Source organism: Acartia tonsa, chromosome 9, assembly GCF_053477335.1.
Source record: "Acartia tonsa isolate MP-2025a chromosome 9, ASM5347733v1, whole genome shotgun sequence".
In the NCBI taxonomy this organism is placed as follows: Eukaryota; Metazoa; Arthropoda; class Copepoda; order Calanoida; family Acartiidae; genus Acartia; species Acartia tonsa.
Window position 1 is genome coordinate 8347677 of NC_137268.1, and position 1068559 is coordinate 9416235.

At 32.7% G+C, this 1068559-nt stretch overlaps 28 protein-coding genes and 2 long non-coding RNA genes across 78 annotated transcripts; 19 read left to right on the forward strand and 11 right to left on the reverse strand.

Annotated features, from left to right (window-relative positions):
- Positions 1–6559: 6559 nt before the first annotated feature.
- LOC145328145 (ferritin heavy chain-like) lies at positions 6560–31238 on the reverse strand. Its single transcript, XM_080171724.1, has 8 exons — positions 31108–31238; positions 30214–30334; positions 28869–28959; positions 28266–28337; positions 27528–27635; positions 27049–27123; positions 22834–22946; positions 6560–6817 (listed from the first exon to the last, which is right to left on the reverse strand). Exons 2-8 carry the CDS (start codon positions 30324–30326, stop codon positions 6769–6771), a joined length of 621 nt encoding a protein of 206 aa, XP_080027850.1. The 5' UTR covers positions 30327–30334; positions 31108–31238; the 3' UTR covers positions 6560–6768.
- Positions 31239–36700: 5462 nt separating this feature from the next.
- On the forward strand, positions 36701–59139 carry LOC145328146 (uncharacterized). Of its 2 annotated transcripts, none has more exons than XM_080171726.1 (16): positions 36701–36909; positions 42471–42586; positions 43042–43142; positions 43801–43842; positions 44500–44552; positions 44777–44820; positions 45172–45237; positions 46068–46126; positions 46690–46771; positions 47484–47530; positions 54555–54634; positions 54936–54992; positions 56466–56511; positions 57382–57556; positions 58071–58132; positions 58730–59139. In XM_080171726.1, the coding sequence occupies exons 2-16, from the start codon at positions 42472–42474 to the stop codon at positions 58886–58888; spliced, it is 1188 nt and encodes a 395-aa protein (XP_080027852.1). In that variant the 5' UTR covers positions 36701–36909; position 42471; the 3' UTR covers positions 58889–59139. The 2 variants fall into 2 exon arrangements, with proteins under 2 accessions (XP_080027852.1, XP_080027851.1); XM_080171725.1 differs by lacking the exon at positions 36701–36909 and adding an exon at positions 41626–41741.
- A 7032-nt stretch (positions 59140–66171) lies between these two features.
- On the forward strand, positions 66172–86618 carry LOC145328133 (uncharacterized). 5 transcript variants are annotated; one of them, XM_080171710.1, is made up of 21 exons: positions 66172–66243; positions 67123–67201; positions 68567–68632; positions 69690–69753; positions 70339–70448; positions 71345–71412; positions 72055–72099; positions 72947–72982; positions 74552–74593; positions 77047–77081; positions 79297–79338; positions 79830–79887; positions 80640–80745; positions 81185–81240; positions 81665–81728; positions 82261–82314; positions 82689–82728; positions 83363–83422; positions 83618–83668; positions 85288–85342; positions 85864–86618. In XM_080171710.1, exons 1-21 carry the CDS (start codon positions 66194–66196, stop codon positions 85940–85942), a joined length of 1260 nt encoding a protein of 419 aa, XP_080027836.1. In that variant the 5' UTR covers positions 66172–66193; the 3' UTR covers positions 85943–86618. The 5 variants fall into 5 exon arrangements, with proteins under 5 accessions (XP_080027836.1, XP_080027835.1, XP_080027839.1 ...); XM_080171709.1 differs by lacking the exon at positions 68567–68632 and adding an exon at positions 69057–69122; XM_080171713.1 differs by lacking the exons at positions 68567–68632; positions 83618–83668; positions 85288–85342 and adding exons at positions 69057–69122; positions 84815–84869.
- Positions 86619–99671: 13053 nt separating this feature from the next.
- LOC145328147 (uncharacterized) lies at positions 99672–110480 on the forward strand. The gene is made up of 13 exons (XM_080171727.1): positions 99672–99804; positions 100380–100449; positions 101892–101977; positions 102738–102877; positions 103243–103331; positions 104378–104434; positions 105531–105587; positions 106089–106178; positions 107328–107397; positions 108098–108209; positions 108599–108650; positions 109450–109525; positions 110116–110480. The coding sequence occupies exons 2-13, from the start codon at positions 100380–100382 to the stop codon at positions 110180–110182; spliced, it is 966 nt and encodes a 321-aa protein (XP_080027853.1). The 5' UTR covers positions 99672–99804; the 3' UTR covers positions 110183–110480.
- Positions 110481–113388: 2908 nt separating this feature from the next.
- On the forward strand, positions 113389–119021 carry LOC145328153 (uncharacterized). The gene is made up of 8 exons (XM_080171736.1): positions 113389–113452; positions 113811–113910; positions 114163–114325; positions 114839–114911; positions 115438–115596; positions 115753–115858; positions 118104–118220; positions 118760–119021. The coding sequence occupies exons 4-8, from the start codon at positions 114888–114890 to the stop codon at positions 118924–118926; spliced, it is 573 nt and encodes a 190-aa protein (XP_080027862.1). The 5' UTR covers positions 113389–113452; positions 113811–113910; positions 114163–114325; positions 114839–114887; the 3' UTR covers positions 118927–119021.
- LOC145328151 (uncharacterized) lies at positions 119011–126273 on the forward strand. Of its 2 annotated transcripts, none has more exons than XM_080171732.1 (13): positions 119011–119102; positions 119413–119502; positions 119872–119948; positions 120446–120496; positions 120913–120991; positions 121792–121850; positions 122269–122366; positions 122833–122963; positions 123950–124050; positions 124375–124440; positions 124943–125044; positions 125349–125465; positions 126010–126273. In XM_080171732.1, exons 1-13 carry the CDS (start codon positions 119045–119047, stop codon positions 126103–126105), a joined length of 1125 nt encoding a protein of 374 aa, XP_080027858.1. In that variant the 5' UTR covers positions 119011–119044; the 3' UTR covers positions 126106–126273. The 2 variants fall into 2 exon arrangements, with proteins under 2 accessions (XP_080027858.1, XP_080027859.1); XM_080171733.1 differs by having other exon boundaries at positions 119413–119496.
- A 58-nt stretch (positions 126274–126331) lies between these two features.
- Sf3b6 (splicing factor 3b subunit 6) lies at positions 126332–128587 on the forward strand. Its single transcript, XM_080171735.1, has 4 exons — positions 126332–126524; positions 126819–126893; positions 127324–127431; positions 127956–128587. The coding sequence occupies exons 1-4, from the start codon at positions 126457–126459 to the stop codon at positions 128077–128079; spliced, it is 375 nt and encodes a 124-aa protein (XP_080027861.1). The 5' UTR covers positions 126332–126456; the 3' UTR covers positions 128080–128587.
- On the forward strand, positions 128555–138020 carry LOC145328150 (uncharacterized). Its single transcript, XM_080171731.1, has 10 exons — positions 128555–128622; positions 128939–129085; positions 129387–129456; positions 129709–129767; positions 135091–135210; positions 135583–135720; positions 136085–136141; positions 136807–136988; positions 137327–137453; positions 137742–138020. The coding sequence occupies exons 1-10, from the start codon at positions 128587–128589 to the stop codon at positions 138006–138008; spliced, it is 1203 nt and encodes a 400-aa protein (XP_080027857.1). The 5' UTR covers positions 128555–128586; the 3' UTR covers positions 138009–138020.
- A 2-nt stretch (positions 138021–138022) lies between these two features.
- BckdhA (Branched chain keto acid dehydrogenase E1 subunit alpha) lies at positions 138023–156576 on the forward strand. 3 transcript variants are annotated; one of them, XM_080171728.1, is made up of 17 exons: positions 138023–138079; positions 138354–138408; positions 138778–138867; positions 139321–139400; positions 142463–142550; positions 143101–143209; positions 144355–144419; positions 145744–145794; positions 146467–146512; positions 150426–150509; positions 153292–153352; positions 153763–153861; positions 154170–154274; positions 154745–154837; positions 155172–155250; positions 155615–155709; positions 156170–156576. In XM_080171728.1, exons 1-17 carry the CDS (start codon positions 138036–138038, stop codon positions 156243–156245), a joined length of 1320 nt encoding a protein of 439 aa, XP_080027854.1. In that variant the 5' UTR covers positions 138023–138035; the 3' UTR covers positions 156246–156576. The 3 variants fall into 3 exon arrangements, with proteins under 3 accessions (XP_080027854.1, XP_080027855.1, XP_080027856.1); XM_080171729.1 differs by lacking the exons at positions 144355–144419; positions 145744–145794; positions 146467–146512 and adding exons at positions 147926–147992; positions 148682–148776 and having other exon boundaries at positions 138024–138080; positions 138355–138408; XM_080171730.1 differs by lacking the exons at positions 144355–144419; positions 145744–145794; positions 146467–146512 and having other exon boundaries at positions 138024–138080; positions 138355–138408.
- Positions 156577–158015: 1439 nt separating this feature from the next.
- LOC145327716 (uncharacterized) lies at positions 158016–163115 on the reverse strand. The gene is made up of 6 exons (XM_080171272.1): positions 163039–163115; positions 162858–162925; positions 162429–162497; positions 159619–159755; positions 158999–159076; positions 158016–158238 (listed from the first exon to the last, which is right to left on the reverse strand). The coding sequence occupies exons 2-6, from the start codon at positions 162920–162922 to the stop codon at positions 158141–158143; spliced, it is 447 nt and encodes a 148-aa protein (XP_080027398.1). The 5' UTR covers positions 162923–162925; positions 163039–163115; the 3' UTR covers positions 158016–158140.
- Positions 163116–164663: 1548 nt separating this feature from the next.
- Positions 164664–302760, reverse strand: LOC145328154 (uncharacterized). The gene is made up of 15 exons (XM_080171737.1): positions 302647–302760; positions 252824–252874; positions 251789–251849; positions 239586–239662; positions 234568–234673; positions 191302–191420; positions 177744–177803; positions 172778–172839; positions 172021–172087; positions 170707–170838; positions 170083–170156; positions 169560–169675; positions 168823–168958; positions 168146–168209; positions 164664–167932 (listed from the first exon to the last, which is right to left on the reverse strand). The coding sequence occupies exons 5-15, from the start codon at positions 234636–234638 to the stop codon at positions 167919–167921; spliced, it is 915 nt and encodes a 304-aa protein (XP_080027863.1). The 5' UTR covers positions 234639–234673; positions 239586–239662; positions 251789–251849; positions 252824–252874; positions 302647–302760; the 3' UTR covers positions 164664–167918.
- Positions 258755–261229, reverse strand: LOC145328134 (uncharacterized). The gene is made up of 3 exons (XR_013882345.1): positions 260379–261229; positions 259598–259657; positions 258755–258837 (listed from the first exon to the last, which is right to left on the reverse strand). It is a non-coding gene; the product is annotated as an uncharacterized LOC145328134 (long non-coding RNA).
- Positions 302761–306284: 3524 nt separating the features above from the next.
- LOC145328155 (serine/threonine-protein kinase minibrain-like) lies at positions 306285–354603 on the reverse strand. Its single transcript, XM_080171738.1, has 10 exons — positions 353522–354603; positions 342118–342261; positions 340660–340880; positions 328464–328625; positions 313335–313463; positions 312129–312338; positions 310440–310552; positions 310025–310107; positions 309485–309660; positions 306285–309022 (listed from the first exon to the last, which is right to left on the reverse strand). Exons 1-10 carry the CDS (start codon positions 354134–354136, stop codon positions 308920–308922), a joined length of 1956 nt encoding a protein of 651 aa, XP_080027864.1. The 5' UTR covers positions 354137–354603; the 3' UTR covers positions 306285–308919.
- A 3636-nt stretch (positions 354604–358239) lies between these two features.
- On the forward strand, positions 358240–359700 carry LOC145328160 (ubiquinone biosynthesis O-methyltransferase-like). Its single transcript, XM_080171743.1, has 2 exons — positions 358240–358766; positions 359044–359700. The coding sequence occupies exons 1-2, from the start codon at positions 358317–358319 to the stop codon at positions 359533–359535; spliced, it is 942 nt and encodes a 313-aa protein (XP_080027869.1). The 5' UTR covers positions 358240–358316; the 3' UTR covers positions 359536–359700.
- Positions 359654–372236, forward strand: LOC145328159 (uncharacterized). Its single transcript, XM_080171742.1, has 14 exons — positions 359654–359793; positions 361339–361471; positions 362121–362269; positions 363155–363327; positions 363674–363774; positions 364561–364668; positions 365185–365279; positions 365611–365743; positions 366683–366762; positions 367020–367169; positions 367438–367493; positions 367846–367933; positions 368907–368980; positions 371706–372236. Exons 1-14 carry the CDS (start codon positions 359707–359709, stop codon positions 371815–371817), a joined length of 1539 nt encoding a protein of 512 aa, XP_080027868.1. The 5' UTR covers positions 359654–359706; the 3' UTR covers positions 371818–372236.
- On the reverse strand, positions 369291–370775 carry LOC145328162 (uncharacterized). 2 transcript variants are annotated; one of them, XR_013882356.1, is made up of 5 exons: positions 370295–370775; positions 370031–370155; positions 369860–369921; positions 369608–369719; positions 369291–369410 (listed from the first exon to the last, which is right to left on the reverse strand). It is a non-coding gene; the product is annotated as an uncharacterized LOC145328162 (long non-coding RNA). The 2 variants fall into 2 exon arrangements; XR_013882355.1 differs by having other exon boundaries at positions 369291–369719.
- A 68-nt stretch (positions 372237–372304) lies between the features above and the next one.
- LOC145328161 (epithelial splicing regulatory protein 2-like) lies at positions 372305–382497 on the forward strand. Of its 7 annotated transcripts, none has more exons than XR_013882349.1 (12): positions 372305–372367; positions 372769–372861; positions 373431–373508; positions 373640–373667; positions 373878–373981; positions 374733–374828; positions 375293–375341; positions 376436–376500; positions 380737–380828; positions 381053–381127; positions 381725–381970; positions 382077–382497. XR_013882349.1 is itself a non-coding variant. In XM_080171744.1 (11 exons), the coding sequence occupies exons 1-11, from the start codon at positions 372324–372326 to the stop codon at positions 381766–381768; spliced, it is 768 nt and encodes a 255-aa protein (XP_080027870.1). In that variant the 5' UTR covers positions 372305–372323; the 3' UTR covers positions 381769–382497. The 7 variants fall into 7 exon arrangements, 1 of the variants encoding a protein (XP_080027870.1); XR_013882350.1 differs by having other exon boundaries at positions 382144–382497; XR_013882351.1 differs by having other exon boundaries at positions 381725–381914.
- LOC145328520 (uncharacterized) lies at positions 382496–390014 on the forward strand. Its single transcript, XM_080172233.1, has 10 exons — positions 382496–382570; positions 384545–384631; positions 385187–385233; positions 385744–385818; positions 386476–386526; positions 387059–387121; positions 387646–387690; positions 388411–388458; positions 389349–389417; positions 389846–390014. Exons 1-10 carry the CDS (start codon positions 382517–382519, stop codon positions 390012–390014), a joined length of 708 nt encoding a protein of 235 aa, XP_080028359.1. The 5' UTR covers positions 382496–382516.
- Positions 390015–390330: 316 nt separating this feature from the next.
- LOC145328166 (pseudouridylate synthase RPUSD2-like) lies at positions 390331–420606 on the forward strand. Its single transcript, XM_080171754.1, has 12 exons — positions 390331–390431; positions 391846–391895; positions 392448–392503; positions 393134–393174; positions 395127–395219; positions 395727–395758; positions 396165–396219; positions 396715–396771; positions 397249–397328; positions 398300–398663; positions 399021–399139; positions 420287–420606. Exons 1-11 carry the CDS (start codon positions 390376–390378, stop codon positions 399133–399135), a joined length of 999 nt encoding a protein of 332 aa, XP_080027880.1. The 5' UTR covers positions 390331–390375; the 3' UTR covers positions 399136–399139; positions 420287–420606.
- Position 420607: 1 nt separating this feature from the next.
- Positions 420608–454022, forward strand: LOC145328163 (uncharacterized). Of its 32 annotated transcripts, none has more exons than XR_013882371.1 (29): positions 420608–421002; positions 425318–425399; positions 426820–426911; positions 428380–428785; positions 430295–430350; positions 431102–431174; positions 431811–431864; positions 434169–434255; positions 434792–434899; positions 435244–435372; positions 435650–435908; positions 437501–437598; positions 437933–438013; positions 438899–438961; positions 439402–439504; positions 439861–439964; positions 441642–441762; positions 442051–442209; positions 442683–442758; positions 443310–443451; positions 444975–445069; positions 445409–445453; positions 445789–445898; positions 450514–450646; positions 451287–451378; positions 451773–451865; positions 452552–452783; positions 453275–453358; positions 453747–454022. XR_013882371.1 is itself a non-coding variant. In XM_080171748.1 (28 exons), the coding sequence occupies exons 1-28, from the start codon at positions 420994–420996 to the stop codon at positions 452562–452564; spliced, it is 2883 nt and encodes a 960-aa protein (XP_080027874.1). In that variant the 5' UTR covers positions 420608–420993; the 3' UTR covers positions 452565–454022. The 32 variants fall into 32 exon arrangements, 8 of the variants coding, with proteins under 8 accessions (XP_080027874.1, XP_080027872.1, XP_080027871.1 ...); XR_013882368.1 differs by having other exon boundaries at positions 452552–452766; positions 453272–453388; XR_013882374.1 differs by having other exon boundaries at positions 452552–452766; positions 453272–453358.
- A 7094-nt stretch (positions 454023–461116) lies between these two features.
- LOC145328167 (uncharacterized) lies at positions 461117–504736 on the forward strand. Its single transcript, XM_080171755.1, has 71 exons — positions 461117–461181; positions 463810–463942; positions 464567–464592; positions 465343–465440; positions 466421–466507; positions 467120–467252; positions 467664–467804; positions 467995–468087; positions 468525–468667; positions 468828–468911; positions 469265–469322; positions 470793–470867; positions 471003–471093; positions 471370–471473; positions 471900–472088; positions 474788–474909; positions 475366–475533; positions 475616–475694; positions 475762–475892; positions 475964–476105; positions 476180–476265; positions 476451–476546; positions 476652–476720; positions 476924–477059; positions 477143–477189; positions 477388–477509; positions 481562–481658; positions 481726–481872; positions 482142–482278; positions 482506–482651; positions 483418–483582; positions 484215–484280; positions 484460–484615; positions 484880–485030; positions 485317–485387; positions 485511–485586; positions 485710–485792; positions 485889–486053; positions 486327–486520; positions 486596–486700; positions 487268–487363; positions 487484–487569; positions 487776–487863; positions 488036–488152; positions 489806–489873; positions 490121–490244; positions 490316–490421; positions 490533–490670; positions 492354–492527; positions 492600–492656; positions 492765–492819; positions 493392–493439; positions 493676–493742; positions 493831–493917; positions 494007–494117; positions 494269–494377; positions 494716–494773; positions 495008–495079; positions 495240–495286; positions 496099–496204; positions 496385–496456; positions 497334–497393; positions 497476–497559; positions 498445–498510; positions 498770–498829; positions 499245–499294; positions 499750–499814; positions 500602–500679; positions 503069–503174; positions 503701–503817; positions 504622–504736. The coding sequence occupies exons 1-70, from the start codon at positions 461121–461123 to the stop codon at positions 503775–503777; spliced, it is 7005 nt and encodes a 2334-aa protein (XP_080027881.1). The 5' UTR covers positions 461117–461120; the 3' UTR covers positions 503778–503817; positions 504622–504736.
- Positions 503980–687457, forward strand: LOC145328169 (uncharacterized). 2 transcript variants are annotated; one of them, XM_080171758.1, is made up of 5 exons: positions 503980–504012; positions 682747–682882; positions 683530–683612; positions 684348–684384; positions 687323–687457. In XM_080171758.1, exons 2-5 carry the CDS (start codon positions 682793–682795, stop codon positions 687449–687451), a joined length of 339 nt encoding a protein of 112 aa, XP_080027884.1. In that variant the 5' UTR covers positions 503980–504012; positions 682747–682792; the 3' UTR covers positions 687452–687457. The 2 variants fall into 2 exon arrangements, with proteins under 2 accessions (XP_080027884.1, XP_080027885.1); XM_080171759.1 differs by lacking the exon at positions 684348–684384 and having other exon boundaries at positions 687323–687434.
- On the reverse strand, positions 509102–525220 carry LOC145328168 (uncharacterized). Its single transcript, XM_080171756.1, has 14 exons — positions 525111–525220; positions 524609–524709; positions 524037–524195; positions 523721–523814; positions 523476–523534; positions 512299–512443; positions 512146–512237; positions 511495–511653; positions 510720–510821; positions 510577–510642; positions 510417–510501; positions 510072–510292; positions 509564–509632; positions 509102–509287 (listed from the first exon to the last, which is right to left on the reverse strand). The coding sequence occupies exons 1-14, from the start codon at positions 525165–525167 to the stop codon at positions 509221–509223; spliced, it is 1476 nt and encodes a 491-aa protein (XP_080027882.1). The 5' UTR covers positions 525168–525220; the 3' UTR covers positions 509102–509220.
- Positions 540224–564590, reverse strand: LOC145328156 (uncharacterized). The gene is made up of 7 exons (XM_080171739.1): positions 564518–564590; positions 564017–564091; positions 562538–562761; positions 559764–559830; positions 545059–545134; positions 542082–542145; positions 540224–541411 (listed from the first exon to the last, which is right to left on the reverse strand). Exons 4-7 carry the CDS (start codon positions 559814–559816, stop codon positions 541299–541301), a joined length of 306 nt encoding a protein of 101 aa, XP_080027865.1. The 5' UTR covers positions 559817–559830; positions 562538–562761; positions 564017–564091; positions 564518–564590; the 3' UTR covers positions 540224–541298.
- Positions 633260–649197, forward strand: LOC145328157 (uncharacterized). Of its 2 annotated transcripts, none has more exons than XM_080171740.1 (12): positions 633260–633639; positions 634809–634856; positions 635533–635600; positions 636056–636142; positions 636668–636745; positions 639405–639488; positions 640215–640285; positions 643374–643433; positions 646059–646185; positions 646572–646655; positions 647173–647871; positions 648560–649197. In XM_080171740.1, exons 1-12 carry the CDS (start codon positions 633569–633571, stop codon positions 648835–648837), a joined length of 1755 nt encoding a protein of 584 aa, XP_080027866.1. In that variant the 5' UTR covers positions 633260–633568; the 3' UTR covers positions 648838–649197. The 2 variants fall into 2 exon arrangements, with proteins under 2 accessions (XP_080027866.1, XP_080027867.1); XM_080171741.1 differs by having other exon boundaries at positions 633352–633632.
- On the reverse strand, positions 651318–672935 carry LOC145328529 (uncharacterized). The gene is made up of 14 exons (XM_080172241.1): positions 672848–672935; positions 671626–671814; positions 670890–671148; positions 670285–670348; positions 669940–669980; positions 667177–667278; positions 666795–666828; positions 666434–666505; positions 659053–659105; positions 658718–658765; positions 658262–658327; positions 656943–656991; positions 655997–656086; positions 651318–651427 (listed from the first exon to the last, which is right to left on the reverse strand). Exons 1-14 carry the CDS (start codon positions 672933–672935, stop codon positions 651407–651409), a joined length of 1176 nt encoding a protein of 391 aa, XP_080028367.1. The 3' UTR covers positions 651318–651406.
- A 27231-nt stretch (positions 687458–714688) lies between the features above and the next one.
- On the reverse strand, positions 714689–751695 carry LOC145328531 (uncharacterized). Its single transcript, XM_080172245.1, has 3 exons — positions 751243–751695; positions 746654–746799; positions 714689–714775 (listed from the first exon to the last, which is right to left on the reverse strand). The coding sequence occupies exons 1-3, from the start codon at positions 751682–751684 to the stop codon at positions 714689–714691; spliced, it is 675 nt and encodes a 224-aa protein (XP_080028371.1). The 5' UTR covers positions 751685–751695.
- A 92863-nt stretch (positions 751696–844558) lies between these two features.
- LOC145328532 (uncharacterized) lies at positions 844559–877785 on the forward strand. The gene is made up of 20 exons (XM_080172246.1): positions 844559–844878; positions 847385–847443; positions 848411–848599; positions 848795–849097; positions 853666–853749; positions 854071–854198; positions 854522–854588; positions 854865–854941; positions 855519–855630; positions 856073–856174; positions 859961–860002; positions 860531–860599; positions 862150–862249; positions 862841–862986; positions 868965–869085; positions 869586–869662; positions 870208–870296; positions 875576–875695; positions 876108–876172; positions 877463–877785. Exons 1-20 carry the CDS (start codon positions 844848–844850, stop codon positions 877783–877785), a joined length of 2304 nt encoding a protein of 767 aa, XP_080028372.1. The 5' UTR covers positions 844559–844847.
- A 40095-nt stretch (positions 877786–917880) lies between these two features.
- On the reverse strand, positions 917881–922320 carry LOC145327717 (uncharacterized). Its single transcript, XM_080171273.1, has 14 exons — positions 922161–922320; positions 921699–921742; positions 921461–921563; positions 921123–921183; positions 920980–921043; positions 920582–920632; positions 920411–920503; positions 920167–920234; positions 919938–920035; positions 919696–919771; positions 919459–919516; positions 919089–919173; positions 918589–918729; positions 917881–918127 (listed from the first exon to the last, which is right to left on the reverse strand). The coding sequence occupies exons 1-14, from the start codon at positions 922201–922203 to the stop codon at positions 918036–918038; spliced, it is 1077 nt and encodes a 358-aa protein (XP_080027399.1). The 5' UTR covers positions 922204–922320; the 3' UTR covers positions 917881–918035.
- A 108083-nt stretch (positions 922321–1030403) lies between these two features.
- On the forward strand, positions 1030404–1053001 carry LOC145328536 (uncharacterized). The gene is made up of 11 exons (XM_080172251.1): positions 1030404–1030482; positions 1042867–1042932; positions 1046643–1046742; positions 1047500–1047656; positions 1047894–1048055; positions 1048194–1048356; positions 1048801–1048949; positions 1049443–1049871; positions 1050092–1050293; positions 1050669–1050828; positions 1052604–1053001. Exons 1-11 carry the CDS (start codon positions 1030404–1030406, stop codon positions 1052896–1052898), a joined length of 1962 nt encoding a protein of 653 aa, XP_080028377.1. The 3' UTR covers positions 1052899–1053001.
- Positions 1053002–1068559: the final 15558 nt, after the last annotated feature.

Consider the following 1068559-nt stretch of genomic DNA (forward strand, 5'->3'; position numbering starts at 1 on the left):
AATCTGGTAATTTTCTATCTTCCTTCATAAAATGACCTTTATCTCCATGTTTCTTTTAAATGACAGAAAAAAACATAAAAGCAAATTTGTTTGTTGTTAAATTACCAACAAAAAAGTATAAAATGAAATTTTTGTGAGATGAATTTTAAGGGTACTAAATAATTAAATCCCCTTTTTGGTTGATTTGCCCCAATGTGCAATGTAATATAAATTTCAAGAAGGAGAGATGAAGGAGCGATGTAGGGGCCATGGAGGAGCGATGTAGGGGCGATGGAGGAGCGATGTAGGGGCCATCAAAGTACAATGTAATATAAATATCAAGAAGGAGAGATGAAGGAGCGATGTAAGGGGATGGAGGAGCGATGTAGGGGCCATGGAGGAGCGATGTAGGGGCGATGGAGGAGCGATGTAGGGGCGATGGAGGAGCGATGCAGGGGCGATGGAGGAGCGATGTAAGGGCCATCAAAGTAAGTACAATGTAATATAAATTTCAAGAAGGAGAGATGAAGGAGCGATGTAGGGGCCATGGAGGAGCGATGTAGGGGCGATGGAGGAGCGATGTAGGGGCCATCAAAGTACAATGTAATATAAATATCAAGAAGGAGAGATGAAGGAGCGATGTAGGGGCGATGTAGGAGCGATGAAGGGGCGATGGAGGAGCGATGTAGGGGCCATCAAAGTACAATGTAATATAAATTTCAAGAAGGAGAGATGAAGGAGCGATGTAGGGGCGATGTAGGAGCGATGAAGGGGCCATGGAGGAGCGATGTAGGGGCCATCAAAGTACAATGTAATATAAATTTCAAGAAGGAGAGATGAAGGAGCGATGTAGGGGCGATGGAGGAGCGATGAAGGGGCGATGGAGGAGCGATGTAGGGGCCATCAAAGTACAATGTAATATAAATTTCAAGAAGGAGAGATGAAGGAGCGATGTAGGGGCGATGTATGAGCGATGTAGGGGCGATGGAGGAGCGATGTAGGGGCCATCAAAGTACAATGTAATATAAAATTCAAGAATTAGAGATGAAGGAGCGATGTAGGGGCGATGTAGGGGCGATGTAGGGGCCATCAAAGTACAATTTAATATAAATTTCAAGAAGGAGAGATGAAGGAGCGATGTAGGGGCGATGAAGGAGCGATGAAGGGGCACTGGAGGTAAAGGACTATGGAGGGGCGATGGAGAGGCTATGAAGGAGCCATCATGGGGCTATAGTATAGCCTCTTATCATAAGAGGCGATATTAACGCCCCTTCAAAGGAGCTATTAAGAGGCCATGAAGGAGCTATAGCATAGCCTCTTATCATAAGAGGCGATATGAACGCTCCTTAAAAGGGGCTATCACATCGCTCCATATGATAAGAGGCTATGCTATAGCTCCTTGAAGGAGCTATAGAAAATCATCGCCCCATATGGAGCGATGTCATGGAAAGGACTATACCCAAAAATATTATTAACCATATTGAATCTTTTATTGTAAGTCCTTTTAAATACCTTAAGGTTTATGCATTCTATGAAATTCTACTCAACAATTAGTTTTTAAGCAAAACAGGATTGATACATATGCATTCGAGTGTGTCATCGTTTCTGCAAATATATCCTCATATAAAAAAGTAACAGGATGTTGTCTGTCTCGGTGTAATGAACAATCACGGTAACTGCTGGACCAATAATTTCTACAATTGATCTATGGTATAGATGTATAAACAGTTAACTACCTGCCCCACTTTTCCTAGGACCTTTTTCGTATGCTAGCAAATTTTTTTCTGCTACTTGGCTGTGTTAATATTCCGGACACTATTGGTTGATTTTCAAAGACCCAAATGAAAGTCGGCACAAGGTCCTTGGTATGGGACCATGTGTACATACCATATTTAACCACTCCCCCCTCTAGTGATTTACTCTAATTCTATTTCATTAATAGTAACCAAAAAGTGTTGATTTGAAACTTATTTCATAGATCGTTAATCTTTATTTTATATGAAGTCAAAATATTGTTCAATTTTGAACAATTAGGACTTCTTTAACACAATAATTTTAATCATAAAAGCACCAGCTTTCCAAACTGTATAAGTTTGTAATGGATGTTGTTATCCTTGTTTTGAATGTGATTATGTTGTTTGTAAATGTGTGTTTTGTCAGGACGGGAGGGGACATTGGACTGTTTATTACGCTAGTCCCCAAAGTTTTCTTATTCGTTGGCTTATCAACTTTGGTGACTTTTGTTTAATTTTGATTGGTTGGTTCATTAAATTGAGTGCCCAAAAGTTTTAAACACTAATGTGAAATTTTGTTTACCATCATTGGAGATGTACATCAATTTATTGGGCATTGTCTTATCCCTTTAGATCCCTGATTATTCGTTATCACATGTGGTTTATCCAATTTTATTTTTGTTGTCACATTTTTATTATTTGTTGTTATGTGATATATATAGATAAGCAACAATCCTATTATATAAAGTAGTAAGCGTTTTTTGTCTGTCCCAAAGGATCTCGCTAACCGCTGAACCGATCGGGTTCTCCATTACAGGTTAGCTTCTCATATGTCCCGGGGAGGTTTATAACTATTTTCTTGAGGAGTTTGACACCCTCAACCCTCCCCCCCAACTGAAAAATACCCCTCCCCCCCAAAAAAAAAATTCTTTTTAAATTTTTCTTTTAATTCTAAAATACGAAAATTTAGGTTGATCAAACCTCTTGGGGCAAAGCCCCTAAATGCTAGGGGCGAAGCCGCTAGTTTTATAGACTGAATTAACACTCGGGGCGTGCAGGATAGGAGATGTCACTTCAATTAAATGCTCGCAGCCCTTTTACAAACAGTTAAATACACTACTCATTTTTTGGAAGTGGAAATGGGGGGTGTTTTGTGATTTTAAACATGACACTTCCCCTTCAAGACGGATTTATCCGATTGTGCCCTTAAGATCTAAGGGATCTATATTCGACATAATAGGGAAGGACATAAAAGTAGCGCAAAACCTTAACCATCCTATTTAAATTTAAATAGAATTGCCTAACCTATTAGTACTGTGAAGATTCCCTAAAATGGAGAACTCAATGTGTTCGGTAGTTAAGCTACAGACATAAAAAAAGAAACACTTGTTTTGTTAGCCAGGGCCTTCGGCTCCTCGAATCTAACAAAAATGGATTAAATATATAATTTTTCATTGTAATATCCGCGGAAATCTTTCTATAATACGATGCGATACACTATCCTATATCATGACGTACTTACCTAACTTGTAGAAAGTATATTTGCCCTGAAAAACTATATAACAAAAGTATGAAATCTGTCGTCAAATGTTTCAACAATTTTTTAACATGTAATTGCTTTGCTTGTTGAAAGGATTTGAGGGATACATCAACTAAAGAAAAAATAGATCGATTCAAATTTTTCGGCAAATTAAAACAGTTGCTTTAATTTTTTTGGCCTTTAAAAAAAATGAAAGGACTTTCCGTCTGTCTGAATTAAGGTGAAGTTCTCAGCTGATATTTTATATAACCAAATAAATACTTTTTGGTAAGATTTAAAGTATTGATGAGCATCCAGTACATAATTTACTTGGCACGTCAGTCTGTTGGTAATGGTTTGACCTTTCAGACTTTCTAATATATTTCTAATATATTCACGTATATCCTACATCAATTGTTGTACAAAAGTGACAGAACAGTTTTTTGCCCAATGCAATATACCTTAGGGTCCCTGGTCCAAAAAGTGTAAAAGTACAACGTCAGAGAAAATAGCATTGCTTTGCTGCATTCAATTGCGTACCTTAGGGCATCATTGCAGGATTAATGTATGGATAAAAGGGCCTGCAGGGCTACCTTGTACCCAAATCTAACTAACCTAACCTTACCTGACACATGATAAACATACACCGTTCCTTACCTTCAATTTATTTTAAATAATGGAGAAGGGGTCTCTGTACTAAACTAGGCAAATGAAAGAAACATTTCATTAAGTTTTTGTTCAATTATCTTATTTTTTAAATATTAGCAGTTGAATTAAGTAACTTATGCCTTAATCCTAATCCAGGGGGAGTTGTACTACACCCCCTCCCCCCCTCCCACAAACACCTTCTCCCTCTAGTGTTTTACTCTAATATTTATGTTTTCTAAAAACCATAATTTCAATACATAACCCTAAATCCCTGACAAAAGAAGAATTCATTCAATTAAACTTTGACAAAATTTTTCCCGTTCTTCTACAAACAAAGTTATAACGTTGTTGCAAGTCAGGGATCTAAAGGGATAAGACAATAGTCGATAAATTGATGTACATCCTAATGATGGTACACAAAATTATACCTTCTGTAGGTTACAATAAGTGGTTGAGAACATTTTAAAACTCAACTTAAAAAAACAACCAATCATATTTTCATAAAAGTCCCCAATGTTTTAAGGCTAACGTTATTATAAAACTTTGGGGACTAGTGCAATAAACAGTCCTGCCCTCCCTGGTTGCAAGCACAATTATTCTGGAAAACGGGGATATTCTTCGATTTGTTAGTCCGTCTGACCCCTGTGCATAACATTGATTACGTCTTTGTGAACATTGTGAAATTTGATAGAGACTCTTTAAAGAGGTAAGATATGGACAGAAAAATATCCTAAAACCATCCCACGGCTTATATAACAAAAATAACAAAATCCTGAGACCATAAAAAGGTGCCCTAAAAGAAAGAACTATTTCCGTTACGTAGTTATTTAAATATTAAGCTTGAGACAAAAAAAACTTACTACTTTATATAATACGATAGAAAATTGGCATTTTTTTGTGGATGTTATCATCCTTGTCAAAAGACAAGACCAAGTTACCATGGTAAAACAAACCAAAAAGAATTTTATAATCCAACATCTTGGAAATTATTTTGAGTTATCAACTATACTCCCAAGTCCATAGCTTATTAGTAGAGACGATACTCTATAATTCCAAATGTCAGTGCCTCGGACATGAAGTAGTAGATTTTCTCGGCCGCTAATAAAGCAACACCTCTGATTTTTCTTGACAACATCCATGGCTGTCCTACTGCTTTTTAGCTGCTTTTAATATTTTCACTTTTTTTCCACATATCTTTGGTGTTTATTATGCTATTTTAAAATTTGAGACTATTAAAGTGGGATAAAATAGCTTTTGTTTCTCAAATATTTTTAATTTTCTCTACTACTATTTAAAAAAGATTGCTAATTTTTTTATGTTGTTGTTTTAGCCATCAGGAGCTAGACTCGTCATTCAATATACCAAGAAACTCCGCACATTTTTTAGTCTTCGTTAATAGATTTGTGGGGGTTAACCATGTAGGTTTTGTCGAGCAATTAAAAACATGTACAGTGGTGTGGTCCTCGAGTTTGCAATCTGTACATTTGTGGTCAATTCTTGAGTCAATTCTAGCTAAATAAGGTTGTAATTTTTTATAATACTTAACCCTGAAAAGCATCAAATTATGATACTTTGTATTTGTATGTCAATCACGCAACAAAAGACATATAATTATTTTTCAAGTGTTTTATTGTTTTAATATTCTATTTATCTTTAATTCTTATGTCCTCCATTCTCTTCAGTTTTCTTCTTTCTATGATGTAAACCTATTAGTCTACGCATTTTAGCGATGGCTTTATGTGGACTATCTATGAAACTTTATCTAAGCTATGTAGCTTTAATACTTTAAACATACATTTAGACGGTAAAGAATACAACATTTAATATTAAAAATATTTTGACACCTTTGAAAAAAAAATAACAAAAACATAAAAACAGGAATAAATGTAAGTTAATAAGTTGAAAAAAATGGAAATATGGTTTAACTATAATTCACTTTGTCTGTCTGTACGTTCGTCAGTCAATCTGTAACGCTAATGGGAAATTGTAATTTTCTCCGCTGCTATTTAAGATAGACAGGTGAAAAGTTTGGTGAAGATTCTCTGAATATAGTATGATTATTTACCTGGTCTGTAAGTCATGCTTGTACAAAGATTTCGAGATTATTCCTGCAACTGATTGTAAAGTTAAGAATCGTCCTATTGATTTAAATTCTTGTATGAAGCCTTATTTGGAGCGTTGCAACCTTATGATAAATAATCAGAGAATGTCCATTTTTTAAACATTTAATACTGATAAATTTTTTTACACTTTTACCTGTTTCAAAATTCTTGTACTAAACCAGGATGACAAAATCCTTAAAAGCAAAGCTCTAAAACGGTAGGACAAACGAAAATTAGATTAATACTTTCATTTTTATTACTTGATTGTAGAGATGCTTTGCTTATGATATTGTACTTTGTTGTCAGAGGAATCAGTATTCCAAAAATTAGATAAATAGGATAATTATATCATACAAAAGTTTTTTTTAAATTTAAAAACCAACATTTTTAAATGGGCGTATCGACTTTCTGGTAACGATTATAGAGTTGGTACGCTTTCTAAATCGTACCAAACTGTTTAAAATCGATAGGACAATTATAACATGATACGAACGGACTGGCCCTAATTCTAGAGTAGCTTCGCAGCTAGAAAAAAGTGCACGATATCGATTTTTTAATCAAACAATTATCTGTGCCGAAAAAAAATAATATTGTTTATTTCAATTTGAAGGGAAAATAATAAAAAACAACAATTTTGTAAAGAGCATAAAAATTAACTTTGTGCAGTTTTTTTTCCACATTTTTGCACCTTTTTTCAGTTGTTAACTGGCTTCAATGCATATTTTGTTTTAGATGTATTTATCAAATAATTAAAGCAGGTGGTGTTGCAGGCAGGTTTTAGTCCATCTTACAGTTCTTTGTCAAACAGCCACTCTCCGAGTTCCTTGTGGTCACGGCTGAAATTAGAAATATATTTAATCTGCAGATAAGATATCGATTGAATTCTCCACTTCAGGGAAGCTTCACATAGGCCCTGGCAGGATTTTGGGGCGCAGCTGCTAGTAAAAAGTATTATAAAGATAGTTTTTCGTTTGTTTTACTAAATAAGGTCAAGTAAGTTTAGGTCATATAGAGCAACAACCAAAGTTAAAGACAACCTGAAGGGGTTAGGCATAGGAAAAATTACCCACATTCCCCTTAAATTTCAATTTATTTTAAATTAATGTGGTCGGGAGGAGGGGGGAGGGGTGGAACTTATTTTTAAATAGTCTAGTTTTTATTAGTTGTTACTATGCTTTTTCCTATACCAAGAACATTCAAGTCCATAGGTGGCTAAGTAAAAACAGAAAAAAAAAAAGTTCCTCTATTTGGTATATCCTTCAACCAGTATGTAAATCCGTAACGCTATGTGGATTATTTGGAATTTCAGCTACTATTTAAGATAGTCTGCTTATTTTTTGTGAGGATATCCTTTACCACAGAGCATCCAACATAGAACTTAGTTGGTTTGTCGATTATGCTGTAAAAATATTTAGATGTTTCGGGATTTTAGCCTTCTCTCTCTTTCCTTTTTCTCCCCCACTTGTCCATAAATGATCTTCGCTACTTATAGATATTGTCATTCTCGTTTATAACTTGGATGTTGCACCAAATGTTCATGCTTACTAATAAAGTAATACTCAAAACTGGCTACCAATCCACCCCCTTTACCCCTCATCTCCTGCTGAATAAAAGAACTGACCAATAAATGAGATCCATAATAGCAAGCTAAATTTGCGACAAATTTTCACCTATCAAAATATCTATGCATATCCTATATACACATTTATGTATTGTAAAGCGTAAAATATGGCCAACCTAAAACTTTTCGACGATCCCTATCTGTAGAGAAGCTTCTCTACAAAAAAAAATATGTTTGTATTGCACCACTGTGACATGTTAATAGCTATGTTCCAACCAAATAAATGTGCATCCAAAATAAAGTTCTAAATTGTGTATATAAATAAATCTCATGATAGGGAAAATAATTCTAAACAATATTAATAATAAAATTATAGTTGTTATTTGAATGGATATATTATTACTTGGATCTTAAACTAGAATTTTATCTAATAAAGTGAATCTTTCAGGGGGTTGAAATAACGATTCTCCTCTTTTCTCTCTTTACCCCATTCCACCTCCCCTACTGGATGAACGAACTGACCAATAAATTTAGTTAGCAAGATAAGCTGACGACAGTTTTTGTATATTCTACCTACATTATAAGTTTAATGGGCCTAAAAGGATCTGTAAATGCCCTTTTATTTTTTTAACATTTGTTTTTATATTACTTTTCCATGTCCCTTCATGATGTCTTAATTTTTGCGTACTTTTATACAATTAGGAAAGAATAATTTCAACATTTTAGAACAATTAGTTGCATACATTTGGATAATTTTCTTAGGCATAAGTTGGCATAACAAAATTTATTTATGTGAAACAAGGAACATGGGGCTAGTGAAAACGCGTGTAAAAACTGTCTAATTGGCCTAACCTCTACTGGACTTATGAAGTGCTTGCCTGAAAATTAGAACCAAATCAGTGCAGCGGGTAGTGAGATTCTTTGCTATAGACATACATTTATCTTCTGGCAGATAATAATTTTAATGTTTATCAACTGTACGATACTTGTGTTTTCAACATGGTTCAGAAACTGTTTTTATCCAGATGAAATAAATCTAAGTCTATGTTATGTGTATGTACCTTTTGTAAACCCCCCCTGTCCCACTACCCTTCCTCCTTGGAAAAAAAAACAATTATGTATTGCATGCCCCCCCCCCCCCCTACCTCTCTTAAAAGACTGCATGAATGCCTTCAAATGTTTGTAGTAGCCAAGGCAAGTACTTTACACTTCTCTTGACTACAACCAAGGTTAATCTTTTAAATTTAGAAAATAAAGGTTACATAATGCGTAAATCTGAATATTTCAATCTATTATCTTCAATAGCAGCCAAGAGAATCACATTCCTCCTAAAAGCATTATAGACGGGTGGACAGAAAATATTTAGAGTAGATGCTCGTTGATCATGATAATCTTTATATAAAAATTAAATAAAAATGTTTCAAATAATTTATCTAGAAAAGAAAAATTAATTAATTGTCCCTAAATTGTTAAATACCTTTACTGAAAAAGTACAGTTATTACCAATAAACCTAATTTTTTACCTTAAATATATACACCTAGAGTCTAAAAACGAAGGCCCATAGGCCTAGCACTTCATATTTTTGGTGAAAAATTTGAAATGATAGAAACATGCAGGACTAACATTTTTTTCTATCAAAACAGTAGAAAAAAAGGAAATATTTTAGGGCAAATTACAAAACTACTTCATATATAGTTAATAATAAGGATGATAACATTCAAAAGTATAGATTAATTACGGACAAAAATAATTAATAAAGCAGTTGTTACGTGGTTATAAGTCAAGGAAAATTTTTGAAAAAAAATCACGTATTTTTATCTCGTCAAGAAAATCGTATGTGCTCTATAGCGTCATTGACTAACTGGCTGCGGACTGACGAACAGACAACGTGTATTTTAGAGTAGCTTCTCTAATAATAAGAGATTACTATACCAAATTTCATACATATAATTCAAGCTAATGTCTTAATAAAAATTAAATATTTTGGAAGGACCTCTCATAGTGATAGAGGGAAAGGTAGAAACATAAAAAACAACAAACAATGTTATTATAGAAGATGGGTGTTGTTAAAGTCCCTCCCCCCTCCCCACGAAGAATGCCACCCTAAAACTCCCGTTTTAAACCCTTTTCCTAACATTCATGGCATTTCAAATTAGGGTGATGAAGAAAAATTATTGCTGAAAAATAAAAATATAAGAAAAGGAAAAAATATTTGCTCTGAAGTTAACATATCAGGGAGGAAGAGGACATTTAGCTGTTTATTATTTTAGTACCCAAAGATTTATAATATCGTTTTCTTATTCGTAGGCTCAACAACTTTGGGGACTTTTATTTATTTTGATTGCTTAGTTCTTAAGGCTGGGTGTCCAAACGTTTCAACCTCTAAATGAAATCTACAGTGGGGATAATTTTGTGTATCATAATTGGAGATAAAAAACAATTTATCGGTCATTGTCTTATCCCTTTTCTGAGACTTAAATAAGATAGCAAACGATTATAATTACTTGGTTCTTACACCAGATATTATCATGTACTCTAATCGAGTGAAACTTGTAGCTGACTAAAAAAATGATACCCCCTTATCCACCTCCTTTATCCCTTCTCCTCCCCTGGCACTGGATGAATGAACTGACCAATAAATAAGGTTCATATTAGCAACCTAAGTTTTGTCCTGTCAATATATTCACGTATTCTACATCCATTAAGTTCTCAGATGTTAAACGAAACACCTAAAACCACCACATCCTAAATTTTGTTACTGCACATCAAATCCCATATCCAATTATTGCATTAGATGCGAAATGCATGTTACCCCCCCCCCCCCCTCCTCACCCTCCCAAGGAATGCAAAAAGGTGTGAAAAAAAGAGAAGCACAGCTTCTGCACAACAAGATATGACGTCTCAACCTTCCCATAACGCAACCCCCCCCCCCCCCAGGGGGTTTACTTTCCCATAACAACATATCAAATTAACCCCCTTCCTCCTCCCCCTCAGAAGCATGTTTGTATTTTGTAGAGAGTACGCAAAATTTTCGCACATTTTCATCATTATTATATATTTTTACTGCGCAATGTGCATCTCCTTCAGGATCTAAAAAATAAGACAAAATGGTCGATAAATTGATGTTAATCTCCAATGATGAAATACTAAATTACCCCTCTCTGTAGATTATAATTAGAGGTTGAAACGTTTGGACAATCAACTATAAAAACCTTCCAATCAAAATTCAAAAACAGTCCCCAAGGTTGTTAAGTCATTGAATAAGAAAACGTTATAATAAGACTTTGGGGACCAATATAAGAAACACCCCAATGTCCCCTCCCTCCCTGATCTCTTCCAGGGTTAGGAATATGGCACTTGAAGAACAACTAGGCGCCGCCAAGGTTTTATTATTAAGAACCTGAACTTGGTAGTCGCGCCCTTAATCACGTAACAGTGAATGAAAAAAATAAAGTGACTAGCGGTCGACATTTTTAGAGCTTAGTGGTTGAGTGCAGTTACGGCTGCCGAGCCCTGGATAAATACCATCCACTTTGACCAAAAAAGGCATGGAAATTGGTAAAAAAGGAGTTTTTATAGCAATTTTTGTTTTGTTTCTGGAGCCTTATCCCTATCCTTAAACTGTTTGTCTTCAAACTTAAATCAAAACAATGTTCCCAAGGGCCAAGGTAACGTACCACCAAAAAAGTTTTTTGGTGAAAAAAATTTAATGGTTATTCTAAGCCACATAAATGAAATACATTTTTAAATCCTATTTAATTATATAAATGAATATGCAGAAATTTTAAATATTTACCCTAATTAACACCTAGCCCCCACCTAATAGATGTTTTTATTTGTATTAAAGAGGAGTGATGTCTGCCTGTCTGTCTGTACAAATGTCTCTGTTTTTCCCTCCTCTCCGCACATTTCAGGTTTTGCTAGTAACTAGAAAAAAAATAACAAATCCTGGAGTCTATTTATTTGTCTTTTAATGTTTTGATTAAAAATTTTATTAGTTCTCAGTATGTTATTATATCTATGTTGCAATGCATTGTCTTTAATTAACCAAAGCCCTTGGTATAAAAAAAGATTTTTTAAACAAATTACCCAAGATGTGTTTTTCTGTGTTCCCAACTGTTTTTCATGAAAGCACAAATTTGAAAGGTGCAATCCCACTCTGCAACTCAAAATCTTTTTTTTTTTCGGATGTCATTGTTCAAAAACTTTGATTCTCGTTTCCGTTGCATGCATGCATGGTGAGGGGGTGGGGGGGAGGGGCAGGTGTTATGTGTCGAGGGATTAAATTCATGTTTTTGTGTATTTTGGGTTTGCCTTTTGTTGTTTGTTTTATAAGAAGCGTAGCTTTTTATAGATATTTGGTTCCATACGTCTTAGAAACAAAACATATGTTTCTAAAAAACTTTCCTTATATGATCACCATTAGTTTTTGTAATGCTTGGTGATAGTTTACAATAGTATGCTGAGATTGTTAAAAACAACATATTTACTATATTGAAGGATATTTCATATTAACTCGAAAGATATTTTTTGGTCCTTTTTTTCTTTTTTGTTTTTATATCAAATAATTAATAATCATGATCAACTTATTTTGTTTGTTTATAATTATTAATGTATGACATTTTTTTACTATGTGTTATTAAATAAATATTTCATTTCATATCATGGTCTTTGATTAAGAGTCATAATCATATGTCCCCTTATTCATTTTATTAAACAGCCAACAACAAGCTTACTAAAAAACTTAATTTTAAACATAAAATGCTGTGATTCTAATGAATACAAGTCAACCTTGTTTTTGATAAAATTATTAAAAGAAGGAAAGAAAAAATGAAGGGTATGAACTTGAAGAAATGTAAACGTATTGTCTGAAATGTGTACTTGTTTCTTATATTTCATACCTGGAATTGATAGTCATTTATAAAAACGTATTATTGATAGCTTTCCGCGGATATTAAAATCAAATACTGTAATATTAAAACTAGTTTTTTAAGCCACGAGCGGCCGAGGGCCCCGTTACACAAACTAGTATTTATTCTATGATTTTTCTATTATTTCTCGTGGAAAATTATCTGTATTATTATGCTATACATGGAATTTCAATATGGCTGGGAGCCGGTTCTAATCCAGCAGATATCAATCGGTTTGGAAGCCATACTGGAAAATGTTTTACTTTCTAAAGAGAATCAAATAAAATGATAGTTGTTATTTTAAAATTGAATTTTAGTTACATTAAGATATATTAGAAGAAATAAAAATAATTAAATGAAACATTAATTCTTATAATTGCAATTTTATTTTAAAAATAAGGTAAATGTATAATTTATCAACAAATGTTTACATTGACAAAATAATAAGATAAGAATATAACAAAGAAAATTTTTCATAATTACAAAAAAAATTTAACTTTCTCTATGATGAATTTTACATGTTAAAAGTATGTTAACTCGTTATCTCTAAAAGATTGATGCACTTTTGTTCAAGGACGTCCAAGCCTTTCATTTTGAAAGGGGTAAGAAGAAGGATTTCAAAGGTTTGAGAAAGCAATCTAATGTACTTTTTATAATTTTGAGGTTTGTAAAATGTTTTCAAAGTTTGAGGGGGATAAACACCCCATTACCCCCCACCTTGGACGCCTATGCCTCCGATTTACCTTGATTATTTACAGATAACAAATTAAACAAAGATATGTTAGAATTTTTTTTCATGTCGTGATAAGGGATTCATTGGCAATGTGAACCAAAATTTGACTTACTGTCCTATTTATCAATTGTCAGCTTTCTATTGCTTTGATACTTTTTGTTTCTTTTTAAAAGTACTGGCCGCTATGCACCTAGAAGCTTCCAGGGGAACTCTCCCATTTTCAATTTTAAGAAAAAATATATATATTAAAAATTGTGGATGGGGGCATTTTGGAGGAGGGAAGAGAAAGGCCTTCCCCAAAATAAATTTTTAGGACTTGATTATTTTAGCTTTTTGGAACTTTAACTAATCGTCAATATTATCTAAAAGAACATATAACTTTTTTTTCAATCAATTTAAGTCCCTTTTTAAAGGGTCTTGTGAAAGTTTCATTATGAAGGAGAACCTTATCGGTTTAGCGTTTAGCTACACACACAAAAAAGGCCTACTACTTAAAAATAGAATTGATTGAAAAAAAAAGTTTATAATAGTTATTTATCATATTTTCGTAATATTGTGAATGCTAGAAAGGATATTAAAATTATTTCAACAATTTTGGTCATGTGATCAAAATTTGAATTTTCCTTCTACTATTGCCCCCTCTGGGGGCGAAGTAGGTGGAAATTTAAATTTTTGTCACTTGACCTTAATATTGGTGAAATAATTTTGAATGACCTTTCTTGTATAAGCAATATTAATAAAATATGATACTTGGTTTTGTCTCATTCTCTATCTTTTTCTTAAATTCAAAAAAGTCTATCAAAAAATTTACATCACCTAAGGGTGAACAATAAATATCTCTGTCTATTTTTCTCTATATTTCTTCCCCCTCCCCCCTCCCTCACTTTTCTGTCTATTTCCTTCTCTCTCTCCTCCTCTTTTGTACGTTCATTTATACAATAGAGATAACCTAGAGACAGCACAAGGGAATTTTGTTTACATTATGTATCAGCTATAAATTGTTGAATATCTTAGGTTAAACTGTTTTTAACCTATTTTTTTATCATATATCAAAAATATACTATGACACCAGTAAAATCAGACTGCAGAGCCCAAATTTGAATTAAGTCCCCAATAAACTTTTTTTGGGGGATTTAAAAATCAATTTTATATGTTGCTGTGATCATTTTGACGGAAGCAAAAGCATTTTTTAGTTTGGGGTTAAATTGTTTCTTACAGAACAATTTGATGTGATTCAGATTATATCAATACAATAATAAAAACTCTACTCTGTTCGATGCAAATATTTTTTTTCTAAAACAATAATTTAGATAGAAGAAATTTAACATTAAAATAAAACATATTATTCTGAAGTCTGAACCAATTAGAAGACTTGTTTCATTTCAGTTTTTTACAATTCAAAAAAGAGTGTTTTCACAAAGTGACTTATTTCCAATGTAGTTAAATAATTTTTATTTAATTAAAATGAAAAGAATGAAAACCATACACATAAAAGATACATGCTTTTTAAAATTATTTTAAAAAATAAGTTTGAATAATCTTATATTTTATCATATTTGTATATGTGACAAAAAAAAAATTTGTTGTATTGCGTAAACGTTTGTTGTCATCTTACACTATTTAACCCTTTACAGCCAATTTTTTGTGTTTTAAATAAGTGATGGAAAACAAGCACGATAATGTTAATTCATTGATATATTGTAAAGAATTAAGTTTTTAATGAATTAATTTAGATGAAATCAAAAGGCCTAATTTTACTCTATACCAGAATACTATATATATGAAGCAAAACACTCTAAAAGCTACGAATTTTACCCAAATAAAAAAAGACCTTTTGCTCTGATCCAAAAGGACCACAGCAACAGTAAAAATTAATTTTTAAATCCCCTCAAAAAAGTTTATTGGGGACTTAATTCAAATTTAGGCTCTGCAGTTTAATTCTACTGGTGTCATAGTATATTTTTTATATATGTTTTAAAAATAGGTTAAAAACAGTTTAAAGCTTTCCTTGGGTGAAATATTTGAAGAAAATATTTCTTCCATCATATAATGTGAAGCGTATGACACAACATATAATAAGTTAGTTATAAATAATTTAATTTCTTATAATAAAGTTATCTTTCTAAAAATTATATCATTGCAAAATTTAGTTGCAAATAATGTTGCCTATAGGGCTGTATTTCATATACAACAAAAAGTGAACAAAGGTTTCTTTTTAAGAAAAAAATGGGGTCAGATTGACCATCTATGTCTAATGTTTATACCCACATCAAATATTAAATTATAACAATGTACAGTAGAGTGGATCAATTTTGGACATTGAATTTGTAATCAACATCTACAGTTTAAACGTCATATAAGAAACCTAAATATAAAAAATTTATTTTGTCCTTGAGGGGAAATGGGGGGAAGGTGTTTCCATGCATTAAAAATTTTAGAAGTTTATTCTGGAGGTGCAACTTTTTTTCTTTCAAAGTATTGCTTTATGCATCTTTTTGAATTTGTCTTGTTGATTAATATAAGAATATCAAATTGGTTTTAAAAAATATTCATCCAAGCATGAAAAATCTTAAATTAAATGTAAAATCTCTTGGTTTTTAAATTTATTTATGGATTTTTCTTGCTAGGATCAATAGTTTTAAAAACAGATTTTTTATTCTTATTCTACTCTTCAAGACAAAATTGGGAAGGTGCATAAAGCTATACTTTGAAAGAAAAATAATTGCCCCCCCCCCCAAAAAAAAAAAAAAAAATTCTCCCCACAAGTGTCTTTCTAAAAGTTTACATGCATAGGCGAGCCTCCCCATTATTCAAAATATTTTCTTTTCATTGTTTGGTCTCTTATATGATGTTCAGACAGAAAGTGTATGTAGCACATTTAAAATTAGAAAATCATTGAAAATCAAGCCACTCTAATGTACAGCATTTATTTCTTCAATTCCACAGTACAAAATTATTCCTGTATTTAAATTTAACATATCATATAGGAAAAAATATTCTTGTATTTAAAATTAAAAATCATGTTGGAATTTTTTTTACAATTTTTAAATTTTTTAATAATGTACAGCAAATTATTTCCTTTTTATCTCATGTTTTGAAATTTATAAGATAGTTAGAATAAATTACAGAAATAATGAAAGATTTAAAGAAGAGAGCGTCAGGGGGGGGTCGAGGGGGGTTTCCCCCCTCAGGAGAGGGGGGGTTGAGGGGGGTCTCCCCCCTCAGAAAAAGCTTGGGCTTAAATCTTCAACAAATAAAGAAAACAAAATTATTTTGTTGTTGTTGAAATGATTTATTCTTACAGAAAAAAATCATACATGATAAAATAAGTAAAATACGAACTAAAAAAAATAATAAATTAGATATGTGTTAGTAGGTTAGGGGTTAGCTGTTATACATATAAAATATTAATAACTAGCATAATAAACTAAATACACAATTAAATTGATAATGTTTAAATTGGTTTGGTGTTTGAGTTTAGTTTGTTAGAGTTGGTTGGTTTGATTGATAGCAAGAATTTTGGGCAGGAGTAGATTATGGAGGTGGAGGGTCCCAGTTTAAGTTTACTGGGCTCTTTTGGGGACTTACAAAATTGAGGAAAAGTCAAAATTGTAAGGTAGTCTTATAATAAAAAGACTACAAGAGTTCTTGCCAGGATTTGAAAGTATCACTGTAATAAGCGAACCCGCCCCTAGGCTTTTGCGGGTGAAAATACCCCATAAAATATGGGGGAATCTGCACAAGAATAAAGGAAAAATATTTTCCCTTTCACACACACTAAAATAGATAATAAAAGCACACAAAGGATTTCTAGCGGGTTTATAGATGTTCTAGGCACGTAGGTGTAGTTGAAGTTATGAGGAGGGGTTGTTGACAGAAGTTTGGAGGGGAGAGAGGTGGTGAGACTGTTGGTGAGGAGGAGGGGGGGGGGGGAGGTAGGTCATCTGGCGGGCGTCTAAGTTAAGCATCATGGGGTTAAGTTACCAAACAATGTTTCCAAGAAAGGAAACAAAGGAAATCTAAAGATTTGAATAAAAGCTTGAGATGATGTAGCAGGAAAAAAAGCAGGCAGTCAGAAAACTGTTTCTTCTTTTGGTGGCAGAAATCATCTGTGTCCGATTACCAACACTATCTTCAAAGCACCTATCAGGAATCCACGAAGATTTTGTTATCACACAAATAACAAATAATATTGACACAAATAATGTGTGCAGCGGTCAGAGAAGCACACATGTTGTGTGTTACTCCCACCGCGTCCCAGAGCAGACTGGAAACAAAATTATTTTAAAAATTTCTTTTTTTATGTTAAATATTATTATTTTTGTGACACTTGATTTTGAATGACAAAAAATGTTGAAATAAATATTACCCACTGTATGAAATGTTAAATTAGAAATCAATAATGATGTTGGAAAATTTATTCTCATTTTATACTCTGAAAAAAGGAATTGACAAAAAATAATAATTTTTATTCCAAACTTTTAAAACAGCATGTCTATTTCTTATTGGTTGACACTCGAATTAAAATAAAATAATGAATATTATTTCAAGACCAGAAATAAATTTGAAATAAATAATTTTCTTTCCCCTATATTTTTTATTCCAAAATGCCAAGAATTAATTTTGAAATAAAATAATTTTCTTTTCAATATTTTTATTCCTTTTTCTTATTGGACGTCATTTTGTGTCCAATGAGAGACTAGTGTTTAAATATTTTAAAGCTTATTACAGCATTTATTTTGAATATACTAATAGCAACATTCTCACATTAAATGTGATAAAAGATAATATTGACGATTAGTGAAAGTTCCAAAAATCAAGTCCTAAAAATTTAAGCCTGTCCTTAAACAGTATTCTGTAAGAATCTGTATTAAGGCAGTTTTGCAACAAATTTACTTACAATTTTGTTTAGACTTAAGTATTCTGCTTATCCAGTTCGGACACTCAACATGTGTTCGTTTGTCCTACCGTTGCAGAGCTTCGCTCTTATGGATGTTGTTATCCTTTTATAAGATAAAAACGATATCTTATATAATGATTCATTTATCAAATTGAGAAAAAAAGTTCTAAAGCTAAACAAATAAAATTACATGAGAAAACTAAACCTTTGTTATCTATGAGATAAAAGGTCATGTCTTCTTTTAAAAGTTTTTTGTTCTTCATGTTTTTAAAAGATAAGACATGTATAGATCATAAAAAATGTTTTTTTTGAACAAAATATGCCTTTTTACGTAAAACAAAATAATTAATTTCAAAAAGCTATTGAATTTTAAGAAAGTGTAGAGTCAAAGGCTTTTGACAGGTCTTAAAGTGTAAATCGATTTAATCTATTTGAATGAAGCATATTTGTCTATTAGGCTTAACTACAAAATGCAAAATGTTGTGTAAATGAATGATAATATCCATTACTTTCAATCAATGGTATGTTTCCATGGCTTGGTTTATCTTTCGTTGACCTAGCTATTTATCCATAATTTTGCTAAATTTTAAAAGGTTCTAATCAGTTCATAAAGTAGGACAAAGTAAATTATTGAGGTACTCTAAAAAAATTTAATAGACCATTTTTTGTACCTTTAGAAAATTAAAGTATTACAGAAATTTTCCACGAATATTAAAATAAAAATCATAAAGTTCAAACCAGTTTTGTTAGGTTTAAATCTTATAATTTTCATTATAATATCCGCGCAAAGCTGTCTTTAATACGATGCTATAAATAAATATTCTTTCTTTTCATATAAACTATTTTTCTTGTAATTGCTACGCTACTTCAGGACATAATTGTCCTTGTATAATGATGTTTAAGAGTGAAAATCTGGAGTCAATTTACAATAATTTTAAAAAGTAGAATAATTTGAGCTTTGGAAATTTTCATTAATAGGAAAAAAGGAAAAATAAGCTAGCTAAGAAAATAAAATGAATTAATTATGCAATGTTCTTTTTCTTACTTTTAGCTTTAGTTTCGAATAATTTCAGCTTTTATAATAGCTATTTCTCGCATCGTATTTTAGACGGCATTCCGCGGATATTAAAATGAAAAATATTAAGATTAAAAACAATTTAAAACTGGTATTCATTTTATGATTTTTGTTATGGCTGAGCACCGGTTCTAATCCAGCAGATATTAATCGGTTTAACTGTCTATAAAACATACCTTTTAGTCGAGAGCTGAAACAGTTAACTATTATATAAACCCAATTTTAAAATTATCCTTGCAGACTCAAACAGACTACAACCAAAAACTGCTCAACAGCTGAAATTGTCTTCTTTTTCTTTTATTTACCCGTGCTTAGATCCCTGTTATGATTATGTTTTTGGTAAATCTTTTGTCAAAGACATGAATTAGACGTGCAAACTAAATTGGAATTATCGCTGCATGTTTTCTTTGGTCTACAGTATCACCCCCCCCCCCCCCACCCCTCCTCTGACCCCAGTTATACTAGAGACGTTAAAAAGCATACATATTACTGCTATGGCTATAACGTGACAAAATTAAGGGAAAGGAAATGCCTTTATCTATAAACAGGCGAAAACTCAAAACAAAGACTTATCAGAACGTTTAGACAAAGGTCTTTTGGAAGAAGGAAAGGTCCAGCGGGTTTATTTGAGTCCCAGATCAACATTTGGAGACACTATCTCTAAATTTGATTTGCAGAGTTTGGATTTAAGTTGTTTTCTGCTTTTTTCATGGAGAAATATTTTAAGATTAGAAATTCTGACAAAAATGTACTTTGATTTAAGCCATTTCTATAATTGCGACTGAATTAATGGTTCATATCAGTTGGCCTTAAAAAGTTTCATCCAATTAGAAATGTGTTCAGCAAAAGATTATCTATAATACAAAGTAGAATGATGTTTGTCCGTCTGTCCGTCCGTCCGTCCGTCTGAAGCTTAAAATCTCGGTAACCACTGAACCGATCGGATTCTACTCTTCAGGGTATATACCTATTGGTCCTGTGGTGGTTTTAAGCTATTTTCTTGGGGGGTGGTACATCCCCAACCCCCCAAAAAACAAACCCCCCTCCATTTTTTTTTTTTTTTGCTGAAGATTTCCTCTATCCTTTATGTTTTGTAGAAGATTTCCTTGGTCCTTTAACGAATTTGTCTTAATTTTTTTTATCACCTCTTGGGGCAAAGCCCCTAGAGGCTAGGGGCGAAGCCGCTAGTTTCACTTAAAGTATCTGAAATACAATGCTTTAAACTTATTAACATGGAAATTACTAAAATCTAAAATTAACACATTGATATGTGTCATTTTGAGGAATTCAGAATCAACCCTGTACTTTCAATGAGGATATTTCTCTTTCATAATTCTCTTAGCTCTAAAACTGAAGGCTTTGAAATGCTTTTTTTTGTGTCGTCAAGCAATTATTATAATAAAATTATTATGGTTATAAAACTTTGCAAAAAATAACAAAATGTACTTTTTTCTTGTTTACATGAAACAAGATAATGTTGATAGTATTAAAGGCCCCCTTTATATCAAGCAATGGTTATTATGATTTCCAGTATGGCTTCGAAAATAATTAATATTCGCTTGATTAGAACCGTCCTAAGCCATGCTGAAAAATCAGTATAGCATCGCATTAGAGACAATTTCCCACGAATATAAAAAAAATCATGAAATCAATACCAGGTCTAACAAAACTGTTTTAATTTTATAATTCTTCATTTTAATAACCGCGGAAAGCTGTCTAAATACGATGCGATGAATAACTATTATCACACTAGATGTACTCAAAATATTAAAAATAATGTAGTTTATTTTTAATTTAAGATTTAAAATTTTATGCAATTTTATGAAAAATGAAACGGCTTATTTAAGAAATTTAAATCTTATACTACAAAGTAGTAAGTTTAATTTGTTTCTAGTATAAGATCTAATAAATAACAAAACAATCGTTCTTTAACTTTGAGCAAGTTTTATATCGGTCTAAGCAGGTATGTCTATTTAACAGGGGCTGTACAAAATCTATGAGGGGATATAGTCCAAAAATCTTTTTAAAAAGCAAAATTGATGATAAAACAAATGTATTCATCCTCTTTTTTTTAATCCTAGAGGTTAAGAACGAAGCCACTAATATACAACAATAAATATATATTCCAAGTACATTTGGACAACTTTAGCTGAATAGACCGCAAATACTTATTGGTTTAAAATCTACGGTGTATATCATACACAATTTATTTATCAAATTCAAAATTGAATAGATTTAGGCAAGGATGTTGCAAATTTAATAATGTTTTGATATCTTCAGTCTTTTGACCGTTTTTTTTTGTTTTTTTGTTTCGATACTAAATTCATATCTCATAGTATAATAATGGATGTTCCTTAGTCTCTAGGGGTGATTTATTTAGGAGGGTGCATATACCCTACTCCAAAATAGTTATAAACCTTCCCTGGACCTATAGGAAGCTTTACTGTGAAGAAGAACCATATAGGTACACTCTATAAGTTTAACAAATAATTTTTCTAGTCCATCCTAAATCTAAGTCGCTAAGTCGTCTGAATTTAAGAATAAAAAGAGATACATTTCATTAGAAAAATAAAAACATATACAGGCAAAAATATATCTTTTATTTGAAGCTATGCTTATAAAATTATAAAAGGGGATTGTAGATTAAGAAGAGAAAATATACTTATTCAATCAACCAATCAAAATTTAATAAAAATCTTAAAGTTCTTAAGCCTACAAATAAGAAAACTTTTATAAAACTTTGGGGACTAGTGTAATAAACAGCCCAATGACCCCTCCATCCCTGGGAAAAACAGCTTTTTTCCGCCATTTGATGAAAGTGAACAGCCCAATAAATCCTCTACAACCACTCTAACAATATTTTTCCAATGTCTCAAGTTTGATGGAAATATAATGTTTAATTGCTACTTTAATAGGCTCTAATAGTTCATTTAATAGACAGGTAAGATTGTCTCAATAATAAGGACAATAACCCAGGAAGGAAGAGGACAATGGGCTGTTTATCACACTAGTCCCCAAAGTTTTATAATAAAGTTTTTTTTATTCGTTGGCTTACCAACTTTGAGGATGTATATCAATATATTGGCAATTGTCTTATCCCTCAATATCTCTGACAAATACCTGTAAAAAAAGTTTTGGAAGATTTGTTACCAAGAGCTACAATTTATAATTTCTTGTTGTCTCAAAAATTTCTTTTCCTAATGACTTTGAAGCCGATTGATATCCGCTGGATTAAAACCGGACTTATAATGAAAATCATTTTATAAGTACTTCATTGATTATACATATTTTTAAAATTAGAAGAAAGATATTCAATTGATCTATCCCTGTATGAATGAAAGTGTTTCATCAAAATTAAGAAATCTTTGTAAGATTTGGTGATTTTTTTTTGTAGATTTTATTTTTTAATATTTTAAAATGATTATAATTGCCCATCAGACATGATTTCAGCTTTGCAACTGCGGCTGCAAAGATGTCTAAGCTTCTTTTTTAGATTGCAATTGCAAAGTACAAAATTATGTGAAATGTTAAAATAATAAATATTATATAGGTTTACTGAAGAGGATTTTTTTACCTGTTTCCATTATTTGTATTTGATTTTCAATGCCACCCACTTCCCCTTGTTGGAAACCTAAAACATATTTTGCCGCATAAAGTCAACCGAATACTTACTTGAATCTCTCAAGAGAGTTGATGAGACCAGCCAGATGTCTCTGTCCGTTCAGCTGTTCCTCCAGCCAGGTTGCGGTCAGCCAGTCAGCGGCGTGAGGGTCATCTTCTCCGTCCTAAAAATTGAATACTTTCTTTAAAGAAGCATTTAAGACTTTTGTTAACACAGAACCTTAAATACTTTCTAGATTTAAAAACTGTCCATTGAGCAGTTTTCTATGCCAGAATAGTTATTTCTCGTATCGTATTAAAAACAGCTTTTCGCGGATATAAAACGTATAATTATTAGATTGAAACCAGTTTTTTTAGCCCAGAGATACCATAATACTATATACAGGGTGTTTTATTAATGGAATAAAGAAATTGCTTAATTTAACCCACTTACCCTTGACAGAAATTAGTCGTTAATAAAGTTATAAGTGGGTTAAACAAGCTATACTTTTGTTCTATTAAGAAATACACCCATAGATATTCAGGGGGGGGGGGTGTTTACCCCATTTACCCTAATTTAAGAAATACACTAGATTAATTAGATTACCCACCAACCAAATTTTAAATCCATCATCCTATACCCCTCAAAAAAAAGCTTGGAAGTCATTGGAAACATCCTGTACTTGATGTAACCTGATGTAAACAAATATAAAAAAAAACCTTATCCATGACGTACTCTTTATGTGTCCAAGCCAATAAATCTATTATTTTAGTTATAAAATTTGATGCCTAGGCAACAAATTCAATTCAATAGGAATGTTGAGGCAAATTATAAATACAGGTATTCTGATACACAAAAGTACCCCTTTCCTATCTATAATACAAAGTAGCTTGATGTCTGTCCGTCTGTCTGTCCGTCCGTCCCTTAAGATCTAGGATCCACTGAACTGATCGGATTCTACTCCTCAGGGTATATACCTATTTGTCATGTAGTGGTTTTAAGCTATTTGTGGGACACCCCCAACCCCCCAAAAATGAAAATTTCATTCCCCCCCCCCCCCCTAACAAAAAAATAGTTTTCTGTGGAAACTACTTCACATAAAATAGCAGCACCAGAAATACTTGTTTCTTAAATTACCTCTTGGGGCAAAGCCCCTAGAGGCTAGGGGCGAAGTCGCTAGTAAATTATAAGATCTTGTTCAAATTTTGAGGGAGATGATATTATTAATAAAGATTTTTTAACTAATCTTTATTTAATTTTTAATATAAATTTGATGTTTTTAATTTAAAGTAAATAGCATGCTAAGCACTACTTTTAAAGCAAGGCTAAAACAATTGAGGACAAATTAATAAATGTACATTGTACATCCCCAATGAGGATAAACAAAAGATTCTGTAGATTATTGGTTGAAAAGTTTTGAGCCAACCAATCAATATTGATCAAAAGTTAATGGATCAACAAATAAGATAACGTGGCTAAATAAATTTGGTACCAGTGTAGCTTGCAGATCTTCAGATGATAATATCTTAATGTCAAAAGAATGGAGGGGTTAATTGAGCTGTAAATCATTAGGGATACACATCAATTTATTATCCATTGTCACTGGGATATTTAGCTGTAGATTATTATGGTACCCAAAATTTTATGAACAATTTATCTTAGATTGGGGACTTTTATTAAATCTTGAATAATTAGTTTAAAATTCAAAGCTAGTTTATCTACAGATGGGGTATTGTTTATCATCATTCGGGATTCACATCAATAGTCAAATGACTTATCCCTTGAGATCCCTGGAATGTCAGGACATTGAAACACACCTGATCATGTCAACCTGTACCTATAGCCTGTCCAGAACCTTGAAATTCCAGCAGTACTTTACCGCTTCCAGGAAAACTAGGACCCAATAAAAATATTTTAGCGTACCTATCTTGCAAGGTTATTATACAAATGGATGCAGAATACGTTGATATATTGACAGGGGGGAAAACTATTCGCAAATTTAGGTTGCTTATATGGACCTTATTTATTGGTCAGTTCGTTGATCCAGCAGGAGAAGAGGGGATGGGGTAAGGGGTTGTATCGATTATTATACATTTTTTGTCATAATTTGGTGTTGTTATTAAACAAAATAAGACTATAAGGCAGGGAGGGAAGAGACGTTAGGACCTTTATTACACTTGTTATTACACATTTATTATACTCGTCCTTAAAATTTTATAATAATGTTTTCTTATTCGTTGGCTTAACAAATTTTGGGACATTTATGAAGATGATTAAAGTCACTCCGCAGAGAGCACAGTTCACTCGAAGCGACAGTAAGAGAAAAAAATTTCCCAGACATAAGGCCAACTGTTTCGAAAATGTCCCAATGAACATATAAATTTAGTATAAAAGACTGAAAATCTTAAAATGAGGCCTTTTTGAGAAAATTAGATTTGAAAATTTCAAGTTCAATTTTAACCCACTAGGAGTTACTGCATAATCATGACAAGAAAAGCAAAGATTATTTATTTAAAATTTTTAACAACTTTGCTTTTATAAAGGGTTTCATAAGACCTCTCTATATATGATTTATTTAAGGCTGAATTTCCGTGACCTTAGCAAAGCAACTGATAAAAATGGCCATTAATTAACTCCCTTCAGAAGTGGTTTTATGAAGAACTTTATAAAAGCAAACTTATTCAAAATTTTAAATAAATAATCTTTGCTTTTCTTGGCATGATTTGGCAGTAACTCCTAGGGGATGAAAATTGAACTTGAAATTTTCAAATCTAATTTTCTCAAAAATGCCTCATTTTAAGATTTTCGTTTTTCAACTAAATTTCTATGTTCAATGGGACATTTTAGAAACAGTTGGCCTTATGTCTGGGAAATTTTATTTCTCTTACTTTCGCTTCGAGTGAACTGTGAGGCCAGTATACACTGTAATTGCTGTAATTTACCAATGGTAAAATTTATGCTGGCCTCTCATTGGTTATTCTATCGTATGACGTCATAATCTGTGGAGGGACTTTAATCATCTTCACATTTATTGAAAGTTGGTTGGTTCATTAAGCTGAGTGTCCAATCGTATTAACCACTAATTGTAATTTTGTGTATCCTCAATGGGGATGTACATAAATTTATCTGCTATTGTCTTATCCCTTTATATCCCTGAGCAAAACCTGGTAAATTCTAAACCTTAAAATCTATCAATCTTTGCAAGTCTGTGTATTTATAAAAAGAACAAGAAAAATTCGATAGCAATTAATCGAAAAATATGCAAATTTTATTGCAAGGGCCAGTTTTAAAAGTTATTTATTTAGCAAAGCTATTTACAAGTATGTCTATCTGTCTGTAGGTCACTCTCTTGACCGTTCATATGAGCTCAGCTAACCAGCAAACTATTTGAACCAGATATGCTGTAGCTACTGATGCTTTGCATGCAAGTAACTGGTCTTTTCTAAAAATAAAACAAAAAAAGATAAATTGTTAAAAGAACGGCATTTTACTGGTGAGAAAGGTACAGGATAAATATGAAATTGCATTCAGATAACTTGTTGGATCCCTTAACTTTTTTGGGAGGGGGAAGAGATAACTCATCCCTTCTCCCTCTCTCATCATTTATTCAACTCTCTTTTCAATACCATTACAAATTGAGAAACATTCATCTTTAAAATCTAATTTTCCAGTACCATAGAACCTAGTAATAGTGTCTAACTTTTTATCTTTGTGACGTAACAAAAATCCATCTCTTTTTTAGGGGTTTCCTTTCCCACCTCCCCTCTCATCCTTCGATTTTTGTTACGTCACAAAGATAAAAAGTTAGACACTATTACTAGGTTCAGTACCATAGGTGTTTAAAATTTAACCAATCCTAGCTATCCAAACAATCAATTGTGGACGAAAATCACGAAACCTTGTGGGTACGGTTGGAGTATAACTTGTTTTTTTTCTCGTGTAGCTGAAGAGGGGTGGGTAAGAAGGGGAGGAAAAGGGGAAGGGGGTTGTGGGGGAAATTTTCCTTTAGAATTGTTTGTCAGAATATCATTCCCTTGTTCCTGAGTTTAAGATAATTTTAGGCTGTCTGTTTGAACAAAAAAGGTACCCTTTCTCAAAGAGAGACCATCCAAAATACTATTTTACAATTAACATTTGCCTGGGTTGAAAGTTCTAAGAATAAGACTTTGCAGAGGTGTTATTGTTTTTTTTGTTTTCTACTAGTTTTGTTTCAAAAGGAATTGGCCTTTCGGGGCCAACAAAACTGGAACATATTTTTTTTTATTTTACTATCCGCGGAAACTGACCTTGCTGCAGACATCAATCATGTTCTTCATGCTAGCGGTCACTGCCTTCTCCATTTCCAGAGCATCTCTCAAAGCCTTAATGATTTGAGATTAGTGGCCTAGGGGTACTTAAGCTTGGCAGGGGGGCCGGGGGATGCAGTTGCCCCCCATATTTTCACATTTCGTTTTTAAAAATGTGTAAAAAAAATTTGAGGAGAGGTAATTTTTTCTAGTTGTGATTTCTCTTGGGAGGGTGCTGGTACCCTCCCCAAAAATTGCTATAAACTTCCAAGGACCTATGAAAACCTACTTTATTTTGAAAAATCTTCCCAAATCATATTAAAAATCTCCAAAAAAAATTGGATAATATCCTATTTTAAAAAGCATTTTTGATTTTAGAACTTTTTTCAATCAGAAGATTGATTAATACAAAATAAAATTTGGTGATATGGCTGCCATAGCCGATTCAGCAATACTTATTTTATAGAACCCAACTATACCTCAGATGCAGACTCCCATGAGTTCTTGTTGAGGATTGGCTTGATGGTTCCATCCTCGAAGAAGCTGTTCCCTTGGTAGCCACGCATTCTCAGATATTCAATGAATTGCTAGATAGATAGATAATTAGACATATAGATATATAAATAGATAGATAGATTCCAATGAGTTCTTGTTGAGGATTGGCTTAATGGTTCCATCCTCAAAGAAGCTGTTCCCTTGGTACCCACGCATCCTCAGGTATTCGATGAATTGCTAGATAAATAAATAATTAGACAGATAGGTAGATAAAAAGATAGATAGATTCCCATGAGTTCTTGTTGAGAATTGGCTTAATGTATCCTTTCTCAAAGAAGCTGTTCCCTTGGTAGCCACGCATTCTCAGGTATTCAATGAATTGCTAAATCAAAATATGATTAGTTTTATATGAAAACAGATGCCTTTTGGAACTGAAAAAAAGATAGACAGGGTAAAAATGTGGTTACAAACGGACGAACGGACAGGCCAACTTTTTGGAGACAATTATTTTAGATGTCCCAAGGAAAATACAAATGACGAGAAAGAATTATTGGAAGAATTGAAAACTAACAAGGATGACAACATCAATATAAGCAAAGGTGATTATGAAAAATGTTGTTGGTAGGCGAGGATGGTTGTACCCTACTATTAATACTAGTAACCGGTTCTAATACAACGTATATTAATCGGTTTCAAAGCCATACTGGAAAAAAATGATCTACCTTTCCATGGTCCCTCTCTTCATCAGCACTCTTCCAGAATTGTCCAGCAAGGCCAGGCAGATGGTAGGTATCCTATAAAAGTTTTTCATTATGAGTTGCAAGGAGCTATATTCATTTTAAATCGAAGCTTTTCTCTAATTAGGGTTCGTGTGTCTGTCACGGACAGTTACCTGTTTGCGTTAATGTAAACAGTTTAGAATTGACCTATATCTTGCAATCTTTGCATGATGATTCATATAACAATAAGGTATGATTTAGAAGCGTATCAAATCTTTATCGTTACCAGAAATTTGATTTTTCACTTTTTTGACAACAATATTTTTTGTGTTATAATTATCCTATTGTTCTGATTTCTGGAATACTGATTCCTATTACAACAAGGTACAGTGTTATAAGAGAAGCATTTCTATAATCAAGTCCCAAAATTGAAATTTTATCCTTTATACAGATCCTGTATTTAACAGTTTTGCAACAAATTTACGTACAATTTTGTCACAATATTCATATTTTGCTCATTTAGTTCTGACACTCTACAAGAGTTAGTTTGCCCTACCGTGTCAGAGCTTCGCTTTTATGGATGGTGTCATTCTTGTATAACTATACCTGAGAAAATTGAGCAGCCATCAGGAGGTATTGAAGGCTGGCCTCGAATTCCATCCTGACTTGCTTAGAGAGGACGTCAATACAATTGTCCCTAGGCACAGTAAAGAAAGGGAGAGGTCATTTTCTAGTAAATCCCGTAAAGGTGTGTGTTATAAGGCCTAAAAATAGTAGTAGAACGATAAGGTGCTCTAGATATATGTATTCCCTATTGAATAGAACAATAGGGAAATTTATTTTTTTTTTTTGATAACCGTACCTGGATTATCTAAAAAAAATACGAAATTTCTATCAAACGCTTTGTTTGGCTCAAACTGACAAAAATTTAAAAAAAATATAATTATAATAATAATGTTTTCTATAGGTACAAGGTAAAGGTTAAGAACAATCTATACCATTAAACAAAGGAAAAAGTCATTCTTTACAGGTTGATTTATTATAATTATATTTTTTTTTATTTGTGTCAGTTTGAGCCAAACAAAGCGTTTGATAGAAATTTCAGATATTCCAGGTACGGTTATCAAAAAAAAAAAAAAAATTTCTTCCCTATTGTTCTATTCAATAGGAAATACAAATATATAGAGCACCTTATCGTTCTACTACTATTTTTAGGCCTTATAACACACACCTTTACGGGATTTACTAGAAAATGACCTCTCCCTTTAATCACATACCGACAGATTTTGTTATTCAAAGATTTTTATGTTTTTGATATTGGATTAGTTTGAGATTTTTTGATAGATTTTTTTATACACATCTTTATTTTTTTATTGATCATAAATAGTTAAAAATCCTTTTTTTTAAACAGAAGAAAAATATTGTTTTGGTGAGCATTTTGCGAGATCTTATGCGAAATACAGACACCCTATCACTTTTATATTAGAATATCCCTGTCAGGGGGGAAGGGGACATTGGGGTGTTTATTACTCTAGTCCTCAAAGTTTTATAATAAAGTATTTTTATTCATTGGCATGGGAATTTTTTGAACTTTTATTAAAAATTTTGATAGGTTGGTTCATTAAATTCAGTGTAAAAACTTTCAGCCACTAATTGTAACCTACAGAAGGGGTTAATTTGTGCATCACCATTGAGGATGTACATCAACTTATCGGCTATTGTCTTATCCCTTTAGATCCCTGTATACCTGTAGTTGGTTGCCTCCCTGTCAGAGACTGGGTTAATGGCCTCCACGTCACAAGCTGCACGGGCCAGATGGACATCCTGCTACTTTTATATAAAGCTATACCTGTAGCTAGTAGCCTCTCTGGCAGATACTGGATTGATGGCCTCGACATCACAGGCTGCACGGGCCAGACGGACATCCTATTACTTTTATATAAGGCTATACCTGTAGTTGGTTGCCTCCCTGGCAGAGACTGGGTTGATGGCCTCCACATCACAGGCTGCACGGGCCAGACCGACCATACCGGCCATAACAATGATGTTCAATAGTTTGTTCATTTTCTTGGCTAAAAATAAAATGGAGCTTTCCTACAAAGTGCCGGATGAGCAGTGACACCTCCCCCCCCCCCCATTTCCGAAAATTTTAAAATAAATTGAAAATAAGGGGTGCGACAGTTTTTCTTTCCTATTCCTTTTCCCTGCAGTTCCCAAAATAACCTAACCTAAGAGAGTGCCATTAAGGAATAGTTATTCATCGCATTGTATTAAAGACAAATTTCCGTGGATATTTCGTTAGACCTTCGGGGCTGAAGACTGAGGCTTACAAAACTGGTATTAATTTTAAGATTTTAATTTTAATATTTGTGGAATATTGTCTTGAATAGATGATTTTTCTGTATGGCTGAGAACCGGTTCTAATACAGCGGATATTGAGCCATTAACTCTTTGTAAAATAAAAAAAAATCTTTTAATTTCTTATTTAAAGAAATAAATGAAATGAAAACACTTCATAAATGTCGTTTTACTTTGCCTAATATTTTAAAGATAAAATAATAAATGACAAAGAAAATAATATAATTTCAGTTTATGTTAGGTTTATCTAATGTACTTTAAAACATTGAGGGGAATTAATTCTCTTGTGAGGGTAAATTTGCCCTCCCCTTAAATAGTAAAAAACATTTCTGGGTCCTAAAAGAAGCTTCAGGAGAACCATATTGGTTCAGCCCAGCGGTTATCGAGATTCTTAATTACCAACACACAAAAAAACATCCTGTTACTTTTATATCAGACAAAATATTTATTTTAATAACTAATTTAAAAAAAAATTAAAATGACTTACTTTTCAGCTATACTAACACTGAGTATGAACTGAAATAACTGATTACAATTAAAATTAAGTTTAGCGATAACAACTAATCATAATTCACCATAGAGAACTAGTCTTTTAAAGTAAGGCAATGAAACTCAAAACATTTTTTAAAGAAAATAAGATGTGTCCATTTTGGTGCCAACCTAACCCTATTATTATATATGTTAACTTAATATGATAGAATTTTATTGGGGTATAGTCCCTTTCGATGCGTCGTATTTTAAAATAGTTTTTAATAGTTTTTTTTAGGTTAGGTTAGGTTATATTGGTCTAGGTAATTGCCCAGCAGGGTTAGACAATTAGTCCCGCAGGGTTAGAGCCCCCCGCATGGACTAGAAATAGGAGAAAAGCTGCTGTGAAAATACTAAGAAACGCCCCTAGAAACGCCCCTTAAGGGGCGTTGCCACGAAAGGGACTTTTCCCTTTTATTGAATTTTTACTCAGGGAAGAAGAGGAAATTGGGCTCGCCAAAGTTATATAACAACGTTTTTTTTTTGTTGGCTTAACAATTTTGGGGACTTTTATAGAATTTTTATTGGTTAAGTTGAGTGTCCAAACGTTTAACCACTTTCCGTAAACTACAGAATGAATAATATGAGTATCATCATTGGAGATGTGCATCAATTTATAGGCCATGTTTTTATCCCTGTAGTTCCCTGATTTTTATACTATTTGTTGGTTGTACTTAGGGACATTGGACATAAGCATGAAAAGTAATCTACCCCTCAATATCTATTATTGATAAACCTATGAGAATTAATAGAGATAAAGCTCTCACCTGAACAAAGCATCTGCCCAAACTTTTTAATACTTATACTGGAGATATCAATGATCTAAAGGGATAAGACTATTGCTCATTAATTTGTTTACATCCCCAATGATAATACGCGATACACAAGATTATCCCTTCTGTAGACTACAATTGGTGGTTGAAACATTTGGATACTCAACTTAATGAACCAACCAATCAAAATTCATGAATAAAAATATGTTCTTATAAAACTTTAGGCCTGGGGTTTAGTGTAATAAACAGCCCAATGTTTCCTCCCTATCTGATGTTTTGTTACTAACTAGCGGCTACGCCTCTAGAGGCCTCTACGGGCACTTGAGGAGGGGGGAATTGAAACTCAATTTCTTAATTTATATTTTAAAAGAAAAAGTAAAGAAAAATTTTTTTTTGGGGTGGGAATTTTTTTTTTGCCTTCCCCTCCCCCATTTTTGATTTTACTCAAAAAATTAAATTGAAAATTTCTTCTTTTTTTGGGAGGGGTGGGGGTAATTTTTTTGGGAGGGTGGTGGTACCCTCCCCCAAAATAGGTATAAACCTTCCTGGGACCTGTGAGAAGCTACCCTGTTAAGAATAACCCGATCGGTTCAGCGGTTAGCAAGATCCTTTGTTATAGCGAAATATTTGAGCCAGAACTTTGGGTTAAATTTTATTGATTTGATTTACTGTGTTACGTATATTAAAATTTGCCCTCTTTTTATTAAGCTTTTGGATCTTTTGTGTAATTTTTTGATTGAAATGAAGAATTAAAAAATAAAAGATTATATAAAAATTAAGAATTCTGGGCCTAACCTTATCTTTCAAGTATTAAATTTAAGTTCATCAAATCTGATTCTATAAAAATATAGAATAATTATCTATATATTATTACTTGGATGTTGCACCAGATTTTTATGTACTTTAATTATATTATACTTGCAGCTGGCTAATATAACAAATCCCCTCCATCCACCTCTTTTTCCCATCCCCTCCCCTCTACTGGATGATCAAACTTACCAATACATGAGTTCCATATAAGTAGCCTAAATTGTCGATAAATTTTCCCCTGGCAATATATCCACATATACTTACTCCATTAGAATGATTTGTAGTTCTTAAGGGATGGGACAATTGACAAAGTGAATTAATGTGTCTCCCAATTATGATAGACGAAATTAACCCATATATAAATTAAAATCATTATTTTTATCAAGGCTTAATATTCAGGCTTAACCCGGTGGGGGTTAAAAACCCGAATATATGTTATGCATTATGACCAGCTGCTACAATCATCCTTTTTTCTATACTTTTTATATCAACTAAGGGTTACAATAAAACTTTTTACAGACAGGTTGAGTGTTTTTTAAAGGTTGTCTAAAGCAATATTTTAGCAAAGATCCTGCATTGGGGCTGGTTCTAGGGTCCTGCTTAAACGGTTAATTACACAAGTTAGGATAGGTTAATCAGGATAACTTCCACATTTTTAACAAGAAATAGCGCAATAAGGGGAACGCAGCTAACCTATATTTCGGGTCTGGCTACAACATTTACACAAAATACAAAGATATGCATTGGCTTACTTAAAGCAAATGCTTAGTATATGATGTAATAATTCATCAACTTGAATTTTTGAATGTTGATTCCTAAGACTATAAGTCCTAAGAATTATTTTATAATCGAAGCATCTCTACAATTAAGTCTTAGATTGTAAGTATGTCCATATTTATCATACTATAGGTATATTTAAGTAATTTTTAGGACAATTGTAACATGTCTAAATTAACGATAAGAGCTAGGTGTTACGGACGTATGGACCCTTATTAAAGAAAAACTTTGCTTTAAATTAATTATCATAGGATACACAAATGTTTTAAATTCGTCCAATTTTTATTTTTTTGTTGGGGGGGGGGGGGTGGTGTTTAAAGTGGCTTCATTCTTATCATGTTTAAAAAAAACAAATTTTTTGGGAGGTTTTTTTTTGAGGGGGGAGGGAGATTTGGGAAGAAGGTAGTAGTTAAGAAACTTATATACTTTTTAAAAGCGATATTTTTTTATAATTAGGGTCGGTCCGTTCGTCCGGAACGGATAGCTTTTTCATTAAATTAGGGATGTTAGAATTGTCCTATCGATTTCAAACATTGCATGGTGATTCCTGTAGTAGTTAGGTACAATTTAGAAAGCTTAGCAACTCTATTATGGGTACATTGGGTGTTCCTACAACTGGCAGAAATACAGATAGATGTTTCTTTGCCAAAATTAAATTTCAAATTAAAATATTTATTGAGACAAAACAACATATACATAATTAATATCAACTATAATATATTTATAAACTATTTTTTTGTAAACAATATATACTATAGGTTAAGACAATATAATACAAGTATCCAAGGACTGAAAAACGCCTGGGGGAGGTATTGACAGAGCCTTTTATGTTTAAACTTTGATTTTAAATTTTTTAAAGAGGTCTTTAATATAAGTAATATATGTACACTATATACAGTAATATGCTAGGGAAGTTGTTTGAGGGGGAGGGGGGTGGAAAGGAGAGTAGGTGAAAAATGTGGCCTCTGTGCGATTATAAAAAATGTATATATTTTGAACGATCAAAAGATAAGTTACAGGTTGATACGAACAAGGTTAACAAATATGTAAAGAAACAGGGCATTTTTTTTATTAAGATTTGCCTCCCTCACAATATAACTTTGTAAGTAGATATGTAAAGAAACTTAGCATTTTCTATAAGTTTTAGTTTATGGCACTATTTTACTTTGTATGTAACCAACACCTTTACCCCTGGCATCTAGTTGCATACATAGAGTCCTTACTTAGTTAGTATTATTTTCCAGTTGAAAAAAATCACGAAACCTTACAACAATGTTCTGCAGCCAACTTTTTAATTCTAATAAAATGAAGGGAGGTATATTGAATTTAGGAAGGCCTGCCTTCCCCTTTCTTCACCCCTAATGGTTTTACACTGTGCACGCCACTGATAGAGGACCTCCAAATTAGGTAATGTTGAATTACATAAATCTGACCCAAAAAAATAAGAAAAAATTATGTACCAAAGCAAAATTAAAGACTCAAAGTTTATTATTTTGCATTGAAAAAAAATAATTGCTTCCATTTTAAATATAAACGAGCGGAAAGTCCGTAAGTACATTTAAATCATGTTGGTTTTTAACTCTTTTTACAACCCTTTTTTGTACGGTATAATTATCCTATTCATTTGATTTTTGCAACAATGATTCCTAGATTCAAATTTTGTTACCAAATCTTTAATCAAAAGAAAAATTACTTTTATGAGGTCATATGAAAGTTTTCCCTTTTTTATAGGCACTATAAAAAGCTTCACTTTATCGTGCAACGAAAATATACAAAATGTATATAATTATTGTGCTTAGTAGTGGTGATGGATTTTTAACACGTCTCGTTGCATAATACTTGAACCGTAAAAGTGTTCTAACGAAGCAGGGAAAGTTTCAGTGATATTTCTTTTTAGTAGCGAAGCAACTCTACCATTCACCTTGTCTGTCCGTCCATCAGTCTGTCTACGACGCCATGGGATAAATGAGATTTACTTAGCTACTATTACAGCTAAACTTCTGATTTAAAGATTCCGATAATTGGCCGTTTGTCAATCGATGTTTTTGTGCTTCGCTACTTATGGATGTTGTCGTCCTTTCTTTAGTATAGGGACTTCTCCTTAACTCGCTCTGTCTGTTCGTCCTAATGAGAAAAAGTGTTTAGTAACACAGCTTTAATGGTTTTAAGCTTATTTCCGACACCTCTTTTACAAATATTATATTATTTTATTTAAATGTTTGCATATTTCTAAAGTGTTTTATTTCTGATATTGTATTTATATTCAGGGATATAAAGGGACAAGACAATGGCCGATAACTTGATAACATCCCCAAGATAATAAACAAAATTTCCCTTTATGTATATTACATTTAGTGGTTGAAACGTTTGGACACTCAACTTAATGAGCCAACATGTCAAAATTTAATAAAAGTCCCTAAAGTTGTTGAGGCAAAGAATAAGAAAATGTTGTTACGGGACAAGTGTAATAAACAGCCCAATGTCCCCTCCTTCTCTGATCAATATATTATAAATCAATTCTATACAAAAAAAACTAATACTTTATACTTTGTGTTTATATGAGTTTTGTAGCTAGACCGACAGACCGACGGTCAAAGTAAGTTATTTACTGGATGCTCTTTGGCATTGGGTATCTTCACAAAAAATCCGCATTTTCTCTTAAATAACAACCGAAAAAAAATCATATTTCCCACTTGCGTTACGGAATGACAGACGGACAGATAATATATATTATATAATAGATTTATGACCAAGAATATTGGGATTATCAGTTTCGTGACATCGCCTCTTAAGGGGCGTTTCATTGTATTTTCACATTAGCTTTGATACGTTATTTTAGGTTAGGTAAATGTTAATTATTGCCATGCAGGTTTAGGCAATTTTAGAGGCAGATTTAGAGCGCCTGCAGGGGCTAGAAATAGGAGAAAACCTACTGTGAAAACGCGACAAAACGCCCCTTAAGAGGCGATGTCACGAAAGCGAAAATCCTCAGAATATTTAGTGTATATAAAATTAAAAATTTCCACTGATGAAAGTTTGGGTTCTAATTAATGTTTCCAAAATGTAATTTTTTATTGGAAAAGATTAAAAAATTTATACATATAATTAGATTACATAATTGTTCATCAATCAATCTGGCTTTATGCGAGTTTTAAAGTGTTTTTATAAAACTGTAACATAATAGTTATAAGGAAGATTTTATTGTGATTTGATGCTTTATAGAATCTTAGGAACTGTTTTTGTATTAGTATATTTTAGTATAGGCTAGACTTAACAATTGTTTTCTAAAATCAATATGCATAACAATTATATAGTGAACATGTGAAAATATATTTTATTTATTTATAATCAGTGAAAAAGTTACTTAAAATGTTACATTAAAAAAAGAAATTATAATTTAGGTTTGTTTTGATCTAAAAATTTTATCTTTGGTATGAAAATATAGTGAGACGAAAAAATATTTATCGCATCGTTTTATAGACAGCTTGCCGCAGATATTAAAATGGAAAATTATAAGATCCGAAGGCCCTGGCTAAGAAAACTGGTATTAATTATTATTTTTTTTTTATTTTGGTGGAAAATTTGTTGTAATACTATTCTATACATGATATATCAGTATGGCTGAAAAACGGTTATAATCCAGCTTATATTAAGCGGTTTCGAAAACATCAGCCTATGTTTATTTATATGTATTGCTTTCAAAAGATTTTTAGGCAACCATGTTTAACATCTAGTGTGCTCTATCCATGATTTGTTCTATTCCCTAATTAGCCAAAAACAAGGATAACAACATCCATAAAAGCAAAGATTGACAGCTTACAATGTACGGACCACAAAAGTAAAAGAATAGAGGGTTCATTCTGCCCACAAGGCGGGGTCCTTGTCCCTTTTTATATTGGGTCTTTGAAATAATTTAATATCATATACATTTATTTACGGACCAACCATAAAAAAAGAAAAGCTACCATTTTTAAAAGAATTGTTAAATCTTTGCTAATGATTATAATAGTTGGGTCTTATATTAGAAATTAAGGAAAAAGTAGTTGAACTAAGAAAAGAATAAGTATAGATGTATAATCCAGACAACACTTCGTTTGCTAGTAAATTAGTTTCTGTCTTCTGAAGCGACTAAGGCTGTGTTTGTATTTCCGACGCAGATATTTGGCAGATATTTAAAGACCCAATTGAAAGTCGGTACATGTTTCCCACTCTGTGGGTAGAGTTTCATATAGCTCGTGACATCTCTATTCTTTTTCTTTCTTGTAAGAGGTATTTTGTTTTAGTTTTTTGCCTAACAAGTATATGAGCTGTATAAGGAATAAATTACAGTTTTTTGGCTCCGGGGGAGGGGTGAAGGCCTTAGCTAACAAAACAGGAATTTATTTATGATTTTTATTTTATTATTCGTGGAAAATACATGATTTGTATGGCTCAGAATCGTTTCTAATCCAGCGGATATTAACAAAAAAAAATTTAGTCATTTATTTATCAATTTTTTTCTGCGTTAATACAGAAATGATTGGGAGTGGCGTCTCATATTACACATTTTTATAATTTACTAAATCCTTCACTAAGGGAGCTGGGTTTTATATGTAAAACAAGGATGACAACTTCTATAAAAGCGAAGCTTTGAAGGGGTAGGACAAACAAACATTAACACTTGTAGAGTGTCAGAACTAATAAGGTGAATATAAATGTGTTGTATAAGTCCCAACTAAATTTTACAAAATTGCTTAAATACAGGATACAGTATAAGGACATACTTTCACTTTTAGGATTTGATTAAAGAGATGCTGCGCTTATAATGTTGTACTCTCTTGTCCTAGGAATGATATTCCAAATATCAGATGAATGAAATAATCATAACATACAATAAGTTTAAAATCAACATGTTTCTAATCCACGTACGGACAATGGAACGATTCTGGAGTTGTTACGCTTTCTTAACCCTACCTAACTATTACAGGAATCACCATGCAAAGTTTGAAATCGACAGGACAATTCTAAAATGCTTATATTAACGAAAAAAGCTACCCGTTACGGACGGACGGACCGACCCTAATTATAGAAAAGCTTAGCTTTTAAAAAAGCTTCGCTAAAAAGAATAAGAAGAAATTATCTATGGTTGGACATCCTATTATATAAAGTAGTAAGCTTTTTTGTCTGTAGAGAATGATCTCGCTAAACGCTGAACCGATATGGTTCTCCTTTACAGCGAAGCTTCTTATAGGACCTGATCAAGGTGTTAGACTTAAAAGGTATAGGTATGGTTTAAAGCTATTTTTCTGCCATTCCATATCCCTTCAAATACAGAGCCCCTAGATGTTAGGCGCTCATCCCCTAGTTTAAAAGAAAGTAAATTTTAAAAAGATAGTTGAAAAGCATAAAAAGATAATATCTAGCCCCATATGGTTGTCATCTATATTGATAAATATGATAAAAAGGATATTTATTGGATAATTGGCCATGTAAAGTGAGGGGCGTGGTTTATACAGTAGACACGCAGGGCTATAAAGGGATAAGACAAATGCAGATAAATTAATGTACAACCTCAATCATGATGCACAAAATTATCCCTTCTGTAGATTACAATTAGTAATTGAAACGTTTGGACACTTAACTTAATGAGCCAACCAATCAAATTTAAAGTCCCCAACGTTGTTAAGCTAACGAATAAGAAAACAAACATTATTATAAAACTTTGGAGAATAGTGTAATAAAATTTAGTTCATTAAGTTGATTGTCAAAAACGTTGCATTCAACCATTAATTATATTATACTGCAGGGGTAATTATGGGTATGTACATCAATTTAACTGCCATTGTCTTATCTTTTTAGTTCCCTGGAGATTATTGGCACTGATAAAATATTACTTATATTTGATATTTCATTTTTTAAATATAATAAAACATTTAAAATACAAAGTCTGTCTGGACTTCACTGCGTCATACTAGAAACGTTAGAAATTGTACTTACTGCTGCTAGGCCAGTCATGTGACAGCAATTTTGATATATTTATGAAACATTTCATTATTGATTTTTAGTCTATGATAATTTTTGGGGGAATATAGCAGGTTAATAATTCTATACAAAATATGATTGGTTCAGTAATAACTTCTCTTTCAACATTGTTCCCTTTCAAACTGAAATTCTAGTTACATCTATCTTTCTTAAAAATAAATTTGTATACATTTTTAGCTAGGAACCAAGCGGCTAAATGAACAAAAATCTTTTTTTTTAATTATGATTTTTTTTACAATTTCATTTCGAGAGTCAATATTTTATTTTGGTTATAAGTTGGAATTTAAATCCTTTTAATCATATAATCAACATCATTTGAGAGTTGATACCCAGCCATCCAGCTGCTATCTGGAGTAAAAGGTCCATTTATATTGAAATCAATATTATTTAGATTTATTTTGAGAGTTGATACCCAGCAATCCAGCTGCTATCTGGAATAAAAGGTCCTTTTATCATAAAATAACATTATTTATATTATTTTGAGAGTTGATACCCAGCCATCCAGCTGCTATCTGGAGTAAAAGGTCCTTTTATTATGTTATCAACATTACTTATACTATTTCAAGAGTTGATAACCCACCAACCAGCTAGAGTAAAAGGTCCTTTTACTATGTAATCAATATTACTTATATTATTTTCAGAGTTAATACCCAGCCATCCAGCTACTCTCTGGCATTAAAGATTCTTTTACATTGAAATCAACATCAATTAGATTATTTTAAGAGTTGATACCCAGCCACCAGCTGAAGTAAAAGGTCCTTTTATTATGTAATCAACAGGATTTATTCAATTTGTCAACTTGCCCTTCTTCTCATCTTAGATGGAGGAATATGCAGGGAGGGAGGAGACATAGGGCTGTTTATTACAATAGTCCCCAAAGTTTTATATTAACTTTTTCTTATACGTTAGATTAACAACTTTAGGAACTTTTATTGAATTTTAATCGGTTAATTCATTAAGTTGAGTGTCCAAAAATTTAAACCACTAATGGTTATATACAAAAGGGGTAATTTTGTGTATCATCGTTAAGATCGTACATCAATTTATCGTCCATTGTCTTATCTCTTTAGATCCCTGAGGAATATGTGAATAAACAAATAACTCATTTTTACTAGCGAAGCTACTCTATAATTTGGAATGTCTTTTCTTTTGAATGCTCGTAACGGTATGTGGAAACTTAGTTTCTCGGCCGTTATTCAAGATAGACGGCTAGTGCTGCAGGCTAAAATAATTATTTACACCTACCACCCCCTTGATTACCCCATCACGGCCTCCCTTCCTACTGGATAAACGAACTGACCAATAAACAAGTTCCATGTTAGCAAGCTAATTTGACGACAATTTCTTCCTTATCATAATACCCACGTTTATTCTACATCCATTGACATAATATTTTGGTTTCACTTGAGAAGCAACTAGTAAATATTAGTAGCGGGATCGAACAATCAAGGGGGAAGTTATAAGAAGGGGGGAAGTTAGTGGGGATTGGGGAGGGGGGGAAATTACCACAGGGGAAAATCTATGAAATAACAAGATGAAAGTAATATGACTGGGAAATTATTGTTTTCTATCAATCTTTTTAAATTATCAGGGAAGAAGGGGAAGGTTGAACTGTAAATTACACAAGTACCCGCTGAATTATGATTTATTAAAACTTTGGGTACTTTGACTGAATTTTAATCCAAACTTTTCAACAAATAATATTGATCTACAGAAGGGTAAATTTTATTATTATCATTTGGTATGTACATCAATCTATAATCCATTTTCACATTTCACATTATTTTACATTATTATTGTCTTAAAAGATAAAATCAGCATATTTTAAATGAACGGACGGACTTTCAAGTAACGATTATAGAGTTGATACGCCTCTTAAATCTTACCTAACTGTTATAGGAATTATAATGCAAAGTTTGAAACCGACAGGTCAATTCTAACATGTCTAAATTAAGGAAAAGAGATAAACGTTACGCACAGACGGACCAATATATTATTATAGAAAAGCTTCGCTTTTAAAAATCACTCATGGGAACAAAATGTACATAAAAAAACGTCGATAAGTGTTTACCCTTACGAAGCTTTTTTTTCCTCTTAGTTCTCACTTTCATTTTTTCTAGTTAAAAATGTGACCACGTTTAATTTTTCATTGCTTGTGAAAAAAAACTTTTATGTTTATAATGGATTTTTATCAACTATTGAACCATTTAAGGTATGTTTAAAACTGTATATTCTAGTAATTTTCCACGAATATTAAAATAAAAATGATAAATCATTTAATACATAGCAGTTTTGATAGTCCAGGCATTCGGTCACTAGGAGCTAAAAAACTGGCTTTATTCTTATAACTTAAAGATTTTCAAATCAACCTTGTAAAAAATAGAAAGCGTAGCAACTCTATAGTCTATACAAAAACGTAATTATGTCAATTTATAAGATCTTTTGACATCTATTTTTATCTTATGTAGATGTCCTATTTTCATATATCTACATACATATAAATACAATACATACATTATAGTGCATACATCGAATTGTTGATTTCTAGGACGACGCTTAAGGCATCATGTATAATCAAATATAAAAGATTTAATATGCTTCGCTATTATGAAACTTGTTATCCTGGTGTCGAATAACTTACTCACATCAATACTCAAACCTTTATATATTTTAAAAAGCGAGGTTTTCTGTAATTAGGGTCTGTCCGTTCGTTCGTCTGTAACGGATAGTTCTTTAATTCAGGCCTGTTAGAATTGTCCCCACACTGTGGACCCTCTGCCGACTTTCAGCTGGGTCTTTGACAAATGACTATCAGCCAATAGTGTCGTATAAAATTGCAGAAAGCAATTTGCTTGCAGACGAAAAAGGTCCCCAAGAAAGGGGCAAGATAGTTGTCTGGGTTCTAAATCTATACTTAATACTTTTATTGTCTTAATTTTAGGATGTGGAAAAAACGGTTGCTTCACAAGGCCCGCTGGGATAACCCCATAGTTTTTGTCATCGGATTTTTTATTATTACATTAATTACAATTCATCAGTCAAGCAATCCGCATGAAGGTAATTAATTATTTGAATACTTGTTAGGTTATTAGGGACGCCCAAGCTTTTTACTTTGAAGGGGGTAAATTGATGGGGGATAAACACAATTTTGGGTTCTTGAATTTTGATTTGTTGGTTCATAAAGTTGAGTGTCCAAACGTGTCAACCAAAAATTGTAATCAAAGAAGGGGTAATTTTGGGGTGCTGCCACTTTTTCCACTAGCATAAATACAACCGCTGTGTTTTTGACAAAAAGTAGGTGTATTTTTTGTCATTTTCGTTTTTTGCTGTATTTTTGGCAATATTTTTTTATCTGCTGTCAAAATTACACCCTTACTGCTGTCATAAACACAGTTTTATAGTCATTTTCACACCCATGAAAAATGATAATGTACATCAATATATCGGTCATTGTCTTATCCCGTTAGATTCCTGACTATTTGACTTAATTGGCAATCGTTATTTGTTTTTAGGTTTAATAAAGGAGCAATTGAAAGAATTGAACATGATACAAGATTCTAATGATAATTCATTGCAAAAAGATTTCGACTGTTCTATTCTTAACAAGATTAAGGTATCTTAATTTTATTTTCTAGATTAAAACCGGTACTGAAAAATCATGTATATCATTGTATTACAGACAATTTTCCACGAATATTGAAATAAAAATCATAAAATTATTATTATTATTATTATTTGATTCTTTATTTGTCTTTATCATTTACTTACAAAAAAATATAACAATATTAATTTAAAACTCATTTAAAATATTCAAGTTGGATAAAAATTGTTTATGTACACATATATAAAAGAATATCATTTCAAAATTACATTGGTTAAATAAAAAAGATTTTTACAATCTGTGACATTCCCTTCGTTCAGTCATATTTTAATTCCTCAGATTATAATGGATCACATTTAAGGTGTGATTGGCAGAATAAAGAAAGTAGGGGCAGGGACAGTTTTATTAAGAGCAGAATGCTCTAATACTGTTAAGTACAAAGGTCGCCAAAGGATGAATTAAGGATAATTTTCAACTGGTCCCTATAAAATTGATACCAGTTTTTTAATCTTATACATTTTATTTTAATATCCGCGGAAAGCTGTTTATAATACGATGCGATAAATTTATTTACAATTTTTTTTTCTAAATCAACAAAAAATATTTTTTTAAATTTATAAATATAAATTTGATTAAAAAATGTTTGTTAATAATATCTTTTTACATTCAGGATTCCAATAGGAATAGAGAATTGTATAATTTAGATAGAAAGGTATTTAGTTTTTTTTCCTTTTATTGACATTGATGATAACATCTATAAAAGTGAATCTTTAAAACCAGAAGGAAGGACAAACGAACAATAACTCTTGTAGAGAACTTTAAAAGCAGAACATTAATTTGTAAGTCGAAACAAAACTGTACATAAATTTGTTGCAAAAATTGCCTTTGATTAAAGAGATGTCTCGCTATTAGTATTGTACCTCGTTGTTTCAAGAAATCGGTATTCCAAAAATGATATAAATAGGATAATTATACCATACAAAAATCGTTGTTAAAAAGTTGAAAATCAGCATGTTTTAGATGGGCGTACAGACTTTCTGGTAACGATTATAGAGTTTCTAAATCGTACCTGACTGTTATAGGAATCATCATGCAAAAAAATCAAAATTGAAAAAAAAAGTTTTGGGACTCCTGTGTTTGTCCACTCTGACGTTTGTCCCAAAATTCTGCGTTTGTCCACTCCGACGTTTGTCCCACTCCGACGTTTGGGACTCCTGCGTTTGTCCACTTCTATGTTTTTTCACTCCTACGTTTGGCGTGGAACCTTTTAGAGTATATATGTATATACGCTTTCTAAGCAGAATTACATCTAATAAAAAGAAATTCTCTGAAAAAAATTCGTAAAAACATGAAATCTTTTCATTTTCAGACAAAAATTAAGATAAAAGATGCAAAAGGAAAAGAACACTATATTGAGCAAAGGTAAATTTTTATTAGAAAAGCTGCTCTATAAATGTCAATGTTTGTCTGTCCGAAGGGACGTCCAAGGGGGGTGGGGGAGGGTGATTACCCCCAAAAATTAAAAAAGCTTGGACGTACTTGTCTGTCCGTCAGGCCGACCATGACGCTATGAGGTAAATGAGTTGATTTATACTTTAAAAATAAAGGACATTTTCCATTGAAATTAATTAATTTATATATTTTAGGCCACTTTTTAATTGTTTATCGGCAGATGATCCATATTTAACAGGTATTATCATATAACATAATATTACTTGAGATGGTTTTAGAAAAAAGTTTCTCGTATGACTTCGGAACAGATTAATATCCGTTGGTTTAAAACCGGTTATTAGCTATACTAGCAAATAATGTATAGCATCGTATAACAGACAATTTTCCACGAATATTGAAAATGAAAAATCATAGAAATGAATACCAGTTTTGATATCCACTGAACTCTGTCTATAATACAATGCAAAATAACTTTTAAAAGTGAGGGCAGGATGGGTTTTTAATGCAAAGAATAATTGTAATAAAAGACAGACACACAGACAGACATCCTGTCACTTTTATATAAGAATTAACAATTGAAATATTTTAGGAAAAATCAAAGAAGAATTGATGGTTTCACCTACAAAAAGAGATTTTTATGATAATGATGAAAAAGGTAAAAACATGCATTTTTTATTTGGTAGATTTTTTGCTCTTATAGCTGGGAAGTTTACAGACACAAAATGAAATGTGAAATTTCAACAGAAATTGTAAATGTATTGTGGAATTACCGACAGACAGACGGACAAAAAGACTTCAGGACTGGATTCTTATTTGTCCAAGCAATTTTAACATTAATATCCTTATGATTTGTTTTTCAATTTTGAAAATTTGAGTAGTCCCCCCCCCCCCCCCACCCCCAACAAATCTATGAAACCTGGCTGCCGCAGCGCTCGGCCCCCTAGCCTATAACATAACCTAACCTGTAAAAAAAGCGCAACGGCCAAGTATCATAGTTTTGTCGGAGGGGGGGGGGGGGGGGAGGTACCAAAATTTTCAAAATTGAAAAAAAATTCTAAGAGGATAACGCCTAAATTTTAAGCTGACTATTATATCGCAAATATTAGTCAAGTAAATTGTACCATAAAGAATAGTTAGTTTCTGGATGTTCATAGAATTTCAGACACCGGTGTTAATAATTAGTCAAGAAAGTCACGCTTTAGCCTTGCTGGCGGACGGACGGACACATATACACAATTGAATTGTAGAGTAGCTTCGAAAATACAATATAATACAAAATAGTTATTTAACGCATCGTATTATAGATAACTTTCGGCGGATAGTAAAACGATAATTCCAGTTTTGTCGGCCCTAATAGGTCGAAGGCCCGAACAAACAAAACTGGCATATGTATAAAATATTATGATTTTTATTTTACTATTCGTAGAAAATTGTCTCTATTACGATGCGATACGTGATTTTTCAGTATTGCTAAATTACTTTCAGTTGTATTTCATTCTCACCAAGAGTTGGATGTTTATGAAATGGTATTCTCTGATATGAAGGTAATAAGAAATATTTTTTTCTAGTTTGGATTCGAAACCAATTAATATCCGGTAAATCAGACGCGGTTCTGAGCCATAATGAAAATAATCGTGTATCTTACCATATAATTTGTATGAATAAAAATTTTTAGAGTATAATATTAATTCCAATTTTATAACTCGTCGCGCTAGAATTATGACAACTTTTATCTAAAGCTGTGTGTTCGCCATTAAACATGACTTTACACATTTGATTTCTTTATACGGGCAAGGGTGCAGTCCTTGCCACTTTATAACAAGGGTAACTAAGGGGAGGTAAATCTCTCCTTTTCTGTTTAAACACCTGAGGTATGAGTCAAGTAACACCCAACAGACAACCAACTCTATGATTGCAAGACATTTGTCTGAAAGTCCAAACTGTGCATGGTAATGAGTTGCGCATGTTTTAGATCAAGGCACTTCTCCTATTCTATCGCGCATCTGACATAGTAGCAGTAGGAACCTTCTTTAATTATGACGCGGTGTGATTCGAAATCATCATCTCCACGACGCCGAGCGGATGATATTATTCAATTCCTTTTCAGTCAGGTTTCTTTCTGGAGGCCGGGGCAGGTGACTGCACCCAGTCAGTGACGGCAACTCTGGAATCCAGGTTTAACTGGACAGGTATAAACAATTGATATATCATTTCTTGGATGATGCACCAGATCTTCATCTACTTTGATATAGGGATGGATAATTCAACGATACCCTCCATCCACCCTCTTTACCCCATCCCCTCCCCTATTACTGAATAAACCAACTGATCAATAAATAAGGTCCATATTAGCAAGCTTAATTGAAAACACATTTTCCCATGTCAATATATCCAAGAATATTCAATTATTAGTGAGTGTTTACATTAGCCATTTTTCTAAAAATGTCTTGTCGAACACATACCCCCCCCCCCCCACAATCCATCCTTTTATTAGAAAAGCTACTCTATAATTCCAAATTTGTGTCCGTCTGTCCGTATATGCTAGTAATCTACTGCTAGTAGTTAAAAGAGAAATATTGATATACAAAATAGTCGGATGGATCTTTTATACCTTAAAAATTTAAAGACTATTTTTTATTTTTCGAAAGACCTAAATGATTCTTTTAATCTTAAATTTCAAACATGTTTCCAGTATGGCTTCGAAACCGATTAATATCCGCTGGATTGAAACCGGTTTTCCGTCATACTGAAAAACCATATGTAGCATTGTATTACAGACACTTTTCCACGAATATTGAAATTAAAATCATAAAATTACAAAACTGTTAAAATCTTATAATTTTTCATTTATATATCCACGGAAAGCTGTCTATAATAAGATGCAATAATTAACTATTCTAGGTCTGTTAGTAGAAGCCGTTCCAGAATTCTTTCAAAGATGTAAAGAGGTATATTTATTACCTTGAAATAGATTCGCCAAGCAGGAACGTCCAAGGGGGGGGTGTAATGGGGTGATTACCCCCCTTTTCCTCCCCCACCCCAAAAAAATAGTTGATTTTTTATTTTTACCAAACCTCCCTCCCCTCCAAATAAAAAAGCTTGGACGTCCTTGCCTCTATGAAATAAAGATTACCCCTCCCCCCAAAATTTATATTTTCAACTTTCACACCCCCCCCCCCTTCAAAAAAACTTTGGACGCTCTTGTCTCAAAGGAAGAAAGTCAATGCGTGAATAAACAGTGTTTTAATCAATCCATATTTTATACAAGCCATCCATAAAAGCGAAGCTCTGGAACGGTAGGACAAACGAACATTAACACTTGTAAAGTGTCAGAACTCATCAATTAGACTATAGAAGTATAAATGTCGAAGAAATTGTAAGTAAAGAAGTTGTATCAACTTTTTTGCTTTTTATTTAAGATAGCTAGCCGGTCCTTTCAGTAAGTAGTAGATGTAAAATTTTTCATAGAATTCAGATATGCAATCGGTTTTTTTTGTAGACCTCTTATTTTTTAAGTAATTTAAGTTTTTTTAAAAAATAATTAAGTCGGTTTTAAGGTACTAAAACGCAACAAAATAAAAGAAGAAAATAGCCAGTATGAACAAAAATAGTAAGATCTTTAATTTGACACCTTACTTTTAAAATTCTGTTGAGTAATTATTGAGAAAATCTATTTTTTTAACCTCGGTTTAATAAAAACTTTAGACCTAAATATTTTCTCAAACAGACATAAAAAACATGGGTTCATATATACCTTTAGAATCAGAAAAATATTACGAATCTATTCTAAGCAAAATTGAAAAAGTTTTATAAAACTATAATAAAAAAAATAAGTTTATTTTAAGAATCATAATTTTCGGCTTTAAAGGGTTAGCTTAAACCAAACCTGAAAAAAACCTAAACAAAAGACAATGCAATGTAGCAGATATTTTTTAAACACAAGAAACAATAATGTATTTTTAACTGCATTGTTTTGAAGTTTATAAACAGACTGATGCATATTTGTTCATAATTTTTCATTCTTTACATGTTCTTCACTGCGACTCTGATAGGAAATTGACAACATATTCATATGTGCTGTACTAAATCAATCATTACTTGGACTAATTTAACCAAATTAGTTTTTTTTTAGGTTTTTGATAATTCATACAACCCCCTTAAGTTATTCATTACAATAAAATACAATTTTAAAATTTATTTACTGTGTAAATATGCATAAATATAACATTTTTACTGACAATTAGGTTGATTTTTACTCTAAGCATATTTCTTGTAGACAATAAAATGATTATAACTTTCATTCTATTTAAGATAAATTGATGAAATAAAAAGTATATTCAATTTTATTATGCTGAGAAGTCACTCATTGATTTTCAGAAATAATAAACCCCTTTGAGTGGGGGAGGGGGGGGGGCTTGAGTATCAAAAAAAAAGAAACTAATGTAAATTTCTTTTCTATTGTGGGTTTTAATGATACATTTAGCAGCCAAACTGTTTTTAGGCAATACCCATTTGTCTGTCTGTCTGTCTGTCTGTCCCTCTGTCTGTCTGTCCTTTTGTCTGTCTGTCCCACCACTTGTCTGTCTATCTGTCTAACTGCCTCTCTTTTGGATTTCAATGAATCATCTAGCATAGCCTAATTGTAATTTGTTAATGCCTCAAAGACTGTCTATTACTATTTACCTGTCCCTCTGTCTGTCCGTCTGTCTATCCCTCCGTCTGTCTGATCATTCACAGGTTCTCTATTGGATTTTATGTAATTAATTGTCTATTATAGTCAAACTTTGATAATTCTTCTTGCCTGTCTGTCTGTCTATCTGCTGAGTTTCTACCCTTGGTCTAACAGACTGATTCACTTAATTTATAAAAAATTAGATTTAACTAATAATATGGTGGTATCTTGCACCAAGAGATACACAAATAACCTTGTGTTGAAAAAAACAAATAAAAAATTATTCAATTTCTTCTATGAAAAAAAGTGTAATACATGTTCCTTAAATCTCTTTGTACATCAAAAATATGTTTCAAATTTATAATATCAGGTTATATTCCATTAATTTAATAACAACTAAATTTTTTGACACCCCACTTATGACTTTTAACAGCCCCCTTAAACTAAAATCAAGGGTTATTTTATTAAGATTTTACCAAAACTACTTTACATAAGAAATTTATTACATTTCAAAAAAATTTTATAAAAAGAGGATTGGGATATATCTCCCTCCCAACATTAACTTTGAGCACTATTGTAAAATATATTAAAAGTTATAAACATATATCTATCAAGATCATTAAAGGAATTAATTCAAGTTTAAGGGGGGGGGGGGGGTTAATGCAACCATCTCGTAATCAATGCGCAAATTGCACTTAGAATTCGAATTTCGTTACAAAACTTGGCATGAGTAATCCTTGGTATATCTATTTTCCCAAAATGAAACAAAAAGTTGGAAAAGTGATGGCTAACAGCTGGCGGCTTAGTCGTTTAGCCGTATTTGGGCTAAATTATTCAGGGCAAAACTATCATTAATTACATAGGAATCAACTTTTTAAAACATATTTTTGCTTTAAATATTCTTTTTTAAAATTTCTTGTACCAGCTGCTAAATGGCTAGAACTGGCTGAAAATGGCTGGGAGCGGCTAAGAGTATGAAGAGTAGATAGGGCTTGTGACATGTCTAGGGGTAGGTTTTTATTGGTACCAAGCTCAAAAATACTACTATAAATAGTGGGGGTCCATCCATTTGGCAGCTGGGGCTGTTACACAGACTGTTAAAAACCTACCTAGAGACATGTCACAAGCCCTATCTACTCATTCTACTCTTGGCCGCTCCCAGCTGAGCTGCGGCTGTTAGCAAGCTGCCATATGGATGTTGTGTGGTATTTTGAGCTCAGCACCCACAAAAACCTACCCTTAGACACATCAAAAGCCCTATCTACTCATCATACTCTTGACCACTCCCAGCTGTTTCCAGCCAGTTCTAGCTGTTAAGTGGGTGGTACTGAAAATTAAAATATGGTTATTGGTATAATTTAACATACATTAAAGCAAAAGTATGTTTTTAAAAAAAAACCTACCCTAGACATGTCACATCTTCCAAAGTCAAAATTGCATAAATATATATAAAACAATTTTTGAGGTCATAATTTACTATAAATACTAACACTATCTGTGTAAAAACTTTGAGGGAAACCCCAAATAAAATTTATGGTCTTCTTATCAATAAGGGGGGTTTAGTGTTGGAAGGTGAGCAAAATTGGTTGAATATTGAGCTAAAATTTTGAAACTGCCTGGTTACAGTAGTTACTGCATCTAAATGAAAACCAAATTAAAATTTTTATTTTTAAGTTATGTAAGAAAAACTCTGCAAAAATGGACTTTGCAGATTACTTGCTACACTTTCATATGTTATAATTGAGACTGCTCCATTTTTTTGGTAAATTTCAGGTTTATATTGACATACTAGAATTGAAATTTTGTAAAAATCTTTAGAATTGAGATCACACAAAAGAACTAGAAAAATTTTTTTTTTGCAGATTTCAAAAACTTTGCAGTGCTCATGAGGTCACAATTATTGCATCACAGAAAAATATTTAACATGGGTCATTTTTTTGCTTAAATCAACCAATTTTTACTGGGGGCAAAACTTTTATCAAAATTTTTCCAGGGCGGGATGATTTAATCTACAATATATACTTTTGGCTGTTCACAGCTGTTCTCAGCCATTTTTGGCAGTTTTTAGCTGTTATGACAGCGAAATCTAGAAATTAAAAAAAGTTCTTTTAGTAATATGTCCATGACATAAAGTTATAATGTTAATTAAGTTTAAAAAGTTTAATTCCATGGAAATATTCAATTTTTTTATATCCCTATAAGCCATTACCCAGCTGCCACTATTTTTGGTAGTATTTTTCAGCTCAGCACCCATTAAAACCTATCCCTAATGGATGATTCCTACATGATTATTGATGGATTTTCCCTGAAAATAGCCCAAAAACGGCTAAACAGCTGAGCAAACAGCCATTAGCCATTACTTTTCCAACTTTTTGTTCCATTTTGGGAAAATAGGATTACTCATGCCAAGTTTTGTAATGAAATTCGAATTCTAAGTGCCATTTGTGCATTGATTACGTGATGGTTGCCTTAACCCCCCCCCCCCCTTCAGCTTAACTTTTTGTTAAATTTTGAAAAACAGACCTACCAAGGATTACACATGCCAATTTTCATAACAAAATTTGGATTAATTGATTATGGGATGGTTGCATTAACTCCCCCCCCCCCCCCGGGCCCCCCCCTACATATGTATGAGAGCTTCCTCATGTCCCAATTTACTAATTAAAAGTTGTACAGTACAGTTGTACAGAATATTGCAAGATTATTTTAGTAAAGTCTGGTAATTAATTTATCTAAAAATAGATAGCATATAATTATCTGAATCTGTGACTTGCTTATATACACCCTCCTTAAACACCCCCAATCCCACTTTATTTTAAGGCGTGTAAATTTATTTCCTTTACACCCCCTTGATATTTATAAAGAGGTGTATCTGAGGGTGTAGGCTCTTGTCAAGAGGGTGGACATGGGTGGAAACCTAGGGAGGTGTATCCATCCCCCTTAGTTTTACAAGGGTGGTGTAAACAACCCCTATACCAACCTTTTGCACGCCTTTGATCTTAACTATACTTTAAGAGTCCATAACGTGGTAAATTCTGTAATTATTCTACAAAAATTATCTTCCTAAATTGATATATAATTTTCGGGGTGACGTGGGGTGGACTAAACATTAAAATTTTATGGAAAAAAAGATATCTTTAGAACATTCATGACTTGAAATTATCCCCCCTTTGTACTCAATACGCATTTTTTATTCTAAGTGCGTCAATTTTGCGTCTAAAGATACCCTTAGTTTAAGCATTAATTTCTCCAAAAAATGATGAAAAAAGATAAATTTTTTTTTGATAAAATGATAAAAGTATATGTAAAATAAAATAAACAGCAAAAAAAATTATAAAATTATGTTAAATAGAACAAAAATTAGAGCATTTTGTATGCCTTATAAAATGCGTATTTCTCATGAAAATTGTTACGATTTCGTGTGGTGAGTAAAACTTTTATAAGTTTCCCATTTCTATAAGTGAGCGAGCCGCCGTGTCTTTAATATCACTATATTTATTGTAGTATCTATCTATAATACAAAGTAGCTTGATGTCTGTCCGTCTGTCCGTCTGTCCGTCTGTCCGTCTGTCTGTCTGTCTGTCTGTCTGTCCCTTAAGATCTCGGTAACCGCTGAACCGATTGGATTCTACTCTTCAGGGTATATACCTATTGGTCCTGTGGTGGTTTTAAGCTATTTTCTTGGGGGGTGGGACACCCCCAACCCCCCCAAAAACAAAAAAAATTCCCCCCATTTTTTTTTTTTTTTTTTTTTTTTTTTTTTTGTAGAAGAAATCTTTTGTAGAAATATTCTTTTGTAGAAGAATTCTTTTGTAGAAGATTTCTTTTGTAGAAAATTTCTTTTGTAGAAGATTTCTTTAATTCTTCTAATTTTTTTTTTTGAATTTTTTGTTGTTGTCATCTCTTGGGGCAAAGCCCCTAGAGGCTAGGGGCGAAGCCGCTAGTTGTATATATTGTATGAACGTTCTCCTTTTTTTCTGGCAATTCTATTGGTTAATTTTATAGATTAAGCTTCCCGATTCGTCAATTTTTGCGATTTGTGATTGGCTAGTTTAGTAGTTACAATTCTTAAAATAACTTTTTTATTTTTTCTATTTTTTATTACAATTTTTTTAAACTTTTTCAATTTTGCTTACAATGGATTCATATTATTTTTCTCATTCTAATGGTATATATGAACCCATATTTTTTATGTCTGTATGAGAAAATATTTAGGTTTAATGTTTTGATTAAACCGAGGTTAAAAAATTAGATTTTTTCAACAATTACTCAACAGAATTTTAAAAGTAAGGTGTCAAATTAAAGATCTTACTATTTTTGTTTATACTGGCTATTTTCTTCTTTTATTTTGTTGCGTTTTAGTACCTTAAAACCGACTTAATTATTTTTTTAAAAAACTTAAATTACTTAAAAAATAAGAGGTCTACAAAAAAACCGATTGCATATCTGAATTCTATGAAAAATTTTACATCTACTACTTACTGAAAGGACCGGCTAGCTATCTTAAATAAAAAGCAAAAAAGTTGATACAACTTCTTTGTTAAAAACTGCTGAAATATACAGGATAATGTTTAAGGACATATTGACATTTTTAGGATTATATTATAGAGATGCTTCGCTTATAACATTGTACTTTGTTGTACTAGGAATTGGTATTCTAAAAATCAGATCAATCTGATAATAATATCACATACATATTTGTTGTTAAAAATGTTTAAAATGGATGTACGGACATTCTGGTAATGATATTAGAGTTGCTACGTTTTCTAAATTTTACCTATCCCCTACAGGGATCACCATGCAAATCGATGGGACAACTCTAACATGCCTAAATTAACTAACAGAGCTATCCGGACGGACGGACGGACCGAACCTAATTATAGAAGAGCTTCGTTTTTAATAACAAAAAAACAAGGATGACAACATAAACAAGTAACGAAACTTAAAAATTAGGAATGGACATCTAGAAATAATCAAGCATAAAGCAATGTCATAAAAAAAACATTAAACTTGAAAAAGTAAATTATGAAACCTTTTAAAATTTATAACATGTAAATCTAAGAATCTATCTTGCAGCCCAACCAATATGCAAATCTTAATAAAATATGTAGAATGCGAACTGATTTAATCCCTGAAAATTTCAGTCGTCTATCTTTAAAAGGAGCCGAGAAAATCATGTTTACCCCAAAACGTTTCAGACGGACATTTCAAATTATAGAGTAGCCTCGCTGTTTAAGCACATCCAAATATTGTAGTGAAAAAAATTTGAAACAAGCTTAAATTCTTTATATTAATTGTAGACAAAGCGAGATGCTTACTTGATAAACACCTGTTTGGCTGTTGAAAATACTCCACATTATAAGAATTTTGATCTTGAAAGGTTAGTTTATTGTAGCCACCGACGTTTTATTGCTTAAAAAATTAGATAGATGTTTCAAATCCTGTTATAAATATAGCCATTCGTCTGTTAATTTAAGTGTCCAAAGGGGTTTAATTGGTAGTTACATGTAGTCACCAAGCCTAATTAAATTTTAATCATCTAAATTATTTCAAATCATGTAAATTTATTTTCTTTGCACATTAAAAAGACAATTTACTAAAAACAAAAAATATATTTTACTAATGTATTAGAAAAATTAAATTTTACGAAATTTTTATGATCCTTATTCAAATTTTTTCAGTGTTGGACATATAAATTTGACGGATAGCAAAAATTCCAACATAATCTACAGCTTTGCGTAAGTATTTTTATTTGAAGCAGATCTTTGTCTGTCTGTTTGACTTACAAAACGAATGGAAATTTTCATTGGAAGGGGGAATCTACTTGTCTATTTTCAATTTGAATTTAAGAATGAAAAAATAATTTTTGTGGGGGTTAACTTTTTTCATAGTGACGATTTATGTTGGGAGGGTTGTGTTTTCTCCTAAAAAAATAGTTCTAAACCTTCACTGGACCTATGAGAAGCTACATTGTTAAGGAGAACCATATCGGTTCAGCGGATATCGTGATCCTTTGTTAGAAACAGTTAGACATCCTGTTACTTTTACTTAATTTTATATTTTTATACCTTTTAATATTTATTGTTTATGTTCTTAAGAATTAGATAATTATTAAATGGATATTTTCAGTCTTGATTTAAACAAAATAATTTCAAATTTACTCAAAGAAGGTGTATCAACTTTTTTTTATAGCTAGCCGGTTCTTTTAGTAAGTAGTAGATGTAAAATTTTTCATAGAATTCAGATATGCAATCGGTTTTTTTGTAGACCTCTTATTTTTTAAGTAATTTAAGTTTTTAAAAAAAATAATTAAGTCGGTTTTAAGGTACTAAAGCGCAACAAAATAAAAGAAGAAAATGGCCAGTAAGAACAAAAATATTAAGATCTTTAATTTGACACCTTACTTTTAAAATTCTGTTGAGTAATTATTGAAAAAATCTATTTTTTTAACCTCGGTTTAATAAAAACTTTAGACCTAAATATTTTCTCAAACAGACATAAAAAACATGGGTTCATAAATACCTTTAGAATCAGAAAAATATTACAAATCCATTGTAAGCAAAATTGAAAAAAAGTAAAAAAATAAAAAAATAAACAAATGGCCAATTATATTTTTTGTTCAGGCAACACTATCGTCTTCCCTTTTTTACCCCCTTTTTACCCCCTTCCCATTTTTATACTCAATTCAAGAATTAAAACGTTGCCTGTACAATATAATATGATATTTTCATATAATTCCTTTTATTGTAGTTTATATACTATATTGTAAACTTTTTTTTTCAATTTTGCTTACAATGGATTCGTAATATTTTTCTGATTCTAAAGGTATATATGAACCCATATTTTTTTACCTGTGAAATGATAAAATTAAGTTCAGAGTTTTTATTCTCGTGGGTTTTAAAAAATCGATTTTTTCAATAATTACCTGACAGAATTGAAAAAGTAAGGTGTCAAATTAAAGATCTTACTATTTTTGTTCATAATGGCTATTTTCTTTCTTTTTTTTGTTGCATTTTAGTACCTTAAAATCGACTTAATTTTTTTTTTTTAAACTTAAATTACTTAAAAAATAAGAGGTCTACAAAAAAAAACCGATTGCATATCTGAATTCTATGAAAAATTTTACATCTACTACTTACTAAAAGAACCGGCTAGCTATAAAAAAAAAAGTTGATACACCTTCTTTTCAAATTATATAATTATTTGTTTAGGGTGATGCAAGGGTTTAATGATGTTAAGACGGATAAGTCTGTACAGGTGGGAAAATTTTACACAATATGTTTAAATCAGGTTCTATCAATGATGACAGTATCCATAAAAGCCAAGCTCTAAAATCAAACGGTACACTGTGGGCTAGAATTGAATCAAGACAAAAGTAAGTGCCGAGCACTGAGACCTATGTATGGTGAAAACTACTTGTTATTCTAAACTCTAATCTTAAATTATTTCGTATTCGGACCAAAACTGTTTGCTTCAGGGTAAAATATATTTTTTTTCATGAAACTTTAAATTTACAGATTTTTTCAGTTTGATCTTGCGGATTATCTTAATTTTAATTAATATAAAAGCAAAGTTGTTCAAAATTTAAAATAAATAATATTTGCTTTTCTTGTCATGATTATGCGGCAACCCCTAGGGGGTGAAAATTGAACTTGAAATTTTCAAATCTAATTTTCTCAAAAAGCCCCCGCTGAAATATTTTGGTTTTACCTAGAATCATCATGGTTTTATGTCTATTTTCACCATACATAGGTCTCAGGGCTCGGCACTTACTTTTGTCTTGATTCAATTATAGCCCACAGTGGGTAGAAGAAACGAACTTGAACAGTTAATAAGTAGAATTTTATATAAACTTGTTGCAAAACTACGTACATACAGGATTCTGTATAAAGACATAATTACATTTTGGGACTTGATTATATAGGTTCTTCGCTTTCTTGCCACATGATGGAAAAATTGTAGCTTGCATAAAGATGTAACTACACCAAGGAAATAAAGAGCTTTTTTCGAAATAAATAAGCGTCACATGTAATGCGTTACCGACAGACAGACAGTGTGAGAGGTTCTATCTTTATAGAACATGCTTTTTGTGTTAAACTTTTTTCTTAACCTATAATATTTTTTCAGCTGCAATGTCTGCCACTCGTCAGCCTGTTGTATGCCCTGGGCAATCCCACTGTCAACTTTTTTGTTCTTGATATTGAGGGATTCGAACTCGCGGTCCTAAGGACTATTCCTTGGGATAAAGTGGATATTGAAGTTTTATCGGTGGAAACAGATTTAGCTGGCAAATTTCAAAAAGGTAATTTCTAATTCAGAAATTGTTTACTCTTTTCATATTTTTCCAATTAATGGTATTATATGGACGAACCAGTGGTACCCAATGAAAGTGTTTTTCCAGTTTGGCATCATATTATAGACAATTTTCCACAAATATTAAAATAAATTTTAAAAATTATTTCTTGACTTCTTAAGCCCGGGCCTTTGGCCCCACTGGGCTAACAAAACTGTTTGTTAGACAAGAAGGGGGTGGAATTTACCCCATAAGGCACTTTGAGGCGTTGAGTACATTCTATTGAATAACGTTCTTTGACCAATAATTTTTTTTTCAAAATCCTTCGCTAACAATGTTCGTAACTATACTTAGCTGGATCTTTAAATCATTTTAGTGGTGAGCTAGATCGGGGTGAGCCAACTTTCCACCAATGAGAGTACAGCATTTTAAGAAATGCCGCGCTGTGATTGGCTGAAATTCGGCTCACCCCGATCTGGCTCACCACTAAAATGATTTAAAGATCCAGCTCTTGTTTTTTCAGATTCATCTCGCCAAGCCATCATAGATCTGATAACTAGTAAGGGATATACAAGATTTAATCACAGGAAAAGATAATTTATTTATTTTCAAGTTGCGCCAGATTTTCATATACTGTAATAAATGCGGATCCGGATCCTTGGACTTAAATTGATAATCGCAGCTGGCAGCTGGCTAAAATGATAAGCCTCGAAATTGCATATTGATATAATGCTAACAATTTTGACAGGAAGGGGGGGGCTAAGATTTTATTACATACCTTGGGTAAGGAGTGAATAACAAAAAACGCCATTTAAAATGATATATTTTTGTGATATTAGTAAAGTGTTTGATGTAAATAAAAAAAAAACAGCAGTTGAAATTTTTCATCAATTTAGGTTGCTAATAAAGATTTCATTAACTTGTCAGCTGGTTCATCTAGTAGGAGGGGAGGGAAGGGGGGCTATCGTTAGTTTAGTCACTTTATTAGAGTACTTAGAAATCTGGTGCAACATCCAAGTAATAATTTATCAATTAGGAGAATCCAACCTTAAAAAGCATCTGTGAAACTTTTTTAATATTTATTTTTGAACCCAAAGTAACAAAGCCTACTTATTTTCTACATTTAAACATTATCAATTATGCTACCAAAAACAATTTAAATAATTATCTTTATTTTTGAATAGGCATGATTATAACGAGTTTACAGATACAAATCAAAATGATTTATTTGTACGGAATGATATTGTGAAACTTCGCAATGTAAAACAATTAGATGCTCCCCATAACTTTCTAGATGGAACTAAAGAGACTCCTGTTTTTAGAAAAGGAAGAACTAATTAAATTTGTTATATTAGTTATTTATCACATTGTATTATAGAAAGCTATATAGCCAATGCCTTTGGCATCTCGAGGATAAAAAAACTGGTTTAATCTTATAAAAGTACATTTTAAATCCGCGGAAAGTTGTTTATAATACGATGCGAGAAATAACTATGATTAATTAGAATACCTCACATTATCTAAATTATAAAATCTAAAAGTATTACAGTTTATTTCATGTTATTTATATTTCTGATAAAATAAATTATTTTCTCGTATTCATTCGAATCCGGTGGATAGGAACCGGTTCTCATCCATATGAAAAAACGGATCTACTGCAGTTCATGGTAAAATATTGCTGGTAACGAATGCTTCCTGGTTTCTGGCAATATTACAAGATTCCTGGATCCAGCAGCACGTATATTCCCCTAAATTCTAGGTTCCTGTTAGCTGGCAATCTGCAAATTTTCCAGGTTACCAGCAATGAGAGAAGATTACTGGCTTACAGGAGTTTTTACCCCATACCCCTTATCAGATTTTCTTAGGGGGTAAACAGCAATGATTAATAAGGGACAGTTGCTTCAATTATTTTATTAATAAAGGTGAGGGAAGGATATAGGAGAGTTGGGTCTTTACCTATAAATTTAACTGTTTCTATCTTAATATCCACTTTCGCGCCAAATTTTGGCGCGTCTTTTTATTTTTATAATTTATTGAATAGTGGGGGAGATAAATTCGTAATTTTCATCGTATTAATAAATAAATTTTTTTCTAAGTGAGGCTCAGAAATCAAACAATAAAACCAACGATTTTGAACGCCTATACAATGCAATACTTAATACCAGTCCCTGTAACATAAAATAACCTAATTATAAAAAAGTGCTGCGGCCAGGTTTGATGGTTTAGTTAGGGGGGAGGGGGGGACCAAAATTTTCAAAATTAAAAAAAATTTAAGAGGATAACACCAACAATTCTAGTGGCGTAACTGTGACATACAGACCATGATAAGAAAAGCTTCACTCTTAATAATTCATATATTGGTAGATATTGATTTAAGTCAAACCATGAAGGTAATTAGATTATGGCGGAAGATTTTTATTTCAAATAATTCTATTGCCTCCCCTTTTTAGACTTCCAAATCAACTAAAATAGTCAAAAACCTTCCCAGGACCTATTACCCTTAAAGTTTTTCCTAACTACTTTTATATTGTTACTTTTTATGCCTACGTAAACGTTGTATTATTAACTGTAGATAAAAATCAGAAATACGGAATATTTGTTTATCATATTTGTCTTGTCTCACCCCACACCTCTCTCTAATTCATTATTTGTATTTGATCAGTTTACGGTTTTTAATTTACTATAAATTGTTGTAGAACGGAGCAAAATTTATACCTTATCCTAACTCCCACAATTAGTACAGAGAAACACCACTACCCTCCCTCCCAAATCAGACAAACATGCCAAAAAGCCACTTCGAGTAGAGTGAATCTTATAAACCTCTAATTGTGGGGTAAGTGTATTTAAAGGGAAATGGGAATTAAAAAGGGAAATATTGCTTTTTAACAGGAATATTTCAAACATGCCAGTGGCCAGGAATATGCATAAATTGCCAGCAACCAGGAAAGTTAAACATTAGTAGCTCCAGCAATATTTCTTGTTATGCTAGATCCAGGAAGCTTCTAATATTGCCAGGAAACAGGAAGCACTCGTTACCAGCAATATTTTACCATGAACTGCAGTAGATCCGAAAAAACTATGTCTAGCATCGTATTATATCCAGTTTTCTACGAATATAGAAATGTACAATCATAAGAATAAAACCAGTTTTTTTAGCCGGTGCCTCCGGCACCTCGGGGCTAAAAAAACTAGTTTTAATCTTATAATTGTACACTCTATATCCGCGGAAAGCCGTTTATAATACGATGCGAGAAATAACTATTAAAATCATCAGACCTAATATGATTGCAATGGAATAATATCTCTAACAAGGATGACGACATCCATAAAAGCGAAGCTCTTAAATGGAAGGACAAACGAACATTAAGAGTGTCAGAACTGAATAAGCAGAATATTAATGTATGAGACTAAACAATATTGTAAGTAAATTTGTTGCAAAACAACTTAAATACATGATACATTTTTACAACATGATTTAGATTATAAAGATGCTTTGCTTACAAAACTGTACGTTGTTGTAATAGGAATCAGTGTTCAAAAAATCAGATGAATCGGATAATTCTAAGAAGAAAAAAATTATTGTCAAAAAAGAAAAAATCAGCATGTTTAAAATGGACGTACGGAGTTGCTACGCTTTCTAAATCGTACCTAACTACTACAGGAATCACAATGCAAAGTTTTAAACAAATAGGACCATAATTATAGAAAAGCTTCGCTTTTAAAAATTTGTCTTTCTATAAATGCTTTTACTAAACTCGTTTTAAAAACTATTTTCTCCAAAAATAAAGAGAGGGATAAGCGTACCGGGGAAAAAAAATAAATGTATAAGTGAATAAGAATTCTCATTTCAAAAAGTAAAATGATGTCTGTCTGTTATTTACAATTTATTTACTATAGGCCCAGAGGAGTTTTATAACTATTTTGGGGGAGGGTATCTCCACAATTCCCCTACTACTTTATTTCCTGGTCTAACTTTCCTCAAAATAATAGTGTCTAAACTTTTCAACCAATAATTCTAATTTATCGATGGGAATTTTGTTCATCATTATTGGGTATGTATTAACTATCATCCACTCTCATATCCCTTAAGATCCAAGACCTATTGTCTATTTTAATTTGTTTTTTAGAATACTCGTACGTACAATGTCGAATCTCTAGACACTGACTCTCTAGATGAGTTTTATGCGTTTGTGTGTTTGTACAATAAATGGATGGATAAATTAATCATTAAATGAAATTCAATATCAACAAGGATGACAACATCCATGAAAGCGAAGCACTGAAATGGTAGGACAAACGGACATTATCGCTTATATAGTGTAAGAACTGAATAAACAAAATAAAACATTATACTTTGTTGTCCCAGGAATCAATATACCAAAAATCAGATCAATCGGATGATTAGATCACATTAAAATTTGTTGTTAAAAAAGAAAAAAATCAACAAGTTTAAAATGGACGTACGGACATTTTGGTAATGATTATAGAGTTGCTACGCTTTCTAAATCGTACCTAACTATTAAAGGAATCACCATGCAAAATTTGAAATCGAAGGACAATTCTAACATGCCTAAATTAACGAAAAAAGCTATCCGTTACGGACGGACGGACCGACCCTAATTATAGAAAAGCTTCGCTTTTAACAAGGATAACATAAATAAAAGCGAAGCTCATCGAATTAGACATTAGTCGGGAAAAATGACGACAATCAACAAACATAAAATAACAGTCCGGCATCTAATTAGGGATACAATAATGGCTCTTAACTTGATATACATCCCCAATGATGATACACAACATTACCCCTTCTGTAGATAACAATTAGTGGTTGAAACATTTGAACACTCTATTTAAAGAACAAACAAATCAAAATTCAAGTCCCTAAAGTTGTTAAGCCAAACAATAAGCAAGCGTAATTTTAAAACTTTGGGGACTAGTGTAATAAACAGCTCAATGACCCCTCCCTCACTAATTAAAAACTACAATCACTAACAAAGTTTAAAATAGATAAAGCGTCCTTAACATGTATTATTAAACAATTTGTAATATCCTTTACGGACAAACGGACGGACCAAACAAAAATATAGATAACCTGAAATTTCCATATAAATATCCGTCTATTCCTGCATACGAGAGAGACTAGAGACTTTAAAATTCCGGCATTACAGGCTTTCTACAAAGGTGTTTATATAAAATTAAGAAAAATTGCATACTTTCTTAGCACAGCAATTAAAGTTAGTAATTTAACCAGCAACTCTGGTGTAACACATAACGCATCTACTCGTTGGTGTGATAGGTTCTAATCTTGGCCCAACTAAAGATGTTAAAATGGTTCAAATTTCTGCTATGTCAGGTGCGCTTTATAAATAGTTAGAGAGGGGGAATGCCATGACCAAATTACTGCAGAAGAGGTTAATTTTGTGTAACATCATTTAAGATACATCAATATATCGGCCATTGTCTTATCCCTTTAGATCACTGATGGATAGGTCTTTTGCTTCCTAATTGAAAAAAACATTTGCTGTATGAAATAAAGAACTCCTGTATAATAAACACAACACATATACGAGACTTGATTTTAGTAGTAAAGTTTGTTTCTAAGTGCTTAGACAAGGATGACAACATGCATAAAAGTGAAGCAACTAAAAGTGTAAATGATCATATTTGGCAGAAACAGGTGCAACTGGCTTTTATGTATAGTTAGTTAGGACTCTCAGACAAAGGTAAGTTTATTGATTGTATTGGTTGTCCGTTAAATGTAAGATTATCTTTGCTTTCCCTCTATTTTCCTAACGAGCACAATAATCCCCCTCTCTTAGTTTTTAAATAAATTTTTAAAACTTTCTTTATTCTTAATCCCTTCAGCAGGCGATAATCCCGCGGTGCTTATACCTGCGTTGCTATGTCAAATACAACCTAACCTAACCTTGGCCTAAAGTAAAAAGCACGAAAAACTAAGCCCCCCTCCCCCTTAATTTAAATTTGTTTAAAAATATTGGGAACAAAGTAGCAATTTGCGCAAACATTACATAATTCAATTCAAATATTTTTTTATTAGTCTGTTCTTTGTATAACAGCTGATTTTGTGGTAATTTTTATTTTGCAATGTTTGATTTAAATTTAAACTAGATTTCTTTAGTTATGTGTTTTGAGATAATCAAAAAAAAATATGGATCTACTGCAGTTCACGGTAAAATATTGCTTGTAACGAATATTGCTAAAAATCTATTAATATTAAAGGCTGCTAGCTGCCAAACGGCTGAACGTACAGATCATACCCGCTCACCATTTTAAGCGGTATAAGAAGGCCAACAAATAATCTGGAATAGCCAAGATCCAATGATGCACAGGGAAAGGTTCACTGAAGAAAAAACGCGTAAAATAGGCCTTTTTCGCGCATTTCTCGCGCATTTCTATGCACTGCGAGATAATTATGCATTATTCATTAATGGCTATTCCAGATTATTTGAAGGCCTTCTTATGCCGCTTAAAACAGTGAGCGGGCATGATCTGTACGTTCAGCCGTCTGGCAGCTAGCAGCCTTTAAAATTCATAGATTTTTGGCAATATTCCTTACCAGCAATATTTTACCGTGAACTGCAGTAGATCCGAAAATGTTAATAGTTATTTATCACACTGTATTATAGACAACTTTCTGTGGATTTTAAAGGAAAAAAATCTAGTAAGATTAAAACCAGTTTTGTTAGCCCCGAGTGACAAAAGTTATTTTGCGCCTAAAAAGTCTTAATAATTTGCCAAAATTTAGACGAAAAAAAAACGCATTGGTAATGGTTCTTGCACCTTAAGTCCAAAACAAACAAAAGAATAAATTTTAAAATTCATTGTTCCATCTCTTTATCCCTAGTATATTTCAGTATAAAAAAACAGGGGGGGAGGAAACAGTAGGCTTTTTATTACACTAGTCCCCAAAGTTTTATAATGAAAAATTTTTCTAATTCGTTGACTTAACAACTTTGTGGTCTTTTGTTTAATCTTGATTGGTTAGTTAATTAAGTTAAGTGTCTGAACGTTTCAACCACTAGTTGTAATCTACAGAATGGGTATTTTTTTGTATTATTCACGGTTGGACCCTCAGATGTCAAAACTTTATTTTAGTGTTTGGCCAAAATGACTTTGCAATTGTATCTGTAAGTACGTCTAATAACACCCTTTGCTATTTTTAAAATCCTAGAAAATTTTTTTTGCAAGAAAATTGCATAAATTCGCAACCTTTTTTAGAACTACTACATAACTCGAGTTTTTTTTGAGGAAAGTATAACTTCAACATTTTTGACAATAATTATATTTTTTTAACATTTCAAAGTAAAATATAATAAAACTTAAACGATTTTTCTTGAATTATCAGTTGAAAATTTCATCAAACATGCAATTTAAGTGATGAAAATTTAATAAAATCATTTTTTGAATGTTTAGAATTACCAATTTTCTACATTTAAAACAAAATGTTAACAAAATTTAAAAACATTTTAACATATAACTTCAAAAATCAATAACATTTTATAAAAAGATGTTTCAAAAAATAAATCATTAAAAGGTATTAAAATGCATTTCAAATTACTTAAAATTAAAACGAGAACATCTTTTTACACTGCATTCTGTGGAATAGAGTTTAAATGACATGATTAGTAAATGAAATATTTCCTAAACTCATTAAGCCTTTTTGTGACTATATTAAAAATAATTTATTTTGTTTCATATTGTTTTTTTATTCAAATATTTGACAAAATTTTCCCTACGTCAATAAAATAAAGTCAGTTTTTTACTGTTTCCAGGTTTTTCTTTATAATTATAACAATTAAATATAATATAAATCTTCATTATCTTTTATTTGAATTATCATACACATTAAAATGTAAAGTATAAGCTAGAATAGCACTTTTTTTAACGAATATTTTAATGACATTATATCAAAATAATTCCTCTTAAATATCACACAACATATGATTGGGAAGTATAGCCATTTCTTGGAGGTATAATATTTACAAAAATACCATTAATTCTGTTTTTATCAGAAGTTAAAAAAATTGAACAATTATAAAACAATGGTTGGCTGTCTAGATATTGAGTACACTAAGACTACGGCTCTGTTCTATTGAAATAACGTTGCAAAAAGAGGGGTTCTGAAAGTAATCTACCTAATTTTTTTTAAAGAACCAACAAGTTCTGTCAGTATCTTTTTTCTTGTAATCTAGCAGACAATCAAATCATAACACAATTTTCATGATAAAATATTCAGGTTTCTACTTCACATTTTAAAAAATATACTGATCAATAAAATGTTCAAAATTTTACTTTGTACTAATTGAAAAAATATGTTGTAATTCTTATTTTAAAGTTACATTTTTATCCCTGACAAAATCATAGACGACTTTTAAAGGCATCTTATCTAAACTTTTTGAAGAAAAACTTAAAAACGTTAATTAAGTATTAAAACTATTTTCTTCGATTTTTCTGAAGTTATTATCGCATTCTATGGTTTTTTTATTATCATTTACTTATATCGAAAGTGCCAAACATTGTACCCTAACTTATTCATTTAATAAAAAACCAAGCGTGTATTATAAGGGGTTTACATCAATTTATTAACCATTGTGTTATCCCTTAGATCCTTGACAAAAAAAAACAATGTCTGAATCAGAAAGTGAACCTAAATATAAGTTAGGAGAAGAAATAAGGTAACACAAGCTAAACATAAACGAGTATTAACTAGAAAAAAAAATAACAATTAACTTCAAAACAGTAGAAATATGAGAGAAATATATTATAGATATTAAAGGTGATATACAGTTATCCAGAAATGAGAAAATAGTTATTTCTCGCATCGTATTATAAACGGCTTTCCGCGGATATAGAATGTACAATTATAAGATTAAAACTAGTTTTTTTAGCCCGGAGGTGCCGAAGGCACCGGCTAAAAAAACTGGTTTTAATCTTATGATTGTATATTTTTATATTCGTAGAAAGTTGTATGTAATATGATGCTAGACATAGTTTTTTCGTATGGATGAGAACCGGTTCCTATCCACTGGATTCGAATGAATACGAGAAAAATATAAGATTATCATTATATTTCTTTTAGTATATTCTATATTTTGTCGTTAAAAAAAATATGGACATTCAAACGGACGTACAGACATTTATCAAAACAAGTAGCTGTGCAATTGAAAAGGGTGGTAACATTCATAAAAGCGAAGCTTATATATTTTAGACAAGCAAATGAAGAAGTAAACACCCTTAAAAAATATAAGGACAGCCTTGCAATAACTGCATTTTAAGACATAAGAGGTTTTAAATAACACGTACAAGCAACCTAACATAATTTTCTACAATCGATGTATAATTACTTGGATGTTGCACCAGATTTTCATGTATTCTAATAAAGTGACACTCACAGCTGGATAAAATAATAACCCCCATCCCCTCTCCTCCTACTAAATGAACGAACTAATCAACCAATAAATAAGGTCCAAATTAGCAACCTAAATTGACAAAAAAATCCCTGTCAATATTATACATATTTTATATCCATTTTTTCTACTTTATGTATTTTTAAGGAAAGAGTTTTATCTCGACGAGAATATTTTGTTTGTTAATCATGGCTCATATGGAGCTGTTCCGAAAAGAGTTTTTCAGGTAAAATAAGACAAGAACTTTTACGTTTATAAGTAGTTCATCAATACAAATCTAATAATGGTCGATAGATTGGTGTACATCCACAATGATGATACACAAAATTGGATTTAGTGGTTCAAACGCTCAACTTAATAAACAAACCTATCAAATTTAATAAACACACCAAAGTTGTTAAGCAAACGAAAAATAAAACGTTATTATAAACTTTAGGAACTATTGTAATTCAATTTCTCCTAATTCTCTGTATACCCTATCTATACCTATCTAATACAGTATATATAGAACTATACACGGCACTATTGTTGAAACAAGGATGACAACATCTATAAAAGCGAAGCACTGAAACGGTAGGACAAACGGACATTAACACTTGTATGGTATCTGAACTGAATAATCAGAATTTAAAAGTATTAGAGTCGAAGCAAAATTATAAGTAAATTTGTTGAAAAAACTGCTTGAAGCAGGATAATGTTTATGGACAAACTTACATTCTTGGACTTGATTATAGAGTTGCTTCGCTTATAATATTGTTCGTTGTTGTCCCAGGAATCAATAAACCAAAAATCAGATCAAACAGATAATTAGAACACTTGAAAATTTGTTGTTAAAAAAGTAGAAAAATCAACATTTTTAAAATGGACGTACGGACATTCTGGTAATGATTATAGAGTTGCTACGCTTTTTGAATCGTGCCCAACTACTACAGGAATCATCATGCAAAGTTTGAAATCGATAGGACAATTCTAACATGCCTAAATTAACGAATAAAAGCTATCTATCTCGGACGGACGGACGGACGGACGGACCGACCCTAATTATAGAAAAGCTTCGCTTTTAAAAAGACTATCTACAAAAAACACACACACACAACTCATAAGTAGGAATATATTTCGGAGAGTTACATCTAATCCTTATCAACCTTCTATAATTCTTACTTGTATAAAAGTTTGTTTGAAACTAATAATACTGATTACTGATAATAGAGTCTATTCAACAGATATTTAGTAAATAAACATAGAGCTGTACATAAGGACATACATACAGACAGAGTCAGTGAACCTGATATATAACTATGTATATAAAAGAAAAGACAAGAGCTGTTATGTCTTATGGATCAATCTAATACAGTCTATAAAACAGATATTTAGTTAATAAACATAAAGCTGTACAAAAGGACAGACATACAGACAGAGTGAGTGAACCTAATATTTCACTATATAATAGAAAAGACAAGAGCTGTTAAATATTATGGGTCAATCTAATACAGTCTATAAAACAGATATTTAGTAAATAAACATAAAGCTGTACATAAGGACAGACATACAGACAGAGTGAGTGAACCTAATAATTAGCATTATATAATAGAAAAGACAAGAGCTGTTATGTTGTATGGACCAATGTCCTGATAAATGGTTTCGTGGGGATTTAAAGGTAACAACTGCACAGGGACAGGGATAAATATTCTTGAAAACTTTATAATTACTCTTTTCTTACACTTATAAATAATTTTCTTTTTTGGAAGTGAAATCAAAGTCCCATTGAGCTTTCTCTCAAAATGCCTAGTTAACAACAGAACCCTACCCCATCAAACTTAAAATAAATTGAAAATAAGTGGGCAGGTTGTTACATTTTCGTTAATTAAGTTAGGTTAGGTTATACTGGGTAATGGGTAGCCCTGCAGGTATAAGGCCCTTCACAAACTTTCCCATACTTATTTTCAATTTATTTTAAAATAGTTGGGAGGGGTAGGGATAGTACTCGATAGGCGCTCATGAGGGAAAACAGTAAACTGTTTTCAAGAATATTTCCCCTGTCCCTGTCAACCTTTGTATATATTGTGTTGTCTGCTTATTAGAAACGACAGAGTTACCAGGGGCAAATAGAAAGGTGTCCAGATATTTGGTTTGCCTGGCAGCTCAAGGTAATCAATCATCCAAAATTTTTGTTGTTGTTCATGTTTGTGTTTAGAAATTCAGGTGCAGCACTCTGGCCCTTGCTGTTATCTTCTTACCCACTTACCCTGGATAATTGCTAATAGAAAAAAAATTGTATAATCATAGATATATAATTTTTAGTTTTAAAAAGGAGAAGATTTTTTTGTTACTTAAATATAAAGTAACTGAAACACAACAGGGTTGTCTCATATTAAAACGCCTAACGAAACAGCGTATAGTATCCAATAAAAAATTACGTCATACAATACAAATGACCAATGATAACCATTATACAATTTATCATTGGTCAATTACAATTTTTACCTGCCTTAAATTGGTCATTTGTATTGTTTGACGTCATTTTTTTTACACTTTTCATTGGATTGTCCTTTTCAGGTAGGCTTTTTTTGTTCTAGAGAATTAATTTTCTACGAGTAGAAGGTCTGTAAAAAACAATCTTTGTAAAAAATGAAATGAACATGAAAATTGTTTTTCTCTAAAAGGCCATGAAGTATGATTTTCTTTATTAAATGTCTACAATAACATTTTTTCAGGCCCTGTATGATGAAAATATTGAAGCGCTGGCTGAATTTGTGGGGGCTGATCCAAAAAATATTGGTAGGAATATTTTATTCAAAGTTTTACATTTGATTTATGACATAGAATTAGATATTTGGTCTAGATCTTTTGCTTTACTTTCAAGTAGTGGTTACTCCCAAAGAGGCCTCTAGGATCCCTTGAAGGAAGGGTTTGGATTTAAGTTTTTCAAAGGAAAAGTACAAACTTTTTTGGGGAGTAGGGGGCTAAGGTTTTTTTTAAAGGGAGGATAGTGCCATGGTGGTACCCTCCCCTGAAATAGTTATAAACCTCACTGGACTTATGAGAAGCTTTACTTTAAATGAAAACCATAATGAAGGAAGCAATTATCAAGATCATTTGTTACAAACACACAGACAGTCAGATAGACTTTAAAACAGAACTCCTGTTACTGTTAAACACTATAACATGTATTAAAAAGTGGGAGTTAAAGAATGATGGTAATGGTATTAGGCATAATACATCACCCTTACCCCCTCCTAAAAAGTGGTTGCTAGTCCCATGGCTTTTTTACCATCAAAAACAACGTTTATCTTAAAATTTGTAATCCAAAAAAAAAAGTATGGGCATCCCAATCCAGTAAAAACTATATCTCATTTTGTTTAGCATTTGTCTTGAATTCGACTACCGGGGTAAATACTGTCCTCAAAAATATTCTATTGGAACCAGAAGATATTCTACTCCTCAACTCCCACACCTATGGAGCCTGTGCTAAGGTAAATTTAGTTCTTAAAATCTTCTATTGGAACCTTCTGGGGGGTAAATACAGTTCTTCAAAATCTTCTATTTGAACCAAAAAATATTTCACTCCTTAACTCCCAAACCTCCTATTGGGACCTTCTGGGTGTAAATACAGTTTATAAAAATCTTCTATTGAAACCAGAAGATATTTTACTTCTGAACTCCCACACCTATGGGGCCTGTGCTAAGGTAAAATTTTCATTTTCTCATTTCTTTTGATTTTTGATTATTTTATTTCTTAAGTGGGATGTATTTTTATTTGCTGTGACTTTATCTTTGACTTTTTCGAGTTACTCTCTCGCTTAGTTTTAAATCTTCCCTGAACCCGTAATAAGCTTTAATGTAAAAGATAACCATTTTGGTCCATTAGTCAGCGAGTTTTAACTACAGATAGACAGACAAACATCCTGTTTCTTTTCTCATTTCTTTTGATTTTTGATTATTTTATTTCTTAAGTGGGATGTATTTTTATTTGCTGTGACTTTATCTTTGACTTTTTCGAGTTACTCTCTCGCTTAGTTTTAAATCTTCCCTGAACCCGTAATAAGCTTTAATGTAAAAGATAACCATTTTGGTCCATTAGTCAGCGAGTTTTAACTACAGATAGACAGACAAACATCCTGTTTCTTTAATATAAGGATAAGTGGCATTAGCGTAAATGGTAAAGTTCTTGCTTTCTGTTCAATAGAGGCGTAGCTCATTACCATGCACCGGAAGGACTTCCAGAAAGGTCATGCAATGAAAGAGCTTTTAAGTGATAGATAAAATTATACCTGGCTAGGTTGCATTTTCTAATGTCCATACCTTGGTGCGTGGGAGGCGAAAGCAGCCAAATCAGCCTCACCCTTGTAACGACATGTTTTTATTTTAGACTGTAGATTGTGCAGTAAAACGTGCCGGGGCTGATATTATGTCTCTAGATATCATCCTCCCAATCAGGTAAATTATTTACGAAAATGGATATAGAATATACGTGGATATTAAGACAGTGGAAAAATTGTTGTCAATTTTGGTTGCTAACATGAAATTTAATTATTGGTCATTTTTTTCATTAAGTAGGAGGGGAGGGAATGTGGTAAAGGCTGTAGATGGGGGGTATCGTTATTTTAGCCTGCTGTGAGTTTCACTTTATTAGAGAATATGAAAATCTGATGTAATATCCAAGTAATGATACATCCATTTAACAATTTTTAAGGAGCTTTAGGCAAAGGGGTGTAGATTTGAAAATTGGTAGGACTGCCTTTCTCTTTTGATTCATCCACTTACTGCTAACATCATAATCGCAAATTTCTGTGCACGCCACTGCAGAATATTAATAGTTATTTTATCGCATTGAATTATAGACAGCTTTCCGCGGATATTAATATAATTATTTACAAGATTAAGACCTATTTTGTTAACCTTGAGGGGCCGAAGGCCAGGTCTAAAAAAAACTGGTATTAATTTTACAATTTTTATTTCATAATTCATGGAAAATTGTCTATACTACTATGCTATACTTAATTTTCCAGTATGGCTGAGAACTGGTTCTAATCCAGTGGATATTAAAGCCATATTGGAATAATTTATTTTTCTATTTAGATCTGATGAGCAACTCGTAGATCAACTCGTAGAAGTATGTAAAAGGTAAAAAAAAATCAATAGTTAAAAAAATATGTTTTTATACTAGCGCCACTAGCATTTAGAGGCGCTGAATTTAAATTGGTAGGGTACAGGGACGTACCTCCACCCCCCCCCCCCTTCCCTTAAAAAAAATCTAGTACAATTTTTAAACAATCGAGAGTAAGGACTCAGAAATGAATGTTGTTTAATCAAAGGGGTGGTTATCTAAATAATTCTATGGAACGTTTGACACTTTGTAATTAGACTTGATTGTTATCCAGCCCCCCTAGGGGTTATCCATGTAAACTCTTAAAATTAAGAATCTTAAGGGATATGACAATGGACATTGTAAGTACACACACCAATTATGATTTACAAAATTACCACCTCTGCTAGTTCTCGTATAATTTACGGTCAATTCCCCAGCCCCCCCCCCCCCCTCCACCGGCTTCTCTAAAAAATGTATGGATGGCAGAGGAGCCTTTAAAATGTATCCATAAAATCGATTTTAATAAATGTATAATCCTTTTATAAAAAAAAATGAGAATATAATCCTTTCATATTAAATAACATTTATTAACAAATAATGATAATTTCTCTCGAAGCACCTATCGAAGCTGAACCCCCCCCCCTTTAATTAAAAAAAATAAGATAAGGGGGTCAGGTATTTCTTTGCATATGTCTCTAACCCAGCAGGGCCTATTCCCAAGATATCCTAACTTTGCGGGACTATTCAGTACCCAATTTAACCTATCTAATCTAACAAAAAAACCTATCTATTTCAAAATAAGGGGGGGGGGGTGGAGGGTTCTGTGTTCGACTAGGCACTTTGAGGGAAACAGCGCAATTAATTTATATGAATTTAATTAAGGCATGCTGGTATCCGGTTGGTTATCATTGATCACATCAGGAAATTTATTTTAATTCAATCTTTACATTTTTAAGACAAGGATATATCATTTTGTAAAAATGATACTTCTTATTAAATTTTCCCAAATTAAGGTTTTATACAGGATTTTACATATAAAAATGTAATATAAATCATATTTTTTTTATTATTTTTCTCTAACCCTTACAGACCTGGCCGCTATGACTAGAAAAAGTAATTTTCTCTAAAAATACACATGAACCACCAGAAAAAAATTTTACGTCTTTATCTGTAACAGAAGCCGAGATAGAGGGGGGGTCAATATGACCCACCCCCCCCCCCCCGGCCCCCCCCCCCCGATCTATTAAGGTGGGAATTGGGGCCCGATCTATAAGGGCTAAACTAGTCTTCATCCATTTTCATTAAAACAAGGATGACAACATCTATAAAAGCCAAGCTCTGAAACGGTAGGACAAACGAACATTAACACTTGTGGAGAGTCAGAACTGAAAAAAATCTATACAAAATTGTAAGTAAATTTGTTGAAAAACTGCTTACATTCAGGATAAGGATACACTTGTAATAAGCTGATTCGCTTATAATATTGTACATTGTTGTGCTAGGAATCAGTATTCCAAAAATCAGATCAATCGAATAATTAAAATGCACAAAAAATTGTTTTTAAAAGTTATTAATCAACATGTTTAAAATCACAAAGTTTTAAAAAGATAATACAATTCTAACATGCCTAAATTAACAAAAAAAGACCTAACCGTTAGAGACGTACGGACGGACCAATCCTAATTATAGAAAAGCTTAGCTTTTTTAAAATAAAGGATTGTCAATATCAAAAGCTTTTATTAAATCCAATTATTTATAATTAAAAGAATAATTTTGTTATATTTTATTTTTTTTCAAATAATTAGATAAAAAAATTACAAAGCAAGGAGCTTCTATATAACTTCTATTAATGATTAAATTCGAAACTGAGGTGGATTCTTAAAAAAACTTTTTGGCTCACTGCCTCACTAAAATTAGTGAGGCTCCCTAAAAAAATTTGAGAAAAATCCTCCAAAATCGAATTAAAAATCTACAAAAATTATACCAATTCTTAATTGTTAATTGTTAATAACCCCAGGGGCGCTCCAAGCTTTTTTTTGTGGGGGGGGGTGTAATCTTTTTTTCATAGAGGCATTTTCTTTATTGGGGGGGGGGGGTAACAATTAAAAATCCAAAAATTTGGGGGGGTAATCACCCTTTCCCCCCCCCCTTGGACGTCTATGAATAACCCTTTTATGATTTTATTTAATTTTCGTAGATTTTTTATTCCATTTTGGAGGTTTTTTTTCACAACGATTTTTAGTGAGCCAAAAATTTTTTTAAGATTCCACCTCTGGTCGATAATTTTGATATTTGTAAGCAAGATCGATAAATTATGAAATTTAAGTTTTATTTTTATTTTACTTTTAAAATTTGATTTATGTATATCTATTTTCTATTGAAATATGTTAAAATCTATACACTTATTAGCCGTATACAGTCGTGTTTGATATTTACTCCTTATTCTTTATATATTTTTGATTTAAAGAAAATAAAGAAATTAAAAACCAGTTCCCCGTCTGCTATTGTGTTCCCAGTTGAAAAAATCATCAGGAAAACAAAACTAACAAAAACAATTAACCAATGTTTTGGGTCCTTGGTAGTGTCTATAACTATGTGTTGCTTGGTTTTCATTGAAAATCTTTGTCTATCTGTCCGTCAGTATAAAAGATTTTCTTAACTGTCATTTAAGATAGACAACTGAATTTTTAGTAGCGAATGTCCGTCTGTATGTCTGTATGTATGTATATCTGAAACGTTTTGGGGGAAACGTGATTTTCTCAGCTCCTACAAAAGATAGAAGGCTAAAATTTTTGTCAACATTCCCATCAATAAGAAGCATAATTAAGTATAAAACATCATTAGCGGTCGGACTGCTTTTAAGCAGCTTTTTAGCCGCTTTTAATTTTAAAAACTAATTTTCTTGTCTCCTGTAAAGGAGAAGAGGCTGAAACTTCTTGTTAACATTTCCATCAATATGGAGCATAATTATGTATAAAACACCAATAGCGGTTGGACTGCTTTTAAGCAGATTTTTGGCCGCTTTTATTTTTCAAAACTGATTTGCTCGGCTCCTGTAAAAGAGAGAAGGCTGAAACTTCTTGTCAACCTTCCTATTAATATGGAGCATAATTAAGTATGAAACATCAATAGCGGTCGGACTGCTTTTAAACAGCTTAGAGCCGCTTTTATTTTTTAAAACTGTTTTTCTCGGCTCCTGTAAAAGATAGAAGGCTGAAACTTCTTGTCAACATTCCCAACAATATGAAGCATAATTAAGTATTCATCATCAATAGTGGCCAGACTGCTTCTAAACAGCTCTTTAACCGCTTTTACTTTTTGCAACAGGTTTTCCCGGTTCCTATCTTTAGTAGTCTGATTGCTTTTAGGCTGCTTTTCTTTTTAAAACTTTCAGAAACTTTAATTTTTCAAAGTTTCATGATTTTAAGTTTTTGCATATATTTATCTCTTTCTTTTCTTTGTTATTTTAACAGTTCATCAGCTCTATAAATTACTTTGTCTTTTTGTCTATTTTATTATAGATTTGGTGCTTCGCTACTTATGGATGTTGTCATCCTTGTTTCTTTGTAAAGATTACATATACCATTATACATTAGATAATCAACTTGGTCCGTTGGTCTGTCAGTCATGCAACTAAAATATAAACAATAAACATATAAAGAAAAGGTTTCGTGATTATCTAAAAAATATATGATTGCTGAACACCTTCTCTATAACTCACTTTGTCCGTTTGTTCATCCAAGATTTTAAAAATGCTGTTCATTTGCTACAAGATTCTTTAAAACTTTTTCTTTTCTCTTTGCCTTTCTGGAAAGAGGGGAAAATGTGCAGTTTATTGCACCAGTCCCCAATGTTTTATGATAAAGTTTTAATATTCGTTGTCTTAACAACTTTTTCGGGTATAGTCCCTTTCGTAACATCGCACTTTATGGGGCGATTCTTCGTGTTTTTCACAGTAGCTTTTCTCCTATTTCTAGCCCCTAGGGGAGGGGGCTCTAACCCTGCGGGGCCAACTACCTAACTCTGTGGGGCAATCACCTAACCCAATATAACCTAACCTAACCTAAAATTACCTATAAAAAGCCATTTAAAAATTACGACGAATCGCCACTTATGGGGCGATGTTATGAAAGAGACTATTCCCTTTTTTTTATTGGATTTTCATTGGATGGCTCACAAAGTGTCGAAACGTTTTAAGTAGATATTTCAATCTATATAAGGGATAATTTTGTTTATCATCATTGGGAATGTACACCAGTTTATTTGCCATTGTCTAATCCATTTAGATCCCTGGTTCTCTCATACGTCTTTTGACAAAATCATTCTATTTTATTTCCCCTATTCTATCCCTGTCTCCCTGGCAGCTACTAAATATGATGATAAGCCCTGTTGATGAAATAATTTACTCTCAATATAAGATAATTAATTAGATTCCAGAAGTTATGGAGACCTTAAATGAATCTTTTTCCGGGATAAATATTGGTTACACACAAATATTTTGGGGGAAAATAATAATATATACATTCTGTTATGGACTTAAAAACAAATATCTCGTACTACCATCTTATATTTAGTTATTATTGCTGTTATTACATCAACATGACAGGGTTGTTGTAACGTCATCATTTGTATAAATTGAATATAATGTCGACATAAATAAAAGACAAATTATAAATGTCTTATCAACAAATAATCTTAGGAATAAGACAATAAAATATAAATTGATACACATTACCAATGATACTAAACTTTGGAACCAATCAAAATACAATAAAAGTACCCAAAGTTTTAATCCAACATGGTTATAAACTTTGGGTACCAGTGTAATTTAGAGTCCAATATCAATATCAATAAATACTTCCAATTTCAATTTTTTAAAAATAACAAAAAGAGCCGAAAATGTATTTTGTTCGGGGAAAAAACCTATATATTCCCCTGCCCGTCCTTTTATGTTGTTAGCTTGCTTTGTTTACGTGAACCACCAGAGAGCTGCACAAATTAGGAGTACTCGTATTAGGTAAGTTATATTTCAGGGATAGGTTTATACAAGAATAATAACATTATTAAGTACCAAAATTCAGACATACAAACAAATAGACAGAAAAAAATGGGGTTTTAGGAGTATATGTTCATTGGTAATGTAATTTTCGACTTCTATTTCTTATAGCAGCTAAGAAATTAGACATACTTTAACAAAACATTAGTATGGACAAAAAAAAGAAGATGTCCCTCAACAGATTATGACGTCATACGATAGAATAGCCAATGAGAGGCCAGTATACACTGTTGACCATTGGTAAAATTTATGCTGGCCTCTCATTGGTTATTTTATCGTATGACGTCATAATCTGTTGAGAGACTTTAATCATCTTCCTAATAAAATTAGAAGTCTATCTTTAATAGCAGCCGCCAAAATCATATTCCCCTGAGATGGGTTCTTAAAAGATAATGCCGCGTTTTTTCGACATTTTTTACGCTATGAATAACAAGCGCGGCATTCGCGAAATCTTAAAGAGTATACAACGATTTATCTAATTATTTCGCTTTTGTTGGTACGGCCTTCATAGAAGAAAAACAAATTATCTTCAATCCATTTTTGCTGCATATTAATTAATGCATCTTTTTAGAGCTGTGTTAGACATCATAAAAATTGCTACAAAAATAATCTAAAATTCAGTATTCTTAAGTTATATACTCTGTTGAAATTCTATCGTCTTCGTTCAATCAATCAATGTCTAAAAAACGCCGAAAAAACGCGGCATTCATCTTTTAAAAACCCATCTCTGTTATAATATTATTTTTAAAAGAAAAGCAAATCTAAAGGCGAATCTTTTCACTTGCGATTTTAGAACTTCGAGATAAGAAACTGTATATCAAAGGGTTGGTTGTCTGTATCAGGATGCTTTTCTGTGTCCATGAATAATTTACATTAATATGTTCTAAAAACAGCAAGGAAAGGTCAATAGCAAATCATCTCCCTCCCTCTCCTAAAAAGAACAGATATTAAAGTATGATTATCTCTAGGGGACTTCGTGTCGTTTTGGGTTCTAGTAGACCTCTCCTCTCCACGCACCTTAAAAAATAATTATAATTGCGGTGTCAAGCGTCTGGAAGTCCTAACTGTGCATAGTTATGAAATGCGCCTGTTTATGGGCCAAGGCATTCACCCTTCTCTTACTAATGATGTCACATGTGACATGCCTTAAATAGCAGCATTGAGTACCATTTATAACGTCTTTAGCATGACACAGAGTAGTCCAGACTCCAAATATACTTGGATTAATTATATATTTATCTTCCATTTACCTATGATTCTTATTTATGATTGTAATATTAAGTTAGATTATACTCATACCATTTACATATGTAATCATCCATATACTAATCTAATAATACCCACGGATCTAGAGGGATAAGACAATGGACGATAAATTGATGTACATTCCTATGATGATGTACAAAATAAAACCTTTTGTAAATTACAATTAGTGGGTCAAACGTTTGGACACTCAACTTTATGAGCATACCAATCAAAATGCAATAAAAGTCCTAAAAGCCTTCAAATAAGGAAACGTTATCATTAAACTTTGGGACCATTAAAATAAACAGCTCAATGTCCCCTTCCTCCCTGAGTAATACCAATTAATTATTCTATTTATTTCTCTGTTTTATAATCTTACTTTACATTTCTTATGATATATATATTTTTTGTGTGTGAAAATTAATAAGAACAGAGCAAGATCTTTAAATGTGTAGCCGTTGCCGTAGCCGTAGCCATGGCCGTAGTCGTGGCAGTAATCATGGCCATAGTCGTGGATGTATTCGTAGCCGTACCCGTGGGCGTCAAAACTGCCAGTGCTGCCAATAAAACATGGATTTTTAAATGTTTGAAGTTTTTACGTAATATTATTATTTTTTTCTTCATATTTTTACTGAAAAGTCAAAAAGTAGTCGTGATTTAAAGATCGCATATAGCCGTGGCCACGCGTAGTTAATCCACTAAATCAGAAAGAAGAACAAAGGAACAATAACCCTCATAGAGTGTCTGAAATTATTAAGCAGAACATTAATTTGTAAATCTAAACAAAATTGTACATAAATAAAATTGTTGCAAAATTGCGGAAATACGGAATAATTAAAACATGTCTAAATTAATGAAAAGAGTTAACCTTTACGACCTTAATTATAAAAAAAGCTTAGCTTTTTTATAATTACCATGTTGTATATTTTAGTTGATGGTGCTCACGCCCCTGGACAGTTGGACCTCAATTTAGGTAAACACAAATACCAGGGCTTGGCAGCTGCAATCAAGCCTTAAACCTTAAATCTTTTTGAGCCTTTGATTTTTTTGAAAAGAGTGAATGTCATATTTTGGTCAGGTTTAGTCTTCCAGCTGATTTTTGAAATTGCTGATTTCCCTGGGCTTACAGGCGACTAACGCTCAGCTGCTGAGCCTTGATTTAATATGTGTTAACTTTACGCGTTTGAAACAGAAAGAAAATTGTATATCGCATTTCCTTACAGACAATTTTTCACGAATATTAAGATAAAAAATGATTAATGCTTGTTTTGTGAGCAGAAAATTCGGCCAACAAAAACTGAATTTTATTTTGTAATTCTTCATTTATTTAACAATCCGCGGATAAATCTCTATATTACAATACGATTTATAATTTTTCATTACGACTCACAAACAGTTCTAATTCAGAGGAAAACTAACTATAATAGATAAATAACTAATATTTAATTTTCAAAATATTTTTAGAAAAGCTTGGAGCAGATTTTTACACTGGAAATCTTCACAAATGGTGCTTTGCTCCAAGGTTGGTATAAAACAAGGATTGACATATGGACAAGGTGAGTTGTAGAGCAGAAGTTCATTATTCATAAAAGAACATGATAATAAATAGAAAATCACAAAACTACAATAGACTAGATAGAGATATATTTATCTTATGTGTATTATAAAAAGAGACCAATAGACAAATTGATTCTTGCAAGTAAGAAGCTTTGCAACAAATTTCAACCGTCAAGCTGAGAGATACATTTCATGAAAACTTAGATACAAAAGTTTGGACACTTGAGTGCAGTCTAATAATAATTCACCCTTAAGTTTTTAAGCTACCAAATGGCATAGTTAATTTTAAATAAAATATTGTCTACTTTGTCTTTTTTACCTAATATATTTGGTTGCCTGCATAGCTCATTTATAGAATGTTGGTTACTTGATCCGTATACTGTGGGTTTGATGATGTAAAAGTTGTCGCAAATATAGGTATGAAATAAGAAGAGAATATTACTGTGCCCTTTTTTGTAGTAAAGCATCTATATAATTCACTTTGTTTGTCTCTTCGTCACTCAGTCCGTATCGGGGAAGTGCTATTTTCTCAGCTGCTATTCAAGGTAGATGGCATAATTGTTTGTGAAGATACCATATACTTATGAGCTTCCAGTATGTAATTTACTTTGATTGTCAGTCTGTCAGTCAAATAGTGAAAATTTAAAGATACTTGAGAAAGGTTTGATTTTTTCTCTAATTTCTATAATATCTTTTAAATCTTTATTTTATTTGTAGAGGTTCCGCTTTCTTATGGGTGAATAAGAAACACAGAGATAGTATCCAGCCCTTGGTCACTAGCCACAACTATCAACAAGATTTTACACTTCAATTCTTTTTCCAGGTATTATAATTCAGTGATGAATACTTTTTCTTGATAAATATACGCTGAATTTTTTGCTTTCCATTTATCTTTCTTTTTTAACTACTAGCGGCTACGCCCCTAGAAGTCTACAGGGCACATAAGTTGGGAGGAGGAAAGTCGAGATTCATTTTCAATTTGAGTTTTAAACAAAAAAAGTTACTCTCCCCCAAAATATTTGTGAACCTTTACAGGACTAAAAGATGCTTCACTGTGAAGGACAACAATATCGGTTCAGCGATTAGCGAGATTCTTCGCTACAGACAAAAAAAACTTACTACTTTATATTAAAGTATTTGTTTTCTCTTTCTTTCTTAATGGTTGACTGAATTTGCTTATAATTTCAAAGAGCTTGGCTACTATTGTACGCAATCGTCAATGTATTTATGATATAGTTAAGATATTTATTTTTTCTTATTAGGGAACCATGGACCATTCTTCATATTTGTGTACAAAAGAATCCCTACAATTTATGAGGTAATATTTATTTCAAAATAATTTGCATTAATTAACATGTTTTTCCTATTTTTATTTGATTTTTTAATTATGCTTTTTCATATTTAAAATAAGACATATGTATTTTAAAAAATCAATATTTCTTCAGTTCAATATTACTTCCAGTCAAAAAACCATTAATTTTATTTAAAAGGCATAGATTGTTGAAATTATTAGAAATGAGTAATCGGTTTAAAGAGAAGAACATTTTTTTCGGAGAGGAGGCAATTTTTTCAGGGGTTATATCTATTGGGAAGGTAAAGATACCCTCCCCAAAATAGTTATAAACCTTACCTGGACTTATAAGAAGCTATACTGCGAAAGATAACCATATCAGTTCAGCGGCTAGAAAGACCTACAGGCCCACAGACATCCAGCTACTTTTACATCCTGATAATTTATTCAGGGATTGTGGCGGGATGAAGGGAATCAAGGATCATACAGAATCTTTATTGGATTGGGCACAACAGGTAACTTTACATTGGCCTTGTCCCACCATCCTATTTAATTGTTCTTGTTTGGAACTTTTTTTGAAAATAAGATTACGAAGAGGAATTATTCTTAAAATCTGAGAATCTTCTAGAGAAACCGTATCACCAAACTTTAAAAAATTTAAACTATAAATTTTTAAAGAGTGCTAAAAATTTAAAGGAGAATTATCAAAATAAAATTTAATACTTTAAAAAAAATATAATAATGCAATTTTTGCTTTCATTCTCTGATTCTTTTTATTGAATATGTTTTTTTACACAACATGGGGGTTGGGTAAGGAAACATATTCTTAATAAAAAGCAAATATTGAATATAAAATGCCATAAGGTCATGAGGTTGACACAAACTGTAAAAATGTATGTCAAAAAGTATTTTCATGCTTCTAGATTTATCATTGCCTTTAAAGAGAATTATTTAAAAAGTAGACAATTTTAGACATAAACAGAGCATTTGACAGAAGAATATATTGTTGAGCAAAAGCAAACCGAGGTGAAAAAAAAACTTTTTCAGATGCTTTGTCATGCGCTTGGAACTTCTATCCTTCCTATTCCTCCTTCTTTACAGGTCACATAATTATCGTTTCAATAGGACATTTATCTGCGAATAAGCCTCAAATTTAAACCCATTTAGCGGCTAACCTTCCTCAAAGCTTGACACTTTTTTTTATAAATAGTGTGTTTTATCCTATGATTTCACTAATACATTCATAGTATAGATGTATAACCAGACAACTACCTGGATCCCCCTGTTAAGAACCTATTTCGTCTGCTAGCAAATTTCTATCTGCCACCTGGCTGTTTTAAGATTCTCGACACTATTGGTTGATTGAGACCTAATTGAATGTCGGCACAAGGTCCTTGGTATGGGGAAATATCCATTATTTAACCCCTTCTCCCTCTATTGTATTATTCTATGATTTCACTCTGATCTACTTTCAGGCTCCGTATATGAGGGTACTTCGTCTGCCAGAACTAAAAGGTTAATCGATATATAATTACTTGGATGTTGCACCAGATTTTCATCTACTCTAATAAAGTAATACTTCCAGCTGCCTATGATAACAATAATTCCCTCCCCCCCCCCCCTTTACCCTATCCCCTTCCTTCCTACTAGATAAACGTAATGATCAATAAATAAGGTCAATAATAGCAAACTAAAATTACAAGAAAATTTCCCCTGTTAATATATATCCACATTAAGATATATAAGTTTTCCGGAATTTTAAAGTTAGGGGGAGATTTGAAATCTGCATAAAATTTTAAGGATTTTTTATAAAATTCGTTTTTTCTATAATTCTTTATCTAAAAGCGGAAATGCATTTTAAGTTAATTAATTTTAACATCTGTGATTGGTGGATTTAAAAAATCTGCGCTCTGATTGGATGTCGTACATCATTCAACCAATTAGAGCGTAGGTAGTTTAAAATCCACCTATCCTATTGGTCAAAATCAATTAACTTAAAATGCATTTCCGCTCTTAAATAAAGAATTATAGAAAAAACGAATTTTATAGAAAATCCATAAAATTTGACGCAGATTTCAAATCTCCCCCTAACTTTAAAATTCCGGAAAACTTATATATCTTAATCCACATATTATATATCCGTTAAAAGGTTATAATTGTACAACGGCCTCTGAAGAAACTGCTCATTCTGTTATGGATGTTATCAAAAGTAATCATAAGAAATCCACAATTTATTCCTAAATGATTTTAACTTATTGTGATTATCTTACTTTCAACGTTTACTCAACTTTAATGGAGGTTGAAAATCGAAATAATATTTTCATCACTTATTGATTTTTTTGGATAAAATTGTGGATTTCTAATTTTCTTTTTTTCTAGTATTAATTTGAAATTTTGTGTCTAGGTTATTCTGTAAAACAAGAGGATGCTGATAATCTAACTGATTACTTAATAAGTAATTGAGTGTGTGTGTGTGTTTAATGACAAATTATTTTTTGGTTTAATTGTAAAATGCAGAAATAGTTTTAAAAATCGTTTAGAGTTTGCAAAATAAAAGTAATAGGATGTCTGTATGTCGAATAAATTTGTGTAGCTAAGGATCTCGCTAACTGCTTAACCTATATGGTTCTCATTTACAGTTAAGCTTCCTATATAGTTCTATGGAGAGTTTATAACTATTTACGGAGATAATTTCTCCACACTCCCAAAAAATGAACACAGTAAAAGTGTCTGACTGATTATGACGTAACAATTACGTACGTCATAATCAGTCAGACACTTTTACTGTGTTCCCAAAAAATTAGCCCCTAGAAAAAAAAATAAACTCCATAAAATATTTTTTTTACTTATCCCTTTTCTTTCCTTATCATTGGCCAACTTTATCTTCCCTTACCTGAAGTGCCCCTAGAGGCGTCTAGGGCAGAGTCATTAGAGTTTAATCCTATTGTATAAAATGGTAAGGTTTTTTTGCTTGAAGCTTAAGATTTTTAATAACTTATTTTAGGGATACAATAACAAAGATCCATGAATGGTTTTTGGCTACTTTGTTTTTAGATTTGACTCTTGTGATGGTTTAAGTTTTTTCTGCCCCCTCCATACCCCTACGAATACAAGACTTCCGTATACTAGGGGCGCATCCGCTAGTTGTTCAATATAGTATATAGGGTTAAAGTGGTGTGATTATATGTGTGTTTTTTAAAACTATTTTTTGAACACATTTTTGTTGTTGTAAGTTTTTTAAAAGGTGTCAAATAGCTACTAAAATCCTTTACATTTTATGTGAGAAAGAAACTATTTTCCATTATGGCTTCGAAACCTATTATGAAACGGTGGATTAGAGCCAGTTCTAAGCCATACTAAAAATTCATGAATAGCATCGTATTTGAAACAATTTTCAACAAATATCAAAATAAAAATCATAAAATTAAAACCAGTTTTCCAAGTTCGGGACTCTAGTGACTAGTCTCATACTGTTTTAAATCTTATATTTTTTTACTTTAACATACGCGGAAAGCTGTCTATAATACGATGCGATAAATAGCTTTCAAATGCTTACACGCTCTACTAACCAAAATGCACTACACTAAATGTACAATTTTAGGACAGCATAAGTGTATTGCGCAAATTTCGTGTATATCCGGTCATCTTTGGTTAAGGTAACATGTTTGATAGGGTAGTTGGGGGTTGTCAGGTGCGTTTTTTTGCTTCCATTTTCCTACTTATGCATCCCCAAAACAAAGTGCTTTCACTAAAAGTGCCTAGAGAGCCAAAATACCCTCTCCCTCATTTTCTAAACTATCAAACAAATAAAAAATAAGAGGCACTTTCCTTGTGTATAACCCCTAAGGGAACTAAACCTAATCCTGCAGGGCCTATATGCCTGATACTAAACATAGCCTAACTTTACCTAGGGTAAAAAGATAACACATGGACCCCCCCCCCCCCATTTTTTTAATAATTTTAAAATAAGGGAAGGGGGTTATTTGCTCGCTAGGCACTTTGATGGAAACCGCCAGACACCCGACTACCCTACTCTAGTTTAAATCTATTATATTTATACATATCCTATTATAGGGGAGCATAACTGTATTGCAGCTATTACTTGTTTTTCTGGGCATCTTTGGCTGAGGTATTACAAAGAAAAGAAACTGAATAAACCACCCTTTGATCGCATTACCTTTGTCTAAAATGCATTGTTTATGCATGGATTTATTGTCTATAATAGCCTAGGAAGGAAGGGGACATTGGGCCTAGGAAGGAAGGGGACATTGGGCTGTTTATTACACTAGTCTCCAAAGTTTTATATAACGTTTTCTTTAGCTTTGGTGACTTTTATTGAATTTTTATTGGTTGGTTCCTTAAGTTCAGTGTCCAAACGTTTCAACCACTAATTGCAACTTACTGTAGGGGTAAATTTGTGCATTATCATTGGGGATATATATCAATTTGTCGGCCCTTTCAATCACTGATGATAATTCTTTGTGCTAAGCCCTGCGTCATCTAACCTTCAGCAAAAACTAAACCCCTTTCTTTATTTTAAATAGGGAGGTAGTGAGCTAGATTTTGCACTAAAGAGAAACCGCTTATAATATATCATAATACGATAAAAATGAATGGATAGTTTTGGACGTAATCATTCTTTTGTTTTAGAATTTCTGGAACAGTTTACAATACAAAGGAAAACTATCTGGCGCTGAAAGATATTCTTCTCAAGATGAAGGCAGAATAATTAGTAAATAATGGACCAAATCATATAACATTTTCTAGGCTTGTCCTATTATCTATATATCCTATTATATAAAGTAGTAAGGTTTTTCTGTCTGTAAACTAAGATTTTGATATCAACTAATTGAGTTATTCAATTTAGGGCAGCTTCAAATAGGTGTCGGGTTTGATTTTAGGCTGTTTTACTTTTAATTAGATTTAAGTTTTGTGTTTCTTTTTGCTATTTTTGCCCATTCAATATTCCTTCGAATATAGAGCCCGTAGTTCAATTATATATATAGTCTTTTGGAAGTTTTTTTGTCCTTTTTTCTGCTCTTCCCTACCCTTCAAATACATAACCCATAGATGCTAGGGGCACAGTCGCTAGTAAAATAGATAGAAATGAATATACAACTTCTTGGCTAGTCTACGAAATCTTATAGGATTTGACCCATTATAATTCCAAACATGTTAAGGTTAATGGAAGATGTTTTTATTTTTCACTGAATAAATTATTATTTTCCCATGGCCTTGTATAGAATTTTGCAAACATTTTGATTTATCTTCTATTTAACGTTCTCTTTATTTCTGATAATTCATGTAATGTGTAATTAAATTTTTTTATGATTCGAATTTTCTTCTATTTATCGTGATACAAAATAAATATAGCATATTAAAACGAAAATAAAAGTTAAGAAATATTTTCTTTTTTGTTTATCAGTCCACGGGGGCTGGCTAAAAATAAATTAAATATTATATTTTTTATATTTTTGCAATTGAACTTTCGCGAAATACCATCTAGAAAATCATGTTTACACAATGAACCCCACTCCGCCACTTTTTTTTAAATCTAAGTTTTAAAAAATAGGATTCAACTCCCCACTCCTCAAGTGCTCCTAGTTTCACTTTATTAAAACACTAGCAGCTGCACAAATAGCATCTAGGGGCTCTATATTCGAAGGGATATAAAAGGGCAGAAACAACAAAATTGCTTAAAACCATCCCCGGACCTAATGAAAGCTTCTCTGTAAAGGAGGATAATATCGTTTCAGTGGTTAACGAGATCCTTCGCTACAGACAAAAATAGCTTACTACTTTATATAATAGGATGAAAATCTAGCGTAAGATCAATCCAAGTAATAATTTATCCATTGAACCAAAATCTTATTCCCTCTGAATATACATATACTCTCATGTATAATCAAAATCTTTTAACATATTCATGTATTTCTGTTTTGCTAATTGCAATATTTTAAAAAAAAAAAACAAGTTTGATTCTTTTGAACATTAATTCTTTTAAACCCCCATCCCTTTTACCAAAACCAGCGGTTAAATTGCTCAGTTTCAAACAAACTTTTGTACAGCAAAGAACTATAGAAGGGAAAACCATATTCATTGTAATACATTTAACTTTTTCTTTGCATATTTGGACAATTTTCTACCATTTTTTTGTTTCTTTACTTTTAAATAATTTTTGTAAATTATGTATCTGATTCTATTTTAAATATATGAAATATTGTTATTTTTTTGTAGGTTGACAAGGATTAGATGTGACTAATAGAAATATATTCCTACTATTGAGCTGTGTGTTTTTCATTGGATAGTCTCTTTTCAACATCAGTGTCGTGTATTACATTAAGATATATAAGTTGGAAAGAATTTTAATGTTAAAGGGAGATTTGAAATCTGCATCAAATTTTAAGGATTTTTTATGATATTCGTTTTTTGTATAATTCTTTATCTAAAAGCGGAAATACAATTTAAGCTCATAAATTTTGACCAATAGGATAGGTGGATTGGAAACTACCTGCGCTCTAATTGGTTGAATGATGTGCGACACTTAAGCTTCTCCAATCAGAGCGCAGATAATTTTCAATCCACCAATCACGGATGTGAAAATTAATTAACTTAAATTGTATTTCCGCCTTTAGATAAAGAATTATACAAAAAACGAATTTTATAAAAAAATTCTTAAAATTTGATGCAGATTTCAAATCTCCCTCTAACATTAAAATTCCTTCCAACTTATATATTCTAATATACAACATACATATTATCTTCGAAATTATTGAAAATTGACAAAATTTCCAGTGACATAAACACTTAGGTTCATAAGTAGTGTAGCAGTAGAACAAGAAAACAACAATCTGGAGAAAATAATAATTGCAAAGTCCAATTTTACAGTAAAAAATAAATAAAAGATGAATAAGTAATTTGTCGTTTAATTACACCAAATTTTCTTTTTAATTTTGGAAATTTTAAGCACAAGCATATAGTCTATTTTTTATGACTTATAATAATTTTAGGTTTAAAGTAAGATTTCAAAAACTATAATTTAATCTCCTATTAACTTAGTCTGAAAATTTTGAAAATTGAAAGTATTTTCCAGTTTGGTAAAAAAATCAATTTTGTATCAAAACTCCATCTAAGAGCGAGTAAATCCAAAGACACGGATATGACACTTGGACAAAAAAAAGGGTATAGTCCCTTTAGTGGCAACGCTCCTTAAGGGGCGATTCTTCGTTATTTTCACAGTAGCTTTTCTCCTAGTACTAGCCCATGCGGGGGGCTCTGACCCTGCGGGGCCAATTGCCTAATTCTGTGTGGCAATCACCTAACCCAATATAACCTAACCTAACCTAAAATACGCCATCTTAAAAATACGACGAATCGCCCTTTAAGGGGCGTTGCAACGAAAGGAACTATTCCCAAAAAAATCTCCACCAATTGAAATTACAATTGTTTTTTTTTCTATTTTGCAATGTACCTAATTTTTTAGATATCTAAATGGATGTAAATGGATGTAGATATTTTGACTTTAATAGACCAATCAGTATCAATATATACCTTCAAAGTTTTTAAAGCAAACGAATTTTATTCTAATTTTTGGTCCACTGTCCCCTCCCTCCTCCCTGCTAGTTGTGCAACAAATAAATGGAAATTGGGTTGGCTATTATTGTTTCTTCAGGTTCAATATCTCTATCCCCTGTTGGTAAATCTAATAAATGTTTTCAATATGAGCTAATCAATTCAATTCTCAACTACTTTATACCACGGAGGGAGGGCAGATTGGGTTGTTTATTACACTAGTCTCCGAAGTTTTATAATAACGTTTTCTTTTTACTTGGCTTAACAACTTTGGGGACTTTTATTGAATTTTGATTGGTTGGTTTATTAAATTAACTGTCCAATCGTTTCAAGCACTAATTGTATTTTACAGAAGGGGTAATTTTGTTATCATCATTGGGTATGTACATCAATTTATCGACCATATCCCTTTATACTCAATTCTTACATCTTGTATAGAAAAATTTCTTTATATTCTAACATACTCAGGGATATAAGGGATAAGACAATGGACGATAAAATGATATACATCACCAGAGATAACCTTTTATATGATTAAAATTATTGGTTGAAAACAACCAATCAAAAATTCATAAAAGTTCCCAAGGTTTTGGAGCCCCGAATAAGTGTTTATAAAACTTTGGGTACCGATGTAATTTACAATCTAATGTCCCCTTTCTCCCTGAAAATATCATATCATCAAAATCCATATGAAACTTTTTATATTCACTGATTCTAAAAATTTAAACTTTATTTGGCTTTAAAAATTTCTTTGTTAAAAACCTTTTTGTGTAATATTATTATTAAACAAGAGAAAATGCCTAAGGATTTCAAAGAATAAAAGTTTGTCTCATTAATGATCAGATTTTTTCCTAAAAAACCTAAAAATAAAGTAAAACATAATTTGGATCATAAGAAGGAAATGAAGTCATTCCTAAAAAGGACAGAAATTCCCTTCCTTGGGTATAGGAAGGCTATTTCCTTTCCTTTTTCTTACAAATTCTCAGTAAGGAAGGTGATTTCTGTCCACTATCTTACAAATTCTCACTAAAGGAAGGGGACCTCTGTCCACCATCTTACAAATTCTTCCTAGTTCTTAGAAATTCTTTTCCTCACTATTACAACCATGTTTAATCAATCTACCTTATTTTACCAAATTCTTCCTTATTCTCAGAAATTCTACCTTAATTACACAAATTCTCGCTTATTCTCAGATAACTTACCTTATTCTCAGAAATTCTTCCTTATTCCAAGAAAACCTACCTTTTTCCCCCAAATTCTTCCTTATTCTAAGAAAATCTACCTTATTCCCTCAAATTCTTCCTTGTTCTAAGAAATTCTACCTTATTCTAAGAAATTCTTCTTTATTCTTAGAAATCCTACCTTATTCTAAGAAAATCTACCGTATTCTAAGAAATTCTTCCTTATTCTAAGAAAATCTACCTTATTCTAAGAAATTCTTCCTTATTCTAAGAAAATCTACCTTATTCTCCCATATTCTTCCTTATTCTGAGAAATTCTTCCTTATTCTAAGAAAATCTACCTAATTCTCCCAAATTCTTCCTTATTCTAAGAAAATCTACCTTATTCTAAGAAATTCTTCCTTATTCTAAGAAATTCTACCTTATTCTAAGAAATTCTACCTTATTCTAAGAAAATCTACCTTATTCTAAGAAATTCTTCCTTATTCTAAGAAAATCTACCTTATTCTAAGAAATTCTTCCTTATTCTAAGAAAATCTACCTTATCCCCCCAAATTCTTCCTTATTCTAAGAAATTCTTCCTTATTCTAACAAATTCTTCCTTATTCTAAGAAAATCTACCTAATTCTCCCAAATTCATGCAATATATAGGGGTCCCAAAGTCAAAAACAAAGTTTCAGCGCGATCCAACCACCTGTTCTTGAGATATGGTGACCTGGTGTCCTTGGTACCTACAGTAAGATTTGGGAAATGGTTCAAATCCTTAGTAAATTTGGTTGAAGTCCAAATATATTTTGACACTAAATAAATTTCAAAAAGTGCCAAAATATTTTATTAAGGATTCGAACCATTTCCCAAATCTCAACGTCAGTGCCAAGGACACCAGGTCACTGTATCTCAAGAACAGGTGGTTGGATTGCACTGAAACTTTGTTTTTGAGTTTGGGACCCCTATATATTGAAAGAATTTGGGAGAATTAAGTAGATTTTCTTAGAATAAGGAAGAATTTCTTAGAATAAGGTAGATTTTCTAAGAATAAGGAAGAATTTCTTAGAATAAGGTAGAATTTCTTAGAATAAGGTAGAATTTCTTAGTATAAGGAAGAATTTCTTAGAATAAGGAAGAATTTCTTAGAATAAGGTAGATTTCCTTAGAATAAAGAAGAATTTCTTAGAATAAGGTAGATTTTCTTAGAATAAGGTAGAATTTCTTAGAATAAGGAAGAATTTCTTAGAATAAGGTAGATTTTCTTAGAATAAGGAAGAATTTCTTAGAATAAGGTAGATTTTCTTAGATTAAAGTAGAATTTCTTAGAATAAGGAAGAATTTCTTAGAATAAGCAAGAATTTCTTAGAATAAGGTAGATTTTCTTAGAATAAGGAAGAATTTCTTAGAATAAGGTAGATTTTCTTAGAAAAAGGAAGAATTTGGGAGAATTAGGTAGATTTTCTTAGAATAAGGAAGAATTTTTCAGAATAAGGTAGATTTTCTAAGAATAAGGAAGAATTTCTTAGAATAAGGTAGAATTTCTTAGAATAAGGTAGAATTTCTTAGAATAAGGAAGAATTTCTTAGAATAAGGTAGATTATCTTAGAATAAGGAAGAATTTCTTAGAATAAGGAAGAATTTCTTAGAATAAGGTAGATTTTCTTAGAATAAGGAAGAATTTCTTAGAATAAGGTAGATTTTCTTAGAATAAGGAAGAATTTCTTAGAATAAGGTAGATTTTCTTAGAATAAGGAAGAATTTCTTAGAATAAGGTAGATTTTTTTAGAAAAAGGAAGAATTTGGGAGAATTAGGTAGATTTTCTTAGAATAAGGAAGAATTTCTCAGAATAAGGTAGATTTTCTAAGAATAAGGAAGAATTTCTTAGAATAAGGTAGAATTTCTTAGAATAAGGTAGAATTTCTTAGAATAAGGAAGAATTTCTTAGAATAAGGTAGATTATCTTAGAATAAGGAAGAATTTCTTAGAATAAGGAAGAATTTCTTAGAATAAGGAAGAATTTCTTAGAATAAGGTAGATTTTCTTAGAATAAGGAAGAATTTCTTAGAATAAGGTAGATTTTCTTAGAATAAGGTAGAATTTCTTAGAATAAGGAAGAATTTCTTAGAATAAGGTAGATTTTCTTAGAATAAGGAAGAATTTCTTAGAATAAGGTAGATTTTCTTAGAATAAGGTAGAATTTCTTAGAATAAGGGAGAATTTCTTAGAATAAGCAAGAATTTCTTAGAATAAGGTAGATTTTCTTAGAATAAGGAAGAATTTCTTAGAATAATGTAGATTTTCTTAGAAAAAGGAAGAATTTGGGAGAATTAGGTAGATTTTCTTAGAATAAGGAAGAATTTCTCAGAAAAGGTAGATTTTCTTAGAAAAAGGAAGAATTTCTTAGAATAAGGAAGAATTTCTTAGAATAAGGAAGAATTTCTTAAATAAGGTAGATTTTCTTAGAATAAGGAAGAATTTCTTAGAATAAGGTAGATTTTCTTAGAATAAGGTAGAATTTTTTAGAATAAGGAAGAATTTATTAGAATAAGGTAGATTTTCTTAGAATAAGGAAGAATTTCTTAGAATAAGGTAGATTTTCTTAGAGTAAGGTAGAATTTCTTAGAATAAGGAAGAATTTCTTAGAATAAGGTAGATTTTCTTAGAATAAGGAAGAATTTCTTAGAATAAGGTAGATTTTCTTAGAACAAGTAAGATTTTTTTAGAATAAGGTAGAATTTGGGAGAATAAGAAAGAATTAGGAAGAATAAGGTAGAATTTCTTAGAATAAGGTAGATTTTCTTAGAATAAGGAAGAATTTGTTAGAATAAGGTAGATTTTCTTAGAATAAGGAAAAATCTGGGAGAATAAGGAAGATTTTCTTAGAATAAGGAAGAATTTCTTAGAATAACATAGAATTTCCAAGAATAAGGAAGAATTTGGGGGAATAAGGTAGATATTCTTGGAATAAGGAAGAATTTCTTTGAATAAGGTAGAATTTCCTAGAATAAGGAAGAATTTGGAAAACCAAGGAAGAATTTGGGGGAGTAAGGTAGATTTTCTTAGATTTAGGAAGAATTTCTTAGAATAAGGTAGGTTATCTGAGAATAAGTGAGAATGTGTAAGGAAAAGGTAGACTTTGTTATGAAGAGGTAGAATTTGGAGGAACTAGGTTAATTTTCTTAGGATTAGGAAGATTAGGTGAGATTTAGGAAGGTGATTTTTATTCTCTTTTTCAGATATGTGAGAAAAAGGAGAGTGATTTTTGTCCATATTTCACTTATCTGAGAAAAAGGAAGATGATTTCTGTCCTTTTTGCAATGAAATTTCTGTCCTTTTAAGGAATGACTTCATTTCCTTCATATGATCCCATAATTTTTACGTTAAAACCCATCGGTTCAGTAGTTATTGATATCTTAAGATTCAGACAAAAAACCTTTACTACTTTATATAATACTAGCGGCTACGCCCCTTGCCTCTAGGAGCTGTGCTCCAAGAGGTGTGATCAACATAATTTTCGTATTTTAGATTTTAAAAAAAAAATTTTAAAAATTTTTGATGGAAGAATTTTTTTTTGGGGGGGGGTATTCCCCCCTTTTATAATTTTAATTTTAAAAAGAATTTTTTTGGGGGGAAGGTGTCCCACCCTCCAAGAAAATAGCTAAAACCATCACAGGACCAGTAGGCATATTCCCTGAAGAGTAGAGCCCAATCGGTCCAGTGGTTACTGAGATCTTAAGCTTCAGACAGACGGACGGACAGAGAGACATCGTTCTACTTTGTATTATAGATTTAAAGTTTGTCTCATTAATAATAAGACTTTATTTTCAACCCATTATGAAAAACAGACAATTATTGATTATTTCTCTTGTGAGATTTTAAATAAAGGAGCATTTTATTATAATAATTATGGGTTTATCTCAATAATAAGAACTAGAAATTTGATATTAAGTCAGGGGTAAATGTATAAGTTAATACACTAAATAATATAAGAGATCTAAGAGAGGGATAAGACAATGGTCGATAAATTAATGTACATCACTAATCATGATACACTTAATTACTCCTTCTGTAGATTACATAACAGATCTATAGTATAGATGTAACTACCTCCCTTCCTTTTTAATGACCTTATTCGTCTGCTACCAAATTATTTCCTGTTACTTGGCTGTGTTAATACACACCACACCATTGGTTGATTATAAATGACCCAATTGAAAGTGGGCACAAGGACAGTGCTATGGGGAGCTACTGTTATTTAACCTTTTTCCTCTCTAGTGTTTTGTTCTAATGATTACAATTAGTGGTTAAAACATTTAAACACTCAACCTAAGGAACCAAACAATCAAAATTCAATATAAGTTGTTAAGCCACGAATAAGAATGATATACTTATCTAAAATGTTCGTTTGTCTGTCGGTTTAAATGAAAAATAATATTACAGCTTGAAAAAATTGGTTCTCCGTTATATAAAAGATTTTTTAACTGTCTGTTTTTAGTTGTTTTGGGAGAAGGACTCTTGCCAGCCTTCCCCCCCCCCCCCTCCCCCACACCATTTTTAATTAAATACTTTTTTATCTTTATATTGTTCCTTTTTGCCTGAAGTGTGTACCATGGGGGAAATCAGATTTTTTATTTATTTGGCGGCACAGTGGAAAAAATATTTCTTGATTTTGAATAATTTAATCATACAAATAGATTCATAGAATGGATGGGGGTTTAAGAGCTCGATGGGCTTTTGAGGGAAATCACAATGGATTTATGATTACTTGGATGTTACACAAGATTCTCATGTTCTCTAATAAGGTGAAACTTGCTGCGGGCTAAAATAACGATACCCCCTTTACTTCATCCCCTCTTTTCCTACTAAATGAACGAACTTTCCAATCAATGAGTTCTAAGTTAGCAACCTACATTGACGACAATTATTCCCCTGTCATAATATCCACGTATATTCTATATCCAATGAAATCACCTTTTCACTTTTTTCCTATTTTCGCTTACATAAATATTTGCCAGTATGGCTAGGTAGGGAAATAAAATAAGTTCCCAGATTATAAAGCCTGTGTAAAAATGTTAATCCTAGGGTTTAAAACTTGTTCAGTATCTGCAGGGAGCGTAAGGGACAAGACAATGGTCGATAAATTGATTTACGTCCCCAATGATGATGCACAAAGCTACCCCTTCTGAAGATTACAATTAAAGGTGAACACGTTTTGACACTAAACTTAATAAACCAATCAAAAAAAAAAAATAAAAGTCACCAATTAAAAAAACGTCAATATAAAACTTTGGGGACTAGCGTAATGACAGCCCAATGTCCCCTTCCTCCCTGAGTATCTGGCAGGTTCAATCAAGGACATGGGGGCATGTTCTGAAAAGCATAGCTTTAGCTTTGTTCAGCATAGTTATTAAGTATTTTTTTTTTGTTTGTTTATTTCTTTAGGTTAGGTTATATTGGATACTAATATAGCCCCATCAAAAAAACTCCCCCCCCCCCCTTTATTAGGAACCTTAAATGCTTGGAAATTGTAGATATAAGTCTACGGATTTTATATCTTTTAAGCAACAAATATACTTACTTGGCTTAGATGGACCTCATTTATTGGTCAGTTCGTTCAGCCACTAGGAGGGAGGGGATTTCGTAAAGGGATTTATAGGGATAATGGAGGTATCGTTATTTTAGCCAGCATCACTTCATCAGAGTACATGGAAATCTGGTGCAAGATCCAAGTAATAATATATCCATTAGAATATGATTTATTAGAATATTTATCCCTATTTAGAATCAATAATTAAGAAGTTTACTCACAAAATTTGGAAATTTTCTTGATAAAATATCTAGAACACATTTTTTCCCCTCAAAATAATATTCTTCTTATCCTAAAGTATAACGATGTCAGTCTGTCTGTCTTAAGATCTTGGTAACCGCTGAACCGATTGGGCTCTACTCTTTAGGGAATATATATACCTACTGGTCCTGGGGTAGTTTTAAGCTATCTAATCTGGGGGGGGGGGGGGAAGAATAAAATAACCTCCTCTTAATCTTGTTTTCTGACAGACCAACGGATCAAGTAAGTCATATTCCAGTAAGACAAGTCTAACATGCCTAAATTAACGAAAAAAGTTATCTGTTCCGGACGGACGCACGGATGGACGGACCGACCCCAATTATAGAAAAACTTCGCCTTTAAAAACCAGTAACAAATAATCCTCATTAATTATAATTGATTTTAACAATTTTTTTTAAAAAGTTTGAAAAGAGTTATTTGTTAAATTAAAATCTTTTGATTAATAAATAGCCTGCAAGTTTGGGAAGCGAAGCTCTTATGGTTGTGTCTTAACGTCAATCAGTAAATGGTAGAAGTTTTTGTCAAATTTTTTTTTAAAAATATTCTTCTATAGTCTATCCTAAGGCTAACAAAATTGGTATTAATTTTAAGATTTTTGTTTAATATTCGTGGAATATTGTCTGTAATTCGATGCTATACAGGATTTTTCAGTGTGCCTGAGAACTGAATCTAATCCTCCGGATATTAATTGGTTTCGAAGCCATTCTGAAAAAAACCTTTTATTTCTTATATATCAAAAGCATTGTTACATACAATTCGCATATTCTGATAAAATTAGCTGAACTTTGCTTTTAAAGATGCTGTTAAACTTGTTCCTAATTAAATGTTTTAAATAAAGGATTTGATTAAAATAATATATTTATTTACCAAATATTGAATCAAAAGATTTTTTGTAATTATTTTTTTTTAAATAGACAAAAGGAAAAGGACAGAAATTAAAGTAAAAGAATAGAGGGAGCATGAGTCCCTACAAAAGAATAGAAAGGAAATTGTTAGCAGACGAAAAGGGTCTCTACAAATTAGACAAGGTAGCTGTCTAGATTTTACATCTGTACTTATATATTTACTGGACAGATAATGAATTAAAGCTCAGATATTTGACCAGCGAATATAAAGGATATTTCAATGATATAAACAAGATAATATTAGGGTCGGTCCGTCCGTCCGACTGTACGTCCGTACATCCGTTACCTATAGCTCTTTTCGTTAAATTATACATGTTAGAATTGTCCTATCGATTTCACTCTTCGCATGATAATTCCTATTACAATTTAGGAAGCGTAGCAACTATAATTGTTACCAGAAAGTCAGTATGTCCATCTAAAAATGCTGATTTAAAACTTTTTTGTATGATATAATAATCCTATTCATCTGATTTTTGGAATGATGATTCCTAGGATAGCAATGAATGTTGTCATCCTTGTTTACTCTTCAATTATTTCTTTTTGGCCTTTAATATTTAATAGAATTAAGCCACCGTGAATTCACCCAATTAAGCCATATTGAATGGAAATCACCTTTTCAAAATATTATTTTTTATAAAAACCTCTGAATTTTTTAAAATGGATATTCTACAAAAAAAAACTAGAAGGATTCAAAGAAAATGCAATTTTCTAACTTCAATTTACCCAGGAATAAGTGGATATAAAAAAAACACAACGGATCCTAAACTTTGAATAGCTTTAAACCAACCAAGTACCATTCCATTATAGAGCTCATGTCTTTTAACACGAAGAAGACAACCAACTGTTTGATATTTATTTTAATCAGAATTATATAGTAAGAGTGCTGATATTTTACTTTTAGTATATACAAAAAGTGGCTGCGCCCCTAGAGGCATATGAGATGGAGAATTACAAAGCCCAAATTTTAATTTTTAGAAAAAGTAACAGAAATATTGTGGAGGCTTTTTTTCTATGGGCGATTTCTCTTTGTAAGGTGGTGGTACCGTCCCACAAAATAGTTAAAAACCATCCAAGAACCTATGGGAAGCTACATTGTACAAGAAAACATACAGACATCCTGTAGCTTTGATAAAAGCTTAACAATAAATTTCTAGTGAAAAAAAAATTGAAAAAAATAAGGCGCTATAGGCAAATAGTTTTTCATCATATTCTACGTTTTTCCTTCTCCTTATAAAATTGGCAGAAATCTTTAGAGATAAGACAATAGGCGATGATTTGATATATATCACCAATTATGATAAACAAAATTACCCCTTCTATATATTATAATTAATTCTTGAAAAAGTTTGACACTTTTAGTTTGCAACTAACCTATCCAAATTTAACAGAAGTCCCTAAAGTTTTTTTTATCCAACATAATTATAAAACTATGGTTACCAGTGTAATTTACAGTCCAATGTCCCAGCCCTCCCTAAAGATTGGTGACAAGAAAACATTTTTCCATAATGGATTCGAAACCGATTAATATCCGGTGGATTAGAATCGGTTCTCAGCCATGCATAATGAAAAATCATGTATAGCATCGTATTACAGACAATTTTCAACGAATATTAAAATGAAAATCTGAAATAAATACAAATTTTGTAAACCCGGACCTGAGGCCCCACAGAGCTAACAAAACTGGTTTTAATCTTATAGTTTTATATTTTAATATCCATGGAAAGCTGTCTATAATACGATGCGATGAATAACTATCCTATTATTAATTTAGCAACAACAAAAAGTAACCACGAGCCTAAACCCCCCGCAAGATTAAGGTTTCACTTTTTTTTGTAAAAACTTGTTTTGTTCCCGTTGATTAAGTTTGTTAATATAATTTCACTACTTCTGATCACCTCGCCTTCTTGTCAAGAATTGGGGGGTCGATTCTTGAGTAATTTTAAATCGTAGATTTGTCAATTTTTGTATGAGTTTTATCCCGTATAAATCAAAGTGTAATGTCTGATAAATAGAATTGGCGGTTTCCCTAAAAGTTCCTAGAGAGCCAGAGAGGGAGAGGGAATTGGGCTGTTTATTACACAAATCCCCAATTTGTTTAATAACTTTTTCGTTGCCTCAACACAACTTTTAATGAACTTTAATTGTTTGGTTCGTAAAGTTGAGTGTCCGAACGTTTACACCATTAATTGTTAATCCTTAAGTTAGGTAAGATTAGGTTATATTGGGTAGCCTTGCAGGGTAAGGACCCAATGCAGGGGTTAGGCAAAATTAATATATAATAATTACCAAAGAATTAATATAAAATGAAGAAAGTTTGTATTGGCCCATAAACAGGTGCAACTTATAGTGCTACTTGATTTAAACCACACTATTTTCTTAAAAATATTTTATTGTATTTTTAAATCAAAATCAATTATGATTTTTTTAATATTCGAAAAAAAATGTCTGTAATACGATGATATACATGATTGTTTCAGTATGGCTGAGAACTGGTTCTAATCCAGAGAATATCAATCGTTTTCAAAGCCATACTGGAAAATATAGAAAAATATTAACATACAAATCATGATTTTAAGAAATTATTTAATTCTGTGTAAAATATTTCAAGAATTGCCTCCCAAACCTAAATCTCTAAAATCCTCTCCCCTAACTTTGATTAACGAGCCTTTTCCATCCCCGACCAATCACAGCGCAGCATTACATAAATCTCTGGGAGGCAGCCTCCTGATTGGCCAATTATTGGCGCCAAAGTTTTCAATTGGCTGGGGGGAATAGCACAGGTGCGGCTTGATTGGTTGATGGTTCGAGATTGGAAAATTATGACGTTAAATGGCCATATTAGAGGGCAAAGCTGGTCCAATTAAGTACTTCAAAGAGGCTCCGTTATAGGAATTGGATGGGGAGATTGGGGGTAGAGTTGGTAGGGGCTGCACAAATGATTCTCTTTAAGGTTAGTTAGTTAGTTAGGGCTCAGATGTGGTTCTAATGTGTAAATTACAGTAATATTAATAAATATCAATATTAAATAATATAGAAGCCAATATTTTAGGTTTAAATAAGAGAAAAGTCTCATTTCTGAGATAATAACTTATAAAGGTGAGTTTTTAAAAGTTTTTTTTATCATCAGTGAAATTAGTTTAATTACAATTCAGAAGAAAACAGCTAAATCTGTTATTTTTGAATCAATTGAACTGTCAATTCATATAGAAACTCCTGTGATGGTATTAAGCTATATTAAATCAATTTTACTAATTATCTTATTCGTATTATTTTTCTTGTAATAGTGAAACTTCTCAATAATTAGTAAGAGTATAGTTATTTCAAAAATACGATGCGATAAATAACTATTATGTAACCTTAGAGATTCAATTTCTTTCGCTTTGTATAAAAAATATTATAAACTTTATTAGACGTATGAAATCTTTGAAAGTTGGAAAATCTTTTTCAGAATGACACCAAAACCGATTATTATCCGCTATATTAGAACCAGTTATGAGCCATACTGAAGAATCATGTATCGTATGATCATATCGTACTATAGACAGGCTACAGCTTCTAACGAATTATAAAATATAGATGATACAATTTTTACATGTTTTGTTGGACTGGGCCTCGAAAAACTTTTCTATCCGCAGAAAGCTGTCTATAATACATTAAATAATTATTACTAGATGGATGAAAGAACGCAGAGATTACTAAAAGCCAGATCAGATTTAACTCGCTCCGGGAGCAAATCAGAAGGTGAGCAAAACATTTTTAATCAATGCACAGTTATATTTTTTATTGAATGAATATGTTAGGGTAACATGTTTAGGCACTTTAAATATAAGTATCTAGCCATACAAGATGCGTGGATTTCATATCTAAAACGACCAAGCTAATATTGCTTGATTCACTTCTACAACAGAAAAAATGAATTGAAAATGATTGCTATAATCGAAATATATCTTCATGTCTCAGAATAGTGTATTTTTTTAAATAGGTTGAAAAACATACTAACTTTTAAAAATTTCATATCTGTCAACCAGAAAATCTAATTTTTGAGAAAATTATATTTGAAAATTTTAAGTTCAATTTTCATCCCCTTGGAGTTACTGAACAATTATAACAAAAAAAGCAAAGATTATTAATTTAAAATTTTGATGAAGTTTGCTTTTATAAAGTTCTTCATGAAACCACTCCTGGAGGGAGTTAATCAATGGCCATTTTTATCAGTTGCTTTGCTAAGGTCACGGAAATTCATTTAAATAATTTAAATTAATTTAATAATTTAAATAAATCATTTATAGAGAGGTTTTATGAAAGACTTCATTAAAGTAAACCATTGATGAACTCCCTCCAGGAGTGGTTTCATGAAGAACTTTATAAACACAAACTTGTTCAAAATTTTAAATAAATAATCTTTGCTTTTCTTGTCATTATTATGCGGTAACTCCTAGGGGATGAAAATTAAATTTGAAATTTTCAAATCTAATTTTCTCAAAAAGACTCCGCTGAAATATTTTGGTCTTACCTGGAATCATCATGGTTTTATGTCTAATTTCACCATACATAGGTCCCAGAGCTCGGCACTTACTTTTGTCTTGATTCAATTGTAGCCTGGCGTGAAAGAGAAGATTTTTGTTTGTTTGATATAAGCAAAGCAGTCGATAAAATAAAAAATATAAGTTTAATCAAAAAACTATTTATAGCTTTATTTGCAAACACAAATAGTTTAGATGCCATAATTTTATGTAAGCTTAATATATATAATTTGAATTTACAAAAACAACACAAAAACTTATTTTAAAATTTACTTTAAAATATTCAGATCATAATCATAATCATAAAAATAACGTTGTAATATAAAAGATTAAAAAAACTCTAAAAAATCGACTATAAATTTAAATAAATCATGAACAAAGCTCAAAAATTAAATGAAGGAAATCTTTAGTGGTACACCCCTTAAGGGTCGTTTCTCGTATTTTCACAGTAGCTTTTCTCCTATTTCTAGCCCCTGCGGGGGGCTCTAACCCTGGGGGGCCAATTGCCTAACCCAGCAGGGCAATCACCAAACAAAATAAAACCTAACCTAACCTAAAATAACCTATCAAAAGCCTTTTTGAAAAGACGACGAATCGCCCCTTAAGGAGCGTTGCCACGAAAGGGACTATATCCCATCTTTTTAATCTCAACCTATTTAGATGAGGATGAACAAAAATTACTGACAAGCAGTTTTCATCCTGGGTCTTCATTTCTCATCAAGGACATTCTTTTCCAAAAGTCACGGGTAAGTTTTTAAAGCGAAGTTTTTCTATAATTAGGACAAAGACCAAACTGCATAACTTTTGTTTCACTTTTGATTCCTGTGACGTCATATAATGAGGAAGATAAGAGGAGAAGTGGGAAAGAACGCCTCTAAAAATGAGATGGAGAATATGACGTCAAAAGTGGTGCAAAAGTTATGCAGTTTGGTCTTCGTCATAATTAGGGTCGGTCTTTTCGTTAATTTTAATCATCTTACAGTTGGCCTATCCATTTCAAACTTTGACAACAATTTTTTGTAATCCTTTTCATTTAATTTTTAAATGATGATTCCTAGGACAACAAGATCCAATGTTATAAGCAAAACATCTCTTTAATTAAATTCTAAAAATGAAAGTATGCCCTTATACAGTATCCTGTATTTACGCAATTTTAGTTTAGTCTTTTAAAGTGATGTTCTGTTTATCAAGTTCTGACACTCTACAAGAATTATTGTTCGTTTGTCCTTCCATGTATTAGGGCTTCACGTTTGTGGATGTTGTCATCCTTGTTTTATTAGCAATGAATTTTGTACCTAAAATTCTTATAATAAAGTAACAGGATGTCTATCTGTTTGTCTGTTTTTGTGTACCGAAGGATCTCACTAACCGCTGATCCGATCGAGCTCTCTTTAACAGGTACAGACTTCCAGCTGATTTTTGAAATTGTTACAGGTTGATTTTCCTAAGGCTTACAGGCGGCTGACGTGCCGCTGCCGAGCAATTTCAAATCTTCAAACATTTAAGGAATCCAAGAATCTAGAAATCAAAGAGGAGCCGAATGGTGGTCCCCATGTAGAGGGGATTGGAAGGAGTGTGGGGGGAGGTGGTAGCCCGGCCTTTCCGGTCATTCCACAGGAGCCGGACAGTTCGGCCAGTCTTGTCAGGTAAATATGTTAAACTTTATAGTTGATGTTTCATCAACATAGAATTTTGCACATTTAAGAAGCTCTTTAAAAAGTGCCTATAAAAAATGGGTATAGATTTAAAACCTTTTTCCCAAAGTATCCCGAATGACGTCATTTTATAAATGAATAGTATATATGGTTATAATATTATTAGCTAAAATGTAAGAAATTTTTATAGCCATGTAGACTTGCTATATTAGGCCTCTAGTGGCACAGCCGCTTATATAAATCAAAGATTACTTAAATAAGAAATTGAGAACCAAACATAGATAATTATAAATGATCAATAAAACAAATTGAAATAGTTTTAATGTTATTTTTATTCGATAAAATTGTTTTCTTAGAAATATGCTTGAGCAGGAAAGTGGAGGTGTGCCACCCTTGGTCAGATCCCTGGCTGATTATCCTCTTTCTGCTTATTTTCCATTCTCAGGTAATTTATGTATATATAGCGGCTACACCCCTAGACGCCCTTTAGGGGGTGGAGGGCGAATCGACCACATGTTTTCAATTGTAGTTTTAAAAAGAAAAAGTGCAAAAGAAACTTTTTTTAGGTGGAGGGATTATTCTAGGGGCGATTTCTCCTGGGAGGGTAGTGATACCCTCCCCCTAGATAGTTATAAACCTTCCCGGGACCAAGCTATCCTGTTAGGGAGAACCATATCGGTTCAGTGGTTAGCGAGATCATTCGGTACACACAGACAGAATTTCCTTTCTTCGTATTCATTCGAATCCGGTGGATAGGAACCGGTTCTCATCCATACGAAAAAAACTATGTCTAGCATCGTATTATATCCAGCTTTCTACAAATATAGAAATGTACAATCATAAGATTAAAACCGTTTATAATACGATGCGAGAAATAACTATTACTTTAATATAATGGATATGGAATATATGTGTAATTGGATATTATGACAGGGGAAAAATTGTCGTCAATAACAGGTTGCTAACATTGAGCTCACTTATTAGTCAGTTTGATTTTCCATTAAGAGGGGATGAAGATTGGATAGGGGGGGGGTCGCTATTGAGCCAGCTACAAGTTTCATTTTATTAGAGTACATGATAATCTGGTGTAAGATCCAAGTAGTAATTAATCCATTGCATTGTATGTATTTTCTGACTGAATTTAGTGAGAGACAGAGAAGTGTAGAGGGTTTTGCCTAAAATTTTGTATTTTTTTAGCATGAATCACAGACCGTCTGACCAAGTAAAATATATATTGGTTACTCACTTGTAAAATGAATCCTAAAAAATCCGCTTCTATCTTTAAAAGCAACCGATAAAATTTCATTTTTCCCATAGGGTTACGGATTGACGGATGGACAGCCAAAAAGAATTATAGAGTAGCAAATAGGAATTGTATATAGTAGTTTACAAGAGTAATGGTAAATGAGCATAGAAGCTAAAGAAAAAAAATTCTGATAATTTGAATTTTGTAGAAACTTTTTTTTTTTTACAATTTCTTTCATTTTTTAGTGCATCATCACTTGTTACCCAAGCCAGATCCAACTAATCCCTTCATTTTTTCTCCTGGTTAGTACTTTTTAAATAGTGTAGCTTCTTTAAAGTAATGCATGTTTGTCAGTCTGTCGGTATGTCTGTAATGCTTTTTATATCAAAGCCAGATTCCAACTAATCCCTTCATTTTTTCTCCAGGTTATTACTTTTTAACTAGTGTACCTTCTTTAAAGTAATGCATGTTTGTCTGTCTGTCGGTATGTCTGAAATGCTTTTATATCAAAGCCTAATCTATCAAATGTGTTTTTTAAGCCCTTCACTTTTTCTAGAGTTACTTAATTTTAAAATATTGTAGCTTCCCTAAGAATAATACATACTTTTAATCTGTCTGTCAGTTAGTCTGTAATGCTAATTCTATGAAAACCAGATCTAAGTCTAACTAATCCCTTCATTTTTTCTCTGGGTAATTAATTTTTATTTAATCTGGCTTCCCTATAATAATTACTGTTTTCACATTTTCTCCAGAAACAGCTTATAGTGTCCAATAAAAATTAAAGTCATACTATACAAATGACCAATGATAAGCCAGTATACATTATTACCATTGGCCAATGAATACTGGCCTATCATTAGTCATTTGTATTGTATGACGTCATTTTTTATTGGACTCTATAGTTATACGATGTTTCTTTTCTCCAGATAATTTCTTTTTAAATAATACATGTTTGTCTGTCAATCTTTCTGTCTGTCGGTTTGTTTGTAATGCTCAAGTCAGGTCAACTTTTTAAAAAGTTAAAAAGTGCAGCTTTTCTACAAGTGACCTAGACTTTTTCCTGAAAAATTGTGAAGCTTTCGGTTGACACATACAAATCCAATTATAAAATACAAGAGGTTGGTTGTTGGCAGGGACGTCCAAGCTTTATATTTTGAGAGGGGTAAAATGAGGAGTTTCAAAGGTTTTAGGGGGGTATTCTAATGTATTTTAATAAAGAGGGGGGGGGGGGGGGGAGCTTAAAGACATCTTAATGTAAACAGTGAACAAAATGGTCTAAATATTTTCAAGGTTTCAAGGTTTGAGAGTGTTAAATACCCCATTACCCCAACCCTTGGACGTCTCTGGTTGTTATAAATGAAAGATTTACATGCAATGTTATATTTTTTTTATTTTCAGGTTTTCCCGGTGGCATGCCCTTCTCGTCCTTGTTTGCAGCAGACTTTGGTAAACCAGGTTGTTTTAGTACACAAGCAGGGACTAGGGAATGTTTTAGTACACAAGCAGGGACTAGGGAATGTTTTAGTACACAAGCAGGGACTAGGGAATGTTTTAGTACACAAGCAGGGACTAGGGAATGTTTTAGTACACAAGCAGGGACTAGGGAATGTTTTAGTACACAAGCAGGGACTAGGGAATGTTTTAGTACACATGCAGGGACTAGGGAATGTTTTAGTACACAAGCAGGGATTAGGGAATGTTTTAGTACACAAGCAGGGACTAGGGAATGTTTTAGTACACAAGCAGGGACTAGGGAATGTTTTAGTACACATGCAGGGACTAGGGAATGTTTTAGTACACAAGCAGGGACTAGGGAATGTGATTAAGACAAAAAAAACTCTAAGTACAAATTTTTTGTTCGTTACTTTAGGTCAGGTAAGGTTGGTTATACTGGTCTAGAGATTAATAGACAGACATATAAACATCCTACCTTTTTAACGTTAGAATATATATTAGGTCGACGAAGAAAAGCGCGGACAGTTTTCTCTGACGCACAGCTGGCTGGGCTAGAACAAAGATTTTCAAGTCAAAGATATCTTTCTACGCCAGGAATGGACATGTTTTAATTCAGGGATCTAAAGGGATAAGACAATGGCCGATAGATTATGTACTTATCCAATGATAATTCACAACACTACCCCTTCTTTAGATTACACAACCACTCCTTTTTTAGTTTACAATTAGTGGTAGAAATATTTGGACACTAAACTTAATGAACCAACCAATCAAACTTCTATTATAGTCAACAAGACCCGCGACCGTGGCTCAACACGTAGCGCATCCGCTCGTCGTCGGGAAGGTGTTAGGTTCGAATCTCGGTCCGACACCGCGTCATAACTAAAGACGTTAAAAATGGTTCCCACTGCTACTATGTCAGATGCGCGACGTAAATAGTTAGAGTGGGGGGAATGCCTTGGCCCAAAACATGCGCAACTCGTTACCATGCACAGTTAGGACTTCTCAGACAAAGGTCGTGCATCACAGAGAGTTGGTTGTCTGTAATGTACTGTACCACGGGTATGAGGTGAAGGACCAAGAGTCTGGCCTTGAGTTGACAAGTTGACTGTTCAGTCCGGGTGCAACTCACCCATACGACATTAGCATTATAGTCAACAAAGTTGTTGAGACAACGAATAAGAAAACGTTATTATAAAACTTTGGGGACTTGTGTAATAAACAGCCCAATGTTCCCTCTCTCCCTGTGTTTTAATAATACCCACTGCTGTTTTGTCAGACGTGTGATTGTCAACAAAAGGTAATGTCTTGACAAAAAAAAATATTTACACATATACTAAGGACGTCTAAGGGGGGTGTGTAAAGGGGTGATCACCCCCCCCCCCCCCCCCAAGAAAAAAATAAAAAGCTTGAACGCCCCTGACATATACATTGCTAATAATTATGGCTGAAATAAAGCTTAAACAAAATAAACATTCCTTAATTTTAATTATAGCGGTATAACAAATTTTCTAAAGCGCTTCGCGCAATACCATGGCAAAATCCTATGCACGCCACTGAATTCAAAGAAAGAAAATTTATTTAGGTTGTGTTGGCGTATATTCCCATATTAACAGGGATCTACAGGGGATAAGACAATGGACAATGAATTGATGTGCATACCCAATCATAATAAACAAAACTACCCTAACAGCTCCCTGGGTATTGTATCAGCTTCAGTAATTAAAACAAGTTTCCAAACAGAAAGAGTAGAATTGGCGAATTCCCTGCAGCTATCTGAAACACAAGTTAAAACATGGTTTCAAAATAGGTAAATATATTATCTACTAGTGGCTACGCCCCCTAGAGGCCTCTAGTGGCACTTTTAATGTTTTTTTTTGTTCAAGTCTCTACGATACCTCTTTATGTTGCGTTAAAGTCTCTACGATACCTCTTTATGCGTTGGATGTCTCTGGGTTCAAAAACATTGATTTTTTGTGATTTCTCTTGGGAGGGTGGTGGTACCCTCCCCCAAAATAGTTAAACACCTTTCCAGGACCTATGAGAAGCTACCCTGTAAAGGAGAATCATATCGGTTCAGCGGTAAGCGAGATCCTTCAGTACAAATATACAGACAAACAAACACATAGACAAACAGACAACTTGTTACTTTAGTATTAAAGATTTGTAGATTTATCTTTGTATCTATATTCAATTATCTAACTCTTTGATTGTGCGACATTTGTCTGATAGTCCCAACTTGGTGATGAGTTGCGCCTGTTTTTTGGCAAGGAATTCCCTTTACTCTTACTATTATCTGACATAGCAGCAGTAGGAACCATTTTTAACGTCTTTAGCAGTGCTGATCCGAGATTCAATTCCATTAACTCGCCAACTCTAGTCAGATGAATATTTTTTCTATTTTCTATCTATCTATCCTAATCAGGGACAATCCTAATTATCTACCTAGCTAACTATCTATCCTAATTATCTACCTAGCTATCTATCTATCCTATTTTTATATATCATAGGAGGATGAAACACAAGAAGTTTATGAGAAAGCAGGGTGATGGAGGAGAGGGAGGCGAGGGAGATGAGGGAGAGAATGAGAGAGAAGAAGACGATGAAATCGACCTTGGACAGGTATTACAATATTAATGGATATAGGATATAACTGGATATATTGATAGGTGAAAATGTGTCTTTGATTTAGCTTGCTAATATGGACCTCATTTATTGATAGGAATTTATTAATCCAGTAGGAGGGGAGGGATTAGGGAAATTAAGGTTGAAGATTTTGATGATTTTTTCCTTTAGACAAAACACCATACTACTTAATGTGACATATATCAAAAGAAAGTGAAATCATCAATGATATAAAGTATTTTTTTTATCTGAAGTTCAAGATCTAGGGAATGACTTAACATTGATTTAGGCTTTTTAGGGAGGCTTTAATAATGTCTTTGACTGGTATCAGCATGTTTTCGACCATTGAAACAAAGCTTTGTAAAATTAAATGAAAACTTATTTAGGAGGAAGTGATGTCAAAGTTAGGATCAAGTGAAAATGGTTCACTAGCTCCAGGTAAACATAGACGTCATGGTGAGGGTAGTGGTGTGTTTAACTTCTCTCATAATTTTTTTAAAAATTAGATTATTATTAATGAGGGGGACTCTAAACTTATGAGGGGGACTCATACTAACATCCATCAAAATAAAAAGCTTGGACGTCCCTGCAAACAAAATCTATTTCCATGCTATAATTAAATTCTTATTATGCTTTATTCTAAAGCGGCTGCAAATTTAGAGTTCGCCACTTCTTGAAAAATGTTTAATATTTTATTTATCGACTAAAAAGATAGGTTTCACCATGGTTTTATATGAAAAAAAAAATTTGAAATGTTGAGCGTTTTTTGGTGCAATATCATCAAATGTTTTGATGAGTTCAAACTGTTGTTAAAACGCCTTGACACAAAAGTATATTATTTTGATTAAAAATGTATATTTAGATTTACAGCATTTGATGCTTTTCTGTTGTGTTATTTTATTTTGTCCTTTGAACTCAACAAAGCATTTGATGATATTGCATCAAAAAATGCTTTACATTTCAAATTTTTTTTCATATAAAACTATGGTGAAACCTAACTTTTTGGTCGATAAACCAAATATTAAACATAAACCTAGTATATTACTAAAATAATACTATGGATCAATGCTGGAAGGTGCTTAGAATCACTTGCTCTTGTTCGTGGATAGTTCCCTTTTTAAAAAAAAAACATTAGGTCACCCCTCTCAAACATTTCAAACCCCCCATTTTACCCCCTTTACAGAAAAAGCTTGTATGTTCCTGGACTGATGCTATTGTTACTCTAAAATTTGTGCAGGTACACCCCTAGACTTTTCAAGGAGAATGGAGGAGCATCTCAAGAATGAAACTTCTGCTTCTTTGCTCCAACAAAGGTAGAAATAACAAGGATATAAAGGATAAATTGATGTACATCCCCAATAATGATTCACAAAATTACCCTTTCTGTAGATTAAAATTAGGGGTTTAAATACTCAACTTAATGAACTAATTAATCAAAATTTACTAAAGTCCCCAAAACTGTTAAGCAAACGAATAGGAAAACGTTATTATAACTTTGGGTACAAGTGTAATAATTAGCCCATTGTCTTTCCTTCTGTCTAAACTATCTCTTGTCTATCTGTATGCATATCTAATTAATATTCATTTTAACTATTTGTCCATCAAAGATCTCCCTACATTTTTAATTTTAGTTTTAAAAATAAAATGAATTTGTGAGGTTGAGATATTTATTTCTCTTTGGAGGGGAGTGATAACCTCACCCAAAATAGTTATAGGCCTTCAAAGGGCCTATGGCAAGCTACATTATAAAGAACCATTTCGGTTCAGCGCTAAGCGAGATCATTCACTACAGACAGACAAATACACACCTTATCTTGTTACTTTTATGTAAGGATAAATTTTAACGCCGCTTGATGAACCATTGAACAGAATCATTCTTGTTTAATTTTTTCTACTTTTTTAGGTTAGCTCTGTTTGCACCTAAAGCTGGAATTCCTGATTTTAGACAATTCAACAATATTTCTGGTTAATTGCACATATAATTTATTGCATCGTATTATAGACTAATTCCCCCGAGAAGCCAATCGCTCTTTCTAACAAAACTGGCATTAATTTTATGATTTTCATTTTAATATTCGTGGGAAAATGTCTGTAATACAGATATTAATCGGCTTCGAACCCATACTGCAGAAAATTTATTCCACATATTTATCCCTTTTAAAGAATTCATATTGATAATTATTGAAATTACTACTCTATAAATGGGAAAAGTCCGTATGTCCTAAGGGGTTGTTCAACCGTTATCATTGCATTTTATTTATTTTTTCAAATAATGGATATTTATATATTATATTTTTAAAATTTAGCAATTAATTAATGTTGCTGCGCTATTTATGGGCATAATTGTCATTGCAATTTTATGAATTATTTTAAATTTAAATAAATTTTAATTGATTTTGTTAAAATCCCTTTAAAATTTTTGGATCTAGTGCAGTTCACGGTGAAATGTACCTGGTAACGATTATTTTAAAAAATCTATGAACTTCATAGGCTGCCAAACGGTGTTGCGAATAGATTATGCCTTTAAAGTTCATAGATATTTGGAGATAATCGTTACCAGGAACATTTCGTGAACTTGCATGCACTAGATTCGATTTTTTTCTTCTGCATTTAAGAATATCTATTTGTAAATTAAAATATTAAAATACATGTTATAAAACAGATGTTGTTATTTATGTGTTTAAGCTTTATATATAAATGTGATATTAATAATTAAAGTTAGTGAATAAAACTTAATTAGTCAATTTTTAAATGATTTCTGTTAAATATATTAAATTTAACTTAGTTTAACTTTACTGTTTAACTAGTGACTTCGCCTTCTAGAGGCCTCTAGGGGCACTATAGGTAGTGGGGTTTGAATTCGATCCCACTGATACGCCCAAGATGTTTATAAAAAGACATTCTAAAAGCTCAAATAAAAGACGACATTTCATTCGTCCTATTCCGAGAAATGTAAAAGCCTTATACCTTATTTTCTCTACCGTCAATTTTCCCTAAATTGAAAGAATTTTTTTCTTCTTTTTGAAAATACAAAATAATTATAGGTATGGATTTAGAATGAAAGGAAAACTAAAATACATATTTGTAAAACTAAAATATTTGTAACACCTTTTTATTGGGATATTCCGCCAAAAAAATAAATTTTCATTGTGTTTCCTTCCCGATAACAGGGTAAAAATTTGTAGATTAGATTTTGTCCTTGTTTCCAGCCATTTTGTCATAATTAATTGCGGCATTCAGAGTAAACTGCGCAAACCATAACATTGCGATGGTTCCCAATAGAAAAAAAACATGTCTTATGAAATAAATTAAGAATCACACGTTAAATAAATTATTTTAAGATATGTTTTTACATCTCAAAATCTAGAAATTTTATCCCCAAAAAGTTATGTGACATTTTTATGGTAAAAACTATTTTCTAACAATATTAATTATCAATCGTTTATTTTTATTAAGGGTAGCATGCATTGACTTGACTGTCGATTTCAAACTTTGTTATTCCGCTATCAGTTAGGTTCAATATATTTAAAAAAGCGTAACAACTAAATAAATGTTACGTGAAAGTCTATAATCTATATATTATATAAACATGTTGAGTTTGCCATCTCCTGTTGTTAAGACCAAACAAACTTATATATGTTGATACATTCTCAAAAAGAAGTCGATCTTTAGTTTGTTATTAATGAGAACTAAAATTAGGGATTACAATCCGTCAAATTTTTGACCGTATTCGGTTTCTTACAAGAATCCGTCCAAAAAATGGCGGATTCCGGATTCTTATTTTTGCCGGATTCTAGCAATATTTTATAGCTATAGGGCTTTTTTTTAAATTAAATAATTAATAAAGTGCTAATTAGGTTCTAAAAATTAATGTTCCTGGTGTTCTCTATAATTCACTTCTGAGAATCGAATCAGATTTTTAAAGATATTATGTATAATGATGACAATCTTTGCCTTCAAAAAGGGGAGTTGAAAGAAAAACCCAAGACGCCAATTTTAGCCTACCAATTAAGAATCCGAATACGCTATTAACAAACGGATTCCGGATTCCAAAATTGGGCGGATTCGGATTGCCAATCCTAACTAAAATACAAGTTTTCATTTGCGTCTACTAAAGAAATGTTTTCTATCCTACAATTTATTACAATATTTTCAGAAACATGGAAACAAATCTTGACGAGCTAAACCTTGCTGTAAGTAGTTACACACAAGCAATTCACATGTTAAATACAGCAATAACAAAATATGAAGATGGTCTCTTAGCTCTGCAAAACCTGCCTGTTGTTGAATCTATGCAATTAGAACTTAATTCTGCAAAAGAGCATCTTTTCGAAGGACTAAAACTCTTAAATGTTGTATATCAATATCTTAAAGTATCAAAAATTGTTGAAGAGTGTGTTAAAGTTGAAATCCCAGAAGAAATTGATCATAAATTAATGATAGATAACAAAAATACAAAAGATGTCAAAAAGTATAATTGCGATATATGCAATAAAACTTTTAAGACAGAACGATTTTTTCAAACACACAAGCTTAGAGTTCATGGCGAAAATTTAGAAAAAGAAGAAACAAAATATTTTGATTCCAAAGGTATAGATTCTAGTTAATAATAATCAAATATTAAACGATTTATTATTACAAAATAAAGTCTTTAGGTAAAAATTTGGTAATGATTAAAATAATCAAGCTAGAATTTGTTTTAACAGATTGGCACGAAAATGGACAAATAGCAGATAATATTGAAAGTGAGAATTTAGGATTCTTGGGTATTGAATGCTTTGGTTCAGTAAATGAGATTGTTATAGACAAAGAGAAACAAACAACCAAAGAAAATACAAATTCCAATAACAAAATATCCGTAATAACGATTTATAAAAAAAATACGGGATTATCAAAAAATGTTCTTTCTGAACCAAAAATTGTGACTCAATTTCCATGTTCTAAATGTGACTCTGTGTTTGACAAACCTAGTCTACTCAACAAACATTTTGAAACTAAACATAGCCATTCTAAAAATCTAATTTGTCCTGTTTGTGATGAAGCATCAAAGTCGGGGGTTTTATTAAAAGCGCATATTCTTAAACATTTCATACTCAACCCATATGCATGTGATTTTTGTTCAGAAACATTTTCTTTAAAAAATCAGTTGATAAAACATAAAAAAGTGAAACACAGTAATCCAGAAGAAAGTAAGCTGTACACTAACCATTCATTTTCTTGTAATATTTGCAAAAAGGATAGTAAATATATTAGGTTTATTAAAGACAAGGGTGTCAACATTCTTAAAAGCGAATTGAATGATGATTTTCGTAAAATTCATATTGCTAAATATGAAGAAAAAAGTACATTTTAGGACGTAATAATGAAGACGCATTGTACATTTTGTGTCCAATTGTTCTGGTAATATTTTTATAACGGATTTTCTTGTAAAGATTGTATAATTGGAATGCATTTAAGAGTAAACCTTTTGGTTTAAAAGGAATGCAATTTATGCTAGCTTTTTATGGACACATCCCAAGTGAAGAAAAGCTTATTAAAAATTTTAATAATACACATGTTTACATATTGAATGTATATCTTTACCAAGTAATTGTACAGGACTATAGTTGTATAACAGAGTTCAAGAAACATATTAATAATTGTGCTATCACAAACTTTTCTATCAAATTGGATGAAGTTTTCAAAATATCTGACGAAGGTTAGAATATGATATTTTTATTTCAGTATGGACTCGAATCCGATTCATTTTCACTGGATTTGAACCAGTTCTCCTTTATAATGAAAGATCATATTTCGCATCGTATTATAGAGAATTTTGAACTAATAAAATATAAAATATAGGTAATTTTTTATACTACATGAAAAACTTTTCTAGATTGTTATTAATAATAAGGCCAAGAATAATTTTTTTCTTTTATTTTTTTTGTTAATTAAATTTTTTTTTATTTAGAGAATGGAAAGTGTATTTGTTATCGTTGTGGGAAGGAATTTCTGACTAAAGCGATTTTAGCCCAGCATGCTCTTATACACGGAGATTACAACTTCACTTGCAAGCAATGTGACAAAAAGTTTAAACTTAAAAGGTCGTATACAAGACACCTCAGAGTTCATAAAGGAAATTAGACAATAACCAATATTTTTAAATCTTTGATACTAAATTAGTTTAAAAGGGGAGAGGGGGGGGGGAGATACAATGCATACATTGGATTGTATACTTCTCAAGTTCTCGCTTATATTTGGAGATTATTGAGTGAATTTTTTTTTAATGAATCAGTTTTTACCCCAACTAGCCCTAGGTATCCTTTATAATAAACGGCAGCGGACCCGCCACTGTCCGCCGCCGCCACCAACAAAAGTTTTATCATTCTCATTAGGTAGACAATTTTGAATCATTTGAGACTATGCTATTTTGTTTTAAAAATTTTCTCTGCTGACAATTTCTTTCTTTTATAATAGATAAACTAAAATATATAATCTGGAATTAAAACTCTTTGTTTATCTTGTTTATTTTACAATCCGCCAAGTTTTTAGAAGCATTACAATATTTTTTAAAGTTTAAGTCCATCTTTGATGAAAATTAGTTCAATTAATGTTCTCTTTTAAAAGTTTGAAATTATTGTCTAAATAGGGGAGAGACCATATAAATGTGATCAATGTCCTAGAGAATATTTCGACATGGCCTCTTTAAAAGACCATCAGGTTGCTTTATATTAGGGTTGGGCCGGATGTCTGGCTAACGCCCGATATCAGGCAAATTACTGGATATCCGGCATTATAAATCAGCCAGACATCCTGTATCCGGATAGTTTCAATGTCATATCCGGTATCCAGCCGGATATTGAAAGTGGACGGATATCCGGCCCAACCCTATAATTTTATTTTAATGTTCTTTAAATCAAGGACATTAAATCTTTTTATTTTTTAGAGTGGGGGGGGGGGATGTACCTACCTATTAATTATCTCATACGGGCGATTTTGCTTTCCATGACACTTTCAAGTCGTTCCAACAACATTGGATAACCATGGGGAGCTAAATCTCTCCTTCTCTGTCCAAACACCCGATGAGCTGACGTCAAATGGCGGGGTAAAACAGTTCTTGGGTGGAAAAAGGGCTTAAAAACACCCCTTTTCTACTTGCAAAATTGCTAACTATTCGTGTACCTATCTGATTGTCAGTTAAGAAATACATTTCAATCTTAATCATTATCCTTTTTGATATTTTTAGGTGACACATGGTACAGAAAAATTCTTTAAATGTGAAGTTTGTGAGAAAGAATTTTTCTATGCTCAAAGTTACAAATATCATATGAGAACCCACAATGGAGAGAAGCCTTACTCATGTGAGACCTGTGGGAAATCATTCACGCAAAATAGTAACCTTAAGGTACTTCAGATTTACTTTATTTTTTTGTGTCTCATTTATTAATTTTAGTTTCTTATGTGTTATGCTAACATGATAATTTAACAAGCTTAGGTATAACATTATGGAGAAAAAAAAATTTATTATTTTTTTTAACTTTAAGATTATCTTATTCTTTAGGATCATATGAAAATTCATACGGGTCTTAAGCCATTTAAATGTGAAATGTGCGGTAAAGATTTTGCGAGAAAGACTGATCTTGGACATCACTATAAAACGCATACAGGTCATATAACTTTTATTTGTTCTGTGGTTCAACAAACCACACGTTTTACAAACAAATATTGTCTGAACAAAAATTCGATGATCTTTTGTAAAAATGACTTTAAAGACATAAGACTGGATATAGAGCTTGTGCAATTTCAAAATACTTTAGGTACAAAGTTGCCCTGCTGATTAAGGATAAGGAATCATGTCTCATAAATACTTTAATTCTATCACCTAAAAATTCTACCTCAAAATTGCACCATTAAAATAATCTCAATGCAAGGTTTGAAATTGTTAGGACAAATTTAAAATTTAAAAATTATATATGTTGAAAAGCATTGCCTTTGAAATTAATAACAAGGGGGGTGGAAGTTTGTACACTTAAAGGAAATAAAATTTGAGTATAAAATTTTACCCTGAACGTTTGGGCTTGTTTTTATCAGTCCAATTCTTTTTGTAAAATGTCTCATATGCAGTGTTGCGGATCCGCATTGATTGTATGCGGATCCGGATCCTCCAAATTTGGTCAGTGCGAATCTGGATCCAGATCCTTGACAATAAAAATAAAATCACCAAATTTTTCAAAAAATATTTATTCTTTAATCTCATTTAAGTCAAAAATACTTTTAATTTTCAAGTCTGAACCTAAACTTTAAAGATTGGCTCTCATCACGAGAATGTCTGAGATGATGTCCTCCTTTGTAAAATTTGTAAATTTGTAAGTGACTATTTTATAAAAATTTAGGTAGTTTTTTCCATAAATTTATACCCCAGGATCCTTGGACTCACAAAAATTCGGATCTTTCCGGATCCGGATCCGCAACACTGCTCATATGATATGCCAAAATCAAAGGGGGGGGGGGGAAATGTGGTGACTCGTGCCACGACATACCAGCAATTTTATTTTGGGTGCTACTCCCTTAGTTTTAGAGATAATTGGGTGAAATCTTTTGGGCTGGGTCACTAATTACCCCAACTAGAGGTATCTTTAAAAAAAAACGGCGGCGGGTCCGCCGCTCCCGCCGTTCGCCGCATTTCCGCCGCCGCCAAAAAAAAATTTTTATTGCATTTCTCGCCGAATTAGGCAATTTGGAATCATTTGAGACCATTTTTTTCAAATTCTCGTTTATTAAGGTATATCTTAAATTCAGTGCCTCTCCTAAGCTTTTAAAGATATTGAGACAAAACCTTTTGAGGTAGATCAGTAAAAAATATTTGAATAAAAAATGGCGGCGGTACCGCCGCTCCCGCCGTCCACCGCAATTTTCCGCCGCCGCCGCCAAAAATTTTTTTATTGCATTTCTCGCCGAATTAGGCAATTTGGAATCATTTGAGACCATGTTATTTTTTTCAAAAATTTTTCCCCTTATAACCAACCCTGCAGGGGGACTCCGTCATTTTTTTCAAATTCTCGTTTATTAAGGTATATCTTAAATTCAGTGCCTCTCCTAAGCTTTTAAAGATATTGAAACAAAATCTTTTGAGGTAGATCAGCAAAAAAATATTTGAATAAAAAATGGCGGCGATACCGCCGCTCCCGCCATCCACCGCCATTTTCCGCCGCCCACAGGACGGCTTGTAAGGGGAAAAATTTTTGAAAAAAATAATATGGTCTCAAATGATTCCAAATTGCCTAATTCGGCGAGAAATGCAATAAAAAAAATTTTGGCGGCGGCGGAAAATGGCGGTGGACGGCGGGAGCGGCGGTACCGCCACCATTTTTTATTCAAATATTTTTTACTGATCTACCTCAAAAGGTTTTGTCTCAATATCTTTAAAAGCTTAGGAGAGGCACTGAATTTAAGATATACCTTGATAAACGAGAATTTGAAAAAAAATGACTGTCCCCCCGCAGGGTTGGTTATAAGGGGAAAAATTTTTGAAAAAAATAACATGGTCTCAAATGATTCCAAATTGCCTAATTCGGCGAGAAATGCAATAAAATTCCGGCGGCGGAAAATGGCGGCGAACGGCGGGAGCGGCGGACCCGCCGCCGTTTTTTTTAAAGATACCTCTAGTTGGGGTAATTAGTGACCCAGCCCAAAAGATTTCACCCAATTATCTCTAAAACTAAGGGAGTAGCACCCAAAATAAAATTGCTGGTATGTCGTGGCACGAGTCACCACATTTCCCCCCCCCCCCCCCCCTTTTCTAAGTTTTATAGGTATCCAATCATATAAGAGATTTTATAAAAAAAAAAAAATAGGTTGATAACTATAACAACAAGACCAAACGTCCAGGGCAAACGCCCCCCTTAAATTTAGGTGAACGACCACACAAATGTGACCGCTGCGGGATGACATTTTCCCGGTCTGGACGCTTGAATGCACACATGCGGCTACACACAGGAGAAAGACCTTACAAATGTGATATCTGCTCAAAGGAATGAAAAGCTTAGTTGTGGTACATTATAACTCAGTTACTGTAGTAACCACTCGTCGTCGTCGTGGAGGTGATAGGTTCTAATCTCGGCTTAACCACGTGTCATAACTTGAAAACGTTAAAAATGGTTTCTGCTGCTGCTATTTCAGGTGCGCGACATAAATAGTTTATTAGATTGAGAAGAATGTCTTAGCCCAAAACAGGCGTAACTTATTACAATGCACAGCGAGCACTTCCAGACAGGCCGTGCAATCAAAGAGTCTGTTGTCTGATGGGTGATACTTAACCTAATACCCTGGATGTTTGGACAGAAAAGGATAGATTTGGCTCCCCTTAATTATTCTGGGTTGTTAGATCTGACGTTAGTGTCAGGTACAGCAGCCTCGCCCTATGAGGTAATTTATTGGTACTAAAATGTATACAACGAGGAGATAATTTAAGCTAAACATTAACTCAACTTTGAAGGCTCTCCTGTTGAAAATATAAATGTTTTTAAAAAGATTTATCTTTGATCAAACTAAGACTTTTCAAAACTACTAGGCTTTCAGAGAAAAATCTGGGCTAAATCGTCATTCAATGATCCACAGTGGGCAAAGACCACATAAATGTGACATCTGCGGCCAGGGATTTATCCAGAGTGGAGCTCTGAACTCTCACAAAAAGTCTCAACATATTAAAGAAACAGTTGTGACTGTTACTGCTTAGCATTCTTGAATATCACAAGTTGAAACATACAGTTCATATGTAATTTAAATACGAATTATATTTTAAAATTCTATTTTGTTGATTTTTTACATAGATTTCAGATTTCAAAACCATCAAAATGTCTGAACCAGTAAAAGATACTGAAGAAACACAACATGCAGACGATAATTCACAAGGTAAAAGAAATGCCAAAGGAGTAGATAATAGAAATAATAACTATTAAGATTTATTATTTAGTGATCAAAGATTCATCCAAGAAGTAAGTTTTTTTTTTGTCTGAAGCTTAAGATTCTTTCAGCTCCAGATATTATAGAGTTCACATAGGTCTCGGGACGGTTTTATACTTTTTATTTTTAGATCTAAGCCATGGGATGATTTTAGGCTATTTTTCTTCCATCTTTTTACCCTCTTGGAAGACAGAATCACTAGATGCCAGTGACGCAACAGCTTATTCCAAATATAATAATAAGAATGTAAAAATATCAGATAAAGCACCAGAAAGCGATACAGTAATGACTATGGAAAGTGAAGAAAATGCGCCCAAGGAATCCATCACTGGTCATCAAGATGGTAAAGGTCTAAAATTGGAATAATATTTTCTTTTTATTTGACCAAATATAAAAACTCTTCTTACGTTTAGCTACCTAGTTGTTTTCAAATTGATGTCATCTCTTTTTGGCCATTGAAAGGAAGATACAAAAGAGTAAAGGGTGGGGAGGGGGGAGGATTGGCTATTTTTTTCTTGTCAGACGTTACTTAAGCTCAAAGAAATTCAACCAAAATAATAGATTTTTTAGGCTTTTTCGCCAAATAAAACAATTTTTACTCATTTGTGAAAAACCCTTTAAAAAATCTCTTATATTTTTACCCGACACTTGAAACATGTCACTATTCAACAACAACAAAAAAAGATATGATTCCTGCAACATTTAATTCTTATTTTAGTTGATGATGGTAGTAATGAAGGAATGGGAGATGTAGATACACATGAACAAGAAGAATTAGATTATGAACCTGCCAAGGTTAGTAACAATCACGTTGTAGACATAGATTTACATGTGTATGCAGATCCCCTGCTAAGGGGGGGGGGGAGGGAAATAAAAAATAGTTGGTTGGAGGGAAAAAAAATGTAAAAATTAAGAAAACTGAAAACATTTCTTCCATTTCTCCCCCCCTCCTTGGTGGAAAAAATTTTAAAAATGTGTGGTAGGAGGGATAAAATAAATAAAATATACAGTTCTTTAAATATTTTTCCATTTTCCCCCTACTTGGTGAGAAAAAACTAGGGGGGGAAGAAAAATAAGAAATTTTTTAGCAGGGGAAAAAAAAATCTTGTGCAGAATATACACCCCTGTGTATATGTATATTTTCTTTTTTTTTGCACCAAATATGTGTATTAAATTTTCAAACTTTTCTTCAATTTTCTTAGTGCATTTGTGCACAGATTATGGTATGTTTAATTCCCACCCTCCAGTTTTGTTTTTGTTTTACATTGTTTGATTTTAATAATATCTTGTAGGAAGATAACAAGGATGAAGAGACCATGGAGGAGATAGAAACGGTTGAAGAGGTGAGTTTTCATGGTTGTCGAATTGAGATATCTACAAGCCTTATTTTCACATAAATGCATTGTATCAATGTATATTTTATTTTACATTACACCGATGGTTTTTCTAATTTCTTTTTAATTATATCATACTAGTTGCTTTGCACCTAGCCTCTAGTGGAGAGGTGGGGGATGTCAGGAAAATAGCCTAAAAACTACCTGAAGACATTTAAACTCTCCTAAAGAGCACAACAAATTAGGACCTGTATTTTCCGAGATTTTTGGCTTCACACAATAAAAACTTTTAAAACTTTTATAGGATTGCAATTTCCATCATTATCATTGAAATTTATTTTTTCTTAGAACAAAGGCCACGCACAATGGTTCTCCAAACCTCTGATCTTTGCAATTTAATGCATCTAATATTGTAAATATGTTAGGATGAAGGATATGAAATCGAAGGTGATTTAACACGGCTGAGATGCATAAATTGTGAATTTCTCAAGTTTAAAAATATAGGTGAGTCAAAATTTCTCCTTTTTTTGGGGGGGGGGGGGCAACATACTGTAAGTTAAAAAACATTCTATGTTTTGTGAACACGATCTTAGATTCCATGTAGGGTTGGCAATCCGGATCCGGAATCCGCCCAGTTTTTGGCCAATTTTGGAATCCGAATCCGGATCCGGAATCCGTTTTTTAATAGCGGATTCCGGATTCTTATTTGGTAGGCTAAAATTAGCGTCTTGAGTTTTTTCTTTCAACTCCTCCTCTTTGAAGGCAAAGATTTTCATCATTATATATGATATCTCTTAAAATCTGGTTCGATTCTCGAAAGTGAATTATAGAGAACACCAAGAACATTGCTTTTTAGGACATATGTAGCACTTAATTTTTAAAAAAATATTGCTAGAATCCGGAATCTGAAATCCGCCAAAAATAAGAATCCGGAATCCGCAATGAATTCGCCACTTTTTTTGACGGATTCTTTAAGAATCCGGAATCCGAATCCGGCCCAAAAATTCGACGGATTGCCATCACTAATTCCATGACTTATAAACTTTGGGTACTTTTTAAAAATCTATATTGGTTGTTTCAAATTAGCTGTAACCAACAACTGAATTAATTCGAAAACATATTTTGTAATTTCAGCTGATTTTTCGTGATTTTGGGGTCAACTTGTAAAGACAACCTTTTTCTCCCCCCCCCCCCCCCCATATACTTTGCTAATAGGCTATATATACATCAATTTATCGTCCACTATCTTATCCCTAATGACGATTTAAAATGATCATTAGGTTATTAATTTTGTTATATTTTAGATGAATGGAAGAATCATTTTATTGGACACTGGCGTCTCAGCGGTATGCAAGGTGATAAGGTACACACTTTTGATCTTTATCCATCTACGCAATCTCAAGCGCTTTTTACAAAATTGGATTCGGTTTCTAATTGTTAAAGATAATGGCGGATACATCCGAAAGGGATGTGGATTCCGGGAATAAACAGAGTTAATTTTCACGGATTTCATTGTTTTGGTCATAAAATTAGCAGATGAATCAAAACGGAAATTATTATTTCTGTATGTTTTTCCTCTCTTTATCATATTTGGGCCGGCTAAATGACCAAACATGGATTTTTTTCAGTATTCTATACATTGTGCTTTATAACTTTAAAAAGCTGTCTTAAAACTTGTATTATACCTGTATACAGAATACAGGTATAGAAATCTCTTATTTATCCGTCCTTGTATATACCCAAAAATGGTAACAAACTGTACATTTTTTTGTTTTTTTTAGACCCAGTGTTTTGTGAAAGGATGCATGTACAGTCAGTCAGAACCAAATATAAGTCAAAGATTAAGCAAGCTGGGGCAACATTTTATAGACGAACACAAGTAAGCAGTTGTAGTTTAAAATCTGGGAAGTTTACTTCCAACTGTAGCGAAGTTACTTTAAAGCAAGGACATTGTTTGTTGTTTAAAATTGAAAAAAAAATATTGTGCGTGGCCAACGCTCTACTTAGAGATGATGATTAATTTAATATGAGTGAAATATTTAATTTTAGTTATTATTAAATTGAAATGTTTCAAAAATAGAAAAAAATTTCCTTTACTGAAAATATGGTTATGTTTCAGGATTTATGTATCTACGATACTTCATTTAATCCCCCTAAGTAAATTTTATGCCAGATGGCGCTTTTTTCTGCCCCAAATACTTAGTATGTAACAATTTTTTAGCTCGTTATTGGTAAACTATTTATGGAAATCTTTGTTCTTGTTATAATTTAACTTATACATATAATATATATATATCGAAAGTATTCCTCTTGTCATTAATTTAATTTAAATTCTATGATTTAAGGTTTAAACAAGCTGCTTACCGTAAATGTGAGGTGTGCAAAATAGAGTTTTACGAGGAGAGAAAGTATAATACACACATGAAAAAACATGATCCTAGTTTCACCTGTGATTTATGCAAGAAGAATATTACAGGTTAGATAATTTTAGTACCAAGTCTTCTCTAAATCTCCCTACATATGAAAGTAACAGGATGTGTGTCCGTGCTAAAGATCTCATAAACCGATTTGTTTTTCCTTTACAATGAAGATTCTCAAAGGTCCAGAGAAGGTTTTTAACTATTCTCTATATATAAAAATAACAGGATGTATGTCTGTGCTTAAGATGACGTTTACCGATTTATTTCTCCTTTATGGTAAAGATTCTTATAGGTCCAGAGAAGGTTTTTAACTATTATCTCTATATAAAAGTAACATGATGTGTTTCAGTGCTTAAGATCTCGTTAACCGATATGGTTCTCCTTTATGGTAAAGATTCTTATAGGTCCAGAGAAGGTTTAAAACTATTTTTGTGGAAGATACCAACCTCCATCCACCATCCAGAGTGAAATCACCCCTAAATTTCAATTTATCCGGATTTTTATTCAGAACCCTCAAGCCAATCCTGTAATGTGGTTTTTTTTTTGAGGCAATAATAAATGGATTTTTTATGTCTTAATTAATATCTCGAAAACGGCTAAATTATGTATTTCAGAAAACTAAATACCCTTTAAGCCAATAAAGCTGAATATAGATTAGCAAAATTAAATGATGATACAAAAGGGAGGGAGCGAAAGTGACACTTTTTGAAACCAAAGCTAAAAGTTAAAGGAACTCAACTAAAAAAAGAGTTACAGGTCTGACATTTTGCATGGCAGTTGCTTTTTAGGGGTACAATATGGAACTGTAAAGAAACGGCGTCGCAACCGCCGAAAACCGCCGAGAAAAGGCAAAAAAAAAATTCGGCGGGAAACGGCGGTTTTTGGCGGTTGCGCCGCCGTTTCTTCGCAGTTCCATATTTTACCCCTATAAAGCAACTGCCATGCAAAATCTCAGACCTGTAACTCTTTTTTTAGTTGAGTTCCTTTGTTTACTTTTAGTTTTGGTTTCAAAAAGTGTCACTTTCGCCTCCCCCCTTTGTAGGAAAACTTTGGTTCCGAAAGCACATAGAGAAATGCTACGGGGATACTCGTCCATCCTGGGCTAGACAACCTGTTGAGGTAGAACCTGGAGAGGATAAGGAGGTAAGGTTCAGAAGTGCAGCTACGCTAATCTACAACTATGGTATGGCTGCAGGGAGGGAATGGGACTTTGGGTTGTTTATTACACTAGTCTCAAAAGTTTCAAAATAACGTTTTATTATTCGTTGGCTTAACAACTTTGAGGACTTTTTTTTATTGAATTTTGGTTGGTTGGTTCATTAAGTTGAGTGTCAAAATGTTTCAACCGCTAAATGTAATCTATAGAAGGAGTAATTTGTGTATCATCATTGGAGAAGTACATTAATTTATTGGCCATTGAATTATCCATTTAGATCCCTGGTATACCTGTACTTCCTTGATTTTTAGGTGCTTGAGATTTATGGGAAAGAGTATGATGTACGATGGGGAACTGTAACCAACACATTTACAAAGGTATTTATAGCTCCATTTTAACTAGTCTAGTAGTTTCCTTTCTATATGATTCAAAGTATGTTCGTATGAATGTTCGTCGGTCTGTCTTTCTATAGGTTCTCAATTGTGGAAAATTTGATTAATCTTTTCTATGAGCCATATATTTTACATGTTAAAATCTATAAGAAGATTTATTTTTAAGAATCTTCCTACAGGTCACAAGAAATTATCTACCAAAATAGCTTAAAAGCCATGTAACCTTTTAACCATACTCTTAAACATAATTTTTGTCTTATCTTTACTGGATGTTATCTAATCTAACAAAGCAAGTATGTCCTTTTACTGTTTCCTGTATTTATACGCATTTTTGAAACCAATTTATGTAACAATTTGTTTAGACTTACAACTTAATGGTCTGCTTATTAAGTTCGAACTCAGAGTTTCCTTAATCCTTTCTTTTGATTTGAGAGCATCGCTTTTATGGATGTTGACATCCTTGTTGATTTACAAATCATGTTTTCAGAAAACCCGCATTTGTGCCCGAGCTTGGATCGAAGGAAAAGGATGGGTGGGTAGAGGCGAAACAAGGGATGAAGCTAGAAATATGTTGATCAAAGCCTTAAAGGTAATTTTTTGTTTACTTATTCCAGTATAGCTTAGAAACCTATTGATAACCGCTGTTTTAGAACCGGTTCTGAGCCCGACTGAAAAATCATGTTTGTCGTATTATAGACAATTTTCCCTATGGTTGACCTATGTATTTTGTTTGTCTCATGGAGCCGAAAAGTTTGCCATGCTAGTGTTTAAAACCGGTTACGTCGGATGCTACATAAAAGCAAGGGATGAAAAGTTAATATTACACCTACCCACCCCACTCCAAGCCCCTCCTTAATCAAAAGTATACGTACCAAAGATGCAATTATTTTTAGAATCACATCAAAAGAACCATGGACAAAGGACTGTATACCCTCGAGGACGGGGAGATAGTACCTGAACCAACACTTTCAGAAACACCAGCCCCGCCCACTGCATCCAGCAACAAGAAGGTTGGTGCAATATTTTACCTTATCTTTCCTGCCAGTGTCTTCTCTCATCATGAAAGATAAAATCATGTTGGAGATTTGTTAGTAATTTTTATTGATTAATAAAAAATAGCGGCTACGACCTATCATTAGGGTTGGGCTGGATATCCGGCCATTTTCAATATCTGGCCGGATACCGGATATTGAAACTATCCGGATAACGGATATACGGCTGAATTTTAATGCCAGATGTCCGAAAATCCGCTAATTTGCCGGATATCGAACGTTGGCCAGATTTTCGGCACAACCCTACCTATCATATAGGATCTTTGTGATCGAAGGGGCAGAGAGAGGCTGGAAAAATACCTTAAAACCATCCAAAGACCTAATTCTGAAAATAGATTAGCATAAAACCATCACAGAACCTAGTAAAGCTTACCTAAATAGAGAACCCAATCGGTTAAGTAGAGATCCTATTATCTTAAAAGTTAAAACATGATGCGATAAATAAATATTGAAGCAAAAGTTTTATTTGTTCTTTTTTTTTAATTTCTAAATATTTGTTTAGTCAAGTTGTCCTCAATGTGGCACCCAGTTCTCCAAGCGCGCCAACCTCGAGCTTCACATGTTCATGCACAGAAACGATGGAAAGAAGTCGCATTGAAATTTGTTGCGCGGATTTTTTGTGGTTACCTTTCAATTCATGCTTTTTAAATACTAAGCGATATGGCATAATGCGCTTGCAAAAAAAATCACTGTTAATTTAAAATGCACATTGATATCATTTTTGGATTTTATTATTCAAAATCAAATATTTATTTATCTTCGAAAATTTGTTTTTTAATTTGTAAACTAAAATCATGCATTTATTTGATGTTTCATCATACAGCAGCCCATATTAAAATATTTTGTTTGTATTTTTGTCATTCTTATTTTACTGGTAAAGTGAAGTGAATACCTACCTAATGTTATTAATTTGTTACTTTCAGAAAAAAGGTTAAAAAAACTTTTCAAGATGGCTATGAACAAGAACAGATTGAATGTCAGGCTTCCCCCCGAGGTCAACAGAGTTCTATATGTCAGGTAATATCTCAGGAATGATGTATTCATTTCAGTGGAGTTTTTACTTAGTCTCTGCAGTTTTTTTTTTTGATATTTTTCAACAACTGTGCTAACGTGGTAATGAATGGACATACACAGGAGAATTTTTGCCGTCGATTTAGGTTTCTAATATTATAGTTCTCAGATATTGGTCAATAGACTCCAACATGGTCAAGGGAGGGGATGGGTAAAGTCATGAAGGATGGGGGGGGGGGGGGGATATTTTAGAGTCATAACAGTAAATTCTACTCTCTATTCTTTTATGTATTTGTTTAGAAATTTACCGTACAAGATTACAGCCGAAGAAATGTACGATATTTTTGGCAAGTACGGAGCCATTAGGCAAATCAGGTAGGTACCTAAATAAAAATAAATTGGTAGTTTGGAAGATTTTTAACATCATATTTTGCAATTATGAGAAGAAAAAGATTTAGTTCGTATTTATGTGGGCTAATAAAGCTAAGGGGCTAAAAACAAGTTTTCCAAATTATGAGATTTGCCTTATTAGCAGGGATTTTAAGGGATAAGACAATAGATAATCACTTGGAAGTAAATACCCAATAATGATAAACAAAATTACCCCTTTTGTGGATTAAAATTATTAGTTGAAAAGTTAGGTCACTGCTAGTTTTTAACTAAAAAATCAGATTTCAACAAAAGTACCCAAAGTTTTTAAGCCAACGAATGAGAGAGAGTTAAAACTTTAGGTACCTCTATATTTTACTGTCCTCTGTCCCCTTCCTCCTTCGGTTATTGATCTATTTGAAAAACTTCTTTCTAGGGTTGGGAACACAACAGAGACTAGAGGAACAGCATTTGTAATTTACGAGGATATTTTTGATGCTAAGAATGCTTGCGATCATTTGTCAGGTTTCAACGTGTGTAACAGGTATGCTTTCATTTATTGGTAGCGAAGGTACTCTATAAGTTTGGCGTGTTTGTTTTTGTGGGGATGGTGCTCCTGTAATGACATGAAAAATAAGTTAAAGATGTATTACTCATAACATGCCCATAATGCACTTGCATATCCTAACATTTTTTTAATTTTTATCCTGTAGTTTAAATGGATGTATAATATTATTATATACGTTAGATGTTATGACAGGGGAAAAACTTTCGCCAATTTAGCTTGCTAACATGGAACTCGTTTATTTGTCAGTTCCTTAAATAATCCAGTAGAAGGGGAAGGGATGGGTGGAAGGGGGTAATCGTTACTAGAGAACATGAAAATCTAATGTATGATCCAAGTAATAATATATCCATTGTAGTATACCTACCATAGGAGTAGTTTCTATTTCCTTTCTAAGTCAAATTACTCATATTAAACAAAAAAATACAAAAATGGTGTGAACCCTCTCTCTCCATTTTAAAAGTTTGAAACCAATAGGATGATTCTATCATGACTTACTTCAGGTATCTTGTGGTGCTGTACTACCAGGCTAACAAGGCATTTGAGAAGATCAACACAGCAAAGAAAGAGGACGACCTTATCAAACTCAAAGAGAAATATGATCTCAAAACTCCGGGCAGAAATTAGGATTGCTAGTTGTCTGTTATATGTCTTAGAGCACTAAACGCATTTATTTAAAACATTTAAAATCAAACATCATCTATAGATTTAGGGAATGGTTTAGCATCTTTTTAACACTATTTTCTATTATTTCCTATAGTTTTAATAATAGGCCAAACAATTTTTTGTAAGGATAAAAAACCTTGTTAGTATAAAATGTTCTTATGAATGACTTTTAGTTCTCTAAAGCATTGTATAAATATTGATATGAAATGTAATCATTAGTACATTGAGTTATGATTATTACATTTCTATTACACGTACCTTAATGTATTGTATAATGGATAAGTGGTATTACATAAAGTTTAGGTAAACCTATCTGTTATAGTATGTATATCTTATATATATTTGGCAGAAAGGCATATCTTAATATTTCATGGGATACTATTTATTTTTTTTCATATTTCTGTTGTGTGTGTTGCATTTTTTTGGTTAAATTAATTTCTAAACAATTTCAGAATAAATGAAATAAAAATGTTATCAGACAAAGCTGGTTTATTAAAGTTACAGGTAAAGTAATAAATAAGCACCAATTTATGTGTGTTGTTCATTGTTAAAAAAGTAGAAATGTAGCTTTCTTAACAATCACAGCTTAATATCCAGTATTAATATTTTATTGTATGTCAAAAACTAAATTAATACTACCCTTTATAATGGATAGATATATTTATTTGATTTTTAATAAAGATATAATCTGAACAATACATTCAATAATACAAAGTAGAACGATATCCGTCTGTCTGAAGCTTAAGATCTCAGCAGCCACTAGAAAGTCAGTAACCAAATCTCGTCTATTGTCTGTGAACAAAAGAATATTTTGTTGTAGGAAGGAGTAGAAAAGAAATTGGAGGAGAATCGAATACAAAATAAGAAAATCCTGGAGCACAAGAAAAGATATGAAACATTGGAGGAAAGATTATCCACTCTGCCTGACAAAATTTCATATCAAGTCATGATTCCTTTCACTACAAAAGTAAGTTTTCTTTATTTAAATTTCAGCTGTGCCCGCAATAAAGTGATTTCTCCCATATTTCGGCGAGGGTGCTTATCCAGTTTAGTACTTGCAATTATTTTGGTGAACCAAAAAAGTTTCTAGCAGGGGGTGACCCGCAATTGTCAATCTTTACTAAAATATGTCTCTTAACATTATGTTTATAATAAATGCCAATTTAAACCTTCAAAGCCTTTACTTAGTTACAAATGGTTACATATAGAAAAGAAATATTTAAAAAATGTATCAAAAATACTTCTGAATTCTTATTTAAATAATTTAGGCTTTTATGCCCGGAAAACTAATTCACACAAATGAAATTCAAGTTTTACTCGGAGAAAATTATTTCATAGGTACGTATAAAAATTAATCTAAGTTAAAAATTCAAATATAGCTTCCTATAAACAATATTATGAAGCTAAATTGGAATCCTTTTTGTTATCATTTTTATCTAGATATTTATTAAAATCAATGCTTGGCAAATTTTAAAAAATACACTTTTCCTTTAGTTATACCTAGTCAAATCAAATTAGAATACCTGTCATAGCTCTCTCTTTATGTTTAGTAGGTACCTATTTTTTAAAATATGAATTATTTTGCTTCAGAATGTAGTGCTAAGCATGCAAGAGATATTTGTGGCAGACGGAAAGCTGAATGTGATAAGGTATAGTTTTATTTATTGTGCCATTATTTGTTTAAAAGTTTATGCTTAAATTCTTCTTCATTCATTATAACTGTTAATTACACTAGTCCCCAAAGTTTTATAATTACGTTTTTTATTGGGTCAATAACTTTGGGGATTTTGAAAAAAATTATTTGTTAGTTCATTAAATTGAGCGTCCAACTGCAGAAGGGCTGGTAATTTTATGTATAATCATTGGGGATATACATCATTTTATCAGCGATTGTCTTATCCCTTTAGTTCCCTGGTAATAAAGAGGACTATCCACGAACAAGAGCACGTGATTCTAAGTACCTTCCAGCATTGATCTTAAGTATTTTCTTTCAGAATATAATAGGTCACCACTAATAATTAATATATTGACAAGAAAATTTATGTTTCACCACTTCAAGTTGAAGAAAAGTAAAAAAATGTTCAGGTTTTTTAGTCAAAATTCTATCAAACATTTTGTTGAGTTCGGGGTGTCTTTAATTGTCCATGTTGTTAAATGATAAAAAGGGAGAGGTCATTTTCTAGTAAATCCCGTAAAGGTGTGTGTTATAAGGCCTAAAAATAGTAGTAGAACGATAAGGTGCTCTAGATATATGTATTCCCTATTGAATAGAACAATAAGGAAATTTTTTTTTTTTTTTTGATAACCGTACCTGGATTATCTAAAAAAAATACGAAATTTCTATCAAACGCTTTGTTTGGCTCAAACTGACAAAAATTAAAAAAAAATATAATTATAATAATAATGTTTTCTATAGGTACAAGGTAAAGGTTAAGAACAATCTATACCATTAAACAAAGGAAGAAGTCATTCTTTACAGGTTGATTTATTATAATTATATTTTTTTTTATTTGTGTCAGTTTGAGCCAAACAAAGCGTTTGATAGAAATTTCAGATATTCCAGGTACGGTTATCAAAAAAAAAAAAAAAAAATTTCTTCCCTATTGTTCTATTCAATAGGAAATACAAAATACAAATATATAGAGCACCTTATCGTTCTACTACTATTTTTAGGCCTTATAACACACACCTTTACGGGATTTACTAGAAAATGACCTCTCCCTTTTAAAAAAGTTAAAAGCACATTTACTATATATCATATGTATGTTTAAATTAATGCTAGTATGGATTAATTTACAATCTATATAACACGAGTATTCGCATATGTATCATCAAACATCCATTTTATTAAAAGAATTAGCTTCATAAAAGTTTTCAAAATCAAGGGGGGGGGAAGTTCTGCCACTTTCGCGTAAACAGTGTGCAGTGGACTAGGTATTGATTTTATATTATAGGTTATTTAGGATAAAAGTTTACTTTTGGGTATTAGTTCACGTATATTTAATCATTTTTTGAATAGGTCTCCAGGTTCAGGTGCTGCAGGCTGGAAGGTCGTTTCTGGACAGGTAAAAAAATTTAAAAATTTTTGTTTGAAGAGTTAGAGAGCAACTTATAAAACAAAATATGCTTCTTTTTGAATGTTATTAACATATCTGCAGAAAAAATTAAATTCGGCCTCCAGGTTCAGGTGCTGCAGGCCTCCAGGTACACTCTGGACAGGTAAAAATTAAAAAAAATTATTTGAAGAGTTAGAGGTACACTTATTAAACCAAATATGCATCTTTTTGAATGTTATTACCATTTTAGAAGAAAAAATGACAATCGGCCTCCAGGTTCAGGTGCTGCAGGCCTCCAGGTACACTCTGGACAGGTAAAAATTAAGTTTTCTTATTTGAAGAGTTAGAGGTACACTTATTTAACCAAATATGCATCTTTATGGATGTTATCATCATATTTGCAGAAAAATTTAAAATCGGCCTCCAGGTTCAGGTGCTGCAGGCCTCCAGGTACACTCTGGACAGGTAAAAATTAAAAACATTTATTTGAAGAGTTAGAGGTACACTTATTTAACCAAATATGCATCTTTTTGGATGTTATTACCATATTAGAAGAAAAAATTAAAAAAAAATTATTTAAAGGGTTACAGGTACACTTATAAAACCAAATATGCATCTTTTTGGATGTTATTATCATATTTACAGAAAAAATTCAAATTGGACTCTAGTTTCAGGTGCTGCATGCCTCCAGGTACACTCTGGACAGGTAAAAATTAAAATTTCTTATTTGAAGAGTTAGAGGTACACTTATTAATCTATATTATAATTTATTATACTAAATTATTATAATTTAGCCATTTTCTTTTAAGAAACCATTCCTATAAATTCAAAAATAACCATTTAGGATTTTTTAACTGGCTACCAACAACCAGCAGTCAACAGGATCCAGGTAAGGTTTCCAAATTAAAAAGTATTAAAAAATATTTTATCTGCCTGTCCAGAGTTGACCTGGAGGCCTCCAGTACCTGAACCTGGAGGCTGATTGTCAATTTATCTTCAAATATGATAATAACATCCGAAAACACGCATATTTGGATTAATAAGTGTACCTCTAACTCTTCAAATAAGAAATTTTAATTTTTACCTGTCCAGATTGTACCTGGAGGCATGCAGCACCTGAAACTGGAGTCCAATTTGAATTTTTTCTGTAAATATGATAATAACATCCAAAAAGATGCATATTTGGTTTTATAAGTGTACCTGTAACCCTTTAAATAATTTTTTTTAATTTTTACCTGTCTAGAATGGATCTGGAGGCCTGCAGCACCTGTACCTGGAGGCCGAATATCAATTTACCTTCAAATATGATAATAACATCCAAAAATACGCATATTTGGTTTAATAAGTTTACCTCTAACTCTTTAAATAATTTTTTTAAAATTTTTACCTGTCCAGAATGTACCTGGAGGCCTGCAGCACCTGAACCTGAAGGCCGATTGTCAATTTACCTTCAAATATGGTAATAACATCCAAAAAGATGCATATTTTGTTTTATAAGTGTACCTCTAACTCTTCAAATAAGAAATTTTGATTTTTACCTGTCCAGAGTGTACCTGGAGGCCTGCAGCACCTGAACCTGGAGGCCGATTGTCATTTTTTCTTCAAATATGGTAATAACATCCAAAAAGATGCATATTTGGTTAAATAAGTGTACATCAAACTCTTCAAATAAGAAATTTTTATTTTTACCTGTCCAGAGTGTACCTGGAGGCCTGCAGCACCTGAACCTGGAGGCCGATTTTAAATTTTTCTGCAAATATGATGATAACATCCATAAAGATGCATATTTGGTTAAATAAGTGTACCTCTAACTCTTCAAATAAGAAAACTTAATTTTTACCTGTCCAGAGTGTACCTGGAGGCCTGCAGCACCTAAACCTGGAGGCCGATTGTCAATTTACCTTCAAATATGGTAATAACATCCAAAAAGATGCATATTTTGTTTTATAAGTGTACCTCTAACTCTTCAAATACGAAATTTTAATTTCTACCTGTCCAGAGTGTACCTGGAGGCCTGCAGCACCTGAACCTGGAGGCCGATTGTCATTTTTACTTCTAATATGGTAATAACATCCAAAAAGATGCATATTTGGTTAAATAAGTGTACCTCTAACTCTTCAAATAAATGTTTTTAATTTTTACCTGTCCAGAGTGTACCTGGAGGCCTGCAGCACCTGAACCTGGAGGCCGATTGTCATTTTTTCTTCAAATATGGTAATAACATCTAAAAAGATGCATATTTGGTTAAATAAGTGTACATCAAACTCTTCAAATAAGAAATTTTAATTTTTACCTGTCCAGAGTGTACCTGGAGGCCTGCAGCACCTGAACCTGGAGGCCGATTTTAAATTTTTCTGCAAATATGATGATAACATCCATAAAGATGCATATTTGGTTAAATAAGTGTACCTCTAACTCTTCAAATAAGAAAACTTAATTTTTACCTGTCCAGAGTGTACCTGGAGGCCTGCAGCACCTGAACCTGGAGGCCGATTTTAAATTTTTCTGCAAATATGATGATAACATCCATAAAGATGCATATTTGGTTAAATAAGTGTACCTCTAACTCTTCAAATAAGAAAACTTAATTTTTACCTGTCCAGAGTGTACCTGGAGGCCTGCAGCACCTAAACCTGGAGGCCGATTGTCAATTTACCTTCAAATATGGTAATAACATCCAAAAAGATGCATATTTTGTTTTATAAGTGTACCTCTAACTCTTCAAATACGAAATTTTAATTTCTACCTGTCCAGAGTGTACCTGGAGGCCTGCAGCACCTGAACCTGGAGGCCGATTGTCATTTTTACTTCTAATATGGTAATAACATCCAAAAAGATGCATATTTGGTTAAATAAGTGTACCTCTAACTCTTCAAATAAATGTTTTTAATTTTTACCTGTCCAGAGTGTACCTGGAGGCCTGCAGCACCTGAACCTGGAGGCCGATTGTCATTTTTTCTTCAAATATGGTAATAACATCTAAAAAGATGCATATTTGGTTAAATAAGTGTACATCAAACTCTTCAAATAAGAAATTTTAATTTTTACCTGTCCAGAGTGTACCTGGAGGCCTGCAGCACCTGAACCTGGAGGCCGATTTTAAATTTTTCTGCAAATATGATGATAACATCCATAAAGATGCATATTTGGTTAAATAAGTGTACCTCTAACTCTTCAAATAAGAAAACTTAATTTTTACCTGTCCAGAGTGTACCTGGAGGCCTGCAGCACCTGAACCTGGAGGCCGATTGTCATTTTTTCTTCTAATATGGTAATAACATTCAAAAAGATGCATATTTGGTTTAATAAGTGTACCTCTAACTCTTCAAATAATTTTTTTTAATTTTTACCTGTCCAGAGTGTACCTGGAGGCCTGCAGCACCTGAACCTGGAGGCCGAATTTAATTTTTTCTGCAGATATGTTAATAACATTCAAAAAGAAGCATATTTTGTTTTATAAGTTGCTCTCTAACTCTTCAAACAAAATTTTTTTTATTTTTTTACCTGTCCAGAAACGACCTTCAAGCCTGCAGCACCTGAACCTGGAGACCTATTCAAAAAATGATTAAATATACGTGAACTAATACCCAAAAGTAAACTTTTATCCTAAATAACCTATAATCTAAAACCAATACCTAGTCCACTGCACACTGTTTACGCGAAAGTGGCAGAACTTCCCCCCCCCTTAAAATACCTAAAAAAAAATATGGTGAAACATAAATTTTCTCGTCAATACATTAATGATATATGGTGACTAATTATATTCTGAAAGAAAATACTTAGGATCAATGCTGGAAGGTACTTAAAATCATGTGCTCTCGTTCGTGGATAGTCCTCTTTAGCCTGTTAAAATTAAAATGTAGTTTATGTATTATTGCTCTGCTACTAACAGACCATAATTGATCTTGTTTTGTAGATGATGAAAGAACTGGATAAAGAATTAGAACTAGTGGAGGGATGGAAGACTCAAGCAAATCAATTAAAATTGGACCAGGAAAATTGTCAAGAAATTACAGAACAATACAGTGAAGAACAGGTTTTTATTATCTATAATACAAAGTAGAACGATGTCTGTCTGTCTGTTTGTTTGTTTGTTTGTTTGTATCGAAGGATCTCGCTAACCGCTGAACCGATCGGGATCTCCTTAACAGGGTAGCTTCTCATAGGTCCCGGAAATGAAAAGCTACTGTGAAAATAAAATACAAAATAACGATAACTTAAACTACGCAATTTAATTTAACTTGAAATGCCAAACAACTTACCTATATAATTAGATAGTAAAAATGTTCATTGTGTGTAACCTTATTGCTTATGCTTATACTTCCCTAGTTTTATTTTTACAAAATATTGTCTTTTACGGAATTTATGGATCAAATTGTTTTTATTCTATGATTTTTTTTGTTTTTAGCTTGATGAATGGCGGCGAAAGCATAAAGAAAGTATGCTAAGAGAAAGACAGAAAGAAAAAGAGGAAGCAGAAAAGAGGAGAAAAAGTGAAGAAACGAAAACAGATGAAGAGTTATGGGCAAGACTTGAGGAATTAGAGGTCAGTATCAAAAGATCTTTTTATATCTAAAATTGAGCATTTTGCTTATGTAGTTTCTTTTCTTAATCTTTTGTTGTTTATATTTATGCGACTTATTGTGCTTAATAGAACATCACTGATTGGTTGAGTAATAATCTTTTCAGTATGGCTTCCAAACCGATTAATATCCACTGGATTAGAACTAGTTCTCAGCCATACTGAAAAATCATGTATCGTATTATATCCAGCTTTCTACGAATATAAAATGTACAATTATAATATTATATCTCCGGAAAGCTGTTTATAATACGATCATTACAATGCGATGAATAATTTTTCATGGCAAAGGAAATTCAATAAATATTCATATTTTTGCATTGTCTAGGTCAGAGAAGCTTTAGAAAAAGAATGGGAGAAAGATGAAGAAGATTCGTCCACAGAGGTACCTACCATATTATTTATTACTAAATTAGTTTTTCCCTCGTGTTTTTTTCGAATACTCATATATAGGGTTGGCAATCCGTATCTGAATCCGGAATCTGTTTTTTAATAGCGGATTCGGATTCTTAATTGGTAGGCTAAAATTAGCGTCTTGAGTTTTTTTTCTCTCAACTCCGCCTTTTGGAAGGCAAAGATTGTTATCATTATATTTAATGTCTTTTAAAATTTGGTTCTTTTCTCGGAAGTGAATTATAGAGAACACCAAGAACATTAAATTTTTAGGACATACGTAGCACTTAATTTTTTTAAATTTTAATAAAAAAGCCTTTAAAAATATTGCTAGAATCCGGAATCCGCCAAAAATTAAATAAGAATCCGGAATCTGCCTTTTTTTGGACGGATTCTTGGAAGAATCCGAATCCGGTCCAAAAATTTGACGGATTGCCATCCCTACTCATATACCTATACATTGGGTGGGAAGCAATTAAACAGATTTATCCTCTTTTGAAGTGAAGATACTCTTAGGTCATTGGGTAGTTTTTCTTAATATTGGGGCAGTTTATATTTTACTTTTCTGTAAGAAACCCCAACCGATCTAACAGATGTCTATGGCAAAGACAGAAAGATGCACAAATTTTAAAAGAAATCCTAGAAGAGTATTTTCAGGAGGAAAGTGAAAGTGATTCAGAAAATGATGAGACCAATCAAGATGAAGGTTATCAGGAGCCAGAGAAACCTGTTATTCTTGTTGATGATGATCCTAATACTTCAAATAAACAAGCTCTCAAAAGACGAGTTTCTTTTGCTGCTGATGTTAATTCCGAAAGTCAAAGTTCAAATGAAATAAGGTACCTATTTATTATTTTTAACAACTTAATTTTTTTTCTTAATTCATGATTTCGGTGAAGTCTGACACCCTTTAGTCAGAACCAATTGGGAAATATTTTACTTATTAAATATATAATATCCATTGAAAAATATTATTTAACATTTAAATCTTCATTTATTATATTATAGTCAATCAGTATGTTTTACACTTCAACCAAAAGATAAGAAAAAGCTCTTTTAAAAATACTATTTAAAACAATGTCTATCCAAACCTGTTTTGGTTAACTTATCATCTTTAAAGCTCAATATTTTGAAATTAATATGGTTGTTTGTATGATAACATTTTTGTATTCTCTAGGTTTACCTTTTCCACAAATGAATGTGAGAAAGAAACTGACTCTTTACACCCCGAACATCCTGGGGATATAAACAAACTTGGAGATCAATACACTGGCGATACAATTCTACCTAAATCTATTCTAAAGGTAAAAATATTCAAAAATCAACTTTTTCTATCAAACTTTACCGTATTTGTAGTACAGAGACACTAAAACAAAAATATGATCGTTGTAACCTGAGGGGCAAAAAAAAGATGGGCCTTTTCATTGCTATTTAACGTTTTTTTAAGTCTCTGAGAATATATTTAGCATGATGCACCTTTAATAATTGTCATGATTTTTTTAGTAAAAAATCTTAATCTTCCTCTAAACTCACAAAATAAATAGTTTTCCATTTTGTTTACCAATTTTATTAAATTCATTTTCATATTTCAGATTCCAAGTGATTATGAACCATCTAATCACATTATACCTGAACCAGAACCCGTTCCACCAAAACTTCCATCAGAACCATTTATAAATCCTGTGTGTGAACTTGTCCAAGAAAATCCATTAAAATCCGCCAATCAATTACCTGAAAAATCATCCAAACTAGAATCTGAACAAAGTATTAACCAATCTGTGATAGAAAATACTGATGATACACCCACGGAAAAGCGAGTTAGTCGGTTTAAGGCCATGAGGGCAAAACAAAAATTATGATTTTATTTTTTTTCCAGATATTAGACAATGGCTCTAAGTGTGTTAAGGCAAGTTGCTAGAAATGTTTGCTCTAGGAAATTATGTCTTCTTTTAGCTTGAATGGGTATAATATTATGACAGGAATAAGGTATAGCCAACACGCAAAATAGATATAAAATAATATTTTGGGGGCAGATGAAAAGGTCGTTAATTCTAATAACTGTTGCCCCCCAACGACAGCTGAAAATCACGTGTAGGTTTCTTGATTTTTTCTAATTTATTTCATATTGGTATAGGATGAAAGGCAAAGCTCTTTTAATGCATGTGCTTAATGTTTATATTGAAAGAAGAATAACTTTATGTAAACAGAACTATTGTAAGAGCAAATCAGCAGACTGCAACCACATTTTTTCAAACTAAAGTAAGTATTCATCTCAATCATTAAAATTCTATGTTTATATAATCATTAATCAATACCTAGTGTTTTAACTATAGGTATTAGATAAAGCCATAGAAAGGAAAGGTTTTTTTGCATGGGCTTCAACGTTCTGCTAAGAGAAAAATACATCTCTTTAAGTTTTGACAAAGAACCTCATTCCCCATTCATTTTTGTTGTTGTCGAGTTGTGACATGTTTTGAAAGTTAAAAGTGTAAAATACATAAAAGGAAATTGACCCAAATGATCTACTGTTACGACAAAATGCAAAAAAATCCCCTACGTTTCTTCAAAACTTCGCAACTCTATTTTTGCTCATTTTCCAAATGACTTTTAATTCCATTGGTATTCCAGAGACACCAACACTCTGAGGGTGAAAAAGAAACACTCGCCCAGTTCCCTGGAGCTAAAGCAGAATACACACAGAAATTAGAATTTCTACAGGTAATACAGATTCAGTTTCTGTTTATAAAAGGAAACAAGGATGACATCAATTATAATTATCGAAGCACCAAAAAATCAGATGGACAAAGTAAGTCAAAGAGCAGATGTTCAGTTATCTTAACAAAGAAAAGAAAGAGAGATGATAGGCAAAAACTAAAAGAAATCCACTTAACCTTAAAAAGAAAGGGCTTCTGTCTTTAATAACATGACCGACCGACATATACAGACAGACGAACAAATCAATGTATAGAATAAATGCGCAAATGTCGGGAGTTTTCACTGAAAATTTAAACTATTTGTTTTCAATAACAGACGAGAAAGTCACATTTCCCCCTTAGCGCTACAGACCGCCGGACAAAGGGAATTATAGAGTAGCAGTTTTTATGTGGCTAAGATGATTATCCTAAAAGTTAAAGGTTTTCATGTAATTGTAACTGTTTATTTTTATTACAGCCTGATGTTTACAATGGTATACCTATCTACAGAGTTATGGACAGGAGTGGAGTTGTATTTGATCAATCTCATGATCCAAAGTAAGCACTCAATAATATTATCCTTAATTAAAACATGTACTTAGTAAGTCTTTAAGATGAAATGAAACAAATCTTTGACCGCTTATACCAATTGGTTCATATTCAGGGCGACCACTGCATACTATATATACTATTTATACTATATAGGATGAATTTGGATACTATATCATACTATATGACCAAAATTTACTATATATACTATATAATATTACCTTTATTTGACCAAAATTTACTATATATTTACTATATATATACTATATAATATTTTATTTATAAAACAAACAAAAAGCTAATATTGTCAGTTTTGTGACATCGCCTCTTAAGGTGCGTTTTGTCTTATTTTCACAGATTTTCTCCTATTTCTAGCCCCTGCGGTGGCTCTAGCCCTGCGGGGCAACAATTAACCTTTAACTTACCTAACCTAACCTTCAATAACCTATCAAAAGATACTGTGATACGACAAAAATGCATAAAGCTCTACAGTAAGAAAGAGATGAAGAAAATCCCTTAAAATATTTTATTGTTTGTGATTATGATCTAAATATCTGTTATTTTTCATCATAGAATTAACTTAAGAGGGAGGGGGAAGTTTTGCCACTTTCACTTACTCCATGATTATTAGGCTAGGTGTTATTGTGAGACCATAGGTTATTTGGGATAAAGGTTTACTTTTGGGTAGTAGTTCACTTATATTAATTAATTTTTGGATAGGTCTCCAGGTTCAGGTGCTGCAGGCTGTAAGGTGGTTTCTGGACAGGTAAAAAAATTTAAAATTATGTTTAGAGAGTTAAAGATCAACTTATTAAACAAAATATGCACCTTTTTAGATTTTATTAACATATCTGAAGAAAAAATTAAAATAGGCCTCCAAGTTCTGGTCCTGCAGGCCTCCTGGTCCACTATGGACAGGTCAAAAAACAAATTTCTTATTTTAGCAGTTAAAGATCAAATTATTAAACAAAGTATGCACCTTTTTGGATGTTATTAACAATTTTGAAGAAAAGATTAAAATCGACCTCCAAGTTCAGGTCCTGCAGGCCTCCAGGTCCACTCTGGACAGGTAAACAATCAAATTTCTTATATGATGAGTTAGAGGTCAATTTATATAACAGAATATGCATTTATTTGGATAATATAAACATATCGGGCTCCAAGTTCAGGTTCACTCAGGACAGGTAAAAGATTCAAATTTCTTATTTGAAGAGTTAAGAGGTCAGAATTTGCATCTATTTGGATGTTATTAACATATCTGAATTAAAATCGGCCAGCAAGTTCAGGTCCTGTAGGCCTCCATGTCTTCTCTGGAGTCTAGGGTCTACATGGAGGCCTGCAGCACCTGAACCTGAACAGCAATTGTTTTTTTTCTTCAGATATGTAAATAACGTCTAAAAAGATGCTTATGGTGTTTTGAAAACTAACCTCTAACTCTATAAATAGAAAATTTTGATTTTTACCTGACTGGAGTCCACCTAGGGGCCTGCAGCACCTTAACCTGGAGGTCAATTGTTAGTTTTTCTTTAAACACATAAATAGCATCTAAAAAGATGCCTATGTTGTTTAATAAACTAACCTCTAACTAAAATAAAAAAAAATTGTTTTATACCTGTCCATAGTCCACCTGGAGGCCTGCAGCACCTAAACCTGGCGGCCAATTTTTTTTCCTTAAAATATATAAATAACATTCATATATAAGCTCATTTTGTCTAACAAATATACCATTAACTGTTCAAATAAGAAGTTTGATTTTTACCTGTCCAAAGTCCACCTGAGGGTCTGCAGCGCCTGAACCTGGAGGCTAAATGTCATTTTTTCCTCAAATATGTAAAAAATATCCAAAAAGATGCATACATTGTTTAAAAAGTTGACCTCTAACTCTTCAAACAAGAAATTTGAATTTTACCTGTCCAGAGTGGACCTGAAGCCTGCAGGACCAGAACTTGAAGGTCGATTTTAATTTTTTCTTCATTAGTGTTAATAACATCCAAAAAGATGCATATTCTGCTTTATAAGTTGACCTCTAACTCTTCAAATTAAAAAATTGATTTATAACCTGTCCAGAGTGGACCTGGAGGTCTTCAAGACCAGAACTTGGAGACCTATTTTAGTTTTTTCTTCAGATATGTTAATAAAATCTAAAAAGATGCATATTCTATTTAATAAGTTGATCTCTAACTCTTCAAACTAAATTTTTTTTTTACTTGTCCAGAAACCATCTTTCAGCTAGCCTGCAGCACCTGAACCTGGAGACCTATCCAAAAATGATTAAATATGCGTGAAATACTACCCAAAAGTAAACTCTTATCTCAAAAAACCTATAGTCTCACATTAATACCTAGCCTAATAATCACAGTGTAAGCGAAAGTAGCAACCCCCCCCCCCCCCTTATATGTTAATTTGCTTTGATAACAGCTTTGCTTTAAGTTTTTATTGATGATGTATATTGTATATACTATGTATTACTAAATAATTCAAAGTCCGATACTATATCATACTATATGAGTTGAAAAAAATATACTATATATACTATATGGATTAAAAAAATATACTATAAAAATACTATATTTTTTTTGTTTTGGAGTGGTCGCCCTGCATATTGAAACTTCCTGTAGGTCTGAAAAGAAGCTAAATACTCATTTCATTTTTAATAAGAAAAATTATCTTTACACATTTTTATATTTTAGATTTCTTCAACTGTAAATTTTTGGTTTATGTAAAATAAAAATAAGGGATCGAAAGGGATAAGACAATGGTCGATAAATCGATGTACACTCCAAATGATGATAAACAAAATTATCCCTTATGTAAATTACAATTTGTGTTTGAAACGTTTGAACACTCAACCTTATAAACCAACCAATCAAAATTCTATAAAAGTCCAAAAAAAGTTAAGCAAACGAAAAGGAAAACTTTAAGTACTAGTGTAATAAACAGCCCAATGTCCCCTCCCTTCCTGAATAAAAATACCTTTTCAGTAACTCTTATCATAGAATGTTAAACCTTGATGTTACTTGATCGAAGCCTAGCAATAATAAAGACATTGAATCTACAAACTATATATTTAGTTTATCTGAAGAAGAGTTGATAAAATGGTACAAATCTATGACACTGCTCAACACGATGGACAAAATTCTTTATGAATCTCAAAGACAGGTAATTTTCTCGTTGCTGCAGAGGTTACAGGTTCGATTATGTGCCACTAACCGAGCCATAACTAAAATCGTTAAAATTAAAAACCAGCTTAACTGCTTGCTAAGGATGGTGAGGAATGCCTTAGCCATAAAGGGTCACTACTAATTACCCTCCAGAGATTATGCAGTTCTATTAAGGGGGGGATGGGTAAATGTTGTAGTCTAACATCCTAAATGGAAATAATCTGTAATAAGTCAATTATGACAAAATATGAAAATTTATAAAGCTTACCAGGGTGGAAGGAAAGGGGACCGGACATTGAGCTGTTAATTGCACTAGTCCCCAAATTTATATGATGACGTTTTTTTATTCGTTGACTTTACAACTTTGGAGAATTTCATTGAATTTTGATTGGTTGGTTCATTAAGTTGTCTGTCCAAAAGTTTTAACCACTTATTTTATTCAACAGAAGGGTTAATTTTTTGTGTCATCAATGGGGATGTACATCAATTTATCGGCTATTGTCTTATCCCTTTTTAGATCCCTGCATCTTACTTATTTGTAATTTTAGGGCAGAATCTCTTTCTACATGACAAACTACGGAGAGGAGGCCACTCATATTGGGAGCGCAGCTGCTCTACAACCTAAAGATCTGGTCTATGGACAGTACAGAGAAGCTGGTAGGAATTTTGATTATTACAGTATTAATTGAATGAATGTAAAGCATATCATTTCCTTGAAGGGAAGGGAACAATATACTTTCCCCCCAAAGTTTACAAAGTCGGTCTACCATTCCCCAGTTAAAAATATTGGGGGAAAAAATTAAACCTTAATTGGATTATACAATGTAAAAATATGTCTGAACTTTAAATATACACCAGGGATAATTTTGTTAACTTTTATTTATCACCCATTGTCGCATCCCTAAACCCTAACCCCTGATTATTTCGAGTTATGTCTTCAATTACATTTTTATTTCATAAAACAATATGGCTTAGTAAACGAGTAGACAATCGATCTGTTCGAGAAAATGGAAGTTACATGATAATACTTTTATTTGAAACCTTGTAGGAACTATGTTTGTATGTATGTATAATTTATATTTACAGAAGCTCAAATTTTGATTAACAATTCTCGGTTAAACTTAAGACATTGAAATATAACAGCCTATGAAAATGTCTGTGTGTCACTTTATGCAGTGTATGGGAATACCCTGGTCCCGAAACAGGCACATATTAAGTTTTGATATTCAGAAATATGTCTTGCAAATAAAAGGTTGGTTGTCTGTAAGGTAATACGAAGATAAACTTACATCAATAACCAGTGTTGCGGAGCCGGGAGCCGTGGAGCCGCCATATTTTGCTGAAGCCGGAGCTCAAACCATAATTTTCGTTAAAAAACGGCTGCGGACTAGATAAATAAACAGATTTTTTAGAAATTATAATTTGGTAACTCTGTTTTGTCATGTGCAAATGCCCCTTTTAAGTTTTTCAAGTCCATTTTTATAAAAAATTTAACTTTTAAAACCTTCAAAAGTCAAAACTCTAGGGGCACTTGAGTTTGGGGGTAGGAGAGAAGCAATTCCTTCAGTTTTAGATTTTAAGAAGGAAAAAGAAAAAATATATGTGGAATTTGCTTTTTTAAGGGTCTATTTTTCTTGGGGGTAATGGTGCCCTCCCAAAACGTTATAAACCTTCTCTGAACATGTGAGAAGTACATTGTGAAGAAGAACCATATCGGCTGAGCGGTTAGCAATATAGTTCGGTACACAAAGACGGACAGACAGATATTGTTACTTTTATGTAAAGACTAATGTTATTATCAGGTGTGCTTATGCACAGAGGATTTTCTTTGGACCAGTTTATGAATCAGTGTTATGGAAACAGCCAGGCATATATTTCATGTTTTTTTTTATAGATTTAATTTATACAGTGTGAATCAAATAAAACTGAGTTTTCCGATTTTCAGAAACAACCAGAAGGAATACAGAAAAAAAAGTTATATGTCCTTGTTCTCTGTACAAAAGCACATCAAACTTGTAAAAGTGTTTTTCATTATCTCTAAAAATGCGGCCTCTATGATAGGTGTATGGTGTCAAAAAATGCCTTGTGTGAAAAATTTTGATCAAGAAAAATTTAAATAACTCATCTATTTTGTATAAAAAATTGTAGAATTTCAATATTAATTTAGAAAAAGGTCTAAGAAAAGTACCTAAATGAGTTTTAAAGGTGAAATGCTTTTTGGCTCCTCACAAAAGCATTTTTAGAATACTGCGATTTGTCATTTTTTCACATTTCTTGATTGTGATGCGTTTTCAGTAAAAGAATTTTCTTTAATAACGTAGCTTATAGTATAAAGAAAATAAAACCTTTTTGTTTGACAAAAAAATCTCTAAAAACAAAAAAGTTATTGAAGTTTGAATTTATTTAATAAAAATGCTTTTTTTAAATATTACCCTATTTTGATTATTAAGTTATTTTGACAGATTATAAATGAGCATAATTTGTCCAAAGGGGGCGGGGATTTTGAAGATTAAATCAGGTCATCATCTGATAATCTGATTTATACTGTGAAAATTTTATTTTAATAAATTGTATTTTTAAGATGTTAAATATTTAGAATCTGTTGAATAAAAACTTTAATGAATAAAGAATATGGTTGGTCATCTGTTTAGAATGGCAGAAATATTTTATTAGAAATAAATCTACTTAAAAAATACAAAATAATAGACGAAAAAGTCATCACACACACTTTTTGAAATCTTTATGCTCTAAAAAGCGCTGTTGTTTTCAGAGATATTCAAAAACACCTTTTCTAAGTTTAATGTATATTTTTATAGAGAACAAGAAGCTATAATTGTTTTTTCCATATCCCTATTGGTTGTATCAGAAAATCGGAAAACTCAGTTTTTTCTGACTCACCCTGTATTTTTTTATTTTAGTAATATCTTTTTAATTAACATGATGCAATTTTTAAAGAAAATATTCAAGTTTTGATACATTTTTCGTGCCTAAATATATTTGATATGAAAAAAGTATACATATAACCAGTTATCATAGATCATTCCACTTTTCCTTCCAGTTTTTATTTCAAACTTTTGTCTGCCCTATTCAAGTTTAGTTACAAAATAAGTACCTAACTTAATTTTGAAATAATTCCTGTAATTTTTTTATTAAGTTGAATATTGTGATTTTATATTTTAATATTTTGATAGGATGGAGGCAAAGGCAAACAAATGCCTGTACACTATGGTTCAGATGACTTGAGGAATTTTAATTTTCATATTATTTAACAACTTTCTCATTTAAATAGAATTGCATAAATCTTTTTCAATGGGTTCAAAATTTAGGAAGTTAAGTATTAATTTATTTTTTTGTCCAATGATTTCATGAAATAGATGTTGATAATTCATTAAAGTTAATATCTAAGTGTGCTCATTTGCAAAAACCAGCTACAGAAAAGTTCAATTTCAAGCATAATCTAAGCATTTTATAAAAACAATTGATACTTAAACTAGGGTTGGCAATCCAACCAATTTCTGGACCGGATTCGGATTTTTACAAAAATCCGCCCAAAAATTAAACGGATTAATCCTTGGATTCCGAATTTTTATTTTTTTGACGGATTTCGGATTTTCGGATTGCGGATTCTAGCAATAATATTTTAAAAGGCCTTTTTTAGAATAAATTAAGAGATTAAATTTTACTGGGTAATATAAAGAATCTAAAGCTGCTTTTTTTATATTTTCACAGTAGCTTTTCTCCTATTTCTAGACCCAACAGCGATCAAAATGACTTTCCGAATCCGCTATTATAATAACGGATTTCAGATTCGGATTCTGGATTCCAAAATTGTTCAAAAATGGACGGATTCGGATCGCCAACCCTAACTTAAACAGTAGAAAGTTCTTGAATAATATTAAAACCCAAATTCTCATAGTTTTGTCACAATTTCTTCTCCCTTAGCCACACAAATGCCCCAAGGTATTTCAGCTCTGCTTTGGTGGATTTTTTACTTCTTGTTGGCGGATTTTTTTTAGTAGCGAAGCTACTCTATAATTCACAATGTCCGTCCGTCTGTCCGTCCGTAATTAATGAATTGGAGGAAACGTGATTTTCTCGGCTCCTATAAAAGATAGAGAGCTGAAATTTTTTGACAACATTCCCATCATTAAGGAGCACAATTAACTATAAAACATCAATGGCGGTCGGACTGCTTTTTAGCAGGTTTTAGGCTATATTTTATATTTTCCAAATTTTCCCCATATCTTTGGTGTTTATGGTCCGATTTTCAAAATTTTTCAGTTAAAGATATCAAAATTAAATTTTCCGTCATTTGAAGAAAACAACAATGACGGTCAGACTGCCTTTTTGCAGGTTTTTTGCTATTTTTATATTTTTCACATTTTTCCCCATATCTTTGGTGTTTATGGTCCGATTTTTGAAATTTTTTCAGTTAAAGATATCAAAATTAAATTTCCTGTCATTTGAAGAAAACAACAATGACTGTCAGACTGCCTTTTTTCAGGTTTTTGGCTATTTTTGTATTTATCACATTTTTACCCACATCTTTGGTGTTTATAGTCCAATTTTCAAAAATTTTTCAGTTAAAGATATTAACATTAAAATTCTGGTGTTTTAAGAAAAGAAACAATGGCGGCCAAACTGCCTTTTAGCAGGTTTTTGGCTATTTTTATATGTTTGACATATTTCCCCATATCTTTGGTATTTTTGGTCCAATTTTAAAACTTTTTTGCATTAACAGTTTCAAATTTTTTTCCCCCATTGTTATGTGCATCTAGTATGTAATTTACTTTAACCGTCTTCATCATACAAAATAAAACAAGGTTTCGTGTTTATTTTCTCCAATAAATCTATTCTTGATTTTAATAAATACACTTTAAATCTACTTCTACGTATTCCCATCCACAATTTTTTGTGCTTCGCTACTTATGGATGTTGTCATCCTTGTTTGTATTTTACTGGTGGAATTCTTTTGCTTGTTTCTGTCATATTGTATTTCTTTGGGATATATTTTAAAGCCTTTGAACAAGCATTTTATTTGTTTAATTTTTTCATTAGTTGTCCTTGTTCAAAGGCTTTAAAATTCGGGGAGAATGCTCAATATAGTAACTGTTATTAATAAGTATTTACTAATAATTAATATATTTTATCAAGGAAAGGAGCATGATATTGTACATTAATATGATTTAGGTGCTGGAATAAATAAAATTCGGTTGAAAAATATTATTTATTTAGATCTATATTAATTTTTTAGGTTCCTTCATACTTTTAGTGGCTTTGGTCTGTAGGAACATTTTATTGGATTAAAAAGATTGTGTTTTGGTTGTAATTTAGCAAGGGACCTTAAATTAAACATGATTTGTGTATTTTTAGGGGTTTTGGTGTACCGAGGGTTTACCCTGGATGAATTTTGTGACCAGTGTTATGGAAATTCTGCAGACAGGAATTTCATCATATTTTCAATATATTTATATTTATTCCCATATAAATAAGCTTGCAAATGGATCAGTAATATCTCTTACCTATCTATTGTAATGTAATTATCCATTTTTTTATTATTTATATTCATCTGAACGATATACTTAGATTGGTTTTTGTCAAATATAATCCAAGCAAAAAAGATATTTTAATACTTAATGCTATTTTTCTTAAATTAAAAAAAAAAATCACAATTCACAGGAATTCACCGTTTACAGGTGTAAAAAGTTATCTTTTACAGAAATGCAAAGAAGTGAGTGAGTAGCTTCATCTGCTATCATTTATTTTTTTAAATGCTGTATAAATTATAATGAAAACAAATCAATTTTATCATTCTAAATATCCTTGTACCAAAAAGGTAGGACGTAAGTCTGTTGTTGAACCAAAATATCTCGAAACCCTGTGGATTTCAAATTGGAGTTTATTTATGTCCTTGGAAAACTTAAACCTTTTTTTTTGGGGGGGGGGGGAAAGGTAAGATTTGCACAACATAAAAATCTCCTAAAAAATCCCAAACGCCTACAAAATAATAAGATAGTTGGCCCACAACCCCTTTTTTCTACATTGTGCCTTTACTATAGGGTCTGAGCTGCTAGTATTATATAATTCTTTTAGATATTATATAAGTATTTGATTGATTGATTGAAATATCAGAGGAAAGGGCAAACAAATGCCAATTCATTACGGAAGTGTTGATCTTAACTTTGTCACTATTTCCAGTACTCTGGCCACGCAAATGCCACAAGGTTTAAAAACATTTGATTAGGGACAAGATTTAGGATTCTTAAAAACAACTTAAAATATTTAGTGCTAGAATTAAAGCTTAGATGTTTGCTGATTTTTTTATTCCAAAAAGTTTTTAAATGTTTTGAATAAAATTGTTTTTTAGAATCCAATTCCTGTCAATGCATTTCCCCCTTAGATTTTTTTTCAGACACTTTTTTTTAAATATTTGCATGAAGGTTTTTTTCCCCACCAAATTAGACAATAATTTTTTGTTATATTGTTTAGGTTACTACTAGAATTAGGTCAGATTTTGGCATTTTATGTTGTTGTTAAACCTTTTATTTATACAGGCTAATAAGAATTTTAGTTAGAATCTTACAATAGTTTTTATTTAATTTAAATGTAGTTAAAAACATATTTTGAGAATTTTTCTTGAAATTCCTTTAGAATTTCATATAGTACAATTAAATTTTTTTTAAAAGCATGATAATAAACAAATATGAATTATGATGAATTTCTGTCTGCACTGATTTCTATTTTATTTTTATAGCATGCTCCTTTCTTTGATTTATAGGTTTTGTTTATTTTTTTTGTATTAAAAATACTAACACACTAAACAGTAGAGGTTATGTTAATTTTCCTAGTTAATTAAGGATGATAAAAGTTGGTAGTGAAACACCAATAGCACCCTACTTTTCCCCTTTTAATTGAAATTTCTAAACTTAACTTAAACATACATAAACTGTTTTATTTTACTCTTTAGTTACTCAACAAATCAAAGGGGGTAAGGGTTATAGGTGTTTCACTATTAAAATAAAACAATTTTACTGTTTCCTTGTATTCCCCGAACCTTTTGTTATTAATTCTCATTTATAAAAATTTACCTTCTAATTTACAATCCTTAACTCTTAACGGTCGGGGAGGGGGGGGGGGCGTTGAACGTTTTTTTTATCTCATTTTCGGTGTGTGAAAGATAAAGAGCCCAAACTGCGTGACTTTTTAAGTATGGGTATGACACATAGCTGAGAGTTGGAATTTTTTGAATATCTCCATCCTGGCGGGCACAGGATGCCAGCAAACCTGGCAGGGTCATCCAGGTAAAGAGCAAAAATATTTTTTGACTTAAACAAAGCATTTTATCTTACCAAAATACTACAATATCCTCTACCTAGTAGTACATTTTCATATGAAATACAGGTGTTCAAGTCAATTTCACGTTTCAGGTATGATCCTGCAGGTCCTGATCCTCCAGGTCTCCAGAAATCTTTAAAAGGCTTCTGTGGCCGCAATTTTTTACTTAAAGACTTCAAATTTTAAACTTAAGCTTTTCTTACATGTCTACATATCGTACTAAAATTTCATAAAGATTCGCCGCCGTTTTCTCGCCGACCGCTGACTGCGGCGGCTGGCAGCTGCCAAGTACAGCTGCGGCCGCTGAAATTTATTTTCTGATATTTCTGATATAAAATTTACATAAAGATAAACATTTTCTGTAAAAAAATTGTTCTTCTAGCTTCAAAAATAAGAAAATTACAGCCCCCCCCGACCGATTAAGGTGCGGCAAGAAATCGGAACTAATGAATCCTATCTTAAAGTTATATTTTTTCTCAAATTAAAAGCAATTACCTAACATATTTAAAATTTTCAAGCTAATAGTTTTGTTTTGTAGCTGCTGGGTCAGCGTATGCGTTCAAGCGCGCCCAGAATGGTCTGGTCGTCATCTGCTACTTTGGAGAAGGTGCTGCTAGCGAAGGTAAGACGGTGATTGATCATCCTGAGGTTAATTCTTTAAAAAAAATTGCCCCACTAATCGCTTAGTGGGGCAAAATTGTTTTCGTGAAAAGTCCTCCAAAATCACATAAAAAATCTACAAAAATTAAATAAAATCTTATGTTTATAACCCTTCTATGATTTTGTTTAATTTTTGTAGATTTTTAATGTGATTTTGGTGGATTTTTCTCGAAAACAATTTTGCCCCACTAAGCGATTAGTGTGGCAAATTTTTTTAAGAATCCACCTCTGATGTAGATTTAGTTCATTGCTACAAAAATTAAATTTGAATATCCCAATCTTAAATAGATTACTACAATCTGGCTATGCGTAGATTTAAAATCTGGCAACCAGAAAATCATAAGAAATCTGATTTTGAAAAGGGGGAGGTAGGTTGTGCAAAAATTCCGTAAAGTTGTGAGTTTTAAAGGTTAAAACATTAGTAGAACAATAATATTCACTAAATATGTGTATTCCTTATTGAAAAGAACTATAGACAAAAAAAACTCACACCTTTACGTAATTTTAGCACAACCTACCTCTCCCTTTAAGTTTGAAATTTATACTTTATGAGGAGCTCACTCTTAACAATGATAAGAAAAACTAAGGGGGGGGGGGAAGTTTGTACAGTTATAGGAAATGAAATTCAGTATAAAAGTTTGGGAGGGCCGTGTGGGCTTGTTTTTGTAGTTATCAACCTAATTCTTTTTGTAGGCTTTCTTATATGACTGGATGTACACATAAAACTTTGAAAATTGAATTTCTGCACTTTCCTTCTTGGGGCTTGTGGAGCACAAAAACCCCCCAAACACAAAAAATATGAGTTCTGAGCTTATTTTTAAAGATAACAACCTGATTTTTTTTAAAATAATACTTTTTGAACATAACTGAATCAACGAACCATTACAGATTTCATTTTGGGACTTTCCTTCTAGGAGCTAGTGGAGCAAAAGACCCCCCCAAAAAACACTAAAAATATGCGTTCTTAGCTTATTTTTAAAGATATCAACCTGATTTTTTTTAAATAATACTTTTTTAACATAACTGAATCAACGAACCATTACAGATTTCATTTTGGGACTTTTCTTCTAGGGGCTTGTGGAGCAAAAGACCCCCCACACTAAAAATATGAGTTCTGAGCTTATTTTTAAAGATATCAACCTGATTTTTTAAAATAATACTTTTTTAACATAACTGAATAAACAAACCATTACAGATTTTATTTTGGGACTTTCCTTCTTGGGGCTTGTGGAGCACAAAACCCCCCCAAACACTAAAAATATGAGTTCGGAGCTTATTTTTAAAGATATCAACCTGATTTTTCAATATTGAAAAAAAAATTTCTAAGAGGATAATACCGAAATTTGTAATGGTTTGTTGATTCGGTTATGTTAAAAAAGTATTATTTAAAAAAAATCAGGTTGATATCTTTAAAAATAAGCTCAGAACGCATATTTTTAGTGTTTTTGGTGGTCTTTTGCTCCACAAGCCCCAAGAAGGAAAGTCACAAAATGAAATCTGTAATGGTTCGTTGATTCAGTTATGTTAAAAAAGTATTATTTTAAAAAATCTGGTTGATATCTTTAAAAATAAGCTCAGAACTCATATTTTTAGTGTTTTGGGGGGGATTTTGTGCTCCACAAGCCCCAAGAAGGAAAGTCTCAAAATGAAATCTGTAATGGTTCGTTGATTCAGTTATGTTAAAAAAGTATTATTTAAAAAAATCAGGTTGATATCTTCAAAAATAAGCTCAGAACTCGTATTTTTAGTGTTTGGGGGGGTTTTGTGCTCCACAAGCCCCAAGAAGGAAAGTCCCAAAATGAAATCTGTAATGGTTCGTTGATTCAGTTATGTTAAAAAAGTATTATTTAAAAAAAATCAGGTTGATATCTTTAAAAATAAGCTCAGAACTCGTATTTTTAGTGTTTGGGGGGTTTTTGTGCTCCACAAGCCCCAAGAAGGAAAGTCCCAAAATGAATTCTGTAATGGTTCGTTGATTCAGTTATGTTAAAAAAGTATTATTTAAAAAAAATCAGGTTGATATCTTTAAATATAAGCTCAGAACTCATTTTTTAGTGTGTTAGGGGTTTTTGTGCTCCACAAGCCCCAAGAAGGAAAGTCCCAAAATGAAATCTGTAATGGTTCGTTGATTCAGTTATGTTAAAAAAGTATTATTTAAAAAAATCAGGTTGATATCTTTAAAAATAAGCTCAGAACTCGTATTTTTAGTGTTTGGGGGGTTTTTGTGCTCCACAAGCCCCAAGAAGGAAAGTCCAAAAAGGAAATCTGTAATGGTTCGTTGATTCAGTTATGTTAAAAAAGTATTATTTAAAAAAATCAGGTTGATATCTTTAAAAATAAGCTCAGAACTCGTATTTTTAGTGTTTGGGGGGTTTTTGTGCTCCACAAGCCCCAAGAAGGAAAGTCCCAAAATGAAATCTGTAATGGTTCGTTGATTCAGTTATGTTAAAAAAGTATTATTTAAAAAAAATCAGGTTGATAACTTTAAAAATAAGCTAACAACTCATATTTTTTGTGTTTGGGGGGTTTTTGTGCTCCACAAGCCCCAAGAAGGAAAGTGCCGAAATTCAATTTTCAAAGTTTTATGTGTACATCCAGTCATATAAGAAAGCCTACAAAAAGAATTAGGTTGATAACTACAAAAACAAGCCCACACGGCCCTCCCAAACTTTTATACTGAATTTCATTTCCTATAACTGTACAAACTTCCCCCCCCCCCCCCCTTATTTTATATTTTTGTAAAGGTGATGCCCATGCAGCTTTCAACTTTGCAGCCACCCTGGAGTGTCCCATTCTTTTCTTCTGGTAAGTTTATAAGCTTTTTTTAGAAGGGTGAGTCTTTCTAAGCTTGGGGAAGAAGAGGGGGGGGGGGGGGGGTGTGTTGTAGACTTAGTCTCAAAAGCAAAATTTACCTCCTTGGCTGGTCCGTAAGATGTGGTACCCTTGGAGTCTTTTTTCGCGGATTTTCTGTAAAGTTAAATGTAACCATTTTGAAAAATGAACTTAAAAAACTGTTCTTAATTATGACCATTTTATATGTATACACAGTTAGTTATAATATAGAACAGTTTGACTTAATAAGAGCATTGCATTTGTCCACTTTACTTTACAGAAAACTTGCAAAAAACATGACCACCTTTTCATTACTTTAGGACTTAAATTGTGGGGTTTATGTTGAAATATATAAAGTCTATTTGAATACCATTTATTTCTAGTCGTAATAATGGATATGCTATATCTACTCCTGTCCAAGATCAGTATAGAGGAGATGGTATTGCTGTGAGAGGACCAGCTTATGGCATGGCTACTATTAGGTAAGAAAAAGTTATGATTATAGATGTTAATCTAGGCTATCCAAACTTTTATTTGTCCTTTGATAGATGTGAAATCCTTATAATAAAGTAACAGGATCTATGTGTGTCTGTACCGAAGGAACTCGCTAACTGCTGAACCGATATGGTTCTGCTTTACATAATATAACTTCTCATTTTTTCAGGGTAGGTTTAAAACCAACCCCCCAAGAGAAAGCGCCCGTAGAAAAAAAAATTAGCCATGTCCTAAAATTGGACGGTTCACCTCTCAAGTTATTTTTAGAGAATTAAACTCTATTATTTGTATTTAGAGTTGATGGTAACGACGCCCTTGCAGTGTATAATGCCACTAAAGCAGCCAGAGATATTGCCATCAAGGAGAACAGACCTGTGCTCATTGAGGCTATGACATACAGGTACATTGATATATTAAAAACAATAATACAATACCCTACCCTAGATAAAATAGTTTTCTTCGTTTTTCATTTTAAATTGAAAACCTATGTATAAACTTTCTCAAAACCTTTAATTGTAATTTGATCATGTTGGTAATTTGTACAATAATTGGAAGAAAAAAAAACACCCCTCCCTTACATAATTACAATTTAAAGCAAGATTCAACTCAACTTAATTACATAAAGTAGTTTTCGGTAATCACTGATCCGTTATGCCTGTAGCTGTTTTGCACAAGTTTTTTACAGTGCCTATATAAATGATGTTATAGAATACAAATTACCAATAATAGGCCAATACCCAAACTAAATTACCAGTAGCAGGCCAGTATACATTTAAAACTATCCTTGGTCAAATGATTTTAATTGACCAATGGTAGGCCAGTATGGCGAGCTTCTGTTTTTATGGACATAATAGTAATTTTTCTATGCAGGATTGGTCATCACAGCACATCAGATGACAGTTCAGCCTATAGATCTGTTGATGAGGTCAGATACTGGGACCAGAGAGATCATCCTATTACTAGGTAGAGTTCAGTATATACATACATATACACATCTTATAACTAGTTCAGAGAGATCATTCTATTACTAGGAGTTTTTAATCCAGTACATGTTCAGTACACGTATATAAAACAAATATTAATATTATTGTTTATAAAAGTAACAGGATATCTGTCTGCTTGTGTGTTTATACATAACTGACATGGTTCTTCTTTACAGTTATGGTCAAGGAAAGTTTTTTAACTGTTTTAGGGGAGCAACAAATAAGGATATTAGAGGACATACTAAAGTTTGTTGTACTTGATAACCAGATAGTTTTTTAATTAGAAAGGTATCATAATAATGTTTTTTTTTCAGATTCTACAATTACATCACCAGGAAAGGTTACTGGTCAGAGGCTATGGATAAAGAATGGAAGGATGACTCTAGAAAACAGGTATACAATACAATGGTGTTGCAATTTTCTCCCATTTATAGGCTGAGCTCGTTTTGTACATCCTTGTCTTTGTTTAACGAATATCAAAGATTTATGTTAAAAATGTTCGTAGATTTTTTTACAACTCTTTTTTTTCAAATTTAAAAATCTTTAGAATCATTAAGAGCTAAAAAGTATGTATGTACTAAAAGATCTCGCTAACTGATTGTACGATTTGAATTTACTTTTCAGTGAAGCTTTACATGGCCAGTGTTTAGTTTTTTATATATATTTGGGGCTAGGTTAAGTCAACCAACACTATTGAAAATAGAAATATTTTTTTTTATTTGATAACAGAAGTAATATTATATATGTTATTGTTTAGGTGCTACAAGCCTTTGCCCGCGCTGAGAAAAGACTGAAACCAAAATGGACGGAAATGTTCACAGAAGTTTATGATGAAATTCCAAAAGACCTCAAGTAATGTTTTTTTTTAAAGTAGTAGCGAAGATATTCTTTTGCTAGGCCCGTCCGTATATTCCTTTAAACTTCAAACACGATAGTAGTCATCTCCAATTTCCTAGAACTTAAATAAGAAGTTCTATATTATTACTTTATATATTTTACCCCAAATTATCCATAAATTAAAGTGACAGGATGTTTGTCTGTACCCAGTCACTTCCTAACCGCTGAACCGGTATGGATCTCCTTTACAAAATAGCTTCTTAAAGGTCTTGAGAAGGTTTATAACCATTTTTGAGGACAGTACCATCAACCTCCCAAAAGTAGTCGGTTCTTGAAAAAAATTAACCTTTGTTTTATTTTCTTTCCCCCCCCCCTTCTTCTCTAGTGCGCCTAGAGGCCTCTGGGGGGCAAGAGCGACTTATGTTTACATATTAAAATAAAACTTTTATCCTAATTAAATTATTAACTGTTTTAGGCGCCAGCAAGAGGAAATGGAAGCTCATGTCAAAATGTACAAGGACAAATATCCTCTTCAAAACTTTGAATCTTAATTTATTTAAGATAGAGGAGCTTCCATGAATAGGAACAGGTCTAGTCTAATTCCTGTCAAAAAAGGAACTGTCCACGAACTGTATCATGGGAGTCATGTTTAATCATAGTATTCATTTATATTCTAATTATTTGTTAATTTTTTTAAGAGCTTGTTACAAATTCATCTTAAGACATCAGATACTTTAAAAATATTTATCATTAAAATGTGCCAATGTTAAAAGTCTCAAATTTGATTTAATTATTGTGATATTTTGTTAGGTGCTATTAGTTGTATTGTATTATTTTTGTTATTATGTTATATTTTAACTTAAATACATAATCATGATCTGATTTTTATATTTACAGAGTATTCTATTATAAAAAGTTAAGTATTAAGGTTTTCTTTGTAAGTTAAGATCTCGTCTGACCACCGAACATATGGAGATTTCTATTATAGGTAAGTTTCATATTGCTCTTGGCAGGGTGTCGGAGCCGTATAATTTTGATGCGGCTCCGGCTCCAGCTTCGGCTCCGGCTCCTACCTTAAAATTAATATATTTTTAATTTTTTTTTCATTATTGAATTTGATAAAAGAAAATAAAATATTTTGCTTTTATTTGATTAAAGCTATATAAAAGTAGAAGGATGTGTGTCTTTTTGTTAAGTAACAATAGTTTTTCAGTTTATTATATGGAAATAGACCGTTGCCAAATTATAATATTACTTTAAAAAAATCATTTTTAGGTAATCCGGAGCCGGAGCCGTTTTTAACGAAAAATACGGCTCCGGCTCCACGAAAAATGTTGCTGCTCCCGGCTCCGAAACACTGGCTCTTGGGAATATTACATGCATATTTATTTTTAAGTCAAAATTATAAGGTCTTGCCTTTCCCATGCTAGGGGTGATGTCAAATTGAGTTATGGAGTACCTATTCTTTGGTATCTTCACATGGAATTTCAAAAATTCAAGATAATCACAGAAAATTGTCTTTTTAGTTTATTTGTAGTAACACATAATAGATTATAAAATTATAAAACAGGTACAATACATGTAACAATAACACTACATAGAAACAAAATATAGGACGATAAATTCAGACATCAAACACAGGACCACAAATAATAGTCTAGATTTTCGGAATTACCAGAAAGATTATGTAGGTAAAGGGATAGTTGCATGAAGAGCATTTCAAAAATTTATTGCAAGCATAAGTTACAAGAATATCATCAAACATACATAATCTTGTATTACAATAGATAACAAACAATTTGACGTTATTAAATTAGTCGTCATGCTGTTTTTGTGAAAATAAGCCACCTATATAATATAAATTGCATATATCACAAGAATGCTGATTTCAAAGTCTTGATATTTTTAAAATCTTAATGGTAGAAAATTTTTAATTCTTTCGAATGTATGCCCTGTAAATGTAGTTTAAACCAATTAACAGTAAAAAATATGCAGTTCACTACATTCAAGTTTAAATGCATTTCGTGCAACTACCTCTTTAGGACTTAGTAGAATCTCGTGTGTTTGGGGGAGGGGGGCATTAATAATCTCTAAAGTTTAAAATTTCTAAGTAATTAGATGGTACCTACTAAGAATTTAAAGAGTAACAAATGAGGTTCTAAACATAAAAAAAATATCAGGGCTCGGCAGCTGCGACAAAGCCTCAAATCTAAAAATGGGATTGGATGCTTTAAAATTTTATTTATTTTAAAAGAGAGATTGCCATTTTTGGGTTAAAATTGTCAAAGGTCAATTTCCCTGAGGCTGATGTGCGGCTGCCGAGCCCTGAAGAAAAGGTGAAACTTGCTCCCCCCCTCTTTCTTCTTGAAAAAAAGAATAACAAAGATTTTGATGAAGAATGTTATTTCTTGTTTTGATTTTAGTTTTTTTGTTCGTCTTGTGAGAACTATTCTGACGCAATGCCCGAGTCTGCTGAAACTTCTGACAAGGCTGACACTGAGGACGAGGCTGATGTTGAGGTTCCGTCTGAACTTTCAGAACTTCCTTTTCACCACCTTAATTACCTTTTCTCTTGACAACACTGCCTATATTTTTTAGTATCGCTTTTATAACTTTTCATGTACTATAATAAAAGTGATACTCGCAGCTTTCAAATTTAACTATTTCCCTCCTACATGATAAACGAATTGACAAATAAATATATCCATTTCTCTCACAAACTTCCTTTGTGTACAAAGTACACGACTCTTTTTAACTCACATATACGCACACAATAACAATACGCTTATAGTGACTGTTCTACCTTTTTAGTTGCTAGGAATTACGCCCCTAGAGATCTTTAGGTGTTCTTGAGGAGAGAGGGGGGAGTAGGCAAGTCGACCCACTAATTTCGATTTAAGTTTTAAAAAGAAAAAGTAAAGAAAGAATTTGAATGGTGATAATTTTGTTTAGGGGCGATTTCTCTTAGGAGAGTGAATTTAACATCCCAAAACATATAATAAGCTTCACGGTAAAAGAGAACCATATCGGTTTAGCAGTTAGCGAGATCGTTAGCTACACACAAACATCCTTTTTCTTTATTATAAGGATTAACTTGCTAAGATTTCAGTGTATATGTGGAAGATGATTAAAAGTCCCTCCACAGATTATGACGTCATACGATAGAAAAGCCAATAAGAGGCCAGTTTACACTGTAATTGACCAATGGTATAATTTATGCTGGCCTATCATTGGTTATATTATCGTATGACGTCATAATCTATGGAGGGACTTTAATCACCTTCATATAGGTGATTAAGTGTACCCTCAGAATTATCAGTGTGGCTATCAGATTCTTCAGAACTTGTCATGTCCATAACTTCTCCTTCTTCATCTGTCTCAGCTGAAACATTCATTATTATCATAACTTTTTTTTCAAATCAAGATATCAAATTAGGGACGGTACGTCCGTACGACCAGAACGGTTAGCTTTTTTCTTTAATTTAGACATGTTAGAACTGTCCTATCGATTTGAAATATTGCCGTTTCCTATTCATCTGATATTTGGAATACTGATTCCTATTACAACAAGGTACATTGTTATAAGCGAAGCATTTCTATAATAAAGTCCTAAAGATGTACAGTATCCTGTAATTAAGCAGTTTTGCAACAAATTAACTTACAATTTAGTTTATACTTATATTTCTTATTCTGCTTTTTTCAGAAGAGTTAATCGTTTATCCTACCCCGTGTCAGAGCGTTGCTTCAATACATTTTATCATTCTTGTTTTTTTTTGGCCTTTTTATGGACAATAATTAGGTATAATTTCTTTGATTTTTCACAAATTTTCATAATAAAGAAGCATCACTAATTATCAAAAAGGAAAGGACAAGAATTACTTTTACTTATTAATTAGTAACTTAAAAATTTATAATAATTTTCACCTGAATGATCTCCTACGCCCACTTCGTGACCATGTGGCTGAAATCCAAGATGGCCGCCATAATTGTAATTTGGCGGGAAATGGATGTCGCCTTCTGATTCGTTGTCACTACTCGAGCTGCTGCTTGAATCTGTATCACTAGGAATTAGATAATTTCATGATGCAAAGATACTCTACAAGTGCCATTATCAGTTGGTTGGTCTGTTAATTTATTTTGAGTCATCTAAACACTATGTACAGTACACACTGGTGTCCTGGATAGGAAACAGGTTTTTTTTGAGTTACGTATGACAAGACCTATATTTCTATGACCGGGCGTGTATGACAGTTCAGCACATAACTTTCATTAAATCACAGCTGATCATTTTTGTGGATTTTTTTGAAAATTACTTTTTTACCCAGATTTTTATAGTTTTTCCCCAAAAAAATCACAATGTTCTCATATTTACAGCTTAGTTAATTTAAATTTATTCAAAGAAAAGTATAATAGATGTCAGCTGAACCAAAGATCTTTCAGAATCTATTAACTAATCTAAGATTTGTAGTCTAGAAGTTGGGTAAAAGTTATTTGAAGTTGTTATTTGAATTAATGTCTAAACAGTTAAACAAAACTTAAGTTTGTTTTGGTAGTCAACACAAAAAAATACTCACTTTTTAAGTCCCGCATGCATGCCTCATGAATTGTTATAACATATTTCCTGGCTGTAATAAGATGTCCCTCTGAGGTTTAACCAATGAAGTTTAATGCTTCAGAATCAGCAATGATTCTGTATAAAGTTTTCCTCGTAATATTGACAAGTTATCTTGCTCAATACTGGTTCCTTGCTGACTTGATGTCTAAATAGTTCCTGTGTTATTGTTTGTTCCTGCTCATCATTATGGGAAACAGTCAGTTCAGTATTGTTGCTGATTTTAAAGGTTTTGATGGGTTGTGGTTGCAGTTCAAATGATGGTGGTTGTGTGAAATTCTTGCCAGTGTCAGACACAAACTGCACCAGATTCTTGTTTACTCTGGCCTTTAAGGTATTCAGGTAAACATTGTAACCTGAAAGTATTGGGACAGGGTGGTTTTAGCTATTCTGGGTAATAAGTTTGGATCTACTGCAGTTCATGGTAAAATATTGCTGGTAATGAATGCTTCCTGGTTCATGACGTGACTGTAGATGGCTGTTCTCAGAGCAGCTTTTCCAGCAAACAGTAGGCTGTCCCAGTTGGCATTACTAATTATGGAACTGCAGTAGAATATCAGGGACTGGCAAATTGCTTTTTATGAATTTTCTAAGACTTACTTTTCTTTCCCTCTGGTGGAGAGAGCTTGTTGTTAGGGTTTAGTTTGTTTCTAGGCTCCTTAACAAGATGGTCAATATAGAAAAGATTGTCACATGTAACAGCTGAGAACTAAGGATGTCTGACTTATGGTACTGTTTCAACAATGACTACAGTGCCTGCTTCATCCAAAAAGGTGGTAAATAATATTGTAGGTGATTTGGCTGGAGAAATTAATGGATTCTGGCTTTTTAACCAATCATTAAGAACTGCTAAGTAAGCTTTTATGTCCTTGACATAAGGATAAATAAGAGGACCTATGCTGTTGGAGTTGTCAACAGAGGAAACTAGATGTAATTAGAGTGAGGTGTTGGCATTTATGAAATTTATAGTTCGAATAGTATATGGTATAGGACCCCTCCTTGTAGGTCAGCCTGTTTGGCAGATTTGTATGCATATTTAGATCCTCTGATAACAACAAATTGTTGCCTACCTCTAAGGTATTCACATAAAAACGTTTCATGTACTCATTCAAATCTAGTGCATTAATATTATGCAGTAGAACCTCATTGTTTACAATGTCAAAAGCCTTAGAAAGATAAATGGCAACTGGCACTGTTCTTATAACTGGTTTCTTATTTTTTAGGCTGTTGTTGATTAAGGTTTTAATACTCTGTAAGGCAGTGGTAGTGAACCTGCCTGTGTGAAAGCCTTAATGTTGGTCTGCAAGTTTAACAGCATCATTCAGGTAGGGATGAATCATGCAGGCAGGATAAAGAAGTGAGACAGGGCAGTAGCTGGAACCCTAATTTTCAAGTTTCCCTGGTTTCAGTAATGAAATAATTTTACCAGTCCTCCATATGCCTGGTGTCTAGAAGTGATTTACTTGTCAATACTACAATGAAAAAATTTTACAAAATCATTGCTGATTCTGATTTGTTTAACCTTTTTTGTGGAACCTCAGAGGAACCTTGTATCACAACCAGGATCTATGTTTTACCAACAAATAGTCAATTGAGGTAATTGATCTTGTTATAGCTGTCATCTATTATACTTTTTTGCATGAAAATAGAATAACTAAGCTGGAAATGTGAGAATATTGTGATTTTTTTGGGGAAAAACTATGAAAATATGGGTAAAAAAGTAATTTTCAAAAAAATCCACAAAAATGATCAGCTGTGATTTAATGAAAGTTATGTGCTGAACCGTCATACACGCCCGGTCATAGAAATATAGGTCTTGTCATACGTAACTCAAAAAAAACCTGTTTCCTATCCAGGACACCGGTGTACATTCACCAGAAATAGAAACAGTTCTTTAAAATGTTGTTAACTTTGGTGCTAACCTAGCCTGTAAATATTTTCAGGGGTCTAAAAGATAAGAATGAGACTATTAGCTATAAATTGATGTACATTCCCAATTATTATACACTAAATTACCACTTCTGTAAAAACTTTGAACACTTTACTTAATGTACGAACTAATCAGAATAGATCAAAGTCCCCAAAGTTGTTAAGCCAACGAATAAGAAAAAAGTTGACCAACCTCTCATTATTATCTTCAGTTTCCAGTTTATCTTCCAGTGTTGACATAATTTCTAGTATCAAATTATCCCTGAATAAACATAAATTCAATCAGAAATCCACAAAAATCCCTTAAAGGATATTATTTTCTTAGCTGCTAAATAATTATAAATTTTGCAGCTAGCCTCAGAGCTGAGAGGTCTGCTCTTATTTGGAAAGGTCACAGGTGACCATAAGAAATCGACCCTAGTTATCTCGATTTTAGAATATTTTCTGATTTAAGCAATTTTCAAAATTGTCTTTTTTAGAAACTTTGTCAGTCGATATAATAGAAAATAAGACAAATGAAATGTTTAAATGAAATGTCAAAGTGTGGTCTTAATGAAATTATTTCTTTTTTTGATAGGATATAGAAGAGGAGTTAAAATCTTAATACTAAAAGAATATTTACCTTTTATTTTGAACATGAATTCTTTTTGCCAGTGAATACGCTTCACTCCAATTGTTCTCAACCATTTGCTAAAACAAATATTTTTTAAAAATATATTTTTATTTCTAAAAACCATTGTTAGATAATTTTTTAAGTTATAATACTTTAATTATTTTTTATTTTAATGTCTTTTGTGTTTTACCTTCGCTAACTCAATTCTGATAATTTTACAGCCAATTCGTTTCACTAATATTTTAGGAATAATGAAGTTATAAAAAAGTTATATATTAATTCTAATCAGAAAATTGATAAAAAAAAAAATACGTAGATATAATGACATGGGATTTTTTGTCGGCAATGTAGGTTGCTACAATGGTCCTCATTTATTGGTCAGTTCGATCCTCCAGTAGGAGGGAAAAGGGTGGATAGGGTTTATCGTTATATTAGCCAGCTGGAATAAACATCATATGATATTAGTGTATGAGAGAATCTTTTACAATATCCACGTATTCTATATCCATTATTATTCAGATTATCCTGAATGATGAACAAAAAACAGAAATATAATAAGCAAGACATATATAAAAGAAAATTTAAATTTTTCATTAAATTGACTGGTTTCCTTAATTCCATTTTGATCTGAAATAAAAGTTTATTTTTGGTAGTTTCTTCTCGCTTAGCCTGTTACCAGAAATGTTAACATATATTTAGTGCAATAAATGTATGAAAAAACGTCTTATACAAAATATCTATGGAAAGCAACTAAAATCTTTGGCAAAACTATTTACTAAGTTTTTTATTTGTGTGATCAATATTTATATATATTTTTCTGACTTTCTTTTATACCGTATTTGCAAAGTATACAGAATCAAACGCTTTTTGTAAGTCAAGGGAATAATAAAATATGATATCTTCTAAGTTTCAGGAGTATTGTTCATATTTACTATCAGGGATCTGAAGATATTAGACAGTTGCCGATAAATTGGTGTACATTCCCAATGATGATGTACAAAATTACCCTTTTGTAGATTACATTGACTGGTTGAAATGTTTGGACACCCAAAGTATTAAACCATTAATTAAAATTCAATTAAAGTTCCCAAAGTTGTTGATCCAACGAATAAAAAATTGTTATAATAAAACTTTGGGGACTTGTGTAATAAACACCACAATGTCCCCTCCCTTCCTAACTTGCTATTCTGCCTACTATTGAACTGTTTATACTCCCTTTTTAGTAGCAAAGCTACTCTTTATTTATAAATTTCCGTCAGTTATCTATCTTATTCGTCATATATTTTAAACAGTGATTCCTATGATAACAAGGCACAATATTCTAAGCAAAACATCCCTATAATTAAGTCCTAACATTGTAAGTATGTCCTTTCCTTAAACATTATCCTGGGACAAATTTCTGACACTCTACAAGTGTTAACATTCCTTTGTCCTTCCGTCTGATTTAGTGCTTCGCTTTTATGAATGTTGTCAGCCTTGTTAATTTTTTATAAAAAGTTCGATCTCGAGAACAGGATTTCTAAAAAAGATAAACATGCAATTGATTACCCATTTTTTCCCTAATTTCCGAAGTTGTACGAGAGATAACCCAACTATTGCAAAAGCTATTTTCAGCTACGGGAAACGTAAAAATAGCTTAATTTATGAAAACAAAGCAATTTAGAAATTATTCATTCAAAACTTAAATTTTTCAAATTTAAATTTTTTTGGAAGTTTGAAGCTTTTTTAGCTAGTAGTAAATATTGAGATAGGATGAGGGTGATACGTACAAAATCTAAGATTCAGTTGGTCTTTAAACAAAAAAGACTATTGTAATATTGTTAAATTTTTATTTTATTTCGTTACATCTTACATAATTTACTAACTTACTACATTTAATGATATATTTCTACAAACTATTACATTTTGTATAAAATAATTGAAAAAATTTCAAACTTAACAAATAAGAACTGCAGTTATTATCCTGTTTTATATTAATTAGGAAGCAAAATATATTCAGAACAAGGGTGACAGCTTTCATAGCCCAGCAAAGCATATAATAAAATAACATTAGTATTTAATTAAAATGAACATTAGTTTGAAATTGGTTATTAATGTATTTGGACGGACAATCATAAATTATTCCGTTTTCCAAGTATAGAAAATTTTATCAAAATTAAGAAAACTTAAGACGACCTTTGAGATTTGAACTAGTAGTATTTTTATTAATGAACTAATGAAACTAAAAGGTATTCTAAACCTATAAAAATGAAATCTACCTACCCTATGTGTTTGTTGCCTTAAATATGGCACATTTAAAGGATTCTTACCAGTGCAGTGGTATGCACAGGGTTTCGACATCGGGGGTGCGTAAAGTGCACTCGAAAATATTGACACCCCAACCCCCTTAAGCCGAAATTGAAGGGGGTGTACTACAGACAACATGGGGGGTGTTATTATATTGTCAATCCCCTACATAATCAACATCCCCAAATTTTTTTGGGTTTAGCTTTTTATCTTGTCACTTTCCTTGACTGGGTAACGGGGGGGGGGGGGGGGGGGTGTAGGCTCTTGTCAAGAGAAGTAGTCCCCTAGGGGGGTATATTCACCCCTCTTCAATTTTCGAAGGTAATACACCCCCATTATGCACGCCTTTAGTTATTTTTTCCTAATCTACTACTTAGTTAACTACTTAATTAGCCGAAGAATAAATTTTAAGATAATTTAAAACACATTTTAATAACACATCAAGAATGAAAATTGGACGGGGTTTATAGACTACAAGTTTTTAAACAACAATCAAATTATTTGCTTAGTTAAAACATTGATCCTAATATGTAGTAAAACTAATAAAATAGACAAAGATTCTAAAAATTATCATTTTACCTTTAATGACTTTTTTCTGAAATCATTCTTTTATAGGTATTAAAAATTTGTTGAAAGCATATTTATAGAAACTAAAAACTTACTACTTTAATTATGTTAATGTAAAATCTTTAATTCTTAACATACAAATTAAATTAGGCGAAGTTATTGATTATTAATTTGTGATAAATAACAAATATGTCAGACATTTTAAAATAATTTTAACATAAACAAATTAAATTAAAAATAGATTATCACATCAAGCAACATTAAATTAACATATTTACTTTTAAATTAAAATAGTTGCTTTGCATTAAGAATTAGAATATCTAAAGGGTGTGCAAAAAAATGCCGACTTTTAAAAAAAATTCTAATTGCGCAGCTTGTGTTAATAGTACAAAACTCTTATATTTCCCAAAACTAGAGTTCATAACGGTTCTAACGGTATGTGTAGTATTTTTCCACTATTAACACAAGCCGTGCAATTAGAATTTTAAAAAAGGTCCGCATTTTTTGCTGCACACCCTTTATGAAGGAAGAAGTACAATTATTTGTAAACATTTAGATTTTGATAACTGATGACTTTATTAAAGGCACAAAAGGTAGATCAATACAAATATCGGATGAGGTGCAGTTCACAGTAAAATGTTCCTGGATATGATTGTCTCTAAGACTTGATGAACTTTAAAGAATACTAGCAGCCAAACGGCTGATTGTATATATTATATTCGCACAAAATTTTAACTGCCGAAACAAGGCCTACAAAGAATTTGAAATAGCCATTAGTCAATAAAGGACAATTATATGTGCGCAAAAAAAACTTATTTTACGCGCGTGTTCTTCAGCCATGCTTTCTCTGTGTATCATTGGATTTTGGCTATTCCAGATTATGCCGCTTATAACGATGATATAAAGTCCATGAATTTTAGAGTTAATCGATCCCAGGAACATTTTACCGTGAACTACACCAGAGCTCAAATACAAATTCACTGCATTATTATTAATCAATACTAAATCTCTTTTATTATTAGCATTAGGGTTGGGCCGGATATCCGGTTTGGTCGTATATCCGGCCATTTTAAATATCCGGCCGGATACCGCATATTGAAACAATCCGGATGTCGGATACCCGGCTGATTTATAATGCCGGATATACGGTAATTTGCCAGATATCGAGCCATTTTCAATATCCGGCCAAATACCGGATATCCAGCATTTGAAATCAGCCGGATATCCGGCAATCGGCCAAAAAAGTATCCGGCCAACCCTAATTAGCATTATTGTAATTTTATTTAACTATTGTAAATTATCATTTCTGATTTATTTTATTTAGTAAAAGCATATGTATCAGCATTTTAAATTTGTATCAAGATAAAATAATTACAAAATAATATGAATATTGACAAACCCAAATTTATAATATTTAATTTGGCAATGTTGAGATAGATATTTTCAATTCACTGGTCTAAGCAGATTATATGTACATACACTAGGTAGACACTAGACTCAAAGTTAGGTATACCTAATTAAATAGGTAAATCTATTTTTTTAAATATGCTTACTAATTGAAAAAATGTTTTTCATAAAATTCCATCAAACATCTTAGCAATATAAGGTGGAATAAAAGAAAGGTATTTTTATTATTTGCATACCTATCTTCATAAATAGATTTATCTTAGTTGTTAGGTATATCTAGCTTTTGTTATATTATTTAATTTATGAAATTTACTGCCGAGTTTTTCTAAATGCCTGTACTAATGACCCTTACTTAAACAGGTTTTGCAAGAAAAACTTATTACCATATTTTACTGATATTTAAATAATTTTTAAAAAATCACAACTTCTGATATATGACTTAAGAATTTTTAACATTAAGCATTTATATATATGTACATATTAAACAGATCTAAATTGAGAAATCAGCTGACTGTAACTTTACTTTACTATAAGCCAAGTAGTGTTTTTGGCGGTAAAATAACTTTTTTTCGGCGGGAAAAACAAAAATTTCCCTATATAACATAGATTTGAATTGTTTGAAATTTAACTCAAGAGTGATTATGTTAGTGATGCATTATTATTATTTTTTTACAGGTTGTACAAAAAGTACACTTGAAGTTCCAATTTTTGTACAGGCTGTACAAAAATTACAATTGACATTCCAAACTTGATATTAACTTGGTTGGCACACAATTATTTCTGTGTAAACTCAGTTCTTTCAATAAGATGCTAGGCCTCCTCCCCTGAAAAATAAAAAAAGTTAATTTATCAATTATTAGTGGTCCTCTAGGGGCATTTGAGGGAGTTGACCATCAACTTTACAAAAATTTTGGGGTTTTTTCCAAGGGCGATTTATTTCGGTAACAAGGAAACAAAAAAGTTTGCAACCCTGTTACTGCTTGTAATGATTAAAAATTAAAAAGAAAGTTGTCAACCCTGTTGTTGTGATGACTTACTTGATAAAGAAGTGCGGGAACCCTTGCCCAAAAGAATGGCCAACTGGTCTGTACTTCTACCCATCTAAAATAAAAAAAAATAATCGTTATCTATTATTGTACTTTTCACCTTAATTTTACATTAAAGAATGTTGTACGTACAGTTAGATAAAAAAAATCTCATAAAAGCTAAAATATCCTCAATAACTAATGGATAATCATTTTTGTTTTTTTAACTTAAACATTGCGTTTGATAGATTACATTAGTTTTACCAGGGATCATGAAGGTAAGATATAAAATCAGGGATGGCTTTTCATGTAATAAACAATTTATGTATTTTATATAAAAAAAAATCTGGCCTTTTCCCTCAAGGCAAAAATATACATAAAATTGAAAGGTTGGTGATGCTTCCCCAATTGAACTTTTTTTTCTTATCAATTTAGGTCAGGTTAGGTTAGGTTAGGTTATATTTGGTACTGGGAAGGCCCACACCCCACAGGGTTAGGGTACCGCATGTTTATGCCCTGCAGAGTTTTTCCTCTACAAGGGTTATACACAAGGATAAAAAGCTACACAACCTTATTTTAAATTTTATGAAAATGTTGTAAGTGATCAACAGTCACTTTTTAGGAAATCACAACCAACTTTTTCCCTAAAATTTCAATAAATTGACTTAAACAAAGCATTTGATTATCACCTTTGGTGTGGGAGGTAGCGAGGCATCAATGAAAGGTATGGATAGTTCGTCATACAGAGGAATCTTTCCATTACCATTTGTCATGGGCTCCTCTTCGTCTATACTACATGCTTCTTTGTAATGGCTCTTCTCTTGTCTGAAATATTTGCAGATATTGATAAATTTTGGGAAATAACACAATGTACTTTGCAGTGCAGTGGGGCAAATAAATTTACAACTTTCTACTAAATAAGACCCAAAAACTCATCTGCTATAAAAAAAGACTGTCTAGTGTATTTATTCATAATAGGGTTTATTTGAAATTTATACTAAAAAGTGAAGATCCTTAACCGCAGCAACCCGCAAAACTATACTTTATTATTTTTTATTGTACAACATGTAATTTTTCAATAATTGTATACAATTTTTTAAAGCATCTTAGACGTTAGTAAGTTGCAAAATAAGCATATACATTAAGTCAGAATAGTGATTTTACTTTTAAGGTAGGCAATAATTTACTAAAATATAAAGTAATACGTTTTTTTGTATGAAGATTAAGATAGCAACTGAGCCGATTGTACTCTCCGATTTAGAGAAGTTTCGCTTAGGTTCCAGAGTAATTTAAGGCTATTCAATTTTATTTTTCTTTATCTAGGGATTGTTTTAGGCTATTTTTAGTCTTCGAATACAAAGCCTCTAAATGCAAGGTCGCAGCCACTAATTTTTAAATAAATGATAAGATTATTGTATTCTCCAACCTTTTCCTTCTGTTACAGCAGCAGCAGACAATGATAACCAGGGTGAGGATGAGAAGAACAACCAGAGCTGCCAGAATTATGATGATTATGTATGTTAAGGACAGTGTACTGGTCGCCTACAAAACAAAAGGTTATTTCAATACAGCTGATTAGTAAGGGTGAAGGGGGGGGGGAGGGTTCTGACACTTTTGTGTAAATTGGCTTTATCTTAGAAGTGAGAGGTTAGGTTATTTGAAAAAATATTTCCCCGTATTATTATTATTATGTATTACCCAGTATTTTCGACGCTATTGGCTGATATTCAAAGACCCAATAGAAAGTCGGCACAGGGTCCCCAGCAAGGTGCAAGGTAGTAGTGTATCAACCCCCATCCCCATCCCCCTTACAATTAAGCGAGGTGGGAATTTAAGTTTTTAATACTTTACAATGTAAAAGTTGAAAAAAATCCTCCAATAATGTTATTGCTAATTTTCCTAGTACTCCTGTATTTATATGAATAATTAGAATGTACAAAATGCATTACCTGTACCTTGATGGGTGTACATGCCAGGATTTTACCCATCTGGAGGCCTCCTTCATCGTCCATTAGAGGCACAGCCTTTAAAATACGTTTATGTTCAGATTTTTTTGCAATATCAAAATTGTAAAAAGTTTAAAAGCTGTCAAATAGTACCTAATAAACGCCATAAATTATAATTATTCACAATTTTCAGAAATGCCAAATTATATAATGCTTTAAAGATTGAACATTAAATTTATGAAAAAAGGTAGAAAAATGACTTAACATACACTACAAATGTTACATGCAAATTAAACTGGTAGTTTGACAGTCTCGACTTTGGCTTTAGTTAACAGGAAATTGTAACTGGATTGAACAGCTAAATATTAAAATACTACAGGAAGCCCGCAAAAATGGATTTATTATTTCTTAGATCTTACACCAGATTACCATATACTCTAATAAAGTGAAACTTGTAGCTGGATAAAATCACGATCCCCAACCTTCAACCCCCTTTACCCCATATCCTCCCTTCCTACGGGATGAACGTATTCACCCATAAATTATGTCCATGTTAGCAACATAAATTGACGACAATTTTCCCCTGTCATAACATCCATATACCCAATGTTAATGAACAAAAACATTCCTCATTCTCTTCTTTAATAATAAGGCTGTGTCCATGGATATGATTGTTATCTTCTGGAAATAGAGATTTGGTCCACAGTTCTGTCTTTATATCACTTGTAGCTGTCAAGGACTGCAGGGAGGTTATCAAGTCTGAAATAAATAATTATATGTATCTTCTCGTTCAATGGTCATTTAGCTATGGATAGATCTACACTATTTTTTTGTCTTTTTGAGTAGCGAAGCTAATCTACAATTCGTTTGTCTGTAAGAAACAGTGAAGGGAAGCGTGAAATTCTCGGTCCTAACCCAAACGTAGGAGTCCCAAACGTTCTCCGACGTTTGGGACTCCTGTGTTTGTCCACTCCGACGTTTGTCCCAAAAATCCTGCGTTTGTACACTCCGACGTTTGTCCCACTCCTGCGTTTGTCCACTCCGATGTTTTTCCATTCCTTCGTTTGGCGTGGAACCAAATTCTCGGCTGCTATTCAAGATAAACGGCTCAATTTTTCGAGAGTATTTCCTATGACCATCAGCATCTGCATATAATTTATTTGGTCCGTCGGTTAGCTGTAAAAGACCAACATATATTTTTTACAAAAAGACTTCGTGACTTTTGTATTATATATATGTATATCCTATTATATAAAGTAGTAAGCGTTTTTTGTCTGTCCAGAAGGATCTCAATAACTGCTGAACCGATATTGTTCTCTTTTACAGTGAAGATTCTTATGGGTCCTGGGAAGGTTTTAAACTATTTTTGGGGAGGGTGTCTTCACCCCCCTCCCCCCAAAAAAATATTCTTTTACTCTTTTGAACACAAATCTAAAATGGGACGAGGTCGACTTTTCCCCCTCCTAGAGACTTCTAGGGGCGTAGCCGCTAGTGCTCTATAACTCACTCTGTCTGCTTGTTTATACACAATTTTTGTGCTTAGCTACTTTTTGATGATGTCATTCTTGTTTATTGTTCACGTACAGGGAAGTAGAAAAAATGGGAATTGGTTGGTTGTCTGTAAATCCTGTCAAATATACAAGAACCATTTAGAAAATCATGATATTAGCTCTGCGATACTGATTCTTAACTGCCAGGGATTAGGGATTTATAATGTTCTAGCGACTGAGCCCCAAGCATCTAAGGCTATGTTTTTAATAAAAGGGGGTGGGGGGCAGAAAATAGCCTAAAACCATCCAAAGACTTATAAATAAAATAGACATCAACCACCCTAAGACCTTCATTAAGCTTCTCTATAATGGAGAACTCAATCGGTTCAGTGGTTAGCGAGATGTAAAATGACAAACACACCTTAAAACTTTATATAATAGGATAGTTTACCTATATTATGAGGTTGATCACATGCTGATGGGACTAGAGCTAACTCCAATTTTCCATCTGGTAGTCCCTGAAATATTCAACACTATTTTTGAATACTGTAAAATCATGTATAGCATCGTATTACTTTACAGAAAATTTACACAAATTTTAAAAGAAAACCTGGTTTCAAACTTATATTTTTTTCATATCTGCGGAAAGCTGTCTCTAATACGTTACGATGAATAACTATTGTAAGGAAGGAAATAGAAATAAAATTCTTTCTTGAGAGTCAAAAATTAATGCACAGCTAGGAGATTCTAATAGGTTCCCTCCTATATTTTTCTCAGGGTGGAATTTCGCAGCAGTCCCCCCAAAAAGGTACTCCCCCCCCCCCCCCCCCTACAGAAAAAAGACTGGTCATCCTTGAGTAGTGAAGATACATTTTTTTCAGAATGCGCTCTGCGACAAGATTCGAACTCATCACCCCTCAACTAACAGAGATTTCAGAACAAACGCAAGAGTGACATCATCAGAGTGGACAAACGCAGAAGTGTCAAAAATATTAAGTTAGTTAATTATTTCTATACAAGTAAGGTTAACTTAAGATAAGCTTATACAAATAAGCCTTCCGCAGGGGTAAGGCATTTTAAAAACCTATTAGATGGTTTTAAATGGGTTAGGCTAGGTTAAGTGTCAACTCCGACGTTTGTCACTCCTACGTTTGTTCAAGGACAATATATCATTTAATTTAAAAATAAAATAGCAAATCCTATCTTACCTCCAAATGACCGGAAAACTGAATAGATTCATCTGGGGATGCCTGCTCCAATAATATTTCTCCTAAAACATAAAAATTATTTTTTACCCTGAAAATGATTCATTACAAGGCATTACTTTTTTTAACGCTTAACCGACATCCCATTGATATATAAATGAAGGGATCTACTGCAGTTCACGGTAAATATTGCTGGTAACGAATATTTCCAAAAATCTATGAATTTTAAAGGCTGCTAGCTGCCAAACGGCTGAACGTACAGATCATGCCCGCACACTGTTATTAGCGGCATAAGAAGGCCTACAAATAATCTGGAATAGCCATAAATCAATAATGCATAATTATCTCGCAGTGCAGAAAAATGCGCGAAAAAGACCTATTTTACGCGTTTTTTCTTCAGTAAAGCTTTCCCTGTGCATCATTTGATCTTGGCTATTCCAGATTATTTGTAGGCCTTTTTATGCCACTTAAAATGGTGTGCGGGTGTGTTCTGTACGTTCAGCCGTTTGGCAGCTAGCAGCCTTTAAAATTCATAGATTTTTTGAAATATTCGTTACCAGCAATATTTTACCGTGAACTGCAGTAGATCCAAATGAAGATATGTGTGCGAGAAGCAAAAAAATCTTCAAAATTGATATTAATTTATCTTTAGATAATTTAGTTACATAAAATATGGCAACCAACGAAAAAACTTTTGACATACCTCCATTTTTTTGGCGTGATCAATGATCATTTTTTTAAAAGGGAATCTTTTCTAGTATTAGTGTCGGTCCGTCCGTCCAAAACGGTTTGCTTCTTAGATGTTAGAATTGTCCTGTCGATTTCAAACTTTGCATGATGATTCCTATAACAGTTAGGTTCAATTATGTAATCATGTCCTTAAACAGTATCCTGTCTTTAAGCAGTTTTGCAACAAATTTACTTTAAATTTTGATTTAACTTATAAATTTATAGTCTTTTTATTTAGGAATCAGTAATAACACTTAGAGCTTCACTTTTATGGATATTGTCATCCTTGTTGGACAAATTAAAAAATAAAAAAAAATAATTGTGTAGGTGCTATATTCCTGGAACTAAGGATTATTATTGTAACTTTATATTTTATATTCATATTGAATCCACTTTGTCTACATCTTGTCAAAAATAAAAAGTTCATTCCTTACAACTAATTTTTTTATTGTATTTTGGGATAGATTATTTCCTACTGCTGCTTGATCATACTATAGTTAAATGTATAAGAGAAGAAATGTCTTGTCTCATAAAAAGATTCAAACAGGGAGGGAAGGGACATTAGTCTGTTTAATAATTAGTCCTTAAAGTTTTATAAAACGTTTTCTTATTTGTTGTCTTAACATCTTTGAGGACTTTAATTGAATTTTGATTGATTGGTTTATTAAGTTGAGTGTTCAAACGTTTCAACTACTAATTGTAATCTGCACTAAGTTTAGTTTTGTGTGTCATCATTGGAGATGTACATCAATTTATTGGCCATCGTCTTATCAACACTGCCAAACACTACGAAATCTTAATATATATATCCACAATGATATAAAACAAAAAGATGCCTTCTAAATATAAAAATTCGAACGTCAATTTACCAGTCGAAAGACACTTTTGGACTTTTGAGTTTTTAGATTCTGTAAGGTGGGTGTATCCACCCTCCTGAAATCTTGTTGTCTGTATTATACAGTAAGAGATATAAGTTTTCCGGAATTTTAATGTAGGGAGTAGATTTGAAATCTGCATCAAATTTTAAGGATTTTTTTTATAAAATTCGTTTTTTGTAAAATTCTTTATCTAAAAGCGAAAATACATTTTCAGTTAATTAATTTTGACCAATAGGATAGGTGGATTTTAAACTACCTGCGCTCTAATTGGTTGAATGATGTACGACATCCAATCAGAGCGCAGATTTTTTAAATCCACCAATCACAGATGCCAAAATTAATTAACTTAATTTGTATTTCCGCTTTTAGATAAAGAATTATACAAAAAACTAATTTTATAAAAAATCCTTAAAATTTGATGCAGATTTCAAATCTACTCCCTACATTACAATTCCGGAAAACTTATATCTCTTATTATACAGTCCTAAAGTATTCACACCCCCTTGATTTTGGTTTAAGGGGAGTGTCAAACTTTTCTTCGGGTACCCCCCTGCAAGGACGTCCGATGGGGGGAGTAAAGGGGTGATTACCCATCCCCCCCTAAACGGCAACCCAAAATTATTTAATTTTTCATTTTTACTCCCCCCCCCCCCCTCCAAAAAAAGGTTTAAAGGCTTGGACGTCCTTGCCTATAAGATATAAAGATTACCCCTCCCCCAAATGAAAAGGCTAGGACGCCCTTGCCCCCTGGCAAAACCCTGTACACACCACTGTTTGAGTATCACCTTTTTGTGAACCAATAACCTATAATCTTCAAGATTATTAACTAGCGGCATCACTAAAGGCTTCTAGGGGCACATGAGAAGTTGACAGTTGAATTCGATAACCCGATTTTTTACAAACATCCTATAACTTTATTATCAGGATTTTTGTTTTATCTGAACTGTGTGATGTCACTTCTATCCGTCTCCACAGGGGATAACTGTCTTATTTCTATTCATAAAGAGTGCACATATTACCAGGGATCTACAGGGATAAGACAATTGCCGATACATTGATGTACTGTACATCCCCCTATGATGACACACAAAATTACCCCTTTTGCAGTGTAAAATTATTGGTTGAAACATATAAACACTTAACTTAATAAACCAACCAATCAAAATCCATTAAAAGTTCACAATGTTATTATCTTACTTCGGGGACTAGTGTAATAAACAGCCCATTGTCCCCTCTCTCTCTGAGAAAATATAACTCAGGAATATATATTCTAAAAGAAGGTGTATCAACTTTTTTTTTATAGCTAGCCGGTTCTTTTAGTAAGTAGTAGATGTAAAATTTTTCATAGAATTCAGATATGCAATCGGTTTTTTTGTAGACCTCTTATTTTTTAAGTAATTTAAGTTTAAAAAAAAAAAAATTAAGTCGATTTTAAGGTACTAAAATGCAACAAAAAAAGAAAGAAAATGGCCATTATGAACAAAAATAGTAAGATCTTTAATTTGACACCTTACTTTTTCAATTCTGTCAGGTAATTATTGAAAAAATCGATTTTTTTAAACCCACGAGAATAAAAACTTTGAACTTAATTTTATTATTTCACAGGTAAAAAAATATGGGTTCATATATACCTTTAGAATCAGAAAAATATTACGAATTCATTGTAAGCAAAATTGAAAAAAAAAGTTTACAATATAGTATATAAACTACAATAAAAGGAATTATATGAAAATATCATATTATATTGTACAGGCAACGTCTTAATTCTTGAATTGAGTATAAAAATGGGAAGGGGGTAAAGAGGGGGTAAAGAGGGGGTAAAAAAGGGAAGACGATAGTGTTGTCTGAACAAAAAATATAATTGGCCATTTATTTATTTTCTTATTTTTTTACTTTTTTTCAATTTTGCTTACAATGGATTCGTAATATTTTTCTGATTCTAAAGGTATATATGAACCCATGTTTTTTTATGTCTGTTTGAGAAAATATTTAGGTCTAAAGTTTTTATTAAACCGAGGTTAAAAAAATAGATTTTTTCAATAATTACTCAACAGAATTTTAAAAGTAAGGTGTCAAATTAAAGATCTTACTATTTTTGTTCTTACTGGCCATTTTCTTCTTTTATTTTGTTGCGTTTTAGTACCTTAAAACCGACTTAATTATTTTTTTAAAAAACTTAAATTACTTAAAAAATAAGAGGTCTACAAAAAATCCGATTGCATATCTGAATTCTATGAAAAATTTTACATCTACTACTTACTAAAAGAACCGGCTAGCTATAAAAAAAAAAGTTGATACACCTTCTTTACATATTGTTGAAAAATAATTCAAATATATAAGGTTCTAACATAAATGTTAAATAATAGTTATTTCTCGCATCGTATTATAAACAGCTTTCCGCCTATATAGAAAGTACAATTATGAGATTAAAACTAGTTTTTTTTAGCCCCGAGGTGCCGAAATAATACGATTCAAAGATCTTAGAGGGGTAATGTAAGGTATTTTTTTTTAATTTTGAGGAGAGTAAAATGAGGGGGTTTCCAAGATTTTAGGGGGATAATATAATATTTTTTTTTCAATTTTTAGGGAGGAAAATGAGGGGGTTCATAGATTTTAGATGGGTAATATAATGTATTTTATTCTTAAATTTTAAGGGGAGAAAATGAGGGGTTTCATAAATTTTAGGAGGGTAATATGATGTATTTTTTTATTTCAATTTTGAGGGGAATAAAATGAGGGGTTTCATAGATTAGGGGGGTAATACAATATATTTTTTTCAATTTTGAGGGAGGAAAATGAGGGGTTTCAAAGTTTGAGGGGGATAAACACCCCTTTACTTCTATTTTCTATTAAAAGCGAAGTTTTTATATAATTAGGGTCGGTCCGTCCGTCCGTCTGACACAGTTAGCTTTTTATGTTAATTTAAACAGGTTAGAATTGTCCTATCGATTCCAAACTTTGCATGATGATTCCTGTAGTAGTTAGGTACAATTTAAAAAGCGTAGCAACTCTATAATCAATTTAAACATGTCGATTTTTAAGTTTTTTGACAACAAATTTTTGTAGGTTAAAATTATCCGATTCTTCTGATTTTTTTGAAAACTGATTCCTATTACAACAAGGTACAATGTTATAAGCGAAACATCTCTACAAACAAGTCCCAAAAATGTAAGTATGTCCTTAAACACTATCATCTTTTTATGCAGTTTTGCAACAAATTTACTTACAATATTGTTTGTACTGATGCATTAATATTCTGCTAATTCAGTTCTGACAATCTACAAGTGTTAATGTTCGTTTGTCCTTCCATTTCAGAGCTTCGCTTTTATGGATGTTGTCATCCTTGTATAAATTATGGTTACCTGAATATTCTGAGAAATGAACTTGAATCTGCTTTGGTTCCGCCATTTCTACAACTGGCTCTAAAAATAAAATATTATATTAGATTCTAATTCTAAATACTTAAGTATTAGGATGCATGGAGGGAGGGGGGGGGGGGCATTGGGCTGTTTATTACACGAGTCCCCAAAGTCTTATAAGAACATTTTCTTAGTCGTTGGCTTAGAAACTTTGAAGACTTTTATAGAATTTTGATTGGTTAGTTCATTAAGTTTTGTGTGCAAACGTTTCAACCACTAATTGTAATCTACAGAAAGGGCAATTTTGTGTATCATCATTAAGGATTTACATCAATTTATCAATGTGTGTATTGTTTGTTTGTATATCCATTTATATCTCGTGAACAGATGTATCGATTGAACCACAATCTTTAGGGAAATTTATCATTTGTCCAGGTCATGTTTTAGGCTATTTTTGGTGAAAGTAATATGAGTGTACGTTAAGATCTATAAAACTGCAGCATCGCATTTTTTCTTGTATTTGCAACTTAAAATTTAATCAATTTTGGTTAAATGCACCTAACTAAATCTCGATATGTATATTTTTAATTTTTGATTTTTAAATATAAATAAATATTTAAAATATTAAGTAGTATGGTTTTTGTGTCTGTAGCTTAAGATCTCGATAACAACTGAACCGATTGAGTTCTCCATTTTAAGGAAGCTTCTTATAGGTTCCTGGGTGGTTTTAGGCTATAACATTCATAAATCTAATTTTGGTTTTATGCTATTTTCATAGATCCTAAATGCTGAGAGCGAAACCGCTAGTATTTTCTAAGAAAAAGAAAATATAAAATAAAATGTGTAAGTGAAAAAGGTAATAATAATAAATCCTGAAAACTGTGAAGCAAATACACCATTAATATATATTTCAATCTTACCATAAGTGCCTATTAAGTGTTCTATATTGATTTTATTAACATTTTGTTTTTATTTTAAAAACATATTTTTAGAATTATAGGTATTTATTATAAAAAAAAGGGATGATTTAAAAAATGTTGTTAAATTTAATTAGAATTTGTACAAAAAAATACTCTTCAAAAAGCTATTGAGCAGTACCCAATAATTTTATCAATATGGTATAAGTTTATAGACAACATCCTTTATTTTGTTAGTTGAACAACCATCCATCCACTCATCTCAATAATTTTACATTTCAGAATGATTTTCTGAGGCTTCCTTTAGGTCACGTAAGGTTTAATTAAGCCCTGCAGGGTTAATGTTACTCGGAGTTAGGGCATTGACGTATAATTGACACCCTCAAGCTATAAAACTACTCATTTTACTCCCCCTCAAAATAAAAAGCTTAGACGTCCCTAAAGGAGGGGGTTAGATTTGGAGGTCCACTTGTAAAAAAAAGTAATAACACCAGTTTGTAGGTTACTGATCTTTACATTAGGGTTGGGTCGGATACTTTATTGGCCAGATACCGGATATCCGGCTGATTTATAAAGCCGGATATCTGGCCAACGCCAGATATTCGTCAAATTACCGGATATCTGGCCAGATAACCAGGTATCCGACATTAAAATATTCCGGATATTCGTTATCCAGATAGTTTCAATATCTCATATCCTGCCGAATGTTGAAAATGGCCGGATATCCGATCAAACCCTACTTTACACACACATCATATTTTATGTCATAGGTTTCTAAACATCCATGAATATTAAATCTAAGGTGTGTATAATGTTTAAATAAATTTCTTTAAAGAACCTATACAATTTCTCCTACTGTATGGTGACAAATCTAAAGTGTTCCTACCAAACAGAGTTAGCTCCATACTTTTGAGCTATTATACTGTCATTATTAAAATGGAAATATTAACAAAATTAATAAGTAATAATCATAATGAGGTAAATTCCATTTAATTTTCAGACCTATTTTAAACTTTGAAAATCGATAAATTGGTAAACAATTTACTTAAATGGGTAGTTGCAAGAAATGCATTTGAACTTAATTTATTGAACTGCATATTTTTTCCTGGTCAATGGATAAACTACATCTATATGGCATATATTTGAAAGAATATCAATTTTTTACCATGTAGTTTTTTAAATAATAAGACTTAAAAATCGTAATTTTGAAATTATTGCAATTTATATTGCTTCTTTTCACAAAACAGCAATTTATTTATGTATAATTTCTGGTTATTTATTGTAATAGAAAATTAAAATTGTTTGATAATATATTTGTAACTTTTGCCTGAAATATTTTTTTCTGCAATGCACTTCATGCATCTATACCTTTAAATTTTAATTCTACATGAATAAAATGTATTTATTTCCTTACATTTTATAGAAGCGATCAAGTACAAGCACAGCCTCTTAAAATTATTTATATTTTGTATGAACTAAGTGCCAATTCATAATAGCTTCCCACTGAGAAGCTTATTTGCATAATATTATGTATATAAAAACAAGGATGACAACATCCATAAAAGCAAAGCTATGAAACAGTAGGACTAATTGTAATATAAATTAACGAAAAGAGCTAACCGTTCCGGACGTACATACGGATGGAGAAAATAAATCATAAAAAAAGCTATATCAAGATTTTTTTCTGTAAAAAATTTTTCTACAGATGTGATTGTAATTTTTTAAAGAACATTTTCTGCTAGTTTTGTGATGGCTTACGGCTATTTACATTATTTTTATAAATATCTTCACATGAGCTAGACCAATTCAAAAATTTTCTGGGGGTGCAGAAGGGGGTGTATCCACCCCCTATACCACTCTACACCTTCCCTTGACAAGATTCCACACCCCTGATTTAAAATACACCCCTTATTAAAGGGAGTTTAAAGCTAAACAGTTTGAGCAGTTCAGGCCTAGCTATTCTAACAATCAATCCAACAAAAAATCAAGAATACCTTTGAAAGTAAGGTGGAAGTATATTTTGTTTTTTTAACATAACTGGAAAGGGGTGGGTAAGAAGGATAGGAAAAGGGGAAGCTAAATATTGATTTAACGAATATAGTTTAAATTGAAAAATTAAATGTACACATGAATAAATTAATGACTTAAATGTGACTTTAAGCACAAATGTACTATGTGATGATTTAAATGAGTTACTAAGTTGAGGATTTGTTTAAAATATGAATGTCAGTTTAGCAAACTATTACATAAATGTTTTCTTTTCAATACATTCATTTGAATTTGATGAATTTTATTTGTATGTCAAAGCAACTGATTTATTTAAACCCATTCTAGATTTGAAAGTTTTTCTTATTGTGGAAATTATTGATGTAAAATCTACGTGGATATTATGACAGGAAAAAAAATTCCCCTGTCATTTATTAGTCATTTCGTTTATCCAATAGGAGGGGAAAGGATGGGGTAAAGGGGGACCGGTATGGGAGATATTATTTTAGCATGCTAGAAGGTACACTTTATTAGAGAATATGAAAAAAGGGTGTAAGATCCATTGAGTAAATAAATGAATTAAAATTGTGTCCTATACTTTGAATCAAACAACCCTCAATTTGGGTAGATTTCTTATTTTGACAGTGGAGCAACCAAACCATTTTTAGCCTCCCATAGTTTTCTAAACCATGGAGTGTCAACATCATGCATTGTTAAAAAGTAATAATGAAATTTTTTTAAACATTTATAACGATTGGATCTTGAGGTATAAGACATTGAACTGCAAATTCATATACAACACTAATGATAACAAAGAATATTGACCTTTCTGTAGATTAAAATTATTGGTTAAAAATAAGTCTACGAATAAGTTAATGTGGTTATAAAACTTTGGTTACCAGTGAAATTTACAGTTAAGTGTCCCCTCCCCCCTCCTTGGGGACTATGTCAAGTATTGTACATGCCTATTTTTAAGGCCATTGAGTTTTTCAACCCCGGCTCTATGTCTATAATTTAAGTGGTTATAAAACTTTGGGTATCAGTATAATTTACAGTCCATTGTCCCCTCCCTACCTGGGGACTATGCCAAGAATTGTACATGCCTATTATTAAGGCCATTGAGATTTGCAACCCGGGTAAAAAGTGTGCTCTATGTCTAGAATTTTGACAGCACCCACTTTTAAATAAAAAGTGGGAGATCTACAAAATTAAATAATTCCTATGCATCACATTTTAAAAATATATTTAACTTTTATTTCATGCTTTAAAATGTGCCTTCTTAGTACCAAAAATTAGTTAGGATTATAAAAAAACATGAATTACATAAAAGTGTTAATTATAATACAAGAAGGTTGTTGTTTTTAAAAGGAATTTTCAGGAGCAAGGACGTCCAAGCTTTTTTTAGGGGTAGGGGAAAAAAGATAAATTTTAAAGGTTTGTAGGGGGTAATCTAATGTACTTTTTAAAAGCGAAGCTTTTCTATAATCATCACCAAAATGTCCGTACGTCCATTTTAAACATGTTGATTTTTTTACTTTTTTAACAACAAATTTTTATGTGATCTAATCATCCGATTGATCTGATTTTTGGTATATTAATTCCTGGGACAACAAAGTATAATTTAATAAGCGAAGCAACTCTATAATCAAGTCCTACAAATGTAAGTATGTCCATAAACATTATCCTGAATCAAGCAGTTTTTCAACAAATTTACTTACAATTTTGCTTTGACTCTTATACATTTATATTATGATTATTCAGTTATGACACTATACAAGTGTTAATGTCCGTATGTCCTACCGTTTCAGTGCTTCGCTTTTATGGATGTTGTCATCCTTGTTTAGATTTTGAGCAGTGAAATCAACCCTTTATATAAGTCAAATCCGTCCACATACCTACAATGTATATGAGTACCTAGATGTTATAACAGGGGAATTTTTGTCGTCAATTTAGGTAGCTGATGTAGTCCTCAGATATTAGTCGATATTATCCTCCATGGTCAAGGGAAGGTCAAGGGAAGGTGAAGGGGTAAAGTTTTAAGGGGGGGGAGGTATCGTTATGTTAGCCAGCTTGGAAAACATTTTATCAGGGCATGCGAGAATCTCTCTCAATATCCACGAATCTTATATCCATTTCTACATAGTTTTATTTGATTTTGTAATTATTGAATCACCACTCCTAACTGGATGCATGCATTAAATTTAACATGGCACTTTTAATTAAAGGCGTAACCAAGGGCATACTTCCTAATTTTAATTGGGAAGGTGGAGTATTAAAATGAAGAATTGTAATGAATTATTTTGGATTTTAGTCCCTTTTCATAAAGGTTATAATGATTAGCTAGGTTGCATATGAAGAGTTAAAAAAATATTCATACATAAAAAAATTAACCCACAAAAGAATCATTTTATTATTTTTAAAATTCTTAGAATGCTCTGCTATCGAAAAAAATTTCTTCCTTGTTCTTTTGGCAATGAGTGTTGGAAGTAGAGAACGGATGTGGGTCTATGTTTTTATAACGCACAAAAATAATTTTAGGTTCTTGCAAAATTGTCAATAATTAATTTGATGTACAAAAAAATTCTCTATGATACTTTATTTATAGAGCATTTTTTAAGAATCTCATTAATACAAGGAGAAAGGGAGGGGTCATTGGACGGTAAATTATACTGGTACCCAAAGTTTTATAATCACGCTCTCTGATTAGTTGGCATACAATTAGGGTACCTTTTAGTAAATCTTAATTTGTTGGCTCAAACAAGCAGTGTTAAAATTATAATCTACAGAAGGGATAATTTTGCTAATTATCATTGGAGATGTATATAAAATCATCTTATCCCCTAAGATCCATGCAATTATTGATGTTAATTTGCTAATAATAACATTAATAATATTTGTTATTGTGATAAAACATGTTCCATGTTTATTTTGCAGCGCAACTAGTTCTATCCTGTCAATGGATTTATAATTACATGGATCTTACACCAGAATTATATATCATGCACAGTGCGTTTGAAGGACTTTTCAACATAATCTAAAATGCAGCCGTTTTTGAGAAAATTATATTTGAAAATTTCAAGTTCAAAGTTACCGCATAATCATGACAAGAAAAACAAATATTATTTATTTAAAATTTTGAACAAGTTTGCTATTATAAAGTTCTTCATAAAACCACTCCTTAAGTGAGTTAATTCATGGCCATTTTTATTAGTTGATTTGCAAAGGTCACGAAAATTCAGCCTTAAATAAATCATATATAGAGAGGTTTTATGACAGACTTTATAAAAGCAAAGTTGTTCAAAATTTTAAATAAATAATATTTGCTTTTCTTGTCATGATTATGCGGTAACTCCTAGTGGATGAAAATTGAACTTGAAATTTTAAAATCTAATTTTCTCAAAAACGGCTGCATTTTAGATTTTATTGAAAAGTGAAATGAAGTTACCTAACCTAGGGTAATGAAATGCACTATATCCCAATTTAGGTTCTGACATAAAAGTCAAAGCACCTTCATACACACTGTGCATGTATTCTAATTAAGTGAAACTTGTAGCTGGCTAAAATAACAATCCCCCCAATCGCCCCCTTTACCCCATATCCTCTCCCTCTACTAAAGGGACGAACTGACCAATAAATATTGTCCATATAAGCAACCTAAATTGACTCAATTTTTCCCCTGTCATAATATCCATGTAAATTCTACATCCATTATTCTATCCTATCCTGGGAGTTTTCCAGGGATTTATCATCAAAGTGTCAGGAAATTTGGGGGTTTCCCTACAAATGCCCAGCGACCACAGAAATCTATCCTCCTTATTTTTTAAACAAATTGAGGCATTGGTTTTTCTATAGATTAGGTTATACAGGGGGGAGCTCTGCAGGCTTAAGGCATTGCAGGTATAGGCCCCACGGGGTTAAGCAAAAAAGAATAATACAATCCCGCACTCTTTTATTAATAGAAAATTATCTAAAAAATAAGGGAAGGGGGGTAATAAGCACGTGTAAAGAAAGCACCGTATTCAAAGGCGAAGCTTTTCTATAATTAGGGTCGGTCCGTCCGTCCGTCCGAGATAGATAGCTTTTATTCATTAATTTAGGCATGTTAGAATTGTCGTATCGATTTTAAACTTTGCACGATGATTCCTGTAGTAGTTAGGTACGATTTAAAAAGCGTAGCAACTCTATAATCATTACCAGAATGTCCGTACGTCCATTTTAAACATGTTGATTTTTCTACTTTTTTAACAAAGGAGGATGTGCATAAGTCCCATTTGGGCAGGGGGGGGGGGTTACTCGAGAACCCTTAGAGCTAGAGGGAGCTAATTTTGGATTTAAGCTTCTATGGGGCCAAAGTTACTTTTAAAATTATCGTCGACCCCCCACCCCCCCCCCAAAATTTTTTTTTTTTGGGGGGGGGGGGGGCGGTAGATATACCACACTTTTCTGGGATCTTGCTGTGTCAAGTATCAACTGTGGGGAATATCAAAGGATGACTCCATGCAAAATTTGAGCCGGATCCGGCCAAAACCGGCCGTGAATTTTATGAAAAACCGTTTTTTTCTGGTTTTTATGGGGTATCTGTAAATCGATTCAGCTGGAGCAAAACCAGTTGGAGGTACAAAAAATTTTACTTCACATGAAATTTAGCCAATGCAATTGCCTACAAAAATGTACTTCATCATCAACTTGATTGGACAACTCTTTCCCCTCCTAAATGTCCATTAAAACCTCGGAAACGGCAAAAATCGCCAAAAATTACGCCTTCGGCGGCGAATAACGGCTAAACGGTCAGCCGGAGGCGAATGAAACATAAATAAAGAAATGTCCGCCTCAAAAAGTTGTTCAACATCAAAGAAATGCTTGAAGTCTCTAAAACGACTCCTTCCCCTCCTTTAAGGGGATAAACTGAAAAAACGTGATTTTCAAAAGTATGCCCACTTCGTGGGTGTGGGGGGCACTGAACCCGTCACCCCAGGGTCACCAAATATAAAGTCTAGGCGGCCCACAATGCTGAATTTTCAACAAGTGAAAGTCTTTTGTCATTAACTCTTATGAGAAAAAAGTTATTAATTAATTAAAATTTCAAATTGTGATTTTTTGATGGATTTCTTTGATGAAATTACTGGCTGGTCAATTTTTAGGCCATTTTTTGCGGTTTTTGGGCCGTCATGCCCAAACGGTTTGAGATAATCTCACGGGACCTTTTGCCCGACCTAAGTCTGGTTATTTGTGAGGTCTAAGAAAAAAAAATCCCGGATTGGATGAAGCAGACCGTCGCTGCGCGCCGTCAAAAATCGCTGGTTGGCTCATTTTGCCCCCTCAATACCTCACCTCGTGCCATTTTTCTGTGTAAAGATTATAATTATAATCTTTTGCATAAGTCGGATTTTTTCCCTAGACCTCACAAATAACCAGACTTAGGTTGGGCAAAAGGTCCCGTGAGATTATCTCAAACCGTTTGGGCGTGACGGCCCAAAAACCGCAAAAATTGCCTAAAAATTGACCAGCCTGTCATTTCATCAAAGAAATCCATCAAAAAATCACAATTTGAAATTTTAATTAATTAATAACTTTTTTCTCATAAGAGATAATGACACAAGACTTTCACTTGGTGAAAATGCAGCATTGTGGGCCGCCTAGACTTTATATTTGGTGACCCTGGGGTGACGGGTTCAGTGCCCCCCACACCCACGAAGTGGGCATACTTTTAAAAATCACGTTTTTTCAGTTTATCCCCTTAAAGGAGGGGAAGGAGTCGTTTTAGAGACTTCAAGCATTTCTTCGATGTTAAACAACTTTTTGAGGCGGATATTTCTTTATTTATGTTTCATTCGCCTCCGGCTGACCGTTTAGCCGTTATTCGCCGCCGAAGGCGTGATTTTTGGCGATTTTTGCCGTTTCCGAGGTTTTAATGGACATTTAGGAGGGGAAAGAGTTGTCCAATCAAGTTGATGATGAAGTACATTTTTGTAGGCAATTGCATTGGCTAAATTTCATGTGAAGTAAAATTATTTGTACCTCCAACCGGTTTTGCTCTTGCTGAATCGATTTACAGATACCCCATAAAAACCGGAAAAAACCGGTTTTTCATAAAATTCACGGCCGGTTTTGGCCGGATCCGGCTCAAATTTTGCACGGAGTCATCCTTTGATATTCCCAACAGTTGATACTTGACACAGCAAGATCCCAGAAAAGTGTGGTATATCTAGGGGGCGGGTGGATTATGCTACAGGGTGTTTCTCATAAACGACTTGAGATAAATGGAGCAAACCTTAGAATACAAGTTTTGTAGGCCTATATTAGATTTTAGAATTATCGTTGACCACCCCTCCACCTCCAAACCCCTAATTTAGGGGGGGGGGCGGGTGGATTATACTATAGGGTGTTTCTCATAAACGACTTGAGATAAATGGAGCAAACCTTAGGATACAAGTTTTGTAGGCCTATATATGATTTTAAAATTATCCTTGACCACCCACCCACCCCCAAACCCCTAATTGAGGGGGGGGCGGGTAAAGGGGGGGGGGAAATGTGGTGACTCGTCACACGACATACCAGCAATTTTATTTTTGGTGCTACTCCCTTAGTTTTAGAGATAATTGGATGAAATCTTTTGGGCTGGGTCCTAATTACCCCAACTATTGGTATCTTTAAAAAAAAACGGCGGCGGGACCGCCGCCACCAAAAAAAATTTTTTATTATATTTCTCGCCGAATTAGGCAATTTGGAATCATTTGAGTTCATGTTATTTTTTTCAAAAATTTTTCCCCTTACAAGCAACCCTGCGGGGAGACTTTTTTTCAAATTCTCGTTTATAAAGGTATATCTTAAATACAGTATGCTACTCCCTTAGTTTTAGAGATAATTGGATGAAATCTTTTTGATTGTGTCACTTATTACCCCAAGTTTTGGTATCTTTAAAAAAAATGGCGGCGGGACCGCCGCTCCCGCCGTTTGCCGCCGTTTTCCGTTTTGAAAAAAATAACATGGTCTCAAATGATTCCAAATTGCCTAATTCGGCGAGAAATGAAAGATTTCAACCAATTATCTCTAAAACTAAGGGAGTAGCACCCAAAATAAAATTGCTGGTATGTCGTGTGACGAGTCACCACATTTCCACCCCCCTTTACCCCCCCCCCCCACTCAATTAGGGGTTTGGGGGTGGGTGGGTGGTCAAGGATAATTCTAAAATCATATATAGGCCTACAAAACTTGTATCCTAAGGTTTGCTTCATTTATCTCAAGTCGTTTATGAGAAACACCCTATAGTATAATCCACCCGCCCCCCCCCCCCTAAATTAGGGGTTTGGAGGTGGGTGGGTGGTCAACGATAATTCTAAAATGTAATATAGGCCTACAAAACTTGTATTCTAAGGTTTGCTCCATTTATCTCAAGTCGTTTATGAGAAACACCCTGTAGTATAATCCACCCGCCCCCCCCCCAAAAAAAAAAAAAAATTTTGGGGGGGGGGGTGGTGGGTCGACGATAATTTTAAAAGTAAATTTGGCCCCATAGAAGCTTAAATCCAAAATTAGCTCCCTCTAGCTCTAAGGGTTCTCGAGTAAACCCCCCCCCCTGCCCAAATGGGACTTATGCACATCCTCCTTTTTATGTGATCTACTTATCCTTTTGATCTGGTTTTTGGTATATCGATTCCTAGGACAACAAAGAACAACATTATAAGCGAAGCAACTCTATAATCAAGTCCTAAAAATGTAAGTATGTCCATTTACATTATCCTGTATCAAGCAGTTTTTCAACAAATTTACTTACAATTTTGCTTCGACTCTTATACTTTTATATTCTGATTATTCAGTTTAGACACTATACAAGTGTTAATGTCCGTTTGTCCTACCGTTTCAGTGCTTCGCTTTTATGGATGTTGTCATCCTTGTAAATACTATGATCACTAATACTTTTGTGAACATTATTAATGGCATGTATTACAAAGATTTTAATTGACAAATTACGCTAAACTAAATTATCCCTTTTTATATCAAAGTTATTGTTCGAAACTTTATGGATGTTGTCATCCTTGTTTTTTAAACATTGTCAGTTTTCCAATTTGTTGTTAAAATATCCTGTTGGAGTGCAAACACATCATGCTCAAAAAGAGCATTCATTAAAAGGAAACTTCAAATCATTGTTTTTTTGTTTGTTTTATTGAAAAATTATTTTCATAAAAAAAACATGTTTTTATATACATAGTATTGAGTATTCTGTTCTATTTATTTATGCATAAAAGACCGATTAATTTGCAATTATGATTCCACCTTCTACAGAAAAAAGTTAAGTCTGTTGTAGTCATGATTAAAGGGAGCCCCCTCCCTCCCCCCTCTCTAAACCTGTGGGCGGAGAATTTAACTAAAGGGTTTGTTAAATATCGGGAGTATTTAATGTGACTAACAACACAGAAATTAAATCATTGAAAACAGTCATTATTTTTGCTAAAGGATGCCTGTAAATCATGTTTGTTTATCTAATTGTCTACTCATCCCCCAAATATAACAGGGAATTATGGGATTATCAAGGTAAAATTAATCAACCCCACCCTCTTATTTTGTTAGCTTCATAGAGCATAATTTCACACATGAGAGCTGAGGGGGGATGAGGGAGGGGGAGGGGAGGCGTGAGATAAATTTATCCTTCAAAGTCCTATCCTGTATAACTGCTAAATAAACATATATAAATATCACTTGTTTAAAATTGCTGTTGTCACGCTTTTAACTTGTAAATATATTAAATACTGACATGCTAAATATAACACATAACACATACTAGAATCAGGATAGGATGGATGTTCAAATAAAATCTACAATTTTTAACGTTATTGACAAAAAAATGTATAATAAGTTATTAAAACACTATGATAACCAAAATCACAAAAAATTAGCAATCTATCTGAAAAAGCAGCCGCTAAAATTTAATTTTCCCTACAGCCTTATGGACGGACAGACAATGTAAATCATAGAGTAGCTTCGATGCTAAATAAAATTTTTTTTCAATTATGACAATTTTGAACAAATAATAAGAGACAAAAATGTCTTTCTTTATAGGTTTATGTTAGATTCTAAAAGTATTAATAACTCCATTTTTTTATTTCAGAAGCTAATCTATAATTCACTTTGTCAGTCTAACCATCCGTATGACAGTTCTTTTTCCAGTCTTTCAGTCTGTAACTCTATGGGAAAAATGTGATTTTCTTGGCCGCTATTCAAGATAGACGATTTCCATTTATGATATTTTTTGTACCTTTGGATATTGTCCTCCTTGTTTTATGTTTTCACTAGGGTTGGCAATCCGGAATCCGCCCAATTTTTGGGCCAATTTTAGAATCCGAATCCGGATCCGGAATCCGTTTTTTAATAGCGGATTCCGGATTCTTAATTGGTATGCTAAAATTAGCGTCTTAAGTTTTTTCTTTCAACTCTCACTTTTTGGAGGCAAAGATTATCATCATTACATATAAAAATTTTTAAAATCTGGTTTGATTCTAGGAAGTGAATTATAGAGAACACCAAGAACATTAATTTTTAGGACATATGTAGCACTTAATTTTTTTTAAAAGCCTTTAAAAATACTGCTAGAATCCGGAATCCGAATCCGGAATCCGCCAAAAATAAGAATCCGGAATCCGCAAGGAATCCGCCACTTTTTTTGACGGATTCTTTTAAGAATCTGGAATCCGAATCCGGCCCAAAAATTCGACGGATTGCCATCACTAGTTTTTACCATAGCAGTCTAAGTTAAAAAGCATAAAATTTATTGACTTCAATTCATAATGATGGATTAATTAGTTATTACTTATACTATGATTTTTTTATAAAGAATTTCTGAGACATTTTTGCTGAACTGTTTTTGGTAAACATATTTTTCTTAAAAAGTGGAGACTATTGACTTGCACATGCAATATTATTATCATAATAAACAAAGAAAATAAATAGGCAGACAGAGGGCGGATGAGACAAGCAGGAGAAAGAAGTTAAATAAACAAACAAACTTTAAGGCCACATCAGGATATAATCAGCATAAAATCCAGTAGGGCTTCGAAACCGATTAATATCCGGTGGATTAGGACCGTTTCTCAGCCATACAAAAATCATGTATAGCATCGAATTAAAGACAATTTTAAACGAATATTTAAATAAAAATCATAGAATTAATACCAGTTTTGTTATCTCGGGACTTTGGCTTCTAGAGGCTAACAAAACTGGTTTTATTCTTCTAATTTTTCATTTTAATATCCGAGAAACTGTCTGTAATACGTTGCATTAACTAACCATTATAAGCTAGTTGCCCTATCTATATTTTTATGAAAATATTTCAGGTTATGATATGTTAAGGTAAAGATACCCCTACAGAATTAGAGCCCGCAGGACAAAGTCTCATCGCAAGAAAAAAAATATTTTTAAGGGGGGGTGGGGTATTATAAAAAAATAAAGGATTTACCTTTTAAAAGATTTTATAATGAGTTGGTTTATTATTTGCAGTTTAAAAGCGTATTATTTTAAAATATTTCTTCATATTCAATTCTGTTATTTAATTTTTTTATAAATATTAAATTAGTGTAATTTTTAGCATAGTAGATTTATAAAAAGATTCTGAAACAGACAAATGAATTGAAAGAGTAGCTGTGCTTCTTAAAACTGGGCAATACCTGTTTGTGAGCACGTGGACATATCACATTTGGCCCATCTGTTCTTGTACAGGTTCCTGTTCTCATCCACCTCAAGAGCACACCAGGGGAAGGGAACATCTCCATCCTGCGTGCAGGAACTGAAAAAAAATCATATGATAAGATAGTCAAATATGAGTTTGTACAGAGCTGGGTTTTTAAGGGAAAAATGTCGTCCTCGTTTAAATAAATCAATCAAAATCACTATCATTAATAGTTAGGTATAAACCCGCACCACACAGCTTCATGCTAATCCTTTAAAAGTTGTTGCTTTGTTTGGCAAGAGAAACTAATAGTGAGAGTTGAGGTATATCTTAGCCCGTAAACTGGCGCTACTCATTAGAATACACAGTTAGAAATTCCAGAAAAAGGTCGTGCAATTAAAAGGTTGGTTGTTGTTGGATGTTACATAACCTAATTTTCTATAGTTGGTCGTATAGTATTGTAGTTAGTATTTAAATGATGTTTGGAGTGCAGTTAAATAAAAAGGGGAGAGGGGGGGGGGGTACTGGTTGTCCCGTGGACTCCAAAAAGCATTTTGTCCAATTACTTTTTCCAATATACCTGTAAAACCTTTAATAGAATTTCATTATATATATTTTTGGTATTGGGCTTAAATTATTATGAATAAATTGATAATGCTTAATCAATATATTGGATAAAAATTATTTAATGCGCATTTATATTGGTTGCAGGGTATGGTAGAATAACATTCATAAAACTTAAAATTAAATTTTCATTTCTGAATTTAAAAGCCAAATAAACTTAGCAGAGAAAATAATTAGTTAAAATATTTTATCTCATAACATCTCCCTGAAATCCCACTATAGACAGGGACCTAAAAGGATAAGGTATTGGATTATAACATGATTCACACCCCAAATACAAATAAACAAAGTTAGCTCTTCTGTAAATCAAAATTAATATTTGAAACATTTAGACGCTACAAGTTTTAAACTAGCCAATAAAATTTTTATTAAAGTACCCAAAATTTTTGAGCCAATGAATTTGATAAGTGGTTAAAAAACTTTGGGTACCAGAATTATTTACAGTCCAAAGTCCCCTTCCCTTCCTGCCCTGTAGACAAATAAAACTCTATGTAGTTTTATTGGATACTTTTTAGCAGACATATGTCTACTAGAAATCTATTCAATAGATCTTAGACGATGGAAATTTGAAACTGTCGGGTCAATATTTCTTTAATATTCCCCCTATTTTCTAACTGTCCAAAGACGTTTATAATAATTAGGGAAAGGGTTGAATTTGGACAGGAAACCTAAATATTAAAATCTTTTCTAAATTTTTACGATCCTGAAAGTTAATATTTACTGATATTTTCCAATAAATTTTTTCGTTTCGTCAAAATTTGGAAAAATAGCCAATATGGCTGTCTAGAAAAAACACGAAACCTCTACACCTAATATTTTCTCAGTGTTTTTTTTTACTTTTTATACAATTTTTTTTAAAAATTAAATATTGATGAGTTTTTTATTTTTATAGAATGAATTATAAAAAAAATAATATTGGTTGATTGGTTTTTGCGATATCAGAACTCAGAACCATATCAGTTTTACTTTTAAACAATTCAATAAATATGAAAACTTAGATATAAAATTTGTATAATAGATAAGACTTTTAAATAATTTATTCTCCCCTTTCTTTATTCCAAAAATCTCGATTTTTCTTTCATTGTCATATCCTAGTATTTATTATGTGTATTTGTATTGTGTGAGTATGTGTGGGGGAGGGGGTTGTAAACAACTTAGGAGATAAGACAATGGATGATAATCTTGTTATCCTTGTTTTATTTAGATTACATTTAATAGATGCCTATTGAGTATAGGACATGTCAAAACATAAATACAAGGATATTTTAATTGGTTGGTTAAAACTAGCAAAGGATTATGGGGGTGGGGTGTTCACAGAGATTTTACCCCGCCCCCCCCCATATTCAATTGAATATGATTTACTTTACTACCATTCTCCGACAAAATAAAAATAGAAGGTGAAACAAGGACTATAAAATCTAAAATAATACATTTAGATAGTTCTTAGAAGCGAAGCTCCTCTATATAAGACAATGAGCAAAAAATTTATTTACATCCCCAAAGATAATAAACTAAATCACCCCTTCTGCAGATTAAATTTTGAAGTCAAGTCAAGATTTAATAAAAGTCCCCAAAGTTTTTGAACCCCCCACCCCCCCTACGGGGAAATGCTAATAATTAGGACAATTCTAACATGCCTAAATTAATGAAAAAAGCTATCCATCTCATTCGTACGGAAAAACCTAGCTTTTAAAAAGGGAAAATGAAGGAAACCTCCAAATAACACCTTTATACAATTACTATATTATTACGGGATAAGACAATGGACGATAAATTGATTTAATATTTTATTTTTAATTGTAGAATTTCTTTGCTGTTTACAATGAGCAAAAATTTAAATTAGATAAAAGAATAGTTATTTCTCGCATCGTATTATAAACGCCTTGCCGCGGATATCTTATGATTGTATATTTTTATATTCGTAGAAAGCTGGATATAATACGATGATAGACATAGTTTTTTCGTATTGATGAGAACCGGTGCCTAACCACTGCACCGGATTTAAATGAATACGAGAAATAATTTTAAAATACTTAAATAAATTATTAAATAAAAGTATATATATTGGCGTTTTCACTCGAAGTACCCAATTGTGCAGATAAACTCCCCTTCTCCCATAAAATTGAAAACAAGGGGTAGCGAAGCTTTTCTGTAATTAGGGTCGGTCCGTCCATACGTCCGTCCGTCCGTAACGGATAGCTTTTTTCGTTAATTTATGCATGTTAGAATTGATTTTTGGTTTTCTGATTCATGGGACAACAAAGTACAATATTATAAGCGAAGCAACTCTATAATCAAGTCCTAAAAATATAAGTATGTACATAAATATTATCCTGTATCAAGCAGTTTTTCAACAAATTTACTTACAATTTTGCTTTGACTCTTATACATTTACACTCTGATTATTCAGTTCTGACATTATACAAGTGTTAATGTCCGTTTGTTCTACCGTTTCAGAGCTTCGCTTTTATGGATGTTGTCATCCTTGTTTTACTATAAATATATTTTTTATGGAATAGGAATCAGTATTTTAAGAATAAGATAAAGAGGATTATTATATCTATTAAAAAATTTATGTTATAAAAGGTAAAAGGCAAAGCTTTGATACTAATATTATGCATGGTTAAAAAGTTAGATATTTTAATAGCTTTATTCAGTGGTCTGTTTATTTATATGTCCATGAAATTTTGTCTTGTAAAAAATCTGGATCAGTTTAAAATCCAATGGCCGGCTCTTATGGTTTAAAATAAAAATACTCTAATTTTGATTTAGCAACAAAGCTTCGTTAGTACTTGACGTCATCGTTCTTGTCTATATAACAAGAATGGTTATATTTTGACTAGCAGCTAAATTTGTTTAATAAAATTTAAAGCTGTAATTAACGCTGTTTGATACTACCATTTAAGCTATAAAACAGGAATGACATAAACTCCCTAAACTCGAAGGTCTGGGACGGTAGGATAAACGAATATTAACACTTGTAGAGTGTCAGAACTGAATAATCAGAATTTAAATGTATAAAAGTAGAGACAAAATTGTTAGTAAATTTGTTGAAATACAGGATAATGTTGAAGTACATACTTACATTTTTAGGAATCAATTTTAGAGATGCTTTGCTTATGACATTGTACTTTGTTGATATGATAATAATTAGGGGAGGGGGAAGAGTTGTGAAATATTAACTTTATGAAAACAGAAATATATTTTAAATTAAAATTTTCCATGACTCTATGAGTCTATACATGTTTGGCGTGGGGGGGGGGGGGTAATATTATAAGAGATTAAGGAAAAGCTTTTAGTTATCTATCCAATAGGGGTAGGTAGAGGGGGGAAGGGTCATATCATACATGTAAGATGATATGGGAAGGGGTGTTAATTATATCTACTGCTGTTAAAAACAAAGCTTTTCTATAATTGGGGTTGGTTTCACGTCCGTCCGTCTGTACATCTAGAACAGATAGATTAAGAAAGTGGAACAACTTTATAATATTAACTTATAATTCTGTTTATACTTATACATTTATATTCTGATTATTCAGTTCTGACAATCTACAAGTGTTACTGTTTGTTTGTACTACTGATTCACTTTTATGGATGTTGTCATCCTTGTTGATAAACCCTCCGATTTCCTTTATTTGGCTAAAGTTAAACAGAGTTGCCCCCCCCCCCCCATATTCAATTGAATATGATTTACTACTATTTTCTGCCAAAATAAAGGTAAAAGGTAAAACATGGACAATAATAGTTATTTCTTTCATTGTGTTATAAACGGCTTTCCGCGGATATAGAATGTACAATTATAAGATTAAAACCAGTTTTTTTAGCCCCGAGGTGCCGAAGAAAAAAACTAATTCTATATTCTAATCTCCCTCCCCCCCCCCCCCCCCCAAAAAAAAAAGTTGCTCTTAAGAATTCATTTGTAGTTCAGGAAGGGAGCAGAGAAAATAAGAACGGCTTGCTTTTTTCCTATGCCTTGTAAAGTAAATCATATTCAATTGAATATGGGGGGGGGGGGGTTAAAAAACCCTGTGATCACATCCCACCCCCCATAATCCTATACAATAGGAAGTTTAAATATGAGCATTTATAGAAACAACAAGGATGACAACATCCATAAAAGCGAAGCGCTGAACTGGTAGGACAAACGGACATTAACACTTGTATAGTGTCAAAATTGAATAATCAGATTATAAATGTATAAGAGTTGATGCAAAATTGATTATAGAGTTGCTACGCTTTCTAAATCTTACCTAAGTAATTCGCTTTTAGACAAATCACTCAAATTAAGCAAAGAAGACTGTATTTCAAATTGGAATAAAAACAACCTGCATGCCCATACAATTCTCCTAACCCAATTTTCCTTCAAACTGTTACAAAATGCAGGGCAAGAAACTAATTTTATCTCTGATTTTCTTGAGTTTTTAATAACACAGTGATTCCTGTTTTTCTGATTAATTTCTAGCTACTAAGCTATGTTGATGTAAATAAAAGTCTCGTACTATAATATGTAATTCTGTATGTATATGTCTTTTCTTTATGAAATACATATCTTTAAAACAAAACAAACTTTCATGTGAGACAATGTTAGATATACCTTTGTAAGAATGTGTTTCTAAGGACCAATTTTTAAAAGCGAAGCTTTTCTATAATCAAGGCCGCTCCGTCCTTTACTGATATCTCTTATCATAATTTTCTTTTCTATAATTGGGGTTGGTTGCACGTCCGTCCGTCTGTACATCTGGAACAGATAGATTTTTTAGAATTTTTAGAATTTAGGCTTGTTAGTATTGTTCTATTGTACAATTTAGAAAACATAGCAACTCTATAATATTCACTTATAATTTTGTTTTTACTTAAACATTTATATTCTGATTATTCAGTTATAACAACAGACAAAATACAAGTGTTAATGTTTGTTTGTACTACCATTTTGCTTTTAAGGAAGTTGTCATCCTTGTTTTTTTATCTCTCATTTTATTCTTAATCCTCTCCCTCCCCCAAAGAAAATATATGTTGTTGACCCGTTTAAGATGACCCCTTCTTAAGTTACAAATACAAACCCCTTCCCCCCTATAATCCTATAGTCAATTTCATCATCGATTCGTGGGATAACTGTTAAAGAGGGGGGGGGGGGTGAAGTATTATCATGAGAACTTCATAAAAAGGAGGGAAATTTAAACAGTATAATGTAATAATGGAGCATGTATGAGATCTAAAGGGATATGACAATGGCAGATATATTGATGTACAACCCCAAAGATGATACACAAAATTACCCCTTCTGTAGATTACAATTGGTGGTTGAAACGTTAAGACACTTATTGAACTAACCAACCATTATTCTTCAAAAGTCCCCAAAGTTGTTCGACAAAAAAACTTTGTGGACAAGTGTAATAAACAGCCCAATGTCGTCTCCCTCCCTGGTATAATATAATAAGGGAAGATGTATGTAGCCTTGATGTGCATAGGTCTTACAAGTTTTCACCAAAAATTTTAGCTTTCCATTTTAATTAGCTATTCGCCTGTCTTTAACTTAAGAAAGATATTTGGTATAGCTTCAAATTTCCCTTGTTTGTGAGCCTTGCATAAAAAAATCAAAAAGGAGAAAATCGTTGAAAGTAAATTTATGTTGCTATGGAAAAATTAAAACAATGTGGGGGAGTTTTGGGGGGTTTGGTGGAGGAAGGGGAAACATTCTCTCATTAGGAAACAAGTAGACGGGGGGAGGGGGGGGGGTGAAAACTTCATAGACACAAAGTTTACTATTTAGCATTATAAAACACAAACATATATTCAGCACTAATTATAATAATTATACCCATCCTCTTAAAAAAATTTTTATCCCCCCCATTTTTCAAATTAACCCTATAAGATTTGGAGGGCAGAATGAGGGGAGGGGACATTTTTTTGATCCTTTTCAGTTTTGATATCCTGGTGCACATTTATAATTCAAACAATTAATTTTCTCTTGGGAGGATGGTAGTACCCTCCCCCCAAAATAGTTATAAACTTCCTAGGACCTATGAGAAGCTACCCTGTAAAGGAAAACCCGATCTGTTCAGCAGTTAGTGAGATCCTTTGGTACCCACAAACAGACAGAAAAACTAATACAGACATACAAGGACGTACTTGCTTTTTTATTTGGAGGGGGTAAAATTATAAATGAAAATAATTGAAATATATTTTTAAAATGTGAATTTAAAACTTTAAATCATGAGCCAACAAGTTTTAAATGAAGCCATGTATGTATCTCCCCTGTGAAAATCATACACATTATTTATCATTCCTTTTATCATTTTAACAAAAGTAATTTTGTAAAGTTGTATAAATAATAAATATACTATTGAAATGTTTAGACAAAATTGTATTACACAACTCATAAAACAGACTTTGTAAAAAGTGATAAATATAGAGAATATAATAATGTATGATTTCAAGAAAGGAGATAAGACAAAAAAAGAAGAATGTGTGGGTAGGCATATCAGAGTATATGTGAACGTGTTTGTGTGTGTGTGTGGGGGGAGGGGGTGCAAGGTCACTCAGAGTAAAGATACAAAAATCACCCTTCTTCTATCCCACCCCCATCTATCTATCTATTCATTCTCTCTTACTCATATGGGTGTGTCTATAATTCCACTTATTTTTTCTAAAAAATAATAATTAATTGCATTGAGTGCTTTCCTATGAGAGGCGCCATTTAATTTTATGATAAATTGAAAATAAGGTAGGGGTAGGTTTTTCTTCAATACCTAACCCCTGCAGGGCATAATTCTAATCCAGCGGGGCTACAAATATAACTGATATAACCTAACCTAACCAGACTTAAAGTAATGATAATAAACAAAATACAAAAAAGTAGGAGTGTACAATGATGAAAGAGAGGCAAAGTATAAGGTATAGTTAAGACTGTTTTAACAACTAGCAAAAATGAAACTATTGGGGGAATATAGACACACCACACATGAAAAGTGTTTTGGAGAAAATGTCAACTTTAATTATCCCCATAAATATGTTAAAAAAGGGAAAGTTATAAAAATTACACTTGACAACACAAAAATCAATTTTGTGTATCATGATTGGGGATGTATATCAATTTATCAGCCATTGTCTTATCTCTTTAGATCCCTAAAAAGACAAAGAATATAATCAGTTTAATTTTCTTTCTTTATTTCATTCTTTCTCTCTCTCTCTCTCTCTCTCTGTTTTTAAAATGCTTTCTTTTGTATGTTAAATATTTTATGTTATTTCTATTGGATATATTAATAAGTGGATGTGATAGCACACCGTTTCGGAATACGTTTGTATTCTTTCTCTCCCCCCCCCCTCTCTCTCTTTCTCTCAATCCCTTTTGGAAATACCACAAAAATTGACTTGAAAATCCTTTTCTACATCAAGGGCGTGTCCTTCTATCCGTTAAAATTGATTAATATCTGCTGGATTAGAACCAGTTCTCAGTCAAAATATCCGCGGAAAGCGAAGCGTTAAATAACTATAAAACTCAGGGATCTAAAGGGATAAGACAATTGCCTAAAAAATTGTGTAAATCCCAATGATGCTACACATAATTACGCCTTATCTAGATTACAATTTGTGGTTTAAGCATCTAAAAATTTGTAATTTTTTAATGCTGCACTGCTCATCAAAAATAATTGTCCTTGTTGTGTTAAATCTTCCCTTTAACATATACTAAATATTATTATGTCTTTGTATGGACAACACATTAAGTCAACGCATTAAAAATTCATTTGACCTAAAAAATAAAAATTACACACAGATAAATAGACATATATATAGATAATAGATAGATCATAAATGCAAGGATCTAAAGGGGTAAGATAATGGCCAACAAATTGATGTCCATCCCCGATCATGATACACAACATTAACCCTTCTGTAGCTTAAAATTAGTGGTTAAAACATTAAACACCCCATTTAATTAACCAACCAATCAAAAAGTCCCCAAAGTTGTTATGCAAGCAAACAAATTTTTATAAAACTTTGGGAACTAGTGCAATAAACAGTCCATTGTCCCCTCTCTCTGTATTAAAAATATGTGTATTATTATTTCTTACATATTTAAAAAAGGGAAGGGGGTAAGTAATGTAGAATTACAAGAAAAGGAAAGAGTTTTCTAGTTCACGGATATTTTGCAAATTTTGAACGGAAAATTGAAGAGGGGACAGCCGATCAGATTATATTACTCTTCTCAGAGAGAGAGAAACAGAGAAAGAGAGAGAGAGAGAGATGGAGTACTTATCAACATTATTTATGTTTTTTAAATGTTATTTTCACATATGGTAAAAGTAATGGAAGATGTCTAAAGTTCAAAATGTCTTTCTTTGATTAATCTAGACTTACAAATACAATTACAAACTATTATAAGTTAACTTTAATATATTTCATTATCGTTATATACTTTTTTTACGTAATGCAAAATTATCCTTTTTTAATATTAGGAAGAATTTTTATTTTACCCTGTAAAAAAAGCAATGAAAAAAGTAAGACGTCTAAAATGTCGTATTCTTAACAGGTAGACTTTTTGGAGTAAGGAAATTATGTCATCACATTAATTTCATAGAAAGAACCTAAAAGTCTAATATATCTAGTAAATTTTATTTCGGAATTGTTTAACGAACATACTTAATTTAAGATTGCGTGATTTATTTCGAAATAGAAATATAAAACGTAAAAATTTATTATTTTTCAAAATCTTCTATTTATTTACCAAGTACTTCGTATATAAATATTAAGAAATTTGAATATTTAGAAAAATAGAAATAGGGATGTATTTTTGAACGAAGTGAGAGGGGAATTAATATCCTATTTTTGAAATAGAATTCTTGCACACGTATATAAATATTCCCCAATTTCAATATTTTCATATCTCTGAATTCCCTTCCAAATTTACTCGAAATACGATACGTTTAGGGTTTAGAATAGTTAATATTTAAAATATCTAGTAGACACATCATTGCTTTTTAGCAAGCACTCAAACACAATTTTGCTTGTTAGTTTCACTAAATAATCCCCAACATGAGAAACTTGAGGACATTTTTACAACTTATTGCTATTATAATCTTTCTTTACCAAATGCAAAATTCAATCAGAAAGTATCTTGAGAAACCACTAGTAGAGCAAACTTCATTTGTCACCTTTGACAAGATCAACAAACCTGTTATTTACATTTGTCAAGATGACCAGTTCAACTACACCTTAGCCAAGATGCATGGTTACAATTCTATGAATCAATTCACATTTGGAGAACTGAAGAATCTCAACACTACTAAAATTACATGGAATGAAGGACATGAAAACGAAACCTATGAAGATCTACAAAGTGCATTATTTCGACCAAACTACACTGAATATCCCAAAATATTTGGCTCTGACAAGTATAAGCATAATGAGGCGGTTGAGACTAAAGATATGGTTTATCTTGTCCCTCTAGGATTTTGCTTAAGGATAACTATGAGTAACAGGTTTATGTTGATAAAAACAGATGAAAAATCCACAATCTATTTTACAGATCCTTTGAAGTTGAACAATCTAAAGGTATCTCAAATGAAAGATGGAAAGTTTACTCTAAGTCCACATGAAAATAAATTGTATGATGCAAAAGTTTAAAATAATGTTTAGTATTCACAATACACAAATAAATGATGGACAAAAATGTATTGATTATGAAAAGAAGAGAACTAGCTACGGGGAGTGCATTGACAGCTCAATCGGAGAATTTTTCCTAACTCTGTATGGTTGTCTACCACCATGGTTCCCTAATTCTGGCAAAATGGAATGCGGTAAAAACCAAGAAATAGAGATACCAGAGAAAGACTACTTTGAATTTATCCGTAAAGATTATGTGAACTTCTATTATGATTTAGACTTGGAGAAAATCAAACCATGTTTACCACCTTGTACTTCTTTGGGACTGGAATTCATTGATACAAGTCAAATATCTAACATAGAAGATTATTCTACTGGAAGGTTTAATATTGAAAATGAAATACCAGTGTTTACAAAAGTAGTAGCTTATGACATGTTTAGTTTAGTAGTTGATCTTGGGTCAGCTCTTGGACTCTGGTTAGGACTCAGTGCTCTCAGTGTACTTGATACTATGGTTGATATCATGCATGCAATTAAAGAAAAAACTGTAAATTTTAGATTTTGCTAATTCTTTAGCATGTTTCAAAAAGAATGTAAGACAAAATATGTTTATGTTTTTATGTCATTGTCATGGTTTATAAATTGTTATGATTTGTTTGTACTAATAAATGTTATCATCCTTGTTAACTTATTCTTTTGTATGTACTATATAAGACAAATAAAGTGTTTTTGATTGTAGATTATTGCATTTATGAATTAAGAAAAATATGTTTTGTACTATAATGCTTTAATAAAGCTCAGGGAACTTCAAGGAATAGGACAATGAAGATAAAATGACAAACATCCCCAATTATGATAAACAAAATTATCCTTTTTATAGATTAAGGTTTGGTAGAAAAGTTTGGACATCAATAGTTTGGAACCAACAAATTAAAATTCAATGCTAGTAACCAAAGTTTTTAAGCCAACAAATAAGATAACTTTGTTTATAAAATTTTGGGTACCAGTGAAATTTGCAGTTCTGAATGAAGCTTGACTAGATAAATTAGTCGTAATAAGAAAAATACATGACATTGAAAGTGAAGTCAAAAAAAATTTTACTTCTTGAATATACAAATCTATTTTGTAGGCAAACTGTAACAAAAATTTAAAAAAGGGTTCTTGATGATAGTATTTATAATGTCAAAACCATTTATAACTCCTAAGTAGTTTATACCAATTTTTTTCTAAAATGTTCTAGTTAACAAATTACATTTATTGTTCACACATTATTATGTCTTCATCAATAAAATTGGATAATGTAATTAAGGCCTTGCATACAAAAAATATGTTGTAGGGTTGGACAGTAACTTCTAAAATGTAGAAAACAAGCATTTAATGTATTATGTACAAAACAACTGTTATGAAATTAAAACAGACATACAAATTTAAATTATTAAAGAATTATACATAATTTAGATGTGAAATAAAAAAACTAGAACAAAAAATTAAAAACCCTAGGTTGTGTTGCTTAGTTACTGAATATACACATAATAAACTCAATATTTATAATTTGCTTAGTTAAGCAACGTATTTAATATATTTCATACATGCTCCTCTGGTCAATTTTCAACCATGAAATTTCTGAAACCAGCAAGGAAAATTTTTCAACTTCTGACAATTGCAATATTTCTGTACCAAATGCAAAATTCCATCAAAAAGTTTATTGATGGGCCTGTTATCCAGCAAACCTCGCAAACAAAATTTGACAAGATCAAAAAGCCTGTTATTTTTATCTGCCAGGATGGTCAGTTTAACTATACTGAGGCTAGTTCCTATGGCTATGATAAACTGACTTACTACAGTTTTGGAGTTGCTGGGTATCCTATCATATCTTGGAAAGGCAAATATGGAAACAGAACCTTCAAAGACCTACAACAGTCCATCTATCCAACAGATTATTCAAATACCAAGACAACTCAGGGCTTCATAGGTACTGATTACAAAGTTGTTTCAGCTAAGGACATGATTTTTCTTACCCCTATTGGTTTTTGTGCACATGTAAATGTTACAGAGAGGGGGGTTAGATTTCAGGTCACTGAGAAATCCACAATTTATGTTGCAGATCCCAGAAAGGTCAACAAAATAAAGATGTCTAAGATGGAAAAGGGAATGTTAAAACTGGGCCCTAAAGGTGATGGCTCCTATGACAACAATAATTACAAAGTAAAACTAAGTGTATATAACTCTGCATTGAATGAAGGTCAAACCTGTAAAGATTATGAAAAAGAAGGAACAAGCTTTGGACAATGTGTTGAAGAATCAATCGGAGATATGTTTTTGGATTTGTATGCTTGTTTACCCCCCTGGTTTCCAAATTCTGGAATGCTGACATGTGAGCAAAACAAAAAAACAAATATACCTCTCAAAGAACACTTGGAAACTACCGTCATGATTTTATTTCTTTTTACTATGAAATGGAGTTGAGCAAGATAAAACCATGCCTGCCTCCCTGTTTAACAGTGAATTTGGATTTGATTGATGTAAGTTACATACAATCTGTTACTAACAAAGCTACAATGAGACTTCATTTTGAAAATGAAGTTACAGTTTACACGGATGTATATGCTTATGACATGTTTAGTCTAGTAGTTGATCTCGGGTCAGCTCTTGGACTCTGGTTAGGTCTCAGTGCTCTCAGTATGCTTGATACTCTAGTAGAAATGCTCTCATCTGTAAAAAGTAAATCAGTACTGTGCACCCTTTGTTAGCTTTTTCTGGTATTATCTGAGATAAAATATAAAGGTAAAAACCACCCAATTTTATTGCAATTTAAGTTAATTAATTTTGGCATCTGTGATTGGTGGTTTTAAAAAATCTGCGCTCTGATTGGATGGCGTACATCATTCAACCAATTAGAGCGCAGGTAGTTTAAAATCCACTTATGCTATTGGTCAAAATTAATTATCTTAAAATGCATTTCCGCTTTTAGATAAAGAATTATACAAAAAACGAATTTTATAAAAAAAAATCCTTAAAATTTGATGCAGATTTCAAATCTATCCCTAACATTAAAATTCCGGAAAACTTATATATCTTAATATTCAATTAAAATTTAAACACTAATTTTAACATAATAATATTTAGAACTGAATAATTTTGTCTAAACTATGAAATGAAATGAATATAAATTTGATGAAGATCAAAAGTTCACATTTCCAATTTCAAATTCTAAAAACTAAATTTATTCTAAATACATCATCTGAAGTCCATATTTTTAACATAACAAGGATGTCATCATTCATAAAAGAGAAGCTCTGAAACGACGTAGGACAGACACACATTAACACCTGTAGAGTATCAGAACTGAATAAGCAAAAATTCAAGCAAAGTTGTTATAAAACTACTTAAATACAGGATGATTATATAACATAAATTTTTTTTACAAAAAAGTAAGAAAATCAAGATTATAGAGTTGCTACGCTTTCTAAATCGTACCTAAATATTACAGGAATTACCATGACAAGTTTGAAATCGAAAGAACAGTTCTTGTATGCCCAAATTAACAAACAGACGGACGGAAGAACGACCCTAATTATAGAAAAGCTTCGCCTTTAAATATTAATTTTTAAACTATACAATCTAAGTATATTTTAAAAGATAACAAAATTATACTTAAAATTTTGAAAAAGTTAAATATTTAATTATTTTTTTATTTTTTCTAGGGAGCGACATTGGACTGTAAATTACACTGGTATCCAAAGTTTTACATTAAGATATCTTACGAGAAAAAATTGGGTTTAAAATAAAATTATGTATTCACCTTTCCCTCTTGAAATCATATAAAATTATTTAAAAGAGTTCCGAAAAAGTTTACAGCATTTTATCTCAAAATTCAGATCATTTTTAAAAAAGTAAAATTGATATTTAATCTTTTTTTAAATGATTTTGTGTATTTTCATTTCTAACCTTTTTGTATCAAAATGATTTTAATCTTTTTTAAGTAAATAATTATCTATTTATTTATTCACTTTCATATTATTAATGCATGTAATTTTTTAATTAAAATAATGAAAATCTTTCACTGTTTTTAAAAGAGAAGCTTTTCTAAAATTAGGGTCGGTCCGTCCGTACGTCCGTCCGTCACACACGGATAGCTTTTTTCGTCAATTTAGGCATGTTAGAATTGTCCTTTCGATTTCAAACTTTGCATGGTGATTCCTTTAGTAGTTAGGTACGATTTAGAAAGCGTAGCAACTCTATAATCATAACAAGAGTGCCCATACGTCCATTTTAAACATGTTGCTTTTTTTACTTTTTAAACAACAAATTTTTATGTGATCTAATCATCCGATTGATCTGATTTTTGGTATGTTGATTTCTGGGACAACAAAGTATAATGTTATAAGCAAAGCAACTCTATAATCAAGTCCTAAAATGTAAGTATGTCCATAAACATAATCCTGTATAAAGCAGTATTTCAACAAATTTACTTACAATTTTGCTCCGATTCTTATACATTTATATTCTGATTATTCAGTTCTGACACTATATAAGTGTTTATGTCCGTTTGTCCTGCCTTTTCAGTGCTTCGCCTTTATAGATGTTGTCATACTTGTTTTTTATAAAACCTATAGATCTTATGTGATCAATAAATTGATGTAAACTCCTTATTATAATAAACAAAATTAATATTGGTGGAACATTTTGGGAATGGATATTTTGTACAACCCAATCAAATGAATTTCTAATGTTTATTATGTGTACATTGTGAAAAATATAATTTTTATAAAAAAATTGAATTGAAAATAATGTAATATTATAATGTGTTAATATTTTCAGTAAAAATCACAAAACCTTGCATTTATATTTTATCAACAATCTAAAAAAACAAATCTTTACTTTTTACTTTATGATTTATGAAAAAATACATTTTACAGTATGTCAGCTTTTAACGCATTCTGTGAATCTGTAAGCTACGTAACTCCCTACAATGTATTTTTATGGTAAACCCATTGCTTCTGTAAATGGCTCTAAATTGTATAAATGTGTAAATGATGCATATTAATTCTGGGATGAAAGATCAAGTAAATAAAAAATTACAAAAAAAAATATTTTTTTAGTTCGTCAGTATTGCTCTTGTAAGAGGGATAATTAAGTTTATTTGTAGAAAATCATTAATATTTGAATCTTTAAGGTCTTTAATCTATTTAAAAATATATATAAATAAATTAAAAAACTGTAATTTTGATTTTCAAATAAGTAAAAATTTAGCAAATAACCATTAAAGTATCATTCATTAAAGTGTCTGATAACAAAGGAAATATAAGTAAAGAAACAAAAGATTGATATGAAATTGATAATTGATAATTTCCTGATATGAAAAACTAAATGTATATAAAAATGTAGGTGTGTTCATTTTATTATAGATAAAATTCAAGGACATGTCAAGAATAAATGTTTATGTTTTTCACGTGAACATTCAAGTAAATATCAAAATTATTTCAAAATTTAAATTTAAAAATTTCATAAAAGTCTTAAATTTATCGTATTTTAGATATTAGGTATAAAAAAACACAATAATTTTGCCTAATTTTAGAAATTAAAAAAAAAGACAAAATTGATCTTAAAAAGATCAGCAAAATTCATAGATGGGAATTATTGAGTCAAAAATAAATTATTAATATTTGAAAAATGATAAATGCTATAATAAATTTATAGATGTATAACCCAGACAACTGTCCCAATTGGTGTGGACCTTTTTATCTGCTAGCAAATTGCTATTGGCTGATATTCAAAGAACCAATTGAAAGTCGGCACAGGGCCCCTACCCCGTGGTTAGAGTTGCATATAGCTCATGTCCCCTCTATTCTTTTACTTTAAAATGCTTTAAAAACGTAACTCAATACAAGGACTTTTAGGCATTTTTTGATGGACAGAAACAATAGAGCAGCCCCGCAACTGCATAAAACTGCATGATATTAGATTGACATTTGAGTGGGTGGGATTCTTTTATAGATGGATGGATAACACTTTAGTTTAGAGACAAAATATAAATGTTAGATCAGTCACTTTTAGGTTTTACATCAAAATACTTTTTTTATTAATTGATAGTGCAAATATTTAGTTTTAAACAGATTTGAAGGTTTCAATTGAAGAGCCTCGTCGAAATAAATTGAAAATAAGGGGGATGGGCCTATTTTTTCGTTTATTTCTCACTTTAGGTTAGGTTAGGTTTTGTTATATTGGGATTTATTAGAGTAAGGGTTTATTTAAAAAATAAGTGAGGAGGTTTCATTGCTTGATAAGACAATTTGAGGTAAAAATTTAGATGAAGAAACAAAACTAATTAAGGTTTTAAATGATACTCTAATACTCAAATTCAAATTCAAATATTGGGACAAAACAACATATACATTTAATATTCAACATTCATAAATGGTAATTACATTGCATTAAGAATTTATTAATAAACTATTTTTGTAAACAATGAATACTATAGGTTTAACACAATATAATACAAGTATCCAAGGACTGAAAAACGCCTGAGGGCGGTGTTGACAGCCTTTTAATTTTAGACTTCGATTTAAATGTTTTTTTTAAGCGGTCTTTTTATATAAGTAATATATGTACACTATATACAGCAATATGCAAGGAAGGATGTTTCGGAAAAGTAGGGGGGGGGGGGGATAGGAAAGTGGAGAAAAAATAGGGTCTCTGTGCGATTATAAAAAATGTATATATTTTAGGCAATCAAAAGGTAAGCTACAGGTTGACTTGTACAATCATAGATTAATGTTAAGGTCACAGGAGGGACACAATAGCCTGTCACAGGCAACTACAATACTGTCTAAAAGCTTTCTTTTCAATTTTTTATAAAATTTAAATCTAGAAGTTGCCTGTTCCACTATAAAGCTATTGTTAATGAAAAACGCATTCCAGGTGGCTGGAAGAGTACAAAGTGGAAGATTGTTAACCAAGTTTAATCTGGCAAATGGGATGCTATAATCTTCTTGGTTTCTAAGTCTAATATTACCCTGGGACATATGTCCTCGTGTTTTCCACATGTTAAAGAATGAGCAAGGGGCTATGTTAAGTTTAAATTCATACATGAATTTAATTCTAAAGTATTGCACTAACAATTCAAATGGTAGAATTTTCATTGTTTTAAATAGTGGACCAGTATGGGCTATATAATGAGAGTCTGTAATTGCTCTGATTGCCATCTTTTGCTTGATTTCAATAGATTTTAAGTTACTTTCATACGAGCTTGAATAAATCAAAATTCCATAGATTAAATGACAATGAAATATAGAATAGTATAAGGTTTTAAGTGCGCTCCTAGTTAGAATTTTTTTACATTGTCTCAATATAAAGAGAGCTCTTGAGAGCTTTTCATTTAATTTCTGTATATGATACTTAAAATTAAGGTTAGGGTCAAAGTAAACACCTAGAAATTTTATGGCTGGAATTTCAGATGCATTGTTGACATAAGCAATGGGTTTGATAAGGTCAGGATTAGGATTCCTTGCACTAGAATTATTCTCATTGATATATAAATGAATATCATCCCATTGTATTGATCCTAAGTTAGAATAGAACACTGTAAATTTAGTTTTATCAGGATGTAGAGAGAGCTGATTTGATCTAAACCATGTAGAAATTTTTTGCAATTCATCATTTACAAAATTAGCAAGTTGATTCAAATTAGACCCTGAAGCTAGTAATGTGGTGTCATCACAAAACAGCAGACTTTTAAGTAAAGTACAGTTTGGAAGATCATTAAAAAATATCAAAAATAAAATCGGGCCAAGTACTGATCCCTGGGGGACGCCCCAGGTTATATCCAATTTAGAGGATTCAGCATTTCCTACCTTAACAAACTGTTTGCGCTCTGATAGATAAGATTCGAACCATTGCAACAAATTTCCATGAATACCTATCTTTTTCAGTTTCATTAGGAGAATATGTTTAGGAACACAATCAAATGCCTTTTTAATGTCCAAAAATATACCAATAGTGTATTCATTTCTGTTTATTGCCTTGGCCACATGATCAAGTAAATGAATCATAGGGTGAAAAGTTGAGTTAAGGTTTTGAAAGCCAAATTGAAGACTATCAATGATATTGTTTGAAGCTAAATATTGTTTCAGAGCTGTGGCTATAATCTTTTCAAGAATTTTGGAGAAGATACATAGCAATGAAATGGGTCTCTAGTCATTCACACAATGCATGTCACCCCCTGTCTTGAAGACTGGCGTTATTTTGGCTATTTTCAGTTGTATTGGCACTTTCCCTGTTTTTATGGAAAGATTAAATATATGACAGAGAGGATTTTTTACAGAATCAATAATCTTTTTAAGTAAAAAGGGGGACAGACCATTAAAATCAGAGCTTCTTTTATTTTGCCATTCTAAGACCACCTCAACTATTTGAGCAGGGGTAATTTCAGGTATTGAAAAGATGTGTTCTGATTCTTCAAGGTAAGAATCAGGTGGTCTATCAGATGGTTCGATCCTTTCATTTATTTTGCTTGCTATTGAGGTAAAATGTTGATTAAAGGTATTACAGATATCTATTCCACCTGTGACCTCATTATCATTAATAAGTAATTTATCTGTGACAGACTTATCCTTAGTATTAGAAAGCCCAGCAGCCTCTTTAGTAATTTCCCAACATTTTTTAGTATCACCATGATTTGATGTTAAAAGTTCAGAATAATATTCTTTTTTTCTATTTCTAATAAGTCTATTGTAATGATTTTTAAAAGCATTAAAACGCTGCCTGTTATATGCTGTTGGATTCCTAGACAACACTTCATAGAGTTCCATTTTTTTATTTCTTGCCACTAAAATTTCAGGAGTCATCCATTTTTGGATACTATGCTTACTCCTGTCAAATCTAACCTCTACTTCACTAAAGTAACGGTTAAAATAGCTATAAAATATTGAATTAAAATAATCAAAGCTTTCCTGTACATTTTCCATTTCATACATTCTACTAAAATCAACATTTTCTAAATCATTTCTAAAAGAGTTTATATTATTTTCTGAGAAATTTCTAATTTTAATATACTTAGAACTTACTGGTGGTTTTTTGTCATTTATTATGTAAAAAGTGGAGAAATGATCACTGAAGTAAGTAGTTATAATCCCACTTGTGAAAGATTCTTTAATTTCATTTACCCAAATATGATCTATTAATGAAGAAGTAGAATAATTTATATTTTGGGCCACCCTAGTTGGGTGTTTAATAATTTCGAGGAAACCTGATGCAAACATATTCTCTATGAAATTTGCAACATGTGGGTCCTGATAACAAGACAAAATATCATAATTAAAATCACCAGCTAAGATACATTTTTTGTTATGGCTATTTATATTATCCAGTAATCCCAACAGTGTATTAGAAAAATATTGGTGCTGCTGGTTTACAGAAAAGTTTTGGTTGTTTCTACAGGGAGGTCTATATATATTTGATATAAGAAATTTCTTATCTTTTGTGAATTCAACTTCCAAAGTAAGGCTTTCAAATATCATTTCTTCAAAGATTGAAAGATTGTTAATAATTGAGAATTTATAGTTGGCCTTAACAAATATACCTATTCCCCCTCTTAAATGTTTAGTTCTTTGCTTAAATATGATTGGATGATATCCAGGTATGATAAATAAGGACTTTTCAACAATTTGACCTATTTCTTGGACACAAATAATATCAAAGAAAAAGTTTTTTTCACTAAAAAATAATATTAAATCTAAGAGGCCCTGAAAATTTGCCTTAATCGAATTTATATTAATATTAAGTAAAGAAAGATCTTTTGAGTTTTGAAAAGATTGGATAAAACTTTCAGGACTATAATATTTGCTGTCTATTATAATGCTTTCATAGGGTGAAAAATTTTCATCTTGTTCATTATTATTTAAAACATGGACAAAGTCAAATTTTTTGTCAACCTGTAGATTATAAATGTTAAGTAAATTCATTAATTTCCATGTAGAAATACATTTTTATAAAGCACAGAGAAAAAGGATTGGGAAGGGGGAATGGGTTAATATAAAAATGTGTAAGAAAGGTTAGCAAACAAAACGAATAAAATAATAGATGCATAACAGCACCAAAGTTATGTGCGATTAAAATACTATCCGTATAAAAGAGGCGGGTTGCGGACAAATTTAAGAAGTCAATTTCAGCAGAGAAAAATAAAGTAGAAAATATTTTAAGTAATTTTAAGTTGATGAAGTCATAAAATAAAGTAAAACATTTTACGATGCTATCATTTTGTAAGAATACAGGAAATACTTTGCAATATAAATTTTCAAAGACTTTAAAAGAACAAGAGATATATACAAGTTATTAAAAAACAAACTTATTTTTTATGCATTGTTATAGAATTTTGTATCTTATTCAGAACACTTCATTCATATAATTTTGGATTCGAAGAATGTTACTGAATGAGAATAGTTACTTTTACAAATAAAAAAGGGGGAGGGAAAGATATTATGTGTGAGAAGAGGGGATTATAATTTTTAATTCCTAGCTTCTCATAGAATGTGTAAAATAGAATAACAATGGGCGGAGCTAGTTTAAGAAGGTATTATGAAAATAAGTAAAGATTAAGTCTAGGTTCCGAAATTTTGGGGATTAAAGGCTTAACGGCTTATGTGTGGACTTTAAACAATGGAATTTCATAATCATATATTAAAGTAGCTAATGCTATTTTAAGTTACTTTGAATTATATGTATAATTATGTTTTCATTGTGTGAAAAAATAGAACAGTCATAGATTTTAGAATAGATGACAAAGAATTATGTTATTCTATATTAAATTTTTCCAAGCAGTATTAGATGAAGCAAACTAATTATTAATAAATCATACTTGTAGCAAAAAAAAAGTAAACCTGAACTGTTTTAAATAAATTCAACCTGTATCTACTTATATTTTCCAAGAGAAGGTATGTTTTCTTCAGAATATAAAGAAATATATGGTTAGCTTAGTTTCATTCTAGTGATAACTAACAAATGATAAAGAGAGAAGTATGAAAATATTTTTAGAACTTTTGCTGAGAAATGGTAGTTAAAGCTGAAAATTGACTAAATAAAATTTTTAGGCTTATAATATTTAATTAAAATTTTTCTCTTGGAAAAGAGTCCTTTTGAGGTCATTGTCCGTTGGTAATTGATGTAGTTGGATATTGTTCAGGAGATCTGTTGTCAGGTTGATGACGTCATTATGGCTCTCGCTTAAGGACTCTTGTGCTGTGTTCAACTTCTGCTTCTTCTTATTTTTCTTAGCTGATTTTCTGGTGCCAGCCTTGAAGACACACTTCTGAGGCTGGGTTGAGGCACGAGTTTTTGGTCTGGCACCCATCTGTGAAAAGGATGGTGTAGGTGTTGGTGTAGGTGTTGATATGCCGACGGAAGTTGTAGGTGTTGGTGGGACAGGATCCTGCTGTCTGGAGAGGGCACTTCTAATCACTTCTTGCACAGGTGTGCTGGTGTTCTTAATGAAGTGTTTTGTGTTGGGATGAGACTTCAGTATGAACACAAACTTAGAGTCCAGTGTCCAGGCTGATTTTACCTCTGGATCTGACTTCAACTTGAGGAGATATTCATGATTCATCTTGGTCAGGTCAGGGGTAACATAATAATTTTCAATTTTTAAGACTTCTTTTTCTTGGTCTGTGGGAGAGGGGATGTGGTCTCTTTTGTGCTCCAGAAACAGGTTTCTCCAGTAGCGGGAACGGAATCGGACAATAATAGTTCTGGGCAGTAAAACATTACTCTCCTTGCACCTTTTGGCCTTTCCAAGGAAATGAGCATTTTCAAGTAGCTGGTGGAGGGGGGGTACTGTGACAGGTCCCCATTCAGGATCTTGAACATCAGGAATGGCCCTTTTCAGCACAGGTAGAATAATGCGCTTGTATGCTTCCAGCATACAAGCCCCAACTGTTTTGTACCTTTTAACATTTTCCCTGGGCACAGTAAGGTTATTGATCCTTACTGACCAGTTACGAACATACTGCTCTCGCTGGTTTAAAGCCTCCTTAAGGGTCACAATCTCCTTTTTTAGTAAAGTAATTTCACTTAAATCCATTTTGAGCTAAAAGATGTCACAAGGAGAATGTTTATAATCACAGAAATACTCAGAAGAATAGAGAATGATAATGCACTGATTCACTCCACTTTAAAAAAGATATAGATTACACAAATAGTAGCTACTAGTTTAGGAGATATTGATAATGGCCACGCCCCTTTTTTATAGGATAGTATTATTATTATCTAATTGCACATTAGGGAGGAGATGTTATCCCTATGAACGACTATGAACGTTAGAGTAATTAGAGTCTAATATATTGCACGTAGATGTGCTAAAAAAAAAATGACAGACTCTAATATGGGCATGAAAGTTCTTTTCATGTAAGAAATTTAAATATCTAAAAAATATAAAAAATTGTTAAAATCTTTAAATAGAAAATTCCTTAGTACTGTTTCAAGAATGGCTATTTTTAATCTGCTTTCCAGTATGGCTTCGAAACCGATTAACATCCACTGGATTAGAACCAGTTTAAATTTTCTACGAATATTAAAATGAAATATCTTAAAATTTTTACCAGTTTTGTTAGCGGAAAGATGCAATATATAGTTATTCTGAAATTAATAAAAGAAACCAAGTTTGTTAAATTCCTTTTACCTATATTATTCTAATTTATTCATCAAAATGCAAAAAATGGAATTTGGGTCATCTGTTTATCTTTTGTTTTGTTAGAATACACAATCATAAAAGTTTGTTTTTATGAGTAAATTTTAATCAAAAGGCTTTGAAATATTTTTTTTCTAGAGATAATTTATTCAATTTTGACGCAAAAATATTTCTACAGTGTTCATATAAAATGCAAATCGAATTTTAAAAATATAATAAACCTATTCAAAGACTCTTAAGTTATAAGACAGACAGCCGGTCACAATTTGAACCTAATGTGCTCTTTTATCTTACTCATACTCTCAATTAATTCTAATAAATTATGTTTTTTTTTGTTTTGTGAAAAAAGTCTTAATTCTATTTTCTTTAATAAATACGCTTTTTTACTAATTGCTTTACTTATTTTTTTCAAAAGGTTTGCTATCTTTGGTCCCAATGTTTCTTGAGTTTAGCTGTAATTCTACATGTTGAATTACTTTAGAAACCCGTATCTACGGTTAGAATGCGTGTTGTGTGCACATATGAAGTGCTCTCACTCTCAGAAACAAAACTCTCTTCAAAATAGAAGTTCTAGTTTTGTTAGGTAGAATGATGACATTAAACGTTTAGGGTTTGAAATATACACTTGTTAAATTTAAAAGGGTGGTGGTTTTTTTTACCCTACACCTAACCCTAACAAGGGGCTGATCCCGTCGTGGTACTTCATATGATATTACCTAACCTGACTTAATCCCCCCCTCTCCCCCAGTTATTAATTTCAATTTATTTCAAAACATGGAGGGGGGAGGGGATTCTGTGCTCGAGAAGGCACTATTAGGGAAACTCTATTGCATACACGCTTAAAACAAAGGCACGGAATTCGAATGAAATTCAGAGTTCCTTGTCAGGTTAGATAGAGAATAGATAGATAGCAATACATATAAAGAAAGTTTAATTGTCAAATGTTACTATAGTTATTTATTGCATCTTATTATAGACAGCTTTCCTCGGATATTAAATTGAAAAATTATAAGATTTATTAATAATTAAATGTTTTGTTAGACCCAAGGGGCCGAAGGTCCGGGATCAAAAAACTAGTATTAATTTGATTTAAATAGTTGTGGAAAATTGTCTGTAATTCGATGCTATACATGATTTTCAGTATGGCTGAGGAATGTTTTTAATCCGCCGAATATAAATCGGTTTGGAAGCCATACTGGAAAACATCCTTAGCCTAAACTAAAAAGTAGGACATAGAATTCTCCGGGAAGTTTTAATTTTTAGTAGGTACTAAATAAGATTCTAAAACAATTAAGATCAGTTTTTGCGTAAATAAACAAACACCATGTGAGTGAGTTGAATCAAGGAGAATACTACCAGGGATATAAATGGATAAGACAATGGCCAATAAATTTATGTTCATCCCCAATAATGATATACAAAATTACCCCTTCTGTAAATAATAGTTAGTGGTTGAAACATTTGGACGCTCAACTTAATGAAACAACCAACCAAAATTTAATAAAAAGTCCCCAAAGTTGCCAACTAATAAGAATTTTTTTTTAAACTTTGAGGATTATGTCCTCTTCCTCCATGGAATAGTGCAACCATATTTTTCAACTTTTACAGGGTACAGGGTGGTTCTCAAGTTTCATGTAACGATTTTAGGTTTTTTTTCAATAAGATCAAACTTGTTTATTCTATCTTAATTAAAAATAAGATTAGTTTTCATAAAAACTTATGCTTTTTTAAGTAAAAAAAAATATCTTTTTTTCTACAGACTTACAAACGACTTTAAAATATTCCTAATGCTTTTCGCCTTAAAAAAATAAAATGTGATGAAAATATACGTAATATTTTAAAACTATGTTGGAAGATGATTAAAGTCCCTCCACAGATTATGACGTCATACGACAGAATAACCAATGAGAGGCCAGCATATATTTTCCCATTGGTCAATTAAAGTGTATACTGGCCTCGCATTGGCTATTCTATCGTATGACGTAATAATCTGTAGAGGGACTTTAATCATCTTCACTATGTTGGACAGACAGACAGACAAACATTTTGAAGACTAATGTTTTTGAGGTCCTTGTTAATGAGAAAGCATTAAAACAGAATATTAATTGGTGGATAAAGTAAAAACAAAAAGGCATAATTATTTCACAAAACTAACTGTTGATAACTAATAAAACTTCTAAACGAATAAAAAAACTTATTTTAAAATGTTGAAAGTGACAAAAATTAATTTGTGATGGTTAATTTGTTGTTTGTGTCAGAAACATTAAATTAATCTTTTTCAATTTTAAACTTAAATTGGTCATAAAAATTTTGACACTTTGTAAACTTTTTATCAACACAAAAATGTTGATTGCGCTTAAAATGTCAACATTAAATAATAAAAAAAACTTCAACAATTTGCATCAGAAAGAAAACAAGAACAAATATATGTATAAATAGCGAAGCAACAGCAATTTATTTATATTTATCAAAAAGAACATTAAACTGTAGTGTAGAATGTGAATAAAGAAAATAAAAAATAATAGTTAAATTTCAGTTGTGCAGGACGACAGGGAGGGAGGGAACATTGGGCTGCTTATTACACAAGTCCAAAAAAATTTATAAGATTTTCTTATTTGTTCTCTTTACAACTTTGAGGGCTAAATTGCATTTTGAAATAAATATTTGTTGTTGAGTCTGTCACTAACATTAAAATTAAATATCTAGTTGAAGTGCTTCTATTTATTTTATACATCTCAAGAAAAATTTTCAAGTAAGCTCAAATTGTTAGTTATTTTTCGCATCGTATTATAGACAACTTTCCGCAGATAATAAAATAAAAAAGTATTAAATTAAAAATAGTTTTATTAGCCCCGAGGTACAAAACTGTTAATAATTTTATGATTTTTATTTTAATATTCATGGAAAATTGTCTATAATACGATGCTATACATTATTTTCCAGTATGGCTGAGAACCGGTTCTAATCCAGCGGAAATTAATCGGATTTGAAGCCATACTGCAAAATGCAATATTGTTCAGTTTTCAGACAGAAACAAATTGTTCGATATTAATTTGAATTGAAAACACACAAGAAAAAATTGTATTCAACTTTTTTGCAAGCCAAATAAAAACCTTGTTTTGATCTTATTTTGGTAGGTAGACTGTGCTTTAAAAAAATACAATTGTTGGGTTTTATATTGATTTTTTATTAAAAAATAAAAAGTCATAAAGGAAATGAAAGTTAAATATTTTCAATTAAAAGGGTTGACTAAATGATTAATGATCAAGAAAAAGTTTTATAAAAATCAGTATGCAGAACATTACTTTAAAAAATTGCAAGCTGGTCTCTAAAACTCTGTAGTGCAAATATTTAAGCAATGCATTATAACAACAGTAAATATAGCACAAAAAGTCTTAAAGGTTACATGTTAAAATATTAAATGACTTTCAATTTTTTCACGCCCTTTCATTTTCATCCATTGAAAAATGGGGTTAGTTTATAAGATGGCCTTTAAGGACGACTAGATAAACCATAAGGTAAATGGTAATGAGTTGCACCTATTTATGAGCCAATGCATTCCCATTATACTAACTATTCATAATGTATATCTGACATAGCAACGGTAGGAACAATTTTATCTTTAATTATGACGCAGCGTCGGATCGAAATTCGAATAAAACAACCTAACCAAGAAAGATCGGATGCCTTAACTGCGGGTTTATCACATGTAGACCAAAAAGTAACATAAAATGGTTAAAAAATGAAAATGGTTAAAATGTAAAAACAGAAATGTTGCAATAAAATTATGTTGCATTATTGTTGGTTCAAACGATTGTGCAATTCATTCTCTCATTACTCTTACTTGCAAATAATTCAGGAGAAGCAAATCAATATTCAGCCAGTTTGATAAAATAGATCATTATTATTATATACCAAAACTAGCCTCTAGGGACCCTTGAGTCCGGGGGGAAGTCAACCCTCCCACTTTCAATTGTAGTTTGAAAAAAAAAATTGAAATTTATTTGGGGGGCTTAGGATAATTTTTTCTAGTGGAGATTTCTTTTCGGAGGATGGTGGTACCCGCCCCAAAATAGTTATAAACCTTCCCAGGACCTATGAGAAGTTTCCATAAAATGGAGAATTCAATCGGTAGCAACTATTAAATCTTAAGATACAGACAAATAAAACGTTACTACTTTATATTATAGGATTGGCACTTTGAATATATTTAAAAAATAATCCATTTAATTTATTCATCTTCTTAATTCAAATGCTATTAGAGACGATATTTTAAAAAATTAGAATGCTTTGGAAATTTTGACCATGGTTCAAAATATTTTTTTTATTATCTTCATTTTTTCAAGTTTTGGTTGTAAATTGATAAAATATTCAGGAATTAAAATTCTACAGATTTATAAGAAAAAAATAAAAATCTAAAGAAAAATTATAGCAACCCTAACTTTCAATTTGAGGGTTAAATTGCCTCCAAGTTTTTCTTCCTTTCCCTCTCACTATATCAAGTTGATTAGGCCCATTTATGGTGATTCCTACAACAATTGAATTAAAAGAAGTCACAGTCAGTTTTCAGCCGTGTATATAAGTAGATTTTGTGCCAAGATAGAACTGTGACCGAAAAGCTGTTTGAAACTGCAAATGCTCATTTACTTCAGGGAATGGAAAAGAGATTGTGCTGTTGATTACACTAGTCCTCAAAGTTTTATAATAACGTTTTCTTATTCGTTTGCTCAACAACTTTAGGGAATTTTGGCTGATAGGCTGATCACAAAGTTTAGTGTCCAAACGTTTCAACTACTACTTAAATCTAAGGGGTAATTTTGTGTTTCATCATTTGGGATGTACAATAAACATTAATTTATCGGCCAATGCCTTATCCCTTTAGATCCCTGATATTTATCAGAACTCCCCCCCCCCCCCTGTGAATTTACTTATTTTTACAAATGTGTTTTCTGTCCTTAAAGAATGCTCTAACTCTACAAGGATCTAAATATCCTTATGGGGCTCTCAGAACCATTACTAACACTTAACCTAACTTTAGTAGAAATAAGCAGAAAAAATCGTTTTTTAAAATTTTGTTTACAATCCAGTTTTAGATGGCTGAAACACTTTAAATTGAATTAAAACAACAATAAATCTACTAAATAAAAAAAATGTTAGAGCAGCTACTAAATTTTTCAAAATACTTGTATAAAACTTGTAAACAAATTGAAAAGTCAGCAGTAAAAAAGCGCAGAATTTAGCTTTTTGTTTTCCTGAAAGTGAAACTTTTTACTGTAAATTTTTATTGTTTTTGTGTAACATGTAACATAAACATTTTATGTATTTTTTTCAAGAAAAAAAAGGCAATTTTAAAGAATGATTATACATAAACACAAAAAAAATTTTGTTCATATTTTCTGGCGTGCCAATTTTGACAGCTAGAGCTTTTTTCTTAGTGATTTATTGGGATGCACAGGGGGGCAAGGACAGTATAAAAAGTATAGTTTCGCGGTTCACAGCAGCAAACAGTGCCAGTTAAAGTTTATTTCCCCCTCCGCACCTCCGTAGGTGTTTTACTAAATATGCTAAATCTCGAAAAGTATGCATATAAAAAGATTTCTAAAAAATGACTGTCAATATTTTCTAAAAATACAAAAATTTGAAAAGATATTAAAAATAAAGTTAAGTTTTAGATTTGCCTTGTAGAACTTTAAAATATTCATGTAATAGTTATTTATCGCATCGTTTTATAAACAGCTATCCGCGGATGTAAAAATATAAGATTAAAACCAGTTTTGTTAGCCCTGAGATGCCGAAGGCACGGTCTAACAAAACCGGTTATAATCTTATGATTATAATTTTATTATTAGTAGAAAATTGCATGTAAAACAATACTATACATTAGTTTTAGTATGGTTGAGAACCGGTTAAAGCGGTGTTTGAAGCCATAATGGAAATAGTTATTTCCTATTTTTTTTTATTGATTTGTCCCACAGTGGGATGGAGAAAATTATTCTCTACAGGAAGCTAAAACTTTTAAACATATGGAGCTTTCAGCGATAAACGAATATCCATGTGAATTATCTATTTTTGTCAAAATAGTTTTACAGTTTTTCATCGCATCGCATTAGAGACATATTTCCGTGGAGAATTGCCTGTAATCAATGCTATACATGATTTTCAGTTTGGCCGAGAACCGGTTCTAATCTAGAGGATATTAATCTGTTACGAGGTCATACGTTGAACACAAAAACATTAATAATATCATAATTTATGTCCTTTTGACTAAACAAAGGTGTTTAATAATATGCAAATAGTTAATCAAAGACATTATTTCACTATTTTATGACTTAAATCCTGAAGTAAAATAAACTATACTTAAGCATGGACATTTCCTAATACCAAGGGTTACTTGCCTGAAGCTTAAGATTCCAATAAATACTGAACCCATTAAGCTCTTTATTGTTTTTTAATGGAAAGGTTTTAGGCTATTTTAATAGATTAAAGACATTGAGTGGATTTTCAAATAAACATCACCTAGATGCTAGGGCGTTAGGAAGCAGCTAGCAATAGTATAAAAGAGGGTTCAAAATGTTTTAGCAATTTGCTAGCAGACTAAAAAGGTCCTCAACACTGGAACCAGGAAGTTATTTCAAGTTAAACATCTAAACTTTATTTATTACACTAAAATACCCAATTTCCCTCCTTGGAAAAATTATGTGCACGCCACTTACTATGAAGGATGCAAATCTAGAATTAACAAATGTATTTCATCTATATTCACATTTTTGCAATTTATTTAGATTTTGCATCTACAGGGTGTTCGTCGGAAACTGATTTTTTTAAAACGCGCGCTTATTACTCCCTTATTATTTGAGCTATCTTAGTAAAAAAAAAGTATTTGGCATTCTACTACTGACCGTTTTATGGTATAGTGATGAAAAATCCGCAAATCTTACAGAAAAAAAATCTACAAGATAATACATAACAGGTTGATTTTGGTGAATATAAGATTAATCCACAAAAAATATACCTTAGTTAACTTTTAGAACCCTGTATATTCAAAGGTTTTTTGGTAAGATTTTTATGGTTATATAAATGTTTGGCGCGCCGGTAACGCACCACTGCCCGATCCAAATCGCCCATGCAAAAAACGATTTAAAGATTGGTATTTAATAATTTGATGGTGCGCTGAATGAATCGCCCCGGTTTAAATCACCTATAAACGATTTAAAGATCAAGCTCTGTATAAATCTGGTACATATTAAGTAAATGTGATGTTTAGACAATAAGTCAGTTTAAAGTAAATATTTTTATTTAATAGTTATTTATCGCGTCGTATTATAGACATCTTTCCGCGGATATTAAAACAAAAAACTTAAAAATAAAACCAGTTTTTAGTCTTTTAAATTTTATTTAAATATTCGTGGAAAATTGTTTGTAATACAATGCTATACATGAATTATTTAGTATTCGGCTTAGAAGTCATACTAGAAAATATATAATTAAACATTAGTCTGTTATTGTATTAGCTATTGAAATGATATATGTAATTCGAATCATTTCTGTAAATCTGTAAAATATTGTACTACAGAGCTGGATCTTTAAATCATTTTAGTGGTGAGCCAGATCGGGGTGAGCCAACTTTCCACTAATGAGAGCACAGCATTTTATGAAATGCCGCGCTGTGATTGGCTGAAATTCGGCGCACCCCGATCTGGATCCCCACTAAAATGATTTAAAGATCCAGCTCAGGTTTACCATAAAAATTAAGTATGTTTATCTTTTATTAGGTTACTCAATTTAAAACAAGGGAAAGGAACAAATTTCTAAAGAACAATAGCAGATTATATAGAGTAAGTATATGAGTATGTCTGTCTGTACTGAAGTATCCCACTAACCTCTGATATTGACCCATCCCCAAGTGCTCCATAAGCTTAAGTTTTAATATTCTGTATTAATATTATGGCTTATTATCCACATACAGCAACAAAAACATATTAAACATCCTCTTTTTTTACAAGATGTATAAGGGGACCAGCCAATAGCGTCAGAAATAGTAACACAGTCAAGTCGTTACAAAAGAGCAGAAAGCAATATGCTAGCAGACAGAAAAAGGTCCCCACCACTGGAACCAGGTAGTTTTATGTGTTATACATCTATACTTATACATTTATTATTTACATTGAATCTTACTTTAATATTTATCTGCCATGTTTTACCTAATCATTTTGTAGAATAATATACATATTTGTGTTCGATTTAAGCCAATGCAATGGGGGAGGAGACAAAGGACTGTTTATTACACTAGTCCCCAAAGTTTTATATCAACGTTTTCTTTTTCGTTAGCTTATCAACTTTAAGGACTTTTATAAAAATTTTATTTGTTGGTTTATTAACTTTAGTGTCCAAACGTTTCAACCACCAATTTTAATTTAGAGAAGGGTGAATTTTATGTAACATCATTGGATATGTACATCATTTTATCGGCCATTGTCTTATCCCTTTAGATACCTGAATCTAAGCTCTCCTCTATTCTCTCTGTTTATTTACATTTTTGTTGACATTTAAAAGTAGGGAATATATACACGAACACGGTAAAAAAATCATTTTTTATCCATTCAAATACACTATGGCTATGGGAATAGACGTAAAAAATACGGATGTACAATCACAATATTACACTTCAACTAGATATAGAAACGATAAATAATTCAGATAAAAAAGTAACAGGATGGTTGTCTATCTATGCGTGCTTTTCTGTCTGTATCTAAGACCTCGTTAACCGCTGGACCAATATGGTTTTTCTTTATAAAAAAAAGCTTCCTTTAGGCCTAGGGACGGTTTATACCTATTTTGGTGTTGGTTAACTCCACCCTTTCAAGAAAAATCACCACTGGAAAAAATAGTTGTTAAAGCTACTGGAATATTTTTTTACAGTGTATATTATATGTAAAATGTATATCCTCAATTTGAATATTTCAAAATTTGTATGTACAATTAGTGGGCCTAAAAGTAAAACAGGATATTCTAACTTTTAATGCCTCTAAAATGGAGGGTAAAACTAAATGAACTTTTTACAGGAAAATGTTTGACAAAATAGAATACAGTTTTGAATAAGTACACTAAAAATCATTCTTTTTTTGTCTGAAGCTAAAGATGTCTGAAATTGCTATTGCGAAAAGGTTGTACTTTACAGGAAAGCTTTCTAATGACGATGGAGGTTTTATGCACTGCCCCACCCTCTCCAAGAGTCTCTATGTAAAATAAACTAGCATTTAAATAAATTAGGACTGACTTAAGAACATTCACAAATTGCAACATAGCTTTGCTTTTAAAAATACAAATGCAGGAGAGTCAAATTTCTATTTGACATTACAATTAATTCAGTTTTTTTTGCATGTTATGTAATATTGCAAATTCTAAAAATAAATTTAACTGTCTAAATCACGTTAACTGCAGCAGTTGATGCAGGGGTCTAAAGGGATAAGACAATGCCCGCTAAATTAAAGTACATCTCCAATGATTTTTCACAAAATTACCATTTCTGTAGGTTACAATTAGTGGTTGAAACGTTTGGACACACAACTTAATTAACCAACCAATAAAAATTCAATAAAAGTCCCTAAAGTTGTTAAGCCAACGAATAAGAAAACGTAATTTTAATACTTTGGGGACTAGTGTAATAAACAGCCCCATGTATATTCCTTCTCTGCAGCAGTTGGTGTCTTATGAACAGGGATAAAAGCATTCATGGGCAAGGGCATCCATAAAAACCTAGGATTTTTTTAGTGAAATAGAGAATAATTGTGAGAAATCCATTTATGTAAATAACAAGATGTCTATCTGTCCGTAGCAAATGACGAACACTGATTAAAGCAAAAAAAAATGCATAATTTTAATTAGAAAGTAAATGTGAAAATTCCAAGTTGTGTTTAGAATGTATAGAATTCCAGTGGGCTGTTTATTACACTAGTCCCCAAGGTTTTTAAAAAACGTTTTCTTATTCGTTGGCTCATAAACTTTGGGGACTCTTATTTTGTAAATTTTGATTGGTTGCTTCATTAAATTGAGTGTTCAAACGTTTCCACCACTAATTTTAATCTAAACAGAAGGGGGAATTTTGTGTATCATTATTAGGAATGTACATTAATTTATCGGCCATTGTCTTATCCCTTTAGATCCCTAATAAAATTCCCATTATAGAGTTATTCAGATTCTTATCATTAAGAAATCTACACTTGTTACTTTCTTACTGTCAACCCTTCTAATTGTAAAAGTCTGTGTAAAATAATAGGATGCTCGACTGTAGAAAAGAAAGATAATATCAAATAATAAGCAAAACAAAGTCATAAAATATTTATCTGTGAAACAAGGATATATCATTGACAGATATACAAATTATCCCTGTAGATGGATACAGATTAATTTTTCATTGTCTATTAAACTATGAAATATTGTTGATCCAAATTATCTTTGTTTACTTTGAGCGTTATTTTCAAATCTATAATACAAAGTAGAACGATGTTTGTTTGTCTGTCTGTCTGTCTGTTTGTTTGTAGCGAAGGATCTCGCTAACCGCTGAACCGATCGGGTTCTCCTTTACAGGATAGCTTCTCATAGGTCCTGGAAAGGTTTATAACTATTTTCTTAGGGGGTGGGACATCCCCAACCCCCCAAAAAAATGAAAAATCCCCCTCCTCCCAAAATTTTACCGAAATCCATAGCTTTCTTATAAGTAATCAGTTTTGAAATATTTAACAGAGATTAAATTTGCTCTATTGTCCTAATTATGGCAGAGGAAGTCACTTAGTATTTATCAGAGATCTTAGGGATAACCCAATGGATAAAAATGATTTATATCTTTAATGAATACAAACCCTTCTGTAGATTCAAATTATTAGTTTAAAAGTAAAATGGTATAGTAGAACCAAAAGTTTATGAGCCAAAGAAAAGGGGTTGTAAAACTTTTAGTACCAGTGTAATTTACAGTCCAATGTCCCCTTCCTCCCTGGTATTTATATAAACTAAGTTATTTCAAAACTATTTCCCCCCTTTCCTGTTATCTAATTATCAGGAATATAGTTATGAGAAAATCAACAAAATAAAATGCGAAGCTACTCTACAAATCTAAGAGTTCCTAACGTCCTTCTGTCCACCTTTCCGTTTTGTTAGACTGAGCCTTTTGCCCCTTGGGGCTAACTAAACTAGTTTTAATTGATTAATTTTTCATTTTAATATCCACGGAAAGCTGTCTATAATACAATGCGATAAATAACTTTTGTACCTATTCTTTTATCTCAATTTTCACTCTGAGATGGGTTTTTAATAAATGCCGCGTTTTTTCGACAATTTTTTAGACATTGATTGATTGAACGAAGACGATGGGAGAGTATACAACTTAAGAATCCAAAATTTTAAAATTATTATTTTAGCCATTTGGATAATGTCTAATACAACTTAAATCCATTTTCGCTGCGTATTTATTAATGCATCTTTTTAGAGCTGTATTAGATATTATACAAATGGCTAAAATGATAACTTTAAAATTTTGATTTCTTAATTTGTATACTCTGTTAAAATCGTACGGGGCATTGATCTTCAAGATGGAATAAGGTTTTTAACAGAGTTTACAACTTAAGAATTCAAAATTCTAATATTATTATTTTGGCCATTTGTATAATGTCTAATACAGATCTAAAAAGATGCATTAATAAATATGCAGCGAAAATGGATTTAAGTTGTATTAGACATTATACAAATGGCTAAAATAATAATTTTAAAATTTTGAATTCTTAAGTTGTATACTCTCCCATCGTCTTCGTTCAATCAATCAATGTCTAAAAAATTGTCGAAAAAACGCGGCATTTATTAAAAACCCATCTCTGTAATTATATTACGTGAGGAGGTATTTATGTATTTGTATTGTTCACTTCATGCAGAGAATAAGTGAAACAAAGGGATATGTCTAGTTAAAAGTTCCTTTTTTAAAAAATATCTTTCTGAATTGAGCACTGATAACCCCTGATAACCCTGGCCTTCCCACATTATTTTTAAATCAATATTATAAATAAGAGGTGGTAGTTTATGATTTTTTTATTACTCTAGCTCACGCTAGGTTTGGTTATACTGAGTACTGGGTAGGCCCGCATGGATTGGGCATAAAACAAAAAAACACCTTCCTCATTTTAAATTTATCTAAAAAACAAGGGGGGGGGGGGGGTTAGGGGTAATCATTATTGGTTCGAAAGGGCCAGGAAAATATTGGATGCTGGTTTCATTAAGACAGCTTTTAAATAAGATAACTTAACCTATTCCTAAATTCTGTTGAAACAATAAAAATCTATTGTTTTAATTCATAAGGGGGTAGCTTCAGGTATGAAGGGATAAGTTAAAAACAGATAATTTTATTCTTTTAAATTTAATTAAGATTTTAATTCTAGCTTGGGTCATTTTAAAATATTGAGAACGTAAGGCAATAAGCTTTTTATAATGTCTATAAAAAAATGACGTCATACTTGCTTACCATTGGTCAATTAAAATGCATACTGGCCTGCCATTGGTTATTTAGACTGTGCATTAGCCTATCATTGGTCATTTGTATTCTACGACTACTTTTTATACGCACTTGCTTTTAAAGAAAGAAATATAGGTCTTGGATTCATTCTTATTATTTATTCATTTTCAGGGAGGGAGATAACATTGTACTGAGCTGGATCTTTAAATCATTTCAATGGTGCGCGGGGTGATTTAGCGCACCATTGAAATGATTTAAAGATCCAGCTCTGTAAATCTTACTGACCCGAAAAATTAATAAATTCGCTATGCCTTGGCTTTAAAAATCATTATTATTAAATCTTGATTGAGTTGTACAAGCTATCAGTATTCAAACTTTTCAATTAATATTTTTTATATGCGTTAAGAGTAATTTTGTTTACATTAATTGGAGGAGTAATTTATCCCTCACTTGTCTTATCCCTTAAGATCCCTTGGGCGCAGAAAACTGATTGAATTAACAACAAGGAAGACAACAATCAAATTTGCACAGCTTGAAAAAACATTAAAACCAGGGCACGGCAGCCGTGCGTCAGCCGTCTGTAGCCTCAAGAAAAACAACCTTTTACAATTATAAAAATGAGCTAAAAGTCTTAACCTGATCCAAATATGGCAACCCATCTTTAAGAAAAATTTCCAAGCATACAAACGGGTTTTATTTTGAGGCTTAGTCGCGGCTGACGCGTGGCTGCCGAGCCCTGCTATGAACCAATTATGGACATTCACACAAAAATGCCCGGCATTTTGTGATATTAATTCTAATGACATAATCTTTCAACTCTCAAATTTGAAAATGCCAATCGTGGCAATTTTACTTTTTTTTCAGAGATTTTCTGCAAAAATGTTCGGGAGTAAAATTTAAAAAATGCGGGGCTAAGGAATGCGAGAATTCTTTAAATGGTATGTTTTAGCAAAACAGTAAAAATTATAAGTATACGATATCTTTTTCAAATAATATAACAAAACGTGGATAATCCTATAGCATAAAGTAGTAAGGTTTTTTGTCTAAAACTTAAGATTTCGATAATTACTGATCATATTTCTCTTAATTTTATGAAAGCTTTAGGTCCATGGATGGTTTTAGCAGGCTATTTAATTTTTTTTTACATATGATATGTTTGGTAGGCTATTTGCCTACATTTCTTACCCCTTCGAATAATAGCCCCTAAATGCTAGAAGCGCAGCCGCTAGTTAGGCACAACGGAACAAATTAGACACAGAAGAAAAATCAATAATAAATATTTGGAGGCAAAATAATGTTCGATATGTGCTACATTTCGCCTTGGACAATCATTCAACAAAAAAAAACTTTTTAAAAAAATTCGATATTTTCAGGAAGGAAGGTTACATTTGGCAATTTCACTGAGGCTTACACGCGGCTGACGCTCGGCTGCCGAGTCCTGAGATTTGTAGTGTATTTACATCAGTCCCCAGAGTATCATAATAAAGTTTTCTAATTCGTTCAACAACCTTGGGGTCTTTTATTGAATTCTAATTGGTAGCTTTATTAAGTTGAGTGTCCAAAAAATTTAACCACTAATTGTATTATTGTAATCTATAGAAGGGGTAATTTTGTGTATCACCATTGTCTTACCGCTTAAGATTCCTGAAAATTTTGCTGTTTCTGAGCCCAAGCAGATTGTGAAAAGCATAACTTACAAAGTGGACAGTAAATGAAATTTGCGACGGGTGAATTAGGACAGAATTATTATTCCAGTATGGCTTTAAAACCTATTAGTATCCACTGGATTAGAACCGGTTCTTAGCCATACTGAGAAGTCATGTAAAGCATCGTGTTACAGACAATTTTTCACGAATATTAAAATAAAAATAATAAAATTAATACCTTTTTTGTAGACAAGGCCTTCTTTAAATCTTTAAATCTTATAGTTTTTCATTTTAATATCCGTGGAAAGCTGTCTATAATACGATGCGATAAATAACTATTATGCAAAATAATTCATTTAAGTATCGCAACAATAACAAAATGATAAATTTTTTGGATAAATCAGGACATTGTAAAAATTAAGCATTATTATTTTTTAAGTTTTTGGAAGTTATTATTATTAATTCACTGAATATCACACTTTCTTTATATTGCCAATTTGTTTTAAATATACATTTTTATATAGTTTTAAAGTCAGTTAACTAAGAGAAAGTTAGTCTTTTTTAGAAGGAAGACGAGCGAAAAAAAGGAAAAATGAAGAGTACACAAAATTGCAAACAGTACAAAAAACACACACTTTATGTGTCTGAGTAAAATGTACTGTAACATTTATATCTTTTAAAATGGGTTGTTTGAGACAATTTATCTGAAACGGCAATCTTTTAACATGCCAAAAAAATGTTTGCATACTTATTAAAGATCCTAGAAACTGCTGCATGCAATTTTAATTCTTTTTATTTTAAATCGAATAAGTTTATGCAACTTTTGTACAAGTGTAGAACCAATCTAAATCCTATACACTGAAAGTTGTTAGACTGATGAAATACTTGGTCAATTCAAAAATTTTAAGGAAAGTTTAGCAATGGTCCTGAAGGGTAGCATTGCCAACTAATCCTTCCAAAAACAAATAGCAAAAGAAATTAACTACAGGAAGGTTAGTAAGGGGAGTAGATAGTCAAACCCCCCCCCCCCCTATGATGAAGACCCGAGCCTCGTGAGGTGAGGCCATTTGTATTTTTTTTTAAAGCCAGATGAGTAAAATCATACTAAACAGACTTTGAAGTTTAAAATAGAAAGTTTTACTATTTAGTGTTTAAATTAATGTGCTAGTACAGTTGGGTGTGTTATACCTGCCGCGAAATCGTCATAACCGCATAGTGTTTTATTTTAGCTAAAATATACAATAACAAAATATTTTGATAAAGTCCCTAGTGAAGTTTATTAAATGGAGTAGTTCGTACTATTCTTTTATATAATGTAGTAATGTTTTTTTTTGTCTGATACTGTAAATGAATACTGAACCGATTAGGTTCTTTATTTTAAGAAAGCTTTAAATAGGTCTTTGGATGGTATTTGGCCATTTTTATTTAGATTCAAGTCTTTGTATGATTTTAGACTAGTTTTCTGCCCATCCATACCCATAAATATACAGAACCACTAGATGCTAGGGACACAGTCGTAATTAGTAATAATAGTAGTAAATGAGAAATAAAAAACTTTTTGCGATAGAGATGTTTCATGGCACAGTTGTGGTTAAAAGTTAGTCTGCAACAATTCTAAAATTCAACCTCTAATTATTATGTGCAACACCTTACAATACAGTTACTTCAATTAGACTTCCTACTTTAGGGACGAGGTAATAAGAAGTTCCTATAAAGAATCCTTTTTTATAGGGGGGGGGGGGGTTTCATGGCGGCTTCGCCCGATGGCAGGTGGGGGTTCCCCAGCCCACTTATTTGTTTTTTTTTTACCTACAACAAAAAAAAAATTTGAAAGAGAAATTTTCTCTTTTTTTTTGGGGGGGGGGGGGGGAGTACTTCAGTAGCACATTATGTATATTCCCCGAAGAGCAGAGCCCAATCGGTTCAGCGGTTGCCGAGATCTTTAGCTTCTTAAGAACGTTTTGATTTGTATCTTTGAAATAATATTTAAAACGGATGAAATTAATGATTTACAATATTCAAAGAAATGAATATTGAATAAACCTAAAAAAAGGTAAAAATTCATCTTTTGTAGTAATGTCCCTGTCCGGTAGAATTTGATAATCCATTTCCTTGCGAACACATAATTGAAAAGAAGTTGTATCAACTTTTTTGCTTTTTATTTAAGATAGCTAGCCGGTTCTTTCAGTAAGTAGTAGATGTAAAATTTTTCATAGATTTCAGATATGCAATCGGTTTTTTTGTAGACCTCTTATTCTTTAAGTAATTTAAGTTTTAAAAAAAATAATTAAGTCGATTTTAAGGAACTAAAACGCAACAAAATAAAAGAAGAAAATGGCCAGTATGAATAGTAAAATAGTAAGATCTTTAATTTGACACCTTACTTTTAAAATTCTGTTGAGTAATTATTGAAAAAATCTATTTTTTTAACCTCGGTTTAATAAAAACTTTAGACCTAAATATTTTCTCAAACAGACATAAAAAACATGGGTTCATATATACCTTTAGAATCAGAAAAATATTACGAATCTATTCTAAGCAAAATTGAAAAAGTTTTATAAAACTATAATAAAAAAATAAGTTTATTTTAAGAATCATAATTTTCGGCTTTAAAGGGTTAGCTTGAACCAAACCTGAACAAAACCTAAACAAAAGACAATGCAATGTAGCAGATATTTTTTAAACACAAGAAACAATAATGTATTTTTAACTGCATTGTTTTGAAGTTTATAAACAGACTGATGCATATTTGTTCATAATTTTTCATTCTTTACATGTTCTTTAATATCACTATATTTATTGTAGTATCTATTGTATATATTGTATGAACGTTCTCCTTTTTTTCTGGCAACTCTATAGGTTAATTTTATAGGTTAGGCTTCCCGATTCGTCAATTTTTGCGATTTGTGATTGGCTAGTTTAGTAGTTACAATTCTTAAAATAAACTTTTTATTTTTTCTATTTTTTATTGCAATTTTTTTTAACTTTTTCAATTTGGCTTACAATGGATTCTTATTATTTTTCTCATTCTAATGGTATATATGAACCCATATTTTTTATGTCTGTATGAGAAAATATTTAGGTTTAATGTTTTGATTAAACCAAGGTTAAAAAAATAGATTTTTTCAACAATTACTCAACAGAATTTTAAAAGTAAGGTGTCAAATTAAAGATCTTACTATTTTTGTTCATACTGGCTATTTTCTTCTTTTATTTTGTTGCGTTTTAGTACCTTAAAACCGACTTAATTATTTTTTTAAAAAACTTAAATTACTTTAAAAATAAGAGGTCTACAAAAAAACCGATTGCATATCTGAATTCTATGAAAAATTTTACATCTACTACTTACTGAAAGAACCGGCTAGCTATCTTAAATAAAAAGCAAAAAAGTTGATACAACTTCTTTAACAATTTTCTGGGTTAGATAAAACTTTGTTGGTGAAACTACAGAGAGAGAGAGAGAGAGAGAGAGAGAGAGAGAGAGAGAGAGAGAGAGAGAGAGAGAGAGAGAGAGAGAAATTAGCACAATATCTAGGTCATAATCAACTTTAGATATCGATCTATCCATCATTCAATTTATGTGGACATCTATCTGATTATCTAAAGAGTATCCCAAAATTGTATGAATAAAATACTACCTATCTCATATCGAGTCTTTTTATCCATCTATCCAAACATCAAATTATCTATCTATCTACATATTTCACTTAAACTATCTATCTAACTAAAGAAAATTTTAAAATAACTGGTTCATTCTCATTCTTACTTACTATATAATGTGTTAAAACTAAAGAGAGAGAGATATAGGGCATAATCAAGTATTTCTAATTATTTCTATTTATATACACCTTATTTAAAATATGATATCTATCTATCTTTCTTTCTTTCCCTCTCTTATCCTCTATCTATCTATTATACTGTCCGCCTTTAAAGCCACCAGACAATATATCTATCTCTCTATCTATGTTTATATTCTACTTTTAACTATCCCAATATCGAATATCTATATTTGAAATTGTATAATTATTATCTACTCTCATTTAAATAGAAAAAAAAGAAATATTAAAAATTTGATTTTTTCAAAAACAATTAGTTTTGGGATAACTTATCTTTTAACAACACAAGCTATTCATTATATTAGGCAAATTATATTTAACATTTAAAGTAGTTTTTAGCAGAAAAAGCTAATATTTAAAAGAAATTTGTTGTGGGTTTGTTAATGCTAAAGTAAACTTTTTAATAACAATAATTTTGACAAGCGCAGCTAATTCTTAATAAGGTAATGTGCGTTTGGTCGTTAGAAGAATGTTTAAAATAATCTATTGACTTTTTGGTCCTCTGTTTAAAACTTCTTTTTCTTCACATTTTTTTCTTCTTTTAAAAACTTTAGTTTTACCTTTATTATATCTTCTTGTGACAATATGTGATGCATTAAATAAGAGGGGGAAAGGGTTAAATAACTATATGTTTCCACCCCGTGGACCCTTCGCCGACTTTCAATTGGGTCTTTCAAAATCAGCCTCCAGTGTCAGAAATAATAACACAGTCAAGTCGATACAAAAGAGCATGCAGAATGTAATTTGCTAGCAGACGAAAAAGGTACCCAACACTGGATCCAGGTAGTTATCTAGGTTGTGCATCTATATTTAGAGATTTATGTGTGATAGTGTTCATTTTAATAATAAAGGCAAGAAGTTTTTTGCTGTATTTGACCCCACTCTACATGCTAGCTGTTGAACAATTAATCAAAGTTTGTAAAACAAGAGAGCAAGAGAGAACACAAAATTGAGGAAAACCAGGGATCTAAAGGGATAAGACAATGGCCGTTAAATTGATATATATCAACAATAGTTTTACACAGAATAATCCCTTCTGTAAAATACAATTAGAGTTGAAATGTTTGGACTCTCAACTTAATGAACCAACAGATCAAATTCAGTAAAAGTAAAAGTTGTTCAGCCAACAAATAAGAAAACGCTATTGTAAAACTTTGGGGACTAGTGTAATAAACAGCCCAATGTCCCCTCCCTCCCTGGGGGAAAGCTCAACAAACTTTTATAATACATTTTTGACTTGAGCAATTTTCAGGGGAAATAAGATATTTAAACTCAGGTTAAGAATAGTTATTTCTCGCATCGTATTATAAAAAGCTTTCTGCGGATATAGAATGTACAATTATAAGATTAAAACCAGTTTTTTTAGCCCCGAGGTGTCAAAGGCACCGGCTAAAAAACTAGTTTTAATCTTATGATTGTACACTTTTATATATTAGCAGAAAGCTGGATATAATACGATGCTAGACATAGTTTTTTCGTGTGGATAAGAACCGGTTCCTATCCACCGGATTCGAATGAATACGAGAAAAATAATTTTATTAAAAGTAAATATTAGAAAATAAGACCGTCAATGAAAAGTAGAACGTTCCTCCGCGAGTTTGTAAAGGTTGGCGAAAGATAAGATTTAAAATTCTTTAGAAACGTAGCTTAGCAATAGCATAGGTTTAAACATACTTATATAGATAGTGGATCAATAAAAAGCAATACAGAGAAACTTCTCTATTTGTGGATGTCTAATTCCTTGCAATTTTTAATGTAAACATTTATGACTAATGAAGACTGTATCCTATATATTTTGACAGATTTATAAATATCTTTTAGTATGAAAAATTTGCAAAATATTTTTGCAAATATAAACAAATTAAGTTATTAAGGGTATTAGTAGCGAAGCTACAGTATGACTCAGAATGTCTGTCTATCATTGAGTTAGTGTACGTCTTCTAATTAATTTGGAAGATTTATTTGTGAACAATTCTGTGCACAACGATTATTTATAAATTACCATTATATTATCTGTACCAATAAATGTTTTCTATACTTGGGAAAAATTCAAGTTATTTTTTAAAGTCGAAATTTAATCATTAGAGTAAAACAGTAGAGAAGAAGGGGTTAAATAACTGAATGTCCCAACCCAGTGGATCCTTTCCCGACTTTCAATTAGGTCTTTCAATATCAGCCAATAGCGTCGAATATTAACATAGCCAAGTCGCTACAAAAGTACAGAAAGCAATTTGCTAGCAGACATAAAAAGTCACCAACACTGGATCCAGGTAGTTATCTAGATTATATATCTAAACTATTATGTGTATTACTTAATCTTTTAATATACAAAAAATTTGGTTAAGAGGTGTGGCAACGTAAATGCTTTAAAAAAACTTACTTGTATTCCTTTCCATTCCAGATGAATGGGAACTGGCAGGGGCTGGCACTGGTCTTGCAGAAGAAGGACATCGCTGAGGCGAAACTTGAGTTAAACTCATATGGGACTGAAAAAAAATATAAATGGGTCATTTTTTCGCATATTTTCCGTAAAGTTGTGTGTATCCGTTTAGTCAAATGCACTTATTAAGTCAAACTGTTTTAACCATGAGCAAATGTTATAATATGAAATGGTTTCCAGATAAAAAGGAAACTGGCAGGGGCTGATACTTGCGGGAGAGGGACATTGCAGACGCGAAACTTGAGTTGAACTCGTATGGGACTGAAAAAAAATATAAAAAATATATTTGCATAGGTATTTTCCGTAAAGTTGTCAAATGCGCTTATTAAGTCAAGTTGTTCTTAATTATGACCAAGTATAATAATGGTAAGGGCTGGTACTGGTCTTGCAGAAGCGAAACTTGGGTTAAACTCGTATGGGAATGAAAAATTTATTGAAATTAATGGACATTTTCTAGAAAGAAGTAGTATTACTAGCAGCTTTTGTTTGATTATTTATTCCTTTAGGTCAGGTTAGTTATATTGGTTACTAATTAGTGAAGAAGTGTTAGAAAACCACCGGTATTGGCACCGCAGGAGTTAGGAATAGGAAAAAAACAAGCATCAAACTAACAGTCCACCAAAGCCAGCCAAGGTCTAAGATTACTAGTGTGCTGTGTATCAGTTTGGAAGGGTACTAGTGGCGTGTAGCAATGTCAGCAAAAATATAACATTACACATTGTTGTTCCAGGAATCAATATACCAAAAATCCGATCAATCAGATAATTAGATCACATAAAAATTTGTTGTTAAGAAAGTAAAATAATCAACATGTTTAAATGGACGTACTGGTAATGATTGTAGAGTTGCTACGCTTTCTAAATCGTACAAAACTACTAAAGGAATCATCATGCAAAGTTTGAAATCGATAGGACAGTTCTAACATGCCTTAATTAACGAAAAAAGTACGGACGGACGGACCGACTCTAATCATAGAAAAGCTTCGATTTTAAAAAGTAGAAGAAATCAACAAGTAAGGGAACCATAAACTAGTAGATATGCAACAAATTAAATATGACAACATTCATTTTTTCAAGTATAGACTTGAAAATCACTTGATCAGTCTCGAGTACTTGTACTGTGTGCATGCAGGAACTCAGACAGATATTATCAAAAACAAAAATAAGAACATTGCAGAAAATTAAAAAAATATAAGTATTGTGGTAAAATTATCATTTGATTCGTGTGAGAATTGGGTTGAGAAAGATTTCTAACTGAACAGTTTTTTTTTTATTCATGTGATTAATTTACACTTAGAATTAAGAAAGTTACGAATCCTTTAGCATGGCATTTTGTTTTTGTGTGTTTAGACCAATAAATATACTTTGACACAAAAAACGTTAATAAAATTATTTTGTTAGGTTGAATGAATAGAACTATCACCTAACATATTTAGTCAGATGTGTAAAATGACGAAAAATGGTGATAAATGCCTTACTTTCTTTAAACTGCCTCCATTTAACTTAAATTTTTTTTCTTTCTTTTTATCAGAGTATATTTCCCTGACTTGTTTACAGTGTTCTTTGAAGAGACAACAATTTTTGCACATTTCTAATGAAAATTTGTATGACCCTAAATAACACTAAATAACCCAACAAAAAATAATAAAAAATCAAACGAAAAACAACCCTCCTTCCTTACTTTCAATTCATAAAAAGAAGGGGGGGGGGGGGAGGTAGTGCTCAACAATGTACATAGTGCGAAAGCACTTAAAGTTATTATAAAACATGTCTTTAGTTGTAATAGTCAAGACGATTTAATGTTTAATCAAATATGCTCGAATAGTGAGATATTGAATATTTGAAAAAGTACTGTCCAAGAAACTAAAATTATATTCTATTAACTTGACTCAATATCAAATTCGGTTTGATTGTACCTCTCCCATAGTGAAACTCTTTTTAAACCCATTAATATTATTCATAAAATAAGACAACACCCCTTATGTATAATTGGGTGCCAAAATTATCGGTGCTTTTACACAAAGTGCCGGTTGAACACTGACAACCCCTCTCCCCCCATCCTACTGTAGAAAAAAATTGAAAATAAGGGATGGTGAAAAACAAGCAAAGGTAATTTAGACATGATAGAATTGTCCTATTGATTTCAAACTGATGATTCATGCAAAAATAAGGCACGCATGTGTTCATGTTGTTTCTTTTACCATTTGGTTTCAGAGCTTCGCTTTTTTGGATATTCATGATCTAATAAGCAATTAAAACACAGAAATACCATTACTCAAAGTCATGAATTTGTGTAAAAAATGTACTCATTCACGCATCAAGATGAAACACACAGCATTTATTAATTAATGCAGAGTTTAAATTAAGAAATGGATAGATAAATACCTTTAATTTAGATAATAATGTAAATATAAAAGCAGAATACAAAAATAGCTTGTTTAATTTCAATTTGCCAAGCTTATGTTAACTGTTAAAATTAACTATTTTTGGCTTTTTCTACTATATGTTTTCAAAAATACTTTTATATATTCCCTGACATAAAAAATGACCCCCATGTATCACACTTTAGGTGCAGAGTGGTGCACTTTAAGGTGGAGCGGAGCAACTCTATAAAGTTATCTGGCTGTTTTCCCTCAAAGCACCTGTTTGAGCACATAATCCCACACCCCACTCAAAAGGTGGGGGAGGGGGGGGGGGGGGTGATTTTTTTGTTTGTTAGTTTATTAATTTAGGTGAGGTTAGGTTAGTTTATATTTGTGAGCCATGAAGGGGAATGGAACCTAAAGAAAGTTATTTGTAATTTATTCAACAAAAAAATAAGGAGGGTGGAGGGTTCAGTGCTTCATTGAAAAATTGAGGAAAAGCAGCAGTTATATTTTCCCTCATTATTAGACAAATACTTGTTTTATTTCTTTATACTTTTTAAAAATAAAAGACTAATGTCTCATTTTAGATATTGATTTTTTTTCTTTTCCTTACAAAAACTTTTATAATTCTAGAAATTATAATTTCTATAAAAAGTGTTTTCCTTGTTTCATGATTTACTCTCTTTTTCTCTCCGCTTTACAGTGTAATAAAGGCTCAGGCATGAAAAGTGAATAAGATTCTGAAAGTGCAGAATAGTTACTTATCAACTTATTATATACAGCTTTCCACTGATGGCAAAAAGGGATTTTTATTCTAATATTCGTGGAAAATATCTGTAATAAAAATGCTATACATGATTTTTCAGTATGGCTGAGAAACCGGTTCTTATACATCAGATATTAATCAATTTCGAAGCCATACTAGAAAAGCATTTATTTTATGGGCAAAAAACTTTTTAAATGAGCAAAATTAAAAGTTTTGGCTTCATTATGAAGACAATATCCTTAGTTTGCAATTATTGATTATTTTGTATGCAAAAATTTAGAGGGACAATAGTTTTTCCTACCGTTGCTTTATCCTAAAATTTCTTTCTTTTCTGTTGAGCACAGATAATCCCCCCCCAGGCCTTAATTTTTGAAAAATTTGAAAAAAATGAGAGACAGTATTTTTCCAAGTGTCTAACCCCTGCGGGGCCGCCTTAATCCTGGTGACTTTACTTGACTGGAACTTCCCAGTACTAAACCAAACCAGGCCTAAAATAATAAATAAAAAAGGAAAAACCAACTTTATTATATTTACAAATAAAGGGGGGTTATCCGTGCTCAACCGAGTGCTTTGTGTGAAAGCCCCGCTTCATTTTTGAGAATATTTGTACTTGTCCATGAACATTGAAAACTGCAAAAACTTAAAGTTAGACTTTTACAGTAAGTGAAATAGGCAGCATTTTCCATTTTAGGTAAAAACATATAAAACTCTTTTTAAATCCTTTTTTTAAAGAGAAAAATTAGAATTTTACGCATATTGTATCAAGAAAAGGCACTAACATATTCTGTATGATCTAAAGTGGCTGGCGAATTTTGATTCTGTAAACGCCTAAATCAATCAGTTAGTTACTGTTTTTTGGCGTATGGGGGGGGGGGGGCGGTATGGCCCTAAGAATAATCCAATTTTTTTCTTCTACAAAATTTAATTAAAAAGATTACACAAGACTCTTAAGTCCCCAAATTAGATAGTAAAACATATTAAAAACATTAATGTAATATGTGATAACCAAAAAAGTTCTTTTTCCTCTACTACAATTCTTAATGTTAAAAACAATAAAATTATCTAAATGCTCTCATTCTCAGTTTCTGGTTAGAACAAGATTATCTGGTTGATTAATTATGAAGCTTTATGAGTCACATTATGAGTCTAAATTTCCAATTTAATATAGTTTCATAAGATATATGTAGTTGCAAGAAAAAAAGTTATTTACTAAAGCATTTAAAGGCAATTGAAGATACTTTTTATTACATTAATTTTGTCTGAGACAGAATGATAACCATGAAGAAGATTAATGGATTTTACAAATTTTACTTGTGATAGATAAGGTATGGGTATCTTCTTGGCCTTTATAAAAGAATGTTGATATCAACAACCTCCAAGTAAAGACATAAACTAATTAAGGATTATCTAAGCTACTAAAAATTAATGGTAATATCTTGGCCTTTAACAGCCATTTACAAAATCACTAACCTCCAGAGAATAGTTGTTTATTTGTAAGGAATTGGTTGGTAACTTTAAAAAGTTATTTGGGACGTATAGACATAAACTAATTATAGATTATCTAAGCTTCTAGAAATAAATTGCGCTTTCAAACAAAGTATTTAGTTGAGCATTGAAAAAAAGGGGGGTAGAGTGTTTTTTTGCTTGTTTCTTTTTACTTTAGGTTAGGTTAGGTTTTTTGAGTTCTAGGTAGCTCCACAGGGTTAGACATAGGGGGAAAACTAACCATACCCCTTTATTTTAATTTACAAATCAAAAGAATAATGGAGAGGGGTTGACGTCGCTTAACAAGATCTTTTTAAGAAAGTACCAAAATGATATACTTACAATTATCTTCATCAAAGCAGCCTCCATTACAGATACCAGTCACATATTTATCTCCTAGCTGGCTCTTACAATAATATCTAAATAGGCCAACAAATAAAAATCCATCTCTTATATTAGTTTTAACAAGGATAATTCAAACCATTTTAAGTGTTTAGTGGGTCAGTTGAAGAGCCTGAGAATTAAAATTCCAGGTAGTCAAAAGAAACAGATTTATGTGAATTATCAGCTTTAAAATTTAAAATAATAACTTAAAATCCACTATAATTAGATTTTAAAAACCCAGAAGACCAAGAATAAACGAAAATAATCACTCAAATACAGCTCCTTAAAGTATAATTATCATTTGGTTTTAAAAGACTTTTTTATCCATTTTAGTGATTAAATCCTTTTGATAAATCGAATCCTGAATTAATCCCCCATCTATAAAACATATCAATATATAAAGAACAAAAGGGGATAAGGGATATCACAAAGATGAAAAAAATAGTGTGCATTGAGAAAATAATAATCTATGAAATAAAGAAGCAAAGACAATCAAAACTGAATGGCCAACATACAAGAACTATAGAGTCAGTGTAGCTTCACTTTCAAAAGTGATACATTTTTAATAAAACTTTTTTTTTGCTGAGCTTTCTTAAGAATTGATAAGAACAAAAAAGTTTTGGTAAAGAGAACTTTTTTTATTTCGTATTGTATTTGTAAAACTTTTCTTTAATTTATCTACTTTTTTGAACACTTGCGACTGCGCCCCAAGTACTATGGGGCTTTATATTCGAAAGGATATGGGAGAGCCGAAAATAGCCTAAAACAATACCCAGACCTTTTTTTTATAAAAGTAAAATAGCCTATAACCATCCAAGTACATAGAAAAAGCTTCACTGAAGAGTAGAACCATATCGGTTCAGCGGTTAGCAAGATCCTACACTACAGACAAAAAAAAGTTAACTACTTTAATCTTTATATAATAGGATAATGTTGCAACAAGGACAAAATATTTCATTTAAAGCATTCTATACAATTAATTAAAATTCAATAAAGAACCCAAAGTTTTTAAACTTGGTATTGGTAATTTAGACTCCTATGTTCCTTTCTCCCTAGGTTTTAACAAATATAAGATACCAAGTCAATAACCTCGTTGGAGCGGGATTCTCCTTCGATTTGAAAATGATCATCATTATTAGAATAAGTAACATTTAAAAGACAACAAACCATTCGATTGCACGACCCTTGCCTGAACTGTGCATGGTAATGGGTTGCGCCTTTTTAAGGGCCCAAACATACCCCCTACTCTAACTATTTATGTCGCGCACCTGACACAGCAGCAGAAGGTACCATTTAACGTCTCTAATATGACTCGAACCCGACACCTCATCGATAGAAGCTGACGTTTTATCATTTACGCTAATGCCGCAGGTTATAAATAATAGCTGGAAGAGCGAGTGAAATAACTTTTATATAGAGATGCTACGTATTAAAAAAGTAATATCTTTTCTGTGAGCTGATTTATGTTCAATATTGTGAGTTAACTTTTCCCTAAGAGAACAATAATACAACACAATTTTATTATTGTTTTAAGAATTTGTAGGTCAATTGAGAATGAATAAATCTCAATTAAAAAAGAAAGTAAACAGTCTTTATAAAATCAATAAAAAGAAATTGACGAAACCAAATACCGAAGGATCTCGCTAACCACTGGACCCTTATGGTTCTCCTTAACAATGTAGCTTCTCATAGGTCATGGGAAGGTATCAAACCCATCCTTAAACAATTTTTTTCTTGTTTTTTAACTAAAATAAAAAAATATGGGGTTCAATTAAACCCCCAACCACCTCAAGTGCCACAAGAGGCCTAGCTGCTAGTATATTTTTTTTTAATTAATGGGTTGCTTTGTAACTAGACCATTTCTGTTAAACTCATAAATAATGTCAGCTCTTGCTAGAGGAACTCACTCTTCAAAACTTTTAAATTTTTATTCAGAATTTCAAGATAGAAACCAGTGCAGTGACAAAGGTTTATAACAACTTTTTAGAACTTCATATGGTTGATTTTTTAAAAATTGTATTAAATAGAAAAAAGGTATTATATACAGAGTTCTGCGGATAGTAAAATGAAAAAAGTAGAGGATTAATTCCAGTTTTATTGGCCACTAGAGTCCGAAGACCCGAGACATAAAACTGGTAATGATATTATGATTTTCATTTTATTAGAAGTAGAAAATTCTTCATAATATAATAATTTTAGTTTGACTCAGATCCTGTTTTAATCCAGCAGATCGGTATTAGAGCCATACTGGAATAGTTATTTCTCGTATCGTATTATAAACGGCTTTCCGCGGATATAGAATGTACAATTATAAGATTAAAACTAGTTTTTTTAGCCCCGTGGTGCCGAAGGGATATAGTTGGATATAATACGATGCTAGACATATTTTTTTCGTATGGATGAGAACCGGTTCCTATCCACCGGATTCGAATGAATACGAGAATAGTTATTACTCGCATCGTATTATAAACAGCTTTCAGCAGGTATAGAATGTACAATTATAAGATTAAAAATGATTGTACATTTTTATATTCGTAGAAAGCTAGATATAATATGATGCTAGACTTAGTTTTTTTCGTATGAATGAGAAACGGTTCTTATCCACCGGATTCGAATTAATACGAGAAAACTTAGTACAATGTCTTTGTCTGTACTTTGGTGAAACTTGCTTTTAAAATACTTTTCCATATTCTTGATAGGGAGATGGGTTAAGAATATTAACTTCTATCAAATTGGTATTCAACCTAATACTCTCCATAAAGATAGAAAAGTGCATTTTCTAATGAAAAATCCACTAAAAACCTGAGAGGGAAGGATTGATAAAAAGTTTAATTAGTATTCAATTCACACATCATTGTTTTTGTTTAGGAAAAGTATACACTATTCAGTATTCTTAGAAGTCGTGATACAAAAATACAAACAACTTCTGATTCGAATCCTTCTTACTATTTGTAAGTAGAAAAATCTACCTATCTATCTTTAAAATCAGCCAATTAATATTGCTTTATAACATGAGAAACAGCCATAAAGACAAATACCAAACTAAATAATTATTACTTATTCATTGAATATGATTTTAAACTAATTTTTAAGCTTTTTATAGTGCCCATAAAAATGACATCCCACTGGCCTACCATTGGTAAATACTGCTCTGCCATTGGTAATTTAGTCTGTGCATTGGCCTATCACTGGTCATTTGTATAATAAGACGTCATCTTTCATAGGCAATATAAAGAGCTTCACTTATTTCACTTTCAAGTATAGTATAGACAAAACATTTTTTTTTAAATTTGAGTCACCTACAAAACAACTACAGATTAGTAGCTTCTTATACCTTGTTTTCTGTTTTTCTTTACAACTTGTAAAAGGGGGTTAACAAACCTAATCTAATTAAAATTCTATACGAATAATTACCCTCAATTATAGTGCAAAAATTGGGTATAGTCCCTTTCGTGGCAACGCACCTTAAGGGGCGATTCTTCGTATTTTTACAGTAGCTTTTCTCCTATTTCTAGCCCCTGCGGGGGGCTCTAACCCTGCGGGGCCAATTGCCTAACCCTGCAATCACCTGACCCAATATAACCTAACCTAACCTAAAATAACCTATAAAACGCCATTTTAAAAATACGACGAATCGCACCTTAAGGGGCGTTGCCACGAAAAGGACTTTTCCCCAAAAATTTAATTGTTTTTCGAGTATGGCTTCGAAACCGATTGATATCCACTGGATTAGAACCGGTTCTGAGCCATACTGAAAACTCATGTATTGCATCGTATCACAGATAATTTTCCAGAAATATTAACATAAAGATCATAAAATTAATACCAGTATTGTTAGTCCGGGCTAATCTTGTTTTAATCTTATCATTTTTCATTTTAATATCCGCGGACGAAGCGATAAATAACTATTCTTATTTTATATTTTAATCATAGAGGTATATTGAAATTCTTTCTGTCTTAGATTTAATAAAAGTTTTCCTACGTAATTTATCATATGTATATCAAGTTTTAAAGTAGGAGAGTTTTTTAAATAAAAGATTGATAGGTTATTGATTGGTAGAAGTTTATTTTACAAGTTTAAAAGACGTAATGTAGGATTTAAAAAAGTTATTAATTATAAATATATTAATTATAAATTACAAGAGATTGAAGAATAAAGAATTATCAAAAGTAGTACCTATATATCACAAAAGTGTTAATTTCTCTTCATTATGGTAGAAAATTCTGTGTCTCAAAATAGCATGTCTTCTCATTGAGGAAAATATAATATAATGCTTGTATTTTTTTTCTACACCATGGTAACCTTTATTTAATATCAAATTTTAAAATAAATCTAGGTAAATGTTTGTTAGATAATTGTTATTAAGCACACAGACACCAGAGAGAGAAGAGAGAGTGAAGGGGAGAGAAAGAGAGAGAGAGAGAGGGAGAAAGAAAGAGAGGAATGAGAGAGAGACAGAGAGAGGGGGGAGAGAGAGAGAGAGAGAGACAGAGACAACACTTTGAAAGGATTTCAATTTCCTGGAAAGCACTTAAGTAACAGATTTTCAACAAAGTGCATTAGCCCCCAAAACACAAAATTATTGTACAAAATATCTTTAAATATACTGATTAATTTTAACAATTTTCTAGGAATTTATCAAAATATATAAGAAAATATAAGTATGAAGTATTTTTTCTTCTTGCGTTTTCAAGTTTAACATTTAAGCCAGATGTATAATGTAGCTTACATACAGGTCTCGCTGTAAAAATATATCAATATTTGGGTTAAAGTTGTCCATTATTTGACCATTTAGTATTATGATTAAGATCATTTTATATAACTTCCTTGATGGTCATACGGACTGACATGTTATAGTTATGGAGTTGCAGCGCTACATTAGTTTGATTCAGTAAGCTTTATAAGGTAGGTCCTTCCGTCTGTCTGAAGCTTAAGATCTCTGTAATCACTGAGATGATTGGACTCTACTTCAGGTAATATAGATACTGGTTCTGCGGTGGTTTTAAGATATCTAATTGGGGATGAGACTCCACCCACACCCGAAATGAAAAAATAGGTGCTCCCTCCCCGTTTTTTTGTAATAAAAACTAATTACATGATATAATGTGTTGCACTGACATAACCTGTGTTTTAACTTTCCATCATTTCTAATCTCACTTGGCGAAGTCCCTATTAGGCTAGGTGCGAAGCCACTAATCCTAATATATAAAGTAGTAAGCTTTTTTCTGTCTGTAACGAAGGAGCTCGCTAACCAATAAACTTGTATGGTTCTCCTTTACAGTGAAGCTTCTTAAAGGTTGTAAGGTGGTTTTACGCTATTTTTTTGCACTTCCATACCTTTGATTATAGAGCCCCTAGATGCTAGCCACTAATACTCTAAAAAGTAGGTCAATATGTATTTTATTAACCTAATAAAAACTACTTAAAATACCACCACCCTCCTGAGAGAAATCGCCCCTATAAAAAAAATTACCCTCGCCGAAAAAAAAATTTAAACTTGAATAAAAATTAAAAATTAACTCCCCCCCCCCCCCAATTTTTCTTAAATCTAATTTTAAAAAAAATGTTTTAGGGATTCAAGTCCCCCCTCTTCAAGTGCCTCTAGATGCCTTTAGGGGCGAAACCACTAGTACTCTAAAAAGTAGGTCAATATGTATTTTATTAACCTAATAAAAACTACTTAAAATCAAAATACAATAGTTTTTCCAATAAAAAGAAAATGTAACATTGACATATCTAGGATTAAATCATGTAAAAATAGAAACCACACATCTCCTTAAATGCGATGAAGATATTTTGCAATACAAATGAATTACAACAATAAGAAATCAAACTAGAGCTCTGTTTGAAGTATTAATAACTTTATATATTTATTTTTGATAAGCTTCTAGGGCCTTTTGAAGTTAGGGGGTTGAGAAGTCGGCCCCCTTCACATTTTCAATTTAAGTTTTAAAGGAAATTAAATATTTTTAGAGGGGGGTTAGGATTATTTTTTCTATGGGTGATTTCTCTTGGAGAATGTTGGTACCCTTCTTCAAAATAGTTATACACCTTCCCTGGACATTTTAAAAGCTACATTTTAATAAAGAATTATATCGGTTTCAAATAAAAGAATCAAAACTCCAATTGGTCAATAATAATCTAGTCTTTTTAAACCTTAAAAGTATTTTAAATATCTTGATTTTATTGAGGAGCACTGCGAAACCTTTATTAAGATAAATGACAACATCAAGAGACAGTCACATGTCAAAGATATTGGCATATGTGTATGGAGTATTTTTTAGAAACAAAGAATAAAATTATGAAATCTTCATTGAAAATAGTTTATACTACTAGTGCTTTTTCTCTAAAAAATTGAAATTATCGGAGGAAGATGGGGGGGGGGGTCTCTTTGGTTGAGGCTAATCAGTACCTAATTTAGCCTAACCTAATCTGACTTAAAGAAATAAACAAACTACCCTTCTTATTTTAATTTTTATTTTATAAAAAAGCTGCGGGTTTCGTCGTATTTTTGCAGTAGCTTTTGAAATGTTATGTAAGGTTATTGCCCCGCAGGGTTAGGCAATTGGCCCCGCAGGGTTAGAGCCCCCAGCAGAGGCTAGAAAAAGGAGAAAAGATACTAAGAAAATATGACGAAACCCGCAACTTCGTTTCCTTCACATGACCCATATAAAGAATTTATTTTAAGCTGAATATTGAAATAAACAGACATATTTGATAACAACTGTATGTAAATGTTTAAATAAGAATTAAAGTTCCCAGTACAAACTTGTTGAAAAGTAAATAAAGTAAGAAAAGGTAGAAACTCTGGCCCCTGGAAGGAGGGGATATTGGGCTGTTTATTACACTGGTCCACAAAGTTTTATGATAACGTTTTTTTCTTATCCGTTGGCTTAACAACTTTGGTGGCTCTAATGAATTTGATTGGTTGATTCATTTACTTGAGTGTTCAATCGTTTCATTCAACCATTAATTTTAATCTACAGAAGGAGAAATTTTGTGTATCATCATAGGGAATGTACATGAATTAATCGGCCATTGTCTTATCCCTTTAGATCCCTGAAAAACTTCTCTCTCTTTCCTAAGAACTATTCTACTTTAAAGTAACTATCTGTATCTAAATTATCATTTGCGTAGCAACTCTAAAACTAGAAAGACGCAAATATTTAGCCAAATGAATAAATTGATGTGGGTTAACATTCTTATTTTCAACTCTGCATTATGATTCTACAGGCGTCAGAGTATATTTTTGATACTTTTTAAAAAATGCTTCAAAAACAGTTTAAAATGCATCTTAATTTGAGACACCTGCCATACTCGGCAAGGGTAAATTACATAAGAGGAGCTCTATTGAGAAAGAGTGTGTCAAGTAGGGTTGGGCCGGATATCCGGTGTGGCCGGATATCCGGCCATTTTCAATATCCGGCCGGATACCAGATATTGAAACTATCCGGCCAGATATCCGGCTCAATAATTTGTTATACTTTACACCAAAAATCTCTGCTTTTTAAAATCTTAAATGGCTATAATTTTCTATTATTGAAGCTAGAAGAACATTTTTTCTGAATAAGTTTAACTTTATGTAAATTTATATAAGAATTCTGAAGAAATTTTTTTTTACTACTTTAATATCTGGTAATTTGGCCGGTTATCCGGCCGGATATCCGGTAATTTGGCCGGATTACCGGATATTTGCCGGATATCCGGCAAACGCCGGATATCCGGCCGGTTACCGGATATCCGGCATTTGAAATCAGCCGGATATCCGGTATCCGGTCAAAAAAGTATCAGGCCCAACCCTAGTGTCAAGTAAGAATATGCTTGTACATGTACATTTTATGCTATATAAGTAAAAATGCAATTTTTATATTATTGATGAATTCAATATTTTATTGCTATTGCTGCGCTGCACATGGATAAAAATTGTCCTTGTATTGTATATCTCAATGTACATAAGTTGTGTATCCTGTATATAGAGTTTCCAATATGGTACAAACATTATTTTCTCAATTTATTTTATTCAAAAGGAAATTGAACAAGTTTGAAGAAAACTTTGCTAGTGATGTAGTGGCTTCTTGTTCTTATTCCTTGAAACTACAAGGTGCCGGGGATCTAAAGGAATAAGACAATGGCCGATAAATTGATGTACATCCCCAATGACGATGTACAAAAGTACCCCTTCAGTAGATGATAATTAATGGTTGAAACGTTTGGACAGATAACTTAATAAATCAACTAATCAAGTTCAATAAAAGTCCCCAAAGTTGTTAAGCTATTATAAAACTTTGGGGATTAGTGCAATAAACAGACCAATGTCCCCTCTCTCCCTTACTAGGTGCACTTTTCTCAAGTAAAACATCTTAGTTTATTCTAGTTCATTAAAATTCTGTTTTTAGGGAAGCTCCATAATTATTTAATATTGATTGAAGCTTTTATGAAATGAGATTGAACTCATTGAAAATGAATATAACATTAAAGTCTAATTTTATGTTATTAATAGTTATTTATCGCATAGTATTATAGACAGCTTTCCGCGGATATTTAGATAAAAAATTATATTATACATTATTTTAAGGTTGGACCGGTTCTAATCCAGCAGATATTAATCGGTTTCAAAGCTATGCTGGAAAATGCTTTATTAAAACAATAATAAAAGATATAAACATAAACAATAACATAAACCAAAATAGTGACCAACAACATTGGGGGTTGACAAAGAGTTTCTAAAACATAATTTATCTAACCTAACCCTATTGAAGTAGAATGCATAAAATTGTGTTTCATGCATGGAAAAACCAATAACACAAAATTGAGGTTATAGCTTTTTCAGTGTGTACCTAATACAAAAAAAGATATCTTTAGAATTAAAATACTGACAGAATAGTTATTTTTGGCATAGAATTATGGACAGCTTTCCGCGGATATTAAAATAAAAAATTAAAAGATCAAAACTAGTTTTGTTTGCCCCCGAGAGGCATAAGGCCAAGGCTAACAAAAACTACGATTTTTATTTTTATTTTCGTAGAAAATTGTCTGTAATACCTACGATGCTGTATATAATTTTTCAGCATGGCTAAGATCAGGGTCTAATCCAGCGGATATAAATCGGTTTCGAACCAGAAAATTATTTCTGAAAGTCATCAAATTCTAAGCAACACAAAAAAGCAGAATCAAATAGAAGTTTCCAGTATGGCTTTGAAACCGTTTAATTTTCGCTGGATTAGAACCGGTTTTCATCCATCATGAAAAATCATGCATAGGATCGTATTACAGACAATTTTCGATTAATATTAAATAAAAATCATAAAACTATTACCTGTTTTGTTAGCCAGGGCCTTCGGCCCCTCTGAGCTAACAAAATTAGTTTTTATCTTAAAATTTTTCATTATTCGTAGAGAGCTGTCTATAAAACGATGCGATAAATAACTATTCTTGAAACATAGCTCTGCTAAGCCTAGAATTTGTTTGTATCAAATGAGAATCAAATGACAATGTGCATCTTTTTCCTTTTGACTTTCTTTTTGAAAAGTGATACCCTCAACTGAAGGAGCTAAATTTTTCAATGTCAAGACTTTCAAAACATAGGTCTGACATTTTTTATAGAAAGGAAAAGCATGAGAAATGCATAAATTCTGTCACTCAATACATGTTCCGAGTGAGAGAAGGAACATTGGGCTATTTCGAAAACTAGTCCCCAATGTTTTACAATAACGTTTGCTTCTTCGTTAGTTTAACAACTTTGGTAACTTTAACTGAATTTTGATTCGTTGCTTTATTAAGTTGAGTGTTCAAACGTTTAAACCATTAATTTTCTACAGAGGGGTTAATTTTGTGTGCCATCATTGGAGATGAACATCAATTTATCGGCCATTGTCTTATCCCTTTAGAACAGTCGCAACATTTTATCTTCCTTTATTAAATAAAACATCATTTAACTTCTTGGTCTTTTAATATAAAAATTTTTGGAAAAAAAAACTGTAGACAAAGTGCTATTTTCACTATCTGCCAGACACTATGTTCCAATTTCTTTCGCATTTCAATATCCAAAGGACTTTGAGGTGTTAACAAAAATTCAAAAAATCATTATAATACTTATTCAAACCTTGATAAGCCAAATTAAACAAATATTTACAATTTACAAAGGGATATAAGACAATTGCCGATAAATTGATGTACATCTCCTATGACAATTCACAAAATTACCCATTGTGTTGGTTATTTATAATGGTTGAAACTCATCTTAATGAACCAACTAATCAAAATACAATGAAAGTCTGCAAGCTAAGCCAATGAATAAGAAACCGTTATTATAAAACTTTGGGGACTAGTGTAATAAATAGCTAATAGTTCCCTTCCTTCCAGTGATTGCAATATTTTATAGATTCCCAAGAATTGATATCTACAGACTAGTCTGAAGTGATCTTGCACTTTCTTATAATTCTAGAAAAGGATATTAATACAAAATAAAATATTAAATTTCACTGTCAAGGGTAAAAACTAAAATGAAGCAATATTGATTTAATTTTATTTCAAACTTACTTTTTTAGATAATAACCAGTTGCTTCACCCCTAAGGAGGTCAAAAAATAGTCTCAAACCACCCCTAGTACTTGAAAGCTTCCCTTAAAAATACAAACAATTTGAACCAGTATTTTCCGAGATACTTAACTTCAGACAAAAACACTTTACTACTTATATAAAAGGATATTAGAATATTAGAATGAGTTAAAAATTTAAATTGTTGGTGCCACCTTATTTAAATGTAAAATCTATTCATGAATCCAAATTTTGGCTTCAATTCTAGCATTTTAATCAGTCACTGTCGTGATCTTGTTTTCTCTGTCATTCAAAAAAACATTTAAAAGATACTTTCTCTTTTTTGTTGTAAGTTTAAAAGGGTGAAATTTCTGTAATTTATAAAATATTTCTTTAAAGTCTATTTTCTTACTAAATTATTGCAGAAAATTTTTTTTATTAAACTATTTTTGGGTAAATGTATCTATTTTTAAGTTTCTTGAATTTGATTTTTTTCTAAGATGTTGCACAATAATTACTCTGTTTTTATGTTTTTCTCAGAAATTTGCACACAAAAAAATGCATGAAAAAAAAATATTTCTTTGATGCTTATCCTGAACTTGTCTTTTAAACTTAACCTTACAGGCTAACTAGTTGTTATCAGGGAGCGAGGGGACAATGGGCTGTATATATTACACTGAGCTGGATCTTTAAATCGTTTAGTAGTGCGCTAAATCGGGGCGATCCAGTTCACCCCGGTTTGGCGCGGCAATGACACTTGTTGAGTGCCATTGCCGCGCCAGTACCGCGCCACTGGGCGTTCTGGATCGCCCTTTCCATTTTGATTTAAATATTGAAATCTAATAATATCTAGGTGCGCCAAAATGAATCGCCTCGATTTAGCGCACCACTAAACGATTTAAAGATCCAGCTCAGGTCCCCAAAGTGTTATAATAACCCTTACTTATTCGTTGGCTTAACAACCTTGTAGACTCTAGTGAATTTTGATTGGTTGATTAATTAAGTTGAGGTTAAATCGTTTCAACCACTAATTTTAATCTACAGAAGGGGTAATTTTGGGTATCAGCATAGGGGATGTACATCAATTAATCGGGCATTGTCATATCCCTTAAGATTCCTGAGTTGTTATCTATTCCGGGCATTGTAGCCTATGTCATGCTTAACAGTTGATAATTGTATGATTGTTATGCTTTCTGAACTTGTGTAAACTTTGCATGTCAAAAAAATCAACATTGTCACATGTTATGTGCAGACACAATGGGTTTAGAAAATTAAATTGTTAAATTACTTTTTTTCTTAACATATCTTGTTTGTGACAGAAAAGTCACATCACATTGCATTACAGACAGCCTTCCGAGGATATTAAAGTGAAAAATTAAAGAGTTTTGTTAGCCCCAAGAGGCCAAAGACCCAGGCTAACAAAACTGGTATTTTTTTTATTATTTTTAATTAAAAATTTCTCTGTAATACGATGCTATACATGATTTTTCAGTATGACTGAGAACCGGTTCAAATCCAGCAGATATTAATCGGTTTCAAATCCATATTGAATATTTTGATTTTATTTACAATGTAATTTATTTTTAAACTGAGATAAAAAACTTTTTTGATGGATTTTTATTATCCTGTCAGATTCTGGGTCACCATCTTCATCTTGAACACAGCCATAATGAGATTCATCGTCAACCTGGTCAGGGTATTCATTATCAACTTACACCTCTAACCCAATGATGAAACACAAAATTATCCCTTCTGCAGATTACAATTAGTGGTTGAAACGATTAAACACTCAACTTCATATACCAGCCAATAAAATTCTATAAAAGTCTCCAAAGTTGTTAAGCCAACGAATAAGAACACATTATTATGAAACTTTGGGGACTGGTGTAATAAATAATATAATAATATCATATTTTAACATTGAATTTAGATTGAGAGTTGTATAAAAACTAAGAAGAAATATTTATGGTAAGATTATAGTGGAATATCTTTGCTAGGATTACATTTTGTAAAGATAAGGGTGGATTTTCAAAAGAAAAAATTAAAGAAGAAAAACTGTCTCTGTTTTAAGATTGTGTCCAAAACTTTTCTGTTAATTAAAAATGACATCTTATTTATTTTAAAATCAATTTAAATAGTTAGAGTTTCTACTAAGTTGTAGGTGCAATAGTTTTGTTTCAAGTGCAACAACCCTGTCTGTCTTTGTATAGAGAGTTAGTGTAAGTAATAGAGATAACCAAGAGGCATAGTGTCTAAATTAGCCAATAGGAGAATAGTGAAGGTACATCTCAGACCTCTCATTGGTTAAACATTTTTACAGGGTTTAATTTTTTCATTTCATTTACATTACAGCTATAAATTGTCGAATTTCTTAAGATAAAGATTTTCTTGGATAAATTATATCATGCAAAATTTCTTCCCTTGTATAATGTGAAGCACATAACAAAACCACATAATAAGTTATTTATGAATGGTTGAATTCCTTAGGATAAAGTTAGCTTTCTAAAAACTATATCATCAAAAACATTTCTTGAATAGATCTCACATGTAACAAAAAATAAACAATGGTTTTTGTCTGCTAAATATTACTTTTTAAGTTTGACGAAAAATAGGTTCATATGGATTATCTAGATATATCATGTCTATTGTGTAAGTTGATTCCTGGAATGGAAAAGAGCAGAGGTTGGATTCCACTAAACACTCCCCCTCACCTGAAACAAATAAAAATAACAGTGAAACTTGGTTTCTGGAAATCAATAGGGGATACATTGTAAAGATTGTATACAAAAATATATGATACTAACGGCTACGCCATCTAGAGGCCTCTAAAGGCAGTTGAGGAGGGGCGAGTTGAATTCGATTACTAGGGGCGATTTCTCTTGGGAGGGTTGTAGAACCCTACCCCAAAATAGTTATAAACTATCCCAGGACCTATGAGAAGCTACCCTGTAAAGGAGAATTATATCGATTCAGCCGCTAGTAAGATCCTTCGGTACAGACAGGCAAAAAGACAGATAAAAAACATCCTGTTGCTTTATTTTAAGAATTTATTTTTAGTAGCTATAGTATGTACTAAAAATCTAAATTATTTTTGATCAGGAAGTAAAAAAAATTAAATTCATTTGTCATTTGTTTGTTTTTCTTCAATTGCATATTTTAATGATTGATCATTGATTGGAAAAAATAAAACATTTGGCAATTCTTAAGATTTATTTGACTGGAATAATCACTATGCAATAACATCATTTTTTCAAATGTTGTTAAAACAATATTTTATGATTATTTTTGTTTTGCATAAAATTTAAATATATAATGTATTTCTATTGCAGATAAAGGTTTAAAATAAGATATATCTGAATTTGAGTATTTGCAAAAAAACAAGGATGGCCATAGGCGTCCAAGGGGGGGGGGGTAATGGGCCATTTGGCACCCCAAAACGATTTTGGGGGTGCCGTAGGCACCCCCAAAATTTTGTGAACAATACCCCCCCCAAAAAAAAATTACCCCTACCTTGGGGGTGCCGTAGGCACCCCCAACGATTTTGAGGGGGGTATTTACTCCCCCCAAACCATTTTGGGGGGGGTAATTACCCCCCCCAAAATAAATGTTCTTTAAAAAAATTTTTTTTGGGGGGGTATTTACCCCCCCCCCCAAATTGAATGTTCTTTAAAAAGAATTTTACTGATAGTTTATTTTAGGATAGGTTATATTGGTTTAGGTGATTGCCCCACATGGTTAAGCAATTGGCTCCCCGCAGGGGCTAGAAATAGGAGAGAAGCTTGTGTGAAAAAAACGAAGAAACGCCCCTTAAAGAGCGTTGCCACAAAAGGGACTATACCCCAATATAGTCCAACCAGTTAAAACAGTTCTTAACCATGATAACAAAAAATTTAATAGTTTGATCATGTTTTATTTGCTTGGGCCTTTATAAGGGCTAAAACCATCCCGGGGATTTATGATGTAATTGTAAAGCACTGAAGATTCCATAAAATAGATACCTAACTAAATTAAATATTTCATTAAATAATGAAAAAGAATTTCTATAGGCGATTTCTTTTGGGAGGATGTCAGGGTGTCTCAAAACTAGTTATAAAACTTACCAGGACCTATAAGACGCTTCACTTTAAAGTATAATCATATTGGTTCATTGGTTAGTGAGTTAATTATTGTATTTTTATGTTCTAAAGAATGAGATACTACTGTGGTAATCAACACCCAAGTTTATGTATCCCTATCCCTGTTCACATTCCTATACTTCTCTGGCTGAGTCAGACCTCCACTTGTAACCGCCACCATACTCCATCCTGCTGTGTTGAGGGCTAGTTGATTGTTGCAGGCCAAAGAGTGAATACGCTTCCTCCCGTCTGCATTCGGTTAGATACAAGCCTATAAGTCTAGGCTGGCGGTATCTATATTTCCCACGTGTTCAAGTACGTCGTTTCTTACCTAACTAAGAAACAGGACGTCCAAGCCTTTAATATATATCATATTAAATATATCCTATAATAATAATCCCATTAATCTGCCTATTTCTAACCAGTTTTAATTGTTTAATAAATGTGTATTTTTTTTTAGAAATACTTTGTTAGATTATTGATTATTAAATTGTATCGGAGCTACTCTATACTCGTATTCCAGTCTGTCTGTACATCCCCTCATACGTCATTTTGGCGCAGTCTTGTCTACCTCTCATTTTTTGAGGGGGGAAGGTTTAGATAATTAGCGTACAGACAAAATTAAATTGTAAAGTAGCTTCGATTGCAAAGTGAAATTAATATTTTCCTGATAACTAAGTTTATTCACGGAAACGGTTTACAGTAACAATTTGTTACAGAATATTTATAATAATTATTTCGTGGCAAACTGCCAAATAAAGATAAAAAGGAACCCGCCTTTTATTTTCACACTAGTATTTAATTTCACACATTTCCATATTTTCTCCTTAAAACAGGAAGAAAGGGATATTCCCAAGTTCTTAAAAAGTTTCGTGGTAGACAAATCAGTGTTAACGAACACTACACTCCAGCACCATGACCGATAAAAAAGGTGAAACTGATAAAACCAAACCGCCGCCTCCGCCGGCTCCGGCCGTCTCTGGTACCTCGCAGCAGCAGCAGCAGCAGCAGGCTGACCCGCTTTCCCCTGAAAAAATCAAAGATCTCATATCGGAAGCGTTAAATGATAAGTTAAACGAATATTCGTCACATTATAGAGATTTAATAAAACAAGAATCCGAGATTATGCAGCTCGAATTAGAAACAAAATGGGCAGGGTTTAAGGACACAGAATCACATCGCAGATTATTAGCCGACACCGACATTTTAGATCTAAAACGCAGAGTATCAAAACTCCCAGCGGACGGAAATCTTGGCCCATTGTTTGCGGAAAAAACGTTAAACGAAAGTCTTAACATGACTCATTTTAACACCATAGGTGATGATTCAATTAATGCCACTTTTTATGACCGGATATCGGTCCAGCAAAAGATAAATGTGGTTGAATGGGTCGCCAAGGATAGGATGACAGCCCCAGGTTGTATGGCCTATTCAATTGTAGGCTTTATAGGTCCGGCGGATAATGACAATTGGATGAATGTAAGAGAAACTTCTCTAACTGAATATGAAAAAACCTTGCTAGAAAGGATTCCCTTTATCCCTGATAGGATTAAATCGTTAGAACCCCTCCGTAGACCTACAAGGTCTGCACCCAATGTAGCAACAAGACCCTCTACAAGAAATACGCCAAACACAGGCACAGCCGCAACGGCAACAACTAGCGCCGCCGACGATGACTTTATTAAAGAATGCTTTATTAAGGGACAAAAATGGGATTCCGATTTTGCGAGGGATGCCCCTAGGTGGGACGGTAGGACTGACTTTGATAACTTCTTTTCTAATATGTGGAGGGTTGCAAAGACATACAGAATCTGTGACCCAATTCTTTTTAAGGATATTTTATACCAGCGAATTTATGACTCTAGAGGGGAACGATTAGGAGACTTAATTACGCCTGAAAGAAATCAGGCCTTATCTGCTTTAAGTTATTACCTGATGATTAGGAGGCTGGTCACTCCTTTCTCGGATCCAGAAGTAGCCTCTCAGTACTTCTACAACCTAAAACAGGAGACTAATCAACCCCTTGACACCTATTTTGAAAACAAACTTAGGGTGTTCAAACTCATGAATCCTGGCCTCATACCTAAAAAGAAGTGGAAAGAATTCTATCTTAACGTTAGCAAAAATCTGCTGTATACCAACCTTGCCATAGACATGGCCAATTATGTTGAGAGTATGCAATTTTTGGACGATTACAACGCTTACTTAAATAAACTTATTAATCTCGGACAGAGATACGTTAACTGGGATGGGTCTGGCCATATTAGCAAGGAAAACCTTTCGGCTTGCTATTCTCAAGCCATGGAAATGTTCCTACCTAAAAATTCTGCGGAAACGAAAAAACAACCCATAATCAGCATTATCGAAGATAATATCCCCACTAACACGGCAATGTATAAGGAAAACTTAACCGAAGAACCTGACGAGGTTCCCTCTTGGGTAGATCATGAAGACGATCCTATTGCTTGGGATCAAATCGAGGGCGTTATAGGAGCCTTTAATGGGAGGAGTAAAAATATTAAATGCTGGCATTGTAATATCCCGGGCCATGTAGTGCAAAATTGCAACAAAAAGAAAGCTGGGGAGCCCCCAAATCCTGAGTCCCGCTTTGGTAAAACACGGAGTAAATTCACGCCTAGAAAAGCTCCAAGTAATAGTAATAAAATACCTGAGCAGTATGCGCGTAAAACTATCAACCAAATGGATCAGGAAGCCAGCGAAGAATCTGAAATAGATAAATATGTACAAGCGATTGTTAAAAATCATGTTCACTAAATGTAAAAGTGGATTTATGCGATATTAATTGTCCCTATCCCAGAAAATAAAAATTTGCTGAATGAGTTTCATATTTTGATATGAAAGATAAACAAAATATCCCATGCCAAGCTAAGCTTGCAAATTCCTTAATATCAAATATCCCTTGCCAAGCAATGCTTTGGCGCGAAAAAATAAAACAAATTATTGTTATTAAGTCTGACTAAGCAACACAAAATAAACTCCTCCCCCCTCCTTTCCCTATCCAAATGTAGCTGATACAGGAAATTGGGGGAAATAGGGAAGTAACCTGAGGAGCATTTCACATGCACTTAATATTTCCATTTTTAAAAATCTAATAGTCTTTATCAAGAAGCTAATAAGTGAATACCTATTTTCTATTTAGTAGTATTTATTTTTAATATCGCATGATCTATCTAAAATGTAAATACCGTATATTTTGAATGTATATATATTAGAATCTAAAACATTCTAGTTCAATTTTTAACCGCTAGGGGAACTTAAGCGCATTATCTGTATATAAACAATGATTCTTGAGTTGAACCCTCAGTATCAATTTTATCTGAGAGTTGCTCACTCTTAGCCTCTGATTTTTGTAGCTGAAATATTTCAGCAATTATGTATAATAACTTATCCATATGGATAAATATTATTGCATTTTGTACAGTGACAATAATAGAACTATATTTAATTTATTATGTATCCGAAAGATGTCGCCTAGAATGCTACCGCGGTCCGTATAAGTAAATGATAAGATTAAGTAGGGGGGGGTCTATGGAAAATCTGTATAAATACAAGCAAATTTTCAAATCTAATTCAGTTGTCCTTCAGTTCTTTGTTGTTATCATTTACTCATTTTTGAGCTGCAACCAAGCAGCATTTAAAAATTAAAATCCTTAATCACTTAAGATGTGATTAATAAAATCTTAAAACATTTTGATTAAATTATTTTCCGCTAGGATTACTAGCAGAATGAAATAAAGTTAGTTCTATTAGCTTCCGCTAGGATTACCAGTGGAATAAAAAGTCTATATAAAAGTGAATGCACATTATTAATCGAGGCCAGTTACTATCAAAGCAGTTACTACAAACCACATCCTATTTTTTTTAAGCTGATTTCAGCATTAATTATACTCTAGTAAATATATATAAGCTTGTCCTACCCCATAGGTGGAAAAATTAAGTATAAATACTAACAATATCAGAATAATAAACCAGTCATCATTGACCCTCTTTATTATATTAACCATATCTAATAATTTTTGAGCTATAATTTAGCGCTAACCTTAAATTATTTGTATCGTGAATCAGATACTGACTAATGACACTATATTTTGTATAAATACAGATGTAAGTCAAAAAATAAGTCAGTCTGTTTTTAATGTCTTGTTAGTTGCAAGCTGAACACTTATTTTTAAGCTACTTTGTAGCCCTTCAATCTTTTAAAACTTTTTAGTTCAGTTTTATTCCGATAGGTTTCTTTCATATATCCAAGTATATAAATAAGGACCCGTATAAAAATTAAGTAGTTTCTTTAGAACTATTAACATTCTCATGCTTATTGAGACATTTCTGGAGCTGAAAAGCGCTTGATAAAAAACTTAATGAAACCCAGAAAGCTATACAAAATTATTTTAACAATTAACCATATTGTTAAAACATTTCATTATTTAAAAAATTTTGACAGACAACTATACCTGGAACACAGGAAGTCTCTGTGTGAAGATTACCATCGTCTAACCGCTGAGGTGGGGATCTTGGAAAATATGCATCTTAGGCTTCGACTAAAAATATAATTTATTTTATAATGCCTATCTGTGCAAAACTAAAAGTTCTTAATCCCGTGGGGGGGGAATTCCTGCAACACGCTTTAGTGGATACAGGAAACAACTTTAGGTCCCTTATTTCTAGAGAAATCTTAGATGATAACAAAATCACATTCACCCCCGCCAATCTTAGCGCTCTGTCTGTAGATTTAAAACCAGTAAATATCATAGGACATGTAAGTTTAAAATTCAGCTTTGATGGGTCAGATAAAATATTCGAAGAAACGTTTTACATCCCTGAAACGACGTCTAAAATTATAAATCTAGGATATGAATTTCTCAAAGTTAATCGAATTAATTTATTACTAGATAAGTTCTCCTTTGAGCTCCCCACTGGCGAGCAAATCCCCATAGAAAATTCAACAATTAATATAGTTGAAGAAAGTAAAAACATACCCTTAATTCCTACAAATAATGTTCATACGGAACAAAACTCCCTTATCCCGGGAATAAATTGGAGTAACCAGGGGGGTACTGGGACATTAAAACAAAATAAAACATGCGTAAAATTAGCAAAGAAAACAACATTCTTGCCGGGGGGGAATACAACGGGGATAACAATTCCTATTCATCAGAAAAATAGGAAGCTGTATATATCCCCAAATAATTCTAAAATGACAAGCCATAACGGCTTAATGCTTATGGAGGGTATTTATAATGTAAATGAGAAGGGAGAATGTTGGGTAAATTTTGTTAATTTAGCAGGAAAAAATATTACCTTATTGGATAACGTTAAAGTTGGATATTGCTTTGAATTCGAATCAGATTCCCCAAATTCCTGCAATAAAAGTATTAATCAAATAAATGAATTATCAGGAACTACACTTCTTAAAAGAATTAAATTCATTAAAGAAAAATTAGATTTAGAAAATAGTGATCTTATCAAAAATAACCCAGGGATGAAGGAAAAGGTAGTAAAATTATGCCTTGATCATTTTGATATATTTTCGGCTGACGATGCCGATATCGGTAACTGTGATCTCTTACAGTATAAAATAGACTTGATCCCCGGGGCTAAACCTATTAAGGCTAGAAACATTCAGTTAAACCCATTATACGAAGCCAAATTAAAAGAACAAATTGAAAATTGGCTAAGGGGGGGCGTCATTGAGGAGGGCTACAGCGAGTGGTCCTCCCCAATCTTTGCGGTAAAGAAAAAACCGACGGCTGGGGGGGAAGGCAAGCTTAGGTTCGTTATCGATTTTCGTGCGCTTAATAGTGTAACACGAAAAATTAATTGGCCCCTTCCCCTGATTTCTAGTAATTTAGAAAAATTAGGCACTGGTACTGTATTTACCACCCTCGACTTGACTAGCGCATTCCATGCGCTAGCCATTTCGAAGGAAAGTAAACACTTGACCGCGTTCACAGCCCTTAACAGGCAGTATCTTTTCAAGAAACTGCCGTTTGGACTGTGTAACGCGCCAAGTGTTTTCTGCCACTTGATGGACAAAGTCCTAACCCTTATCCCTGGCTTATATGAATTTATAATATCTTACCTTGATGATCTTATTATATTCTCAAAGAATGTTGAGGAACATCTGAAACATCTCAGAAAACTCTTCGGAGTCCTAAAAATAGCAAAACTTAAGTTAAATCTAGCCAAATGTAAATTTTTCACATCCGAATGTACATATTTAGGTCATATAGTCAGTTCCCAAGGACTTAAAATGAACCCCGAATATTTAGAACAAATTAAAAATTGGAGCAGGCCCAGGACAGGCAAGGAACTCCAGCGTTTCCTGGGCTTCTCCAATTATTATAGGGCCTATTTCCCATCCTATGCAAAAAATTCTTGTACCCTAGATGAACACAGAAACGATAAAATTATCGAATGGACCAATTCCCTATCAAAAGATTGGGAAAATTTCATAAATATGTTCTCAAATTCTATAAGTAAAGGCTATCCCCAGTGGGATAACCCTAACCCCTTTATAGTAGACGTAGATTTCTCTACGAGTTATTTCGCTGGAATTCTCAGCCAAAACCAGGGGGGGGAAGAAAGAATTATTGGAATATGCTCCAAAAAATGTAACGGGGCAGAGAAAAATTATCCAAGTTATAAAGGCGAATTAGCATGTCTAGTATTTGTTCTTAAAACCTTTCTGCATTATTTAAGATTCAGAAACTTTATTGTGCGTACAGATTCGATTTCCTTAGTTCATTACAAAAAATGGCAAAAAGGAACAATAAATGGTGTAACTTTGAGATGGATTTTCTTCATCCAAAGTTTTGACTTTACAGTAATTCATCGAAAGGGTAGGGACCATTGCAATGCCGACAATCTATCTAGAGGGCAATTTTTATGCAAAGAACATAAGGAAACCGATTGTGAAAAATGTACTAGCTCATTTACCTTGGATCCTTATGAACAGGATTGCCCATACCAAGACCAGATTTTTGAGTTACATTCGGCTTCGGAAGTCGATGTGAACAATGTTTGGCAATCTGAAACACAAAAAGATCAAGTATTATCTGAAATTCGTAGGTGGATATTCGAAAAAAAGAAGTTGTCGAGCTTTGAAAAAGCTGAACTAACCGGCCGGAAAGAGGTCCTTTTTAAATTAATAGAACATTTATACGTTATGGAAGGACTTCTAATATTTAGACAACCTCTTAGCAATGGAACATTCATTGAAAGACCCGTCGTACCCATTGGATTATATAATAAAGTTTTTGAATTGGCACATAATAATAGTATAGGTCACAAGGGGGTTAACGAAACAACACGCAAGATAAATGAAAGATTCTTCCTTATAGGAATTAATAAGTTTGTCGAATCACGCATCAAAAATTGTATTACCTGCCTAAGAAAAATAGGGCAGGTACCTAAACACAAGCAACCTATCACCCATTCAGCCATTAGTCACGAGATTTTTGGCCAGGTGTCCGTAGACCTTATCGGTCCTTTAACCCCTAACTATTTTCAAGGACAACATGTCCGCTACATATTTATCCTTGTTGACCTATTCTCTAGGTACATTATCGCTCACCCCATCAAGGACGCCACCGTGGAAAGCACGGTGAAGGTCATCCTTGAACAGGTGGTACCCATCTACGGCTTATTTCGGTCATTGAGAAGTGACAGGGGAACAAATTTTACTGGGGAAGTTTTCAAAAAAGTTATGGAGGAACTAGGTATCGAAACTAAACTTATTCCCCCAAGAAACCCTAATAGCAACCCATGTGAAAGGCATAATCAAAGCATTTATGCAGGTCTAAGATCCGATGACCGATTCGAAAGTAAAGACTGGGCAAGAAAATTAGCTTTGACCACTTTTGTAATTAACTCTAGTACGTCTAGAAGAACGGGGTATACGCCATATTACCTTATGTTCGGCAGACAACCAACTCTCAATCTTGATTTCTTTTCTCCAATCTTGCAGAAAAGGCAGGACATTGACTGCAGGTCTTACTTGAACTACCTAAAAAATTTGGAAGAAATTATTGCACAGGTTTCCAAAAAATCTAAAATCTATTTAGAGTTTCAAAATAAATCTAGGAAGGCTTCATCTCCCCTTTTCGTTAACGACGTGGTCTTTGCATTTTTTAACCTAGTCAAGATAGGGGTCAGTAAAAAATTGCAATCTTTCTATGGGGGTCCTTTTATTGTAACAAAAAAATTCTCAGAGGCCCTTTTTGAGCTCAGTCCCTTTGGATCAAATCCAATAAAAACTAACCAAGTTGTTAGTAGAGATAAAATACGGAAAATAGATTCTAAAATAGAATTATTGGGGGAAACACTTTCCTTTAACGTCTTTCCTATTGAGGAAATCGTCCCGTCTGAGGAAATAACCTTAACAATAGATAATACCGGGCAAACCGAAATAAACGATAATAAAGGTATGGAAAATGACGATTTTACCTACCTAGATAACGATAATGACGATTTTATAGAAGGAAACCCTGAAACTAGTCAGGATTTACCCCAGGGGGAGGTGGATTGTGATGGGGGAGGGGATATAATGGAAAAAAACTCACCATTTGAGTCACAGCCCAAAGACCAAGAACCCCCTAGCGCAGATCGGTCATCCGGTCCCCAAATTCACGTCGAAAATAGTTTCTTGGAAGAAACCGTCCCGTCCGAGGCCTCTTTCTTCGCACAAAGACCCAAACAATCCAGTCCTGAAAAGGTTATTAACGTTAACAAACAAAGCATAGTACCCAAGTATATATTAGAAGAAGAAAGAAAAACTAGGTCACAAGGGGGGGATAACCGCATACATGTCCAAATCGGACTGCATAACCCAATTAAAAGGAAGAAATAAAATGTATATAAATGTATTATATAAAACCAAGGTGGCAAATGTATATAGCTTAATCTACGTATGTATAATAACGAAAATAAACAAAAAAAATATATATGTTAAAACTAACTAATTAACATATTTCAGAGAAAAACGAGAAGCATGAAAATAAAATGCAGCATCATTTGGCAAAGGCACCAGGAGCTCGAGGTAAATTTATTTTGGGATTCTTGGGGCTTTTTATTATTTTGGCAAAATCAAATGCGTCCGAAATAATACAAATAGATGCGACTCAATGTGTAACAAACGAAAATCCGCGTTTGAAAATCTCTGAATGCGCTGCGTTTCTTAATATTACTAATATTGAACAAAAACAATTTCACCTGCTGCAAAAGGTTGAAAGAAAAATTATACCTGGAATTCGTTGCCACCTCCGAACCAGTACTCATTACTGGTATTGTGGCAGATATAGCCACATACACCTCGCTGCTCCAGCACTTGTAGAGATACCGAACCTCGTAACTTATGAAGACTGTTACACCATGTCCAAAACTAAAATATTTAACTTTGAAGGGAAATCAGTCTCAGTGTATGAACACCAGATGTCATATACGCGTTTCCTGGTAAACGGGACACTTACTTACCCCAACAACATCCTTAACGGTATCGACCCCGCCTGCGAGGGGAACGGCGTAAACATTAACGGCATTTTTATCCCTGGGACATTTGAGGAAAAACAAATAGGGGTCCAGGCTGAGCCTGTTGAATTATTACAAACAAAAGCGGGCTGTTACCTGGGCAGTCACTGGGTGGGAAACAATTGTTTAGATCACAATCTGAGAATAGGCTACGATAGAATTATCTCAGATGATAAAACTGATAGCGCACAAAAATTCACTTCTCCTTGGCGAACGGTAGACATCTTTAATATTTCATTGTTTACATTTGAAGGAGAACAGGGTGCCCAAAAATATCTAGTGATCGATCCCCAAATTACTCTAGCACTAGAACTTAAAGATAAAAAACATTTTGAAAGTCTAATTCCCGAATTATTTTATTACAAAACTAATATTGATAACTTAATGGTATGGTTTACAAATTCTATAAAACCATATTTCCCACTCTTAAACGCTAAAGAAAAAGATGATATGTTACCACTAGAGATTTTCTATTCCTACCAACAATATAACAAATTAATTGTCCCCGAAACTCGCTGTTTACAGAACCATTTTCTGTCTAAAAGCAGTATTCAGACTCATCGTAAAAAACTAGTTAGGGCGCTCGGTGAGCTGGATTTAGTAATACAGTGCGATAGTCTTAAAATCAATGTTTCTTTGGGAGAAAATTTACCCTGTTTTGTGGATCATTTTTCGGTTTCAATCAATAATAGGACTATGGGAATATCACCATTTTCACGCAGATTGGTTAATACCACCCATTTAACCCCGACTAAATGTGCCGAAAACCCAATTTTCTTACATTTGTACCAAGGAAAATTCCTTGGTAATCAAGGGCAGGGTATGCAAATACTAAATGTAAATCAATATCTTATGGATAAACCGATTAGCTTATTTCTATATCATTCTTGGCAAAGCCTAGAAAAAACTAATTTCTCAGAAAGTGCCGAGGAACTATACCTCAGCCAACTTGCCGCAGACTCCAATAATTTTGAAGTAAAAATAACTGACTCCTGGTTTATTCAAACGTATCATAAGGTGGTTGATTTTCTATCCAGTACTTGGTATCATATAGTGCTTGTAGTAGCAGCCATCCTTACAGGAATAGGGTCGTTATTATGCGTCGCTTTTATTATCTACATATTAGCCTGCACCAAAATTCACGCGTACAAAGAAGGAGGTACGAGTGAAACACATGAATTGCGGGATTTTACAAATAATGGGGAAAACTAATCCCCTCAAAAACGGACGACCTGTATCAAGCATATATACCTATAAGATTGTCGTCCCTAAAGGTCGTCTTTGTAAAAATATTTCCTTATTCGGTATAAGGAATTAATGACCCTTAATTTTAAGTTTATTATTTTTGTTTTAGGATATCCCAGGCGGAATTTTTCAAGGGGTTTTCACCACTCCCATGGGGCCGGTCACTCTTCATACCGTCGAGAATATGAAGAGGCCCCCTTTTACAATGAAGAGGACTATTACTATGACAGCAATCATGGCTATCCCCAGGGCGGCCCTGAGGAAGCCTACTATGAACCTGATGAAAACAGGTATCAGCCGCGTGTAAAACCGCCGCGCAACCCTGAAAACCTCAGTGAACTGCAATGTGTCTCAAAATCAATCCACGTTTACCGCACCGCGAGAAAAGATGTTCCAAAGGAACTCCTAGACTTGCAAGAAAAATTGCGGCAGGCTAAAAACTTAGAAGCCAACGAATATTCCGATAAAGCCAGGCCTAGAACCAGGCCTCTAATGGAACAAAATAGGGGAGGGGAACCGCAAAAAAATCGGGTGGAATCGCCACCAAAACGTAGTGCCTCACCTGAATTGGAGGTAGTCGCCGTAAAATCTGCCCCAAAAGCGGTAGAAAAACGTCCGCCAACACCAACAGGCAGCGGCGGCCCAGTAGCCAAAAAGGCTAAGGTGGAAATTCAACCGCCTCCATTACCCCCTAAAAAGAAAGAGACATTAGCAGAAAGCAAAAGTGAGCCTAAGGCTTTTTGGGTGACCGCTGAGGAATGGAAAAAAGTCCTATCCTCCACTGTAAAAGAAGCAATGGAGGAAGCTCTTCTCCCCTTCCAGAGAAGTCTGGAAACTAAAATTGCTAGCAATGCTTCATTTGTTGAGAAAGCATATATACAACATGGCAAGCGCCTTATTGAAATTTCCGCAGAATTACTGCGGAACCGCAAAACTTTGCGCGATAAAATTCGCACCGTCTCTGAGGACTCGACCGTTGAGTTAAAATCACGAATGACCACGGTTATTGAGGCCACTAGTCGACTGTTGGACCAAAACTCTGACAGGGTAATTAAATATATTAATACTCGTTGTAATGTAATGAATGTACCTGGGCAGAATGTGGCAACCATAGAGGCATCCCTTCCCGCTGGGGACGTACCCCGGCCAGATGATGATGGAGTTGAGCTGATCTCCCATTATGGCGGTTCTGAGTGCTCTGATGAGTACAGGCCCACCGATAGAGAAGGCAATCCAGAGGTCCTGGATCCTGCAGAGGAAAACAGTGACACAGAGCTCGATGCTCAAATCAGTGAGCTCTTTCCATCTGGAATTGATTTGCCTGTTAATCCGCAGGCTGGCGCTGCCTCTGAAGATCCAGTAGCCACGGCTCCCTGTGAGGGCATGTTAGCTCTCCAGAATGCTGTTGCTCCAGAGCCTCCAGCAGCTCCAGAAAATCCTACTCCCGCTGAACCCAATCCTGTGGATATCGTAGAGAGGGCTATGGCCGCAATCGAAGAACCTGCGAGTACCACATCAACCCGCAGAAGCCGGCGTGCAGGTCAACTGTGAGGGAATATTTCATATTCCCTCAGAGGGGGCAAGTGTGGTAATCAACACCCAAGTTTATGTATCCCTATCCCTGTTCACATTCCTATACTTCTCTGGCTGAGTCAGACCTCCACTTGTAACCGCCACCATACTCCATCCTGCTGTGTTGAGGGCTAGTTGATTGTTGCAGGCCAAAGAGTGAATACGCTTCCTCCCGTCTGCATTCGGTTAGATACAAGCCTATAAGTCTAGGCTGGCGGTATCTATATTTCCCACGTGTTCAAGTACGTCGTTTCTTACCTAACTAAGAAACAGGACGTCCAAGCCTTTAATATATATCATATTAAATATATCCTATAATAATAATCCCATTAATCTGCCTATTTCTAACCAGTTTTAATTGTTTAATAAATGTGTATTTTTTTTTAGAAATACTTTGTTAGATTATTGATTATTAAATTGTATCGGAGCTACTCTATACTCGTATTCCAGTCTGTCTGTACATCCCCTCATACGTCACTACTATATATTTGAATAGTAGTGGCGCCCTTAGCATCTAAGAACTCGTGTTTTCTAAAGGGTAAAAAGGGAGGAGAAAAATAGCCTAAAACCACTCAAAGGATTGACCTATAATAGTGTGGAACCATCATGGGATCTATGTGAAGCTTTCCTAAAAAGGAGAACTCAGTATTAAAAGTAATGAAATCTGAAGCTATAGTCAAATAAACCTTACTTACTACTTTATGTTATAGGATAGTACTTATTAACTTAATAGATTAGGTAGGTGCTTTTTTTACATAATTTAATTACCCCCCCCAACAGACTTTAGGGGGGGTAATTACCCCCCCCCAATCAAATTTTACCCCCGGGGTAAAAATTTTGGGGGGGGTAAAAAAAAATTTCGGCGCGCTTCGCGCGCCATTTTACCCCCCCCCAAACACGAATTACCCCCCCCCTAAAATTTTTTACCCCCCCCAAAAAAAAAAGCTTGGACGCCCCTGGATGGCAACATCCATAAAAGAGAAGTTCTGAAAATGTAGAACATTAACACTTATGGATTGTCAGAGCGTAAAACAAAATTGTAAGTAAATTTATTGCAAAACTACTTAAATACAGGCCACCGTTTAAGGACATACCTACATTTTTAGGACTTAATTAAAAAGATGCTTCGCTTATAACATTGATCCTGGTTGTAATAGTAATCAGTATTCTAAAAATCATACGAATAGGATAATTATATCACACAAAAAAATGATGTTTAAATGCTTTCCAAATCGTACTAAACTGTTTTAGGAATCATCATGCAAAGTTTAAAATAATGAAAAAAGCTAACTGTTTTGGACGTAGGTACCGACCCTAATTATAGAAGAAAAGCTTCGCTTTTACAAAGAGGTAAAAGTAGGAACTAGATAGTGCAAAATGTTAAAAAGTGTCAAGTGAACCATTTTTTTGTGTGCAGGATATCTGAAACAGGATATGCATTCATTTCTCTGCGCACTGCACTCATTTAAACTTGAGATTGAGATTGAAAATTGAGATTGATAAAAAAAAACATCTTTATCATCCATTAATGGTGCCGGTTTTCGATGTTTTGATGGGCACTAGGAGTGGCAAGGAGTTGTGTTATTAAGGTGAATCTGAATTACTTTTGTTTGGACAATCAAATTTACTAAATATCATGTAAAGTAAATTTTTTTTACATCCAACCGGTTTTTGTCCAGATGAATTTCAATTGGACACGATAATGGGTAAACAGTTGTTCCCATCCTACCAACAAAGAAAGATTACAATAAGTACAATTACAAATTACAATTAAAACAAAAGACATGAATTTTTGTATTTTCAAAAACCTTTGAAAGAAATTTTTTTTTCATTTTTCTAGAGTCTTGAATGAACATACGGGCGAAAGGATAACTATTGATTAACTACTCAAATACATATGAAGGGATAAGACATTGCCAGATAAATTGATGTACATCCCCAATGATGCTACACAAAATTAACCCTTATGTAGATTTAAATTGGTTTAAAATCATCCCAAATAATTAAGAAGTTTTACTGAACATGGGAGAACAATATTGGTTGGAGGGTTATAGAGATCCTTTGCAACGAAGGACAAACACACACACACAAAGCCTAAAACAATCCAAGAAGCGTAAAATTTCACTGTAATGGTTAACTATTATAGAGATCCTTCGCATCCAACAGACACACACATACAAACATCCCGTTTCTTTTATTATTCATAATTTGTTAATGCGGGTTATAAAAACTAACATTCAACTTAAGTACTCTACATTAGTAGACTAAAAGTGCTAAATTATTAGAGTATAAATTATAATAAAGCCAAGTTTTACAACATTTAAATTGTTGAATATATCATTCTAGCTCGTAACACAATGACTCATTTACAAGCAAAAAGTTCACCTCTAGGAAATGATAAAAAGTTCACAAATTCAATTAACAAGTCATTAGTGCTGCCATTGTTTTAAAAGTTTCTCCCCTTGAATAGTATTTGTATTGTTGTGAATTCATGTGTTGTTGTATTTTTATTTTTAAAAATAAAAATAATCTCATTCTTTATGTTTAACCCTACACCTTGTGTTTTTATTACAAAATGCTTTTATAAAAGATCAACATTGTTTGTTTTAGATAGATTTGCCGCAAAATACATCCTTCAATCTTTTATACCAAAAAATATCTTTTTTAAAGCCTTAAAATTCAGCCTAGTAACTGGAAAAAAGTGTCTCAAAAAACAGCCATGTGACGTAATAAAAACTCTTTTTTTAGAAGTTTTCTTTCCCACACTTCTCCCTCATTTTTATGATGTAACATGGCTGATTTTTGAGACACTTTGTCCAGTTACTTCAATCTATGATAACAAGGATAAAAGCAACCAATTAGATTGCAAGAAAGATAAAATAATGATTAGAGTTACTAAACTTGCAAAAAGTCTGATTTTGCAGTTAATTTTGAGAAAAGTTTAGAATCCTGTTAATTAGAGTTAGGGCAAAGTTACACTTTCTTCTATCTCTCTCCTTTACTCTTGTGTGTAATTGTGTATGTATCTAAGCTACTCTATACTTTGCTACATCTTTAAGTAAATAAGCAATAAGCCTTTTAAAGTGCCTTTAAACAAGGATAACAACATCCATAAGTAGCGAAGCACAAAAATTATGTATAAGAGTTTAAAGGTTAGTTGTCAAAAACATGTATATTTGGGAAAAATCACGAAACCTTTTCAACATTTGTTTTAAATTTTTTAATACTTATATATCAGTATTATGACTAACAGACTGACAGTCAAAGTAAATTACATACTGGATGCTCAAAACAACGTGAAATTTGATTTTGATATTAACTTAAAAAATTTTGAAATCGGACCATAAACACCAAAGATATGAGGAAAAATGTGAAAAGTATAAAAATAACCAAAAACCTGCAAAAAGGCAGTCTGACCGTAAATGATGTTTTCTTGAATAGACAGAAAATTTAATTTTGATATCTATAACTGAAAAAAATTTGGAAATCGGACCATAAACACCAAAGGTATGGATAAGACTGTGAAAAATACAAAAATAGCCTAAAACCTGCTTAATAATGGGAATGTTGTCAAAAAATTTCAGCTTTTATCTTTTATAGGAGCCGAGAAAATCACGATTCCCCCAAACTAAGACATACGGACATTTCAAATTATAGAGTAGCTACGCTAAAAAATACGTCATACTAGCCTACCATTGGTCAATTAAAATGCATACTTGCCTGCCATTAGTAATTTACTCTGTGTATTGGTCTAACATTGTTTTTTTTTTGTATTGTATGACATCTTTTTATAGGCACTATAAACATCATCGATGAGTTACTATTTAAGGTAACTAGTAGCTTCGTCCCTAGCCTGTAAGTATAAGGGCTTCGTCCCAAGGAATGGATGGAGAGTACCCATACATTTAATTTTGATGAACAAATAATTTTTTGATAAATAATTGAGGAGTCGTAACCACGCTCAAAATTGCCTAAAACCATACCTGGACCAAAAATAATCATTGTTTTAAAAATGTGCAACGATTGGTCCTGGCGTTTATGAGATCTTAGCATACTTTAATACAGATGGACAGACATCATTTAACCTTTGTTCTATTGAGTTAAAATTAGCTGTTCCCCTAATTAAATCATCATTCTTGTTAAGTTTATGTTCCAAGTAGTAAAACATTAAACACAATATATCCTTACAAGCACTTTTTGTTAAACTTTTTTCTATATATCTGTTTGTACACATGTGTATTCAGTATGAAATCATTAATTTCTTATTTGATAAGAAGATATATTTATTTCCCTCTTTTCTAGTTTATGTGAAGGTGCAAGTAGCTAATATATGACTTTTATATTATGAAAAATACAGGGTGGGAGGGGAAATTGGACTGTTTATTACACTAGTTCCCAAAGTTTTATAATAACTTTTTCTTATTTGTTGCCTTTGCAACTTTGGGGATGTTTATAGAATTTCGATTGGTTGGTTCTTTAAGTTGAGTGTCAAAACGTTTCAACCACTAAGTGTAATCTATAGATGGTGTAATATAGTGTATAATCATTGAGGATGTACATTGATTTATCAGCCATTATCCTATCCCTCTAGATTCCTGGAAAAAATAGCAGTTCATTATAGTGGATGCATTTGTCGTTTGTTCAGTAATGTATCTCGAAAAATCAAATTGTTTTTTTCTTGGGTATTTAGCAACCCTTTTAGAGCAAAGGCTCTAGACATTTTAGCGGCGACTAAAATAAAAGGGGATTCGGATAAAGGGTTTAAATGAAGTAAATGGAATAGTGGAGAAATGCAAATATTTTGCTAATACAATATTTTACATATCCCAGTTGTGTTATGTTTTGTTATGTAGTAGAGGGTTGTTACATTATTACAAGTATGACTATATATAATACTTGCGGATACGCCCCTAGAGGCCTCTAAGGGCACTTTATAGAAGGGAAGGGGGGATTGGATAATTCAATGATAATGAACAAAATTACATAATTATTAGTTGAAAAGTTAGAACACTAATAAAAGTTCTCAAAGTTTTTAAGCCAAGAAATAAGGAATTATGCCCCCTCCTAAATATGATAGAAACCTGACTTGTAGATTAGCTGCACCATAAAGATTATAGCAGGGATCGGCAGCCGCGCGTAAGCCGCGTCTAAGCCTCAGTGAAATCGTCATTTTATCACTATAAAATTCTGCTGGATGTATAAAACTGCTCTTTACCAGACAATACTTCTTCCTGAAATTTCTTTTTCTGCTCACAGGCAGGTTTAAAACTGAGGCTTATGCGCGACTGCCGAACCCTGGATTATAGACATCAGGAAGTATAATAAAATAAAATTACTAAGCATATTTAATAGTGACAATAAAATTAACATTCATATTTTATCATAGAAATATGTCAGGGAGGGATGGGTTATTGGGATTTTTATTACACTAGTCCCCAAAGTTTGAGGACTTTTATTGAATTTATATTGATTGGTTAATAAAGTTGAGTGTCACTGTCCAGACGTTTTAAACCACTAATTGTAATCTACACAAGGGGTAATTTTGTGGATCATCATAGGGGATGTCATTAATTAATGGGCCATTATCTTATCCCTTTAATCTCTGGAAATAAACACATTAAAATATGAATGTAGTGTAAAAGAGGAACAAAAAGGGCACATTTTTGTTAAATATTAGGTAATATTTACTAATACAGTTTATTCATTAAATTTTTTTTTTAAAAAGCATTTTTCAGCCTGACATAAAAAATAATTTCTTCTAAAAAATGAAGTTGACCACCTTTGTATGTTGTTGTATAGTTTGTGATGCTTGAAAGAATTAAGCTGTCAATGGTCAATTTACAAATCATTTTTGTGCATAGCTCAACAATTTCCCATGTTGATCAAAATGGCTCCTCTCTCCTACTAAAAAATTAAGTATTTCAACTATTGTATGATGTTTAGTAAACTAATAATTTAAACTAGAGAATTAGAACTACGTAACTAATCTAATACATTTACTAAATAATAAAAGATACTTTCTTAAACATTAAAAATACATAAAAAAAATCCCCCTTCTATGGGAAGCAAGCTGTTACATTATTTTTTGCGGTCTGAATGCACAGGAATGTAAATGATTTACATTTAATATACAAAAAAAAATTTTGTTTTTGTGTTAGGTATATGAAAAATTATTTCTCCTGTAACAAATCATCCCTGTAAAACAAAACTTTCCAAGGAAAGTCTATTCAAAGCCATTTTTTCTCAAAAACTTAAAAAATCAAAAATCTATTCTAAACTAAAATATAATATTGGCCTAACCTCCCCCCTATAAGGTTCACAATGATCCTCTAGTACCAACTAAAAAAATCAGAGTCCAAATACCTTTATCTGAGTAGGTCTGTGAGAAATATTATGCTAATATTTGGCTCTCTGTGTGTGTTCTGCTGCACGGACGGACGTAGCAAATGTTGCAAAAATTAATGTGATACAAGATTTCATAAATTAATAGATACCTAAGGTATTAGTTTAGTTCAGTTATACTGAAACAGAATATTACTTAAGGGTTAAAAATTCAACATCAAACTGTTGCTAAATTCCATTAATGCAGAATGTTTTAACTTTGGATTCATATGTGTGTATTTTTTTGTCCTAGAAATCCAGTAATCTAAAGAAATAGCACAATAGCCGACAAATTAATGTAAATTCCCATTGATACACAAAATTACACCCTCTGTAGATTACATTTAGCGGTTGAAACGTTTTGACACTGAACTAAATGAACCAACCAATCAAAATTCAATAAAGGTTCCCAAAGTTGTTGAGCAAACAAATTATAAAACATTGGAGACTAGTGTAATAAAAAGCAGTAACCCCTCTTTCCCTGGCATTTTTCTATGATAAAATATGAATGTTTAAAGAGTTGCTACGCTTTCAAAATTGCCCCTCCTTGCTGTTGGTGCAAAATTTTAAATCAAAACAACGATTCTTACATGACTTATGTTCAAAATTTTGTAGTTCTACCAAAACAATTATATTAACACACAGAAAGAAAGCAACAATTCGGAAAGAAATTTGGAACTGGCGGTAAATTTTGTAACAATTTTGCCAATTTCAATTTCACGGAAACAATTTTATCCTTTAGCTAGAGAAGCATAGCTGCTCTAAAGCATGTTTTATGGTAGTCTGTTTATAGGCTATGAGGTATAACAGCATACACTCACACAACAGATAAAGATAAATGAAATAAGAAATGCTGTGAAATAAATTGTTTTAATAAGCAGTTCTAACATTGACATAATTTATTGGTCAGTTCATTCATCCAGTATATGTGGTAAGTTAAAGGTATTATTATTTTAGCCAGCTACAAGCTTCACTTTATTAGAGTACATTAAGACTATACAAGACGATTATTCAAAAGTTTCTACTAAAACTGTTGAAATGAAACTTATGGATATAATTTTCCCTGTTTGTGTGTCTTAATTTGATTGTTTAAATGAATAGTGGTTGGTGGAGCGAGATACCAAAAAATAAGAAAACTTGGAAAACAAAAGAAATTCTTATCTAAAAACTTTGTTCTCCATCATTTTAACTCTTTCTTAACATTTTAACTCTTCATAAATTTTGAAAGAATAAACTTTTAGAATTTTTTTTATAAATCTTTTGTTTTATTTCTACGTTTGTTTTATTGTTACTCAAAAATTATAGACCAGTAAAGTAATTTCTCGTATTCATTCGAATCCGGTGGATAGGAACCGGTTCTCATCCATACGAAAAAACTATGTCTAGCATCGTATTATATCCAGCTTTCTACGAATATAGAAATGTACAATCATAAGATTAAAACTAGTTTTTTTAGCCGGTGCACCACGGGGCTAAAAAAAACTAATTGTACATTCTATATCCGCGGAAAGCCGTTTATAATACGATACGAGAAATAACTATTAAATGGATGTAAAATATATATTGTAATATATTATGACATTAGAAAAATTGGCGTAAATTTAGGTTGCAATTTCCCCTGTCATTTAGCTCATCCAAAAGGTGGAGGCGACGTGGTAAAGGGGGCATCGTTATTTTAGACCGACCGCTGCGTGTTTCACTTTATTAGAAAACTAGCGGCTTCGCCCCTAGCCTCTAGGGGCTTTGCCCCAAGAGGTAATTAAAAAAATAAGGTAGTACATGTGGTGGATCTTCATCTTCATCATATTATAATTATACATCAAAAAAAAAAAAATTTGGATCCTCATCTTCTTCAAACTGTATATCAATTATACATAAAAAAAAAAATTTGGATCCTCATCGTTGTGGACTCACTTCCACATGGTTCGCAACAAGACACAATAGCAAACAAGTTAGAGGGGGTCTTTTATGATAAAAGTGACACAAAGAAGGCCAGAAGAAGATACACAAAATTACCCCTTCGGTAGATTGCAATTAGTGGTTGAAACGCTTGAACACTCGACTGAATGATCTAACTAACCAATATTCAATTCATTCCAAAAGTCCCCGCAGTTGTTAAGCCAACAAATAATAAAACGTTACTATAAAACTTTGGGGACTAGTGTAATCAACAGCCCAATTTCCCCTACCTACCTAACAGTTTGTGCTTTTTATAATATGTGATTATGATAATGAATATCTAGTAAAACATCAGTAAAAATTTTACCTGAGTAATTAGAATTTGTTTAGAAAAAATTATTTGCGTTTTAAAAATTAATGTTTTAAACTTATTAGTTATACTTCATTGATCTTTAAAGGATTTTGTTTTCTTTATTCTCTTAATAAAAAAGCATTTATCAACAAAAGTTCAAAAGAAACAAGGACGATCACGTCCAATAAAAGCGATGCAATCGGTTGGATAAAAGTCCATAAAAAATAGCGGGAATACAGAAAAGAATAATGGACGATAAATCAATCTTGCACCCTATTCTAATATGGGTCAAATTATGTTAAGGTTCAAAACAATTTCGTTGGCTCGAAAATTTTGGGAACTCTTTCTCAAATTTTTATAGATTGGTGTCAAATTAGTAGTGTTAAAACTAACAAAGTTAATCTACTTAATTTTGTTCATCGCTATTGAAGATACATATGTATTTCATAATTTATCGTTTGTAGTCTTATCCCTTAATAGATAGAGACATAAAAATTCATAATATAACACAGAGTAGCTTTGCCTCTAAAAAATAGAGCATTATTTATTTACAATAAAATGATTTTATATCAATTTTAAATTCTACTATATATAAAATATTTCCTCGAAGACCAAACAAAGTTAAAACATATAAATCTCTTGGAGATAATGAAATCAAAACAATATATTAATTGAAAAGGGCTATAAATACACCAATTTTTTTTAAGGAAATTTTTTTTTTGCGTTTTCTTTTTAAACTAAAATTGAAAATAGGGTGGTCGATTATCCCCACCCCTCCACAAGTGCCCCTAGAGGCATCTAAGAGGCATTGGCGCTATTTTCCTTTTAAAAACAATAGATCAATAGATGCCTGTCTGTCTTTACCTTAAGATCTCGCTAACGACTGGACCGACATGATTCTCCTTTAATGTGCCCCTAAACGCTTCTAGGGGCGAAAACACAAGTAATAATAATGTGCTGCTTGTCATCTATGTTATTATATTTAATTATCAATGATTACATTGATCTTAACCTAAATTAACAAAAAAAATCAAAACATCAAAATTAAATTATATTGTTTTCTATAGGGTGAGGCGGGGCATAACCGGTAATTTTTTCGGTTTTTTGAAAAAAAAATGGGGTAAATATTAATATTTTTAAATGGGACCAAGACCATTAGAAAGCTTACGGAAAGTTCTATCAGGTCCTAATAGGACGTTTTCCTAGGACTTTTAGAAGTTTGTCATAATTGGACTCAAAGAAATTACCGATAAATGCCCCATGGTGGGGCATTGTGGGTAACGTCTTTTCAACCTAAAAAAAATCGATGAAAAACGGCCAAACGGCCAGTCAAACATAAATAATCATAATTAGTATAGGTTATAGGGATTATCCACAAAAAATTTCATAAAGATCGGACTATTCCTTCTATGTCAAAAATTATTTTTTATAAAAGACGAGAAATTTCGATTTTTTTTTCACAAAAATTTTCTTGAAAAATAAAATTTAATTTTTTTTATATAAAAAACACCTGTTCTATTCACTTTTTGGCCTAATTCTTAAAAAGCCCATATTAAATTTTAGATTTTACCAAAGAAAACCTGAAAATTGATCTTAAAAATCGAATTTGAATTTTTTTTCGACGTTACCGAAAAATACCCCGCGCGAACTTTGGTCATTTTTGAAAAAAATATAAACTCTACATTTAAGCTCTCAACGGATTTGGAAAGAGCGGGCAATTCTTAGTTCAAAAGGTTTTTACGGATCAGTTCTAGGTCTTACCAATTTTTGTGTAGGTCGATCTTTATACACCTAGGTGAAAAAATTTTTGGAAAAAAAAAATTTTCGTCCAACTTTGAGACCCAAAAAGTACCCTTAAGATTCACCTCACAAAAATTTCATTTTATACTTTTTTGTAGGCAATTTAATAAGGAACAAATTTGGTTTTATGTTTTTTTTCTGTCAGTCGATTAGAACATGGAGATAAATGTCATTTTCTGAAGGTGGGTAAAAAATTACCGGTAATGCCCCTTACCGGTTAATGCCCCGCTTGACCCTAAGTATAAAATATCAATTTTCATTTTTTCCTTTCAGCTAGAAAAACAATATCTAATTCCTCACCGGTGTCCTGGATAGGAAACAGGTTTTTTTTGACATACGTCTCACAAGACCTACGTAGTCATGACCGGGAGACAATGACGGTTCAGTACATGACTTTCGTTAAATCACAGCTGATCATTTTTGTGGCTTTTTTTGAAAATTACTTTTATAGGCCAATTTTTCATAGTTTTTCCTTCAAAAATCACAATTTTCTCACATTTGCAGCTTAGTTAACTTAGATTTACACAAGAAAAGTATAATAAATACAGCTGAACTAAAAAACTGTGTTATCATTAATAACAAAATCTTTAAGAATCTTGAATAATCTAAGATTTGTAGTCTAGAAATGAAATAAGAGTTATTTGAAGTAAATATTTGAATTGATGACTAAACAACTCTTGTAATTAACTTTTTAAAAAAATATTTCATGTCCCTGTTGCATGCCTCATGACATATTATATTTTTAAAACAAGTTTTCTTGAAATATTAACAAGTTATCCTGCTCAATATTGGTTCCTGGCTGATTTGATGTCTCAACATCAAAACAATATCTGCTTGGAGTATAACATATATATCCACAAACACAGTTGCCATGTTTAAAGTTCTATATTACCATATATATCAGGCTACAATTGAATATACAACCAGTACTTGGTTCAAAAGAGCTTAGTAGAAGGTTAATATTTTTAACAAGTGGGATTATCACTTGTTAGTGTTTGACATGAACTTGGAATCCAAGTAAAGACCAGTTTATAGCTGATCTTGATTAAGTCTCTGCCTTTTGTACACACTGCTTGTCTTTACTACTGATTAAATGTCATAGTGGGAACCATGGAAGGTTTTACATAGGTGAACCTACAGAATGATTATAGATACATATTGGATTCTAAGCTGGATGAATAATTAGCAAGATAGTGTATTCAAGATAGTGTAAGAGCAGCTAACTGACAGGAAAGCACTTGGCTCATAGCTTGAAGAAAATAATAGTAGCTTATTACTAGAGTGAATGTGAATGCTGGTTACATTATCATAACTGGATTTTATTCAAGTGTGATTTCCAATGGCGACTTTAAAATCCACTTTAAAAATAAACACAGACAAGTTCTTTGTCCTAAGTAGATCAATACTACCCTTCCTAAAAGCTACCAGTAGTAAAGGGACCTAGGAAGGTGTTGAACAGGAAGACCAAAATGTAGGATTAGCAAAGCAAAAATAACGGGCAGTTTGTCTATCAAGTGGTGTTAAATTTGGAATCATAGACCCACCTGACTTTCAATCAGCAGAGTAGGCAGAAACCATGGTGAATTTCTGAGTAATAGAGAATGAGAGGATATGAGCCCTTAGCTGAAGTAACTAAGGCAAGGGAGTCTTAAAGACCATGTAGCTAGATGCATGGCAGTCTTGGCTTTCATTCTCGGTAGTTGGTTTATAGGAAACCAAAGGAAGTAAAAAGTAAGAATACTTGAAAGTTTATTCTGAATCTTGAGGTTATCCCTTTATATGGCAAAAGTCAAGCCACAAGTTCAATAGCAAACAAGTGCCATAAAGAAAGAGTCAAAAGTGTGTGAAATTGTTGATTAACAAACAAGGTCAGAATTCTTAACTGACTTCCATCAAGATTTATAGGCTGGGTGAAACATGTCAGCTGGCTAGAATAGAGGTCTGGCTATACTAGGGTGAAGAGAGGTACCCTGTTTAATGGAAAGTATTATGAGGCATACTTGTTAAAGTTGAAGGACAGGGATGGTAACTTTAACGTCTTTAAACAAGAAGTTTAACATGTGGATTGATAGGAGATAATGTTTTAGTGAAAGAAATTTGAGGGCAATAACTTTATGTTGTAGAGTCAAATCATGTTAAAGCCAGGTGAAAGCCTATGGAGGCTAGAAGCAGTTCTGACGTGCAAATTTATTGTTGAACATTAATTCAAAATAATTAACTCTTACTCAATTCTAGACTACAAATCTTATTCCATTGATTCTGAAAGATCTTGTTATAGGCACAATCTTCAGTACAGCTGTTACTTATTATACTTTTCTTGCGTAAATTTAGGCTAATTAAGCAGCAAATGTGAGAAAATTGAGATTTTTTTGGGAAAAACTATGAAATTTTGGATAAAAAAGTAATTCTCAAAAAAATCCACAAAAATGATCAGCTGTGATTTAACGAAAGTCATGTACTGAACCGTCATTGTCTCCCGGTCATGACTACATAGGTCTTGTGAGACGTATGTCAAAAAAAACCTGTTTTCTATCCAGGACACCGGTGTCCTGACTTACAAACATGGACAATGTTTTTCAAATATTAATTATGAAAATACATTTGTTAATTTTTATTAAATGTCCACTTTCCTACTTGTATAGACCTAGTCATTTTGGTACTTTACTTTTTATGTACCCCCTCCCCCCCCTCCCTGAAAATAAAGGAGGAGGATGGGGTGTAGTTTTATATCCTGTCATACCCCTGCGTATGGGAACCTAGCCCTGCATGGCTACCCAATATAATCTAACATACCCCGCACTAGAGTAATAAGCAAAATCTAACCAATCCCTTCCTTTTTTTCTTCATTTTATTTTAAAAATAGGAGAGGTTCCCGTGCTCAGCCGATACTTTCAGGGAAACCGCCGACATTTGAGTAATTATAATAAGCTGACTTAGGAATCGATTAAAAAATCCTAAACTATTTTTACCTAAAGTTTGTCCAAATTCTAAAGGGGAATATTTTAAGCTAGGGAATTAAAAATCCATGATTTTTGCCAGATTAGGTACATAGTTTTTATTGTAGCGCATCTACTCTATAATAAACTTTATCATTAGGACTCCAGTATGTAATTAATAAGGGTATTTATCTGTTGTAATAAATCCATGATCAGATATAACAGGAATAGTGTGTCGGTATGTATTTCTTGTATTCCCCGGCAAGTTCGAACCCATTAATCCCTTTTTCCTTACACCAGAATTCCCCAGAGAATGAGTGTGTTACGTGGCATTCCTAACTATCTCCGCGCGTGGCTTGCAAACAAACAAAAGAGACGCGCACTTTTCCTTTGATATTTCCCATGTGAGGAGCTACGTGAATGAAAATAATGTATTGCTTGAATATACATGCGCTCTGATATGTGGAAGATCTCAAATAAGCCTTCCTGCTTAGTTTGACATCATATGTGGTAAGAATTTATCTTTTAATTCTTGAAAATAAGCGTAGAATGGTACAATTTTATGAAGAAATTTAAATCATTAATTTTTCAGCAAATAGACCATTTAACTGCTAAGTTTTGATATACGAACATTTACTTTTATATTGTTGATTATTTTATTTTAAAATTATCAATTTCTGATGCGATTTAATATGAATCGTGCCAATTTTAAGTTTTTTAGAAAATTCATATTTTTTATTAAATTAAAATCACGCAACCTCGATGCTAAAAAATAATAACAATTAATTTTATGTAATTAATTCTTATATTTTTGTTTTAGACTTACTGTTTTCATGGTAATAAATACACATTCGTAAACTTCACTATGTTGGTCATTCGGAGGGCTTCAAGATAAGATTTCGAGAACGGCTAGGCATTGCTTTCCGAAACAATGAAAACAAGACAGAACAGATGCAGCTAAGAAGAATCTGTGAAGTTTTGTGAATGTGTTGGTTGTGATACCTTACCACACATTATTATAGTCATAATCAGTACAGTTAACTTTAGTGACAATCATGGGTCCTAAAAAGAATAAAGGTGAACAATTGGGAAAGCGGCTGCGCCCAGCCGTTGAGGCCCTAACCAGTGAGCTAAGTAGAGTGATGAAGTTGGTCAGTGATACTTCAGAACTTGATGTTAGACATCTCACTAAGGAGTCAATCCTTGTCCATGACAAGTTCGAGACATTTGACAGCATCATGGTCGGTTTTAGCAAGCTTGGTTTGAGAATCCAAGAGCTTGATGAGTTTAGTGACATTTATTCTGATATAGTTACTGTGCAAAAAGACTATAGTGCCTTGAAGGATGCTCTTGATGCTATAGAAGAGCTTAGTGACATTCAAAGTGTTGTTGATTTAGTTGGTGATAATTTGCCTAACCATCAGGCTGAACTATATGATCGATGCTTGAAGATTGTGAAAGTTATTAAAGGGTCGTATTTTCCCTTACCCGATCCAATTATAATCACTTTGTCTGCTTTGATGAAACGATTGGCTGAGGTTAAGCTTGAACCTATGAAGCCACCCACGACGACGGCGGGTGCCTCAACAGCATCGCCATTTGTGTCACCGTTTGGCACATCACAGTTCGCCACCGGTTCTATGTTCACGCCAGGATATATGAATCGTATTGACAAACGTCTTCTCCCTTCTTTCGACGGCCAGGAAGCATCCTACGTAAGATTCAAAGACAATTTTAAAAAGCTTACTGTAGGACAGGACCCGTCGTATTTGCAGTTATTGTTGAGCAGTGAGAAGGTCTGTAAAAATAAAGAGCTGAGACTCCAATTAACTCAGATTCAATCGCATGAATCTCAGTGGGCTTACCTTGACTCGCGTTTCAAGTCTAAGACACGTCAAATGCTCTGCCTTTTCAACCAATGGGAGAAAAAGTCTAAACCGTCGGACTCCAACCAGATTGTGACTGTGTTAGCAGAGTTCGGTGGTGCAGTTAGCCAGCTGGAGCAGCTGACTAAAGATGATGAAGATGATGAGGTTACCACCAGCCAGTGGTTGACCGTGATCCTTCTGGAGATGTTATCCAAGAAGTTACCTCGAGACTTTCAAGACAAGCTTAATTTGGCATTGGGCTCAATGGACGTTCCAAATGTGCCAAAGTTGATGCAGATTATCGAGGAGCAGAGGGGCGCTATTTTAATGCGGTGCTCGACTGATATGGACACCCCCTCTAAGAAGAAGGGTAATCCTGCGGCAGCGGCTACAGCCGTAGGTAAACCTGGGTCTCCAGCAAAGACCAAGAAGAAACAGCCTTGCCCGTCGGAAGGTTGCAGTTCTGAACACTTGTTGTTTAAGTGTTCTAAGTTTAGGGATCTGTCTGTTCCTGAACGTAAAAACTTTATCAAGAAAATCGGCGCCTGTTTGCTTTGCTTGCAAAAGGGACACAGGGTTGCTGATTGTCCTAAGGCCGATAGACTTGGCAGCTGTACCATAGACAGCTGCAATCAGCCTCATAATTCATTGTTACATGAATCTGTTGCTGGTGGACAAGTTGCGGCAGTTTATGAATCACAGTTGTTCAGCAAGAACAATTATATGCTGATGTTGCAGCAGCTACCAGCCGTGGCGGCTGACAAACGCCAAGTCACCGTCAATGCAATGTGGGATAGTGGAGCAAATCTCACATTAATTTCTAGAAGTATCGCCAAGAAGTTAGAGTTGCCATCAACTGGTCGCACAGCTACTATTTCTTTGGCAGATGGAAAGAGCCAAGCATGTCCTACGGTTAAAATCTGCTTGGTTGATCGCAACCGGAATTGCCATATTCTGGAGGCGGCGGTAGTGCCCAGCATTGGTACTGAAGAAGGGTTACGTTCTATTGATCCTGCAACCGCCGCCGAGATTTTCGATATGAAGCCTGATAATTTCTCTATGGTTGACGGTAAGATAGACGTTCTTATCGGTCATCTGACACCAGCTATGTTCCCGTGTGCAGATAAAATGGTTGGTGATTCTAGACTGTACAGAAGCTTATTTGGTACAGGTTATCTAGTTGTGTCTGCGGACGGCAGGACTGTTGCTAATCCTGTCGCTTGTAAAGCTACTAAGCTAGAGGTCAGCAAGATGGAGTTCCTTTCCACGGAGAGTCTGGGAATACAGCCGCCATCAATGTGCAGCGGCTGTAAGAACTGCCGCCATTGCGCTGCCATTGCCGCCGGGCAGTCCGCCTTGGACGTGCGCAAGCGGCAGCTGATTGAAGAAGGTTTGACGCTGGATCTTGAGAGCCGTATCTGGACGGCTTCATATCCTTATAAGACGCCGCCAAGTGTGTTGTTTGATAATTCAGAGCAGGCGTACAAGATTTGCCTGCGTGACCGGCAAAGAATGGTCAAAAAAGGCGAATATGATACTTTCTGCCAAGTGTTCAATGAAGCTGTTTCTCGTGGCGTGTATACTAAAGCGTCGCCAGAAGATCTGTCTTATACTGGGCCTGTTTATTATTCGAGCCTGGTATGTGCATATAAAGAAAGTATTTCCACGCCGTTGAGGATATGCGCCAACAGTAGCCTCTGTTGCAAGGGGTTGAGTCTCAACAGTATTATGATGGACGGGCCAGTTCCATTATATTCCCTGATGCATAATCTTATTCGGTTCAGAAGCTACAAGTGTGCGCTTGTGGCTGATATCCAGAAGTTTTATAACAGTTTGTTAGCTACCTATGAAGATTCTCAGCTGAAACGCGTATTTTTTGCTGAAACAGTTGATGGAGAGCCGGAGGTTTACCTCACCAGAACTGTTAATTTTGGTGAAGCCCTCGCCGGCGATATGGCCGTGACCGCCCTCAGACTCACTGGTCGTATTTTTGGTGGAAGATCCCTGCAGGATGTTCATGATGTTTATGGATCTGAGAAGATTAGAGGTTCTGATGTTGTAGCCCATCAAGATGTGTGGAGAGATGTTCAGCAGCCACTCAGATCTGAATTTGTGTTGTATCAAGAACATCATGATATATTGTTTTTGCCTGTCAGAGCCAACCACGGCGCGAAGATCAAAGGTAGAAAGCTGCTGGAGGACCTGGACTTGGAGGATCTCTGGAGAAGTCTACCTGAAACGATAACTAAACGAGAAGTTTGGAGAATAGTACAACAACTATATGACCCGTTGGGTCTAGCAGCACCATTGTTGCTTAAATCCAAGCTGTGTCTACGCTCAGTTTGCATACATGGATGTGACTGGGATGATTCCATACCTGGAGAGTTGAGGTCAGAGTTCGTGAGCAGCCTCCAGGACAGGGCGGCACTTGGAAATGTGTCGTTCAGACGTTCGATGGTTCCTGATAAGCCATTGGGGCTTCCAATGGTAATTGGTTTCTGTGATGCATCAAGCTCAGCCTATGCAGCCATCACCTACCTGAGATGGCCAGTTGCTGGAGGATTTGATGTAGTTTTGTGTTGCGCCAAGTCACGTGTCGCACCAGTTAAGATTGAGTCTATACCAAGGTTGGAAATGCTATCTTGTCTAATCTTGGCAAGGCTTGTGGATACAGTTGTCAGAGCCCTACCATTCAACATCTCTGGCAAAGTATTTTTTAGTGATAGCAGCTGCGCCCTAGCACAATTATCTAGTGACAGTGTTATGCTAAATGTTTTCAACAGTCATCGTGTTTCTGAAATACAACAGTTGATGAGCCCTGAAGATTGGAGATGGGTACCAACCCAATACAACATTGCGGATTTAGCTACGCGAGGTTTGTGTACAATTGAGGATGTACAACCTGGATCTACATACCAGGAAGGTCCAAGCTGGTTGCACCTGGAACAGGACCAGTGGCCCGTTAAAACGGCGGGTGAGGTTAACGCATCTATTCCTGAGAGTGAGCTTAATCCAAAGATGGCGAAGCTCAAGGTAATGTTCACACAAATGGTGGACAATGATTTCTGGAGGTCGCTGGCAAGGAGGACCTACAAGCAGGCAAGAAGGACTGTAGCTGCAGTTCTTAAGGCTGCTAACCTTTTCAAGTTGTTACTTGTTAAGAAACGTGGTGTTGCAACAAATGAGGATGGTGGTAGCAACAATGATAGTTCTAGGTATTATGAGAACTATACTTTCACAAACACTTACTTGGATTCTGTTTGTGACCTGTTTTTGACATCCTTCAACCAAGAGAAGGAGATGACCATGGACGCCGAGGGGAAGTTCGATTCTCTTCAACCATATCATCACAAAGTCCAGGTTTGTTGGCCCATAGTGGGTCACGATGGATGTTTTCCTCTTCGGACATTTACAATACTCAAAATGGCCGCCAGAGGTGATGAAGCTCTTGAGGCCGCAGCTGGAGGCCCAAGGAAAGTTATGAAGGACAGCCCAGGTGTTGTCTTGCTTAGCCGCCACAACAGGTTGGCAAAGCTGATTCTACAACAGTCTCATGATGAGCTGGGCCATGGAGGCCATCGTAAGACTTTGGCGCAGAGCCGAAGATATGCTTGGATCACACATGGCTGCATGGAGGCTATGAAAGTGGTCAAGAATTGTGCTGCATGTTCCATTGAATATGCCAAGCGTTCGAGTCCCGCAATGGCTAATATCCTGCCAGACCGTGTGGAGCCGTCAGTGCCCTTCCAAGAGGTCCATATGGACCTTGCGGGACCCATAGAAGTTGTGAAACCTGGCGTTGGCACCAGGAATACCAAGACAAAGTACAAAGTCTGGTTGTTGATAGTAGCTTGTAGATTTACACAGGCTGTGTTTATTGATGTTTTGACAGATTATTCAACTGAAGCCGTGCTGGTCGGCTTGAGAAAACTTCAGGCGTTTTACAACATGCCAAGAAGAGTTACTACTGATCGTGGTACCAATATGGCTGGTACCTAACGCATTCTAGATGAACTTTTGAAGGATACAAGGATGCATTTTGAATGGCATCTTGTGCCCACAGCTGCACATTCATTCGTTGGCACTGTGGAGAGACAGGTTGGGCTGGTCAAGCGGGTGTTGAACAAAAAGTTGGCCGGAGCTACCGTAACCTTCAATGATTTACTGGTGTTGTGTGCTGAGACAGCTAGAGTGCTGAATTCTAAACCATTGACGTATGCCACTGCAGGAGAAGACGTCAATACCTGGAGAATAATTTCACCTGCTGATTTGCTTGGAGGCAGGACAAATGATGCAATCTGTACGTTTGAAACCGGTTGCAAGGAACCGATTACCAGGAGGTTGGAGAACTTGGAGGAGTTGACCAGGCAGTTCCATCAGGTGTACAAGGAGCAGCTCATGCCAGAGCTGTTGAGGTCCATCAAGTGGCGCCGCAACGAGGTGCTGCTCGAGCCAGGAGATGTGGTGCTTGTTGATGACAGCACAAGTTTGATGAAGAAGTTTAGACTGGGACGAGTTCAAGAAGTGCGCCCAGGTGGAAGGACCGTGGTTGCCAAATACAAATTATCAGACGACGCAGCCGCCACAAGTAACGAGACTTCCGCAAGACGACTGCTCAAGATCAATCTACCCAAAGTTTAGTATAAGTATCGTTCTTGTTTAACTTTGAATTTTATTTTTTCGGTAGATTTATCAGATTTTTTTCGAAAGACAAAAAACGCAATTTTTGATACAATTTCATTTAAACTTTCAAATCGATGCAAGATTTTTTTCATTTGAAATGCAAACTTAAGTTTTTAATACGTTTTCGCAAGTTCTTTCAATGATTAAGTCTTTCCGAGACCTGGGATTTTTTTCGAGGAAAATTTCCTAGGTACCTATGCAGATATAAACATTTTTATCCTTGTTGGATTGAAATTTGATATGATAAGAAATTAACAAAATGAGATTTTTACATCATTTAAATATTTCTTTATGAATTTTATTACAATCACATAAATAATTTAATATTACATGCATATTAAAATTATTACTATTTACCTTTGAACTGATGTACCTAAAGAAAAAATGCAGATTTTTTTCGCGATGAATTAAGTAGATTCTTTGATTTTCGTAGAATTTAGCTTAATAAGACCGCTTTACGACGTACCTAAGCTCTGTTTCCTCGGCCAGGCCCGACGCAAAACGGCAAAACTAAAGCATAAAATATTTTATTTTGATTGATTTACTTTGATTGATGAATTTAAAAGTTTCTTTGAATTATTTCATGATTCTTTTTATTTTGTTTTGAATTAAACATCACTAATTATGTTTGTTTCAGTTGATGCAGCCCTGCGCCAGAAATCCTGTTAGAAATTATGCAGTATCAAAAGTTGTGATGGAAAGTCATAACGTCCAACAGGATAGCTGGAACAAGGCATTTATTATTATTTGATGGATATTGTTAGTTTGTATCTTGAGGGATTCATTCTAACTGAGGCCCAAATTGCCTTTAATTATGACTGTATGAATATGTATATGTTGCTTTCTTCTTAAAACAGAGAGAAATTGAAGATTCAGCATTTTAGAGAAGTTCTTTTCTTACATTGAGCTTTTGTTTTATTTTAGTAAATTTAATTTGCATATTTCCATTGCAATTTTAATTTTACGCAATTTTGATTCACGAAGATTTAAAATTATGAAATTTTAATTTTCCGAAGTTTGATGATTTTTTACAGTCATATTTTATTTAGATTTAAGTATCTATTTTATTAAAACATGTTTAGATTTAAGGATCTTACTTATCTTATCTGAAAAATGTTTAGATGTAAGGTGAATTATTTTCTGTCGGAGAAAAATTCTAATTATTGAGAAGTTTTTATGCAATTTTACTTTTCTTTTCTAGCAAAAAGATTTAGTAGAAGAAATGTTATTATTTAATCTTTCTTTCTTTTGATGAAAAAAGTTTGAGTTGATTATTTAATTATCGATGCGATTTTTAGTATAAAAATCATTTACCTATTTTATTATGTAGGTACCTAATTGAAGTTTAGGTACTAATGATTATTAATTCATGTATTCGCAATTACATGGTCTGTAATTCTAATTTTATTTGAGATTATGAGGCCATGATATAATGAGATGTGTGAGTGGTAAATGTGCAATTCATGAATGTTGAATGCTTTTTCCATTCCCTTATTCCTGTCCTTATGTGGTAGCTGAGGCGGTTTGAGTAGTTGTGGTATTCGTAAGTTTCCATAACAAATTTAGGCCTTATGGCCATGACATTTTATACTCTTGTAATTTATGCGTTATGAGATTGTGATTTTGTGGACACTGTCTGCACGCATGTTGCAAAGATGAGGTATTGTGTTCGATTCCCAGTGAATAGACGGGTGTGTGTCGGTATGTATTTCTTGTATTCCCCGGCAAGTTCGAACCCATTAATCCCTTTTTCCTTACACCAGAATTCCCCAGAGAATGAGTGTGTTACGTGGCATTCCTAACTATCTCCGCGCGTGGCTTGCAAACAAACAAAAGAGACGCGCACTTTTCCTTTGATATTTCCCATGTGAGGAGCTATGTGAATGAAAATAATGTATTGCTTGAATATACATGCGCTCTGATATGTGGAAGATCTCAAATAAGCCTTCCTGCTTAGTTTGACATCATATGTGGTAAGAATTTATCTTTTAATTCTTGAAAATAAGCGTAGAATGGTACAATTTTATGAAGAAATTTAAATCATTAATTTTTCAGCAAATAGACCATTTAACTGCTAAGTTTTGATATACGAACATTTACTTTTATATTGTTGATTATTTTATTTTAAAATTATCAATTTCTGATGCGATTTAATATGAATCGTGCCAATTTTAAGTTTTTTAGAAAATTCATATTTTTTATTAAATTAAAATCACGCAACCTCGATGCTAAAAAATAATAACAATTAATTTTATGTAATTAATTCTTATATTTTTGTTTTAGACTTACTGTTTTCATGGTAATAAATACACATTCGTAAACTTCACTATGTTGGTCATTCGGAGGGCTTCAAGATAAGATTTCGAGAACGGCTAGGCATTGCGTTCCGAAACAAATAGAGTGGACTTTTATAACCACGTTATCTTATTTGTTGGCATAAATAGTTTGGATACTTGTTAATAAAGGGGGGGGGGGTAATGCAACCATCTCGTAATCAATGCGCAAATGGTACTTAGAATCCGAATTTCATTATGAAACTTGACATGAGTAATCCTTGGTAGGTCTAATTTCCTTAAATCGAATAAAAAGATGGAAAAGCTCAGCTGTTTGGGGCTTTTGTTAGGGCAAAATTATCGATAATAATACAAATAAACTTTTTAAAATTTCTAAAACCAGCTGCTTAACAGAGCTAGAACCGACTAAAAACAGCTGTTAGAAGCTATAAAATTAATTTTAATACCAAATAATGTACAAATATTATTCAAAAAGTTGATTCCTACGTAATTACTGTTGGATTTGCCCTGAAAATAGCCAAAAACCGGCTAAACGGCTGAGCTGCCAGCCGTTACTTTTCCAATTTTTTTATTTGATTTAGGGAAAATAGACCTAGCTACTAAGGATGACTCATTCCAAATTTCATCCTGAAATTCGGATTCTAAGTATGCCAATTTTGGACATGCCTTTTCTAGTTTTATTTTTTTAACATGTGATTATTTTCGTGTTTAAGTAAGTATAACATTGGCTTTCATTTTTAACAAGGATGACAACATTCTTAAGAAGCATTGTTGACAATATAAGTAAGTTGTAGAAGAAATAGAAAACAAAAAAATTTATAAAAGTTAACTTAGAGCTAACTTTGAATTATGGACAATTTTCCACGAAAACTAAAATAAAAAGCATAAGATTAAAACCTGTTTTGTTAACCCAGGCCTATTAAATTTTCATTTAATTTGTCTAGAATAAAATAACAAGTTGTATTTTGCAAAAAGTCTAACATCAAACCTTAAAATCAATTAATTTTTGAATAAGAGGTGAATTTCAGAGTAACTCAAAACAAAAAAATATTCTATATTAAAAACAAAATCTGTCAATTATAACGAAAAAAATCCTCAAACATGCAACTTCACTCTTTTTTCATGTATATAGCTTTCTTTTCTTTAATCTTTATATATTATAAATAATCTTCTTCAAGACAATTTAAACAGGGTCTTATATCATTAAGTAAATCTTTAAATCCTTATTACCAATATGTCAATACTGAGAATTAATCCAGGGTTGAAAAGAGATAAGATAGTAGCCAATAAATTGATGTATATCCCAAATGATAATAAAAAATTCCATCTGTAAATTACAATTAGTAGTTTAATTTTTTGGACACTCAACTTAATGAACCAATCAATCAAAACTCAAAAAAGTCCCCAAAGTTGTTAAGCCAACGAACAAGAAAACGTTATTATAAACCTTTGGGGACTAGTGTAATAAACAATGTCCCCTCCCGCCCTGGAATTAATCATCTTATTTTCATGATGAGAAACATCAATATGTTTACATTGAAACTAAAGTATTTTCAATTTACTCCTTTGAAAAATAAATACACACAAGACTGTGTTTATCAAAGTTAAACTATCATAAACTAGGAAAAAGGATATAAAATCTATAGAAAATCTATTTTGCATATGGTATAAATGTCTTCTGTAAAAATGTATCACATTATTATAGCAACAAAACATCAAATTATTATTACTGAACAAGTTTCAGGGATCTAAAGGAATAATACAATGACCGATAAAGGGGGGAGGCGAATATGCCACTTTTTGAAACCAAAAGTAAAACGTGCATGATTTCAGCCCATAAAAGAGTTACAGCTCTAAAATTCTGCACAGCAGTTACTTTTGTGGTGAACAATATGAAACTGTGAAGAAACGGCGGCGGAACCGCCGCTCCCGCCGAATTTTTTTTTGCCTTTTCTCGCCATAATAGACAATTTTCAATCATCTGAGATAAACATTTTTTTCATAAAAATTTCGCTTATATTTTCACTTGACATAAGGAAAATATAAGGAAAATTTTTATGAGAAAAAAAGTTTATCTCAGATGATTGAGAACTGTCTAATTTGGCAAAAAAAATCGGCGGGAAACGGCGGTTTCGCCGCCGTTTCTTCACAGTTTCATTTTGTTCTCCACAAAAGCAACTGATGAGCAGAATTTTAGAGTTATAACTCTTTTATGGGCTGAGATCATGCACGTATTACTTTTGGTTTCAAAAAGTGGCACATCCGCCTCCCCCCTTTATATACATCCCCACTGTTGATACACAAATTACTCCTTCTGTAGATTAAAATATATGGTTAATTAAGTTGAGTGGTCAAAGTTTGACCACTCAAATTAAAGAAGAACTTTGTTTTAAATTTTTCCAAAAGTAAAAATACTGTTTTTTTGTAATACCTGAAAATTATCTGTTTAGAGAAAGTAGCATTCAGAGTGGGTTTAATGTCCGTCCAAAGTAATTTTGTCAATTAAACTTTAGCTGATTTCAGGGGAAAAGTGCATTAACTAGATATCCTTATGTAAAAGTAACAAGATGTCTCTAAGTCTATCTGTCTGCGTGTATCGAAGGATCTTGCTAAACTTATGAACCGTTATGGTTCTCCTTTACAATGTATCTTATCATAGGTACTGGGCACCCCCTCCCGAGAGAAAACACCACTAGAAAAAATGACTCATAAACAACCTAAAATATTTATTTATACTTTTCTTTTTTAAAACTAAAATTTAAGTCTAGTCATATCTTTATTCTACTTAATAAAGTATACAAAGTGTATTTTTGCAATAGATGGGTAAAACCTTGTGCTTAACTTTTCCTTGAGAAATTTTTATACCTCTCCCCTAATCCCTGTTGAAATGAAGTAGGTGTAAGAAATGCGCATGTAGTACACCCAGACAAATATTTTAAATAAAATTGCATGTGCACAGTTTCAATTTACTTTTCCCCCACATTCACTAACATATAACATAGGACATGGAAAACTATTCTAAAACACAAAAGGGGAGAGAAACATTATAGATAGTTTTTAATCAGTATGTTAAAGACATTTAAAATATAAATATTTTTCTAGTATGATAACTTCAATAAACATAATTAGGATTACTTTATTTTTCTAAAATACAACATAGTACAATATTGGTGTTTCTAGGGTAAAATTAAGCTTAAAACTGCTAAAAATAATTGAAGGATCTCTGTGTCAAGCAACCAAGAAATTTTTCATCAAATTATTCTTTTAGTAGGTTGAAGTCTAGGACTACTGGCAAAAGATAATGTTTAACTTACTATGATTTCCAGAAAACCCTATACTGTTCTAGAATATACAATTACACACACATTCCTTTATTTACAACTCTTCTCTCTTTCTTAACCCTTTACAGGCGAATCATGTGCATACCAATATCAATGATATTAAAGGTGAATTAAACAGTGAATTAAGTATAACAGAATATATAAGGGATTGCCATATCAACCCATTACCTAGCTCAAGAATATTAACTTAAACTTGTAGAATGTCAGAACTGAATAAGCATAATATAAATGTATAAATTTTACAAAATTGCATGTAAATTTGTTGCAAAACTGTTCATTACAGGATACTGTTAAATTACATACTTAAATTTTTAAGCTTGATTATAAAGAAGCTTCGATTTTAACAATGTACTATGTTGTCCTAAGAATCAGTATTCCAAAAATCAGAAGAAAAAAATAATAACATAAAAAAAATTAATGTCAACATTGGCATGTTTTAAATGGACATACGTACTTTATGGTAACGATTAGAGTTGCTACGATTCTTAAAACGTAGTTAACTGTTAAAGGAATCTTTAGGCAAAGTTTGAAATTGAAAGGACAACTCTAACGTGTCTAAATTAACGAAAAGAGCTAACCGTTACGGACATACCCTAATTATAGAAAAGCTGTGCTTTTAAAAATATATTTACAAGGCAAATGTTTGAATTAGAATTGAATCCAGTGTGAAATAATTATCCTAATATTAATCAAATAATTGCTTGAAAAGGGTAAAAGCTGTAAAATGCATTCATGCAAATCGTTGAATTTCAGCCGCTCTATAAATCTCCCACTTCCCTTTCTCAATTTGAATAAGAAACCAAGGTCTTAGGGATGGGTGACATGATAATTAGTATACCCCCCCCCCCCCCTTAGATTAAAAACGAAAAATTGACGTATTTCTTTAGTAGCTTAATAACTTTGAGTATAAAAAAATAATTGTCTTCAATTGACATATCCCTGGGAAAAACTATTTGTCACAAAGGTAGGAATAAACATTACGAGGAATAAATTATATCACAAACATTTTTTACAGAAATTCAATTTAGTTTGATGTACCTAAATTTCCTTTTTTTAAAGTTGTACCTAAGTTACCTACCTATCTTAATTTTTAATATGCTTGATATATATATAAATAAGAACAGACAAGCAAATAAATATATGTTTGATCACAACTGAAAATATCACATATCACACTTTACATAGCTAAAATAAGGACAGAAGGACATTTAGAAATATTGAGTAGCTTCGATTTTAACAATGAAGTAGAATAATTTTCATATTAAGTCCTATCTTGTTATACTAATAACTACTGCACGACCCATTTTGTTAAGGGATATAAAGGGATAAGACAATGGCCGATAAATTTATGTACATCTCCAATGATGATACACAAAACTACCCCTTCTGTAGATTACAATTAGTGGTTAAAAATTTTAGACACTCAACTTTTTGAACCAACCGCTCAAAATTCAATGAAAGTCTCCAAAGTTGTAAAGCAGGTGAATAAGGAAACGTTAATATAAAACTTTGGGTACTTGTTTTAATAAACAGCCTAATGTCCCCTCTCTTCCTGCCCATTTTTACAACAAAAACATAGCTCCTTCTTGTTTTAGAATTTAAGTCCCTGTCTGCGCTAGTGCATCCTACACCTCCTTCTTCTTATAAAGAGATTTACATACATTTAAGATAAATTATTCCTAATCATATTCATCCTGGCTATATGCGCATTTTAAATAAAATATATTACAATAACATTACTTTGAAAAAGTTATTGTATTTATTCATTGAAATAACAAGAACAATACATCACACCAAGAACGAAACAAATTTGTCTTCATGGGTTTTATAGTTAGTAGGGTTTGGACACCTTATGCAGTACTCGATTATTTTATCAAAGAAAATAATAAAACAATAATAAAAACACTGTTGATTTTGACTAGCATTATTGTTCATGAAATGTCGCTCTTTAAATTCTCAATACATACTAGATTTTAAGGTTTGTTGTCTAAAGTCTTAGTTCTCTGTTTTATGTAAATCATAGGGCCTGTGATGGTTTAAGGCTATTCCATTTTCAGATTTAAGTCTTGGGATGGTTTTAGGCTATTTTTCAAGCCCTACATGTATGAGGCATAGCCGCCAGTTGAGAAATAAAATAAAGTATCCAGTTACTATGAATTCACAAAGAGCAAGGAAATTAAGCAAGCTGGTGCAGTGGTGTGCTGGGTATTGAATTCAAATACAATTGACCCCGGGGCACTTATTTGATTATTCACAATTTTCAATAACACCGATCCTCCCCCCCCCCCTTCTTCCCAAACCCTACTCTTTAATTTTCACAAATTTCTTCACCCCTGGCCCTTCCCCAAAATTTTAATCTAAGTGTTTAAACATAACAAAATCACAAAAAAATCATTATTGAAACAAAATCTAATGTTTTTTGTATGATATGTTATGTACCAATCAAAAAAAAATTTATTCATTTTTATTTATATCAAATATACATCCCTAATTTCCCCCTATTTATAAAACATTTTGAGAGACTTTTTTTTGTCCTAATCAACTATTTCGCTAATTTACCACGAGATAGTTTGTAGCATTAAACGGCACTAACTACCTAAATCTTGCAATATGCAACTAAGCATGTTTATGACATGACTCAAAATTATTCTTGTAATCACTCTTGAATCATTATCTACAAAATTGTATATTTGATCATTTATTTAACACTAGCGGCCACGCCCCTAGAAGCCTCTAGAGGCACGTAAATTGTTTTCTTTTCAATCTATAATAAGATTAGCTTATACCAAAACTATTCTATTTTTGGCAATTTCTCTTGGAAGGGTGGTGGTATCCTCCCTTAAAGTAGCTATAAACCTTCCCAGGACCTAAGAGAAGCTAAATTGTAAAGGAGAACTATATCGGTAGCGAGATCCTTCGGTACACACAGACAAACAGAGATCCTGTTACTTTATTTTAGAGTACATTATTGTTACACAAGTACCTATAGATCTATTAAATCTTGTACATTAAAAAAAAACATATTATTTGTAAAAAGACATACCTATATGATATAGGTATGTCAGTTCACATATATTTTCCAGTTTAAAATATGACCATAATTTCCTTTGCTTTAAAAATTAAAGAAACCCATATTTACTCAAACTAAATCTTCAAAAATAACTGCAAAACCGCACCTTAAAATCTGCCAAAAAATTCCAACGACAGTCCACTTAAAACCCTCAAACATTTACAAAAAATTATCTAAAATTACTTGGATATGGGAAAAATTTTCTAAATCAGCAACTTGTATTAGCTAAATAGAAAATTTTAAGCTAATTAAATAGAAAAATCTTATCTAAAGTATTTTGATCTTTTTATAGGATAAAACAAACATCAAAATGCAAGTACGTAGATTCCTTTCTCCTTATTTGAGCTTTCTATGAAACTATTACTTGTATTACCCATATGAAGTGCATATATGTACATATTTGTATATGGGAAGTGGTTTTCTTTCTCCTTATTAGGCACTGTCAACTCTCAGCTTACATGATTACAAAAACTCAACACTTATAATATGAACATTTTAATTCGTCCATAACTCATATAGTGAACCTATTAATCAAGGATAACTTTACAAAAATATATCACAGCAACAAAATTTTTTCAGATTTGAAAAGCAGTGTGTATCAAATTATAAATATTAATGATATAATGAGTGTTATGTTGAATAAAATGTACAAATCTTTATTGCTTGTGTTAGCTTTTCTAAAACCAATGGTCTTAAACGTAGAGAGGCTTAGTTAAAATTTTAAAACAGACATTTAGATTTCTTATAAGCATAATTCAATTTTAAAAGTTTCATCTTTTCAAATATAGCTTCTTTTAAAAGACGTGTATTTTAAGACAATCGATAGACAATTAAAATACTGATTCATAATAACTGAGCTAGGTATCCTTTTTGAGAGAGAATGCAAAACTTTTCAACAACTTAGAGGACTTTTATTGAATTTCCATTGCTTAGTACATTAAGTTGAGTGTCCAAACGTTTCAACCATTAATTGTAAACTTCAGAAGGAGAAAATTTGTGTATCATAAAGGATGTTCATCAATTTAGCTGCCATTGTCTTATCCCTTTAGATCCCTGGTTTTTCAATTATGTTATTTTGAAAAAAATCTAATTTGATAGCATTCCGGAAATGATCAAATGAAATGTATTTATTTCTAAACAAATTGTATGTTGATATGTATAAATAATTGTATATTGAAATGATAGCATATCTATAAATATAATAAAGTACCTAGTAATATAAATACCTTATCACTTTATTATTAATCCTTTGCATTGTGTTATTGTTTGATTATTATTGACATTGTATTATTTTCATTATCAAGTAGAAAAAATACTTTTACAGTTGTACCTTGAAACTTGTGGAGTTTAACAGACAAAATATATATTACATGAGACAATGACCCTAGAGGCCTCTGAAGAAAATGAAGTAGTTAATTCCTCACTTTTAAGTTTTGTTTTATAATGTTAAGTACAGAAAATATTTTATTTGGGGAGGGCGATTTCTCCTAGGAGGGTGGCGGTACCCTCCCCAAAAACTAGCTATAAACTTTCTCTGAAACTAGAAGAAGCTTGACTGTAAAAAAGATCTATTTTGGTTCAGCATTTGTGAGATCTTTCGCTGCAGAAAGACGAATCCTATTACTTTTTTACAAGGATTAACTTTTATAATTATCAAAATTCTCATCTGACTTTTTTCAGACTTTAAATTAACTTTTTAGATAGAAAAATATGTGGGTTATAGAAACTTTATTTCCCTAATTTTTTATCATAAGTGAATTCAAAGTGATTCAAAAGTTATCAAAAGTTGAGAATTTTTATTTTGACTCTTAATGAATATCAACCATTATTTAGTTTAGTCATAAAAAAAGGTTCATCAAAAATTATATGCTGTAATTTTATTTTTCTGGCTATAATAATTTATTTTTTCTATTTAATATACTTGTATCAGATAACTTTGCCTTTAAGAGAAAAAGTGTGTTAAGAAGACTATAAGGAATATAAGCCTCAATTAGGCTTTCCAAATTTCTAGCTTACTACTAATTCTATGTATATATATGTAGATAGGGAAACTCAGGGGGGAAGGGACATTGGGCTGTTTAATACACTAGTCCCCAAAGTCTTAGGTATAATAATGTTTTCTAATTTGTTGGCTTAACAACCTTAGAGGATTATAATGAATTTTGATTTATTGGTTCATTTAGTTTAGTGTCCAAACATTTCAACCACTTTTTGTAATCTACAGAAAGGTAATTTTGTGTGTTATTATAAGGGATGTACTGCAAGTTATCGGCCATTGTCTTATCCCCTTAGATCTCTGGGAGTACTGAACAAGAAGTAGTGAAAAATTATCCCCCATTAATTATCCTAAGGTCACAAATTTTCTTTTCAAATTACTAAGATTTTAAAATTATGTAGACTTGACAAAATATTTACAATTTAAATGATGAAATAAATAAGATTTATATTTGCAAAATGCACAATATCTATTTAAATGAATTTAAGTGCAAACATTAATCAAATGAAGATTTATTTGCAAACAAAAATATGATAATGTATAAAAATGAATCTAATGACTAAAATCTGTTTATTAATTGTATTTTCTGAAGAAAAGGCAAGGGTGGGGGGTATATAACTACTCCAATGTAAAACAGTAAGTAAATAAACTGAAAAGGGTTAAAGCCAAAATTGGATGACTCCCTTTAAAAAAATCCATACAATCCAAAAATTCTTTCCTACAAGAAAATATAGAATTCCTGTGTTTTTAACTATAGGAATGTTTAAATGTTGTGTTCTCTTAAATAAATAATCTTTTTTTTTAAGGGTGATACTATTTTCTGTGTTATGTATATAGTATTTTTCTATTTGAATGAATTAGAAAATCTTAATGGGATTTTTCTCCAAAAGACTCTTTATGGTTTCAAATAAATGTATTTAAGGAAAAAAGGTAGTTTATTTATTTGCACCAAATTAATTTTTTTTAACTATTGAATATTTTTTGTCTTTGAATTTTTGTAAGTCATCCTGAACTAGGCTTATGCTAGTTAAATGCTGCAGATGAAAGCTTTATAATTAGTGCTGTTTTTTTCTTCAGACATGCGGGGTTTAATTCAGCAAATTATTGTTTTAAAATTTTAATAATAAAACATTAATAACTAAAGTTTAATAATCTAGGTAATTTTAAACTCTTATATCGCTGTGAACTTTATAAGAATGGATTAGTTATTTCTCGCATCGTATTATAAACGTCTTTCCGCGGATATAGAAAGTACAAATATGAGATTAAAACTAGTTTTTTTTATCCCCGAGGTGCCGGAGGCACCAGCTAAAAAAACTGGTTTTAATATTATGATTGTACATTTCTATATTCGTAGAAAGCTGGATATAATACGATGCTAGACATAGTTTTTTCGTATGGATGAGAACCGGTTCCTATCCACCGGATTCGAATGAATACGAGAAATATTATTACTTGATTCGGACACCATTTATTCATGTTTAGTAATAAAGTGAAACTTGCAGCAGGCTAAAATAGCGATTATCTCCCCCTTTCCTCCATCCCGTCCCCTTCTACTAGATGAACGAGCTGACCAATAAGCAAGCTAAATTGACAATTTTTCCCCTATCATAATATCCACTTATTATTCTGCATCAATTTTTGTAAGGCAGACAAGAATTTTTATTCCTTTAAATTGGGGAAAGATTGAAGCTCCATTAACCTATCCCTGTATTTAAAATGTTGAGATTTTAGTTATTAATTTTTGTAAAGCAAAATCTGTACCTCTTTGCTAAAATATTTTTGCAAGATTATTCCCCTAGCTCAACAGGCCCTTCGGTTAAATAATTTAAAACTAAAACACTACCTTTCAAATATTGAAATTTTGCACATTTTTTTTTTTCTCCACAAATATTAAATATTTTATTATACAGTGAATTAAGGCTGTAAAAAGTTAAAGTATTTTTATTGCCTCGCTTTGCTTTAGAAAATTTATTATTTGCATTAATTTTAAAATCATAAAATAAACTTACATATTTCAATACCCAATTTTGAAACAGGATTTTTGTTTACTTAAAAACTGAAATAATATTTTAATCAACTTAAGTTGATATCATAAAATGATAAACACACATTTTTAATCAAATCAATCATGTTAGTCTACAAATAAAGTAGCGGAGCTACATAATTAATTTTCTCTTATTAATGCGAAACCGATTAATATCCGGTGGATTACAACCGGTTCTCATCCATACGAAAAAACTAGGTCCAGCATCGTATAATATCCAGTTTTCTATGAAAATAAAAATATAAACATAAGATAAAAATCATTTTAAAAGCCCGAGCCTTCGGCATATCGAGACTAAAAAACTGGTGTTAATCTTATAATTGTAAACTTTATATCTTCAGAAAGCTGTTTATAATACGATGCGAGAAATGACTATTATTTTCTTGATATATTAGCTCGTAAATGGCCAAAATGTTAATGGTAAGCCACCTTGTTAAGGACCTAAATCACCTTGTTAATGTATTATTCTTGTTGTATAGCTAGTATATTATAGGGTGTATTCTGCTAATCTGATTGTCATTCTTACCAAATATTAAATGGATTGCACATCAAGTCAAAACTATGAATGAAAAAAAGAGTTTCATTTTTACTAATGTTAGAAATAACATCTTTTTTTGCCATAATATCCTTTTTCTAATACCTAACACTTTCTCTTAACTTAACTTTGATCATTTTTTTCAAGAAAGAAATTCATTTAGTTTGTTAAACCTCCCACTACAGTGTATATCCAATTACATAAAGTAGTAAGGTTTTTTTTTGTCTGTAGCTTAGGATTTCAATCACTACTGAACCGATTGAGTTCTTCATTTTATTGAAGCTTCTTATAGGTCTTTTTATAAGTTTAGTTTTAAACTACTTTTCTTCGAATATAAATCTCCTAGAGGCTAGGAGCGCAGTAGGTAATGGTTTCACATAATGATAAAAAATATATTTGTTTGGTAAATTCATAATACTTTCCATTCCTGCACGCGTATCCCTTTGAATCATACATGTAACCTCCCTTGCCATACAAACAAAAATTAGCACGGTTCGCAGCCACAATAGGAAAGGGTTTCGCAACACAGGGGAAAGGTTAAAACCAGGAATTGAGGGACAATTAATATCAGCAAAAACTAATTTGTATATTTTAACAGGACGGATTTATATAAATATTTACAATTTTTTAAGTTTAAAAGGGGGATATTCATGCAAAAATACTCTTCAATTAGGGTTTATATCTTGCCGTATGTTTGCTGCTGTTGACTTCCTTGTCTATTGGTGTATTTAAAAAAGAATTGTAAATTATTTACAACTATCGGCTGTGCCCTAGCATTTCGAGGCACTGTATTTAAAGGGGTGAGTATATAATATAAGTAACAACCTGAAAATATCCAAAGACTTTCATCTACAAATTTGAATAGGATTAAACTATTCTTGGACCTATGTGAAGCTTTTCTTAAGTGGGGAACTCAATCGGTTGAGTATTTTGAAATGTTAAGCTTCAAACAAACAAAACCTTACTAATAGATAACACCCAAATATAACTTCAATGTTGTTTTTAAATCAAATATTTTGTTACAGATGAACATTATTGACCTAGTCCCCAACTTTTATAACTGTTACCAATTCTTATATCCATGGTTAACGCACTAAAGCTCTAATCCACGTTTTATTACCAAGAAGGTCAATTTACAAAGAGAAGATATAAAATTCATTTTGCAAGTTTTAAAGGATAGAAAAATATTCATAAGCTTCATTATGTTTTTTTTTATAAAGGTAATTTATTCATGTAAGATAGATTTTTTTTGTGTTAAGCAAAATATCTCTAAAATGACAGACACATTGAAGTAGTCTCACAATATGGTTTAAGGCTATTTTTAAATTCTATTTTAGAACTTTAAAAGCCAATAAATAAATAAAAATAAATTCAAGTAAATATAGTTAGATTACATCTTAATTATACAAAATCAATAGGTATATAAAAAATAACAAAAATATACAGGTCGTGTAAAAAATAAAATCTAAAAATAATTATCTAATTAAATTTGAAAATTTACCAGCAATTAAATATGGTAGGGTGGCTAAAGCCGCTGTTAAACATAAAATTATCATGTTCAAGCTTTTTTTCACTGCCCTTTTATCACTTTAATAATCACATGCACGTGATTCGGACACTTGAAAATCACACTTTGTAGACTGATTTATTTGTACGTTCACATGTGTAGTTATCAATATATCACTTAATTTAAGTCACTATTTATTTAAAATATATATGTTAATTAGCATTATCTTAACATCTGTTTGTCAAATGTGTATTTAAATATCAATCACTGGCTAATCAGATAAGTAATAACATTATAACAGAGTTATAATCACATGTTATCTGGCCATACTCCTCTCTAGCAGAATCTATTTCTCAAACTATTTAAATATTTCATTCCCCCTCTGTGTAAAGGTTGTCCAACTTTGAGAGACTTCTTTCCCTCACATCCAAACACAGATTTTTCATTCAAATAGTCAAAAAAATTAATATATTTTGTATATTATTCAAAAAGAAAATTTATTATGCAAACTTAAGCTCAGACACCCCAAAATGTCTGTTATTATTAGTTTAAAATTTATTTTACCCAAATTAAATCCACTATTTTTTGTGACATATTTTAATAGAAAACCATAAAAAAAAACTTAACCTATAGGTTTCATTATTCAAAGTAGTTAGAGCAAGGACGTTTAAGCTCTTTTTTTTTTTGGGGGGGGGGGGGGGTGGTAATTGCCCCTTTACCCATGAAGGGGAAAGAGTGTGTATTTTTCTCTGCTCTACATGGCACTATAAGGCAAAATACCAAATTTTTACTTGATCTAAATGGGGAGAAATATTTTTTAAATGCTCTACTTAACTGGTGATTTTCAAACTAGGGATAAACAGCTCCAAAGTTAGCCTCCCTAACTCTCTCTTATTCTCTCTTTCTCTCCGTGTTCGCAGATTTTACATTATTGCCACTCCTTTGCCTTCCAATATAGTAAAGTATACAAACCAGTTCCGGTGAATTTCAAACCAACAACTTTTTTCATATTTATATCATTTATAGCTGACTTTGTCTGAAAAATGTATTTTTCGGCTCAAAATCATATATTAGGATCAGAATTTTAAAAGAAAAAAAGATTAGATGACTTCAGAACAGAGAAAAAATTCCGTTTTGGTAAGATTTAGAACTCTACACACATACATACGGGATAGAAAGAGAGAAAAGGTAGAGATATTTAATAAATCAGAATATAGGGAGAGAAAGAAGGGCGAGATGTAGAGAGAGAGAGAGAGAGAGCGATAGCTATGTGTATGTGTGTGACATCACAAGTACCTGACTTAAACCACGGACTAAACGAGACGGAACAAATATGCAAGTGGGCAATTCTGCTGTACTGTTCCGCCACCAAATACCAATTGTTGCTCAAATCTGCCGCACAGTCACGCCTAAACAAGTAAATATTAAGTATGTATTGTTAGGAATAATTGAATTGAATATGGTTTATATAAGTTTCTGGTCTACTGCCCTACTAAATAGCGTGCTAAATGGTATTTATTTACAACATTTCTATAAACTAATCAAGCGAAGCAATTTAGATTTATTTCATTTAGCATTTTTGCTTTATATATTTCGGACTTTTACAAATATTTTAACTAATTTAAAAAATTGCTTTACTGAAACTTACCTTAACAGCATTAGGTGATACTTGACTGAAATAAATTAAGGGGGGGGGGGTTGTATGTACCCTCCTCCATAATAGTTGCAAAACTTCCCAGGACCCAAGAGAAGCTACACTGTTCAGCGGTTAGCAAGATCCTTTGAGTCAGAAAGAGATCCTTAAATTTATCTCTAGAAATAGATAGATAGAGATAGATATGTATTTCAACACAAGCATACAAAATAATAATAATAAAATTATTACACATATTCACATATTTTATGCATAGTTTGGTACTTTCATAACCTGGGTTGGCCGTTGCATAAGCTGAAAATACCAGTTTAGGACAAACATATTCAAATAAATTTTAAAAGGTTTCTAGCTACATCGAATTTAAATAGATAATTATATTGGATATATACATACATATAACATATAAATAGATAAATAAATAGTATGGTATTAGCAAATAAGGAGAAAACTGAAGGTGATTTCGACCAAAGATCATAGCGAGGACATAACCACCCCCTCAAATTATTTTGGATCATACAGAAAATAAAAGGTTTTTCTCGTGTCAGTGTTTTCAAAATAAATGGAGAATTCTGTGGTCGCTACACACTTTAGGGGTAAGCACCAACTTATCTCCTTTATTATGAAAAACTAGGGTTGGCAATCCATCAAATTTTTTGACCGGATTCGGATTCTTACAAAAATCCGCCCAAAAATGAACGGATTAATCCGTGGATTCCAGATTCTAGCAATGTTTAAAAGGCCTTTTTAAAAATAAATAAATTAAATCTTATCGGGTACTGGGAATACTCTAAAGCTGCGTTTTTTCATATTTTCACAGTAGCTTTTCTCTTTGATTCATTGATATATTCTGCCTCAGTATAAACGAAGTCTTATAGAAGATTTTGCCATTTTGGGTGCATTTCAGACTTTGAGATGGTGTAATTTTAGCATCAGGCGGGTGTATGCCTTAGGGGGGTGTAAACAGACATTTAGAAGATGTATGGGATAGGAAAAAAATAAAGTTGTGCAGAGGGAGGCCTCTAGGGGCGTGACCGCTACTAGTATATAATAGCGGACACACATTTAAAATCACGAAGAGACTCCACTCTTTTTAGACAGGATATTTTCTGTTCATCAATTTTAGGAAATTAAAAACTTCTTGCATGTATTTAAAATATTTCTGTTTCATACAGATTCAATTTAATTCACATTAAAATATTCAAATTAAAATGAATATATATTAATATAATCCAAATTAAAAAGCACGACCCTTTCACAGTCATATGTTTTTTAGTAGCGAAGCTACTCTATAATGCGAAATGTCCATCCGCCTGACATCAAAGTTTAGAGGACCATGTGATTTTCTTGGATGCTGTTCAAGATGTAAGGTTGAGTTTTTTTTTGTGAAGATTCCCATACTAATTGGTATTCAATATATAAGGGGGGGGGGGGGGGGTAATGCAACCATCTCGTAATCAACGCGCAAATAGCACTTAGAATTAGAATTTTGGCGGCTCCAGCTACCAGCTCCACAACACTGGATTTAATTTCTATATGAAATATTCGATTTGCTCGACTAAATCATTACAAATGATAAAACGTAGAAATTTTCCCAAGGAAATAATGGACAATGGCAAAGTTAGTTTAAAAGCAGATGCAAACTTATAAATATATATTTGTGTAAATCAATTTTCTCGTATTCATTCGAATCCGGTGGATAGGAACCGGTTCTCATCCATACGAAAAAAAACTATGTATAGCATCGTATTATAACCAGCTTTCTACAAATATAAAATGTACAATCATACGATTAAAACCAGTTTTTTTACACCGTGCCTTCGGCACCTAGGGGCTAAAAAAAACTAGTTTTAATCTTATATTTGTACATTCTATATCCGCGGAAAGCTGTTTATAATACGATGCGAGAAATAACAATACTAATATTTTAGATGCAAGGAAAAGTCGTCATCTCTTGTTTTCGAACTAAAAGACATCATTTAAAATCAGAAATTACAGCAATTGAATGGACATAAAAAAGGGGGGTTATGCAACCATCTCGTTATCAATGCGCAAATGGCACTTAGAATCTGAATTTCAGGATGAAATTTAATATGAGTAATCCTTGTTATAGGTCTATTTTCCCTAAATCGAATAAAAAGTTGGAAAAGTAACGGCTGGCTGCTCAGCCGTTAAGCCGTTTTTTTTGGCTATTTTCATGGCAAATCCATCATTAATTACAGATTAATCAACTTTTTGAATGATTTTATTATTTGGTATAATAATGATACTCTTGGCATTTTATAGCTTCTGTCAGCTTTTTTAGTCGGCTATAGCTGTTAAAAAGCTGGTACTAGAAATTTATTGGTCTTATTATCGATAATTTAGCCCTAAAAACGCCCAAAAAACGTCAAAACGACTGAGCTGGCAGCCGTTAGCCTTTACTTTTCCAATTTTTTATTCGATATAGGGAAATAGACCTACCAAGGAATAGGATTACTCATACCAAATTTCATCCTAAAATTCGGATTCTAAGTGCCATTTGCGCATTGTTAACGAGATGGTTGCATTACCCCCCCCCCCCCTTTTACTTAAATGTTACACCATAGCAGCGGTCTAAAATAACGCTACTCCCCTCCTTATGAATATGGATGAATGAACTGACCATTAAATGTGTTTTATATTAGCAACCTAAATTTACGACAATCTTCCCTTGTCAATATATCCAAGTTTATTCAATATCCATTTACAACGAAATTTCGATTTTAATGGAATTTATTGAAAGCCCATCTTCTTATGATTTGTTCGAAATAAAATTAAATATTTTGAAGGGGGTCTTTATTCTAAGAAACAGACTACCTAACATCTTCTCTGAAAATTGTACAAGTTCAGTAAATCCTTCGGTACAAACAAACATCCTATTACTTTATTATAAAGATATATATAAGGTGCAAGAAACTTATATTTGCTTGTTATTCCATTTAAGTATAAGAACAGAGGGAGGAGCTATATGTAACTCTACCTTTGATTATCAGAAAATAGCGTCGGAAATATTAACACAGCCAAGTCGCTACTAAAGAGCAGAAAGCAATTGTCTAGAAGGCGAAAAAAGTCGTGAGCAGGTAGTTTTCTTGGTTATCCATAACTACTTATACATTTATTGTTATTCCAGCACTAAATACGATCGCATATTTATCCTTGTCTGATGAAATCAAAACTAGTTTTTCTTTACCTTTTTCCATTTTGTCTGAAAATCTTAACGATCATTTAAAAAAAATTATATTAATAATAATAATAAATAACATAGTTTCTCTAATATTTTATTATCTAATTTTACCGTAACTAAGTGTACATTACAATACAAGGGGGCCTAGCAGAAAGATTGTTGAAATGAAACAGTCACGCAACCTCCCCGGCTAGACCCCTATCACAGATCTGTATTTCAAAGTTGTATCAAAAAATCCTCCAATTTTAACCATATGGAATTGTCATAGAAAAGTTCATACAGAAGTTTTATTTCTCATGATAAAATTAGAGACTTTTTGACGACTTTTTTATTATTCATTTCATCATTTATGAATTGAATTTTTAAGGAAATTAGGCAAATAGCTAACTGTCATTACAATCATATTTTCCAGCTAACTATTTTTATATATTTAATACATAGAAACAGGCAGTTTTACTCCTTTGTGTTGATTTAGGATAATTAAAACAAAATCTGTGTTATGCTCATGATTTAAAAAAAAATATTTTATCAAGAATTTGCGACAAATCAAATTCAAGAGCTGTCTATTAAGATTTTATTTTAATTGTAATATTTTTTAAAAAAATTGCTTGTATGTTGGTGGAAAAAGTTAACTTTTGGTTCAAATTGGTCCAAAAAAGTTGTAAAATTGGTGATTGATATACAATATTTTATCATACAAAAAATTTAGAGTAAAAGCCTGCTTAGAAAAATTAAAAACTTGAGATTTTTTTCTTGAAAAACTATAAATTAGAGAACACATAAGATTGATATACAAAGTATAAAGGATGGCAATAATAAGCAATAGTTTAGGTTTGGTTCAATATTTTAGTTAACATTTTTAAACGCCTAGTCATGGGTGTAATTATTATGGTGCTTTGTTTGAAAAAGAATAATTAAAACAAAGCAAGAATGAAACGAAATTAGATTACAAAAATAAAAAGACAAAATTGTAAAAATAGAAAAAAGTACGTTTGAGCAACAGAAACTAAGGATTGAGTATGTTATAACTTAAAATTGACAATAAGAATAACCATTTTTTTTTTGGGGGGGGGGGAGAAGGATAGCTAATATTTATTAATGTATCAAGTTAAAAGGGAGAGAAGATTATTGTAGAAATAAAGTAAAACAAGGTATGAATAACACCTGGAATATCACTGAAAGATAAAACACATAAATAGCTTTCTATGGAAAACAATTAAAATCATTATTAAATTTAAAACTCCAAAAAGCATAAAATATTAAAAATCTCATTTGAAAAGTCCTTTTTTTGAATGTATACAAGGAACTTTGTTTACTTTCAATACGAAATCTCTACTTATAATACCCTCCCCTTCTATTTTTAAGCTTTTAATTCCAAATCAAATTAATTTGCAAATTAAAGTAATTTAATTTAATGTCAATCCTATAGAAAACAAGGAGGAATATGTTATCCAAAGAACTTTTTAGCCTCAAATTTTCCGCTAGTCAAAAGATGACTTTTGACTGGCGAAAAAGCATTAGACAAAATATCCCTCCAAGTATAAATATCACTGGTCCAAAAATATATTTTTCATGGTCAAATATTTTAAGTTAATTAAATTAGTTTATAAAAATTTATGATCATAGTAAAGAAAATGGGATGAGCAAAACAATGACAAAATTATCAGAAAAATTAGTCTAGTTAAATTAACATAATAAAGGAATAAATAATAAAAAAAAACTTCGCAATAAATTTCAAACATGCCAATAATTGAACAATTCGCCAAATGGATAGTAGATAAAAATTAGGTATTTTATGAAGGGGGTTTTCTTGATTTTAAACTGATGTTTTACTTTAATGAGTCCTTATAAAATTATATAATAAAGCTTCAGATCTATTTAGTTCTCTTATGTGTAAAAAATAAAACACGGCATTTAAAATTACATTATCAATCAATCAATAAATAAATTTATCACTTGCAGAGCATTTAGCTGTCGTCAAAATTATATCATTCAGTACAAAGTACAGTTGTCAAATGTTCTCAACCTTTTAACAGCTCTTTCATTACATTACATTTCTCTCATGGTATTATCTTCTTTAAAGAGCCAAGGTTGTGTCTTCATAATAGCATAATCAATTAATCTACATATTAATATAATGATGCATTGTAACTTTATAAAATATTTAATATTAAAAAAATGACTTTTTTTGACACAAATAAAAATTGTTTACTAAAAGTGTTTGTTTTGTGTGTACAGTTTTTTTTATACTGTTAGATTATGGACAGGTTGTATCTAAACAGCTGAACTTGAACCGTACACATGTACTGTAGTACATTTCACAGCTTCTTTATGACAGGTGTATCTTGTATTCATTATTATGGTAGAATTTCTCGTAGGGGGGCTTTTTATTATCTCTCTCTCATGTTCAATTGCTAGAGGAAGACTGTAGTATAGTTTCAAATTTAGGCTTCTAGTAGGCAAAATTTTGTTCCTATGTTATCTCAAATGTGGTAAATTTAGTAGTGCTGTTGTTTTGCATTGTCTTTGCTTCTTTTTGGTGGATTTTTGTTTAAAAATCTTTGACAGCTTTCCTTGTTTTCATCTACCATTGAGTATCATTTAATTTTTTAACAGGCTAACAAAATTCCACACGAACCAGATTAAATATTGATTAAATGAGATAAGATAAAAATGATGATTTTTCTTCCAGCATGGATGTATGTTGTCCTTGTTATTCCGAGGACCGTTTAAAGAATGTGTGTTGTAGAGCGTAGTAGGGGGTGATCCTGGTTTTTGGATCATAGTCCAGCATTCGCAAGATCAGATCTTTAAACCTGAAAAATAGAAAATAATTTTAATTAAGTAGACTAAGAAGTCTTAATTGCAAGATTAATTTTATAATTGAACTGTTAATTTGAAATTAAGCTTGTTGTTATTATTTTTATTTGACAAAACAAAGGTTTAATTTGATATCAAAAAGTAATAAAAATCACTGGACAAGATGGCGAAGTCGCCCAAGCTCCTGAGGCCTGCTATATTTTGAATAAAAATCACGAAACCTTCCCATGTATTTATTAAGGAAAGGACAATTTTTTCAATCCTATTATATAAAAGCAAAAGAATGTGTGAATCTTTCTGTCTTTAGGTTTCTAATCGACCGCAGATATGGTCCTCTTTTTAGTTAAGCTTCATGTAAGTCATTTTTAATCTGTCTTTGGGGACGAACAGACAGACATAACTAAGTTATGAAGTAGGTGCGCTTCACAAAACGTAATACAATAAAATATAGTTATTACCTAAGATAATCCTCAACAGTATGACCAGGTTCCCCCAGCCGCCTGCCACTAGGCCCCCCGTGCTCCACCCCCAGGATGTTGTGTATCCGCTTGCTGCCAGCAGACCTGTACACCTTGTCCTTGCACGCGTTCAGCGCGTAGCTGCCGTTCGGTAGCTTGTGGAAGAATTTGTTCACCTAGAATAGGATTTTTAGTTATTTTCAAGGTAAATATTGAGAAAGAAGTACAAATAAAACTAATCCTTTTTAAAAACACGTCTCGTCTTATTCTTTTATTTATTATAGAGAAATATGGTAGGTAGGGTTATATATATTTATATTGTCTGGTAACAAGATGCGCCTGTTTTGGGGCCAAGGCACTTCCACTCTCTGACTATTTATATTGCGCAACTGACATAGCAGCAGTAGAAACCGCTTTTAACGTCTACAGTTAGGTCGCGATGTTAGTCCGAGATTCGAGATCACCTTTCTGACTTTGACAACGAGCGGATGAGCTACAGTTTAGGCATAACAAGCAGCTTTGCTAGTCAAGTTTGCTTACCTTAGGTGCCTGATCAAGGATATGTTTTGGTGGAATTCCCAGAACCTCCACAATTTTGTTGATTTGATCAACCTCGTTGGCCCCTGAAAATATGAAAACATGCATATTTTATAAGAGATAGAAAAGAGTGTTTAAAACCTGCAAGTTAACGAAAATTAGTGTACAAAGATATATATCTAGTTTAATACACCTTAGTAGATCATAACGTTAAAATAACAGAATGCCAACCTTACCATTTATGCTTATTAGGGCAGCTAGGTTTTGAGCTATTTCAAGAATAGATTTACTCAATCAATGGGTAAAAAAAACAATCTTCATCATTTTAATTTTAAAGAAAGTCAGTGTTAGTAAAAAGCCTTAATTCGTATAAGAGTTGACCCTATAGGCTATTGGCGCAGCTAAATTAGTTTGCTACCTGAGAATAAAGGTTCTCCTGTGTGCATCTCTACAAGTATGCATCCCAAACTCCACATATCAATAGCAAGATCGTATGGTATTCCAAGTAAAACCTCTGGAGATCGGTAAAATCTAGAATTATAAAGAAAAATAAAGATTTACAGTACAACAAGGATGACGACATCCATCAGTGACAAAGTGAGTTAAAGAGCCATATCAGTTGTTAAAACAATGAAAAGAAAGGGAGAGAATATTTAAAAACCTTAAAAAAATATATTATGAATCTTTTAAAGCATGACTGATAAGACAGCCGGACAAAACAAGAATGTATAGACTAGATGTGCCATATATCATAATAATTTAAACAGAAAGCGTTACTGACTGCCTAACGAAAGTGAATTACAGTGTAGCTTTAATACTAAAAAAAAATATTTTCAAAAATTATCATCAATATTTTTCATTCAACCACATTGCGAATAATATTTTTAATTTTAAGATAAGTTTATCTTTTAAACTTAATTATATTTTGAGAAATTAATAGGATAGGAAATGAAAAATAGAGAAAATCCGAAACTTTATCCTTAAGGAAAATAAAGATGTTTTTTAAAAGCGAAGCTTTTTTTTCTATAATTAGGGTCGGTTCGTCCGTCCGTAACGGATAGCTTTTTTCGTTAATTTAGGCATGTTAGAATTGTCCTATCGATTTCAAACTTTGCATGGTGATTCCTGTAGTAGTTAGGTACGATTTAGAAAGCGTAGCAACTCTATAATAATTACCAGAATGTCCGTACGTTCATTTTAAACATGATGATTTTTTTTTCTTTTGAACAACAAATTTTTATGTGATCTAATAATCCGATTGATGTGATTTTTGGTATACAGATTCCTGGGACAACAAAGTACAATATTATAAGCGAAGCAACTTTATAATCAAGTCCTAAAAATGTAAGTATGTCAATAAACATAATTCTGTATCAAGCAGTTTTTCAATAAATTTACTTACAATTTTGCTTCGACTCTTATTCTGATTATTCAGTTCTGACACTATACAAGTGTTAATGTCCGTTAGTCCTACCGTTTCAGCGCTTCGCTTTTATGAATGTTGTCATCCTTGTTCATAGTATGACTCAGGGAACGAGGGGGCATTGGACTGTAAATCATACTTGGACCCAAAGTTTTCTAAATGCAAATTACCTCATTCGCCAACCAATAAATTAAAAGGGGGGGGGGGGGGGGCGAAAGTGACACTTTTTGAAACCAAAACTAAAAGTCAAAGGAACTCAACTAAAAAAAGAGTTACAGGTCGACATTTTGCATGGCAGTTGCTTTATAGGGGTACAATATGGAACTGTGAAGAAACGGCGGCGCAACCGCCGAGAAAAGGCAAAAAAAAATTCGGCGGGAAACGGCGGTTTTCGGCAGTTGCGCCGCCGTTTCTTCACAGTTCCATATTGTACCCCTATAAAGCAACTACCATGCAAAATCTCAGACCGGTAACTCTTTTTTTAGTTGAGTTCCTTTGTTGACTTTTAGTTTTGGTTTCAAAAAGTGTCACTTTCGCCCCCCCCTGTTTTTAAAAATGGGTACTTTCATTGAATTTTGATTTATTGGTTCTAAACTAGTAATGTAGGAGGGGTATTTGTGTTTATCAACATTGTCTTATCCCTAAAGATCCATGAAAAAAAAAAAAAAATTGACGTGTACATACCTACTCTGAATGTATTGATATATCCTCTGTCCGAGGTGGCACGAGGAACCAAAATCAACAATCTTGATGGCGCTGCGCTTAGGGTTGCACAACAGAATATTCTCTGGCTTCAGGTCACAGTGGATAATCTTGATCTCCGGCGAGGAGAGGAACAGCAGCGCCGTCGCGATCTGCTGCGCGAACTTGCGCGTTAGGTTCAATGATACACCCCTGAAAACAATATAACATAAATGTAAGTTGAAACATGGTTTTGTGCTTAAGTAGGCACTTGGGGGGAAACCACCAAGGGGGGCATCGTAGGTGAGTGGTAGCAAACTGTGATAAGGTGATGAGAGTTCGAGTTAAAGTTTTCATGTGTTGACTCGAAGAAGGAATTAACTGAGTGTCGCGTTTATGATTAAAATAATAAATCTTAACTATCATGATTTAAGTAAGCCATGTACTATCTTAAACATTAATTTAATAAGAAGATAAAATCAGTTTTATGCATAAATAAATGGTAAGTGCAAGAAACTATGAAATAAAACAACAATATTCAAGCTTACATAAACCTACCAAACATTTCTAAGGATTCTTTACAATAAAGATTAAACTCTATGCATCTAACATTTTAAATGAATAATATTTTAGCGGCTAAAACCAATTAAATAAATCTACATAATTGATTGAATGACGCAAAACCCCTACTTCCTGAACTTAAAAATTCTAGACGTCATAACATTTGATTACAAAATATTAAGGATAGAAGAATATAAGTATCAGCGATCAATGTTAGGATTAAATAAGGTTCAGGAAAGATTCACATGCTTTTAAGAATATGTAATGGCCATTTAAAAGTTAGTAAATATGGGACAACTGCCGTTACTTTCAAATGTTACCATAGTTTACATATTACATGACTTACATTGTATTCAGCTGAACCTAATAAATACCAAAGCAATTAAGTTATAGGTATAACCTTTAACTGTATTCATTCGAAAATATTTATCGATTTCAACTTGGTATTTACTTCGACTGCCCCAAAAAATCAGCTGAAATTACGAAATATATTTGCGCATTTATTTAGTTGTTAGCAAATAAATGCAAGTAGCTTCCTAAATAAAATAGAAAATGTGGAAGCATTGATGTTTTACTTCGCAATCGACAACAGACCAACGAAGCACAAGACACTTATCATGTAGCTACGCTTGTATTAATATAACTCACCTAAAATTGGTATTCCTAAGTAGATCATACAGGTTGTATGAGAGAAGCTCGAAAACGAGGCACAAGTGGTTGCGCCACATGAAATGATGTTTCAACTTGACAATGTGATACTTGTCCTCTGTGTCAGCTCTGAAATAAAACGAAAACTTGTTAATATGGAAAGTTTAAGAAAGGATTGGGTCAGATTTTAGACACAAGCCTTTGTGATTTCCACAAGTCTTTATTCTAAAAGAATTAACTAATATTGCCAAAATCTATGAATTTTAAAGGCTGCTAGCTGCCAAACGGCTGAACGTACAGATCATGCCCGCACACTATTTTAAGCAGCATAAGAAGGCCTACAAATAATCTGGAATAGCCATAAATCAATAATGCATAGTTATCTCGCAGTGCAGAGAAATGCGCGAAAAACGCCTATTTACGCGTTTTTTCTTCAGTAAAGCTTTCCCTATGCACCATTGGATCTTGGCTATTCAAGATTTTTTGTAGGCCTTCTTATACCGTTTAAAATGGTGTGCGGGTATGATCTGTACGTTCAGCCGTTTGGCAGCTAGCAGCCTTTAAAATTCTTAGATTTTTGGCAATATTCGTTACCAGCAATATTTTACCGTGAACTGCAGTAGATCCAATATATCAAATCTAAAAAAATACTTCTAAATATATCTACTGCTATTCTTTCAAGTGCATAATAATTATCATCAAATAAAAAAAGATATTTAAACAAAGAAGATGAGACTTAAGTTTTATTTTTGAAACGCCATAATTTTAAAGAATCACTTTCTCGTACAAATCATCAGATGATTACATAAAAATTATTCTACTTTGTCAGTACATTTCTTTTTTTCAGTGGGTTTTATGTAAAATGTGTTAACAATGAAAAGGGGTAGCTCCATAATATATATTTGAAGTTAAATTAGTGATCACAGTATTTTTTTCCATTCTTAAAAGACATCTTCGTTTAAAAAGCATAGGTACTATCGAAAGAATTTGACAATTTTATGTTTCCTAGCCTATATAGATGAATGGGAGGACACCCCCCCCCCCCCTAATTATTTTGGTTTCAAAAGAAAAAACGAAAAATATGAGTGAGGGGTAAATTTTTTTCAGAAAAGGGGTGTCTTCCCCCCCCCCCCCCATAAAAAAAATAGCCTAAAACAACCATGAGACCAGTAGATATATTCAATGAAAAGAGCTTTCTAATCGGTTTAGCGGTTACAATCTATTATAGAAATGAAAAAATAGTTAAATACACTTCATAGAACTATCATTTAGGGTTTAATTGGATGTCTGCGTAGAAACAGATAAATTAGAATATTAATTAGAATGTCCAATTTAATTCAGTTTTAATTGTACTGTTATTTTATGAAAAAGATAAGTTTTAAAGGGTATTTGACATGTTAGTTAATCCAATTCTCATGAAGATTCCCAATTTGTTATTAGTACATTAAGATAGATCAGGCATTATCATGTACTGTACTAATTAGAGATCCTTAACGCTTTTTTTAGTGAATATTAAAGTTAATATTCACAAAAATACATGGTTTAAAAATAAAATCAAGAGAAAACGTTTCATTTTGATGATATTCAAAATATTTAACTTAAATATTATCATATTTTTGAAGGAATTTAATTCAAATATTTAAAGAACATTTTAATATAAAATAATAAATAATAAGTTAAAGTACGAGCCAAAATAAATCTATAAATATTTCAATACAAGATATTTTTTATTCTTTTGTGTAGGATCTAAAATAAGAAATATATATCTAAACTTTCTTTATTATAAATCTAAAATGTCTAAATATAAATACTTAAAAGCTTCATGGATTAATAGATCGGCCATTTAAATATACATTTAGTAAAATTGGAATGCATAAAGCACGGGCCAAAAAAATTGGCTTTAATCTTATGTTTGTACATTTTTATATTTGTAGACAACTGGATATAGTCCGATATTATACATAATTTTCAGTATGGCTGAGAACCGGTTCTAATCCAACGGATATTAATTGGTTTCAAAGCGATAATGAAAAATCCATTCCTACATCCCTGCATTTTAAAAAATGTCAGAATTTTTGTTCAGTGTGACACTGTGTTAGCGGCGCCAAAAAGTTATGCACAAATCTGACCTTCGAAGAAGCACACACACTTACTGAAACTCAGGGTTATAGGTTGGGCAAGTGAGTAAAAAAAATTATGCACAATTCTGACCTTCGAAGATACTGATACTCATGACATTCATGGTTATAAGGAAACTATGCACAAATCTGATTTTCAGAGAAGGTGCAAGTTTGATAAACAACTTTGTCTTCAATTTTATGACCAAACAAAAATTATCAATTTGGAGACAAACATTATGCTTATTGCTTCAAACCAAAAAGTGACAAGGATGACATTCATAAGAATCATGGATGGACAAAGTGAGTTAATCTAGCTGAAAATTTCTAGTAAATATCTGTCTTTTGTAACATGACCGACAGAACAAGTATGTTGTATGCTATATACTATTTGGAAAGGAGTGTCTTGACCCCCCAAAAAATCAGTATCTAATGGAAAATAACTGCTAAGATTAGTGTTAGGGATTGACTGACAAGCGGCCAAATAAAGTAAATTAAAGAGTAGCTTCGCTACTGTAAAATGTAAGTATGTTCCGTGTAATCTAGATTATGGATTTGTCAAACAGCTTTCAATATTTAAGTGCTTTAAATAATTGAATTATTTATAAAATAATCCAATACCCTTTCTCCCTGACTTGCACTCATAAAAATACAAATAGAAATAGAAGAATAGAAGCATATTCTGAACCCTTTTTTCGTCAAATCTAAGAAGGAACATTTCTAGCAGACAAAAGTATTGCTTACTTTCGACTCAAGTTGATGTGGATTCTTAAGAAATTATAGACTCGCTACTCGATAGTGAGGCAAAATTATTTTTGTGAAAAACCATTCAAAAGCACATTAAAAATCTACAAAAATTAAACAAAATCATATGTTAATAACCCTTTAAGATTTTATTTAATTTTTGTAATTTTTTTTTTTCGATTTTGGAGGATTTTTCACAAAAATAATTTTGTCTCACCAGCGATTAGCCAGCCCAACTTTTTTTTAAGAATCCACCTCGTTACTAAGCTTTCAAATTTAAACGAAATTTTTGGGCAATTAATTCTGATTCCGCAAAGCTTTCTACTAAGAAAATGTACTGTTTACAGCTGACTTTTATGTATGTATGAAATGAAAAAAAACATGCCTTCGTAGTAAAATGTGTACACAATTTCAACCAATGAGATCCAATGTAAATTCCGATGCGATTCTCCTATTGGCTCAATCAGACATTCCCTCTCTTTCTTAGTACCTTTATTAAAATACATAACTCTGCATTATATTAGTCAGCATTACAAATGCACGAGAGAGAGGTCTACTCTAGAATACATATGCAGTTTTAACTACCCCTTTAATGAGTTATTTTCCTCAATAAAAAACATTATTTTATTGACTAAGCCCTTGATATTATTTTGGGCTGTTTTTTGGCCGATAAATTGGTGTACATCCTTAATGATGGTTTACAAAATTACCCATTCTATAGTGGTCGAAACTTTTAAACATTCAATTTATTCAACAAACCAATCAAAATTCAATAAAACTAAGAAACATTGTTGTAAAATTTTGGGGACTAGTGTAATAAAAAACCCAATATCCCCCCCCCCCCCCTGTACGGACATATATGTATTTTTCAAGTATCAAAACCAAAAAAAATCAAAGAATTTGGGTAACCAGTACGCCTTTTTGAAAGGCATCTATATAGCAGCCAATTAAATTGCATTGGATAATGCCGAATAATCTGTCAATTGAGTTATTTTAAGCCATTACTAACAAACTACACATATACACAATAAAAGTTCAGGAATTTTCCTTGAATTCTGCATTTTTATGGCCAGCTCTTAAAAACATTGTTTACTGTAAATGTTTTAATGTTGACATTAAAAAAGGCAAAAATAAAGAAATCTTTATCAAAAAGGTAAAAATTGTTCTGCAAGTTTTGAAATATGTCATCCTAATATATAAAGTGGTAAGGTTTTTGTCTAAATCTTAATATATCAATAAATACAGAACCTAAAAGCTCTCTTTTTTAGGTAAGCTTCACTTAGCTCATGAGATGGTTTTAGACCATTCTATTTTCAGATTTAAGTCTTGTTGTGATGGTTTTAAGCTATTTTCCCAAACCCCTTCAGCCTCTTTAAATAAAGAGCCTCTAGAGGCTATGGGCGTAGCCGCTAGTAAACCTAAAAAAGTAAACCAAAGCGCAACAACTAAAAGTTACAGTAAGCTGCATTAAGAAAAGTTATATCAAATGTATTTTAAAGAAATTAAAATAATATTTTTAATGGGTGTCTTCACAGGAATCTTAAGATATACAAAATAACACCTTCTGTAGATTAAAATTATTGGTGGAAAAGTTTGGATTCTGAAGGTCTGCACAACCCAATAAAATTTCTATTTAACGCTCAAATTAAATTTCCAGTCCAATGTCCCCTCCCTCCTCCCTGGTTTTTTCACCTATTGATGGAACTTATCTCACCATTTTAAATGAGTGTTTATCAAGATAGAAACCCCCTAGGATATTATGGTCGCAGTTTCGTTCAACAAGGAAGATTTTACACATTGTATAGCTTGTGTTTAAATGTAATAAATTGAAGTAAAGGAGAAGCTTTAAAAGCAGCTGTTGTTTTGTATAATAAATCATACATTTTGTCTCAATTATGATTGTTTTCCAAATGCATAAATTTTAACAGACACCAATATGTTTTTTTTAAATTGGTTTCAAACATTATGGCTTCGAAACCGATTAATAACCGCTGGATTAGAACTGGTTATCAGCCATACTGAAAAATCATGTATACCATCGTAGTACAGACAATTTTCTATAAATATTAAAATAAAAATCCTAAAATTATACCAATTTTGTTAGCTCGGGCCTTATAATATTATATTAGTATCCGCTGAAATCTGTCTATAATACGATGCGATAAATAACTATTAAATCCTTTTTAAAATGTGAGCCAAGCACACTAAGGATATTGTAAGTGTACATATTACTAATGTAGAATAGCTAATGCAATTTAGAGAAATCGCCAAGGGACAAATAGGAGACACAAAATACAAAATAATATTACCTAGTCCATTAGTTGTTCTTTTTGTTCGATTTAGGGAAAATAGACCTACCAAGGATTACTCATGCAAAAGTTCGGATCGAAATTCCAATTCTAAGTGCCATTTACACATTGATTACGAAATGGTTGCAGTATACCCCCCCCCCCCCTACATTAGAATAAGAAAAAACAAAACCCCATTATTTTGATTTTTGTAATAAGGGGGTGTGATTATGTGCTTAAAAGGCACATTGAGGGAAAACTTCAAATATTTGGCTAGCTTGAATTTGGTGGATTTTCTTTGTGGCACTACCATTTGCTGAGAGGATGCAGAAAGTTTGTAAAATGCAATACACAGCCTACACAGAAAGATGAGATACGGGGAGGGATAAGTTAACTAAAGAAAAATTAGTCGATCAATAAATTTTAGGCTAAAGAAATTACACTTCTGAAAAACAGAGAAGTTATAAAAAAAAAATTTAGTCAGTGAAAAATTGATCAATAAAAGGACAAAAAGTGTTGTTTTATTGCATTTTATTAATATTAGACACTAAAATACCTGACCCATATCTATCAATATTCAGATTAACTATCTATGTCTCTGAAAAGGCTACATAGCATCATTGTAACAATGTAAATGAATATACTAGGCGAGTCTTAAAACTTTTTTTTTTACTTACACATTTTAAATATGTTTTAAATCTTAAATATTGTATTTTAGCATATTATCCTCTTAATTACAAAAAAGTGAAAGAAACAACTTTAAGGTATGAAAGAATAATCTGATTGATTTGGAACTATCCAAATTATTTCTAAAAATCATTGGGAACATTTTTTTTCTTTTCACGATTGCAACTACTAATATATTGCATGATTTTGGTATCTAATTATATATTATCTAAAAACTGTTTCATAATCTTGCATAACCAGATACAAGGTGGCCACAAGGTTTTTAAAAAAAATCCGTACATTTCCGTGCATGCTAAAAAAAAAATCCGTACATTTTTCCGTACATTTCCGCACATTTCCGTACATTTTTCTACTAGGTAGTAAATATATTATTTAGTAAAATTGGTTTCATACTAGGTACTGATCAAGATCTCATTTTCTCTGAAAAAAAATAAAAAAAATAATAGGATAATTTTACAGTGTGAGAGTTCATAGGGGTATTTTGGGAATGATCTTAAGTTTATTTGCCATTGTCTTTTCCCTTTAGATCCTTGGTTGATATGTCCTTAATAATATCAGGGAATTTAAGGGATAAGACATCAGACAATAATTTCATCCCCATGAATGATTATCAAAAAAATACTCCCGTTGATTAAAAATAATGAAACATCTTAATACTTTGGTTACTGGTACCTAATAATTTACACAATGTCAAAGGGCAAGACTAGAATTAAAGTTACATCACGGGTAAAATAAACTTTTAGGGGGGGGGGGGGGGGGTATTTTGCTGTTTCATAATGGGGACAAATACAGCAGATAAGCAGATAAAAAAATAACAACTTGAACTAATTTATATCCTGAAAAGGGTATTGTTACATACTAATGTTTTAGTTAAGTTAACAATTGAATAGAAACTTTGAAGACAAATCTTGAATAGTTTGAATAATTCAACTTCTGGTACACCATTCTTGTCCAAACTGGTTCCCGTGAAATCTAAATGTAACTTACAAATATTATAATGATACAGAACAAAAAATGGATCATGGAAAGAAAACGAAGTTGCCGGTTTTTGTATTTTTTCACAGCAGCTTTTGAAGGGTTATTTAAGGTTAGGTTAGGTTAATTAAATGTCAATGATTGCCCCGCAGGGTTCGAAAATATGCCCCGCAGGGGCTAGAAATAGGAGAAAGGCTACTGTGAAAAAACGACGAAACCGGAAATTTCGTTTTCTTTCCATGATCCCAAAAAATTATACATTTTACTTAATTTTTTAAAGATAATACACTAATTATAACACCATGCTCGGAAATTCCGTACACCAAAATGAAAACTCCGTACAATCCGTACATTTTTTTAGCACTTTTTTAAAAATCCGTACATTTACGTACATCCGTACATTGTGGCCACCCTGCAGATAGCACTAGATTACACGGGTTATTAGCATTAATAACTATCTATCAAACTCAATAATGATCCAAGATAATGGATATAGAATACATGGATATTTTCACAAGGGAAAGTTTTGTCAATTTAGGTTGCTAATCTAGTCCTCAGATATTGGGCAATACGTTTTTCAATGGACAAGGTGAGGGGATGGGGTAATCATAATGGGGAGGGGGTATCGTTATATTAGCCAGCTGGGAGAAGTATTATATGATGGTATGCTAGAATCTATCACACCATCAACGTATTTTACCCATTTAAAAATGATAATTTATTTTGTCTTCATTTTATGATTAATCTTAATAAGAAAGCTTATTTCTATCTTTGATAATATTTAATATTTCTTCTTATTTTTAATGTCTTTTTTAAAATTTTTATGACATAAAAAAATGATAATATTAATGCAAACAATTAAATGCTGAAGAAATTTTCTTATTGGAAATTTCACAAATCATTATTGCTAAAGTGATTGAAAGTATTTTTTTAAAGAGGTTGTTTGTTTTTAGTCTTAGATATTGGATAAATAAACAGGTGGATTGATAAGTATGGAAAAAAGAAAAATGGTTTAAAAAGAAATTTGAAGACAATGAAAATAAGAATTAGTAAATATACATATTATTGGAAATATGAAGAAGTGTTTTGATTTGCTTTCTTCATAAAAAATTCTAGAATTTTATGTGTGTGAGTTTTAAATTGTATGTGTGTGTTTGTTTTCAATTGTGTGTGTGTTTGTGTGTGTATGTATTTGTATGTGGGTGAAAAAGTAAACATGCTTTGTAACAAATCCTCTTCTTTTTAATCCAGGATATCTTACTTCAGGTTAAACTAGACTGTTTCAACTAAAGTTAAAAACCAGTTTTGTTGGCATCAAGGGGCCGAAGCTCTAGGCTCACAAAGCTGGTATTGATTATATGATTTTTATTTTTATATTAGTGAAAAATGTCTTTACTTCGCCGAGTTTTCAGAACGGCTTAGAAAGGATTCTAATCCACCAGATATTAATCGGTTTTGAAGCCATACTAGAAAAGGTTTAGATACTTAACCCTAAAAAATATTTGAAAAGAAAACATTCGTTGTCATTACAGCTATCAATTTTCTTGCCTTAGAGAAAATAATCTTTTTTTTTATAAACCCAAGGTGAGCAATGAACACACTTCAAAAGAAAGGAATTTCAACACAAGGATAAAGGACTAGTAAGAAGAGCTAGATTTCACAGGAATCTAAAGGGATAAGAAAACGCCCGATAAATTGGTGTATATCCCCAATGATAATACACAAAGATTACAATTTGTGGTTGATACAATTGGACAATAAACTTAAAGACTTAACCAATCAAAATTTAAGAAAAATCAAAAAAGTTGTTGAGCTAAAGTATAAGAAAACGTTATTTTTAAACTTTGGGGACTAGTGTAATAAATAGCCCAATTTCCCTGGGTTTTTATAATTGTCTTAGTCGAGCAGTTAATTCCTACAAAGGGATGTTTCCATCATATAATATCAAATAGAAAATATCTTTTTTTAAAACTAAGTAACCCTTAAAAATGTTGCAATAACGCATCCAATCTTTTTAGATAAAAAATTTCCATTTCAAAGTAGCCATCATAATTCATATTTGCATAAAAAACTTACATGTAGAATTTAAACGAGTTATTTCAATGGACCTATCACTTTATCCATGAATGTATCCTTATGCAACAAATTTTCATTGATGTGTCTTTGTTTATGTGCATTCCCCCTGATTTAGAATCAAGTTAGGTCTTTAATTGTTCCCTTAGCCATTCAAAACCTTTAATAACAGCATTTTTCAAGATAAACTAAACTGTAACGATACAGAAGAGAAAACCATAGAAATCTATGAAAGCTAAAAGGCATGTAAAATAAGGATTTTGGTTACGCTAAGCTTTTTTGGAAACCTTTTGAACTCTTTGGAATTTTGCTTTTTAGTGATCATTTTAAACTTGGGTTTTTTAGAATGAGCATTTGACTTTTAAAAAGATTAAGAAAAGTCGTAAAGGCAGAAGAATATTGCACCTAAAGCAGAACTATTTTGTTTTCAACTTTTTCACTAATATAAACAAGAGAAAGATTCATCAATAAAATATTTTTTAGAAAAATAGTAGTTGTATACAGTAGGGTTGGCAATCCGAATCCGGGATCCACCCAATTTTTGGCTAATTTTGAAATCCGAATCCGGAATCCGATTTTTAATAGCGGATTCGAATTCTTAATTGTTAGGCTAAAATTAGCGTCTTGAGTTTTCTTGGTCCGAATATATATTTATTTTTAACAGTCATTTTGGCCGCTGTAGGGTCTAGAAATAGAAGAAAAGCTACTGTGAAAATATGAAAAAACGCAGCTTTAGATTCTGCCCAGTACCCGGTAAAATTGAATCCCTTAATATAATTTTTAAAATATTGCTAGAATCCGGATCCGGAATCCGTCAAAAATAAGAATCCGGAATCCGCGGAGAATCCGTTTTATTTTTGGACGGATTCTTGTAAGAATCCGAATCCGGTCCAAAAATTAGACGGATTGCCATCTCTAGTACACAGGGAAGAGGGAGACAATAGGCTGCATATTACATAGTCCCCAAAGATATAAAAAAACGTTTTCTTATTTGTGGCTCAACGACTTTAGTTTACTCACGTTTCAACCACTAATTGTAATCTACAGAAGTAGTAATATTGTGTACCATCATTGGGGATGTATATCAATTTATCGGCCATTGTCTTATCCCTTTAGATCCCTGAGTTATAAAGCATCTATATCCCTCTCAAATAAAAGGAGACAAATTGTCAAAATTCTAAATCGAAACAGAATTAAATAGACATGAATATGTAATCGTCCATTTAATAGGATATATAAAAAAGTTGCATACGATTCAAAACAGAAACAGATTAAAATTCATGAAAATTGAAATATATTGAAACATATTTTCTCTGCCGCCTAGAGTGTGATAAAATCCAATAATAGGTCAATACAAAATACCTAAAATACTTTTCAATACATAACAAGAAATGAATACTAGCAAAAAAGAAAGATTTTAAATAAAGTTAAATGGTGATTCCTTAGACAACATGGGCTTATGTTTCTATAATCTTATAAACAAATAAATATTATATTTTGTTTCAACTTATTTTTCGTTTTTGTCAAAAAAACGTTTCTTTCTGAATTAATGAAAAATACTAGATGCTGCGATCCTAGCATCTAGGGGATGGATGGTTGAACAGTAGCCTAAAACCATCCCAAGACTTTTACTAAAATGGAAAATCTGGACAGTGCAGTGGTTAGAGATATTAAAAAAAAATACAACTTTATATAAACATTTTTTACGTTACATCGAATGTACCTAAACATCTAGAATCTTAAAATCACGTCATTTAGACGTCTCTATTATTTACATTTAAAAGGCAGGCAGTGATTCAGGTAAGTGGTGTGCGATCTCCACCGCAATATTCTCACAACAGCAGGATGTTTTAAATCTGCAAAAACTGCACTATTCCCAGTGTTAATACACAAAATTAACCCTTCTGTAGATCATAATAAGTAGTTAAAACGTATAGATACTCCATTCAATATACCAACCTATTCAGATTCATTTAAAGTCCCCAAGACAACGAATAAGAAAACGTTATTATAAAACTGGGGATTTGTGCAATAACAGCCCATTGTCCCCTCTCTCTGAAGAAAGCTAAAAATGACTTTGACTCACTTAGTCAAAAATTCATAAAATTATCAAACATAAAAGCCTTAATATTTAATAAATATTAAGCCTTAAATATTTAATGCATTAAAATCTGTAATTTTGGGCATAAAAATACAAATTTTGAGGACACCCTAATATTGATAGGAAGGAGACGTGCTAAATGGATAGGAGGACATATTATAGGGGTCAGGTTAGTAGATAGATAGATAAGTAAATAGGAGTCTGATTGATTGTTAAATCCAGGTTAAATACATGGAATGTCGAATGTCCTTTCCTGCGTGTCGCACAACATAAATACAGTTTTTTTTCTGTAGTGCAGCTACTCTACAACTGTTCAAGGCGAAAAAAAGTTCGGGAAAAAGGGATAGCACAAAAAATATGACATAGAAAATTCTTTTAAGGCCATTTCTTTCTTTCAAGGTCTTATATTCATTTTTACTTACCGGGAGGGAGAAAACTACGTTAGATAAATGGAACCCGACCTTTCTTCCAATTTGGGGGGGGAAGATTAATTTATCTTCCATTGTCTTATCCCTGCTATACATGCTCTGAAGGTGATATCCTTGAGCGAGGCGTAGGCATTGGAAAAATGGAAAGCATTCTTACACACACACACACACACAAACACACACACACAGAAATCACACCAAAATTACACACAAATTGACTAAACATTTGCACGTTTAAAAAGTAATCCATTGTTTTGGGAACACATAACTTTTTTTTACAAGAGAAATTTAAAAACAAAATGTAAAAGTGTAAAATGTTTCTTTTCTTGTAATTCAATCTTTAGAAATATTTAGGATTATGTAAAGATATTATTTAATAACATTTTTCTTTAAATAGGATTGCTGGGAATCTGAAAGAATAGTCTTAAGAAAACAGGACATGAGGAGACATTGGGTCGTTAATTAAACTAGTCCCCAAAGTTTCTTGATAATGTTTTCTTATACGTTGGCTTAACAACATTGGGGACTTCATTAAATAATTCATTAAGTTGAGTGTCCTAACGTTTCAACCACTAGTTTATTCTAAGGAAGTGGTAATTTTTTGAATCATCATTAGGGATACAATGTACATGAATTTATCAAAATTGTCTTATCTCTTTAGATCCGTGCAAAAAAATAATGTAGTTGCAAATGAGACAAACAGAATGATTCAACTTTCCTTTGCTTTCATAATTTTATTGCTTATTCATAAACAAAAAAATCGTCATTTTCAAAATCAAATTGCCACATTTCTCTTAGTAATCAAATAAAAAAAATCTTCTAAAATAAAGGATAATTTGCATCGCTTAATGTTCGGTAAAGAAAATAGGTTTCCAAGAAGTAAATTAATGCAGTTTGCAATAAAGGGATTGGAAATATTACCAATAAATAGTGGACAAGATCCAAGGATGACGAAATCCGTAAGTAGCAAAGCACCAAAATCATATATTGACACAAGGACAAAGTGCGATTTTGATGTTTAATGTATCTAAAAAGAGGGAAAATTACAAAACCTTTATATATGATAATAAATATTTGTCTTTTTAAATTTTTTAGCACAACCGACAGACAGAAGAACCATGTAAATTATACATTAAGTGCTAATCCTAGATTTTTAATAAGATCTTTTGTAGCTTAGTTTAGTTATATATTTATATGATAGATGAATCAATAAAACATTAATCCTCTGTAGCTAAATCATTGTAAGGGATGATTTCAAATTTCTTTTACCATTTATCAAAAACTTAGTGGTTTATTTTATTGATTATTTCCCATTTTTAAGCTTATTTACCCCTTAACTAAACTTACACATATTTCCCTGTAATATATCCCTTCTTAGATAAACGTCAATAGAATTTTGCGCATGAATATATTTGACTAATGCAGGCTATTATACAAAATACGTTGTCAAAATATCACATGATAACCTATTTCAAAAATAAAAAATAAAATTTATAAATCCAAATAAAGTATTTCTTGACCTGGCGATATTTTTCTGTAAATGGTTATTATTTAAACAAAATGTATTGAATTATGCAGAGTACAAAACTAAATGTTTTATTTATTATCAAACTCAAATTTTAAATCAAATTTGCACCCGCTGTTTGTTTTTTTCATTAAGATCTCGCTAACCAGTAACCAAAAAGTGATTTAGTTCTCAATTTAAAAAAAATCATTCCATAGGACCCACGATGGTACTAGGCTATTTTATTTAATTTAAGTCTTGGATGATTTTATGCTATTTTTCTGCCCACTGGACCACTTTATGCTAGTGGTGCAGTCACTAATATCTTTATAAATCAGCTGGACCTTTGTTAGTTTTTATCTAACACAGAGAATCAAAAGAAATCGAATTAAAATGTAAAATGTTGAACAAAGAAAATATCCTTGGTGGAAAGAAAATGAATGCTAACGCAGCATTATAGTCTTAACAGATTAGATATCCCTTTCATTTGAAAAAAAAGATCATTTTTAAATGAAGGGGGGGGGGGGGGATTGGCGGCTGAAGCCAACAACCGTAGTTTGTTGGTATGAAGATATATAGGATTTTTGGTCTTTTTTTGGTGTCTTTTTATTATTATTTGTAGTTAAAATATATTAAGAAAATTGTTTCTTTTTTTAAAGAGGTCCATAAGTGCTTGAATGGGAATGGTAAAAAGGCGACACTCTATTCATGCAAAACTAAGTCAAAATTTTGATAGGGGGCCGCATTCACAAAGCTATAGGTATCCAAAGGCTTGAAAATACGTACATCAAATTAAGAAGGGTGTTTATCAATTTGTTTAAAGCAAATTTTTAATTCACTTTTTTCTTTTTCCTATGTATGTAAAATGAATTTTAATTGTTTAAATCATTTAGTAGAGTGTCAAAACGTTCAATCACTAGATGTAATCTACAGAAGGGGTAATTTTGTGCATCATCATTGGGGGATAAACATCAACTTATCGGCCATTCTCTTATCCCTTTAGATCAATGATGTAAAAGTTACTAAAAATTAGCTTTTGTGAATGACATCCCTCTACACAGGCTTTTATCAAAGTTTTATAACGGAAATGTCAAAATGTTGGATGAGACGAGGATCTTAGAGAGGATAGGAGAGAGAGAGGATCATATACAGGATGTTGGAAACGTCTCGCAAACCATCCTCACAAATAAGGGGATAAAGAATCGTCTTATCAAATAGAAACTCTTCTTTATAAATGTATTTTTGTGCATTTTTGATAAGCTTTCCAACTAAAAAAACATAATTTTAAAGACCAGTTAGTCTCTTATTAGAAAAACTAAAATGCACTTTTATTTTATCATATAATAGCGGCTGCTCCCCTAGCAAACAATACCCTAAAACCATCTCAATACATATATTTGAAAATAAAATAGCCTAAAACCATTCCAGGTATGTGAAGCTTCTCTCAAATGAAGAACAAAATCGGTCTAATCATAAACAAAATCATAATCTACAGAAAAAAAATCCTTACTGCTTTATATAATAGGTCATAGCTTACAAAAAAATTATTTTATATCCTAGATAACAACCTTTACTTCCTTGTTTCCCTTCCATTTAAATATCCAAGAACTATTACCCCTTGCTATGCGTTTTCACATTCTTGTTGCAGTTACAATACATTCCTTACGTATTAAGCTCTCCAAATATGCTGTTATTTTGACAAAGTAAATGTTTAAGAAATCCGTCTAAAGCCAACAAGACAAATCCGCCAGAAATTTTACATTTTTTGTCTAAGACCTTGTAACACTAAATCTTTAAGTATTATTAATTGAAAATTTAGAAAATCACGCGTCACACAAGGCAGCAGTCAGTCTATAAAGACAATTTTATTTGCTTTATTCTTTAGGTTACATAACTAGAAAAAAGGGAGACAAAGATTTAATCAAGAATTAATGAAGGGTTAGATTAAATATGCAAAAAGAAAAAAGGAAAGAAGAAAAATATCTTTTCTTGCTTGATAGTAAATATAAAGTAGTATTTTTTTTAGTATGGCTTAAAATCTAATTAATTTTTGCTGGATTGAATCCGGTTCTCAATCTTACTAACAAATCATGTAATGTGTAGTATTTAATAGATCAATCCAGTTGTTTTTGTCCGGGCGTTCGGCCCCGCGGGGCAATCAAAACTATGTGAAGGCATTTTGGTAGCGCAGCTACTGTATGAGTAATGTTACCTGTTCATCATCTCTAGCAGCTTGTATTCAATCTGTGCCTGATGGAGGAATGGTTTCTTGTTCTTGATAATTTTGATGGCTACGTGACATTCTTCCTGTGTATCGTAGGCCTTCACCACCTGACCAAAGGAGCCCTTGCCGATCAAGGAGTCGATTTCATACCTAAAAATATTAAAAAGTTAGTAAAAATCCTCCAAAACCGATTAGACATGTTAAAAATTAATTTGTGTTTGGCGGCAACGGCGATTTCGTCACCGTTTCCTCACAGTTCCGCATTGTTTCACTCAAATGCAACTGCTACACCTAATTTTATCATTCCAAAAAACCTAGTATAATTAAAGTTAATGTTTTCTATAAATTAATATTTTATTTTTATAAGTTTAAATATTGTTAGTTTAAACAAACCAATCAAAATTAAAAACAAATGCCCAGAGTATTTTTGCCAACGACTGAGAAAACGGGATAATATGACTTTGGGTACCAAAATAATTTACAGTTCAATGTTCTCACCTTCATCTCTGTCTATCATGAAACTATAATCTAGCTATTGCTGCGCTACTTATAGGCATAATTTTGTATTTATCAAACTGTACAAAATGACCTATTTTTATCAACGGAAGTAAAAGTGCACTATAAAACTATTTATTTATCCTTTAACAGAAAAATAAAAGTTAATCTTTGTTAAAATTATATTTTCCGAAAAGTTTCACGTCCTTTATTCTATACTAGCGGCTACGCCCCCTAGGGGCACTTGAGGAGGGGGAGTCGAATTTGATAACCCAATTTCTTATTTTAAATTTAAAAGAAAAAGAAAAATATATATTTTGGAGGGTGGAATTTTTTTTTTGAGGGAGGGGGTGGGTGTGTCCCACCCTCCAAGAAAATAGTTATAAACCTTCCCGGGACTTATGAAAAGCTACCCTGTTAAGGAGAACCCGATCGGTTCAGCGGTTAGCGAGATCCTTCGAGACACACAGATACAAAGACACACAGACAAACAGACAAACATCCTGTTACTTTAGTATAAGGATTTTAAAATACGCAGTAACTAAACTAATATAAAATTAAAAAGGAATAAAAATTTGTTGACGTTAATTAATTCACACATACGCAAAACCAAAAACTTAAAATGCTAAAAGAATTTTAGTCAGATCCTGAAGGAATAAAAAGAGAAAAAAGAAAATATTAAATTTCTATTTTTCAAAGAAAAGTAATTTCCCCTCTTGAGAAGGAATTTTTGTTTCATAGAATTGAGTTCAACAATTTTTATTAAATAAATATAGTTTGAGATTTTTAACAGAAGAAAAGCTACACTATAAGTTTATTTATCACTGCACATTGGGGCAAATCAATCAAAAAGGGGATTTAATTATTTAGTACCCTTAAAATTCATCCCACAAAAATTTCATTTTATACTTTTTTGTAGGCAATTTAACAACGAACAAATTTGCTTTTATGTTTTTTTCTGTCATTTGAAAGAAACAGGGAGATAAAGGTCATTTAATGAAGGTAGATGGAAAATTACCGGATTAACCCCTCCCCAAAAATAGCGCCCCCTTAACTTATCCATCTATCTATTATTCTATCTATCCATCCGTCTATCTATCCATCTATCTATCCATCTATCTATCAATCTATCTATCCATCTATCTATCCATCAATCTATCCATCTATCTATCCATCTATCTATCTATCTATCCATCTATCTATCTATCTATCTATCCATCTATCTATCTATCCATCTATCTATCTATCCATCTATCTATCTATCCATCTATCTATCTATCCATCTATCTATCTATCCATCTATCTATCTATCCATCTATCTATTTATCCATCTATCTATCCATCTATATATCCATCTATCTATCCATCTATCTATCCATTTATCTATCTATCCATCTAATTATCCATCTATCTATCTTACCATCTATCTATCCATCTATTTATACATCTATCTATTCATCTATCTATACATCTATCTATCCATCTATCTATCCATCTATATATCCATCCATCTATCCATCCCTCTATCCATCTGTCTACCAATCTGTCTATCCATTTGTCTATCCATTTACTCATCCATGTATCTATCCATATATCTATTCATCTACCTATCCATCTATCTATCCATCAAAGTATTCAAAATGTCAAATTTGGGGTCATTTAATTCATTTCAGTAGAAGGGGAGAGGATGGTGTAAAGGGGTGGATGGGTATTCTTATTTTAGCAAGCTACAAGTTTTACTTAATAATAAATCCATTATAAATGTGAGCATGATTGACATAAATTTTTATTGGCTAATAACTATATTTATAATGATTTTATGATTCTTGTTTACTGTTTATATGTATACTAGCAGTTTCGCCCCTAGCCTCTATGGGCTTTGCTCCAAGAGGTAATTAAACAAGGATGACAACATCCATAGAAGCGAAGCTCTGAAATGGAAGGACAAACGAACACTAACACTTGTGAAGTGTCAGAACTAAATATTAATGCATGTCTATACAAAATTGTAATTAAAACTGATTAAATACATGTTACTGTTTAAGGACATACTGACGTTTTTAGGACTTTTTATAGAGATGCTTTGCTTATAACACTATACCTTATTGTACTAGGAATCAGTATTCAATAATCAGATGAATAGGATATTTTTAACATTCAAAACCATTATTTGTTGTCATAAAATTAAAAAATCAGCTTGTTATAAATGGATGTATGGACTTTCTGGTAACGATTATAGAGTTTCTGTGCTTTCTAAGTCGTACCTAACTGTTGTAGAAAACGGCATGAAAAGTTTGAAATCGATAGGACAATTCTAGCCTGTTTAAATTAACTAAAAGAGCTAACTGTAGCAGACGTACGGACGGACCGATCCTAATTATAGAAATATGAAAAAATTTAGAGGATTTTTTTTTGTAAAATAGCTTTAAACCACCACAGGACCAGTAGATATATTCCCTGAAGAGTAGAATATAATCGGTTTAGTGGTTACCGAGATCTTAAGGGACGGACGGACAGACAAACAGACATTAAGCTACTTTTTATTATAGATTAACGCCCAGGGATCTAAGGAACTAAACAATAACCGATTAATGTATGTACATCCCCAATATTGATATATAAAATAATAAATTATATTACAAAATTGATTGTCTGTAGATGACAATTAGTGGTTGAAAAGTTTTGATACTCATCTTAATGAACCAACCAATAAAACATCAATCAAATTTCCTAAAGTTGTTATGCCAACGAATATAAAAACGTTATTATAAAACTTTGAAGTTTGGGGACTAGTGTAATGTCCTCTCCCTTTCTAAATAAAACTGCTGATGCTAAACATAAAGACCATGTAACTACATAATTTAAAAACAAAGCATTACCAATAGACAGACAGATAGACTACTTGCTAATTCCAATTTAGTATGATTATTAGAACACTTCGTTATTTGAATATTATCTTTACCTTTCCGCAGTGAGAGAGGGGACATTGGGCTGTTTATAAAACTAGTCCCCAAAGTTTTACAGTTGTGTGTTCAAACGTTTTAACTACTAACTTTAATCTACACAAGGGGTAATTTTGTGTATTACCATTGGGGATGTACATCAATTTATTGACCTTTGTCTTATCCCTTTAGATCCCTGATATTTGTAATAATCCATAGAAACAATTATTCAGTTACATTAAAACATCGAACATAAAGAGGTTTAGATTTAGGTTTAGCCCCCCCTTCCTCGCCTCTCAATCATTTAGTGCAATAGAACTTGAAAATATTCATTATCAACTTTAATTCAAAGTCTGATCAAATAAATATTTCTCATAACTATGTTTTTGCGTCTTTTATTTATATGTATTACATCTCACATTTTGACTTTAAAAGCGCATTTAAAAGATTTTTCTAACAAACTTTTCGTGCACCCAACCTCAGAAAACGCGCTAAAAACCCCTACGGGGGCGCGGGGGGGTAAATGAGACCAGTACAGGCGATTATAATATGTCTTTGGGTAATCAAATATCGTATTTTTAGCCGGTGGCAACCAGTGAAAACATGTTTCCTCTCACTGTCTACTGAAATGTTGATTATAAAACAAACAAAAATAAACTAAAATCTTAACTTCAACTAGAATTATTTAGGACTAATATCTTTAATCTGTGTTTTTTTCTTTTATATTGTCAAAATAAATGTAGTGCATGACTCACCTGAAGTTATTTTGTCTAATTACGTTAATTCTAAGAGATTTTATAATACTTTTAAAATTGTTGGTGAAACACAAAATATATGCCTTTTTCTGTAAGAAAATTTTTGCATATCTTGACTTTCAGACTTTAGAAAGCTTACTTAAAAAGCGTATTTTTACGATTCCTTTGAAATCTGATGTACATTGGGTATGATAATACTCATAGAATGATTAAAACTTTATTTGGGGGTGGTGAATTGAATCCCCTTGTTGCCCCTATGTGCACTGTATAAGAGTGTGCTGATCATATAATATAAGAAGTTATCCCAAGACACACCCCACCCCCCAATATTTCTAATTTTAGTTTTATAAACATAAAACAATTTCTTTTAGGAGGATGGTGGTAAACCTTCAAAGATACTTTTAAACCTTCTTTTAAGAAGCTACATTGCAAAGGAGAACCATATCGGTTCAGCAGTTAGCGAAATCCTTTAGTTCTTAATGACACAAAAAAACATATTCGCATTATGCAGATCATCTTAAACACAGTTCTTTTTTGAAGAAAATACGTGTATCTTTGTGTGTGTGTGTGTGTTTGTGTAATTGAATTTAGTTAAATGATAGAGATAAAATCAACCTTATTCGAAGTTCACTCAAAGTCCAAAAATAATGGACTTAAAAGTGTATTAAACTGTATATAAGACATTTGTGAATATATTGATACCATTAATTTGCCTCTTAGATAGAAAAAAGTATGTTTTTTTAATATTTTTCTCTTGCTACAAATCAAATTTCAAATTTGAGTCACCAAAAATGCTAAACTAATTTTTGCTCTAGAAGAATCAATTTTTGGAGTTAGAAAGTGCTTAATACCTCATTTTAATCGCCTGGCATTGCTTTATAATATACAGGTAATGACTTGGTTTTTTATGGAACAGCTGACTAAAAAATCGAGGTTTTGTGATAAACCCACTTTTGTTGTTGCTCCATAAATGATATTTTTTTCCCCAATTTTTTTGGCTGTAAAGAAGCTTTATATATTCATATAACATCCACCTAAATTTGACTTTTGATATTTTATTTATAACATCACCAGAGGGAATTAAATTTTGGAAAAAAAATATCAATTTATATTTTACACTGCTATGCATTGTTCTTGTTCTTGTTTCTAAAAAAAATTTATTTTATAAAAAAGAGAATTATTTAACGCTTCTATAGGTATGTTTATCATTTTTCTAGGCTAAATATAACTATAATTACACCATTTTAAAGTTAGACATCTTAACATATTAACACAATTATTGAATTGGTCTGTATTATTAGGCTGGCAACCCTTAAAACAGCTGCATTTCATTATCCTATTATATATAGTAATTATTATATTTATAAACACACTTAATTTTTTAACTTTCTATTGATGGAATACATATGTTTCTCTAAAAAATAGATCATCAGTTCCAATTAAGATGTATAAAATAAGAGTTAAAAAAAATATATATATATGTCAATGCATTTTGAATCCTTTTAAAAGACTAAATAAGAAAGAAGTGTTAGAAAATTGTGCCCCCTGCGGGGTTTTTTACTGCTTATATCCTCTTAAGAGTTGGGGGGGAATTAGCATCTTTATATAAAAAGAGGGAGGTGTTTGAAGAGAATCTTTAAAGAGAAAAAAATAGGTCATATTTTATCATTTGCAGTTTTACAAATTAATACATATTATATAAAGCTTTTTTGTCTGTAGCTTAAGATTTCGGTAAAGTATAAGGCTATTTTACTAATTTCCTTACTCCTTTAATTACAGAGCTCCTAGTTGCTTGGAGCGCAGCTGCTAGTAAATAAACAAAGTAAATGATTCCTGAATAATTGATTTACAATTTTAAAAACCAAACATTTTTACAATTAGGATGTGTATATCCACGCCATGGTTAGCTCTTTTTGTTAATTCAGGCATGTTAGAATTAATCTTAAATGTTGGAAGATGATTTTTGTAGCAGTAAGGTACTTAGCAACTTTATAATCATTACTTTATGTAGAGGGATGTCCCGGTTGGGGGGGGGGGGGGGGGGGTTAGGGGGTTAGGGGTTATTAATTAATTTGGGGCGACCCCATAATTTTTAATCTTCCCCTCCCCCCCCCTCAAAAAAAAAATATAAAAAGCTTTGACGTCCTTGCCTCTATTCTATAAAGATTACCCCACAAAATGAACATGGGGATGCCCAAATTTAGATATTTCAATTCCCCCCCCCTTCCCCCCAAATCAAAAAGCTTGGACGTCCTTGATTAAGTAAGCTCATTTAAAACATACTGAAATCAATTTGTGTACAACAATTATCCTATTTAGTTTTTTAGTAGTGAAGCTACTGTATAATTCAAAATATTTGTCCGTCCATTGTCTGTCCATTCATCTGTATGTCTGTTCATTGGTATGTCTGTCTGTCTGAGACAGAAAGGGGAAAACGATATTTTCTTCTATAAAAAGTTAGAAGGCTGAAATTTTCATGGATTGGATATTCTCTCTCTCTATCAATACTCCATATTTTCATCAAGTTTCATTAGGATTTGCCAAAAAACTGGGGTGGGCTATATTGATTCCTACATTTCAAGTTTTCGTGATTTTCTCTACTCCTATTTAAGTTAGATGGTTGAAATTCAGGGATTGAATACTTTGATATTTTGCATAATTTTATCAAGTTTTATTGAGATTTACTTATTGGGGTTCTACCTCAAACATAGGAGTCCCAAATGTCAGAGTGGACAAATGAAGGAGTCCCAAACATCGGAGTGGACAAACGTAAGAATGGAACAAACGTCAGAGTGGACAAACATTAAGGTGGACAAACGTTGGAGTGGAAAACATTGGAGTAGACATTGCTTAATTAAAACCTAGGAGTGTCTACTATTTTAATAATATTACAATTTTGAAATTTTTTATACCCTTGTCTACAAAATAATGACTATGGCTGCAGCGCTCAGCCCCCTAGCCTATATCCTAACCTAACCTAACTAAGAAAAGTAACAGGACGAAGGTAGGGGGGGCTGTGTTTGTATAAAAAAAATTCAAAATTGAAAAAAAAAGTTTAGGACTCCTGTGTTTGTCCACTCCGATGTTTGTCCCAAAAATCCTGCGTTTGTCCACTCCAACGTTTGTCCCACTCCTGCGTTTGTTCCACTCTGACGTGTGGGACTCAAGCATTTGTCCCTCCAATGTTTTTCCACTCCTACATTTGGCATGGAACCGATTATTGGTTGGGGTGCTAGTTTGATTCCTAGATTTGTAAGTTTTAAGGATTTTCTTTACTCCTATTAAAAAAAATTTAAAAGGCTGGTTTTATACCCCCCATAATATATTACGGGGGGTGATTACCCCCATCCCTAAAAAAAATTACCCTTTTACAAGCACCTCCCCCTGGATACTCCTGCACTCCCCCTTGTAGTGACTAGGCCAACTTTATGGTCTCTGGTTTCAGGAAGCCCATTCAATTATGAGAAGTTCACATTATAAGAGCACTCTTATAGCATCCTTTCTATTAGCATTACATGCGTAATGCATTATAGACAGACAGATAGATATTGTGAGGGATCCTACACTTTATAATACCTTGTTTTGCATGGTAAAAATTGTTCCAATAGTTCTTGATATTGATATTTTATTTAAAAATTACAATAACTTGAATATAATGATGTTTAAAAAAAGCTAAAATTATAGTTATATTTAGACTAGAAAAATGATTAACATACCTATAGAAGCATTAAATAATTCTCTTTTTAATTATAAAAATATTTTTTAGAAACAAGAACAAGAACAATGCATAGCAGTGTAAAATATAAATTGATATTTTTTTCAAAATTCAAAAACTATCCAGGGTCCTATAAGAAGCATCCATAAAACACAGAACTCAATAGGTACTGTAATGGTCGAAATCTTAAGCTGAAGACAAAAAAGATTACTACTTTATATAATAGGATAATGAAATGCAGCTGTTTTAAGGGTTGCCAGCTTAATAATACAGACCGATTCAATAATTGTGTTAATATGTTATGATGTCTAACTTTAAAATGGTGTAATTATAGTTATATTTAGCCTAGAAAAATGATAAACATACCTATAGAAGCGTTAAATAATTCTCTTTTTTATAATATAAATTTTTTTAGAAACAAGAACAAGAATAATGCATAGCAGTGTAAAATATAAATTGATATTTTTTTTTCAAAATTCAATTCCCTCTGGTGATGTTATAGATAAAATATCAAAAGTCAAATTTAGGTGGATGTTTTATGAATATATAAAGCTTCTTTACAGCCAAAAAAATTGGGAAAAAAAATATCATTTATGGAGCAACAACAAAAGTGGGTTTATCACAAAACCTCGATTTTTTAGTCAGCTGTTCCATAAAAAACCAAGTCATTACCTGTATATTATAAAGCAATGCCAGGCGATTAAAATGAGGTATTAAGCACTTTCTAACTCCAAAAATTGATTCTTCTAGAGCAAAAATTAGTTTAGCATTTTTGGTGACTCAAATTTGAAATTTGATTTGTAGCAAGAGAAAAATATTAAAAAAACATACTTTTTTCTATCTAAGAGGCAAATTAATGGTATCAATATATTCGCAAATGTCTTATATACAGTTTAATACACTTTTAAGTCCATTATTTTTGGGCTTTGAGTGAACGTCGAATAAGGTTGATTCTATCTCGATACTTGAGTTGTAAAATGGTTGTGTCTAAATATGGTCCATATGTGCAATAGGGATGTTTACATATTACAACAAAATGAATAATTCTAAGAAAAAAATTTATTTTTAAAGCTAAATGATAAGCAAATCAATAAATAACTTAGCAATAAAACACCTAATAATTTTAAGAAACCACATTCTTAGAAGGTTTTCGGCTATAAATCTTAGGAAAACCATCCCCACCAACTCTAGAGAATAAGTAACAACTATTGAATGTATTTTCTTTGGCTTAATTTCTTCTGAAACCAAATGGCAGACGTCTGAATCTTGCTTTATCAAAGATCTTAATCTCCATTTCTTAATTTGACATTTTATAGGTTATAAAACTTATTTCAGCTATGTTTTCCTTCTTTCTTATAAACAAGTGGTGCTTCAATAACATTTATCAAGTATTATACAGTATAAAAAAAGAAAATTAGAAACCAAAATGCAAATATTTATGGGATACTGTCAATATAATACTGTCATATAAGACCAGTTATATAAAAGTGCGCGAAAAAATCAACAATTTTTGTTGGTTTGAAATGCCACCTAACCGTGCACATATGTGGGGAGATCTTTTTAAGAAAAAAAGTATTAAGGCCTGCAGGGGGTGAAACAACCAGAGAAGGGGGAAGTAAAAGTCAATCTTTATGGCATTTAAAAACAGGGGAATGGAGATAGAAGCAGTTTTTCTAGTTGCTTTAAAAATGGTTTAACAATACAATTTTAAACGATTATAATATGATATTCTTGTGTAATTTTTATAAAACAAGGATCAAAGAAACCCAAGTAGTCCGTGGAAAGTTGTAGGTGGCAAATACCGTGTTTCTGTCACAAATTTTAACTAGATTCTTATAAAATGAATGGAGAATATAATTTTAATATGAACATATGCATCTTTCTCAATTAATTTATGAGAATATTTCAGTCCTAAAAATAAAGTAAAAAGGATCTCTGTCTGTTTGTGTGTGTGTACCGAAGGATTTCTCTATCCACTGCACCGATATGGTTTTCCTTTACAGAGTAACTTTTCATAGGTCCTGAGAAGGTTTATTACTATTTTGGGGGAGGGTTCAACCATCCTACCAACAAAAAATAGCCATTAAAGCAGTGTTCTGGAGCCGGAGCCGGGAGCCGCAACATTTTTGGTGGAGCCGGAGCCGGATCCGGAGCCGTATTTTTCGTTAAAAACGGCTCCGGCTCCGGACTAGCTAAAAATGATTTTTTAAAGTAATGTTATAATTTGGCAACGGTCTATTTCCATATAATAAACTGAAAAACTATTGTTACTTAACAAATAGACACACATCCTTCTACTTTTATATAGCTTTAATCAAATAAAAGCAAAATATTTTATATTATTTATTTTATTTTATCAAATTCAATAATGAAAAAAAAATTGATATATTAATTTTAAGGTAGGAGCCGGAGCCGTATTTCAAAATATGGCTCCGCGGAGCCGGAGCCGCATCAAAATCATACGGCTCCGGCACCCTGCATTAAAGAAATTACCTCCTCCAAAACTATTTTTTCAACTTTTTCTTTTTAATATACAACTCAAAGGGGGGGGGGGGAGTCCCCCAACACTCAGGATCCCCTAGAGGCCTCTAGGGATGTAGCCGCTAGTTTTAGATAAAAGGACACCTAAATCCATTAATACGCAGCTTCTATATGACTAAAATATAGTAGGATTCATATTTAAAATATTTTGTTTTAGATAAAAAGATACATATTTTCTTTCAAATCAAATAAGACATCTAAAAACGATGCCATATTCAGTGGTGTCATAAGTAAAACTGCCCATTTTAATCTAATTAATCATTTGAAGACAATCTAACAGTTTTCCCCCATATTTAAAGCTTAATTAGCAAGCTACTAATGGACGTATTGAACTACAGCTAAATAACATATAATTTATTTCACTAACGAAAAAATATTAATAATGTCGCAATAGATGAATGTCTAAAAATTAATCTGGAATAAAACCTCCTTATCTTCTTAATTCTGGAAAGTAAGGATTTGCGTGCCAATACATTAACCAGGGAAATGGATTGGCCTTTGGATGATAAAATATTAACATAAGAATTTATGTTCTTCTTTGTATAATAAATAACATAATAATTCATAATTCGTTTTCTTCTCATAACAATGCCCCATGCATCAAGCTCTGTTTTAGTAAGGGAAGGAAATTAGCTTAAACTTAAGTCATGCTTTCATAAAATGAAGAACTCAGATCTTTTATTGGTTAGCGAGAACTTAATGGAAATATAATAATACGATGCGATAGATAACTAATCTTAAAACTTTAGCTTTCATCATGTTATAGTTTTATTTTAAGAAGCCTTATCTTTCCCAACCAGGCATGTTGCTAAAAATATACTTTTCTAGACTGCGTTTTTTTTATCTTTCAGACATTTAATGTACTTTTACAAATGAATAGATTTCTTTCAAATTAAACATAACAACAAAGCTTGTTTTGTTTATTGATATTTTTAGATAAAAATAAACTTTACACAGCATCAAAATCATTACATGAAAACGTGTCATTTTAATACAAAAAATATTTGCAAAGTTTTATATTTATTTATCAGTTGATAGTTATTTCTCGTATCGTATTATAAACGGCTTTCCGCGGATATAGAATGTACAATTATTAGATTAAAACTAGTTTTTTTAGCCCCGAGGTGCCGAAGGCACCGGCTAAAAAAACTAGTTTCAATCTTATGATTGTATATTTCTATATTCGTAGAAAACTGGATATAATACGATGCTAGACATAATTTTTTCGTATGGAAGAGAACCGGTTCCCATCCACCGGATTCGAATGAATACGAGAAAAAATATTATCTTCTATTTTTTATTTGAAACTAACCCATATTGGAAATTATCCTTTATTATCCTAGGAATCAGTATTCCAAATATCAAATAAAAAATTGTTGTTAAAAAAGTTAAAAATCATTATGTTTGACATGGACGTACGGACTTTCTTGTAATGATTTTTGAGTTGCTACGCTATTAAAATCGCACCTAACTGTTATAGGAATCATCGTGCAAATTTGAAATCGATAGGTAGTAAAATTCTAATATGTCTAAATCAACGAAGAGAGGTAACCTTACAGACGGACCCTAAATATAGAAAAGCATCGCTTTAAGAAATACGTGGATAAAAATATGAATTAATAATGGGAAGTTCATCTTAATTGATTTTCAAAGAAAATCAAAAAAGTTTGATCCAGAAGTTTTTAAAATATCCCAGTTACAGAGTAGCTGCATTAGTAAAAAAACTGAACACTTACCTATCATCAAAAATCTCTCCTTGTTTAATAATATAATCATGGCTTCCGTCGTCGTAGCCATCATTATACAATTTCTTCTCCTTCTTTCTGTGCTGACCGTTCTCCTCCAGCTGGGTCTGTTGTGCCCGCCGCTTTTTCTTCGCGTAATACACCTCGTTGATGTATTTGTAAGTCTTGATGAGATCCACAGAAAGTTTGCGCAGGGGAGCTTTCTTTGGGTCCCTGTACAATTTGGCGATTGTTTTAAATACTTCTTTAGATGGTGTAAATGTTATTTGAGGTTTCCTTAAAGTCTGGTAATAATCTGGGATGTTAATAATCCTATTATATAAAGTAGTAAGCGTTTTTGTCTGTCCCGAAGGATCTCGCTAACCCCTGAACCGATATTGTTCTCCTTTACAGTGAAGCTTCTTATAGGTCCTGGGAAGGTTTTAAACTATTTTTGGAATGGACAAAGCGAGTTATAGAGCAGATACTCAGTTCTCATGACAAAGAAAAAAAATGATAGAATATGCAAAAACAAGAAAATCACGAAACCTTAAAGAAAAATGTTGACAGAAAAACAAAACAACGTAGATTAGATGCACATATGTCATAGGAATCATAAGAAAAAAATTCAGCTGTCTATCAAAAATAGCAGCAAAGAAAATCACATTTCCCCCATAGCGTTACGGACTGACGGACAGGCAAGGTGGATTACAGAGTAGCTTCGCTACTAAAAATTCGGAGGTGGAAACATGTTAAATACATCCATATGTACACATATAATAACTTCAAATATTTTAATGATAAAATAAAATAAAGTTAATCCTACATTTGTTATCTCTAACTATTTAAATACTTTAACATAATGTATTGAATTTGACATTTATAAAAGTACATTTACATCATAAAAGTGATTTACAGAAAAGGGGTGAAATTGGGAGAAATTTAATTCCTGTATAAACCAGTTTTAAACAATACAAAACCATTTGTGACATTTTCAAAACTTTTAAAATGCGAAGCTTTTCTATATATTTTTATTAAAAATTCGCTATAAAAAAACCCGGAAGGAAGGACTATTTTACTTATATGGCTTCGAAGCCGATTAATATCACCTGGATTAAAACCGTATCATATAGTAAAATCATTTAACATAGCGTAATAAAGACAATTTTCCACGAATAAAATAAAATATTATACCTACGGAACCTTGGGAAAAACAAAACTTAAATTAATATAAAACTTTTTTTCTTTTTACTATCCGCGGAAAGCTATCTATAAAACGATGCAATAAAACTCACAAAATGACATTAAACCTGCCCTGTTTTAACAACAAACTTCTATAAAAATTGAGTAACTATCGGTCCAGCTTTACTATATCTTGCTGGACACACAAACAAACAGAAATCCTGTTACTTTGAAATATAGGAGAGCACAATCACTTTTCCATCAGAATTTTAAAAAACAATCGCCATTCCTGTAGGGGCTCCGCCTGCCAGAGGCGACCGCTTGGTTGACGGGCTGCGAACTGCCGCCGGCGGCGTTTAATTGATGCTGGTGCGGCAGTCCACCCGCCTGGCTCACCACAGTACCAGTCTGATTACCCTGCGCGTCATACATCTAAAACAGAAAAAGAGAAATTACTACCTAGCACATCTTGATTGATTTAAAAATTAAAATTGAACGAGTATGACAACATTCATAAAAATGTAGCTACACAAATAAAAGATTTTTGTAATGTCAATGCCTGTGGCGTTAGAAAGGTGGTTGTAGGAAAGTAGCAACACCCCATTTTACTCCCTTGAGACTTCAAACCCCCTCATGAATTGTAATACATTCCCATGATCATTTTTTTTAAATTGTGTTAACAATAATCTGAGGTTTCATATATTATCATAATAAACGCTCAAAATATGTAAAAAAAAAGTAAATTGACTCAAAATATTTATTTCCTTTATATACCGAAAAAAACAATCAACCAATTATAAGATATCCTGCTTATTGAGCAATGAGTCATAAAAATATCCTTTTATTAATCACACCTTTTTTTCTTCTTCAGAATTTATAATTGATATATTTTGGTTATGCAACCCACCCTGTTTTAAAGAATTGAAGCATAATCGTTCTATCAGTTTCAAACTGTATAAAATGAAATATCAATTCATAGATTTAGAACGTCTTTTTTTTTACAGCTACCGTTCTATAGCTGCTCTATAATTAATAATAGTTTTTGCTTGCACCACGAAATTACAATAAAGAATGTTTTTGGTGTTTTTAAAAATTCCTCATGAACATTAAATCAACTCAAGTCATTTCTCAAAGATGTCATATTCAAGGATTTAATGACGATTCTAAATAATTGTGAAAATTGTGAAATTTACAGATGTCCTACATTTGGATAAACCTATCTTTGTTAAAGAAAAATAATGTTGTACATAAGTAGGCAAAAAACATGTAGGAATATTGTCACCTAGGTACCTAGAATCTCCTATGTATGTCTATACCTGCCCTCATTATTATTTATTTAATTTAGGCCAACATACAGATTGTCAAGGACAAGGGGGGGGGAAGTTTGTACACTTATAGGAAATGAAATTCAGTATCAAATTTTGGGAGGGACGTTTGGGCTTGTGTTTATAGTTATCGACCTAATTCTTTTTGTAAAAGCTCTTATATGACTGGATGTACACGGAAAACTTTTAAAATTGAATTTCGGGACTTTCCTTCTAGGGGCTAGTGGAGCAAAAGACCCCCCAAAACACTAAAAATATGAGTTCTGAGCTTATTTTTAGAGATATCAACCTGATTTTTTTAATGAAAACTTTTTAAAAATAACTGAACTTAGTAACCATTACACATTTCATTTTGGGACTTTCCTTCTAGGGGCTTGTGGAGCAAGAGACCCCCCAAAACTAAGAATAGGAGTTCTGAGCTTATTTTTGAAGATATCCACCTGATTTTTTTAAAGAAAACTTTATTAAAATAACTGAACTAAGTAACCATTACACATTTTATTTTGGGACTTTCCTTCTACGGTCTTGTGGAGCAAGAGACCCCCCAAAACTAAGAACAGGAATTCTGAGCTTATTTTTGAAGATAACAACCTGATTTTTTTTAAAGAAATCTTTTTTAAAACAACTGAACTAAGTAACCATTACACATTTCATTTTTGGACTTTCCTTCTAGGGGCTTGTGGAGCAAGAGACCCCTCAAAACTAAAAATACGAGTTCTGAGCTTGTTTTTTAAGATATCAACCTGATTTTTTTAAAAGAAAACTTTTTAAAAATAACTGAACTAAGTAATCATTACACATTTCATTTTGGGACTTTCCTTCTAGGGGCTTGTGGAGCAAAAGACCCTCAAAACTAAGAATAGGAGTTCTGAGCTTATTTTTAAAGATATCAACCTAATTTTTTATAGAAAACTTTATTAAAATAACTGATCTAAGTGACCATAACACATTTCATTTTGGAACTTACCTTTTAGGGGCTTGTGGAGCAAAAGACCCCCCAAAACACTAAAGATATGAGTTCTGAGCTTATTTTTAAAGATATTAACCTGATTTTTTTCAAAGAAAACTTTTTTAACATAATTGAACTTAGTCACAGTGGTCCTCAAGGCAAAAGAAGTTTGACAAAACCTACCATAAAAACGGACTATATGGCCATCAAATATACACATTGGAGGGCCAGGAACTGATTTTCTTAAAATCATAGCTGTTCCTTCTTAGGGTTTATTCCATTTTAAAGTTAACAGACCAAATTCCCTAAAAAATCAAGGTTGTTTGTTGCGATTTTGTTGCTTTGGATTCAAACCTTTATAACTTTGGCTGTATGAAAGACTCATGAAAGCTAAACCTACCATTGGAAAGCCTATTGAATGACAATTTCAGACATAGCTTAAAATTTTTTGTAGCTTTCTTATTTTTTGCTCTACAAGGAAAATTTTAACCAAAGGGAGAAAATTTATTGATAAATCTATTCTCAGAAAGGCTTTCACTAGGGTATTTTGATGTAAATTTTTCAGGATTTTTCTTATGTTCAGTGATTCTTTTGATGACAAATGCAAAAAATACACTTTCATACATTTAATTTGGTATATTTGCTTTTTTTCTACCTTGTGCCAAAAATTTTTTATAAAAATTATAAGTTGGTGTATATTTTTTTGTCCAAAATTGTACATAAATTTCAGGAATAAATATTAAGAACCATGAATTGCTACATTTTACATGTGTAGTTTTAAATTTCCTATATTTATGGTTGTGTAGGAGCCTCAAAATTGCTAAACCTACCATTGTAAAGCATGTTGAACACTCTATCCAAATAAATCTACGACTTTAAAAAAAATTGACTTAAAAGGCTTGCACAGGATTTATGTTAGGTGTAATAAATTTCACCAAAAATGTTTTCTTTCCTACAAAATTTGGAGTAGAAGGGAGGTTACAAAGCAGTAATAGTTATCACATGTCCTGTTTCAACACCAATCTATGGAGGGGGTGTGCCCCCCCCCCAAAAAAAATGGTGCAGGGCTTAGGTGCCCCCCCCTTTCCCCCCCTAAAAAGGGAGGGGGGTAACATTTTGATAGTTGAAAATAATGCAAAATTTAAAAATTTAAAAAAATTTTTTTTTCAAAACTCAACAAGATATAACATACCCCCCCACCCCCCTGGCCCCCCTCCCCTATCCCATATCTATGGGGAATAATTCACAGTTGGGGGAGAGGGGGGGGGTGTAAAAAGTGCATGAAGAGTCATCATCATTGCCTTTTAGTTCTCGGCAGAACGTAGGCCATGCACAATGGTTCTCCAATCTTCCTTTGTTTGGGCACGTTTTGAGGCAATGCTGAAAGATGGAATTTTTAAATCTTTCAGTTCACTTAAAGGGACTGTAAACGTAAATTTTTCTCATCTTAATATCAAATCTTAACATTATCTCATTCATAATATCTCACAGATAGAGCAAATCGCGCTTTTGTTTGCTTAAAAAACGGCTTTTTCTGACGATTATTATAAGGTACAGGGAAAGGAAGAAATTTTACGTATAATATAAAATGTGCATTAAATTCTTTTTTTCTCCCATTATAGCTAAAATTAAACTTTTTCACATAGTTCTTGATTTTTCCTAACGGTTAAGCTAATTTTTAACATAATCCTTGCTTTAAACCAATGCAGTATAGTTACTTAGAAATTGATAAAATAAGCAATATTTTTTATTGAAAACCAAATACAATAACAAAGCTAGAAACAGTTTTTTTAGTATCCAATTAACTTTAAACAGTCTGATAAAAGTGTAAACTAATTCTCCAAAGTGGGTTGTTTATAGTCCAACACAATAAAAAAGGATATTATCACTTCAAATAATCTCTGAGATTCAACCCTTTGTAAACAGTAACGTATTTTTTTGTCAATAATACGAACTTAAAATAAATCTTTATTACTTAATTTCTACGTTATTAAAGCATGAATTAACAATTTTATGTCATAAAATAAATGCTTAACAGTAAGTAAATAGTTTAAACTATATGTGACAAGTTAAATATCCCTACAAAAATTTTAATAAAGAAAAAAGTTCAGATTTTACCTGTTTTTCCAGTTTTCCCTCCCAAAATACCAAAAAATCAAGGCTTAAATGCTTGATATTTTTGTTAATACGACGTTTTTAGTTGATCAGTTTATTGAAAGGTGCTTACAAAATAATAAGATTTGATAATATGATGAGAATTTTTTACCTTTACACTCCCTTTAAGTGTTCCCTCCTCCAGGTTGTTTTTGGTCTACCTGGTTTCCTCTTTCCTAATTGGGGGTTCTAAGTCAAGGCCTGGATATATCATCATGCCCTTTCCTTAGTGTGTGCCCCAACCATCACCATTTCCTCTGTTTTATTGTCAGTTTAATGTCTGACATGTCACTGCGCTCTAGAAGCTTAGCATTTGTGATCTTATTTGGCCAAAAGATCTAGTGGATTCTCCTGAGACATTTATTGATATATGTCTGTAGCTTGGAGACCACTGCTGTGTTTAGGAACCAAGTTTCAGCCCCATACAGCAAAACAGAGAGAACATCTTAACTTGGTCTTTATGGAGATGTTGTTGGAATTCCAAATTTTGTTCAGGCTGGCAAAGGCTGTCCTAGATTTGTTAATTCTAGCTTTAACATCTGTTAAAGTGCCTCCAGCTTCATCAATTTTACTTCCAAGATACTCAAAACAATCTACATCCTCAAGAATTTGGTCTCCAATAGTAATTGGTTCTTGGGAATTTGCATTTAATTTGAGTATTTTGGTTTTAGGAACATTAATTTCTAGTCCAATTTTCTTGGAAGTTTCAGCTATCATGTTAGTCCTTCTTTGCATTTGACTTCTATTGCTTGTTAACAAAGCAATATCAACAGCAAAGTCCAAAACTCCCAAATATTTTGGATTGCCAAATAGCTCCCAGCAAATGCCATCATTACTTTTACAGTTCTTCATGATCCAGTCAATGGCAAGGAGGAAAAGGAAGGGAGAAAGAAGGCATCCTTGTCTGACGCCTGTTACAATCTCAAAAAAGGTTGATAGTTTACCTTTATACATTACATTTCCACCTCTTTTATGAAAGATAGCTTTAATGATATTGATTATCTTTTCTGGAATGCCATAGTGTCGGCAGATTTTCCAGAGAGATCTTCTGTTTAAAGAATCAAATGCTTTTTTGTAGTCAATGAAGTTTACAAAGAGCTCAGAGTTCCATTCCTTGGATTGCTCTATGATGATTCTTAGAGAGGTTACCTGATCAATATTGGAACGGTTTAGTCTAAATCCAGCCTGATTAGGTCTTAGCTTTTCATTAACCTTTTTCTTTGTTCTATTAAGAAGAATCTTACTAAGGATATGGCTAGGTACTGAAAGAAGCATTATCGCTCTGTAGTTTCCACATTGGGTCAAGTGTCCTTTTTTGGCTAGTAATGAGATATGTCCATTCTTCCAGTCCTCTGGGCATAACTCATCATTCCATATCTTTGTTATCAAAGGTAGGAATGCCTCAGCTGATGTATCTAGGTCTGCTTTTATGACCTCAGCTGGTATGTTATCAGGTCCAGTGGCCTTGTTATTTTTCAAATTTTTAATGGCCTCTTTGATTTCCAATAGATTTGGCGCTTGACAGTCAATGTCAAGTGCATCTGAGGGTGGAATCTCAGTTTCTTCCTCTGGAACTAGAAGATTTAGCAGTTCAGTGCTCTGCCCATCTATTTGGAATATCTTCATCAGTTTTAAGGAGTGAACCATCCTTGTCCCTGATATGTGATCCTGATTTGTGTACTTTACCTGCAATGCTCTTAGTAATCTCATAGACATCTTTCATTCTATTTTGATTAGCAGCATTTTCTGCTTGCATAGCAAGGTTTTCCAAGTGTTATTTTTTGTCAATTCTGACACTTCTTTGGATTTCCCTGCTGAGCATCTTATACAGGTCTTTATCTTCTGGAGAGTTTCTGGAAAGTGTCTTTTGTCTTACATCTCTTCTTTGATCTATGAGATCAATGGATCTTTTAGTGATCCACGGCTTTTGGTTAGCCTTTTTGAAACCTAATTATTCTTGGCTAGTATCATTATAAACTTTTTTGATACTTTGCCCGATATCTTCAACTCCATCTTCCTCTTGAAGAGTCAACAACTCAAATCTGTTCTTTTGAGTGAGCTTAAACTCTTGTAGCTTTTCAGAGTTTTGAAGGGTTGTTAAATTATATTTCTTCCTGGGGTTAGGAATTGAGTCCTGCTTTTTAAATCTAAGCCGAACTTTAGAAGATAGAAGATAATAGTCTGAATGGTCCTCTTTCAACCCTGACATCAAGGAGAGAACCTTTTATACATCTAGATATACAGATGTGGTCTATCTGTTTAAAGTTTCTTTGATCTGGTGATCTCCAGGTGGCAGTATGAATCTTCTTGTATTTAAAGATGATTCCACCAATGACAAGTTTGTTTTCAGTACAAAAACTTAAAGTCTATCACCATTGTCATTTTCCTTGCCATTACTTAAGCCTAGGCAAATTTTTGCTGGTCTGCGGGAATTCAGAATCATCTGCCTGACTAGTTCTTTAGCGGTTTCCCAGCCAAACATCATATTGTTGTTTCCAACCTCTACTTCGTTCCCGAGCCCAAAGTTAAATTGGTCTTTACTTTGTGCAGATTGAACGTGAGCAGGTTTTTTCTATGGAAGGATTGTTAGCCCCACCCAAACCCCCTGAACTGGGGGAAGTTACCAGAATTTAGAAGGGGAAGGATTAAAAAAGATGAAAAAAATTCCCAGAGATGTCTAAGGAGTAGGGGGGAGGGGTTGAAATCACCCCCCCCCCCTAATTTTTTTAAAAAGATATATAGCAGATAATACCCCCCCACCCCATAAAAGTGTTACCCCTGGGGTAAATATATTTTAGGAAAATAAAATAAATTTCAGCACTTTTCATGCACTTTTTACACCCCCCCCCCTCTCCCCCAACTGTGAATTATTCCCCATAGATATGGGGTAGGGGAGGGGGGCCAGTGGGGGGGTATGTTATATCTTGTTGAGTTTTGAAAAAAAAAATTTTTAAATTTTTAAATTTTGCATTATTTTCAACTATCAAAATGTTACCCCCCTCCCTTTTTAGGGGGGGAAAGGGGGGGGCCCTGCACCATTTTTTTTTGGGGGGGGGGGCACACCCCCTCCATAAATTGGTGTTGAAACAGGACATGTGATAACTATTACTGCTTTGTAACCTCCCTTCTACTCCAAATTTTGTAGGAAAGAAAACATTTTTGGTGAAATTTATTACACCTAACATAAATCCTGTGCAAGCCTTTTAAGTCAATTTTTTTTAAAGTTGTAGATTTATTTGGATAGAGTGTTCAACAAGCTTTACAATGGTAGGTTTAACATTTTTGAGGCTCCTACACAACCATAAATATAGGAAATTTAAAACTACACATGTAAAATGTAGCAATTCATGGTTCTTAATATTTATTCCTAAAATTTATGTACAATTTTGGACAAAAAAATATACCCCAACTTATAATTTTTATAAAAAATTTTGGCACAAGGTAGAAAAAATGCAAATATACCAAATTTAATGTATGAAAGTGTATTTTTTGCATTTGTCATCAAAAGAATCACTGAACATAAGAAAAATCCTGAAAAATTTATATCAAAATACCCTAGTGAAAGCCTTTCTGAGAATAGATTTATCAATAAATTTTCTCCCTTTGGTTAAAATTTTCCTTGTAGAGCAAAAAGTAAGAAAGCTACAAAAAATTTTAAGCTATGTCTGAAATTGTCATTCAATAGGCTTTCCAATGGTAGGTTTAGCTTCCATGAGTCTTTCATACAGCCAAAGTTATAAAGGTTTGAATCCAAAGCAACAAAATCGCAACAAACAACCTTGATTTTTTAGGGAATTTGGTCTGTTAACTTTAAAATGGAATAAACCCCAAGAAGGAACAGCTATGATTTTAAGAAAATCAGTTCCTGGCCCTCCAATGTGTATATTTGATGGCCATATAGTCCATTTTTATGGTAGGTTTTGTCAAACTTCTTTTGCCTTGAGGACCACTGTGTAGTAACCAATACACATTTTATTTTTGGGCTTTACTTTTAGGGGCTTGTGGAGCAAAAGACCCCCAAAACTAAAAATATTAGTTCTGAGCTTATTTATTAAGATATCAACTAGATTCTTTAAAGAAAACTTTATTAAAATAACTGATATAAGTAACCATTACATATTTAATTTTGGGACTTTCCTTCTAGCGGCTTGTGGAGCAAACGACCCCCAAAAACTAAAAAAAGAAGTTATGAGCTTATTTTTAAAATATCAGCCTGATTTTTTTAAGAAAACTTTTTTGACATAACCGAACTAAGTAACCATTACACATTTCATTTTGTAACTTTCCTTTTAGGGGCTTGTGGAGCAAATAACCCCCAAAACTAAAAATATTATTTCTGAGCTTATTTTTAAAGATATCAAACTGATTTAAAAAAAAACTTTACTAAAATAACTGAACTAAGTAACCATTACACATTATTGATATCTTTAAAAATAAGCTCAGAACTCATATTTTCAGCGTTTTGGAGGTCTTTTGCCCAACCAGCCCCCAGAAGGAAAGACCCAAAATGAAACCTGATTTTTTTTAAAGAAAACTTTTTTAACATAACTGTACTAAGTAACCATTACACATTTCATTTTGGGACTTTCCTTCTAGCGGCTTGTGGAGCAAAAGACCTCCCTAAACACTTAAAATATTTTTAAGAGCTTATTTTTAAAGATATCAACCTGATTTTTAAAAAAATCTGTTGTGGCTACGTAGTTTAGTTATGTGAAAAAAGTTTTCCTCATAAAATCAGGTTGATAGATATCTTTTAAAATAAGGTCAGAACTAATATTTTTAGTGTTTAGGGGGTCTTTTGCCCCACTAGTCCCTAGAAAGAAAGTCCCAAAAATAAATCTGTAAAGGTTACTTAGTTCGTTTATTTTTAAAAAGTTCTTTGAAAAATCAGGTTGATATCTTTAAAAATAAGCTCAAAACTCCTTTTTATAGTTTTGTGGGGTCTTTTACTCCACAAGCCCCTAGAAGGAAAGTTACAAAATGAAATGTGTAATGGTTACTTAGTTCAGTTATTTTTAAAAAGATTTCTTTAAAATTCAGGTTGATGTCTTCAAAAATAAGCTCAGAAATTCTATTTTTAGTTTTGGGGGGTCTTTTGCTCCACAAGCCCCTAGAAGGAAAGTCCCAAAATGAAATGTGTAATGATTACTTAGTTGAGTTATTTTTAAAAAGTTTACATTAAAAAAATCAGGTTGATATCTTAAAAAACAAGCTCAGAACTCGTATTTTTAGTTTTGAGGGGTCTCTTGCTCCACAAGCCCCTAGAAGGAAAGTCCCAAAATGAAATGTGTAATGGTTACTTAGTTCAGTTGTTTTAAAAAAGATTTCTTTAAAAAAAAATCAGGTTGATATCTTCAAAAATAAGCTCAGAATTCCTGTTCTTAGTTTTGGGGGGTCTCTTGCTCCACAAGACCCTAGAAGGAAAGTCCCAAAATGAAATGTGTAATGGTTACTTAGTTCAGTTATTTTAATAAAGTTTACTTTTAAAAAATCAGGTTGATATCTTCAAAAATAAGCTCAGAACTCCTATTCTTAGTTTTGGGGGGTCTCTTGCTCCACAAGCCCCTAGAAGGAAAGTCCCAAAATGAAATGTGTAATGGTTACTTAGTTCAGTTATTTTAATAAAGTTTTCTTTTAAAAAAATCAGGTTGATATCTTCAAAAATAAGCTCAGAACTCCTATTCTTAGTTTTGGGGGTCTCTTGCTCCACAAGCCCATAGAAGGAAAGTCCCAAAATGAAATGTGTAATGGTTACTAAGTTCAGTTATTTTTAAAAAGTTTTCATTAAAAAAATCAGGTTGATATCTCTAAAAATAAGCTCAGAACTCCTATTTTTAGTGTTTTGGGGGGTCTTTTGCTCCACTAGCCCCTAGAAGGAAAGTCCCGAAATTAATTTTTAAAAGTTTTCCGTGTACATCCAGTCATATAAGAGCTTTTACAAAAAGAATTAGGTCGATAACTATAAACACAAGCCCATACGTCCCTCCCAAAATTTGATACTGAATTTCATTTCCTATAAGTGTACAAACTTCCCCCCCCCCCTTATTCTTAAAACACAGGATTGGTACCTATGTTTATCTAAAACTCAAAATTCAACAGTTCAAAAAGGCAGATTTTTAAGTATCAAAAAAAGATCTATTTGCGTTTATAATCCTTTAATGAATATAATACCTATGCCTTTTTAGAAATTAAGAAAAGATAACTAACTTTTTTATATTAGCACTTATACTTATTATATTAAGATAACACGATTTTAAAGGTAAAATCTATAGGTAGGTACTAAAATATTATTAGGTATAAATACTTTGTATAAAAATACTCTCTATTCACACAAGTTACATATTTTAAACAGTTTCTAGGCGAGAATAAAAAGCCGGAAAAAGATTTGGCTCAAATATTGAAAAAAATAATTAGGTAAAAAGCACGTGTAACTTTACACCCTCACTTTGAGCTTCAATAAACAATGGAAAAAAAGAGATTTTGTAAGTAATATTATTTCAGGTTTTTATATAAAAAAAGCACTTAAATAAATTGCTTTTAGATTGATAGGGAATGTAAAATACCTTCTTGTTTAAATTGACAAGTAAAGGCCAAACATTGACCTCGTATTTTCTACATTAAAAGAAAGGAGGCAAAAGCATGAAGCTTGCATTGCGGATTTATATAAATGTGTACGTTTTAAATTAAAAATAAATACATACTTACAGACTTATAAGGGGTAGTTATAAGTTTATAACGGTCGGTGTATTTATAGTCATTATAGAAAATTCTACTCGTTTTAAAAAGAAATTTCTAGAGAAGCCAACATGTTAACAAGATAGACTAACCCCGTCAAGATAATTAAAAGAACTTTTTTTGTGGAATGTATAATCTGCACATTTGGGTTTGTATAAACAAGATGTCTGTAATGTTTATAATGTGTTTACATTCACTTTGCAATCTGTTTATAACACACACCACTTGTTGGATAGGACAATGCCCCATTTTGAAAATATTAGGTTTAACACAAATTAAAGACGATATCACTATATCAAATCAAAGTAACAGGATGTCTGTCCCTGTGTCTGTATTACTGTAACAAAGGATATCGCTATGGTTCTCCTTTAAATTGAAGCTTCTCTTTGGTCCAGTTAAAGTTGCCACTATTCTCCATATCCCAAAAAGAAATCGACCCTTGAATAAATACACCTTTCCCTTCCCCACATTTTTAAAAACTTAATGCCTGTAGGGACGTATCCGATGGTAAAGTATCAAAATATCCCACCTGTTGAACACCTTGATTCAAGGTAACAATTTGACTAAGGTCCAAATGGCCTAAATCATGCGACAGGGCCGTGCTACCGTCTTGCTGTACCGGGGGATGATGCTGGGCGTAGGACATCACCGCTGTAGGCGGCAACAAATGAGATTTTGGCCCACCGTTGCCACTTAGCGACGCAGCAATCAGCGCAGTTCGTTGGCCGTTGTTAACAGTCATATCGGTCATGGCTCCGCCGGCCGATACCGGCAACGTCATGATGGAGCCGCCGTTTTCCTGGACTAATTTTACTGTTAGTGGATTGTAGGCAGAAACTGTGGAGGAATGATTGTTAAGCATACCGCCGCTGGCGATATGTTGTTGTAGCACTGACGTAGTATCATCGCCGAGGCCGTTATTTCCCGCCGTAGCAGTAGTTACCAACCGTCCATAGATTGGATGTATGTGTGAAACGGTGGATAAGCTTTTCATGTCTATGCCGCCGCCAACGGCAGAGTTGATATCCATCGTGCTGGTTAACGGTATCGGCCGTTCCATCGCCAGAATATCAGTTGGGCTGTGGTAGAGGGTCAACGGACCGTTTGCGTTTAAAACGGTCGTGTTGGTTGGTACCGCCGTCATTTGGAACTATGTAAATTAATGTATTTATATAAAAAAATCAATAATAACTAAAACTATAACTGTTATATTAACACAATTTTTTCACAGTCGTTGAGATTTTTAGTTATTTCATTCCAATTTTAACTAAAATATTATAACATATAGCACTGTAGGTTGTTTTATATAAAGGGTAGGTAGATAGTAACCACTACTGATTAGTTACAGCATCAGTGATCCTTGGTCAAGTAACATAGCCACACATATACAAGTAAAATTTTAAAATTCATTTTAATTCTGAAATATAATAACAAGCTTGTCAAAGATTATAACGTAGTTAATAAAATAAGATCATTAAGATCGTGATAAGCCAAGTTATTAAAAACCGGTTTCATCTAGTTTATACAGTCAGTAACTTAGCAAAACAAAAAATATAGCTTTAACATTTTACGAACAAGTAACTAAAAATCTCAATTTAAAAAAATTAAAATGAAAAATTACTTTCATCAAAACTTATTAGAATAATTCAATAAATTTAAATACCTACCTAATATTAATTTTTATATAATATATATTATATATATACAAATGTAAGTCTTAGCTAGGTTTTTAATTTAGTAAAAACGTAAAAACACAATTAAAAATGGGTTTAATTAATAGAAGAAATCTAAATTTATCTCATAATCATGAAATTGATAGGAAAATACGAGAAAAATGAACAATAATAAAAGAAAACTCTTTTTTATTTTAAGATACCTATTAAAGTAAAAACTAACTCAAATAACAAAATCTTAATTTCAGAAAAAAGTTTTGAAAAATTAACGTAAACATTAAAATTGAAAAGTTGTTCAATAGCAGAAAAGTATAAAAAATATAAAACAATATAAAAAAAAACCGGATAGGTAAAAAGTGCATATATGATAAAAGATTCACTTTTTACGTCATAGTTTTAAAAAAGCTAAATGACGTATAACAAAACTATATCTTTTTATGACTAATAAAACACTTTTTATTTATAAAACAGCTTTTTAGGTTTAGTAACATAAATATTTCATCACTTTTAACCATAACTAAAGTTTAACTAATGTGTTTAAAAAGATGCTTTTTTGATGTTTCTCTCTCTCTCTCCCTCTCTCTCTTTTCTCTCACCACTGGCACACAGCTTAGCCTGGGTGTGTGAGAGTGTGTGTGTGTGAACTTGTACCTGTCTGTTTACGTGTGTGTGCGTGTGTATTTCTCATCTACTAACTGCGGCCATCTTGAAAAGTTTCATTGCGGAGCACCTTCAGCTGGCCCAGGATGGATAGAGTGCATCGTTTTTTTTAATTGGAAAATTTTTATAATGCATTTTAGATATTTAAAACAAAAAAGATTTTTTCTCCCTTTTAATTGAACAGTAACCCTTTCTGTTTTTTTCCATTAAACCATTACTGGCCACTGAGCTAATTTAGTTTTCAATTTTATAGAATCTTATATGACTAATTAATAATTAAAAGGTTTAATCAGCTTTTGTAAATTGATTTTTTTAGATGCTATTTGTCTTTCTTCTGTCCCTGAATACCCATTTGAATACATAGTTCCTATATACATAATCGCAATTCCAGTATTATTTTAAAATTAAATTTTTCTGCCAAATCTTAATTAATTACCAACCATAAAACGATAACAAGTTCCAATTTTTAGAAAAGTTTTTAAAATCATATTTTCTATCCCCTTTTCCATATAAATTATGAACCTTAGATTATTCATCAGCGACGCTCGTAATTCCAAATTATAAAAAAGAGCTTCTTATGAGAAAAAATTCAAAATCGATGCTGTCTATTCAATGCCCTTGTATCTGTTGCTTGGTTGAAAATGAAACGCCATTCCAAATTTAAAGCCCATGTTTGGCTTAACATGCTTAACAATTACTAGATATCGCTTTTTCATAAAGAAAGGTGAACATTCTGAATTTACAAAAGGCTAATAATTGAATTTTTACATGAAGGATTAAAATTGAAACATTTTATTTTAAAAGGGTAAAAAATTTAAATGTCCTTTTGCCGAAATGTCTGCTTTTATATTCCAGATCCTTGGCAATTTCTCCTTGAAACTCAATTTCGTTTTTAGAACTTTTGGACCCCTTTTTTCTACCAACCTCTTTTTTTTCGTAAAGTTACAAATATAATTTGCGAAACGCCACTGAAAAGCTTAAACAAAAAATATAAAAATCATTTTTAACATAATGATTTGAAGGGAGTGGGGTGGGTTATATCAGTGAAATTTTTTGTCATTTTTCTTTTACGTCGTCGTCAAGTTGACCCCATTTCGCCTTTGGGATGCGCTCTCAAATTTTCAAAAATAAGTTTTTTATTATACTCACTCCCTTTTATGTATGCCTTGCGAATTTTTTTTAGCAAAATGAAATATTTTTTATTTCTTCGATGTCCAAAATATCTTTTCCCCCCGTTTTTAGAAGCAAAAGGGTAAATATACAATCTTCAGAACATTTTCAGCAATTAGGACATGCATCTAATTCGTTTGTTCGGAGAATTTTTAATACGAAAAAGATGGCATTTTTACAACCGTAAAATAAAATTTATAATCTAATAAGATAAAATAATCGCCTAATAGGATTTTTACTTTAATTATTAGTTAAAAATAAATAAATGGGAAAAGTATGTATTTATATATATTAAAAGTGTTTATATAATGCAGCTTTCCTCCAAAAGTAAAATAACAAAAATATAGTATACTAATTCCAGTTTTGAAGGCCCTGAGGTGCCAATGAAACGGACCAACAAGTGAAATAGTAGAAAAACTGTCTAAACTAGCAGATATTATTCAGTTTCGAAGCTAAACTAGAATAAAGATTATCATGTATAAGGCATAAAAAAATATATGTACATTTGGCAAAATTTGATGTTTTTTACCACTTTACAGTACTAGATGTAATTCTGCTAGTTTTCTAGGGCATGTGCATGTATTTTTGACTGTGGTTTATACATTTTGACATAAAAACATTCAGTTTATTTCTGCTGGTTGTTGAATTAGTACCGTCCAACATAAATGCCGCGCTCTGCGCATATTTATAATATTTTGTTTACATTTGAAATTCGAATTATTACAATATTGAAATTTAGTGTAACAATTGATTGCACCCCTCTACCATCTAGGGGCTTAATGTATTTAAAGTGACTAGAAAAATAGCTTAAAACCATCCTAAGTCATAAATTTGTAAATAAAGTAGCTTAAAACCATCATGATCCCTATGTTGAATCTTTAGATACCAGATATTAAAAAAACCTTGCTATTTTATGTAATAGAATTAATAACATATGATTTAATGTTATAAAGATAATGAATGGCAGGACGATTAAAATGGTTTCCAAAGTAGGAGTTATTTTCGTTCAAGGAGCTTAAAGGAAAAAGAAAAAAATATGAATTAATAAATGTATATACGATGATTCAAAGGATCGATCGAAGGGATAGTTGCACAAAGTGCATTTAACGAGTTGGGGATATTTGTATAGGTGAACATTTAAATGCTTTTGTAGAATTTAATATATATAGGTTAGTTATAAAGATATTTAAAATAAAAATAAACTTTTAGCAGGCACTTATTGAGTAACGTCCCAAAATGTCTAATGTTTGTAGGTAAAAGTTACTTTTTCAGTCTTGATAGTTTCAAAATTACGTGGTAGAAAATTGAAATTCTTTCAAATATATGCCATATAAATATAGTTTAAACCATTGAACAGGAAAAATTATGTGGTTCACTAAATTCAAATTCAAATGCATTTCGTGCAACTACCCCTTTTTAGTTAAAATGCTATATAGCTTGTTTAAACGTACATACTAATCAAAATTCAATACAAGTACGTTCCTTATGCTTTTGAACAAGACAACGTGATACTGTATAATTCTTAATTAATCAATTGCAATATTCCCTCTCCTCCCCCTACCCCCCCCCCCCCCACTCTACATCCGCCGAATGAAACTTTTAATTAAGGCACTTCATTAAATCATGATTAATTTGTTTACTTACTAGCTATTTACCTAGTGTCTAAACTTTTCAACCAAACTAGATATGCAAATAACCTTGTTCAATATACAAACCTGAATTACCAAATAAATTAATTAGAAATATTTTTTTAGACAATAAAATGATTGTGTAAAGATTTATTTAACCACAGGCTAAACTGAATCCAATCATATTGAAAAAATGGCTTGCAGCCGAGTACCGGGAATGTTCAATTTGAGAAATTTATCCAGCTTTCCTTCTATCATTCTTCCAGCAAATTACATTTCAGTAGCTAAATTTTCATCTTTAACAACATTTAAAAGTTATAAGAACAATATAAATGCTAAATCTTGTGATATATTAAAACCAAATGTATTTGACGTTAGTCTGGAAATGAACAGAAAAGCATCAAACTCGACTATGAACCAAGCAGAAGTTGATAAATTTGCCAAAATGGCCGGGGATTGGTGGAACCCCGATGGCGTATGTAAACCCTTGCATTCCATGAATAAGGTTCGAGTCCCTTTTGTACGAGACAGACTGGTGCCTGGGAATAATTCAGCCCAACCCTTGAAAGGATTGAATATTCTGGATGTTGGATGTGGAGGAGGTATTTTGTCAGAACCCCTGGCACGTCTTGGTGCTAATGTTACAGGAATTATGCATTTTTCACTTAATGATATTATATACTTCTTCTATTTAAATTTTTACAAAGAAAATACCTATATTCACAACATTGTTTTGTTCTCAACACAGCATAAATTACATTTTAAATTTTATTTTAATATTCGTAAAAAATTGACTGTGATACGATGCTATATATGAATTTTTAGTATTGTAGAGTACATATTCTAATTCAATGGATATTAATCGGTTTTGAAGCCATTCTGGAAAATCTATTACTAAGTATTTGAAATGTATCAATAAAACAGGAGTCGATGCTTGCAAAGAAAACATAGAAATCGCCAAGTTTCACAGCAGCAAAGACATTCTAACAAAAGATACAAACTTTATTTGCTCAACAATTGAAGAATATGCAGAAACCAGTGGCATCAAATTCGATGCAGTGGTCGCCAGTGAAATCATTGAACATGTTGATAATCCCCAGTTATTTATAACATCCATGTCTTCATTATTAAAAGATGGAGGTGATTTATTTATCACAACATTAAATCGCACAACTCGTAGTTGGTTGTTGGCCATTGTGGGAGCTGAATATGTGGCTGGTATGCTGCCCAAAGGAACCCATAATTGGGAAAAGTTTTTAAAACCGGAAGAAATTGAAGAAATGTGCGAGAAAGCCGGCCTGGGTACAAGAATGGTTAGTGGGATGACTTATATTCCAGTTGTTAATAAATGGATGTGGATACCGGATAAAAGTGTAAATTTTGCTCTACATGCTTCTAAGTATATAAATTGATACAATATTATATATTTCTATTTCTTTTAATATACTAAGGTAACTTGTTTTGTTATTTCTATTTTACATAAACAATATAAATCACGCGGTGGCCCTTTGCTTTTAATATATATCCTTATTTACTTAACAAATATTTGTTAAAAAATCACTTTTCATTGTTCCAGATTTAGAATGGAGGAGTCTATAACAGAATATGATAATGTACCTTTTACATGTTACTGCTGTAGAAAGCTTATCCATGGATTTCAAAACTTTGAGGCATGGCATTGTTTATTCACAACAAATATACTTAAATCATTTTTTAAACAAAAAAAAGAAAAGATTTAACTAACTATGTAGATTGTATAGATTTATTTTGTTTGCATCTGCAGCCTTGGCATCTAGGGGAGGTGGGGACAGAAAAATGCACAAAACCAACCAGGGCCTTTATTATGTGAAACTCCATAGTCGGTTCAGTGGTTAGAGGGATCTTAATGGACAAACAACAACCTTATGCTTTATATAATTGGATTTAAGGGGGTGGGGGGGTTAATGCAACCATCTCGTAATCAGTGAGCAAATGGCACTTAGAATTCGAATTTCGATCTCAACTTTTGCATGAGTAATCCTTGGTAGGTCTATTTTCCCTAAATCGAACAAAAAGTTGGAAAAGTAACGGCTAACGGCTGGCGGCTCAGCAGTTTTGCCATTTTTTTTATATCTATAGTACAAATTATTCACGAAACCTATCTCCACCTTATTCTCGTTGCCACTCCAAAACGCTATCAAACGGTTCTAGACGGTAGTTGTTGGTACTAGAAGTTTCAAAAATGGTTATTGCTATTATTTAATACTAGAGTTGGCTCGATATAATTATCTCCCTATTGGCTAGTTTTCTATATGCATATCTATTTCTCAATAAATCTATTTTCCTCACCCGGCATTACTATCTAAAAGAAAGTAAATATTTAATAATTTAAATGATTTTTAAAATATTTTTTTAAATTATATTTTTTTCTTTACATTACCATCACCAAAGGGTTAATGATGATGATTACAATTTTAGTTTAATATTTGAACACACAAAATGTCGCCACAATCGAATTCTTTTAAAACATAGTTTTCTTAAATTTATCATATTATAAATTTAAATTTTCTTTTTTATGATTAGAAATTAAATACATCAATATAAGGTAAATAGCAACATGAAATGAAAAAAATGAATTTATTTTTAATAAAGTAAAATAATGGGTCTTAGCGTTCTGGGCAATGAGAGTTTATTATGGATTATTGGAGCACTATGAGTTTTAATCATATATTCCTTGGAAAACTTGAGCTCGTTTATAGACATTTATTTCCTATATAGATCTGACATGGATCTTGAAGCAATTAAGCAGGCCGTTTTGTACATGTTAAAAATTGGAAGATTTCATTAAATAAAAGTAATCGCAAATATACTTAGTAAATGAATTAAACCAAAAATATGTTTTAAATAGTTGATTCCTACATAATTGCTGATGAATTTACCCTGAAAATAGGCAAAAAAAACGGTTAAACGGCTGAGCCGCCAGCCGTTACTTTTCCAACTTTTTGTTCGATTTAGGGAAAATAGACCTACCAAGGATTACTCATGCAAAAGTTGAGATCGAAATTCGAATTCTAAGTGCCATTTTCTCACTGATTACGAGATGGTTGCATTACCCCCCCCCCCCCTTTTTGAATTAAAAGACAAACATATAATAGCAGAAAACATAATTTCAAATGAACTTACTAACAGAAAACTTAAGAGCCAATTAATTGAAACAACAATCCTATTATCCCCAGAACCATCTTGAAAGTTCCCACTACAAATGTGAAATTTGTGGCCGTGCATTTCGCACAGAATCAACCAAACTACATCATTATAACATTCACAGTGTGGGCAAAGGAAAATGGAATACCAGACGTTCGTATATAGGTAGGTAATAGTTATTTCTTTCATCGTATTATAAACGGCTTTCCGCGGATATAGAATGTACAATTATAAGATTAAAACCAATTTTTTTAGCCCCGTGATGCCGAAGGCACGGGCTAAAAAACTAGTTTTAAACTTATGATTGTACATTTCTATTTTCGTAGAAAACTGGATATAATACGATGCTAGACATAGTTTTTTCGTATGAATGAGAACCGGTTCCTATCCACCGGATTCGAATGAATACGAGAAAATATCTTAATTCTGCCAAACTCGAATGTTTAAATCGTTTTTCTCAATAATGTTTCTTTTTTCTTTCGTAATCTACCTAATTATTATTTATGATACGTCCTTCATAAAGCTTAATATATGGTGGGGTGTTGGTATTTCTACAAATATCAAAAGTACACTCAATGTGTTTATTTTGTTGTCAAATTTTTTAGTCCTTTTTTACTTACTAGCAAATTTTACAGGTTGTCAATTATCATTTTTACACCCATGTTGGGCCGTCAAATACACAGTTTTTGTGTCAAAAATAATTCTTACATTAGAATTGAGTCGCAAGCAGACAAACGTGCAACCTAATTGTAACACTAATAGGTGTTTCAATTCAACGTTTCATTTATTGAATATATCATAAAGTATATTTAAGGAGGGACAATGGCTAACTCCGAGTCGAAAGAGTTTGTGAGTATCCAGTTCCAATGCGAGTTTTGTGAAGAAATTTTGGCAGATATATTTGAATGGAAACAGCATAGGGCTGACACTCATAGCATGGAATACATCCCAAATGCTTCACAGGCAAAGCTATCAACAAATGATAAAATAGTCTGATTTTTGTTTAAACCCCTATGTTATTTTATTTCATGTCACCAGGATATTTAATATTTTGAGTAATTTAATTGAATGGATAAAAGCAAATTTATTAAAAATCAACCTATTTTTTACCAAATAGGTAGGTAGTAAATATTATCTATAATACAAAGTAGAACGATGTCTGTCTGTTTGTTTGTCTGTCTGTCTGTCTGTTTGTTTGTTTGTAGCGAAGGATCTCGCTAACCACTGAACCGATCGGGTTCTCCTTAACAGGGTAGTTTCTCATATGTCCCTGGAAGGTTTATAACTATTTTGGGGGAGGGTACCACCACCCTCCCTAGAGAAATTAAATTTTTTTTAAATTTCTCAATTTTAGAAAGAGAGTTCAACGAAAAACAAACATCAAACGTAATTTTTTTTTACTTTTTCTTTTAAAATCTAAAATAAGAAATTGAATTATTAAATTCGACTCTCTCCTCCTCAAGTGCCCCTAGAGGCCTCTAGGGGCATAGCCGCTAGTTATTTATAATGCGTATAGATTTAATACAATTAGGACAAAAATGCTTGAATAAATGTCCTTAAAACTATTTTATTACTTACACCTTTGTAGAAGTGAAGATACTCTATAATTTACTGTCAGCCCAGTCCGTAACACTATGTGATTTTTTTGCTGTTATTCTAGATAGATGGTTGAAATAATTTATTATGAAGATTCCATTTTAAATTACTGTATCCTTATTTCAATAAATATTTCTTTAATTAAGAGACAAAAAGTTTCTAGGTACATGTAAAGAAGAATAATTCTAATTTCTTTACAAAATTATTTAAATGATTTAATATAAAACCTATTTTTGACAACTTTGTAACAAGGAACCACTACCCGACCCAATGTCAAACCTGGACCTAGTGATGACCAAACTGAATGTAAAATCTCAGAAGTCGTACGCCTACCTGATCAAATGTCCTGCTGAAAGTTGCGGATTTTTCCCAGCCACAATGATTTATAATCATATTAATAAAGACCATCCAAATTCTACATTAAGGTGTGTATGTATGTCATTAATAAAGGCGACATTTGATAATAACATCCGTTAGTTAGTAGCCTAGCGCTTAAACATAAATTATGATATAGAAATAATAAAAATAGGAACAAACAGACGGACAAAGAAAGATGTATAGTAATAAGCTTTTTTTTGTCTGAAACTAAAGATAGAAACAAAGTTCAAATTGGTTTTACTTTACAGGGAAGCTTTACTAATTTCTTGGTGGTTTTTGGCTATTTTGCTGACCTCCTTCACCCTTCCTAGAGAGGCTGTGACCGAAGCAACTAGTTACAAATAATTTCTTTGCAAGAAATCTAAAATTAGTAAATAATGAAAATCAATTTAGGTATAATTGTTCAATTTGTGGAGATATATTTGTATCCGAATATGATGTTATTGAACACAAAGCTCAGGCCCATGCTGGTTCTAATATAGATGAGGATGGAGGTATGAGTAAATGCAAATAATGTTATGTTCTTGAGTGGTTTAAAATCTCTGAAACTGCTTAGCTGCTTTCTTTATTCTTAAACTAGCTTTATTACCTAGATCAGTAAACTAAATTTATTTAACATATTCTCATATTTAGTAAGACGATGTCTGTAAGTCTGAGTGAATGTGTGTCTGTGTGCAACGAATGGTCTCGCTAACCACTGAACTAATATGGTTATCTATAATACAAAGTAGCTTGATGTCCGTCCGTCCGTCCGTCTGAAGCTTAAGATCTCGGTAACCACTGAACCGATCGGATTCTACTCTTTAGGGAATATACCTATATATAGACTATTTTCTTGGGGGATGGGACACCCCCAACCCCCCCCCCCCAAAAAAAAAAAAAAATCCCCCCCCCCCCATTTTATTTTGCAGAACATTTCCTTGGTCCTTTTTTTAGCAGAACAATTCCTTGGTCCTTTTTTTTGCTAAAGATTTCCCTGGTCCTTTTACGAATTTCGCCTTCATTTTTTTTATCACCTCTTGGGGCAAAGCCCCTAGAGGCTAGGGGCGAAGCCGCTAATTATTTATAATATAGCTTCGCATAGTTCCTTGAATGGTTATAATTAGTTTTGGGGTCCTATATCCTTAACAAGAGAAATCGCCAAAAGAAAAAATTCCACCGCAAAAAAACGTCAATTGAAAATGAGGGGAGGGGGGGGGGGGTTGATTTACCCTTCATCCCAATTCAAGTGCCCCAACTGCTAGTTGCCGCTATTATAATATAAATCATTAATCATCTAGGAGATGTAAGTATGGAAATATTAGAGGGAGAAGAATTATTGGATGGTACTGTTAATATTTCCACAACAGAAGAAGGAGGGGTTACTGTCACTGTACAGTCTACACAAGGCATTTCAATTAGCTAGATTTAATCATGAAATTTTAATTCTATGATTTAGATAACAAAAAAAAACTTTCTTTACTGTTATTGATATTATATCCTTTTTATAAGAAAGAAAGCTTTTTGTGCGTAAATCAATGAACCGATTGAGTGCTCTATTTTAGTTAATTTCACTGAGTTTTTCTTGGATGGTTTTAGGCTATTTTTATGCCACCTATATCCTCATTTAGTATACCTGAAAACTAGTGTCGAAATAACTAGTTTTGATCAAAATAAAACACATTATTAAACTGCAAAGGTATATCTCTAAAACTTTTCAGTAGTATTTAACCTCGTAAATTCTAGACGTTTTTACGCCCATAGCCTCTTGGGTAAAGCGGATAAGGTCAGGAAATAAGCATTTATAAAGTCTCCGTTGAAATACAATCATTTAGACTAGCAATTTCTGAGGTCTATAGCTTCAGATAAAGAACCTTAATACTTGTAGGATATTAAATCTGGTTAATTGAAATGAACTCTTGTAGATGTTCTTGATACAGTATTTAACAATCAGACCGCCCTTGTACAACAAACTGGTAAAAGCAATGCTGTTTTCCTTTCTAAACGTGATAATATGCATTCAGGAATGGAATTCTTTCATCTTTTACATTTTTTTTCGAGTTTATGTTTTATCATACTTATGTACTTTTATAGGTACTATTGTATATTTTTGAAAATAGTATATCTTATAATATATTTTTCTCCAAATTATTTTTGTGATTAACTGATTCTTAGAATTAACAGCATATGAAAAATCCTTTGTCAAGTAATAACTTATGTTATCTAACTTATTAGTTGGATCAAAATCTTTCCCATTTTCCTTAATATTAGTGTCCAAACTTTTTCACCAATACATAAGGGTCATTTAGTTTACCTTAGATCCATGCTTAAAGCCAAAGAATTGCCATCAATCAGATTCTAACACTATCAGCCTGCAGCAAATCCAGTTGGACAACCAGCAGCCCCCGACCTCAATAGCCACAGTAAGCTACAGCACAGCCACAGTTGAGGATAACACACCAGAATATATTACTTTTGTCGAAGGCAGGGTTATGTGGATAAGTTAATAAGTAAAAAGTCGGGAAATAGTTATTTATCGCATTGTATTATAGACACTGACAGCTCTTCTTAGATATTAGAATGAAAAAAATTATGATTAAAACTGGTATTAATGTATGATTTTTATTTTAGTATGCGTGGAAAATTGTCTGGAATATGATGCTATAATTGATTTTTAGGTATGGCTGAGAACCGGTCCTAATACAGCGGATATTAAACGGTTTGGAAGCTATACTGGAAAAGTATTTATTTGCTTGAAGAAAAAGTATATTTCCTAAAGAGACAAACCTAATCACTTATCAGGCTGTAAGAGAGATCTTAATATTCAGACAGACAGACATAAATCGTTGTACTTTGCATTATATTTTAGATTAAAAGCAAAAACATCTTAATTTACAATAATATAACATTCATAATTTTGTCATAGGAAAAATTGCCATACATCACTTCTTAAATAGGTACCTAGTATACAAAAGTTTGTCAGAACATTTCAATTAAAGTGTGCAATCCTTATAATAAAGTAACAGGATATGTGTTTGTATGTCTGTCTGTACCGAAGGATCTCGCTAACCGCTGAACTGATCGGATTTTCCTTAACAGGGAAGCTTCTCAAAGGTCCCGAGAAGGTGTATAACTATTTTGGTGTAGGGTACCAACACCCTCCCCAGAGAAATTGACAAGAATAAAAAAAATTTACAAAACGCCACCTTGCGGATATTTTTGCAATTAGCTCAAAACAAATCTAACAACATCTATCGGCGAAAAAAATAATTTTGGTAAATAGCTGATTTTAAAATAGATTGAAAGAAACAATTTTACGTGTCCCTAGAGGCCTCTAGGGGCGTATTATATATCACTTGGATTTTATCATCCTGTTAAGTCAATTTATTTTCCATTGTCTTATCCCCATGTCCCTGACTATAGGAGATCAATATGTAGAAGAAAAGAATGATTTACAACTGAGCCTTTTGATTACAAGAGCCCCCATCAATAATTCAAATCAAAATAGGAAAATATTTTTATTTTTCAATATGCGTCAGACCTGTCCTTAGTCAATACTCAATTAGATTAATTGACAAATTATAATTCCAACACATAGGATTGAAAGTCAAAGATAGATCTATTTTAGGAATAATTTGATTGATTTTTTTGTCTAATTGACTTTGCTTTTTTCATTATATTATTGCTCGTTTATTTTTGCTCTGCAAAGGACATTGTTCATTCTTGTTTTAAGTTTCCTTGTAAAACAAAATATTTTGCTAATAGAGGAAAGAAACCTAACCTAATGAAAGGCCCCCGTGGTCTGATAAAGCCTAAGACAACCAAAGTACGCCCAGATCTGGTTGGAACAGGTAGTAGCAGTATGCTGACTGTTCTAGCCCCGCACCAACAAGTTGCTCATCAACACCAGGTAGCGCCCAGGGATATGTAGGGATAGCACAATGAATATAAATCCAGATTTCTGTATTAGTAGATTAAAACCATTTAGAGCATTACGGATTGTCTTATTTCACCCCCCCCCCCCCGGCCCCCCCTCTAACAAGGAATTAGAAAGATAAACAAATAATCCCTTATTTTTAATTTTTTAAAGAATAAGAGGGTAGGGTAGGGTTTCTGTGGTTGATAGGCAATTTGAGGGAAATTACCCAAATCGCCTAGTTATTATTATTGTTATTTAGGTCCAACAGCAACATATAACAGCCCAACACCATCATTCACAACAGCCACGCATGATAGGAACATATACCCTATTAGAATCTGACTTTACATTTAACTGGCGGCTATGCCTCAAGAGGCCTCTAGGGGCTCTCTCGGGAAGGGAAGGGGGTGGGTGTTTGAGTCACCTATCCACTTTTAAAAGAAAAAGCCAAAAATATATTTCTTAGGGGAGGGGGAGAATTTTTCCAGAGGCTATTTCTTTCCTGTACCTATAAGAAGCTTCGCTGTAAAGGATAGCCATATCTTCTACTTAACTTTCAAAAATAAATTAACTTACTTTTTTCCCTTACGATTGAGATATCGTTAACAATAAATAGAAGAGACCCTTTTAATTACAACCCAAAAAAAAGAGGCATATATTTGATTCCAGTTGTCTCGGCTTCAGAAAATTTGGAGACCCACGGCCAAACCTACATAATACAACACGAGGATGGAACTCAAATACAAGAGATCCAGGTAAAGATATGATAACTCATTAGGAACTCAGGATGGGAGGGAGGGGACATTGGACTCTACACTTATGCCCAGGGTTTCGGATCCGGATCCGCAAGGATCCGCATATTTTCGAGTCCAAGGATCCGGATCCGGATCCTTGGACTCAAAAAAATGCGGAAAAAATGGAAAAATCTATCTAAAGGGGGGGGGGGGGCGAAAGTGACACTTTTTGAAACCAAAACTAAAAGTCAAAGGAACTCAACTAAAAAAAGTGTTACAGGTCTGACATTTTGCATGGCAGTTGCTTTATAGGGGTACAATATGGAACTGTGAGAAAACGGCGGCGCAACCGCCAAACCGCCGAGAAAAGGCAACAAAAATTACGGCGGGAAACGGCGGTTTTCGGCGGTTGCGCCGCCGTTTCTTCACAGTTCCATATTGTACCCCTATAAAGCAACTGCCATGCAAAATCTCAGACCTGTAACCCTTTTTTTAGTTCAGTTCCTTTGTTGACTCTTAGTTTTGGTTTCAAAAAGTGTCACTTTCGCCCCCCCCCCCCCCCCTTTATATTAAATCTTAGACATTCTCTTGATGAGAGCCAATCTTTAAGGTTTAGGGTCAGACTTGAAAATTAAAAGTATTTTTGACTTCGAATTAAAGAATAAATATTTTTTGAAAAGTTTGGTGATTTTATTTTTATTTTCAAGGATCCGGATCCGCACTGACCAAGTTTGGAGGATCCGGATCCGCAAAAAATCAATGCAAATCCGAAACCCTGCAAGTTATGCCAAAAGTTTTGTTGGCTCAAAATCAAAAAGAATGCAATTTTAAATTATTAGTGTCCGAGATTTTTCAATCAATTCAATATATTTAATCTACAGAAGGGGTACTTTTGTTATCATCTTTGGGGATGTGCATCATTTTATCCATAATTGTCTCATCCCTTAAGATCCCATCCCTGTATATATGAAATGTTGTCAATTCTTATTTCTAGGCGAAAGTAATCAGTGATGGCACCGTAGTGGAAGGTGCTGAGGTTGTTGGACATCATCCTAGTGTTGAAACAGTTCAGGAATTTAATATGATACCTGTAGTACCTTCATTATAAACTTGTGACCACGCTCCTAACATCTAGTGAATGTTTTGAACTATATGATAATTTTAAAAATAATTTGTCAAGTAAACTAGGCACCTACATGAAGAGAAATGTTATTTGATCCATTTTTCAGTACTGCTCCGAATCTGATTAATTTCCAATGGATAGGAACCGGTTCTGATCCCTGTCAAAAAATACATACCTTTCTGTTATAACAAATGAAACAAACAAGCATAGAATTAACCATATAAGTTTTTTTCTCGGCTAAAAACTGTCTTATCGTATTGTCCTACCCAGGTTATTGTAGGCAGTGGGGTCTGTTCTGTTGGCCCAAAACTGGCAGACCCATTTTAGATTTAGTCTGAAGTTGTTGATACACGTTTACAACGGTTTAAAACAAACCTGAAAGAAAAATAAACCAATAAGTAAAAAACACAACAGTTTCTTTATTTTTAAAAGTTACAATAAATATGTTTAATTTCTTAAGGTTTGGGCTTTCTACTTTGAAATTCTTAGGCATTTATCACTTGAATATAAGAGTCATTTTGAATTGTCAACAAGTACTTTTTAAGAATTGAGCTTATTTAAATATAACTTACTTCGCAAGGTTTTTATCTCCACGTTCAACTTGGCCCAGATGTTACACCAGAGATCCTCAACCAGCCTCTTCAAACAAAGCCGGCGTTCAAGTTTTCTTCACCACAGAGTGTTCTAAAAATTGGCTTTCATAAGATGACTAGCAGATAATAATTTAGTGGGAAATTATTTAAGGATTGGGCATATGTGAATTTCAAATCTTTCTTGGAGCAATTTTGTTTAGACTTATATGTTGTTATATTGAAGAACCGTACCTTTAATTGTAGCAGGAGCCGTTTCTAGCTACACCAGTTTGTCTTGAATACTGGGTCCAATCCTTAAAAAAGGAAAGTATCATTAGCATGGAGGAGAAATATGGCTTGTACAAGTTTCTTTTCTTCATGATTATTTATTTTTCTTATTTGTTCCAACAACAAATTAGTTACCTAGTATTCTGTGGGTTAAAGCAGCTCCTCAATGGCTAGTTGAGGCCCACGAAGGTCCAAGTCCACAAGTCCAGCTTCCCGGCCGTCCCAGGTTGCAATATCAACAGAACCGTTTCCCGTCAATCCTTAAATTAGCTCACATGAGATTGGAAATTTGTTAACATCTGAATTTCAAATTTCTATTTATACCTATCCCCGTTTTCTTTTCATTATTTTATGGGCTGTCTTTCTCTCATCTAATTGTAGAATTTTAAATGTTTTTACCTTGCAATAAGCTCATAGTACTTGGAGTTTCATTTTAATAGGTTTGCTTGACTTCTGAAATTATAATATGCCTTTCATTTTCACTGTTAAAATTCAAATGGATTTACAATTTAACATTACAAGATTCTTACATATAAATTGTTAACAAACAAATCTTTTTATTGAATCTACCTTTTTTTTTAAGGATTGACCACGCAGTGTAAAAAAGATGGAGTTTTGCTTTAAATATCTTAAATTATTTTAAACGTGGCCAAATACATAAATACAATTTTCTAGTCTGATACTTAAATAAATTGGTCTTTTAAATTTAAGAAGAAACAAATTTCAAAGGAAAATTAAGCCAATTTAATAATATAAACTACAACTAGGTTTCTTTGTTTCTCATTGAAGAAAGTAGCAGGTTCGAGTCTTCGCCTCTAGCCAGAGGGGGGAATCCATAAGCGTAGATAGGGAGGAGTTTCTGAGCCTCTAAACAGATAAATACTACACGTATGATGTAATTTATATACATTATAAGGGGGGAGGCGGATGTGCCACTTTTTGAAACCAAAAGTAAAATGAGCGTCTTGAGTTTTTTAATACTTGTCATTATTATCTTTATATATAATATCTTTTAAAATCTGGTTCGATTCTCGGAAGTGAATTATAGAGAACACCAAGAACATTTTTTTTAGGACATATGTGTAGCACTCATAAGGAAAAAGGATAAGAGGATGAATACTCACCCCTTTTTCATGGTAAAATACTACTTCCCCATCCCTAAATTTAGAAGCAGACGAAAATCAAAAGCCGCCCAGGGCTTTTTGTAAGTCAATCATGAATAATAATGTGAATAAAAAGAAAAGCGATATTTAGCAAACAGCCGTGGGCGGTCAGAATCAGCTGAATGTTCATTATGAAAAAAATTTCCCCTTTTTTAGAAATAGAAGGATTCATCTTTCATGAACAAATTTTTTTAAATAAAAATAAAATTCTATGTAATTTTTAATTAAAACATTTACACGAAAATATCTAATCTAATATTCTTGCCCTAAATATGGAAATAGTAGGTAAAAAGTAAAAAAATATTTTTTTTTAAAATAATTTTTAATCCTCCCATTTGAAAAGTAGTGGAATAACAATAAATTTTAGCGCGGCAACAGCGCTGAGTAGGCCTCAAGGCCCACTGCCTATTTTCGTCTTCTAGTTGCTTCGATTCCTCTCTTTTATTTTTTTCTCTATGGTAGCACTTAATTTTTTTTAAATTTAAAAAATGCCTTATAAAATATTGCTAGAATCCGGAATCCGAATCCGCAAAAAATCGAAGTCTGAAATCCGCCATTTTTTGGACGGATTCTTGTAAGAATCCGAATCCGGTTCAAAAATTTGACGGATTAGGTATATTAATAATTAGGCATTATATTAATTTGAATCAGGACCTACAAGGCGAGGTGGGTGAAGAGCAGACAATCCTCCATGTGCCAGCAGGGGATGGACAACAACCAACCTTTGTCATTCAGTCACAACAATTTCAAGTCAGCTAGAATGTTTGGAGTTTGAGGTCAATACTGGCGATCAAGACTCTTGAGATTGATTGTAGAACGTTATATAGTTTCAAACCGTGTACCTATTGTTCACAAGTATTTCTTTTCCTAGATTTCTTTATATAAAATCTTATTTTCAATACTTCCTTTTAAACAATTTTAATATACAGAAGGGGTCATTTTGTTTATCATCATTCGAAATGTATTTTGATTTATCATCAACTGTCTTATCCCTTAAGATCCCTGCATTTTTTCCGTATATGCTTTTTGTACCTGCCAAGAAAATGGGATTTTTTAATCGATTTCAAACATTATAAAAAAAGTACCTGAATTTAATTATGAATTGTGATTAAAATATGAACTAAACATTGTAAAGTTGTATTTACATAAAAATCAATATAAAATTAATGATAATGAAAGTCTAACTTGTTACTTATTAGATAATTCTTGCATTAATTATTCAAACAGTTTATTAAGGTAATGAAATAGTTTCAGATAAACAAAAAATGTCGCTCACAGGAAAGCTTACGGCTGTGGCTTTATCCGGCTTAAGGAAATAAGACTTGATACTTTTAATTGTGGATTCGCCATAGCTTTTAGTGTTAATTTCCTTTTAAGGGATTGCAGTTAACTATTTTGCGAAATTTTTTGGAGATAAAAAAGTCATCTATAAACCCTTTCCCGCCTTCCAACCCTTCCCAAAAGAAAGATAGGTCTAATACGGATCTCTTACGGCAAAGCTTCTAACAGGTTTACAAGATTTATAACTATTTTGGTGAGAATGTACCCCCACATTCCAAAGAGAAATTGCACCTAGATAAAAATACTCCCATTTTTTTACTCTTTAAAACTAAAACTTTTTTTTTGCCCCCTCACTATTCATTAAATTATTCCTAGAGGCCTCAAGAGGCTTATCCGCTTACATTTAGTAATGTGCTTATTCATAAAATGAAGGAATCAAATGAGGTTGACAGCTCATTGTGTATCTGCGCAGCGTAGGATTTTTACATTTCCTAACAGCCAAACCATTGATTACATATCCAGGTAGGAATAGTTATTTATTGCATCGTATTATAAACAGCTTTCCGCGGATATAAAAACAAAAAAATTATTAGATTAAAACCAGTTAAAGCTTTGTAAGCTCTGATATGCCGAAGGCACGGGCTTAAAAATGGTTTTATGATTGTGCATTTTTATATTCGTACGTAAAAAAACTGCATACGATACAATACATGATTTTTCAGTATGGCTTAGAACCCGTTATAAATCAGCAGATATTAATCGGTTTCGAAGCCACACTGGAATAATTTTTCCTTATATAAAAGTAACAGGATGTCTATCTGTCTGTCTATGTGTGCCGACGGATCTCGGTAACTCTTGAAACGATATAGTTCTCCTTTACAGTGATGCTTGTCATAGGTCCAGGAAGGGTTCCACCAACCTCCAGAGATATAACGCCCCCAGAAAAAATATACCTAATACTAAATACCTATACTATATGCCTATCTTCTTAATAACAAACTTTAAAAATAGTAATAACAAGACTTTAAAATTATTTTAATTTGCAGGGAGGATTTCCTATATTTCTTAATTTAATTTTTAATATTTTTCAGTTGTTATAATAGCTCTATTTTATCTAAAGAGATCAGAGGATCTTTGGTTGGTAGCGTCAGAGGATATTGTACATCCAGGTAAAAAGAAAGATTTTTAACAATTAATATTAATATTTTTTAGCAGGAGGGGGGAGGGGGTGTTATTGGCTTTCCCAAAATAGATAAATCTTCCAGGGCAAAGGTCGTTTAATGTAAATCTTTTATTGCAGGAACCAGATTAGCCAACATTGTATTAAGGTAAATCAAACGTATTATTTTATGAACTTCAATTTATCAAAATAGTGGGGGGGGGGGGTTTCAGTGCTCAACACACACTTTGTGGGAAAGCAACAATTTTTCATTTACAAATATTTTTTTACCTACAGAAAATCAAAACTGTAAATAAAAATCTTTACAATGCTTTATTATTGCATTGTCTTAGTGATTGTGAATTTTTATTTATTACAGTTGAGAGGATTACCCTATACTGCCACCAAAGAGGATGTTATAAAATTTCTAGACGGTGTTAAAGTTCGTGGTGGTGATAATGGAATTCTTTTCATTAATAATAGGTATTATTTTATTTGTACGATATGAAGTGTGTCTTAAATGATTAAAAATTGTTTGAGATGGCGTTAAAAAGCAAAACAAAAAATTTGCGGAATTTTTGTTTAAAGAGGACTATCCACGAACAAGAGCAAGTGATTCTAAGCACCTTCCATCATTGATCCTTGGCATTTTTTTTAGTGAATATACTAGGTTTATGTTTTAACTTTATTATTTGGTTTATCGACTAAAAAAACTTTGAAATGTTAAGCATAGTTTGGTGCACATTCATCAAATGTTTTGATGAGTTCAAACTGTTGTTTAAAAGCTTTGACACAAAAGTATATCATTTTGATTAAAAATGTATGTTTAGAAAAGGGTTGGTAGCTTATAATAATTTAAACAATTTAATTAATATACTTTTGCAATTTACAGCATTTAATGCTTTTAGTTTTTTTTGTCCTTTAAACTCAACAAAGCAGTTAATGATATTGTATCTAAAAATGATTTACATTTTAAAGTTTTTTTCATTTAAAACCATGGTGAAGCATAACTATTTAGTCGATAAACCAAATATTAACATAAACCTAGTATATTCTATTCACTAAACAAATACTATGGATCAATGTTGGAAGGTGCTTAAAATCACGTGCTCATGTTCGTCGATAGTCCTCTTTCAACGTCTTTTGATGGGATTAGGCTATTTCTTTACCTCTTCGAATACAGACCGCTAGTAAGCAGGCAATAAAAATTCAATAATAATATTTTGTTTGATAGATTTGGGCGTCCTGTTGGTATTGCTTTTGTTCAAGTAGAAAGCGAAGAGGACATGGACAAAGCATCAAAGCTTCACAAACAGTATTTGGGATCTAGGTAGGACATTCCTATTCTTACATAAAAGTAACAGGATGTCTGTCTTTGTGTACCGAAGGATATCCTTTACCGCTGGATCGTTTACTATGTAGCTAAATTATTTGTAGGTCCTGGGAGTGGGAAGGATTATTATTATTATTTTAGGGGGGTTTACACCACCCTTCAAAGAGAAATCGCCCCTAGAAAAAATAACCACCCCACCCCCTCCCAACAAAAAAGAGATAAATTTTTATAATTTAAAAAAAATAATAAAAGAGTGGGGGTTTCACTTTCCTTTCCTCACCTTTTTTGTGTCTATTTAGGGGACGTTTACCATTACCCTGCCAAGAAAAATCGCTCTTAAAGCAAAATTACTACCCGTCCCCCCACAAAATTTGATAGGATCCCAAGGTCCTCTGAGGGCGTCTTACATATTTCAAAATCAACAAGGCTTTTGTTTGAATGATCTTGAATATTTTTTTTAGATATATTGAAGTTTTTACGGCGACATCTGATCAATTTGCAGCAGAAAAGGTAAATTTTATACCTACTACAAAGAAAATATTTATTGTATTATCAGCTCAGAGTTAAAATGAACTGTAAACTGGGCAGTTAGTTAACCTAAATTTTTACCTTTGGATCTCTGGAAATTATACCTTCCTAGATATTTGATTTTATTTGTAGCAAAGGGATAGTTGCATGAAATGCATTTAACGAGTTGAGATACTATATGTAGTGAACCTGAAAAATGCATAAACCCCAAGAATATCGTCTACATTCTTATTACATGGGCGCTTGGGAAGTAATTCGTAAAGAATATAAGACCACTAAAAGTTTTGCCTTGTTGATTTAATGAATAAAATATTTCAGAAGATTATACCTAGGTACGATTTCAATTATTGACATTTTGAAAATTAGTTGTAAAAAAATCTTTCGTTTTTTGTGCTTTACTAGCGGCTACGCTCCTAGAGGCCTCTAGTGGCACTTGAAATGTTTTTTTTTGTCCAAGTCTCTACGATACCTCTTTATGTTGCGTTCAAGTCTCAAATATCTAAAAATTTTTTTATTTTTTTGTGATTTCTCTTGGGAGGATGGTGGTACCCTCCCCCAAAATAGTTAAATTTATAAACCTTCCCGAGACCTATGGGAAGCTACTTTGTTAAGGAGAGCCTGCTCTGTTCAGAGGTTAGCGAGATCCTTCGTTACAGACAGACACACATACAAACACACATCCTGTTACTTTATTATATTTACTAGCGGCTACGCCCCTAGAGGCCTCTAGTGGCACTTTAGATGTTTTTGTTTGTTAAAGTCTCTACGACCGTTACTTCTTTATGTTACGATTCTCTTTATGTTACGTTGAAGTCTCCCGTATATCGTAATTTTTTTTGATTTTTTGTCATTTCTCTTGGGAGGGTGGTTATACCCTCCCCCAAAATAGTTATAAACCTTCCCAGAACCCATGAGAATCTACCCTGTTAAGGAGAACCCGATCGGTTCAGCGGTTACGAGATCCTTTGGTACAGACACACAGACAAACAAACATCCTGTTACTTTAGTATAAGGATAAGGATTAATTTCAGTTCCCTTTAGAACAAACCATTTATTATCCCTATCTTTTCTTTTAGAATAACTTTGTTAAAAGAGAAATTAAGGAAGGTTATCTAGTCTGTCTTAAAGGACTTCCATATAGGTAAGAAATATATTTTGGTTAAATGCATAGGTAGGTAATGTAAATGCTATTTCATTGAAAACAAGGATAATTTTGTCTTAGGATATTATTATTTTAGTTACAGGAATGTACTTTCTGCAAATTTGACTCTGCTAAAGGGGGGGGGGGGAATAAAAATGTTGTTGGGGGAAAAAATGAAAAAATTAAGAGAAATGAAAACATTTTTTTCTATTCTTCCCTCCTTGGTGAAAAAACTAAAATAATGTGTGGGAGAGGGGGGATAATATAGATAAAATAAAGATTTTTGAAATTTAAAAAAAAATTCTCTTTCCTTGCTGCAAATTTTTATATTTTTTTTACATTTCTGTTTTAGTAATAAGTGGAATGTAATATTAAAGAATTATAGAATGAGAAGACGAGTTGCAGAATTGACTGCTGCCTAAAACCGAATTTAATACTGGCCTACAGATTAAAACCAGGGATCTGAAGGGATAAGACAATGGTCGATAAATTGTACATCACTAATGGCGAGAGTGAGACACAAAATTACCCCTTAGTTTGAACACTCAACTTAATTAACCAACCAATTAAAATTCAGTAAAAGTCCCCAATGTTGTTAAGCCAACGAATAAGAAAACATTATTGTAAAACTTTGGGGACTAATGTAATAAACAGCCCATTGTCCCCTCTCTCTCTCTGGATTAACACATATAATGCAGTTTTCTTTTCTATATTCACAGCTTACAACATTCTCAAATAATTTTATAACAGTCCACATAGGGGCAACAAGGGGCAACAATTCACCACCCCCAAATCAAGTTTTAAACATTCTATGAGTATTATCATACCCAATGTACATCAGATTTCAAAGGAATCGTAAAAATACGCTTTTTAAGTAAGCATTCTAATGCATGGAAGTCAAGAAATGCAAAAATTTTCTTACAGAAAAAGGCATACTTTTTGTGTTTCACCAACTATTTTAAAAGTATTATAAAATCTCTTAGAATTAACGTAATTAGACAAAATAACTTCTGATGAGTCATGCATTACATATATTTTGACAGTATAAAAGAAAAAAACACAAATTGAAGAAATTAGTCTTAAATAATTCTAGTTGAAGTCAAGATTTTAGTTTTTATTTGTTTGTTTTTTAATGAACATTTAAGAAGACAGTATGAGGAAACATGTTTTCACTGGTTGCCACCGACTAAAAATACGATATTTGATTACCCAAAGACATATCATAATCGCCTGTACTGGTCTCATTTACCCCCCCGCGCCCCCGTAGGGGTTTTTAGCCCGTTTTCTGAACGTGGGTGCACGAAAAGCTTGTAAGAAAAGGCGTTTAAATGCGCTTTTAAAGTCAAAACTTAAGATATAATTCAAATAAATAAAAGACACAGAAACATAGACATATTGGGAAATATTTATTCTGACTTAGAATTAAAGTTAATAATAAATATTTTCAAGTTCTATTGCACAAAATGATGGGGAGGAGAGGGGGGGGGGGCTAAACCTAAATCTAAACCTCTTTATGTTTGATGTTTTAATGTAACTAAATAATCGTTTCTATAGATTATTACAAATATCAGGGATCTAAAGGGGACAAAGGTCAATAAATTGTTGTACATCCCCAATGATAATACACAAAATTACCCCTTTTGTAGATTAAAGTTAGTAGTTAAAACGTTTGAACACACAACTGTAAAACTTTGGGGACTAGTGTTATAAACAGCCCAATGTCCCCTACCTCACTGCGAAAAGGTAAAGTTAATATGCAAATAACGTGAGGTTCTTATAATCATTCTAAATTTGAATTAGCAAGTAGTCTATCTGTCTGTCTATTGGTAATGCTTTGTTTTTAAATTATGTAGTTACAGGGTATTCACTATTCATGTTTAAAGTCAGCAGTTTTATTTAGAAAGGGAGGGGACTGTTAATTACACTAGTCCCCAAACTTCAAAGTTTTATAATAACGTTTTTATATTCGTTAGCATAAGAACTTCAGGAAATTAAATTGATTTTTTATTGGTTGGTTCATTAAGTGTTGTTGATGAGTGTCAAAACTTTTCAACCACTAATTGTCATCTACAGACAAATAATTTTGTAATATAATTTATTAAATATGTATTTATTAAATATGTATCAATATTGGGGATGTACATATTAATCGGTTATTGTTTTTTTCCTTAGATCCCTAGGTGTTAATATATAATACAAAGTAGCTTGATGTCTGTTTGTCTGTCCGCCCATCCCTTAAGATCTCGCTAACCACTAAACTGATTGAATTCTACTCTTCAGGGAATATATCTACTGGTCCTGTGGTTGTTTAAAGATCTTTTTCAAAAATAAAAATCCCCCTCAATTTTTTCATATTTCTATAATTAGGGTCGGTCCGTCCGTACGTCTGGTACAGTTAGCTTTTTTACTTAACTAAAACAGGCTAGAATTGTCCTATCGATCTCAAACTTTTCATGCTTATTTCTACAACAGTTAGGTACGACTTAGAAAGCACAGCAACTCTATAATCGTTACCAGAAAGTCCGTACATCCATTTATAACAAGCTGATTTTTACTTTTTTGACAACAAATAATGGTTTTGAATGTTAAAAATATCATATTCATCTGATTTTTTGAATACTGATTCCTATTTCAATAACGTCTATTGTTATAAGCGAAGCATCTCTATAATCTAGTCCTAAAAACGTCAGTATGTACTTAAACAGTAACATGTATTTAATCAGTTTTAATTACAATTTTGTATAGACATGCATTAATATTCAGTTCTGACACTTCACAAGTGTTAATGTTCGTTTGTCCTTCCATTTCAGAGCTTCGCTTCTTTCATGGATGTTGTCATCCTTGTTCAATTACCTCTTGGGGCAAATCCCCTAGAGGCTAGGGGCGAAGCCGCTAGTATACATATAAACAGTAAACAAGAATCATAATATCATTATAAAAATAGATATTAGTTAAAAAAATTTATGTTAATCATGCCCACTTTTATAATGGATTTATTAAACATAAAAATAAAGTGAAACTTGTAGCTTGCTAAAATAAGGATCCCAATCCACCCCCATTTATACCATCCCCTCCCCTCCTACTGAAATGAATTCCATGACCCCAAATTTGACACTTTGAACACTAAAATCGGACTACAATTAACCTAGTTACACTTTAAAGGGCTCAAAAAGCTAGTGATAGGGTAGCTGCGCTACTAAAAAATTCTCATATTGCTCTGATAACCAAAACCCCTAATTAGACATTTTAAACACGAAATTCAAGATAGTTGATGGATAGATAGATGGATAGATAGATGGATAGGTAGATGAATAGATATATGGATAGATAGATGGATAAGTAAATGGATAGACAGATGGATAGATGGATGGATAGATAGAGGGATAGCTTGATGGATGGATAAATTGATAGTTGATGGATAAAGAGATGAATAGTTGATGGATAGATAGATGGATCGATATATAGATGGATAGAGAGATGGATAGATAGATGGATAGATAGATGGATAGATAGATGGATAGATAGATGGATAGATAGATGGATAGATAGATGAATAGACAGATGGATAGATATATGGATAGATAGATGGATAGATTGATGGATAGATAGATGGATAGATAGATGGAAAGATAGATGGATAGGGTAAAGGGGGACTATTTTCGGGAGGGGTTAATCTGGTAATTTTCTATCTACCTTCATAATAATAGGTAGATGAATAGATATATGGATAGATAGATGGATAAGTAAATGGATAGACAGATAGATAGATGGATGGGTAGATAGAGGGATAGATTGATGGATGGATAAATTGATAGTTGATGGATAAAGAGATGAATAGTTGATGGATAGATAGATGGATCGATATATAGATGGATAGACAGATGGATAGATAGATGGATAGATAGATGGATAGATAGATGGATAGATATATGGATAGATAGATGGATAGATTGATGGATAGATAGATGGATAGGGTAAGGGGGGGGGCTATTTTCGGGAGGGGTTAATCTGGTAATTCTCTATCTACCTTCATAAAATGACCTTTATCTCCATGTTCCTTTCAAATGACAGAAAAAAACATAAAAGCAAATTTGTTTGTTGTTAAATTACCTACAAAAAAGTATAAAATGAAATTTTTGCGAGATGAATTTTAAGGGTACTAAATAATTAATTCCCCTTTTTGGTTGATTTGCCCCAATGTGCAGTCTTGGAAATGATTGATCTTGTTTCATTTAGTGCCACAGTTGAAGAAATTAATGTGTGGTTAAGCGAAGCTGCCATTCCATCTGAAGTGGATATTGTGACCAATTATTCAGGAAAACCATCAGGTATTTAATTATCACCAGCGGCTACGCCCCTAGATATCTTTTGGGCATCTACGGTGCAGGAGTGGGAAAGTTGACCCCAACCCCCTCTTTGATTTTAGTTTTTGATTTAAAAGAAAAAGTAAAAAAGGGGTGTAATTTTTTTCGCGGTTAGCAATATCTTTCGTAACGCACAAACAAACTGACACAGATCCTGTTACTTTTATATAAGGATATTACGTTTCTAGGAAAGGCGAATGCTTATTTCACAACCCAAGAAGAGGCGCAAACTGTTGTGGAGAAAATGAACAAAAAATATTTGGGTGAGTTTTCTACCTTTGTTATTGTGTTCACTTATAGACAAAGTAATCCTCGCGACCGTAGCTCAACAAGTAGTGCATCCGCGTAGGTGAAAGGTTCTAATCTCGAACATGACACCAAAGCCTAGCCTAATATGTTAAAAGGGGTTCCTACTACTGATATGTCGGGTGCGCGACATAAATAGTTAGAGTAGGGGAAATACCTTGGCCCATAAACAGGCGCAACTCATTACCTTACACAGTTAGGATTTCTCAGACAAAGGTCGTCCAATCAAAGGGTTGGTTGTCTGTTGTATGTTACTTAACCTAATATCCTTGGGTGTTAGAGTATCGCATCCCATGATGCTTTTGATTCTCTAGATGATCTCTTAAAATTGAAGGAGAATCCAGCCCTTACGAAGTAAGGTATAGAAATCCCAATTACAGGGCTAAGATACAGTCATTAAATTGTAATGGAAATTTTGTGAAATAAACACCCCTGTCTTGATTGTTTCGTACATAATACAAAGTTTTCAACCAATAAATTTTTAGAGTTGGTAGGTAATTTTGTTTATAATAATTAGGGTTATAAATGTATTTTATATACATTTTTCTTTTCAGGATCGAGGTATGTTGACGTTATTATGGGTACAACTACAAAGTAGGTTTTCCAGAGAAAAGGTCCGTCTAGATGGAAATTGCCAGGGGTCGGAAGCATATTTATTTAATTATGTAAAGAGTTCTCAATACTCATATATATAATATATTTCCATTTTACTATTTAAAATAAATTGTTGAAAATCTTTTTCTCGTATTCATTCGAATCCGGTGGATAAGAACCGGTTCTCATCCATACGAAAAAACTATGTCTAGCATCGTTTTATATCCAGCTTTCTACGAATATAAAAATGTACAATCATAAGATTAAAACTGGTTTTAATCTTATAATTGTACATCCTATATCCGCGGAAAGCTGTTCATAATACGATGCATGAAATAACTATTCTTGAACCTATTTTTTAACAAATATATTTTTAAAGAATGATTCATGATACAAAATATAATACATATACTTTAATGTTAAGAATTAATCCTTAATTTTTCCTTTCCATAATCGAGGATAACAGATAATATGACCCTACTAGAAATATATGTATATTATCAAATGTAAACCATAAAAACTTAAGAATGTGGCAATGGCATGATTATTATTTTCCCCTCAAATTCAAACTTATTTTCCTTGTATTATTTGAAATTATTTGGAGAAAACTAATTTATTTTCCTTTATTTCCTATTTTCGAAATTGTTCAATGTTCATTCATCTTATAGTATTTCAATGTGTTTTTTAAGGAAAATAAATAATTGTTGAAAATTAACTTTTGTTGATTTCATAGTTTCAGATAAAAATTTAAAATGTCCATTGCAGAAAAACTGGAAAAACTTGCGGCTGTAGCTCTAGCGGGCTCTAGGGAAAATTATTACTTGAAATTGAGATTCACAATCATAAGTTCTTTAAAAAAGTATAAAAGTATTGAACCATTTACTGTAACCAAACATAGAACACAAAAGATATCAACAAAAAATAGTTAGAGCACTAAAATGATTCAATTTTAATGAAGGAAAAAAAGTCGTCGATAAACGGCGGTTTTCGTAAGGGAGCGTCGGTGCTCAGTTTAGTTAGGGGCTTAAAGGACGCCTGCAAGAAATAACACGCTTTAACTGCTGAAAGACTGCCACAAGTAGACTCAATACCCCAAATTTAAAGCCTTCAGCTTCAATAACAAAAAAGTTCTAGGCATTTCAAAATAGCATTTTATGTACAATGGAATTTTTGAAAGATTTCCAATGCTCATAAAAGAAAAACAATATTAAATTACGTCGCCTAGACACAAAATTATAACCTTATCTTTGTCAGAAACTTAGATTGCCTGTAACTAATTACATTTTTACAATAAAAACACCACATTTCATAGTCAAAATCTATGAAAAAAATTCGATTTAAATTGCATTTTTAAACGAAAATCATAGCGGAAACAAAGGGGTAAACTAATACAAGCTTAGCTGTGATTGGTTGTTAAGCTGATTCAGCCTTCTGATTGGCTACAGTACATTCGGTACAACGCAAGTAAAACTTAATTTTTTTAATGATTTTTACTATAAAAATGGGTATTTTTATTGTAAAAATATAATTAGTTACTGGAAACCTAAATTTATGACAAAAATAAGCTTATAATTTTGTTTCTAGGCCACGTAGTTTAATTTCAAAGTTTTCAACATGAGCATTGCAATTCTTTCAAAATTTTCATTGTACATAAAATGTCTAGAACTTTTTTGTTATAGAAGCTGAAGGCTTCAAATTTGGGGTATTTGGTCTACTTGTGGCAGTCTTTCAGCAGTTAAAGCGTGGTATTTCTTGCAGGATTCCTTTAATTTAATAACGGACAATCACAGATTTGCTTTCCCCAAACGATTATAACGGAATTTCATAAAAGAGGCAAAAATATTGTCGCTTTCACACAAAATACCTTTGAGTACTGATAAACCCCCTCACCTTATTTTTAAAATAAATTATAAATGGATCGGTAGACTTTCGCTTGTTTGATTATTACTTTAGTTCAAGTAAGGTTATAACGTGTGTTTTTTTTTATGAGAACTTTTTTGAAGGCAATTTTACCCCACTTATAGTTATCAGAATTTAATGATTAACGGCTTATTTTCTTCGTTTTTTATAACCATTTATAGAACATAAAAAAAATATTTCAGTTTTTATTAAAAAAGTACAGTAAAACCAAAAATTCAAAACCTAGGTGTCAACATCTAAAAATGATTTTAGCGCATTTTTCTCATGCTCAAATCTTCTACCCTATGCAAGAATGGCTGCAAAACGCTTCAAAGTTGAGATACATACTTAAAAATTGATACAAATATTTTTGGGGACATGTACTAGAACATTTCAAAATTTGAAGGCCATATCTCAACCAGGGAGGGAGAACTGTCCCCCCAAAGTGGACTACTGAAAATCCAATTTTTTTCTTGCAAAGGGTAGATAATTTGAGCTTAAGAAAAATGCGCTAAAACCTTTTCTAGATGTTGACACCTAAGTTTTCAATTTTTGATTTTACTTTACTTTTTAAATAAAAACTGAAATATTTTTTTGATGTTCTATAAATGGTTATAAAAAACAAAGAAAAAAAGCCGTTAATCATTAAATTCTGATAACTATAAGTGAGGTAAAATTGCGTTCAAAAAAGTTCTCATAAAAAAAACACACTGTATTTGGTGCTGGTTAGTTTGCCATAAGAAAAATGACCTATTCCTTAATTTAATTATTTTTTTAACAGGAGGGGAGGGGGATTCAGAGCTCCAAATCAATTTGTGTCAAACCACAAAATATATTTTACAACTTAAAATCAAAGTAATGAGAATTTATTAAAAAACTACAGGTATCAAATGCGAGTGACGGATGGGTGCGTGTATGCACCAGGTGTGGGCTATTATCAGACAGCTCAGAGAAGAGATGGCGGCGTCAGGATTGTTATCATTCAGCCTTCTAATAAAGTAACAGGATGTCTGTTTGATTGTCTGTACCGAAGGATCTCACTAACCACTTAACTGATATGGTTCTCCTTTGCAGTGTAGCTTCTCATAGGTCCTGGGAAGGTTTATAGCTATTTGGGGGGATGAGGGGGGGTTACCACCAACATTCCAAGAGAAATCGCCAAAAATATAAAGCGCCACCTAGCGGATATTTTTTGATAAACAGCTGATCTTCACATAGATTAAAAAGAAAACATTTGCACCTAGATGCAACTATGGCGGAAAGAGTTATTGAATGGAGTCATAGTCTTTTCTGTTTAATTTAAGGTCTCCACGTCATTCGCAATAATTTTTTGTAGAATTGGTTTTCCCAATAACTTGCTCAGATCATTTTAACAGTTGAAACTTTTAGACTAAGGAGGAGTTTGTACCTTGTACAATGTGCACTTATGTCTATTTATTATAATGTCTGTCTCTTTTTCATTTGAAAAAGGCATATTTAAATTTTTTGAATAAAAACTAATGTTGTCAATGATAGCACTTTATAGGTTCATGATATTTCCAAATAATCCACTCAGTGAACGAAAGTCAAGGTTAGGTTTTGTAATTTAGAAAAATTCCTGGCGCTTCGCGCTTTACAGTACCAACTACTAAAATGTCCAATTTTTATAAATAAAATTTTTAATTTGAGGTTTTTCTATATTTAGGGTAGGTTTGTCTGGAACGATTAGCTCTTTTCGTTAATTTAGACTCGTTAGAATTATCCTATTGATTTCAAAATTTTGCTTAATGATTCCCTTAACACTTAGATACAATTTAGATAGCGTAGCAACTCTATAATCGATACTAGAAAGTCCGTAGGTCCATTGCAAACATTTTTCCTTTAACAACAAGGTAAAATTTCATAACCGAAGCATCTCCATAATCAAGTCCTAAAAATGTAAGTATGTACTTAAATAATATCCTGTATTTCAGCAGTTTTGCAACAAATTTACTTAGAAGTTTGTTTAGACTGAAACATTTATTTTCTGCTTTTTCAGTTCTGACACTCTACAAGAATTAATATTATATTTGCTTGTCCTATCGTTTCATATTTATTATAGGTTTGCCAACATTGCACACAAACTTGAGATACATCCTGCTCTGAAAAAGTATCATCTGAAAGGAATAATATCAAAGTGAGTATGACAGCAAGGACGTCCAAAGGGCGCGGTGGATGTGAAAAACCCTTATTTTGCCACCCCAAAATTAAAAGCTTTGACGTCCTTGAATAATAGTTTACCGATTAGTTAAGTTTATTTAAGCAAAAGATAAAAAGTATTAGAGCATATAAGATGAAAAGACTTATAGGAAAGCTAAAAAAGTATAGGTAGTCTTAAAGCTAAAACTTTGGGCTGAAAACCACAGGGATTTGCTTAACACATAATACTTCCAAATAGACAAAGAGAGGGAAGCTAAGCTCTATCAAAAAATTAAGATTTAAGAATGTGGCATTGTTTCCACATCTAACAAAAAAACATTAATAATGTTAAACTCAAGTCTCAAGGGTGAGTAGCCGTTCAAAACTTGTTTTTAATGTAACTGAAGAGGAGTGGGTAAGAATGGGAGAAAAAGAGGAAGGGGGTTGTAGGGAAATTTTCCTTTAGAATTGTTTGTCAGAATCACATTCCCTTTTCCATGAAAACATTATTCAATGTTTTCAAAAACATTAAGAGAAAAAAAATCTTCGAACTGAGGAAAATTGAGGGAAAAAAATCAGCCGATGAAAACATCAAATAATATTTACGATACCTAATATTTCTAGTGCATCGTTTAAAAATGTTTTTTTTTGTTAGAGAAGAAAAGATATTTAGAAAGAATATGCCCCAGCAGATTGATGCTTATTGGTAATATTAATTTTCCATTTTTCTTTAAAAATTGCTTTCTTATTTATTTTAACTTTTTTATATCCAATTAGTTTATCTGCAAATTGGTAAATAGTAGCGCATCTACTATTTAAATATTGATTTCTAATGACATAGATTTTTTTACAATTCAGCTAATTTTCTAATAATCATGCTTTACTTACCGGTCATATTTATCAAAGTGTCTATCGAGCGCTGACCTCCAGCCCCCACCCTCTTTAGGTACCTTTTAAAATAAATAAAAAATAAGGGGGAAGGGATTTTTTCCCTATTCCTATACCCTTCGGTATGCCCTAACCCTTGGGGGCCTACATTTGCGAAGCTCAAAAGTGCAGGGCTACCGTAACTAATACTTACAATAACCTAACTATTGAGACCCAGAGCAATAACCAAAATAGTATATAAACTACATCCCCTTCCTTATTTTGAAATAATTTTTTTACAAGGGGTAGATGAATTTCTGTGCCCGACAAGGCACTTTGAGGGAAACCACCGTAAATTATTTTTTGTTAAGTGGACCAAGTTATCTACGGAAGAATGGATTCATATGGGTACAGCCATATTATGCTTCCTCAAGGTGGGTTTTAAGGTGGGTTTAAGGTCAGGTTTGGGGTTTTACAGCATTTTCTATCAAAAAAATGTAGGTATAAGAAAATTACTTGAAAATTCAGAAAATGATTTGCGGAATAAGTAGGAGTCAAAGTGAAAAGTCTAAAAAATTCCTAAGAAAATTTTGAAAGTTTGCACAATAAAAATATACTACACCCCTAGAGGCATATTTATATGGTCACTTAAAATAGGGGGGAAGGGTGGTAGTCTATACCCCCACTTTCAATTTTAGTTTTAAAAAAAAACTTTTTGAGGAGGGTACCCTCCTCTAATTAAAAATTTGTTATAGAAATATAAAACAAAGCCTTTTGTCAGACTTATTTTAAGCTCTGGAAACATTATTATTTGATGAAATGTGATTTTAAATTCAATAAATTAAATCAAACACCAGAGACAGGTTTCTTTTATTGTTGTTGAACTACCACCATCAACATCAACTTTTTTTACTTAAGCAGCTCAAAGTATTAAGTATTAACATAACTTAATTTTCAGACAGGTGGTTACAAGCTCAGTGTGGCCTGGGGTTAATTCTACTTTCAGGAATCATTCATTCCAAGTTAGAAGTATATCTTATTAATTTCTAACCAAGATCATTAGGAGATTATTAAGATATTATAAACCTTAAAATAACTTGTAATTTTTAAAATTACATGTTTTATTTTAAAATATTTTAATTAGGTATACTTTCTGTCTACCTATTTAATGATTTAAAGACATTTTGTTTGGTTATTGGACATTTGATAAAAAAAACTACCAAAGGGGTAGTTGCACGAAATGCATTTAAACTAGACCTTAGTGAAGTGCAAAATTTTTTCAACTACATTAATAGGGCATATACCTATTTGAAAGAATTTCAATTTTCTACCATGTAGTTTTAAAAATATCAGGACTTGAAAATCGTATTTTAATGATATATAATATGCAATTTATAGATGGTTATTTTCATAAAAAATCATGACAACTAATTTAGTTAGGTATGACTAATTGTTTGTTATTTATTGTAATAAAAAATTATACATGTTTGATGGTATACTTATAACTTTTGCTTGAAATCATTTTTCTGAAATGCACTTCATGCAACTATCCCTTTGGTAGGTCTGGACTTATTCTACGCCTGCACTGGCTATGTCTATAAATCATAGAAGGGTCAACCTATTCCTCACTAAAATGATTAGGTACAAACCTGTTCACTGTTCAGGACAACTGACATACATCCTCAAAAGCAATTTTTTATTATAATAAATGAATGACATCTTACAGAGATTATTGTGAAAAAAGATTTGCTAAACTGTCACCAGAACTTATAGGAATATTTTATGTTAATAACTAAGAAATTAAAAAAAATATACTAAATATTTTAACAGGGAGGCTTATTTATAATTTTACCAATGACCAGGGATCTTTGGGGATAAGACAATGTACGACAAATTGATACCTATACATTCCCCAATGATAGCAAAGAAAATAATTCCTTCTGTGAATAAAATTATTGGTTAAAATGTTTGTTAACAAGCTAATCAAAATTCAATTTCAGTATATTTTTGAGCCAAAGAATGAGATAACTTTAAGTATTAGTGTAATCCCCTCATTCCTGGCGCTCTGAGTAAGAAATTGGGGGGGGGGGGGGGGGGGGGAGTTTTGACACATTTGCGTAAACAGTGATTATAAGCTTTATCTTTTACTGAGAGGATAGGTTATTAGGAATAAAATCATTAATATATGATAAATTTTCCCAAGTTTTAAGATTTTTTTTTGAATAGGCCTCCAGGTTCAGGAGCTGCAGGTCTCCAGGTGGTCTCTGGACAAGTAAAATTTGTTTTAAAGAGTTAGAGGTTATTTTATATAACAAAATATGCATATTTTTAAATGTTATTTACATATTTGAAGAAAAAAGATGCAAATTTTGTTTGATAAATTGACCTCTATCTCTTCAAAAAAAATTAACTTTTATTTTTACCTGTCCAGAGACCAACTGGAATCCTGCAGCTCCTGAACCTGGTGGCCTATCCAAAAAATATGAAAACTTGGGAAAATTCATCATATAAGAATAATTTTTTCTTTTATAACCTATCCTCTCAGTCCAAAGGTAAAGCCTATACTCACTGTTTACGCAAATGTGTCAAAACTTCCCCCCTCTTACATATGTTTAAAATTTTTTTGAGCTACTTCATTGAATAATATAATTTATTTGGTTCAGAGTATGAAATGAAGCATGGATTAATTGCAGTCAATTTACAAAGATATAATGAGGATCAAATATTAAAGTAAGTTTTTTTTGTTAAGCTTCTAAACATAAGATGCATATAAATGTTATGTATGTACAACAAACTTTTTAGAAGTCTATCTAAACATTAATTGTAAAAAAAGGCATTTAGTTTGACTTCTTCCATCAATTAAAATCATTTGTATGGTTCCAAGTTCCTCTAAGACAAAGGTATTCAAAAAGTTTACAATTTTTTTGAAAGTATCAAAAATATTTGGACATTTTTTTTCATTTCATAACTATTTTTGTTTATTTATATTTATTTACATTATCTTAAAATATTAAGAATAAAGTATTAAATTATGAAAAGGTATCGTCATTTCAGTTGTACCTATAGAAAAAATCTTTTTTTGTTGCACTTTAATTCAAAACAAAAAAATAATTCCCTGTGTATTTTAATATAGGTAAAAAATTCAATAATGTTTTTAGAGAAGGAGATGTAATAACAAGAATAGGTCACTATCATGAGAAACCTATTCTGGACAGACCATTACATATTATTTATGAGGAAAATGTGGCATTTAATTATTTAATTTTAAATATAATTGATTTGTTAGGGAATATTGAAGATATTTTTGCAACTAGTCTAAAATATTAGTGTTTTGGCACTAAATAATTTGATGCTTTAAGCACGGATAACTCCTCCCCCCCCCCCCCCCATCCTTATTTTGAAATATATTTCTAATCCCTGTTCTTACCCGGCCCTGCAGGGCCTAAAACTGCGGTGCCCTAACCCCAGTACCCAATTTAACCTAACCTAACTTGACCCAAAGTAATAAACCAAACTTAAAACTACCTGCACTCCCCTTCTCCCTCTTATTGTCTTTTTTAAGAAAGGGGGTGGGTATTATTTCTTAACAAATTTATATATCAAAATAAACTAATAACTTTTGCTGACAATAAAATTCAGATAAATATCCCTTAAAAATAATGCTTCATTGAAACTACAGGACGAGAACATGGTTGTAGTTGACAAACCACCTTCATGGCCTGTTCATATGTGTGGAGGATTTAGGTTAGACATCAATAGATACATATTTTATTATTTTGTATGTTAGTGACGACAATTTTTTTTTAGGATGGGGTTTTAAGTAATCCTTTGATCAATCGAGCAGATTTTATTGGACTTTTACAGTTATAAACTAACTTTTTATTATAAAATATTTTTTATGGATATTAAGACAGGAGAACAATTGACGTCAATTTAGGTTTCTAGCATGAGCATCACTTCATCGTCAGTTCGTTCACCCAGTACGGAGGGGATGGATTTGGGGGATCGTTAATTTTGCCAGCTACAAATTTCACATTGATAGAGTACATGAAAATCTGTAAAGATCCAAGTAATAATAAATCCATTTTCCCCTTATTATTTGTCTATAATTATAAAAAGAACTTTGTTTGATTAGAAATATTTTTTAAAAAGTTATTTTATGGTCTTACATTCATTTATCAGTTAGAAATTAATTGCATACTATTTATGTCATTGTGAGTACATTTCAAATTCAAATCAATTTAATAATAAATTTTCAATAGCGAAGCTGCTCCATAATTCACTTGGTCTGTCCTTAACGACATGTGGAAATTGTTAATTTTTTCGTATGCTATTTAATATAGACTGCGGATTTTTTGTGTGAAGATAATTGGCACTCAGTATAGAATTTACTGGCTTCGTTAAAACTCATAAAAGATACACATGAAAGGTTTCGTGATTATTTAAATAAGTATCTTCCTCAATTATGACAACTGCACATCTGCTTTTAAAATTGGATTGTCAATGCATCCATGATTTTTCATGCCTCTACATATGGATGTTGTCATTCTTATTACCTTCGTGTTAATAAAATTCTAATTTAGGAAGATAAGAGATAATTTATATTTTAATGTGATGTAAATCTATAATTCGTACTTGTTGGTGGGCCATTAACAGGGAGGTAGGGGACATTGGACTGTAAAATACACTGGTGCCGAAGTTTTATAGCTATGTTGACTTAAAAACTTTAGGTAACATTGTTGAATTTTGATTGGTTGGTTCCAAACTAGTATTGATAAAACTTTTTGATCAATCATTATAATACTGAAGGTGTAACATTGTTTATTATAACTGGGGAGGTATATCCACAGTCCCTCAAGATACCTGTGTTTTTTTTACACACTTTTTGTTTGAAGAGGAAATCCAAATATGGAATTACTAAATTCCTTAATTACATTACAGCGAAAATTTAGGGTTGGGCCGGATATCCAGCTGATTTCTAATGCCGGATATTCTTTAATTTGATGGATATCGAACGTTGGACAGATATCCAGCCGGTTATCGGATATAGGACATTAAAAATCAGCCGGATGTCCTGTATTTGGCCAAAAAAGTATCCGGCCCAACCCTAAGCGAAATAAACATTTAGACACAATTATTCTTTATGCTTATTTTTCAGGATGAATTCTCTGATATACTATATGTACAAAACTCTGGGCTACTCGGAACTCAGGAATCTACAATAATAAAGTATAATACAGACAGACTACGCCCCTACTGGCTTCTTGGGTCCCTTTATTTAAAAGAAAAGAAAAAAGGCAAACTTTTCATAAGCAAGTATATTAAGTCTAAAATTACATCATCGTATTTATTTCCAGATTATACTAGTTAAGAATTGAACTTTTACTTAATTAATACCTAGTTCGAATTTGAAAATTAAATCTTAATCTTTTTTGTTTGCGTAAAATATAAATAATTTATAGCTACAAATTTTAGTATGATTACTGATTAGTACAGTCTTTAAAAATTATAATTGATATTTTATTTTCAACAAAATGAAAACAAGCAGAAATGTCTTGAAGAATTAATTTCAAATGTCAAAATTTTGAATAGCCCCTAAGTAAATTTATGAACTTAAAGCTTATAGAGCAAAAGAGGTTTATCTTAAATAGCAGCTATCTTATGAAGGCTGTGCTTAAATCAAATCTGACATATTGGTCACATTTGGATAGGCTTTGCTACCCAAAATTGTAAAAAATACTTATTTATGATTGATTTATATCAGAATAGTTCACCGGCTGGATAGGTTGACCTCTGGCGTTTTAGTTATGGCAAAGGTAAATTATGTTTTTTTGTAGCCAGAGATCTAAAGGGATCAGACAATGGCCCATAAATTGATGTACCATCCCCAATGATGACACACAAAATTACCTCTTCTGTAGATTATTCTCTAGCCTATTTTTTAAATTTCTCCCTAACTTTACTGTACTTGCATCTGCGTTTCTAGCCTCAAGGGGCCTGACACCATTTGGCGAAGGGCAGCAAGCATATTCATAAGCCTTATAGCACAACTTTTCCCACCTTTAATTCAATAATTTCAGAGATCCTTAGCTTTAACCAAAAACAACACTACTCTATAAAATACTAGCGGCTTCGCTCCTAGCCTCTAGGGGCTTTGCCCCAAGAGGTAATTAAAAAAAAGTGGTGGAGCAGCACCAATGTTTGAATTACCTTCATCAGCAAAAAAACGGAAGGGGAATTTGTTTGTTTTTTGGGGGGGTTGGGGGTGTCCCACCCTCCAAGAAAATAGCCTAAAACCACCATAGGACCAGCAGGTATATTCCCTGAAGAGTAGAATCCTATCGGTTCAGTGGTTACCGAGATCTTAGGGGACGGACAGACATCATTCTACTTTGTATTGTAGATTTGCATTTTATTATGAAACTACCTAATCTTGTTTAATTTAGAGTTCTGAGTCAGCCAGCAAGTTGTCCGCATCTTTAAAAGCAGGAAAACAATAAACAACCGTGTAGTAAAATCAACAAGTTTCTTTTTTCTTTCAGAGATCTTCAGACAATGAACAATAAAGAAGGAGGTAGGTTGTGCTAAAATTTCGTAAATGTGTGAGTTTTAAGAATTTAAAATAGAAGTAGAACTCTAAAATTTGGCAATGCAGTTGCTTTAATGGGGTATAACGTTGATATGTACTATATTAGAGCAACTGCCGTACCAAATTTTAGAGTTCTACTCCTATTTTAAAGTCTTAAAACTCACACCCTTACGGAATTTTAGCACAACCTACCTTCCCCTTTATGCATTGCATGCACAACCTAAAGGATTATAAACAGAATTACCCTTTTTAATGATTACAAGTCCAGTGTCGCATCAGATTTTAAAAGTTTTTAATCTCTGTCTGTCGAAGAATTACTTTTAAAATTACAGGTACACGAGATTTAAAAAAAAACTCTAGAAACACATTTAAAAGCCCAATAAAGCTTGTTTCTAAATCCGCCAAAATTGCCAAAAAGTACATCTAAAAATCTTGTTGTGTACGTTTGTTTGTTAACTTGCAGAATTTTTGCATGCAATGTCATGATAACTAGTCAATTTAATATAAAACGAATGGACAATAAACAAAGTAAAATAAATGGCATCCATGCCAAGCTTTGTAAGAAAAAAAGGTGGTAGATATTTTCATTGAGTTAAGTCAGGAATATTATGGGATATGGCAATAAACGTCAAACGGATCTACATCACCAATTACAATAAACAAAATTACCCCTTCTGAAGTATTTGTACAATATTTTGGTGTCTGAAGATTTATACAGCCTAATCAAGATATAATAACAGTCCCCAAAGTTTTAAAGCCTAACGAATGAGATATCCAATTTATAAAACTCTGGATATCAGTAAAATTTACAGTTTACCTATACACTTTGTCTATTTTTTTCTTTCCTTTTTTTTAACTTTTGATATTGCTTCTTATCAATATTGCAAAAATAAACTATATTCGTATAGTTCATTGAGAACTTTTATTTACGTCAAAAACTTTTATCGTTATTTGCTGTAAATAATAAATCAGACATACATAGTCAACTGATTACAAAAACTGCATTTTTAAAAATGCGATAAAAATATGCACTTTCATATATTATGGACAAAGGGATACTTAAATGGAAGGATACATGATATTTACTCAAATAAGATTTTTAAAAATGGCACCTTCAAAAATATTTTTAATTTAAAAGTCATTAGGCTTACGCCATGAGTTGTATCGATGGAGTTTTCATCGATACGAGTCAAGATATATCTAAAGAAGTAGCAGTCATATATTTTTTTCTGTCAATAAATTCCTTTTTTTTATTAAATTATTTCTTGCTCAACTCTTGGAATTAATTTAGTTTTTTGCTCAACATTTTTCTTGCTCATAAGAAAATAAAAATGTTCAAAAAATCTACTGTTGCTTTTTTCTCAACATCGAGACTTCGTTTTTTTCACGTGCCTTAAGATAGCGATGTTTTTTAACGATTGTACACAGTACACACATACAGAGACTTGCAAAAATTTAAGGAAAAACATTGACAATTTGAGGATTTATTAGTTAATAGTTATTTATCGCATCGTATTATAAACTTCTTTCTGCGGATATATAAATGTACATTGTGTACAATCATAAAATTAAAACTAGTACTGTAACCCTAGATGCCGATGGCACGGCCTAACAAAACTGGTTTTAATATTATGATTGTACGTACATTTTTATATTCGTAGAAAACTGGCTGGATATAATACGATACGATACATGATTTTTCAGTATGGCTGAAAACCGGTTCTAATCCAGTGGATATAAATCAGTTTCGATGCTATAATTATAAAAAAAATATTAGATGGATTTGGAGTTGGGTTCTTCATCCAAGATTTTAGGGAAAGCATCGTTTGTTGTTTATAGTTGACATGTGTAGGAGGGTGGACACGGAAACATTACCTGGCCCTGGTACATGGACACTTTAAACATGACCATCTGGTTCATAATAATCCTCTTACGTCTTATAGGCAGGATATATACATGAATTTTTATCAAACTAGCGGCTTTGCTACTTGTTGAAGCCTTTACTTTAAAATTTAATTTTACAAGAAATGAAATGGTGGAGGTACCTTCCCATAGACTCTCTTTAGATCTACTAGAAGCTTTACTGTAAAGGAGAGCCATATCGGTCAATTGGTAAGCAAGATCTTAAACATCACACAGACAGACAAACTGACACACAGATAGACATACTAGATAAAGTCGCCTCCCCTCATTTTTAATTTTAGTTTTAAAAAGAATAGGCAAAAATTAAAATATTATTTAGTGTTAATGTGTTATAACCTTTCCCAGGACCTCTGAGAATCTACATTGTACATGTACATTGTAAAGGAGATCCATATCGGTCAGTAAGACACGTCGGTACACACTGACAGACATACATAATATTACTTAAACACATGATACACAGACTCACAGACATCCAGTTACTTTTATACAGGATAAATTTCATATTCATGTATAATCCAATTTAGATTAACAAGAGATATTGAAATGAAATTTAGCAAGGAATTCATAACTACTTCATTTATACAGATATTTTAAAATAGAGTTAATAATTGAAACAAGAATATTTTTTTTTCTAATCCCTACCGAATAAATTAACAGCTAATGGCAAAATCGACCAACATAACCTAACTTAACATGACATAAGCATAACTTTAAAATGCATCTGGATGTCTAAACCTGTTCCTAAACAGACTATCCATCTTTTTGAGAGAACACGAGCGGATTTTAATTTGAGGCATATGCGCGGATTTCTAGTCTCAATTTATTTTAATAAAAAATCAAACGAAAACCTACACCCCCACCCCTTACTTATTTTCAGATTGTCTTTGAAAAGGGGGCCGGGGGTCGACAAGGTACTAATAGTGAAAACGCCCCATATTTAATTAATGAAGTATCTTACATGTAGACTGGAAATGTTACTGCAGAAACACATTTTACTCTTATCAAGTATGATGAAAGGTGAATATTTATTTTTATCTAATAATTTTTAAAAATGTTATTAATATCATTGATAATTTATACACGTCGTATGACAACACAAATTTGTAGCAAAAGGGAATCTTTAGTATTATTGAAAGACAGGTGGACAAAACAATGTAGAGAATGAATGCACAGAGTAAAAAATTTTGTCTCAAGTCAGCGATCTCAGAAGATGCTGGTCCGATTTGAATGTGCTCTTTTGTGAAACTTTATAGGTGCCTTGAGATGGTTTTAGGCTATTTTCTTTACATCTTCCTTAGAGGCTATGGACGTAGTTGTTAGTATCATATATAGTATTTGAGAAAATCACAGTTCCTATTAGCATTCGGACAAAGTATATTATAAAGTAGCTTCGCTACTATGAACAACGTTGAAAATAGAGAAGCCTTGGTAGCTACTAATAAAAGTAATTGAATCTATTCTAATATTATTGATATTTATTTCGTGGTCTAAATAACATTTCTGTACTTTTAGGACTAACAGATCTTTACTACTTTGTCGTCCAGTTACTGGAAGAACTCATCAAATCAGGTATTGCCTTCATTTATACTTGTGACTGCACCCCTAGCATCTATATTCAAAGGGAAAGAGATCCACAGGAAAAATACAAAAACCTACCAATACTTGAATCTGAAACTTAAATAGCTTAAAACCACACATGGACCAATGTAAATCTTCCCTAAAATTGAGGAGCCATTTGGTTTATTCCTTTTTTTCTTTCTCTTATGCTATTTTCGCAAGTAAAAAACTCCTACCCTTTATCTTACACGCTAAAATAGTTAAAAAAAACCTGCCAATATAAGCTTTACTAAAAAAGGAGTAGTGCTTGAAGGCAGTGGCGTTCGGAGGGGGTTACCTTAACTCCCCTTAAGATTGAAATTAGGAATGCCTGCCTTCCCCTTTTTAACCACCAAATAGTTTCAAACCCCCCTCTGGCATTCGCTGTGCAGTGCACGACATTGAAGGTAATTTTATAAAGACCATTCTAAGTATAATATTATATTTCAGACTGCATTTGAAAGAGCTTGGGCATCCCATAGTTTATGATACTCTGTATGGTTCGGGTGAAACTTTGTCTTTTCCACTTGAGGAATCATTCTTATTCACATTGGAAATATTTTACGCTAATTGTAAAACGGTTACCATGGTCTTTTTTTTTAAAGTTAGGCTGATTAATAAAAGGTATATTGGCGTTATCTCCTATATTGGGGTTCAACAAAATAGATTTTTACTCAATAATTACTCCACAGAATTAAAAAAGTAAGGTGTAAGGTACATCTACTACCTACTTACTAAAAACACCGTCTAGTTATTAAAAAATCACTTAAGTTAGGACACGTTCTTTGCAAATTTTTATAGGTACAACATTTTGTGAATTCAATTCTAGAGCATAATTTCTGGGAGTTGGATGTACGAGGGTACAATGAATATAGAATACGTGGGGAAAATTTGTAATCTTTTTAGGTTCCTAATATGGACCTTATTTATTGGCCAGTCCGTTCATCCAGTAGGGATGGGGTAAAGGGGAATTGATTGGGTGTATTGTTATTTTAGCCAGCTGGAAGTGTTACTTTATTAGAGAAAATGAAAATCTGGTGCAACGTTCAAGTATATATTTTATATATCGATTGAAGAAAGGTTTTTATGAAAAAGATGGAGGTTTTTAAAAAAATAAATCTATTTCGTGTATTTCTACAGGCAAATCAAAATGTCAGTATCTAACAAATAGCTAAATTTTGACCCAGAAACTGATAATAAATGCAAATAATAAAGTAAAAGTCCTGTAAGCTTTAAACTTGTTTGATGACAAGCCTCCAATTTTGTCAAGGTTTTGAAAATCAAGTACCTTGTTATTTACATGTTTAAAATGATCATATTGTACAGTTGTTAAACAACATGCACAATTTTGTTCCAAGGTTTTTGTACACAGTTTAGCATAATAATGACAAAACGTCTATGACTTTGACATTTGAAAAATGCAAATTACTGATAAAAAAACAAACAAATATTTTTATGATATTGTACTGTACATGCAAGGAGAATGATAACAATGGAATTTAGGATGTGTTTGTTCGTGTGCAGTATAAACAAAATTCAGCTGAAGATAAGAATCAACAAAATAAAACCATTGCTGTTAATGATAACCCAGAAATGTCCACACACAAAGTCCACGATGACAGTTATGATAACACTAGTGATGTCATTCAGTATACTGATGTAGCATTAAGTGAAAAATCAACGGAATTCTGTGTAAGAAAAGATGACTTTATCCATGATAAAGATTATGATATAAATACAACTAAGGATGAATACTATGACAGTATAGTGTCCAGGTTTCAGTATGATCCTGCTTGCCAGTTTTGTGAAGGCAAGGCAAGACATGATATACATGAACCTATGTTCATCTGTCTACATTCATTAAGGTAGGCAACATTTAAACTTCAAGATTTTGATATTCTAATTTGTTTGCTGGTATAAGAGTAGGTCGGGCTGTAAATTTTAACACATTGTTTGTTTAGAGATTTTCAAACAAATGGATTTTTGAACTAATTAAGGTTCCAGAACAAACGTCGGAGTGGACAAACTCAAGAGTGTCTAAAATATTAAGTTAATACAAATAATCCCCTTTTAGGAGTTAGGCATTTAATAAACCCATAACATGATTTAAAATAGGTTAGGTTAGTTTAATTGTCCACACCGACGTTTGTCACTCCTGCGTTTGGCCTATGACCCTATTAAACCCGTATTGGCCATCTGATAACTTAATACATTTTTGTTAGGTATAAAATAGAGGGTGAAGTATTTACATCCCAAGTACCTGAATGGGCCAAGGAATTCCTATCCAATGATGATTTGGAGAGTATTCCTGGCTTTAATCAAGCATACAATGTTTAACTCTAGGAACATATTGATATTTTATAATGAATTGGCGGATTTTTGTAAAATATTTTCAGAGATTTTTCTTATGTTTTATTGACGATCTTTAAAATGAATAATGTATGCATATTTTTGGCATTGCATTACACGTGGTATTCCTCGGAAACGATCTTAATTGTATCAGGGTGGTTTATATTTTTTCATGTCCTTTTAGAAGAAAAACTTTCAAAGGCTAGGGTGAAGCTAGCTTTTGAAAGTACATTAAAACTAAAACTTTCTATAAATGCATAAATGATATAGCAGTATTTTTAATTTAATTGCGTCAATCACTAGTTGATTTTACAAAATTTCAAAATGATATAAATGATAAAGTACTTCATTTTTACATTTTAATTTAATTTTTGACACCTAATTGTAAATAAGGTTTTAATAAGTTAACTGAACGGTGTTTATAATTTCTATACAAATAATTTACTTAAATCTTTTTATGAAAGTTAACAGAGAAGGACTACAACTAATTTGGGTAGGGTTCTCACCAGGGTTGTCATTTTGGGCGGGCGCTTTTGGGCGGGCAGTTTTGGGCGGGCGGTTTTGGGCCGCCCAATATAAGGTCCTTTAGGCAGTTTTGGGCACCCCCCTTTTATGGCGACAGAAAAAGGGTAGGGGGTTAAAAAAAGGGGGGGGGGGTATTTTTTGGGTGATATCCTTATACTAAAGTAACAGGATGTGTGTCTGTTTGTGTGTCTGTACCGAAGGATCTCGCTAACCGCTGAACCGATCGGGTTCTCCTTAACAGGGTAGCTTCTCATAGGTTCTGAGAAGGTTTATAACTATTTTGGGGGAGGGTACCACCACCCTCCTAAGAGAAATCGCCCCTAGAAAAAAAATTACACTCCCCCAAAAACTTTTTTAAAATTTTTTTAACTAAAAATAAAAATGTGGGGGAGGAAACCCACCCCCCTCCCCCCCCAAAAAAAAAATTATTCCCCCCCCCAATTTTTTTAATTTTTCTTTTAAAATCTAATACCTATAATAATTGGAATATCAAATTTGACTCTCCCCTCTTCAAGTGCCCCTAGAGGCCTCTAGGGTCGTAGCCGCTAGTTTACTATATAAAGGGGGGGGGGGAAGTTTTGACACATTTGCGTAAACCTGGCACCTAGGCTTTATCTTTGGACTGAGAGGATAGGTTATTAATGATAAAATCATTCTTATATGATGAATTTCAATAAGTTTTAAGATTTTTATGATAGGCCTCCAGGTGGTCTCTGTACAGGTAAAATTTAAAAAAAAAAAAATTTTTTTAAGTTACAGATCAACCTATAAAACAAAATATGCATTTTTTTTAATATTATTCACATATTTGAAGAAAAAAGATGCATATTTTGTTTTATGAGTTGATTTGTAACTTTAAAAAAAAAAATTTTTCTTTTCATTTTCACCTGTACAGAGACCACCTGGAGGCCTGGAGCTCCGGAACCTGAGGCCTATCCAAAAAATCTTAAAACTTCGTGAAATTCATCATATAAGAATGATTTTATCATTAATAACCTATCGGTATTATCCTCTTAGAAATTTTTTTTTCGGCCCACTTGCCTGCCTAGCCGCAGCGCTCGGCTCCCTAGCCTAAAATCTAACCTAACCTAAAATAGTTGTTCGTCGTTAGTGGGGGGGGGGGGGGGGGGTACAAAATTGAAAAAATTGAAAAAAAATTTCTAAGAGGATAACGCCAACCTATCCTCTCAGTCCAAAGATAAAGCCTAGGTGCCAGGTTTACGCAAATGTGTCAAAACTTCCCTCCCCCCCCCCCTTAGTAAGCTTTTTTGTATCTAGAGAAGGATTTCGCTAACTGCTGAACCGATATGGTTCTCCTTTCCAGTGGAGACTTTATAGGTCCTGAGATGGTTTTAGGCTATTTTATTTCTTATAATAAGTCTAGGTATGGTTTTAGGTTATTTTCTATCCTTTTTATATGCTTTTTACGACATTTTCCCAAAAAGGGTGCCCAAAACCACTTTTGGGCGCCCAAAACCCGCCTAAAACCCTTTTGGGCAATTGGGCCGCCCAATATCAAAAAAAGTGCCCAATTCGACAACCCTGGTTCTCACACCCTTAAAAAATTGCCCATAGAAAAAAAGTTATACCCCAAATTTTTTTTAAAGGGACGATTACCACCTCCCATATCTTTAAGTGTTCTATGGGGGTAGTTGCTAGTATAATCTTGTGCTGCCTATAGATAAGTCAACCTTGTACAATGGATGTAAAATATACGTGGATATTATGACAGGGCAAAAATTGTCGACCATTCAGGTTGCTAACTTTGACATCATTTTTATCAATTCCTTCATACAGTACGAGATGATGGGGTAAAGTGGGTGGATGGGGGGATAGGTATTTTAGCCAGCTACAAGTGTCTCTTTATTAGAGTACATAATAATCTGTTGTAAGATCCAAGCAATAATAAATGCATTGCTTGTACAAAGGGGGGGTTTTTAAGGCAACCATCTCGTAATCAATGATTAAATGGCACTTAGAATTCGAATTTCGATCAGAAATTTTGCATGAGTAATCCTTGGTAGGTCTATTTTCCCTAAATCGAACAAAAAGTTGGAAAAGTAACGGCTAACGGCTGGCGGCTCAGCTGTTTTGCCATTTATTACTATATTAAGAGCAGAAAAGTCACGAAACCTATCTTCACATAATACTTTTTCTCACTCAAAAACCTTATCAAACGGTTCTAGCCGGTAGCTGTTGGTACTAGAAATTTAAAAATTGGTTATTGCTATCATTTAACATGAATTAAACCAAAAATATGATTTAAAAAGTTAATTCCTACGTAATTAATGATGAATATGCCCTGAAATTAGACAAAAAACGGCTAAACGGCTAAGCCGCCAGCCGTTAATTTAACAACTTTTTGTTCGATTTAGGGAAAATAGACCTACCAAGGATTACTCATGAAAAATTTTAGATAGAAATTCAAATTCTAAATGCCATTTAATCACTGATTACGAGATGATTGCATTAAACGTCCCCCCCCCCCCCCCTTTTCTCTATTGTTACATCATTTCATTCTCTTATTATTTTTTTCCTGCTTAAATGTCAAAAACTCATGTATAGAATATACAAGTTGTAAATAGTAGGGGCATGAAGTTACAAAAATAGTTTTAAAACTAAATACAATGGGTTTAAGTAATTTTTCTACATAAACAAGGATGAAAACATCAATAAAAGCAAAGCTCTGAAACGGTATGACAGACGAACATTAACTCTTGTAGAGTGTCAGAACTGAATGTATAAAATTTTAATATACTATATAAGTTTTGGCAAAATTATACGTAAAGGGGGATGTGGAAAATAACTATTTGGGCAGGGGGGGGGGGGGTTACTCGAGAACCCTTAGAGCTAGAGGGAGCTAATTTTGGATATAAGCTTCTATGGGGCCAAAGTTACTTTTAAAATTATCGTCGACCCCCCCCCCCCCACCCCCACCCCAATTTTTTTTTTTTTGGGGGGGGGGGCGGGTTGATTATACTATAGGATGTTTCTCATAAACGACTTGAGATAAATGGAGCAAACCTTGGGATACAAGTTTTGTAGGCCTATATTTGATTTTAGAATTATCGTTGACCACCCACCCACCCCAAAACCCCTAATTTGGGGGGGGGGCGGGTGAATTATACTATAGGGTGTTTCTCATAAACGACTTGAGATAAATGGAGCAAACCTTAGGATACAAGTTTTGTAGGCCTATATTTGATTTTAGAATTATTGTTGACCACCCACCCACCCCAAAACCCCTAATTTGGGGGGGGGGCGGGTGAATTATACTATAGGGTGTTTCTCATAAACGACTTGAGATAAATGGAGCAAACCTTAGGATACAAGTTTTATAGGCCTATATTTGATTTTATAATTATCGTTGACCACCCACTCACCCCCAAACCCCTAATTTTTTTTGGGGGGGGGGCGGGTGGATTATACTATAGGGTGTTTCTCATAAACGACTTGCAGCAATTTTATTTTGGGTGCTACTCCCTTAGTTTTAGAGATAATTGGATGAAATCTTTTGGGCTGGGTCACTAATTACCCCAACTATTGGTATCTTTTAAAAAAACGACCGCCGTTTACCGCAGCCACCAAAAAAAATTTTTTTATTGCATTTCTCGTTGAATTAGGCAATTTGGAATCATTTGAGACCATGTTATTTTTTTCGAGAATTTGAAAAAAATGACTAAATCCCCCGCAGGGTTGCTTGTAAGGCGAAAAATTTTTGAAAAAAATAACATGGTCTCAAATGATTCTAAATTGCCTAATTCGGCGAGAAATGCAATAAAAAATTTTTTTTTGGTGGCGGCGGGCGACGGGAGCGGCGGTCTCGCAGCCGTTTTTTTTAAAGATACCAATAGTTGGGGTAATTAGTGACCCAGCCCAAAAGATTTCATCCAATTATCTCTAAAACTAAGGGAGTAGCACCCAAAATAAAATTGCTGGTATGTCGTGTGACGAGTCACCACATTTCCCCCCCCCCCCTTTACTTACAATTTTGTTTCGACTTTTATTTTGGGTGCTTGTAAGGCGAAAAATTTTTGAAAAATATAACATGGTCTCAAATGATTCCAAATTGCCTAATTCGGCGAGAAATGCAATAAAAAAAATTTTTTTGGTGGCGGCGGTAAATGGTGGCGGGAGCAGCGGTCTCGCAGCCGTTTTTTTTTAAAGATACCAATAGTTGGGGTAATTAGTGACCCAGCCCAAAAGATTTCATCCAATTATCTCTAAAACTAAGGGAGTAGCACCCAAAATAAAATTGCTGCAAGTCGTTTATGAGAAACACCCTATAGTATAATCCACCCGCCCCCCCCCCCCCAAAAAAAATTAGGGGTTTGGGGGTGAGTGGGTGGTCAACGATAATTATAAAATCAAATATAGGCCTACAAAACTTGTATCCTAAGGTTTGCTCCATTTATCTCAAGTCGTTTATGAGAAACACCCTATAGTATAATTCACCCGCCCCCCCCCCCCCCCAAATTAGGGGTTTTGGGGTGGGTGGGTGGTCAACGATAATTCTAAAATCAAATATAGGCCTACAAAACTTGTATCCTAAGGTTTGCTCCATTTATCTCAAGTCGTTTATGAGAAACACCCTATAGTATAATTCATTCCCCCCCCCCCCCCCAAATTAGGGGTTTTGGGGTGGGTGGGTGGTCAACGATAATTCTAAAATCAAATATAGGCCTACAAAACTTGTATCCCAAGGTTTGCTCCATTTATCTCAAGTCGTTTATGAGAAGCATCCTATAGTATAATCCACCCGCCCCCCCCCCAAAAAAAAAAAAAAAAATTTGGGGGGGGGTGGGGGGTCGACGATAATTTTAAAAGTAACTTTGGCCCCATAGAAGCTTATATCCAAAATTAGCTCCCTCTAGCTCTAAGGGTTCTCGAGTAAACCCCCCCCCCCCCTGCCCAAATGGTTATTTTCCACATCCCCCTTTTGTTACAAAACTTCTATAGAGTTGCTACGCTTTCTAAATCGTACCTAACTACTACAAGAATCATCATGCAAAGTTTGAAATCGATAAGACAATTTTAACATGCCTAAATTAACGAAAAAAGCTATCCGTTACGGACAGACTTATCGACCCTAATTATAGAAAAGCTTCGCTTTTAAAGATAAAATAGGTGCATTGGAGGCGAAAAAATTAGGCTGTTTTTCGAAGTTTTAATCTATTTCTTCTCATTCTATGTTAAATGTAAACAATTAGAACAAACAACAAGGATACAAACAAGGAAAATTATTTTTAATAAAATAATTTATTAAACCTAAACGGCAGTATCTGTTTTCGGGAGTCCTGAATTTTGAGGATGATATGCTAGGTGAGATCAAATGAGATTAAGGAAAGCAACCCCCCCCCCCCCATGTTCAAGATCTTATTCTTTGGTGTAAAGAAATAAAAGTTTTTAAGATAATTTACAACGTAGCTTTGCACTGATAACTTGTACAGTTTTTTCTTTGTGGTAAATAATGATCACATGTTTTCTAATTTCTTTTTAAGAATGAGGGGGTTCTCCTACACATCTTTATTTGTTTTTAAGGATAATTTTAAAAAAAAATTGGGGGGGGGGGAGGGGTGATTTCGCACACCCCACATGATTTGACCAGAAGTTATATTCCCTAAAACTCAGAGCTTAATTAAGGGGTGTATATTCTGCACAAATTTTTTTTTTTTTCCCTGCTAAAATATTTAGAGAACTCTTTATTTTGATCATTTTATCCCCCCCTATTTTGATAGTTTTTTTTTACCAAGGAGGGAGGGAAAATTGAAAAAAAAGGTTTTCAGTTCTCTTAAATTTTTACATTTTTCCCCCCAACCACATATATTTTATTTTCCCCCTCCCCCTATAGCAGGGTCAATTTTGCAGAATATACACCACTGCCTGGCTTGATTACTTAAGCTTTTGACGGATAGACAAACGAACTAAATCAAATTGTCTGTTTGATATCAAATTCTTTGTGAAAGTCAAATAGGCAATTTGATTTTTTTGTCTTTATAAATCTAGAACTAAAGAATTTTCAAGCAATCACATCTAAAAGTTTCTTTAATTTTCATTCACTTTGACTTTTTAGAAAAGACTAGCGGTTGCGCCTCTAACATCAAGGGGCTCCGTATTTAAAGTGGTAGAGAAGAGGCTGAAAAAAAGTATAAATCTGTCTATAAGACTTACATCTAAAAATAATATAGCCTAAAAAATCCAATGTCATAATAGTTTAGTCCATAAGTTTAGCAGTAACTGAAATCTTAAGCTTCAGACAAAAAATCCTAACTGCTTTATATAATAGGATAACTATTTAAAGCATTTCTACCTTGAAATACGACTTTCCTTTCCTATGAAATGAAAGTAAGTGTGTATAATGTATATTGTATATAGTAAGTATTGCGCATACTCTGACAGTTCGTGGATTTTTCTTGGGTTCTACATTTGTTTTATTATCATATCACAGTAGAAAATTATCTTTACAATATTATAATGTACTGTAACATCTAAGAAATAATTAAATTTGGTAATCTCCCTTTTTATGATAAACATTGTAAGATAGTAGGTACTTGTCTTGGAGTATAATACTAATAGTGTGTTTTTGTTAGACCAATTGATTGTTGAAAAACAGGTTTTATTTTAAGTGCTAAACAATTTAAATTACCATAAATTGGTAGTTTTATCTGTTTAAAATTCTATATAAGATCTTGCTTTTAAATTATTAGTTTGAATTTATTACAAATGAAACTTATTATTTTTGCAGTCAATAATATGATATGCTTACGTGAGAAAGTGAGATTGAAATCTGCAATTTTGATAAGCTAACCTTGTATTTGAGAAATTCATCATTTGTTGGCTAAAATTACAAGTTTAAAAAAAAATAGATTTATACACTTTTTACCTAGGTATTATGTTAATAGAAAATTTTTAGGTAACAATATGACATAAACAGAATTATTTGAAAAAGGGGGGATGTTAGTCTTGAGGTTGTGAAAAAAATGTATAGGATGCTAATGTATTTATAATACATGGATATTGTAAGATATTCGCGCATACCCTGATAAAATATTTCTACCACCTGGCTTATGTGAACATAATCCCCTCCTTTTGACTTTACCACATCCAATCCCCTGACCATTGAGCAACTTATTGACCAATATCTGAGGACTAAATTAACAACAAAATGTAACAATATCCACGTTTTATAAATCCATTGCATGCCTTACCGATTTCAATTCTTCCCATTAATTAAACGCCCCTTGTCTTTTAATATACCTATGCAAAGAAGTTTTACTCTGAACAAAAAAACCCGAGAATGCTGTATGATTTGAGCGGTCAAACTGCATGTAATAATCCACAAATATGTACTTTTAAGTACATATTAATGTTTATCTAGTATAGCTATGTACTTAAATAACTCATCGCTGTACATTAGTATTGCGGTGTGTTTGAGTAATTATGATGATATTGGGGGGGAGATTTGAAATATTTACAGTACATTGGTCAAATCTATTGTTAGGGGTTAGCTTTCAGGGATTAATGCATTTGTATTAAAAGTCATTTATTATTAGTAAATGTTTAGCAGGCAATTTTCGTACATCACTGAAAGGTTTTTTTAATAATATTTTGATAATTCTTTAATTTGTCAATCACATGAAAGTTAAACTTATTTTCCACGAATATTAAAATAAAAATAAAAAAATAATGCCAGTTTTGTTAGCCCTCGGCTTTGGCCACACGGGGGTAACAAAATTCAATTCAATTTTAAGCTTATCTGTGGATAGCTGTCTAAAATACGGCTTCAAAAAATAAATATTAACTCAATTTCTATCTCTCTGAATGTACAGACGGATAAGAATACTTGCGATTATTGAAGGTTATCAGCAGTGAAGGCGGGGACTGTAAATTATCACTGATACCCAAAGTTTTATAGCCACGTTTTTTCTATTCGTTGGTTCCAAATTTTGGGTACTTTTATTGAATTTTGAATGATTATTTCTATACTAGGATGCCAAAACTTTTCAAATAATAATTTAAATCTGCAGAAGGGGTAATCTATTTGATTATAATTGGGGATGTATATCCCTTACAATTCATGGTTATTAGTATCTTTTATTTTGTATTTAATTAAGATTTTCTTACCAGTTTTATTGATAATATTTCCCCCAGACGTTTTTATGGGGTGCATTAGTTGCATATTAAACTAGTAAGAAAATGATAGGAATCAGGAATAAATCAATATCCTAAATTGCTTTTTCACAGTTTTAGCTAGGAACGGAGGTGACATATGAACGTACATTGCACTGAAAGTTTTAAACTTTTTCATCGTATTTGTTAGCTCAAAAAATTATGATTGTGATTGGTTGTTTTCAAACTAGTTGTGTAAAATCTTTTCAACCAACAATTTAATCTACATTAGGGATATTTTGTTTCAAATTACTGGGAATTAACATCAATTTAAAGTCTTTTGTCTTATCCTTATAGATACCTGGTTTTGGCTATCATCCTACCCCTTAATGAACATTATCCAGCAGGAATACTGAATTTATTTTTCTGTAAGATCGATGTATAAATTATTTAAACAACAACAAAGATTAATTTACCATAAATTAACGTTTATATAACTTTCAATTTGCCACTCATGGGGTAAATTTTATTTTACCTCCATTAACCTGAACCTTACTCCCTGTATGGAAGTGCGTATAATTGCAGCGCTGCGTAGTTTTCATACAATATGGGGTTACCACAGGGAGGAAGGGGACATTGGACTGTTAATTACACTAGTACCCAAAGTTGTTTAAACACGCAAAACTTTAGGTACTTTCATTGAGTATTGATTGGTTGTTTCTTTAACTGGCAATGTCCAAAAGTTTCAACCAATAATTTTAGTCTATAGTAGAAGAAGTTTTGTTTATCATCATTGGGTGTGTGTACATCAATTAATTACCCATTGTCTTATCCCTTAAGATCCCTGGGTTCTTATCATTTCATCCAAGTCCTGCATTCTTTAGATCATTACAACACAATAGAATTCAATACTAGACTTGTATCAAATATAATTGTAATACATCTTTCAACTTGTTTCTTCAATAAGTTAACTTACACATGAAGTTGGGCGTTAAGATTGACATTAAATTTTTTCCTCCACATTTTCCGCCAATCAAAAAGTTTTCTTAAGACAACATGTAATATTTTTATAGGCATGTTAATGTAAAATGTCATGTATTTTGTTATTCTTTACACTCGCTCATGATTTTTATGGCCCTATTAACTTTTAAACAGTGGTCTCAAAAAGATTTGTCCATGTGTGTGTTGGTACGTAATTCTGTTTCATTTCTAACCTTCAGAGTACCCAAAGTTTTAAACCACATTGTCTTCATCATTTGCTCAAAATTTTGGGTTCTTTTATTAAATTTTGATTGGTTGGTTCCAAACTATTAGTGTCCTATCCTTTCTACCAATAAATTTCATCTAATTTAATTGGTAATTTTGTTTATTATTATTGGGGACACAAATCAATTTAACGTCCTTGTAGGATTTCTTGGTACCTCTGCTTCCCAGATGCCAGAATTGACATTTGTTAATTTTTGTTGGTTTTTAATTAGCTAAATTAAGTACATATTATTGGTTGCATTGTTTTGACTTACTATGAACTATCCTCCTTCCATTTGCTCAATTTAAGAAACCCTCCCTTTTTCCATAGACTTCCCATTTTTACTCAAATTACCCCGCCCCTCTTTTTAAATTCCAGAAATATCACATTTTGATTTTATATAACAATAGTATGTGTCTGTTTTAGTTCAAACTCATACGTCAAATTTTAACCTTTAATCCTGAAAAAGTTGAATTTGATTTTATGGAATAACAATTCCTTTTAATCTCACCATACATGGGAAGATTTAAGTGATAATTTTAATGAAAAATGAGTCATTTGTTGATGTTTTTAAAAGTACATAAAGTGATTTTATGACCTTTTATAATTTGATTCAGTGATAATTAGAAGTTCATATGATTATGAAGTTTTCTAAAAAAAATTCGAACAAAACAGAATGTCTGTTTGGTTTTACAAGTTCTCGTAATAGGCTACTCGAATCGAATGTTTTCCCTCTAAAATTCTTTTCTTTTATTATTATGGGCGAAGCTACTTTTTATCCAAGTAAAAAGAAATGATTTGATTAGTTAATCTCTCTTTGAAGTGAGTGAAGCAAATATTTTTGCAAATTTTATCTGCAATTTTTAATATGTCAGTTGATTAAAGTTACTTGCAAAATTTTGTTTTGATAGTTAACTGTTTACATAGATAAACAAGGATGACAACATCCATAAGTAGCGAAGCACAAAAATTGTGGATTGGAATTCGTAGAAGTAGATTTAAAGTGTATTTATTAAAATCAAGAATAGATTTGTTGGAGAAAATAAACACGAAACCTTGTTTTATTTTGTATGATGAAGACGGTTAAAGTAAATTACATACTAGATGCACATAACAATGGAAAAAATATGTTGAAACTGTTAATGCAAAAAAGTTTTAAAATTGGACCAAAAATACCAAAGATATGGGGAAATATGTGAAACATATAAAAATAGCCAAAAACCTGCTAAAAGTCAGTTTGGCCGCCATTGTTTCTTTTCTTAAAACGCCAGAAATTTAATTTTAATATCTTTAACTGAAAAATTTTTGAAAATTGGACCATAAACACCAAAGATATGGGTAAAAATATGAAAAATAGCCCAAAACCTGCAAAAAGGCAGTCTGACTGTCATTGTTGTTTTCTTCAAACGACAGGAAACTTAATTTTGATATCTTTAACTGAAAAAATTTGAAAATCGGACCATAAACACCAAAGATATGGGGAAAATGTGAAAAATATTAAAATTGCCAAAAACCTGCAAAAAGGCAGTCTGACCGTCATTGTTTTTTTCTTCAAATGACGGGAAATTTAATTTTGATATCTTCAACTGAAAATTTTTTGAAAATCGGACCATAAACACCAAAGATATGGGGAAAATTTTGAAAATATAAAAAATAGCCTAAAACCTGCTAAAAAGCAGTCCGATCGCCGTTGATGTTTTATAGTTAATTTTGCTCCTTGAGGAAAGATTCTTTTTTTCTTATTAATGATTATTTTATCATTTATAAAATCAAAGGCAGAAAAAAACTTTTATGCCTCCTATAAAAAAAATTCTAAAATTTCGTAGAAATTCTGCTGTACAACTCACTAAGTCCGCCTGATGGTTCAGTATGCTCTAGAAGATATAAAATTGTTCATAGGGTAAATTAAAAATTTATTTTTTTCTACATCTAAAGATTAATTTTGGTTTTGCTAGCAGTGCAAATCTACTCTACAAATTTGTTGGTCCGACGCGCTGTCTATTTTACTCTCATGTATGTACTTAAAGTTTTCAATGTAGATATGAGTTTTTCTCAGCTTTTATTAAAGATAGACTGCTGAAATTTTACATGAAGATTTATATAAACAATGAACATCTACTCTACAACTCACTATGTGCATAAGTCTGTTTATTAAGCTGTAATTTAGTTGGTTATTATGTTAGGGTAATATGTTTTCAGTTGATGTAAAAGATGGATGTTGTGAATATAGTTTTTAGGTTTCCATGTACAATAACTGCAATTTACTTGGCTGTTCTTACTTTTATGCTTGTGAGCTTTGCAACTTATGGATGTTATCATCCTTGTTATTATTAAACGGGTCTCTTATGTATCTTATAATACATTTATCTTCTTGCATAGATTAGTTTTCTGTATTAAGAGATTTCTTATTGTATTTGTTCAATATTTATTTATACTTTTCTATAATATTTAATGGGGGTGTGGTAGTCTACTATCCCGCTTTCAATTTGGTTTTAAAAGAAAAAGTAAAAAATTGAGGAGCATGTCTTTTCTATGGGCAATATCTCGCGAGGGTGGTGGTGATATCCTCACCCTAAATAGTTATAAACCTTTCTAGGGCCTATGAGTAGCTACACAAAAGAAGAACCATATCGGTTCAGCTGTTAGAGAGATCATTCGGGTCTCACAGACAGACACATTTGGACACTTAACTTAATGAACCAACCAATCAAAATTCAATAAAAGCCCCACACGAATAAGAAAAGTTTATTATAAAGCTTTGGGGACTAGTGTAATAAATAGCCCAATGTTCTCCCCATTCCCCCCCCCCCCTCCATGTATATAAATACTCTAGTTCAATTGTATTGTATTGGATAAAAATATTTAGGACACTTTAAAATCCTGTTAGCAACAGCAACTTTATATTTTTGCAATGTAACAGATTTAGTGGCTTTAAATCAACTTGGAAGTAAAAAAAAACAACTATATTAAGATTTTATATAATTTTGTCCAATTTAATAAAATCAGGGACAAGGGAATGATATTCTGATAAACAATTCTAAAGGAAATTTTCCTCTCAACCCCCTTCCCCTTTTCCTCTCCTTCTTACCCACCCCTCTTCAGTTATATAAAAAAACTAAATATACATTAAAATGTTTCGTGATTTTTTCTAAAATTATTGTTAGACTGGCTACCCCTGAATAAAATAAAAACCCTATATTTTTTGTAACAATGCTCAAAATTAGAGGATTGTCAATGTTTTTTGTTTGCTTCTACCCAGTATTCAAAGATTTAAAGAGTAGTTTTGGTACTTTTCTGACATTGTTAATTTGTTATGTAGCTTCGCTCCTAATAAAATACGTAAGTTTGTCGTTCTGAAGTGACACTGCAGTGCAGTTAGTTGCCGGCTAACATTGACACTTCCCAGGCAGGAAGAGAGGGGACATTAGCCTGTTTATTACACTGGTCCCCAAAATTTTATATATCATCATTGGGAATGTACATCAATTTATCGGCCATAGTCTTATCCCTTTAGATCCCTGGACACTTCCCTAAATTTCCTTCCATTTTTTTATCATCATTTTCCTCCCAAGTTTCTTGCTCCTTCCTGTCTATTTAGAGCTTAAAAGTTCTGATGTTTTTAGAATATTTTCAATGTTTTTTTTTCATCATTAAAAAACTATTTTTGTTCAAGAATTAGTATTAAGAGAGAATATTTGGAAATTGTCCCTTTAATGGCAACGATTCTTAAGGGGCGATTCGTCTTATTTTTAAAATGGCTTTTTATAGGTTATTTTAGGTTATAACTTATATTGGGTAAGGTGATTGTCCCACAGGGTTAGGAAATTGGCCCAGCAGAGTAGAGCCCCCCCCGCAGAGGCTAGAAATAGGAGAAAAGCTACTTTGAAAAATACGAAGAATCGCCCTTTACGGTGCGTTGCCACGAAAGGGACTATACCCAAATAATTCATTACATCTGATGTTCTTTGTTTTATTTAAAAATATGTTTAAATGTTCCAACTAGCAGATTCGTCTCTTTCCTCTAGGCCCAAGAGTTTAATAGCCTTAAATATTTTTGCTTATTTTTCTTGCAGAGTCGTTAGTATTTTTCTAGGGGTCAGAGGGTGCAATGACGCATTACCTGATTCCAGCTTAAAACCTGTCCTTAACAGTTACTAAAATTCCCTTAAAATTATGAAACGATCGGTCCAGTCGTTTACGAGATCTTATCGGACAACTTACCACTTTCTAGGATACTTATTGCTTTGCTGTTTAAATTTGAGCTTAAAACCATGCAAAGCTATCTTAATAGCTTCCCTAAAAAGTACAATCAATTTGGACCAGCATTTTCCAAGATCTTAAAAACTTGAAGAAGAAAAACTTAACTTTTTTTTTATATAGGGTATATTTATAGTAATATATATATGTATAATTATATATACTACCAGGGATCTAAAGGGACAAGACTAAAGACAATAGCCGATAAATTGATGTACATCCCCAATGATTACCCAATAATTACCCCTTCTGTAGGTTAGAATTAGTGGTAGAAACGTTTTAACACTCGACTTAATGAACCAACCAGTCAAATTTCACAGTTCTCGTTCCAACGAAGAAGAAAATGTTATTATAAAACTTTGGGGATTAGTGTAATAAACAGCCCATTGTCCCCTTCCTCCCTGTATATATATGTATATGCATTTTACACTGCTTGCACATGCATGCACCTCGTGACATAAGATGGTGCGAATACATTTCAATATAATATATTTAAGCATAACATTAAAGGCAATTTTTGTTATCAGCTCTAGGAAATATGTCGATTTAGAAAACACATTCTTAAGATAGGTAAAATGCTCATGATAGTTAGAAATAAAAGTAAAAATTATAGGATTAATTTTCATTATGAGAACCTTAGAAGCTTATTAAAAATGAGAAGGAAGGATGTCATTTGACTTACTATACTAAACGAATTTTAACCTATATGATTTAGATACTACTCTTGTATTACTTCATTTTCTTGTACTTTAATTGCTTTTTGATTTTTATGCTTTTAAAAAAAATGAAATTTGCTAAAATAGGAGAACTACTTCTAGGGGATGGAGAGAGATAGAAGAGAAAAGTGGGAGGAGAAAGAGATAGAGTGATTGGGACTGGGGTTAAGGGGGGTGGGGGAGATATTGACAACAAATATAGAGGTGTTCGTCTGCTTGCTTTGTATTACGCTCTCTAAATAGGGAAGTAAGTCCATTCCATAATATCTTGTTTTAGATTTAGATAGAATTAGATTTATAAATTTTAGGTTAAAGCCAACTCATGCTCTAAAGTAAATACATATTTTTAGAGCATATACTTTTTACAGTGATTATTTATAACAGGGGTCAAAGTTTAAAATTTAGTCGAAAGTGAATTATTGCCCTGATAATTGTGACAAAATTGTGTTATTAAATCAATTTTTAAGTATTTTAAGAGAATTTTAAGTTTATTTTTAAAACATCATAAAATAGTTAAAGTATTTTTGTATTATACCTATTGTTATTTTAGCTAAAAAATTTTTTTGCTGTTGCCAAACTATATATTTATTTTATGACCTACAGTTTTCTTTTGTAGGGGGGGGGGGGGGGTGTAAAGACCCCCAAAACAACTGTCTGAACACGCTCTTATTTTAATGAAAAACAAGAATATTTTGGTATATACCAGTAGTAACTGCTTATTAAAATTCACCAGGCGTAATTTTATTATCAATTGTTGACAATGGGCAAAAACAATGTCCCTTTATGTTTGTAAAAACAAGGATGACAACATCCATAAAAGCGAAGCACAAGAACGGTAGGACAAACGGACATTAATACTTGTATAGTGTCTAAACTGAATAATCAGAATATAAAAGTATAAGTCGAAGCAAAATAATAAGTAAATTTGTTGAAAAACTGCTTGATACAGGATAATTTTTATGGACATACTTACATATTTAGGACTTGATTATAAAGTTTCTTCGTGTTTTTAGTTGTCCCAGAAATCAATATACCAAAAATCAGATCAAACGGATAATTAAATCACATAAAAATTTGTTAAAAAAGTAAAAAAATCAACATGTTTAAAATGGACATACGGACATTCTGGTAATGATTATAGAGTTGCTACGCTTTCTAAATCGTACCTAACTACTACAGGAATAATCATGTAAAGTTTGAAATCGATAGGACAATTCTAACATGCCTAAATTAACGAATAAAAGCTATCTATCTCGGACGGACGGACATACGGACGGACGTACGGACGGACGGACCTATCCTAATTATAGAAAAGCTTCGCTTTTAATAATATGTGGTATCACGTTTTAATGTGCAGGTACTTGCTACGCTTTCCAAGAATTCATCATTTGATAACGGCCAGGATTACCCCCCTCCCCTCCCTCACATTTAAATCAAGGATGACAACATCCATAAAAATGGTAAGACAAAAGAACATTAACACTTTTTGGTAACGATTATAGAGTTTCTATACTTTCTAAATTGTACCTAACTGGTATAGGAATCATCATGCAAAGTTTGAAATCGATAGGATAATTCTAACATGTCTAAATTAACGAAAAGAGCTAACCGTTAAGGACGTACGAACGGACCTTATTGATAGAAAAGCTTCCCTTTTAAAAATGGGACATGTAATCTTTGTAAAAAGTGCATAGGTACAATAAATTAAACAAACCAAAAATTTTTTATCTTGGTAAAAAAGTTTTTTTTGCAATTTTTTTTATCTTTGCTTACTCAAAGCAAAAGTTTTCATGAGCAGATAGAATTTTTATTTTTACCCTAAACATTTATCTTTCAACTTTTCTATACCTATAGAAAGATTCGCTACAAAGGTGAACTAAATTCGTCCAGTGGTTAGCTAGATTTTAAGCTGTAGATATATAACATACTGTTACTTTTATAAAAGAATTAAAACTTAATTCAGAATTTAATTGATGTTTCTTAAACCATATGAAACTATTTAGAAAAAAGTCATATTCATCTATAATATGTTCTTTTACAATATACATTTAGAAGCCTCTAGGTGTACTTGAGGTGATGGGGGCTTGAATCCCCCCCCCCACCCTGTTTTATTTAAGTGTCAAAAAGAAAAGTAAAAGAAATTAGGGGGTGAGTACAATTTTTTTTGTGTGTGCGGGGGGGGGGGGGGTGGTTCCCCCCACCCCCAAAATAGCTATAAACCTTTCTAGGGCCTATGAGAAGCTACATTGTAAAGAAGAACCGTATCGGTTTAGTGGTTGTGACATCCTTAAGAACATGCCTCGATATATAGATATTTTGTTATTGGAAAAAATTAAAATTAAAGTTAGTAATTTGTAGGGAAGTAGTTAATAGAATTTCTCGTATTCATTCGAATCCGGTGGATAGGAACCGGTTCTCATCCATACGAAAAAACTATGTCTAGCATCGTATTATATCCAGCTTTCTACGAATATAAAAATGTACAATCATAAGATTAAAACCAGTTTTTTAGCCAGTGCCTTCGGCACCTCGGGGCTAAAAAAACTAGTTTTAATCTTATATTTGTACATTCTATATCCGCGGAAAGCTGTTTTTAATACGATGCGAGAAATAACTATTAAATCTCATAAATTTAGACATCCTTATAATAAAGTAACAGGATCTTTGTCTGTCTGTGTGTACTGAAGGATCTCTAACAAAACCAATATAGTTCTCCTTTACACTGTAGCTTCTCATAAGTCCTGGGAAGGTTTAAAGATATTTTTGGAGAGGGTACCACCACCCTAATAAAAGAAATCGAAAATAAATATAACCAACCCTATCTACCGATGAAAAAATATTTTTTGGTAAACAGCTTATATTAACATACATTGAAAGAAAATATGTTTCGTGCCCCTAGAGGCATCTCGGGGCGTAAATTAAATCTGTTGAAGATATTTTTCACTTTATATATCTAATGAAATAGTACACCAATTGTTTACCTAACATTATTATCTGACGCATTTTACCCTATCACAAAATTTTTAAGAATATTTTAACATTTACCTGATAAAGATTAGGAATAGTTATTTATTGCATCGTATTATAAATAGCTTTCCGCGGATATAAAATGTACAATTAAGATTAAAACTGGCTTTGTTAGCCCCGAGATGCTGATTTTAATTTATGGTTGTACATTTTGTTATTCGTAGAAAACTATATATAATATATGATACAATGCATGATTTTTCAGTGTGGCTGAGAACCGGTTCTTATTTAATGGATGTTAATCGATTTCGGAGCCATACTGGAAATTTATTTATTGACTTTTTGTACATTAACAAACTTAGCCCCACTTTTAGTGCATTTTAAACTTAAATATTTACATTCTTTAAGGGGCATGGATAAAGATGTACTAAAATTTTCTGTTAAAGCATTCAATTATTTGAAGTTGAATTGAAAATAGATTAATAAGTGAATTGGTAGGTAATTTGTACAAAATATGAAAATAAAGAGTTGATTCGTGTGAATAAAACTATAGCGGTTCAGTTTTTCAAATTTTTTATCACTTAATTTTGAGTAGTACAGCTTCTTTATATTTAGGTACTAGCGGCTTCGTCCCTAGCCTCTAGGGGCGAAGCCCCAAGAGGTTTTATCAAACTAATTTGTCGTGTTTAAAATTTTTAAGAAAATTTAAAAAAAAAATTTTGAGGGGGGTATTTTTCATTTTTTGGGGGGTTAGGGGTGTCCCACCCCCCGAGAAAATAGTTATAAACCTTCCCAAGACCTATGAGAAGCTACCCTGTAAAGGAGAACCCGATCGGTTCAGCGGTTAGCGAGATCCTTCGCTACAAACAAACACACAGACACACAAACAGACAGACATCCTGTTACTTTAGTAAAAGGATTGTCAGCTCAGCTTTTTAAAAAATATAATTCAATGGCTAGAATTTTCTTTAATTGAACAAATTTATATAAACTCATGATCTATTTAACAAAATTTTCCCATTCAATAGATTATTAGTTAAACCAAAAAATTGTCCAAAAAAAATTTTGCAACTTATTTTGGCTGTTCTACTGAAATGGACATGACTGTTCTTGATTCGGAATTTTTTCAACATTTTTTTCTGTCCAAATATTTCAATCTTAATTTTGCACAAAGATTGGATAGATGCTTTCTATCTATCATGGGTCAGGGACAGGCCAATTGACAATTTTTTTTCAAGGGTTCCCATTTAAACATTCCCTCCATTACAAAAACAAAAAGTTTGTTTTTATGATTTTAGATGTAATTGCAACATTTGATTATATATCTTACATATATATACCTATATCCCTGTTTTTGTTTTAAATTTATATGTTACTTGTACTTGTGTGTTAAATTTTAGTATTTCATTTACTTTGTACTTAAAAGCAAAGGAAGAAATTTTTATATCATATGTGAATAATTTTCCTTTTCTCCAATATCTCAGGTTTTAAACAGAGAATATTTTATTTATCAATTTACTATGGGCATTGCCTTTAGCATCTAAGACATCTAGTTTTTTTTTGTCTGTAGATTAATATATAAATAAGGGGGGGGGGAAGTTTTGACACATTTGCGTAAACAGGGAGCATAGGCTTTATCTTTGGACTGAGAGGATAGGTTATTAGGGATAAAATCATTCTTATATGATGAATTTTCCCAAGTTTTAAGATTTTTTGGTTAGGCCTCCAGGTTCCGGAGCTCCAGGCCTCCAGGTCCTCTCTGTACAGGTAAAAATGAAAAAAAAAATTTTTTTTTGAAGAGTTAGAAGTCAACTTATGAAACAAAATATGCGTTTTTTTCTTCAAATATGTGAATAACATTCAAAAATATGCATATTTTGTTTCATAGGTTGACTTCTAACTCTTCAAAAAAAAATTATTTTTTTAATTTTTACCTGTACAGAGGGGACCTGGAGGCCTGGAGCTCCGGAACCTGGAGGCCTATCCAAAAAATCTTAAAACTTGGGAAAATTCATCATATAAGAATGATTTTATCCCTAATAACCTATCCTCTCAGTCCAAAGATAAAGCCTATACTCCCTGTTTACGCAAATGTGTCAAAACTTCCCCCCCCCCCTTACTAAACTGCTTGAGTTCTCCATTTTATGGAAGCTTCTTATGAGTCCCTGGATGGTTTTAGTCTGTTGAATTCTTATATCTTAGTTTGGTTTAAGTCTATATGCTACTTTCCGTTTTTAAATGCAGGGAGCGCAGCCGATAGTTTAATCATAAAGTAGCTTGGCTTATATTAGAACAAGGATGATAACATCCATAAGTAGCGAAGCTAAAAAAATTATGAATGAATATTGGGAAAGAATTTACTATAGAGCAGTGTCATACAATAAACATTTAACATGATGAAATACTTAGGTAAAACAGGAAACCTTTAAAATCACACAACCTTTAAAATCACGATAACTTGAAAATCTAAGATCGATCTAGCACCTCAATTAATACCTAGACAAATCTTGATAAGGCTTGATGGAAATATGTATAATATAGCATATTCAATCAGTTGTCTATCTTGTATAGGAGTTGAAAAAATCATGTTTCCCCCATAGCGTTACGTTCTGACGGACAAAGTGAATTATAGAGTAGCTTCGCTACTAAAAATATTGGAAAAGTTTATTGATCCCCATGTAACACACCAAAGGATTGAAAATATATATTTTAGGAAATGCATCAAAAAACTGCTTTATCTTAATGTCTGGGTAAAGTCAAAACAAGATATTTTTTGTAATTTAACATTTTTAATCTTTCTATCTAATTCTGATAAAAGGGACTGTTGAAAAAATAGGTTTTAAACATTTTTTTGTATTCATTCTGATTCTTAAATTTATTACATACCTCCTCATTATAAATATGTTCTATTTTTGTATAAAAAGTTTATTACAGGTAGATTGATAATTTGTTTATTAAAGTACCATTAAAATAAATAATATAACCGACAAAAACATGAGCCAAGAAACTACGAAAAATCTCTCAAATTAAAGAACATTAAATTTTGTCATTTTTTTGCAATTTATTCCCAGTTTGCTTTTAAAAATTTTATCTTTAATTTCGTGCGATATAATGTGTGCTTTACTTGTATGTAATCTGAAGCAAACTGAAATTTTCTGCTTTGGTTTAGTAAATAAGTTTATAAAAAGTGTATTAGATCACAAATGCGCAACTTCATATTCAGTGAATAAAAAAAATCGATAAAAAGTTAAGTACTTTAGATTGAAAATAATACTTAAACTATTTTTCATATTAAAAAAAATATCAATATGTTTGGTTCAGGTGAAATTGAAATAGTAGACAAAGAAGAAAAATAGGGGTATAGTCCCTTTCGTGGCAACGCTCCTTATGGGCGATTCTTCATTTTTTACAGTTGCTTTTCTCCTATTTCTAGCCCCTGCGGGGCCAATTGCCTAACTCTGTGGGGCAATAACCTAACCTAACTTGAAATAACCTATTAAAAGCCATTTTAAAAATATTACGAATCGCCCCTTATGGGGCGATGCCACGAAAGGGACTATTCCCAAAAATAGACTTAAAATGTTCAATTTATTTAAATAAACAAATGGTCTTTGAAAATTCATTTTATTTTCTTTCAGATTTTACAAAAATGTCTGTCTTGGGTGTGACAGACTGGTGTGGGAGGACCCTGCAGGGTTGTATCCAACCTAGCCCCACTAGCCCCGCCAGTACTAGGTTAAAGGTGTGACAAACCTACCTACCCATCAATAAGACAAACATATAAAAGAAACTAAGTAAAAGAGAACAAAGTACCTGATTTTTATCATATTATATCAAGCAAAGATACATTCGTTATTGTTATTAATATTTGTTGTTACTAATATTATATTATATAGGTACCTACCTAGATATAATATAATTGTTGGGAGAAGATTAAAAAAGAAGACTTTAAACATATGAAAATTCAACAGAAAAAAAAGTTATTGAAGAAAATTTGACTTGCTGAACTGATTTGAAGTCAACAGCATGGCAACGGTAAGCAGATTTTTGGTTCCTTCACACAAATTGCCCGTTGAGCTATGAAAACCCTCCCCACTTATTTTTAAAATAGTTTTAAATTAAAGGGGGTGGTTGGTTTTTTTCGCCCGAATCTATCCATTCGGGATTATAGCTACAGTACACAGTATTTAATATTACCTAACCTAACAAAATAAAATAACAACTAAAAAATTAACCCCTCCTACTTGTTTTTAAAATAAGGAGGGGTGACATGTTTTCATATGCTTATCAAGGTACTTTCTGTGAAAGCGCCGGATTTTATTTAGAGTTGAGGTTTTCATTGTTTTGGTTGTTTTATCATATATAAATAGGAATGAGATTCAACCATAGATTGTTAAAAATTGTAAAAATAGGACCAATAAAAAAATATTTTATTTATATTTCAACATTTGTCAACAGATTCCAATTTATTATCTATACCAACTCATCTGATTTTAATTTAAAATGGCAGGTGTCAGACTTTTAACGGTTTCAATTAAACCTTTAAACTCAATTATTATTTTGCTTGTTTTTTGGACTTTCTTTACCCTCGTCCCCTTTCTTTATCATCCTCTTATAGGTATAAAGAATTATTTGTCTGAAGCTTAAGATTTCAATAACTACTAATTATCTGATTGAGTTCTCCTTTTAAGGGAAGCTTCATATAGGACTTGGAAAGATTCAAGGGTATTTTATTTTTAGATTTAAGCCTTGGGATGGTTTTGGGCTATTTTTGCCATATAACCATTTAAATATAGAGCCCCAAGATGCTAGAAAGGCAGCCGCTATGTTAAAAAAAACCGGGTGACAAACATAATATGATTATTTACTGCACATATGCATTATCGTTAACTATTTATTAAATATAAAAAGTACAGAAACTACCGCTTTTTCTCTGTTTCATCAAGAATTAAAGCAATAATTTTCTTTGTTTCATGTTTTACCATAAATGAAAATTGCAGTAAAGTTGACACTTAAGTATCAGAGATGGGAAATGGATAAAGCAAAAAAGCAAAATATTCGCAAGTATCATTATATTTGTCTACTGTATTACGATTTATTGTAAGTGTTATCTGTCTAAAAATTCAAAGCAGTTTTTTACCTGGTACAAATTTAGAGGCAACTGTGGTTTTCTGAAGTGGCCATATCCTTCCCTGTTAGTTGTCTGTAGTTGAATGACATTAAAAATCCTTGACATTTGTTGACACGGATAAAGCGCAGTTCATTTAAAGCCCATAAATAAATTTTTTACTAGCGAAGCTATTCCAAAATATCATTGTGTCAATCATAAACGTCCAAGAGGAGTGGGAGGAAGGGGTAAAGTTTTGTTTATCCTACTCAAAATTTGAGAACAGATAAAAAAAATAAGACTGTAGAATTTACAAAAGGTTGATTACTGCTGAAAAAGTAAATATTACTTATAGGTTACAAGTTTTTCACATGGCTTCGCTGTAATGGGATGTAATTATTTTTGTTTTACACTCTGTAATTTTGTAGCCTGATTATTTATGAACTTTGGACCTTGACAACAGTTTTGCTGGGTTAAATAATCAAAATTGCATTTTAGTTTTTTTCTTTGAAAAATTAAATCAAGGCATGTATTATTAGCATGTAAAAAATGTTATATAAGGATAAATTTTTGGGTTTGATAAGATTATTTTTAACCACTATAATAGGAAAGAATATTTATTCCAGTATGGCTTCGAAATTGTTTAATATCCGCTGGATTGGAACCGGTTTTAATACTAAAAAATATTGTAAAGTATCGTATTACAGACAGTTTCCACTAATAAACACCGTAAAATTAATACCAGTTTCGGTAGCCCGGTCCTTTGGCCCCTCAGGTCTAACAAACCAGTTTTTACCTTGTATTTTTTTATTTTGATATCCGTGGAAAGCTGTCTATAATACGATACGATATTGGACTATTATTGGTAAAAACTATATTTTGGTTTTATTATCTTTTTATCTGCTTTTACATAGAATACTTTATGTAGAATTAGAACTTGTTTTGTAAAATAGCACTTTAATTAAGCAACCCTTTGTCTTTAAGTCACATGTTTGTATGTATAGTATGTATGAATATTACATGATGGTGCCATGATTATGCAGTGTCAGGTTCGAGTCTCGCCATATTTTTATGGAGTTTATACATTATTACTTAATCGAATTAATGCAATTATTTTAGCAATTTTAGCTTACAATCAATGGAATATTCCCTTCAAATTAAAATGAGCAGCAAATCCCCCTTCCCATATTTTTTTTACCTATTCGAAAAAAAATGCTTATTTTGTATGTTTAAATTCAGCCCCTCCCAGAACATCTGAAATGATGCAGTTCTGATTTTGTGCAACTCTTAATAAGTTTAGAATATCATTTATTTTTTTGTTCATCTATCAAGATGTTTATTTACTTCATAGAAAAGTTTTATAAGAATAAAAAATTTACCGCCTAGAAACATACTCCCATCTAGATGTGGCCAGAATTTAAACTTGAATTTTAAACTAAAAGGGACAGTCCACTTTAAATAAAATAAACTGAATTAGTTGCATGTGTGTCCAGTTAGGTCCCTGGAATTGCTGAACTGTTTAGTCAAATCCATTTTTGACAAGGATAAACCCCTCAAATAAAAGTTATTTTTTTTTATTCTGACTGAAAGATAGCCTTTAATATGAAGTTTGTACTTTTCAAATTAAATCTGTCGCACCGTCCCTTTAAAACACATTATTATTTGTTTACTTAAAGTCTCAACTCAGCAAACTCTTATCTACTTGCTGGTGTGTCTAGAATTACTATTCCTTGGCGCTGAGTGCACTGGGTGTACAGTCTAGAATTTATATTCTTTGGTGATACACATACAACATTTACTCCGCCTGTCTTCTAAGAATTATTTAATTGTCTTAATATTTTGATAAAATAATAATTAATTCACTTAGATTTTTTTTAAAAATGCATATCGACGATAAGATTGATATTTTGGGGAAGCGTAGAAAACGAATTTTTAATCATACGTGTTTAAATCCTAATCATCATAATGATAAAAAGGTGAAATTTTTTTTTTTTCCTGTATGGCTTCGAAACCGATTAATATCCGCTGGATTAAAACTGGTTCCCAGCCATACTGAAAAATCATGTATATCATCGTATTACAGACAATTTCCCACGAATACTAAAATCAAAATCACAAGATTAATACCAGTTTTGTTAGCCCGAACCGACTATTAGGGCTTACAAAACTGTTTTTATTCTTATAATTGCGTAATTCAGAGTATTTTTTTTAAAATTAGGATACAAAATACAAAGCTCTAGTTAAAGTACATTGGGGATGTATTGTACATTGTTCATCCATTTATCGGCCATAGTCTTATCCTTTTATATCCTTGAGTTAATGTTATATCTGGATCTACTGCAGTTCACGGTAAAATATTGCTGGTAAGCAATATTTCCAAAAATCTATGAATTTAAAGTCTGCTAGCTGCCAAACGGCTGAACGTACAGATGATACCCGCACACCATTTTAAGCGGCATAAGAAGGCCTACAAATAATCTGGAATAGCCAAGATCCAATTATTCACAGGGAAAGCTTCACTGAAGAAAAAACGCGTAAAATAAGTCTTTTTCACGCATTTCTCTGCACTGTGAGATAATTATGCCTAATTGATTATTTGTAGGCCTACTTATGCCGCTTAAAACAGTGTGCGGGCATGATCTGTACGTTCAGCCGTTTGGCAGCTAGCAGCCTTTAAAATTAATAGATTTTTGGAAATATTGCTTACCAGCAATATTTTACCGTGAACTGCAGTAGATCCTTATATCTTTTAAATTGTTATTAAGTTTTTACTTTCATTTGTTTTAATTATAACAAAAAGCATTATGATGTAATCCTAAATTCTTATGAGATTTCTTATTGAATTTTTTTTATTAAATTGATAAGGAGTTCAAATGTGAAAAGTACAAAAATAGAATATACTTTAAGAATAAGAAATAACACTTGTACTTTGTAAGGGGCGTCGTAGCTCAAACGGGGGTGAGAGTTCGAGTTCAAGTCCCCATGTGGCAACTCGAATTTCGCAGTCGTAATTCATTCACGCAACTTCCCCTTGGTTGCATCAGTGCAACCCTTACCCAAGCTCCTGTGTGGAGAGCGTCATTCATTCAGGTGACCTGCCATACTCTGTTATTCTCCTTACTCTAACTATTAATGTGTCGCGCACCTGACATATCAGCAGCAGGAACCATTTTTAACATCTTTAGTTATTACACGGGGTCAAGCCAAATTTAGTTCCTCACTCAGTAGTTTTATTTTTTATAGGCCAAGTTTGGAGGTGTGCGAAGTTGCGGGGGAAATTCAAATGATTCTGATCACCTGGAGATACCAGAAAATAACAATTCAGGTAAAAACCAATTATTATTAGCAAACATTTAGGCCAAGTAATGATAAGCATGCTATGGACACTGAGATATCTCATGTTCAATTGTCATTATGATATTAGGGCGTGATACTCATAATAAAAACATTCTAACATTTGTAAACCAATCCCCATTCACGATAATTCTATTGTCAACACAGCATCAATAATATCAATATAAAGGGTGTGCAAAAAAAAAAATGCGGACCTTTTTAAAATTTAGATTGCGCGACTTGTGTTAATAGTAGAAAAACGTTATGCATACCATTAGAATCGCTATGAAGAATATTTTTTCTATTCCTGTGGTACGTATAGTTTAGGAGCGATGTGGTAAAATGTCCCAACTGCTTTAAAACTTGACTTGCGAGTAAATCATTAAAGATTAAAGTATATAAAAAAAATATGTACCTTTTTAAAATTCAAATTGCGCGGCTTGTGTTAATAGTAGAACAACGTTATGCATACTGTTAGAACCGCTATAAAGTCTATTTTATGGAAATAAAAGAACCATTACTGTGCTACTTATAGTTTAGGAGCTACGTAGTAGAATGTCCCAACTGACTTAAAACTTGACTTGAGAGTAAATCATTAAAGATAAAAAAAGTGTGTGCAAAAATGCGGACATTTTTAAAATTCAAACTGCTCGGCTTGTGTGAATAGTAGAAAAATGCTATGTATATCGTTAGAATCGTCATAAGCTCTATTTTTTGGAAATATAAGTACAATTTTTGTGCTATTTTTAGTTTAGGAGCTGTATTGATAAATGTGAGAAAAGTGGAAAAATTTAATCTTTAATGATTTACTCGCAAGTCAAGTTTTAAGTCAGTTGGGACAATTTACCACATCGCTCCTAACTATACGTAGCACAGGAATCGTTTTTATATTTCCAAAAAGTAGACTTCATAGCGCGCCGGTTCTAATGGTATGCATAACTTTTTTCTACTATTAATACAAGCTGAGCAATTAGAATTTTAAAAATGTACGTTTTTTTATTTGCATACCCTTTAATTTAATCTTTAATGATTTAATCGCAAGTCAAGTTTTAAGCCAGTTGGGACATTTTACCACATAGCTACTAAACTATACGTAGCACAGGAATCGTTTATATATTTCCAAAAAATAGACTTCATAGCGGTTCTAATGGTATGCATAACGTTTTTATACTATTAACACAAGCCGCGCAATCTAAATTTTAAAAAGGTCCGCATTTTTTTTGGCACACCCTTTATATTGATTGGGGTGCAAGATCGATTCCTAGATTTTTACGTTTCCCTTCATAAGACCATTACAAATTTTTAAAAGGTTTGGTAATTTATTTTTATCAAGTTTAATGTTTACCTCTTATGACACTTTTCTAAAGTTAATTTTTTCGGATGTCCATTCATAATTTGTTTCTTTTTTGTAGGAAACATAGCTGAGGATATCCTAGATACAGATCTTATCCTCAGAAGTTTTGGTATTTCTGATGGTTACACACAAGCTCCTAATTTTAATCAGGTTGGTAACAGGGCAAATATGATGATGGCTAGGTTGATAAAATGCACAAATGAATTTTCGGATCATGGAAAGAAATCGGAGTATCGGATTTCGTCGTATTTTCACAGTATCTTTTCTCCAATTTCTAGCTTCTGCTGGGCCTATTTCCTAAACATTTAGGGCCTAAAATAACCTAGGTATGAAAAGCTACTATGAAAATACGACGAAACCCACTACTTCGTTTTCTTTCCATGATCCGAATTTTCTTTTGAATATTCCCTTACCCTTTGAGTGTTTACCTACTTATTTTAACCCTCTGTTTGGCTGCGCATGGTTGTGCATGCTTCAATGCAATACTAATAGATGTTGTCACAAGGAGTATTATATCCATAAGATCAGTCAACTAACTTGGTTGAGGTAAAGGGGGGGGGCGAAAGTGACACTTTTTGAAACCAAAACTAAAAGTCAAAGGAACTCAACTAAAAAAAGAGTTACAGGTCTGACATTTTGCATGGCAGTTGCTTTATAGGGGTACAATATGGAACTGTGAAGAAACGGCGGCGCAACCGCCGAAAACCGCCGAGAAAGGGCAACAAAAATTACGGCGGGAAACGGCGGTTTTCGGCGGTTGCGCCGCCGTTTCTTCACAGTTCCATATTGTACCCCTATAAAGCAACTGCCATGCAAAATCTCAGACCTGTAACCCTTTTTTTAGTTGAGTTCCTTTGTTGACTCTTAGTTTTGGTTTCAAAAAGTGTCACTTTCGCCCCCCCCCTTTAAAACAAATATTAGGTACATTTATCTTTACTTAAAGTATAGCACCTAAATCCTAAGTCTTGCATACCCAGTAACTACTCCAATATTTTTTGTCTGTGAAAATTACCTACTGCTTTAATATTTAAGATTTTTAAAAGCAAAGCTTTTCTATAATTAGGGTCGGTCCGTCCGTACGTCCGTAACGGATAGCTTTTTCCGTTAATTTAGGCATGTTTTAGAATTGTCCTATCGATTTTAAATTTTGCATGGTGATTTCTTTAGTAGTTAGGTACGATTTAGAAAGCGTAGCAACTCTATAATCATTACCGAAATGTCCGTACGTCCATTTTAAACATGTTTTTTTTTACTTTTTTAACAACAAAATTTTATGTGATCTAATCATCGGATTGATCTGATTTTTGGTATATTGATTCCTGGGACAACAAAGTATAAGGTAATAAGCGAAGCAACTCTATAATCAAGTCCTAAAAATGTAAGTATGTCCATAAAAATTATCCTGTATCAAGCAGTTTTTCAACAAATTTACTTACAATTTTGCTTTGACTCTTATAAATTAAAATTATGATAATTAAGTTCTAACACTATACAAGTGTTAATGTCCGTTTGTCCTACCGTTTCAGTGCTTCGCTTTTATGGTTGTTGTCATCCTTGTTGTCAAATGCTTTTCTTTAATCTAAATACTGTTTACTTATTAGGCTTGATTTTTTTTCAGAGTCAAATATCCCCAGCTGGAATGGCATGTACCGCCCATAGCAACCTGCATGGCCAAGGATACAGCCATTCAGGATTTAGCGGCGGCCATTTTCAAAATGGCGGCAGTAGTGGTGCAACTGTTCATCATAACTCAAGCTTTGCCGCTCCTATGCGAACCACAGCTTCAAGTAGTTCAAGAAACGAAGCTTTACAGACCTCAACAAATACTTCTGTTACTTCAAGTGGTGGTTATGTTACTTTTGCCTCAAGTAACAACCAGACTGCCGGTCAAAATATTCCAACCAACGGACAGTCAAAATATTTGGCGGGAAATTCAAATCAAAATGGCGGCGGGGGCATGAAGACTGATGATAATCTGACCCAATTCTTTGATTTGCTGTCTTCGGAAAAGGATTTAAAGTCAGGTAAAACATTTTTTTTGCCAAATATGTAGGTATTATTTTTTCTTTGACATTCTCTTTATTGCGCCACCAGCAAAATTGCTAAACTTATAGATTGAATAACTTGTTAAAGATAAAATAAACAGTTTTGTTTATTTTTTTTGTCTATTGAGAAAACAATGCTCAGTTGCAAAAAATAATGCTTCTAATTTCAATATTAAGCTGGAACAAATTAAAATTGTAGAGTTTTTGCGAATTATTTTTATTCCCTTTTGTCGCTTTCAAAAAAAATTTCCTTAAGTACTGATAACCCCCCCCCCCCCCCCCCAAAAAAAAAAATTAGGGGGTTAGTTTTCGTCCTTTTGTTTATATGTTTAGGTAAGATTAAAGTAGGTTATAGTGGGTACTGTGTAGTCCCGCAGGGTTTAGGCTTCTAAGAGGGTTTATATGTATAGGAAAAAAACTAACCCCCCCCCCCCCTTATTTCATTATGTGTGGGGAATGGGGGGGGGGGGGCTTTCTGTGCATAACTGGCCACTTGTGGTAAAGCACCATTCTTAGAGAATTAATAAGGTTTTATGTTATCTATAATACAAAGTAGAAGGATGTCCGTCTGGTCGTCCCTTAAGATCTTGGTAACCATTGAACCGATCGGATTCTACTCTTCAGGGAATATACCTACTGGTCCTGTGGTGGTTTTAGGCTATTTTCTTGGGGGGTGGGACACCTCCAACCCCCCCCCCCCCAAAAAAAAAAAAATCCCACCCATTTTTTTTTTTTGGCTAAAGATTTCCTTGGTCCTTTTTTTTTGCTAAAGATTTCCTTGGTCCTTTTTTTTTGATCACCTCTTTGGGCAAAGCCCCTAGAGGCTAGGGGCGAAGCCGCTAGTAATTAAATAAAATACTAAAAGATAAATTTTCTGCAGTTTTGTAAACACTCATATACTTTTAACTTTGTTTTTCGCAATGTAGAAACACTTTACCTAATTTGTATGCTTACTTAGTAATGCTTTCTAATTGCATTTAATCTGCTGATCTAGGCTTGAAAATAGTTTATAACACTATGAGTAGATAATAAAACAAGATTTATTACTTTCTTGACAGGGCAGCTTATACAATAGAAATCCCACCAAAAAAAGATGATGTAATAATTGAGTAGCTTCCACGAGAATTGCGGGTCAGCTTGAAATGTAGCATGTAATACATTCACCTGTGTGCGAAGCTTACCAATCTAGCGATTAGTCAAAGGATTCTCACAACCATTCTCCGTGTTCATCTAAATCCTAACTTCAGAGAATTAGGTCTACTTCTACTTCTACAAAAATAGTTATTAACGTTCCTTGGTCCTATAAGAAGCTTTACTGTAAAGGAGAACCATATCTGTATAGCAGGTAGCAATATCTTTCGATAGATAAGGCTGACATCCTCTTATCCTTTTATGTATAGAATAAGTAGTGTAGGTATTCTATCGTAAAAAAATCTATTAATAAGCTGTTCTTTTCTAAAAGAGTTCTTAATAAATATTTTTTTTTAGGTCGTCTTGATACTGATACACCGTGTTCTTCAGTTTCTAGTTCTAGTATTCATAGGGTAAGTGTTTTTAATTTCTTTGTTTCAACTACGGATATAGTATACCTGGATATTGTGGCAGGGAAATTTGTGTCGTCAACTTAGGTTGCTAATATAGTCCTCAGATGTTGTACGATCGGGATAGGCGTTGGAGAGCCACAAGGAGGGAGGAGTAGTCACTGGTCATTATATCAGCCAGCTGGGAGAAATATTTTTTCAGGGTATGCGAGAATCTTTCACAATATCCATATATTCTATATCCATTGTTTCAATAAAACGAAAGAAGATAGGTACCTATCTTGAACTACAATTTTTAAAAATGTTTTTATTTTTGTTATTTAGCCATATCTTTTATTTTAAAGAGATAAAACATTAAGTATTAGTATTTTTATACCAAAGATACTCTATATTTCATTTTTTCCGTCCACTTGTCCCTCCGCCTGGAATTGTGATATACCTTGCTGCTATTAGAGATGGATGGTTATATTAAATCAATTAAAATTATGGTGACATATGAGAATAACTAACTTGATCCGTCGGTTTGTCTACTATGATTAAAGAGGAAATACCTAAACAATTTCTATGAGTAGGTAATATTTTTTTTCTCTTTTGCTGTGTAAGATAGAATGCTGATTTTCTTGAAAGATTAAAGATTTTATTGAATACTGCACAGCACATCTACTCTATAAATCATCTTTTCATAGATCCAGATAGTTTACAAATATTTACTTACTTTATTATTTTTACAATTTCTGAATATTTGTTTGTGAAGGAACATGGAGGAAGTGTCCAGCCACCCTCTTATCATCATATTTCTTCTGGTCAACAGACTAGCAATCAAATAGGTAGGTAACATTTTAACTAAATTAAATTCAGGGGTGTATATTCTGCACAAGATTCATTTTTTTTCCCTGCTGCAAAATTTTTTTCCCCTCCTGGTTTTTTCTAGCAAGGAAGGGGAAAAATGGAAAAATATTTACAGAACTCTTAATTTTATTCATATTTTCCCCCTTCTTGTATATTCTTTTAGATTTTTGATTTTAAAAATGGAAAAAAATGTTTTCAGTTCTCTTAATTTTTACATTTTTTTCCCCCAACCACTTATTTTTATTATTCCCCCCCCTTTAGCAGAATATATATACACCCCTGTTAAAATTTGCATTTGGTATTGAATAAAACGCCCGCCTGAAATATATAATAATAAATTTTCGCTCCCTGCCAAAACAGTTTTATTTTAAAATTTCGATCCTAGTGTCAATTTAAATCCAGAAAATTAACCAAATATTGGAAGCTGTCTTAATTATGTTTGGATGGATATAGTTTGGCTAAAAACAACAAAATTATGTAAAAAAAATTCTAAAAATACAATAAATAGGTAGGTACTACCTATAGTATTCTGTGTATAATGAAGTAAGTCTTAGATCTATAATTTCTCTAGATACCTAAAATAAACTATGCACTAAAATTGAATATTTTTGTAGGTGTTCATGCCCTAGAAGCCCTGTTACAGTCTGATCTGGCACAGTTAGTTCCAGGTAAAACAAATATTTATACCCATTATCATAATCCTAATAGCCAATTATCTCTTCTCTGTTGAGCATAGGCCACGCACAATGGTTCTCCATTATTCTTTGGATATGGCAAGACTACACATTATTATTGGATTAACTTTCAGTGGCGTGCGAACCGAAGGGGGCATTTGGGGCAATCGCCCCCCCCCCTAGCGACCAAAACGCCCCCCCCCTAGCAACCGCCCCCCCTGCCCCCCCCTAAATGTTAAAAAATGCCCCATTTTGCCCCCCCCTGGTCAACAAAAATGCCCCTTTTTGCCCCCTACCCTACAAAAAGCAAAACTATCCCAGTTTCCAAAAAAAAGATCAAGAAATACTCAAAAAAAAAAATTTGGCGCTTCGCGCCAAACAGACAGTTACTAGGTATTCATTTAACCTTACCAAATTTTTTAATTAGTGTAGAAATTAGGTTATAATCTTTTTTCACTGAACATAACAAACCAGGTTATAGGAAGTATTTTATTTTGTACAATATAACTTTTTACCAAAGAAATTTTGTACATCCCCAATGATGATACACAAAATTACCTCTTATATAGATTACAATTAGTGGATGAAATGTATGGAAACTCGACTTAATTAACCAACCAATCAAAATTCCATTAAAGTCCCCAAAGCTGTTGAGCCAACGAATAAGAAAATTTTATATGAAATATTGGGGACTAGTGTAATAAATAGCCCAAAAACCCCTCCCTCCATGCATATTTGAAGAAAAAAATTTGCGCTTCGCGCCCTTCCAAATGGTTTCTGCTATGAAATATTGTGGACTAGTGTAATAAATAGCCCAAAAACCCCTCCCTCCCTGCATATTTGAAGAAAAAAATTTGCGCTTCGCGCCCTTCCAAATGGTTTCTGCTATGAAATATTGGGGACTAGTGTAATAAATCCTCCCTCCCTGCATATTTGAAGAAAAAAATTTGCGCTTCGCGCCCTTCCAAAAGGTTTCTGTTATGAAATATTGGGGACTAGTGTAATAAATAGCCCAAAAACCCCTCCCTCCCTGCATATTTGAAGAAAAAAATTTGCGCTTCGCGCCCTTCCAAATGGTTTCTGCTTTTTATCACAATGAAAGTAATTTTTTTTTTATTTTTTACACAGTTCATTATATCTTTGGTTTTTATGGTACGATAAATTTTTTTGTAGATTATAATATTAAAAAAAATAAAATTTCTCGCTGTTTCGAGCATCCAGTATGTAATTTACTTTGACTGTCATCACACAACATACAGGAAAAAGGATTTGTGACTTTTTCTACCTAAAATATATATTTATTTCAACAGATGCTCTTTAAATCTACTTGTCTGTATTCTTATTAATGATTTTTTGTGCTTTGCTACTTAAAGATGTTGTCAAACAATAAAGAAATATTTAATATCATTTTTTCATATTAGGTTAATTTTTGGTAAATTATTTCCAAAATGATTGTTTTTATCTCCCCCCCCCCCCAATTTTTTTTAATGGGGTTATTCATCCTTCTTGCTGAGATTTTATAACATCCCCTTCCACCCATTAAAAATGTTTTGTGATGGAGGGGGGGGGGGGAAAGGTGAATTTATCTTCTGTACTATTTTTTCGAAGATGCTTTCTAGCTCCCTTCCCTTCGGTCATTGCAGGGTGGGGAGAAGGGATGGGGGAGAAGAGATGGGGGGGGAAGAGGTGGAGGATATAAATGGGAAATAGGGATGGGGAAGAAGGGATAAGGACTAGGAGGCCCTTAATCAAATAATCCCACCCCTTAAAACGCCCTTATTTAAAATTAGTATATATAATCAAAATGCCCCCCCCTAAAGCAAAGTGCCCCCCCGGGGCACTTTGATTTAGGGGGGGGCAAAATTTTACAAAATCTTCAAAATGCCCCCCCCTAGACAAAGTGCTTCGCACGCCACTGTTAACTTTAGATGCTTTTTTTTATCTGTACTTAAAATGATAAGAAATGTCTGTTTTTGCAACAAATTTACTTACAATTTTGTTTAGACTTGTTCATTTATAATCTGCTTATTCTGTTATGACAATCTACAAGTTAAATGTTCGTTTGTCCTTCCGTTTCAGAAGTTCCCTTTTAAGGATGTTGACATCCTTGTTTTAAAAATAGGATTGCCATAGTTACAAATTTAATTACATGAGAATATTGGTCACTATTCATACGTTGAGTTATAAACTAAACAATAAAAAAATTGGTCAAATGTGTAATATCAATGTTTTTTTTTACACTTATCTAATACCTAAAAGCTATGGGAACTTTATTATAATTATTTTATTATATTTTAGTTCAAATAAATGTTCCAGAATTGACCACTGACAGAGTCATATCCAGTACAGTTTATTCTTCCGTCCCTAACAGAGGAACTACTTCAGGCACAAATTTCCTATTTTGAGTTCAGAATAACATATCCAGTTAATTCATCTTGAGAATAGATATTTATCGCATCGTATTATAAACAGCTTTCCGCAGATATATTATGATTGTACATTTAATATCCACGGTAAGCTGGATATAATACGATACGATTTATTATTTTACAATATGGCTTAGAACTGGTTCTAATCCAGCAGACATTAATCGGTTTTTAAGTCATACTGGAAAAGATTTTAATATATGAAGGATAAATTCTCAGATAATACCTAATAAGAAAAAAAAATATTCTGTCTTATTTTTTAAAAGTTTTAAATACATAGGTTTGTTTTCAAGGTTGGAGGGGATATTGGGCTTAAAAAAGGTATAGTTGTACACGCTTTTCCACAAATAGGTATAATTAAAGAAGTGGCAATTTTTTTTATCATAATTTATTGTTTTTCCTTATTCTCAATATTTTTTGGTGTGTGTTCTCCCCTGAAATATTAGGCAGATGTTTCTTTTAAACTCACAAAATAAAGATTATGTGATAATTTAGTTTTTACTGTTCCCTCTGGTTGTACTTCCTTTACAGTTCCCTCTGGATGTACAGCTTTTAGTGTACCTGGCAGCAGTACACAGTCAGCTTTCACAGTGCCAGCTGGAGGTATGGAGTTAATAACTTGCTTTTGAATAATTAAGATACCTTAAATTTCTTACTTTAGATGCATTTAATTTAACTATAATAATCTACATTCTGTTTGTTCTAAAAGAATGCTTTAAGTTGTCTGAAAATAACATAATTAAATTTTATCAAACTATCCTTGATAGCATATAGATCAACAGAATAATAAGCATTAACAATACAAAAATGTAAACAAAGATCAGCTGATTGTAAAACGTGGTACTGTTATGTGATTGCAGCGTAAAATTATGAAAAGTAAAATGTCGTCTTTTGTGTTGAAATAATATTACAAATTGATAATTTAAACAAAAATAATTTTGTTACAGGAGGTCATGGGTCAGCATTCACCGTGTCAGCTGCTGGAGGTCAAGGGTCAGCATTCACAGTGCCAGCTGCTGGTCAAGGGTCAGCTTTCACTGTACCCAGGATTCCTGATCCAAATTCAAGGCTTATAGGTAGGATTTATCATACCTCTTATGATTTATGAAATATTATCGGCTTTAATTTCCCCACAAAATAAGCCTATATGTTTACCACCAAATTACTTCCCAGAGTAGCTTAAAATAATAAGTATTTGTAAATAAATACTCGACAGGTACAGACAGACATCTAACCTTTTTTTAAATTGATAAATATTGTATATGTTTCTTATCGGACTAAAAAATAAACTATTTGCAATACATATATTTGATGTTTTACAGGTTTATTATTTTCAACCAAGTCTTTGTTTAGGTAGCAGAGGCGGGGAGCTGACTCCACCCACTTCAATCACCAACGCCTTGTTGGCCAACCTTTCACACACGCCTTTCACCGCCGGCGGCAGCGGTCAGGCCACAATAAATGTTATTTCTGCGACGCCATTGATGAACCCAGTTTCCTCCACCCTGGCGGCCCCTCTGCCACTGGTTTTGAATCCCAGCACTCTTGCGCCTGTCTTGGCCTCGAACACTCTAGTTTCTCCTGTTATTGCCTCGACGGGCCACCCAGTAAGGTGGGAATTTTAGTATTTTTTTACAATTACAAAGTACAAAAAAAATCATGAATGGAGAAATGGACAGTGACAAAATAAGTTTTACTACAAATGTTTAGTGTATTTGTGTATTTTAGGGATGATTCTATGATGTTTCCTACAACTCTGGAACAGAGAACTATAATCAAGGGTGTCAGATTATATTATATATTTGTATAGGGATGTTTCTATGATGTTTCCTACAACTCTGGAACAGAGAACTATAATCAAGGGTGTCAGATTATATTATATATTTGTATAGGGATGTTTCTATGATGTTTCCTACAACTCTGGAACAGAGAACTATAATCAAGGATGTCAGATTATATAATATATTTGTATAGGGATGTTTCTATGATGTTTCCTACAACTCTGGAACGGAGAACTATAATCAAGGGTGTCAGATTATATTATATATTTGTATAGGGATGTTTCTATGATGTTTCCTACAACTCTGGAACAGAGAACTATAATCAAGGGTGTCAGATTATATTATATATTTGTATAGGGATGTTTCTATGATGTTTCCTACAACTCTGGAACAGAGAACTATAATCAAGGATGTCAGATTATATAATATATTTGTATAGGGATGTTTCTATGATGTTTCCTACAACTCTGGAACAGAGAACTATAATCAAGGGTGTCAGATTATATTATATATTTGTATAGGGATGTTTCTATGATGTTTCCTACAACTCTGGAACAGAGAACTATAATCAAGGATGTCAGATTATATAATATATTTGTATAGGGATGTTTCTATGATGTTTCCTACAACTCTGGAACAGAGAACTATAATCAAGGATGTCAGATTATATTATATATTTGTATAGGGATGTTTCTATGATGTTTCCTACAACTCTGGAACAGAGAACTATAATCAAGGATGTCAGATTATATTATATATTTGTATAGGGATGTTTCTATGATGTTTCCTACAACTCTGGAACAGAGAACTATAATCAAGGGTGTCAGATTATATAATATATTTGTATAGGGATGTTTCTATGATGTTTCCTACAACTCTGGAACAGAGAACTATAATCAAGGATGTCAGATTATATAATATATTTGTATAGGGATGTTTCTATGATGTTTCCTACAACTCTGGAACAGAGAACTATAATCAAGGGTGTCAGATTATATTATATATTTGTATAGGGATGTTTCTATGATGTTTCCTACAACTCTGGAACAGAGAACTATAATCAAGGGTGTCAGATTATATTATATATTTGTATAGGGATGTTTCTATGATGTTTCCTACAACTCTGGAACAGAGAACTATAATCAAGGATGTCAGATTATATAATATATTTGTATAGGGATGTTTCTATGATGTTTCCTACAACTCTGGAACAGAGAACTATAATCAAGGGTGTCAGATTATATTATATATTTGTATAGGGATGTTTCTATGATGTTTCCTACAACTCTGGAACAGAGAACTATAATCAAGGGTGTCAGATTATATTATATATTTGTATAGGGATGTTTCTATGATGTTTCCTACAACTCTGGAACAGAGAACTATAATCAAGGATGTCAGATTATATAATATATTTGTATAGGGATGTTTCTATGATGTTTCCTACAACTCTGGAACAGAGAACTATAATCAAGGGTGTCAGATCTCTACACAAGAATACAAATTCTACCTCTCCTCCAGGTGATTATTATTATAGAGGATTTCAAATGGATTCGATACTGTTGTACCCCAACAGTTTCCTTTTTTTTTCAATGAGAGTTACTTTCGCCCTTCACCTTCAAACCAGATTCTTAAGATTACCTGTATATTTCAGGGAGAGGGGACATTGGGCTATTTATTTCACTATTTCCCAAAGTTTATAAGAACGTTCCAACGACTAATTGTGATCTGCAAGAAGGGGTAATTTTGTGTATTGTCATTGTAAATTAATTTACCGGCTATTGTCTTATCCCTTTAGATCCCTTGATATTTAAAACTTTTTTTGGTGTTTGTATTTGATTATTTTATATTAAAGGGTTAACGCGGATAAGTCCTCGAAGTAGCCAGGTTGGAAGTCCAAGTGAGATTAAACAAGAAGGACTTCAGGAACAAACAGGTGAGCTTTTTTTTCTTGTAGGTGACAGAGCAGATCTATAGTATAGATGTATATACAGACAACTACCTCCCCTTATTTGTCAAAGACCTCTTTCGTCTGCTTCTAAATTATTTTCTGCTGCTCGGCTGTGTAATATGAGCGATACCATATTGGTTGATTTTTAATGACCCAAAAGAAATGTTGCACAAGACGGTTGCGATGGGGAGATACAGTTATTTAACCCTTTCTCCCTCTAGTGTTTTACTCTAATGGTGACAGGGTGTTTCCAATCTTGATTTTTAATTTTTGTTCGTTTTAAAAATTTACAGTTGATACAAGGATGAGAACATGTAATTAAGGGGGAGGGGTAATGCAGCTACCTGGTAATCAATGCGCAAAAATCCGTTACTTTTCCAACTTTTTGTTCAAATTAGGGAAAATAGACCTACTAAGGATTACTCAGTGAGTAATACTCACGCCGAATAATACTCACGCCAAGTTTCATTACGAAATTCGGATTCTAAGTGCCATTTGCGCATTGATTACGAGATGGTTGCATTAAAAACTCCCCCTTTGTAAATTGTATGTAAATTTGATGCTACTGTTTAAGAACATATTACAATTTCAGCACTTAATTATAGAGATGCTGCCCTTTCAATTGTACCATGTTGTCATAGAAATATTTTTTAACTTCGCTTTGAAATCTATTCAAATTTTAACGTGAATTGAATAAATTTAGTTAAGTGAATGAGATATCCGGTACGGGAGGACATACGGACCGACCTAATTAGAGAACGCTTCGTTTTTGAAAATGTAATGAAAATCAGTAATCAGTAATCAGAAGTCAACCATTATCATTAACCATATCAATTTAAATTCTTTGATTAATTGTTATTATTTGTACAGGAATTATGGATGTTGATTCCCTGGGTATGATTCAGAGTATTCTTTCTCTTGATACTCTTCCAGGTATTATTATTATTATTACTTCTTACAAAAATGCAATTGAAAATAGCCTAAATCCATCCCATAACATTTTAAAAGCTTACCTGAAAAGTATAACCAATGAAGACCAGTATTTTCTGAGACCTTTAGATTCAATCAAAAAAGTATATCTATATTCTACAAAATCTTTATCTTTTTATTTTATTATATGTTATATATGTTACTGATTCCAGGGAATAAGTTTTATGATAACGTTTTCTTATTCGTTGGCACAACAACTGTGAGGACTTTCATGAATTTTGATTGGTTGGTTCATTAAGTTAAGTGTCCAAACGTTTCAACCACTAATTGTAATCTACAGATGGGGTAATTGGGTGTTTTTCTCTTTGGAGATGTACATCAATTTATCGGCCATTGTCATATCCCTTTAGATCCCTGTACTTATCCGGCCTCTTTCTCACCAGGTGGCCTGTTTGCTACTGATGGACATGATCAGGCCTTTCAGTTCCCCCAACACCTCCACCAGCCTGGCATCAGCCATTACCTGTCTAATTCTAATATTTCGAGGTTTGTATATTTGTTTTGACCTGTATTAACTTTGTTACTAGCACTGATATTCTGAAATGTCGGAATATCATTAAGTTTTAGCATGTGTTCATAATCTGCTGTCAAAAAAGTTAAATATCAGCAAGTTTAAAATTGACATACTGACTTCCTGGTAACGATCATATAGTTGCTTTGCTTTCATTATCGAACCAAACTGTTACAGGAATCATCATCCAAAGTTTGGGGTCAATATGGCAATTCTAACGTGGCTAAATTAACGGAAAGAACTAACCGTTACGTACGTGATTATAGATTTGTAAGATGTATAGGAATAAAGAGCTATTCATCTATCTTAAAATGTTTTAACATATGTTTAGCATCGAAGAGAAGCCAGTGTTTAGTCCTCCTCTATCCTCTCCCTCAACCTCTGGGGGTGGTGGATATAGTGATCAGAGACCTACCACATCTAGCATAGCTACAGGTATAGTGTTTAGTCCTCCTCTATCATCTCCCTCAACCTCTGGGGTGGTGGATACAGTGATCAGAGACCTACCACATATAGTATAGCCACAGGTATAGTGTTTAGTCCTCCTCTATCCTCTCCCTCAACCTCTGGGGGTGGATATAGTGATCAGAGACCAACCACATCTAGTATAGCCACAGGTATAGTGTTTAGTCCTCCTCTTTCATTTCCCTCAACCTCTGGGGGTGGATATAGTGATCAGAGACCTACCACATCTAGTATAAACACAGGTATAGTGTTCAGTCCTCCTCTATCATCTCCCTCAACCTCTGGAGGTGGATATAGTAATCAGAGACCAACCACATCTAGTAGAGCCACAGGTATAGTGTTTAGTCCTCCTCTTTCATTTCCCTCAACCTCTGGGGGTGGATATAGTGATCAGAGACCTACCACATCTAGTATAAACACAGGTATAGTGTTCAGTCCTCCTCTATCATCTCCCTCAACCTCTGGAGGTGGATATAGTAATCAGAGACCTACCACATCTAGTATAGCCACAGGTATAGTGTTTAGTCCTCCTCTATCCTCTCCCTCAACCTCTGGGGGTGGATATAGTGATCAGAGACCTACCACATCTAGTATAGCCACAGGTATAGTGTTTAGTCCTCCTCTATCATCTCCCTCAACCTCTGGAGGGGGATATAGTGATCAGAGACCTACCACATCTAGTATAGCCACAGGTATAGTGTTTAGTCCTCCTCTATCCTCTCCCTCAACCTCTGGGGGTGGATATAGTGATCAGAGACCTACCACATCTAGTATAGCCACAGGTATAGTGTTCAGTCCTCCTCTATCATCTCCCTCAACCTCTGGTGGTGGATATAGTGATCAGAGACCTACCACATCTAGTATAGCCACAGGTATAGTGTTTAGTCCTCCTCTATCCTCTCCCTCAACCTCTGGAGGTGGGGGATATAGTGATCAGAGACCTACCACATCTAGTATAGCCACAGGTATAGTGTTCAGTCCTCCTCTATCATCTCCCTCAACCTCTGGAGGGGGATATAGTGATCAGAGACCTACCACATCTAGTATAGCCACAGGTATAGTGTTTAGTCCTCCTCTATCATCTCCCTCAACCTGTGGAGGTGGGGGATATAGTGATCAGAGACCTACCACATCTAGTATAGCCACAGGTATAGTGTTTAGTCCCCCTCTATCATCTCCTTCAACCTCTGGGGGTGTTGGATATAGTGATCAGAGACCTACCACATCTAGTATAGCCACAGGTATCATTTAACTCCTTGCTATTATCCTTGCACACTAGAATCTGGATGTCTGTCTTTCTGTGTATTGCTAAGGATCTCGCTAACAGCTGGATCGATATGGTTCTAATTTAATTTGAAGCTTCTTAATATTCCAGGGAATGTTATAATGTTTAAAACTATTTTGTAGGAGGGTGCCTCCACCCTCCAAAGAGAAATCACCCCTGTAAACAGTTTTCGCATTTTTAAACTAAAATTGAAAATGGAGGGTCGTCTTACCTTCCTCCGCCCCTTTTCCTCAAGTGCCTCTAGAGGTCTCTAGGGGCGGAGCGGCCACTTCTTAAAATGATACCTAAACTTTGACAGTCGTAAAAACAATTTGTCTTTGACATATTTTAATATAAAAGTTGAATTATTTCTTAATATCTAGGAACGGATACGTTGATGACTGCTTGGAAAAAGGAGGATTTCTCTCCCCAGACAACCCCGCATGGTACGCCCAGACCCTCCCCACAATCTACACCTCCCCCAGCACAATTTGTTGATTACAGGTACGAATCAGGGATCTAAAGGGATGAAATAATGGCCGATAAATTGATGAACATCCCCAATAATGATACACAAAATTACCATTTCTGTAGATTAAAATTAGTGGTTGAAACTTTTTGACACTCAACTTAATAAACCAACAAATCAACATTCAATCCAAAGTCCAAATATTATAAAACTTTGGGGACTTTGAAAAATGTATAAATATACGGAAACAAAAATGGTTTTTACACCAATTTTGTTTAAAATATTAAGATGCTTAAAGATAATAAATATTAAATTTTCTTTAGTAGTGTGCGAGGAAATGACACTCGGTCATTCAAGCGGTCAGGCCGGTCAACGCCAACGGGCAAGCGGTCACGCCCACAAACACCGTCGACGTACATGTCGGACGGGGAGATGTCTGATGGGGGAGGCAGTGTGAGTAGTGGCTATGGTGTTACCAACAGGTAAAATATGCTACCATCTTTGAAAGCTGAAACAAATTGACATTTTTTCCTCAGAGTGCCTTTTCGAGCCCAATTATTTTTAAATAAATTGAAAATAAGGGTGGGTGGTAGTTTTTGTTTGCTTATTTCTTTAGGTTAGATTGTGTAAAGGATAGCCCCTCAGTGACAGGGCTTCCACAGGGGTTAGTCTTAGAAAAAGCTACACCACCCTTATTTTTATTTATGTCAATATAAATAGAGTTTCATTGCCCGATAATCGTGACGTAACAAGTAAATTATATGCCGGATGCTCTGCTCATTGTTATTGGGAATTTGCACAAAGAATCAGCCGTCTATCTTGAGAAAATCAATTTTCCCCCCATAGTTCAGCGGAGTCACACATGGACGGACAGAAAAATTTATTTCTAGAGTAAAATAATCCTGAAAAACGCCAATGACTGCTGAGCACTTGAGTAACAAAAATTGAATTTTAGAGATAGGAAAGAGTCAGGAGGAGGGAATGCATCCACGCCAAGAGAAACTAAGACTGCTAATAGCAATAAGCTAGAGGTAATATATACACCTTCTTATTCATATAATTATATAACAAGGATATCAACAGCTTTAAAAGCGAAGCTCTAAAATTAGACTGTTGGACTAACGAATATTAACACTTTTAAGTGTTGGAACTGAATAAGCAGAGTTGCTGTCTAAAAATATTGTATGTGAATTTGTTGCAAAATTGATTAAATACATAATAGGACTTGCTTATACATGTTTCCTTGTTATCCAATGAATCATTCCAAAACACAGTAAATATGATAATTCTATCATATAGATATTGGTTTTAAATGAATGATCATGTTTAATATTTTCCTATAGACTTTCTGGCATTGTAACGCTTGCCAAATATTAAATCGATAAGATAATTATAAAATGTGTAAAATAAAGGACAACCATATCGGTTCAGCTGTTAGAGAGAGTCTTAGGTACAAACAGACAGACAGAAAGACAAACAAACATCCTGTTACTTTATAATAAGAACTAGCGGTTGTGCCCCTATCATCTAGGGGCTCTATATTGGAAGGAATAATAATATGGAATATATTTATTATTTCTAGGATATGGAAGACGAGGATAAATACAATAAGAGGAAACGTCAGGGAGCAGACAATGAAAGAAAAGATTCCGGAGGTCCCGGAGGAAGAAGGGATCCTATCAAGAATATGCTTGAACAACTACAAACCAGTATTCCTCATATTGGTAAGTTTTCTTGCCTCCAATTGAAGGGTGTATATTCTGCACAAGATTTAATTTTTTTCCCTGCTCCATTTTTTTTATATTTTTCCCCTCCTGGTTTTTTCCACCAAGGAATGGAAAAAATTGAAAAATATTTTCAGAACTCTTTATTTTATTCATATTATCCCCCCTCCCTCACATTATTTTAGTTTTTTCACCAAGGAGGGTAGGTAGAAAAATAGAAAAAAATGTTTTCATTTCTCTTAAGGGGGGGGGGGGGCGTAATGACATTTATTCGTAATCCGTGAGCAAAATGGTCTAAAAATTTAGCTAGACCCTTCAAACTTGGTATATAAGCCTAGTCCTATAGGTATTACATCTAAATGGCAAAAAAATTCAAAATTTTTTATTTTAAGGTTAGGTTAGGTAAGAAACACCCTGCGGAAATGGGGTTTTTAGGCTTTTTTGGTCTATTTTGATGTGGAAACTTACCTTAAATTGTTTTTTCTTAGGGTTTTAACTTAAATACACTGTATCTATTTATATGGACATTATTTAAGATGATTCAGCAAGTCGGGGACCGACCCCAGGGGGCTAGTTGGGTGGCCCGCAGGGGTTAAGTGCCTTTTTCCCAATACATATGTTGTGATACATCTAATTATAGGTTTTTTAGGCCAAGGAACTCAAATTTAGAGCTAAAATAAGCATTAAACTAATCTGAAGCTAGCCAAAGCGGGCTAGGTTGATATATCTGACTATATTAATAATATATTATAGGTAATCCTAATGGAGAGAAGGTTAGCCACGCAGGATTATTAGTGGAAGGATCTGACTATATTAATAATATATTATAGGTAATCCTATTGACGAGAAGGTTAGCCACGCAGGATTATTAGTGGAAGGATCTGACTATATTAATATTATATTATAGGTAATCCTAATGAAGAGAAAGTGAGCCACGCAGGATTATTAGTGGAAGGATCTGGCAATATTAATATTATATTATAGGTAATCCTAATTAGGAGAAGGTTAGCCACGCAGGATTATTATTAGAAGGATCTGACTATATTAATATTATATTATAGGTAATCCTAATGAAGAGAAGGTTAGCCACGCAGGATTATTAGTGGAAGGATCTGACTATATTAATATTATATTATAGGTAATCCTAATGAGGAGAAGGTGAGCCACGCAGGATTATTAGTGGAAGGATCTGGCTATATTAATATTATATTATAGGTAATCCTAATGAGGAGAAGGTGAGCCACGCAGGATTATTAGTGGAAGGATCTGACTATATTAATATTATATTATAGGTAATCCTAATGAGGAGAAGGTGAGCCACGCAGGATTATTATTGGAAGGATCTGACTATATTAATATTATATTATAGGTAATCCTAATGAGGAGAAGGTTAGCCATGCAGGATTATTATTGGAAGGATCTGACTATATTAATATTATATTATAGGTAATCCTAATGAGGAGAAGGTGAGCCACGCAGGATTATTAGTGGAAGGATCTGACTCTATTAATATTATATTATAGGTAATCCTAATGAGGAGAAGGTTAGCCACGCAGGATTATTAGTGGAAGGATCTGACTATATTAGAAGCCTCATGAGAGAAAACAATACATTACAGGTTCAGATTCATATTTTTTATCCTACCAGAAAAAAGTCAATAAGAATTTAATTAAAAAAATATTTTACTCATATTATAGTTTGAGAAGCGCAATCATATTATAATAAATGGATTGAAAATAAGGCGGGTGGTAAATTTGTTTATTACTTGAGGTTACGTTATATTGGAACTGAAGCCACTGCAGGTGTTAAGCTCTGCACCGCATAAATAAAGACTACACCCCCTTATTTTCAATTCATCAACCAGCCATTTTTGGAAAGCACCGTATAAGTGTGAATTAATCTAAGTTCATTTAAAAACTTTTGCAAATTTTCTATATTTTTCATGCCTTTTTTTCAGGAAAATATTGAAGCTATGAAAGCAAGAGTTGAAGATCTGAATAAGGTAAAGCATAAAAACCTAATCTGTATAAAAAATTTAATTTGCAACCAAATACAAAGCCTAGCTTGGATAGGACAGAGAATTTATGTTATTATAATAACAGAAGTACTCCTGTTATTTTTATTCAACGCAATGTATTTTTGATATTGCCCCTAAAAAGTTCAATTTTTTAGCGAATGAATATCATGAAAAATTCCTGTTTTTTTTATAAACTCTTACAACAGAGCTTTTTTGACTGAAAATCGTATAGGTAAATTGCATATGATAAGATCAGTGCTCAACTCACGCCAGATTTTCTTGTGATATCTTTTTTTTCTCACTTGACTTTTTTCTGTTAGGAAATCGAGGATGCCCAGGAATTGTTACCAGAGCATGGGTCCCAGTCCATACACAAGATTCTCTCGGACAAGGGAAAATCTATCCCAGACATGTTTGCTGATCATGTCAGGTAATATCTTTTCTCGTATTCATTCGAATCCGGTGGATAGGAACCGGTTCTCATCCATACGAAAAAACTATGTCTAGCATCGTATTATATCCAGCTTTCTATGAATATAAAAATGTACAATCATAAGATTAAAACCAGTTTTTATCCCGTGCCTTCGGCACCTAGGGGCTAAAAAATTGGTTTTAATCTTATAATTGTACATTCTAAATCCGCGGAAAGCTGTTTATAATACGATGCGAGAAATAACAATTCTTGTATTTATTCGAAACCGATTAATATCCGGTGGAATAGAACTGATTCTCATTCATACGAAATTTTTTTTTCTAGTATTAAATCCAGTTTTCTACGAACATAAAAAAGTACGATCATTATATTAAAATCAATTTTTTTTTAGCCTGTGCTTTAGGCATTACGGGGCCGGGATAATAAACTGGTTTTAATCTGGTAATTGTACATTTATATCCGAGGAAAGCTTTTTATAATACGATGCAAGATATAACTATTACTAAGTCTATTTTTTGTTGAGATCATATCTATTTAGCTTTTTTGCCAGTACTAGCAAGATAGATATTTAGGGTACTAGGACAAACGTCAGAGCGACAAACGTCAGAGAGACAAAGGTCAGAGCGACAAACGTCAGAGAGACAAACGTCAGACTGGACAAACATCAGACTATACAAACATCAGAGTGGTACAAAGATCAGACAAATTAAGCTTTTTGTAAAAGTCTGACGTTTTATAAAAAAAAACTTTAAAAATTATGTTTTGTATTTATTGTTTTTGATGATTAATCAATTATAAAAAGATTCATGATTGCCAGGGGAAAATTTTGTAATATTTTTTGTTTTATATGAGAAAAGAAGATTTTATAAGATCAAATATTTCCTCCCTATTTCGGCCTTTTTGTGAGATTAATTTTTTGAAAATGTGAGAAAATTTAGATTATCTTTATTTCTGAACTAAGCCTAACAACAAAGCAAATGTAAAAACACCTGCTGATAAGGGGCGGAGCTATAATATAAGGTATAGTTGTTTACTATAGTGTTATTTTTTATGTGCAAGAGCAAGGTTTAAAACAGTACCAAATCTAGGGTAAAAAAACAAACCAAGAAAAAGACTAATTGTGTATTATAATTTAAAATGATTTTGACACACCCTAATACATACTTAATTCACATAAAAAATTCACACTTTTATTTGTCCTATAAAACATAACAAAAGATTTAGTCATTTACAGTCTTATTTTACATATACAAGAGCTAGGTTTAAAGCAGTACCAAATCTAAATGAACACTATCTAAGCCTCTAAAATCCTGTTCTGTAAACAAAAATATCTTATACTTGACTTCCCTCACCATGAGTCACCAAAACATGAATACAAACATAGTTTTTAAGGTTTATAAAAAACGTCAGACTTTTACAAAAAGCTAAACTTGTCTGACCTTTGTACCACTCTGATGTTTGTATAGTCTGACGTTTGTCCAGTCTGACGTTTGTCTCTCTGACGTTTGTCGCTCTGACGTTTGTCCTAGTACCATATTTAGATCTATCTGCCTTAACCTTTTATGCAGTATGAAAACGTGTTAACTAATTCACCTTTTGAATAGAGATTTTAATATTTTTTCATTAATATGATTAGTTGATTGAGAATTATATTAAAGGATGTTAAATTATTTTCTATGATATTAATAACTAACAATGTATATATAAAAAAACACTTAGATTTATTAAACATTTAAAAAGTTTATAGGATAAAAACTACTACACGAAGATTATATGAATTAATTAAAATATGTATTTTTGAAGTTGAAGTTTTTTATAACGTTCCAGCCAACTGTAAAGATATCATATATTCCAAGCATTGATAGGCCTAGCCAAAGACCCAAGGAGCTGCCAACATCTATGATATATTGAAAGAAGCTGTAGTTATAAACCCGTTCTTTTACAGCAACTTTTTGATTAAACCTGATGTAAGCTCTGCCATTAGAAATTTTTGAAATGAACTTTCCTGGAAACACTCTTGAGTTTACTTGTAGAATAGTTTTTACACTATCTTCATCCATACAATCTCTTTCAATTTCATTATTCTCAAATGTCAATAGTTTCTCAATATATTCTTTACCAAAATTTGGTACTTTCTGAAGAAAAATATCTTCATAAGTGCTGTTGCATTGATCATTCAGAGATAACCATGGAGGATTGCATCCAAGTTTATTTTCAATTTCTGACTTAATTTTTTCTGCCACGCAGTTTTCATAATTATTTGATTTTGTTTCCTCAAAAGGTCTTGTATGTCTGATTTTGACATCTACATCAATATAATGATGTTCATCCAGTCCAATATTGATAGAATTTCCCAAGTGAGATAGAATATCTGGAGAGTAATGGCTTCGGCGATCTCTATTTGTGATAACAATTCTCATTTTTGTCAACTCATGTGATGGTTTGAAGTAAATTAAAATATCCTTGGTTGGATCATATTCTACAAACTCTTTACAAAATCCAAAGCTAGGTAAAAACACATACCTATAGTCATAGCCACCTTTTATCGAGAATCTAATCTTATGTAGTTCCTTTACATCATAGACTTGATTTAACATTTCACTAAATGACATGTTGATATGTTTTCCCCAAGATGTGTTAGAGGATATTTTCGAGCTCGTTCTTCCCTTGTAGAACCTAACCAAATCACCCTCATAACCTAAATCCTCAAGTCTTGTGAAGTTTGTCTGATCCGTAAGGCAAACAGTGATGAGTGGTAAACTTATTTCTGTTATATTGATTTCTTTACTTGAATCCACTGTAGGAGGCGAGATCAGGTTCATTGTAGCTATTCTCAATTGTATAATGAACATTACAACTGATATTGTTACTACAAGCAGTTTTAGCTTGTTCATTGTTGAAAATATGTGTTTTGGCTTATTTACAAGACTGCTAAAGGATTACTGTGGAAATTTCAGGCTTGCTATAACGTATGTTAAAGGATAAGAGTTTTATAACTATTGGACTACTGCACGTGTTTGGTTGACTAGGTACCATATCTATGGATGTGTCAAAATTGATTTACATTTTTATTTTAAAAAATCTATAATTTTGCGTTTTTGTTGTTTGGTATGTAATATTTATCAACACTGGCTTTAAACTTATTTGTTTAAAAATGGCTTTTAATCTTTTTTCTAAAATGTTAATTAATTTATTTTTATAACTGAAACTTCTTCATAACTCTACCCAAAGTTTTAGAAGGTGTTCAAATTTACCAATAATGAACTAAAAAAGAATAATGTAATCAATGGTTAGGTATTGGATATTGGTTATCTATTGAGTGAAATCATTATATTCAAGGACAATTTAATTTTTACCTAAAAATTTGGCCTGACATTTGCTGTAATAGGTTACAACGTATATTTGTGAGAAAAAATAACGGTGGCCCATAGGAGCAACCTCCATGCCAAAGTTTAGCATTCTATTCCTGTTGTAAAGTCTTATACTCATTGCACACTTTTACGGAAAATAAGCAGAATAAAACGACTCCATTTGTTATTTCTTAATGTTTATTAGGTATAATCTGTTTCGAAAATCAGTACATTGAATATTAGTTTTTTTTCAGGGGAGAAACCCCTCTCTCTCTATCACATAAAGCGTTTGGGTATGGCTGTATTTGTGGAGGAAGTTGGGATTAAAATTATATGTATTTTGTATTTTAAAAATGTTTTATGGGTTTAACCTACTCCACTTAATAACTTGGTTAATAGATATAATAACTAATAATTGATATGAATATTGGTTTATTGAGTTTTTTGAAAATAAATTTATAACGTATAAAATTTCACGTTTTTTACAAATTATGTCTAAATTTAATAACCAACATTTTAACTTGAGTTATAGAAGTATCAGCCAATATTATTGAATGAACTATTAGAATGTTTTGAAAGTTATTTCATGGCAAAATACAATGCATTACAACAGAGCCTAATTCATTGTATTAAAACATTTAAAGTGTAATTTTTACTAAGGTAAAATAACATTTTATTCTTTGTTGACTTCCAATATATTGTGCTTTTTTGTACAAATGTGTAATTTTAAAACTTATTCCCTTTAAGATATTGGGTCAATGTCTAAAATGATGTACTTTCTTTCATCAGAAACTGTTAAAAAAGTTTTATAAAAAGAACTATTTTTTTAAATGGATAATAAACATTATCTAAAAACATAGTATTTAAAGTATATTTTTACATTCTAAAAAAAAGACTCAAAATGTACTAATCGCCCTATTATTACTTAATTTCTTGTTGCTTAACAGAATTATTTGTTTATGCACTTTAATACATTGTGATAGTCTATTCTGAAGTTTTTATCAAGTAAGGTTTTCAGGTATCAAAAGGATAAGACAATGGCAAATAAATTAACGTACATCCCTAATGATAATACACAAAATTACTCCTTCTTTAGATTACAATTGGTGTTTGAAACGTTTGGACACTCAACTTTATAAACCAACCAATCAAAATTCATAAAAGTCCCCAAAGTAGTTAAGCCAACAAATAAGAAAACTCGTAATAAACAGTGCATTGTCCCTTTACTTTTGACCTTTACTTACCACTATTATATGTTGCAGGCATAGAACCCAAGAAGATTGGAGATACTGGGTGTTTACCTCTATTATGGGCCATTTTGTCCATTCATTTGCCCAGGAAGTCAGCAACATTAGTCCCAGAGAGATGGAGAGAACCAGCCTAGAATGGTTACAGGTAAACAATTATTGCTTGAAAAGCTAAGGCACCACTAAATTGAAACAAACAAATCAAAATTCAGTAAAAGTACTCAAAGTTTTTGAGTCAACGAATAAGTTAAGGTGGTTATAAATTTTGGTTAGCATAATAACAGCCATATGTCCTCTCCCTCCCTGAACATCGTTTTAAAAACAGCTTTCCGCGGATATAAAATATACAATTATAAGATTAAAACCAGCTTGTTAGCCCCGAAATGCCGAAAGCACGGGCTAAAAAAATGGTTTTAATCTTATAATTTTTATATTCGTAAAAAAATGGATATAATACGATACTAGAAATAACTTTTTCGTATTGATGAGAACTGGTTCTAATCCATCGGATATTAAGCGATTTCGAATGAATACAAGAAAATGTTTTCCAGTATGGCTACGAAACCAATTAATATTCTCTTGAGTAAAACCGCTTCTCAGCAATTCTAAAAATTATGTATAGTAAATTACAGACAATTTTTCACGAATATTAGAAATAAATCGTAAAATTAATATCAGTTTTATTAGCCTTAGCCTTCGGCCCTTCGGGCCAACAAAACTATTCATTTTAATACCCGCGGATAGCTGTCTTTAATATGATGCAATACATATCTATCTATTTTTTTCAGGAGCGCATGTCCCTGCAGCAGTTGAGAAAGGATGCCTTCAGAAAGCTGGCAAAATTGTGCGCGAAAACTTCTATCATGGAGGATCCATCCAAGTAGGTTCTTAGCTTGCATCCAAAAAATCTCAAACATACTGCCCCTAACATTATAAGAAATTCTTTGTTATTGCCATCTTTGACAGTAATACTCAAATAATAAAATGTTCATACGGTTTTGATACACTTAATATAGAAGTTTTTGTAAATTAAATAATTTTCTTTTAAAGTTCATGGGTGTATTTACTCTTCTTCTTGTTGAGTACTGAAACCGCTCTCCTAATTTTGATATATTTTAAGAATAATGGGAGGGGGGAGTAAAGACACCGAAAAGGGTAAGCTATAGGAAAACTCCCACCCTTCATTATTTTCCAAAAAGGGGGGGTGGGGCGGGGTGGATTCATTATACAACAGGCACTTAATAGTAAAGCTCCAATTCATGTTTACATTTAAGGTTGCCTGAAGAGGCGAGAGGATTTGTCGCCCTTCCGGATCCAGAAGGAGAAAATAAAGAGGAAACAGAGGAGCTTAATCCACCTGCATTCAGGTACATGCATACTAGGGAGGGAGGGGTTATTTGGCTGTTTATTACACAAGTCCCCAAAGTTTTATGATAACATTTGATTTTCTTAACGTTTTAATTATTTGTGTCTTTAATTTGAGTGTCCACCATTTTAATTAATAGAAGGAGTAATTTTGTGTGTCATCATTGGGCATGTACATCAAATAATCGGCCATTGTCTTATCCCTTAAGAATTCTGCATGCTTACACAGATTTTTTAAAGTGAAGCTATTATATAATGTACATTTTCTGTCCTTCCGTCTGTGATTTTTCAGGGCCCTATTTTATTATATACTAGCGGCTACGCCCCCTAGAGGGCTCTAGTGGCACTTTAAATGTTTTTTTTTACATTTAAATATGTCTATATTGCGTTTGACGTTTATATTTGCGTTGAACTCTCTTTCTAAAATCAAAAAACGCAAAAAAATTTCGATTTTTTGTGATTTCTCTTGGGAGAGTGACATGGTGGCACCCTCCCCCAAAATAGTTAAAAACCTTCCCAGGACCTATGAAAATATACCCTGTTAAGAAGAACCCGATCGGTTCAGCGGTTAGCGAGTTCCTTCGGTACAGACACACAGATAAACAGACAGACAAACATCCTTTTACTTTAGTATTAGGATATATTTGTACATAGAATTAGACCTAAAGCACATTTTTTTCTATTACAGGAACAATTACTGAAGAAAGAAAAAGATGCCATAAAACAAAATAAAATAAACAATTATAATAAAATGCTAGTTCACCTAAAATGGTCTCCCATCAATTATCAAGAAACTTGAAGGAAACATTGAAAAAATGTTTATTAATCTGATAAATAGGTACACCGACAAACCTCCTACTGCGACAAACGTCCGAAACATCATAATGCGACAAACATCCTAATGTGACAAACCTCCTAATGTGACAAACCTCCTAAAGGGACAAACCTCCTAATGCGACATCTATTTAGTAAAACGTCCTAAAATTTTTCAAGAATTATGAAATAAAAAAATCTTCCAAATTTAAGGACAAAATCCTCTAATTGTAAAAATATTCAACAATATAAAATTCAAAATGGCGATAAAACACAGTGAAATATTTTTTAACTAAAAATTTATTTTTTGAATAACTTTAACCATTGGCTAAATTTTAAAAATCTGTCCGACAGTTCTCGCAAAATCTGTGTTGGCTATCAAACGGAATGGTTTCGAACCCGATGCAACAGTGCATTACAAAAATAGACCTTTATTATTTTTAATTAAAAAAATATATTTCTCTTATTTTAGAACATTTTCAAATCAAATTTGGAAGATTTAATCTTTAAAAAAGATTAGGAGGTTTTACTTAGAGATGTCGCATTAGGACGTTTGTCGTTTAGGAGGTTTGTCGCATTAAGACGTTTGTCGCAGTAGGACGTTTGTCGGTGTACCGATAAATATGCACGAATATTATGAAATTTATATGTGTCGCTTATTGTGTACCTATTGAATATTGATGTATTTTGGCATAATCATTCAAACCTAGAGGTGTCAATCCGCCGAATAGTTGGGTAGGATTTGGATTCTTACAAAAATCCGCCAAAAAAACGGAATAATCTGCCGATTGCGGATTCTTTAAAATAAATAAAAAAAGGTATTAAATTTTACCAGGTATTTGGAAATAATCTAAATTAGCCAGCTTATACCTACAACGAAATTAATTCTGAAAAAAATCACGTAACATATACGTGTTTTTCAGCTGTCGTAAAATTAACGACCTCTCCATTTGCCCCCCAAATATTATTTTAGAGTTTAGATTCTGGTTCGGAAAAATTGTGCGGATTGTGGATTTTCGGATTCGGATTGACACCTCTAATACGACCGTAATTGAAATTAATATTATTAGCAAACTGCAAACTTAAATAAACAAAATCAAATACACTTTTATGAGCTTTCCAAAGACTTAAAATAAAATTTACACCGAAGCAAATGCTTATTTTTACGCCATATTGACTAGAACATGATTTTTAATGAATTTTTATACTTTCTGTTTATATATTGAACATTGCACTGTTATTATTATGAAGTGTAACTGAAATGAAATAATTGACAAGAATTAATAAAAGTTTATATTATATTATATATGAAATCGATATTGTGAAATAAAAAGTGTTTTTTTGTCCATGTTTTACATAATTAATTCTTGTATAAAAGTAACAGGATGTCTGTCTGTCTGTACTGAAGGATCTCACTGTTTTCAGACTGTAGTTAAATACTTGTTAGAGATAAAAATTAGACCAAAAAGCAAACAAAAAGTGTTGAAATATGGTAAATTTTATCTTAATTTTGAGGATCAAATATATTTTCAACTAGGGTCCAATTTTTGTATTTGTAACAGCCTCAATTAAAAATTTAACAAGAGCTTTAACCATCCTTTAAAAACTACAGTATTAACTGCGGTGCAATCACCTAACCCATTATAACCTAACCTAAAATAACCTATCAAAAACTAGTAGTAGTTACTCCCTTACTACTACTACTCAGGGAGTAAGGGAGGGGATAATGGGCAATTAATTCAATTTAAGAGTTCTTACTCAATGTCTTCAAAACCAGATGTATCTGGAAAATTCCAAAAAATTAGATATAGCAATTTTTATTAGATTTGTATAATACGAAATTATTAAACACTGCACATAGGGGCAACAAGGGGCATCAATTCACCACCCCCAAATCAAGTTTTAAACATTCTATGAGTATTATCATACCCAATGTACAACAGATTTCAAAGGAATCGTAAAAATACGCTTTTCAAGTAAGCATTCTAATGCATGGAAGTCAAGAAATGCAAAAAATTTCTTACAGAAAAAGGCATACTTTTTGTGTTTCACCAACAATTTTAAAAGTATTATAAAATCTCTTAGAATTAACGTAATTAGACAAAATAACTTTTGATGAGTCACGCATTACATATATTTTGACAGTATAAAAGAAAAAAACACAAATTGAAGAAATTAGTCCTAAATAATTCTAGTTGAAGTCAAGATTTTAGTTTATTTTTGTTTGTTTTAAAATCAACATTTAAGTAGACAGTATCAGGAAACATGTTTTCACCGGGTGCCACCGGCTAAAAAAGCGATATTTGATTACCAAAAGACATATTATAATCGCCAGTACTGGTTTCATTTACCCCCCCGCGCCCCCATAGGGGTTTTTAGCCTGTTTTCTGAAGGTGGGTGCACAAAAACTTTGTAAGAAAATGCTGTTAAAGGCGCTTTCAAAGTCAAAATTTAAGAACATAGTTGTTTTATTTCATTAAATCCCTGCTTTATTTTACCTCTAAAGTATATGGGTTTTTTCAAGTTTGATATTGCTGCGCTAATTTCTTAGATAATTCTTACTGTCAATATTGTAAGAACCCGAAATTAGAATCTTAAAAAGGGATATATAATTACTTGCATGTTGCACCATATTTTCTCCAACTAAAATGAAATGGTCTTTCCAGCATGCTAATATAACAATATCCCCTCCCCTTATACTGGACGTAAGAACTGACCAATAAATGAGGACTAAATTAGCAACCTAAATTGACAACAAAATTTACCCAGTTATAATATCCACGTATATTATGTCTATTATTTTAGAGTGTTCAAATAAATTGGAAACACTATAAAAGCTATTCAGTATGTAATTTACTACTAAATTTAAGCATTTGCTCTTTAATTGTCCATATTCGCAATTTATCACAGTAGATTTTTTGTGCTTCGTTACTTATGAATTGTATCATCCTTATTGTTTTCCTTAGAGGTTGAGATAGATAGATAGTTCGATGATGGATAGATGGATAGATAGATAGATAGATGGATTGATAGATGGATAAATAGATGGATAGATAGATTGATATGTAAATGAATAGATAGATGGATTTTGCAATTTACCACACTATATAGATGGATAGATATCTGATTGTGACAGACTTTATTTATTCAGACTTTGAACTAATGATAATAATAAATATTTGTAAGTTCTATTGCACTAAATGGTGGGGAGGGTCTAAGCCTAAATCAACACCTCTTTATGTTCGAAGTTTTAATGTTACTAAATAATTGTTTCTAAGGGTTATTACCATTATCAATGATATAAAGGGATAAGACAAAGGTCAATATAATTGATGTACATTCCCAATTATAAAACACAAAATTACTGCTTGTGTAGATAAAAATTAGTAGTCAAAACATTTTAACACACAACTGTAAATCTTTGGCGACTAGTGTTATAAACAGCCAAATGTCCCAAAGGTTAAGTTAATATCCAAATAACGTGGTGTTCTTATAATTAATAGAAATTGGAATTAGCAAGTAGTGTTATGTGTCTGTCTATTGGTAATGCTTTGTTTTTAAATTATGTAATTACTTTGTCTTCATTTTAAAATCTGCAGTTTTATTCAGGAAGGGAGGGGACATTGGACTGTTTATTACACTAGTCCCCAAAGTTTTAAAATAAAATTTTTATATTTTTTGGCCTAAAAACTTTAGGAAGTTTTATTGATTTTTTATTGCTTGGTTCATTAAGTAGAGTGTTGAAATATTTTAATCACTAATTGTCATCTACAGAAATCAATTTCGTAATATAATTTGATGTATCAATATTATGTAGGTTACTAGGTATATACAATATACAATGATACATATATTAATCGGTCATTGTTTTGTCCCTTAGATCCCTGTTTGTTAATTAACCCTTAACAGTTGGGCCCCTTGTCGCACATTTATCAGTCGGGGGGAGGGGGTTCTTTTTGCAGGTCCCCTGATTGATAATGAATTTCCGACTATAAGTGATTCAAAGTCAATTTTCGCTTACTTCGCTCTTTTATTCAACAACCTTTGTTTTTAGGTCCTTTTTTTACTTAAAAATTTCAAATAGCTGTTATTTTTTTTTTTTTGAAGCTACAAATACAATTTTTTCAGAAAATGTTTATCTTTATGTAAATTTTATATTATAAATCTGAAAACATAAATTTTGGCGGCCGCAGCTGTACTTGGCAGCTGCCAAACGCCGCAGTCGGCGGGTGGCGGGAAAACAGCGGCGGATCTTTAGGAAATTTTAATACGTTATGTAGACATACAAGAAAAGCTTAAATTTAAAATTTGAAGTCTCTAAGTCAAAAATTGCGGTCACAGGAGGCTTTTCAAGATTTCTAGAGACCTGGTGGATTAGGACCTTCAAGATCATACCTGGAACCTAAAATTGACTTGAATACCTATATTTTACATAAGGGTTTACTACTAGATGATATTTTAGTAAGATAAAAGGCTTTGTTAAAGTCAGAAAAAATGTTTTGCTTTTTATCTGGATGAACCTGTCAGGTTTGCTGGCATGCAGTGCCCGCCAGGCTGGAGATATTCAAAAAATTCCAACTCTCAGTTATGTGGCATAGCCATAGTTAAGAAGTCACTCATTTATGGCCCTCTATCTTTCACACACAGAAAATATGATAGAAAAAACGGAGGGGAGGAGGGGGGGGGAAATGACCCCCTCCCCCTAACCGTTAAGGTTTAATATACACAAACAGTAAACAAGAATCATAATTTCATTATAAATATAGATATTAGTTTATAAAAATTGATGTCAATCATGCCTACATTTATAATGGATTTATCATCACTGAACAAACTTGTAGCTGACTACAATAAGGATTTCCCATCCACCCCTTTACATCATCCCCTCCCCTTCTACCGAAATGAATTCCCAGGCCCCAACAACCCCTAGTTTGACGCTTTGAACACTAAAATCGGACTACAATTGACATAGATACACTTTAAAGGGCCCAAAAAGCTAGTGATAGAGTAGCTGCGCTACTGAAAATTTTTTGTATTGCTCTGATAAGTTAAGAAATGCATTCCCTGACCTCAAACATTCTAATTTGACATTTTGAACACAAAATTCGGGCTCTAAATATTAAATCCCCTTTTTGGCTGATATGCCCCAATGTGCACTGAAAGAAAAATATTGAACTTTAGGTTATCCTGTCTTATTTTCCTGTAATTTATCATAAATGGTATTACTTTAGAACTGGCAGTTTCTTATAAAACACTACCATAATTGGGGGTTGTTTTCATATTTGACAAGTGTTGATTAGAATGGATAGTTACAGAAGTATCACAGTAGAATTTTTCTGGTTTATCCCACCCATTCCTAGAAGAAAACTATTTTGTTTAAAACCAAAATTAACTTGTTTTGAATTTTTTCCCCAATAGTCTGCTAGTATTTGTATTGGTTAGTTCAGTAAGAGTTGTCTGCTTTGGGAATAATTGTTTTAGCGGCATTCTTTGCGCTGGTACCCAAAGTCTTTGAAATTTGCCAAAATAATAAAAGTTGCATGTGTTCTGGTAACCAAAGACTGTCAGAAATATGAATTTTAGATCCATTGTCCCCTCTCTTCCTCCCTGAGTATTAGTAGTAGACACGAAAGGGACTATACCCTATATTATAAATGACGTTTGACTTTCTGGTAACGATTTTAGATTGACTACGCTTTTTAAATCGTACCTAATTGTTAATCATCATCTAATATTTTACAATCAGTAGACTTATTCTAACATGCATGAAGAGCTAACCGGACGGACGGATGTACAAGCCATAAAATTTAAAAAACGCTAAGTTTTTAAAAATAAAAGTGGTAAATTCATTAAATTACATAATTAATCAAGTTAAGAATATACTAATTAAATACCTATCAGTATTTTATTCAGAATAATTAACTAAAGCAATTAATATTAAACAAATGATTGATAAACAAGGATGACAACATCCATAACAGGGAAGCTCTTAAACTAAGGGACAAACGAAACAAAATTATTTATTATAATTAAATATTGAAAAAATAGTCCGAACGACAATTATTTCAGAAGATTGAGTATAATCAATAATTATTTATTAAAGTCTGACTCATTAAAGAGGGAAATATGGAACAGTAGATTAAAGAGTAGATTTGCTAACAAAATCTAGAATAAAATACATGCTTATACCAACCTACCTACATAGTTTTAATAATTGGTAATTAGAAAGTCCTCTAGCTGTCAGTTTTTGTTCATTTTGTTGTTTTATACACTTTTTATTTTTAACAAGGTATATTTTAACAAGGTTGTCTGCATTCATAGAAGCAAAAGACGTTTTCACACAAGGCAGCTAGTTGAGAACTGATACTCCCTTCCTCATATTTTTGGAACAAACTTAAAATAAGGAGGGGGGTGTTTCGTTTGTTATTACTTTAGGTAAAGTTAAGTCATATGGGGCACCGGGTAGCCCCGCAGGGATTAGGCTCACTGAAGGGGTATGCATAGGAAACCTATTATTTTCAATTTATTTCAAAATAAGAGGGAGGCCAGGGTATCTATGCTAAAAAGGTCACTTTGTGTTAAAGCAGCTAGCAAATCGGAGATGATGTCTTTAAATGACAAACATTGGAGGCATGAAGGAATTTTTTATATACTAAGCCAAATTTAATATGAGGATTTCAATAGAGTTTTGATTCAAACGGATGATTTTATTCATATATCTCAGATTTAATGTTATGTACATCACCAATTATAGAAAATACTAGCTGATCCCCCCCCCCTATATTTATTTTTTGGAAGACAGTTGTCCTCCCCCAAAAATAGCTAAAAACCACCACAGAACCATAAGTTTTAGTCCCAGTGAAGCACAACCTAATTGGTTCATTCAGAGGTTAGCGAGATCTATCCCTTTAGACTGACAGACAGACATCGTTCTACTTTGGATTGTATTATAGATATGGATTTCCTCCAACCCCCATTTGTGCACACCTCTGATATATAAATTATTAATTAAATGTTTAAAACTCAACCTTAACTTTGACCCAATCATTGGTTTAATATTTGGAGGAGGAAAGCTATTCTATCAATCAAACACTTTATAAAGATCAGTTTTAGAGAATTTTTTTTGAATTTGTTAGTCTGTAGAGAAGGAGATTTTGGCAAGCAATGATGAAAACATCCATAAAAGCAAAGGCTTAAAATCAGACGGTAGGACAAACGAACATTATCACTTGTAGCATAATATAAATTTTTAAGTATAGACAAAATTGTGTGTAAATTTATTTAAAGATTGCTTTCTTACAGGATACTGTTAAATAACATATTCAGATTTTGGTCATTAAGATGCTTTGTTTAGAACTTTGTACTTTTTTGTTCTAGGAATCAGATAAATAGGATAATTACATCATATAAGTTTTTTTTATTTAAAAGTTTTAAAAATCAACATGTTGCTACACTTTCTAAACTATTCTAACTGTTACAAGAAATTTTTTTAAAAATTTAAAAGACTATCTAAAATTATTACAAAGTCTTAATAAAAATCTTTTTTCAAATCACATGTATTAAATAAATAGAAAATGAAAATAAAAACTATAAAAATCACTAGTTATCCTTGTTGTATATTTATAAATAATTAAGGAATTTAGCAATGGTTACTGCTTAGTACTAAATTGATCCAATACCCATCAAATTAAAATTTCATATATTAATCAGTTTCACCCATACTTCCATTAGGACAGTTAAAAGTTAATCATTAATAGTTTGTTAAAAACTAGTGGCATAGCCCCTTGCATCTAGGGAAGGGTTGGACAAAAAAATCGACTAAGACGACCGAAAGATTTATATTTTACAATTAGATAGCCTGAAACCATCCAAAGAATTCATAGAAGCTACTCTAAAATAAAGAACCCAATCGGTTCAGTGGCTAGGCCAATAAAGGCCTCTAGGTGCGCTGTAGTTAATGAGGGAAAACGATCAAGTTTAGTTTTAAAAAGCTAAGAAAAGCCAAAATCAATTATTTTTAAGATGGATAATTTTTTCTATAGTTAATTTCTCTTGGGAAATTGTTGATAGACTGGTATCTGATACCATTGTAATAGTTTTGAATGGATGGTTTTATTTTTTTTATAATGTGCATCATTATATCCGTTTTTAGAGGCTATATATCAAACAACAATCGGCAGCTGCGCCTCAGCCTAAAATTTAATTTCGATTGCGTACATAAAAAAAATCAGTAAAGATGGATTGTCTGTTTAGGAACAGGTTTACACATTCAGCTAAATTTTTAATTCATAATATAATAATTTCACTTAGGCTTACACGCGGCTGCCGAGCCCCGACATAAAATTGTATTTTTCTGTTCTGTCAATAATTGCTCCTGAACCTTGAATTACTCTCTGAGTCTACATTCTTCAATCCCCTCTTTTATTCTATTTTCAGCTTGGACAATGAGAAAGATGAGATTATTACTAATTTTAATCTATATTTGTCTTTTTACCACAAAATCAGGTATACAAAAAGTTTTAATAAATGCAAAAATTATTAGAATATTTACTAAGCAATATCCATCCAACAACACCCATAAAAGCAAAGAACACTAATAGTTTTAGAGTGTGAGAATATTAAGGTATTAGCTTAAACAAATTTGTATGTAAATTTGTTGCAAAATCTGATTCAATGAAGGATATTGTTTTAGACCTTACTTACATTCTAGAGACTTTTTAGAGATGCTTCGCTTATAACAATGCACCGTTTTGCCCTTAGAATTATTATTATCTAAAAAGTTTTTATGTTTTTAATCTTTAAATTCACCATCGGACTTTCTGTTGATTATTATATAATTGCTACGCTTTCTAAATAATATGTACCTAACTGCTACAGGAATTATCATACGGTTTTTACGTTGTTTATAAAAGCGAAGCTTTTCTAAAATTAGGGTCGGTCCGTCCGTACGTCCGTCCGAGATAGATAGCTTTTATTTTTTTTTTAATTTAGGCATATTAGAATTGTCCTATCGATTTCAAACTTTGCATGGTGATTCCTGTAGTAGTACGATTTAGAAAGCGTAGCAACTCTATAATCATTACCAGAATGTCCGTCCCTCCATTTTAAACATGTTGATTTTTTACTTTTTAACAACAAATTATTATGTGATCTAATTATCCGATTGTTCTGATTTTTGGTATACTGATTCCTGGGACAACAAAGTACAATATCATAAGCAAAGCAACTCTATAAGCAAGTCCTAAAATGTAAGTATGTCCATAAACATTGTCCTGTATTAAGAAGTTTTTCAACAAATTTACTCACAATTTTGCTTTGTCTCTTATTAATTTATATTCTGATTATTCAGTTCTGACACTATACAAGTGTTAATGTTCGTTTGTCCAACCGTCTCAGAGCTTAGCTTTTATGGATGTTGTCATCCTTATTTCATTATATTTGATATATGGATATTAAAATAATAAAAATAAAAGTACACATGTCCTGTTTATGATGAAAGCCATTAAAACATTTTTACTAATTAAAAAAATGTTAATGGCAAAAGTAAAAGACTTGATATTTGTATTTTTATGAAAATAAATATAAAGTCTGTAAGTTCGATCATGTATATAGTGATAACTCTGTGAAAAATGCTTACACATCAGATCTTTTTCGACCTAAGATACTAAAACAGCTTATTTACAAGCCCAAGTAATCTTTCTTAAATATATTTTTGTTTAATTTTTTTTTTTTTATTTTTTTTTTTTTTACTAATATTATTTTATATGATAATTAATGTATAAATCCCTTTTTTCAAAATGTTAATTAAATGAGAAAAGTATAAAAAATGGATTTTTCCAATGATTTTATAGTAATCATACATATAAAAACTTACATCAAAATCTGCATATTTTTACTATTTTCAATAATTTTCCATCAAATATAAAGATATTTATAAACTGATTACTTGGGCTTGTAAATGAGCTATTTCAGTATCTTACGTCGAAAAGATCTGTGTTTTGTAAGCATTTTTCACAGAGTTATGGCTATATACATGATCGAACATATAAAAAACAAAAAACAAAAGTTCAGTGGTAACTAAATAGTCAGTTTACCTAAATGATCTTAGTCGAGCACAATAAACCCCCCTCCTTTATTTGAAACTAGCAAATACGCCCCTAGAGGCCTCTAGTGACACGTAAAATTGTTTCTTTTCAATCTATTTTAAAATCAGCTATATACCAAAAATATTTTTTTCATTGCTAGATGGTGTTAGTTATGTTATTAGATAATTGCAAAAATGTCCGCAGTTTGCGAGATCCTTCGATACTCAAAAGACTCACAGACAAAAAAAACACCCTGTTACTTTATTATAAGGACTAGCGGCTAAGCCCCTAGAGGCCTCTAGTGGCATTTAAATGTTTTTTTTTATTTTAAATATCTAATTTGAGAAATAATTTGTCTATGGTCAATCAGCTGTTAAATTCATGTTTCTACACAGCGCCACTACGCTACGTAGAGACATTCATACGCTAGCGACACTATGCGGCAGGAATATTTCATTTTTTTCGATTTTATTGTGATTTCTCTTGGGAGGGTGGTGGTTCCCCCCCCCCCCAAAAAAAAATAGTTATAAACCTTCCCAGGACCTATGAGAATCTGTTAAGGAGAACCCGATCGGTTCAGCGGTTATCGAGATCCTTCGGTACAGACACACAGACACACAAACAAACATCCTGTTACTTTAGTATAAGGATAAATTGAAAAAAGGGAGGGGGATTAGTTTTTTTTTGTGTTTGGGTTTTACTTCAGTTTAGGTTATTTGAGGTACAAGGTATCCCGGCAGATTACACCAAATAATGTAGCTTTACTTTTTAAAAATTAAGGAATAAGGGGACATTTGGCTGTTTATTATAATAGTCTCAAAAGCTTTAAATAAACTTTTCTTATTCGGTGACTTTACCATTTTGGGTACTTTTTTTGAAGTTTTTTGGGTTGGTTAATGAAGTTGAGTGTACAAACGTTTTAACCACTAAATGTAATCTTCAGAAGAAATAATTTTGTGTATCATCATTTGGGATGTACAATGTACATCAATTTATCAGTCATTGTCTTATCCCTTTAGATCCCTTATCATAACTTTAAAAATTTTAGATGGCACCTACATTGGGCTATGCGGAGATGCTCCTAACATATACTCCGAGACACCCTACAACACTAGCATGGGACCTTCTAATATCATGACAAATGACTGCGAGGAGAATATCTATCGCAGTCCAAGACATCTGTAAGTATCTTTTATTGCTTTGCTAAGAAGAAGCGCTGGAAAGTGTCATGTGTGACGTCAAAAAAATGCGTCTAAAAAAGAAGGGATGAGAGGAGAAATGGTAAAGAAACGTCTAAAAAGAAGATGGATTTAGACTTATTTTTATGACGTCACACATGACACTTCCCAGCGCTTCTAGAAAGGCTACATGGACAGTTCTTTAATTCGACCAATAGTAAAATTAGAAACAATACAGCCTGGATTTGGGCATTTTGGAACGAGAGAGGTCGTGGTTTTTAGTATTAAATCTTTGGGGACATTTATTGAATTTGGATGGTGTTTTTCATTATGTTTAGAATCAAACTTTTTCAACCACTAATTGTAATCTGAAAAATTGATAATTTGACATTTTATCATTAAGGATGTAAATCAATTTATCAGCCATTGTCTTATCCCTTTAGGTCCATGGATAAAGTTTTGATTTGTGAAAATATATTCTACTTAAATTTTTGCGGATTTAGTAAAATAAAAATCAAATTTATGCTAATAAATAGTTAATTTAGGAAGGGGAAGGGGAGGTTATAATGAAATGCACTAATATAATTGTATAAAATTTAATTATTTATAACAAAATTTTGCTTATAGAAACCTGTATTGGCTGGTAAATCCAAGTAAGTCAATGTTGTAAATTATTTGCAATAATTAAGAAGTTTAAATTCTTTTTTTCCCTGAATTTAATAATATTTTATTTTAAATTCACATTTCTATTTGGAGTTACTCTATAAGTGATCCTTACTCTTTCTCTATTAAGTTTTGATTATTTCTTTAAAAAAACGCATTGTGGTTTAAGGTTCAATATAAGTAGAGCACATTTTAAATACAAAGATTTCATGTTTTTCTACATTTAATAATAAAGAATGTTGTATTACAGAATTGTTTAGCTTTTTACCAAAGTGTAAAAGCTAATTTTAAAACTACTAGATACAGCTATAACTATGACTTATCCTTTAAAACTTAATTTAAAAACTATTGAACGTAACTGTCCTAGTTTCTTTTCATTGTTATAAAGCAAGTCATTTTTTCGCGTATTTTCCGTATGCTGTTTTCAGCCAATAAATTCCTTTTGAAATTGTCAAAAATTTAATATTTTGTTGTGGTAGATTTTGTATAAAACTTGTTTTTTGATGTAACTACAGGGATATGGGGAACAAATAAGGGAAGGGGGTTGTGTGGAAATTTTTCACTAAGAATTGTTTGTTAGAAGCACATTCCTTTTTCCCTGGGTGTAACCTTTTAGTAAAATGCTCTTATTAAAGACAGTTTGACTTAATAAGAGCATTTGACTAAAAGGTTAATCTCAACAAGATATGCGAAAAAAATGTCCCCCTTTACAATATTACATTTGTTTCTGCTTACCTAAGGTGACGGGTCCCCAGACCTGCCAGCTACTGTGACATACACAATGAGTTGCATGGCATACATTGATGGATTTGTGATCAAACAATCTCACAATGACTGGGTAGGTCTTTATTTAGTTTTTTTTTTCAGCTGCAAAGATTCTTTACTTGTTGTTCATGTTAGCCTGTCTATCAGAAAGTAATGCAATATTATATGTCGGTTAAGGAAAACCTTTTTTAAATATGCAATAATAGACATAGTATATCTAGATAGTCCATCTGAACCCAATTTTTCGTCAAAATAAAAAAGAGAATTTTTACAGACATTTTGTTGTATACTAGATACTGGCGATAAAATTTGAGACAAATTTATTCGACACTATAATTTTTAGAAAGCTAACTTTATTGAAGAATTTAATAACTAACATATTATATGTTTTGTCATATGCTTCACATTATACGGGGGAAGAATTAATTACATGAATTAATTTACAAAAGAAAGCTTAATCCTAAAATAATTTATATCTGACTCATAATACGAACGAAATGTAAAAATTATGCCCTTGCATAACAAAATGTGTACACAAATTAAACCAATGATATCTCTTGTTTGTTAGTATTCTCCTATTGGTGGAATCAGGCAATATATTTCTAGTCTGGGAAAACTCTATTTATGCAATGATCCATTGATATTTTATAATTGTGCAATGTGCATGGTGGAAATTGTTGATTCCTCCTATCTGTGTTACTTCTTTCTGGTATATTCCCTTATGTGGCAACACCTCTTAAGGGGCGTTTCGTCGTATTTTCACATTAGAGTTTCTCCTATCTAGCCCCTAAGGACCAATTCCCTAGCCCTACGGGGCAATCACCTACCCTAAAATAACATAACTAAAGCTGCTGTGAAATAAGACTAAACGCCCCTTAAGAGGCCTTTTGCCTAACTCCCAACTTGCAATTGGAGGAGTTTGTACTTTATTTTCTAAAAATCCGTAGCTTACAGCTTTAAATATATTATTATAAAAATGTTGGAGGACTTTTCTTCTCTTTATATGAAGTATTAATATCATTTGAAAACTAAACTGATAATTGACCTTTTCAGTATCTAAATGCTATGACAACAAAAGTTGAAGTTACAATTGGGGACAAAGTGATAGAAAGGCTCATTAGTGAAGATTCTAGTACTATAGTAAGTTTTATGTTTTAACACTTCTATTATGTAAGATAACAGTTATTTTAATATTAATTAAACTTATGGATATAGTCCCTTTCGTGACAACGCTTCTTAAGGGGTGTTTCGTCATATTTTCACAATGGAATTTGATGGGATATTTTTAGGCTAGGTTAGGTTAGGTCATATTAGTTTATGTGATTGCCCCGCAGGGTTAGGCAATTGGCCCCGCAGTGTTAGAGCCCACCACAGGGGCTAGAAATATGAGAAAAGGTATTGTGCATATACAAAGAAACGTCCCTTAAGAGGTCACGAAAGGGACTATACCCAAACTTTTTTGTTCCAATAATTTTTAAATCTTCTGAAAACACAAATGTTACTGAGTTAAAGTAAAAGTTATAGTTATAAATTCTTTGTAGAAAATTTATTTAATATATAATTCATAACATAAATTCATAAAACAACATTATAGCTTGTAACACAGGAATAAAATCTTATGTAGAAATTCAACTCAAATTCTCAACTATTCTCATGGGAATATTACACTCTGAGTTAACCTTAATGTTAATTCAATATAAAATTGTCTACCAATCCAAAATAATATTCAATACAAAAGCTAAAAACCTTTAGTCAAACTGCAAAGATGTTTTGCCCATGTCTTCCCCTATACCTGGTGGTGAAACAGTGTTCACAGATACTGTTATTCTCACAGTATTGGAGAAAGGAAAAGATTATGCGGCTATAAATTACTTTGAACCAACAGGTGAAAAAATTCCTAAAATAAAGTAACAGGTTGTTTGTTTGCCTGGTTGTACGAAAGGATCTCGCTAACCGCTGAATCGATATGGTTCTCCTTTACAGGGTAGCTTCTTGTGGGTCCTGGGAAGGTTTATAACTATAACCCTCCAAAAAAAACAATCTTATTATTTATTAAAAACTAAAATAAAAGATGGGGATTTTGGGTGGTCGACCCCCCCCCCCAAAAAAAAAAAAATACCCCCCAGACATTGGTTTTTTTCTACTTTTTCTTTTTAAATCTAAAATAAAAAAATGGGCTATTGATTTCAACTCCCCCCTCCTCAAGTATCTGCTAGTAGTAAATAAATAGCAAAATTCTTACATTTCCCTTTTTTACACATTGAAATAATAATATACAATTAATATCTTTTTACAGGATATGCTTATAATGGATATGATTATACAAAGGGAGACATGTTCACTTATATTCAACAAGGAAATATGTTTATACAATTTAATTCTGATGACTACTGCATGCCATTTAATTTTTCCATCATGAACCCAGGTTTCAGCCAAAGTAAGCACACTTTTTTTAATTACCTAAAAATAAAGAAAATAAATATTTTTTTAAAAAATTTAGTCCTTATTTATTCTCAAAAATAAGAATTATAAAATGAAGTACACATAACAGTAATTCAGCTAGTAAAATATAAATCCAACTATCCTAGTGCTCTGTCCTAACACAACTTTTAATTCTGCTGTTTCAGTGGGTGATTTTGAAACTGGAGGTCCTCCTGAACAGATGGCAGAACCAACTATTCATGATATGACCGGGCTCTACAGAATTTTTTACTTTGATGGTATTTTGTATAGTCTAACTATACCTTAAATAAATTTAGGGATTGGTTTGTCATTTTAAATTATGAAACTTATCTAACATTTAATTTTAAGCTACAATTGACGGGTATAGTGACAACGCACCTTAAAAGGCGATTCTTCGTATTTTTCACTTCTTTTCTCCTATTTCTAGCACTGGGGGGGGGCTCTAACCCTGCAGGGCTAATTGTCTAATCCTGTGGATCAATCACCTAACCTAATATAATTCAACCTAACCTAAAATTACCTCTAAAAGCCATTTTAAAAATACGACGAATCGCCCCTTAAGGGCGTTGCCACAAAAGTGACTATTCTCCATTTGACTAGTAATTGGCTAAATATGGCATAATGGAAAGTTGTACATAAAGTTGAGGCACATGAGCACGTTTTTTGTTTCCCAATAATTTGAATAATATTTCAGTTCAATCTGGCAATGGATTCAACATGAAGCTGTCAGCTGGTCCTGAACCTAGTATCACTGCAACATGCGGGGACCATATAGAGATTTTGTTTGAATATAATTTGATATCAATGATTAGATGTGGTCTTGTTAAAAATTCTACGGTAATCATTTAATAATATGAAATAAATAATATTGAATGTATGGAAATTTTCCAAGTAAAAGTGTTTAAGCTTGTTACTTATAATAAAGTAGTTATTCAAATATGTTTTTTTAATAAACTTATTTTTTTGAATTATAATTTATAAACTTTTCTCGCATCAGGTTGTTAACAATCTTTTACGTGATTGGGGGACTGATGTAAGAAAATTTTGGATAAGGACATATAAGATAGAAAGTAAAGTACAGGTAATTTTAATGTTATCACAACAGCTACAAGTGAAAACAATTGTTTAATACCAACGTTTTTTTTATTAATCAACCAGACTTACCACGGGCAAGGACTTGAAAATAAAAATTAATTATATTTCCAAGTCGGTGCACGGGGTTCAAAGAAAAATTCGAAATTTTCACACATTCGCAGGAAAACTTAGACGACAGGAAATATGAGTATCAATTTTTTAAAAACCACTAATGCTCCCTTCAAAGGGAAAGATAATGGTGTGTTCACATTTCTTCTAAATTTCAAATTTGCATAAAAAAATCTTGTTAATTCAATTATAATACAGGTAATAAAATAGCTTCATATAATGTATGTATAGGTTGAGGTTGGTAGAGATAACAACCCTACACCAATTATTGAATTTCTGTTTGCCACGCGTAAGTTTATTATATTACTAGCGGCTACGCCACTAGAGGCCTCTAGGGACATGTAAAATTGTTTCTTTTCAATCTATTTTAAAATCAGCTATTTACCAAATATATTTTTTTTGCAGATAGATGGTGTTAGTTATGTTTTTAGTTAATTGCAAAAATGTCCGCAGGGCGGCGTTTTTTTATCGATTTCTCTGGGGAGGGTGGTGGTACTCTCCCTCAAAATAGTTATAAACCTTCCCGGGACCTATGAAAAGCTACCCTGTTAAGAAGAAAGCGGTTAGCGAGATCCTTCGGTACAGACAAACAAACATCCTGTTACTTTATCATAGGGATTTTAGATTTCTACTACAGAAAGCATATCATATTTATATTATACAAAAGCGGTTCCATCGGGATTGAACCCAAACGGGATTGAACCCAACGGGATTGAACCCACGGAATTGAACCCGCACGGGATTGAACCCAATGGGATTGAACCCAACGGGATTGAACCCACACGGGATTGAACCCACGGGATTGAACCCACGGAATTGAACCCGCACGGGATTGAACCCAAAAAGGTGTAGGTTTCCCCCAATTTTTTTCTTCAATTTTTTTGGGGGTTTAAGTCTCCTCTTCCAATTTTTTTTCTTAAATTTTTGGGGGTTGAGAGCCTCCCCCACCAAATTTTTTTTTCTCAACCCCCAAAAAATCAAGAAAAAAATAATTTGGGAGGGGAGTTTAAACCCCTCAAAAAATTGAAAAAAAATAAAAAATTTGGAGGGGGAGACTTACACCCCCCCCCAAAAAAAAAAAAATTGGGTGCAGAGACTTAAACCCGCCAAAAAATTGAACAAAAAAATGGAGGGGGAGACTTACAACCCCCAAAAAATTAAAAAAGAAAAAATAAATAATTTGGGGGAAGACTTACACCACCCAAAAATTTAAGAAAAAAAAATTGGAAGAGGAGACTTAAACCCCCCAAAAAATTGAAGAAAAAAAATTGGGGGAAACCTACACCTTTGTGGGTTCAATTCCATTGGGTTCAATCCTGTGCGGGTTCAATTCCATGGGTTCAATTCCGTGGGTTCAATCCCGTGTGGGTTCAATCCCGTTGGGTTCAATCCCGTTGGGTTCAATCCCGTGTGGGTTCAATTCCGTGGGTTCAATCCCGTTGGGTTCAATCCCGTGTGGGTTCAATCCCGTGGTTACCTACAAAAGCATATCAATGGTATCAATGGTATTGTTATGTAGAACTCCATAGAATTATATAGATCTTTGTGGGCCAATCTTCTTTCAACCCCCCACACTTTGTTGTTTACTAGTTTGATGAAAACAGTTTGGAATTTTTGCCTTCCCCTTATATACAAAGAATTTAGACAACATTTTTTTTTATTGTTCAGTAGGTTAAGGTGGGTTAGAAGAGCTCACATTGATAGTGCCCCAAATAGATATGGCCCCTCAGCCTTTATTATGAAAAACTTTACTTCCTAGTTGCTATGAACCGGATTGACTTTGTATGTTTTGGAACATTAGCTGGTCGTTCAGTTTCTAAATTCAGAACATGGGGTAAACTATAAAAATTTTTACATTAAAATGTGGACAAAAATAAATTAAAAGAAAATTTAGAAAAGAAATTAATTAGTATTGATATTTTTAAAACAGTTATTTGCAGATATTAACTTCCTACCTTTATAATTTCAGTTTATGAGCCATGGACAGTTCATGGAAACTATTCAGAGTGGGGAGAATGGGGAGAATGCACTAGCTTCTGTGGTGCTGGTAAAAGAAAAAGGTAAAATTTCAAAAATTGAAAACAAATTTTAAATATCATATTGGCTTTTTGATACTAAATAGAAAAACCACTTTTGTTGAGGTCATGATATGTTATAGTTTTTTTATAATATTGATTAAAGTTTTTTAAAAAGTATTCAAAGTCACAGAAATAATTTGAGCTATTATTTGAATGAGTTTTACTTAATAAATTTCAGCCTGGAACAAATATTTAACACAGGAAGCCTGCAGGAAATACACTGGCATTCATATAGAGTTTGAAAGGGCTTTTTTATAGGTATAGAACTTGTGATAGTCCAAAACCTGAAGGTATTGGATATGATTGTTCTGTCTATGGACTAGAAGAGGAAGAAGAAAGTTGTGAGAGCATGCCATGTTCTGGTAAGTTGGAAAAAGACACTCCTGCTCAAATTCCAATATTCTATCAACTTTTAGATATAATAAATGTTAAGATTAACTTTAGAATTGAAGTATATAGGTATATGTACATATTGATATAAAGATCATATTAGGAAAAAATGTTAAAAAGTTTTATCTTAAATATCATTCTCATAAGATATGCATTTAATAAATATAGAATTATATCCACATGGATACTTTCCATTTTAAATAAAATATGATTAATTTTTTTCTCATGATCAACTCATGTAAGCTTCCTCAAAATCTACAGGATTACTAACCAATTTTCATGTGACTATCCCTCTATTCTTTTTGATCTACTTCAGTTCTTTAAATTCTTAAACCTGCTATAATAGTATAAATAAATAAAATAGGATGAATTCAAAGAAAAATATTTAATTGTTATAGGAAATGATACAGGTGTCAGTGTAAATCTATGGTACCCTGAGATTACATTAACTAAAATTGGAGGACAAGGACCTCTGGATTACTTCAAAATTGGAGAATGGTATTCATATCATGCAGATATTGATCTTCCTCCAGGAAAAAACAACTCATTTATTCTTGGTGTCACTTCAATTGATCCATACAATGATGGTAATTATTTTAATATTTAGACAAAATGTATTGAAAATGATTGCTAAAATCTAAATATATCTTCATGTCTTAGAATATTTTTTTATTCTTTGTATTTTTTTTTAAAAATAGGTTGAAAACATACTAACTTTAAAATAAGACAAGGATGACACCAACAAAAGGACGAAACAAAACAAACTAAAGTATAGTACAGTACAGTAATTATAAATCTTTAATGTGTGGTTTTATGAAGAGATTGATAACATCCTTGAAGAAGTTGAAGACATCAGACATACAGAAAAAGCTAGACAGTGGAAGGATCAATTGGAAGAGACACCATCAAGAGAGGAGATTATTGAACAGATGAATAAGATGAAAGATTCTGCACCTGGAGAAGATGGAGTCAGGCTAAGATATTTGCTGAGAGGAGGTCCTGCAATCTTGGACGAAATAGTCACAATGGTACAGTTTATGTTTAACAACAGTGCAGACAAATGGGAAAGTTCCCTCAAAGTTGGTCTAGTTATACCACTCCACAAGAAAGGGGATAAAAATAATCCTAATAACTTTCGTGGGGTTGTGCTGTTGGCTATGGGCAGCAGGATTCTTGCTAGAGTCCTGGCGAATAGACTGAGGATATGGTCTGAGGAGCTGGAGCTCTTGGATGACAACCAATCTGGTTTCAGAAAAGGTCGCTCCACAGCTGATGCCACCCAGATCATGATCAGAATCCAGGAAGACACTGAAGATCTGCGGAAAAGATTGGAGGCCAAAGGAGAGGAGTTAGATGTTGGTGAACAACCTGTTGCAAGATTACTGGACCTAAGAAAGGCCTATCCCAGGGTCAATAAACCGGCTCTGTGGAAGATCCTGGAGAGGAAAGGTATGGGAGAGAAGTGTTTAAGGGCTATCCAGGACCTTCATGAGACCACTTGCTATAAAGTAAAGTCAAGAGAAGGAGATAGTGAGGATTGGGTGCCAGAGAGAGGATTAAGGGAAGGATGTCCATCCTCCCCCCCCCTCTTCAACATCTACCACCAGCCAGTAATGAGGATAGCAAGAAAGAAAAGGAAGAGAAAGGCAGAGGAGACAGGACTGGAGATGGGGATCCCTTTTAACTGGGTCCCAGGGAATTCTTTTCCTAGCTCCAGTCTCTGGGAGAAGAAAAACTCAGAGAACAAGAGGATCAGAATAGATAATTCTCTATTTGCTGATGACACTACCATCGTCGGAAGAGCTAAAGAGCTTGAACAAGGCCTTAGAGTCACCAAGGAAGTTATGGCAGCATTTGAAGAGAAAAATAATGATGATAAGGAAGAAGAGCTGATCTTCGGCACAGAGGAAGGAGAGAAGATCAGGATGCTTGGCTCCTACATAGGAAGGAAGGAAGATGTGAAGCAGAGAGTAAAAAGAGCAGGTACAGCTTGGTTCAAGGTCAAAAAGCAGCTGAAAGGTTCAAGAATGTCCAAAAGAATGCAAGCTAAGGTTGTAGAAGCCTGTGTTGAAAGTACACTTCTGTTTGATGTCCAGGTCAGGACCTGGAGGCTAGGAGATATTAAGCAGATGCAAAAGACCATGGACAAGATGTATAGATACATCTGGAGCAGGAAGACCAAGCCTCCTTTGGTCCAAATGCAGGAAGAGCATAAGAACATGCAGGATGTGAGGAATGAGCTTGATGTAAAATCTGTAAGATGGAAGGTGGAGAAGAGAGTATTGGAAAGAGTTGGACATGTCATAAGGATGGAGGATACAAGAACAGTCAAGGCAGTAACCTTAGGATGGCTTGAGGACCTTGAGGACCATGAGAAGAGGCGTGGAAGGAAAGCAAAGACAGTTAACTACTGGAAAAAGATCATCAAAGAAGCAGGTTTTGATTGGACTGACATTGGAAGATTGACGGAGGACAGAAAGAAATGGAGAGCTAGCGTGAAAGAGAGAATGAAATACCTGGAAAGTTGGGAAAGAAGGCTAGCACATAGAAGTACAGAGGAGAGAGGAGAAAGAAACAAAGTACCTGAACAACCAAATAACTTTGTCTGTGATTTTGAGGAGTGTGGCAAAGTCTGTCGCTCCAAAACAGGTCTAGTCAACCACAGGAGAAGAATGCACCAGATCTCCAGGGAAAAAGTGACCTTCAAATGTGATAACTGCAACATAGTCTTTCAAAATGAGTGTAACCTAGTCAACCACAGGGGAAGTTGCGGAGGTGCTGTGGCCTCCAGAGCAGGACTAAAAAAGTGTGGAAATTGCCAAAGAGAAGTCTCTAGCTCAAATTTTGCCCGCCACAGAAAAGTGTGCACAGGAGAAGCCGAACAAGGACGGGAAAGACCACAGGGATTCAGATGTGACAGAAAGGTCTGTGAAAACTGTGGCTTCACTGTATCAGCACCAAATTATTCTCGACACCTAACCAAATGCATGGGGGGAGTGGCTGTTCCTTAACGAGGAAGATGGCCGAGACAAGACAAGACAAGACAAAACAAACTAAAGTATAGTACAGTACAGTAATTATAAATCTTTAATGTGTGGTTTTATGGTGTTACAAGAGCATAATATGGTTGGTATATGTTTTGAGGATGTAACAAATAATTGACAAAAAAGCATGTTAGATAACGCTTAGCTTCTATCTTTGCTAAATTGTAAGTTATAATATTTTTCATTTGATAAACCAAACCACCTCAGAAAATCTTTACTGGTAGTAAACTAGATATTTTCAGGCTATGAGAACTATGATGGAAGATCCACAATGATGATTTGTACTCCAACACTTACGACAAACAGAGGACTGTTACCAGATTATTCAACCAATATGACCTTTCAAGAATCTGTTGGAGCCAAGGTGATCATTTCATAAGTTGTTTTATAAAAGACTAGTGGCTTGCACCATGCAACTAGGGCTTTGCCCCAAGAGGTAAGTGTCCCAACCCCCAAGAAAATAGCCTAAAACCATAACAGGGCCATTGGTTATTTTCCCTGAAGAGTAAACCCAATCAGTTCAGCAGTTACCAAGATCTTAAGCTTCAAACAGACAGACAGATGGACAGACTTCATTCTACTTTGTATTTTAAATAAATCTAAGCAAACTTAGGAACTTATTTTCATGTATTCATTCAAAACCAATTAATATCCAGTGAATTAGAACCGTTTCTCATTGATACAAAAAATTATGTCTAGTTTTCTATGAATATGAGAATGTACAATCATAAGATTAAAACCATTCTACATTTTATATCCGCGGAAAGCTGTTTATAATACAATGCGAGAAATAACTATTCTATAATTTTATAATTTGTAGATAAAAGATGCTATATACATAGCTGATCAAGTTACAGAAGAAGAAGAACATGGACTGCGTCTTAAATTTGACTATGAACTTGTTGTCAATGAAAATGCCTATGAATCTAGAGATTATAATAATTACTATTCCTACCTAGGCATTGCCTTTGGTGAAAGTCAAGATGAGGTAAGTTCTATTGTCATAAAAGAATTCTCACATTGCTTGTAATATTATTCATACCAACAAGTATTAACTCTTTTTAATTAAGATTGACTATATTGCTATTGATGGAGATTATTATTACTCTGATTATATTACTGATACATCTACACAATACTATGATCTAGGTAACATTGCTATTATTGCTTAATTCACTTTCATGCTGAAACTTTATTGTAACAAACTTTAATTTAGTTGGACCTGCTACTCCACCAGCATCTTTGTTACTAAAGCCTGGAGAAACAACTCTGGCTAAAATTGAGTTTTATCTAACTGTTCCTGATGGATATCTAGAGTTTGAAATTTTCGAATCAAGTGGAAACTTTGTAAGTTCTCAAATGATTAAAATTATATTTATCAAACGCATGATTTATATCATTTATGTGATTATGTTTAGAAATCTTTGCATTTGGGAAAGCCATTCTTTGTTTCTGTTGGATCTGCCTTTAAGTGTGAAAACTTAACAAATGGTTTATTTTGGAGCAATAACACTTTGGGAGAGACACTGTTCCATTATGAACCACGCCCTGTTGGAAAAGGTTACAGATCAAATAGATTTTTAATATCATAGTTTTAAAAAATTAGACATTTAACATTTTTGTAAATTTTGTAGAAAGATTAGTTAATAAGAGGAAGTTCAAAATAAATAGTCTAATCAACATTGATGCCAAGAGAGATTCTACAAGTGATGATAATAAGGTGAAGCTTAATTTTGATTTTTAATACATATTTTACATTCATAAAAGCAAAGCTTAACAAATTAGACAGTCTGTCAGATGAACATTACAGATTTAAAGACTTACCCTACTTGTAAAAGAGCTTTGATTTTGAAAATCTACAAAAATAATTATCACCAGATAGATGAATAGTGTTATATATTTCAGCTTGTTGTGGGAGTCCCAATCAGTATGCCCCATGACACTCCATATAAAGTTGGACAGAAACATACAGTAGATGTTAACATCATGGCTGGAGGAAATGTAAGTCCATAACTAAAGCTGTCAAGAAAATTAATACTTTGATATCATTATTTATAATAGTTATTATAAAAGTCATTAATAAATTTTACTTCAATTTTTTTATAGTTGATGCAGCATTATGTCTTGAATATTGATTTCAAGATTACTCAAGGCCCAGGAGAACCTGTTGTTCCAGTAAGTACCTAATCAGTAATGTTAGCAATTAAAATATCAGTTTCTTTGTAATTTAATTTAAGATAATTAGTGGAAATATTGTTTTTGTACAATGGATAAGGACATATTCTGTTTTTGTTGAATTCCTACTAATTAAAAATAAAGCATTTAAATGGTCATTTCGATTGGTTGATTTTAATCATGAAAACCATCATCATATTTAGACTGATGACCCAGTTATCACTCTTACTGATGACCTTCTCAATGAGGACCCTGTTTGGCCTTCTAATGCAGCCATATTTACTGGAACTCTTAGATTGCCACCTGGATTAACTAATCTTAATCTGAATAATTCTTGTGGTAAACTTCAATTGGAAATGTTTATATTAAATGTTTAATTAAAAATTAGATGTAATAAGTTTACAATTTGAAAACTATTTCAGTTGGAGATATTCCTATGGAGTTAGAGTTTAATGAGAATGTAGAATATGTGAGTTTAAAATTTTTCATAAATTTTTTCATCAAAATTAATCAAAAAGTCTGAAATTCACAATTTTTGTCTGCTTTGATGATAAGTATTTATTAGTCTTGAATAAACATTTCTGTAGTTCAAAATAAATTTTACTTATCGTTTTTTTTTAATGCAAAGTGGAAAATAATCTAGAAGTTAATGTACACATTTGTTTAGTTTGGATTTCTGCCATCTCGTGATGATGCTCCTTTATTTTACCAACTAGTAGCAAACCTTCATGAAGAGAATGATATCATTGTTCCTTTCAATTTGATAGCTTACCAGAAAGCATTATCCAAGTAAATTTAAGTTGTGTTTAGTTTCAAGAAGAATGTCATCAACTAAAACCTTTAATCTATTGTTTAAAGGAATCCTGTAAGAAATACACTGCTTGAACTGCTGAAAGACTGCCACAAAAAGAACCAGTACTTTAAATTTTAAGCTTTGTGCTTCAATAACAAAAAGTTAGAGGCATTAAAAAATGAAATTTTTAGTTACATGAAAGTTTTGAAAGATTTCCATTGCTCATGATATAAATTTTAATTAAATTATATTGGCTAGAGTCAAAATTATGAGCTTATCTTCGTCAGAAAGTTAGAATGCCTGTTACAGATAACATTTTTACAAAAAACACCCCTTGTATAGTCAAAATCTCCTAATTTTTTTGTTTAATTTGCATTTGTAAGTGTAAAATCACAGTAGAACAAAATAAAACTAATGTAAGCATCTACAGATGATCACCTGTGATTGGTTGTTGAGCAGGCATTAAGGGGATTCAGCTTTCTGATTAGCTGGAAAACCTAGAGGCTGAAATTCTCATACTACAATACTCTCAAAAAAATAAATTTAAACCAATTTTTATTTTAATGATTTTGACTATAATGGGTGTTTTTATTGTAAAAATCTAATCAGTTACAGGAAACCTAACTTTTTGCAAATATAAGCTTATAATTTGATTTCTAGGCAAAGTAGATAAATTTTGAAATTTCTATCATTAGCAATGGAAATCTTTCAAAATTTTCTTGTAACTAAAAAATGTCATTTGTAAATGTCTATAATTTTTTTGTTTTTGAAGCTGAGGTATGCGGTCTACATGTGACAGTCTTTCAGGCCAGGAGATAAAATGGTGTATTTCTTGCAGGGTCCCTTTAAGAAGGGAGTGGCTAATTAACATACTCAAAAGTTACAGAAGTTCTTGAATGTATTAACACAGACCCTTTAGAGTTTAATTGAAATGCAGACTGGCCAGAGTGTACGTTTTGTACGTTTTGTACGTTACGCATCGAATCTGTGTACGTTCTGGACGCTATTTTGATATGTGTACGTAACGTATTTTGAAATTTGTATTTTTGTACGTTTTACGTTTTTTTAAAAATAATAAGAATCAAATATTAGCAGAAAAGTAATTTGTATGTTTTGTACGAAAATTTTTGCAAAAACAATACCTAGGTTTAAATAAATTCAATAATATCTTCAATTTTCATAGAACAAAAATATGTATGTAAATTATGCATGTATGTTATTAGAACTTACAGTTTAAATTTATGGATTTGAAATATATGTCCTATAGATATAGTTAAAACTATTGAACAGAAAGAGATATGCAGTTGACTAAATTCAAGTTTAAATGCATTTCATTTTCATGCTACTACCCCTTTAATAGATTTTACGATAATTTTTTTCAAATTCTTTATATACTTGGGTAAATTTTCCGAGATATCATATGGTGCACAGTGTAGGATTAAGAAGTCTTATTTTTTGGTATCTTCAGTTTTTAAAGAATAAGAATCAAATATAAGTATAAAAGTATTTGTATATTTATTGTATTTGTACAAAAAGTATTACAAAAATAGTATATTATCTATAATGCAAAGTAGAATGATGTCTGTCCGTCTGCTTGTCCGTCTGTATATCAGAAGCTTAATATCTCAGTAACCACTGAACCTATTGTGCTCTACTCTTCATGGAATATACCTAATAGTCCTGTGATGGTTTTTGCTATTTTCTTTGGGGGAGGGACACTTAAAGCTTTTTACTTTCTACTAGGATTAGAGGCTTCGTATCCCTCTTTTATAGAATCGTTTGTTGGAAATTTGTCCAAAAAAATATAAAAAAAGATTGTGATTATTTTTTTCATTTAGGCTTCGCCCCAGGGTGCGGTGGGGGTTCCCCCACCCCGCTGATTTGCATTAGTTTACAAAAATAAATTGAGGGGTGGTTGATTTTTTTTAGGGGGGGGGGGGGTGGGTTTCCCACACTCTAAGAAAATAGCCTAAAACTACCACAGGACTAGTAGATATATTCCCTGAAGATTAGAATTTAGAACCCAATCTGTTCAGCGGTTACCAAGATCTTAAGCTTTAGACAGACAGGCATTGATTTACTTTGTATTAAAGACTAGTATTTTCTGAGATCTTTAGCAATAGACAAAATAACCCTATATCCTATTATATGTTTATCCTATAAATCCTTTTTTTTCTGTAACAAAGAATCTCGCTAACTGCTGAACCGACATGATCTTTGTGAGGTTGTAGGCTATTTTCTTTGTCCTTCCATATCCCTTTAAGAACCTGTATTCAAAATGGTAGAAAAATAGCCTAAAACCATCTCGGTAACTGTGTGAAGTAGTTATGAAAATCTTAAGCATCAGACAAAAAACTTACTACATTATCTAATAGAATATACTTAGTACGTAATAACAGGATGCATGTCTCTCTGTCAGTTTATTTGTACCGAAGGTTCTCGCTAACCGCTAAACCGATATGGTTCTCTTTTACAGGGTAGCTTCTCATAGGTCCTGGGAGAGGGTACAACCAGCCTCCCAAGAGAAACTACTCTTAGAAAAAAATCACAACCCTTCCCCTATTTTTTCTTTCTTTTTAAAATTGAAATCAGAAATGGGGGTGGTCTACTCCCCCATCCCTCACTAAAAAAATTATTAGCGAAGCTACTCTATAATCACTTTGTCAGTCCGTTATGCTATCGGAGAAACGTGATTTTCTCGGCTCCTGTTTTTGATTGAATAAGTTCACATTCTACATATTTTCATTGAGATTTGCCTTTAGGTTGGGGTGCTAGATCTATTCCTAGATTTTCTTTTTTTCATGGTTTTCTCGACTTCTATTCAAGATAGACGGCTGAAATTTTCAGGGAATAAATAAATTCACATTCTACATATTTTCAAAAAGTTTCTTTAAGGTTTGTCTATTTGTTGCAGTGCTAGATCGATTCCTAGATGTATAGGTTTTTGTGATTTTCACAACTCATATTCCTGATAGACGGTTGTAATTTTCAGGGATTGTATTAGTTTTCATTCTTAATACTTCCACTAAATTTCATTGAGATTTGCTTATTGAGTGGGGGCTGAATTTATTCCTAGATTTTCACGTTATTATATATTTTTAAAGGTTTTGTGATTTATTTAAATAAGTTAAATGCTTATTTTTTACGACACTACTCTATAGTTTATATAGTTCCCAGATTTCCATCCATAACTTTTGAGCTTCGCTACTTAAGGATGTTGTCATCCTTGTTTTTTACTTTTTATTTTTAAATAAAAAAATGGGTTTTTGAATTCAACTCCCCTCCCCCCCCCCTGATCAAGTTCCTCTAGAGGCCTCTAAGGGCGTAGTCGCTGGTCCTTATAATAGGATATACTTTGTACATAATAACAGAATGTCTGTTAGTTTGAACCAAAGAATCTCGCTAACCACGGAACCGATATGGTTCTCCTTAACAGGATAGCTTCTCATAGGTTTTTGGAAGTTTTATAACTATTTTAGGGAAGAGTATCACCATCCACCCTCCCAAGAGAAATTGACTTAAGAAAAAAAAACTCCCAAAAATGAATTTTAATTGCGATTTTAAGTTAATTTTTTTCCAGATGTCTATAAATAACTTTTGAGCTTCACTACTTATGTATGTTGTCATCCATGTTTTTTTTTATTGAATTCAACTCTCCCCTCCTCAAGTGCCCCTAGAGGCCTTTAGGAGCGTAGACGCTAGTTCTTTTGAATAGAGTAATAGGATATCTTGAGTCTGTCAGTTCGCTATGGTTCTCCTTTACAGGTAGCTGCTAGTAGACTTAAATGTATTGATAATAGGTAACTAGGAAATTATTTAACTTATTTTTATTAGGAATGTACGTTTTTGTACGTTTTTTTTACTTTTTTTATGTACGTAACGTATTTTTTTGTGTACGTTATGTACGTTTTTTATTTTCAAAATTGGCTGGCCAGTCTGGAAATGGACTCAAAAAATTGAATGTATATAATATTAAAACAACTATACTACCTATTATTTTGAGTTATCAAAAAAAAAAAAAAATAGTTTTAACTAATCTTAAATTCAGAGGGGGAGGTCATGAATTTACCTGCATCATAACAACAGAGGGAGGATCTAGTGTTAAAACCCTAAATTGGAGGCTTGCACAAGGCCAAGCAGAACAGGTTTGTATTGGACTGTATCAAATTAATTGTTAATATCTAAAACCATTTTTATGATTATATATTTTAGAATTTCACAACAGTGCACATAACCCCCACTTACACAAGTAGATCAGTAATGCATCCTGGTCAACAAGTAATGGTTGGTCTTGATGTCTCTGTACCCACAGTATTGGATGTGGGTTCTATGACGTTTGACACTCAACCCGAAGAATTGGTAATTTTGTTTATAATACTTACAGGCTTTATTACATTAAACCAGTACAATAAATGACCTATTAAGCAAAAAAATACCATCTTGATATCCTTAGTAATAAATAAGTCTAATTCTTTATTATCTTAAGTAAATAATAAATAATCCTATAGTTTCCCATCTGACTTTCAGCAGAAAACTGTTTATAATACACATGATAACAAGCTAATTCTGTGTCTTGACTTGATTTGTGTTTTCTATTAAAAATAATTTTAAGCACACTTTATATTTAGATAAGTTATAAAGGAAAAAGACAACTTTTTCATCTATGTGAGGCAAGAATAAGTAGAGTTGGAAAGCATCTTCATGGATTTGATAGAGGTTCAGACTCAGTGTCATATAGACTGTCAACAAGAGCTCCAAATCAAATGTATGTAAATATTATCATTTTGTATTAGTTTTCCATATTAATTGAAATCATTCCTAGCTGTAGAGAAATTACAGTTTATGCTATTTAACAAAAGTTTATGTTATGTATATGCAGTTTGGTTGTTTTTATGCAATGCTACTAGAAAGAATTGCCATCCTTGTTGAATATATGGATACAATTTTTCTACTTTTATATAATGCAGATAATTTATCTTAAATAATATTAAGGTTGCAAGATTCAGGATCTATATCATTGAGACCAGCTCCTGGTAAACCTAACAATGATGGACAAATTAGGTACCAGTCATTCAGAGCTGAGGCAATTTATGAAATGATTCCTAATATGGATTATGAATTCTTCTGGAACCAATCAGGTAAAACTCGTCAATGAAAGTTATGAATGTTAACAAAAAATCTATGAAAGTTTTATAACATAAGTTAAATAATTTACTCTTTAATTTACACTATCTATAGTTGTGTCATTTTAGATAATCATGATAAAAAAATTACCAGAATAAGAGAACAAAATTAGTAAGCATTCCTATTAGGGAAGTTTTTTATTATACCTCTTAAAAGAAATGTAGGAGTTACCTTTAGTCAACTCATAACTGAAAATATATCTATAATACAAAGTAGAACGATGTCTGTCTGTTTGTCTGGTCGTTTGTTTGTCTGTCTGTCTGTGTGTTTGTAGCTAAGGATCTTGCTAACCGCTGAACCGATTGGGTTCTCCTTTACAGGGTAGCTTCTCATAGGTCCCAGGAAGGTTTATAACTATTTTCTTGGGATGTGGGACACCCCCAACCCCCCCAAAAAATAAAAATACACCCCCCCCAAAAAAAAAAAATTCTTTTTAAAACTAAAATTAAATCAAGTGGGGTCGACTACCCCTCCCCCCCCAAAAAAAAATTTCTCCCCTTCAAATTAAAAAAAAAATTTTCCTTTAAATCTAAAATACGAAAAATTGGTTTGATCAAACCTCTTGGGGCAAAGCCCCTAGAGGCTAGGGGCGAAGCCGCTAGTAATATATATAGACATAAATAAACCAAATGTTGCATTTTAGTCATTCTTATTAACCAAAAATTAAAAGTACTCAACTACATGTTTAATATTTTTTAGTGAAATATTTTTCTGTTTTAGACCCAACACATAATACAACAATAACTTCAAAGATGTCTTTTGCTAATGGCTCAGAGTATGAACTTCAGAGTAATATAACAATCAAAGAGGGAGAAAAAGCAGAATGGATAGATTTGAGTAGTGCAGCAAGTTGCCTCGGTGGTTGGTTTAAGCTTCCTAGTGGCAAGGAAAGTTTCCATTAATATAAGATTAAACAATATTTATACAATATATCATAATATTTTTTTAAAAGTTAAAGAATACTAGCTGACTTCTATTTTTTCTCAAAGCATTTTTGTGAAAACAAGATAAACAAAAATTGCTTATTGGTGTTTTTATCAACGAACAATCACTTAATATTTACAGCCAACAAGCTTTATTTTCTCTGAAGATCAAGAACAAAAAATATAAAATCTAGTAATTATTGCAATTTTTTTTTGTAAAATCACTCAAATGTACATATTTTGGGTATTCCTTTAGGTATATACTAGCGGCTACGCCCCTAGAGACCTATGGTGGCACTTTAAATGTTTGGTGTCTTAAAAAAATAATAAGATACCTTGCATAATGTTGCAAAGGAGTCTCTATTTGAGGGAAAAAAATTTCGAGTTCTTGTGATTTCTCTTGGGAGGGTGGTGGTACCCTCCCCCAAAATAGTTATAAACCTTCCCTGGACCTATGAGAAACTACCCTGTTAAGGAGAACTCAATCAGTTCAGCGGTTAGCAAGATCCTTCAGTACAAACACTCAGACACACAAACAGACAAACAGACATCCTGTTACTAGGTTTTAAACTAAATATTTTGGAAATTTCAAACAGGTTGTGTGCCACATTACCATGACTTATCCACATGAGGAAAGAAAACAATTCTGCAAAAGACTAGGTAAGGAAAAAGTTATCTAGTTATATATATTTAGTGATAAAAAGCATTTAAAAGTTAAAATTAAAGGTTGTTCATGGAAATAAGAGAGTCCAAAAATACCCCATTTAATAGTTTAAATTTAAAGATCATTTTTTAAATAATCAATCATCGAATAAATTATATTTGATCATATAATACAGGTGGATATCTTGTTGAACTACATACACGTGATGACTTCAATGCTTTCCAAGAATGGATGCATGACCTGCGCTACTGGCATGGCAAAAGTTCAGGATGGGTTGCCACTGGAGCTGAAGTAGTATCTAATGTTCATACTAATTATACATATCAACTTCAGGATTGAAGTATTTATAATCTATGAATTTATCTTATAAGATAAGCTAAAACACTAAAATATCATATCCCTACCCACATTATAATTTTAAAAAATATGATATTTTAAAGGAAATCAAAATTCTGTTTCATATTTTCATTATTTTGGTATTTATTCTTAAATTTTAAAGTTACTTTCAACAAAATAAAATTTTTCATGTGGGATAATGATTTTTATCTCTGATATTCTTTACAAAAATTCATTATTTAAATGTTAATTCATTACTAGTGGGGTCACACTAACACTCCAGTTGACACCAGCTATGGAGGTCTTTTCAAACCCCGACACAATGATTACTATTGGGATGACTACTTAGATATGGATTATTATCTCTTCCTGGAAATGGTTAATTATAACTCTGGAGGATATCTATATGGAAGGAAGGGTTAATTTAGTTATTATAGATCTTAATCAATTATTCTTTATTTAGTAATCTAGATTTTTTTTGATTGATATTAGTATGTGCTTGTATGTATATATATTATATTTTTTCTAGCCATTAATTGCATGGTACAAAACATTTGCTAATATTAGATAAATTGATGGCATTTGACTTGGATCACAATTTCTATAACTAGTCTTTTATAACAAAACCTTTCCAGTAAAAAAGTAACTTTTTCATTGACTATCATATATTCAATATACTAATTTTAATCCATTGATAAGACCAAATTATTATCTGAAAACTTGGTTGTATTCTGATTCATCATTCGAGTTTACTTGTATGAAAGAAGGTGAGATTATTTATACTGGTCATGTTAGTCTATGCAAATCATCCTAATAAGAAAGATATTCAAAATTTTAAAATTTTAAATTAAAATTCAAAGAAAGATATAACCTGATTCTACTTTATTTAGGTAATGATTATCAAGACAGCAATAATAAAAACACTTTTGTTGATATGGTATCTACAGTTCCTGAAGTAATTAACATGTAAGATGTGATTTGGTCATTTAAAGTCAATGTTGTGATAAATAAAATTCTCTGACAAAGCAATTATTTGAATAATAAAAATAGTGCGTACATTATCATATTCTTTACTTTATTCATTTTTAGTCATGATATTGTTGAGTTGAAGTATAACATAAAACTTGCTCCTGGAACCTCTACACCGTTTGGAATCAAGCTAAGTGGAAGTGGTATGTAATTGCATGGGGTTGAAATTAGTTCAAACTAAAACTAAGGAATAATATTTAACCAAAGTAAATTTAGAATGTACCAATTTCTTATTTTAGATTACAATCAAAGGTTTTGTGCTGCTCATATAAATTACATTGGAAATAATTATCCATGTGCTAGAGACTTTAACAAGCCTCCATATACATCAGAAAATACTTCCTATGTATTTTCTGTTGATTCAAAAACTATTGAGTTTGGGTTCAACCAATTGACTAATTGGGGTAAGTAATTTATTATATCTCTTATATCCGCTATCTATATGATTTTTTAAAAGCTCAAAACCTAACAAAAATACCTTAAAGTGGCTCCACTTTTTTTTCAAACAAAAAAGACATCCATTCTTGTCTGGCTGAAGAAAAAAGACTTACAAGTTTATTCTAGTAATGTAGAGCCACTATTGTTATGTGTTGGCTCTGCTTCAGCTCTAACTTAACAAGAGTTCTTAAATGTAGAAATTATGTAATTCTGGTAATTTAATTTTTTTTAAAATTTAGGTTCAAAGGCTACTGATTATGACAATCCTTTAGATGATGACACAATTCAAATAACTGCATATATGTATAACACTGGAACTTCCACTGCTGATGTCACAATATCAGAAAGTATATATGCTCATCAATATGGGTACAGTGCAACATCTATTACTACCACATCAAACTCTTACAACTATCAAATCAATCCTGTGGAGGTATTTAACAATTGATACATGATGTGATGTTCATAATATTTATAATTGATGAGTTCATTTATTTATTGAATTTAGAGTCCTAAACCAGCTTTACCTCCTACTATTGAGATGGAAGTGATTACTGATGATGGAACTTTAGATTTGATCAGAGGAACTTGCAAGCAAATTAAATTCAAATTTAGGAAATTTGATGAGAGTAACTAAATAACAAAGAATAGATGTTTAATATATGTCTTAGGCTGGTTTTAGGTTAATATCATGAATTACTCTTAAGGGATTAGATTTGATATTTAAGATGGGCTGTCAGATACAATAATCTAATGTAATTTCTTAGAGTTTTATTACATACTAGCGGCTTCTTTTTTTGATGGTGTCCCACCCCCTAAGAAAATAGTTATAAACCTTCCTGGGACCTATGAGAAGCTACCCTCTAAAGGAGAACCAGATCGGTTCAGCGGTTAGCGAGATCCAAACAAACAAACAAACAGATAGACATCATTCTACTTTATATTATAGATAATTCATTCCAATAATATAATTTCCCAAAAGCTAGCTCTATCAAAAGATATTTACCTCCATAATTATAGCTGACTTAAAATATATGGAAGATTTGGGTATTGGGTATAATTGTGGCAGTTTTTCAGAAGTTAAAGTGGTGTATTTTTCTAGTGGTGTATTTTCTGCAGGCTTCCTTTAAGTAAAAAAATACCTTTTAGAAATTAAATCAGTTACCTTATTTAAAATTCAAGCTTTCCATTTTCTGGACCTATATTGATGTGGGCAAAAAATCTTAACTTTGCAGCTGGAAAATATGTAACATGGTGTAGGCTTGGACTTTCTAAGGTGATATTTAAATTTTAAGTAATTAAAATTTGTAATATAGAGTTTTAGATTATTATCAATCAAAATGTTAAACATTTTGGGATTAGTATTATAACTTTGAAAATGATATAATGTTTATAGAAAGGAAAAAACTTCCCTTGTCTTCAACAATATGACTCTAATTGGGCTCCAGATCCTTACAAACAGAACAAGACGGATGCACAAGGGTATGAATTATTAAAAGCTTTAAGCCCAGTTCACAAAAGACAAAGGTCAACTGATTTTATAAAAGTATTTGTGGGTTGTACTTGTTTAGGTTGACATACAGAAAAAATCAGTTGACTTTAAAAAGTTATTTGTGAACTGGGCATTAATCTTTTATCACCAGTTTAATAGTACAAATATAAAATAATTTTTAATACTCAATGTTTAGAACTATTGAATTTTTTGAACAAATCATGACATATCCATCAATGATGGTCTTCAGACACCCTGTTAGTGTGGAAGCAGAGGATGACATGGTAATACTCATCAGCTATAATGAAAAAAAATTGCATGGATGAATATTATTAATATTGAAGAAATCTGCAATATTGAGATTTTTTTTGTTCTTTTATCATTTATTTTTTAGGTCACTAACTTTCTTAATAAACATTATAGATTAGCTACTAAAACTCCAAATATTTTTTACAGCTTGTAGCTGAACTGAGCGTAAGAGCTGACAAACTTGCAGCAGCTGGAACAGAAGTTGAATTAGAACTGTCATTACAGGCTGGTGAATATGTATCAACAAAATCAGTAACTCTGAAGGTTAGAATAATAGAATTATAAGACAAAAAGCATAATCTGACCACTATTTTTCGTAAATCTGAAAAAGGAACTCCTCCAGCAGACAAAACACCTTAAATTTTTTTGAGTATATAGTTTCTAGAAAGCTAACTTTATATTAAGGAATAAAACTATCATAGCTGACTTATTAAAGTATTTGTAAATGTGCTTTATACTATACTAGGAATAAATTTTTACACAATATAATTTATGCGCGAAAAGCTTTATATTAAGAAATGTGACTATTAACAGCTGACTCTTTATATAAACATAATGAAAAAATATGTCCTATTTTACTCTTATGTGTACACACATTACAAGGCTTGGTCCTGTTGAAAACGTAACGAATGTACTTTTCTATTTGCTGTGTTATTTTTATATAATTTATTTTGAGGTAAACATAAAACAAACTTTGAATTTATGTATTTGAAAATTTTTATAATAGATACGAATTACGAATTAAAGAATATAAATCATTTACATTTGAAGTATGAGATATTATTTCTTTGTTTTAATAGAAACTCAAGAAAAAAATATGATTTTGTTAACTTAAATTTATAAGGGGATTTTTATTATTTTATAACGATTGCAATAGGTAAAGCATATTTATTATTAATGCACAGATAAAACATTAATGTGAAACAAGAATACAAAGGCAGTACTTCATGTGATGGACTTGATCCGAGTAAAAGTTGAAAGATCTATAATAACTCAAATGTTGAAAGTACCAAAATTCAGTTTAATTCAACCAATGACAAGTGGTAAATGTTCTTCCACCCTCCTGCTATTGGTGCAATTAGACATTATCTCTCTTGAGTAATCTCTCTACTGTTAGAAATAAATTCTGGAAACTTAAATAACTCCTTAACAGAATAACAGTTAAGTCTTTTTCATAGGATAGTTCCAAGAAGTGCATTTAATGTGTTTGGGTAATTTGAGTAGTGAACCTAGTGTCCAAAAATATCCAAAGTTGTGAGAGTATAAATCACATTTCAGAAAAATGATTGCAAGCATAAGTTACTAGAATATTCTGATTTTCATATTTAATATTTACAGCAGTAAATAACACAATATTAGGCGACAATAAAATGTTTTTTTTTTGTTGTAAAAATAAGACAATAAGAAATATGTAGATTCTTTTAAACAAATGATTTACAAATTGAACAGAAAATGTATGCTAGTCACTAAATCATGGCCTTACAAAGGAATTGAAAAACTAGAGTTTTTCAAAAATTAGGGGCAGAGAAAATGCTTTTTGCCTTTTCAGATAGTGACATTTGTAGTTTAAAGTAGCCTTAAATGTTAGAATAGGAATTGAAAAACTAGATTTTCCAAAAAATAGGGGCAGAGAACAAGCTTTCTGCCTATCTTTTCAGATAGAGTGGCATTTGTAGTTTAAAATAGTCTTGTTAAATGTTAGAATTGCCATTACAGCTTTAGGTAACTGTTGATCAAATGTTTAATGCACAAAGCAAATTATATTTTTAAAATTAAATAAAGACCTTTTCTTGTTCTATATATAGATCTGGAACAACATTGAAAAATATAGTATATTTGTAAATAGAATTTGCAAGCAATTCCATACTATAGAATTTCACATAAATAAATCATTCAAAATTAATATTATCCTTTAAGGTAACTGAACAAACTGAAGAAAATTCTCCGCAATCGGCTTATGAATTTGCACATTTTATGATGGATCTGTAAGTATCTAATAAATTTCTGTAAGACTTGAATTTTTAAATATCTATATTGAATTCTTAGCTTTTGTTTATAGTAATAAATCTTGCTGCTTCATATAATTAGTAGATATCAAATAATTGAATGATCAATAAGAAATGAGTCAAAATAATCTATCATTAGGGTTTTCCTTACCTCAAACATTAAATTTTCTTAATTAACAGAATATGAAATGAAGATAATTATTATATTTTGTATTTTTTGTTTTAGATACACTGGGCGAAGAAGAACTTCCCACATGGAGGATACAGAACTTCCAGATGGTGATGTTAGAGATACAATAGAACTTGCTCTTAATATTTCTATGCCATATGCTAAAACCTTACCACTCATAGTAAGAAAGTTATTTATAATTATAATGTTAGAAAAAAAAGATTCTTGTTTAATAATATTTGATTTTTTAAGGTTCACGTAAGAGCAGACTCTGTCAATGGAAAGGCTCTACTTCATTTTAAAAATGTTAAATTTCCAAATGATTTTAACACAAATTGGGGATTTGATAATTCTCAAGGTATATATCATATTTAATATGCAAACTAAAAGCTAGAATTAGTTAGTAAAAAATATTTTTAAAATTTTAAACATTTTAAAAAATATTTAAAGTCATAGATATGTGTTTCAGGTATGAATGTGCATGGTATTCATCCATCAATTGATATAACAAGAACCTATAATGTAACCTATTTTCAATCTGAAGATCTAAGAACACACATGCAACATGATAATGTCATCATTGATTTTGGTCTTGTGACTACTTCAGGTAAAGTTGAATATATTTGATAATTTTAAATTTTTTTTTTGCACAGTTTTTGTGTAGAACATACAACCTTATCAGTAGAATAAAAGTCTACTATTTAGGATTTATATTTCCTTAATATTATCACTTTTTATTAAGGTTTTGAAAGTTTTCCATTGCTTATGATAGAAATTTACCCAACCAGAAAATCGAATTACTATCGAACTACAATCGTAGTTATTCTTGAGTGATATCATAAGCGTCAAAGTACGCTGATAAGCGATTATTGAGCAATCTCATACTAAAATCAAAAATGAAAAAAACATTAAAAAATATTGGTCTAGTGTTATGTAACGATAAGGTTACATAAAAAATATTTATTTCATAAAATGTACATAGAGATAGAGAGATAATGAGGCATTGAAAGAGAGATAATGAGGCATTAATCTAAATACCTCCATAAATAAAGATTATACAGGGCATGCTTTCTTTATTATTATGTCTATCTAGTTTAATAACTAAATAAATATTGGGAAATTCTAGCTGCAAATTTATAAACTATATTCACACAATAATTTTGATCACAATAAGAGTTAATGTTCGTCTGTTATACTGTTTCAGTGCTTTGCTTTTATGGATGTTGTCATCTATATTCTTTTTTATAGTCAAACTCTTTTACAAAATTCAGTTTAACTTGTATTGTATTGACAGTATATAGTGTGAGAATTTTATTTTCTAGTTATTCCAGCCAATCAGAAAGGCTGAGTCAATGCTTAGCCCTTTCAACAACCAATCACAACAGAGCATTTTTATTAATGCATTAGTTTCAGTTTTTTTCCGCTATGATTGTACGCTTACAAATATTGTAACTTAAACCGAATTGTTTTAACAGATTTTGACTATGAAAAAGGGTATTTTTATTGTAAAAATCTAATCAGTTACAGACAACCTAACTTTCTGATGAAAATGAGCTTATTTTATTTCTAGGTAACGTAGTTTAATATTGAAATTTCTAATATTAGCAATGGGAAACTTTCAAACTTTTTATGTACCTCAAATGTCATTGAAAAGTGTCTATAACTTTTTTGTTATTGAAGCTGAAGGCTTCAAATTTGGGGTATTTCGTCTACGTGTGGCATTTTTTCAGCATTTAAATCAGTGAATTTCTTGCAGAGATCTTTTAAATCCGCTTAAAAAAAATAATAATATTATGGTACCAATATAAAATATGTTTGTTTGGATCTATAGCAGTTCACGGAAAATATTGCTGGTTAGCAATATTTCCAAAAATCTATGAATTTTAAAAGCTGCTAGCTGCCAAACGGCTGAACGTACAGATCATGCCCGCACACTGTTTTAAGCGGCATGAGAAGGCCTACAAATAATCTGAAATAGCCATAAATCAATAATGCATAATTATCTCGCAGTGCAGAAAAATGCGCGAAAAAGACCTATTTTACGCGTTTTTCTTCAGTGAAGCTTTCCCTGTGCATAATTGGATCTTGGCTATTCCAGATTATTTATAGGCCTTCTTATGCCGCTTAAAATGGTGTGCGGGTATGATCTGTACGTTTAGCCATTTGGCAGCTAGCAGCCTTTCAAATTCATAGATTTTTGGAAATATTGCATACCAGCAATATTTTACCGTGAACTGCAGTAGATCCGTTTGCTTTATGGATTCTATAATAGAAATAAACCTTTGTTTAGAATATGATCCACATTGGGGACCTAAACTTGGTGATGCAAGAACATCCATGATGTTGATAGTTGAAGCTGAAATAACAGACCATCCGGAAAACGTTGATATAAATCGAATTCCTGTCTATATCCAAACAAATTTCTCAAAGCCTGCTGATGCAATTCATATCAGGACACATTCCTGTAAGTTATTCAATTAATACCTTTTATTTATTTGCTATGTAATTTAATAGAAAATAAAAAAATGATGTTTAGTTACGAGTTCAGTGTATGTATTCAGATATGCAGACGAAGAAGAAAGAAAAACTACACACAGGAAAAGAGCAAATTACTTTTCTTTTGTAGTTAAAACTTTAACAACAACTTCAAATTTGGAAAATTAAACATTCTTGCTCCCAAATAATTTGCTCTTTTTTCTTAACAGACCAATACTTGACTTTAACATGAAACTGGACAAGGCTGCTTACACTCCTGGGTAACAATTTTAACATCTAAGATAAACTTTCCTTAAATAAATAAAAATATTGTATTATATTAAGTAGTTAGGTTTTTTTTTGTTCTTTAAGATCTCGTTTTACACTAAATTAATTGATCTGTATTTTAAAGATTCTTCACATAGATCCTGGTATGGTTTTAGTCTATATTGAGTATTTCTGAGTGCATGGTCTCTTCCAGCCGAGCCCAGCTACCTAACCCTGTTTTCTCAATATTTTAGGTAGATAGGCTTTGCTGAGAGAGCCCTTGCCTGCAGAAATGTCGTGACACTATATAATTTTTAAATTCAAGCATTTGAGTGGCTTAAAGCTTTTTTACTGCTCTCTTTTACCTTGATGTTGGGTGCACAGACAAGAAAGACAAAAAAAGTTATTTCATTGGTATAATAAACCCTGTGAAGCTTTAAGAAGCAGTATAATAATACACCTAGCTAATGCTTAGTACCTTGTGTATTTTTCAGTAGTTTTAGTAATAAGAAAAATAAAAATCTTTGCCTTCATACCAATCATTTATAATTTATTACTTTTAGCATTATACAAAATTTCTTTTTAGTGAAACAATTCAAGTTGAATCTGTTATCAAGCACAACAATATGTCAAGAGGAATTATTTCCAAAATAAAGTTGAATTTACAAAATTGTTTTATCCAGATTAATTATACTACATTTATTATGATCTTAGTAAATGACCAGATTACTATTATTTAATATTTATCTAGTAGGGCCAGTGTCGGGGGTAGATATCTTAAAATTTTGAAAAAATAAAATGTAATGTATTTAATTTCAAGATTCTGTTTTATAACTTTCCTCCCCACTTTAATTAACTTGGAATGTAATCAGCTGAGGGTCATCCAGCAACATTTAGAGTCCTTCTATCAAGATTTACAAATTACATACCGAATAAGGTAATAATAGTCAAATATGTAGTGTATTTTGCAAGCAAGGTAATTTTATATATTCAAGTTTATATTTATATATTCTTGTTTAATTTAGAATACCATAGTTACAAATTATACTGGCCATGATGGAGTTGAGTATTATTTCTCTAATCCTAAGAATGGATCCTACATTGATATATTTGTAAGTTTTTTTATGTCATAAAATAAATTTAATCTTTCTTTAATCCATGCTAATTCTTTATTTCATTTAAATAAAAACAATATTTTTAGTTCAAAAATGGAATCATGTTTCCAGACTCCATTTCCTTAAACTTTACTGTGACAATTGATCCTGATATGGAGAGACCATCAGGTCTGGCGGATTATAAGGATTTTATAAAGGTAACTTTAAAAGTATTTCCAGTAAGTCTTTGAAACCAATTAATATCCGCTAGATTAGAACCAGTTTTCATTCATACTGAAAAATCATATCAGAGCCTAAATTGGCTCTTTATCAGTTATACCATACAATAAGATGGATTAATATTTTTAGGCTGTAGCACTTGGAAACATTTCTGTTCATGAAAATTATCCAATAAGTACAAGCATGTTTACAACCTTGTCTCAATACCAAGTTGTTCCATTCACCATCACTTACCTGGGTAAGTCGATATTATATTAATAACTGGCCACTACTTCACTAAAGGCATCTAGGGAAACATGAAAAGGGGATGGGGGGAATAAGGAAGTAAATTCCTCCTATTTTAAATTTTAGAAAGATAATTTTTTTCTTCTGTAGCAGCTCATATTTTTGGAAGATTTCTCTTGGGAGTAATAAAATAGTAATAAACCTTCACATTACCTTTGAGAAGCTACCCTGTAAAGGAGAATCATATCAGTTCTCTTGTTAGCGAGATCATATGGTACACACAGATCCTGTTACTTTATTATAAGGATTAGATATAATTAATTTTTGTTGTTGTAAAATTTCTATTTGTAGAATGCTTCAGCTTGATTCAAATAAAGAAACCAGCAAAACAAATCCAAGCAAAATATAGGTAAACAAAGGAATTTGCAAAACATAAATATTAACTTACAATTAATCACTATCTTTTTACAATATTTTGTATGATTTCTAAACCATTAATTATCCTTATTTTACTTAAATTATAGTACAAATTTTCATATTAATTTATTGGATTGCTTGACTAACATTGAATTTGTTCTTTAATATAAAATAAGCATATATTCTTGAATTTTAAGATTTTAACAAATATGTCTTTTTAAATTAGATACAGTTCATCTGCAGACCATGCACCTGAAAATGCAATAACAGAGACAAAATCTTGGACAATGCCATTGAGGTAATTAATAAAGTTAATTATCAGGACTCCACAATCTTAAGAAGCTGGGAATTCATTGAAAATTATTTCAGTACCTAAAACTTGTGGCTTATGAGTGGCTGCCAAGTCCAGAATACATTATTGGTATGAACTTAAAAAAATTTAACTTGTCTTTTCTTAGAATTGGCGAAGGTTGGCTGGAGAGAATATGGATTCAAGTTGATTTAGGTCAGTTCTTTGCTTTCCAACAAATAATCTTTGATTTATTCATCCATGTAAACTAAACTTGGTCTGTGTTTGCGGGTAGCCACAGCTCCTCTGATTTTTTATCTCCTGATAAAGTGCATGTGTGGTCAAGTTATATCAAATTTTAAAAAGTTTTTTTTCCAAAGTTCAATTGGGGTAAGGTTTGTAGGTTCTGCAGGATAATTGAAAAGGTGTTGAACATTATGGGGGCAAGTATTGTAATCAGGACAAGTATTTGGTAATACTCCTTGCCTTATTCTGTTTCATTATCCATTTAAAATTCTGAAAAATTCACTTCTGAGTTGAGATCTCCACAGTAAGCTATAAAAATTGGAAAGAATTTTAATGTATATAATAGATTTGAAATCTGCATAAAATTTTAAGGATTTTTTATTAAATTCGTTTTTTGTATAATTTTTTATCTAAAATTGCAAATACAATTTAAGTTAACTAATTTTGACATTTGTGATTGGTGGGTTGAAAACAATCTGCGCTCTGATTGGAGAAGCTTAAGTTTCGTACATCATTCAACCAATTAGAGCTCAGGTAGTTTCCAATCCACCTATCCTATTGGTCAAAATTAATTAACTTAAATTGTATTTGCGCTTTTAAATAAAGAATTATATAAAAAACGAATTTTATAAAAAATCCTTAAAATTTTATGCAGATTTCAAATCTGTTATATACATTAAAATTCTTTGCAACTTATATAGCTTACTCCACAGCCCCTCAACAACAAAACTTTGTGTAAACAATACTAACATCTAAATGTCATATCATTGATAATTTTGAAGGTGAAATGATGAAAGTGACAAGACTTGCAATGGACACCCCAGCTTCTTACAGGGCACCTAAAAGAGTTAGAGTTGACTACAGTACAACTGGGATCAATTTTATCAGGTATTTATTCTACCTTTCATAACAAATATTTAAACCTTTTTAATCTCTTTTTGTCATCTATGTTTTGGTTTATATGTTCTAAACTGAAAAATGAATCATAAAGTTATCTAAGTTATGTCAGATATTTTTAAAATATAAATAAAATATTATTTTTGGAAATAAAATACTTTTATAATTTAGTGGTGAAGAGGCAGATGTTAGATTTGATAAAACAATTCTAATCAAAACTGCAATTTTAACTAGATATGTCAGGTATACAAAAATTTCAGTTGGGGAATTATTTATTATTAATATCTATTTTCTCTTTTATGGCCCACTCATAATCTTTAAAGATTTAAATAAAAAATTTATTACCAACTTAGATTTGTTCATTATTATTTTGTACCAAATTGATAAATGGATTAATTTTAAAAAATTGTTTAAAAAATAGAGGATTTAGGTCATTTTTATTTTTATTCTAGGATTAAAATAAACAGACGTTTATCAGTATTAAATTTCTAATTAAAATATTTTTTGCTTAAAAAAGAAAGTTTTGAGATTTATAGGGATGGGCGTAGTTTGATTTCTCTTAAGGGGGTTCAATAAGAAAATAAAGATTGCTGGGACCTGCATAGGCGTCCAAGGGGGGGGGTAATGGGGCGATTACCCCCCCCATTTGAAATTTACCCCTACCCTGGGGGTGCCGTAGGCACCCCCAACCATTTAGGAGGGGGTATTTACCCCCCCAAACAATTTTGGGGGGGTAAATACTCCCCCCAAAATAGAAAATCTCTAACAAAAAAAATTTTTGCGCGCTTCGTGCGCATTTTTAATACTAAATTTTTGATAAAATTTAAATTACCCCCCCCAAAAATTTTACCCCGGGGGTAAATTTTGGGGGGGGTAAACAAATTTTACCCCTTCCAACAGATTTCAGGGGGGGTAATTACCCCCCCCCAAGCAAATATTACCCCCGGGGTAAAAATTTTGGGGGGGGTAAAAAAAATTTGCGGCGCGCTTCGCGCGCCATTTTACCCCCCCCCAAAATAAAAAGCTTGGGCGCCTCTGGGGACCTGTAAAGTTCATTAGATACACAATATAATACATATGCATTATGTCTTCCTACAGCTTTAATTGTTTTGCAATTCAGACTTGTGACAGTTGTAACAAATGATGTTACCGCAACTTTAAAACCAGTTCAAATTTTCAAGTAAGTCAAAAAAAATTTTCTATAAGTATTTTTCAAATTTTTTGATATTAATGAATATTGATGATGTAAATCTTTTATTTAGTTTAAAAGTGTTTGGATGTAAGGAAGAGAAAGCTATTTCTCAGATGATTCAGGATAAACCAGATGGAACTATTATGCCACAAAGGTTGGTATCTAATTAAATGTATAAGTATAAATGCATATTCCAGAAAACCCTCTAGCAGCAGATTGAAATTAATTTAATTTAACTTTGCTTTCTTAATAAAGTTGTTAAAACTTTTGTGTGTAATCTTTAATGTTTTGGTATATCAATAATACAAAGTAGAATGATGTCTGTCTGTCCGTCCGTCTGTCTGTCTGACCGTCCGTCCCTTAAGATCTCGGTAACCACAAACCGATCGGATTCTACTCTTAAGGAAATATACCTAATGGTCCTGTGGTGGTTTTAGGCTATTTTCTTTAGGGTGGGACACCCCCAACCCCCCCAAAAATAAAAAATCCCTCCATTTTTTTTGTAGGGGATATCCTGGGTCCTTTTTTTGTAGAAGATTTCCTTGGTCCTTTTACGATTTTCGCCAAAGCCGCTAGTATTTGATTAAAGGGTTAGAGTGGCGGCAAACTATCTCCATGTCCTATTGGGTTATTGTCAGTTTTTTTCAAAACATTTTAGTTGACATCTAGTCTGTTCTCTTGTATATTCCTGATATTGTTATAATTAAAACTGAAATTTTACTTACTTGAAATAGGCTTAATTTCAAAGATCCAATACAAAATCTGGACACCAAAAATCAATACCTTCTAAACACAGCATCTACCCAATAAAAAATATAAGACAACCGCAATGAAGTAAATTTAATAGTAATTTAATCTGTTGATAATTTCTTTTTATTATTTTTACTACAATACACTTATTACATATTAAAATTAATTAGGTTGTTTCTGTCTAGCTAGATACTTGTGAACATTATTGTCCCCGTTTCTGTAGCAATATCTCAAATAGTTATGCAATGTTTATGCAAAAAAAAATGCTCTTTATTGATTCTTTTTACAGACAAAAAGGCAGTGCCTATACAGTAAGAAACTTTACCATCAGTGCTTCAGACCCAGTTAATTACAGGTTTAAAGAATAACATAAATTAAAATAAAAACATTTACACCATTATTATGTTTTGCCTATATTTCTAAGGCTATAATGTAAATATTTGGACTTTTCTTGGTAGCTTACGTTTTTTCTAGAAGCTTGTAGCTGAAGAAAAAAATTATTTATAGACTATCCTAAAAAATACATTAATTATGCTTTTTGTAAGGAAAAGACAATAAATGAAGAATATATCTAATGATTAAACTTCCATTAGTCATAATGACAAATTATTTAGACATGTAGCTGAGGATACAATTAACAATGTTGTTTACTTGTGTGATGTTGGTTCTTACAGGTTATATATTTTATTACTATGACCGCTCGTCGTCGGGAAGGTGATAGGTTCGAATCTTGGCCCAACACCCAGTCATAACTAGAGACGTTAACAAAATGGCGCCTACTGCTAGTATGTCAGGTGCGCAACATTAATAGTTACAGGCGCAACTCATTACCATGCACAATTAGGACTTCTCTGACAAATATCCTGTAATCAAAGGGTTTGTTGTCTGTTACTTTATCTGATAACCAATAGTGGGCGTTAGAGTATTGCATCCCATTACAAACGGATGATTTCTTTGTTTTCCCCAGATGATCATTGCATTTATTATGAAGCTGATAAAACAAAATTTTGAGGACATTCGTTTGAGGCGGTTAAACACCCCTTTCAACCCCACCACTCTGTACGCCCCTACCAAAAAATATTTTTTTAGGGATATGAGTCAGTGTCATACTATTGATCCTATAAGCCACGAGTATACAGGTTTTCTAATTATATACTATTATATAAAGTAGTAAGTATTTTTTTTTAACTGTAGCGAAGGATCTCGCTAACTGCTAAACCAATATTGTTCGCCTTTACAGTAAAGCTTCTTATAGGTACACCAAGGTTTTTAACTATTTTGAGGGAGGGTATCTCAAAAATTCCCCTGACCCTACAATTTTTCTTTTTAAAATGGAAGTTAAGTGCCCCGAGAGTTGTAGGTTGTAGCCGCTAGTAATAATATAATCTATAAGCATTTAAAAATTTTATTATCAAACACCTTTCTAAATTCAAAGTGACGTAAAATACACATAATAGATTTAAATAAAAGAAATTTTTTATTTTGGTCTTGAGATATTGAATACATCAATATTGTACAGAATAAAAGTTATTGTTATTATACATAAACATATAAAAAAGGGTTGAAATTCTAATCTTGAAATATTTATTTTTAGCCCTGCCTCTGTATGTTAAAAATGTTGTTGGTTACAGTCCTGTCAGGGGAAGAATGTATATGCAGGTAAAAAAATAACGGGGATCTAGAGGGATAAGACATTAACAATGGCTGATAAATTAATGTACATAGTGACACACAAAATTACCCCTTCTGTAGATAACAATTACTAATTGAAACGTTTGAACACTCAATTTAATTTACCAATAAACCAAAATTCAACAAAAGTCCCCAAAGTTGTTAAGCCAATAAATAAGACAATGTTAATATAAAACTTTGGGGGCTAGTGTCATAACCAGCCCAATGTCCCATCCCTCCCTGATGTATTTTAATGATCATGTACGGATATAGAATATACGCGGATATTATGACAGTGGGTACAATTGTCGAAATTTTGGGTTGCTATTTTCACTGTCATTTATTGGTCAGTTTGTTTATTCAGTAGGTGGGAAGGGGATGGAGAATATCGTTATTTTAGCCCGCGACAACGTTTCCTTTATTAGAGAACATGAAAATGTGGTGTATGATCCAAGTAATAAATCAATTTGATAAGTGGCGTGGAAAATGTTGAGTTGACACCCCTACACGAAAACTAGGAGGGTCATATCAGGAATAGGGTATAGCCAAAAAGCGAAATAAATCTAAAATAATATTTATGTTTGGGGGACAGATAAAAATTCATAATTTTAACACAAATGTGTTGCCCCCCCCCCCAAATGACAACTGAAAATCACATATAGGTTTCGTGATATTCCCCCCGAATTAATTTTTTTGGGGTCATATAACTCCTTATATTTGTGTTAAACCAAATTGTTTAGACAATTAAAATACACTTAAAATTAATATTTTCTAGGATCACAGCGGTTTGTCGGCGCTTTCCTCAAAGGACGGTAAAACTATGGAAGTCCTGAGCGTTCAAAAACTAGAAGAGGTAAACTTTTTTAAGGTGGTAAACCTCAGGGAAAGGGAAATGTGATTCTGACAAACAATTTTACAGGAAAATTTCCCCCACAACCCCCTTCCACTTTTCCTCCCCTTCTTACTTACAACTCTTCAGTTACATGAAAGAACAAGATATACCCCGAGCTTACTTTCAAAGGTTTCGTGATTTTTTTTTGTGTAGAATTGATTGTTAGAATAGCTAGGCCTGGGTAAACCTAAAAAAAGACACGCTTTTTTTTTACAATTGTTCAACTTCTTACCTAAAATGTTCGCATCTATTATACTATCCCTATTCAATCTATGGAAAATAAATGTAAAAATAGAACAAGATCAGTTTTCATGAAAGCCTATTCCTTTTTGAAAAAAAATATTACTATCGTCTGTCTACAGACAAACAAACCCCATAGTACGTCTGGAAATTGTTTTCTATTAATTTCAGCAAAAAATGTAAATTTCCAAGCTAAGCTAAATTTCAAACGGACCCCAACTTTGATACATTAGATATATTGTACATTCAATTACTGCGCAGACGATAGAAAATTAATAAGACAGACAGACACACATTCTACTACTCCATCTATAATACAAAGTAGCTTGATGTCTGTCCGTCTGTCCGTCTGTCTGTCTGTCCGTCTGTCTGTCCCTTAAGATCTCGGTAACCACTGAACCGATTGGATTCTACTCTTCAGGGTATATACCTACTGGTCCTGTGGTGGTTTTAGGCTATTTTCTTGGGGGGTGGGACACCCCCAACCCCCCCAAAAAACAAAAAAAACCCCCCCCCTATTTTTTTTTTTTTTTTTTTTTTTTTGCAGAAGATTTCCTAGGTCCTTTATTTTTTTTTGCAGAAGATTTCCTAGGTCCTTTTTTTTTTGCAGAAGATTTCCTAGGTCCTTTATTTTTTTGCAGAAGATTTCCTAGGTCCTTTTACGAATTTCACCTCAATTTTTTTTTGATCACCTCTTGGGGCAAAGCCCCTAGAGGCTAGGGGCGAAGCCGCTAGTATATCTATATTACAGTAAGTAGAATGATGTCTGTCCGTCCGTCTGTCCCTTTAGATCTCGGTAACCACTGAACTGATCGGATTCTACTCTTCAGGGAATATACCTACTGATCCTGTGGTGGTTTTAGACTATTTTCTTGAAGAGTGGGACACCCCTCCACAATAAAATCCCCCTCCCATTTTTTTTAAAAAGAATTTTTAAGAATCTAGCGAATTCGCCATTTATTCGCGAAAATTTGTGATCCATTCGCATTTTTTCAGCTGGGTAGGTAATAGAAGATGTAATTATACCTCTTGGGGCAAAGCCTCTAGAGGCTAGGGCGAAGCCGCTATTATTAATAAATAGAAGTATAAAAAGGAAAGGATGTAGTTAGAATAAGCCAAAACAAAGCCAGTTTTTTTTTTACATTTAGTCATAAAATATTTAAGAACATAAACTGTCAATTAAAGTATCATTTCACATTGACGTTAGCCCAGTCGGAACAATTAGAAAGCATGGAAAAACTAATTTTTCAGTTATATTAATCTTGGATTTTTAAACATTTTAAAATAAACGTATAGGTTTCGTGATTTTTTCCAAATTAATTTCGTTGTTGGTATAAGCTGCTAAATAACAATCTAAATCTATTTAAGATTAGCTACTCTTTACCTTTATCAAAATGTATAAGAATTTTAATTCTCAAATTATAGTATATATTCACCTGAGCCCCTAGCATCTAGGGACTCTGCATTTAAAATGGTGACAGGGGACAGAAAAAAACCTAAAACCGTCTAAAATCTAAAAATGAAATAGTCAAAACCATTCCTTGACCTATGCAAAGCCTCCTTGAAAAGATAACTTGATCAGTTTAAAAGTTGTTGAAATCTTAAGCTTTAGACAAAAAATCCTTATGTACAAATAATACTAGCAGCTGCACCCCAAGCATCTATCTAGGGACTCTGAATTCAGAAGGGTAGAAGGGGGCTGAAAGAAAACCTAAAACTGTCTAAAGTCTAAAATCTAAAAAAAAGCCAAAAACCATTCTTGTACCTATGCCTCTCTAAAAATGATAACTTAATCAGTTTGAAAGTTATTGAAATCCTAAATAAACCTTACTTATAATGTACTTGCTAGGAGCTGAGCCCCTTGCATCTGGGTTCTGCATTCAAAGGGGTAAGAAGGGGGCAGATAAAACCTAAAAGTGTCTAAAATCTTAAATCTGAAAAGAAATAGCCTAAAACCTTCCCGGGAACTATGAGGCCTTATAAAGTGGAGCAGCTCAGTAGTTATTGAAATCTTAAGCTTTAGACAAAAAAAATACTCTTGTATATAAATAATAGGATTATCACTATTTGTAAGCTTTGGATTTTAGTTTTACCATAGTCCTTTATTTAGATCAAGAATGAGGCAGGCTTCATACCCGCAGCTGTGGTTCCTGGTTTGGATATCAAGAAAATGTCAAATGCGGGACTTACTATTTCAAGCACCTCTTCTTATAAAAGTAATACTTATAATATTTGATAGAAGAAAGGTTATATTAGTATTCGTAAAAAAATGCGCAATTTGCATTAAAAAGCAAGTATATAACAAAGGGATAAAGATTCTATCTGTTTTAATTGCTTTAAAAAAACTGATAAAGAGTCAGCGACTGATTATTTTAGTGGAAAGTTAAGAAACAAAGACAACTAGAACAGCTGGAAATTTTTCAGGATTAAAATTGATCTTAAACACAAAAAATATAAAATTTTTGTTTAAAAAACAGAGAACAAAATCTATGACTTTCGGACGTCTTCTAAAAAATCATCTAACAAAAGTCGCACTATCAATTGTCATTAATCCGAAGCTGTTAAGTTCATAGTGCCTATAAAAACATATGTCATACAATACAAATGACCCATGATAGGCCAATACATAGACTAAATTACCTAGGGCAGGCCAGTATACATTTTAATTGACCAAGGCCAGTGTGACGTAATTTTTTGTAGGCACTATAAAAAGCTTTAAATTAACCCTTCATGATGTTTTAGTTGACTTTAATGGTATCTTGGGACCTGCAGGAAAGAGCCTTGTCAAGTGGACATCATGCTGTTCTATAGATCCTTGAATATCTTTAAGCCTTGGAATCATAACATGAAAATATCTAGGTATCATTTTATTCATTTTATTATATATTCTTCAGTATTTGGATTAGTTTATTGACAGGGAGTGAACATTGGACTATAAACTACACAGGGATCCAAAGTTTGCTCGTTTGTTCAAAAACATTGGGTTCTTTTATTGAACTTTGATTTGTTGGTCTAAAACGACCAAGCTAATATTGCTTGATTCACTTCTACAAGAGATGCGATTGATAATGAAAATTTTTTTCTTTGAAATATATTTCGTTATGAAGCAGCAGTAGTTACTAATTTTGTAACCGTTAAAAGTTTGATTTGTTGGTTTAAAACTAGTGTCCGAATCTTTCACCAATTAAAATCTATAAAAGGGGAAACTTTGTTTATCATCATTGGGATGTATATTTATTTTCTTACATTGTCTTATCCCTAAAGATCCCTTGGTTATAAGGAGAAATTTTGAATTAGCAACTCTATAATTACCCACAAGACATAAAGGACGTACATACATTTCTAGTAAAATTAATGAATACTATGAAGCTTACCTAAAATGGAGAACTCAGTTTGTATTGTAGTTAGCGAGATATTTACGCACAAACACAAAAAGTGATACTCTTTTTTAGGGCTCGGCAGTCGCGCATAAACCTCCAATTTAAGCCTGGCGTCTGTGTGCAAAAAATTAAATTCCTAAAAGATGAATTGTCTAGGTCGACAGGTTTATACATCCAGCTGAATTTTAAAGTTATAGAATGTTGATTTCACTGAGGCTTACGCGTGGCTGCCGATCTCTGCTTTTTTCATTATAGCAAAAACTAACTTGATTTTTTTGTTTAGATTGAAGACAATTCGTAAAGAAGCTACACAATAGAAAATGAATTTTTTTCTAAATTTGATAAATTAATATTATTTTTTTGCATTTCTTCGGTATTAATAAATTTTAGCATTTCAATACTCTTTCATTTTGAGGTGATTATGAATTTAATTAATATAACAATTTACATTTACATTTAATTAAGTCATTGGACTGTAAATTACACTGGTTATGCTTTTTTTCGTTGCAATAAAACTTTGGGTACTTTAATAGAAATTTTGATTGCTTCATTCTAAACTAGTAGTGTCAACCAATAATTTTAATAGATAAGGTAAATCGGTGTGTATCATAATTGAGGATGTACATAAATTTAATCATACAATATCTTATCCCTTAAGATCCCTGCATTGTATGAAGACAAGTCAACACAATTTTTGAAATTTTTTTCAATTATTTTTTAGTTCATCCTTACAGTAATATTTTTGTTAATTTTTCTGAATACTAGTAGCTTTAACCCTAGTCTCTAAACAATTATTTCCTAGAAATTCTCCAATATTTTTTATGCTCTCCATTGTACTTTGTTATTCTTGTTTATGTATTTTGTTTTTAACTTTATAGAATTGCAACTGAAACAACAACCCTAATTCAATTCATCACCAAATCAATAAAAGTAGTGATGTGAAGATTTTTTGTTATCATAATAAAAATCATAAGTGTATTTCATGGGCAAAATTAGTCATTTGTTTTGTCACAGAAGAAAAAATAAAATATTTATTCTTGTTTAAAGAATTAAGGTTTCTTTTATCAATTAGATTGAATAAGTTCTACTTTTAGGGAAGCTTTGAATAGGTTCTGAATATTTTCAGAGCTGGATCTTTAAATCATTTCAATGGTGATCTAAACCACCCCGCGCGAAATTTCAGCCAATCACAGCGGCGTATTTTTAAAAAGCGCCGTTGTGATTGGCTGAAATTTCGCGCGGGGGTGTTTAGATCACCATTGAAATGATTTAAAGATCCAGCTCAGGCTATTTTACATATACATGTAAGCATTGGGATGGTTGTAGGCTATTTTACTGACCTCCTTTATCTATGGGCACAGCATAGAGCTTGGAGGATTTTCATTTTCTTATGAAAAGACATGAATAATAATTTTTAAAATTTTTTGTCACATTAAATGTATTGCTATGCAACAGAGCATGTAAACATATAAAAAAATAGAAATGAATAATTATTCACAGTGCCTTAATTAAATATATAACAAAAAACACTTTCAGACTTTCTTTCAGTTACAAATTAATTTCGAACATACATTGTTTTCATTTGTGTTTCCTCTAGAAATCACTAAATCAAGAAATAAGAACTAGAACAAAATAAATCAAATTTTAATTTTGTTCTTTTAATGAAAATGCAAAATACTTAAAATGAATGTTAAGTAAATGTAAATTTTAATTTAACTTAGAGTTACCTAGAAGCCTGTATTTGACCATGAGGTATCATCAAATCATTAGAAAGATTTTTCAAGTCCTATCTTTTGCAATTTTTCTTTATCAGATGCAAAACTCTGTGAGAAAGTATTTTGAAATACCAAAAACTCAGCATACTTCAACAACAACTTTTGACAAGGTCAAAAAACCTGTTGTCTACATATGTCAAAGTGATCAGTTTAGCTATTCAAAAGCAGAAGAACATGGCTATACAAAACTGGCTCATTTTACATTTGGGATACTTGGATATCCTAATATTTCATGGAATGGTAATGGTAGAAATACAACATTCAAAGATCTACAGCAGTACATTTACCAGGCTAACTATGCAGACACTAAGATTACAAACAATGATAAAGTTACATACTTAAAAGATGCTGAAGACAATGATATAGCTTTTATAATTCCTGTGGGATTCTGTTGGCATGCACACATTGATAAATATTTCAGGATTCACACTTCAGAGGAAACTACTATCTACTTGACAGATCCGCTAAAGGCGAACAAACTGATGATACCTCAGTTGGAACATGGAAAGTTTTCTATTGGTGTGAAAGGAAATGGCTTTTATGACAACAATGTTTACAAAATGAAACTTACTTTGATTAACTCACAAATCAATGAAGGAATCTCTTGCATTGATTATGAAAAAAGAGGAACTAGTTATGGAGATTGTATTCACAAATCTATTGGAGACACATTCTTATCTCTGTATGGTTGCTTACCACCCTGGTTTCCTAATTCTGACAAAATGACATGTGGTCAACATAAGGAGATACTGATACCCACACTTGAAACACTTGATAATATTCGCTCTGATTACAGCAACTTTTACTATGATTTGGACATGAGCTACATCAAACCGTGTTTACCACCATGTGAAACAATAAGACTTGAGTTCATGGATACCAGTCATATAACAACTAAAGAGAAAAGTGCTTCACTTAGATTTAGTTTTCAAAATAAGGTTACAGTTTACAAGGATGCATTTGCCTATGATATGTTTAATTTAGTGGTTGATCTTGGTTCTGCACTTGGTTTATGGTTAGGTCTCAGTGCTCTCAGTACATTTGATTCTTTGATTGATCTATTTTTTGCAATTAAAGAAAAATCTGTTGAATATGGTTCTTAAGAGTTAAAATTTTATTTTCATTTTCTGTGCACTTTGCTGTAGCTTTCTATACTGCCTAGAAAATATGTCGTCATACTGGCCTAACGTTGACAAATTTCAATGTACACTGGCCTGCCATTGAAAATTTAGTCTCTGTATTGGACTGTCATTGGTCATTTGTATTGCAAGGCGTCATTTTTTTTATAGGCACTCTAAAGAGCTTTACTTTGCATCTTTTCAAAAGGAAAAATAAATTTCCTTAATTATGTAAAAGTTTTTGTTGATGATTTCTATATACAGGGTGTTTCAAGAGAAATGCGTTTTTTTTAAACTTAATTATGCATATAAAATAAAACAATTATATAAAATGCTTTTAGCTTTGGAAAAACTGTTCTGGGACGTTTATGTTTCAAGTATTTAAAAAGATTATTTCAACAAATTATGCCTTAAAACCGTTTTTTTTCCAAAGGCCTTATTTTTGAAGATTTGCAGAATTAAAGGTTGTGGAAAATTACTTGCATTTTAAAAATTCAAATTGCTCGACTTGTATTAAAAGTAGAAAAATGTTATGCATACCGATAGAATTGTCATTAGCTCTAGTTTTTTGGATATATAAGAACCATTTCTGTGATACGAATAGTTTAGGAGCTACATGGTAAAATGTTCCAACTTACTTAAAACTTTTCAACCTTTCTCACATTTTTCAACGTAGCTCCTAAACTACAAATAGTACAAAAATGGTACTCATATTTCCAAAAACTAGAGTTTATGACGATTGTAACGGTATACATAACGTTTTTCTACTATTAATACAAGCCGCACCATTTGAATTTTAAAAATGTGTGCATTTTTTCCACAACCTTTAAATTCATAAATCTTCAAAATTAAGACATTTGGAAAAACCAGTTTTTAAGGCATAATTTATCGAAAAAATCATTTTTAAATATTTGAAACATAAATGTCCCAGAATAGGTTTTCCAAATATATAAAGCATTTTATATAATTTTCTGTGCCTAATTAAGTTTTTAAAAAACGCATTTCTCTTGAAACACCCTGTAGTATTACAAAAGAAAACTTTAATTGTCCTAATTGGTATGCTGTCGTCAGTAAATTATAAATAATTTTGGAAAGTTTTTTTAATGTAAATATCAAATTATTATGTTAAAAGTAAATTAATTATGATTTATAAAGTCTCGTGCCATTTTTATTTGATTTTATTAGAAGTTTTTAACAGAATAGCCACCAAACTTGTGTTTTTTTATGAATAAATGAACAGAACAGAACTTGATTGGGGCTTTGAATTATTGAATCCTGTATTTAAGCAATTTTGCAACTAATTTACATAAAATTTAGTTTACACTTATTAATTTATATTCTGCCTATTAAGTTCTGGCAGTCTTAAAGTGATAATATTCATTTTTACCTCCAGCTGATTTTAGAGCTTGAAAGTTTAACAACTTTTAATTTATGGTTGGGCAAGTTTAAAGCGTTGCTTTTAATTTAATGGTGCTTTCCCTCAAAGAGCCTAGTTAGAAAAATCCCTCCCTTCAACCATTAGGATGAAAGAGGTTATTTTTGTTCCTAAGCCTTGCAGGGGGTCTCAAAGGGCTAACCGGTACCTAATAAAAAAAGTAACCTGGCCGAAAAAGTTTTTAATTAAGGTTGCGAGATTATTTATAGAAAATACACTTAAAATGTTGAAAGGGATCTTTAAAAATCTTAGCTTAATTATGCTATTATTATTCAATATTTTTTTTACTTTGAAAAGAAGATTGTTGCCAAATTAAAGCTTATCAATAAAATTTGGGGAAGAAGAGGACAATGGCAGATGAATTAATCAACAAAAAATCATAATCCTGATAATAAACCATAGTTGTATTACTTAAGTAACAATTCAACAGAGATTTCAGATTTTTATTTAATTAAAAATTATTATTCTAAAGTAATTACAGCAAATTAGTTGTTTTTGAAAAACACTTTTTTTCATAAATCCGAATAAGAATTTGCTGATAGACCAAAAGACCATCAAGGGCATTTAGAAACATCGCTTGAGACAGCCCATGGGTTTAGCTCAACACTCTCAACATTTTCACTAAATAACAAAAGTAATTAAAATATATACATATAAGATTGGCATTGATTTATTTTGATTATTATAAAAAATCTTAATGGGCATAAAAAATAATTCCTAAATAAGAAGTAACCATTGGAATGTCTTTTTGGTTACATTTTAAGAAAAGTTTCATATCTTTAATAATAATTGACCAGTTTTTGATATTTCAAGCAATAATAAAACGTCCTATAACAAAGCTTTTATTAAAACGTAGTAAGGTTTCTATTAATATCAGTGGAGAAATTTTAAACTTACTAAACAATGCAGGTAATTTGTGGAATTTTTTTAATAAAAGTCCATGCTTTGCAATCCTGTAGTCTGCACCTAAAATATTCAAAATTCAAAAATTATATGTATATTCTTATATAATGATCTCTGCAACCTATTGTTCAGATTAGATATTTGTGTCACTATTTTTTAGATTTAAATCTGACTCTTTGGTACTAAAATTGCAGATATGACAAGATATGATTAAAATGTCAGATTTTAATCTTACATTTAGAACAGAGTCAGAGTTAAGGAGATAACATCATGCATAGCTATTGTGACAATCAATTTTACATAAAATCACCAAACCTTTGGAAGTTAGCTTGGGGTATATCTTGTTTTTTCATATAACTGAAGAGGGGTGGGTAAGAAGGGGAGGAAATGGGGGAAAGGAGTTGTGTGGAAATTTTCCTTTAGAATTGTTTCCCTTGATAACATCAAATATTTTTCCTAGTGAGAAGAATTTGAATATAAATAGGAAATTAGTTAATCATACCAATATCTGCAGAGCCCTACAGACCATGCTTTCTTAATAAATGGGACTTTCTTCAGTGTAACCAGGGTACCCTTGTATTCATAACCATAAACTTCACACTGTGTTATTGTTTCATCAATACATCCAATAGTTTCATCCCCCAGTGCTGCCACGCCAAACCTATTCTCTTTAAGGACTCGTGCATTATTTTCTGCTTCAGTTCCTGTTGCATAACTTGTTCCCTAAAGTTTAATTTTTAAAAATAATATTAGGAAAAATTAGTATGGTTACTAATTATTCTGCTTTGGTATATAAAAAGGTTCTTAGCTGCCAAATAATTTTTTTAGTAGATTAAAAGTTACTTACATTTTCTGTATAGAACACATTGGGATTACTAAAGTAATTTATTCTGTAAGTATTGCGGTCAGATTTACCATAGGCCATAATCGTACTAAAATTTAAAAGTTATTATTCAAATTATATTTTAATATGAATTTTTTTGACAGTGTGGAAGGAAAAATCTTACCGTTTATTGGTACCATTAATATGATATCCTAACTCATATCCATAATTATCAGGAGAAGAATGTTCTCTGAAATCAAGTTATTTAGTACATATCTAAAGCTTACTAGTTCGAATTTAGAAAATAAATAGAAAACAAAATGTTACCTATTATGCTTACAGCCAAAACCATGGGCGATTTCATGGGTATGTGATAAGCTTACCGAAATTGTATTCTTTCTAATCACAGAAACTGTTTTACCTTCATGTCTGTAATAAAAGAAATTTACAATATCATATGTCAACAATTACAGTATCAAAATATTGCAGCATCTAAAATTTATATTGATCAGCACTATCCTTCGGCAGCCACAATTTAATTTATCATTATTCAGCTCGTCCTCAATCAACTTTTATTAATCAACTATCAGCCTTTATTTTTGATGGATTTACAGTAATTTTAAATTATGTTAAATATATGGCATGAAGAAATTTTCATTTATTATGTCCTGTCCATGGGGGTGGGGGGTGGATTAGGCTGTTATTTCTCTTAACATTGACATTTGTTGAACATTTCCTAGAGTTTTTGTGAGGACTTATTAGAAACTGTGGAATATATGGCCATTTAGCAGCAAGAACAACCAGATACCAGAAACAAGGTATACCTGGCAACTGCCTTTCTGAGGTCACCTTATAGGGATCTATATGACCCCCACCACCCCTAAAAGAAGTTAAGGATATTGTAAATACACTAGGGCATATATACTATATACACTCATCCTAATACTCATGTACTTTGTGCACAACAAAAATAAAAGATTACAGCCAGCTTTTGATAAAAGATATTTAGTTGATGATATGAAAAGATAATTGTTTAATGGTAGAAAGGAAAAAGATGGAGAGACAATGTGTCTACAAATACACACAAATGATTCAATCTTACCTCCAGCCATTACCAATAGCAGCGCCTCCAAGATAAGGGTCATTAGGAAATTTAGTAACTAGAAGAGAAGCCATATCTGCTCCTCCTCGTAGGTCTTCAATTGATCCTTTTGATGCAACAAATTTATCCAATAAATGTCCACCATTTTTATATCTTTGTCTAGAAATAATATATTTTATTATTTCCTTATTTTCTTACTATCTATAATACAAAGTAGAACGATGTCTGTCCGTCTGACCGTCTGTCCGTCTGTCTGTCCCTTAAGATCTCGGTAACCACTGAACTGATCGGATTCTACTCTTCAGGGTATATACCTATTGGTCCTGTGGTGGTTTTAAGCTATTTTCTTGGGGGGTGGGACACCCCCAACCCCCCCCAAAAACAAAAAAATCCCACCCCCATTTTTTTTTTTTTTTTTTTTTTTTTTTTTTGCAGAAGATTTCCTTGGTCCTTTGTTCAAAAATATTTTTTATTCCAGCATTTATTTTGAATGAAAGAATAGCAACATTCTCTCACTAAAAACAATAAATATTAATTTTTTACAAATTTCGCCTTAATTTTTTTTATCACCTCTTGGGGCAAAGCCCCTAGAGGCTAGGGGCGAAGCCGCTAGTAACTAAAAAACTAAAATTTGGATCAAAAGATATTTACCCCTCTCTAAGTGTTGAAAGTTCAATGCAGTGCGTTTTAATTCTAATTGGAACCTCAGAATTTATGAATGCTTCATTGATTGATAAAATCATCTAAATTAATAGGCATTAATACATTAAACATATACTATTTGATTTATTTATCATCACTTACATTTTCAAAGAAAAGCTCAAGCTCAATATCTTGAGTATCTTGAGCAAATTCTACGGTGTAATACCATTTGATTGAAACATTAGCAATGGTTGTGTTATCATCTATGCCTTGCTGTCTTAGTGCTTCTTGTTCAGGGGTAAGGTTTCTATGATGGAGAAAATTTATAATAGCAAGGCCCATAAAAAATATTATTTAGGGTCTACAGCCTTTATTTCTTTAAGGAAGCCTGCAAGGAATGCCACGCTTTAACTGCTGAAAGACTGCCACAAGTAGACCCAATACCCAAAATTGGAAGCCTTTAGCTTCTATAACAAAAAAGTTCTAGGCATTTTAAAATGACATTTTATGTACAATGAAAATTTTGAAAGAATTTAAATGCTAATGTTAGAAATTTTGAAATTAAACTACGTGGCCTAGAAACAAAATTATAAGCTTATCTTTGTCATAAATTTAGATTGCCAGTAACTAATTATATATTTACAATAAAAATACCCATTTTTATAGTCAAAATCATTAAAAAAAATTAAGTTTAACTTGCGTTGTAACGAGTGTACTGTAGCCAATCAGAAGGCTGAATCAGCTTAGCAACCAATCACAGCTGAGCTTGCAGAAGTTTCCCCCTTTGTTTCGGCTATGATTTTTGTTTAAAAATGCAATTTAAATTGAATTTTTTTTTATAGATTTTGACTATGAAATGTGGCGTTTTTATTGTAAAAATGTAATCGGTTACCGGCAATCTAAATTTTTGACAAAGATAAGGTTATAATTTTGTGTCTAGGCGACGTAATTTAATATTGTTTTTTCTTTTATAAGCATCGAAAATCTTTCAAAATTTCCATTGTATATAAAATGCTTTTTGAAATGCCTAGAACTTTTTTGTTATTGAAGCTGAAGGCTTTAAACTTGGGGTATTGGGTCTACTTGTGGCAGTCTTTCAGCAGTTTAAGCGTGGTATTTCTTGCAGGCGTCCTTTAATGTATCATCAAAAGTAGCATATGCCCTTGTTATCTATACATTTCCACACAAGAATGTATAAAATTTTTGATAAAACCTATATTAACAATGAAGATTTTTAAAGCTTAAATTTTGAAAAAGTGTTTGAGCAAATAGTAACTTTTTATATAAAACGACCTTTTTTCACAAATTTAAAGTAGAAATCCTTTTTTTTTGTTATTAGCAGAAACTTTGTACATAAGTGTAATAAATAATTTGGGTTTTAAGTTAAAAGCATTTTTTATACATATTTTTTAGTCTTTTTAGGTTAAAAATATTTTTAAAAAGGTACTTATTAGGCAAAATTGTTTTAGATGAAACAACAAAATAAATGATTAAGAATATAGCAAGAAAATTGTTTTTGTTTCATAACTTGTTTAATAACAAAAAGATATCAACAAAATAAAATTTCAACAAAATGATTTTTTTCTCCAAAAAGCATAATTAGCCACCTTTTAAATGATTGACATGAAAAAAGGGAGCGGAATAACTGTCATAATTAATCCTTTTGATTAATAAGGGTGTGTTGGAATGTATTTTCTTGTATTCCCTGGCAAGTTCGAACCCATTAATTCCCTTTTCCTTACACCAGAGAATGAGTGTGTTACGCGGCATTTTAATTAAATTGAAATCACGCAACCTCGATCTTACAAAAATAATAAACCATTAATTTTATGTAATTAATTTTTATATTTTTGTTTTAGACTTACTGTTTTCATGGTAATAAATACACATTTGTAAACTTCGCTATGTTGGTCATTCGGAGGGCTTGGAGATAAGATTTCGAGAACGGCTAGGCATGCGTTCCGAAACAATGAAAACAAGACAGAACAGATGCGGCTAAGAAAATATCTGTGAAGTTTTGTGAATGTGTCGGTTGTGATACCTTACCACGCATTATTATAATCGTAATCAGTACAGTTAACTTTAGTGACAATCATGGGTCCTAAAAAGAATAAAGGCGCTCAACTGGGATTGCGGCTGCGCCCAGCCGTCGAGGCCTTAACCAGTGAACTAAATAAAGTGATGAAGTTGGTCAGTGAATCTTCAGAGCTTGACGTTAGACATTTCACTAAGGAGTCAATCCTTGTCCATGACAAGTTCGAGACATTCGATAGCATCATGGTCGGTTTTAGCAAGCTTGGTGTGAGAATCCAAGAGCTTGAGGAGTTTAGTGACATTTATTCTAATATAGTTACTGTGCAAAAAGATTATAGTGCTCTGAAAGATGCTCTAGATGCTATAGAAGAGCTTAGTGACATTCAAAGTGTTGTTGATTTAGTTGGTGATAATTTGCCTGACCATAAGGCTGAACTATATGATCGATGCTTAAAGATTGTGAAAGTTATTAAAGGGTCATACTTTCCCTTACCAGAACCAATTATAAACACTTTGTCTGCTTTGATGAAACGGCTGGCTGAGGTTAAGCTTGAACCTGTGAAGCCGCCCACAACGACGGCGGGTGCCTCGACAGCATCGCCATTTGTGTCACCGTTTGGCACACCACAGTTCGGCACCGGTTCTATATTCACGCCAGGATATATGAATCGTGTCGACGAACGCCTTCTTCCCAGCTTTGACGGCCAAGAGGCAGCCTACGTAAGTTTCAAGGACAATTTTAAAAAGCTTACCGTAGGACAGGACCCGTCATATTTACAGTTATTATTGAGCAGTGAAAAGGTCTGTAAAAATAAAGAGTTGAGACTTCAGTTAATTCAGATTCAATCGCATGAATCTCAATGGGCTTACCTTGATGCACGTTTTAAGTCCAAAACACGTCAGATGCTCTGCCTTTTCAACCAATGGGAGAAGAAGCCTAAACCATCGGACTCCAACCAGATTGTGACAGTCTTAGCAGAGTTTGGTGGTGCAGTTAGCCAGCTCGAGCAGCTGACTAAAGATGATGATGATGATGAAGTTACCACAAGCCAGTGGTTGACCGTGATCCTTCTGGAGATGTTATCCAAGAAGTTGCCACGTGATTTTCAAGATAAGCTCAACCTAGCGTTGGGCTCGATGGATACCCCAAATGTTCCTAAGCTGTTGAAGATTATAGAGGAACAGAGGGGCGCCATTTTGATGAGGTGCTCAACTGATGTAGACACCCCCTCCAAGAAGAAAGGTAATCCTGCGGCCGCAGCTACAGCCGTTGGTAAACCTGGGTCTCCAGCTAAGACCAAGAAGAAACAGCCTTGCCCGTCGGAAGGTTGTAATTCTGATCACCTGTTGTTTAAGTGCTCCAAGTTTAGGGATATGTCTGTTCCTGAACGTAAAATCTTCATCAAGAAGATAGGCGCCTGTTTGCTCTGCTTGCAAAAGGGGCATAGGGTTGCCGACTGTCCTAGAGCCGATAAACTTGGCAGCTGTACCATAGACAGCTGCAATCAACCCCATAATAGCTTGATTCATGAGACTGTGGCTGGACAAGTTGCGGCAGTTTATGAATCACAATTGTTTAGCAAGAACAATTTTATGCTGATGTTGCAGCAGCTCCCAGCATTGGTGGCTGACAAACGTCAAGTCACCGTCAATGCTATGTGGGACTCTGGAGCAAATTTGACGTTGATTTCTAGAAGTATTGCCAAGAAGTTAGAGTTGCCATCAACTGGTCGCACAGCTACTATTTCTCTGGCAGATGGAAAGAGCCAAGCATGTCCTACAGTCAAAATTTGTTTGGTTGACCGCAACCGGAATTCCCATATTCTGGAGGCGGCGGTAGTGCCCAGCATTGGTACTGAAGAAGGGTTGCGTTCTATTGATCCTGCAGCCGCCGCCGAAATTTTCAACATGAAGCCTGATAATTTTTCTATGGTCGATGGTAAGATTGATGTTCTTATCGGCCATTTAACACCAGCTATGTTCCCGTGTGCAGATAAAATGGTTGGTGATTCTAGACTGTACAGAAGCTTATTTGGTACAGGCTATTTAGTTGTGTCTGCAGACGGCAGGACTGTTACTAATCCTGTCGCTTGTAAAGCTGTTAAGTTGGAGGTCAGCAAGATGGAGTTCCTGAGTACAGAGAGTTTGGGGATACAGCCGCCATCAATGTGCAGCGGTTGTAAGAACTGCCGTCATTGCGCCGCCATTGCCGCCGGGCAGTCCGCCTTGGACGTGCGTAAGCGGCAGCTGATTGAAGAAGGTTTGACGTTGGATCTTGAGAACCGTATCTGGACGGCCTCATATCCTTACAAGCAGCCGCCAAGTGTGTTGTTTGATAATTCTGAGCAGGCGTACAAGATCTGCTTACGTGACCGGCAGAGGATGGTCAAAAAAGGTGAATATGACACCTTCTGCCAGGTGTTCCAAGAAGCTGTGTCTCGTGGAGTGTATACAAAAGCTTCGCCAGAAGATCTAGCTTATACTAAGCCCGTGTATTATTCGAGCCTAGTCTGCGCATATAAAGAGTCTATTTCCACGCCGTTGAGGATATGCGCCAATTCTAGCCTCTGCTGCAAGGGGCTAAGCCTCAATAGTATTATGATGGACGGGCCAGTTCCATTATATACCCTGATGCACAATCTTATTCGGTTCAGAAGTTATAAGTGTGCATTCGTGGCTGACATTCAGAAGTTCTACAATTCATTGTTAGCTACCTATGAGGATTCTCAGCTGAAACGTGTTTTTTTCGCTGATACAGTTGATGGAGAGCCGGAGGTTTATCTCACCAAAACCATCAACTTTGGTGAAGCCTTGGCCGGCGATATGGCCGTGACCGCCCTCAGACTCACTGGTTGTATTTTTGGTGGACGTTCCCAGCAGGATGTTCAAGATGTTTATGGATCTGAGAAGATTAGAGGTTGTGACGTTGTAGCCCAGCAGGATGTGTGGAGAGATGTTCAGCAACCACTCAGTTCTGAATTTGTTTTGTATCAAGATCCTCCTTCGGTCAAATTGGAGACTTGTACTTACGTGGATGACTGTTTGAGCGGTCATAACAGTAAACCTGAAGCTGTCCAGCTGGTCCAAGAGCTGGAAGATATGATTGCACCTGGAAATTTCAGATTTAAATCTGTTATTTATTCTGGAGATGATGTTGACAGTGTAAAAGTTTTGGGCCTTGTTTGGGACCCTAAACAAGATAAGTTGTTCCTACCTGGCAGAGCCAACCACGGCGAGAAGATTAAGGGTAGAAAGCTACTAGAGGATCTGGATCTGGAGGATCTCTGGAGAAGTCTACCTGAGTTGATAACTAAACGAGAAGTTTGGAGAATTGTGCAACAATTGTATGACCCAATGGGTCTAGCAGCGCCATTGCTGCTTAAATCCAAGCTTTGTCTGCGCTCAGTTTGCATACATGGATGCAACTGGGATGATGTCATACCTGGAGAGTTGAGGTCGGAGCTCTTGAGCAGCCTCCAGGACCGTTCGGCACTTGGAAATGTGTCGTTCAGACGTTCGATGGTTCCTGATAAGCCGTTGGGGCTTCCAATGGTTGTTGGTTTCTGTGATGCATCTAACCAGGCCTATGCAGCCATCACCTACCTGAGATGGCCAGTTCCTGGAGGATATGATGTAGTTTTGTGTTGCGCCAAGTCACGTGTCGCACCAGTGAAGATAGAGTCTATACCAAGGTTAGAAATGCTTAGTTGTCTAATTTTGGCAAGGCTTGTGGATACAGTTGTCAAAGCTCTACCTTTCAGCATTTCTGGCAAAGTATTCTTTAGTGATAGCAGCTGTGCCCTGGCTCAGCTATCCAGTGACAGTGTTATGCTAAATGTTTTCAACAGTCATCGTGTTTCCGAGATACAACAGTTGACGAGCCCTGAAGATTGGAGATGGGTTCCAACCCAACACAACATCGCCGACCTGGCGACGCGTGGTTTGTGTACGATTGAGGATGTACAACCTGGATCTACTTACCAGGAAGGTCCAAGCTGGTTGCGCCTGGAACAGGACCAGTGGCCCGTTAAGACGGCGGGTGAGGTAAATGCATCCATTCCCGAGAGCGAGCTAAATCCGAAGATGGCGAAGCTCAAGGTAATGTTCACACAGGTGGTGGACAATGATTTCTGGAGGTCCCTGGCAAGAAGGACCTACAGGCAGGCAAGGAGGACTGTGGCCGCAGTTCTTAAGGCTGCCAACTGCTTTAAAATGTTGCTTGTCAAGAAACGTGGCGTTGCAACAAATGAGGATGGTGTTAGCAACAATGATAGTTCTAGGTATTATGAGAACTATACTTTCACAAATACATACATGGATTCTGTTTGTGACTTGTTTTTGACTTCCTTCAACCAAGAGAAGGAGATGACCATGGACGCCGAGGGGAAATTCGACTCCCTTCAACCCTATCATCACAAGGTCCAGGTTTGTTGGCCCATAGTGGGTCATGATGGATGTTTTCCTCTTAGGTCATTCACAATATTGAAAATGGCCGGGAGGGGAGATGAGGCTCTTGAGGCCGCTGCTGGAGGCCCCAGGAAAGTTATGAAGGACAGCCCAGGTGTTGTCTTGCTCAGCCACCACAACAGGCTGGCGAGGCTCATCCTTCAACAGTCCCACGATGAATTGGGGCATGGAGGCCATCGTAAAACATTGGCGCAAAGCCGCAGGTATGCATGGATCACACATGGCCGCATGGAGGCTATGAAAGTGGTCAAGAGTTGTGCTGCATGTTCCATTGAATATGCCAAGCGTTCGAGTCCCGCAATTGCTAATATTCTGCCAGATCGTGTTGAGCCCTCAGTGCCCTTCAAGGAGGTGCATATGGACCTTGCGGGGCCGATAGAAGTTGTGAAGCCTGGCGTTGGCACCAGGAGTTCCAAGACTAAGTACAAAGTCTGGTTGTTGATTGTGGCCTGTAGATTCACACAGGCTGTGTTTGTTGACGTGTTGACCAATTATTCAACTGAAGCTGTGCTGGTCGGCATGAGAAAACTTCAGGCGTTTTACAATATGCCTAGAAGGGTTACTACAGATAGAGGCACCAACATGGCTGGTGCCAAGCGCATTTTAGATGAACTTTTGAAGGATACCAGGATGCATTTTGAATGGCATCTTGTGCCCACTGCAGCACACTCGTTCGTAGGTACTGTGGAGAGGCAGGTTGGGCTGGTCAAGCGTGTGTTGAACAAGAAGTTGGCTGGTGCTACTGTAACCTTCAATGATTTATTGGTGTTGTGTGCTGAGACTGCAAGAGTCTTAAACTCTAAACCATTGACGTATGCCACCCAAGGAGATGACGTCAATTGCTGGAGAATAATTTCACCTGCTGATCTGTTAGGCGGCAGGACCAATGATGCAATCTGCACCTTCGAGACAGGTTGCAAGGAGCCCATCACCAGGAGGCTGGAGAACTTGGAGGAGTTGACCCGTCAGTTCCATCAGGTGTACAAGGAGCAGCTCATGCCCGAGCTACTCAAGTCCGTCAAGTGGCGCCGCAACGAGGTGCTGCTCGAGCCGGGAGACGTGGTGCTTATCGACGATAGCACAAGTTTGATGAAGAAGTTCAGATTGGGGCGTGTGGAAGAAGTGCGCCCAGGTGGGAGGACCGTGGTTTGCAAGTACAAATTATCAGATGACGCAGCCGCCACGAGTAACGAGACTTCCGCAAGACGTCTGCTCAAGATCAATCTACCCAAAGTTTAGTATAAGTATCGTTCTTGTTTTAACTTTGAATTTTATTTTTACGGTAGATTTATCAGATATTTTTTTCGAAAGACAAAAAAACGCAAATTTTGACGCAATTTCGTTTAAACTTTCAAATCGACGCAAGATTTTTTCATTTGGAATGCAAGCTTAAATTTTTTATACGTTTACGCAAGTTTTTTCAATGATTTAAGTCTTTCCGGGACCAGGGATTTTTTTTCGCGGAAATTTCCTAGGTACCTACGCAAATACGAACATTTTTATCCTTGTTTGATTGAAATTCGATATGATAAAAAATTAACACAATGAGATTTTTAACATCATACAAATATTTCTTAAGATTTATTATAATCACATAAATAATTTAATATTACATGCATATTAAAATTATTACTATTTACCTTTTAACCGATGTACCTAAAGAAAAAATGCAGATTTTTTTCACCTTGAATTAAGTAGATTCTTTGAGTTCGAAGATTTAAGCTTAATAAGACCGCTCTACGGTGTATCTTAGCTCTGTTTCCTCGGCCAGACATACCGCAGAACGGCAAAACTAAAGCATAAGATAATTTTTATTTTGATTGCTTTGACTGATGATTTAAAGTTTCTTTGAATTATTTCATGATTCTTTTTATTTTTTAATTTGATTTTAACATCACTAATTATGTTTATTTTCAGTTGATGCAGCCCTGCGCCAGAAATCCTGTTGGAAATTATGCAGTATCAAAAATTGTGATGGAAAGACATACCGTCCGACAGGATAGCTGGAACATGGCAATTATTTATATTTGATGGATTTGTTAGTTTGTATCTTGAGGGATTCATTCTAACTGAGGCCCCAAATTGCCTTAATTATGACTGTTTGAATACGTATAAGTTGCTTTCTTTTCAAAGCAGAGAGAAATTGCAAACTCAGCATTTAGAGAAGTTCTTTTCTTATATTGAGCTTTTGTTTTATTTTGGTAAATTTAATTTGCATATTTCAATTGCAATTTTATTTTACGCAATTTTGATTCACGAAGATTTAAAATTATGGAATTTTAATTTTCCGATGTTTGATGATTTTTTTTACAGTCATATTATTTAGATTTAAGTATCTATTTTATTAAAACATGTTAGATTTAAGGATCTTACTTATCTTATCTGAAAAATGTTTAGATGTAAGCACGAGTATTTTCCCACCGGAGAAAAATTCTAATTATTGAGAAGTTTTTTTTGAAATTTTACTTTTCTTTTCTAGCAAAAAGATTTAGTAGAAAAAATGTCATTATTTAATCTTTCTTTCTTTTGATGAAAAAAGTTTGAGTTGATTATTTAATTATTGATGCGATTTTTAATATAAAAATCATTTGCCTATTATTATGTAGGTACTTAATCAAAGTTAGGTACTGTTGATTATTAATTCATGTATTCGCAATTACATGGTCTGTAATTCTAATTTTAATTGAGATTATGAGGCCATGATATAATGAGATGTGTGAGTGGTAAATGTGCATTTCATGAATGTTGAATGCTTTTCCCATTCCTTATTCCTATCCTTATGTGGTAGTGGAGTCGGTTTGAGTTATTGTGGTGTTCGTAAGTTACCATAATTAATTTTAGGCCTGATGGCCATGCCATTTTAAATTCTTGTAATTTATGCGTTATGAGATTGTGATTTTGTGGACACTGTCTGCACGCATGATGCTAAGATGAGTTATTGTGTTCGATTCCCAGTGACTAGACGGGTGTGTGTTGGAATGTATTTTCTTGTATTCCCTGGCAAGTTCGAACCCATTAATTCCCTTTTCCTTACACCAGAGAATGAGTGTGTTACGCGGCATTCCTAACTATCTCCGCGCGTCGCTTGTAAACAAACAAAAAAGACGCGCACTTTTCCTTTGATGATTCCCATGTGAAGAGCTACGTGAATGAAAATAATGTATTGGTTGAATATACATGCGCTCTAATCCGTGGAAGATCTCAAATAAGCCTTCCTGCTTAGTTTGACATCATATGTGGTAAGAATTTATCTTTAATTCTTAATAATAAGCGTAGAATGGTATAATTTTACGAAGAAATTTAAAACATTAATTTTTCAATAAATAGACCATTTAACTGCTAAGTTTTATCATACGAATATTTTCCTTAATTTTATTGATCATTTGAATCTAAAATTATCAATTTCTGATGCGATTTAATATGTTTCGTGCCAATTTAAAGTTTTTTAGAAATTTTATATTTTTAATTAAATTGAAATCACGCAACCTCGATCTTACAAAAATAATAAACCATTAATTTTATGTAATTAATTTTTATATTTTTGTTTTAGACTTACTGTTTTCATGGTAATAAATACACATTTGTAAACTTCGCTATGTTGGTCATTCGGAGGGCTTGGAGATAAGATTTCGAGAACGGCTAGGCATGCGTTCCGAAACAAAGGGTAAGTAAATAACCTAATATATGCAAATAACCAGCTAATTCAGTAGTATTTTTAAAGTAAAAAATTATCTTTTAAGGAAAAATAAAAAATAAATAACAAGTAAACTTAAACCAAAAATCTTTTTCTCATGAGCTTTTAGAAATTTTGGCCTTAACCCTTACAGATCGGGCCCAAATTCCCACCTTATCAGATCTAAGAGCCCCCCCCACCTCTATCTCGGCTCCTGTTACGTAAAATTTTTTTCTGGTGGTGTAGGTGTATTTTTAGAGAAAATTACTTTTTTTAGTCATAGCGGTCAGACCGCTTCATAGCCGCTTTTTAGCAGCCAGCCGCTAAATATTAAAACAGCTGTAGAGCAGCCAATCTTGCAGCTAGGATGACCAAATTTTAGGACGAACTTTTATTTTTTATAACAAAAAAATTACTTTTTCTGATCATCGCCGAAAAACGGCCAATAACGGAAACCGCAATTTTCGGTGGTTACGTCGGTAAAACGGCGGTTGGCAGCGCCAATTAATATTTTTATCTGTTTATTGTTGCTCAAGGATTTACCAAAAAAAATTATAGATCTCTAGCTGTAATAGAAGCCACGATATTCATGATATATGTCTGTAGTAAAAGCCAGACAAAAATCTCTGGTGTAAAATTCGATGAGGAATTAGAACATATGCTGCTTTTGATCATACTTTAAGAAATGAGGGCTGTAAACCCTAAAAATACTTTTTTATGGGTCATGCGGCATATATGTAATTCGTTGATTTTCTTTTCTAAATAGTTGTAATAATAATATAATTAATGATAGATTTTAAAGCAAGCCTGCAGCAAAAAGGCTATTTTTCTAATTAAAGTCCATATTAAATATTTGAGAGTTTAAATTTAACTACTAAAAAAAACTGTTTGGTAAAAATATTGAGTGCTTGATATAGAACAAAATAAAATTAAAATCTACACTCCTTTTGACCTCTCAAATATTAAAAAAAAACCTAAATTTTAAATAAGAAATCATTAAAAGTTTACAAATAGGCTTAAATAATATAATGGCTTACTCTGCTTCACTTGACAAAATATTGTCACACTCATTTTGTTTGGCACACTTTGCTTGACTTGATATTGCAATTTTAATTGGGACACTCTATCATTACAAAAAGAACGACATGAAATGAGTAGAAATTACCTGTTTTCTTCAGATATTTCCACTGTTCTAGAGGAAAATTCAGATGAAGGGCTAAGTTCCTAAAAATTTAAATGGTCATGAATAACGTCCACAGATATAGGTTATTTATAACTTGCTAAGCTCTGTATAATATTTCATAAATAAAAAATTAAAATGTTTCTTGCAGTTACTTATTTCAGCCAAATACCAACAGATCTGTTTTGTCATGCAAAAGAAATGGTTAGCACATTTATAAACAAAATAACCTTTAAAACATGACATCCTTGAAATGCAGAACAGGGTTCAATTTCAAACACTTCTCCAGAGGTTGAAAAAATTCTACCAAGTAATTTGGAATTTCTAAAAAAGTTCTAAAATTAGTAAATTTTCATGGCTGTAGTTAAAAATATCGGAATTAGATGGTCCAAATTTGTACTACTTTCCAGGCAAGCTTTATAAATGCCTTGGAATATTTTTTAGGATATTGACATGTTATGACCCCTTTCGCTTTCCTCTAGAGACTAGAGGCAAAGCAGATAAATTTATTAGAAATTAAGATTCTTACTTAGAAATATGTATTACCTTGAGGTCAAATAAGCTGTACATCCATCATTGTTAACATAGGTAGCAGAGTATATTTCTCCTTTGTTGGACGTTTTTTCTCTCATACCCATACATTCACCAGGCAAAGTAATTTGATTATTGTTCAAAGCCTCAAAATCTATTACAGCTACTTTACAACTAAAATACAAATAAAATCTTAACATAGGAAATACAGATAAATATAATTGTATTTTTTATCCTATTAGCAAACTTGGTTAAAGTGAAACAAACATTCGCGGCATTGGCATAATTTATATGTCTTTATATGCACTTTATATTAGAGACGTTGAAAATGTTAAATACTACTGCTATATCAGGCTTTTGACATTATTAGCAGAGGAAATACATTGGCTCATACACATGTGCCCCTCATTACCATGAACAGTTAGAACTTGCAAACAAAGGGTAAAACTAATATACATTGGGTGAAAGGTTGTTTTACACTGCAATCAGACGATGAAGAGTATGATTCAAGGTTCATTGAGAGAACTACAATCTGAAGCTATTCCTCACTTTTAAGAGTAAATTATAGGTGAAAAGTAAAAAATAACCTAATCACATTCTCGTTCTGACAAGCCTTGATGTTAGAGATTTCAGCATTATAATCTAGGGTTACCAGCACATTTTCACCTTCATTGCCCTCTTTTCTTGACTTCAATACAAAAAACTTTCATGTATCATAGAAAGATTAAATTAGAGGTTTAAAATGTTGGAGATAAAAATCAGGGCTTTGTAGTCTTAGTCATTCTTAGTGACACAGCTTACATAAGCTACTCAATATAATTCAGCTGTAGGCATAAGTGTAATTAAGCTAAAAACAGTATAATCCTCCACCCTAAACACCAAATCTTAATGTGCGTTACTCAGTTACACAACCATGTAACTTTGTGAAGCTCTCATCTGCATAATTGCAACAAAGCTGCAGCCTTACAGATTTAAGAATTTTTTTTGGTAAATAATATATAAAAAGATATGCATGAAGAAATTACTGAGTAATAAAGTTAAACAGCTAATAGTCTTCAATTAATTCTAACTGGAATATATTTGACTAACCTGTAATGTAACAGCAAGAAGAGATAAAAAAGTTAAAATAGTTATTAACTTCTTCATAGTAACCAATATAAGATTGTATTGATTGTATGTATAATTTGAGCATTCTTTTATAAAACGAAAAAGGTGTTTTATTGCAGAAATCACAAGGATGCCAAAATGTAGTGCAAGGTGGTTAAAATAAAATGCTGCTTTGTCGTCTTAGCTATGCAGAAAAAAAACTAAAATTAAAGTAAGGAAAATGTAATAATAAACCTTATTTTTTGAGGGGACGGGCTTATTTCTATGATGATATATTTTACAGAGTAAATAAAGATGTTTTTGAAGATAGAATACTAAAGTTTTGCAGAAAGTCAAAGACTATCCTGAAATCTTACCTTACAACCAGCATGGTCTAATGGTAACTGATCTTAGACATATATAATTTCAATGATGCAAATATACTTCTACTAGAGATAGAAAGATAAATTTCTAACTAATAATCATTTACTTAACTGTTTATGTATTCATTATTATATTTAGAGAAATATAATTATGACTGCTTTATTATAGCTAAAGCTATCAACAATGACTGTAGATTATCTACATAAAATTAGTAATTTTTTTCTAGTGGTGAATTCTTTTGGAGGTTGGGGTGGTCCCTTCCAGAAAATTTTTGAAACCTTCCCTGGAAGGTAAAGGAAAACCAAGTCGGTTCAGTGATAATAAAGATTCTTGGTCACAAATAAACAATAACCTTTAGATGCCTCTAATAAATAATCACTGGTGAAAATTGTATTGACATTTTACATTTTTGAACAAAAATCTTCCAAAATTATATGTACTATAATGAAAAACTTATTGATTATTTATATTTTATTTATTTTAATTGAAAATTTTATCTAATTTTAAAAATAATGTTGAATCAAAAACTTAAATAGAGTGAATACAAAAAAATACTTTTATTCGATCTAATATCTTAAAATTACAATTTTAAAATCATATACTATACTGCTGTACTTTAAAAGTTACAAAAGGGATTAATAATTAATATAATTTGGAGACATTAGGTATAATTTACATATTTCAGCCAGAAGAAAAATATTACCTTTGTATAGATTACAATAGCGATGATTTTACGTTTCAGGCGCTTATTGACTAAATAATTAATAAAAAGGTTCTTATTAAAAATTCATAAATAAATAGTATTTAATTTAGCTAGAAAAGTGGTTAATAAATATTTGATTATTTGTTTTATTAAACACATTAATGATAATTAGTTAATAGTATTTTTTTGATTAAAAATATATATAAATGCTAAGAATTGTTATTTGAATCGCAATTATATACAAGTTACGTAATTTGTTAACCACTTGTAGATTTTGCTATTGAAGAAAATAAATAATAGCAGGGATGACAACATAAAAATCAAGTAAAAAGAACATCTAATCAGATGGGAGAAAAAGTGAGTATATGCTTTATGTCAATTAAAATCTTTTTACAAAATTCAAAACAATTATCTAAAATAGGAACTGTGAACAATCAATAATATGGAGTGGGTGCGCATTGTTCAGCAAAATCAGTTACCTCCTATTATTAAAAGTAAAGAGTAGTAAGATATTTTTTGTCTCTAGCCGCTGAACCGATAGGGTTCTCCTTCACTTTGAAGTTTCTTATAGGCCCTTAAATTGTTTTAGGCTATTTTATCTTATAAGTAAGTCTGGGTAAGGTTTAATGCTATTTTTAGGCTATTCTTCGAATGTAAAGCCCCGTAATAAAGAAACTCGCGTTTTCCCACTACTATTTTAACAAACAAAAATTATAGTTAGCTATGCTACTATAAAGAGCAGAACAAGGATGACAGCATCCATAAGTAGCAAACTCAAAAAACATGGACGCTCTTTGACAAAACAAAGATCAACAATCTATTTTCAAAAGCAACAGAGAAAAACAATAACTATGATTCTACATTTCCTTGTTTTATGAAACATAATAAATATACATTAGAACGACGAAAACCTAATTTTGATATTAGTGTCTATAAAAATTTTAAAAATTGGACCAAAAACACTAAAGATATGTGGAAATTAGTAAATAGATAAAAAGCTTTTTTTGGCTGCCGGATTGCTATTAACGTTTAACGGACTGCCATTAACGTAAATATGCTCCATTATGATTGGAATGTTGACAAGAAAAAAAAGTTTAGCTTAAATAGCAGCTGATTAAATACCATTTCCACAACTTTACTGACAAACACACAACGTTAATTAAAGAGTAGTTACTCTACTAAAAAAGTCGAATGACGTTTTTGCAAGGTACAGATGCATTAAATAAAAGGCTTTTATTCTTTGTTCCATTTTATTTAACAGCTTACGTAGTATTAGGAATAGAATGTGTTATTTTATTTTGAAAGTACACGAATCGTCATTTGATTTTAAAGTTGTTGGGCACACTTCTGAAGTTTTAACAGTGAGGTTGGGGGGGTTTACCAAAAGTGGTATCCAACCCGATGGCAAAACAAATTTTTACATCTTTATTACTTCGCCTCTAAAGAAAAACATTCATGTTAAGGTTCGCATTACTTAGATGGCTAAAAACATTAATATATTATAGTAGCTTAAATAATTTAAGGCAATTCTTTTTTAAAGAAACCACTTTAACATGTTGTTGTTTGAGGCATATTCTTTACTTTTCTTAAGTTATGTATACAAAACTGAGAATTAAAACGAAAATTTCAAAGTAAAACTATTTCCACAACTTACAGGCAATAAGTCTAAAATTTTAGATGCATATGTTGCTTAAAGATTTAATTTTAATAGATGCTTCGCTTGTAACTTAATGTCAAATCCTCCCGAAATCTCCAATCTGAAACCTAAAAAATTTTATCTGCAAAAATTTTAAAACTGGATAAAAAGTATTTATATGGAAAAACTTTCTGGTAATAATTAATAATTATAGAGTAAATTTACTTTCTGGATGTTTTTTTTTTAAATTTAAGATTTTGCCAGGGCTCGGCAGCTGCATCCTTTGCCACAGGCACCATCAGCCGTGCAGCTTGCTGAGCCACCCATTAGTCCTAAGACTCAGTTGCAGCCGTGCGACGTAAAGAAATAATGAGCCACTGCACTGGAAGCCTGGAATGAGCCTCAGCTACCATCATCCCCAGTTGTCTGACCAAACAATTGTTTAGCAGCTTTACCTGCTGGTATACCTCAGTCGAAAAATTAAAATATCTGCAGAGACTTGAGAAAGCCGAGCAGCTTAGATGATGAATCAATCGAATCCACACTCCCTGTCAGTTACCTTTAGACGCAGCCATCCTCAACCGCAGCCATCAAATTTTAATTCGGTTACCATCAGCCTGTGTCATCCACAGTCACCATCAATTGCAGCCAGTCATAGTCATCCTCAGTCGCAGCCAATATCAGCCGCAGCCACGACCTTGCATTCAGTGTAAGCAACATTTAGCCACAGCAGCGCGGTTGTCGACCCCTGTATTTTACTCTTATAACATATTATTTTGGTAAAATAATTTGACATATTATTTTTGCAAAGTTATTAATAATTCAAATAATTATGATTTTATTATTTCAAAATATTTTCAAAGTAAAGATATTTTTTCTGCTATTTGATTTTTTTTATATAAATTGTATATATGTATTTTGCAAAACAATTAACATCTGTAAAATTATCCATGGAACATAAAAAAATCTTTGATAAATATTCAATAATATGTAAAATTAAAAGTAAAGTGTCGTCTTACCCTACCCCTAACTAAATTGTAAATATCAATATTCAATATTGATGATCACGAAACCTTACGCAACAAAATTTCTAGTAAATGTTTCTATTTGAAAACTGAAATAAATAATCAAAGGCTGAATTAAAAGGATCAATATGAAAACAGTGTACAAACAATCTGGCCAGATTTTTGGTTAGAAAGTGTTATGCAAAGATTTTTAAAAATTCCTTAAAACATGTTCCAAATGAACTTTATCTATGTAGTGTATTTTTGTATCAATAATCACGCAACCTTATATTTATATTTTTCACAATTTTTAAATCGTTAATTCAACAATTTTGATGACCAAAATTAAATCGGCGGTTTCTCTCAAAGTAACTAAACGAGCTCAGAAACCCCACTCCCTTATTTATTGAATTGAAAATATGGTGGAGGAAAAGTAAAAGCACCATTAAATTAAAGGCAAGAAGCAGCTTATAGTGCCTATAAAAAAATGACATCATACAAAACAAATAACTAATGATAGGCCAGTAAAAATTTAAATTGATCAATGGTAAAATGTATACTAGTATATCATTTGTCATTTGTATTGTATGACGTATTTTTTTAAAGACACTATAAGCTGCTTCTAAATGCAAAGCTTAAAACTTTCCTAACTATAAAATAAAAATAAAAAAGTTATAAAAGTTGTTGAAATGACAGAAGTACATACAAGTTTGTGAGTAAGAATTATTATGCATATTAAAATGAAGCATGGCTTTATGCAAATCTTCTTATAATACAAACATATCAGAGAATAATATTCAAGATGAAGGGCAAGGTAGCTTTGAAACCGATTAATATCCGCTGGATTAGAACCGGCTCTCAGCCATACTGAAATATCATATATAGCATCGTATTACTGACAATTATCCACGAATATTAAAATCCCTCGGGACTAACAAAGCTGGCTTTAATCTTTAATTTTTAATCACAATATCTTTGGAAACCTGTCTATAATACTATGCGATAAATAACTATTCTCTAAAAAGCTTTTGTGTTGTTATAATAATAGAATAAGAATTAAGACGCAATTTTACCAGATTAAGGACTGCCATAATTTCGACATTAACCATAGAATTTTAAACGTTCAAAAAGAAGTGTACATTTTTCAGATATTTATTCTATGTTTTTTATGCAAATTTTCAAGAATAAAATACATACTAACTATAGTTTATTTCTATGCATTACAAAATGTTGACAATTGTTTTTGTTTTTGTTGTTGTGGGGAAACATCAGCACCCCGAGTTAAAGTACTTCTTTATGTAAAACTAGCGGCTTCGCCCCTGGACTCTTTGCCCCAAGAGGTAATTTAAAAAAAATATGTGCCTTATGCGAGTATGGGAATCATTACTTCTTCTATTACCTACCCAGCTGAAAAAATTGCGAATGGGTCACAAGTTCTCGGAATAAATGGTAAATTCGCAAAACATATGCGGAAAAAAATATAAAAAGAGAAAAGAAAATGGGGATTTTTTTGTTTTTTTTGGTAGGGGGGGTGGAGGGGTCCTAACCCCCAAGAAAATAGCCTAATCAACCACAAGACCAGTAGGTATATTCCCTGAAGAGTAGAATCCAATCGGTTCAGTGGTTACCGAGACTTTGAGGTACAGACGGACGGACAGACAGACATCATTCTACTTTGTATTATAGATTATCCTAATTCTTGTCTTGGCATAAGCAAGGCTTTACTTGAATTTTGGTCTGTATGTCAGTTCTTCATGGACTGTTGCTTTTTATTTTTAGTCCTATCGAGTATATCTGTCAAATTATGAACTTTATTACGACTATACCCGAAAGAATATACCCGAGAGACAACAATCTCCTTGATTGAATGACCTTTAACTGTAAGTTCTTTCTGTGAATGTTAATGCTTTTCACCTATGAAAGGCAAGAATCTAAAGGGATAAGACAATGGCCGACAAATTGCTGTACATCCTCAATGATGATTACAAAATAACCCCTTCTGTAAATTACAATTAATGGTTGAAACGTTTGAACGCTAAACTTAATGAATCTACAAAAACAAAATTAACTAAAGTCCCTAAAGTTGTTAAGCTAACGAATAACAAAAAGGTTATTATAAAACTTTGGGAACTAGTAAAATAAACAACCCATTGTCCCCCCTCTCTCTGATAGCCACACCTGCATGCGTAAATAGATTCACTTTTTATATTTTCTTATGCGAAAGTGAAGATTTTCTACACTTTACACAACTTGATTACTTTATTGTTCTGTAAATCATTCAAATGTTTTTGTATGTACGCTAGTAACTTTATACAAGTTTTTAAAAGCAAAGCTTTTCTATAATTAAGGTCGGTCCGTCCATCCGTCTGGAACGGATAGCGATTTTCGTTAATTGAGGCATGTTAGAATTATATTATCGATTTTAAACTTTGCATGGTGATGATTCCTGAAGTAATTAGGTACTATTTAGAAAGCGTAGCAACTCTATAATCTTTACCAGAATATCCGTACGTCCACTTTAATCATGTTGATTTTTTTACTTTTTAACAACGAATTTTTATGTGATCTAATTATCCGATTGATCTTTTTTTTGAAATACTGATTCCTAGGACAAAAAAGTACAATGTTATAAGCGAAGCATCTATATAATCAAGTCCTAAAAGCGTAAGTATGTCCTTAAACATTATCCTGTATTTAAGCAGTTTTTCAACAAATTTACTTACAATTTTGATTCGACATATAACCATTTATGTTCTGATTTTTCAGTTCTGAACTTCTGACACTCTACAAATGTTAATGTTCGTTTGTCATACCGTTTCAGAGTTTCGCTATTATGGATGTTGTCATCCTTGTTATAATTAGATGGGGTATTATAATGAGAGGGAGAAGACATTTCAAAGTAAATTATAATTTTACGCAAAGTTTTTAAACATGTTTTCTCAGACGTTGTTTAATACTTTAGGTTTTTTGGTGAAATCCAGTTTCTAAACTTTTCTACCAATAATCTTAGTCTACAGAAGGGGAGATTATGTTTTTTGAAATTGTGGATATACATCATTTCATCGTCCATTGTCTTATCTTAAAAGATTTCTGGATAATAATCTTCTTTAACTCTCGTCATATTATTGTATCAATTACCTACCTCATACGGGCGAGGATGCTGTTCAACAACCCAGGATATCTAAAAAAGGAGCCAGATTCTCATTTTTTGTCCAAACACACGGGGTATTAGGTTAAGTAGCACCCATCAGACAACTAAATCTTTGATTGCACGACCTTTGTCTGGAAGTCCTAACTGTGCAGGGTAATGAGCTGCGTCTGTTTTGGGCCAAGGCATTCCAGCCACTCTAACTATTAATGTCGCGCACCTGACATAGTAGCAGTAACGCGGTAACGTTGTTAAGCCGAGATTCGAACCTATCACCTCACCGACGGCGAGCGGAAGTGCTACGTGTTGAGTTTCGGTCGCGGGCTTATATTATTGTAAGCCAACATTCTTCATATTTGTGTACAGCCCACTGCTGCAAGTTATCATCCTTGTTGATGCAAAAAAAGATTTAAAATTAGATTTACGTATGGGAAAAATGGAATAAAAAAGTTTCTTTTTGAAGAATGTTATTTTACGAAATGCATACTTTATAATTCTACAAAAGTTTTTTACTAACCAAGAAAGACAAAAATCAAAGGAACAGCGAAAAGCAAATTATTTTAAGTATAATTTTTCTCCAGTTTCAAAAGAGAAGCTTTTCTTAAAGCATTCCAGTTCGTCTGAATGATGCCATGACGTCATATAACGTAAACTACTGTAAAAACCTAGTATATTAACTGATCTTAAAAAGTAATTGACATTAATTGCTTTAGATTAGGGACGTCCAAGCTTTTTATTTTGAAGTGGATAAAATGAGGGGTTTCAAAGGTATGAAGGGGTAATATAATATTTTTTTTTATTTTGAGGGGGATGAAATGAGAAAATTTAAAGTTTGAGGGGGGTAAACACCCCTTTGGACATCTATGCTTTAGATAGAATGAGATATTTGGTGGCAACACCATATTTTATGATTTATCCATCATGTGTCTTTTTATTCATTTGGGGGAAGGGGGCGTCTCTTTGCCCCTAATCATATTCTTAAACCATGAAAAAGTTTATAAAAATAATTTTAAATTCTCAATTCCTTTCCCAGATTTGTTGTATACATATTTGCTAAGAATTTGCATTCTCATCATGTCAATATTTTTATTGTATTCAGCTTGAAATTTGCAACAAATTTGCACAAGAAAAACTGCACTTATTTTTAATTTACTGACAGTTTATATTTGAAAATTATAAAATATAATAATTTTATATGTATACAAGAGTATTTATTAATAATCTTTTGATTATTTTCATAGAAACTAGTTAAAGCTCTACAAAGTGTCCTAATAAATGAGCCGTGTGATGTCATTAGATTTCTTTCTAAAGGGTTTCCTTTTCACTTCTCCTTTCATCCTTCCTTTTATGACGTCACAAGGCACATATTTTAGGACACTTTGTAAAGGTCCTCACGCTTCTAAATCACACTATTGCAGAAATCATCATGCAAAGTTTAAAACGATAGGACAATTCTAACACGAAAGGACGGCCCAAACCTAATTATAGAAAAGCTTCGATTTTAAAAACTAGTGGCATCGCATCTAAATCTTACCTACTTTAAAAGGTTTCGTGATTTTTAAAAAAGAATTGATTGATAAAATAGCAACCCATGGCTAAATTTACTTAATGTATAATAGATCTACAAATTATACTCAAATAGTTTTAGCCATTAAAGTTTTATTTTGATATTTCGGGAACCAACGATTATTGGAATACTTTAATAAAAATCTTTACAAGACTTAGTAATTTTTTAATTGGTGTTTTTCTGTTTCATAATAACATGTTTTATTACTTAAACTTTTATCTATGTTATATATATATAATCAGAAATTAGCAATCCAATATTTCTTAATAAGACATTTATTTCTAAGAATCTCTATAATAAATACATATAATACATAGTATATAAAGATAAATCAGTAAGGACAACAACAGAAAATTAAGAACAACAGATTGAAAAATCTATGAAAAATATATTTCACCGTCATTTTTGGGGGAGTAAAGATTTCATCATTTAAACCAAATTAATGCCGAAAATTACAGGTACAAATACAATTTTTCATCCTACTCTATTGAATTACTGTTGTTGCCCAAACTATACATATTCTTAAACAATTATAAAGCAGAAATTTTATATGAGCAATAGAATACATAAACTATTTTATACAATTGTTTAAAAAAAATCATAAATTTTGGATAAATTTCTCAGGAAAGAAAGTTTTTCAAGTCTATGAGAAGAAATGGGATTTTTTTTTGAAATATTATTACAAACTCTTGTGATTAATGCATGATACTATTATTATGAGTTGATAACTTACCAATTCTCAAAAAAAAATTTCATCAAATTTTTGCAATAAAATTTAAGTTCCTAAATTGAATAGTAATCTTAAAATAACTAATAAAATTTCTTATACTTCCATAAAAAATATTTTAATGTATTTCTTATTGTATAGAATAATAAATGTATATGAAAACATAATAAATAATAAGAAATATACTTATACATAATCATTAATTATACCAAGAAATAAGGTAAATAATCTCTTTTATATTATAATTTTTTTTCACCGATGAATTATCTTTATACATTAGCATAGAAAACATATTATCATTTCCTGAAAAAGCTATGTACTAGGAATCTTTTAAAGATATTTTTTTTTTGTACATATGTGATTAATAAAAGTCTCAGTATATTTCTTCTATAAGAAAAATGAATAATTTTGTGGATTTTACTGTTTTATATTTCAAAATTCCTTTATCAAAAAATTATCAACGTGTTATTAACCCGCAGAGCGTATATCTCTATTCTCTTCCAATTTTTTTTTTTCTTGGGATGGGGGTGGAACCCTCCGTCAAAATAGTCAAACCTTTCCTGGACCTTTTAGAGGCTACACCATAAAGGGAACTATACATTCTGTTACTTTAAAAAATTGCATGTTTTTTTTATTACATTTTTGCATGTTCTGATTATTTCTTGGGGTTCAATTAAAATATAAAAAATAAGCTCTAAAAGTTATGTATATAAAAATATACAATATTTTATGCTTCAAAATAATTCTTTTTTAAAACTATTTAATGACATTGGCACATTTGAAATTTTGCATCAATTTTGCTTTAATTTTTTTAGTTCTAAATGGAAAGACTTTTTTAGAAAGTCGTCTTTGATAATGATACAGAAATTTTACTGTCACTCTCTGAAGGTAAATGATTCAACAGAAAAATTAGGGTTTGTATTTATGTAAAGTTAAATTTTTAAAAAAGAATTTAAAAGCTTCAACTTTAAATTTAACTTTACAAATTTAAACTCAATTTTCTGTTAAATCATTAACCCATAGAGCTACTTATTTTACCTAAACTTAATTTTAAATATAAAAAATTTACCAATAGTTAGCTTTATTACTAACAAGGACAATACAATTAAACCCATTGAAAAACTTTTCTTCAACCTTTAAGTCAAAGTTTGAAGACGAAGAAAGTTCCTCAAAAAATCAGCATGTTACGTCATAAAAACGAGGGATTATCCATCTCTTTTTTAATAGTTTTCTTTCACACTGCTCCTCTCCTCATCCAACATTTTTATGACGTCATTGAGGGACTTTCTTAAAGTCTTCCAAAGTTTTCGTAAAACCACTAATTTTACCCTCCTAATTTAAAAGTAAAACAACTTTGTGCGTTTCTTAATCATTGAAGTTTTTCTACCTCTATCAAACAAACCGACTCATACTTGAAAAGTAGCTTTTCTATATAAGAAAAAAACATTTATTATATGACATTGACAAAATGCATTTTCTTTGAAGTGTAAAAAGGCACATTGTTTAATAATCATTGTACAGTGATAGGACAATGAAACATAAATTAATCTTCCCTAGAATTTTCAAGAAGTTTTCAGGGGAGGTACAATTATCTATCATTGTCCTTTCCCTTCTTGGTAAATTTAGGACGGGACAAATTTTCTAAAACAAAGAAAATTAAAGATCTAAACATATTCGCCTTAAAAATGAATAGTTATTTATCGCATCACACTATAGAACAGCTTTCCTCGGATATCAAAAGATTAAAACCTTCGGGCTAACAAAACTGGTTTCAATGATTTTTCTTTTTATATTCGCGGAAAATTGTCTGTAAATCGATGCTATATATAATTTTTCAGTATGGATGAGAATCGGCTCTAATCCAGAGGATCTTAAGAGTTTTCGAAACCATTATGGAAAAATTATTTATCCAACTCATTCAACATAATATTGCAATTGTACATATTGCAAAATAGTTTCACTTGCAATAGAATATGTACTCAGATCTTAACCTAGGGAGGAGACATTGGACTGTAAATTAAAATGATACCCAAACTTTTATCATGCAAAAGGTTCTCTTATTAGTTGACTTAAAAACTTTGGGCAGATTTCTCAAATCTTGATTACAGAAGGGGATATTTTGTCTATAATAATTGAGTGTACATTAATTTATCGTCCATTGTCTTATCCTTAAGATCCCTGCAAATATTTGTCTTTTCTGTTCTTTGATTTTAGAATATTAGTCCAATCCCTTGTTTAATAAAAATTGTATCTTTTTAGCATCTTCCTAAATCTACGAGAGTTAAGGTTTTAAAGACCTAATCAACTAAATCAACTATTAGATCTTTAAAATCTTAACTTAAAACTATTTACTATTACTCATCTATAAAATAAGATGTTCTTATTTTTAAAGTTCAAGAATTATTCATTAATCACTATTTAATTTAAGATTAAACATGTTGTATATACAATAAATGGATATAGAATACGTGTGTATTGTGAAAGGGGAATTGTTGTCATCAATTTAAGTTGCTAATATAGTCCTTAGTTATGGGTTAATGTGTTCCTCCGTGATCAGGGGAGGGGATGGGGTAAAATCATAAGAATAGGCGAATGGGGTGTATTGTTATATTAGCCAGCTGCTGGGAGAAACAGTTAATTAGGGTATCACTGTGAGCTACAATTGAATCAAGACAAAAGTAAGTGCCGAGCCCTGGGACCTATGTAGGGTGAAAATAGACATAAATCCTTGATGATTCCAGGTAGAGACAAAATATTTCAGCGGGGTCTTTTGGTTTTTTTTTTAATTTTAAGTTCTGAAATTTTTTTTTTAAAAATATGAAAATCTTTAATAAAAAACAAGCAAAAAATATTTTTCAATATTTTTTTTTACTGAAAGATACAAACAACTTATATAAATACCATAAGCTTTAAAAAAATCACAATTTTTAAATTTAGTCTTTCAATATAAAGATTTTTAGAAAAAACCTAACAACAAATTCTAACATATTTCTGATCAACATAGCAATAAAACGTCTTTTGCAAAATCTTTATCATCAAAAATAAATAGCACTTACTAAAGATTTTTTTTCATTTAAACTTATACTTTTCACATTAATTAACTTTAAAGATTGATTTTTTTAAAAAGAAAGGTTGCGTGATTTTTTTCTTCAGAATTTATTGCCTAATTTTAAGATTCATACAAAAAACCTTACTACTTTAAATTAAGGGATAATCTACTAGCAGCGGCTACGCCTCTAGAGGCATATGAGGCCCTTGGGTTGGGGGGGAAGTCGATACCCGTCTTACAATTACAGTTTTTTTTAATGAAAAAGTTAAAAACATTTATTTTGGAGAGTTAATTCTCTTGGGATAGTGGTTGTACCCTTCCCAAAATAGTTATAAACCTTACCAGGACATATGAGAAGCTACCATGTAAAGGAGAACCATATCGTTTCAGTAGTTAGTGAGATCCCTTGGTGCACAAAGACTCACATAGAACCTGTTACTTTATTATAAAGATACATATATACACAGAAGCTCTACAATCAGAGTATGTCTGTTTGTACATCAGTCTGTATAAAACAATACATAATATATTTATTTTGTACTAGGTTCTTTTTATGTGTTGTGGGGTCCTTTTTTAAGGGGCGATTTCTCTTAGGGAGGTAGAGGTACCATCCCAAAAGAAGTTATAAACCTTCCAAGGACCAATGAGAAGCTACATAGTAAAGTAAAAAAGAACCATATCAGTTCTTAAGCGTCAGAAAGATGGACAAACAGACATCAATATATTTTGTATCATAAATAGTGCTTTAAAGCAGGGAGAGAAATATCATCTAAAAAAAAAAAAAATTTGCTATTGTTTAAAAGTTATATCCCTGTATAAAAAAGATATGATATCCATGTGTTTTTTTCTGTCTGTGCCTAAAGTTCTTGCTAACCGCTGGACCAATTTGGTTCTTCTTTATTGACCTTTCTTTTAGACTGATAATAGGATCAACATATAAAGGAGTAGTTTAGTGTCTATTAATCCTTCTATAAAAGTAACAGTTTCTGTGTCTGTCTGTTTTTGTGTATATGTGTGTGGGTGTCTGTCGGTACCGAAGATTCTTTATAACCGCTTAACTGATGTAGTTCTCCTTTTGGTTCCAGCTTTTCATGGTCCTGAGTAGTTTTGAGTTTGGAAAATAAAGAGTTCCTACCCAACATTTAAAAAAAAACTTTTTCTTTTACATACTACAACTGAAAGTAGGGGAGGGGTCAACTTCCCCCCACTTATCAAGGGCCCCTAGATGCCTCTAGGGGCAAAACCGCTAGTGATAAAATAATTTTTATCTTGAATTATGATTAAAGTGTTCTTTTTCCATTTTATAAAACATAATTGTAATTATCAACCTCAAAGAATATCCAGATTTAGGTAATTGTATTTAACAAGGAAAAAAAAAGAAGACAACATCCATAATTAGTGAAGCTCTTAAGTTTAAAAGAATACAAATAAAGAAAATAGCAAGTGTAACATACAGATGCAAAGATATATTAATCAGAGCAAGATGGGACAATGGGCTGTTTATTAGACTAGTCCCCATAGTTTCATATAGCAATTTGTTATTCGTTGGCTTAACTACTTAAGGGACTTGTTGCGATTTTTGTTTGGTTGGATTATTAAATTTAGTGCCCAACATTTCAACCATTAACTGAAACATAAAGAAGGGATATCCATGTATCATATTTGGGAATGTAAATTAATTTAGTGGTCATTGTCTTATCCCTTTAGATCCCTGAATAGTATGTAACAATGATCAATGGTTCTTTTTTTCTATGTAGCTTCTCATTGGTCCTTGGAAGGTTTATAACTTTTTTGGGAGGATACCTCCACCATCCTAGGAGAAATCACCTCCTAGAAAAGGAACCCATACACACACACAAAAATAACTTTTTTTAAAGCCTAAAATAAAAATCTAATTGTAGAATTCAACCACTTCTTCCCCTCTCAAGTACCCCTAAAGGCCTCTAGGGGCGTAGCCGCTAGTACCAAATAAATATATTATGTATTGTTTTTATACAGACTGATGTACAAACAGACATACTCTGATTGTAGAGCTTCTGTGTATATATGTATCTTTATAATTAAGTAACAGGTTCTATGTGAGTCTTTGTGCACCAAGGGATCTCACTAACCACTGAAACGATATGGTTCTCCTTTACATGTTAGCTTCTCATATGTCCTGGTAAGGTTTATAACTATTTAGGGGAAGGGTACCATCACCATCCCAAAAAATTAACTCTCTAAAATAAATATTTTTAACTTTTTCATTAAAAAAAACTGTAATTGTAAGGGGGGTTCGACTTCCCCCCCCAACCCAAGGGCCCATATATGCCTCTAGAGGCATAGCCGCTGCTAGTCGAGTATCACATGATATAAATCAGTAAGGTTTTTTGTCTGAATCTTAAAATTGGGCAATAAATTATGAATAAAAAATCACGCAACCTTTCTTTTTAAAAAAAATCAATCTTTAAAGTTAATTAATGCAAAAAGTATAAGTTTAAATGAAAAAAAATCTTTAGTAAGTGCTATTTATTTTTAATGATAAAGATTTTGCAAAAGACGTTTTATTGCTATGTTGATCAGAAGTATGTTAGAATTTGTTGTTAGGTTTTTTCTAAAAATCGTTATATTAAAGGTCTAAATTTGAAAATTATGATTTTTTTTAAAGCTTATGGTATGTATATAAGTTGTTTGTATCTTTTTGTGAAAAAAAATATTCAAAATTATTTTTTGTTTGTTTTTTATTAAAGATTTTCATATTTTTTCAATTTTTTTTTCAGAACTTAAAATTGAAAAAAAACCAAAAGACCCCGCTGAAATATTTTGTCTCCACTTGGAATCATCAAGGATTTATGTACATTTTCACCCTACTTAGGTCCCAGGGCTCGGCACTTACTTTTGTCTTGATTCAATTGTAGCTCACAGTGGTATGGGAGAATGTTTCACAATATCCACTATTCTATATCCATTATAAACTAGATATTTAAGATTAGGTGGAATCACATAAAATCTAGGTATACAATTTGACAGGGTAACCTATACAGTAGTCAGATTAACAATTTGGGAGAGGGTATACCCAAATATTTTATGTGATTCCAGCTATTAAATTCATTTCAAAGATGTTAATATGTCAAAAGACAGAAATGCTATAAAAATCACTTTTGTTATTAAGGGGGTCATTTTATCGCATATTTTCCATAACGTTGGGTGCGTGCAACCCTTTACTCCAATGCTCTTATTAAGTCAAACTGTTCTTAATTATTACCAAATGATTTAACCATAATTAAGAATAGTTTGACTTAATAAGAGCATTTGATTAAAGCGAAAAAAGTACCCCCTTTATTTATTTAAATTATTTGGGGGTATAATTCATATCATATATTTTCATATGGGCTAAACCATATAAAATATAGTCTTACAGAATAAAACTTTTTAAAAAATCAGTGTTTAATAATTTTTACTATTTTGACAATTTAGATGACAGAAAATGATCAAATATAAAATTTACTTTGATTTATTTGTAAAAAGTTTACATTTAAAAATCTTAAAGCTCATTTTATTAAAGTCTTTGTACATTTATTATCAATATTTCTTTAATTTCATTTTAAAAATATTTCAATTTTAGCACATTTAAAAATTGACACAATTTAGAACTATCAAAACTCCAGTTTAATTACATGGCACATTTAAAAAATAATAGGCTTAACTTTATGCTTTAAAATTAGAAATATATATTTTGCTTCTTCATGGATAAAGACTCAATAAAATAAATAGAAAACTTTCTAAATTTTCTATTTGAAATAAAATTTAGATGAATTTTTATTTAATTTTGTGCGTTCATTACCACAAAAGTACGGAAAAAATATTTTAACAACAATTCAACTTGAACTTGAAAATTCCACCAGTTTGCCGCCATTTTATAACATGGCAGCCAAACTGATGACGTCACTTTCGAATGTACTGTATAACCGGTTGTTAACCCATGATCAGCTGATCAGGTTTGTAGGCCGCCATTAGAGATAAATATAATTAGAATGATGAATCCAATAATAATGGAGATAAACAAGGAGGTTAACAACACAGATTTGATCCTACTCAACCGAGATTCTGAAAAAAATATGGATTATAAAATGTGTTTAGGAAATAAAATCTCTGTTAGGCACACAGTAATCACCTTATAGCGGTTGACAGGAGGGTGAAGTAATTTGTGCTCTAGTACTAATGTAAATTTTTTTTGATTTACTTTATGTTGTACAATCACTAATTATCAGACATCCAGTTCCATATTATCAGAAATCTCAAAGATAAGGCAATGGTCAATAAATAGATGCACATCCGCAATGATGATGTAGATTAAAGTTATTGGTTGTGAAGTCTGGAAATTACTAGTTTGAACCAACTAATCAAAATTAAGGTCTCAAACAAAACCTTCAGAGCAGTGACATGCAGAAAAGGGGTTTATCCTTCCCCCCCCCCCCTGGCAAATTTAATAAAGGTGGATAAATCCCACAATACGACTCTATATTCCTCATATTAAGGGTCTGCATCCCCTTATACACAGCAAAAAGGAGATTTGTCTGACTTTTGGTATGTTGATTATATAGAGGGTTGGTCATTAATGTGTGTGTGTATACCCTACCGGCAATAAAATAACACTCCTCTTGTTGACTGTAATACACCCTCTAAAGCTCACAACCTCCTTTATTCACCCCTCTCGATTATAGCTAAAGGGGGTTAAGCAATGCTATAGAGTAGCTACTCTACAAAAAGTTTGTACCTGTTGCATTATCTGGTTTGCCAGAATGATCAAAATGGTGAATCTGGTGATTCCGTAAATCAGTCTGAAATTTAATTAGTTTCAATTTGGAGAAATGTGTAAAATTCCACTTTGATTCTTTTATTTTTATACTAGGGCTACGCCCCTAGAGGCCTCTAGGGAAGCGTAAAATTTTTCTTTTTTCAATCTATGTTAAGAACAGCTGTTTATCAAAAATATCTGCTGGGCGGCTCCTTACTTTTTTTTATTTTTTTTTAATGTTTTCGAATTCTCTTTGGAGGGTAGTGGTGCCCTCCCCCAAAATAGCTAAAAACCTCCCCAGAACCTATGAGAAGCTACACTGTAAAGGAGAACCATATCGGTTTCGTATTAGCGAGATCCTTCGGTACACATTATTATGAGGATTAATATATATTAATCAAGTATTCCCTTCCTTCCTGAATAAAATGCATAAGTTTAAAGATAAATAGTTCTCTTTTATTTAAAGATTAGGCCATCCAGAACAAATTGGTAGAATAACCAGCAATGTTAGTGGGCCACCCATTAAACTCTTAATGGTGGAAAACTTTAAACAATGTTAGTTTTTATAACTATATAGATTCAATCCTAATATATAAAGAAGTAAGGTATTTTTTGTATGAAGCTTAAGATTTTAACTGAAATAATTTAGGTAAGCTTTTTTCTGCCCGCTTAAAATACAGAGCTCCTAGATGATAGGTGCACAATAGCCAACGAATAGCAGAACGCCCCTTTGAACCTTTGGGGCCAGTATAATATAAACCCCAAAGCCCCATTCATACCAGACAATTCGATTACAATTACTATAGGGGGATATAGGTGAATTAAAAAAACGGGTTTTGCTAACAAATTTATTGGATGTCAAAGTTTTCATATTATGCAAATATTTTAGATTTTGTGTAGTTTTGCCAGGTTTACAGGGATATGTAAATGGGGGGTAAATTGAGATAATACTTCATTCATTCTCAGAACAAGAATGTAGCATATGAATAAAAAAATAATTTTTACAGTTTACCATCTGGAAAACTATTTTTACTTTTTACACAATTATAGTGTTTTTATTGCAACTTATGTTATGTAGAGATACATTTTTTCGAAGAAGCTTTTTAAAAGTATGGTTTCGAAATACACTAGATTAGAACCGGTTCTCAGTCGTACTGAAAAATCGTGTATCATATAGTATTATAGACAATTTTCTACGGATTATAATATGGAGATCATTAATATTAATCATTAATTTCAGTTTTCTTTGCCCGGGCCTTCGAACCCTCGGGTCTAACAAAACTGGAAATAAGCTTATAATTCCTAATACTATCCGCGGATAGCTGTCTATGAAAGAATGCGATACTATCTTTAAATTGTCAACATTAGACTGTAATTGTTATAAACAAAGAAAACCCTTAATGGTTAATCTCATATGATGCATTTGTTCATGATTTCAAAGTTATTAATATCAATTTGTATTTATTGCGTATGCTTTGTTTTTTAGCAGCAGAAAAAAGTTGTCCGTCGACATAAATAAGCCGTGACTTACAACAGGTTAAGGCACAAGACCATTATGTTGCATTGAAACGAAGCTTTATCAATCAACTGATATTCAATAATAATGAAATAAACGTACGAACATACCCTACTTGTAGAATAGCTGTGGCTCTAGATTCATTTTCATAAAACTAAATGTTTAGGATGTAAAATGATTAGAATCGAAAGAGAAGAAAAAGTAGTTTTGAATAATATCATTTCCGTAATTTCCACGAATATTAAAATAAAAATATTTAAATTTAATACCAGTTTCGTTAAACCAGGCCTACGGCACCTCAGGGCTAACAAAACCGATTTTAATCTAATAATTTTTTCATTTAAATATCCACGGAAAGCTGTGTGTAATACTATGAGATAAACAACTATTACAAAATCAAACCCTTCTGTCCTCCCTCCCTTAAAGGGCAGCTTTTAAACTTAAATGGAGAAAAAAAATTGTTGCAGAATAGTTTTGCTCTACAGAACACGTTGTTTAACCTTTTCTCATAAATAAATCTTAATCATGTCAAATTGATGCAAAGCTTTTCAAGTCAGCCAAATAGAGGAAAATCATACAAAACGTATATGGACAAAGTGTCTCAAAAAATCAGCCTTGTGACATCATAAAAATTAGAGATTATCCATCTCTTTTTTATGGGTTTTCGTTCACACTTCTCCTCTCATCTCCCTCATTTTTATGACGTCACATGGCTGATTTTTTAATCACTTTATCCAGCTACAACAAAACAAACAATCTCTTTGATTGTTTTAATATCATGGAAATTTGGTTTTCTTATATCATTATATATTTTACTAGCGGCTACGACCCTAAATTTTTTTTGGGGGGAGGGTGAATTTTTTTTTGGGTGGGGGGGGGGGTTGCTAGCCACCCATTTTAAATTTTAGTTTAAAATTTAAAAAAAAATTGGAGGGGGGGGGTAATTTTTTTCTAGGGTCGATTTATCTTGGGAGGGTGGTGGTACCCTCCCCCAAAATAGTTATAAACCCTATATTATATTATAAACCTATAATATATATGAGAAGCTAACCTGTTAAAAAGATCCTTCGGTACAGACAAACAGACAGACAGACAGACAAACAGACTTTATTATAAGGATTGAAATCTTTATTGTTTAAATTTTTTTTTTAATTTCCATATCTTACAGAATAAAGTTTAGGTAACTCCCAACTGATAACCAACCCTTTGCTTGCATGACCGTTGTCTTAAAGACCTTACCGTACATGGTAATTAGTTATACCAGTTCAAAGGCCATGACATTCCTTATACTCGTTTATTAATGTCACGTTCATGATAAAGCAGCAGTAGGTCAAAGTATCTAGTATGTGTCGCGAAAGGTATACGCAATTGATGCTTTAGCCTATAACATACGGATAATTATTACCAATTGTAGAGTAGCACTACTTCTATACAACTCACCCTGGAATGATGTATGTCGTTCTTTTCAACGTCGTTGATGCTGTATCGACTAGGATGTTTCTTCAGATTATTTTCACTAAAAAATAAAAATAAAATTAGATCTAATTTCAAAAAGAACATTTTCTTTTGGAGATTTCAAAAATTTTCATCAAATTTACATTAAATATATCTCAATGAAGTTAACATTTAACTGTAAATTAAATATACTGGTACCCAACACGTGCTATCATTCGTTGGCTTGAATTTTTGGGGACTTTTATTAAATACTAATTGGTTAATACAGTGCAGTGTCTAAACATTTTCACTTATAATTCAAACCCAAAGAAAGGGAACATTATGACGTCGTACGATCAAATAACTAATGAGAGGCCAGCATAAATTTTACCATTGGTCAATTAAAGTGTATACTGGCCTCTCATTGGCTATTTTATCGTAATTTTGTTTTGAAAATCTAAAGTTCTATAAATCTTCTATTGACACAATTGTGCTTGTTTTATGAACTTTTTTTTTTTTTTTTTTTTGGGGGGGGGGGGTTGGTCATTTTCCTCTGGACGATAGAGGTTCTCCTTTCTGAAAATAATTAAAAACCTTCCCAGGACCCATTAGAATATATAAGAAAAAACATATTCGTTCAGTGGTTAGAGAAATCCTGATAGACATCCTGTTACTTTTATATAATGATTATAATCAGCCTAGCAACAACAAAAGTTACACACAAAAGACAATCAATATCTATTACGAATTTCCAATTCAGGTAAATAAAAAAAAACTGTTAAAACTGGTAATATCTAGCTTCAATAACACATATTGCTGTTAAAGGGTCCACGAATTTTACCATGTTTTAAAAACAATAGGCGATTGAACACAAAGAACACTGATAAGCCTTCTACCCCCTTTAAAAAAGTAAAATGAGTAAAGGGGGGGGGGGGGCCCGGGGGGGGTGGGGTGGAGTAGTTGTAAGTTTGTGTTACTTTAATTACTGGATAACCCTGCAGGGTATAGTCTCCACAGTGGTTAGACTTAAAGGAAAATCTACCAACCTTAGATTTTTTATTTAATCAAAATTTAGAGGGGTGGGGGAGTTATCAGTGCTCTAAAAGCCCAAAAATGCTAAAGCACCAAAAACAATATGAAAGAATTTATAAACACAAGACCCTCAAGCAAAGCTTTTAGGTCCAAATTTCAAATTGGGGTAGGCAAAATGCTTAAATTTTGGACTCTATAATTTTCTCTCTACAAACTTGGTCTGGTTTTCATATTCCATCATGAGAAAATTCGGGTGTAGTCCTTTCCACGACATCCCTCCATATGGGGCGATTCTTCGTATTTTTCACAGTAGCTTTTCTCCTATTTCTAGCCCCTGCGGGGGGCTCTAACCCTGCGGGGCCAATTACCTAACCCTGTGGGACAATCACCTAACACAATATAACCTAACCTAACCTAAAATAACCTATAAAAAGCCATTTTAAAAATACGACGAATCGCCCCTTATGGAGGGATGTCGTGGAAAGGACTATACCCGAAAATTCCTGGGTGTCATGTATTGTATGTATATTGGCCTCCTTTCTTTCTACTATGTATCATTTATTCTCATTTCTAGTGATAAAGGGGGTAGGAATATGTTAAAAAATTATGCAATGCAAGGTTAAAATGTCCAATATGCGAAAAGTATGAACAATGCGTCAATAAATAGCGCAGATATAACTCAACATTAGTAAATCAGATGCCTATTGGTCAGCAGTTTCGACACAGAAGTAATTCAGCATTCTGTCCATGATAAATCAAATTTAGAAAAAAATATCTGAATATTCTGGTCGTACAATGATTTATTGTGGTTAAACAATAAACATGGAGAATTTGATATTGAAATATCCATATACTTTACATTTAGGTTCTATAATGTACAATTAATTAATGCCTGATATCGACCACCACAGACTTGTTTCTGCCTTTCATCACCCACCTTGTTTCAAATGTTCATATAAACATAACATTTCTGCCCATCCTTTTTATAAAAATGACATGATTTCTGTGTTTACTTGAAAAGATCTTGAAATCCGCTGAACCGATATAGTTCTCCGTTACAACTTTGCATGGGTCCTGGGAAGGTTTACAACTATTCTTCCAAGATAAATCATTCCTAGAAAAAATAGCCCCCCTAAAAAAATGTCTTTTTTTAACTTTTTCTTTTAAAAACTAAAATTATAAATTGGGGATGGGGGTCGACTCCCCCCCCCCCTTCAAATTCACCCAAGGGGCTTCTAGGGGCGTAGCCGCTAGTTATAAACAATCCAATAGAAATATATTAATTTTTTAAAGAAATTACTACTAGAACTTGGCAAAAAAGTTCTATATTGTATAGCTGGTATAAAAAAAAGATTACTCTTGTTGTGAGTGGCGAAGGAATAACAAGCAACTAATATTTTGATAAAATAATCTTATTCAATTTTCGAAATAAAACGACAAACAGACAGACATTTTATAATACAAAGTAGAAAGATGTATGTTTGTCTGTCTATCTGTCCTTCTGAAGCTTAAGATCTCAATAACCGCTGAATCGATTGGGTTCTACTCTTTAGGGAATATACCTACTGGTCTTGTGGACGTTTTAGGCTAACACGATTTTTTACATTTTTGCTTGAAAATATAAACATATTTGTTTTCCAGGAAAATGTAGAACAAATTGTTAAAAACATAATAATTCATCACAATATGTGAATACTATATTTTTTTCTTATAATCATAATTAAATTCTTGTCCTAAAATTTAATAAAATAAACAGTATGATTACTCTATAAACCTAGTTCTAAGATCTGAACGTGATAAAGATTCTTAGCATTGTTAATACCTATGTAAAGCTTCCCTGCGTTAATTGGTTCAGGTTTTAGCAAAATCTTAACAAAACTTATTTCTTATATGATTGCAGTATTGTGCCTAAGGGTTTGACACCCACATAAGGTTTATTTCTTACACCCCCTTCTGCATACCTCTCTATCATAGGATGGCTTTACTTGTAGTAGGTTTACCCTCCCTCCCTCCCACTATCTCTAGGGGAGTTGTACCTAATTTAAACGGATTTAACATAACGCCTTTTACAATACTTTTAAAGAACAAATATGATAACTAAAGAGGTATTAGTACAGGTAGTAAGTGAGGGAAGTTGACACTCTTTTTAGAGATGCTACGCATATAAAACCTGAGAGGCAGGTATTGAATTAAAATTGTTGAAATACATCAGATAAGTTGCGATGACAGACCGCAAAAAATATAACCTACATTTTTAGCAGCGAAGCTATAATATAGGTCAGGTTGTCTGTCTATCTGTCACTTACTTACTTATCTTAAGTTGCATCACGGCTAAACTAATTTTGGGCGTAATTGTCATTTTTACTTAGGGTCGGTCTGTCTGTCCGTCCGTAATGGTTAGCTCTTTTCGTTAATTTAGACCTGTTGGAATCGAGTTACAACTCTGCATTATGATTCCTATAACAATTAGGTAAGTTCGTTAAGATGTTGATTTCTAACCTTTTTAACTACAATTTTTTATATGTCATTAAGGAATAATGTTATAAGCTAAGCATCTTAAAAATCAAGTCCTAAAAATGTATGTCCTTCAACAGTGTCCTGTATTTAAGCAGTTTTGCAACTAATTTAAGTTTGTTTAGAAATATACATTTATATTCTTGTTATATATCTGACACTCTGTAAGTTTTAATATTCGTTTGTCTTACCGTTTCAGAGCTTCGCTTTTATGGTTGCTGTCATCCTTGTTACATCACAAATGCGGGTCGATAAGATTTTTATCTTTGAGTGACTTCATTTTTTTTACTTTTTAATTCTAAATTCTACAATGTGCTAAATTTAGTGGCGAAGCATTGAAATAGCTTTCTTTGCCGTATTTAATAACAAAATGTTGTTTAAAGTGTTCATAATATCACGTGAACACTGTATGACCAATTAATTCATGAACCAATTAGGAAAAAACAATTGTTATCATTAAAAATAGATAGATTTCAAATATAATTAATGTTCTGGAATTTCAGAAAATTCCCTGTAGCCGTCCAGTGGACCCCCCTCCCTCCCCCCCCCCCCTAATTCTTTTAAAACTTCTTATGTAAAGCCTCATTTACTCATTTAACAAGGATGACAATATTCATAAAAGCAAAGCCCTTAAACGGAAGGAAAAATATTAATGCAAAGATCTAAACAAGATTGTAAGTAAATTTGTTGCAAAACTACTCAAATACAGGATACTGTTTACGTCAAAACATTTTTGCATTTCTAGGACTTGATTATAGAGATGCTTGTACCTTGTGATAATAGGAATCAGTATTCCAAAAATCAGATGAATAGGATAATTATAACTTACAAAACTTTTTGTCAAAAAAGTTAAAAATCGACATGTTTTAAATTACACAAAGTGTGAAATCGATAGGACTATTCTAACCTGTTTAAATTAACGAAAATAGCTATCTGTCATGTACCTACCCTAATAATGAAAAATCTTCGCTTTTCAAAAAAAGTTTATGATAAGTTATGGAGGGGTTAAAATTACATAACTGGAGTTTAGAGGGATATTGAAACACATTCTTTTCCCGTCTAACTTTACATAATTCACTTTAACAGGGGTTTAGAGCTGTCCTATTTAGTGCAAGCACAGAAATTTTTCTGCCTCAAACACTATTTTAATAGGGTTAAACAGCAGCAGCCTAATGACACAAAGACCCAATTTGACTAAGAATAGAAAACAATGTACTTTAAATGCTTTACTGGGTGTCCGAAAATAAAGAGGAAGAATTATATTTCTGACATTTGAACTAAACAAAGTCATAAAATAACAACTAATCAATAAATAAATTGTGTACTTTTGTATAAAATCTAGCCTCGAAAGTTACGGAAAAAAATTTTATTTTGTGTAAAATAGTAATGGGGAAGGGGTTAAATAACTGTATGTCACAACCTCGTGGACCCAGTGCCGACTTTCAATTGGATCTTTGAATATCAGCCAATAGCATCGGAAATATTAATACAGCCAAGACACTACATGAGAGCATAAAGCAATTTGCTAGCAACTCAAAATGTCCCCAACACTGGATCCAGATAGTTATATGAATTGTATATCTATTGTTATACATTTATTATTTTACGTAATATAAGTTATCAATCATATTGTAAAAGTCAAAAGAACACAAATTAAACTTCTATTACCTAATTTGTCAGGGAGTGGTAGAACATTAGAATGTAATTGATATTGGTACCCAAACAATTTATCTCCTTCATTGGCGTATAAAACAAACATTAATTGGTTGGTACTAATTAGCAGTTTGCATACTATTTAACCAATATTTTCAACAGAAGGGTATATAAGTATGTCATCATTGGGGGTTTTTGCGTACTTTTTTTATTAAATTAAAACCGGTTCTGAGCCACACAAAAAATTAAATAAAGATTATCTGTGATGTGATAAATAAGTAATACTAAAATTATATTTCTCAATGAAATATAAACTAAAAATGTTGGAGACACTCTATCTATCACGTACTATACACTCCTTATATTTCCTTACTTTCGCAAAGGACAAGAATATATATTCTGTAAACATACTTTATAGCTAGGTAGGTGGTATAATAGCATTAGTTGCTTCGCCCCTAGCCTTTAGGGAAATGCGGTGGAAGTTTGGAAAATAGCCTAAAACTATACATCTTCATAAAGCTACATAAAGCTTCCCTAAAACAACCCATTCGGGCCAGCAATTTTAATATCTTCAGCTTCAGAAAAAAAACTTACTACTTTACATTATAGGATAGATATGTAAATTTTTAAAAATATTAATAGCTTAAACATTAAATGAAATTTTAAACGAAAATGTTGTTACAAAAAAGATGTTATAATTAATTTTTATGGTACTTGTGGACATAATTGTAGTTTTTTATTATTCTATCTATAATACAAAGTAGAATGATGTCTATCTGTCCGTCCGTCCGTCTGTCTGTCTGTGTGTCCCACCCTTAAGATCTCGATAACCACTGAACCGATTGGATTATACTCTTCAGGGAATATACCTACTGGTCCTGTGGTGGCTTTAGGCTATTTTCTTTTTTCTTTCTTTCTAAAACTAAAATCAAAATAGTGGGGTCGACTAACCCCCCCCCCCCCAAAAAAAAAAAAAAAATTCTCCCTCCCCCAAAATAAATTTTCTATTTTTACTTTTCATTTTAAATCTAAAATACGAAAAATTAGGTTGATCAAAAATCTTGGGGCAAAGCCCCTAGAGGCTAGGGGCGAAGCCGCTAGTATTATATAAATTATTAGGGGTTTTGTCTGAAATTTAAAATAACTACTGAAAATCTATACCCATTCTTGCCTTAAAACTGAGAAATGTACTTGACTAATTAACTCTAAAATTAGTTAATTGTTTCTAACCCATTTTCTGCAGTTCTTCTTTTAATAGTTGTATATTTTTCCTTAAATGTACATTCGGAACATTATTTTTAAGGTGGATAAACTCACCCAACTAGATATCAAATGCAAGGATAGAGCACCCAAGAAAATTGTAAAATGATCGGTCAAACTGTTGACGAGATCTTACAGGAACATACTTTCATCCAGCTATTTTAGTATATAAGATATGCCTAAACCTAAACCTATTTTTTTTGCATTTCTTAAAGTTTCCTAAAAAATGATGTATTGTTAGACATTTCTGAAAGTTAGTGCCCATCATTTCTAAGATCAAATGGACAGAATAATTACCAAAATTATTTATGGAGCAAAAAAACTCTGTGTGTGGGGCTCATCTAACATTTACTTAACCTAACCTAACTAAAAAAAAATACGTTTTAGTTGATAGTTTAAATAAATTTATCAGAAAACATAAATTTTATTTTAATACAAATATATTATAAAATAAACCACAGTTATGTAAATCTGAAATTCATAAATTTGATTAAAACCAAATCCAGCGAAAAATTTCTTATTTAAAATATTGGATAAAAATATACATATTTATGTATAGGAGAAAAAGAAAATGGTAATAGGCTGAAAATTTTGTAGATTTTAAAACAAATGATCATTAGACTACGTACATAGAAGCCTCTAGGGGCACTTAAGGTAAAAAGTGCCGGGAGAGGGTCAATCCTCCACTTTAAATTTTTGTTTTGAAAGGATAAGGTACTCTCCCTAAAAGTAATTATTATACTACTATAGACGTATAAGAAGCTTCACTAAAAGGGAGAACCATATCAGTTAAGCTTTTTGCAAGATCCTGTCACTTTTATATACAAACAATTTTTTAAATAGTACTATATAAAGATTTTTTGTTGACTAATTTACGTTCCCTTTTGGTATGAGATTATTTATGCAAAAAATCATCGAACCTAAAAATACAAAATTGGCGAGAAATATTTTTTATAAATACAATCTCATTATATATTTCATCAACTTAAAATGATCACAGACAAATAGCTCTTTTCGTTAATTTAAACAGGTTAGAATTGTCCTATCGATTCCAAACTTTGCATAATGATTCCCGTAGTAGTTAGGTACAATTTAGAAAGCGAAGCAACTCTATAATCGTTACCAGAAAGTCCTTACGTCCATATTAAACATGTTGCTTTTTAACCTTTTTAGCATCAAATTTTTATGTGATAAAATAATCCAATTGATCAGATTTTTTATATACTGATTCCTAGGACAACAAAGTACAATGTTATAAGCGAAGCATCTCTATAATCAATTACTAAACATGTAAGTATGTCCTTAAACAATAACCTGTATTTAAGCAGTTTTTCAATAAATTTAATTATTATTTTTTCTCCGACTGTTATACATTTATAATCTGATTATTCAGTTTTGACGCTTTTATGGATGTTGTCATCCTTGTTTAAAGAAAATTAACATTAAAGGATAAAAATTATAAAAAAATTTCTCATTTATTCTTTGTCCGTAAGTATGTAATTATTGCTATAAAATAAAACAGAATATTCTTGTGAAGATTTTGATAAACCAGAGATCTAAAGGGATAAGTTATCCCCAATGATGATTCACAAAGTTATCCCTTCTGTAGATTTCAATTAGTGGTTGAAACGTTTGGAGATCTAACTTAATGAACCAACCAATCAAATTTTATTTAAAATCCCCAAAGTTGTTAAGCCAACGAATAAGAAAACGTTATCACAAGAAATTTTAAAGTCTATAACATATGAAATACATTAAAAATTGTTAATTTAAAATGCTTCATGTCTAAAGGCTTCAAACTAAAAAAACTAAAGATTTTTAGATTGTTATCTAATGTTATGTTTAAGTCAAACTTACATTTGAATTGAAAGTTAGTCAATAACTATATGGACTAACTTTCACATTATAGAAAATCTATGCTTTAACAATGAATCATTCAGAAAAATGTGTAAAAATGTATTTACACAAGCAAAAAGTTTGGATCGAGTGCAGTTCACAGTGAAATGTTCCCGGTAACAATTATCTCCAAAAAATTATCATCTTTAAAGGCTTTAAACGGCCAAACGGTGGAACGTCTAGATTATGCTCGCACAAAGTTTTAATTAACAAAAGAAGGCCTATAAATAATCTGTAATAGTAATTACTCAATAATGCACAATTATCTCGCAGTGCACATAAATACGCAATAAGGCTTATCTTACACGTTTTTTCTTTACTGATACTTTCCCTGTACATCATTTGATCTTGGTTATTCCACATTATTTATAGGCCTTCATATGCTGCTTAAAACTGTGTGCAGGCATGACAATTAATTTCAGCCGTTTGACAGCTAGCTTTAAACTTCATAGAGATTTTTAAGATAATCGTTACCAGGAACATTTTACCGTAAACTGCACTAGATCCAAAAGTTTTAAAGGCAAAACATTAACACTTAAAATAAAATTTAAGTGCAAAATTGAATACTAATAATATAAAACATCGACGAATAACTTTTTGGAATGACAGAATTTATTGGATAAAAAGTTGCTACGCTTTCCAAAAGCTCTTATTGATTTATTTACAAGTACATGTATTACTTGAAAATTAAAATTAATAGCTGTAAATACTTGAAAAATAATTATAGTGCCGTGTTATTTGTTTATACTTCTTACTCAAGAAAAGAGTGAACATTATCTCTACCCATTTATTTTCTGTAAAAACTAGGATGGCAATCTTCAGTAAAGCGAAGCTCTAAAATCAGATGGAAGGTCTAACGAACAATAACTGTAATTGAGTGTCAAAACTTAAAAAAGAATTAAAGTATAAACAAAATTGCGTAAATCTAAGTTTCTGTTTAAAGACATACTTACATGATTAAGACTTGATTATAGAGATGCTTCGCTTATAATTAGTTTTGAACTTTGTTGTTTTAAGAATCATTATTCCAAAAATCCGATGTATATGATAATGATATCTTACAAAAAATGTTGTCATAAAAGTTAAAAAGCAGCAAATGTTAAATGAACAACTGACTTACAAATAAACATCTTGTTACTCTAAAATAAAAATAAGTTAGAATGCTGAATTTTTGCTAATTTCAAATTGGACAAAAAAAATGTGCAAAAAGTTTGAACTTTAGATTTAAAATTACCTACTATTAATTATAGGCTATTTAAAAATAAAACTTTCTCGCATACACTTTCCTATTTGACCTATATTTTTAGTAGCTAAGCTACTCATTAAATCACTTTGTCTGTCCGTCAGTCCGTCAATCCGTCTGTAACGCTATGACGGAAATGCGATTTTCTCTGCTGCTATTGAAGATAGTCGGCTGAAATTTCGTCAATTGTCGATATAATTTTACTTGTCCGTCAGTCTGTCGGTCATGCATAAAAAAAATATTTTCATTACCCTCCCAAAAGAAATAGCTCCTATAAAAAATTACCCACCTTCCCCCGTTTTTTTTTACATTACCTATTAAAACTAAAATTCAAATTGTGGGTTGGTCGCCGAATGCCAAGTATTTTAAGGTTAGAAAGAGACATTGATACAGAGACAAGAAAAGAAGTAAAATTTTAAAAGCTGTGCCCGTTATGAACATAATCTCATTCTTGTGTTCCGTTTACATTTCATAATTTATCATTTCAGGCTTGAAAATAAATCCATTAAAAATATTGAAACATTTTAGCATCATAACAAACTGCCCAAATTTGGCCATCAGACAGGGATAGAGTAATTGGAGAAGAATAGTTGACCTATAAGTTTTCCAATGTATTTTTTTTGTACGAGGAGGATGGAAGGTAACACCAATAGAATTTTTTTAAATTAAAAGAGTGTGTTTTTTGGGATACCTCTTTTAGACAATATTCCCTTAAAAATTATTGCCAAAAAATCCTATTTAGGGGTTTCAGAGATCATGCAATACATTTTTACACACAAGCATACATCCAACTGCTTGCGTATAAATCATTAATTTCCTTTTATAGGATCTCAATAACTACTGAAATGACTGAGTTTACTATTCTAGGTAAGCTTCACATAGATCCCGCTATTTAGAAGCTATTTATCTAGCCTCTTTCTGTCCCTTTAAATACAGAGCCCCTAGATGCTAGGGGCGTAATCTTTAGTATTAAATAATGATAATATATGCTTGAATGAAAAAAATATGTTTCAAAATATACCTTTAAATTTGTTGTATATTTGTTATTTTTTTACATGTTCAGTGAATATTGTTTCTCTAGATTAGGTAGACATGTCTTTACATGCCAACAAGGTCAGCAACATCCATAACATTGAAGCTAGACAAATCAGACGGAAAAAAATAAAAAATTTGATATGGATATAACGCAAATTCCTTAAAATAGGACATTTAATTTTAAGTTCTTTGACTTGATTATAGAGAAGCTTCGATTGTGGCTAATCATCCTGTGAATCATTACTTTACATATAACTAGCGGCTACGCCCTTTGAGGCACTTGAGGGGGGAGTTGAGTCCCAAAACCTATTTTTTAAAATTAAAGTTTTTTTTTTTTTTGGGGGGGGGGGGGAGGGGGTGTTGATTGGTAAATTTTTTTCTATTGTGATTTCTCTTCCCCCAAAATAGTTATAAACCTTCCCGTGACCAATGAGAAGCTACCCTGTTAAGGAGAACATGATCGGTTTAGTGGTCAGCGAGATCTTTCGGTACAGACAAACAGACAGACAGACAAACAAACAAACAGACATCCTGTTACTTTATTATGTGGATTGTGATATAATACCTACATCACGTAAAATTTTTGTCATATCTTTTTAAAAATTAACATGGTGAAATGGTCACTGAATTTTTTTCAATGATTTAGAGATACTATATTTCTTAATTGCACCTAACTGTTTCAGGAATCATCAAGTAAATTTGAATCCAATTGACTATCCAAACATGCCCAGATAAATTATTAAGGCATTCCGTAGCGAAAGAAAGGACGGACGGGCCGAACATAATTATAGAAACAGTTACAACTTAAAGACGAATAGACAGACAGACATATGTATATTTTTAGAGTTAGACGCATACTTCAAAATAGAAAATCTATTGTTAAAATATTAGTTTTCTGCGTTACTACGACTCAATTAACTGAAAACACAAACGCAGAGATAGAGAATAGATATTTGTTTACAAAGATTTGAGATTTTTAAGAATGAAAAGTGCCGGTATTAAGTCGCTATCTGAGTTTCTTTTGTGACACAATTTATTTAACTAAGTTTATATCTCTATATGTAAGTATTTTGTGACACAATTTGTTTAACCCTTAACGGTCGGGGGGGGGGGGGGGGGTTTCTATCTCATTTTGTGTGTGTGAAAGATAAAAAGCCCAAACTGCGTGACTTTTTAAGTATGGGTATGACACATAACTAAGAGTTGGATTTTTTTGAATATCTCCATCCTGGCGGGCACAGGATGCCAGAAAACCTAGCAGGGTCATCCAGGTAAAGAGCAAAAATATTTTTTTGACTAAAACAAAGCATTTTGTCATACCAAAATACTAAAATATCCTCTAGTAGTATATCCTTATATGAAATACAGGTGTTCAAGTCACTTTCAGGTTCCAGGTATGATCCAGCAGGTCCTGATGCTCCAGGTCTCCAGAAATCTTTAAAAGGCTCCTGTGGCCGCAATTTTGACTTAGAGACTTCAAATTTAAAACTTAAGCTTTTCTTACATGTCTACATAACGTATTCAAATTTCATAAAGATGCGCCGCCTTTTTTCCGCCGACCGCCGAATGCGGCAGCTGGCAGCTGCCAAGTACTGCTGAGGCCGCTGAAATTTATATTTGATATTTCTACTGTAAAATTTACATAAAGATAAACATTTTCTGGAAAAAAATTGTTCTTCTAGCTTCAAAATAAGAAAATTACAGCCGTTTGAAATTTTTAAGTAAAAAAAGACCTAAAAACAAAGGTTGTTAAACTGTTTTTAACCTATTTTTAAAACGTACATAAAAAATATATTATGACACCAGCAAATTCAGACTGCAGAGCCTAAATTTGAATTAAGTCCCCAATAAACTTTTTTGGGGGGATTTAAATATTAATTTTTACTGTTGCCGTGGTCATTTTGACCAAAGCAAAAGGTCTTTTTTTATTTGGGTAAAATTAGTAGCTTTTAGAGTGTTTTGCTTCATAAATATTGTATTCTGGTATAGAGTAAAATTAGGCCTTATGATTTTACTATAAAAATTCACTAAAAAGTTAAATCTTTACAATATACCAATGAATTAACATTAACATGTTTGTGTTCGTTCACCTATTTTAAACACATAAAAATTGGCTGTAAAGGGTTAAATTTGATGACAAGATGACATGATGTCAACAAATGTTTATGCAATACAACAAAATTATTTTTGACACATATACAAATATGATATAAAATAAGATTATTCAAACTTATTTTTTTAAAATATTTTTAAAAAGTATGTATCTTTTACGTGTATAGTTTTCATTCTTTTCATTTTAATTAAATAAAAATTATTTAACTACATTGTAAATAAGTCACTTTGTGAAAACACTCTTTCGGAAATTATAAATAATTGAAATGAAACAAGAAATCTTATTGGTTTAACTTTAGCATTATGTGTTTTATTGTATTATGTTAAATTTTTTACTGAAATTGATTGTTTTAGAAAAAAAATTATTTCCACCGAACAGAGTAGAGTTTTTTTTATTATTGTATTGATATAAACTGAATCATATAAAATTGTTCTGTAAGAAACAATTTAACCCTAAACTAAAAGTTGCTTTTGCTCCCGTCAAAATGATCACAGCAACATATAAAATTAATTTTTAAATCCCCCCAAAAAAGTTTATTGGGGACTTAATTCAAATTTGGGCTCTGTAGTTTGATTCTACTGGTGTCATAGTATATTTTTGATATATGATTAAAAAATAGGTTAAAAACAGTTTAAATAAAAGGGTGAAGGTAGCGAAAATTGACTTAGACTTATAAAAGGTCGGATATTCATTATTAAACAGGGGACTTGCACAAAAAAATTTAGCCCTCTAGCTTTCATTTGCATTCATTTTTAAAAAGTCAATATTGTTTTGCCCTTAAAAACTGATGTAATATATTACAGGGATTAAAGAAAGGAAGATGCTTGAAAATATATTCTTGTTAAATTTCTACAATATGATTTTCTCGGCTATTATATAAGATGGACATCTGAATTTTTTAGTTAATTTTCATTATACCTTAAGTATCTATTCTATAAACACGTTATAAACAGTGGGAACTTTGGTGGAATATTGATTGGTTAGTAAAAACTATATAGTATTATCTAAACGGTTCCACCAATAATTCAAACTACAGGAATGGGGTATTCCTATCCAGTTTTTTGTTTAGGAATGAATATCATTCTCATTTAAACAAAAAATCATTTTTATGCTAAAATGAGGTTTAATTTTGGTTTTTAATTTTCATTTATTCTCCGAAGTAGTAATTTTTTTCCCCCTAGGTAATTATGCTTTCTTTTAGTAATTAATAAAAATTTTAAAATCTTCCAAAAAAAATTTAAAATCTTCAAAAAAAAATTCTAAAATCTTCTAAAAATATTTTCTCAGATTTTCATATAAATATGACTGTATAGACATCGGAACTTCAGTCGTGCGTGGCATGTGGTGCAGAACTGAGATTCTGTTCCCCGGTTGCCATGCTCGGGGGAAAAATTGACTACGTCGGGGATAAAAATGATACTAGGGAAAAAAATGATACCTCAGGGAAAAAAATGACTACCTCGGGGAAATAAATGACTACCTCGGGGAAATAAATGGCTACCTCGGGGAAATAAATGACAACATATTTTAAGGGGTTGTTTATGTGAGAATGGTAAGTTTGTTTTTAATACCAGGGGGAATCAAATATTTTATTATCCATAGTGTAATCCCTGTTTGCCCTTGTGTTTCTCTCAGGGATTTAAAGGGATAAGACATCCTAAATGATAATACACAAATTTACACATTCTGTAGATTATAATTAGTGATTAAAACGTTTGGATACTCAACTAAATGAACAAACCAATCAAATATCCTATAAAAGTCCCCAAAGTTGTTAAACCAACGAATAAAAAACGGTTTTGAAAGACTTTGGGGGCTAGTGTAATAAACTGTCCAATGTCCCCTCCATCCCTGTTTTCTTTATTTCATCCTTATTTCATTACTTTGCTACTTCAGGATGTTTTCATCCTTGTTTCTTTACTTTGCTACTTTTCATCCTTGTTTATCGAAGAAAAAAAAACTTACTGTCCATGACGACCAACATTGAGATAAGTACCAGCTGTGGCCGCACTAAACATCTTATCTGTTTAACCTAAAAATAAGTTCCATTTAGTAATCTGACTGTAGACAGCTGCCAACATTAGGAAGTACCAGCTGTGGCCGCACTAAACATCTTAGCTGCGTAACCTAAAAATGAATTCTATTTAGTAATCTGATTGTAGACAGCTGCCGACATTAAGAAGTACCAGCTGTAGCCGCACTAAACATCTTAGCTGTTTAACACAAAATAATGTTATTTAGTAATCTGATTGAAGACAGCTGCCGACATTGACATTAAGAAGTACCATCTTAAACATCAAAATTAAATGTGAAAAATGTCTAAGATTACGTAATTTCTGCGTATTTGATACATTATAAAGACAAAGTCTTGTAAGGTTGCTTATCTACTAAATTTTTGGCAGTGTCCCCTAAAATAACTAGCACAAAACACCTTCCCCCACACCTGCTTATTCTAAAATAATTTGAAAATAAGTTAAGGGGGGTAAAGTTTTCATGTCTTTTTTTACTTTAAGTCAGGTTAGTTTATATAGGGTTCAGAATAGCACCGCAGATTTAGGATAAATTTATTTTTAAAGATAGGGGGGGGGGTGTTTCTGTGATTTTTGGGTTTAAATTAGGTTTTAGTATTTTCTTTGTTTTAAATATCTGCATGTGTTAACCTTCAATTGAATAAAAATTTATAATTCATTTAAATGTAAAAAGAAAACATAAAAATGTTTTTGTAAATATGTGTACAATTTACTTTGATTTTCCATGTGTGTATACAGCAAAGCTTTTATAAGAGTGTATGTCAGTCTGTTTGTAAGTAAATTATAATTTTGGAATTTAGAAAAATATAATCCTATTTAATAATTAAAGTACTTAGTAACGCAAAAAGCAAACATGGTTGTCCAAGGGGGTGGGGGGAGGGGGTTAAAAGTCAAAAGATCGATTATCCCTCTATCTAATTTGAGCTGCAACCTTAAAAAGTTTTGAGAAGGGCAGTCTCCCCCAAAACCACTAGTTTTTTTTGGGGTCTATGGTTTAAAGCCCCGGCCCCTAGCTTTTAAAAAACCAGGGAATTTTTAACATATCCCTCTAAACCCCCTTATTGTGGGATTTAACTTCCCCTGCCTCTCCCTCCCCCCCCCCCAAAAAAAATAAATCTTACATCTGGAGGAAATTTTTTTTAGTGGGGTAATTTTTTTTCTGAATTTTAAATAAGTTTCATTATATGGATTTTGTTGTTCTTTTTAAAATGATTGTGTGTTTTCATATGTGTGTGTGTGTGTATGGGGCCTGTTTTGTGGGCATTTTTTGTGTATAAAAGTAAGATTTTTCTGTGAGTAAGTTTTGTTTGTGTGTATGTGTGTGTGTGTATTTTTTCAGGGAGGGGGATATGGCACTGAAAGAAAAAACCCCTACAATATCAATTAAAACAATAATAAAATTGCTTCCTGGACATCAAAGGCCTAAAAGCAACTACAAGATAATTAGGAAAAGTAAAAGCATCTTCCTTTATTATTGACAGATTTTTAGAATATAAAATGCTTCAAAAAATGTTATTAATGGCTTTTCAAAGGTTTTCAGTAATTGGTATGAATAACAATTTTCATGCTTTTAATGAAAACAAATAAAATATCATCACTGCATGGTCTCAGAGATAGGATTTCAAATTTCATTGTCCAATCCATTTATTCCTGGTGTTTTTGTATATTTAGTTGAGTGTATTTGTATAAACCTGGAAATTATCAAAGCATATGCCAAACAAAATGGGGAAAAGGAAGAAATAATAAGTTTTTTCGTTTGCCTATTAATCTTTAAATACCGCCCTGTTCTTTATATAAATACAAATAAAACCCCTTTTTTAAAAGCGTTGCTTTTCTATAATTAGGGTCGGTCCGTCCGTCCGTCCGTATATCTGTCCGTCCGTCCGAGATAGATAGCTTTTATTCGTTAATTTAGGCATGTTAGAATTGTCCTATCGATTTCAAACTTTGCATGATGATTCCTCTACTAGTTAGGACCGATTTAGAAAGCGTAGCAACTCTATAATCATTACCAGAATGTCCGTACGTCCATTTTAAACATGTTGATTTTTCTACTTTTTTAACAACAAATTTTTATGTGTTCTAAATATCCGTTTGATCTGATTTTTGGTATATTGATTCCTGGGACAAAAAGGTACAATATTATAAGCGAAGCAACTCTATAATCAAGTCATAAGAATGTAAGTATGTACATAAACATTATCCTGTATCAAGCAGTTTTTCAACAAATTTACTTCGACTATCATACTTTTATATTCTGATTATTCAGTTCAGACACTATACAAGTGTTAATGTCCGTTTGTCCTACCGTTTTATTGCTTCGCTTTTATGGATGTTGTCATCCTTGTTTTATTTTAAAATATATTGAAAATATGGGTAGGTAGGTGTGTAGTTTTTAGTGTATTTCTACTTTGGGTAATGTTAGGTTAGGTTATATTGGGTGCCTGGTTAGAGCAACGTATGTATAAGTCACACAGGGTTAGAGCCCCCCAGTTTACCCACCCCTCTATTTACTTTATTAAAATTTAAGGAGGTGAAATTCCTTTGCTCGCAAGGAACTTTAAGGGAAAGCATAGTTTTTGTTCTTCTAGCTTCTCATTGCTGAACTTCTTACAGATAAACAAAATATTTAATTTTACGCTTATCTTATAACTTATTTTCATTATACAGACTTATTCCTTTATTAAAGTGAAAAATAAACAACCTTACCTAAGATCAATTTAGACTAAAAGTTCAGTAGATAGAAATCTCGATACCCAGCTAGATAGATAGATGGCTAGTGATGAATATTTGCTGTTCTTGTTCTGTGTCTGTCCCGCACGTATCCATCAAACTAGATGGGACAGTGGAGCGAAGTTTTTGTTGTTAGCTATGAATCACTTTTCTGACATTAAACTCATTGCTTCAATTTTCTTTTGTAGATTTTCAGTAACCTAAAATTTTATAGTATGCTAAAGAGATTTAGAAAGAAATTATATGATTCTTAATATAATAAAATTAGTCAAAAACAAGGTCATTTTTGTTTTAAGTAGCTAAGCAATAACAAACACAATTTTTGTTGATTAATAGAAAACAGAATACAAGATTGCTTGTTGAGCACAGATACACCCCCGCTAATTTTTTTGGGCTGTTTGTTTTTTCCTTACATTCAACCCCTGCGGAGCCTATAGGTACGGTGGTCTATCCCTGCGGGGAATCCCAGTACCTTATATAACCTAACCTAAACTGACCTACAGTACAAAATTACAAACAAAAACTACGCTAATTTTTATATTTATATTTCAAAGTAGTTCAAAGACATTCCAGAGATATTAATAAGAAGAACCTGCACCTGCACAATCACATCTAATTATTTTTAGTAGCCTATACATTTTCCTCAGGGATCTAAAGGGATAATACAATGACAAAAAAAATGATATACATCCCCAATGATGAGGCACAAAATTACGATTGAAATTAGTGGTTGAAACGTTTGACCACTTAAACCAATTAATCAAAAAGCAATTCATAAGTATTCGGTATTCTAAAACTTTGGGGACTAGTGAAGTAAACAGCCCATTGTCCCCTCTTTCTCTGTGTATTTTCCTTGTTTTCTTGTTAATTCAAAAGAAAACAATGTTATTTTTAACAGCAAGGAATATTGTGTTATCAAGTAGCATAGCATAAACATATACACAAATATACATATATGTTGAAAAAGACAGGGCTCAGCAGCCGCAGCAGATCCTTAAAGTTTAACCCGATTGGAGGCGTTAAAAACAGGGAAACCCCAAGTTTTGGTCAGGTTTAGACTTCCAGCTGATTTGCAAAATTGTAAAAAGTTGATTTCCCTTAGGCTTACAGGTGGCTGACACTGAAATATCCCCCTTTGGTTTTTGAAATAAATTTTAAAAAATGGGGCCTATCCCAGCAGAGGGTCCATAACCAGGTGGGTTTACCTAGTTCCCAATATAGCCCTACCTAACCTTCCCTAAAGTGAAAAATAAACAATCAATAACACCCCCTTTGATTTTAATTTATTTTTAAATAAGGGAAATATTGTAAATTATAACATTTTTGTTTTATGTCTCATAATAGTTATAGTTAATTATTTGAACTTATTATTGCTAAATGAACACAGACAAACTCGGGTTATAGAGTAGCTGCGCCACCAAATACATGTATATATGCCTCTTTAGCTAACTATACCTTGTTAAGTTTTGTTTATGTAAGAAATTGTTGTTTTCTTGTGTTTCTTTTAATCACAAAGCTCAGAATATATATCTACAAGTTAGTCAGTGCTCTATCAAATACGCTCAAAATATATTGAAATATACAGGGATCTAAAAGGATAAGCAAATGAACGATAAATTGATGTAAATCCCCAATGATGATACACAGAATTACCCCTTATGTAAATTGAAACGTTGAACACTCAACTTAATTTACCATCTTAATTTACTAACCAATTATAGCGCCAAAAGTTGTTAAGCCAACGAATAAGAAAATGTTATATAAAACCTATATTCTCCCAAGTTAAAACGCCACTAGAATAATTATCCCCCTGAAAAAATCTCAATTGAAAGTGTGGAACTGCCCCCCCCCCCCTTACCTCTCTAAAGTACCCCTGAAATGTATGCATTGATGTTTATAATCTGGTTGTTATAGAGTAGCTACGCTAACAAAAATTAAGCTGTTTTGATAGAATACCTAGATCATCTCTGAAGCATATAAAGCAAAAATATTATGTATGTATATTTCTGTTAGCTTCTAATTGTCTAAACATAGATAGGAATAGGAATATTGAATATTTAAAAAAAATTGGATCATAGAAAGAAAATGAAGTAGCGGGTTTCGTCGTATTTTCACATTAGCTTTTGATAGGCTATGGTAAATGTTAATGATTGCTCCGCAGGGTTTGGTAGGAAATTGACCCGCAGGGTTAGAGCCCCCTGCAGGGGCTAGGAATAGGAGAAAAGCTGCTGTAAAAATACGACGAAACCCGCTACTTCGTTTTCTCTCCATGATCTAAACATTTTCGTAGGCAGAGTAATCAGGGATAAGGGATGGGAAACGTAAGAAAATATTATTCCAGGCCTATTTTCCAACTAGGCCTAAAAAACCAGTTACGGGATGACGCAGTAGTTAGATTTGAAAACTATGAACAATGATGAAATAGCTATTATATGAATGCAAAGAAAAAAAGTATAGAATAGAATTCAGGTAGTTAATTCCACCTAGCATAAAATATAATAAAAACTTTTCAAAGAACCAATATGTTAATGGCGTTAAGTAGAATCCCGTTAAGATGGTCATTACTTTGCCAACCCCCCTCCGGCCTCCCCCCCCCATTTAAAAAAAAAGTTTTTTTTGAGATGGTTAAATCTGATTTATTTTCAAACATTTTAAGAGGGGATCTACTTCACCCCAAAATTTGTATATAGAAATAAACACCGCTTTAGCCCCCCAGCTTTAATAAATAAATTAAGTAGAATTGAATAAGTACATGGGTAACATTCTATCAACTAATTGTTCCATAGCATACATATAAATTAAGAATTTTTTCAAAAATTAATTTTACGTTAAAAATTAACAGAAAAGTTCAATTTAGTGTGCAATAATTTTTACCAAAATTAAAGAAATTTTTTTTTAAACAAAACACAGTACACTTTTATTTACATATTGAACTAGTATTTGTAATCATTTAGGTGGGTTATCAATTCCACATGAAATATAACTTTTAAATTGTCTAAAAACATGAGTTTTTTTACATTTTCTAAAGTATAAAATGTTGAATCCTACTCAGTCTTCAAAAAATGATCTCTCTGTTTATGTTTTGCTATATGGACATTTATTAATGTGTAGATTTAATAATTAGTTGATGTGATTGAATGTCATATATATTTTTGTCATTCTGATAGCAGAAAATTTCCATTGTTGTCATTCTAATATGTTTGCTTGAATTAATTTAGCCAATAAGGAACTGGAGGAAGCGTTGGTTATTAATTAATTGGTTAATGCTAAAAGCAAGTTTCAGGCTATTGGATATTGGCCTACAGCCAATAAGGAACTGGAGGAAATAAGTTGATTTTATAGGCAAAAAAGAAAAGTTGCCCCATCACTTTAAAAAGGAGACTGAGACCTAATTTTCGGTCTGGTTTCCCATCCCTTATCCCTGAGAGTAATCAAATCTGCAGCATTATCATAGGTAGTAGCGTGCCCGCTCGCTGTAGTGGAGGTGTGGACCACGCCACGTCATACGTATTAGAGAAGTTAAAATTGACGACATCTACTCCTACTATAACACTTACAGTGGGAATGCATTGGCACATGAAAACCTGCAGCTTGACATTCACAGTTACGACTTCTAGACAAAGGTCGTACAATCAAAGAGTTGGTTGTCTGTTGGGTATCACCTAACCTTATATCATTGGGTTAGAGCGACACGTGGCTATAAAAACTGAATTATTAAAAAAATGTATAAGTACATTAATAAAAAGCCAATGAAAATATGATAATCATGAAAAATTATCTTATTTTGTAATTTCACTATTAATGCACACATAAGCTCAGTTAAATTTTTTTTTTGAACAGATAAAAATTCAATTAAAAAAACCATATTCAAGTTATTTATGCTATCTTAATTCATATCTGCTTTATTTTAAAATTAAATTTTATCTTCCTTATTCCTATCCCTGAATATTTATATTGTTTGTCTTAACGCATCTCTGCCAGACCATTTTTATACATTTTGTCTGAAAATAAAATATAAATTAGTTCATAATATCAATATACTAGAAATGCCTGGATGTACCATCCAGGTTTAGATAAATTGGTGAAAATAATTGTTTCCTTCTGTTATGATACATTATTGATATTGATTCTTATAAAAATCATCATCCTGAAACATTAATTTTAACAAAAAAAAGGGTTTTAGCTTTTTTGTTTAATTTCTTCTATGGTTGATTTGAAATCTGAATTTGCGTCACCCTTCAACATTGAATATGACTGCGTATGACTTAGAGAAACGACATCTATAAAATCCATCATAAAATATAAATATTAACATATTCATAGAAAAACATATTTTCTGTATATCCTATTATATAAAGTAATGTTTTTTTGGTCTGAAGCTTAATGGATCAATAACTACTGAACCGATTGAGTTCTCCATTTGAGGAAAGTTTCACAGAGGGTTTAGGATGGTTATAGGCTAATGTAATTATTAGTTTTAAGATATGGGATGGTTTTTGGCTACTTATAAGATATTCCAATAGAAAGCCTCTAGATGCTAGTGCATGAAAAAGCATTTTACTTCCAAGCTTTTGTATTAAATTTTTTTAATTATTAGCTTAAAATTTGAGTGAAAGTTCCTTTCCTAAATAGCGCATGGGTTAACACGCTGGTTTGTCATCCTTAAAATCCAGGTTCTAGTCTTGCTTGGTTACACATTTTTTATCCAAAATTCCGTTGACAACAAATTATTCTTTCCTTATTACATATCAATTTCACGAATCGATTAATTCATTTATGAATCAAAAATATTTCAAGGGGGTTGGAGAGGGGGGAGTAATATAATAGTTATTTAGCATCGTATCATTAACTATTATTATATAACACTGGCTTTAATCTCAAATGATTGTACATTTTTATATTCATAGAAAACTGGATATAATACGATGCATATATATATTTTTCAGTATGGCTAAGAACCGGTTCTAATTCGGATTCGAAGCAATACTGGAATATTAAAGTGAGAATGTATTTAGGGTCAGGGAATATCAAATACAAATTTTATTATGTATTATTAAAAAATTGCACTGAAATATGTATCCTGCATGTTTTAGTGTTTTACACTCTAGCTTGCCATTTCTAAATTCCAGGTTCTAATCTGACTGGAAATCCACGAAAAATTTTCTCAAAATTATTTTTTTTCAAAAGTAAGAACTCACTCAGGAATCGATCCTAAACATTCTCAGCCATAGACGAACACGTTACCTCTGTGCCACGAACGCTGTTTAGAGGCCAATTAAAAATTCGTAAGTATATAACAGTCCATTGTCTGAATATCAACCTTTTTCTTCTATTGTCCTTACCTGAGAGAGAGAGAGAGAGAAAAAGAGAGAAAGTGAAAAAAAATTTCATAACATTCACCGAGATTTGAACATGCTATATTCATATTTAAAAGCAAATACGATAACCATCATACCAAGAACGCCGTTATAAATTGTGTAAAATTAATTATAAAAATTAAGAGAGAGAGAGAGAGAGAGAGAGAGAGAGAGAGAGAGAGAGAGAGAGAGAGAGAGAGAGAGAGAGAGAAAGAAAAAGAAAGAGAAAAAGAGAAAGAGAGAGAAAAAGAGAGAAAGTGAAAAAGAGAGAGAGAAAGTGAAAACAAAATTTACAGATTATTCGCCAAGAATTGAACCCGCTATCTTCACATTAAGAAGCAAGTGCGATAACCACCCTACCAAGAACACCAGCAATAATTGTAAAAATTAAGGAGGTGGGGGAGGAGATATAAGGAGGAAATAGGGAAGGAAGAACATATGAAGTGGGATAAAAAGGGAGAGAGGGGGTAACATTTATTTCTTTATCACGAAACCTCCGTATCTAAAATATTTGTATTTTGTAGATTTAAAATTTTTTTTCAATTTGATTCTTTAGGCCATAAATTGCTTTTTTTGTGCAAAAACTTGTCTAAATTTTTAAATCTTCAAAATACATATACCCCAAAAAACAGGGAGGTTTGGTGAGAGTTTGGTGAGAAAATGAGGTTGATTTATTCTATTGTCTTTTTTTCTTTACTGTTTTTTGATGTAAATTGTTAAAAGAATATCGTTTTTAGGATTATTATATGTGCATGTACATTAGATATAATGTTTTATCTGTTTTTAAATAGTTTTAAGTAATATTGCTTAATTTATACGAAATATTGCTAAATCTTTTACAGAGGAAATTTTGTCCATGTACTTTTCGACCAGGAAGAACATATGAAGTGGGATAAAAAGGGAGAGAGGGGGGGAACATTTATTTCTTTATCACGAAACCTCCGTATCTAAAATATTTGTATTTTGTAGATTTAAATTTTTTTTTTGATTTGATTTTTTAGGCCATATATTGCTTTTTTTGTGCAAAAACTTGTTTAAATTTTTAAATCTTCAAAATACATATACCCCAAAAAACAGGGAGGTTTGGTGAGAGTTTGGTGAGAGTTTATGAAAAAAACTTCGAGGTTTGGTGAATAATACTTTTTTTAAATACATTTTCTTTTTTTACAACCCATCTTTGAAGTTTCGTGTAGCTCAGTATATAGAACGCGAGTCTTCTTACCCAGTTGTCCCGAGTTCGAACCTGTCCGAGAGGGCCAGAGATTTTGTACATGTTAAAAATTGGAAGATTTCATTAAATAAAAGTTGTCGCAAATATAGGTATTAAATAAGAGTAACAGGGTGCATGTCTGTAGTTTAAGATCTCGATGACTGCTGGTTTGACATTGTTCTCCTTTACAATGAAATTTCTTATATGTTCAGGAAGGGAAACCCCTACAGACCAGTTAACACCTACAGACAAGCTCACTCGTATGGTCCTGCGCACCCCATGCCATCCCACAGCAACCCTCGCTACAGGCCTCCCTTCCCTACCAACTCTCCCTCTCAAAGGTTTAAGAATCCCTTCCCTTTAAATAGAGGTTTAAAGAGATCAAGCAGCCCTTTAGTTTTGGATCATAGTAAAAAAAGTAAGGTAAATAACAATGCCGTCAAACCTGAGTTCTGGGGCGTACAGAGCATTTGTATAAAGGAGGAAGGTGGGGAACTTTTTGTCTGCAACTCCAGGTCAGCCCCTCCCTGCTCCCCTATCCTGTCTTCAGATCCCCGTTCATCAAAAACTGCTATTTCTCTCCCCTCAACAAAAAAGTTTCCCTTCTTTGACAACCTTCAAAGTTTCTCATTGTCTTGTTCTTTTTTTGGAAATAACTGTACTGCTTGTAATCTTCTTAATGGTAATCATTCAATAGCCAAACAAAACGTGTTTCTTTTAGGTGACCAATTTATCCCCCCAATAGTTGGAAGTCAAAAAGAGTGTGTCCCTACTATTAGAATAAGTAACCCTACTTTTGAAACTCTTAAAGAGTCCTTAAGAGCACAGAAAAAAAACGGGTTGGGTAAAAATGAGGGAGGGGTTGCCCTGGTATCCATTCTTTCTTATCTAATTAATGTTGGGGCCACTGAATATTTATCTAAATTGGGTGAATTTTCTGAGTGGGTTAAAGCAGAAATGGGATGGGAGGTTATCCCGTTTGTCACCCCCTACCCCCACGGATTCCCTGAGCACGCCCTCATTACTATTCAGCAATTTTTGTCTGTAATAAAAGCAAAATTTTTAGGCGATTTTATGGGTGGTGTGGAAAACAAATTTTCAATGTGGAAACCTTTCTCAATTGCTTGCAGGGAATTAGGTATGGACAAAAAAATCTTGCCTGTCCCCCCCATCTCCTTTATCAAGAATAACAAAACAATCACAATCCAATGTGATAGTGAAGTTTTCTTAGGCGCTACCAAACCAAATACTTTGTTAGAATCTACTTTTCTTCCTTTACTTTTTAACCAATTGCGTTGCGTATCTCCCCCTTCCTCCCCCCTCACTATCCCAAGCTCTGACGCCCTCTTGGGTGGTTTCTCCGGTAGTACAAATACCCCTCCCATAACTAAAACAAAACTTGTTCTTTTGGGCACCTCAATTCTGAAAAACTGTGTTGAAAAAATTAAGGATTCTGCAACTAACTCGGGTTTTGACGTCATTGATTTATGTAAAGGTGGAGATTTTTTTAACAATATTAAGGGGATTAAATTACCAATATCGTCCAATTCAAATGACACTTTAGTTTTACTCTTTTTGGGAAATCATATTTTTAGCAAAAGTAACCATTTTAAGAAAGATGGTGTTTACCATTTGGAAAACCCAAAATTTTTAACGGACAAACAAATTAATAGTCTTATTGCTGAAACTTTCAATCTTATCTCAGATATACAGTTAGGTTTTAAAGGTAAAATAAAGCTGTTCGGTCCTTTGCCTCGCTTTTCTCGCAACTGTTGTTCAATCCCTCACCACCTCATTACCCCCTCCTTCCCCTTCGATAGCACGAGTGAATACATACTTTACTTAAATAAATTTATGGCGTTTCATCCCATGTTAAGAATAGATAAGGTTGAATTTATCCCCCCAACAGCAATTTTTGGCCGCTCCCTTCCTGTTCCATTCACCCATGACCTGGTGCACCTGACAAGAGGAGCCTCAAACACTCTATCCTCCTACCTCAAGACCATCACAATAAAGCGGGTCCCCTCACTACCCCTCATCAACAACAAGGACACAGAATCCTTCTACAGCTGGGTTGCAGCTATAAAAAATCCGAACCGGACCACCTGCTTCACAAAAACTGCTATACCCTGCAGCACCCCATCACAAAGAAATCAAACATGCACTACTACAAATGGTACTACTACTACCAGCTCTGAGAAGACGGATGACTCATCATGTACCGAGTCAACATCTCTGGCATCTCACCTGCACTACCTGTCAAGCTATCCAGATCCTTCACTGTTATCAGAACCGGATGATGAACCCTCCGATATGGAAGTTAATAACGAAGACCTCGCAGCAGCTCTGGCGTCGTTAGATATGTCTTTCGATTAAACACAAATTATATTCTAAAAGACGTATTCCGATTTATAATAAAATTATTCATATTTTTTCACTGTAAATAATCTTATGTTTTTATCTAATCTTGTCATATATCTTATTTGTAAGTGTTTCTCAAATAAAAAATACATAATAATAATAATGATATATCTACAATTTACATTCTTAGAATAGACATACATAGTTGAAGGGATAAAGGAATAATTTTTTTTGGCCGATAGACTCTACTTTTTCAGAACGCTATATATTTCTTCCTGCCTAAAAGATATAGAAAAACCTAAAGACGTTAAAAATTGGTTCCTACTGTTGTTATGCCAGTTGTTTGATATTAATACTTTAGGTAAAACCTTTGCAAAAACAGGAGCAATTCATTACAAGTACACTAAGTACACCCAGACAAAGGTCTTGGAATAAAAGGGTTGGTTGTCGTTAAGCAAAATTGCTTTATTACAGGATGCTGTTTAAGGATACTTACATTTAAAAGAGTTTTTAATGTTATACCTTTTTGTTTTAGGAATCATTATAAAAAAATAATCAGATGGATAAGACTTCCAGTCTATTTTTTTATTGTTTCCTTTATCCGAGTTGTTGTACGTACTTACATATTCATATATACGGGGCTTTAACACAAAGTACCCTGTTGAGCAATGACCCCCCCCCCCAACCCCACCTAATTTTTAAAACAATTTGAAAATAACGGAGGGATTATTTAGTTTGTCTGTTTAACATGTTAGGTTAGGTTACATTGGGTACTGGAGAGCCGTTGGGTTAGGGCACTGCACTGCAGGGGAATGTAGGGTCAGGCACCTTCTATAGGGATAGGTATAAGGGACGTTGCCGTTCCTACAACTGGCAGAAATACAGTGGAGGTATTTTTGTCAAAATTGTTTGTCTGGATGTAAATTCGACAATAATTTGCCACATATCGTAGGTACCCTGACAAATATACATCTAACACAGGCATTTGAACATCCAAAATTGTCAATTATACTTCTATTTCTTGCCAATTTCACATCTAAATTTTTTTATATGTCAAAAATACATCTTGTAATTCTGTCAGTTGCAGGAACGCCATGTACCCAGGTATAATAGATTTTTTCCAATATAAGGAAGTGGGGGGGGGGGGGGTTATCAGTTCTCAGCAGGCACTTTTTGTGAAATCACCATACATACAATAGGATGGTTAGTATGTGTGTCAGAAAGTATATATTGGTATCGTTCTAGATATATTCATATTCAGAACAGAAAATGCCCTAGATTTTTGTTTTGTTTTACATGAGTATACAAAAATTCAGAAAACAACATCAACTTGCATTTTATACTATCTCGATTACTATAAGTTGTAAATCTTCAAAATTCATCAATTCCAAACCAAATCTAATTGACAGCGATTTATTTGCTTGATGACTTCAACAAGAAACTATAAAAAATTCTCAAAGGATTTTCTATAACTTTAAAATGTTATATATTGAACCCCTTCGGTATAGGTATATAGTTGCTCTATGCAGTGGCTATGGAGCCAAAAATAATCAACAACACCCCTAGGTGTCTTTCAGTCATCAGCAGGATATCCGGCCCATCCATAGTTGATATTAAATATATATGTTTTGAAATCAAGCTCAAATTAGTTATTGAAAAGTTGATCAATCTTAAATACAAAGATAAAGTAAAAATCCTGTAAAGCGTATGAAAAAAGTATAAAATTAGTCAGCTGTAAATGGTTGAATTTCTTTAAATTCTTTGACGGATTATTGAGTTTGATTGACCATCCAGGGTTACAAATCTATTAAAACTTATTATTTGTTATAATATAATTACCTAATAAAAACTATGAATATAGACCACAAAATTAATAAAGTTATATTGATAAAAGAAATAAAAGTAAACAATTTTTTTTATTAACATTTTATTTAAGTTGCTTTGCCCCTAGCCATTAGGGGACTACTTAATATAATAGGATAAATGTATCCTTAATACAATACTCAAGTATTGTACGTTTAATTTTTATATTTTAGACATATTTTTACCAATATCGAATGTAAACATAGATAAAGAGTAGCTTCCAAGCTGAAAATATTATTTAAATACAATTTGTGTACTTTTGACATAAGTAAAGTGTTTAATATCTTATTTTTGTAATAAATATGAATGAGACCCTTTAATCACCATATATACCTTACCTTTCCTCGTATAATGGTGTGCGATACTATGAGAAGTCCTAGCTGTGCATGATAATGAGTTGCGCCTGTTTATGGGCCAAGGCATTTTCCCATCTCTTATTATTTATGTAGCACTTCTTAAATAGCAGCAGTAGGAACAATTTTTAACGTCTTTAGTTATAACGCAGTGTCGGTTAAAGATTCGAAACTATCACCTCCCCGACAATGAGCGGATGCGCTACTTGTTGGGCAGCGATCACGGGTAAACCACCAAATATATCTCAGTGTACACGACAATAATTTTAAAATTTTGATGCTGTACGTATTGGTGCAAAAAATGGGGACAATTTTTAAATTGATTTGACGGGGCTGTTTATTTACGTCACAAGTGAGGGGAAAGAAAAGGGAAGGAGGAAAGAAACCCCCTAGAAAAGAGATGGGGGTATGAAACAATTTGAAATTTGTCCCCATTTTTTGCACCAATACGTACAGCATCGAAATTTTCTATTATTCTTAGTATTCAAAAATGATATTTTGGCAGTTTCCCTTAAAGCGCCTAGTCGCTCACAGTAACACCCCCCCCCCCCCCACATTATTTTGAAAAAAGTTGAAAATAATGGTGGTTAGTTTTTTTATTAGTTTGCTGTAGGTCAGGTACTAGGTAACCCTGCAGGGTTAGAACATCGTAGTAATAGGTCCTGCTGGGGTAAAAAATTACCACCCCTTTTTTTCAATTTATATTAGAAAATAAGGGGCCCCTCGATAGACACTTTGAGAAAAAGCACTGATATTTTTTCAAGTTTGAAAACTATCAAGGATTCATGATAAAATTTTGCTGACAACAGAAAAGATGAATAAATTTATTGTTACCATGTCAAAAGTTTATATAAAAAATATTAACAATGCATAAAGTACAAACTAAGTTTAAAACAATCTTGACAAGGATGACAACTCCTCGTAGCAAAGAACAATAATGTGATTTAAATGATTTAAAATAAAAAGAAATTGGACAATCACGAGAAATTTTACATACAAAGTGAAGGTATTAAATTTTAAAATTATTACGAGACAATTCTTAATACATAATAACTCACAAACAAAATATGGATTTTACATATTTATTCAGACATTAAAAATTGTTTCGTGTATGTTTGCATTCTTCAGATGTCAATGTCACACGTATGTAAAATTCATATTTTGTTTGTGAGTTAACCTTTTACGTAATCTTTTAAACGCGTTTTTTTATCTATTTTTTTTGTGTATAATTGACAGGCTAAAAAACCAAATTATAAATCATAAATTTGAGCGTAAAAATTTGATGAGGAAGGGGTTAGATATTCTCAATTTTTATATATATTTACTGAATATATCATATGATTCTCTATTTCATTTCTTTCTTTTTTGATCACTTTACCGTTACTACTAGCGGCTACGCTCATACAGGCCTCTAGAGTACTTTAGGAGGGGAGAGTCAAATTTGATAACCCAATTTATTATTTTAGATTTTAAAAGAAAAAGTATAAAATAATTAAAAAAAAAAAATTTTTTTTGGAGGGGAAAATTTTAAAACAACAAAATTTTTTTTTTTGGGGGGGGATTTTTTTCTAGGGGCGATTTCTCTTGGGAGGTTGGTAGTATAATATATATGCTGTTAGATTGTTCTTTTGGATTCCATTTACCTTGTTTTACTAAAGTTTTGTTTGTACGTAGAGTTTCCATAACATTAAATCTTTAGTTTATAGGTTGTTCTTTAGCAAATCTTATTCTTTAAGGAATTTTATTACTAATTGAGTTGCATCCATAGAATAATGGTTCATTGGTCAGGTAGCTTTTTATATTTTCATTTGTTTCTTTTTTCATGGTTTTGCTTACAAACCCTAAATATAATCACAGAATGTCTGTCTGTCTGCTTGTCTGTATGTTTGTCTGTCTGTACAGAGGATCTCGCTATGGCTCTTCATTACAATGTAGCTTCTCATAGGTCCAGGGAAGGTTTATAACTATTTTTGTGTAGGGTACCACTACCCTCTCAAGTGAAACTGCTTCTAACTCTATTAGAAGCAGCGGCATCAAGGATGTGTTAAACCGTAAGAGGTAAAAAAAAAAATGGGGAAAACAGGCCTCCCGAATTTAAATTTTAAGAGTGGAAACACCCCCAATACAGCAAACCACGGATTATAAGGATTATTTTAGGGGTTCTTTGCTTTTGCACTTTTAAACCTTGCCTACAATTCTTGGTCTACCAGGTCTTTGTTTTTCCAATAAACCCACGCCGAGAAATTATGGGTTCTACAAAAATAAAATCCTAAGAAACACAACAGCATTTTTACTAATACCATGTCAATTAGTTATATATGCATAAAATAACTGAATGGGGAGAGATTTAGTTGTCAGCAGTCATTTTAATAAATCGCTGAACAATTGACTTTTCAAAAAGCAATAAAAACAATTAATATTCTAATCCTCCTAATATATAAAGTAGTAGGTTTTTTTGTTTTGGATGAATCTTCAGTTTTCAATAACTAAGAACCGATCGAGTTTTCCATCTTATGCAAGCTTCACATAAGTGCTGTAGGGTTTTGGCTATATGATTTTTTGTTTAAATATTAGCATGGTTATAGACTATTTTAGGTAGAGCTCCTAGAAACTAGGGGCGCATCTACTATTGTTTTTTTTAAGAATAGGTTTTGTATAGAACCTCAATATACTGTCGGATAAACTCAAGTAATATTGCATTACACTCAATACCGTTGTGTTATTTTCTAATTCACAAAAACCCTGAAACCAGTTTAATCCTATTTGCCCATTTTGTGTGCAAAAGTGAATGAAAACCTATACATTATTGTGCAACAGTTACGTCATGAATAAATAACACATTAGTTTACATTTGCAATAATGGATAGTAATGCGATGTCTAACTGTTCATATGCGAGCTATATCCTTGAAATCAAAATAGTCTTTCCTCTTTTTTTAACCTTTCAAGAAATACACTAGGCCGCTATTGAAGATACAGAGCTAAAATTTATTTTTGAAGGATTCATGATTTTCTTTAAGTTTTTACATATTATCTCTTTTTATTTTTGACAACTAAACATCTGCTTTATTACTCATTTTGTCATATCGATGATTATTTTATGAATGTTATTATCCATGTTATTATATGCTCTATATATTTTTATTACTCCATGTAAGTACTATTATTACTTATGTTATAAACAAGTAATAGCTAGTTTTTACTGCAAATAAAATACACAAATTATGGTGATTTTCCACAAATTGGTGGTTGGCCACTGGTAAACCCCTCTATCTTCACCCTAACCTATGCGTAAATGCTGTGCCCTAACCCTGCTACCCCATATGACATAAACTGACCAAGCTCAATTTGCCTGGTTCACTTCGATTCGATTGATAATGATGATTTTCATCTTTGAAATACGTATATTTTGTTATGAAGCAGCAGTAGTTGCTAATTTTAAATGTTTCAGATTTATAACAGATGAAAGACCATATAATATAACCTAACCGGAAATAAAGAAATAAATAAAAATGGAACAATACAATTTATTTCCTAAAAAATGGGAGGAGGGGTACTCAGTGCTGATGAAGTTACTTTGTGTGATAGCGCCCAATTTACTTTTAGTGTTTCCATAGAAAGAAAATGATTATACTTCAGAAAAACAAGGATGACGACATCTAGAAAAGTCAATCAAAGATTCCTCATAGTTTGAACGTCCTTTCGTCTATTGCATGAATTACACTGCATTACGACGTTCTTACAGACCTTTTGGTAATTTAAGAGGTAATTTTGTATAGTTTTTCGACAATTGGTATTATTCTTTCACTTATAGAAATGCAAAAGACGTCTAAGTCTTATTAATAAAAACTTTACTTGTAAATGTACTCAACTGATTAAAATTAGGTAGAAAATTATATAATGTACAAAACCGTCTAAACTTAAAACATAAGTTGTATTTAGGATGAATGAAATAAAGTAAAATATAGTTTTTATGACTCTTCAACAGACGTTCAAAATGGTTTACATCAAAGTTATGGAATATTTGCGCTTGTAATAATGCAAAATTTGCTACCTAACTTTTCAACTACATATTAAATCTATGTATAATGTGTATTTTCCCAAATTATTCATAGCACACTCTTTATAATAGTTTATGAGCCCATTAAATGTTATTATTATGTAAGGTAAAATAAAATAACCCGCAAATTATTACTCACAACCACCCCCCCTCCAACAACATCCTACCCTCTAAAATTATTTTTAAATGTCTAAAACATTGTTTTTAGCTTACCACTTGAGTAAAAAATATGTTTTGAATAAAAAAGTTGGGTCTATATTTTGTTCAACGGGTGATTTTAAGGATTCTACAAAAGGCAATAAGTAGTTCTTTCTGACAAAATTTATATAGTACTTATATTTACATTAACATGTAGCCTTTCATTATTTAATCATAAGAATCATTTTAGGTTGTAAATCTATACAAGTCATTTTAGTTACTTAGTATTGCATAAATTTGAAATTAACAAGGATGAAAACATTCATAAAAGCAAGGCTCTTAAAAATCAGAAGGAAAAAACACGAATAATAACTCTTGTATAATGTCAGAACTTTATAAGCAGAACATTAATTTAAGTCAAAACAAAAGTGACATTAAGACAATGGGCGATAAATCTATATACATCCCCAATTATGACAAACAAAATTACCTCTTATTTAGATTAATTTATAAATAGCAAAGTTTGAATCGAAGTATCATTAGATTTTAGGGTAACGAAAATTATAGCCTGGTTATAAAAATAACAACTGTAACATGTAACTGTATCAAAAGCCTTGTTGAGGTCTAACTTCATATAATATCATTATATTCAATAATATCTGAAAAATGATATATAGTTTTCAACTTTTTGAGTCGGACATAAATTATAATATTTCGTAGTTTCTTTCTGAAAATATTGAAGAAGAAAAAACACTATAAAGAAAATGTAATCATCAAAGTACATCAAATTACTAAGAACATTATGTATGTAGATCCTTTAAATACTCTATCCTCCAAATCCTAGGATTTATATGCAATTAAAGACATAATATATTGTGTAAGTTCAAAACCCTCTAGTATAAATCATGGATGAAAGGATACAAATTTTTCAATCTAACTTATAATAAATATTTTTCTACTTAAACAGATTAACGTATATTTAACATTAACATAGAACAAAACGACCAATGGCGGGCTAGAATACATTTTAATTGACCAATGTTAGGCCAGTATGACGCCATTGGAAATAAAAGCATCCTTTATCCCTTCCCTGCATGGATATCTCCTGGATATTATAACCCTAGACGGGATTAAGCTAGTGGTTGAAGTCCTGTGTAGTATAATTACAAGTGAACGGTCCAATAAAAATGACTTCTACACTCACATTCATAGCCAGAAAGATAAACGAGTTAATTATTTTTATAATTGAGCTTCGCTGAAATAGGCAATTTTGTAAAGTAAAAAAGTATATTTTTTTTACATATTTACATAATGTTAAAAACTAACAAATCTTTGAAAAACTTAAATTGCATAAACAAAGTTCTAGGACACAATTCAACTTCTATTTAAACCGTATTAAAAGTTTTCAAGAAAAAAAGTAAATTCTAGTAAATGTAAAAACTTTTTTCCTAAATTTTACATTGTACACGTATGAATAGCAAAAAGAATATTGACCAAAATTTTCTTTTGAATCAAAAGTGTTTTGACAAAACGTATTTTAATTGTAATTAAATAAATATTTCTTTTCATAAAAAATGATTATATTTCAAATCGAAAGCATTAAAAGTTACTTTCAATAAATTAATTAAAGTTTTTCAGAGATCTAGTCCTTATCAACTTGTATTAAATCTAAAAAATATAGATTTTCTAAAAAATTTTAGTTTATCTATTGCTCTTTTCAATGCCCTATCACAAAAAAAGACAAATTTGCATAAATGTGTGAATATATGAAGACCAGAATGTAATGCTTGGGTAAGAGTAATAAATCTTTGCACTCTCGGGCTCAAACCAGATTTACAAAAATAGATTAGAGATTTTAAAAGTAGAGGACTATTCCTAACTTACTTTTAACAAGTTAGATAACTACTGAACCACCATTTAGGCACTTTTTTCCCAGTATCCATAAAAGCAACAGTAATTTCAAATACATTAAAAAATCTCATAATTAGATGTGATGCAAATTTTCATTTTAAAATTACAAAAATCGAATGTTAAAATTTACTAATTTTAGATTTCATTTGTTCAAGTCAATTGTTGATGCTAAAGGTGATTAAAAAACAAATGAATGGCCTCTCAATATCTATGTGCTTGTCATAGTTTTAATTTTCAATAAATAGAATTTGAAAATGTATGTTTTGTGTTGTATATGTAGCATTAACCAAAATTTGATTCAAATTCCAAATAAATTTTAATTTTTAACTTTATGTTTAAAATGAAATGACGTTTTTGCTTACTTACAGGTTTGACTGCCAACTAATTACCAACCTCGTTAGGATATTATATTTTGGAAAGAAATGTTACAAACCATAGAAAAATTCCCAAAATTAATGTGCTTTGTCAGAAATTATTAATTATTATTTGCTTTCATTGAAAATAATTATTACTTGCACACATTGAGGTTAATGTATTACATATTGATTAGAATTATTGTGCTGATATCATCGATAATAAACTAATACATGTGGAAAACCCAATTTTTTGAAAATGTTAAAAACAATTTTAAACTTAGCAGCACTACCTATTGACATGGAAATACCTACAAAGTATTTGGGTTATAGATTTACAAATGACCAAGAAAGTCATGGCACAGAAAGCCTCTTTTTATCATTTTAGGTTTAAGACATTATTGGAATTTTAGACAACAAAATAACATAAAATATGAAATATGAAAAATTTCTACTAATATATGAGAGCCTTTTAAACTTATCTTGCAGTATGAAATCTTTTAAAATAACAAATTAATTTGTTATTAGATTATTTCAATGCATGTTTGCCTTTTGATTTAGAATTGTCCCTGATGTTCTATTTCTGAAAAGAAAGAATTGTTTTACACTTTACAGACAAGCAACCCTTTAAGTACCTGACCTTTGTCTGTTAGGTCATTATGTGCATGGTTAGGAGTTGCACCTGATTACAGGCAAAGGCATTCCCTCTATCCTCACAATTACTGTCATGTGCCAGACATATTAGCATTAGGTACCGTTTTTAAATTTTTTTTTGTATGGCCTTATGTTGCCCAGACTTGGGATGCACAACTGCATTTACTCTAATGCTGCTGGTCTAAACCTCTATTAACTCATATCTCTATTGTGTTTAAACCCGACTCTATGCATATTAAGATGTTGTCAAGATAAGGGATCACACAGGAACAGTCATTCTCTAGAAAAAGGATAATAAAAGCAAAGCATTTTTGCAGGTACTATCATTAAATCACTAGATATATTAGAGTTTAAAGTAAAATTTTGTAAATATTATTTACAATACACAAGTGACTAGCCGTTTGTTGATAAATTTTTCAATTGTGGTAAAAAGAAATTAGAAAAATGTTCCACTGTTTGTTTTTCTAAATACTTGTCCGTCCATCTTTTGGGATTACTAAGAGATCTTGTGAAGAATAATTTATGAATGTAACCATTTATATCTTTTTCGAATTAGGTCTTGAAAATATTGTTAGAAGTACAGATTTTTCATGTTTTATAATATGGTCTTCTGGGTAAGAATTATGTAATTCAAGGCAGTTTGAAGAAAAACAATGATATCATACATATTTATACACGATTATAGGTTGATTAGACGAGAAAAAATCCTTTATTTCAAAGAAGCTTTATTTTATGTCCTGTAATATATATTCTAAAAGTGATAATGGGCTATTTTAAGAGTCCAGTTGACCGCATTGAATGCTGGGGCTTTAGAGGATTTTTTAATTTCCATTTTCAAAATCAAATTTTAGGAAGAGGGATTTGGTGAAGGGTTTATGTTTATCTGAGGCAAAGTTACTAGTTGATGATAACCACAGTGTATTATTATTGTTCCAAATCTTTTACAACCATTAACACAAAACCATAATATGACTTTATATAGTGCGTATACATTTCTGTAATTTTTTAAAGATTTTTTAAAGGGACGGAAAGAGTATGTTAGCAAAAATAATAGCTGAAAACTATTCCTAGCTTTAATATGAAATAAAATAGCCTTAAAAACCATCACGGGACCTATGTAAAGCTTACCTAAAATAGAGAACCCAATTATTTCAGTAGGTATTGAGATCTTATACTTCAGCCAAAAAAAACCGTAGAACTTTACATAATAGGATATAATTATGATGATTAGAGAGCCTGTTTTCTAGAAAATTTCATCTAACTAAGAAACTTCTAATATAAGAATGTATATTATGATAGAGGAAAAATTGTCGGAATATAGGTTGTTAATATGGACATCTCTTATTGGTCAGATCGTTTATCCAGTAAGAGGGGACGGGATTTAGTAAAGGGGGTGGATGGGAGGGATTGTTATGTTAGCCAACTGCAAGTTTCATGTATCAGAGTACATGATAATTTAGTTGTAAGTTGTAAGATCCAAGTAATAATACAATTTTTAATATCAGTAACACTGTTATACATAGGTATTTTTGGTATGTCAAAGTGTTAAAAATTGGTAAACTTGTGAGAACATTTTAAAAGCACTTTATGGTTGATTTCTTAACTGTCTTCAGTCTGCAGCATTTACCAGGGATCTAAAGGGATAAGACAATGGCCGATAAATTGATGTAAATTCCCAACGATGATTAACATAATAATACCTAATCAAAATTAGGAGTTGAAACGTTTGAACACTTATCTTAATGAATTATCCAATCAAATTTCACTAAAGCTGTTAAGCCAACGAATAAGAAAACATTAATATATAACTTTGGGGACTAGTGTCATAAACAGCCCAATGTCCCCTTTCTCTCTGAACATTTACACTTTTACAATCATAGAACATTAAACAAATATAACCAGCACGCTTACCTTGTTATTGTTACCTATTACCTCATTGGGGTTAGGGTCCTCCTTCGATTTTAAGCGATCATATAGAGAAGTCATAGCATCATCCACTTGTTTAAACACCGACTATAGGATATTAGTTTAAGTAACATCCAACAGACACCCAACCCTTACATGCCAGACATAGCAGCAGTAGGTACTATCTTAACCTCTCTAGCCTGACGCAGAATGGACCAGACTCGAACCTTACACCTCCCCGACACCCAGCGGACACGCTATCATATCCAGATTATAAAACTGTAAACTTCACGTTTTAAGTTTCCAAAGTATATTAATTGTTTTATAAATATACGTGCCATATATTTTAGTTACTTTTTTTGTAGCTTTCATTTGTATTCTAAATTTTTCCATGGCGTGGAAGCATTCTAAACTCAACAACCATCATTTTGTGTTTCCGAATACCATTAGGCCGGAAACATTTGGGTAGGGTAAGGAATCAATACTCAGAAAAATCCATCAAAATTATAGAGAAGCATATGGTTAATTTGTGTTTCAGTATGTTACTTAACTGTTTAATTATAATAGTGAGTTGAATAAAACCTTTTTAGCGATGAAACTAAACTAAATGCTTTCATTTCTGTCTGTCTGTCGGTAATGCTAGGGTACAGTAAATCTCACTGGTACCCAAAGAATTATAACCACTTTATCTTATTCGTTGAAAAAAAAACATTAGGTATCCTTTGTTGATTTTTGATTTGTTGGTTCAAACCTAGTAGTACTCAATTTTTTCAACCAATAATTGGTATAAAGAAGGGGTAATTTTGTTCATCATCATTTTGATGTACATCGATTTATCGTTCATTATATTATCCCTTAAAATCACTGTCTTTAATTCGCTTTTACCCACCCCCATTTTAACCTCCATGCCATTTTCAGTAAGAAACAGAAAATAAAACAAACAAAAAAAATCAGAATCTTTATCTCAATATGTTTGTGTATGCATGTTTAATGTTTATTTTATTTAGGCCAAAAAAACTATTATGAATAAATTTGTCTTTAGATTTTCCTCAAAGATTTATATGACAATGTGGAAAAGTACAAACTTTTATGTTTAATATGGCTGCTAATGCTATGTTCTTTGTGCTTTCCTTCAAGGTGCCCATGAGTAAAGACACCCCCTACCCTATTTTTAGAATTGAAAAAGGGGAGGGGGGTAGTTTTTCTTCTTGTGTGACCATTTACTAACCTCTCGCAGGATTTCTAACCTTGTGGGTAGGGCCATACCTGCATTATCATAGCCCTGCAGGGCTACCCAGTACATTACCCCGTCCCGTTTTAGAAATATTTTGTTAAAATTGTTGCCCCCAGCCATAATATGGTTGATTTATGCAAAATAATGACCCATGCAAAATATTTTTTCTGTAATGCAAAAATTGCGATGGTACAAGCACTGCAAAGTTTTTAAAATTTGCAATAAGACCTGTTTTTAAAGCTCTTGTACCATCTCAATTTTGAAGATTTTTACAAAATTTCAATTCTAGTGTGTCAATATAAACCTGAAATTTACCAAAAAAAAATGGTGGCCATCTCAATTATAACATATGAAGGACAAAGGTGTAGCAAGTAATTTTCCAAAGTAAAAATTGCCAAATTTCATACATAAATAATAGGGTTGGGCCGGATTGGACAGATACGGATATCCAGCTGATTTATAATGCTGGATATCAAGTATTTTGGTTTATATTGACACACTAGAATTGAAATTTTGTAAAAATCGTTAAAACTGAGATGGAACAAAAGCTTTAAAAACGGTCTTTTTGCAGATTTAAAAAAAACTTTAAAAACAGGTATTGTTTTGCAAATTTTAAAAACTTTGCAGTGCTTGTACCATCGCAATTTTTGCATTACAAAAAGAAATATTTTGCATGGGTCATTATTTTGCATAAATCAACCATATTATGGCTGGGGGCAAAAATTTTAAAATTTTTTTTCTAAAACGGGACGGGGTACAGTACATAGTAAAACCTGACCTAAGGTTATAAAAAAAACGATAAACTCCCCCTCGTAATTTTGATTTATTTAAATTTGGGTGGGGAGTTTATGTGGTCGACTAGGCACATTGAGGGAAACCGCTGATTTTTAAAGCCCCTTAAAGGATTTCTAAGTTGGTTTTGGCTCTATTTTCACCCCTTGGAATCTATTTCAAAATTGATAAGGTGGAGTCCACCCACTTTACTCAACCTTTGTGAAGGCCCCTTTTCTTACATACCTAAAAGAAAGCAAATTTGTTAAATCTAACTCCATCCAATAATATTACATTTGTAAGCGTATAACACAATACAAGAAAATAATTCTCAACTTCTATAACTTTACGTTATGCTAGGTTAGGTTATTTGGGGTAGTGGGTAGCCCCACAGGGGAAAAAACTATTCACTCACCCTTATTTTTTTTTCAAAATGAGGGGAGGGGTTCAGTTTAATTTTATCTATACAATTTTATTATGCTTGTCAAATTCTGACACTCTACAAGTCTTGATATTCATTTGTCCTAAAGTCCGATTTAAGAGCCTCACTTACATGGAAATTGTCATCCTTTTTTTCTATAGAAATGAGAGAAATGTTTGATTCGTCATGTGTTTTTATCTCCATAATATTTATTGTATGTTTTGTGTTGTGTTTACTTAATTGTCTATATCCATTAACTAAATTGAATATATATTGTTTCATACACAAACATATGATGGAAAGCAAAGATTTTTTTATGGTTTGGTCTGTACATACGTCAGTTAATTACGTCTTTGGCAACTAGTTTTCTTTAGTGATATATAAAGATAGAAGTTTTGATTGTCTCCAAAACTACCATTAAAGTTTATTAAAAGTGGCTTTTCACTTTTAATGGCAGGGCAGGTAAATTATTAAAACGTCCATCTTAAAAGTTAATTTTTGGGAGCTGGTAAAAGTGTCTCTAAAAAAGGGGGACACCAGCTTCTAATTTTTGCATTTTATTAAATATGTATATCTTTTACCGGCGAGGGGAAGGGGGGCCTTTAACACGAGTCCTAAACATTCTAGCTTTGCATTTGTAAATGTTGTCATCCTTGTTCAATATATTGTATATTACATATCTAACATTGCAATGAAAATAAAAGGTTTCCTTCATTTAGAAATTTACTATGTAGAAATTTATAACATAAATAAAATATTTTTAGAATTAAGGAATCTGGGTGGAAGCAGAGTATTACAACAAATAAATAAATACAAAATAATAAAACATTAAACGCTTTGGTAAAGTCTAGCTGTATAAAATTTAAGAACAAAAAAAATCAAGAATATTAATATTAAAAACTATCTAGTTTTCTGAATCTTATGTAACAGACCTCTTTTTAGCCCATTATATACATAGATGAATGCTATTTATTATGTTGCTTAAATAAATGATAGAATACAATAAATTAATCTAAATGAGATGCATTTAAAGCAGACTATTTAAATTAATTCAATGCTAGAAATTAACATTTATATACTAAAGATTAACTGTTTAAATAAACACTGTAAAAACTTCTAAATAAATTTCGCAAGATTTAGATTAAAAGTAAAATACTTTTAAAATGTTAATAAAAAGATCAAACTATAATACTTTCTATCTAGTAGAAACAAAAGGAGACATGGAAAGCGTCATGTATGACGTCATAAAAATACGTCTAAAACCATTCCTTTTTTTAGGGGTTTCCTTTCCCACTTCTCCTCTCATCCTTCCTTTTAAGGCGTACTTTTATGACGTCACACATGACGCTTTCCGTATCTCCAAAAATAAACATTTGTAACAGTTAAAAGTTATGAAAATAATAATTGATGACGATTCAATTGAAATCATGTTATAATAGCTTACAAGCCTGATATTTAATTCGTCAGGACAGCCCATCAAAAATTAAGCTTTCTAGAAAAATATAACTGTGATTTCCCTTAAAGTGCCTATCGAGCACTGAACCCCTCACATCCCTTTTTATGAAAATAATTGATATATTACATTTCAACCTTGTTTTCCATATATTTCAAAATAAGGTGGATGGGGTTCGAGCACAGAGAAATGCCTGTTTTTATGTCTAATATATTATTTTTTTTTCAATTCCTCTCTTAAACATTACATAAATTTTTTACAGTTTCATAAATCATACAGCTAGCTTTACAGCTATTTATCATATTCATATTCAGACACAACAAAGAGGCCCGACTGTCTTAAATGAGCAAAATATTTTTTATAATTCAAATAAAGGAAGGAGGAGAATTTATTTAAAGATAAACTGTTTTGCCTAAAACTATTCCATCTGCCAAATTAATAAAATTTTGTAATTTTCTTCATTTTGTATTATAACCAACAAAATAGGATATATGTAAAACTAACTATTAGGTCAAGATTTTCAAGAATGAGATAAATCTCCCATGATACTAGCAATAACAAAAAATTAATGTCTTTGGGATACTATATTCCAATAATTTGGTTATGCATTTAAATATTAGGAATAGTTGGAATACTAACAATAGTTATTTGCATATTAACATTAATTTTTGGATTCTATGATCCAATAATTATATTATATTTATATGCCCTAAACAGGATGTCTGTGTGTTTGTCTGTGTGTTTGTGTGTTTGTCTGTGTGTTTGTACCGAAGGATCTCGCTTACCGCTGAACCGATCGGGTTCTCCTTAACAGAGTAGCTTCTCATAAGTCCCGGGAAGGTTTATAACTATTTTGGGGGAGGGTACCACCACCCTATCAGGAGAAATCGCCCCTAGAAAAAAATTACCCCTCTCGAAAAAGAGACTCCAACGAAACATAAACCAATTATTTCTGTAATTAGATATTTTAAATAAAAAAAACATTCAAAGTGCCACTAGAGGCCTCTAGGGGCGTAGCCGCTAGTACTACTAATAGTAATTGGAATACTTTTTGCTATTTTAACCTGTCCTAGAATTTACAGTCAAATACCACAAGATTTTAAAGAGAAATACGATGAAGAAGTATGAAAAAAAATAGAATAAGAAACTTCTGAAAACCAGCATAAAACTTACCAAAAATTCAAAGTGACGCGCTAGTACTTGTAGAAATTTGTTATTAAATTTTCAATACTAACTAAAAATAATAAAAATAGTTTTATTTATATGATTTACATACAACTTTGTAGGCCATTGTGGTATTGAAATTGAAATTGATTTATAAATGTTTTTCTTTTCTTTAAAGAGTTTTTCCTTTCAATTTTTCAATGTGAAAAAAGTAATAATTACTTTTAACAACAACTATAGAAATTTGGATTACTTTTAAATGCTTGTAAGTAATAATTTTTCTGCAAAGTCTCGTATATTCTTCATGACACTTTAAGGACAGGTCCAACAACCAAGTAAGGGAGTTTTTCTCTTTTTATGCTGAAACAACCGGGATATTAGGCTAACTTTTTGATTGCACGACCTTTCCCCAGAAGTCATTAACTGTGCATGTTTATTAGTTGCGCCTGTTTTATGCCAAGACATTACCCCTCAGCTATGTCGCTCAGTACATACTTTTTCTAATGTCTTTGTTCATGACTCGGTGATGAGTTGAGATTAGAACCATTCACCTTCATTAAAACGATGTTCTTTATTTAAAAATAATAATGTACCTACATTCTATCCAAGTCCTAAAAAAGTTTTTCTCTTAATCTTGATAAACTTATGTCTAGCGTAAAAAGTTGTTACATAATCTATCAAGTTTTCATGTACTTTTCCCCAAAATAAATGAATACAAAACTTTCAATTCCATTACAAGAAAGTGCTGGTTGTATGTTTGTTATGTTAAATCTCAAAAACGGCTGTTTACTTAGGTTTAGTAATAAAACCTGCATTTTTAGATGTTATGGCATTATTCCCCATACCTAAAAGAAACAACGTTTTTATTGCAATATCTTTCATGGATACAGTTTGAACCTGTTTTTTTTTTGGCCAAACCACTATCCTTATATTTATAATAATCTTATTTACCTTTTCCTTTATCTCTGGTGTGTTTTTATGATAATATACTATAAAAATAAATTTTCTTTTTTTATAATTATTTTTATATTTTTTTAAATTTAAACTTTAGTCTTACGGGGAGAAAAATAAGTATTTTTATTGAATTTCGATTGGTTGGCTATGTCCAAACTTTAAAACCAATAATTTAAATGAAAAAAAAGGGTTAATATTGTTTATCACCATTGGGGATGTACATAAATTTATCGACCATTGACTTATCTCTTCCTGCACAGGATATTAATTATATTGTTAAAACAAAAACTCATTCTTTCTTTTGTCTAGAAAAATAGTTTTATGTAAAAAATTCATACAATTTTACTTAAATGTACACTAACAAGGATGACAACATCCATAAAAGCGAAGCACTGAAACGGTAGGACAGACGAACATTAACACTTATATAGTGTCAGAACTAAATAATCAGAATATAAATGTAAAAGAGTCGAACCAAAATTGTGAGTAGATTTGTTGAAATACTGCTTGATACAGGATAATGTTTAAGGACATACTTACGTTTTTACGACTTGATTATAAAGATGCTTTGCTTAAAAAATTGTACTTTGTTGTCCTAGGAATCAGTATTCCAAAAATCAAAACAATCGGACGATTTTATCACATACAAATTTGTTGTTAAAAAAGTTAAATATGTTTCAAATGGACATACGGACATTCTGGTAACGATTATAGAGTTGCTACGCTTTCTAAATCGTACCTAACTACTACAGGAATCACTATGCAAAGTTTGAAATCGATAGGACAATTCTAACATGCCTAAATTAACGAAAAGAGCTGTCCGTTACAGACATACGGACGGACGGACGGACCCTGATTATAGAAAAGCTTCGCTTTTAAAAATGACACATACGAAACACAACAATAAAATCTAAAAGCTCGTTAAAAAAATATTAAAGACTAGAACAAAAAGTAAAGGACTTAATCATAATTAAAATTACTCCTAAAAATATAAATCATACTTCGATATTTACTCTTAAACTAAGGCAAATAAATATAAAAGAACTTTTTTATTTTGATTCTATGTTTCATTTGGTTATGATATAATTTACAAAAAAGCCAAAAAAAACACACCTTACTTATTAAACTAGGTCCAAGAATTCAAATTATAATCTTAATCTTAGTCTGGACAAACAGACAGACATTGTACTTCTTTGTACGTATAAATAGATATTAGTAAATTCTTAGTATGTGAATAAAAATTTAATCCTATTATGAAACTACCAGAGAATAACACAATAAAGATTTTAAAGTAAAGTACGAAGTAATAAAAATTTATAGTGTATAATAATAGATTAAATGCAAGATGGAAATGTTCTATTAATTAAAACTTTCTCGTATTTGATTTCTTGACCATCTATCAGTTTGTCATGTCTTACACCTTAGATTGAAACATACAATTAGACTTTACATAGCTATGATAGTAAATTATTTGCGCCTTTTTATGAGCTAAATCATTCTTCTTTAATATTTCTTTAAATGTAACGGGCCTGACGTAACAGCAGATGTTGATTTTTCGATCAGCAAATTTTTTTTTTTTGGGGGGGGGTTGCTTATAATATTAAAAATGTATATATGTAACGATATGATTCTTTTTAACAATCTAGCTTTTCAGCGGTCCAGGGAAAGTTTGAAACTGTTTGAAGGAGGGGACCACAACCCTACCAAAAGCATTCGCCTCTGACATGACACCATAAAATTTAGTTTAGGGGTGTAGCGGCTGGCTAATTATAATAATTAGTTTTATAAAACATTACCTCTGTTTTTACCACTCACAATTTTTAATCTTTATTACACTTTACTCTTAATTTCTTTCGGTAAAATTTAGTCAGTTTATATTTAGCTGCACTACCCATGGAAAAAATAATTTGTTACTGCTTTTATTTTTTATATAAAATTAAAGAATGTCTAAATTAGTTTCATAAAGAATAATATTGCTTTATGTCACTAGGGAATCCTCTACAGACATGCTTGGGTTACCACTTCATGGTTTTCTTTGGCAAAACAATATTTTATGGAGAAATAGTCATCGTATCGTATTTAAAATGAAAAATTATAAGAATAAAACCAATTTTGTTAGCCCAGAGTGGCCGCAGGCCCGGGCTTACAGAACCGGTATTAATTTTATGATTTTTATTATCCTTGGAAAAATGTTGGTAATACGATGCTATACATGATTTTTCAGAATGGCCTCAAACCGTTTGTAATCCAGCGGATAATATTAAGTTTCTAAGTCAAAATTGAGAAAAATAATAAAGTCAAAATAACAATTACGTCTAAGCAACATTAAATTGAACTTTTTTACCTGTATCAAAATTAAACTCCCAAAAAAATAGGCTTTGGCCTTTGCTTGATATAGATTGTTAAGGTTAAAAAATTAAATGTAAGGAGGATTAAGGCCTAAAAGTCTAAGTATGATACTAAAATGGGAAGCAAATTTAAAACAATTTGACAAAGCTAAGATATGATTTAATTTCTTATTCTTTCTTTTTAAAAGTTTCATTTGCTAAATTATAAAGTTACATTTATGTAGGCACACTTCATTTTTTTTATAAAGAATAACCATAAACATGAAAACTTTTCGGTGATTTCCTTTAAAGTATCTGTCAAGCACTGAATCTCTTCCTCTAAATTTTCAAATGAATTTTAATACAGAAGGGAGGGGGGATTTATCTCCTATGCCTAACCCCTGCTAGGGGCTATAACACTGCTGGGCCTAATACTGCAGTGCCCTAGACCTCTGGGGCTACTCATTCCTCTTAATAACCTAATCTAACCTGACATACAGAAAAAATAAACAAATGAAGATAACACCAACCCCTTATTTTCAATTTATTTCAGAAATGGAGGGGGGTTATGCTCCACAAGAAACTTAAAGGAAACAACCAACTTTTATTGTTAAAAAAACCACTTTTAACTTTTTCTTTTATTCTTTGTACTGTCTACCACTTAGTAACAACTTATTTTGATTTTAGTTTTGACAACATTTCATCATACTAGAAGAATTTAAAAAGTACCTAAGGCTATATGACGTTACAAATGGGGAAATGCCTTGAGAATTACCATGAACAGTTTAAAACAAAGGTCCTACAATCATAATAGTTTAGTGGCTCTTGGGTTAAATGTATCTTTTAGTAAAAATATTTTTATTTAATGAAAAAATTAAGAATCTTTCAGTTATTGTAAAAAATAATATTATCTTAATGCCAAAACAAAAGACTAGCTATTTATTTGATACATATGTATCCTATAGTTATTATCCATAATACAAAGTAGTACGATGTCTGTCTGTCTGTCCTTCTGTCTGTCTGTCTGAAGCTTAAGATCTCAGTAACCACTGAACCGATTGGGCTCTACTCTTCAGTCAATATACATACTGGTCCTGTGATAGTTTTAGGCTATTTTCTTTGGAGGTGGGACACCCCCAACCCCCCAAAAAATGAAAAATACCCCCCAAAAAAGGCTAGGGGCGAAGCCGCAAGTTATTAGATAAAGTACATTACCATCATGCAGATAAATGCAGGGATCTCAAGGGATAAGACAATGGCCGATAAATTGATGTACAATACATCCCCAATTATGATACACAAAATTACCCCTTCTATAGATTACAATTAATGATTAAACATTTTGACACTTAATTTAATGAACCAACCAATCAAAATTCAATAAAGTTCAACGAATAACAAAACGTTATTATAAAACTTTGGGGACCAGTGTAAAAAACAGCCCCTTGTCCCTTTCTTCTCTTAGATAAATGGGCGAGTTCTAATGTCATTCATTATCTAAATGATTACATCATATTTTATGCCTAGCATTGTCTCTTATCCTGTTGTTTTATATATTTTAGAGATCATCCTAAAGATATCAATTCCCAAAATAACTTTTATGCGACTATCATTAATACAAGGATGACAACATCCATAAAAGCGAAGCACTGAAACGGTAGGACAAACGGACATTAAAACTTGTATAGTGTCAGAACTGAATAATCAAAATATAAATGTATTAGAGTCGAAGCAAAATTGTAAGTAAAATTGTTGAAAAAATGATTGATACAGAATAATGTTTATGGACATACTTACATTTTTAGGACTTGATTATAAAGTTGCTTCGCTTATAATATTGTACTTTGCTGTCCCAGGAATCAGTATACCAAAAATCAGATCAATCGGATTATTAGATCACATAAAAATTTGTTGTTAAAAAAGTAAAAAAAATCAACATGTTTAAAATGGACGTACGGACATTCTGGTAATGATTATAGAGTTGCTACGCTTTCTAAATCGTACCTAACTACTACAGGAATCACCATGCAAAGTTTGAAGTCAATAGGACAATTCTAACATGCCTAAATAAACGAAAAAAGCTATCCGTTACGGACGGACGTAGGGACGGACGGACGGACGGACCGACCCTAATTATAGAAAAGCTTCGCTTTTAATAACACAAAGAAACAAGGAAGACATATTACAATGGAATATTTTAATAATTTATTTTGGTGCTTTCCCTCAAAGTTCCTATAAAGCACCCATTGTCGCTACTCCACCCCCTTTATTTTTAAATTAATTAAAAAATAAAGTGAGGGAGTTTTCTCCTTTTGCTATGTACAATCATTGCCAAAACTTGCTATGCGTGGCTACCTAGTAATTAATATTACCTAACCTTACCGGACTAAAAGTAACAGGCTTACTCTCAATTTATTTCAAAATGTGGAGTGGGGTTTTGTGCACGACAAGGCACTCTAAGGAAAACCGCCCTTTTTTCTCGTATAAAAAGGAAATATGGTATATTAACAGAATTAGAAAAGAGAGGGGTAGGTTTCTGATAAAATCCGGGTTATGTGTTATAAGTAAAAAACAGTAGTAGAACGATAAAAATTTATGTTAAGCTTTTTAAATTTTTTTTGTCTATAGTTCTTTTTAATAAGAAATACACTATTTTTAAGCCTTAAAACACACACATTTACGGATTCTACCAGAAACCTACCCCTCTCTTTATATTAAACTTCTTTTTCTTGGTTAAAATTGCATATTTTGTTGAAAAATTAAGCCAAATTGACACTGATTGAAAATTGTCAAATATCTAATAATGATTTTTTATTTTGATTCTTCCTAAACTTGCATTCCTGATAATTTTGAAATATGTGACATATAAGTAAATTATTTAGTATTTACGCTGTATAAAAAATGTACATGCATACATTGAACATAACAATGGGACATGACAACTCTTTTGTACTCGGATCCTATTAATTATCGCATGGAGATATGCACAGAGATACAACCATGGACAATAAATCTTATTATCATTTTTTTTGTATAATTTAATTTTATGCTTCTCATTCTATTATTTAAAGTAGTAAGGCTTTTTTTGCTTATTTGAAAAGATCTCACTAACCAAATGGATGCTTGATTTCTACAGTTTTGGGAAGATTTAAAAGAAAAAAAATCCTCCTAGCTAAATTTTTTATACCAAAAAATCACACCAAGAGGTGAATGGCATGTCATGAGGGCAACTTCCTTGATTTCTCCTCTCATGAGGCAAAGCCCCTAGAGGATAGGGGTAAGGGCAATAGTATCAAATATATAGTATTTACTCAAAATAGTTTTCTCTAGATTACATATCTCATTCCCTTGATATGCGACGTTACTATGATTCTAATCTTTATATAATACAATAATACGTTTGCAGATAAAAAAAAGAGAAAAACGTTTTTATGTATATTTTTAGTAGGAGAGTTACTTTAAACATCTGTATGTTTGCATATAAGGACAAAATATACCCTTAATCATATCAAATATAAATTCCAATGAAGAAAATATAACACAATCTTGTTTATCTACCAGTAATAAAAGTTCTTCTTCTTTACAGTGAAGCTTCCAGGAAAGGATTAAAACTATTATAGGGGAGAGAATAATCACCCCTGGAAAATAATATCCCTATAATATTTTATTTTTAAAACTAAAATTACAAGTGGTGGGGTCGACTTACCCCCCTCCCCTCCTTGAAGAACCTCTAGGGGCGTAGACGAAAGTTCATAAAATAGTGAGATAGTTATTGATTCCATATTTGAGACCAGATTTTTATTATCAAGGGGCGCTGAAACTTGTTTTGTTAAAAATGTCAAATGATTGTATTACATTTAACCTTGAATTATCTAGAAGGATACACAATATATCTCCCAGAAGGTTTAAAGGAACATTACACTTTGGGAATAGTTACAATATCTCCATAAAGGGAACTTCCTAAAGTTAATATTATTTACTTTGTAAATATACGGGATATTAAAACTACGTTTAAGAAAAGTATATATTCAACATGATTTAAAAGAACAATACACTTTATGAACAGTCACAATACTCCTCCTCATTCGATGGCTTAAAACATCGGGCATTTTTATTAAATAATTATTGGATGGTTTAAACAAATGGTTTCTAACTTTTCCACCTATGATTTTTTGATGCATAGAAGAGGTAATTTTGTTTATCATAATAAGGGAATTAAATATATACTGTATATCAATTCATCATCCATTGTCCTATCCCTTTACTAACTAACTTTCCTTTGTCAAATGCGTTTCTTTAGTCAAACTGTCATTGTAGCTGTATTAATTTAAAATTTCAATTGTTTTACACAAATAAAAAGTCTATACCTTAATGCAATGCAAGCAAGGGTTTAAATAATTAACCATTTTTCTTTTAAAAAGCTTCCCAAATAAAACTTAATAGTTATTTTTTATGTAATAACAGCTGGCCCCAAAGGTAACTTGAGCGTTTAGCGATATCCTTTGCAACACAGAGATAGACTCACAGACATCCTGTTACTTTACATAAGAATAAATACCAAGCGAACATATTCCGATATCTTTGGGGAATTATAATATCTGTAATGGGACAATTAAATGAAATAAATTGGTATTAATGTTACTTTTGATAGGTATACGTGGATAATTGAATTTCGTGTACATTTAGTACATTGCCTTTTAAAGAGATACATAAAAAATGTTTAAACACAAAGTAGGATGATGTCTTTCCGTACAAACGTCTGTCTGAAGCTCTCGATCTCGGTGCCCACTAAAATACTAATGCTCTATCTTTCAGGAAATATAGTTTTTTTTTATAGTCATGCAGTAGTTTTTAGCTATTTTGTTGGAGGGTTGGAAAAGTTCACCCTTTACACACCCAAAAGAAACTCTCACTGGGCGAATCCACTGGTAATATACAAAGAAGTAAGGTTTTTCTGTCTGGAGCTAAATATCTCGAAATATGCTAAGAAAATTACTTTTACTTTTTAGAGAAGCTATAAAAAGGTGTGGTTTAAGGCTATTTTTCTGACCTTCCCTTCGTTTACTTGAGTCTAGGAGCGGAGCAACCTGTAGCTTATTAAACAGAACAGGTTATATAAATTGTGATCGTATTGCAAACTCTATAATGTATGGTTATGATAAGTAATAAGTATATTTAAATAATGGTTGGGGCTCTAAATAAAGTTCTATCCACTTGAGCAATGAATCTACATCGCATCTGTAGGGATAAAAGTCGTATTTATATTTTGTACATTTGAGCGACCATGAAGGTGTTTATCTAGTACTAGCGACTTCGCCCCATAGATGCCTCTAGAGGCACCAGAGGAAATGGAGAGAGGGGGAGTTGAGTCTAAAAAAATGACGATAGGAAGATTTCTTTCTTGAGAGATTGAAGAAAACTTCTCCAAAACATTTTTAATCCTTTCCTTGATCGATTAGAAGGGACATAAGGGGATCCATATCGGACCTCCAGTTAGCGAGATCCGAAGCTACAGACACACAGACAGATAGACATCCCGTTATTTTTATAGTCGGATTATAATATTCGATTTTGTATCAATTAAAAATAGTAAAGAACACTGTAAAAATATTTTTAAATAGTGTATATTAATGGTTGTAGAATATACGTGGATATTATGACAGGGGAGAAATTGTCGTCAATTTAGGCTGTCAATTATTGGTCAGTTCCTTCATCCAGTATTAAGGTAAAGGTGGGGGTAGGTAGAGGATTGTTAGTTTAGCCCTCTACAAGTTTCACTTTATTAGAGCACATGATAATCTGATGTAAAATCCAAGTTATAATAAATCCATTTGTATATTACACAAACATCGACAGTGTAGTATATTTAAATGCCTAACTGAAGTATAAAGTCAAGTAATATTCACTGCTACTGACATATTCATAATTAACTTCATGCTGGGAGGCTGAGGACAAAACCACGTAGATGAATTTACAACTCTTTCTTCTTCCGATATTAACCAGCTACTAATAGCAGAATTTTACAATGATTTATAGTCCATTGTCCCCTCCCTGTATATCTAAAATTATGTAACTAGAAATATTAGAAAGAAAAACTTAAAAAAATTATAGTTTTTAAATTTGACTTACACCTAAAGATATACCTATCTATGCATAGGCAAGGACGTCCGAGCTTTTTGAGGGGGATGGGGAGTAAAAAACCTTGATTTGGCAACCTATAATTTTTTTCTTTTTTTGGGTGGGGGTTATATGTCCTTACTCCACCTTGGACGTATTGCATTATGTAGCAGCAGTAGTTACTAATTCAAATGTTTAGTTGGGATATATATTTTTACTGTTAAAAGTGTTTCAACATATTCTTTATCTACCTTTATATCCTCACAAACCAGCTTATATCAACAATGAAATTAATTCGGAAATAAACCACATTTTTCAGCTGTCGTTGGGGGGCAACACATTGTAAAATTGACGACCTCTCCATTTGCCCCCCGATAATTATTTTAGATTTATTTCGCTTGTTGCTTATACCTTATTCCTGCTCACAAACAAACAAACAGGTTTTTAAAAGGTATAACTGTAACCAACAACTGAATTAGTTTTTTCGTAATTTTAGGGGGCGTATTAAAAAAAACTTAATATCTGCCCCCTACTAATATTTTAGATTTATTTGGCTGGTTGACTATACCTTATTCCTGGGTAAAACTACCTCACAGAAAAATAAAACTATTATAAGTTCCCACTACAGACTTAATTGATACAAAAAAGTTTAAAGATTGAAAATTTATTTAATTGTATCTTTATATTTATAAATTTATAATATTGGTCTATAAAACAGAGGTTGTAGATGCGTATTTTTTTTCTAACAATCTTACTTTATGTGTAAAAATTGCTTACGTTTTTATGTTATTACAAAGTTCACTCTGTATATGTCTTTTAGAGGTAAAATATAAAGAGTCATCATGTACCAACTTTTGTTATTATGTAGGTATTATGGATTATGGAAAGAAAACAAAGTAGCGGGTTTCACAGTATATTTTGGAAGGTTATTTTAGGTTAGGTTATGTAAATGTTAATGATTGCCCCGCAGGTTTAGAAAATTGGCCCCGCAGGGTTAGAGCCACCCGCATGGGCTAGAGAATGGAGAAAGGCTACTGTGAAAATAAAACGAAACCCACAACTTCGTTTTCTTTCTATGATCCTGTATGTTAATGGTTTATATAATTTCTTGTCATTTATCTTAGTATCTGAGGGTAATGCGTTGTTTAATGTAATAAATGAATATTCATCAACGAAGCTACTCTATAATTATTCGTGTCTTACTGTTTGTAATAATAGCCTGACCCACGTCTATTAAAAACCTCTCTAATAAAGAGTTATAAAGGATGTCATAATTAACAACTTTTATAATTGTTTATTCATTTGACATGTCATGAACTTAATGTTATTCATTCCCTTTAAAATACTACAATTTCTTCTTTTTATGTGATTTTCTTGGCTGCTTTTAAAGATAGGCAGCTAAATTTTGAGTGATGATTCCTATCACGGGCATGCTTCAAAAGACATACACATTATGATTTTTTTTTCTGTGAGTTTTGCATATTCTCTTTTTTTTCTTAATTGAACTTCTGTTCGCTACTTATAGTTGTTGTCTTCTTTGTAAAGCTATGCATTGAATTTTCTACAACTAACTCTAATATGTGGCTTTAGCTACGTATCCATGACTCCCAATATAAACAAAATATATAACCCTATAAAAGCAGGAATCAAGGGGGGTTAAATCAAATAAAAATAGGTCAACCTGAATTATTTCATCCCATTCTTTTACATATATTAAGAATCATAATTCATTTTATTTAAGTATTTAATGAGTTTATTTATAAACATTTTGAATTTCTAATGATAATTTTTGGTTAAATAAAATTTTGGCTCAAAAATTGCACATAATTGTAAAATTTAAACAATTTTCTCTATGAAGATTTATACAAAAACTAATTTAAAAAAGGGATATTTTACTTTTCCAATGGTTTACTTATCCCTTTATTATTAATAATAAAATCCTAATGTCACCTCGCAAGATCCTCTGATAATAAATTATAGAAAATTTTCCAAGGTCGACTTTAGATATTATAGTTGGAAAGATCAAATATTTATATTTTCTTAAAAAGGCAACCTTGATAACTTAATTATAAAATTCGTTACCAAAGGCATAGTTTCTTTTTCTACTACACATGGACGTACAAGCTTTTTTATTTTGAGGGTGGTGGAATAAAGGGATTTAATGGTTTGAGGGGTATTTTTTGTCTAAGCTACTGCAGCAAAGAGATTAAAGATTTATCTTTTTTTGTATAGAATCTTAATTTTTTAGATCTGTAATCAGCATTTCAATGCGGTCATTTTGATATGCAACATGCCTGTGTTTGAAGAAATTTCAATTTTTGGTTTTATAAGGGGGTGGGCACATTTTATACCTCCCCGCGCGCCCGTTGTTTTTGGATTAAAAAACCTCTTTCAAGTTTCACAGGGTTTTATATTAGCCCAGTAACCCTTGCCAATGTCTACTAATGTGAAATTCCAAAATCGACCCACCCTAATCTACACTATCATTTATTGGTCAGATCGTTCATCCAGTAGGAGGGGAGGGGATCGGCAAGATCTCAATTTACCCCGCTACAAGTTTCCCTTTATTAGAGTACATAAAAATCTTATGTAAGATCTAAATAATAATATTTCCACAATAAAAAAAAACTATACAAATATAATTCTCGATTGTTCGTCTGTGTAATTTTGAAAATGTAAAAGGAAGTAAAGGATAATAAAGAGAAAAACTGTCAATTTAAAAAAGATCAAAATTATTGAGATAAAAAAGAAGTAATAAAGAGCGATTAGTTTTAAAAAAAAAAGGAAGAGAGAATGAGATTCGTTTTCTATGAGCAGAAGGTTTACCCTCCCCCCTAAATAAAAGAATGTACGGTAAAGAGGAATCTAAAGAGACAGATAAATTAATGTACATCCCCAATTATGAAAATTACCCTTTCTGTAGATTATAATTATTGGTTTATACGTTTGGACACTCAACTAAACGAACCAACCAATCAAAATTCAATAAAAGTCCGCAAAGTTGTTGAGCCAACGAATAAGGAACCGATATTTTTAAAATTTTGAGACTAATGTAATAAAAAACACAATGATCCCATCCTTCTAGTGAATGAAGGAGAAAAAAATAAATAAAAAGGAATACAAACAAAGAGGAAAAATGTAAGCAGTAAAAATAATTAAAAAGATTGAGAAATAGAGATGTTGACAACAATAAAAAATGTAATAAAAAAGATAAAAGGTGAAAAGTAACAAAAAATATATTCCCATTTAGGATTAAGCTAAGCCATAGATTAGAAACATTGCCAAATCACCGCAAAATCACCAAAATTGCTCTATTGAATAAAATGCACTTGGTGTTAAAGATTTTTTTTTTTTTTTTTCAAAATGAAACAGAAAAAAGTTCCAAAATATGAAGAAAAAAATCTGCGACTAAAAATGATATTATGGTATGACATATACACACTTTTTTTGTAGCGTAGCTACTCTATAATACATTTTGTCCGTCTGTCCGTCAGTCAGTTATTAAGCTCGTTTATCTGTAATGCTATGAGGTAAATATGATTTTCTCAGCTGCTATTAATGAAAGACAGCTGAAATTTTCAGTGATTTTTCCTATGACACGTGTTCAACTACTCTATTCATCGTTTTGTCTGTCTGACTATCAGTCATGCTTTATAAGACCTTTTTAGAGGTTTCGTGGTTTTCTTAAGATTTGCATACTCCCTTTCTTTCTTTTCTGACAACTAAATATTTGCTATATAACTCTGATCATTTGTCTATTCCATGATTTATTTTAGTTACATTTGGATGTTTTAATCTTTGTGTTAATGTTTGTCATCATGATTTGGCGTGAAATATAATTACTTTTTCCAGGGATGGTTGCTTATAGAGCACCTACACAAAAATTATATTCTCCTATAACAAAATGTGATAAATAAGTTTAAAATATTTAACTGTAATCTATTTGCTGAAAAGAATGGATTGTAATAATTTTTCATTATGGCTTCGAAACCGATTAATATCCGCTGGATAGAACCGGTTCAAAGCCATACTGAAAAAGCATGTATCGTATCGTATCATAAACAATTTTTGGTCCCTCGGTGCTAAGAAACCCGAAATTAATCTTGATTTATCGTTTTACAATCTGCGTAAAGATGTCTTTAATACGATGTGATAAATAAATATTAACATCAGCATGATTTGTTTTAGGTTATTTAATTCCATTATATTTTTGTATTTAAAATACCTTTTTATAACTACTTTTTAATTTTAAGTTCCTTCCCTTATCCTTGATTTTTTTATGCGAATATGCACAAGCAAATTCTGTAATTGAAAAGATAAAAAGAAAAAGTTTAAAATTGTTTGAAAAATTCATGAATATAAGAAATAAAACTCTGGCAAAGAATTTCCACAAATCAATTCATGGACCAATTTAGATTATGGTCATTCTACATATTTACAATTGGCCTATCTGGAAAAAAAGAGTAAGTTATAACCTTTAAAAAGCATCGATTGAAATTTAGAAAAATGATGAATTATCACAAATTATTTGAAGTTAATGAATTAAATCAAAAACCCATTTATATTCTAGGTTTTATCCTGATTTATAATTTATTATTCTATGGTTTACATTGAATCTATATAATATGGTTTAAATTGAAACTATATAATATTATTTTATGGTTTTTATTAAATCTATATAAAGTTATTGTTCTATGGTTTATATTGAATCAAAATATTATTATTCTAAGAATTACATTAAATTAATATATTTTCATTCTATGTTTTGTATTGAAACTCTATTAAATCTATATATTATTGTTCTGTGGTTTATATTGAATCTCTATATTATTATTCTATGGTTTAAATTCAATCTCTACATTATTATTCTCTGGTTTATTTTGTATCTTTTTAAATCATTCTATAGTTCATAATAAATCTGTACATTATTATTCTATGGTCTATATTTTATCAATATATTATAATTCCATGTGAATCTGTATTATTATTCTATGGTTTATATTGAATGCATGTATAAAAATAGAACAGGATGCAATTTTCTAGGATCCAACCTTTTGGCATGTCTTACAAAATTACTAATATGGACACTTTTCTTTTTGAACAAATAAACAAAGAGAGGTGCTTTTTAGCCCCTTTTGAGGGAGGGGACGTACATTAACTGTTTATTACATTAGTTCCCAAAGTTTTATAATAACATTTCCTTATTTGTTGGCTTTACAACTTTGGGGCCTTTTATTTAAATTTGATTGGTTGGTCTATTAAGTTTAGTGTCAAAACGTTCTCCACTACAGAAAAAAATCGTGTGTCATCATATGGCATGTACATTAAATTTTTGTCCATTGTCTTTTCCCTTTAGATCCCTGAATAATCAAGATTAGATAATAAGCTACATATTTATGTAGGTTTGACCAAAGAAGAGCGCTTGACAAAATTAACTCCTGGCTACATTTTACAATAAATATGCGTATCATCACTGAAAAGCCTTTTGAGAATTTAGCAAAAGGAATAATATTCCAGAAACCAATTGATATCCGCTGGATTAGAACTGGTTTTCAGTAACAATGAAAAATCATGTATAGCATCGTATTGTAGACAATTTTGTAGGAATAATAAAATAATTAGAAAATAATTTGAGTACAAAATTGAAAAAAAGAGATTTCGTCATAATGAGGATTAATTTATGGTAAGCTGAATATACTTTTCTTTCGAGATACCTTTTCCCTTTCCGTTTTTTACTGGCATAAGTTGGCAGACCATCTGGCCAAATTACGGCACAAATTACGTCTTACAAACTCTTTCATACAACAATCCTTGGTGTTTTTCTGTTACAACAAATATTATAAGCGAGGCAACTATCTAACAATATCCTTAACTTTATATTTCGATTCCTAGCGAGTTTTGCTATTATCTTATTAAAATACTAGCGGCTTCGCCCCTAGCCTCTAGGGGCTTTGCCCCAAGAGGTATAATTACATCTTCTATTACTTACCCAGCAGAACGGATCGCAAATTTTCGCACCTACCCAGCAGGAAAACATTTTCTCGATTAAATAACGAATTCGCAAAATTCGTAAAAAAAATAGTCTAATGTGTTCTCAAGAAAATTACTACTGGTGCTGCTCATAGTCTAATGTGTTCTCAAGAAAATTATTTTTTTGGGGGAAGGGTAAATTTTCATTTTTGGGGGGGTTAGGGGTGTCCCACCCCCCAAGAAAATAGCTTAAAACCACCACAGGACCGTTAGGTAGATACCCTGAAGAGTATAATCCGATCGGTTCAGTGGTTACCGAGATCTTAAGGGACGGACGGACGGACGGACGGACAGACAGACAGACAGACGGACAGACATCATTCTAATTTGTATTATAGATAAAACATGTGAGTAAATTAGATAAAATTTAAATTACAGTTAAACCAATAAATGTTTATGTATAGATGTATAAACCAGACAACTACATAACCCAAGTGGTGAGACCTTTTTCGTATGTTAGAAAAAGGCTTGCTGCTTTTTAGTGTCAACTTGGCTGTATTTATATTTCCGACGCTATTGGCTGATATTGAAGGCTCAGTTGAAAGTCAGGACAGGGTCTCTACCCCATGGTTTGAGTTACATAAAGCTCGTGTTCCTCGAATTCTTTAACTTTAATTTTAAACCTTGTAGTTGCTTTTTTATAACAATCTCAGCTCATCCCTATGTGGTAAAGTCAGAAATAATCAAATTGGCACTCTTTTTTTCTTACAATAATTGTGTTAATACTAAATGCTTAATTTATAATCGGTTCCAGGACAAACGTAGGAGTGGAAAAACGTCGTAGTGGACAAACGCCTGTGTTCCAAATGTCGGAGTGGGACAAAATCAGACAAAACGCAGGATTTTTAAGACAAACGTCTGAATGGACAAACACAGGAGTCCCAAACGTAGGAGAAAATTTTTTTTTCAATTTTGATTTTTTTTATACAACACCCCCCACCCCCCCCCCCCCCCCCGTTATTTTTCTTGGTTAGGTTTGGTTAGGCTAAGGGGGCCGAGCACTGCGGTCATAGTCATTATTTTGTAGACAGGGTTATAAAAAAATTCTAAACTTCTACGTTTTACTTGAGCAATGTCGACTGCGACGTTTGTCTACTCCGACGTTTGTCCCACTCCTATGTTTTCACTCCGACGTTTGGGACTCCTGCGTTTGTCCACTCCGACGTTTGGGACTCCTACGTTTGTCGTAGGACCTTATTATCCTTGTCATCTTCTGCTATTGTAAAAATTCAAACAGTTTCGTATGGGCAAGAAAACCTTTTTAGTTTTTACACATGATTGGTGTTTGTAAAACCTCCTCATATATCTCCAGCATTTAAGACATAATGTATCCCAAGACAGGGCTCGCCAAGACTATTAAAAGCGGATTGTTTTACAAAAAGAAAATCGTGAATTTTGCTAATTAATTTGCCGCAATTACAGCATTTACTGAAGATTGGGTAGTAAATAGTCTAAAACCTTCCCAAGACACATAATTTAAGAATAAAAGAAATAGCCTTATACTATCCCGACACAAATGTGAAGCTTTCCCAAAATGAACTACTTAATTCAAATAAAATAATATGATATAATAACTATTTCTGCTTAATAAAATTAAATATGTTGCAAGAAAGATTTTTTCATAGAATTAATTTTGTTTGTCAAAAGAAAAAGTTTTCATTGCATTAAAAAAAATAAAATGTATGTACAGTTGCGTAGCTTATTTATAGCTGGGTCTTTCTGAACCATAAAATGTTTTAGTAAAAAATTTAAAAATTCTAAATAATCCGGTAATTAAGCTAATGGCAATAAAGAGTAGGAAAAATCAAACCACCTAATAAGATAAAGGGTTTATTGTAGAATTGATTATAATCCCCTTCTCTGGAAATTACTACTATTAAAGTGTTAAGAAGTACATAAATTACAAGTGACTTAGATTTACCTCCAGAATTCTAATATCTACAAGAGCATGGCCGACAGACCAACGTTTAATCAAATAAACTTTTAAATTAGATGAACATAGGCAATGCGAATTTCTAAAGCAGTCTATCTTAAATAATGGCTTGACAATATCTTTGGAGTAAAGCAATATTTATCCTTATACTAAAGTAACAGGATGTCTGTGTGTCTGTCTGTGTGTCTGTCTGTGTGTCTGTACCGAAGGATCTCGCTAACCGCTGAACCGATCGGGTTCTCCTTAACAGGGTAGCTTCTCATAAGTCCCGAGAAGGTTTATAACTATTTTGGGGGAGGGTACCACCACCCTCCCAAGAGAAATGACAAAAAAATCAAAAAAATTTCAAATTTAGAGGAGACTTCAACGTCAAATAAGGTGGTATCGTACATAAAAAATTTACTTTAACAAACAACAACATTTAAAGTGCCACTAGAGGCCTCTAGGGGCTTAGCCGCTAGTTTTTATTATAGTAGTATTTACTGAGATAAATAAGTTGAAAAGAATTTTAATGTTAGAGGGAGATTTAAAATCTGCATCACATTTTAAGAATTTTTTATAATATTTTTTGTATAATTCTTTATCTAAAAGCTAAAATACAATTTAAGCTAATTAATTTTGACATCTGTAATTGGTGGATTTAAAAAATCTGCGCTCTGATTGGAGAAGCTTAAGTGTCATACATCATTCAACCAATTAGAGCGCAGGTAGTTTTCAATCCACCTATCACGGATGTCAAAATTAATTAACTTCATATGTATTTCCGCTTTTAGATAAAGAATTATACAAAAATGAATTTTATAAAAAATCTTTATAATTTAATGCAGATTTCAAATCTCCCTCTAACATTAAAATTCTTTCCAACTTATATATCTTAGTATTTACCTTTGAGGCGAAATAACTAGTAGAATTTATGATGCAGATAAATGTTCTTTATCTATGTCCCTCGAAGGACAGTAATAATTTTAGGCTTCTCTGAAATAGAATCAAATAAGAAAACAATATGTAGACACAAATACATGCAACTATTGGCTAATTTGACTCACTTACTCCTGTCAGAAATTAATCATACATAGATTACAAATAATGCCTAATAATCATTATTCTAAAGTGCCTTACTTTGAAATATTACTAAATCCTTACCAATTTACAAGATTATTGTTTCGACAGAATAACGTTCAATGCAGCTAGCTCCCAAATGGATGGCAGCCTACGAAAAAAAGCACACTCTAGAAGGTATTTAATATTATGTTACATAAGAATCATAAACTGCAATAATAATAATATGCCGTGGTGAATAATAAAATATTGATCTAAATGTACTATTCATATTAAAATTACTTCACGCTAATTATAATATATTGCATGATTATAATTTGAATTCATTGTGATATTAAGCGTACTATGTAAAAATAAAATGGCAATGACGTTTTATCATATTTCATTACTAAGCGATTACCCGTAGGTTAGACGGGCTTTAAAATCTAGCCTACCATCTCTTGACCTGTAAGAAGCTGTCATAAAAAGCTTAATGCAATTATATTGATTGATTGATACTCCAAACATTTCCATCAATAATTTCAATCTGTAGAAGGTGTAATTTTGTTTATATAATTCGGGATATACATAAATTTATCGACCATTGTCTTATCCCATCTTTTAGCCTTAATCTAATAAAATTAAATTATCCATATATTAAATTTGTTTTTAAATGAATGAGTCAAAAATAAGAATAAAGATAGGTGGGGTTAATTATAATAGCTACATGAAAAAAAATCATTTGATTAAACGATCTAAGAAATTATTTTACAAAAAAAACCAATGAAAATAATTATAAATTACCTTTTGAATTGTACTTTCAAAACATCACCTTAAAATAAATTTACAAAAAGCTGTTTACTTTCTCAAAAACAAACTTTATTTTAAAATGTTGTTTGTTTTTTCATTCTTTTAAAAGTAACGTTCGCCCAGCTACGGCGAGAGATGAAAAAGGGAATAAAAATAATATATGTATGTTTTTTTATAAAGAAAAATAGAGAGCACTTCAATTTTTTGTTAGTTTTACAATGCTTTTGATATTTATTATTCTACATTATTATGTTATTTTTTTATGATTCTTAAGTTTTACTATTCACTTTAAAAATCACTGCGTTTCACTTATTTTTTTGGAACAGTAACGTGTTATGAACAACAGTCAAATGCTTTGACTATATCGGAGAATATGTATGTGTGTGTGAGGGTGGGTGAGTAAGTGTGCCTTTTCTAGGAATATTCTGAATCCGTACTAAAACTTTGTTTACAATGGAAGAAAGCCTGGTGTTAGAAAGAGAAAAAGAGTGGGAGAGAGAGAGAGAGAGAGAGAGAGAGAGAGATGTATAGATGAAAAGGAGAGAGATGAATTGAGAGAGAGAGAGAAATGAGAAAATAACACATATTACGTTCCTGACACTCTCCCCGTTTTCTAGGCCTTAAGAAAAGAAATGGGTTTTGGGGTTTCTTACTTTCACAGGGAAAGGAAATTACGGGGGTAAAATCGAGAACAGTAGAATATAGTTGTGGGACAGTAATTCTTAATTCTGACACTTTTAACAAGTAACAAATGTCAAAAATAATTAGATTAGCTTCAGCTTAAAGCTTTAAAAGAATGTCGACTTAAAAATTTTAAGGATTTTTGTTTTTGGTGGAGAAACTAGGGCAACCACATTCAACAAATGATTTTCTCTTCAAAAGGGTCTACTACTTTACAATAGGCTGATTTCTTAGTTTATTTTGTTAAACATATAGAACAGTATCAAAGAAACATATAGACTAAAACTATATTGTTATATGATGAATTTAGTATATTTAGAAATAACCTAATATATGTTATGGGAATGTATATAATATTGAAAAGAGAGAGAGATTGTCACAGGGTTACAGAGAGGTGTAAAAACAATCACACAAATATTCACCTAAAAAAGACGTTCATTTTAAAATTTAAGACTTCCATAAAACATCGTATAATGAATAATTAAAGATGAATTTTTAATAATTTTTAAGGCAGTGTTGACAATATTTAGAATAAAACCTGTCTTCTTTTAATATTCTATGATTCTTTTATATTGTTATCATAGCTTTTAAGAAGGTTTTGGATTTTTCCAAGGGTTTTGCCATCCACCCCCTCCCCCCTTGGGAAATTAGTTTTAAAGAAATTAAAACAAAAAAGTACCCCACCACATACAAATACAATTCTAACTTGAAGTTTAAGTTCTTCTATAGGGGCTATAGTAAGTTGAATTAGGTTAGGTTTCTGTTAGGATTATGCCCTTTGTAATGGTTATAGTTAGTTGCTTTATTTTGGCCCATGCAGTAGCTAGATTCCTGTGAGGATAAAGCACTAAGTAAGTGCCATAGTAAGTTTCATATTTTAACAATCTTTTGAACTTTAACAGCTTTATACATTTTTTGATATTATAATAAATATATGTGCTTTTTTTTACCAAGGATATATATTATTGATATTATAAGCATTGTAATTTTTACCCAGATTTCTATTTTTTATGCAAGTTGTTCTAGGTTTTTTTTGAAGGAGCACCGAACGAGAGGCTGCATACATATTCTGAGAGGGTTTTCTACTATAGGGTATTTCTATAAACAAATATTTTGAACTGTTACAGCACCATAGAAGACTAAATATGATGAAAATGTATTGTACTACATTTATAATAATAGCTTCAATAACGGCCCTAAATATACTATACAAAAAGCACTAAAAATAAGGGACAGGGGAGAAAAAGAACCTTCTGGAGATCGAAAAAGGAAGGTTTAAGAGGAAAAAGGAAAGTGATATGTAAAAAATGCGAGGAAGTGGGCGAGAGAACACATAAATCTACATGGTGGATCTACAGGTGGAATTTACTTTTTGGTTGCTTTAGCTACTCTATAACTAAACTAAGGACATGTATAATCTTACCTTTGTTTTTAGGTCCTTTTTAAAATGACTTTTGTAAAGCTAAAATAGCAAGGAAGAGTACGTGGGTTTAACCCTTAGGTTTAACATTAGAAATGTTTTTTTTTGTTAGTAGTGGAAACATTACCTCAATTAATTAAATATAGCCTTCCATATTTTACACACAACAAGGATGACAATATCCATAAAAACAAAGCTCTGAAATGGTATGACAGACGAACATTAACTCTTTTAGAGTGTAAAAACTGAATATACAAAATATAAATATATAAGCTTTGACAAAATTATACGTAAATTAAAAAAAATCTTAAATTCAGAAAACTGTTTAAGGACATACTGACATTTTTAGGATTTGATTATAGAGTTGCTTCGCTTATGATATTGTACCTTGTTGTAATATGAATCAGTACTTCAAAAATCAGATCAATCAGATGATTATATCTCATAAAAAATGTTGTTAAAAAAGTTAAAAATCAAAATGTTATAGATGGACGTACGGATATTCTGGTAACGATTAAAGAGTTGCTACGCTTTCTAAATCGTACCTAACTACTGCAGCAATCATCATGCAAAGTTTGAAATCGATAGAACAATTCTAACATGCCTAAATTAACGAAAAAAAGCTATCCTTTACGTACGGACGGATATATCTTAATTATAGAAAAGCTTCGCTTTTAAAAATTAATATAGAAAATTAAGAACGTAGGGGCTAAGAAAACTCTTCAATTTCCCCATCCGCAATATTGATACGGTTTAAATTGCCCCTAGATTAGTATTATTATTATAAATAAAGATAATCATTGTTTTCCAAATATACAATATACATGAGAGCTTGTATATGTAATGATTTATTTTAAATGCTTTAAACTTTTAAACTTTTTGTAGTCATAGCAAATTAAAATCTCTTATATTATTGTTATTTTTTCGAAGGCAATAATTACAATTAAATTAGAATACGTGGAAACTGTATTTAATTTAGGTTGTCAATATGTTCCTTAGATAATGGTCAATACGTTTCTCCATGGTCAGGGGAGAGATGTGGTAAAGTCATATGTCCAGGAGGATGGATTGTATCATTATATTAGCCAGCTATAAGAGACATTTTATCAGGTTCATTATAATTTCTTATAATATCTACGTATTCTATCCATCATTTTACATTTAATATAAAAATCTACCTAAACCTACAACATAATTTAAATTTTAATACTATTTTAAAAGAATAAAACTATAACCTATAGTTTATAATTCTTTGCTAATCCAGTTTGTAATAAACCTTTATGTCAGTGTGGTTTTCCAACAATTTTCATTTCTAAAGCGAGGCTTTTCTTTAATAAGGGTCGATCCATCCGTCCGTAACGGGTAGCTCTTATCGTTAATTTAGTCTTTTTATTATTATCCTATCGCCTTCAAACTTTACATGATGTTGTTGTTGTTGTAGACATGATTCTCTGAAGTTAGGACTCAGATGCACACGGAGACTGGGATTGAGAATCCTTTGGCCAATCTTAGATTGGTAAGCTTCGCGCACAGCTGATTGTATTCTATGTTACATTACAAGCTGACCCGCAATTCTCGTGGAAGCTACTTAATTATTACATCACCCTGGCTTGGTGTTTTGGCAGGTGTTCCATATTAAGCCAACCTAATTAATGGCACTCTCATACGATGAGCATGGATGAGGGAAAGCATGGTTAGAGCTGCTTGATTTGTAGAATCCTAACTTCCTACAAATCTCCCCCCTTACAACCCTAGGGCATCTTAGGGAAGGTTGCGTGATCATAATCTGACAAATTGCGACAGCATTTGTCAACCAAGTGCAAAGTCTATGTGGGGACTTGAACTCGGTTTCTCCCAACCACAGCTTAATGCGCTAACCGCTACACTATAGGACACCCTCAAACTTTACATCATTATGATTCCTGTAACAGTCAGGTACGATTTGGAAAGCGTAGCAACTTAACACCATTGCTAATAAGTACGTAGGTTCATAAAAACATGACAATTTTAAAACTTTTTTGACGACAATTTGCTGTATGGTGTAATTATCCTATTCATCTGTATTTTGAAATAAGGATTCCTAGGAAAACAAGGTTACATTACTATTAGCGAAACATTTCTATAATCAAGGCATAAAGATATAAATATATATGTCGTTAAACAGTATTCAATATTTAAACAATTTTGCAACAAGTTTATATACAATTCAGTTTAATTAATAAATTAATATTCTCTTATTAATTTCTGACACTCTACAAATGTTAATGTTTGTTTGTAATACCGTCATGTTTTAGAGCTTCGCTTTTATGGAAGTTGTCATCCTTGTTAAAAGCGAAGCTTTTCTATAATTAGGGTCGGTCCGTCCGTCCGTCCGTTACAAACGGATAGCTTTTTCCCGTTGATTTAGGCATGTTAGAATTGTCCTATCGATTCAAAACTTTGCATGGTGATTCCTTTAGTAGTTAGGTACAATTTAGAAAGCGTAGCAACTCTATAATAATTACAAGAATGTCCGAACGTCCATTTTGAACATGTTGATTTTTTTACTTTTTTAACAAGAAATTTTTAAGTAATCTAATCATCCAATTGATCTGATTTTTGGTATGTTGATTCCTGGGACAACAAAGTATAATGTTATAAACAAAGCAAATCTATAATCAAGTCCTAAAAATGTAAGTTTGTCCATATACATTATCCTGTATTAAGCAGTTTTTCAACAAATTTACTTACAATTTTGCTTCGACTCTTATACATTTATATTCTGATTATTCAGTTCTGACACTATATAAGTGTTAATGTTTGTTTGTCTTTTTGTTTGTTTCACTTTTATAAATGTTTCCATCCTTGTTAGGCAAAGTTTTACCAGAGTCTTGAAAGAATTTTTAATGTTTTCTTTATTTGACATACATTAACTTTAGTATTTGTTTCGCAAAGGAGAAGATTTTCTATAATTAGGGTCAGTTTGTCTTTAAAAGGTGATTTTTATTATGTTATTTTCATAATGACATTTCACCTGCTATGGTGACTATTTTGATATTGTGTTGATATATACTTCAGGAAACTGTTGTTTCTCAGAGACCACTAGAATAGCAGAACACTGTTTTTTTCTTTTTTTAAAAATAATGCTTTATCACAAAGTTGCAAATGTTGAAAAACGCCACGATTTATAAAAAACACTAACCAATGAATATTTCAGTAATTTTGAATTATTTGTAATGTTTTTGCAGGAAAAACCAAATCCCTGGTCAACAAGGCGTTTTTTCTAAATATATAGTAAAATATGCTAAACAATAAAGTTATTTTTAACCTGGGTTTGGCAGCTTCGTGTCACCCGTGCATAAGCCTCAGTTTTAAACCCGCATTGCGTGCAAAACAAATTCTGAAAAGGTGTATTGTTTGTTGAGAAACAGGTTTAAACATCCAGCTGAATTTAAAAGGTATAAAATATTTATTTCACTGAGGCTTACACACGGCTGCCAGGCTCAGATTCTTACAATTTTTAGGATTCTTGAATAGCTAACAACATTGAAAGTACACCCCACTGTAACTCTAAAACGTTAAAAGATCCGCTATTATTGAAGATGTCTTTCTTGTTAGTTGGTTTAATATTATGTGGTAACCGCCTCGGTTAAATGGCCGTTACCCAAGTTCAAATGACTACGGCAGTGCGAACAGACGTGGACACGTATAATTATAGAGAAGCTGGGCTTCTCTAGCTATCACTAAATAACAAACAGAGTCTATTCAGATGTTACTTTATTCAGGGTCTAAAGGTTACTACTTTATAATACAACAAATAATAAATACACAGATTGGAATAATTAATACTAAAGCAAAATCAATATAACTATACATACATTAATCAAAATAGGCAACAATGATCCCCCATCCCTGGAAAGGGGTGGGGGATCATAACATGGCTCAGGGTCGCCGAATACCACATATCTCCCCTCGGAAGGCTGGGGGGGGGGGGTTTTCCCCACCAGACTTCCGACAGTGGTTGAGGCCTTCGGCCCGCTCATTATGGGACTGTTATTTACAGGGGTTAACTATTCAATGGAATCCTAGTGGTGCTTTTAGAGTTGATGGGCCCCCAACGTGGGGTAGAAGGTAGAGGCTGGCTTTTGTTGGGCACGTAGCTCGGTGCCAGCGGGTGTCAGGCCACCATGGGGCGCGGCCGCTGCGGGGCCGGTCAGCAACGGGGCGTTCTGGTTGGCTGTGGCAGAGGCTGGAGCACTGGCTACAAGGTTGACCGTCTGGGCGGCAGCCTGGCCTCCCAAGGGGCCACGGGGATTCCCGTTTACATTTCCAGAGTGCGGCCCCGGCTTGCCTGGGCGGTCATTCCTGCTATCGGCTGACTTCATAGACACCATTTCTTCGGCTGCTTCCCGGCAAATAGGAATGGCATCCCAGTCCACTGAAAAGTCTCGAGACTTGGCATGGTTGGCCCTGGCCCTGGCCAAGGCCTTGCGATACAAGGTTGGGTGATACAGGAATACTTGCGACATCACATTCAGGGCGGCACGTACACCTCCTTGTGCTGCTGCCAGGGAGATGATGGTTAAGTCTCCCAGTAGCTTGAGAATCAACAGCAACAAACACAGTATGGCTGCGCCATCTCCCCACTCGTGAATGGCCTGTCTAAATCCAGCCCAGACATCCAGGGTTTCCTTCCCTTCCTCCGCCAGCCTGTCGATATTATAGGAAACTATGCCATGGTTGCCTGTGGCTGAACAGCTTCCCTGCTGGACGCAGGAGCCATAAGACAGGCCGGTCAGCATGGCGGCCTTATACGCCGGAAACGACAGTAGCTGCTGCCAATCATTCAGCTCGGCCTGGGAATACAACCCTCCTGAGCTAAAGTCGTCCAAGGGCTCGGTCAGCAGTTGTTTGGGTGTATCCAGCGGGGGCAGCCTCTTCTTAGGGGCTGGAGTTAGCTCTATGCTCTATCCACCCTTCCTCGGCGTGCACGGTTAGGGGGTAGGTGGAGGAGCAGGGAATCTTGGTGGCGTGACTGCTATACACCTTTGTCACGGCATCTACAAATCCTGTGGGCTCCACCGGCACCTTGTCCCAGCATTCATTGCTCTCCCTTACCACGTACTTATTACGCTGGCAGGTAAGCTGGAGCAATACATCTCCCCTCAAGATGGAGAACGTGCTCCCCTGGACACGCACCGGATGTGCCGGGTCTAGCTGCTGGAGCTTCCAGCAATTGGCCGCTACCTCTTCTGCTGCTGCGCTTCGCATCCGAGTCTCCAGGGTGAATCCGATGTAGGCCGCGTGTATCTGGGCCTGGAGGGGGACATCCACGTCCCTGGCCGATACTCTGGGCAACGCTGCCGCGGCCGGGTCGGCTGCCACAAACAATGCTGGGTGGTTGGTGGCATGGGCTTCAAAGTCGCAGTTCACTATAGAGGTGGGGGTAGTCATGTTAATAAAGAATTGCGCCTGATGGTCCACCAAGAATGCATCCATCACCAGGCTGGGCTGGAGGCTGCGGATCAGCCTCAAGGGGCAATCTCTCCCCAGGTGGTCCCACACGTACGTGGCCTCTCCGGTGACGCAGGACAGCTCGGACTGGGGACACGCCAGGGTCAGGTGGTCGGACTGGGACTCCACCCGTCCGTCCTCGACTACGTAGGTCTCCTCCTTGACCAGCAGCCATCGCTCCTGGAGCACTAACTCATTGCAGTACAGCTGGCCTTCAAAATGGACGTCCTCCCCTTCACAACCCACCCCCTCGGGGCTGTTTACCAGTGCCCCCACCATATCTAGGGTGAAGAACAGGGGGTGGTTCAGCTGGAACGTCAATGGCTTGGTCTTGCCTGGCAGGGTGTAGACTCGGCTCCGGGCCAGGTCCCGGCAAGTCTCTGGGTCAATCTTGGTTGGCCGCATGAGGGTGGGGACCGACGTCACCTTCAGGTGGCCCCAGACGCCACACCTGAATGTCCACTGGGACACGGTGAGCTGACAGCTATACCCAGTGGTCTCCCGGATCTTGACTTGTTGCAGGATATGTACCTCATGGCCTAGAGGCACCTCCTGGTGTAGCGGCTCTTGGCTACACATCTGCTCCTTGTTGAAGGCCGTGACATGGGTGGGGTTGGCACAGTCCCACCCTACCAAGACATAGCTGGCGGTGGGCCACACAGCTGCTAGCAGTAGGCCCCACAGAACCATCCACCAATGGGAACACCGGCCAGACAGCCACCATCCTCGTGCGCGCATCTGGGGGTTCTCGGCTCTGGCCACAGCAGCTTCTTGGGAAGGAGGGCTGGTTGTCTGCTCCTGGCTAGATATAAATTTCCATTGAGTGTTATCCTTAGCCGCCCGGGGCTTCCCTATACCCTCCCCAATGACGGACTGACAGGCGACCGGCAACTGTTGGGGCGTCGGCTCCCCTAGCCTCAAGGTGGCCCTTCCCTCGTCCATGGCATGCCCAGTGGCATGGGGCTCTAGTGCGTGTGGCACAGGCTCGCCCTGCATTACATCCCTCCCCTGCCCTAGGAACTCAGGTGCATGTGGCACAGACAAGTCCTGATACCCCCAAATCTCAATCTCCCCAGCCTCTGGTGCGGGGGGCACAGGCAAAGCTGGGGGGTTACAACATATTGGGTACAATGCATTTGTTAATTTTAACTTATCCTGGCTCGGTTGAGGGGGATGGACAGCTGGACACAGTTGAGGGTGAGGGACAGCTGGACTCTCCCTGCTGGCTGGGGGCTTGGGCTGACTGGGGGTGACGGTTGTCACCCCTTCCTCCGCGGCTGCGGGCTCGTTCCAGGGTCCAGGTCTCTCGGTGGCGGCGACGGTTGTCGCCCCAGGCACCAGCGTGGGGGTGCTGGGTAGCACCCCTCGGTCTTCACAGGTGGCGGCGACGGTTGTCGCCCCAGACATCAGCTTGGGGGTGCGGGGTAGCACCTCTCGTCCTTCCCAGGTGGCGGCGCCTCTTGCCTCTCCCGCTCGGCGGCCGCGAGGGCCTCCCCGTACATCGTCCAGGTGGCGCTGGGTAGCGCCTCTCGTCTCTCACTGGGGGTGACAGGGGTTACCTCCTCCTTCGGGGGACTCGGCCTGGCAGGTACCATCATGTTGATGCCGAAGGGCAGAGGCCACAGGACTTCTGGCTCCGCGATGTTGGTTGGCTGCACATACTCCGGCCCCATGTGGTTGAGGCTGAAGCCCAGGCCAACCCGGTTGGGTTCAGCCGCTCCTCCCAGCACGTTGATCCTGGCTGGGATGGTTCCAAACTGCGGCATTCCTTCTGAGTGGCCCACAGCGTTGGGGGCGGTGGCTTGCTGGAGTGTCGCCGGCGGTGCGCTTCCTTCCATGTTGGCTACCTGGGAGCTGGGCTTGCCCGAGTTAGCGCCCTTGCCGGCTATGCGTCTCCTCCCGGCCACCTGGTCCCAGTCAGCCTTGCACTCGGCCGCCGTATGGCCTGCGTAGTGGCAACGTTCACACCGGGCAGGCCGGTCACGGCGGGGCTGGGTGCGTCGCTCTTCTAGGCTGACTTCCAGGGGGGTAGGACAGTCTCTGACTCGGTGGCCTTTCCCATGGCATCGGTAGCAACGGCCTGGAATCTTGGAGGCTTTGTCTGGTGCAACCTTCCCCATCTGGTGGAGACCCGGAGCCAGGGCGCCAATCTCCATTGGCTCCAAATCATCATACTGGGGCAACTGGACGCTGGCTGATCCCGTGAGCCCGTCGGTGGCGTCCACCAGGCACACACCCTCCTTCAGCTGCTTGGTGATCATGGTCACGGTGAACATGGCACGCCTCGTGTACTCGGGGACCGAGGCGATCTCATGTCCCATCATCACGCGCTTCACGTTGGCGTTGCTGATGCCACGGTTCAGCTCATCTATGAGCAACTCCAGATCTTCGTGGCTGTAGGCCTCCCTGTACAGGGCGCACTTGGTGGAGATATAGGCCTGGATGGGCTCCGTCGAGTGTTGCCTATAGTCCCTGAAGGCTTGCTTCAGGGTCTGGGACTCATAGGCTGGCCGGAACAACATTTCACACTCGGCCTTGACCTGGTCGTAGGTCAAGGCTTGGCCTGCCTCCCCAAACAGGTGGGAGGCCATCTCCGCCGCCTGCCCCGCCAGGGATAGTAAAAGGGCGTTGCGGCGATTCAGCGTGTCATGGGCGGGCACTCGGTAAGCCGCCCATGACATTTCCAGCCTCCGGATGTGGGAGTTCCAGGACTGCTTGGGCAGTCCTCGGTACTCCGGCAGGTTACTTAGCATCAGCTTGCGGTACTCGGCTGGAGCCGGCTGGGGATCGTCCTGGAGCCATCCTTGAAGCTGATCGCCTCCCTGTGCTTGTTGTTGCTCCATAGGGTCAGAGGTTCAGCGTTGTGTCACTAATTCTAAGCCGAAACTATAGGCTGCTTACACTTTTGGTCACTATCCTAGCAACCGCTACCATTTATCACTTGGTTGGTAGTTGGAAATACAAATATAAATAGGTATACACTAGGGTACTTTTTCACTAGTTTCCCAGCGTTAGGGTAGGCTGGTAGGTCTAGAGAGTTGTTGAGGGTCTGAACTGCTGTCAGGAACTGATTTAGTTTTCCTTATCACACTGTAGATAGGGGGAGGAGCTTTGCAATTTCTTGGGATATATCCTTTGTATGCTATAGAGTAGCTCCCCTCCTGTGTGTGTGTGTGTGCGTGGAATACCCTTTCTCACAACGCGCCTATGCGCCGTCAGAGCGTGCGCACACAGGTGAAACGCTCATCTATTCCTCAATCTGCTCTCTCATTGGTCTGCTTTATCCCCTTTGTCCGTCAGATTTCGTTGCGTTCCGAGCTTCTCTGCGCAACCCGCGCAATGCGCTCCGTTCTCGGAGCACGGTAGACGGACTTATCCGAGTGCGGGGAGAAGGGGGAACGCGTGAGGGGACGGGGTAAGGACGCCCTTCCCCAGGTGGGGAGGGGGTGCCGCGGGCTTCAGTTGACTGGGTTGTAAGGTAGGTGGGCTTCTCCCTTAATCCGTGGCTTATCAGATGTCACCTTGGATTGTATTTACTTCAATTTATGGGGGGACCCTCCCCTTCTGTTGGGGTAGAGGGCGGTGTATTTGCCGTGCTGCAGGGTTGGGGTCCGAGTTTTAACAATGCATTGTTAGCTCGCACCTGGGTTCTATTTTTGGCTTATCAAAATTCCCGGCAATTGTTTACCAATCCCTGCCCATAAATCTGTTGTTTAGCCTTCACACCAGGGAGGCAATCCATAAAATCTGATACAATATCTGTTTTTCTCAGTGGGTGGCTGCGCTGTAGCCTCTCAGGATACTTGGGGTTAGCGTAGTTTTTTCTCCTACTTGGTACACTACACTCATATTTTCGCTCACAGCTCGCAGCTATTTTGCTTGCTTCAGCCAGTCGGCGGCAGGGAATGTCCCGTCCTGCAGCACCGTGGGTCCGAATCCAGGTGGTGGTGGCAGGGAATGTCCCGTCCTGCAGCGCCGTGGGTTTGAATCCCGCTATCTTTCGCAGTAAGTAATGGGCCTGTTTCAGCCGTCTGCAATTACTTGGCCTGTTTCAGCTGGTCCGCAGGCCTGTTTCAGCCCTTGAGCGCACAATCCTCCGTTAGATTTTGCTGCTCTCCGCGGTTCTCCGCCAAATTTCGCCACTCTCCGCGGTCTTTCGTCAGGTTTCGCTGCTCTCCGCAGCTCTGGTTCCGCCACTCTCCGTGGTCTTTCGTTAGGTTTCGCTTCCACAACTGCCGGATACAGAGTTAGACCTTGCTATCCAGGGTGGGTAATTCAGGTTGCTCGTGTCAGTTTTGCCAGTTTCACTGCTGGGAGTACCTTAGCCTCAGCTGCGCGTCTGCTCTACACTTGTGTTTGCCGTAATCTCACACAGCTGTCACCAAGTTGTGGTAACCGCCTCGGTTAAATGGCCGTTACCCAAGTTCAAATGACTACGGCAGTGCGAACAGACGTGGACACATATAATTATAGAGAAGCTGGGCTTCTCTAGCTATCACTAAATAACAAACAGAGTCTATTCAGATGTTACTTTATTCAGGGTCTAAAGGTTACTACTTTATAATACAACAAATAATAAATACACAGATTGGAATAATTAATACTAAAGCAAAATCAATATAACTATACATACATTAATCAAAATAGGCAACAATGATCCCCCATCCCTGGAAAGGGGTGGGGGAACTAAACAATGCAGCTTAGCCATAATGCGGCTGTCAAATCTATCATTAATTTTAAAGCATGGGGAGGGGTCAGGTGGACCCCTTCCCCGGTACTCGGGGGAGGGCCCTCGGCCCTCCTCTGAACCAAGGTCAGGGTTGCCACATAACATGGCTCAGGGTCGCCGAATACCACAATTACATTCCAAAGTATAAACAAATAAACAAGAAGAATGTTACACTTAAAGAAGAAGAGCTTTGCAGCCGTCCAAATTATGCAGGTCGGCTGGCTGTGTCGGCTAAATGTTTTATCTGAATTAAAGTAAAAGAATATATATGGCATTAGCTATATGTAAGTCTGCCCACAGGGCGAGGACCCTGTCCCGATTTTGTATTAGGTATTTGAAAATCAGTTAATAGCGTCGGAAATTTAAACACAACCGAGTTCCTCGAAAAGAACAGAAACCAATTAAGTAGCAGACGAAAAGTGTCTCTGCCACTTAGGGCAGGTAATTGTAGTTGTGGCTGGTTTTATAGCTTTGTATTATTTTTGATGACTTGATAGTGGAATTTAGATGCAATTTTAACAAAAAGTTGCTGAAAAATTCTATTGCTAGCTCCGTCGTCTGCGCCTTGCTTAAAAGATTGGAGGGGGGGGGGGGAGGTTCATTATTTCCAGGGGTCGATTTCAGGGGGGATGGTGGTGGTTTTCTCCCACGAAAAAGTTATAAACCTTCTAAGGACCTGATGTTATATCTATCGGTTCAGCGGTTAGTGAGATTCTTTGGTACACATACTTTTACATTGGCATTCTTTAATTACCAAAAACTTTATTCAATTAAAAGACAAGAAATATTCAGTTATTACTGCTCTATTAAGTCAAATAGACAGGGAGAATTCTTGTAAAAATACCTGTAATCTATTTGTATTTACTATTATACTTGTAAAGGTAGAGGGGTCATAGTCTATAAGATGGCTTAATTTTGTACAGTGCATATTGTTTGACAAGTATATCTATGAGTTTTACAAATATTTTTAGATAGGTATATTTATTAGGGTATACTAAACAAGAAGCTCTTAAAATATCTATTTACAAAATACGTCATACAATAGCACAAATGATACAATGATAGGCCAAAACACAGATTAAATTACCTTTGGCAGGCTAGTATACATTTTAATTGTCCAATGATAGGCCAGTATGACGTCATTTTTTATAGAAACTATAAAAAAACCTTAACTAAAAAAGACCTTTTAAAGCGAAATATAAAGTCGTCTTTGTATTTTGTGGGTTTATTTGCCACTTAGAGGCCTCTAGTGGCACTTTAAATGTTTTTTATGTTTAAATATGTCTATGTTGCGTTTGACGTTTATGTTTGCGTTGAACTCTCTTTCTAAAGTGGTACCCTCCCCCAAAATAGTTAAAAACTTGCCCGGGACCTATGAGAATATACCCTGTCAAGAAAACCCGATCGGTTAAGCGGTTAGCGAGATCCTTCTGTACAGACACACAGACAGACAAACAGACAAACATCCTGTTACTTTAGTATAAGGATTGTACTTTTAAAACTTGTGTACATCCTCGGGCTATTTATTCACAATATTAGGTGGAGAATAATTAAGCCTTACATTCCTATCTGTCTTACACGTTTATATTACAGCATTTCAATTCAAGAATAGACAAGGCATTCAAACGACTCGATGACTCAATTTCACCTAAATAAATGCACAAAAACATTTAATTAATTTTAGGTTTTAATAACCTGAATAACCTCTAGAGGCTAGTATCAGGAATCTAAAGAGATTAGACAATGACCGATAAATTAATGTACATCCCCAATGATATAACACAAAATTACCTCTTCTGTAGATTACAATTAGTGTTTGAATGTTTGGATACTCAACTAAATGAACCAACGAATCAAAATTCAATAAAAGTTCCTAAAGTTGTCAAGTCAATGAATAAGAAAACGTTATTAAAAACTTTGGGGACTAGTTTATTAGACATCTCAATGTCCTCTCCCTCTCTGTGACAGTATACGCCATTAGTCCTTATCTTTATGTATCTGTGGACCCTTTGATTGCACGACTCTTGTCTTGAAGTTCACTGTACACAGCCATTTTTAACGCCTGTTTTAGGCCAATACTCTAATTTTGGGAATGAAAATTTACATCTACAGTATTTTTTAAAATTTCAATCAGACAACATCCGATGAATGTTTCATTTATCCTAAATTAAAATACCAGTTGTACCAATTAGCTTCCAATACATAATTTACCTTATCCGCTGGTTTATCAGTCATGCTACAAAAGCAAATACAAGACATGGCAACGCCCCTTAAGGGGCGTTTATTTGTATTTTCACAGTAGCTTTTCTCCTATTTCTAGCCCCTGCGGGGGGCTCTAACCCTGCGGGGCAATTACCTAACTTAATTTAACCTAACATAACCTAACTTATCAAAAGCCATTTTGAAAATACGACGAATCGCCCCTTAAGGGGCGTTGCCACGAAAGGGGTATACCCGACAAACATATATGAAAGGTTTTGTAACTTTTATTTTTTTTCTCATAATTATATTCCTGATATATGACCACTGCACCAAACATGTTCTTTTTAAATCACTTTGTCATTCCGTCCATGATTTTTATGAGGTTGCTTTGCTACTTATGGGAGGTGTTATCATTGTTAGTAGCGAAGCTACTCTATAATTCACTTTGTTAGTAGCGAAGCTACTCTATAATTCACTTTGTCCGTCAGTCCGTCAGTCAGTCCGTCCGTAACGCTATGGGGGAAATGGGATTTACTCAGCTCCTTTTAAAAGATAGAAAGCTGAAATTTTTTGACAACATTCCCATCATTAAGGAGCACAATTAACTATAAAACATCAATGGCGGTCGGACGGCTTTTTAGCAGGTTTTAGGCTATTTTTTTATTTTCCACATTTTTCCTCATATCTTTGGTGTTTATGGTCCGATTTTCAAAATCTTTTCAGTTAGATATATCAAAATTAAATTTTCCGTCGTTTGGAGAACCAACAATGACGGTCAGACTGCCTTTTTGCATGTTTTTGGCTATTTTTATATTTTTTACACTTTCCCCCATATCTTTGGTGTTTATGGTCCGATTTTCAAACTTTTTTCAGTTAAAGATATCAAAATTAAATTTCCCATCGTTTGAAGAAAACAACAATGACGGTCAGACTGCCTTTTTGCAGGTTTTTGGCTATTTTTATATTTTTTACATTTTCCTCCATATCTTTGGTGTTTATTAATCGATTTTCAATTTTTTTCAGTTAAAGATATCAAAATTAAATTTCCCGTCGTTTGAAGAAAACAACAATGACCGTCAGTCCCATCCACGAAATTTTGTGCTTCGCTACTTATGGATGTTGTCATCCTTGTTTTAATACTAAATGAATTATTTTTTTGGAGAGCATTTCTAAAAAATCTAGACATTAAAATTAAAAAAGGTTGAAAGACAAAAGTATCAATTACTCGAGATTCATGTTTTATTCGACGCAGGGAGCTAAGGGATAAGACAATGGCCTATAAGGTGATGAACATCCTTAATTATGATACACAAAATCACTTATGTAGATAGATTAAAATTAGTGGTTGAAATGTTTGAACACTAAAAATCAACCAATAAACATTTCATAAAAGTCCCCAAGGATATGAAACCAATTATTATAAGACTTTGGGCACTAGTGTAATACACAGATCAATGTTCCCTCCCTCCCTAAATTTTGCGTCAGTAACTACACACAACTCAATTTAAACTGTTGAATGATTGTTCAACAAATTCAAACATTTTTTAGAAATTTCAGGAAAAGCAACCTGTAAAACATTTTCTCGTATTCATTCGAATCCGGTGGATAGGAACCGGTTCTCATCCATACGAAAAAACTATGTCTAGCATCGTATTATATCCAGCTTTTTTACGAATATAAAGATGTGCAATCATAAGATTAAAACAAGTTTTTTTTAGCCCCGAGGTGCCGAAGGGAAGTCGTTTATAATACGATACGAGAAATAACTATTCCAGTATGGCTTCGAAACTTATTATTATCCACTGGATTAGAGCAGGTTCTCAGTCGTACTAAAAATCATGTATAGCATCGTAATACAGCCAAGTTTTGAGAAGTTTAGAAAATCACGAAAACATGAAAATCTAGGAAACTATCTGGCATCCCAAATAACAAACAAAACAATGTTAAGATTAGATGGGCATATGTAATGAGAATATTCACAAAAAATTTCAGCTGTCTATCTTGAATAGGAGCCGAGAAAATCACGTTTCCCACAATTAATTAATTACGAACAGACGGACGGACAGTCGGACAGACGGACAAAAAGACGGACAGACAGACGGACAGATAGACGAACAGACAGACGGACAGACAGACGGACAGACAGACAGACAGACAGACAGACAGACGGACAGACAGACAGACGGACAGACAGACAGACGGACAGATAGACAGACAGATGGACAGACGGACAGACGGACAGATAGACAGACAAATGGACAGACAGACAGATGGACAGACAAACAGACGGACAGACAGACAGACGGACAGACAGGCAGACAGACGGAATTATAGGGTAGCTTCGCTACTAAAAAAAGAACAAAATAATATAAGTCTTTCCTAGATAGCAATCTAATCATATTTTCCCTATAGCATTACGGACGGATTAGCAGAACGGCAGACATAGTGAATTACAAAGTAAATTATTAATATAACCATAAATGACCTAATTTAAAATAAGCCTTTAAATGCATTTTTACTAACAAACATTATGTTGATGGTCCAGTTTTAGTTAGTGGGAAATTAGTGAACATTAATGAATAATGTCTACGTGCCTTTAGATTAAACACTTGGGAATTACAAAATGAATTATCAGAATAAATACAATAAAAAATTTATTAAAAGCGAAGCTTTTCTATAATTAGGGTCGGTCCGTCCGTCCGTCCGAGATAGATAGCTTTTATTTGTTAATTTAGGCATGTTAGAATTGTCCTATCGATTTCAAACTTTGCATGCCGATTCCCGTAGTAGTTAGGTACTATTTAGAAAGCGTAGCAACTCTATAATCATTACCAGAATGTCCGTTCGTCCATTTTAAACATGATGATTTTTCTACTTTTTTAACAACAAATTTTTATTTGATCTAATTATCTGTTTGATCTGATTTTTTGTATATTGATTCCTGGGACAACAAAGAACAATAGTATAAGCGAAGCAACTCTATAATCAAGTCCTAAAAATGTAAGTATGTCCATAAACATTATCCTGTATCAAGCAGTTTTTCAACAAATTTACTTACAATTTTGCTTCGACTCTTTCGATACTTTTTTATTCTGATTATTCAGTTCAGACACTATACAAGTGTTAATGTCCGCTTGTCTTACCGTTTCAGTGCTTCGCTTTTATGGATGTTGTCATCCTTGTTTCACCTCAATAATTAATTAATTCTAAGAAGGCAAACATGTAACGTTTTGTATTCTTTTTACAATTTTTACTACAAATAGAGAATATGACTAGCTATTGTTAAAGGGACTGTGAACGTAAATTTTTCTCATCTTAATATCAAATCTTAACATTATCTCATTCATAATATCTCACAGATAGAGCAAAACGCGCTTTTGTTTGCTTAAAAAACAGATTTTTCTGACGATTTTTATAAGGTACAGGGAAAGGAAGAAATTTTCCGTATTATATAAAATGTGCATTAAATTGCTTTTTTCTCCCATTATAGCTAAAATTAAACTCTTTCACATAGTTCTTGATTTTTCCTAACGGTTAATCTGACTTTTAACATAATCCTTGCTTTAAACCAATGTATAGTTACTTAGAAATTGATAAAATAAGCAATATTTTTTATTGAAAACAAAATACAATAACAAAGCTAGAATCAGGTCTTTTTATTAGTATCCAATTAACTTTAGATGACCCATCTCTCGCCCACCTTTAATTACAAATTTGTAAATAATAACGACGCAATATTTCTTTATAAACAGTCAGATAAAAGTGTAAACTAATTCTCCAAAGTGGGTTATTTATTGTCCAACACAATAAAAAAGGATATTATTATTTGATATAACCTATGAGATTCAACCCTTTGTAGACAGTGAGGTATTTTTTTTGTCAATAATACAAATTTAAAATTGATCTTTATTACCTAATTACTACGTTATAAAAAAACTAATTGGCAATTTTATATCATAAAATAAATCCTTAACAGTAAGTAAAGTGTTTCAACTATATATGACAAGTTAAATATCCCTACAAATATTATAAGAAACAAAAACGTTCAGATTTTCCCTGTTTTTTCCTTTTTCCCTTCCGAAATACCATAAAATCAAGGCATTATTCCAGGATATTTTTGTTAATAGGACGTTTTTGGTTGATCAGTGTAGTGAAATGAGCTTATAAAATGTTTAGATTTGATAATCAGATGAGAAATTTTTACGTTCACACTCCCTTTAATAGCTAGCTTAAAGTACGTACTATGAATCAAATAAATGAGAGCACCACTTCTTACTTCCTTATACAAAAATATCACGCATGAAAATCTAGCGTCCTTCCTTTGTACTTTTTTTCTTGTCAAAATGATAAAATGATTTAACAAATAGCTGTTTAGGCCTTCCTAAACGAGGATCCAATGATTGTGATGAATATAAGCATCCATGATATGCTTCACAGCTCAATATGTATAAGGTATAGTAAATATTATAAATCTTAAACGGCAACCATGATTTTACATCAATTTCTTTTTAATCTTAAGGGCTTTGCTTTAATGGATATTGTCATCCTTTTAACTTTTAACAGTCGTGCCCCTTGCCGTACCTTAATTGGTCGGAGGGATGGGGGGGTTCAACGCTTCCCCCCCCTATTATCTCAGTTCCTATTAGAGTTAGATGGGTAAGTTTGTTGTGCAAGTCCCCTGTTTGATAATGAATTTTCGACCTTTTATAAGTCAAAGTCAATTTTAGCTTCCTTCACCCTTTTATTTAACAACCTTTGTTTTTAGGTCCTTTTTTACTTAAAAATTTCAAACGGCTGTAATTTTCTTATTTTTGAAGCTAGAAAAACATTTTTTTCTAGGAAATGTTTTTCTTTATGTAAAATTTTATAGTAGAAATATCAAAACATAAATTTCTTTATGAAATTTTAATACGTTAGACATGTAAAAACAAGGATGACAACATCCATAAAAGCGAAGCACTGAAACGGTAGGACAAACGGACATATATACTTGTATAGTATCTGAACTGAAAAATCGGAACATAAATGTAGAAATGTCGAATCAAAATTGTAGGTAAATTTGTTGAAAAACTGCTTAAAAACAGGATAATGTTAATGGACATACTTACATTTTTGGACTTGATTATAGAGTTGCTTCGCTTATAATATTGTTCTTTGTTGTCCCAGGAATCAATATACCAAAAATCAGATCAAACGGATAATTAAAACACTTGAAAATTTGTTGTTAAAAAAGTAGAAAAATCAACATGTTTAAAATGGACGTACGGACATTCTGGTAATGATTATAGAGTTGCTACGCTTTCTAAATCGTACCCAACTACTACAGGAATCATCATGCAAAGTTTGAAATCGATAGGACAATTCTAACATGCCTAAATTAACGAATAAAAGCTATCTATCTCGGACGGACGGACGTACGGACGGACGGACGGACGGACGGACGGACCGACCCTAATTATAGAAAAGCTTCGCTTTTAAAAAAAGCCTAAGTTTAAAATTTGACGTCTCTAAGTCAAAAATTGCGGCCACAGGAGTCTTTTAAAGATTTATGGAGACCTGGAGGATCAGGACCAGCAGGATCATACCGTTCAACGCCCCCCCAACCGTTAAGAGTTAAATAAAAATTAACAATGTATTATTTTTTTAGTAGCAATGTCTGTCCGTCTTTTAGAGACAAAAAGGGGGAAACATCATTTTCTCAGCTCCTATAAAAGATAGAAGGCTGAAACTTCTCGTAATCATTCAATCAATTTGGAGCATAATTAAGTATAAAACATCCATAGCAGTCGGACTGCTGTTAAGCCGCTTATATTTTTCACAACTAATTTTCTCAATGTATTATTTCTTTTAGTAGCAAAGCTGCTCTAAAATTTGAAATGTCCGTCTGTTAGAGACAAAACGGGGGTGGGGAGAGGAGTGGAATCGTGATTTTTCAGCTCCTGTAAAAGATAGAAGGCTGAAAATTCTTGTTGCTATTCACATAAATATGGAGCATAATTAAGTAGAACACATCCGTAGCGGTCAGACTGCTCTTTCTTTTCTTGCTTTTCTTTCTTGTGATAACAGATAATCAGCTCTATATCTCACTTTGTCCGTTTGTCTATTTCAGAATAGATTTTGTGCTTCACTATTTATGGATGTTGTGAACATAGACGTCCAAGGGGGGGGGGGGGTAATGGGGCGATTACCCCCCCCCCCCAAACGATTTTTGGGGTGCCGTAGGCACCCCCAAAATTTTTTTCATTTTACCCACCCCATTTAAAATTTACCCCTACCCTGGGGGTGCCGTAGGCACCCCCAATCATTTAGGAGGGGGTATTTACCCCCCCCAAACAATTTTGGGGGGGTAAATACCCCCCCCAAAATTAAAAATCTCTAATAAAAAAAAAATTTTTCGCGCTTCGCGCGCATTTTTAATACTATATATTTAATAAAATTTAAATTACCCCCCCCAAAAATTTTACCCCGGGGGTAAATTTTGGGGGGGGGGGTAAACTAAACTTACCCCTGCCAACAGATTTCAGGGGGGGTAATTACCCCCCCCAAGCAAATTTTACCCCCGGGGTAAAAATTTTGGGGGGGGTAAAAAAAAACGAATTACCCCCCCCTTCAAAATTTTTTACCCCCCCCAAAATAAAAAGCTTGGACGCCCCTGGTTGTGAACCTTGTTTTTTTTTATTTAACAGTATAGTGTCAAAATTCAGTATTTATAAGTGGATTTGTAATTTAAACATTTAGAATGACTTTTAGTCTTTATCAAACCTAAAAAAGGGGAAGGGGATTGTACACTTTCACAGTAACAGTGCGCTCTGAGGCCCATATTAAAGATAGAGCTCTGAATTATAATACTATGGGTCAGTCTATAAATATTCTGCAAAACTTTTAATTTGGCGGTTTGGCGGCTGACCACTGGTGCAATTATTCAGCTAAACTTGTAAAATTGAACATGCAATCTTGTTTTTTTGGGGGGGTTTGTTTTGGTTAATTATGAGAAAATATATCAACAGTAACAAAAAACTGTTGAGCTGCAAACTACCAGCCGCTGGCTGTGGCTATTAATAAATATTACAACAATTTTGCAGCTCAGCAGTTTTTCACTACTGTTGATATATTTTCTCATAATTAACTAAAACACACCCTATGGTTTAAACAAAATAAATTTTAAAGTAGCTTCGCTACTGAAAAGTTGTTTTCATGCATAATGTATTTTTTTTGTCCCATTTATGTAGGTTTAACAGGAAGGGATAGTTCATCTACCAAGAGGTAATAAGGGAAGATTTAGCCAAACTCCCTGGATATCCTTTTCTATCTATATTACCTCATATATTTAAGACTATTTGTTAAAACATTTATCATTTTGAAAAGAAAAAAAAGTACAAAGAAGTGCAAAGAAAGGAGGCTAGATTTTTGGAAACAGATTAATCAGTTATTGAACTAGTTTGAATAACGTCTCCAATCTAGAATTGATACCATATTTTACCCAAGTATAGACTATTCCATTTATGAAAAAAAAATTTGATATTAGGCAGGGGTTTTTCCACAATCGACCTCCAGGTAAAAATGACTTGTGAAGAGCTGTACTCCTACACATTAATAAATTTGTTGATTTAAAGGTTTTCGATTTTCAAGCAAGTTTAAAGGAAGAGATTAAGGTATTACTCACGTTTTAACTCTGAAAATTGTGCGTTTTAGAACAAAATTAGTATCTCCCTACGACAGGGTAGGGGTAAATTTTAAATGGGGGGGGGGTAAAATGAAAAAATTTTTGGGGGTGCCTAGGGCACCCCCAAAGTCGTTTGGGGGGGGGGGTAATCGCCCCATTACCCCCCCCTTGGACGCCTATGATCCAAGGAAAACACACAGCTCAATTTGTAGGAATATATTTCGATTAAATCACATCTAAAGTGTGTTACTTTATTTTATGTTTTATTATTATTTGGCCACAACTTGGTCAAAAATGCTCACAAATCAGACCCTTTTCGACCGAAGATGCTCAAATGGTTCCTTTACAAGCCCAATCAATCAGTTTTAAGATATCTTTATATTTCAAGGAAAATTGATGAAAATACTAAAAAACGGCAAATTTGGGTGTTACCTTTTATATGCACAGATACCATAAAATCAACAGAAAAAATACTTATTTTTACTTTTCTGTCATTTTTAAAGTTTGATTCTGTTAAATTGGCTATTTTTAAAGAGATTTATGCATTGATTATACTGAAACATAATATTGGACAGAAATTAATGTATTTCAAAGAAAGAAATTTTGGAAAATAAGAAATTCAACCTCTATCACTTCAGAGGACAGCTGCCAACCTCCAGTTGACAGGATGTAGTTAAATAATTGTTAGCAATAATAATTAGCCCAAAAAGTAAAACAAAAAGTTTTTTAATATGGTAAAAAAATGATAATCTAAATCTTAATTTTGGGGATGATGATCTTAAAGACGCTCTTGCTGTTGGTGATGATGACCCAGATGGTATCCAAATACATGAGCATTATGACAACTTATCTATTAAACTATGGTCCGATTTTTGTATTTGTAGCATTCTCCAATTAAGAGAAATCCTAAAACATACAATCATGGTTTTTAAATTCTCCAATTCATAAGGTAAATATAGTAGTTTTTAAAAGATGGTTATATTTCTTGTTTCAACTTTTAATTGGAGGCTGCTACAAATACAAAAATTGGACCATAGTTCAATAGATGAGTTGTCATAATGCTCATGTACTTGGATACCATCTGGGTCATCATCACCACCAGTTAGAGCGTCCTCCAGATCATCATCCCCAAAATTAAGATTTAGATTATTATTTTTTTACCATATTAAAAAACTTTTTGTTTTACTTTTTGGGCTAATTATTATTGCTAACAAGTATTAAACTATATCCTGTCAACTGGAGGTTGGCAGCTGTCCTCTGAAGTGATAGAGGTTGAATTTCTTATTTTTAAAATTTTCTTTCTTTGAAATAAATTAATTTCTGCCCAATATTATGTTTCAGTATATTTCAATGCATAAATCCCTTCAAGAATAGCCAATTTAACAGAATCAAACTTTAAAAATGACAGAAAAGTAAAAATAAGTATTTTTTCTGTTGATTTTATGGTATCTGTCACCTGTGCATATAAAAGGTAACACCCAAATTTGCTGTTTTTTAGTATTTTCATAAATTTTTCTTGAAATATAAAGATATCTTAAAACTGATTAATTGGGCTTGTAAAGGAACCATTTGAGCATCTTCGGTCGAAAAAGGTCTGATTTGTGAGCATTTTTGACCAAGTTGTGGCCAAATAATAATAAAACATAAAATAAAGTAACACACTTTAATCCTTGTCAACCTGCACAAAATTAACCATATTTCATATATTTATAGTAAAATCAGATATATATTTTGAAAAAAAAATTAGGTTATTTTAAAGTAAAGAAACAACAAAATAATGAAAAAGTGCTCGAAAATACAAAGAAAAAGTTAAATGTATTATAATGAATATGGTTATCCCTTCTATTATTTTTTACTGTACAAAGGTTTGTTTGAAACTGAGCAATTTAACCGCTGGTTTTGGTGTAAAGGGAAGGGGTAGAAGGGATGGGGGTTTAAAAGAATCAAAGTTCAAAAGAATGAAAGTTTTGTACTGTATAACTTTTGTTTTTTAATAATTGAAGCTCTAATCAAGAAATTAGATGCATATTTAAGATATTATACAACAAGCTTATATTATACAAAAATTCGCTCTACTTAGAATTAACTCCTTCAACTATTAAACTCCCAATGATTTCCTGGGGGGGTAAAGGGGGGCTTAACGTGTAAGATTTTTGCTTATATTTGAGCTTCACATTGGTTTGTCACGTAATCATTATATCACAAGGAAAATATTTGACAATCCTATCCCCCATAAAAAGTTTATCCCTGTAACATTTTTTCCAAACAAAAATAAATGAGTATCCGGATATAGAAGTAACTGTGTCTGTGGATATGGAAGGACCTCTAAACCGATATGGTTCTCGTTTACAGTGTATCTTTTCATAGGTCACGGGAAGGTCACTGTCACTAAGAGAAATTGCCAACAACTACTAATTAGATAATAAAAAGTCATTTTATTTGTCACTATAAGTTTCTACGGTCGTAACAGCTAGTATTATAAATTGTGATTTTAGTCTGTCTGTCTGTGGCAAAGATTCTCGCTGCCCGCTGAATCGATATGCCTTTCCTTTACTTCTTATAGGTCCAGGTAAGATTTATGATTATAAGGGAGGAGGGAACCTTCACTTTTTCTATAGCAATCGCCCACATAAAATAAAACATGACTTTATTTTTCTTTACGCTAAGCAATGCAATAGTAGGGGGTAAGGCTTACGTAAAATTAGTTGATAAGATTCCATTTAGGAAGAATTTATGCTTGCTTTCTATATCATACCTTACTATTATAGGAATCATCATGCACAGTTTGAATTTGTCATTATTGGGATGAAATAATAAATTTTACTGGCAAGTATTAAATTTATGTCAGCTGTGAAAGATAAAGTAGTAAGGTTTTTCTGTCTGAAGCTGAAGATTTTAATTATTACTAAACCGATTGAGTTCTCCATTTTAGGGAAGCTTCAAATAGGTCCCGGGGTGGTTTTAGGCTATTTAAATTTTTTGATTTAATTCTTGGGAAAATAAAGCCTATAGATGCTAGGGGCGCAGCCACTAGTCAAATAAAATTACTTTTACGTTTTAAGCTTAACAATTATACGTGACAAAGCCAAAGTGAAGCACCAATACAAGCATAATTCATATTAAATAATCTGTATTTCTACTCCACCTCCCAGTTAATTCAATTTTAATTCAATTTTAACAACGGTTTTCTAATTGTCTAAGAATAGATTGATGCTCTATTTTTATACCGAAGAGGGTTTCATTTGACCTTATCTAAGATAGTATAATAAACCCGTAATCCATAAATCGATATATTATTAATTGGATGTTGCACCAGATTTTCATGTCCTCTAAAAAAGTAATGCTCGCAGCTGGATAAAATAACAATATGCCCCTTTTGACCCATCCGATCTCCTCCTACTGGAGGAGCGAACTGACCAATAAATAAAGTCCATATTGGCAAGCTAAATTGACGATAAATTTTGCCCTGTCAATGTATTCATGCATATACAACATCCATAATCCATTTATCTAAAAATAGCAAAAGTTCCTTTGTCATGAAATACAGTAATATAACGGTCCAATTATAAGCTAGATTAAAGTTTTGTTACGTTGTTGAAATATTTTTAATACAAGAACAATTATCTCCATAAGTAGTTTAGGTAAAAATGGCGAATTAAATGAAAAGTTGTAAAAATTTTAATCATTTAATATTTTTGAAATTTGTAATATACATTATATTATAAAAATTTGTAATTTTTTTGTCTGAAGTTGGAGATTTTGTTAACTTTTGAAACAATTGGGTTCTCTATTTTAAGTAATATCAACAAAGATCTAGTGATAGTTTTATGCTATTTTTTCAGATCAAGTCTTGGGATGGTATCCTCTATTTTTCTAGCCTGTCTCTGACCCTAGATGCTAGGGACGCATTAAAAATCGCATATTTGCTTGTATAATATTAGAAGAAAGATACAGACGGACAATGCAAGTTATAGATTAGCTGCTCAACTATAAAAATACGTCAGGCAGGTAGATTGTTATCTCTTGCGAGAGAAAGAGAGAGAGATAGATGAATGGTTGGTGTGGTTGTGGTTTGAGGGGGGGGGGGGGTGAGTCAGGCAAAAAAGGGAAGAAGAACAATGGTTGTTGACATTGAAAAAAAGGGAGAGAGGGGAGCTTCTTTAACAAAAGTGGAAGGTAGTGGCGCGGCGGTCATTTGACCACTGGATAGAGTACGTACGAGTTGTGTGATGGAACTGTTTAAAAGAATCTTAAAAGTAACGAAAAATTTTTAACGTCATGTTATTTATGTTTATTATACAGTTTATTCAAAGTGAAGCTACAACAAGCCAAGGCTTGATTTTATGTGAAAGTTAAAATAATATTAGATATTATTGAAATAGTTATAATTTATAAAAATCTAAAATGAAATGGTTTGGTCATGGTAATAGAATCAGTGCCTATTATGATTACAAGCTCACACTTCAAGGTATAGGGTAAGTTACACTTTTATACTTTTCAAATATTATATCATATGAACATTAAATCTAGTGATTTCATTCTAGTACCTATTAAAAACTTTACTGTTCTTTTTTTACTCTATTTGAGCATAATTGTTTATCAAAATTAAAAAGAATGATTTTAAAGCCTAAATGACATGTAACTTGACAAAGTGTCTCAAAAATCAGCCATGTGACGTCATTAAAATGAGGGATTATCCATCGTTTTTTAGGGTTTTTCTTTTTCCCTTAACCTCTCATCTCCCTTATTTTATGACGTCACATGGCTGATTTTTGAGACACTTTGTCAAGTTAAAATAACATAATTTAGAATTTAAAAATAATGATATATAATATAGATGATTTAATGGTCTAAATCTCTTTGGATTTTACTATAGGCTGATATATATTAAGTTCTTCTTTGTCTTTTCTTTATTTTTTTGCTTTGAGGTCAATCTTAATTACCATTAATATTAGAACTGATAGGGTTGTACAAACAATCAGTATTCAAACTTTTCAACCAATTATTCTTATATAAACAGGGGATAATTTTGTTAATTATAATTGGTTGTGCACGTACATTAATTGAACGTCCCTATTTAAGATATCTGCTGTAATCATAATTATATACTAGGGGCTATGCGGCTGGCATCTAGGGGCTCTGTATTTAAAGATGCATGGAGGGCCTAGAAAAATAACTTAAAACCATCCCAAGACATAAATCTGAAAACAAAATAGCCTTTAACTATCACAGGACCTATGTGAGGCTAACCTAAAATAGTGAACCTAATAGGTTCAGTGGTTATTGAGATCTTAAGCTTAATAATAAAAATCATATTATTTCCAATAAAAGTATGATATGATATCTTTTCTAGGATTTCAAAAATAAATTTCCTATAAAGCTTCGAAACCGGTTAAAATCCGCAGGATTAGAACCGCATACTACAATACTGAAAAATCATGTATAGCATAGTATTACAGACAATTTTCTATGAACTATAAGATAAAAATCAGAAAATTAAGATCATTTTTGCTGGAACGGGCCTTCGGCCCTTCATTTCTAACAAAACTGGATTTAATTTTCATTATTCTAATATCCACGGAAAGCTGTCTATAATACGATGCGATAGACAACTTTTAAGTCTTTGATTTTAATCTTTTTTTAGATGGTCGGTGGCATACTTCATCCTTCTTTGGTTTATAATTACATCCAGGTATGCATTTTAAAGTCAAAATCAATTAAAATCTGCTGGGTTAAAGCCTGTTCTTGGCTATACTATACAATTATGAAACTTACAGTATCACAAACGTTTTTCCATAAATTTTAAGACAAAAAGCATAAAATCAATAGCAATTTTTTTAACTCTTGGGTCCAACAAAACTGGTTTAAATCTAACAATTTTTTTAATATCCGTGGAAAGCTGTTTATAATACGATGAGATACTGATAAGTAACTATTTCAGTGCGGCTTCCAAACCAATTAATATCTGTTGGATTAGAACTGGTTTTGAGCCACATTGCAAGACTATGTATCGTACATTGTATTATAGATAATTTTTCGTAAATAAAAAAATGAAAAACTAGAATCACTCCAATACTATATGGTATTTTACTATTCGCGTATTTTGATGCGATAAATAACTATTAAACATTATTTTTAATGTATAAGACCTTTTAAATGTTAAATATTTATTTTAATGTAGATAAAAAGTTTATTTTTAAAGACATACGACTTTAAAACCATAAAGCAAAACTTTCATTCAGAGATTTATTGACCATACCCACCAAAATTAAATTCTTTTTTTCTCAGATCTTAAGCTTGTTTGATTTATATTAATTTTAATTGTTATAACTTCTGTACATAATTATGACATAATTTTTATTGTTTAGGCGAAGGCGATTACATACTTTTGCCTATGGTAGCATATCCTTGTTTTCTGGAGCTCTCTTATCCATAGGTAAGTAAGTGTCCAGGAGGGGGGGGGGGGGGGGGTTAAAGATAATTTTCCAAAGGAGGGAGGGAAGGAACATTGGACTTTAAATTATTATGGTATCCAAAGTTTTATAAAACACTGTCTTATATTGTTGAATTTTGGTTTCTTGGTTCCTAAGTAGACCGTAGTAGTGTTCAAAATTTCCAACCATCAAATTTAATATACAGAAGGGGGTTATTTTTTTATCATCATTGGGGATAAGCTTACATTTATCACTTATAATCACTAAGTCATTTTTTTGTGAATTTATAAATGGTATCGGGAGTAGGATAAAAATCTTTGTTAGGTTTTATCATTCACTAGCGGCTAATCCCCCCCCCCCCCCATTGCATCTAGGAGATCTCTATTTGAAGGGACAGAGGTGAAAGAAAATAGCTTATAAAACCGTACTATATTATACAATAGGATAATAATTTAAGGTATCCAGGATTCTAACTGGATGACTGGTACAGGTGAACTGAAGGGTTCCTACTCCAGGTGGACAGAAATGAAACATGGACATTCAGGTATGGAATATTGTTTATACTGTGTAGTGGTCACTATATAGTTGTCTTATACCTCTGCTTAATCCTTCTTGGGATGGTTTATAACAAAGCTGGTCCAGATCTTTATAGTGGGTCCAAAAGCATTTACATCCCAACTATTGCAGACATCCAAAACATTGTTCTAAAAAAGCTTCGCTTTTAAAAGTCTTAAATGTGCATGATAATGAGTCGCGCATGTTTTGAGCAAAGGCATTCCCCTAATTACTTACAATTAAAATCGTGCTTTTGACAAAGCAGTTCATTTAAAAAAATATATGATGTTGATTTCCCTGTGGCTTACAGGCGGCCTAGGCACCTATTCACCTTCTCTATGTTCTCTTTCTTTCTATCTAACTTTTGTCAGTCCATTCGTTTAAAGATATCTGTTTACACATGTCATAGCTATCGGCCATTTTTCAGGGAAGTTGTATATAGGTTTAGAAAAAAATTACATGTCCAAAGACTAAAAAACTTTTTTTGCCCTTACAACACAATTTTTTTCTTTAGAAATGTTAGTACAGTCTGATTTAACTGTTCATATTGGACTAAGAAGTATGAATGTTACATTTGCATCAAAAAAAGAAGGTAAATATCTTTTAAATGCGAAGCTTTTCTTTAATAAGGGTCGGCCCGTCCGTACGTCAGTAACGGTTAGCTCTTTTCTTTAATTTATGCATGTTAGAATTGTCCTATCGATTTTAAACTTTGCACGATGATTCCTATAGCAGTTAGGTACGAGTTAGAAAGCGAAGCAACTCTATAATATCTATAAGATAAAATACTTAAAATTAATAACGGTTTTGTTAGCCGTGGCTTTCCTATATAGGACCCGAATATAGAGACGATTCGCTTAAAATACTTCACCTTGTTGTCCTAGGAATCATTGTTTAAAACAAAGATAAAGAGAACATATTTTAAAATATGTTGTCAAAACCCAAGAATGTTTTGAAAGGACTTACGGACATTCTGGTTACTATTATGAACAGTTACAGTAATCATCTTAAAAGTTTGGAATTGGTAGGACAATTCTAACATGTATAAAGAAATACTAAGAGCTATCCTAATATGATCTCTAATTGTAGAACAGCTTTGCTTTTAAAATTAAAAAGCCAAAAGTTTGCATAAACTAAGCTTCAAAACTTTACTAACCAAAAGATCGGATCAACTGCAGCTCACAGTAAAATATTCCTGGTAACGAATATTTCCAAAAATCTATGAATTTTAAAGGCTGCTAGCTGCCAAACGGCTTAACGTACAGATCATACCCGCACACCGTTTTAAGCGGTATAAGAAGGCTTACAAATAATCTGGAATAGCTATAAATCAATAACGCACAATTATCTCGCAGTGCAGAGAAATGCGCGAAAAAGACATATTTTACGCGTTTTTGCTTCAGTGAAGCTTTCCCTGTGCATCATTGGATCTTAACTATTCCAGATTATTTGATGGTTTCTTATGCCGCTTAAAACGGTGTGCGGGCATGATCTGTACATTCAGCCGTTTGGTAGCTATAGCAGCTTTTAAAATTCATAGATTTTTTAAAAATATTCGTTACCAGGAATATTTTACTGTCAACTGCAGTTGATCCAAAAGATCTAAGTTTAAAATAAAATTATGAACTAACTTTTTAATTAGTTTAAAATAACCACTTCCTTTGGGTATTCAGGTTTTAAAAAATCATAATAAAACTTCTTTTAATTTTACTAGCGGCTTCGCCCCTAGCCTCTAGGGGCTTCGCCCTATATAGTTTTGGGAAGTCAACCCTCCTTAATAGAAATATTCAAAAAAATATTCTTTGTTTAATTACTCTGTGGTAAAATTAAACCCAGGTTGTGCCTTTAAGCACAAAAATTTTAATTTGTACAAATTAAACCCAGGTTGTTTGCCGTATACACAAAAATTTCAATTCGTAAAAATCAGACCTAGGTTGTTCGCATACACAAAAATTAAAATTAAAAATAAAATATTTTGATTTTTTTTTCGGGGGGGGGGGGGATTCATGGGGGCTTCGCCCAATGTTGCAGTGGGGTTTTCCAACCCCAATTACTGGTTTTTGTTTTTAAAAAATTTAAAAAAAAATTTTGGAAGTGGGGATTTTTTGTTATTTTTTGGGGGGTTGGGGTGTCCCACCCCCCAAGAAAATAGCTTAAAACCACCATAGGACCAGTAGGTATATTCCCAGATGGGTAGAGCCCAATTTGATCAGCAGTTACTGAGATTTTACAAAAAAATGTAAAAAAAAAATTTGGGGGGTTGGGGGTGTCCCACCCCCCAAGAAAATAGCCTAAAACCACCACAGGACCAGTAGGTATATTCCCTGAAGAGTAGAATCCGATCAGTTCAGTGGTTACCGAGATCTTAAGGGACAGACAGACAGACGGACAGACAGACGGACAGACGGTCAGACGGACAGACATCAAGATACTTTGTATTATAGATGTTAACAAGGATAAAAACATTCATAAAAAGTAAGTTCTAAAATCAAACGGAAGGACAAACGAAAGTTAACACTTGAAGAGTGTCCGAACCTGGAAATTAGATAAAGTAGTTTTTTATAGGGGGTATCCAAGGACGTCCAAACTTTTTCGAGAAATGTGGGATTTGTACAGGTTTGAGAGGGTTGATTTAATGCAATACAAATTATAGGGGCAAAATGCTGGATTTTAAAGTTTGAGTGGTAAGTTTGGACTATGGAGGTGTCAATGCCCCTTTAGAACTGAATTTTAAAATGCCAGACTTATTCTTTTTCACCTTCTAAAGGTTTCACAATCCCCTGGTGAAACGCTTAACTTTGCACGCCAATCTATAATGCAAAGTAGCTTGATGTCCATCTGTCTGTCCGTCTGTTTGTCCGTCTGTCCCTTAAAATCTCGGTAACCACTGAACCGATCGGATTCTACTCTTCAGGGAATATACCTACTGGTCCTGTGGTGGTTTTAGGCTATTTTCTTGGGGGGGGGGGGGGACACCCCCAATATTTTATTTCTTGCGTAGGTACCTAATTTTCCACAATTTATTTTTCTTATAGGGAAGTTAGTTCACATAAAACTACTGGTGGCAGCACCACTAGTACTTAATTTTTTAAAATTTCCTCTTGGGGCAACGCCCCTAGAGGCTAGGGGCAAAGCCGCTAGTAACTTTATAAGACAATAAAAAGTGTATTTTATCTAATAAATTTCAATTACAGACTTATTACCATAATTGTAAAAGTGTGGTGTTTTTATAATTGACAATTTTATTTTAGGCTCAATGGTATTTTACTACAATGAGGCCATGCTCTTTCAAAAAGGATACGGATCTTCTGAAATGCGAATAGCCCTGGAGAAAGGTAATCTCATGAATCGAATTTATGATAATTTAGTTATGCACCAGATTTTCATGTACTCTGATAAAGTTATACTAGCAGCTAGCTGGCTCCTCATCAAACCCCCTTTTCCCCATTACCTCCCTTCCTACTGGATAAACGAACTTACCAATAAATATTAGCAAGCTAAATTGACGACAAATTGTCCCATGTCACTCTATCCACATATATCCAATATTCATTAACCTCATGAATTTGTGGGAGTTGGCCCCGACTTAGCCTCGGGGGTTCGTAATTACGGTTGAAGGCTGGGTAATTCAACAACAACATAATAAATTAAATGGAGGGATATTTACTACGGCTGCTCCCGTAGCTCAATAAAATAACATAGATCTGGAGATGCGAAGCTACACTTTAGCTGGGTAGCTTCACTAAGTTCCAACAATTTAATATTTTTCATTATGGTATGCTTGAAACAATTTATTAGATAATACTTCATGTATGGCGTCGAAACCGATTAATATCAGCTGGATTAGAACCTGTTATAAGCTTTACTGAAAAATTATACATTTTAACATAGACAATTTCTTTCATATCTTTAATATTATTACCATTTTTGGCTTCGGGGCTAACAAAGCTGTGCTTGATCTAATCATTTGTGAATTTATTAACCGCGAAAAGCTGTCTATAATACGATACGATAAATAAATTTTCTTCCATAATAGTGTTGTCATTTTTCTTTCTTTCTAGGATTACCAAACCCCATATTGAGTGTAATGGAGTTTATATTAGAGAACAGCTGCGCTCCTTCGTTTGAAAGGGTAAATATTAAATTTTGTTATCGCTAGGCTGCTCAATAATTAACGAGCCAAGCCAAAGATATATAATTTAGAAGCTGTATGATAAAATATTTATGTTAAAATTATCACGCAACCTTACAATAGTAATTTTTTTTGTTAATTTAGTGCTTAAGAAATAGTTCCTACTTTTGCTATAACAATTAAATTTGAAAGATGGGGAATGCTTTGGCTCTTCAAAGGCAATAATCATTGACAATTACATGGCATTTTGTTATTTGTTGCCTATTTTCTTTTACTTTTTTCTTATAATTAAAATTGCCCCTATTCCTTAGGTTCCCCTAGAGGCCTCTAGGGGAGATGCAAATAAATTGAAAAAAAAAATACAGAACATAACTAAAAAAATGAAATTATCCAGAAACTTTTACTCTCTTATAGAATTATCCTTAATTATATTAACATCATATGTCCAAATTCTGACAGTAATATGTCTTGTATGTTCACACAGGGAGGGAGGGGACATTGGGCTGTTTATTACACTAGTCCCCAGAGTTTCATAATAATGTTTTTTTTATTCGTTAGCTTAACAACTTTGGGAACTTCTATTTAATTTTGATCGCTTGGTTCTACAACTAATTGTATTCTACAGAAATGGTTTAGTCTTTTTGTGTATAATCGTTGGAAATGTACATAAATTTTTTGTCCCTTTAGATCTCTGATTTTCAGAAGCACAACTACTCTAAAACTAGTAACGTCCATTATATATTCAAGAATCCAATATTTTGTTTATCTCACATAAAGTTTCTGCTGAGCGCTGATAACACCCCATCTTTTTTTGTAGAAATAAATTAAACATAAGAGAACTTAAGTTTTTTTGATGACGGGGCCTTAAATTTCGGTGCCATAACCCTGCCGGGCTGCCCAGTACCCAATAAAACCCAACCTGACATAAAGTAATAAAGAAGCAAATGCAAAACAACAACTTTCTCTTTTTTTTAAAATTTTTAAATACTAATACTGGTACTAAATAATGCCTGTATTAAAATTGAAACTAGAGTGTTTAGTTTTGTCTTTTCACTACTGCGCTACTTATGACCATGCTCAACCTTGTATTTATCCTTCTTATATTTTATTCATTTTCTAACTCAGTATTATCAAATATTAATCAAATAAAATAATAAATTATGAAGGAGATAAAGAATTTGATTCTAAATAAAACTATTACATCCAATATAAAAAGCTTTTAAACTTCGTAGCGGTTCTATAACTGGTTATGACTTACATATCTATCTTGTTCATTGAAAGAGCCATTTTAATTAACCTTTAATTTTGTGAATAATTGTCTATGTGAAAGAAAATAATATTTTCTTAGATCCATCGCCCTATGTGTAATCAAGATAAACATCTAGAGAGAAAAAAATCATCAGGGACTAGGGACAACCAAGGTGTGGGGTGAAGGGGGTGTTTACCCCCCCCCCAACCCCCCCAAACTTCAAAACTTCTCATTTTACCCCCTCTAAATAAAGAGGTTAGTTTTCTTGTGACCCTGCGAAGGGAGGGGGGGGGGGGGGAGGGACTATACCTTCAGTGCCTAACTCTGTGGGGCTACTCAGTACCTAATATAATCTGAGTCAACAAACAAAAGAAAAATCCCCCCCCCCCCTCTTTTTTTAAAATAAGAGTTATCAGGACTGAAGATGGTATTTTTAGCGATAACTAACTAGCCTTATCGTTGGGTTCTAACCCTGAAAGAGGCTTATCCTTATTGGGTATACTATCCCTTTATAATTATATATGGGATTTTATACCTTACTGAACCTAACCTAACATAAAAATTATCAAAATTTTGATTGCTGTCAACATTCAAAGAGCATTACTGACCAAACTTAAGATAAGTAAAATGTCTTCTAATGTTTGTACAATTAGATTATTACAATGCAATAATTCATACCTAATCCCTGTGCTATGAGATCTTCAAAACAGTCAAACTCAATTTAGTTTAATATGATTGGTAAATCAAGTAAGACAACATCCATAAAAGCGGGGTTAATAAATACCAAATTCATACCTATTAACCATATATTTAAAGAGTTAAGACAATGACTGATAAATTGATGTACTCTAATGTTAATAGACAAAGTTACCCCTTCTGTTGGTTGCAATTATTGGTTCAAACGTTTGGACACGCAACTTAATAAACCAACCAGTCAAAATCCATTAAAAGTCCATAAAGATTTTTACCTAACAAACAAGAAAACAACACTATAAAACTTTGGAGACTAGTGTAATAAACAGCATATTGTCTCCTCTCTCTTTGCATAACCTATTCTTTTGTATAAATTCTTAACAAATTTGAAATAACAAGTGAAATAATAATAATAGTATAATGTCAATTATGGCAAGGCAAAAAACTGTTTTTAAAGTTTAACAACCACGGTTTGTAAATTAAGAGTAGCTGCTCTTGTGAACATTAATATATTTGCCATAAGTTTAATTAACAACATTATACGTTGTTCTTTCGACTGTCCCAATATATATACTCTTATTATGGAAAATCTTCGCTTTTTTGCTAAAACAAAGATATCCTAAAATAATCTATATTTTATTTGAAGAGAATTATATTGAAGTGATCCTAAGTGTATTACTTCAATATTAGTAATGTAGGTAGGCAAATAAAACACAAAAACAATTGGGTAGTTTCTTATTTTGGTCAGATCATCATTTTTTGTGATAGATATTTATCACTTCGTTTTATAGACAGCTTTCCGCGGTTAGTAAAATGAAATAATATAAGATTAAGTCTAGTTTTAATGTATTGATTTGATTATTTTAAAATTCCTTTTAAAAACTGTCTACAATACAAAACGAAACATAGTTTTTGCTCTAATACAGCTGACATGAATAGTTTTGAAGATATATTTGATAAAGTTTAATACAGAATTGTTATCACCCTTCAGAAGAATATAGCCTAAACAAAATTAATTTTAAGGACGCTTACAATTGAAGTAGTAAAGATTTTGACAGACTGGCTGACATTGGTAACATGTAGAATTACTACGGTAATAATTACTCTAAAAATATCTGTTAACATTTATTTAAATTATTTTTTTAGGCTGGTTATTTGACACATGTGTTTTTGGTGGCTGCTCTAGTTGTTTGGTGCGTTAACCAGGTAAATATTTAGTTACAATACCTGCAATATTCCAACGACGAAATTAATTTGAAAAAAATCACGAAACTTATACTTGATTCTTAGCTGACGTTGGGGGCAACACTTAGTAAGATTAACCACTAAGTATTATTTTAGATTCATTTCGCTTGTTAGCTATACATTATTAATGGCAATGTTGTCCATTTCATCCTTTGTTTGAGAATGACTGAGACAAAAAAAATCATCTCAATACTTGGTGCTTTAAATAAAAGTGGGTAGGAAGTATTATACCCCCCTCTCATTATTATTATTGAAATAAATTAGTAATAACGTTTTTTTAACCATTGTGAGGACCCTAACTCTGCGGGGACTATTTCTGCGATGCATTATACCTGCGATACACAATATAACCTAACCTAACATGACCTAATGTAAAAAAACACGAAAAAATGACCCACATTCTTATTTTAAATATTTTTTAGTCAAAAAAAAAGAATGTTCTAATTACGTATCTTATTATCTAAGAAAAAGGGAATTATTGTCACTTATCCATCTCATAAAAATGAAAATATAGAAGGGTATTTAATTTTGACTTAAGATAAAAAAAGGATTTAGATTTGTTATAAAAATATATAGAATATAGAACAAACTCCTAAAAGTAATTTTAAGGTTTATTTAAATTCAAACTAAAAATTCGTTAATATCAAAGATCACATAGTTATATAGTCAAAGAATAGTTACTTATCGCATCATATTATAGATACCTTTCCACGGATATTAAAATAAAAATAATATAAGAATAAAACCAGTTTTGTTAACCACGAGGGGACGAAGGCCCGAGATAATAAATCTGATTTGGATCTTGTCTTTGAGACGATGCTATACATAATATTTCAGTATGTCTGAGAACTGGTTATAATCCATCGGATATTAATCGGGTTCGAAGTCATACTGGAATAGTTATTTCTCGTATCGTATTATAAACGGCTTTCCGCGGATATAGACTGTACAATTATAAGATTAAAACTAGTTTTTTTAGCCCCGTGGTGCCGTGATTGTGCATTTCTATATTCGTAGAAAACTGGATATAATACGATGCTAGACATAGTTTTTTCGTATTCATGAGAACCGGTTCCTATCCACCGGATTCTAATGAATACGAGAAAACTTATTCCCATTTTTACCTGAGATGCCAATTATTTCTTGGAATTTTCAACAGTATGGGATAATAGTTCTTAAATATATGTAAATAGTTGAAAAAGGACATAATTCTTTGGCTTTGAATTATAATTGGGAGATCCATTTAATTTTTATTACCGAAGCTTTGTCTGTCTGTCCGTCCATAACACTATGAGACAAATGTGATTTTCTCATTAATGCGCTGAATTGTTAAAAGGAGATTCATGAGCACACAGTTGTATAATATTTACTTGGTCCGTCAGTCTGTCGGTAATGCTACAAACATGAAAGATTATAAAAAACCTGAAAGGTTTTGTGAATTATTCTTGCTTAGGTGACTTGTGGATGTTGCCAGCCTTATAGAAACTATTAATTGTTCCCCTCTCCTAATTTGAAGATGAAAAGCATGGATCTTAAGGGATAAGACAATTTCCAATAAATTGATATACATGATATACAATGATGATGCAACAAAATTACCCCATCTTTAGATTACAATTAGTGGTTGAAAAGTTTGAACACTCAACTTAATGATCCAACCAATCAATATTCACTTTGGTCCCCAAAGTTGATGAGCCAACGAATAAGAAAACGTTATTACAATTTTTGGGACCAGTGTAATAAACAGCCCATTGTCCCCTCTCTCTCTGTTATGTTATCCTTTCCTGCTCTTAGTTTGAAGATGAAAAGACTTGCACAAATCCTTAAATAATCTCCACCATTCCTGCCAACTAACAAACTGCAAGGATATGGAGACATGTTCTTGGAAACAAATTCTAGTTGCCAATCTAGCTAGGTCTTATATGTGTGTCCCAGGGAGGGAGGGGATATTAGACTGGTTATTACACTAGTCCCAAAAGTTTATAATAACCTTTTCTTCTTATTTGCTGGCTCAACAGCCTTGGGGACTTTTTCTAAATTTGATTGGTTGGATTATTAGGTTGAGTGTCCAAACGTTTCAACCAATGATTGTAATCTACTGAAGGGTTAATTTTGTGTATCTGCAATGGTATTGGGGATGCATATCAAATTTTCGGGCATTGTCTTATCTCTTTAGATCCCTGAGTTGAGTATGTCCAAAAATATCTCAGAATGTTAATTACAATTTTTTGAGGAGGACTGTTTTACTGGTCCGTTGCATGTTTTTTACTTTCAAAAAGAGAAATTAACACTCCTAAAAGCAAGCAAAAATTACATACCGTCAAACCTAAAAAATATTTTTTTTTTACAATTATTTAATATTATTATAAATTAATTGATTCTTTATTAGAAAATTAATTTTAAGTAAAGATAGCCAGTGAAAAAAATCTTTTTTTTTATTTATTATAGAATATGATTAATTTAAATTAAAATTTAAATAATTAACGGTTTAGATCTGGCAGAATTTTACACAATAAAGTTAAAAAACAAATAACTCGTAATACGTCCCTGTTTCAGAGATATCTATTGACATACTCTCTATTTTAGATAATCTACATCATGATTCCCCCGTTGTCAGTGACCATATCAATGTTGAACGGCTGTTGGATTCTCATCACAGTCCTCAATTACAGCATGATGATTCAGAAACTTGAATTTGTCATCTATGTTGAAGGTAAAGTAATTTATAGAGTCCTCAATTTTATTTTTAAAAAGGGCCTTACCATTGATCTAAAGCTACAGACAAACACACAAAAAAATCTTGACATTCTGTTACTTTCATAACATGATTACTATATTGCAGTTTTTTTAAATACTTTTTTGTCTTGATATATGTTTGTTTTTATTGTTACGCTCCAAGTTTTACAACCAAGTTATTACGCTTGTTCGCTCAAAAATGTTTGTACTTTGTTGAATTTTGATTCGTTGGATCCAAACTAATTGAGTCAAAACTTTAACCATTTTTTTAAGGACACACAAAATGACTAAATTTTTAAAGATCAGATTCTAACTTAATCAGAAACAAAAAAGTGCAATTATTTGATTATATTATTATTCTAGGTGCCAAAGTAGATGTATATCTTGGAAGATCTGTCCTATTCTTGCTCTTTTCATCCTTGTTTCAACTTATGCCTTCTTTCTTAGGTAAGCTTTATATATTCATTTTACTGTAAGTTAAAAATAATGCTAAGGGTTCAGACTCGATTAATATCCGTTGGATTAGGACCGGTTCTTCGCAATACTGAAAAATCAAATATCGTATTATATTACATAAAATTTTCGACTAATACCTAAATAAGAAAAAGTATAAGATTAATACCAGTTTTGTTTACCTGGGCCTAACTATCCAATAAGTAACTTTCAATAGTTAGGCATTATTCACCAAACGAGGTTATCCTATTTTGTAGTAAGTCATACAAATCATGGAGTTAGGAGGAAGGGACAGTTTAGTTTGCTGTAAATTACATTGGTACCCAAAGTTTTACTATCACGTTATGTTATTGCTGGCTCTAAAACTTTTTCTTTTATCGAGTTTTGATTGATCTAAAGCAGATAAGTTTTGATGAGCAGAAAAGTTATAGGCAAATCTGTATGTAGATGCTGTAGGTATATATTTGTAAAATGTTTAAACCACAAAGTTAAAGGTTCTTTTTATTTTCAGTGTTTATGAAGCTAGTCCCTAAGACCTCATTTGAGGTTGACTTTGGAACTCCTTGGGACCGTCAATACGTGCTGGACCACCAGAAGAACAGACTTACAACGGGAAAGACAGAGAAGGATCACTGTGGTAATTCACAAGAAGAAGCAGTCACCACTTTTTACAGCCACAAAAGTGTTAATTCTGAAACTACAGATATTGATTTTTCAAATAAAAATGGTGATCTTAAAAGTAAAGAACTAATTACAGAATTAAAATTATTGCAGAAATTTAAAAGTAGTTCTGAACTTGCAGACTCTCAAACTGATTGTAATGAGAGTCATAAAAGCATCCATGATAACTCAATTAGTGTGTGTAAAGATAAACTTAAAAATGAAAACTTAAATCACAGTGATGTCAGAAAAGAGCACGATTCTATCATTATCCATAAAGATAACCCTTTTAATATATCAATAAAAGTAACAGCATGTGATAACCCCGCCTTTGAGCATGATACTGAAACCCATAGTCAAATTGTCATAGATCCACAGAGGCCAAGCCACGTGACTAGGCTACGCTTGGGTTCAGATCAGCTGAGTGAACTGGAAGGTCAGGAGCTGAGTGCTGATCCTGTGATACCAGACACGTTGTTGTCAGCTTATGATCCTTCTATTGTATCGTCGACGCCAGCTGCAAAAGATGAGAATATCTTTGTGATTCCAGGTAATATCATTGTTTTTTAAATATACGAAAATGTTCTCCAGTAAGATTTGAAATTTGGCATGGCAGTCCAAAGTGAAATTGCGAAGGAACAATGGCGAAATTAGACAATTTTGAATTATTTACACTTTTGTTGGGTAGTTACTTGTTTTTAAATAAAAAAGGAAAATTTTGTAAGAAAAAAATACCTAAATTTGTTTCAAATGATTCAAAATTGTCTAATTTGACAAAAAAACGTATAAAAATGGCGGGAAACGTTGGTTTTTTTTTTTTTGGCAAGAGTTGCGTTTCCACTGACGTTTTTTAAAGGTTCCTCCACGTTATACCAAATTTGATAAACATAACTTCGCCTGTTTGTCCACCCACGATTTTTTGTGCTTCGCTACTTATGGATGTTGTCATCCTTTTGTTTTCTCTTTACATTTAATTGTTTCTTAAATACGTGATTTTCATGAAAGGGGACATGGGCTATATTTAAATCTCCCCTCAGGGCGGGGACCCTGTCCCGATTTTATAATATGTCTTTGAAATCAGCTAATAGCGTCGAAAATATAAACTCATACGAGTCACTACAAATAAACAAAAATCAATTTGCTAGAAGACGAAAAAGGTTTCTGCGACTTTGAACAGGTAGTTGTTTGGATTATATATCCAAACTAATAAATTTATTACCATAAATTATATGTTTTAGGAGTGGAAAGTCTTAGAACGTCAGGCAGAAGCCTTTTCCAGCCTCCAACCCAACCACTCAAATCTCCAACCTCCATCATACTCGAGTCAGAGGTCAAACAAAAGAAGAAATTGTTTCGGCCGAGAGTCAATTCTGTTAACGCCGTTAGTAGACTTGTAAAGGTCGAACAAAGGCAGAAGCAGATAAAGTCGCCGCTACATGGCTTTGTAAATCCAATTTTAAACGTTGCTCCATCTACAAATTTAATGCTAAAGCCAAGGGCTAAAAGTTTTAGTTAATACTTCAAAAAATTTATTTGTATATATATTAATTAAATAGAAATGTTTTTAATGCTTTAATTAGTCATTTTGTAGTATCTTATAACCAATTAAACCTGTATATATAATTAAGAATGTGAAGCTACTCTATATCTCATTTTGTTTATATTAAACAGGCTCATAATGTTGTTTTAAAGTATATCACTATATATATGAAAAATAAAATCATTTTTTTATATTTTTTTCCCGATCAAAATATACTGAACTTATTATATCTAATTTTTATAATTTCTATAGGCAAGGCAATATTTTGTGATATTTACAAATATATTATTTTAATATGCGCGACTTTTGAACAAAGAAAAATAAATGATATAGATTAAACTTAATTAAATAATTTTTAGTAGCGAATCTACTCTATAAGTCTTTGCGTCTTTTTGTCTTGATTGTTACGATGAATCAACAGATTGTATTAGAAGTGAAGTAAAATGAAAACTCGTATTTTGATAAACCATTTTCCATTATAGTTAAAAACCTTCCTAAGACTTATGATACACATGATCTATGATCGGAAAGGCGAACCTTATCAGCCTAGCAGTTAGCGGATCCTTAAGTACACATAGACATCTTAAGTACACAACACATAGACTTATATATTAGGATTAATATAATAGAACTGTGGACAGCTTCTTTTCTACCCATTATGCCTCTTATAAACAAGGATGACAACATCCATAAGTAGCGAAGCTCAAAAATTATGAATGGATATCGGGAAAAATTACTATTAATCGATATAGCACCGCAATTTATAGACAAATCCTAATGAAACTTGATAAAAATATGTAGTATATGATCATATTTAATCCCTGATAATTTCAGCCGCAAATCCTTAATAGGAATCGAGAAAACCAAAGAAAACCTAAAAAAAATCTAGGAATTGATCTTGTACCCCAATTAATAGAAAATTATGAATGGATATCGGGAAAAATTACTATTAATCGATATAGCACCGCAATTTATAGACAAATCTTAATGAAACTTGATAAAAATATGTAGTATATGATCATATTCAATCCCTGATAATTTCAGCCACAAATCCTGAATAGGAATCGAGAAAACCAAAGAAAACCTAAAAATCTAGGAATTGATCTTGTACCCCAATTAATAGAAAAACCATAATAAAAATTAAAGAAAATGTTTAGAATGTAAATTTAAGCAATCCCTGAAAATTTCAGCCTATTATCTTAAAAAGGAGAAGAGAAAATTATGAAAATATGAAAATCTATGAATCGATCTAGCACCCCAAACAACAGACAGATTGACATCACAATGTATAGATTAGATGGACATATGTTATAAGAATCTTCACTAATAATTTCAGCTGTCTATCTTTCATAGGAGCCGAGAAAATCACGTTTCTCCAACTTTGTCTCGGACAGACGGACGGACATTTCGAATTATAGAGTAGCTTCGCTATTAAAAACATTAGAATATCAATAGCTGATTTTAATTAAATATTTTTTTAACGAATTTACGATAAGGAGTGGGGGGAGGGTAGGATGTTCCGTAGAGTGCTTGACTGGATAAGACTCAAATTTCAGGAATCGAAGGGGATAAGACAATGGCCGATAATTTGGTATACATCCACAATTATGATACACAAAATTACCCTATTGTTGAATGAAATTAGTGATTGAAACGTTTGAACACTCAACTTAATGAAGCAACCAATCAAGTTACCAAAGTTGTAAAGCGAATTAATAAAAGAACTTTTAATAAACTTTGGGGACTAGTGTAATAAATTAACAGCCCATTGTCCCCTCCCTCTCTGGCCAAATTTGCCTGTGTCAGCAATATTCTACAACAATGGCTACAACATGAAAACTTTGATTTACTTTCTATTGATATGAAATGAAAGGAGAAATTGCTTTTACAAAGCCAGGGAGACGTTTCCTGAAAATAAGTTTAATAAAATCATAGGTATAGTTTTAAAACGTTTGATTGCGTCAGAGAGTGAGCGGACATTAAACTGTAGATAACAATATTGAACCGTTATAGGTTTTTATTTTTCGTAAGTTTTAAAATTTGGTTCCTTTAATAGAAATGTGATTGGTTGGTTCAAAGAGTAGTGACAAAACTTTTCAACCAATAATTCTAATCAACAGAAGGGATATATTTTTCTTTCTTCCCTGCTTTATAGTATGCTTTTTTAGCCTTTTTAGAATCTGTAAGCTTTTTGTAGCGCCTTAAAATTAACGTCATACTGGCCTTCCATTGGTCAATTATGTATTGATGTATACTGCCTGCCATTGCATTGGTAATTTAGTCTGTGTATTTGCCTACCATTGGCAAATTTGTATTGTATTACGTCATTTCTTTAATAGGCGTATAATGTGTAAAAACGTTCAATAAGATGAATTTTTTATTTATTGATGTTTAGATTTTATTATAGAATAAATGTCTTAATTTTATTTTCTTGAAAAAAGATGGAAAATAATAAGTAGGGACTAAAACTTTATATTTCTTTCATAATTGATTCAAAACAGAAATTGTTATTTCATTATTTTTTTTTCACAAATATTTAACCATTTTAAGCATCATGATTTTCTTCCTAAAAGCAAGTAAAAATGAGTTAATTGTGAAAGCGGAGATTTTCTATAATCTATGATCGGTCTACATATACGTTATCAGTAATTCTGTTTCTCGTATTCATTCAAATCCGTTGGATAGGAACCGGTTCTCATCCATACGAAAAAACTAAGTCCAGCATCGTATTATATCCAGCTTTCTACGAATATAGAAATGTACAACCATAAGATTAAAACCAGTTTTTTTAGCCGGCGCCTTCGGCACCTCGGGGCTAAAAAAAACTAGTTTTAATCTCATAATTATACATTCTATATCCGCGGAAAGCCGTTTATAATACAATGCGAGAAATAACTATTCTATGATTTTTAAAATTGCGATTTACATTACATGTTTTTTTCTTCAGCTTATTTATGTAACTTTGCTTTTATGGATGTTGTCATCCTTGTTTTTTTCTTCAAATTTTACTATCCTTATATAAATAGTTAAAAAATTAAATGTGTTTATTAGATCTTTTCATGAAAATACTCTTTTTCGAATTTTAGTCTTCTGCTAACCTATAAAGTTACTTTAGGAGCCTAGAAATACATGTACAAAATTTCAGCTCTCTATCTCTACTGGCGACCTAGCGCCAGGCATGTAAAATATCAACAGATAACGGTAGCACGGCGGTTTTAACAATATCACAGCAATGTGCAGGTTTTAAGCTCTTCTGCATATTTTAATTTAAACACATAAGGGCAAAGATATATTATCCCAAAAATCTTTTGTCAAAGTCTACTCTACACCTAGCGCCAGTCAGTTTTCTAAAATCATGCCTTTTATACCTGTGAAAATAGAAATCGCCAGCACTAGGTGTAGAGTAGACTTTGACTAAAGATTTTTGGGATATTATATCTTTGGCCTTATGTGTTTAAATTGAAATATGCAGAACACTTAAATTCATCTTCCAAGCCACTCTCTAGGCATTTTAATTTTTTTTATGAAATAACGGTATTTCAAAACTGCCCTTTGAATAGGCCCAAAAAATATCTTTTTTTGTCACTTTTTTCATTGCTTATAGTTACAACTTATTAAGATATTATGCTCAGTTAAAAAAAATCGGCGCCTCCAGCACCAAAACCGGCAAAACTGGCAGTTAAACTTCTGTGCCCCTACTTGCCCCCCTCTTTGGTAAACAGTAGTTATCTCAAGAAGTAAAAGAGATATCAACACACAGAAAGAAAACTTTTTAAATAAAACTGAACTAAGTAACCATTACGCATTCAATTTTGGGACTTTCCTTCTAGGGGCTTGTGGAGCAAAAGACCCACCAAAACACTAATAATATGAGTTCTGAGCTTATTTTTAAAGATATCAACATGATTTTTTAAAAATCTTTTGTTACCATAATTGAACTCAGTAACATTTACAGATTTCATTTTGGGACTTTCCTTCTAGGGGCTTGTTTGGCAAAAGACCCCCAAAAACTAAAAATGTGAGTTCTGGACTTATTTTTAAAGATATCAACCTAATTTTTTTTTAGAAAACTTTTTTCACATAACCAAACTCAGCAACCTATATATATTTCATTTTGGGACTTCCCTTCCAGGTGCTAGTGGAGCAAAAGACCCCCCAAAACACAAAAAATATGAGTTCTGAGCTGATATTTAAAGATATCAAACTGATTTTTTTAAAGAAAACTTTTTAACATAACCAAACTCAGCAGGGGCGTCCAAGCTTTTTTTTTTTTGGGGGGGGGGGGGTAAAATTTGCTTGTGTGGGGGGGGGGGGTAATTACCCCCCCTGAAACCTGTTGGCCGGGGCAAATTTTGTTTACCTTCCCAAAATTTACCCCCAAATTTTTAAAGAAAATTTTTAAAATAAAACTCAACTCAGCAATGATTACACATTTCATTTTGGGACTTTCCTTTGAGGGGCTTGTGGAGCAAAAGACCCCCAAAAACACAAAAATATGAGTTCTGAGCTGATATTTAAAGAATTTTTTTAAAGGAAATTTTAACATAACCAAACTCAGCAGGGGCGTCCAAGCTTTTTTTTGGGGGTGGGGACACCCCCAAATTCGTTTGGGGGGGGGGGTAATCCCCACTTTACCCCCCATCTTGGACGTCTATGAAACTCAGTAATGTTTACAGATTTCATTTTAGGACTTTCCTTCTAGGGGCTAGTTGGACAAAAGACCTCCAAAACTAAAAATATGAGTTCTGAGCTTATTTTTAAAGATATCAACCTGATTTTTTTTTTGAAAACTTTGTTCACATAACCAAACTCAGTAACATTTACAGATTTCATTTTGGGACTTTCCTTCTAGGGGCTTGTTTGGCAAAAGACCCCCAAAAACTAAAAATATAAGTTCTGGACTTATTTTTAAAGATATCAACCATTTCGGAGGGGGTATTTTAGGAGGGGTAAACATTTTGAATACCCCTCAAAATAAAAAATCTCTAACAAAAAAATACCAAATATTTAATAAAATTTAAATTACCCCCCCCCCCAAAAAAAAAAAAAAATTTACCCTGGGGGCAAATTTTGTTTACCAACAGATTTCAGGGGGGGTAATTACCCACCCCCCCCCCTCCAAGCAAATTTTACCCCCCCCCCCCAAAAAAAAAGCTTGGAGTTGGACGCCCCTGCTGAGTTTGGTTATGTTAAAAAGTTTTCTTTAAAAAAATCAGTTTGATATCTTTAAATATCAGCTCAGAACTCATATTTTTTGTGTTTTGGGGGGTCTTTTGCTCCACAAGCCCCTCAAAGGAAAGTCCCAAAATGAAATGTGTAATCATTACTGAGTTCTGTTTTATTAAAAAAAATTTCTTTAAAAATATCAGGTTGATATCTTAAAAAATAGGCTCAGAACTCATATTTTTTGTGTTTTGGGGGGTCTTTTGCTCCACTAGCACCTGGAAGGAAAGTCCCAAAATGAAATATGTATAGGTTGCTGAGTTTGGTTATGTGAAGAAAGTTTTCCTAACAAAAATTAGGTTGATATCTTTAAAAATAAGTCCAGAACTCACATTTTTAGTTTTTGGGGGTCTTTTGCCAAACAAGCTCCTAGAAGGAAAGTCCTAAAATGAAATCTGTAAATGTTACTGAATTCAATTATGGTAACAAAAGATTTTTAAAAAATCAGGTTAATATCTTTAAAAATAAGCTCAGAACTCATATTATTAGTGTTTTGGTGGGTCTTTTGCTCCACAAGCCCCTAGAAGGAAAGTCCCAAAATTGAATGCGTAATGGTTACTTAGTTCAGTTTTATTTAAAAAGTTTTCTTTCTGTGTTGATATCTCTTTTACTTCTTGAGATAACTACTGTTTACCAAAGAGGGGGGCAAGTAGGGGCACAGAAGTTTAACTGCCAGTTTTTGCCAGTTTTGGTGCTGGAGGCGCCGATTTTTTTTAACTGAGCATAATATCTTAATAAGTTTTAACTATAAGCAATGAAAAAAGTGACAAAAAAAGATATTTTTTAGGCCTTTTCAAAGGGCAGTTTTGAAATCCCATTATTTCATAAAAAAAATTAAAATGCCTAGAGAATGGCTTGGAAGATGAATTTAAGTGTTCTGCATATTTCAATTTAAACACATAAGGCCAAAGATATAATATCCCAAAAATCTTTTGTCAAAGTCTACTCTACACCTAGCGCTGGCGATTTCTATTTTCACAGGTATAAAAGGCATGATTTTAGAAAACTGACTGGCGCTAGGTGTAGAGTAGACTTTGACAAAAGATTTTTGGGATAATATATCCTTGCCCTTATGTGTTTAAATTGAAATATGCAGAAGAGCTTAAAACCTGCACATTGCTGTGATATTGTTAAAACCGCCGTGCTACCGTTATCTGTTGATATTTTACATGCCTGGCGCTAGGTCGCCAGTAGAGATAGAGAGCTGAAATTTTGTACATGTATTTCTAGGCTCCTAAAGTAACTTTTTAGGTTAGCAGAAGACTAAAATTCGAAAAAGAGTATTTTCATGAAAAGATCTAGTGTTTATACATATAATAATTATATATAAAGTAGTAAGGTTTTTGATTGAAGCTTGAGATTTCAATAACAACTAAAATGATTAATATATCCTTTGGGTATTACTACTAACTTCCTTCTTTTCCTAACTTCTTACCCACTTCAATTTGGTTACAGCAAAAAAAACCCAAGTTTTACGACTACATTATGTCACTAAAATATTAAAGTTTTCAGCAATTTCAAATGGAATTAATTTGCTGAATTACGGCAACTGATATCTATAATACAAAGTAGAACGATGCCTGTCTGTCCGTCCGTCCATTTGTCTGTCTGTCCCTTAAGATCTCGGTAACCACTAGACCATTCGGATTCTACACTTCAGGGAATATACCTACTGGTCCTGTAGTAGTTTTAGGCTATTTTATTGGGGCGTGGGACACCCCCAACCCACCCAAAAATAAAAAAAAATCCCTCTTTTTTTTTGATGATGCAGATGATGAAGATCCCCCTCATTTTTTTTGATGATGCGGATGATGAAGATGAAACACCAATTATTTGGTGCTGCACCACATGTACTACATTTTTAAAAATTACATTCACTAGGGGCGAAGCCGCTAGTAACTATATAACTTACCTGAATAGTATACAATACTGAATCAAGAATAGCATAATGAGAATTTATCAAAACTCTGTCCTTCAAAACTTCCATCATTGAGAGATAATTCTAAAATAGAAAATGTTTAACAGTCAGGTGACTGAGCAAACACACAAATTTCCTTCTTTAAAAAAAGAATCTTTACTTTAAAAATCCCATAATATAAAGTAGTAAGCGTTTTTTGTCTGTACCGAAGGATCTCGCTAACCGCTGAACCGATATTGTTCTCCTTTACAGTGAAGCTTCTTACATGTCCTAGGAAGGTTTTAAACTATTTTTCGAGAGGGTGTCTTCACCCCCTTCTTCCCGAAAAAATAATTTTTATAACTCTTTTGAAACTCAAATTTAAAATAGGATGAGGTCGACTTTTCTTTTACTACCAGTGCAGTGCCCCTAGAGGCTTCTAGGGGCGTAGCCGCTAGTATTATAAAAATCATTCTCTTCAAGAGATTCAAAATTCAAAGACATATATTTTTTACCTCTTATTTTTTAACAGAACAAAGCTACGTAAAACTTAGCACTCTGTATGGAAAAACGTACAGCGAATCGACCTTATATGCACATAAGCTTCGCTTTTATCAACAATAGAACTTACTGATAAACTTACATTAGTTTTAAAAGTTTTGTATGTTCAGCCGTTTGGCAGCTAGCAGCCTTCAAGGTGCTTAGTTTTTTTTGAGATAATCTTTACCAGGAACATTTTACCGTGAAATGCATGCACTAGATCCAAAATTGAAGCACATTTGATGCCTAATAAAATGACGCCATACAAAATTACTAATGATAGGCCAGTATATATTTTACTATTGGTCAATTACAATGTATACTGGCCTATCAATGGTAATTAGTATTGTATGACGCCTTTTTATATTTTGCAGTATAAGCTGCTTCCCAAAATTTGAAAAACTTGTTGTAACTGTTTTACCTTTATTAATGTTACTTTTTCCTCTGTATCTTCTAACTCAATTAGCTTCCTAAAATACTCAGAATAAATAATACCCAAACGAATTGTTCCCTCACCCTTTTTATATTTTTAAAAAATAATGAAAGAATATCTTTAAAGGGGCGTTGTGCATTCCAATAATATATATTTTTTAAATGGGGATGGAGGAGGTACCCCAATTGCTGAAGAAATACACAGGTCCAATCGTTAAAGTTGTTCCGAAATCTGAAGTTTTAGACAAACATCGTATTACTTTGAAATTATCGGTATATCCTAAAACGCACAATATCACAAAAAAATCCACAGATAACACACACACATCCTTCTCACTGTGGGCTAGAATTGAATCAAGACAAAAGTAAGTGCCGAGCCCTGGGACCTATGTATGGTGAAAATAGACATAAAACCATGATGATTCCAGGTAAAACCAAAATATTTCAGCGGGGGCTTTTTGAGAAAATTAGATTTGAAAATTTCAAGTTAAATTTTCACCCCCTAGGAGTTGCCGCACAATCATGACAAGAAAAGCAAAGATTATTTATTTTAAATTTTGAACAAGTTCTTCATAAAACCACTCCTGAAGGGAGTTAATAAATGGCCATTTTTATCACTTGCTTTGCAAAGGTCACGAAAATTCAGCCTAAAATAAATCATATATAGAGAGGTTTTAAGAAGGACTTCATAAAAGCAAAGTTGTTCAAAATTTAAAATAAATAATATTTGCTTTTCTTGTCATGGTTACGCGACAACTCCTAGGGGGTGAAAATTGAACTTGAAATTTTCAAATCTAATTTTCTCAAAAAGCCCCCGCTGAAATATTTTGGTTTTACCTGGAATCATCATGGTTTTATGTCTATTTTCACCATACATAGGTCCCAGGGCTCGGCACTTACTTTTGTCTTGATTCAATTCTAGCCCACAGTGCTCTATAATACAAAGTAGCTTGATGTCTGTCCGTCCGTCCGTCTGTCTGTCCGTCCGTCTGAAGCTTAAGATCTCGGTAACCACTGAACCGATTGGATTCTACTCTTCAGGGTATATACCTATCGGTCCTGTGGTGGTTTTAAGCTATTTTCTTGGGGGGTGGGACACCCCAAACCCCCCAAAAAATGAAAATTTCCCCCTAAAAATTTTTTTTGTATTTTTTTCTAATTTTAATGTTTTTTAAGTTTTTATATAATTTTATATATGTTTTAAATTTTTTATATCTTTTTATATTTTTTTTATACTTTTTTATATTTTAAATTTTTTTTCTAGAGGCTAGGGGCGAAGCCGCTAGTTTAATATATAGTAAATCATACTTTATATCTGCATTCAATTCGTCTTCAAATAGCTTTGCCAATCTTCCTGCTGGATTATTCTCTAACCTAAAGAATTACCTGTAAAATTAAAGTAATGGTATAGTATCAAATGCTATGCAGATATCAAGTTAGTTCTTTTTAGTTCAGGATCTTAAGGGATAAGACGATGGACCATAAATTGATGTTGATAAAATAATTATCTCTTCTGTTTATTGAATTACTGGTTAAAATTTTTGGGCACTTTTGCAACTAATAATTCAATCACCAGACGCGAAAATTTTGTTTATCAACGTTGGGGATGTACAATGTACATCAATTTATTTTCCATAGTCTAATCCATTCTTTTGTAATATTTTTATTAAGTTCTGACACTCTATATGAGTTAATGTTCTTTGTCCTTCTTTCCTATCTTAGAGCTTCGCTTTTAGGGATACTGCCATCCTTGTTTAAATATACCTGTCATCCGTTGTAGCAGCATCAAGAGTGAAATAGTTACAAATTTTACTAAAATAAAATTACATTAGTTACCTATATTACAAAGCAGTCATTTTTTATGCAGTTTTAAAATATTCTCTTGTAGGGTGTGACATCCATAACCTTTGACTAAATGCCTCTTAAAAAAAAAGAATTAAAAAAAACCAGGAATATCATTTAGAAGGGGGGGGGGGATTTTGATTGCAACCACCATAATGAATAATTTTAATATAATTTAATTTTAACTGGCAGAACAAATAGAGGCATGAATATTGTTTTATACAGATCAATCAAAAAAGAAATAAGAATTGCCTTACCTCTTGCCATCATCGTTTATTCCATAAATGCCTTTATTTTCATCATCTGTCTCCTAAATGAAGATCTTTTATTGCCTATACAAATGACGTTACATTATTTTGATATGTATTCGGTATTTTTCTACCAAAAGTTTTTAAATTTATCCCCCAATTTTTCACTTTTTATTTAAGATAGCTAGCCGGTTCTTTTAGTAAGTAGTAGATGTAAATTTTTTCATAGAATTCAGATATGCAATCGGTTATTTGTAGACCTCTTATTTTTTAAGTAATTTAAGTTTTTCAAAAAAATAATTAAGTTGGTTTTAAGGTACTAAAACGCAACAAAATAAAAGAATAAAATGGCCAGTATGAACAAAAATAGTAAGATCTTTAATTTGACACCTTACTTTTAAAATTATGTTGAGTAATTATTGAAAAAATCAATTTTTTAACCTTGGTTTAATCAAAACTTTGAAGTAAAATATAATCTTCCACAGGCATAAAATATATGGGTTCATATATAACTTTAGAATCAGAAAAATATTATGAATTTATTGTAAGCTAAATTGAAAAAGTTTTATAAAACTATAATAAAAAATATAAGTTTATTTTAAGAATCATAATTTTCGGCTTTAAAGGGTTGAACAACTTGAAAACTTGGAACTTGAAATAAACCTAAATAAATATACATACAATGTAACAGATATTTTTTAAACACAAGAAACAATAAAGCATTTTTAACTGCATTGTTTTGAAGTTCATAAACAGATTGAAGCATATTTGTTCATAATTTTTCGTTCTTTACATGTTATGTAAGTATCACTATTTTCATTGTAGTATCTATTGTATATATTCTATGAACATTATCCTTTTTTTTGTCAATTTTATTGGTTGAGGTTTTGAGGTTAAGCATCCCGATTAGTCAATTTTTGAGACTTGTGATTGGCTAGTTTAATAGTTACAATTAAGTGTTACATGTAAAAAATAATACGTTAGGCCATTTTTATTATTTTTATTTTTTTACTTTTTTCAATTTTGCTTACAATGGATTCGTAATATTTTTCTGATTCTAAAGGTATATATGAACCCATATTTTTTATGCCTGTGGGAGATTATATTTTACTTCAAAGTTTTGATTAAACCAAGGTTAAAAAAATTGATTTCCTCAATAATTACTCAACAGAATTTTATAAGTAAGGTGTCAAATTAAAGATCTTACTATTTTTGTTAATACTGGCTATTTTCTTCTTTTATTTTGTTGCGTTTTAGTACCTTAAAACCGACTTAATTATTTTTTTTTAAAAACTTAAATTACTTTAAAAATAAGAGGTCTACAAAAAAACCGATTGCATATCTGAATTCTATCAAAAATTTTACATCTACTACTTACTAAAAGAACCGGCTAGCTATCTTAAATAAAAAGTGAAAAAGTTGATACGCCTTCTTTAAAAACTTTTGTCCGAAAAATCCCAAATTACGTCATTACATAGACTATTCTAACATGATGTCATTTACCATCAAACTGAGTTGTGCTTTTCCTAAGGACTTTGTCATTAACAAGAAGCACGTTGGGGTTAGTTGGTTGATTCTCTGCTCGAGTAGGTATGTATTGGTAATTCAGCGGTTTTCAGAAAGGAAAGAAAAATCTTATTTGGAATTTTGATTGGTTGACTCAAAATGTGTGTGTATGTAAATGTCTTTCTTTGATAAGGTTTCGTAGACGACTATTTGTTTTGATTTTTGAGAATTGTATACGGCATTTTCTTCAATGTGCGCTTTGGTCTGCTAATATGTCACATAGCGATTCTAGAGCAAGAAACTTTAACTTTCAGCAATCAACAAACGAAAACTTCAGTCCTATGTAATTTTGGGTCCAGAATCATAATCTGTTAAAACTAAAATCCTATGTCTTCCTATTTGCAATAAAATCGCATTAAAATTGCAACAAATATTTGCGATACCTTATTTTCATCTTATAAGAAACAATAATCCATTTTGCTAAAACAAAAATTAAAGTTAACCATTTATTAAATACTTTCATATCTTTAGATTTGCAAAAAAAAATATTTTTTTTGCAGAATAATGCCATTTTTGTCAGCGATATAAAAAGTCTCCTAAAAAATAGAATGTTAGAAAAAAAAGTAAATGTAAGGATTATAATATGTTTTTCTGAAGTCTTTTAATAAATTTATACAGTAAAAACCAGAATTGTGCAACTTATTTGAATGAAAAGCCAAAAAACGTAATTTGCAAAAAAATTGCAACCCCTAAATCACATAGACAAATAAACTTTTAACCAATCTAAAGTAATATGTTTTAAAAAACATTAAAAAATATTAATCTTTTATTAAATGAAGTTTTTTGAAAAGTTCTAATTAAATAGAACAGGGCAAAATAATTTTTTCAAAATGTAAACAAACACTTAACTTTGAATATTTCTATAGTTTTTCTAAAACTTAAAAATCAAATTGTACTCAAAATCAATATTTTGTTTGTTAAATCTTCTTGTGGCGAGATTTTTAAATGTTACTTTTTCATACGTATTGAATAATCATAAAAAAAAGAAAAAAAATTGCATTAAGCCGATTCAAATATATTAAATATTTCCTTATTAAGGCAGCAAAATAAAAAAAAGGTGTAAAATAAATATAATTTATTTTTATTTTTTAAGCTGTCTAACTTTAAAAAAAAATTTATAACACGATTTTTGCAAAAAAAGATAATTTTTCATTAAAAGGAAGTTTTGTTTACTAAATCAGCTGTTATCATAGAATATACAGTTTTCTTATGTTGGGCTAAGAATAGTAATTTCAAGGGATCGACAGCCGCACACAAGCCTCAAATTCCGCAGGTGTGGAAAATAAAGATTTTAATAAGGAGAATGGCTGTTAAGAAACATGTTTAGATATCCAGCTTAATTCTAAAGTTATAATATGACGATTTCACTGAGGCTTACCCGCAGCTTCTAAACCCTGTTAATTTCAATTAAAAACTATATTTATATTAATAAGATTAAGTTTAAAAATTGCATTAACATACTAGGATCATAAATTTAGATCGCACTCTCATTTCAATTGTGTGAAAAATGAAGTTATGCCCCCTGTTCCCTCCAAACAGTAATTATTTGGACGCCCCAAAAATAGACATTAAAAACAAGAATGACAACATCCATAAAATCGAAGCTCTGAAACAGTTTAAAAACGAAGTTTAACACCTGTAGATTGTCAGAACTCATTAATCAATTTATAAAAGACGAAAAAATTGTAAGTAAATTTGTTAAAAACTGCTGAAATACAGGATAATATTTAAGGACAATCATACATTTTTAGGAGGTGATTATAGAGATGCTTCACTTATGGAATTGTACTTTGTTGTCCTAGGAATCAGTATTCCAAAAATCAGATCAATCGGATAATAACATCACATACAAATTTGTTGTTAAAAAAGTAAAAAACGACATGTTTAAAATGGACATACAGACATTCTGGTATTGAATATAGTGTTGCTACGCTTTCTAAATTGTACCTTACTATGAAAGGAATCAATATATGAAGTTTCAAATTGATAGGACAACTTTAACATGCCATAATTAACGAAATGAGCTATCCGTTCCGGACGAACAGACTGACCAACCCTAATTATAGAAAAACTCGCTTTTAATAATGATAAAAAAGCTTCGCGCTTTGATATATACAAGCAGCTGCGCCCCTAGCATCTAGAAGCTCTATTCTAAAGGATAAATAAGGGCAGAAAATAGCCTTACACCATACCCAGACTATAAAATAGAATAGCCTAAAACCACCTCAGAACCTATAGGAAGCTTCAATGTAAAGAAGAACCATATCGGGTCAGCGATTAGCAAGATCCTTCGCTACAGACAAAAAAAGCTTACTACTTTAAATAATATTAGCGGTTACGCCCCTAGAAGCCTCTAGGAGCACTTAATTTAGGAGGGGGAAAAGTCTACCTCATCCCATATTAAATTTGAGTTTCAAAAGAATAAAAAATATTTTTTGGGGGGGGGAGTGGGGTGAAGACACCCTCTCCAAAAATAGTTTAAAACCTTCCCAGAACCTATAAGAAGCTTCACTGTAAAGGAGAACAATATCGGTTCAGCGGTTCGCGAGATCCTTCGGGACAGACAAAAAACGCTTACTACTTTATATAATAGGAAGATAATCACATTTTAATTCAATAAATTATGGCCTTTCAATTAGTGTTAAGAGGGGGGGGGGGGGGAGTTCTGACACTTTTGCGTAAACAGTGATTATAAGCTTTGTCTTTAGAGTGAGAGGAGAGATTATTTCACAAAAAAATTTCCTTTTGTGATGTAGTTTTCCTATTTAAAAAAAAATAATTTATTTGGCCTCCAGGTTTAGATACTGCTAGCCTCCAGGTTGATTTTGGACAGGTAAAAAAATTTCAAGTTAGAAAAAAACTTATTTAACTTACTTTATGGATAGTATGAACTGATTTGAAAAAAAAAAATTAAACCAGTTTCAGGTACTGCAGGGCTCCAGGTGGATCCTGGACAGGTAAAAACTGAAAATTTTTAATTTTGAAGTCAGAATAAAACTTATTTAACAAAAGTTGATACTTTATGGGCAGTATGAACTAATTTAAAAAAAGTTTTTTAAATCAGGCTCCATGTTCAGGTACTGCAAAACTGAAAATTTTCACTATTTAAGTTAGAAAAAAACTTTTTTAACAAAAGTTGCTACTTTATGGATGGTATGAACTAACTTGAAGAAAATTTTGAAATTAGACTTAATGTTCAGGTACCGCAGGCCTCCAGGTGGATCCTGGACAGTTAAAAACTAAAATTTCTACTATTTAATTTACTGGTGGCTTTGCCCCAAGAAGTAATTTATAAAAATGTAGTACATGGGGTGGATCATTATCTTCATCATTTGCATCATCAAAAAAAATTTGAGGCACTGGCTCTACATTTCAAAAAAAAATGAGAGGGATTTTTTTTTATTTTTGGGGGGGTTGGGGGTGTCCCACGCCAAAAGAAAATAACCTAAAACCACCACAGGACCTATACAGGTATATACCCTGAAGAGAAGAATACGATCGGTTCAGTGGTTACCGAGATCTTAAGCTTATTAGGTAAACTAGCTAAAAAGTAGCAGGTTTTAAAATAAGGTTTGTTCTAACTTAAATAGTAAAAATTTTCAGTTTTTTACTGTCCAGGATCCACCTGGAGGCCTGCAGTAACTGAACATGGATCCTGAATACAAGATTTTCTTCAAGTTAGTTCATACCATCCATAAAGTAGCAACTTTTGTTAAAAAAGTTTTTTTCTAACTTAAATAGTGAAAATTTTCAGTTTTTAACTGTCCAGGGTCCACCTGGAGGCTTGCAGTACCTGTACATGGAGCCTGATTTAAAAACTTTCTTCAAATTAGTTCATGCTGCCCATAAAGTAGCAACTTTTGTTAAATAAGTTTTATTCTGACTTTAAAAGTAAAAATTTTAAGTTTTTACCTGTCCAGGATCCACCTAGAGGCCTGCAGTACCTGAACCTGGAGCATGATTTCAAAATTTTCTTCAAATAAGTTCAAACTGCCCATAAAGTAGCAACTTTTGTTAAATAAGTTTTGTTCTGACTTGAACTTTTTTTACCTGTCCAGAATCCACCTGGAGGCCTGCAGTACCTGGACCTGGAGGCAAATCCTAATTTTTTTGAATAGGAAAACTACATCCCAAAAGGAAACTTTTTTGTAAAATAATTTATCCTCTCACTCCAAAGACAAAGCCTATAATCACTGTTTACGTAAAAGTGTTAGAACTCCCCCCCCCCCCCATTTATAAAAATTTTAACATTTAACCTAGATAATTTTAACTTTCCTTTCTGACTACTGCATCTGGGCCTTTTTTTTCATTTGCAAATTGAATACATGTTTGCGGGAGATAATTTAAATTTCGTCTTGGTTACCGCAAAATAATGCGGCACTGCTATGACTGTAATAAAAAAACTCCAATGCTAATTGCCTAATAACACTTTTTTTATAAATGATTATATCTTATAAAATCAAATACGAACGCTATTACATTAAAAATCTTTTATAAATTACAACAAATTAATATTATTTTTTTACCACTGGGAGTTATTTATGTGAATGTTGTGAACATATTAGCAGACAATTATTTATTTCAAATTAACAAAGGTAAAATTTTCAGGGATATAAAAAATAGGTTTAGAATTTTTTTCATTTCGAAAGATAATCTAATTAATTGTCAATAATCGTATTTCAATTTAATATATTTTTGATAGGCAATATATTAATCCTAAAAATTGAAAGTCGTCTTAGTGATTTTAATGATAAGGATTTTAATTTTTTTTTTAAATTAAATATCTCTGAAGAAGGGGAAAGAAGGATTTAACTGTAAATGAAAACATGAAATATAGGCCTTAATTTTGTCGCCACACTTTGCGGATTCTTGCGGAAAGGTGTGGATAGTATAATTCGCCTCTGCATCTATGTGATGTGGCAAGCACATTCCTTTAGTGTGCTTGGGTTCTTTTGTTTGAATGAAAAGAAAGATTCATTCTTGAGAATAATGTATTGTTTTTGGGCTAAGTGAGAGCTTGTGTAGTGGAAAAGGGGGCTGTATGAATTCTCAGAATAGGTATGAGTGTTTTTTATCCATTTTAAAACCACCCGAATGTACATAATTGCGTGTACAATCGTATTTTTTTAGATGTATATAGTCATTTTTTAAAATTAAAAATAAGCGAAAATTAACTAAACATATTTTTTAGAAACTAAAATATTTTTTTCTTTTTGCGAAGTAGATTGGATTTTTTTAGAACACTGCACACCAAAGTGTTTGAGAATGAAAAATTTAACTCTTTTTTAAGAGTAAAGTATTTTCTTGATTATCTTTATATGAAATGTATTAAAATTTAACTAATTATGTTTTTTTTTTATTGCAGATATTAAACTGCTTCTATAAGTTTTCAATAAAACAATTGACTGCTGAATTCATCCCTTTCCTGGCCAAGCATATCTATAATCTAGGCATCTGTATATGTCCTAGCTAAAAAGTCGGCTGATCAGTAAACAGCCGCGACTAGGTACTTTAAGGAAAACCACTAAGGGATTATTTTCTATTAATTATTTTTGGGGGGAAGATTCATTACCCAGGGAGGAAGGAGACATTGGGTGTTTATTACACTATTCCCCAAAGTTTTATAATTACGTTTTCTTATTCGTTAGCTTTATAACTTTGAGGACCTTTATCGAATTTTGATTGGTTTGCTCATTAAGTTCAGTGGCCAAACGTCTCAACCACTAATTGTTAAATACAAAAGGGTAACTTTTGTGTATCAACATTTAGGATGTATATCAATATATCGGCCATTGTCTTATCACTTTAGATTCCTGTTCATTACCTTCTCTTCTTCTGATTCATCTGTTTCAGAATCGTGAGCTAAGCTAAAATGTCTGGATGCAAACTCCTTTCTCTAAATATTCAAACAATATCTATGGGTATAGCCTCGCAGGGTTAGTAATATTTAGAAAAAACAACTTAAGATATTATATGAATCAAAAAACAATTTGATATCTGACTGTCCGTCTGTTTGCCCGCCCGAAAAAAACAAAAAAAAAACAATTAGGTTTTGCTTTTTAGGAAATGTCTCTTTTAACAATAGCATGAAGTTTGGTATTATGCCCTTTTCAAGGATAGAAATATAAAACCTAAAATAGGACATACCTCCTGTTGAGACAGAAAGCTAGGACGTCCTAAATTACCTTTTCTTCGGCAGTTTTCTTTTCATTGGATGCCCTTGAAAAAATATGAAATAAATATGGATGTGTGTATATTCATTTCTGTTTTTAACCAAGTGATATTTAAACAAGAAGATAGAGAGGATATTATTTATGTATATTATATAATCCCCTAAATGTGGTTCAAACATACCCCATACAAATTAAAAGCTATAAGGAATATTTATGTACAGTTCTAGGGCCAATTTTAGGAAGGGTAGTGGTACCATCCCCCCAAAATAGTTCAAAACCTTGCCAGAACCATTCGGTCTAGTGGTAGTTTTTGATACAAACAAACGCAGACAAAGAGACAGACAAACACCCTAACACTTTCATATTATAACTTTTCTGTTTCAATTAATTTTACCTTTGTTGATAATTGCTTTTGATAAGAGATATTTCACTAATTCTCTTGGTATTATTCTCATGTATTATACAACTTTCACTCTTTCTGCGAGATATCTGGGTACTGAATTTAAACAAGGATGACAACATATATAAAAAAACTTAATCTTATAATTGTACATTTTTATTTTCGTAGAAAGCAGTTTATAATACAATGCTAGACATAGTTTTTTCGTATGGATGAGAACCGGTTCCTATCCACCGGATTCGAATGAATACAAGAAAACCTTTTTTAAAGCATCCCGAATGACCTCACAATAAAATTGTGCAATATTATAATATGACGTCATTAGGGATTTTTCGGCCAAAAGTTTTAAAATGTATTTCCTTTTTTTCAAATGCACCAAAAAGAGCTTCTTCATAATTTTGCTCTATTAATAATTTAGATGTTTCGAATGGGACATACCTTTTAGGAAAGTTGACTAAAAATATTTATAAACATGACCTTTTTAATACCAAGCTGACCTGCAAATTACTCAGCTAGTGCATATGAATATTGCTATTGTTTTGCCCGTCTGTATGTTAATTATGCTTTTAAAATGGATCTTGGACAAAGAAGCTTCAGACATTCTACATCCGCGGAAAGCAGTTTACATTACGATGAAAGAAATAACTATTATTAATTAAAAGTTTTATTGTAAATAATGACATCTTTGGCCATTGAAAGGAATACAAATATCCGCACAATATATTGTAAATTGAAGAATCAATCTTCGTAAAAATATTGGGATCCAGATAGTTTAAAGTCTGCAATGACATACATATCCAAATAGACGTGATTTTTATGAAACTACTCTATTAGTAAAATAATTTTCTTTTCTATTATAATTTTTTTCCCTGAACATTGCAATTTTATTATATACAATATTAAAAGATTTAACCTAGTCTAAAAGAGAATTTAAAATTTGTAATAATGTGTTATTTTACTAAATACAGAGAATATTGCATCAAAAATAAATGGCGTAACGGGCAATTTTGAAACTAAATTTATACACAAAAAGACAAATTACATCACTTTAGATTACTATCATTTAATTCTAATCGGCTGTACAGGTGTTTTTTAAAAGCGAATCTTTTCTATAATTAGGGTCGGTCCGTCCGTCCGTCCGTCCGTAACGGATAGCTTTTTTCGTTAATTTAGGCATGTTAGAATTGTCCTATCGATTTCAAATTTTGCATGGTGATTCCTTTAGTAGTTAGGTACGATTTAGAAAGCGTAACAACTCTATAATCATTACCAAAATGTCCGTACGTCCATTTTAAACATGTTGTTTTTTTTACTTTTTTAACAACAAATTTTTATGTGATCTAATCATCCGATTGATCTGATTTTTGGTATATTGATTCCTGGGACAACAAAGTATAATGTTATAAGCGAAGCAACTCTATAATCAAGTCCTAAATATGTAAGTATGTCCAACATTATCCTGTATAAAGCAATTTTTCAACAAATTTACTTACAATTTTTCTTCAACTCTTATACATTTATATTCTGATTATTCAGTTCTGACACTATATAAGTGTTCATGTCCGTTTGTCCTACCGTTTCAGTGCTTCGCTTTTATGGATGTTGTCATCCTTGTTTTTTTGTATCGCAGCTACTCTAAATTTTGAGTTAGGCCGTACCTTTGCCTGTTTGAGATGAGAAAATTAAGCACAAATCACTTTAATAACATGGGTTTTAAGCATATTAAATTAATTATATTAAAATTGCTTAAAAGTAAATTAACTGTGCGCCGTAGGTATTCGTTGATTTTTTCTTTAATGTTTGATAAAAAAGATAAAAGCTGATTTAGTAAAAATCACAATCATATCTAAACAATGTAAAACATATAATGCATAAACAAGTTTTCAATCATGATAAAATATTTATTCATACTCCTTAATTTTCCATAATAATCGTTAAGCTGATTTATTTTTGTTGCCTTTTATGAATATTGTTATACTGGTTTACACTTCTCTTTCATTCAAATGGATGTAGAATATACGTGGATATAATGTAAGGAAATAAATTGTCGTTTATTTCCCCTGTCATTTATTGGTAAATTCTTTTATACAGCAGGAGGGTATGGAATTCGGTATAGTGGGAGGGATGGGAGAATTGTTATTTTAGCCCACTGCATGTTTAACTTTATTAGAGAAAATGAAAATCTGGTGTAAGATCCAAGTATTAATAAATCCGTTTACAATCAGGTAGTGAGATCTTAATCTGGAGCTTATATTAATTCATCCACTTTTATCTCCTCCCTACCCCTCCCCCCTCTCCTTAAATTCAGGGATCTAATGAGATTAGACAATGACCGATAAATTGATGCACGTCACCAATGATTATAAACTAAATTACCCTTTTTGTAGATTACAATAAGTGGTTGAAACATTGTGACACGCACTTAATGAACCAAACAATCAAAATCCATTAAAGCCCCCAATGTTGTTAAGCCAACAAAGAAGACAATATTGTAATAAACAGCCCAATATCTCTCCCCTGCCTTAAATCCCATCAAAATGTCAGAAATTTGAATTTTGTATTTCCATGAATAAAGAGTTTCTGCTCTTTTACTTATAAACCCCCCTTTCTGCACGCCTCTACTTTAAGTGAAATAATCTGAACATAAAATTCTTAAGTTTCTTTTTTTTATACTGTATTAAACTTTACTATTGTATGCTTATTAATTGTTTGTACTTCATTGTACCACGTGTTAAATAATAAATTTAAATAAACTACCTTTTTCTTTTTTCTTTAGCATTTTCATCATTTGAGGAAACCTTAAGTATAAAAATTTAAAATCATTATAAAATTTCATTTTCATCTCGAGATAAAATTTAAGATTTTAAAGTTTTTGTATCCGCGGTAAGTTGTCTCTAATACAATGCGATAAATAGCCATATTATCTACGCGACAGTCGCCTGGAAGCTGTAAGGAAATCAACCTGCTACTATTTAAAATTGATCTAGAAGTAAAAAATATGGCAATCTCTCTTTTTTTTAAAAAATGCAAGGCATCCAAGCAAGTTTATATTTGAGTCTAATTCTCGGCTGCCGAGCCCTGATAAAACTGATGAATGAATACCTTCAAATTTGGCAAATAAACAGCTTCTTTTCGTATATCATTGACACTATGAATTGACTTGGTACTAAAATAAGTATAAATAGTTTAAAGAGTATTTTCAGGTTTTATTATATTTTTTAGATACTGAGTTAGAGTAAGTTAGAGTCCTTATTAGGGTCAATGAAAGGTCGGATGAGTAGAAGAGGTCAACTCATCCGACCTTTCATTGACCCTAATAAGGACTCTAATTTAGGTGAAATTTTTCTAGGTAAGAAAAATTTTTAGGAAACATTCTGCCTTATTAAGCAACTTATATATTAAGCTTAAAAAATCTTTGGGGAAACCATCTAACCTAGTCAGGTTTTTTTCAGTCTTATTTTTAGTGTATATAAAAAAAATAGGAAGCTGTAAGAGAGTGACGTATTAGCTCCCCTCCTCAGGTCCCCCCTTCTCCCCCTAAGTTCTATTAAAGACTAGCTGGGTAACAGATCATTCGGTGTTAAAGCCTTCATTTTTAAGCTAAAACAAGGACAATTAAAATCATGCAACACGGTAACATAGATAAATCAAAACAGAAGTCTTTATAATATATGTCTGTAAAAATATATAAAGCAACAAAAAGCTACCTGTTAAGAATCTTATCAACCCAAGACACCTTTCTTTTGGACAAATCCACAAATTCAGCATCCAAATTATTTGATGGATTTTCTTGATTTTTAATTTGATATGATATATCTTTTGAAGATTTTCTCCAAGATAATCCTGTTGATATCTTTCTTAAAATACTATGTGTTGATTCTTTTTTCTTTGGATTCTCTTTTTGGTTGGATGATTGACTTGAAATTGATTCCATTCTGTCAGTATCAGTTTTGGTTTCTTGTTTGTCTTAGCAAGTAATCAGAAAAATGATTATTAAAACAAGTAAGACATAGATATATTTGTTGAGTAGCGCATCTACTCTATGATTAGGGTTTATATTTATACACTAAATGCTTACATAAACATATATATATTCTTACATAAAATATATTTAAATATTTATTAACATCTCATAAGTCATAATATTTTTAACATCAGTACTGTATTACAGCAAGCAGACTTTGAAATCCAAACTTTATCTGTCAAACCTTAAAGCATGGTATTGGCTTGCAATTTGTTGGGAGGGAGAAGGAGAGGGGGGGGTGCACTACTCAACAGGCAATTTAAATGAATAATCCGATTTGTTCCCTTAATCTAAAAAGCTCCTATAAAACAGCAAAACTGTACAATTAAGGTTGCTGTACTTCTTGTTGACACAATTATCCCTGTATTCTTTAATCTTATCTTCCTTGTTGTATTAATAGTTTTCCTGAATACTTTTACCTATTCCAGTTTCTGTCACCATGCTTTCTTCATATCTCTTTATTGGAGTATAAATTTGAAGCCAGCTGTCATCTTTTTCAGTGTCTATTGTAGTTTCAATGTCATCTTTGATAGTTGGAATATCCTCGTGAATGATTCTTGTTACCAGTTGTGATTTGGTTTGATCTTCTAATGTTAAATCATAGAAAGCTATAGACAAAGCAATTAATTGGTAATAGTTATTTATCGCATCAAATTATAGACAGCTTTCCGTGGATATTGGAAAAAACATATTAAACATTAAAACCATTTTTGTTAGCCCCGAAGAGCCGGAGTCCCGGTCTAACAAAACTGGTATTTATTTTATGATTATTTTTTTAGATTTCGGAAAAAATGACTGTAATACGATGCTATACATGATTTTTCGGTATGGCTGAAAACCGGTCCTAATACATTGGATATAAATAGGTTTCGAAGTTATACGGAAAAAATTAATATCTTTTATTATTGGCAATTTTACAAAGAAAAAAGTTCTCTTCTAAAATTATCAAGTGCATTAAAAGTCATTGACCTTAATGGATAAGACAATGGCCGATAACTTGAAGATACACAAAATTACCCTTCTGTAGATTAAAATTAGTGGTTGAAACTTTTGAACACTCAACTTAATGAAACAACCTATCAATTCATTATAGTCCCCAAAGTTGTAAAGCCAACGTTTTCTGAAAACTTTGGGGACTAATATAATAAACAATCCATTGTCACCTCTATCACTGGCATTACAAGCATTTCATCTATAGTAATCTATGTGATAAACCTTCTTCAAGAATGACATTATTTGAAATTTTTCTCCAACTCGGATCTGATGATATCTTTCTGCAGGTAATCTTCCTTCTGTTGGCTTCTTGAACCTTTAACAATACTGAACCAGTGGCGTGCAAAGGGTTTTGCTAGGGTGATGCACGATACGCAATCAAAAATTTTTACACTCCCCACTTAAACTCCACTTAAACCAAAATCAAGAGGTGCATAGGGGTTTAAGATTTAGGGTGGGGGGGGGGGGGTACAATACAGCCAGACACTTAGATCACATGATAATAGTATTTATGCTTACTTATAGTCAAAATATGGATATAAATATCAACCAGCTAAATGAGCTCTTATAAAAGTCAATAAAAAATCAGCTGATCATTTTATTAAAGGTAGGAGGAGGGTTGTCAACTGATAAAATATAGTATTCTGCCTGTAATTGTACTAACATATTTTTCTTCAACATCTAGGATGATAGTTTTGTCTTCTAGTGTTTCTTCTTCATTGCTATCAATATTCATATTGTAATCCTGTAAAAGAGAGCGAAGTCTTGACAATAACAACAACTACCATAAAAGCAAAGCTCTAAAAAAAGGATTGACAAGCCAATAACTACTCATGTAGTGTGTCAGAACATTATTTTGTAAGTCTAAACAAAATTGATCTTAAATTGTTGCAAAATTGCATAAATATAGGATACTATATAAGAATATAAGAACATATTTTATTTATAGGATGTAGTCATAGAGATGCTTTGCTTAAAATAATGGAAATGTTTTCCTAGGAATCATCATATATGGATAGGACAAAAAGTTGTTGTCTAAAAAGTAAAAATTCTGCATATTTCAAATGGAAATAAGACTTTCTGCTAACGACTATAGAGTTGCTACGGTTTCCAAATCGTAATAAATTGTTGAATTCATCAGGCAAAGTTTTAAGTCGATAGTACAATTCTATCGCGTATAGATTAACGAAAAAGAGCTATCTGTTACGAACGAACATGTAGACGGATGGACCGATCTTAATTATAGAAAAGCCCCACTTTAAAGCTAAAAATATTATAAAAAAAAGTTTTAGAACAAATTAATGCCATTTGTGTTTTACTATGATTAGCAAAAATCTACATATTTATGTTGACATTAAAACGACACAAGTAATCGACAGGGTAAGTAAATTTGACATAATTGGACCTGTAAAATCCATAAAAAATAAACCCATATTCGATGTGGTAATTGATATTTACTTCACTGTCAAATGCTTTAAGAAATCATAAATTTAATAGATTCGAAAAAAATCATTCCTTATAAATTTTTGTTTGGAATATAAAGTATTAACCAAAGATTTAATAATAAATTATCAATAATTATAAATAAGATAAAAAATGATTTTACAATTTGACAAGTTTATTTAAATAAAATCATTTTAAAAATATTTATTTGCGACATCTTGTGGGTATATTTAGCATTTGTCCGGTATTTTTCAGTAACGAGTCCTTATCATAAATAAATACATTTGTTTACATTTTTGCACTAATAACAATCATGTCAGTTTCACTTATTAACTTATTTTCAACACTAGCGGCTGTGCCCCTATCATCTAGGTGCTCTGTATCGCAAAAGATAGGAAATGGCAAAACATGGCCTAAAACCATCCCAAGACATAAATAAGGAAATAAATAACCTAAACCCATCCAGGGATATATTTGAAGATTCCTTGAAAAGAAGAACTAAATCGGTTCAGCGGTTAGTGAGATCCTTTGTTACATAGAAAAAAAGCTTTTTACTTTATATAATAGGATAGATTTAACAAGGATATCAACATCCATAAGTAGCAAAGCTCAAAGCTCAAATTTCAAAGATAGAGAATATGGACAAGGAGATTCAAAATGCACTTGATAAAAAAACAGATTTATTAAAAAAACATCACGAAACCTTTCTAATGTATTTTTTCAAAATATATATTTTGTAGCATGACTGACAGACCGTTGGATAAAGTAAATTACAAACTGGCTGCTTATAAGTATAGAAAATCTTTACACAAAAAATTAGCCTACTCTCCTAAATAGCAGCTGATAAAATCACATTTACGCCATTGCGTCACGGAATGACTGACGGACGGAAAGACAACGTGACTTAAGGAAAAGCTTCGCTTCTAACTATCAGAATCATATCTTTTCACCAATTATTTTAATCTACAGAAGTGGTATTTTTTGTTATAATTTGATAGACAACTGCAAGTTAATTATACATCACAAAATATACTAAATCTTAAATTGATGATTTATAATATTTTTCATAAGCCACATAAAAAAAGTTATTTTCAAATAAATATTATACATCAGACATGTTTACAATCACAAAACACAGAAGCTCATTTGCAGTACGGCTTCGGAACCGATTAATTTCCGCTGGATTAGAACCTGTTCATAGCCATACTGAAAAAATCATTTATGGCATCGTATTACAGATGATTTTGCGTGAATAATAAAATAAAAATCATAAAACTAATTCCAGTCTTGTTAGCCCCGACGGGTTTAATCTTAAAACTTTTCATTTTAATATCCGCGTAAAACTGTCTATAATACGACGCGATAGATAACATTTCCATTTCTTACTCAAAGTCATTGTTCTCCCTCTCTGCTCTATTTTCCCAATATTTTCTAACTGCTTCGTACAAAAACATATTTTTCTTAATCGATAAAATTAAATAAATATCTATTATTGAGGAAAATTAACTTAAGGCACGTGGATTTTGTGTTGATGTCCAATTTGTGATGGTAAAGATCACATTTTCAGACAAATGATTGCAAGCATAAGTTACAATAATACAGTCAAACATTTATATTTTTGTATAAGAATAGATTTAGATAAGACACAATTGGGCAACATTAAAATAGTCATGATGTTATTTTTATGAAAACAAGACAGACACCCAAGTTGCATATTAATGTACTTCAAATGGGGCTCACTAAATTGAAGTTCAAATGCATTTCGCGCCTCTTAATGGTCAGCCAAACTTAGCCGCAGTCGGTCTTAGGTGCACTCAACCACTCCTGTCAAATTTGAATCAAGCCACTCTATGTGACTGGACGCGGCGGTCAAACCTTGATATTTATATAATTATGGCGTGTAAAATGTCCATTTTTAAAAGCGAAGCTTTTCTATAATTAGGGTCGATCCGTCTGTCCCTTCGGAATGGTTATCTTTTTTCTTTAATCTAGGTATGTTAGAATTGTCCTATTGATTTCAATGTCCGTACGTCCACATTAAACATGTTGATTTAAAAAAACTTTTTTAACAACAAATTTTGATGTGATCTAATTATCCGATTATTCTGATTTTTGGAATACTGATTCCTCTAATAACAAAATTTAATCTTATAAGCGTAGCATCTCTATAATTAAGTCCTAAAAATGAAAGTAGGTCCTTAAACAATATCCTGTATTCGAGCAGTTTTTTTTCAACTTTACTAACAATTTTTTTTGACTTATGTATATTAAATTCTGATTTTTCAGTTCTGATACTCTGCAAGTGTTAATGTTCATTAGTCCTACCGTTTCAGAGCTTCGCTTTTATGGATATTGTCATCCTTGTTAAACATCAGATATGATAAGGGTTTAATTAATTATAGATACACTTCTAATATTGACTGTGGCTAAGGGTTGTTGCGGCTAATAGTGGCTTAGGCTGAATAAACTTTGGGTAGCTGTGGCTACTGATGGCTAAATTAAGATTTGGTTGCTACTGCTAAGTCTTATTAGGTCTTATGTTAGCTGCGCTGCTGAATGCAGCTGCGGTAGAGGCTGAAGCTGCCGAGTTCAAATTTTTTATGATTTGTAGGTGTAGTAGAAACTAGCGGCTGTTCCCCTAGCATCTAGGAGCTATGTATTTGAAGGATTAAGGAAAGTAGAAAAATAGCCTAAAACCATCCAGAGGCCTATAAGAAGATTCCATAAATTTGCGAACCCAATCGATTCACTAGTCAAAAAAACCTTACTACTTTATAAAATAGAATGTAAATGTAGGTGCCGTAATTAAATAAAAAAATGATTAAAAACAACATATTGTCAAATAAAAAATCGCTGACTTATTTCAACTGCTTTATCACAACTCTATACTAAAATAACAATAAAACTATAATGTATAAAGTTAAATTAAGGGAAATAAAAATTTCTTATCAAAAGTGTAATAAAATGCGCGCAGGATTAAGAATAACTTTTGACTTTAATATTATTATATTAAGCAATCCTTACAATAAAGTAACAAGATGTCTATCTTTCTGTACCGAAGGATCTCGCTAACCACTGAACCGACATGGATAACTTTTACAGGGTATCTTCTCATGGGTCCTGGGAAGATTTATAATTATTTGGGGGAGGGTATCACCACCCTCATAAGAGAAATCGCCCCTGGAAATAAATCATCTAAACAAAATTAGTTTTTTTTTTATATCTTTTCACAATTTAAATGTAAAGTGGAGAGTCGACCTACCATCCAATCCTAAAGTGTTCCTAGTGGCTTCTAGAGTGTAATTGCTAGTTGTAAATAATTTAAAAGGATCAACAAATAAAGAAATATACAAAATTAAATAATTAAGAAATAAATAAAAGTAGGTATTGCCAATAAATCACTGAATATGACCCTGTTTTAATTATGGCTTACATAATTAATTTAGTATATTTCACTGAATTGCAATAAAAGTAAAATAAACTGACAGATAATAAAATTTACAATCACTTGTTTATGTTAGCACAGCTACTCTATAACTATGGTATGTTCATGTTACTTTTACCTCTACGAGCAGCTTCCACATTCAAAACGAAATGTGAAATTTTTTTTTCTCACATCGTCCTAAATTTTATTTTACCTTTACACCCCTGGCTTTAGAGGTGTGCAGAGATAAAGCAAACCCTTGTCAAGGGGGCGTAGAAAGGCACGGGTAGATTTTCTAACAATAAATTCTACAAAAAATCACAAAACCTTCTTAATTTTTCTACAAGATTACGAAACCTGTTAAAGTGTTTCATTTAACTGAAGAGGGGTGGGTAAGAAGGGGAGGACAAGGGGAAGGGGGTTGTAGAGAAATTTTCCATTAGAATTGTTTGTCAGGATATCATTCCCTTGTCCCTGGTAGAAAGGTTTTGCCATGGAGGTGGATACATTTTGCACCTCTCTAGTAGAAATTCATTTCTAATTTCACAGTACTAAAGGGTGTTTAAAAAAAAACCAATCGCTCACAATCTAAACCACCATAGGTACTTCAAATCTTGGAGAAAGACCCCATTATGTTTAGAGTTTTTGATGGGGCATGTAAAAACCTTTCTTTAGACACCTAAAACAGGTTTCTACCGCAATCCTAGCCAATTTGGGATAAAAAAGACTGTTTCGGTACAACGGCATTTGGCTGGCCATTTACCAGATCTTTACGTACAAACGTACGAAACCTGCTACTTCCCACAAGAATCAAAACCAGCATAGTTACTAATACAATTTATTGTATGAAAACGGTCATGCTGAAATAGAAAATAACAAAATTAATAATCAAATATTAAAATGTTAAATACATTATAAGAAATAAATCTTGTAAAAGAAAATAAGTCTTTTTTATTTGGGAACAATCGTCTTTTCCTTATAAAAGGTTGCGTGACTTCGAAATTATGTTTCAAAATGTATAAAAGAAGCTAGGGTTATATTTTGCTTAAAATCAATCAAAACTGGATGCGAGTTTGAAATTTATAGATAAAATCATCATAGACTACTATTAAAATATTCTGGTACAAAAATAAATTAATTACTTGGTCTAATTTTAATGAAAATGAGAAGATTAATTTGCCGTCTTTAAGAAATTCACTCCACTCTATTATAAATGCTTAAAGAAAGAATTCTTACCGAGGTCATTGAACTTGTCAAGCCGGGAAGCACTCAAAGGTATTTTTCAGTACGGATAACACCACATTTTTGACTATACATGGTTTTTTATCACACAGATATTCCGCACATCTTGAAAGAAAGATTAAAGATGGCCACGCTAGCTTTGTTTTGTTTGGTCACGCAAGCGTTGTTTTGAATGCCGTGTTCAATTATGAGCTTTATTTAAAAATAGGCGCTTTCTAAACTGCCAATAATGATAAGGAAAACAAAAGGATAAAGGTTCGAGTTCACAAACGCATCACACTATTATACTTCCAATACAAAGACAGACCCATCCAACATTGAGGCATGGCGGCTCTGTTTAAATCTAGTTCTTGATGTTTGTCAGGTCTTTCTTTTTTATGCCAAATTCGCTAGGATTATGTTAGAAACCTTGTTAAGGTGTCTAGAGAAAGGTCTTTACATGCCCTATCAAAAACCCCACACATTATAGGGTCTATCTACAAGATTTCAAGTACTTAAGACGGTTTGTTCTTTTTTTTTAGAGAGACAAATTTGTCTTAATTTATTATAAAATATGCACTTTTGAGGTTGAGTAAATTTAAAATTCAATATTGTTTTATTATTGTCATTGCTTGGGCATGAATTGTATTATTTTTTATTAGTTTTGGACCAAAACTGTAATGTTTATATTGAAAAAAGTAAAGCGATTGGTTTTTTTTAAAACACCCTTTATGCATCATACGTTGCCATAAAAAAAAATTAATTCATAGTTTTTAAAGAATCATCTACTAGCTACATAATTGTCCTTGTTTCATTGCAATTTGTTTCAGTTTTTGTTTCGTTTTAAAACAAAAAACCATTATCGTACATCATAGGTCTGAAAAAATTATAAATTACAGTTGTGACCTTATTTTTAAAGGATTTATTTAAATTATAATATGATAAATATATCTAGAAATAAAACAGGGATGATTATTTGCAGAGAATTATAAGATACCTTTATTTATTTCCCCCAATATTTCATTCTTATAAAAAAAACCTTGGAGACTTTTATAAATCTTATTTTATGCAAACTTGAATATTCATATTGTTTGCATTCTGATAGATACAAATATAGGAGAAATTTAATTGATGATTAGAGTAAAATTAAATATAAATTACATTTGATAAAATTATGCAAATCTTTCAGAGCTCGTCAGCCGCGTGTAAGCCTCAGTGAAATTTTCATATTATCATTTTAAAATTTAGCTGGATGTCTAAACATATGCCCAAACAGACAATCCATTTTTTGCATTTTTTTTTGCACACAAGCTGGTTTATATCAGAGGCCAATTTCAGGATAATGCACGGCTGCCGAGCCCTGAAATTACTTCCTTGTCAGATGTGCGGAAACTGAATTGCCTATTTCTTCACTAATTCACTAAGTTGTACAGCAGATAACTGAACACAGTAATAGTGTCTGACTGATTATGACGTAACAAAAAAATTAGCCAATGAGAGGCCACTATAAATTTTACCATTGGTCAATAACGGCCTCTCATTGGCTAATTTTTTTTTTGTTACGTCATAATCAGTCAGACACTATTACTGTGTTCCAGATAACTCAATTATTGCAAACGCTATTTTCAACTTTTCCGGTCAAACGGAAAAACGAAATAATGTATAAACATTTATACATTATACATTCAAAATTTTAATTTTTTTTGGAAGTTTGAAGCTTTTTTTAGCTAGTAGTAAATATTGAGATAGGACGCAGAGGCTAGGTACACTTTCGGAAACTAAAATTCAGTACATCCCTTGTCATGAAAATAAAAAAAGAGGGGGGTTACTGGTTAACAATTTATTTCGCTGGAAAGCACTGAACTATCACAGAAAAAAAACTAAGTGATTTAAGAAATAATATTTGTAAAAAAGATAATTAGTGCCCCATTTGCAAATTATCTGTTGAGCTGGTAAAACTTTATGAAGTCCATACAAAACAGCAAATTTTAAAATCTATAATTATTTTTGTATTAAAATTCTCAAAGTTAGGCCTTTTTTGAGATAGCGAGGACCCTAAGGAGCACCCAATTAAAATTTTTTTTTTAGAAATAGAATCGCTTAATATTCCTAGATTTATTCCAAAAGTGCTTAAAAGTTTCATCATATGTATCAGGGAGTAAGGGAGGGGACAATGGATCGAATATTCAATTTTTAGGAGTCTCAGACTTTGGGTACTGGCTAAAGGGAATGTGCAAGAATTTAGCAGTTTCTGACTGACTTTGGGTACTAGGGCACCAAATGCCGCTACTCGTGTGTTAGTTTTGAATATTGCAGTCAAGTATCAATAAACTTGATTTGTTATAAGATGGCTGGTTTTAACAATTTTTTTTCTCTCCAGATAATATCATTTCATAGATAAAAACTTTATTGTGATACTTGTTTAATAAACACTCCTAAGAATGCAATTAAATTTTGGGTTATGGGGCTATGGGTTGAATGGGTTCCAGGGAGATTTTTCTAGTTATTAATTACAGAATTTTCAAATGAATGCTTTTTTCTTGAAACTTTTTTTCTTATTCTATTGTTTTCTGTATTGTTTTAACTCTCCCTTTAAAATTTCCTCCATATTTTCTGGATTAATCTGGATTTCATAGTCTTTCACCAAAAACTCTTAAAATTAATTAATTGCCCATTGTCCCCTCCCTTACTCCCTGATATGTATACAGTATACAAACGCATGGTAAGTTTTATTTCTTCTCAAAAAATGTTATTTTGGTAGGTTTATAGAAACACTAAAGTTATAATTGAACAATTAAGGACACCTGCGGAAACAAAATTATGTACAAACTTTTTTTTTTACTATTTGAGTAGGCGATATCAGGGATCTAAAGGGATAAGACAATGACCGATAAATTGATATAAATCCCTAATAGTTTTACATAAGATTGCCCCGTGTATACGTTACAATATTCGTCAAAATTCCCTAAAGTTGTTAAGACAACTAGTAGGAAAACGCTATCACAAAACTTTGGGGATTAGAGTTATTAACAGCCCAATGTCCCCCTCTCTCCCTGAATTGATATTAATGTTAATTTTTTAAGTGGATATTTGTTATTTAATTTACAATTTAGGAAAAATTATTTGTAGCATGGAACTAAAGACAGTTTTCCACGGAAAGTAAAGTAAAAAACTTTAGAATTAAATTTTTATGATTATTTTTCTTGGTAAATAGCCCATTATGTGGTGCGATGATTCTGTATTGACCTTACTATTCTTTTTTTTTTATTCTTAATATGTGATCATAATTTAATCTATAACATGCTACTTTTTATATTTAGTCAAATTTAAATTAAAAGTACAATAAAATAGACGTAAAAACCTTTTAATTATAAGTTTACATAATAAAAAGTTGAATATTATTTTTGCTGTATGTTTCTCGAAATCTTACATCCTAGATTCATTTGGTGATTTCCCACATTATTACATTCCTCAAAACAATGACCAAAAAAGCGCAGTTTCTAGGAGATTTTTAGTGCCAATAGAATCAAAAGAATAACAGTATACTTTAGTAAAGGCTTCTCTCCTTGTGTGTGTTATACACCACTTTAAATTAATTTTTAAAACGCGCGTAATGACGTAAAAACGCGCAAAGGTGCTAGGCCGAACAGTGGTTTCTTGTAACTTAAACTAGTTTCCAAAAGGCACAAAATTGTTGCTTTAGTCGTTTTGCAGACGCTATATGTGAATTTTGCTTGTGAAATTAATTGTAGTATTCAAAGTTGTGTTTCAATCAGTGATCTAAAGGGATAAGACTAATGCCGATAAATTGTAGTATATCCCCAATGATGATACATAAAATTATTATTTCTGTACATAACAATGAATGGTATAAAACGTTTGGACAATCAGCTTAATGAACCAATCAATTAAACTTAAATAAAAGCCCAAAATCGTTTAAGCCAATGAAAAAGAAAACGTTATTATATAACTTTGGGGACTAGTGTAATAAACAGACTAATATCCCCTCCCTCCCTGGTTTAAATAGTGATAAAATCAAGAAAAATATTTAAATTGTGATTTTCCTATTATTGAATAAACTAGTTTTTTTACCCTAGAATGTTTTGAAAGATTTTATTTGTTTGTTTATTGCAATATCTCTAAGACAGGTTGATCTATCCGCAAACTAATATACCTTAATTAAAGGGAGGAGAAAATAGCCTAAAACCAATTATGAAGCTAAATCAACAAATTATGTCATTACAATTCAAATCACCTATAATGACAATATTAAATTATTATGCAACAAATATATTTTCAAAGTCTTATAATGATCTCATAAATTGGTAAAAAGTTAAAATAGTTTCAATTAGAATGTTATTAAGATCAAAGGTTTTTTTCATGCTTAATCATGCTTAAGAACAATCACTCTGAACGCTATTCTTATAATGGCATTATTATCTAATGCAGATAATATTTCAGAAAAAGTATATCTATCTAAAAAAGATTTACATTAAATTACAAAAATGTCCCAATTAAATGAAGGCTTTTCGTCGACATCAAATGAGAATCAAAACTCAGCCCAAAATAACAGGCTTTCAGAATTTCAAAATCAAGTGAGAATTTAGATTTTTTCCCCCAGTATGGCTTCGAAACCGATTAAAATCCGCTGACTTAGAGTTGGTTTTAAGTCATTCTGAAAAATCATGTATCGGTTCGAATTAAAAGAATTATTCAAGTATTTTAAGTAGCTAAGCTACCCTAAAATGTCTGTCCGTCATTTATGTAATTTACTTTGTGCGACAGTCTGTCAATCAAGCTTCAAAAGAAAGTAATCGTTACAAAATTATCGCATATTATCTCTTTTTTTATGGCAACTGAACATGCGTTCTATCAGTCGGTTCTCCATCTATGTCTTTTTAGTTCTTCGCTTTTTATGAATGTTGTCATCCTTACATAATCCAGGGCTCTGCAGCCGCGCGTAAGTCGCGACTAAGCCTCGAATTTAAACCAGTTCAGTGGCTTTGATTTTTTAAAAGCGAAGCTTTTCTATAATTAGGGTCGGTCCGTACGTACGTCCGTCCGTCCGTACGCCCGTAACGGATAGCTTTTTTCGTTAATTTTGTAAATGAGTGGTTGCCATATTAAGGTCAGATTTCGGGCTGATTTTAAATATTTAAAAGGTTGATTTCCCTGAGGCTTACAGGCGGCTGACGCACAGCTTTCTACCCTTCTTGTACTATCAATGATAATAATTTTGTAGGTTGAAGAAGTAAAAGTAGAGGTGTCGAAAACAATTGTCCTAGCCAAGGAAAGAAATGGAAAGGTTGAAGAACTTGAACAGAGGTAGGAAGCAACCTTTGGTACTTTCCCTCAAAGTGTCAGTTGAGCACTGAAACCCCCGACTCTTATTTTAAAATTAAATAACTAAGGGGTATTGGTAGTTTTTATTCCTTAGCCTAACCACTGAGGGGAACCATGGACTTCCAGGGGGGGGGGGTAAAGTAGGGAATAACCCCCCCCCCCATTTAAAATTTACCCCTAGCCTGGGGTAACCACTTAGGAGGGGGTATTTACTCCCCCAATCAATTTGGATGGGGGGGGGGGGGAAATACCCCCCCCCAAAATAAAAAATCTCTAACAAAAAAAATTTTTGCGCGCTTCGCGTGCATTTTTAATACTAAATATTTAATAAAATTTAAATAATCCTTCCCAAAAATTTGCGGCGCGCGCCATTTTACACCCCCAAAAACGAATTACTCCCCCCCCCCAAAAAAAAAGCTTGGACGCCCCTGAGGGGAACCCCAACCCTGCGGGGTTTAATCTTTTTTACATATAAGGTCGAACTATCGCGCCTGTCCTCATCAATTTAGGCGTTTCAGAATTAATTGTCCTATCGATTTTAAAATTTGCATTATGATTCCCATAATAGTAAGGTCCAATTTAGAAAGCATAGCAACTCTATAATTGGTACCAGAAAGTCTGCACGTTCATTTAAAACATGCTGATTTTTTTACCTTTGCTTTTATTAATTATGGCATCCTTGTTTTTAGAATATTTAATCTTTATCAACAATTTTAGGGCTGAACATTTAACACAAAACGCAACACAATTTAAGGTAACAATAATAACATAAATCCTTTTAATAAAGTAACAGGATCTGTGTCTGTATGTGTTTATCAAAGGGTCTCCCTTTAACACCCCCCCCCCCCCTTTTTGACGTCTCTGATGATGTTTACAATATTTCATGGCATTAGTTAAGTGAAAATATAATGTCAAAATATTATTAGAAATCTATAGAAGATATTTATTATTATAAATATGATGTGAATCCTACCAATATGTTAGAATTATACTTATCTAGATATTATTGTGAAGCAAAGCTTAAATAAAGTTAATGCCAGTCTACAGTTTAAGTGTTTTGTAAAAATGAAAATGATTGGTTGGAGGGGGGGGGGGTGGGATTAGTTATCTGCGGGACCTACACCAGCAGTTGTCTAACCCAGCAGGGCTAACCTGTCCTATAGTAATAAACAAACCAAGAAAAACTTATCGTTCATTATTTTCAATCCTTTAATTCGGGGGGGGGGGGGGGGCGGGGGGTTGGGTTGCTAGACTTGAGGGAAACAGCCGCCAGACTTTTCAAAGCCGTCCAACTAGTCGTTCTTGTAAATATAAGGGGCTGTGATTCAACTAATTAGTTCCATTTAAAATTGCCATAAAACTTGTTTTGATGTTGCTGAAGGGAAGCGGGTAAAAAGAGGGAGAAATAAGGGAAGAGGGTTGTTCACTTAGAGTTGTTTTCTGAACCACATTCCCTAGTCCCCCCGGTAAATACAAGCAATCATAATTGTCAGTAAGTTACCTTTTATTGATTTTACTTCTAATAATATCATCATCCTCGTCTCGATATATAAGTTAGCATTTCATGTAATCTCACACATTGTATGACATGGCAAAACACAAAGTTTTTAACTAAATTTCAAGCTGAAATAGTTATATAACGTAGCGAATTATAGACAGTTTTCAACGGATATTAAAATAAAAAATAAAACAAAAGGCACGGGCTAAAAAACTGGTATTAATTTTATGATAATTATTTTGATATTTGTGGAAAATTGTCTGTAATATGATGCTATACATGATTTTTCAGTATGTGTCCAATTGATATAATGTTATTGCCCTTAAACCTAGTATTCTATATGTTTTTATTAACCGTCCCCAGATGTACACAAAAAACATCAAAGCATTTCATGTTTTAGCAAATAAAAATATATTATTAAAATAATTAAAAGCTTGTGCTGTTGTCATATCAACAAAAGACAAAAATTTTCATCTTATTTGGATATAAAAAATAGCTTTACCTTAAATAAATATCCACTATGGATTTATTCTTACTTGGATCTTACACCAGATTATCATGTACTCTAATAAAGTAAAAGTTGTAGCTGGATCCCCCCATCCCTTTACTTCAACCCCTCACCTTCTACCAGATGAACGAACTGACTAATAAATGGCAGTGGAAATAGCAACCTTAATTAACAACAATTTTTTTTTCCTGTCATAATATCCACGTACATTTTACATTTATGTATTTATACATCTTTAAATTTTATCACAAATAGTTAAAAAATTTGGGCTTGTTTTGGTATGATAGAAAAATAAGAAAATATCCTTTGTAATATATTATATATATATATTATTATCTCCTGCCTGCATTGATCCAAATAGGACACATTTTTCATTCAAACTTTTCTATATATCTTAGCTCCCCTATTTCAATTTCGATAGAATCTATTTAAAGTTTCTTGAAGTTTGAACGAAAAACACTGCTTTCCCTCAAAGTGCCTTTCGAGCATTGGAACCCCTCCCCCTTTATTTTAACAACTTTAATTAAATTATATTTCCTCTTTAATAAATAGCTTATCCTTAAGTTAAACCAAAAGAGCTAGAACTTCAATTTTGTTAATTTACATTTAATGCTTTGTTAAAGTCAAGAAAATACTGGATTTATGTTCATATTTAGTCTGTTTTAAGGTATAATATAAAAAGTAAATAGGCAGGGGAAAAATCGAAAATGCATAAATCAATTTTTAAATATGCTTTCTTCCTTCAGAAAATTGAATTAATGTTTAAAATATCATCTTGCATTAGTATATCAAGTAATATTCATACATAAAGTCTTTATTTGATCTTGTAACATGGTATTTTTTCGTAGATTTTCTTCCTTTTAAAACTTAACTAAAAAATAGCCTATTATCGTAAGTTGTGGAACAGGTACCATTATTATTATTTTTAAAATCTATGGGCAATTCTGCTTAGGAAAAGGGAAATAGCTATAAACCTTCCCAGTACGTATCTTAGTCCTATCCTTACAATGTCCACTGATATATACTACACACATATTTTTTTTTTTTTTATGGACATGTATGTCCTTGGTGATATAATAAAATGTAGGCTATTTATTGAATGTTGGGTTTAATCTATACATGTAGCAAAGTAATATATTTCTGGAAACCTTTATCTCAGGGGACGGCAGCCGTGAGTCAGCCGCCTGTAAGCCTTTTAATCAACCGTTTACAATTTTAAAAATCAGCTACAAGTCTAAACCTGTCCCAAAATTGGCAATTCCTCTTTTTAATAAAAATTAATGTAACCAAATGGACCTAAATTTGAGGCTTAGGCGCGTCTGACGCGCGGCTGCCAAGCCCTAAGTAATCTCATTTAGGATGGATGAAGCATTGTAGGTATATCCTTATCTAAAAGTAACAGGATCTGTGTATGTTTGTACCGAAGGATCTCGTAAACTGCTGAAACAATATGGCGCCCTTTACTGAATCTATAAGAAGCTTCACTGTAAAGGGGAACGATATCACTTCAGTGGTTAGCGAGATTCTTCGCTACACAGACTAACATCCTTTTACTTTTATATAAGGACTAGTGGCTACGTTAATAGAACCTCTAGGGGGCACTTTAACGTTAGCTAAACAAAATTAACGAGATTCCCCTAAAATGGCATAAAACCAGCCGGGACCAATAATTCTTTTTTATTTCAGCAAGGAACAGAAAAGTTGAAACGAAAGATGATTTGTAGAAATAATTTATATTGTAAATTAATTACAGTTTTAATTGTTGTACTAGCTATCATTGGCATTGTTGCACCTTTGCTCTACTTTTTTATTTGATACTTAATAGTTATTTTTCGCATAGTACTATAAACAGCTTTCCGCGGATATAGAATGTACCCGAGATACCCCGAGATGCCGAAGGCACGGGCTAAAAAACTGGTTTTAATCTTATGATTGTACATTTCTATATTCGTAGAAAACTGGATATAATCTGGTAAGCCGAGCGTACTCGGCCCACGGGGTAACGAGTTCGGATTCAACGGGCCCTAGCCTTTAAGTATTCTACCAAACAAACAAGCAGGATTCAATCATACAGAATTATATATTTAAACTGAATAATATTTACAAGTTATGTTTACTATATATATACAACAAAAATATAACAATGGTTAGGTTTGAAGGGGGTGTGGGGCGCTAGGGCTTAGCGCCCGACGGTAGACAGGCTGTGGGGGCAGCGGTGGTAAAAGGGGAGGCAGTGCCTCCCGATTATATAAGCGCATGATGGACTCGTGATAGTTGCATGTTCAAGTCCCCTCCCCACATTTAGGCAGGCTAGTTTGACCGCCGGGTGCGGGGTTAACAGCGGTCATGAGATGGATAGTGATATAATAGGATTAGTGCGGGGGGTTTGTTATCATAAGTCACAGCGAAGCAACTCTGTAATCGGCCTGTCCGTATGGGTGTCGTATTACCACAACCTCCCCTTCAAGGGTTGCGTGGCTCCTGAGCCACCAGGCCTTGAACCTGGGGATACGACAGCCGGCTCATGCGCCGGACAGGCAGTTCTTGGGGCACAGCTCGATGGAGGACAGCTCGGGCTACACAGGCTCCCCGGGACACTCGTTGCTCGGTCTGACTGTGGTTGGTAATCAGCATTGTCAGCTCCTGGTTGGCTTCTAGGCGTGGGTTGGCCACGGCCAGGCCTCGCCGCTGGAAGTTTTGCCTCGTCTGCAGGATCAGTTCTGTCGCGGCTGGTAGCTGGACACGGAGGCCTAGGCAGACTCTGGTGGTTCCTAAGGGTGGAATGGTGATGGCAAAGGGCGCATAGAATTCCATGGGGGCGCCTGCTTGATTCAGGTTGCTTGGCCTCCTAGCTCCTACCCGGATGGGGATGGCTGTCATCAGCAGGGGGCACATGGCTTCTTCTTCTTCTTCTGGGGCGGCTTCTTCCATCGCAGTGGCTGGCTCTTCTCCTACAGGCTCGCTGCTGGCTGGCAGGTTCTCCATGTCTGCGTCAGGGTTCCAGATGGCATCTCTGAGTGGCTCTGGAGCGGGCGGCGGCGGCGGTGGTTCGTTGGGCTGCTCCTGCAGGTTTTCCTCCACTGGGTCACGATCTTGGCCGCTAGGCTGTGGGGCGGCTGCGGCTGGCTGGTGCACTGGGAACTCTCCTGGGTTGCTAGCTGCGGGCGCCGCCGCTCCAACTGGCAGCTCGGTGGCATCCTCGTCGCCGTCCACGTCAACTTGGATGTCTTCTGGGATCTGGTGGGCAGTCACATCTCCAGTGTATTTGCGCAGTCGGCCTACATGCGCGGTAACTTCTGAGATCCTGGCTACTGGAGAGGCAGGTTTAATGACATAATGGACTTCTGTAGCTTTCCTCACTACTTTCCAGGGGCCAGTCCATCTCTTGGTAATCTTGGCTGCCTTTCCTGGCACCAGGCGAGGGGCCAGGTACCAGACCAAGTCTCCAACCTCATACTTGGCCGTGCCTTCGTAAGCTGCCGCGCTCCTCCTGATGGCTCCCTCCTCCTTCTGCTGGATGGCATCATAAACTGCATAGTAGCGCTGCAACAGAGCTTGGACGTTGGCTGGAACTGAAGCATATTCGGTCTCTGGCAGCCGTAGCACCATGTCCACCGGAAGTTTGGCCTCTCTCCCAAAGAAGGCCAGGAACGGGGTCACACCAGTGGATCTGCAGGCCTTGGTGTTGTAGGCAAAGGCGATGGCAGGCAGGTGTGGCTCCCAGTTGTTATCGTCTCTGTCTAGGAACAGGCGCATGCCTGTGTTGAGCGTCCTATGAAACCTCTCCACTCGGTTGGACTGCGGGTTGTAGGGTGGTGGATGTGTCAGGCCAATCTCGAGCCGGGAGGCCAGTTCCTGGAATACCTGGCCGGTAAATTCCATTCCATTGTCGGAATGGATCTTCAGGGGGCATCCGAACGTGGCCAGGTGGCGGTGCAACAGGGCTTCAGCCACCGTGAGGGTGCGCTTGTTGGGGATGGCGTAGAGGCTGACAAACCGGCTAAATCCATCTTGGCAGGTGAAGATGTAGCGGTTCCCAGCTGGGGTCTCTGGCAGTGGCCCCACCAGGTCGATGAATAGGACTTGCTGTGGATACCCCTGGCGGGAGGGCACGTGGATCCCCTGCTTCAGCCTCTCCTTGGTGACTTTCTGGACACACTCAGGGCAGGTTTGTACCATCAGGCGGACGTCACGGGCCAGGTTGGGCCACCAGAAGTGCATGGCAACGCGGGCGGTAGTTGCGTCCATCCCAAAGTGCCCAGCCATGGGGGTCCCATGGGCTAGAAAGAACGCGTCCTGCTGGAGGGCCGAAGGCAGCAGGTATCTTGTCCTCTCTCCTGTCAGAGTCTGGTCAGTGGTGGTGAGGCAGCCATGCTCGTCAAGCCCCAGGGCTGAGAAGCGGCTGGCGTACTGCTGCTCGTCTCGTTCCTTGCCACGCAGCTCAGCCTTGGTTGGGGCCTTGCCGTCAGCCACCCATTGGCGGACACGGAGCAGGAGGGGGTCCTGTGTCTGGGCTTCCAATACTCTAGCTGAATCCAGTCGGGCGGCAGGAGGCCGGCTAGCTGCGGCCTCCCCTAGCTGGCCCAGGTTGTGGATATACTCAGCCTGCTCTGCTAATTCTTCGGCGCTAGCCGTTGGCATGTTGGCATCTTCCCGGCGGCTGAGGGCGTCGGCGTTGGTATTCTGGGTGCCAGGCCTGTGGCAGACGGTAAAGTCTAAGGCCGCTAGCTCCTCCTGCCAGCGGGCCACCATCCCTGTGGATGTGTTCAGTGATTTCATCTGTAGCAGGGCAGAGGAATCGGTGTTGATCTGGAAGCTGCGGTAGGACAAGATGCCGTGGAATTTTCGGATCCCATAGATAATGGCGGCCATCTCTCCCTTCCAGGACGGGTAGCGCGTCTCAGGGTCGGTTGTCTTGCGCCCCACGGCGGCAATCAGCCTCTCCTTGCCCTCCTGGCATTGACTCAGTATGGCAGAGATGGCGCGGCTGCTGAAATCTGTGGTGAGTTGGAACACTGCTGGTAAATCAAACCTGGGCGGCGCTCGGATGGGGGCCTGGCGGAACTTGTCCTTGAGTTGCAGCAGCTGGGCTTCCATCTCAGGCGTCCAGGTTAGGGCCTTGGCTGTCTTCTGCCGATTCATCTCGTAGGTGAGGTCTGCATACTCTGGGATGAACAGGCGGTAGTATCCAAAGAAGCCCAGCAACGCCAGCAAATCCTTGGGGGTGCTAGGGGCTGGCCAGTCCAAGATGCGGTCAATATAGTCCTCTTGCATGGCTATCCCCTCCCGGCTGAGGGTGTGGCCCAGATAATCCACCTTGGACCGGAACAACTTGGTCTTGGCTGGCTTGAGGCGGATCCCTCCCCTGCGGTGGGCTTCCAAGACCTCTCGGAGCCTGGCCAGGTGGGCCCAGGTATCCTGATGGAAGGTCAGGACGTCGTCAAGGTATGACTGGAGGTTGGCTGTGCCTAGTGGGTTTAGGACCCCTGCAATAAACCTGGAATAGACAGACGGTGCCGTAGCCAGGCCAAAGGGCATCCTTTTCCATTGATACAAGCCCCTGGGGGTGGTGAAGGCTGTGCAGGGGCGGCTATCCTCAGACACACGGATGGTGTAGTATGCGGCCACCGCATCTAAAGCACTGTAGACACGGTGCCCGCCAGCTCGTTCCACCAATTGCTGGATCCTAGGCAGGGGGTAGCTGTCCAGCTCCAGACACTTGTTGAGGGCCCTGTAGTCGACGGCCCAGCGGGTGCTCCCGTCCTTCTTCTTGATGGGCACCAGGGGGCTGCTCCAGGCGGAGTCCGACGGCTCTATAACTCCTTCCTGTAGCCAGGTGTCCAGTTGTTTCTCCAGTTCAGCCTCTTGCCGCGGGTTCAGATCCCTAAATCTCTGGCGGATCGGCTGGGTCCCTGGTTTGAGGCGCAGCTGCAATTCAACCACATCTGTGCAGCCGGGGGTAGAATTGGAGAAGACGTCCCTGTACTCTGACAACGTAGTCCAGACCTCCTTCTTGAGCAAGGGGTCCTTGCGTAGGAACTCATTGTCTTCCATCTCCAGGGCCTCCCACAACTCTTGCATGTCTATAGGCTCAGCAGGTTCTTGGAACGAGTGGAGACGCGGGGGAGGCGTATCAGAGACCTCCAAAATGTCAGGTTTGACCAGCTCCCCTGCCACTGGGAGGCCAGCATCCAGCAAGAGGGGCACCTCCCCCTCATTGACCACCAGTACTCTAAACACAGTGGCAGAGCCAGGCCTGTGGGCATACAGGCCCTCTGGAATAACAAGGTCCTCCCCAAACCTCTGTTCTGGGGCAGCTAGTTGAATGGCATCCTTGGTGCGATGGCCTACTAGCTCAACAGGGACCGCCATAACCCCGCGGCCAGGCAGGACCACCCGCTTGGCTGTGCGGAGCTGGGGTGGTTGACCGTCAGTTGGAGTGACAGCGCTTAGCCTATACGTGGCTGGTGAGGGGTCAGCCTTGGCTCCGGGACCCACCGGCCGCGACTTGACGGGCTCGGCTTCTGGAGAGGCTGACGTGTCGGAGCCAGGCGTGGCTCCGGGGGCGTCCGGCCACGATTTGACGGGCTCGGCGCTGGGAGAGGCCAAAGTGCTGGGTCCAGCTTTGGCTCCGTGGGCGTCCGGCCGCGACTTGACGGGCACGGCGCCGGGAGAGGCTGGGGCCTGAGAGTTGAGTGTGGCTCCGGGTACATCAGACCGCGACTTGACGGGTCTGGACTCGGGCTTGGCTGGTGGACTGGCTGGAGGTCCCAGGTAGAGGGGGCCAGGTGGACACGGCTGGCCGTTGATAAAAATGTCGGAGGAGAAGATTGGTTCTGGAGGGCTGGCAATCTCAGGAAACGTTGTTGGCAGGCTCTCCCTTGGCACCTTGGGCACTGGGGGCAACCCCATGGCTAGCAGGTTAGCTCCCTTGTGTGCGTTGAGCTCAGCGTCCACCCAGTGTGTGCCTTTCTCAACCACACGCGGCTGCTCAGGCAGGGGGCCTGGCAGAGGCCCCTCATAGCTTAGCTCTCTCTCGGCTGTCTCCCGGTCAATGGGGACGCCACGGAGTGGGATAAACTCCCCACGCGCCCACAAGCAAGGTGGTTGCATGTCGAAACAGAGCCTAGTTCCGAACTCCTTGAGAAAATACCCTCCTAGGTTCAGAGGGTGTGAGAGATTTCGGACCACAGTCACGTGGTATAGATGGAGTATAAGAGTGTGTGAAACTGCCATATATAACTCTTTTAATTTTCCGATTACCTGGAGGGGCTGGCCTTCCTCATTAGCAGTCAGGATCTGGGTGTTGTCCGGAATCAACATGCGTTGCACGCCCATCGCGTGCATGAGGTGCTCAGAAATTACAGCAGACCCTGGTACACGGTTGCCAGAGTCAATCATGGCATCAACCTGTACATGCTGGGCAGGGTCAGGAGTAGGAAACCTCACCCTGATATGGCAGGGGAAGTGGAGGTCCTGCCCTTGAGACAAGGGGGCCTCTCGTTCGGCTGGGGTTGGCAGAAACTTTGGTGGTGGCCGCACCGCAGCTATGGTGGTATCGCTTACCATGGTGGCTTAGACTGTAGCTTCGAATCACTAGAGCTTATTAATTATCACTTGGTCAACAATTTTATATTTATCACTTGGTTGACATTTTATACACAATGATGTGTTGTTATCACTAGGAGCTCTAGGTGTGATTCTGGAAGCACTGGCAGCAGGGAATGTCCGTCCTGCAAGGTTCAGAGGGGTGACGGCGGTAGGGAATGACCCGTCCTACAGCGCCGCTGGTTCGAATCCCGAAAAATGGCGGCAGGGAATGGCCCGTCCTGCAGCGCCTCGGGTTCGAATCCTGGGAGGCAGCGGCAGGGAATGTCCCGTCCTGCCGTGCCTGTGGCTCAAAATCTGCTATCCGTCGCAGTGGTAGGGCTTACTTGTGTGCTGAAGCTTCGCAGCCACACATTGCCTTCTTAGGGAGACCAGCACACAGCTGTCTGTCTCGTAGGTTTGGCCTGGGTGTCCTGGGGCTTGTCCCAGCTACACTTGCCAATTTAGACTCAGTTTTGTAGCCGTCTGAGCTAAATTATCCGATTGCCGCGGCTGCGCACCTAGCGCTACTCCTACACGACACGGAAAAAGCGTCTTAACTGGCGCTTTTAGCAGGCTAAATCTGCTTGCCGTAGGCCAGAGGCCCACATATTGCGTTCAAAATGATGGAAGTTCGACCTAAAAAGGCCGTCTCACGGGTCAGTTGGCGGCTGATTGTCCCCTTACTTGCCAAAGGGTCCAATCAGAGGTAGAATAGGCTAGTTTCTGTAAGGCTCGATCTCACAGCTGACACCAAGTTCTGGTAAGCCGAGCGTACTCGGCCCACGGGGTAACGAGTTCGGATTCAACGGGCCCTAGCCTTTAAGTATTCTACCAAACAAACAAGCAGGATTCAATCATACAGAATTATATATTTAAACTGAATAATATTTACAAGTTATGTTTACTATATATATACAACAAAAATATAACAATGGTTAGGTTTGAAGGGGGTGTGGGGCGCTAGGGCTTAGCGCCCGACGGTAGACAGGCTGTGGGGGCAGCGGTGGTAAAAGGGGAGGCAGTGCCTCCCGATTATATAAGCGCATGATGGACTCGTGATAGTTGCATGTTCAAGTCCCCTCCCCACATTTAGGCAGGCTAGTTTGACCGCCGGGTGCGGGGTTAACAGCGGTCATGAGATGGATAGTGATATAATAGGATTAGTGCGGGGGGTTTGTTATCATAAGTCACAGCGAAGCAACTCTGTAATCGGCCTGTCCGTATGGGTGTCGTATTACCACAATAATACGATGCTAGACATAGTTTTTTCGTATGGATGAGAACCGGTTCCTATCCACCGGATTCGAATGAATACGAGAAACCTTAATAATGGATTTATTATTACTTGCATCTTACAAGAGATTGTCATTTAGTAATGTTAAACTTGTAGCTTGCTAAAATAACATCAACCACTCCCTTTGCTACATTCCCTCCCCCTCCTACTGTATGAAAGAACTGACCAATAAATGACGTCCATATTGGCAACCAAAATTTTTTCCCTGTCATTATATTATCTACGTATATTTTACATCCATTATCATAATCTGTATATTACAAAAGCTTTCTGAAAGCATGGTAACTTAAAATGTGATTTCTAATAAAAGAATAGTTATCTACAGCATTGTATTATAAACAGCTTTGCGCGGATATAAAAATGTACAATTATAATATTAAAACCAGTTTTTTGCCCTAAGATTCTGAAGGCACGGGCTAACAAAACTAGTTTTAATTTTATAATTGTACATTTTATATTTGTAGAAAAACTGGATGTAATATGACACGATACATAATTTTTCAGTATGGCTTAAAACCGGTTCTAATCCAGTGGATATTAAAACGATTTTCTCCATCAACCCCCTTAACCCCATCCCCTCCAGATGAACGAACTGACCAATAAATGATGTGCATAATATATTAGCAACCTTTTTTCCCTTGTCAAAATATCCATGTATAATGTTATTTTATATCCATTAATCTTTATACAAAAATGACTTTAATTTTCAGAAATTTTTTAAAATTATGCTATATTTTATAAGTTTTATGTTTAAAAAACAATTTTGATCATAAATATGATTGTCTTTTAATATAAATTGAATATTGTCAGATAATATGCATTTAAATCAAAACATATCAGTAATTTACAAATAAAGTTTAAATTATGTAAATACATCAATAGTTTTGTAAAATACACATATAGGAAAATTCATAAATTGTTGTTTGTTAATTGTTCTTTAAATTATTTTTTAGTTCCGGCTATGCCTCTAGAGGCTTCTTGGAGCCCTGAGGGAAAAATGGTTACTTTTGTACCTTCACTTTAAAAGTTCGATGCCTAACAAAAATTTTAATTTGAGCTGCTGCTTTTTTAAAGTCTTCTTTTAATAAACAAAACCATGTTCTTTATTAAACAGGCAAAAAAATCACGAAACCTTTTAATATTCATTTATAAATATTCTATCCATGAATGAGGTTGCGTGAATATTCTGAATATTCGCGAGGTTTCGTGAATTGAGTTGGAATATTCTAATAAACAATTACAAAAAGTAAAGCTATTCTAAGTTAAGTTTTGATCACTTATTCTTTAAAACATTGTTCTTTCGTATAACAGGTAGCTCTAAACTATTTTCTAAGATTGCTGGAACCCACCAATTCAGCCATTTAAGAGCTCTTAAGGACACAGAGATAATTCCTTCAGTAAAGTCTCAAAAAAAGCTTGCATGACAAATTGAAAACGAATGTAACTGATTATAGATTGTGTTACGCTTTTTAAACATGAAAAAAATATTGTTTTGTTAAAGGATTCTGTTTTATTTATTGAACACAATTATCAGGGACTGAGATAAGGATTTTTGCTTTGTTAAACTTGAAAGTTTTGTAACAACAGAAAATTTTTTTTGGTGGTTGGGGGTAATCTTTTGTATTTCCAAATATTCTGCGGCACCCAAAACTTTGTTTATGGGGAAGGGGGAAGGGCTTAAAAACTGTGGGAACTTTTATTAACAGGATGGTTCAATCTAGATATTTGAGGGGGTATTTGTTTATCATTGGAGATTAATTATTATTGATGTATTTTAAGATTCCTGGTAAACATAAAGATATATGTTTAGTATAGAATCCAAAAAGGCAGTGATCTAAAAGGATAAGACAATGGCCGACAAATTGATAGACATCCAAAGATGATACACAAATTACCCCTTCTGTAGATCATAATTAGTGGTTAAAATGTTTGGAAACTCATCTTAATAAGCCAGCTAATAAAAATTCAATAAAATTTCCCAAAGTTGTTTAGCCAACAAATAAGAAAATACTGGTGCTTGCTTACATGTAAAGACCGGAGCACCGAGCCCCCCCCCCCCGCTTAGTTTTGACAAAAATCAAAAATAAGGGGGGGGGGTAGTTTTTTAATGTCTGGAAAACGGCAAGGAGGAAAAGGGCACGGCAAGGCAAAGACTTACCCCCCCCCTTAATTTTGAAGAAAATCAAAAATAAGGTGGGGGGGGGGGTAGTTTTTTCACTGTACAACACACCAGAAAGTTGAGTGAGGTAAATCAAGTAAATCCAGTATACCAGAGGGGAAACCTTATTAAAGGGATATTCATGTTTTGGGGCATAATTTCCTTATTTATTGACTGATTTTAGTAATTGATGTATCCCTGAACAGGTTATCAGGTTATAGACTAGGGAGCTGAGCGCTGCGGCCACAGATGTTCATTGTGGGGGGTACTCTAAATCTGTGGCCACAGCGCTTAGCTCCCTAGCCTATAACCTAACCTAACCTAATCTAAAATAGTTTTTGGAAATTTTGAAAATTAGAGTACCCCCCACAATGAACATCTGTGGCCGCAGCGCTCAGCTCCCTAGTCTATAACCTAACCTAACCTAACATAAAATAGTTTTTTGAAATTTTGAAAATTAAAGTACCATCAACAACAAACATATGTGGCTGCAGTGCTCAGCTCCCTAGTCTATAAATTAACCTTACCTAACCTAAAAGTTTTTTGAAATTTTAAAAATTTGAGTACCCACCCGACAACAAACATCTCTCATCAACAGTGCGCGCAAAAAAAAGTCACAATGATAGTTACACTATCTTTATTTAAACTTTTTAAACACACAACATGATTGGTGGAAATGTTAAAGGAAGTGAGTTCCTCAAATTCAAACTTATTCAGACTCACCAGCGCACAAAATTTAAAGCTTTACCTGGCCCCCCTCCCCCTTATTTTCTCCCTATTTACACTATTAGCCTTGCCTATGATGTCTTTAAAACGGCAAGGAGGCAAAGTGCAGGGCAAGGCAAAGACTTAGATTGAATTCAAACTCTGCCTTGCCTATAATGTCTGGAAAATGGCAAGGAGGAAAAGTTCAGGGCAAGGCAAAGACTTAGATTGAATTCAATCTCTGCTTTGCCTATAATGTATGGAAAACGGCAAGGAGGAAAAGTGCAGGGCAAGGCAAAGACTTAGATTGAATTCAAACTCTGTAGGGGGGGGAGCGGTTACCAAAATTTTTAAGATTGATCAAAATTTTCTTAAGAGGATAAGGCCAGATTTTTTCTTTCATTTGCCTTAGGCCTGTTTCTATTGTTTGTCACTTTTAGAAAAATCTAGCCTTTGTTGTATTCTAGCGTTTGTAATATCTAGCTTATGTTGTGTCTAGTGTTTGTCTGCTTAGCAATTGTTCATCTACTGTTTAATGTATCTAGGGTTTGTCATAATACCTCAAAAATATATTGATCATTAAATTTGGACAATAAATAACAAGTCTATGGTGAAAAGTAAAGAAATTGTCCCCTTCCTTCCCTTTTTTCCCCCTTTCCCCTACCCCCCTTCCCTATATAAAGGCTTCTAATGTGTTCCCCTAAAGATTACCTTTCCAAAAATACATCAATCCCTAAATTTGGACAATAAATAACAAGTCTATGGTTAAAAGTAAAGAAATAGTCCCCTTCCCTCCCTTTTTCCCCTTTCCCCTATTTCCCCTTCCCTGTAAAAAGACTTCTAATGTATTCCCCTAAAGATTACCTTTCCAAAAACACATCAATCACTAAATTTGGACAATAAATAAAAAGTCTATGGTGAAAAGTAAAGAAATTGTCCCCTTCAGGGGCGTCCAAGCTTTTTATTTTGGGGGGTTAAAAAATTTTTAGGGGGGGGGGTAATTCGTGTTTGGGGGGGGTAAAATGGCGCGCGAAGCGCGCCGCAAATTTTTTTTACCCCCCCCAAAATTTTTTCCCCGGGGGTAAAATTTGCTTGGGGGGGGTAATTACCCCCCCTGAAATCTGTTGGCAGGGGTAAATTTAGTTTACCCCCCAAAAATTTACCCCCGGGGTAAAATTTTTTGGGGGGGGTAATTTAAATTTTATTTAATATATAGTATTAAAAATGCGCGCGAAGCGTGCAAATTTTTTTTTATTACAGATTTTTTATTTTGGGGGGGGTATTTACCCCCCAAAATTGTTTGGGGGGGGTAAATACCCCCTCCTAAATTGTTGGGGGTGCCTACGGCACCCCCAGGGTAGGGGTAAATTTTGAATTGGGGGGGTAATCGCCCAATTACCCCCCCCCTTGGACGCCTATGGTCCCCTTCCTTCCCTTTTTCCCCCTTTCCCCCTCAGTCCCCATGAAAACACTTCTGATATATTCTCCTGAAGACTACCTGTTCAGGGATACATCAATTACTAAAATCAGTCAATAAATAAGGAAATTATGCCCCAAAACATGAATATCCCTGTAATAAGGTTTCCCCTCTGGTATACTGGATTTACTTGATTTACCTCACTCAACTTTCTGGCGTGTTGTACAGTGAAAAAACTACCCCCCCCTTATTTTTGATTTTCTTCAAAATTAAGGGGGGGGTTAAGTCTTTGCCTTGCCGTGCCCTTTTCCTCTTTGCTGTTTTCCAGACATTAAAAAACTACCCCCCCCCCTTATTTTTGATTTTTGTCAAAACTAAGCGGGGGGGGGGGGAGGTTTTCGGTGCTCCAGTCTACCACATGTAAGCAAGTACCAAAATACTTCATATTTTTTACGTTTTTTTATCCCTTTTCTATAACTTAAATGGTAGAAAAAAAACTGGAGGAATAATAGGAAACCTGGCAAAATGAAAAATATCATCTTTTATTTCATATGTACAAATTATCCCATTAGAGCTATATTAGGGTATGCACAAATGGCAACTAAAAAAAATTGTTTTAGTTGTTATTTGTTGCTTTTTTAAAGGCGAAGCTTTTCTATAATTAGGGTCGTTCCATCCGTACGTCTGAGATGGATAGCTTTTTTCTTAATTTAAGCGTGTTAGAATTGTCCTATCGATTTCAAATTTTGCATGGGGATTCCTGTAATCCAGTCCTAAAAATGTAAGTATGTCCATAAACATTATCCTGTATCAAGAAGTTTTTCTACAAATTAACTCACAATTTTGCTTTGACTCTTATTCATTTATATTCTGATTTTTCAGTTTTGACACTATACAAGTGTTATTGTCCGTTTGTCCTACCGTTTCAGGGCTTCGCTTTTATGGATGTTGTCATCCTTGTTTTATAAAAACGTAACAAGATGTGTGTTTGTTTATTTCTGAAGCTCAAGATAGCACTAACGGCTAGACCGCCATTGAAGCTTCTTATAGGTCCAGGAAAGGTTTAAAACTTACCTCTACTATTCTGGAGAAAAAAAAATCACCCCCCCCCCCCCCCCGCCTCCTTTTTACTAAAGTGCCCCTAAAGGCAATTCGTATTTAGAATTTTATCCAAATGTGTTTATATTATGGTAAATGTTGACCTTTTCTATGAGAATACCAGACCAAAGTCAACATTGCCTTTTTTTTATGGAAATTATGTGATAACTCTAGTTAGCTCTATCTATCTATATTTGATATGTATAATAGATTATCAATAGGTTGGAATATAAAGAGGGAATAAAAAGATGCAATTTACAATAGAATAATATATTAGGTCTTTCATACAAAACAGCTAAACACTTATTTTTAGCGGCACTTGTGGATATGATAGCGTTCCTGCTTGCTGTCTGTTAGGTGTACGGTTCGAGTTTGGTCTAATATCTTTCATACTAGAGACGTTTAAAATAGTACCTACTGCTGCTATGTCCAGCACATGACACTAATAATGACAATAGGGGAATGCCTTTGGTCCTAAACAGGCTCAATCCATTACCATGCACAATTAGGACTTGCAGACAAAGGTTGTGCAATCAAGGTGTTGGTTTTCTGGTTACTGATACTTAGCCAAATATCCTTGGGTGTTAGAGTATTGCATCCTATAAAATGCGGCTGTTGCTTTGGATTCTCTAGATGATCACTTTATGGGGGTTTTCTACCCACCCTACTATTTCCAAAAATATTACAAACAAGATTTTTAAAAATTTAAAACGAACTTATCATTTGTCTCCTAGTCAATAACATATATCCAAAAACATCTTGCTAATTTTACGATAAGACACGCGCTTAGTACATTTTAGCCGCAAATTTCGAAATTCACAACTGTGTTATTTAAAGATAATGTGCAATTGTAGTTATCATTAGTTTATAACTACGATATCTTATCATTCTTTCTTTCTGGGCAAATTAGTGTTTAAAATATCCGAATATGAAACAATATATTCTGTAAACAATGGTATTATACAGTTTACTGTTATGTTTTATCAATTAATATTTAACTTCTTGATAAGGATTTTATAATAATTCTATATTTTGAGTCAAGTGCTTTAAAATACTTTAAAAATAAAGCATCTTCGCTACTTAAAAAATTGACGCCAATGTATGAACACCATTTAAAGAGCATGTGCCATTGATAATATGAATACACTTTTTTATTCACCTAGAACATGCCATTTGGAAAAATTATTGACTTTTTAAGACCTTATTTGTCGTTCTTTTTACTCATTTTACTTGTACAGCTACTCTATAGGTAAGGTGTATACGTATCTTCTGATATTTCAAAATTCTTTACCAACAGACAAAAACATAGTTTTTTAGTCATGATAGAATAATTGTACCATAAGGAAAAAGGATAAGAGGATGAATACTCACCCCTTTTTCATGGTAAAATACTACTTCCCCATCCCTAAATTTAGAAGCAGACGAAAATCAAAAACCGCCCAGGGCTTTTTGTAAGTCAATCATAAATAATAATGTGAATAAAAAGAAAAGCGATATTTAGCAAACAGCCGTGGGCGGTCAGAATCAGCTGAATGTTCATTATGAAAAAAATTTCCCCCTTTTTAGAAATAGAAGGATTCATCTTTCAAGAAAAATTTTTTTTTAAATAAAAATAAAATTCTATGTAATTTTTAATTAAAACATTAAAACGAAAATATCTAACCTAATATTCTTGCCCTAAATATGGAAATAGTAAAAGGTAAAAAAATATTTTTTTAAATAATTTTTAATCCTCCCATTTGAAAAGTAGTGGAATAGCAATAAATTTTAGCGCGGCAACAGCGCTGAGTAGGCCTCTAGGCCCACTGCCTATTTTCGTCTTCTAGTTGCTTCGATTCCTCTCTTTTATTTTTTTCTCTATGAATTGTACAAATGCTGCACTTCTTATAAACATATAATATCCTTGTTTATTTATAATAAAACTATTTTTAAGATTTAGATTAAATAACAATTGATATGATTTCAAATCTTATACAATTATCTTCATTCCTCTTCAATTCAGGGACGTCCAAGCTTTTTATTTTGAGGGGAGTGAAATGAGGGGTTTTAAAGTTTTATGGGGATAAACACCACTTTACACAAAACCTTAGACGTTTAAGCATCAGTTCTCTATTTAATTTCATTAGTTTTTTTCTGTTCCAAATATTATTTCTCTATTTTCAAACATCTATTATTTGAATTCAATTACAAAATAAATTTCAACGCAGCCGCAACCTAGTGGCTGATACAATAGCAGCCGCCAATTCTAACAATTTTAAAAAATGTTTTTGTTTTTTGCAATTATGTCCGATAAACAAATAAAGCAGTTTCGGTTAAAAGAACTGATATAAAAAAAAGTATTAATGCCATGTAATTTTTAAGCATGCGTGTGCGATAAGGTTTAAAAATCAGTGTAGCTATTAGGAGAATATATAGAATTCTTTTCCTAAACTCACCCCTATTTTTATGGCTATGTTCTTACTATAAAGCTAGTTAAATCAGCAAAATAGTCTTATGATAATCTTATATTTCACCATATAGTATGCCTGTTGAGAACAGAATTGAAAATTAGGGTAGCACTGCGATGCTTTAACCCTTCAGTGCTACCTAGTAGCCTATTTAGCCTAACCTTCTTTGCCTTAATGTAATAAACAAACGAACTATAAACCCCCATTTATTTCCAATTATACAAAATAAGGAAGGGGGGGGGGGGCGGAATTAGCCTTTAATATTAATGATATGCATTTTTTTTGCATTTATTGATAATTTAAATCAAGATTTTGAAAGCAATTTAAACAAAGTATAACACCAAAAAAATTAACCTTTTGTTTAATTGTTTTGTAACTTAAAAAAAAAATCTAAGGGGTACTTATTTTATAAGGATGTAGGTTACCTCTCCCAAAATAACCATAAACCTTCCCAGGACTTATAAGTTAAGCATTATTATAAAGGAGAATGGCATAGTTCCAGTAGTAACAGATTACAGAAAGAAAGACATCCATTGAATTTTATTGCTGAAACGTAAAAACATATCTTTATATAAATAGTTCTGGGGTCAGTGGATAAATACAAATAATCAGAAAATAAAATAAATAAAACAAATAATATTATTCCCTTTCAAACAGTGTCGCCAGATGCATTTAAAATAATGGTCTAACATTTCAATATGCATCTTAATTGTCACAAAAATATGTCTATTAAAATGACTTTTTAAGCAGGCTAAAAATATACTAATATCACCGAATTATAGTTGGTGACACTGACAGGAAGTGTTGAAAATAGTCAAACCACAGCAAAATTAGCAAATTTAAGAATTTTTTCAAATTATAGAATGTTATCACAGAAATATGACTCTGGCAAAGAACAACTCTTTTAGCTTAGATTAGGTTATAGGCTAGGGGGCCGAGTACTGCGGCTAGGCAGGCAAGGGTGCCGAGCGCCGCGGCCAGAGTTCATAGTTCTATCAGGGGGGGGGGGGGGGGTAGGTATAAAAATTTTTGAAATTAAAAAAAAATTTCTAAGCGGATAATACCGAACGCAACTATTTTTTTTTAAAATGGGCATTGATAGGAGAGGCTGCAAATTTACTATTCGTATTTTTTTCATATAATTGAGATTCTTGCATGTCAAAAGAGGGAAACAAATATTGAAAATCTGGCAACAATTTATCTGATTCCCCCTTCTTTTTATTACATTCACATATTCATAAAACTCAGTTCTTATGGCTGGTTGTCAGAGGTTAAGAAATAAGTATCTAAAACAGGTCAATTATGATCTAATTAATCTGAGGCTAAGATGTCAACGGAGATAATTAAAAGCATTAACACTACCTATCATGCTTTACACGAGAGGTTTAGTGATTATTTTTTAAAAATAATTTCAGGTACATTTATCCCTGGTATGTCCATATAAGCATGTAATCTGAGGCCAAGATGTTAAAGGAAAATATGAGACACATACATGAACTGGATTAAAATGGATACTCTTATCTTTCAAGTTATTTTTTTTCATAAATCCATTTATTGCCGTGCGTTTGAAGAGAGCATATATAAAATTGGCCCCCAAATTGAGCATAAAAAACTGCCCTCTTTACGCATTCGATCCTAGACCAATGTGCGCAACCCAACACCTTACACTTAACCCCCTAGGTATATTTGAAGGTGGCATTTGGAAAATTTGCTCCTAAGTTAAGTATAAAAAAACTGCCTCCTTTCGCTCTCGTTCCTAGACAAATGTGCACCTACCCCCCCCCCCCCCCTCCAAAAAAACATAGTGCTTTGAACGCCTATGAATTTATTGTTCCTTGTAAAATAATTAATACTATTTAAATGCTATTGCTTGAAAAATATTATTTTATATGTCCCATTGAATATTGGTGAAATACATTTCAAATTTTAGCCTGATTGATTGGAATTTTTAACATTTAAAAGTTTCAATTCTTGAACCATAGTCATACACAGTAATCTAAGCTAATATAAACCCAAGTCTGAGAATCTCTTTTAAAAGAGGGGAGAATATAAATATGATTATTCATATTATTACTGTAAATATCAAATTATTCATTTTATATCTAAATATCTGATAAAGACTATAGGAAGGGGATTTTTCAACTTATTATATCAAATCAGTTTTAAATGCAGGGAGGGAGTGGCCATTGGAATGTAAATAATATAATGGTATTAAAAGTTTTATAAACACGTTCTTTCATTAATTGGCATTTAAACATTTATACTTTTATCAAATTATTTGATTGGTTGGTTCAAACTAGCATTGTACAAACTTTTATATTAATAATACTAATTTGCAGAAATAGTAATTCTTTTCATCATTTATTTATTACTTTTATAGATAAGCTTCGCTACTAAACATATTTTAGAAAGCTAGGCATTTTGCCAAATACTTTATTTCATTGTTGTCATTTAACTTACCTTAAATTTAGTTTAAATCTTTGCTACTAGGTATTTTTAAAAAATCATATCTTTCCTTTTATTTAATATATCAAGTTTAAGCATTTTATTAATTTTTTTTATGAATGTAGATAACATACCTATCATATTAGGAAAAAAAAATTTAAAACTTTTTTGAAAAGTTTCATTAGAAATTGTTTCTTACACATAAATTTATTTTTAATTTTTAAGTATAATTATATTGTCAGTTAAAGTTACAGTTGTAGAGGTAGTGAAAATAACTAAGTATCTTTATGTAGGACATCAAATGTTCTGTACTTTGAAAAGTAAACTAACATACCCATAAATAATCAATTATCCTATTCTATGTATATTGTATACATATGTGTGTTTGTGTAAAGAAAGATCTCGAAAATGGTCTAACTGATCGTTAAACATTATTCAAGGAAATTGGGCTTAGCCCCTTAGGGCAAGGGGATAAGCCATTGAGAAGATTTGCCTATATAAGGACAGCATCTCAATTAATCTAAGAAATGACACAACATCAATGAAAATGCAAACGGTAGGACAAACGAACATGAACAATAACATTTGTAGAATTTTAATATTGGTAGTATAAAAAGGAGTTATTACGGGACATACATACTTTTTTAATGACATGATTATAGAGATGCTTTGAATTAGATACAATTATAAAAAGTAAATGAATAGAATAATTGTATCTTACAAAAAGTTTTTGTCAAAACAGTTAAAAAATTTACATATTTTAAAAAGACATTCCGTGACGAGTTGCTACGCTTCCTAAATCGGAACATAAGTCACAGGAATCAACGTTGAAAGTTTGATACCTAAAGGACAATTTTAACATGTATCAGTATGAATGATCGTAAAGAGCTAATCGTTCCGTGTGTACGGACGGACGTACAGATCCTAATAGTAATTATAGGAAAGCTACGCTTTTAATTGATTTAAGGGAAAGCATCGCTATTTGACACAAATTTCAACTTTGGGCAACTTTCCAGAAAACATGTTGTTGTTGTTGTACAACTTGTTAAGGTAGTACATAAGTTTAGAATTTTGCCGCTAGATGAACCTAAACTTATTTAATCTTATGGTTTTTGATCAAACTTTCCATTGAAAAAAATTACATTTTTTCATTTGATATATAAAAATATATTATTATATTTGTTAAAGATTTTTACATACATCTACAAAGATATTTTTAAACAGAAGTTTAAGATTACTAACATTGTACAAATATATATTTTGATTAAATGTCGTCTTTAGATTGAAATCCATTTATTACAAAATATTCTATGAATTTTATTTGGGACTTGAAAATGATCCTTATTAACATGAACTGTGTGCAGTTGAATGTCTAAAGTATATTCTTTTAATCCAGTAAATCTAACTAGCGGCTACGCCTCTAGAGACCTCTTGTGGCACTTTAAATGTTTGTTTTTTTAGTTCAAGTCTCAACGATATCTCTTTATGTTTTGTTGAAGTCTAGGCGAAAATTTTTTTTACAACTTTTTTGTGATTTCTATAGGAAGGGTAGTGGTACCCTCCCCCCCCAAATATTTACAAACCTTCCCGGGACCTATGAAAAGTTACCCTGTTAAGGAGAACCCGATCGGTTCAGCGGTTAGCGAGATCCTTCGGTACACACAAACAGACAGAAAACAGACATCCTGTTACTTTATTATAAGGATAATAGGATGTTGGACTGTCTGTGTGTTTTTATAGAAGGATAACTGATGGATCAATATGTTTATTTTTTTTTATACAGAAAGCTCATTTTGGGTCCTTTGTTGGTTATGGTTATAACTGCATGAGAAGAGGGTATCGATCCAAATCGCCCCTGGAAAAAAATAACCCCCACTCCCCTAAAGTGCTCCTAAAGGCCTCTAGGGGGGTTGCTGCTAGTAAAATACAAAAAGATAGCTAGATAGATATGATGTAGAATATAAAATGGTCAATATATGAAGGGACCAAGAATTGCCTAAAGGAATTGAATCTGAGCAATATTCTTAAATATACAACCCTTTCTCAAAAATCAGGATAGATATTCTGAATATAAATTCAATCATATTATTATATCCTATACCAGTAAATAACTGTTTTTGAGCTGGAACATACAGAAGTTTGCTATTTCATTAAGTAGATAATCTATAATACAAAGTAGAACGATGTCTGTACGTCAGTCCGTCCGTCTGTCTGTCTGTCCGTCTGTCCCTTAAGTTATCAGTAACCACTGACTTGTTTGGATTCTACTCTAGGAAATATACCTACTGGTCCTGTGGTGGTTTTAGGCTATTTACTTGGGGGTGGGACACCCCAACCCCAAAAAACCAAAAGAATCGCCCCCCCCCCCTAAAGTCTCTAGAGTCTATGGGGCGAAACCGCTAGTATTCTATGAACAATTTAGATTTTTGGACGTTTCAGTCTTAGGTTGTTAACTCTAATATTTACTTGATTTCAGCCCTCTCTATTTATTTAGTTGATTTAGACAATCTTGAATTTTCCCTCTTAACCTAATTTACTACATACGAAATTAAAAGACTATTTAATTATACATACAATACTAGTTGCTTCACCCCTACTCTCTATGGGGGAGGGGAGGGGGCAAATGATGAGGAATATAGCTTAAAACAAACCCAATAAGTTTATAATTTTTTTTTTCCTGTAAGGAACAACCCAATTGGACAAGCAACTTTATATATCTTAAGCTTCAGACAAAAAGACTAATACTTTACATTATCTATAATACAAAGTAGCTTGATGTCTGTCCGTCCGTCCGTCCCTCTTAAGATCTCGGTAACCACTGAACCGATTCGATTCTAATCTCTTCAGGAAATATATATACAGGTTCTGTGGTGGTATAAGAATATTTTCTTAAGGGTGAGACACCAATAACCCCCCCAACAACAAAAAATCCCACCCCCCCCCCCCCCAATTTTTGTTAGGCAGGTTATTTAAAATATTGGTGCTGCAGCACCACTACCACTGTTTTTTTGGTGTTGCATCACAGTTTTTTCCAAATTACCTCTTGGGGCTATAAAAAAGTTACAGGATGTCTATTTGTCTCCAGTACCAACGGACCTCACAAACTGCTGAACCGATTGGGTTCTCCGTTATAGGGTAGCTTCTCATAGGTACTGGTAAGATTTATAATTATTTGGGAAGAGGTTACCACCACCATACCAAGAGAAATCGCACCTAGAAAAAAATAAATAACTATTCTCAGATAATGTATCTTTTTGTAGAAAAATCTAACTTTTGTTCAAGATAATAATCTGTACATTGATGGCTAGACCACATCCCTCCTATTCATTTGCAAATTTGCTGATAGGTAATAAATCAAGAGACAGAGAGAGAGAGAGTGAGTAAGATAGATAGATAAAAATTTACTTGGATATATAGATACTTAAATAACTATATATATCCATTTGTATATTGTTTGATAGCTTCGTAATAAACTAATAAATAACTAGACACAACCTAGGGGGGGTATCCCCTGATATTTCAAGTACTTTGAACGAGTACTTTGCACTGTGTACGAGTAAGGCGTCTGAAAATTTAGCTTTAAATGAACAGAGTACTTGAAATATTAGAGATAGACTCTATAAAACACAGTACATGAAAAATTTCTGCACTTCTTCGGAAAAATTACTATATTGTTTTTAAAAGCGAAGGTTTTCTATAATTAGGGTAAGTCAGTCCGTCCGTACGTAACGGATAGCTCTTTTCGTTAATTTAGGTATATTAGAATTGTCCTATAGATTTCAAACTTTGCATGATGATTCTTATAGGAGTTAGGTACGAGTTGGAAAGCAAAGCAACTCTAAAATCCGTTACCAGAAAGTCCGTACCTCCATTTTAAACATGTTGATTTTTTTTTTTTTACATCTAATTTTTATGTGATAAAACTATCCGATTGATCTGAATTTTGGAATACTGATTCTTAGGTCAACAAAATACATTGTTATAAGCGAATCATCTCTATAATCAAGTCCTAAAAATGTAAGTATGTCCTCAAACAATATCCTGTATTTAAGCAGTTTTTCATCAAATTTCTTTTTTAGTGACTTGGCTGTGTTAATATTTACGACGCTATTGACTACTATTCAAAGACCCAATTGAAAGTTGGTACTGAGTCCCCAAGCTATAGGTAGAGTCACACATAGCTAGAACCCCCTCTGTTGTATTACTTTAATATGAGGGTTTAAGTTCTAACTCAGTCTGCGGCAATGGGTCAGCCGTTTGGCTGATGCTCCTTGGACAGCTGGCAATCTCTACTGATAATGAATTAAAATTCCTTTAATAAACTAGCCTACTCTACCATTCCAGGTTACGTTTCATACGGCCTTTTTATTTATAAGGTTAAAATTTAATAATAATTAATACTTTAATTGCCATCAATTGAATTTAATTTAACATTTGTGGTAGGATTATTGTAATGCAAACATATTTACGTAATCAAATTGAAAAAAAAGAATCATCTTATTTTTTTTAATTTCAGCCTTATTAATTTAAAAATAATTTTTTACTTGAATTAGGACACCTTGCGTTAATAATTTATACTTTTTTTAGATTTGTTCTTATCATAAAATTTTTGTTTACATTTATTCATTTATTATCATCTTATATTAAAGATAAATGTATGCAATTCAGAAATCAGGGATATGACAATGGCCTATAAATTGATGTACATCCCCAATGATGTTACAATTAGTGGTTGAAACGTGTGAACATTCAACTTTATAATGGACCAACAAATCAAAAAAAGTCCTCAAAGTTGTGAAGCCAATCAATCTAACCAATAAGAAAAGGTTTTTATAAAACTTTGGGGACTAGTTCAATGTTCCCCATCCTTCCTGCATAATACGGTATATTCTTTGTAACTTTTGAATACAGTCATCCTTGTTATTATTTTCCCTCTATACAACCGTGTATCTATAATATTGGTGATTAACTAAAGTGTCAGATGAATTAATGTCCACGCATAAAATGGGACATTTGCGAATACTTATTACATTACATACGCAGGGAGATTTAATTTAGGACATTTGTCTTATGGTTCTTGTGTCATTTATTTTTGGCAGAACTAGGGTGACTCAACGCATAGATGCAATAAAGGAGACTAAATAAAGTCTAATGCTAAATAAATGTGTAGGAAGATTGACAGTCGGACAGACGGACAGATCTGCAATGAATTACATACATAATTTCAGGTTTTCTTATTTATATACTGGCGAACATATCTATAACATAGATGTATATACAGACAACTACCTCCCTTCATTATTCAAAGACCTTTTTCGTCTGCTTCTAAATTATTTTCTGCTACTTGGCTGTGTAATATAAGCGATATCATTGGTTGATTTTCCCTTATCAAAAAAAACCTCACCTATATTTTTAAAGATTTTTTGTTCCGAGCTTTTATCTAAAAAATATTGAAATATTGTTAAAATATGATTTTCTATGAATAATTAATAATATTCGTGTGTGGCTGTATTTGTAGATTAAAAGGGAGGGATCAGTGGATTTTTTGTTAACATTAATTATTTAAAAAGTCTGACTTATTTTAGTAGCAAAGCTACAGATACATTCCTATGCGTCAGTTTGATCTCGACCAAATGGTCCTAGGACAAACGCAGGAGTCTCAATCATCGGAGTGGACAAACGTCGAAGAGGACACTTAACCTAACCTAACCTATTTTAGACCTTCTTTTAGGTATTTTAAATGCCTAACCCCTGCGGGGAGCTTATTTGAACTTTTATATCTTAACCTAACCTAATCTGTACAGAAACAATTAACCACATTGTAATTTTAACACTTCTGCGTTTGTCCACTCCTGCGTATGGGACTCTTGCGTTTGTTCTGGAAGCAAACAAATAAATATAATAGATCTAGATACATACTTAGTAAATAGGATAAATTATAACACAAGTGAAGGAACTATCCAGCCATATTAATTTCTAGATCGTGTACCTATTGTAATTACACCAATAAAAATAGAAGTAAATGAACAATCCAGCTAAAGAATTGGTTAGATCGTGTACACATGGTGGGATTAAAGAAAAGTTATTTTTATTTCATCCCTATCTATCGAATAATAATAATGTTTATTTGGTGCTGCCAGGAGCACATACATTACTCTAAATTGCTATAATAAGTCAGCTTTAAATAGTTGAGTTTCTAAGGATAAAACTTGCCTATACATTATCCAAAAATTTTGTCGCTTAGCTTGTAAAAATGAAATATATCATATGAAATGGAACCAATATGTTTATTTGCTAGAAATTTTCTGGACGGATTATTGTGTCTGACCTCCCATCTTGGGTTATACATCTATTCTTGATCCAAACAGAATCATCAATGGGGCTCTTAAAAATTTCTTCTACTGCTATGTTATCGAGTCAAAGGCCTTATTTAATCATGATGTAATTCAACTAATTTATAGCTTTAGTAAAAAGTTTTAAACAAAGATTGTGCAATCAAATGTTTAATTGTTATCATTATCAATTAGAAAATAGTGCATTGAAAAATTAAAAATAATAAATTTCTTATCTTCAGATGTCATATGTTTCATCAAAATACCGCTAAAAATACAAAATTTAATATACTGAATAATTTACTTTTTTGCTACATAAATATGAGCCATAAATATACATATTCCTCTTTGACCTAAACCTTACAGTAAAAGACGGATAAAGAATTATCAAAAATAAAAAAAGTTTGCTTTCTTTAAAAGTACTTGAATTTGACTCTAGATAATTATAAGAACAAATTTGTCTGCTTTAACTAAATCTTTATTGAGTTTTAAAAAAACCTGAAGTTCTTTTCTTTTCCGACAATTAATTTAATCTACATATAAATGATATTTGTTGTTCTAATTTTTTTGGGGAAGGTGTAAAACCCCCTATACCCCCTTTCTGCACACTCCTGCACCCAACTAAAGAGTTATATTTTTCTTTATACTATTCCTAATCCGTAATCCCTGATATGTTCATCCCAGATCCCTAATCCTTGATCCCTAATCTACTCTTGTATCAAAGATGTTTACCTCTTGAATTTTATATTTTCTAAAAAACTGGAATATTCTTTCTGCGTTCCATCAACTTTTTTTTATAGAGTTAAACAGGGATGGATATAATTTCAATTTTAAACTATAAATAATGATATTTTTGTTTGTGACGTATGTTTAAGTTTTATGATTTTGAAGTATTATTTGTAGAAATGGTACTTATATTAGATACTATATATGATTTTTCATTTCAGTATAGAAAAGAACCGGTTCTAATCCAGCGGATATTAATTCGAAGCCATTCTGGGATATCTATTCTTAATGAAGTTTTATCACGATACTTTTAATTATTAAGATAAGATTAAAAAACATGTTTACAAGATTATTTTAATAGATATTAAATGTTTATTTTCTGTATTAATCCCTGTTTCCTATTTCCCCCCACTCTTTTTTTCTGCAAAAATTCCCTTTGACAAAATATTCTATCACATGAATGGTCACAAATTCAGAAAGAAAAACGAAGATGGATAATTCCTAAAGCGCGAAGCTTTACACATATTGAACAATTTAGTTACACCTTATCTTAATAGCATCGCCTTTGTGATTTAAATGGCACTCTTTCAACAATTAAAATTAGGTTATAATTTAGGATCTGATTTTGAATATTACATGTTTATTCACAGTTTTACAAATATTTAGAAAAATTTATCAATTTTATAATTTACAAAGAAAGAGATTTAAAAAACTAGATGTTGATATAAATTATAGAAGTAATATATTAGAGATTATTTGCCCTTTTACACTTTAAACCTGTGTACATTCTCAGTCTACTGGGTCTTTGTAATCGCTTATAACCACGACTTTAATGCCGAATTTACCGTAATAGATAAAAACTTGAGTAAATTTGCGTGGATAGAAGGTTCAACTTTTTTTTTACTTTCTGAGAATATTATGCTTGTCCTATTATAACACTATGATTGTATTTTATCAAGTTAATCGTTAAAGCACAGTCGATCGTTAAACTGAGAAGCAAAACAAAACAATATCTGTAGAGTAACTTTGCTTTTAAGAATTCAGAAAGAAGAAAAATTGTAAATTGAGTTACATATTTTTAGATATTTTCTTCAATATATATTTTTGTGAGAAAACAACATGCAGCTTTACTAATATGATAAACAAGGTTGACAACATCCTAAAAAGTGAAGCTTAACAAATGAGACGAATAAAGGAAATTGATAATCTTGAAAAATTGAATGGTCTTTAGAAATCATATCGTTAAATAGCTCAAATACAATTTTTTTATCGATGTTTCGGTATGTTTTTCTTGTATTCCCTGGCAAGTTCGAACCCATTAATCCCTGTTTCCTTACACCAAATTTCCTAGAGAATGAGTGTGTTACGCGGCATTCCTAACTATCTCCGCGCGGCGCGTGGCTTGTAAACGGACAAAAGAAACGCGCACTTTTCCTTTGATTAGTCCCACGTGAGGAGCTAAGTGAATAAAAATAATGTATTGCTTTAATATACATGTGCTCTGATGTGTGGAATATCTCAAATAAGCCTTCCTGCTTAGTTTGACATCATATGTGGTAAGAATTTATCTTTAATTCTTGAAATTAAGTGTAAAATGGTATGATTTTATGAAGAAATTTTAAAACATTAATTTTTCAATAAATAGACCATTTAACTGCTAAGTTTTGACATACGAATATTTTCCTTTATATTATTGATCATTTTATTCTAAAATTATCAATTTCTGATGCTATTTAATATGATTCGTGCCAATTTAAAGTTTTTTATAAATTTCATATTTTTCATTAAATTGAAATCACGCAACCTCGATGTTACAAAAATAATAACCATTAATTTTATGATATTAATTCTTATATTTTTGTTTTAGACTCACTGTTTTCATGGTAATAAATACACATTTGTAAACTTCACATGTTGGTCATTCGGAGGGCTTTAGATTAAGATTTCGAGAACGGCTAGGATTGCGTTCCGAAACAATCGACAACTAACGTCTTTAGAGATACCTATATGGTTCCTCATCATATTAGTCAAACAGTACAAAAAAATGAAGTTCTATTAATGTTGACCATATTTGCTACTGTGGACACAATTTTAAAAATTTTCTTTACAATTCATTTTGACCCCCCCCCCTCTCCCTCCTCTTATAAGCTGCTGTGTTTTTTAAGCTTCAGAAAGGAAAAAATATTAATCGACAGGTAATAACACACCCACCTTCTTTTATTTTATTTTATTAGTCTCCCACCCTCTAACCCTTTATTTGGGTACTATTTTATTTTTTCTATTTGTAATACCGTTTTTCGTTTGGAAACATCTTTTTGCAAGAGTTTCTCTTTTAAACATATAAAGTTTTTACTTTTGTATTTTCAGGTGGGATAAAATTAAGGATTATTTGTAGTTTTTCTAGGATATTGTTCAATTTAGTGTGTGTACTAAAATGATTATTATTATTATGTATATGTATATTGATAGACCACATATTTATAATCCTATTCTTTTTATATTTACATTTTTAAGTAGCTTAGATAATATAAAGTTATAAGCGAAGCAACTTTATAATCAAGTCCTAAATACGTCAGTATGTCCTTAAACAGTAACATGTATTTAATCAGTTTTGCATCAAATTTACTTATAATTTTGTATAGACATGTGCATTAATATTCAGTTTATCCTGTTCTTACACTCTACAAGTGTTGATGTTCGTTTGTCCTTCCATTTTAAAGCTTCGCTTTTATGGATGTTGTTGTCATCCTTGTTAAAGGTGTAATCTGGTGCTTCCAGTTTTGTTCGTTTTGTTAAAAATAATTCTAACAATTTTAAAACATAAATTTTCTTATTTCAGCTCATAAATATATATATTCATCCTGGCGGGCAACGGATGCAAGCAAACCTGACCAGGTCATCAAGAAAAGAGCAACAATATCATTGACCTAAACAAAGCATTTTACAAATATACTATATAGCAAATATACTAATGTCCTGAAATAGTACAAATAATAAGAAAAGTCAATTAAGGTCCCAGGTATGGTACTGCAGTCCTGTTCCTCCAGGTCTCCAGCAAATGAATCCTGTGACCGCAATTATTAAAATAAATTATGTTCTTTTGTTTCTATACGACTTAGAACATAATTTTCCTTGTTATAAGTGCAATTATCACCACTATTAGTCTTCACTCATCAACTTTTCAAATAATTTCAAAAGTCAGCCAATGACACTATTGAAACATCACAGTTTCAGGCCATCTAATGGTTCAATTTTATTGTGATTTTGAGGTGAAATTTAATTTTAGAATGTGCAGTTAATCTAAAAAACAGGATGGCATTTACACCTTGTTATAATGATTGGCATCTCATGAGTTTTAACATACTTTCTATATAGTACATACATAATACGAGGAAGGAGACATCCAGAACAAGCTGCCTTTTTTGCTAACCAAAAAAATTCAGTTCAGACTTGTTAGTTTAATATATCACATTCAATTTAATATTTTTTTTCTGAAATATCTAAATGAATATGTCTATTAGGTTGGCTTTTTTACACTTAATATTAACATCTCATAATTAAAGTAAAAGAATAGAGGGAGTATGAGCTATACTTAACTCTGTCCATTGGACGGTACCATGTTCCTATTTTGTATTATAAACACAGCCGAGTCCCTTCAGAAGAACAGAAAACAATTTGCAAGCAGACGAAAAGAGTCTCCATCTCTTGGGCCAGATAGTTGTCTTGATTATATATCTATACTTTTACATTTATTATCTCATAAATGCAATAACTAAATCAAGCGTTTATCAACTTCTCAAATACGATATTTTTAAAAATAAGACACCTATCCGACATAAAGAGCGCACTTTTTTTTTGAAAAGGTAAGTTTTTTTAGACAGACAAAAGGTCAAATCAACTATAGAGTATCTTAAAATTGAACATAAAAAAGCATCAACCGACACACGAGCTCCTAACAAAAAAAGGTATTTAAAATATTTGAATTATAAATGAATTTTTCATTGAATTTAAATTCTTTTGATAATAATGAGACACATTGCATGTGTAACAAATTCATAAATCATATTTTAACCTTTTTTAAAGCGACACTATTCTATAATTAGGATCGACTCGTCCGTTCGTACGTCTTTAAAGGAAAGTACTTTTTATTTGACACAAATTTTTTGTATGATAGAATATTCTATTCATTTGAATTTTGGAACAAGGATTTTAAATTCCAATAAGGAACAATAATTTGGACTACATGTCTCTATAATAAAGTCATAAAAATGTAATTATGTAATTAATTAGTATCCTGTATTAAACAGTTTTGCAACACAATTTTATTCAGTTTTGTTTAGAATTATAAATTAATGTAAATTTTTTTCTAGTTCCAAACTTTATGTTTTACAGACGAGGCTACTCTACAATCAAAGCTTAGAGTTTTTCATCCTTTGATAGCTTTCTGATTTATCACTTGTTTTTGTTTAAAGAAAGCGAATTTTACAAAACGTTTTGGTACTAAATAATTTGATATTTCATAACCAAAAAGAGTTAAAATTTGAATTATTTTGTTTAAGTCAATATTATATTGATTTTTTTGTGTTTCGTGTTTCATACGAAAATTTCCTATGTACTGATATCGAATACAATGATGTCTGATTATCCGTCTGTTCCCACCCCAAAAAATGTTGAGATCTAATAAGATAAGACAATAGCCGATAAATTGACAATTACCCCTTTTGTAGAATTAGAGTAAAACACTAGAGGGAGAAAGGGTTAAAGAACTGTATCTCCTCATCGCAACCGCCTTGTGCAACCTTTTTATTGGGTCATTAAAATTTAACCAAATGGTAGCGCTTATACAACACAGCCAATTAGCAGAAAATAATTTGGAAGCAGACGAAAGAGGTATTTGAAAAAGGAATAGATGTAGTTGTCTGTATATACATCTATACTATAGATCTGTTTTTGTAGATTAAATTAATGGATGAAAAGTTTAGACACATTTAGTTTGTATCAAATCAATCAAAATTCTAGAGCCCCAAAGTTTTTGAGATAACGAATAAGAACATGGGTTATTAAACTATTTGTACAATTGGAATTTTATTTCTTGTATTCATTCGAATCTCCGGTGGATAGGAACCGGTTCTCATCCATACAAAAAAAAACTATGTCTAGCATCGTATTATATCCAGCTTTCTACGAATATGAAAATGTACAATCATAAGATTAAAACTAGTTTTTTAGCCGGTGCCTTCGTCACCTCGGGGCTAAAAAAACTAGTTTTAATCTCATAATTGTACATTTTATATCCGCGGAAAGCCGTTTATAATACGATGCGAGAAATAACTATTACAGTCCCATGTCCACTCACTCTCTGGAATAGTGGGAATGCCTTGTCTGACATACATATAATAAATAACTTTAAGAGTAGTGCGAAAATCTTTTTTTCAGCGTAATATTCTTGTGCTATTAACTTATTCATTGGAGTAAAATGACTATTTTAGTAAAAATTCCCTTTTTTATGTATAAAAGTGATTATATTCATTATATGCTGTGATAATGTATTCAGATCACGGATAGTGATATAACACCTAAAGAAAATATATTGACGTCACCTTTTTTATCAAATTTTTTGAGTTTGTAATTTTTTTGGTTATTAACAAGTTATATTTTTCTTTCATATTTCAAATAATCTTCATCTATTGTTTTGTGTTTTTAAAAGCGAAGCTTTTCTATAATTAGGGTCGGTCAGTCCGTCCGCCCGTCCATAACGGATAGCTTTTTTCGTTAATTAAGGCATTTTAGAATTGTCCTATCGATTTTAAACTTTGCATGATGATTCCTGTAGTAGTTAGGTACGATTTAGAAAGCGTAGCAACTCTATAATCGTTACCAGAATGTCCGTACGTCCATTTTAAACATGTTGATTTAAAAAAAAAAATTTAACAACAATTCTTTATGTGATAAAACATCCGATTGATCTGATTTTTGGAATACTGATTCCTATTACAATAAGGTACAATATTTTGAGCGAAGCATCTCTATAATCAAGTCCTAAAAATGTCAGTATGTCCTTAAACAGAATTGTGTATTTAAGAAGATTTGCAACAAATTTACGTATAATTTTGTCAAAACTTATATATTCATATTTTATATATACAGTTCTGACACTCTACAAGAGTTAATGTTCGTCTGTCATACCGTTTCAGAGCTTCGCTTTAATAGATGTTGTCATCCTTGTTTTTGTTGATTCAAAGTTTGACAAAAAATGGTAGCTTTCACGCAAACATTTTACTCGCCAACAAACCTGACCCTTCCTTTATTTCTGAGAGAGAAAAAAACATACTTTTACCTTATGCGGGGTTCAATCTATACGGGTTACACTCACTGAGAGTTACTATCCCCGTGGGGCTTATCTTCTAACCTTTACTGAACTTAACCTAATCTACAATCAAGGGAAAAAAATCACTTGTAAAAACAAATATTATATAGGAAACCATTAAAAACGAGATTTAAGTCAATGATTATAGCGCAGCAATACAAGACATTTTTGACTCTATGTCAAATATTATCTTTTGTCATATTTCAAAATTAACCGATATTTAACCCTTACAGACCCCTCTCTAGTTTTTTCAATCTCATTTTTTTTGTAGGCAAGATGGAGAGCTGTAACTTCATGACTTTTAAAGTTTAGTAATTATACATCGGCAAGAGTTGATTTTATTAGGATATCTGGTCTGTGTCGGTCGTGGTGTCCGGTCAAAGTCGGTTGGGTAGCAAAAAAATTAGAAAAAATTCTTAATAAATCTTAATTTCTATATTATGACTTTTGTGTATAAGGTAGAAACCTAAATTTTTTTTGGTGAATACTTAGATATCAATGACCTTCTGAGAAAAGTGGTGTTATGACCGTTTGACCGCTCCCTGACCGACTTTATGACCGATTTTTGTCCGGCTTTTACTACAGACAATGACATATATGAATATCGTGGCTTCTATAACAGCTAGAGACCTATAATTTTTTTAGGTAGATCCTTGAGCAACAATAAACAGATAAAAATATTAATTTACGTTGCCAACCGCCGTTTTACCGCCGTAACTGCCGAAAATGGCGGTTTCCGTTATTTGCCGTTTTTTGGCGATGATCAGAAAAAGTAATTTTTTTCTTATGAAAAATAAAAGTTCGTCCTAAAATTTGGTCATCCTCAGCTCATACCAATAACGAAATTAATTCGGGGAAAAATCACGAAACCTATACGTGTTTTTCAGCTGTCGTTGGGGGGCAACACATCGTAAAATTGACGACCTCTCCATTTGCCCCCCAAATATTATTTTAGATTTAAATCCCTTGTTGGTTATACCTTATTCCTGGGTCATCCTAGCTGCAAAATTGGCCGCTCTACAGCTGTTTTAAAATTTAGCGGCTGGCCGCTAAAAAGCGGCTAAGGAGCGGTCTGATTGCTATGACTAGAAAAAGTAATTTTCTCTAAAAATACACATGAACCACCAGAAAAAAATTTTACGTCTTTATCTGTACCAGGAGCCGAGATAGAGGGGGGGAGGCTCTTGGAGCCCCTACCCCCTCCCCCCCCCCCCCTCGATCTATTTAGGTGGGAATTGGGGCCCGATCTGTAAGGGTTAAGATATAAATAAAAGTTGACATTATTTAAAGAATAGGCCCCGTACGGTTAAGGCCCCTCGCAGGGGTTAGACATTGTAAAAATATTGCCTCACTTATTTTCAATATTTCTAAAAATGCGGATGGGGAAGGCTTTCAGTGCTCGACAGGCACTTTAAGGGAAAGCAAAAATGCTAATAAATAAAATAGGACCCTAACCTTTAGATCGTAAACGCTGGTGAGTATGTATTGCAAAGCTCAGAATTGTGCAAGAGCTGTATATGGATATCAAGAAGGGAATAACCATTATTACAAAACATGGACAATATCCCACTTAACAATAATCCAATATCTAAGAATTGTCATTTGGCTTATTTAATTTTGGGCTACTTTTAGTACTATCATTATGGTAATAAATAAAAAAAGAAAACTCTATCAGAAATCACAAGAATAAAAAATTCATGACCAAAAGTGCTAATTGAGATAATTTTTGGCGAGACTAAAAATAAATTAAACAAAATAGAAGGAACTTTAGACAAAATAAGAAAAATAACAAATATTGTAACTTTAGCCAAGCTAACATTGGTTATAATAAAGAATATTTCTGCATGGGAACTTTAACCTACACCACATAAACATGAATTTAACAAACAGAACAAATTTCTCAACATACCATGAAATCTAAAAGGATAATTTTGCGAGTTAAGTTTACCCTCCATCCTATTAACCAGTAACTAAATGTAATTTAAACAAAGAGAAGGAACTTTAGTCAAGCTAACATTGTTTCCAATTGAGGAAATTTGAGGAAACTTTAACCTACATAATTTTAACATTAACTAACTAAACAATTTAGGAATTTATTAGAATGTTATTTCTGATTGAGGACATTTCTGCAAGGGATGACTGTCCAACATCCCATTATCCAGGAGGACCTAAAAATTAATTAAACAAATGAGGATATTTTTAGGAGGTAAATTGGGAGCTAAATATATATTAAACAAATAAGGAGGTTTTTGGAAGGGAAATTTATCCCACATCCCATGAACCGGGAGCTAAATATATATTAAACAAATGAGGATATTTTTGGAAGGGAAATCTGTCCCACAAACCATTAACCAGGAGAAGCTAAATATGAATTTAAAAAAAAAGAAATTCGTCGACATATTATCATTTCTAAAGGAGGATAATTTTTGGAAGGAAAATCTGTCTCACAAACAATTAACCAGGAGAAGCTAAATATGAATTAAACAACTGAGGATATTTTTGAAAGGGAAATCTGTCCTTCATCCAATTAACCTTGAGGAGCTAAATATGAATTAAACAAATGAGGATGTTTTTGGAGGAAATTTTGTCCAACATCCCATTAACCAGGAGGAGCAAAATATGAATTAAACAAATAAGGATTGTTTTTGGAGGAAACTTTGTCCAACATCCCATGAACCAAGAGGAGCTAAATATGAATTACACAAATGAGGATTGTTTTTGAAGGAAACTTTGTCCAACATCCCATTAACCAGGAGGAGTTAAATATGAATTAAACAAAAGAGAATTTTTTTTGGAGGGAACTTTGTCCAACATCCCATTAACCAGGAGGAGCTAAATATGAATTAAACAAATGAGCCGGATCAGAGAAAGATATATAAATAAAAGTAATGTATATTTATATTTTACAAACGTGCACACACATGTAAATATGTTTACGGGAAAATATATTAAAAATAATTTTTTAAAATAATAAATTGAAATTAGCCCCAAGTGGTCGAAGTCCGAAGTTTAGACACTCAAATTAATGAACCAACCACTCAAAATTCTATAAAGTCCCTAAAGTTATTAAGCCAACGAATAAAAAATCAAAATTGTAAAACTTTGGAGACTAGTGACCCAATGTCCCTTGCCTCCCTGGGATACAGTACCCTGAAAGTATTTACGCTCACATCCATAGCCCATGCAAATGTGAGTTCTTAACTGACAAAACATCTGTGCTTTAAAAGATATTGGCAGGGTGTCAAAACAATGGAGAAAAAATTTGATTTAAAAATAACAGTAAAAAGTGCTTTGTAAAGTATCAGTTTTTTTGTAAAACTAGCGGCCGTGCCTCTAGCATCTAGGGGCTCTATATCTAAAGGAGCTAAAAAAAGCTTGAAATCATCCTAAGACTTAAATCTAACAGAACTGAATAATCAGAATAAGAGTCGAAGCAAAATTGTAAGTAAATTTCTTGAAAAACTGCTTAATACAGAATAATGTTTATGGACATACTTACATTTTTAAGACTTGATTATAGAGTTGCTTCGCTAATAATATTGTACTTTGTTGTCCCAGGAATCTGTATACCAAAAATCACATCAATCGAATTATTAGATCACATAAAAATTTGTTGTCAAAAAGTAAAAAAATCATCATGTTTAAAATGGACGTACGGACATTCTGGTAATGATTATAGAGTTGCTACGCTTTCCAAATCGTACTCAACTACTACAGGAATCACCATGCAAAGTTTGAAATCGATAGGACAATTCTAACATGCCTAAATTAACGAAAAAAGCTATCCGTTACGGACGGACGGACCGACCCTAATTATAGAAAAGCTTCGCTTTTAAAAATGAAGAGCCTAAAACCATCACGGGACCTATGTGAAACTTACCTAAAGTAGAAAACCCAATCAGTTTGGTAGTTATTTAAATCTTGAGCTTCAGAAAATAACTCTAACTACTTTATTGTGTTTCTTTTTCTATATGATAACCAACATCGATTATTTTTGTTGAATTCATTAGAAGATTTTTAGAAACTAAAATTTTAGTGTTAACGGACTGACACCAAAATACATATAAGGATATTTGCAACATTAATCTATAAACATTAGGAGTGGGGACAATTTTTATTGAAAACTAATAGTTAAATAACAAAATTTATAGAAGTAAATCCTACCTATTTTGTAACATTTATCTCAGTGCACACCTTTTTAAAAGCGAAGCTTTTTCATAATTAGAATCGGTCCGTCCGTTTCTTTTAATGTTTGTCCTAATAATTATCCCTCTCTTATAAACACTCTCAAGAAATTGCCAAATATTTTATGTAATATTATGTTATTAGAAGCATAGCTACTCTATAAGAATAATTTGCATGTAGTTTGTCAGTATTTCTAACTTTTATGAGCATCTTCGTTGCCAAACTTTCAAATTACAATTTCTAAAAAAGAAAAATTCTTTAAATTTTGTATGTTATTGCAAAATCTGTATTTCTACCAGGAATCTAAAGGGATAAGACAATGGCCGATAAATTGATGTACATCCCCAATGATGATATACTAAAATACCCCTTCTAGTGGTTGAAATGTTTGGACACTCAACTAAATAAACCTAGCAATAAAAATTCAACAAAAGTCCCCAAGGTTATCAAGCCAACGAATGAAAAAAAACGTTATTATAAGACTTTGGGGACTAGTGTAGTAATTAGCCCAACGTCCTCTCCCTCCTGATTTCTAGGAAGTATTTGGAGGTTTATATTGTTTATTCTCTTGGGGCACACTGCGTCAAAACTTTGAATAAACCAAACATAAACTTTATGCTATTAGACGGTCATATAAAACTACAAAATTTATATTTTACGATTAACCATAGCAAAATAGAATTAAGAAATAATTATTTATAACACCCCCCCCCCTTATTTGAGGAGGGGGGTTGTTTACTATGCCTAACCACGCGTGAGGACCTAACCATGTGGGGCTAGCCAGTGGGGTATATCAGTGCTCAAGAGGGTACTTCTGGGTGGTTATTCAAATAAATATTTTCTATAGAGAAATAATAAATTGTGAATTAAGTTGCGAAAGCGAGCATATTCATTAAAAATTATCAAGATACACGATATTCCAAATAAATATGTGACGGAAGACTAATATGATCTAAATATGTTGAAATGTATAACATTTGAAGTTTGTATATTTTCAGGGATCTAAAGGGATAAGACAATCGCCCATAAATTGATGTGCATACTTAATGATGTTACACAAAATTTCCTCTTGTGTACATTACAATTAGTTGTTGAAATCTAGGACACCTCAAATCAATGCACCAACCAATCAATATTCAATAAAAGTCCCCAAAGTTGTTGAGTTAGGGAATAGGAAAATCTTATTAAGAAACTTTGTGGACCAGTGCAATAAATAGCCCAATGTCCCCCTCGTCCATGATTTTTCTACAAATCTGTATGTACATTAAAACTTACATAGAATGCTAACAAATGCTGAAACTTTATCTTGATTTAAAAGTAAAAAGAATTACTTTGTTTCAGATAGACATAGAAAGTTTCAATTAAAATTTTTTCTACTAGAAATATGACTTGACTATAATGCAATTGCTAACTTTAAAAACAAAACACATATAGTAGACCATCATTTTGCAAGCTTTTTAAAACGACAGAAACAAAATCAAATATTAGCTGGAAAAATAAAAATAGCTACCATCCTATCCATCTATATTAATACATGCATCCAAGAAAGAAAAAAACAAGAGGAGAAAAACTTCCAGGATCAGATATTTTGTAACTGAAGAATCTTATCGTACTATAGACAGCTTTATGAGAATATTGAAATGAAAAAAAAAGTAAGATTAAAACCAGTTTATGCTTTATCCTAAGAAATGTGACTATTTATAGCTGACTCATTATGCAAACCAAATAATAAAATATCTGCAAGGGGCGTCATAGCTCAGTGGTAACGCACTGAGTTACGGTGATGAGAGTTCGAGTTCTAGTCCCCATGTGGCAACTCGAATTTCTCAGTTGAATACATTCATGCAACTTCCCCTGGTTGTGTAAGAAGGGGATAATTGAGTAAGTTTGGATACTCAATAGTCACGTACATAATATCAGTACTACCCTTATCCCAAGCTCCTCTGCGGAGAGCGTCATTCATTACGGTGACTTAATTTGGGACACCTGGGTGAGGTTATAATGAGTAGCTCTCATGAGATAGCGGGTCAAGTCATAATGTGCTTGAACGTGGAGCTTGATAGCCCTAGTGGCTATATAAAAGTGTCTCAGCCTACTCCATGACTACTTAGGTCCAAACCCTAAGAGACTATGGCTAATCAATCAATCAATCAATAAAATATCTGCTGTAACAAAATCTGTACACTTTCTAATCAATAATACGGCCGTTTTGTTCCTCCACTGTTTTCCTAAAGGCTGATTTAGAGAGTATGTATCTAGATTATATCTATTAATTTTACTTTTTTCACTATTTTACTTTCCTCAGAATATTATTCTGCATCCTATGAGCAGAGGCAAAAAGTTTTGAGAATATGCGGCAATTTTCTTATTATACCTTCTACAACAGTATATTAATAGCGGCTGCGCCTCTTTAGGCTTATAGGGGCACTTGAGCAAAGGAATGTGGTTAAGTCGATTCTCAACTTCCTATTTTAGTTTTAAAAAGAAAAACCTAAAAAATTGTGGGTTGGGAGTGAGGAGGTACTGGAAAGGTGAATCATATCAGGTTAGCGGTTAGTGAGGTCTTAGGCTACAGACAGACGTTACTCTTATGTAAGTATTATAAAATAAGACATTACATTACTTCTTTTAAAATACTAGCGGCTATTACCCTATCATCTAGGGGCCGTATTAAAAAAAAGCTTAAACCACCACTGGACCAACGAAGGCTTCCCTAAAATGGAAAACTTAATTTGTTCAGTAGTTATTGAAATCTTAAGCTTAAGACAAAGAACGTAATACTTTATAAAATTGGATTATAGATTGATGATTTTAAAATAAAATATTCTAAAATTATTTTTTTTATAACTGTAAGACGAAGGTATTGCCTTAACTTATAATAATTAAAGATGGATATATTTTATTTTTGCCTTGTTAGTAATAATATGGAATAAATCTGTGTAAAGAAAGTTGTGTATATAAAACCTTGTAAAGAATTTGGTGTTCCTACAATGCGCTCCATTTTTTGTGTTGCAACACTCCCCCTCTCAAATAGCTCCATTAGTTCTATTACCTCTGAGTGGATCAGCCAATCAGGTAGCTATTTTATGATTTTAAAAAAATTTCTACTCATGATTTTTCAATATCCCCGAGAACCGGTTCTTATTGGTTTGGGATGTGCTGAATTTTAATTTCCAAATGTGTAAGCAGTTTACTACTAGCTAAAAAGCTTCAAACTTCAAAACTTTCAAAATTTTGAACGTATAAATGATTTATACATTCAAAACTTTAATTTTTAAAATGTTTGAAGCTTTTTTAGAAAGTAGTAAATATTGAGATAGGATGAGGAAACATCGCGGAAACTGCGTACACATTTGGAAATTAAAATTCAGCACATCCACATTGGAAATAATACTGGAAAAAGTTTTACTACTAGATTTAAATCGTCTAGATCCCCAATCCATTTTAGCTAAAAGGAAAACATTTTAGGAACAGTCAGCCTAATCCAGCTTTAGTTGAATTCCTTGAATTAAAGCGCTATCTTTCGGGAAATGGTATCATAAGAAATCGTCGATTTTATTATAGGATTCAATCATGTGAATTTTTTGTTTTACCATGTACCAAGTACTAAAATTAAGTCAAAATAAAACAGAGCATTCTAAGACAGGATATGAAGCTGGTTTCCTTAAATTAAAAGGAGACAAATGGCACAACTTTTTGACAAACTTTCCTGATTAACGTCATATTAAAAGAAAATTTTAATTTGTCTTCCATTTTTAAAAGTAAAGCTTTTCTTTAGTTAGGGTAGGTCCATACTTTCGTCGGGAAAGCTCTTATCGTTATTGATTCTTTAGTTTTTGTTTAACATAAAGTTTTTATGAGATATGATTATCCTATTGATCTGATTTTCAGAACACTGATTTCTAGGACAGCAAAGAACAATGTTATAAGCGAAGCATCTTTGTAATCAAGTTCTAAAAACTTAAGTATTTCCTTAAACAGTATCCTGTATTTTAGCAGTTTTGCAACAAATTTATATGCAATTATGTTTCGATGTGTACATTTATATTCTGTTTATTTAGTTCTGACACTCCACAAGTGTTAATGTTCGTTTGTCCTACCTTTCAGAGCTTCGCTTTTATGAATGTTGTCATCCTTGTTAGAAGAAGACACTTTTACCAGTTTCTAGGATAACGTATGGACACCTGGAATTTTGTATGTCAGATAAGATGATAAATTTGAATTGATGAAGAGTAATTCTCCACTAATAAAATCATTTACAAATACAAATACACATAAACACAGAATAAAACTAGGTGAGAACTATTTACAAATACAAATACACATATACACAGAATAATACTAGGTGAGAACCATTTACAAATACAAATACAAATATACACAGAATAATACTAGGTGAGAACCATTTACAAATACAAATACACATATTAGAATAATACTAGGTGAGAACCATTTACAAATACAAATACACATATACACAGAATAATATTAGGTGAGAACCATTTACAAATACAAATACACATATACACAAAATAATACTAGGTGAGAACCATTTACAAATACAAATACACATATACATAAAATAATACTAGGTGAGAACCATTTACAAATACACATATACATAGAATAATACTAGGAGAGAACAATTTACAAATACAAATACACATATACACAAAATAATACTAGGTGAGAACCATTTACAAATACAAATACACATATACATAAAATAATACTAGGTGAGAACCATTTACAAATACAAATACACATATACACAGAATAATACTAGGTGAGAACCATTTACAAATACAAATACACATATACATAAAATAATACTAGGTGAGAACCATTTACAAATACACATATACATAGAATAATACTAGGAGAGAACAATTTACAAATACAAATACACATATACACAAAATAATACTAGGTGAGAACCATTTACAAATACAAATACACATATACATAAAATAATACTAGGTGAGAACCATTTACAAATACAAATACACATATACACAGAATAATACTAGGAGAGAACAATTTACAAATACAAATACACATATACACAGAATAATACTAGGTGAGAACCATTTACAAATACAAATACACATATACACAAAATAATACTAGGTGAGAACCATTTACAAATACAAATACACATATACATAAAATAATACTAGGTGAGAACCATTTATTCGCTTGTTTATACCTTATTCCTTGGGGTTTTGGGGTTAGGAAGAGAAGGGTTAAATAAAGACCCCGGTCTTACAACGGATCTTTGGGAGATAAGACAATGAGCAATAATATACATACCTTACTAATTATCTATAGTAATCTTTGGCTTCTTAAAATTCCCAGAGATAACAAATTAAAGACAAATTAAACATGTCCTTGTCAAAGTAAAGACTCTACTTTTAGGGTCGGTTTTTATAGCTTTAACAACAGATCTTTTGTATATATGTTTATACAGACAACTACCTCCCCTCATTTTTCAAAGACCTCTTTCGTCTGCTTCTAAACTATTTTCTGCTACTTGGCTGTGTTAATATAAGCGACACCATTGGTTGATTTTCAATGACCCAATAGAAAGGTTGCGCAAGGTGGTTGCGATGGGGAGATACAGTTATTTAACCCTTTCTCCCTCTAGTGTTTTACTCTAATGCCTTAAAGGATAACTCTGATATAGTTGATTCTTTTCACGATATGATAAAATAACTTCATTGTAGCAACTCTATAATTATTACCAAAACGCCTGTACGTTCCTTGTAATCAAGTTGAATGTAAAAATTATTCTTTCATTTTTTTATTATGGCAATTCCTAGAATTTTTAGGTACATCATAAAGTAAGCACAATGTCAGATCCAAAGCATTTCTGTAATCAATTCATAAAAAGGTACATTTACAAGATTATAACCAGTTTTTTTACCCCGAGCTAAAAAACGGGCTAAAAAACTGGTTTTAATTTTATGATTGTACATTTTTATATTCGTAGAAAGCGAATATTAATTGTTTTTGAAGCCATTTTGGAAATAAGTATCATATTTTTCAATAAAGCTAGCGCAGTCACAATGTCTGTTTGACCGAATGTCTAATTTTTAGAGCTTCGTTTTTGTTCAATTCTTATTCTTTGTATGTGCTTATTATTTTTACCAATTAGTATGTTTTGGGAAAAAAAAGTTTCAAATCTAATTAGAACTAGAAAATTTACTTTCTTTGACGGGAGTTAAATTCAATTAAAATAATTAAATCATTGAACGTCTAATTAAATTCCTAATTACAAGTTAATAAAATAAATTTAATTTGTCCAAAAATCTGCAATGTTTATAACAGTTAGAATGTTTTCAAAAAGTAAAAATTATAAAAAAATAAATTCTTTGTGAAACATTGAATATATTGTAAAATTTGTTTTGAAATAAAACTTTGTTGTTTTTGCAAATAAAATGGAAATATAAAAGCATGGTAAACACATATATTTCAGAGATAAGTTTTCATAAAAATTAAATTAAAAAAAGTATCATCTAGTAACATTTTTATATAGTTTTTAAGCTTTATTATAGAAGTATCCAAGTATGTAATACAATATTGTTCATTCAACTAAATAAAATGATCAAAAATATCTATCCTTTAACAAAGTAACAGGATCTGTGTCCGTCTTATTATAATTTCTCTAGTGCTGAACCGACATGGTTCTCCTTAACAGTGGAGCTTCTCATGGGTCCTGGTAAGATTTATAACTATTTTGGAGGAGACTACCAACAAGCTTCAAATATAAATCACCTCTAGAAAAATGCTCCCCCATGATTTAAACAAAAAATAATTAACGTTTATCTTACGAAGCTCCATATAGTGCCTATAAAAAAGGGAATAAATTTTAAAAAAAACTTTTGGCTGAAGTATCCCGAATGACCTCATATTTAGACTAATTTATTATTTTAATATTACGTCATTTGGGATACTTCGGCCAAAAGTTTTAAAATTTATCTCCCTTTTTTATAGACACTATAGAGAGCTTCCCAATAGAGAGCAAAATATTTTTATTAATCTGTTCACCTTTCCTTATCAAATAAACATGAATAACAAACAGATAAATGTTGCTATTAATATCCAATAAGAGAAAAACATTGCGAAAATATTGACCAAAATACATATATTGCAACCCGAAGACCTGAAAAACTACCCCCTAAATATAGATTTTGGAGAAAAAATACATATCTAAAAAGTGTTTCAACCCCTAATTTTAATCTACAGAAAGGGTTAATTTTATGTATCATCATTGGGGCAATGTACATTAATTTATTAACCATTGTCTTGTCCCTTTAGATACCTGGGACTAGAAGCTCCCCAGCCGACAAATTTGCGAAATTTTCGCCAACTTTCGCAAATAAATTGCGAAAAAATGGCGAATTCGCGAAATATTTGCGATTATATGTTGCGAAAATTAGCGAAAGTTTGCAAAATCGCATATTTTGCGAAACCTTGCGAAATCACGACAAAACATGCAAAAAAAAATTTGCGAAAATGTGCGAAAATGCTTTTTTTTTGCGAATTTTTTTGGGTTGCTAAAATATACAAAATCGCAAAAAAAAAAATTAGATAAAAGTTGCAAATTCGCAATAAATCTTAAAATGTGCTAAAACTTGCTAATTCACTTAAAATGAAAACTTCCAAATTACCTATCTTGCTAATAATTGCTAATGATTGCAATTTAGCACTAATTAGATTTATTCCCAATCTTGCTAATTAGCAAGTTTTAGAAAATTTTGAGATATAGTGCGATTTTGCAACTTTTATCTTAGCTTTATATTTGCGATTTTGCATACTTTATCAACCCTAAAAATTTGCCAAAAAAAAAACTTTTTCGCTTATTTTCTCCCTAATTTTTATAATTTATAATCTTGCTAATTAGCTAGTTTATCACATTTTGAGATTTAGTGCGATTTTGTATATTTTTGCCAAATTTTTCAAAATTCCCAATCTTAATTAGCAAGTTTAGCATATGAGATTAAGTGCGATTTTGCATATTTTCGCCAATTTTTGAAAATTTTCAATCTTAAGCTAATTAGCAAGTTTAGCATATGAGACTAAGTGCGATTTTGCATATTTTTGCAAATTTTTGCAAATTTTTAAGATAGCTAATTAGCAAGTTAAGCATATGAGATTTAGTGCGATTTTGCATATTTTTGCCAATTTTTTTAATTTTCAATCTTGCTAATTAGCAAGTTTAGCATATGAGATTTTGTGCGATTTTGCATATTTTTGCCGATTTTTGAAAATTTTCAATCTTAAGCTAATTAGCAAGTTTAGCATATGAGATTTTGTGCGATTTTGCATATTTTCGCCAATTTTTAAAAATTTTTAATCTTGCTAATTAGCAAGTTTAGCATATGAGATTTTGTGCAATTTTGCATATTTTCGCCAATTTTTTAAAATTTTTAATCTTGCTAATTAGCAAGTTTAGCAAATGAGATTTAGTGCAATTTTGCATATTTTCGCCAATTTTTTAAAATTTTCAATCTTGCCAATTAGCAAGTTTAGCATATGAGATTTAGTGCAATTTTGCATATTTTCGCCAATTTTTATAATTTTTTTAAATTTTTCAATCTTGTTAATTAGCAAGTTTAGCATATGAGATTTAGTGCAATTTTGCATATTTTTTAAAATTTTCAATCTTGCTAATTAGCAAGTTTAGCAAATGAGATTTAGTGCAATTTTGCATATTTTCATCAATTTTTCAAAAATTTCAATCTTGCTAATTATCAAGATTAGCATATGAGATTTAGTGCGATTTTGCATATTTTCGCCAATTTTTTTAAATTCCCAATTTTGCTAATTAGCAAGTTTAGCATATGAGATTTAGTGCAATTTTGCATATTTTAGCCAAATTTTTTTAAGTTCCCAATTTCCCTAATTAGCAAGTTTAGCATATAAGATTTAGTGCAATTTTGCATATTTTCGCCAATTTTTTAAAATTTTCAATCTAGCTAATTAGCATACATATATATATATTAAAAACGCCTAAAAAAAAAGTTTTTCTAAAAAGTAAGAGACACCTAGCGGCAAATATTTGAACTATATAAAGTAAAAATTTGTTTAACTCTATTTTAAATGTGCAATGGAAAAGACAGCTCTCCACAATTTTATACAAAGGGAGGGAGGGGACATTGGGCTGTTTTTTACACTAGTCCCCAAAGTCTTAGTATTGTTCCTTGGCTTAACAACTTTAGGGACTTTATTGAATTTTCATTGGTTGTGTTATTAAGTTGAGTATTTAAACATTTCAATCACGAAAACTAATCTACAGAAGAGGTAATTTTGTGTGTCACCATTGAGGATATGCAAATCCATTTAGATTTTATTGAGAACATTTCCCGTTAGATAGACAATTGATGTTTTTTGGGTATTAATAGGGATGATGTGAATTGTCTTTCTTATATACCCATTATTTAGTTCAAAGATGAAAACGCACGAGCATTGTCGGTCAAATATGCGCACTAGACCAATAGCAGTTACATGAGGTGCATGTGAGAGCATATGAGCGGTCAAACTGGAAACGCAATAAACAGGGAGGGATTGGGAATTGGAATTTAAAATATGCTGCTACCCAAATTTTATAAAACGTTTGCTCATTTTGGTTGGCTTTTAAAAGTTGGATACTTTTCTAAAATTTATATAAATATTTATCTCAAACTAAATCAAATACAGGATGCCTAACATTTGAAAATTAAAAAAACAGTGGTGCTTCGCTGATAACTTTGTGTTTGTTCGTTAAGATCTCGGTAATCATTAAACTGATTAAGTAATTCATTTTAGGGAAGCTTCCATAGGTCCGTTTTTAAGCAATTTTAGTTTATCATCTTATCTTGTTTATCAACATTGGGAATGTATGTATATCAATTTATGATCCTCGGCCTCTCAGGGCTAATTAATTTTATCTTATAATTGTACATTATAATATCCGCGAAAAGCTGTTTATAATACGATGTTAGCTTATGAAATAAAATCTTTATGTTTTTCTTCCAATATGTGAATAATATTCAAAAAGATGCATATTTTGTTTTATAAGTTGACCTCTAACTCATCAAAAAAAGTTGATTTTTAACTTTTACCTGTACAGAGACCACCTGGAGGCCTGGAGCTCCGGAAACTGGAGGACTATCCAAAAAATCTTAAAACTTGGGAAATTCATCATATAAGAATGATTTTACGTATGTAACATAAGTTGTGTATAGAGAGAGATAGTTGTGTATGTATATTTATATATTTTTAAAAGCGAAGCTTTTCTATAATTAGGGTAGGTCCGTCCGTCCGTCCGTACGTCCGTCCGAGATACATAGCTTTTATTCGGTAATTTAGGCAGGTTAGAATTGTCCTATCGATTTCAAATTTTGCATGCTGATTCCTGTAGTAGTTAGGTACGATTTAGAAAGCGTAGCAACTCTATAATCATTACCAGAATGTCCGTACGTCCATTTTAAACATGTTGATTTTTCTACTTTTTTAACAACAAATTTTTATGTGATCTAGTTATCCGTTTGATCTGATTTTTTGTATATTGATTCATGGGACAACAAAGAACAATAGTATAAGCGAAGCAACTCTATAATCAAGTCCTAAAAATGTAAGTATGTCCAGAAACATTATCCCGTATCAAGCAGTTTTTGAACAAATTTACTTACAATTTTGCTTCGACTGTTTCGATTCTTTTATATTCTGATTATTCAGTTCAGACACTATACAAGTGTTAATGTCCGTTTGTCCTACCGTTTCAGTGCTTCGCTTTTATGGATGTTGTCATCCTTGTTAAAGAGCAATTGAAAATTTAATGCAAACTCAGGGATCTAAAGTGATAAGACATTGAATGACAAAATTACCCCTTATATTATCAAAATTAGTGGCTGAAACGTTTGAACACTTAACTTAATTAACCAACCAATCAAAATTCTCCAAAGAAAAAAAATATTACTATAAATATTATAAAACTTTGGGGACTAGTACATTAAACAGCCCATTGTCCCCTCTTTCTCTTCAAACTTTTCCAACAAATAATCTAATTGTTCATAAGGGGTAATTGTCAAAAAAAAATCAATCTTTTATCTTTTATAAGAGCCGAGAAAATCACGTTTCCCCCAAACTAAGACAGACGGACATTTCAAATTATAGAGTAGCTTCGCTACTGATAAAAAAAACAATAAATATCAGAGAGAGAGAAAGGGGACAATGGTTATATTACACTGGTCCCCAAAGTTTTACAATAACGTTTTCTTATTGGTTGACTTAAAAACTTTGGGGACTTTAGTGAATTTTGATAAGTTGGTTTATTAAGTTGAGTGTTCAAACTTTTAAACCACAAATTTTTAATCTACAGAAGGGGTAATTTTGTATATCAATTTATCGGCCATTTTCCTATCCCTGTATAACATACACTTAATCATAGAATAGTTGCATTTATTCAATTGTTCATTAAAATTTTTCCAGTTTGGCTTAAAAACTGACTATTATCCCCTTGATTAGAACCGGTTCTATGTTCTGAAGCTTAAGATCTCAATAACTACTGAACCGATTGGGCTTTCTATTTTAGGTAAGCTTAATATTTGTCTTGTGATAGTTTTAGGCTATTTTATTTTAAGTCGTGGATTGGTTTTAGGCTATTCTATTTTAAGTCTTGGGAAGGTTTTAGGCTTTTTAACTCTCCCCTTTGAATACAGAGCCACTAGAAGCTAGGGGCGTAACCGCTAGTATTATATAATGGATTATTATTACATGGATTTTACACAAGATTATCATGTTCTTTAATAAATTGAAACTATTAGCTGGCTAAAAGAACAAACGCTCTTATCCACCCACTTTACCCAACCCCTCCCCTCCTACTGGAAGAACAAACTAACAAATAAATGATATTCAAGTTAGTGAACCATTCAATGAAAATTCAATAAAAGTAACTTATATAGTTAAAAATTTTCTAAGTTGTACCTACGTAGGAATCACCTTGCAAAGTTTTAAATCGATGGGACAATTCTAACCTGCCTAAATTGACGAAAAATATGACAATTCTAACTACTTAAATCTATAATACAAAGTAGAACGATGTCTGTCTGTCCGTCTGAAGCTTAAGATCTCAGTAACCACTGAACCGTTTGGGCTCTACTCTTCAGAGAATATACCAACTGGTCCTGAGATGGTTTTAAGCTATTTTCTTGGGGGGTGGGACACCCCCACTGAATGAAAAATCAGGTTAATCAAACATCTTGGTGCAAAGCCCCTAGAGGCTTTATATATCTATAATACAAAGTAGAATGATGTCTGTCTGTCTGTCTGTCTGTCTGTCTGTCTGTCCGTCTGTCTGTCCGTCTGAAGCTTAAGATCTCAGTAACCACTGAACCGATTGGGCTCTACTCTTCAGGGAATATACCTACTGGTCCTGTGATGGTTTTAAGCTATTTTCTTGGGGGGTGGGACACCCCTAACCCCCCCCCCCAAAAAAATGAAAAACACCCCCCCCCCAAAAAAAAATTTTTTTTTTACTTTTTCTTTTTAAATCTAAAATACGAAAAATTAGGTTGATCAAACCTCTTGGGGCACAGCCCCTAGAGGCTAGGGGCGAAGCCGCTAGTCCTATATAAAGTAGTAAGCGTTTTTTGTCTGTCCCGAAGGATCTCGCTAACCGCTAAACTGATATTGTTCCCCTTTACAGTGAAGCTTCTTATAGGTCCTGGTAAGGTTTTAAACTATTTTTGGAGAGGGTGTCTTCACTTCCCTCCTCCCAAAAAAAAAGAAAATAGGTTGAAATCTTTATTTTCATCAAATCCTAAAAGGAATAGATTATTTCATCGTTAGATGGTTGTCCGCGGATAGTAAAATGAAAACTTGTAAGATTAACTCCAGTGTTATTGATTTTATTTTACCCTATGCGGAAAAGTGTTTATTGTGATACATGACCCAAGAACCGGTTCTAATCCAGCATAAATTTATCAGATTCAATACCATACCGGTTAAATATTTGTCTGTTCTTGTATATGGAAATTTACGGATAATTAAAATTGACATTGAATTTGAAATTCACTTAAAAGGTGTAGAAAACAGGGATCTAAAGGGATAGGACAATGGCAAATGAATTCATGTACATCCTCAATGATGACACACAAAATTACCCCTTCTGTAGATTAGAATTAGTGATTGAAATGTCTGAACACTTAACTTATTAAGGCAACCAATAAAAGTTCAATAAAAGTCACCAAAGTTGTAAATCCAACGAAAAATACTAAGACTTTGGGGACTAGTGTAAAAAACAATGTCCGCTCCCTCCCTGTGTATAAAATTGTGGCGAGTTGTTTTTATATTTTTTCAATTTGCCATTTACATTGGATTTCAACAAATTTATACTTCATATAGTTTTAATTTTTGCCGCTAGATATCTCTAACATTTTAGAAAATCATAATTTTTTTTGGTATTTTTGATATAAGTATGGTTGTTTAAAAATTAAATAAGTATATCATATTTATAATAATTTTCTTTTTCATTTTTTTCCGGTATTTTGAAATTTTTTGTAAGAAAGAATAACAAAATCTGAACAACAGACAACAGTATACAAAATTTGAAAATTTTCAGCATACGATGGAAAGTTTTATAGCCTTTATCACCTAAGAATAAGTATACGAGATTCTCAATACCTAACTTCTGAACCAGAGGTTAAAGTTAAGCATATCTCAAGTAAAGTAATATGAATCCGCCAATATTTGCAAGGAAGATTAGAAAAACATTGGCGAATTTGCAATACTTCTTGAGCCAGAGCTTACAATGTTTAGTTGAAATATGACGTAAAATTTTGTGAAAAATCTGCAAATAAACATACGGATCCGCTGGGTAGATTAGGAGAATGACTGCTAATTTGCAATGATACGTAAGCTAGAGCTATAATAATAGCCACGAAAATAAATAGACAAAATTCGCGAATTAGCAAGAATTTGGAGGGAATAAAATAGAGAAAAGCCGCAAATTCGCAATGATTTTGAGGAAAAAAGAGAATAGCCGCAAAAATAAAAAGATAAAAGTCGCGAATTTGCAAGAATTTTGAGGAAAAATAGAGAGAATATCCCCGAATTTGCAAGGATTTCTTGAAAAAAAGCCGCGAATTCGCTAGTTTTATCTGCGAATTTTTTGCGATTTATAAAAGGCGAATTTATTAAAGGTGATGACAAAGAATCGCAAATATTTTGCGAAAAATGCTAATTCGCGAATTTTCTCTATTTTTTTTCGCTAAAAATTAGCGAATTTGCATATTTTCGTTCTCTCAAAAATCTAATTAACACAGTCGCAATTATTAGCAACTTTTAGCTTGCTAATTCACAATTTTTAGCAACTTTTAGCTTGCTAATTCGCAATTTTTAGCCTTTACATTTCGCAAAATTTTCGCGAATTCGAAATTTTTCGCAAAAAATACAAAAATTTTGCTAAAAACTGCTAATTCGGCTTTAATCCCTTGCTAAAGTTCGCGATTTTGCCTGGCGAAATCGCAAATTTGTCCGCTGGGTCCTTGCAGTTGCAGTTGGATACAAAAATTGTAAAAGATAGGAGGGGGTTTTAATACGTTGTTCACTTTAGAAATAAAAGATTTGAAATCCATTTTGTAGTAAACACTTTGGTATTCTATGTAGGAGATATTTTGAATTTAGGATAGGGAAATGTTATTATAAAAACTGTTTAGATGCGAATTCTTTAGATTATCCATTTAAATCTTTGTCAGAAACCTTTTTTTAGTATAGAGGCTACTCTATATTTTGAAATGTTCGTCTGTCCGTCGTGAAACCTGAGTTTCTCAGCTCCTAATACCTATAAAACATAGACTGCTGAAACGTTTTGTCAACATTCCAATCATTAGGGAGCACAATCAACTATTAAACATCTATTACGTTTGGACTGCTAGTTTTTGCAGGTTTTAGGCTATAAAAGTATCAAAATTATATTTCCTGTTTCCAATATGCTTATAAAATCGCTTCGCTACTTATGAGTGTTGTCATCCTTGTTTAAATTCATATTTGTACAAATCTGCTCTTTTTACTTCATGTTTAAATGTTTCCCATAATACTCATCTAGACCAATGTATAAAGATATTTACTATTAAAACCATAAAACCTTGAACATATAAAAACCTAAATGTTTTTCTTAGATAAACTTTTGTTCAATTTCAGAAAATAAATAAAAATATATTGTTTCTTCTTTTAAATGATATTTCGATAAAAGATGTCGTCCCAAGAGGCAATCTGAATAGGGGGGGAGGGGGATAGGCAGACAGACCTACAGTCTTAAATTCCTCTTTGAAAAATAAATGTATAAAACAAGGATGACAACATCTATGAATAACTAAGCACAAAAATATTATAGACAAAAATACGGTCGAAATTGTATTAAAACAATTTTTTTTAGTTTTCATATCTTTTAAATTAACCGAGAAAATCACATTTCACATTTCACATAACGTTATAAATATAAATTAACAGGGGGTAAATAACAATTCGAATGGCACCCATGTTATTCGTTGAAAAATTTAAATTTAGAACTTAAATTTACATAACCAAAAGTTAAATCCCGCCCAAGAATAATCCAGAATGAATGCTCCAAGCTCCTATTGGCGGATTTTCCCCCTGGTCTTTGATCCTATTGGGTCTCGGAATACATTGAAATTCATCTAATTTACATTTAAATGGGAATATGAGAATTTATATAGACTAGACTGGGAGAAAACAAAGAAGAGTAATATGTATTTATATAGTATTATAGACAGCTTTCTGCGGATATTGAAAAAAAAATGATCTTTTAGTATGATCTTTTAGTATGGCTGAATCGGTTCTAATCCAGCGGATATTATTATTTTGAAAAAATTGTAAATAAGGGGGTGGCTGGTGGGTTTAGTTTATCACCATCCCTAACGAAGAAATACTTTCCTCCCAACCCTCACATTTAAATTTAGTTTTAAAAACTATGTCTAGCATCGTATTATATCCAGCTTTCTACGAATATAGAAATGTACAATCATAAGATTAAACTAGTTTTTTTTAGCCCCGAGGTGTAATTGTACATTCTATATCCGCCGAAAGCCGTTTATAATACGATGCGAGAAATAACTATTCTCGTATTCATTCGAATCCGGTGGATAGGAACCGGTTCTCATCCATACGAAAAAACTATGTCAAGCATCGTATTATATCCAGCTTTCTACAAATATATAAATGAACAATCATAAAATTAAAACAAGTTTTTTAGCCCGTGCCTTCGTCTAAAAAAAAACTAGTTTTAATCTTATAACTGTAAATTCTATATCCGCGGAAAGCTGTTTATAATACGATGCGAGAAATAACTATTATTTTTCTACGGCCGTATGTGCCCTTCAGGGAAGGAGGAAAGTCAACATTCACCCTCAATTTTAGTTTTAGATTGAAAAAATAAAAGTTGTTAGAAGAGGGGAGGGGGGGGGAGGGTTCAAGAGATTGAACTAGGAAGACTATGCCCCAGATCAACCTCTGAGTGGAATCTCACCACGGTCTACCCAGCATCTTAATCTATCTAAAAATAAAGGTAAAAATGTCCCCCAGGGACTCCCTATTAACCCCTCTACTTATCTTAAATTTTAAAATTAACTTCTACTTATAAAATATGCAACTGTTTCAATTTTATTAAACCTTATGTGTATCCTAATAAAGTAAATATTTTAGCTACAAACAGACATCTTACTACTTTAGTAGATCACTATTAAAAGGGTTACAGTTTAGGACGAGAAATAAAGAAAGGTTTTAATTAGCAGGGAAATAAGTTTTATTGAATAAAAAGATTTTTTAAAAATAATAAAAAGGCATAAAATGGATCTTGGACAAAGTAGCTTCGGACAAAGTAGCTTCGGACAAAGTAGCTTCGGACAAAGTAGCTTCAGGACAAAGTAGCTTCCGGACAAAGTAGCTTCCGGACATTTACTTAAGAAAAGTAGCTTCCTTAGAAAAATAGAAAAAACCTCCTAAACGACAAACCTCCTAAAGCGACATCTTTTAAGTAAAACCCCCTAAAAACTTTTCAAGTGATATCACATTTAATAAGTGTGAGGTAAGGGTCGATATTTTTAATGCAAGGTTGTATCGGGTTCGAAACCATGCCGTTGGGTAGCCAACACAGACTTTGGGACAACTGTCGGACGGATTTTTAAATTTCACCCTGTAGACAAAGTTATTCAAGAAAGAAATTTCGGTTTTGAATTTCGTCCCTGTGTGTTTTATCGCCATATTGGATTTTATTGTTCAACTTTTTTAACAGCAGTGGTGGATTTTATCCTTGAATTTGGAAGATTTTTTTATTTAATAACTTTTGAAAAATTTTAGGACGTTTTACTTCAGAAATGTCGGGTATAGTCCTTTCCATGACATCGCTCCATATGGAGCGATGATTTTAATTGATCGCCTCTTATGACATGGGGCGATGTAATGGCTCCTTGAAAGGGGCGATTTAATAGCCCCATATAACAAGAGGCGATGTTATGACTCCTTGAAAGGAGCGATTTGATAGCCCCTTGCCCTAAGAGGCGATTAAATGATCCTTTATCGCTCCATAATCGCTCCTTCTAAAGAGGTAATGATATGTCCTCTTATCCCAAGGGGCTATTTAATTAAATATCGCCTCTTCATGGCCCCTTCACTATTATATATATCTTAGTCCCTTGATGGCCCCTACATCGCTCCTACATCGCCCCTTCATCGCTCCTCCATCGCTCCTTCTCCAAATTTATATTACATTGTACTTTGATGGCCCCTACATCGCCCCTCCATCGCTCCTACATCACCCCTTCATCGCTCCTTCTTCAAATTTATATTACATTGTACTTTGATGGCCCCTACATCGCCCCTCCATCGCTCCTACATCGCCCCTTCATCGCTCCTTCTTCAAATTTATATTACATTGTACTGTGATGGCCCCTACATCGCTCCTACATCGCTCCTTCATCGCTCCTACATCGCCCCTTCATCGCTCCTTCTCCAAATTTATATTACATTGCAACTTGATGGCCCCTACATCGCTCCTACATCGCTCCTCCATCGCCCCTTCATCGCTCCTTCTCCAAATTTATATAACATTGCAACTTGATGGCCCCTACATCGCTGCTACATCGCTCCTCCATCGCTCCTACATCGCCCCTTCATCGCTCCTTCCACAAATTTATATTACATTGTACTTTGATGGCCCCTACATCTCTCCTCCATCGCTCCTCCATCGCCCCATCGCCCCTTAATAGCCCCTTACCTTAATTTATATAAAAAAGCCCCTACATAGCCTCTCCATCGCCCCTTAATAGCTCCTTACCTTAATTTTTATAACATAGCCCCTACATAGCCTCTCCATCGCCCCTTAATAGCCCCTTATCTTAATTTATATAACAAAGCCCCTACATAGCCTCTCCATCGCCCCTAATAGCCCCTTACCTTTATTTATATAACAAAGCTCCTACATAGCCTCTCCATTGCCCCTTAATAGTCCCTTACCTTAATTTATATAACATAGCTCCTACATAGCCTCTCCATCGCCCCTTAAAAGCCCATTACCTTAATTTATATAACATAGCCCCTACATAGCCTCTCCATCGCCCCTTACCTTAATTTATATAACATAGCCCCTACATAGCCTCTCCATCGCCCCTTAATAGCTCCTTACCTTAATTTATATAACATAGCCCCTACATAGCCTCTCCATCGCCCCTTAATAGCCCCTTACCTTAATTTATATAACATAGCCTCTACATAGCCTCTCCATCGCCCCTTAATAGCCCCTTACCTTAATTTATATAACATAGCCCTACATAGCCTCTCCATCGCCCCTTAATAGCCCCTTACCTTAATTTATATAGCATAGCCCCTACATAGCCTCTCCATCGCCCCTTAATAGCCTCTTACCTTAATTTATATAATCCTTACCTTAATATATATAACATAGCCCCTACATAGCCTCTCCATCGCCCCTAAATAGCCCCTTACCCTAATTTATATAACATAGCCCCTACATAGCCTCTCCATCGCCCCTTAATAGCTCCTTACCTTAATTTATATAACATAGCCCCTACATAGCCTCTCCATCGCCCCTTAATAGCCCCTTACCTTAATTTATATAACATAGCCCTACATAGCCTCTCCATCGCCCCTTAATAGCCCCTTACCTTAATTTATATAGCATAGCCCCTACATAGCCTCTCCATCGCCCCTTAATAGCCTCTTACCTTAATTTATATAATCCTTACCTTAATATATATAACATAGCCCCTACATAGCCTCTCCATCGCCCCTAAATAGCCCCTTACCCTAATTTATATAACATAGCCCCTACATAGCCTCTCCATCGCCCCTTAATAGCCCCTTACCTTAATTTATATAACATAGCCTCTACATAGCCTCTCCATCGCCCCTTAATAGCCCCTTACCTTAATTTATATAACATAGCCCTACATAGCCTCTCCATCGCCCCTTAATAGCCCCTTACCTTAATTTATATAGCATAGCCCCTACATAGCCTCTCCATCGCCCCTTAATAGCCTCTTACCTTAATTTATATAATCCTTACCTTAATATATATAACATAGCCCCTACATAGCCTCTCCATCGCCCCTGAATAGCCCCTTACCCTAATTTATATAACATAGCCCCTACATAGCCTCTCCATCGCCCCTTAATAGCTCCTTACCTTAATTTATATAACATAGCCCCTACATAGCCTCTCCATCGCCCCTTAATAGCCCCTTACCTTAATTTATATAACATAGCCTCTACATAGCCTCTCCATCGCCCCTTAATAGCCCCTAACCTTAATTTATATAACATAGCCCTACATAGCCTCTCCATCGCCCCTTAATAGCCCCTTACCTTAATTTATATAGCATAGCCCCTACATAGCCTCTCCATCGCCCCTTAATAGCCTCTTACCTTAATTTATATAATCCTTACCTTAATATATATAACATAGCCCCTACATAGCCTCTCCATCGCCCCTAAATAGCCCCTTACCCTAATTTATATAACATAGCCCCTACATAGCCTCTCCATCGCCCCTTAATAGCTCCTTACCTTAATTTATATAACATAGCCCCTACATAGCCTCTCCATCGCCCCTTAATAGCCCCTTACCTTAATTTATATAACATAGCCCTACATAGCCTCTCCATCGCCCCTTAATAGCCCCTTACCTTAATTTATATAGCATAGCCCCTATATAGCCTCTCCATCGCCCCTTAATAGCCTCTTACCTTAATTTATATAATCCTTACCTTAATATATATAACATAGCCCCTACATAGCCTCTCCATCGCCCCTAAATAGCCCCTTACCCTAATTTATATAACATAGCCCCTACATAGCCTCTCCATCGCCCCTTAATAGCCCCTTACCTTAATTTATATAACATAGCCTCTACATAGCCTCTCCATCGCCCCTTAATAGCCCCTTACCTTAATTTATATAACATAGCCCTACATAGCCTCTCCATCGCCCCTTAATAGCCCCTTACCTTAATTTATATAGCATAGCCCCTACATAGCCTCTCCATCGCCCCTTAATAGCCTCTTACCTTAATTTATATAATCCTTACCTTAATATATATAACATAGCCCCTACATAGCCTCTCCATCGCCCCTGAATAGCCCCTTACCCTAATTTATATAACATAGCCCCTACATAGCCTCTCCATCGCCCCTTAATAGCTCCTTACCTTAATTTATATAACATAGCCCCTACATAGCCTCTCCATCGCCCCTTAATAGCCCCTTACCTTAATTTATATAACATAGCCTCTACATAGCCTCTCCATCGCCCCTTAATAGCCCCTTACCTTAATTTATATAACATAGCCCTACATAGCCTCTCCATCGCCCCTTAATAGCCCCTTACCTTAATTTATATAGCATAGCCCCTACATAGCCTCTCCATCGCCCCTTAATAGCCTCTTACCTTAATTTATATAATCCTTACCTTAATATATATAACATAGCCTCTACATAGCCTCTCCATCGCCCCTAAATAGCCCCTTACCCTAATTTATATAACATAGCCCCTACATAGCCTCTCCATCGCCCCTTAATAGCTCCTTACCTTAATTTATATAACATAGCCCCTACATAGCCTCTCCATCGCCCCTTAATAGCCCCTTACCTTAATTTATATAACTTAGCCCTACATAGCCTCTCCATCGCCCCTTAATAGCCCCTTACCTTAATTTATATAGCATAGCCCCTACATAGCCTCTCCATCGCCCCTTAATAGCCTCTTACCTTAATTTATATAATCCTTACCTTAATATATATAACATAGCCCCTACATAGCCTCTCCATCGCCCCTAAATAGCCCCTTACCCTAATTTATATAACATAGCCCCTACATAGCCTCTCCATCGCCCCTTACCTTAATTTATATAACATAGCCTCTACATAGCCTCTCCATCGCCCCTTAATAGCCCCTTACCTTAATTTATATAACATAGCCCTACATAGCCTCTCCATCGCCCCTTAATAGCCCCTTACCTTAATTTATATAGCATAGCCCCTACATAGCCTCTCCATCGCCCCTTAATAGCCTCTTACCTTAATTTATATAATCCTTACCTTAATATATATAACATAGCCCCTACATAGCCTCTCCATCGCCCCTGAATAGCCCCTTACCCTAATTTATATAACATAGCCCCTACATAGCCTCTCCATCGCCCCTTAATAGCTCCTTACCTTAATTTATATAACATAGCCCCTACATAGCCTCTCCATCGCCCCTTAATAGCCCCTTACCTTAATTTATATAACATAGCCTCTACAAAGCCTCTCCATCGCCCCTTAATAGCCCCTTACCTTAATTTATATAACATAGCCCTACATAGCCTCTCCATCGCCCCTTAATAGCCCCTTACCTTAATTTATATAGCATAGCCCCTACATAGCCTCTCCATCGCCCCTTAATAGCCTCTTACCTTAATTTATATAATCCTTACCTTAATATATATAACATAGCCCCTACATAGCCTCTCCATCGCCCCTAAATAGCCCCTTACCCTAATTTATATAACATAGCCCCTACATAGCCTCTCCATCGCCCCTTAATAGCCTCTTACCTTAATTTATATAACATAGGCCCTACAAAGCATCTCCATCGCCCCTTAATAGCCCCTTACCTTAATTATATAACATAGCCCCTACATAGCCTCTCCATCGCCCCTTAATAGCCTCTTACCTTAATTTATATAACATAGCCCCTTCATAGCCTCTTCATCGCCCCTTACCTTAATTTATATAACATAGGCCCTTTATGGCTCCTGTACAGCCTCTGTAATTGTATTGCCCCTTCATTATAGAAGGTAGGGCATTAAGGTAAGGAAGGAATGTGACCCTCTACAGTTTTAAATTTAAGTTTTAAAAGGATGACAAGGATGACAACATTTATAAAAGCAAAGCTCTGAAACGGTAGAAAAAAGTTTAAAGGAAGCCTGCAAGAAATACCACGCTTTAACTGCTGAAAGACTGCCACAAGTAGACCAAATACCCCAAATTTGAAGCCTTCAGCTTCTATAACAAAAAAGTTCTAGGCATTTTAAAATGACATTTTATGTACAATGGAAATTTTGAAAGAATTGCAATGCTCATGTTGAAAACTTTAAAATTAAACTACGTGGCCTAGAAACAAAATTATAAGCTTATTTTTTTTGTCATAAATTTAGGTTTCCAGTAACTAATTATATTTTTACAATAAAAATACCCATTTTTATAGTCAAAATCATTAAAAAAAAAATAAGTTTTACTTGCGTTGTACCGAATGTACTGTAGCCAATCAGAAGGCTGAATCAGCTTAACAACCAATCACAGCTAAGCTTGTATTAGTTTACCCCTTTGTTTCCGCTATGATTTTCGTTTAAAAATGCAATTTAAATCGATTTTTTTTCATAGATTTTGACTATGAAATGTGGTGTTTTTATTGTAAAAATGTAATCAGTTACAGGCAATCTAAGTTTCTGACAAAGATAAGGTTATAATTTTATGTCTAGGCAACGTAATTTAATATTGTTTTTTCTTTTATGAGCATTGGAAATCTTTCAAAAATTCCATTGTACATAAAATGCTATTTTGAAATGCCTAGAACTTTTTTGTTATTGAAGCTGAAGGCTTATAATTTGGGGTATTGGGTCTTCTTGTGGCAGTCTTTTAGCAGTTAAAGCGTGTTATTTCTTGCAGGCGTCCTTTAATGAACATTAATAATGTAGAGTGTCAGAACTGAATAGTCAGAACATAAATTTAAAATTCGAAACAAAATTGTAAGTAAATTTATTGAGAAATTGCTTACATGCAGGAAAATGCTTAAGGACGTACTCACATTTTTTGGACTTGATTATAGATATGATTCGCTTATAACATTCTATTTTGTTGTCCTAGGAATCAGTATCCCAGAAATCAGATTAATCGGATAATTTTGATACATAAAAATTTGTTGTAAGTTAATAATTAGTATGCTTAAAATGGACGTATGGATATTCTGATAATGATTATAGACTTTCTAAATCGTACCTATCTACTACAGGAATCACATGCCTAAATTAACGAAAATAGCTAACCGTTACGGACGTACGGACTGATCCTTAATATAGAAAAGCTTTGCTTTTAAAAAGTTAAACAGATTTTTTGAGGGGATGGGGTAATATTTTTCTTGGGGTGAATTTTCTGGGAGGGTGGAGATACCCTCCCTCGAAATAATTATAAACCCTCTATGAACTTAAAAGAAGCTTCACTGTAAAGGAGAACCATATAGGTTCAGCGGTTAGCTTTTCTACAGACAAAAAAAAGATTACTACTTTATATAATAGGTTATGAAAAAGGAAAAAAAAGCAAGATAACAAGGATAACAACATTCACAAAAGCAAAGCTCTAAAATCAGGAGGTCAAACATAAATTTTGTTAAAATTAGCGTAAATCTATAATACAAAGTAGAATGATGTCTGTCCATCCGTCTGTCTGTCTGTCCGTCTGTCTGTCCGTCTGTCTGTCCGTCTGTCAGTCCCTTAAGATCTCGGTAACCACTGGACCGATTATATTCTACTATTCAGGGAATATACCTACTGGTCCTGTGGTGGTTTTAGGCTATTTTCTTGGGGGGTGGGATACCCCCAACCCCCCCAAAAACAAAAAAATCCCCCCCCATTTTTTTTTTTGCTGAAGATTTTCTTGGTCCTATTACGAATTTCGCCAAAAAAAAATTTTATCACCTCTTGGGGCAAAGCCCCTGAGGCTGGAAAATACCTCTTGGGGGCGAGGTGCTGCCTTAGGCTAGTCTCCTTCAGCAGCGACCTTGATCCGTTCCTCGCTTGTGAATGACTGCGGGGAAATCCGTTCATGCGCCCAATGAAATATCCTAAATATTCATGTTATAATGGCAGTATTTAAATCATTACATTTATATTTTATTAGATTGTTAAGATATTATATCTTCATCTCCAGCTGTTGTCGCTGCTCAGATTATTTATTTGTCCTTTTTTCTCTGTAACTGAAAGTGGTTTTTAAAAGATTAATTATATGGTTGGTTGGTTACGCTGTGTTTGCCCGTGGTGGTTGACTGTTTGTTTGCCACACCTTGTTGTGGGGAACTGGTTTCAGTTGCTGAATAGAGAGTTAGATATAAACAGTTCACTAGTAAAGAGTTAAAATGTCTTTTGCCGCCAACGAGGAGTTGTACAATGTTTTGCAAAGTCGTATGGATCTAATAAAGGAGGAAATGATTAGTAGAGCTACAAATACTGATGATATCGAATTGAAGAGGGCACTGACCAGGTGCCTCTACCACCATGGTTGGGTGGAGGCTAACCTGCGCCACTGTCGCCCTGCTGCTGAGATGTCAGCTGCCGCCCAGGCTGCCGAGCTGTCTACTATGCTTCAGGAGATCAATCAGCACGAGGAGGAGTATCGTGCCATCTAGATGAGTCACCTCATAAATTATTAATTAGTATCAAAACATTTGTTATATTTCTAGTTTAATAAAGTTTATGAACATCCTTCCTAAAATAAATTGTTTATTTTCGTATCCAGAGTAGTTGGATGTGTGTCTGTTAAATCTTAACCTATATTGTTTTATCTTATGTGTTTTAAAGTACTTCCTCATTCCGACTAGAGAAGTTCTTTACCTAGGTAGTAAGATATATTAGTGTTGTCATGCAGTTTTGAAAGATATTTCTTCTTTCCGGTGGGAAATGACTCTGCTCTAGTTTTGAATTAAAGCGTTAAGTTTTCTTCATTCCGGCGGGAAAAGACTCTGCCTAGTGTTAAAGATATCTTAAATATTATGAATACTCTTTTCCGGCGCATGTGAACTCTGCCTAGCTAAAGAAAATATATAAATGTTAAGTTTCTCTTCATTCCGGCGTAGGTAGCCTCACCCTAACTGTAAAAGGTAATTAAAAGTATTGAAAGTGTAGGTTTAAGAGATATATCGCCTCTGCTTGGTCCTAGATATGAAAAATATTAAAAATATTACTTCATTCCGGTGAGAGGAGACTCTGCTCTTGTCTATTTCTAAATTGTAAGATATTATTAAGATTTCTTCATTCCGGTGAGGTTAGACTCTGCCTAGGTTTAAGAAATATATTAGTTAATCATGCAGTTCTGAGATATTACTTCTTTCCGGCGGTGACGATCTCTGCTCCTAGATTCAAGAAGGGTTTAGTTACAAAATATTTGATTTAATAAGAAACTGTTTCCTATCTATTTTTCTTTTGCTACCTATCTATATTTTGAAATAAAAATCTAGTCTATTCATTTTTGATTATACGCTACTTATGTATGTTTTCATTCTTTATGGCTTTTGGCTACTTATGATTTATTAAAATCCTTCACTTAAGAAAAAGGTGTTTTTTTGCAAAGATTTGAGAACTTCCCTTATTCGAAGTACTCAAATCTTTGCGTTTGTTTAACAAATTTTAAAATACGCTTAATATTAATTTTGTTAAGTTCTTCTGTTTTAAGAAAGAAACTTCCTAGTGTGTTTCTTCTGTTTCTTGCAAAGGCTGGGCATTGACCTAAAAAGTGTTCCATGCTTTCAATTGTGTCCTCCTCCTCACATTGTTCACACTGGTTCACGTTTGCCAGTTTCATGTTCTTAAGGTGTTTATTCAGGGTTGTATGACCTGTTAATATCTGCGCTATCATATTCATGTTTCTCTTGGGTTGGTTTGCTACCTGCCTCCAGATTTTTGTGTTTGCTTTGGGCATCATTAGCTTTGATTGTCTGCAGTTACTTAATCCTTCCCATTGTTTCTGCCACAGTGTCATCCCCCAGTTCTTGATTTCAGCTTTTATATTTGATTCTGCCATAGGTATGTGTGTCCAGGTTCCCTGAACTTCCATATTTGCTCCTTCTCGTGCTTTCCTATCAGCGATCTCATTTCCATTGTGTCCCTGGTGTCCTGGTACCCAGTTTATTGTTATATTGTTGGTTTCTGCTAATTTGTTGACCATCTTTTTTGTTTCTGATGCCAGATTTTCTTTTAATCTGTATTTTCCCAGGGTTTTTATCACAGCTTGATTATCCACGTAGAAACTTATATTCCTGCCTGTTGTACCTGTGTTGACCAGTGTGAAGGCTGCTTCTTGTATTCCTAGTAGTTCAGTTTGATACACAGTGGCTAGTGGTCCACTGTTATTGCATCCGTAGAGTCTGAGTCCTGCTCCGCTAATGACATATCCATATCCAGTTTTTTGTTCGCTTTTTGATCCATCTGTGAAGACCATTATGTCTTCATTGTCTATTTTTCCAGGTTTTAGTCGTTGTTGGTTGATAGTCTCTCTCCTTTCTATGATGGTTTCAAAGTTTGTTGGTATGCTGATTGTATGGTTCATCTTGTCTCTAGGGGCATGTATTAGTTTCAGGTTCTTTGCCATGTCCATGAGTGTTACAGCATGGCTTTTTTTGCTAAGGAGTTGTCCTGGTTGAATTTTCCAGCTTCCGTTGACAGCAAGTCTTTTATATGTCACCATAGCTTGCGTCTTGATAAAGATGTCTATAGGTTGAATGCCCAACAGGACCTCTAGCCCAGCTGTGGGCGTCGAGGTCATGGCATTTGATATTGCAATGAGTGCTTTCCTTTGGACTTTCTTTAGTATGTTGATTATTTCTGTTGTGTTGATTGCTGTTATCCATGCAAAACATCCGTATGTGAGTGTTGGTCTAATGATGCTGCGGTAAAGCCAGCGTCCTATTTTCTGGTTGACTCCCCAGGTTCTGTTTAGCATGCGGTTACAATGTACCCATGTGTTGTTGGCTTTTTCTGCTGCTTTTTCAACATGTTTCCTCCAGCTCAGGTTGTTTCTTATGGTTACTCCTAAGTATACATACTCATCCACCCACTGAAGTTTCTGCCCGTTCATTGTTATGTCCAGGTATTTTGGTTTCATGCCTTTCCTGCAAAAAAGCATGACTTTTGTCTTGGCTGGACTAAAGCTTAATCCGTGTTCTCCAGCCCATTCTTCTAATGTGTAAATGTCATTTTGAAGGTTTCTTACACAGTCCTCTTCAGTTTTTCCTACACTGATTACATGTGTGTCATCTGCATAGATGTTTCTTTTGCAGGGATGTATTTTTGGAAATCTGTGGTCTAGATTATTTTTGGCCATGTTCCATAGGTCCACTGATGCCACCCCTCCCTGCGGGGTTCCTCTGGTGGTTTGTTTACTCGCTGATTCTCCATTTATTGTTGCTGTGACTGTTCGTCCTCTGAGCATTTGTTCTGTCCAGGCACATGTTTCCCTGTCTGCACCAATATCTGTCAGGTTTTTAATCATGCTTTTAACTGTCAGCATGTTAAAGGCTGCGCTCATGTCGCAAAAGAGCACAGCAACAAAGTTGTTGTGCTCTAGCCCTTTTTCAACTGTGGCGAGAAGAGAGTGTATTGCATCCTCTGTTCCTACTGATTCTTTGTAACTGTAAATATTCCTAGAAATTTCCTTTCTTAAAACTTTTTCATTAAGGTTCCAATATAGACATCTTTCTAATCCTTTCAGTAGAAAGGATGATAACGATAGTGGTCTCTTAGATTTAGGGTCCGTATAATCTTTCTTACCAGGTTTGTCAAGGAAACAAACTTTTGTGTCCAGCCAACACTTAGGACTATAACTTAATCTTACACTATGTCTGTACAGTCTAACAATGTCTCTAAGATTGAGTCAAGTCCTTTTTTTAACAGAACAGGGTAAATACCATCTCCCCCGGGGGATTTGAAATTACCAAAACTGTTAATGGCAGCTCTAACTGATTCTTCATTTATCACACTATCCATATCTATCCTTTTATTATTACTTGAATGATCTATGGGTACATCATTGTCACCTTCTGGTTCCTCCGGAAAGTGTTCCTCAAGCAGTACCTGCAGAGACTCACTTACAGTCTTAGTGAATTGTCCGTCTTTCTTTTTAATTGTTCCCATTTGTTGTTTTTTACCCCTTTTGAAGATTTTTTGCACTTTTGCTGCCGTGTCCAGTTTTGTCATTTCTGCACAGAATTTTTTCCAATCTTTACTCTTTTCTTTTTGTATTAGTCTGGCATGTCTGTTTCTTAACTGTCTATACTCTTCCCACCTTTCTTCTGTTTTTTCCCTTCTTACCCTTCTCCTCAGCTTTTCAACTTCTTTTTTTGATTTTTCTAAAGTCTTACCCCACCATCTTGGTTTCTCTTTTCCCTTTTTCTCTGACTCTCTACAACTCTCTTCAAACGCTTCTATTATGTCTTTCCTTAGGTCTTCTGCTTCATTATCTAATCTATCTATATCTATCTCTTCGCTATCTATTCTCTGTCTACCATTTCTCTTACTTTGTAATGCTTGTTTATAGTTTTGCCAGTTGGTCTTCTTGACATTTCTGAAAATACTAGTATTAATATTTGGTAGTGACTCAATCATGAAATCTATGTATTTGTGATCGGAGTGGCTGTCATATTCACTTACATGCCAACTTACTATTTTATTTGCAATCTCAGGTGTGGCTATCGTAATATCAAGAACTTCTTCTCGAGATTTAGTTACAAAAGTAGGTTTACCTATCTCGTTCATAATCATGAGTTGGTTGTCTAGAATATAATCCAATAGGGCTATTCCCCTTGGATTTATATCCGTAGATCCCCAGGCTGTGTTGTGGCTGTTGGCATCTGTGCCTACTACTATACCTATACCATTGTCTCTGGCATACCTTATGACCTCCTTGGTAATTTTCTCTGGAGGTAGTTTTACTGGTCTTACCCTTTCATCGCTGGCCATATATGTTGAAACAAGAATAGTATCCTTACCGTTAAGATTAAAAAGTACTGCTGCCTGATCTTTGTTGGTGAACTGTGTTAAAATTATACCTGTGACGTTTTTGTTTGTTATAATACATGCTCTATTGCCTGCCTCTTTACTTTCGTAAATATTAACATTATGAAACATTTTTACCTTATTTTTAATTAGATAGGGTTCTTGCACTAGGGCAATTGCCCGCGCCCATCCTTTCCGTGAAGCTTGATCGTCTTGTCCAGTCCAGTCCGTTATTCGTTCTCCTAGTGTTAGGCTTGCTTGACAGCAGTGGTGGAGATTTATCTGAGTCAAGCTGGTGACCCTGACTTGATTGTCAGGGCTTATCTGCTGTTGATTAGTGCCTGCTGTTTCCTGGGGCTAAGGCTATAGCCTTAAAACCAGTTCTGACAGTCTCGATTTCATCAACTATTCTTTGTCTTATAGCTGCCTTGACCTCCTGCTCCATATTCGACCCGTGAAGAAGTAGGTCACTAAAACCTAATTTCAGCTTGCCGTTGATAGCAGGGTTTTTCAGCTTGTTGATTATCCTCTCATCTACCTGGAGTCCAATCTTGAAGAAACCAGCAGAGTTCAGAGGTCCTATTTCGTGCACCTTGAAGTGGTAGAAGCGAGTTACCCCATCCTCCTTGTATTTGAGAATAGGGTTGCATACCTTTATCCTCATTGTCAGCTGCTCCAGCGTGTAGTTGGTCCACTTACCGTGGACAGATGTCCACATGTTCCTGTAGACACGGTCCTCCGCCAGGTATATGTAATATTCCAGGGGATCTACCTCGTCATCTTGTTCTGGTGGCTTCAGGGTTTTGGCTACATTTATAATGAATTCCGCCATATCTTTTGTGCCAGCTGAGAGCCAGCCTACTCCTGTTTCTTTGGAATAGCCTGCAACCGCATCATATTCAAAGTTATCGCCAAACTGCTGGATATGTTCCATGTATGCTCCAAGGAGTTGGAGATCCAGCTCATCCAACTGTGCTTGTGTGAGTTTTGCTTCTTCCATGGCATAGGTAGATCGCACTTTGACTTCAAACATGAATCTTTCTTTCTTGCGGACTATGTCCGAGAAAGATTCCTTACTTAGGTAGGTATCGATGACCTCCTGCTGGAGTGGGTCCTCGGCTCTCACTTCCATCTCCCTTGAGGTCTTAGCCTTCTTGAGCCTCATACGTCTCTCATATCCTATGGATCTTTTACTGCCCTTAAAAATATCAAAATCATCAGTATTAATATCATCATTATTTACCTCTTGTGTCCTATTCTCTGTCATTTTTCTCTTTGCTTCTCTACTAAGTATATCTGTCCATTCTCCTTCATTGTCTTTCATTTTCTCCCATATCTCTGCGCACGTCTGTCTTTTCTTTTTGGTCTCAGTTTCCTTGTCTCCTATCCAAGTTCTGTCCATTGTCTTGCCTGTCGTTTCCAAATCTTCAAGTACACTTTCATTAGCTGTCGGTTCTTTGTCCGTTTCTGTCATTGTCAAGTCATTTTCGTCATCTGCATCTAATAGCTCTTCACCAAAATTTAATTTATTTAGGCTCTCATTGATGTCAATCTTGGATTTGGCGTCCAGGTTTCCCCGGTCTCTGCCGTCTCCATTCATAGTGCATCTTGTCGTGTCCTGGTCGAAAGATTTCGATAGGTCTCTACGACAATCGGTTACCTGACTATTCGCTGTTACATTGGGGCCCCCATAGCCAGGTCCAAGGGGCGTTCCATGGCCAACGGTAGCTGAGGCTCCGTCCTTGACGGGCCCGAGAGTTCCAGCGCCATTAGCTCCACTGGCACTCCCATCACTAGTTCCTTCGGGTGTAGCGTACATGGTAAAAAGGTCTGTAAGAGATCAGAAAAATTAATAATAGGCTATTAAAGAATCTATCTCTTATGGAAGTAGAGAAAAAGGTCCTAAAAATTTACATTGTAGGTCAAAATTTACTGTTAAGGGTGAAAGTTAAAGAGGTGAAAGACAACCAGATAAAAGTCCTAATAAAAGATGAACTGTCAAAAAGTAAAAATTATAGATGTAGCATCAGTCAGGGTTGCTAAAAGCTGTGTTAGTTTAAAAATTTTTAATAGTTTTAGGCTGCTACTAGCCTCGGCAGAAACTATTAAAACCTAAAAGAAAGTAAAAATGATTAAAAGAATATACGCTTCACACATTTGGAGAATTATTCACTTGTTGTATAGAAAAATATGATGTTTGAAATTGGTGTACACTACCGACAGACAAACAACTAGTTCTGACACACACACATGCGTGTTTCATACAGACACGTATGCATAAGACACACACACTCATACACTCAACCCAGCTGATTATATTATACGGGAAAATCACGCAACCTCATATAAGTATAATGGATTAATATGGATCACGCAACCTCCCATCAAACATATATCAACTTTTCACATTTCCCTCCCTTTGTCATTGACCCTTTTTGAGTGGACTTTAAGTAATAAAGATAAAAACCCTTGCATTTGCTCATATCCTACGTTCTTTGGTTTGTGGTCTGTGTGAAACTGGTCCTATTATCCCTTTACATGAAAACACTATTAAAACAACAACACTTTGTAGGTTCATGATTAGTTCAGGCAGGTTTAGGTTCAATCCTGGGATCTCCCCCTCCTTCCCTATCCAGTCTCGCGTGGAGAGATTGAATTTTTGACTGGTTCACATCACAATCTTGTTGTGATCTGACCCAGCCCCTCCTCCAAAAACTCCGGACGCCCATGATACCTGGTTGTTGCAAAATCCTCAGTTTACCCGCTGATTTTACCCCAACCTGAGACCAAGCCCCTGAGGCTAGGGGCGAATCTGCTAGTATAGAATATAGTAAAAAGGCATAATTTTATTTTTAGTATTTGATTATAATACTAAACCTTGTTGTCCTAAGAAACATTACTCCAAAACCCAGATGAATGGGACAATGATATTATACAAAAAAATGGACGTACATACTTTCTAGTAATGAATATAGTATTGTACCCAACTGTTATAGAAATCATTCTGCAAAGTTTGAAATCGATAGGATATTTATAACATGTCTAAATTAAAGAAAATGTCGTCTAACCGTTTGGACGTACGGACAAACCAATCCTTACTATAGAAAAGTTTCGCATTTAAAAAGGAAAATTATAATGAAAATATAATGAATTAATAAAATAAATATAAATAATATAATAACATAATGAAATAAAGAAAAAAAATAAACTAAGAGAATGAAATTTTTTAGTTAAATAGAAATTTGAATAAGGATCATATAATGGACAAACAGACAAAGTAAGTTATAGAGCAGACTTTAAGAGAATATGCTATTACTCAAAGATTATCACGAAACCTAAGTCTTTTGAAGCATAATTGAGAGACAGACAAAATAATTTATAGACTGGATATACATATGTCATGGGAATATTCACTAAAAATCTCAACAGTCTATCTTTAACAATAGCAGAGAAAACCACATGCTTAACTTAATGAGAAGAGCAATGACGAAAGGACTAGCCCTAATTGTAGAAAAGTCTCTCTTTTAACAAAAAAAGTATTTTTTTTGGTCTGAAGCTTAAAAATTTCATAAACTGACTAAATTCTCCATTTAAGGGAAGCTTCACATAGGACATGGGATGGTTTTTTGCTTTTTCATTTTCAGATTTAAGCCCCTAATTGGTTTAGGCTATTTTTCTGCCTCCTTACATTAAAAAGAGCGCAGCTGCAAGTGAATAAGAAAAGAGAAATATAAAAGAAGAATACATATTATCCTATTATATAAAGTAGTAAAACATAAACAAACGTTGGAGTGGACAAACCTAGGAATGGGACAATCGTCGGAGTGGACATTGCTTATGTAAAACGCAGGAGTGTCTTTTATTTTATTTATAAGATAAAAATCTTTCAAAACAAAAAAAATCTTGAATATCTTTTCTCACAGACTGAAATTTTAAAATCAGTCTAACAGTTTTCCAAAGTAGGTAAGTTCTATCGAAAGGCAAAGGTTTGAAACAGATAGAACATTTCATTAAACTAAAACATATTTTTTTCTCACATTGTTTACAACTGTCAAATATGTTTTTTTTATATGCCTAACCCCTGCAGGGGGCTTATTTGTATATTTATATCTTAACCTAACCTAACCTGTGTAGAAATAACTAAACAAATGTTGTTGAAACCTAATTTTTAAGATATTATAGACACTTCTGCGTTTTACTTATATAATGTCCACTCCGACATTTGTCCGAAATATCCTGTGTTTGTCCACGTTAGTAAGGCTTTCTGTTCTAAAACTTAAGATCTCAATAACTACTAAACAGATTGGGCTTTCTATTTCAGGTAAGCTTAATATTTGTCTTGTAATGGCTTTAGGCTATTTTATTTTAAGTCGAGGGATGGTTTTAGGCTATTCTATTTTAAGTCCTGGGAAGGCTTTAGGCTTTTATTCATTCCCCTTTGAATACAGAGCCAATAGATGCTGGGGGCGTAGCCGCTAGTCGATATACAAAGTTTTTTTTTGTCTGTAGCAAAGGATCTCGTTTGCTGCTAAACCGATATGATGTATGTCTGTCTGTCTATACCGTAGGATCTTGCTAACCGCTGAGTACTGAGATGATTTTAAGATAGTTTATTTTTTTTCCTTATAATAAAATAACAGGATATTTGTCCATAAAAAGCGAAGCAATATCTTAATTTTTGTTGTTGGAACTGTTATTCAGTTGATTATACCAAGGATCTAAAGGAATAAGACAATGGGCGATAAATTTTTATCCATCCCTAATAACGATACACAAAATTGCAACACTACAACCAAAATATGACAAAAGTCCCCAAAGTTTTGAGCCAACGAATAAGAAAACTTCATTATAAAACTTTGGAGACTATTGTAAAAATTGCCTAATGTTTCCTTTATCCCTGAGATTATACAGACTATCCTTAAACTAATATTTACATTAAAGTAACAGGATGTTTATCAGTATCAACTGAACCGATATGCTTCTCCTTTACATTGAAGCTTATTTTACTCGCAGGAAAAGTTTTCATTTTGGGGAGGGGACTAACACTTTCAGCCCCCGGAAGGTATCACTTCCCTTAAATTCTTAACCTTCCCCCTCCCCCCCCTCTCCACCACATCTATTCATTAAAGTACTCCTAGGGTCATCTATGGGATTAGCCGTTAGTGACTTAAAAATAATTCAAGTGCAATGATATATTTACCAAATTAATACGATAATTTTGTATACATTTTTTATGAAAAAAAATTATTTTGCCAAAGGCAGCCAAAAAATAAGCAGCAAATATTTCAAAAATGCTCTGATAATCAGAGATCTACAGGGATAAGACGATTGTCGATAAAATGATATATATACATATATACAGTGTGTTTTTTTATGAGAACTTTTTTGAAAGCAATTTTACCTTACTTATAGTTATTAGAATTTAATGATTAATGGCTTATTCTCTTCTTTTTTATAACCTTTAATAGAAAAGCAAAAAATATTTCAGTTTTTATTCAAAAAGTACAGTAAATTAAAAAATTTAAAACTTAGGTGTCAACATCTAAAAATGGTTTTAGTGCATTTTTCTTATAATCTACCTTTGCAAGAATGGCTGCAAAACGCTTCAAAGTTGAGATATTGAGCTAAAAATTTATATAGATACTACTTGTGACATGTACTAGAACATTTTGAAATTTGAAGGCCATATCTCAACCAGGGAGGGAATACTGGCCCCCCAATGTACTCCCTCCATTCTTGGAAAGGGTAGAAGATTTGAGCATAAGAAAAATGCGCTAAAACCATTTCTCGTATTCATTTGAATCCGGTGGATAGGAACCGGTTCTCATCCATACGAAAAAACTATGTCTAGCATCGTATTATATCCAGCTTTCTACGAATATAGATATGTACAATCATAAGATTAAACCCAGTTTTTTTAGCCGGTGCCTTCTGCACCTCGGGGCTAAAAAAACTAGTTTTAATCTCATAATTGTACTTTCTATATCCGCGGAAAGCCGTTTATAATACGATGCGAGAAATAACTATTTTAGATGTTGACACCCATGTTTTGAAATTTTGAATTTACTGTACTTTTTAAATAAAAACTGAAATATTTTTTTGCTTTTCTGTTAATGGTTATAAAAAACGAAGAGAATAAGCCATTAATCATTAAATTCTGATAACTATAAGTAGGGTAAAATTGCTTTCAAAAATGCTCTCATAAAAAAAAACACTGTATATATATGTATGTTTATATATTAATTATTCCCATTGATGATTCACAAAATTACCCCTTCTTTAGTTTAGAATTAGTGGTTGAAACATTTAGACACTCAACTTAATGAACTAAACAATCACAAAACAATAAAAAGTCCCCAAGGTTGTTAATCTAACGAATAAGAAAACGGTATTATAAAACTTTGGAGACTAGACAGCACTCTTGGATAAGCCAACTTATAACACTTTGGGAACTATCCTAATCCTCCCTGGCGAAATGACAATGAGATTTTTTGGTAAATTTGTGGCAAACTTTATTCTTAATAAATTAGCACTTGGCAAAATTATACTGGAGAGATATTTCATTGAAGAATAAATTTTTTTTTGCCCAAACTTTTCGTCAGCCAATAATAACAGATAAGTTAAACATTGTAAAAATAATATAGTAACTTAACTCGAGTTGTCAACGGCAGAAATTAGGTCCTGAGATGGTTTTAGGCCTGGAAAGGTTTATAACAATTTTATCTGTATTTCTTAAAATAAATTAACAGAATCTTTGTCTGTATGTATGAATGTCTGTCTGTACCGAAGGATCTTGCTAACCGCTGAACCAATATGGTTCTCCTTTACAGTGAAGATTCCTATAGGTCCTGAGATCGTTCTCCTTAATAGGGTAGCTTCTCATAGGTCCTGGGGAGGTTAATAACTATTTTATTTTAATCCTTATAATAAAGTAACAGGATCTTTGTCTGTATGTATGTCTGTCTGTACCTTGCTAACCACTAAACCGACATGGTTCTCCTTTACAGTGAAGCTTCCTATGGGTAATGAGATGGCTTTAGGCCATTTTATTTTTAATCCTTATAAAAAGTAACAGGATCATTGTCTGTATGTATCAAAGAAGATCGCTAACTGCAGAACCAATATGGTTCTCCTTTATAGGGTAGCTTCCAATAGATCCTGGGAAGGTGTATAACTGTTTTGAAGGAGGATATAAGGGGCTATTAAGGGGCGATGGAGAGGCTATGTAGAGGCTATGTTATATAAATTAAGGTAAGGGGCTTTTAAGTGGCGATGGAGGGCTATTAAGGGGCGATGGAGAGGCTATGTTATATAAATTAAGGTAAGGAGCTATTAAGGGGCGATGGAGAGGCTATGTAGCGGCTATGTTATATAAATTGGCTATTAAGGGGCGATGGAGAGGCTATATAGGGGCTATTTTATATAAATTAAGGTAAAGGACTATTAAGGGGCGATGGAGAGGCTATGTAGGGGCTATGTTATATAAATTAAGGTAAGGGGCTATTAAGGGGCGATGGAGAGGCTATTTAGGGGCTATGTTATATAAAATCGGGTAAGGGGCTATTAAGGGGCGATGGGGAGGCTATGTAGGAGCTATGTTATATAATTAAGGTAAGGGGATATTAAGGGGCGATGGAGAGGCTATGTAGGGGCTATGTTACATAATTAAGGTAAGAGGCTATTATGGGGCGATGGAGAGGCTATGTAGGAGCTTTGTTATATAGATTAAGGTAAGGGGCTATTAAGGGGCGATGGAGAGGCTTTGTAGGGGCTATGTTATATAGATTAGGGTAAGGGGCTATTAAGGGGCGATGGAGAGGCTATATAGGGGCTATGTTATATAAATTAAGGTAAGAGGCTATTAAGGGGCGATTGAGAGGCTATGTAGGGGCTATGTTACATAATTAAGGTAAGGGGCTATTAAGGGGCGATGGAGAGGCTATATAGGAGCTTTGTTATATAAATTTAGGTAAGGGGCTATTAAGGGGCGATGGAGAGGCTATGTAGGGGCAATGTTATATAATTAAATTAAGTGGCTATTAAGGGGCGATAGAGAGGCCATATAGGAGCTTTGTTATATAAATTAAGGTAAGGGGCTATTAAGGGGCGATGGAGGAGCGATGTAGGGGCCATCAAGTTGCAATGTAATATAAATTTGGAGAAGGAGCGATGAAGGGGCGATGTAGGAGCGATGAAGGAGCGATGGAGGAGCGATGGAGGAGCTATGTAGGAGCGATGTAGGGGCCATCAAGTTGCAATGTAATATAAATTTGGAGAAGGAGCGATGAAGGGGCGATGTAGGAGCAATGAAGGAGCGATGTAGGAGCGATGTAGGGGCCATCACAGTACAATTTAATATAAATTTGGAGAAGGAGCGATGAAGGAGCGATGTAGGAGCGATGGAGGGGCGATGTAGGGGCCATCAAAGTACAATGTAATATAAATTTGGAGAAGGAGCGATGAAGGGGCGATGTAGGAGCGATGAAGGAGCGATGTAGGAGCGATGTAGGAGTGATGTAGGAGCGATGTAGGGGCCATCACAGTACAATTTAATATAAATTTGGAGAAGGAGCGATGTAGGAGCGATGGAGGGGCGATGTAGGAGCGATGGAGGGGCGATGTAGGAGCCATCAAAGTACAATGTAATATAAATTTGGAGAAGGAGCGATGAAGGAGCAATGGAGGGGCGATGTAGGAGCGATGGAGGGGCAATGGAGGGGCGATGTAGGGGCCATCAAAGTACAATGTAATATAAATTTGGAGAAGGAGCGATGAAGGGGCGATGTAGGAGCGATGAAGGAGCGATGTAGGAGCGATGTAGGGGCCATCACAGTACAATTTAATATAAATTTGGAGAAGGAGCGATGTAGGAGGGATGTAGGAGCGATGGAGGGGCGATGTAGGAGCGATGAAGGAGCGATGTAGCAGCGATGTAGGGGCCATCAAGTTGCAATGTAATATAAATTTGGAGAAGGAGCGATGAAGGGGCGATGAAGGAGCGATGAAGGAGCGATGTAGGAGCGATGTAGGGGCCATCACAGTACAATTTAATATAAATTTGGAGAAGGAGCGATGTAGGAGCGATGTAGGGGTCATCACAATACAATTTAATATAAATTTGGAGAAGGAGCGATGAAGGAGCGATGTAGGAGCGATGATGGGGCGATGTAGGAGCGATGTAGGGGCCATCAAAGTACAATGTAATATAAATTTGGAGAAGGGGCGATGGAGGAGCGATGTAGGGGCCATCAAGTGGGTTGTTATATAAATTAAGGTAAGGGACTACGGAGGGGCGATGGAGAGGCTATAAAGGAGCCATCATGGGGCTATAGCATAGCCTCTTATCATAAGAGGCGATATGAACGCCCCTTTAAAGGAGCTATTAAGAGGCCATGAAGGAGCTATAGCATAGCCTCTTATCATAAGGGGCGATATGAACGCTCCTTAAAAGGGGCTATCACATCGCTCCATATGATAAGAGGCTATGCTATAGCTCCTTGAAGGAGCTATAGAAAATCATCGCCCCATATGGAGCGATGTCATGGAAAGGACTATACCCGAAATGTCTACACAGAAAGAGAGACATAGAAAAAGGCATAAAGATAGACATAAAGACAGACAAATAGACAGACAAAATGACAGACAGACAGACAGAAAGGCGGACAGAAAGGTGGACAGAAATTATAAAAATTTAAAAAAATGTTAAAACGAATTAAAAATTATAAAAAAAATCGCCGAACCATTTTTAGTAAAATCCACGATCCACTTGTTTAAATTGTTAAAGTTTTGTCTTTCAATAAAATTAGAAGTTAATGTACATTAAACATTCTTACATAGGTTAGGTTAGGTTAGGTTATAGGCAAGGGGGCCGAGCGCCCGCGGCTAGGCAGGCCAGGGGGCCAAGCACTGCGGCCATAACCTTTATTACTATTAGAAGCTACTTTTCTTAAGTAAATGTCCGGAAGCTACTTTGTCCGGAAGCTACTTTGTCCTGAAGCTACTTTGTCCGAAGCTATTTTGTCCGAAGCTACTTTGTCCGAAGCTACTTTGTCCAAGATCCCATAAAATTGTATATATGTTATATTAAGGTTTGCAAGAAAGAGACTGTTATGAGCTAAGGGACAAGGGACAAGAAGAAAAGATGTTAGCCAAATGGGATCCCACAAGTGACTGTGCTGCCAGCAATGCCCGCAGTACCCATATCATGTTGGATTGCCAAAAATTTTAGATCAAGGCCTCTTTAGCGCAAAAATAGTCTCTTAGTTGCAATGTTTTCCAGTACAAATATCCACACAATACAGCATATTTAATTACATTTTAATCATAATAAAATCACAATTTTAATAAAGAAAATAAAGTTTTTTTATAATATTTTATCATTTACTGCTATAACAAAAAAATTTGATCTTAAAAGTCTAAAATTTACTATTATAAAGGTTATGAATCTATTTAGACCATATTCATGTGAAATATGTGAAAAAGTATTGAATCGTAGTTGCGCTAAAGGTGTATTAATTGCTTTTCATAGACTAGTTTCCATATCTATTGTAATAAAAGTTATTTCAATACATATTATTATAAAATATATACTGTTTTATTGACTTGTTATATTTTTTAAGTAAAATTTAATTGATTTTCAATATTAAAATGATAAAAAATGAAGAAATTTACTAATATTGTAGAATCTAGGATTGTCAAAAATATGTGTATATGAAAAAAAACTCATAATATTTTTATTTTTTTCAACCCGATTCTTTCTTTTAAAACTTGAACTTTTACTATCAGGATTTTTACTATTATTCTTTAAAAATTTTATCTTAAAATATAGACTTTTTGACTATTTTTCGAGAAGCTTCTTTTTTTGCATTTTTGCAGACCATAATATGTACTCAAATTTTTGCGAGTGCTTGTTCTACATTTTATTGTTTGTCATGCCTTAACTCTTTCAAGCAATGTCTGGATAAATTTGGTTCAAAGATCTCTCTAGAAACACAAAGAAAGAAGCTACTCTGTAATCTTGAGTCATCCTTACTTTATTGAAAAAATGCATGTAAACTGTGTATATTTTCTTAAGGCCCATCAGAAAACACAGTTTATAATGCAAGATGATTTCCCTTAAGACGTTGGAGTTACAGTCATCCTAAAGATAGTTATAAATCTTCTCTGGACCTATAAGAAGCTTCACAATGAAGGAGAATGAGATTTTTCTCTATCCACATTCATAAACCATCCTGTTACTTTTATACAGCAATTATCGTACAAGATTATTACAACAATTAGACAACCAACTCTTTATATAAAAGGCCAATCATGCATGATAACGAATTGTATTGTTTTTTTTTTTTCAAGTATATACTTTAAAATAATTTAATAGCAAATACCTATTGCTTATTTTCAAGTATATACTTTAAAATAATTTAATAGCAAATTCCTCCGTAATCGGTTTAAAATTGTCAATTAATATATCCGATAATTTGATTTATTACTGTAAAGGCTTATAAAAGAATATATTTTAGATATGATTCATTAATTGTTTAATGTAATAGAACAACGCCCTATGCTTCTGGTTAAGTTAAATTTGCAACTTACTGTTTAAGATTTAATTAATTCAAGCTTTTTAACTTTAGTACCCCTAGCATCATGGGCGTTGAATTCGAAACATCATCCAAAAACACCCCAAACATAGATTTTAAAATAAAATCGCCTCACACCCTTAAACGTCTAAGGGGGGGGGGAATTGGGCGATTACTCCCCCCCCCAAACGAAAGCTTGGACGCCCCTGCTCACACCATCCTAGGACCCATGTGAAGCTTCATTATCTAAATCAGTTAATTAGTTATTTAGCAAGATCTTAAAAGAACTAAAAAGAATCTAGCTACCTAATATATAATATGTTAGCAATGCAAAAATAAATCATTGCATTTGCAATTCAATGTAGATTTTAAAAAAACTTTATTAATCGATAAATCAATCTCAAGTTTGCACATTGATTCCTGTACCAGTTAGGCACAATCTCGAAAGCACTTGTATTAATCTTATGATTTAATCCAGTTTTGTTTGCCCGGGCCTAGTCCTCTCAGGCTAACAAAACTTGTTTTAATCTTTATTTTTTTTTATTTTAATATCCGTTGTCTATAATACGATGCTTATCGTAATTATTAGTTTGTTCAATTGTATTAAGCTACACTTTTATCTTTAAAATTTCTAATTAACAGGATTTTGTATAAAATTTGTCTTATGAAAAAGTGTCTTACGCTTGTAAATATCGGAAAATTTGAAATTGAAATATTTAAAGCCAAATATTAATTTTGAGTATCACTTGAAAGACAAAGAAAAGCCGGATCATATGAAGGAAATGAAGTCATTCCTTAAAAGGACAGAAATTCCCTTCTAAAAAGGACAGAAATCATCTTCCTTTTTCTCAGATATCTCAAATATGGACAAAAATCACTCTCTTTTTCTCACATATCTGAAAAAGAGGATAAAAAATCACCTTCCTAAATCTCACTTATTCTTCCTAATTCTAAGAAAATTAACCCAATACCTCCAAGTTCTTCCTTATTCTCAGATAATCTACCTTATTCTAAGAAATTCTTCCTTGCCCTTACAAATTCTCCCTTATTCTCAGATAACCTACCTTATTATAAGACATTCTTCCTTATTCTAAGAAAATCTACCTTATTATAAGACATTCTTCCTTATTCTAAGAAAATCTACCTTATTCTAAGACATTCTGCCTTATTCTAAGAAATTCTTCCTAATTCTATAAAAATCTACCTTATTCTAAGACATTCTTCCTTATTCTAAGAAATACTTCCTAATTCTATGAAAATCTACCTTATTATAAGACATTCTTCCTTATTCTAAGAAAATCTACCTTATTATAAGACATTCTTCCTTATTCTAAGAAAATCTACCTTATTTTAAGACATTCTTTCTTATTCTAAGAAATTCTTAGTTATTCTAATAAGATCTACCTTATTCTTAGAAATACTTCCTAATTCTATGAAAATCTACCTTATCATAAGACATTCTTCCTTATTCTAATAAGATCTACCTTATTCTAAGAAATACTTCCTAACTCTATGAAAATCTACCTTATTATAAGACATTCTTCCTTATTCTAAAAAAATCACCCTTAATTTAAGACATTCTTCCTTATTCTAAGAAAATCTACCTTATTCTAAGACATTATTCCTTGTTCTAAGAAAATCTACCTTATTCCCTCAAATTCTACCAACACCTTCCTTAATCCCTCTAATTCTTCCTTTTCCTCAGATAATTTTCCTAATTTATATTGGGATGTCAGAACTGAAATACAGGTATAGAGAATATATAAGTACATAATAAGTAGGATTTATACAGTGCATTTATGGTTGTATCCTTTGACCTTTTGATCCTTTTATATTGGGATATCAGAACAAGAATAAGAAATTATTTCCTACATACAAATAGTACATTCAGAATGGTAATAAGTACATTTAATAAAATTTAGAAACCCCAGTCATTAGGCCAGACAGGTAGTGTAAAATAAAAAATTTTGCATTGAGATAAACAGAATCTCTGTCTGTCTGTTTATCTGTGTGCACTGAAGGATCTCCCTAACAGCTGCATACTACATAAACTTCTTAGATATAATTCTTGATAATCAGGATTAAAGAACACACTAGCTGTATCAATAATCTGTTCTACTTGCCAACTGATACAAATATTAGACCAAAATGGAAAATCATCCCCCCCTCAAAAAAAAAAAATTCTTTACATAATAAAATAAAAACCCAGGCAGAGAGTCAGATATTTGTATATAATGAAAAGTACAACCCCCCCCCCCTCAAATGGTTGGCAACTTAATTTTCAGTCTGTCTATAAATCAGCTGATAATTATGTAATGGATGCAAGGGCGTACTATGAATTTATACTATTTGGGGTATAAAGAAAGTTTTTGTTGTTCTCTCCAGAAATATTTAAAATTAAACTTTTTGAACAGTGATCATCATTTATCTTTATATAACACGATAGCAATGTGTAAAATTATGCAGAATAGCAATTATTTATCGATAACGAACTAAGATTGCACATAAAAACATTAAAATATACAAGACTGGAGTTACGTAAGATTAGAATTATGTAAATTACAAATCATGTAAACTGTACAAAAAATAGCATAGTATTTATCTATCTATCTACCCTCCCCCACCCCCACCCAATCGCTAATGTTAAATTGTATATTTTCTTTTAAAAATGTGAATGTTTTCTTTAACCTTAAAGTCTGTACGATACATAATTTAAATACTGACTTAACTTATAGTTGAAAAATTGAACACATAATCTTATCCCTTTAGATCCCTGAGACTTCAAAGTGGTCGAAGCAAAGGTTTTCTATAATTAGGGTTGGTCCGTCTGTATGTAACAGTTAGCTTTTTTCGTTAATTTAAACAATTAAAATTGTTTTATCAATTTTAAACTTGGCATGTTGATTCCTATAACAATGAGGTCCTTCTGATTTCAGAGCTTCATTTTTATGGATGTTGTCATTCTTTTTAAAAAGCGAAGCTTTTCTATAATTAGGGTTGGTCCGTCCGTCCGTCCGTCCGTACGTCTGAGAGAGATAGCTTTTTTCATTAATTTAGGCATGTTAGAATTATCCTGTTGATTTCATGGTGATTCCTTTAGTTGTTAGGTATGATTAAGAAAGCGTAGCAACTCTATAATCATTACCAGAATGTCCGTACGTCCATTTTAAACATGTTGGTTCTTTACTTTTTTAACAACAAATTTTTATGTGATCTAATAATCAAGTCCAAAAAAATTAAATATGTCCATAAACATTATCCTCTATCAAGAAGTTTTTCCAACAAATTTACTCACAATTTTGCTTTGACTCCTTTTTTTATATTTTGATTATTCAGTTCTGACACTATACATGTGTTAGTGTCTGTAAGTCCTACCGTTTTAGAGCTTCGCTTTTATGGATGCTGTCATCCATGTTTAATTTTGTTTATACTTTTATTATTTCAGGGAGAGAGGGGACAATGGTCTGTTTATTACACTAGTCCCCAAAGTTTTATTATAATGTTTTATTATTTGTAAGTTTATACAACTTTATGCACTTAAGTGAATTTTTATTGGTTGGTTAATTAAGTGTTCAGAAGTTTCAACCACTAATTTTAATCTATAGAAGGGATAATTTTGTGCATCATCATTGGGGATGTACGCGCTACCGTGGTTCAAAAAAGTATTACATAAACAGAGAATATTGATGTTTGCAGAGAGAGAGAGAGAAAGGGGACATTGGGCTGTTAATTACACAAGTCTAAAAATATTTACAATAGCATTTTCTTATTAGTTGGCTTAACAACTTTGTGGACTTTTAATAAATTTTAATTGGTTGGTGTATTAAGTTGAGTGTCCAAATGTTTTAACCCCTAATTGTAATCTACAGAAGGGGTAATTTTGTGTTTTAACATTGAGATTTACATAATTTTATTAGCCATTATCTTATCCCTTTAGATCCCTGGGTATTATCAATTAACTCAAACGCCAGGTCCAACAAACCAAAATAACTGCCCAAACACCCGAGGTATTAGGTTAAGTAACACTAACACCCATCAGACAACCACCATTTTGATTGCAAAACCTTTGTCGGAGAAGTCCTTAATGGGATTGGTAATGAGTTGTGACTGTTTGGGGCCAAGGCATTCTACATACTTTAACTATTAATGTCGCGCAGTTGACATAGTAGGAACTATTTTTAAGCCTTTAGTTTTTATGCTGGTTAATTTGATTTTAAAGTTGTTTCTTCTCTGATTTTTCCAGGGATGTAAAGGGATAATACAATGGCCGTTAAATTGATGTACAACCCAATGATGATACACAAAATTACTCCTTAAAAATTTGTGGTTAAAACGTTTGAACACAAAAAATCAAAGAATCAAAATTCACTATATTCCACAAAGTTAATAAGCCAACGAATAAGAATCATTATAATAAAACTTTGGGGACTATTATTAACAGCCCATTGCACCCTCTTTCTCAAAGTAATTTCTCTTGGGAGAGTGGGGGTACCTTCCCCAATTTATGCAAAGGAGAACCAGAAATTGGTCTAGCAGTTAGCGAGATCTTTCGATATACATATACATATAATCACAGGTATTGACAGATATACACAAACACACAATGTTAATTTTGAATATTGACTAGTAGTTGCGCTCCTCAAGGCCTTTAAGGGCACCTAAGGTGAGGGGAGGTCAACCCACAACCCTTATTTTAGTTTTAAAAAGGATGACAACATCCATAAAACCGAAGCTCTAAAACGGCGGGAAAGAAGAACATTAAAACTTTAGAGTGTCAGAACTAAATAATCCGACTATAAATGTGTTACTGTAAAAATGTTTAAACTGTTAAATACAGGATACTGTTTATATATATGTACTTTTTTATTAGGATTTGATTAGAGAGATGCCTTGCATATGATATTGTACCTTGTTGTCCTAGGAATCATTATTTCCAAAGTATGATGAATAGGATAATTATCCTATTATATAAAGATGTAACCCTTTTATACATTTTAATTGGAACCAATGATCTGTTTAATAGTGAAACAATTGTCTTCCATTAATAAAATGTTAAAAAATAACCCATGTTACATATATAAATAAATCCTTATAATAAAGTAACAGGATGTCTCTGTGTTTATAAGTTTGTACCGAAGGATCTTGCTAACCGCTGAACCGATCTGGTTCTCATAACAGGGTAGCTTCTCATATGTCCCGGGAAAAAAACATAACTAACACAATCTATCAGCGAAAAAATATTTTTGGTAAATAGCTGATTTTAAAATAGATTGATAAAAGAAAAAAAATTACGTGTCCCTAGAGGCCTCTAGGGGCGTAGCCGCTAGTCCTATTATATAAAGTAGTAAGCGTTTGTTGTCTGTCCCAAAGGATCTCGCTTACCGCTGAACCGATATTGTTCTCCTTTACAGTGAAGCTTCTTATAGGTCCTGGGAAGGTTTTAAACTATTTTTCGAGAGGGTATCCTAACCCCCCTCTCCCCCCAAACAATTATTTTTATAACTCTTTGGAAACTCAAATTTAAAATAGGATGAGGTCGACTTTTCCTTTTCTTACCAGTGCAGTTCCCCTAGAGGCTTCTAGGGGCGTAGCCGCTAGTATTATATAAAGTAGTAAGTTTTTTTTTGGTCTGTAACAAAGGATCTTGCTAACCGCTGAACCGATTAGGTTCTCCATTGTAGAGAACCTTCCCATAGGTCCCGGGATGGTTTTAGGCTATTTTATATTTAAGCCTTGGGATGGTTTTAGGCTATTTTTCTTCCACCTCCTTACCCCTCAACAGAAAGAGTCTACTAGATGCCAGGGGCGCAGCTGCTATTCCAATTATATAAAGTAAAGAAGGATATCGCTAACCGCTGAACCGATTAGGTTCTCCATTGTAGAGATCCTTTACATAGGTACAGGATGGTTTTAGGCAACTTTTTTATTTTAATTTAGGTCTAGGGATGGTTTTAGTCTATTCTGCTCTTTTCTACCCATTGAAATACAAAGCCCCCAAAGGCTAGGGACGCAGCCGCTAGTTTCATACAAAAAGTTGTAAAAAAATCCGCATGTTTTGAATGTCTAAATAAACGAAAAAAGCTAACACATGGACGGAACGACCCTAATTATAGAAAACCTTTGCTTCCGTATGCAGTTTATGGGGTGGATAATATGTGAAAACCAGTCTTCAAGATCTAAGGGATAAGATAATGGCCGGTAAAATGATTATAATTTCCAAGTTTAATTAATTAATTACAACTTTCTATTTATTTTTTTCTATTGCCTATTTATTAAACTTTTACCCCCATTTTGGTTAAATTGTAAAACTTCAATGTACGCCCTTGAATTGATTTCATAATTATCAGCTGTTTGAGTTCAATCACTTCCGGCGAAAAAAATAAGTTGCCAACCTTCTATAGAGTTTGTACCACATAAATAGGAATGTGAAAAAAAAACATTACATTGGTTGAGACTAGCAGCTACGCCACTAGAGGCTTCCATGGACACATGGACAGGGTAATTAATCAAATAAAAATGTCTGACTCTAAGCCTGGGATTTTATTTTTGACAAGGAAATTAATTTTTTTCTGATGGGTAGGGGAGGAACCTTTTTTCAAGCAATTTCTCTTGGGAGCCCAGACAAACATCCTGTTACTTTTATAAAAGGATTGATAATTGCATATAGTTATTGAAGAAAATATCAGTAAAATATACAAAATATTTAAATTTGTTTTGAAATTATTACTTTTTTGGTCTTGGTCTAATATTTGTATGTGTTGGCTAGTGAAGGATTATAAAGACTCCTGTTCTTATTTTCTGCTATCCTATTATTATAAGGTTTATTTCTCAGTAAAATTATGCTAATATTATCAATAATTTTATGAATAAAAACATAAACACTAAATGTCAAAAGATACATCCAAAAAAATACTGAATGTACTATTATTTCTTAAGATAATTTCATACTTGTTTTACAGACTGGGGTTCCTCCTATTAAAATGTACTTTATGAACATTCTAAAGTACAAACAAATATTTCAGGTCAAAAGATACAACCCAAACTTATCCTACACATGTTGTTCTGATATCCCAATAAACATAAGGAAATATATGTGAGAAAAACTAAGATTTTGAGAGAATAAGGAAGGTGAAAAGGCAGAATTTATATATTCTCTATACCTCTATTTCAGTTATGATATCCCAATATAAATTAGGAAAATTATCTGAGAAAAAGGAAGAATTAGGGGAATTAAGGAAGAACTTCATAGAATAAGCTAGGTTATCTGAAAATAAGAAAGAATTAGTAAGGAAAAGGAAGAATTACTTAGAATAAGCTAGATTTTCTTAGAATAAGAAAGAATGTCTTAGAATAAGGTAGATTTTCATAGAATTAGGAAGTTTTTCTTAGAATAAGGTAGATCTTATTAGAATAAGGAATAATTTCTTAGAATAAGGAAGAATGTCTTAGAATAAGGTAGATTTTCTTAGAATAAGGAAGAATGTCTTAGAATAAGGTAGATTTTCTTAGAATAAGGAAGAATGTCTTATAATAAGGTAGATCTTATTAGAATAAGGTAGATTTTCTCAGAATAAGGAAGAATGTCTTATAATAAGGTAGATTTTCATAGAATTAGGAAGTATTTCTTAGGATAAGGTAGATCTTATTAGAATAAGGAAGAATTTCTTAGAATGAGGAAGAATGTCTTATAACAAGGTAGATTTTCTTAGAATAAGGAAGAATGTCTTAGAATAAGGTAGATTTTCTTAGAATAAGGAAGAATGTCTTATAATAAGGTAGATTTTCATAGAATTAGGAAGTATTTCTTAGAATAAGGAAGAATTTGAGGGAATAAGGTAGATTTTCTTAGAATAAGGAAGAATTTGCTAGAATAAGGTAGGTCTTCTTAGAATAAGGGAGAATTTGTGTAATTAAGGTAGAATTTCTGAGAATAAGTAACAATTTGGGTAAATAAGGTAGATTTATTAAGCATAGTTGTAATAGTGAGGAAAAGGAAGAATTTCTAAGAATTAGGAAGAATTTGTAAGATGGTGGACAGAGGTCACCTTCCTTTAGTGAGAATTTGTGAGATAGTGGACAGAAATCACCTTCCTTACTGAGAATTTGTAAGAAAAAGGAAAGTAAATAGCCTTCCTATACCCAAGGAAGGGAATTTCTGTCCTTTTTAGGAATGACTTCATTTTCTTCATATGATCCGAAAAGCCTAATACTAAGATAAAGTGTTCAAAAATTCAATTTAATAGAATTTGAGATGTTCCAGGGACATTTGCTCAAATTCAACAATTTAGATATACTATCTAAACACATTACATTAGTGGTTATCGTTCAGCTTCTTGGCGTTTTTATAGCTATTTTGTAGATAGGTTTTTTAGACTCTCTGTGCCAATTATAGACAGTATTGTCATTTTTTTGTTTTATTTGTGAATGATTTTTTTTATTCAACTAGACATTTTTAAATTTATTTGAGGATGACAACATCCATAAAAGCGAAGGACAAACGGACATTAACACTTGTATAGTGTCAGAACTGAATAATCAGAATATAAATATATAAGAGTCGAAGCAAAATTGTAAGTAAATTTGTTGAAAATTGCGTGATACAGGATTATGTTTATGGACATATTTACATTTTTATGACTTGATTATAGAGTTGATTTGCTTATAATATTGTGCTTTGTTGTCCCAGGAAAAAATCAGATCAATCGGATAATTAGATCACATACAAATTTGTTGTTAAAAAGAAGAAAAAATAAACATGTTTAAAATGGACGAACGGACATTCTGGTAATGGTTATACAGTTGCTACGCTTTCTAAATCGTACCTAACTACGTACGGACGTACGGGCGCACCCTAATTATAGAAAAGATTTGCTTTTAAAATGAAGATTACAAGCAAGATTTTGAGGCTTTGTCAATTTAAGCTTTTTTAAGAGAAGAACGCTAAAAATTCAGCCTTTTGTCTCCAGTCCTTTCAAATTTGTCCTTTCATTTGACATACTTGAAGTAGAAAATAATGAAATTTTCCATTAACATGAGAACTTACAAGTTGGTTCCCCTGTCGCCTAATTAAGGGCTTTGACACTATATTTTTGATTTTGTAAATAAGATCGAAAGCTGTTTATTATTATAGCCAAAAGATGTGGGGTGTTAGTTAACTAGACCATGCTGTATGGAGATTTCTGTAACGATGCAAGCATAATAATAAAAATTATCTATTTACAAACTTGTCTAATATGTAATATTCTGTAAATTTTAGTTTAAATGGGTGCAAAATAGAGCAGGGGCGTCCAAGCTTTTTTATTTTGGGGGGGGGGGTAATCGCCCCTTTACGCCCCCCCTTGGACGTCTATGAAATAGAGCATTTTTAATCAATTGTATTTTTTACCAATAGATTTATAAGTATGGATGTATGACCAGACAACTACATGTTTCAAGTAGTGAAGACCTTTTTCGTCTACTAGTAATTAGCGACTTGGCTGTGTTAATATTTAGGACGCTATTGGCTGATATTCAAAGACCGAAATAAAACTAGATACTAGATACCCAGTAAACATAAAGTTGTTGTTTTACTTTAATATCTACCGACCCATAATTCATCTGATTTGCTTGGTTGCCTCTCTTACTGTCAAAAAACTATCACTTTATGGTGTTAGACACCGCTTTTAAAGAATGAAATTATATGCCTTGAAGGCAGAGTAAAGGATAGGTATGTATACACAAGGTTCTCTCCAGGCATTAAGAAATAAGTAATTAATAAATATTTGTTTGAGCAAAAAATTCAAAGTATAACATGCTGATTTTTTAAGGGACTTTCTTCGTCTTCAGGAAATTATAAAGGTGAATTTAATCTTCTTTTTCACTTACATTATAAAGTTTTAATATTATAAAAAGGAAGATGATTTCTGCCTTTTCTTCTGTCCTATTTAGGAACAACTTTGTCTAATTTCATGATCTGAAATTTCATTTTTTAAAATTTATGAAACGATTTAAAGTCTTTTTTACTCTGAAACATAGAATAGGGAATTTAAAAGGCTAAAGGTATATCATAAGAGATAAATGGATTAAGGGGGGAGAGATAGAGGGAGATAGAGAAAGAGAGCGAGAGAGAGCAAAAGGGTAAAAGAATATCTCCCTTTTGAAGTATTTATTAAGTTTAGGACCTTTGATCTTGTAAAATGTGTCCCATTCACAGAGAAAAAGGGAATTGGACAAAATGGGTAACTTTTTTTGTGAATTTTCAATAAAGTTGTGTGTTAGTATTTTGTCACAGGCGCTTATTATATCAAACTGTTCTTATTTTTGACCAAATGTAAATTTATGAAATGATGAAAATTAAAATAGTTTGACTTAATAAGCACATTTGACTAAACGCTAACACACAACTTTACCGAAAATACGCGTATTAATGATCTCTTTAATAGATAATAGAGAGTGAGTTATAAAGCAGATGTTCAGTGGTTAAAAAAAGGAAGGAAGAAAAAAATAGAGTAGATTAAAATTTCAAGTTTATATATATATTGATTTATATATGTGTGTATTTTAAAGAATGAACGACAAAGCGACGAATACTAAATATATATGCAAATTATATACTGAAGATGATTAAAGTCCCTCCACAGATTATGACGTCATACGATAGAATAACCAATGAGCGGCCAGAATAAATTTTACGATTGGTCAATTACAGTGTAAACTGGCCTCTCATTGGCTCATCTATCGTATTACGTCATAATCTGTGGAGGGACTTTAATCATCTCTTATATACTGTATGTATACTCTTCCCCAATGCAGTTTTAACAAACTGATAGTTTGATGGAATGACAGGCAAATTGAATTATAGAGTAGCTTCGCAACTTAAAAAATATATTCAACATATATTTTTTCCTTTATCTGTTTATTCACCAAGCTATTTCTTAGGAGGATTTTTTAGAATTAACTTAAATTTGTCTTTTTTTTTATTCTTTTGCCATTTTTTTTTAACTTTTTCTCTGGAGTTTTTTAGAACCGTCTTTATTTTACTGCTATGCTGTTATTGTTAAAGTAGATTTTCAAGCACCACCCCCGTTATTTGTTTTTGATGTTTTTGCTTTTTAAGTTGGTGGAGGTGTCTAACCCCCCCCCCCCTCCAAAAAAAAAGCTTAAAACTGCCACAGGACCAGGTATATTCCCTAAAGAGTAAAGCCCAATCGGTTCAGCGGTTACCCAGATCCTAAGCTTCAGACAGACATCATCTTACTCTTCATTATAGAAAGATACTCAAAAAAATCATGTAATTCTTTACTGCTTTTATTAACAAAGATACTCTATAATTTTGTCCCACCGCTTGTACGAATCGGAATGGGAGAAACGTGAATTTCAAAGTTGCCATTCAAGATTGACAGCTGCTATTTTTGTGAATATTCCCTGGACCGAAAAGCATGGTCAGTGTGGCTGTCTGTAACTATTAATATTATGAATCATAAGATGATTGTAATTTTTCTATTTTAGATTTACAAATAATTATTAATCTGATTATCCTAAAAGTCATTTTAATTATTTGTTAATCTTCTCCTTTAAAATATTTTATGTACAATTATCAAATACAGTCTTTTCTTACTTAAATGTATTCATTTTTCCTATCTATGTTATCATCTTATTTTTGGATTAATGATCCCTAGGATAACAAGGTTCAACCTTATACGCGAAGAATTTCTATAATTAAGTTCTAAAAATGTAAGTATGTCCTCAAACAGTATCCTGTATTTCAGCAATATGCAACAAATTTATATAAAATTTATTTAAGTAGACTTAAAAATTAATGACTCAATATAACTATTAAGCTCTGACACTCTACAATGTTCGTTTGTTCTAAAATCTGATTTTATAGCTTTGCTTCTATGGATGTTGTAATCCTTGTTTTTAACAAATTTAATTTCCTGATAGGGGCAGCTATTTCATCCATGATACTATGTCGTCAGGTTCGACAACCAAGCATATCTAAGGAGAGCTGTTCAAACACCAGGGGTATTAGGTCAAAAGACAACCATCTCTTTGATTTGACGATCTTTTTCTAGAAGTCCTACTCGGGCAAAATGAGTTGCGCCTGTTTTTTGCCAAATCACTCCCCCTACTCTAATTATTAATGTCGTGCATTCGACAGAGCAGCAGTAGTAACCATTTTTAATGTCTTTAGTTATTTCATGGTGTTGAGCTGAGATTTGAACATATCGTATTCCCGACGACAAGCTGATGTGCTACGTGTTAAGCCACTGTCGCATGTTTGATGATATCTTTGTATTTATTTTTTCTTTATCATATCACAGTTTTTAAAAAATATTGATTTTAAACAGGAATTGCGAAATTTTTTTAACCATTTTGTCATCTTTGTTAATAATTAAATCTATTGTGTCCAGAAATTTTATATTCCCCACACTTTTAACACGCAGAACATGTTCTAGAAGCTTAAACTTCCCTACTTACTTGTAAATAATATACTAGCGGCTTCGCCCCTAGCCTCTAGAGGCTTTGCCCCATGAGGTAATTAAAAAACATAAAAATAAAAAATTGGAGGTGCCCCACTATTTTCGATTAAAAAAAATTTAGGGGCATTTTTTTGTTTTTTTTGGGGGGTTAGGGGTGTCCCAGCCCCCAAGTAAATAGCATAAAATCACCACAGGACAAGTAGGTATATTCCGTGAAGAGTAGAATCCGATCGTTTTAGTGGTTACCAATATCTTAAGGGACAGACGGACGGACGGATAGACAGACAGACAGACATTGTTATACTTTGTATTATAGATATAATGGAATACTGTTTTTGTATATTGTTGGACATAAAACCAACGAAACAATCAGGCAAAACTAAAAAGTTATTAAAAAGAGTTTTTAAAAAATTATCTTTAATGTATCAAATAAAATTATAATTAAGTTTTAGATGTAAAGGTAAACAGATGCCTTCCCTTAAAATTGTCTGCCGAGCAATAAACTCCTTATCTTCTACTTAAACTATGAGGTTTGATTAGTTTTATTTCTTTACACTGGATGGGGTTGGGGGGGGGGGGGGGTAGTAGGATTAGGCTAACCTTGCGGGGCTAACATGTACCCAATATAACCTAGCCTCAGATAACAATTGGCAACCAAGCCCCCCCCCCCCCCCCCAACTCCTCCCTACTTTTTTCAATTTTACACACTTCAAAATAACGGGATTTTGAAGATTTGCGTTCTTGTTTTTGTTGATTCTATGCTTGATTGAGTTTTGTATGAAATATATTGATTTCTTTGACCACGAGACAGTACTCGGGGATATTTATTCTGAAAAGGTTCTTTCATATGGCTTCGAAACCGATTGATATTCGCATCGTATTAATGACAATTTTCCTCGAATATCAAAATAAAAATCATAAAATCAATAATAGTTTTGTTATCCCGGGCTTTCGGGGTTTACAAAACTGGTTTTAATTTAATAATTTTGATTTTAATATCCGATAAAAACTTGGTATAATGCGATGCAATAAATAATTATTATTTATCAAATTACTTGAAGATTTAAAACGATATGTCCTTGGATTTAATTTGTAGGGAAATCTTTTTTACCTCCAATTTTCCAATGCTTAACAGTAAAAATAAAAGTAATTATGATAAAATTTTTTTTTGTCTTTTTCAATAATAGCATGCTGTAATTAGTATAAATAAATAATATTGAAAACAAAATTTTGATACAAAATTTATTTTCTTCGAGTGTCAAAAAACATTTTCATAATTCTAGAAAAGGGTAAGAAAAACGTATATTAACATTTTTTATAGTTCTAATAGAATTGAAGGAAAATAAAGTTAAAATACAAAAAAAACTTTTTTTTAAAAATTAAGTAAATATGTAAAAGTAAAATGTAAGAGGGAGGGGGTAAATACTTGAATATGGGGGGGGGGGGGGGGAGAAGCAACTAGCAGGTTTAGAATTCATAGGTGTTTCCAATATTTCTTGTGTAAAAATATGATATTTTGAGTGTGTTTATGTGTGTGTGTGTGTTGTGTATGTGTGTAAAATACCAGAGAAGAAGGGGACATTTATATTCACGTTAACCGTTGAATCAAAAACTTTCAGTACTTTTTTACATTCTATAGGAACCTTTAAAGTAATGATTTTAATCCACAGAAGGGTTATTTTTTATCATCACTGTAGATGTATATCATTTAATTGACCATTGCCTTATCCCCGAAGAGTCTTATTTAAGTTTCTTCTAAACAGAAAGATTGAAAGAATTATAAACTATAAATTTTCAAATTCTTTTTTACATTCGGCCTTATTTTTTTTGGGTATACTTGAATTTTAGTATAGGGTCATCAATAAATTAGTTGAACTCTACTTTGCCTAAATGGTCAGAAAAAAAGAATTTAGCATATGTACTTATAAGGCCTGTATGAAAACAATGTGTGAATACACATTACTGCCTACTTAATACCTTTTAAGAAACTGCTATTTGGGAAGAAAATCTTCATATAGACTAACTCTATCAATAAAATTTGACTGTATATGTAAATGTATATAATAATCTGTTCTTTTTTATGTTTTTTTTTTTATTTTGGAATAATAAATCTAAATCTTCATATACCTGTTGCCCTGATATTGATGCAAAATTGAATTTGTGTTGGCTCCATAATAAAATTGATCACGGTTTCTTCCCGCATCAATGGTATACATTCGTCACACATATACACAGAACCATGACACAGACAAACTATACGGCATATATCGGACAAACCCCAAACTGTCCCAGTTTTGAGCAAGACGATTCCAGTTACGTCATATACGTTTCGGGAAAGAAAAAGGGAAGAGGGGAAGAAAATCTCTTCAAAAGAGATGGGGAAAAGGGAAGAGATTTTCTTCCCCCCTTCCCTTTTTATATGACGTCACAGGAATCGTCTTGATCAAAACTGGGACAGTTTGGGGTTCGTCATATATCGGATGTATTTAAAAGTAATGGGATGTCTATCTGTCTATGTGTGTGTTTGTTGGACCAATACGGTTCTCCTTTACAGTGAAGTTTTATAAATATTAAATATAAAATCATTTATAATTAACCACTGAACCGATTGGCTTTTCAATTTTAGCGTAGCTCCAGGTAGAGGTTTGACTTTATTTTATGACCAGTTTTGCCTAAATCAAATTTTTATTCATATTCTACTATATAAAGTAGTAAGGTATTTTGTTTCTCAGTTAAGATCCCGGTAAACACAAAACCTATTACGTTCTACATTTTAGGAAACTTCATGTGAGTCTCAGACTTAATATATTTAATTTCAGGCTTAGGATAGTTTTAGGCTATTTATATTCATGATACGGATAAAATGCTAATAGACCATACAATTACAAAACCGTAGTAGACTGTGATTTTCAAATATTAATTTTATTCATCAAATGCTTTGTTAATTTCAAACTGCATATAATAATGATGGAAAATAATTTTTTCAATACTTTCAAAGATTAAATTGAAAGTATAAAATAGAATATAGTTAATCTATGTTGTGACTATTTTGTGAAGATATCTTACTTTAGAGATAGAATTACATGCTATCCCCCTCCTAGGAGCACACCCATAGAATTTATTTTTGCCAATATATATCAATTTTATATATCAATTTGTAACATTTCATATTCTTCACTCATACATAATTTTATATCTCGTAAAATTTTATGTATTTTTTGTTGGGGAGGTAATTTATCTAATGCAAATTGTTTAGATTGGATGGTCTGTATGTTGGTTGATCTAATTGTCCGTAACGCATACGTTTTGTTTGGTGCTTTCCCTCACAAATCCCTAGCGAGCACAAAAAATCCTCCTTTTTTTTAAAGTAAATTTGAAATAAAGGGAAGGGGGTAGTTTTTTTCTACATGTTTAATCTCTGTGGGGCCCAAGACATTCGCAACCATACGTAACTCTTCGGGGCCTCACTGTGCCAATAATAACCTGACTTAACCTTACCTGAAGTAAAACACAGACATTATTTTGTAAAATTGGGGTTGGTAATTTTTAGCTTGGATTCCAATTAAACATATCATAAGCTATAAAGTTTTTTTGTCTGAAGTTTTTTAAATAGAGGAACCTATTAGGTTGCACTTTCAGTCCAATTTTTTTGTGATTATTTAATGGACAAACTCTTATTTTGAATACCCTATTATGACATTTCAACTTTCAAAGTTGAATAAAATACTTTAATAAAATTAGGTATAAATTTGTGTTTTATAATTGTAAATGATGATTAATGATTAGTTTGCATGTTTAAAACCAACACAGTTCAGAGGTTTTGTTGAATATTTACATTTATATTTGACAGGCGGACTTTATTTTCACAAAATGTGTTTTACCCAAGATATAAAGGGATAATACAATGGTCGATGAATTGATGTTCATCATCAATGATGAAACAAAAAATTATCCCTTCTTTATATTACAATAAGTGGTTTCAACGTTTGAACACTCAACTAAATATAGACTGTAAAAAAAAACATAAATAATCTTTGTTACTTTTTGGCGCTGGGGATTGACCCGTGGGGGTATATTTTGGTTTTAAAATACAAGCAATGTCTTTTTTCAAGGGATGGTGTGGTATCCGCCTAGGATAAATGGCAGACACCAGAGTTCAATATGACTACGGCAGTGTGAACAGACGTGGACACCTTACTATAGAGAAGCTACGCTTCTCTAACAATCACTAAATAACAAACAGCATCTATTCAGTTGTTCCTTTATTGAAGGTCTAAGGATTACTAAAGTTATATACAACAAACAATAGCTACACAGATAGGAATAAATAATCATAAATAAAAGCAATATAATACATATACAATAGTCAGTTTGGGCAATAATGATCCCCCATCCCTGAGAAGGGTGGGGGGAATTAACAATGCAGCTTAACCATAATAAGGCTGTCAGATTCAATCATTAATTTTAGGCATAGGGAGGGGGTCGGCAGACCCCTTCCCCAGGACTCGGGGGAGGGCCTTTGGCCCACCCCCGAACCCCGGTCAGGGGTGCCATAGGCATGGCTCACGGTTGCCGAATACCACAACTCTCCCCTCGGAAGGCTGGGAGAGGGTCTCCCTGCCAGACTTCCGACAGTGGTTGAGGCCTTCGGCCCGCTCCTTAGGGCTAAGATATATACAAATGATAATGATTCAATGGAATCCTAGTGGTGATTTTCAGGGCTGATGGGCTCCCAATGTGGGATAGAAGGTAGAGGCTGGCTTTGGTTGGACACGTAGCTCGGCGCCGGCAGGTGTCAGGTTGGCGTGGGGCACAGCTGTTGCGGGGCCGGTCAGTAGCGGGGCATTCTGGTTGTTGTTGGCAGCGGCTGGGGCACTGGCTGCCAAGTTGACCGTCTGAGTGGCAGCCTGGCCTCCCGAGGGGCCGCGGGGTCGTCCAGAGGGCGGTCCAGGCCTGCCTGGGCGGTCATGCCCGCTATCGGCTGATTGCATGGACACCATTTCCTCGGCGGCTTCCCGGCCGATGGGAATGGCATCCCAGTCTACTGAAAAGTCCCGGGACTTGGCGTGGGTGAGCCGGGCTCTGGCCAAGGCCTTCCTGTACAAGGTTGGATGGTACAGGAACACTTGTGACATCGCATTCATGGCGGCCCGTACACCTCCTTGTGCGGCTGCCAGGGAAATGATGGTCAGATCCCCCAGCAGTTTGAGGATCAACAACAGCAAACACAGTATGGCTGCGCCATCTCCCCACTCGTGAATAGCTTGTCTGAACCCAGCCCAGACATCCAGGGCGGCCTCTCCTTCCTCTGCCAGCCGGTCGATATTGTAGGACACGATCCCATGGTCTCCGGTGGCTGAACAGCTACCTTGCTGAACGCATGAGCCATAGGACAGGCCGGTCAGCATGGCGGATTTATACGCTGGGAACGCTAGCAGCTGCTGCCAGTCGTTCAACTCAGCCTGCGAATACAAGCCTCCCAAACTAAAGTCATCCAAGGGTTCTGTCAGCAGCTGCTTGGGCGTATCCAGCGGGGGTGGCCTCTTCTTAGGTGCGGGGGTTAGCTCTATCCAGCCTTCCTCCGCGTGCACAGTCAGGGGGTAGGTGGAGGAGCAGGGAATCTTGGTGGCGTGGCCGCTATACACCCGTGTCACGGCGTCTACAAATCCTGTGGGTTCCACTGGTACTTTGTCCCAACATTCCTTGCTTTCACGGACAACGTATTTGTTGCGTTGGCAGGTAAGCTGGAGCAGGACATCTCCCCTCAGCACAGAGAACGTGCTCCCCTGGACACGCACCGGGTGGGCCGGGTCTAGTTGCTGGAGCTTCCAGCAATTGGCCGCTACTTCTTCTGCCGCTGTGCTTTTCATGCATGTCTCCAGGGTAAATCCAATGTAACCTGCATGTATCTGGGCCTGCAGGGGGACATCCACATCCCTGGCCGATACTCTGGGCAGCGCTGCCGCGGCCGGGTCAGCTGCCACGAACAATGCTGGGTGGTTGGTGGCATGGGCCTCAAAGTCGCAGTTCACTATTGAGGTGGGGTTGGTCATGTTGATGAAAAACTGGGCTTGATGGTCAACCAGGAACGCATCCATCACTAGGCTAGGCTGGAGGCTGCGGATCAGCCTCAAGGGGCAATCTCTCCCCAGGTGGTCCCACACGTAGGTTGCTTCCCCAGTGATGCAAGACAGCTCAGAATGGGGACATTCTAAGGCCAGGTGGTCAGATTGGGACTCCACCCGTCCATCCTCTACTACGTAGGTCTCTTCCTTGACCAGCAGCCGTCGTTCCTGGAGCACTAATTCATTGCGGTACAGCTGGCCCTCGAAGTGGACGTCCTCCCCTTCACAACCCACCCCCTCGGGGCTGTTGACCAGGGCGCCCACCATATCGAGGGTGAAGAACAGGGGATGGTTCAGCTGGAACGTCAGTGGCTGGGTCTTGCCTGGCAGCGTGTAGACTCGGTTCCTGGCCAGGTCTCGGCACGTTTCTGGATCGATCTTGGTTGGCCTCATGAGGGTGGGGACCGAGGTCACCTTGAGGTGACCCCATACCCCACACCTGAATGTCCACTGGGACACAGTGAGCTGACAACTGTATCCTGTTGTTTCCCTAATCTTGACTTGCTGCAGGACATGTACTTCATGGCCCAGGGGCACCTCCTGGTGTAGCGGTTCCGTGCTACACATCTTTTCCTTATTGTAGGCTGTGACGTGGGTGGGGTTGGCGCAGTCCCACCCTACCAGGACGTAGCTAGTTGTAGGCCACACGGCTGCCAGCAGTAGTCCCCACAGGACCATCCACCAGTGTGAGAAGCTACCAGACAGCCATCTGCCTCGCGCACGCGGCTGGGGATCTTCGGCTCGGGTCACGGCTGCTTCTTGGGGCTGGACACGGCTGGGCTGCTCCTGGCTAGATACAAATTTCCATTGAGCGTTATCTTTGTATGTTCGGGGCACCCCGATACCCTCCCCAATGACAGACTGGCAGGCGACTGGCGCTTGCCTGGGTGTCGGCTCCCCTAGCCCCAAGGGGTCCCTTCCCTTGTCCATGGCATGCCCAGTGGCATGGGGCTGAAGTGCGTGTGGCACAGGCTCGCCCTGACTCACGTCCCTCCCCTGCCCTAGGAACTCAGGTGCATGTGGCACAGGCAAGTCCTTATATCCCCAAATTTCAATCTCCCCAGCCTCTGGTGCAGGGGGCACAGGCAAGGTTGGGGTTTTACAATAGTTTGGATACAACACATTTGTTAAATTTAACTTATCCTGGCTCGACTGGAAGTGCTGGGCAGCTGGGTTCCCTCGGCTGGCAGGGGGCGCTGGATGGTGTATAGCTGGGCTCTCCCTACAGGCTGGTGGCGCTGGCTGACTGGGGGTGACGGGTGTCACCCCTTCCTCTGGGACTGCTGGCTCGTTCCAGGATCCAGGTATCTCGGTGGCGGCGACGGTTGTCGCCCCAGGCACCAGGTTGGAGGCGCTGGATAGCACCCCCCAGTCATCGCAGGTGGCGGCGCCCCATACATCGACTCTGATGCGCTGGCTAGCGCCTCCTGCCTCTCTCGTTCAACGGCCGCCAGGGCCTCCCCGTACACCGTCTCAGTGACGCTGGGTAGCGCCCCTCCACTCTTGCTGGGTAGGCTCGGTCGGGCAGGCCCCATCATGTTTAGGCTAAAGGGCTGGGGCCTCAGAACTTCTGGCTCGGCAATGTTGTTGGGCTGCACAAACTCCGGACCCAGGTGGTTGAGACTGAAGCCCAGGCCAACCCGGTTGGGTTCAGCCGCGCCTCCCAGTACGTTGATTCTAGCTGGAACGGTCCCAAACTGCGGCATTCCGTCGGCTCGGCCCGCTGCGTTGGGGGCGGCTGCTTGCTGCGGTGGTGCTGGGGGCGCGCTCCCTTCCATGTGGGCTACTCTGCTGGGCTTTCCTGGGGGAGCACCCTTGTCTGCGGTGCGCCTACGGCCGGCTACCTGGTCCCAGTCGGCTCTGCACTCGGCCGCCGTATGGCCAGCATAGTGGCAACGCTCGCACTTGGCAGGACAGTTACGGCGTGGCTGGGTGCGTCTCTCCTCTAGGCTGACTTCCATAAGCGTCGGACAGTCTCGAGCTCGGTGGCCTCTCCCTTGGCAGCGGAAACAGCGGCCTGGAGTTTTGTCATCTGGAGCGACCTTCCCCATCTGGTGGAGACCCGGAGCCAAGGCGCCAATCTCCATTGGCTCCGACTCGTCGTAATTGGGCAACTGGACGCTGGCTGATCCCGTGAGCCCGTCGGTGGCGTCCACTAGGCACACACCCTCCTTCAGCTGCTTGGTAATCATTGTGACGGTGAACATGGCTCGCCTCGTGTACTCAGGTACAGAGGCGATCTCATGACTCATCATTTCACGTTTCACATTAGCGTTACGAATGCCACGATTTAATTCATCGATTAATAATTCGAGATCCTCATGGCTGTAGGCCTCCCTATACAAGGCACACTTTGTGGATATGTATGCTTGTATAGGTTCTGTAGAGTGTTGCCTGTAATCCCTGAAGGCTTGCTTCAAAGTCTGGGATTCAAAGGCTGGACGAAATAACATTTCACACTCGGCCTTGACTTGTTCGTATGTCAAGGCTTGGCCTGCCTCGCCAAACAGATGAGAAGCCATTTCCGCCGCTTGCCCTACCAGTGACAGTAAAAGGGCGTTGCGGCGGTTGAGGGTGTCATGGGGCGGCACGCGGTAAGCCGCCCATGACATCTCGAGTCTGCGGATGTGGGAACTCCAGGATTGCTTGGGCGGTCCTCTATACTCCGGCAGGTTACTCAGCATCAGCTTGCGGTACTCGGCTGGAGCCGGCTGGGGGTCATCCTGGAGCCATCCTTGGGCTTGGTCGCCTCCTGGCGCTTGCGGCTGCTCCATCGGGTCAACGGTTCAGCGGCGGGACACAAAGCTGTAAGACAATATTATAAATGGTTTACACTTGAGGCTTTCTAGCCTAGCAGCCAACACTGTTTATCACTAGGTTGGTAGTTTAGCTACAAAGATATAACTTGGATGTACTTATCACTAGTTTTATTCTGGGTTTGTAGAGTAGGCTGGTAGGGGTAGATAGCTGTTGAGGGTCTGAACTGCTGTCAGGAACTGATTGGGTTTTCCTTTATCACACTATAGATAGGAGGGAGAAGCTTGTAATTCTTTATTTTCTAAAAATATCTCTGCTAGATGCTATGGAGTAGCTCCGCTCCTGTGTGTGTGTGTGTGCGTGAAATCTCCTTTCCTTGCAGCGCGCTTACGCACCGTCAAATCCGCGCACACAGGTAAAACGCGCACTTATCCCTCAACTCGCTCTCTCATTGGTCCGCTTTGTCCGTTGAATTTTATGATATGTCCCGAACTCTGTTGCGCGACCCGTAAATGGCGCTCTGTTTTCCCGGTCGCTAGCTCCACACCGTGGGCGGACTTAGTCAAGTGTGGGTAGGAGGGGGGAAGCGCGTGAGGGGACGGGGTAAAGCCGTCCGTTCCCCCTGTGGGGAAGGGGGAGTGCTGTGGGTTTGAGGTAACTGTGTGATGAGGTAATGGTGCCCTTTCTCCTTAATCCTAGGCTTATTGTTATGTCACCTTGATTGTATTTTCTTCAATGGAGAGTGGGCCCCTCCCTTTCCTCTGGAATAAGGGGTGTATTTGTTGTGCTGGAGGCTTGGGTGGTTAGATTGTTTATCAAGGCATTGTTATATTACATCTAGATTCTATTTTTGGCCTTATCACAATACATAACAGATTTGCTTACCAAGCCTGTTCTATTTTTAGTTTTATCACAATACACAACAAATTGTTTGCCAATCCTTGCTCATAAATCTATTGTTTAGCCATCACACTAGGGTGGTAATCCCTACAATGTGATATAATATCTGCTTTTCTAGATGGGTGGCTGCGCTGTAGCCTCTCAGGATACTTGGAGTTGACGTAGTTTCCTCTGCTTGGTACACTACACTCGTATGTTGGCTCGCAGCTCGCAGCTATTTGGCGTGTTTCAGCCTATTGGCGGCAGGGAATGTCCCGTCCTACAGCGCCGTATATCCGAATCCGACTGTTGGCGGCAGGTTGCTTGTGTCAGTTTTGCCAGTTTCACTGCTGGGAGTACCTTAGCCTCAGCTGCGCGTCTGCTCTACACTTGTGGTTTGCCGTAATCTCACACAGCTGTCACCAAAAGTTGTGGTATCCGCCTAGGATAAATGGCAGACACCAGAGTTCAATATGACTACGGCAGTGTGAACAGACGTGGACACCTTACTATAGAGAAGCTACGCTTCTCTAACAATCACTAAATAACAAACAGCATCTATTCAGTTGTTCCTTTATTGAAGGTCTAAGGATTACTAAAGTTATATACAACAAACAATAGCTACACAGATAGGAATAAATAATCATAAATAAAAGCAATATAATACATATACAATAGTCAGTTTGGGCAATAATGATCCCCCATCCCTGAGAAGGGTGGGGGGAATTAACAATGCAGCTTAACCATAATAAGGCTGTCAGATTCAATCATTAATTTTAGGCATAGAGAGGGGGTCGGCAGACCCCTTCCCCAGGACTCGGGGGAGGGCCTTTGGCCCACCCCCGAACCCCGGTCAGGGGTGCCATAGGCATGGCTCACGGTTGCCGAATACCACAATGGGTCTCTCACGTCGTAAGAAAATAGTTTGAACCACTCATATGACCATACGTTAAAATGCAAGTAAAGCTATAGAAAAACAGTTCAGAGGTTAGCTATGTTTGGAAGGACTGGAAGACCCGCAAACACCGTTCTACTTTGTATATTCTGATTATTAAATAATTGTTATAAATATCCGCCCGTCCCGCATTTTTTTCTGGGTGAAAGTTTTGGTTTGCAAATGATTTGTCAGCCAGGAATAATTAGCAATCAACTAACAAAGATAATTGTTCTCAAAATTAATTTGTTTATTCTTTTTAAATTTTATTCTTATTTATGCCCGTCTGTTTGTCCTACCGTCCGCCCGTCTGGCTGTCCGTCCGTCCGTAAGACACCGAACGTAGAAAACGTGTTTTTTCGGCTCATATTTGAGATATAGGCTGAAACTTCTGATCAACATTCCCATTATTATGGAGTATAATTAACTATATTACAATCATGGCGGTCAGACTGCAGATAGCAACATTTTAACTGTTTTTAATTTTTCACATTTTCCGCCATATCTTTGGTGTTTTTGGTCCGATTTTCCAGTTTTTTTTTACTTACAGCATTTTACGTAAGTGAACGGAAGACTGCGAATCTATATTCGACCTGCAAACACAAGTCATAGAGTAGGTGCGGCAATAGAAAAATTGTAGAATATTCTTACCTTGAACCAGTTAAACCAAAGTCGATAATATTAAAGAAGCTTTCCTTCTCTTTTTGATGATCAGACATCAGATCCACAAATAATGATCAGACAACAAACAAACAAAAGAACATTATTTTACATAATTGAACGAAAGACGGTGAAGCTATACTAGACCTGCAAAACTAGAGTAGCAACGGATAAAAATGTTGTAGAATATGCTTTCCTTGAACCAGTAAAACCAAAAGTTAATAATAATAAACAAACTTTTCCACTCTTTTTACACCAAGTGAATAATTTACATTGTTTTACATTTAGTAGCGATGCTCCTTTACAATTCACAGATATTGGCCTAGAAAGTACTTTCCCTCAAAGTTCCTAGAAATCACGGAACCCCCTTTTCTTAAATTCTCACCAATAGTGCTCTAACCCAGCGGGGCTAGTTTTTGTCCAATGTAACCTAAACTAACCTTAGGTCTAAAACTAACCAACGAAAAACTGCTCGTTTCCCCCCCCCCCAAAAAAAAAAAAAAAATAGTTTTCTGGGGAAACTACTTCACATAAAATTAGCAGCACCAGAAATTTTTTTTTTAATTACCTCTTGGGGCACAGCTCCTAGAGGATAGGGCCGAAGCCACTAGTTTTTAAATTTTTTAAAAATTCAATTAGATAAATTGAATAATACTTGACAGTTTTAATTTGAAAAAATACAATTAAAGCCTATATTGTCATAAATCGTTCTAGAATTAATTTTAAAAGTATTTCTTTAAAAAAAAATAATTTTCCAATAATTATTAAATTTTGAAATTAATGACCTACGATTTCAAACTTATTTGAAAAATTAATATCACTACAAAAAAGTGTAATTAAAGAATATAAATAATAAATAAGATTAATCAACTTAAAATATCCAGAATTATTTTTGTTTGGTAATTTTTTTTTGTAGAGTCAAAAGTTTGTTGAAAAATCCACAGAAAAGAATAAAATATGCATCAAGAAAGGAGAGGAAAAAACGAGTAATATTTGTAAAACTTTTCTTATGGATATTAGAGGGTTTAGAAATTTAGGAAATATTGACAATCTCGTTGGAATTTTTTCCTATAAGGCTGTTCATTAAGTCCTCAAAGTTTTATAACGTTGTTTTCTTATTCTATGGCTTATCAACTGTGGGGAATAGTATTCAATTATGATTGGTTGGTTCATTTAGTTCAGTGTCCAAAAGTTTTACAATTAATTATTATCATTCAATCGGACATTGTCTTATCCCTTTAGATACTTGTTATATATGCCCTAATCAAATTTAAATTACTAATTTAGTAATTATCATATGTAGTTAAAATCCAATTATAGATATCTTCTATGTAAGAACTAGCAGCTATGTCCCCAGAGGCCTCTAGGAGAATTTTTTAAATTTGGTTAAAAAAGGACAAGTAAAATTTCCCACCTCCTACTTGTTTTACTCTCCCCTTCCAAAATAGTTATAAACCTTCCCAGCAAAGACCTATGAAAAGCTACATTGTAAAGGAGAATCATATTGGTTCAGTGGTTAGTAAGATCCTTCAGTACAAACACACAGAGATCCTGTTACTTTTAAATAAGGATTTTGTTATTGAAGTCCTATTTTTAGCTAACCTTAACCTTATATGGCGTTGCTACAAAAGACCAACTCTACAAAAGACCAATGCCTACAAAAGACCAACTCTACAAAAGACCAACGCCTACAAAAGACCAACTCTACAAAAGACCAACGCCTACAAAAGACCAACAAATATATATTGTTATATAAACATCAAATTTTTTAATAAAGTAATACATAATCAATACATGGCTGCAGCGCTCGGCCCCCTGGCCTGCCTAGCCGAGGGCGCTCAGCCCCCTTGCCTATAACCTAACCTAACCTTGCCTAAATATTATAAAAAAATATTAAAAATTTGAAGAAAAAAATTAACCAACCACTTTTTGTAAAATCAACGAAATTCTAAACTATAAATAAGTTAATGTACATTAAAAATTCATACATAAGTTAGGTTAGGTTAGGTTATAGGCAAGGGGGCCGAGCTCTGCGACCATGACCTTCTAGCATTACGATTTTTTGAATGTTGGTCTTTTGTAGGCGTTGGTCTTTTGTTGAGTTGGTCTTTTGTAGGCGTTGGTCTTTTGTCGAGTTGGTCTTTTGTAGCAACGCCCCTTATATAACAGATGAGTTCACTTATTAGGCAAATCCCGTACTTTGAAACCTTCTAGTGGATATATAAATAAAATATGTATAATATATAAATGGGTAAAAAGTTGAATCCTTTGTTTATAGAAAATAGATAATTTATACTTTTTACGTCAAGGTAGAAGTTTTTTTTTTAAATTTAAAGAGATGTTTCAAGTGTAATATCATAGTTAGATTTAAAAAACAATGCACAGTCGAGCAAAACCAAATTATAATATTGTTTCGCTGACTTAGAACTGATTGAAATATCCTTTATAGGGATGCTTTATAGAGGTCCTGGGGTGGTTTTAGGCCATGTTTGTTTAAAATTTAATCTTTGGGTTGGTTTTATGCTATTTTTCTGCTCAATTCATACCCCATTAAATACAGAGTCCCTTAATGCTAGGGGAGCATATGTAATGTAGTAATTTTTTTTGTCTTTGGTTAAAGTGTAACTAGTAACAAGAACGTTTATGTGATTTAAGGGGGGGGGGTATAATAGCCTGGATTGAGGTTCCACCCTCTCAAAAAGCAAGTGTAAAACAGTTGTGCATAATGCACATTTAAAAACTTGCATAATTGGCCCAGACCTTTTGTCTCTGACTGACAGACATCGTGCTACTTTTTCAAATCTTGCAGGGATCTAAAGGGATAAGACAATGGCTGATAAATTTATGTATATCCCCAAAGATGATGCAAAAAAATACGTCTTTTGTAGATTCCAATTAGTGGTTGAAACGTTTGGACACTCAACTTTTGAAACAAACTAACAAAATTCAATTTAAGTCCCCAAAGTTGTTAAGCCAGCAAATAAGAAAAAGTCATTTTAAAACTTTGGGGATTATTGTAATAAATAGCCCAATGTCCCTTACCTCCCTGAATATTGAGACTTATTTTTTTTTATTATTATGCAATCAAAGAAACACCCCAACAGATGAACTAACAAACCTATAAATTACTTTTCTGTACGTAAAACATCTAACTTTTCATATTCATTAGACTTTCATTTGTCCATTAATTATGTACATACATAAATTTGTAAGGAGAAGATGTGTAGTAAAAAGTTTGGAGTTTTCCCTACAAATAAATAAAGTGTGGATATACGAATATATCAACTAGAAAAAAATGGACAAATTCAAAAAGAAAAAATCCGCTATGTTAAAAACTTATTTTGTCAAAAATTAAAGAAGATTCTCGAAACCTGTGCATTTGGAAGAAACAGCTTATAGTGCCTATAAAAATGACATCATCCTATACAAATGACTAATAATAGGCACAGTACAATTAAATTCACCAATGGTAGGCCAGTATAACGTCATTTTTTATCTGTTTCCTATTGGGATGATGTGCATACTATTGATATCCAATACTAAGGAATAAAGTCTTATCTTTTTCTTCTACTTTTTGTTGGATATTTTCTTGTGGGTTTTAATCCTATTGTAACCGAATGTTGCAAACTGTCCCCTGCTTTGTTTTCTCTTTAATTAATTCTGTCTATCCTTAATGATGAGCATCAGGGTTGTCTGAGTAAATATTTGTTTTCAAGGCTTATTTTAAATTATTCCTTTATAAAAGTATCAGGATTTCTAACTGTCTCTGTGTCTGTAGCTGTAGATCCCACTAACGGACTGAAAAGTTGTATTATTACTAAATATAGTTTTTGGTAAGTGGTATCTACGCAAAAAAAATCAGCAGTCATACAAAATCATATTTCCCCAATAGCGTTACGGAAGGACGGACGGGCTAAGGGGTGGACATCGCTCTTCAGGAATCTAAGAGATAAGACCAAAGCCGTGCAAAGGGGGGTGTAAAGAGGTGTCAACAGCCCACTTAATATTAAAATTGGGAATGTCTGTCTTCACCTTTATTTGCCCTAGCAAAAAATACAACCCCTTGACAAATCCATTTCACAGCCTCTAGATGAGACAATGGACGATTTTATAACCGTCCCCAATGATGGTAAAAAAAATTAAATAAAAATATTGGTGAAAAATTTTTGACAGTGTTAGTTTGGAACCAACCAATCAAATCCGATAAATGTTTTTAAGTCAACGAATAAAGTAAAATTGTTTTTAAGCTTTGGATACCAGTGTAATTTACTTTCTGATATCTCCTACATCACTGGTTAAACTGAGTATCAAATGTTATGAAAAAGTCAAACTGCTACAAATTAAGCACAAGACATCGCTGTCTCTAATAGCCAGAGCCATCCCTTTTCTATATAAGAAAGGGAATATCCATGTTTTCAATTCATCAACAGGGACAGAAATATGTATTCCAGTGTGCCTTCCAAACCGATCAATATCCTCTGGCTTACAACCGGTCTCCAGCCATAGGGAAAAATCATGTATAGTACAGTATTACAGACAATTTTCCACCAATATTGAATTACAAATTCATAAAATTTAAACTAGTTTTGTTTGTTTATATTATTAGCGGAAAGCTGTCTAAAATACGATAAGATTGAAAAAATAAATATGACAACATCTATAAGTAGCGAAGCTATAAAAAGGATGGACAAATGGAGAAAAAGAGTAGATGTTGAGTTGTCATAACAAAAAGTAAAAGAAAAAGAGAATACGCGATAGATTCTTTTTTTGAAATCAAGATAAATATGTCTTTGTTTTTTAAGCTTGACAGACAGACCGACGCTATTATATATTTGATGAGGGAGATGAGGAGAGAAGTGGGAAAGAAAACCTATAAAAAAGAGATGGATAATCACTCATTTTTATGACGTCACATGGATAATTTTTTTTATTCACTTTGCCTCTCTACTATTATTAAAAAAAATTAAAAATAAAGAGGGGTGGGTATTTATCTTTGTTTAACACCTAAGGGGTCTATATATGCATTGTTATAACAGATTTGGGCTAACCCATACCCAATATAACCTAACCTAACCTGAGCTAAAGTTATAATCAAATAAAGGTAAAACTACTAACCATCCTTACCATCTATTTTTTTTAAATTAGGGAGGGGGAGCTCGACATTGACAAGGCACTTTGAGGAAAAAACGATTTTGTGACTTTTTGTTAACATTGAAGATAAAAGTACTGAGCTGGATCTTTAAATCGTTTAGTGGTGTGCTGAATCGGGGCGATCCAGTTCGGCGCGCCTAGATATTATTAGATTTCAATCTTTAAATCAAAATGGAATGGGCGAATCAGCGCGCCCAGTGGCACGCCACACCGGGGTGAACTGGATCGCCCCGATTCAGCACACCACTAAACAATTAAAAGATCCAGCTCTGGTTGATGTTCCCTGTCTTGTTGTTAATTCATCAATGTGTTTATCTCAATTTTGTCTCAAAATAAGAGAATATATATTTATTTCTAGATATTTTTACGATTTAGTAATTGTATACTTCTTTTTATTTTTTTGTGTTGAACTAAATGGAAAAAATTTAAATTATTCTTGTTAGGTACAACTGGTTTGTGTGTGTGTGTGTGTGTGAGAGAGAGTGAGTGAATTTGAGAATTACGCGGCATTTGTTTCTGTCTCGTGTGGGCTTGTCTTCTAGAGAGAGTGAAGACCACGTTTTTGGCTAAGTGTGCTTGTTTTTTTTGTTTGAATGGATGGAAAGATTCATTGCTGAAAAAATGTATTATTTATGATAAGAGAGAGGACTTAAGTTGTGTGAAAGGGCATTATATGAATTCTTTGAACAGGGACGAGTGTTTTTTTTATCCCTTTTAACCCTCCCAAACATAATAAATGCGTATTCAGGCGTGGTGTAATAAAAAGTATTTTTTATAATTTATATAAATGATTTTTTTTGTTATAAAACAATGATAAAAGCAGATATTTTTTTAGATTTTCATAAACCCCAAAGTTTTTATACAGCGAGTATTTTTTAAGTACCTAAGATTTTACTTTTAGCTATAAATGAGTAACACGTCACAGTGTTTGTGAATGCAAAATTGTTTTTTTTTCTAAAGTAATAAAGAGATATATTTGATTCTTTCATTTAATATAAAGTGTATTAAGATGTAACTAATTATGTTATTTTATTTGTAGATGTCAAACTGTTTTCTATGACCTTCAATAAAGTGATTGACTGCTGAATAAGATATTCATCCTTTCCTGGCCAAGCTCCTCTATAATCTAAACTGCCGTGTATGTCCTAGATAAGAAACCGGTCTTGTCTGGATTGAGGCCGAAACAAAAATGAGTCGGTGAAAGATTATTAGAAAGTTTCAAAATTATATTGCCTTTTATTGTTATCTAACAAAATATAGAAGTACATACTCATTTAATTTAAAACAAGATTTAAACATGACAATAGTTCTTTAACTATATAATAATGTATACGCTTTTAATTAGACAAAACTTTTAATTTAGTATTTTTCTAAATTCATTTCATAACCTCGTTTTGGCGGGTTCTCCTTAGATTTTGAGACATCATCTAGAGAACCTAAGAGCATCATCCACTTGTAGTGGGATGAGAAAACATTTGTCTAGAAGTCTTATATGACAAGGGGGGGGGGGGTAATTTTTAGGGGATATTTCTCTTGGGCGGGTGGTGGTACCCTCAACCAAAGTAGTTATAAATCTTTCCAGGATCTATGGGAATCTACATTATAAAGGAGAACCATATCGGTTCAGCGGTTAACGAGATCCTTCGGTAAAGACAGATAGAAGCATAGAGATCCTATTTCTATATTTTAATCTTGACTATTTTGCTGAGAATCTTAGAAGATACATATCTTTGTTATTTCCAATTCTCTGGATGTGCAAAAACCTAGAAATACGCAATGTCCTTGCATAGATTGGTTTATTCACACTACATATATATAATATATATATCACAGAAACTAATTTTCATTCTGAAAATCAAATGCTCGAATGTCTGTCTAAAAAATGTCTGTTCTCGCTAAACACAGAAAATATATGGTTCTCTTTTACAGAATAGCTTCTCATAGGTTCCACAAAGGTTTATAAAAGTAAGAGAATATCTATCTGTCTATCTATATTTGAGGATCTCGCTAATCGCATAACCGATATGGTTCGTCTTTACAATGTAACTATTTTGAGTGGAGGGTACCACCACCCTCCCCAAAGAATTATCCCTTGTTTTTGGTCATAAGGAAAAAGGATAAGAGGATGAATACTCACCCCTTTTTCATGGTAAAATACTACTTCCCCATCCCTAAATTTGGAAGCAGACGAAAATCAAAAGCCGCCCAGGGCTTTTTGTAAGTCAATCATAAATAATAATGTGAATAAAAAGAAAAGCGATATTTAGCAAACAGCCGTGGGCGGTCAGAATCAGCTGAATGTTCATTATGAAAAAAATTTCCCCCTTTTTAGAAATAGAAGGATTCATCTTTCATGAACAAATTTTTTAAATAAAAATAAAATTCTATGTAAATTTTAATTAAAACATTAAAACGAAAATATCTAATCTAATATTCTTGCCCTAAATATGGAAATAGTAAAAAGTAAAAAAAATATTTTTTTTTAATAATTTTTAATCCTCCCATTTGAAAAGTAGTGGAATAGCAAAAAATTTTAGCGCGGCAACAGCGCTGAGTAGGCCCCTAGGCCCACTGCCTATTTTCGTCTTCTAGTTGCTTCAATTCCTCTCTTTTATTTTTTTCTCTATGTTTTTGGTTTTTAAAATTTTTAAAATTAAAATGGTGGGCATTGCATGCTCTCTGCCTCAAGTGCTCCTAGAGATCTCTAGGGGCATAGCCGCTAGTAAGCATATAAAGTAGCGAGGTTTTTGTTTTTAAATTTACTAGCAACTTTGCCCCATGAGGTAGTTTTCAAAAAATTTAAAATAAAAAAAATTTGGGGTGCTGCGAACCATACTCTCCCACCAATTTTTTTTGAGGAAGGGAAAATTTCATTTTTTTGGCGGGGGGTTGTCCCCCCCCCCCCCGAGAAAATAGCTTAAAACCACCACAGGACCAATAGGTATATTCCCTGAAGAGTAGAATCCGATCGGTTCAGTGGTTACCGAGATCTTAAGGGACGGACAGACATACGAACGGACAGAAATCATTCTACTTTGTATTATAGATATCTGCCCCCCCCCCCCCAAGAAAATAGCCTAAAACCACCACAGGAACAGTAGGTATATTCCCTGAAGAGTAGAATCCAATCGGTTCAGTGGTTACCGACAGAAAGACAGACATACGGACAGACATCGTTCTACTTTGTATTATAGATATCTGGCTAACCTCTGAACCTATTGTGACTAAATTTTAGAAAACATATTCTCGTACTCGTGACTCGTTTCTCTATAATGTTTATTTACACACAAAGAAAATATGGGTTCTTTATTCACTTTATCCTAAAGAGATGTGTGGTAAAAAATTGTTTTTGAGGGGAGTTTAAGAACCTAAAAATGGACCTCAATAAATACCAACTAACAAATCACTTTTGGAGGTCGACCTAGAACAACCTAAACAAGGTACAACTACAAAAAAAAACTTTTTTGAAAATTGTCGAATTAAAATTTCCATAGGTCGACCATGTCTTTTGTGAAGAATGCTTTAGTGTAAGAAAGATAAAAATGTATTAGAATAGATGTAAAGTACAGACAACTACTGGAGACCCTTTACGTTTGATAGCAAATTGTTTTCTGATTTTATGACTAGACTGTGTTTATATTTTCGAAGCTATTGGCTTATATTCTAAGACCCAATTGAAAGTCGGCACAGGGTACCCACCCCGTGAGTAAAGTTACATATAGCTCGTGTCTTTACTTTAATTTGAAGCTTACACATGCATATATACTCTGGTTATAGGCACATAGTTTAGCTGCAATACTTACATAATTTTACAATATTCCATGTAGAGAGAAAAAAATTTTACACATTCAACCTTGGGACAAATTAGAAGATAAGTATTCTACAAAATCAATACAAACAAGTTGACAAAATACATAATTAGAAAAGTATAATTTAGTATAATATGGACTATCTGAGTTATAGAGCAAAGTTTTAAAAAGATGGTCAGACAAAAGAACTTTATAAATTATAGAGTAGCAACGAATTTCATATTCAACATTATATAGGAGTCTAAATATGTTTAAAAAATACAGGATGATATATTCAAAATTGCATTTTGAGACTTGATAATAAAATGAAATAAATATGATAATCATGGAAATGATTTTAGAGTTGATAAGCCTTCTGAATTATACCTAACTTTTACAGGAATCATCATGATAAGTTTAAAATCTATAAAACAATTCAAATTTTCGATAGGATCTATCTTATACAGGCAGACAAACAAACATAAACTTATTATAGAAATGCTACGCTTAAATAATTGTTTTGGTATTACCTGTCCTTGGGAAAATTATCAGGGAGGGAAGGGACATTGTGCTGTTTATTACACTAGTCCCCAAAGTTTTAAATAATGTTTTCTTATTAGTTGGATTATCAACTTTGGGGACTTTTCTTGAATATTTTTTGGTTGGTTCACTAAGTTGAGCGTCCAAACGTTTCAACCCCTAATTTTAAAGTACAGAAGGTTTCATTTTGTGTATCATCATTGATGATGTACACCAATTTATCGACCATTGTTTCATCCATTTAGATTCCTGGCAAATTATTCTGCTTAGTAGTGGAGTGTTTTTGCGAGCTCTTTCTCTTCAAAGTCAACATACAATACAGCAAAAACAATTTAAGCACATAAAACACAAAGAAAATTTGGTGCTTTTCCTCAAAATTCCAGGCGAGCATAGAAACACAGACTATGTTTTTAAATTGAATAAATTTTTATTGATGCCTAACCCTGGATGGGCCTGTTCCTGCAGTACCTTAGCCCTGCAGCAATTCTTAATATAACCTAACCTAAATTAACGGAACAATTAACACCAAAATTCTAAACGTCCCCTTATTTTCGAATCACCTCAACCACTTGAGAGGAACCACTGAATTTTTCTTCAAATCTTAGAAAGAGGCAAAAATGTATTTTTAAACAAATAAAAATGAAAAAAAACATTAAGTAGAATAGGAAATTTTAAATATGAAAATGACTAAAATTTTTAAAATATTGTTAGTGTTGCTACTCTAAATCTTTGTAATTATGAATGTCATCATACATAATGAATTTTCTAAATACTGTAAAAGGGGGAAATGGAAGTTTAGTCTACCATTGTTATATATTTTTTTATAGCATGATTTAGAACCCCTTCGATTTCAGCTAGATAGAAACCAGCTCTGAACAATTCTAAAATAGGTTAGTTCTAAAATGGTTGGATTATTAAAACATCCTCTTATTTTATACTCACACGCATACACATAGAAAAACATGATTTTCCTATCATTCAACACACATACACAAACACATACATACACACACACATGCACACACATACACACACACATACACACACACATACACACACATACACACACATACACAGACACACACACACACACACACACACACAGATATACACAGACAAACTGACAATAATCAGGGATCAAAAGGGATAAGCCAATGACCGATAAGTTGATGCACATCCCCAATGATGATACACAAAATTACCGCTTCTTTAATCTATAATTACCGGTTCAAACGTTTGGACACTTAACTAAATGAACCATCCAATTAAAATTCAATAAAAGTCCCCAAGGTTGTTGAGACTAGTGTAATAACCATCCCAATGTCCCCTCCCTTCCTGGAAAATAATATTCTGAATGTTTAGACAGTGTGAGAGATAAATGAAAGGGTTGGGCGAGGCAAATGAAATGAGAGGTTTCCTATTGGATCTACAATAACTATAGAAGGAACAAAACTGGAGAAAAAAATAACTGAAAGACCAGTGTCCTGATTAGAATTGGTTCGGATCTGAGTCATATGCATGTAGGTCTTATGAATCAACACCGCCTATCCTAGTAAGCATGAACCTTATATTTTAATGCCACTGAACTGATTGAGTTTTTCTTGGAAAGTTTCATATAGGTCTTGGGATAGTCTTAGACTATTTTGTTTTAGATTTTAACCACAAGATTTAGTCGATTTTAAAGCCACCATACCTCTTTGAATAGAGAACCCCAGATGCTAGGGGTGCAACCGCTAGTAATTTATAAATTACTAATAATATAATTTGAGCTTAGATACTTGTGAATGTTATCACAGTTGTTATTAAGAAAAATGGAAAAATGGGTATTTTAAATCGATACAAAACATGCTTTTTATGGTAAAGCTTATTCCCAAAATAGTTAACAACCGGCCTAGGAGCAATATTACGATCAATGAGAACTAATTCGATTAACCAATAAGCAAGATTAAATATACAGTTGGCTTAACAACTTTGAGGACTTAAGTAAGTATTGATTGGCTGGTTCATCAAGTTCAATATTCAAATATTTCAATAACTAGTTTTAATCTACAGACGGTGTAATTTTGTGTATCATCAATGGGGATTCACATAAATTTATCAGCCATTGTCTTATCCCTTTAGATTATTGAAAAAAATCGTCTATCCGTATGTAGTAATTCTATGTGATAAAATACTTCTCTATTATTCTCTTTGCTGTAAGAAGAATTGATGATTATGTAATAGGAAATAAACAATATTCGAGTTTGCAAACAAAGAGATACGTATTAGTCAAATTGTAATATGAAATTCAATTTAATTCCAGTTTTATGGGCTACAAAGGGTTAACATTTATGAAATAAATATGTAAACAATAAAAAGCTTTAATTGTTTTTTTTTAATCATTAAGAAATATAGTTTATTCATTGATTTTTTATAGCATATGCATATTCAGATAAATCTAGCTGCTGCACAAAGGGGATTTCCTCAGTAACACGATTGCTGCTGAATACAAAGTTTTGGCTTCGGCTGCTGATGGCTATGCGTTGCTGCGGCTAAGGATTACTTAGACTAGCTGTAGCTGAGGCTGGGGATGGCTGAATGAAAATATTATGGCTGCGGTTGTAAGTGGGTTCTTGCAAATATTTTTAATAATTTTTCTCGTATTCATTCGAATCCGGTGGATAGGATCCGGTTCTCATCCATACGAAAAAACTATGTCTAGCACCGTATTATATCCAGCTTTCTACGAATATAAAAATGTACAATCATAAGATTTAAACCAGTTTTTTTAGCCGGTGCCTCCGGAACCTCGGGGCTAAAAAAACTAGTTTTAATCTTATAATTGTACATTCTATATCTTTGGAAAGCCGTTTATAATACGATGCGAGAAATAACTATTCCAGATCTACAAAAGCTTTAAAATCTAAACTTTTTAAAATACATGAATTCGTTTCAAGTCCTTTATTGTACTATATAAAATTTAAAAAAAATAAAAGTGGAGCAGGGGGGGGGGTTCTGTGCTCGATAGGCACTTTAGGGAATACCTGAATTTGAAGTCATGCATGGTATTATCACTTTGATATCTTTACCGTTTTCTAATTTATCACAATCATACTTGATTTTACATGAAATATGCAATTTTGTTTAATAAAATCACGTACTACAGTACAGTACGGTATTCGTTGATTATTTTTAAGAAAATCTTCATAATAATAATAATTTAATTTAAGATTTTCTGATAATCTGTCAAAATACGCTTTCATTTTAATTAATCTTGCCTTAATTGTCAATATTGATATAGAGATTAGTGAATGGGGTTATAAAAGACATAATTAACAACAAAATATAGCAATATTTTGTTGATTTACCATGAGCGTACACATTATTTTGTCTGCCAAGTACCTTGTCAATTACATAATGCAGCCGAGGTTGCTGTCCATGACACTTTAACGTCGGGTCCAACACCCAAGGATAACTATGGTAATCATATCTCTACTTTTTTGTCCAAACACCTGGGGTATTAGGTTAAGTAACACCTTTCAGACAACCAACTGTTTGATTGCATGACCTTTGTCTGGAAGTCCTAACTGTGCCTGCTCATGAGTTGCTCCTGTGTTTGGCCAAGACCTTCCTTATACTTTTACTATTACAGCATCGGACATGATAGCAATAGGAACCATTTTTAACGTCTTTATCACGCGAGCCGAGATTCGAACTCATCACCTCCCCAACGCCGAGCGGATGCACTATGTGTTAAGCCACGTCTCCACCTAAAAGGTAACAAAGAGTGATAATATCATCATTTTTATGTGATTTATTTATTTACACTCGTGTAAAAAAAACAGTGTTTTTAAAAGTTATTTACATGAAACAAGGAGACCAAAAAAGTTTCTCTATGTATAATAAATTTCTTCAAACAACACATTATATCCAAATGCATGCAATGTTAGATTTAAAGTTTATATTATATTATTCATATGTTCTATGTCTATTCGTTGATTTCTATAATTAACAGATTAAAAATCATTTTTACACACAGTTTGATATAAACAAAGTTTTTGATATTGTTCTTTTGTCCAGAACCTAGTAATAGTGCCTAACTTTTTTTCTTTGTGACGTAACAAAAATCCATCTCTTTTTTAGGGGTTTCCTATTCCACCTCCCCTCTCATCCTTCGATTTTTGTTACGTCACAAAGATAAAAAGTTAGACACTATTACTAGGTTCTTCTGTCCATTACAGTTATAAATCGTAATAATAATAACTTAGAAAATACTGGAAGATGATTAAAGTCCCTCAACAGATTATGACGTGATACGATAGAATATCCAATGAGAGGCCAGTAATTGACCAATGGTAAAATTTATGCTGGCCTCTCATTTGTTATTTTATTTTATGACGTTATAATCTGTTGAGGGACTTTAATCATCATCCTGTCGAGCGCCGAACTTCTCCAATTTAAAAAAAATAAAATTCTGGGTAAGAATGATATATTTTTTTATGCCTATCACCTGCAGGTAGCCCTAGCTCTGCGGGGGTACCCTGTGCTAATAAACAATCAACCACCCCCCCTTTCCTCCCCCCATATTATCAATTTGATTTGAATTGAGGGGGTAATGTTTTTGTTCAAAGACGTATTATAAAGTAAAACGCCAACTTTTACCTTTGTTTTGTTGTACTAGATAGTGGTATAATTGACCTTGATATTATGATATTATCTATTCCTGTCAATTTTATTTCTGATATTAACCTACCCTGACATTTATCTTAATGTAAAGTTGATCTGTTTATAAGCTTTTCTTCATGAGACGATTCCTAGAGACATTGTCATCTTCAATAATCACACAAGCAGACTATTGTTTCTACATTCATAATTCAAAACAAGTACTCAAAATTTTAAGCCAACGAATTATTAGAGGACATGATTATAATACTTTATTATTATAATAGCTTTAATGATAGGAACTTCGTCATTCTGTCTACAAAATTAAAGTAAAAGAATAGAGGGGGCTAGCTATATGTAACACATCTTATCCTTACAGTAGTAATATAAATGGATAAGACATTATAAGTAGCGCAACTTCTCTTCATGGGTTTCTACATAAGTTTGCATAGTTCCCGTGTCGTTTACGTAAATTTATTTAATATTTAGAATATTTAAAACTAGCGGCTACGTCCCTAGATGCCTCTGGTGGCACTGTAAATGTTATTTCAATTTTGAGAAATAATTTTCTATATTGCGTTCAAGTTACTACGGAAAAAGAGAATATTAAAAAATCTCTCTTGGGATGGTGGTGTTACCCTCCGCCAAAATAGTAATAAACCTTTCCGGGACCTATGTTAAGCTACCATGTTAAGGAGAACCCTATCGGTTAAGCGGCTAGACAAACAGACAGACAGATATCCTGATACTTTATCATTAGGATTTGAATGAATCCTAAGTTTAATAATTCAAACAGTCACAGGAGCCATTCAAAGACTTCTATACACTGCTTGAGGTTTTCACCTGATAACCCTGTGAGGGAAAGGTCCCTCTTGAATGAAAGTGATCGTCAATGAGCCTTAATTGCACGACCTTTGTGTGGAAGTCCTTAATGTGAATACATTTCACCTTCTTAGACTTTTAGTGTCAAAAAACAGACGTTACAGCAGTATATACCAGTTTCAAAGTGTCTAGTCCAGACTCGATCCGACATCTAGATATTTACCATGAGTGGAGCCGAAAGTATTTAAATTATTAGCCAGAATAAAAATGAAACTATTTATCCATGTTTATTAAATCCATTAATCTTCCATAACTTTATCATAACACCTCTCAACTAACATTTATATAAATCAAATATATGTATTTATCAGGGATCTAAAGGGATAAGACATTGGTTGATAAATTGATGTAAATCCCCATTGATGATGCACAAAATTATCTCTTCTGTAGATCACAATTAGCGATTAAAACATTTGGACGCCAATCAAAATTCAATTAAAGTCCACAAAGTTGTTGAGCAAATGAATTAGAAAACGTTATTATAAAACATTGGGGACTAATGTACTGTCCCCTCTCTCCCTGTGTATTTATACATTACATAATAAACAACATAGAAAAACATGATCAAGTGTACTTCAAGTTTGCTTTCAAATCTCAAACAACACAAAATTTTGCCTACCATGTTATCTAAACATTAAAGTAAAACACTAGAGGGGGGAAGCGGATAGATAATTGTATGTCCCCCAACCCGAGGAACCTGTGCCGACTTTTGATTGGGTCATTGAAAATCAACTAATAACGTCTGGAATATTTTACACAGCCAAGTCGCTACAAAAGAGCAGAAAACAATTTGCTAGCAAACGTAAAAAGTCTCTAACAGGGGGATCCAGGAAGTTGTCTGGTTTTACATCTATACATCTATATTGATAGATTTATTATTTAAACATAAAATGTATGTATGTCCGGGATAAACATCTTGTATTCAAGTAATTGTTGAATTTTTTTCGGTACCTCGGGTCTAACAAACATAGACGTCCAAGGGGGGGGGGGTAATGGGGCGATTACCCCCCCAAAAAAAAATAAAAGATCTCTAAAAAAAAAAAATTTGCGCGCTTCGCGCGCATTTTTAATACTATATATTTAATAAAATTTCCCCCCCCAAAAACGAATTACCCCCCCCCTTAAAAAAATTTTACCCCCACCAAAAAAAAAGCTGGGACGCCCCTGCTAACAAAACTGATTTTAATCTTATAATTTTCATTTTACTCTCCCCGGAAAGCTGTCTAAAATACGATACGAAAAACAAATACGTCTTTTTGTTAAGAATTTATATTATAATATTATACAAAGCTAATGCATTTACATTTTAAATGTTCGTCTGTCTGTCTGATTCATAATTAAGTTTCGCCTATAAGAATGCTGTCAACTTTGTTTTTGCTATAAACTATAAAAAATGTGGAAACTTGGCAAATTTTGAGTGTTTTAGCTGAATATATTTATACTTAAATAGGTGCTTTAGTTTTATTGGTAAAAATTGTTTATTCTTTAAAGATTCTGGCAATGAATGTATAAGTATAGATGTATCATCACACCTGCAAATGAACAGAAATTGTTGATAACTTTGTGATAAAAAAAAACCTTGGAATTTCATCTTTTTTTTTATAAAATTTTAAATCCTTTATGCCATATTTTCAATAAATCAATTGAACTTAGTTCTAAACCTGACCAATTTAAAATGGCTAATAAAAAAACTATAATATTAAAACCAATTTCTATAGCCAGTGCCTTCGTCATCTCGGTGCTAACAAAACTAGTTTTAATCCTATAATTGTACATTTTTGTATCCGCAGAAAACTGTTTATAATACGATGCGATAAATAACTATTATAGTATCTTTCAATTTTTTTAGTCGAGGACAATGCTAATGCTTTCACAAACAAATATTAAGAGCGAAGCCCCTAGTGTCTAGGGGCGAAGTCACTATTATATGTATTTATAAATTGTAAAGGGATTCATTTACCAAGTTACTGAGTAGTGAGTAATATATAACATGGATACTGGGATACAAAAACTTATCCATAGTCTCCAATAATGAAAGTAGTAAGGTGTTCTTTGTCTGTATAGTACCAGGGAATACAACCCTAGAGGACTCTAGGAGCACGTAAATAAGGGGGGGTGGTTGTAGTCTAACTACTCTTAAAATTTAGGGAGGGTGGCAATAATTTTTATTTGGGTTATGATTTGTGAGTGGAGGTAACTCCTTTAGGATAAAAAAACTTTACCGTGACCTATATGAAGCTTCTCTTTAAAAGAGGGCCATGTCTGTCCTTAATAAAGCGAGAAAATTTGTTACACACAGATAGACAGAAACCTCGACGTCGTTTTAAATCTGTTTGTAAAAAGATTGTGGTCTAGAATAAGTAATTTATAATGCTATCTAAAATCTACTTTTAAATGAGACTTTTTCATGATAGGCTAAAACCTGCCCAAGGTCAACATGAAGCCTTTTATTATACACTAGCGGCTTCGCCCCTAGCCTCTACGGGCTTTGCCCCATGAGGTAATTGAAAAAAAAAATTTAAATTTAAGAAAAAAAATCTATTTCTGGTGCTGCCGCCAATAATTTATGTGAAGTAGTTTCCCAATTTTTTTTTTAGGGTGTGGGGGAAATTTTCATTTTTGGAGGGGTTGGGGGTGTCCCACCCCCAAGAAAATAGCTCAAAACCACCACAGGACCAATAGGTATAAACCCTGAAGAGTAGAATCAGATCGGTTTAGTGGTTAACGAGATCTTAAGGGACAGACGGACGGACGTACAGACAGACATCTTTCTACTTTGTATTATAGATAGATATACAGACGTACTCCTATTATACATAGATATACAGACGTACATCTAGTAACTTTGAAGTTATTTACCTATCCATTTACTTCATTTTGTAATAAACATTACCAAATATCTTTCATAGATACAGAAGAAGTAAAAAACCAGGAATAAATGATAAGTGTCCTGGCTTCAAAACCGGTGAATTAGAACCCTTTCTCGGTCATATTAAAAAATCATGTATAGCATCGAATTGCACTCAATTTACATGCATACTAAAACAAAAATCATGAAATTAATACCCGTTTTGGTAGCCATCCCTTCGGGGGTAACACAAATGGTTTCTGTCTTAAAATGGTACATTTTTATATCCGCGGAAACCTGTCTATGATATGAGGCGATAAATAACTATTATACACTTTGTTAAAATATTTTGAGGATTACTTTTATAATTTTAGCTTCCATGGAACATGTGGTGCAACTTACCGTGATTTCTCCTCTTATGGGGCGAAGCCACTAGTCCTTATGTAAAAGAAACATTATGTCTGTCTGTGTGTGCGTCTGTAGCGATGACTTCAACTAACCGCTGAACCGATTTGGTTCACCTCAACATTGAAGCTTCTAAAAGGCTAAGAAAAGGTTTGAGATTATTTTTGGGGACATTACTTTAACACTCACAAAAGAAATATCCCCTGAAAAAAATGCCCCCATTACCTATAAAAATCTTGTTTACAAATTTTACAAATATTCTTTAAAACTAACATACCTATTGATAGATTCCTGGGTAAAAGTATATTGTAATTAGATATAACCAAATATTCTAATAAGACGAAAAATATAAATCTTTATATATGTAATATATGTCTGGCTGTATCGATCTGTTTATCTAAATATCTTTCTATCTTTCTCATTTCTGTCCATATTATTAAGGGAAAATCATTAGAATATACAAATCGCTCATTCGTTGGCTTACAACTTTTGTCACTTTTCCAAAATCTTAATTGATTGGTTCTAATTAGGAGTGTCCAAACGTTTCAACCAATAATTTTAATCTACAAAAATGTTTTTGTTCATAATAATTGGGGGCGTTTATAAATTTATCTTGTATTGTCTTATCTATTGAGATCCCGGCTACCTATATATCTGTATCAAAATCAAACTAAATAATATAAAATTTGAAATGATCATTTTAAATTATAAAGGTTTCTTGTAGTAATGTCATAGACTGAATGAACGAAGAAATCTAAAACTAAAAACTAAAGTTTTGAATGGTTTTAAGCTATTTTTTTCTGGCCCTGCACCTCCCCTTCGAATACAGAGCCCTTAGATACTAGGGGCGTAACCGGTTTTTATATACATCAAACAACAAGAGATTAACTTTTAAATATAATTGTTACATATTTATTCAAACATTACAAATTAATATGTATTGAAACAATTTAAGAAATTAAATTTAATACGTCATATTTTATATAAAATCTTGTAAATATGTAAATTCTGATATTACATGACCATTTTCTAGGATCATTATTTCCATGGGCGATAAACCTTCCATATAAGAACCTATGTATAAGAAGCTTCACTGTAAAGGAGAACCATATCGGTCCAGCAGTCATCGAGATCCTTCGTTACACAAAGACAGACATCTTTTCACTTTTGTATATAAGGATAGAAGCTGCTCTCCTAAAAACTTTGTTTTCTCATTGATTAATCTTTCTTGAATAACTTCATGGACGGACAAATTAGCCCGTGGATGATCTTAAAGTCAGAGTAAACCCTCTCACCAATAAAATAATTAACAGATATAATGTACGGACATACCACTGGTATAGAGTGACTACGCTACCTACAAGAACGTTAAATAAAAATAGTTAGAAGCTTCTTATGTGAAACGTCACTAAAATACAGGACTAAACAGTTAGAATAAGAATACAAGTAGACTACTTGTAGAGTTGTTGCGCCTCTTTTGTATTCTAAATACCATATTAACCACATTTGGAGTATCATTGAAATATGAGATTTATGAATATTATATTTGTTCATTTTAATTACAATTCTAGTAGCGCATGGCTACTCTATATGAAGGAGTAGTCAGTACATCCATCAAAGAATAAAAGCTACAACAATAATATAAACTTAAACATATAAACAATTTTAATTACATCCTTTATTTTGTAATTTGTCATTACTTGAATGGTTTTCCAGATCCAGTATTACATTTACTTCATATGTCGTCAGATTTTCTAATATTACAGTTTCATACTATTTAATAAGCTTTTATTGTTGCTACGTTACTAACGGATAAAATTGTCATTTTCTTTTAATTTTTAAAGTTTTGTAATTTTAAATTTATGACGAATTTATTGTATTAGAAAATTTATGTGTAGTAAAACCCTTTTTTTAAAATATCTTTGTACAAAACTACAATTTTTTAATATGTATGACATTTTTTTTGCAACCTTCCCCTTCTTCTTCCTTACTTCTTTTATTCAACCCCCCGTTTAATAAAGTTTATGCAATGGGGGGTTTCTAGGGGGGTTTCTTATCGGGGAAGTGAATAAAAGGCAGGACTTTAGAATATTCATAGTCGAACAAATTACATTAAACCAGCGGCCATATTCAAAAATCTTCAATTTCATTGGAGGGCCTCTACCCTTCCCTACCCCCCCTTCTCCCGTCCCCTGTTCCTCATCCCTTGAATTTAAAGTAGGGAAGTAGCGGCAGGCTATGGCATATATTCAACGCTTTTTTCCATACATAATTTTATTTAACATATATGCATATATATGAACATTAAGAACATAAAATTCACGCTCCAAAATAAAGTTTCTTGAAATTTTTGTTTTTTTTTAAATTATAACCTTTTTAATAACACAAAAAAATAAAATGAGTACATTTAAAAAAAAAGGGTCTGCGGTAGGTTTGAAAAAATTCATTTTTATTTGGTAACTCGCACAATTCCCTCTGTATTTTGTATGTATGTATGTAAAAGAGTTAAGTTCCCCAACTCGATCATTCCAATTTTGTATATCTAAAAAAATAAAAAAATAAATTAAATCTTGTTATCGTTAGATTTTTAGATTGAACAATTGACTGCTTATAAATCTATCCCTAGAAATATACCTTTTCTTGTTGTTAATAATTGGGAATAGGACAGAAGAAAAGGTTGTTTGTCAAACTGACCAAGCTAAATGTGCTTTATTCACTTCACTAAGAGGTGTTTTTTTTTTGTTTTTTTTGACCCATTTAACATTGATATAAATCAACTAAATATCCATTTATCTGTCATACTATTTCTACACTATTTATTGAAATAATCTCCTTATGTTGGTCTTAAATTACTTTTGAATTTCAGGAAAGCTTTAGAATTGATCGTGGGTATTTCCAAAATAAGACAATAATCATAAAAATTAGAAATTTAATAATTTTTTTAATTCAAAATGGATTTTGAAAATATAGAGAGAAAAAATATTTTGAAATGATCTAGTATGGGAATATTACGGGCAGTATCTCATACATATTCTACTTTAGCACTGCGGACCCATACACACACACTCACACACACTCTCACACACACACACACACACACACACACACACTCACACACTCACACACACACAGCCTCCGAATTCAAAGATCCCACCATGCAAACATTCATCCTTTGGGGATGAAGCGGGGGGGGGGGGAGGTGTCGTAACCATTGAAGCTGCAGCAGTGAAAGGGAAGGCACTTATGTTTATTCCTCTTTTTTCCCACCAAAAATGGAAGTATTGTACAGACTGGGTGTCTGCAGGAATTCAGTGATAGAACAATGGATGATTGATTAGTGTTCCAACTTCTTCTATTTGAAAATATGTCCTTGTTGCTTGTAAATATTGAGAAAAAGAAAGGGTTGAAGATTAATTTAACCCTCCTTGTTCTTTTTCTCCCTGCAGGGTGTTTGCAATTCTGAATACCAAAATTGTGGAGAAGGGGGGAGGGGCAGGGAATGAATGAATGTTGGTTGGGGGGGGAGGGGAGGATTTTGCATACATACAGTTGAGTTATATTAGGACTGAGACAGCGTTCCCAGAACAATCAGGGTATATTCTATTTTTTGAAAGAAAACAAATAATTTTGAATAGATATTGATTCTTTATAGAATTAATAAGTATGTTCAGGGGCTAAGACTGTCAATTTTCAAATCAACTAACCCCCAGCCCACCCCCACTTCCCACAACCAAGGTATGATTTGGATACCCGATCTCATGATTTTTACAAACCATCTCTAATATAGAAAATGAATGAGCTAAAGGTAGCCCCATAGGGTTAGGACTCCCCCCCCCCCCTGAAGTTATTTTAGTTTGGGAGAGATAAGGTTGGGTAACATTGGGTACAGGGTAGCCCCGCAGGTCCAATAAAGTTTTTTTTTATAAATTTATTAGAAGGTTGCTCAATAATGATGAGATAAATCTACCATTATAGAACATTGAAAATTTTTGCTACCAATGAATAAGAATTAGAATGTTATTTAAATATTCATTGACCAGGCATCTCTGTAGTTAGGCAATACTTGAAGCTGTATTTAGGGGGAATAAACATACCAAGAGCAGGGGCTCACAAATAGGATGGAGGTAGGGGTGTCCCCCGCCACAGAATAGGGCAGGTTTTATTACTTATGGATAGAGGGGACAGATAGTATCTTTGTTCTAGGAATTGGACCTCTGTTATTGGTAGCGAAGCTCTTCTATGAATTTAAGTAAATGGATAGAGGGGGCACGAGCTATTTATAAGTCCACCCTGCGGGGACCCTGTCCTCATTTTACATTGGGTCTATAACATAGAGAATCTACTCTCTAACTTTTTTTTGTAAAAAGAGCTTATAATTTTGTCGAATTCTATGCTTAAAATACTATCATCATCATCATTGCCAATTGTCTCTTTTTTTGTAGAGCGTAGGCCACGCACAATGGTTCTCCAATATTTAGATTTGTCACGACCTAAGGCTCAGCTGAGAGATGAGATTTTCTCATCTTGCAGTTCATATAGAAGTTCTCTCCTCCAAGTTGTTTTCGGTTTGAAAACAATAACTACTACCTATTTTTTTAGGATGAAATCACAAAAGTTTATGTATGAAAAAATGTATAAAAATTAAAGGGTCTGGACAAAAACCTTAAGAGAAATTGCCACATGGATTTGTATATCATAAGGAAAGAGCGGAGAAATGTGGAAGTATAGGGAGGGGGGGGGGGGGGGGGGTTGTATACAGCATACCCCCCTAGAATATCTAAAACTCTTCTAACCTTTAATCATAAAAGTTTATGGTTATCTGTGTAAGAAATAAATAAGCACAAACTTTATTTTATATTGATATCATATCATACAGGGAGGGAGAGGGAGATAATGATTAAGTGATCTACATACCTTTATTCGCCTAATTAATTAAAAGAAATCAAGGTAGAATTTCAAACATAGAAATGGGCAGAAGGATACTGGCGTCTTCTAGGGGAAACCTGAAATATTTTTCCTATTTTTTCAAATAGTTATAAATCTTCCCAAGACAAGACCTATGAGAAGCTACTCTGTAAAGGAGAACCATATCAGTTTAGTGGTTAGCGAGATTCTTAAGTACATGCACACAGATCCTGTTACTTTATTATGAGGATATGAGAAAAGAAGATTTAATTTATCCACTATTGATCTTTCCATGTATTCGTGGAAATTATCATATTATGTTATATTATATACACTAAGTATGAAGCTGCAAAAACTTTACTATATATTACAATTATATAATCTTTAAGTTCACTTTGAATTCATTACAGAAGTGTTAAAAAATATTAGCAAGGGTTAATACAAAAATATATAAATGTAATTTTTTAAGCATACTGTAATTGTTTTGATTAGAAAATAACAAAAAAAACTACATTGTTGTTAACTATGTACACCGGTGTCCTGGATAGAAAACAGGTTTATTTTGAGTTACGTATGACAAGACCTATATTTCTATGACCGGGTGCGTATGACGGTTCAGCACATAACTTTCATTAAATCGCAGCTGATCATTTTTGTGGGTTTTTTTTTGAAAATTACTTTTTTACCCATATTTTCATAGTTTTTCCCCAAAAAAGTCACAATATTCTCACATTTCCAGCTTAGTTATTCTAAATTCATGCAAAAAAGTATAATAGATGACAGCTATAACAAGATCAATAACCTCAATTGACTATTCTAAGATTTGTAGGTAAAACATAGATCCTGGATGTGATACAAGGTTCCTCTGAGGTTCCACCAAAAAAGTTTAAACAAATCAGAATCAGCAATGATTTTGTACAATGTTTTCATTGTAGTATTGACAAGTAAATCACTTCTAGACACCAAGCATATGGAGGACTGGTAAAATTATTTCATTACTGAAACCAGGGAAACTTGATAATTAGGGTTTCAGCTTCTGCCCTGTCTCACTTCTTTATCCTGCCTGCATGATTCGTCCCTACCTAAATGATGCTGTTAAACTTGCAGACCAACATTATAGCTTTCACACAGGCAGGTTTACCACCACTGCCTTACAGAGTATTAAAACCTTAATCAGCAACAGCCTAAACAATTAGAAACTAGTTATCAGAGCAGTGCTAGTTGCCATTTATCTTTCAAAGGTTTTTGACACTATAAACAATGAGGTTCTACTGCATAATATTAATGCACTAGACTTGAATGAGTACATGTAACGTTTTTATGTGAATATCTTAGAGGTAGACAACAATTTGTTGTTATCAGAGGATCTAACTATGCATACAAATCTACCAAACATGCTGACCTACAAGGAGGGGTCCTATACCATATACTATTCGAACTGTAAATTTCATAAATGCTAACACCTCACTCTAATTACATCTAATTTCCTCTGCTGACAACTTTAACAGCATAAGTCCCCTTATTTATCCTTATGTCAAGGACATAAAAGCTTACTTAGCAGTTCTTAATGATTGGTTAAAAAGTCAGAACCCATTCATTTCTCTAGCCAAATCATCTACAATAGTCTTTACCACCTTTTCGAATGAAGCAGGCACTGTAGTCATTGTTGAAACAGTACCATAAGTCAGACATCCTAAGTTCTTAGGTGTTACATGTGACAATCTTTTCTATATCAACCATCTTGTTAAGGAACCTAGAAACAAACTAAACCCCAAAAACAAAATGTTTTAATCTCTCTCCACCAGAGGGAAAGAAAAGTAAGTCATAGTAAATACATAAAAAGCAATTTGCCAGTCCCTGATATTCTACCGCAGTTCCATATTTAGTAATGCCAGCTGGGACAGCCTACTGTTTGCTGGAAAAGCTGCCCTGAGAACAGCCATCTACTGTCACATCATGAACCAGGAAGCATTCGTTACCAGCAATATTTTACCATGAACTGCAGTAGATCCAAACTTATTACCCAGAACAGCTAAAACCACCCTGTCCGAATACTTTCAGGTTACAATGTTTACCTGAATACCTTAAAGGCCAGAGTAAATAAGAATCTGGTGCAGTTTGTGTCTGACACTGGCAAGAAGTTCACACAACCACCATCATTTCAACTGCAACCACAACCCATCAAAAGCTTTAAAAGCAGCCACAATACTAAACTAACTGTTTCCAATGATGATGAGCAGGAACAAACAATAACACAGGAACTATTTAGACATCAAGTCAGCAAGGTACCAATATTAAGCAATTTAGCTTGTCAATATTACAAGGAAAACTTTATACAGAATCATTGCTGATTCTGAAGCATGTTAGTTTAAACTTCATTGGTGGAACCTCAGAGGGACATCTTATTACAGCCAGGAACTATGCTATAACAATTCATGAGACATGCATGAGGGACCTAACAAGTGAGTATTTTTTGGGTTGACTACCAAAACAAACTTAAGTTTTGTTTAACTGTTTAGACATTAATTCAAATAACAACTTCAAATAACTTTTACCCAACTTCTAGACTACAAATCTTAGATTAGTTAATTGATTCTGAAAGATCTTGTTATGGATAATAACATAGTCAGCTGTCATATATTATACTTTTTTGCATGAATTTAGAATAACTAAGCTGTAAATATGAGAACATTGTGATTTTTTGGGGAAAAACTATGAAAATCTGGGTAAAAAAGTAATTTTAAAAAAAAATCCACAAAAATGATCAGCTGTGATTTAATGAAAGTTATGTGCTGAACCGTCATACGCACCCGGTCATAGAAATATAGGTCTTGTCATACGTAACTCAACAAAAACCTGTTTCCTATCCAGGACACCAGTGTGTAAATAAATAGAAATATTCCTTAACTTGAAGATAAAACTTGAATTATTCTTTTATCGGCATAATTATCATAGCAATATAACTCAACACATTTTTCAATGAATTAGAATAGAATATATATTTATCGCATCGTATTATAAATAGCTTTACGCGGATATAACTAGGCAGAATTAAAGGATTAAAACCAGTTTTGTTAGCCCAGATATGTCAAAGGTAATGTCTAACAAAACTGGTTTTAATGTTATGACTGTACATGTTTGAATCCGATGAAAACTTGTTATAATACAATACGATACCTAATTTTTTAGAATTGCTTAGAACCGGTTTTAATCCAGCTGATATTATTCGGTTTCGAAGCCATACTGGAAAATTATTATTGTCAGACATACCCCAGACATAGAGCAGCTGCACTTTTTAAGAATTAAGGACAAATAGTTTAAAACCAGAAAATATTTGAAATGAAATAAATGTTTACAATTTTTCCCCCTGTCATTTGTATGTCAAATATTTCAAAATTCAACCAAAGGAATCAAGAACGATATTTTACAACAGTTTATGCTGGTCTGAATTATTTGTACGTTTTAGAAAAGTTTTACTATTATCATGGCGTAATTTTAGGATATTTTTGAAATCCCCCGCCCCCTTCAAGAGGCTATATGATCGGAGCAACTAGTCCTGTTGCATAAAGTAGTAAGGTTTTTGTCTTCAGCTTAAAATTTGTCTAATTGAGTTCTTTTTTTTAGTGAAATTTTTAAATAGTTCCTGAGAGTATTTCTAGGGCTGTTAGTTTTTTAGATTTAAGCCTTGAGATGGTTTTAAGTTATTTTTATGCCCCTTCTTTACCCAACTAATACAGAGTCTCCAGATGCTAGGGGCACAAATAGAGCCTCGATTTTAAAAAGTTTTTGTTAGGCACTCCAATTTATAATCATACATTTTACAGGGTACATGAAAAAAGTTTTATTTTATTTCTATTTACTTTTTTTTTGTGTAATTTGGATATTGAAATATAGTTGTAACTTACAGTCAGAAAAAAAACAAGAATTATAGAGTTGCGAGGCTCTAAAAAAAGATAGTCTGAAATGCAACCCTTTTCTATTTAGGAAGCCTATAAAACAACCAGAAAATAAAAAGCTTATGAATTGTATAGAAAACCAAAAATTTTATTCAACAAAAAAATTTATATAAAGAATTTTATGAGCGTAAAAAATTAATAGGTTTTATTTAGGCAACTAACTTTGAAATTAGATTACTTTATACTAAAATTTCTTCTGTTTTGTCAATTTCAACGAATGAACACCTTCCAATTTAACAATTAATTGAATAATATGTTTTCAGTCAGACCCACACAGCAAGATTCCAGGGATAAAAGGTCGTTAACTTAGTCTTTTATCACATAATCAAAGAATATTTAAAATTAGGAAGATTTTTCAGGAAATGAAGGGACATGGGCTTCTTATCACACTAGTTTCCAAAGTTTTATAATAACGTTTTCTTGAAAACTTTGGGAACTTTTATCGAATTTTGTTGGTTCATTCACCTTAGTGTCCAAACAATTCAACCACTAATTGTAATTAAAAAAAGGGAAAATCTTGCGCATCATCATTCGGAATAAACATAAATATATCCCTTTAGATCCCTGAAGATTTTTATTTTGGAGAAAGCAAAAAATCAAACAAATATTTTCTCAATTTTTAAGCTATTGAAGCAAAAATATATTTATAGAATGCTGAAAAAATATTAATTTATTATTCATTGTTCTATTCCTTCCTCCCTGTATCCCCGAATAAGACCAACACAGACACATTTTCAGACTAGTCTAACTTTTTTACAAAAAAAATGTTTTTAAATGCTAAGTTTTTCTATCTATAGGCTGCGTTCGTCTTTACCGACGTTTAGCTCTATGACTGATAATTTAATATACAAGAAGCCTCCAGGGGCAATTGAGAGGGATATGCTATTGTATAATACAATGCAAGTAAAATCATTTTCTTTTTATAATGATTATTTGAAGAGTTGTGAATTACATACAGGGTGGGGCAAATAAGACCGGACAAACTTTAAACGGCCATAGCGCCCAAACTACTTGACCAATCAGGACGTTTGACCCCTCTATAAAAAGCTTAGGTAATGACCTTTTATCACAAAAAAATCTTTGGACAAAGATGGGCGTGTACAACGAGCTGGCCGCGCATATGTTCAACAAGGCAGATTCCAATTGCGCCGGTGGTTTAATCTGGATTCGACTAGGGCACACTAAATCTGACCTCAGCCCATCTGTAGGTGAGGTAGAGTTATGCAACTTGCTGGGGATACTGTTAGATATATAAGTAAGACACTAGAAAAGACTAGAGCTCTCTATCTGAAATGGTCTGGCCGTAGTACTCCAGCAAAGTGAAACGGGGCAGATTTTGATATGTCAAAAACCGTGAAAATTCGTGAAAATTTCTCGGTTGTTGACTTTAGGGACCCATATTAAACTTTAAAACTCATTTTAGACTATGGGTTGCGCTGACAACCCTAGCTGAAACTTCATGATATTTCTAACAAGATAAATAACGTCGTTCTAGCTCAACTGTGGTCCAAATAAGAGCCTCAGTGTATAAGGGTAGCTTGAAAGTTGGGCGAATTTGGATCCTGCGGTTACTCACGTGTCTAAGGAAATGTGGCCTCCCAGCAGCCCAATCTTAATTCAATGGACTTTTGGGCCTGGGGCTACTTTGAAGCATGCACCAATAGACGTGTCCATACCACAAAGACCTCCCTCATTGCCACTATCAAGGAGAACTACGCCAGCTTGGACAGGTACATTTTGACCTGGACATGCCGGCGGTTGAAGAGGCGGTTAGAGGCGGTGATTAAGGCTGGCGGTGATTTTATTGAATAATCTAATAGTCATATACCTATTTTGCTTGCCAGTTTTTAAAATTCAATAAAATCTTTAAAATTGACGATTTTATGTTAATTTGTTTAGAAGTTAGAATTTGTCCCACCCTGTAACTCTGTTTTATTATCTCTCAATAACTATATCTTTAAATTTATTGTTATTGAATGTTGTCGTCCTTGTTTCTTATAATTTCAATGCAACAAATATAAACATGGCAAAAACATATTTTATTTTTACGCAAAACACAAAACTTAAAATAATTTGGTTATCTTTCAATAAAAAAAATATTACGAAACGAATCAATTATATCCATAAATACTTAGGGGATAAGATAATAGCCGATAAATTATTGTATAGTTTACACCCACAAACAAAATCACCTTTTTAAGAATAGATTAAAATTATTGATGGAAAAGTTCGGACACTAATTGTTTTATAAACCAATCAAGATAATGCAATTTAGTTTTAAGCCAACGAATAAGAGAAAGTGGTGAATTGTTTTAGGGATCTCTAGTGAATAATCACTGTATATAACAAGAAATTTACACTTTTAAGTGATCGACCAACAAGCAGACTGCCAAAAACCATAGTTATAGAGTAGCATGGCTTCTGAAAAGCATGATAATAACTCCCCTTTCTTTCAATTTTACATGTTTAAATTTGAAATATTAAAATATTGAATAACATATTCCATATTTTAGACCATAGGGGTAAGAGGATATTTATGTTTGTTGAAAATGACTAAGTTTACTGTTTTTGTGTTGTTGTATAACTCTTAGATTGTCTGTTTAGGCATCTACATAAGTGTCTTTATATCTGCTCGGAGTCTGTCAGTTTGTCTGTAATTCTGTCTGATTGTAGTACATAACTGACTGTCAGTTTCTATGTGTGTGTATACTTATTATTTGCTTTTTTTGTGTTTAATAGAAAGTCTGTTTCTTTATACGTTTGTTTATTAGTCTGTATATCTATTGGTCTGTACTTTGTAATCGCGCTACCAACTTGGTTGTACTTTTTATACAGGCATATTTTTTAAAAATGTTAAAATTGTAAAAGGTTTATTTCCCTGAGGCTTCCAGGCCGCTGACGAGCGGGTGCCAAGCCCTGGAATTTTCGTCCATATATTTATATATCTCTTTATTTAACATTTCATGAATTTATTAATGAGACAACGAAATTGATTTAAATCTTTGAATCATGTAAGGGGATACTTTCAAAATTTGCTGCATGATTATTAACAAATTTTAAAAAAAGAGTTGGTTTTGCTAATTATAAGCGCAGCAACAATAAGAATTAACATTTTAGATGAAAAATAAGGATTACAAAATCAATAATAGCAAAGCATTAAAAATCATGAAAATGCGTACAAAGTGAAACTCTTTATAGTGACTCTAATAAAGGGGGTCAAATTAAAAATTTTTTGCCGAAGTATCCTGAAAATGCTTTGTTAATTTTTAAGTACTTATTGTTAATGGATAATAAATTAGTGTATTACTTGATATAAAGATGCAGAAGACTCTGTATTTGTCTTTTTATATAGTAGAAACGATACTAAATATATGTATTTTGTAATTTAAAATTTTTAGAACTTATTACTTCAGTACGTTGATGAAGACGTAATTCAGGATCAACAAATTTCTAATCTTTATATAAAAATAACAGGATCTGTGTCTGTGTGTGTGTCTGTCTGTCTGTACCGAAGGATCTCTATAACCGCTAAACCAATATGGTTCTCCTTTAAAGTGTAGTTTTTTTTAAGGGTCCTGAAACGGTTTATAGCTATTTTGGGAGAGAAAGCCATCGTCAATAGAAAAAAAAGAACCTCCTAAAATTTTTCTTTCTTAAACTACTAATGAAAGTGATTTCCCCTACACCTCTCAATTGCTCCTAGATGCCTCTATGGTCGTAGCAACTAGTGTTTTTATAAAGTATCCAAACCTAAAACAGAGACAGTTATATAATGCAATTGCCATAATTATATCTATTACAATATAATCATACAATAGATTTAACAGCTATAGATACACATTTATAAATTTCATTGAATACATTCGATAATCACTTTTCAGCTATAGTGTAATACTAGTGGCGACGCCCCTAGAGGTTTCCATTGGACCTATAATGAGCTTCACTGTAAAGGAAAAAACATAGTGGTTTAGTGGTTAGCAAGATTTCTCACAGCAATTGCACATACACATATTGTGATACTTTTATAAATAACTTAAACAAAATGATCTTTTTCGATTTAAACCTCAAACCAAAATATACAGACTTAGGCTAACAAAACTGGTATTAATTTTTATTCTAGGATTTTTTTATTAGTAGAAAATTGTATTTTAATTTGATGTATACATGATTTTTCAGTATGAATAAGAGTCAGTTCTAGTCTAACAGATGGTTGTATATCGAAAAAGTATTATGTATCTAATTCTATTATATTACTTAATGATGCCTAATGAATCTAATGCGATTATACATAAACAGTTTTTGCAATAATGCTCCCAGGAGTAAATTAGCTTTTTATTTATAAACAGTACACTAAATAGAAGTTAAATAATAAAAAAGTATAAAATACTGTCTTTCAGTATATTGTATTTAGTTATCTGTCATTGATGATATCAGTCATGCATTTGATTTTTGTATATCTGTATGAATGTATGTATGTCATTTCGGTATGATTTTTAGAAGTATTTTTAAAAGCGAAGCTTTTATAGACACAACCCAATCTTTCCAGATTTTGTATAATTTTTTGAGGAACACGACTCCAGTGACGTCATATTTTTCTTTCCCGAAAAAGGGAAGGGGGGATGAAAATCTCTTCAAAAGAGATGGGGAAACCCCCCTTTTCTCCCATTTCTTTTTTTCTTCCCCCCTTCCCTTTTTCGGGAAAGAAAAATATGACGTCACTGGAGTCGTGTTCCTCAAAAAATTATACAAAATCTGGAAAGATTGGGTTGTGTCGCTTTTATATAATTAGGGTCGGTCCTTCCGTCCATGACGGATAGCTTTTTTCGTTAATTTAGACATGTTAGAATTGTCCTATCGATTTCAAACTTTGCATGGTGATTCCTTTAGTAGTAAGGCAAAGTTTAGAAAGCGTAACAACTCTATAATAATTACCAGAATGTCCGTACGTCCATTTTAAACAAGTTGATTTTATTTACTTTTTTTAACAACTAATTCTTATGTGATCTAATCATTTGATTAATATGATTTTTGGTATATTGATTCCTGGGATAACAAAGTATAATGTTATAAACGAAGCAACTCTATAATCAAGTCCTAAAAATGTAAGTATGTACATAAATATTATCCTGTATCAAGCAGTTTTTCAACAAATTTACTCTTATACATTTATATTCTGATTATTCAGTTCTGACACTATACAAGTGTTAATGTTCATTTGTCCTACCGTTTCAGTGCTTCGTTTTATGGATGTTGTCATCCTTGTTTCTTTGTAAATATGTAGCTGTTTTGATTTTATGTTTTTTTTGTTTTTCTGTGTATTCATAAGATCTAACTGCATTTTCAATTTGTACATTTATATTCTAAAATCTGCTACGGCACAAGAGTCCTCTAGGGCACTAAAAAGAAGGCGGAAGGGAGTTAAGCATCTTCTTTTAACAAAAAATTGTTAAAGAATGAGCACAAAATTTTTTTCTAAAGACAGTTTCTCCTTATCAGTAGCGAGATCCTTAGCAACACAAACAGTCAGACACACAATCTGTCACTTTTACATAAGGATTTATAACTAAGATTATAACGTAATTAAATAACTACTTGAAAATATTTTATCTTTGTAGGATTATTCTAAATATATTTCTGGAAGTTATTTAAGATCTCTTAAATAGTTGAGTATATAAGTCTATTCCATGTATTTCAGACAACCAACTTTTTTATTTCACAGTCTTTGTCCTTAAGTCCTAAATTTACATGGTAATTAGTTGCGCCTTTTTTGCCCATGCAAGGCATGCCCCTTTGCTAAAACTGTTAATGTTACGCATTTGATAGAGCGGGATTCGGTAGGTACAACTTTCATTGTCTTTTATTATGACGTGGTTTGGGCCAAGATTCTAATATTGAATTTTGAAAGAGAGTCTTATATTCTTGCTATGAAAGAGTATTTTTAAAACATTCAGTATTAATTTTAGAAAACCTATTAATTCATTAAGTTTCCAAGATATAATTTCATTTTCTTATCGTAAGAACATATCTTCAAAAATCCCCCCCAAAAAACTTTCTGTTTTACTTTTCCTTTCTAACAGGAATTAAAAAGCTTTGCATCCGTTATGAAAATGAAATTATACAACACAATTCTTTTCTAGCTTTGCTATATACATATATGGGCTAGGTGCCTTTATTTATATATAATGTATGTAGAATGTATACATAACATGCTTATGATAAACATGTACATACATACATACAAATATGTACATCATACATTGCAAGCCAATGGTTGTATGCTGGGGGGAGGGGGTGGTCTAAACCCACCATTATGCCAACATTCTCTCCATATTTTAAAAAGAAATAGGGGGGAGGTAGGGGGTCCTTTAAATACATACAATAGTGGAAGAATAGCCTAAACCTTTTCAAGAAGGGGGTAAATATACATATATAAAGAATAGATTTTGTATATTTCAAATATAAAGAAGAGAGGGGTGGGGTGTACTATTACCCCTCCCACCCATTCATGTTCCAAACCCCTATCTCCCCCCCCCCCCAAAATTTGTGGCATCACCATTTGCAAGCTAGGCTGTATGCTGTGTGTATGCAAAGGCAAGAATATTCAAAGGCTAGGAAATTGTGTGCTGTTTGAATGGCGGGGGAGGGGGGATGAGAATATTCAGGGGGGCTGTGTCAATTGTAACGGAGGTCGAAAGAGAAGGCGGTGTGCGGTGCAGAATATTTGCAAGGTTTTAAATGGAGGGTTGGGAAGGGGTGGGATAAAGGAATATTCACGCGAATTGGCAAAAGAGGTGAATAACGGAGGTGGGGTGGACTTACTCTCGGAGTAGAGATGAGTTAAACGGGTTGTGGCAATGATACCCCTCCTCAAAAACCATTTAAACACCCCCTCGTCCCTAACGTCTCGTTATAACCACCCCATACCCCCGTCCTCTATATACAAAAGTGTCCTCTCTCTCTCTCTCTCTTTAATTCTCTATGTCTCTCTCTCTCTCTCTGTTTAATATTGACTGAATCCTTCATATTGTAGATAGCGGTGAAGTGAACTGGTGGTAGCACACAAAATTTGTCTTTCCTGTTCTACTACACAGGAATATACTCATTAGATTTAATTAAAATAATAATTATTAATTTAAAAAAAAATACAGTCATTATATCTAAAAATCATTTTTCACGCAAGCCAATAATTTTCAGACTTTGGATTGAACAAAAGCATTTGACACTATTTCGCACGGAAAATTTGTGGGTAAGCCTGTAATTTGCTGAAGAATTATATTGTGTAAAAACTAGACAGGATTTTATTTGATTGTGTCTAATATCCGAGTTACAAAATGGGTTAGGAGAATTTTAAAAACAATTGTTGAGCAAAAATTAGTATTATATTTAAATTTAAGTAAATTAGTATTAATAAATTTGAAAAATTTCTAAATAATTAAATTTCAATTAGTATATTATTTGCAGAAAAGGCACTTAAAGTGTCCTTGTCTTCTGAGTACTTAGATCTGTATCTTCACTGTACTAAGTACAGCATAGAAGTACAGAAAATAAACAGAAGCAGAGGTGTACAAAGTACACTAGTACACAAAATTGTACCAAGTACAAAAAAAACTTTATTGCTGATTTGAACACTATAAAGATTAAAAACATAAAAAGGTAAGTTTTTATGAAGTTTAATTTATATATTTATAAACTGTAATAGTTAAACCGATCTTCTAATAAAGATGTATATTTGATGATATGTTTACCTATTTTGTAAAAAGAAACATATATTTAGGTGCAAAAAATGTCATTTTTAACATTCTTATTGCGCGGCTTGTGAATACAGTAGAAAAATTATACATGTATTGCAAGAACTGTCATTAACCCTTCTTTTAGAAATGTAAATTTCATCTTTGTATCATCTATAGTTTAATAGCTACGTTGAAAAGTGTGAAGAAGGTTGGAAAAGGCAACTTGCAAGTAAATGGAGATAAGTTTCATTTTAAATATTTTCCTTGGTTTAACTCCAATGTTATTTGAGATGGTTAGTTGTGTGTTTTGTTTTTAACCTACAACCAATAAACTAACTAAACTACAGATCATATAAAACAGTATTTACATTTCCAATAAGTAGAGCCCATATAGGTTTATTTTAAGCATATTTAAATGTACCAAGAGTACACAGAAAATACTATTTATATATCCTATTGCAGAAAGATTTCATGATTAATCAATTACTGAACATATTATTACTCTTTATTATAAGTTGATTGCTGGGGGGAAAGAGATAGGTAGATACATTATCATTGGAACATAGATTAATTGGAAAAAAGAATATTTATTTATTTTACAATAAAGTTAGCATAAGATAAATAATTTGAAAGAATCCATTTGCCCTAAAGTCTAAATAAACCTCATTGAGACAAACAAATTATTAATAGAATTTTAAAAATAGAATAAAAAGAACTAAAAATAAACGGACGTACAGACCCTAATCATAGAAAAGCTTTGCCTTTCAAAATTCTCTAAAACCCCTAAGTGGTTTATCCCTTTAATTTTTATTGATAGAGTAACTGATATCATTAATCCATGATAAAATTAGATGCAGAACATTGATAAATTTTGTCTTACTAATAATCATTTCTAACTAATCCTACGGGTTCTTTATGCCAAATTGATTTGGTATTATATAATATTATTAATCAGTATTTATTGTGATAGTCCGAAAAACAAAGGATTTCTTATTATTATAGCTGCAGCTTTTATCCTGTCTTTACAAAAATATTAGATTTTTAGTAGAGGTTACATTTTTGAAATATTTAATAATATTGAAAGCACGATATTTTTATTGCTAATATATCAAACATAATATAAATCAAACTAATTGAATCATAATTTATCTCCAAAAATTATACCTTTGAATACAGAGCCCTTATGGGCACAGTTGCCAGCATGTACATAAAAAAGCATAAAGATTAAAGGCTAAATTTTAAGATATGGATATTTAAGTGAAAAGAGTAAAATAGATAATATATCAAACAAATCTAAATAGTAAATGTCTAATATTCTATAATTAAAATCTATTGGCAATAATAAAACAATATAAATTATTATCATATTCATTACTCATATACCCATGTATATGTCTGTGTGTATGCACTGAAGGATCTTGCTAACTGCTCAACTAATATGGTCCTCCTTTACAATTAAGGTTCTTATATGTCCTAAGAAGATTTACAACTTTTTGGGGGGAGGGTACCATCACCCTCCCAAGAAAAGTTGCCCCTTTACAAAAATTACCCCCGCAAAAAATAGAATATGACATCATTTAACATGATATAGTCAGGTATATATACATATGTAGAACAGTATTCTTTCATTTTACTTAATTAGGTGCTTCTCTCATAGAAGCTCTGTATTCAAAGGAGGAAAGAATTAATGTTAGAAAAATGGCAGAAAACCATCTTCTAAGCTCAGAGTTTATTTGTCAAATGCTAGTTCTAAGTCAAAGTGCCTCAAACTATGATTTTTCGTTTTTTAATCTCATGTGTACGAATAGATGTAAAATATAGATGGATATTATGACATTGTAAAAGTCATTTTTGGTTACTAACATGGACATAATTTAGTGGTCAGTTCATTCATCCAGTAAGAGAGGATGGGGTAAAAGGGGTGAATGGAGGGAGGAGGTCGTTATTTCAGCCAGCTACAAGTTTCACTTTATTAAATACATGATAATCTGGGTAATACTAAATCCATTTGTATACTTTAAAAGTTTATCACAAATTCGTATATTTTTAAATAAATAATCTGAAAAATAACAGAAAAGTTAAATATGTAACCTTTATTTTACATTTCCTAGCCCAATATTTGCCCGAATAAAAAGTTAGATGCGGGAAAAAAAAACTAGCAAATGCGGGAAGAAATTTTATTCTTTCATATCCACAAAATATAAAACGTACATATGTTATACAGATACAAGCCTTTCTCTTTTCTGTTTTACCCCTTAAAAGCAAGGAAAGGTACATGTTATATTTTTAAAGAAGAAAATAAGAGGTAGTAATATTTTTAGCTACTCTTTAAGTGAACTAGGGGCTTTGCCCCAAGAGGTATAATTACATCTTCTATTACCTACCCAGCGGAAAAAAATACGAATAAATCGCAAATTTTCGCGAAAACAGCAAATTCGCAAAATTCGTAAAAATTGTGTTTTTTTTTTTAAAAAAGGGGGGGATTTTTTTTGGGGGGATGGGGGTGTCCCACCCCCTAGAAAATACCCTAAAACCACCACAGGACCAGTAGGTATATTCCCTGAAGAGTAGAATCCGATCGGTTCAGTGGTTACCGAGATCTGTTCTTCTGTAATGCTGCTTGCTTTTACTCCCCCATTACATTACTTTTATTATACTCCCCCTTTCTTTAAAATTACCTTTTTGTAAAAGAGAAAAATCTGAAAACTCTAATAAGTAGAGATCCTACTTAAAATTTTGACATTGCGGCAAATTTTAAATTTTCAGTATGTTTGTAATCGTCTTTGTTTTTCCAAACAAACGTCTCTGTCCTAGTTCAAATCTGGATTCCAATTTCTCTGCTCCTCTCCCTTTCTATAAAAAGACAAACAGAAAGAAAATTGAAAAATATGCATTTTTTTGTTCTTCTCCACGTTGTTGGCTAGGTGGATATAGCTACCTCTTGCAATTTAGGTTTCAAGGTGAGCAGATATTCTTTATTTATGCCATTGAAAACAAAGGCATATTTACGTTAGCTAATTTAAGTTTTTAAATAAAGAATAAAAAGCACGATTTTATCCAGTATAGCTTTAAATCCTATGAATTGTTTCTAGCTATACTGAAAAGTAAAGAAACATTTAAAAATCATCATTTTAAGATCTGTTTTGTTGGCCCTAGAGGTATAAATATAAAATTTTCATCTACCTTTCCGTGGAAAACTGCCAAAAATTGCGATGAAAATGATTGCTATATATAAGTTAAGACTAATCCCACATAATTATACACATACTATTGAATGTGAATTTTTGAGCATTTTGACTGCAGCTTAGCATTTAATGGAACGGTCTTAGCATATTACTCATCAAATTCAGAGCCCCTATATGCTAGGGGCGCTGTCAATAATAACAAAAAAACTAATAATATTAATACGTTTGTTTTTCTAGGAATGTTGAATTATCATCTGGACTTTATTGTTTTGTTTTCATATATTTAGCCTAGCCTATTTCCTTTATTAATACTCATAATGATAAGAGGGTTCAGCATTTTAACAATGTAGGGAGGGAGGGGACATTGGGTTGTTTATTACACTGGTTCCCAAAGCCTTATAACAAATAAAGTTGGCTTGGGTATTTTTATTGAATTTTAAATGGATGGTTCATTTAATTAAGTGTCCAAACATTTAAACTACTAATTGTAATCTACAGAAGTGGTAATTAAGAGTATCGTCAATGGGAATGTACATTAATTCATCGGCCATTTTCTTTAGGGAGGGAGGGGGCATTAGACTGTCAGTTACACTGGTGACCAAAGTTGTATGATTATGTTATCTTATCCGATGGCTCATAAACTGATATATTTTTTATTGAATTTTAAATGGTTTGTTTGAAATTAGTGATGTTCTAACTTTATATTTAATCTGCTGAAGGTATAGTTCTGTTTATCATCATTGGGCTTTATATCAATTTAAAATCTTATTCCTGGCCTATGAAATGATAAATGATAAATAAATTAGTAGTAATAAATATAAATTACTCATAAATAAAGCAAAAAGAAATCTGAATTTATGATATTCGTTTGCCTTTTATTGTACCGGTAAAAAGTTATGTCCTGTAAAAAGTAACCCATATAGAAAAGAAAATATTCCATAAGGTTTTTTATACATAAAGGTAAAAAATATGAAGTAGAAATATTCAGAAAACAAAATAGAATATAGGTTACATTTGTGACATTATAAGTCAAAGATTATAGAATGCCTTGGCCTGATTTAAGGCAGTAAAATATTTAATAATATATAGAACAAAAAAATCTAAAAATTAAATAATACAAAAAAATAAAACATTTGATCCAATTACTGTACAAATCTTCGCAAAATAACTATTCGTATAGAAAACTAGAGAGAAGGTAGATAATTAGGGATTTAAAGGGATAAGACAATGGCCGATAAAATGGATGTACTACCCAATGATTTTACTCAAAATTACCCCATTTGTAGATTACAATTAATTGTTAAATCGTTTGGACACTAAACTAAAGTGAACAAACCAATCAAAATTCAATAAAAGTCCCCAAAGTTGTTAATCCTACCAGGGATAAGGGATGGGAAACCTGGCCGAAAATTAGGTCTCAGCCTCCTTTTTAAAGTGATGGGGCAACTTTTCTTTTTTGCCTATAAAATCAACTCATTTTCGCCAGTTCATTATTGGCTGTAGGCTAATATCCAATAGCCTGAAACTTGCTTTTAGCATTAACCAATTAATTAATAACCAACGCTTCCCCCAGTTCCTAATTGGCTAAATTAATTCAAGCAAACATAAATTTCTGCTATTAGAATGAAAACAATGGAAATTTTCTGCTATCAGAATGACTACAATATATATGATGTTCAATCACATCAACTTATTATTAAATCTACACATTAATAAATGTCCATATAGCAAAACATAAACAGAGAGATTGTTTTTTGAAGACTGCGTAGGATTCAACATTTTATACTTCAGAAAAATGTGAAAAACTCATGTCTTTAGACAATTTAAAAGTTATATTTCATGTGGAATTGATAACCCACCTAAATGATTACAAATACAAAACTAGTTCAATATGTAAATAAAAAGTGTACTGTGTTTTGTTAAAAAAAATTTTCATTTATTTTGGTAAAAATTATTGCACACTTAATTAAACTTTTCTGTTAATTTTTAACGTAAAATTTTTTTTTTTTTAATTCTTAATTTATATGTATGCTATGGAACAATTAGTTGATAGAATGTTACCCATGTACTTATTCAATTCTACTTAATTTATTTATTAAAGCTGGGGGGCTAAAGCGGTGTTTATTTCTATATACAAATTTTGGGGTGAAGTAGATCCCCCCTTAAAATGTTTGAAAATAAATCAGATTTAACCATCTCAAAAAAAAACTTTTTTTAAATAGGGGGGGGGGGTGGCGAAGTAATGACCATCTTAACGGGATTCTACTTAAACCCACTAACATATTGGTTCTTTGAAAAGTTTTTATTATATTTTATGCTAGGTGGAATCAACTACCTGAATTCTATTCTATACTTTTTTTCTTTGCATTCATATAATAGCTATTTCATCATTGTTCATAGTTTTAAAATCTAACTACTGCGTCATCCCGAAACTAGTTTTTTAGGCCTAGTTGGAAAATAGGCCTGGAATAATTTTTTCTTACGTTTCCCATCCCTTATCCCTGAATCCTACGAATAAAAAATTAGGTTATAAATTGTCAAATGTCCTCTCTCTCCCTGTAGATAATAAATGTATGTATGTCTATACATTTATTTGATTTCAATTATCGCACTCCTCATAAGCAAACATATACACATTGACACTGTAATTTTATATAATTTAATAGTACCGCCCAAATTATATAACACAGACGGGGATATTGCAACTGGAGAAAAAACTATAGTTTTTTTTATGTTGATTTCAAACTTAAAATGATGATTCCTGTAACAAATAGGTAAATATGCTAAACATATGAACTCCTAAATTAATCTTTACCTAAAAGTTATAGAAACATATTGCTTTTTAGCTTTTTGATATAACCTTATTTACCTGACTCTTAAAATATTTGTTCATTTGTAGATTAAACAAAATACTATAATCAAAGCATCTCTTTAAGTTAGTCTAAGCATCCTTTATTAAAATAATTTTGTAATATTAATATTTCTTTACGGTAATAAATATTGATTGCGTTTGTCCGTGTTATTTATTCCCTATATGGATGTTGTTTAGGCTAAATAATTTTTCTTTTGATTAGCACTTCCTTTCCCCTTATTAATTTGACAAATATAAATAAATAATTGAAATAGAAATTATCATTTCATTTATTTCTTTATTTGAATTATTTGCATTGCTTGATTAGTTTCCCTTCTCAAGTGCCACCTTGCCAAATTGTATATTTACTAGCAGCAACGCCCCTAGCAGTTGGGTAGGTCAGGCAAGGGTATTTTTGAAGCTTCTCCGAAAAGTAAATTAATTTTAGACCAGTATTTCCGAGATCTTTAGCTTTAGACTAAAAAATACTTTATGTTAGAGATAGAATTAAATTATTCGTTCATATTTTTTTCAGCATCATAATTAAAATTCGCTCTAAAAAAGTTTTACACATTTCTATCCTATTGTATATCATTAGTATTATTTTATACCAACCAGGCTATTAACAACAAAAAATCTATCTTAACAAAACAATTAAAAAAGTTTAGACAACAAAGCTTTCTTCCTGTGATATATCCCTCCCAAAATACTAACCCTTTATCATTTATATATGTAAATTATTTATCCATAAACATGTCTATAAATCAATAATAATTATAGTATAATTTGCAAAGAAAATGAGCTATTTTCATGCATACATGCCACACTACTATGCTATGTAATCAAGCTATTTTAATTAACAAACAAACAAATATTAAGGCATTTAAGGCACCGTTTGCGTAACATTTTTTTAATTTTATCAATAATTGTTAGAGAGTTAAATTTTTTCTTGGAATGAGGTCATTTTTATATATAGAAACGTAAAATAATTTGTCGTTTACATATCCTTTTGTATGATAATAGTTTGGTGGGTTTTGAAGTCTATCTATAATACAAAGTAGCTTGATGTTTGTCCATCTGTCCCTTAAGATCTCGGTAACCACTGAACCGAAAGTTTTTTTTTTAAATATAAAGGACCTGGTTTTTATGAGATCCAATCTTGTTTAAGCTTGATACAGCTTCAATAATTGATATAAAATATACGTGGATAATATGACAGAGGAAAAATATTGTCAATTAAGGTTTCTAACATGAACATCACTTATTTGTCAGTTCGTTCATCCAGTAGTTTGGTTGCTCATTAATTTAACCCGCTACAAGTTTTGAGTACATGATAATCTAGTGTAAGATCCAGGTAATGATAAACCCATTAATACAGTTTCAAAAAACTTACTTTTATTTGTTAGTCTATAATTAAAGATGAATATTTTGTATTGCCTTTAAAACTAAATCTTGATTTTATTCAAGAATATTGTGGGTAATGTAGTATAATGTGCGCAATATAGCATTAATAAAGTATGACTTATTCCCAAAGACAAAAACCCGCCAAATGGGATTCTAATTGCCATAGACTTGAATTAATATTAATAAAGGAATATGTAAATATTCAAAAATGTAAACTATTTTCCAGTATAGTTTTAAAAATCCATTAATATCCGCTGGATTAGAACCAAATCTCTGCCTTACTGAAAAAAACAATTTTCTATGAATATTCAAATAAAAATCATAAAATTATTACCAGTTTTTTTAAGGATTGGCGGAAAGATGTCTATTATGAGATTCGATAAATAACTATATCCTTAATTTTTCGAGAATGAAAATTTTTTTGACATCTTACAGAATCTCTGAGCCAACAGGATATTTTGTTTTCAATTCTTAGTGAAAAAAATAATCCGCTATACCAAAAAATTTTATTACCAATTAAATTATATTTTAAACATATTAACCTTTTCCTTTATTTTTTTTCTGGCAAAAAATAAACATAAATATACATACATACAATATGTCCTAGAATATCCATTTATTACTGCCACAAATTATTTTGTTTTATGCTTTTATACATATACAATTTACAAGTTTGAAAATATCATTGTAAAAAGATTAAGGTAAAAAGTAGAGGTGGCAAGAGGTTAAGATATTGTATTTCCCTACACTGAAGACCGTAAGCTGACTTTTAATTGTGTCTTTGAATATCAGCCAACTGCGTCGGAAATGTTAACACAGCCAAGTCGCTACAAAAGAGCACAAAGCAATTTGCTAGCAGACGAAAAAGGTCCCCAATACTGGATCCAGGTAGTTATCTCAATTGTGTATCTATACTTATACATTTATTGTAAAAAGTTATTTTGTCTTTCCGATAAGATCTTGCTACCCACTGAACAGTTTAATTTCTTTATTGTACAGCTCTTGGGAAGGCATAAGGATTTTAAAGTCCTTTTTAACTAAACTTTAGACCACGTATTAAGGTTAGAATACTTTATTTTAAATAAGTTAAGTAAATTTTCAAATTAGTCAATTGCAATTTAAATTAGCTAATATGTATTATTTGTAAGTAAAAAAATATCACTATTCTAAAGTACATACAAAAAGTTGCTTTCAGTTATTATGTTTCCAAAACTAATAACCACTAATGGCAAAAATACCGCCAAAAACAAACAGCAAAACTTTTTGCTCAACTTGTAGGCAGTTCAATAATGATAATAATAATATAATTATAATATCAAAATTATTATTTGCCTAGTCCTTGTAATATAATGAATAAATGTAGCTTTGTTTTCATAATTATTGTATTTCTTTAGTTTAAAGGGACTTTATGTACACTTGCTTTTTTTCAAGTACTTTTAAACTTTTTTCTGAGTTTAATTAATTTGTTAGAAAGCAAATCAATTTAATCTCTGATATTAGAAACCATTATATTAGTATTTCTATTATGTAAGCTTTTTTGTCTGTAGTAAAGGATCTCGCTCACCACTGATCTAATATGGTTCTCCTTTACAGTGAGGATTCTTAAAAGTCCTGAGATGGTTTTAAGATATTTTATTTTTATAAATAAGTCTGGTTGTGGTTTTAGGCTATCTTTATGCCCTTCGAATATAGAGCCCCTAGATGCTAGGGCGCAGCCGCTAGTATTAAAGATTATAGTAAGGCTTTATTGGCTTGTCCGTAAAAATCTTGCTAATTCTTTGGATACATGTCCTTAGACGGTTTTAGGTCAATTTCTGTCCCACTCGATTTCACTTTATTGCTCCTTCGTGATTTATTAAGTCATAAGATAAACATAAACATTAAAAATGAAGTTTATAGAGTTCGGTAAAGTATGGCTTCAAAACCGATTGATATCTTCTGGATTAGAACCGATTCTCAGTCGTACTTGTTAGCATTTGAGCCCTCGAGGCTAAAAAACTGGGTTTAATCTTTATACTGTAATCTTACAGGATAAAACAATGAACGATGAATTAATCTAAATCCACAATTACAACAAATTTATATTGAAATTAATGGTGTTTAAGTTTAGACACTGATTATAATACAATCAAATCAAGATTGATTAAAGTCTCCAATGTTTACAAAAAAAAACTTTGGAGACCAGTAGTATATGCTACCCAATGGCCCTTTCATCCCTGCACAAGACATTAATAAATGTTATTTACCCGTTTGATCCATTATTCAAAATTTATTTATTTTTTAAATTATAGTCTAAAGGAGTGTCCCTTTTAAATATTTACATTGAAAGCATTGATTATCAATACTGAGAGTCGCAAAAAATATATTTCTTATAATTGAAATTAAACATTTATAATTTGCACAAGAATTGGATACAAATTTCGTGCATAAAATGCAATTTTTCGTGGCATTGCCTGTTATAGGGATATGGTAATGGCGAAAACTGAAATGCAAGTAGCTTTAAAGAATAAAAGTTTTTTGCTTTTACTTATACATACAAGTGGATCACATAGACCCCCCCCCCTCTTATTTAAATTTTTGGAAAAAATAACCCTTACCTTTACCTGACCTAAAGGCTAAAGCACAAGTATTGAATTTTTTGTCCTCATTTTTGAAACAATTAAGGAAATTTTTTTATGGATACCTTATCCATGCTTATTTTTTCTTCATAAAAATAAGGAGATCTTTGAAATTAAACATTAGTATTGCAACCAAAATTTCATGATTAATTTATTTACAAATTATCAAAATAATGAGGTCATCTGGAAAGCCTTAATAATACTGTGAATGTTATCAACCTTCCAGAAAATACATGCAATTCACACAGGACCTGTATAAAGAATCTCTGAAGCCCATGTTTAGGTCGTTTAACAGATTTTTACCACTTCTTAATTAAAGTAAAAGGATGTTTGTGTGTGTCCATACTAAAGGATCTTGATAACCGCTGAACCGATATGGTTCTCCTTAATAGTAAAGCTTCTTATAGATCCAGTGAAGTCTAATAAAAATTTTGGGGAAGTCGTCTCTGGATAAAGTTACCCCCCGCCTTATTTCTTTTCCTTTTAACCTAAAATAAAATTCTTTTCTCAAGTGGCCCTAGAGGCCTTTTTGGGCTTAGCCGTAAGTCATATAAATTTTGATACTAAATGTTAGAGAAAATTTAGAATATTTTCTCTAACTTAAATATGTGCAAATATATTGTAAAGGAATTACTCAAGATCTATACTCAGAATACATACAAAAGATACGAATTTGTATTGGTTATAGTTTAATAAAGTGATGTTGGATGGAGGCAATTCCGTGAAAAGCAGGACAATATTGCTCGTGAGATTAAGGAGGTCATAATAAGCAATTTATTGACTTAGTTTACTTTTATTAACTTTGAAAATTTAGGTGGGGTGGGGTGTGATGCCTTAAGGTCCGATAGAGCGAATGATCTTTTCGGATTAATGCAAATTTTTCGACTAAGCCTTATAAAATTGACAGCATTCTTACAAAACTAAGATCTTTTATAGTTATTTCTCGCATTGTATTATAAACGGCTTTCCGCGGATATAATATTGTACATTTTTATATTCGTAGAAAGCTGGATATAATACGATGCTAGACATAGTTTTTTTCGTATGGATGAGAACCGGTTCCAATCCACCGGATTCGAATGAATACGAGAAAGAATATTAATCACTTTATTATACTATTATCAACTTAATATCCTCACCATACAAGAATATTTTAGCTCTAGCTGAACATAGAAGGATATTGAATCAATTATTCTATTCAATCATACATCTTAATCTAATGGAATTGGACAGTTTTATAATTTATTTCCATCTTTTTTTTAACTCGAGTGTAGCCACTATAAAATAAATTTTAGGCACTAATTGTATAAGTTCAAAAACACTGAATACTCTTTAACTGGTTTAAAACTGTATTGCTTTATAGTTCATATTTTAAAGTTAGTATCAACCTTTTAGTTTGGGTTCATAATTGGATATATATATATTAAATTAATCTAAAAAGTAGAAATAATTTTTAAATATTTTATTAAGTTTGCTTACCTATAGATTTAAAAACTGTGTATAACTGGAATACATGCATGCATTTAACAAGGGTTTAATCAGGAATTAAGAAATAAATATATTATGATTTTATGTACAGAATAAAATGATGTTTCAATTAGCTTTTATGAAATTATTAGATTTATTGAATATTGCTATAGGCATGAATACAACAGGCAATCTTTTTAATCAAATATCTCTAAAAATTTTGATTTTATTATATCTCTATTTTATTTGTTTAATTAACCTATTAAATCGACCTATTAAAAAGGTAAAGAAATGTAAAGAAAAATAATTTTAGGAATTTTGACTGAATCTAAAAAGTTATTTTTTTGTATATTTCAGTGATAAAGGAATAAGAATACAGATTTTTATAGAGAACATTTGTATATCACTGTGGGCTACAATTGAATCAAGACAAAAGTAAGTGCCGAGCCCTGGGACCTATGTAGGGTGAAAATATACATAAATCCTTGATGATTCCATGTGGAGACAAAATATTTTAGCGGGGTCTTTTGGTTTTTTTTCAATTTAAAGTTCTGAAAAAAAATTGAAAAAAATATGAAAATCATTAATAAAAAACAAACAAAAATTGATTTGTAATATTTTTTTTTATTTAAAGATACAAACAACTTATATAAATACTATAAGCTTTAAAAAAATCACAATTTTCAAATTTAGACTTTCAATATAAAGATTTGTAGAAAAAAACCTAACAACAAATTCTAACATATTTCTGATCAACATAGCAATAAAACGTCTTTTGCAAAATCTTTATCATCAAATATAAATAGCACTTACTAAAGACTTTTTTTCATTTAAACTTATACTTTTCACATTATTTAACTTTAAAGATTGATTTTTTTTAAAGAAAGGTTGCGTGATTTTTTTATTCATAATTAATTGCCTAATTTTGAGATTCAGATAAAAAACTTTACTACTTTATATTAATAGATAATCTTCTAGCAGCGGCTACGCCTCTAAAGGCATATGAGGCCCTTGGGTTGGGGGGGAAGTCGAACCTCCCCTTACAATTACAGTTTTTTTAATGAATAAGCCAAAAACATTTATTTTGGAGAGTTAATTCTCTTGGGATAGTGGTGGTACCCTTTCCTAAAATAGTTATAAACCTTACCAGGACATATGAAAAGCTACCATGTAAAGGACCATAGTTCACAAAGACTCACATAGAACCTGTTACTTTATTATAAAGATACATATATACACAGAAACTCTACAATCAGAGTATGTCTGTTTGTTCATCCGTCTGTATAAAAACAATACAGAATATATTTATTTTGCTATAGCGGCTACGCCCTTAGAGGCCTTTAGGGGCACTTAAGAGGTGAAGAAGGGGTTGAATTCAACAACTATATTTTTATTTTAGGCTTAAAAAGAAAAAGTTTTTTTTGTGTGTTGTGGTCCTTTTTAAGGGGCGATTTCTCTTCTCTTTCTCAAAAAAAGTTATAAACCTTCCAAGGACCAATGAGAAGCTACATTTTAAAGTAAAAAAAGAACTATATCAGTTCTTAAGCATCAGAAAGATGGAGAAACAGACATCAATCTATTTTGTATCATAAATAGTGTTTAAAGCAGGGAGAGAAATATCATCTGGAAAAAAAAAATTTCCTATCGTTTAAAAGTTATATCCCTGTATAAAAAAGATAGGATGTCCGTGTGTTTTTTCTGTCTGTGCCTGAAGTTCTTGCTAACCGCTGGACCAATTTGGTTCTTCTTTATTGACCTATCTTTTAGACTGATATAGGATCAACATATTAAGGAGTAGTTTAGTGTCTATTAATCCTTATATAAAAGTAACAGTTTCTGTGTCTGTCTGTTTGTGTGTGTGTGTGTGTGAGGGTGTCTGTTGGTACCGAAGATTCTTTGTAACCGCTTAACTGATATAGTTCTTCTTGGTTCAAGTTTTTCATGGTCCTGAGAAGTTTTGAGTTTAGAAGAAATTAGGTCCTACCCAACATTTAAAAAAAAATTTTTCTTTTACATACTAAAACTGAAAGCAGGGGAGGGGTCAACTTCCCCCCACTTATCAAGGGCCCCTAGATGCCTCTAGGGGCAAAACCGCTAGTGATAAAATAATTTTTATCTTTAATTATAATTAAATTGTTCTTTTTCCATTTAATAAAATATAATTGTAATTATCAACCTCAAAGAATATCCAGAGTTAGGTAATTGGATTTAACAAGGGAAAAAGACAACATCCATAATTAGTGAAGCTCTTAAGTTTAAAAGAATACAAATAAAGAAAATAGCAAGTGTAACATACAGATACAAAAATATATTAATCAGAGCGAGATGGGACAATGGGCTGTTTATTAGACTAGTCCCCATAGTTTAATATAGGAATTTGTTATTCGTTGGCTTAACTACTTAGGAGACCTGTTGCGATTTTTGTTTGGTTGGATTATTAAATTAAGTGCCCAACATTTCAACCATTAACTGAAACATACATAAGGGTTATCCATGTATCATATTTGGGAATGTAAATCAATTTAGCGGTCATTGTCTTATCCCTTTAGATCCCTGAATAGTAATTAACAATGATCAATGGTTCTTTTTTTTCTATGTAGCTTCTCATTGGTTCTTGGAAGGTTTATAACTTATTTTGGGAGGGTACCTCCACCATCCTAGGAGAAATCAACCCCTAAAAAAGGACCCCATTTCACACACAAAAAATAACTTTTTCTTTTTAAGTCTAAAATAAAAATCTAGTTGTAGAATTCAACCACTTCTTCCCCTCTCAAGTGCCCCTAAAGGCCTCTAGGGGCGTAGCCACTAGTACCAAATAAATATATTCCGTAATGTTTTTATACAGACGGATTAACAAACAGACATACTCTGATTGTAGAGTTTCTGTGTATATATGTATCTTTATAATAAAGTAACACGTTCTATGTGAGTCTTTGTGCACCAAGGGATCTCACTAACCACTGAACCAATATGGTTCTCCTTTACATGGTAGCTTCTTATATGTCCTGGTAAGGTTTATTACTATTTTGGGGAAGGGTACCATCACTATCCCAAGAGAATCAACTCTCCAAAATAAATGTTTTTAACTTTTTCATCAAAAAAAACTGTAATTGTAAGGGGGGGTTCGTCTTCCCCCCCAACCTAAGGGTCCCTATATGCCTCTAGAGGCGTAGCCGCTGCTAGTAGAGTATCCAATGATATAAAGCAGTAAGGTTTTTTATTTGAATCTCAAAATTAGGCAATTAATTATGAATAAAAAAATCACGCAACCTTTCTTTTTAAAAAAATCAATCTTTAAAGTTAATTAATGTGAAAAGTATAAGTTTAAATGAAAAAAAGTCTTTAGTAAGTGCTATTTATTTTTGATGATAAAGATTTTGCAAAAGACGTTTTATTGCTATGTTGATCAGAAATATGTTAGAATTTGTTGTTAGGTTTTTTCTACAAATCTTTATATTGAAAGTCTAAATTTGAAAATTGTGATTTTTGAAAGCTTATAGTATTTATATAAGTTGTTTGTATCTTTAAATAGAAAAAAATATTAAAAATTATTTTTTGTTTGTTTTTTATTAAAGATTTTCATATTTTTTTCAATTTTTTTTCAGAACTTTAAATTGAAAAAAAAACCAAAAGACCCCGCTAAAATATTTTGTCTCCACCTGGAATCATCAAGGATTTATATATATTTTCACCCTACATAGGTCCCAGGGCTCGGCACTTACTTTTGTCTTGATTCAATTGTAGCCCACAGTGATATAGGAAGCCTTATACAAATTAATTGGAAAAAAATAAATAACTAAAAAAACATTTGTTTTTTTAGTTATTTATTTACAATAGACTGTAGAAATTAGTTCCAATTATTGAAGAAAAAAACCTTTATAGGTCTCTTTTTTTTGTTTCAAAACACAAATGTTTTTATATTATTTACTTTTTCTGTTAACCCTGTTAATCGGATGTATTCTTATATTGGAAACCTATATTTCTTGTATTTTTCTTGCATCATATTATTTATAACAAAAACATGGTAAAGCATACACGCAGGAGGAATAGTTCATATTATAAGAAAGGTTTTTGATAGATACATCTTCAGGTTAGGTCACTTACCCTTGCTTGTTTTGTTAAGATTTAGGGTATAGCAAATGTCCGTCCTTCCGTCTTTCGGAGATAATTTAAATTGTTGCAAAGATTTACATGACCAAAGAAAATCCTATTGGTGCTTGCACTCAAACCACTGTCTTGACCACCTCATTTTCCTTATTTAAAGAAAAACTTATTACTAGCTCCTTTGGAGAGGGGGGGGGGTCTAACACCTTGTGGCTCTTCTAGCCCTTGCCGCTCCTTAACATAACCCACCCTGAAATAAATATCAAATATATTTTTTTTCTTCAAAGTTTTCTTTTGGTCAAGAATCAAGATGCAATAGGTGGGAAACCGCTATCTATAACTCATTTGGTCCGTTTGGTCTGTTTGGCTGTTTTTTTTTGGAAAGAATAACCTAATGATTTATATTTTCATTAATTTGATTGTCTAATTGTCAGGCCGAAAACTTAGCAGAAGGGTTCAAAAAGCTACTTAAGGTCACAAACAAACGGACAGACAGGTTTAGTTATGAATTAGCTGTACTACTTAAATGTATATAAATATTTTCTTTTAGATAACCACTAAAATCATTCACAAATAAAGGACAAATATTTTTAATTTTAAGAATAGTATTTCATCTTATCATTTTCTTAATCCTTTTGTTTTAAATACTTTAAAACAATAAATCTTAGATAAAACCAGTTATAAAATGTTTCACAAAAATAAGTTTTATAATATAAGATGAGTTTTCCTTAATGTTAAACCTTTCTGATTTTCTATGAGAAAATTGTTAATTTATTTTAATTGATATGTATTATTATGCTCTATTATTCTTATTCTATTCTTTGATTGGAGTGTCCTTATAACTAAACAAATTTAATCATTTTGATGTCTTTAAAATTTTTAAAATATTTTTTACGCTCATTAAGTTTTCTTAAAGAAGTTGTATCAACTTTTTTTTTATAGCTAGCCGGTCCTTTTAGTAAGTAGTAGATGTAAAATTTTTCATAGAATTCAGATATGCAATCGGTTTTTTTGTAGACCTCTTATTTTTTAAGTAATTTAAGTTTAAAAAAAAATTAAGTTGATTTTAAGGTACTAAAATGCAACAAAAAAAAGAAAGAAAATGGCCATTATGAACAAAAATAGTAAGATCTTTAATTTGACACCTTACTTTTTCAATTCTGTCAGGTAATTATTGAAAAAATCGATTTTTTAAAACCCACGAGAATAAAAACTTTGAACTCAATTTTATCATTTCACAAGTAAAAAAATATGGGTTCATATATACCTTTAGAATCAGAAAAATATTACGAATCCATTGTAAGCAAAATTGAAAAAAAAAGTTTACAATATAGTATATAAACTACAATAAAAGGAATTATATGAAAATATCATATTATATTGTACAATCAACGTCTTAACTTTTGAATTGAGTATAAAAATGGGAAGGGGGTATAGAGGGGGAAAGGAGGGGGGTAAAAAAGGGAAGACGATAGTGTTCCCAGAACAAAAAATACAATTGGCAATTTTTATATTTTTTTTTTTTTTTACTTTTTTTCAATTTTGCTTACAATGGATTCGTAATATTTTTCTGATTCTAAAGGTATATATGAACCCATGTTTTTTATGTCTGTTTGAGGAAATATTTAGGTCTAAAGTTTTTATTAAACCGAGGTTAAAAAAATAGATTTTTTCAATAATTACTCAACAGAATTTTAAAAGTAAGGTGTCAAATTAAAGATCTTACTATTTTTGTTCTTACTGGCCATTTTCTTCTTTTATTTTGTTGCGTTTTAGTACCTTAAAACCGACTTAATTATTTTTTAAAAAAACTTAAATTACTTTAAAAATAAGAGGTCTACAAAAAAACCGATTGCATATCTGAATTCTATGAAAAAAATTACATCTACTACTTACTAAAAGAACCGGCTAGCTATAAAAAAAAAAAGTTGATACACCTTCTTTTGAAATATATATATTTTTTAAAAACTTAATTTCTTTAAAAATAAGAGGTCTACAAAAAAAACCGATTGCATATCTAAATTCTATGGAAAATTTTCCATCTACTACTTACTAAAAACACCGACTAGCTATAAAAATAAAAGTTAAGACACCTTCTTTTGAAATATGTATATGATGATACTTTCATATATGTTTAGTTGGTAAAAAGTAAAAGAGCTTGATCTTTAATGGTGCGCCAGATCGGGGCGATCCAACTTTGCACCAATGAGAGCACAGCATTGTATGGAATGCCGCGATGTGATTGGCTGAAATTTGGCGCACCCCGATCTAGCGCACCATTAAAAGGATTTAAAGATCCAGCTCAGCTGTAAAATGTATCTACTGTATTCTTATATAAAAGTAACAGGATGCCTTCTGTATTCCTTTACAGTGTAGCTTTCCATAGGTTCATGGGGAGGTTTATACCTATTTTAGCGAGAACTATATCGGTTCAGTGTTTAGCGAGATCATTACATAGATCATGCTCCTAGCATATAAAAGCTCTGTATTCTAAGGAGTAAAGAAAGTAGGAAAGTAGTTGAAAACTAAATTCAGATACAAAAATTAACTAGCCTAAAACCATCCAGGGACCTATAAGAAGCTTCCATAAAATGGAGAACTCAATCACTTTAGTACTTATCGAAATCTTAAGCTGCAGACAAAAAAACCTTACTACTTTATATAATAGGATATAAATATGATTTTGCATAAATGTACAAACATCCTAATTAAAGATGAAAAGAATTAATTAGTCATCTAGAATGTATTAATTTCCTTGCGTACAGTGATGGGTCAATTGACAATAAAATTTTAAAATTGTATATTCGTATTTTTTCTGATATAATTCTAATAGTTTGTAATGATTTATAATTATTTTGCAAGTTAAATTTTAGTCATAAAACCAAGTTTTATTTTCGAACTTAGAGAGAGAGAGGACAATGGAGTGTTTATTACACTAGTCACCAATGTTTTATATTAACGCATTCTTATTCATTAACTTAACAACTTTGGGGACTTTGGTAAATTTAGATTTTTCGGTTAATTAAGTTGAGTGTTCAAACATTTTAGCAGTTATTTTAATCTAAAGCAGGGGATGTATATCAATTTATTGTCTTATCCCTTTAGATCCCTGGAATTTACGCTAGCATCTTCAAATTTAATGTAATGTTTAAGGTATCGTTTATAATTATATTTGTATCATAAAAAATTATTGATGGATAAATTAAATTTACACCTACTTCCATATCATTACACCCCTTAATTATCTAATTAACTTTCGAATAAAAAACAGATAATTTAAATTATAAATTACTTATTGTTTCTCATTGCTTTGAATGCTTTGATCTGTAATTTTAATTATTTTAATCTTATAATTATTATGCATATTATTGTTTTGATTAATCAATTCATAAGAAAATCAGATTGCTTCTATTTGCAGAAATGTACATTTTTGATATGAAGATTCACATAAAAATTAGGTACACCTTCCTAACGTCAAGTAAGTATAATGTTACTTATTTCAATCCCTTTATTTAAATTTACATTAAATGAAAATTTTAGTTCTTTCTCTCAAAGTAAGAGAAGAAGCAAAGAACCACCCTCTTTTCCAGTATTTTTGAAAAAAATAAACATGAAATTAAGAAGAGAAGTAGTTATTTTTTTTGTTCCCATCCGATTTTTTTGTTGAGGGGGGGGGGGGTGCAAAGCCTACCCTTTACCCAATAAAACCCAACCTAAAGTAAAAAACTAACACACTAAAAGCTACTTGATTTTTATTTACTTGAAAATAAATAGGATGGTTTTGTGCTCAACTTTGCACCTTGAGGAAAATTTGATTTATAGAAAATTTGGGAATAGTCCCTTTCGTGACAAGGGGCGATTTGTCGTATCTTTAAAATGGCTTTCTACAGGTTATTTAGGTTAGGTTAGGTTATATTAGGTTAGGTGATTGCCCCACAGGGTTAGGTAATTGGCCCCACAGGGGCTAGAAATAGGAAAAAACCTACTGTGAAAAATACGAAGAATCGCCCCTTAAGGTGCGATGTCAAGAAAGGGACTATACCCGAAAATTTTAGGGGTACTAAATTTTCCTATTTTTTTCATATCGAAATATCTTATCGTGTTTATACATTTTATGATAACTGTTAGTTATTTTTAAAAAATATTTATTAAGATATCACCTGTTTAGTACACTCTTTTTTAAAATATAAGGAAAAACAGTCAAAAACTGGATATTTGGTATTTTTTAAGACTACATGTTTTTTTTACTTTTTTAAAGAGTTCGGTATTAGATTATCTTATTAAGTCATTGCCCCTGAATCGTGCAAAATATATTTGAGAATTTTTTTGCAGAAAAGGTCTCTTAATTTTTCATTTTTTAAACCATTTTATTGTTTTGGAGATTTTAGTAAAAAATTTTAATCTGTAATATACATATATACCCCTGTCTTAATAAGTCTATAAACCTAGTCAAATATGATTAATATATATATGCATAATTAATTTTGCAAATCAAATAAAAAAGCAAATTTTCTTCTAATTTTCCACCTGTTCTATTTACAAGCAGGGAGAGAGGGGACGTTGGGCTATTAACTACACTAGTCACCAAAGTTTGGTACGTTTCTTTATTCGTTAAATTAAAAACTTTGGGGACTTTTATTGAATTTTAATTGGTTGGTTTATTACATTGAGTGTTCAAACATTTTAACCACTAATTGTAATCAACAAAAGGTATAATTTTGTGTATAATCATTGGGGATGTACATCAATTTTTGTGGTCATTGTCTTATCCCTTTAGATGCCTGGTTTACAAGTATTCATAAAAAATGATTAGTCTATGTATCAATCTTTTATGCAAAGTTTAACATTTGTGATTTGTGATATAGGTAATTAAAATTAAAGTTCAAATTATTTTATATTTTTTTTTTAATTTTTACAATATATTTATACTAGCGGCTGCGCAGGGCAGAAAATGGCCTGAAACTATTTTTATAAAGTAAAATAGACCAAAACCATCTTAGGACCTATACGCTTCACTGTAAAGGGGAACCTTATCGGTTCAGCGGTTAGCAAGATCCTTCGCTACAGACAAAAAAGCTTACTACTTTATATGATAGGATTAAGAATCTAGTAATCTAAATGCATTAGGTAGTCATGGTTATATATACATAGTAATTAAACCTTGATTTAAACCTTTAAAACCAGTTCAAACGATTAGGCTAGACCGCGTATTTTAATATACTTAAGGTACACTTTTTTATTTTATTTGAATTATATAACTGTTAAATTTAATTATGCATTTTTACCTTCAAACAAACATAAAAATAGTGTTATCATTAAACAAATAAAATTCATGAATAATTTAATATGCATTTTTAAACAATTTCCCATTGACTAAAATTGAATTTTAAAAATAATTGCAAGATTAAAGTAAAAGAATAGAGGGGGCATGAGCTTTATGTAACTCTGCACACATGGTGGGGACACTATAACGCTTTGAAATCAGCTAATAGAGCTGGAAATATAAACACAGCAAAGTCCATACAAAAGAACAAAAGCAATTTGCTAGCAGACCAAACGGGTCTTCACCACTTAGGCCTAGGATCTGGATCATAAATCAATAAAAAAATAATACTTAAAACAATACATTTTTTCCTAATTTTTGAGTGGTAAAAAAGTCGAATCGAAGAAAAAATATTGAATCAAAATTGCCTCTTTTGATTGGCGGAAAATTTGGAGGAAAAGTATTTTTCCTTAGATTAAACGTACCTCCCTAGGCAAATGCTAATTTTATTGGAATTTGAAATGATTTAATTTTGTATTTAGAGATAATAAAAAGCATAATAATAGTGAAATTAAGGGTCATTGCTGTTCGATATTTTTAACTCGTTAGTTTTGTTTAGACATGTGCTTTAGTCGTTTAACACAGTGCTTTTTATACCTTTTTATGAAAGTTATAGGATGACATATCTGTATGTATTCAAGCAAGTTCGTTAAGATCTCGAAAAAGAAAGTTTTGAACTATTTGTAGTTTAGGGGTTGCGGCACTCATTTTGGAGGCATGGCCTTGAGAATTTTCCATATGAAAAAAAAGGGAGAGGGGCATTGATTTTCGATACCTTCATGTGGCGCAGCCACTTGTACTCTAAACATCAATAATACAAAAACAACATAAAAATTATAATCTTTGAATCTGCAAACTTTATCTATTTTATTTTAATCAATTTGTAATATTTTACTATATATCAGTCAATGAATAAGGAAGATAACAAAGTTACCCCTTCTGTAGATTAAAATTATTGCTCATAAAGTTTGGCCACTGGTAGTTTAAATCAAAATTTATAAAAAATGTTCCCAAAGTTTTTAAGCCCATGAATGAGATAAGGTACAAATAAAACTTAAGGTACCAGTATAATTTGATGTACTCCTCTGCTATTAATATTGACAATTAGGTTAATTTATAGCCTAATGAAAGTCGATGTAGAATGATATTTGGACTATCGGACATTAGAGTATCGGCGTTACTTCAAATCTTTTCTCAAGAACTATCCTAAATATAATTTAAGGAAGGATATTTGGATTTTAAATAGATTAATAGATTTTAAAGAATTGTTTAAGGTTTAACTTGATATTTTGAAGTGACCTCATATAAAAAATTTGAATTATAATCTGAACCAAACGATATTTATTTCCAATTTAATTTTGGTTTCAAATTTGATAAGCTTTTCAACAGAGTATAATCTTTTCAAAAATATTTTATGATTATTGTTAATGGAACATGAATGAAATGTATTTTAAGCTATAAACATCTGTAAATCATAACTAACATGCAAAGACATTATAGGTCTATTATGTCTATTGTATTAATTTGCTTATTTTCACATATTAAACGATTATCTATCTACTATCAAACATGATGATTGGTATACTTACAAAAAAATTAATGATCTAAAAATTGCAAAAATGTTAAAATTAAAACGGTATCTTTTTTTCAGGTGAATACATGCATAACTTCTGGTGAAAAACTCATAAACTGGTGATTTACTCAACATTCTGACCACTGTAAGCTGACCGCTTGACCTTCCTGTATAATCTGACCTATTCCTGTGTTCTGACCGCTGTAAGCTGATAGCTTGACCTTCTAGAATAATCTGACCTATTCCTGTGTTCTGACCACTGAAAGCTGACCGCTTGACCTTCTTGTAATAATCTGGCCTATTCCTGTGTTCTGACCGCTGAAAGCTGACAGGTTGACCTGCCTGTAAAATCTGGCCCAACCCACAAATGGCACAAACTCTTTCATCGTCACACACAGGTTAATTATATTAATTGTAGCGAACCTATTCTATAAACAGAGTTCGTTCGTCTATTCGTCCAAGGATTGTAAGTACGTCACAAAGAGATTGTAAAGAATACAGTCTATGCGCCCTCTCTTCTAATATTTACAAATAGAAATGCGCTAATAATTTTTGTGGTAAAGATATTTTAGTTTACAAAGTAATATTTTGTTATCTGGAAACGGTGTTTTTATCATTGTAAATGTTCTTTTCTTTGCTATTTCTGAGGGGATTTAACAATCCATAACAGATACCCAAAATTTGTCTTTTTAAGACTAACATATGCTTTGTATTTTTTAAAGATTGTTTTTAATGAACTTTGCTAAGTAATAAAACCTATATAGCATACATACTTCTCATATTATGTAGGCTAGTATAAAATAATCCACTTTATTTATATGTAAATATTATACTATTCTCAGCAAATGTAATTTGATCAATATAATATATTCATCTGTAAACACAAAAACAACAACTAAAAAAATAAGAGCATTTATTCATATACCATATCACCAAAAAAAGAGAAATAACGATTTTAAAGTCGAATAGTTCTAAATATAACAGTTCATATTCATTGCACATTAGCTTATTATTGTGGTATTACATTACAACATTAGAATAACCAAAGGAACCACAATGGAAAGGGTTGGAGGCCCCAGGCCTCGGGCCGGGCCCTGGATTTTTTTTTATCTTTTTAATACATTTTTACATTTGATTTCTGCAATTTTTTCAATATTTATCCTACAAGTAATATATGTAAGAATTGTAATTTTGTCTAATTCTCCAATATTTTTTTTTGAATAATCCAGAGCCCACGGGGAATCCCCTGGGTGGGGATCGGAATATGCAAAGTCATCCTCTATCACCCACTCCCCTTTCCCTTTTATTACCATTATCCTGTCTGGTAGTTGTCTAGGCCCAGTGTGTGTGTGTGTGTGTGTGTGTGTTGTGGGTCATGACCTTGGTGTACGCAACTTTTGCGTACAAACAGATATATATTTTTATTCCCTCTTCTCTTAATATATTATCTTTCTTCTTACATGTATAAATGTTTGGGTATTTTCAGAAAAAATTCTGTAATTAAAGACGTACATTGGAGTGACAGAAAGACATTACAGTTTTATTTTCTAAATTATTCTGTATTTAGTGTATTAGAACTTTTTCCATCTTTTTGCCAAGTAAACTTTAACTTAACCTTCAAAATTCTTTTTCTCCACATTAGCATGTATTGAAAACAAATATTACGGTAGAATCCTTTTATGTTCAGCAGTGAACCAATTATAACCCCCCCCCCCCCCTCCATCTTATTATAGTAGAGCATCTTCTATATCACTTAGGTTCTAACAAAGAACGTAAAAAAATGTTTGGAGGGGGGGGGGTAGATCTGAAGAACCTAGTAAAAGTGTCTGACTCTGATTATGACGTAAAAAAAATAGCCAATTAGAGGCCACTATAAATTCTACCATTGGTCAATTACAGTGTATACTGGCCTCCTATTGGCTAAATTTTTTTTACGTCATAATCAGAGTCAGACACTTTTACTAGGTTCGATCTGAAAAGTTTGGGTAATTTGTGCAACCTCGGTTACCCTTTAAATTCCCTAAAGACTAGTATGTTTAAAAATTGGACTTGCTCAGTTGCTATGTAATATAGGCAACTGCATAATCAAGATAAGATGTAAGCTTTAAAAAAAAAACACTGTCAGTCTTATTTAACCTAGAAAGAAAATACTTTATTTTTTCTAAGGATTTGTTTTAATGAGGGGGTGGGGGGTTCAGAATGCAATATTTCACTTCAAATGTAAAGGATTTTGTCAATATTGCAAATAATTACAAATATCGTTGAATGATTTAATTTGACATTACACGTAAAAGGTTATATTGCTTTGAGCGAGGCTTTTCTGCATAGAAAACAAGCTGCCTTTTAATTGAATCTAAAACTCCCATATATAAAGAATTGTATTTTTATAAAATATTAAACCACTGAAAACAAATTTTATTAGACTTTTAATTAATTACATTCCTTGAAAGAATTGATAAATTGCAATAAAACATCATGTTTATTATTGCAATTAAAATTCAATTTAAAACATTTGTATTTTTGTAGCGAAGCAACTGTACAATTTTTATAGCTATATATTCTTTTTAAATGTGTTTTCTTTCTTTCTTTATAAAAAGTTTTTTTATTTCATTTTTTTGATTGTAAAAAAGTATTATAATTAAAATGTATTCTCACATAATAATTAGTTTCGATGTCGTTGTATTCAACCGTTTAACTTGTGGAAAAGAAGTGGAAAAGAAACCCCCTAAAAATGAGATAGATAATCCGTCATTTTTATGACGCCACATGTTTCATTTTTGACACAATTTGGTCTTTGTCTTTAATTTTGTACTTCATGATCTTACAAACGGATGTACTTTTTACCTTAACTATTATGCTACAATTTCGTATTAACCAAAAAACTAATAATATTGTGTTATTTAGATCTACGAAGTTCAGTATTACAAAATGATAGACTAACAGAAACTAAGCAAGATAGAGAGGTATTGAATTCTTTCTACTTTTTAAAAGCGAAGCTTTTCTATAATTAGGGTCGGTCCGTACGTCCGTCCGTCCGTCCGTACTTCTGTCCGAGATAGATAGCTTTTATTCGTTAATTTAGGCATGTTAGAATTGTCCTATCGATTTCAAACTTTGCATGATGATTCCTGTAGTAGTTAGGTACGATTTAGAAAGCGTAGCAACTCTATAATCATTACCAGAATGTCCGTATGTCCATTTTAAACATGTTGATTTTTCTACTTTTTTAACAACAAATTTTTATGTGATCTAATTATCCGTTTGATCTGATTTTTGGTATATTGATTCCTGGGACAACAAAGAACAATAGTATAAGCAAAGCAACTCTATAATCAAGTCCTAAAAATGTAAGTATGTCCAAAACATTATCCTGTATCAATCAGTTTTTCAACAAATTTACTTACAATTTTGATTCGACTCTTTCGATACTTTTATATTCTGATTATTCAGTTCAGACACTAGACAAGTGTTAATGTCCGTTTGTCCTACCGTTTCAGTGCTTCGCTTTTATGGGTGTTGTCATCCTTGTTCTTTAATAAAAATATTAGAATATTACAATTACATTAAATTTATATACCCTTTGCATAATTTTTTTGCATTTTATAATTATAGTATGTCCAGTCCTACTATTCGACTTTTAACTTGATCAAAATGTTTCATTAAGAGTTAAAAATCTATTACTCTTATGCCTTTCTGACAAAGACTATAAGTTTATTAGAACATGACTATCTTTGTAAATTGACAAATTTTTTAGGTTGTAGATTAATTATTGCTTTGAACTTAACAATATAATCTATATCAAAGGAGTGTTATTTTAATTATTTCCTAAAATTAAAAAAGTAAGGCATACACAAAAAAAGATTCTTGTTTTATATATTCACAGGTAAATATTGCTTAAATTCATCAATAAAAAAAAAAGTAATTTTCTAGGAGGAAGAAATGGAGGCACTCAATTTAGCCAAAGACGAACAGCCCCAATCCCCTAGAATGAAATCCCCTCCCCCATCATCATCCCCTCACTTTGCCCCCTCCCCATCGCCCCCACTGCCCCACCTACCCAACCCAACCCTGCAGGCAGCCCTGGTAGCCCTACAAGCTGGACACCTCTCTCTTAGTCAGGTAAAAAGAATCGTTTTTTTTATTACAAGAATTAACTACAGTTTTGTATTTTTGACTTTTGAGTAGCATTTGACAATTCCTAAACATGTATTAAATATAACTGTCAAACAGACAAATTAAGTACTAAAAATACTAAACGTTTATAAAATGGGTTATTTTGGAGATCTGCAGCAAATAAGCCTTTTTTTATTTCAGATTATCTCTAGCCAAGCCGAAAAAGGCGGATGGACGTCGAAACTAGACAAAAATTCGCCCCCACCCTCCCCCCAACACAACAGAAGCCGCCCTCATTCTCGAAATTCAAATTGCGGTTCGGGGGGAGAGCGGGGAAGGGGACCCTTGCGCTCCCATTCCCCTCCTCCCCAATCCCCGCTCCCATCTATACATGAAAAAATGGGGATACCCCGGCCCCATTCACCGTTGGATAACGCCTCTCCCCCGCATGGAGGCGTGTCCCCACCTCCAAGATCGTCACCGCCCCCCTCATTTGGTATTCAGGTAATGAACAAACTTTTTGTACTGTGTCCATATCTTAACAAGGACAATTTTATTCTAAGTAATACAACAACATCAAGCATATCCTAAATAAAACGCAAAATTTAATCGAATGTAATGTTAAAATCAAAACTATTGAACCTCATTAAAAATCATTTAAAAACGAAGCTTTTCTATAATTTGGGTTGGTCCGTGTGTCATTCCTTCCGTAACGGTTAGCTCTTTTCGTTTATTTAGACATGTAAGAAAGACGGAAAGTCCGTATGTACATTTTAAAAAAACTGAATTTTAAGTTTTCTTACAATTTTTTTTACATAATTATCCTATATATCTGATGTTTGGAATAATGATTCTTATAACAACAAGGTAAAAAATTATAATTATATTGTCTTCAAATATTTTTTAAAAAACTACTCTGACTAGAACACAGTAAAAGTGTCGGACTGATTATGACGTAAAAAAAATTAGCTAATGAGAGGCCACTATAAATTTTACCATTGGTCAATAATGGCCTCTCATTGCCTAATTTTTTTATTTACGTCATAATCAGTCCGACACTTTTACTGTGTTCCTCTGACTAGAAACACAAAAGCAAATGTTTTTGGTACATTTAAAGAGAAAATCAAACATACACACAAGCAGACATCAAACATATCTATAATACAAAGTAGAACGATGTCTGTCTGTCCGTCCGTCCGTCTGTCCCTTAAGATCTCGGTAACCACTGAACCGATTGGATTCTACTCTTTAGGGAATATTGGTTTTAAGCTATTTTCTTGGGAGGTGGGGGTTGGACACCCCCAACCCCCTCAAAAACAAAAAAAACAAAAAGATTTTTTTTTTTTTTTTTAGGAGATATCCTTGGTCCTTTTTTTTATAGGAGATATCCTTGGTCCTTTGTAGAAGATTTCCTTTGTGGAAGATTTCCTTTGTGGAAGATTTCCTTTGTAGAAGATTTCCTTGCTCCTTCTTATTTTTTTTTTACAAATTTCACCTAACACTTTTTTATCATCTCTTGGGGCAAAGCCCCTAGAGGCTAGGGGCGAAGCCAGGGGCGTCCAAATTTTAGGGGGGGGGGTAGTTCGTGTTTGGGGGGGGGGGGTAAAATGTCGCGCGAAGCGCGCCGAAATTTTTTTTTACCCCCCCCAAAATTTTTACCCCGGGGGTAAAATTTGATTGGGGGGGGTAATTACCCCCCCTAAAGTCTGTTGGGGGGGGGGGGGGGTAAATACTCCCCCCAAATCTGTTGGGGGGGGGGTAATTACCCCCCCCCCCAAACTAATTTACCCCGGGGGTAAAATTTTTGGGGGGGGTAATTTAATTATGTAAAAAAAGCACCTACCTAATCTATTAAGTTAATAAGTACTATCCTATAACATAAAGTAGTAAGTAAGGTTTATTTGACTATAGCTTCAGATTTCATTACTTTTAATACTGAGTTCTCCTTTTTAGGAAAGCTTCACATAGATCCCATGATGGTTCCACACTAATATAGGTCAATCCTTTGAGTGGTTTTAGGCTATTTTTCTCCTCCCTTTTTACCCTTTAGAAAACACGAGTTCTTAGATGCTAAGGGCGCCACTACTATTCAAATATATAGTAGTATCTCATTCTTTAGAACATAAAAATACAATAATTAACTCACTAACCAATGAACCAATATGATTATACTTTAAAGTGAAGCGTCTTATAGGTCCTGGTAAGTTTTATAACTAGTTTTGAGACACCTTGACATCCTCCCAAAAGAAATCGCCTATAGAAATTCTTTTACATTATTTAATGAAATATTTAATTTAGTTAGGTATCTATTTTATGGAATCTTCAGTGCTTTACAATTACATCATAGATCCCCGGGATGGTTTTAGCCCTTATAAAGGCCCAAGCAAATAAAAATTAAATTTTTTGTTATCATGGTTAAGAACTGTTTTAACTGGTTGGACTATATTGGGGTATAGTCCCTTTTGTGGCAACGCTCTTTAAGGGGCGTTTCTTCGTTTTTTTTCACACAAGCTTCTCTCTTATTTCTAGCCCCTGCGGGGGGCCAATTGCTTAACCATGTGGGGCAATCACCTAAACCAATATAACCTATCCTAAAATATAAATAAATATAATCAAAAGCCATTTTAAAAATACGACGAATTGCCCCTTAAGGGGCGTTGCCACGATGCAAATTATGTAAAAGACAATAAAAAGAGAGAAAAACTAAAGAAAATTGGGATTTTAACAACAAATTTTTTTTTTAAGAACATTCAATTTGGGGGGGGGGGTAAATACCCCCCCCAAAAAATTTTTTTTAAAGAACATTTCTTTTGGGGGGGTAATTACCCCCCCCAAAATGGTTTGGGGGGGGTAAATACCCCCCCCAAAATCGTTGGGGGTGCCTACGGCACCCCCAAGGTAGGGGTAATTTTTTTTTTGGGGGGGTATTGTTCACAAAATTTTGGGGGTGCCTACGGCACCCCCAAAATCGTTTGGGGGTGCCAAATGGACGCCTATGGGCGAAGCCGCTAGTATAAGCATATAGAGCATGAGAAACCCAGAGGTGTATATGGTTAAATAACCTATATTCCTATATTTCTTGTGCCTATGTAAGATAAGCAATACTTCCATTAGGGTTTGTTTGTATAGCTACACTTTTTGCATACTTTTACAGTATACATACATACATACATTTATGTTTGTAATGTAATATAATACATTGACGACTGCGCCCCTAAGCTTCAAGAATAAAGTAACAGGATGTCTATCTATTTGTACTAAAGGATCTCGCTAATCGCTAAACCGATATGGTTCTCCTTTACAGGGTAGCTTCTCATGGGTCCTGGGAAGGTGTATAACAATTTTGGGGTGGGGTACCAGCACCGTTCCAAGATAAATCGTCCCTAGAAAAATACTTCCCCCCTTCTCAAGGGTCCCTAGAGGCATCTAGTGGGGTTCCCGCTAGTTTTTTATATCTCATGAAAGTTTGTATGTACCTATGTATGTTTTTGCATATATAATATTTACATAAACTGATAAGAACAATATTAATTTTGGTTGTGGCTGTGTTTGTCATAGATAAACCTCAGGGTGGGAGGGGACATTTGGATGTTTATTACACTAGTCCCCCAAAGTTTTAAGTTTTCTTACTTGTTGGCACTACAACTTTGGGGACTTCACTGAATTTTGGATTATTTGCTTCATTGAATTGAGTGTTTCAACAATTAATTGTAATCTATAGAAGGGGTATTTTTTTCCATCATCATTGGGGAAGTACATAAATTTTCGACAATTGTCTTATCCCTTTCTATCTCTGGATAAACCTACATATGTGTATGTGTATATGTTTGTGTATTACATAATTTGTCAAGGCTGCACTTTGTACTCTTTGTCTTTTAATTTACACTAGCTGCTATGCTCCTAGAGGCCTCTAGAGCTCTTGAGGGAAGGGGGTAATCACTCCTCAAATCTTAACATTATTGTAAAACAGTAAAGGGTTAAAGTAAGGGGTTAAATAACTGTATGTCCAAACCCCGTGGACCCTGTGCCGACTTTTAATTGGGTCTTTGAATATCAGCCAATAGCCAATATCAGCTAAGTTTGTACAAAAGAGCAGATAGCAATTTGCTAGCATACGAAATTAGACCCCAACACAGATCTATGAACTTATCTGGATTATGTATAAATACTTATACATTCATAGGGAAAGTGCCTCATCAATTCATTCATCATATGATCAAGGTCTGCTATTCAGCCAATTAATTCCCTTTAAAAATGCCGCAAAATTCAATATTTTGTTATAGTAAGGTTGGAGTAAGACTTGTTTTTTTTTTCACATAAGTGAAGGGGAGTGGGTAAGAAGGGGAGAAAAAAGATAAGGGGGTTGTGGGGAAATTTTCCTTTAGAATTGTTTGTCAGAATCACATTCCCTTTTTCCTGCATATGATCAGTTTCAATAATGTAATATCTTGGTCAATATTGTTGGTGAATATAAAAATCCAATAATATATTGGCAACAAACTAATGATTTTTTGCCAGCCAAATCACAAATACATATTTTTCATTGTTTCTTATATGCTAAAGTACAATATGTATTTGGCAAATGAAACATTTACTTTAGGTTTTAGTTAAGCAACGTTTGTTCTATGAAGTTTAGCTTTCCTCATAATATATGTCTTATGTAATCCGGCTGAATCCTCTTTTATGCTAAAACTATCAAACATCTCTGTTATATATGCTACTTTTGGCTACGCCCCTAGAGGCCTTTAGAGGCACTTTAGGTGGTGGTGAATTGAATTTGAGCCCCACCCCTAGTTTTAGTGTCAAAAACTAGTAGTATAATCCCCCCTATTTTTTTTTCTTCCAAAGAGTACCCTATCGGTTAAGCGGCTAGCGAGAATATTAGCAAAATTTAATGTTTTTTTTTATTTTCAAATGATTAAAGCCTAATTCTAAAATCAAAATAGACAAAATCTATCCCATGACCTTTGTAAGACTTTTCTAAAATGGAGAACTAAATCAGTTCAGTGTTTTGTGTGATCTTAACGGACAAACAAAAAAAACATACTACTTAAAAACCTAAATTTTTGCAGGAGGTTCAGGCTTTACAAGCAGCTCTAGCACAGCATCAACAAACTATTCAACAACAGCTGCACAGCTTTCTGCTGCTACAACAGGCATTGCTCATTATATTTAGATGCCAAACTTGCATGGAGGGAAGGGGACATTGGGCTGTTTATTACCCTAGTCCCCATAATAATGTTTTCTTACTCGTTGGTTTAACAAGTTTGGGGACTTTTATTAAATTTAGATTAGTTGGTTTATTTAGTTTCGAGTCAAAATATGTCAACCAATAATTGTAATCTAAAGAACTGGTGATTTTGTGTATCATAATTGGGGATGTACATCAATTTATCAACCATTGTCTCATCGCTTTAGAGCTTGTATTATAAGCCCCTTAGATTTTACTTAACAAAATGAATAATGATCTTGATTAGTCTGGCCTATCTCATCTCAACCCGCTGCTCTTTCCAGCATCAGCTGCCGCCGCTGCAAACGGTTTGACCGCCGGCGGCGTTAATGGCGGACTAAAATCGCCACCATCGCCCCCGCCCCACCAGCCACCAGGAATGTGTTTATACATAACAGAATTATTAAGGCTATCTAAGAAGGAAAATGCATTGGTCCTTAAACAGCCGCAACAACTTATCACATAGAGTTTTTATTTCAATATGAAAAAATATAAGGTTATTTTTAAGAAACGAAAAAAATAACATTTTGTGATTTATTGACAATATATTCCATGTTTGATGTGTTTTTAAAGTTTTTTATCATTAAACACTTTTTTTTTTCTTATACTGGGCTCCTTAAGAGCATCACATTCCCTTTTTTAAAATTAGATTTTCTAGTTTTGAAATTTAATTCTGTTATATAAACAATTGCAAACTTAGGACCAATGTCACCGTTCAGTAACAACAACAATTCTTTGGATAAACTCGGTGAATTGAGAGCTAAGGTTAGCAACATTTACTGGATAAAACCAGGGCTCGGCAGAAGCGCGTCAGCAGCCTGTAAGCCTTAGAAAAATCAACCTTTTAGTTTACAATTTTAAAAAATCAGCTGGAAGTCTAAACCTGACCGTATTATGGCAATCTCTTTTCTTTAGAAAAAAATTATGCAAAACCTATCTAAAAAGAATTAGCAGTTATTCAATTTTAAGCTTTAGACAAAAAAAATCTTACTAATCTAAATAATAGGATATGTGCATAAATTTTTTTAAAAATATTTTCAGGATTTGCCTGGTTTTCCTGGACTGAAGGGACCTGGCCCTGACAGTATTTTTTTCCCAAAGAACAGCCAAGATTCCAGGTATACAATATACATAGATAGATAGGTAGATATGTATTTCAACATAAGCATACAAAAATAGTGTTATTTGGTATTTGCAAAAGCTAATAAACTTGGATGGATATGGTTGTTTCATGTATGGGGTTGAGATAGAGCCATATAGAACATACAAGTACTGTTTTAGTAAAAGCTTCAAGTCTTGATAGTTGATAATGTATTTATGATCAGAATTAATATCAGGGATCTAAAAGAATTAAACAACTGCTGATTAATTGATGTAAATCCCCAATGATGATACAAAAACTACAACTAAATAAACCAACAAATCAAAATTCAATAAAGTCTCCAAAGTTGTTGAGCCAACAAACAAGAAAACATAAATAGTGTAATAAACAGCCTATTGTCCCCTCCCTACCTGAATAAAGCACTAATATTTAATGATATACTAATGATTGCCTTATCCTGTTCTTTATATGTTAACCGCCCTTAATTAATGAAACATATTTCTATTTAATGGGATGTTTCAACCTTTACCTTTACTATATGATGAAAGATTGTTGGATAGGTCTGACTGGCAAATGATTAAATATTTTATTAGATCTCGGCTCGGTGGACTGCACCCCCACTTCCCGCCTGGCCTACCAGCTCTACACCCCCGGACACCCCCAGTGCCCCCGCAAAACCGGTTTCTGGGCATGCATCAACCTCAGGTACATCATCACATGCGAAGGCAGACATATCTGTAAATCTGATTGAGGGGGGGGGGGTGTAGCCTGTAGTTTTAAAAGAAAATTGGTTTAAAAAAATAGAGGGGGGGGGTTACTTTTTCTTCCCAGGATCTATGAGAATCTGCACCGCAAAGGAGAACCTTATCAGCTCAATAGTTAGCGATATCCTTTAGTACACACAGACACTTACAGATCCTGTTACTTTATTATAAGGATTTATAAATTCATTTCTCGTATTTATTCGAATCTGGTGGATAGGAACCGGTTCTCATCCATACGAAAATCTATGTCTAGCATCGTATTATATCCAGCTTTCTTTGGCTCCTTGGGGCTAAAAAACTAGTTTTGATACCATAACTGTACATACTATATCCGCGGAAAGCCGTTTATAATACGATGCGAGATATAACTATCATATATTTAGTTGTCTGGACTACCTGGTGGCCCCGGAGGGCTACATGGACTCCATGCTAAACACGACAGGGAGGGGAGAATGCTGACTAAAGCAGCACTAACAATGCCACAGGTGATTCTCAGGGATTTAAAGATAGTATAATGGATGTTAAATTAATCTTTCAATAACAATTAAAATATTCCACGTTCCTTGAAGCTCTTTATAGTGCCTATCAAAAATGACGTCATATAATACAAATGACTAATGATAGGCCAATACACAAAATTACTAATGGTAGGCCATTAAACATTTTAATTGACCAATGGTAGGCTATTATGACGTAATTTTTAGAGGCACGATAAAAAGCTTCATGTTCCTTCTAAAGGGAAGATATTGTTAAAGATTGATTTATCCTTTATTGTCTACCAAAATATAATTATTTGACAAATAGAAGAGTAGGAAAGACAAAAATTTCAAATGTACTAGAAAATAATTTGGCCATATACTTTTTAGAAAAGAATCATACTTTTAAATTAATAGTTTTTACACACTCTGTCTGTCCTGTTATTCTGTTTGTTTTGTAAAGTACTTGTTCTTGTTTGTGGTATATAGTTTATTTACTATTTTAAGTTTGAATATAGAGACATAAAAATGGTGTTTATCGTTGAAAAAAAAAAACTCCTTTCAGTGCTAAAGTCTTTTTGTTTGTTTGGTGATTCGGTTTGGTGTTTGGTTTTTATTCAGCTTTTATAAAACTCAGATATATTTGCAATGCAATGGACCTTATCAAGGACAAGTATATGTACTTCATATAGAGCAGCAATATCAAACTGACAATTTTTATCGAATATAATAAGATATTTTTGACAATGTTTATCCTAAGAATACTACTGTATCTATTTACTAGCGGATACGCCCCTAGAGGCCTCAATAGTAACGTAAAAAGTTTTCCTTTAATTCTATGTTGAGATCAGCTGTTTACCAAGAAAGAACTAAAATATCGCTATGCGGCGCTAGTTTCATAAAACTTGATTTTTTGGCAATTTTTTTTGGGAGGGTGGTGTTACCCTCCAACAAAATAGTTATAAACATGCCCAGGACATATGAGAAGCTACTCTGTAAAGAAGAACCGTATCGGTTTTTCTGATTAGCGAGATCCTTTGGTACAAACATACAAACACACAGACACAGATCATGTTACTTTCATGTACGGATTTGTAACTTACATTGTAAAACAAACGACAAACTAACATACATACAATATACATACCTTATATATAGAGAAATTTGTCTATTAAAAATTAATATGTAATAATATGTACTGAGATATTTGGTAATTATTACCTAATTATGATATTATCATATGAAACATGATATAGATTAACATTTTCTGGAAAGAATATTACAATAACAAACTGTGCAAAATAAATGTACTTTTTTGCAAAAAAAAATGATAAACAAGGATTATCATGTTTAAATACCTTCTGAATTTAAAATCGCAAAAGTTATACCTATTTTTAAGTTAAAAGGGAATAATTCTAATGAAAAAGCTGATCCATCAAACTATAGGCCGATAAGTTTATTAGCTATTTTCTCAAAAGTTTTAGAAAAAGTCATTTATCAACAACTGTCATGCTATTTGATTAGAAATAATATCATTTTTGAACATCAGTATGGATTTCAATCAAAAAAGTCTACAATACACCCCGTGATACACCTCTTAAATTATATAGCTGAAGCAAAAAATGATAATAAAACTGTAATTGGAGTCTTCTGTGATCTTGCAAAATGTTTTGATACAATTCCACACTCTATTTTAATTAAAAAGTTGTCAAAAATTGGCATTAATGGCGTTGAACTTGAATGGTTTAAAAATTATTTAAGTAATAGACAGCAATTTGTACATGTAAACAATACTGACTCAACAAAGCTGAACATAGATAGAGGTGTCCCACAGGGCTCTATTTTAGGACCAATTCTATTTTTAATCTACATAAATGATCTTAAAAACTGTACTGATTTATTTACCCTATTATTTGCTGATGACAGTAATTTTTTAATTTCTGGTAAAAACTTTACAGAGATAAAACTGAAATTAAACAATGAACTTAAAAAGATATCTGATTGGTTTAGGAGTAATCAAATGAGCTTAAATCCTGATAAAACTAAAATCATGATATTTAATAAAAATGAAAATACTATTGATTGGAATGCTCTTAATATTAAGCTAAACTTTAACAATGAAAATGAGTTTGATCCTGAGAAAATAAAAATCTTAAATTATGTCAATTCAAGTAGCAATATTCCTGCAATTAAATTCCTAGGTGTATTTATAGATCCTTCTTTGAATTTTAAATATCATGTAGAACATTTACGTAAAAAGATTTCTAGTTCCTTATTTCTTATAAATAGAGCTAAACATATACTGAATTTAGATAGCAAAAAAATGCTTTTTCACTCACTTATAAATAGTCATTTACTTTACTGTTTACCTGCCTGGAGTTGTGGTCTAAAATCTACTATGGACCCATTAATTAAATTGCAAAAAAAGGCAATAAGAATTGTTTTTAGTAAGAAACACATCTCACACACAATGCCTTTATTTAAAAAAATGAATGTCCTTCCTTTACATGAATCAGCTAATTATTTGAAATTATTATTTATGTATGATTTTATAAACAGTAAGCTACCAAGTTCCTTTCAAGGTACATGGCTTCGCCGTAATCAATTACATACCAGAAATCTTAGAAACTCTAATATGTTTGATGTTAAAAAACCGAAGTTTAAATCTATTGAAAGATTTCCTAAGTATCATTTCCAAGAATTATGGAATAACCATTGTAATAATGATTTATTAACCCACAATCAATCAAGAAAAAAATTTATAAAAAATCTAAAAGAATCTTTGTTATCAAGCTTAACTTTAGTGTGTAACAACCCATTATGTCAAGAATGTAGATAAAATTATATTTCTTTTCAATATTGTTTGAAATCTGATAAATCAATCAAAATCTATTTGTTAAAATTTTTTTTAATTTCTATTATTGCAATAATGGTGTGAGACTTGTATGTCCTAATCAATCCTTCCTATTATCATTCTTTCCTCTCCAATATGATTTTATTTATTGCTTATTATCTTTTTTTCTATTTTTTTTGTCTTATTTATATGGCCTGTATGAAAACAATGTGTGAATACACATTACTGCATACTTCCTAGTTTTTAGGAAACTGCCATTTGGGAAGAAAATTTTTTTATAAATTAATCATATCAATAAAATTTGACTGTATATATAAATGTATATAATATTCATTTAATTCATTTATTATTTTGTTGTTTTTTTTTCTATGTATGTACACCCAAGAATAATAAATCTAAAAGCAGCGAAAAATGAATAGAAAATAAAATTGTGTCACTGAAAGCTTTTTACTATAGCAATAGGTTGAAAACTTTTTTCATAATTGCTATTTTAACATTTAATTTTATAGCAAGTAATTTTCTATAATTTTCAAGAATATTGATAAAAAATAAGTATTTATACAAATCTATTGTGTGTCTTATGCATTCAAGTTATATAGTAGCTACGCTTATGAAAGACAAAAATTAAAGTATAATTTTTAATGGATATAAGATATATGTGGATAAATTGAGAGGGGAAAATTTGTCGTCAATTTAGCTTGCTATTTAGACCTCATTTATTGGTCAGTTGGTTCATCCAGTAGGAAAAAGGATGGGGTAAAAAAGGAGGGGGAATTTGTTATTTTGTCTAGCTGCGAGTATTACTGTATAAGAGTAAATGATTATCTGATGCAAGTAATATAATAATTAAATTAGATACATGATAAAACCAATCGAAAATATGTGTTCTTAGTAGAAAGAATTGTCCTATTGAATTAAAATAATTATGCTAATGCTTGTAGTTAACGATGTACAAGAATTCTACTCAAGATTATTTGATAGAGGTGATTATAAGGATAATTAGTAAAATACTCACCCAGTAAATATATGACTTTTTCAAATAATTTAAAAATGAGTTATAATTTTGAAAGTTAATAAGAAAGAATATTTAACCCCGGAAAAAAATAAATGATGATAGTAAAACAATTTTTGTACATCTAATAAAACAATTAAAACCTCTACGTTTAACCTATATTAATTTACAATATTTTTTTTATTTTCTTTATTCTAAGCAAGTCATAAGCTTTTTTTATATCACCTAAAGATGAAATAAAAAATCTGTTACAGCCTAATACAATATCTTTTTAAAAATTTAAGTCATGCTAGCTTATTTAGAATTGTTCAATATCTACCTTTAAACCTTAAAAAAAGTTTTGCCATTTACAAATTTTCAAATGACGATAAATAGCTCCAATATATTTAAAGTTGGTTATAAACTAGTTTATGCTGTTTACTATATTTTATTATTTATTGTCCAAACTCATTCTATTTCTATGTAAGTAATCGTTTTTTTTATTGAAATGCTGTTATAGATGCAAAGTGTCCATCATAATCTACATAATCAGAATGGATATAGATCATTTAGACCTGGATTTACCCAGGTACTAATATTATCACAACTAACAGGATGTTTGTCTGTCTGCATGTAATTTGAGGTGACTTGGTAAACTTACAAATATTTTACCCAGCCTCACTATTTTGCATGGCTTAGAATTCACATTAATCGAATAGTGTCCAAGAAAAAAAACTGTAAAAATATACATCAAATTTATTTCATGATTTTAAAATCTCTTAAAACAAAGACGCATTTTGGACTATGAATAGTTATTTTTGATAGCATGAGTTTAATATTCCTTTGTTTCCAAAAATCAAAAAAACCTATTTTTTTCTAGGATACCTCGAATAGAAAAAAAAATGATTAAGAAATTTATGTTTAAAAACATTGACTAAATAAATTTTATTTATAATTTTAGTTATAAAACTTTCATTTTATGATTAGTTTGCATGGCTTTTTGTTAACATTGTTATTCTCATCTGTTTGGCGATATAATATAACATCCATAAAAGCAAAGCTCCAAAATCAGACAAAAACATTAACATAAAAAGCAGAATATAAATAGTAAAAACAAAATTCTTTGCATTTGTTGCAAAATTGTTTAAATACATGGTACAATTTAAGAGCATACGTATATTTTTGTAAGTAGAAAATAGAGACGCTTCGCTCATAACATTGTACCTTGTTGTCACAGGAATTGATACTTAAAAAGGATAAGAATTATAAACTACCTAATTGTACCTTTTGGTAACGGTTATATAGTTGCTTTGCTTTCTAAGGGATATCTGTAACGGATATGCGACCGATCCTAAATTTAGTAGCTTCGCTAAAGTCAAAATATTTTCAGCATGTATTATTTTTGGGATTTTCTAGAATATCGCAATGAAGGTTGGCATTTTTTTAATCTTAACAAAAAAAAATATTGAACAATTGTTTTGTTCGGAATAAATTAATTTACCAAAAGTCTAAAGTTATTTGTAAAATGTATTTTTGACATTCAGTGTCATTTGGGTAAAACTATGTACTATTTAAATTAATAGCTGTCATTGTATATCATTTAGGACTTGTTAATATAATGCTAAGACTAGCAATTGAGAGAATTAATAGATCCAAAAGTAGCACACTAACGTAAATTGAAAGGGGTGGAAGGTTATCATTTCTCCCATAAAATAGCTAAAAACCTTCCCTAGCATGCCTCACAATGTGCCTTTTCCATAGACCATTAGAAAAGGGGTCTATGCTCTACCTAAGATAAATGACAATTATGATGATGATCCCATGAATATTAAAGATTTCCTATAAAGTAGAACCGAAAATTGAAAAATCATATTTAGCGTCGTCGTATTACAGACAATTTTCCATGAATATCGAAATAAAAATCATAAAATCAATACTAATTTTTTTAGCCCGAGCCTCCATTCCCTCAGGGCTAACAAAACTGATTATTAATATATATAATATATATATATTAATATTATTATTTTTCATTTTTATATCCGTGGAAAGCTGTCTATAACACGATGTGATATAGCGAAAAGAAAAATATTAACGCAGCAGTCAAAGGTGGAGGTGAACATTCAATCAAATTTAATTTAGGTAACAGCCCCGAGATTAGAAATGCCCGCTGAAGAAACAACGGATTTAGAAGAATTGGAACAATTTGCGAAAATTTTCAAACAAAAACGAATTAAATTAGGTAAATTTTCAATATGATACAAAAGTAATAATGCATTCAGCATGCAACTTAGAAACAAAAATAGTTGAGGAATAGTCCCTTTCGTGGCAACGCTCCTTAAGGGGCGATTCGTCGTATTTTTAAAATTGCTATTATAGGTTATTTTAGGTTAGGTTAGGTTATATTGGGTTAAGTGATTTCCCCACAGGGTTAGAGCCCCCGCAGGGGCCAGAAATAGGAGAAAAACTGCTTTGTAAAAAAACGAAGAAATGCCCCTTAAGGAGCGTTGCCACGAAAGGGACTATACCCAAATGTTGTATTCAAAATCTTAACAGGCAGAAAATGAAAGTCATAGGGTTAAAAGGTCATTAGACTAGGATATATGTAAAGGAAATTTAGAATCACTTAAAGTACCAGAGTAAATAATATTACAGACTAACGGATGAAAAGACCATTTGACCGACATACAGACGGATGGACAAACGTATATACAAACGGAAAAACAAACAGATGGACACTTTTATGTCTAAAAACATGGACAAAACGGCTAAACAATAAGAGTGATAAGCTCTTTCTATTTCTATGAAAAATCATAAAATAATTTTTTCAAAGGGTACACTCAAGGCGACGTAGGACTCGCCATGGGAAAGCTATACGGCAACGACTTTTCTCAGACCACGATCTCCAGGTTCGAGGCCCTCAACCTTTCATTCAAGAACATGTGCAAGCTAAAACCCTTGCTGGCTAAGTGGCTAGAGGTATACATGTTTTTTATTAATTAATTTAATACAAGGATAATTACATAATTTAGTAGCGACCATAAATTATTCTGTATGAAGAAAATACTCTTTTTCTTTCAAACGTTTAACCAAATTCAATTTTATGGCGTATTGATTGCAATTTAATTTTTCATACTATTTTGAAATACATATCAAGTAATTTTTGTCTTTAACCTAAGGATTTTTAAAGGCTGATATTTTAAGGAAATTTCATATTTTGAAAGATTTTTCCATGAAACCTTTCTTCTAGAAAAGGAATAAGTTAACTTTTATTCAAATTTCACTATTATGCGTAAATATTTTTACTTTTTGAAACTTGTATTAATAAAAATTGAGCGCCAAAAAAGCCTCTTTAAATTCCCCTTCCCGCATTTTAAATATCTAATTTGCATATGAACAGAATTTCAATTTTTCATCTTGATTCTGATTGGTCGACACAAGAACATCAGGCTTGTGCACAACTTTAACTTCATATATTCAAACCCTTCCTACCCCCTCCCTTCCACATTATCTTTCATGTATAATTCCCTTTTATTACCCCCCCCCCCCCCCATTTCCTCTTTCCTACGGCCTCGGGACCTAGTTGAAATTCATAAAATTTGAATATAAAGTTTGCCTCTCAGAGGCCAACTTACCCACTTCCCTCTTTACCATATCTCCCCAATTGTTCCCCTTTTTTCCCCCTTCCCCAGCATTATAAACCCTTTTCCTGGGAATCTTGATGCAAAATTTTGTGAATATTATATGCAAAAATTTGTCCTGGATTTTTGTTTTGCAAATCTACCGCCAAAATTACGCTTGCAATTTTTGTAATCTATAATTTTATTGGCATTTTGGTAAAAGATGTCAAATATTTTTTAACGGCAAAAAAGAATGAATATAATTTTTATCTTTGATACACCAAAATAAAAAAAAATTTTAGTAAGAAGTCACTTTTAGATCATAATATGTGTGTTTTGGGTTTAAATGATTTTTAAAAAACATAAAAACACCAAATCTTGTTTAATTAGGTTTTCCCATTTCTAGAAATATTCATAAGGGTCTCGGGTTAGGTCTTAATTGTTTTCAGGAGGGGAAAGGTCATGACTCAACGGTATGATGGTCTTTGAAATAATTAACTCCTCTAATTGTGAATTGTCTCTCGAGACTAGGAAAATTCATAAAGACTTAGTATGACCTTACACCCCATAAATGACATTTTTAAGATTAGCAGCTAGGAGCGCTGTATTTAACTAAGCTACTTTAATCTAAGAATAAACTAGCCAAAAACCACCGCTGGACCCATGTGGAATTTTTATGAAATGAAGACCTTAATGAGTACTGTATTTATCGAAATCTCAAGTTACAGACAAAAACTTTATATGAAAGTGCTAGCGGCAGTATCCCTAGCATCTAGGGTCTAACTAAGCATTCGAAGGCGAAGAGATAGGAAGAAAAATAGACTAAAACTATCCCAATACTTAAATCTAGAAAACAAAATATCCTAAAACCATCCCTGGAACTAAGTGGTTTTTTTTTTCCAGAAATGAGGACTTTAATCATTACTGGAGTTATCGAAATCTTAAGCTACAGAAAAAAAAACTTAGTACTAGCCAGGGATAAGGGATGGGAAACCTGGCCGAAAATTAGGTCTCAGCCTCCTTTTTAAAGTGATGGGGCAACTTTTCTTTTTTGCCTATAAAATCAACTCATTTTCGCCAGTTCATTATTGGCTGTAGGCTAATATCCAATAGCCTGAAACTTGCTTTTAGCATTAACCAATTAATTAATAACCAACGCTTCCCCCAGTTCCTAATTCAGTTAGGGAGTTGAATCCATTTTTATAGAAGCAGAAATATAATCTATGATTATGGTTTGGATCCTCTAAAACTGTAATCTACCTTTCCACTTTCCCCTCTCTTGGTGAAGATATCTTCAACGCCGATACGATTTTTGAAATATAAGATTCCACTTTTGTCTCTCTTGTTGAAGATATCTTTACCAAGAGAGGCAAAAGTGGAATCTTAAATTTCAAAAATCGTATCGGCGTTGAAGATATCTTCACCAAGAGAGGGGAAAGTGGTATCTTACATTTCAAAAATCGTATCGGCGTTGAAGATATCTTCAACAAGAGAGACAAAAGTGGAATCTTATTTTTCAAAAATCGTATCGGCGTTGAAGATATCTTCACCAAGATAGGGGAAAGTGGAAGGGTAGATTACAGTTTTAGAGGGTCCAAACCATAATCAAAGATTATATTTCTGCTTCTATAAAAATGGATTCAACTCCCTAACTGTAATTGGCTAAATTAATTCAAGCAAACATAAATTTCTGCTATTAGAATGAAAACAATGGAAATTTTCTGCTATCAGAATGACTACAATATATATGATGTTCAATCACATCAACTTATTATTAAATCTACACATTAATAAATGTCCATATAGCAAAACATAAACAGAGAGATTGTTTCTTGAAGACTGCGTAGGATTCAACATTTTATACTTCAGAAAAATGTGAAAAACTCATGTCTTTAGACAATTTAAAAGTTATATTTCATGTGGAATTGATAACCCACCTAAATGATTACAAATACAAAACTAGTTCAATATGTAAATAAAAAGTGTACTGTGTTTTGTTAAAAAAAATTTTCATTAATTTTGGTAAAAATTATTGCACACTTAATTAAACTTTTCTGTTAATTTTTAACGTAAAATTTTTTTTTTTTAATTCTTAATTTATATGTATGCTATGGAACAATTAGTTGATAGAATGTTACCCATGTACTTATTCAATTCTACTTAATTTATTTATTAAAGCTGGGGGGCTAAAGCGGTGTTTATTTCTATATACAAATTTTGGGGTGAAGTAGATCCCCCCTTAAAATGTTTGAAAATAAATCAGATTTAACCATCTCAAAAAAAACTTTTTTTAAATAGGGGGGGGGGGGGGTGGCGAAGTAATGACCATCTTAACGGGATTCTACTTAAACCCACTAACATATTGGTTCTTTGAAAAGTTTTTATTATATTTTATGCTAGGTGGAATCAACTACCTGAATTCTATTCTATACTTTTTTTCTTTGCATTCATATAATAGCTATTTCATCATTGTTCATAGTTTTCAAATCTAACTACTGCGTCATCCCGAAACTAGTTTTTTAGGCCTAGTTGGAAAATAGGCCTGGAATAATTTTTTCTTACGTTTCCCATCCCTTATCCCTGGTACTAGCATATAGGGGCTCTGAATTAAAGATTGTATGTAAGGACAGAATAATAGAACAAAACCATACTAAGCCATGATGCTAAAATAGCTTAAAACCATCCTGAGACCTAAGTCAAGCTTCCCTAAAAAGAAGAAGTTTATCAGATCAATAGTTATTGAGATCTTAAGATTGAGACAAAAAAAACTTACTACTTTATATTATAGGTTTAGCGGGCATTTTACTGATTAAACTATGTTCCAAAGAAAATTATGAAAACTTCCCAACTCCCCCCAAATATTCCCATGGTATAAAGATAAATTTACATAATATTGTGAACTCTCCCCACCATTCTACTCAATATGTACATATTCCGTTTTTATTGACTGGGCCAATACGAGTGAAGAATGAATATGGTTGAATATGGTTATTTTATCATTTTATTGTCCGCAAAAAGAGTTGGTCCCACCCCTTTACTTTAGTCTGTGTTAACTTTTATTCTTTTTATCTTTACTAGCGGCTGCGCCCCTAGCATCTAGGGGACTCAGTCTTCAAAGGGGTAAGGAGGTGGCAGAAAAATAGCCTAAAACCATCCCAAGTCTTAAATCTAAAAAGAAAAATTGCATAAAAACATCCCAAACCTATGTGAGGCTTCACTATAAATAAGGACCATATTGGTTCAGCGGTTAGCGAGATCCTTCGCTACAGACAAAAAAGGCTACTTTATATAATAGGGATAACTAGGACACGTTTGTCAATAAATAGCGCAGCAATAGTGCAAGCGAACACTGTTTTTGGTGATTTATTGTTATTTTTTTTATAGTAAATTTTATAGCAGTCAATTTATCCTGACAATCATTTACTGACATTCCTAGGTATTAAAAAAATGAAAGAGAAGCTACTATTATGTCATGAAATGGTTTAAGCAGTTATTCATATATCTTTCTACTAAGACGCTAAGTTCTTTTTTAAAATTTTTATTTATTGGAAATCTATTTAAATACAAAATTAATCCAATATAATTTAGGAATGACTATTGAAGCCTAATATTAAATAATAAGTATGGCATTAATTCTTATTTTGGATCATGATCTTCATCTCATAAACCTTTATATAAAGCACATTGTAGAACAGTTAGTTATCGCATCGTATTATAGACAGCTTTCCGAGGATATTAAACCTTGTTTTAGCCACGTAGGGCAAACGGCCTGGCGAACTAAACTAGTAATTATTAATTTTATGATTTTTATTTTAATATTTGTGAAAAATAGTCTGTAAAATGATGCTATACATGATTAGTCAGAAGGGCTGAGAACCATTTTTAAAATTTTAAATTAATATTCTACTGCAGTGTTTTGTTGTTGTAATAACAGCATAATAGTTTGACTGGGTATCCAGAGGGATCAAATGGCCGATAAATTTGCCGATAATGGCAAATTCCCAGTGATGACACATTAAAGTATACCTACAGTAGATTAAAATTGGTGGTTGAAACGTTTAAACACTGAACTTAATTAACCAACCAAAATTTTAAGTCAACGAATAAGAAAACGTTATTATAAAACATTTTGGACTAGTGTGATAAACAGCCCATTGTCCCCTATCTCTCTCTGGGGTATCCTTGTTATCCGTGAAAGTTAGCAGTCAATACACATCTTAGTTTGCAAATTTCTCGTGCAAATTCTATTGGCAAAATACAAACTTTTATATTCAGAGCATGTCAAGACTTGTCTTAAGTTTTCATATCCCCGCCCATCTATCCCCCAGTGCCCCACCCTCCCCTAGTTAGGGGGGGGGGGAGGGGCTCATGAAGTTTTGTTCCCAGCATCTATGTATTGTGATTTTATTCTTTACATCATGACTTATCATGTATCTTTTACTAATATGTAATATTTGTACTTAGTCTATTCTTAAACTACAGGGTTTTTTGTTTGTACTGATCTGCTAGTTAAATCATCAGCTAAACTAATGGATATAGGATATACGTGGATACAATTACAAGGGAAAAATTGTTGTCAATTTAGCTTGCTTATGTAAACCTCAATTATTGGTCAGTTCGTTCATCCACTATGAGCGGAGGGGATGGGGTATTGTTATTTTAGCCAGCAGCGATAATTCCTTTATCATAGTACATGAAAATTTTGTGCTACATCCCAGTAATAATACATCTATTGCTGAACTTGTTTTACAGTGTGACAAATTGATAATTATATCAAATTATTATATACCAATTATAAAACAATTAAGTTTAGAACATCACAAGCAAATACAGAATTTCACACATTATAATTTGAGGGAAAATTAATCTATTTTCCATTGCCCTATTCTGTTTATATTAGTAAATGAAGATTTTACATTGTTGCTTATATAGCCAAGGGCACAGTTGGGATTTTAACTTCGGGGTAAACATGATAAAAATGATATATGATACTTAATACATGTACATGAAAATTGAAAGATTAGGCTAAGAAAGAAAACTATTTTTCCTTTAACTATTCTACCAGTCTAATATGATCCTTCTTGTAAATGGAGCAAGTCACTCAATGTGACGTCATATAATGATGGAGTTGAGAGGAGGAGTGGGAAAGAAACCCCCTAAAAAAGGGATGGATAATCAATCATTTTTATGACGTCGCATTTCTAATTTCTTTCTCTATTTACATCCTTCTTAAGACAACTGTATTTTTTTTACATTTTTTCTAATCAGATTAATTAGAATTGTGGAAAAAAGTTTTTCTTCTGGTGAAAATATACTTGACATGTTTGTCTTTTTCAGGTTGTATCAGCCCAGGAATCGGGAAACGCGGCTGTGGCAGCGGCGGTTTCTGTAGCCGCCGGACTGCCAACCAGCAGTCCCAGCATGTATTGTTCTTCAATGAATTCTGCTGAAGCTATGGGTAAGATACATTATTAGGGCCCACAATCGGTTTTCATTCAGAAGAAATTAATCGGTTTTAAAGCCTTACTGGAATAGATATTCCAGGATGGCTTTAAAAGCGATTAATATCCGCTGGATTAGAACGGTTCTCAGCCATACTTCAAAATTATGTATAACATCCCATTACAGACAGTTTTCCACAAACCACAAATATTAAATAAAAATCTTAAAATTTTTCTTTTGTTAACGTTATTTTATTTTATTTTCATATCCGTGGAAAGCTGTCTATAATTCGATCCGATATATAACTTTTACAATTCTTATACATTTTCATATTTAAGCAGTTCATAAATTATTACCTAATAAAGTGAAAAACAAGGTAGAGTATCATACAAAATTATAATGCTTAATTCATAATCAACAATTTTAATTTTAATTTGTTCACAGCTACTGCGTGATCAAGAAAACTAGTTATTTAAATAAGTATAATGATTTTTTTTATGAAAATTACATTTTTAGATCTTGGACGAAAACGGAAGAAACGAACAAGCATAGAGAGTACTGTTAGAATAGCCTTAGAACGGGCTTTTAATCAGGTACATAGTTTTAATCCATCCCATAAGATAAGAAGAAAGATAGATATATGTATCGTATTGTTTCATAGACAGCTTTCCGCGGATAGTAAAATGAGAAATTGTAAGATTAACCGGTTCTAAACCAGCGGATATTAATCGGTTAAAAACTAGGGCTTGTCTAACATTTAGAGGTAAAGTATATAAAATAAATAAGTTAATCTGAAATAGTTCAAGAGGCTGGAAAAAAGCTAAAATTCTCTGTTTTTTGAGTATTTTTTTTATGCATTAACTTCTAAAGCAAACACCAAAAACAGCTGGATACAATGCCTAGTTTTATTTGACTCCAAATTTTTTGTTGTTGTCAAATTCAGTTGCCTAACAAAATTAAATTTTAGAACCTGAAACCATTGGTTTTCAAAATCCTAAACCAACATATAAACTAATACACAGTTGAATGTTTTTTAAAACATAATGTTACCAGCGGCGTAGCCTAACCTAAAGAGATTCAATATGTAAGCTTACATAATTATTAATCTATATAATAAATTTGACAACTTTGCTTTCAGAATCCTAAACCTACTTCTGAAGAGATTCAATATGTATCTGACAGTCTCAACATGGAGAAGGAGGTCATTAGAGTCTGGTTCTGTAATAGGTAAGCAAAATTTCATATAATATGGATTTGCCTATAGAAGTTATATGAGTTCCAAAAATATCTTTAAAGTTACTTTTCTTTAACACATATTTCTTAAACTGTTTCAAGCTTTAAGCCTTAAAAATTGCATATGAGTTATATCATTAACTATTCATGTTCCTTGTAGGAGAAAAGGCTTGTTATAATTTTTGGATCATAAAATAACCTAAACGCTACTGTGAAAATACTACTTCGTTTTCTATCCATGATCTAATTTCTTTGATACAGAAGCAAAGGGAGTTGATTTTTTGTCAGTAGTATTTTCCATAAATTATAAATAAATGTTTAAGATTAATGTTTTGTTTAAATGAAATCTGAAACTTGGTTTTATTATGAATTTAAAGTAAATATGGTTATTTTTTGTCCAGAATATACACAGCATATAAGTTGCTATTGTTCAATATTAAGATTTGTACAGAATGTCATATGTACAGTTAATAATCATTTACTTTGTGCTTTCCCAAAAAGTGCTAGCAGAGCACTGAACCCCAACCACCTATTCTTGAAATAAGGAGGGGCTAGTTTTATTTCTTATGTCTGACTCCTGCGGGGGCTCTAACCCTTCGGGGCCAACACATGCAGTGCTACTACACAACCAAGCCTAACCTGACATAAAGTAAAAGAAATCACGAAAAGAAAAAATACCTTTTATTTTCAATTTATTTTATAAATAAGTTAGAGGGTTATTTGTGCTCAACAAAAACCATATACTATTTTTCATACGTAAGAAAGAGCTAAAAATTAATGGATGAAACTAATATTTCAACAAGGACTAACCGCCCAAATTCCATAATTAGCATAATTAGACGACAAACTTTCCCCTGTCAATATATCCACACATTCTAAATCTTTTGCTATTCCTACTATTGTTTGACCTGGAAAAACTTTTAAAAGATTAGCCTTATAAGATAAACTGATTAAATAACCTTCATATAAAATATGATAAGGATGTCTCAAGTAGTACTTAACAAATTTAAATATTTAAAATAGAATTGAAGTCAAATTTTCTATAATGATATAAATTAAATACTTTTTTTAAATGCACTACTTACACAAATATAGCCAGAAATTTATTAAAAGCAAAGCTTTTTTCGTTAATTTAGGCATGTTACAATTATCCTATCGATTTCAAACTTTGTATGGTGATTCCTTTTGTAGTTAGGTACAATTTAGAAAGCGTAGCAACTCTACAATCATTACCAAAATGTCCGTACATCCATTTTAAACATGTTGATTTTTTTCCTTTTTTAACAACAAATTTTTTATGTGATCTAATCATCCGATTGAACTTATTTTTGGTATATTGATTCCTGGGACAACAAAGTATTATGTTATAAGCAAAGCAACTCTGTCATCAAGTCCTAAAAATGTAAGTATGTCCATACACATTATCCTGTATCAATCAGTTTTTCAACAAATTTACTTACAATTTTGCTTCGACTCTTATACATTTATATTCTGCTTATTCAGTTCTGACACTATATAAGTGTTAATGTTCGTTTGTCCTACCGTTTCAGTGCTTCTCTTTTATGGATGTTGTCATCCATGTTTTTTACAGTTATTCTACCTATCTATCATTTGGAATAGGGTGTTTCATAAAATTTTAAAATAATTGTACATTAAAAATGTTGTATAAATCTGGGAAATCTAGGACCTATGAGAAACTAGACTCTGGTTCAGTGGTTTGCAAGAGCCTTCGAAACGCACGAAAGACAGACAAAGCTCCTATTTTTTAATGTAAGGATCGCACTACCTAAAAAATGTATGTACATAGCTTTTTATCTTTTTTGAAAAGGATGTTTATAAACTTTTAAAATGAAATCACCTTAATATTTTCCATGTACATTTAAAGGTTGTATAAATCTTGGAACTGAATATTAACTTGCGCATACAAAGCATAGAAGCTGTGTAAACAAAACTTGATTTCTAAAACAAACTTGCTACACTCTCTACTATAAACTACACAGACAAAGACCAAAATTTTAAACAATAACATATTCCACATGAATTTAAACTTTGAAGTTAAAACTTGTATTCTAACTTTTATTGTGTTAAACTTACAAATTAAATTACTAACCAAAGGACAGGTTTTAGTAAAGGCTTTCTCTTCTAATATAATGTTTTATTGAAATTATGTACTATTTTAATAGCTCAATTATTATTAATTTTCAAATCTGTATTAGCTAAAATATTGCAGAAAATGTTAAATATATGTCCTAAATATTCCATTGAATGAAAAGTGTTGATTTAATAATATTATTGCTTTTAACTTCTTTTCAAAAAGGTGTTTAAAAAGATAACACATTTCCCTTTTTGTTGTCTAATTCACTTCATATTTAACAAAGTTCTAGACAATGATTTTTTTAGGTTTTAGCAATACAGACGGTCAGACGGACGAATAAAGCAGTGAGGGAGGAGACATTAGGCTGTTTATTACACTAGTCCTCTAAGTTTATCAGAACGATTTATTGTTTCTTGCTTAACAATTACTTTGACTTTTATTTAATTTTGATTGGTTGGTTCACTAAGTTGATTGTACAAACGTTTCAACCACTAATTGTAATCTAAAGAAAGGGCAATCTAGTGTATCATTCTTGAGGATGTGCATCAATTTATCGGCGATTGTCTTATCCCTTTAGATTTCTGTGCATAAAGTGAATTACATAACAGCCGAAATAATTATATTTTCTCTAGGCTCAAATTATTTCTTCCCTAAACAGGCGAAAAAAGTAGTTTATCGAATAGATGCTTATTGAGAATATTCAAAAAAAAGTTATTACCAGAGCTGAGGCAGAAAGAAAGAAATAATTAAAATCATTTATGGACTAACTAAGACAACAAAGAGGACATTTGCCAATACACCTTTTTTGGGAATTGATTAATTTAACTGCCATTATCCTATCCCATATATCTTCAAGTAAAATAAGTCTCTGGCAAAAAAAATTCTTCGACAATGTTGTTAAAAAATCTAAGAGGCAAGGGGTGTTTCTTTATAACCGTGAAAAACACTAAACTTAAAATTTAAAATAGTATAACCACTAAATTTAATCAAATCTACACATGACATACTTTGTTATTGATGACAATTACATTGCAAAATTAAAACTATTTTGTCCATAAGATTTATTTTTACTTAATTTAATTTAGTTTTAAACCTTTTTTGAAAATAGATAGTTCCTAAAATAAAATAAATTTTTTGCTGTAATATATGGACATGGGTAAAGTAGGAACCTAATCCAATTAACGTGTTTTCACCACACAAAAAAAGGAATAGTATTAGTATTTGCTAACTTAACTAACAAGAAAAGATGTTTATCAAAAGCAGCACATTTTTTAGATTATCAAAAAGGTGTTATTTTTTATTTTTGTAACGGCGAAGTTTTTAAGGTTTTTTGCCAATTTAAAAAAAAATGTATTATATTATGCAGGGAAGTGTAAGAGATTAAGTATTTAAGATTCGTTTTTTCAAAAATTCTTTTTGATAAAGGGGGAGGTAGGTTGTGTTAAGGGTTGTGAGTTTTAAGTTAAAAACAGTAGTAGAACGATAAAAATTTATGTTAACAATAAAAAAATTGTCTAAAACCTGCCTAGGACAAATAAAAATTAAAATCTAAAGAAAAATTGTTAATTTCTATTTTAAACTCTTAATGACACAGACAGACAGACACCTAAACACTTAAAATTAATATATTTAATCTTTATAAAATTAAATAATTTAATCTTTGATTTTAAATTACTTAGCGGAAATGTTTAGAAATTAGGAAATTAGGAAATTAATTAAAACTTTAAACTTTAAGCTTACCTTTATTTAATTAATTGTTAAATTTTACTTACATAAGGTGCTAATTTGACAAAATTTTAATAAAAATATTAATCAAATTTGTTTTACTCAATGCCCTTGATAAAATTAAAATCATTATTTGTAGAAAAATAAAATTTAACAATTCTGAGACCTTATTTAGTATAAGTATCATATTTTTGATTCAAATATATAGATATTTAAATCCTTTTATATATGTTTAAAATATAAAATTAAACTGTACATAAGTCTGATATTTAATCATTATTGTTAAGGGTATAGATGAATTTGAGTTATTAAACTAAAATTTTAATTTTCAAATAGAATATAATCTAAATATAGCGTAGCTTATCCTACTATATAAAGTTCAATTGTAAGATTTATTGTATATTTATACTTTTTATTGTTATTTTAGTTTGGGTTTAGTTATACAGTGTCCTGAAGGGGTAGTGTCCAAAATGGGTTGGGGGTTAGAAATCACTGTTATTTATATCAAAGCTAAAGAAATTCAATTTCTCTCCCGCCCCCCCCCCCCTTAATAAATTTTGGTTATGAAAAGAACAAACTTATTTCATGGAAATTAATAAATTTGTTTCAAAACCTAAATATTAATGTGGTTAAATTTAGGTATTTAAATTTTTCAAGTACTTCTTGAGACATTTTTTTCATATTTGATATGCAAATTAACACGGTTATTATGTCTTTAATTGGCCTTTTAATCATTCATTATTCAGTCTTTTTTTAATAAATAAGAACAAGACGTATTTATGAGAAACTTTTTTATAATAATTGTACTAAATAGTTCTTTTATAGCAATCAAACACTTTACTTAGGTCTAACCTACATAAATTAAGAAAACAATACTCGTGTTCAAAATCTATCTTTGTAATTATACAATAAAAGCAAAAATCACATAAAAACTCCTTCTAAACGTTTTTTATCTAGTAAATAGGTTACCCGATATATTAGATACATTTTACAAATTTTTATATGATTTTACTTGTTTTTATTTGCATATTAATATCATAATATACAACTGGGTGCGACAAATAATGACACCTGGTACTTTTAATACAATGTACTTCTTAAATTTGCCATATACGAATATCAAAATGTTTAAATTGGTATTTTAGCAATAATTCAAGTTATACACTGTATTTTTTTCAGTTGGATACGAAAAAAAATTTTGAAAAACAATCAGAATAAAAAAACCGGTAAAAATTTCAGGCCAAGAAACAAGAAGACAAAAATTAAAATTTTATTTATTTTGATAACAATTGTTTTTCAGAATTTTTCTCCTATTCGTTTCTTTATACTTGTCCAATTTATTATGTCGTTTACCTGTTTCAAATGCTTTAAAGGCGATTAAAATCAAATTTCTTTTTTAAATCTGGGTGTCAAAATTTTGTCGTACCTGGTAGATCAACCCAAAATCTTGCAGATATGAAATGAGCCTCGCCCAGGCGGGGGGCCACGCCTCTGCCTCCCCCCACCAGCCCTGGGATGAAAAAGAACATGGAGCGCCGGAGAGGTTCCCCTTCCCACACTCTGTTATGCAAAGGTCTGCATCATTTAAATTTGCTTACAAAAAGTTTTTTTTTCTTATGAAAATTGCTGGCGGCTGCTTTTTATTTGCTTGATTTTGGGTTGACTTTAGTTTATTATGTTGCTTCTCTATATTTTAACCTTGTTTGTTTGTCACACCTATCAGTACTACAGCTACTACTTAACACTTGATTAAGATTTAAACTACAACTATCTATTATTACAGAGCTTTATCAATTTTAATTTTGTTATTAGCATACTGAATATATTTTTTTTACAAGTTTCAAAATAAATAGTGTTTTTATAAGATTGAATAGTTGCAGATGAATTATAAATACACTATTCGAGTTTATGCCTGTAGCTTAAATATAATTATAGATATACCAATTTATCTTTTAAGAATTGTCTAATATGGCGTCTTTTTTTAGGCGCGCAATTTACCGGCGACAGAAGGAGAAGAGAATGAACCCTGGTGGCCCTAATTCTCCTAGCTGTAAGTATCCTAATAATAAAGTAACAGGATGTTTGTCTGCCTGTATCGAGGTTATCGCTAACCGCTGTACCGATAGGGTTTTCTTTTGGAGGAGGGTACCACCAGCCTTCGAAGAAAAATCGCGAAAAATACAAAATAAAAATAAAAATTCCCGCCGATCGGCGTCAGTGTCGGAAAAACGTTAATTAACATGAATAAGAAACAACTCATCTTTACACGAAGAAATTATTTCTCAAATAATATATTTTTTAAAAAATTTAAGTACCACTAGAGGCCTCTAGGGGCGTAGACGCTAGTATCAAATAGGTCTTTCAGTACTTCCGTCCCACACAGTCATTGTTGTCATTCTACATGTATATTGCAAAATTTATCTAAAATTTGTATTCTTTTTAGAGTATATAAATTTACTTTGCGAAGATAATTTAATTTCTAATTCACCACCGACCCCCACCCCCCTGCCCACTAATAATAATAATAACCCCCACTCTCCAAGCTCTCTAATACTCATACTAATACTACTCAAAATATCAAAATTCTATTCTTTCCCTAGACTAAAGCCTGATCTTTAAAAAAAATATATGCGTTGACAATTATTTTCTAAGGTGGGGTTTTAATGCTTTCTAGAAACTGAAAAATCGAAATTGTAATTCTTTTTCTGTTTTAGGCTTCTATTTAAAAATTCAAAAATAGCCCTCATAGTTTTGAGAGCAACCTGAATTTTGTAGCTAGGTTGACGTTTTATTTTTTGTCCTCCATGATTTATGCAAAAAATTGCAGTAATTTTTGAGGATCGGACTTTAGTCCTGCCATCTCTGCTAATATGACTTTCATCTTATGATAAATTTAATTACAGTTATCCTCACCTCTCACAACTAAAATTTAGTTAAACCACATAAAGAAACTATTTTTAGCAAAAATTACACGAAGATAATAACATTTTAGTAAATATTTTTCTACCTATTATGCCTTATTATGATTATTATTATATTACAAAAAAACTTGGGTATATTTTCTTTTTTACTTAATTTAGTGGTATTAAATAGCTTATTCCAATTTACAATACAGATCAAATAATAACTAAGAAAATACTGTACTAATCATGAATTTTCACAGGAAAAGAAAAGTTGGTTGTTTACTATATATTTATAGTGTTCTATAAGCTTTCAACCGATAAATTTTAGCTATAAAGCAAACACTAATTACTAAGGTATAGATTGGAAACTTAATATACTTTATTGTCCCTTCCTTTCTATTACATTCTTAAAATCAAGTATTTCAATGTTTGTTTAGGTTCTCCTAATGGCATGATGAGCAGCTCCAACATGTTTTCGACCTCCCCGCTGGGGTCCATAACCCCACCGGGCTCCAAAGCGCCCTCATTCTGCAGCTCCCCCACGCCCCCTGGTATCTCCTCCCCCTCCCTACAATCTCCCACCAGCTCGGGGGGCCAACAACCCCCCTTCTCCCTGGCATCTCATCTGTTCAGCAACCCCATGCAACATCATCCCCCTGCTCTGAGCCTAGCCTCCCCCTTTCATCCGCAGTTGTTAGGAGGAGGAGGTGGTGGTATGGGGGAGAGCAAACCAGCGGTCAACCCACATCAGGAAAGTTGAAATTTATCAGCTTTTGATCATGAATATTTTTAACACATAAAAAAATTACATAATGTATTAGAATTTTTTTTAAAAATTACATTAGCTAATAAATATTTAGCTATATAATTGCTGAAATTTATAGTTAAAGATCTGTAAAGTATACATTTTTTTTTGTTAAAACACGTTTCTTCAAAAATAACGGCCCAAAAATTTCAACTTCATTTTAGGATTCAAAATATGATCTTTCGGCGGTGCAAAAATACGAGGTTGATATGCAACGGTTTGATTTGGCGGCAGCCGCCGCCTTATCCACAAGCAGTGGTGGCGGTTCAAACAACGGCGGATCGTGTGTGCCAAAATTTGAGGCAAAGTATGAGCCTAATCTATCGATTCAGCAAAGCTCGCCTATTAGTTTGACAACAGGGGGCGGCGCACAACATGCACAATAAATATCTTTATTGATAAAAAAAAACATTTTTTACTTTCCTAGTGTAGCAAAAAGACAACAATTAAATGTTCAATGCAAAATAAAAACATTATCAAATTGAATACATTTTCTGGTGACGAAACTAAATATGTGAGCTTTAAGCAAAGAAATATAATAATGATAGATATAAACTTAAACTGGTGAAAAAAAGGTTCATAAAATGAACGAAAAGATTTTTTTAAAGGGCATTTTATATCTTAAATGTACAACATATTAATTAATAATTGTTAAGAAAATAACTTTCTCATATTTTTTTGTTTTGTGTATTTTTTACGATTCTAACTGTGAAACTTTTGATTTTTTGAAAAAAAGTTTTTGATAATTCAAAAAGGTATGAAAAAACAAAAATTAAGCTGCATGTATTAATTACTAGTGTGCTTTTCTACTTAGATGTACCAATAAATGTATTCTAGTATATTAAACAGAGGTGGGTTCTTAAAAAATGAAGCATCACTGAATCGGCTAGATCACAAAATTTATCTATAATTTTCAAGAAAAGTGTTCTAAAATTATAGAATAATTATTAACATCGATCAGATTTTGCTTAATTTTTGTAGACTTTTATATGATTTTGGAGGATTTTTTTTGGACAAAAACAACTTTGTGATCTGGCTACAATAGCCAATTTAGCGATCCTATTTTTTTAATAATCCACCTTAGAATATTTTAGTTCAATTGTATTAATGATGAAAATTAGGTGTGTAATATTTGATTTACTACTAAATTTTTGAATTTTTATGATAATTCAGTTATTCTGAATTTTGACTTAAACAAAGCATATCGAAGATAAATAATTTATCTTTAAAAAACCTAATAAAAATTACTCTTACTGATCTCATATTGACAAATAAATGTTTTAAATAAACGGCCAAAAGTCAAAATTGACTATAAAAACTTTTGTACTATATTTTTGTTTTAAAACAGAGCACCTTTTAGGTCAAAGTTTTATAGCTTTTTATAATTTTAATGAATGTAAAAAAGCATGATAAGAAATAAGAAAAGTTTTAAATTTTCATTTTTTTAATGTGTATAATAAAGGATTTTAACAAGGACAATTATAATTATTTCAAGTGCAGGAATAACAAGGTAATATGTATTTTGAGGGTTAAAATTAATTAGACAGAACGTTTAGACGAACGAAGATACTGTAGTCTTAGAGTAGCTGCGTCACTAAAGAGGGTAAAAAATTTGATAAATTTTAACTTGTATTCATGATTTGTTAAATTAATTTGTGATTAATTTTATTATGCTAGTTTAGTTATATTTTGAAGAAAGAAATTTGTGCATTACATTTCATCTAGTCATAGGATTTAAGAAAACTTTATTCTTAAATTCTAGAATAGTTATTTATCGCATCGTATTATAGACAGGTTCCCGCTGATTGAAATTAAAAATTAACACCGGTTTTAATCTTATAAGTTTTATTTTAATATTGGTGAAAAATTGTCTGTAATACGATGCTCAACACGATTTTTCAGTATGGTTGAATACCGGTTCTAATTCAGTGAATATCAATCGGTTTCAAAGCCATACTGGAATATGATTTATATTAGTTCTAATCTTAATTTTTTTATTTATTTACAAGCTGGTTTCTGTGATAGGTTTGATTTGTTCCATTCTTTCTTACTTACTTAATGGTTTCAGAAAAAAAGCAATCTAAAATCAAATATTCAAGGTTTTTAGGTAAAAATTTCAAAGTTGATACAGGGATTTAAATTCCCCATTAAACAGTTTTTAACAGTTTTAAAAAGGGTTTATATTGTAAAAGTTTAACTTTGATGTTAAATATGAATTTAAAAAGAAAACAGAATATGTTCCTTTTCCTATGATTACCAATCTTACCAAACTATGGACTAACATTTTTTTTTATAAAAAATGTAACAATGAAAATTTGCAATTTGCAAACGCATTGGTGGCATAAACCTTAGACAGTAAAATTTAAATTATATATAATTTGTTTATTCTATAATACTGGATTTATGTTTGTTGAAAGAATGGAATAAATGAATCAAAACCGACCAATCAAATTCATTCAGGAAATTCAAAAAGCTATCATTTGATTGGATGGTTTTTAGTCAGCTGTTTTCATTAATAGGCTTTTATTTTAATACAGGTGACTTGTTTTGATTTGCCCTACTACTAATTTTATTTCTATATCTAACCCGACAGGGCTTTTTTTCTATGAGTCTTAACCGGGTCTAATTTAATTAAGACGTTTGAGACATTTAAGGACTTCATACAATAGATTTCGGGAGAAGTAAAATTTTTTTATAGCCAAGAATAAATTAGTTTTTAATTTCATTAAAAATTAGTATTAATGGATATGTATGTGTTTTAATGTTTTAGCTATTATGTATTTATTATTATTATCATTAAATAAACAATTACATGGATCTTGTTGTTCTTGTTTTGATAGTTATTTCTCGAATCGTATTATAGACAGCTTTCCACGGATATTTAAATGAAATATTAAATGATTAAAAATGTTTTTTTAGCCTCGAGGGGCTGGAGGTCCGGACTATGAAAACTGGTATTAATTCTAGGATTTTAAATTTAATATTCGTGAAAAATTGTCTGTAATAAATGCTATACATGATTTTTCAGTATGACGAGAACTGGAAATTGATCGATTTCGAAGCCATACAGGAGATGATCTTACTTTTCAATTTCACAACCACTCTTTAAATAAGATATATCTATGTATTTATATGTTTTTTTTGTTCTTTAAGATCCCTCTTACAAGTGAACAGATTGGGTTATACATTTAAGGAAACCTCACATAGCATTTATGATTTTGTTTATTTTATTTCTGAATTAAAGTTTTTCGTTGGTTATAGGCTCCTTTATGCTAGTTGCAAAGCTATTGGTTTAAAAAAAGACAAAATTAACTAACAACAAACCATGTACTGCTGAATAGATAGTAAGATTTTAAAAGACGGAAGGATATAGTTCTACTTTTATCCTAAACTCGGATCTACTGGGAATAAATTTCTATATTTTTTGTTGTTGATGAAATAACAGCAAAAATCTTTTGGGGTTATTTCCTTTATAAATATTTTCAGGGATCTTAAGGGATAAGACAATAGACGATGAATTGATATACATCCCAATAATATTCAAAAAGATTATTCTTTATGTATATTTAAACTATTGGTTGAAAAGTTTGAACCATGCTAGTTTGGAACTAATTAATAAAATATTATAAAAGTACCCAAAGTTTAAGCAAACGAAAAGAATAACATGGCTATTAAACTTTGGGTTCCAGACCAGTTTAATATACATAATACAGCCCAATGTTCCCTCTCTCCCTGCATATTTCATGTTGGTTAAAAAAAAAGTATGGCCACAGTGCAATTGCAATTTCAAACAAAATTAACCCTTTTGTAGATTAAAACTAAAGGTGGAATTTTGGATACAACTTGATTGTACAATTAAACGGCACAAGAGATTTTAATCCAACAACATAGAGAACGTGATTATAAAGCCTTTGAGAATTAAAATGGTTTGCAGTCTAATATTCCCTCCCACCTGGCCTTCATACAAAGTAAAAAAACACACACATATACCCACACACACACGTACACACCCCACACACCCACACACATACACCCAAACATGTACATATTCACCGCGGCCCTTCAGATAAAAAGTAGATTACATCTAATTTCCCTCCCCCCTCAGCATTCACATACACCCCCAAAATTATTTTGTTGGGTAAGAGGTGGGGGGGGGAGGGAAACTAACCCCTCATCATCTTTTTAACCCTCTTAGTGGTCCTTCTTTGTTCTACTAGCACTCAAAAAGACGGGAAACAGGGCTGGGGGGAGTCCAGGGAAAATTGAGAGAAAAAGAGGTATGCTTACTTTTTAGCAATAGAGGGTATAGACATTTATTAGACCTCTTACAAAACTTCAACATTTCATTGAATAGCTAAAGTAAAAAGAATACTTTAAAAAACTAAAATGCTAACTACATTAACATCAATTATGTTTACACTAGCTAGTGCCCCTAGAGACCTTTAGGGGCTTTTATAGAAATTTGTTTACTTAGGGAAAAAGGTAACCGACCCCCATTTGACTTTAAGTTTTTAAAAGATAAAGTAAAAAAAAAGTCGCGCTGTCTTCTGGGAGGGTGATGGTACCCACCCCAAAATATAAAGTTATAAAACTTCCCTGACCTTCGAGAAGCTTCACTGTAAATGAAAATCATATCCTTTGGTACAGACACACAGATAAACATCCTGTTACTTTACGAGGAGCAATGTCTTGGAACCTAATGGTAGTGATAAATAATATTTGCTGTAACGCGAAAACACCACATTCAGATAAGGGTGAAAATCAAGTGAACTTTTTGACACAATATGGTCTATCCTCTGCACTATGTCTTACCAACTACACTTTTAAAACTATATTATATCGACAAAACACATTAGAGTCATTATTAGAATAGCGTTTCATGGTAGATATAGGCGTAATAGTTATGTTGGAGACAATCAGCTAATTTTAATAAAATAACAACATTTCTACATATAATACAAGCGGCTACTCCCCTAGAGGCCTCTATTTTCAATTTTAGTTTTGATAAGAAAAAGTGAAAACATGTTTGTGGGAAGGTCGTCTTTCTCTAGTGGCGATTTCCCTCAAAATGGTTATAAACCTTGTCAAGACCTTCGATAAGCTATGATACACTGTAAAGAAGAATCTAATTGGTCAAGCGATGCGCGAGACATTCAGATAGACAGACATCCTGTTACTTTTATGTAAGGATAATATCATTTATACTTAACACTCGACAAATACATCTAAAATTGTATGTCAACACTATACTGCGAAGATTAACAGAGATTGTGTCCCCCACTGTCACCCTGGTCAACACTATATTCATAAAGAATACAACATTATGATAAATTATTTATATAAAAGTTGGCGTATGTGTCAGCTGAAAGGAGAATAACATCATGGAAAAAAATTCATAAAAAATCTTCCAATATTTCCCTTTTAGTTGAGAAAGGAAAATAAATTAAAGGGACTGGGAATGAAAATAATATATGTAATTTTTAAGAATCTTAAGAGATGACGCAATATACAATGAATAAATGTATAGGTTGAAAAGTTTAAACACATTGTTTAGAACATTTAAAAATCAACCTACAAGGTTTTAATTCAATAATAAGTTAATAAATGTAATTTACAATACAATTTATAGTCGCTTTCGTGGCAACGCTCCTTATGGGGCGATTCTTCGTTTTTTTAACAGTAGGTTTTCTTCCATTTCTAGCCCCTGGCGGGGGGTTCTAACCCTGTGGGGCAATCACCTAACCCAATATAACCTAAAATAACCGATCAAAAGCCAATTTAAAAATATGACGAATCGCCACTTTAGGGGCATTGCCACGAAAGGGACTATTCCCCAATTTTCTCTACCTACTCTAATTTTAAAAGAATTTCTATTTTTTTTATTCTTAATCTCTTACCATTTTTTATTCTAGACATAAACATAATAAAAAGAGTGGATTCTTGGTCAATATGTATTTATTAACATTTTGGTTCAGTTAGCATAGTAAAGGTTTTTTGCGCATTTTTTGTTCAATTGTTAATGATAATTTGTCTATAATTTTCTTATTAATTATTATTACTTTGTATTTTTTTGACCTTTTGTTATTTGGTTCCTCTTTACTTTCCCAATATAACTTAGAATTTTATTTCATAATGAGATAGAAGCGTGTTGTCTTTAAATTATGAAATTTAAATAATCTGGAAATATTTTTATTTCTTAAGGAGTTTATCGAGCAAAATATTGATATTCGTTGAACAAAATTTGATATATCAAGCAGCGCTTATTTTTGGACAATAAGTTCAGTATAAGGACATTAGTAATACAAATATGACATTAAATATATTGTTTTTTGAAATTAAGTTTATTATAAAATTCTTCGTAATTAAAAAATGATACTCAGAACAAAAAGATATCATGATATATAAATGTACTAGCGGTTTCGCCCCTAGCCTCTAGGGGCTTCGCCCTAAATAGTTTTGGGAAGTCAACCCTCCTTAATAGAAATATTCAAAAAATTATTCTTTGTTTAATTACTCTGTGGTAAAATTAAACCCAGGTTGTGCGCTTTATGCATAAAAATTTTAATTTGTACAAATTAAACCCAGGTTGTTTGCTGTATACACAAAAATTTCAATTCGTAAAAATTAGACCTAGGTTGTTCGCATACACAAAAATTAAAATTAAAAAAAAAATATTTTGATTTTTTTTTCGGGGGGGGGGATTCATGGGGGCTTCGCCCCGCCCCATGTTGCAGTGGGGTTCCCCCACCCCAATTACTGGTTTTTGTTTTAAAAAAATTAAAAAAAAAAATTTTGGAAGTGGGGATTTTTTTATTTTTGGGGGGGTTGGGGTGTCCCACCCCCCAAAAAAATAGCTTAAAACCACCAGAGGACCAGTAGGTATATTCCCAGAAGGGTAGAGCCCAATTTGATCAGCAGTTACTGAGATTTTACAAAAAATGTAAAAAAAAAACAATTTGGGGGTTGGATTTTTTTTATTTTTTGGGGGGTTGGGGGTGTCCCACCCCCCAAGAAAATAGCCTAAAACCACCACAGGACCAGTAGGTATATTCCCTGAAGAGTAGAATCCGATCGGTTCAGTGGTTACCGAGAACTTAAGGGACAGACAGACAGACGGACAGACAGACGGACAGACGGTCAGACGGACAGACATCAAGCTACTTTGTATTATAGATAATAAAAATATTTGGAGGAGAAAAAGAAGTAGCGGGTTTTGTTGCATTTTCATATAGGAGAAATAGGAGGAAAGCTGCTGTGATAATACGACAATCTATCAATTCATTTTACTGTTTTTTAGGGAAAATTAAGATTGAAAAATGTGGGAAGGAAATCCAACATATTATGTGACTGAGGTCAACCATTACTATGGAAGGTTATCTTTATATGAGTACAATTTAGGATATTCCAGAAAAAAGATATTGTACATACATGTTTAAAATTAAGAAGATGATTAAAGTCCCTCCACAGAGTATGACGTCATACGATAGAATAGCCAATGAGAGGCCAGCATAGATTTTACCATTGCATTGGTCAATTACATTGTATTGTAAGACGTCATAATCTGTGGAGGGACTTTAATCATCTTCAAAATTAACGTCTACTAATAGATGTATGTAATCTTTACAACAACAAAAAACAAGGATGACTATATCCTTAAAAGCGAAGCTCTAAAATAAGACGGTAGGACAAACGAACATGACTTGTTTAACAGAATATTGGGATATAGTCCCTTTCGTGGCACAGTAGCTTTTATCATATCTTTAGCCCCTACGGGGGGCTCTAACCCTGCGGGGCAATCACCTAACCTAAACTAAAATAACCAATAAAAAGTAATTTCAAAAATACGACAAATAAGGGGCTTTTCCACGAAACGGACTATAAATGAATATTGATTTATAACAAAATTTGTTGCAAATTTGCTTAAATTCAGGACTCTGTTCAAGGACATACTTTCATTTATTACTTTATTATAGAGATACTTCGCATATTATATTGCACATTGTTGTCCCAGGAATCATTATTCCAAAATTCATCATTGGATACAGAAAAGAAAAAAATATTTTTATCGATTATAGCATACGAAAGAGTTGAGACAAAAAATATAAAGTTATTATTTTTCAACCTGGAGCAAAAACTCCTGGTTCCAATAAAAGACAAAAATGCGCAGAAAAATAAATCCCCCATAATAATTGTTAGATAATCTATGTATTAGACATATGTATTCTAAAATTAGGGATCGTACGTCTTTGCGAAATTGGGAAAATTATTCCATATAATAACATATATTCTCTTTATTTTTTTCGCTTTCTTTAAAGTGCTCAAAAATTATTTATGTTATTATAAATTGAAAAAAATTATGGAATCTAAAGCCGCAGTAAATATGTAGCATAAAACAATTGCAATTATGTAAAATAACATCGAAAGATTGTAAAGAATTATTTAGGTATACATTGATTTAAAGATATTTGTCATTCCTAAGCAAAATGTTCCTTAAGAAAAAACTTCTAGATTACTTCATCACCTACCTCCCACCCTTCCGCCAAGAAAAAGGGACAAAGGGAAAACTTAAAAGTGACTAATTTTTGCCAGTTTTAATTTGCAAGTACACAAATTCAATGCAAATATAATTCAATATTTAAGCATTTAGTTTTTTAGAGGAAATGCATCTGTACAAGTAATTCAATCCAATATTCATCAGATTAATTAGAAAATTTTAAAGCCAAACTTGAACTACGAGTCATTCTAAAAGATATAAATAGTTAGTTTAATTATCGTGCCAAAAAAAAGAATATAAATTTCTTTAACCTAAGCAATTGATTGATCCCATCTTAGATATAAGGTTGTTTTATAATGTTGATTGTTGAATATATTTTATTATTACACATAATTTATCAATGTATACCCTTATTCTTGCCTTTGTTCCTCGTTTCCAGCATTATTTTATCATATTTACGCAACTTTGTTATTATGTATTCTTGTTTGATTTGCAAGAACTATAATTGAATGCAAAGCGTCCAATTTCCGCCAAACCTTTTCCATACTAGCGGATAAACAGGGATGAAAGGATACATAAATGTAATATATCTACTACAAGAAAAATCTTCTTGTAGCCGTTACAAATTTTTTTTAATTCACCTCCGAAGTTTCCTAATTAAATGACTAAAATATTCCAAGCTAACAAGCTTATTGCTTCATTCTCCGAATTCGTTTTATTAAGCCTAAAATTTGCAACACCCCAAACCTATCGAAAAAAACAGGCAGAAGGAAAGAAAGACAAGCAAATAGACAACCATTTTCTTCTTTGTATCATATTAGCAGCTGCGCCCATTGCATCTTGGGGCTCAAAATCAAAATAACCTCATACTATCCCAAGACTTAAAACCTAAACACCTAAACCACCCCGGGACCTAAAGGATGTTTCCTAAAATTGAGAACTCAATTCGTTCAGTCAATTCTAAAGTTATAGACAAAACTTTACTGTTACCGGTTCAAGCCCCGCCTCATGCAAAATAAACTCTGATGAATTGAGCCATACTGATGAGCCCTAAAAGGGCGAAACACTGTGTCTATGGATTCTTTATATAATAGGAGATTACTTGTTCCCTCACCATTGACTGTAAAATAATCAAGTAAAGTAAAAAGTGTTTGTAAAACAAAACAAATTATTGAGTAATAATAATATTATTATTATTATTGAGGCACAAAATATAATTAATTAAGGAAATTAATAAAAAAAAAGAACATTTATGTTTATAAGTACAGAAGTAAAATGCTATGTTGAATCACCAATTATGATTTTCAATAATTTATGAAATTGTGTTTTAAAATCCGTCAAAATTAGGAATTTAAATCAAAATGATTTCTAACTACGGTATTAACTCTTTTTTTAAAGTTTTAGACAGTTTAATCAAATGCTAAACTGAAGTCAAGCTGATGTTTATTAGAGTTGTATTAGATGAAAGATCTTTTAGATGCTTATGTAGAAAAAAGGATGAAAACATCCAAAAAGCAAAGGTCAACAAATCATATAATCTAAAAAACGAACTTCATAATTGTGGAATAGCAGAACCTTAATAAAAAAAAAACATTAAACAAATTATACCTTTTATTATGTAAAAATATTAAAAATATGAACAAATTTTCGACTTTAAAATGATTTTTAACTAAAATTGCTCAAATTGAAAGATGATTATCCTTATACTAAAGTAACAGGATGTCTGTTTGTCTGTGTGTTTGTAACGAAGGATCTCGCTAACCGCAGAACCGATCGGGTTCTCCTTAACAGGGTAGCTTCTCATATGTCCCGGGCAGGTTTATAACTATTTTGGTGGAGGGTACCACCACACTCCCAAGAGAAATAACCCCTAGAAAAAAATTACCCTCATCCCAAAAAAAATGTATTTATTTTTTTACTTAAATTAAAAATTGGGTAGGTGGCATCCCCCCCCAAAAAAAAAAAAAAAAATTCCCCCCCCCAAATTTTTTTAAACTTTTTCTTTAAAATCTAAAATAATAAATTAGGTTATCCAATTCGACTCTTCCCTCTTCAAGTGTCCCTAGAGGCCTCTAGGGGCATAGCCGCTAGTTATTGATAAAATTACCTAATAAGAATTGCATATTTCTATTTAAAAAAATGATAGTAAAGTATTAAGAAAGTTATGTAGCCAGGGATCTTAAGGGGTAAGACAATGGACGATAAATTGATTTACACCCGCAATGACGATAAATAAAATTAATACTTCGTCATATCAATATTATTGGTTGAAAATTTTGGCCATTGCTAATTTGGAACCAAACAATCAAATTCAATAAAAATACCAAAAAAGTATTTGTACAAACGATAACATTAATAAAAACTTTGGGTACCAGTGTAATTTACACTTCTCTTCCTTGTGCATTGAATATAGCTTTAGATTTATAAATTGTCTATGTAAATTTTAATATAAATTTTTATCTATATCATTTTAAGTCTTTGAAATTGCATGGTTAGAAAAATTGAAGTTTTATTCTTGGAGGGAATAGCATTCACAAAAACAAAATAAATTTTTGATATATAAACCGTGTTCTTATTACAAGCTTACATTTAGACATATTAGAATTGTCCTATCCATTTAAAACTTGGCATGTTGGCATGATGATTCCTATTCCAGTTTATATGTTTTATACAATTTAGAAAGCATATCAGCTCTATTAGTATTACCAGAAAGCTTACTCTTTGATATTTGGAATTTTGCTTCTTTGGATATTTTTTTTAAATTAAGTCTAAATTAAGCATTCTTAAGTAAATTTGAAATATATTTATTTACTACAGCAATTTTCTTTTCTATATACAATGCGTTATTAAAATGATATTAAGATGAACATTTTTTTCTTGAGAAAACTTATGCCTGCCCTTACTTGTATTTGTTTATGGTTTTATTCTGACAGATAGATCCAATGTTTCTACTTATTCCAATTATTGATTATTGATATTAAAACCAAGAACAATACTTTTAAGTTGGCGCGAAGTTTATTGCATCTTATTGGTGGTTTTATATCACACAAAGTGCCGGTTGAGCACTGATAAAACCCAATTATTTTGATTTGAAAATTGAAAAAAAAAGGGTGGAGGTTAGTTTTATCATTTTAACTCCTACGGAGGCCTATACCTGCGATGCCCTAACCATACGGGGCTACCAAGTATCCAATAAAACCTAACCTAACTTGACTTAAAGTAATAAACAAACAAACATAACCCCCCCCCCCTTCCAGCACCGAATTTTTACAATTTATTCTATAATTTGTGGAAAATTGTCTGCAATACGATGCTACACGTGGTTTTTCAATTCAATGTGGCTAAAAACTAGTTCTATTCCAGCGGAATCAATAGAAAGAAAGTTATTTATGTAGTAGCTTTGCTCTGGCCAAAGTCAAATCCTCTGGCCACAAACATTTAACCCTGTTGTTTGCATTTTAACAGGGAATAGATCTACGGTATACATGGATAGGACTTCAGACGGGGTAATTTTTTGCCTATTTTTTGAAAGCTGTATGTAACCATAAAGTCAAATGCTCTTATTAAGTCAAACTATTCTTAATTATGCCCATTTCCTTTATACACATTTGGTCATAATTAAAAACAGTTTGACTTTATAAGCGCATTTGACTAAACGGTTACACACAACTTTACGGAAAATACGCGAAAATAATAACCCCCTTTTTTAACATACTTTTTCTTCTAGGAAAAATAATGGACGGATGTAAATTAATTTTACCTTCATTTTCCCCTCCTTCCCTGCAAAAGCTGTCACTGAAGTTGTCAGTCAAGATCGGATAAACAAGAATATGATAATCCTTAAATATAAAAGTAACAGGGTGTTGGTGTGTCTGTCAAAGCTGTCAGTCAAAATCTGGTATGTAAGGATAAGATAATGGATTATATAGTTTGTTTCATTATTTACAACCAGAATATAATTTACTTGGAAAGCTTGTCTGTCGGTCATGCTTCTTCAAAATACTATCTATAATACAAAGTAGAACGATGTCTGTCTGTCTTAATGTCCGTCTGTCTGTCCGTCTGAAGCTTAAGATCTCAGTAACCACTGAACCGATAGGGCTCTACTCTTCAGGGAATATACCTACTGGTCCTGTGATGGTTTTAAGCTATTTTCTTGGGGGGGTAGGACACCCCAAACCCCCCCAAAAAATGAAAAATACCCCCCCCACAAAAAATTTTTTTTTTTTTTACTTTTTCTTTTTAAATCTAAAATGCGAAAAATTAGGTTGATCAAACGTCTTGGGGCAAAGCCCCTAGAGGCTAGGGGCGAAGCCGCTAGTGTAAAATATTATGTAAAAAGTTTTTGTGATTTTTTTTTCGCTTTCTAAATATATTACAGCTTATACCAACAACTAAATTAATTTGTCTAAAAAAACGCGCGGCTGGAGCTGTACTACACAATAAGAACACACTTCTTTGTAGAAAATATATTTCGCTTTGTTCAAGCCTTCTCAATTCTATAAAATAATAACCATAATTGCAAAAGTTCTTAAGAAAACAACAAGCTTCATACTAGTTAAAATTAATATAAGTTTTAAAAAATAGCAGGTTAAAATTATTAGGAACAAAGAAATATTTTTAAAACTAAATAAAATTAATTTGGGGGGAAAAAATGACAAAACCTATACGTGTTTTTCAGTTGTCGATGGGGGTCTACATAAAGTAAAATTGACGACCTTTACATCTGCCCCCCAAATATTATCTAGATTTATTTATCTTATTGCTTATCATATATTTATTTTAATTCTTTCGTGCTTCGTGCGCTTCTTATGATGGATGTTGTCATCCTTGTTTTTTTGTATTTTTAAATTTCTTATTTTGTACCTATCTTCTTAGTATGTTTATTAATTAATTCTCTCAACATAAAATTTGCAGGCTAGATCAGCAAATATCATCAAAAGGAAATAATTAAACAACCAGGGTGTGTGTATGTGTGTGAGTGTGTTTGTGTATATATGTGGTTGTGTATGTGGGTTTTTGTGTGTATGTGTGTGTGTGTGTGTGCGTGTTTGTGTTAGTGTGTTTGTGTGTGCATGTGTGTGAGAGGGGTGTAAATGAGTTTATTGTTGCTTATTCAGCAGAACTACATATTAACAGGTACTAAAGAAGCTGAGTTCACTAGTAACAAAGAATATGGACCTCATTTATTGGTCAGTTCGTTCATCCAGTAGGACGGGAGGGGGTTGTGGGTAAATGGGATTGATGGATGTATCATTAATAACGACAGTGCGAGCATTATTATATCAGTGTACATTAAAATCTGGTGCAACATCCAAGAAATAATATATCGATTAACATTATTTATCTTCTTTGTCAATATATATAAAGGGCCACCAAAACCTTCTCTGAAAATTGTTAAATCAGGAAGCAATTGATTAGTACATTAAGGTTTTTAATCCAAAACAAGACAATGCTGACATTCTAATGACATGTCACTATAAGAACTAATTTGCATTTGTTTCTCTTTAGTTTAAAACCCTAAAACAAGAACCCTATATGTACTATAAATAACATTATTAAATTATCAATTTTAAAATTTAAAATAGAGACATCGTCAGTGAAATCAAAATGATAAGATTTCAATTAGACTATTTGTCTTAATAAACTTATTTCTTTAATAAAAATTTGGAGGGTGCCTATTGCTTACCCAACGTTTTTTGGGGGGATAACCTCCTTCTTTAGACGCCACTTAAAAGTAACCTTCCCCAATATCCCCCCCCCCCCGGTTGCTGCATGCCCTTTATTAACATTTAGCCTACAAAAGAAAAGTCGAAATGATGTCCTCTTGCATCTAGCCTAATGAACCACGTTATATGAACAATATTACTTATATCCAAAGAATACGGACAAAAATACTGGAAATTTATTAGAGAAGTATCATTTGTTAAAACCAGGGAGAGAATTGAGATTGGACTGTATAGATAATGAAATCCAAAAAAAATTATAAGCACCTTCTGTCGTTCGTCTGCTCAAAACTTTGGGGTTCACCTTGATTTACACAAGTCTATACAAAGTACCGTGTGTCAGAACTTTTCCACCAATAATATTTATAATTTACATAAGACATTAATTTTGTCTGTTCCTTACTTTAAAAAAAAGTCTTTTAAGGTTCTCATGTTGAAGCTCTTTATAGTGCCTATAATGAAGGGGATATATTTTAAAACCTTTGGAAATTTTCCTGAATGACGTCACAATAGAGTAATGTATTTTCTTATATGACGTCATTCGGGAAACTTTGTCCAAAAGTTTTTTTTTATTTATCCCCTTTTTATAGGTACTATAAAGAGCTTCTCTCATATTTAGATATAAAGTTCATTTAAAATGTTTGTGCTTGTTGAGGCTGCGCTACTTTTCTATATACTTTTGCTGAATGTATGTCTGTATCTCTGCAGTTATCCAATCCGCCAATACTCTCTTTCAAACAAACTTAAGCTTGCAAAAATCTGGCCGCAATACTCTCTCATTGATTATTAATAGCGAAGCTAGTCTACAATATTACTTATTGAAACTTAGAAATACATACGTGAAAATTAACAAATAAATAATCATTATGAATGTTGTTTCTAGATAAAATGGTAAATATTAAAAACATTCAAGTGTTGTTAAATGCCAAGTATTTTTTAAAGTGCTCATAATTTCCCACATATTTAATGTGACTGTTTTTTTATCCCCATTTAATTGAGGTATACAAAATTTTATTTAAGACCCTAGCTACTCATATAATAGGGTAGCTTCTTCAAAACAAGATCTTTCCTTATATTAAGCTTTATATAGAATACTAGCGCCTTCGCCCTAGCCTCTAGGGGCTTTGCCCCAAGAGGTAATTTTTTAAAAAAATTTCTTGTGCTGCTAATTTTATGTGAAGTAGTTTCCTTAGAAAAAAAAATTGGGAGGGGGGGGGTTGGGTGTGTCCCCCCCCCCCTCCAAGAAAATAGCTTAAAACCACCACAGGACCAATAGGTATTTACCCTGAAGAGTAGAATCCGATCAGTGGTTACTGAGATCTTACACTTCAGACGGACAGAAATCAAGCTACTTTGTATTATATATATCCTCTAAGAACTTTAATTCAAGACGAAATTAGCCTATAACCATCAAAATTCTTATATGAAGATTCCCTGAAATTCATAACCCACTCTGACTAGCTATTTCTGAAACGTTTTGCCCTAAAGAAAAAAACCTTTATTAAAGATTATCGGTTACGACCCTAGAGGCTCTTGGGGGCACATAAGGGAATGCAATGAGAGGTAAGTCGACTTTTTTAAAATGAAAAAATAAAGTAAAAATTGGGGTTGAGAGGGTTTTTTCCAGTTTCAATTTCTCTTTGGGGTGTAGAGGTACATTCCCCCAAAATATTTTATCTTCCCATTACCTATACAAAGCTTCACTGTCGAGCAGTTATCGAGATTTTAAGTTACAGACATACTGTTACTTTTATAAGAAATGTGATAGGTTTATATCAAGTTAAAAAGATTGTTGTCTTAAAGTGATGCAAAATTTTAATATAAATCTATCATTATTCACTTGAAGATAAACACATTTTCACTTTACTTCTTGTTAGAATAACCAGGGAGGGAGAGAACATTGTACTATGAATTACATTGGTAACCAAAGTCTTGGAAATACGTTATGAAGTCTTATTCATTGGCTTTAAAAATTTAAGGACTTTAAGTTTTTATTTCGTGTTCAACGAATAATCTTAATCTACAATAGTGATAATTTTGTTTATCTGTATGGGTTGTAAATCAATTTTTGTCCGTCCATCAGAAGGTTTGTTTGTTAATCCATCTAAAAATCTGACTGTTTAGCTAATATCAAACGTTACAAATAAGTAAAATGAAATAATATCCATCTTTTCAAGTATCCTTTGCAATTTTTCATAAATAAACTTTTTATTTTTTAGTTATTGTGAAAAATGCTTGTAATGGAAGATTTCTTTCCAACGTCAAAAGAATTTTATAATTTTAACACATTTATAAAAGCCGAAAGCTAGTTCTTAGAATTCGATTCAGCGGTGTTAAACATCTTTTATACATAGGTTTTGATTTTTGACTGACAGACCAACGGGCCAGGTAATTTGTAAGCCGGATCATTATTGGCATAGGGAATCGTCACAATAAAAGAATAGACGTCTATCGTATATAGCATCCGAGGTTTTATTAGTATTTGTAAATTAATTTTTATAATATTTTTACAGTTAAAACCTTTTACTATATCCATCAATATGTATTTTTTTTGAGCGCAGATATTTTATCTAAAGAACTATTTTGTCTTTTCCGTGAGATATTCAATAATTTTCTTTTTAAAGGCGAGGCTTTGGTATAATTAGGTGAGGTACGTCCATTTATGTATGATATAATTATCCTATTCATCTAATTTTTGTGCTAATGATTCCTAGGACAACAATGTTCAATATTTTAAGCAAGGCAGCTCTATAATCAAATTCTAAAAATGAAAGTATGTCCTTCACTGTGTCCTGTATTTAAGCAATTTTGCAACACATTTCTGTTCAATTTTTTTTAGTCTTAGATATTCTGCTCATTAAGTTCTACAAGATTTATTGTTCGTTTGTCCTTCCTTCAGCTTTTATATTCTCGCTTTTGTAGAAGTTTTCATCCTAATTTCATGATAATTATAGTTACAATTGTAAACTAACATGCCAATTATATTGGGCTAAACCGGTTAATTTTGCAGAAAGGTAGACGGCGAACAGCTATTTTTAATATTATAAATCCCTATCTTGGTTATTATTTATATGACATCGTTCCTAAAATGAGAATTTTATCGCAAAAATATCCCCTCTTGTGTTTAAGAGAATGAATAAAAGGTGTTTTTGAAATAAAACTTTACCGTGTGTTTAAAAGTAACTTTTTCTACAGTTAATGCCTCGATCAGTTTGTATATCCCGTTCGTCCGTCCGTCAACGGATAACATAAAACGTTAACCTAGACATGTCAGAAACGTCCCTTCATGTTTCTTTTTATTAAGTTATGTTGGTTGGTATGCGTGAGTACAATTGCAAAAATGGTCTTCATTTTTTAGGGACGTTTCATTATGGTGAGCTGGTCCCAAGTGGATTTTAGTTAGATTTTTGGGTTGGTAAATTGTTCCCCTAGAATCTTTAGTTCATAACTGGTTTTGATCGAAGCAGAAATTCGGAGACATATTGCGTTGGAAGATTTTTTGTTAAGAATTTTGGTGGATTTTTGCTGTTTTATTGGAGAGTAACTAAATCAACCCTACGACACATTCCCATCAATTTTCTAATCTAGGAATATTCTTATCGAGCACCCTTTACTTTCCTTCACTTGACCAAACAGGTTAGCCAAATGGGGAAATAAAATATGTATAAACTATAGATAACCCAAACAACTACCTGGATCCAGTGTTGGGACCTTTTTCGTCTGCTAGCAAACTTTTTTGCTCTTTTGTAGCGACTTGGCTTTGTTAACGTTCCTGACGCTATTGGCTGATATTCAAAGATCCAATTGCAAGTTGGCACAGGGTCCATGGGGTGGGGACATACAATTATTAACCCCTTTCCCCTCTGTTGTTTTACTTTGTGAAAATAATATATTATTCTATAATGAAATAATGGATTAATTAAACTTGTACCCATAGTTTTTTCAACAAGTTCCCACATTTGTTGGATTGAAAACGTTGGTGCTTTGTTAAATATTGATTTGTTCCAAACCTAACATGTTTTCTAATATAGCAAAGAAGATTATAATTTGACAACCCTAGTTTGCATAAAATAAGAATTATAAGCTTTTATAAAAAGTTGCTCCGTAGGGTAAGGGCTTTACAGGTATAGGTCCCGTAGGGATGGAGCTTCACATGGATTACCCCCCCCCCCCTTATTTTCAATTTTCTTTTTTAATTAAAAGGATTCAACCTGAGAATTGGCAACCTAGTGAAGAATATCCGTTGGATAAGAACCGCTTCTCAGCTAGCCATACTGAAAATCATATAAAGCATCGCATTACAGAAAAATTTTCCCTCGGCCCCTCGTTATGAACAAATTTGGTTTCAATTTTAAATTTTTTTAATAGCCGAGGAAAGCTGTTTATAATACGATGCTATGAACATAACCTGCATTTTGGACACCCTGAATTACACAGCAAGTATTTGAGGAAATCTAAATGTTTCCCTATTCAATATTAAACCAATTTTTCACACGGTCACACTAGAAATACAATTATTGGTAGCAGCATACCAATTGAGTTCAATTAGAGGTGCCATAATAGTTATTTCTCGCATCGTATTATAAAAAGTTTTCCGCGGATATAAAGCCCCGAGATGCCAAAGGCACGTGCTAAAAAATCTGGTTTTAATCATATGATTGTACATCTTTATAATCTTAGAAAACTGGATATAATATGATGCTGGCCATAATTTTTTCGTATGGATGAGAACCGGTTCTAATCCACCGGATATAGATCGGTTTAGAATAAATACGAGTTATGCTATCTTCTGGTGACTGACAGATGCCTAGTAGCTCAAAAATGTATGTATAAACAATATAAGGGCAATCAAACACTAAAATATTGCCAATAGAAGATTAATCAATATTTTTTTTATAAAAAAACTTTGTGTTTTGTACATTGCAATCCAAAATTCGATATTTTTAGAACTCTATGAAATAAGAAATGAGTAAAACATATTTAAAGTAAAAAATCAGACCCTAAACTAGCCCCCAACCCCTTATCTTCTTAATTCAAACTTTTATTAGATAACTATGAACATAGAAACATGTTGCTATATCTTCAAGAAAAGACTCTAAGACTAGGAAAAAAACAACCTAGTATACTATTTTCATTATTGAAAAAAAACTGTAATAATTATCTGCTTTACATTTAAGCACAATATTTAAAATGCAACGCTAATTTTTAATGTTTAACAAGTTATATAAAAAGACATTTATTGTTTTTCTAAAACCTGCAAACGGATAGTTCTACCTTTAATTGTTCTAATACATAGATAAGGATAAAAAGGGGAGAAATAAGAAGATTTCTAAGGTCTTGAAACTATATAAATGTAACAGTACATTTTCAATCTGTTAAGACATAAAACAGACTGTTTTGGTAATGAAAAAAATATTAGAGAAACCCCCAACGGGAGAAAACTGCAAAAACATTGAATATTTATTTAGGTAACCAGAATAAATATTTATAGTTTTGTATTGCAATTGTTTTGCTCAATATAAACATATTCAAAAGAAACTGCTCACAATTTTTTCGGATAAGTTTTCTAAAACAAAAAGGATCATGTTGTCTATTATTGTTTAGTCAAATGTGCTTATTAAGTCAAACTGTTTTTAATTTTGGACAAATTTATTTATTAAAAAGTTCATTATCAAAAACAGTTTGACCTAATGAGTACATTTAACTAAACGCTAACACACAACATTACGGAAATTATGCAAAAAAAAACCTCATTCTGATAAAAATTTGAAAATGTAAACTTACTAAAATTATCAAGAACTATCATGTCCATAAAAGCAAAACATTAAAAACGAGGACGGTGCTAGCTTTAAAGCGGTGTAATACAGATTGCAAAAGAAATTGTAACCGGGGATTGGATAAAAATTAAAATATTGGAGGGAGTTTACGGTGTTCATAATAAAGTTTTGAGCAAGAGCACCCCGCCCTCTTTTGTAAACAAATCATAGAAACCCACTTTAGATTCTTTTGAATAATTATACATTGGTTTAATTGAAGGGTAAAGAAAGACTTGAAAGTTAATTATAAATTAAAGTTATAGGTTACAAAAAAGAGCGTACAGGTTATTATGTAAATTACAAAATTCATTTAGGCCAATTACATAATATAACATTTTTTCAACTTTAGCATGGTTAAATAGCGAAGCTATAGTTTAATTATGGACAAATATTTAAAATTGGACAGAAATATTTTGTTTTTAATAAAGCTTCTCTATAATTCACTTTGTCTGTCCGTCCGCAGAACCGAAAATATGATTTTTTGCTGCTCTTTCTGTTGCTGGTGAAATGTAAATTCTTGACTGCTTTTTTGTTTTAGATACTTAGCTGATTTTTTAGCGAAGCTTTCCAAAAGCAACTTACTTAGTCCGTCGGTCTGTCGGTCATGCGAAAAAATACATATAAATATATTATAAAGTTTTGTGATTTTCTAATATTTTTATATCTTTCTTACTCTTGTTTTTCTTCCTTTCTTTTTAATCTCTGAACATCTACTCTATAACATCACTTTACACATCTGTCCCTCCATTTTTATCTTGGACTTTGCTACTTATTAATGTTGTCACCCTTGTTTACTTTTTACCTAAAAAAATCGATTCTACCCTCTAGGCTTTCTTAATTTTTTTTGTAGAATATAAGAAATCGAGAATGCAAAAAAATATTACATTTGTTATTCTTTTTTTAAACTAGTGGTTGCGCTTCTAATAGTTAGGAGCTCTATATTTTTTTGAAATGATAAGGAAAAAAATAGCCTAAAATTATCCTAAAACTGAAATATAAAAATATAATTGCCTAAAACCATTCTGGGACTAATGTAAAGGTACAATGGAGAACTCAATCAATTTAGTTTTTTTAGAAAACTTAAGCTACAGACAAAAAAAACTTATTACCTTATATTATTACCGGCTTCGCCCCTAGCCTCTAGGGTCTTTGCCCAAAGAGGTAATTGAAAAAAAAAATTAAGTACCTTTTGTGCTAACCCCACCAAATTTTAAATTAACTGCAAAAAAAATTTAGGAATTAGGGGAGGGGGTATTTTTGGGGGGATTGGGGGTGTCCCACGCTCCAAGAAAATAGCCTAAAACCACCATAGGACCAGTATGTATATTACCTGAAGAGTAGAATACGATCGGTTCAGTGGTTACAGAGATCTTAAGGGCAGACGGACGGACAGACATCATTCTACTCTTATTATAGATAGGGGCAAACGTTTGTTAATTGGTGATTAATTCATTCTTGTTTTTATAATAGAAATAACGATGTTATATTTGTTATTTTAGATTATGAGATCCTGCCCTGGAATTAAACTTTACTGAGAGGGTCCGTCATGGTCAATTGATTATAATGAATATGGGGATATAAAATACAACATGTAAAACGCTCCCCAAAAAAGTCTCCAAATATTTTTTTTAAAAATCCTGAACCATATTTTGAAATGTCCGTTGTTAATACGGCTCCATAATAGAATGAAAGAAATACAGTAATAGAAAATATTATTTATTATTACATGTGAAGTATATGAATGTCCAGTCGTCATTACACATATATTTGCAAATTATACTAGAAGCTGCGCCTCTAGCATCTAGGAACTCTGTTTTTTTTTAAGAATGAGGGTATGAAATATCATTCCATACAATAAATTTTATTTTAAAAATAGTCTTAAACCATCTTATGACTTATGTTAGGTTTTCCTTGAGTAAAAATATCAATTAATTCGGAAGTTATCGAGATCTTTACTGACAAACCAACTTATTTACATTAAATCTTTTGTAATCTTTTAGTAAAATGTTAAAATATTGTTTTTTTGGATTTGAAAATATGGTATTGTGTTAGGGAGTTGAAGTATGAGTGAAGACAAAATGAGAAAAAGATCCAAGAATCCACGAATTTATTGGTTGCAATTTTTTGATGTTTTTGTTTTGTTGTGCAAAAAATGATAATTGTTAGGGGCTAAAATGTATTAAATATTCTCTCTGTCACACAGAGATATACAGACATTCGTTTAATTTTATACAAGAGAATGTCCTCAAGAAAAATTATACTGAATTTTATGTGAATTTTCCCGAGACTTACAATTTATTTATTTGCTCAACTACTTGTAAGTGTTGTAATAATCCTATTAAGATTATATCTTTCACATTACTTTTCTACAATTAAAAACAATCAAAAACAAATTAAAAGTATTTTTGTTATTCTCTTGGTTTTAAAAGCACAAATAAAATGTTTTATTCAGATGTAGATCGTGTGACGTCATCACTATGCTCTCTAAAATTCCAGTTAAACATAGGTGTATAATCTTAACATAAAGATTCATTGTTTTATTACTAACTATCCAATAGGCCCATAGAGGCCTTTAGGGGCACTTGAGAAGTGGGGAGTTGAATTCGATTACCAATTTTTTTTTCTTAGATTTTAACAAAGTAAAAACATTTGGGGAGATGAATTTTTTTTCTAGGGGCGATATCTCTTTGGCGAGGGCTGGTACCCTCCCCCAGAATAGCTATAAACCTTCCTAGGACCTATGAGAAGCTACCCTGTTAAGGAGAACCATATTGGTTCAGCGGTTAGCGAGATCCTTCGGTACAAACTGACAGACAGGCAAACATCCTTTTACTTTACTATAAGAATATTTTATAGAAGTTGTATCAACTTTTTTTTATAGCTAGCCGGTCCTTTTAGTAAGTAGTAGATGTAAAATTTTTCATAGAATTCAGATATGCAATCGGTTTTTTTTGTAGACCTCTTATTTTTTAAGTAATTTAAGTTTAAAAAAAAAAATTAAGTCGATTTTAAGGTACTAAAATGCAACAAAAAAAAGAAAGAAAATGGCCATTATGAATAGTAAGATCTTTAATTTGACACCTTACTTTTTCAATTCTGTCAGGTAATTATTGAAAAAATCGATTTTTTTAAACCCACGAGAATAAAAACTTTGAACTCAATTTTATCATTTCACAAGTAAAAAAATATGGGTTCATATATACCTTTAGAATCAGAAAAATATTACGAATCCATTGTAAGCAAAATTGAAAAAAAAAGTTTACAATATAGTATATAAACTACAATAAAAGGAATTATATGAAAATATCATATTATATTGTACAGGCAACGTCTTAACTTTTGAATTGGGTATAAAAATGGGAAGGGGGTATAGAGGGGGTAAAGAGGGGGTAAAAAAGGGAAGACGATAGTGTTGCCAGAACAAAAAATACAATTGGCCATTTTTACATTTTTTTATTTTTTTACTTTTTTTCAATTTTGCTTACAATGGATTCGTAATATTTTTCTGATTCTAAAGGTATATATGAACCCATGTTTTTTATATCTGTTTGAGAAAATATTTAGGTCTAAAGTTTTTATTAAACCGAGGTTAAAAAAATAGATTTTTTCAATAATTACTCAACAGAATTTTAAAAGTAAGGTGTCAAATTAAAGATCTTACTATTTTTGTTCTTACTGGCCATTTTCTTCTTTTATTTTGTTGCGTTTTAGTACCTTAAAACCGACTTAATTATTTTTTTTAAAAAACTTAAATTACTTAAAAAATAAGAGGTCTACAAAAAAACCGATTGCATATCTGAATTCTATGAAAAATTTTACATCTACTACTTACTAAAAGAACCGGCTAGCCATAAAAAAAAAGTTGATACACCTTCTTTTAAAATGGAGTTAAGATCTGACAGAATGATAAAAAGTAAGTATTTATGTCTTGTAAAGCATGACTAAAGAACTAAGTAAATCATAGTGCAGATGTTTAATAATACAGGGAATCTTCACCAAAAATTTAATTTGTCTATCTTAAATAGCACCTGAGAAAATTGCATTTCCCTGCTGGACAGACCTACGGACAAACAATTGAATTAAAGAGCAGCCCAGCTACTTAAAAATATTCTAGACAGTAAAACAAATTATCTAGTTTTATGTTGATATAATAACAGCTGCAAAGTTGAACATGAATATATTCTGCAATGTTTTTGTACATTTTCCCAATTTTACACAGAATTTATATTTCCCATCAATATTCAATAACAATTGAATAGAAGAGAAGGGGTGTGTGCTCACCTCACCCTCCCCCCCCCCCCCCCATAAAACAAAGTTTTGGGGCGGGGAGGTAATAAATAAATATTGAGAAATTGTTGGGAGATTTTTCAAAGAGAAATAAAGAGACACAGAGAAGCAGAAAAGGGAAATAGAGAAAACTTTTAACATGCTGAAAAATATCAGAAATCCTAAGGGATAAGACAATGGAATTGAAATTGAAGTGCACCACAAATATCGATAAAAAAAATCATTCCTTCAGTACACTGAAATTATTTAAGGAAAATATTGGACATTTTGGGGATGTCCTACTCAATCAAGATTTAACAGAAGTACCCAAAGTTTTTAGTCAATAAATGATCATGTTTATTTTACAGTTTGAGGATAAAATTCAAACCCAAAAAAACAGATAATGTTGAAAAAAATAAAGAATTTACAACCATGTAGATAGAAAGATATAATGACCAAGTATTTGTATTTATCAGGTATCAGAAATGTTTTTGCTTCTTGTATAGTGTATTATGGGTTAAAAGAGTTGATTTATTTTCCATTTTACCAAACTATAAGCACATTTATTCGCCGGCTAAATAAGACCAAAGTTATTATACAATGAGGTACAGAAATTATGTACTGTAATTATGTAACAAACAACAATTTCCCTCCATATTTCTGTCCGTTAGTCCGTAATGGTACTGAGAACGTTATTTTATCATTATTAGATATATAAAATTTTCCTCTTGATTTGCTGACCGAAGACATCAATATCCCACTTTATACGTTCCTAACCCTTTAAACTTCTGTTCAAAAAGAATTTTTTTGTATGGGTATATAATTTAAACGGCTGTTTTATGAGATAGATGTATAATATTTCATATAAAGTTTTACTGTGACAGAACTTGTCCTCCTGTCTTCTTGGCTTTTATGCAGGGAACGAAAGGGTCAAAACAATGGCCGATAAATTGATGTACATTACCAACGTTGATGAAAAAGTACCCCTTCTATAGATTACAATTAGTGGTTAAAACGCCGGACACTAAACTAAATGAACCTACCAATCAAAATACTATATAAGTCCCCAAAACCACGAATAAGAAAACGACTTTGATTACTAGTGTAATAAATGTTCTCTCCCAACCTAACTTTTATGTCTGCTCATAATTTTGTGTATTAGTTTGCTAAATAACTTGATTTTAAAAACTTTGGCTGGTTTTATCCCATTCATTCTGTTTAATATGTTTCTTTTGCAAGAAGTAAAAGTGTCCCCTTCAAAAAAAATATGTTCTTCTAATGTAGTAAAATATTATTATATGTTAAATTTTGGTATGATAATGTTTTCTATTATAAAGTAGAATATTTTTCACTTTTCAGGAGCGTGCGAAGGTGGTGTCATAGGAGTCAACAATTGCTTAAAAACAAGATATAAGGAAAAACTGCGCCTCCATTTTTAACCCTTTCTAAGGTTTCACACTCCTATGGCGAACTGCTGTTCTTGTAGACTATCATTTGTTATCTTATTATATAGAGTAATAAGTTTTTTTTTGTCTGTACTTTAGATTAAAGTCTTGGGATGGGTTTAGGCTTTTTTCTATACTTACATACATGACGCTAATTACTAGACCCCTAGAATATACTAAAGTGTATCAAGATAAGATGAATCGTAGAAAACAACTTTTGCAGTTACAAACTTACAATATTGCTTACTTTTATTGATTAAACTTTGTTAATGATGATCCAACACAAACTTGTACAGTAGCTTTACACCTTTTGTTGTGTTTTGTGGGGACATTTTTAAACCAACGTTCATCTCCGGTGCTATGTTATCAACTGTTTAGACAAACTTCCGAACTAACTCATTCAATTTTAACAATAAGGTACAACCCCCTTCTTGAGTTCCCCTTTACATATTTTCTTTAAAATCAAATGTACATCATTTATTTAGTCTACAGGAAATTTTGTCGCTATATTTTTAAATCAGAAATGGCAAAGCATAAGCATATAATTTTTTTAAGTTTTTCAACAAAAATAAATGAATTTCTCTTGTGTTCTGTTTTCGGTTGTATTAACGTATTTAGAATCTTGGAAAGAAAACGAAGTAGCGAGTTTCTTCGCATTTTCACAGTAGCTTTTAATAGATTAGGTTAATTAAATGTTAATGATTGCCCCGCTGGGGCTAGAAATTAGAAGAAAAACTACAGTAAAAATACAACGAAACCCGGTATTTCGTTATCTTTCCATGATCCCGTATCTATCTTAAGTTTTTATGCCGTCTCAATGCTATGATCTCTAGAAATTCTACATCATCTATGCAGACAAATTTGTGTTTCTAACCTTTAGTTTCTTGTTGTTGTAAATCTTAATATAATTACGCTAAAGCGCTGGAAAGTGTCATATGATACGTATAAAAATGAGAGATGAGAGGAGGGGAGAGGAGAAATGGGAAAGGAAACGCGTCCCAAAGAGACGTATTTTTATGATGTAACACATGACACTTTCCAATGCTTTAATTACCCGTATTGCTCTCAATTTTGTCTTTACTTTCTTTCTCTTTTTTGTCTTCTTTTTTTAGCCTTGTTGAAAAAAGGAAATTTTATTTGCCGATTTTATTATTGTTGAGCATTTATGTTGAATTTATGTGTATGTGGAGAGAAACTGCCCATAAAGAGAATTGAGAGGATAAAGTAGAAAGAGCTGATTCTATGTCCCATAAAAAAGGCAATTTTACAGTATAATGTCAAGCTTAATAAAGCTGTAATTCTATAGTGATTCCAATGATGAAAACTACTCTGTAACTCGGTTTAAATGTATTCTATTCTGTGCTAGCTATCAGAGAATAATCATAATTGACTTCTAGCCATTATTGTAATGTAAACTGTTATAACACTAAATGGAGAGAGGAAGATAAAAGTGGGTTAGATCAGGAAGGGAGAGAGGACAAATTAATCTAAATCCCTTCCTATCTTCCTATTCTTTCAGCTACCAAAGTAAGAATTTTACTTATAAGAACTGGACAGAGGAGTAATTTATCTTAATGTTCTATCCCTTTGACCCTTTGAAAAATAAAACATTACAAAGTTTTAAAAAATTATAAATTTTCAATAAAAAATTTTTTTTCTCTAAAAAAGATATATTTATAGAAAAAGAATTGGAAGAGGCGCATATTTATTTAGTTATTAGGTAAAATCATTTAATTCAACCCCTGAATTACCAATCCCACCCACCCCCCTATTTTCTTGCTCTGTGACTTATTTTTTAAAATTTAACTGATGAAAAATGTCACATATTGTCTATCAGAGTCTTTTTTTATATTTACGCTGACTTTATTGCCACTATTTGGCCGTTTTTTAACAAAAAATACCACTATTCTAATGACATTTTAACTAATAATTGTATTGAAATTAAAACAGCAGAATATTTTAAAGAATGTTAAATTTATAGGCAGCACAATAAATATGTTTATTTTTAATTAAAACCAATGGATCAAGGATTATAGATGGTTTACTTGAAATACAAAAGATTTATTCCTTATTCCCTTTTCATTGTTTTAGTAAATACTATTATTTATGGAGAATATTATATAAATATTATTATAAATTATTCGCTAGCAGTCCAATGTGTTACTTTTATTAGAAGGCAGTGATTTGAAAATTCGATTTAATATAATTACATATTCTATTGTCTTCATTATAATAATGGCTTCGCGAAATTACATAAGGACTATCTCATCCAATATTTTTAAAGCGAATTTTGTAAAAAAAAAATTATGTTAAATTTTTTTTGACTTATATATTTGTATTCTGCTTATTCAGTTATGACACTCTACAAGTATTAATGTTCGTTTGTTTTACCGTTTCAGAGCTTTACTTTTATGGATGTTGTCATCATACAGCATATAGATTGTTTGGTTTTAAAGAGTCAGCTAAAATAGCCTGAAACCTTCTCTAGGCAAAATAAAGCAGTTTTAAGAATACAGGAAATAAAATCGCCTGTTCCTATATACCGACATTAACCCTATTACACGGGGCACTAAACACATTTATTCACAAATGCAGAAAGAAAGGAAAAAATATATTCAAATATTTAATGTCTATCTTTTTTATGGAGTGAGAGAACATTAAATTCTGCTGAAACCCAAAATTTTATGATCCCGCAATCCTATTCGTTGGTTTAAAAACTTTGGAAACTATTGGTTCATAATAACATTATGTCTATAAACTTAATTTAATAAAAAAATCTTAAGTTTAACATGATTAAATTACAGCCAAAAACTTTTTAAAACTCTTTTTAAATGACCTGACAATTTTATTGCCTGTCCAAGTTATATTTTCTTGACAACCCTAGCTTGTAACCCTAGAGGCCTAGGGCTGCACGTAAAATGGTTTTTTTTTCAATCTATGTTAAGATTAGCGGATTTATAGAAAAAATATCTAAACGACTGCTAGGCGGTGCTAGATATATTTTTTTTGCAATTTATCTTGTGATTTCTCCTCCAAAATAGTTATAAGATGAGAAGCTACACTGTTAAGGAGAACCGTGTCTGTTCAGCGGTTACCGAGATACTTTAGTAAAAACAGATACACAGAAATCCTGATACTTTATTATAAGGATAAATAGGGTGACTTTCCATAAGTGTAGAAAATCCTTAATTTGCATGGCATTTTTGATTATTAGATTATGTTTCAAATACTCTGCTTATCAAAGTACTTAAAATACATTTAAACTATCCACAAAAGCAAATGCTTTTGTGTGCATTAAGTGTGCAGGCAGAAACTACCAATATTGATATTTTCTAAACCCAATATCCACTTCAATTCTTAGGTAGGCCTTTAAGATACCCCAATATAAAAAAACGCATTTTCCGATTTTTAACTTTTCTCCTATATATATTTCTTTTAAAATTACAATTAGTATAAAAAAATTATGGTGTAAACAAACAAAAAACAAGGATCACAACATCCTTGAAAGCAAAGCTCTAAAATCATAGAATGAAATAAACAAACATCAACACTTGAAGTACGTCAGAATTAAAAAATAATTTTTAAGTCTAAGCATCTAACCTAATATAAATAGATTGCCTTGCAAAATTATTAATGAAAGTTATTAGATGCCATATAAAAATTATTCATGGTTTAAGCTATGTAAAACAAAAATGTTGTATTTAGAGAAGAAAATTTTGATTACAAAACATATTTAAACCACATGAAAAGTCATAAATTTTGCAGAAATGAACAAGAGGTTAAAACAATAATGGTTAACAATTGTCTAACATACCTACTTCACAAAGCGAAGCTTTTCTATTAATGACTGCTGCCTTAATATAAAAGCATTTAATAACAATTTTAGAAAAAAAAATATTGTAATGGATATAGAATATGTATATGTTGCAAAGTAGCGTAAATACGTGATACCATTATGGGAAATACTTACATTTTGAGGATATTTTTCTACGAATAATCAATTAGAATTTATGTAATTAATAACAGCTTTTTTAGACAAGGTCTTAGGCCCCTCGGAGTAAACTGGTTTAATCATACAATTTTCATTTAAATATCCGCGGAAGGCTGTCTATAATACGATGAAATAATAATCATTACAGCATTATAATAATTTTTAATCAGACAAACGAAATCTTTTATGATAGAATTGTTCTTTTTATCATCGGGGCAATTTGTGCCTGCCAAGCCTAATGTTGGGTTTTAGAAATTTAATGCACCTCCTTATATGCACCTAGATATCTCTCTGTGCTTCTAAATTCTTCACTTCAATAATCCTCAAAATTGTCAAATATTTTAGTAAAATAAACAAAGTTTCTACCTACCTTTCGGTGGTTATGGAACTTTTGTTGGGCTGGTAAAATGTATTTAGCAGTTACTAGTTAGGAAGCTATCTATCTAATATTAATAGTTGAGTCGTCCCTAGCGTCTAGGTGAGAACGGAGGATATTAGAAAAAAAAGCCCGAAACCACCTTAAGACCTTTATAAAGCTTACATGAAAAATACAACCCATTTGGACACACAATTTTCCGAGATCTTCAGCTTCATAAAAAAAACTTTTTACTTTATATAACAGGATTTATCATTCTATCATTTCTTGTAGCTTGTTCCCTATCAACTAGGGCCTTCGCCCCCAATAATTTTAATTCACATTTACTATAAAAAGCAGGTATCTTGAGGGATAAGACAATGGAAATGTTAGTTCCATGGTCTGCACTTTAAACTGTAGCAATTCTAGTACACAAGACTTTTAAATCTTTAAGTTTACCAAAATTCTACATACACAAACTAAAACAAAAGATCCAGATAAATATCAGAGAAAAGTAATTAGAGTGTTTTTAACCAATATACTTTAATTGACAACTAGTGGCTCCTCTTCTAGCATCAAGGGGATTTGTATTTAAAGGAGTAGAAAAGGGCTAGAAAAAAAATAGCTTAAAACCATCACAAGACTTAAATCTAAAAATAGAATAGCCTAAATGCATCAAAGGACCTATTTGAAGCTCACCTTTGATAGAGAACCCAATCGATAGTAATTGAGATCTTTAGCTTCAGACAAAAAAAAACTAAATACTGTATATAATACTAGCGGCTACGCCCCTAGAGGCCTCTAGGGGCACTTGAGGAGGATAGTCGAATTTGATAATTCAATTTCTTATTTTAGATTTTAAAAGAAAAAGTTTTAAAAAATTTACGTTTGACGTTTATTTTTCGTTGAACTCTCTTTCTAAAATTGGTAAATTTTTAAAAAATTTAATTTCTCTAGGGAGGGTGGTGGTACCCTCCCCCAAATAGTTATAAACCTTCCCGGGACATATGAGAATCTACCCTGTTAAGGAGAACCCAATCGGTTCAGCGGTTAGCGAGATTCTTCGGTACACACAGACAGACACACAGACAGACAGACACACAGACAAACATCCTGTTACTTTAGTATAAGGATGATATCATCTGATTTAAGTTATTGATAAAAAAGGTTACAAAATTATTGGTTGAACATTCACAAAATTTAATTATTTCCAATGATAGATGATCCTCTTTTGGTAGATTTGATTACCTTAATGGGATGTACAAGCTTTTTGTTTAGAAGGGTGGGAATATAACTTCTTTCAGGGTTGTTCTCTCCCCCTTTATTGTTTTTTCGGCTTGCATGTGGGAAGTATTTACCCCCACTGAATTTTTTTAAATGGGGATAAAAATCTGTATTATGATGTAAGCAATCAAATAACCCTATATGATCTGATTTGTTAATTTGAGAGTTAGTTATACAATTATCAAGAAAGGTATATCAACTTTTTTTCTTAGGATTCTAGTAATTGTTTCCTCAAGTTATCCTATTTTATAAAGTAGTAAGCGTTTATTGTCTGTCACGAAGGATCTCGCTAACCGCTGAACCGATAATGTTCTCCGTTACAGTAAAGCTTCTTATAGGTCATGGGAAGGTTTTAAACTATTTTGAGGGAAGGTGTCTTCACCCCCTCCCCCCAAAAAAATTTTTTTTTACTCTTTTAAAACTCAAATTTAAAATGGGATGAGGTCGAGTTTTCCCTCTCCTACCTTAAGGGCCCCTAGAGGCTTCTAGGGGCATGGCCGCTAGTACTCTATAAAATCTTAAATAATCTGTACATAAACTTTCAAACAATTAGAATTGAGAAGGCTTGAATAAAGCGAAATATATTTTCTACAAAGAAGTGTGTTCTTCCATGTGTAGTTAGCTCTAGCCGCGCGTTTTTTAAATAACATAGTTTTGGTCATCAGAATAGAAAACTTATTCTATTAAAAGTAATTTGGCAACGGAAGAAAAAAAGTTGTTCATCTCCTTCTTTCCCAAAAATTTTGTATTTAAATTTTATTGAAACATAAAAAGTTATATAAAATAAATAAAATTAGAACATTGGCACTTTCTTAGCATAACCATAACCGCCAGTGGTGAGCCCGCTGTCAAAGCCGTACTGTCCGTAGCCGTTCAGAGAATGTCCAGGACCATAGAGACCTCCTCCATAGGGCCCATACCCACTTCCCTATCCACCTCCTAGGAAGTTTCCATTCCAGCTCCATAGGCCCCAACCATAGCCTCCATAACCACATCCATAGCCTTCCCATCCACCTCCATAGCCTCCCCATCCACCTCCATAGCCTCCATAGCCCCAGCCGACAGGAGCGTTAGTGCCACCCCAACCTAGGCCACTATAGCCACCAAGACTTCCGTAGCCACCATAGTTACAGGAAGCCTGCTGAATGATACAGACAAAAGCTTAAGATAAATGCAGCTTTCATGGTTATCAGAATCAGAAATTTTGTAATGTTAGTAACTCCTGGAATATTTATAAAACACTAACGTAAATTGTAAGCGGCGTTAAGAAAATTATAAATATTCTTTATGTCTAACCCAGTAATATTAATCTAAAATGGAGGGAAATATGTTTATTATAATTCTATCTATCTATCTACCTATTAATATTATATAACATCTAGGAAATCTGTGATCAAGGGATTTGAAAATTAACTAAAATTTCTTCGTTAATAAGGAAAAAAACATTTATAAAAAATCTTATTTAGAAAATTGTTCTTAGAAAATGATAGCCACCCAAACCCCCAACACCTTCTCAAAACAAAACAAAAAATATTCTTAAATGCATTAACTGCCCATCCCTGTATCCCTTGTCTAAGATAAGACAGCTAGGATTAAAGAAATATATTTGCAAATATTTGTAATCTTAGTTAGTCCAACCCAACAGAATATTCCTACCAAATCTACAGTATGATCAAACAACTAGGTTCACTTAGGGTTTCCAATAGTTTTGATTCAATGTTGCCATAATGCAGAGAAAGGGCAAATGAAACCGTTTTTTAAAATATTTGGTTGTAAAAAATAAGCAAATCGGGAATTTCAGTGACTAAAACCTTAAAATTCTTATTATCCTTATATATAAGTAAGAAAAAGAAGTATAAAAAGTCCATCTATGCTTGTGTCTGTATGTCTGTAACGAAGGCTCTCGATAACCCCTGAACCGATTTGGTTCTACTTTACAATGTAGCTTATCATAGGTCCTAGGAAGGTGTTTTATGGGAGTGGGTACCACCATACCAATAGACATCTCTGCAAGAAGATAATGCAGACCCCCACCCCCAAAAATTGTTTTTCTTCACTTTTTCTTTTAGAAACTAAAATTTAAAAGTGCCCCTAGATGCCTCTAGGGGGTTGTTCGCTAGTGCATAAAACAATTATTAGGAAAAATTAGAGCAGAGACCAAATTTATATTTATCTTGGTCTAAAGATTTTTCTAAGAGAGTCCTTTTTATGGTTCATACTGTGGTAATATTGTATATTTGGGGTCCCTTAATTACGTTTTATGGGAGTTTTTATTTTCATTACATAGCAGACAGACATTACTCATTTATTTGTATTATAGTCCAGATATTGTCTTGCTGTTTAGGAGGTATCGGGTTCGAGTCTATAAAAAAGTATAATAGGACCTTAAGTGATTACAAAGCACTTTTAGAAATATGAAACAAAGGTAGAGTGATTAAAGTTTCTTGTTATTCTAGGGTTCAATTACACTGGTACCTAAGTTTTTATTCTTAATTGTTCTCTCGAAATTAATTTTGATTTGATGGTCAGAAACCAGTAGTGTCCAAAATTTTCAACCATGAATTTCAATCTATTTAAGGGGTAAACTTGCATATCATCATTACCTACGATTATTTCTGCCAGGTATTAGCTTTGCATTATATTCATACCCTCTGTTTAATAATAATATTTTGCTTTGTATTTTGTATGTGTGTATTAACTAATTTCTGATACAAAAATCTCTTTGTTCTACTTCAATAAAATCAATGATTATTTTCATTTACCTGCTCCCCTTCCCTTCCATCACCCCATCTCTTTCCCCCTTTTAACATTCTATCCCTTCATTTCTTTGAGGTTTTCAAATAAAACTGTAAATCGCCGCCATTTTTAAAAACATTGTTACCGAAATTTAGAGCTTGGCAGCCCAAATAAACGGTGAAATACACTGGATCCCAAAGATATATAACCCAGTTATCTTTAACATTTTTAAAAACCTTGATTGGTTGGTTCAAAATTGTAGTGTACAAATTATTTAACCACTAATTTTAATCATCTTTTCCGTCAATTGATTTAAACCTTTTTGAATTTAGTGGAGGGTCATTAACAATCTTCAACTTTACAAAGATATTTAAACATCTTATCAGCTATTTCAAAGATCTTAAGCTGCAGAAGAAATAACCTTACAGCTTTATATTAAATCTTTCTTTGCAAGATTTTATTTGTTTTAGAATATAAAATCTTTCTTTGATTATTAAAATTTTGGTAGTTTTGTCAGTTGACCCATTTAGGCTGTCAATAATATTCATTATCCAGATAAAAGAAATGAGAAGTCAGCGCAGAATTTCTGATTTTTATAATTAAACACTAGGAGATATATATATATATATAAGATTTACCAGAATAATAAAGGGAAATATTATATATGTATCTATTATCTATCACTTATTTAATTTCAATGGTTAAAATTAATTAAACTAACATCAAAGAGTCATATTAGCCTGGTCGTTTTATTTTTTGTAATGCAGTTAAGCACTTTGTTATAGTCTAAGCTATTTTAACTACTTACGTAGTATTATGAGAAAGCCCAATCTTTCCCGCTTTTGTATAATTTTTGAGGAGTACGATTCCTGTGACGTCATATAAAAAGGGAAGGGGGGAAGAAAATCTCTTCCCTTTTCTCCCATCTCTTTTGAAGAAATTTTCTTCCCCCCTTCCCTTTTTCTTTCCCGAAACGTATATGACGTAACTGGAATCGTACTCCTCAAAAGTAATACAAAAGCGGGAAAGATTGGGCTTTCTCAATATTATGATGAAAACAATTACAAAATTATTAATAGTTTAAACCTCTTAAAATTAAGGGGGTTGTGACTTTTTTGACTTGACACCCCCTGTTAGCTATTTAAGGGGGTGAATAAGGGTGGTTTTGACCCTAATCGAGAGGGGTGTAGAGGGACTGTAAAAATTTAATAATTTTAGTTAATAATTGCCTTTGTAATAAGGTTGGACTAAGGTTTGCTAAGATTCATTTAGACAGACATCGCTCTACTTTTTTTGATGGGCATTTTTTAGAGGGAGGGGTATCTCACAACTTTAGAAAATAACCTAAAAACAGTGGTATAACCAGATATTGTATTTTATGATCGGTTCAACGTTTACTGATCTCCTGCGATTGACTAAAAGGATAACATACATACATAAAAGAAACATACATAAAATATAAGATCGTATTTTTGAAAACTTGTTAGACTAGTTATTTTTTTTATGATACGTATATGACGCTTATTTGTCTCAAAATATTCCCTTTTTTGCAACAAAAAATAAGAATACTGTGTTGTTTTCACATATAAAGGAATTTTTTTATCAAAAAAATATTTAGATTTTTATATAACCTAGCTGATCTAAATATAGAGAATGTCTATTCGTCTGGTTGTCTGAATATTTTAGCAAAAAAGAGAAGCAGCTTATAGCGCCTATTAAAATAACGTCATCCAATACAAATGACCAATGATGACCCAATTGGTCATTTGTATTGTACGTATAACGTCATTTTTTTATTGGTACTTTAAGTTGCTGGTATAAAAAATATATTTTTATTAATTAAATTACAATACCTGTCTAAAATTTTTGGATATAAATGAAGTTTTACTGAAAGAATTTACTTGTATCTTATGTATGTTTTTATGAAGTTTTGTTTACTTAATCCTTGTATCCTAATGAAATTTGTTCATCAAAATTAGAGAAAGTTACAAATATTTTAATAAAGAAATAGCCCAAAGTTTTTTTTTATTTTGTATAAAATCAATTGATGTTAACGAATTTAGGATCATATGAGGGAAATGAAGTCATTCCTAAAAAGGGCAGAAATTCCATTCTAAAAATCATACTTCTTTTTCTCAGATAAGTGAAATATGGAATTTCTGTCCTTTTAAGGAATGACTTCATTTCCTTCATATGATCCCGAATTTATGTAGCAATGGACATAATGTTGCCCCAAAAGTCTAAACGTAAAATTATGCTTTTTATCGCAATAAAACTTTTAAATTAATTTAATGTATTGATGAACCAGCATGTGAAATAATAATCTGAACATAATTTAGAGGTTTTTATTGCTGATATATATTTAATGGCTTAGACGTAAGTAGGGGGGATGTTTACCACCCTCAAATGCCTCATTTTACCTCCCCTAAAATAAAAAACGTTCCTGTTTAATGACATGCAATAAGAAAGCTACTTTTCTTCATATTAACGAAGATGTACTCTCAAAGCTAAACATTTAACGCTAGTTTGATAATCACATATTATTATTTTTCATTTTCTCCATTAATTGTCCCTTTCCTCAAATACTATGATAGTACCCTATGGGATTTAACATATTTTCTTCCCCAATCATCTTTCCAATTTTTTAATGTTTATTCGAAATGACTAAAAATAACCTTTTTTTTATTAACCAATAACATTAACTGACAATAATGTCTATAAAAAGTGAAGTATAATTTAAAACAGTGCAGTCTTTTTTGCATTTTTTATGTAGCAGTTTATAGTGCCTTTATCAAAAATGACATCAAACAATACATATGACCAATGGTAAAATGTATATTGGCCTATCATTGGTCGTTTGTATTGTATGACATCATTTTTATTTGAGACTATTATTTTCTCCACTGTTTTGTAAGATAACTAAAAAATCTCATTTGTATAAAAAGTACATAAATTGAGACTTATATGAGTAATATCCTATTACAATATCTGGAGATGCGAGTTGCAATAGTATTACTATTAGAATAGAGTGTTGATAATAGACGACTTATACAGAGATATCATATCTATGTCCCTTTAAAATAAGTATATTACTTTGGTAATCCTTTTCCCTTATTACCAAAATATGAAGAGTATTGGAAAAACTAAAATGGAGAACTCAATCAGTTAAGCCTCTAGACAAACAAAAACTGACTATATAATAGGATGAATATTTGCAAAAAAAAACTTTGCTTTATAAAAAAAAAATGCAAATAGGAAATAAGAAATTTTAGTCAAATTGGTCTTATACTTTAAAAAGTATATTATGTCTATAGCAATCATTATTATTTGCAAGGAGCAAAGCTACTGTATAATTCATAATTTTTGTATATATAATTTTTAGATAATTTTTTTTGTTTATTGTTTAATTCAAACAATTCTTAAGCCTATATAATAGCAATAATTTTAAGGTTTTTTTATCTTATTTATCTTTGCCTGCGAAAGTCATTTGACGATTCCTAGATAGATTAGACATTATGCAACCTGGTAATTATATTCCGTCTGTTTTGCTGAGCTTCGTTTTTGTAAATGTTGTCATCCTTGTTTGTAAATATTTTAGGATTATACAAGAAAACACATACACACAACTAATACTCATAAATATAAGAATCTAAAAAAATATAGAAAATTAGACATTTTGGCAAAAGAGAAAAATAGGTCCAATGATTAAAAAAAACTAAGCTATTACATGAAATTTAAAAAATAGAAAAAATAAGGGGAGTGGGTAATCAGTGCACAACCGGGACTTTGGCACTGTTTTGCTATGATAGATATATAAATTCCCTTGTTTGTTTTTATGTCAATTGTCCGTATGTATGTTTGGTATAGATTAGTATAAATTATTCATACTAGCATAAAATAAATTATACCTACCTATTCCTTTGCAATTAGCTACATTTTTGCTTAGAATAAACCAAAACAACCAGGTTTTTTGCAACATTTTCCCATCCGATTTACCAAAGACCCTTTTTTATTTTTCATTTTGTAAAGATTTCTTATCTATAATACAAAGTAAAATGATGTCTGTCCACTGAACCGATCGGATTCCACTCTTCAGGAAATATACCTACTGGTCCTGTGGTGGTTTTACTCTATTTTCTTGGGGGGTGGGACACCCCCAACCCCCCGAAAAACAAAAAATCCCCCCGCCATTTTTTAAAAATTATTCAAAATAGTGGTAAAGTGAAGATTTCCAGGTAATAAAAGATGTAATTATACCTCTTGTGACAAAGCCCCTAGAGGCTAGGGGCGAATCCGCTAGTAATATAGATTTAAGGAAAAATATGTTGCAACTACTTCTATCTATTAGGGCTTGGCAGCCTTGACTAAGTCTCAAGTTTAAACCCTTTTTGGTGCTTTGAAAATTTTTTTTATAAGAGATTGGCATATTTGGTCAGATTTAGACTTCCAGCTGATATTTGAAATTTTTAAAGTTTGATTTTCCTGATGCTTACAGTTACAGGCAGCTGAAGCGCGGCCTTAATCTTCAAACTAGCTGGAACTCCTTCCCGCAATTTTCATAGAAGTTTCAAATTAGTCCATTGCAGGTTTTAAGCTATCAATTGGAGATATGACCCAAGAAAAAAAGGTCCAAAAACAAAATAAATGTGTATGGTGGAACAGGGTCCGGGGGCAGGGATAGGATTGAGGCAAAGCCACGAGTTCTATGACAAGCAAGGTAAAACAAACCCTACTTTGGTACCTTAATCATACAGCAACCTTACAAATAATACTTGCGGCTAAAATTTTGTGGTGTTTATTATTTTCGAGAGGGCAATTTCTCTTGGGAGGTTGGAGGTTGGAGACCTCTATGAAGCTTCACTGTTAAAGGAAACCATTCCTGTCCAGCGATTACTAAGATCCTTCGTTACAGACAGATAGACATCCTGTTTCTTTTATATAAGAATTGAGAGGCAGATTCAAAAGATACATTAGAATTAAATAAAAATTGGACATTTTTTGCTATGATAATTATCCTTTGATTTATTATTAAATATCATATAAATGTGTGTATGTAGATACAGCTCTATCATTACTATTTGCGTTGGGTCAAGGTATAAGTAATGAGATTGAAAATATGTAATCAAAACACATAAAAAGTAAATTATGTTCTAAATTTATATGATATAAAATGAAAATTTTGCTAAATCCATATAATCTTAAACACTTTAAAGCTAGTATATCATATTGAAATTAGCAGATACGCTCCTAGTAAATAGGGGCTCTATATTTGTGGGATATAGAAGGTAAAAGAAAAAAAATTAAAAACCATTCCAAGATTTTAATTGGAAAATAAAAAAGCATAAACAATCACAGGACCAATGTGATGCTTACTTAAAATAAAGAACTCAATCGGTTTAGCAGTTAATGAGCTCTTAGGCTTCAGACAAAAAACTCTTATCATAATAGATTTACGTTGTGGATATATATTTCTAGCAGTAATCATTAATGTGAGAAAAAATCAAGCAAATTGCGTTCAGTGGACTAATATTAGGATGGTAAAAGCACCAAATTAACTTTAACTAAAAGTTATTGAAATATAGTTTTACCTATCCATATTCCTTAATTTAATATACATAGAATATGATATTGTTTGTGACAAATATACATAAATTACATTGGCATAGTTTCTTCTATTCAAAATACTTACATACCTCTTTTTGTTTTGGATTCATTACAAGTTTTTGTGTTGAATCGATTCATATCAAGTAGCGCAGCTAATTATTAAACTAAGATGGAAAAATCCATAAAGCGAAACTCTCATAATCAGACAAAAGATCAAAAATAATTATAGATTATTATAATTGTGGGAAATGAATATAAAGAATCTCTTGCATTTTAGGATTCTACATCTTAACTTATTTTTCTCAGAATCACAATTAAAAAATCAATATAACTGATTTATTCCATTATTAGGATTTATTTTTGTTTTTTTTTAACAATAGCAAAACATTCATCATTAATATATTTAAAATAAGTAAGTATAATCAAAAAACTAATAAGTAACAATTGATGCAATTGCTCAGTAAAATATTTTTCATTAATAATAAAATTTAATTATGTATTCTATGTTCTTCGTCCATCCTACTGTACAGATCAATTCCAAGTTGGATGAAAGCTCCGGGCAGGTCAAACATGGCATAACCTGAAACCAAATGGTTATTATTATAACTAGACTCTTGTCAGTACATCCTGGAATGGCTTTTGATTACATAATGTTTCCACGGGTCCAAATTATCAGCTCCATTTAAAAATTGTATTAACCTCTTTATATGATAAAATTTTGCTTTAATAAATTATTAGACAATTTTTAGATTCCATAGTATAGGTCAAAATGGACTTTTGGCTAAAATGAAAATGGTTTCATATATTAAATGAAATCATTTTAAATGAGATTTTTCTAATTGTTAAACTTATTGAAATGGAAGTCTTGAATGAAGCATTAATTTTACTATCGAAAGACTTCAACTAGTGGACTTTATTTGTAAAATTTGAGAGTTCAATAACATAAGGTTCATGCATTTTAGAAGGGTTTACATGGGATTTGCTGGAAGCTAACTTTCATGACTATTTTAAATTTGTTTGTGACGTTTAAAAACAAATTACCTTCTGGGATAACTTTATTTACAGTATCAACTCTATAATGAAACCCAAATCTGATGGAAACATATTTGTTTGTGGGCAGTTCTCCTAACCATGGACCTGTATGTATGCCATTTAACCATCCTGTAACTCCACAATAAGCACCTAAATATTAATCAAATATTTCTTTTTGTTCTGAAGTTTTGTTTATCTCTTAAGCATATTTTACATCTTTTTTCTAACTCATAGGCTATCTCAAAGTTGCTTTCATTTTATCATGTATTGGTCTGCAACAGGCATGAGTCTTCCCAGGACCTACCAGAATCTACCCTATCATTTCAGTGGATAGCGAGATTCTTCAGTACACACACACACACACACAGATAGAGATCCTTTTACTTTATTACATAGATTATATATGTTTCTCTGTATTCAGTTCTACTGGGTTGTTCTTTAGGTATTCATTAATTGCATCTTTGGTATTCCCTGTAATTGATTGTATTTTTCAATGACGTGAAACTAACCTTCACAAGTGAGAACAACAATATCGACAGATCTTTCAGAGAATGCTTCTCTCCATGGTTTTAGGATATGTTCTTCATATTCAATCTAAAGAGATTATTATTAAAACAAAAGATTTTATTCTATTGGAGTACATGAAAAGGTATTGCTGTCTGGTGAAATAGTGTTTGGTGAAAAATCAATTAAATACTTTTAATCGTACTTGCTTTACCCTAAGAGAGGTTGACATCCAGAAAAATATATATTGTTATATATTAGTGTTGAAAATACGAAGTATAAACATTGTATGATTTTGGTCTTGGGTTTAATTTAGCTTGCACAAATATCAAAGAATTGATGACTTAATCTTCACCACATAAGTTCATTACTAACCTTACTTGTAGCAACTCCAAAAGCTGCAGCTCCATACCAAGTCATTGTATAAACCCATCTAAATTATCACAAAATTTCTAGAGGATTTATAAGAGTTAGGAATTTAGATTATCTGCATAAAAAATATAGGTATATAAAAAGGGTCTTATATCAATCAAAAGTAAATAATAATGAGTTTGGAATATTTGACAGAGTTATTTTAGAGATTTTATATAACTTTGAATAAATATCACTTACTTTGGACTTGGAGAATGACCATCCACAAAATCATAGATCAGTGCTTCCTCCACAATTTGTTTAGCAATTACAGAATCTGAAATAAATGAAATCTTAAATTTAAAGGATTAACACTTCAGCCAGTTTTATGTAAGGTTGTGGGTTCTATTTTTTGCCAATACTGAGTCATAATGAAGATATAAATCTAATGCTGCAAACATCATGAATTTAATTGCAATCTAGAAAAGTCATACTATAAATACCTTCAGGATTAACCAGTCTTGAGATAGGAGCTGGAATTCCATCCATTGCTGCAGGAACTTGCACCCACTGCTCTCTCAGAGCTGGTTCAGGTAAAACTCTGAAAGTCAGTTGAATAACTTAATATTTGTTTTATTCATTTTTTCACATTTCAGTCAATATTACATTGGTTGAAAGAAGACCAAAAAGAAGTAGTTTATTAAAGGGCCCACTTGAAAAAATAGAATTTACCTATAACCAGCTTCCAACATTAGTCCAACAGTATCAAGCAACATCCAGTTATAGAAGATCTTCTCTCCCTGCGTTAATAATTTATAAACTTGGCTATATTTGTATTTATCAGAATGCAAATAATACTGCATATTATAATTATGCAATATTTGCAGGAGGAAAAAAGGTTGAAAAGATGCAAAGGAAATTTATATCAGATGACATTATGTGTAGTGTGTAATTAGCTTTAAAAATAGTAGTGCACCTGCATAATGTAGAAATCATAGATTCTAATCATAACTTCCTTGCCAACCATTTGAGACCCAGGAATTGTGGCGAGATCTCCTTTCCAAGTTGCCTAAAATTTATTTTGTAAATATACAATGATTATATTGTTCAGTTATATTTCAGTTTGTTGCCATTTTATTTTCTTCACCTTGGCATAAGTTGTAGTTGTAGCAAACTCATCTTCAGCAGCAAATATCATCTAGTAAAAGGAATAATTTCAAAATAAACAATTCAGTATAAGTATTTAGTATAGAGAAAAAAATACTTTAGGAGTTTACCATAAACTACGGGAATTGAATTATGTCTATTTTCATTGTCATAAGTATAGGAATTAGAGTTATTTATGGCTCTACTCTATTGTACACAACCTTCATAAAAAAGTAACTTCTATGGTACTAGATGAAAATTTTTATAACATCTTTTATCTTGGAATTCTGTCATAAATTGTCAATTTCCATTATTTTGTAAACAAATAACTATAAAGTCATTTATAATGTAAGTATATAGTCATGAATTGTCCTCAGATTTAATTCTGTAATAGTTTACCTGGGTAAAAGTACAGTTGTCAAAAGCAAGATTGTAAGGAATATGTTCATTATCAAACCACTCCCTAAATTATTTTCATCAGTTTCATCTCTACAAAATTATTCTGTTTTTTTTTTTATTTTTGATAGTAGTTTATTGTTTACCTTATTCCTGTACTGTTTCCTAAGTCATCATTAGGTGTGTAATTTGAATCATAAATCATATCTGAAATATAATTTAAACAATATATATGATGCAAGTTATATTTTTCTTAAAAATTTGTAATTATAATCCTATTATATTAAGCAGTAAGCTTTTTTGTCTGTAGTAAAGAATCTCGCGAACCGCTGAACTGATAAGGTTCTCCTTTGGAGTAAAGCTTCCTACAGGTCCTGAGATGATTTTAGGCTTTTTTTATGCTTCAAATAGAGTCCCTAGATGCTAGGGGTGCAGCCGCTAGTACTGTATATAAAGTAATTTGCATATTCTAAGGTCTGATTACCTTCTGTAAAATACATTAACATAAGTTTATTCCAAGCCTCCCAATCATCCCATGCAACATGATCTGATATTACTTTATCCATAGCTCTTATGACACATTTGGCCTGTGAAATAAATAAAAAGTAATGTTTATTTTATGTAGGAATCTGAATTATTAAAAAGATTTTGTATATTATCTAATCATTATCTTCTGCAAATCAATCTTCAACACATTAGCCATTTTCTAAAAGAAAACTTACTACAGGATCTGTGCATCCATCTGTTGGAGAGTCTGATATAACATCTATAATACATAAATATCTTTCACAATCGATATTATGATTAAAAATTCTGTACAGTATTTTTTATTTGATACAGATATTTTTGACCACTTTTAAAAAACAAAAAAAATAATGGTGGCATAGTTTTCTTTGTGTTTAAAATACCATATGACCAGAAGGCATATTCCTTGAGAAGCACAACTGTGTAGGTAGGTACAGATGTTACTAAGAGTATAATCTTAAGACAGACTGACAGACATTGTTCTATTTTGTATAATGTAAAGATAAATATGTAGTAACTAATTATGACAATATAACTTGCTGATATTAGTTGTTTTGTAAAGCATGATTATTATGAATAATTGATCAATGAATATATTCAAGACAGCGATTACAATTTAGTATATCCTGTAGAGTTATGTAAACTAAAATTCAAATTACCTTGACACAAAATTAAAGCTATTAAAACATTTAATCCTTTCATTTTGAAAGGCAAATTAAGACTAATGGCAATCAGGTAGTTGGTATTGTCTTTTTATACAGTGGACTGCAAATCTTTTCATAACACATGTTCTTATGTGTGCTTATGAATTCAAACACAATTTTTGAACGCATTATGTAACTGAAAGTGTTTCTTATCTTTTTTAATTTATTCCATTTCTCAGAAAAGTGTATTACATTAAAGCAGCTATTCTTTAACTCGATCTACCAGTGAGAAATATAGTCAGCTCTACTTTAATTTTTTTTGTTTACAAGATTATCTTTTTATTTTCTTTTAAATACAGAATATTTTCCTGGTTCAATCAATATAAGTCATAAAGTCAATTACACATATACAAAGTTCTAATACATTTGTTTAAATTATAACAAGGATGACAACATCCATAAAAGTGAACCACTGAAACGGTAGGACAAAAAGACATTAACACTAATACAGTGTCAGAACTGAATAATCAAATATAAATGTATAAGAGTCGAAGCAAAATTGTAAGTAAATTTGTTGAAAAACTGCTTGATACAGGATAATGTTTTTAGGGACATACTTACATTTTTAGGACTTGATTATAGAGTTGCTTTGCTTATAACATTATACTTTGTTGTCCCAGGAATCAATATACCAAAAATCAGATCAATCGGATGATTAGATCACATAAAAATTTGTTGTTAAAAAACTAAAAAAATTCAACATGTTTAAAATGGACGTACGGACATTCTGGTAACGATTTAAGAGTTGATACGCTTTCTAAACCGTACTTAACTACCAAAGGAATCCCAATGCAAAGTTTGAAATCAATAGGACAATTTTAACATGCCTAAATTATCAAAAACAGCTATCCGTCGGTGACAGACAGACAGACGTACTGCACGACCCTAATTCTAGAAAAGCTTCGGTTTTAAAAATGGATATACCAAACATATAAAACCCAATTACTATCCCTAACTGTTTTAGCACATTTATTGCTTCTGCATATCATTATATAAATAAGTTTATTTTAAAAATTAAATCACACCATTTTCCTTCTTTTAAGTAATCTCTTATCATTAGAGTACAAACAAGTATGTAAACATCTATAAAAATCAATTTAATGCAAATAAACTTTATTTTTAATCTAAACGGGTTACAATAAAATTTCATTTATTTCCTAAAATATAAAAGGGAACATAATACAAGGTAAAAAGACTCAAATCATAAAACAATATAATTAATAATCTTTTAGTTTTCTGTAAACATTTGTTTAATAAACATTTTATTAATTTTTGAAACAAAAGAAAATAATTTCCTCATTATTCTGCTTAATTTACTTCTTTAATATGAGAATATTTTTCATACATCAAAGAAATTAAGAAAAGAGTAACATATTAATTAATTTTACTTAATATAAAAGTTTTCTTTATTTTAATGTACAACCTTGTTCCAAAAGCGTATTGGTAACTGTCGGGGAGGAGGTGGCGGGATCAAGTCTGGATCACATTGCAGCATACTAGAGACGTAAAATGGGACATAAATAGTAAGAGTAGGGAGAATGTATTGGCCCATAAATAGGCGCAACTCATTACCCTGCACAATTGGGCCTATCAGACAAAGGTCATGCAATCAAAGGGTTGGTTGTCTGTTAGTTTTAACGTGTGTTTAAAGGGCTAGAACCAGAAGTGACACCTCACCACCGTGAGGAAGTTGTAAGTGAAGCCTTGTTCCATGCATTTACATATATATAATTTAACATCCAATTGTCCACGGGTGCAAAAATAAAAATAAAAATATAAATTTGTGTTAATATTATTATTTAACATTTACTATGAAAAGAATAGTAAGTTTGTAATTGTAAAAAAAAAAACTAAAATATTAATGTTATATATTACTCCAGTGTTCTGTGTACCATAAAGTAATATTTTTTCTATAGATTCCTCTTTTAGGAAGTAAGTCACATTAGCCACCCAGACTTTGTTGCATTAGGTAAGGGATATAAAAAGAGCCTTTCTGCATTAAAATATAGAATACAAATTTTTAAAACATTGTCGTCTGATTTAATCCAATAACCAGTATCTGCAGAAGCATCTCTTTGACTCCATCCTGTCAAACATTTTAACAACATAAAGATGCCAATAAGATACCAATTCTCAATCGCTGCTGGGATCAATTGATTTTCTGTTATTCTTAGGCAACAAAAAGTTTGAAATTCCAAGCAAAGGTTTAATAAAGAACTGTTCATAGATTGCTTATCAAATCTCTACAGTTTTTATGTACAACAAGAATGACGACATCCATAAAAGCGAAGCTCTGAAACGATAAAACAAACGGACATTAACACTTGTATAGTGTCACAACTAAATAATCAGAATATAAATGTATAAGAGTCAAAGCAAAATTGTGAGTAAATTTGTTGAAAACTTCTTGATACAGGATAATGCTTATGGATATACTTACATTTTTAGAACTTGATTATAGAGTTGCTTTGCTTATAATATTGTAATTTGTTGTCCTAGGAATCAGTATACCAAAAATCAGAACATTCGGATAATTAGATTACATAAAAATTTGTTGTTGAAAAAGTAAAAAAAATCAACAAAATCATTATTGACTGTAATTCCTGATTTTAATGATTTATTAATCTTTGAGAATCAAAATTAATTAGATTTAAAGGAGGGGAGATAAATAATCTATTTTTAATATAAAGGAAACATCCTGTAATATTTCTAAAGTGTTTTCTCTTAATTAGACTCTGGAGTTTATAATAACTTTCTGCTAAATTGAGTCAACATAATATATGTCTTTTCATTAAGCTTGTGCAGAATTATTGTTAGTGGCCCAGCTACTCTTCAATTAGGGTTTGCATAATTTCAGTGTCTATACATAATACATATGTCCTATGTTGTCACTTTGGTTCATTTAGTAGATTTACTCATAAAGGGTGTTAAAAAAAACAATCGGTCACAATTTAAACCTATTTAGGTACTAAAAATCTTGTAGATAGACCAAATAATGATTTTAGTTTTTGAAGAAGCATGTAAAGTCCTTTCTATAGACACCTTAACCAGATTTCTAACTCAATCTTTGCTACTTAAGATGGTTTATTCTATTTAAAAACAGACAAACTTTTCCTAATTTATAATAAAATATATATACAGGGTCATTCAAGAGAAATGATTTTTTTAAAAACTTAATTATGCATAGAAAATAAAACAATTATGTAAAATCCTTTATATATTTGGAAAGCCTATTCTGGGACATTTGTGTTTCAAATATTTAAAAATGATTATTTCAACAAATTATGCCCCAAAAACCGGTTTTTCCAAAGGCCTTTTTTTTAAGATTTACTAATTTAAAGGTTGTAAAAAATACGCACCTTTTTGAAATTCAAATTGTGCAGCTTGTGTTAATAATAGAAAAATGTTATGCATATCGTTAGAATTGTCATAAGCACTAGTTTTTTAATATATAAAAATCATTCCTGTGGTATACGTGTGGTATAGGAGCTACGTGATAAAATGTTCCAATTACTTAAAACTTTTCATTTTTTTCTCACATTTTTCAACGTAGCTCCTAAACTACAAATAGCACAAAAACGGTACTTATATATTCAAAAACTAGAGCTTATGACGAATCTAACGATATGTATAACATTTTTCTACTATTAACACAAGCCGCGCAATTTGAATTTTAAAGTTGTGTGTATTTTTTGCACACCCTTTAAATCCATAAATCTTCGAAAATAAAGGCCTTTGAAAAAACCGGTTTTTAGGGCATAATTTGTTGAAATAATCATTTTTAAATATTTAAAACATAAATGTCCCAGAATAGGTTTTCTAAATATATAAAGGATTTTACATAATTGTTTTATTTTCTATGCATAATTAAGTTTTTTTTTAAATCATTTCTCTTAAATGGCCCTGTATATATGCACTTTCAGCATAGGGCAAATTTATCTGATTGGGCTAGGTCTTAAGCTGTAGCACTCTGGAGAGGAAAGAACATTTAAAATTCAATATTGTTTTCTTATTTTCATTGCTTGAGCAAGAATTGAATTATTTTTTATTAGTTATGGACCAACACTGTAAGGTTTATATTGAAAAAAGTGAAGCGATTGTTTGTTTGTTTTTCAACACCCTTTAACAATATACAGAAAAAAATTTATGACAAAGTTTGTGTAATCAATGGGGTCTTTAACTTTTTACTTTAGATATCAATGGATCTATATTTGGGTCTAAACATATAATAATCCTTTTGATTTTAATGTCCTTAATTAGCGTCTTTACTATTCATAAGAAAAAGAAACTTTTAATCTACTATTCGGCACACCTCACAAACAATGAACGTAGTTTTCTAAAGAATACAATTGTTCAAACAGTTTAATCTTTTTTGTAGTTTTCTTGTTTTATATAGTAGATTTAGGTTTTGTAATATATTGGGATTAATCATAAAAATACACATATTTGGTTTACAAATTTATTTGGATACTAAAGAAAACGTTAGGGATTTGCAATTAGTAGCACAGCACAAAAAAAAACTAAAAACAGATTAGATTAAAAGAACAGTACATTGTGTTACAGCAAAGAAAAAATAACAGTATTGTAAAGCAATTTAAAGAATAGTTTTTTCAAACTTTTACCGAAATATCTTTGATTCAATTAAAACCTAATAAAAACAAATATAAAGCTTCCTAAAGGCTTGTACCTGTTTTAGAGAACTTTTTTATCAGATATGTATGATTGTAACTATATTTTACGGATTAATATATTATTCAGAAAACATTAAACAAAATCCATTTGTATTTGTAGAAACTTTATGTATAATAATCCATCATATAAATGATATTGTATGCTGTAGATGGAGCTAACAGTGATTTGGAGCCAAAATTACACATGATCTAGCTAACCTGCCTAAGACTGAAGAAGGTTTCGTGTTCACTGAAATATATTTTAAAATAATTGTGTGTAAGAAATATACTTTTTTACTCCAGTGAATTCAACATTTACAATTGATGAAATAACTGTAAATAAAGTAAAATAAAAAATAGTATTTATTTTGGGTCTAAAATTGGAATCAAACAATATCTCATAAAAGGTCAAGTTCCTTCCAAACGAGAATAAAAATGTATTTAGCTTGGGGTCCGCATCACTGCACTGAAAGGAATAGGTAAAAAATGGCCCAAATACAAAAGTAATGCAAAAACGTTATGCTCAGGTTTCTATAGTACAGATGGACCATGTGCATTCAATTTTGTTAGATTTTTTTTCTTCAGATTTACACCAGATTTTTATGTTCTCTAATAAAGTGGAACACACAGATGGCCAAAACGATGATTACCCCCTTCAACCCCATTTACACCATCCCCTCCATTCCTGACAAACTGACCAATGACGGGGGAATTAGCAACCTAAATTGACGACATGTTTTATCCATGTATATTCTACATCCATTTTTAGATCACACAAAACAATAAAAAAAAGTTTATGGTCCCCCTGCTACACGTGGTTCATACTATGCTAATTGCTCCTCTCTAGAATACATAAACAAAATATTAATAATTTTCATCACATTCTAAACCTTGTAGTTTTTATTTCAAATATTTGATTACCACCCAATTATTGCCTAGCTTTGTAAATTTAATACACAAAATATGATTTGTATTACCAATCCATTTTACTTTAATCAAAGCAAACCATTCCTATAAATTGTATATTCCATACCCTACCCTATTCTTTATGCAACCCCTTTCCATATTCCTGTCTGCTAAATTTCTCATAATATCCAGGAATTGCAGGGATAGGATTTGCCTGATAAATAATATCCTCCCTTTGTTTTAAAGAGCTTGTTTCTATTGGTGGAAGATGTGGGGAAGAAATTTTTATCTGTTATTGCTCATTCCATCCCTGCATAATATCTGTGCCTAACTGTCTGTCCTCAATAATACCCCCCCCCCCCCCCCACCCACAGCTATGTTACTACTCCCCTCCTTGTTATGGAGATTATATTTGTACATAATGGGCAGAGGCACGGAGAAACAACACCTCCCTGTTTAGAGATGAGTTGCCAAAGCCGGAAAATCTTTTGTCCCAGAGATTTTCTTAGAAAAGTATATAATACTAGCGGCTACGCCCCTAGAGGCCTCTAGGGACACCTTAGGTAATGGGGAGTAAAAATAGTAGACCCTTCACTTTCAATTTTTAGGTCTAAAAAGGAAAAATGTTTTTTTTTTTTGAGTTTTTTTTTTAGGGGTCTATTTCTCTTCGGATGGTGGAGATACCCTCCCCCAAAATAGTTAAAAACCTTCCCTGGACCTAAAAGAAGCTTCATTGTAAAGGAGAACCATATCGGTTCAGCGGTTAGCGAGATCCTTTGCTACAGACAAAAAAGCTTACTACTTTATATAATAGGATAGGAATATGCCGTCAATATTATCAGGAAAGGGTTAGTGAAGGGAAGGGAAGGGAAGAAACCAAATCAGAGAGGAGGAGAATAAAAGAGGAATAAATTTGAAGGGATGGTGAGTTTAAGTGAAGTTTATCATTGGGGGAGTAAAGTCAATTTAATATAAAAACTATAATTGACATCCCCATGTCGCTAACAACAACAAAACAGATAGACAGAAGGACAGATAAAAAAACAAGATAGACATACACAAGGAACGAGAGAAAGACAGACAATAAGATGGTAAGACAAATTGAGAGAAACAAATCTTAAACAGCGAATTCACTATTAAAAAAAGTTATGGCAAATATAGCTGCTATCTTCTTATTTTATTAAGCAATAATCATAAACTCTTTGTTTTGTACACAATTTGGATATTTAACGTGATAAGTTTATGCCATAATTTGATAAATTATAATGTAAACAATGGTAAAATTTGTAATGACTTTTATTACATAAAAATGTACTTGTAAGTTAAGTGACATTGGAAACACCTGTGCTTTGCAAAAGAGATAACAATGTACACAATTTTGTTTTAATTGCAGGAAAATCTAAAGAATTATACTTTACAAAAAAATATTAACTCGTTAAAAAAATATTCTTTTGTTATTTTAAATGATTGGTTAATCTTATTAGATAAAATATACTGAAGTTTTTGAAATATAAATGGGTTTTAAAGATATTCAAAGTAAATTTTTAAAAAAGAAAAAATCTGAATTTTTAAGTTAGATTTTTTTCTGCTATGTCAGTTTCATTGTCCAATAATAGGAGCAACTTATTTACATTAGACAGGCATTTTGCAATCAACAAATATGTTTCTATGGCATTAAATTAATTTATTTCAGTCTGGGTGGGATGATGCAAAAACTTTTGTTTCACAGAGACATTGGTCAAATATGTTTTTTTCTCATTTTTTATACTTCACCTAAGTCAACATTGAAAACTTATTTTGAAATTTTAAAAACGTAAGGATTTACTTTAGTAATTACACACTATATCATATAGATTACTGTCCATTTTTATGGTATAATGTTAATAACCTGATTTGAGAAAGCTCTAAATAAGCAAGGTTTTGTAAAAATAAAGCATAAAGTAAGAAACACTGTGTGTCATCCTTTGGCATTGGCATAGTCTATATTAGTTGGGCAACCTAATTTATAAGGGAGAAAGTTTTTGTTGTTTTGCAAAAACATGATATATGAGATGGTACCTAACCTGGCAGGAATTATTATGCCAGCATTGTGAATATGTTTCTAGTAATGTCTTGGTATTTCTTGTGGACCTGGAGCTGCCAGATTTATATGACTTCCATCAATCTTTCTTACAACATAGAATATATATATATATATATCCTTATATATAAGGAACAGAATGTCTGTCTTTCTATGTATCTCTATGTTCCGAAGGATCTCGCTAACCACTTGACCATTATGGTTCTCCTTTACAATAAACTTCTCCTAGGAAGGTTAATAATCATGTTGTGGGAGGGCACCACCATCATCCCAAGAGAAATTGCTCCTAGAAAAAAAATAACCATTCCCGAGATTTTTTTTAACTTTTTCTTTTTTAAACCAAAATTGAAAGTGGGCACCACCCTCCTCCTCAAATTATCATGACTTTTATGCTTTTAAAAATGATAAATAAGATTAAATTAGTATTTATTTGATAAAATTAGACTTGTACCTAGTTTGACTGTAATAGGAATTGTTCTGAATAGTTAGATGTTAGTGATAAAAAACAAGGATGACAACATCCATAAAAGCGAAGCCCTGAAACGGTAGGACAAACGGACATTAACACTTGTATAGTGTCAAAACTGAATAATCAGAATATAAATGTATAAAATATTTGTTGAAAAACTGCTTGATACATGATAATGTTTATGGTCATACTTACATTTTTAGGACTTGATTATAGAGTTGCTTTGCTTATAACATTATACTTTGTTGTCCCAGGAATCAACATACCAAATCAGATCAATCGGATGATTAGATCACATAAAAATTTGTTGTTAACAAAGTAAAACAATCAACATGTTTAAAATGGACGTACGGACATTCTTGTTATGATTATAGAGTTACTACGCTTTCTAAATCGTACCTAACTACTAAAGGAATCACCATGAAAAGTTTGAAATCGATTGGACAATTCTAACATGCCTAAATTAACGAGAGAAAAAATATCCGTGTGTGACGGACGGACGGACCGACCCTAATTGTAGAACAGCTTCGCTTTTAAAAAGACAAGAACAATAAAGTTAAAAATCACTTAATGTCAAAAAAAAAGTGTTTTGACAAATTTTCATTACAGTAAAAGAATAGAGGGGGTATGAGGTGTATGTAACTCTAGGGGTTGGGACCGTGTGCCGACTTTCAATTGGGTCTTTAAGCCAATAGCGTCGGAAATATAAACACAGCCAAGTAGCTACAAAAGAGCAGAATGCAATTTGCTCGCAAACTATAGGCCCTTACCAAATGGGCCAGATATTTGTATCAGATTACATCTATACATTTATTATCGCATCTAAGGATTTGTAGGACAATTTTCGTGACTTTTTATTTTTTTTCTTTTCCATCTTTTGCTGACTTACATGTACTGATAAAAGTTTGGTTTCATTAGAACCATTTAAAAATTAGACTTGTAGAATGTCTTCGCTACTAAAATTGTAAAGTTTGGTATCAAGCTTTCAACATATTTTTATTGTGAAATAAGTAAACTTTGCCTCTGAACTTGACAGCACAAGAAAAAATAACTTTTCTTCTTTTTTTGACCAAGATTATTTTACTTGAAAACTATTTTTTTAGCATTGTTTATTAGGAGCGTAGATCCTCAATAACTGAGGTTTGTCTGTACTTCTTTCTAAATTTCACTTGAATAAACAGTTCACATTAAGCAAACAAGCTTTTTGAAGCAGAGTTACTCTATGACTTTAGAAAATATGTAGAAGTATTTCTATAGTTTTGTATTACTATTTCCTTCGTAAGGGGAGACTGGGTGCCAAAAACTAGTCTAGATCCATCAAAAGACTTTAACATAGAAACAAGATATATTTAACAAGGATGACAACATCCATAAAAGCGAAGCACTGAAACGGTAGGACAAACGGGCATTAACACTTGTATAGTGTCAGAACTGAATAATCATAATATAAATGTATAAGAGTCAAAGCAAATTTGTTGAAAAACTGCTTGATTCAGGTTTATGGACATACTTACATTTTTAGGACTTGATTATAGAGTTGCCTCGCTTATTACAATATACTTTGTTGTCCCAGGAATCAATATACCAAAAATCAGATCAATCGGATGATTAGATCACAAAAAAAATTGTTGTTAAAAAAGTAAAAAATCAACATTTTTAAAGTGGACGTACGGACATTTTGGTGATGAAGATAGAGTTGCTATGCTTTCTAAATCGTACCTAACTACTAAGGAATCACCATGCAAAATTTAAAATCGATAGGACAATTCTAACATGCCTAAATTAACGAGAAAAGCTATCCGTTACGGACGGACGGACGGACCTACTCTAATTATAGAAAAGCTTCGTTTCAAAAATAGTCAATCGAGCTATGTGAAGCTACCTTTAAATGAAGAACTCAATCGGTTCTGTGCTTAGTGAAATCTCAAATTCTGAAATGACATACAATAATAGGATTAGATCATTTTATTTTGAATTTAATTATTTTCCATTTTCAAAAAGTCCATCTATAGCATAGCTATTTGTAATTGGAGAATTAAAACTTTACTTTTCCCTCGTTAAAAAACATAGACCAGTATATTAAATGTAAATAATTATTTTATACAGTACAGATACATATTTAGGCGTGACAGACAGACCAACGTATCAAGTAAAATTTATACTGGATGCTCATTGATATAAGGAATATTCACAAAAGAATTCAGATGTCTTTCCAAATAAATACGCCAAAAAAACTCACTTTTCCCCCAATTTGTTTTGGACAAACAGACGGACAGGCATTTCGATTTATAGTTTAGCTTAGCTATACAAGAATATATATATATAAGCGGGCAAACAGGGAGGGAGGGGACATTAGGCCGTTTATTACACTGGTCCCCAAAGTTATATAATAACTTTCTTGTTAGTTAGATGAACAACTTTGGGAACTTGTATTGAATTTTGCTAGGCTGGTTCATTGGTTAGTTTAAAACTAGGAAGGTCCAAACATTTCAACCACTATTTGTAATCTACAGAGGTGATAAGAAGTGTCACCTTAAATCATTGAAGTTAATTTGATATAAAGAAAATATTCTACCCAAGTTTCCTTCAGTTTGTCAATTTTTATAATACATCTTCCTGTCAGTGATATTAATATCTTGGCTCTAATTTAGTGTAAAGATATTACTATATACAATACAATACTATACCATACTATATACAACTTTTAATTAAGAAAGACCCCCCTTGTAGCTAGAGTAAGTGTGGGATTCCTAAAGACTTTGGATAACAGAGAGATAACAATAGATAATTTTGTAAAAATCAAAATTGGAAGTTGCAGGAACAATAACAAGTTACCTAACCTCCTTAAGCTTTTTAATTCTATTGCTTAGATTAGTGACTTCGGGCCCTGGAGGCACTATACAGTAAACATTTGAGTTTTAAAATTTCAAAAAAAAAGTTTGTTGTTTATTCTAGGGGCGATTTCCCCCTGGAAGATGGAGGTATGCTCCCCTAAAATAGTTATAATCTCCCCGGATCTATATGAAGCTTCACTGTAAAGGAGAACCACATTGGTCCATTATTTACATAATACATCGGTACAAACAGACAGAAGCAATGTTTCTTTATATCGAGTTTTGTTTAAATATCATCAAATGCTTTGCTGAATTCAAAGTGTATAAAAAGAACCGCGGCATTACTGTAAAATGTAGTTTACCCGCTTGCTGACAGGGAGATAGATGAAGGATTTAATTCTGAACCACACCTCGTCATACTAGAGCCACTAAAAGTTATATCGACTGCTGCTATGTCCGGCATGTGACACAAATATATCTATAATACAAAGTAGAACGATGTCTGTCTGTTTGTTTGTTTGTTTGTAGCGAAGGATCTTGCTAACTGCTGAACCAATCGGGTTCTCCTTTACAGGGTAGCTTCTCATAGGTCCCGGGAAGGTTTATAACTGTTTTTTGGGGAATGGGACACCCCCAACACTCCAAAAAATGAAAAATACCCCCCCCCCCTCCCAAAAAAAAAAAAAAATATTTTTCTTTTTAAAACTAAAACTAAAATAGTGGGGTCGACTAACCCCCTCCCCTCTCCTGATTAAGAATTTTTTTTTTTTTAACTTTTCTTTTAAATCAAACGTCTTGGGGCGAAGCCGCTAGTAGAGTATAAATGAATGCCTTGTCGTTTTAACTAAGACGCAACTCATTACCATGCATAGTTAGGTCATTCAGTCAAAGGTCGAGCAATTAAAGGATTTGTTGTTTGTTGTGTTTTAATTATCTTAATATCCACACTGGTGATAAAGCAAAATATGTTCAGTTCGAATAACTTATGCAATGAAGTCTTTGGATGATCTCTTAATGAGGAAAGATAAAGTAGTGATAAATGTTGTTATTCTATAGAATATCATGGTTCCAGGAACAGCCTTTAAAGTAAAGTATAGGAGCTATTGCACATTGGTGTTTGGGTAAAAGAGCAAGAAACTCAGGGAACTACAGTGATAAGACAACTGCCGATAAATTACCCCTTTTTTTAGATTAAGATTAGTGGTTGAAACGTTTAATCACTCAACTTCATGAATCAATAAATAAAAAGTCTCCAAAGTTGTTAGGCCAACGAATTAGAGAACGTTATTTTAAAACATTGTGGAATAGTTTAATAAACAGCCCATTGTCCCCTCTCTCAGTGAAGAAACTAGAAAGACATTATGCAACAGAGCGACTGCCGAGATGATGTCAATATAGTTATGACATTAATCCTTATACTAAAGTAACAGGATGTCAGTTTGTCTGTGTTACTGTTTGTACTGAAGGATCTCGATAACCGCTGAACCGATCGGGTTCTCCTTAACAGGGTAGCTTCTCACAGGTCCTGGGAAGGTTTATAACTATTTTGGGGGAGGGTACCACCACCCTCCCAAGAGAAATCGCCCCTAGAAAAAAATACTCCCCCCCATAAAAAAAAAATTTAATTTTTTAAAAGAAAATATAAAAATAGAGGGGGTACTCTACGGGCGTAGCCACTAGTATTAACATAAAATAGATGAATTATGAAATACTAGCGTTTACGCTCCTATCATCTAGGGCCTCTGTATTCGCAGGGACAGTAAGAGCTAGATAGATAACTTAAAACCATTTTAAGACATAAATCTATATTAAAAAAGCCTAAAACCACCCCAGAACCTATATGAAGCCTACCTAAAATAGAAAAACAAGCGGGTCAATAGTTATTGAGATCTTAAGCTTCAGACAAAAAAACCTTAGTACTTTGCTTAATAGGATGAAATAGATAGGACATTTTATTTGCAATAATTAATTATGCGTGTTTTTTTTATAAATATTGTAGCGAAGCTTTTATATAGTTATGGTCGATCCATACGTCTGTCCATAACGAATAACTCTTATCGTTAATTTAGGCATATAAGAATTGTCATATCGATGACAAACTTGACTTGATGAATATTCCTGTAACGATTTAGAAAGAGTAGCAACTCTATAATCATTACTAGAAATCCAGTATATTCATTATTTTGAACTTGATGATTTATAGCTTTACTTTACTTTATATTTGTTTATGTTCGTTTGTCTGTCTTCCTAATATGTTAAGCTGAACTTTTTTGAGAGTTAATATCAATCTGCTTTGTATAAACACCCCTCGTGCACATTTATAAAATTTATTATTCTTATCTTTATACTCATTTAATATAGAACACATATTAATTTTACAACTATTTATTAATATTTTCTGCAATAGATTGCAAAAAACAATGACAATTATGTGCATAAGTAGCGCAGAAATAATATCTTTTATAATTAAAAGGTTTATACAGAAAGCATATTAGAATTTTAGACTTAAAATACCTTTTAAAATGTCCTGATTTGCATGGTAATGAGTTGCACCTGTTTATGAGCCACTGCATTCCCCCTAACCTCACTCTTAGTGACAAGTGCTAGGCATAACAGCCGTAGGTAACATTCTAACGTCTGTCTGCGAGGTGTCGAACCCGACACCTCCCAGACAGCAAGCAGGTTCATTATTATTTAGGCTAATGCTAATACAAAGTATATATAACGATTTCTGTCGGTATGTCTGTCTGTCTGTCCATGTGTCCGAAGCTTAAGATCTTGGGCTCTACTTTTTTAGAGAATATATGGTCCTTTGTGGTTTTAAGTTATTTTTTATTTATTAGTTGGTATGGATTGGACTTTATATCAATTCTTTGGGCATAGCCACCTTGAGGTGAGAGCCTAAACCACTAGTAATAAAGAATCCTTATTATAATGTTTGTCTGTCTGTGTGTCTGTTTGTATGTGTGTCTGTCTGTACCGAAGGATCTCGCTAACCACTGAACCGATCGGGTTCTCCTTTACAGGGTAGTTTTTGATAAGTCCCAGGAAGGGGAAGGTTTATAACATTTTGCAGGAGGGTACCACCACCCTCCTAAGAGAAATCGCCCCTAGAACAAAATATCCCCCCCAAAAAAAAAAAAAAATTGGGATTCATCTCTCCCCTCCTCAAGTGCCCCTAGACGCTTCTAGAGGCGTAGCCGCTAGTGTTTACATATTAGAAAAGACCTTAGTTATGGAGCAGATGCACTGCTAAAAATTAAGGTAATCTATTGGTTTATTTATAATATTTTGGATAAAAGAATAATAAATAATTAATATTGTATAACTTTTAGTAAACATCAAAGTACCTTATATATATATTTATGATATATAAATAACGTCATTGAATTATTGAATAAAGTTGATTAATGCAAAATTTTAAAAAAAGAACTAATTTAGTGCCTTTTGGTCATGCTACAAAAGACATATTTGTATATTATGTAAGGTTTTGTGATTTTTTTCAAATCTTTCCTTCTATATTTCTTTTTTTACAATCACTAAACATCTATTCTATAACTTATTTTGGTCGATTGAGATTCTATGATTTACTATGTTCTTAGCCAGGGGCGTCCAAGCTTTTTTTTTTGGGGGGGGGGCATAAAATGTTTTTAAGGGGAGGGGGTAAAATGGCGCGCGATAAATTTGTTTGTTAGAGATTTTTTTTTTTTTTTTTTGGGGGGGGGGTAAATACCCCCTCCTAAATGGTTGGGGGTAGGGGTAAATTTTAAATGGGGGGGGGGGGGTAAAATGAAAAAAAAATTTGGGGTTGCCTAAGGCACCCCCAAATTCGTTTGGGGTGGGTAATCGCCACTTTACAGTCAAAAATTGTAAAGAAGCATCGCTACCTCTAAAAGACAGACCACGGTTAGTTTTTTATTAAATGAATAAGTTAGGGTACAATGTTTGGCACTTTCGATATAAGTAAATGAACATAACAAAGCCACAGAATACGATAATACCTTCAGAAAAATCGATGAAAATAGTTTTCATCCTAATTTTTGGTTTTTTATATTTTTTCTAAAATGTCATGACAGAAGATGCAAAATGTCGTCTTAGTTTTTTGAAAGGATTAATCTTCTCTGAAATCTAAATTATCAAAATATTTTTTTTGGTAAGTGATTATACGATATATGTCAAACATTTTATCAGAAAGAAATATTTAAAATTGTGAAGTAGAAACCTGAATAATTTTTCTTGTGGAAATAGTTTTCTGCAAATGTTGATAAACATATGTCTGCTAGCATTAAGATGTTTGTACTGCCAATACACGTTGGGTTTTATTTAAAGAATTTCTTTAAAATGTTTTTTTTTTACATTGTATACCAATAACGCAATATTTGCTATCAGAAAACCCCCGACTAAGACTCGCCTAAGACCCGATCTTTTAGGATTGCTTTGTAATTTACATTTTTGAAAGTCTTTCAACAGTATACACAGCAAATTCTCTCTTTTTTAACTAACTTTCCGAATAATATACCTAAAGCATTTGAATTGACAAAGGCTATGCTAATATTTTTACCATTCAAGTTTATTTAATATTCTAATAAATAGCGCAACCCTCCAAGTTTATGACTACTTTTCATGAACATATGATCTAAAGAATAAGCTCTGACGCAATGCCATATAAGGATATTATAATATTCATTAAAAAAATTGTTATTTTTGTATATATGTTACATTTTACAGTGTTTTGTGGCTCAAAAGAAAGACAATTAAAAATTATTTCATATTATATAGTTTAAATTACATAAGATAACCTAGAAATAGTAAAAAAATCCCTTTCTTTTTTTGTCGCAAAAGAGAATTCAACAAAGATTTTCATTAAAAAACACCTTAGTGTAAAAATTAAAAAGTTTAAACATGGTCACAAAAAGATTCAATTAGTTTATTAAATGTTTCATTTTCAGCAAATGACGATTAATCTCTATTACAAAGAATAAAGTGTAAAAAGATATTCTCGTTTTAATTTTAAGCAACTTAAAATGCATTTTAATACCTTTTAATGATTTATTTTTTAAAACATCATTTTATAAAATGTTATTGATTTTTAAAGTTATATATTAGAATGTTTTTAAATTTTGTTAACATTTTGTTTTAAATGTAGAAAATTGGTAATTCTAAACATTCAAAAAATTATTTTATTAAATTTTCATCACTTAAATTGCATGTTTGATGAAATTTTCAACTGATAATTCAAGAAAAATCGTTTAAGTTTTATTATATTTTACTTTGAAATGTTAAAAAAATATATTATTGTCAAAAATGTGGAAGTTATACTTTCCTCAAAAAAAGACCTAAAACATGCAAATTAACACGTGTAATGAGATTTTTTTTCTTTCAGGTTTAATTTTAAGTAATTATTGATATTTTTTGTAAAAAGGATTTTATATAAAAATTTTTAAAACTCGAGTTATGTAGTGGTTCTAAAAAAGGTTGCGAATTTATGCAATTTTCTTGCAAAAAAAATTTTCTAGGATTTTAAAAATAGCAAAGGGTGTTATTAGACGTACTTACAGATACAATTGCTAAGTCATTTTGGCCAAACACTAAAATAAAGTTTTGACATCTGAGGGTCCAAGCGTGAGACATATCTTTTATTTATATCTAAAAAGTTTTCTTTCACTAATATAGTTTAATTTTACTTAGTCATAAAGAGTCATTAATTGTAAAGAAGCATAGCTCCCTCTAGAAGACATATGGAAAGATACTTTTATATTTTATGTTAAATGTTTATACCGCTACACAATTACATATAGAGCCAAGAACTGTCAAATATAGACACCATGGAGATATTAATAACATCCAACATATTTATTTTGACCCGTGTTCTTATTGATTAATAATCTTGATTTGAGGGTCGTTGATTAATCTCTTGTTAAAAGCGAAGCTTTCCTGTAGATATGATCATGTTCGTGCAAGAATTGTTCTATCGAATTCGATTCCTGTCACATTTAGGTGCAACTAAGAAAGTGTAGCGAACATATAATCTACCAGTAAGTCCGTATGTCCTTCTAAAGATTTTTTAGCTTTCTGAAAAAAAAATATTTGAAAAAAATCTTACTTTATATAATAGGATAAAAAGGTCAACATTAATCATTTAGAACCCCCCCCCCCTCTATCTTTGAATTAAAATTTCAAAAAAAAAATTACAAAAGTGACTTCTGGATGGACGGTAGACAGGCAGATATACCCTAGTAATAGAGCAGCTTCACTACTACAAAGGTTAATATTAACCATATGGGAAGTTACCTAGGGATCTAAAGGGATAAGACAATGGCCAATAAATTGATGTACATCAATAATGATCAAAACAATTACCCCTTATGATTATAATTAGTTTGAACGTTTAAAAACACAACTTAATTACCAAACATTCAAATTCTTTAAAATTCCCAAAGTTGTTAAGCCAACGAATAAGAGGACGTAATTGTAAAAGTAATATCTAGTGTAATATATAGCCCATTGTCCTCTCCCTCCCTGTAAGTTGCCCCTTTCTTCTTTGAAGTCAATATTCTGCGGTGGGAAAATATTAATTCTTTGGCAAAGATTTAGCAAAACCTACAGCCTTTGATTGATGAGTTACAGTTTACCAGCCAACATCTACAAAATTCTGCTTCCTTTTATTTGTCACTTTTGTTTATTATATTACTTTCATTAAATTACAGGCTGCTACCCTCCCAGCATGTTGGAGTTTTGTTATTTTTCGAAGGGAGGAGAAAGCAGAAAACTAGCCTAAAACCATCCTGTTTTCAGTAGTTATCGAAAACTTAATTTACAGACAAAACACATACTTTTTTTTAATAAAACGCCTAGAGGCCGCATCTGAGGTGGGGAGGGGAATTCTTCCCATATTTTAAATTTAATATAACAGAGAAAACACATTTTTGAAACGGTATTTTAATTTTTTTCTAAGCGCGATCTTTCGTGGGAGCATGTTGGTACCCTCAAAATAGTTGTAACTTTTCCAGGACCTATGCGAAGCTACATTGTAAAACAGAACGCTTCTGCGGTAGGTAAGATCCTTTGGTAAATACATACACATAGACAACCTCTTACTTTTATATAAGAATGACGCTTACAGTTATGCTATTATCCTTGTTATAATTTTTTTACATGGAATTTTATAAACATACAAAATTATTTATATTGTCACAAATAAGAATTAAGGAGAGGACATTGGACTGTAAATTTATTCGTTGGCTTAAAAACTTTGGATAAGTTGGTTGCAAACTTTTTAAACAACAATTTTAATCTACACAGGGGTAATCTTTTTTTAACATAATTGGGGATGTATATCAATTTGCCATCCATTGGATTATAGCTTTATCATTAAGTGTTGTTTAAATCAAGTTGCCAAAGGATATGTACAATGTACATATATCACATGTATATTAAATGCAGCAAAAAATCTGTGAAACACCACAAATGATGTTTGTCTCTGTTTGAAATAATGTTTTTACCTCCCTTTATGATTCTGTTTGTCTATATGTATGTTTAGGATTTTCTGTGTGTTTTAAAGCAACGCTTTTCTATATATAGCCAAGGTATTTTAGAGTATCCCCGTCCAACCTTTGTTCAAGGGTATTTTTAATAATCTATTCAACGTTAATATGTGGTATCCGCCTTGGTTAAATGGCAGACACCCGAGTTCAAATGACTACGGCAGTGCGAACAGACGTGGACACATATATTATAGAGAAGCTACGCTTCTCTAGCAATCACTAAATAATAAACAGAGTCTATTCAGGTGTTACTTTATTCAGGGTCTAAGGTTTACTAAAGTTATATACAACAAACAATAAATACACAGATTGGAATAAATAATCCTAAAGCAGAATCAATATAAATACATATACAATAATCAGATTGGGCAATAATGATCCCCCATCCCTGGAAAGGGTGGGGGAACCAAACAATACAGCTTAACCATAATAAGGCTGTCAAAATCTATCATTAATTTTAAAGCATAGGGAGGGGTCAGGCTGACCCCTTCCCCAGTACTCGGGGGAGGGCCCTCGGCCCCTCTCCGAACCAAGGTCAGGGTTGCATAGAACATGGCTCACGGCTGCCGAATACCACAAATACATTATTATCAACAACAAAAAGTTTAAGGCGTCTATCGGAAAAAGGAGCTGAGAAAATCACAAATCAAATCATAGAGAGGTTTGTTACAAAAAAAGCTTGAGACAATTTCTTTTATTTTTTTCTGAAGTTAGAATATTGATACTGTTATTGCTACGCTATTAAGAGTAAGTTATGTCTTTGTTTGTGTGTATGTATATGTATGTATGTGTTGTATATGTGTGTTTGTGTTGTGTATGTATGTGTGTGTGTGTGCACTGTGTATGTACGTACATGTGTGTATGTATGTGTGTTTGTGTATGTATTTATGAGTATTTATTACTTCTTTAGGACTGAGAAGGTGAAGATTAATAATGTATACTAAGGCCAGATTCTCAAAATTTACTCGAATTACTCTACAAGGATCTCGCTTACCGCTGAACTTATACGGTTCTCCTTTACAATGTACCTATTAGACCCTAGGAAGATTTATACCTATTTTGGAAAAGGGTACCACCACCCTCCCAAGATACATCACCCGTTTGAACATTGGTACCGTAAATTTTTCTTATTAAAACTACAATATCAAGTGGGGTAAGTCAACTTCCCCCCCCCCCCACCCTCCCAACCTCATGGGCCTCTAGAGGCCTCTAAAGGCGTAGCCGATAGTAAATGATAAAGTGTCTAGTAATATAATATAACTATACAGGCTAATTGTTATAATTTACCAGATGTTCAGTTAGTATAAAAAGAAAGATAGATAATAATGACCTACGTGCCAAGTAAATTATATGATGGATGCTCTCTGGTACAGTGAATCTTTACCAAAAATTTCAGTTGCCTATGTTAAATTCCACCCTAGAAAATTGTATTCTCCATATACCTTTACGGACGGACTGATGGAGAGATAAAGTGAATTATAAAGTAGCTTCAATACTAACAATTTTGCATTAATAAAATTTTTATGTAATTCTAAACAACATCAATTAAATAGTGAAGTTCTTAATCCTATAAATAGATTTTATTATATTAGTATAAATAAATCATCATTTTTAAGCCTTAAAAACAACAATATTATTTTACAAAAGCATACCTTTGGCTTTTACAGACATACCTAGCACCAGAAGTTTTTTATAGATTTTTAAAGAATCTGAACATTGGTTTGGACTGGGCAATGTTTTTGTTTACAAATCTGGATGAAAGATTATTTGTCTTCTCTTTTAAGCATGCTAATAATAACTACCAGACTAACAGAGGTTTTAGAAGGTTTATTTGGAGAGATAACTAGATATTACTTTGTTACATAAGGGGTTTTCTCGAGTTATATAAAAGTCTTTTTGAAGGGCGTCTAAGCTATTTCATTTTATCATATGGTAAGGACGTCCAAGCTTTTTAAAAAATTTTGTGGGGGGGGGGGGTAAAATTTCAAACTTCACAATTTTGGTTAACCCCTCCCCCCCATTGGACGTCAAACGATTTTTTTAGAGGATATTTTCCCTATGCACATATTTTTAAAAGGGTTTTTAAGTCTTTTGTTAAGCATTTTTAAAGGATATTTTTACTATGCACATATTATTAAAAGAGTTTTTTTAAAGCCATTTGTGAAGATTTTAAAGGATATATGTATTTCTTTGGCCATATTTTTAAAGTTTTTTAAGTCTTATGGATATTTTTATTCTTGACATTGTTACTTTGAACTGTACAATTTTTTTTATAAATTATTGTACCCTAAATCAATAATTAATTACATAAATACAAATTTAATCTTCTGACTTTATTATAGAGATAAAAAGTGTACATTATTTATCAAACAGGGCTCGGCAGCCTTGCTAGATAAGACATTGAATCTAAGGAGCCTTAGCAGTGGCCGACATGAGCTGTAATCACCAAATTCAGGCCTAGAAATTATGTCGTACATCCACCCATGCTAAACTGTAGCCACCCTAATTCTTATTTAACCTTAGCATCTACTGCAATACCTGTAACAGACCACGCGGCTTCAGGGAAGAACCAGACATTTCATGCCGCAACCATACTCAGCCACAGTTGCACGGCTACAGGCTCAGCTGCCGTGTCATTATATTCATTACTGTACAACTTATAAAACTATCAAAACACATTAATAATCGACAATATGCATTGTTTTCCCATTGTTAAGTGTAATCTTTATATAACAAGGATGACAATATCCATAAAAGCGAAGCACTGAAACGGTAGGACAAACGGACATTGACACTTGTATAGTGTCAGAACTGAATAATCATAATATAAATGTATAAAAATCGGAGCAAAATAGTAAGTAAATTTGTTTTGATACAGGATAATGTTTTTGGACATACTTACATTTATAGGACTTGATTATGGAGTTGCTTCGCTTATTATATTGTATTTTATTGTCCCAGGAATCAATATACTAAAAATCAGATCAATTGGATAATTAGATCACATAAAATTTTGTTGTTAAAAATTTTAAAAATCGAAATATTTAAAATGGACATACGGAACTTCTGGTAATGATTATAGAGTTGCTACGAACCTAGCTACTACAGTAACCACCATGTAAAGTTTGAAATCGATGGTAACGATTATAGAGTTGCTACGCTTTCTAAATCGTACCTAACTACTACAGGAATCATCATGCAAAGTTTTAAATCAATAGGACAATTCTAACATGCCTAAATTAACGAAAAAAGCTTTTAACATTAACAATAACAGGATGTATGCATTAGGGTTTGGCCGGATATCCGGTCATTTATAATATCCGGCCGGATACTGGATATTAAAACTATCCGGTTACATGATATCCGGCTGATTTTTTACACCGGATATCCGGTAAATTGCTGAATATCGAACGTTGGCCAGATATCCGGCCGGAACCGGATATCCGGCATTGGAAATCAGCCGGATATCCGGTATCCGGCCAAAAAAGTATCCGGCCCAACCCTAGTATGCATGTATTCTGTGTATTCTATGTGTGTGTCTGTATATCTGTCTATCTGTAACTTAAGATCTCACTAACCACTGCACTGGATCGATATGGTTCTCCTTTACTTTGAATAAAGCTTCTTGTAAATCCAGGAAAGGGTAGTTTCTATTCTATTAATAAAAATATGATATTTACAGAGCTGGATCTTTAAATCATTTTAGTGGTGAGCCAGATCGGGGTGCGCCGAATTTCAGCCAATAACAGCGCGGCATTTCATTAAATGCTGTGCTCTCATTAAGGGAAAGTTGGCTCACCCCGATCTGGCTCACCACTAAAATGATTTAAAGATCCAGCTCAGGAATCCTATTATAAAAGGTTTTAGGCTATAGCTCTGTCCACTTCAATTCAGAGCCCTTAGATGCTGGGGAAGCACCCGCTAGTTAAGGATAAAATAATAAAACTAATATTTAAAATGTAAAATATTATATTCACGCACATTTGGGGTAAATTAATAATAAATTAGAATAGTTATTTATCGCATTGTATTACAGACAGCTTTTTTTGCGGTTATTAAACCAGTTTTATTATTCGTGGAAAATTGTCGGTAATACAATGCTCTATGTGATATTTCAGTTTGTCTTAACACCGGTTTTAATCCAGCAGATATTTATAGGTGTCCAAGCTATATTAGAATAGTTATTTCTCGCATCGTATTATAAACAGCTTTCCGCGGATATAGAAGGTACAATTATAAGATTAAAACCAGTTTTTTTAGCCCCGAGGTGCCGAAGTCACGGGCTAAAAAAACTGAATTTAATCTTATGATTGTTCATTTCTATATTCGTAGAAAGCGGTTTATAATACGATGCCATAGTTTTTTCGTATGGGTGAGAACCGGTTCCTATCCACCGGATTCGAATGAATACGAGAAAAGAAATTAAAAATGAAAGATCATGTTTTAAGAGAATGTGTGTGTGGAAGAAAGAAATACGAATATCTAATTATCGATTACTAATCACTATGCTACTAAATTGGACAATATCAATTTAGAAATCTTATTAGTATCTTTTTAGATTAGGTTTTTGAACTTGGATTTATTAGAAGGTCAACATTAGGGTTGAGCCGATAATTTTTTGGCCGGATACCGGATATTAAAAATGGCCCGATATCCGGCAAAGAACCAGATATTCGGTCGGATAACGTGATATCTGGCATTACAAATCAGCCGGATATCTGGTATCCGGACAGTTTCAATATCCGGTATCCGGATATCCGGCCTAACCCTAGTAAATATATTAAACTAAAATGAAAGTAAATTTTTTTATACTTTCCCTAGAGTTTCTAGAGAGTACAAAACCTACCCCTTCCCTCTTTAATTTTGTAATAGATTGAAATAAATTGAGGGTATTTTTAACCATGCGGGGCTACCATATACATAATATAACATAACATAAACTTATCTAAAGAAAAACACAAACACACAACAACCCTCCCCCCCCCCCCCCAACAAAAAAAAAAAACTATTTAATTATTTTTTTAAAAAGACACTTTAAGGGTAACTGACTGATAAAATGACAGCCTCTACCATTTTTACTTTATGCACGTCGAATTTATAAAAGATAAAAATTTAGCTTTAGAAAATGTTTTAAAAATGATTAAATATTTTAGGTTTCAAACTTTGAACGTTAAGGCTACTTGAAGATGAAACATTATTTACAAAACTTAAAAAAACTGCCTCAAAACTATGGCAACTTAACAACAAAGCTAGAAATAAATAATCTTCAAACAACAAAAAATGCGGGCTTTTTAAAATGATCCTAGTGGTTACTAAGATCTTAATCTTGCACTTTTAGACACCACCGTGTCTTAACATCCATCCTTAGGAAAGGGATTTCCAAAGACAGAAGATATATTTAATATTTCCTTCATTTGCAGAAAAAAAGGATCTTTGTGTTTAGTAGGGTTGCGTCGATTTTAATTGATTTTGAGTTTGGATGTTTGTTTCGAAAGTTAAAATTATTAAAACGAGATAAATAAAAAAAAGTAATAGAATGTTTATCTGTGTTTACCGAAGAATCGCGCTGAACCGATATGGTTCTCTTTTACAATGTAGCTTCTTATAGGTCCTGGGAAGGTTTATAGTTATTTAGGGGGAAGGTACCACCACCTTTTAAGAGATATCACACCAAGAAGTTGGGGGGGGGGGGGGGGGGACTATAGGCCTTTAGGCGCGTAGCTGCTAGTAATATATAAAGATATGTATTAATAGCTTTTCTAAAGTCAAGAGGACAAAATATGCTATGGTATGAAGTCTTTAAAAAATATGATTGTTTTGAAAGAATTCTATAATCATTAATTTTCAGGGAAGTATTGAAAATATGCATCTTGGGGCCGGGGGTAGGTGATGGGATCGAATCTAAACCGCGTCATAACTACGGACGTTAAAGTTTGTAACCACTGCTGCTATGTCAGATGCGAGACATTATTATTAGGATAAAAAGCATGCTTTGGTCCAGAACACTCATAATTGCATGCATTGCTGAGACTTTCAGACAAAGTCTGTACAATGAAAAAGTTTGTTGTCTGCAATGGTTAGTACTTACAATCATCGTTCTTAGGTGGTATGAATATAATTGTTAATGAGATCAAATTTTCGCTCAAAGTCTTCTGTATTGTATTTATTTCCCTACCTCTCTCATAAATATCCCCGTAGTAGTAGTGGTGGTGGTAGCCCTTCTTGTGCGGGGCAGGGAAGGATATTCCCAAGATTATTTGCAAAATTTTTATTTCTTTATTACAAGGTAAGGTGTTATTATCAAAATTATCATAAAGAAAACGATTTTAAACACTTATAACCCAAGGATCTAAAGGGATAAAACAATGACCAAAAAAGTTTGGTCAGTTCTTTATGAAAATAATTAGTAATTATTTAGGTATAGAGATATATGGTGTTATTAATATTAATAATTGTTTTCAGAACACATTTCCCTGTCCTTCTTATGATTGTATATGTATAGGTAATGGTATATATGTATGTATAGTAGAATCCTGAATAATTAGAACCTTAGCTACCACCCCCCTTCAGTCCAGGAGGTTATATTAGATTGTGGGGGATGTCTAGACAAGGGACAGGTTCTAAAGATTAATAATCACAAAACAAAACTAGACTAACCCTCACTCCAACTGTATTGTGATTAAGAGAAAAGCTAGTCTTTAAAACCCCACTTGAGATCATATTAAGAAGAGGTCATTGGAAAAATATTTGTTATCAACACAAATTCTCTATAATTAATTCTTCGTTATTATTTTTAACACTCATCAGACAATTTGCTCATATTTCAAGATACTTTTCTTCTGAGCAGTGCCTGTTACTGAGCCAAGGCATTATATATGTCATCCATGACATCGGAGATATGTGATTTTCTCTGCTGCTATTTAAGATAGACTGCTGATTTTGCATACATTATGTAATTAAATTGGTCCGGTAGTCTCTTGGTCATTGTGAGATAATATGTATAATACAAAGTAGAACGATGTCTGTCTGTTTGTTTGTTTGTACCAAAGTATCTTGCTAACCGTCAAACCGTTTGGGTTCTCCTTCACAGGGTAGCTTTTCATGGGTCCCGGGAAGATTTATAACTATCTTCGTGGGGGTTGGGACACCCCCAACCCCCTCAAAAAAATGAAAAATACCCCCCCCCCCCAAAAAAAAAAAAATCTTTTTAAAACTTTAATTACAAAAAAGTGGGTTCGACCCCAAAAAATCTTTTTTTTAATTTTTTCTTTTAAATCTAAAATACGAAAAATTAGGTTGTTCAAACCACTTGGGGCAAAGCCTCTAGAGACTAGAGGCGAAGCCGCTAGTGTAATTACAAGAAATATATGATAGGTTTCATGATTTTCCTACATAAATATATCCTTAAATTATGCTCACTTTATCCGTCTATCCTACTATCAATGATTTTCTTGTGCTTCGCTACTTATGGATGTTGTCATCCTTGTTTTCTCATTAACTCACTCATGCAAAGATATTGTTTAATGTTTGTTAGTAGAGTACCCTCTTCAGTCCTCTCGTTTATCATAAAAATCAAAGTAAAGAAAAAAAATAATTTGACATTTTTTGTGCCTTTAAGCAACTATAGGAAAATTAATAAAAGCTATCAAAATCGTTGCTGTGTGGTAATACGACACCCATACGGACAGGCCGAATACAGAGTTGCTTCGCTGTGACTTATGATAACAAACCCCCCGCACTAATCCTATTATATCACTATCCATCTCATGACCGCTGTTAACCCCGCACCCGGCGGTCAAACTAAGCCTGCCTAAATGTGGGGAGGGGACTTGAACATGCAACTATCACGAGTCCATCATGCACTTATATAATCGGGAGGCACTGCCTCCCCTTTTACCACCGCTGCCCCCACAGCCTGTCTACCGTCGGGCGCTAAGCCCTAGCGCCCCACACCCCCTTCAAACCTAACTATTGTCATATTTTTGTTGTATATATATAGTAAACATAACTTGTAAATATTATTCAGTTCTAAATATATAATTCTGTATGATTGAATCCTGCTTGTTTGTTTGGTAGAATACTTAAAGGCTAGGGCCCGTTGAATCCGAACTCGTTACCCCGTGGGCCGAGTACGCTCGGCTTACCAGAACTTGGTGTCAGCGTGTTTCAATCGAGCCTTACAGAAACTAGCCTATTCTACCTCTGATTGGACCCTTTGGCAAGTAAGGGGACAATCAGCCGCCAACTGACCCGTGAGACGGCCTTTTTAGGTCGAATTTCCATCATTTTGAACGCAATATGTGGGCTTCTGGCCTACGGCAAGCAGATTTAGCCTGCTAAAAGCGCCAGTTAAGACGCTTTTTCCGTGTCGTGTAGGAGTAGCGCTAGGTGCGCAGCCACGGCAACCGGATAATTTAGCTCAGACGGCTACAAAACTGAGTCTAAATTGGCAAGTGTAGCTGGGACAAGCCCCAGGACACCCAGGCCAAACCTACGAGACAGACAGCTGTGTGCTGGTCTCCCTAAGAAGGCAATGTGTGGCTGCGAAGCTTCAGCACACAAGTAAGCCCTACCACTGCGACGGATAGCAGATTTTGAGCCACAGGCACGGCAGGACGGGACATTCCCTGCCGCTGCCTCCCAGGATTCGAACCCGAGGCGCTGTAGGACGGGCCATTCCCTGCCGCCATTTGTCGGGATTCGAACCAGCGGCGCTGTAGGACGGGTCATTCCCTACCGCCGTCACCCCTCTGAACCTTGCAGGACGGACATTCCCTGCTGCCAGTGCTTCCAGAACCACACCTAGAGCTCCTAGTGATAACAACACATCATTGTGTATAAAAAGTCAACCAAGTGATAAAAATAAATATAAAATTGTTGACCAAGTGATAATTAATAAGCTCTAGTGATTCGAAGCTACAGTCTAAGCCACCATGGTAAGCGATACCACCATAGCTGCGGTGCGGCCACCACCAAAGTTTCTGCCAACCCCAGCCGAACGAGAGGCCCCCTTGTCTCAAGGGCAGGACCTCCACTTCCCCTGCCATATCAGGGTGAGGTTTCCTACTCCTGACCCTGCCCAGCATGTACAGGTTGATGCCATGGTTGACTCTGGCAACCGTGTACCAGGGTCTGCTGTAATTTCTGAGCACCTCATGCACGCGATGGGCGTGCAACGCATGTTGATTCCGGACAACACCCAGATCCTGACTGCTAATGAGGAAGGCCAGCCCCTCCAGGTAATTGGAAAATTAAAAGAGTTATATATGGCAGTTTCACACACTCTTATACTCCATCTATACCACGTGACTGTGGTCCGAAATCTCTCCCACCCTCTGAACTTAGGAGGGTATTTTCTCAAGGAGTTCGGAACTAGGCTCTGTTTCGACATGCAACCACCTTGCTTGTGGGCGCGTGGGGAGTTTATCCCACTCCGTGGCGTCCCCATTGACCGGGAGACAGCCGAGAGAGAGCTAAGCTATGAGGGGCCTCTGCCAGGCCCCCTGCCTGAGCAGCCGCGTGTGGTTGAGAAAGGCACACACTGGGTGGACGCTGAGCTCAACGCACACAAGGGAGCTAACCTGCTAGCCATGGGGTTGCCCCCAGTGCCCAAGGTGCCAAGGGAGAGCCTGCCAACAACGTTTCCTGAGATTGCCAGCCCTCCAGAACCAATCTTCTCCTCCGACATTTTTATCAACGGCCAGCCGTGTCCACCTGGCCCCCTCTACCTGGGACCTCCAGCCAGTCCACCAGCCAAGCCCGAGTCCAGACCCGTCAAGTCGCGGTCTGATGTACCCGGAGCCACACTCAACTCTCAGGCCCCAGCCTCTCCCGGCGCCGTGCCCGTCAAGTCGCGGCCGGACGCCCACGGAGCCAAAGCTGGACCCAGCACTTTGGCCTCTCCCAGCGCCGAGCCCGTCAAATCGTGGCCGGACGCCCCCGGAGCCAAGCCTGGCTCCGACACGTCAGCCTCTCCAGAAGCCGAGCCCGTCAAGTCGCGGCCGGTGGGTTCCGGAGCCAAGGCTGACCCCTCACCAGCCACGTATAGGCTGAGCGCTGTCACTCCAACTGACGGTCAACCACCCCAGCTCCGCACAGCCAAGCGGGTGGTCCTGCCTGGCCGCGGGGTTATGGCAGTCCCTGTTGAGCTAGTAGGCCATCGCACCAAGGATGCCATTCAACTAGCTGCCCCAGAACAGAGGTTTGGGGAGGACCTTGTTATTCCAGAGGGCCTGTATGCCCACAGGCCTGGTTCTGCCACTGTGTTTAGAGTACTGGTGGTCAATGAGGGGGAGGTGCCCCTCTTGCTGGATGCTGGCCTCCCAGTGGCAGGGGAGCTGGTCAAACCTGACATTTTGGAGGTCTCTGATACGCCTCCCCCGCGTCTCCACTCGGTCCAAGAACCTGCTGAGCCTATAGACATGCAAGAGTTGTGGGAGGCCTTGGAGATGGAAGACAATGAGTTCCTACGCAAGGACCCCTTGCTCAAGAAGGAGGTCTGGACTACGTTGTCAGAGTACAGGGACGTCTTCTCCAATTCTACCCCCGGCTGCACAGATGTGGTTGAATTGCAGCTGCGCCTCAAGCCAGGGACCCAGCCGATCCGCCAGAGATTTAGGGATCTGAACCCGCGGCAAGAGGCTGAACTGGAGAAACAACTGGACACTTGGCTGCAGGAAGGAGTCATAGAGCCGTCGGACTCCGCCTGGAGCAGCCCCCTGGTGCCCATCAAGAAGAAGGACGGGAGCACCCGCTGGGCCGTCGACTACAGGGCCCTCAACAAGTGTCTGGAGCTGGACAGCTACCCCCTGCCTAGGATCCAGCAATTGGTGGAACGAGCTGGCGGGCACCGTGTCTACAGTGCTCTAGACGCGGTGGCCGCATACTACACCATCCGTGTGTCTGAGGATAGCCGGCCCTGCACCGCCTTCACCACCCCCAGGGGCTTGTATCAATGGAAAAGGATGCCCTTTGGCCTGGCTACGGCACCGTCTGTCTATTCCAGGTTTATTGCAGGGGTCCTAAACCCACTAGGCACAGCCAACCTCCAGTCATACCTTGACGACGTCCTGACCTTCCACCAGGATACCTGGGCCCACCTGGCCAGGCTCCGAGAGGTCTTGGAAGCCCACCGCAGGGGAGGGATCCGCCTCAAGCCAGCCAAGACCAAGTTGTTCCGGTCCAAGGTGGATTATCTGGGTCACACCCTCAGCCGAGAGGGGATAGCCATGCAAGAGGACTATATTGACCGCATCTTGGACTGGCCAGCCCCTAGCACCCCCAAGGATTTGCTGGCGTTGCTGGGCTTCTTTGGATACTACCGCCTGTTCATCCCAGAGTATGCAGACCTCACCTACGAGATGAATCGGCAGAAGACGGCCAAGGCCCTAACCTGGACGCCTGAGATGGAAGCCCAGCTGCTGCAACTCAAGGACAAGTTCCGACAGGCCCCCATCCGAGCGCCGCCCAGGTTTGATTTACCAGCAGTGTTCCAGCTCACCACAGATTTCAGCAGCCGCGCCATCTCTGCCATACTGAGTCAATGCCAGGAGGGCAAGGAGAGGCTGATTGCCGCCGTGGGGCGCAAGACAACCGACCCTGAGCCGCGCTACCCGTCCTGGAAGGGAGAGATGGCCGCCATTATCTATGGGATCCGAAAATTCCACGGCATCTTGTCCTACCGCAGCTTCCAGATCAACACTGATTCCTCTGCCCTGCTACAGATGAAATCACTGAACACATCCACAGGGATGGTGGCCCGCTGGCAGGAGGAGCTAGCGGCCCTAGACTTTACCGTCTGCCACAGGCCTGGCACCCAGAATACCAACGCCGACGCCCTCAGCCGCCGGGAAGATGCCAACATGCCAACGGCTAGCGCCGAAGAATTAGCAGAGCAGGCTGAGTATATCCACAACCTGGCCCAGCTAGGGGAGCCCGCAGCTAGCCGGCCTCCTGCCGCCCGACTGGATTCAGCTAGAGTATTGGAAGCCCAGACACAGGACCCCCTCCTGCTCCGTGTCCGCCAATGGGTGGCTGATGGCAAGGCCCCAACCAAGGCTGAGCTGCGTGGCAAGGAACGAGACGAGCAGCAGTACGCCAGCCGCTTCTCAGCCCTGGGACTGGACGAGCATGGCTGCCTCACCACCACTGACCAGACTCTGACAGGAGAGAGGACAAGATACCTGCTGCCTTCGGCCCTCCAGCAGGATGCGTTCTTTCTAGCCCATGGGACCCCCATGGCTGGGCACTTTGGGATGGACGCAACTATCGCCCGCGTTGCCATGCACTTCTGGTGGCCCAACCTGGCCCGTGACGTCCGCCTGATGGTACAAACCTGCCCTGAGTGTGTCCAGAAAGTTACCAAGGAGAGGCTGAAGCAGGGGATCCACGTGCCCTCCCGCCAGGGGTATCCACAGCAAGTTCTATTCATCGACCTGGTGGGGCCACTGCCAGAGACCCCAGCTGGGAACCGCTACATCCTCACCTGCCAAGATGGATTTAGCCGGTTTGTCAGCCTCTACGCCATCCCCAACAAGCGCACCCTCACGGTGGCTGAAGCCCTGTTGCACCGCCACCTGGCCACGTTCGGATGCCCCCTGAAGATCCATTCCGACAATGGAATGGAATTTACCGGCCAGGTATTCCAGGAACTGGCCTCCCGGCTCGAGATTGGCCTGACACATCCACCACCCTACAACCCGCAGTCCAACCGAGTGGAGAGGTTTCATAGGACGCTCAACACAGGCATGCGCCTGTTCCTAGACAGAGACGATAACAACTGGGAGCCCCACCTGCCTGCCATCGCCTTTGCCTACAACACCAAGGCCTGTAGATCCACTGGTGTGACCCCGTTCCTGGCCTTCTTTGGGAGAGAGGCCAAACTTCCGGTGGACATGGTGCTACGGCTGCCAGAGACCGAATATGCTTCAGTTCCAGCCAACGTCCAAGCTCTGTTGCAGCGCTACTATGCAGTTTATGATGCCATCCAGCAGAAGGAGGAGGGAGCCATCAGGAGGAGCGCGGCAGCTTACGAAGGCACGGCCAAGTATGAGGTTGGAGACTTGGTCTGGTACCTGGCCCCTCGCCTGGTGCCAGGAAAGGCAGCCAAGATTACCAAGAGATGGACTGGCCCCTGGAAGGTAGTGAGGAAAGCTACAGAAGTCCATTATGTCATCAAACCTGCCTCTCCAGTAGCCAGGATCTCAGAAGTTACCGCGCATGTAGGCCGACTGCGCAAATACACTGGAGATGTGACTGCCCACCAGATCCCAGAAGACATCCAAGTTGACGTGGACGGCGACGAGGATGCCACCGAGCTGCCAGTTGGAGCGGCGGCGCCCGCAGCTAGCAACCCAGGAGAGTTCCCAGTGCACCAGCCAGCCGCAGCCGCCCCACAGCCTAGCGGCCAAGATCGTGACCCAGTGGAGGAAAACCTGCAGGAGCAACCCAACGAGCCACCGCCGCCGCCGCCCGCTCCAGAGCCACTCAGAGATGCCATCTGGAACCCTGACGCAGACATGGAGAACCTGCCAGCCAGCAGCGGACCTGTAGGAGAAGAGCCAGCCACTGCGATGGAAGAAGCCGCCCCAGAAGAAGAAGAAGAAGCCATGTGCCCCCTGCTGATGACAGCCATCCCCATCCGGGTAGGAGCTAGGAGGCCAAGCAACCTGAATCAAGCAGGCGCCCCCATGGAATTCTATGCGCCCTTTGCCATCACCATTCCACCCTTAGGAACCACCAGAATCTGCCTAGGCCTCCGTGTCCAGTTACCAGCCGAGACAGAACTGATCCTGCAGACGAGGCAAAATTTCCAGCGGCGAGGCCTGGCCGTGGCCAACCCACGCCTAGAAGCCAACCAGGAGCTGACAATGCTGATCACCAACCACAGTCAGACCGAGCAACGAGTGTCCCGAGGAGCCTGTGTAGCCCGAGCTGTCCTCCATCGAGCTGTGCCCCAGGAACTGCCTGTCCGGCGCATGAGCCGGCTGTCGTATCCCCAGGTTCAAGGCCTGGTGGCTCAGGAGCCACGCAACCCTTGAAGGGGAGGTTGTGGTAATACGACACCCATACGGACAGGCCGAATACAGAGTTGCTTCGCTGTGACTTATGATAACAAACCCCCCGCACTAATCCTATTATATCACTATCCATCTCATGACCGCTGTTAACCCCGCACCCGGCGGTCAAACTAAGCCTGCCTAAATGTGGGGAGGGGACTTGAACATGCAACTATCACGAGTCCATCATGCACTTATATAATCGGGAGGCACTGCCTCCCCTTTTACCACCGCTGCCCCCACAGCCTGTCTACCGTCGGGCGCTAAGCCCTAGCGCCCCACACCCCCTTCAAACCTAACTATTGTCATATTTTTGTTGTATATATATAGTAAACATAACTTGTAAATATTATTCAGTTTTAAATATATAATTCTGTATGATTGAATCCTGCTTGTTTGTTTGGTAGAATACTTAAAGGCTAGGGCCCGTTGAATCCGAACTCGTTACCCCGTGGGCCGAGTACGCTCGGCTTACCAGAGCTGTACTATAATAATGGTTTGTGCATATGCCCATCTTTGCATCGAGTGTCTGTATGTCCTTTTTTCTTTCAGGATTTTAATGTAACTTTAGCTATCTATAATACAAAGTAGAATGATGTCTGTCCGTTCGTCTGTCTGTCCGTCTGTCTGTCCGTCTGTCTGTCCGTCTGTCTGTCCGTCTGTCTGTCCGTCTGTCTGTCCGTCTGTCTGTCTGTCTGTCTGTCTGTCCGTCTGTCTGTCCGTCCCTTAAGATCTCGGTAACCACTGAACCAATCGGATTCTACTCTTCAGGGAATATACCTACTTAGGGACACCCCCAACCCCCCAAAAACAAAAAAATCCCCCCCATTTTTTTTGCTGAAGATTTCCTTGGTCCTTTTACGAATTTCGCCAAAAAAATTTTTTTTCATTTCTTGGGGCAAAGCCCCTAGAAGCTAGGGGCAAAGCCGCTAGTGTATTTACAAAGTGTATCGATCTTATAACATTCAGCGATTGTAAAATGTCCAGGTGCCTAGAGCCCTTTGAAGGGTATCTTTTGTTATCATTTACATGTGGGAGTAGTCCATTTAATTTTTTTTCGGAAAGGGGGGGGGGTAAAATCACAAAAATCCTGGTTTGTAAAAACAAAGGTCTTTTTTAATTTTTAAAATTTTCTGTGTAGGGGGGGTGGAGGATAATATCTAATGTATATCTTTTTTTGGGGTGCATTTTAATATCTATCAATGTTGCTGTTCTTATAAATGAAATTCTTCTCTTTTTCACACATTGTCTCTAGATAAATCTCATTGAATATATAAAGGATTATTCTATAAAACTTATTGGTTCAATCCATTATATCTCGAGTTCGAACCCCAACCCCTCAAAAGCTTCCATAGTTAATCATAGCGTCGTTTTATAGTCAGCTTTCCGCGGATATAAAAATGAAAAATTTTCATTTCAATACCAGTTTCCATAACCCTGAGGGGCCGAAGGCCCAGGTTTACAAAATTGGTTTTTGTTTTATTTATGATTTTTTTAACATGCGTGGAAAATATCCGTAATACGATGCTTTTACATGGTTTTTCAGTATGGCTGAGAACCGGATTCTCCTCAAACTTGGAACTTCCCGCAAGAAAACATGATTTTAAATCATTTTCCCCTGATAAAAATAACCCCGTATGGCCCTTTCTCAGTGGGGTTACTTAACCTAGCCTAACAGTAGCAAAACAAATATTTAGTATGAAGAAAAAATTTGTGTTCCACTTACAGTTAAAAAGGATTATAGTGTAAAACTTATTCTCTTTGGTCAATAGTTGAGTTAATCCTCTCATATCAAATTCATAGATTTACACAGAAATAAAGTAGTAGATAATATGGGTTTTTTCATATTTGAAAATAATCTTTTTAATTATCAAATCAAAAAAAGTTTAAAGATGGTATAGCTTTTTAAAGTAACATTTTGAGAGAAGTACTCATAATTAAATAGACCTTAGAAGACGAAGAAAGTCCCTCAATTACGTCATAAAAATTAGGGACGAGGAGAGGAGGAATGGGAAAGAAAACCCCTAAAAAAGAGATGGATAATCCCTCGTTTTTATGACGTAACATGCTGATTTTGAGGGACTTTCTTCATCTTCTAAATCTTAGATACTTTCGACGGAACATGTGGAAAAACAACTGTAGACTTTAAGAAAAATTAACTAATGTAGACATATAATTGGTACCTTAAGTTTAAAACTTGAAGTCTCTTAGTCAAAACAGTTGCAGTTGACTTGAGGCCTGCAGGATTATACCTTGATTCCATTTTTAATTGGCATTTTCAGCTTTTGCAACGGCCAACCCAGGTTAAGAAAGTACCAAACCATGCATAAAATTATGTTAATAATATGTGAAATAATGAATCATTTGTTTTGTATGCTTATGTTGAAATACATAACTATATAAAATTATGTTATCTTTCATTATTTTGATTGCTTTTATTGATTGTTAATAATTCCAAAAAAAAATTTAATAAAATTTTTATTTTATTTACTGATCTTTATATTGACTGAAAGTATAAAATCCAGATAATACAAAAGAAAAACTTGATATTCATTAGGGTGGGTCCATTTCCCCCTTTTTTTAGATTTTACTGTTATCATAAGTTGTGGAAGTCATATATATGTATGATAAGCCCCATTCAAGTTTCAAAAGTGACTTGGCTCTTATGGCTGCCGGCGCGCGGGAGGTATAAAAAGTGCCCACCCCCTTATAAAACCAAAAATTTAAATTCCTTCAAACACAGGCATGTTGCATATCAAAATGACCTCATTGAAATGCTGATTACAAATCTGAAACCCGTTTTGAAAAATATTGTTCCTAGTTCGAATAAGATCTCATTAAGTACCTAAAAACAGCTGATTTAGTCAAAAATATTCATTTTGGTAGGTTATTTGAAAATCATTTCAGACTTAATCAATATTTTTCAAAACGGTTTTCAGATCTGTAATCAGCATTTCAATGCAGTCATTTTGATATGCAACATGCCTGTGTTTGAAGTAATTTCAATTTTTGGTTTTATAAGGGGGCGGGCACATTTTATACCCCCCGCGCGCCCGTTGTTTTTGGATTAAAAAACCTCTTGCAAGTTTCACAGGGTTTTATATTGGGCCAGTAACCCTTGCCAATGTCTACTAATGTGAAATTCAAAAATCGACCCACCCTAATATTCATAGTGTAAACAAAACTTTACCTTACAATATAAGGTGTGTGTTCTATAAGTTATAGGTTCCCCAAGGCTTTGTATTTTCTAATTTCTATCTGTATCTTTTTTTATCCAGTATGGCTCCAAATCATATTCTTTTCCCGCGGATTAAAACCTGTTTTTAGCCATAGTGAAAAATCAACAAGAATAAAATTTATATTTTATTCTTTGTTTTATTGGCGAACTAAACTAGAATTAATCCTATATTTTTATATCAGAACTGTTTATTAAATAGTATACCTGCAGTTACGACAGGGATGTATGACATTGCTTACAGGACAAACTGTATTACAGCCCCCCCCCCCTTCCTTCAAGTTTCTCAAAATGGGGGGGGGGGTGGACCCACCTCTGACCTATAAGAAGCTTCACTGTAATGAAGAATCATATAAGTTCAGTTGTTTTAGAGATCCTTCACTACACACTGACAGATACACACACACACACATAGATATACATCCTGTTACTCTGAAATAATATTTTTATTTTCGTTTTAAGAACTTAAGCTTCCTTGTTATATATAATACTGAGTATGATTCCCCAAAGTCAAATAAACCAAACAGTTTTCTAATCTCCAAAAAATCGGTTCTGTCTTAGTCATGGATCTAAAGGGACAAGACAAGTGTCAATAATTTGATGTACATCCCCAAAATGGTGATAACCAAAATTACCAAAATTATAATTAGTAGTTGAAACGTTTGAACATTCAACTTAATGAACCATCTAATCAAAGGCAAGGAAGGAAACATTAATAAGTAGCGAAGCAAAAAAATATTTGAAATAAACGATGGCACATATGGAGTTGATGCTCTTTTTTCTAAAAATTTCATTTTGTTTAAATGTGATCCACAAACACCAAAGAATATGGCAAGCGGATATAAAGCAGCTTAAAAGCAGTCTGACTGTCAAAGATGTTTCATACTTGAATATGCTGCATAATTATGGGGAAAAAATTCAAGCATTTAATCTTGAACAGGGGCTGAGAAAGTCACATTTCCACGGAAATGTTTCAGGAGGAAATATATACAGACAGACATTTTTAATTATAGATTAGCTTCGCTACAATTTAAAATTGTTATACCATTACTATTTTTGTAATTAATACATTTTAGCCTTTACAATCAAATTTATAAAATATTATAAAAACTAAACTTTATTTAGTTATTGGTTCTTTTTATATTAAGAATATTCCCTTAAGTCTTTAATTTCCATATTCTCAAAAAGGTCTAGCTTTAAATAAAAGAAAATTATTAATTCAAGATTTGGATTGCCTCTTTTGTTGCATATATGTATAGCAAATATTTTGCATAATGGTTTTTAGTCCTTAAAAAATTGAATATTTGATAGCTCTATCTTTAATTACAAAAAGAACTGTTATTCATTGTTTATTATGACTAAACCTTGTAATAATATCTTGAATGTTTACTGTATACTATATAGTATGAGTAGCATACTTTGTAAATATTTGAATGTATTCTTATATTGGCAGATATAATAATTTATAGCAACTCAAAATTACTCTTCTGTATATTCTGCAGGGATTTAGTAATTGTTTTATCCAAATACTAATATGTCCGTCTGTCTGTATGTCAATCTGTTTGTATCGAAGGATCTCACTAACCGCTGAAACAACATAGTTAGTTATCCTTTACAATCCATTTTGATTGGTTCGTTTCCAAACTAGCAGTGAATGGAATTTTCAATTATTTTTTTTAGAACGAAATATTTTGTTTTGATCATAGCGGATATCAATTTATCGTCCATAGCCTTAGGTCCCTGGATTTTTCATTTTATAGTCGTTACACCTCTTTTATTATGTTTTAAAGGTAAGATTTCTACTAGTCCTATCATGTTTAAAGCTATTTTTCTCATTCCTTTAATAATGATAAAAGTATAAGTTTATGTTTGTGTGTGTGTGTATGTGTGCGTGTGTGTGTGGGTGTAGGTGTGAGTGTGTGGATTTACTGCTTATAATACTCTGACTAACTCAAATTCTTATATTTACATCAGATAGCATGGAGTATCAATTTTAATCCGCAGAAATGGCTTCGAAACCGATTAATATCCGCTGGATTACAACAGGTTCTCAGCCATACTAAAATATCATGTATATCAACGTATTACAGACAATTTTCTATGAATATCCCATTACAAATTTTAGAATCAATACTAGTTTTGTTAGACCAAGCCTTCGGCCCCTCGGGCCCAAAAAATGGTTTTAATAGTATAATTTTCATTTAAATATCCGCGGAAAGCTGTCTTTAAAAAGATGTGCTATATATTTTTTCTTAATTATAATTAATGGTCATAATATCAACAGCTTTATGTGGTGTAAAACTAAAGTTATATAAATGATATGTACACTATGAAATTTAATTCCAAATCTATGTTTAACGTGAAAACTATATTATAATAAAAAGTAAAAATAGGTTTATGTGTAAAGTATAAAGCTAGACACCCCTGCACATGTTTACATACCAACATTAATACACTTACAGTATTTCTTTAATTTTAATATCATAAAATTACAGTAAAATAGTTACCATTAGCTAGCCTTCTTTTGTGCTGTTTTAATGATTATAATTTGGGTCTATAGAATCCACTATCCCATAAATTACATTCAGATATTAACAAAAGTAATATTTTTAAAAGCGAAGCTATTCTATAATTAGGGTCGGTCCGTCAGTCCGTCCATCCGTCTGTAACGGATATGTAATTCCATTAATTTAGAGATATTTGCATTGTTCTATCGACATCTAACTTTGCTTCACGATTCCAATAAGGAACGATTTTAAAAGCGCATCAACTCTATAATTGTTATCAGGAAGTCCGTGCGTCCATTCAAAACATTAACCTATTTTGACAATAACTTTTTGTATGATATAATAGTCCTATAAATCTAAGTTTTTGAATAACAATTCCTAGGACAACAAGGTACAATAGAGTGCAGCATTTCTATTTTTAACTTTAAAAAATTAAGAGCTTTGCTTTTATGGATGTTGCCATCCCTGTTCTTTGAATATCCCTTCCAGTTACATTTGTTTTCTATAGATATGTTTTTGAAAGAGTGTTAATGGTAATAAACTATCTGTTTTATTTTTTTTTTATTTCCATACAGCTAATTTTAAGCTCGGATGATTCAGTTTTTTATTGAAATATTACAGAAAGCTTAGCCCTTTAACACACACTAGAATCTTACATTTCAAAAATCGTATCGGCGTTGAAGATATCTTCACCAAGAGAGGGGAAAGTGGAAAGGTAGATTACAGTTTTAGAGGGTCCAAACCATAATCATAGATTATGTTTCTGCTTCTATAAAAATGGATTCAAGTCCCTAACTGTTTAAGTTTCAGAAATTTTTTGTTTACATTTTTTGAACATGCAAATTTATTTATTAGATAATTAGATTCCCCCTTACAACAAATTTTAACTTAGACGAAAACAATGATACATTTAAATGCCTATTTAAGAAATTTATATAGTTAGGAAAGCTAAGGAATATATAGAAAATGAAAAGATTTGTTTAAAAGTGTGAAAAAAATTTTGTTAATCGACATATTATTACTTTAATGTTGCTCCCAATTTTCAATTACTGTGATAAAATGATGCTCGTAGCTGGCTAAAATAACGGTAGCCCCCATCCATTCCCTCCACTCCTACTTGATGAACGAACTGACCAATTAATAAGGCCCATATTAACAACCTAAATTGACGACAAATCTTCCCCTGCCAAAATATCCACGTTTATCCTATATCCATTGTTTAGGTATAACGTTATGTGTGAGTATGGTATGTGTGTGTGTGTGTGGGAGTGTGTGTGTGTGTAGTTGTGTGTGTGTGTGTATGTGTGTGTGTGTGTGTGGAAGAAGAGTGTGTTTTTGGATACCTTTGGATAAATGATTGTAAGAATATTGAAAATGTCTCCAAGAATCGATTTTTGATTAATGATATGTTTACACTGACCAGGGTTATATATTAATTTTTTTCATAACTTTTTTTAATAAATAAAAAATACCGGGCATATTTCTATTGAAATAATATTAAATTATAAAGAACTAATATCAAATGGTATATTGACCTTAAAAGGACCTTACTTTTTAAGAATATCTTTGTCTTTAAGTATATTATTAATGTAAAAACTCTTTTATCACTTTTAATGCCTTAATATTCCTCTATTTCTGCAATTTTTCATTTTTTACCTAGTATTTTCACCACTAGGGGCTTTGTTCCAAAATGAGAGGGTCGTCCCTCTCGTCATTTATTTTGTTTAGGGAGGGTAGAAGGTTCTCGTGGGGTAGTAGCACCGACTAGCAATACAGCGAAAAACCTTCCCTAAACCAATAATAAACTTTTCTGCAGATTCTGTATCAATTGTCATAGCCGTTTGCGAAATCTTACAACTAACTTCAGTAGGATAGAATTTGGCGTATATTATACTTACAATTTATGATTACCATGGAGGGAGGGAACATTGGACTGTAAATTACACTAGTTCCCAAAGTTTAAAAACCACGTTATCTTATTTGTTTACTCAAAAACTTTAGGTACTTTTATTGAATTTTTATTAATTAGTTCCAAACTAGGAGTGTCCAAACTTTTAAACCAATAATTTTAATCTAGAGACGGGCTGATTTTGTTTATAATCATTGGGTAATGTTTGACGAAATTATCCTTAACAAAAGGAAGAGTGTCCTCTGAAGTAAGAATCATTAATAAAACTGTTTGCAACAGTTGGGACTTAAATTTTTAATACTTTAATACTAAACTTTCAACAAATAATTATTTTGTTTTAAATTAAAATTAAGATTTATTCTCAGATTTTAGTCTTATGTAAAAATCAATGCAGGGCTCGGCAACCGTGCGTAAGACGCGTGTAAGCCTTAGTGAAATCACCATTTTATAACTTTTTTGCCACACACTGCACTGGCGGGTTTTAATTTTCAAGACTTTAATGTAAAAACAAGTATTTTTAAAAGTGAATCTTTTCTACATCAGAGGTCCGGAACGGATAACTATTGTTACTTTAGGTTCATAGAATAATCCTAAAGATTTTAAAAACCAACATGATGATTCCTGTAACAGTTAGATACAATTTTGAAAGCCTAACAATGGCAATTCTATAAAATAATTTATTTTGGATTTTTAAAATAAATACTTGATTCAATCATCTACTTACCTGATTTTTGGAATGTGAATTCCAAAGACCATTAGGTATAATATTAAAAGCTATGCATCTCTATAAAAAAAATCTTATAATGTAATTAACTCCATGTATGACTATCTGAGTTGTTGAGCTTCTCTTTTATGGATGTTGTCATCTGTGTTTGTTTCGGAACGCATGCCTAGCCGTTCTCGAAATCTTATCTCCAAGCCCTCCGAATGACCAACATAGCGAAGTTTACGAATGTGTATTTATTACCATGAAAACAGTAAGTCTAAAACAAAAATATAAGAATTAATTACATAAAATTAATGGTTATTATTTTTGTAGCATCGAGGTTGCGTGATTTCAATTTAATGAAAAAAATATGAAATTTCCAAAAACTTTAAATTGGCACGAAACATATTAAATCGCATCAGAAATTGATAATTTTAGAATAAAATAATCAATAATATAAAGGAAAATATTCGTATGTCAAAACTTAGCAGTTAAATGGTCTATTTGTTGAAAAATTAATGATTTAAATATCTTCATAAAATTGTACCATTCTACGCTTATTTTCAAGAATTAAAAGATAAATTCTTACCACATATGATGTCAAACTAAGCAGGAAGGCTTATTTGAGATATTCCACACATCAGAGCGCATGTATATTCAAGCAATACATTATTTTCATTCACGTAGCTCCTCACGTGGGACTAATCAAAGGAAAAGTGCGCGTTTCTTTTGTCTGTTTACAAGCCACGCGCCGCGTGGAGATAGTTAGGAATGCCGCGTAACACACTCATTCTCAGGGGAATTCTGGTGTAAGGAAACAGGGATTAATGGGTTCGAACTTGCCAGGGAATACAAGAAATACATACCGAAACACACCCGTCTATTCACTGGGAATCGAACACAATACCTCATCTTTGCAATATGCGTGCAGACAGTGTCCACGAAATCACAATCTCACAACACATAAACCACAAGAGTTTAAAATGTCATGGCCATAAGGCCTAAAGTTAATTATGGTAACTTACGAACACCACAATAACTCAAACCGACTCCACTACCACATAAGGATAGGAATAAGGAATGGGAAAAGCATTCAACACTCATGAATTGCACATTTACCACTCACACATCTCATTATATCATGGCCTCATAATCTCAAATAAAATTAGAATTACAGACCATGTAATTGCGAATACATGAATTAATAATCATTAGTACCTAAACTTCAATTAGGTATCTACATAATAAAATAGGCAAATGATTTTTATACTAAAAATCGCATCAATAATTAAATAATCAACTCAAACTTTTTTCATCAAAAGAAAGAAAGATTAAATAATGACATTTTTTCTACTAAATCTTTTTGCTAGAAAAGAAAAGTAAAATTGCATAAAAAACTTCTCAATAATTAGAATTTTTCTCCGGCGGAAAAATACTCGTGCTTACATCTAAACATTTTTCAGATAAGATAAGTAAGATCCTTAAATCTAAACATGTTTAATAAAATAGATACTTAAATCTAAATAAATATGACTGTAAAAAAATCATCAAACATCGGAAAATTAAAATTTCAAAATTTTAAATCTTCGTGAATCAAAATTGCGTAAAAATAAAAATTGCAATTGAAATATGCAAATTAAATTTACCAAAATAAAACAAAAGCTCAATATAAGAAAAGAACTTCTAAATGCTGAGTTTGCAATTTCTCTCTGTTTTGAGAAGAAAGCAACTTATACATATTCAAACAGTCATAATTAAGGCAATTTGGGGCCTCAGTCAGAATGAATCCCTCAAGATACAAACTAACAAATCCATCAAATACAAATAATTGCCATGTTCCAGCTATCCTGTCGGACGTTATGTCTTTCCATCACAACTTTTTGATACTGCATAATTTCCAACAGGATTTCTGGCGCAGGGCTGCATCAACTGAAAATAAACATAATTAGTGATGTTTAAATCAAATTAAATAAAGAGAATCATGAAATAATTCAAGAAACTTTTAAATCATCAATCAAAGCGTCGAATAAAAAATTATCTTATGCTTTAGTTTTGCCGTTCTGCGGTATGTCTGGCCGAGGAAACAGAGCTAAGATACACCGTAGAGCGGTCTTATTAAGCTTAATTCTACGATACTCAAAGAATCTACTTAATTCATCGGCGAAAAAAATCTGCATTTTTTCTTTAGGTACATCAGTTCAAAGGTAAATAGTAATAATTTTAATATGCATGTAATATTAAATTATTTATGTGATTATAATAAATCTTAAAGAAATATTTAAATGATGTAAAAAATCTCATTGTGTTAATTTCTTATCATATTAAATTTCAATCCAACAAGGATAAAAATGTTTATATCTGCGTAGGTACCTAGGAAATTTTCCGCGAAAAAATCCCTGGTCCCGGAAAGACTTAAATCATTGAAAGAACTTACGTAAACGTATAAAAAACTTAAGTTTGCATTTCAAATGAAAAAAAATCTTGCATCGATTTGAAAATTTAAACGAAATTGTATGAAAATTTGCGTTACTTACAAATCTTAAGAAATGGTTAATTTCTTTTTACAAAAAATACTGCTTCAATTTTAATATATGCGATAAAAATGAAGGTAGAGTTAATTTAAAATATGCATAGTTTATCTTAAATTAATTCTGTGGCATTCAGATAAAATAATAATCAATATTTTAATAATGCCATATATCGTGTTCATTATTATAAATGCTTAAACATGAACGAAAAATATATGTACCTAGGAAAATATTTGCTAAAAGTATTTTCTCAAGGTTTAAAATTGTCCGAAATCGCTAGGTACGTATATTACTACGAATCTCTGCTCTCGGAATGAAGAAAAAAAATCTTTACGCGTGGATTAATAGGAATCCCAGCTCCCGGAGTGAAAGAAAAACTTTTGTACGTGAATTGTTAAAAATCTCTGCCTCCGGAATGAAAGAAAATCTTTGATTTGCTTACAAATTTAAACAAATATCTTGATTTTTTGCGATAATCTTTTAAAATAATAATGAGGAATATTTTAAACATTATCATAATAATATTACATGTTGTGTTCTTTACTTTAATGCATTATTTCATATGAGAATCTGAGAAATAACATTTTTTAAGTAGACGTGAACCATAAAAAAAATACTTTTTCGAGGTATTTTTATTCTGCAAAAATCATTTGGTAGTTAACACACGAACTTTTGCTTTTCAAAATCATACTTAAAGAAACAAAATCTTTTAAAATCTGCTTTAAAAGTCTAAACAGTTTTGTAGAATTTTTGTGCTTAGGTATGAACAATAAAATTAGTTGAATAATGAATACTTATTCTTTACAGAACCGATTTAGGTTCCTTTTACAAGCTCAACATATAACTTGTAATATTCTTTCTTTAAAGATCATTTTCACATAATAGTTTATGTTGTAGATTAGATATGTGTGGTTTGAAAAATTTCAATGACTTTCTGGCGGCAACACCCGCCATATTTCCACCCGCCATTTGCAGGCCTCTTACCCTGTGTCGGGCGGCAAGCTTGGCAGCAACCAAGTCGATTCTTGATTCATAACACCACCAGGGCACGTAATAAAAGTGTGGCTGTTATAAAACTTAGAATCATCTACCGGCTTTTGTCCGGCCGGAACCGAAACTCCCGTCGGCTCTTGTCCGGTCGGGACCGAATTTCTTATCGGCTCTTGCCCAGCTGGAACCGAAACTCCCGTCGGCTCTTGTCCAGCTGGAACCAAAACTCTGATCGGCTCTTGTCCAGCCGGAACCGAAACTCCTGTCGGCTCTTGTCCGGCTGGAACCGAATCATTCAGCGGCTCAACACCCGCCGTAACAATGTTATCAACGGCGACAGTATCGTCACCAATATCATCAGGAATAACTGTAGCATAACTAACATCATTATCAGTAATAGCCACGGCAACAACCGCCGTAGCCAGGTTGTCAACGGCTGCAGCACTAGCAGAACTAAAAGGTTCATCAGCAGCATTACAAGCAGAACCAACAGGTTCAATAATAGCATCACGAGCAGCACCAACAGTCGGCTGCGGCTGAACATCTGAGCTTTCTGGTTTTAAAAACCCTATAGCTTCACTTTCCAACTCGAAATCTGAGCAGACAACATACCTACTCTTTGCTAATCCATTAGCACTAACAGCAAAATATCCAGATCCAAACAGGCTGGAGTAAAGCATGGTTTCTCCTACTGAGCGTTCAGAGTAGGGAAACATCGACGGGCAGAGGTGCCCAATGAGCAGATCCACCTGCCCATTAACCAAAGTAAAATCTTCAGGTTTCATATCAAACAAAACAGCTGCCTCCACAGGATTCATGGAGCAGATCGCCTCTTTTGGACCAATGAGAGGCACTACCACAGGTTCTAATATGTGATATTTCTTGTGTCGATCAACCAAACATAGCTTGACCGTCGGGAGACATTTAACTTCACCGTCAGCTAGAGAAATTCTTGCTGAACGTCCAGTAAAAGGTAACTGAAGTTTATTAACAAGTGACTGGGTTACCATTGAAGTAGTTAAACCAGTGTCCCACATGGCGTTCACTGGGACCTTCTGGCGATTAATATCAACGACGTCTAACTGTTGTAACATTAACATTAGGTTCGCCTCAGGGGAAGTATGTACTTCATAGACGGCGGCAGCCATATCAACACTCTCATGCACAAGGTTGTTATGGGCCTGACCACAATTGTCCACTTTGCAGCCGCCTATTACATCTGCCTTCGGGCAATCCACAGATTTATGCCCTTTCTGCAAACAAATCCAACAGCATCCAGCACTCTCCACAATACTCTTCCTGTCTGGCACTGACAGGTCATGAAATTTTGGGCACTTGTAAAGTAAGTGCATCTCATTACAGCCATTAACAAAACATGACTGCTTCATCTTAGATTTACCAGGTTTACCTACGGCGTTAGCGGCTGTCGCAGGGTTACCTTTCTTCTTAGAGGGGGTGTCCATATCAGTCGAACACCTCATTAAAATGGCGCCCCGCTGTTCTTCAATAATCTTCAACAGCTTTGGGACGTTTGGGACATCCATCGAGCCCAATGATAAATTGAGCTTATCTTGAAAATCACGTGGCAACTTCTTGGATAACATCTCCAGAAGGATCACAGTCAACCACTGGCTAGTGGTAACCTCATCATCTTCATCATCTTTAGTCAGCTGCTCCAGCTGGCTAACTGCACCACCAAACTCTGCTAACACAGTCACAATCTGGTTGGAGTCCGACGGTTTAGGCTTCTTCTCCCATTGGTTGAAAAGGCAGAGCATCTGACGTGTCTTTGACTTGAAACGCGCGTCAAGGTAAGCCCACTGAGATTCATGCGATTGAATCTGAGTTAATTGGAGTCTCAGCTCTTTATTTCTACAGACCTTCTCACTGCTCAACAATAACTGCAAATACGACGGGTCTTGTCCTACAGTAAGCTTTTTAAAAGTGTCTTTAAAACTTACGTAGGATGCTTCCAGGCCGTCGAAAGATGGAAGAAGACGTTCGTCGACACGATTCATATATCCTGGCGTGAACATAGAACCGGCGGCGAACTGTGGTGTGCCAAACGGTGACACAAATGGCGATGCTGTCGAGGCACCCGCCGTCGTCGTGGTTGGCTTCACAGGTTCAAGCTTAACCTCAGCCAGCCGTTTCATCAAAGCAGACAAAGTGTTTATAATTGCATCAGGCAAGGGAAAATATGGCCCTTTAATAACTTTCACAATCTTCAAGCATCGATCGTATAGTTCAGCCTGATGGTTAGGCAAATTATCACCAACAACATCAACAACACTTTGAATGTCACTAAGCTCTTCTATAGCATCAAGAGCATCTTTCAAGGCACTATAGTCTTTTTGCACAGTAACTATATCAGAATAAATGTCACTAAACTCATCAAGCTCTTGGATTCTCAAACCAAGCTTGCTAAAACCGCCCATGATGCTGTCGAATGTTTCGAACTTGTCGTGGACAAGGATTGACTCCTTAGTGAGATGTCTAACATTAAGTTCTGAAGTATCACTGACCAACTTCATCACTCTATTTAGCTCACTGGTTAGGGCATCAACGGCTGGACGCAGCCGCTTACTCAATTGTTCACCTTTATTCTTTTTAGGACCCATGATTGTCACTAAAGTTAACTGTACTGATTACGACTATAATAATGTGTGTTAAGGTATCACAACCAACACATTCACAAAACTTCACAGATATTTCTTAGTTGCATCTGTTCTGTCTTGTTTTCATTGTTTCGGAACGCATGCCTAGCCGTTCTCGAAATCTTATCTCCAAGCCCTCCGAATGACCAACATAGCGAAGTTTACGAATGTGTATTTATTACCATGAAAACAGTAAGTCTAAAACAAAAATATAAGAATTAATTACATAAAATTAATGGTTATTATTTTTGTAGCATCAAGGTTGCGTGATTTCAATTTAATGAAAAAAATATGAAATTTCCAAAAACTTTAAATTGGCACGAAACATATTAAATCGCATCAGAAATTGATAATTTTAGAATAAAATAATCAATAATATAAAGGAAAATATTCGTATGTCAAAACTTAGCAGTTAAATGGTCTATTTGTTGAAAAATTAATGATTTAAATATCTTCATAAAATTGTACCATTCTACGCTTATTTTCAAGAATTAAAAGATAAATTCTTACCACATATGATGTCAAACTAAGCAGGAAGGCTTATTTGAGATATTCCACACATCAGAGCGCATGTATATTCAAGCAATACATTATTTTCATTCACGTAGCTCCTCACGTGGGACTAATCAAAGGAAAAGTGCGCGTTTCTTTTGTCTGTTTACAAGCCACGCGCTGCGCGGAGATAGTTAGGAATGCCGCGTAACACACTCATTCTCAGGGGAATTCTGGTGTAAGGAAACAGGGATTAATGGGTTCGAACTTGCCAGGGAATACAAGAAATACATACCGAAACAGTGTTTAAGTAGAGAAGCAACAACAATTTGAAACTTTTCAATCATAATTCAGAAACTTATATTTATTATCAATAAAATATATGCACATTTTTAATTATATGCTCTAGAAAAAAACGTCCTTTTGAGGTTTGGTTTGACCGACCATTACACTATATACCATCCGGCATAATTTTTTAAGTGCTCATCATAAAAATATAAATTTTACTAAGGTTTCGTGATTTTTAAACCGAAATAATATATATTTTTCATTCAAAATAGGAATAGGAAAAAGAATATACATACTAATTTAAAAAGTGTATATGAATTTGTAAGCTAGTTTATTGCATTATTATCAGGGCTCAGCAGCGAAATCGTCATATTATAACTTTTAAATTCAGCTGAATGTCTAAAACGGTTACTAAACAGACAATCTATCTTTTCGAAATATTTTTTTTGCACACAAGAGGGTTTGAATTTGAGCTTATACGCGACTGAGACGCAGTTGCGAATCCCTGATTATACAAAACGCGCTTATTCGCCAATATCATAATTGATACAGAAAACACTGACATACAATTTGAAATTTTTATATTAAGAGATTATGTCTAACATAACGCATTTTGACTAGAGCTCTCATTTCAAATAAAGCAAAAAATTTTCTAAACAAAGATGACAACATCCATAAAAGCTAAGCTCCTAAACTGAAGGACAAACGAACATTAACACCTGTAGAGTGTCAAAACTGATTAATCAGAATAAAAATGTATAAAAGTTGTTATAAAATTGTAAGTAAATTTGTTGAAAACTGCTTAAATACAGGATAATGTTAAAGAACATACTCACATAGAGATGCTTCGCTTATGAAATTGTACTTTGTTGTCCTAGGAATCGGTATTCCAAAAATCAGATCAATCGGACAATTATATCAAATAAATATTTGTTGTTTAAAAAGTTAAAAAATAAAATTAACATGTTTAAAATGGACGTACGGACATTCTGGTAACGATTATAGAGTTGCTACGCTTTCTAAGTTGTTCCTAACTACTACAGGAATCATCATGCAAAGTTTGAAATCGATAGAACAATTATAATATGCATAAATTACCGTAAAAAGCTATCCGTTACGTACGGACGGACGGACGGACCGACCCTAATTATAGAAAAGCCTCGCTTTTAAAAGTAATATAAAACAGAATTAAGCCCGAAAATATTGATTTCAATGACTTTCACTTATCCCCAAACAACCCAAAAAGCCACTGTAACAACCAAACAAGGATGACAACTTTATTGGTAACGAAAATCAAAAATTTTCCTTGGAGGAAATTAAATCTCCTCTAGTGAGACAACGACTGAAATTGTAAACATATACCTTATCGACACTGGAATCCTTTTTAAAAAATTCAAAAATAAGTTAATAAAATTTTTCCATAAAAAGCCATCTTTCTTTCAAAATAAATAAAAGAGACGAACGTACAAATACAAATTAACGAGTAGCTTCGCTATAAAAAGTTGACACCGTAATAAATAAAGATTTTAAAACCTAATCCCAATCTGTTGAACTAACTACAAAAGTCACGATGGGGTGATTGCCCTTGAAGTAAAAACCAACTCGAACATTTTTGTAAAAGTAATGTTAGAAACGAAAATTTTCTATAATTAGGGTCCTTACACAGTATCTTGTATTTAAGAAATTTGGCACAAATTTGTATACAATTCTGTTAATTAATATTCTGCCTAATAATAATTTCTTATACTCTACAAGAGTTCATGTTTGATTGTTGTACCGTCTGAGATTCACTTTCCTGAATATTGTCATTGAACCATGGCCTAGCGTGGATTTATGCTATTTATTAGTGGTATAATCAATGTATGTGAATTTTAAAGGCAATACCTACCAAACCTTTTTCTATTTGTACAACTTTTTTGTAAACTTTGTCCTATATTTTAATAATGGGGTTGAAAGGAGATAATAAAGTAAGTTTCAAAGTTTTTTAGAATTTAAATAACACAGTAAATTTTCAACCTTATTTGTCATGCTCTTGTACAATGCCAGTATATTGAAATAAAATGTTTAGGAACCCATATAAGAAAGGGCACCTGCTGCTAAGTCTAACCTCTATTCATGGCTTATACAATGGATATATTATTACTTTGATCTTGCATCAAATTTTCATCTTCTCTATTAAAGTGAAACATACAGCTGGCTAAAATAACGAATTCGAAGTTCCACCCATTTTACCCCATACCCCCCCACTCCTGCTGGATATACGACCTGATTAATTAATGAGTTCCATGTTAACAAGCTAAACTGACGAGAAAGTTTCCCCTGCCTTAATATCCACATATATTCTACATCCATTGCTTACACTAATATACATTTAAAATCAGCAGAATTAGTATGAAGCTTTCCTGATAATTAATATAACTTAATAGTTGGTGATAGATAGTTGGTTTAAAATTCAAAGGATTTTATTGTCCCTTCTTAAAGATATGATTTATTCTTTTAGTTTCAAACTAAGTATCAACAAAGAATCCATATATTATTACTTAGATGTTGCACCAGATTTTCATGTACTGTAATAAAGTGATACTCATAGCTGGCTAAAATAACGATCCTATTTTATAAATTGACTAATAAATATGGACCATTTGAGCAACCTAAATTGATGACAAATTTTACCCTTCAATATAACCATTCTACGCAGTCTACTGTCACTACGCAGTTTTTCTTTCAATCAAGTATTGTAGTTAAGTATTGTTTTTAAATTTTGCTTCTTTTAAATTATTTATTTTGTGAAAACATATATGATATAAATATGTCTTAATTCTATGACAATGACAAATTAGAAACCATAATAATCAGAAGGGAGGGAGAGGACAATGGGCTGTTTATTATACTAGTTTTATAGCAACGTTTTCTTATTCGCTGACTTAAAAACTTTAATTGGTTGGTTCGTTGCATTAAGTTTAAAAGTTTACTTTTAACATCCAACTAAACTACAAGACTGAAGAGGGTGCAATGTCCACCGAAATATATTTCAATAAATAACTAAGAAGTATCAAATACTTTTTCACTCAGTGAATTTATCGTTGAATTAAGTGTCCAAATGTTTCAATGCAGGACTTAATTTTAAGCCAAAAAAAACATATAACTTTAATTGGACAGTTAATTAGAAATCTTTCTTGTTCACTCAAACTTATATTTATTTTTCGTTAAAAATATGCAATTATGCAGGAATACCTAATAACTAATTTGACATAGGTTTGCCTGCAATATCTAACAAGCATTCATACTTTATTCAATACTAGCAGCTACACCCCTGGATGCCTTTATTGGCACTTTTGTCGACCCTGCACTTTTTACTCTTAATGGTGGTCATTTCTCTAGGAGTGTTAAAGGTACCCGTCCCAAAAATAGTTCCAAATAGACCCATGGAAAGCTTCACAGTGAGGGAGAATATCGGTTCGGCGAGTTCCTTTGGTACACACAAACATACATAGACATTCTGTAACTTTTACAGAAGGATATAAATTTTTTAATGAAAAAATCACGCAACCTTGCTTGTAAAAAGTGACGTCACTCACACCACCAAATATCCCATTATACAATATTCACGGAATATTCACAAAAGCCAGTAATGGAGGGGAAACAAAAAAGGGATGGGGGGAGGGGGAGGTTTTATTTTTAGCGCAGATTTACATAGTTTCGTAGATTTTTCACTTATTCACGCGGATTTAATTCTGATGTTCTTTTATATTTTTTTCTTGTATATGTAAGATTATTTTTTTATAAGCTTTATTAGCAATTTATAAATACAAGAATGTCAGGGTATAAAATAGAAAAAATAGCGCATTTTATAGTTTTATCTTAAATTCTTAAGTTTTGAAATATTTTAGGGTTTTTTTATATTTCTGATTGTTTTACATACAATTTATACAGAAAATTTATTTTATTATTAAAACAAGCATAATTATATAATAATTAGTAAGGTTTTGTCTGCAGATAAGATTTCTATAACTGCAGATTTGATTGAGTTTTCCCTTTTATGAAATCTTCTTATTGATCCTGTGATGGTTTAAATCTATTTTATCTTTAGATTAGAGCCATGGTTTGGTTCAAGACCATTTTTATAGAGTTCCTAGATGCTAGGGGCGCAGCCTTTAGTTGATTTAAAAAGGAACAGTAAATTGTTATGAAGTAAACAAATAAGAAAATCACATGATTTAGTAATTCTATTCAACTGTTGTTTGCGTTCAGACGTACGGTCGGACATACCTATTAATATAAAACATAAATATTGGCTGAATATATCTTTTTTTTATGGATGATGTCATCCTTGTTATTTATTTGTTGTGCTATAAAGTGCAGAAAAACTGCAAATGTATCAGATTATGCAAAGTCCATCCCCTGGTATTTCTACAATGCTTCACAATTTTTAAGTTCTGTTATCATAACTAGCGGCTACGCCCTTTAAGGCCTCTAGGGGAACTTGAGGGAAGTGAAAGAGGGGGAAGTCATGTTTTTCGGGTGGTTTTTTTTCTAACGGCGATTCCTTTGGGAGGGTGTATATAGTAGATACCCTCCTTCAAAGTAGTTATAAACCTTACCTGGGCCTATGAGAAGTTTTTCTGTAAAGGAGAGCCATTTCAGTTCAGCAGTTCAGCGAGATCCTTCGTTAAACAGAGACACATAAAGGGAAAGACATCCTGTTCCTTTATATAAGGACTAGCGGCTTCGCCCCTAGCCTCTAGGGGCTTTGCCCCAAGAGGTAATAAAAAAATTAAGGAAATCTTCAGCAAAAAAAAAAAAAATGGGTGGGGGGGATTTTTTTGTTTTTGGGGGGTTGGGGGTGTCCCAAGAAAATAGCTTAAAACCACCACAGGACCAATAGGTATATACCCTGAAGAGTAGAATCCGATCGGTTCAGTGGTTACCGAGATCTTAAGGGACTGACAGACAGACGGACAGACAGACAGACGGACAGACGGACAGACAGACATCGTTCTACTTTGTATTATAGATAACGAAATCATTACTTTAATCATGAAATTTAAAAATTAATAATTTAGATTGGTAATATTTTAAACTTAAAAGTATTTTTATTGTTAGGGGAGGGGGGGGGGTAGAAAAATACACGGGTATAGTCCCTTTCGTGGCAACGCACATTAAGGGGCGATTCTTCGTATCTTTCTAGCCCCTGCGAGTGGCTCTAACCCTGCGGGGCCAATTGCCTAACCCTAAGGGGCAATCACCAAACCCAATACAACCTAACCTAACCTAAAATAACCTATAAAAAGCCATTTTAAAAATACGACGAATCGCCCCAAAAGGGGCATTGTCACGAAAGGGAGTATTCCCAAATACACTGAACCATTTGAAATACAATAGTCTAAAACTATCCGAGGGCCTATTTAAAGCTAAGAAGCTTTTCTAAAGTGCAAAACTCAATAGAAACTGAGAAACTAAATTAAATTTACCCAATTGCCTTAACACCTTATTTTATTTTGCCTTTCCCTTTTTCTTTATTGTAACCATCTAAAAAACTATACCATAACCCAAACCCCAAAGACTTGAAACTTGTTCTTCAAAAAACTTTCTGGAAAAAGTAATACTTTAATTTAATAGAAAAACAGACTAAAATGTAATTGTGACATATTTGTTGCAAAAGATCTAGGGAACAGTATTGAGGCAGAATCAATTTACATTCTCTTAAATATGGCGCTTGGGACTCGTTTTAGCAAGCTTTATAGCCTTAGTATGTATAGAAAGTTAGGCTACTCTATGATTACCTAATTCACAAGCTGTATGACTTATGTATCTTTAGATAATGAAGTGCCTCGTTGAGCAAAGATACCTCGTCCCCTACCCCCTTTTTTTTACATCAATTGGAAATAAGGGACAGATGTAGTTTTTTGTTTGTTTGTTAATTGCTCTAGGTCAGGTTAGGTTAGGTTACTTTAGGTACAAGGTAGCCCCGCAAGGATTTGGTATAGGGGAAATATTACAGCCCCAAAACCCCTTTGACAGTGAAGGATTTCAGTGCTCAACAGGCACTTTGAGTGAAATGCTCTGAAAAAGCTTATTGTCCTGTACTTCTTACAAATAACAAGCTTTATCACATAGTATGCGTTTTCAATTATTCTTTTTAATCATTTTTTTGTTCTTTTTTTTAATGAAACATATTTTTAACTTGTTGTAATTCACAATAACTAACAAGGATGATTGCATCAAAAATCATTAAATAAATTAGTTTTACAGACAGCCCAACAAAATGAGTTTTATAGACAACCAACAGACATACAAATGTTAAAGTAGTGTTGCTACAGAAAACTTTAGCAAAATCTGATGTTTTAAGCTTTGTTACAAGAAAAGAAGTTGAATAAAATCTCGTGTTGAACGAATGGACTAAACTTTTTGTTGAAGGAAAGATAAATCCACCGATAAAATTCACTTCCTTCCTAACCAATCTCAAACTTTAGGATAAAGAATCTTAAAGAATAACATATATGTAATCCTATAATTTAAAGTAGTAAGGTTTCTTTTGTTTGAGGCTAAGGATATCGGAAAATGGTGGTCCGACGGGGTTGTACTTTTCTGGGAAGCTTTATAAATGTATAGGGGGGGTTTTCTGACATCCATCAACCTCAACTAGAGGGTAGGGGCGAAGCAACCTGTTATAATTTAAACAAAGAAGACCAATCAAGTTCCATTATCTAATAATCTCAAACAGAGACGGACGGACATGGTGAGTTATAGAGTAGATTTACATTTTGCAAGGTTTCGAACCTTTAACGACGAGCAAGATGTGTTTGTTTACTGTATTTTCCTTAGCCGTAGATATTTGTATTTTTCGATATACGTTCCTTTCCCTAGCCAAAAGAGAACAAAATTTGATTCTTGCTTTTATTCAACATTTTAGCGATGCTTTTTTGTAACATAAAGCCGAAACGCTCTTTTATTGTCATATTTTATAGAAAAGGGTTATTTTTCATTTTATCAATAGTTTGAATATAAAGAGTACAGATTTTTTATAGCGAAGCTTTTGTATCATCAGGTGTAATCCGTATTTTTATAAATCAGTTATTTCAAAGTGGGAAAATCCGGAAAAGCAATATAACAATAAAATTAATGTTTAAGATGGAATCAAGTAGTAATGTTATGGCCCAAAGCTCCTTATTTTTTCTTCAAAATTTCTTGTATTGATCATACAGTTTTAACCTACTTCTAAATAAAGCACAAAATACTAAACAAGGATGACCTCATTAATAGATAATAAGTTAGAGTAGCTATATAGTTGATTAAAAGTCAATTAAAAATGATTTTTTGGTATCTTTATAAGTTTACCAATAATGTTTAAGTTAACGCATCAAGGGAGAATCTTTTAGACCCATTCCTTAATTTAAGCATTACAAACAATGATATTTTTAATTGCCAAGACATTTCCCCCTTTTCTATTTGAATTAGGCTACTAACTAAAGAGCAGTAAGTATACTTATTGTAGCTTCTGCATACCTATGAGAAGAAAATTATTGGTTGATAGACAGACAGACTAAATTCTAGAAAAGCTTCAAAAATTCCAGTTAAGTATTTTCACCTATGATTATGTTTCGTGTCTAAATAAATCATCAAAGCTCTGATTCATAACAAATAATTTTGAACTCCAATAAATAGTCGGAAGGTTGAAACTAGTTTTAGTCTCATAAAACGATTACTATTTAATTACAAACTACAAAATTTGATATATTCCATTTGAATTAAGGGCATTATATGAAAGTTGTTATAGCTGTAATAATATCGACATGTCCATTGATAATCAACAAATGAACTCCTGTTGTAGATTTCAATTATTGGATGAAAAATTTTGACAATAATAGTATTAGCCAACAAATCAAGGTCTTTAAAAACTGTTTAAGCCAACCAATAAGAGATCGAGTGTGTTTAACTTTGGTTGCCAGTGTAATTTACAGTCCAATGACCACTTCCTCCCTGTATAATAGAAGTATACGACGATAACACAATAAGTTAATGTAGGTTAATGTAGAAATTGTGAATCTCTTTTTTAAGATGGAAGAAGTATTTTCATTGTCATAACTGATAAGAATTCTCCCCTTCTCTTTAATAATTCCCTGTTAAAGTTTTAAATATTTCATACAATTATACCAAAAATTAAATTAAAGCAAATTAGATTTTTCAAGAAATTTAATGGGTGAGAAAAAGGAGAATAAATTAATTTACAACTTCCATTAATATTGAGAAGGCAAATATTTCACCCCCTGAAAAATACTCCCCTTTTAAAACTCTATGCACGCCATTGAAACCTTTAATTATAAAAAAAATTACCTATTCAGTATATAGAATTACTGTTGAAAAGTTTGAACATTGCCTATGAATGAGAGAACGCGTTTTGTGGGCAAGTATGATCAACAGACCAATATCCAATGTTTTACGTTACATAGAAATGATTTTGCTATTTTGAAACATTTGCAGAAATATTAAATATCTTATTTGCAACTCTGCTTCTTGGAACCCTTGTTTTCCTGTTTTGTATTTAATCTGAATTATTTCAGAATTATATAGATGGATGGAAAACAATGGAAAACCAAAAACAAGGATGATAACGTCTAAAATAAATTAAAAATGCGCCAATTTTTACTATCATCTAACAGACAAATAACCCTTTTGATTGCACAACCTAGAAGTCCTAAGTGTGCATTGTAAGGTTATGAGTTGCGCCTGTTTATCCGCTAAAGCATTCCTCCTACTCTCTCTCTATTGGTCTAACGCTGACATAGCAGCACTAGGTACCATTTTTAATGTCTCTAGTATGATAACAAGCAGGCACGATATAACTTACAGGCCAAGGCATCTCCAAACCCCACATCTGACATAACAAGTAAGATGATTTTCAACGTCTTTAGTTATAATGAAGTTATTCGAAATTTGGTTTTTCCAAAAAAAAGGAAGCCGACTCTAAATCAACTTTTTGTGTTTAATATATTCCGTCAATTCTTTCCCTGCAGATTTCTATAATAGACTTATATTGGATTTGAATAAGGATAAATATTAACATCAAAAACTTTAATATTTTTTTTTATAAATTCCTACATTTTATATCTTTTAATTATGTAGTATGTATTAATTTTATTTTTTGGTGAGGAATATTTAATTTTAAATAGATGTATTTGTTTTTTTAAGGTTTGATAATAATATTCCAATATTTCGTGATTGTATCCAATTTTGGTGAGCCCTGGTCAAAACTTCCCTTGGCTTTGCATTTGCTATCATTTTATTTTGATATTATGTAAATCAGGGTTGACTTACTTAGGGTTTGTTAAATAATTGTAGATCTAGGTTTCTATAGCAAAGCTTCATGTTTAAGATCATAATTAATGGTTTTTTTTTTGTAAATCTAAGAGAAAAATAGCAGCTTATACCAACAAGGAAATTAATTCGGAAGAAATAACGAAACCTATACGTAATTTCAGCTGTCGTTGGGGGGTCAACACATAGTAGAATTGACGACCTCAAATACTATTTTAGATTCATTTAGCTTATTGGTTTACCTCATACATGGAAAAATTGACCTTCCCCCCCCCCCCCTAATAAATCAAATAATTGGTAGCAAAGTTTGGACACTGTTAGTTTTTACTACAAGTCCCTAGAGTTTATAAGTCAATGTTTATGAATCTTTGGGAGCAGTATAATTTACAGTCCAATGTCCCCTCCCTCTCCGTGTAAAAGACAGTAGATATTATTTACTCTCATTACATAAACAACATTTTTTCTTGATAAATTAACAGCAAAAAGACAAGCTTGTTGAACAAAAGATCCATTAAACGCACTTTTATTGAACTAATTTTCTAACCTTTAAGAAACAAAACCTGTCAAAAAAATAAAAAGTTAATTAATATGGATTTTATTCTTTGCAAAAACTTTGTGGGAAAAGTTCGCAAATTTAAATAGAAGTTTCCTGTCAATATTATATATTTGCATGACTGAAAGGTATGCGAATATTTAAAGTCTTTGCCAAATTTATGATATTGGCTTCAAAAACATGGCATTATAAGAAAATGTATCGAAACTAATAAAAATGATCGTTGCTGATCAAATATCGACACAAATTTATTAGTCAAATATATGACAATAAATATAAGGGGTTAAAATAATATCAACAAAAGTATGGACAGATTCTTTGACTTTTTAGAGTGTCAGATACCCAACATCAAACCCCAACTTAAATTTTTTTAAGCTGTTAAGCTAGTGACACAGTCGCTTTTAATTAAAATAATAGCACATATGCTTTTCGACTTCAAACCATTTTTTGACCACTTAAATTGGACTAATCTTATTATTCAAAACTAAAATGCATAATCCTTAAACTTACAAGGGTGCGTGTATTGATTGGCGCGCGCTTATGATAATTTAATTTATGCTATGCACGCTTCTAATTTAAACAAAATTATTCAAAAATGGGGGTCTAACAATACCCCCCCCCCTCTCCCACCCCTTTGAAAAAAAAACATAATAGCCTACCATCTCCATAATTTTAAATTTACCCCCCCCCCCCAGTTTTTTTTATTCAACGTCCAAAAATTGAATTGAAAATTCAAAATCTGAATTTTAATTGTGTTAGCAGATGCCTCGTGTTAAATTATAAAATGTAGGTTTCAAAATGGTTTAAAATAACAATTACACAAAAATTTAGACCAGACCAAGTTCAATATTGTGATGTTACATTACATTTTCAAATGGACTAAAGAAACAAAGATTTTTAATATTATTCAGTTTTAGTTATGTTGGTTAGTTTCAAATAGCTGAGCATTGAGTAATAAATAGATAGAGAGGAAATTAATATTGCATAATACTGTCTTCTTTAACTTCGCATTATCAAATAATCAAGTAAAACAAGGATGACAACATCCTTAAATACGAAGCTCAGAAAAATCAAAGGACAAACGTTCTCAATGGCAGCACTTTTAATAATAACTGGTGGCCACGAAAGCCCCATGGAAGGAGAAATCAAGGAACGTTGCAGCACATGCTACACAATATTTTTTTTCAAAACACTCAGCCTCCAAGAAAATAGCTTTAATCCACCTTAGAAGCACAACCTATTCGGTCCAGCGGTTACCGAGATCTTAAGCTTCACATAGACTGGCAGACAAAAAATCTGATAATTGTATTTCTGATACAAAACACATTTTTAGTCAATGTTAGTAGTAGTAAAATATCGCGTGGCAGATTATAATGAATCATACATATGATCATAGTTATTTCTCGCATCGTATTATAAACGGCTTTCCGCGGAAATAGAATGTACAATTATAAGATTAAAACCAGTTTTTTTAGCCCCGAGGTGCCGCAGGCACCGGCTAAAAAAATGGTTTTAATCTTATGATTGTACATTTTTATATTCGTAGAAAGCTGTATATAATACGATGCTAGACATAGTTTTTTCGTATGGATGAGAACCGGTTCCTATCCACCGGATTCGAATGAATACGAGAAAATGTATTAAAGAATCATACAGATTATTATTTATGATTATAATCAGGACTGCTGTCGTTATTAGAAGCGCAGCTACTGTATAGTCTGTGTACGTCCGTCTGCACAAACATTGATATTAATTAAACGTCAAGAAGGCCGACATAAAACATATATTTGAAAGAAAAAAAAATAATTAAAAAGATAATAAAAATCAATTGATCTCAAAATTTTACTATAACTTGATATTTGATAGTTTGAAAAAAATCTATCGTATAATTTCTTAAATACAGGATACTTAATATGGATGGACATACTTACATTTTAAGACTATATAAAGAAGCTGCTCATACATTATTATAACTAATGGTCCTAGATCAATCATCATGTTTTGAATAGACGTATGGCTTTCTAGTAATGATTATAGAGTTGCAACTTTTTCTAAATTGTACTCAACTGTTACAGGAATCAATCATGCCAAGTTCATTTTGGGTAATATTTCAATTCAAACAAATAAAACATTTTGAGGGGGTTGGTTGCTAGCCTACCACCCTACTTAGATGTCAATATTGTTACATGTATCCTTTAATGTAAAGTAGTAAATGTTTTTGTCTGAAGCTAAAGATCTAAAATGCAGATCCGAATCGGCTGTACTGTCTTTAGGTTGTGTCAAGCTATTTTTCTGAACTCTCCGTCCTCCCCTAGAGACTAGGGGCTTGAAAACAATTAAGTATTAAAAATGTCAAAATCTATTAGTAAACAATAGTAAGGCTTACCAACTTAATAAAAAAAAGTTCCCAACTTCTATGATAAAACCATTTAACCTGCTAACTGTTACACAAAAGTTTGGAGAAAAATGTAACTATTCATGTGTGAAAGATAGGATGGGAAAACGTATTCATATAATTAATCTGAAGCTATGAAATAATTGAAAAATATAATTTAGGTAGCAATAGAAGGAGAAATAGTTATGTCTATTTGTATCGGAAAGGGAGCGTTCCTTGAGTCATTCGTCGTGCTCTTCATGGAAATCCCCCATGACTTAAAAAACCTTACTCCGTTGAATCAGAAAAGACGACATCTCCCCTAATTTTACCTCGGATAGTGCGGCATTTGTGTGTGTGTGTGTGTGTGTTTGTTGTTGTCTCCACGAGCGCGTTTTCCTTTGTTCATCGGAGAATGCAAGAAACGGATGTTTTGTGCCATGGAAAGTGTGTTTGATTGTTAGGAACCCACTATAAGCCTGATACACTATTTATTGGTAAACCTAATAAGAGCTATGGGGGAAATCATATTAAGGGTTGTTACTACGTTCGATAATGTTTACTGTTAGAGTCACACGCCAGTCATAGCAACAGTAAGTAATATTATTACCATCTCTAGTATGAGTCTGTTTAATATATACAAGTTAGATTTTGCCCTATTTTCTACCAATTAAGAAGCTCTTTAAAAATGACGTCATACAATATAAATGACCAATACACAGACTGAATTACAAATGGTAGGCCAGTATAAATTTTAATTGATCAATGGTGGGCCAGTATGAAGTCCTTGTTTATAGGCACTATAAAAAAGCATCGCCATTTAATTTTGAGAAGCTCTATACCTGTTTCTACATAGCTATCAATTCTACTTTACTCCCATAGCCTATTGTGCTTAAGTATCTATTCAAATAAAGCCTTAGCGGGTGTTCAATCATTCCGACACAAAAACAAATTAGCAGATTTATTGTAAGTCTAATCTAATCCAAAAACATGCCCGAAAATTATTGCAGATTAATAAATAGGAACATAATGTAATCTTTCAAACGACGGAGTACTCTTCCATTTAGATTTTATTGGTAAAGTTCGTGAAATCAAATGGTTGGTTGTCTGGTTTATGACACAAATTCCAACAAAAAAAGGTTTACAGATTTAAACTAAACATTGCATAATCCAAATTATTAAGAAAATTTACTCTTAATAAATTACTTGGTTTTATTTACAAATTTGGTGTTTTTTGTTCAAACTCTAAACATATTTTTTTTCACAGTATTCTGTTTTAACCAATATTTGGTTGATTTAATTGGACATTTTAAGACCAATATTACATCAAAGAAGCAACAATTTTTGGGTTAAAATTCAACTATAATTATTTGGTTCTTTTAAAACTTGAAACCAGCTTTAATCTTTCCATATTTCATGTTTCTGGTGGTTGGGAACAAATTAATTACTACGTCACTTTTTTCGCCCCTCGTTTTTTTTTATTGTAAGACTTTATTTAAAGTTGTTTTGATTCTTTATTTGTCTTAATGTCAACGTAAATATCATGTAAATATATTTTTTAAAATTGCAGGTTTTAAGCTATCTTTTCAAATATAATTTTTCTATTAGTCAAAAATTTTCATTTAATTGTAATTTTAGTAATGTAAAAAGCTTGCTCTTTTTCATGATTTTCCCCCAAAAAAGCAAATAACCTTTTTTCATATATTTTGCCTCGATTAGTTTCTGTGCCTTTGTGCAACCCCCCCCCCCCCCCCTCCATGAAAAAATAAGCACCCCTCCCAGTGTTCTTTATTGCTTTATGTATTTTAATCTTAACAATGCCAATATTTTCAGGGAATTTTGGATAGATGGATAATCTGAAAATTGGTAGATTTTTTTAAAAATATTATTTTGATACAAATTATTACTTAACTTTTATTGATGCATGGATTTTTTACATTTGGAAAACTAATCTACCTCTAAATTTTTAGTCAGTTTTGAAGATATTGTTTTTTTTTAATGACAATTAAAAACTAATATATAGGTAGAAAAATAAATTTTGTTTCAATAGTAATCATTTTTACTAGTAGAAATTTAAATACAAATTTTTCAGCTAAATTATGTTTTCTCTCTCTTATTTTCGGATTCTTTACAAAAATTTTTTCTCTACACTTTGCAATCCCCCCTCTCCCCTCTAGCACAATATGTATATAAACCCAAAACTATGATAAATCTTTTTCTCGTATTTATTCGAATCCGGTGGATAGGAACCGGTGCTCATCCATACGAAAAAACTATGTCTAGCATCGTATTATATCCAGTTTTCTACGAATATATAAATGTACAATCATAAGATTAAAACTAGTTTTTTTAGCCGGTGCCTTCGGCACCACGGGGCTAAAAAAACTAGTTTTAATCTTATAATTGTACATTCTATATCCGCGGAAAGCCGTTTATAATACGATACGAGAAATAATTATTAACAAAAAAATGGAATTTAGTTTTTTTTTATGAGAAATAAAAAATCAAGCCACCGTTTTGGTAAAACATTCAAATTTTTCCCTATTTTGTATTTTTTTGTTGCGTGGGAATTTGGTAAAAAATATTGTTGTACATTTTTTGCAGGATTTTTATCAATAAGATTATAATATCAGGACTTAAAAAAGGGTTTGCTTCGATTTTTTACATATTACCTAATAAACTTAGGAGCTGTCGTTATGTCAACACTTTCTTTTAAACAGTATTAGGTGATTTAGTTTATTTGTTAAGATATATCTTAACACTGAACTGATTTGGCTGTCTGTTGTATTGAAGCTTCATATAGGGTTCGGTCTGGTTTTAGGCCATTTTATGCCCCTAGATATTAGGGCCAGGGCTAATGTTAAATGTTATTGCATAACGTTCACCATAATATGGACGTAAATAACAGGTAAAATTGCTCCTATCTTGTATGATAAGTTACTTTATTTCAAAATGTTAATTGGTCGACATAAACTACCGAAATTGTAGGTCATTATCATGTTTCCAATTTTAGCAGAGTTTATGAATATAAGATATATTTTAGATTTTTGGATAAAATTCCTAAAAATGAGATATGGAACTGAATAAATTTGGAATTCACATTAATTTCTTTATTCATAAATTAATATAAAAGTATAAAATATGTTTAAAATATTAATATAGTTCATTGCATTACATAGATTCTTTTTTTTATAGTATAGAATATAACTCTTGTAATATCTTTCTAACGATTTACTTCATATTTCAGTCATAAGAATTATTATGCCAAATAAAAAGCAAATAATTAATATTTCTTGGTTGTCCTTTTATAACAAAGCATTGTCAGTCTGTATGGTTAATTTCTATTCTATTTCTATCAAAAAACTAAACTTATCATTAGCAGAAATATTCTTATCTAAAAAAATCTTAACATTTAAATACTATTTTTACAGAATTTAAATTCAAATCAAAATTGCTGAGACCCCTACTATACATTTTGTCCCCTCCTACTTTGCATCCAACTAAGAGGGCACACTAACATCCTATTGGCTGTTCAAATTTCAACAAACAATTCAATTTAAATAAATTTAAATACCCACTCCCCTTTTCTCTTCTTATACCCATTTGAATTTGAATCTCCCCTAGTATAAAATTTAAATTTGAGGCCGCCGATTTTAAAAATCCCTCGAAACGAAATTATATGTAAATAAAATGTATATTTTACAATTGTAATTTTTAAAAAAGGCGGCTGATTTTTATTCAAAGGCATATGTATGATTTAATAAAAATTATGAAATTTTAGTAAAAAAAGCTGTTCAATATTCAATTATTCCACTTTTTTGGATAAAATAATGTACATTTCTTTACCCAAAAACCGTTGGAATATATTTATATATAAAATACATGTTTTACTTATGTATGCATTTATAAAGCTCTGTTCAAAAAATTTCAATGGATAAAATACTAATATTTAATGTTGAAGGGGGGGAAGGGGTATAAGATGACAAAAATGGGTTGAGATGTAAACTTTTTAAAAGCGAAGCTTTTCTATAATTAGGGTCGGTCGGTCCGTCCGTCCGTACGTAACGGATAGCTCTTTTCGTTAATCTAGGTATGTTAGAATTGTCCAATCGATTTCAAATTTTGCATGATGCTGCATGGCAACCCTGAACTTGGGAAGCGGCCGCTAAACCGAGGCCGCTACTACATATCCACCAAACTGAACTTGGCATGATTGATTCCTGTAACAGTTAAGTACGAGTTAGAAAGCAAAGCAACTCTATAATCGTTATCAGAAAGTCCGTACGTCCATTTTAAACATGTTGCTTTTTAACTTTTTTAACAGCAAATTTTTATGTAATAAAATTATCCGATTGGTCTGATTTTTGAAATACTGATTCCTAGGACAACAAAGTACAATGTTATCAGCGAAGCATCTCTATAATCAAGTCCTAAAAATGTAAGTATGTCCTTATTAAACAATATCCTGTATTTAAGCAGTTTTTCAGCAGATGTACTGACAATTTTGTTTCGTTCAACTTTTATATTCTGATTATTCAGTTCTGACACTATACAAGTGTTAATGTTCGTTTGTCTTGCCGTTTCAGAGCTTCGCTTTTATGGATGTTGTCATCCTTGTTTCTCTGCAACCCTTTTTGTACAATAATCACATCTTATCCTATTTTTGGGTTCTTTTTTACATCCTCTTACCTTCCCCCAGTTATCAGACCCCTAGAGCCCTTTTGTAGTGGGATGTTGACACAAAAGACCCCACCCTCACTGAAAGTGCCTGGACTAAATAAATCTAAGATATAAGGATGCAGTCTCAAGAATTACTAAACCATAAAAAGAAAATTTTAGAGATCTATGTTATTATATTATTTTAACAAGGACAATAATTTTTACAAGTAGTGCAGCAAATCGAACCAAGCAGCACTTAAGACATTTTGCTTTAATATTCTTATGCTGAAAATGTATTTTATATTATTCTTCTTTTTGGGGGGAGGGAGAGGTGTTAATGGTAAAAAGGATTTTTAATGAAAGAAAATCTGTTTTACCTCTGACTTTTATGCAAGTCAAGCAATTAATAAGGAACTATTCTAAAGGTTTTTACAAGCAAAAAGTTAAAGTTATATTTGTTTTTTGCTTATGAAATATCTCCCTCTAGTTTTTCTTTCATTTTTTATATTACAGCTTTGTTAATTTTTATACTTAATCCATAAATCTAATTATCCAATCTGATACATAAAATACTAAATATAAATAATTTTTGGGGCTAAGGGTTTTTTAAAAAGAAAAAATTGCTGTAAAAAAGAGGCAATTTTGCCTCTGTCGGTTTTTAAATAAAAAGACTGTCAATTTCTTTTTTTTTTAATAAATTTTATACCATTTAAAAATTATTGTTTTAATTTTAATGGAAATGATTAGAGTAGCTTAACAAAAAAGTAAGAAATAAAATGTTATTAATAAATGAAAATAATATTTGTAAAATTATATCTAACAGAAAAGGTTGATTTAATGAAAAGTAGTTGATAATTAAAAATAATAGTTACACTGAACTAAAATTTTAGTTTTGTCAATAAATCACTTAATATGAGAAACTCTGGTTATATAGTAAAGCTAAAAGTATCGCCTAAAAATTTATATGGAGAGTCTTTTTAAATTTTCCTTGCATCTGCTATTAAAAAATTCAGATAAGAGAGAAATTGAAAGAAAGAGAGACAGTGAGAGAGAGAGAAAGAGAGAGAGAGAGAGAGAGAGAGAGAGAGAGAGAGAGAGAGAGAGAGAGAGAGATGGAGAGAGAGAGAGTAAGAGAGAGAGAGAGAGAGAGAGAGAGAGAGATGGAGAGAGAGAGAGTAAGAGAGAGAGAGCAGAAGAGAGAGACAGAGACATATAGAGAGAAAAAGAGAAAAAAGGGGTAAGGACAATATAAATGTTGAAGGAAAAAATATTGAAAGGGAAGGGAGGGCCCCTACACACTTTTTTGTGTTGTAGTTACTCCTAGACAAAGGGAAGTCATACACTTTAATAATAAATTCCTTGTTTATTTATGCATTTTTAAAAAATCCATCGAAAACAAATCTTAATTTTTGTTAAACAGATATTCTCATTATCTTTTTTCATCATAAATGCTATTACTGCTGCGCTTCTTTTGGCCATAATTGTCATTGTTGTCTAAAAATGTGCCTCTTTTAAACAATGAAACAACACCCAATAAAAAGGAGAAGGTTCAACAATGGGGGAGGGGTGAAAAAAAGGAGATCTAGAAGGAACAAGGATGACAACATCCATAAAAGCGAAGCTCTGAAACGGTAGGACAAACGGACATTAACACTTATATAATTTCAGAACTGAATAATCAGAATGCGAATGTATAAGAGTCAAAGCAAAATTGTAAGTAAATTTGTTGAAAAACTGCTTGATACAGGATAATGATTATGGACACACTTACATTTTTAGGACTTGATTATGGAGATGCGATCCTCAATTTTCAAATTCTTTGAACGTACATATAAGACTTTTACAGAAATGCTTCGCATCCAAAACTATCTATCTATGCTTGATATAAAGTTAACACTTTATAGAGCAGATTATGAACATTTGATTGATGTGTGCCCCGCAATTATCCAGTAGCAATCAGGCGCAAGACACAATTACTTTAGCTAGGCCCAAGGCATTATTTGTATCCTTTTATGCATTCATAGGCCTATCTCTACCTATATGACACCATATATGGGTAACGCTAGCCTATTCATGGTAATTTGTATGTGATTTGCTAATAGTATATGTTTATTAAAGACATTATGTTTATTGTTAAAGTAACCATGTAAACAATCAGTACAAATATGTATGCCTACAACCATGCCTGATTTACGTCACATATTAACATACAGACATTTAATTGTACAGACAAACACTAAGATCCTGGTCCAAAGCTAATGTTATAGCATGTACCTCTTAAATTTAGTTAGTTATTTATTGACTCTCCTACCATCAACTTCTCTTTCTGGCTTTAAAAGGTAATGACTTAGTTGTTTGGCATGCATTGTAGTTTAAATTTAGGCCCCTTAGTACTTAGCATGAATTGAGCTTAGGCCTTATGTTAGAATTCTAACACTTAGCACAATTCACTGCTTGGGACTTAGGGCACATTTCTGTCCTACTCTACTTATGATTTTAACACTTATCCTGTAAATATTTTCATACTTAACTTATGCACTTGTAATATAAATACACTTTATAAAAACATTTTCCTTCCTTAATACTTAATATACTTATATAATTCTGATCGAATATCAAAACCAACCATTTATTCTTAGATTAAAGCAACATAATACTTCGCGTGGGTCTTTTGTTGAGCTTCCACCAGCTCAACCAAATTCGTATTATACTTGTGGGAATAGAGGGTTAAGCATTCTAAACAAACGAACCGACGATGAGAATGTCTATGTGTATTGCAGTAAAAGTAGGTTTTTAGTAGTACTCATAGAAGAGCGGTCTCCATACCTAAATTTGGACAAACGCCCCATTCGCACACACAATTATAGAGTTGCTTTGCTTATAATATTGTACTTTGTTGTCCCAGGAATCAGTATACCAAAAATCAGACCAATCGGATAATTAGGTCACATACAAATTTGTTGTTAAAAATGTAAAAAAAAATCAACATGTTTAAAATGGACGTACGGAAATTCTGGTAATGATTACAGAGTTGCTACGCTTTCTAATTCGTACCTAACTATTACAGGAATCACCATGCAAAATTTGAAATCGATAGGACAATTCTAACATGCCTAAATTAACGAAAAAAGCTATTTAAAAAAGTATAAAATCAACATGTTTAAAATGGACGTACGGACATTTTGGTAATGATTATAGAATTGCTATGACTTCTAAATCGTACCTAACTACTAAAGGAATCACCATACAAAATTTGAAATCAATAGGACAGTTCTAACATGTCTAAATTAACGAAAAAAGCTATCCGTGATGGACGGACGGACGTACGGACGGACCGACCCTAATTATAGAAAAGCTTCGCTTTTAAAAAGGATTAAAGATTGAAATAGTTAGTACACATAGGGATCAAAAATCTGTGTATATGCGCCCCCTTTAAATATAACAAGGACAAATATTTTCTAGACAATTCAAGTAAAAAGTAAAACCTCCACAAAAAAGTGATAAAACTATTTCAGAAATACTGCCTAATTGATTGCAGGGCCACGATTGAGAAATTTGATTCTACTTGTAGATAATTGGGGTAAAGTAGGGGTGATAATAACTTTTGGCATCGCCTCTAGATTCTTGGTGTGAAGCCACAAGAGGTATTGGGTAGTCCCCCTTCTAAGCTTTTAGATATTAGAAGAAAAAAAATCTCTAATTAAAGTTACACTCATTAAAATTATTATAATGCTTCACTATGAAAAAAAAGAAAGTGGTTCTGGTTGTCCCACTTCCGAAGAAAGTAGCTTAAAATCCCCAAATAACCAGTTACATATATCTTAAGCTTCAGACGGACAGACATCGTTCTACTTTGTGTCATAGAAAGTTCAAATAGAATAAAATTTAGATTTTTGCAATGAATCTCTTTTTTTAGGTTTTAGGGAAGTTTAGCCTTGTATAAAATAACTTGCGTTTTAAAATAAATAGATGGGGCAAGGGTGAAAAAAATAATCATAAAGAGTGGGGATTTGACGTAGGGGGGGGGGGTTGAATAATTACTCAAATTTGGGGAGCTTTGGGGGCAGGGAGGGGGTCTCTTTGCGTAAAAAAGTGTGCGGTGCATATTTTAAATATGGATGAAAAGAGTTGAAATGGAAATTAGATCTTTTGCCAGCCCCAACCTCCCGACCCCTCAGCTTTTTCAACCCCCTGGGGCCGGACAGACGTTTTTATTTATTTACCCTTTGTAAATAAGATTAGAATCAAATCAATATGCTCAAAAAAATTTTGATAGAAGTTAGGTATAACATTTCTTTAAACTTACCTGCTTTAGACCGAAGACACAGACAGAAAGATAGAGAAAGACGTAAAGAGAGACAGAAAGGAAGACAGACGGCCAGTGAGACAGACAGAAAGACAGACGGACAGAAAGCTCACCAGTATAATAGTACAAACGAAAAGATAGACAGATGGACAGATAGATAGAAAGACAGAGGTTATGCAGATTAAAGTCTTAAAAACGGACAAATGGGTTACAGACAATTAGACAAAAGGATCAAAAGGACAAATAATCACATAGACATACAGACAAAGTGCATGAAAAAAACAGAATGACGGATTCAGAGACGGTAAAAAGAATGACAGATAAATAGAAGGACAGGCTGATGGGCTTCCCAACTAGACAGACAACCCGATATATGGACAGACAATAGACAGACAGACAGATATAAGGACGGATAGACAGATATAAAAATTCTATGACATTTTTTTAACCAGGATTTGTTACTAAAGGGTTATATGTATGATTTTAATCAATATTACTCCCTGTTTTGACCCCCCCCCCCCATTTTTAAAACCTCTCATTACGCTTACGCCCAAATATATTTTATGTATATTTTTTGCTCCTTAACACCCCCTAAAATCTCCCCATAAACAAAGATGATAATGTTCAAAAAGCGAATTTATAAAATATTAAATCAAAGGATTTTTAGCTAGAGTGCGAAGCGAACAAAATCTTTTTTTAAAATTAATAACAGATATTACAAATTAAGTATTTTTTGAAATAAGTCTACCAGTTGTACAACAAAAGAAGGAAAGGTTATCAAAGAACGATTTAAAGCTTCATACACCCGTCAAAGACGTACAGATAGGACCTAGTTATGTAGTAGCTACGCTGCTAAAAATTTATATATACAGCCCATCCCTATCAAATGCGAATATCGATTTAGTTTTTTTTTGCAGATTTAAATTTATGTGGAATGAGTTGAATCCATTGACCAAATGTTAAATCAGTTGGGCAGTTGAAAAAAAAGCTTTATAATATCTAGGAATAATTGCTTTTCCTAAAACAATTAAATCGTTTAAGTTCTTCACTTTAGGGAAGCTCACATATGTCCTTTGATGTTTTTAGGCCAAATTGTTTTTAGATTTAAGTCTTGGAGATGGTTTTTGGCTATATTCAATTACAGCGCCCCAGGATGCTAGGGGCCCAGTAGCTAGACTTTTATAATACAACAATATAGAGTGCAGAATATAAAATTGTCTTTTTAATATAAAAAATATTTTCACTAACATAACTTTTGAAATTGTTGATAGTTTGAGTTTATTTTAGGGGCAGGGTAGACAAAGATTTGAACCCCCCGAGGGAGTTGATAATGTCTAGAAATGCAGGAAGGGAGGGGACTTTGAGCTGTTTATTACACAATACCCCAAAGTTTTAGAATAACATTTTCTTACTGGTTGGCTTGACAACTTTGGGGCTTTTATTGCATTTTGATTCGTTGGTTCATTAAGTTGAGTGTCCAAACGTTTCAACCACTAATTGTAATCCAAAGAAGGAATAATTTTGTGTATCATCATTTGGGATTTATATAAATTTTTAATCCATTATCTTATCCCTTTAGATCCCTGCTGGAAATGTGTATACATACTATTATCCAGCACCCCTCTGTAAAATAGACCTTTCTTTCAAAGATAGATACGAATTTTTAATAGCGAAGCTACTCTTTCTGACTAGGTTAGGTATGTAGTTACGTCAGTCCATTTTTATCTGAAATAAACAGTTATGAGATGTCATGCAATTTTCTTGGGTGCTTTTTAAGATAGATATCTAAAATTGCGTGAAAAGATTACCAATCTACTCTAAGTTCACTGCGTCTGATTTTATCGGCTTGTCAAGTTTAGTTTCAATAGGAAAATTATAACATGCCTTAAATAATTATAAGATCTATTAAGTACGAATGTTTGGACAAACCGGCGACCCTAAATATAGAAAGCTTCTCTATTAAAAAGCAATTGTGTAATTTTGTATTAACCCACTCTATCTATAAGTTTTCTATTCTAGTCTAAAGGATTAGAAAACAAAGATTTTACATTCTCTCAGGAATTTAAAAGGATAATGGCCGATAAATTACATCCCCATTTATGTTACACAAAATTACTCCTACAATAGATTAAATTAATGGTTGAAACAATTGGACACAATGAACCAACCAATAAAACCCCAATAAAAGTCCCTAAAGTTGTTGAGATAACGAATAAGAAAACGTTATTATAAAACTTTGGGGACTAGTGGAATAAACAGCCCATGTCCCCTCCCTCCCTGACATTCTTTAAATATGAGGACAGGAATAGGGAACCTGAAGAAAAAAACATTCCACTATCGGACCTATAAATGGTGCCTTAACCCTGTAGGGATTAATACTGTAGGTTAACATATATGGAGGTAATTCAACTTTATTTTGTTATTGTTACTTTAGCCAGCTGTGAGCATCACTTTATCAAGCACATGAAAATCTGATGCAACATCCAAGTTATAATATATCGATTCTTGACAGAGGTGGAGACATCTTATTTGATTCTACCCATATTCATTTTCACGTGTCATATCCCTCCCTCTCCCTGATTCTAAAACTTTTGAATACAAAAGTTTTGAAGAATTGTTTGAAAAGCAAAAGAATGGAATTTTCCAATCTTCAAACTTGAATATTGCATAAATTGAATAGAGACTCGAGAGGGTAAAGGCTTATTCAAAATTTTAAATGTAACAAGGTTGACAACATCCATAAAAGCGAAGCTCCAAAACGGTAGGATAAACTAAAATTAACCCTTGTATAGTGTCAAAATATGTGTTTATGATTAGAGATAAAGTTTTAATCATTTATTTGTAAGTTTCTTTTAATAAGTTAGCTTTTTAAACTGTTTCTAATTATTAGAATTAGAATTATTTCAGTTTATTCTTAATGGTTTTTCCAGTATAGCTTTAAAACGGATTAATATTCGCTGGATAAGTAACGGTACTCAGCTATGCTGAAAAATCATGATATATTAATATTAATGCCAGTTTTTAGTCCAGGCCTTGGGACCCTCGAGGTTAACAAAACTGGATTTAATCTTAAATTCTTTTTGTTTAATAACAAGCAATATTTCTAAAAAATACGTTCAGGTAATTGTTAACCCTAAAAAATACGAAAATGTAGAATTTCTTCTTAAAGATGTGGAATGCAGGGATAAGACAAAATATGAAAAATTGATTTACATCCCAAATAATGATACACAAAATTTCCTTTTTTAATTAGTGGTTTAAACATTTTTACACTCTGAATGAACCAATCAATCAAATTAAAAAAAAAGTCACCAATTTTTTAACGAATAAGAAAATGTTATTGTGAAACTTTGGGGACTAGTGTAATGAACAGCCCAATGTCCACTCCCTCCATGTGTGGAATGCCTCATTTGTGTGGAGAGTGTAGAATATGATGTACTAGTTAAGTTAGAAAAATAGGTTAAGAATATTAAGATTTTTAGTGCTTTACCTTAAAATGTCTGTCGAGCTACTACAAAACCTCACCACCCCCTCCCGTATTTTTGAAAATTGAAGGGTTTAGTTTTTTCTTCACGTCTCTAATCCTTTCAGGGGCTCTAACCATGCGGAGCCTACACCTGCAGTGCACAAACTATGCGGGGCTACCTTGGGCCTTCAGCATTGACTGCTAGCATGAAAATGAGAACTTTGAACAGCATTTTAATAGCTCTAAAATAATTGATCCAAAAGAAATTTTTAATCATCATTGGAAACTCAAGAAGATTATCTCCCTAACCAGCACGAGAGGGAACAAATTCTCACCGGCTTTACAACATGATTATGGAAATTTTGCGCAAATATTTTATTTATGGAAATTATTCTGACCAATAATTTGATTTTCTAGGGGAGAATTCATTATAGACACCAGGAATATTGAAACATTAGGTAGAACAAGGATGACAACATCCATAAAAGCGAAGCACTGAAATGGTAGGACAAACAGACATTAATACTTGTATAGTGTAAGAACTGAATAATCATAATATAAATGTATAAGAGTCGAAGCAAAATTGTAAGTAGATTTGTTAAAAAACTGCTTGATACAGAATAATGTTTATGGACATACTTTCATTTTTATGACTTGATTATAGAGTTGCTTTGCTTATAATATAATGCTTTGTTGTCCAGGAATCAGTATACCAAAAATCAGATCAATCGGATAATTAGATCACATAAAAATTTGTTGTTAAAAAAGTAAAAAAATCAACATGTTTAAAATGGACGTACGGACATTCTAGTAGTGTTTATAGAGTTGCTACGCTTTCTAAATCGTACCTAACTATTACAGGAATCACCATGCAAAGTTTGAAATCGATAGGACAATTCTAACATGCCTAAATTAACGAAAAAAGCTATCCGTTAAAGACGTATATAGAAAAGCTTCGCTTTTAAAAATAAATTTAGGTTCAGACAAGGAGAGGGAAAGATGGTCGAAAGAAATAAAACGACCTTGTTTAGAAACCCTCCCTCGCCCCATTAGGGAAAGTACACCAAAAAAAGTAGCTAGAACTCATTTCTATGTTTCATGTTTGGTTTTATAATCAGTTGACCGCGGACACTTAATGAATATTGGATGACTTATAGTTCTGAATACCCAAAAGATTCAAAGGAACAGGCCAAAAAAAAATTAAAACTTAATATAGGCACTATCTATATATACCTAATTCGGGAAGGCCAAATTACTATGAAACGAGTTGATAATTGTATTTTTTAAAAAACTTATTCCTATTCGTTGAAACCCTGTTAAACTTGGAAGAATAATGTTAACATTCATTATAAATGACATAGGGTATTAAAGTGGGTCATTTTTGCACCACGTTTTGAAGTTTACTTGATATATATGTAAATATTAAGTTTTATTAATAGAAACTTATATCTACCTTTAAATCCAAATATTAAAGTTTATGTTTATTGCTTATGTCGATATAATAACAACACTTAATGTTAACAAGGAAAATAGAAGGGAAAATGTAATTTTATTTTATATTTGCAAATAAGCATAATAATAAATTATAATTTATTGTAAATATGAAAACCTATAATTTAGAATTGAAAATAATAATATAAGTATTATTTATTCTATCAATAATAGATATATCTTAACTAGTGACTGTGCCCCAAGCCTAGAGAACACACTTCCCCAATTATTGTTTTAGAAAAGGATGAATTTGTCAAATTTATTATTATGTAATAGGGATATTGTCGTATGTTTATAAATTTACCTTCGTTTAAAATTATAACTAATTAAAAATGGCCTAAAATTGTACTTGCACGTCGATTAAAGATAACAAACAGCGTTTTTTCGCTTTATTACCTCTTGTAATTGTAGTTGTTTATTTAAGGCCAGGTAAGGTTAGTTTATATTAGGTACAGAGTAGTCCCGCAGGGTTAGAAAACGGTAAAAAACTTCTCCCTTCAATTTGAACTTTTTAAAATAACCTTAGAAGCAAAATAACCAAAAAAATATTGTATTGGAAGTTGAATGCTTTTAGACCCGTTTAAAATGTAGAGTCGCCTATTAAATAAAGTTCTTATCTTAATTGTTATGTAGCTATGCAACTTTTTCAAAGAAATTTCTTTATGTAAAACCCTTTTTTCACAATATACATACAATTACATAGTATGTAATATCGTGGAGGTAGGGGACATTGGGCTGTTTATTACTCTAGCCCCCAAAATTTTAACAAATTTGGGGACTTGTATTGAATTTTGAAGGTTGGTTTAATGAGTTAAGTGTCCAAACGTTTCAACCAATAATTGCAATCTTCAGAACGTGTAATTTTGTGCATCATCATCGGGGATGAGCATCAATTTATCGGACATTGTATTATCCCTTTAGATCCATGATGTAATATCCATAAAGGGAGGTATAAAGATAGTGATATCAAACCATAAACATTCAAATTGCCCCACTCAGTATTCATAAAATGTAAATATACCACAAGCATCCAATAGGAGCCCGGCAATAAAAGCACGGGCAGCCAATAAAAATTCACCTCAATCCTTTCCTTTGCATCTAATTTAAATAAGATTTGAATATTTTCAAAGATAATAGTAGATATGAGCCAATGAAATTGCTGCTTTTTCATTTGGGGGAGGGATTTTGAGATGGGGGGAGTGAATTTGTTTAGATTTGATGCATTACATTTACATATTTTTTAAATTTTACATCGGGGAATACTTTAAATTTAAATTTTGATTCAAATTTAAATTTTATTCCTTCAATAACAATGAAAAGTGTGCCTTTAAGTTTTTGAATAAAACAAGCTTTGAATTTAGAATTTAAATCAACATGTTATTTTAAATAAATCATTTAATTATGTGATGTTTTCATATTAACATAATACAAATGACGCTTTTAGATATGGATATATTTTTACTTGGAACTTCAACCAGACTTTCATGTTCTCTAATAAAGTGAAACACACAAGTGGGCTAAAATAACGATTCCCCTCTTCCACCCCCTTTACTCAATCCCCTCCCCTCCTGCTAGATGAACTGTTGGGCTGAATTGGTGAAGCTTCTTAAAGGTCCATTAAAGGTTTATGATTAATTTAGGGGAATCAAAAGGAATGGACCCTAGAAAAAATAACACCCACAAAAACAAATTGTTTTCAAAACTTTACTTGAAAGTTGAGGGTCGACTTACCTCCTTCTTTCCCGCATGTGCTCCTAGAGGCATACAGGGGTGTAGCCGTTCGTAAGAAATAAATTAATCCTCAATCCAGCAATCTATAATAAATTTAAATGGTGGGATATTAATCTATATTCTATCTGTTGCTGCTTTTTAATGCTAAACATTATTTTTTGTTTTCAAAATTTGCTAATATTTTAAACAAAAGCCCCAAAAAGTATAGAAAATTTCCAAAAAGGCATTTTTTGGTGGCAAAAAAATGTAGCAATCAATTAATCTTTTTGAGACTTTTTGTATGCAAAGCAGCAAGTGGATTTTTAGATGAATAGGGGGTAATATTGATATAGGGGAGGAGGGATATAACTTTTTTTAGGGATGGGGGTATGTAATTTTTGTGTGGGGAGGGGTGTGAGAATTTTTTGTGCACATTCAAAGTATTCCCATTTACATGATCAAAACATAGAGTAATTATTACAAGAATGAGTAATCTACAAGTTAATCTCTATTTAAAAACAAGATTGAGTAACCTACAAGTTAATTTTTATCTTTTAGCTGATATGATGGTTTTAAGCAATTATATTTTCATGTTGAAGTGTTTGGGTTGGTTTTAGGCTATTATTCTAGCCACTCCTTGCCTCTTCCAATAAAGAGGTCCCTGAGGCTAGGGTCTTTGCAGATAGTTTTATACATATTTACAAAATAAGCTCTTTAAAGTAGTGAATTCTTAAAAAAAAACTTTTCCAAAACAAAAATGCTCTTTCATAAGTTACTCAATGAAAGTCTATTCCTCCCCTATTTACATTAATACCTTTTTAGAATATAGCAGATTTCTATAGTTGTTTTTTCATAGTAGGATCACAGCGTATTTGGATCAGAGCTAAATTGTTTTTGTAGTGTGATTCCGTTACCAGTGCGGTTTTTAGAACCACCATTATTTTTCACAATATATGGTAGAAAAAGATTAGAATTCCGCACATAATGGCAAAAAAAACCTTGGTGATATTTTACATAATGGGACCTGTTTGATTCTTTTATGGATATTTTACTTATTATAATATAAATATACATACATTCTTAGTATAATGTGTATTATAGGCTTACAATATGTAAAAAAAAAAAGGCTTTGAAAAAATTTTTATAGATTATACGTGCATATTATTATAAAAATTTTCCTCAATTTAGATTGCTAACGTGGACATCATTTATATGTCAGTGCATTCATCTAGTGGGAGGTGTGAGGATGGGGTAAACAGGTTTGATGTAAAAGGGTGTTTTTTAGCCAGCTACAAGTTTCACTTTATTTGAGTACATGATAATATGTTGTAAGATACAAGTAATAATAAATACATTTGGAAAATTAATTTATTACTTTAATTAAATTCTTTAAACTAGAATTTGCTGTGGTGGATCAAAGTATCAAGGTACTCTATCTTTAACGTGACCTTAGAGGCTAATGATTACAAAAGCTTACTTGCATTAATACCAGAATCCTCTATCCACCCATGCTCTATAATTAATTCTAATTACATTATTAGTAAACTAACAGATTAACCCTTAGCGTATTAGAGCTCTGTATTCGAAGGGGTAGTAAAGGACAAAAATAATCTAAACCATCCTAAGACTATAGCATAACACCATCTCAGGACCTATTTGAAGACTCCCTTAAATGGATAACTTAATCAGTTAGCAGGTATTGAAATCTTAAGCTACAGCCAAAAAAACTTACTAATTCATATGATAGGATATAAACACTAAGTTTATTTTCTGAGCCATATCAAATATAAAATCTATGTGTTATTTGAATGGGATTATTGTAATTCATTCAAATGTTTTGACAAATCTCAGGTCGAGTTTTAGGAACTAAAACCAACCTCACAATAAAAAATTTAACAGGTTGATTTCTTTTGTATGGAAATTTGATTATTTTTTGTTTGATATTTTTAAAAAAAGAGTTTTATCTGTAATGATAGTTTATCTAATATCCATGTTACAAGTTGCGGCGCCCCAGCCTAGGACGGGGCATTTGAGATAAATAGCCTAAAACCTCATTGAGACATTTATATCACTGAATAGTGTAACAAATTGTAACCAGCATTCTTCGAGATCTTTAGCTTCAGGCAAAGCCTTAAAATAGAATATGATATACGTTAATCGAAACTATAGTAAAAGCTACTACTAAACTATACCTACATCGAAGTATTGCTTTCTGTTAAAAATTTTTTACCACCTAATAAGCCCCTGCCCCCTTCTCCCAAATTTCTAATTTTCTTAAAAACATAAATCTAGCACCTCCCAACTGGATGCAATCCATGCCGGGCACTTGTAACCTTGACTTACCTAAAAAAATCCCTTGTCCACATGAATAATGAGGGAAACAACCAACGAAGCTTTATAAAACATGTCATGCGTGTATAAAATGATATTCCTAGGTTATTTACTAGGCATATTTGTTGGTTTTTAATACTCGGGGTATTTTCAAATGTCAAGAAAAAGGGCACCAGTAGTCAGGGATAAAGTAACAGGATGTTTGTCTGTTTGTGTTTCTATACAAAAACACACAGACACAAAACATTGCACCGATATTGATATTCTTTACAGTAAAGCTTTTTATCCTGACAAGGTTTTAAATTATTGTGGGGGAGAAATTATGCATGAACAAAAAAATGTAACACCCCTCATAAAACATAAAAAAAAAAAATATGGTTCAGCGGTAAGCAGGATCTTTGGTTACAGACAGGCAGACTTACATCCGGTTACTTTTAATAAGTACGTATTTTTTACCATTCTTATATCTCTAACAACAAATGCTAATAGATAAGTTGATCTTTTTAAACATTCATAATCTAATATGTAATATTGATAAATATATTTATTGTAATATCAAAGTTAAATATCATATACATTTATTGTTTAACACTGTAAAAACCATATTAGAATTAATAGTGCTTTTCCTGACTCTTAATTCCCTTCCTTATTTCTGAAATAAATTAAAAATAAGGGTGCAAAACCCCTGCGGAGGGTCCCAACCCTGAGGGATATATACCTGCGGTTCCTTAACCCTGTAGGGCTACCATATACCCAATAAAACCTAACCTAATCTGACATAAAGTAAAAAACAAACAAACGAAAACCTACCCTCCCCCCTACACACACTTATTTACACATATTTTTCAGTTACCTCCAAATACAGGGTGGAATTTATATGCTCAACAAGGTACTTAGGGATAAATTCCCAATTTAATCTTAATAAACAATTTGGTTTAATGCAAGAAAGTTTAACATATTGTACTTCATTATTCAAAGATAAATATATATTATATAAGAAAAATTCTTTAAAGTTAACATCTTCTATTGACATTTTTATGCTTAATATCAAAGTATTTGTTAATATACCATGTTCCATGTTTATATGTTATTAAAGATCAGAAGAAAAAAACAATAAACGTCTTTGCATCTATTATGGAAAAGTGTTATACAGTCAAACGTACGGATGACTGAAGAGTAGCAGTGCCCATAAGAGAAATGTCAATTTTTCTATGCTCTGAAGAAAAAGGATAAAACAACATTGTAATTTCCCTTCAAGTTTGTGGGATCAGTAAAAAAAACACGAAAATTGATAACAATTCATAAAAAAAAGCATTAATACAAAAATGTTTGACCAAATTCTATAAAAGCCAAGAAGTTATTGTTTTCTTAGCCTTAATGTAAAGGAATACATGTAAAAAAAAAACCTAATTTCTAGGCTAGCATTAGAAATTTTAAATGATTTGGCATAATATAGAAATAAGTTCATTTTAGAGAAGTAACTATAAATTTGTTGCCAATTCATATACACAGTGCGTTTGAAGGTGCTTTGACTTTTGTGTCAGTACCTAAATTGGGATATAATGCATTTTATTACCCTAGGTTATGTAACTTCATTTCACTTTTTAATAAAATCTAAAATGAAGCCGTTTTTGAGAAAATTAGATTTGAAAATTTCAAGTTCAATTTTCATCCCCTAGGAGTTACCGCATAATCATGACAAGAAAAGCAAAGATTATTTATTTAAAATTTTGCTTTTATGAAGTCTTTCATAAAAACTCTCTACATATGATTTATTTAAGGCTGAATTTCCGTAACCTTAGCAAAGCAACTGATAAAAAATGACTATGAATCAACTCACTTCAGGAGTGGTTTTATGAAGAACTTTATAAAAGTAAAGTTGTTTAAAATTTTAAATAAATAATCCTTGCTTTTCTTGTCATGATTATGCGGTAACTCCTAAGGGATGAAAATTGAACTCGAAATTTTCAAATCTAATTTTCTCAAAAACGGCTGCATTTTAGATTTTATTAAAAAGTGAAATGAAGTTTCCTTACCTAGGGTAATGAAATGCACTATGTTCCAATTTAGGTTCTGACACAAAAGTCAAAGCATCTTCGAACGAACTGTGTAGAGTTTTGTTGAGATGGGTTCGTTGACGCTGTGCCCCAAAAGTAACTTTAAACTTGGCTAAAAAAACTTTAAGTGGCTGAATGCAGATTCGTCTGATATAACTGAAATTGCAGCTGTATATAGTGCAGAAAACACAACATTACCCGTTCTTAAGATTAAAATTGATGGCTGAAAAATTTAGACAATAACTTAATGAACCAAACAATCAAATTTCAATGAATGTCCCCAAAGTCTAAACTTTATTATAAAACTTTAGGGACTAGTTGGATTAACAGTAATCACCCAACTGTCACCTCTCTCTGTATGGTATTAGTTTTGTAGAACCTTTATCCACATGTCCTTGGTTAAAATAGTGAAAGATAATTTTGACTCCGCAACATAAAAGAGATCTAAATTTGATATCAACTAAATTTAGACTATAAACATAATCTCCTCCAATATAGCGGACACTAATTTTGTGTACATTTTATATTAAACTGCTGCACAGCTAGAATAAAAAATCCATGTAAAAGGCATATCCAAGTAGAAAGGGGACATTGGACTGTAAATTACACAGAAAACACAATCTGTTATTAGTTGATTAGATCAAATCATATTAGCATTGTCAAAGCCTTTTTCACCAATATCTTATTAGAAAGAAGTGATAATTCAAAATTGTGGGTGCATATTAACTTATCCCCAAATTTATCAAGCATGGTTTTTTTTATTAAAAAAATCATTAATATACAAAGCATTAATGTTAAACATTGGTCATCATGTATGTATACTTATAAAGAGGGGGAAATTATAAGGGAATATATCTTTTTTACTTTGATATTTGCAACAATTTTATAGTTGCTTCGTGTTTTATATAAAGCTTCACATTTTCATATTATCTGGCAGTTGAAAACCATCATCATTAAATCAAAAAATATTGTTTTTTATATTTATGCTTACAAAATGTAATTGATATCCTTATAATAAAGTAACAGGATGTGTGTCTGTGTGTGTTTGTATGTTTGTACCGAAGGATCTCGCTAACCGCTGAACCGATCAGGTTTTCCTTAACAGGGTAGCTTCTCATGATCCCGGGATGCTTTATAACTATTTTCTTGGGGGATGGGACACCCCCAACCCCACAAAAAAATGAACCCGCCCCCCCCCCCAAAAAAAAAAAAATATGAATTATCAAGTGCCCCTAGAGGCCTCTAGGGGCGTAGCCGCTAGTATATAAAAAAGTAATCAATTTGAAGTGTGCTTTAATAATCTAATATCCTCTAGTAATACATTTTTGGTAATAGTTTGAATCCGATTCTTTTCCTATGGATATAAACTGGTTCGTTATTTGGATTATTACTATATTTTTTCTTATCCGCGGACAACTGCCAATAATACTATTTTTTAAAGTATCAAATCTTTTTTTTTTGAGTATGAAGTAATCTTTTCAAAAATTGATTAAGTTGTAGTCTTTAATATTAATAAATGCTAACAAATGTTTAAAACCATAATTCTATAATTTTGACATACTTCATACTAGCGGATACGCCCCTAGAGGCCTCAAGTAGCACTTGAAAGGGGGTTTCGACCCAACCCACTTTAAATTTTATTTTTCAAAATAAAATTATAAGAAATTAGGTGGGAGAGTGATTTTTTTACGCATTGATTTCTCTTGGTAGGGTGGTGGTATCCTCCCCAAGAATAGTTATAAACACCTCGGTACACACACATCATGTTACCTGTATAAAGAATTAGTGCAATTTCGCTGGTAACTGATAGTTACAGGAATATTCATTTATGGTTCGACGTCGCTGGGATGATTCTATCAAAGCTATCAAATACGAAAAAATCTATAAAAAAAATAGTAGTTGACTTTAACAAAGCTTTAGAAAATTCTTCATTTTGGAGAAGAATCACATAGATCTCGGAATGGTTTTAGGCTGTTTTATTTTTAGATTAAAGTCTGGGATGGTTTCTCGCTATTTATAATCCCTTTTCCAAGTATGCTAGGGGCGCAGCCGCTGGCACACTTGGTATTCCCTCATTAACAATGTAAAATGCCAAACAAAGGTGGCGGGTGAGTGTATGTGGGGGGGGGGGGGCGGGGGTTAAACTCCCTTACTTCTAATCAAAACTCATTTGAAATTTAAAATTTATTCAAACATTATCATAACCAAAGAACCCCTTTTTTAAATTTCCCCCCGACCCTTCATCTCTCTCTTGGGGGTGTTTTTATTAATATTAAAGGGGGGATTTGTTTGACCCACGAGCCAAATAAATTGTTGTGGGGGGGGGGGGTGAAAGAAGTAAAGGCTAATTTAATTCGTTCCAAAAAAAGAAATAGAATAAAAGATAGGTACATGTTAAAACAAATGTAATTTGAATCAAACTTTTTCACACAAAAAAAGAGTTGAGTTACTCTTTAAGAAATGTGTCCATTTTGAGCACATCAATAACAATATAACAGAATGTTTGATAATAAGAGCATTAAGATGGTAATGTAAATAAATCTCTGGTTATAGATTTTAATTATGCAATGTAATTATAATATTTACTTCTTCATAAGACGGACAAATGTATTATTGTTATCGAGTTGCGGCGCGTTGGAAAACTAAGGAAATATACAAGAAACATTCTACTAAAAATATCTTCTCTGAAAAGTTTGAATCAGTTTTGAAAAATTTAAAACATGGCGAGGGGGGTAAAATCTTAGGTGGGATGGGGGGGGGGATTAAAATCGCATGGGGAATATGAAAGCAAGGGATTAGCATCTAAACTTCAAATACAATAATAGAAAAATTTAAACTAGAACCTTATTCAATAGCAGACGAATAATCAGAGAGGGGGTGGGGGGCGGGGGGGGGGGGTGGGTAAGCACGAGCTCCCCATTGAGAATCATTTATATATTTGTATGTGTGTCTGTTTATAATAATGTCATACTATTGCAAACATCGCGTGCCTATTGTCCAGGGGGGAAAGACATTTGTTGTGACAAACAATTAGTAAAATATAAAGGTATTAAAAGATAAGACAATGGACGATAAATGGGTATACATCCACAATGAACTTAAACAAATTTAGCCCTTCTGTAGATTAACATTAATGGTCGAAACGAATGGGCACTAGCCAATTAAAATATAAAATTTTGAGTCAACGAATCTTATAACGTGGTTATAAAACGTTGGGTACCAGGGTAATAAACAGCCCAAATGTCCCTTCCTTCCCTGGTAAAATAGGATGAATGAGATAGAGTAAATGATAAGACAATCGGACAAACGACCTTTAACACTTACATGAGTGACAGTACTTAAAGAAACAAAATTATATCTTAGATTCTAAGACATCCTGTTTGTTAAAGTATATTTTGAATAAAATCACAAGCACAAATGGTTTCGACTTTTAGTTAAATGTCTTTTAATCAAATGGTAGATTGTCTAAAAAATTAAAAATCTGCTAGGCCTTTCTTTTATTTTTTATAATACGTGTCCTCTATAATTTCAATGATATTTTGGGGGAAAATTTGTAAATTTAAAGGCATTAAATAAGTTTAAATAGGTGTTAAAATTACAATAAAACATTTCATAACAAATTAGAAATAACAAGCATTAATGCCATCATTATTTCCTATTATTTATTTTTATAAGCGGTTGCACCCCTGGAGGCCTAAGACTTCACGTTTTTGAGGGAGGAATTGTTATCTGAACCCCTGAGGATCGTAGCAATAACAATTTTAATATGATGAAAATCTTATATAATCATATTTAAAGCGCTAAGCAGACAATTATATCAAGATGCATACTCTTAAAAGCAAATATAAGCACTTTAACACTAGAAAGACATATGGAGTAGCTTCGATACAAAAAAATATAATATAAAATTGTAAACATTTGTAATAACAAATAATTTTCTGTCAGTTATAGATATATTTGTTTCAGTTAACTAAATATAAATCTATAATATACTTTGTCTGTTTGTCTATGGCTCATGTGAGATGTTGTTGTTTTTATAAATACTGGTAAATTGAATTAGTCCAAAAATGTTATTAGAGGGAGAAAATCACATCGAATTATAGACAGTTTTCAGTAGATAGTAAAATTAAAATTAAAAGATTAATTCCAGTTTTGTTGAAATTTTTCATCATTTGCAAAAAAAAATTCTGTAATGCTATAAGATACATGATTTTTAGTATGCCTTAGGACCGGTACTAATCCATAGGAAATTAATTGGTTTCAAAACCATACTGAAATCATACATTATTTTTTCAATAAATAATTTGATTAATATGTGTTTCGCTACTTATGAATGTAATAATTCTTATTTTTGATATTTCAACCCTTCTTGTCAGTTGGTTTCAACCCTTCTTGTCGTTAAGACGTCAATACTGAGCTCCTGCTTTCAAAGTGTGAGTTGTGTTTGACCGCCAGAAAACCTGTTGTGTCCTGTACAAGCTTAGTGTTTCTACAAACCAACAACATCATCAAGTTTTCTAGATAAGTTTTTTTTTATTATTATATTATATTAATCTATTTATATACCCTTTATCTTGATTTTTGTCTTCTTTTGCAATAAGTCATGGAACAAAACACCTTTTCTGAAATTGTTAAAAATGGAACTTTTAGGCCTAGGGCTAATTCTAAAAGGATTAGAGAGGGAAGTGATAGCGATATTCAACCTCCTAGTGACATTGTTGAAAGAGCTATGATAAATTGGCAAAATGTAACATCTACCATGGAATGTTTAGAAAAAAAAGCAGAAAATATGGGGTCTGACCAAGTAACAGCGAAAAGTTTAGTTAGCAAACTGTCGCCTATTTTGAATGATACAGCAGAACTGCTTATGCTTCTAGCTAGAAAGGTTGGGGGGCTAGAAAAAGCAGCTGACTCTACTAAGGCAACCTTGACTAAAAATGTAGTATGTGGGAATTTAGTAAACTCTGTTGAAACTTCGGTTGCCTATAAAAAGTGCTGTGAAGACTTAAAGGCAACAGCCACTCAATGTAAGATTATTGACTTGGACTTTGGGGCAAATCTAAAAGAGCACGGGGAAATAGTTAAAAAGGCTAAGGAATCTTTGGAAGAAATTGCTGAATTGAAAGATATCATCGCTAAAGCACAGATCATACCACTTGCTAAACAAACAACTTTGCGTAATGGTAAAAACACCATTCCTTTTATTGTTAAGACTAAAAGTAAGGAAGATAGGGCAATGGTAGTTAAAGAAGTAAGCAAAATTGGTCTAAAAACCCCTTTTCATTGGCCTAAAATCAATTGTTGACGATATTACAAAAATACCTGCTCAACTATCAAGCTATAAGAATGAGCAAATTGACCTGACAGACAAACATATTCTTATTAGACCCAATACTGAAACTGGTAAATCTTTATTTATTTCCTATCGTGAAAAAGATTATAATAAACCATGGATACATCTCCAAAATGTTAAAGTACCAGCAGATTCTAAACTAGTTTCACAATTCAAGCAACAGCCATGCTATTCTGAATATTTCAAGCTTTAAAAAATAACATTATTTCAATTGAATATTTTTGTTTTTGCTATGGATTATATAGTTTTAGTTTACTTTGTTGTCTTCTTTTTGTTCCGAAATCATATAATAAACTTAGTAAGATTCAATATTCATATATTTATCAGAAGTTGTAATAAAATTAAAATTCCAGTTTTTCAAACAATTTATCCCCTCTTTTTCTCTACTCCCCTACTAATTATTATGCATTCAAACCCCTACTTTGAAACATCTTCTAACAAACATACAAGGTTTAGTCTTATCTACAACAGATTAAATTTAGTTGATTTTTATTTAGTTACTTGCTCATCTTTTATTAAGAATTATAAAGTAATGTTTAATGAATAATTTAAGTTTCATTGAAAAGAATTATATTCAAAATGTTAATTCAACACAAGATGTTTCTTTACTTAAGGATATTTATTTTAGTTCTCTTAATTGCAACTCAATCAATATAAGCACTTACAATGTAGGTAAAGCATCAATAAACAAGTTTAAACTTAAAATTAATGCAATGCTTAAAACTAAACCTGATATACTGTTCGTTCAGGATATTAGATTAAATAATAAAGAAAGTATTTTCAGTAAAGAACTATGTTTTAATATGGCTGGTAGCTATAAATCTTATTGCAATAGTTCAAAGGGGGAGAGGGGTGTAGCGATTTTAATCAAACAAACTTTGAAATATGAAATAATTAAAAGCTTTAGTTCCATTGATGAAAATGTTTTAATTTTGGATTTAAAAATAAATGAATGTAGAATTTCATTAATATCATGCTATGGGCCAACTCAAAATAACAACAAATATTTCTTTAGACAGTTAAGGGATAAAATATTGAGCATTGGAAATACATTTTACATTATCGCAGGAGATTTGAATGCAATACCTACAACTATACAACCAGAACAAGGTCTCGTACACTTAGACTTGATAAATACAAATTCATTGCCAAATTTAGAACATTGTAAAGAGCTTTCCTTGTGGATAGAGGAAAATTTTTGTGTAGATTTATTTAGATTGCTTCATCCGACTAAATTAGAATTTAGTTATGTTCCTTTCTCAAAAACTAAGACAAACAGAAGTAGAATCGATCATATTCTACTGAGTCCGCAGCTTGCAAATACTTTTAGCTCTTGCAATTATGAGCCATTAAAAGCTTCCCTCTTTGACCACAAACAATTGGTTTTCAATACATATCAAAATATCTCAAAACGTGAATGTACTATAAATTCTTCTTTATTAGATATTGATGGTCTTACTGAGGGTGTGAGAATCCATGTATACGAGCTGGTTCTACAACATTCTGAAGTTCCTAACAAGCTACATCTACAAGACATTATTTCTCAGATAAGTTTAGCATTTAGATTAAAGAATGACCTAAGTTTGACAGAATTTAAAAATGATAGGCTAATATTGTTCTGGATTGAACAAAAAGATAGGGCTATAAATTATCTCTTTGATTTACTTCCTCCTTTAAATGAATTGTATGAAATGCCTTTAAATATTAGTCATGATGCTTTCCTTGAAGTTTTATTGAATTGTATTAAAAATTCTATAATAAGCTTTCAATCAAACTTTCTTAAGAGCAGTAGAAAAATACAAAAAGATTTGTCAAAGTCATTAAACGCGTTGAAGTGTGGAAATGTCACAGATGAAATTGTACTTAATAAAATCATTGATATTGAAAACAGTCTGAGTAAAATGGAAGATGAAGAAAATTATCGTAGGTTAGAGACTTCTGGGTATTTCCACATTTTAAATGCAGAAAAGGCCTCAAAAGCATTTAGTAGTTTGCTAAAAAATTCTAAAAAAGCTGACTCTATCTCACAAATTAAGAATGACTTAGGTGAATCTTTTACATGTGAGAATGAAAGGAATGAGTTTTTAACAAATCACTTTAAAAATAAATTTGGCACAGCCTTTATTTCCAATTCTTCTCTCTTTGATTTTTTAGGCAATAATGTAAATCACCCAAAAATATTAGAACATAAATTAAATAACACAGATAGAGAAAAATTAGAGGCAGACATTTCTATTAATGAATTAAAAGAGTCACTTTGTTCAGCTAATTTAAATTCTAGTGTAGGACCAGATGGTATTCCTTATAGAATGTTGGTTAAGTTTTGGGACATTTTAAGCTTACCTTTACTGAGAGGCTTTAAAGAAATGATTAATAAAAAACAGTTAAGAGGCATGCTAAGATGTGGTAAAATTAGACTTATAGCCAAAAAAAATTCTGACCTTTCAAAAATTAAATCTTGGAGGACAATTTTTTGTTTGTCTACTGTGTACAAAATTTTCTCTGGGGTTATTGACAATAGGTTAAAAAAAGTAATTGACAAAATAAATATCAGATCTCAAAAAGCTTATTCTTCTAAATACACTATTCAGGAAAATTTGATTCAAATTTATGAACTAATTTCTAAAACTTTAGCTTCCAACTCGTCTCTAGCAATTGCTTTAATTGATTTTCACTCAGCCTTTGACTGTATTGGACATGGATATTTAAGAGATGTATTGGAATTTATGAATTTTGGCCCAAATATGATAAATATGATTTTAACATGCATGAATGATAGATTTGCCCACATTCTGACCGATACTGGAATAACACCTAACTTTCCCATGAAAGTTGGTTATATGCAAGGTGATAGGCCAAGTCCTAACATTTTTAAAATTGCCCTAACTCCTTTATTACTTACTATATCAATTAGCAATGAAATTGTAATACCAAGAGCTATACCTTTTAAATTGACCGACACAGATACACAGCCAGACCCTGAATCAGCATTTGCCGATGATTGTAATGTTGCATTTACTCCAACTGCCATTGCTTTAAAAACTATTTTTTAAATTCTTACCTACTTTGCACAAGTTTCTAATTTAAGAACTAATGTAAACAAAACCAAAATTTGTATTATAGGTAGGAAGCCATCAAATGATTTTTTTCTGGAATTGGATTTAATTGGTATTGAATTGGTTGATGATTTTGATATTTTAGGTTTACATTTTGATTCAAAACTGTCTAATATGCAAAATAATTGGAACAAAATTGTCACTAAAATGTCAAAAGTTAGAAATTTTTGGGCACTTTTCTACCTTACTACACCTGGAAAAATTGCAATTATAAAAGGATTCATGTTACCTTTACTGAATTATGTAGGGGCAGTTGTCTTTCCATCTGAAGAAATAATTTTGCAAATTGAAAATCTCATTATTTCTTTCTTATGTCAAAGTAGACCTATTGCAAAATCTAAAATCTTTTCAAGTGTTGAAAATGGAGGTTTAGGAATACCAAAAGTAATAGAATTTTTACGCTCTTTAGATATTTTAATGTATAAAAAATCCTTATCTATAGTAGATACTTGGGCTTTAGAAATAAAAAATACTAGATGTCAAGCAAATGATCCATTTTATTTCAATGAAAAATTAGATAAGAATATTAATCCTATTTTATCTAGAATTATTGAATCATATATAATATTTTCAAATTCATTTTGGCTAAACCATGATAACATAAAAGATATGAGAATTTTTAAAAATAATTTCTTCTGTAATAGTGAAAAACAAATTGTAAGCAGGGCAATTTTTACAGAAACAACATGGGTACGATATGAAAATGATATAAAGTCAATTTGTTTTGGAGACCTGTTAAATATTGATAATATATGTCTAGATTATAGAAACTTTAACATCAAATCAAAGGTCAATTTTAATTACATGGAATTTTTGAGACTTCGAGGATTTGTTCAGCACAATATTGCTTTATATAGGTGTAAACTTTCAAAGCCCCAAACTAAAATCAGTACACTTTTTTTAAAGCCAAAAGTAAAGTCAAAACATTTTCGTTACTTCTTGTCAAATGATGATCAGAGGATAGAAAAGTGTAAGTCTTACGTAAGTAGGTATAACTGGGCGAAAATAAGAGAATTTGACATAGAGAGAGAGCGTAAATGGCAAAAAGTATGGACTTTTTCCTTTTTACCAATAAATATCCGAGAATTCGCATTTAGGTCCATTAACAATTATAACTATTTTAATGCTAATATCTCTAATTTTAGGCCAGAATCTCCAGAATGTACACTTTGTAAGTTGGACCGTAATCTACCCGCACCGAGAGAAACAACACAGCACTTTTTTCTGGACTGTCCCGTCACCACAAACTTTACATCAAACTACTTCACAGAATTTCTACAGAATATGGAATTTAATTTCGACTCAAGCTGGCTGTTAGTAGGAGTCCCAAAAACGCTCACCAAAAACATTATTAATGTAGTTAATATTGAAATTACACTTGTCTTATTTTTTATCTTTCAGTCAAGACTGAAAAAAAAGATCCCTTTAAATTCAAATCTACTTGAATTTATTTCCTTTCAAAGAAAATTTTTGCTTAAAAACAAAAATTATAAATTAGGATATGAAAAATTAACAACATATCAATTCGACCCTGGATAAATGTCATACTTCGAATATAGAAAGAAAACTACCTGCAAATGAGGGCATTTCTAAAAAGTGTTTGTTTTTTCAAATCCATATGTAATATATAATTCCTACACTTTACACTTACAACAAACACACCAAATCTTTAGACACACTTAAGTATTTCACCTCAACTTCATCTCACCTGTAGAGTTTATAGGTGGGTATTGATAAATTAGTATAGTAGAAAAAAAAATTATGATCCCGAGGATTATTATTTCTTGTTATTCTAACTTTAACCATGTGAATTTAGGCCTGTTTTTCACATGGTTACAGACAAGAAAAATTACCTCATCCAATAGAGGGTCAGTATATAACCTAAACAATATTCTTGAGGTGAAGCTTTCGGTAGTCTGCCCATTAAAGCATTCTGCAGTTTTCATTTAACAGGCCACACTTAGTTATCCAGGGATAGATATAACAAACAATGGATTTAATTCTAAAATAATATTTAGGGGGCAAATAGAGAGGTCGTCAATATTACGATGTGTTGCCCCCCAACGACAGCTGAAAAACATGTATAGGTTTCGTGACTTTTCCCCCGAATTAAATTCGTTATTGGTATAAGCTGTTATTTATCCATCATTTACAGTTTAAAGTTCAGCTTTGTATCCTTTACACAGTTTTAATCAGTATATATTTAGGATTAGTATTGACCTAATATTTGTATCATAAACATTTTTGTAATTTCTTAATGACCCTTATTTTTTTTTCTAGAACTTACTGAAGTTCTATCTTTTTAGTATAAAATTGACATATTTTGAGAACAGATTTGTTGAATAAGTCTTGACTTAATTTAAATGTACACTTTTTATGATAAACGGCAATTTTTCTTTCTCTTTTTTTTACTTCTGGTTTACAATCAACTAACACTTTTTTAAAGAGAATATCTTGGAATAATCTTTGTTTAATATTGTTATAATAACTCTTATAATTCAGATGTAAACGTTTTTATGTATATAATTAAGACAAATAAAGAATCAAATAATAATAATAATGATATTTATAAATATAAATATCAATATTCAATCTTCCCTTTAACCTTTATGTTTTGTATTAGGACGATAAATGGGTATACATCCACAATGAACTTAAACAAATTTAGCCCTTCTGTAGATTAACATTAATGGTCGAAACGAATGGGCACTAGCCAATTAAAATATAAAATTTTGAGTCAACGAATCTTATAACGTGGTTATAAAACGTTGGGTACCAGGGTAATAAACAGCCCAAATGTCCCTTCCTTCCCTGGTAAAATAGGATGAATGAGATAGAGTAAATGATAAGACAATCGGACAAACGACCTTTAACACTTACATGAGTGACAGTACTTAAAGAAACAAAATTATATCTTAGATTCTAAGACATCCTGTTTGTTAAAGTATATTTTGAATAAAATCACAAGCACAAATGGTTTCGACTTTTAGTTAAATGTCTTTTAATCAAATGGTAGATTGTCTAAAAAATTAAAAATCTGCTAGGCCTTTCTTTTATTTTTTATAATACGTGTCCTCTATAATTTCAATGATATTTTGGGGGAAAATTTGTAAATTTAAAGGCATTAAATAAGTTTAAATAGGTGTTAAAATTACAATAAAACATTTCATAACAAATTAGAAATAACAAGCATTAATGCCATCATTATTTCCTATTATTTATTTTTATAAGCGGTTGCACCCCTGGAGGCCTAAGACTTCACGTTTTTGAGGGGAGGGGGGTCCATAGGAATTGTTATCTGAACCCCTGAGGATCGTAGCAATAACAATTTTAATATGATGAAAATCTTATATAATCATATTTAAAGCGCTAAGCAGACAATTATATCAAGATGCATACTCTTAAAAGCAAATATAAGCACTTTAACACTAGAAAGACATATGGAGTAGCTTCGATACAAAAAAATATAATATAAAATTGTAAACATTTGTAATAACAAATAATTTTCTGTCAGTTATAGATATATTTGTTTCAGTTAACTAAATATAAATCTATAATATACTTTGTCTGTTTGTCTATGGCTCATGTGAGATGTTGTTGTTTTTATAAATACTGGTAAATTGAATTAGTCCAAAAATGTTATTAGAGGGAGAAAATCACATCGAATTATAGACAGTTTTCAGTAGATAGTAAAATTAAAATTAAAAGATTAATTCCAGTTTTGTTGAAATTTTTCATCATTTGCAAAAAAAAATTCTGTAATGCTATAAGATACATGATTTTTAGTATGCCTTAGGACCGGTACTAATCCATAGGAAATTAATTGGTTTCAAAACCATACTGAAATCATACATTATTTTTTCAATAAATAATTTGATTAATATGTGTTTCGCTACTTATGAATGTAATAATTCTTATTTTTGATATTTATAAATATAAATATCAATATTCAATCTTCCCTTTAACCTTTATGTTTTGTATTAGAATAATAGATAACTTTGTTATAGACCAAAAGTTGCAGAATAAAGGATCGAAAAATATTAAAATCCATATACCTATAAAACAGTCAGATTAAATGTACTATTTAGTTTGCTAGTTGCTTCGAACTTAGTCTCTAAGGTAGGACGAAATAGATCAGGAAAATAGCCTTAAACCATCACAGGACCAGTATGTATGTTCCCTTAAGAGTAGAACCCTATCGGTTCAGCGGTTACCTAGATCTTAAGCTTGAGACAGACGGACAGACAGAGAGACACACAGACATCGTTCTTCTTTCTATTATAGATAATTATAGTTTTTCGTGTGTTTGTTTTTTTACTTTAAAAGGCTTGGTTAGGTATTTTGTAAATGGTATGAGGTATGACGCACTTTGAGAGTTTGAGGGAAAGCACCTTATGTTCTAATACAAGTCTAATGTACTAATAAAAAACTTGACATTTTCGTGTATAAATGTGAAAAGAAACGGAAATGTAAATTTTTATTTGGTATTATCATTTGGTTACAAAAATTGGTGTAAACAAAAATAGAAACTAAAAGGATGAAACCATCCATAAAGCGTAGCTCAGTAAATCAGACAGACAAACGAACAAAAGAAACTATGCATTCAAAAACTCCTTTTAACATCGATTTTAGAAATTCTCGTAACAATTCAGTATATTTGAGCAAGCGTAGCAACTCTATAATAATCCATACTAAAAGTCCGAACGTTCATTTTAAATTTAATTATTTCGAAAGTTAAGAGCGTTGGGAAACAAAAAAAAATATTTAATAATATATTATATTTTTTCAGATTATAGTAGCCTCCTTATGAAGAACTTTCTAGTATGGCTTTAAATTCGATTCGTTACCACTGGATTAAAACCAGATATGAGTCATGATCGAAAAGCATGAACTGTTTTGTCTTCGGCCCCTGGGTCCAGCAAAACTAGAATAAACTAATGTTTTTTTTTCAATTTACTATCCAAAACAAACGTCTAAAATGCAAATATATTTTTAAATTCTCTAAAAACGTATAAAAGTTTCATTGGATCAAATGCAGTTCATGGTAAAATATTCCTGGTAACGAATATTTCCAAAAATCTATGAATTTTAAAGACTGCTAGCTGCCAAACGGCTGAACGTACAGATCATGCCCGCACACTATTCACACTATTTTAAGCGGCATAAGAAGGCCTACAAATAATCTGGAATAACCATAAATCAATAATGCACAATTATCTCGCAGTGCAGAGAAATGCGCAAAAAAGACCTACTTTCCGCGTTTTTTCTTCAGTGGAGCTTTACCTGTGCATCAATAAATCTTGGCTATTCCAGATTAATTGTAGGCCTTCTTATGCCGCTTAAAACGGTGTGCTGGCATGATCTGTACGTTCAGCCGTTTGGCAGCTACCATTTTTTTAAATTAAAAAAATTTGGAAATACTCGTTACCAGGAATATTTTACCATGAACTGCAGTTGATCCGTTTCATTTTAAGCTAAAATTTTTAAATATATATAATTTTCAATAATCCCATACAAATTATTAAGTGAATAAACGAATCTTTTATCTAAAATTTAAAATAATCTCACATAAATTCAGATTTATATTGACATTAAATTTATAATACAAAATTTATAATATTTTAGTATAAAATATAAAAAAAAGTTAGTTTCCCCAAAAAAGTGCTTATTAGTAGCAAAGCTACTCTATAACTAGTTATAACTTACGTCCATTGGTCTTAAATTGTGTATACATATAAAATGTGAGTAAAATAAGAATGATTTTTTCAAAAAGCTTTTCTATAATAACAAGTTTTCATAAAAAAAATTCCCGATTTATTTACTTAATTACTTACATTGAAGAACGTAGTTATAAAATCATTAGGCAATCGTCAATACATTTTTTATAAAACCGATAGTCGACATAAACCATTAAATTACACAATGGTAGTATATCAGCAATTTTGGACAGGTTATTGGAGGATAAAATTGTACTTGTTTAACAAAGCCTAATATTTATTAAAAAGCTCAGAAATTATAAATTTCCCACACAGAATGAATGTAAAAGCATTAACTATACAAAACATTTTATCATTTTTCAGGCAAAGAACCAAAAATCCCCTTGAGACCCCCCCCCACCCCTAAATAAAGCCCCCCACTACCCCTCATCTCCCATTTGCTAATTTTCCTAACTACTAAATATGTGTCTTTCCCTAAGCTAAGGGCTTGGGGCAAGGGATAATTAAATGTACAAATAATTTTCGTTCATTCTAATTAATTTTATCAAATACCTAATTTGGAAGCTTTTTTAAAAAGCATACAATACGTATAATAATATTGTATGTCCCCTTTCCGAGGACCCTGTGCCGACTTTTAATTGGGTCTTTAAAAATTAACCAACAGCGTCGGTAATATTAACACAGCCAAGTCGCTACAAAAAGGGCAAAAAAACAATTTGCTCGCAGACGAAAAAGGTCCACAACAGGGGGGTCCATGTAGTTGTCTGGTTATACATACAAAACTATAGATTTATTCACAGCTGTACGATTACCTATCCCCAAGTGCCTGCATACCTTTTTTTAACCCCACTTACATACATGTATGTTGCACACATAAGCCGTCTCAACTAGAGGCTTTTTTTTCATTGAAAATATTTGATCAGACTATTTTTTGGGGTAAAAAATGTTTTTTTCCCAAGCCTATTTATATACATAAAATTGTTTAAGAGCTGATAACCCTAAAGAAGTGATTGGGGTCTAATGTTAGGGCATTTTGGGGGGGATATTTTGTATACTAAAATTTTTGAAAAAAAAACAGTAAAATTATCGAATTAAAATTCATAGAATTTTATATATTATTTAGAACAAGCTGCTAGGCCTCTAGAGGCCTCTAGAGACACTTAAAGGAATGGGGGTTGAAAAAGTCGACCCTACACTCTTAAATAAATAGTTTTTAAAAGGAAAGGTTTTTTTGTTGTTGGGCATTTTTTCTAAGAGCGATATCTCTTGGGAGGAAAAAGTTACCCTCTTCTAAATTAGTTAACTACACTGGACTGGATAAGAAGCTTCAAAACAAAGGAGAACCATATCGGTTCAGCAGTTAACGAGATCCTTCGATACAGACAAAAAGAATAGAATATTATGACAAATAATTTTCTTTGTGTATTACAATTTACTGTTTTTCATTAAAATCACATCTGTTTCTTATAATATAAATTTTAATCTACAAATCTCCGCCAAAAACACTTTTTCTGTGTAAAAAGAGAGAGAAATCGCTTCAATGATTTTTGGTATTTTCTACTTACATATATTTTTTTTTACAAAAATCCCCTTTTTTTAAAAATCGAAGCTACTCATTAGTTAAATATTAATTTTGGATTAGCGTCAATACAAAAGTTCATCATGAAATTCTAGTGTAGCCTGCTGCTATGTCAGACGCGATATATTTCCTTTAAGATTATCCAAAACACTAAGAAAAAGTTCGGAAATCTAGGGTTGGAAGTCTGTTAAAAGGGCAAACTAATTAATGCCAATTAATCAAATTTACATTTAGAATTATTATAAAAATTTTGGAATTTTCTTTCCGTAGGTTAAGGTCTTGCAAACGACCTATTAAAAAAAGGTTTTGCACACTTTGCTAGCTACTTTTCTTGGGATAAAACAATTCTTGTTAGTTTAGAGGCAACTAAATACTTGATATATAAAAAAACATATATATAACAAGATCAATTTTGTTCAAAAGTAACTCTATTTGATAACTTTAAAAGATCAGTAAACGTGTTTATAGTAAAATTATAGAAATTCAAATGACTTGCAAATGTAATTTTGAAATAGCAATATGTCAAGTTTAGAACAATAAATTTTGTCTGCTAGCAAAGTGCTTTATATTCTTTTGTAGGGACTTGGCTCTATTTGTATCTCCAACGCTATTAGCTGATTTTAAAGACCTAATACGAAATAGAGTCTCCGCCCTATGTGCAGTGCAGTGCATGGGTTCATATACCTCACGCTCTCTCTATTCTTTTACTTTAATCTTATAACGTATGTTTTGTGTATAATTATACTGCGCTGGATCTTTAAATCATTTTAGTGGTGAGCCAGATCGGGGTGAGCCGAATTTCAGCCAATCACAGCGCGGCATTTCATAAAATGCTGTGCTCTCATTAGTGGAATGTTGGCTCACCCCGATCTGGCTCACCACTAAAATGATTTAAAGATCCAGCTCAGTTGTCAAAAATTGCGAGGATGGAGATGCTTAACAATAGGAAGAGAACATAAGACAATCAGACACACCCTAATCATAGAAAAGCTGCGCTGCCTATAATATGTCAATTGGTGTAAATGTGTCCGCCTGGGAAATTTTCACCCAGAATAATGAGACATTTTTTATTTTACTCTTTTTTAGATTTTATCATCTGCAACCAACGGTTTTTTTAGTACAAGAGGTAAAGAATACATTTTTTTTTAATTTTAGATGATTTTTTACGGCTTGGAGAAGTATTTTTTCTGGGATTTGATATATTGAGATATCTTGAGGGTCCTTGTACCGAATAATTATAAATAAACTTACATGCTCTTTAATAACATTATTGGTTATTTATTTGCAAGAATAGATATAGAGTACATGGATACATTGACAGTGGAAAATTAAGGTTGCTAATATGGACCTCATATATTGGACAGTTCGTTCATCCATTAGGAGGGTAGAGTATAGGATAAAGAGTAAGAGGATCACTATATTTGTGTACATGAAATCTGGTGCAACATCCAAGTAATAATATATCGATTTTTGCAAGATGAAATTTGAAGCTCTAAAGCTCACTATAGGATATTGAGTAAAAATATAATCAACAAACAACATACCCTTTAATTGCACGACCTTTGAACTGTTAAAGTGACTGTCCATGGTAATTAGTTTCATCTGTTTACGGGCCTATGCATTTCCCCACTCTCTAAGATCCAGAAGTAGCAGCAGTAGGTTGTTATTTCAATTTCATAAATTGTAACCATCTCTTTGCCAAAGTCTATGTTTATATTTATATTTTCTAAAGCTTTTTACAATTCAATGGATCTTAAGAGATAAAAAATTGATAATAAATTATTATATATCCCAAATGATGATAAACAAAATTACCCCTACTCTAGATTGAAATAGTTGAGTGAAAAGTTTAAACACTACTAATTTAAAACCAACCAATCAAAATTCAATAAAAACTATTTAATCTTTTGATAAAACAAATAAATAAGATAACGAGGTAATAAAACTTTGGGTAACAGTACAATTTATAGTCCATTGTTCCCTCCCTTCCTGTCAAAGTCGAAGGTACGTATAAATGTACATATTGTGTGTCCTGATTCTGATAGGGAAATATTTATTAGTATGGACTAGGTGCAGTCACATAGTGTTCATATCATACAGATTAAATATAAAATGTCAATGCTTATATACATTGCCCAGAATAAATTGAAAGTAAGGGGAGAACACTAACCCATCGGGGCCTATACCTGAGGGGCTACTAAGTATTCATTATAACCTAACCTAATAAAATAATAATCTATCAAACCTTGTTTTCAATTTATTTCAAACAATGTGGGGGGGGGGGGGGCAGTGTTTCTCTAAATGCAAATAAGCCGGACCTGTTTATGTGTCAAGGCATTCTTTATGGTGTTTTTTACATTTATTAATCTTATAACAGGTTCATAAACACATATTGAAGCAAAGTTAAGAACTATATCATCAGAGAAGCTATTTTAAACTAAATATTTTAGTTTTTGAACATGGACAATTTTAGAAGATACTTTTGTCTCATGAGACCTTTAGCTGATCCTGAAGACTTTCATATGAAGTAATAAAACAGCATATTAAAATTGTCTACCCAAATACGATATAACATCTAAACAATAGGTGAGGTATGTAATTCTACTTTCTTTACTTTTGGGTTTAACATTGTCAATGTTTTTGTGTAAGTAGTGAAAACATTATTATTTCTTATTTTTCTTATTAACTTAATGCCGACCTAAAAAAGGCAATGCAAACATCTCGGATACGCATATTCCTACTTTTAGGGAAGCCTAATCAGTGCCACACATAACATCTATTGTTAGTCATGCAATTTAAATTTATAAATATTATGAAAATTGTAAAGTACACCTGGTACTAAGCAGTAGCTTGGTGTACTATTGTATGTACTGCTTCGTAAGACGGGGCGTAATCTGTCACTGAATAAATGTTTTTTATGTTTTTTTTTATGTTTTTTGGCAAGCTCTAGAAAGTTTTAGTGATTCCCATTAGGATTAGACAAAGATTTTTAGCTCTCTAGCTCTAATAGGAGCACATGAAATAACATAACACCGTTAAAAGGAAGGGGGCCCGACTGTTAAGAGGGTTAAGTAAACAAATGTCCTTTACTATTCATGGTAAAGTTACAAAAAATGCTTTAGTGTTGGATGTGCAATCAAAATGAACAAACATATCTTAAAGGGGTAGTTGCACGAAATGCATTTAAACTTGAATTTAGTGAACCGCATATGTTTATCTGTTTAAACTACATCTATAAGGCATATATTTGAAAGAATTTAAATTTTCTACCACGTAGTTTTTAAAATATCAAGACTTGAAAATCTTATTCTTGTGATATGTGTAACCTATATAAATGTCTTATTTTCACAAAAACAGCATGCCGACTATTTTAGTGGTGCCTCATTGTTTGTTATTCAATGTAATCTAAGATTATATATGTTAGTGTTTACTACTTCAAGCACTTAAATTTGTTAAATCCACTTCATGCAACTATCTCTTTAAGTAAATTTAATGACTCTAAACCCAGCTCAAGAGAACATAGGTCCATTACTATTCATGACAAAATTCAAAACTGGACACAACTTCCACAGCAGTTTACAAATATACAGGGATAGAAGGATATGTAAAGATCATTTAAAAACAATCCACCTTTTGACTAGAATTCTTGCATGGTTGACTTGTTGGACTTTGAAATTTATATGTCACGATTTCACAGCAACTTTATCTTATTTATTTGCTTACAAACTTTGGTTTAAATTTTAATTGGTTGGTTTCTAAAATTTTTATTCAATAGTTTTATAATTTTCATTACGGGTAATTTAGTTCAGATGTATATTAATTCATCGTTCATTGTCTTAACCACTAAGATCCCTATTTTAATATTTTTTGTTGTTGTTTTACAAAATTTCTTAAATTATATATCTTCGTTTTACCCTGAAAGTAAAGTAAGTAATGTATGTATATTTTATTTATATTTATCTGTATACATGTATAAACAGGTTGCCAATCACGAGTTCTCCATTTCAGGGAAGCTTCGCTTAGGTCCAAGAGTGACGTGGGCAAATTTTTTATTTAAGATGGTTTTAAGCGTTTTTCTTCCCTATGAAAACAGGGCTTCTGGATGCTAAGAGCGCATTTACTAGTACCTTACCAAGACAGAACACCCCATGCCTCATTTTGAAATAAATTGAAAATAAGGGGAATGTAGTTATTTTCCTTTATGCCTCCCCCTACGGGGCCAACATGTACCCAATATAACCTAACTTAATTTTACCTAAAGTAAAATACAAAACCTCAAAAACTTATTACCCCCTGAATTTCAATTTATTTCAAAATAATAGCATGAATTTTTCTGAGATCAACTTGGCACTTTGATGGAAACTGCCGAATTATTGTCTATTTTTGGTTACTGCAAGCCAAGATCTAAACGATTCACTGGAAACTTTAATGATAGGCTTTTGTTATTTGTTGCCACATTTATAAGTAAAATAATAGAGCGGGCATGACCATATGCCCACAGGGTCGGGACCCTTTCCATGTTTTGTATTGGGTCTTTAAAAGCTAATAGCGTCGGAAATATAAAACTAGCCAAGTCCCTACAAAAGAATAGAAATCAATATGCTACCAGACGAAAAGGGGTCTCCACCACTTGGGCCAGGTAATTGTCTGGATTATAATCTATACTTATACATTTATTGCCAGATTTTTAAATTTCCATGAAAATCTTTCAAAATCTTATACATTTTTCAAGTTAAAATTGCTGGCAACTTTGTTACAATCAGATTTTGTATTTATTGTAATCCAGTACAAATATATGTCCATATTTAAACAAACTTTATACATACATGCATGAATATTTATTTCACATACATGGTATATTTATATACATATATTAGAGGGTTGTTAAAATGTATATTTTTAGATTTTAATATCATTAAAAGAAAGCTGAGAAATTCTTGATAATTTTGATTTAGTTGAATATGTTTTTTTTCAATCCGTTTAAGACTAATATTGAAAGAGGGTGATCGCACCCCCTCCCCCCCTTTTTCTCCAACAAGTACCCCTAGAAGCCTCTAGGGGCGTATCCGCCAGTATTTTTAAATCTGATAATGTTTAATTCATGTTATTTTGACTTTAACAAAAAGTTTGATAGTGAATTATTAGCAATTAACCTCAATTCGTGCATTACAAAAGTATTTACTTTTGAAAAAACTTCTTTGCATATCAGTCGTATTTAGTTATTTTCATATAAATTTTCTCAATTTTGATCAATTCATATGACCAGTAAAAAAGATAATAATTTTAATAGCTAAATTAATGGATGTAAAATATACGTGGATATTATAACAAAGGGAAAATTGTCTTCAATTGCTTGGACATCATTATTGGTCAGTTCATCTATCCAGTATAATGGGAGGGGATGCAGTAAGAGGGATGAAATGGGGTATCGTTATTTTAGCCAGCCTTAATTTTTACTTTATGATAATCTGGGGTAAAGTCCAAATAATAATAAATCCATTGCTGAATTGTAGGTTTCTTTACAACTCCCTAATGTATATTCTCAAAATTTTACCAAGTTGAAATTTATACATGTAGATACAACAACTTTGAAATCTATACATGTAGATACAATAACTTTGAAATTTATATATGTAGATACAATAACTTTGAAATTTATACATGTAGATACAATAACTTTGAATTTTATACATGTAGATACAATAACTTTGAAATTTATACATGTAGATACAATAACTTTGAAATTTATACATGTAGATACAATAACTTTGAAATCTATACATGTAGATACAACAACTTTGAAATCTATACATGTAGATACAATAACTTTGAAATTTATACATGTAGATACAATAACTTTGAAATTTATACATGTAGATACAATAACTTTGAATTTTATACATGTAGATACAATAACTTTGAAATTTATACATGTAGATACAATAACTTTGAAATTTATACATGTAGATACAATAACTTTGAAATCTATACATGTAGATACAACAACTTTGAAATCTATACATGTAGATACAATAACTTTGAAATTTATACATGTAGATACAATAACTTTGAAATTTATACATGTAGATACAATAACTTTGAATTTTATACATGTAGATACAATAACTTTGAAATTTATACATGTAGATACAATAACTTTGAAATTTATACATGTAGATACAATAACTTTGAATTTTATACATGTAGATACAATAACTTTGAAATTTATACATGTAGATACAATAACTTTGAAATTTATACATGTAGATACAATAACTTTGAAATTTATACATGTAGATACAATAACTTTGAATTTTATACATGTAGATACAAAAACTTTAAAAATTTATACATGTAGATACAATAACTTTGAAATTTATACATGTAGATACAATAACTTTGAAATTTATACATGTAGATACAATAACTTTGAAATCTATACATGTAGATACAATAACTTTGAAATTTATACATGTAGATACAATAACTTTGAAATTTATACATGTAGAGACAATAACTTTGAAATTTATACATGTAGATACAATAACTTTGAATTTTATACATGTAGATACAATAACTTTGAAATTTATACATGTAGATACAATAACTTTGAAATTTATACATGTAGATACAATAACTTTGAAATTTATACATGTAGATACAATAACTTTGAATTTTATACATGTAGATACAATAACTTTGAAATTTATACATGTAGATACAATAACTTTGAAATTTATACATGTAGATACAATAACTTTGAAATTTATACATGTAGATACAGTAACTTTGAAATCTATACATGTAGATACAATAACTTTGAAATTTATACATGTAGATACAATAACTTTGAAATCTATACATGTAGATACAATAACTTTGAAATTTATACATGTAGATACAATAACTTTGAAATTTATACATGTAGATACAATAACTTTGAAATTTATACATGTAGATACAATAACTTTGAATTTCATACATGTAGATACAATAACTTTGAAATTTATACATGTAGATACAATAACTTTGAATTTTATACATGTACATAGAAACAATAACTTTGATACTGCTGGACATAAATATATAAATATAACTAGAAAAAGAAATATAAGTAGTTTTTTAAATGCGTAAATGGAAGTTATCCACAGTTACGGAATTTAAGTAATTTTAAGAATTATGTATATTGTATAATTAATTATTGATAAAAATAATTTTAATTATCAAATTAGTCTTGATAATACAAATGTACGTTTGTTTATCTGTCTTTCAGATTTGTTGAACTCCTCTTTAGATATGGATGTGTAATGTATCTATACTTGTTTTTAATATACAGGGTGTCCCTCGTAAACTGTTTTTTTTAAACGCTTATTACTCCCTTAATATTTGAGCTATCTTAGTAAAATAAAAAGTATTTGGCAGGCTACTACTGACCATTTAATGATATATTGATAAAAAATCCGCAAAGTTAAAAGAAAAAAATCTACAAGGTATTTTAATAAGATAGCTCAAATAGCGTAAGATAAGCGTTTTAAAAAAAACAGTTTACGAGGGACACCCTGTATATAGCTTTTCAAAGGCATAAGATAAATTGATAAATTACTATCCAAAAAATACCTTCTTTTATTAATGTTTTCATAAATGCCCAAAACTGACCCTTTTATTGCATAATAATTGTCAACAAGTTCTTAATTTACATGAAATGTTCTGTTTTTGGACTAATCAATTTCCATATTTTTTACTATTGATGTCACATCAATAATACAAGGCATTATTACAATATCTGACCATACGTATGTATCTCTGTCCTTCTAGTATGATTTTTAAATATAAATATATAACCTTCTAAATTCAAAATCTTTTGAAATCTTACAATTTGATTTTCCCTTGGACCATTTTGTAAAATGTACATCTTATTTAAACTTTTTAGGGGAAAGAGAATGTTTTATTTCATTATTCTATCTTTCTCCCTAACTCTTTCAAAAAGGTCCGTTCAGTATTTATTCAATTCAGCTAATCTAAACAATTGCAAAACAAAATTATAAAATATTAATTTATTAGATTGTATTATAGATAGTGGTTAGCTTATAGGAAAATGAGAAAAAAAGAAAAGAAATTTTATCTTTTTTTTCATAGATATTGTTCTAACCATTTAGCCGACGGAAAACGCTCAGGGGTCTAAAATGATAAGAAAATGGCCGATAAATTGATGTACATCCCCAATGATGCTAAACTAAATTTCTGTAGATTACAATTAGTGGTTGAAACGTTTGGACACTCAACTTAATAAACCAACCAATCAAAATTCAATATAAGTCCCCAATGTTGTTAAGCAACAATTATAATAACGTTATGATACACTTCGGGGACTAGTGTAATAAACAGCCCAATGTCTCTGTAAAACACTCCATATTGGTTGTATTTAATTTTGTGTAATGTATGAACACCATGTCCATCTACTGTACCCCCAGTGTTTGTTTAGGACATATTTACAAACATACATTATACAATCATAGAATATCATAGACAGCTGATAAATATATGTCCGTCTGTTTGTCTGTCCGTCTGTCTGTCTGTGAAGCTTCAGATCTTGGTATTTGCTGGAACGACAAGGTTGTGGTCCTACAGTTATCTAAGCTTTTTCTTAAGCGGTGTGACACCCCCGAAAGAAAAATTTCCTCACATGCCCCGAATTTTAGCTTATCTTTTGTACAACCTAGCACAATGATAATTTACAAAACTACCCTTTTTGTAGATTAAACTTGATTAAGTTTTTGAGCCAACGAATATGATAAGGATATCATACAAATTTGGGTACTATTCCAATGTCCGCTCCCCAAATTTCATGTCTTAAGAAAGCGGTTGTAACAATTATAAGTTTTAAAGAAACATTTTTAATAGATTATTTATAAAAAAAAAGTAGATTTAATTTTAATGCACTTCTGTCTACCTGTCTTACTATCTATAGTATAGTAATCAATGTAACTTAACAATTCAAAATTGAATAAAAATCTTAAGTTCTGTTTTGAGGGATTTTTTTTTTATGGAAAAGATTGTTGTTAAAAATAGGAAGGAAGAATATTCGTTAAACAAATAAATAGTTCTACGCAATAAAGTTTATAGTAGCCAAGCTACTCTATACTTCACTTTGTCTGTCCGTCCGTCAGTCTGTCAGTCCGTAACGCTATGGGGGAAACGTGATTTTCTTGACTACTATTCTAACTAGACAGCTGAAATTTTTAGTAGCGAAGCTACTCATTAATTAACTTTGTCTGTCCGTCCGTCAGTCTGTCAGTCCGAAACACTATGGGGGAAACGTGATTTTCTTGGCTACTCTTCTAGATAGACAGCTGAAATTTTTAGTGAAGATTCCTATGACATATGCCCATCTAACCTATACATTGTTTAGTCCATCTGTCCATTAATTGGGGTGCTAGATCGATTCTTAGATGTTTAGGTTTTCGTGATTTTCTCTCTTCCTATTTAGGATTGATGGCTGAAATTATCAGGGATTATGTTTGCTCATATTCTACATATTTCCATCAAGTTTAAAGCTTTGTCTATTAATTGCGGTGCTAGATCGATTCCTAGATTTTTGATTTTACGTGATTTTGAAGATTGCAAGATTTTAAAAGTTTTCGCGTTTAAAAGTTTAATGTTTATTGTATGACACTGCTCTATAGTAAAATATTTTTGGATGTCAATTCATAATTTTTGAGCTTCGCTACTTATTGATGTTATCATCCTTGTATTTTTTCTTTTTAAAAGCGAAGCTTTTCTATAATTAGGGTCGGTCCGTCCGTCCGTACGTCCGTCACAAACGGATAGCTTTTTTAGTTAATTTAGGCATGTTAGAATTGTTCTATCGATTTCAAACTTTGCATGGTAATTCCTTTAGTAGTTAGGTACAATTTAAAAAGCGTAGCAACTCTTTAATCATTACAAGAATGTCCGTACGTCCATTTTAAACATGTTGATTTTTTTACTTTTTTTAACAACTATTTTTTTGTGATCTAATTATCCGATTGATCTGATTTTTCGTATGTTTATTCCTGGGACAACAAAGTATAATGTTTCAAGCGAAGCAACTCTATAATAAAGTCCTAAAAATGTAAGTATGTCCATAAACATTATCCTGTATCAAGCAGTTTTTCAACAAATTTACACTTACAATTTTGCTTCAACTGTTATACATTCATATTCTGATTATTCAGTTTTGACACTATATAAGTGTTAATGTCTGTTTGTCCTACAGTTTCAGTGCTTCGCTTTTATGGATGTTTTCATCCTTGTTTTAATAACAATTAAAGCATTTAATTGTACAATTCGCCTTATAAAAGAAGTAATATAAATCAAAGTGATAATGAAATTGTTATGGGGGATAATATATGCTAAGAAAATTTAAAAATGCAATTTGTAAATCGAAAGGTTTCGTTACTAAAGTTATATTTTAATTAAAATATAATTTATAAATATTTCTATTAAAGGATATAGTTTATTTTTTATGCCATTTTGATAACTAGCGGCTGCGCCCCTAGAAGTTAGGTGCTCTATATTGGAAGGAATATGGAAGGCCAGAAAAATAGCCTAAAACCATCTCAGGACCTATAAGAAGCCTCACTGTAAAGGAGGAATATATTGGTTAGGTGGTTAGCGAGATTCTTCGCTTCAGACCAAAAAAACCTTATTGCATTATAGTAAAAAAGTATATAATTTTTTTGTTTTTAAGTAAACCTTTGAATTTTATAAAATTTTAAATTATAAAACATATGTTGGATTTTTATCAACATACTTTTATTAAATTGAAATGTTCAACTTCCATACTTTTCAGAAGTGCAACTACTCTATACTATAGAACTTGATTGTACGTCCACGAAAGACAGTTAAGCACTGAAATTTATTGCTGTTAATTGATGAATGGTTGTCCAAGTAAATAATTACTAAAAATGTAAATTTTTCAGTCAACATGAAAATTATGAAGGACCACAACTTTCAAAAAAAGCGATGCTCAGCAAATCAGACGGATGGACAAAGAAGCTTCGCTTATAACAATATACCTTATCATCCTAGTAATCCTTACTCCAAAAATTTGATTCAAATAGCCAATTTAATGGCATCTTAAAAATGAAAATATGGATTTTCCAGTAATAATGTAGAGTTGCTACGCTTTGTAAATTGTACCTATCTGTTACATTATTGATAATGCCAAGTTTAACATCAGTAAGACAATTCTAAAATGCTTAAATGCTTAAATTAACTATTAGCTATACACTTTTAAAGTTAAACAGAAGTGAAAAATATATTTTATTTAATTCATTTTGTTGTTAAAATACATATATTTAACATAATCAAAGCATTTATAAATTAAACACTTTTTCCAAAAAAAAGAAAATTTTTATTCAAAAAAATTATTTCAATTTAAAAAGAATAAAAATTAACGTACGTTTCAATCGGTACGCAACGACTCTTTTGCGCTTGATAATATACATTTTATGTAGATATATACTTATCATAAGCAAAAAAGTCCGTTCTTATTTCTGATTGGTTAGCAAATGTATGTAAAACATCTGCCTAAACCTCATACATAGGCAAAATATGGGTTCATCCGACCCGAGGGGGTGGGGGAGTGCTCCCACTCGGGGACGGGGATATATTGGGTCATGATTTTTTTAGAGGATCATCCTCCCTTTTTAAATATTAAACCATCCCCTTGATATTATATCAAAATTGGGGATGGGAGGGGTGAGGGGAGGTGCAGGGTGTAGTATTAAAATGCCCCGGGGGTAAAGAACCATCGGGGAAATTTAAAATTTGGGGGAGAAAAAAGGGGAAATAAAGTGAGGGGGGTAACCATGAAATGGTCCTGCTTTTCAGTTTACAAATAGATCCAACTCCGCTCAGAGCCTTTGGGAGCGGACACACACACAAAAAGTGGAGAGAGAAAAAAAAATTGCGGAAAATACAACACAATAATAATTTGAATGATATCTGTAAAGGTTTTAAGCTATTTAACCAAGGCTACAAGTTGAGAATATTGCACCAATATTTTAATAATAGCAACCAAAGAAGAAAAACGTCAATTGCATTTAAATCCTTGGAAGCAGAAATTTGTGTATTGAAGTAGGGAAGGCAACAAATCGTGATAATTTCTTCTGTCACAAAATATTATCGGAAAAATTTGCCTAATACTTCTCAAGTGTCCAAAAACCAGAGTGCAATTAAATGACTAATTGGTGACTGCACAATCATTGACAATAAATGACTTTTTAGTGATTTTAATTAATTTGACTCTTTACAAAATGTTGAATTTAAGTGATAGACCCGGAGGGTATACACAACTCTCAGGGCATAATCAGTTTATCCAGGCTTCAATTCCAGGTATTAAATGTTGTTAGAAGCGTAGCTACTCAATAACTTGGGTATGTCCGTCAGTTTAGCTTAAGCAAGTTTAAGGAATTGTATCTTTCTTCTTTATTGGTAGAATGATATTTTTATAATATTTTTTAGTTTATTGATGTCATGTGTTAAAAATTGTCTTTAAATGTCCTTTAAACTTACTATTAAGATAACGTATACATATTTATTTAATCAATTTGTTAACTTTTCGTTACCGCGCTAAATGGGTGTATTACTATGTTTAATATTTTTTATAATTAGTTTTTTTATGTGTTTCAATGTTTATTAGATTAAATTTTATGATATAAGGTCTAGAACAATATATCTACTTTATATTTATTCAGTTTCTGTTATGTACGGATTTTAAAATGGCTTTTTAGAGTTTATTTTAGGCTAGGTTAGGTTAGGTTATATTGGGTAAGGTGATTGTCCTACAGGGTTAGGCAATTGGCCCCGCAGGGTCAAGAAATAGGACTAAAGCTACTATGAAAAATACGAAGAATCGCCCCTTAAGGTGCGTTGCCACGAAAGGGACTATACCCATAGTTTTTAAACAAATAACTTATGTTATAAAATTCCAATTTAACTTAAACAAATTACTATGACTTTAAATAAATTTAGACTTTATTTGTTTAAAGTATTGGTGCAAATTTATGGAAATTAGTTGATGCCAGGGAGGAATGGGACATTCCTACAAACCTTCCCCAAATATTTAGTAGCTACCATGGGCTAAATCTTATTTATTTGGATAAAAATTTATCAGTTTTCTAAACCTGTAAATTAGGATTACTCCAAACAAATTAGAAAATTAGAAATTGGTTTACAAACATTAATCAAAAAAAAAGGGTAAAACATTTGATTTATATTTTTTTAAATACAAAGAAGATATGTTTTAAAGTTTCTTTGGTAGTTTTGAATTTGAAAAAAAAAATGATAATCTTATGTTTAAATAAAACAATTTTAATCCATATTAAGTATCCTTTTACCAATGCACAAGCTAAATGCTTTAATATTTAAAATCTACATATATTCAAAATAACTTTGGAAAATGCAAAAAAAAGAACATGGCAAACTTTTATCCTTAATTTCCACACTTAAAACCACGCATAACCCTCCTTATTATTTATTTTTGATTGTACGTGAAGAAAGTTGCTCACAATAAAATTCTGACGTCATAAAAATGAGGATTGAGGAGAGAAGGAGTGGGAAAGAAAACCCCTATAAAAGAGTTGGACAATCCCTTATTTTTATGACGTCACACGCTGTTATTTTAGCGACTTTCTTTAATAAATTGATAGGGGTATATTTGGCCAGAGATCTAAAGGGATAAGACAATGGCCAATAAATTGATATACATCCCTAATGATTATCCCTTCTTCAGATTACAATTAGTGGTTGAAACGCTTAAACACGAGACAATCAAAAATCAATTTTAGGGTTTAGGAAGGCCTCGAAAGGCTTTTACCTCTAAGAAAAAAAATATGAAATCATACATGAAGGAAAATTAGGTGGGCAGGGGTTGTTCACTGACGATATCATGGATCCTAACTCTAGTTTGCTTGATAATATGAAAATATGAAATCATACATGAAGGAAAATTAGGTGGGCAGGGGTTGTTCACTGACGATATCATGGATCCTAACTCTAGTTTGCTTGATATTTAATATTTATGTAAATTGCAAATAGACTTTTATAGCAAATAAAAGTTGGAATTTCGCGTTGCAACTTTTGGCAGCAGTTAAATAAATTTCTATTCTAATCATATCAAAAAATATTTAAATGTAAATGAAAGATCATTTATAACTTTTCTGCTAGTTAAAATTTTCAGGATATTTTAATCATTGTGTTGATAAGAATTCCAGGTATTATCCTCTTCGAAATATTTTTTTCAAATTTTTGAAATTTTTTATAGCATCCCACCCCCCCCCCCCCCCCTCCCCCGACAGAACTATGAACTTGGCACCCTTGCCTACCTAGCCTGAAGTACTATTCATTAACACTCAAAAATTGTGTTTCAAAATGGGTTTTTATGTGCTCTACCAAGCACTTTAAAGTAACTTTGTTTTAATAATACATTTTCGCTGTATATTTTTCCATTTAAGCTGTGCTTTTATCAAACTTACTATTGCTGTTTAACTTATGTAATATGTATGAACGATCTTCTAATTTTAATCAGTAGTTTTTAAAACGTAATTTAAATTTTAAAATTATTTTTAGTATTTTGCATTTATTGTTTACTTTATAATAAAACTATTTAGTGTCTCATCACTTTCACAAAATTTATCACAATAACAAATCGTCCGAACTACAAATTATAACAACAGCTTTTTATATGGTACCAGGGATCTAAAGGGATAAGACAATGGCTGATAAATTCATATTCATCAACAATGATCCAACACCCCTTTTATAGGTTACAGTTAGTTGTTAAAACGTTTAGACACTCAACTTGATGAACCAACCAATAAAAATTCAAAAAATTCCCAAAGTTGCTAACCAAAAAGAAAGCGTCATTTTTACTGCTATTGTGTCTTTTGCGAAAATAAGTTTTTTTTGCAGAAATGATAGTACACAAAACAATTTCCATGCATTAACTAGAAATAGCCAATCATGACAGCAACAATTGTTCAATAAAAGTTTCACTGAAAATATTACAAAAATAGAGGTTTTTTTTAATTAGATTATTATTTACATTTTTTTTAATAAAAATGGATAATTATCTCTACTGGTAGTGAAGCAGTAGAATCTAAAGTAATTAAAGGTAGCAAAGATGACAAAATCCATTAAAGTAAAACTCAATTAAAGTTAAATCTCGCTTTTGTTTGCATACGACAACCTACCAAGAAGAATCCACATTAGACTCCCCCCCCCCCCCCCCAACAAAAGAAAAATACTCGATCTTTTAAAAAGTAAACCAAAGGTGGTGAGTTAAAATCCCCAAATTCCTCTTTAAAGTGCCTAAAAAAGCCTCAAGAGACAATGCCGCTATTACATAAAAAAACTGATCTTACTATTGTACTACTTTAAACCCCTAAAACGGAAAAGGCACTAGGAACTTATCTTAAGTTTAAAGCAAAATAAATCTTATGAATCTGAAAAACAAATATTGAAAGGTAATTATTGTTAGGTCTATAAATTATATTTCTTATTTTCTTTAAAATGTACATATCAGGATTTTATCATTGTATTAATCATTAATATCAGTTGTCTTATTTATTGTCAAAATATGAAATGTGGCATTTTAAAACTTTTTAAAAACTTTTTTTTCGAAAATATCATTGCAAAGTTTTTATGCTAAATTATTCTGATTGTTGACAGGTTGTTAGTAGCGAAGCTACTCTGTCATTAGAGAGTGTTAGTACTTACGTCCGTTCTTCAGAGAAACCTTATTTTTAAATGACTTAGAATTATGTTTACAATTTTTTTATTTACATTGATAGCATTTACTTTTGTTTTCAATCTGAAATGTAATGTTTCAACATTTTGGTTTAGCTGCACAACATTAGACATGATTGTCCTTGTTCAATAAATGATTGACAAGGAAGTGGTTTTTTTAAGTAGCGCAGCTTCTTTGCAAGTTTGTGTCTTTAGGTTAGTTTGTCATTTAGTAAACTTCAAAAGTTCTCTAAGCCTAAAGTTTTGTTTTCAAATGAATTGTTTATTACTTTACGTCTGGTTAGGTAATATTGGATACTAAGAAGCCCCGCAAGGTTAGGGTCTCGAGCAGTTGACAGGCTTATTTTTAATTAATTTCAAAAGTAAAAGGAGGAGGGGAGTGTTGTTGGTGCTATTGTGTGAAAGCCCAAAATATTCGGATCTACTGCAGTTCACGGTAAAATATTGCTGGTAACGAATATTGCCAAAAATCTATAAATTTTAAAGCCTGCTAACTGCCAAACGGCTAAACGTACAGATAATGCCCGCACTCTGTTTTAAGCGGCATAAGAAGGCCTACAAATAATCTGGAATAGCCACAAATCAATTATGCATAATTATCTCGCAGTGCAGAGAAATGCGCGAAAAAAGGCCTATTTTACGCGTTTTTTCTTCATTGAAGTTTTCCCTGTGCATCATTGGATCTGGGCTATTTCAGATTATTTGTAGGCCTTCTTATACCGCTTAAAATGGTGTGCGGGTATGATCTGTACGTTCAGCCGTTTGGCAGCTAGCAGCCCTTAAAATTCATAGATTTTTGGCAATTTGCGTTACCAGCAATATTTTACCGTGAACTGCAGTAGATCCAAATATTCTAATATATTTTATTATAAAACACATTTTTTTCTAGCATGTGTATTTTTTGGATAAAGATTTTGATAAAACTTGAAAACTGAAAAGAATACTCCGTTAACATCAATCTGTTACAGAGATAACACTTTCAAAGGCATAATTAGGTTCTATAATTATGTTATGAAGTGATAACAGCAGAGTATCGAGCTATAATAGACTTATAACATACTGTTATTTTACATATTTAAATACCTCTAAAAATCTTCTATTGTTAATTTGAATATTTCACGGAAGATCGAACCTTTTGGGATAGATCAAATAGGTCTTGATAAGGGCGCCTTTTCAGAATAGGTTTTTTTTTAAAGACTAGTACTGAAGCTTTTCGTAGTGCCTACAAAATTAACGTCATACTGGCCTACCATTGGTAAATTAAATGTTTACTGGCCTGTCATTGTTAATTTAGTCTATGTATCAGACTATCATTGGTAATTTGTATTGTATGACGTCATTTTTTACAGGCACTATAGAGCTTCTTAGATTTAAACTTTTAAGTCAATGTGTAAAAGCTACTTTTGTTTGAATTATACAATTTTTTAAAGAAGATTTCTGCAACCATAAGGACCAAGGTTTAATTGAAAAGTGTTTTACCCTTAAAAACTAGTATTTTAATTCATCTATTTTAAATGAATAATAATGATTGAATCGTCCTATTAATCTCAGAATGATTTTTCACAAATAGGAATTAATTCATAAGCATAGCAACTTTAAATACCTATAACTAAATTTGTATTATTGATAAAAATGAATTTTAGTTAGGGCCCATATAAAATAACCTACTAGGGTGTTTTCAACCCATTCAAATCTCCTTTTTTCTAGCAACAATGACCATCTAATGGTTATTTGCCATACAAAGAAAAACGCCGCGATCCCTTTTTTATAGAATCGCAGATACTTTACAAATGGGGTTTGTCGGTCTGACTGTATTTCATAAACAATAATAATTAAAAAGATCTAGAGAAAATCAAATAATTGCCCTAACAAAAAATAGTATGAAATTGTGCCTTGAAAAATCCTACAAAAATTTGTTGTTACCTTTTGTTTCAACATTTTATCTTTTCTTGCTGTATAATGCCTATTTGTTCTTTTTCGCTAAAAATATTAATAGCTGCATTACTAAGGACTTTTTTGTTCTAGGTTTTACAAAAATTTGTGAAAAAAAAGATTGAATGTCTTAATTGTCCCCGTTTTGTCACACTAAAAGAGATTTTATATACATTTTGTAAAAAAGGGTTTTTCATATTTAATCTAAAATTGTCTCAAAACTACTGGTAAAATATTATAAAACAACGATGAAAACATTCTTAAAAACTAAGCCTAACAAATAAGACTGCTTTACATCCAAACCTTAACAAACGAACAACACATTATTTAGAAGGGGGACTGCCTTCCTTTTACACATCCAGTAAATCAGTGGATGTATGTAGAAGTATGAAAGATAATCCCCAAACTGTTTAATTTGAGCATACTTACATATTAAGACTTGATTTTAGACATGCTTCGCTCATAACGCTATCACTACTAGTTGGGAACCATCCAAATAAATATTCCATAAAAGATCCAAAGTTTTTGAGTCAACGAAAAACAAACGTGTTTACAATGGATCCGTATTTGAAATTGACCCTGTATAATTATATTTTACATAAATAGTATTGAGTATAGCACGCGACATCCATTCATCTATACTATTCAGTGAGAGAGAGAGAGAGAATAATATTGCATAACATAAATTTACAAATACAATTATACATTGAGATCTCAATTTCAAGGGCGTGACAACAATTTTTCTGGTGACAAAATATTTAGAAATACAAAATACGGATGACAACATTCATTCAGTTAGTTTTATTCTAACATGCGTTACAAGTTTTAAAATGTCCTTAAAATCATGATATGTTTGGTAGGTATAGGTAATCCCTGAAAAGATTAATCGTATTTGTTTTAGAATCGTATTTAGTACGTTAAATCCCTGACAGACAAACGGACAGACATCCTCAAACTTTCTATTCAAAAGAATTATTTTTTATGTTTTAGAAGATGATTAGTTTTTTATCAAAAATATGTTGACACTACTTGTCGTCTGAGATGATTTTTAATATGTATGTAATTATCCATACATAAATATTAATTATAAATAATTATCTCAACAGAATAAATTAATTATTCATCTGTGAAGAGCAGGGAGGAAGGGGACCTTGAGCTGTTTATTACACTAGTCCCCAAAGTCCTATATTAACTTTTTTGTTGGCCTAACAACCTTGGGAACTTTTATAGAATTTAGCTTTGTTGGTTAATTTAGTTGAGTGTGCAAAAGTTTCAACTACTAATTTTAATCTACAGAAGGAGTAATTCTGCGTATCATCAATGGGGATGTACATCAAATTGTCGTCCATTGTCTTATCCCTTTAGATTCCTGAGTGATGAGTGTGAATGTCTTATTAATCCCTCATTAATTATGTCGACACCATCTTTATCAAGAGTGGCAGTATCAAGGATATGGGCAAATATATAAGATAAAGGTTCAGTGGATAGCGAGATCATAAGTTACACACATTTTAGTTTGCTATTAGTTGATACGCCTCAAGCCTCTAGGAGAAGGCAGAGTATGTCAGGAAAATAGTATAAATCCAGCCCATTTACAATACATACGATACATTTACGAGTCTTTTGATTATTTCCGGCTTGCGAAAATATTGAGAGAGGAAAGATTTTCACATTAATATTAAAAAAATAAATTGATTAATTTGATTAACAGAATATCTCTTCCTGTCCCTGAATTATAATTAAATTATAATTAGAATTTTAATCACATAAAGAATATTCCTTGACCCTTCATCATATATTATGTAATGCTTTAGATCTCCATTAGTAAGCTAGTTTTTTTTACAAATGATCAAAAGAATTACATCTTGTATAGATTTAAAATTATTTTTGGACTATAGTATCTAAAAATTTAAAACCAATGAATGGGAGAGAGAGAATATTGTCAACACACCATTTGAAACATATTTAGACCAACAACGTACAAACGTGAACAAGGATAATTTTGTCCAAAAATAGAACAACAAAAAGATAAATAAAAAACATGTTTAACAAGGAAAAATATCAAAGGCAATTTTTACCCAGTTAGAATTTTCCTTCGATATGTTAAGTATAGATATTCCAGAGCTCTATCCGCTTGTAATAGATTAAGTAACATCCAACAGACAACCAAACCTTAGATTGCACAACCTTTGTCTGGAAGTCCTAACTGTGTAAGGATTGAGTAATGTCTGTTTATGGGCCAAGACATAGCAGCAGTAACGTTTCTAGTATGACAGAGTATATGCCTGACTTGAAACCGACACCTACCCTACAGCCAGACGGCACGCTAACTGGTAATTTTTAACTTGTTTTGAAATTCCCAACATTTTCTAGTTTCTGAAATACTGCAATAAAGTACAATACTTATTCCTGAATTTTGTATTAGCCTTCAAAGACATCCAGACAAACGTACCTATCTAAGCTGTAGAGTAGCTGCGCTCTCAAAAATTTTGTATGGCAGATGAGGTTTTACATTTGCATTAACTAAATTTTACTAAGAATGACCAATTATCAGGGGGAAAGGGAAAAGCAAATCTATTTTCTCGTATTCATTCGAATCCGGTGGATAGGAACCGGTTCTCGTCCATACGAAAAAACTATGTCTAGCATCGTATTATATCCAGATTTCTACGAATATAGAAATGTACAATCATAAGTTTTTTTAGCCGGTGCCTTCGGCACCTTGTGGCTAAAAAAATGGTTTTAATCTTATAATTGTACATTCTATATCCGCGGAAAGCTGTTTATAATACGATACGAGAAATAACTATTAGTTTCATTTTTTCCAGCTGACATCAGTTGATAACAATTAAAGTAAAAAAATGCAATTGGTCAGAAAAAAAATATTTTTAAGAAAGTTGCAATGTAGCTCATGCATATCTTTTGTATAAATCCGAAATAGCATTTGTAATTGAACTAATATCCAAATAAAATGTAAATAATTAAGAATTAGCTTATGGCAACTGTTTAGCATTATACTTCATTTTCTTTTTTTATAAAAATTGCTTATTCTTAAATCCATGATAAAACTCCAAATCCTAATAGAATGACAATACTTTTTAAATGACCAGTGTTATGTATATTTGCCATAGAGTAACTTTCATTAGAATTGAACTTTTTTGGTGATTCCTCTGACTACTATAAACTACCAGGAACATTGGACTGTTTATTACAATAATACCCAAAGTTTCATAATGTTTTCTTATTAGTTGGCTTAACAACTTGGAGACTTTCATTGAATTTTTATTGTTTGTCTCAATAAGTTTCAATCACTAAGTGTAATATACAGAAGGGGTACCATCATTGGGGATGTATAAAAATTTATCGACCATTGTCTCATGCCTTTAGATCTCTGATCTATCATACATTTTACTTAAATTAAAGTTCCTAAAAAGTTAATCTTTGGTTTTAATTTAACCAATGATCCTTTTGAAAACGTAATAAATATTTTACATACATTTGTGCATACATTATTTAATCCTTATAAGCGCGTTCAAAATTTTTTTTGGTTTTAAAATAGTTTTGCATCCTAAGTAATGAACTCCCCCTTCCAAAAAAAAATTATCTACCTCTAACAAGGACAGAAAAACTCCCTATTAATACATTAAAATTATGGGGGTATTTCAATGCCTACTCCCATCGGGTGGCCTTAATCCTGCGGAGTTACCATGTACCTTATATAACCTAACCTAAACAAACACAAAGTAAACAAACAAAGAAAAAACCATCCCCCTCCCCGTAATTTATTTTAAATTGATGCAGGTTTCTGTGCTCGACTAGGCACTTTGAGGGAAACCTCCAAACAGGCTAGGAGAACTTAGTGCTATTCTTGCCATAACATTATTTTATTTAACAATGAAGCACAAACATATGCTTTTCAGTGGACAGTTGACCTCTTAATCAGTATTGGCAGCGCAGCTATTCTCTTTGGGGTATGTCCGTCTATCTGTTCTTTATTATACTTCTTAAAAACACATAATAGAAAATAAGACCTTTTTTATTATAGATTAGCGGCTGCATCCCTAGCATCTAGGAACTCTTTATTTAAAGTGACAGAACGAAGCTAGAAAAATAGCTTAAAACCATCCTAAGACCTAAATCTAAGAATGAAATAGCCTATGTGAAGCTCTACTCAATTAGAGAATACAATCAGTTCTGTAGTTATTGAGATCTTAAGCCTCAGACAAAAAAAATTACTACTTATATTAAGATTGATGTGATTTTTTTGTTTGTTTGATGCTGCGTTACTTTTATATTTAGCCTTCCTTGTTTATTTTAGGTATTGACAATATAATAGTTGGTTTACAACTGTTACTTTAAATCTGTTAAAGTTACGCCCATTTTGCCTTCATTAGGAAGTAATTCTTGGATTAAGCATAAAAATTAAAGATTATAATTTTTATATTTTTATGATAATTAGAAATAATTAGGGTTTAGATTAAGGTTTTAGCCTGGGATTCAAAGGGATAAGACAATGGCCGATAAGTTGATGTACATCCCCAAATGATGATACACAAAATAACCTCTTCCCTAGATTACAATTAGTGGTTGAAACGTTTGGACACTGAACTAAATGAACCAACCAATCAAAAATCAATAAAACTACCCAAGGTTGTTAAGCCATCAAATAAAAAAAAAACGTTATTATAAGACTTTGAGAACTAGTGCAATAAACAGTCCAATGTCTCTTCCCTCCCTGGGTTTCAGCCAGGAGGGAGAGGACAATGGAAAATTAGTTAAGCAATAACTTGATATACCTCTCGACAAAACGGACAAAATGTAACCCATTGACATTCAAATTGAAATAAATTTAAAAGTTTTTTTTTCTCAATGAGGTCTCTTGAAGTTACACTTGGCTGTTTAAGATAAGGATAATAATTAAATAGTAAATATATCAGCATTTAATAACATGTTTCTTAAGGAGGGAATAGTAATTGTATTGTAAATTATATTGGTATTCAGAATTAAACAAACATGTTATCTTATTCGTTGGCTTTAAAACTTCAGGAACTTCTCAAAAAATATTGATTGGTTTATACTAGCAGAGTTAAAATATTTACACCAATAACTTCATTCTAAAGAAGGGGGCAATTTGGTGTATCATAATGTTTAAAATAACTTTCTACTTCATTTTAGATTAAATTTAAGTATCTTTATTACATTCTCTAGGTGCACTTTAAAATCTATTAGTGCAGAACAATAAACACAAGAAAAAGAAATCTTGAATATGCAAAAAAAAATTCAAAAAGAATACATTAGTGATTAGTCCAATTTGGAAATTTCTTGTCTATATTTAATTTTTTTTGCTTTTCAAATTGACATTGGCTTTAGATGTAATTTTATCCAGGGAGGGAGGGGACATTGGGCTGTTTATTACTATAGTCCCCTAAGTTTTATAATAACGTTTTCTTTTTCATTGGCTTAACAACTTTGGGGACTGTAATGAAATCTGATTTGTTTGTTCATTAAGTTGAGTGTCCTAATGTTCCAACCACTAAATGTAATCTGCAGAAGGGGTAATTTTGTTTAACATTATTGGGGAATGAGGATGTACATCAATTTATCGACCATTGTCTTATCCCTTGATATCCCTGGATTTTATCTGCAAATTTTATCATTTTACCATTTCCTTAACGAAGTAGGGCGTTTTAACACCACCTTTCCCCTTATTGCAAATAAATTCAAACAAATTTGCCTCATACTGTACCATAGTGTGGGAGATAGTATTATGAAAAGTTTTGAGAGGTGTGAATTCAATTTCCATATGTAAATTCTTCTTCAAACCATACAAACATAGGTAAATACCAACCGAGTTTACTCATTTGTCTAGCTTAAAGTTATTTTCCTCGCCCCCCTCCCCTAAAAAAATTATCTCAAACCCACTAAAAAAGGGATTTGCGACGTAGTTCAAAGTCCCGAGTCTTATTTAAATAGATATAAACTGATTTTTTTTATCAAAATGCGGGTCAAAAAATAAGGGGAGAGAGAAAATTTATATGCCAAGGCATTTCCGAACTCTATTACTAATATTGTTACGTTTCTGTTGATAAAGTAGCAATTGGATTCTTTTATTTATGGAATTAAAGTTTAATTTTCAATATACATATTAGTAAACATTATTGTGTTGCATTCCAATCCTATATAAGACTCGAGATTTTAACGTCTTTGGGGAGTAATGGTCAGTTTTCAAACTAAGTAACAGGGATAAACATTTTCTCATATAGTTTATTTTTTTATTTTACTCAACAACAGAATGATAGATGTTAATGGTCTGATTTACTTTTAGACTCCTTTTTTGTCATTTCTCCCTTGAAGGAGTGTTAATAATCTTTGAGTCAACCATCAGACTACCAATTTTAATTAATTTAATAACTTTGTTGTTTAAGAATATTGAATATATATTATACCCTGTTTTGAAATCTATATTATTCCGTATTCCATTCCGAATTATATTCCTATATCTGTTCAATACTATTGCATCACAGTATATTTTCAACCTAATAAAGCCTGTTATTATATTGTGATATATTTGAAGCAAAGCTACTCTAGGACCCCCATCCCATTGTGCTTAATGGTATTTCAAGTGTTTCTCAATGCCTCTCAGAATTACCATAGAAATAGGAAATAAAACCATTCAAAATCTATAAAGTTTTCGTTGCAGCAAAGCTACTCTATAAGCTAATTCTTACATAAAAGTAACAGGATGTTTGTGTGTATAAAGCTTAAGACCGCTGCAATGATATGGTTTTCATTTGCAGTGAAGCTTCGTATAGGTTTTATAACTATTTTGGGGTAGGATACCTCCGCCCTCCCAAAAGAAACCGCAAATGGAAAAAAAATCCCCCTTTAATATTTTTACTTCTCTTAAATGAAAAGTAGAGGGCCAACTTGCCACCCCTCCCCATACCTTAAGTACCCCTAGAGGCCTCTAGAGGCGTATCTGCTAGTGATATATAAGGAAAATAAAAGCTAAGCAGCTCTATTAACATATCTTTTTAGATGGACGTCCAAATGGAGTGGAGGATAGAAAATTATGGACCTTGTCTCTACCTTCCAGAGTTTCAGGTAAGCCTTGAGGGAAAGATTCAATCTATATTTATTAAGTTAATTATTGTATTTTTAAAAGCGAAGCTTTTCTATAATTAGTGTCAGTCCGTCCGGGACAATAAGCTCTTTTCGTTCATTTATTTAGACATGTTAGAATTGTCCTAACTATTTCAAACTTTGCATGACGATTCCTATAACAGTTAGGTACAATCAAGTCCTAAAAATGCAAGTTTGTCCTGTAACAATATCCTGTATTTAAGCAGTTTTGCAAACAATTTATTTATAAATTTTTTTGTACTGATAATGAATTGGATAAAATTGCTTTGGTTTTAAGAAAATTTATTAAGGTCAAATAAAAAAGTACAAAAAAATCAATTATCATGAATTTCTTAAAGAATCTTAAATAGTGTTTAACATAATTATACGTATAAAAACAAGGACAACAATGTCCATAAGCAGCGCAGCCACAACAAGCTAAATGGAGAAATCTGCAAAAGTGGCAATGTATGTGTGTATTATAATGCGGTCTGTCGGTCGAGATGATATTACCTCTAGGGGCGAGGTTACTGTCTATGACAAGATTATAACGTCAGTACAAACAACCAAGCATTAATAAAGGAATCAATATCTTCTTTTCTGTCCAGGGCATTAAGTAAAATAACACCCAATGAACAAACAATCCTTTGATTGCACGACTTTTGTCTGCAAGTCCGTAATGTGCAAGGGCCACCAAATTTAACGTGCCTGTTGTAGATATTAAACTAGTTATAGAGTATCTGCACTATTTTTAATTATCGTATTTAAGGTGTCAAATAATTATGAAATGAAAATCATTTTGTCCCACTTTTTTATGTCAGTCTACAGGGGTCGATAAGGATAAGACAATGGATGATAAATTTATATATTCCCCAATGATTCAAACAATTGGTTGAAAAGTTTGAACACCTATAGTTTGAAAACAATCAATCAAAATCCTATCCAATAATATAAAGTAATAAGCTTTTTTTGTCTGTAGCGAAGGATCTCGCCAACTGATGAACTAATATGGTTCTTCTTTACAGTGAAGCCTCTTAGAGGCTCTGAGATGGTTTTAGGCTATTTATTTTTTTATAAATAAGTCTGGGTATGGTTTTAGGCTATTTTTCTGCACTCCGAATATAGATTCCTGAGAGCCCCTAGATGCTAGGAGCGCATCCGCTAGTTTAAAGTATTAGGAGTTTTTGATAACGTGGTTATAAAACTTTGGGTACCAGCGTAACTTATTGTCCAAGGCCTACTCCCTCCGTGGTCACTGGTCAGTCTGTGTAAAAAAACCAAAGATAGGGAACTTGAAACATAAAAATTTCTAAAGTAATTAGATGTTTGTTTGTCATTTTATTGAGTAGAAAAAGATTTAAGCTACTCTATTCTACATTTAGGACGGTCCATTCGTATTCAAATTTATAACGGAAAGCCATTATTGTTAATTAAGACATGTTAGAAGTGTCCTATCGATTTCAAACTTGTTGCCAGCCTTCTTTAGAAAAATATCAAGAATAGAGATATACAAATATGAAAATATTAAACTAAAATATTATTGAATTATTTTTGAAGCAATGGTCAATATTAATTAAACTAAGATCCTTAACAAAATACCAAGTAATAAAACGGGATTACAACAAGTATGTGAAAATACATAGAAATATCAAATGGGCGATAAATAGATGTACATCCATACTGACAGTAAACAAAATTATCACTCCTATGGTAAAAAAATATTGGTTGAAATTTTTGGACTGTACTAGTTTAAAACCAATCAAACAAAATTCATTAAAGGTACCAAAAATTTTCGAGCCAATGAATAAAGTAATATTGTTATAAAACTTCGGGTACTGCTGTAATTTAAAGCCCAATGTCCACTCCCTCTCTGAAAAAATGGAAAAGTGGTAGATAGTAGAGGCCCCTCTCTGGATAATAGGCTGAACATTATTGACAGCTATTTGACGACTTTCTTTAATTTATACCATTTAATTGATTCATTTAGATAATTGAAAATACCCACGGGGAAACGGATGGTATTAGTAATTATTTATCGCATCGTATTATAGACAAGTTTCCGCGGATATTAAAATGAAAAGTTATAATAAAATACCAGTTTTTGTTAGCCTCGAGGGCCCGAGTTAACAAAACTGGTATTTATTTATGATTTTTATTCTAATATTCGTGGAAAATTGTATGCAATACCATACTATACATGTTTTTTTTGTATAACTGAGAATCGCTTATATACCAGCGGATTTTAATCGGTTTTGAAGCCATACTGGAAAATGATAGATGAAAACTATGATACACATAAGCATAATAGCGTTAAAATATCTTCGGATGCCATAAAAAGTATTATATAGCAAAACGTTGCCAAAAATGCCTCTTTATTTTATGACTTTGATAATAGATAATTATTAATTAGCCTTTATGTTTAAAAAAAATTTAATCAACTATCAAATATGAGATTTTCATTTGTTTCTTAGATATATGGCATATTTTTCAATCAATTTAATTATCCAGTTTTCCATGAAAAAAATTTGGACAGTTAATGTATGTAAATTACACACTCCTCTGAAATTGAATTTATATTAGTTTACAGCTTTTTATATTCATACTGCAAATCTTTTCTTCATTCATGGCGCGTTCCTCTATTCGTACAACTTAACGGCTAGCTATCAGGGATCTAAAGGGATAATGAATTGGCCGATAAATTGATGTACGTCCCCAATGATGATACACAAAATTACTCCTTCTGTAGATTACAATTAAGAGTTAGGACTTATGGAAATCCAACTTAAAAAATTAAAATACACTAAAAGTCCCCAAAGTTGTTGAGCCAAAGAATAAAAAATGTTATTATAAATATTTTGGGACTAGTGTATTGAACAGCCTAATGTCCCCTCCCTTTGATACATTTTTGAAGATTTTTTTTCTATGCAGATTTTACGGATTGTAATTTGTTTATCATAGCTTAAATATATTACGAGCATCTTCGCTTTTATGGCTGTTGTCATCCTTGTTGTTTCACATAGCTTAATTTGGGACTTTAAAAGTATTAAATGCATGGATTTCATTAATATTTAGGCAGTCATTGCATTTTTATTAAAGTATTTATTAAACCTTCTATCTATAATTATTTTAATAAATGGATGCAGCTACTCTATAACTATAGTCTGTTTAGTGTTCTATATGATTATGATACAGAATATACTCAGTCTCTGCGCAGTTTCACTTCCATTGTAAAACTACTGAATTTTTCATATTATTACTCTATTACATATTTTCATGTCTGTGCATTTGAAAATTGTTATCATATATTTCTTGCTAATTGTCCTCAGTTTTGTTTGTTTGTTTATGAGTTAAGATCTCGATAATTGAGTTCAACATTTCAACATTCACTTAGGTAGCTAGATGATTTTAGAATATTTTATTTTTAGATTAACTCTATTTTACCTTCCAAACCCCTTCAAAAACAGTGCTCCAAAATGCTAGAAGCGTAGTCGCTATTATACTATTATATTAAATAGTTTTTTGCTTGTCCGTTTAGATATTAAGAAACTTCCTGGGAAGGTTTCAGACTGTTTTATCTTTCAAGTCTTGAAGTGCTTAAGGGCATTGCCTCATTTCTCCCACTATTGCCTCTAGTCCTAAATGCTGGGGGCATAGGATTTGAATACTATCAAATTATTAAGTTATTTATTAAGGTGAAAGCCCGCGAAGTGACGAAAGAAACGATTCTGACTCGATAGCGGACAGTTCAAGTGATAGTGTAGCTTTGAATCTTGTAGCACCTCAATCATATAGGTAAGATTTAAATCTTGTAGCACCTCAATCATATAGGTAAGATTTAAATCTTGTAGCACCTCAATCATATAGGTAAGATTTTAAGTAGCACCTCAATCAAATAGGTAAGATTTAAACCTTGTAGCACCTCAATCAAATAGGTAAGATTTAAATCTTGTAGCACCTCAATCATATAGGTAAGATTTAAATCTTGTAGCACCTCAATCATATAGGTAAGATTTAAATCTTGTAGCACCTCAATCATATAGGTAAGATTTAAATCTTGTAGCACCTCAATCATATAGGTAAGATTTAAATCTTGTAGCACCTCAATCATATAGGTAAGATTTTAATCTTGTAGCACCTCAATCATATAGGTAAGATTTAAATCTTGTAGCACCTCAATCATAAAAGTAAGATTTTTGGAAAGAAATTAAATTTAATTTTAAAAAATGATTTTTTAAAATAGGGTATGGAGAGAAAAGAACACAGTAATAGTGTCTGACTGATTATGACGTAACAAAAAAAAATTAGCCAATGAGAGGCCGTTATTGACCAATGGTAAAATTTATAGTGGCCTCTCATTGGCTAATTTTTTTTGTTACGTCATAATCAGTCAGACACTATTACTGTGTTCGAGAGAAAAGATAATTTGAGGGAAGATGATAAAATACTGGGATCAAGGAAATATAATTATCTGATTATTTATACATGCAGACAGACACAAACACTTATAGAGTAGTTACTCTACTTAAATTCAACATTAATTTTATTTTAGAAGATGTTCATTTTCTCCCAACAGCAGTGGAAACTCCGGAGAGCTTCCCTCTAGTCCTCCGGCAGCTAGCAGCAGCCCCAAACATTCAGCCAGATGTAGCAGTCCCAAGCTTTCAGCCGCTGGCAGCAGCCCAAAACATTCTGCTAATTATTTAAAGGTACATTAAAATTTTTTGTCAAACAAGGATGACAATAACCTAAATTAGTACTCTTAATTAAAAGTATGTCCTTTTCTCTGTGTCAATCTAAGTCTATAAGACTTATTGTATTAAAATAATATTCATAAAATTAAAACTTTTAAATCAAATAGATTTTCATTTTGATATACGCGGAAAGATATCTATAATACGATGCGATAAAAAAAACTATTATTGCTTCAATGGTAATTTGTTTAGACTGAAACAAGCACATATCTACACCGCAATCCTTCTTCAACTAGTTTAGCAGCTAGCCGCCCAGCTGCCAGCCCTACGGCAGCTGCTATCCACACTGTACAAACAGCTTTAACTGCCCTACAGGCTGGACAAATGTCACTAAATCAGCTGATGGCTCTGCAGGTATTATAATTAAATCTACGAGATCAATCCTTAGTAAGTTTATGTTGTATGTTGTTTTAAATTTTGAAAAAAAACGTCTATTTTTAATTAGGTAAATCAAATTGTTGCATAAATTTTTCATGGTATTTATCTTTTTAGGCATCTCAACCCACCTTGCCGTGGTCTGCCCCTTCCCCAAGTTTCAGCAGTCTACCTCCATCATTCACTACCCCTTCCCTGTCAACCCTGCTGAGTTCTTCAGGGTTTAATGGTCAGATTAGCCCTGCGGGACCACCCCCACCACCAGCCTCTAGACTGTCAGGTAAAATGATTAATTTTACTTTCACATTTGAGCAGCTTATAGTGCCTAATAAAAAATGACATCATACAATACTAATGTCTAATGATAGGCCAGTATACATCGTAATTTACCAACCAGTGGTAAAATGCAAACTGGCCTATCATTGGTCATTTTTATTGCAATGTAATGTTTTCTACAATAAGGTTAAGAAATTTTTTTCTTCATCCTATTATATATTATATATTCATCCCGAAGCTTAAGATCTCAATGACTACCGACTACATTAGGTAAACTTCACATAGGTCCCGTGAAGGTTTTAGGCTATTTTATATTCTTAGGATGCAAACTCCTTTAGGTTTATTAAATTATTCCATTTATTTAATGGAATAAAGATTTTTTGGATACTTTTAAGATTGAAGTTTTGTTTTAATCACAAAATATATAATTATATCTCAACACATTTAGGAATAACAGAGCTAGCAACTCTGCAGCTGTATTTGCAGCAGCAACAGCAAAATTTACAGCAACAAATGCAGCAAATGGTCGCGTTCCAACACCAGCAGTCATCACCACCCACTCCGGCACATAATACAGTCATGTTCTTGCAGTCTCAGGTAGAGTTTGATTGATTGATTATTGCTTGTTCGATTGAGTTATATTGTGGTTTCCTCCCACAAAACAGTTATGAGAAGCTACCTTGTTAAGGAGAACCCGATCGGTTCAGTGGTTAGTAAGATCCCTCGGTATAAACAGACAAAAATACATACAGACATCCTGTTACTTTATAATAGGGATTTTCTTTAGCTTTTTTATTTACCCCTTTTTATGTTTTGCACTCAATATATTGGTTTATTTTTTTTAAATTAACTAGCTTTCTCTCTCTCTCTCTCTCTCTCTCTCTCTCTCTCTCTCTCTCTCTCTCTCTCTCTCTCTCTATCTATCTATCTCTCTCTCTTGAGCTTTCTCTCTCTCTCTCTCTCTCTCTCTCTCTCTCTAGCTCTCTTTATCCGTCTATCCTTTTCTATCTTTCTTGCTATCCTGTTTTTTTACCTTTTTCAATCTATAGACATTTTTTATTCACATGATAATAGATAACAACTATTTTAGATACAGAAAGCTGTTGCCCAAGCAACCCAGCAGCTACAAGACCTAAAAAGGCTTCAGGAAAAAGAGAGCAGCCACCAACCAGCCGCCAAAGACTTAATTCCTCCCCCATTAAGCACCCACAACCCCTACCTCTCCTCCCCACCCGCCTTGATGACCGCTCACGCTCGCATCAGCCCTGTCTCCACCACTCCCCACCGTCCCCTCCCCGTATCATCCACCTATTCCCCCATACAATCAGCTGATTTAAAGACGGAGTCCTGCACAACGGAGGAAGAAATGAGGGAAATCTCGTCGCCGGAGCCGAACTCGCTGTCCCCGACGGAGCAAAGTCGGCTGGACTTTCACCCGGAGGAGAATATTGAACTGGAGGATTTGGAGGAATTTGCGAAAGATTTCAAACAGAGGAGGATAAAGTTAGGTTACACACAGGTAAGCAAATTTGTAGCTTGCCATTATTTAGGGGTGGGGGTGTAGGTTTTTTTCCTGCACCAAACCTCTTTGCTGGGCCCTAACCCTGCAGGTCTACTTATAACATAATATAACCTAACCTAACCGGACCTAAAGTAACAAACATACAAGCTTTAAAATTTTGCTCTACATAAATCCAAAACTATAAATTTTCATTTTCTTAATGACAAATTATATTCAGGGTGATGTTGGATTAGCCATGGGCCGAATGTATGGCAACGACTTCTCCCAGACCACGATCTCCAGGTTCGAGGCCTTGAACCTATCCTTCAAGAACATGTGCAAGCTGAAGCCGCTGCTGCACAAGTGGCTGGAGGATGCGGACGGAACTATGACACCCTCTAAGTTAATCTATTCGAATATTAACCACCAAGATCTTATTGGTAAGGTTTAGAGATTAAATCAAATACTTAAGTGCTATATCTTTTTTAAAAATTTCTTTGGGTATATCCCTCTGGATCTATCCAGAAAAGTGTCTATCGAACACTTAAACACTCCTCTACTGTTTTTTTTTTAAATAAATTGAAAATTGTATTTTTTTATATTTCTAATCCCTGAAGGGGCTCAACCTCTGCTTGACCTGTATACCCAATATAATCTGACCTAACCTTACCTAAAGTAATAAAAAAAAACTTCTAAAACGACCCACCCAACCCCGTTAATCTAAACTGTTTTTAAAAAAACTTGAGTAGGGTTTTTAAGATAGATGGAAACCTCTTATACCTCTTAAAGTGCATTTTATAATTCAAATTTTTTAGGCAAAAGGCGTAAAAAGCGTACATCTATCGAGAACAATGTACGCTACACGCTGGAGCGAGCTTTTATGAAAAATCCCAAACCCACGTCGGAAGAGATTCGAGCCATCGGAGACAGTCTTAATATGGAGAAAGAAGTGGTTAGAGTTTGGTTTTGCAATAGGTAAGACAATAATAATCATCCTATAAAATAAAGTTGTAAGGGTTTTGTCTGAAACTAAAGATATCAGAAATTGCTGGTTTGAATGGGTTATACTTTTAAAGAAAGCTTTATTTGGGTGTTTTTAGGCTATTTTTCTGTTGCCACTCCTCCTCCCCTAGAGGCTAGGGGTGAGACAACTAGTCAAAATATATAAAGTAGTAAGGTTTTCTTGTATTCTATAAATCAGTAGGGCTCTTTGTCTGTTTGTAAATATCTCACTAACCACTAAAAAGTTTGAGTTCACATAGGTCCTGTAATGGTTTTAGGCTATTTTATGCATCAATTTCGGTCTTAGCTTACTGTTTAATACTCTACTGTTTTCTATTAATTAAAATGTTGTTTGATTGTCATTGCTGCACTACTGAAAGGCATGGCTGTCCTTGTTTTACTATCAACCTTTTTAAATTTTTTATCCTTTAGAAATCCACCAAAAAGGGTTTGTAAAAAATCAGTCAAACTTTTTGTTAGGCAAAATCAAGCCTATCCTTTTTCATTATTGGAGGGATGTACAAATTTTAACAAGAATAAATTTATACATAAGTAGCGCACTAATAACAGCATATTAATATGTAAGATATATTTTAAAAAGAAGAAGCGTTAAATGTAATACAGAAGAAATTCTTATCAATTCTTGAAGAATAAAATGGTTTAAATCATTTGATTAGAAGCTAGGAATATTATTGCATCATATTCAGATTATCCTAGTAGCTTCAACCTAGCCTCTAGGGGAAGGCGGAAAGTAGTTGGGTGGCTTATTACATACGAAAGCTTCCCTGAAAATTACAACCCATTAGAACCAGTAATTTCCGAGATGTTTAGCCTTAGACAATATAGACAGAAATAGCGTAGACAAGCTGAATGCAAAACTTTATTATAGAGTAGCTACGATACTATAAAATCTATTGACAGATTCATACAACATAATCCTTTCTTGTCTTCAGCCCCCCCACCACCCCACCCCCCAATAGTACCCTGAAGACATGTTGAAATTATGACCAACAGTGGTCATAATTATTATCTACTGTTTGTGTTGTTCCTGTAAATGTTATATAAATAAAAACAATGCCCAATAGTAGTTTAACAATATAAAGCTGACAATACATAAGTAAATAAATCACAGAGTATGACAATCAATAAGTCAAATAGACGGATAGATGAAGCCTTATGAACTAGCTATACAATGATTAAAAGGTTCAATAAATTGTATAAAGCATTAGCAATTAATGTTGTTCCTCTTAAAATAATTCTATGATCCCTTTCATTTGAAATATTGAATTGAAATATATAAAAATGTTCTTCTTGTATGCTTTAGCTTAAAACATCCCCCACCCAATTTCTTCATTTAAGGTGTGTTTTAAAAACAGTTAAAGTTGTTTAAACTGTTTAAAGCTTTTATTTATATTGTAACTATTGTTTAATTAAAAAGTATACTAACCAGCCATTGGTAATTTATCTTTGTATCAGCCTTTCATTGTATGACGTCATATTTTTATAGGCACTCTTAATAGCTTCAACTTGTTGCTATGTCGGACGCGAAATGTTTATTGGTCTATAGTCAGCCTGGCTGAAATATTTACCATGCGAAGTTTAAGACCTCTGAAAAAATGTAGTTCAATCAAAAAGTTGGTTGGTTTTAGGCTATTTTTGTTGCTGTATTCCGTGAACACCTTTTATTTTTATCCTTGCAACCAAACCCTAGCAGATTCAATTTAATAATTCTATTTTTTCTTCTTCAGACGACAGAAAGAAAAGCGGATTAACCCCAACTCCCCCCTGCACGGAATGGGGGGCGGATCCACCTCACCCCCACCACTGCCCATGCCCTCGCCCTCAGGGATGCTGGGTGGTATGGGACCCCACCACACCTCCTCGCCCACCCCGCCACCGCCTCAAACGTCATCAACAGCTGCCTTGTTAAGATACTCTGGTCTAACTGCCAACGGCGGTTCTGTGTCATCTAGTGCGGCGGCTAGCGCATTAGCAGCTGTTTTTGAAAGCTCTCCGGTAGCTGCTTTAGCATTAGGCATGTAAAAATGCCCCTTAAAAAAACTCTATTTCAGTGATTGCAGAATTGAACTTAAAATCATGAAAATTAAGTCAAACTTTTTATTGTTATAAAAATAATGTAAATCAATAAAAAAAAAATTATAATCCGAAGCAAAACTTAGTAAAAATTTATAAGTTTAAGTAAAATTATATCTTTTAAGTTTATCTTAAGCCATAAAAAGCTTTTGCAAAAAAGGGCTAAGAATCGAATATCTATACTTTTTAAATTATAACAGAACAGACAATAAATATAAACAAATTTTAATGAAATATGTAGGATGTATGCAGAGAGGGAGGGGACAGTGGGCTGTTTTTTTTACACTATTCCCTAAAGCTTTATTATAACGTTATCTTATTCGATGACTTGACAACTTTGGGAAATTAAATTGAGTTTTGATTGGTTTGTTCATTAGGTTAATTGTAAAACTTTTCATCCACTGCACTAATTGTAATCTACAAAAGGTGTAATTTTGTGTATCATAATTGGGGATGTACAACAATTTATTGGCCATTGTCTTATTCCTTTAGATGCCTGCTTTGTATATCCTATTTTATTCAAAGTTTTTTTTCAGAATATTTGTCAATTCCGTCAGATTTGACGGGCAGAGTAAAGAGTTGAATAAGACTTTAATCCCCGAAAACACGGGGAATCTGATATCCTTGTTTTCTTTTCCGATTCCCCTGGCCCAACCAGCCAGACGGACATACAGACAGACACACTTTTCACGCACGGTGTTAGGTTATTTAGCAACGGGGAATAAAATATTGAAATTTTAATTCCGAATCTTTAGTTGTTGTGCTTTTAGCAAAATTTTGTTTTATTTTTAAAGATTTTTTTTGTAATTTTGAAGATTTTTTATTTAACCAAAGATAATATTATGTAAAATGATATCCTTATAAAATAAAGTTTTTTTGTGATACAAACATATTTTTTTCCGGTGTAAAAAAGTTTAGTGATTGATATTTCATCAAAAGAATAAATATTTTTCCTTAAAACTTTAGAGTTAATGTTTTATATTATTTGAATTGGCAAAAAAGTTCTCAAATGAAATTTTTCCCGTAATTGAAATTAATCATAAAACTTCTTGTACGAAGTTCTAATGTAAAACTAGACATTATTAAAACTAATTGATATAACGAATAATCAAAGAAAACGGTTGTGAATAAATTAAATAATTATAAAAATGTATTTCTTCTATGTTTCTGTCATTTTCTTTTATAAATAAATTAATCTTTTCTAAAAATCCTCATATTTTTATGCAGCTTTTTTGGTCAAAATGTATTCTGTAAACTAATAATTATGTCAGAACAAGCCTAAAATCCAAATCTCATTACAAGAATATTTTTATTTTAAATCATTAAATTAGGTCCTTATATAAATCAAAATTAACTACACTAGTTCCCAAAGTTTTATAACCACCTAATCTTATTCCATGGCTAAACAACTTCTTGTACTTTTTTTGGTTCGTTCCAAACCTGAAGTGAACAAATTTTTCAACTGGTAATTTTGTTTATTATAATTGGGATTGTATATCAATTTATCATCTATTGTGAAAATAAAAGCTGCATTTACAAATATGAGGATAAAAAGTTGTGATAATATACACATTAAAATGATACCAGTTATAAATTAAAACCACCATTATGGCATTAGTTAATATTATTTGTTTTTATGTTAAATTATTAATTTAAATTATTAAAAGCATATCTGTATTGTATTAAAATAAAAGTTAAAATCTTATTCATTTGTATTTTATTGACAAATTAGGTAAATTATACCTATTTATTTCAGTTTACGCGGGCAACTTACTTTAATTTTTTACTTCGTGTGTTCTTTTGAGGTCAGAAGAGCCAGAGCCATTTTTAAAAAGTCCGAAATGTCCTATTTCTATATCTTATGAAATATAGCATTAAACTTACCAACAACTATTGCATAGCAATCCTAAAAAGTATACCCACAAAAGTCATTTTAAAACTTGAAATGTTAAAAAATAAGTTTGAATATTCAGAGGTTTTGTGATTTTTTAGATAAAAAACCCCAGAAAAGTGTTGAATAACAAAAAAGGGTTTTTATAGCTACGCACATATGAGCAATTAGAACTGGAAAATAAGTTTTTTTTATGTTTCTTTTGGTTAAGCAATATTTAGAATGTCTACAAGGACTTTACTTTACTTTTTAGGGTCGTGAAATCAATGAATTGGTTGTCTATTTCGGTGTTGCTAAACCTTTTACCCTGGGGGTTTGGCAAAAAGGGCTCCCTATAATTATCCTAGGTTGTTGGACCTGACGTTAGAGTGTCATTGACAGCAGTCTCGCTCGTGTGAGGAAATTGATAGGTAGGGGGTTTAGGAAAGCGTTTTTTTAATTAGTGGAAAGATTAGAGTAAAACACTAGAGGGAGAAAGGGTTAAATAACTGTATCTCCCCATCGCAACCGTCTTGTGCAACCTTTCTATTGGGGCATTGAAAATCAACTAATGGTCTCGCTTATATTACATAGCCAAGTAACAGAAAATTAGTTAGAAGCAGATGAAAGAGGTCTTTGAAAAATGAAGGGAGGTAGTTGTCTGTATATACATCTATACTATAGATCTGTTGTGGGAAGGGCTTTAAGTGCTATAAATAAAAAAAAAAGGATTCTACCAAAAAAAAAGAACTAAATTGTCTAATTTGAGAATGCACCTAATTATAAAATATTGACACAAACCAATCAAAATAATCAAACGGTTGGGTCTATAGATATTTTATGGTTTACTAGTACATTACTATTAATAGACTAACCATAGACACAGAAAATAACTTCGCCTTACAGACAAGATGTTTAATAGACTATTTTTATCTGCAAATTATCCAGTTATATTATCTCCTATTTATAGAATGTCTATTGAATTAGCTGTCTATACTATTTATGTCTATTATCTTTTAATTAGTTAATTTTGTCTATGAAATGGTTCATGTATATAAAATGTCATTTAGAATATTAGAGTAAAACACTAGAGGGAGTAAGGGTTAAATATCTGTATCTCCCCATCGAATCAACCTTGTGCAACCTTTCGCTTAGGTCATTGAAAATCAACCCCTATGGTGTCGCTTATATAAACACAGCCAAGTAGCAGAAAATAATTTAGAAGCAGACGAAAAGGGTCGTTGAAATAGGAAGGGAGGTAGTTGTCTGTATATACATCTCTATTATATTAAAGGATAAGACAATAGACAACCCCAATTAAGTTAAACAAAATTAACCCCTTTGTAGATTAATGTTTGGAAGACTGATAGTTTGAACTAACCTATCAAGATTTAATGAAAGTTTCCTAAGATTATGAACCTTCGAATGAGTACGAATTATAAACTTTGGATACGTACCATTGTAAACTAAAGTCCAAAAGTCCCCTTCCTATTTGCTAAAATATCATTTTATTGAAATACATTGTGTTAGAATTGTCCTGTCTATTAAAACTTTTGTCATTGCTGTGATAATTGGCAGGGAGGGAGGGGTCTGTTTATTACACTAGTCCCCAATGTTTTAACAATAACATTTTTTGTTCGTTGGCTTAATAACTTTGGGGACTTGTTGGTTCATTAAGTTGAGTGTCCAAATGTTTCAACCCCAAATTTTTATCTACAGAAGGGGTAAATTTGTGTTTTAACAATAGAGATGGACTACAACTTATCAGCCATTGTCTTTTCCCTTTAGATAACTTAATAATTAATTTAATGTTATTTTAGTGTCGTTGAAAGACGCTAGAACCTGTGTCAGACCACGAGTCCAAATTCCAATCAAACCAATTTATTTTTGACCTTGCGAGGTGTTTTGTTATTTAAGTTTATTTAGAGTACCTACTATGTAAATGACTTTATTCATTAATGTTTATAGATCTATTGTCTCAATACATTTTTGATTGAATTGAAGATATATTATCGTAGTTATTACATCAGATTTTCAGGTTCTCTAATAAAATAGAACTTGCAGCAGGCTAAACTAACGATTCCCCTCTTACCCCATCCCCTCCCCTCCTACTGCATGAACGAATTGACCAATAAACGAGTTCTAGTTTTGTAAGCCCCTGTCATAATATTAATATATACGCGTATATTTTAAATCTATTTATTGGAAGCAAAATTTTATGAGCCCTTTTAGTACTTTGTTGTAAGTCGTCATAGCTTAGACAATATATATTATATATTGAAGAAATTTTGTGCCTTATCATTATCAAAAATGTTATAACTACAGTATTTTATTTGTTGTGGCAAATACTTTTGGGTACTTTTATTTGTTTCTTTGGTTTCAAAAACTGAGTGTGCAAACTTTTCGACCATTGATTTTTTAAAAAGTAGGAATAATTATGTTGATCATAACAAATAAACAGAATTTGTTTATGTATATGTATAGATTTATTACTTATTTTTAACAATTTTAAACTTTTTTTATATGTATGAAGTCATTATTCTTTCTTAAATAATAGAAAAGGTTAAAAATCTAAAATAGCTTTATGATATTTTAGAGATATTTAACAAAATATCAAAGAATGTGAATTTTTACAAATGTTATTATTAGACCTTTTAAAAGTAAATATTAAAGAATCATGTTAAATCCAAAATTTAATAGACCCAAAACTAAAAATAATTGAAAATTACAATAGTATCAGATTTTATTCCACTTGGAGGCATACAGAGCGACGGACCAATATGGTAATGTAAGATTGATGCGGGGAATCTGCACAAAAAACGTCTATATTAGCATATAAAAGCAAATACCCACTGCTAAAAAACCTTTTTGGGGTGAAATCTAACACATTTCCAAAATTCTGGAGGGTACAAAATGCACCTGCAAATTGTTTTTGCTGCTGCTATGTCAGATTAGCAATATAAATTAGGGAGAATGCCTTGGCCAAAAACTAGCGCAACTTTTTATTATGCACAGTCAGAACTTCCAGATAAAATACGTGCAATCAAAGAGTTGGTTGTCTAAAAGGCGTTTCGACCATATAATCATACAATCACAATTAGCAAGATTTGGTTCAGAGATATAACAAAATAAGATCTCGTCCTGTATTGGCTTAATCTGAAAATTACATCATAATAATGTTGATAAAATAACAGCAATAAGGTTTTATAGCTGTCCTTTTACACATTACATTTATATATCTCCTATTTTCTTAATATAATCTTATTATTCTATTTTGGACTCTTTATTGAATAAGTTAACCCTATCTGTAACAGACAGAAATCATTATTGTAACAAGGACGACAGTATCCATAGGAAACCTTTCCATAAAAATATATTTTCCAGATATTAAAGTAAAACACTAGAGGGGAACGGGGTTAAAGAACTGTATCTCCCCATCGCAGCCGCCTTGTGCAACCTTTCTATTGGGTCATTGAAATTCAACCAATGGTTGAGCTTATATTAACACAGCCAAGTAGCAGAAAATAATTTAGAAGCAGGCGAAAGAGGTCTTTTAAAAAGGAAGGGAGGTAGTTGTCTGTATATACATCTATACTATAGATCTGTTTTTCAGATGACCGACGAAACGTAAGTTGTAAAGAGCTGCTTTATATAGGGTAAATGATATGAATTTAAAAAATCAGCAGTCTACATTAGATGGCAGCCGAGAAAATCACATTTCCCCTTTAACATTACGGACTGACGGACAGACAAAGTAAATTTTAGAGTTGCTATGCTACTTAAAAGTAGTTTCCTGATTTTTTTTATACATAGAAATGACAGTTTGATAATACCCTTAGCCATGATGCTGCTATTTTGTGATTACATAAAAAATCGCTTTTTGAACCATTCTATGTATAATAATATGGATAAATGACTGTGAAAGTACGTTTCTAATACAAAAGGGACTTTTTTAGCGCCATTACAAAAATGCTTCGCTAATTGAATCGCACATACTCAATAATTTTCGTAGGTACACGTAAGTACGTTTGCAGGATTGTAACGTACGTGGCCGGTTAAGACAAATTTGCTGTATCTTTGCTAATTTGTAATTCCAGTATTACAGTTCACTGTTCTTTTTCTGTAAAGATTTTAGATGCTGCGCTAATTATGGACGCAATAATCCTAGGTAAAAACTAAAAAATAAATTGCTTTTCAATAATCATTTAAAATGTATTTTTGTAGTTGTTCCTTAATATTGAATCAATATATATTGGACCATGTGATAATTTATCTTGGAATCATCAAATCCTCAGCCCAAACTGTTGTTAAAGATGTAGATTTCAAATTGAATAAGAAAAATAAATGTGGAGAAAATATTAGGATCTTAAGGGAAAAGACAATGGAAGATAAATTGATGTACATTCCCAATCAATATAAACGAAGTTACTTCTTTTGTAGATTAAGGTTGTTTGTTGAAAAGTTTGCACGTAGCTATAGTTTAAACATGCCAATCATCATTTAATAAAAAGAACTATAAACTTTTAAGCCAACAAATAAGAAAATCAGTAAAATTTACATTGCAATGTCCTGTTACTCCATAAGAAAAAAAAATTAGGTTAGTTTAGGTTGGGTTATATTTGATGCTGAGTAGGCCCAGCAGAGTCAGGGATACCGCAGTGTTTAGGTATAGGAAAAAACTACCCCTCCGTTTATTTCCAATTTATTTTTTTAAATAATGGAGGAGGTCCTGTGCTTAATCGGCACCAAGGATTTAAAATTCAAGATTTTTTTGTATGAAGTTATTTAAGATCAAATAACTCCAATAAATTTATTTTTTGATTTTAAAGGTAAACATCTGCAGTTTTTTATGTTTCTTATAAAATCATATTTTAGGTCATGCAATAAGGGCATGAGAGTCGACCAAATTTAACATCCTATGGCTAAAATGTTAAATTATTTTCAAAACAATATTAATGATTTCACTCATTTAAATTTATTCAAAATAAAGGGGAGGGATTTTCTGTGTTCTACTTGGCATTTTGAAGAAAATATCCCACTAGATTCTAGAGGGAGAAATAGGGCAGAACATAACCTAAAACCAATCGCATAACTTTGATTAGGAAATAAAATAGCTTAAAACCATCCCAAAAGTTGTTATAATCAGCTGAATCAATACAATAGTTAGCGAGATCTCAACGGATCAACAATTAATATTTAATTGAATTAATTATTTATTAGCTGGATATTATAGGTGAAGGTATGCCCCGCACCCCCCACCACCTGATTGATGTTTGTGTGTTGTTTAGTAAAACTTTGTCGGTTCAGTGGTTACAAACACTAGAGCCTCAGACATTTATCTACTTTGTATCATAATGTATCATTTCTATTATTTAATATTCCAACTCTATAAATGGTAAAGCGTGTCAGTAAATATATGTATATTCCATTCTTATTACACAACTGTAGTCTATCCGAAATTTTTAATAAGAATAATAGAAGAAGCTTTATTTAGAATAGATTTAGAATAGATCAAGTTTTCTTTTGCTATTTTTTAAACACGTAGGTGACCTCATATCTAAATGTAAATGAATCCATTAAAATATAGCCTAAAACCAACCAAGACACAATACAAAGCTTCCTTCGAAATTAAACACCTGTTTTCGAGAGCTATTGGGTATAAACTATAAAATACTCTGTAACTATAAAGAAAAACTCTGTAATGCGTTACACATGTAAAGCTATTAGAATATATGGTAAAGATATCTCGTATTCATTCGAATCCGGTGGATAAGAACCGGTTCTCATCAATACGAAAAAACTATGTCTAGCATCGTATTATATCCAGCTTTCTACGAATATAAAAATGTACAATCATAAGATTAAAACCTTTTTTTAGCCCGTGCCTTTGGCAACTCGGGGCTAAAAAACTGGTTTTAATCTTATAATTGTACATTCTATATCCGCGGAAAGCGGTTTATAATACGATGAAAGAAATAACTATTCCTTTTTTATAGCGATTTTGGAAAACAGCCCTTCCTCTCTGAATTATACATTATATAAATGTGTTAAAAATAATAATAAACTTAGTTTTATTTATATCAATACGATATAAAACACACATAATATTTATTCCTTTTTTTTCATAGCATATATGCGTGTTATGACTGATGTCGGTCTTGTTTAGATAAAAAGGTATTAAAAATGTTGGTCTATAATGTGTGAATGGCATATTGAATAAACGGGTTATTTATTTTATGGAGAAACAATCATATTAAACAGTTTATTATAAATGAGGGGATTTTATAAAAGAAAATATATTCAAGATTTATAATAAGAATTATAATCAACTTTTAGTTTGAAGAAGATAAATTTAAGATTCCAATATTTCTAAGACAAACTTATTTTGTGTTTTTAAAAGCGGTGCTTTCTTTAATTAGTTTTGGTTCATCCGTTCGTAACGGATGGCTCTTAACGTTAATTTAGACATGATAGAATTGTCCTACTTATTTCAAACTTTGCCCCTGGATCGGTTCAATAGCCACAGAGATCTTAAGGGACAGACAGTCGGACGGACAGACATAAAGCTACTTTGTATTATAGATTATCCTATTTACTTAATTTTGGACTACTGATGCCTAGGACGATTATTCATATTTGTTTGATAAGTGAATGTGTTAGTGAAAAATAAATCATTTAAAATTCTACAAATCTTATTCAAGTAACAAATAATTTTTATGGAAATATCGATTTATCTTTCTTTACCCCATCCCTGCCATAAAAATACAAAGAGAGAGGGGATAATGGGCTGTTTATTACAATAGACCCATAAGTTTTATAGAAACGTTTTCTTATTCGTTGGCTTAACAACTTTGGGGACTTTAGTGAATTTTGATTGGTTAATTTATTAAATTGAGTGTTCAAACGTTTCAACCAATAATTTTATTCTACAGAATTTAAGTTTCATCATTGAAGATGTACACCAATTTATCAGCCATTGTCTAATCCCTTTAGATCCCGGATAAAAAAGTCTCTTTTGTTTATTTATACTGTCCCAAGATTTGTGTTCTTTAGCTAATTCAATTTTCAACATTTAATTCTTGAATAAAGAAACAAAGAAAATTTTAGAAAATACATAAATTTGTATTTCTGGTAGCGAGGCTACTCAACAAGTCTTCCTAGCAGGTTGTAACGTTCCCGCATTTATCTTAAACTTTTCTTCTTGTTTCTATCTACTTTTAAAATTCAAAACCTCATGGATTTTAAGGGATAAGACAATGGATTGTAAATAAAACTTACCCCCGTTCTGTAGATTTAAACATTACAGTGAAAAGTTTGGATTGTTTTTATCATATTTTTAGTTTAAGTTTCCTTAATTCTACTTCATATATATACTCAAATGCTTCGCTTTTAAAAGAGGTGACCATTCTTGTTGCTTTAAAAGAAGAAAAAGACTTAAATATGCACCCTTTTCTGTCTCTTTTTTGTCTGTGTCTAGTCTTAAGTTTATCTATCCATCTAGTCTTCCTCCAATTTGTAATTTTAGTTTTGTTTTTAAAGTAAAAACATAATTTTTGGGGAGGAAGTGAGGGTAGCCTCCCACCAAAATATCTATAAACCTCCGTGGAGCTACAATAAGCTTCAGTGTAAAGGAGAACCACATCGGTCAAGCAGTAAGTGAGATCCAAGGCTACAGACATACATATACACACAGACATCTTGTTACTTTTAACTAAGAATATCTGCCCATCTATTTATTTCTGAAATTTTTGCTATTGTTTCCCTTTGAATTAAACTAATTCTGTGTTTCAATCTTTGTTATGTGAATTCTTGATTTGATTTGAATTCTGACCACTATGATCTGCAGCTGTTCAAACATGGTAATTCTAGATTTTTCCTTGGGCAATATAACTTAGGAGGGTGAAATAGTTATAAAACTTCCCTGGGCCTAAAAGTAGCCTCAAGGTCTAGCGGTTAGTGAGATCTTACGCTACAGACAGAAATTCTGTTACTTTTGTATAAGGATAAGATTATTAAGTAAAGAGGTAAAAATGTTTATTTATTATCAAAAATGAATTAGGAAAGAAGTTAATTCTGTAATATAAAGTAGAAAGCTTTTTTGTAAGTAGCTTAAGAATTCGATAATTACTGAACCGATTTAATTATCATTTTAAAGAAGCTTTACATGGGTAATAAGGAGGTTTTGGCCTAATTTTCTAACCCGTCCACCTTAGTTAAAACATAAAATTTGTAATTATATATATTATATAATCTTATTTCATTAAAATCAATAGATAATTTTAGAACTGAAATGAAAAAAGTTGAGAATAAAATATTAGTTCTTAATAACTCACCTATTTTATCCATCAAAATATGTTTGAGCCCATTGTATGTTGTCTCAAATGTCCAGGAAAAGAGTCCTTCTTTTAACCAGAGAGATAGACAAACATTATAAATAACAGGATTTAAGGTTTCCCAGCGATTTTAAGGCATAAGACAATTCATTTCATATATATCCTCAATAATAATAATCAAGATTATCCCTTCTGTAGATTAAAATTATTGGTTGAAACATTATTTGGACACTACAAGTGTTGAATTAACAAATCAAAATTCAGTCGTGCTGTAATAGGGGTGAAGCAATTCAAGCCCTATTTGGCGAAGTCCGGCGAAAGAGCCCCTAGCCTTTGTGATTCTATCCAACAAATACTTCAGGTGGTTACAGATTGAAGATTTATTCAGAACTAACATTACATTATGAAATCATAGTTTATATACATAAATTATAGATATTGGGTAGGCAGAAAAAAGGGAATAGAGATGATGGGGAAGCATTGTCCAGGTGAGAAGAAGAAGGGTAGGTCCATTTGAGGGGTAAGGCTGGTGTCCTCGGAAAAGGGTAGGTCTGCTGGAAAAGGGGGGGAGGGGCAACACCTTCCCCCTGCTGGCAGTGTGACCGTGTTAATCCGCCGGTCAAACAATAGAAGGCTTGCTGAGGAATTTGTTGGGAGGGGATTAGACACCTGATATCTTATCAATAGTTGGCTAGGAACAAAGCTTCTCTAGGAAACGACAGTCTGTAGGACTACCACAGTGCATCGTCTTATCCATGAAGATCTTTGGTTAATTGTAAAAACATGTAACTTGCAGATGAGGGTTAAGTGGTGTCCAACCCCGCCAATATTAGGACGTCCAAGCTTTATCTTTTAGGGGGTAAAATAAGGGGTTTCAAAGTTTGAGGGAGGTAAATACTTCTTGGAAGTCTATTTACACAACCTCTAAGGAATTGCTAAGGGTTAGAGTGACTACTGTAGAAAACTTTTCTCTCAAATTTCTTATTAGATTCTCCTATCCTATCCATTTTCTTGACCAGAACAAAACTAATCAAAAAAGTAAATCTAAAATCAACAAAATTTTGGGGAAACAAATATTTATGTATCAAATTTTTAACATAAATTTGAATTTTGTGTATATTTGTATATATCAACCTATATAACTTTATTTGTTGTAGATTTTGGAATAATTTTAAGAAAATTAAAAATTAAAATTTTTCAATAAATTCACAGGTAATTTTAGTCAGCAATTTTAAGAGAATTGATGTACCATTGTACATGCCCAATAAAGATAAACATAATTACCCCTTTTTGTGGATTAAAATCAGTAGATGAAAAGCTTGGTCACTACCTATCTATCTATATGTACCTACTCTAAAGTTCACTCTAGTAGAACCTTTATTACTCTAGACTATTTTGTGTATATTTGTATATATCAACCTATATAACTTTATTTGTCTTGTATCTATCTAGCTATATATCTATCTATGTATATATATACAGCTATATATTTATCTATCTATATGTACCTACTCTAAAGTTCACTCTTGTAGAACCTCTATTACTCTAGACTTGTATCTATCTAACTATCTATATATTTATCTATCTATGTGTACCTACTCTAATGTTCACTCTAGTAGAACCTATATTACTCTAGACTTGTATCTATCTATCATGTATATCTATCTATCTATGTGTACCTACTCTAAAGTTCACTCTAGTAGAACCTATATTACTCTAGACTTGTATCTATCTAATTATCTATATATTTATCTATCTATGTGTACCTACTCTAAAGTTCACTCTAGTGTAACCAATATTACTCTGGACTTGTATCTATCTAATTATCTATATATTTATCTATCTATGTGTACCTACTCTGAAGTTCACTCTAGTGTAACCAATATTACTCTGGACTTGTATCTATCTAATTATCTATATATTTATCTATCTATGTGTACCTACTCTAAAGTTCACTCTAGTGTAACCAATATTACTCTGGACTTGTATCTATCTAATTATCTATATATTTATCTATCTATGTGTACCTACTCTAAAGTTCACTCTAGTGTAACCAATATTACTCTGGACTTGTATCTATCTAATTATCTATATATTTATCTATCTATGTGTACCTACTCTAAAGTTCACTCTAGTGGAACCAATATTACTCTAGACTTGTATCTAAAGGGTTTGTAATAAAAAATGCGGACATTTTTAAAATTGAAATTGCGCGGCTTGTGTTAATAGTAGAAAAATGTTACGCATATCGTTAGAACCGCTAGGAAGTCTATTTTTTGGAAATATAAGAATGATTCCTCTGCTATGTAAAGTTACGGAGCTACGTGTTAAAATGTCCCAACTGATGTAAAACTTGACTTGCGAGTAAATCATTAAAGATTAAATTAAAGAGTATGCAAATAAAAATACTTACATTTTTAAAATTCTAATTGCTCGGCTTGTGTTAATGGTAAAAAAATGTTTTGGAAATATAAGAACCATTCATGTGCTACGTATAATTTATGAGCTATGTGATAGAATCTCCCAACTGACTTAAAACTAAAAAAAAAATTTCCACTTTTCTCACATTTATCAATACAGCTCCTAAACTAAAAATAGCACAAAAATCATACTTATATTTTCAAAAAATAGAGTTTATGACGGTTCTAATGATATACATAGCATTTTTCTACTATTCACACAAGCCGAGCAGTTTGAATTTTAAAAATATCCGCATTTTTGCACACCCTTTTTTTTATCTTTAATGATTTACTCGCAAGTCAAGTTTTAAGTTAGTTGGGACATTTTACCACATCTCTCCTTAACTATACGTAGCAGAGGAATCGTTCTTATATTTCCAAAAAATAGACTTCCTAGCGGTTCTAACAATATGCGTAACATTTTTCTACTATTAACACAATCCGCGCAATTTGAATTTTAAAAAGGTACATATTTTTTTATATACTTTAATCTTTAATGATTTACTCGCAAGTCAAGTTTTAAGGCAGTTGGGACATTTTACCACATCGCTCCTAAACTATACGTAGCACAGGAATCGTTTTTATATTTCCAAAAAATAGACTTCCTAACGGTTCTAACGATATGCGTAACATTTTTCTACTATTAACAAAAGCCGCGCAATTTCAATTTTAAAAATGTCCGCATTTTTTTTGCACACCCTTTATCTAACTATCTATAAATTTTTATCTATCTATGTGTACCTACTCTGAAGTTCACTCTAAGGGAAACTATATTACTCTAGACTTGTATCTATCTATCTATCTATCTATCTATCTATATGTATATTTATCTATTTATATGTACCTACTCACTCTAGTAGAACCTATGTTACTCTAGACTTGTATCTATCTATAAATATGTATCTAACTATATATTTATCTATCTATGTGAACCTACTCTAAAGTTCACTCTAGTAGAACCTATATTACTCGATAGAAGGTTTGTATCTATCTATCATGTATATCTATCTATCAATGTGTACCTACTCTAAAGTTCACTCTAGTAGAACCCATATTGTTACACTTGACTGACAAAAGTTCACATAAAATTATTTTTCATCTTTATTTATACTTAAAATGTCTTTGGAGGGGTATATGGGACTGTAAATTATACTGGTATCCAAAGTTTTATAACCACGTTTTTATTTGTTGATTCACAAAAAAACTTTGAGTACTTTTTGAAATTTAATTGGCTTGATCCAAACAATTTGTGTGCAAACTTTTCAACCAATAAGTTCAATCTACAGAAAAGGTAATTTAGTTTACCATCATTGTGTATGTATATTAATTAATCATTCATTGTCTTAACCCTTGAGATCCCTGACTTTAAACAATCAGCTATTAACGAGATCTAACTAGACTTCCAGACTGACAAACATCTTGTTACTTTAGTATGTAGGTTATAAGATATTGGTCCCATCTTAGTTTCGATTCCATTCACATGCAATAGTTCAATTGTTAGTTTTTCCAGATAAGTTCAAATAAATATATATACACCAAACGCTTTGTTTAATTCGAACTGCATAATTATATATTATGGAAACATTAATTAAGTAAATCTAATTTGTATTCGCTAAAAAGCCTTATTTATTGGCTGATTTTAAACTTAAAGATATAGTTATTAAGGTTTAATTCAATCATTTAAATTTGTCTATTACAGCTAGTCCTTTAAAACCAAGGATGGCAACATCCAAACGTAGCGAAGCACAATAATAATCATGGACGGACGGACAAAGTGATTTTAAGAGAATGTGCAGTGGCTCAAAAATTATGTTTGTATAAAAAGACTACAACCTTTCACATATGTCTTATACCTTTTTTAGTAGCATGACTGAAAGACCAACGGACTAAGTAGATTATATACTGGATGCTCATTAGTATATGGTAGTATCTTTACAAAGAAAAACAGCAGTAAATTGCAGCCAAAAAAACATTTCTTTCATAGCGTTAGGGACCTACTACCGGACAGACAACATGAATTATAGAGTAGCTATGCTACTACAAACAAATGTTAATGAATACAGTTTGAAATGTATTGTTGTGGTTATATATCTTGCAGTGTGTAGTTGACCATAGTGTGTGGAATGCCCCCTCGGGGACCCATAATCACATGAATCTAGTTTACACCCCCCCTCTGCAAAAATAACATAAAGGATGTAGAGGTTCAAACCATTATCAAAGAACAAGGATGACAACATCCATAAAAGCGAAGAGTAATAATTGTAGAGTGTCGTAACTGAATAATCAGAATATAAATGTATAAAATTCGAAACAACAATTGTAAGTAAATTTGTTGAAAAACTGCTTACATCCAGGATATGTTTCAGGACATACTTACATTTTTAGGACTTGATTATAGAGATGATTCGCTTATAACAATGTACATTGTTGTCCTAGGAATCAGTATTACTACGTATCTATATCTAGTATATTAATTATATAGTAAAAGTATGTATAGTATCTGCCTACTATAACAAACAAATACAAAATAAAACATAAAATATTGAGTTCAACAGAAGGAAATAAAACCTATAGGGTATGGCAAGGGTTTTATATGGAAAATAAGAAGCATTTTTAATTCTGTTAAAACGATATTTTTCATATATTTTAACAAAAACAAATCAATATTTTTAAAGTCCCCAAAAAAGGGGATGGGGGCAATTTTGTTTAAAAAAAGGCTATTATTTAGTGCCTTGTAATTATAGAAAATGAAATCAACTGAGAATTTTATTAAGAGCGTCATTTTTTAAAAATATTCTAAGAATCAGTGTTGCGGAACCGCATTGATTGTATGCAGATCCGGATCCTTGACAATAAAAATAAAATCACCAAATTTTTCAAAAAATATTTATTCTTTAATCTCGAATACAATGTGAGAGAGAAGAGTGTGGGAGTGAATCAGCTGATCT

Bases quoted from the DNA above. Each gene is read 5' to 3' on its own strand.
- LOC145327717 (XM_080171273.1), bottom strand. From the start codon at position 922,203: ATGAAAGGATTAAATGTTTTAATAGCTTTAATTTTGTGTCAAG. The intron at 921,564-921,698 runs GTAAGTTTTCTT...TTTATTTCACAG, and splicing joins ATGGATGCACAGATCCTGTA to GCCAAATGTGTCATAAGAGC. The intron at 919,772-919,937 runs GTATTTATAGTA...CATTTATTTCAG, and splicing joins AAGACTGGTTAATCCTGAAG to ATTCTGTAATTGCTAAACAA.
- LOC145328166 (XM_080171754.1), top strand. From the start codon at position 390,376: ATGGTTGTAGTTGACAAACCACCTTCATGGCCTGTTCATATGTGTGGA. The intron at 390,432-391,845 runs GTTAGACATCAA...CTTATTTTTCAG, and splicing joins CATATGTGTGGAGGATTTAG to GATGAATTCTCTGATATACT. The intron at 397,329-398,299 runs AGGAATCATTCT...ACAATGGAATTT, and splicing joins AACTTTGTCTTTTCCACTTG to AGGATGTGTTTGTTCGTGTG.
- LOC145328531 (XM_080172245.1), bottom strand. From the start codon at position 751,684: ATGGCCAGCGATGAAAGGGTAAGACCAGTAAAACTACCTCCAGAGAAA. The intron at 746,800-751,242 runs GTAAGAGAAATG...ATGAATATTTAG, and splicing joins CTATAAACAAGCATTACAAA to GATATTTCATTGGGCGCATG. The intron at 714,776-746,653 runs GTGATAAAATTT...TGCTTTGTTTAG, and splicing joins CAGGGGCTTTGCCCCAAGAG to GTCAATGATATTGTTGCTCT.
- LOC145328133 (XM_080171710.1), top strand. From the start codon at position 66,194: ATGTCTGAATCAGAAAGTGAACCTAAATATAAGTTAGGAGAAGAAATA. The intron at 69,754-70,338 runs GTAGGAATATTT...CATTTTGTTTAG, and splicing joins GGCTGATCCAAAAAATATTG to CATTTGTCTTGAATTCGACT. The intron at 83,669-85,287 runs GTAATTGAGTGT...ATCCTATTATAG, and splicing joins TCTAACTGATTACTTAATAA to GGGAGCATAACTGTATTGCA.
- LOC145328156 (XM_080171739.1), bottom strand. From the start codon at position 559,816: ATGTTTAGTGCGGCCACAGCTGGTACTTATCTCAATGTTGGTCGTCAT. The intron at 545,135-559,763 runs GTAAGTTTTTTT...TTTATTTTTTAG, and splicing joins AATGTTGGTCGTCATGGACA to TGAAAATAATCTGAAGAAAC. The intron at 542,146-545,058 runs GTGAGTTGTATA...ATTAAATTTCAG, and splicing joins ACGACATACATCATTCCAGG to ACTGATTTACGGAATCACCA.
- LOC145328145 (XM_080171724.1), bottom strand. From the start codon at position 30,326: ATGAACAAACTATTGAACATCATTGTTATGGCCGGTATGGTCGGTCTG. The intron at 28,338-28,868 runs GTATAGTTATAC...AAACTTTTATAG, and splicing joins TGGCTGCTCAATTTTCTCAG to GATACCTACCATCTGCCTGG. The intron at 27,124-27,527 runs GTATAGTTGGGT...CAAATCATTAAG, and splicing joins CATGGGAGTCTGCATCTGAG to GCTTTGAGAGATGCTCTGGA.
- LOC145328146 (XM_080171725.1), top strand. From the start codon at position 41,701: ATGTTTATAATGGATTTTTATCAACTATTGAACCATTTAAG. The intron at 42,587-43,041 runs GTAATTAATTAT...ATTTGTTTTTAG, and splicing joins GTCAAGCAATCCGCATGAAG to GTTTAATAAAGGAGCAATTG. The intron at 58,133-58,729 runs AGGAAAAGATAA...TTATTTTTGAAT, and splicing joins GATATACAAGATTTAATCAC to AGGCATGATTATAACGAGTT.
- LOC145328153 (XM_080171736.1), top strand. From the start codon at position 114,888: ATGGCCTCTTTAAAAGACCATCAG. The intron at 115,597-115,752 runs GTACTTCAGATT...CTTATTCTTTAG, and splicing joins CGCAAAATAGTAACCTTAAG to GATCATATGAAAATTCATAC. The intron at 115,859-118,103 runs GTCATATAACTT...CCTTAAATTTAG, and splicing joins TCACTATAAAACGCATACAG to GTGAACGACCACACAAATGT.
- LOC145328520 (XM_080172233.1), top strand. From the start codon at position 382,517: ATGTCCATTGCAGAAAAACTGGAAAAACTTGCGGCTGTAGCTCTAGCG. The intron at 386,527-387,058 runs GTAATATTAATT...TTTTTTGTTAAG, and splicing joins CAGCAGATTGATGCTTATTG to TGGACCAAGTTATCTACGGA. The intron at 388,459-389,348 runs AGGAATATTTTA...TTTATTTGGTTC, and splicing joins AAACTGTCACCAGAACTTAT to AGAGTATGAAATGAAGCATG.
- LOC145328147 (XM_080171727.1), top strand. From the start codon at position 100,380: ATGGATGAAAGAACGCAGAGATTACTAAAAGCCAGATCAGATTTAACT. The intron at 106,179-107,327 runs CAGGAATGGACA...CAAGTTTCCAAA, and splicing joins TCAAAGATATCTTTCTACGC to CAGAAAGAGTAGAATTGGCG. The intron at 109,526-110,115 runs GTAGAAATAACA...CTACTTTTTTAG, and splicing joins GCTTCTTTGCTCCAACAAAG to GTTAGCTCTGTTTGCACCTA.
- Sf3b6 (XM_080171735.1), top strand. From the start codon at position 126,457: ATGGCTATGAACAAGAACAGATTGAATGTCAGGCTTCCCCCCGAGGTC. The intron at 126,525-126,818 runs GTAATATCTCAG...GTATTTGTTTAG, and splicing joins AACAGAGTTCTATATGTCAG to AAATTTACCGTACAAGATTA. The intron at 127,432-127,955 runs GTATGCTTTCAT...GACTTACTTCAG, and splicing joins GGTTTCAACGTGTGTAACAG to GTATCTTGTGGTGCTGTACT.
- LOC145328163 (XM_080171748.1), top strand. The intron at 445,070-445,408 runs GTTCAGATTCAT...CCTTTTTTTCAG, and splicing joins GAGAAAACAATACATTACAG to GAAAATATTGAAGCTATGAA. The intron at 451,379-451,772 runs GTAGGTTCTTAG...TTTACATTTAAG, and splicing joins ATCATGGAGGATCCATCCAA to GTTGCCTGAAGAGGCGAGAG.
- LOC145328532 (XM_080172246.1), top strand. From the start codon at position 844,848: ATGGCACAAACTCTTTCATCGTCACACACAG. The intron at 853,750-854,070 runs GCATTGCTCATT...GATCTTGATTAG, and splicing joins GCTTTCTGCTGCTACAACAG to TCTGGCCTATCTCATCTCAA. The intron at 854,942-855,518 runs GTATACAATATA...ATATTTTATTAG, and splicing joins AAGAACAGCCAAGATTCCAG to ATCTCGGCTCGGTGGACTGC.
- LOC145328150 (XM_080171731.1), top strand. From the start codon at position 128,587: ATGTTATCAGACAAAGCTGGTTTATTAAAGTTACAG. The intron at 136,142-136,806 runs GTACCTACCATA...GAGTATTTTCAG, and splicing joins AAGAAGATTCGTCCACAGAG to GAGGAAAGTGAAAGTGATTC. The intron at 136,989-137,326 runs GTACCTATTTAT...TGTATTCTCTAG, and splicing joins CAAAGTTCAAATGAAATAAG to GTTTACCTTTTCCACAAATG.
- LOC145328155 (XM_080171738.1), bottom strand. From the start codon at position 354,136: ATGACGGCGGTACCAACCAACACGACCGTTTTAAACGCAAACGGTCCG. The intron at 328,626-340,659 runs GTAAGTGTTCAG...TAATATTTTTAG, and splicing joins GGAGAGATTTTTGATGATAG to GTATGAAATCGACTCCTTGA. The intron at 310,108-310,439 runs GTAGCAAACTAA...TCATATTTTCAG, and splicing joins AGGAGAACCTTTATTCTCAG to GGGCCAACGAGGTTGATCAA.
- LOC145328167 (XM_080171755.1), top strand. From the start codon at position 461,121: ATGAGAAAGATGAGATTATTACTAATTTTAATCTATATTTGTCTTTTT. The intron at 471,474-471,899 runs GTAAGTTGGAAA...TAATTGTTATAG, and splicing joins TGAGAGCATGCCATGTTCTG to GAAATGATACAGGTGTCAGT. The intron at 486,701-487,267 runs AGGAAATTTGAT...ATTTAAAATTCA, and splicing joins AGCAAATTAAATTCAAATTT to AGCTTTCCATTTTCTGGACC.
- BckdhA (XM_080171728.1), top strand. From the start codon at position 138,036: ATGGCTCTAAGTGTGTTAAGGCAAGTTGCTAGAAATGTTTGCTC. The intron at 138,080-138,353 runs TAGGAAATTATG...ACTTTATGTAAA, and splicing joins GTTGCTAGAAATGTTTGCTC to CAGAACTATTGTAAGAGCAA. The intron at 154,275-154,744 runs GTACATTGATAT...TTTTCTATGCAG, and splicing joins ATTGAGGCTATGACATACAG to GATTGGTCATCACAGCACAT.
- LOC145328168 (XM_080171756.1), bottom strand. From the start codon at position 525,167: ATGAAGAAGTTAATAACTATTTTAACTTTTTTATCTCTTCTTGCTGTT. The intron at 524,710-525,110 runs GTTAGTCAAATA...TTTGTATTGAAG, and splicing joins TTCTTGCTGTTACATTACAG to TCAAGAAAAGAGGGCAATGA. The intron at 509,633-510,071 runs GTATGATTAACT...TGAATATTTTAG, and splicing joins GTAGGGCTCTGCAGATATTG to GTGCAGACTACAGGATTGCA.
- LOC145328529 (XM_080172241.1), bottom strand. From the start codon at position 672,935: ATGAATATTGATAGCAATGAAGAAGAAACACTAGAAGACAAAACTATC. The intron at 671,815-672,847 runs GCAGAATACTAT...CTTTGTCTATAG, and splicing joins ATATGTTAGTACAATTACAG to CTTTCTATGATTTAACATTA. The intron at 658,328-658,717 runs GTATATTTAAAC...GTAATTCTTTAG, and splicing joins GCTGCTACAACGGATGACAG to GTTAGAGAATAATCCAGCAG.
- LOC145328160 (XM_080171743.1), top strand. From the start codon at position 358,317: ATGGCTTGCAGCCGAGTACCGGGAATGTTCAATTTGAGAAATTTATCC. The intron at 358,767-359,043 runs ACAGGAATTATG...TGTATCAATAAA, and splicing joins CACGTCTTGGTGCTAATGTT to ACAGGAGTCGATGCTTGCAA.
- LOC145328169 (XM_080171758.1), top strand. From the start codon at position 682,793: ATGTCCCAATTAAATGAAGGCTTTTCGTCGACATCAAATGAGAATCAA. The intron at 682,883-683,529 runs GTGAGAATTTAG...ATAATTTTGTAG, and splicing joins TTTCAGAATTTCAAAATCAA to GTTGAAGAAGTAAAAGTAGA. The intron at 684,385-687,322 runs GTAACAATAATA...TTTTTATTTCAG, and splicing joins AAAACGCAACACAATTTAAG to CAAGGAACAGAAAAGTTGAA.
- LOC145328161 (XM_080171744.1), top strand. From the start codon at position 372,324: ATGTCGCTCACAGGAAAGCTTACGGCTGTGGCTTTATCCGGCTT. The intron at 373,509-373,639 runs GTAAAAAGAAAG...CTTTTATTGCAG, and splicing joins AGAGGATATTGTACATCCAG to GAACCAGATTAGCCAACATT. The intron at 373,668-373,877 runs GTAAATCAAACG...TATTTATTACAG, and splicing joins TTAGCCAACATTGTATTAAG to TTGAGAGGATTACCCTATAC.
- LOC145328157 (XM_080171740.1), top strand. From the start codon at position 633,569: ATGAAATGGTTTGGTCATGGTAATAGAATCAGTGCCTATTATGATTAC. The intron at 633,640-634,808 runs GTAAGTTACACT...ATCTTTTTTTAG, and splicing joins CTCACACTTCAAGGTATAGG to ATGGTCGGTGGCATACTTCA. The intron at 643,434-646,058 runs GTAAATATTTAG...TCTCTATTTTAG, and splicing joins TTGTTTGGTGCGTTAACCAG to ATAATCTACATCATGATTCC.
- LOC145328154 (XM_080171737.1), bottom strand. From the start codon at position 234,638: ATGTCCTTCTTCTGCAAGACCAGTGCCAGCCCCTGCCAGTTCCCATTC. The intron at 169,676-170,082 runs GTAATGCATTTT...TTTGTTTTGTAG, and splicing joins GTACACCCATCAAGGTACAG to GCGACCAGTACACTGTCCTT. The intron at 168,959-169,559 runs GTTGGAGAATAC...CAAATATTTCAG, and splicing joins TGCTGTAACAGAAGGAAAAG to ACAAGAGAAGAGCCATTACA.
- LOC145328151 (XM_080171732.1), top strand. From the start codon at position 119,045: ATGTCTGAACCAGTAAAAGATACTGAAGAAACACAACATGCAGACGAT. The intron at 119,949-120,445 runs GTTAGTAACAAT...AATATCTTGTAG, and splicing joins TAGATTATGAACCTGCCAAG to GAAGATAACAAGGATGAAGA. The intron at 122,367-122,832 runs GTAAGCAGTTGT...CTATGATTTAAG, and splicing joins CATTTTATAGACGAACACAA to GTTTAAACAAGCTGCTTACC.
- LOC145328159 (XM_080171742.1), top strand. From the start codon at position 359,707: ATGGAGGAGTCTATAACAGAATATGATAATGTACCTTTTACATGTTAC. The intron at 361,472-362,120 runs GTAGGTAATAGT...AGTATATTTAAG, and splicing joins TACCAGACGTTCGTATATAG to GAGGGACAATGGCTAACTCC. The intron at 362,270-363,154 runs GCAAAGCTATCA...CTTTGTAACAAG, and splicing joins ACATCCCAAATGCTTCACAG to GAACCACTACCCGACCCAAT.
- LOC145327716 (XM_080171272.1), bottom strand. From the start codon at position 162,922: ATGGTTGAGAACAATTGGAGTGAAGCGTATTCACTGGCAAAAAGAATT. The intron at 162,498-162,857 runs GTAAATATTCTT...ATGTTTATTCAG, and splicing joins ATTCATGTTCAAAATAAAAG to GGATAATTTGATACTAGAAA. The intron at 159,756-162,428 runs GTTGGTCAACTT...TCTAATTCCTAG, and splicing joins ACTGAAGATAATAATGAGAG to TGATACAGATTCAAGCAGCA.
- LOC145328536 (XM_080172251.1), top strand. From the start codon at position 1,030,404: ATGTTGAATTTAAGTGATAGACCCGGAGGGTATACACAACTCTCAGGG. The intron at 1,042,933-1,046,642 runs GTAAGCCTTGAG...TTATTTATTAAG, and splicing joins TCTACCTTCCAGAGTTTCAG to GTGAAAGCCCGCGAAGTGAC. The intron at 1,050,294-1,050,668 runs GTAAGGTTTAGA...CAAATTTTTTAG, and splicing joins TAACCACCAAGATCTTATTG to GCAAAAGGCGTAAAAAGCGT.